The 1132476-nt window shown below is 36.3% G+C and overlaps 26 protein-coding genes and 2 long non-coding RNA genes across 46 annotated transcripts; 12 read left to right on the top strand and 16 right to left on the bottom strand.

Moving 5' to 3' along the window:
- Positions 1–6843: 6843 nt before the first annotated feature.
- On the top strand, positions 6844–72170 carry LOC133528974 (uncharacterized). The gene is made up of 8 exons (XM_061866515.1): positions 6844–7421; positions 56131–56203; positions 63597–63797; positions 63917–65310; positions 65688–66515; positions 67541–67666; positions 68867–69012; positions 69358–72170. The coding sequence occupies exons 3-8, from the start codon at positions 63597–63599 to the stop codon at positions 69609–69611; spliced, it is 2949 nt and encodes a 982-aa protein (XP_061722499.1). The 5' UTR covers positions 6844–7421; positions 56131–56203; the 3' UTR covers positions 69612–72170.
- On the bottom strand, positions 30705–33179 carry LOC133529062 (low molecular mass lipoprotein 4-like). The gene has a single exon (XM_061866677.1). It carries the CDS (start codon positions 32810–32812, stop codon positions 31556–31558), a length of 1257 nt encoding a protein of 418 aa, XP_061722661.1. The 5' UTR covers positions 32813–33179; the 3' UTR covers positions 30705–31555.
- A 4348-nt stretch (positions 72171–76518) lies between the features above and the next one.
- LOC133529162 (zinc finger CCCH domain-containing protein 13) lies at positions 76519–192230 on the bottom strand. 4 transcript variants are annotated; one of them, XM_061866807.1, is made up of 8 exons: positions 191817–192230; positions 173936–173961; positions 134236–134278; positions 118322–118513; positions 117088–117269; positions 99905–100179; positions 99058–99297; positions 76519–80465 (listed from the first exon to the last, which is right to left on the bottom strand). In XM_061866807.1, the coding sequence occupies exons 4-8, from the start codon at positions 118484–118486 to the stop codon at positions 79276–79278; spliced, it is 2052 nt and encodes a 683-aa protein (XP_061722791.1). In that variant the 5' UTR covers positions 118487–118513; positions 134236–134278; positions 173936–173961; positions 191817–192230; the 3' UTR covers positions 76519–79275. The 4 variants fall into 4 exon arrangements, with proteins under 4 accessions (XP_061722791.1, XP_061722792.1, XP_061722793.1 ...); XM_061866808.1 differs by having other exon boundaries at positions 99058–99285; positions 191817–192229; XM_061866809.1 differs by having other exon boundaries at positions 99920–100179; positions 191817–192229.
- A 15296-nt stretch (positions 192231–207526) lies between these two features.
- On the bottom strand, positions 207527–236325 carry LOC133529153 (RILP-like protein homolog). Of its 5 annotated transcripts, XM_061866793.1 has the most exons (9): positions 235906–236325; positions 227903–228020; positions 225309–225448; positions 217633–217707; positions 216136–216234; positions 212779–212960; positions 212121–212240; positions 208209–208295; positions 207527–207699 (listed from the first exon to the last, which is right to left on the bottom strand). In XM_061866793.1, exons 1-8 carry the CDS (start codon positions 236203–236205, stop codon positions 208217–208219), a joined length of 1113 nt encoding a protein of 370 aa, XP_061722777.1. In that variant the 5' UTR covers positions 236206–236325; the 3' UTR covers positions 207527–207699; positions 208209–208216. The 5 variants fall into 5 exon arrangements, with proteins under 5 accessions (XP_061722777.1, XP_061722776.1, XP_061722778.1 ...); XM_061866792.1 differs by lacking the exon at positions 208209–208295 and having other exon boundaries at positions 235906–236323; XM_061866794.1 differs by lacking the exons at positions 208209–208295; positions 216136–216234 and having other exon boundaries at positions 235906–236323.
- A 514-nt stretch (positions 236326–236839) lies between these two features.
- Positions 236840–332926, top strand: LOC133528937 (rabphilin-3A). 3 transcript variants are annotated; one of them, XM_061866448.1, is made up of 10 exons: positions 236840–237560; positions 257858–258003; positions 264328–264472; positions 276187–276358; positions 301620–301748; positions 324869–325005; positions 325281–325486; positions 327267–327411; positions 329536–329769; positions 331716–332926. In XM_061866448.1, the coding sequence occupies exons 1-10, from the start codon at positions 237493–237495 to the stop codon at positions 332011–332013; spliced, it is 1680 nt and encodes a 559-aa protein (XP_061722432.1). In that variant the 5' UTR covers positions 236840–237492; the 3' UTR covers positions 332014–332926. The 3 variants fall into 3 exon arrangements, with proteins under 3 accessions (XP_061722432.1, XP_061722431.1, XP_061722433.1); XM_061866447.1 differs by having other exon boundaries at positions 276187–276370; XM_061866449.1 differs by lacking the exon at positions 257858–258003 and having other exon boundaries at positions 276187–276370.
- On the top strand, positions 244043–245589 carry LOC133529257 (uncharacterized). Its single transcript, XR_009801112.1, has 2 exons — positions 244043–244360; positions 245057–245589. It is a non-coding gene; the product is annotated as an uncharacterized LOC133529257 (long non-coding RNA).
- Positions 332927–333631: 705 nt separating the features above from the next.
- LOC133528939 (SH3 domain-containing protein Dlish) lies at positions 333632–338865 on the top strand. Its single transcript, XM_061866453.1, has 7 exons — positions 333632–333813; positions 334210–334403; positions 334956–335143; positions 335502–335668; positions 336296–336394; positions 337124–337269; positions 337780–338865. Exons 1-7 carry the CDS (start codon positions 333765–333767, stop codon positions 337942–337944), a joined length of 1008 nt encoding a protein of 335 aa, XP_061722437.1. The 5' UTR covers positions 333632–333764; the 3' UTR covers positions 337945–338865.
- Positions 338859–341209, bottom strand: LOC133528940 (small ribosomal subunit protein uS15m). The gene is made up of 5 exons (XM_061866454.1): positions 340895–341209; positions 340581–340714; positions 340175–340248; positions 339611–339732; positions 338859–339228 (listed from the first exon to the last, which is right to left on the bottom strand). Exons 1-5 carry the CDS (start codon positions 341080–341082, stop codon positions 338919–338921), a joined length of 828 nt encoding a protein of 275 aa, XP_061722438.1. The 5' UTR covers positions 341083–341209; the 3' UTR covers positions 338859–338918.
- A 2045-nt stretch (positions 341210–343254) lies between these two features.
- LOC133528938 (vacuole membrane protein 1) lies at positions 343255–372777 on the bottom strand. 2 transcript variants are annotated; one of them, XM_061866450.1, is made up of 10 exons: positions 372406–372777; positions 371538–371865; positions 355045–355142; positions 354376–354495; positions 354034–354133; positions 352916–353097; positions 350821–351021; positions 350167–350391; positions 349181–349476; positions 343255–347553 (listed from the first exon to the last, which is right to left on the bottom strand). In XM_061866450.1, exons 2-9 carry the CDS (start codon positions 371733–371735, stop codon positions 349215–349217), a joined length of 1386 nt encoding a protein of 461 aa, XP_061722434.1. In that variant the 5' UTR covers positions 371736–371865; positions 372406–372777; the 3' UTR covers positions 343255–347553; positions 349181–349214. The 2 variants fall into 2 exon arrangements, with proteins under 2 accessions (XP_061722434.1, XP_061722436.1); XM_061866452.1 differs by having other exon boundaries at positions 371538–371752.
- A 1004-nt stretch (positions 372778–373781) lies between these two features.
- Positions 373782–387017, top strand: LOC133529273 (uncharacterized). 4 transcript variants are annotated; one of them, XM_061866971.1, is made up of 14 exons: positions 373782–373972; positions 374534–374815; positions 374902–374973; positions 375883–376967; positions 377707–377912; positions 378662–378802; positions 379027–379138; positions 380120–380263; positions 382050–382195; positions 382578–382651; positions 383446–383538; positions 383887–384007; positions 385116–385231; positions 386140–387017. In XM_061866971.1, exons 2-14 carry the CDS (start codon positions 374726–374728, stop codon positions 386245–386247), a joined length of 2508 nt encoding a protein of 835 aa, XP_061722955.1. In that variant the 5' UTR covers positions 373782–373972; positions 374534–374725; the 3' UTR covers positions 386248–387017. The 4 variants fall into 4 exon arrangements, with proteins under 4 accessions (XP_061722955.1, XP_061722954.1, XP_061722953.1 ...); XM_061866970.1 differs by having other exon boundaries at positions 373782–374029; XM_061866969.1 differs by having other exon boundaries at positions 373782–374039.
- Positions 387014–402426, bottom strand: LOC133529274 (N-acetylglucosamine-6-sulfatase-like). The gene is made up of 11 exons (XM_061866972.1): positions 402212–402426; positions 399755–400013; positions 399620–399679; positions 395130–395330; positions 394106–394252; positions 393501–393662; positions 392649–392847; positions 391640–391840; positions 390036–390145; positions 389327–389443; positions 387014–387636 (listed from the first exon to the last, which is right to left on the bottom strand). The coding sequence occupies exons 2-11, from the start codon at positions 399866–399868 to the stop codon at positions 387478–387480; spliced, it is 1470 nt and encodes a 489-aa protein (XP_061722956.1). The 5' UTR covers positions 399869–400013; positions 402212–402426; the 3' UTR covers positions 387014–387477.
- A 2727-nt stretch (positions 402427–405153) lies between these two features.
- On the bottom strand, positions 405154–409776 carry LOC133528772 (trypsin, alkaline A-like). The gene is made up of 4 exons (XM_061866232.1): positions 406728–409776; positions 406397–406592; positions 405753–406008; positions 405154–405635 (listed from the first exon to the last, which is right to left on the bottom strand). Exons 1-4 carry the CDS (start codon positions 406783–406785, stop codon positions 405327–405329), a joined length of 819 nt encoding a protein of 272 aa, XP_061722216.1. The 5' UTR covers positions 406786–409776; the 3' UTR covers positions 405154–405326.
- LOC133528773 (iron-sulfur cluster co-chaperone protein HscB) lies at positions 409759–412572 on the bottom strand. The gene is made up of 3 exons (XM_061866233.1): positions 411693–412572; positions 411294–411379; positions 409759–410142 (listed from the first exon to the last, which is right to left on the bottom strand). The coding sequence occupies exons 1-3, from the start codon at positions 411956–411958 to the stop codon at positions 409838–409840; spliced, it is 657 nt and encodes a 218-aa protein (XP_061722217.1). The 5' UTR covers positions 411959–412572; the 3' UTR covers positions 409759–409837.
- Positions 412573–412697: 125 nt separating this feature from the next.
- Positions 412698–414275, top strand: LOC133528771 (transcription initiation protein SPT3 homolog). The gene has a single exon (XM_061866231.1). It carries the CDS (start codon positions 412846–412848, stop codon positions 413788–413790), a length of 945 nt encoding a protein of 314 aa, XP_061722215.1. The 5' UTR covers positions 412698–412845; the 3' UTR covers positions 413791–414275.
- A 19577-nt stretch (positions 414276–433852) lies between these two features.
- LOC133528972 (TWiK family of potassium channels protein 9-like) lies at positions 433853–919430 on the top strand. Of its 4 annotated transcripts, XM_061866513.1 has the most exons (7): positions 433853–434472; positions 495233–495271; positions 740787–740825; positions 788167–788194; positions 840427–840480; positions 914548–915331; positions 917742–919430. In XM_061866513.1, the coding sequence occupies exons 6-7, from the start codon at positions 914602–914604 to the stop codon at positions 918545–918547; spliced, it is 1536 nt and encodes a 511-aa protein (XP_061722497.1). In that variant the 5' UTR covers positions 433853–434472; positions 495233–495271; positions 740787–740825; positions 788167–788194; positions 840427–840480; positions 914548–914601; the 3' UTR covers positions 918548–919430. The 4 variants fall into 4 exon arrangements, with proteins under 4 accessions (XP_061722497.1, XP_061722496.1, XP_061722498.1 ...); XM_061866512.1 differs by lacking the exon at positions 788167–788194; XM_061866514.1 differs by lacking the exons at positions 433853–434472; positions 495233–495271; positions 788167–788194 and adding an exon at positions 705285–705582.
- Positions 503514–518658, bottom strand: LOC133528973 (uncharacterized). Its single transcript, XR_009801083.1, has 6 exons — positions 517348–518658; positions 506767–506826; positions 506196–506264; positions 505842–505901; positions 505158–505231; positions 503514–503916 (listed from the first exon to the last, which is right to left on the bottom strand). It is a non-coding gene; the product is annotated as an uncharacterized LOC133528973 (long non-coding RNA).
- LOC133529217 (uncharacterized) lies at positions 529653–530928 on the top strand. Its single transcript, XM_061866896.1, has 2 exons — positions 529653–529945; positions 530275–530928. The coding sequence occupies exons 1-2, from the start codon at positions 529927–529929 to the stop codon at positions 530658–530660; spliced, it is 405 nt and encodes a 134-aa protein (XP_061722880.1). The 5' UTR covers positions 529653–529926; the 3' UTR covers positions 530661–530928.
- On the bottom strand, positions 867760–876011 carry LOC133529375 (uncharacterized). Its single transcript, XM_061867081.1, has 7 exons — positions 875792–876011; positions 873190–873361; positions 871953–872109; positions 870616–870736; positions 869584–869718; positions 869039–869252; positions 867760–868080 (listed from the first exon to the last, which is right to left on the bottom strand). The coding sequence occupies exons 2-7, from the start codon at positions 873350–873352 to the stop codon at positions 867929–867931; spliced, it is 942 nt and encodes a 313-aa protein (XP_061723065.1). The 5' UTR covers positions 873353–873361; positions 875792–876011; the 3' UTR covers positions 867760–867928.
- A 36170-nt stretch (positions 919431–955600) lies between the features above and the next one.
- On the bottom strand, positions 955601–964089 carry LOC133529405 (alpha-tocopherol transfer protein-like). Its single transcript, XM_061867113.1, has 6 exons — positions 963484–964089; positions 961983–962136; positions 960916–961036; positions 959885–960019; positions 958949–959162; positions 955601–957447 (listed from the first exon to the last, which is right to left on the bottom strand). The coding sequence occupies exons 1-6, from the start codon at positions 963659–963661 to the stop codon at positions 957293–957295; spliced, it is 957 nt and encodes a 318-aa protein (XP_061723097.1). The 5' UTR covers positions 963662–964089; the 3' UTR covers positions 955601–957292.
- An 8980-nt stretch (positions 964090–973069) lies between these two features.
- LOC133529406 (alpha-tocopherol transfer protein-like) lies at positions 973070–986338 on the bottom strand. Its single transcript, XM_061867114.1, has 6 exons — positions 985995–986338; positions 981399–981552; positions 979465–979585; positions 975577–975711; positions 974453–974666; positions 973070–973405 (listed from the first exon to the last, which is right to left on the bottom strand). The coding sequence occupies exons 1-6, from the start codon at positions 986170–986172 to the stop codon at positions 973254–973256; spliced, it is 954 nt and encodes a 317-aa protein (XP_061723098.1). The 5' UTR covers positions 986173–986338; the 3' UTR covers positions 973070–973253.
- Positions 986339–998606: 12268 nt separating this feature from the next.
- LOC133529403 (uncharacterized) lies at positions 998607–1009205 on the bottom strand. Its single transcript, XM_061867111.1, has 7 exons — positions 1009078–1009205; positions 1008755–1008982; positions 1007190–1007343; positions 1004636–1004756; positions 1001808–1001948; positions 1000530–1000743; positions 998607–999177 (listed from the first exon to the last, which is right to left on the bottom strand). Exons 2-7 carry the CDS (start codon positions 1008930–1008932, stop codon positions 999023–999025), a joined length of 963 nt encoding a protein of 320 aa, XP_061723095.1. The 5' UTR covers positions 1008933–1008982; positions 1009078–1009205; the 3' UTR covers positions 998607–999022.
- A 236-nt stretch (positions 1009206–1009441) lies between these two features.
- LOC133529318 (uncharacterized) lies at positions 1009442–1022089 on the bottom strand. The gene is made up of 8 exons (XM_061867014.1): positions 1021292–1022089; positions 1020651–1020807; positions 1019949–1020069; positions 1019419–1019559; positions 1017446–1017659; positions 1016371–1016519; positions 1012196–1012409; positions 1009442–1011216 (listed from the first exon to the last, which is right to left on the bottom strand). Exons 1-8 carry the CDS (start codon positions 1021467–1021469, stop codon positions 1011014–1011016), a joined length of 1377 nt encoding a protein of 458 aa, XP_061722998.1. The 5' UTR covers positions 1021470–1022089; the 3' UTR covers positions 1009442–1011013.
- Positions 1022090–1027762: 5673 nt separating this feature from the next.
- Positions 1027763–1033479, top strand: LOC133529410 (uncharacterized). The gene is made up of 6 exons (XM_061867118.1): positions 1027763–1027993; positions 1028718–1028874; positions 1030525–1030642; positions 1031330–1031464; positions 1031973–1032186; positions 1032774–1033479. The coding sequence occupies exons 1-6, from the start codon at positions 1027828–1027830 to the stop codon at positions 1032926–1032928; spliced, it is 945 nt and encodes a 314-aa protein (XP_061723102.1). The 5' UTR covers positions 1027763–1027827; the 3' UTR covers positions 1032929–1033479.
- Positions 1033480–1036809: 3330 nt separating this feature from the next.
- Positions 1036810–1053801, top strand: LOC133529317 (uncharacterized). The gene is made up of 12 exons (XM_061867012.1): positions 1036810–1038822; positions 1041772–1041928; positions 1042171–1042288; positions 1042383–1042517; positions 1042954–1043167; positions 1044237–1044389; positions 1045447–1045614; positions 1048316–1048472; positions 1048746–1048863; positions 1049876–1050010; positions 1051155–1051368; positions 1051973–1053801. Exons 1-12 carry the CDS (start codon positions 1038660–1038662, stop codon positions 1052125–1052127), a joined length of 1887 nt encoding a protein of 628 aa, XP_061722996.1. The 5' UTR covers positions 1036810–1038659; the 3' UTR covers positions 1052128–1053801.
- Positions 1053802–1057435: 3634 nt separating this feature from the next.
- On the top strand, positions 1057436–1062229 carry LOC133529404 (alpha-tocopherol transfer protein-like). Its single transcript, XM_061867112.1, has 6 exons — positions 1057436–1057606; positions 1058671–1058842; positions 1059086–1059302; positions 1059674–1059860; positions 1060560–1060776; positions 1061419–1062229. The coding sequence occupies exons 1-6, from the start codon at positions 1057595–1057597 to the stop codon at positions 1061571–1061573; spliced, it is 960 nt and encodes a 319-aa protein (XP_061723096.1). The 5' UTR covers positions 1057436–1057594; the 3' UTR covers positions 1061574–1062229.
- A 1080-nt stretch (positions 1062230–1063309) lies between these two features.
- LOC133529402 (uncharacterized) lies at positions 1063310–1079128 on the bottom strand. 2 transcript variants are annotated; one of them, XM_061867110.1, is made up of 7 exons: positions 1078918–1079128; positions 1078186–1078336; positions 1077118–1077277; positions 1076721–1076835; positions 1065078–1065209; positions 1063935–1064148; positions 1063310–1063462 (listed from the first exon to the last, which is right to left on the bottom strand). In XM_061867110.1, the coding sequence occupies exons 2-7, from the start codon at positions 1078334–1078336 to the stop codon at positions 1063317–1063319; spliced, it is 918 nt and encodes a 305-aa protein (XP_061723094.1). In that variant the 5' UTR covers positions 1078918–1079128; the 3' UTR covers positions 1063310–1063316. The 2 variants fall into 2 exon arrangements, with proteins under 2 accessions (XP_061723094.1, XP_061723093.1); XM_061867109.1 differs by lacking the exon at positions 1078918–1079128 and having other exon boundaries at positions 1078186–1078442.
- Positions 1079129–1079398: 270 nt separating this feature from the next.
- Positions 1079399–1085839, bottom strand: LOC133529411 (alpha-tocopherol transfer protein-like). Of its 2 annotated transcripts, XM_061867119.1 has the most exons (7): positions 1085009–1085839; positions 1084093–1084222; positions 1083762–1083921; positions 1081696–1081810; positions 1080959–1081090; positions 1080370–1080583; positions 1079399–1080001 (listed from the first exon to the last, which is right to left on the bottom strand). In XM_061867119.1, the coding sequence occupies exons 2-7, from the start codon at positions 1084220–1084222 to the stop codon at positions 1079853–1079855; spliced, it is 900 nt and encodes a 299-aa protein (XP_061723103.1). In that variant the 5' UTR covers positions 1085009–1085839; the 3' UTR covers positions 1079399–1079852. The 2 variants fall into 2 exon arrangements, with proteins under 2 accessions (XP_061723103.1, XP_061723105.1); XM_061867121.1 differs by lacking the exon at positions 1079399–1080001 and having other exon boundaries at positions 1080454–1080579.
- A 20400-nt stretch (positions 1085840–1106239) lies between these two features.
- LOC133529409 (alpha-tocopherol transfer protein-like) lies at positions 1106240–1124609 on the top strand. Its single transcript, XM_061867117.1, has 7 exons — positions 1106240–1106459; positions 1115028–1115211; positions 1117292–1117448; positions 1118142–1118262; positions 1121431–1121562; positions 1122880–1123093; positions 1123987–1124609. Exons 2-7 carry the CDS (start codon positions 1115043–1115045, stop codon positions 1124139–1124141), a joined length of 948 nt encoding a protein of 315 aa, XP_061723101.1. The 5' UTR covers positions 1106240–1106459; positions 1115028–1115042; the 3' UTR covers positions 1124142–1124609.
- Positions 1124610–1132476: the final 7867 nt, after the last annotated feature.

The raw sequence follows: 1132476 nt of genomic DNA, 5'->3' as shown, positions 1-1132476 counted from the left end.
AAAGGACAAATATTTGCTTACGTTTTTGTTTACAATTACATAGATATAGTTAATTACCTTAGCAAGTAGATATAGCACAGTGCAATTACATGGCCAACTCCAGTCCCTAAGTCAGTAGAATAAGGTGTACAATTGATCAATTAACTGCACTGTTTAGTAAAGATTACAATAAAATAATATATGAACAACATTTCATGAATAAAGTAAGGTACATCTGTTCCCCGTACTAGTATTAAACTGTATCACGGTGGAAACAGGATTCGCCATCCTCTATTTTCAATATGCTAACAATCAATAAGCAACATCATGTTATCAGTTAAGTTAAATGTTACCCGTAAACGTGGGTCGCTTGACAAAAAACCGGATTCCAATGCTAGTTGCAGTAAGTGTACTACATGTTTGTAGTATAAATCTTAAATTACATAAGTATGTCTAAGCATGCATTTTTGGATCGTTTAAAATATATAATATAGCCATAATGATTTGTTAGTAACTTCAGTTATAATGTTGACAGATATAACGTAACTTTGGTTTCGTTTTTTATACATTTATGACTTTTAGATACGGATGATGGGACAATTTTTATACAACTTTAATTGGGTTGTCTAAATATTGTCGACATCTGTATTAGGTAATAAGGTTTACTATAATTTACTTCTTTGTTAGCTTAATAACGACCCTAATGGTGACATTATTTCTTATGCTGACATTATTTCTGTAACATAAGTGCTCAACTGTAAATTTATTTATTTTCTACCTCAATGATGACCCGTTCTTGATGAATTTATTTCCTAAATAAATGTTTTTAATTTATTACTTAACTGATGACATACAACTGTAATTTAGTAATTTTAAATGAATTATTAATTGTCACATATTTTTCCTATTTATATTAATATTAATAATAGTTCATTTCAGAATTATTTTTTTCAGAATAAATTTATATAAAGTAAAACAAACTGATGATCACAATATAAATTCTTAAGAATTTAGCACGCGTAGTTTTAAGTGAAATTGTATTGTATTGTTTGTGAGATAAATAAATCATATCATATCATATACATACTAGAAAATAATCGATGAAGTCCTTGTACAAGTCTTTAATAACAGTTTCAAAATAGCGCATTTTACCACCGCGCCTTAATGGCAACAAGAAAACGTCATCGGATAGAAGAGAGAACTGAGGGATGAAGAGAGAACGAGTTGAAAAGTACTGGAAGAGCTTCTTATTGTGTTGCAGCAAGACCTATGCTATGTGATAAAAATTATTTGCTTAATATTCGGCAATTTTACCGAATAATTGGGCCGAATACGCCCATTGGTAAACATGCCGAATATTCATATAATTCGAAATATAAGTATTATAACACCGAATTATTAGCGATTATTCGGCCCATCTTTACTTAAATAGGACAGACAGACGGCGAGTGACCCTTCCGTTTTTTTCCTTTGAGGTACAGAGCCCTAGAATCTCGCAAAATGGTATTCAGATACCATCCGTCACCGTACCCCGGCTGTTTGATAAATACTATAGTGTATTTATCAACAGACGACCGGTTTGGCCTAGTGGGTAGTGACCCTGCCTACGAAGCTGATGGTCCCGGGTTCAAAATCGCTACGAAGCGATATTTATATATTATATATATCGTTGTCTAAGTACCCTCAACACAAGCCTTATTGAGCTTACTGTGGGACTTAGTCAATTTGTGTAATAAAGTCCTATAATATTTATTTATTTATTATTTATTTATTTATTGTACGTGTCATGTACGACGACGCGCAGATTTGTCAAATCTAACCTTTATAACATGACAATACGCGTCAAGGCACACGTCTTTGTGAATGACACGAACTATATAGTGTATAAGCAATAGAGCGCCATCTAGTGAAACCGATACAAATATTTATGCCAAAATTAAGATTACACGGTTGCATAATTCACCGTTCTAAACTCGCATAATGCGGACTATGGTGTGGTTGAAAGCAGCCTCTTATTCTACTAAACCAACGTATAGAAACAGAGTGGTGCCATCCTACGGAAATGACATGAACTAGTAACATTTTTGTCCACTTTGTTGAACAAAAATGTTATTAGCGCCTGCGCTAATACAGCGTGAGCTAAAGCGACAGTTTAGCTTTTCTCTGGCTAAAGGAAACTAATTTCAAACCTATTCAATAGATGGCATCTAAATCTTTATAAACAACAACCGTACGAGTAAGAGACGGCCCGATACTAACTTACGTCTAGACATATTATAGGTCTAGAGACGATATGGATCGTATATGTCAGTGTCAAAAGTAATGTTTTTGTTTGAAGAAACGTCGCTTGAAAATCCGAAAAATTCGATAAGTTTTATACCTTATTCTCGCGTATGAGTTTTAAAATTGTACTGATTTTCCAATGTAATTTATGTGATGAGTGGTATGTATGTATGTATGTAAACACTTTATTGTACATAAGGGACAGGTAAAGATACAATAAAAGGAAAAAATAATAATGTTGGCAATGTACAAAGGCGAACTTATATGTATAAGGGATCTATTCCAGTCAATCTTTGAGCAATTGAGAGTCAAAAGTAAAACATGAAAGACAAACGAATGTAGAAAAAAGTAAACTATGGTTCAAGTAAGTTATGGTCGTGATCTGATGATGCAGAATAATTTTTGTAGTAGACCGCGGGCCAGGAGCATATTTCGTCATTTATCGCCTCCCGGCTGATACTTTGTCAGATGATAGTTTAGACGCTGTTTTAAATTAAAACAAACCGTCAGTCGGTTGTATCGCGGTGGAAAGACCGTCAGCTGTAAAATGAACATATAAAAAATACGCGCCTTACCGGTTTATCTCCGCAAAGTATGCGTAATGTGTAAATTATGTTTCGGGTAGTAGTTGTTATTGCTATCATAAAAAGGTAAAGCGTTCATTTTTTATATGTTCATGTGACCAGCTGACGTTCTTACCACCGCGATATAGCCGGCTGAATTTTTTTTAAATTAACAATGGCAGCTGAACTAACATCTGACAAAGTATCAAACCGGAAGCGAAGACAATTTTTTTAAAAGTGTTTCAGTGGCTGATATTCCTCAACCCACCAACGGAGCTGCAGCTGACATCCACGAAGGTTCATCATACCTAGCCGTTAACCACTAACGAGTTTTCGTCCGGGAGGCGATTGGTCATGGAACTCATGGAAATCTGTGGGCCTACCGCGAAAACCGAATTTCGCAAATTGCGGGGATCTTTCTCTTCTACTCTCACTAAGACGTAATTAGAGTGACAGAGAAAAATTTCCGCAATTGACGTACTTAGATTTTCGCGGTTATAGCCCTGTTCCTGGCTCGCGGTCTATAGGTACTAGGTACCTATTCAGCATCAAACAGGGATCGGTCATCAAAAGGTGCATGTGTTACGATATATTAAATTGGCCATTGACCGTTATATATTGCCCAATAGATAAAGTATAAACTTTACTGTGTCGTCCACGGTAACGATACGGTTGTACGAAATATTTTTTGACAAATGCCATACATTTACACATTTGTAAATTTAATAGTTTCATCTTTAATGAGCCTAAACTCATTGGGGCTACGTTTTTTCACCACGGAATAACTTGGGCACCTGCTGGCATTATCACCTTACCTCCATGTAAAGTAATATTAATGATAACGAAAATTAGACATGATCGGAAAATTTAAGTTACCTATTTTAATTAAAAACCCTTTATTAATTAAAAACAGAATAAACAAACATTCAGAGTGCGTATGTAAAAGCGTGCCCAACTATACCTAATTCAAATCGTATTTAATTTTAACTTTAATTTTTTTCCTTGTCTACCAAATTGAAAAATATTTTGAATATTTTTTAAATTACCGTAAAGTCGTTCCTTGTTTTAGTTTATTGTGCAATGTTAGATACAAAACGAATAATGTTGGTTTAAAGATTGACAGGCACTTGACCTTTGTTTGACCATCACGTAGATGAAGGCATTTTTTTTTTATTTTCTAATTTTCCGGTTTTCTTTAATCGTTGCAATTATATAATGCTTAGTACAGTTGTTAATCCCTCGTGTTGAAAAGTAAAACTATTTATTTTATCTGTAGGTACGTGCCGCCACTGTCATGCCACCAAGGTTTATACTGAACGAATTTTCAGTGAAGACCAAGACCTATTTCTAAGCTTAATAGCATCGTTTTGCAGAATTTTCTGCTCAATACAAATTAATTTAGTAGGGGATAGCGCATTATTACTGGCGAATTTCAAATATGACTTGGAACTCCGGTAGCAGTTTAGCCGTTCTCTTACGTTACGGTAGCTCAGATGGCAGAGCACTGTTCTAGTGATCCAGTGTTCGTGGGTTCAAGTCCCACCCAAAACAGTAAATTTTTCCCACTTTTAATTTATTTCTAAGCTTAATAGCATCGTTCGCAGCGTTCAGTTACCTAGCTAGTAGCAAAATACTTTTTAATGTGAAATTATGGTCATGCATAAAAATATAAGAAGCTAAATATAATAAGCCCTAAGTCATGCAGTATTATGAAATGTCTTAAAAAAATTACTTAAATGGTTTAATTAATTATTTTAATGTCTTACTAAACCACCTACTTATGCACTACGGCAGATTTTAATACTTTAAACATACTTAAGTAAGAGGTAGACAAATATTAGCTGTGAATATGTTGAAAGTGGTCTGACACGTAGATGTATTATTTATGTAATTAACATACTTAAATACGTAATCATTGAGTTCTATACTTCATAGTTGATACTGTTGGATTATATAACTGAAGACTCATTATTGTTCTATTTTTACCATTCTGAGATGAGCAGCTCTATGTTTCGTAGCCGTAAAATAGTTATTTGTTTTACAAGGGGGCAAAGTTGTTGTTTAACCGCTTGTGCTAATATTGATACCCGAGCAAGCGAAAGATGATTCGAGAAGTTGAATCTTGAGCGTTGCGAGGGTTTCAAGACACGAAGGTTAAATAAACTTTGCCTCCGAGTGAAACACAATATTTTTCACCACACCAACGCGAGGAAAATACTAAGTTCTATGAAATATACAAAAAAATCGAACCAAATCAAATCCAAATGAACGTAATAACTTTCTTTTGGGTGCTAGTATTAGCGTAAGACAAAGACAGTATGATTATATCTATGTTTGAAATAAGGATGTCTTGGGCCACACTATATAATCAGATAAATTTGTCTATGGCGATCCTGATTCAATATGACAGTAACGAAACGCTTTAATGAACTAAAACGAAAGATAAAAGACAACGAACGATGAACGGGTCACTTTGTTTCGGCGGTATTTCAATTTTGGGATTTACATAAAACCTATCGTAATTTTTTTTATGTATATAGGTATAATAGTGACACAATCAGCCTGCAGCACAGGTAGGTAATTTGTCTATGGCGATCCTGATTCAAGTAATATGACAGTAACGAAACGTTTTAATGAACTAATAACGAAAGATAGAAGACATCAACGAACGATGAACGGGTCACTTTGTTTCGGCGGTATTTCAATTTTGGGATTTACATAAAACCTATCGTAAAAAAATGTATATATATATATATATATATAGGTATAATAGTGACACAATCAGCCTGCAGCACAGGTAGGTACACTCTGGTAAAAATTGGAAGTGAGGTGGAAAATCCCTGGGTTCCACTCCCTCAGTTATTTTTCTATAGAGATCGTTCACAGCCGTTACCGCCATCATCATCATCACCGTCATCGGCCAGTATTAGCCACCCCTTCGTCATTATATTATGTTCTCTATCTAGACAGGATTATGGGCCCGCAGTTTTAGAAGAAGCCGCGTAAGAGCGTGTTCACGTTGTCCAATCCGATATCGGAAGTCGGATATAACCACAAAGAAGTAACTTTACTATACAAGTGCAAAATTAAGTGCATTACTATATAAGGCAAAAAGTATGAAATTCACAACGAGTGGCGATAAATTAAATCACGACCGAAGAGAGTGTTTTAAATCGACTTGAGTTGCGAATTTCCTATTAGCATGTGTATCGTACAACGTTTTACAGTACATTGTGGTAATTACCGCACTAGTACGGTAAAGTTACATCACATGCAGCTACCTAGAAGAGCTGCTAGAGAAGCCATAAGGCACTGTTTAGCATTTTTTATCGGTTACAATATCCGATATACGGGTCGGGCAATGTGAAAATGCTTCTATCAACACCCAGGGAGTCAACACCAACAGATCACTTACCGTAAACTCCGGTGGGCACCGGCCAAGAAAACTGCCCCTTCCCCCGGATCAACAGCAACATTTAAATATGAACTCCAAAAACACGGAGGTTTCCCATCGTAGGCGTCGTAGCCTTCACAGTAAGGCCGCAATTAGACTATCATAGAAATGATCATATATTGTTGTTATTTTTGTTTTATTATTGGTTTTCATATATATATTATTATTGAAATTAATTTATTTGGATTATCTTGTTATTATTTAAGTTTATTACTGACGATCACAATATAGATTCTTATAAATTGACATTGATGTAATTTGTACTGTAATCATATGTTGTGAAATAAATAAATCTAAATCTATATGGGATCCTATTTGAAAGCAATCCCACAATTATGATTATATACCTATGTACAATTCGTTAAATTACACCATCATTTTTCAATGACTTCTATGTCTATGATCACGTTATGTACTATGATAATATTGATAATGTAATTGCGGCCTAAGTATTACTTGACAATTTAACCTATTTCAAAAGTTTTATTGTAAAGATATTTTTTGTTTTCTTTTCATATCAAACCTACTTGCGTATTTGATTTTGACTGTTCACCAACTGTTCACTTGTCAATTTTATTCTGTACGTTGTCTACCTGTAAATTGGTTGCCGCTCTAAAAATATAACATTATTTAATTAGTATGTAGATTTTCTCACATACCAAGCGATAGTGAAATTTTATTACGCTTGGAAGAAATAATGTAGACTTACCGAATACTTTACGAAGCATTGCAGAAGATCTTCAAAATTGGTGAAAGTGTCAATATGTTCCCGTCAAAAATCCTTAATTTATTAAACGTTTTATCGGCCTTAATCCTCCGTGGTATATGTCTATCTTGAGCTTCGCATATCGCAAATCTTTCGCGATGCACCGTTCAGTTGACCAACGTCCGGCGCGCTTCAAACACGCTTCCATCCGCGCGCGAACAATTCAAAAAAGAAAATCTTGTCTATGCCGCGCGACTAGTGATGTGCCGTTTTTGTCTGTGAAGCTGCAATTCGAAACTTTTTCGCCAAGTTTTATTATTGGTTTTAAAACTTAACGGTGTTTTATGGTTATTGCTGCTGTATTCGGATGAAGGATACATTACTTTGTTAAAAGCGGATTTTTCATTGCATCGCTGCGCGCACACGGATTATCATGGTGAGTTTTAGCATTAATAATGCCATATAGAGAAAAGTTAACGTGCATCGTTATTTACTGGTGCACAACAGTTTAATAACGGTTCACTTTTGTGTTCGACTTTTTATTTCATGTTTGAGAAGGTCATAACTTGAGTGAACATAAGGAAGACCTATTTAGATTTTTTAAACATCGAAAAAGGTCTTTAGCTTTTAATTGGGCCTGTTGAATTAGACGACTGTATAAATACGTAATTATCTTTTGGCAAGCCATTTCCATTAAAAGAAAAGGGGGCAAATTTAAAGAAAAAATTGAATTTCGCACTTTTTTCTATTACTGGCACGGTGGGTTTGCCTGAGTATAACTAGGCAATTATAAAAAATGAGTGAGAAGGTTTTCTACTTTTTTTGGTAACTACATTACTAAAATAATGGGAAGGTACAACGAATTAGGCAGAAATAGCCTAGTGTTAAATTCTTGGCATTAAGTCCGCCTTTTGTAGGTACTGTAGGGTTTTCTTTTGTGCAATAAAGGTTAAATAAATAAATATGACACATACCTTTCATTGAGCACGAGGTTGTAAACAGGTAGGTAACATATCTGTGGTCAAGCCGGAGCTAATTTGGTCACCTATTCTTTGAGATTTGCAAGGTATCCTGAAATCCCTCCACGATTGCAATGATAACAAAATTAACGGCCCGGTTCGAAGTCACGTTTCTTCAAATAAAAACGTCACTTTTGACAGTGACAAGTCCGATCCATATATAGACCTAATATTTGACGCATCTTAAAGTTCGAATCGGACCGTGAATCATAAGTATTTAATACACCTTATTGACTATCATTTGTATGGTCGAAACGGTTAGACTAAAATACAATGTTGATTGGTTATGTTATGGAAAATCCTTTCGCAAGCCAGGAATACATCACCCACCTTTCACATCAAGTTTTCTTATAACTAAATTGGAGCAAAAAATCATCTTCGCCAGTAACGAACATTCGAACATTAAGCTTATGCAACTTATATGCAAGCAGTTACGCGCACCCTGCATATGTCTCTGTCTGAGGCGATCCTAATGTACAATGTAACAGAGTGATGCGTAGGTACATGTAATGGTCATCGTGTACTTAAATTGTCTTTTTTGTACAAAAAAACCGAGACGGATTTTTATCGATAGCGGTAGGTAATGTAGAAAAATAAAAAAATGTGAAGAAACCATCAAAACTCCGGAAAAAGTACCTACTACGAAAAGTATTGTTCAAGATTGCCATATTATTATTATAATAACAAATAAAATAAGACAAAAGTATTACGGCATAAAAGGGTGGAGAATAGCTTTGCGATCCTAACGGAATAACGGTACTTTTTCTATGAAATTCAATTTCGGGACAAAACCGTTTCCACTAACTAAATCTTAACAAATCACTTCTATTTTGATGTCGATCGTTTATTGGTTTATAGGTTTAGCTCAAAAAAATTTTTTGAAAAAAAAGAAAAAACTATAAACGTAGTTATTCATAGTGTCAACAATATACTAAAAAAATTTGGATAATGGAAAATATGCATATAGAAGTGGAAAAACATTTTCTCTTTTTGTATGGTTGAGTACGTGGTTTCCCTCTTAAATAAAAACGTTGATTAAACGCATCTGAAAGCTGCGGTTAAAAATTATAGGCTTTAATACCTACTTTTAATCAACTCTATTCAATAAGTCGTAAATAAATCAGTCATTACTGTGAACTTAGTGTTGTCACTGTTAGTACTGTCAAATTTGAAAGATTTGTTTAGCGATTTGATTTTGCTTTAGGGAGTCGATTTTCATTCATAGTACAGGCAGAGATGCATGCAGAAATAAAAAAAAACAGTCATTAGGTAGACTGTATGTCACTGTTGAATGTGAAAGATAGCACTCGAAGTGATGAATTTGACTGTCAAAGAACGACACCAATTATCTAAAACGGGTGTTATCAATGGCCGGTCATCATTCTTCAGTCATTAATCACCATTGTGCATTATCACTGTGCCTAATTTTTTCGCGTAAGATGTCTTCCAATACCTATTTTGTCTTTTGTAGGCATCAAAAGACAAAATAGGTAGATCATTCTGACGGCAAGAAAATCCTAAGTTTCTAAGTAATTTTGTTTATCTAAATGCAAAGTGCAATGGCAGATTATCTGTTTCTTTCACTGTGTAATATGGCGGTTGAAAACATCTTTCCATATTATTAGAATACCTGATTAGGTATCTGGCCCCTAATAGTGTGATACCCGAGAATGTATGCCTAAATCAACGCGTCACTGTCAGTAGTGTCAGTAAAAATATTAAACTCTAGGATGCCATATGAATAAGATTGCATTTATGTATACTGGCGTGTCACCTTAATTTATGTTTTATATAATGTTATATTTTTATGTAATTTATTGCCTTATTTCAATAATTTACAAATACTATCACAAGAATTGGAATATTTTTTTCTTAGGCTCACTCCTACTAATTTCTGATAATTTCAGCCCGTGTAGGGTTTAAATTAAGCATCCGAATTCCTAGTCACGGAATATTGTTTACCTATATTATTAAAAGTCTGTAACTATTTTACTTTTATATACTGTAACTAATGGAAAATAGAGACATCAATGTCAAATTAAAAAGTCAAATGTTGATTATCTGCCTGCTTTGATTTAACGAATAACTTTCATTAATCAAGTTAATGCTTAATGTAAAGTGTCCAGTTTAGATATGTTACAAATGATGGCGTTAAGTGCTATAATGTTACATCAGAGATATATATAAAATACAGTCAGTCGATTCAACTTAGATCCAAAGAATACTTGCCCGCCGCCCAAATTATCATATGGAACTCAGCAACTTACTTAGTTCGACGCTCATTACAGAGGGTCTTGTTTGGACTCGTGTAACCTCTGAAATATTTTAACTAGCGCTATCATTTTTATGTCAACTTTTAGCTGATATCTTATACTACCATTTATCTAACAATAAAAAATAAAGGTCAACGACCTCGTTTATTGAAAAAAATATAAAATGTAAAAAAAAGTAATTTTTTGGAGTGAATTTTGCTTTTTGTTATTAATTCTCGAATAATTGTGGAAAGTTATCTGTGACATTTATGCTAGAATTTTTTTGCCCTAATTCATAAGCTATTGAATAATATTTTTTAAACATACGACAGGTAAATGGACAGATAATGGTAGGTTAACCAAGTGCAGTCGTGTTTGGTACCATAAAACTTTGAGGGGTGCATTTTTAAAATGGTTGACAAAAAACAAAGGTGAGGGGTGATTTGTCGATAAAATTCTTCGTACTATACTTGGTTAAAGACTCCACTATACGTGGAGAAACACATTATATAACAATAATCAGCAACGTTTAGTGTGGATTGTCTATATAATATATTTGTCCCTGTTCCGATGTAACATTTTTAATCAATAACTTTTAGACATACATCTGTTCAATTATAGTTAACAGGTATATTAATTAAATATTTAATATGTCTAGAGAGGAAATTAATTTTATTACCTCAACATTAGAAGTCTGTACAGAAGACACATTTGGAAATGAAAACAACAAAGAATTTGCTTTCCTTTTAAGTATTTCAATAAATGTAGGTACCTGACATCCACTTCTCCGTTGGACCTTTTTTTAACAGAACTTTTCATTCAGGGTTAGGTTTGAAATACCTAAGTACCTACCGATCTTAATGTAGAATAGACCTTAACAAATTGTGAGATTGCCCTCTAAATGAGGTGTTCTAAAAACAACAATGATTACGTAATAGTTAAAATTAAATTAAATTAAATGATTCCACTCTCGTTTTCTATCGAGTCTTTGTTTATTATAACCTTGTCTTCATGAATTATTGAAATTAAGTGAAAGTATAAGCCCGCCGCGTTTGGGGCTTGCTTAACTGATGCCACCGTGTGTGTAACTGCCTTAGCGAAAAAGCAAGGCGACTCGTGGGGACCAGTGTAAGAAATGGCTCAACAAACCTCACCGCATATCATATGTAAATAGTGTATAAACACACTGCGGTTAAAACAACATTTATAACTTTATTAAAGGGAAGGTACAAGTACCTATCCTAATTGCTGGACATGACCATATAGCCATAAAAATGATGCAACCTCTATAAAAAAAGATCAAATTTTACATAAAGTTTATTTGGCAATAGTTACAATGATTAGAATTAATAATAAAAACTACAAGTAAACTCTAAAATATTACTAAATTAGATCTAAAATAAAACTAAAATAAATCTAATAAACCGGCCAAGAGCATGTCGGGCCACGCTCAGTGTAGGGTTCCGTAGTTACTCTTCCGTCACAATAAGCTAAACTGGAGCTTAAAGTATAGTAAATTGTTAACCAAGGGATGAAAGGGTACCTTTCACCCGAGTTAAACAAATAGGCAAATTTGCATAATCAGTACCTAATTAAAGTAAGTCTTTTTACTATGAAGGGAAAACTTTTTGCGAGAACTCAAAAACAGCTAAACTGATCATGTCTGCTATGGTTTTCATTTAATGTCTTTCTTAAGCTCTACTTCCACGATTTTTTTCATATTTTTTGGTGCTATGGTTCAAAAGTTAGAGGGGGGGGACACATTTTTTTTTTCTTTCGGAGCGATTATCTCCGAATATATTTACTTTATCAAAAAATGTTTCTTGAAAACTCCTATTAGTTTTGAAAGACCTTTCCAACGATACCCCACACTCTAGGGTTGAAGCGAAAAAAAAGATTCACCCCCAATTTACGTGTAGGGGAGGTACCCTAAAAAAAATTAAATTTTTAGATTTTATTGTACGACTTTGTCGGCTTTATTGATTTATATATCCATGCCAAATTTCAGCTTTCTAGCACTAACGACCACGGAGCAAAGCCTCGGACAGACAGACAGACAGACAGACAGACGGACATGGCGAAACTATAAGGGGTACTCGCTGGATCGTTAGACTGATGCGTTGAGCGAGGAAGCTGCTAGCTCTTTAATCTCCTGTGACATCTCTGAGTCTCTTCGACAGGTCTTTGAACAAACTGAGAGCGCCAGGGCCCCACGGACCGAGGGTCTCGACACCGAATGGAATAAAATTATACTCGGCGCCGAGACCCCAGTATTTTCCTACCTTGGCTTTCTCCGCCTCTGCTGCTGTCGTTGCCCTCACGGAGATTCGGTGGAGATGTGACGGGGCTAGTGTATTTTAAATACATAATTATATGTTTAGGTACTAGAGATGGAGAGCTATCTTCACATCTCGACCGTTCGACTCGGCTGTCAGGAAAATTCGCTCGTACTTGTCCGTACATGTATTAGTGTGAGCTCAACGCACGATAACTAAATGACATCATTCTGATATCAGCGTTCGTTCGAATTGGCCTGTGTCACCTGTGCGACTCGGTAAGCGGCTGGAATAACACTTCCCTAAGAGGTGGCCTGCCCTACCGGTGTGTGATCGGTAATGCTATTCACGAAATTAATTATGGTTTCTATTAATCATGTGCGGTTATGGTATTTAGATTTAATATCAGATTCTGACTGATAACGTGTTAATTATAGGCAGTTTCATGTTTAGGAAGTTTAAGAAGTTAAAAGCAAAGCGATACGGAAAAAATAGACTAGTTAACTAGTGCTTCTGTAAGCTGTAAATTTCCATGGCTCCGCCTATGGAGTGTGGAATTAAAATGAGTGAAATCTCTTATTCTAGAACTGTTGCAAAAGTGTCCAGCTGTCAGCTATAAATTAAATAATAGTTCCAAATCTCTCCAGAGTAGCACTAGAGTAGCTAAGAATCTAGGCGTTATTGACAGAGTGAAGTGCGTTGTCTCTAATTTGATTTTTTAAAAGTATTTTAGGTATTGTGGCGCCACCTATTTAAGGTTTTTTGATGACACTTTTTGGTACATGGAGATTCCATTCCTTACCTCCACCTTCCCTAGCTCCGCCTTTTATAAAATAGTCAAAAAGTTAATCGGCAGAAATACATGCGTTTACCTAATGATTGAACTCGTTCATAAAATTTCACGAGAATTATTTACTAAATGCACCCTGTAGAGGAGGAAGGCCGGACATATGACAACATTTTTGCCGAAGCTAGAATGGAGGCCTGTCGCGCTTGTTCAGCCGTGAATACTTTCTTACAATTGAAGAATGTAGATTTATACATCGTTATGCGTGATCTATTAGGTTGTAATCTATGCTAGAAATGCACTTTACTACTAAGTGAATCTAATTAGTTTGCAGAATTCAAGTTACGTACAATACTTGCTTGGTCGCGTGACGGCCATTTCACATAAACACCTTCGTGTTTGTCTCATTCCATCATTCAGATGATTGATACATTCTTGACGAAGATTTAACCAAATCTAATAACAAATATCGCTATTAAAATAAATATCAGTAAGATGTATTCGGGTAAATCCGAATAGGCACCTTGAAAATGTCGGGCAATTCCAAATAATCTCCCATCATAAGTCTATTTTCAACATTTTCATAATGTCCCTACAATCTGCAATAGACATTCGGAATAATGCGTTAGTAAAAAAGAAAGAATCAATACAGATTACAACACGTTACAACATTACAAAAAAAAGTTGAAAAGCATTGGTCATCCGTACACTGCTAGGCGGGCCTTACTTTTTACTTAAAATTTAAATAAATTACATCTAAATATGTTTAAAATACATACTTCAAAAAGTTGGATCGCCAAAAGTGGTTCTATAATTTAAGGCTCAAGCAAGATCATACCGTAATCAGAATGTAGGTTCAATACAGTATCTCGAAAGGCGACGTATAAATGAATCAATGTCAATTTAAAATTGTACATCACGAATTTAATCTCACTTTTCAATAACACGCGTCTGTGAATTGCGCCCTAGTTGTAAACTAAAGAAGACATACTTTCAGAGTGTATGACTTGCTGATTGTCGCCGACGAAAACGAAATGTTTTCTACACCGACAGACGTATATAATGTAAATAATTTATTATAATGAAGCTGGCGCTTTTTCAAATTCTCTCCTCCTTAAACCGACTTCATTCGTATAATATAATTTGGGGATACTATTTAAATGTTATAGTCTCTGAACGACTAGACTATATATGTAGGTATTCATTTCACTTAGTATATTAATAGTCTTCCGAGACATACTAAATGACATAATATTTTGTTGCGAAATAACCGTATGAAATCAGCTCTAAAGTAAGTATTATCATTTCGAAATTAAGTCGAAGAGTTTCCGTTTTACTTAATGTTGCAATTAGGTACAGTCGTTTAGCTATTACTATCGTGATTTGGCTAGCAAAAAAGCCAAAAGCTTGTACTTACAACCCTCCATCTTTCATTAAACACGTCATACTAGCCAAAAACATAAACGTACATATAATCACGTATATTTCCCGGAGGGGTAGGCAGAGACAACGGCATTCCACTTGCTACGATCCTGACATACCTCTTTCGCTTCCTTACACGCTCGTTGGTTTAGGGTGCTCATGATCTGGCCTTTCTTCAGAATTTTCCCAATTTGATCAGAGAAAGTCGGCCAAGGTCTACCCCTTCCAGCTCTCTATTCTACTGTTCCCTTATATACTCTGTCCAAAAACATATGACGTGAATAATGACAACCCCCAACCAACCATCGCACCCTCACGGAAGTCAAGCCAAACCCAAATACATAATTTACATGCCTGCGTTTGCGCCGGTTTGACGTTCTCTATCGTCAACGTCATGTAGGTAAATGCACCATTACAAGACTTGCAACATGTCCGAAGTTTAACATACTTTTGTAGAATGACTCGTTATATTCGGTAGATACTTGCCGTGTTGGGTCAACAGTTACCAAGAATAATCTCTTCACGAAGTTTTATTCGCCTGCCAGTACCGTGAAAGTTAGTCTTTGGAGTCGAGCGAAGTAATTAAATTTGCATTAAAAGCAATTCTGCGTTTTTAATATGGAATTAAGACGGAGTAAATATAGTAGTGAGGTAACTGTAACGGAACTATTTGTAGTTTATAGTGTGTTATGGCGGTGTCATCACACCCCTCAATATGCATGTTTACTTCTGGGTGACTCAGTGGGTGTGCAGATCTTCTAAAGGTTATATCTCGTCACGTGGTTATTTGATCCTTTTTAGTATTAAGGATGAGAACGTTTTAAGTAGGTATAAAAATGTAAAAGCTTTACTACAAATAAGAAACGTCTTTTGGATTCGAAGCGTAATAAAAATAGAAATCTCTCTGTTTATAAAATGTAACCTAATGTTTACGAGCATGCCAACTCTAATACATCAGTGTGGAGTGAAACCATATACAGTATGTGCGCAAGAGCTGTTTTGCCCAATGGTTGGTTTTGAGAATGGCATTCGGCATTAAGTTTTCCATTTGTATATTATTGTATTTTTGAATTAAAGTTGAAATAATAAATGTAGCTGTAAAAAACAGACAATGATGTGTGTAAACAGTTTTATTTCAAATCATAAGTTAAGAGGTCTAATTCATAACATAAGATTTGATTGGCTACAGTATTCATTAAGAGGGCGCCGACCGTCCAGTGGCGTGGCGCACTCATAAGGGGGATTGTGTTGTCTAATAAACCAATCCATTTCTGTACAATCCAGTATATTAATGTTGTAGTCCTACTGATTCCTCAACTTTTGGTCTTTGTCTCTTAGTTTTATTGTCCTTATTTTTTGCTTTATCATTTAAACGGCAAATGGTGGCCACTTCCATTTACAATGAACTCAAAGCTGTCAAACGTAAGTAATATAAAACTACATCATATAGATCAAAAATTGAGGAATAAGTAGGGCAAGTACGTTATTAAACAGAAATTAATTGATTTATTAGAATACACAATCTTCCTGGACGGTCGGCGCCCTTTTAATATATTTATAAGTGTATGTACCTATACAATTTAATTAGGTTAGGTTTCACCACTTTTCCTGTAGTCTGCTCTTGCTTGATGAATAATGTTTTTTTTTCTTTAGGTTTGTCGTAATGTACCTAACCTACCGACATTACATATGTACTATATATAATATTATTATGTTATATTTACTTACCTATTTTAGCATTATTTTGATAAAAAATCAAGACACTTTCAAAACCATAAACGCCTTCCTTCTCTTTTGAGAACAGCTAATTAATTAATATAGTCTGGTTGAGATCATCATCATCATATCAGCCTTTTAACGCCCACTGCTGTGCATAGGCCCCTCTTCGAGTACGCCACTCTCTTCGAGATCTTGAGATACAGTAGAAAATCTAATTAAATGTCTAAACTTAGCTGTACTGAAGCGTGTCCGGTAGGCGCTAATGGGTTAAGGAGGCTTGTTAATTTTAGATCGTGCGTTGATACAGTCACGTCTGAAAATATCGTTACGGACAAACTGCCCAAAAATATGTATACACGACCTTAATGTCCGTATATTGAGGCAGCAGTTCATTGGTAAGCTATTAGAGAATGATATATTTTGACGCGTAATCTGATTCGCTAGTTTTGATGCTAACTGTACTTATTTATACTTAGATATACTATAACCCCCTTATTCATATAAACGTCTACTAAAGTTAACAAGCCGCTCATAATCGTTTGTCCCTTTCCATCATACCAATACGTCGGAAAGGGACAAACGATTATTAGCGGCTTGTTAACTTTAGTAGACGTTTATGAATAAGGGGGTAAATTTTCCTCTTATAAAAACAATCGGCCTCTTTAAGGTGCCCACTGATTAACAGTACGCCGGACGGTAACAAAAAGTTGACAGGTCTGAATGACTGTCAGGCCGATACCGTCCGTCGGACTGTTAATCAGTGGACCCGTTTAGACTTGGCGATAAATACACATTCATTTGGTGTCGCATACCTATTCGTTAATAGAATCAAATACTCTCCAGCAATCTACCAAGTTGTAACTGAGAATTTTAGCACTGAATATCTTTTTAGAAATTTCTTCACCACTCACGAATCGTCCATCTCCAGCACCAAACAGTCTGTCCGCACGCGATGCAAGAGCTACGATTAAAACATTTTTATAAACGTTTAATAGCAAGTGGGTCAGTCTGTGGAAAATTCTTTTTCATGTGCCTTGTTATTCCGTTAAACTAATTTGTTGAACGAACTTGCTCTGGTTATTTCTAAGTATGGTCGTTATTGTCGTTCGGTGGTATCGACTGAGAAAGTTACATCCTACAGAGTATAATAATACCAATTAAGTGAGATGAATTGCTGACTTGGATGTCGATACAAATGATACTCAAGATTGCTAACAAAATAACTAAGTAACACAAACGCTCATGTGGTGAATTAATCCTATAAAAAATTGAATTGAAAGAATATCTATCTCAACTCAACTTCATCAAAAGATTATTTCGATTATTTTTGAAGAAATAAATTAGAACAAACATAGGTAGAAGCGCTGGTAGCCTAGCGATAAGAGTGTGCGACACAATCCGGAGGTCGCGGGTTCAGTTTAAACCCCGGTTCGTACCAATGACTTTTTCGGAACTTATGTACGAAATATCATTTGATATTTACCAGTCGCTTTTCGGTGAAGGAAAACATCGTGAGGAAACCGGATTAATCCCAATAAGGCCTAGTTTATCCTCTGGGCTGGAAGGTCAGATGGCAGTCGCTTTTGTAAAACTAGTGCACACGCCAATTCTTGGGATTAGTTGCCAAGCGCATCCCAGGCTCCCATGAGCCAACGCCAGGAAGATGATTATAGGTACCCCAAATGCACCAGTAACCAGTAACCTAATTAATAAATAATAAAAGAAGAACCGACGTGATGCAAATAGAATAAAAACTGCTGAAAAGAAAATCGATTGTTTAAACAAGCAACCTTCAATTGTTTTCTAACAGTTAAATTTCACCTCCATATGACTTGCGTTATTGAAACATTATGGTCTCTATTACAAGAGCTTAAGGTTCATATTCATAATAGGATTATTTTCATCTTAGATGGTCTGGCAAGTCATGTAGGTGTCGTTTTTAACCACGTTTGGTCAAGGATTGACGACGTAGCCGCATTCCGAGTCCAAGTTCATGATATAATGACTCGGCTTTATTGTGCTTGGTTTATTCTTATTGTCAGATTATCAGCGAAAGTTCTGGTTAAATGTCATGTACACAATATCGTAGTGAAAATGATAGTGTAGTTTACTTTGAGTTTAAATAACATTGGTGTTGGAAATTACCGTTTATTTGCGTGGGTGATGCAAGTGATCTGGGTGGTAAACTGTTGATATAAAGATTTTCACATTCCCAGTATGATAGTTCGGAAATTTTATGATAGTTCATTGACTTTTTAGACTGTATTTTACAATTCTTTATTTTTCCTATATTTTTCATTTTATCTTCTTAGGTAGTTCTGTTCTAACTTATATTTAGTACCAAATCTGCATCAGGTTCCTACATAAGTACTTTATCTTCTTGTTTTTTTATACAAGCAATAGTTTACTTTATCTTCTAACGGTACCAAATAGAACCTATGTGGATTGTGTAAATATACTACTTTCGTTTCGTTTCTGTTAGGTGAAATCTTAGATGCAACATTTTATGTAAATAATTCCACCTGATACAGTTCTTAAGAGCTGTTTATTGGACTAATCTGTAAGTTGTAAACAACGTCACGAATACCTACACTGACAGGTTACAATATCGTACGCAATTTAAAAATCTAGTATGGTACAATGTGTTTGACTTTCTACGAAGTTTCTTGTAAATATAGAAACTAGCTGTACAACACATCAGTTGGAGACACTGCTCTAATCAGCTTAGCCACGGTGCAAACTTTGTCAGAGGTATCTAGAGCCGTCCACTTTCTAGACCGCCGGAGATTAATACTTTCCGCTAGATATCGCCGTACACTATGGTATGTCCATTCGTAATATCTGTAACTATACTGTCAGTTGCTGGCAGTTTTGCTTTTTGGAAGCAAAACCGAAACAGATTCGACGCTGAGTTTCCAAAGGTATTGCAAGACTAGTACAATTGTTTAGGATATTTTTGTCAGTGTGAAGAGTCAACTTTATAGATTATTAATGAACCTACTTTATGTACGGATTTCGCTCGGCAGTCCCTTTGCGATTTATCAAAGTATATATAATGTGTATTACCTAACATATAAACTTTGTCAAAGTCAAATAACAGATACCTAACGGTAGAATTTTCTTAAACCACAAGACCTATTCTAATGCGTCAATATTTTTATAACAGGGAAATCCTTTTTTTAAAACATAGGTTACCTACCGCTTGAGTACTTTTACTCACCAATTTCCTCATTTCCAACAGAATAGGCACCTATGTAACTCACATTTCTCTCAATCTGTATTACATGGATTAATGGACCTATTTATAACTCTCACTGGTTATTTTCCCGTACAAGCGATTTTGTATCATTATAGACTTACATATAATAGGTTTACAGAACAGTTGCGTGTAGTAATTAATCATGCTGAAAATACTTGCATATCGTAAATCAAACGAAGAGATCTGAAACGCTGTCTTTAAAAAATAATCATATTGAATCATAGTTACAGTGTCGGAATATTAATACTCGCTGCTACGTTACCAATCATTTATTGAGATATATGACAATTATGACATCTTCTTATATAGGTCCTAAGTAAGACCGGCTGTTGCTACCTTTGTTTATACTAGTGTAACTCTGGTTTGAATTGGTTTTGTATGTGGTGCAATAAAGAATATTTACTTACTACTGTTATCTAGTTTGCGTTTGGAACAACGATATCTTTGGGGTGATTTGAACAACAAACTAAACATATTTCATATCGGCTCGAACACTGAATGTTATGAACAACTCTTGATGTTTTTATATTAATTAATTTGAGACTGGTCTTTGGTTAGGGAAGTTATAATATAACCAATAAAAATACCCCCATCGAACTCAATGACTCCCTTGATTTTTGTGTACCAAATTAGGGGTAAATAACCTACATTTAATATACGAATACGCTGCAGTGTGTAGTAGGAATAGTAGGTAATGTTGCAACAATAACGCTTCTTCAGTCGCCATCCGAAACTAACATTAACTCAAATTGAATAACTCAGGTTATAAAATCACTGCTGTCAGTTACGCTGCTTGCTTGTAATTTTATAGCTTTCTTCCATATGAGTTCAGTACAAGATTACGAGCTATCACCGAATACCCGAATTAGTCAAGGTTTACCTCACAATAACTTATTGTGTACATAGGACTACTTTCCATTTTCTTTGACAGGCAGGTGAGACGAGTACTGTACTGTTTTATAATATATAGATCGTGTCATTCACGAAGACGCGTGCCTTGACTTGTATTGTCATCTTGTTAAAGGTTACATTTGACAAATATGTGCGTCATCGTGGATGACACGAACGATAAGTTATCAAAGCCACTCTCAGTGTATTTTTTTTTTGTCGTTATCTTCCGTCGATGTTATTACAGTTTTATCAACTTTTGAGCTGTTACCGAAAGACCTGGAGTTGTGATTTTGATTAATATTTTCTTTGCTAATCGGTGCCCAATAGCGGCATTTCGCCGAATTTATTAGTTTTTTTAATGCTCTTTGATGCTGTTTATTGAAATATAAACAATAAAATGTTTCTACCGATCATGGAAAACATATTTTTCAGAGGAAGAAAATGTAACACATTTGTACAGCGAAATGGTCTACGTCCTTCAATTTCCCAACAGAAATTTACGACTCGACTGAGTCCTTTAAAATAACATGGTTGATGATTGATGATCGTTAGTAAATAGCGTTTCAACTATCTTTGAGCAGAAAAACAAGCAAGTTTATGTTCATTAGATTGGGACATTAAGTGCAATATGATTAACTGCAAGCCAATATTCACAAGCTATTTTGTCTCGTTTTATGAGCCTTGTCTAATATATCTTGACCTTTGCAACAGTAATTACCCTGAAAGGAAAACGCAGCCAAACATTATCAAAAGCAAATTGCTACTCTGTCATAATCATCATTGGCTATTACAGAGTATGTATTCTAGCAGTGTCAGGTAGGGCGACAACGTTTTTCATGGCTGGTTATGCCAATACGGGAGCGGCAAACTCGACCACAAGCCTGGCAGGTGTAATGTGCCCCTGGCGAACAGGTGTCGGGCTGATGACGCTTGGCTCGCTTACTTGCGAGTGCCTTAAACCAAGCGTCGTCTTGAATTTTACGTCCTAATTTTATGCCAATGCTACGATATATTGCGCCAAGCGAGACATGCACGCCTTCAACATCCCGGTTCACACATGGGAAGAGCTTGCCGAGGACAGAGTCAAGTGACGCAAACTGGTATTCGACACCAGTTTGCGTCACTTGACTCTGTCCTCGGCAAGCTCTTCCCATGTGTGAACCGGGATGTTGAAGGCGTGCATGTCTCGCTTGGCGCAATATATCGTAGCATTGGCATTACTCTGTAAGCCAGTGGTTTCTAAACTACGGTCCAGCGGACATAAGCGGTCTTTCTTGCTTAATACCATATAATTCACAAAAAGGAAGCGGAGGCTTGCCTGCTGCTCTGGGTGCAACAAGTTTGTAGACCCGTGGTGGCCGTGGTGTATCTGTAAAAGTGTAAACCATTAGATATTCAGCATCCAGTCACAAACGTATTTAATACAACTTTCCTTTTTATAATTTTTATTCCATGAAATATTTATAATTTCTCAACTTAACAGGACAAATATTCAAGGTTTCTCCGTAAGTAATCGGAAAGTTATACTGTTTTTTTCTGAAACGAAATGTTTTTTAATTAGCAGCCCTGCTAGAGCACTTGAGTAGTTACTACTTAACATACCCCGTTACCGCTTCTTAATTTAATTACATATAAAGTTTTCATTGGCTACACTAATTACCCTGTTATTTTTCATAAGCCAGAAAACGGAAGGATGCTTGTTAATACGGTGTAGAAAACGTCCAGCCCACTTGATTAAAAACGGAACTTATACCTAGGAAACTTCCGAAGGTTACTTCAACAAAATACCTTATTAATAAACGGATAAGTAAAGTAGTTTCCATTCCAACAATGTCAGGCTAATTGGTTTAACACTAATATTTATTACCTGGGTGCGTAGCTAAGATGTCAATTGTTTATGCTACGTACCGAACAAAACCCAATTGTCTTTGTCGCACTTATGTGGAAGAGTGATAGAAAGAGATTACCATATTGTCTGCTACGGAGCGAACGATTGGCATCTTGGCTAGGTACCCTGGGCCTACCCAGTACTTTTTACAAATGAGAACACGATACCGAATATGCGCTTAAATGGATCCCCACTATCTTTGTTACACCTTGTACAAGCAGACATTTGACTTCCATGTCTCTTCAAAATCACGTAGTCCTTTCCCTTTCCTTCCTTTTTTTATCCTATGTAAAACGGCGTGGCTCCGTTGAATGGCTCAGCGTGTAGCCGGTCTTCTGGTGTACTTACTCCACCACTTCAGCGGCCGTGGCGGTGTTATGCAGGCGCGACACATACAGCGCCTTATTCGGTGTAGCAACCCGCAAGCCAGAATTACCAATGAGTTTCTTCGATTCTCAAGGGACATTGGCCATATTTGTCGTAACAATTAATAGATTTCTACTTTCTTATTCCATATTTTTAATAACATAACGCAAGGCATATGAATTATGCAGATGGAAGGCCATTATATTTCATTTATAATCCAAGGTCGTTATTGGGAGGTTCCAATCCAGCAGGCGGTTGTTGAAACGATACGAAAGAAGAGACAGCCTTGCTAAAAAGTTTTCAGCAATTATTTTATAACTCATGAAGACATTGAAAGAAGAGTGAATGCTGGAAATCGTGTGAATGGGGCACTCAATGCTTTTATGAGCAGTCAGAAGGTGTCGCACAAACCACGGTTGGCTGTGCGTAGAGGGGTGTTGGTGCCTACACTTAATGTACGGTAGCGAAAGTTGGGTATGGCAGAAGAGGCATCAGAGTCGGGTGAATGCAGTGGAAATGAGAGCGTTGAGAAGTGTGTGTGGTGTAAAATTACAAGATAGAATTAAGAACAGTGTGATAAGGGAAAAGTGTGGACTGAACGAAGATGTACCTAGTGACAAAAATTGAGAAAGGTATGTTGAGATGGTTTGGACACGTGGAAAGAATGAGTGAAAGAAGGTTAACAAAGAGAGTGTATAAGGGAGAAGTAGAAGAGGGAGCTAGAATGGGTAGATCTCGGCGGACTTTCTCTGATCAAATCGGGGAAATCCTGAAGAAAGGCCAGGTCAAGGGCACCCTAAACCGACGAGCGTGTACGAGGAATGTCATGAAAGAGAAGGAAGCGAAAGAGGTATGTCAGGATCGTAGCAAGTGGAAATCCGTGGTCTCTGCCTAGCCCTCCGGGAAATGGGCGTGATTATATGTATGTATGTATGAATTACGACTTAATTATTAATGAAAAAAATACTTACTAAATTAAACTACAACTATTAATATATTTTACAGTACATATGGGGCTACTTTATAGCACTAGTGCGAGAAGTAGCATATTACGTTACTGTGTCGAACATTTAAAGGGCCATATGTACTGTAAAACGTTGTACGATACATGTGCGAATAGGTAATTCGCAACTCGTGTCGATTTAAAACACTCCCTTCGGTCGTGTTTTAATTTATCGCCACTCGTTTCGAATTTCCTATTTTTCGCACTTGTATCGTAATGTACATAAAACAATAAAAGATGCAAAATAAATGTATGGATGCCTAATACTTTTGGTCAAGACTGTACTTACATATATGAGAATAGCCGTAGATAATAGCGTCATATTCGATCTAGTTTAGTGGCTACCTTGGGTAGGTATTTAAAATAATTGGCGTTGTTTATTGTGAAAATTTTTGATACGCTCTGATATGATTTTTATTATTAGGATTAGATCTTAAGTGGATGTTCCACTTTTGTACCATCGTCGGATCGGATACACTTTCGAGTGTTGAATCAAGTCGTATGGCAAAAACGCAAAAATGCATTTTTTTAAATATTGTACACAGCCTAATAAAATGATCACTTTGCTTCCACTTTTAAGAACTATTATGAATTAAATAGATAGTCGTTTTGTACTGTACTCAAAAGTACACGGATAAAGGTAATTTCCCTACTAAAACAAATAATGTTTATGAGATAAGATGTTAAATAATACAGGTATATTACTCTTTTGCTCTGTTACCTAACATGCGCGATCTATATAGTTTACCTACGTTAGAATATCATCATATATATATCTACAAATATGGGGAATTATGACAGTTTCGTGTGGAGTTGAAATCAAAACCCTCTTTCTTTGAGTAAGTATACATTAAGTATCTATCGGGTGTCTGAAAGGTTATTTCGAACTAAAATCTAAACTTAACCAATTAAACATCAACCATCATAGCATTGTACTCGATTTTAGCCAGCTGTTCTTGTTTCAAAACGTTAACGGCCGTAAAATTTTATGAATCTGAGAGAAAGTTCAAAGTTCAGGTTTACAAGATTTATCAACGCGACACTGAACACATGTTATATGACTGCTGGATTAAAATACCTATATTAACCCCTGACCGATCATCGGATTGAATTAAGTTTTGCTACCGCAAATTAAGTAGTAGGCCGCAATCGACAACATTATTTTTTTGGCAGTTGACATATGCCAAATATATGGATATTAGGGCCTATAGAAGTTAACATTTGCTACCAAGTATTCATTCGCTCGCAGCTAATAAATGGGTACTGTTAATCAATGTCGTTGATATTTTATAAAACGCTTAAAAATACAGTTTCATCTAAAAATACCCAATAAGATATGCAAGTAGCGGTAGAAGTTTTATAATATGATTGTGTTATTGATTTTCATTGGCTATTAAAATACTTTATTGACAAGAGAAGAGAAGATTAATAAAAAAAAAATTATATAAGTAATACAATTAACTAAACTAAAACTACTATATAAAACTAAAAATCTAAATCTAAAATGGGCCCCCGTGGCAAGGTACCGAGGATGCTGGCAGCATTTCCTCGCTGGATCGCTATTCTCAAGCGTTGGGCGAGGAAGCTGCCAGCTCTCTTATCCCCGGTCCCATCCACCAGCCGTTTCGCCAATTGCCGGTATAGGCCCTGCGCTGCGGGGCCCCACGGACCAAGAGTCTCGACTCCAAATGCAACAAAGTTGTAGTTGGTGTCGAGACTCCCGTATTTGCGCTTTTTGAGCGCCTCTGCCGCTTCCGCCGCCGCGCCGGCTTTGTGTGTAGTACCGTGGAGGTGGGAAGGTGCCAGCGTGTCAACACAAGTTGCGTCCCACACGAGCACACGTCCCATCCTCCACGGAATCAAAGACATCCCGTCTGGTCTCTTGCCATCGTCTCTGGCAATACCGGCAGGCTCCAGTATAGCCGGAACGTTGACGGTGGCAAGTGACCGACGGATTATGTCGTTAAGTGCAGCGTGGCGCGAAAGGCGACCCGCGCTACGTTGGCAAGCAAGTCCGTGGCGTCCCAGTTGGTCCACCTCAAAGCCACAGGAGCATTTGTGCGGCGCGCAGATTGGGGCCCCTAAGCGTAGCCCCATTGCCAATCGGAGTGTTTCGGAGTCTAGGTGGGTACCAATATTGGGCGATGGGTAGGCATTCAGCCAGTGGCCTGCCTCTCTGCAGCCGACAGCCAACAGCCGGGCTCGCTCAGCTCCTGCGCTGCTATTTAGGAGGGAGGTATACGTTAATTTGTTTACAACATCGTCCCACCCCCTTTGTGAACATGGGTTGTGTGGAATGTTTTGCCCCGGGCAGGCAGACAGCCAGGCATTTCTAGCGTCATCCAAGCCTGAGATCTCGTAGTTTGGCTATTTGTATTTCTATTTTGAATTTTACGCTACTTTTTATTGGACTATTCCAGAGACGAAAACATCGTTTACCGGACTTCCAAGCTTCAAAGCTGTTTACTTTCTGGATTGGAAGCTGCGGTGACAGCATGGTTGCATTTTTATAGATTGTCACTATGCCTGTCACTTTTGCACTCACATACTTGTTAGAACGTGACAGCTATGGTGACATGAGATAAAAATGCGACCGCGCTACAGCCGCAGATGACAACAGATTTTATAAAAGCTATTGTCTATGTCAAATTTTGGATTCTGGTCACCTTGTTCCTTTAAATAGGAGGAATCTGGGAAAATGTTAAACGAGATCCTCATTCAAATAGATATTAGTATAGTATAGTGCTCACAATGCTTATGTACACTGTTAATTACATTTAGTGCAATGAACCGGTCACGCCCTTAGCTAGTTCCTAGTTCCATTCGCACGGAAACATGCCTAATGAATGCCCGTGCGTTTGCGGAAAAGATATAATGCGTATGTCAATTGTCATACAGGGTTATTTATCAAGGGGGAGTTGGGGAGTCATTGGCTTTCATTCTGATTACCTAGCACCTACGTAAAACTAGGTAAAATTGGTAAAAGTGTGTTGAAGTTAGTTAGAATTAGACGTGTCGAAAACTTTTGGCAAGGTCTTTCGTCAAGTCGTCGATCGTCAGGTCGTCACTGAAATATAGAGGATCTGAGGCCCTACTGCGAAAAATGAAAATTGAAGTTTCTTTATCCGCCTCTCTATCGGTCAAATACGCAAGAGCGATAAAGAGGCATAGTGTTGTGTTCCTGCCGGTGAGTAAGGTTGCCAGAGCTCAACTCAACTCAGAGGGGGGGCGGGTTTAGGGTCGGCAACGCGCATGTAACACTCTGGAGTTGCAGGCGTACATAGGCTACGGAGGCTGCTTACCATCAGGCGGGCCGTATGCTTGTTTGCCACCGACGTAGTATAAAAAAAAAAGATATCGAAATTTCGGATTTCGTTATTGACGGTATGCCATTTTTATTTTTATTTATTTATTTTTTCAAATATTTACACGGCATTACAGCATATGCTAATACACCGAATAATTAGACTATACAAATACAAAACATATATAAAATAAAAAACAGATATTCATTAATAATCACATGCAAGTGCTGGAAAGCCTATCATCCATCATCTCACAGAACCTCAGACACTCCTGGCCATTATAATAACATCTACTATGTGTTTTAATTTGGCCGTTATTATCACAATTTATGATTCATTGTCAAAAGTTAAACTACCAGTACACGTTTGGCATCTTTATGGAAAAAAAAAAGAAACGCGTTGCTATATAATACCTAGTATAATACTTTGCACAGTAATAATTTAGAAATCTATGTTATCTAAAATATGCGAAACGAATCGTCATATGCCATCGGTCGGTGTTTTGGTCAATTATCATTTTAACAGATAAATTCTTATATACCTTTACTTTCCTTACTTTCTTTACTCACAATAATTTCGTAACTAAAGTAACAAGTTGAACAAATAATTTAATTAAAGTATCAGTGACGTCATATAGTTTCTATCTCTGGGACTTTTTTCGACGTAATCAACCGTACGCAGTAATTGCTAACAACCTGGAGTTTAACTATCACCATGAAAATTATGTTAAGGATATCTCTGTTCCGTTTTTCGAAGTAGGCATGGTATTCAATACCTATTAAGAGTTTTAAGGTTATAAATTATATGAAGATGACAGCTGTCACTGTAAAATCCTACGCTGGTCCATGCTCCATAGTGGGTTGAAAATTTCACATTTACCTATATACCTTTGAATATCTTAACGTGTTCTTGACGAGTTGTGCCCTCGTAACGCGTATCGTTACCTATTTGTTTTTTGCTTTACATCAGTGTATAAGTCTCTGTAAAGATATATTATCTACTTTGTCAGTACGCCACCAGCAGAAAATGTAACAAAGTCTGTGAGTTCGTTGTACCGTGCCATATCGAAGAGATTGTTCGCTTGATTGATGACTGTCTAATAACAGTGTACTACCGATGTAATGTACGAGTAACATTCCTTGTAACGCCGATATTTTGTGAAATGCGCAATTAACTTACGATTGCCTTCTTTTCATAGGTTGGTGCCATAAATTTGTTAATCTTCAGTGTATAATATGAGTAAGCGCGGAAAAAGCATTTTGTTTTTGTATATATTCTGGTGTAAAATCATTTACATTCGTTTAGAATTTTATGATATACGTGCACGAATATGGTTCGCTAGCGCTAATATGCGAGCGGAACGCACTTGACAATAGGCTAGATGAAATTTTTTAGGGTTCCGTAGTCAACTAGGAACCCTTATAGTTTCGCCATGTCCGTCTGTCTGTCTGTCTGTCCGAGGCTTTGCTCCGTGGTCGTTAGTGCTAGAAAGCTGAAATTTGGCATGGATATATAAATCAATAAAGCCGACAAAGTCGTACAATAAAATCTAAAAATTTAATTTTTTTTAGGGGAACCTTTCAAAACTAATAGGGGTCTTCAACAAACATTTCTTGATAAAGTGAATATATTCGAAGATAAGTGCTCCGAAAGAAAAAAAAATGTGTCCCCCCCCTCTAACTTTTGAACCATAGGTCCAAAAAATGTGAAAAAAATCTTGGAAGTAGAGCTTAAGAAAGACATTAAATGAAAACTATAGCGGATATGATCAGTTTAGCTGTTTTTGAGTTATCGCAAAAAGTTTCCCCTTCATAGTAAAAAGACGTACACCCACAGTTCATCCCTTGGTTAACAATCTACCATACTTTAAGCTCCAGTTAAGCTTGTTACGGAAGAGTAACTACGGAACCCTACTCTGAGCATGGCCCGACATGTTCTTGGCTGTTTTTTTATTAATGCATTAAAGCAATACTAAAGTCAAGAATGGTAGTCAAAATCCGACAGTCGTACTTCAGTCGCGAACCGCTCCTAACAAAACGATAAGCGATCGTGACGTCACAACAAGCATGGAAAACAACTGTTTTTGTCGGTGAAATATTGCGGTTATTTATATAGTTGCTGTACAATTATTGTTTGGATAAAATGTAAGGAATCGAATGGTGCCCTTACTTCATCCCTTTTTGTAAGAAAAAAAAAAAACTTAAATTTTGAAACTTAACCTGTATTTTTTATCATTTCCATATATTTAAAAAAATATTATTTTTATATGTTGCTCATTCGCCGTCTATTTTAATAGGTTTCGTTATAAAATTCAACATGATATCATCTCTATAGATTAAATTAGACTTACCCTTCCTTCATGTCATAAAAAAAAAATATTCTTATATTTATTTTTAAAACAATAGTGTTGAATTTTATAACTGCCATGCCACTGGGTATGGGGTAAAGAGTTATGATAATTAGCATAAGCCTTCTGGCTACGGTAGATGATATAATTAAAGTGATTTGCGTGAGTAGGCATCATTTAACAATTAGTTGCCATAACCACGATGACCGTTAGTAGACATCTGGGTCGCTCGCGCAGCTACGGCTCTCAAATAACACGTGCCTACTTACAACATGAGTGCTAACTCCATATATCACTTTTCTTCCCATAACGCGGGTTATTTGAGTTATTTCGCAGTTGACATCTAGCCTCAAATTGCGGATTTATCAGTACTGCTACTTGACAATATATGTAGCGACGAACGAAAAGTCTAATGCTGAACAATTTTCATCTAATATTATAACTGAATTAACCGGAAATATATTTTCAACTACTTCAACTTGTAATATTAGTTCTAAAATGTTGAGCAATACACTTGTCAGCGGTCGCGACACTGGTGACATCTTGTGTCAAGTAGCGGTACTGATAAATCCGCTATTTGACGTTAGATGTGGACTGCGAAATTGCGAAAGTACGCCCCGTGGCGAACGAAACGCAACTGTCACAGTCGCTCTAATATGGAAGAGTGATAGAGAGAGATGACTGCGCTACGCTTCGGCCGGAGCGTTAACGATTGTAACGTTGGCTACGCGGCCAGCTTACTGTACAATTAGCATCGATAGTAGCGGATAAAACAACGCGCCAAAAGTATCGGCCAACCTGGGATACTTCTCCAAATAGGGATATATCTCTACAATTCGCGTTCAAAAGTATCTGCTACAACAATTAGACTAATTATGCGACATATAGTGACAAGTATCTCTTTTGGTCAAGGCCCTGTGTGGGTTCAAGGTCTTCTCTTACTCACACTGAGCGTATTAAGCGTATACGCGACCGGGATCGCGGATTGAATTTTTTGTAAGATTTAACAAAACAGTAATTGATGAGTATGATCAAAAATAAAATTGTGCATTTTTAGAATCAATTTTCTTCTTTTCAGGTTTTATGCAATAATTGTTTTATAAGGTGCGTTTAGACCATGTTCGTGATTACCGTATTATTAACCATAGAAACTATACATTTCTGTTATATTGTAGTAATTATTTATTTTAAGATTATTGTAATGTAATGTTTACCCAGGTATTGGTTATTGTATTTATTTATAAATGGCTATGTAACTATTTTTCATGACACTATGACGTTACTGACAATGTTGTATTGACTTGTAAAAAAGTAGACTTTTTGTAGAACACATTTCTGAATTTTTATTGTTTTTTAGATATATATAGTTTTTATATTTTGGTATTGGCCTCCTAAACAAGAGCACGCCACGTTTCCCGATCCTGCGCCGTTTCCTGCCAATAATCGGCTTGACGCTGCCGCAGATTCGCTTCAACTTTGTATCCCCAGCGGTATCTTGGCCGACCCACCGGGCGGCCACCAGTCGGTCTTCCCATGAACGTCCTTTTGGCAGCCCGATCCTCTTTCATTCCTCTTATAAAGTTAATTTTACTACTACTTAATTAACTTCATTAAAAGCTGTATTTATATTAATGAAAATAATCAGCGAGCTAAAATCAAATACCATATCGCGCCTTGCTACTGAATTGACAGATTCGTAAACATTTTAAAGAAAGCGGGTGATTTGCCGGGCGATGCCCGCTTTATGAATTATTTAGCAGTTTACATCGCTACGATGTTGATTTAGCTAATAAGGATTATACCAACTTCCGTTTCTATATTCACTTAAGTCTCAATTTGAAGTTTTCATGCTCGATTAATGGTTAATAGTGTCATTTAAATAGAAATTTCTAAAAATAGCAATAAACAGCATGTCTATATTTTTAATACAATCATAACAGCTTAGGAAATTTCAATTAGCAATTTCACACATACATATATTTAACCAATATGTTATTTAATCTCCTTACACGTTTACTTTATTAAATAATGATTTATCATTGTTGCCATGGAGCTATGAACCATTTAAAATCGTCCAAATCTTTGTCGTCTGCACTACCATAGAGGTAAGACTCTGGACTTATATCCGCTTTCCACTTATAGTTAAATTTACGGTCGACGATGTGAAACAGCAAATCATCATCAACCTTAAAAGGTTCCAGTGCCCATTGATATTGCAGACCATTGGAAACTTCTGAGCCCCAAATCTTTCTGTTCCCATTTTCTTCGTTGTCGTCTATCTTAAGAAATAAGTTTTCCTCTGTGTTCTTGATTTTGAAAAAGAGTTTGTCGTGTTCCCAAATCGGATATAGTTCCCAACGAACTACACTGCTGTTATTATCCTTGCTATCGCACCACGCAAAAGTCTTGTCGCTCTTAGCATTTAATTTGACAGCTTTAAAGTTCTTCTTGCCCATTATTTTAACGAAACTACTTTTGAAGATTAATTTGAAGGTTATCGGAAAGCAGTTAATAACAATATCATTAGAACTGTTCCAAAGCTTATAAGCAAACTCCATTGTGTTTTTAACTCCGTTCTCTAATAATTTCCGTACGACGTCGGATATGGCAGATCCATTACCACTTCCATCCAAAGTTAAACTGAGATTCACTGCACTGTCGTAATTACCTGCTACAACTCTTTTACGTAACTGTTCGCCCATTTCAGATAAATTAGTGTACGCTCTATGGCTGTTGTCTCCGAAGAGTGTCAAGCCTTGTAGCCTTTCTGGAAGTTGGTAACCATGACAATAAAGAAGCCCTTTCACATGTAATTCTTCATTAAGATTTTTAATATCTGCTTGCGTATTTTCAAATCCAAATACTACGACGCTGCCAGTGTCAAAATTAACCATTCTTGCAATATCCTTAGCGCAGCTTTTGTTTATGGGAGCACCCATTAGAGTGACCAGCTTTACGCTGTTATCTTTAATATAGCTAGCAGTGTTGCAGTTGGTGTAGCTGATGACAGGGATGCGATTGGGTATTTTCCTGTTGGTGTCCGGTCCGTTGCTGACAAGCTGATACTGATGGTTCACGTTGTAGCAGTTTGCGAAGCCGCTGACACCCGCTTCAGACTCGATTTTGCCTTCGCCCCAATAATCCACATGGTCGATCAGATTGGTCGAAGATAGCGGTAGTCTGATTAGATTGTATTCACCGATGTAGGGCACCTCTGAGTACGGGTATATGTGGTTGATGTTAGTGTTGTAGTTTGGCCGTCGCGCCAATTTCCAAACTGTGATTGAATGCATCCTTTTTTGGATTTTGTTAGATTATAATAAGAAGAAATAATAGTGTTCAGCTTATTCAATTTGTTTAAAGGCAAGCAAAGTTGGAGCGATGACATACTACATTGAAGTAATGTGTAATGCAGATAACTTGACATTTATATATATTTAGTAGTACAACATACTGATTATTTTTGTTATCAGTTTCCCATACTTATCATTTCGGCAAAAACCACATCGACCTCAAGTTATCGAACCACAAGGTTTCCTGTATATTGCGTAAAAACAATAATTGCATAATAACTTGTATATTTGTAAGAAATAGATGCAGTTTGACTTGTGACTATGTTACCTATAAAAAGCTTAAGGTCTAATCTAACCCAACCTAACGTCACGACTGTCACGAGGTCAAGAATCGGCTAAGAAGCCACTGATTAATACATTTGTTGGTTTTTCATTAAATGTGAAAGTTGCATTGACCGAGTGAATGCAATTGAGATATAAATGAGCGGTATTGCCGATTAAGAACCGTTGCCAAGTTCATTATCACTGCTCTTCAAACATTATAACAATATTAAGATCATATGGGAATGCTTTAATAACATAATGAGGATGACACCCTTTTTGCTCTTAATCAGTAATTGATAAAAAAATATATCCCTGGAATGAGCCATATAACATGTATATATCGAAACATTTTTTTTACTAACCAATCGATAAGGGAGATACAAAATCTTGTAGATGCCGAAGAAAGAAATATTACTATTACAACCATATATATGTGTTTTATGAATTAGTTAAATTAATGTAGTGTCAATTTCTTATTCGACTAATTACGTGTAAGATACAAGCTTCCTTAATGGATTTTTGCCATGATTAGCTCTCTAAATTTCCACTAATTTGTCAGGCGTTATTTCTACTATCCTGCGCCGATTTCCTATGGCATACCATCTACCAAATTAGTCACCAAGTCTCGAAATACATCGTCACATGCGACTTTCACTTGAAATTATAATACCGGTGAAATATTGATTATAACTTAGATACTTTTACTCATCCACTTAAAATTCGAAAATCAATAGATTGCTTCACAAGCTCGTATCTAACTTTCTTTTTATTTGCAAAAACAACCTTATATCTTTACATTTAGGTGCATATACTAAAGTAAGGTTGACGGGTGCTGTAAGTTTAAAAGAACATGGTAAAAATATGTCTAAATGCAAATCGGTGACGCCCGAGCCGGTTTTAATACGAAATTGGACATAATAGTTAGATATTCGCTTCACAGTTTTGTAATTTAAGTAATCGTAGAGAAAGATGTGATGGTACGGAGAACTGGATACAGAAATGTCAAACGAACATTGACGACATTGTCAAATAATTTCCGATTTTTATGCTAGTTTATATGGTCTCATAATATAGATGCTGGAGTGTTTTGATGTACCTCCGTAAGAAACAACAATTTTAGACAATAACACTACACTGGATACATCTAGGGTAGCAGCACCAGTCATGGGACACTTAAGAGGAAATTTGTAGTATTTGTGACATTTCCCTGACACGTAGAAATTCTACTCCTTAGCATGTTAAAAGTTGAATGTCCTACTCGTATTCGTCTTTTATGTTTCAGGCATATTGTACAAAAGATACTGCAATTAGTTCCCACATAATCAACAAATCAAAACTCTGACCCCAGCTATCCGAAATATTAGAATGAGAATAGGGATAATCGATATTAATTTAAAGTTAATTTATTTAATTTAATTTAAGTCAACAATTCAATATGTGAGGGCATTTACATTTGCATTTGCATTACATTGCGGTATTTGATCAGTTGGCAGAATTTAATGTATTGTAACACAATGTAGCTACAATCCCGTGCGGGTTTGCGCGCCGTCTAACTAAACAAGACCTTAAGGCAATTCGTGTTCAGACTGCACTAGCATAACTACAGCAGTATTGCAGTGCGACATGACTGCTGACTGCATTGCTGCCGCTAATGTCAACACTATACCGCTTATCGCCTAGTTTTATCCTCTGTGTTGGAAGGTCAGATGGTTTCGTAAAAACTAGTGCCTACGCCAAAACTTGGGATTACTTTTCAAGCGGACCCCTGGCTCTCATGAGCCGTGGCAATTTGCCGGGACAACGCGAGGAAGATGGATTTAATATATTGTGTTTTCATAAACTGAGCAATCAATACGGGCTGAGCCGTACGAGTATCCTTAGTATAAGTACTCTCTCTCATTTCGTCTTTACAGAGATCACTGAATTTACGTATTTCTAAAGAAGATTTGATAATGACACGCATGATAATATTTTGATCATAAAATTCACACAAAACCGTAAAATCTTAATGTACTGCATGTCATTATTATGTCAACGATCTCTAAACACTTAATTATTAGAACAAGCGGTGATGAATTTGATAGCATTCATGACACGTTACATCGAATGCTACTCGTACTATATAGACAAAGTTAGTAAAATGTCGTCTGTGTACTACATTGTTCGTAATCTATCTTTATATACATCTAGACCGAGAGCCAGGAAAAGATTTCCATGACCAATCGCCTCCCGGGCGTAAACTTGTATATATCGTTGGTGGGTTGAGGAATGACAGCCACCGAAACACGGAGGAGGACTTTGTCAGAGGATAGTTCCGATGCTATTGTTAATTAAAAAAATCGCTAGCCGGTTATATCGCGGTGGTAAGAACGTCAGCTTGTCGCATGCACATGTAAAAAATAAGCGCTTTGTCTTTTTATGATAGCAATAACAAATCATGGAATTTCATCAGGTGAAACGCTAAATGGATTACGCAATTTACACATTACGCATACTTTGAAGGTGCGTATTTTTTACATATTTATTTTACAGCTGACGGTATTTCCAGCGCGGTACAACCAGTTGACGGTTTTTTTAATTTAAACCAGTATCTAAACTAAGAGTAAGTATCATCTGTCAAAGTATCAGCCGGGAGGCGATGACTGACGAAATATGCTCCTGGCCCGCGGTTTAATATTATACACGCATCCATCATTCTTGCATAACGCCATTGTGAATCTAACTAGACGTCTATAGATCAAAAGTAATTGCTATTATATTTAAATGGATTGGTTATTTTGTAGGTTTCATAAGTTTGGTCCGGATTATACAACAATTATCAGGTAGTTAGAATTAGAACGAGATTGTGAAGAAGATTCGCATGCTATTATTCCTACAATGTATTACAACTAAATTATTATTTAACGGTGATTGATCGATATAACCTCAAAGTTACTTATACAATAAATGTCTGGGTATGTCATCCCTTTATCTTCTTGTATGTGTATAGATAAAGATCCTGACATAATTTTGAAGGGGCCCACTGATTACCAGTTTTCCGGTCAATATCGGTCTGTCAGTTATTCGCAAAAGCTGATAATCGCGAATAACAGATAGGCCGATATCGTCCGGCGAACTGGTAATCAGTGGGCCCCTTTAGTCATCTTTTAGAATTTTTGTGATGTTCAGGGATGACAGAGGTCACAACAGAGCACGCAAATGCACAGTGGCGGGAGGCGTCCACAGAATTTTATATCCTTGCTTGCTTGTAAATGTAGCTTGCAATTTTCAAACAGTCGTTCCATTTTATTTGAGTTTACGGAGAGATATTTAGAAAGCCAAGTTAGCTCCGGCTTAGATTATAAACTTCTGGTATGTACTACACTAAATAATCTCAATATACCAAGTTTGGTAAAATATATCAACATTGGCCTCCTAAGAGCGGTTAGGTACACATTTATGGGAAGTACATATCCCACAATCAATTTCGAACTTTTATTGGGTTCCAAATTTTAAACCATAACTACTGTCACTGGGTCTCAGGAGGTTAGGTGTAGGAGTAGAATGACGAAGATGCCTAAGTATAATAAAATATCCTAAACTGGATAGGTACATTACCTACTCTTACTTTGCTTACTTTCTACGTAATGAAAATTTACATTTAATCATAGCCATCCGTTACAGTTTTATTATTACAGATTATAAATCGAGGCACGAGAGCCTAATGTGCGTACAGTAATGGTATTAAAACCCGTTCGACTGCAGTGCGGCCAACATTCGTGGCAGATTGAGGCAAATTCACTGCAGCCCGCTCTGGGCCATCTTATGGTAACGGGCCCCCGTTCGGGGTAACTGTCGTCTCATTGGACGTTTAACTGCAATCTTGGTGGATAACTAACTCAAATGTACCTACTAGATTTTTTACATGTAAGTATATATTCTAGTGTAAAATTGAGCAAGTAATGGGGAATTATTGGGTTCTTAATAAGCCTGTCAGGGTCCATCCCTAACTTATGATGTCATAGTTATTATGATTATGACATCATACGGCAAACTTTGTGATATTGTAAACTACCTATTTTGCTACACCCTTTCTAGGGTCCATGTGTGTATGTAACATACACACATGCAAATAAAGATATCTAACTCTCTACCTCTAAGATCATAATGTGTCGTTATTCGAATTGTCTCCGTTAAAGCCCAAAAAACGAAATAAAAACAAAATAATATAGATGATATGTTGTAATACTGTAAACTCGTATATTAGGCATGTATGTAGGTACCTTATTATATGAAGTGTATTGCTGAGTACGAATAATATACACCGTCGATAATATCTATTTCTATTCCTACAACCTTGTATAGGTATTTAACGAATGTTTGTTTTTCAAATCTACAAATATAATCATTTTCAATACAAAATACCCGTAATATATAACCTTCGTCTTCATTTTTAAATAACTTTATAATACCTACTTCCTTGAACACATCTATATTATAACATCGTGTTAAAACCTAGTAGACTGTCTTTTTTCGAAGAAAAGATGTGTTTATTCAAGGTACTTTATAGGGAGAGTCCTTGAACTGAGAATGCAGCACAATGCTCCCTTTTTATGAGCGCGAATAAGTGGCAATGCCAAGTTCAAATTTTCGATTTAGGCCAAGATGGTAGACCCACCAACTTGCACGCTCTGTGTTATATTAAAATAGTTCAGTACATAATAAATACAACTCAACTGTTTCAATAATACAACTTCAATTATTTCCAAAGAAACCTCATAACCATTTGGATTCAGTACGCTATGTACAGACAGCATCAAAAGTAGTAGATGAAACAACGCACTAAAAGTGTAAGCCACCTTGAAATACTTCTTCAAATAAAGTTATATTTATTTCTACAGTTCGGGTTTTAAAGTATTTGCCCTTTATGTTACGCTATTAGAGAAAATATTTTGACATGTAGTCGGATGCGCTACTTTTGATGCTGTCTTACTTAATTCTATCATAAAACGTAATGTAATTACATTCTAGTGTTTTTTTTTTAATTTATAAAGATTGCTTGTAACTATAAACACTTATCAACCAGTTAAAACAATTCGACCGTCCTTTTCCATGTCAACTGGCCAATTACCAACATTGTCGCATAAAGAGCATTAACGTTTCACCCCAGCACTTGGCTTGCTGGACAAGCCACCTATACTAGAACGATATGTCGCCGTCTCGTCGTGCAGAGAAAGCCTGTTTTAGCGGCCCTGGTTTACTTGCGATACCTAATTTTTTTGGCGATTTTTCTGTTAGACTACGGAATACGGTTGACTCTATTAAGTAACTTTAAGTAAGGGTTTCTTCTAAGGATGACACTAGTTACCTATGCTTAATTTCAAACAAGAATGTTTAAACTAAAACAGACCATGAGAACATTAACCGAGTTTAAAATTATAAAGGAAGAGATTTCCAATTCGGTTGAATGAATGTATATGTAGAATTGGTCGTCTAAACAGACTAAAACACAAAGGTTAACTCACAAACCATATCGAATACTCGTTTATCAGTTCGTCTGATAAAACGTGGACACCGTAGCCTGTGACAGGAATGTTGTCAGCAATTTTTCTGACCTAAATTTTCCCCTTCATACTTACTCTTCAGAGATTATGATCTACAAAATTGAAATGAGACTATTAAGGGAAGTAGGGTAAATAGTAACAGTATCCTTGCTCCAGGGTAGTGAAATAGCGGTGCGTGGTCCGTTACCGCGTGAGATTGAATTCTGCGCCTATCAGAATGAGATGTATGGTAACGGGACAAGCATGGACCTACCTCAGTAATATTTCAGTAGTAGACGTAACTCACGACACATAGTTTTAAAGTTTTAGAACTTTTCTGTCTGTACACGGAGAGAAAAATTTAGTAGAAATAAGTAAAAAATATTAATCATTAGTAAAATTTTAGTGAATCCCAGGACAAGAAGATTATACTAACGGTTATAAACCAGTTTTACTAATAGTATTTACTAACACCAAAAAAATTGTCCTTTTTGGAAAAACAATACTGTTTACTAAAAACAAGCAAACTTTTATTTGATTTCAATAATGTATCATACTTGTTTTTAACATTAGACAAGAATAGTTTTTTTATTTCCAGTATTTCTTTTATGGGTATACCTGTTACTAGGAATTATAAAAAAATGTCATGGAATTTATTAAGCCGAGAAGTTTTATCTAGTGTATTGTTTCTTGGTTTTAGTAATCCCATGACTAAAATTCACAATAATTTGCTTGGAAATAATAAAGCAGCACTCTTATTTTCAGTAATAGTTTTACTAGAAATTACAAATCTATAGAATAATTCATGGGATTCAGTAAGCTGCGATTTAATTTCAAGTAACCATAATTGCAATGTACAGATGCGTTCGCACCTGAAACTGATCCAAGCGATCTAAACGCTATCGAAACACGCCTCACATATTTAAATCACGTAAGGAACAATGACTTTTTACGTGATCCACTTTGCGTGGCACGCTCCAATCGTGCTTGGATTGCTTGAATCAGGATCAGGTACGGGTGCATCTGTAAATTGCAATTATGGTTGCTTACAAGTCGCTGACCCAATTTTATATGATTCTTTGTTATATGTCCAACGTAGTTAAAATACAATCAATTCAATTAGTTAAAAGTGAAACCTAGAACTGTAATAATGAGCTAGTAGTGAAGTATGTATGTATGTATGTATATACTTTATTGTACATAGAAATAAAAACACGAAAAACACAGTTACAGAGTAAATTAAATACAACAAAGGCGAACTTATCCCTGTATGGGACACTGAAGTGACACTTGCATAGCTCTTCAGTATGCACTCTTACAGGGTACAAGGAGCTAATTGTTTATATTTTGACAGCTACTCTTCGAACAATAGGAAATGATAGATTAAATCTAAGTAAGGATAACAAAAAAAAAAAAAGTAAGTAGGTAGGTAAGGTAGGCAAGGATGTGAATGGTGTGAATGGAATACAAGACGTGAATGGAATAACTAAGTAGTAGCTGTAAAAACAGAACAGGCAATTCAAGTTTAAATAAAATATCGAATATTTAGTAACCAGACAGAGACGGTTCTTCACCTAGAAATATATAATTAATTGAAGAAAACCTTGGAAAATTCAGACAAATCTACGATAACGTTTGATTGGAAACAGTACTATTTATTATTACCTATTAAAAAAAAATCATCTGCCCCTCAGAGGATGAAATAAATTTCTTTTTAAGTTGTGCTTGCATTTCAGACGGCGTAACCTTCTTTGAAACTTTGCATTTTATTTTTAATATTAAGTACTTACATTAAATTTAAATATAATCAGCTGATTTCACAAATCTAGAAGGTGTCATTTCGTTGCCGAACGCAGGCAGCAACCGCACGTTTCGCTGCACTCCAAACTGAACCGTAACACTATTCATGAAAGGCTCAATTTGAAGTGAGCAGTAGTGTCACATTTCGCCGCACTCCACATTGAGTCTTAGTAAAAGTCGCATTTTCTGCAGCGCGTTGCAGTGCCACACTACTGCTCACTTCAAATTGAGCATTTTTTAAACACTTAGGGTTCAGTTTGGAGTGCGGCGATACGTGCGGATACTGCCTGCGTTCGGCAACGGAATGACATCTTTACACTTTTCAATAAAAATATACTACTTATATCTATATTACTGTCCGATCAGCTGATTATATTTTCAATCAATTTAGATTTAAAAATAAACCCTAAAAAACTAACACACAAACAAAACTTCGCAAAAAATACAGAAATTCTGGGAAAAAGCCCACTACTTTAGCAAGTCCGCCGTTAAGTAACGAACGACACACAACAGCACCACACACAATTTTTTTTTGGCATAATCACAATATTTCTTTGTTTCGCCGATGAGGTTACAAGCAAACTGGATGAGTCATGGATAGATAGATACCGGGTACGCGTGCGGGGGGAGGGGCGGTCGGTGCGTTTACAAACCTTGTTACGAGTATTAGTACACTTTACTAATATTTATAAAGCTTTTTTACTATTTACGGAAATAAGAATAAAACTCATAAGAATAAGAAAGGGATTTGTTATTATAAGATTATCAAGTATAGAAATTAGAATTGACTTTTAATTATTAATACTCATTTCTAGCCACCGACTTTAATAAATCCCATTTGTATTATCTAGCAATCTTTACGTACTGGAGTTAGTACACCATTTATAAACTCAAGGAAAGTTTCATAGAATTTGAACAACTCTGTTATTCCGAGTAAAGAATACTAATTTCACGCTTAAGTAAAACCGTTTTGTATTTCCTATACTATGAAATTAATAAAATTTCCTTGAAATTATAATATTTTCTATCGCCTAGAAAAAAAAAATAGAGTTTGATATTCCCGTCTTTTAGATACCTATCAGGTTTTTAATTCGAACAATATTTTTTCTCTCAGTGTAATAAGATAGTAATAAGAAAAGAAGTAATAAATAATATTCCAAATAGACTTGATAGAGGTACCTTGTATATAACATCATCCTTACTCTAAGGCCCAAGATACACTTGTAAGTTTTACTTACGTAAGTAGGGACAAAGCTATTTGTTAGAATGAGATAATGTTATTCATCTCTCATTCTGTAGTAGAGTTGTATCCCCTACTTACGTAAGTAAAACTTACAAATGTGTAACCTAAGTAGAACGTTCTGCTGGGCACAGGCCAAGAGAGAAAGAACAAGACTTGAGATTTTCGCAGCCTAACGTTAGAAAATTGAAAACCATGATTTGTATATTATTTACTTTTTATTGAAAGATTTTGATCTATAGGTATCTTACTGATTCAGTATTGTTTATAAAACAGTATACATATAAATCGTATTGTTAAAAAATACCTTTAAAGACCACAGTCTTTATTTACAATCTCTACCATAACATCACATGATTGCGTTAGTTTAATGACCACATACATACCATTATTGCCGTCTATTGACAGACCATTTGTTAGCTTTATTGCAACGTGATAAGCACTACCATAGGTTCTTTTTATTGCTGTTTGTACATGCGTTCGTTCATCGAACTCCGAAACGAGCAAATAGACTGGACACCTGTCACGAACAAGCTTAGTAAAACAAAGGAGTCCGTTGGGCCGTTAGTCAATTTACCTAGCTATGATCAATAGAAGTAAATCTCCTTTATGATTTTCTGAAATATGAACTTTATTTTTGGTACAATTAAGTTCGTTATTCACTGATATGAATTTAAAAGATAGGAGCTTGAAACATGAACTTGTTTATTAGTTTTGTGATGTGACTCGTGTAAGAGGAACTTCTGCATTTTTGCTGCGCAAGGTTTTAAGTGAACTAGGATGCTCAAAGTATGCTCCCGTTTTTAAAATGAGCGATGTCGGATCATGAATCTCCGGTTGTCAGTCGTTGAGTCTTCCGATTTAAGGAATTATTTAGCAGTCTACATATAACAATTGTTTAGCGATTGCTATTTAAGATTCGCAGAAAATTATCGAGGTGCATTTTTTTAATTTGTCTACAATCTCACCTGAGTATAAGTTTTGGGTAAAAAATTCATTTTTGATACAAGCTTTTATCGCTGACTGTACTTTTCTTTCCACAGGCAACTAATAATCATCGAGACAATTCTAACAACCCCAAACAAAATTAGTTTGCGTTGTTTTACCACATGGTTCCCATGGCCACTTCCTGTTTCCATCATCAGATCAGCTCCATGTTATCTTAATATTGCATTGTCATCCGTCATTTCAACTCAATCGGAAATCGGGAAGTGAGTTCAATTTAACTTCCAAGATTTGACCTACACTAACTAACATATCTACATGATGATGATGATGATGATGTCCCTCCCAGACGTATCCGTCGACGGCGACATCCTGACAAATAAAAAGGGTCTTAATTATTACGTACATGGGCGCGGACGTGGCTTGCGAATCCAAATTTTGTTTTGAAACTCAGGCAACACGAAACACAGTAGAGATGCCCAGATGCGTTGTATGTGTAATGGTAGGAGGGCTTGGGTCGAGTTTTTCGGAGCTGGCGTTTGGCGTAACACATCTACATAGGTACATATACTAACAGAGCAAGTAAAAGCTGACCTAAAAAGTGTGTAATCATCCTCAATTTAAAATGATCTAAGTTGTAATCTGAATTCCACTCCCTAGCCGTACGCTTAGAAAGCTGGAATATCAAAACGTTTTCTATGAAACAGCGTCATAGTAACAATGCAGGGGTGGAAAGCTGGAAAGCAAGTCCGCGTTCAAAACTCTAGACGCGGGATTAGTCCCAAGCTGATGGAAAGATAACGGGCTCATGTACAGCTAATCCCCCGTTTTTTCTGGCTCGCTCAATCTTTAACATCTACTGACATCAGCCCAAAAACATTAAACTACTTTGGCTGACTCACTGCCACATTTACACCTCGAAATGTGACAGTTTTCTAACGCTTTCGCTACCTGATGGACAGCCTTACAAGAAAATTGAAAAACGAATATGGGCTTAATAACGTTACATTATTGATGGTGTGTTATGTATATATTAAATAGGGTTGAACCTCTTAGAAAAAGCCAGGGGTGTGTCTGCGTGGTAGTTAAATTATTACGACCCAAAAGTAAGTGTCTATCGAGTATCAGTAAGTGGTATCTGTCGAGTTAATTTCATTTTTGATCCGATTATATTATTTGCGACATTAATATTTTCATTAGTTTCTACTAAGCCCTTTGCGTGGGTTCCACGGGATATATTGAAAAAAAAAAAAAACAACGACATTCGTAAAGCTTTTTTGTTCTACGCCATTTTGGATCTTACAAGAAAAGTAACGTATTTTTAACAAATTGTATGATAAAATTGTATAATGTCCAGTATTTTCTTTAGCTAATTCAACTTGTCTAATGGGTTAAATAGTCATAATCATAATCATTTATTTGCACATAAAATGGGTTTACATAAAAGGTGTTACAAAAGTTACATGACCTAGCCTTTTTAGCCGTTTTTGTCAGCATGAAAATGGGTCCTTATAATACATACACTGTCTCGCAGTTTGGCGAATATTTTGTTTTGTGGTACACATATTTTATATTTTAATGATATAATAAAATAAAAAAAACATAAAATTTGTACTACATAAGACTACCTTAAATTAACTTAATTACTAAACTACATTAACTTAAATTAAACTAAAATAGAAAAACAAAAAGTAAAATTTTCAGTGTACAGTGCCAGCAATAGATAATAAAATAGTTAAGTATGTAATGTTATAGTATAAAGTATTTATAATATACATTTTACTAATGTGAATTTTATACATTACTATCCGCAATAAATTCATTTATAGAGTAAAACTTTTTTGCCAGTAGCCATTTAAAAAGCGCTGTTTTAAATTTAGTATATGGCAGATCTTTTATATACTTTGGTAGCTTATTGTATATGGTGACCCCCATTGAGTAACAGTTAGGTTAAGCAAGATAAGTTCATATTCAGTTTTACAAATTTAGAGACTTCAAACACATAGAGACAGGGTAGAGAGAGAGGGAGAATATTTAATTTAGAGAAAAGAGGTTTACAAGAAGTCATTGGGCAAACTCCACGTATGGCACGAATACATTTTTTTTGGCAGATGAAAGCCCTTTGAACATCAACCCCGTTTCCCCACACGATCAGTCCATACCGAAGTGCTGAAAGAATAGATGCTACCTATCGTTATAACCAATAATGCATTGGTTGGGTTAAACTTTTAATGGAAGTACCAGTAAGTTCAAATTATTTTATCAGTAGGTACGCAACATGTTTACAAACCTCAACCCAATAATATTAAAGTTTTCTTAAATTGTACGCATATTAGGACTATGTGCACATTTTAATACGCAAAGCAGGCCAAGCGTAACTAACCCAGAAAACCTTAGATAATATGTTTTTGACTATGAAGGCAATTTAACTTACTAAAATAACGTATGAAGTAATAAATGAGCAATTCGTCCGGTATGGAGTTTAGCAATGCGTTGATTAAAGTTTTAATTATGACATGTAGTTAATGCATGTTAAATTGTACTTTATAGAAGTATACACTAATGATAGGAAAATGCAATAATCTACGCTTATTTATACATCTCGTGTGTATTGGTAGATAATCAATATTTAAAACATTCAGATTTAAAACAGCTAACGCTCTGAAGCGAGAAATACGAGCATTTCATGAATGGTAATAGATGTACGGTCGAGGAAATGGATTCTATACTAATTTGCGGTTCAAGTGAATTTGGTTAAACATACTTATGTTAAGAACTGTCTAATGTAAAGTGAACCGTATACTGCTAAATAACCATATAATAAATTTCCTCGACTGTACCTATATTGTAAACCTTCGTAACTATATTTTTCATTTTCTTTAGAGCAAATAAAAATGGTTTAGTTTTAATGGGACTTAATTTTTAGGGATGCCTTTCTTAGTACTTGAGTATGTCCATTTACTTTATTTTTTTTTTATTCCGTAAACTAAAAAAAAGACTATTTCATAGAGGTTAATTCTGCCCACATTAATTAATGTCACCTGAGTACCCCATAAACAAAAAGAACGTCGCTTTTCATGCTTAAACCGGTGCACCTAAGGAGTGGTTCAGAAAAAAAGTAGCAGCACATTATGTGGATATTTCATGTTATTTAGTGATAATTTTTAAGTAGCGCATTTTTGTAGTATTCCGTACGTACTATTCTACGAGTATACAATTAAATACAATCGTATTTAAAACAAAAGGGCGAATTAAAGTGTTCGTCTTTTATATTACATGTCTCCTAAGACTTATTGAACAGCGTCTTCTGAGAGAATTTATGAGGTGTTTCTCACAAACATAGTTTTTTCTTTAAGTTTGATAAGCTACTTAATAAATTATTAAATTGTCTTATGTTCGATATTGCACTTTTTTAATTTGACTTCACTTTGAGGTAGTTACATGGAATTTCCATTTTTGTGTATTTTCAATTTTTGCAGAAATTTGTCTCCCATAGAAAAATCTCTGTCAGAGGTTAGATTGGAGAGACTTCCTGACTACCGAAGATGAACTCCAGTTTATTGGTATAATTTACTCGTAAGATGATATTCCTAAAAGCATTATAACTAGTTGTGAAAATTGAAATTCAAGTGTGGCATTGTAGTAAACGGTGTTGTACAAAAAGTTACGAAGTACATTGCAATAAAAATAAGAAAACTCTCTGAAACAATCTGATATTTCTACTGAAAAGAAATTAACTGCTTCATAATTAGTAAAAAATAAAAAATATACTAGATAATTCACTGCCACTTTTTTACTGAACCACTCCTTAATATTTTAATTGTTCATCCAAGTATTTTTAATGTTTATTAGTTGCCAAAATAAAAATGTTGTTTTGCCGAACCTTTGTTTTGATCAAACTAGGTCTTCCCTATGTGCGTAAATATTCAGCATTCTAAGCAAAATTTACTGAACTCACGTGAGAGTAGGTACGTTATTAACAAAACATTTACTTACCAGCACTTTCATTCAGCGTTAAGTAGGTGCCCGTTTCTTATAAGAAGGGATTATGCATATTAGATTTTCATGAGACTATATTGCCTTTTTCTTCTATGACTGTAAAATAGCCACAAACTTCAACTGGCAATAACCTAGACACAATAGGTTTACTTCGAGCTGAGACGGGTTTCTAGATTTGAAGCGTCTGAATAGGTTATTGTGTGAAGTGCGTAAATTTTTAGTGGCGCCATTCAGCGAAATGTTGCAGAAACGACTTCGTTATTATACCTACTATTTTAGTGTTTAAGGAAGAAAGTGTGGATTTCTAGCTATTTTCACATTGCGCTACTAGGGAGTTCTAATCAACTCCACTTGACAACGATGTTTTTTTTCATGTATTTATAATACTCAGGTACCTACTTAATTTCTAAAACATTTGATACATTCTAGATCATGTTAAGTAGTTGAAAATTGTAAATCAGTTGACAATGAGAGTTGTATTCGTTATTGACAGTCCAGATTGAGGTACAATTCATGCACTTTCAATGAATACTTTAATGACTTTGGCTTTCAATCTTGTTTTCTAATAAGAAGCGATATCAGTCAAAATTTCTGTCATGTAACTGCGATTGATAATCATTTGATGTTTGTTAATTTATAGAACGTATAGGTACCTACAACCTTACATTTCTTAAGCCAGGAATACCCAAGGCTATAAATGTCCTCTGACACGTGTTCCTAGTGATGTCGAGTGAAGTGAACGTTGCCGAACTTCACTCGATGAGTCGATATGTGGCCCTTGTGTGTCATATAAGTACCTAAGTCATGCGACGTCGCCAGATTTGTTAGACGAAGTTTGGCGAAATCGTAGGTACGACATCGCCTGACATGTCGCCGACACGTGTGGTGTGGTATGTGGTGTGGGTGTGGTGGTACAGTCAGCATCAATAGTAGCGCACGAAACAACGCGCGAAAATAAACCTCTAAAATGTACGTTCACAAGTATATCTTATACTCGTACTGTCTTAATTGTTCTACATATAGGACCATCATATTTTGTTAAGCTGTTATAGAATGTAGATACTTTTGAAACCTTGTTTGATCTGCTACTTTTAATGCTGACTGTACGTGTGGTCTCGTAGTGTATCCTTGACTTTATACATTTATTGTATTTTGTAATTTATCAAATGCTGGGATTTACGAGCATAATGAATTCATAATTGCTTGTGGTTGGCACTAGATTGCTGTTTTTTTATATACCTAATTATAATGAAACCTTGACATCTTTAATGAGCTTGGTGACATAAAACTTATAAGACTAAACTAATACATATATTGACCTTTATAAATACTGGCTGGTTTAACTTCATTCATTATAATTTAAGATATCCGCGGATATGTATTTTGTTTACAAATTGTTGGGTCAAAATTCTTTTCCTTGTCTTGTTTTTTGTCCCCCAAAAATGTGACAGATTTTGTATGGGGTGAATTTTAGTTTTCAATTTTTCTCAAGAGACGCGCAATAGACGCTAAAAAGACCTGCAATAGTACTCATCTTTTTATTTGATATGAGACGAAAAAGAAGCGTGGCAGAGTTATCAGAAACAGGACAACGAAAAGAATTTTCACCCAGTTATCACTCCAAAGTCGTTCGACGTTTGTTATTTGTTTTTTTTTTTTTTTTTTTTTATTACACGGAGTACAAAATTATTCCTGTTATCTCCTTTTTAGGGTTCCGTAGCCAAATGGCAAAACACGGAACCCTTATAGATTCGTCATGTCCGTCTGTCTGTCCGATTATGTCACAGCCACTTTTTCCGAAACTATATACTGTTCAAGTTCAAACTTAGTAAGTGGATGTATTCTATGAACCGCATTAAGATGTTCACACAAAAATAGAAAAAAAAACAATAAATTTTGGGGGTTCTCCATACTTAGAACTGAAACTCAAAAAATCTTTTTTCATCAAACCCATACGTGTGGGGTATCTATGGATAGGTCTTCAAATTTGTGTCCCCCCCCCCCCGTAACTTCTAAAATAACAGAATGAAAAATCTAAAAAAAAAAATATATGATATACATTACTATGCAAACTTCCACCGAAAATTGGTTTGAACGAGATCTAGTAAGTAGTTTTTTTAATAAGTCATAAATAAAAATATTTTTTTTTCATCAAACCCATACGTGTGGGGTATCTACGGATAGGTCTTCAAAAATGATAATGAGGTTTCTAATATCATTTTTTTCTAAACTGAATAGTTTGCGCGAGAGACACTTCCAAGGTGCTAAAATGTGTGTCCAAAGTGGTAAAATATTGAACAAGATCTAGTAAGTAGATTTTTTTTTTAATACGTCATAAATGGTACGGAACCCTTCATGCGCGAGTCCGACTCGCACTTGACCGCTTTTTTTAATTTTGCGTTACGTTGATAAATAAGTGGCAATACCAAAAATTATGTTAGTTATCTAAATTACATCCTCACAATACTTGCTATAGGTAGAATATAGATGTGACCCAAATTCATTACTCACGAATGCATTATAGCGAGCCTAAACAACGGAACGACAATTACAATAATTCGAGTGAAAATTAGAAATTTAAAGTAATCTACATATAAATAACGTGTCGCTCGTGATCTGTATCACTACCTTATTGCGTCAGAAATTACATCAGGCCCAATAGTGGCCCATGCTTATCTCTTCATGCAAGTCAATTTTGTAGATTAATGACTTTGGTAGCCATTTAGCCCGTAAATGACAACTTTACTCCATTATTTTGGGAATCAAAAGCGTGTCATGTATTTGAATCTGCATTGGATTTTAATACGTTTTACAAAGACGTAGAGTCGTTTTTCTATTTTTTAATTGTACCGAGAAAAGTATGCGAAGATAGGAATACGAAAATTCAACACAGTTATTTGTTATGTGGTGTTGCTTCATTCCGAAAATTAGGTAACTAAGTAAGTATGTAAACTATAAAAAATAGAAGATTAATTTTATGACATAACATACTAAACAAACACCTACATAATATGGGTAAATGGACAGCCCCATGTGCAGAGCGTGCATGGAAGAAGAGGAAACAGCGAAACATATTCTCCTCGACTGTAAACAGGTAGGAGTATACAGGAGCAAATACCTTAGGAATCCGTGCACACTAAAGGAGGCAGTTAGCAACCCGAAGACACTGCTAGGTTTCGCGGAGGAGCTGGGGTGGCTAGAGTAGTGCTACCTCGTTTTCACGCAAAATAGGCACAATGGTTATGGATTTGTACAAAATGCTCAGCATAACTTACTAACTAAAAAGTATGTAAATACATCCTTACCCCTAGTGTAAATATTTTCGACAGCGAAACGTGACGTACGCGTTTGCGTTAAGTGTCATTTTGTATGAGATTTTTGACTTTCCAAAACGTCCCGCTTGGCGCGCTGTTCAAAAACCCATACAAAATGACACTTAACGCAAACGCGTACGTCACGTTTCGCTGTCGAAAATATTTACACTAGGGGTACCTCTAACAAATACACTCGAAGCGCATGACAACGGACAAAACTAAGTAGAGTTTTTATAGGTATAGTTTGAGACAACTTTCAGGCAAAACGGTATTAGTTTTAGTCCTATTAATTGTCACATGATCCTAGCTGAATTAAAGTTACGCTCTCATTTTAATAGGACATTCTGAAATAACATGATTAGACATGAACATTCATGAAACATATATGTATGTAGGTATGTGTCTATGTCTGGCACTAGTTTTCGTTGCTACAAATTGTAAATGCACTAAAAACATTTTCATATAAAATGTTGCCAAGACGAGACCACATGGCTCGCACTGTCAAAAAGTTGTCAGATCTCATGTAGAGCCAAGCTTCTAATCCTACACACCCTAAGGGCTGATATAGATGCACGCAAACTGGCATGCGATTTTAGTTACATTGCGGACTATTGAGGTTTCAACACTTTCAACCGATTCGGCCGACCGATCAAATACCGCAATGTAATGAAATCTAAATGAGCCCTAACTCTACAAGCCCTAACTTTACAAACTCTATACATTAGTCAAAATATCTGGCTTGGTTATATCATATTATCTGTTGTTGGTACAATAATTTTAGCCTTCAATTATCCTGCCCGTGTAGCTAACATGCCAATCGTTAACGCACCGTAGCGTATCGTAGTCATCTCTGTCTATCACTCTTCCATATTAGTGCGACAGTGAAAGTTGCGTTTCGTTCGCTACGGAGCGTTAACGATTGGCATGTTGGCTACACGGGCTGTTCGAAAATGATATTCGTTTTTGTCTACGTGACAGCGGGATAGGACGGTGTCCGTCACTTTCAATCCCGCGGTGTTAAAATGTGACGGTTATTTTATCACGTGGATAAAACCATCCTTAATACGCCTGCGGCGGTATCATGGTTCCATTTTTATCACTTGTCACTATGTTCATCACTTTCGCGCTTACATATTTGTTAGAACGTGACAGGCATGGTGACAATTGATAAAGAGCCCTCTTAGCCCAGCTGCTGTTTAAGAAAACACCGGTTTAAATAACAAATTTCAAAATTCTCCTATCAAATAATCGATAAGTATTATTATAAACAGTGCCAATTTCAACAAATGATTTACAAATAATATGTTTCTGCAATACTTAATTTAGTGTGAATTAACCATACATTATACTAGAACAACAATTTAAAGTAAATGTGTTATTAATCAATCGAGATGCCATTTCGGATCGAAATGTGCCGTCACGTACACTAATGAGTGATTATTAAGCTTTAAAGCAATCGGCTAAGGTCATATTGGCTAATCTAATTCCTTAAATAATGCATAATAATGTCAATGTTTCTAACAGACTACTTTTACGTTACAAGTACATATTTTGACGACAGATTTAAAATATTTGCAATACTTAAATGCCGTCGCGTGGGACCTTTTGGAATTATGAAAAATCATAGCCTGTGTAACCACAGAGCTTAAATGTATGTGTACCATCTTGAACGTTAGAACAAATGCTTTATATTACATATCTTTTTGTTAATATGGTGTGAAATAATAATGCCCAGTTTATCCTCTGGGTTGAAAGTTCAGATAGCAGTCGCTTTCGTAAAAACAAGTACCTACGCCAATTCTCGGGATTAGTTGCCAAACGGACCCCAGGCTCCCATGAGCCGTGGCAAATATGCCGTGACAACGCGAGGAAGAAGATGGTGTTAAATAATTGAGTCATTTATACATTTCTAAATAGCTTGTTCTAAATAATCCCAAACAATGTAATACATAACCAGCTACTTGGTGGTTTAATGTAAAAACAAAGCGGTATTTCTATCGTTATTAAATAGAATTTCAATTATTAGTAAATTAGTAGTTGCCACTGGGATTTATTTCCCCGTAGTTGCCTCAAAAATTTTGTAGTTGCCTCAAAAATTTATTCCGCCACCTCTCAGTTTGGCTCGGCTTGGTGGTAACTACCTAGTGGGAATAACCCTGTACGAGTGAGTGTTAAGAGTAAAAATATTCTTTAGAAAAGAAGAATACAATTCTTTTTGAGGTGCTGGGCCGAGAGAGGTCGGCCTTAAATGTTTTTGGTTACTAAGGGAGGCTCGTCGACAAAGGTGGAAGATGACGTGATTATTCCGGTTTAGTGTTCTAGAAATCCTTTGGAATTACTTTATATAAATTATCATTTAGATTTTATCTGCTAAATTTATTTGTTTACAATTTACAAAAGAATAGATAAAACACTTATTTTTTATGATAGAGGAGTCAAACTGACTAATCACCTGATGGTAAGCGATTAGCGCCGCCAATGGACACTGGTTGTAAGTGCGTTGCCAGAATTTAAAATGGGAATACGCTCTTTACTTGAAGGTTTGAAGGTCGTATCGGTCGGGGGTCGTAACGCAGGCGAGGTAGTTTAGCGGTGTGAGGCAGGAAGTTACTGGAGAAACGCACAGTTGAGGACTGCCAACCGTCTAAGTGGTGAAGATGGAAATGTTGGTGATGGAAAACAACGAGCCTTATCCATTAGTGCCTATTCTTAAGCGTATTATAACAACTGTAACAATACCGTACTATCGAGGTAGAAATCACAAAACATGCGAGTTAATCTATCTAATCACTAAAGTGATTTCCTTGTTAACTATTTACATCAATGTAAGCTGATTCAGATAAGGTTAACTTTCTCTTTCTGTTATGCATTCATTTGCATGCTAAAATAAATGTTTATCTGTGATTTACACGGGTAGTTCACTTGAGCCAATGAGCCATTAGTAAAACGTTTTAAACAAGTATTTAAAGTTATAGGAAACTAGCGTAGCTCGCGGCTCCGCCTGCCTCTATTTTGATGCCGTTCAGTATGTACACTCACGGACTTTTGATCCGAACGGTTCAAGCTAATTTGGCTGTCAATACTAACGGTATGAAATATCCAATGTAAAGTAAACCCTAAAAGGCTCAACAATTAAAGTCCGCGACTGTACCAGTCTCATAAGCTGTGTCGCGCAAATAATTGTGACCAATTTGGCAAGACATGTTTTTTTACCTTACGATTACGACACACTACTGGCAGATAGATAGGATTTAGTAGCAACGGGAGACGTCAGCCAAGCAAAAAATAAAATAATAGTTATTATTATTTATTTCTGGTCTTAAGAATCCATTTACAATCACATTAAGTACAAAATGAAATGAAAAAGAAAAAAAAGCATTGTTTATTTTTTAAAGTGAAGGGTTACAAAACATACCCATTTTTTCTAAATTATTTAATTTACATGCATGCTTGTGGTGGGAGGTGTGTTTAAGCGATGACAGTATCCGACGTGACAATAATGAACACTTTTGTGGTCTTACATTATAAGTATTTGATATCTGTCAAATATCTTGGATCCTGACCTTATTAGCCAGGCGGCATAGTAATTTACACAGCTAATAAAATAAACTACAGCCGTGACTTGTTTGATAATAAATAAATTATCTAATTATCACCGCATAATTTCTTCCACGCCCCCACGATAGATTGATACCCATCGTAAAACTTGTCAGAGCGGTATAATTTCGAGGCTCAAAATCCATTAGGAGGCGCATGCGCGGATATTAGGCGCGATTAATCAATCGACTAATTATTATGCAAATTTATAATCGCTGTTGCGTGATATATTTGCATGATTACTTGTTGATGAAACAATGAAGGATATCAATTGCCTACTTTATAAATGCAAAGTTCGTTTTTATAGTTTCAAAACGTGAGTAGGTATATAAATCCCTTATGAATACATGTTTTGTTTACTTTACCACGCGTAGTAGCGTTTTTTCTTTAATAGTATGAATAACGCTCAACGAGGGTGAGGGTTGTTAGGGCCAGCAACGTGCATGTAACTCATCTGGAGTTGCAGGCGTCCATAGGCTACGGAGACTGCTAACCATCAGGCGGGCCGTATCCTTGTATGCGACCGACGTAGTATATAAAAAAAATTGGGACACGATGAGGCAGCGTTTCCACCAGATGAGCGAGGGTACGTGCGTAGAGGAGGATTTCAATTCAATTCAATTCAAATATACTTTATTCATGTAGGCCTAGCAACAAGCACTTATGAATAGTAAGACAGTATTACATATAATTATCTTAATCTAATTATCAGAGCAATTTATTGATGTTGTAAATATTATTCCATATATAATACTAATGAATATAATTCATAGATCAAATTTAATACCTACTAAAACTTTCACAAAATACAGTCATACAAAAAAAAATGTATAAAAAATACTAGTCTAGATTGTTTCTAGAATAAATTCTAAATGTCAAACAAATATAATAAAAACAACAAAGGAAATACATGCATTGGAATATCCATTTCATCATCATTATTCAAATATAATAAATAATTAATCATTTCGAATCACAATTAATCCCACGTTGTTTTATCATTCATGTAGTCTTGTGTGGTATAATAAGCTTTAGAAATAAGTTTACGCTTTACATGATTCTTAAATTTATTAATTGGTAACTCAGTAATATGGTTTGGAAGTTTATTATAAAATCTCACACAATTACCCATGAATGATTTTTTAATTTTATGGAGCCGAGTGAAGGGCACGGCGAGCTTATGTTTATTTCTAGTATTAATATTATGAATGTCACAATTTTTCTTAAAATCGGCAATATTTTTATGCACATACAGAATATTCTCATAAATGTATTGACAGTGCACTGTCATGATGTCAATTTCCTTAAATTTATCTCTCAGTGAGTCTCTATGGTTCATTTTATATATTGCTCGAATAGCCCTCTTCTGCAGAACAAAAATGGTATTTATCTCTGAAGCACCACCCCACAGTAAAATACCATATGACATAATGCTATGGAAGTAACTAAAATATACTAATCGAGCTGTTTTGACATCAGTTAACTGACGGATTTTGCTTACTGCAAAAGCTGCAGAACTCAGTCTATTCGAAAGAGTAGCAATATGGGGACCCCACTGGAGTTTAGAATCTAAAGTTATACCAAGAAAAACTGTACTATCAACTAATTCCAATTCCTCATCCTTCACAATGACACTTGTTTGTACATGCCTTACATTACTAGTGACAAACTTAATACATTTAGTCTTATTCTCATTTAACAATAAATTATTAACATTGAACCAATTTACTACTTTAGAAATAGCATCGTTTACATCATTGTAAGCTTGTTGCTGTCGTTTGACTTTGAAAATAAGTGAAGTGTCGTCTGCAAACAATACTATATCATGGTGGGTCTTTACAAGGAATGGCAAGTCATTTATGTAGATAAGGAACAGGAAAGGTCCCAATATTGACCCCTGTGGTACACCCATAGAGACCAATGACCCCGGTGATCGCTGTCCATTCACATCGACCCTTTGTATTCTACCATTTAAGTAGGACTTAAGTAAATCCAGTGCCGCTCCTCTAACTCCATAATAGTGTAGTTTATGTTAGGTTCATATTTATGTTAAGAACTACATATTTATGTTAGAGCAAGGAAAATACATGAAGTGATTCTATTGGTCCTCACACATCTCTGATGGAAACGCAGCCTTAAGAAGAATATAATCAATAGTGCTCTTGATTCTGAGTATGAATTACCTAAATAATCTGAGAGTCCTAGGTTTTCGAGAATATTCTGCCTCTGTCATGTAGGGTGTAAAATATTATAGAGCCTATAATAATTTGCGGTCTCTGTCGGAAAGACCCAGAAAGGACGATGTGATTTAAAATGATGCTCTTACCACCATCACCTGAAAGGCAATTTAATGTATTTAATATGATTGCGTTGTTCTGCGTACATGACAGCATCATAGCTGCGGTTAATATACATTAAATTGCGTAAAAATATATATAATATTCAACGACGACCTGTTGGTTTGATTTTTTCGATTTTGAATTGTTTTGTTGCTAGAGATAAATAAAAATATATGTTTAACTTTAGTCGACTATACCTTTTAAAACTTAACTCCTAAGTACGTTTTTATTTTTTCAGATATTGGGGATAACGGACGAGGTGTCAATATGCTGAAAAACATTGGGCCTAAGGCCCATCCGACTAGTACGAGGTAAGTGTAGTAATCAGAAAACGAAATCCGTGAAATTTGGAGCTGAGGGATCGGTAGTATGTACACATCCCGCCACCTGCTCGTCTTAAAAGCCGTAGGAGTTTTATGCGGAGCACCAGCCCCCTGCAGGGTGAGCCGGCCGATGTGCGCCGCTTGCTGTGGCAGACCCGGTGCCCTCCACCAGACGTGTACGTGCAGGCTTTGGAGCAACTACCGCCTGGCCATAAAGAACCTTGGCCAATTTGGAAGTCCTTAAACAGGCTCAGGTCCCAAGTTGGTCGCTGCAAGCAAAATATGGCCAAATGGGGATTGCTCCGTAGCTCCTCGACTCAATGTACCTGCGACACAGCAACGCAAACCATGGCACATCTACTGGCGTGCCCCACATGCCCGCATCACTGCTCGGAGCTGGATCTGAGGGACGCGACAGCCAGGGCTGTCAACACCGCTGCCTATTGGGCTTCCATCGTATAAAAAAAAAGGAACCTCGACACGAAAAGAAGAAGAAGCGTTGAGCGCAGAGGTGTGCAGAACATCCCTACAATGTTGTTGGCTGATCGAAGTGTACAGATGGCGCCAGCATAGGTTTTATGTGTCCATCCTACAAATAGTGGCAAATCCTTGTTTTTTTTTGGAGTTTTATGGCCTGAATTCTGGCCTTGATCTTTATCCATAGAACTAAACTAGAAAAAAAAACTCATGCAATGGTAGCAAAACTAGAGATACTCGTAGGTTAATCCTATGCTGGCGCCATCTATACAACCTTTGACAGTTGCCCGCGACGTTCCTTAAAGGTCGTGTGCAGAGTGAAATGAGTGTTGAGTTCGGTCTATTTCGTGATTCGCACGTAAGTAATTATAATAGTTATAATGTTCTGTTTTTCTGTTTTTGTTGCCTGTACATGTTCGTTCATGTTTGTGACTGCCACGAATAAATGTCTATCTTATCTAGATGGAACTAAAACCTGCCAGTGGATTTTATGATGCTTATACCGGGTGGGGCCTATAACAGGAACAAGAAAATAAACCGTTGGCTATAGTCATCCAACTGGCCAACATTTGTTCAGCGACTTTTACTTTAAAATAATTTGTGTTTTGATTTTTAGTGCACTTTAAAGTTTATTCTAAGAGGAATGCACTCTATGACGACCGATCTTGCCCAGTCGGTAGCGACCCTGCCTATGAAGCCGATGGTCCTAGGTTCGAATCGAATCCCGGTAAGGGCATATATATTTATGTGATGAGCACGGATATTTGTTCCTGAGTCATGGATATTTTCTATGTATTTAAATATTTGTATATTATATATGTATATCGTTGTCTAAGTACCCACAACACAAGCCTTCTTGAGCTTACCGTGGGACTTAATGAATTTGTGTATAAGTCCTATAATATTTATTGAATATTTATATTTAATGTATTGCGAATTTTGTTATCTTTAAAGCGTCAGAAGCAACGTCAGTTACAACGATGATACATTAAAGATAATATTTATTTTGTATGAAAAATAAGAAATCTAAAAGCCTTCATAATTTTTAAAACTTATTGAACAAAAGTGTCAAAGTTTGAGTATTACAATTTGTTTTAATTATTTGCTCGCGTTACAGGCCCCACCCGGTATAATTGTCAAAAATATACATTAGCTTGTATAACATGTATGTTATAGTGTATCATGGCTATTTAAAAATAGTGTCTCTTTTCAATGCCATATATATTTAAGTGCAAGAGTCACGCATGATTCGATAGATGACAAAATGTGCAATGCTGTGCGAATATAACCAACTATAGTCCTAAATCTACCCACCATGGTTTAAAATTAAGTCTCAAATATGTGGTATAAGTTAAAAAATTAAAAACTTTTTATGTTTTCGAAATTAGTGTGTAGCGTCAGTCATCTAGCAATAGCCTCTAAATAATTATATTACTAAACCCATCCCAGCCCATAGCTGGGCCACCAACTATGGCCAAAATTAACTTGGATATATATATGGATATCTTCGATAATTTTCACTTGCAGGGCTCACAAATAGCAATAAATTGTGTATAAATGTATATAATTAATGTGTTGTGTAAATAGATGAATGTTGTATTATTTAAAGATTCATTTTAAAATTTGCATGCTGTCTTGAGATAGCGGATAAAGGTGGAACAATTATTAACCGTATTTTAGACCTGTAACAAACCCTTTTTCTGCAAATAAAAATCTGAAATCTGAAATCAGATATGGCGTGTATATTATTTGGACGTCATAGTTCTAAGCACTTTCCTTCTTCCCTGCTGAGAGGGATCAAAATGGCACTTTTCTTCCGAGGCCGAATCCCTCACTACTCTAGGGATTCAATGTACACCCTCGCCGAAAATATGTTATTTTCCTCCCTTGTGATTGTGATACAATCTACTATTGTATACATGAAAAAAAAACATGAAACAAAAGTAACACTGGCATTCATATTTAAATAAGTAGGTAATATATACGCATTGAACTCATGTACGTATACCATAGCTGTAGTTGGGTGGGTTTACGGTTGCGATTTTCCCCTGCACTAAAATACTTCTTAGAAAGTGACAGCCATTAAGAAGGACGATAAGGCCGAGGCCGCACTGGTAACGACGATGACGACGCGGCAGCGATGCGATGGCGAGGCGATTTTTTGTGTCCGCATTGACAGCAGCTATGAAGAAGCGAATCGCTAAGTTGCTGGTCACATTTACATGGCGACACGATTTTATAAGTCGCACAGATAATAAATTACATAATATCTGCACCCACGCAGCGAGGCGACGCGACGAAGAATACGAGTAGTGGATAGTATTTCGGTAAACACTGAACAGCGAGGTAAATAGTCGCATTTTACATAGTGAGCAGACGCAAAACTTGATCGTCATGGTAAAAACTCGACCCTTTTAAGACTGCATTTGTCTGTAGGTGTCATCATATTTAGCCTTAGCCTGTTCAACATAGCTAAAAACATTGCTAAATTACGAGAACTTAAAAGTCCTCACGCAGTAATCAGCCGGGTGTTAAGAATTAACGGCCTGTAAGCGAGCCGCATAAATTAACGCGTTGCGAATCGATTACGAGATAGTTAATGTGGTTGTGGTTGCAAACTAACCATGAAAAGCACCTGTGCAGTTTATCTCTCTCAGTGTATCTATTGTGTAATCGACTAACCAACTTCAAAAAAGGAGTCGTTGTTTGTTTTTTTTTTTGTAGATAAGGTGCTTTGGGATAATTTCGACAGCGGCGTAATTTGAAAATGGGGAATTTCAATCCATTCCTAATGTGACTATGCAGTTTTGCAGCTTGCTGTACACAGTAAACTCGGTTTGTGCTGTAGGTACTTGTGTGTAGAATTGATTGTAATTATATTTGATCTCTGCTCGGCTCTGTATCACAAAGAAATGTATAAAGGTGTTAGTTTTCCGTTTATGTAAAAAAAAAAAATAGAATAATATAGGTAAGATCAGAAGGACTTCATATTTTAACAACATTTACGTTAGAGCAACGCTTACCCAATACCAAAGATAATTTGAAATAGAGGTGGATTGTAATCGAAAACTTTGTAGCCACATTAAATTTACTGCCATCTTTCGACACATGATTAAAACATTTAGAACGCCATTTGACTTTGATCATTATTCTTTCACTGATATGTGTTTGTTAAATATCAAAAAGTTGAGCCATCAAAGGCTAAAGGTATGGCGGCATCGTTTCGACTGACTAAACATTCTCCACCGAAAAACGGCAGGTTAGGTATTAATATAAATATTAATTCCAGACACCGCTAGGTACCTATAGTTTCATTAACAACTGTTGTAGCTCTATGAATATTGCAGCCATATATGAGAGTAATTGGTGAAATAAGCGTAACTGCGCGTAGTGCCCAGATAAACTAATGGACGACTGTGCAAAACCCACAGCACACAGTGCGCAGAGATAAAACAGTAACCTTACAAAGGAAAGAGCTCTACAGACCTGGCTACAAATCGCATTCGGATTTCGCAATATTGTGCACCTACTTCAACGAAGTAAATATTTTATGCTTGCAATTTTTAATGAACATAACGGACGTTGCTCTAAAACCTGAACCTATTAAAGTAGATATGATAATAATGGTACTTTAACTTAGAAACTTCAGGACTAGGACTTCAGTCAGAGGCCCCCTTGATAGAGATCTTATAGTAGAAAGTTTTCATTTGGCGCTGTTTTGTTTTGTTTATATATTTTAGTGAACTATAACACTGTGTATATTTCATGATCAAAAACGGACTGAGGGATTCACCTTATTATGTTTGCCAATTCTGTGATCTGCTAGTTATGCCGCGCCACGATAATGATATGATCCCAGTATGATCCACCCCAACCGATACAGGTACGATTGCTTCATCCGTCTAATTTTAGTAAAACTTTGTGTTATTGTATCTCTTTTTAGGGTTCCGTAGCCAAGTGGCAAAAAACGGAACCCTTATAGATTCGTCATGTCCGTCTGTCTGTCTGATTATGTCACAGCCACTTTTTTCCGAAACTATAAGAGCTATACTGTTCAAACTTGGTAATTAGATGTATTATATGAACCGCATTAAGATGTTTACACAAAAATAGAAAAAAAAAAAACAATAAATTTTGGGGGTTCCCCATACCTCCAAAATCTTTTTTCATCAAACCCGTACGTGTGGGGTATCTATGGATAGGTCTTTAAAAATGATATTGAGGTTTCTAATATCATTTTTTTCTAAACTGACTAGTTTGCGCGAGAGACTCTTCCAAAGTGGTAAAATGTGTGTGTGTGTCCCCCCCCCCCCGTAATTACTAAAATAACAGAATGAAAAATCTAAAAAAAATATATGATATACATTGCCATGCAACCTTCCACCGAAAATTGGTTTGAACGAGATCTAGTAAGTAGTTTTTTTTTAAATACGTCATAAAATTAAAAAAAAATTTTTTTCATCAAACCCATACGTGTGGGGTATCTAGGGATAGGTCTTCAAAAATGATATTTAGGTTTCTAATATATTTTTTTTCTAAACTGAATAGTTTGCGCGAGAGACACTTCCAAAGTGAAAAAAATGTGTCCCCCCCCCCCCTGTAACTTCTAAAATAACAGAATGAAAAATCTAAAAAAAATATATGATATATATTACCATACAAACTTCCACCGAAAATTGGTTTAAACCAGATTTAGTAAGTAGTTTTTTTAAATACGTCATAAATGGTACGGAACCCTTCATGAGCGAGTCCGACTCGCACTTGGCCGCTTTTTTTTGTATAAGTTTGTCAACTGTGTGTAATTTGTTTTGGTTTATTTTATGTTTCTTTCCTCTTTATCTGTTACCTTCCGTGTTTTTTTTCACTTGATGATCTTATCGGAAGATCAGTGCTGGAAGCTCACCAGTAACATGCTGATAGAGTCCATTTTGTGACACTTTATTCTCACTATGTTGTCTTTTATGTATTGGTTTTGGCTGTTTGTGTGTTTACGGAAAAAAACAATACCGCAAAGTAACTAGACCTCTCGCTTCGAATGATAGTTAACAATGTCAGTTCATTTTTAGGGTTCCGTACCCAAAGGGTCAAACGGGACCTGATTACTGAGACTCCGCTGTCCGTCCGTCTGTCACCAGGCTGTATCTCATGAACCGTGATAGTTAGCCAGTTGAAATTTCTACCGTGCCTGTATTTCTGTTGCCGCTATAACAACAAATACTATATGTATCATTTGTTGTTATAGCGGTCATTCCATTGTATAAATAAATATATTTATTATATTATATTATTATTTTTTAAATTAAGCCCAAAATAGGTTGAAGGAACTGTTGTTGAATATGGGTCATCATACGACGCGAGAGGGATAAGTTACGAGAATTTGTATAGATAATTGCATAGATTATTTTAACTCAAATACGCTGCCATGAAATTCTGTGACTTTGCCTATGAATGAATGAAAAACATTTATATTGAGTAACTTATGGACTCATACAAATTTGTTAGTATACTTACGTTCCTAATTAATTATCCTATTATCTATTTACAAATTATGATTTATTAGGCGAGCACCTCCTGCTGGTCTCGCGCTGCCGACTGGCAAAGACTCGGAAGTCACTTGTTGTCATGGGTGTAAAGATTTATAACACTTTTCCGAAAGAGGTAATTAACTCAGCTAGTGAGGCAATATTTGAAATGTTAATTGGGTTAGCGTGCTACACAATAAGTGAATTTATGTTAAGGACCACTGATATCTTCAAATAATTATATGTCATCTCGAACTATGTACCTTATGATACTACTAAAATTAAGATATGAAAAAGTACCATTATAATTTACCAAATCAGCTAAGTTGTAGGTAACTAACGATAACAGCTAGTAACAATAATATTTTGTGATACTTATGTATATACTACTGAGTGACATGTAAAAATATTTATAATTTTATTAATAAATATCTCAATCAATCATAATATGTATACACTGCTGGAAACATGCCTTTCGCAGCAGTGTCTCATATACGGGCAGTCAATGCTGTACGCTATCTGACACAGGATAGGGTTGCGGCTGGCCCGCACCCGGCGCAACAGGGATATGCATCCTTTGCGCATAGTCGCATAGAAGCAGTCCACGCGCGCTTATACAATATTACAAACATCCCTGAAGCGCTGCAGAAACGAGACCTATGTAGTATGTGTCATACTTATAGCGATAACAAATTAGTATGACGATATTTTGTGCTAAATAAGTTGAATTTAGACGTGGTCAATGGTCTGCTTCAGAGAATAAGTATAATATGATCGTACGTGGTATTGCGTCACTTTCATTAATATTTAAGTACCTATTCGTACTGCTGGGTTTATGTTGACTGCTACTCAGACATCCGTAAGGCGCAGTTTTTGTGGGCGCATTCACTGGACCGACCAAGAAAATGGATGCCGAGATCGCATGTGTAATGTAAACTAGTTAATCTATTTCTAGATCGTAGTTCTTAAGAAGATTATAATTATTTCTCTTTAGAAGTATGGTATCCGTACACAATACGGCGCGCGGAGCAGCAGCAGAGCAGCAGTAAGTTTTAATTAAGTAGACGTTGTAGTTAGGTAGTTTAATAAGTACATATCTACTACCCAGGCTAGTGTAATCTGTATTTTTTTGCTGTTTCGTATGACCTTGTTTCCTTCTTACAAGTTCTTAACTTTTATAATAAATTTTGTAGGTACGCGATACCAAATTGTATACATTGCATTGTATAAAGCGAAAGTGTTAGGTACAGTTTTACTTATATTTTTTTACACTTAACAATAAGCCTCTGATATATTTAGTTACCTACCCTTTAATGGTCCCTTACTGCAAGTGTATTTTTATGATATGTACATTTTATTAAAGAGCCATCTCTAATTTTCAGATGGTGACGATGGATAGCGACAGCGCGCGCCTCGGCGGGTTCCATCTGGGCGCGCGCGAGGAGCCGGAGCGGCGCCCGCGCACGCCCTCCGTGTCCTCCCTCTCCCTCTACAAGCAGAAGATCGACGCGCTCTTCGACGACTCGCGCTCCGTCGCCAGCCTCCCGCAGTATGCGCCCGGCACCCACCTCACCGACACCAAGGTAAACATTCAAAAGTAAAACTCACTTAACATAATTAACTTCATTAACCTCACTTATTAGTGTTTTAAACGTATACTGTTTATAATTATGCCAGCTCATTTTTAACGTTTCTATTGCAGGCAACGATAGACGGTAACGATGAAAGCTATTGCCAGAATAAAATCAACAAGATTAACAACACGGTTCAGGATCGAATAGAGAGGATGTTTGCGGATATGGCGGGCGAGTCTAGGCAGTCGATCGAGAGTATCGGCGTGCACGTGTTCAGTGTGCACTACCTCGGCTCTACTCCTCTTCAGAGCAAGGTCACCAGCCTTTCCGGCCTCCAAACACCACTTAAAGACCTATACTTTGCCTACAGAAGAAACTGCCGCCATAAAAGTAACCTCACAGGAAGACTAGAAATCTCAAAAAGTGGCCTCAAGGTTAGATATAAAGGAGAAAAAGGTGACTTAGAACAGTTGAACCCGTTCCCGACGATAGCAGTATGGTCTGCCGTCAAATTCGTCGTACAACCGTCAGAGAAGGAGAACCACGACTTAAGCTATGCTTTCTTACCTCTAATCACTGATCCAGACAATATTGACCGTCACGCGTTGTTCAAAACTTTGGAAATACCTGACAAAAAATACATCCTCTCCCACAACGAAAATTCGCATTCACCCCTTTTCGCTGTTGTGATGAGGAAGATCGGAGTCGCCAAGCAATTGGAGTGTCATGGGTTTGTATGTCAGACGTCCGAGGACGCTATCGTGATAGCGGCCACGCTATACAAATCTCTGATGTCACACATGAGCCGGCAGGGTCACAGCGGTGATATGAAGAAACTAAGAAATCGAAACGGAGTTAGCTGTATGAGCGTAACGAGTAGTATAACACAAAATGATATGCCCATAAGACCACCGCGGAAGAAACGAAGTACATCTTCTTTAAGTGGTGACAGTGACCGACCTGATGGTTTCTCAGCCAGTGAGTCTTTTCACGAAAGACCTAAACTGGAAAGGACTAGAAGAATTTTAGCTGCAGAAGGGTACCGTCTGCCTTCACCACCGCCCTCAATTTCCCCCGCCGAACCTAAAAGAATAACAGTCGAAGAGGTCAAAGCCAAATTAGATTCCATAAAGCACGACACGAGTGGAAGCGATACGCAAGAATCAAAGAAATCGATGGCAAAAGATTCACTAAGTCCTACTATTAACGCTAAGATTTCGAATCCTCTACCTCTTCAGAGCAGCAGCGAGTCTTCTGTTCGGAGTAAAGTTTCTGAAAAGATTGAACTATTTAGACAGTTGGAGAAACGAAAAAACCTTCCGAGGCCACCGACTTTACCCCCTCCTATTCCAACGAAACCACTTGAATCGCCCGATCATTCGAAAGAAACTCTCAGGAGAAGTCATAGTGGCAGAAAGTCTCTCAATGAATCCGGTGATATTCTGACGAAGGTGGCGATACCCCGCTCAGGCAGTTTCCTCAACGCTGGTGGACTGACCAGATATAAATCTATTGGACACAGGTATGTACACTACTTATTAATTGCAATTATAACTTACCGCTTCATAGGCGACACTACCTTTTCCCTGATATCACAACTTAACACGCAGTTAAAAATTTCACTTGATGGTTAAAGCACCGAGGCGTTGGCAGCAGAACGCGTTCAGTGAAGTGTTTCAGCATCTTGCATGTATGTAATTGTGCTAATGCAACCGCGTCCGCTACATTCCTCTGGTCCAGTATAACACCTGAGCAATTTTTTATCAATCTCAACTATTACAACCAAGCCAGTTGCATACTCATTTTGTACCTATGAGAGTTGTATATCGTATAACTAACTAGTTGGTAACAAGTATGGTAATTATAGTAATAAAACGTATTCTTGTATGTATTTTCCAGAAACAACGGGAAAAAGGGAGGCGGTTCTCCACTTGGGTTCAACGAACTTTTCAATGAATTCAAGGTTCAAGAGAATTTACACTCGATGGATGAAATACTTAATGCCATAATAGACGCCGAAGGCATGTCCTTCAACGATCTGAAACCGATATATAAAGAATTTCTTTTAAAATTAGCTGTTACTCTGACGAAAGATGAAATATTCCAACACAGTAAAGCTATTATGAAGAAACAGAAAAAGAAAATTTTAAGAAGAAATAGTATATTCCAAAATAAGAGGCGAAAGATATTCAAAGGAGCTAGTGGTTTACGCATGGTATTCAGAATGCCTTTTGGGAAAGAGTTGCCAAAAATTGAAAAGACCAACCATAAAATCGGTTCCTTTGATTTACAAACCGTAGCTAACAAAGAACCTATATCGGAAAGCTCAGTGTCAACGTCAAGTTACGATTTGAGGCAGTTTCGTCCAAAGGAGCCACCAATACCACCACCGAAGCGACAAACTATGAGGCAACGGAAGCGTACCGATAAGGTCGTGCATGTTTCCAAACGAAATGGAAAGGTTTCGAGACCTGGAGAAAGGACCTCCACTTCTGAAGATTCCGATTTTTTAACATTGAGTAACCGTCTCGGTTGTCAAAACCGTAACAGTTCAAGTGGATACGTATCATGCTCAGAATGCGAATCAGAAAGCTGCGTAGATCGCTGCTACTGCTCACTGAAGGAGGACAGCAAGGCAAAATGCTACTGCTACGAAGGAGATGTCAAGAGAGATTCTTCCAAAACGAGGCTACTTAGTAAAAGCAAAAACTGCAAAGACTGTTCCAAGTGAGTACCTTATACTTATATTTTAATAACCTAGTCATTATTTGACTAATGAGTTTGCAAACTTAACATAAGCAGAAAAATTTCTCCACTTTCGTCTGTGTTCGTTTAACATTTCATTTAACTCTAATAGAGGCGCATCTGCGCGAAGTGATTGTGCGAGCTTAATTACATTTTCCGTCTTAGACGTATCACCGGATTCTGTACCTTGTTTATTATTGATTACGATTCATTATTTATAACTCATGCTGGTGTAGAAATGAAATGTGTGTGCTGATTATCAGAGCGTAGCACGTCCGCGGCCTGCGACGCCTCATGATTAACTGAACCAAATTATAATTATTTACAGTTGACTATGAATTCTTAATTTCCTAATCACGGCGGGATTCTTGGGATAAAAACGTGTCGATTTCAAAATCTTGTCTACTTTTCCGCTTGAGCGATTGCTAGATATATGTCTCAGGCCTCAGGTATCTTGATTAGAAGACGCGAAGTCGCTGGTCGCGTTAGGTGACTTGGAGCTATTCATTTCGGAAATCTAAGCATTCTTAGAATTGTTATAAGTTAAACTGTCAGTTGCTACACTAACAATAGTACCTACTATCTAGGAATTGCTAAAATTAGTGTCTTTAGTGACTATATAATTTCAACATAGGTGCATATTGAGGAATTGCTCTAAAAAGCGCCAATTAAGGCGGCGCGATATGTTAATAATTACCAAAGAATTAATCCTCATATTGTAAACTTGTAAGTACATACTATGTAAATACATATTAATTTATGAATGCGTAGATTTATTTAAAGAATGCTCGTTGATTTTCGGTAAGTTACTCTATTTTTTTGTACTACGTCGGTGGCAATGAAGCATACGGCCCGGCTGATGGTAAGCAGTCTCCGTAGCATACGTACATGTGTCTATATGTATGTGTGTGTGTGTGTGTGTGTGTGTGTGTTCAGATGAGTTAAATGCGCGTCGCCGGCCCTAATTTCTTATTTCAAAATGTTCATACCTGTGATATTGATTCCAGGGACGTTTACGATGGCGACTTCAGCTACTGCTCGTGCGACTCCGAGTCGTGCGCCGACAGCAACAAGTGCTACTGCGCGGCCGAGTACCAACGCGAGCGCTACGCTTCCTACCAGACAAAATCCAGGTAAAACAACATCTCTTGATATTAAATAATCAAATGGTGGGTTGGTCTCCTTAAAAAGACGATTAGTTAGACAAACTGTTAGTCATTGATTGCCCTCTAGTTTGAAAGCCGAGACAGAATGCACTGTAATGCAATCAATAAATCTTTGCTTTTTGTTAGAACATATTAACCAAACACTGTGTTTTTTTTTGTCAGTTTGCAAAGAAGTGAATTCATGTACTGCATGTATCGTTTTGCTGTTTGCATATTCGTCAAATAATGTTTTACTCTATTCAATGCTGGTAGAATTCCACTCCAACCAAACCCAATACTTTTATGAAGAGCGTGCCTTTTATCTTTAAGCATAAGACTTTTTTCTTTTTTTTCACACATAAGCTTGCCTGTTTCGGTAACATTTAATTTTGTAAATCCTGCGTTTCGTAACCAAATTATCAGAGTGATGTTATATTATAGATAAGAATCAGCCGGCCGATTTATTAGAGAGGTATTGATCCTCAGTATTTGTTATAATGAGCGTGATAAGGGCGCGTAGACAAGATGCCAATCGTTCACGCTCCGTAGCGTAGTGTAGTTATCTCTCTCTATCACTCATCCTTATTAGTGCAACAGAGACAGTTGTGTTCCGTTCGCTACGAATCGTTAACGATTGGCATCTTGTCTATGCACCCAGTTTAGTTACTTATTTTGTTACAAGTTTGGTGTACAGCTTCTTTTTCCGTTCCTTGCCAAAAAAGTAAAAAAAAAATGTTTATTTTACTTTCACAATAATCATCGTAAAGTTAGTGATTGAAACCTTCTTTTAAGCTTTGTTTGCTTTTTTTGTGCCAGGAGGTACCGCTCCTTAAAAAAAAGTCGCTGAAGAATCAAAATGGTGCGACTCTGTCCGCCCGGCTATCCGATACATCGCTAAAAATCGTGAACTAGGTTTTTATGCAAACGATTTAAAATTTGAAATAGGTATGAACAAGGCTAACCCAGACGCATTGAAAATGTTATTTTTGAATATTTGATATATCATCTTTGGAGAGTTTGTAGTGTGCTACACTAACTACTTTTTTGTGTTTGTGTTGTGTTTTTATGTTTCGGTATCTGTAGATATCTGTACGCCTGACCGGACCCTCGTCTGGGATAAGATGCTTGTCGTCCAATATGCCGGTTATCAATGTGTGTTTTAGCATTACAAATTATTTTCGTTTATAGATCGAGCGCCACTTCCAAATCAAGACGTTCAGAGCGCAGCCGGCGAGCGCGCAGCTCGGATAGCCTGGCGCTTGACTACGAGCTGCTGCTGCAGAACAAGGCCCGCGACACACGGCCCGCCTCGCGTAACCTACAGCGCCTCACAGGTACCTCACTTCACACTAGATAGATGTCGAGCAACGCAAGTGGCACTGCTCTGAGCGCAGCTGGCGTGAGCGCTAACTAGATCGCCTGGCACTCGAATACCAGCGGCTGCCTCAACAGGCTTTTTTACTGTTATACCTTGTTATTCTCTATTGATTCGTCGATTACACAATATCACACTCGTGTTTGGTAAATATAACACACACGAGTGTGATATTGTGTAATTCTTATTTTGCTACACCATTTCCAGGGTCCATGTATCTAAAATACCTCGTATGTAAATAAGACTACTTATCTCTAAATATCAATGCCCAACCTCGACTTCAAATTATATATTATGTTTCCAGTGAGAAGCACCGGTGCCGGTTCCCAAGACGCCCTGAGCGTGAAGAAGTCCGCCGAGATGGCCGCCCTGTTCGCGGACGTTCGGCTCTCGCAGCGCACGGACGTGCGCTCGCTGATGGGCGGGTCGCGGCGCGCGCGGCCGCCGCCGCTGCCGCCCGCGCCCGCGCCCGCCCGCGCCCCGCTCGCGCGCATGTTTGACCACCGCCCGCTCAGCAGGAACGCGAGCCTTGAGGACACGCTCGGATATTTGCCATGATTGAGGGGGCGGAGGGTCAGGATGGTTTGTCGGTTGGCGGTAATTATGGAATAGGTTCGGTGTGTTACGAAAGCTCTAGGCGTGGAACTGGACTTGTTTTAAGCGGGGCATCCGTTGAGTAAGTATCACATTTATTGGTAAAGTTTTTTTTCAGAGACCCCCCACTGTGATTTGTCACCCCACCGTTTGTCTGATGCTCGAGTGATAGTAATAATCAAAATTAAACCCGGCCAATACCTATTTATATCTAGAGGTACTTATTGTACAATCACTTGGAGGACCTTAAAGCGTCCGGTTGTTTTATGTGATAAACGTAGCGTTGAACGCACGATCAACGGAATGTAGGAAGAATGACAATGCGCTTACCGCTGCCTTTACCGCGTAAAACAATGTATGGTCATTAGATTATCTGGTGTAAAATGATGTGTGCCAAAAGCATCGCGTTGAACGCTGCGTTTATTGCATGAAACAACCGCGCGCTTAAGGGACTAATACGTTCGATCATCTTTGGGGTTTTGTAACGATCTTAGTGGATGCCATGCAAAGACACGGTGCGCCTGATGATTTTTGGTACTGAACTTGAAAACTTATTTAATTTACTTTGAGTTTGTCAAATATAGATAACAATGTTGATAAAACGTTTTGTACAGTTGGTACAATTCTTGTTACAGCAACCAGCGCTTAAGAATATAGTTTCTCAAAATGGCTAGGCGCATAAATAATGAAAAATGCCTATTAGGAACAATGTGTTTGTTTGTGGTAATCTAGTAATTAATTTGTTTAGTAAATGTATATAAGTTTCGTTTCTGTAGCCGTTTATATATTATCTAATTGGCGTGTACTTGAATTGTACCAAATGTTATAAAAAAAAATCCGTTCATCTTAACTTAATAATTAGTAATTTTATTTTAATATTAGCGGGTCTCATTCTGGCACTACTGATATTAAAATAAGAACTATATTAAGATAAATAGCGTAAGTCATCTAAGATGCCAGTGTTTGTTGAATGAATTAAACCTTCATCATTAAAATGTGATTTAACATAAGAGCTAAAATCTGTACAGATATCAATAAAAATGCAAAAAGAAGAATATACTCAAAACAATCTGCAAAAGCTCTTCGCATATTGCGTATAATTTTGACCATGACTTATTCTGCTGGCTGTCCCAAAACTTCAAACCTATCTCATGCGTATACCACCTTATTATATAAATAAGGATTTTAAGTATATCGATATAAGTGATTAGAACTATGTATGCAGTTATTTATTGTTGGAAATAACCTTATTATACATAGGTGAAATATTTTTGAGTCAATTTATTTATAATATACACGGGTGATGTGTAATATTTTTTGAGAATAAGGTACACTTTTATGTACTTTCTTATGAATTAATTTACAGTCAACTTTTTAAGTGCTTACGACGACATTTCCTCAATAAATCAGAAAATCGATATTACTATCGGATAAGTGAATAAAATGACGCAGTTTCAATGATATTGTTAAAGAACAAAAAACCCGGTTAAATTGGCGTGCATGGATTGAATACACCAAAAATTGATAATATCTGCACTATGTAAGGTAGAGGTAAGGAATACAACAATCTCCATGCACCAAAAAGTATTCGGTAAAAAAACCTAGTAATAGTAATAGCCAGCGCACTTCACTACGTCAATAACGCCTAGGTTCTTAGCTACTTTAGCGCTACTCTGGAGATATTATGAACTATTATTTATAGCTGACAGCTGGACACTTGCAACAGCTCTGCCTATGGAGATTGTATTATTTACCTCTGCCTTCCATAATCTGTACCTTTTCGTGTTAAAAGTGTAATCTCTAAATAGCGACACTCAAGGGTCCGGCCACTTTTTGATGTTATAGAGAGTTTTCGTTAAATATAGAGAAGTTAATATTAAAGTAAACCAACTAGACCAAAAATTGTCGATGTTCTCGATAGTGAAACGTTATATCAAGTGTCGTTATATGGAGTTCACACTGTAGTTATGAGACAAGCCAGCTCTCATTGAGAGAAGATGGTATTCATTTATTTCATTCTATGCGCGCTGTCTTGAATTTACACCATCACTTCGGTAAATGGACAATGGTAATGGACTTGTAAAAAATACTGTACGTTAGCAAATAAGCTTATTTTTATGCCTCGGCCACATAAAAAAAACACTCGGAGCAAACTGGTTCGACGTTGATGTCGACAGCAATGACATACAAATGCGAAAAACAAATGTTGTAGATGCTGCTAGCATCAATGTCAAGCGAATTCGCTTGGAGCGTTTTTTTTTGGCTTTTGGGTTAACGTTACCGGCTCCTTTATATTGATCCTAAGGTTGGTAAGCTCCTACACCAACTTTGGGGGCAATGTTGGCAGCGTTGGCCAAACGTTGGAAGGGGCCGATAGGCGGTCGTGCATTTTTTACCATGTAACTGTGCAATTTTAGTGCAATATTTACTGCTCGTATGATAAGTGCTGGCTCACTCGCCAGATGCAATATTATGATGTAAATAATTTGTTTACTGAGTTTTTTAATAAATCTTACTTATGAATGTGTATTGTTTTTTTCACGTAAACCCGATTCATCTGTTCCATGAATCTAGTATAACTGGATCAGGCATGAGCGTTGGGGAGAAATGACCGAACGGGATAGTGTGATGTATCTTTTTGTAGGAGTAGCAGAGAAAGCGCTATTATTGTTTGTCCTTGTCACAGTCTCATTTTTTTTTAATTTGAGCATTTGAGGTTTATGGTTTAACAAATAACCCGACCAAATTAAGTAGGTTGATTTTGAGGTCTATTGTTTCCCATAAAGTCATAATATACGAGTATTGTTTGTCTGCATTTTTGCTAGCTATAATTGGTTTTTCTCAGAAACGCGTAACTTTTCAGGATTGCCATAAATCAAACCTAACCTAACCTAACCTATCTATAGTATAACCTAAGGAAATTCCTGAAAAGTTAACGGTTTCAGAGTTATGACTAATGATAATATGACTATCATTACATTATGACTTTCAATAATTATGCCAAACAAAGGGATCCGTTGATTTTGGTATGTTAGTTTGTCAGGAATATTAAAACGTGTTTTTAATTTTGTCGCCTTGCGTATGTTATGTCCCTCACGGGCGCACGCGTATTGCACATTTATAGGTTCCTAGAATTCCTACCATCTATGATCTGTTCACTTTGAATAGCATAAAGTGGTGCAAAATATTGTAGCCGCAGTTTTGACACCAAAACTAGACGGCTGTATGATCTTGTTATTTCAGCGGTACTAGATTGTGCTGTGTTAAGGTTTAAAAATCGGCCAAAAGCATGTCGGGCCACGCTCAGTGTAGGGTTCCGTAGTTACTCTTCGGTCACAATAAGCTAAACTGGAGCTTAAAGTATAGTAAATTGTTAACCAAGGGATGAAACGGTACCTTTCACCCGAGTTAAACAAATAGGCAAATTTGCATAATCAGTACCTAATTAAAGTAAGTCTTTTTACTATGAAGGGAAAACTTTTTGCGATAACTCAAAAACAGCTAAACTGATCATGTCCGCTATATTTTTCATTTAATGTCTTTCTTAAGCTCTACTTCCACGATTTTTTTCATATTTTTTGGACCTATGATTGAAAATTAGAGGGGGGGGGGACACATTTTTTTTTCTTTCGGAGCGATTATCTCCGAATATATTCACTCTATCAAAAAATGTTTCTTGAAAACCCCTATTAGTTTTGAAAGACCTTTCCAATGATACCCCACACTCTAGGGTTGAAGCGAAAAAAAAAACACCCCCACTTTACGTGTAGGGGAGGTACCCTAAAAAAATTAAATTTTTAGATTTTATTGTACGACTTTTTCGGCTTTATTGATTTATATATTCATGCCAAATTTCAGCTTTCTAGCACTAACGACCACGGAGCAAAGCCTCGGACAGACAGACAGACAGACAGACAGACAGACGGACATGGCGAAACTATAAGGGTTCCGTTTTATGCCATTTGGCTACGGAACCCTAAAAACCGTCTAGTTACCTTCCAACGCTTACGTCGTCACAAAGTGCCTTCTAGTTCAATTTTATGCAGCTGTACCTACCTACCGTATCACTTCGTGCTTTCTTTTATAATGTTTAATTGATATATTGACGACAATCCATGATATTATCGAGATATTTCTATTCGTTTGAAACCTAAGGTAGCTAAAATCTAAGGTAAGGTAAGGTAAGGGTAGGTTTTAGGTAGTTAAAACTACGCTAAAATTAGCCACCTAAGTATTTGTAAATAAATAAAATATATAACTAAATATTATAGGCCATTCTTACACAAATTGACTTAGTCCCACGGTAAGCCAAGAAGGCTTGTGTTGTGAGAACTCAGACAACGACATATATAATATACAAATACTTAAATATATAGAAAATATCCATGACTCAGGAACAAATATCTCTGCGCATCACACAAATAAATGACCTTACCAGTTTTCGAACCCAGGACCATCGGCATCCTCCTCCTCCTCCCATCCTATGATGCCGATAGTCCTGGTGCCTATGCAGGGTCACTACGAAACAGGGTCAATATGATACGAGTACTTCTTCCTTGTAGGTAAACTAAGTATAATACAGGGATGCAATTTTTATTCATATATCAGATCATTTATCTCATTTTTTATGAAAAATTAAGAGTAAATACCTTGCGCTTTATATGGATTAGTTACACAGTAGGTATTAATAACCGGCCAAGAGCATGTCGGGCCACGCTCAGTGTAGGGCTCCGTAGTTACTCTTCCGTCTCAATAAGCTAAACTGGAGCTTAAAGTATAGTAAATTGTTAACCAAGGGATGAAACGGCACCTTTCACCCGAGTTAAACAAATAGGCAAATTTGCATAATCAGTATCTAATTAAAGTAAGTCTTTTTACTATGAAGGGAAAACTTTTTGCGATAACTCAAAAACAGCTAAACTGATCATGTCCGCTATAGTTTTCATTTAATGTCTTTCTGAAGCTCTACTTCCACGATTTTTTTCATATTTTTTGGACCTATGGTTCAAAAGTTAGAGGGGGGATGACACATTTTTTTTTCTTTCGGAGCGATTATCTCCGAATATATTCATTTTATCAAAAGATGTTTCTTGAAAACCCCTATTAGTTTTGAAAGACCTTTCCAACGATACCCCACACTCTAGGGTTGAAGCAAAAAAAAAATTCACTCCCACTTTACGTGTAGGGGAGGTACCCTAAAACAAATTAAATTTTTAGATTTTATTGTACGACTTTGTCGGCTTTATTGATTTATATATCCATGCCAAATTTCAGCTTTCTAGCACTAACGACCACGGAGCAAAGCCTCGGACAGACAGACAGACAGACGGACATGGCGAAACTATAAGGGTTCCTAGTTGACTACGGAACCCTAAAAACCATAGAATTCTTTACTTGCCTAATTTAGCATTTCTGACAGGCATCTAGGTTCCATTAATTCACTAATAGGTTTTTACGCTCAAGTTAGTCAAACTACTTTTAAATTAGACCTTTAATCGAGGGAAATTGCAGCATACCAACATACATGGCCGACCGTTTAGGGATGTTATTTGGGGCATAAGGTGTGTCTAACGAGCATTGCTCTGCCTACTTAATTGAAATTAGACTGAATAGATAATTAGATTGGAAAAATACCTATGTGGGATTGTCTATTTTGCAAGTAATTCTTGAGGCATACTTTGGTCCTTATCTGAACTGATTACAAAGCATCCACATCATTAGAACATATTTTACAGTACATATGGTGCTATTTTCCCGCACGCGTGGGTATTTCACTCACTTTCCGTGCATAGGTATGTAGAAACTTTAAAGAGCCATATGTACTGTAAAACGTTGTACGATACACGTGCGAATAGGTTATTCGCAACTCGTGTCGATTTAAAACACTCCGTTCGGTCATGTTTTAATTTATCACCACTGGTTGCGAATTTCCTATTTTCTGCACTTGTATCGTAAATAACTATTTTAGTGTAGTGTATCAAACTAGGGTCACAGACCCTTATGAATCAGTTATTTTGTGTGATTTCGTCACACCCGTTTTTCTGACTGACGCATTTCAATAGCCGATCTTGTAATATCATGATGACGGTCAATAGACCCAAAGTCCAGAGTGACTTTTTATTGGCTTCCTGCTTGCCGCCCGCTTGCCGTTTTACTACTGGCGTGCTTCTGGCCCTTTCCCCGACTCAGCGCCACGTAGTTTGCAGCTGCGCTGAACTCAGCGCCGATCAGAAAAGTCGGCGCCTACCACCTCGGCACCGTCAGGGGAGTACTCTGGCTACGAACGACTTGCGGAATCCGATCCTTATATAAAGTATTGGCGCGAACCACGTTATTATACCCATTTTTACCAACTGAGCTGGTTGTGGTAATAAACATTTTGACCGTTCTTCTGCCTCCTCATTTAGAATTCCTCATACCTAAAGAGACGTTCTAGTTTGTGACCGATGATTTAAATCCAATTTTCTTTCTTCTATAAGAAAACAAAGTGGATAAAACATGCCGCCCAATTGAAGGATGATTATAATTTCAACATAGCAAGCTTTTTATGATAAGTTAGCAAATCAGATTTATCAGATGTTTGTAGATGTAAACTATCTCTCAATTACTAATTAGAGGTAACCAATGTGCAATGTACCAATGTGACCATACCTTCTATACCATACCTAACTATGTTAACGGCACTAATCATAGGACATTTTATGAGAAAAATTATGAGTATTTTTAACATTTCACCGAAATCTAAAATTTCTACCGCTTTATGCTGTAATACTTGATGTCTAATTCATCCTCCATATTTAATAGCTACTTCAATTGGTTTCAATATTATTAACCAATAATTTGCTTATGGTAATGGTAAATAAAACATACATGGAATTAACTTTATTTATTAATATTTTACAATCATTAAATGTATGGACGGGTCAGATAAACAAGTGATGTGACGTCACTGGAACAATATAGTCTTCTATCTTATGCTTACTTTAACACACGTATATTACAATACAATAATTAACAAGTTTTTGAGATAATATCTCAGTTGTTTAACGTGTCGATATCAAATTAACCTATGCGCGCTAAATGATTGGAAGATTTGTGTTTACTTAAAATTAAATCAATTCGCCATTTTAGGTGCTTAGGTTATTGTGATATCCATGGACACAAGTGTGATATCTAGTCATTGTTTCTGTATGTTTAAGGTAAAGAAAAGCAACGTGTAGCCGAATTTATCCACATGCAAGACACAGGAACACATTTATTATAATCATATTTTAAATGCAAATGAGGTTTTACTGACTGCAATTTTACTGTTTTAGTTAAAGATAAATTATTTTTCAAGTAGGCATATTACAATGCGCTTATGAACGTCAAATAAAGCTACGCCGGCTCTAACGCTTCACCGTTCACCCGAGAAGATTTAAATCCCTCCTAAATTGTAGGAGGGTATCCCAAATTGGGACCAGCAAGAAACTTGGCGTTTTAATACATCGGCACAGAAAATGCTGTAAAATTATCGAACATATACTCAAAAAACAATTGCCCCTCTTTACCTTAAAATACACTTAACATTAAACCTTGGTGTTTCAGTATAATTATGCTTTTAGGGCGTCCGCTAGCTGGCACGGGTGCACGGAGCGGGCGGACGCGCGCGGGTGTCATTGTAGGTAAAAGCCGTCGCACGCGTCCGCGCCAGTTAGCGTTGCTCATACTATTTTTCGTTAAACCGCTCACCTGCTCAGTGCACCCGCGCCACACACGTACACGTTAGACAGATCTTTCTTCAGCGCAGATTTTGTCAAACATTTATGGAGGCAAAATGATAACGTTTAAAAAAAATGCCAATCGAAACTTAAATGAAATGATGTGATTTTTTGTTTCGTTTAGGTTTCCATTGGTGTCTCACTGATATGGAAGAGTGATAGAGCCAAAGCGTTTCGTTGTGAAAGTGATAGCGATTGTCACCTTGGCTAGGCCGGCTGGTCAAGTGTTAGTTTTATAATGTCAGACTTAAAAAAAATTATAAGGTACATTCCATAGTTTTCATACAATGATTTTTATCACATTTAGTCAAATTTTGTAGATAAACTATTTAAAAAAAATTATGATATCGATTACAAAAACATGCTAAAAATCTCATATAATTAATGCAAAATTTGATAATGTCGATATGTTTAGCGATTGGTTGTTTAATAATATAAATGTATTTAAAACTAACTAATAATTGTTATTTATATACAGGAAATATATTATTATTATCATTGTTTTAGTTGTAGCACCAACACATTTTTTATCGTATCGTAAGTGTGTTCATCCTTACTTGTCCTATCATGTAAACAAATACTTCTCGAGATATTATCACACTTTTCTCTTAAAATGATTTATATAATAATTATCACTTAAAATGTTGTTGTATACTTACTTAAAGAAACTCACAAAGTGAAACATGTCGAGCGTGTTCGACTTAAAATACGTGAGTGACCCGTTTTATCATATTTAATAACTCACAAAGTATTGAAATAACTACAGAAAAATATAATTTCTACTAAAATTTTAATCAATAATCTCAGTAACAAACGGATCACCTGATATTACGATGTCTAGATTGTCTATAAATCGTATGGTTGGAACGTCATGTTTGTTTACATGATAAGACACAGTATGAATACACTTGAATAGTACATTATGATACAAGTGTGCTATGGTCGCTCGCTTACAGCTCGCGCGCAATAAGAAAGCCGATGTGTGTAATGACCATAGCACACGCGTTTCATACGACGTTTATCAACACACTTGCCAGGAAATAAGAAACTTTCATATTAATCAAAATTTAGTAATGAAATCAGTATGCAGTCTTGCATCTGTCATATTGCCTGCCGCCCCTCGCCCCGCCGCCGCCCGGCCGGCTCGCCGCGGGCCCCGGCGGCGGGCGGGGCGCCGGCTACCGCCAGTCCACGTTGTAAAATCTACTCGACCAATTTAAGAAGGCTCCGTTTCCATACATATTATTAGCAATCAGTTACCTTCTTAACTCACTTGGATAATATAATGAAAAAGCACGAGTGGTATAATATACTGAAAAAAGCACGCGTGTTTAATATCTAGGATTATAAGCCAAAAATCGGTGGAATAAAAACGCCGTTTTGAGCAAGTGTGTTGAAAAAATCATTGCGATGCAACTTTCGGTATCGGTAAGTATTATAATTTGGTGCAGGCAACTGAGTATTTATAAATAATATTTCAATTCATATCATAGTCTACGAACAATATATTTTAAAATGACTAAAACAACTTCTAAATAGATACCTACATGATTTGTGCCTCCCAGTCTGACGGATAATCCTATCGTTTTTTTCTATAAAGCTGCCTTTCAAGTAATATATATTTAGCACACTGCATGACGAAATACTCTATAAAAAGATATGCGAGTGTCCCTTCTGCATGAAGAAGGGTCTTTCCCACATCTTTTTATAGAGTCTAGGTAAATTTAACAACATCTACAGGCCGCTTAGCTTTACTCGATAAAATCTACCGTCAATTTACTGCACAATACAGTAAATTAACAATAAACAATAATTAAATCTCATTTATTTCCTCAGGTCATAAAAGCACGCTATCCTATTATGGCATTTCAGTAAGGTCTGACTGTTCCGAGGCGGCCGCGCGGGATGGGCTCGGCGTAACTGTGGCGGAACTTCGCGGGCTGCCGGTCCGACAGGTCGCGGTAATCTCGGTAGTCCCTGTCGTAGTAGCGGTCCCTGTCGCCCTCCGCGTACGACTGCCTCTGGTCGTCTAGCAACCGCGAGCGGCTGAATGCCCTTTGCCTGTCACTCCAGTCTCTCCTCCTGTCTTCAATGACTGGCTCAATTATTTCATCCTCGTCTATACGCCGATCTAGTTCCCTCCTCTCCCTGTATCTATCAAAGTCCTCTCTATGCGGCTTTGGTTCGATTCTTTCCAGATAATCCTCAGCTCCGTACTCGAATCGTTTGACGTCGTCACGTTTACGACCGACGCGTGGGAGTCTCTCCACTTCTCTATGCGGTATATCCCTATCTATGTCATGCATCCGATCCGGATCCTTGAACCGCTCTGGCTCTCTGTGAGAACGCTCCAAATCCCGGTGAGAACGATCAGGTTCTCGCCGAGAGCTCAATTCTCTGTGACGCTCCTGCTGCCGCTCGTCTCTCCGTTCTTCCTCAGGGGAAGAAGTCGAGCGACTATTCCTTTCCAACATGCTCCTCCTGATAGCCATGTGCTGTTCTAGTTCCCTGTTGAACCTTTCCCTCTCTAGGTTCTTGAATTTTTCTTTTGCGACTTGGAACCGGTCTTTTGGGGAGGCTTCGGCGAGTTTTAGACTTCCTTCGCTGGCGCCCCTTGTTAGTTTACCGAACCGGCGATCTTCTATTCGATCTATGCTTCGATTAGACGGTTTAGTTTCTGCGGCGTACCGCCGTCTGTAGCTTGGTGCGTCGTCGTATTTCTCTTGTTTTTCTTTGACACGTTCAAGAGACTCGTGGCGGTGGTGGCGGTCGAAGCCGGCCTGGTCACGGAAGGGCGCCAGTTGGTCACGGAACTGGTCGGTGAAGTCGTCATTGAAGCCACGGTCGTATCGGCGCGGAGACAGCGCGCGGCGCGGTGGTGACGCGCGGCGAGGCGGCGACGTACGGCGAGGCGATGTTGCACGACGAGGCGACGGCGCACGATGAGGCGACGCCGTGCGACGCGGCGATGCTGCATGACGAGGCGACGCGGCGCGGCGAGGAGACGCGTCGAAGGCCTCATGCATCATGTATGCCGTACTCTCTGCCCAGTCTTCCTCTGGAAAATGAAAGATAATATTTTTGTACACATAAGACATCCTTACGACGTAATCATGGTCCGGGTACATATACACACACACACATGTGATACATGCGACTTGGCGCCTACACAAAACTAAAGGGTGATAAAAATTATAAAAAACGATTCCTTCGACGAAATGTAGATTCTTGAACCAAAAACAGTGATAAACTTGTCATTGAACTTGTCTTGATATGTGTCGTGCAAACAATAACTGACCCTAATTAAATCAGCTAGTCATGTTTCTTCAATATATTATGTAATTAGCTCACACCTATACATATAATCCAAAGGCCCACTTGTCGTTAATATATGCGGACTACTTAGCTCACATTCTCTGCTACTTGACCCATTGTCACTAAAACGACTCACTTTTTACATTAACGGTAAAACTCCGAAGGCATCTATGAGTAAACTCGTTTCTAAATTCGAATTGACATAGAAAATAACCTGTCGCTCCCACGTGCCTTATTATCAGGCTCCATCATAGTTTTATTTCTATGAGATTCAGGTTTCGTGGCTTTACTGATTAAGTTTATTGTTTTTGCTGTTCCAGTTCTCTTTAGACATTATTGTAAAAATATTGCAAGCCACAATTATCTGGACAAGCGTGTAGAATTAATTGCAGCAAGACAAGGTTACGAAAGTAATTGTTATGATCTGCTCGCCCGCAATGAGAATTTAATTGTTATTGTTTGTCACTAGTCTGGCATGTGCTCACGCTCTTGCCGTTTTATACGTTTTGCGTATAATTGGTAGAGGTATTCAAGTTAATCTTTAGTAATTGCCTACCAATAATGAAAACGTAAACAAAGACACAGCTAATCACTAAGCCCTACCTAATAGACAAAACAGACACTTTTATTGTTTATCCGAGGTCAAGACGCTACAATGAAAACGTCTAAAACAATCGCCATTTTTTCCCCGTTGGGAACAGGGTTCATCTCCCTCATTCCCATGGCACTGACGAAGTGTGTCCCTTTCGCATAGTATTGTTTTTGAGCCTTTGGAGGCGTGGGAAGAGCCTAAATTACCCGTTTGATGGTGTTGCGTAAAAAACACGACTTGCCAATTAAGTTTTGGCTAAACGAGGTACTTCAGTTTATAAAAGGCAGTTTACTATTCTTAGGGCCGAGTTCAATAGCCGAGTCTTTGATGGAAAATTAGGTACATAATGATCTGGCACATTTAGTCTAATATTAAACCCACGCAATTTAGGTTGTACTTTTAAAAGCATTAGGATGCCCAAGCCCTAAAAATAAGTGTATCTGTAGCCTTTCAGGAAAATGTTGGTACAGTTCAGTTTTCCACGCGTTATTAAATAAAACATTAATAAATAAGGACCCAATATGTCTTTCGACATTGAAGCTCGCTTTTAAAACAGAAGAAATAAAGCAATGTTTCGACACAGTAAGCATCTTTCATCGAAATTCGTGCGTTAAAAAAAGCTGCGCAAGATACTGATTCATACTCGTAATTCGAACTTTCATGCGCAAAACAACAGACAAAGATTTCATGAAATGAAGGTAATTATCATTATATTAACAATAGGCGGTGAATTAAAATTAAATAGTCAAGCAATACGAGAACACATATTCTAACGAGTTGTGTTGTGAATGTCGTAAGGCGCGCCATTAGTTTTCAATGGTTGGTATTCGAGTTCACACCATGAAGGTGAAGCAGTGATCTTGAACTATTTGAGAATATTTATATGTATTGTGTTGGTATAAAGAATTAAAATCTCATTGACGTCTTTGTTGCTTTGAACCAAATTGCCTTGGTATTGCAACAAGTGCCGCTTTGTGTGATTTTAATAGCGCTTGTATGTAACTGCAAAAAATAGTGCATCTATTAGGTAGATTCCATACTAAACGGTCCTATGACCTGATCAAAATCACAGTAAATCGTTGTGTGAAGACAGAGCACAATCGTTCCGGAGGTCTTCGAATAGGCCCTCTTTTAGGCGACCCACGTCTTACGACGGCGATGATGATGGGTATGAGCAAAAAAAAGACATTAAAACCCCATAGGTACGTGTTCTTCTCTCACACTGAGCGTGCTCGGGACAGCGGCTATCATGATTATGAATTTTAATGTGTTGTAAGTTTTAACAAAAAAAAAAGTAATCAAAGAACTAAAAATAAACTTTTAGACGCGATTTTCATATTTTAGCTTTTGTGCATACATTGTTACAAATTTTTAAAGTTCGTTTTTAACCAATGTTCGTGATTTTTTTATCGAGCGAAAGTTAAAAAATCTGGATTCGAATAGATTAAATTACTAGAATATCCCTAAAATTGCTGTTTAAATTAATATCCGTATTAAAATCTAAAAAACCGGCACGATTTTTTAATAACTCCGCTTTGAAACTATGGCACCTTTCTTGTGTCCACTTGATATTACGTAATAAATTCAGGCATCGTATAAAAAGATAGTCAAGTGCTGAATAATTGTACCTAATTTTATATTATGAAAATATATGCAGGGGGGTTAAGGTAATACTTTTGCTGATATGCGATATGATTTTTGCTGTTATATATTTGCGGGTATGTGAGTATTAGTAAAGAAATTTTATTATTTATGTAAAAGTAGAAATATCTAAATAAGTTTGGAAATAGTAGCGATCATAACGTAGTGGTATAGTCAAATATTACTACTATATTACGTCTTCTATAAAATTTAATTATGAATAATGTCAATTATATTATATACACGTGACTTTCTTGAACGCACGCATAATGTAAAAATTCCTCACACTTTCAATAATCAACACTCCAGCGAGCATTCAAGTTGTTTTTATAGCCCGCACCGTTCCGCGCGTGACAGTAATTTGTAAAATAATCACAGGTTTGTAATATCTTCCTAGTTTTTGTGCATTCGCTGTAGGCCGATCGAATTTTCAAAATTTGATATGGTTGAAAATAAATAATAAAATAACATTCTTTAATTCAGGCCAATTTGCCCATAGATTGTTGTAGTTTGTTATAAAAACCACATTGTCTTAGGTATTATTATTGGTGGTATTAGGCAAGTAATTTTTTGAGTTGTGTCATTTCACTCGCGTAATCAACAGCACAGAAAATGAGCAACTCATTTTGTGACGCCGTGTGAATGAAACATGAATATGTATGAAACCGAATATAGCAGTAATTGCAATACTCACAGCTCAAAAAGCTACGCTCGTCCGGTTTCACTCTAACATTGATTGGTGCTAACGCAATGCAGTCAGGAGTCGTCTCAAAAGGCATCTCGCCCGCACTTATAGGTGCGCGTGAGATGCCTAATGGCAAGACTCAAGGTGGTATCAAAATAGGAACAAAACCTTATCAAATAGTTAAAACGGAATCAGCCTGCTAGCCATCCGATGGTGTTTTTAGAAATTGATAGTGTCGGTCTCAGATAGTTTCATTGTAGCTTCTTGTCGTCTTCAGTGTACTTACTAAACATTAGTAATTTCCGGGTTTAATTTTTTGTCTCGCCGAGTTCACTAAAAATAGCTTTGCTAATAAAAAAAGTGCGTCGTCCACAAGTATTATTTATACTTGTGGACGACGCACCTTTTTATTATATTTTTGAATTCTATAAAAATCTCCTATTAATTTTACAATTTTTTTAACATTAATGTACCTTTTCATTATTCGTAAACATAGGTAATTGAATTCTATTGTTTTATTGTTGATTTATGTTCTTTTTACATTCTGTTATTCTGCATTCTTCTTCTTGTTTCCAACGAATAAAGTATTATCAATGAACAAACACATTTTATCATTAATAATACTTGAAATTTAAATGAAAAATTCGGATACCTTTCGTCTAACTCATGGTCGTATGGTACCGAAATTTGTTAAGTGTTTGGTTACCTACATTAAATTATTTACACACTCTTTGGTGGTCTGCTATAGGAAAGACGTAGGTATATAAAACTCCATTGCCACCGGCTTGCCCATTTCAAGCGACTGTTAACTTGGTAGGTAGTGAAAATGTATTAAGTGTACAAAAAGCAACAGTCTCAACTTGTTCTACACTGGGTCCAATAAGAGGCCCTTTAATTAATTTATAGCAATATAAGTAACAACAAGGTGTTAAATATTGTGACACTTACTTAGTTTTTTTTTTAAATAATGTTTTAAACACTAATGAACTTAGAGTCATTAGATCCTGACGACGTAACTTTGCGGTGGACAAAGGAGCTAAAATTAAAAACATATTTACGGAATTGTTAACACGCAGCGGAGTCAAGGCTCCAGTCATTAGACACAATCGCTAAACGTGTTTATGCCACTGGGGCCGATTCTAATTAACAATTTGTTATTCTTTTGATCTTGTTCTGATATGACCTTGACACGGCTAGCAGTGCATCTCATGCGCATCAATAAGTGCGAGCGAAACGCCTAACCAACCATACATTGATTAAGATGTGTAAAATCTAAGACAATTTCGTGCTTCGAATTTGACAGGTAAACGAGATGGCGCTGTATAGCTCCATACAATTCAGTGACCACAAAATATATGGCGCGGTACAACGACATCTGTTTTGCATGTCAAACTAAGTAAGTGGTACGTTTTTATCTTAGATTTTACAATTAAATATATTTGCAAATGAAACTACTTTGAGGCGTATGATGCATCTCGCTCGCGCCCATACATTGTTTGTACGAATAATTACGAGCGAAATACAATAGCGAATAATAACAAAATAACATTATTTTGATATCGGAATGTTTACATTCCGAGAATGCGCGATATTGATTCTAACGCGCGCGCGGACTCAAATAGCATAAGCTTGAATTTTCTGATATGAACTATATAAAGGTAATATCAGAACAGGAGCAAAACCTTAATAAATGTTAAATCAGAACTGGCCACACTGGCTCGTGACGGATCAATTTGCTCTAAGGGCGATTCTTGGAACATGTCTGAAGAAAAAAGTGTATAAAAAGCTGCCGGAATTTTGTTTTAATGATGTTAATGTAGCGTTCAATTTGTTAGGAATTTTGATAAGAATCGATGTAATTACGAGTATATTTAATTTTTGTGCACTGTTTACCAATTCAACGGTTACCGACTTAGTTTGGGCACAGATCATATAATACTGGTTTGGGAATGATAAGTTTTATTAGGTCTAAGATCGTGATTTAGAATCACTGACACATAAAATAAAGTTTATGTATGTATGTTCGCGATAAACTCAAAAACTACTGAACGGCTTTTCATGCGGTTTTCACCTATCAACAGAATGATTCTTGAGGAAGGTTTAGGTGTATAATTTGTATTGTACAGACAAGTGGTGGCATTTTAAACAGAGCAGGAAATGGAGTCGTTATTATCTACTAATTTTTATGATTGAATGAATAAATTCAAACTTTATATGATATTTACTTTACTCATAAAATCCATTTCTCTTGCTCTCTCACATTCAATCAATATACTTTTTAACCATATACAACCTTAATTGATTACTGGCCAAAAATGTATAAACTGTAGATACGACAAACAAATTGCGTGCAAGATCCCTTGGATACGAGTAAATCACCCAGAAATTTGAAAGTTCTTTGAAAAATATCTCGACAAAAACAGAAAGCTTCCTGAAGGGACTGCCTTAAGAAGGTATTACCTTGCTAAAATTTATAGTGCAAGAGTTCACAAAATAAGAAATATTTTTTTGGATTCTAACTTATGGCTTGTAGTCTAACGCTTGATGATGTTGGCAACTGCGTGGTAAACGTAATTGTAAAATCACTAGATGATGCATTATAAATACCATATTTACATTATTTACTAGCATGTAAAGTTGTCAAACTTGTAAACGCTAAAACAATTGCATCTGTAGTTGACGAGAGTTAAAATTTTTTGTGGCAGGACAACTTCTACGAAAATTTAAATATTTTTTTGATATTCTGTACTGATAGTGCTGCGTACATGATTGCAGATGGCAAAATTTAAAAGAAAAACTACAGAAAAGTAAAGCACGTAACTTGCTTAGCTCATGGGTTACACAGAGTCGCAGAACAGGTACGGTCGGATCATAAATTAGTGAATTCTGTGATATCAAATGTCAAGAAAAATTTCTTAAAGACACCCCATCGCGTTCTGTTTTTTAAGGACCACGCTACAAATGTGCCTTTACCGCCAGAACCTATAATAACTAGATGGGGCACCTGGTTAAATACTTGTATTAACTACGATAAACATTTTGATGTTATTCGAAACATCGTAATGCAGTTGAACACAAACGAGCCCATTGCTATAAAAAAAGCTCAAGCACTGTTTAGGAATGGAAATTTAAGAGACGAGTTTAATTTTATAAAAGAATCTTACCAAATTATATGAATCAATAGAGAAGTCAGAATGTATAAAAATTCCAATAGATGAAAGTTTTCTGAGAATAGACATAGTAAGGAGTACATTAAGCTTGAACGGAAGTGACACATAGAAATCCGGATGTCGATATCATCAGAGTTAGGTTTACCCTAAAACTTGCAACGCATCAGTAGATGTTGAACGATCATTTTAGGCACACAAATGGGTTTTTAATAAATTAAGAAACAAATTTACCCCCAAGAACATGGAGCAAGTTGCAATAATTCATTCATTTTACAACATGCACACCAATTTAAGTGAGCACGATGAGGAGGATTTTGAATCCTATATCCCAGTCGGCATTTGCAATTAGGTAAACATCGCAGTACTTAGATAAGTACTATAATTTGTAACTACATATTATTTTTCTTAATTATGTAGGTATAATTATTTTTGACATACCAGCTACGTGAGTTTCCCGGTGATAAATATGTAGTATTAATGTAGGTACATGATTTGATTATTTTTTATGTAGCCAATTAATGATTGTCCCATTTCTGGGTAATGGCAGGCCCTCGTTTTTTCTCTAGATTATAGCTCAAATTTTCAATTCCTTTTTCTACCGCCTTTGCCCCTACTTATATTCAGACATTAAAAAAAAATATTTTTAGTCTTAAAACTTTGGCACTACTTGAATAAGAATTAAAAAGTGTAATAAATATGTTTTCAAAAAAATCATGTAATCGTTAATCATTTAATCATAAAATGCACCTAGGCGACTCCATTGCCCGCTCTGTTCAAAATGCCACCACTTGCCCGTACGCTAATAATTTGTTAAGGTTTTATTTATTGCACAATACATGAAGAGTACAAATGGCGGACTTAATGCCAGAAGGCATTCTCTACCAGTCAACTCTACAAAACGAAGGTTTTGTGTCGCTAGTGGAATAATATAACTTAGTTTAATCATAAAGCAGTAGTTGGTTCTAAGACGTATTATTATTGTATTAGATACCTTTTTAGGGTTCCGTAGCCAAATGGCATAAAACGGAACCCTTATAGTTTCACCATGTCCGTCTGTCTGTCTGTCTGTCCGAGGCTTTGCTCCGTGGTCGTTAGTGCTAGAAAGCTGAAATTTGGCATGGATATATAAATCAATAAAGCCGACAAAGTCGTACAATAAAATTTAAAAAAATTTTTTTTAGGGTTCCTCCCCTACACGTAAAGTGGGGGTGAATTTTTTTTTTCGCTTCAACCCTAGAGTGTGGGGTATCGTTGGAAAGGTCTTTCAAAACGAATAGGGGTTTTCAAGAAACATTTTTTGATAAAGTGAATCTATTCGGAGATAATCGCTCCGAAAGAAAAAAAAAATGTGTCCCCCCCCTCTAACTTTTGAACCATAGGTCTAAAAAATATGAAAATAATCGTGGAAGTAGAGCTTAAGAAAGACATTAAATGAAAACTATAGCGGACATGATCAGTTTAGCTGTTTTTGAGTTATCGCAAAAAGTTTTCCCTTCATAGTAAAAAGACTTATTTTAATTAGGTACTGATTATGCAAATTTGCCTATTTGTTTAACTCAGGTGAAAGGTACCGTTTCATCCCTTGGTTAACAATTTACTATACTTTAAGTTCCAGTTTAGCTTATTGTGACGGAAGAGTAACTACGGAACCCTACACTGAGCGTGGCCCGACATGCTCTTGGCCGGTTATTCTGAATTCATTTGGGTTTTAATTTGACCACATATTAAGTCAAATCAAATATTGTTACCAAATATTTCGACACCACTAAACAACTAAAGTTTACCGGATTTTTACATAAATATATTATATAAAATTCTAGTGGAAATATTATATGTGTTGCGTACGATGCACGGATGTGTCCACAAGATTATATAATGACACTTCGAGGTGCATTTAAAATAAACAATAAGTTTGTGCCATGTCTTTCTCGAAATACGTGTTTTTTGTTTTTATGCGTTTCTACTACACACATACCTCCTTTTGTTTGTTTATCGTTATAGATACCTAAAATACCTGATTATTAAAGACTTAGAATATGAAAACATTAAAGCTAATCGCATCGCACAAAGCTAATACATATATTAAATTTAAAAAAAGTATTATTATTACTTAATAAATGTAAAATATTCAAAGATTTTGTGAAATAAGTATTTATATGTACTTACATATAAATACTTATTTCACAAAATCTTTGAATATTTTACATACTACTTACTAAACAACATCATGCTAGTTCATTACAAGCTTTTACATATTTAACTTGCCGTATAGTAAAGTCAGTGTGGGTAAAAACTTGAAAGCCAAATTTAACCCCCTTCCCGATTTCCGATTGAGCTGAAGTTTTGCATTTTGTATATGTGTAAGAGCTGATCCTGATGTCCATCATCACGATGGACACAGGAGGTGGCCATGGGATCTCTGTGACAAAACATCGCAAACTAATTATATTTGGGATTGTTACAATTGTCTAGATGAGTATTAGATGCCCGTGGAAAAAAAAGTACAGTCAACTTTAAAAGCTTGTATCAAAAATTAAACTTAGAACTAAAACTTACTTCTGATTAATTGCAAACTCTACCTAATCTATCTAACATTAAACAACGTTTATATGTATTATAAATAAAACCTTCGAAAAGCAAATAATATATTATAATATTATAAAAATCAATAAAACTAGATACCTACGTTAAACATCTGATTTGACCTTAACTTTAGTAATAAAAACATAATAATGCAAAATCACAATTATATATTGCAAATTGCAAAGTTAATCATTCAAATGTATTGACCAATCACAATTTAAAGTGACATTGGTATGCAAAATGCATGCCGAGCTGAGTTTATTGTACTTATGGTTTATAAATATTTATAATACCGCATTTGTACATGAGTATTGGCAGTATGCATTACGAAATGATATTCTAATATAAGTAATATATCATTGTTGCATTTGGACGTAGGCATTCGTAAAATGTTTAAAGGTTTAAATATACCTATGCTGAAGACCGCATTTAAGTAAATACCTACCAGCGATACAATAGACTTTGACTCTACTTATCGACCGAATCGATTCCGCTCGTGTCAAATCGTTTCTGTCGCGTCCAATTGTGAAGATATGTTTATTTAATAATTTTTAAGAAAAAAAAAACCGACTTCAATCAGGGAGACCGGTGAAAGGACGATTATTGTTGATTTTGGATTTCATACAATGAAATTAAAAAGACAGCGTCCTACGCCTAATTATGTAGAAAAGGAGGTAACATTTTTTTTGTCACTGCACCCACTTTGACACATTCCAGATTTGCCCTATGGTTGACTGGTAAGATACCCGCAATAGGGTATTCAACTGTATTTAAGATAAATTATTTCACACCATGCATGAAATAAACCACCAGATAATTATTAAAAAAACTAAATAGGATAGAAATATAAAAATATGCCTTGAAAACCTAACTGCTTGACAAACATGCAAAGAGAACAAATTGCTAAACGTGAACTATGCATAATTGAAGATTTCCGTTCTGTTCATCATCAGCAGTTTCACTTCATCAAATGTCACTTCTACAAATGTAAATACTTGATTTGTTGATGAAAATACTAAGATCACTATATAATGCCTTTAACATTTGAGGAGTTCCCTCGATTCCTCATGGACCCCATCGTCAGAACTCGAACTTGACAAAAAATTGTCTTGAAAATTTGCTTAACAAACACAGCGAAGAGGACAAATCTGATCTCCATTCTGATCATCATCAGCAGTTCCACTTCATCAAATGTCACTTTTTTTAAATGTAAATGCTTGATTTGTTAAAGAAAATACAAAAATCACTATATATATGCCGGTATATGTATGCCTTTAACATTTGAAGAGTTCCCTCGATTCCTCCATCCTCCCATCTCGATCCCATCATCAGAACTGAGTTTTAACAAAAACGGGACCAATCTGTATATTTGGACCCGGGTACGTCCTTAAACTTCGTCTAAAAGAGAGGTATGGGCATTGTGAATGTCGTCTCGCTTTGTGTGGTAGGGCACAGCCAGTGGATGTCATTCCAGATTTAGAGCAGAGCCCAACTGGAGAAGTACCTCCACCTTACAAAAAACAGCAGCCAAATAACACTAGACCCTACTCATAGTGTTGTGTTCCTGCCGGTGAGTAAGGTTGCCAGAGCTCAATGAGGGGGGGCGGGTTTAGGGTCGGCAACGCGCATGTAACTCCTCTGGAGTTGCAGGCGTACATAGGCTACGGATACTGCTTACCATCAGGCGGGCCGTATGCTTGTTTGCCACCGACGTAGTATAAAAAAATATATATATAAATTCAAACCAAAAAATAATTTTCAAAATCGGTTATGAAATGACGGAGTTATGGAGTAACAAACATTAAAAAAAAAACATACAACCGAATTGATAATCTCCTCCTTTTGAAATCTTGAAGTCGGTTAAAGATATAAATTATCACCAATAGGATCGATTATACGGCATTTGCAGATTTAATCAAGGATGGGTGATGGGTGAGCATCATACTATTATATAAGAGGCACAGCCCACCCAGTCCAAATGGAAAACCATTCCAATGGAGAGCCATTTACGCATATGAATTCATGTTTTAAATTCAAGGACGTATTGAAATAAATATGAAAAGATCTGAGACCACGGTATGCGATGAAAACAACCACAATACAGTTCTGATGCAAACAGAACAAGTGAGCGGCGGGTCACGATGGGTGACGCCATCGGTTTAAAAATATTGCTTTTCCACATTAAGAGCCCTTAATCCTTGGAGCGTTCTCCGATTTCACGAAATAACGCTCGATAGATGGCGTTGGCGCTCGGTACGCGAGCGCCGGCAACGCGACGCGCGTTTCAATGCAGACTAGAATAATCTTGATAGTTTTCAATATAATTTCAAGCAACATTAATTTTAGTGTCATATGATATCATATGGGCACTCTTTATTTTATTGTATATGCACAGTAGTTTTTTTTATGTACACTACTACTAAGTGTACAGACTACAGAGTGTACTATAACCCTTGCTCTTTATTCTGTCTCTTTCACACCAATGGAAAATGAAGAAGTTAGTAAATGACTGCAGGTATAAATAAAGTATATTAGTGCGATAGAGAGACAGATAGTGTTTCCTTGTCGTATCGTAAACGTTTGGCATGTTGGCTACGCACCCATGCTGCCCAGCCAAGATGCCAATCGTTTGTGCATATTAGTACGAGAGAGAGACAGATAGTGTTTCGTTGTCGTATCGATTGGCATGGTGGCTACGCACCCATGCTGCGTAGTCAAGATGCCAATCGTTTGCGCACATTAGTGCTATAGAGTTTCAGTGTTATTTGAAATCACGTTAGGGTTTGTATTATTATTTTTGACCCGAATGAAGTCCATCCAGGGTCTCATGATGGAATCAGGAGTAGGTCACTAGAACTCCTAATCTACTCATTATAATTCCATCGTATTCGAGCTCAATAGATTTGCCCTGACGAGTACCATCGATCTAAATGAAGTCCAGGGTCTCATGATGGAGTCAGGAGTTGGTCACCAGAACTCCTAATCTACTCATTATAATTCCATCGTGTTTGGGCTCAAAAGATTTGCCCTGACGAGTACCATCGATCTAGATGAAGTCCAGGGTCTCATGATGGAGTCAGGAGTTGGTCACCAGAACTCCTAATCTACTCATTATAATTCCATCGTGTTTGGGCTCAAAGGATTTGCCCTGACGAGTACCATCGATCTAGATGAAGTCCAGGGTCTCATGATGGAGTCAGGAGTTGGTCACCATAATTCCTAATCTACTCATCATAACTCCATCGTGTTTGGGCTCAATAGATTTGCCCTCACAAGCACCATCAATCTAGATGATGTTCAGGGTCTCATGATGGAGTCAGGAGTTGGTCACTAGAACTCCTAATCTACTCATTATAATTCCATCGTGTTTGGGCTCAAAAGATTTGCCCTGACGAGTACCATCGATTTAGATGAAGTCCAGGGTCTCATGATGGAGTCAGGAGTTGGTCACCATAATTCCTAATATACTCATCATAACTCCATCGTGTTTGGGCTCAATAGATTTGCCCTCACGAGCACCATTAATCTAGATGATGTTCAGGGTCTCATGATGGAGTCAGGAGTTGGTCACTAGAACTCCTAATCTACTCATTATAATTCCATCGTGTTTGGGCTCAAAAGATTTGCCCTGACGAGTACCATCGATCTAGATGAAGTCCAGGGTCTCATGATGGAGTCAGGAGTTGGTCACCAGAACTCGTAATCTATTTATCATAACTCCCTCGTGTTTGGGCTCAATAGATTTACTCCGACAAGCACCATCAAATTACCATTATGATGAATGGATTAGGAATTCTGGTGACCAACTACTGAGTCCATCATGAGACCCTCGACTTAATCTAGATCGATGGTACTCGTCAGGGCAAATCTTTTGAGCCCAAACACGATGGAGTTATGATGAATAGACTAGGAGTTCTGGTGATCAACTCCTGAGTCCATCATGAGACCCTGGACCTGATCTAGATTGATGGTGCTCGTCAGGGCAACTCTATTGAGCCCATACACGATGGAGTTATGATGAGTAGATTAGGAGTTCTGGTGACCAACTCCTGACTCCATCATGAGACCCTGGACCTCATCTAGATCGATGGTGCTCGTCAGGGCAAATATTTTTAGCCCAAACACGTTGGAATTATAATGAGTAGATTAGGAGTTCTAGTGACCAACTCCTGACTCCATCATGAGACCCTGGACTTTATCTAGATTGATGATGCTCGTCAGGGCAAATCTATTGAGCCCAAACACGATGAGGTTATGATGAGTAGTTTAGGAATTCTGGTGACCAACTCCTGACTCCATCATGAGACCCTGGACCTCATCTAGATCGATGGTGTTCATCAGGGCAAATCTATTGAGCCCAAACACGATGGAGTTATGATGAGTAGATTAGGAGTTCTGGTGACCAACTCCTGACTCCATCATGAGACCCTGGACCTCATCTAGATCGATGGTGCTCATCAGGGCAAATCTTTTGAGTCCAAACACGTTGGAATTATAATGAGTAGAGTAGGAGTTCTGGTGACCAACTCCTGACTCCATAATGAGACCCTGGACCTCATCTAGATCGATGGTGCTCATCAGGGCAAATCTTTTGAGCCCAAACACGTTGGAATTATAATGATTAGATTAGGAGTTCTAGTGACCAACTCCTGACTCCATCATGAGACCCTGGACTTTATCTAGATTGATGATGCTCGTCAGGGCAAATCTATTGAGCCCGAACACGATGAGGTTATGATGAGTAGTTTAGGAGTTCTGGTGACCAACTCCTGACTCCATCATGAGACCCTGGGCCTCATCTAGATCGATGGTGTTCATCAGGGCAAATCTATTGAGCCCAAACACGATGGAGTTATGATGAGTAGATTAGGAGTTCTGGTGACCAGCTCCTGACTCCATCATGAGACCCTGGACTTTATCTAGATTGATGATGCTCGTCAGGGCAAATCTATTGAGCCCGAACACGATGAGGTTATGATGAGTAGTTTAGGAGTTCTGGTGACCAACTCCTGACTCCATCATGAGACCCTGGGCCTCATCTAGATCGATGGTGTTCATCAGGGCAAATCTATTGAGCCCAAACACGATGGAGTTATGATGAGTAGATTAGGAGTTCTGGTGACCAGCTCCTGACTCCATCATGAGACCCTGGACCTCATCTAGATTGATGGTGCTCGTCAGGGCAACTCTATTGAGCCCAAACACGATGGAGTTATGATGAGTAGAGTAGGAGTTCTGGTGACCAACTCCTGACTCCATCATGAGACCCTGGACCTCATCTAGATCGATGGTGCTCATCAGGGCAAATCTTTTGAGCCCAAACACGTTGGAATTATAATGATTAGATTAGGAGTTCTAGTGACCAACTCCTGACTCCATCATGAGACCCTGGACTTTATCTAGATTGATGATGCTCGTCAGGGCAAATCTATTGAGCCCGAACACGATGAGGTTATGATGAGTAGATTAGGAGTTCTGGTGACCAGCTCCTGACTCCATCATGAGACCCTGGACCTCATCTAGATTGAAGGTGCTCATCAGGGCAACTCTGTTGAGCCCAAACACGATGGAATTATAATGAGTAGATTAGGAGTTCTAGTGACCAACTCCTGACTCCATCATGAGACCCTGGACCTCATCTAGATCGATGGTGTTCGTCAGGGCAAATCTTTTGAGCCCAAACACGATGGGATTATTTATTAGTAGATTAGGAGTTCTGGGGACCAACTCCTGACTCCATCATGAGAACTTGGACTTCATCCGGGTCAAAAATAATAATGCAAACCCTAACGTAATTTCAAGTGAAAATGCGTTTTTCAGAAAATCGCAGCCAAATAACACTAGACCTTACTCATAGTGTTGTGTTCCTGCCGGTGAGTAAGGTTGCCAGAGCTCAACGAGGGGTGGGAGGGGGTTAGGGTCGGCAACGCGCATGTAACTCCTCTGGAGTTGCAGGCGTACATATGCGGGCCGTACGCTTGTTTGCCACCGACTTAGTATTAAAAAAAAAGTAACACTGAAAATCCATCAATAAGCGAGTCTGTTAGGCATACTGTAAAAAATGAACTTTTATTAAGATTTTCTAATCGCAGTATATAGCACTTCTCGGAACTCCGTAGCTGATTACGATCGCAACGAATGCCTGACAATCGAGCACAGGTCCGTCCTCTAAGCGCGCTCCGCGCGGACTGAGAGCGGGGCGTCGCTGCTGCGTGATTTATACTTGTTTTAAAAAAATATAAATTTACGGCAATGTAGGTCCCATAGTTACGATTTTTTTTTTATAGGTTAACATAAAGTTACAGTTTGCTATAATATTATTTTTAAAGCAAACTATGCGTACAATTTGCGGAAATAAAATATAATAAAACCCTGTTTTCGACAAAAAAATGAAGAAAACTCGGAAGGTATTTTATCAGTTTTTTCAAATGAATCTTCGATTGTTAATCATTCCAGCCCCTCGTACGAGATATGTTGAATCAAATTGTAGTCATTCATGTACCAAATGATTCTTGTTTATAGCAAAATTGAGAACCGAAACGCCACATCTCACTGCAAAATTTGGAAAAGACTCCCAAAAAACCTCATTAAAAAAAAGGTTTAAAAGAGAAAATGAAAATTTGAACTGTTGGAGCCCCTAGTTTAGGAAACGATTATTTAAGTACGTTATCAGTTTTTGAATAAATACTAATAGTTACGTCGTAATCTTGAATGAAAAAGGAAGCATTTTACAAAATACGCTCGTCTGTAGGAATAAGGACTCTTAAGTTGTTTTTTACTTTTTTTGTACTAGGTCTGCAGTGGAATTCGATGTTATAATGGTATTTTGAAATCAAATATCATTTGGTTTTATTGGCATGTGGACCTAAACAATTAAAACATGGCAAAATCATTTGTACCTTGCCTCGTCAACTTTAATTTTATTTATTTTATTATTGTCGGTGCAGTGTGTCCAGGGGGGCTAGCCAAAATGACAATCACTGATAGAAAACGCCAATCTAAACATAAAATAAATGATGTATGTAAATAGTCACGTTACTTTTCGTAGCATCTGTCATAACGATACATATTTTTTTTCGTTTGGCGTTTGTACAATTGTCATTTTGCTTAGGTCTCCGTGGCACTATTCTCATAAATATATATATATATATATATATATATATATATATATATATATGTTACACAATTACATTTCCAAATTTAACAGGAATGTTATTTTATTGAAAACTGTTTGCATTTACGTAAAGGGCTCACATGTCAATGATAGGTTTTAGATATTTACGTTTCCCTCTAAATTTTAATAATTTCTTATCGTATTTCAACAACATGGTCCGTTGGCTTGATTACAATCATTCATATTAGTTTGCACATAAATTACTATTTGGATATACGGAAGCAATATTTTTTATAAAATTACAAAAAAAATACTCATCATCACGTAAGCGTTTAGTTAAAAAATACAAACCGGCCATAGACGATGATGGTATCGTTAGTTAGAAACGTGATTACTATAATAAACGTTCAATTTTTTTATTTAAATGTTAAAATGAACCGCGTAACGATTTGATTCCCCACCGCAGAGCACACAGCCGATCCGATTTAATAAGAAGGATCAACTTTAAAAATGATATGTTGTTTATAATGATATGATGTTTGTGAGAAACAATTTAACCATGTTCAAATGTGTCGAGGTTGCCGGTTGCGGGTAAACAGCTCCGATCCACGGGGAGACTACGCACAATGCCGCGTCGCATGGCACTTTCAGTCAAAAATCCGAGGGTGATAGGGCCAATGTATTAAGAGCGTCGTGACGAAGCATTTGAACGCTAATTGAGAACCATTTTATTGGATTATATTCTGTAAGTAATATATGGAAATGACATTTAATATTATAAATTGTTTTGAATAAATTAGCATTGTTATTTTTTTATTATTTTGTAATGCCGTGTAATTACCTACTTTTTAATTTGACGATCATTACGAGATACCTATATAATATTAGTAGATATATTAGAAAAACCATAATTTGTTATTAGATTATCTTTATGACGTTGTGAAGAATTTATTATGTATTGATTTTTGATGATGACTTGTTATGTGTAATGTTGACCTATATTTCTAGTCCTTTTATACAAAATGATGAAATGATTATATATACAATTGTATATAATCAATTTTTTTTCACGATCATAATACAAATTTATATAGATTAGTTTAATATAATTTATATTGTAATTTCATATTATGAAAGAAAAAAATCTAAATCTGACGAAGGATCAAAGGACGAGGAAGAATTAACGAGAATGTCTTAATTAGGTTGAATTATTTAATCAGATCTGACTGTTTATGCAAAAAAAGATCTAAGTTACGTCGTTGATGTCGTAATTTTTAAAATGCATGATCTTATAAGAAGTTATGATATTTATTTAAAAAATGTTGTGTTAAAAACAACATCTCGAAACAAGGTGAAATGAACAACACCTCTCGTGACAACATGACTCTGAGGACAGGCCACGGTTGTCACTTCGTGATGGCATTACAATCGTAATTGAAACCCGGCATGGCGTTATCGCAACTTCATTTTATTTTTATTATGTCAAGAGTTTTTTATTTCGTTCCCACATAAAACTAAGTTCAATTAGATTACCTACTCGAACATTAGAAACTGGAACCAAATTCGGATCTACATACTATTAAGTAGGTACTTATCATTTACAAATACAACTCAACATGATACAAATCGCACAAATAGATCACGATCTTCCGTGAGTACGAAAGTGAATATTGAATGCTTAATAAAAACAAACCCTATTATTATCACTACGTAATCCAGTCAAGTAGCCAACAGTTACCATTTCAAACCAACCAATTCAAAAGTACTATTCACCATCGACACATCGGTAAGATTGATTTATTACACAAACTATAATTAAGCGTAATATGAAAAGGGAATTAACTTTCAGTTTTGGTTTAACCTTAGCACTGTTTACATAACCAAGGTTAAATTTTAGGGAAACTTCTGAACATCAGAATACTACATGCCTGAATATGAATGATGTTTCGTATTTTTGTCCATTCCAAGAGATTAGGGACTTGATACTATTCTATCCAAAATTATGGTTTGGCTAAGGTATATCATATCAGACAAACTGTTCTTAAGAGATTATTTATATTAGCAGCGGCTTCGTCGTGTAAAGTTGTAAACTGTTGTAAAGCCAATTTGTAGGATTCTGATTTAAGAAAAGATTTTTTAATCAGAATTTGCATGTATTACTACGTATTATTGCCAATTAGAGTGTTCTAACATCTTTGAGGGTATATTCTATAATATATGATGATGGACTTATGATAGCCACGATGAGTAACTACAATATAGTCCGTGTCGTCCACGAGGACGTGCAGATTTGTCAAATCTAACCTTTAAAGACATGATAATACGAGTCAAGGCAGGCGTCGTCGTGAATGGCACGATCTGTTATGTAAAACACACGTGTCATTATCGCTCGTTAAGCGTACTCATACTTTATGTTACTCTACTAGGTACGTTAAATTATAAACGTATGTCATATATTAAACAAAAAGTGCCTAACCCCTGGCGGAGACCGCAAAATAGTAGATAAAATAATTTAATTTTTTCCCTAAAAGTTCTACTTTGTTAACTTACCGCTGGTGCTATGATTGTCGTGCTGCCTCGTGTACTCGTTCCTCTCCGGCGACGGCGCCAGATCGCTCCCGATGCCCGAGCTTCCCCCCGACGACTCCAGCTTGCGCCGCGCGTTCACCCCCACGATGTTCTGGTTCAGGCACCGACGGGTGTCGATGTTGCTCAGGTTCCCTTTCTGCCTGTGCACTGTGTCGTAGTCGCGGGGTGGTAAAAGTATAGGGCTTTTCCCTGAAAAATTGCCTGAAATTTAATATAATTAGCTTTTGTCTCTAGTAAGTTTAAATATGTATTGTTTTGGCAAGAACATGGGCAATGCTTGAAGGCTGTGTACTATTTATCTTTTATAAAAGCGCATTATTATTTAATTTTGGATATTGATATAAAATCGATCTACTGTGATAAATAAAATATTGAAGTACATTTAGAAACATTCTGTAATTAACAATATACCCAAAGCTAAATATATTCCCACATAGAACACCAATAACCAACAAATTATTAGATACCATATCTATTATTACTGTTTAGTGCAGGTTTTGTTCCATTGTGATGAATATAATTAAATATTATCTAAAACTGTTGGATAATACTATATGCTTCTCAAAAATGCAGTGTGTCATATAAAGCCGTATAACGTAAACGTCCCAATATTTAACACCCTAACAACAGGCATCCCCTTATGTCTAACGTTAAAATTTAAGATTGCCAACCTAATGGGATTACAAATCGCGCACTAGGACGTTTACCTTATTCAATATAATAAAATACTTGGTGAATACATACGTGAGTTAACACAACAGTGCAGGCGCAAGCAACTACCTACAAAAAACTGAAAACTGAGACTGACCTAGACCCTTTTTACCTGTAGACAACTTTTGCTTCAACTCTGCAGCCAAACTGTCATACAGGTTAGCCACGCATCTCTCCTCATTGCTCCCAGAGTCAGACTCTCTAGACACCTCACTGCCTAAGGACGAGTCTGGAGGTTTCTTGGATACCGGGAGAGCCCCCCTCATTTGTAGTTTTCGCTCTATATCGGCGAACTTTTTCTGGTTTTCTGGTCGTTCTATCAGAGCTTGGAGGTGTGTGTAGAGCATCTCGGCTGTATGGTCTGAATCACATCTGGGGACAAAATGGGATGATTAGAAAATATATTTATAAAAATAATTTTATTTTTTGTACTGTTAAGGCTTTAGAAAACATAATAATATGGCTAACAATGACTTTTAGATGTATTTCATCTAATCTAAAAATCATTATACCTTATACAATCAGCATAAATAGTAGCGGATAACACCGTGGAATACTTTTTCAAATAAATACTAAATCTTTTCAATTCGCGCTTAAAAGAACCAATTTGCAAAAGCAGAAATTGTTTTTCTTACCGAAACATATATTTTTTGTTAAGCTATTAAAAAAATAGTGGAAACTTTTGACGCGTAATCTAATCCACACGGTTGATGCTAACTGTCCTCATATCATATATCAAATTCTCTAAAATGATTACAATACACCTTTCTAAGTTTGGATATTAAAATGATTTTTGCTTCAGTGAAGAACTGCTTAAAGTAATGAAGCAAGTTGATTAGATGCTCATCTGCCTTACAATGCACATGCATAATCAAATCTTTTTGAAATTTATTACTTAGCTATTATTTCTTTTCGATATCCTAAAACTGGGTCATTGTTACACGAAGCTCTAGGCCGCCTCACCTTTCAAAACAAGCATCAATTGATAAGTTCCGATCTCTTACGTCTGCTACGATTGCCTTCTTATAAGATTTTCGTTATCCCATAGAATTCACATTAAGTATGAAATTATGATTAGTAACATGATCTTATACTTGTATAGCAGGTACATACTTTGGCGCCCGCTATTGCGTCTTAAAACACTGCATGTGTACTACAATACCCTATGTTTAATTGTTTATCCAAAGAACTGAATATTTGTCAATATTTTTTATTTAGACGCACACGCACAGGCCGTAAACATGGACGCAATGTCCATATGTTGATGGATGTGAGTGGTAGTGATATGATTGAAAGTTAGTATATAAGAGATTCTAGTCCATGGGTACTGCCGCAAATTATCTTGTCTTACACGTTCTATTGGGTAATGGATCTGTGTACAAACCCTTCACCTACAAACACATAAACTTTCAATCCACACTAAAACCCAATCACTTTCATTTCATCAACAATCACACGTTTCGCACTACTTCCAAATGGTAATAGCGATCTCAGTACAATCGGCTCCGAAATTACATACTCGCCGCGCGGCGTGATATCGAATATCAATCACAGTTATTACACCGCGATTTACTATTTAGTAACGAGGGCAGCAGTACCTAGAATCGTGTCACATTGCCCTTCTGAATATCAATAGCGTGTATCTTTATTGCCAAATAGAGATCGTGGCGAGCGACATAGCATTCGCTCGACTTATAACTCTTATAAGGTACAATTAACGCAAGCTGGGCGGGCACTGTCATGTATCAGACTATTTATTAATATGACTACAATTAAACTAGTTATATTATAAAATCGTGGTCATTTTGGAGGGACCTATATTGTATCACTTTGGAGTGGCAGTTTGCTTAGCACCTAGGATGAAGCTGAGAAACTTTTCATTTTGTAAATTCCTTTGCAAAGTGAGAAAGTGATGCATTTTAATAGCTCTGGAACGTAGTAGGCTTCAAAACCTTTTTGTGTAACTACCTAGTATAACTATTTTTTTTACACTTTTATACAATCTATAAAAAATGAATCAATATAACTTCACTAGGTACCTAACTATGTTAACTTTACTTTGATGCTTATCTTAATAAAGATTTCTTAACGGTCGATTGAGAGAAAACAATACCCAATAGGTTTTTCGTGTTAATCGATAAACTAGCAAGGTTTAAAAATTATATGTGTTACAAACTAAATAAATTGATATTGCTTGCGGTCTAGTCTGTATTTATTGGGACTACTTTTTGACCATAAATTTTATATATTATTCTTTTCAAAAAAAATCTTAAAAAAACAGAATTCCCAAAACACACTAAAATTTCATTAATATCGTTAGAATGCTTCAGGGTTTGTTCAAAATATGTAAAACTATTTTAAAACATGCTTAAATAGTTCAATAGTTTGTATTTGTGGAATTAATACATTAAATTAAGTACCACACACGGGTGCAGCGAGTCTACAAAACCCTAGTTTCATCCGCTTCCTTATTGTACAGACTTCATTATATTCTTTAAGTCTTAAGTATGCCTAATTGGTTATAACGAGAAGGATATCGGCCTCTAGTTTTTTGCCGCGTAACATTCAGCGCGAACGTATTGTGCGCGAGTGCGAATGTCAAAGTTGAACGTTTGACAAGGCCTGCTGTCACGCCGGCAGGTTGTTGCGCAATGGAATGCTATGCGTATGTTTGAGGCCGATACGTGTCAATTAAACAGGAAATCACTATTGTAAGTATTATAGGTTCAATGTAAGTATGCTGTTGGACTATCTAACAGAGCAATGTTTTTAATTGGTGGATAAACTGTCGTCAAGCTCATCATACTTATTAACCTATCGAATGAGCTAATGCTTTTACGGATACTGGAAAGCGATATCTAAATGTACTACATACCTATACGAGGCCTGTACCCCTAGTGTAACTTTGATCGACATCATAACGTGACGAACGCGTTTGCGTTAAGTCTCATTTTGTATAGGATTTTGAGGTTCCAAAACGTCCCGCTTGGCGCGCTCTTTCGAAATCCAATACAAAATGAGACTAAACGCAAACGCGTACGTCAGGTTTGGAAATCGAATTTATTTACACTAGGGGTACTGGACGTTAGTGAGATGACGATATGAGTTGTGCTGGTGTCCGACTTTATTACCTACTTATAACATGAGTTTCACATGATTATCCACCTGGTTTCTTGAGCTTAATAGTCGCTTCCAAACCTCCCCTTATAACGACCCCATTCCTCACACAAAGTTTACCTTAAGTTCATATTAGCCTCACTGGATCACTGTTTACTCTGAGTACTGATAACGTTGATCACAATCTACAAGACACGCATCATTATTCTAATAACACTATAAGAACGTCCTTGACTTGATCTAAAAGCAAATATCACTCCCCCGGTGATTTGTTCGCACACAACATCCTTTTTCCTACTGTCGTTCTCATCTACCCTCCCAACTTCAGCCAAAAAAACCCAATAACCTACAAGCGGTTATTTAACCTAAACGTGACTACTAGCGCCATCTACTTCATGACGTTGGCAAATATTAGTCGGTTCGCAATACGGTCGCGACATAACCTATGGAGGTGAAAATCCTATGGCAGGACGGGGTTCCAAGATACTTAATAACAAAAACAAGTAGCTGATGCAAAGGGATCGCGAAGCAAACTTTCAAGGAATAAGAAACATTATAGTAGAGTGTCAATATATCTAAATATAACATCTGTTTAAATATCTATCCCTGCTCGGTCCGTTATTGTTCAACATGTTTATTAATGATATAGGTAAGTGTTTTCGTCACTCTAAACTTCTTTGCTTTGCTGACGATATGAAAATCATAAATAAGATAAAATCCGACCATGACTCAATGTTATTGCAATCTGATCTCGTACGTCTTGATGAGTACTGTAAAATAAATATGCTGGAACTTAATCCCTCGAAATGCTTTTCAATTACATTTTCCCGTCAACGTAACGTAATCTCTAAATCTTATACAATTAAGGGCCAACCGCTTGAGAAAATAACATATATGAAGGATTTGGGTATTATTCACGATTCCAAACTTATATTTGACAAGCACGTTGATAGTATTATTAGTGGAGCACTAAAAGCATTAGGCTTTATAATGCGTAATTCTCTATATTTCACTCAAGCTAAAACCCTTAAAGTACTTTATTGCGCCTATGTGAGGAGTAAACTGGAGTACGCATCGCAAGTCTGGAACCCTTGCTATAATACTTACGTAGACCGAATCGAACGCGTTCAGCAAAAATTTATTAAATATTTATGTTTTAAACTGAAATTTCCCTATAGTTCCTCCAACTATTTAAGTATTTGTAAGAAGCACCATCTAGTCCCCTTACAAAAAAGACGTGAAATATCTGACATTACCTTTCTCCTGAACATCACCAGTGGCGTAACTGACTGTCCCGAGCTACTAAGCAAACTTTCTTTCAATACTCCCTACCGTTCTAAAAGGTACTATCCCCCAATATCTATAAAAACTGTATCCTCCAAGTATAGGCAGAATAGCTTCCTGGTTCGCGCGAGTCGTAAGCTAAATGAGTTGTCGAAGGAACTTGATATTGACATATTCAATTGTAAAGTTCCTAATGTTAGGCATAGTCAGGTTAAGCGGTGTTTTATGTGAGCTTTCTTTCTCTGTATTATTATATGTATACTGTTTTTTTTTTTTTTGTTTTTGTTCCTTTATTAAGTTTTCATTAGGCGATTAAATGCATTTTATTCATCAACCTAGTGCATTAGCGCCTCGATATGAACTTTAAAATATGCTTTATCAGCATTAACATCTGAAATATTTTACTGTATGTTCTTTTTTCCTTCGAACTTTGAGACCTCAATTATTCTGGGCGCTAATGAACTAAGTGTTTCCGAACCTAGGGTCTATTTTAATGGCTTCTATGTATTTTCATTTTCAATTGTGTTTTTGTTTTTTTCTCACTCTGTACGCATGTGTGTGTGCGTCAGTGTTAGCATTTTTTTAATATACTTTGTAATTACTTGTGAGTTCCTGTAATTGGCTCTCTGTATTAATCTTGTTGTCCTATTGTAAGTTTAAAGCTGTTGGTTCTCCTGAACATAAATAAATAAATAAATAAATAAATAAATAAATAAATAAATATGATATGACCGGCTAGCGTTGAACTCATTAATGGCACCGATACAGACTTTCATTCAATTTCACGTCAACATGTCATCATTTTGGTGTAAGTATGAATTACGGGATAAAAAATATCCCATATGTATATTTTAATCATGTATGTTAAGCAGATAGTTTACAATATGTGTATCATATTTTATCCGAATCCGTTTAGCAATTTTCACGTTTTATATCCCAGTAATTTCCCAGTAAATATTTAAACTTTCCCATTTATATTTAAGCAGTCGTGTATAATCTTATCCGTCCTAGCGATATTTCGCAAGTGGCAAGGACAGACTCCCTGGGCGGAGCTACCCTCGATCCGTATCACAAATGTCATTTATCTTGCAACACCACGCGGTACAAGCTCACATTACGATTGATATGCTAATTTTGACGTTATCGTTTACTATGGACTAATACCTTAATTTGTACTATCACTTTTATTATGTGGCGGAAGAATAGTAAATGAAACTTTTATCTTTCGGTAATAAGTGCTCTAAAATAAACGTGCGAATCATCTCTATCATCAGTCTTCAAACAATAAATGACACCCCCGTCCAATCACTGGTGCCAATACTGCCAATTAAGCTAGGCCTGGAGACCTAGCTAAGTGACAATAGTTTGTAGAAAATACCATACGGAACTTAAATAATCTATGGAAATGATCACGTCACATTAAACCTTCATGTTTTAGTATCTTTATTCGTTAGGAAGGTCTTCAACTTTTTCGTGGTTTTATTAAACATTTCTGAAGCCATATTCAAGTGTTAACCGTTAATTATAATACCACAAAAATCTAAATGGTCACGTGGCTTTTCGTTCCGTCTCTCATCTCAAATATCCCGATTCATTTTTACTTTTCGATTGGGGCGTTTGCGTCCCCTGAATCGTGATGTAAGTACATCCCTAGATCGATGACATATTAATTAATGATAAAAAATTAAATATATTATAGTATATATGGCTTAAATGCAAATATTCATTAAATGCAAAACTCCTCAAAGTCTTTCTCGACAGAAACGGGATAGGGTAGAGCTTTTATATTGATATGAGGAAGCATTAAATTTCAAATTGTAAAATTCAGCACGGTAGTTAAATGCTAATTAACGTCCGTTTAAGTTCCGTAACATTAATTATTTAATTGAACCATCGGAATCCGTTGGAAAGTTCGATCAGAAAATTAACTGTGCGTCGGCTGCAGTTTATGAATTTATGATCTGTATATTGAAGTACGAAGTAAATTTTCCAACATTTTATGATACAATTTGACAACTGTGTTGGTTTCACTTTGAAACTGTTTATGGAAGCTTTATGCACAGTTGATTGAGATGATCGTATAGGTACCAAATAAAATACTTAAGAAGGAAGAATAGCTTTGCTATCCTAGCGAAATAACGGTAATTTTTCTATGAAATTCCATTTCGGGAGAAAACGATTTCCACTAACTAAACCTTAACAAATTACTTTGATTTTGTCATAGAGGAGACAGAACCGTCTTTACGACACACACAGTAAAGTTACGATCATTAGGAATGCATCACACTTGCTCCTTGGCATTTATTTGCCAACCTGTACCAAACTAGTTATTCAAGTATTGTTTCATACCACAATAAACAGCTAACGTGAACACCTAACCTTGCCTTTCATCGTGTTATTAACATGTTTCGATGTGCATGCATAGGTCAAGTATTGACTTACGCATCTGCCGATCATTATCTGCCGTAGATGAGATAATTGTTACTTACAATAATTATATAACTTTTACTAGAACAGCGAAACATAATACCATATTGAATACAAGTACAACTACGCATTTATTTTCCACAGGTCAAGCATAATTAACATTTTAAGCATCTGTAAATAAATTATCTGCCTCATTGGTGAGATATTAACACAAGAACACTGTTAATTAATTAGTTATATTCAATAACTTTTGTACGAACGTTTATAAAGTTTAATTTAGGTATAGTAATATAGTAGTTAATTGTTTATATAAATAACTAGGTACAAGGCCTTGACCCCGCTCCGGGTTTTACCTAATGTTGAGGCTGTCTATCGCAATCCAACGCGGCAACGCAGTGATGGGCACCTTTGCGTCGGGAGTAGTCTGGGGTGGGTTTCAGACAGTAGGCAGGTAACATGTTTACTTAATATTTAAGTTTAGATTTATAATTCAGATAGTTTTTGTTTTAGACCCGATAAATTGTTTTGTTTTTGTGTTGATGCCTAAAATAATCTCAAACGATTATATAAGGGGTACAAAATTAAATGGTTAATGTAAATGGGTACTAACCCCCTTATTCATAAAACTTTACAAGACTCATTTAGTTAATTAAGGTTTTATCCCTTTCTTACACATATATATGTCGAAATGACAGATTAAAACAAACAGTATAGCTAATCGAGGCAAACGCCATTAGGGTTTTTACATACTTAATAAAATTAAAGCGTTGCACAGACAAAGAAGAAGTCATACATTTCTCACGATAGGTATAGCAAAATGATATCATAATAGGATATCATCATGTAAAAATAACCACGATAGCACCAGGAATGTTGGCATTTTAAAGTCAAGGCTAGGTCGGTGGAGTTTACAGAGCAAAATGAGTACCTACCTACTTTGTATCAATTGACATCGAACAAAATTGATTCAAATAAAATAGCCTTATAAATTATAAAATATTTGTCGAGCGTAAAGCCCGACCAGTAATATATGATCACTGTCAAGAGGGTGCCGTTATTCTTCTGCTGTTCAGTTTAGTATGAAACATTTAGTTCCAATGAAATTCCGCAACATGGCGCGTGATCATATATTACTGGTCAGGCTTTAACTGCTACTGATCATAAGCCTGAGCGAGATGTAAGTGCGTGTCCAGGAGGGTAGATATCATGTTTATAATTGTAATTTTTTGTACGTTCAAATAAATAAAAAAAACAATCGATAGGGTTCCTCAAACATGATATTGCCGATTTTTTTAATTAATTTTCATATTTTTAGGGTTTGTACATAATTTGTTATGCATTATTACAGTGCATTTTAGACCTATGTTGGTGATTTTTTTTTCTATAGAGCGAAAATAAAAACACAGGATTCGAATCGATATAGTCGAGGGAAAGGCCTCAAAATTGCTAATTAAATTTATGGCAGCCGGATTGTGATACAAAAAAGCGTTACGACTTTAGTAAAACTTCGTTTTCTAAACCTACTGCACTTTAAAATAAAATATTAGTATTATGTATGAAGCATTAAAATGTATTTAAAATTATTATTGAATTTAAATGTCCTTTTAAGTTTTTTTTGTTAGATATCTGTTAAGTTACTCCCTTAGAATGACGATACAGATCACTGAAAGTTACAAAATTCAGCACTAGTTTTAAAATAAACAACGTTAACGGCACTAACTAAAAAAACAACAACAAAGAACAAGTTTAGTCTCGACGTTGAATAGTTTTTAATTTTCTCTTCACACCTTGTTAAACGTGATTTTTTACCACCCAGATGTATCCATTGTCACGAATATTTTTCCGACAGGTGACAATATCGGTGAAAGCTACAATATTTCGTGTTCTATGTTCAAAATAAATAACTGTCAAAAAGTACTGCCAACTGTCAAAATTGTAAGTGAAAGCGCCATAAGAAATGACTGCAAAAGTCACTGGATGAACGATCAGTTTTAATCATGGACAAGTGGAGGTATGCGTAGATTTGAACATTGTTTCCGCGCGGGGTCACTCTGCCGACCCTTGTGCTAGAAAATAAGGTTTGGATGCATTAGAAAGCTGATTATTATTGAAATACCTATTTAATTCGCATGTTTTAAGTCAGTAGTCATTAACTCCATTATGTGTCTCCGTATCCTCACAATTTTATTTAAGTGATAAATAACGGCTTAATTTGGCGAGTTATGTTACTTTCACACGCGTTAACAGGAATTTTATTCAAGTTTCACATTTTTGTACAAGTTGGTATGTAAGATAAACATGCTATGCAAATTTGTACCTACAGATATCGACCAATACTGAATGTTCCAATAATATTAAATACCCTACGACTTCATCAACGGTAAAACTATGTTACTCGTATTATCAAAAAGTATCTCGTGGTCTTATGTCTCAGTTGTGGTCAAGCTAAAGATGCAACGAAAAATCAATGTGTATGATTATAATCTTGACAATTTAAGCGCGGGCTAGCAACCATTTACATACCAAACATAGAGATTTGCAATAACCATTACATCAGCGTATAGATAAGATTATAACTCATCTTAAAGCGCATGCCCCGTTTTAAATACCATGTAAAGTAACCGGATATTATGCGTCAGGCAAACTAGTTAAGCACCCGGAAAATATCGCCTTAATCTAAACGTTCGCAGGCGTATAATTTGTCTTTAATTGCGAGTCTTCGCTGCCGTAGAAGGCAGGCGTTATCATACAGTAAAGGGATAGCAGGTTCTGGCTTCAGTCTAGGTTATTGCCTGTAAGTACCGGTTTCATCAGTTTTTTGTAACTATTAGCTGAGGTTGGTATGCTGGCTTACTTGCTAGGGTTCCATCTGCTCGAGGATGTGCATTTTTGTCATCCTTAATTGAACAACGTTAAAGAACAGCAAAACAATTATTTTTATCGACAATCAAAATAAACGACGAGTGGATCCTAATCAATAAATATTATTTTGGATGATTGTCACGCAGCTCCTAAACCAATCAGTTTCTTTAAATGCAGTTTATGCAGGTAATACTTTGTTTATCTTAACTAACAGATGGACGTTAAAAATGGCAGCGGTAGCTATCACCCCATAGAGTCCCACTATCAAAACAGATCACTGCTTGGTCAACGTGGCACTCAAAGGCCCACAACACCCGTGCATCCCAATAATAATAAAAAATGTAGCATCTAGGCCATAAAATACTCAAAAAAAAAAGACCTAGACACTATTCATAGGATTTACAGGTAAAGCCTATCCTGGCGCCATCTGCATTGCGTTGCAGTCGAGAGGAGGGCCAAGAGAATTATTAATGACGACGATCTGACGAATGCTCGACTTCAAAGTCTGGAGCATCGTCGCAAGGTTGCCAGCCTAAACGATCTTTTATGGGATACATTTCGGAGAGTGTGCTGAGGAATTGCACAACCTTATTCCTCCGTCCCCATTTCACCATCGGACTACCAGACAATCGGCACTTCGGCATCGCTTCATGATAGGTATTCCACAAATACGCACGAAGCGTTTCGCTTCAACATTCCTTATGCGAACTACCAAGGAGTGGAATGCCTTGCCCGAGTCTGTGTTTCCGTATGAGTACAATCTGAATCTCTTCAAGGCTAGAGTAAATAGGTATCTCATAGGTAAGCGTGCTCCACCGTAGACCGCATTATCACTTACCATCAGGTGTGATCGTGGTCAAACGCCTGACTATTCTCCATAAAAAAAAAAAATTGCCCCTAAGAAGAGTCGGAATAACCAAACTAAAGCTCTGGTTTCCTAGGATAGGCCATACAGCGATTGAATAACGTTACTAGAACATGGAAAACAGAACTCAAAAAGTATCTTAGAAGAAAGAAGAAAGTAAGATTCTTTTTGCATCCGTAATATTACGGCCGCTATATGACGGCACCGCTATCCTAGGAAACCAGAACTTTTCTCTTTAAAGCGAATTGTGGTGAAAGAGTTTGGAAGTCTTATAATAAACGTCAAATTCCTATTGCTTAAATTTTATTACAAACTTGTATCAATACGAGTAACAGTTGATCACTATAAAATCAGTGCAGGTGCAGAGGTAGTTAGTCTCTAACTACCATATGTATCACGGAACCATATATTAAAGAGAAGGTTAACTTAAGTAATTGCAGCAAGTATGTGATTACTTGAACCCGCTAGCCGTGAGTTCATCTTTAGCATTAACTCCCAGGTTTCCCGGTATGGTAATTTCTAACACGACACTAAACCATAAAAAATAATTGCACGCGTGAGAAATTGCTTTGCTAGATTGAATTACATTCTTCAACATTATTATAGATAAGGACTTTATAATTAAGTTCGTTAGTACGTATCATAGAATACCTACTTACATATGTATTTACCATCGTTTTTGGTAGGTATTTACATCACAACAATAATTGTAAATGTAGTCTAGGATGTTTTTGAGCATTGAACAATAATACATTTAAAAGTGGAAAAATTTGCTGCCTATGGATGAGGTCTTGGTGGCTCAGGTGGCAGAGCGCTGGAGTATCGATCCAGAGGCCGTGAGTTCAAGTCTCACCCAAGGCAGTAATTTCTGCTTGTTAAAAAACTAATTTAGTATGGGTGAATTTCCAATATGATTTGGAACTCCGGTAGCCGTCTAAGAAGTGTAATGTTCTTACGGTAGATGTCGCTAGGGTCCCCTAGATCCATATGGTGGGAAGATTAGCTGCCTATGGATGAGGTCTTGGGGGCTCAAATGGCAGAGCGTGGGAGTATCGGTCCAGAAGCCGTGAGTTCAAGTCTCACCCAAGACAGTAATTTTTCCACTTTTAAATTTATTCTAAGCTTAATAGCATCTTTCGCAGACGTTCCTGCTCGTTAAAAAAATAATTTGAACAATAATGTTAGGTTTAATAAATATTCTTTATTCTCATAAGAATTTGTACATTTCACGTAAAATGAGAATTTAAACATATACATTTTATTTACATATTCAATGTCACAAAAGGAGCGACAGACACTAATTAAAATTACATTACATTACAAGCATTCGTTATTATTTTGCCGGTAAGTTAAAGTATTTGTATTAGGGTGTAGATTATTGAATGTTTAAAAGATATTCCACTAATCTCATGTGGTTGGCAAAGAAATTGCGGGGTCATTTTCTAGTAGAAAATGGGCCATGTATATTATACCGTCACAAAGGGGGGGTTAAGCGAAAAAAATATTAACTTCTAATAATAATAAATACTTACTATTTACACTTGCATCGTAAATAACTATTCTGGCCTTACTGTGTAATTCCAGAAAAGTTTTCTCCAAAAGGCGTGAAATAAGTATTATAAAAACTATAAAAAGATAACTTTAGGTGCTTAGTCGGATAACAATAAATACGAGTATCATAATGACCAATACATAGGTTTGTACGCAAGTATGGTTGTATACGGTTGTATTTAGGTATATGGTTGTATAACAATATTCATTATATTACATTTACGTAGCCTCAATATGTCTCTAACAATCGTGACACATAAATGACTAGGTTCCTACTTTGAGCCACGTCTGTGATGATACTTTCTTGTACTACCCGATTATAAAAGGGAGTCGCGATGCGACGGAGATGGATTCAAAAAGGTGGAGAAGAGAAAGACGCCAGCTCGTCAGAATAAGTGCGGTACCGCCCGACTGGACCCAACCATTTGCTGCGTCCCGCAACACCGTCGACACTGCTGTATGTGTCCCGATTACACTACCTTACGAAGTTCGAAGACATCGTAAAGTATAGTACGAGTCAAGTCCGGATTCGCCCTGAGGGTCGCGAAGTTGGAATCTCGACACAATGCGAATTTCAATTCTTTTGTGGTGAGCGTTCCGACTGAACGTCTAGCGACCTTTACAAAGCAGGAGTTTTGGCCGAAGGGTGTCAAGTTTCGGCGGTTCCGCGGCCGGTTCCCTGACCCAGCCGGGTTGCGAAATGCTAGTTTTAAGGTGGGCCCATAGTTGCGCGAAAATAAAGATTTTCGTTTCATTCATTCATAAACTCAAGGTGTATTTGATGCTTCACTCCACATTTTAGTCTGTTTCTAATACAATACAATGCACTCTTTCAAAGAGTTGCATAATTTGAAGGTTAGGTGTCTGCACTCTTTAATTAAGCGTGTCCGAGATTACTTATATTGTAACCATTTGGATCTTTCATAAGAATTTTAATAGCTCTATTACTTTAGTGATTTGGTCCATTCTAAACAGGTTTATTCGAAATTCTTGAGAAGTGATCTTGTTTAACCACAAGATTTCATAAATGATAGTAGCTATTAAAATTAAGTTACACTACGTAAGAGCTTCTTAAATAATTAATTATTGCATGTTATCTCTTCCAGTCACCTGTCTGTCTATTAAAACATTGACCGGTGTGTTTTTATGTGTGCACTACACATAGTTGCTGTTGTGCGACTTTCGCTACCTTTCCTAACCATCAACGCCATTACACAACCTAAAAAGCCATATGTGTTTCATATGTCTGTCCGGATGTTTTCAACTGATTCTCGTGAAAAATTGAGAGTAGTTCGATATAGATTTTTTCATCGATTAAGTCTTCGAATTTTGTCGGAGCCATGAGGGTTTGCGAGTTCTACAGTTCACAGGTTTACTAATTTTTAGGGTTCCGTACCTCGAAAGGAAAAAACGGAACCCTTATATGATCACTTTGTTGTCCGTCCGTCCGTCTGTCTGTCTGTCAAGATCCTTTTTTTTTGTTAGAAACGCGTGGAGGTATCAAGCTGGAATTTATATCAAATACTCAAGTCTACTGTCCTTTAGAGCTGTGAAAAAATCAAACTTCTAAGCCAACGCAATCAAAAGATACAGCCGTTTATGCCGAAAATTTCCGCAAATTTTCGACACTCACTCGGTCAAACCTACAGGGTACTTTCCGTGAACTCAGAATCTTGAAATTTGGCACGAAGCAACGTCTTATAGCACAGATAAAGGAATAAATGCGAAAACCGAAATACATTTTTAGTTACATCATATTACAATATATACCTACAGGTTTGTACGGAACCCTCGGTGCGCGAGTCCGACTCGCACTTGGCCGGTTTTTTATAAGTAATATATCTAAAATAAGCTATAGAAAACAGTTCTAAATCTTGGCATTTCTCGGGCTAAATGTGTCACGACCTCGCAGAAGCGACGTGATATGCCAGGCCATTTCTACAGCGATATTCAGATGCCGATCCGATTTGATATTGTTATTGTAGTGATAGTTCATAGCAACTTAATAGATACAAGTAGTATGCTTCCGCTGCTTCCCTGGCTAATCGTGGGAACTTGCATCTATCCGGGTTAAAGTATAGTGTTCGTAATAGAACCATGAAGAATAGCCGAGCTATTTTATGCTTGTTGCTTTTTACACGAACTCTTGTGTCACTATCTATTTATTGATAAATTTGAATACGGCATGTATAAATATAGATTACTATAATGAATACTTCGTAATGATAATGATAAATGTCTAGGAGACCGAGCTTTGCTCGAAAAACTAATAGAAACTCAAAAATGCGCGTTTTTCCAGAGATAAAACCTAGCTAGATGGATTTTTCGCCCCCGAAAATTTCGATCGAATTTTTAAGGTTTAAGAGTAAGTATAGTTTATTGTTCAAGTAGGCATATTACTATGCGCTTATGAACGTCAAATAAAGCTTCCCCGGCTCTAACTCTACACCTCTGACCCGAAAAGTTTTGAATCCCTCCATAATTGTAGGAGGGTATCCCAATATGGGACCGGCAAGAAACTCTGATGTACTCGAATGTACCAATGACAGTCCTTATTTCACAAAAAATACATTTATGGATAAGAGAGTGTTTTACTGTTTATGTGTAAGTCTGGGTTTACTTATTTGCAAAACGAGCGTTTTGAGGATTAGGAGTAAAAACAAGAGATACGAGTATTAAAACTTACGCTGTGAAAATCAGTTGCGTTAAACCCTTAGCAACATTTAACATCAATTTAAATGTAATAATGAACGACTCTTTACCCATTTACATCTATTGCACCATCAAAGATGCTCCTTTAACCTTGTTTGAACGCTGTTGCAACTGCATTTGCTAAATGCCATGCTCAGCCCTTTGGGTAGTACAATTTATAGCTACCTATAATTCAGAAGTTACTTTTATAATTATCTTATTGACGTACAATTTTAAACTATATTTCCTAAGCCAATAGGTCGTGTTAAATTTAAACGTTTATAAAAACAATACGTGCTTTTAAATGAATTGGTCTATTGACTAGACACATAATTGGTATACAATGGTTTGTTAATATCTTAGTTTCCTAATTAACTAAGTGTTTTAGTGATTAACCACGACCTTGATTGGTATTTTACGAGTCTGAGGTAAGGAACACGTTTTTAAATGATAATAGTGTGTAAAGTAGCTACATTGATTTTTTTCTTGACAAGTCATTATTTCGTAGGTAGTTAAAAGCGAGACAAACGACCCGATTTGAAGAATGATTAAGACACGTTTACGATCTTGGAAAGATCGATAACTAAACGAGATGTCAAAATTGACGTTTATTTTGATTCCGCTGTGATCCCAATAAGATCTATCTACGATATTTCTAACGTCAAAGTGACATTGGTTGCCCGAATCAAGCTGCTTTTGTCAATTATACGACATACAAACTTATCTCTTATCGTATCTCATTCTTCGAATCGGGCCGAAAGTGTTTGCGATAGGTACTACTTAAATCTTAAAGGCATGAATAGTCCGTTTTCAACCGGACGACTTGGACATCTGGTAAGAAAGCTGGTCTTTACTCGTACCAGCTTAACTTGTATATCCAGAATAATAAATAAACTTTGACATTCGCGTATACTTTGCAAAGTTTCTCTAACGTCTTCACAAATACCACCTCCTTTAATAGACAAAACATTCGCATAAATGTGCTCCTGCTCAGGTATTTACGTGACATTTGCAAAGGTCGCACTTGCATCCTCGCAGTCAAATGCCAAACGTCTGTCTTATATTTTTCTAGCACTTGGATGTTAACAAACCGTCAAGTACCGCACCTTTGTTGTTGGATCTATTGAGGATCCAAGCATTAGGTCATGCTTCGTTTGGATTGGGGTTGGCAGTGTAGACTTTCAATATTAGTTAGACGATTTATACGTCCTAATTTCATAGAAGTTTGACGTCACTTGCATTTTCTGGGCTATCAAAATCGCTGCAGACTTATCTTGGACTAACGCTACCTAAGCATTATATGCTATTTGTATGTGAATAAATAATATACACAGTGGAAACCCAATACGGGCGATACATTAAACCAGATAATTATAGAATTTATTCGTGTATATTATGTAAATAAATATCTTCTATATTTATTTGCAACTGATCAGTTTAAATGTTCTGAGTTTAAAACGCTGCGAGTGTACCCACGACCGCAAAGAGCCCGGCGCCAACAACTACTATGGTGAACGAACGCGCAGCTATCTCACATCGCGAATTTTTAACAAGATTTCATTTGAAGACGAGTGTAGCAGCAAAAACCTCAACTCAAAACGTGCCTCCACTTAAAAATATTTAAATAAATAAATAAAATATAAAACAATCCTAATCTTGGGCAACTAGTTTTTACATTTGGAGATAAGAAAAACAATAGAAACCTACATAAAGCCTGATCAGATCACGCACCATATTGCGGAATTTCATTGGAACTAAATTTTTCATACTAAACTGAACTGTCACACTATACATGAGAATAACAGCGCCCTCTTGACAATGATCATATACTTCTGGTCGGGCTTTACATACATATAGTACTTAGAATAAGTCATAATCATAAATACTTAGATAAATAAGTAGTTTATAATATAAGATCGGGTACACAATAACTGTGAGTGCAATATTCGCCAATAAATGTTATGTTTGGCGAAATTTTATGTAAATGTATATTGTACCAACTTTTTTTGATAAGTAAATAAAATAAAAAGTTAAGATCGTCATAATTTCATAGAAGGTCGACGTTTAAAATAATACTTGCATCGTCTGGTCTATCAAAATTGATGCTGAGGTTGGTCTAACTCTAGATTAAATCTTACTACACATATATTTTCGTATAGCTCGCTTAAAACTTATTCTAAATGGGCTTATTTCTCTATGATTTTACTGAGCAAACTCTGTGTCAGCGTAATTTAGTGTAATTGATATCTTTTATTTTATTTATTTATTATTAACATAAAAAGATATATCTTAAATAGATACTGAGTCCCACAAAACAGTTTACACGGTTTGACTGTGGGATCGTGCAGTCTTTCGTTCTCCTTTATTTGGCGATTTTAAATCTATGTGAGTGCGCCTACCTCCATCGATACTCAATCAGGAAGACATACTGCCTACTTTATCAGTCCGCACTAACAAGATGAGATAACACATATCTATAATACCTGTAAGCGTGCACGTGCACGGGGCAGCCAGTGAGCGGGTTGTAGAGCAGCAGCACGCACGCCACCACGTCGCCCTGCACCACGGCGCTGGTGATGCTGCCGTGCGGGATGAAGTGCTTGATCGTCTGCTGCTTGCCTTTGGCCGTCACATTCTGGATTATCTTCAGCCCTTTGTGGGACACCTGTGAGAGAAACCTTATGTTAATATAACTATGGCTCGAAATGTGTATGTTATATCTCCTCTCTCATATTGACGTACGATTTTTTTGTGAATCTATTACTATCAAGTACTCAAGCTTCATTGGTACCTAATGAAAATATTTGACTTCATTTTAAAAGTAATTCACTAACAGTCACTGACACCGATGTGAAATAGGTATACAATTACATCAAAAGAACAGTTGGTGATTTCAGTATAAACTCACTAGGAAAGGTACAAGTAATATAATTGATCGATTTCCAGCACCAGATTCCCTGCTGTGCTCTGATCAGATCATTACATGAGCTTATTTATTGTAACTTACCGCAATACTTGTAATCCACAAACAAAAAAAAGTACGACTGGCGAATAATTTGCTATTTGCTCATAACAAATTTTACAATCGCCTCTCCTTATGGCGATCGATAATTGATCATACTCGTAAAGTAAATGGTGGGCTCAATCAAAACAGGTCCATAATACAATGGCCCTACTGTTACATAAGGTAGTTGCATGATCCTACAACATAATAAAACAATTAGAACACCATACTTTCACTGAACTTTTTGCCAAGCTGACCCGCGCGGACGCGTGGGTGACGTTCTGAATATTCAAAGGAAAATCACTTTCTATTGCCGGAGTGACAATGGTAGTGACAAGTAAACAAAAAAAAACAAACAAACGGAATGTCACCAGAACAGGTGTGCCAAATGACGTAAAAAAGTCTTGGCTGTTAACTGACTTTGTCTGCTGTGCGTGAATGGAGCGGGTTTTTTGACGACATCCAGACTCCTAACCTATGGCAATTAGCTCTTTGTACGTATTAGGCAATTCAGCAAAAGATCTTACCCAAAGCTTATAATATCAAAGCTTATAACGTTACAATATCAATTATCATTAATCAATCGGCAATGATTAGATAACGAGCTATTTTTCACCTTAGGCTGAGTCAAGTAAGTCAGTGTGTTTTACTTCTTCTCACATTCAAGTCCAATGCATTTCCCACAGACGTACAATTTTAAAATGTTCACTGACCTGTAGTGTAACCTTAAAAGGCTCCAATTCCCTGGCCCGCTCTTCCAGCAGCTGAACCGCTGGTAACGCGAACTCCTCCCCCCGCAGCCCCCGTGACTCCTGCGCGCCCAGGAACCACACGTAGTACGACGCTTTCTTTATGTCCTTCTTCAGTCGTAGCGCCATCTTGGGGCCTATGTCATTGTTGGCGTCCTGCAACAAGAGAAAGATTCATTAGGTATTTTGCTGTTTAAGCCTGCGTTATAGGGTCCTACTTCTAAAGGCTGGTTTTTTGACTGAGTGACAAAGAATCCACGATATAAATAATGAGTGATCTAGGGCCAATTTAAGCAACGGTTTTAAGTCGTAGTGACCGGAATGGTATGGATAGGAGCAGAACAGCCTCGTAAAGCCAAAATTAATATAACTATAATTATAGATATATTATAACTAATACACATGAAAGGCCACATAGTAATATGGCTTTATAATTAAAGTACGTATACTTGGAAACATAAACGTATAATTTAAAAAGGCTTGTTATTGAGACCACATGGTAAAACTTGGCATGTAATGCCGGAAGATGAAGTAATGCGTAGACCTGCCACAAATAAGAAATTGTTATATTCTATCCATGTTTTATTCAACGCGCTACCTACCGCACATAATGCTTACTCTGAATTCAACGCCCGCTTTGTATCTATAAATTAATATTCCACTTCGAAAGCACTACACGGTTGACAAATGTTTATATTTTGCGCAACTAAAATAAGGGCAGTGGACACACTTGCATTTGTTATAGCGATTACTAATTTTCACACGCAGCTTGCTTCATTCGGTCAACCTTGGTTGAAATTGTTTAAATCGCCAGCACGCGGAGGAATGTGGGCGATAGAATTTCCAATAGACTTGTAATAATTTATTCATGAAGAATGAGATGGTGCAAATCGTGACCGCGATCTTAGTGTTCGATTTATAGGTTTAGTAGCTGAGCTGACGAGGACGCAGGGTTGCTACATGCAGGGCCTATTGCCACATTTTATGGTTGTTTTAATTTACTAAATTTGAATATGTGAAATATTGCGTTACAATATTTAAATCGTATGGAAATTTGGAAGCAAGTTAACGCGTTTTTGTTAATCGTAAATGTATTAAGCATTTTTATGATTCCGTTGAAATTACGAGCAGCAACACAAGACCGTAATTCTGCAATATGTAGGTATGTATGTTCCGTTGCTTACTTTTTACCTCTTTTCGAAAGAATACCACAAATACATGCACATTTACAAAATTGACATTAAGACATGCATAAATTGCGCTACAGAAATTACATAAATCAACACTTTCAATGGCAAGTGCCCCATTTCCAATACAACATTAACACACCTAACGTGTTCTTGGCACTGAATGTGTTAAATTAAAAAAAAATGAATCGCCCACAAATCTCAGCGCTGACACGCCCCACATTTCCGAATTTATGAAACACCCAATCCATCATCCTTGCAAATCTCGTAAAAAATATATTGCAATAGATTAAATTATTACAGTTAGTGCTATGAGGCGGAATGTGGATTAGTTCCGCTATTCAGGCCATTCGGTTTTTGCTAATGGTGACCAGAGGCATTACTGGTGAGGTTAGGCTTGGCTAAATACCGCGGTTTAAACTGTCCAATCATAAATGTATCATGTGGGTCGAGCATATTGGTATAGTAAGTGGAACGGAGGGTAGATGGCGCTAAAAAATAGTATACTTCATAGTCAGACGATAGACCGTCGATCAGAAAGTGTTGGCCGGCGCAGAACCAATCACATGCAGATTGGAGATTTGAAGAGCTGCTTTTATAGGTATCATTTTTACAACCTATATATTTAGGTATAGGTACATATACGTTTTATATGAGTTCTAAATAGTGGGTTTCAAGGCAGACCATAATGATAAATGAGATTCGAGTTCTATTGATAAATAAGACGGTGTGTTCGAAATGAATGCGTACTTGTTTAGCATAATATTTTACCTTCGTATCAAGCTAAAACAATAACAAACGCATATACATTATACATTTATTATTATTGTAAAATTACTTTTACACACAGGTACCAAAATAATACAAGATAACGGAAAGGATGTAAAAAGCAACGACCTCCAATTTTAAGGTGTTATTGCCCTGCGATCAACTGAGACTCGAACAACAAATAAAATTGCCAAATATCGACGCGAACTTGAACGTGAAACGTAAAAAAAATCGAACGGAACACTTAAGACAATTTAGTAGCGGAATTGTTCGAGAACAAATTAAACTTTTGTCAAATAATAGTTCATTTTATTTAAAATTAATATGGTTATTTACATTTGAACTTCTAAGTGGGTATATATTTTTAGCAAAATTTTTAGGCAAATTGTTTAATATTATTTATCAACTAAAAAAAGTCTTTTTTGCAAAATAAAAGAGGGTACAAATGAATGTACTAATATAAAAACATGCAATTGAATTGGATCCACTATGAACAAATTTGTGCAAATTTTAGTGAAAAGGTAGCTTATAATTTGCGAAGATTACTTTTTTGTTCTGGTGCGTGTAAAGTTCTCAATCCACATTACGCTCGAGAGGGGATTTTAAAACCCTTTTGTTCCTATAATGATAAGAGACGAACCCTTCCTGTAGCCTTACCACGAGCTTGATCCTGACATGACACTGCCATTCGCCAGCGTGTGCTTAACTTACATTTTTTGCATCTCGCTCGTACTGGCATATTAGTGCAAGCGAGATATTTAGAAAGTAAGTTATGCAGTTAGGTCAGTGACAAGCTCATGGTACCCGTACGTATATTATGAGTGACGGACTCAGCCAGTGCGATTACTAGTCATGATGATAATATATACTGTTAACACGTCTGCAAGTAGAGTAGCTTGAAAATAAACTCCACTTCGCTCGAGTTAGCTGTTCGCAAAGCTATGTGTCCGCAAAAACGCATCATAGCCGCACGCCGCACCAACCTAACCTGTGGGGTAAAAAACCGGTCAAATGAACGGACATCGCGTTGCAATACTTAGTTTACTAGGGATGTCCTACGATTCTGTGTGAATCGGCAATTTCAAATCTAATCCTAACTTCAGACCGTCTAGCATGAGTTGCGTTCTCGGACGCGAGTCCATACTTGAGAAGTCGCGCAGGATGTACTTATGCAGTAGCGCGCGAGAATGGAACTCATGTTAGCCGGTCAGGTAAGCGCGTAATCATTTAAAGCGACGACGATTTTTTCATTATGTACAGCATTTGTAGCGAATCTTTAGCGAAGGTTTAGCGAATCTAGTGAATAAATGATGATTATGATGACAATTTTTTTAATGTCCATTTTCTACACACACTCATTTTAAATGCAAGGAAGTTTAAACCTCCACATTTGAAATCTATAGGTATATTTTGAATTTGAAATAAACTTACGACTATTATAAACATTTAGACGGCACTATTAAGGTAAATTACCTAATAAGGGCCACTTGAACCATCCAGGGTTAACCACTAACTCGGAGTTTACCGGTTAATCGCGGAGTACCAGTACAATTTATCCTTGGGTTAATGGTTAACACCGAGTTAGTGGCTAACTCAGGATTGGTGCAAGTGGCCCTAAGCGCCTCTTGCAACATCCCACTATCTGGGGAAATCCTGAACCCAGTTTCAAATTGTACAGGTAACCATGGTAACTCCAGGTTTAACCGGTTAACCTCGGGTTAGTGGGATGATGCAAGTGGCCCTAAGAAGATTAATAATCAACTTCTTCGTTATGGTTTTATATAAGCATGTTATTTAATTCTATATACGCATTAAACGATGTCATCTTTATCTAATGCGACTATGTAAACATTTTATTGGGTACAGCCCTATCGCCTACATACCAGCAGCCGGTCTCGCCACATCCCTATAAGGTTAAAGTTGACAAGGATGCTGTTCGCATATAATCCGAAAAATGTTCAACGAACGGTCGCTCATTCATAAAATAGGTGAGCTGGTTAAGGTAAGGAATGCTTAACGTTACTTACTTTTAAAGAAACTGTTTACTAATGGTTTCAATACAAATAATTCATTAGTAAGTAACTAAGGGTTAAAGCTACTACTTAATAGAGACCAACCTCAACCATTAAAATAAATTATACAGGCTTAAAACAAAAATTTACATATTTAAGCAAATTTAAGCTTGAAGTTCTTATTTTATTTTGACATTCGTTTTCCATTATACTACACTATCGGAGAACCGCGAAAAACGAAATTTCGTTCTCTGCCTCCCCATAAGAGTGGCAGATAACGATATTTGGTCTTTCGTTTTTCGCGGTAGGCCCTCTGACCTGCAACGTCATCTCTATAGTCCTACATTATGGAACTTTCATCAAGATCATCAATAAATTGATGGCCGGATTTCACAATACTAAGTACAGGTTTGTATGTAGGTCCCATACGTAGGTAGTTGTACACTTCGTACACTTGGCCCTCGATAGGTATCAGTACACGACGGGAAGAAGTTGATAACTCAAGAGGAAATATTGAAGAAATTTGAACCTTATGTAATTTTATTTTAAGTTCCAATTTCTTCAATTTTATATCTCGAGTGAATATATTTCGCCTACTGTACTACGAAAAAAAAACCGGCAATGCAAACGCAAATTAAGGATGTACCTATCTATTATATGCAAATATATGATAAGCGGTGTATATGTACAACAATATGTCATTGTGTGTTTTCTTGCGTCATAATTGTAAGGTTTATATGTGAAGACAATTCGCGATTAGCAGTGTCAGTTTTTGTCTAATTATGGTTAGGAAGGAACTGCGTGTCAAGGCAAAAACTTTATGCCACGTCGGTGACAAACAAGCAAATAAGCCTGGTGGTAAGCCTTAAGTACTACGCCATATCACCGCCACATGGAATCTTGCAACTCCATGAAAGTTGAAGACACTTTAAAAACCTGTACAAATGTGCACACGGTCGCAAAATTGGATGGCCATTATATGCATAAATTACATAATGTGCAAGACTCGGAAAAACGCCCGCCATTTTGAAAACATAACCATAATTTAGGACCCATTTATGAGTCGAAATTTTCTTTCACATTCTGCGGATGTCATTGGGGCATATTCCGCATATTTAATCGTTGACATTGGTATAAGGTAATCCACGTTGTACGGGAAAGGGTTATGTTTTCAAAACGACGGGCGTTTTTCCGACCCTTGATAATGTGTAATAATAATGCATTTGTAGAACTCTATTAGTGTAGTCTCTTGTGAAAACCTCAGCAAAGATTATTCCAGAGTCGGAGCGTTTGCGGAAGAAAGTTGCTTTGAAACCACAGAGTGGTGCAGTGCGACCATTAGGTTTAACTTAGGACACGTCGGTACAGTCAGCAGCAGTACTGAGCTATACAAGTGACTGTTCATAATGATCTGCACATGTCTCTGTCGTTAAAAGAACATTGGCTGCTTGATCGCATTGTTATTATTGTATACATATTGTTTATCTTTTGAGGTATACGGAGCGACTAGTACTTATGTAGCAACATAAAAAGTAAAGGGTGTACTTAATGTAAATGAACTTAGGATTTTGTCGGAAGTGTGCATGTTCACGGAAAACTGTTAATAGCCAACATCCTCACATTGTTCTGAGAAAGGTCACGTCTATAGTAAGTAGTATTCATTGGATGAACTAACATAACAAAGTAACACAAATAGAGTACTTAGTATCTAACCTCAAAAATGTATTCAGCAAATAGACCACAGGGGCATTTTTTACATGTCAAATTTTTACAAGTAATAAATATAACCAAAAATTAAAGGTCTATGATTTTTAGCCGACTAAACATCATTCAATCTATCATTTTGTAATGCAATTAATCGCAACAGCATTAAATGTAGACTTTATAATTATCGATGTATCCACGATTACGATATAAGTAATAAGTTTTAAATTTAGTTAACGTTTAAACGTGCTTCTCCTTGGTGATCAATAAATACATATACCGAAATCAGTGTTTTCGTCAAGACTATTAAAATTAATCCCACCAAAAACATTTTCATGTAAAATGTTGTCGAAACGAATCCATATGGCTTGCACTGTCCAAAAGTCATGTAAAGCCAAGCTTCTTACTCTACACGCCCTAACTCTACAAGCCCATTAACTGCATCACAAACTCTACAATTTAATTCAATTAACTGTATTTTATAATTTTTGATATGCTTGTTTTTGCTTGAATGTAAATTCCATGTTGACGTGTAAAAGTGCCCTATTTGCTGAATAAATGTTGAAGTTAAAGTTGAAGTACACGTGACTTGGCCGTTTTTATTTCTTTTTTTACTACACTAATCACAGCCTACAATAAATCACATTACAGCCTACATGGTTTTATATCAACATCTTTAATATGGGCCAATCCGCATCGGGCTAGCGAGGGGACTATAGCCCGAGCCCTCTCGCGCATGAGAGGTGGCCTGTGCCCAGCAGTGGGACATATATAGGCTGAATTATTATTATTAATATGGGTCTTTAATTTTTTTTGTGCCTTTTCCGTTCAAAAACCATGTCTAAATACACGAATTACTCGTTTTTATAAAATATACAGGTGGTGTTAGAAATTGATGCTAGAATTCGACATCAATATTACAAAAAGAAAGAATGGCAATCGAATCAACCGTAACGCCGAAAGTTAAGAAACAATGGCACAGCTAATCAAGACAGTTAACTTTAATCTAAATAAAAAACACATTCCCTTTCGAAACAGAGCCCTATGTATTGTTATTAATTGACAGCCAAAAGTACAAACTTTCACTGAGACGAATTAGGTAACAGTCAACAATACCTTACTGTTGGTGTCTTTAGAGACAATTAATTTATAAAGACAGGTAGTCTACAGGTCAAGTACAGGTCGAATAAGCGACTGTGACCCTTACTTTCTCACAGTGTTAGCAAAATGGAATTATGGCGCCGTTTAAATACCTATATAATTTGTCTTGTTTAGTATTAGGCGCTATTAAATTAAAATGTTCGCCTTCATGCCTTTCATTATAATTTTGTGGTTGTGACAGCTTTCAAACGAGTCCAATTTTACGTTTCGGAGTTCTAAGTGACAATTTTAACACGCACAAACCATAAATGTATAAAGAGAAAATCTACAACACCTACTTACAATAATAACGAGGCACGCAGCCTTGAGTGGATATGTATCTTGATTAATTTACTACCCTCTCGTAATAGCAATGTATCTACAATAATTCGAGGAATGTTACTTTCTATGGATATTGTTAATCTTTTTATTCACCTGTCTCTAATGGTGCCTGTTCGATAATTAAATTCAATTGTATCGGTTACTTACTAAGGTCGTTTGTAGTATCTGAATTGAATGTCACGGAATAATTGTACTATTAGATGATTAATTGTCATGGAATTGATTACTGATAGTGGACATTTCGTAACAGTTATTGTCACGGAGAGAGTGAGAAGGCAATAATAATACGTCATGTTTGATGGATCGTAAATATTGGTTTATTCGACGTTAAGTGCACAGGTTGGTTGAAACGTAGTCAAGGGAAAGCGTCTTCATGACAGACCTGCTGGTTCGAACATAATATAATATCTTAAGGGTATATCTATCCCTCACTACCACGTGAATGTCGTAAATACATTACGTAAGGTAATTAAGGGCAATTGCAACTATGGGAAAATACAACTAAGCGTAAAGGTAAGAATATAATCATCATGTATGCTAGGATTGCTAGGTACTTGTACTTACTTAGGTAGATAGGGAAAAATTACAGCACAACCTTATAAGTAATATGCACTTCTAATTATTTCGATCATCCCCATGTGTGATCAAAATTATGGGTTAGCATTTCTTCATTGTAAACCACTAGACTTTTATTAGATATTTTTCAAAAGCAGTCCTATCAAGTATCAAGATGAAAATTATCCGTTTATCTCTTTCCCCAATATGTCAAACGAAAGTAAAATGCAGTGACTCAACTAATTGTAAGTAAAAAATCATGGAGAGAGTCGCGGCTTTAGAAAAAATAGTTTGCGTTGTCACTCGTTTTCGAAAAATGTTGAATTTAGCAAAAAATTGCGTCATTTAGAAAATTCCAAGATTACCGAAACATTTAAACATGCATATTCAGGCATTAAGCAACTAAAAGCAATAAAGTTAGTTGCAAGCCCCAGTTTAGTGTCTAATCGTGCTTACGGGTAATTTCATTGTTCTGGCGGTGTTGTAACGGCGCTAACGGTCACCGTACCGTGCGTTACATACGTGTCACTGATCATTAGTGGTACTGTTTTACGATGACACTTTAAGGGTCACGTGTTTTAACACACTTGTTTCGTGTACGTATTGTTTCATGGTTCTTCCAGTCCGCTATGATGACCTGACTGTGTGTGACAGTTGGGCACCCTTCAGCATCGCTGTCTTACTTTTCCTTATCCATACTTAGGCTTAATAAGAAAGGGATCGAAATAATCCATGGCTCTAAAGATAAGGCATCGATTGTTCCGATTCCTTTCAGCTCAGTAACTTTAAATTGTCAGCGTTACGAATAATTAAGTCAATTTACAGTACAAAAGGATATTCTCTGTTAATGATAAGGGCAATAGGTACTTTAATAGACATGTTAAGTCCAGGAAAATATATTTGACACCTCTAGAGTAATACAAGTTTCCATAGCACCGTGTCCTTCCAAGATTTCGTTACAGGAATGTTTTTAAGTTGAAGCAAGAATATAGGTAAACGGCAACAAATGTTTTAGTCATTATCAAGTTTATAACAATCCGGTCACGAGCTTGCTCGATCACCAGATATTTGTATTTATTTGAGATACCAAGTAAAATACGTCTTTAAGAGCAAGGCCATGGTTCACAGACTGACCGTACAAAGCCTGCGACTGAGAACCGCAAACACCCGATGGCCTCAATCTCGCTTTTATTTCGTTATGGCTCTTTGTGTTCCATTGTTATAATATTTGTAAAGTCTAATAAAGTAAGCCATATCTTTGTGGTAGTAGTCTGTGATTTCTCATTAACAATGTTTCATATTTGAGGCCGTTAGTGCAAATCGCTGATAGCATATTTTTAATTTTTTTACGAGAATTAAGAATAATGTTTTCAGTTTTATGCGTAAGTATGTATAACTTAATGTTCTACAACCTAAAAAGGCTTGGATTCATCTAAACATGGAATGTTATCGACAACAATCAGACTATTTTTTAAATTCTTGATTTGTAACTATTAAGTTTAGTAAGCGCCACTTGCACCATCCCACTAACCCGGTTAAACCATTAACCCAGTGTCAAATTGTAGAGGTAACCACGGTAACTCCAGGTTTAACCGGATAACCCCGGGTTAGTGACATGACGCAAGTGGCCCTAAGTATTTAAAAAGGGAAAATACAAATAATTGATTTATATAGCTAATAATTTACCTTCTTTAAATAATTTGGAATGCAATTAAGTAAATACTATGCTACTCATAATAACTTCACTAAACCGTAAGCTCCAATCCTCAATAAAAACCCGTCAGTCTTTAACCAAAAAACTTAATTCCATAAACACAACAGAATGTACTAGAATTCGTCGTGTAACATTGATTATTGTCAGTGCGCATTAATAAATGCCTGTCGATCGCAATGCGTAACTCGGCGAACGCCTCACAAACCGCGGGGGTAATGAACAGTGACAGGTATGGCACGTCAGTGACCGGCGCCGTTGAGCCACAGCTGTCAAATTAGGCACATTGTTGTTGGAAAAGTTGACAGTTGTGGTATCCATAATTGGATAGGGCTGACAGTCATGGGTACTAGCCTAGTTAAAAAAAGCTGTCTTAACTTTTTCCAACGTCGAGTTGAAACTAACGGCCCGATTCGATGAATGAGATACGATAACAATAAGTTCTGGTTTAGATAAGTTCTCATTTAGCTATCGTTTGTATCATCATTTAGATGATTCATTTAGATGTCGTATAATTGACAGATACGATTCACTAATGTCACTTTGACGTTAGAAATATCGTAGATAGATCTTATTGGGACCACAGCGGAATCGAAATAAACGTCAATTTAGACATGTCATTCAGTTATCGATCTTTTAGAGATATTTCCAAGATCTTAAACGTGTCTTAATCATTCTTCGCATCGGGCTGTAAGGCTTTGTTGAAATTAGGCCCAGTTTCCTTAAATTCGCAACAATATTTTTTCTTTATTAGAATAGATACCATAGGAATTTACGTTAATATTGGTAGGCGCTTAGATACGGTTTCTATTTTATACTTTATTTTTAAATAAAATCCATATAAAAGTCACACCGCTTTTATAATGTATGCTGTTCTTGTGTTTAAATTATCTGTTTGTTTTTTTCTCCTTCTATTCTTGTATGTCTGTGTGTATTATATGATTTTTATTTACCACTAACTTCTACGTTCTGCGCATGTGTTATGTTTGTACACGTAACGGGATCGTACTAGCAGTCATAGTGCAAATCCAGTGGCATGAATAATTATCGAAGGTTGTACCGTGTTACGTAACCGTTACGAAGGTAACGGTGGCGATGTAACGGGCCCGTAACCCGGGTTTTTCTGTCACCGCGTTCGTGCTCTGTTTCATGTTGGGTGCGCAGAGTGCCAGAGGGCCTACCGCTAACATCGAAAAATCGAAAGACGTTATCTGTCTCTCTTTCGTTCGAATATGTAAGAATGATAGAGGCAGACAACGATTTTCGATTATTCGATGTTGGCGGCAGGTTCCTCAGATATTTGGCTAAAGATTAAGTCTTATATATTCGATGCGTCGTTAGTCATCGATCAGATCACACCAGAAGTAACAACAAATGATAGAAAAACGGGTAAACTAGTATACGTTAAAGCTAACCAAAAATTGCTGGACAATGAACGACTATTTTACTATATTCTACTGACAAAATCGCGACAACGATTAAATTATAGTACGTATTAAATGGCGATAACGTCTCAAACTGACATATTATTCCGCTGTTTTGGGAGGGTCAGGTAGTCATACCGGATCGTAATATGCACGTTATAGTGGGATTTCTCGCCATTTTCCATAGCTGTTTGATTTGGTCAGTCCATTGCATAGGTAGCCGTTTACGCGGTCTAGTTCCGTTTGCTCTATCCTGCACCACTAGACGCTCTATGGAGTCATTGTTTCGCCTTAGTTGTGTGTTGGGAAGCCTTTCAGCAACGTAAAAAATATAGCATTGTAGTAGGAATCTAAACCCAATAAGGAATTACCATGCCGCATTGACACTGGAAATAGATCAGGCCGCACACGATTAGCATAATTTCCAATAGGCGTCAGAAGAAACAACCTTCCGTCCGCATTCTCGTATAATGTGAACCATTCATAGCAATAAAGCATTCTGCCACGCCTTTTCTGTGTTAGTAAGAGTGAGCCACAAACATGCATATAATTTAGACACATAATACCTGTCCTAGTATGCAAGTATACGTATAATAAACTATTGCAGATATAGAAGATTTTTTTGAACTAAAATTTCTTAGTCTGTTTGAAGGCATAAAATAGGATCCAAATAAGACAAGGGCTTCCATAGAAATCCCACCGGCTTGCCTTATTTTCAGTTAGCAGAGCACTTTTCCTACATTTGTAATTAATTAATTTTAATGTATAAAGAAATCTTTTACAATTTGTTTAGGTAAAAACATTTTACTTATACGAGTACGTAATGTTTCATAAAATTATTTAAGTATAATTCTTGTAAATGTTCGATCCTTATAACAAATGCATACTACAATAATTGAAACAAATCGCTTGATAAATATTAGAATTACAGATTCAAGTCAAGAATCAAGAGTAATTATGGAAAGCACCAATCAAATTATCATTTCTAATGACAGTAATTAATGGCCAAGAAAATTAGTTATCTAGTCGACGCAAAATTACTACAAAGAAGAAAAACATAGTGAAAAAGCCGGCTGAAAACTTATTCATTCATAGCAATGTGTCAGGCGAGCAACGCACACGCGCACGGTGGTTCTACAGATTTTCAAGTATGTAAGTTGTATAAAACACCTAATTAGAAGTGATTACCAAATTTACTGGTAGATATCGCTGTACGTATCGCCTACCGTTCGTGAGATACGTACGACATCGTAGGATACCTAAGATATTAGAATAATGTTTGTTTTTAGAGAGAGAGGATTTGTCTGGAGTTTAGTTCAGCCAAATAAGCCAAATTGTATTAACTTACTTCTGTTTATAAATTAAACAAGGTGTTTGATTGGAGCTTTCCCTTCGAAACCAATTTTGTGTGTTTTGTATTTGTCTTTATAATGTTCCATCGACATCTAAATGGGCCGTTTTTTTATTCGTTTACATAAGCTAAGCATAAGCATAAGCTGGTTTGAAGAGCTCGTCATACTGGGCAGGATAAATACAAAAATACCATACTTTTATGTAACTCAGTGCAAGAACGAGTAAAAAGGACAAACGGTCAAATTTCGTACAGAAAAAGAAAGTCTATCTACCTGTTCACCAAATATTATAGAAATTTAGCGAAAGAAACATTAAACAAACAAACATCGACCCAATTAAAACTACTTTTCTCCACTGGTGCGGGGATACGCACTTTCCGTGCCTATGACGAAAATGGAAAGGGCCATATGTACTGTAAAACGTTGTACGATATACGTGCTAATAGGTCTTCGGTCGTGTTGTAATCACCACTCGTTGCGAATTTCCTATTTTCCGCACTTGTATCGTAAATAACTATTACTATTACCTACCCTATCTACAGGCCTACCTTAAGGTACTTTATTACTATTGTAAGATTTAACATCCCAGATTCCTTGTTAAGATAGGAAATAAAGAAACACAAAATGATTTTAACATCTGTTTATGTAAGATTATCAAAGCTGATTGTTTCAAAACACGATTGCATAAGTAGTAAAATATATAATATAGTTCGTGTCATCCACGATAACGCGCACATTATGGAAGGTAGAGGCAAGGAATAGAATCTCCATAGGCAAACTATTGCAAAAGTGTCCAGCTGTCAGCTATAAATAATAGTTCCAAATCTCTCCAGAGTAGCGCTAGAGTAGCTAAGAACCTAGGCGTTATTGACGGAGAGAAGTGCGCTGTCTATGATTAAATTTTTTCTCAAGTATTCTAGGTATTGTAGCGCTACCTATTTATGGTTTTTTGTCGGACACTTTCTGGTATATGGAGATTCTGTTCCTTAACTCTACCTTCCATAGCGTAGCATGTTAGTGACATAACAATACGAGTCAATGCACGCGCCTTCATGAATGACACGATCTATGTATAAATATACATAAGTGAACTCTTACTAAACTAAAAACCAAGATACCTTAGTATTGCTCAGTCAACAAGGAAAGCCACAATTCAGTCCCATGCTATTCCACTTTGACATTTTATTTCCAACAATGACGATTACATTAATGTTATAACGTTCATTACAAACCAATCTGTAAAAGTGAATCTCCAACAACCATATAAATTATAGATGAATCATGTACGCAGAAACACCCGCCACTTTTTACCCGTTCTTCAAACGAAAGTCGGAAACGAGCGGAACACCGCTTAATTACCTTTATATCATGGATGCGAACATACGTACATCGACTATTATGTTTTTATCGTGTGTTCGATGCAAATTCCTTTTACTAATACGGATATTAGAGTTTGATTTTCATCACGCTGCAATGAGTTACTTTTTTCAGTGAATTATTACGACAGCATGACGTTTTAATATGTGCCTAATTATTAAGAGGATAATGGATCACCATTTCTCTATACAAACGTAGTCCTCATTTTCCTCTCTGGATATTGACATTATGGATAATATTCTACGCAATTTGATGTATTTTAACTATAGCTATGCCCCTTCGTTTGACTTTCCGATTTAATATATTAATTATTATTCTTTCCGGTCCCATATTGGGATACCCTCCTACAATCTAGGAGAGATTTAAATCTTCTCGGATCAGAGGTGTAGCGTTAGAGCCGGTGGCGTAGCTTTATTTGACGTTCATAAGCGCATTGTAGTATACCTTATCTTTATAAATAAACTATCATTATCTTTATTAGAAAAGTTAGGAGCGAAAACAATTCCATACATTATTTTAAATTCACCTTAATCAAAATGAAGGGGTATATAGCTGTGGTTTGTTTACATCAAATTGTCTAAAAATGTATTCTACCTATAATGTTAATATCCAATAACGAAAATAAGGACTACATATGAACGGAAAAGCGTTCTCGCGCTTTTCGTCGTAAACAAATAATTAAATCGATATCATATCTGTTCCTGCGGCCGATTATTTTTTAACATACAGGGAAGTTAGGAGGGCCTGCCGCGAACCACGTTCGACGTGTTACCTCCCTGTCAAGCTTATGTACGAATTTACAAGTGCGACAAAGAAGCAACACATCGAACGTAGTTCGAGGTAGGCCCTCTGATATGGTTTTCTTATCAAATTGTTAAATCATACTCGACTTCATGCTATTCGGAAATTAGTACAGCTTGTTTTTCATTACCATCACGCAGCAATAAGTTACTTTCTTCGCTGAATTTGCATACCGACGATGCAAATTCAGTAGGATGTAAATTATGCACTGAAGCATTATTGATGAAATCGATGTCATAATTGACTTTCGTTTCATTTATGCATTGAATACTGAAACGATGCAAATTGTTTATCACTGGTAATGACTTGTTTACATTACATAAATCTTAAGTGCGTTTCATAAAACAATGCATATTGCCTGGGTTTTTAGTACTTGTTATGATTAGAGTAAAATAAAAATAATAAATAAAATTACTTATGTCAATAAAAAAGACTACAAAAAATCGCTGAGACTGTATACTTTAGCATACTCTGTCTGCATGTTAGTTCTTCACACTTAAACCACTGAACCGATTTAAATAATATTTGGTATGCAGATAGTGAGTCCAGAGGAAAAAATGGATATATGTTATCATGGAATTGATTATTCTACGCAGTCAAAATCGCAGGCAGAATCTATTTACGAATAAAATATAAACATACAAGTAATATAAAAAAAAACTTAACATTACATTACGTGCTTTCTACGCAATCTTATTGATCACCAACCAAAACTATCGGACCTCTTCCTTACATTTACCTTTAATATACCTCAAGTACCAAACAACTTTGGTATTACTGTAACCTAACCTAACCAGAATACTAAGACCCCCAAGCCTTTATACTTCTATAACATCACGTTTCAACGTACATTGGACGTTTATTTAGCTATCAATATTTATATAATGCGCGTTATAAATTATATTGTATTACGGGCAGTCATCGTTATCGTGTTGTATCGTATAATTCAGTGTTCAGGCAATAAAATGATATAACTTCCGTTAGATGTGACGTCACTTCCTCCTGAGCTTTCGAAGTTTCATCTAGAGACGCACCCTGGCTTTCTTAAAGAGTATAAAACGAGGTTTTATGTTCGGATGCTGTAATTAGATTTGTGTGTATGTATTCTAATCTTAAAAATATAGGTAAGGTAAGGTTTATAAATACATATCTCAAAAGTTCTTCCGCAAATATTACATCAGGATTTCAAGTGATCTTCGTAATCTTCTTTAAAAAGCTGTTTTCTTATAATAAAGTTTCTTTTCTCTCTGACATAAACAGCTCATTGCCATATGTCACACGATATATCATACCCATGTGCACTCCGCCGCGGTAATAAGATTACGTGTGTTCAATGAAGACACGCAATTTTTTTATTTCATTACCTTTAATGGCATTGTTTTCATTTTAATGATTGTTTCCATAAGTAGATACTCTTCATATTTATTATAGAATTAAAACTGAACAATGAAGATAAAGGGTTAGATAAGCGGTTTGTTTGCAAAATATCAAAGAGCGATATTTACCAGAATTGTGATTTTCGTCTCTCCTGTCGACTGTTAAAAAGACCTGAAACAAAAATAATACAATTTAGTATACTAAATAAATAATATTAATCAAATTTGGTTTTCAGGAACTTATTGAATATCATCATGATCAGTCTACATAATTTAGTATATAATATGTCGCACCGTAAAGGCACAGGTCTCCTCCACGAGAGCATGTGGACTTGGTTCAGTAGATATAAATTCGATAAACTTTTTGGTATGAGGTTCTGTAAACACAACCCCTGGTTTAGGAAGCTCGGCTACCAATGCTTAGAATTTTATAAAATTATGTAAGTTGTTTTTGAAATAACTACCTAACTACAAGGTGATAATACCTATAACCATCTGTCGATGAAGCAGGTCCATCTAGGTGGCCTCCTAAACCGTCTCCATCAGCTAGCCCTTACGATGAAAATTGCTATATCAGACAACAATGCACCTTTCCCTATCACAATAAGACCTTATACGAACACAATTTATAGGTTCAATGGCTGAAAACTGGTATCGTTATCGCGGGTTCATTGACCTCGATAAGGGCATTAGCATACAAACTCTTCCTGGTGCATTCCCATGTGTTATGCGAGTGTGAGTCGAGCCCTCAATTTACCAGTGTAAAGTGGCCTTCATGATATAATTCGCCATGCTCCACATACATAAAAAGTTCAATATAAAGCGAATAGAGAAATGTTACGACCATAGGACGACATGTCCATCAAACACTTCAAATTTAAACATTAACTCATATGATGACCGGTCTGGCCCAGTAGCCCTGCCTATGAAGCCGATGGTTCCGAGTTCGAATCCCTGTAAGGGCATTTATTTGTGTTATGACACAGAGATTTGTTCCTGAGTCATGGCTGTTTTCTATGTTTTTATTTATCTATGTATATTATCTGTATCTGTATGTAAATCGTCGCCTAGTAACAAGCCCTACCCACAAGCTTTGCTAGTTTGGGGCTAGGTCGATCTGTGTTAGAATGTCCCCAATTAAAAAAAAAGTATATTACAGACCCGGATTCTGACTTTAAAATTTGTTGCAGTTTTGATCTTATTTTCACATGACCTTGGAGATAGTTCACGCTGTTTGTTGCGCATGCGGAATGAAGTGAAATACCTGTACTGAGTAGCGTGCCTATCACCAAGATGATCGTCAAGATAAACAATAGTCAAATTATAATCAACTTCAAGGATTATAAGCAACTTGAATTTAGCATCATTGCTTGCAGCCAGAATAGGAATAACTATACTCTGGCAAAGCCAATCTGTCAGCGGAAAAACGCGTGGAATTCAAATATTCTATAGGAGGATAAATATACGCGCCTACGTTTTTAAAAAAATCGCCTTTTTCTACTGACGAACGTTCAAACGAACTAGCCCAAGTTCGCAGCGACGAGAATAACACCGGCTAGATGCAGTGCAATTAAATTAAATTTTCACTACGTTTTAATGTACGATAAACCTAAGGTTATATTATTGCTTGTTAGTTGGAAAACTGCAACGGAAATTGTAAAAGTAGATTTGAAATGGAACTAGAAAATATTATATAAGTACATACAATTGAATACCGTCGATTTTTTTCCACTTGTAATCATTTGAACTTATTTGGATCCAGATTATGTCATTGCATAACATTGCATTCTATTGATAGTGTGAGTAGTGTATATATCTAGTTAGTTCAAGGTTTTTAAATTAAAAAATATATGCCAAAAATGCCTTACATCATTTTGGAAAAGAGCTGATACTCTTCAAACTGCTGGATCAGATTTTATCATTTTTATCAAACATAGCTAAGAACCGACGCAAATAAACTTACTTTCACGTATAAAACCCGCATTGAAATCGGTCCATCCAGACAGAGCTACGATGCCACAGACAGACAGATATTGGTGTGAAACTTATAACACCTTTTTTGCGTCGATTTGGTCAATTTTGGTTACTTCGTAAGCATTAAGCTTAAGCTTAAGTTTTTGTGTTGTCTTAATGTGCCATGTCTGTGTGTGTGTGTGTGTTTAAGTTATTTGTAAATTCTATGTCACTAACCCCGATTAATTTTAAGATTCGTTGTACTGTACTAACACTAATGGATCTCCCTAGATTCGATACAAAAAAATAATAATTAGCGTAGTTTGATAGTTATCTATTCAGAAAATTGTCCTGACTAAGGGCGTCGCTAGCTGCTCCTCCGGGCTAGCAGGGAGAGGGGAGAGGGGCCCTGCTCCTCCATCCCCACATTTTTAATTTTTTTTTTTAATATACCACAATTTATTACAATCATTCTTACCTCTGAAGCATGCACGTTACGCCAAATCATAAGTTAATTGTTTAACCGTGTTTTACTCACCTTAATCATTAATCTCAAATTGCATATTTTCTACCATGACCGTCAAAATTGACCTCGATTGTAAGTAGTTTTATAAACAACTATTACGCCTCATCGGCTCAATAATTAACGAAACTTTATGGTAATTTGATAATTTTATACCTATTTAACTGTTTATTTTTTTTTTATAAAATCCAACATGTATTATCGCCATCATGCATACATGAAAACCTAAAATTAGGGTCCATGCGACGTAGGATTGTAGCATCCTTATGCGAATCATACCTACGAAGAAACACTAAAGCTGTCTCTTCTGTTCCGCGAAAATATTGGGGGCTGGGGGACTGCTGGACCTAATTTCGGCTGGTCTTGTGACCGCGGCCGGCAAAAAGTCCCAATCTGTCGCTTGTCATAAGGACGGGATTTGCTTGTATCTTTATACGAATACCCTGTTAAGGCATCCTTATGACAAACGACAAAGTGGCACGTTTTGCCGGCCTGGTCACATATGAGGGCATTTATTTCACCAATTTTTTTTACTTTCGACAACAGAATAGACTAAAGAACTTAAATAATCCTCTTAAGAATTGTTTGCCTATGATACTATGATTAGAGTGTGTATTCTTATTAAATTTGTATGCCAATAGGCACGACATAGTGATACCAAAATATTTATGTAACATCTGTCATCTTGTAATCTACCTATGTTGTACAAATAAATCTTTGAAGTCCCTTGGACGGGAAATTTCGATCTAGAGTTCTAAAGAGTCCGTCTAAGTTAACCTGGCACCCATTAGAACTAAGTGAGGGAGTGGATTTGATATTAAGGTGTAGTAAGCTCGTGTTCTTCTCTCTCTCACTGAGCGCAAGCGAGAGCGAGATGGAAGGGCGTGCCCGGGAGCGCGGATATAAATAAATAAAATAAAACCATGCGCTCACGCATGATATTGCAAATTTTTAGAAATCATTTTCATATAGCTTTTGTGAAAAAAATAAAATAATTTTTTAAAGTGGATTCTAGACTTATGTTCGTGATTTGTTTAAATCGAGCGAAAATCAAAAACTAAGGATTCGAATCGCTGAAGTCCCTAGAGAAAGACCTCAAAATTGCTAATTAAATAAAGCAGCCGTATTATGATCCAAAAAAACGCTACGACTTTTTTAAATCCGTATTCTAAACCCACTGCTGTCGAGGACCCGCGTGATATCGCCTTTTTATACAAACGTAGTCCTCATTTTCCTCGAGTATTAACATGATTGTAAATATTTCGATACAATTTGTTTTATATCAACGACGGCTATGCCCTGCATTAGATTTTTTTTGATTTTTTTATTATTATAGGAGTTACAATCATTTAAAGTTTTGTATGAAGTCTGTTATTTGTTTGTAATTTTTATAATAATAATAAAAAAAAGTCAAACGTATGAGAATAGCTATGGTTAATATACATCAAATTACTTAAAAATATTATCCATAATGTAGACGAAAATAGGGTCTACGTTTGTATGGAGAATCGGTCGTCCTCTTTCCTCTTAATGACATTCCACACTTTGTTATTGCAAATGCCTTGTAGAAAGCTTGTTCCGACTATGTACCTGTGCTTATGTTCACCCATTTTTATCACTACAGCCCACGCCTATCGAACGTTGTGAAATTCTCACAAAACTGTTGATCGCGTGTGTACGGACAGCACGACAAGTTTTCTAACTCACAAAAAATTACAAGACGCAACACAATTCTAGCTTCTCTCTAGATAATTGACCTGATTATATTGATTACATGAGTTATTATGGTATTGTTAATTTTTTAAATAAAAATATCGTATTTTCTACTGTTTACTTAATACGATGTTTCGGGTCACGTAAGTACAGACGTATGAATGTTACATATGCAATACCCGGATGTTTCTGTATTCTGTATTTCGGGATTTCTAGAGACTAACGGTTTTAGTACCTTTATGTAAAGTAAATATTAGCCTGTAATGTCATACTGCTGGACAAACGCCTTCCTCTTTTTGTCCCACGGCTCTCTGTTTATAGCATTAGGCTTTTTTGGAAGACGTCAACATTATGCCGCCATCTCCTTCGAGGTCTGCTGTGACGCCGCACTATAGGTATGCGGTATCTTTTTTGCCCACAAGTCGTTTGGCATACGGCAGATGTGTCTGGCCCAATCTACTAAAATTTTAAATAAAACTTAGTTGAGATATTTATTTGGCAGCATCGTCATATCTATGACAGCAGAGACATAGCAAAATAAGAAGTTTTATAAAGGTTATATTCTTTGAAAAGATCAAGACGTATAATTGGCACGGCGATATTAATATCTACATATAGGTATTTTTCTCACAGATTCTCTCAAATCACAGTTTTTTTTGCAGGTCCTTGCTCACTGTACACAAAATAGTTACAATTTGTGCACAAGCCGCACGCAAGAGCGTAGGCATGTCATGCTCGCAAGTGGTCCAAGGTTCGACGCCCGCCGATCAATGGAACGTGATATCCAACATACAACACTTAATTACCTTAATTTGAGCGTGAATAACTTTAATGATAACTATAGATACATGTACAACTTGTAATGGGAGGACAAACAGATTAATTTGATTAAAGGTGTTTTTATGGCATTTAATTGACATTGATTTGAAATCAAGACCCGCGGTAGCGTATCCAGCCAAGTTCATTAGACGTTTATACTATCAAAGATTTTGTATTATTAAGGTCCTGTTTCACAATGTCCAAGTAAAGTCCTGGATAAGCTACTTGCCACGTATCTGATGAATAAAGTCATCGTTGGCGTTTAACAATCTTCAAATAAGCTTAACTGGTAGATGAAGTGCTAAGTTTTGTATGAATTTTTATCTGGCAGTTATTTTATTTGTTACTTAGCTATCCGATACCTGGACATTGTGAAACATGCCCTTAGCCTAAGGCGAGCAGAATTGAAGCGGATGCATTTTTTTAGACAGGTATGAAAGGCTAGATTTTACTTTTATATGGTTGTTGTTATTGTTATGTGAAAGTTATACATGTTAATTTATTTACTATTACATGTATAAGAAAATGTATTTATGCGCCTAATTCTCGTAGCCGCGTCTCAGTTAAATTAAATAGATGGCATGCGAAATGATTTTTAATAAAACGTGAAAGGCGCCATCAGTGTCATAATAGAAGCATAACGATGACTTTTCACCGGTATACATCCAATGCGCGCTAGCCATCGGGCATCTGAAGAAGATATTTAGGATGCAACGCAATAGAAAACATTCACTTTGATAACCTGTGATGATATCCGTTCGTTGTACGTACGGCGTATGGCGAAAGTAATTCCGGCTTTGGTGTCATTTTCGCGAATCATCCGATTCAAAGCATTTCATATTAATAAACTTATTATGTTTTAAATTTTCGCACGGAAAAGTCCTGGGGTATTTTGATTTGAATTTTATTTGGCGTAATCAAAAAAGCTTTAGACTGGTTTATTAATGTATGAATCTTTAGGTAGGTAGGTATTTTAAGCTCAAGATTTTTATTGAAGTATTCCCTCAAATGTGTAACCATTTTACATACTAGAAATAGATGAAAATCATATCAAGATTGTGGCATAAGTATGTAACAAATAACTCGTTGTAGACTGTTTTTCTATGGAAGAAATGAGCGTTCCATAATATTTCCTATAGGCAGTAAGTACTTCATAGTTTAAAACAAAACAATAGTAAATAGTATATTTTGCTTTTTATCGTTTTCTTAACAAAAACACTTTCCTTATTGCATCATTGTGTGATAATTGCATTCTAATAACACACCACCCAATATTCACGTAAACGTTCCCAAGAAACTAGAAATTAAATTACAGTCAACGCCTTTTGTTAGTCGAAGAGAACAAATTACACCTCACGAAGTATTTATTATAAAGGTACCCAGACAAAGGTATTAAAGACAGTATTTTATCTCCATACAGGAAGGACGTGTAATGTAATCGACCACAACTTCGTAGTTATTTTCAAACTTTTAAGGTGACATTCGAATGGCATTTGCTGGGTCAAAATTCGTTTCGTTGTCTTATTTAGTCCCCAAAAAATGTGGCGGTGTGCAGTTGAGATGAAATTGAGTTCTCACTCGTCTTTTTTTATTACGTACAGAAATACAAGCGTGACTGCATCATTACTGTTGCGATCTTACTCTGTAGTCTGTGGCGTTGACGCGGGCGCAGCAGTCATTGTCAATTGCCAAATGAGAGACGGATCTGATCGCAGTTGACATCCCAATGTAACCTTTAAATTAGACTACATCTGTAGTGTAGGGCTACAGTAAATCTACAGGATGCATAAGATGGCTTAAGTTTAATAGGCGGGATGGTTTAATCTTAATGCCCTAGAAAGCGGAAGTGCAGTCTCTATTATGCCCCAAATTGTGACAAAGTGACATTGTTACACCAGTTGCGAGTAAAAGAATCGAATCCCGCCTTAGGGACTTTAAGACATTTATACACCTAATAACAGTCAGCTTACGGATCCGAAGAACGATCCCATAACGAATCAGAGTCGTTCGTGTGTTAAATTTGTAACAAATAATTGATAGGATTCTTTGTATTGCGTTCTGCACGCGCGGGCGCCGCGATCGTGTGCACCAGGGCTTACGCAAATGCCGGTAAAAGTACATCCGATTAAATAGATACGCTCTTAATAATACGTCAATCTGTCTGAGCACTACCTCACTGACATTGCCATTAACTCCTGAATATCAAGAAACAGTGTTTAGGTTGATGGCCTAGTGGCTGAGACTAAAATAAAAGTAAGTACCCAATTCTAAATGTCACAAAAATTACAATGAAAGAGACTGTAAATAGTTACAACAGCCAGTTACTCGTATATGCCTTTCGAGTTCGCAAAACAATTAAATGTAGTAACTTACTTGGTGTGGCTTGTATGTGGGTATGTCGGTAATGCTTTCTAACATCGATTTTTTTCGTTTAACTATTAAGACACATTTAAGTAGAGTCAGACCGAGCTGTGATTTTGATAGCCCAAGCTGTGCAATTATTAAGTAAACATCATAATTTCATAAAACTTTGACGTTTAAACAACAACAAACAACAATTAACAATTTATGTTAATTTATGTTTGTTTTTGTTTAAACAATTCATGGCAGGAAACCGCGCTGGATCGGGACAGGTGGCGTTCTCTCGTTTCGGAAGCCAAGATTCTTTTTGGATCGCTGAGCCAAAGCAGTCAGTCCGTCAGTTGACGTTTAAAAAAAACACTGCACTGCCTGGGCTGTCAAAATCGCTGCCAACTTATCTTGGCCTGACTCTATACCTATTAGATTCTTTCTTGTTTCTACAAAACATGGCTATTCATATTATTTTAACAGACAGTAATAAACAACAGGTTTTTAATATTTTAGGCACGTATATGTAAGTATTAAATATCATTTTTCTCAACTAGATAAGACTGAGGCAATGAGTGTTACTAGTAATTTTCTCTTAAATGTGATATCTAAAGTAATTCTACCGCCATTCTCTCCGTAGTTGGAAATAGAAAAGTCACTCAAGCAACCTTATCGAATTCAAGGTCCGTGTGGCAACTTCCTAGGCTCGATCGCGGCGTCGCACCGACTGCTTCATCACAAATGGACCAGTTTTCTGCACCATTGCTACAACCGTAAGTGATAAAGTGATAACTTTGGGAACAAATCAAATTACTTTATTAAATATCTCCGACCTCCGCTACTGGCGGGTTTGGTCAAGAAAAAGTTGTTTAGGATAGATATGTTATCCTTTTCAGGTTTAAGCTGTGATATCATAGACTGTAAATGATGTAGGAAAATCAGATTCACATGAAATTTATTGCATGAGAATCACTAATAGCATTACGTTCATAGAAGGAAAAAAACTATATATTTCCTTCAAAATGTATGGAAATGTTATAGCGTCATTTTCCCCTATCTGTGTCGCTACAGCTCGTAATTCTGAGTATGAAAATCCAAAAAGTACCCAAGTTATAAAATATGGATACATTTTTTTTAGAACGTTCCTTTACATCTTAATTGAGTTATAAACGCGCTACAAGAATCGCTGGTCTTTATCTGATGAAATTTTGACTTATAGGTATAAAAATTTAACTAATTTAGGCTTATACATTATTTATGAATAAGGGCGTTAGACTAAGGTTAGTTGTCATTAATATCCGTATCGAGTCATATTGGTGGCCTGTCTACTGTAGGAAACAATGTTTTGTGAATTAAATTTGCGCGAGGGCGTGGCTAGTTCAATAAAACACTTAACTAAGAGGAAACAACGATTACTATCCAATCGTCGAATATCCTTGATAAACAAGTAAGAATGCGGAATAATAATTGCTTTGGAGATCCATACACGCAAACAATTATTTTTATCCTACGTTGGTGGCAAATAGGCATAATGGCAATAGGCCGTAGTCTATAGAAACCTGTAACTCCAGATTACATGCTCGTTGACAACTCTTTAAAAACCTGCACAATCCTTTTTTAATCACATTCGAGAAAACCCCATGAGAAATTATTCAGTAGAATTACCAAGTTGCATTACTATTGCGGCGTCGTTGTTGTCGCCGCTGTATCTGTCCACTTCCTTGATAAAATGACTGACGGAATGAGTCATAATTGTGGCAGTAATGTGGCGGCAAATGTCACTCATTTAGTCACGCGACGCAACAGTATTGCAGCTGCGGTTGACAACCGAACGACACTTGTAGTCAACTTAGTTCAGTAGGGTGACCGATGACCATACACCGCACTCAAGGAGGCATTTTGCGGGCACGTCAGTTAGTAACGTTTGCAAATAAATTAATACATTTTCGATTGTCAAAGTAAGATATTTGTACTTAAATACATATAAACACCCATGACTCAGAAACAAATATCCGTGTTCATCACACAAATATATGCTCTTACCAGGATTTGAACCCGGGACCATCAGCTTCATAGGCAGGGTCACTACCCACTAGGCCAGACCGGTCGTCAAATACGACTTTATTGCCCATATATTAAGGTAGTGTATACATATTTTTGGCAAATTTTTCGTACCGATATAATCAGACGTGACTGTACCAACGTTTTTGTTCAGCGGATTCATCATAACTACCTATTTTAACAATGATATCATTATTGCAATCATGATTACATAATCACTACTATGATCTGTATAGCGATTCTACGATTACTCGATGATATAATTGCTGTGATAATAAAGACAAATGATGCACACCCAATCAATACAACTTGCGTAACGAGGTTTTAATGTATATCTACCTGAGTACTTATTATCGCACAAAAGTCGGCATTCGATTAAAAGAGCATGAATCTAAAAACAGAACTGTAATATGTTTTCTTAAGAGGTGTGTTAAGTTCTTGCAAACGCAATCGTAACTTATTTCTTATTCAGCCTTTAGGCAACTTTGTGAAATTTGAGTTCAGATTTATATTGGTTTAAGTATAACAATGTACAGTCACCTGCAAATCGCAAAAATATCGGACACGATTTTATTTGCAGAGCCATAAGAGCTTGTCACACTTTTGCGGCCTTCGAAGAGTAACATATTACTGCAGATGACTGTACCTACCTAAGCGGTAAACTTACTGTCTGTTATTCAACATGCTCCAAATTCGTGCTCTATCTCTGTTATCCCCTACGGCATGAGCAATACCCTTATAAGTGCGCGATGGAATGAGCGTAGGTAAGGTACCTATTTTTTTAGAATACAGCCCTTACATCATTACAGCCTAGTTTAAGCCTAAGTTAGTCTAATTTTAGTTGGTATTTAAATTATTCTCAATAAGACTCTAACTTCTTAAGAAGAGTTCAATTCTCGATCATCATAGCTGTTCATGAACCTGTGAGTTATGTGGTAGTTCACCGAGGACTCGACTGGCGTACGCTCGCGCAGTCAATGCAAGTACAGAGCAGGACGCTGTCATCGACCGCGCCCGTTACTCGCCAAGGTGTTGGCAAAGAGTACGCAAGCGCAGAATCGTTAAACTAACCTAACCCGTTGTCTTGGTGACTCTATCCTATTTGATTTTCCAAATCTTATTAAGTCTGACTCCTGGTTGAGTGCCTAGATTTGTTGACAACAGATACAGGTACATAAATAAGGTTTCTTAAAATTCAAGGGCCGACGCTACAAAATGAGGCAAAGCCAAGTTTTGTAAAAACCGAGAAATTTAATACCTCAATATGTACCGTTGCACATAATATTTTTTTCCAAGACAGCAGTAAAAACCTAAAATAATACTTAAATTAAAACTGAGTACAAGAGTAAACCAATTTTTATTTGTAGATCTTTGCCTAATAGTTAGCCTTTTTTATTTAAAATTTATCTATTTATTTGTACTATAGAATATGAATATTCATAACACGACTGTTTAGCAGTTGTCTTATGATCCTGTGTAGATATTTAGACTTCAGCGCCACCGTGCCTCCACGCCGCGCTATATTACACTGGTAGTCATTTAATTGCCAGATTAAAGTGCTGCAGTGGCTCCACTTTTATCGCTTGACACTATGCCCGTCACTTTCGCACTTACATATTTGTGAGAACGTGACAGGCATGGTGACAAATGATAAAGAGCCGACCATATTAGCCCAACTGGAGTAGAAAAAAATAAATAAATATTCGTTTATTCTACTAGCAGGTAAGTAGGTAGATAGGTACCTACGTAACTGCTCGTAGAGTAAACGATTTGTGCATTTTCGTAAGAAGAGAAATAATTCAACGTCTGCAATAAAATATTTTTTGCATAGACGAGGTGGTCATGAACGAACGTGATTCGGTTTAAACTGATTTTTCTCTTTCCAACTTTATCTAACAAGTAATTAATAGAGACTAGTAACTTAATTACAAGACTTCATTGTTATAAATGGCGACACAGTTTCATGTGTGGTCAAAAGCATTACAAACGGGATTTTGACAATAATTTCATAAAAAGTGACACGTTGCTATTGCGCTTTAATTTCTGTTTAATATCACAACGTTATCTAATTAAGCTCACTTACATATTCCACTACATGACTATGCTAATAAGTGGTAGTACTATCCCTACTATTATAAAATATAGTTCGTGTCATTCACGATGACGCGCAGACTTGTCAAATCTAACCTTTAATAACATGACAATACTAGCAAGGCACGCGTCTTTGTCAATGACACGATCTATAAATGTGGAAGTGACTCTCTTTGTCTGGGTGTATGTTACCTTTTCACGCTTAAACCGCTGAACCGATTTAGATGAACATTTTGTATGGAGATAGTTTGAGGAGTAGGATTTCGGATAATGTTTATAAATCATCATTATCATTTCACGCAAAAGTCACAAGTAGAAGTTTAGTTTTAATATCTGAGGGCCTACCGCGAGTACAGAAATTCGTAAATTACGAGCACCTTTTTCTGTTACTCCAATTAAGGAGTAATTAGAGTGAGAGAGAAAGATGCCCGAATTTTGCGAACTTCGGTATTCGCGGTAGGCCCTTTGATACGAGGCGCAATATTTAACAATGATACGAAGAAATTTGTATAGATTAATAAACTTTATTATTCATTAGTCTCTGTCTTTACAAACGCAACACACGTTGCGAGCTCTACGCCGAAGTGTTTTCTAATCTTATCATAGAAATATTACTACATCTGTGAAGAAACTTGTTTAATAAGAACATTTAAAACACGTACTAAAGATTTTTCTTCCGAAACGGTATAGAATAGTTGCAATCAACCGAGTCAAAATTAAAACCAAATTAATATCTTGTATCTTAGACTTTTTGTACAGTTTGGGGTTTATTTTTGTTGTCCTGGGCAAAAATGTATCGTAGGTAAGGTTAGGTTACGAGTAGAAAGAAGTTAGGTATATACGTAGTAAATGCCTTTAGGTAGGTATAGTTAAAACCATTTCCTCTAATACTTATCATTTTTAGTACTTGGTGAAAAATATCATGAATAAGGTGAGACGGGCGAAGTGCGCCATGCCGTATAAATGCGCCTATCTTTAATACATATATCGTAAACTGTTTATAAAATACTACGAGTAGTAATATTACTACTACTACTAATAACTGCAAGCTAGCAGTTTTCGATATACTAAAGGTAGGCGCACTTAGACGGCATGTCGCACTTCGCCCATTTTACCTTATCATAATTTAATATTTCATGCTTTGATAACTTTATCCGTATGACATTTAAATATAGCCGGACCACGTTAACTTTGCATGACATTTGCAATGAAAATGTGTGGCGATGTCATCATTAATGTAAAATTTCTATTAAAATATAACGTTATTAATGACATGTCTACACTTCTGTTCAAATCGGTGCAAAGTTATAGATCGTGTCATTGACGAAAACGCGTTCCTTGATTCATATTGTTATGTCATTAAAGGTTATATTTGACAAATCTGCGCGTCATCGTGGATGACGCTAATTATAGCTTACTACGATTCTGCAGGCGTATTATGGATGGGCTTATCCACGTGATAAAATGTCAGACAGTGTCATTGTCACGCTGTCACGTAGACTAATATGACCATCATATACTTACTGATTGTATTCTGTACGTAGATTTTGTCAAAAATAAATATAAATGTAGGTATCAAATTAATTAAATCATACATGTATGTATGTACATGGGTAATATAGTAACATCAAAACATCTCGTATTTGCCTTACAAATATTTTTTGTCATTATAACATATTCATCTTTTATTAATCAAAACATAAAATATATATTAGCGAACGTGCTTAAGTCATAATAAAAAAAAAAACACGTCATCACGAGCCTATTAAAAATGAAGCCATTATTAAAATTTTATTACAAATCTAAATATTTTACAAAGTTCAAGGCAACCAATTAGTTTATTTGATTTAAAAATGAGATCAATGTATTGCGTTGCGTCCCCACGTTTTCATTTTCACCATTTCAAAAATGTATTTAGTATGTATGACACCTTTATGTAGTTGTTACGTTACGATTCTGAGCAACTCATTACCTTCAATGTTTATTGCGGATCGAATCAGGTTTATGGTAATCGCACCATTTGATATAAACCGACGTACTAGAAGGCGTACTCTGATGTAATAACAGGTTATGAATTTCATCTCGCTTTGTTACGGATTATATCTGTCAGTGTCAAAGGTAAGATTTCTTCAACCAGAAGTCAATTCCGAACATTTTCCTCACGTGTGAAAGTCAACATTAGCGAATTCACCCTGTGCAAATTGCAGAGAGTAAAAGCCAGAAGGAAAAAAAAAGTCAATTTTGACACTGACAGATTATAATATGATCTTGATTTATTATGTATATTATACAAAATAAATCCAGATCAAATTCATAACCTATTATTACAATCAGAATACGGCCCTGGTCTCGTTTGCTAAGGCCAATGGCGGTTGTGAATATTTTACCAGTTACATGGGCATTACATTATGATTATTGTTTAAGACCGTGTTATCTTAAGATGATCTTGGACAAGCTTTTATCCATACAAACACAGAGTCAAACCAAGATAAGTTGGCAGCGATTTTGATAGCCCAACCTGTGCAAGTGTTAAGTAAACGTCATAATTTCAATGATGTTTGACGTTTAAAATAACACTTGCACTTTCTGGACGATCAAAATTGCTGCCAACTTGTCTTGGTCTGACTCTGGGGACTAGAGTATTTTTCTCTCTGGATATTGGCATTATGGAAAATGTTTTTACAAAATTTGATGTATATTAACCATACCTATGCCCCTTCTTTTGGCTTTTATGGATTTTTGACCATTATGAGAATTAGGAGCGAAAAACAAATTGGATACAAATTTTTTGAACTTCCTATAGAACTGAATCCTCCTTCGGAGCGACAACTTGTTATATGGAAAGAACATGGATACTTGAATTTATCGATATAGGAACTCGCTAGTACTTTCTATCTGTCATTAAATGTTGCCTTCTGAAATCCGTTGTCTGATTATGAACATCACGATACAAATAGTTATATTTTGCAAACATTTCTATATTTCATTTAGCTTCTCTTATCTAATACATTCCAGAAAGGCATGATGAAATTTCTGTGCACGCAATAATCTCATCTAACGTCCAAGCGCATCAGATCAACCAGGTCGATAGATAACTTTTACAAATACCGATGACAAAGCCGGCAAAAATGCGAAAAATGTCACTTTCATAATCTTGTCATTATCAGGATTGCATTGCTTCGTGACAGCGGTGGACCAACTGGCATAGTTTGACAGCATTCAAGTACTTCACGTTACAGATTGGACCCTTATCGCAACTTGTCCGATTTCGTAATACACGACTTGGTGAAAAATACCATGAATATCACAATTTTATATTTCATGCTTTGATAACTTCATCTGTATTGAAGTCACAGCGTGACATGTTTCGAATGCATCTGGCTTTCATCTTTAGCAGATAGACCTGAAGATTCTTCAAGTATATATTTTAATCATGTTGTTGTTTAAATTTAACACCCTTATTGTATGACAGTATGATGATTTCTTTGGTGGTCATTTCAATCAAGTCAACCAACTTATTTGGAAATAATTGATCAATGGTACCGCGATATTGCGACGAAACCCACACTGATGATCGCTAACGATTTTTTCCGCAGATGGTTCCAGCCGCTTCAAGCATCGCATGACCATCTCGCTAGTCCAACGCTGGGCCATTGTGTAGAGGAGCCATAACCATCGCATGGACATCTCCCTGGTCCAGCGCTGGGCCATCGTGTAGAGGAGCCATAACCATCGCATGGACATCTCGCTGGTCCAACGCTGGGCCATCGTGTAGAGGAGCCATAACCATCGCATGGACATCTCGCTGGTCCAACGCTGGGCCATCGTGTAGAGGAGCCATAACCATCGCATGGACATCTCGCTGGTCCAGCGCTGGGCCATCGTGTAGAGGAGCCATAACCATCGCATGGCCATCTCGCTGGTCCAACGCTGGGCCATCGTGTAGAGGAGCCATAACCATCGCATGGCCATCTCGCTGGTCCAACGCTGGGCCATCGTGTAGAGGAGCCATAACCATCGCATGGCCATCTCGCTGGTCCAGCGCTGGGCCATCGTGTAGAGGAGCCATAACCATCGCATGGCCATCTCGCTGGTCCAGCGCTGGGCCATCGTGTAGAGGAGCCATAACCATCGCATGGCCATCTCGCTGGTCCAGCGCTGGGCCATCGTGTAGAGGAGCCATAACCATCGCATGGCCATCTCGCTGGTCCAGCGCTGGGCCATCGTGTAGAGGAGCCATAACCATCGCATGGCCATCTCGCTGGTTCAGCGCTGGGCTATCGTGTAGAGGAGCCATAACCATCGCATGGCCATCTCGCTGGTCCAGCGCTGGGCAATCGTGTAGAGGAGCCATAACTATCGCATGGCCATCTCGCTGGTCCAACGCTGGGCCATCGTGTAGAGGAGCCATAACGACTATAGTTGAGTCAAATACTCGCTACACACGAAGCAATTAAATTAGAGACAGGTTGCCCGCCCGCCGCAGGTAGGTGTGACAGATGTATTCCCGTGTAGCGGGTGTTAGATTCAATTATATTTAATATTAAATATGTACACATCAATATTATGTACGAGTAGACATTGTAAAGTATCATATTATGCATCTACCACCCATATGAAATAACTCATTTTCAGCCATAATTACCTATAACTAACCAAATTAACAAAATGCTTTATAACATCGCTATTACGTTAACGAGCAAACGCATACGCATGTAACCTTCAACGCATTCACACGTTCACCGTGGGCGAGTGATCAATCAAAATTCAATCAAACCCCTCATGATTACTACAAGCGCGATTGAAAGACAGGCCTTTGTCGTGACCGTCAAATTTAAACATGAATACTAATGTGACGGGACACTGGTTTGTCAGAAAAACCCACATAGAACAAAGGTTCGATAAAATGGAGATTCACTGTTCAAGTAGGAGGCAGGGTCGTATTTGCAGAATTAAATAGAGAGAGTTTAAGGCGTGCCCACATTGTTATGTTGGAGGCGGGTGAACTTCACAAAATTGGGTACTAATGAGGTTATTTACACTAATATGGAGTTCGTAGAGCAAGTTGTAAGAGAAGGCAGCCAGTTCCATTGACGTGAGCGTTACATGAGTACATATTGTTCGTTCTCATTATAACAAACAGCTTATTTAGAACGATGATGCTGCGGTTTGTGTTACTTTACTCATATATTGTATGTACGGTCATGTGAGTATTCAGTATTACTATTATTATTACTCTTTGACATATACTTTTATTTTGAAGTTTTTAATTGCAATGAACTATGTTGTTTAAATTATACTTAAGCAGTACTTCAGTATATTTCATAAAAACACACACATTTTAATTACTATTTTATTTGTATGTATTTATTAAATATTGATAAAATTATACAAAATGCATAGAAAAGTAAGACTACCTAATACAAAATTATAAAGTAACTACAAAAACAGTTTTAAATTAATGTTTTTACCGACTTGTATTTAATTGTATTTATACCACGTCGGTGGCAAGCAAGCATACGGCCCGCCTGATGGTAAGCAGTTACCGTAGCCTATAGACGCCTGCAACTACAGGTGTTACATGCGCGTTGCTTACCTTTTAAGAACCTGCACACTCCTTTTTTCAAAAACCTCATACTGTAGCCCCTCGGGAAAACCTCGGCAGGTAGCTCATTCCACCGCCGGAGCGTCCGCGGGTAGAAATTCCTGCGCGACCATTTAGGTTCTAGGCATCATATCAATTTCGAAAGCGTAATTCTAAAGTTTATTCTGCAGGTAGGCCTCACCTACTTACTCATCCACTACTAAATAAAATAAAAACATTAAAATGACATGAAAAATAAAACAACTAAATCATATGAAATATATTTATGAAGCCCTTTACGACTGATTAATGTTATTCTTCACAATATCTACTAAAAGAGATATTAATCATGGCTAATTATTAGTTAATCCACATAATTGAGGCCGATTATGATAAATAGCACGCACGTGTTGAAAATATTTATTAAACTTACCGTTATAATGGCGTACCAATCAGATACTGCGACCGTTAGCATTCAGCACTGGAATTAGTAACCTGTTCTAACAGTTTGAATGCATAGCCCTTGCCGCAGACAAAGACAAGTATGTAATAAGACTATCAATGAACAGTGAACTGCGAAATTGCATGGAGAAATTATGAATGAATTTATTGATAAGGTCGCCATGCACTTTTACGACTGATGGTATAGTTAAAGGAGTTAATAATTAGTTACATGTCTCCGGCAAGGCTCCGGTTTAACTATACCATTTAAATTTGAATGCATAGCCCTTGCCGGAGACATAGACGAGTATGTAATACGACTGTCAATGTACAGTGAGCTGCGAAATTGCATGGAGAAGTTATGAATGAATTCATTAATAAACTCGCTATGCACTTTTATGGCTGATGGTACAGTTAAAGGAGTTACTTAATAGATAGCGTGACGTTTTAAACCCCAACATAACAAATACCAATGCCCAATGTCGGTAAAATAAATACCGTTGTTGGTCACTTGGACCGGCTTATGGTGACAGGAAAGATGGACGATACTGGACCTAGAGGGCAAAGTTCAACGCGATTGTGTGACCAGATATCGGTATTATTGGCCATAATGTATATTACCCTGAGCAATGCTTTTCACAAAGCAACTAATAGGGAAAAGCGAAGAGCTGTAAAATAAAAATAAATGTCAGCGGAGTCACGTTCCTTAGCAGTGAGGAACCGACTTGGAAAAAGAAGTCTAGTGAGTTGTTATCTAACTGAAATATTACTGAAAGCAAAGCATAATAAAATAAAATGATTTCCTGGAAGTTTCGTTTTGTGAACTTTGTGTCCGGCGTCAGCATGGTAGGTGATGGTAGGCTTGCCATGGTAGAGGAACTTGGAGACAGACACATAGATAATAGACAATTTGAGATTTATTTTGTTCATTACCAGAAAGTCAACTATTTTGGTGATAGTGATAGACATAGAGTGGTGACAGATGGCATCAATGGTGAAGATTGCAAGTTAAAGTGAAGATTACCAGTCCTTATTATTTAGGTAGTATTCCAGCGAGCACATAAATAGTCGGCAAATGTGACGCCGATAGACCAGAAGTGTTTTTCCTAACGCTTAGCGAGTAGCTTGAATGCTCAGAAGAACCAATGTAATGATTAGAGTTAGACCTAGCTAAGTTGGTAGCAATTCCGACAGCCCAGATGGTGCAAGTGTTAAACGGCAAACTTCTATGAGATAATAACGTTTAACACAAAACATCTTTTTATAACAGACAAGAAACAGCCTCGCAAGTGGTGCTGGAATGCAGCGAAGTGGCCCCGAGAGACCTCCCCGAAATCCTACTCAATTCAACATGAAAGCTTTGATAGGATTCCTCGAGGATAACTCCTGCTGGCAGGCCTTGTCCATCCTCCCCTGACACGAAAAATAGACGCCAGTCGTCGATATGCGGAAAATCGCCCGTATTACAATGCAAGTAAAAATGTACCATGATAACAGATCTACGAAAAGCCATGTGACTATTTACACATTATTTAAGTTTCGATTGGCGTTTTCTAACAACTATTGTCATCTTGACTAGGTTGGCGCTTGCGCTCGGCAAGCGGCTGTAATAGAACCAGGAAGGAATTTGTAGGGAAATGAGTATCCTAGATCTAGTGAGTGTTTGACAAGTCGGCTTTCAGAGTTACAATTTACATAATAATGTATTACTGATAGGACAAAACATGTTAGGTACTATCTTCTACACAATGTATATTATTTTATAGTAATGTTTCTTGCGAGCAAAAAAGAGAGCGATTTTAAGAGCGGTTTCAGACAAGCGTGTTTTTACGCGCGTATTCGGTCGTTTCTTTCAGCATATTTGTATTTTCCCCAGTATACAGTATTTTCCAGTAAAGTGTTTTCCTTTTTTGGGGGCTTTGCTATTATATTGTATAGATATCATATTCACCTTGGGACGATTTATAATTCTAAGGCATATTATAATGTTTAGATAGTTTAGCGGCGGCGCGTAAAAATACTCCATGCACTTAGCGTCTAGACGCTAAAAGATTACGAGTAGGTATCTCAACACTCCTTGACAGGGCTCTAAACATAAAGTTTATTTATGTGTAAATGGAATATATGTAAATAGAATGTTTCCCAATAGTCATTTAGGTACACCTACCAGTATACATAAAATAATTGTAAACTTAAAACAGCATCACATAAATGCTATAATGAACGCAACTGCATTTAAAAAAATAGTTTGGCAAAGTATAAAATGCTTAGGTATGGCTAGCTAAATATAAATATAATTAACTAAATATAATTATTTTAATTGATCACCAACATAAATACTTAAAATATAAAAATGTACACATGTGCAAAATTAACTATGAAGCGAATATCTGATCAATCCTATTTACTTATGTCTACGACTGGATAGGTACTCATTTCACAAATTACATATTTTTATATTTTTTATCACTGTGGAAAAACTATATGTCTTCTAATGAAAAGCCATGACAATGGAACAAGTGACAAAACAAAATGTTGATAAAATGTTTCTCGAAACGCAAACATCGATGTTTCGCAAACGCTCTTGTTCGGTCGTTTAGCAAATGAGGTGTCAATCGATTCGTCTCGATTGCCGCAGGGTGACTGGATGATTGTTTACTTAAGAATGTTTAATTTAGTTAGTTGATACATCTAGACTTGTTCGTACTTAGTGACCTTGCCTACGAAGCTAGGGGGGTTCGAATTAGTGTAAAGGTAGTTATTTGTGTCTGCATTCTTTATATTTAAGTATTTATCTATTAGATCATTAAATATCGTAGTCTGGTCCATTACACAAGCCTTATTGCGTCTAAGGAAGGACTAAGTCGATTTGTATAACATTTTCCCATAACTATTTATTTATTATTAAACTAATTTAAGAATAATTCTCATTACAACGGTATCAATTCTGTACCGTTATCGGTGGCTGTGTATGTACCTAATACAAATATTTTCTATCATTGTTAGTGCATCAAAACTAACTTAAAATATTGTCCGTTTTGAATGATTCACTGTTAGTTTCACTAGATTTGAATCGACCAGGATATGGACCAAAACAATACAATAGGTAATCACGGTGCATATTCCGGTCGATTTAAGTCTAGTAAAACATTGTCATTCATAAAAACCATTAAAAACATTAACGTTATCTAAAAAAACCAACATTATACATGATAAAAATCATAAAGGAGAAAACGTGGATAGATGATAAAAATTATATGTACTTGGCTTTATCATTATCGCTTTTTTGCAACATTTAATTTAAGGCAGGTACACGTATTCATTACCCTCATTTAGTGGAATAAATTCAAGTTCCACCCACATTAACACCCCAGGTTAATCCCTACCCGCGTATTACTATCATTAGCGACAAGACTGGTTAAGCACAAGCAAGCGTAATTGCCATTCACGTGTTTTTATGATAGCTCGCCGTTCGGTAATCATCATAACTGGTGAATAGATTTGTCTGATAAAAACATGTCTGCTTCATACATGCGTACCCAGTAGGTTGAAATTAAAGCAATGTTTGGTAGACGTTAGGTTAGAGTGCTCGTTACTTTCCTGGTACAGCAAGCTATAGAATTGCATGGACACAATGACACAATATGAATAAATTCATTCATAAAGTGGCCAATTTTGCGGCTGACATGTCGTCTTTAAGCTTAATTCATTAATAATTAAGGAGACTGTCAGGAGCCGATTTCACTGTTGACCATGAGCATCGGGAAAACCAAAGTAATTTTTTTATTTTGTGCCATGGAAGGACCTAATACTTATAGCTAACTAAATACCTATATATTTTTTTTACATAAATCATATTTGGGAAGGGGTAAAGCATTAGTGGGATACCTATGTACTATGTACTGTGAGTTAAACAAGTAAGTATATATTTGCCTTGGCAACGGCAATAGTATATTTGTAAACATCTTGAAATTAAATAATGACTTATGTAACTACATAGTGTCAGGCCAAACTACGTAAGTAAAGAAGTGATTTTGATAGCCCAGATGGCGCAAGTGTTAAGTAAGCGTCATAATTTAATAGAAGTTTGACATTTAAAATAATACTTTCAAAATCGCTGCGAACTTAGCTTGGTCCGAACCTACCCATATTCTTTTATGCATTATGAGCAGCATTCAATGTATATAAGTCCCAAAAACATCCAATCGCAAATCAATGTCTACAGAATGCAAATCGGTACCAAGACCAAGTGCAACCAAATTACAATATCAGTCCATCAAGCAACACGAGCACGAAAACGCGGAGCAACACGAGCACGAAAAACAGGTCTTAAATACAAAGAGCTACCCGATATCACTAAACTGTCTGTATCCGGAGTACTCGAATGTTGTGCAATTGAGGTTCCCTTACAAGAACTAATAATTATTTGTGCATATAGACCACCAGTACATAGTAACTTAAGTACGTGTTATGAAATATTTGCTAAAATTTTTGACAATGTTTGCAGTAAACGTAATAAAAAAGTTATTATGTGCGGAGACTATAATATAGATATTTTAAAGAAAAATAAGCTCTCAACAGATTTTGAAAATTTCTTGCTGAGTTATGATTTAAGATTAGCACTGAACCAACCAACAAGGCCTGCGAGTAATACATGTCTAGATAACTTCTTGCATAACATAAAGAAGGGTCATAAGAGTGAAATCATTGATCTCGGCCTGTCGGATCACACTGCACAGTTGCTGAAAGTTCCAGTAAAGGAATAAAGGAAAAAAGATACATCCAATCATGGCGCACCACAAAACGTATATATTCGCAAGAGAATTTAGAAAAGTTCAAATGTAATCTAGAGAACTTGTCCTTCTCTGAAATGTACAACACTGAAGACCCAAACATTGCCTATAATGCATTTAGTGATAATTTTAGGCGATTGTACGATTTTTGTTTTCCACTAAAAACTATAACTATTACTGATAATAAAAAACCTAAATGGATTTCAAAAGGATTAAGAATTTGTGGAAAAAATCAAAGAAAGTTACTCTGGCAATATAGACGTCACCCAACAGAAATAAACAAAACACTCTTAAGAAACTACTCAAAAATGTATAAAAAAATAATTAAATTGACTCAAACAGCACAAAACAATTACGCAATTAATACAGCTAAAAATAAGTCAAAAGCAGCTTGGCAAATCATTAACTCATATAAATTAACTCGCCCTAAAGATTGCATTCTAACAATAGCAAAACACAACGAAATTATCACGGAGCCGCAACAGATTGCAGACACATTTAATGCTCATTTTATCAACAGAGACTCAACGTATTTCATTTAATGCTACGACTAAACCTAACATAATGAGTAACCCTAGATCAATATTTCTAGAGCCAACTACGCCAGACGAAGTTAAGACATTAATAAATTCACTTAATAACACAAACAGCGTCGGGTATGATAATGTTGCCACACGTGTCGTTAAATATGTGAACAACATTATAAACGAACACTTAAGTCACATAATTAATCTGGTCATCTATACGGGGATTTATCCTAACCAATTGAAAAAAACAGTGATTAAACCCGTACATAAAAAAGGTGAAAAAGATTGTACACAAAACTATCGACCGATTGCCTTGATTCCAGTATTTTCAAAAGTCTTTGAAAAAGTAATTTATAATCGTTTATATGCATATCTTAACAAATTAAATTTACTTAGAAGTGAACAAAAGGGATTTAGAAAAAATATAAGTGTTAATATGGCTATATATGATCTTCTTAACATTGTAATGAAAAATGTTGATAAACGAAAGCCCGTTTGCGCTATATTTACTGATATGACTCAAGCCTTTGACTATGTTAACCATGACCGACTATTATGCAAGCTTGAAATGTATGGTATTAGGGGTAATGCGTTAAATCTTATCGAATCTTACTTAAGAGAAAGGCCTCAATGTACGGAAATATCTAGAATCTGTATGAAGACAAAAACAGAACAAAAGTACTATTCGAGAGAGCAGTATGCCACACATGGAGTCCCACAGGGCAGTGTGCTTGGTCCCCTACTGTTCCTCGTTTATATTAATGACCTGCCAAATGATGTTGATTATCCAATAGTACTGTTTGCTGACGACAGCACATCTATAATAAATTGCGATAGCCTAATGACTTACGCACAGGACATTAATACTGAATTAAATAATATTATAATGTGGTTAAATAAAAATAATCTAATAATCAATCTTAAAAAAACCAATGTAATGCATTTCTATAATCGCATAAATTTCATTAATCCTGATATAATTGAAATTAACTATGAAAATGACAAAATAGAAAATGTAGACACAACACGTTTTTTAGGCCTATTAATAGATAGTCAACTTACTTGGAAACCACATGTTGCTGAGATATGTCAACAACTAAACAAATCTGCTTATGCACTTTCTAAACTATCAAAAATAGTAAACCAAGACGCAGTGCTATCGGCCTACCATGGACTTGTAGTCTCAAGACTCCGATATGGGATTATATTCTGGGGTAATTCAGTCGATAGAGAAAATGTACTTATAGCCCAAAAGCGGTGCGTAAGAGCAATGTGCGGAAAAAAATTCGGAGAAAGCAGTGTTCCGTTATTCAAATTAATGAAAATTTTAACATTTCCGTGTATTTATATATTAGAAATGGCAGTATTTGTTAAATGCAACCCTAATTTATTCTGTAAAGTCTCACAATACCGCAGATTTGCAACGCGATCACAATACGATCAGAAGTTGCACAATGAGCAACGGAACACTACGTTGATGCGGAAAAGCATTTTTGGAATGGCTACCAGAATATACAATAAAATTCCTGACTGTCTAAAAAAATTACCACTATCTAAATTTAAAGAAACACTGACTGCACTATTAATTGAAAAATGTTATTATAAAATAAGTGATTATTTAGATGAAAATTAAATGTTAAAATTTTATTTCTTAAGTATTATGTTCCATTTTTTGTGACTATGTTTTAAATGATTATGTAATATTTAATTTACAAATTGTAAATTTTAATATGATTAATGTTTTATGTTTAAGTATAGTTAGTATTTGTACGCCACGTTTGGCAGAGCATGGTGAGACTACGAAACCTATGTAAGATCGATCATTGTACCTGTGTTTTCACAAATAAATAATCTCTCTCTCTCTCTCTCTCTTTCTCAGGAATGCGACCGGTCAGTCAACCAACTCACCTTGGCTGGAGGGCGGGCCAACAATACTTGTGTATTCATTCATTGTATAAGAGTAAAGTCTAAGACAAATTCGTGCTTAGAATTTGACAGCTAATAATGATGTGGTCGAAGAATTGAATTTCCTTACTATTTCGCAGTGAAAATACCTAATATTTCACTATATCATATTCATATGACAATACCTAGGTTGGCACTAGCTTGGATACATTGATATCTCTTTTTTAGGGTTCCGTAGCCAAATGGCAAAAAACGGAACCCTTATAGATTCGTCATGTCCGTCTGTCTGTCCGATTCTGTCACAGCCACTTTTTTCCGAAACTATAAAAGCTATACTGTTCAAACTTGGTAAGTAGATGTATTCTATGAACCGCATTATGATGTTTACACAAAAATAGAAAAAAAACAATAAATTTTGGGGGTTCCCCATACTTAGAACTGAAACTCAAAAAATCTTTTTTCATCAAACCCATACGTGTGGGGTATCTATGGATAGGTCTTTAAAAATGATATTGAGGTTTCTAGTATCATTTTTTTCTAAACTGAATAGTTTGCGCGAGAGACACTTCCAAAGTGGTAAAAAGTGTCCCCCCCCCCCCCCGTAACTTCTAAAATAACAGAATGAAAAATCTAAAAAAAATATATGATATACATTGCCATGCAAACTTCCACCGAAAATTGGTTCGAACGAGATCTAGTAAGTAGTTTTTTTTAATACGTCATAAAAATTAAAAAAAAAAATTTTTTCATCAAACCCATACGTGTGGGGTATCTAAGGATAGGTCTTCAAAAATGATGTTTAGGTTTCTAACATCATTTTTTTCTAAACTGAATAGTTTGCGCGAGAGACACTTCCAAAGTGAAAAAAAGTGTGTCCCCCCCCTGTAACTTCTAAAATAACGGAATGAAAAATCTAAAAAAAATATATGATATACATTACCATGCAAACTTCCAACGAAAATTGGTTTGAACCAGATCTAGTAAGTAGTTTTTTTAATACGTCATAAATGGTACGGAACCCTTCATGGGCGAGTCCGACTCGCACTTGGCCGCTTTTTTTTCGTGACATTGTTTTATTTATTAATTTTATATTTATTTTATCCTTTGTTTCATCCCTTTGTGTACCTAAAATAATGTGTCTTTTTCTTTATGAAATAAATATACCTATCTAACCTATGACAAATGGTACAGAAATAACATTTCTTGACTTGTACAATATATGCGGTAACGTTGATTGTCAAAACTTCAAAAGTAGACGTATGACAATCTGTTACTACAAAACATATGGTACCGTTGGGGCACAATGTTTATTAAACTTTAAACACATCTTATACATTCAATGAAAAAATATGGACGGAAATTTAAAGACTAAAAATGTATGTGGTTAATGTTTGCCCCGCCTTAACTAAATAACTAGATTAACGGTAACAAAAAATACATAGAAACACAAATGTACCGCTCGTCAATATTTGTATGTCCGTAAGTAACGGTAACGAAAAAGTAGGTGTATGGTCAAGGTTTACCACAAGGACCTTAGAAAAAAACATGAGTAGTATGATTTAACGGTGTATGGACGTAGTCATAACGCCAATGACGTTAAGAAAATATTACAGTAAATGGCAGTATTTGTTTGGTGAATTTGGTGATGTCATAGCTACTCGTAGTTTTATAAAAATAGAAATATTCCTAGTATCTAAAGAATTAGACAATGATTTATCGTGACTATCGTGACCTTCGGCAAGAGGTAAAAGGAGCTTAAAGGCTGCTTTTATACTCTCGACGACTATACAACGACAGTATCTCTTGATATTTGTTGCAGAATGTAACTATACTCGTAGTATTTTTAAGGGAATCTATTCAATCACAAGGAGTCAGCCTATAAATTTCGCTGGAGAGATAATCACGAGCATTGTGAAACTATTTAGTTTTTTAAACCGCTAAGGATATTTGCACTGGATAGTAATTAAAACGTCGTACCTGTTCAAACTCCATGAAGACCTTAAGGCGCTTCCAAAAAGCCTATAAGATTATATTAATTGACTTTAATTGTATTATCTACAGTAATCAAAAAAGGGCATTTTAACATTCCGCACATTTTCAAAACAATAAATAAGGCTTACATAAACAACATGCTCAGTTTAATTCATTATTAACATCTGATTTTATTTGTTGATTCAACATCAACATGATTACAAACATTTAATAAGCCCTCCTGTGAAATCAAGGTTGCATAAAGAATGTTGAAGTGTAGATACAGCCAAATGTCAGTTCTCAAAGATAAGTGGTCCTTCATTAATTAGTATTTAACAGTGTTAATGAAGTAAGTAAACAAACACGAAACAATGATATTATAAGTGCACTGTTAATAACGTACGAGTTTCTCAATATTAATTTAAAGAGTTAAGTACTTAACTGTCCAGTTTTCGGTGTCATATGTCACCTACTACTTAAATTCGAAGGTTCTTTCCAAATGTGTTCTCCGAAACTTTTTACTGTTTTTTCAAAGAATTACGATGGACCATCATACTGACCCACTAAGATGAGCCAGCGTGTAGAGAGGGTAGTGGTGTCGGATGGCTTATGGGATGGCGATGGCACATCAAAGGTAGTGATGGGCCAGCGATGCTGCGTACGCATCTACGCGGGGCCCATTCCATAGTACGTGCTCTCAACCATCGCATGGCCATCTCGCTGGTCCAGCGCTGGGCCATCGTGTAAAGAGCCATAGTCCATAACCATCGCAAGGCCATTTTTCTGGTCCAGCGTTGGGCCATCGTGTAGAGGAGCCATTAAATTAGGTATACGATAGCAACTATAAGACACCGTCGTAATATTTGAAGATTTTTTTTATGTATTTTGAAATATCAAGGCTTTGGAAAATATTCTATCGAAGCTGCGGATATTGGAGTAAATAAATATAGGCATAAACCTTATACAGCAAAGATAAAAAGTACCGATGAAAAATACTATCATTATGCCGGACATTGTCTAGTGTCTACTCAGTACCTATAAATTCCAACACAATACTAATTCAGCAAACAAATGTAACAGGAGAAATAAAATGACTCAACTTACACTTCCATAAAAACCAGACAACCTGGACACCAGCCATACATCCAGACATCGAAGGCTATGGAACCGCCGTGAGGTCAACGTATGTTGGATGTGTGAGCGAAAGTTAGTATGTAATAGTTAGCTGGAGACTAACTGGATTACATTTGCATGTTCGGTGTGAATGAGTTGGGCCGATGTTTCTCGTATTGCAGTTTTCTTTGCTCTTGTGATTTTTACGTGATTGAATTATTTTAGTTTGTGTTACGCGTTCGATACTTCAACTTATAGTGAAACACCCAAACTATCAATATCAAAAGGCGATAATTTAAATTTTCTATGGGACGTCCACGCTTCGCGCCTACATTTTTTAAATCTGCCTCCTTTTCTACTGACAGAACGCTCTGCTAAAGTATAGTAATGAATTATTTAATACGATTAATTTACGCATATCTACTTATATGTTAATAAAGATTCATGAAGTAATAAAGCAAATTAATTTAAATTATTGATAATGAGAGTTACTAGTTGTAAGGTCTCTCCCGAGTGAGACAGATGGATTATTTGTATTTAGCCTTTCCCTGCTTAATTAAAACCTTTTCTAGCAACGTTGTATCTACGATGAAAACATTATCTACTTACATATGTATAACTTTATTCTCTTCACATCTAGCCACTCAGAAAAGGTGATAGGGTGTTTTAATACCAACTATAAAATTAGTATTCACCTGAGTTTTCAAACATCCCTGAGAGCGGATGCGACTCTAACGGTGGCCGTTTATTTCTTGCCGTTGGTAAACAGTCAATGATAATAAATCAAACACTATAAAATTACAATAAAATCAAAAGGGGATTTCCTCGAGTTAAGCTGTAGAGATTCCAACTATAAACTCTTATAGTTCCCCACAGTATTCCATGTTACAAGTTACAACATACAAATCTCTAACTCGAAAAAGTAAGTACTCGAAATGAAAAGACAAAATGCATACAATATTTTGAATGAATGAATGTTTGATTTTAAGATGAGATAATGATGTAATTTAAAGAATTTTTTATTGAACTAATCTAACAACATCAGATTCATCAGATATTTAAGTTACTTTTTACACGCGAAACGAAACAGCACGAGTGCAAGTTCATTAGCGTTTATTTTTACACAATTGCCCAATTAAATTACCTACAATTCAATGGTACGAAATAAAAAGTGGCTGTGACATAATCGGACAGACAGACGGATATGACGAATCTATAAGGGTTCCGTTTTTTGCCATTTGGCTACGGAACCCTAAAAATTGCCCTAAAACCTTCTAACTCTTCCATTATTTAAAAAATTCCGAGATGGTAGAATCAAGTTTGACAGTGGCCCTGACACTGCTACTTACAGTTACCAACTTCCGTTCAAAACGATCCTTGCTGCTATATCATTATCATAGTGAAGTAAATTGAAACCGCTCCCTACCATTATCCCTTCAATGCAGGTTAGTAACAAGTTAACGAGTTAAGCGGTGAAATGGCCGGCGTGGCCATTTTCTACGACTTGACCCCTGACTGGCGAAAGCCTGTAAGGCCGGTGTGCGAATTATATGCACCTAGAGAGAGGCTGAAATTCGCGCCATGTTTTATTGATGGACATAATTTGTTTACTTTTAAACAAGTAAAGGATGATCACGGCACGGTAGATAAATACGTTGGCTTTCCTCCAGCGCTGTTTTATACATTTTCGCAGGGACATTTGTAAAGGTGAACATTATATAAGTAGGTACCTTTAAATAACTTGACAAAATAAAATGTGTAGGTATTAGGTACATATTCTGTAGCAAAATGTTAAAATGTATATTACGCGATTTTGACGGAACTCGTTTTCCCAACTCGTAACGTGCAAGTTACACATATTAAAATGATTAATAAGATAAAATAAGTTAGGAAACTATTTTTTTACAGTATGTATGTTGCTACTTTCCCACACACGTGCGGGAATCGCGCGCGTCGTCGGAATCGCGTTCGAATTTCCTATTTTCGGCACTTTCGTAAACAACTATTACATACCTAAAAAAAAGCAAGTAACTCGAAGTGAAGGTTAATTATTACGACGCAACACTAGATTAACTGCATCTTGCGACTATCTTATCTCGCGATAACCCGTTCAATCCACCTTGGCCCGTGTCAATAGCGTTAATTGTATGAGATTCCGCTCCTAACCTTGCTGGTAATGGACTTGGCTGCTATCGTATTCTACACGACGTCGTGAATGTTTTATTGAAGCCTATGCAGGTACGGAAAGGATCAGAATAATAATTAAATGTAGAGTACGTATTTTATTTCTAATCTTCTCGATTTCCATTTTTAGGCACTTACTGAAACGTACCATCAGAATGTTAGTAATAATAAGCACATATACAGATTCTTTTTCAGAATATTTTCTTTCGCGAACGCTCCGGCTGTAGTATCAACTCCCTGACGAGGTTTTCTCGATAAGCTATTACGTTAAAAAAAATAAGAGCACGAACAGAGAGGTTAAATCTGTAATGAAGAGCACACGCATTATCACACAGGAATGGTACCGAAGTAAAACTTGACATTAACCAAATTTGATTCCAACAATTTTACTTGCAGAAACCCAATCAACACTATCTGCACAACAAAAAACCTATATTCGTAAAACTAAGAACCTAACCCGATACGATTATTACAACGGGTCTAAAAAATACCGAAGGCACCCGAGCACGGATCAGCAATCATGGGATCCCATCGAAGAAATAGTATGATTACAAAATTTTAAACAAACAAATAGGAACTCTAACCCACTGTGATAAAGATGGTAACATTTGTATAATTTTCGTGGTTTTACGGTGCCATTGGCGGTCAGGAGAGTTGTTTCAATCGGTAATTGAGAGCTGGAAGTCAAGATTACAATACAGTACAAATACTCTTTATTGCTCACCTCAATACAGAAAATAATACAAATAATACATCAACTTAATTAGAGGTCTACAACAAGATTACCAATAAAAGACGACCCAATTGGAATTACTCTTTAATAATTAAAGAGTAAAATACATTAAAGTTTAATGTATAAGAGAGCTAATTGTTATACATTATACGCGTTTTTGCAAAAATATCATTTTTGGTACAAGTTTTTATCGCTGACTGTACTTTTCTTTCCACAATGCTTATCGAGACAATGCTAAAAACCCCAATACAATTAAGTTGCGTTGTTTTATCACAAAGTTTCCATAGCCACCTCCTGTCTCCGTCATCAGATCAGCTCGATGGTACCATAGTTTTGTCATCCGACTTACATATGTATGCAAAATTTCAGCTCAATCGGAAACCGGGATGTGGGTCAAATTTAGCAGCGAATATTTGACCCACACCAACATACATACATACATACTAACAGGGCAAGTTAAATAAAAGCTTGTAACAAATGAAGCTAGGCCGGGAGAATTCCAAAATATGCACTCCTAAGCGATGGTGTGGAAATGTATCATGTTCAACGAAAAATAGAATGGTATTCGGATTATCGGATCACAGTTAACCAAGTTATACTTGCTTAGGTACTATCTTTCTGTTTTTCAATAAATTAAATTGTCTCGTAGTAGCTACAACTCCCAAAAGCAAGGTTACAATCAGTCTGGTCTCCTCAAGTACTGAACTCGGCATTCGATACACAATGGGTATTCACTATTCATGGCATTGCACTACATTACACAACCGCTTACATCGATTTTCCGGAAGAATCGATTCATAGTAATTGGCGACTCGATACCGTAAGTCGGCCAAGTGCTTGACAAATCGGACGATGAATTGATTCATTTTTGATTGGATGTTTTTTTGTCTCCATTGTCTTTAAGTAAAATATTGGATTGTATAAAAACTATAAACCATGGTTCAGATAATTTCCTTCTCTTCTATTGGGCTGCACTGTAAAAGTTCCATCATACAGTGCATGAAAATGCATTAGGCAGTAAATAGACATCCGAAATAAGTATACTCTGCCTTTAGGCCTTACTCCTACACCAACATGTTTCTGTTGTAGGGAATACTGGTGCCATATGTGCTATTTGTACTTTTTGTGTAATACATTGTAAATGTATAAATAATAGTATACTTATATTAAAAACCGGACAAGTGCGAGTAGGACTCGCCCACCGAGGGTTTCTTACAAATGTAACTTTTTTTTGTTTATTTTCTACAAATTTATAGTTTTCATGTTTTATCGTGTACTTGTAGTATAAGACAATATTACTTGTCAAATTTCATATTTCTAGGTCAACGGAAACTACCCTATAAAATTTTATTCCTTTGAGAGTATCGAAATAATTATACGTTTCTTGCGGCATAAAACACAGAAGTCTGATTTTTTTACAGCTTCCAGGGACTGTAGACCTGCGGCTGTAGCACGGTCGCATTTTTATCGCCATCACGTTCTAACAAGTATGTAAGTGCGAAAGTGACAGGCATAGTGACAAGTGATAAAAATGCAACCTTGTTGCCACCGCTGAATACCTATATACATATATGGTTTTCATTTCAACTCGATACCTCCACGCGACGCGTTTCCGAGATAAATGGTCTTGATAGACAGACAGACTGACACGGACGGACGGAAAACATAGTGCTGCGAAACTTATAAATATTATGTAATGTTTTGTTTGTTTTGTCTAATTAACTGTAATACTAACTCTAGATACATAAGTCATTGTTACCTAACTCTATGGACGTCAAGTTCGAAATAAATATTTCAATTCAATTCAATTCAATAGTGATCTTATAAGGGGTCCGTTTTTTTTCCATTTGAGGTACGGAACCCTAAAAAAGCAGCCATATTAACGTCAAGCCGAAACTGTTTTACACCGGGAACTGGTAGCTATTCGGTCGGATAATAATTCAATTTACCCCAAAAAATAACATTAACATTCCTTCAATCATACCTAATCTCCGAGAAGGAATCCCGACACCTTTAGTAAAAACTCTAAGATTAAAGCAACAACAAAGAGCAAAAAAGGGTAAAAAACGAAAGGCACGCGATCAGGAATCGAATCCCACCATTAGCGTTCCGGGCACACCTACCTGTCCGAGGTTAAGGGTACCGTCCCACACAAAAGTAACTACTTATTAGTATTTTTACTCGATATTTAGGTACCTATACTTTTTTAAATGAATCTTGACCTAATTTAGGTATTATCATATCATGGTAATAAACAAAAATATAGACGCTTATATTTAACAATCTGGTGGTATATTAATTGCTATGAAACAATAAGATACCTAATTAAATTAAATAGGTAACATAATCAATTAACCACAAAGTAAGCAGTGGCATGTTTGCTAAGACCAGTATTAATACATATGTATTCTAATGTTTAGCTCTCATTATTAAAGCAACCGAAGCTAAACGAATCAATTTCACGTCAGCTTATTATTAATGTTGGAATGCGCAGCTACAACGAAGAAATCAAACATTCATCTTTACGACGGAGAATAAAACGTAGGCGTAATAATTAGCATCGCACAAAAATAAATCACGAAAGCAAAGTGCATATAACATTAAAATTTTGTCATATTCATGGCCAATTAATTTCAGGAAATGTAACAAAAAAAACTGAAAATTTCACACGTCAACTGACAATAAACGCGAAAGTGGGATATCAAATTGGGACCATAGGTTATGAGTACTTACGTCCGTCAGATCAAGACTGAATAAATTTGCAAATATCAGCTTTAAGCAGTGTATTCAATGTGCATATTTAAATGGCAAAAAAGTTACACGAGCGGCAAAGTCGTCTGCGGCAAGTAATAAAATCGATAATATTTCCGTGCGTGAAACAGTTCCGCGCGCGGGTATACTGTTTTTAAAATAACTAGTTTAGACGGCCAGTCGGTAAGTGGAAAAAAGCGTATCAGGTTTTACTGTTAAAATGTTGACTGTTTCGAACACGGCTCAGATATTTTGTATGCATATACTTAGCCTAATTTTGAGGACATTTTCATTTCTATATTACAACCTGCTACTTATGGCTAATATGCATTCGATTAAAAAAAGTATACCTTATACCTAAGTATGTATATTAATACTACGTAATTTAAGAGAAAACATCGGCTAAAGTTTGCTAAACCCTGTTTGCACAGTACCTAGGTACTTACAAATCTTATCTTAGTGCTATCAGAACCTGGAGGTAAGTATAAACCTTATCTATCATACCTACCAGAGCTATTTTCGTTACAGTTTGCTAAATCACCGGAGATTCCTGATATGAGCACTTAAGTCGATATAAGATGGCTACAGGTTCTATTATATAAAACCTAGAAAACTTCTTAAATCCTACTTTACCAGCTTTTACTTCAGACTTGTTTAAGACATAACTAAGTTGTAATAAATAAAACAGAACTAAAAATATTAGAACGTGTGTGTTCGTTGCTACAAAACAATTTAAATCAAATCTCAATTTAAATTAAACAGCGTCATGGAAACAATAAAACGATATTTTTCTCAGGCCTAAAAATGACTAGTGCAATATTGGTGAAATCTACAATCATAATAACAAGCGATCATTACAATAAAACACAATAACTATCTATGGTAAAGAAAGTAAAACTCAAGTAAATAAGTCTATAGAATCTTCATCGTCGTATGATAAGGTCTAGCACCATGTGTTCTCACTGCTTAACAAACATGGGCGAATATTGTTATTAAACTCGCCAGTGTATCTAACCTCGGGAGCCGTAACATTCACTTATATTCAGAGCGCTCTTATACTGGTTTCTCTCGAGCGAGCAACTTGCCGGCGCTAGGCGAGGATTTGGAAGACCAGGTCTTAGTATACTATAGCAACACACTTTCATTTTAAACACTGTTAGACCTTATGTCGTTGTATTAGGTATTACGAAAGGTCAGCTGACGGTGTCCAAAATGGTACCATGCAGTAAAGATAATTGCAGAGATAGCCACCGTCTTTGTAATCTGGATATAGAGATGACAAGTGACTGGATATTTGTGGCATCTGATTATTTTTTATCTCAGTGACCGCATCATATAAACAAGACAAGTATATTATGAAGAGACATGACAAGTAATAGAATAGGGGAAAGCATCAAATTCTTCATCAAACTCTTTCGATAAGGAATCGTGTAATCAAACCAGACGAGTTCACTAGGCTAAATGAAATTAAAAAAAATATGTAAATAAGTACACTAAGTTAACTGCTGCATTGGATTCAAAGATTCAAAGAAAGATTCAAAGAATTTATTTGCGCAGAATACACGTATATACATGCAGATCATATTGGTACAAAAAAAAAAACAAAGTTCCAGTGTATTCAGTCTGCGTGCAGACATGCAAAGATTATAGATTATAGAGGAGCACATTCTAACATCAAATCATAAATCAATACAAACATGAATTAAGAATAATATAATAATTAGTAAAAAATATGAAAATGTCAATGAAAAATAATTGCAAAGTCAGTTATTCAAATAATCCTTAATACTATAAAAGCATCTGTCCAAAAGCCAGCTAGTCAACTTACGCTTGAATATGTTGCCTCTGAGTATCTTTAAGTCATCAGGTAGTCTATTATAAATTAATATACACATGTTATATACATTTTTTTCATAAATCATTTTACGTCCACGTGGTTTAAAAAGTAGATTTACAAATTTTTGCCTTTTCTGCCTATGCATAACATCACTACGTTTAGAAAAAAGTGCACGGTGGTTATTAACAAATAAAGATATTTCTCTTATGTATAAGCAGGGTAAGGGAAGAATATGCAGCTTTTCAAATAAGGGAACACAAGGATCATCAGGACTAGCATGACAAATAGCCCTTACACATTTTTTCTGTATTTTAAAAACTCTCTCTACATTGACAGACCTACCCCACAGAATTAGCCCGTAGTGAAGAACAGAGGACACGTATCCATGATAAGCCGTCAGAGCAGCCCCTAATGAGACCGTGTCCCTGAGTCTTCGGAGAGCAAACACAAATCTGTTTAGCCGGTTGCAAATTTGTTCGACATGATCTTTCCAGTGCAGATGCTTATCTATGGTAAATCCTAGAAACTTGACAGTGGATACTTCATCTACTTTATCATTGTTGTACTGAGCTGTAACAGGTAAACTATTTGAATTATAAGAAGTAATTTGCATAAATTTAGTTTTGCTTATATTAATTTTTAAATCGTTCATATCCATCCAATTTATAATGTCAGTTAAAGAATTATTTACATCTTGATTAAATGTCGACCTATTATCACATTTCACCAATATTGTCGTATCATCTGCAAACATTATTACCTTGTTAGGAGTTGCATTTGGTAAGTCATTAATATAGACAATAAAGAGAAGTGGGCCCAAAATGCTTCCCTGAGGGACACCGCGGAGGTTGAGTTTGTACTGAGATTTAAATACTTTCCTGATCATTACATTATTTGATTCAGTAAATCTACTGATCTCTGTACATTGAATCCTATCTGTCAAATAACTCTTGATCCTTGGGCAGTTTTAATCTTTCTATAATAAAGGGTATGATGTCACAATTCAAAACAATGCATCATTACGTATCTTAAACCTACACAAACAAAAACACTTTCAAACAAGAGAAAATATGACGTCGGCCACCAAAAGGAAAGGCATTATACCTAAACAAACAGGATTTAACCTAAGGTCAAGAGGAAAGTGGCCAGCATTATACATACAAATCAATTGTTTTCACCACATACCGTGAATGCTAATAGTAAAAGTGAATCCATTGGAGTGGAATACACGCGCTAAGCGAGGATTTACATCTCTTTACAAGATATCACAGATAAGTCAATTAATAAAGAGTGTTAAACTTCATACAACGCCGAGTGCTTCATCATTAATTTCAGGAAATGTAACAAAAAAACTGAAAGCAGACTGCACTATTTGTTATGTCTGATTATTAAGCTTTGTGCATAATTACATCTGGATAAGTATTATAAGTATAAGTATCTGACTCTGAAAATGCATTAAAAATATAAAAAGACAACAATATGCTAAGGCAGTCGTGGTAAAGGCTACAGGAGATGCCAGTACACTTTACATTGGCAAAATCATCACAGATTGATGGAGGCCATATTTTAAAAGAAGAAGAAGGTGCCACTAGCTAGCAGCTACGAGCACGAACATAGTTGAAATACGACTAAATAAATACATAGCGTCAACTACAACAGTCATGACTCATGAGGTGGTGTATTTAGTTATTTAGACTTTATTGCACAATACATGAAGAGTACAAATGGCGGACTTAATGCAAGAAGGCATTCTCTACCAGTCAACCATATTTTATACAAGTTGAAAATAATGCTTATGAGTTGTAATCCGATACTCAAATAAAAAAGGAAATTTCACCTCGGAGTACCTAATTTATTAATACTACCTACCAAAGAGTGTGCAATACAGATTAACACTCTTTACCAGTTTACTTCTCTCTGATGCGATGTTCTGTGAATCTCGTTTTGCAATGGAAACCTGGCCCGGCTGAATCCAACAGTGGCACAATTTACAATTCATTCCCATTCTACTCGTAATTAAAAGCTTTTGTTTACCTGCACGTTCTTACGCCCTTTTTACTGGTCTTGCAACTCATTTTCAAAATAGTTCTAGTACTTCCAGTCTGAATATTAATCTCAGAAAAACGTTCAAAACATCTAAAACGTATAAAAATTGGGTTCAAGATTTAATATTCTGAAATAAATTAAAATGGTTATCGTTCGCAGACTTTTCTGCTTGATACAAAATTAAGTTAACATTCTGGCTTTTTACGACGAATAGGTAAACTATTTTATTTATTTTACTTGCTCCGTTGGCTCAGCGACCCAAAATCAGACTTGGCCTCCGACACAAGACAGCGCCACTTTTCTCGGTCCTGTGCGACTCGCCAATTGTTGAGTCGATTGATTCCATCGAGACCGATTTTATTGACTTATGGTTTTCTTTGCTTCAATGTATGTCGGTATTCAAGAATTATCTGTTGTTTATTAGATTTCATCATCGTCAGTTTTAAAAGTGTTTGTTAAGTCCCCAATCCGCATTTGGCTAATGGAAACAGCATACCTTTTAGCTTTTTACTATAGCGAGAGATGACCACTAATATGATCAAGCAAGTCTACTTAAATGTGTTTACTCAGGTCTTAGCTATCAGGAGGTTATCTCTTATCAACGCGATAAAAATAGTAAACAATGCTTAGCCTGGTGGGTATAATCATAAATGTGCCGCGATTTCCATGGTTTTATGGCCTAACTTTTCAAGTCTTTGTACTCCGAGTACCTAATTATGTTGCTGAGAAAAGATAAAAATACTAACTTGACTGATGATGAAATGTTAAATATGAAATGGACACCAAAGTTTTGTTTACAGATTTCTGTTTGTAAAAAGGAAACTTGTTTCTTTATCTGGAGTACTGTGTATATTGATACTAATCTCTGCCTTGGCTTAGTGTGGCAGACTTAAACGAGTGAATTGTATGTAAGCAATAAATAAACTTAATAAAATAAAACGAAAAGTTAAAACGAATTGACGACACTTTATAAAGTCCTTAAATATAATTTAGGTTATACAATCCGGTAAGTTTCATTATCCGATGATATAACCTATAATGGCTTAATTCGACAGCTGTCAACACATCGCGGGAACCTTAAAATAAATAGGTATTGTCCGAATGGAAAGTAGTCGTTTATTCCGTTGTCAACTCATTAAGGTCGTGATTTTTCGATGTGTGCGCAGATAAAAGAACCTATGTTCTTGTGAGTTATGTTGGTATTTACATCTTGTTGGGTCGGGCGGGGTTATAGGCTGAAAGCAACTTTCTACGGCCGATAAATGTTTATATTTCACACGTTTTCGCAGCTATGTAAATTTGGTGATGCAATAAATGTTTGATGACCGCATAGTAATCATTCCATTTGAGGTGTTAGTCACTTTGACGGAGTTTCTTATTTTGGTAGGATCGAAAACTCATAACAAACAATCTAAATACATTCGTAATTTTTGATTGTATTCAATATATTATATTTTCAAAAGCGTAACTAGTTTCAAAAGTTACTATACATACATAATACTATTATTTTAACATTAATATTTTAACGTGACCAACTTCAACTTAAAAATTGTGTACTGTATAAAATTTCACATCTTAATGTGTGAAAATTTCACTTTTAATGCGAATCGCGGTACATGGTAGAGCGATGGGCCAAGTTCATTAACGACGTTGACCCACTCGGCGATTATAAAAAAAAAACTTTTACATCTCGTCCTAAATTTTAAGTCACTTGCACTTTAATTGTGGGATTAAAGATAATGACCCGAGTTTGTTAAACAAATGTGAGAAATATAATAACCTGAATTTGGTGATTTTGATGTCACAACTATGCATCACAAAATGGCACTTTTGGTATTAGAAAGTGGGTACGTCGTGGACTAAATATTTAATACCTTAGTTCTAAAGTTATTTGCTCTTAAAAAAACTTCTAATTATATAACTGTTAATTAATGATTGAAACTGCATTTCTAATGGAACTTACAATTAGTTTTTGTTTGTTTTGTACTGCTATAGTATTGTGGTGGCGATTTCAAGTACGGCACAACCTGGCACAACTCTTTGCGATATATCGCGATAGTTACTATTATAAATAAAATACATAATTTACGTTATGGTTGATGTACTTACCTATCAACACTCTAAAGTTAAAATTTAGATAATTCAAATCTACACATATTATACAACATTTCTTGATGGTTTACTATCTCGTAATTCATTACAAGCAACTATTGATATTATTTGTTACGCTTGCCACCAGTGAACCCTGGCTGAACTTTATCATTTCAAAATGCTTGTTCGTTGGTGTCATCGTGACACCAGACGGATAGATTGACAGTGTAATTATACTTTTACTTTCATATCTAATGTCATTCGTGTATGAATCTAACGAAATATTTCGTAATGTTTGAATAATGTACCTACTTAATATAAATAACATAAATTTTAGTACTCACTAGAAAAAGTTAGTCGTCACAGGAATCTGAAAAAAAAACAAAAGTAATAAGCATACGTCACCAAAACGTGACAAATAAAAAATAAGGTAACCAAATAACCTAACTTGGCCTATATTTTCTTTGCATCGACGAGTCAACAAGCAGTCAAATTAACTGATAAGGACTAACATGAACCACAGGTTTTATTTTTCCGATAATAAGTTATTGGTACAATCTAAAACTAAGACAGCCACCCAGCACAGCCACACAGCAGTCAAATAAAAAAATAGCTTAGGTATATAACCTATGCCTGAAGTTTAAGAAATCTTATGTATTTATTAAAATATAACCTTTGAGTAATGAAACTGGACAGTTAAGTATTTTTTCCCAAATATGTTTTCATTTTTCTTGTGTCGAAATTAGTAAGTTGTCACATTAGGCATTCGCCGCATCACCAGTGGCGGTGAAAGCTACCGGCACCGGGCCTTTTACGTGCACGTTCGTAATATAATATCGCTCCGGGCGTCACAACTGCCACAAGCAGTGCTTCGAGCAAGCACGGACACTTGTCAAGTAATTAATTTTAGCCGAAAATTTCATTTTTAAAACAAGCTTATATTGCAGATTACATGAACGTAGTTTGTCTTTGGCTAATTTATGCCTCCATCTTCAAATATTTGTTCCCGAGTTATATCTGTTATATATCTACTATACCATACTATACTTATTTGTCGACCGGTCTGGCCTAGTGGGTAGTGACCCTGCCTACGAAGCTGATGGTCCCGGGTTCAAATCCTGGTAAGGGCATTTATTCGTGTGATGAGCATGGATATTTGTTCCTGAGTCATGGGTGTTTTCTATGTATTTAAGTATTTATAAATATTTATATATTATATATATCGTTGTCCAAGTACCCTCAACACAAGCCTTATTGAGCTTACTGTGGGACTTAGTCAATTTGTGTAATAATGTCCTAATGTCCTATAATATTTATTTACTTATACCATATTCATAACTAAGTATGCATCATATACATATATCGTTGTTGTCTAGTATCCACCACACAAATCTTACTGAGCTTACTGTGGGACTAGATGACCTATGTAAAATTTTCCTATAATATTTATCTCGAGACCAGTATGATGATCACACATCACGAGATTGCATTGTTACTAGAGTCGCGTGTCAGCATAAAACTTACAGTTCAATCGGACATAAAACTGGTAAAAAACAACAATCTTCAAGATTGTCTGAGAAAAACATTTGTGTATACATAGTACATAGCTACTGCGATCTCTCTTACATGTGTAACATGCTTTAAAATTATTTAAGTTAATTATCTAACTAGTTGAAACAATACACGGCTATTTATGATTGTCAGTATCAGACAATTAATACAATTAAAAAAATAGTAAGTTTTAAATTGCGTCATCGGCTAAAATGTTTACCTATTTAATCGACTAATCTAAGAAAGTTGTCTTCCCTTGAATGGATTCCACAAAGTAGGTAGACAAATATTGAAACTCGTAGACGGTCAAAATTTAATATCGCTGGGAACCTCTGCCCGCATGCTAAACCCATTACTATAACGACATTTCCCGCTAACCACTGTTTTATTTACATCATTGGCCCAAATTAGAGCCACATTTTAAACAATATTATAATACCGCTAGTTTGTGATTTGGTAGTTGACTTTAATGAGTAAACTTCTAATTTTAGGGAACCGCAACGGGTCATATGGAACTGTATGTTTGAAGTTTATGATTATGAGTTCCTTAATAGCCTCAAAATCCCAAAAATATCCACGCAACGGTGTACGGTACACCTAATCTAATACAATAACGGTTTTCAAATCAAATTATCTATTGTGTAACTGTTGTTAACTACAATTTGCTGTATTTGAGTAGATTTTAAAATAATTCTCTGTTACCCACAGCTTGAATATTTCGGATGAGCTTGTATATCGAAATTGTTGTCATATTAATAAGAAAACCTGTGTCAAAACGACCTTATTCGCCAACCAGTTCCTGAGGACATTACGCACGCAAAAATATTTAACTTCTCGAAAGCTAAGAACAAGGTGAAGATTTTAACACGTAATGGCATTTACGTAGTAAAAACATGATTTAACCACTTTCCTTTTGCTAACGGCCTACAATAATCTGAATTATGATATTTTCAATAGTTCATTACCATTTTTTTTTCATTTTAACTTCTTTTAATTGAGAGATTTATAGCAACTGTACGAGTAAACACGACGAAGTACGAACGTTGGCACAATCAATATACTCATACAAAAATTTCAACGCAAATCGTACGAGGCATGGAGATCGAATGACCAAATATTTACTTTTCGTTTATTACTTCACATGAAAACGGTAGGTAGTTGATAAGTTAATAAAATGTACCTATAATACTAATATTTTCCAATTCTGTTAACAGTACCTACTGACCTTAAAGAAATCCTAATAACATTAAAGAGCGAGAAATCTTGACATCGTTTTCAAGCATTGAATGACATCTGGTATCTTCTTATTTCCTAGGTATCTAGACCGAGACGGGCGACATCTAGCCATGCTGTCAACAGTTCTTATCGAGAGCATTGCCTAGAAGAACCTGTTTAAATGTTATCTTATAACACACACTATTATTACGGATTTTAAGCTCAAGTTATACTAGTAACGAGAGATTGAGACTAATGTGCGAGCGACTGATGTCCCCGCCGCGATACTCTATTGTTTTATTACACGCACTTAGATAGTTTGCCGCCTCTTGGTTCCGTTAATGCAGGAATTGAGACTTCCTTTTAAGTCGTAGGCTTTTACTTTATTGTATTTGTTACATTAATATTAATTTCTTATTACAATATTTATTTATGAATGGTAAAACTCGTAGTTGTTTTAATGGGTATTGATAAGGCTAGCCACTTCAATGGGGTTGTAAGCATGCGATTTATATTTGCTCATGATACTGTCGACCTTGTCTAATGTCATCAACATAAGTAGGTAGCGTACAGTACTGCAGTTATTAGTGTCCATTCCGTCTTATGAGCACTTCGCCTATTTTCAGATTCACCTATAAGTCCTACAAAAGAGAGGAGTTTCATAAAAATAAAACGGCGTTTTTATTATTTTCTAGCGTACCTTGTACAGTTAAAAGATTTAATATGTGACCCATTTCATACCTTGTCAGCTTGTCAGTGACAATAGTATGAGGCCTCTAGCGACTTTCATGCCGTTTGTCACTGTGACAAGGTACGAAATGGGTCACAATTTAAATCTTTTGACTGTACCTTACAGATAGATAACAATCAACATGTTTAATACTCCTCTGTGACAATCACACGGATCACACCTTTCTCTCCTTTTATGGCAAATAAAAGTAAAGCTATCTTACTAATTTACATGTTAAATGCGTAACGATCGACCATTTTATGAGACTGATAATATGAGAGACAATTGAGAGTGGGCGAGCTTCCTTAATTCGTGAGTTTTATTAGCAAATTCGTAAGTTACCTTTCTTATACAGATTTTAATTGAATAATAATAACTCTCCTAAGAAACTATTCGAAGACGTAGGTACCTAAATCCAGGCTACTTAAAAATATAAAAGTCAAATATTTTTTATGTAATAAAAATAATTTAATTTGTTCACTTGTTTTTATAACAAAAGGATACTATTTATTTTGTTATCATTAAAAATTACTTTAACATCAATAGCATAGTTATATATGCATGTAAACTAACTTATCTATAAAATATGTATGTAATACTAAATTTTTATTAAACTTGATACCAGTAATCAAGTAGGTGCGGCGGCTAAAAGATTAAGTTTAAGCATCGCAATACGGCGGAGAAATGCTGCCGGCATCCTCGACACCATGCCAAATGTGCCAATTTTTTTAGATGCGTTTTAATTTTTTTAATTAGTAGTAATTGTTATTATTTAATATTTAAGTCAAGGACAGATAATTACAGTAATGTAAAAAGAATCCTAAAGTAAGGGTTTTAAGTCCAGAAGTTATTCACGATTAATAGTCGTTATTACAAAATGAATTACCAACTTAAATGAACACGGAAACATTAATTTACTTAATTAATTACCAATTTGGTCATCTTATGTGGCCAGTAAAAGTTTCATAAGTAGAAAGTTGGCGCAAAAAAGTAAGTAGGTAAGTAAATACGTTTATATAACGTCAAGAGATTGATTGGCTGCGCCCTTTTTGGGTGAATTCTACATTCTCGACAGATGACATTCCGTGATGCAAGCTACCTGTTATGTGCGCAGGCTGTGCTTACTGATTTTCATTGTGTGCTAATTTGTGTTTGTTGTGGATGTATTTAGGACGTTGTGTGGCAACATTGAGTTATTATGTTGTTAGTCACCGCTCAATATAGTTTTAGTTGAAATAATATATACGTAAACGACTAAATTAACTAGTTCGCATGCTGCAAATTTGACTCATGAAATCAGCAAATGAAGTTACTAAATACTTAGCATACCTACTTAATATTATTATAATTTACACATTCTTTGTATACAAATTGTCTAGAAACTGGTTAGATTACCATAACCCGTAAAACGAGGGACTATTCTGAAAGTCCTTGGAATCGCAACGAGGAAAACAGCAGTTACGTGAGTATGGCAAGAGTCGCAGGTATGCCAGAATTCCACTTATGTCTCGTGTGCGAAGACAGCAATTACATAATTTAACATGAATCTCGGTGTCCTTAACCGTATGCTGCTCATTATTATAATGTATCTAATTATGTGTGTAAGATCAAGACAGCGACATGATCTTTATTCATAGTTGAACGTAAATACAGTAAGTATGAGTGCAAGATCGTAATTTATTCGAGATGTTTCTCTATTTTATGCAAAATAGCTAGAACGCAATGTGTGGAGTATCGTTCTTACATGTTAAGGGGCCATTTATTGAACAACTTTCAACTTTTATACTAAGACGTAAGTCTGGCCGTCACGGGCTCTTGGGCTATCGTCGTCGTCGTTTACGAAAATCTACTTAGCTATTAATAATAATACTTAGTTAAGCACAACTGACAGCAATAATATAATGAAATAAGCTGGACATGTCAAACACTATATCTTTAATATGGATTATGATTATGGACTCATTTTTGGCGCTCAAGCCAAGTCAATACATGAAAATAAATCTTATGATCAACATTTTACTAAGTACTTATAAAAAAAAATGTTTTTAAAGGTGTCACAAACTAAAAAATAAAATAACCCATTGATAATTACTACGTACAGCTGAACGGTTTCTAAATAATTGATAATAACAAAAAAACTGCATGTAACTTAAAATAAAATAACAAGCGTGTGAAATCCTAAATTCAACAGATTTTAATTGGTGAAACCATAACAACAGTGAAACTAGTCGTTCCCAGGAAATAGTTAGGTACATATAAGTAGGTACCTTTCTGAAATACCATATCAATTTAGTACACTCTGGTTGTCCCCGTCTGAATTCCTTTTATTAGCATGAATAATCTAATTCGATTTTGTACAACTTTATTTATATATAGGTAGAGACTATAGGTACTCGTAGGTATATGTAGAGTATACTTGGGTCTAGGTAAAACATGTGAGTTAAGATTCAAAATTTACATTGGTTTAGCTTTTGTATATCAGGGAGCCGTTAGTAAAAAAGCGCTTATGTCGTGTGTAGGTTTTCTTAAATATTAAGTGAGTATTTAGTTGGTTTACGGGACTCATCATTTTAGTCACCAAGCGAAATCCAATCCAACTACATTTATTTAGCTAGCATTCAGCTGAATGATAAAAATATTTACATACTACACCCATACTCATAAATAGAATTATGGATAAGGACTCAATATCCATTTTTTATTATAAATAACAGTATCCTATAGCCAAAGGAAAGGAGCGATTGGAGCTAGACCCAAACCAGCACGGAAATGACTTATAACTTCTTTTTTCATAAGTAATTATGTATCAATGCTGCAATTAAGGACCCAAGTCACAATCGCCACTAGCCAGTAGGTACTATTAGTAAATAGTGCCACCACATTATCGTACAAGACTTCCTCCAAACTTATACAAAGAAAAACTGATAAAGAAGAGGATTGGTTCCTTTAGGAATTCCACCCCATAAGTATTACCGTTAAAGCGATAGGAACCTGACTCAAATAACAACGGAAATGACTCATAACTTCCTTTTTAATAAGGAATAATGAATCAATTTTGCAATAGAGGACCCCAGTCACAAATGCCACTAACATAGATTACCACCACAACATTATCATACAGACGAGCAAGGCTTCCTATGTCGGGTCACGCGGACGTATTTTCATGATATGCGCGAGCGCAAGTTAGTCGCTATTTCAACCAATGTAATTAGACCTCGAGGTTCGTTGCGATAAGCCAGTGTTTTATTAGGGTTCTGTACCTCAAAAAACGGAACCCTTATAGGATCACTTTATTGTCCGTCCGTCTGTCTATCTGTCAATACAGTTTTTCTCCGGGACACGTGGAGGTATCGAGTTGAAAATAAAATCATATACTCAAGTCTGCAGTCCCTTGAAGCTGTGAAAAAAAAACAAACTTTTAAGTTAATGTGAAAAAAAAATACGGCCGTTTATGTTGCAAAAAACGTATATTTCGACAGTCTCAAGGGAATCAAAATTCATAGGGTACTTCCCGTTGAACTACAATTATGAAATTTATTAAATAATATTATCTTACACTACAAGTACAGGGAAAAATCTGAAAAGTATACATTTGTAAGAAAAAAAATTATAAGAAATCTGTATGGATGGAACCCTCGGTGAGCGAGTCCGACTCACACTTGTCCGGTTTATTTTTTTTATTTTTCATACTGTCATCGATCCTGTTTTCTGTGAGAACAAATTCAATCTAGCAATAATAAATCAGACACAGTTACAGTGGAAGCGGTGGTTTTTAGGGTTCCGTACCCAAAGGGACCAACGGGACCCTATTACTGAGACTTCTCTGTCCGTCCGTCCGTCCGTCTGTCACCAGGCTGTATCTCATGAACCGTGATAGTTAGCCAGTTGAAATTTCTACAGATTATGTATTTCTGTTGCCGCTATAACAACAAATACTAAAAACAGAATAAAATAAATATTTAAGGGGGATCCCATACAACAAACATATTTTTTTGCCGTTTTTATAAATAATGGTACGAAACCCTTCGTACGCAAGTCCGACTCGCACTTGGCCGGTTTTTTACTGCACACAAAGCTCGCCATAGTAAAATAACCGCATATTGTGACGTGACAGGTATCGAGTAGTTCAAAAGATACATAAAACATACATTTGAAATACCTAGGGACTTTTTTTGATAAAAATGTTTTAAAATCATTATCATATGATAATATTCCTCGACTTCTTCGATGTCTCGACGGAATGATGGCGTCGATAACGGTCTTTACGCCTGCTCGACATGCCTACCTTCCAACTAGTACTCGGTACGCGGTTGCAATAGCATTACTCGCAGTCCCGGTCACCGCGCAACCGCAGCGCGTGCGCATCCGGTCAGGATGTCTACCGTACGTGATCTTTACGTCTTAGAGCCACCCCACACTAGCGTTTCCCGAGCGTCGGCATCTGAAACTGCGCAGCGCCGCCATTTTCCATATCGCTGATCAGATGCCGACGCTCAAAAGCTAGCGTCTTTTGTGTGGGTGACGGTCAGATTCAGACTACACCAGCGTTGCGATATACTGCAGGAAACGTCAAATTTAATACAAATGTCTCGATAAAATAACCTGCATGGCACTCAACTGGAATGATGTGAACAGTAGCGACCGTAACCCATGGTGTCCAAAGCTTAGAGTCTAAAGATATGACGGTTTGGTTATTAGGTACCTAAATAAAGATTGGATGCGATAAGCGTTATTTTTCATGTAGGTTAGTCTAGTAGCTATCTGTCTTTGGGCTTCGTTTGCTAGAAAATAAATCGAAAATTGACTTTTGATTGTATTATTATAGTGTCAAAACGTCCCAACATTAGGAAAACAACATTAGGTATTTATAAGTGGATCGGCACGGTATTGTTGTGCTAAAAAATGTAGTCTAATCTCTAGATAAGCCAAGAATACCTACAGTATTCATACTCATCAAAATATAGATTAAACTACCAAAATACTACTGTATTCTAACTAAAAACTTTTTTCGTCATGATAATCAATAGATAATTACTGATGTATGTGTGTGTATTATAAATAAATACGTTTGAATTAAAGTAGATTGTCTAAATTTTTGACAAACTGCATAACAGATAATCATACACAAAGTGGGCTTTCATACGAAATTTATTTCAATTATGTATTGCAATAAATACTAACATAATGTTCAAAGGGCAGAATTAATGCCTAATGCCATTCTCTACCAGTCAACCATTGGACTAAACAGAGACATATAAAAATGGTGGAAGGAGAAAAGTAAGAAGACATTTATAAGAACTATCGCAAACAACTGAAGAATCTGATAAACTACATATAAAATATACAAACAAATAAAAATTGTGGAATGTATATAATTAGTATACTTAGTACTACATATATCAATTTCAATTTCAGAAATTTCACGCACACGAACGTATGTCTAGTATGTTTAGTTGAATAGAATAGATGTGTCTCGTTATATACAAAGTCAATGGATACATAGACACAATCAGTAGCCAGGGTGAGTGCTCCCGAGCTAAATATAGCCCAGCCACTATGGGTGCGGTTTGCTATTCTACTTATTTCTAAAACGACGTAAGACAATTTTATTGATACTGCTTTATGTCGTTTCAAAACTGTAAGTCACGCTTACAATAAAGAAGCAAAGCTTTTACTTACTGCTTCAGACATTCCTGATTGGAAACAAGTATGTTTTAAACCTGTACTGTATCAGAATACAGTTTTTTTTAAAATAGAAACACCCTTTTAATGGTTGTTACTAGAGAACTACTTCAAAAGGAGAATTTTTTTAAACATATCACACGATCTATGTATAAATTTGAACAAATCTATTAACACATTATTCACCAAAATAATAAATAATGAAACAAAATCAGCTCAATAGTTTTGGTACAAATAATTGCATAAAAAATCAATGTCATGAATGTGCACACTTAGATATGTCATATTAACAAAAACTTAACATAGGCATAAGGAAATCCAGCCACCCGTCTAGAAAACGATGAATCACGTAGGTATTGATAGGTACTATCTTCTAGAGAGTTAGTTATCAACGTGCATACCTATGTAAATACAAATCTAAAATTCAAGGACTGCATACTGAAGGTGGCCACAGTTTTCGAAACCACGACAGGAATACTAACTAGTTAGGTACTATACAAATAAACATTACACGTTTAAGATTGTATCAACAGATGCAACGATATGGTAGAATATAGCTATCGATTTACAAGTCAGCATTTCTATTAAATGCCACCTCACGTATAGCTTTTCTTATTGCACTTACATAGCACCTATGCAGCCTTCCTTTTCCCTCATTAATCACATCTCATCTAATTGTTGCACAACACTCGGCAGAAAATATAACATATAATATAATAATCGCTCAGTTACGCTAAAATAGCTCCTGCTTTTCAACAATAGGGTCCACAATTGTACAACGTTGTTGACTGTAAATCTTAACTTTCAAATGGTCCAACCGATCAATAATTAGAAATAAATTGGCTGAGAGCAGTTTGATCGTAGAAAGTCCAGTTAACGTCTGGTAGGTGCCGATAAAACTACAGCTCAAAACACATTGATTGGAGTACATCTACATAACAAGGTAAAAGTAAAAGCAGAATATTAATTAAGACAATTAACAGCAGTAATAAATTACTCGTGTATTCACTATAACATAGGGCAACGCCCTGTGTAGAAGCGCTTTTAACTATTAATAGCCTTTTTTCCTAAGCTCTTCAGCTCTAGGCAGAAGTAGATTAAAATTTTAATCAGTATGCGACTAATTTTGATTTAGCGTTCAACGTATACTCCTAGTCATTTGAGATAAAAAAAAAACTAGTTTTAATTTAAAAGTCAGTAATTCTTGATATTTTTTTATTAAAACCATATCCGAAGGTAATCCGTGAGAATTTGCAAGTTTCATTAATTTTTTAAACAAGAGAAAGTATGATTAAAAGGCGTTTTTTTTTTCACTTTGTAAGGATTGCTCTAATTTGAGGATTTTTTCTACTTACCTCAATCGGAATCACTTTTTTTTTCAAATATAGAACAAGTTTGACGAAGGCACTACATATACACTGATGAATAACTTTCGGCGTAGTCAATATCGTATATTTTTCGTACGTAAAATAATCCGCCATGTCAACATTAATTCAAAGTAACCACCACAATAATTTTATTCGTTACCGATACTATGCAAATGTTTATAATTAACAACGACTTTAATATATTAATTACAATAGTAGCAATCCCTCCTTCTTCCTCCACTCCCTCCTCCGCCTATTCCTTCGTTATGTGTTTAAAACAGATTGGACAAGTGACAAGTGGCTTTTAAACAATAAGTTTTTCTGACGTTACTTAGTGATGTGATATTATAGACTTTACAAACTTTCAACTATATAATACTGGACACTGTGTGACATAGGTTCATCAGCTAAATAGCTGCTCGCCTAAAATTACATAATAATACAATAATGTCTATCAACGACATGTTTCTCAACACATTTGCGATCTGACAGCCGCACGCCTGTCAGTGTAAATCGACCTTTTTAGCGTCGGACACACGTTTAATCGGGCCATTCGACCCGCTGTGCCCTTTTCATTGCATGTCGACGTTATTACAAAGCATGAAGGCCTACTTTCAAATGCTTTCATCCATAAGTGTTAAAATGCCTTTATGCTGGCACACTGAGGTAATTCATGAAATGGAATGGAATCACATTGCAAGATCTGAGGTAGCGCCATTTTGATTTCAGACTCTTAAACCTAATAATAAAAATAACTATAATGTTAAATGGAACGGTATTCTAATTATAATTTATTTTTATCTGATAAGGCCCCTACAAGCGTACACTTAACTTAGGGCCTGTTTACATATTGATTAGTGTTTGGTACGAGTTAATAGATTTGCTACTAAACGCAAGTACTAACTCGGACGATCGATGTTCGAAATGAGATTGATATGTCACAGTTTTTTACAATTATTTGGTTGAGTTAAATATAATACCCGTATTATAAATACGCTATATGCAATTAATGGCTTTTTATAAAAAAAAAAAGAATATAAAATTAACTATTTTATTTAGTTTCCTTAAACGCACTTACCTATTTACCCATACCCACAATTTAACGGAGTTCACAAAAAAAAGGTGTATAGAAAGATAGAATAGGAAAAACAATAAAAGATTTCATAAAAAATGGCATTCGGAAAACACTTCTGAAAAGAAAGACTTCTGAGAAGAAACAATACAAACATTTTAACATCTTCCTTAAAAACTGTTTCCTGCAAACAAAGGCAGTGACGCAAGTTCTCTTCGCCTGCCCCCTGACCCTTACGTAAGCCTTGTTCGCGCACTTAACACGTTCGATCGCTCACTACAATTACTTATATGCTTTATGTAACCGACCTGAAAGGCGCGAATAGCCACTGGGCGAATGCTGACGGCGGTAGTTATAAGATGATTTGGTACAGAGTTGATGAACACGGTGTTCTGCCTTTTCGCTGAAGTTTTGTTGTCCGATTCTCACTTACCAACTTTCTTTCGCGGATGATATACTTCGGCAACCAACATTCGGCAACTTTTAATTAAGGTAACATTTTACTTGGTAGAATTATTGTTAAGTAGATTATTATTAGAACACAACATTTGGAATACATTTCAGTCACCATACTATTGAATCGCCTATTATTCAACGCCTAGTCACTTGACAGAGTCAAAATAGGTGCGACGACGAGCGAAGCGAGCAGGAGCGTGTTAGGTCAACTGCAAATAACCAGAACCGACTTTTTTTGCATCATACGATGTTAAATCGGTACAAACACAACAACATCATACATATAAATGTTAAAATCTAAATCTAAAAATAAATAAAACTAATCTTAAAATAAATAATTAAAAACTATCTCCCTGCGGCATGGTGCCGTAGATGCTGGCAGCATTTCCTTGTTGTATCGCAATACTTATTCTCTGTGCAAGGAAGCTGCCAGCTCTACGATCACCGGTAGCGTCTGCTAATGTTTTAGCTAAATCCTTGAGTAGTGTAGACGCATTCGGACCCCACGGGCCAAGGGTCTCGACGTCAAAAGGTACGAAATCGTATTCGGGGCCGAGACCCCTATATTTGATATTTTTTAATTTTTCGGCCGCCTCTTTTTACTTTGTATTAGATTTACGAAGTGATTCTGCTACCTAAAGTGTCGTTTTGACGTTGTTAGCCAAACATACAGTTGCTAACAGTTAGTATTGTGTTGAGTTGCCACTTGATCATTCGGCAAAATTGAATTATGCGAATAAATGGTTGCAAAATAACATTCGGTAATATAATTTTCGGACATGATTTAGAGAACCGATGAACACATCATCTTCCTCGCTTTTGTCCCAGATTTTTGCCACTACTTCCCCTGGAGCCCAGGGTTCGGTAGGCGACTAATCTCAAGACTTGATATAGGCAAGACTAGACACAAGTTTTTACCAAAGCTACTGCAATCTGACCTTCCAATCCAGAGGGAAAACTAGGGCTTTTTGACAGCCTTGTTTCACGAAAAGCAACTGGTAAATACCAAATGATATATAAGTTCTGAAAAAGTCATTGGTACGAGCCGGGGTTTGAAACCGCGGCCTCCAGATTGAAAATAACACGCTTTTACTGCTAGGCTACCGGCTATCTGGTGGCGGTTTGTGTAACTCTTAACACATTCACCGCTGAGCTACGGTCGTAGCGCTACGTCATAGCCAATAACATGTATTTCCCGGTATGCAGCGGAAATGCTTCGTAGAGGCAAAACAACAACGTGTCGTTTAGCGCTGAATCCGTTAATTGTATTTAAATTAGTATTTAGTTAACGTGCAATGTAACGTAACGTGCATGAAATATTTAACGAAATTACATTTTAACGAAATTTGCAGTTGAAAACATGCCGCATGTTCAGGACAATGTAACCTAAAACGGCAGGTGACAGGGTCAATGAACTGTCCTACTACGTAATTTTGCTTTCATTATTATACTGACTCGTCAATTCAGTTTTATATTAATTCGAATCATACGCTTTTTATATATCATAAAAAATGTAACTATGATACCTACTGTTCGGAAAATAAGTACGTTCTTGAACTTCATTCTTAGATACACCTTAAGGGACGTAGTTTCAGTACAAATAATGCATTGTTTTGCTTACCTATTTGTCTACTTTAACTCTTTATATAACGCGGGTATTCAGCGTTTGTAAAATATTGGGATTAGAATCCGGATCCAAATATTTGAACACCGCCTTACAAAAGACATCAACGCGTAATCTTATATGCGCCCTGCCCTGCTCTTATATGCCCTTTCATAATATGCGTGGTGGTCAAAAACCGTGGGTTCAAACCTTGGTTGTGCTGCATAGAAAAAGAAAAAAAAATCTCAAAAAAATGCAAAAGATAAAATAAAAAAATAAAAATAAATATTATAGGGACATTCTTACACAAGTTGACCAAGTCCCACGGTAAGCCACGAAGGGTTGTGTTGTGGGTACTCAGACAACGATATATATAATATACAAATACTTGAATACTCTGAAACAAATATCTCTGCTCATCACACAAATAAATAATAAATAAAAATAACGATTCGAACCCAGGACCATCGGCTTCATACGCAGGGTCACTCTCCACTAGGCCAGACCGGTTGTCCAGACTAAACATTCGGCCAGGATCCTAATCAAACACAGACAAAAGGCAAATAAATAATTCATTATGCTTGGCGGGGCGTCCTAAAACCCGATTTTTGTCGGCTAGTCTATTTTAAAATAATTAATGTTTATTCTAATACTAAAGACCAATTCTCTCAAATGAATAAACAATGAAAACAATGAGAAAAACAACTAAAAATATTTAAACAAGAATCAATTAAGTCGTAAGCCAAATTATGCTTAAGCTTGCTACCTACTCGTAGGGTACACTTTTGAAGAGATTATAGAATTGAACATGTTTGAAGGTAATGTAGTAAGTAGTGAATGTGGTTATGGAAGGGCATACATATTTAGCAACAAGTATACGGGGTAAAAAGAAAAAAACCCGTTCTGAATTTTCCTTTAAACGGTAAATCATACTACCTACTTACCTATACAAAAATAACTATACCTACCTTCTTCTTCTTCTTTTAAAATATGGCTTCCATTAAATCTATGTTGATTTTGCCAATGTCAAGTTTCGTTGTAAGTTTTAAGTGTGCTCGTAGAGCATGACGTTGTTCGGTAGTTGCTTTTAGTAAAGAGATAGCTGGACTTTACTAAAAGCCACGATGGATTGCCGGATGTTGATTAAAACATGGTTAAACGCGTTTCAAGATTAGTTTTTCATTAACTGCACACTTCCACGATAGTTCACTGCATAATAAGCTATCAATACTACACTTTGAACAACATAAATGAGCAAAACACAAAAAAATATTCTCGAGACGTCTTCGCCATCTTGAATCTCAACGACAACCAACTATACCTACCTCTCGCGTAGAATGATGCTCTCCATGACAATTAATTTATAGGGAATACTCGTAGTTGTCATGGAAAATGTTGGTATTTTTTTTTTTTTGAAAATGAGCGCATTCATTTATTTAGAAATATAACCTTTAAAACTAATATAATTATGGTAAAACATATTTCTTATTTTTTTTAAATTCATCATCATCAATATTTAAGAGCTATGCTCTTGTCGGTGGAGTAATCGCCAGTCTTCTCTTTGCTGGACCAGCCTTTTTACTTCCTACGACACGTCAGAAACTTTATATTTTATTTGGCTGAGATATGTTAGCCTGGGCCTTTCTCTGCGTCTTTTCCCCTCAATCTTGCACTCCAGGATGTTTAAAAAGAATCTACGGTGCCGTATCAGGTGCCCAACTATCTTGCCCATTCTGTTAGCTACTGTGTCTAAAAGGCATCTCTTCTCTCCTGCCATGCTCAGTACCTTTTCGTCTTCCTTTCTGTCCAGCTAATCCTTACCATCCTCCACCAACAGCACATTTCAAAGGCCTACAACCGCCCTCTTAATTATTATTTTTTAATTATCTGGGTCAAATAAGATCATAGGGAGCATCATTTGACGCGAGAGGTAGGTATAATGACAATAGTACTTCACAAAAAAACAAGTTTGTTTACTTTTCTTTCTTACCTGCAATTCTCCAACGTTTAACGTATCAAGACAAACAAATGTGTCCTAAAAGGGTCCAAGTTTTTATAGAAATGGTAAAACAAAATGATAAATTTTGTCGTGTCTAGAGCGAAGTGTTTTTCATGAGATTATAAATGGGTTTGTCGCGTTGCTTGAAGGGACAATGGTATCAGCGTGATTCGGACCACCGGGGCTCGCTGAACATTTATTATGTGACAGGTTTGAGGTGCCTATATTATGCTTTTGCATTTGGTTATACACCGTGTTTTTTTTTATTTGCTCTAATTTCGAGGGTGCATTCCTGAGCTTAAATTAAGTAACTTTCTCAAAGACACCGATATTCTAATTAACTCCATTTCGGAGATTATCATTAATTAATTTTTATCTTATAAGGCCCTTACGAGCGTGTACACTTGCCTTAGGGCCTGTTTACTTATTGATTAGTGTTTAGTGCGAGTTCATACATTTGCTACTAAACGTAAGTACTATCTAATTGAAAACTGTGACATATCAATGTCAGTTCGAACATCGATCGTCCTAGATAGTACTTACTACGTTTAGTAGCAAATGTATATTTGTACTAAACACTAATCAATATGTAAACAGGCCCTAAGGCCTGTACTGTACACGCTCGTCCCTGGGCCTTATCAGATAAAAACAAAATTAATTTTTATCTCCGAAATGGAGCTAATTACAATATTGGTGACAAATTAAATTAATTTAAGCTAAGGAGCTCCTTGAAATTAACGGAAATAACAAAAAGTTCCATGTAATGTTTTAAAATGAGAGCGTAACATCGATTGTATGGGAGCGCCTTTTTAGCGGCGGGTTCGTGTGACTCTTGATGAAGAAGACATAATTATAGTTCGTGTCATCCACGATAACGCGCAGATTTGTGAAGTCTTACCTTTAATAACATGACATTACAAGTCAAGGCACGCGTCTTCGTGAATGACACGATCTATATAGCCAAACGTGAAATGTGTCGTTGAGGTGTTACGTTCTGGTCTTCATTAGCAGTTCCACTTCATCAAATGTTAATGAATAAAAACACATATTATTTGAGGAGTTCCTTGGATTCTCGTGGATCCCATCGTCAGAAGTAGATTTTGATAAAAATACGACCAATCTGTAAGTATATACTTTGCATTAAAAAAAAAATGGGTTGAGAAATAACGGAGTTTTGAGGAAACAAAAAAAAACATTTTTGGTACAACCTTTTATCGTTGACTGTACTTTTCTTTCCACTGGCAATTAATAATAGTCATCGAGACAATTCTTAAAACCCCAAAATGCAATTAGGTTGCGTCGTTTTATCACAGAGTTCCCATGGATTCTGTCTCCATCATCAGATCAGCTTGATGGTACTATAATATGGCATTGTCACCCGACTTACATTATGTATGCAACATTTCAGCTCAATCGGAAACCGGGAAGTGGGTCAAATTTAGCTTCCAGGATTTGACCCACACAAACATACATACAGGGCAATTTAAATAAAAGCTTGTAAAAAGCAACCGTCTGGAATTTATGTAGATGTTGGTTAAAAAGTGAAACAAGCCAATACTAGAGATAAGATCAGAGTTAAGAACAAAATGTTTTGTAAATACTTCTGGCTGCGAACCTTGAGCACGGAATCGGAAGGGGACCGGTTCCAGGGAGCTTTGGTTTTATTTCAAACGTCTGCGGCTGCTTAGGTAACTGTAACTATGTCTGGCTGGAAGAAAACGCTGTTGACCATTAAGTCCATACTATTTAAAAAAGCATCCGACGGTCATGCCGGTTGTTGTTTAGTTTTCAAATCATGTACTAATAAGTGAAACAGCAAGGCATTTAAGTTTTATTTGGTTTACTCCTACTTTGGGGCCAAGAGAACACTGGGGCAAAATGAAACACATATATGAGACTGTTATACTGCTCCTCTTACCCCACATGACCTTATAAGTACAGAAATGCAATGCACTTTCTTATAAGACATTTACCTACTTAGATGCATCGCCACTGCCATTCTAGTCACGAATTTTTAGATCAGTATTTTAACAGAATACTTACGCAGAAGACTATCTAAACTACTATAAAGTGGTTAGGTGTGAATAAAGTAGTAAGCAGCAGTAGTATTGGGGCAAGAGAAACACTTTTAGGCAATTCTCATACTGTTTCCAAGCAAGCAAAAGCATGTTTCTCATAGGTTTTCACCCACATGATCCTAATGCACAAACAAATTTAATTTGGACGAAAATTCCGTAACAATTTTTCCGGTAGACGAGGGTCACTTTTCTAGTTATTTTATTTCCCTTCACCTAACTTATAAATGCTAAATGTCCTGAACTGTCCAGTTTGGCGATAGCTACGATACACGTTTGTAAACTGACCCCTAACCGACTCACAGTTGGCGCGTTTCTAGACAGAAGTAAAAGCATTTACTAACGCTACCTAAACACTAACCGTTGCACCTTGTCCTACATCCAGAGTGATGTCTCAAAACGTTAACTTCTTGAAAGTTTAAAGCTTTGTATTCCGACAAAAGCTAGTTATTTCCGCTATATTACTCAAACTTACCGGTTAAATTATAATTCCAATATTCCCAAAAAAGCACAACACTTAAAACCTTTCGTTCGGAAATTAGTGTAACTTTATCAATTCCAATTTAAACCTCACTAGCACTACTTTCGAATGCGGGTAGGAGCGACACAAACGCGCGCGGAGACGGTCCACCGGGTACTGAAGAAGTGAGGAGACACGTCACTGGCGCGAGCGCAGGCTCACCTTTACTTCGGCGTGTAGCGCGATTGATGATAGTTGATACTTAGCTTGGTGAGAAAATATTTTTTAGATTTATTCTTTGTATCATGATCAATAGACGCCGACGGTTAGCGATTACTGTTCCCTACGCATCTCCAGGTTTATTTCAAACGCGTTTTTGTTACGTAATGAGTGAATTAAACCTTTGTGACGTGATCGTGATTTCACAATGAGCACACTCACCCAGAGGATTCCTGTTGTATTCCAACTTTAAAGTCCAAGCCTTATGAGTTTAAGGTTGACCGTTGCCGTAAAAGAATTCCTACCTAGTTGCGAAGAGGAACACGCAAGGAACTCGTACAAGTAAATTTAACCACGCATTTACTTTGCATGTTCCTGTATCCGTGCCTCATATTTCTTAACCTAATTACGTCACGAATGTCGGTGTCAATACGGCAGCTTTATGTCTAGTTCGCTACAACTAACCGATTTAGCTAACTATTAGTATTTATAATTTCCGGAACAAAACCAGATATTGACTAAAATGCTCTGTATTACAGAGCTATTAAGATTTACAATAAAATTCCTGTCTAATTAAAAAAAAAAATGTCTACTAGCTACTATGGGGTATGATATGTTGGTCGTATTTGTCTACATGGCAGCATAATAAAGACTATATCTTTATTGCGTGATATTATTGAAAAATGACATCCATAATTCACCTACTGCTCGATAAATGCTACTACAGTGTATCGAAATTCATATTACATTATGTTTAAATGAAAGATTTATCCTAGTTTTGTCTCAAATATTAAGTTATAACTTGTTCTTGTTGTTACCTACTCTTAATATTTATTTAAAATCACGTTAAGCTTGTCCTATATGCATAAAACTTATAGTTGTTTTAGTACTAAGATTATTTTGCGATAACCTACCAGGATCAATGCACCTATTGTATTGTGTAATGTAAAAGTGTACCTACTTGGATTCCTATAAAAAATCAAAACAGGGAAAGTAATCCAAACATGACTAGTATGTTTTACGCAATCCGTCGATCTTCTATCCGTTAACTGTCCCTTTAATGGCTTGGACGAAGGTAAACCGACACGTGTACGGCAATCAAAATGTAGACAAAAACTAAAGTGAGACAGTCTTCTTGGCCGCTGAAGAAGTCAGTCCTGATGTCCAGATGCTGGAGATAGCGGATGTGGTCTCTGTCCGCTTCAAAGGTGCCGTAATCGTTAATTATTTATTTAACGTACAACTTTATTATTTATTTAAACTTTATTGCACAAATATATACAACTATTTACAAATGGCGGACGTAATGCCAAATGGTATTTTCTACCAGTCAACCATAAAATCCACTATATTATATTAAAGAACTTTGTAAGTTATTTAAATTGTTTTGTATTTGCTACACCCTATTCAGGGTCCATGTGATACCATAAGAAATGTGTAACTACTACCTCAAAATGTACCATGGAAGCAAGAAATAAATAAATACTGAATACAAACAGATAAATACAATGTATTTGTCATAAAAATGGCTCACGCCTGCAAGTATCAAGAAGCGCCAGCATCTCGGCCTCGATACCGCGCCCCTCACGCTCCATCTAGCTATCTGTTTCACATTAGCAAAACGCTGGCCAAAGACGGATGAACGCAAAAACGCATCAATACCTCAAATTATTATCATCATCCTAAATTGGTCGATCATTACGGTTAGCTTCGGTTTAACTGGATATTTTAGGCTTTCTGAGTAGTCTTCATTACATCGAACATACTCATAATCTTACACAGTTATGTAGAATACAGTTATCAAGAAGCTAGATAGGTAGGCCTATTGGCCGAATTCTTTAAAACTAAGTAATTTTGAATTAATAAAAATTTGAAAGTAAATTATGAAAACTTACCTATTGTCCTGTATGAATTCCTCCTCAAGACTATTCTAATGAGTCCATCTTGATGTGGTGGTGTGTAGTGTTTTAGGGTTCCGTAGCTAAAATGGCAAAACGGAACCCTTATAGTTTCATCAAGTTTGCCTGTCCGTACGTCCGTCCATATGTCACAGCCATTTTACTCGAAAACTAGAAGCTAAGTATATCTTTATGAAAATTTGAACATAAGTAATTAACTAATTATGTAGCTTTTGTCAGCTGCTGCCGTATTGTATGAAGATATGGAACCCTCCATTATACGTGGCCCGATATACCTTTGTCGGTTTTTTTTTAACCCTTTACCCTCTTCCAATAGCATCCTCAGATGAACTCCCTGTAGTTTATCATATTATTGAAAACTATTTAAATTTCAGGTCAATCAGACACCGAGATATCGTCAGATGACAACCAAAACTCACTAATTACTACCACAAGTTCAGAGCCATAGTGAACCATAGTAGTACCAAAACAAAGTGGATTTTTGTTTAACATCGCTGCCCAATAGTATTCGTTACTTAGACCAAGCGAAAGAAAAAGTAGGGGTGGTGTCATATCAAAAAGTCAAAGAGCTGGTGCAAGATACTCCACCGACAAGACTGATCTATTAGACGCCCAGATATTAAAACTTGCCAAGCCAAATAATGCAATTTATATTTTTCAAAATATAGATTCTAAATAGAATGGAATAGGAGACCTTTTTATAGGGCGACTAAGAGGTTAATTTATTTTGTAATTAGTGAGTTTTGGCTTTCACCTGACGATATGGTTACGTTTTTTTAATTTCAACTTTTAAAACCAGTGTTTTACGCTTTTTTTAAGTGTCTATCTTCTTGAAATTTCTCGCAAAATTAATTCAGAGTGAGCGTATCAAAGTGGTCCTTAGCGGGATTAATTAATTAGTAATTTACATAATGAATGTACCAGCTCCTAACAAGTTTGTTTAAATATGAATGAGAACGTAAAATAGAAGAAATAGCATTATAAATTATGATTGGTACAATTTATTTTAAACAAGCCTAGAACAAAATATTGTTGGAGAAAGGGGGAAAATATACCTACAATATGTATTACAAATGCTCTATCACACATCAAATTAGAAGAAAATAATACAAAAAGAACACTGCAACACACGTAGAGGTAAACAACGTGCGGTCTTACCGCTAAAAAGCGACATTTTCTAGACAACATTGAGGTAGCGGATATTAATAAACATGTCGGTCGGTGCAAATGCAATTAAAGAAAACTATCACTAAATACACACAAGACAAACAATATATCACGCTAATAGAAATTACAATACACACATAAATAAATACATGTATAACCACTGACATAAATGTAATACCTCAATGTGTATAACCGAGTCAGCCAATAACCAATTTTCTCTATACCGTTTAGATCGAAGTATATTAAACAACTTAGCAGAATAACTAGTCTGTGCGGAAAGAGAAAAGTCGTGGAATGTAAGGGAACCCTTACATTCTACGACTCTTCTCTTTTCGCACAGACGCGAGGTGTAAGTACCCTCCTCTCATTAAGGTTTAATACCATAGTAAATAAAATAAATTATACACATTAGATAACCCTCAAGTTCCTACAAAAGTGCCCGTTAGAGTTAAACCACGGTTAAACTACACATTACCATATTTTGCCGATAACTACATAACATTACAAGCTAGTGTTAAGGGAACAAGACCCTTTAAACTTTATCTGATTTGATATCTTATTGCAATGGAGCATGGTGCATAATTACTTAGATACTTAATAAACCTCACTATTCACTATACATATTTATTTTGGATAATGTCGGTAATGACCATATCATCTAATAAATAACTGTGGCACGGGCGCCTGGGGCACTCTTTACTTAAGTACTTATGTTTTCTACTTAAGATATTTCCAGCGGCGTAGCGTATGTGTTTGCCGCCCGGGGCCGATCAGAAATTTGCCGCCCCAATTTATGATCAACATCACTTAGTCAGGTCATAAGTTCTATCACAAAGATTTTTACTGATAAAAAAAATATAGATACAGTTTTGCATTAAGTATTCATTTTTTATACTACGTCGGTGGCAAACAAGCATATGGCCCGCCTGATGGTAAGCAGTCTCCGTAGCCTATGTACGTCTGCAACTCTAGAGGAGTTACATGCGCGTTGACGACCCTGACACTCCGCACCCTCACTGAGCTCTGCCAACCTTACTCACCGGCAGGAACACAACACTATGAGTAGGGTCTAGTCTTATTTGGTTGCGGTTTTCTGTAAGGTACTTCCCCAGTTGGGCTCTGCTCTAGATCTGGAATGTCATCCGCTGTTCTGCCCATCACAATGCCCATACCTCTCTTTTGGACGTAGTTTAAGGACGGATCCGGGTTCAAACATATGCAATATTCGAAAAAGAAGTTATATTTTATTTTATTTCGTGTGTATTCGCATCTTACGACAATCCCAAAGTAAACAAGTAGTAAATAAAGACGAGCTTTACATTAAAAAAAAATATTGCATTTTTATCAGTATAAAATAAGCTTTCAAATCATGTCCAACTTTTTTTATTAAAAGCTTTGTATAACATTTTATTTGTAAAACTTGTGACCTCACTAAGTAGTTAATAGACAAGACAAAGTTAGTTGGAAAAGGTAAAATACAAAAAATATCCTCAAAAACTAAAACTCGACTACTGAAAATTTAAAAAGAAAAAAAAACATCTGAAATAATCACACAGAAAATAGCGTATATTTAATTCTTTTACATAAAGAAATACAATGTAACATAATTTATTGAATTACGTTCATACAGTGTATACAATTACACTGTATGAACGAGAAACCCGTCAGATTTTAACCACGTATTCCTGTCTTAAGGAGCAAAAAAAATTATTTGTATTTTGATCAAATTCGGCAAAAAAAAAGTGTCATCAAAATCAAAGTGATTTGTTAAGATTAAGTTAGTGGAAAACGTTTTCTCCCGAAATGTAATTTCATAGAAAAAAATACCGCTATTCTTCCCTCTTCAGGTAAAGGTTCAGATGAGAATGTTTTCTTATTACATACGTTTTAGAGCGCGATTTTCAGTAGTCTGCCTTACATTGAATTATTAATTATGGAGTTATAATTTCGTATTTAATTATTTTCTGCCCTCCGGGCGGAAAGCGTCAACTTTTCTCTCGCTGCGCTAAGCGAAGTTGCCGCTTCTCGCCTCCAGCAAAAAATAGACAAATTTAAATTAAATTAAAGTCATTTTACATTATTTTTGTGGCAGGGCGCCTTCTGTACAGCAACAAAGCGCCCAATGCATCAGGTTACGCCCGATGCTTTTGCATGAGGGCGCCGAAAGCGCCCGCAGCGCGATACGTACGTCGAGCTACGCCCGACACTTTCAATATGAGGGCACCGAAAGGCGCCCGGCATTGAATCGCGCGTATCGCGCCACGTTTATCGGGCTACGCCCAACTATTTTTGAACGAATGATGGCACCGAGGGCGCCCGGCTGTAGATCGCTCGCAGAAGGCGCTGTGTTAAATTTGATGTGATAACATATAGGGTTATAGGCGTGTTATAGGTTATACCTATAACCAGCGGACAAGCGTGTAAGCTCGTCGGTGATTTGGAACGCACTCCGGTAGCGATTGGCCGCCCCCGCACACCCGCCCCGCGCCGTTCGCTTCCGCGGTGCGTTAGTTCGTTTCGTGGCTTGATTTGAAAATATTGATTTCTTAATTTTATATTTTTTTAAATACCGTTTTTGCCGCCCCCTCTTATATGCCGCCCGGGGCCATGGCCCCCCTAGCCCCCCCCTTGCTACGCCTCTGGATATTTCCAATGCCCTTGGTATGGAAATAAGGTATAAACAACTTAAAACGATAGTCACTGTTGTATTGAAAATGGTTACGAAATCGAAACTGGTTTTCCGAGAGTCGTAAAACTTAGAGATTGTATAAATCAGAGACGATTACTATTATATACACGGTGTTTTTTTTTAAGTCCATTGATTTCAAGGGTGGATTCCTGAGTTTAATTTAAGTAACTTTCTCAAAGCAACAGGGATTCTTATTAACTATATTTTATTTATTTTTTATTTAAACTTTATTGCACAATAGAAATAAGTGCAAATGGCGGACTTAATGCCTTAAGGCATTCTCTACCGGTCAACCATACGGCAAAACAGACATTCTCGAATGTGGGTGCAGTGAGAAAAATAAAATGTAATAAAAAATATTCAGAAAAAATCGACTCATTACAAGATGCACGCATACGTGCCTTTGTAGGGATTCGTCATGTCCGTCTGTCTGTCAGATTCTCTCACAGCCACTTTTTTCCGAAACTATAAGAGCTATACTGTTCAAACTTAGTAAGTGGATGTATTCTATGAACCGCATTAAGATGTTCACACAAAAATAGAAAAAAAACAATAAATTTTGGGGGTTCCCCATACTTAGAACTGAAACTCAAAAAATATTTTTTCATCAAACCCATACGTGTGGGGTATCTATGGATAGGTCTTCAAAAATGATATTTAGGTTCCTAATATCATTTTTATGTAAACTAAATAGTTTGCGCGAGACACTTCTAAAGTGAAAAAATGTGTCCCCCCCCCCCCCCCTTTAACTTCTAAAATAACAGAATGAAAAATCTAAAAAAAAAAATGATATACATTACCATGCACACTTCCACCGAAAATTTGTTTGAACGAGATCTAGTGAGTAGTTTTTTTTAATACGTCATAAAATTTTAAATTTTTTTTTTTCATCAAACCCATACGTGTGGCGTATCTATGGATAGGTCTTCAAAAATGATATTTAGGTTCCTAATATCATGTTTTTCTAAACTGAATAGTTTGCGTGAGAGACACTTCCAAAGTGGTAAAATGTGTGTCCAAAGTGGTAAAATGTTGAACAAGATCTAGTAAGTAGTTTTTTTTTAATACGTCTTAAATGGTACGGAACCCTTCATGCGCGAGTCCGACTCGTTTTATATAGTTACTGCTTTATTCTGATTAATGTACTACTTTATAATTGAAGTAAGTACATAAAACGAAAGGCGTCGTCTACATTATTGCTGCTGAACCCGCTCCAAGAGGCTACGAGCTAAACCTTAGCCAGATCCACGCACGCGCGACATAAAGTTTGGCGATCTATTTTGGAGATAATCAATGATTTATTATTATCTGATAAGGCCCCTACGAGCATGTACACTTGCCTTGGGCCTGTTTGTATATTGATTAAGTGTTTAGTATGAGTTAAGAGAGAAGTTATGACGTCATCGTCCATACAAAAAGAGAAAACGTTTTTCCACTTCTAAATAATTTCTATTCTCCATGATTTTTTTGTGTTATTGACACAATAAAAAACTAGGTTTATGGGTTTCCTCTTTTTTAATTTGCAAAAAAAAACCAAATAGCGAAACCTATAAACCTAGAATATATTATGCTGAAGCGATCGACATCAAAATCAAAGTCATTTGTTCAGATTTAGTTAGTGGAAACCGTTTTCTCCCGAAATGAAATTTCATAGAAAAATAACCGTTAGTTCGGTAGATTCAAAAAGCTATTTTTCCCTCTTAATACATTTGGTAATAAACGCAAGTACTATCGCGGACGATCGATATTCGAAATGACATAAGGAGTTTAAAGAAAAACAGCGTGTAAGTAAGAGCTAAATATGTACGAGTAAAAACTTAAAAAGTAACAACTTTAGGGTTATTTCTACTCAGAATATGTATAAATACTACGAGGACTAATGATTTAAAGAAAGAGAAAAAGGGTCCCAAGTTCTCCATATTGCTACCTACAGGTATAGATAATAAATGTTAAGTATATCGCATTCGTAGAGTGACACTTTGGTTGGTAGAATGCTTCTTAAACAAGAACCGCACATCCACAGCCACCAACTTTCCAATTCAAAAACACATTTTTGATTTCCGAATAACAGTTCAACACTTTCTTCTGAAATATCATTGACCACGGGACAAATTTTACGATAATAGGTACTTACGACGAAAGTCGGTATGTGGGTCGCAACCTGCCGATCGTGAACTTGGAACCGGTCTGCGATGATCTTTCCAAAATTATAGAGGGAGAGCGTTTCACTCGCGTACTACGACAGGTCGAATCAAAGAGAACAACTGTTAAAACTTTAGTGCATAATTAAATAGAGTCTGGAAGTCCGGAAAAATTTTCTTCTCTATGCAGCGACGGAATATTTATAGACGAAGCTCTTATTACAGTGTTAACTTCAAAAAACGGTCCACATGACTGACATGGCCGTAGTTAAGAAATCGACTTTGATAATTAGGTAAGTATAGCGCCCTGCCTATAATTACGGCTGCCCTATCTTAAATTCAACTCTGGCTACGGCCCTGCGTATCACTGACAGTTGTCCCTTCTCCATAAATAAGTATAGCCCACCCGCAACTTTGTCTATTACCCAATGCACAGTTTCCCACTATAAAAAAAGTTGTGATTGGCCACTAAATTTAATGTACCTACCCATTGATTATCTAAAACAAAATACTGTACCTATTTGCAATGCCGGATTTAGAGGTCTGGAGGCCTCGGGCAATAAAGGAGTGGAGGCCCCCTGGCCAGGGATCGGAAACCGGTATTTTTTGTATGGGAACGAAAACGGTACTTTTTCGTTCTTTGTTAATTACTTCATTTCTAATTAGGCAATCTAATAATACGAAGTCGTTATCTGAAAACACAACTGAGTCCTACATTTAGAGTATAAAATAAACCGAAATATATGGTTATTTCGATGTTTTTGCAAAAAACCGGTTCCGATCCCTGCCCGTGGCCCCAAATTTTTTTCAAAATAAAATGGTACATTTTTCGAAGTCTCTATTGTGGGGGCCCCTCTTTTGTGGAGGCCCGGGGCTGTAGCCCCGGTTGCCCTCCCCTAAATCCGGCCCTGCCTATTTGTTTATAGACATTTACAGGTAGGACAGAACCTTAATGAAATTCAACTTTTGTAATTTGTTTTGCTGATTATGATAAGCTTACTAAGCTATGCTCTCAAAGACGAAGCCGAGACATTTTACAGACAACAAAAAATATGGGTATGTGTAGCAAAACCTCACACTAAATACTAAAAAAAAATTAACAGGACAAATGTACACGCTCGTAGGGCCCTTATCAGATAAAAATAAATTATAGATTATCTCCAAAATGGAGGTAATTAGAATACCGGTCCTTGAGAAAATTACTTAATTTACGCTGAGGAACAAACCCTTGAAATTAAAGGAGAAATTAATGGAAAAAACACGGTGTATAATTTATACACTTAATTTTACGATCTACTTAAGAGTTAGACTACCTACGTCAAAATATTTTAATCCAAATGCTAGTAGAGTTGCTAGCAACAGAATAGTAGATTGTATGGAATAGCTGTGAAAGGCACCCATTTTTGTCGAGGTAGTTTGGCGCTCGAACTCCGCCGTGAGAGTCAATAGTTCGAGTCTGAAATGGTGCCTTTCTCCCGAGTTAAACACTCAACTTCTCATTTCGAATACGCGAAAAGTAAAATACATGTGCATTAAAAAAACACGGCTAAGTATAAACTTCAGTAGTATTTCTTGAGCGTTCTTTCAAATAACAATTTAGGTAAAAATATCGTTATTTATGGAATGGGGAGTTAATAAACAGAATGGAAATTGTACAACAAACCCAGTAAAACCAAAATTTTAATTGCTTATCGTAAAAAACGTACTTAGAAAGTAGGTACAGTGCTTCAGAGCAGAAACGTATCATTTTCTGTACACTTTTTAGAACAACAACAACTCACTTTCAAAGCATGAGAAATGAAAAAGTAGTTTTTTGTCATACTAGGACGCTCCAGCAAGATAATCATCTTGATATATTTGTAAGCCAACTAGTACCCACCCAGATGTAGGTACTTAGTCAAGATATTATCATATAAGACGTTCAGAATAAATCAACTCAAAATATACCGTTACTTTAAGAGAGTAAATTCCATCCGCGATATGTGTTTAATATCCATCTGTCGCCTGACTGTATGTCAGAAATGACATGGTTGGGTCATACACATTTTAATAGTATGCTTAACTCGTCCTTGTCTTTCCTGAGTAGACATCGCAAAGTTAAAGGAATCTAAAACAATTTGTTTGCTGTATGTACCCTTACAGGGAAAGTAACAAAAGTAGTAATTCTTCAATATTCGAGACTCCAATACGAAAAAGGGGGTAGACCAAGCTATCTTTGGAACGACTTTGATAGCCTGCGGAAGTGTTAAGCAAACGTCATAATTTCATAGAAATTTGACGTTTAAAATATCACTTGCACTGTCTGGATTGTCAAAATCGCTGCCAACTTATCTTGGTCTGACTCTGTGTACAAGAGACCTATTTTTTTGTAATTTCCACACAAGTGAATGTGTTTGATCCGGATAGTTATTTTCCAGTTAAACATAATATACATTGTCAGAAATCACATTCCTTTTCCTACTTTTTACCAGTTTAATAATTTCGAGATAACCTTGTATTTGTTTATACGTTCTTCAGGATTTCTAATATTATTTTTATGAATTATCAAATTAACGAACTACGAGACATGCAGCCCTTACAGAAAATAAAAATATACCTTATGATGAAGCTATTTCGAACTAACATAAATACATAAGTTACCGGAAAAAACATCAGTAATACTTAATCAGTATACCGGTGTTTATTTTGTCACCTACAATAATTTACGGGGTCATACTGAGCAACTTTTACTATGGGACCAACCCCGAAATCGCAAAGAAAAAATTTATTCTCCCATAGAAAACGTCAAGGTCAGGCAGCCAAAATGTATGAAACAGCCAATTTTTTTCGCGATTTCGGGGTTGGTCCCATAGTAAAAGTTGCTCAGTATGACCTATATATTCACCCCGTAAATTATTGCAGGTGACTAATTAAACATCCTGTACATATGAATTTTATGAAATGTTTTTTTCGGTCTCGGACCCTAATCTGTTAAACAACAGGTAGTTTCCTTTATGCAGCGAGTACTTCTGCTACTGCTAAAAACGCCGTCATAATTAAACGGGAACAAGTCATTTAAAAACCAATTTTGCCATCCTATGGTTCAAATTTAGGAAACGGCCCATTCAGAGATAAGTTTTGCTATCGTTTTGTTTTGTTAATGTTAAGCTGACCGCTCTGCATAAAAGAGAGGCTTTTGTTTAACAAATGAGGGTCTGAGATAAAAATACATTTTATAAAATTCATACTATACCTACCACGATATTTGGATAGGTAATTTCGGAATAAAACACAATCATAATAAACTTAATATAAAGATATATATTTGACACCGTCATCAACTTATATTATTATAATAATTAGGTACCAGTTGTCTTTACAACATTTACTACTAATAGTTAAACGAAGGAGAAAAGAGGGTAAGGTTTAACTTTGGTTAAATTCAATTAACCGATAATATATATTATGTTCCCAAAACCAATTTAACGAAATAATATTTTTATGTAGTTTATTATTTTGCTTACGAGGAATAATTAATTGACAGTTTGAATTGTTTCGATACATTGTACATTTTGCTTGCTTGCTTTAGGATACTTCGTGTCTTTATCGTCAACCACAAATAATACCTATTATGACATTTTCTTGTACAAAATATTTTATAATTAAATATTTTTGTTTGTGTCCTAAAACCTGAAACTGATAAGGAGTTGGATATAATAAATTACTATTAATACTGATTAGTTTCCCCATCACTTCGATACAGCGATTGACAGTGCTGCTATATAATGACAAGTACAGACAAATCATACAATTGACTTGCAAAGCCGAGAAGCTTCGTATAAACGCGACCATGAATTCCCATTACACAATACGTCTTTTAGTTTACCTGTCTTACAATTAATTATTACTCTTAAGCAAATGGGACTCCTAATACTAGTACTCAGTAATACTGTGACTAGATTTAATTATCGTCAATGACACTAGTAGTCACTTAAACATAATAGATACGTAGAAATATTGAATAAGTTTTCACACAATACAAATGCGAGCAAAATAATAGCCCGTAAATATATATAATTATTTAAATGGATAGATTAGATTATGAATATCATTATAGCACTTTATGCGACTAAGAAATAACATTGTTTAATTTAACACTGAATGAATTGTTTGAACAGAAATGATTGATTTGTATAAAATTTAGTGCCACTTTGATGTATTTTTACAGTTAAAACTATTACAAATGTTCATGACATAACCGGTTGACTTCAAAATGGCTACCAAATTATGTAATTTTGCCTCGATTCGTAACAAACAGTACAACGGACCTATTTTAACGTGACTGTAATTCGTCTTTTTTCCTTGAAGACATTTAGCTGCGCTGTTATTTTCATAAAAAAATATATATTAAAAATAAGTTCGTATACACGTATTTGTGTCGAAGTCTAGTCAATGGTCCAACTTTGTCGCTTACCATAAGAACCAGATTTGCTTGCATATTTATACGAATAACGACAAAGTGGGACTTTTGCTTGGAAACGACACGGTTTTTCATGTACTACACCAGAATAATATATTTTGTATTACCATTTTGAAGTCACCCGTATATAGGTACAAGTTACTCCCAACTTCGCATATACAACTACCATTTTTAGTTTTCTTATACTTATGTAGACAAAAATTACTATTTTCGCATAATACACTAAATATTGATTTGATCGTTGAAAACGTGTCGAAAATTTTGTTTTATTGTCAAGTGCAATTTTTGTTACAATGACGTGTCTGTGTGCATTGTTTATTCAAAATACTCTAATTTGGTAACTTATAATTGGCAAATAAATACGAATAATGATTATAATGAAATGAATACTGTGATTCGAAATGAAACTTTAAATAAAGATATTATATTATGAGGTAAATAATGAATCCGGCGATGAAATAAAAATATATAAATGATTAGGCCTTTCACATAAAAGTAAAAAAAACATTTTGTGTTATTTTAATTGGAAGTATGTGTCAAGACTATGTTTCACTTACAGGCCTAGCCCGGACTATAATTTATACCTAGAAAGTATATTTAAAGTTGTACCTATTCTATGCTAAACGGGTCGTTACACTGATGTTGGATATGTGATTTCATTCACTGGTCCGAATGGATTAGAGGTGCACGAATAAAATAAATAAAAGTATGTTACAATGGCACCTATATTTAGAGGAAACAGTGGACAAGGTAGTATTAAGAAGCGACCACGCTTTGAGGTTTATATAAAATTTCTTATAAGTTCAGATGTTTCCACTTTTAACCATTTGACCGCCGCTCGGCTATAAACGACAAAGGCTACAATTGCGTTATAATAGTCGTGGCGGGCAAAAGGTTAATTCATAAATTATGTATAGTGTTTATCTCGCACTGGTGTAAGATTTACATTCCAGACGTACTGTTTAAACTATAAAAAAAAACTGTCTCTTGCTGCTGATAATTAGCAGTTTAAATATAATGAATAAAATTTCATGTGGCAACATATTTCTTAAAAATAAGTATCAATAAGCACACAAATGATAATCACACAGCCGTACAATAAAACATCAGTCATTTTGTCTATGCACTACCCGATTCCAAGATAAAGAGATCGGGTAGTTAATGCGTTCCGGAATGTAATAACATAGACAATTTTGAACCATAGACCAAAGAATTATACTAAACGCTCCGAGTGAAGTACATCGTATGAGTAGTTTTGTTACGTGCAGTCAGCTGCAGAGATAGTTGACCCCCGCTACAAAAAAAACATATGCAGAGAGGGTGGGGTCAGTTATCCCTACAGCTGACTGTACTAACCACGACCTTGGAGCGGTCCGAGACAAGTTCGACAGTGTCGAAGGTGATTCGCCGTATGTCCGATTAAGACGCAGCTATGGGTTAGAGCGAGAAAGAGGTATGCAGACCGGACCAAAGTCGTGGTTCGGTACTTACGTCTATTAGTACTTTAAAGCTTTACGACCTGACTGCCGCATAACGTACGATGCCATTCAGCGTCATCAATATTTTAACTTTCCACTTCGAGCGCCTAATATATTTATTTTATCTATGCTCAATACACACTCACAGGACACGATGACGTATTAACACGCAAGTGCGTAACACAAAGTGTGCATTTTATATTCTCAATAAGTCGTGAAGTGTTAAAATCATTATAATGTGTCAAGTTAGAAATACGCCTACCGTCGGCATTAACATCTTAACAACACTAAGCAACAAATAACTACAAGCGACTAAGCCGTTTCCAATCAATTGTGATCCAAATGCCTCAACCAAAGCCCGAAGAGCAATTTCAACGTATGCATGATACACTTGTACATTTCGCCCTCGTCTAAATTGTTGTTCTCGTCCCAATACCTCTTTCCCTCGTCCCTATTGGAAACGGTCTTCATAAACAGTTTACAAAAAATCCTATGCCACACAGACCTCCCGTCTTCCCTTTCCTCGTCACTACAAATTCGACAATCACAATTTCTACTTATTTCTACTACATTGGAAGTATTCGTGGAAATATTTTCATATTTGGCATCACTTGCGCGACGATCAACGTCGCGTATAACGATAGCGGGCAAGTCTCTGGCTTTTGGGGGCGAGACGAACGAGAAAGTCTCTCGTAACTTTCGAATACTCGAAGAAATATTGCCGCTACCGAGTTCCATTCCTTGATTGATATCCTTACTATACGTCGAATCTAAAGGAGCCGACTTTGATACGTTTTCAGCGGATTCGCTTCTCGTAACTTTCACGTTACTCCGTGACGACAAATCTTCACAACTCTTGAAGTTCGGAACGGTCTGTTTTAGAACCTCCTTCCTTAGATTAACTTCAGTTTTTTTCCTGTCAAATGACAGGGTCCTTTGGAGAGGTATAGCAAGTTTTCTTTGTCGTGGAGTATTCTGTTTTTCTTCCTTCTCTCCTACTTGATCACTGCTCCTAGCAATAGATATGTCCCTATACGTCGGTCGCCGCACTTCGAGTTCCTTTTCACTATCCTCCCGGACGGCAGCGCCCGTCTTTTCATCATCCTTCGCTACGACAGTCGTTTTAAAATCCTGCAAAGAATCGTGAAACGAAAGGTTCCGCCTCAACTTTCTGATCTGCGGCGATAAATCGGTGGAGCTATCGAAGCCCTTGTAGCTGTCTTTCAACACGGACAGGGCGAGCCCGCTCCCATAGAGAGCGTTATCCCTATCAAAAGATGCGCGCCTGCTTTTCGCTCGCGGAGAAGCGGGGATATCTTCGAAACTTCTGTACTGTTCTAGGCGGCTGTCCCTGTCCGAGTGCACCGTCCACGCGGAAGAACTACCCAGGGACCAATCGGAGCTTATAGTTTCGAGGTAGTTGAAGATTTCTTTGCCGCCGTCGAGAGAAAGAGACCTCTGTAGAGGGATGTCGTGGCCGAGCCTGTCCAGGTAGTCCTCCTCGTCCTTCTCGTGGAACTTGGTGCCGAGCCAGCTGTCGACCTCCTGGTTGTTGAGGTGGAGGTTGAGGAGCTCCTGGCGCAGGTCGAGCTTGGCGCGGGGGTTGTTGATGTCGGAGTGGCGGCGCGACTTGGGCTTGTGGCTGGTGGCGGCGGCGGCGGCGGCGGAGGCGGCGGCGGAGGCGGAGGCGGAGGCGGAGGGGTCGGAGTGCCTACGTGGAGGCGGCGGCGGCGCCGGGGGCGGCGGATATCTTGCTCGCGAGGGAAGACAGCGAGCGCCGCGGGATCCCCACGGCGATGTCAGACTCAGCAAAGAGCTTGCGAAAACTGGAAAACGAACATATTTTAAGCGCGAGCCTTTACAACGTCATCGTCTATTAAAATATTATATTTAAACATAATGACATGGTCATGGTACGGCACGAATTTTCCTTCTTAGCTCATGGTTTCCAATTAGTTCATATTCTTCCTTTTCATATTGTCTCACAGAATCTTCTATATCTTACATTCTATATTTTACATTAAATGGTTTTACTATTAACTAAAATAAACATGTAAAAGAAAACATAAATGACACCTGTAATTGATAGGTAGTATCCATATCAATTGAAAAAAAAAAAAAACGAAATCTAAACAATCTTTAAACACAAAACCCGTTAAACACTAAGAACTAATCAAACTATATAGGTGCTAAGGCATCCTCTGGCTATGTTAATCATTGACGCCGTTTTTACAAATGCCAAATAACTAGAAATAATTAAATAGAATTACCCTATAAATAATATATAAATATCTTACAGGCGTAAATCCCTGTTAGTAGTTCACACCCGTCATACCTCAGTCCTCAGTACCAAGGGCCGAAAGAGATCCTCGGCGGCGGCGAGCGGCGCCCCTCGTCCTTCGTCGTCAGCGCCAACCAAAACCTTGCACAACCACTTTGTCAGGAGGGTTCAATAAAAAAAAAGTGCTGATACGGCGAGAGAGTTAAAATGTGTGTTAGAGAAAATGTAAGGAATATAATGGATAGTAACAGATGTTAAATGTATCACAAGTAAAATATATTAGCAGCAGATGTTGAGTATCGATATATGTAACACAGTTTGTTATTTATGTACTTCGTTTATGTTGGCAAAATGCCATTAGTGAACAGACATTTCTCATATTCGTGCATTTTAAATGTTAAAACATTTGGAATGTTGTAAAGGTATACTGCATGTAGAGGCATGTTTAGTAAATCACATTAAATCGTGCAATTCAATGTAATGTGTACATTCCAAAAATCAAATTTAAATTTCAACACGTTTTTATTTTCATGCACACAAGTAATAAGATCAGGTGTCTCCAGAGTCAGGTGATCAGTGCTCTTTGCTATCATTGCTAGTGCAAATGACTGATATTTTTGACAACAGAACTTCTACTTTAGCTGGCAATAATTAAAATTGATTGTTCTTTGAGCCAGCAAGACTAAGACATAAAGATACTGATGATTTTTACAATGAAAACTATACCTGAGCTTTGGTATAGAAACACTGTGCTTTCCTTTATCTTTAGCTTCCAAATCGTCTAAACAAAAACAAAAGGTATATAAACAAGGGAATAGGGAAGTGGTCAAGCGAAATAAAGCATTTGGCTCGAGTGCAATAGGTATCAGAATACCATGCGACCGTGCGCCGTATTACGATGGATCCGTGGCATTGCGATCTCTTTCGGCCCTGGTGCCATTTTTCATTCAATTCACCTAAAATAATTTTGAAAACCAAACAATTATCATTATCATGCTTTTAAAATACCCAAATAGACTTAAATAGTATACTGAAAAAAGTACCAGAACCAAGTATACCCGATGAAATTATTAGACATACCAATCCCACAGTTTACGTGCTTGAAAACGTTATGTTGAAAAATATGTACAAGAGATTTAGATATTCGTGACATTAAGAAAAGCAAATGCGGACCATGCTACGCACCAACTACTAGCCTTCTCAACGGTCATCATCAACGGTAATCAGTTTTACTTTAACGATACCGTTATAGTAACGGTATGTATTAAATAAAAAAAATGTCAGTATTGTTATTATATTATACCTTCACGCTATTCACAGCACAAATCAACGTAACAATACCAATAACTGTTTTTCTTTTATTATTATCAAAATGGTATAACGTTAACGACGTTTGTACAATGGGCTGTGCTCTGAAGAATTGTTTGACATGATGCCAACGGCCGCTTTCTATCACCGCACCGCTCGCCATCGGCAGGGTGTTCATCCTCACACCCTAGAACCTAAATGGTCGCGTACTGTGCGGTTTAAGAGGAATTTCCTCCCGCGAACGCTTCGGCTGTGGAATGAGCTTCCTGCCGAGGTTTTCCCGAGGGGCTACAGTATGGGGTTCTTCAAAAAAGGAGTGTACAGGTTTTTAAAGGGTCGGCAACGCGCATGTGATGCCTCTGGTGTTGCAGGCGTCCATAGGCTACGGTGACTGCTTACCATCAGGCGGGCCGTATGCTTGTTTGCCACCGTCGTGGTATTAAAAAAAAAAAAAAGACATTTTTAATATCAGTATTTCAATGATCAAAATAACGAAATTAATAAATTTAAGAAATTCGAAATTGATAGATATATACCGTTATCGAAGCTTAGCTAGACTTTGACTAATTGTTTATTTTGAGCGTAACGTAGAATGTGCCGCAGTGGGCTTTTGGCTATACATTTGTATGTATCTAGTATGATTTAAGAAAAACGACTGAATAATTTGTAAAAATCATTTAAATAAAACTATTTTAACATGTAGGTACTAGGTAGGTTATTTTGTAAATTCATTAATCAATTCGACGATACCATTAACATAGTTTTACTTAAATGAAAAAATATTGATGTGAGTTTTTAGTTTGGTGGGTTTGGAACTATGTAGATGTAAAAATGGTTTACCATTGAATTGCCGACAGACATTTGATCTAATATTATTTAAAAGACAACGTTTCAAGTATTTTCATTTCATAAACAAGTCATTGCGTCTAGGACTCGATACTAGGTAATTTGACCCGAGGTCTTTTAATTGGTAGTTGACTTATTTCAATAAAATTCATGTCATGGCATTTCATTTCTGTTTTTTTAATTCATTTTTTACATGTAATGTATGGCTATTCTGGCCACAGTTTGTTTTGTTGGAGATCGCAGTTCTAACCTAACTTAACCCACTTGTTCGTTTTCTTGGGGGTCGCAGTTTTAACCTAACCCACTTCTGGCAACAGTTCATTTTCTTGGGGGACGCAGTTCTAATCTAACCTAACCCATTTCTGGCAACAGTTCGTTTTCTTGGGGGTCGCAGTTCTAACCAAACCTAACCCACTTCTGGCAACGTCGAAGAAATGAATTGCAATGTTTTGTAGTTGTGCCAATTAAGATAATTGGAAAAAAATCTGCGATTAAGTCATATTCGTTAAATAGTATTTTACGTTAACGCCAAACAATATTACTAGTACTAAAGTTTCGATGAATCGTTGTCGATGAAAAGGTTGTCGGCAAAACAAGGGTACACCTGTAAAAATGTTTGCCAGTAAGTACCTATAGCTATATATCCAATATGTGATATGAAGAAGAGAAAGAATAGCAAATTACAACATACATGAAATGTCACACTTTACATATAAACATGCTGAAATACGAAAACATAACATTATTGTGAAAAACAACAAAATATTCCCCATTCATTAGTAATACATTTCCTGAAACCTTTTTCCAAATACTCCAAAATAAATATGATTATATTAAATACAATATGGAAATTGACACAGATTTCGAGTGATAGATACCGCAAGTTTACCTGCCACGCCTTCCGGTATTTGTTGAAAAGTCCAGTGCAATGCAATATTTTGCAGTGCAATGTTCCTACTGTAACACAGTTCGGTTAAGTTCACATTATAAGTTACATTCCTTAATTTTATTCGATGTTAACATGCAAACAAATAAGGAAATTAAACACTAATAAGAGTAATTTGAATGTCATGCAAGTAAAAGCGTTGCGTTATCCGTCCACTCCAAATCTGTGTATACCAACACCAGCAATCAATTATTCACTTCTTCATTTTTTTTAAATCAGCTACCACACCACCTTACTAATTCCAATTCACCTCATTCTACTTATGTTATCTTAAAAATATGCGAAGATTTACCCAATTAATTATAAGCTAAATCCAAGTAAAATGTTACACCTACATAAAGTACAAATATCCCAAAAAAATAATAATTTGAAAACCGTTAAAACCACCCATGGTAAGGCAAACATCCGGCAATGCATACATATGGATGAATCTTCAAAAGAAACCAAAGCTAGTAAATTGAATTGAAAATTATTCGAAGTGTATAAGTTTATACAATAGAGTGAAAATACAAACAATTACTAGTACAATCATAATAGAAGTTTCACTAGATTCTCACTCCAAATTGTATAAAGTTTCAAATCTCTCTGCTTCTAAAATTATTTGTTCGCATATGTAGGAATTCCCAGAACACGAGTTCTGTACACCAGGAAGAAAGTGGAATATTCTTCCAAGCTAAATAAAAATAAACTGTATTCGTAATTGTCCAACATCCTTCATTTACACAGTTACCGTTAACTTAATTGCTTTTAACGTTAGCGTTACTTTATCGTTATCAACATCCCATCACTAGCACTCTGCGAATTCCCACAAAACCTGAATCTTATTCCAACGGAATAGAGTTCACAATAGCATTAAAGTTACTCACAACTTCCTGATGCCGCTGTGCCTCTTCCACGGCGCGTCGTCGGGCTCGCACGGCAGCGGGCCCTGCACGGGCGCGTCGTCACATGCTGCCGCTGATGCGGACGGAGATGTGTCTGAACTGCTGTAATGGACAAGTTTTATTCAGTTAATAAATCGTAGGTTTGTATTTAGATAAAAAAAGGTGCTAGCTTAAGCTGATAGAGCAAATGCAAATACAGAAACTTAAAATGACTGGGACGATTGCTATTTTTTTGTTTGGTCGAACAACAAGCGTTGATCTTGTGCCAAAATAACACAATTTACATGCGGCTGAACTTAAGATTTTTATGTGGCGTTTCGTATGGTCTTAGAGGATCGAATTTCTGAAACTGTCCTCGCTGTCGTCGGTACTCATTACATGGTCTAATTCGAACGATTGATACGATTTTCTTGTTTTTTTTTTGCGCATAGATTACAACCGCTGTTAAGGCATGTCGCGCACTATCAATCAAGTTGTTAAACAAACAAAACAACAAACAAATATTCTTTGTTCACGAAAATAAATAACATACCAACCTAACTTTACACAGACTGCAGTAGCAGAGTGCCGAAGTGCAACCGTAAAGGATCGACTTTGTCACCGAAAAGTCTCTCCAGATTTAGCTTAGAAATTTATTTACCTCTCCGACGGCACCTCCGCCTGCAGCGCCTGCAGCTGCTCCTCAGCCCGGCCTAGCTTCAGCTTGAGCTCGTTGCGCTCGTGGAGTATGGCTCGTAGCTCGCGCACGCTGAATGTGGGCTTGGAGGACTGGTCCTCGTCGTCCGGACCGTCCGGGGATACGGCGCCGCATGATGCGCACTTCTGAAAGGAGGATACGAGTTGAATAATAAGTATAAGACGTGCTATAGGACACCTAGTTTGTGTTTTATACAAAGGCTTCAAAGGCCTGTAACCTACAGGTTACAGGTCTTTTTATAAATCCTTTTTATCTCGCTTTCTAAAGACCCTTCTTTTAAAAAACAGCCATTTCAGACTTCAGGCCTTTTATCGAGCTCGGAAACCGTTTTATTTTTCAAACCGGTTTCGTTCATTCGCCCGGGAACGAAAAGGAGTTAGTTTCCGTTTGCTGATACTGGTTAAAAAACTGTTCTAATGAGATACCTGTTTATACCAATTCGTTCGCCTTTCGTTTTTGTGGAACGAAATTAACCGGTTAAAATGACAATATCGCAACAAGATAGAACGAGTAACTTCTTCACGTCCATCACTACGACTATCTCAACGACTATCTCTTTCACGTATGACAAAGAGTTTAACCATGAGTAACCGGTATTATATCGTTCTCCGCGTTCTTACTGGTTAGAAGACATAACGTATTTTTTAGTTCGCGTTCCATCAATTAACCGGTTGTTAATGAACGAAACAATATAACGGTTTTGGAACGATATTAACAGGTATTTCAATATCGGTTCCGAGCCCTGCCTTTTATAAAACGTGACCCTGGTTGGAACGAAGTTTTTTTATTAATATTTCTGATACACATTCTGATACCCTGCCGGTATCTTTTGATTAAATAGTGTTAATAATCGACTAATCTGATTACAATTTTAAAAGATATATGTTCATTTACCCTCATACATGTATATTTTTAACCTAACCTAAACATATATTTTGGCTACTACAGTTAAGGTTATAATGGCCAAAATATATGTTCTAGTGGCTAAAATATACAAATAAAGTTTAACAAAGTTTCAGAGTGTTAGTTCTGTTGAAGATTAGAAAGTAATTAATGTAATGTTATCCAAGATATTGAGAGTACATGCTAGATGTTTATGTAAACAGTCGCAGTGTCATGAATTACAATAATAATGTTAATTGATGTATAAACAATCCTGAAAACAAGAAAAAATATGAATCGTCAAGAGAATACCATACCACCAAACTCAGGCCCAATTATCACCATACCCAGTGAACGTGAGGTTGTGGGTGGAAGAATGCTTTACACCACCCAAAAAATAGGTAACAACTGAAAAAACGGAAACTTATTCTTACATTTCTCAGCACTAAGCGTAGAATTCATAAATTGGTAACTACTTCACAATAAACAAAGATATAAATCAATACACGAAATTCTCGCACCCAACCCCGGGGTTTGGGTTATGATTATCACCGTCCGAAGCATTACCATAGACACATTTGAACACCAGATGACGTCTCACGTCAATTCTTAATCGTACTATAACTTGCTTTGCAGCGTTTTTTCATCATTTCCCATATGCAGTTGTTTACGGCTTATCTAACACTATCGTAATTACGTACTGCATAACACATCTGCCTCTAGGCATATCCACCGTATGAGCATTTGAAAATACTTCCAACGTGTAGTGTAGCGGCAGAACAAGTTTTAATCTCGTAAGACTGACGGTCCTACCCCAAGTATTATTTACCTCAATGAAATTTAAACCGTTTTCAATTGGAACAGAGTTCCATTTCTTTTGTTTTGCTTGATTTCAGAATAAAAGAAGTTCAACCATATATTTTGAATTAAACTTAAAATTTCCTTAAAAAACATTATTCATTTTGAATTAAACTTAAAATAAAAAATTCCAATAAAATAAAAAATAATTAGAGGAGGAGGATAAACAAAGTATATGTACAATTAAATAAGGTGTTAAATGCACACATGGTCGATATGGTTATGAACAAGCATAGCTGACAAAGTAATGTAAAAGGTACCCTATCTCGCCCTACCCTCCTAAACAATGAATATAGTGTTACATATCGCAGTTTATACTGAGATTAGCGGCCAACCACCGACCACAGGTGGGTATTGATGACAGCATAATGACATATTGTGGATATTGATATGTGGACATTAATTAATACATACTTATAAATATTTGCATACAATAACTAGCTACCAAGTATGTACTTTAAAAACACCTGACTTTAAGAACAATGTTCAACAGCTCATTCAGTAAACTGAAGACTGAAGATGTATTTAAATGTGTATGTTTTCTAGACATTCATAAGAAGGTCGAATATAGGTTAAGTTTCTTATTTCACACCAAATAAACGATTTCTATTAAATAATATTCTAAATGAAAAATTACCACTAAACATAAATGGGCAATTAGGCATTCTGATAAAGACGTTATACTTTGGTGAATTCATATTGTGTATTTATGGTATGAACCGTTTTTTAATAGCCAGTGATGTATTTAATACTTGGAGGATTTAACAACTGGAGATGCCTTGTAATTTTCTGTACAAAACCGTCTGCCGATTTTTGCGGGGGACGGGGCACGTCAAATGAATGTCAGATAAACGTCAGTCCATACAATACACCACCATTGGCTGAGATTTTCGACAGGGGGGTAAGCTCTTAAATGCGACTCCAGTTGTTAAATCCTCCAAGATTTAATACTAGTAATTGAAAACCCCATAAAACAGTGTAAACATTCGGCACAAAAGAAACAAGTAGCTAACAAACATCAACAAATTCGGCATTATCGTTTTAAGATAATCAAACCTGAAGATTTCATTCAATTTAAGCATGCATCTAATCGAGATTTAATTCATACGCAGCATTGCACGCAAACACACAGACATTACAAATTATACCTTAACATAATAGTAACAGAGTCGTAAGTATAAAGAAAACAATCTCACAAATCTGCAAGAACACACGAACGCTTAGTCTCTCAATAATTCAGTTACCTTTCGGTCCATAAGGCTGAGCTAATGAAAACTTCTTGAATTTTAAATAAGGTACAAATTCCGACAACGAGCTCTCAGCTATTTAGACTAAAACGCCCAATTAAATGAAACCTTACCACCCAAATTTAAGGTTGTAAATGCATCAAGCTCAGTCTCTCAATAATTCGGTTGCCTTTCGGTCCATCGGGCATAGCTAAATTAAAGGTTCTTTAATACTAAATAAGGTACATATTCCGCCATCTGAGCTATCGAGACTAATTAAAATGAAGCCTTACCACCCAAAGTTAAGGTCGTAAATGGAACAAGATGAACTAACCTTGTTTTGTGCGTCGGCCTGCTGGAGCGCCGCGATGTCCCGCTGTTGGGCCTGCACGATCGCGTTAAGCTCTGATCGCTCCTCGCACACTAGACGCAGCTAAAAGGTCAGGACGGTTAATGCATGTACATGGGTATTAATGATCCTTTGACCGTCCGCGTTCATGCGTAAAATACGGTTATAGACTCAATGCGTATAATAACTAATAACCTCAACTATACAGACGCACGGAGTATAACAAAAGAGTGGGAGGAAAACAGATTGTAATCCTTGTGGTTTGTTATTAATTTGACAAGATGGTTTTTCGTTTTCGCTTATTTGTGCTTGCGACATGCTCTCCGATCCTTTTCATGGTCGTATCATAACAGGATTAAAACTATAATACAATGTGAAATCGGAATACCGCTTGCAGCTGGACTAAATATTTAAATAAGCCGGCCAGACACCATACAGATAACCGTTGTTAACCATTATCGTAGCAGGCTCATTGAGTATAGTTGTCAAAATAATAACAATGATACGATTTTTCCACTACGTACGCCTTATATAGCGTAGCGGTTTGTACTTTGTCTGTCTAAAATTGACATCAGGTACACAATTACCCCCTTATTCAAAAACGTGTGCTAAAGTTAACAAGCCGCTAATAATCGTTTGTCCCTTTCCGACGTATTGGTATGATGGAAAAGGACAAACGATTGTTACCGGCTTGTCAAACTTTAGCACACGTTTATGAATAAGGGGGTTAAAGTATAACTTCAAAGTGATCTTAATTACTACCTCCCATGGTTCAAATTAAAATGTACATTTAACGTTGCCGCCTGACGGTCAATGATGTAAGTTTAGAGTTGCGGAGAGATGGATAGTGGTAATCTCACTAGTAAATGGATACCCGATTGGTTAGTGATTTTGGAGAAGTTAAAGGAATTTAGCACTTAATCAAAGCAAGACAACGGTAAACTAATGGACCAACTACGTATAGTCGTATACAATACATAATGTTTTCTAAACATAGGTACTTATAGTTAAGGCTCTCATATGACAACTAAGAATTCAAAACAAGCAATGGAAAGTCAACAAAATCGTGAAATCAAGTCGACCAAACATCTGTTGATAACTTAAAACTAGTGAAAATATTGCAGCCGCAAATTTGACAGCAACAGTAGTAGATGGCGCTGTACGCCCCGGAACATTATGCTATGATTAGATTGTCAAATGCTAACTTTTGACAGTTCAGTTATCAGAAAACATATGGCGCCATAACAGCTGTAAAACTCGTATCTCAGGACCGATATAACAGTGAGATATAAGGTTTCATAGATTATAGACATTTGGCAAAATAATGTATGAAAAATATATTTACTGCAGTTTTAAATATGATGTTCTGTTCTGTCTAAATTCCTTTCGCCTCTCCGTGGCGAATCGAAAATAAAAGATCAGTTCGTGCTAAAGATACCAATCAAGACGTGGAAAGTAGGACGGTGTATTGACCATGGTTACCTGGTTTTGTATCTGCTTATGTTTTCTTCGGAGATCTCGACTGACTTGAGACAACTGTTCAATCTTATGCGACAACTGCAAAGTATCCAAAATTGCCATTTTGAGAAACTCTTCGAAAACTATTCGATACAAATAGTTTATAGAGTTACACGTGATCTTATAAAGATATACAAACGATGAATGTAGGTATTGATATTGTTGATATGTACTGGTTGGTATAAAGATAAATTGATAAGACTTTGTTCGATGTTCAAATATGTGGGCGGAAAACATATTTTTATATATCGAAAGATAAGATAATGTCAAACAGGTTAATGATAATAATTCGGTGGGGCCTGGAGTACCTTTTACAAGTTTTTTTTATAAATATACAGATATGATAATGTCATAAACACTTTTTGCTGTTTGTGTTCTATTTGACAATATAATTAGAGTTCCATTCAACTATCAATTTATTACCAGGTCGGTTAAATATATCAATCAATAATAAAATTAGCACATGAATATTGAAACAACGTTGCACTCGATAACGTCGCATTGAAATTCACGGTATTACCCATTCATAAATTCAATTTAGTTCTTAATTAACAATATGCCGCTGACGGTATATTGATAGCTCAGAACTGTTAGCTAAAATTCGAACAATTATATAATTTCTGGCATTGTACTTCGTGCCGCTTTCAGTACGAATCAAACCTTAAGAGCTACCGATATGACCTTCATGTATCCTCCAGGGAAACGAGCGCTAATAATTTTCAAACGATAATACAGGTTTATTTGTCATCAACAACAAAGCAGCAATTGCTTTCAGCAGTCAAAAGTAGGTGTGCCTACGGTTGAGAAAAGAAAAATACGATGTACGGAATTTCCTGCAGACTGATTTGGCCGCATTGACTTGGTCTTTGTCATTAGTTGACTTTCATTTGATCCGAACCGAACACGACACCGTGTATAATTTTGATATTTCGTGTTTCTATGTAATGTAATGACTTACCTAATTTAAACCGCCGTTTTAAGTGCCAGCTGGCGCTATAAGATCTCTATCTATCTGAAATTGCACATATATCACCTATTTGCTGAATATATTTGTGTGAGAAACTTAGTGTGTAAGTACCTGAATGGCACATCCTAAATTTAGAACAAAGCTCTATTTACACGAAAGTATGAGATTTTTAAGCGGCAATCAGCCAGTCATTGTGTTCATCTCTGTCGCTTCGTGTAACCTGATAATCTTCTGGCTTTATGTGCCCATTTAACTGTCCAGCCTGAACCTACCTACGCCGTAATAGAGTTCAGAATCGAACGCCGTGAACGATACAGGCGTTGCTGGCAGATTAGCGAGCTCATTCCATATAATTGCTTATTGTCTATTCTGTGCTGATATCCTGCAATCAATCTCACTTTTGTATATTTATTTTTCATGACATTTTCTCTGATGAGTAATTTATTCTATTTGAAAATATATATTTATTATGTTCTATAATAGGTTCAAACATGTTGTTCGTAATTACAGATATCATGAACAATCCATTGCTATCGTAATTTCACAGAAACATTCGTATTTATCATGCTACATCACTCAACCTAAGTACTTTTTGTACTGAGACTGACTGAAATAGCATAACACGTTCATGCGTTTCTGCGAAAATACGTTAGTAAAGGAGTATTCACTACATCTGTTTGCATATGCATTATGTACCATCGCCCATACTGTCCATAGGTAGACCTTATTACAAAAGGCATAAAGTCCACCGTTGGACAGTTGAGAATGGTGCGGTTTGTACATGTATCACGCAGCATAATAAACAAAAAGTTGCCGTTGTACACTAAAAGACTAACATTAGAAACTTTAGATAAAACAAATGTCGCTAGAGCTTTCCTGTGTTTCAGAATAGCACTATGACTATTTAATTACTACCTATTGACGTTAACGTCACATGATTTCCTAATATTTCCGATAAGATTTGTCGGTATATTCTTCTTTACGTTATTTGATTATAGATAGATAATGTCATACCTTGACATTGATGGAAACCATATCGTAAACACGATTAATGTAAAATCGAACTTCAAATTATCGTATCAATACGGAACAATATATTATGCATGCTAATATAATAGTATGCGCATAAGACCATTGTGAGTTCAGTGTGATAATGTTCACTAAGTGTTTTTCACTTTTACATTTTCTATGTTTACGCGAGGTTTACAGCTCACATAGCCACTAAGAATTAGTATGGGAGTATGGAAGTAATTCAAATAAGGCTTACTTTAGAACTATAATTCGGATATTTTAGACTATATGTCTGGGTAGTTTTATGGGAAAACATTGAAACAGGGGAGACATCATTACATACATATGTATGTTGTTCGTAGAAAACCCGCGCCAGACAGCCAGACCAGACACTAACTCAAACATGGCATGAGACATACAGTGAGTCATGCGGTTAGGGTAATTCAATAGGTTTCGGGGCGCTGGCTGCCGTCACACTGGTATATAGGATATATCAACTGCAACAATTATTGTTGAAATTCTATAAGATCATAATTCTAAAGAGATTCAATTACGGGATATTTGGAACATGACTCGATCGGTTTTTCGGAACTTATGTACGAAATATCATTTGATATTTACCACTAGCTTTTCGGTGAAGGAAAACATCGTGAGGAAACCTGCATACATCTGCGAAGAAATTCAAAGGTGTATGTGAAGTCCGCAATCCGCATTGGGCTAGCGTGGGGACTATAGCCCAAGCCCTCTCGGGCATGAGAGGCCTGTGCCGTATAAAGGCTGAATTATTATTATATTTATTATGAAGTGTGTTATAGGAACATACAAATAATAACATCGAAATGTAGTATATACTGTTTCCTCTATATGTGCAGTTTAAGAAAAGTTACTGATGCTTCTACTATGTTAACCTGTTTACGTGTATGTTAAACTGTTTGTCAGGTGACTCAAACAAAACGCTATGACTAATAATGATCTCATACCTTATTTTATTATTTGTGACGTATTCATAAATAAAGACAATTCAACAATTGCAAACACCTTTAATTTGTTATAGACTTTTTAAGTTTATGTACGGTCACGGTACGGTAAAATATTGATACGAATAAAGTGCCAAAAATATGTATACACGACTTTGTTACCCATGTATTAAGGTAGTGTATACATATTTTCGTATCGATATTTTCAGACATGACTGTACGCCTCTACGCTAAATCTACGAAGCTTAAAGGGGCTTAATCAACTTTGTACCAGAAAATAAGTGTATTAACTACCAATAAATAATAGGTACCTAAAATATCAAACTTAATATACTAGAGAATGTCTGTTACAAAATGCTACGGTTATAATAAGACCAGATTAATGTTTATAAAAAAGTATTTACGGTCAATTCCTGAACACATACCGACGAAAAACTAGCAAAACCTCATATGACGCTATGACTTTAGTCAAAATGGAAACTTATGCCGCTTGAAATAGAGCTGTATTTCAAAAGGCAAGTTAAATAAATACTAACTTTGTAAATGTTACCTCCGTTACGCTCCAAGCAATCAAGTGGCGCCCTAAACCTTTAGGCAATATATCTCTTTATGTACCTACTCACGGCCATAAACAAATATACAGCTATACACCTTATGTCATTACAATAAGGCGTGAATGTGTATACATGTTTATGACTAGATTGGTTAATAGCAATCTGCCCGAAATAGCTTTAAGGTGTCGTAAAAGCAGGTAATACGAAGAGCCGAGACAGTGTTTATCGTGACGCTAATGTATGACGCATTGGGACAGATGTCACGCAGATTCTCATACTAGAGAAATAATTGTGACTGCGTTTGCAATATATAATAATAAGTTCTAAGTTAAAGAGCAATGGTTACAAATTTTCTTAAGATCTGATAGAGTCGGACCAAGTTAACTCTGCATTAGGGTGGGTCATTTTTACTTTATTTTGTTAGGGAGGTCAGTTAAAAAAGGTGCCATTTGGATATTTATTATTGCCTGTATTTCAATTTTACTGCCTTCGGATTTTAGTTGAAGTTATTTTTTATTTTTAACTGAAGTTGAATAAAGAAACAATACATAGATATACTCCGCGAACCATACAAAATGCAACAATATTTATAGGAAAACTTTGAAATGGATTCGGAGGGAGGAAATGAATTCCGATTGCAAATGAAAATGAGTAACCCACCATACTCTGCATTGCATTTGCATTGACAAAGTGTGGCATTGTTATCACTAATGACAAATTTCTATGGAAATATGACGTTTTAAAAACTCACTTTCTTCCATTCAAGTCGATGCAATATTTACGAACAAAAGTAACAAATCTTAGTTTACTTTGAACAGTTTGTCTTTTGTTTTCATAACCCAATTTCAAAAACAATTGCAGCAAACAGGTATTTACTTAAGAGTAAATATACAGAGCAGCACTTTCAAACAGAAGTTATCTGTGAATAAACAGTGTTATTGTCGAACAAAGTTTCAGTTTTATTTGCTTAAGAATTTCTCAGCAAATACTGCGTTATTTGTCTTTTCAATGTAAGAAAGTAGATTTCTGGTTTTTAATTAAGATTATCAATTATTATTAATTATTTAGGTGTTATAGTAAAAAAAGTATCATTTTGGATGACTCGTAGAAAAAGTATTGAATACAATAGTGATATAATCAAGCTTTTCAATCTCGTACCTTACTTAGGTAACTCAGCAAGCTTTGTTGCCTAAACACGGTACTCAACTGAAAAAGCTCTCTATTATATCACCATTGTATAAAATACTATTGTAAGTTCGGTAACATTTTATTTATTTATTATTGTGGTACCATTACAATGATATGATACCATTCATTACATATAGGGACACCATAATAAAACTCAACCTGATTAAATTTGAGTTAATTGGTATCGCATTATTGAGTCATAAGTAAATATCAATTTTTTTATAAATATGTTTTTAAAAATGTTGAAAGTGTTGAAACAATTTTTCGATTTACACGAAGGACGAATAACAAAAATTCATTCGATCTTTTTTCGTAACGGAAACCGGACTCGATCTACCCGACCGCATATCCGTCATAGTCACCCTCATTTCTCGTATGACAAGAATAAATGTATCCTACATATATTTTCATACATGTAGGTACAGATGATACAAACGATTTAGATCAACAATACTATATCCATTCCTTTTCTTACAAACACATAATAATAAAGTAGTGTATGCAGTAAGCAAAACCATTAGCATAGCACCCCTGCGTATATATTTTAATTAGCTTTGCTGACTGTATGAGCTACCGCAAACATCGAAAATCAAAGTTTCATCTAGTTGCCTCTATCACACAAATATGATGATGAGTCGACGAAGTGGTTCGCGGTTATAGCCCAGCTCTTAACATTCATTATAAGAAGCGATTATTTATTGAAAATATGAGTTACGACTCAATGAGTGTCAGCACTTTAATAGCGGAGTTAAGAAAATGAGGTGCAAAACTAAGCGGGTCGAAGGAGCAACTTATTAAGGTGACGCATCATTAAACAATAAAATCTAAAAATGCGGCGCTTGCTTGCTTGCTTCCCGAAACCCGCGTGAATTTGCTTTTACGCTAGCTTATTCTATAAGGTCGCATGCAGAAAACGGATTTTACCGTTTAAAGTAAAAAAAAAAAAAAAACAAGGATTACATAAACGAAAATTCACAACTACAGAATTCAAGTGTGAGTTTAGACTAATCTACATGGAAAATTTAGAGGCTTGAATCGGTCCCATGTGCCCGTACAATGTTTGTTTCAAAAGAGCTATCTCTGATACAATATTCTCTGCTATAAAAGTTAACCAATTGTGTGACGGCAACTACAGAAATGAAGTTGATGTCATGAATAACCAGTTTACCAAATAATACTTTCATGAGTTTTGTAATTGCTGAGATAAATCAAGATTTCAAGATAACTGACGTCAAAATTTACAATGGGCCGTCTTAAGAAGTTAGTTTCGCGCCCATAATAACAATGACTTTGACAGCTGGATCTTGGACCTTACTCAACAGTGGCGCTAACTAGTAGGTAAGCACAAAAACGGTAGCTCTCAATGAATGTGCTTAAAAACGTTTATTTTTTGTACACTACCGTAAATTTGGTTTATGAGACAATTTAATTTATGTACGAAACAGACGAATTTCGATACCAACGAAGAGAGTACATAACAAATGTCCAGGACAGATGATTTACCATATCGGAAACGGAGAGCGTCTGGACTTGATCGACCGGCCGCTTATCCGTCCTGTCCTGTCTCTACCAACTGGTAACGACATAGCTTGAGTAGTGACACAAATAATTTGCCTTATATCTCTTTAACACTATATAAACAGATCTAGGTTAAAATTTAATTTACCTAAAGGAAACAACCCTAGTTCGCAACCAAAGAAGAGCGTGCCTAACAAATGTCCAGGACAGCTGATTTATTGGATCGCAAACGGAGTCGATCGACCGACCACTATCCGTTGTCTCCACCGTCATAGCTAGTCTGACAAGAATAAATTGTTCTAAATCTTCTCATCGCGGTAGCAGATCTAGGTTAGAATTTGTCTCATCTACTTGAGAACTTAAAAATGTCATCACTCGTTTGACGAGAATAATGTGCTCTATATTTTTTTTTTACATTGTCTTCACAGATTAAGCTTAACCTGGACTTAGGAATTTAACAATTTTCACTTTTGTTATAACCCTTACCTAATTTTTACGCAATAACTTTGTGGTTTTTTTTTTTAAATATATAATTTACCGACCTGTTATAAACAGGAGGATATTATTGTGTGTATTGATATAATCTACATGACTAAGTCAACCGTTAAGAAATCTTTTTGTCGCGTATTTTATATAGGTGAGAAATTCTAACTTGTTATACCGTTACTTCAAAAAGGCTACGTTGGCAATAAGCATTAGGGTATATTCTTAATTAAAAGCATGTCTGAATACAATTAAACAATTAGGTAATACTTCCATACACTTGTTAATTTAAGTATTTAAACCAACCAATACATATCTACAATACTTTCAAAACATTACAAAATCAAAATGTTACGTCACGGGGCATTATTATAATTGCTGGATAACTAAATTAAATCAACTTTACAAGGGCTTTATCTACAGGGCTCTAAAGAGGGGTAACCAAGCCAAAGGGGGACTTATGGTTACCATCAGAAAAAAGATGACTGGTACCGATCGGCAGACCAATTGATACTTATCTGTCCACTTTTATCATAATGTTCCATAACAAACGTTAGCCACAAAATATTCCTTTTATAAAATTGTAGATCAAATAACAAATCACCCGATTCCATTATTTCGATGTAATCCCATTTGTTCCCGCCGCGCACAGATGGGTATAGGTGCATTCATATTAATAATTCCCAACTGTTCCCGCCTCATGTATGGCGGCGGTCACAATATACCATTATCTCCGCTCAATGTTATTAGGTACATTAGAAAGTAGATAAAAAGCATCTTTTCTATTTTGGAATCTGGTAAAATATTTTGTGGCTTTGTAAGCTGCAGGAGTTCTCAAAGTAAACTTGCTCCCAATGGGCGTAGCGAAGCACGGAGAGCATGAACGTTCATTTATCACGCGAAAAAGGTTGCGATACCCTATTATATTAAAAATGAACTTACACTTTCAATGATCAGCTGCTTTTCCTGCAGTTGCGACTCCTGCTGGCGCAGCGTGGCTCGCTGCTTCTCTGCGGTGCTGCTCAATCGGGACAGGACTTCCTGGTCGTGTTCGCGGGCGGGGGAGGGCGGGGCGCTGGTGCCTGCACAAATATGACTCAATTCAGACTTGCCTAAAATTCCGAAATCTGTCCTCGGTTAAAGGTGTAATGGGAGACAATACGAAGAGCTGTGCAAGGATGAATGAATGAATTACAACGACTACTTTAAACAAAGTATGAAAAGAGAGGCGAGGCTTCTTTCTGATAAAGTACATGAATAAACGCAGGATACTGGCCAAACTTCAGTTACCGTCAGATTGAGTAGGCTATGGAAACAGCTTTATCAGACATGTGCAAATATAAATCATTTTAGACTTGCCATCATGGTCGTACTTAATGTCATGTCATAAGTCTTGCTCCAACTCATGCTCTTTAGTAAGCTTTCTTTCGTGACATATTAATTAATGCGGCATTTTTGTACGGTTACTCTGCTGAGCAAAGTTACCGGCGCTAGAGCATGACATCCGCTCCACGTGGATTTACTCATCGTATCATTAAGTAATCATTCGCTAACTAAATCTTAACACTGATAATATCACAAATTCTATTTAGTAATAATTACCATAATGGACGCGTGGTCTGTAACACTGCACTGGTGTGATTATAGAAAGTCATATCGTGTTTAGCAACTTTTACGACATATGCTTGTTTAAAATTGAGGTAGAGTAGTAGGTGTAGGGTTATTCTCAAGGTTCTTACTTGGACAACACGATTATGGACTTTCATTGTCAACAATAAGGTTCATGATGGCGAATAATCGAGGCCAGACTAGATTGGCAACGCAGGTGGCGCGTTTTAAGCAGAAGTAATGTTATTGCTAAAGGCTGGTGCGCTGGGTATGGTTATTATAGTAAATAGAGAAAAGTAGGCCGTCTTAGTTCCTCGTTTTATGGCAAGTCAATGGATGTTGAAACTATTACCAATGCCACCACGTACTCCAAGTAATGGTTCCCTCAAAAATATACTTTTTATCTTCAGAAGGTCGCCGGGGCACGAACTATATTTTGTAGGAGATGGGACACTTGAGAATTGAAGGAAGTAGGGCGTAGCGTAATTCTAACTCACTCAAATTTGTCACTGTCTAAAAGGCACAAAAGGGGAATATGTATTTTACGATAACTAAGCCAAATAGGGCAAATAGAACTCTAGGTCGTTAGAGCTTCAATCCTGACGGATATTCACTACGCTACTGTACCGGGTGAGAAACGACGTATAAAAAGCATCTCAGGACAATAATAGGAGAAGGCTCTGGGCAGAGTAGGTACACGGTTGTCACTGACAGCTGGGCTGACACTGCGAGCTTGCGTAATGCATCGCAGTCATAACGGGTTTTGATGTTTGTAGTTTTAAGAATAATATTTTTATAATATGTCTGCCAGTTTTTAGGTATTTATGTATGGGCTACTACGCCACTACTTGCCTAGAATAGAGTAAACATAAAATCATTCCATTTCATATCGAGAATAATTAAATCGATACAACCATCGTTACATCCATAACATAACTTTACTGCGGTTAAATAGCTTTCCTTTTAAAAACTTGCTGAACCTTCACAGGGACGATGTCATCAAACGTCATGCAGGTCAAGCCTGAATACAAGTAATATGGGAATTACAGATAGCAATGAATGATAAAGATAGTTTATTTTTCAAGTAGGCATATTACAATGCGCTTATGAACATTAAATATAGCTACGCCAGCTCTTACCCTACACCTTTACCCGAGAAGATTCAAATCGCTCCTAAATTATAGGAGGATATCCCAATATGGGACCGGCAAGAAACTCGGCGGGACGCATCTTTTCAAAACATTACATGAAATGAAAGAACTTAATAGCAGTATTGCGTTTTATGTATTGGCTAATCCACTTATATCACTAAAGAAAACAATGATATTGAATGGTTTAGCGGAATGATAATGATCACGTTATAAAATAACTATCTTGAAGGTACAGATTATAACAATAGGTAACAAGTTAAATAGGTAATAGAAAAGGGCCCTTCACTTCACCTTTCTTAATTACCATTTCCAGGTAACCCGACTACCTAACATCTAGGATTAGGATTATAGAGAAGTAGAATACGCATTTCTACCGCCATTTATTGTTCATAGACATGCCGATGATCCGCTAAACCTCCTGGATTTTTAAAACGTGGCCTTTATCGAATTTTGCGGAATTCAATAGCATTATACTGTGTTCTTTAAGTTTAGTCAACATCGCAAAATGTTACTTTTCGAGAGCAAATGCACGTGTTACATTAAAAAATAGTAAAGCAGATATGCCTATAAAATTTGAGGATATCCCTTGATTTCTTCAGAAACCCGTCATCAGATGCTTACTCACGAATCCCTCTATTGATACTATTGATTGGTGAAAACCGCATGAAAATCCGTTCAGTAGTTTATGAGTTTATCGCGAACATACAAACACGCGGCAGGGGACTTTGTTTTTATAAGATGTAGTAATTATAAATGTACTATTATAAATTCACTTACCATCTCCAGGGGCATTAATGGTCCGCCTCAGCCTCTTGTTCTCATCCTGGAGCCGGGACACGGCCGTTACGAGGTCCGCGGACTCCGTCCGCCACTGCTCCTCTATCGCTTCTATTTCCTGCAGGGCAAAAGAAACAATTTTCAATGGCAATGCTAAATAAATTCGCGTAAGACCTCGGTGCATTGATAAGTTTATCGACGCGCAAGGTAAATATTTGCATATATGCACGAAATATTGGTCAAGGACAACTAGCATTTGGTATTTGTCCTATAATATTTCATTGGTCTTTCAGTGATTTTTCGTTTTAGAAAAGGTACTTGTGTTTGTACACTTAGTAGGTTCTATGTCACAATAACGCATAAATATAAGTATATAATTTGCAATCCGTATAAATCTGCTATCCGTGACAATAGATGGTGTGTTTAGATTGCATTTCCAATAATGTCATCAATAACCAGTCAACAACCTACCTACAGCACAACCAATTATTTGTGTTAATAATAATTTATTATAAAATTTAGACAATTATAATAAATAAATATTTATTATATAATTATCTTGTTCAGTACCTGACACCTTAACCTACTCGTAACATTTTAACTAAGTAATCAATAGCCAAAACAATAATTTAAAAGTGAGCTGCACAAAATCTCTTTGTAAGTACAAATAACATTAATTACCATACAATTATTGTACCCGATAGCATGTTGGTAATGGGCTTTCGCTGTTTTCATTGCATGATAACTAACACAATATGTATGAATGAGACAGTATTATTGCATGCATGTGATGCATGTCTATAACCTGTGAATTAAAATTAACTATGCTTAGAGAACTGTTTTATTTAATAAAACATAATATCCACGACGGAACGGAAATACATATAAGTAACTTAGTGAGTTAGGTTTGCATAATACACGTTCCCATTTATCTTAAAAAGGAATCGACCGACATCGTTGCGGTTTTCTGTAAACGTTTGCTATAGGTTAACCGTCGTTGGTTCTAAGATAGGATTTTATTGGCAGATGGTGCTGATATATCTTTGTCGGGAGTTGTAATTTAAAATTTAAACACATGGATTACCTAATATTATCCCCAAGTGGATTTTTGCAATTAATAACTAGAGGATAGCTTCATAAAGTATAATCCTAATACATATATAAGCATAATCATTTAATATAATAATTTTTAGGGTTACGTACCAAAAATTAACCCTTATGGTGCGACTCTGTCCGTCCGTCCGTCTGTCACAACGCTAAATATCTCGAGAACCTCTTAAGCTCCTTTTTGGACCCGGGTATGTCCTTAAACTACGTCCAAAAGAGAGGTATGGGCAATGTGAATGTCATCTCGCCTTGTGTGGTAGGGCACAGCACAGCAGATGTCATTCCAGATCTAGAGCAGAGCCCAACTGGGGAAGTACCTCCACCTTACAGAAAACCGCAGCCAAATAACACTTGACCCTACTCATAGTGTTGTGTTCCTGCCGGTGAGTAAGGTTACCAGAGCTCAACGAGGGGGGTGGGGTTAGGGTCGGCAACGCGCATGTGACTCCTCTGGAGTTGCAGGTGTACATAGGCTACGGAGACTGCTTACCATCAGGCAGGCCGTATGCTTGTTTGCCACCGACGTAGTATAAAAAAAAAAGCTCGTAATAAAGCTATCGATTTGAATAGTTATGAACAACGCTAACCCAGACACATTGAAAGTGTTATTTTTTTTTTATCAACTATGGAAAATGCCGAATATAAAGAGGGGGCAAAATTTCAAAGTCTAGTGACTAGGTCAAGTGGTCGCTATGTGACAGTATCATTTGAAAAAAACTCAAATTGTACATTCCGAAACATAATATTAAAATTACTATAAATTTTACTGGAAAAATATAATCAGACCTCTATCTTGATAACTTTTTTTTAAGGAACAAATAACATTTCCGAATTCAGTTTGCAATTTAACCAACTTTACGTGTGTTTATTACACTTGAAATTTCTATGAGATTACATTAAAGACACCTTCTTTCAAATAAAATAACAACTTTTGAAATCGGTTCACATGATACAGAATTATCCTCGAAAAACCAACATACGTGCATTACATCGCGCAAATTAGTTAGACAATTTGCATAGGTACTTCTGATCAAGTCTTTCGCCTCTATAGTTACACGAGATAGTTTGTACGGAACCCTCGGTGCGCGTGCAAAACGAACTCGCACTTGACCGGTTTTTATTTGTTTAGTTTGCTCCTTACTTTGTATATTGTATTAACATAGCATTTATTGCGAGCTTTAAGAGGATACGGGAGCTGAGATTGAAATATTTTGGATGAATATATCTGTGCCTAAATTTTGAGATCTAAATGGTAATGAAATTATCTATGTCGGACTGTTTTGCTTTTTAGGCTAATTGATATCGGTTTTGAATACCATGCTTCTCTTTGCGGCCTAGTAAATTATAAGAAACAAAAATATCAGAAAATCCAAAACAGTCCGACACAGATATTAATCTGTAATGTAATAATAATCTGTGGTCAAAAATCATTGCTCTAGCTTCAAAAACCACGGAGGAAACAGTCGAGTACGTTTGTATGGAGAAATTACCACTCCTGTTGCCTCTTAAAGGACATCCCCATCAGGAAGGCGTAATAAGAAAAAATCCTACAACAGGCATGAGCAATGCCTTATGGGTCATTGTGTATAATGACCAGTTTTCGTTGCTCTTGAATATAGGTATGTAAAGTAAAGGGTTACAATATGGGATCGAGCAGGGGTTACCAAATGGCGGACCGCGGTCCGGTTCCGAACCGCCGACCTATAGGTTATATTTTTGCTTATTAAATAAACTGAAGTAGAAACGGACCGCGATGGACATTTTATTTTAAAACCAGACCCCTGAAGAAACGAATTGGTGATCCCCGTGATAAACTAAAGAAACAGGGCTACTTTAAGTGTTTAAAACCCTTTTTCTAAATAGGTACCTATAAGTAAATAAATTTTAGAGCAGTTTCGCACTACAGCCGATCCGAATCCGATCCGAAGCCGTGAAAATGTGGTCCGTAGTTACCGTAGAACTATTTCTATGGTAAATTACGCACTAGATCCGATCTCCGTCATCCGATTTCTTTCGGATCTAGTGCGTAACTTACCATAGAAATAGTTCTACGGTAACTGCGGACCGCTCTTACTAACCAAACAGAAAAGTGAAAAGGACGGATAGGATCAAAACGATTACCAACGACTGGTTAAATTTAACAGTCGTTTAGGATAACGCCATAAGTCTTAATCATTTTTTTACGTACCATCAATGTGCGTAAGATTTGATAACGTCGGTGATCTTTTATCACACAACAACAAAAAAAATCGCCAAGTGATGACGTAAAAGCCGAATAACGCAACCTTCGCTGTTTTGACCGAACACCGCTCTCGATATAATTAAGTTCCGCCCAGACGAAAATAGCTTGTCACTTCGGTACCATGTAATTTTCTTTACGACTGACTTTACCTGCTGTAGATTTTAAACTTAGTTTTAAAAGCCAACTCAGAAGATAATACCTAAGAGGTAGGTATTACCTAGTTAAAAAAATAATTTAGTTAGGTAACTTTGAGAATTCAATTGATAGATCTCCATAGCACAACAATTTAATAGGTAGACATATATGTAAATCTGTTTTTATTTTTGAGTTGGTAAATAAATGTCTTTTTTTATGTACATACTTATTTGAGTTTCTTATCATAAGTTAAATATCACAAAATCATAATCCATTGGGGCGCTGCTTTAAATATCGCCTTTATTCCGTATGTCGTAAAGGTAGAAATTGTATGCATAAAAACCACCTATACATGCCAAACTAGAATTTTTTTTATCTAATTATATCTTTCTTTCAGTGGTAAATTTGTACTGCACCTTAACTGAGTAGGTTAGAAGAGTAATGTCTATCTGTCATAAAGGCAGGTTTATTATGCCATTAAGCCTAATCATTCAATTTAATTGAACCTCATAAAGTACCCAATAATCGCTGGCAGTTAAGCCCGTAACAGACGAACCGATAATATATATTAATATACCGTAAGATACCGACAGATATCTTATAATATAGCTAAAGCATCAAACACGCCAACGATACCAAAATATATAGGTATCACTGTCTGTTTAGCACCTACCTACATTGTGAGAGCGACGAAATATACTAAAATATATCGTAATATACCGAGCTATATATCAAGAGGTATAAAGGTAGGTAGGCATTGATCTAGTCGAAAATTATAATGAAGTGGATATGAATTGTGTTTGATTAAAATTAGAAAGCTCATTTGGTTTTTGTATAAATGCATGGAGACTTTGACAATGAATTCATTCATCATTTCTCCTTGCAATTTCGCAGCGCACTGTACCTACCTCGATTTGGCATGTTATGTTTTATATAGTTGTAAGTCTTAACATTAATTTTTATCTTTTACTTTGTATGTTACTAACACATATGGGCTGTAAATGCCTGAAATAAATGATTATTTATTTATCTTGATGGTCTCATCGGAAATCAGCGCTGGAAGCCACCAGCAACATGCTGAGATGAGGCCATTTTGTGGCACTTTATACTTTCTTTGTTTTGTTATATTATGTAATGTAATGTGTCTTGTTTGAGTTTACGAATAAAAAATATTCTATTGTATTCTATACCTTGCCATAAGATATCATAATATGCCTTGCTATAAGATATCTTTTGGTATATTGTCACTCTGTCTGTGATAGGATTTATTGTTATGGCAGTATTTGGATTTATACAAAGTAAACTCACAGCAGTTTGAAATTGGTAATAAAAATATGTATGAATTTATTTTTAAAGTACTTATCTAAAAAGCAAAGTTTATCTAAATCCAGGGATCAATTATCAGTATTCTTTCCATGCATTCAGTCATTGTTCATACCTTAATATCAGATTAGAATATCAAATATTTATAGAAAGCAAGGCAATAAATTTAGTATTTTAGTTATATCGGAAATAGTCCCTATTTATATCATTACCTCATTACCAACCAGATGTGTGAAAAATGACATCTATCTCATCACAATTTAATCATATAAATATGAATTTATTTAATATGATTATTCCTTCAACTAATTAAAGAAAGCTAATATTATTTATTAAATTATAAATTATGTAATAGATAATTTGATAACCTAATGTTTAAGGAATTGATGCTCATTTCGTCATTTGTAAAGTGGTATCAATTAAGTTGATATCATAGTTATCACTGATAATAGGTATGTCATTTATCTCAAAAGATAACTTTGTTAATTAAAAACAGTTTAGTTAACTTAATCATATAGCAAGTGTTATCACTTTATTATACATAAATAAATATTATAGGGATATTCTTTTATTCTTACACAAATTAACTAAGTCCCATGTTAAGCCAAGAAGGCTTTTGTAGTGGGTACTCAGACAATGATATATATATATATATATATATATATATATATATATATATATGTAATATACAAATACTTAAATACATAGAAAATATACAGGAACAAATATCTGTGCTCATCACACAAATAAAGTGTTAAGCTCCTTATTAGTAACACTATTAGTTGTGATAAGCTCCTTAAGGTGTCAGTGATGGCACATCCATAAACCTACAGTACCTTACCTAATAATATCTTTAACTCATAATTGGATTTTTAACCCTTTGCAAAGCCACAAAACTCTACAAGGTTTTCCCAAAAAATCCAAATTTATTCCAATTAATCCAGCTTTCATTATTCATTTAAAGACAAATCACATTTCCCATATGTTCAATCTAATTTGAAACTTAAATCGGAATGCTAAAGTTGAAATTCTTTTGGCATAGATTGATAAATAGTACTATGCCTGGAAAAGGGTTAATTTTTAAGAAAAGATTTTATTTATCCAATCCTGTTTAATTTGCAAAATTGTTCATGCTGGCAGCAGATGATAAGCAAGAAGTATCCTGTGTTTTTATACAAATGCACCAGCATACATTTTAATTACATTTTTCTTTTTTTTTTATAATTTACGAATTCTGAGTAGTAATATCATTTACTAATGCTGTTTTATATCATTCTAATTAGTGATATAGATTTTACCATATAACTATTTGTTTAACAAATGTCTATTATTGACAGTGCATGAAGTGAAAGTGATAGATTACATTACACAACTCTGTATATGACTTAAGAACATTTACCTTTCTAAAAAAAGTGAGACTTCCAACTAAGCAAAGATTGTCTCATATTCCTATATAATATCATCTTCTCTCTTTAAAATTTAACTATGAAGCAGGTGGTCCCGGGTTTGAATCTCCATAAGGGCATTTATTTGATGACCAGTCTGGCCTATTGGTTAGTGAACCTGCCTATGAAGCTATTGGTCCTGGGTTTGAATCCTGGTAGGTGCATTTATTTGTGTGATGAGCACAGATATTTGTCCCTGACACATGGATGTTTTCCGTGTATATAATGATTAAGAAGTTTTTTTAATGACACTTAATTATGACCCCGTAATTAATTTTTAAAATGTACCGAGCAGCAATGTGCTGCGAACATGACATGGCATTGCGAGATAGAGCTTTTTATAGTAGCTGCCAACAAGTGTTGACAAGTGGTGAAGAGTTATTTTAAAAAGCTTGTATCTCGTAACTTGTGTGTTGCTTTACATTGCATTAATATTTTCATTGTATTTCTATGCAGAATTTATCTCAATATACTTCTTAAGTCCTATGCAAACCACCATTCAAATATTCGCCCGTGTTGAATTAACACACAGTATAAGGAATTTATAATGTCTGGGTTATAAACTGATTTAAAATGATCAATCAGTACCCAATCAAAAATATCCAAAACAAAACAGCTACAGTCAGACCAAGCTAACTATGCGTCGCAATGGCAATGTATGGCATGTGTCATCATCAATGTCAAATTTACATATAAATTTTTCTTTTTCTTATCAAATTTCATACATATATTATAGGTATTGTGGAGCTATTTAAGGTTTTTTGATGGATATTTTTTCATTCACAAGAAGTGTTCTCTTTTACCTCCACTCACCATATTTATGATGATTGCGTCAATGTCAAAAGTGTGCTCTTGGTTGGTTACAGACCAGCATATTATTACGCGCGTATACGGTCATTACAGGAGTATGAGCTTATACGCACGTCACATTTCCCTACATTTGGTGTTTACGAGCTTACGGGGGCATTACTTTTCCCTATATTTGATCTATACAAGCTTATATGTGTACGCTCATATAAATATGTATGAGTATGATGCTCTTTAGTAGTTACTTTTAGTAAACGATAGCTGGACTTTACAAATAACCACAATGTATTGCCGGGTTTCGACTAAAAAATGGTTAAGCACATTTCAAGATTAATTCTTCATTATCTACACACTTCCACATAAGTCAACTGCACAATAAGCTACCAATATTACACTTTAATTAAACAACATTGCAAAAAACAAAAAATATGTTCTATTCAAATCAGTGCAAAGGTAGCTTGGACAGTCTTTAAAAGAATCCTTACCAAAATCCTTAAGTTTTTTTCTATTACCACTATTAAAAAAAAATAGTATTACCATTCTAACCACACCTACCTTTGTCTTGGATAGAATTTTACTAAATAAACTGATTGTTCCAAATATTTTTACTTAGAGCCAAATCACACTTGTTTTGCTAACACAGTAAACTAATACAACACCTACACATTAGCATAGAACTAAATTTAAGATCACAAAAACTGCTCATACCGTTCAGAACAATGCATAATTATTATACCAAATGGAAGGCAATTATCGTCCGCAACTATACCGAGGTGATGTCAATGTCGCGCAATACTAGCTTCCATTGCCTTCTATTGCTATACTTATACTTTTGCAACTGCACCTAGTGCAAGTGACGAAACGGCTACCGTTCGAACGCGATACTGACCGCTGCACGCACTATTCAATCACCAATTTACTTAGCAGTGACCTCTAACACCTACCTTTTCGAAGCGTTGTCTGTATTCAGCCTTTTCAATCTTGTCATTTTCGAGCTGAGAAATCTTGGCCGTCAGCTCCTGTAACGCCTGGTTCTCTTTCTCATTCCTCACCGCCAGGTTCTCCAGCAACTCCAGGGCATTAATCACCTTCGGTAACAAGGCTGTCACTGCGTCAGCCCCGTATTTCTCTATAATAATCTCGCATTCCTTCCCGATATCCGATGCCAGGTCATATACGTCGACCACAGTGACTTCGTCGTCGAACTCCGTCATTTTGGCGGAAAAACGCCTGTGGTACGGCATCGAAATCACCTTGTTTTCACTTCACAGCACCGCATAAAGGTAAACGTCCGAATAATTCACATAAAGCTATCCACCTTTCGCAAATGCGCCATCATTACTGAAATGTCAAATTTTGCCCAATGGTAGGGAGGTGCCGTTCCGTTACACACAATTGATAACGTTGTAACGGAACGTTATAACTGGTTAATAACGCATTTTAACTAGTTATAATGCAATGACGTATTTTAAAAAACAACGGTTTTTTGTAGTTTTATAGAACGTTTTATGATATTACATACCATAGATACTATAGATAGTCGTTAATGTCGTTAGGATTTTATATTATATGATTGTTTACAGTTGTTTACTGTGCCTTGACTGTAAAAACGAGACAAACTATACGCACATCCCTTTTACTCAAGCTGACACGACTAATGAGCTGAGGCGATGACCAACGACAATGCCTTCCCTTCGTGACCATTACTACTTTAAATAATTATAGTTTAAATTTAAATGATTATTTGTATATATAGCATGTGGTATGAAACATGTAAAACTGAAAACTTTGCAAAAATTGTATTAAAAAGTACATTCCAATATTTTAATATTTGTCTCGCTGCGGTACTCTCTAGCCGAAGGTGATTACCTACTGATGTAAAATTATACTCATTGAACAAAAAAATTGTTGGAACAATTAAAACAAAAAATATTACTTTGCTAATCCGCGAAAAGATAACGTGCTAGTTCATCAGTTCTAACCCGTTATACTTACTTGCGTATTTTTACACGCAATTAATGTTCCCACCCTCCTACTGCAAAAATAAATACGCAAATAAATAATATGTATAAATTGTTGGTGCAATAAAGAATATTTACTTACTTACCCACAGCCAAAAGTACAAAAGTTATGTACAAACGACTTAGTCAAATAAACGTAACACTAATTCAAGAGTTAATTTTTTGTCTTGATAGTTATTTAATTTCCGTTTCAAGATGTTTGAATGGGTGTTTATTTAGCTACATACACATAGAAAGCAATTAAGCGAGGAGTCGAGGACGTAAGCAACAACTAAATTGCGTAACTGCAATTTCGAAAACAAAGCCCAACTGGTACTATTTTATTCAACTGAGTCCTTAAAGATAAAGAGCCAGCCGACATATGTTACAATTTTCAGTGTTGTTAAAATATCGATTATTAGACTCCGCCACGCGCGAAGCAACAGTTGGTGTTCGTAAACAGGCGCGAACGAACGCGCTACTTTCCCGCGCTGTGTAAACAATATTTTTTAATTAAGTTTTTTATTCGGAATGAATTTACAAAGCAAAGCCAATAAGTTCGTGTGCCCCAACGATAGGCAGTTGTCACTGCGCGCCAAGTAAGTTAATGAAAATTTGAAACGTGTCAAGTTTTCCAGATGATCAGAGTTTTGTTTGTTTTCCGAGAAATAGATAAAGTTTGGAGTAACTTGTTATTGAGACGCTTTATCCTGCACAATAATTATTTATTTCCTTTCTTATTATTTTCTGTACTGTTGGGTCGTAGAGCTTTTATTTATTCTTACAACGTTAATTAGATTTCTATCGATAGCGATTTTCTGTTTTATAGAAAACAGAGGCCATATTAATTTCGCCTTGATTCTAGCCTGATAATATTATTTAATAAGTATATTGTGATCTACTTCTATACCTACTACATAAGTATTTCGTGTTTTATTTATATATAAAATCCAAATAGAAATAATTATTAATGGCCGGTTACTTTCGGTACGCAGATGTGCTACGTCGTAGCACGCACGTAGCAATGCTTTCTGCTAGGGAAAACTATTCATCGCAGTCTGGGCGGATGTGTAATAAAAGTCAGAGACAGCATACATATACAAATATTAGTATAAATATAAACTGTAATTGATTTTTAATAAAAAAGACATCCATAAAATTGTCTTCAAGTAGCAATTACCTAATCGTAAATTTCACTGGCATACGCAACGATAAAACCTAACTAGGCGAGTAATGATAAACTCGAATATTCAAGTAATTCAAACTCGAATCCAATTCAACAATTCATAACAAAACCAAGCCTGCTACTGTAGAAATAAAGTTCATTTTTGATATGCCGCGATATACGAGGATGGGCAAGTAAACTGTCGATTTGTCAATGCCACTGAGCATCGGACCCTCACAGTATCACATTACGTGGGATGGTTCGAGCCTTTATTTGCCCTTAGTAGGTGATCACTGTAGGAACTGATTGATATCAGTATAAATGAGGTCAATCCTTATTTAGGAAAGTTTATCGCGAGACACTAGCGTGAAAATTAGAACGGTCGTTGGGTTGGAATACTTGTAATTGTGCATTAGGCATTTTTGATTTAATCATCATTAAAAATTACGACACTTTCATAGACTCCTTCAAGCCAGTGAAAATTAATCTATGGAATGGGCACTCCACATATACGTACTATTACTTATTCTGAGGCTATACCTACTTAACCTGAAAATGTAGCGTTGCTGAACCTCATTCTTGTAAGTTACATGCATAATTTAGGCAATCAAAGGTTTATTTCATATGACATGGTATACGGGCAAATATACGTATCTACACTCTTGTTTATAAATGCTGAACCTGACAGACGTTTTTAATTTGGATAGAAAAACTTTATTGCTACAAAATATATATTTACTTTTTGTTTCCGTACACATTTTTTTACAACGTTTTAATATTTTTTTCTTAACTCCAACTCAGACTTGACGGTTCTTATTATTTTTGTTTATTCGTTTAAAATCTAAGGTTAGATTATTTATAATATGAATATAAAAGTAAAATATAAAAAACACTTACAATACAAAATACATATAAACACATTATAAAAAAACCTAACCTAGGGTGCCGCCAGCAGCGGGGCAGGGCCCAAGCTGCTGGTGGTCAGGGCGCAGAGAGAGGAACCGGCGTATTATACGCGCCGTGTCCAAAATTACCGCCTTCTGCATCTGACCCTTGAACCAGCCACCCAGCGAGAGTCTCTCTAGGTGTTGGAGTCTCGACTCTTCGCTATGAGACCGTTCGCTGACAAGACTATCGATCGGAACAATGATCGTCGACACAACATCCCACATGGCGGTTATCTCGAGAGCCAAGTCTAGGTACTTGCTGGACTTGTCCTTCTCGGCTTTCACGAGATTCTCATCATGGGGGATGGGGGTGACGTCGACGAGCACGGTCCGACGCTGCGATCGGTCTATCAGCACGATGCCAGGCTTATTGGCTACAATAGTCCTGTCGGTGATGATAGATCGATCCCAACAGAGCGTGGCACGACCATTTTCGAGAACTGGCGATGGCGCAGGTGAGTACTTGTAGTACGGCACTTCGCGGTCCACAAGACCGTATAGAAGAGCAAGTTGCTGGTGAATAATCCTGGCTACGAGATTATGTCTGTGCAAGTCCTCACCGTTAGCAAATTGAGAACAACCGGAGATAATATGCCTGAGTGACTCTCCGGGACGGCGGCATGCCCGACAAATGTCGACCGTACCGTCCTTCAGGATATATTTCCGATAGTGAAATTGAACATTTATTTTTATTATTATACCGAGTTTAAAGGATGTAAGATTAACTGTTTTAGAGATACAAAAAAAAAAACAATAAAATAGGTTCCTTGCATGGGCCCTGTACAATAATATTCTTTTAATTAGTATTTAATAATTTAATATATTATTTTACTTTAATGTAAACATACATTATGCGTTCCAATTCCAATCGTCTTCCTAATTTAGGTCATGACAGATCTTAAATAAACAAAACACCAATTCCTGTTTTAGTGGTTCCTTGCTCTATTCCTGATTTAATTTGTATGTTAAATTTGACGACCGATTTGACCCAGTGGGTAGTGACCCTGCCTATGAAGCCGATCGTCCCGGGTTCAAATCCTGGTAAGGGCAGTTATACGTGTGTTGAGCACGGCTATTTGTTCCTGAGTCATGGATGTTTTCTATGTATTTTCTATTATTTATATATTATATATATCGTGGTCTTACCCACCACACAAGCCTTATTGAGCTTACTGTGGAATTTTAGTCAATTTGTGTAATAATATCCTATAATATTTATTTATTTATTATTTGTTAAAGCGGCAATAGAAAGACGTGCTCTGAGAAAATTGAAACGGTCTGCATATAACGATTCTTTGAGATAGAACCCACTGACAAACATACGGGTCGATGGACGAAAAGCGTTAGCCTTTAACAGGGTTCTTTATTGTATTGCAGTCATGCTCATTATACATTAGGTGTTACAATTTGAAGATTGTAGGTACATGACACCCTGTAAGGGCACTCAATATTTCATAAGTCTAGGTAGGTAGGTACATGTATTTAATACTTATGGCAACGAAATCTATATTTATAAGTAATGTTAATTTTTATCGACGTTTATGCAATATAAGATATAAAATGTAAAGTTCGTTTATGAAATTAATAAAATAATCATGGCAAAAATTAAATGTCAAGGTTATTATATTAATAGATTGAAATAATAAGCAACATGGTTAATATTAATTAACTATAGCGTGATTTTAGATAATGCATGAATGTCGATGAATACTTACAATAATATTATAATAAAATTTAATTAATGGCAAATACATAGCATTATTCCAGTGTTTGGTCATTTAGAAATTCGTCTATTGTATAGTATGCTTTCTCTTAAAGGAGCTTTTTAAGAGTATTTTTAAATTTGTTGTCATTCGGGGAGTTTATTTGTAATTTGAATACATTGGTAATAGGGCCCCTTTCTGCGCATAGCCAACTTGGTATTTGGTACGGCTAGCTGATTTTTAGACCTACTGTTAGTTACTCATACTTCTCCTTTGGTTTTAAACAATTCCGAATGGTTTCTTACAAAAAGTGCAGATTCCAGTATATATATACATGGTAACGTAGGTAAGTAACCTATGTTTTACGAAATGCGGACGACAGCTGTTTGGTATTCGTGTGTTTATCAGAATACGGACGCATTTCTATTGCATTATAAACAAATCATTGGCGTCAATACTAGAGCACCACAAAACCACACCATAGCGGAGCCACGCATACGCATAGGCATAATATGCTGTTAGAGCAGTTTTAAAACTTGTGTTTCTTTTTAGAATATTTAGCGCGTAGACAAACCGTGATAGTTTAGTTTTTACATTTTGAATAAGGCTTTTCCAGTTAACACTAGTATCTACTGTTATCCCCAAGAGTTTGAACTCACTAACTTCTTCAATAAACTGACCATTTATTTCCAGTTTAATATCCAAGGGTTGTTTCTTAATTGATTTAAATTGGATGATTTTTGTTTTATTAAGATTTATCTGTAAGTTGTGGTCTGTAAGCCAATTTGTGACATCTTCAAGAGTTTTGCGTAGGCGGTCGGTACATTCCGTGCTACTTGTAGTACATATTTAACAGCAGTGCGACGTCATATCTATTGTTTTCGGCAGGTCATTAATATATGCAATAAATAACAGACAAGAAATTACTGATCCTTGAGGGACAAAACAAGTAGTTGGTTCTGATTATCTCTCGTCGGATACGGAACCCTAAAAAGATAACAACGTTCTAACTACTAGCCCTTCATTAGATCCAATCAAGTCGCTAAACGGTTTATGCTACGACTGAAATTGAACCAACTTAACTGAGAAACGAGCAAAAATGTACTCTTTGACTGTGAGTTAAGATAGATATTTACCTAGCAGCGTAGTTTGAACAAAATGTAACAAATGTAATTAAAAGTAAAAGTTTTGGACGTGCGTAACTTTTCCTAAAATCGCTTCGAGTATAAGTTTTTGAAGAACTTTTTCTTTTTTTTTTGTCTAGGTACCTATGTGGGATGGAAGAAAATATTAGTTATTTTTTAATGTACCAAATATATTCAAATTACTTTATTCTGAAAATAAGTTAACACGGCTTGTGTAACCGTTATTTCTCAATAACTGTGTTTTTAAAACACTAATCTACGTACTTTTTTATGATACTCGTAACGATTATTACAATTGAATGATTATTAGTACTCGTATAAGTATAACATTATTCATTCAATATACGAGTATTAGGGGACCAATAACTATTGCCACAAATCACTGAATACTGTGTAATACGTTTAATATACTTAAGCATTGAAATAGGCCTGATATACAAATCAAATCTCATACAAGCACAGAATAAATAATAATACTACCTATACAAGCTAATTCCTTAAAACAACGTTATTTAGTCATACGAGTAAGACGTGGTGAATCACCAAAATACAGATTAAGCCATTAAAGGAGCGTTCTAAACCTTTCTCGCGTCTAGCCTCCCTGGATTACGAAGATCTTGATAAAATAAGAAACTGTTTATATTTTAGAGAATTCAAACGCATCCATGCCGCGCTTTGATGCTAGAATTCGTCGAAGCTAAGGATGATATTCCACCTGTCCAATTTCTTGGTCCAATTTGTATTTGCATCTCACATTTGCCTCAATAAGAGAGTGAAACGCAATGCACGTTGAACCAAGAAATTGGTCAGTGACTTCGATTTTATAGACGTCATATTTTCATAGAAATTTGACATTTATGATGACTTTTACACTCATTGTCTAGAGACATAACATAAGCGCTAGAGACATATTATTTAATTAGAAATTCTAAATGCTAAAGTAACCGAGGTTTGCAAGTAAGCATTCTGTCTTACCTGTACTATAACTAGAAACTTGTTAGGTATTTACGTTTTTAACTTAAACAGAACAATGTGAGGTAGTGTCATTGTTAACATCATATTTTCATATAAATTTCTCATCTATGTATTGCTGTGTCCCTGTTCAGTTACTAAATTCAAGAAGTTCTGTGAAGCTCTTAAGTGACAAAGTGATTACCTTATACTGTAATTAGTGTAATGTAGGTAGGTACACACTAAGTACAACAAAGAGGATAAGCGCAGCCTCGGCCTTGCACGGCGACATCGCTCGGTTATCGGCATGCGATATCCGCTTCCGGTTTTATGCCGGCTTCAACAAACGCTGTAAATAATGACAACAATGTTTAATTGTGTATATGTCGAACCTCTTTAGTTTGTTTACCTACCGCCTTCAAACGCCGGCCGCTAAGCTATCGTCTCACGTATATGTCAATCTGATTTGTATTTGTGTCAATTATTATGCTACACGTTTATATAATTTCTATACCATAATTACTTATTTATTTCTTACTGGTAGTTTCTTAACAGTTTATGGTAGTAGTATTTATTTAAGTATCTCACAATACACAATTTCACTTAAATAAGTAAATTCTTAGGAATTAATATTGTGATCGTCAGTTCAATTAATTATTATTTCATTCAAAATTACTAAGTTATTAAATTACAATTGTATGTTAGGGAATAAATTCACCAAGAAAGGGTCGTCATTAAGGTAGGAAATAAATAAATAAACAAATGAACACTTATGTCACAAAAATAATGCTACCATAAGAGTAATGGTAGGGGTAATCATAACGTTAATAATAATAAATTGAATTATAGTACTTAAAATAACGTCGTGTTCGTTTTTTATGGGTTTGATACCGTTATTTTGACGCGTAAAAATGTATACTAATACGTACAATAAAAAACCGTTATATGATAAGAAAGTAAGTTGTACTATAGCCTGTCCAACAACATTGACAGTAGAAAAAGGCACGATATTTAAATTTTCCATGGGATGATAACCCTTAGCGACTACATTTTTAAAATTTGCCGCTTATTTCTACCGACGGAAATGGCTTGACAAACTTTAACTAAGAAAAGAAACAATCCATATTCCGATGCTGGCAGATAAAAAAAAATACAACATGAATATTATATTATCTATGAATGTCAGTAATTTATTTATCATTTAATAACAATTTCTAAATTCGTAATCCCGTTTTATGGGGAACTATATTGACGTGATGCTGGCAAATGCCTTCGTGGCGATAGCCATTAATTAAAAAAAAAAAATAACAATTTGACAATAAATTTAACTTTAAAGTACAACATTTGCCATTTAAAGAATGGTTTAATAAGCCATATATTAATATTATACAAGCCATGTTTAAGCGGCTTAAATTAAGGCACTAATCTTGGACCTAACTTTTGCTAGTAAGAAGCACAATGAGATAACGTAGCACTTCGTGACGCAAGGTTTGGTAAATAAGAACTTAGTTATAGCAGTAAAAAGTTTAGATAGGTATGTTTGAGTAAGATTATTTTTCGTATAGAATTAGAACATAGAGTCTGTGCGGAAAGAGAAGAGTCGTGGAATGTATGGGGCCCAATACATTCCACGACTCTATCTTTCCGAACAGACTCTACTAAGTACTTTTGTTTGGAAGTTGGTTAAAAATGAGTCTGTTACCATGACTTGGCGCAAAGCGTAGTGTAAATGGTCATAAAGGTATAGAGGTACAATAAGTATAGAAATGAAATGGGGTAGAACCAGCAGATGACCGAACGAAATGCTCTTATGGAACTTTCAGTAGGAGTAGCAGAGAAAGCGCTATTATTGCTAGTCCTTGTCACATTCTCTTTTTTTTATTCCCCACCGTAAATTTTAGTATGGTGGGCAACAAATAGCCCGACCAAACTACGTAGGTTATTTTTGGTATGTTGTCAGGAATGTTAAAATGTGTTTTTAATTTTGCGCATTGCGTATGTCTGTCCCTCACGGGCGAACGCGTATTATCTATGTCTATGAATATAGGTAAAAATAGGACAAAGAGAGCCCTCTCAAGCAACAATTGTAACCATTTTTGAAGCACCATCTACATTTCTGAACCAGAAGATCAGACTGGTGGATGGAGAGATAGGTATGACGAAACTATAAGGGTTCCATTTTAGTTATTTTGTCTACGGAAGCGGAACCTTAAAAATGTGGCTGAAAATGTTAGCGACAAAGCGCGATCTCGCAACCAATTTTGAATACCCTGATCGTGCCTCTACATCTACTTGCAAATTGGTTAATCTCACCCACTCCATACAGTCACGGAGCCATTTATTATCCGCGGCTGCAAATATGCCGGCACCTAGAGACTGGCGTTCTAAGAAAATTCAATTATCCCTAATTGATTGTTCAAATTTAACCTCACTCAGAAACGGCTAAATAAACTAATTATATAATTAACTCATCTTCCTGAAGCTTTATTCGGTTACGTGGAAGAATTACCTTGAAATTATATGGGGAAAACGTCTATCTTTTGATGGATGAAACGTAACATTTACCATCTACCTATCCATGTACCTATCTGAATACAATCAGTCATTCAATATTGTTAATTATTTTTTGCCTGGATAAAAAACGAAGGGTGGAAGTGGAATTATTGGAAAATTAATATGCATTTTCTCAAAAAAAATATACAAGCTTTTACCGCTAACTGTACTTTTCTTTCAACATTCATAATCTTTCAATTACTCATCGAGACAATTCTAGCAACCTCAAATACCTACAATTTTATTTATTTATTTATTTAATCTTTATTGCACAAAAGAAAACCTTATAGTACAAAAGGCGGACTTACATAGCCTACAAGCCCAGCACGCTTTGGTGATTTTATTCGATGTTAAAACTGTAAGCCACCATTTTGAAAATTGTACTTTAAAAACTGTTTTGACAAAAAAAAAAACCTAATTTATAAGTTTTGTTTTTTCCTCGCAAGTGTATTGAAAAACGTCGTATGAAACGCGTGTGCATTGATCATTACACACATCGGCTTTCTTATTGCGCGCGAGCTGTAAAAGAAAATAAAAAGAAAACTATACCTAACAAATCAACCATTGTTTAAACAATGAAGTTAGTTAGTATTGATCTTTATTGCTTTTGTGCTTCTCTAGAGTCCGACCAAGATAAGTTGGCAGCGATTTTGACAGCCCAGACAGTGCAGGTGTTATTTTAAACGTCAAACTTGTATGAAATGATGACGTTTACTTAACACTTGCACAGGCTGGGCTATCAAAATCGCTGCCTACTTAATTTAGTCTGACTCTAGATGCGCGGTCCCTTTTTATCCAACTAAGATCTTAATACTTCTCGTTTGCATACTAAAGAAGCACAGAATCCGTTTAGCTACCTTATCCAATTTGCAACTCCCATAGCAATCCAGAATTATATCTAATATTAATTATACGATGTAATGTTTTGAAAAGATGTGTCCCGTCAAGTTTCATGCCGGTCCCATATCGGGACACCGGGATATATATATGTATAAGCGTATTTTAATAAGCCTACCTAGTTGAAAATAAAAATAAATCTTTATCTGTAGGTCAATATGGAAAAGACCGGCATATAAATGTATGGTTGGGAAGACCGTAATAGGGCAAGAACTTTGGTACTTATTAGTTAACGTTTTTACTCAAACACAGTCAGATAGGATAAGCTTCGCTCTTTCTGCTCCACCTTCTAGGTATAAGTGGAGTATGTGTATATACAAACGCAAAAGTTAGAAGCGGCGAAAGAGCTTGTAGACTGTCCTAGCTACCTAATAGACGATCTTCTCCACATTGGCCTCAGGGTTGAAGTTGGTTACATTGTTTTTTTGCTTTTATTCATCTTCTGAGAACCTAATTCGCACAAGCCATCGAAGATCGTAGGTATAGGGTTGCCGAAGGGTCTACCACGAACCACGTTCGAAGTGTTGCCTCCCTGTCACACTTACGTACGAATTTACAAATGCGACAGAGAGACAAGACGTCGAACGTATTTCTCGGTACGTATTTCTAAACTTCACAAACGCCTTAGACCCTAACCAAAATACCAGACATACCTATATTACTTATGTTTAGTCGTTGGTGATTTTCCTGACGGAAATCGGGTATAGTCCGTTTTTGTTTCAGATTAGAAATTTTAATACCTCAAAAACTCAAAAGTAGTGGTAATTTTTTTCCTCCAAAATTAAGTCTGAGTAACTATAGTGTCGTTTACATATTGTTGTACCGCAATATTAGATAAGAACCCTAGGTTAGAAAAATTCTAATCTTAAAAAAACGGGGTATAGTCTGGTCACGTAAACATTTCAACGATCTGGGCCGTAAAAAAACCGAATAAGTACCTAAAGCTGGTTTCATCCGTAACACAACCGTAATCGAAGAAGACAAATGTAAATTGGAACCGTAACCGACATCAGAGACAGCCTTAATTAAAGTGTCAGCAACTCGTAGACTCGTGTTTAGAATTACGCAACTTATTTTCAGCCGTCGATATATTGGGCTCACTAGATTCAAATTGGTGAATTAAATTTCAATTTGACGATTTATGTGATTGACGTTTTTGACGATGATTAACGTTACCTCTTTGAATAATACACGGAATAATGCATTATTTTATTAACTATTTTAAGATCCTTTTAATGGACAGTAATACTTTTTGTAGACTTTGTGGTATTTTTGTTTATCTAATAAAATAAAATAACCCGAATCTGGTGTCCTCAAAAAAATGATAGTTTGAATGCTCAAATACTGAACGAACTATTTCAAAAGCGAGGTTTAGTTTTGCTTCATACATTATAATAAATTAGTATGTTTGTATCCTGTAGGTATATGAAACTATGTTTACCCTCTTTTCACCCAACTGCACGACGATTTTGAAAGTGACCAAGGGGAAAATAACCATGGCAACGCGTGACAAGAAAAAGTTGATCCACCCATTTCATCAGAATAAGTTGAAAATATATAAGTATATGTCGAAAACCGTATAGCTGAATTTCGTACCCAGCTCAAGTGGCTCCCTATTCGTCATCGCCGTAACTCTCATATTCTTGTACTTCTTTATAACATTCTTTTCAACCCCTCCACCCCTCTATATCTTAAAAAGCGTTTCAACTATCTTTCCTCGGTCCGCTGTGCGGAGATGCATCTCCTTGCTCCACCACCTTCATCATCAAAATTTTATAGCAACTCTTTTTCTTTTCGTGCTGTTCGGTTGTGGAATGCTTTGCCATTAGACATTAGACGTGCTAAATCCCTTCCCGTTTTCAAAAATCTTTTGAAGACTCACTACCTTTCGCTGCCTTAACTTGCCTTTATTTATGATTGTATAATATATAATGTATGTATGTATATATGTATTTATTTTATTAGTATGTAGGTATGTATTATATTGTTTGCGTCTTCTTTTTGTTGAATTATATGTATATCGGCACTACCCGTTCAATGTTGTAAGTTCATAGTTTCCTGCTACCCAAAGGTTGTCTGGAAGAGATCGCTTCTTAGCGATAAGACCGCCTGTTGTTACCTAACTTTTACGTGTTTTTTCATTTCCTGTCTATTTTTAAATGTATGGTGCACAATAAAGAATATTTACTTACTTACTTACTTACTTCCTCATTCTCAGTCTCAGCCTTTATCAAGCATTTCGCAAGCCGTCTGCCTTCATTAAGGCTTCAAACGAATCCATTACAGCCGTGCTATTTATAACAGTTGCAATAGGGACATGATCGCCGGAAAATCTTAACCGACTGTTGAGAGGACGATACGACCGGTCTAGCCTAGTGCCATAGTACAAGCTTTGCTTAGTTAGGGGTTAGGTCGATCTGTGTAAGAAGACGCATTTAGCCCGGTTGAATTACGAAAACGTATTTGCATGATGCGTGCTTGGTCAATTATGCAGATATATGTCGAGTAGATATATAGGTAATACAAATAACATAGATGTAATAAAGTTTGATTCTTCCACAAAATTAGTTCTAAAATTTATGATGAGGTTCGATAATTATATTTTTTGTGTATTCAGTTTTTCGATTTTATTAAAATGGCAGAACGAGAAATTATGGCAACCAAATATTTTTTATAAATATAGACATTTACCTATATATAAACATATATTTTACCGTAATTGGAATATGTCGAAAATATGGTAGGTATTATACGGTTTTGAAAACTTTATAGACCTCCCTCCGTCTCATTATCAGCCTCCGTCAAGCATTTCGCAGACCGTCTGCCGTTCATTAAGGCTTCAAACGAATCCATTAAAGTCCTATTTATAACACCAGTTGCAATAGGGTCACGTTCGCAGGAAAAGCTCAACCGACTGACGAAAGTAGGGTAATGTGTTTGGAGTCAGCGTGGGAGTTTTAAGGATTTTTGGACTGAATTTGTATTCGCATTTTCAAGCCTCTTGTTTTAACGTCCCCATATATATGTACTAGGGACAGTAGGGATCCACTTTAAACATTCCTGAAGAATCACTGTTGCGAACCCAGGACGACTGTCTACACAAGATACAGAGGGAGCCGGGGCTCCAGGGCCATGAATATGGCGCGGTGGATGACACGGCCCAACACACTCTGGAAGAGTGCAATCGCTGGGCCGTGGGTAAAGTAGCCCTTAGAGCGGCGACGGGGGTTGCGGACCTCTCTCTACACAGTACAATTGCGGCGATGCTGGGTAGCGAGAGAAAATGGGAACCGGTGGCCTCCTTCTGCGATGAAGTCATAACGCAGAAGGAGAAGGCGGAGAGGGTCCGAGAAGCGGCAGGGTCGAAGGCGGGAAGCGCATGCTCGTCTAGAGCCCTCGTAGGACCAGCGGATACCGGACCCGCATTGCACGGCTCCATAGACGTCATCGGGGGGCGGGGGATCAAGCGTTTCTGATCCCCCCTCCATTGCGATAAGCCGGGGCAAGTAAAGTCCAATCGCAGTACAGCACTTCCTGCCACAAAGGTCGCAGGTGTAGCGCAAATCTGTTGATGGTTCCTGTGAAGTCCGAAGTCTTTTCTCCTTTTAAATCATCGAGCCAGACTTCGTCATGCTTCGCTATGCCATCATGTACAAAACATATCGTTTCCCAGATGTTCGGTTCGGGTCGATGCCAAAGGACAATTATGTCCCCGACCGAGAAATGTGCATTTTTGTACTGAATATGCTTGTGCCGCCCAGTGCCACACACTTGTGGAATCCCGCATTAACGTGTAAATTGTCAAGTTGGTGAAATATAGGCACCGTAAAACTTCTTTACCAAAAGTTACAAAATCGATACTTAAAGCTTAATCACTTTCTAAAGGTTATGTTTGTGTCATTTTAATTCAGTACCATCACCTCTAAAGTTTCGTACTCTCTTTAAAGTTTCTCAATTAAATCATGTTTAAATAGTTTGAACTAGAATCAAATAAGCTACCTCGTTAAAGCTGCCACGTGTAAAAACTTTACTAATACCACCAGTGGTATTCTGACTTTATAATTAATGTTTTGATATTGTTATATAGTTCGTGTCATTCACAATGACGTGCAGATTTGTCAAATCTGACCTTGAATTATATGACAATACGAGTTAAGGAACTCGTCGTCGTGAATGACACGATCAATAATACGACTTTGACACGTCTGGCAGTCCATCTCACACCCACGAGTGCGAGCGAGATGCCTAAGAGCGATTTCGCACTACGTCCGATCCGAATCCGATCCGAACCCGTGAAAATAATATATGGTCCGTAGTAGCCGTAGAACTATTTCTATGGTAAGTTACGCACTAGATCCGAAAGAAATCGGATGACGGAGATCGGATGGACGTAGGACGTACTTAGTGCGAAACCGCTCTAAGAAAGTTTTCACAGTGTCCGATCCGATATCGGATGTATGACCAATATCCGATACAAAGCTTCCAACATGACCCCGTTTGAATATTTTCATCACACTTGCTCGAAAAACATCTTATTTCATGCAGGTGTACTGAAGGACAAAGGTCTATATTGTTCCCGCGAGAGATATGAAAATATTTTCCATAATGTCAATATCCAGAGAGGAAAATGGAACTACGTTTGTATGAAGAAGCGGCCGTCCCCTTTCGTCTTTCATCCCGCGGCTGTCGTGCATCTAAAAACCTTGTTTGCTAAATTTTACTTACCCCCCTCGTTGCACAATGTACCTACTATTGTTAACACACCTTTACGTTCAGTCGATCACAAGTATCACGACCATTGGAACCTGCGTCGGTAGTGTCCATACGTCGGAAATAAAGGTAACGAAATAAATTCTCTAACTCGCTTATAAATAAACGTTTTGATAAACGTACTAATATAATAGTACCAAACAAACATTCATTAAAATAAAAGGCCATGAGTTGAGAACGCGGGGAATTGTTTTTTTAGGACAGGAACATCAATGACTCGACGGCATACAGCCAAGATTTTGTGTTTAAAATAAATGTATAAATAAGTCTATTTTTCCATCTTTTTCAATAGCTCATATCGGTTATATTGCTTGCATTTTGATAAAAACGAAAATCACTGTACTTAAGGAAGGTAAGCGATATGTCATACATGATCATGACGTGACGTGTAATTTCTAACACGCTTTTATTATGTCGACCTGTATGTAACTATGTAATGGAATCTAAGGTAACTAATTTAACCATCTTCCAAGGATCGTAGCGTCATGAAAATTGGCAGCTGTATGCAGGTCTGATGACAATACAATAATATGGTACTGTCGAACTGATCCGATGATGGAACCGAAAGATATGAACTGGAACTTCATGATGGAACATCGTATCATAGCTGTGTTTGGATTTGTTAGAAAAGTCTTGTAATGAACTTTGACCACGATTAGGTTTCAAGGTCTGATGATGAAGCCGGAAGATAGGCACTGGCATTCCATGATGGAATATCGCATCATAGTCGTGTTTCCACTTGTGGGAAAGGTCACGTAATGAACTTTGAACACGAAAGCTTGTTATTCTAGTGTTTTTTAAACTATTAATTTATTGAAAAATAAGTCACGACGAATAAGTAACAATTATCAATAAGTGCTTTTATAAGTAATAGTTACTAGTTTTTAAAACCGTGTTTTCAATGAAAAGACACGTCAAAATTGTTTACCTTTTTTAGGGTTCCGTAGTCAACTAGGAACCTTTATAGTTTCGCCATGTCCGTCTGTCTGTCCGAGGTTTTGCTCCGTGGTCGTTAGTGCTAGAAAGCTGAAATTTGGTATGGATATATAAATCAATAAAACCGACAAAGTTGTACAATAAAATCTATAAATTTAATTTTTTTTAGGGTACCTCCCCTACACTTAAAGTAGGGGTGACATTTTTTTTTCGTTTCAACCCTAGAGTGTGGGGTATCGTTGGAAAGGTCTTTCAAAACAAATAGGGGTTTTCAAAAAAACATTTTTTGATAAAGTGAATATATTCTGAGATAATCGCTCCGAAAGAAAAATAAATGAGTCCCCCCCCCTCTAACTTTTGAACCATAGGTCCAAAAAATATGAAAAAAATCGTGGAAGTAGAGCTTAAGAAAGACATTAAATGAAAACTTGATGAGCGGACATGATCAGTTTAGCTGTTTTTGAGTTATCGCAAAAAGTTTTCCCTTCATAGTAAAAAGACTTACTTTAATTAGGTACTGATTATGCAAATTTGCCTATTTGTTTAACTCGGGTGAAAGGTACCGTTTCATCCCTTGGTTAACAATTTACTATACTTTAAGCTCCAGTTTAGCTTATTGTGACGGAAGAGTAACTACGGAACCCTACACTGAGCGTGGCCCGATATGCTGGCCGGTTTTTTTATACTAATGTTAAAAAAGAAGCCAAATATAGGCTACACAAATTCACACGTGAGCAAACAATTCAAGTAATTTTTCCTTAAAAACCTTTTCAATATTTTCCTCGCTCGATTTTTGGCCCTGGATGTTTTTTTATGAGTTCACTATTACCAGTACCTGTGTCTGTACGTTTTGCTTTTTTTGGAATTCTTGTTTGTAATAAGAATTAGGTTACTTTAAAAACGCTAAAAACGGCCAAATAAATGCGCCGTAAGCAGACGGCAAAATTAGCTATAATAAACGCAAAAATCAAAACGGCCAAACACAGTTTATTTTTTCTTCCGTTCCCAAAATTTCGTTATGATTGGTTAAGTGGAGGAGGAAAATGTCGAGAACGAAACCTCAATTTCTGAGATTTTTTCGCCTAAGCTGCAATTGTCCTTAATCGCACTAATTTCAGTGCGTCAGGGCGACGGAGATATTTACCTAAAATTCTCAAATCTGAGAAGGGCCTTAAGCGTGAAGAGGTAACAGACATACAGACTATTTTATACTCGCATTTAGGTATAATATTACTAAAGATGTCCATCGCTTTGTTCCATAGTAATTCGCGAAACCATTGAACCAATTTAATGAATAAAATGTAATATTTACTGTACGAGTGCCACATAGTATATTAAAGATATAATTATAATATAGTAATATCCCGCCTACTAGCCATAATAATGTAGCCAATAAACATGTTTTTGCACTAACATAAAGTACCGCGATAAGTTTCTTTCATACGTAGTAAGTACGTAGCTTATAGCTACTTGTTACTTTTTTTTCAGTCCTTAAATTAATTTGGAACTTTTAAATTGGATTACAACTTTTTAATTGGGTTTTTCGTCCAGATATTGTGAATTCATCATAACTTAATCTGCGTTACCAGAAGGCCGAATATCGGTGACGTCAGAGCCATTAGGCGGTCAATCAATTTCTGTCAATATCCTTGAATTATCTCCGGGGAATTCTTACAATTTAGTCCTAAGATACAGAATAAAGTATCGTAGCCAGAGTGACAACATCAACATTTTAATCGAGACTAAATACGGCAGGTCACGTTGATTACGAAGCGTAAAATAAGTGAAAGAAACCTAAACCTATAGCACTTCAGTGTATTTATTTATACGTTCCATAAAATAAAGTGCCTAGGTAATTGATTTGTTGTGCAACATATACATTTTAATGAAATTCACCGTGTTGTTTGATGGTACTTAAAAATAAGACGCTTAACTTAAATCCACTCTATCCTCTTCGGAAATATCTACCCTAATAAGCTTTTCTTAATAACAAAAATCCCAAAATCTGATAGCTGCTATTTGGATTTACCCGATTTTGAAGTTATGCGACACAAGTGTTGTTTTGACAAAACTGACTAAGATGTTTAATGTAACAAAAAGTCATTTAATGGTATTTGAACCCGGCAAAAATCGGATTAATGAGGTTCCTCCTATTTATCTAAATGGTACTCCACTAGAGAGAGTGGGGAGCTTCAAATATTTGGGTCATATTGTTACGTTTGACTTAAAGGACAATATGGACATAGAACGGGAACGGAGGTGTCTGTCGGCCAGAGCAAATATGATTTCTCGCAGGTTTGCGCGATGTACAAGGGAGGTAAAAATTAACTTATTTAAAGCATATTGTACCTCCCTTTATACGTGCAGCCTGTGGGGGTTCTATACGCAACGGGCCTACGGGGCCCCCCGGATACAATATAACAACGCGTTCCGGGTGTTGATGGGGCTGCCTCGTTTCTGCAGCGCTTCAGGGATGTTTGCAGAAGCGCGCGTGAACTGCATATCCCTGGTGCGCCGGGTGCGGGCCAGCCCCAACCCTATCCTGTGTCTGATAGCGGACAGACTTGACTGCCCGTATATGAGACACTGTTGCGAAAGGCGTGTTTCCAGCAGTGTATACATATTATGATAATTTATAAATAGATATAGAATAATTAATTAAGTACTTAACATTAGAAACGTAAGTATACTAACTTTGTATGAGTCAGAGAGAGAGTTACTTGCGGCGGAAATGGTCTGGCAATGTTGAGTATAAATTTTTAACTATATTTTCTAAAATATACATAAAAATCAGCCATGAGAATTTAAGAAAAGTTAATAATCTTTTTACCTAACTTTAGCACCTTGTATCGGACAAATGGCCGTCGGGCCAATATAGCAAGTATGCAGACATTAAAAGTACATACTAACACTATATGATCCCATACATTTTATTTATGAGAAAATAAGGAAGGTCTGGTGGCACTGGGATCTTGCTCTATAGTGCCCGTAAGGCACTTCCTTAGATATATGTCAATGATAGAAGCAGATTCGAAATCACAACAAAAATCTTGGTCTTCGTACAATTGTCGAATTGAACTTTAATAATTATGTAACATGTAATATATTTACGATTTTAGGATGTTCTCATAACAATAGTTGGTCAAAGTGTACAGTAGCCTACATAACATATATCTCGTATCACCTAAACAATACCGAATCTGCGAGTAATTTGCACCGATAGTCGCCAAGCCAACATTGCACCGCTGATATTGAGTATTGAATCGATATCGCTTACCGACGTAATTGCAGTGTTATCTGTCGATGGATTGAGATACGCCTCTATGACTAACCCACTGGGGTTCAATGAGATTGAAAAGAACTTTCATACTAAATTTTAAATGTAAGTATAAGCGTTGTCTATCATCTGAGGTGGTCGGTAAGAAGTTATTATGGCTCCAAAATTCAGCTACTTACCTCTTTTACTATAATATCGACGTGCAATTTCTTTTTCATTTATCATGCTCTGACACAGGGTCGTTGTTTTTCTAAAAAGTGTGCTGAAAATGATACGTTTCTGCACTAGAGCATTTTACTTCCTCGGTGCGGTTTTTTCCTTTATATGTATTACGATATAAGCAATTAAAATTTGATATTAAATTAATTTGTTGTACAATTTCCGTTCTGATATTTAACTCCCTCCTTGAAAAAAATCGTGGAAGTAGAGCTTAAGAAAGACATTAAATGAAAACTATAGCGGACATGATCAGTTTAGCTGTTTTTGAGTTATTGCAAAACTTTCCCCTTCATAGTAAAAAGACGTAATCCACAGTTAAGTTAAACGTTATTACGATACATTAAATGGGTTGTTAAAGTTATTTGGCATTATTCATGTAAATAAGCTACAATTTAATATAAAAATTTGCTTATTTTACTTATTCTATTTTTATTTAATATTTAATTTGTCTAAAACAGTTTCATTGGCTGTATGAGTAAAGCTGTTGCCTATTGACAGTTTTAGAATGAAAGAGTAAAAATTAAAAAGTAAGAGGCAATCCCGCTAATTTTATATTCATATCCGTTTATTGCACTCATGTACGATGCATTATGTCTAGGACTTATTGTTATACTTTACTTTTTCATGCTTTAATGAACCAAATAATTTTAAAATTACTGCAGTTTGGTAAAATATGTGTTTTATTCATCTGTATAGAAATCTAAAAAATTTTCTTCGCTATCGGATATTTATCTTTAGACATGCAAAGTCTCCGATTGCAAGTAAGTCTGTTAATTTAATTAGATACTGATTATGCAAATTTGCCTATTTGTTCAACTCGGGTGAAAGTTACCGTTTCATCCCTTCAATCTAAGTACTATACTTTAAGCTCCAGCTTAACTTATTGTGACGGAAGAGTAACTACGGTACCCTACACACTCTGCATGCATGGCCCGACATGCTCTTAGCCGGTTTTTTCTATTTGTAATTATGACGTCAAACAGAATTATTTTAATTTAATCCTTTTGATGTCATACGGGGTGTGCCTCCTCTTGCATATGAATTTGTGCAATTAAAATAGAGCAGTGTGTAGCATGCGCAAAAGTTTGTACAAAAGTTGACACAACAAATACTAAAGCGGAAACCAACATTATAAGTTTCGCTATTTCATTTATTAGGAGTTGGGTGAGCATAGGTACATTAAGAGGAGGCTTAAAGGCAGGAAATTTAAAGAGGACAAACGATATGACCCGCCGCTTGAAACTTGTAACAAGAAAAATGCCGTTCCCACGGTAATTAATGTTTTTACTGTTCATGAATTTAATAAAGTTTATTTTTTATGAAGAATTAAACGTAATTGAATTTTGCTTTTGGAAATATTCCATTAAATATAATGAAAGGGCCTTTTTGCCAGTGATCAGCCCCCTGTGTACCAATAGACAGCCTTTAAGTACCCAGTGTCCAGCCATCCCATTTTAACAGCTGACTAGTGGGTTCTGAGTCCCATCATCTGTGTCCAGTGGCCAGCCACAGGTACTGGGTATTTGATGTATTTCGATCAAATAAAGTCCTAATAAAGTAAATATTTAATGGTGCTGCATTTTACGACTTGCGATTCATTTGAAAATAAAAAATAACTTTGAATCCTAAAGTCAGCCTCCCTCGGCTGACTTCTGGGTTTACGACAAGTTACTGCTTCAAACCCAGTAGTCAGCCAGGGGAGGCCGACTATTGTATTTTGTATAAAAAAAAAGTAGTTCCCAATAGACAGCCGCCTTAAAAACGTTACTTCAATATGGATTTATATTTATTTTTGACTTTTTTCAGATGTATTAAGTATTAATTATGTGAAGCAGTCCCCATTCTTTTAACAAAACATCACAATTTGGCTGCTAACGGCTTATCAAAATACCATGTGACACTCCAAAAAAATGGCGGACATCACTTAACCCTTCACGTCGGAAGACAGGACTTCTTTGAAGTAGTGTTGTGTTATATATTAAGCTATTTTTCAATTAATAGTTTATCAATCTATAATACCACCTACTTTTGGCATGAAAATTAGAAAAACTTTGGTAATTACAGCCAAAAATAAGCAAGAAAGGCTGACCACTGGTGCATGGCTGAGTGGTGTTTTTACCCTACAGTCAGCAATAAAAGCTTGTACTAACATTTTTGCCAAAAGCTTATTTTCTATCTAACCAACTCTGCCCTTGCCAATGTAGAATACATATTATAGTTTATTTTTCGTGTGATACTTTTTATGGTATCGCCCTTGATTAAAATGGGTAAAAAATCAATATAAAAACTACAATTTTGCGTTAGCCCCCTCTTAATAGAAAATTTAATTTCAGACTTCGCACGGGATGGAGTGCTGCGCGAAGCGAGCCTCCGCTGACAGCGACAGAGCGGGAAGCAATTGCGGCTGTCGTTCGACGGGCAGAGAAAGTGGACGAGGTGGAGGCACGACGAGTTGGACGACTGGTCGCGCGACTTGAAGGTACTTATGGAGTATTTATCTAATTTTTCGCATGGGATGGAGCGCGGCGCGAAGCGAGCCTTCGCTGACAACGACAGAGCGAAAACCGATTGCGACTATCGTTCGATGAGCAGAGAAAGTTGACGAGGTGGAGGCACGACGAGTTGGACGACTGGTCGTTACTACTGCTGACTTAATTGTTATTATTAGCCATTTCAATTTCGGACATCGCAAACCTCCTTTGTATTTTTTTATACCACATTGGTGGCTAACTTGTCTGATTATAAGCGTACCACGTGGTTAGCCTATGGATCTGGCAGGGCACCTAAGAGCAAGAGACCTAAGAAAGTCTTTTTAGGAAAGGCAAAAGAACTCTCGTGTTTGTATACCTACGTACGTCGCTCGGACAGTCAGAAAGGAACAGCTTCGGTCCTTCTGCTTTACCGACCTTCTGTAAGTGGAATATGTGGAGTACGCAAGAGTTAAAAGCGACATACAAGCCGGATGAACTATATAAAACTATTATATTGAAAGGAGAGTCAAGTTTATTCTCAACTTCGTACTGTAATCTCTAGCGGTTAAGTTTAAACGAGTTAAGTTTGTTAAGCTTGCGCTTTATAGGTAGGTACCTATTACGAGGCTCCTTAGATTCTTTATTTTATTTAAAGGAAGCATTTCATACACTGCAATTGTTTGCATTGAGAACTGCTACGGAAACTTCAAAAGTTCTTTAAATATTAGGGAACTGTATAATAGGTACAGTCAGCAACAAATAGGTAGTGACGCCCAAGTTGCCAAACATATCGTAACAAATCTTTGTTACCATTGAAATAAAGACGGGTGCCGATATATTTGGCGTCCCTAGTCCCAACTAATCCTAATTAGACTTGCATAACACCAGTGAAACGGGATGAATTCAATTTCAGATATTGAAAGCACATTTCCTCTAGAAGCCTTAGTGTAATACAACGACAGAGGGTACGCACAAATTAACGGGAATTAGTACCTTGACTTACTTATGTAATGGGTTTAAGACGAAATTATATTGTCAAGGCATGTTTAACACGTTCTTTGTCCCTGATATTCATATTCAGGGTGCTTTTGTTATCACTGACCAAACTCTGCGGGGTGAATAGGTACATAGGTCATCAGAAATTTCATTTTTGGTACAAGATTTTATCGCTGACTGTACTTTTCATTCCACAGGCAACTAATACTCATCGAGCCAATTCTAAAAACCCCAAACACAATTAGTTTGCGTTGTTTTATCACAGAGTTCCTATGTCCACCTCTTGTCTCCATCATCAGATCAGCTCGATGGTACCATAATATTTCATTGTCACCCGACTTACATATGTATGCAAATTTTCAGCTCAATCGGAAACTGGGAAGTGGATCAAATTTAACTTGCAAGATTTGATTACAAACAGACAACGGTCAGGTGAAAGTAAATAAAAAGCTTGTAAAAATCAGCCGTTCTATAGAAGACGTTCTATAGATTTCGGGGTGATTCAATAGTGAGACAAACTCTCACATGACACTCCAAGAATAGACAGGTTAATGGTCATACCCATAGGATACACTGATAAAGTGCACATTTAGGAACATAGCCATTGCTTGCAGAATGTTTGGTGATAAGTTTTTACATTAAATATAGTGTATTATATTATTCATTTAACTTTACAAGCCTCAATATGTTAATTTACGTTTCATCCCTTTATTACAAATACATAAGTCAAAATGACATGAGGTACCTAGGATGCTGGCGGCAATTTCTCATTGTATCGCAATACCTACTGATACGTCGTGCGAGGAAGCCGCCAGCTCTTCGGTCACCAGTTACGTCCACCGGGCGCTTCAAGATTTCTGCAAAAAATCTTGTGCACGCCGAGACCCCATGGACCTAGAGTTTCAACGCCAAATGGTACAAGATAGTACATATATATAAATATATACCTACTTAGTGTAAACAATTTTTCTGCTCGACTAGCTGCTGCTCGTTAATACCTACTAAATGGTTGTAAAGGCGGAAGTACACAATGAGCCAAATACGTTGGCCCAATGTGTAACCTACAGACGCCTAAGTCGAATGGCCTGCATTAGTAAGACATTTTTATCTTGTTGCCACAGATGGATTTTTATGAAAAAAATATATTTCATACAATATTGTATTGTGCATTAAATACCTAAAAATTGAGGTTGTCGCCCTCTTGTAAATAATAAAAAAAAAATTAAACAAAAAAAAATATTTTTTTAGGTCTTTGTAAATAAGTTAGAACCTTGATTTTTTTTTTGAAAATGTATTGCTATTAGTGCCATGTATAATCCGAATTTCAAAGAAATCTAACCATTAGTTTAGCTTAAAAAAATTAAAAAAGATTTTATATATATTTTTTTTTTTATCTAAACCAAGGGGATTCCAGGCTTGAAATATTGTAAAATGATATGTTATAATAAGACCAATTAACGCTTCTAAGAAAGGTATACATTTCAGCCAGGGGCAGTTTCACTATAGGATTGCGGCTAGACCCTTTCGGCGCTTTCCGCCGGTGCGCCCGCTTTTAAATTAATCTATATTAATTAAAGCAAATGCATTACTTTGATAATTCTCGAAATCATAATGTGCTAGTCTAGTGGTATTAGCAAGTAGCAAGAGTACAATACGCAGGTAATTATAACGGGTTAGCACTGATTGACGAGCACGTCATTATTTCGCAGATTAGCAAAGTAATATATTTGTTTTCACCACACCAACTGGTAAAGGCTCTTGATTGCTCAAAAACGAATGAGAAATTTGCATTTTATCCACATGTGGGGCAAAGTAATCAGATGCAAATTTTGAGTTGTTTCCTTATAGTAGAATTGACTTTTAAATGATGATTTTGAATGTTTTTTTTATTACGTTAATTTGGATTTGAATTTTTTGGTATTTCATAGTTAGTAGTTTCCTCGTATTGGTGTGGTGAAAATTTTTGTGTTTCACTCGGAGGCAAAGTTTGTTTAACCCTCGTGCAATATTAGCACGAGTGGTTTCAATTTTGGAATCTTTCGCTTGTAAAACAAATAACTATTTAATATGTTAAAGGTTATTAATTAGGAGCATTGTCACCTCGCGTATACATAGGTATTGTAACAATGGCATGCCACTATTTCATTCGACTGCCACTTAAACCAGGTGACAGCGGGCCCTACGGGAAAACCGATGCTATTTCGGGACGAGAGCCCTATTCAGACGAATAAATTACAGCTAAGCGACATAGCAATGATGTATCTTGTGATTTCCCGTTCGCATAGTTATTTATAATACCTAAAATTGTAGGTCTCATGTATGTGGTCAAGATGTAATCTCGCACGGTATTACATATACAGAAAATTACCTAGGACCAGTGTATGTAATATGATGGTCGTATATGTCTGCGTGATAATTAACAACGCTCAATCGCGTGGTGATAAAAAAAGACACTTATTTTATCGCGTATTAGCTTTTTAATAGAGTGCTTTCGGTACTGGTTTTCTATACAAATACAGTACCGGAACCGGGAATTCCCGGTTCTCGCCATACAAATTCAGTACCGGGAGCATTCCCTACTTTTTAAGCTTAACATGGGACACCTAGTCATCATATTAGGCTAGGCGATCAGTACCCCTAGTGTAAATTTATTCGATAGCGAGACGTTGCGTTAAGTCTCATTTTGTATGGGATTTTGAGTTTCCAAAACGTCCCGCTTGGCGCGCTGTTTCTAAACCCCATACAAAATGAGACTTAACGCAAACGCGTACGTTACGTCACGCTATCGAATGAAATTACACTAGGGGTACTGGAATTTATACAGTTAAACCTCAAACGGATGATGTCACAAAATCAGCGATGTCGCTAGTCGTTATTATACAAGGTGCCCACAAGGAACCCGAGATATTTTAACCATGCATTTATGAGGCCACAAGAAGGAAACATTTTATGTGAGTTTAGGTCAAATTAACAAAAAAATATGTTTTCGTTTCTTTATTTTTTAGATTTTTAGTGCGAAAAAATAAGAAATTCGAAACGAGTGGCGATAAATTAAAACAAGACCGAAGGGACAACGTTTTACAGTACATATGGCCCTTTAAATGTTCGATACAGTAACGTAATATGCACATTTTCGAACTAGTGCGGTAAAGTAGCACCATATGTACTGTAAGCGCTATTTGTAAAACTATTACTCAAAAAGAATTTGAACTTTTTTGTAAAACTTTTTTTTTTCAAAGTGGTACCTGTCAGTTTTTGACATCTATCAATAAGGATATTTGGACTAGGTCCCATAGTGGCAACATCGCCAATATCGCCATCAATAAGGCGTTTTGTACTAAGTAACAATAAAAAGGTTTCTTTTGTAAGTGGCTTTAACTCTTAAATTAGGCGAATTCCAGAAAAGTTTATAGGACATAGTCTTTGAATATGATCAGAAATATACTGTTAAAATCTCTCGCAATGCTCACGGGTACCGGTAATACCTGAAATACATACATCCCCAGCTATAAGAAAATATCTCCCCGTCTGAAATCTTCGCTGACTTCGCTGTAAACAAATTACTTGCTAACTATGCAGACTTGCAAAGATGTCTCCACAGGTCATTTATCTACTAGATGGAGCATTTAAGTAAAAGGGGGTGTTAAGCCAGGAAATCAGAATGGAACAAAAGTTATGGCGCGCCACGCGAAACTTGCGACACATTGGCGCCCTACGAGTATTAGAGCGTTTCATATCAGTTAAATCGGATTTAAAAAAGAAAAATACGAACCGTTTAACTAGGTGGACAGTTTTATTAACAGAACTTTCGTGAGGCACAGACACATCAAATGTATTAAAATGGGTCACTCACGTATTTAAAGTCGAAGGTTGGTCGAGTCGAGTCATAATACTTGGAGTCTGCGGATGGTAATCTATGATATGCCCAGGTCGTCTGACCGTCCCTAGTCTCTCGCTTATATTTAAGTGTTTTAATTCTTGCAAGGGTAAGGGTTTCCCTGCATTTGTTAGTTTTCTTTATTGCTGGCTTTATTTCCTGGACGATATAGGTATATTATTAATGAAGCGGAAGACGGATAGGATAGGAGGATGAAGGTTTTTGCCTGCCTCCCCGGGAAAGAGGTATCATTTTACGTTTTAAGGCACGTTTAAGATCTTGGAAAGATCCTTAAAAGATCGATAAATAAACGACATGTCAAAATTGACGTTTATTTCGATTCCGCTGTGATCCCAATAAGATCTATCTACGATATTTCTAGCGTCAAAGTAACATTGGTTGCCCGAATTGAGCTGCTTTTGTCAATTATACGACATACAAATGATATCTAAACGAGAACTTGTCTAAACCAGAACTTATCGTTATCGTATCTCATTCTTCGAATCGGGCGTTAAGTATGTAACGATCGACTAGTCAGGAAAGCCGACTATCTGGCTTTATTTGTAGTCAGCGATTACGATTAGTCGACAAGGAATATCGATTAGTCTATCAATTCTTAGTTACAGAAAAACAGTAAGTATATAAATGAAACAAACAACCAATAATAACCTAATATTTAAACAAATAAAAATAGAGTGATATCAGAGTAAAATATCAAGTGAATAATATATTTTTAAAATCAGAATGCCTCACGGTTCTAAATCTTTCCAAGTCGAGCGAAGCATGTATGGGCGAAGGTCTATTTATATAGGTATACGTACTTCCTTAAATTCTTTCTTGTAAAACGTCAATTAATGAAACAAAGAATGAAAGACGGGAGGGTGCCACATTTCTCTGTTTTCCCTATGCTTCTCAGCAATTTAATTTGTATCTTGTTATATTATAAAGCTTGTATGGCGACATACTTCAATTATTTTACTAGGTACTTTCCTTATGTATATTAGACATCTACAAGTACAAGAATAAAAAAGTAGGTAACTATTTCGAGAAATAAAGAGTATTTTAAAATCCGCTTACACAAAATGTCATCCGCTAAAAATACGCAGGAAACTGGTAAAAAAAACAATAGGCGTTAATCAGATCTAGATTAGACAATACAGGTACAAGAATAAAAAGTAGGTAACTATTTCGAGAAATAAAGAGTACCTATTTTAAAATCCGCTTACACAAAATGTCATCCGCTAAAAATACGCAGGAAACTGGTAAAAAAAACAATAGGCGTTAATCAACGCCGCAGGATCTAACACTCTAACAAAATGTTAGGACTTTTTAGTTGTCTGCGACCATGACTGGTGAATAATAATTTCAATTGACTTTGCAAATTTATTTAAAAAAAGTTTAAATTGCACTAGTTACAAATACTCATAACAAGGACATAACTATAATACTTTGTTGCCAGGCATGCGACGGTCAGCCCAAGGCCCTGCGCCGCGAACGTGTCTTGTATGTGGGGAAACGGCGCGCCTCCTGTCTCCCCTACGAACCTGCTCCATATGCCGGCATTCAGCTTGTCCTAAGTGCGTCATTGACACTAATGTCCACAGGTAAGACACTTCCATAGTGAACTTTGACATATGTATAGCGAAAGGCTCAGCGCCGCGAAAGTAGTTTGTGGGGAACCAGCGCGTCTTTTGTCTCCTGCCTCTCCTACAGACCTGCTCTATATGTCAATATTCAGCTTGCCCTAAGTATGTCATCGATACTAATGTCCACAGGTAAGACACTACCATAATGATCTTTGACATTTAGCTTATGGCTCAGCGCCGCGAATATACCTTGTATCTAGGGAATTAGCGCGTCTTTTGTCTCCACTACGGACTTCCTTTCTATGGTGCATTAAGCTTGCCCTACCTAAGTGTGTTATCGCCACTACTGTGAACTTTGAGCACAGAGCTCAGCGCCACGAACATGTTTAGAACAGCGCGTCTTTTGTCTCCACTACGGACTTGATCTCTCTCTCATGGCGTATTGCCGGCATTCAGCTTAACCTAAGTGTGTCATCTTCACTAATGTCCCTAGTAAGATCCTACCAAAGTAAACCCTCAGGCGCAGGGTCCGCACATTGTTATTTACCACAATACAATAATATTAAAATCGAATTGAGAAGCAACTTTTAAAAAACGTGTAAAATGTACCAAAAATCGAATTTTATGCATATTTTACGATAGTCAGAAAAATATGAATGACCAGCTGCAATTCAAGTTACCTGAGTAACCCAAATAAATACTTTTGATGTTAAAGTTACGCAGCTACGAACAAAAATATTTCGAACGGATCGAGTATTGAGTTTATAGCTAATATGTAAATAGGGCTGGTTAATTCTGGAGTAAACCGGGCTCTGCAAACGATTGACGTGCGTTCGAGCGGACGAGCGCATGACTACCCAATATCACTTGCGTGTATATACAGTGTAAACTCATATAACGTCACTCGATATAACGATTTACTCCCTATAATGTCGACATTTGTTGGCTATAGTTGCTTTACTTTAATATTATTTTATCTGTAAGTACATAATGAAAACTCTCTATAATGATAACGTCTAAAAAAACTCCAGTCCCTTAGTTTATTATTCAAGTACCTAGGCATATAACAATGCGCTTATGAACGTCAAATAAAGCTACACCGGCTCTAACCCTACACCTCTGACCCGAGAAGATTTAAATCCCCCCTCAATTGGAGGAGCTTAAGTGTCGCTATATACCTAGAGTTTACACTGTATATACTATATAATGGACATGGCTAAAATAATGAAATAAATGTATTTGTATTTTTTTGTTATTGACATAGATAGATAGAAGATAGAATACTCTCTATTGGCACACCTCATTAAAAATATACAAGAAAAGAAAAGAAACAATTGATTAAATGTAGAGGCAGATAATAGACGGACTTATCGCTAAGAGCTATCTCTTCCAGACAACCTTTGGGTAGCGGAAACAGAGAAGTTAATCGAAAAAGTAGGTGTTGCTAAAACGTTATGAAGTCTTCATTCACACACACAGTTACAGTGAATATACATATAAGAAATACAAATAGACATACATAAACACTATATAACATATGACATAATAGAACATACATCAATTTAAAGGTGACATTCGGATTATAATATATAAATACTTAAATACATAGAAAATACCCATGACTCAGGAACAAATATCTGAGCTCATCAAACAAATAAATGCCCTTATCGGGATTCGAACCCAGGACCATCGGCTTCATAGGCAGGGTCACTACTCACTAGGCCAGACCGGTCATCAAGTGAGAGCGTAACTTCGATTGTATGGCGGCGGCTAGGTTTGTTCGACTTTTAATCAAAAATGTAGGCAAAGCTGTACTTAAACAGACTTTAAGGAAAACTTCGTCGGGTGAGAATACGTTTGTGCCATACGCCACTTACATCGGTTTGCAGGAGAGCGAAAAGAAGCAAAATATATAAATTTTCGAAAAGTTTTATATTTAGGAAATATTCAACTAATCATTTAGGCACATATTTTTACTATTTATAGTACCATACAACATTTTTGAATATTGTGACAATCATGAAATAAAAGCATTTCTATTATTGCCATATCCGTTTTTGATGAGTAGGTAAATTTTAAACGTACAATGCATGACATGACACAATGTTTTGGAAATGTCTATGATCATTTTCTGTTAACAGAGTGTGGAGTAAAATGCGGGCAAGGCACAAGATTTTTGAGATGATTTTTGTAACTGATTAGTTTTAATTATATATTTTATTATTTTATTGAGAATTCATTAAAAAACGATTTTGCTCAAAAATGGCTATTACATTCTCAGCAAATGTATTCTCAGCCGACGACTTATTACCCCTAGGCCTGCTAAAGCTTACATTGTGACGTAAGTCTTCTTTATTACCACACCGGTCCATTAAAGCACACATCTTAGCAATCTCTTAAAAAAATACATGAAGGTCAGGAACCTTTTACATTTTAAATTTTCATTTGGTGCAAGCTACTATTTCATAATACCAATCCCTAGAGCCAACTAGAACCTTTTATTACGTTGTTTAACGGTGGTGGCAGTGCTCATAATGATCTGCACACAACTTTATATTCCAAACGATCGCTTCTCTATACAAAAATAAATTCCATGCATTTATCTCTTATAATAATTAAAAATTATAAAAAACTCAAACGTAAGGGCTATGGTTAATATGTGTCGAATTGTAGTCATAGGTCCAACTTAGTTGCTTACCATATAAGGACGAGATTTGTTTGTATCTTTATATGAATAACCTGAGAAGAGTTATTATTGCAAGCGACGTAGCTTGGAATAATTTTCGGGGTGAATATATAGGTCATACTGAGCAACTTATACTATGGGACCAATCCTGAAATCGCGAAAAAAACTCTCCCATAGAAAACTTCAGGCAAAATGTATGAAACAGCTAATTTTTTTTCGCGATTTCGGGGTCGGTCCCGGTCGTAAATTATTGCAGGTGACTAACACCCTGTATATACATCAAACTGAGTAAAATATTCTCTATGAGGAAAGTGGGGACTACGTTTGTATGGAGACGCGGTCGTCTACTATCATCTTAAGAGAATAAGAACGTGTGTAAGTAGATCATTTTGAATGTCGCATCCGCTCAGTTATTTCTAGACCCCGCTATCGGAGGTGCAAAATGGTAGCTGTCAATTTCGAGCCATTCTTAGAGATGGGTTAAAATTATTTTGAAATACTTGCTACATGTCGATAATTATAGCTATATGTCGATAATTTTTCTTTGCCATAATGATAGTGTAACAAGAACTTAATTAAACGTGTTATTAAATAATCAATATAAGTAGAACATACGTTGTGGATTTTCTCTTGATGTGTTAATATTCCAGCATATGATGTATACACTGCAAATTATACAGTAAATTTTTTTCTTTAGTTTTTTGAAGTTCAGAGTGTTCTGCAAGAAGTGACTCCATTTTCTATTATATAAAATATTTTAAACGAAAGAAATATGCTCGTAAGCACAGCTAAATAATCGAAGATATTGTTGTAAGATGACATTGACTATCTATTGACGTAAATAAGTGGCCAATATTAACCTCTATTGAAAAGGTTTATCTCGAGAGCGTTCATGCACTGCCCTGCAACTCGAAACATAAGAAAAGTAAAATAGCATCAATACTGTTTTTGTTGTACTAATAATGGTTTATATTTTCTAACGTCAATAATTATCGTGGATCCCAAAAAAAAACATGTTAAATTTTAGTCAAATAAATGGACTTATACATAAAAAAAAACTAATTGTTCAGTAAATCAAGTATCGATATCGACATCATAAATATTTTTACCTATCTCTAAAAACTTGACAGCTCCCATTTTGCACCTCCGATAGCGGGGTCTAGTTATTTCTGCTGCTAACTCTACAGTTTGACCCAAGATTATGCTGAGAAAAATATTTACTGTGGCATATTGTTGATAATTTTAACTCAAGTTTGTGTTTTTATGCTCAGTATTGAGCGTCTCAAGCATGCGGGTGTGCGTTTACCGGTAGTCTTGTTAAATTTCTATAACTTATGTATTAGTCATAGTAACTTAACTGAGGAACTTATGAAAACAATAGTTGTACCTGTCATAAAAAAATAAAACCGGGGACGCCTCTGACATATCCAATTACAGGCCTATATCTTTCGCCACTGTTGTGGCTAAGGTATTGGACGGTTTGCTTGATGACATTTTAGGACAAAATATTAAACTAAATGATGCTCAATTCGGATTTAGGCCGCGTTTATCGACTGAAAGCGCAATCCTGTCTTAAGCAGACCGTCCATTACTATACGTCACGTGAGACGCCGATAATTGCTTTTTGGATTTGTCAAAGGCGTTTGAAATGGTGTCTTACGACCTATTATGGAGGAAATTACTCAAGGATACGACGTCCCCCGTGACGTAATCTCACTGCTTCGGCATTGGTATGGTAACAAGAAAAACAGTGTTAAGTGGGCGGGCGCCTTATCTGAGGAGTACATAATGCAGTGCGGGGTCAGACAGGGTGGATTAAGCTCTCCTACATTGTTCAATCTATATAAATGAATGGTCTCATCGAGGAGCTCAACAGCGTTTGTGTCGGATGTCACATAGAGGACATGTGTCGACAACTTGAGCTATGCTGATGATATGGTGCTGCTGAGCCCCTCGATGGTGGGTCTAATAAAAATGTTAGGCATTTGTGGAACGTATGCTGAAGCCCATGGGCTCAGGTACAATGCGTCTAAAAGCGAGCTCTTGCAATTTAAATCAGGTAACAAAAGTTACCAAATGCAGGAGGTTAAGCTTTGTGGAACTCCGTTAAAAAGAATGGACAAATTTAAGTACCTGGGCCACTGGGTCACGGACACACTGTCTGACATCGAGGACATCGAGCGGGAGCGCCGAGCGCTTTGTGTCCGCTGTAACATGTTGTCCCGCAGGTTTGCACGTGTTAGTAAAGAAACAAAGTTAATATTGTTCAAAGCTTTATGTCAAACTTTATACACGTGCGGTCTGTGGGCCAACTTTACGCAGCGGGCGTATAGCGCTCTGCGTGTCCAATATAATGATGCATTTAGGATGCTGTTCAGGTTGCCGCGGTGACAGCGATGTTTGCTGAGGCATGAACAGACTGTTTTTTCGCCATCATGAGGAAGCGATGTGCGTCACTCCTCACTCGCAGCCGAAACAGCACGAACAGCATCCTAAGTACGCTGGCGCAGAGTTGGGACTCGCCCCTAGTCAAGCGGTACGTGCAGCTACACTCACCTGTTGCTGTGCTGCCGCGAAACTTATAAATATTATGTAATGTTTTGTTTTGTTTGTTTTTTTCAATTGTTTGTTTTGTCTAATTAACTGTAATACTAATTCTAGATACATAAGTCATTGTTACCTAACCCTATGGACGTCAAGTTCGAAATAAATATTTCAATTCAATTCAATTCCAATATATCAAAACAGAAGGAGAATATTTTAAATATAATATGTTTTGTTTTAGTTAAATTATTGTAGTTTTAATTTTTACTGATATTTTGTGAAAAAAATGTACCTAAGTAAGAAAAATATTCCTAAAAATTTTTTGACAACGTATGATGTACCCAAGTACCTAATGTTTTAATGCCATTTTAAACTACAGAGTAAAAGGATGACTCACGCTAGACCGGGCCAGGGCCATACCGGAGCCTCCAGAGCTTAATTTTCTATAAAAATCATAACGTGATTATTACCGATCAGCCGTCATAGAAAATAATGTGTCGGACGCCTCGGCCCGGGCCCGGCCTGATCTAGTCATCCTTTAGAACGAGAATAATAGAATGTGACATAATCACTTGAGTGCGGTTACAGCGCAGCAACACAGAAATAAGCACCAGCTAGTTAGAGTTTCAACTACACGAAATAAAGAAAAGCGCAGTACAATGTAAGCTGCTTAAAACGGAACGTGTCTACTCTAAGCCAGAAGCTCTTATTCAAGGCGCTAACAATTACGTTTAACCAAACGTTTGCAATTACGTTTAATAAGACAAGTGAATAAAAATTATATAGTCTATTTAAAGTTAACAGATATTTATTGTAGAAAAGGTGTATTTTCATCTAAGAAGTCGATTATATTAATATAGTTCTATATATAAATATAGGATGATTTGCAAACTCGGGATCACGTCTATTTCTTAGAATTTACACCTTTTACTTTTTGTTTCTTAGATTTTACGCCGTAATGGGCGCTATAGATGTTGTGGTATCTCAATAGTCAAACATACACTATAGACAGCCAGAAATACAGCATATTGTACAGAGGGCCTACCACGAAAACCTACATGTTCGAGCGATAGAGAAGCAGATAATGAAATTCGCGGTAGACCCTCGGAGCCGTACCTACAGAGATATCTACTTCAGCTGCCAAAGTGGAGGCCATAGCACTACACAGAATGGAATAAATCTTTGTCATGATATTTTTACGGCATTCAAATATAAATAAAAGTTAGGATTTTTAAAAGGCGATTAGGCCAGGCCTCCTGTTGCAATTGTAACTTTAGGCAATGTTGAGGTAGGAGCTTCTGTAGCTAGGGTGTTGTGAGTAAAACGAGATTTAGAGATATAATGAATATTTATTTAGGTAACCGTGTTACTTATATACTAATTTGTAGACATGCAACAAACATACTGAGCACATAAGAAAGAAAGATACAGAATATAAGTATGCTGGAAAAAGGGTAGTACAGATTAACATATTTTAGATCGACCTAACTATAAAAATAATAAATGGTTGCCATATGAGAGACGGAGACGGAGCATTGACTTAAACTAAATGTGTAGTTTGGAATGAGCTGATTTTTTTCACTGAAACCATGATAATATAGAAAGAGACAGAATAAATAAATGCAAAAATATATGAAAAGGGTATTTGTGAACAAGCGAATTTCAGTTTACCTCACACTTTACATATCACTCGCGTGTAGATGTTTATGCGGCCACAGGTAACATGTCACATAATCTGCAGTCTCTAATACTGACCTATCTTTGTTGTATGTAACTAAGAGCCGAGCCGCTTAGCAATTAGTAGCTATGGGCCATCGCCGTAATTAAGTGTAGGCAGGTAGTTTAATTACGGAGCTCTGATTACGGAGACTCGAACTTAGCTACAATTTTTAAGCATAGCGCGGGTCTACGCCAAGCATACTTATATCTAACATAACACTAAAGATTTAGATAATAAATAAATATAAAATCGAAATCAATTAAGTTTTAGTAATGCATTGAATACTTATAAATTGGTATTGTTATTTTTATATTTTATATAAGAACTTCCTATTGCCAATGCCATTTAATGCCATTTTCATTTCATTTCATTTATGTCCTTGCTTTGTATGTACTACTGTACATACAAAGCAAGTCTTAATTAATAAATTATGTCTCAACACAACCCTGAGAGGGCACTGCAATTCACTTATAGATAGAATATATATAATACAGTCGTCATCAATTTATCATGCATTAACAATAGATATACGTCACATTAAAAAGTTGTTGCATTGCAATATTATAATTTTTATATATCAAATTCACATCTACTAAATATAAAACGAATAAAAGGAAATAAAAGAATAGGAGTAGGAACGAAAGACATGTATTTGTCCGGAATATTATTTTTTGTAATTAGTCATTGTTATTCTGTAGGTATTCGTCGACCGAGTAGTAAGCTTTTTCTACGAGATATATTTCAGCATTTCTTGAAATTTATTTTGGTTTTGCTCGTTTTTATGTGGTCTGGCAGGTTACTAAAGATCCTTATCGATGAGGAATAAGGTCCTTTTTTATCCATTTTACTAATGTATTGCCCACTGCTGAGCATAGGCCTTTCTTCGTGTACGCCACTTATCCCGGTCCTGGGCTAGTCTCATCCAGAAGTGCCCGAATGTCATCCACTCAACGCCAACGGATGCCAGGTGCTTCTTTCATCCGAAAGCGGCCACCAATCGGTCAATATTTTGGTCCACCTGATATCACTCTACCTGGCAACATTCTTCCACCCAATTCCATTTAAGCTTGCTAATGACGTCACCTACGTCCATGAATATATTGATGCGAAACGGACGCACTGAGATTAATATATATTATAAATCAGACTGCAACTTAAATCTCGAATTCCATTATAAATAAATATACCTGCCTATTGCCTATCCGCACTTTGATGTTCAATGGAAATAATACCTGCGACATTTTTTCCGAACATTGATTGAATTGCTGTAGTTAATAAAATAAGCCTGTGCGGCTTTTTATATGATTGGGTTTATATTTGCTCCTCTTGAAAGCTGTAATATATAGTTTTATTATAGTACGTCATGTAATTATTTTCTCTTTTTTGTTGTGTTTAATACTTTTTTGTCATTTGCTTTTTTCTACTACATCTATGGATTATGTTGGTCCGAAATAAACATTTTTTTTTCCTTTTTAAGAATTTCTATTGCTGACACTATTGTTACCAAATTGAGAGCTCACACCTAGGAGGAATCACTGACTCCCAAGTTACAGTCTTTGATCTAGTTCGGGAGGCAGAGACTCAGTGGGCTCAACCCCACTACCTAAATATGCTACAAACCTAATACACCTGTTTCTTATTGTATATAAAATATAATATGAAATGTAATGTAAATGAAGATTTTAAACAAAAAGATTTATTTTATTACAATGCATTTATAAACATGAATGAGCCTATGGGGTTTGCTACGGGATGCTATATGCTACGGAGTGCTACAAAGCGTAGCACAGCAAGTCTAGCATATGTTGCAACGACTCACAAACATAATAGTCTATAAATATGTAGCAATATAATAACTATAGCAATATGTAACTAGTGTGGCGTAGGATAAGCTCAAAACGATCATATTATTATTAAATTATATAATAATCCTTTACTAAAAAATATCAAATGTCTAATAATAACAACTATACTTATTCTAAAACAACATTATATTTAGACCTCTTTATTATTCAACTATTCAACAGATAGCAAATATAAACTATAAAGCATAATACAATCTTTTCAAAGAAACGACGAATCTATCATGCGAATATGACGGAATATTTTTACGACGCGACGGGTTACAATCGAGTGCTTTCATGATATTGTTTGGTATGTTCATTATTTACTTACACTGTTGTCCTGCGCTATTACTGAAATGTTTGGAAATTGGGAGACACCCCTATTTTTTTAGGGTTACGTAAATAAAGGTTGCCAACGGAACTCTTAAAGTTTATGTTTTTTCGAAGCACTGTGCATCGTCCAAAAGTGCGCCGCGACAGTATCTCGCGCGCGCCTTTCTCATTAATACAGATAGAAAATCGGCCAAGAGCATGTCAGGCCATGCTCAGTGTAGAGTTCCGTAGTTATCATTTTATCAGATTAGACCAAACGGAGGCTACTAGTAAGTATCATGTACATTACAAGCATAAGGGAGTACCTTCGCAGCGCTTTGTTCATCTTTTTACTAAGAGAAGAGTTATTGCAATAACTTAAAAACGGCTAAACTGATCATGTGCGGTAGTGTTTTCGTTAAAAATATTTATTAAACTTTTGTGTCACGATTTTCTTCATATTTTTTGGACCGTTCTGTCGCTATGCATGATTTATGTATACATGCCAAATTACAGCTTTCTTGCACTATAACGATCACGGAGCCAAGCTTCGCCGGACAGACAGACGGACATAGCGAAACTATGAGGGTTCCTAGTTGACTACGAAACCCTAAAAAAGTCAGCATATATACTTAGCATGTCTTGCCGCTACTGGCGCGACTCCACATTATGTTGTGTGAGGTTCATGTATGAACTCCTGTGATTTTAAGGGTTCTGTACCCAAAGGGTAAAATGTTACCCTATTACTAAGACTCCGTCCTGTTAGACCGTCCGTCTTTCCGACTGTCACCAGGTTGTATCTCATGAACCGTGATAGTTAGACAGTTGAAATGTTTTCAGATGATGTATTTCTGTTGCCGCTATAACATCAAATACTAAAAAGTACGGAACCCTCTGTGGGCGAGTCCGCCTCGCACTTGTCCGGTTTTTTTTACAATATATGCTACACGTGCTGGTAAACACTACCAGTATCAAATCCAGCACCCTTCGCATACGGCTCCGACTCACACTTTACTACTCGTAATCTTTTCAAAGCACTTCTCTTGAAAATAAGGGGAGGGCTCTCAGACAGCTTTACAAAGGTTAAATGTTGATTATAACACTTTCTATGGGTTCGGATATCTTCAAAAATTCCTTGCCTACCTTCTAATGTACAATGTGGGTATCAAAATTACATTAAAATTGTTATACTTTACGTTCTTTTTTGTGTCTGGACTTACCTTTGCAAATTGCGAATACGAATAAAGGTACAGCCCGCGTAGCCAACGTGCATATCGTTCACGCTCCGTGGCGAACGAAACGCAACTGTCACAGTCGCACTAATATGGAAGAGTGATAGAGATGACTACGCTACGCTACGTAGCGTTAATGATTATAACGTTGGCTACGCGGCCTGTTCATTTCTCAGCCTCTGAAAGTGAGTCATTGTTGTTCTGTGGAGGCAGAAAGTGATAACAGTAAATGCGAGCGAGATGCCTTTTGAGACGATTCCCTATTGTATTTCGTAAGCACCAACCAGTGTTAGCGAGCGGCTCACTCTGCCGAATTCTACAACAGAACAGGTGACGCAGCAATAAACTGCAGTGTCGCAAAAATGATTTTTAGTTTTTAGGATTATAATTCGATAGATCCTGTAAAAAATTACTTTACAATATACCTATACAGTTTCTACATATTTTTTCTCGTTATTCATAAATAAATTAATGAAAGTGCTTAGAGTCCGACCAAGATAAGTTGGCAGAGATTTTGACAGCCCAGACAGTGCAAGTGTTATTTTAAACATCAAACTTCTATGAAATTATGACGTTTACTTAACGTTGCCAACATAGCTTGGTCTGACTCTAGTAGGTATACATTTGGGAAATATTAGGTACTATATTGTACTATATGTTACAGACTAACGTCTGCAAGGTTTCATTGATATTGGATTTGGATTTGAATTTTGCAGCGGCGCACGTTGTGTTGCGGTCCTATCAAAATAATATGGAAACCTTTCCAATTGCTAAAACGGAATCGGCCTCTTTAACGTAATAGTTTAATAACTAGTATTTTATATAATTAACTACCTTACTTAACTACCTATCTTAATGGGTATAAAAAGTATTTCAAAAATAGGTAACTCTTTATTAAATAACTTCATGAAATAGTCTACTGTTGTCCCGTTAAACACGATTTTTTGCGAATATTTGCAGTTATAGGAGTTTCTTTTTCTGTGACAAAAATGGTTTAAAATATGCCCAGTAACATAATCATCGGCTTTAAATTCCGAAAAAGTTCTAATAAATGAAATAAAATACATGGAAAACTTCTATTGTTTTACAGTTGATTTATTTATTTCGGAAAACCCAAATATTGATCATGTCATTCATGAAGACGCGTGCCTTGTCTTGTATTTGACAAATCTACGCGTCATCGTGGATGACACGTACTATACCTGTCTACACAAAATATGATAGACACATACCCATACCCATACTTATTCATAACGTGTACTAAAGTTACGATGTCGCTAATAATCGTTTGTCCCTTTCCATCATACCAAAACTTTAGTACACGTTTATGAATAAGGGGGATAAAGTTTTAGTTGTTTAGGTATTTGCGACTCATGGGATTCACTCTTTTACAGATCACCAATCCGATCAAGAGAGCAGTATATATGCAACCTCTGCGCGGAAACTCGTGAGATGTGGAAAAAGTCCGGAGCATGGTTTTTCAAGTCTCTTCCTAAGTACATACTTCCGGAGAGGCGGCAAACGGGACAATATGCGGACAGTAAACTTGCCAGGTCACTTCAACAGGTAAGGATGAAGGTAAGAAAACTAAAAATAAATCTGGTACTCTAGAAGTACTAGAAGTAAAATAAACAGTTTATCAAGTACATTCCAAAGCATATACTTCCGAAGAGGCGACAGACGGTCTAGTACGCGTACAGTATACGTGCCAGGGGGCCTACCGCGAAATAAGATATTCGCAAAATGCGGGAAACTTTCTCTTTTACTCTGACTAAGACGTAATTAGAGTGACAGAGAAAAATGCCCGCCATTGACGAACTTCGATTTTAGCGGTTATAGCCCACGGTGCGTAGACAAAATGCTAATCGTTCACGCTCCGTAACGTAGTTATCTCTCTCTATCACCCTTCCATATTAGTGTAAGTCTCTAAAGCGGTCGTTAGAAGGAGTAAGGGAGTTGTGTGAATTAGCTGATGTCCTATTACTACAAGAAACATGGCTGTTGGGGCACGACTTGCCATTGCTCGGCACGGTACACAACGACTTCGCTTACACTGGGACTACGGCGGTCGACTGCGGTGCCGGTTTACTAACTGGGCGTCCGCACGGTGGAGTAGCGGTACTATGGAGGAAAAAGGCGTTTAAGGACGTATCGGTTGTGAAGTGTAGTAGTGTTAGGCTAGCGGCCATTAAGATATCAATGGCAAATACTGAGGTTCTAATATTTAGTGTGTATATGCCAGTTAATTCCCCGGAAAATTTACCGTTATTCACTGAGTGTATAAGTGAAATTAGCGCTATCAGTCAGGACAATCCCGGTATTGCGGCAGTGTACATTTTAGGGGATTTTAATGCGCATCCCGATGAGCTTTTTTGCAATGAATTATTGCAGTTTTGTGAAACACAAAAGTGGCATTGTATAGATATTGAGCTTTTGGGCGCTGACTCTGATACGTATACTTTTACAAGTGAAGCCCACGGTTGTGACAGATGGTTGGATCACTGCATTGTCACAGAGGCAGCGAGAAAAACAGTGCGAAATGTCAAGGTTTACTACGACGTGTATTGGTCCGACCATTTGCCGCTTGTAATGGAGTGTGACCTGGATAAAGTTGAGATTGTTTGCGATAGCGTGACGTCACGGAATGAGGGCGTAGTTTGGGGTGAAAGAGAGGCAGCTCAAGTGGAGCTCTACCAAGCAATCTGCCACAGTAAGTTAAAATTGCTAGACTTTCCTGCTGAGTTGACGTCATGCGCAGATAGGCTATGTAGCGAATCTAATCATAAACTAGTATTAGATAATATGCATAGTTATATAGTGAATACGCTGACGGAGGCAGCAAAAAAGTCTAGCAAGAAAACGCAGGGAAAACACTGCAGTCAGAGACAGGTGGCCGGCTGGAACAGGTACGTGGCTCATGCTCACAGGGATGCCAGGGACAAATTTCAAATCTGGGTGTCTGCCAATAGGCCTAAAATGGGGCCAGTTTACCGGGACATGTGTGAAGCCAGGAAGCTTTTTAAATCCAAGCTGAAGTGGTGTCAGGACAGGCAAGAACAAATTAAGAGTGATATTCTTGCCTCGAACCGCACAGCTAAGGATTTTAAGGCTTTCTGGAAAAACACTAATAAATTTAACAAGAAACCAGGGGTCCCTGTGAGCGTGGGGGGAGAAAGCGACAGGAAGGCTATCGCGGACAATTTCAGCAGGTTGTTTGCCGTGAGTCCCTTGCTGAGTTCAAATGTGAGTGAGGTGGGTGATGCTGAGACTGTCATGGGTGAATGCTCCCTGAGATTTACAGCTAGTGAAGTTGACAAAATCATTAAAGACATGCAAAGGGGTAAATCACCGGGACATGACGGGCTCAGCATCGAGCACCTCAAGTACGCTGGGGTTCACTTGCCGCGAGTGCTGGCAATGTTCTTTACTCTGTGTATGAGGCACACCTATCTGCCCCAGCAACTTACTAGTACAGTGGTAATTCCGTTGGTCAAAAACAAGACTGGTGATCTTTCGGACATGGGGAACTACAGACCTATCTCTCTGGCCACTGTACTAGCAAAAGTGCTTGACAGCTTGATTAACGTGCAACTTTGTAAACATATTAAAATTCACGACGCTCAATTCGGCTTCAGGCCAGGTCTGTCGACTGAAAGTGCAATTTTGTGCGTTAAGCAGGGTGTCAAGTACTACAAGGACAGGAACACCCCAATTTATGCGTGTTTTCTGGACTTGTCCAAAGCGTTTGACCTGGTTGTGTACGATATACTATGGGACAAGCTGCAAAAAACCAATCTTCCTAGGGAGTGCGTGGCTTTATTAAAATATTGGTACAACAGCCAGGTCAATCGCGTCAGATGGGCAGGGGTTGACTCAGATATGTATAGGCTGAATTGTGGTGTAAGGCAGGGGGGGCTGTCATCCCCCGTCCTATTTAGCCTATATGTGAATGAGCTGATCGAACGGCTCAGCAGGACACATGTCGGCTGTCATATAGGTGATATCTGTTTCAATAACATAAGTTATGCAGACGACATGGTCCTGTTGGGACCGTCGGTCGACTCCATCCGAATATTACTCAGAGTATGTGAAGGCTACGCTCTACAGCATGGTCTTAAATATAATGCGAGTAAAAGTGAGGTACTTATATTTAAGGCGAAAAAATATAACCCAAACACCTTGCCAAAGATCATGCTGGGGGGCGAGCCTCTTAAAATAGCAAAACAGTTTAAGTATTTGGGCCACATGCTAACTGAGGAACTGAATGACGATTTCGATCTGGAGAGGGAAAGAAGGGCATTGGCAGTGAGGGGCAATATGCTTGCCCGCAGGTTTGCACGTTGTAACAATCAAGTCAAGTTGACACTTTTTAAAGCATATTGTCAAACTTTTTACACGTGCAGCCTGTGGGTAAGCTTTACTCAGAGGTCCTATAACACATTAAGGGTGCAGTACAACAACATCCTCAGGATGCTGCTGAGGCTGCCAAAGCACTGCAGTGCATCAGGCATGTTTGCCGAGGCACGGGCGGATGACTTTTTCGCCATAAGGCGGAAAAGAATTGCCTCGATGCTAAAGCGAGTGCGTGGCAGCAGCAACTGTATGCTGAGGGTGTTGGCGGAGCGCCTGGACTGCCCGCTAACAAAGTACTGGGTTGATGTGGTCATTGGTAGGACCAAGTAGTGAATAAATTATTTTCACTGCTTGCTTCTGCCAATGGATTTGTTTCACGAATTTTTGTTCTCATTATACTTAGTACTTATGTAAATTAACTAACCTAGTCTTTTTAAGTTTTTATTTTTTAAGTTTTACTAATACTTATATGGACACATGTCTGAAATAAACAATTTTTATTTTTATTTTTTATTTATTAGTGCCACAGAGATAGTTGCGTTTCATTCGCTACGGTGCATTAAAGATTGGCATTTTGTCTACGCATCCTGCTCGCGTAGCCAACGTGCATATCGTTCACGCTCCGTGGCGAACGAAACGCAACTGTCACAGTCGCACTAATATGGAAGCGTGATAGAGAGAGAGATGACTACACTACGCTACGGAACGTTAACGATTGTAACGTTAGGGTGAAGATAATAAAGTAATCAGGTGTGGTAGATGTAATAAATGTGGTCGCTTCTATAGTAGGTATATAATTGTCGAAATATAATTTGCACCGATTGGTCATAATTTCATAAAACTTTATCTTAAAGAATACGATAGGACAAAAGAAGTGTGAAGTGCTTTTTTATGGTAGAGGAATGAGCAGAAGGATCACCTGATGGTAAGCGATTACCACCGCCCATGGACACCTGCAACACCAGAGGGGTTGTATGTGCGTTGCCAGCCTTTAAGATGGGAGTACGCTCTTTTCTTGAAGGTTTGAAGGTCGTATCGGTCCGGAAATACTGCAGGCGACAGTTCATTCCACAGTTTAGCTGTGCAAGGCAGAAAGTTTCTGGAGAAACGCAGTTGAGGACTGCCAACCATCTAAGTGGTGAGGATGGAAATGTTGTCGCGTAGGGCGATGGCGAAAAGAAGCGGCAGGGATTAATCCGAACAATTTCTCGGAGCACTCCCCGTTGTACATGCGATAGAAAATGCAGAGCGAGGCCACATCTCTACGCAGCGCCAAGGAGTCAAGCCGATCCGAAATACGCTGGCAGTCGACAATCCGAGTCGCTCTTCGTTGAATGCGGTCCAGAGAGACAAGCTGGTACTGGGGTGCCCCTGCCCATATATGAGAACAGTATTCCATGTGCGGGCGCACCTGCGCCTTATAAAGCTGTAGGCGTTGGGCCGGCGGTGTGAAATACTGTCTCGATCTGTTAAGCACATGGAGCTTTTTTGAGGCTAATTTAGCCTTAACCTCTAGATGGCCGCTTTGGCACACGTCCCATCCATATAGTGGGAATAACTATAATAGTCATGATACTTTGTGTTTATGGGACAATATCGACACGTTATTAGGTAAATGAAACTTTTTTTACACAAATCGAAATTAATATTTCTTTAAATAACACTTTTTTTTTATATATTAGACTACGAATTTTAAAAGATGGAATTCTAGGAAAACGTAGACATTAAAATGTGGAAAAGTAACTGGGATCAAGAGTGTTTAGATCAAATATACTTTAGCTGCTAATTGTTTTGTTACCATATTGTCAGAGCCATTTGCAATCACTATCATCGGTGCAAACAATATTTACTCGACCATATCTAAAGGTCAAAGGGCGGCAGACGGGCCAGTACGCGGACAGTAAACTTGTCAGGTCACTTCACCAAGCAAGGATGCCGGTAAGAAACTTAAAAAGTTATGTACATCAATAGCAGTGGATAAAATAACGCGCTAAAAGTATCTGCTACCCAGGCGGCCGTGTAGCCAACGTGCAAATCGCTTCCGTAGCGATCGAAACGCAACTGTCGCTGTCGCACTTATAAGAGTGATAGAGAGACACAAAGCGTTTCGTTGTCGAAGAGATAGCGATTGTCACCGCGGCTAGACCGGCCGTTCGATTTCTAAAGTTCATTATTTATCTATTTAATAAATAAAAAACACTTATCAGCTACTATTTATGTACATAATGCCGGCCAAGCAACAGATGTGGCAGTATTCGACTAACGGCCCGATTCGAAGAATGATTAAGACACGTTTAAGATCGATAACTAAACTAAACGACATATCAAAATTGGTGTTTATTTCGATTCCGCTGTGATCCCAATAAGATCTATCTACGATATTTCTAACGTCAAAGTGACATTGGTTGCCCGAATCGAGCTGCTTCTGTTAATGATATGACATACAAACGATATCTAAATGAGAACCTATCTAAACCAGAACTTATCGTTATCGGATCTTTTTCTTCGAATCGGGCCGAAAGCTTCGATAGTTAAGCCAATCGACATCCCAGAAGGCCGCGAGCTCTAATCCGGCTCCAAACATTGTTAGCAGATCGTTAGCAAAGATGTGGCTTTGCTAACGATCTGCTATTTGTTGTATCACAAGCATTTAATTTACGTTCAATGTTCGTGTGTAGTACCTATGTCAAGAACTGTGTGTGTGTATGTAACTCGTGTTCAAAATTTGCAACCCTATTATAAAATTATACTATGTATATGCATTTTTTTTTTCAATATCTTATTAGATATCTGAAATATATCTGATATCTATCTTCAGTAGATATCTTATTCGATGTGTAAAATGGGTACAGTTACCGGCAGGGTCATCATTTAAGGGTCATGTTACCGGCATGGTCACTGAATTAAAATACTCTTGGAGTAGGCTGTAAAACTCTGTAAGTAAGTAATAGTACATTGTGATACAAGTGTGCTAAGTTGGTCATTACACACGAGGCGATATTGTGCGCGGGAGCTGCAAGCGAACTCGCAATAAGAAAGCCGATGTGTGTAATTAATGACCAATGCAAACGCGTTTCATACGACGTTTTTCAACACACTTGCGAGGAAAATGAAGAAACTTTCATAATAATCAAACTTTAATTGTTAAACCGGTTAGTAAAATTACTGCCTGCCGCCGGCTCCCGCCAGTCCACGTTGTAAAATCTACTCGACCAATTAAGAAGGCTCCGTTTCTAATAAGTTACCTTCTTAACTGAGTCGGATAATACGATGAAAAAGAACGAGTGTTATTATAATATACTGAAAAAGCCTGCGTGTTTAATCTCGGATTATGAGCCAAAAATCGGTGGAACAAAAACGCCGTTTTGAGCAAGTGTGTTGGAAATATTCTTTATTGCACCAACAATTATACATTACTGTACCACAGACTGTACTGTAAAAATCTGAATTTGATATTATATTATTGGCAGTACATCTTGCGCACATTAACATATCGATGCCAATACACTACACTGAAATTAATTTAAAATCAAAAGCAAATCTTTAAAATGCCGGAGGTTCAGCCAAGCAGAGTTTTAGAAATTTCGTAGCGCTTTTTTAGATCCTAATACCGTTGGCAAAAATTTGAATAGCAATCTTGAAGCCTTTCTCTACATCGATTCGAAACCTTATTAAACAACTTTCACTCGATAGAAAACAATCACGAACATAGGTCTAAAATACACTATTAAAATTTTCTACCAAGTTTTTCACACCAGCTAAAAATAAGAAAATTGCTTCTAAAAAATTTATTTTTGATCGAAGTCATCGATTACTTTTTATTTTTTGTTAAAACCAACTCAAGAGAACAGTTTAAAATGTTTAAATTCAAAATAATGATATCCGCGATCCCGGGCACGCACAGCCGTCTCGCTCACGCTTACGCTCACTGTGAATGAAAGAAGAACTCAGGTTCTTCTTACGGCGCTGTTAAGTTTTCGAGCTAATGCTGGCGGGAACTATGACGTTGCAATCACAGTCCACATCGATGTGCGCACCCGATTTGGGTCACGGTCGCGAATTCAAACATGTTCCCGGAAGTAAGTAGGTCAAATAGTACCTAAACACAAACCACAGTAACAGCGTGATCACAAATATATAAGTTTTAAAACCTTCTAAATGACAAAGTTGTTTCATAAAATTTTTGAAACGAACAACGAACTGACGAACATATATTTAGTGTTGTTGTACGTGTATGTGTTGTAATTGTAAATGACGTTAATCACCTATTAAATTACTTATATCAAGATTCACATACCTATACTATAAGTAGCCGTCGATCGCTACTTCGTGCGCTTAGATGTTGTGAAAAAAGGAAAATACTAAGTTCTAGGTTTCTTTTAATACAGGTCAGCCCAAAACTACGTAAATAAATAATTGTAAAACATTTAACCAGAGGTCGTTAAATATTAAAACTGCAATCATTTCACCAGAACAAAACGTAATATTTTAAAAATAAACTTACGCATTTAACTTTGAGGTGCAAACGCGAACATTTGTTCTTGTCACAATTAATCAACTATATGCAGTAGTAAAACAAATTTACATCGAATTTTGGAGTCAACCTGTTAATACCTACTCGTAATAATATTAAAAAACTATGAAAGAAAAGCCATATTTTTTTTACCTATAATAAACACTGAGTAGTTACGTGATAAAGCCCAGTGCACGCCGAGAGAGAAAGTAGTTTCTATATTTATTATTATAAGCTAGAGAAACGCTTGCTAGTAATAACAGTGTGTACAGTATAAAATACGTACATAATCATAACACACTTATAAATTTAAAGAGTAGAACAATAAAGTTCTAATGTAATATAAATGCCAGGAGTTAAGTATATTACAAGATGCGTGAGTTTGTTTTATGTCAATTACACACTTCATTTTAGGGAGTCACAAGGAAAATATACACGAAAATAGTATATTTCGATGCTAGTGCCGAAAGAATGACATTTCCGCACGTGTATCGAACGACGTTTTTTAATACAGTTCCGATAAAATAAGAAAATCAACAATTTTTTTTTATGCATGTCCTATAAGACAGAAACAATTGTTAGGTACCTAATATAAAACATTGTATACTATTATTACCTAAGTATCGTTATTTACGATTATTTGTGTATCGTATATTTTTAAATTGTATAAAAACAATATCGAATGTTGCCTTTGGAAACTAAAAACATGCTTGCAGTAAGAAAAAACGCCTGTTCTTTGACAGGCGTTTCGGCAGCTATTCCGTTCCATTCAGACAACTTATTAAGAACAGTTTTTCAATATTCCTTATTAAAAAATAAACGTGTTATAATGATAAAAAAATAAAATATGAAATATGTATATTTTTATTATTCTTTAACAGTAGGTTTTTACGTTCATTACGACTTTTAATCATCAATAAGTAGTCATGAATTGGAACAAGTGTAATTTAAAAAATTGGAAAAGTGAAAAGCACTAGTTCGCGAAAACTAACTTTCCGCACGCTAAACAGCTACGTAAAGTAGCACTTTTTGAGCAACTGTATTAAAAAACCAATATACTTATTTCTTCGTCTTATGAAAGACATAAGATATTTTTAATTAACCCTTAATATGGCGCAAAATGTGAAAGGTTTTATGAAACTCGAAAGTGTTAATTATACTGTATACTGTTTTAGAAAAAATGCAAATAATTAGACCGTCAAAAGAAATGTGCCGAATGTATTATAGTACATTACGATACAAGTGCGAAAAATAGGAAATTCGAAACGAGTGGCGATAAATTAAAACACGACCGAAGGGAGTGTTTTAAATCGACACGAGTTGCGAATTACCTATTCGCACATGTATCGTACAACGTTTTACAGTACATATGGCCCTTTAAATGTTCGACACAGTAACGTAATATGCTACTTCTCGCACTAGTGATATAAAGTAGCCCCATATGTACTGTAAAATATCATTTGATATTTACCAGTCGCTTTCCGGTGAAGGAAAACATCGTGAGGAAACCTGACTAATCCCACCCTAATAGTTTACTCTCTGGGTTGGAAGTTGGAAGGTCAGATGGTGGTCGCTTTCGTAAAAACTAGTGCCTACGCCAATTCTAGGGATTGGTTGCCAAGCGGACCGCAGGCTCCCATGAGCCGTGGCAAAATGCCGGGACGAGGAAAATGACTGCGTTCGAGCGCCAAAACACCTCGGCTGAAAAAAGGGTCTTTCATCCCTTTCTAATGAGTCCGTTATAAAGTTACCTATTTTGCATAAAGGTCTCAGTCATGTTTCCATCAAACATAAATGGATTGATCGCATCCACCTAGAAACGCTACCTATCATGTAAAGCCTTTTAGGTGCAGGGTTGTCTCGAATTCAACCCTTTGTGCACGAAGCCAACGCTAATGCAAGTCAATACGCCCGTACCCCGTAGCTTGTACAGTCGACTTCACACACATCTTTACAAGCCAACATCCCAAAATAGTAATTCGTCGGGTGAGAATACGTTTGTGCCATTTCCATTTTAGTGCAAATTCGTTTTTAGGGTTCCGTACCCAAAGGGTCAAACGGGACCCTATTACTGAGACTTCGCTGTCCGTCCGTCCGTCTGTCACCAGACTCATCTCCTGAACCGTGCAGATGATGTATTTATTTTGCCGCTATAACAACAAATACTAAAAACAGAATAAAATAAATATTTAAGGGGGGCTCCCATACAACAAACAATTTTTTTTGCCGTTTTTATAAATAATCGGATCCCTTCGTGCGCGAGTCCGACTCGCACTTGCCCGGTTTTTTAATGATTCCTAAAATAACAAACAATAGGCTATTGACACTAATCGGTAGAAAAAAATATCCACATTTTACTAAGATAATTTACACTCTGTTAACAGAAAATTATCACTAAAGTTATGACATATCCAAAACTTTGCGTCCTTTCATACATTTTACGTTTAAATGTTCAACGGATACTAAACGGATACGGAAACGGAAACGGAACTCATCAAAAACGGATATGGCAATTATACAAATGATTTTATTTCAATGATGGTACAATAAATAGTAAAACTATGTGCATAAATGATAAATAGATTGTCATAAATGACTTCGATTGTACAAACAGCAACATTGTTAACTGTCCAAATTTTCTTTTTCTTTTATATCGGTTACTACTACAAAGAAGCAAAAAGTAAGGTTATTATATTTTTTTCATCACACTTGCTCGAAAAAGATCTTATTTCATGCAGGTGTACTGAACGACAAACTCCTATATTGTTCCCATGGGAGTTACGGATTGTGAAAAAAAAGCTAAAGCTTTTCTTCTTTAAAGTGTGATGAAAAACATTGTGTGTAACTCCGGGGGTAAGAATATTGTTACTCGAGTCTTTAATTCACTCCAGTCTGCGGCTGTCGTGATTGTCGTGAATATATAGACTCTAGACGATATTTCACTTATCCCCTATATAGTTGCACAATGTACTATTAATAACTATTATGCATTTAATTGTTCTTTGTTGTTCAAAAATAGTATTTTATACAATCGTGATATAATAGAGAGCTTTTCAGTCGAGTACCGCGTTTAGGCAACGAAGCTTGCTGAGTTGCCTAAGTAAGGTACGAGATTGAAAAGCTTGATTATATCACTATTGTATATACAAGTCATTTGAAATAAGACTTTTTTTACTATAAAACCCAAATATTTCATTTAAATTGGTAAGTAAGTACAAAAAGTAGTCATAAACGCGCTACCTATTTGTCTATGTCACTTTTCTAAAATTTGGTGTTTTGGTTAATACTAGCCAAGTCAAAACCTTCACAATTTCAGGATTTTCTACACAGCACAAACCTTGGCACTCATATAGATCTCAATTCTTTTGTCGGCGAGTCAACAACGACACATATTCTATTGAACTTGGCTCTCATTTCTTATTTATGTTTTTGTTGGGATATTTTACTTACTAAGATACTTATACATATGGTGCTAGATTATGCTAGATAATCATACTGCTAGTAAATTGTCACTTTTATATACCGATAACCAAACCAAACTGCCAAACTAGCAACTCATCACAAAAGCAGCGATATGTTATAAGACTACATATTTTCAACATACTTGCTCAAAACGACGTTTTTATTCCACCGATTTTTGGCTCATAATCCTAGATATTAAACACGCGTGCTTTTTCAGTAGGTATATTATAACACTCGGGTTTTTTCATTATATTATCCGATTCAGTTAAGAAGGTAACTGATTGCAAATAATATGCATGGAAACGGAGCCTTCTTAATTTGGTCGTGTAAAACATTTTTTTTAAACCACATATTAGGTTTCAAATGTTAGTTCAAAGAGGTGTTATCACACCAAATATAATTTATAGATTAAATTATCTCGTAAATTACATTAATGAATAAACATAAAATTTTATCGATTTGATTTCCATCCGTCGAATAGAAATATAAAAATATAAGCTTTTTAAATTTTTTTAATTGGCTGTTTGTCGATTTCGTTCGCGCCTTTGCCTTGCGCGCGCATTGGATTCGTGCGTAAAAAAATAACGCGCCAACCATTTTCCGTATTTGTCATAAAATAGGATGTTTTTAGTTTATATATTGACGAACAATGTCATTTTCAAGTATTGAAAATGAAGAACACATAAAATTGACGCTTCCAGTAATACTAATAGAGGCAAGAGCCGAGAACGATAGCTTTTTACCATCAAAATCGGGTGAAAAATAATTGGCGGCACATGAAACTTTTATTCAATGGAAAATCAGCAAAAACGCCCAGTCTTTCTTGGAAAACGTGTTTGTAGCTCATTCCAATGAACTGGCGAATAAGTGCCTACAAGTACAGCACGCTTTGGTGCAATTATTCGATGTTAAAACTATAAGCCACCATTTTGAAAATTGTAGGTACCTTTACTGTTTTGACAAAAAATCTGATTTATAAGTTTTGTTTTTTCCTCGCCAGTGTGTTGAAAAACGTCGTATGAAACGCGTGTGCATCGGTCATTACCCACATCATCGGCTTTCTTATTGCGCGCTCGCTTTACAGCTCGCGCGCACAATATCGCCTCGTGGCCGACTTAGCACACTTGTATCATAATGTACTATTATTCACTTAACTTAAATTCTGTATTTTATTAAAATATCGTAACCACGTTGCCTTCTCTATTTCAAGTCGAATTGGGTCCCAGGGCATACGGTGTTATATATGTACTTGCATACTAAGCTTTGTGTAGGCTTGAGTGCGATTTCTTGCTTTTCTTTGCTCCCCGCGACTTTCACAACCTGAGTTCATGTTTACTGAGAAAGTACATATATTGTGTAAATGTGTCTATGTGGTTTCGATGCATAGAGAAGGCAATAATCAAAAGGCCAGGCTTAGTCAATATGCCAATCGTTAACGCTCCGTAGCGAACGAAACGCAACTGTCACTGTCGCACTAATATGGAAGAGTGATAGAGAGAGATGACTACGCTAAGCCACGGAGCGTTAACGATTGGCACGCTGGCTAAGCACCCAGGAGTTAGCTAGGCGTGGTATCGTATGATACAAAAACCTAAAAAACCGGCCAAGAGCATGTCGGGCCATGCACAGAGTAGGGTTCCGTAGTTACTCCTCCGTCACAATAAGCTAAACTGAAGCTTAAAATACTTATAGTAGATTGTTAACCAAGGGATGAACTGTGAATGTACGTCTTTTTACTATGAAGGGGAAACATTTTGCGATAACTCAAAAACAGCTAAACTGATCATGTCCGTTATAGTTTTTATTTAATGTCTTTCTTAAGCTCTACTTCCACGATTTTCTTCATATTTTTTGGATCTACGGTTCAAAAGTTAGAGGGGGCACATTTTTTTTCTTTCGGAGCGATTATCTCCGAATATATTGTTATCAAAAAATGTTTGTTGAAGACCCCTGTTCGTTTAGAAAGACCTTTCCAACTATACCCCACACTGTAGGGTTGAAGCAAAAAAAAAAATCACCCTCACTTTACGTGATTTTTAGATTTTATTATACGACTTTGTCGGATTTATTGATTTATATATCCATGCCAAATTTCAGCTTTCTAGGACTAACGACCACGGAGCAAAGCCTCGGACAGACAGACAGACGGTCATGGCGAAACTACAAGGATTCCTAGTTGACTACAGAACCCTAAAAAGATATACATACTTTTTATAAAATAAAATCGGTTCGGAATTTTTTTACCCAAACCGTTTGCCCGCACCCGAATGAAAAACGTGAATGCCTTTGTGTGAAATTTATACATTATTTATCATTTAATATCAGGCCATAGATACATTACTTTACAAACGACCGTACATACACAGGTAGCCGGGTATCAACTTTATTTAAGTTATTTATTAAGAGGGAATGGTATGATCGTCCATATAAAAAGAGAAAACGTTTTTCCACTTCTAAATATTTTCCATTCTCCATGATTTTTAGTATGTAATTGACACAATGAAAAATTAGATTTATAGGTTTTCCTTATTTTTTTATTTGCAAAACAACAAAAAATATAATTGTTTTGTTAACATTTATACTACTAAATCATATCGTGGAGTTTGACGAACCTGGGTATTGTTGTCCAAGCTACGAGTATTGCGTAGTAGCGAGTGGCTGGGAGTGCATACCCCAGGGTATACCGGCAAGTGAGACGGTGCATCGGTGACAGATGAAAGAGCCATTTTTTAGGGTTCCGTACCCAAAAGGTAAAACGGGACCCTATTACTAAGACTCCGCTGTCCGTCCGTCCGTCCGTCTGTCACCAGGCTGTATCTCATGAACCGTGATAGCTAGACAGTTGAAACTTTCAAAGATGATGTATTTCTGTTGCCGCTATAACAAAAAATATTAAAAAGTACGGAAACCTCGGTGGGCGAGTCCGACTCGCACTTGTCCGATTTTTTTTTAAATAAAAACGAACAAGGGCGGCAAAATTTTCGGCCAGCCCGGGGGCCCGAGTTGCTTGCCGGTCCCATATTGGGATACCTTCCTACAATTTAGGAGGTATTTAAATCCTCTTTGTTAGAGCCAGCGTAGCTTTATCTGACATTCATAAGCGCGTTTTATTATGCCTACTCGAAAAAAATATCTTTTCCTACTCCTCTACTGTTATCTGTCATTTATGCATCCATTAACACGAATATAAGAACATACATAAAAGGTTTCAAGAAAAGTCTATATTGTCTATTCCTCATAAAAGCTCTTGTGCTTTTAATCGCTATAACGTTACTGCGATGAATGGCTACCAACCTAACAAAACCAAAACGAATACAGTTTTAAACTAAGTGCATTACTGCCAACTTACAAAATATTCATCTGGTTGCATAGTAAAAATAATTACTTCATAAGTCAGAAACACGCATGTGACACCCGTAATATAGCAACACCCATAGACCACGAAGACCGCTTAGCGTTGCTTGTTAGTCTCCGTAGGCTACGGTGGCCAAAATTGAGAAAAAACTGTCCAAAAATTTAATTTTGCAAGTAGCAAGTACCAGGGCCTCATGAGTTACGAGGTGTCGCTGACCGGCCGGCCGCGGCCTGGGGCGGGCTGGGCGCGTAACAAGGTATGCTCGCGCGTCTTGGCTATATACTTTTGCTTTGTTTACCTAAATTAAGATTTATTTTTGTTGACTCGTAGGAAAAATATTGTATGCAACGTTGTATAAGTAGGTCAAAAAATGCTCGTGGCGTATTCCTTTACAATGTTCGCCTACGCCTTCGGCTCCGGCTCACATTGTAACTCACGCCACTCGCCTTTTTTGACCCTTCTTATACAACTTTTGCATAAAATACTATTATCTTTATTCCTTAAAAATATAGGTAGTTGTCTAAATATCGAGACAGAATTATAATATTTTCTAATTAACTAATAAATTACTAGTATAAAACATACAGCGTGTATTTTTGATATTAACACATAATCAAAGGGCAGTTAGTTTAGGCTGTAATGAACACACTTTCATAGGTTTTATAAAAAATGGACGACTTTTATTTTTTTATACAAACTAATTCAGCAAGCAATGTATCACTACTTTGTTTTAACTCAAAACGTCTCATTAATGACGCGGCGGCGTCACAACTAAATAAATAATAAATAAATAAATATTATAGGACATGCTTACACATATTGACTAAGTCCTACAATAAGCTCAATAAGGCTTGTATTGAGGGTACTTAGACAACGATATATATAATATATAAATATTTATAAATACTTAAATACATGGAAAACAGCCATGACTCAGGAACAAATATCCATGCTCATCAGACGAATAAATGCCCCTACCAGGATTTGAACCCGGGACCATCGGCTTCGCAGGCAGGGTCACTACCCACTAGGCTAAACCGGTCGTCAACGCAACTGTCAAAAGTGATCATGATGTACGACATACATTGCCGCTCGAATTTTTTTTTTTAATTAATTGTGCTCTGGTAGTGAAGACTAAACTAAAAAAAAACTTTCAGAATTGTTTTATAGCACTAAAACCTACGTCTAGTTTAAGTTTAAGGTTATATCAAAAATACACACTGTATTGTGCATCCTAAATTTCACATACCTACCCACTACCCAAGTCAATTGACATTAATTAAATTACCATTTCAGAGAGTAACTCGATTTGCCGGCGTAAATCTAAAATTAAGTATTAATTGGAAAGCCAAAATTATTCGTACGTAATATCTACTACTTAATATATATTTTAGACACCTCAATTTAGTTAAATTGACTCGTCTGAACGCTTAGTCTATTACCTACTTATAGGAACCTTATACCTGTACTAGTCCTGACTATTATTAGCCTTTTGTGTCCAGAATTGGGAGCTTATAGACCTTTCATTACGAAATCTTTACAACAATAGGCTATCATGTTACGTCAGAACATGCTTGGCGTACTGGAAAAATGTCGGCTTTTGTCCCGCAGCTACAGCTTTTAAACAATACCTACTGCAGATGAAAAGCGAGTTGTCTATTCGTTTTAGGTATTTGAACAACGTTTTATGTAAAAAATACGTGAGCATCGTGGGACACTCGGTTGGAACGAAGTTTACTATTATTGATAAACGGAGTATACCTATTATTGATTAACAAATACAAAAAAAAATATCGACCTGATTATTTCAGGGGGAACGACTAAACATAAGAAGACATTTTCGTACAATCTGAAACTGATACGCTTAGCTCGAACTTCAGACTCGCTTAATCAATCAAAAATATGAAGTGCAAACAAGACAAAAAGTAATATTTGCATACACGTCCGGGGATCGAACCCGGATCGTCGCTATTACCACCTGTTTCTAAGCGGTTGTTTGCCAACTGCTACTAACTCGTTTTCTTGAGATATAATTTAAAGAAACTCTTTTCCGTTCCGTGTGGCCGTGACGGAAAAATCTTACACTTTTTTTCGCCTAGCATCCGTCACCCGTCCGATAAGGAACATCACCCAAAAATTTTAATTCGTGAATTAAAAAAATACTATTGGTTATGCATGCAGCTTAACTGACCATTCATAAATAGTGTTATGCTGGCTATGGACTGTTGTTCACGACCGCGTGGTGCTTGGTGGTAATGGGACTCATTAACAAAATTCATGGATACAGTCAGGCTTCGGCTCGGCTCACACCTCCCAAGAGTCCGGAACTCCACTGTTGTTTCAACGGAAAAAATACAACTTATAATACATTTAAGTAGACACCTTTTACTAACTCTTTTTATTAAAACGAGACTTCCACTTGTAACATAAGATATAAATTGTGGCCTCATATCCTCTCCGGAAATTATACAATGCACTAGCGAATCAAAACAGAAGAATAGGCAACCGGTTGAGGTTGCCTATTCTTGCTTCGTAACTTTCATTAGTACAGAAGGTTCCGAATGGCAACCTAGGCGCCGAGTCCGAAATATTGAACTATTATTATTTATAAACGATATTGAATTATTTAGTCGAAAATTAACTAGTTAAGTACATTAATTATAAATGCAAAATTAGAACAATGTTGCCATGAGTAACAGGGGGGCCTACCGCGACAACCGAACTTCGCAAATTGCGGGGATCTTTCTCTTTTACTCTCACTAAGTCGTAAGTCGTAATTAGAGTGACAGAGAAAAATGCCCGCTTTTGACGAACTTCGATTTTCGCGGTTATAGCTCCGTTTTTAGGTACTCGTTAACCCGTAAGTTATATAGGTAATTGGTATAGACACCCACCCAGTATTTTGTTTTTAACTTTGTCAAATTTTATATTTATTCTCTTACATATCATTTATTACCTATTCGGACCGACTTCTCAAAATTAGCAGTCATTCTGCTTTGTTTATTTTAAAATTTTGTTTACTCATTCCAAAATTCACTTACCTGCTCCGCTGTTGTCCCTTTTGGAAATATCCCCATCTACTCCGACCTATTGACCTACTTTTAAAATCCCAAATTGAATCAATTTTGTACATCCACTTTAGCGAGCAGGCATGGACTCAAGCCACCTTACCGATAAGATATGGTGGTTTGGGTACCCGTAAAATTTCAAGTGTTGCTCTGCCGGCATTCTTGGCCTCAATTCATAGCTCCTCCGATCTCGCAGGTAAAATTCTCCAAGCCTCTCCGGCTAGAAACTGCGAGATCGCGGGCCTGGTTGAGGCCTCGAATGCCTGGCTAGCTGGACCGAGTCAAAATGTTCCGTCTCGACCGAAGATACAAAGGGCCTGGGATAACATAGCTTCAGCCTCCACTCTAAACTCACTTTTAGACACCGCGACAGGCAGGGACCGAGCGAGGCTCCTGGCATCATCTAGGCCAGAGTCTGGTCACTGGCTCCACGCGTATCCTTCGCCTAACACCGGCACCTTTATCGACCCAGAGACGCTTCGCATAGCCGCCGGTCTCCGGCTTGGAGTTGCACTCTGTGCCGACCATGACTGCGCGTCTTGTGGATCACATGTAGATCGCCTCGGACACCATGGGCTCGCCTGCTCTTCGGGTGCCGGCCGCTTGTCTCGCCATGCCGCCCTTAACGACATCCTAAGAAGGGCACTCGTCAGTGCCGGCATTCCCGCCGCTCTGGAGCCCCAAATAGTGCGGAACGACGGTAAACGCCCTGACGGGATGTCGTTAATTCCCTGGAAGATGGGCCGCGCGTTGGTATGGGACGCCACTTGTGCTGACACGCTAGCGGCTTCCTACCTTCCATCGACCAGCAGGCATGCTGGTGCGGCGGCGGACACTCGGGAGCGTCAGAAGGTAGCCAAATATAGCTGTCTCGGCGCTCAATACGAATTTGTTGCGTTTGGCGTCGAGACACTTGGTTCGTGGGGCAGAGGGGCACAGATACTCCACAAGGCGCTGGGCAAGCGGCTGAGGGAGGCAACGGGCGACCCCCGCGCGGGCAGCTTTCTCGCGCAGAGAATTGCAATCGCAATCCAGTGCGGGAACGCTGCCTGCGTGATGGGCACCCTACCAAGGGCGCAAAATTTTGATAGGTATTTTTAATTTTTAGCTTTAGTTATTTTAATTGTAGTTAGATTTAGTTTATTATTCATGTTGTGAAATTTTTGTATTTTAATAAGTATTGTTATAAATAAATAATTTCTTTATTTAAAAAATAAAATAAAAAATTTATTACCTAGGTATATTCAGTTCTAGATAGTGCTCAAATAATTCATCTTAATTATGTCGGTGCTAACCTCCACGTTCTTGTCCTGCGGATGCTTTAACTTCGTAAAGAGATTCATGTAATATTTTTGTTTTAATTATGATTAATGTATCAATATTGTTTAATCAATCATTATAGTACGAACGAATGGAAAATATGGTAGAAAAGGTCGGCATACTGAGCTCGCGCAGCGCGTAAAATGCCTAAACTCGCTCGACACAAACGTTATAGTTCTCTTACAGCCGTAACAGGCAGGTGTACAGGTCTGCGACCATGGTCCGGTCAAAATATCTCTTTCTCGCTCTCACTTATAGCTGCGTCCTTAACGGACGTACGGTCACACGGAACACCTTACACACAACTGACACGACCTGACAAGCCTCGGACCGGATCAATCAATAGATCGCGGTCCGGTACGCCCGTCTGTAATAGCTATTAACGATTTCAGTAGGTATTTAAATCAGTTTCAGAATTCATTTAAATACAGAAAGATAAACTCACCTTATTTAAGCTGATTCAATGCCGCGAAATCGTTGTCTTTATATGTATTTATATTACTTACAAATTAATTCCTGTCATCAAGGGATAAAATAATTATGTTGATGAAATAAACCAACCTTTAAAATGTTCTGTGAATCTCTCAGGGAGATTAGATGAGAACCGTTAAAAGCTTTTATTAATTAACATTATCATGCCAAATAAACTTTTGATAATCGACGACATCTGCATTTGAATTTCAAATCAACATAATTATATTATCATGTTTGATAATTAACTCGTATACATTACGTATCTTATGTCAGCGACACACACAGCCTAAATATTTGTGTGGCATCCCTTTTTAGGGTTTCGTAGTCACCTAGAAACCCTTATAGTTTCGCCATATCCGTCTGTCCGTCCGTCCGTCCGAGGCTTTGCTCCGTGGTCGTTAGTGCTAGAAAGCTGCAATTTGGCATGTACACATAAATTATGCATTGCGACAGAAAGGTAAAATAAAAATTATAAAAAAAAAAAGACGTGTGGCACTCGGGGACTGCCGCGGTAAAGCTATTGCATAGCATTTTGTATCAACTTATGCAATTATAATTATTTATTTATTTTATTTATGCAGTATTTCTTTTTCTTTGATATTAATACCACCATAACCAACCACCAGTAAACCAGTATAACGATATGATCTCAGTTGATAGGGATCTCGAGGTTTCACTTCTGATGGTTTTTCGGAAAAGACAAGTACGCTTGACAAGAGATAATGTAAACACTGGTAATTCGTAGTTACTCCTGGTATTTATATATTCCAATCGTTCACCGAGCGCACGACTCAAGATAACCAATATAAAAGTGTGAACCTTGTTTATTCATAGTTACGATACGTATACGGATTCACTTATATTGGACAAGTTGTAAGTCATGGGAATAAGCGCCTTCGCCTGTTTTAGAGTGAGGGAACTAGCACGAAAAACTGACTTATAAACTCGACGCCAAAGCGGCAAACGCTTTCTAATTCAAAAGTTATAATGTGTTGACGGACTTGCCTTGTAGACGGTCTTGCCCACAGTGACCTTATATTAAAATAAAAACCGGTTACATTCTATAGTTTCAAGGAATAGGAGCACATGATTTAAAAAGTTGCATTATTTATAAAAAAAATTGCTGACTCGGGCATGCATGCACTGCATGAAGCGGGCATGCCTACTTGACACTCGGATAAACGTGTTTCTCACATGGGTAATGCATTATTTAGCTGTCGCGCTCACTCAATAACAAGGAAATTTTTAATTTTATTTAGAAAAAATATGTTTTCAAATGTTATAATAGTACTTACGAATGAAAAGTGATACCGTGAGCTTTGTTTTTGTGCTTGGAGCTATTGAAGCACTGGAAAAAGGCGCAACACGGCATTCTTTGGCAATATTTTATCGAATTTGATGACAATGTTGACACTTCAGCGTCACCCATACGACTAATTCAATATAGGTCCCGGAACCTATATTTTGTGGCTCACGATCGACCGCCTGGTACCTCATCTACCCCTATTACGTACATCAATGATACATACAGACTACTATAAACAGCTGCTTATGTATTTGTCCGATTTCGGAGCAGCTCGTCTCGATTCGTGCGAGTTTCGTAGAGTAGTACCATAGAAATAGGATAGTATAGAACGACTGTCAAACTTCAAAAGTGTGACCAAAAATGAAATGCAAGTGTGTGCGTAAATTGTCTATGTGCGAACAAAAATAGTGATGTCATGTTACAACATATTAATAATCTATCGATGTTTAACTGCTTTATCGACTACTTTTTCAAATGTGTTTGTTTTTATAAAAAATGTAATAGGTATGAGTATTATTACTACTATTAGACCTTATTAGCGCCTTTAGTACCTTTAATTTTCTTTTACAGCGGACGCATAGTAAATAACAATACTGATAGTGATAACCGAGGCTACAGTTACAGTCGTTTCAGTCAGCATCAAAATGGTCAAATATATAGGTACACATGTGTCACAATGGTCAAATATATATTGTTACTTATTTTACAGTACATATGGAGCTACTTTACCGCACTAGTGCGATAATTAGCACATTACGTAACTATATCGAACATTTTAAGGGCCATATGTATTGTAATACATTTGCGAATAGTTAATTCGAAACTCGTGTCGACTTAAAATCGTATCGCCACTCATTGCGATTTTTTATTTTTCTCACCTGGTTTGGTGTTCTGGGACGTTTACTTACTTACTACTTACTCCGTTGGCTCAGCGACCCAAAATGAGACTTGGCCTCCGACACAAGACAGCGCCACTTTTCTCGGTCCTGTGCGACCTCTCGCCAATTGTCGACTCGAAGCTCGCGCAGATCCGCCTCCACCATGTCGCTCCAGCGATACCTAGGGCGTCCGATAGGACGTCCTGCTAGGCGACCCAGGTACGCTCTTTTTACGTTTTTTCGTTTTTACTTGACTAAATTACTAACGTAGTCCGATCAAGCATTATGGAACCCGGCGCTGTCGGTAAAGCAGGTGACTCGCGTTGATAAAGCAGGTTTCTGTCGTATGCGGGTGTGAGTGGTGTAACATGTGCAATGTCGTTAACACAAACACATGCTAAGTGTTAACAGTAGGCGCAAATAGTTGACTTACCAAAGAAAATTTGAAATTCGCGCCTTTTCCGCCTGACAAGTTGGGTTGGGTGTGTATACGCTGTCTTGTGTTTCCTTGTGTTAGCGGCAAAGCCGTGGAAAAGTGGTTAAAATGTAAGTAATGTGTTGGAAAGTGAAGTTTAAATTTATCGCTGAACATGTGCATCTTCAAAAAAGGTATTATAACAATCGTTATTATTTTACGTCGGTTATAAAGGTTAATATCTTAATGATGTCTTGTGAACAACTAATTCCATACCTACTAATATACCGACAAGTTATCGATACAGTCATATGAACATTTTGTCAAGCCCTAGCGTAAAGTAACAGTTTAGGTTTTTACACAAAATATTCTAAATTATTGACTAATATCATGAAATATTAACACACAATTGAAGAAAAACTTATAATGAACTGTATAAATTGGCTTTTTACACTTTTTATGCTGTTAATTTGATATAATATCGTTACGAAAATTTCGCTACGATTATCATAATTACCTGTGAAATGAGTATTTCCCTGGGTTTTTTGGCCCTGAAACACAACAATCCGGCACACAACATGACACCATCTTCACTAAATTACTTACTTAATATTTATTTTTGATTTTGATTCTCGTATATTTTTAACGTTAAAAAATACGGCAATATGATTTTGGCCGCCTCGGCCGCCTTCGAATTCAAAAAATGGTTACGTTTTCTCATATGTAGTCTGCCTCTTTCACACTCGTGGCTTGTTCATATACGTGATGGCTTCCCTTTCGCACACTTCATCTGTCTGTCAAGCGAAGCGTATGACAAGTCTCTGAGTAGTACAATACGTCTAATCGCACGCACACAACGCCGTGTCGAAGACTGCCGAACTGAAACGACGTTAGACGAAGTGGGGAGCGTGAGGTTTTTTCGTTACGGAATTTCTGGATTCGGTCCCCGCGCTCAAGGCCCGCGATAGAAGCTATGCAATAGCTTAAAAAATTTTTTAGGGTACAGTCAGCATCAAAAGCTGATGAAATCAGATCAAACAAAGCTTCAACAGTATCTATCATTCTGTAACATTTTAACAAAAAGTGATGGTTCTATATGACAACATATCAAAAAGACTACCTACATATATATATATATATATATATATATATATATATATATATATATATGTAGTGTAGTGTATTCACGTTTAAACGTATATATATATATATATATATATATATATATATATACGTTTAAACGTGAATTTTAGAGATTTATCTCTATTTGCAAAAGTTATCCGGAATATCAAAATTGCTTGATGCTTTTGGCGCATTGTTTCATGCGTTACTATTGGCGCTGACTGTACCTCCCATACATTTTTTTTTTCTTTTTTCTATCCAATAGTGTGGGACATCGTTGGATAGATCTTTCAAAATAAATAAGATAACGATATCCCAGACTATTGTGTTAGAAAGTAAGTATACCTATAGGTACATATGTTTTGATTAAGGATCTCCAAAACCATTTTTTGATAAAGTTCATATTTTCGGAAATAATCGGAACAGTTCAGTTCAGTTCAAATATATTTTATTCATGTAGGCCTAGCAACAAGCACTTATGAATAGTTATCTTAAGCTAATTATCAGACCAATTTATTGATGTAAATATTATTCCATTCCTACTATTGAATTATAATACAGATCAAATTTAACACTAAGAATTTCACAATTTATTTTTATTTTTTTATACTACATCGGTGGCAAACAAGCATACGGCCCGCCTGATGGTAAGCAGTGTCCGTAGCCTATGTACGCCTGCGACTCCAGAGGAGTTCCATGCGCGTTGCCGACCCTAAGCCCCCCCCCCCCCCCCCCCCCCCCCCCTCGTTGAGCTCTGGCAACCTTACTCACCGGCAGGAACACAACACTATGAGTAGGGTCTAGTGTTATTTGGCTGCTGTTTTCTGTAAGGTGGAGGTACTTCCCCAGTTGGGCTCTGCTCTAGATCTGAAATGACATCCACTGGCTGTGCCCTACCACATAAAGCGAGACAGAGTTGGGCGTAATCAATTACTTTTGGAATTAAATTACACATTACATTACAGTAATCATGATTCCTTAGTGATCGATTCCTTTGGTAATCTAAATTACTGTATTCAATCCCGCCGATTACTTGCGTAATTGATTCCTTCGGAATTGAATATATCTAACTACAAGTGTAATCGTGATTCCTCGGTAATCAATTACTCGAGTAATCTGATTACGTAATATTATCCAGACTAAATTACAATTACTTAATGTCAAAATAATTTCCTTCGTTTTTATCCCAGAAGACAAATACATTTTATGTGTGAAACTCTATAATTACTGTAAAATAATGATTATTTTGAAATCCAAGATGGCGGCCGTGCACTACGTGATAAAAATCGTCATGGATATCGTTTTATAGGTTTTCAGGAGTGCACATTTCGAAAATGATGACCATTTTGTAATCCAAGATGGCGCCCATGCAGTATCTCATAAAAGTCGACATGGAAGTCGTTTTGTAGGTTTTAGGGAGTGGAGATTTCGAAAAATTATGCCCATTTTGGAATCCAAGATGGCGGCCATGCAGTATGCCATAAAAATCGTCATGGATGTCGTTTTATAGGTTTTAGGGAATACAGATTTCGAAAATGATGGCCATTTTGGATTTCAAATGGGCATAATTTTTGAAATCTGCACACCGGATACAAATAAGATGCATCTATATAGTAAATCGAAATATACTTTACGTCTGTAGTCAGAAATATAGCTTTATGTATAACAAAATATATTTTGAACTAATCTGAAAGGAATCAAGTAATCCATTCCTGTAATAACGAATCTACACTGGTTCCCAATTACTAGTAATTTTAATATTCCAACAGATGATTCCTGATTCCTCAAATGTAATTGTACTTAGTAATCAGCTAGTCAGATTACAAAGTAATCTGGGAACCGGTAATCAGATTCCAAAAGTAATTTCGAGTAATCATGAAATCAGGAATCAATTACGAAATGCCCATCTCTGAAGCGAGATGACATTCACAATGCCCAGACCACTCTTTTAGACGTAGTTAAAGGACGTACCCGGGTCCAAATCAAAAATCAAAGTGATTTGTTAAAATATCGTCAAACATAATAAAGCAATTGTATAAAAAATACTAGTCTAAAATGTTTCTAGAATAAATTCTAAATGTCAAATAAATAAAATATAAAATAATTACAACAAAGGAAGTACATACATTGGAATATTCATTTCATCATCATTATTCATATATAATAAATAATCAATCATTTCGAATCACAATTAATCCCACATTGTTTTATCATACATGTAATCTTGTGTGGTATAATAAACTTTAGAAATGAGTTTACGCTTTACATAATTCTTAAATTTTATAATTGATAATTTGAACCATGGTTCAAAAGTTACGGGGACGGGACGGGACACATATTTGTTTCTTTCGGAGCGATTCAAAAGGAAGGATCCTTTTGTCACACAGAATAACTATTCCCGTTCTTGTATTTTGTTCCACTGTATTCTTAGGTAAGAGCGCACCAGCGACACTCAGCGGTAGAACCTGTGGGTAGAACACAGTCGCTGTAACCGAAAACAGCTATGAGGAGATGATGATGATGATAGTGTGCCAATAATTAAAATTGGTATCGTTTTACAGGACGGCGGCAACAGTAGCAACGAAGGCAAGACGGACTCCGAGCCGGGTTCGCCCTTGAGCGTCCATGCCCCTGCCTTCTCGAGGCAGCCCAGCAACAGTGAGAGTCGCAAGTCGAATGAATCACCTCACGTGAGTACATATAATCTGTTTATTCAGTAATAAGAAATAATTTCTTTAATTCGTGGTAGACTACATACAAAAGTATAGGAAAATTGAGTTGACCACGAAATGGCCAGCATAATGATGATCCGAAATTCAGCGCTGATCTTCCGTGGAGACCATTAAATTTTTGATTGTGTGGGCCTCGATTGCAGTTGTACGTTTTTCCAGTGACATGTTCCATTCTCCATGATTTTTTTATGTTATTAACACAATGAAAAACTAGGTTTATAGGTTTTTCTTTTATTCAAAATTTGCAATACATTTATTATTTTTAAAGCGAAACCTATAAACATAGAATATATTATGCTGAAGCGATCGACATCAAAATCAAAGTGATTTGTTAAGATTTAGTTAGTGGAAAACGTTTTCTCCCGAAATGGAATTTCATAGAGAGTACTGTTATTTCGCGAATAGGATCGCAAAGTTATTAAATAATACCTTTATACTTACACTTATAACAAACACTTGTAGGCAATTCTTATACTGTCCTCTTGCCCTGAGCAAAATTAAATATGTTCCACTTACCCATCATGACATGACCATATAGAAATTGAAAGTATTTATTGACGTAAAAACAATGCACAGTAAAAACAAAATTATTGATGATACCTAGGTATATATACAAGGAGAAATTTTAAGAGCATAAGTCTGTATCGTATCATGATTACTACGCAATTATAATTTTTTTGTATGGGGTATGTAATCCAAATATTCAATCCACACACGAGCCGGCAGAAGTGAAAAGTTGAATATTAACGTTGTGCATTTTGATATTTTTGAATGGTTAGGGAATAATTTTGCACGAATTGCTTTATCAGTATAAAATTACTATCATTTATGTGGTAAAATACAATATTCATTTATTGCGCTATCGCACACAAACATGACAATATATATTACATAAAAAATTTAACACTTCAGAACTATTACAATTATTTAACATTAAAAAGTTTATCTCTCAAAAAAATCAACTTTGGAGTTTTTCAATCAGGTATTATAGATATATTCAAGATGGCGGCCATTATTACCCTACATGGCGATCCCTAATGAATATCGCTATGGAAATGACTCGACTACCATCTTGTTCTTTGTTCTTTATTTAAACAGACACAAGTTTACAGGTAAGCCAAATAGTAAATACAGTCAGTATCATTACTTACTCACAGTTACAACCACTTTTATAAGATGCGATGTAATTATAGAATAGTCTTTTTTACGACAACGGAATATTAGGAGACATATTTATTCATATTTTTAATTAGTTTTATGTTTAGATATATTTTAGTATGTATTTTCATTAATTAATAGACGTGTCAAGATTGTTTACTTTGGAGGCATATCGCCAGTGCAATAAATAAATTTAAAACAAAAACTAGTAGTAGTATGTATAAGTAATGTAGTAAGTAATGAAATGATAGCTACGTCACGATCCACTTTCCCGCATTAATTATAATATCTAAATAGGTAAGTACCTAATAGCTAAGGAAATAACTTATTCACTTTAATATTGACACGTGGTAACGGTGGAATACATTTTTTTACGAACTGATTTTCTTCTTATTAATACCCAATTGTTTCTTAGAACTTCAATTGTTGTTTCAGAAACTGCTTTACAATAGACTTCTTTATACTTAAGAGCCATTGTTTTATTTACCATGAATATCCCGACCGGTTTCATTTCACAAAGGTTCGAGCCTGGGGCAGCCTAACGAAACAGCGACTTCACATGGCAAAGGAAATATTACCCTAATCAACAATTCCTTATTTATATAATTTAGGAGTTACAAGAACGTACCGCTGTCATACCAACGAAGTTAAACGCGCGGTTGTTTTGTGATAAACTGCGTTGAACGCATGCGATCAACGGATGGTAGGAAAAATGACAATACGATTATTATTAGATTATCTGATGTAAATTGGGTGTGAGGCAAACGCATTGCATTTAATTCTGCGTTTATCGCATAAAACAACTACGCGGTTTACGGTATCATTTTAAAATGACATACTAAATAAACATGAAATTTTGCATACACATTCAAGTAATTTCGAATGTATGCGGGCGACTATTTGGCGGCAGGTTCTTGTGACTTTTAAGTTTGTGGGTGTAGTGTATTTAGTCATTTGACGGGCCGATTTTTATTGGTGTCCTTTTTTCGTCGTCTGCTTCGCGTTGTCCTGGCATTTTGCCACGGCTCATGGGAGCCTGTCGTCCGCTTGACAACTAATCCCTAGAATAAAACTAGGCACTAGTTTCTACGAAAGCGTCTACCATCTGACCTCCCAACCCAGAGGGTAAACTAGGCTTTATTGGGATTAGTCCGGTTTCCTCACGATGTTTTCCTTCACCGAAGAGCGACTAGTAAATATCAAATGATATTTCGTACATAATGTTCGAAAAAACTCATTGGTACGAGCCGGGAGTACGGAATTTTCGTACCTCAATGGAAATAGTTTTTTTCCCTAATTGGGATTCTATGTTTATTCCGCTCAGAATAAGGTGCTTTTCTAACTTACCATATATTATTTAAAAAGAAAAATATTATCAGCAAAGTATAAATCGGCCATTACGGTTTTGCAAAACATGTATTTCCCTTTTCAGCCTAGAGTTAAACGCGTGCGGATTCAAACCCACCGACTTGTAATAAATAATAATGAGCACCAAAATATCATTTGATGTTTTCGGTTGCTTTTCGGTGACGGAAAACATTTTATAGAAGTCGGATTATTTCCAATAAGACTTAATTTTTCCTCTAAGAAGGAAAGTCAAACTGCTTTCGCAAAAACTAGCACTGTTTGCGGTAGTTCTTTGGATTAGGTTGGGAAAAGCGGACCGCGGGCTCTTTAAGGATGCTACTTTTTATTCTAGTTATACATACATTGCTTAGAGCTTTAGAGCTTAGGTCAACAAGTTAGTAAGCTTTAGGTGCGATGTTGCTAGAAACAATAATAACAAAATTTTACTTTGAACAGTACACGTTGACCGCGTCATTTTGTAATAATTGAATTTCATGTAAGTACTAAAAACAAACAATATGTATTAGAATATATTCTATGTACTTTCAAAAAAAGGTCTAATGAGGCTAATATTTCGTGTCCTAAAAAATAATTTCTTTCCAGAACGTTTTTTGTCTCACCGTATTTTGAATTTTATACGTATTGTGTAGAGATGATATTATAAAATTCCATCACAGTTCACAGTTTGCCATTTCTGGTTACTACGAGTAACTGACGACTTGCTTTTGATTTATGGCCAAATATTTTACGATGAGCTTCCAAGAACAAGAGGGTTATCTTTAATTCCTCACGTAGTATTTGGGATCCTTCTGCTCGAAGCATCCCATCGGCAGGCATATTCTAATTCTAATAGTATCCGGGTATAGCATATGCCAATATGGTAATGAGAAAATTGAACAGCCTGGCGAGGCGAAAAAAACGTGCTATGTAAATACCTAGTAATATGTGTCAGCGGGTAAAACTAGCCTTATTGAAAAGTAGTAAATGTGTACGACAATACCCTATATGGGTGATGGGACTGTTATTATATCTGTTTGTATCTCCCTGGCTTGCACGGGCATACGAATCCCGGTCTTTTGATAGACTTGCGTGGGGATATAGATCCAATACGTAGAGGCCCCTTGGAGAGCTGCCTTTCACAGGCGCAACAATAAATATCCATGAACAGATCGCAGCAGGCATTGTGACTATTGTAGAAATAGTGAACAATATAACGGTCTATGGATTAACGTTTGGGTGGACAATGAGACTGGGCTATTGCAATGACATCCGTACACCTGCCATAATACGTTTTCACTGGTTATCGAGGCAGGCGGTGACTCGCCGCCCACTAGATGGGCCCCTGAAACTTCCGTCGTAAAGACGACCAGGAGCAACACCGTTGTGAGCGGCTCAGGGGTGTCGAGAGGTTAATGACAGTAAAAAGACATTCCACAATTCACAAATACTTATTTTGACTTACAGTTTTGGACGTGATGACAATGTAAGACCCAATCTGTAGGTGTGATAGGTACAGGCCAAGGTGGCCAAATATATTGTAAAATACCTTTAATACCATGTAAATAAGGATGTGTTCCCGATATATTTGACCACATCTTCCGTCGCTGGGTATAATATATGATGGCTGTACTTCACGTAAAACTAGGCGGGCGACTTAGCGTGGCCGTCCACTCTATCAATTTTATATGACACCATACACAGCTCATTCAAGTAACTTCATACGAACCGTTTTGACATTTCGAAATTTTTTTGCTAATTTGACCTGTAAGTCTGATTGTCTTAATGTCTTCTTTGTATCATTGCTACCAAGTCTACCTTCATTGTTACTAAGCCTACTTACTGTAGGTCTGCCACTTGACTGTGACTGTTGGTAAGAATTGTTTGGAGACTTGGTTTAATGCGACTAAGTTTGTAAAAATGAATACTTAAACTAGATTTTTTCCCAAAACCAAGCTAGGCAGCTTTTACTAGAGTCTGAGAATCGAAGAGTTAAACCGCTAAAACCGTAATCCTTCAGCAGGCGGGAAAAAAAAGAATACCTAATCAACAATATTCTATTGACGTTTTTCACCGTACAATGTAGTTACGCTGGAAATTGACATATCTTCTCGTACGGCGTATATTTGACAATACCATACAAAACAACCTTGTTGCGAGAATTCGTTCAATCGGATTGTACGTAATGGATATCTGTCGGCTTTGTTCTGAAATGAACACAGACATCAAATAATTTTAATTTCTTAAGCTCTGAAAGTGGGTCCTAGTTGTTCTAAAAAGTGTGAGCTATCAAAAATTTTATTGTAGTAGTAGTAGCAGTAAAACACGTGTTCTACAAAAAGAAACATAAAACAGGAAAGAACACACCTCATTTGTATAAAGGCAAACTTATCCCTTTCAGGAATCTCTTCCAGTTAATCTTTGAGCAATTGAGGAAGAATTGGAAAACGGTAGACATCAACACTGTAGGTACTAAACGGCATAAAAGAAAATATTTAATTTCCTAAAAGATGGGTTATAGGACTTATACCTATAACCTACAATATATAAATGGGATATAAAATAAAACAAATATGTCAATAGTAGTAGTGTAGTCATAACATATAATATATGTATACAAAACTACCTAACCGCACAATCTTTTTGATTAAGTTCCGTCCGAAAGCCACAACTTTTTAAATTCGCCTTTAGCGATGCGACTGATTGACACTGGCGAAGAGAAGACGGTAAGGAATTTCATAATTTAACAGAGTACACAGCAAAAGACTTGTCATAGGATCGGTGTTTGTGAGGCGGGATAGCCAGAAAGAGATTTGCACTGGAACGAAGCCGGTGCTCGCTGTCATCTGCTAAAAATGTAAATCTCTCCGAGAGATAAGGGGGAGAAGAAGGAGATAATAGGACGTTAAAGAGAAGGGAAAGTACACACAGGGCCCCTACGACGCCAAATGGGCAGCCATTTGAGTTGGGAGCGGAAAGATAAGATGTGGTCAAATTTACGTAGGCCAAAAATGTATCTGATGCAAACATTTTGCAAACGTTCAAGCTGGTTGTTAATGGATTTGTTGTATAATTTTCATTCTGATAATTAACTCCCGATTCCATGATATTTTTACGTTCGTTGTTACTTAATTGAAAGTACCTACCCTCAAGAAATACTACAAAAGTTTATACCTAATTTCCTTGTATTCAAAATGAAAAGTAAAAAGGGACTCAGTCTCGGACTATTGGCGCTCTCACTGCGTTCGAGTCCAAACTACCTCATAATCGTATGTATAATCATAGTTATCCAATGATAATGGATAACCCAAAATGTTTTGATAATGAGTTACTATTTACATTTAGGTACTATGTATTCCGAAAACGACCAAAACATTTTCTTAATTACGCCTAAATTCCGTCAAGGGCTGATCAATCCAAATAGCGCAGATAAAACTAAATTTAGAAGTTTAGGCTCAAGGTTTTAGATAGTACCATTACGAATGCGTAACGAGGATTTTATGCAGGCACTTCTATTTTTAACGAAGGATTTGTTTGGATCTGATTAATGTTAACAAAAGTTTTATAAAAAAATTTCGTTAACTGCAGAAAAAACGACCAAAAAAATGTCAAGAAAAGAGAACAAAGTTATTTTTATGATGAAGGTTGTCCAATAAAATACTTAATTAGTAATTTTATTGCAAAACTAATGTAGCAGCACACAAAATACGCCTAAGTATGTACCAACTTTACAAACACATACGTTATAATTGTTGAGTAATGTTTTTCAACACACTTGCTCAAAACGACGTTTTTATTCCACCGATTTTTGGCTCATAATCCTAGATATTAAACACGCGTGCTTTTTCAGTATATTATAATACTTGGGCTTTTTCATTATATTATCCGACTGAGTTAAGAAGGTCTGAATCTGATTGCAAATAATATGCATGGAAACGGAGCCTTCTTAATTTGGTCGAGTAATACTTTTTTTTTAAAACCAACTATTAGGTTTCAAATGTTATTTCAAAGACGTTATATCACACAAAACATAATTTATAGATTAAATTATCTCGTAAATTACATTAATGAATAAACATAAAATTTTATCGATTTGATCTCCATCCTTCGAATAGAAATACAAAAATATTAGCTTTTTTACATTGTTTTAATTGGCTGTTTGTCGATTTCGTTCGCGCCTTTGCCTTGCGCGCGCATTGGAATCGTGCGTAAAAAAAATAACGCGCGAACCATTTTCCGTATTTGTCATAAAATTGGAATAGTTTTGCATGTTTTTAGTTTATATATTGACGAACATGTAATTTTCAAGCATTGAAAATGAAGAACACATAAAATTGACGCTGCCAGAGGCAAGAGCTGAGAACGATAGCTTTTTACCATTAAAATCGGGTGAAAAATAATTGGCGGCATATGAAACTTTTATTCAATGGAAAATCAGCAAAAACGCCCAGTCTTTCTTGGAAAACGTGTTAGTAGCTTATTCCAATGAACTGGCGAATAAGTGCTTACAAGCCCTTTGGTGCAATTATTCGATGTTAAAACTGTAAGTAACCATTTTGAAAATTGTAGGTAGGTACCTTTACTGTTTAGACAAAAAAATCTGATTTATAAGTTTTGTTTTTTCCTCGCAAGTATGTTGAAAAACGTCGTATGAAACGCGTGTGCATTGGTCATTATTCACATCGGCTCTCTTATTGCGTGCTCGCTTACAGCTCGCGCGCACAATATCTAACTTAGCACACTTGTATCATAATGTACTATTGTTGTATACAGTATACAGTTGCAATTAGACATCGTGTTTCGCTCAACTGACAGCGTTTTCTAGATATAATAAATACTACAGAAAACTATGTTTTTGTATTACACAACGTTACAAACTTAGTCTTACACAATGATAGAGTTTCCCTACAGTGTGTAAATTCAATACGGGTGAATATTTAAACAATGGTTAGCATAGAACCTAAGTATATTGAGATAAATTTTGCTTAGAAATATATTGAAAAAATTATCCATACAAAATAATTCAGCCCGCAATGTAAAGCAATATACACGTTACGAAATACGAGCTTTGCAAAGTAACTGTCAACCCTTGTTGGCAGTTACTATAAGAAGCTCGTATCTCGTAATGTCATGTCATGTTATGTCCCGTTATGTTTGCAGTACATTGCTGCTCGGTAAGTTTTCAAAAAATAATTACGGATTCATTAATTAAGTGTATTGGATTTACACACTACTATAAGTAACAAAAATTAATACTTAGTTCCCATTAAAATTGATTAGCTCGCCAGTTAATTATCAATTAATAAGGGTTATAGAAATATTTATTTATTTATTTATTATATTACTTTTTTATTACACAACACAAAAAAGTACAAATGGCGGACTTAATGCCTTAAGGCATTCTGTACCAGTCAGCCATTGGGCCAAATAGAAACTCACAATTACTTGATACCCTACACAGAAATCGTAAGCCCAACTATCTTTCTAAGATGACACATGATATATCCGAAAAAAATCAGGACAAACAAAAGACCGATTTTTAGTGTAGTTACCAATAAAGCACCCACCTCAATTATATGAAAATGTTGACGTAATAATATAGTCCATTATTGAAAAAGTATTGAAATATTTATGTTAAATAATGTTTTCTCATATCACGGAAAAAAGAGCTTCCAGGATATTCTCAATCCAAGACATTATATTATCTGCAAAATATTTCCTTGTGAGAAGTAGGTATTTATTTCCTTTATCAAAAATATGATTTTTCCCTTACAAAAAACACGTTATCTTAAAATAGAAATACAAAAATGTATTATTTCAAGAGTATTTACTTAATCCTTAACAACTTACAAGTGTCTCGCGGACACAATTCCACGCTATTTTTCTTATAAAAACTTACGTATTTACTTCTGTGAAAAGTTCTTTTAGAATAGAATAAGAATAATATATATTTTAATATATCTCCAAGGTTTTACGAAACTAAAGGCTAGTACATTGAAAATATTTGTAATATGAATAATTCAATATTCAATGTATGTACAATAAACAATCACTTATCAATCCACAAGTGTCTAATAATGGACACGATATCATTTTGTTTGCTGCGGGTGTGAAGGTAATTTCTAACATTAACATTAGTTGTTGGTGATCGAGTATTATCGTATGCTACCTGGAACCAACGAAAAAGGAACACACAAAGAAAACTTTGTTTCCTGAAATCGCAACAGAGTTGGTGACCCCTCATATACATATACGGTTTGCCGAGTTATCACTTATTAGCAGCTACGCAAGACATCGCAGGGCCAAAAAATGGAGCTGTTCAACCATCTAAACTTGAACTTGAATGTAAGTAAATGTAATAATGCGAAGTAAAAGTTGCGAAATTAAAATCTATATTACTAAATAAAGTCGTAATCAAACTGTAAACTCTAGATTTATGTAATGAGTCCATGTCCGTTGGACACAAACAACTGTACCCCTAATATAAATTTATTCGATAGCGAGACGTGACGTAAGTACGCGATTGCGTTAAGTCTCATTTTGTATGGGATTTTGAGTTTCCAAAAGGGTACAGAACCCCTAGTGTACATTTATTCGATATCGTGACGTAGGGGTACAGAACCCCTAGTGTAAATTTATTCGATATCGTGACGTACGTACGCGTTTGCATTAAGTCTCATTTTGAATAGGATTTAGAAACAGCGCGCTAAGCGGAACGTTTTGGAAACTCAAAATCCCATACAAAATGTGAGTTAACGCAAACGCGTACGTCACGTTTCGCTGCAGAATAAATTTACATTAGGGGTACTGGTCAAATAAGTTACAAACACTTACTGGGTTATTAAGGGTTAAAAGTAGTGATGGGTAGGACATCAATTTAAAATGAGTTTGTATGAGTACCTCATTCTCTAAAATGAGGTGTTACAATGTCTTACTTCAAATGAGGAGAGGTACTAGCAGTTTTGCAGCATCGACTATTCCATCAACTCCAACGGCAGCAAACCATATTTAATGTAAATACATATTTAGGCATTGCTAAACTTCCTTTTAAATATTTAATTGGAGTGCAATCCTGGAGGTTTAAAACAGAACTTTAACAACAGAAGACATACATTTAAGAATCAAACTAAGGAGTTAAAGTACATACATCCTATTGCAACTTAATTTGATGCTGTTATGAAACTTGTTCTAATTTAGCAGTTTATTATTTTTATTGTTAGATTGTTCAGTATCAATCCTTGCTACTTGATATCATTTTAAGTTTAACATTCATATATTGAAATAAATACTAACCATAAACTACCAAATAAACAATTAACAAACTAAGGAGAACAAATCCAATATTTTTTGTACCATTATTATATAGAAATTACTAACTTACCACCTCATAATTTATCAGTAATAATATCATTGTAATATGATAACAAACGAAAGCCTCAATAACGTTCGCGCGGTAATGCCACCGGCGTGTAATATACACTTGATTTTTGATTGCAAAAGACACAAAGAAAGATATACCTGTGGGTATATTTTATCGCGAAAACAATGTTAATATATTGTTATTTTGGCATAATTATAAGAATGGTCACTGATCACTATTTATAAAACACAACTAAAAATTACGAACAACTTTTTAGAGTTTCTCGTACTATAAATATGTCAAAATCATAAATGATCGAATTACTATACGAAGCACGTTAACAAAAAGTATTACAAATTCAAATCGTTAAAATGTACATGTTTATTTCACCTATACAAATTATATTTACTTTTTTATTAATAAACTAATGTAAAATATCATATTTTGTGTACGCCACTATATTATATTTCAATATTTTAAATAATATTTTGGTCTCTTTAACGATAACTGTTTCTAAGCAAGCTTCGTAAATGCCCAGTGAGACTTGGTTGGCATTTCAATCGCTTATCAAGTAACCATTTCAAAGTCCAGTCTAATTAATTCAGATTATACATGACACCAGCAATATGAGTCTTGAGGTCAGGTTATACTGGTATGCGCGTTAGTACAATAATAGCTAACAAATATGGAGGCCTACCGCGAACCACGAAGTTTTGCTTTGCTGTCGCACTTACGTATGAAATTACAAGTGCGACAGAGAGAAAAAACTTTCTTCGGTAGGTTCTTTGATGACTTAGATTTTTCGCTTTTGACAAGTAACTTAGCAATGCTAGGATCAAAATGGCGTAATATGTATGTAAGCTTGCGGACGCTTACGCTTGTTTTCTTTCGTGTTTCATTTTTAACGTATTTTCGATGAGGTGTTATTGAAGCACGGCGCGTGTCTGTCTCACTCCCTCTTTCGGTAAATCTAATTCATTGTTTCATTTTGAAAGGATTTTTGAGGGGATGTCACAGTGAGGCGAGTGAATGGTACAAACACAACGCATTTCTCGGTGGACCTTTTGTCCTTGCAATAAGGTTTGTAGTTGGGCAGTTGATAGTGTGAGCGATGAATACTATGACGTCAATGACTCATTTCTTCATTTGAATGTCGGCGAGCACCGAGCGCCTCGCGACTCTCTTGCGAGTTGTGAGGAACGCGAGTGAGTTTGAAAGGCTGAGAGTTATTTTTTAAATTTGAAGTATTTGAATGGTTTGAGTGGTAAGAGCTGTGTGTGATGCGCGCGAGTAAATGAGTAAAATTAATTGAGGAGTGATGTATGACATTTATGCGGTGTGAAGTTCTGCGACAATTTAACAAAATGAGTGGTACAAATGAGGTGCCTCACGAGTGAGCATCTCAACACTAGTTAAAAGAAGTCGATTAGGAGAATTTTATTCAAGTAATTCGTTTCGGGGCAATTGAACACTGAATTGCCTCGAATTGATCGCTAAATGTCATTTTCGTAGTCACCTAGAAACTCTTATAATTTCGCCATGTCCGTCTGTCCGTCCGTCCGCGGCGGTCCGTGATCGTTAGTGCTAGAAAGCTGCAATTTGGCATGGATATATAAATCATGGATGGCGACAGAACGGTAAAATAAAAACTACAAAAAAAGATTTTTTTCGGAGGTCCCATACAAAATTACTTTTTTTACTTTTTTGCGCTGCCTCAATAGGGTGGGGTATTGTTGGATAGGTTTTTCAAACCGAATTAGGATCTACAAAACCATTTCGTGATAAAGTTATTATTTTCGAAATATAATCGTTCCGAAATAATTGGGAAGCCAGAAAACTAAAAGGTTCGTTATATTTAAAACTGTATTGCTTTAAATTGGAAGAAATTTGCTTTATTTTAAGAAGTCTTTATTTCCGTTCAGTAAACATTCCGTAAAATTAAGGAATAACCAATTTAATATGATTTCACACGAAATCCCGGGAAAATTGTACTCGGCAAATTCTTGGAACGCATATCAGCTGTCAAATATGCAGAGCAGGTTGGAATCAATATCAATGCAATGCAACCCAATTAACGAAAATGTAGGTCAGATAGCTTTAGCGCTAAATCTTCTAAGGTGTTTTTACCCCCGACGCAAAAATAGACCGATTTCGATGCGGTTTTTTTTTGTGAAAGCTAGTTTCCTGGTGGTTCGTAGTTATGTTTGATAAAAATCGGTCCAGCAGTATCAGCTCTTTTGCATAAAATGGATTTTCTTGGCATAACCCCACCACTGTGGCCACCCTACATTAGCGTCTCTAGAGAGTCTCGAGCGTCGGCGTCTAAAAAAGTAAAAAAAGTTTATTGCCGAAACTAGAAATGATACATTCCTTAAATATTAGTTACACATTATAATTTATAGTAAGAAAGAGAAAAAACTACATTATTTAATTTCATATCGTTAAGGCCATGAGTACCGGTCTCAGCCTCTGCTACATATGTGGTATACATACATCTATCCAGCGCTGATTTTCAGCCTGGTCTCTATTTTTTTTCTCGGTGGGCCCTCTTTCAAGGGGCCAACAGTAATACCACCCTAGTCTAGTCAACTCTATGGCTGCTGCTCGACGCAACGTTGACGCGACTGCGCAGCGACGCCATTTTCTACAGCGGCGTCTAGACGCCGACGCTCAAAAGCCGCTGGCGTGGGGTGGCTCATAATGCTGATTGTAATAAGGAACTATTGTCACATGTTACCATGCTTGTTACCATGGAACCCTGTATAAATTTACTACAACAGGAAAATGCCGTCTTTTGTAGTTTAAGGTACGGAAAGGTATCTCCCCACTTGAACCCATGCTGCAATAATTCAAATATAGGCATCATTTATTATATTTGGCAACTAAGATCGTAAAGACGAAAATACTTACAAGGATAATAATATTACACGCTAAAAATTATTTTGGCGACACAATCATTTTTTGCTGCGTCTCCTGTTCTGTTATAGAATACTGCAAATTCCCTCGGTTCTAATTTAAAATGATTATCGACTATGTATATTCTTTATTAATAGTAAACAACAGGACATCATTACACGCACGAGTAACTACTTAGTTGCGATGTTGTGAGCCCTTAAAATAGCTTTGGTATTTTCCACTGCTAGTAAAAGATACGGTAGGGGGAAAAGGCCGATTCTGATGTCTCAATTTAAATAAATAAATATTGAATATTCTTACACAAATTGAGTAAGCCCCACAAAAGCTCAAGAAGGCTTGTGTTGTGGGTAATCAGAAAATAATAATAATATATAAATTTGACGACCTGTCTGGCCTAGTGGGTAGTGACCCTGCTTACGAAGCCGATGGTCCTGGGTTCAAATCCTAGTAAGGGCATTTATTCGTGTGATGAGCATGGATATTTGTTCCTGAGTCATGGATGTTTTCTATGTATTTAAGTATTTATAATATAAATATTAATATATTATTATATTATCGAGCATACTGTGGGACTTAGTCAATTTGTGTAATAATGTCCTATAATATAATAAAAATATTGCAAAAATATTGTTGCATTCTGCTTCGGTTCTGTTTTTGTTTTACGTGTCAATGGGCACCTACACTGAAAATAAGCGTCGTAACATTACTCTTGTGAGACACATGCTGAGTGCTGAGTTTTATCCTTTTCTGAAACCAACTGTAACTTCTAATATACCTAGATTTAAGCCTCTTTTAATGTTATTATGTATGTGTTTCGAATAAAAGCATCATTCATTCAATCAAAATACCCATGACGGCCATAACTCGGGAACAAACACCTGTGCTCATCACACAAACACATAGTGATACAATCATGATGTATATAGGACCGGTTTGATGTATATGTTGGACAAAGAAAAGCTGTTGACTTTTTTTGACAATTAAAGATCCTTACTGCGATTCGAACCCAGGACCATCGGCTTCATAGGCAGGGTCACTAGTTCACTACACACTAAGGCCAGACCGGTCTTCGCTCGGTAATGTTATGGCTTTGATATTGTTACTACTTTAACACAATTCTGAGTGCATCTCACTTGTACCTATAAGCACGAGCGAGATGTCTGGTTACACGATTCAGTGCATTTCGCTTGCACAAATCAGCATGTGCTATCGTGTAGGTCGTATCAAATCTGTAAAAAAAGAAAAATCTGAATCGGCGTGGCTTCGTATTTCATACTTCATGTGATATTATCTTCGTGTTCAAGTAACTGGTTGCTAAGGAGAAAACTCTTAAGCTGTCTTAAATAAACCACATCGTTTATTGTTAGGAATAAGTTAAAGATTACATGGTATAAGTGTAGGTTACACCACAGATCCACAGAAATAATCTTAAACCTTGATCAATAGGTCTAGTCTACCTACCTATCTATGTCAAGGATAAAACTTATCAGCGTTTTCAAATAATTATGTACTCTAATCTAATACATACTTTGTTTATTTAAATTAGATCAAGAACATAATGGCACCTAATACTTTCATACTTAATTGCTTGGACTGACTCGTGGACAATTAATTAAAATACGAACGAATTATAATTGGTTGACCAATAATTGGTGTCCAATAATCAATGAATATTTATTGGGCTTATGACTATTATTGACATATTTAATATAAAAAAAGGTATCACATTCATTATATGTACATGTTTCCTCAAAATATCCACGAAAATGCGAGTATAAGTCATTTGGGTAAATAGATTAAGAGTGAATCACATAAAAGTCGAATCCCTTGAGACGCAAGCCATCCGACCGACCTTATTCTATTCTGGACATGTGTAAATACAAATACGACTTCTAATAAAAACCGGCCAAGAGCATGTCGGGCCATGCTCAGTGTAGGGTTCCATAGTTACCGTTCTATTTTCTTTTTGCGATAACTCAAAAACAGGTTAACCGTAGTGTTTGCTATAATATTCATTGAAAGTCTTTATCAAGTTTTAATTTCACGATTTTTTCATATTTCGTGTACCCATGGTTCGAAAGTTAGATATAGTATATTATGCTTACTTAGACGCAAATTTTGTTTCTTTCGGAGCGGTTCTTTCCGAAAATATTTACTTTATCAAAAAAATGTTTACAAAAACCCCTATTTGTTTTGAAAGACCTATCCAACTCCACCCCACATTATGGGGCTGAAGCGAAAATAAAGTGTTTGGTGAAATATCCTACGCATATATAACTAACAAGACCCAACTCATTGATTTTATTTTCACAAATGTCAATAACCGTTTTTAAGCTATTGCATAGCTTCTATCGCGGGCCTTGAGCGCGGGGACCGAATCCAGAAATTCCGTAACGAAAAAACCTCACGCTCCCCACTTCGTCTAACGTCGTTTCAGTTCGGCAGTCTTCGACACGGCGTTGTGTGCGTGCGATTAGACGTATTGTACTACTCAGAGACTTGTCATACGCTTCGCTTGACAGACAGATGAAGTGTGCGAAAGGGAAGCCATCACGTATATGAACAAGCCACGAGTGTGAAAGAGGCAGACTACATATGAGAAAACGTAACCATTTTTTGAATTCGAAGGCGGCCGAGGCGGCCAAAATCATATTGCCGTATTTTTTAACGTTAAAAATATACGAGAATCAAAATCAAAAATAAATATTAAGTAAGTAATTTAGTGAAGATGGTGTCATGTTGTGTGCCGGATTGTTGTGTTTCAGGGCCAAAAAACCCAGGGAAATACTCATTTCACAGGTAATTATGATAATCGTAGCGAAATTTTCGTAACGATATTATATCAAATTAACAGCATAAAAAGTGTAAAAAGCCAATTTATACAGTTCATTATAAGTTTTTCTTCAATTGTGTGTTAATATTTCATGATATTAGTCAATAATTTAGAATATTTTGTGTAAAAACCTAAACTGTTACTTTACGCTAGGGCTTGACAAAATGTTCATATGACTGTATCGATAACTTGTCGGTATATTAGTAGGTATGGAATTAGTTGTTCACAAGACATCATTAAGATATTAACCTTTATAACCGACGTAAAATAATAACGATTGTTATAATACCTTTTTTGAAGATGCACATGTTCAGCGATAAATTTAAACTTCACTTTCCAACACATTACTTACATTTTAACCACTTTTCCACGGCTTTGCCGCTAACACAAGGAAACACAAGACAGCGTATACACACCCAACCCAACTTGTCAGGCGGAAAAGGCGCGAATTTCAAATTTTCTTTGGTAAGTCAACTATTTGCGCCTACTGTTAACACTTAGCATGTGTTTGTGTTAACGACATTGCACATGTTACACCACTCACACCCGCATACGACAGAAACCTGCTTTATCAACGCGAGTCACCTGCTTTACCGACAGCGCCGGGTTCCATAATGCTTGATCGGACTACGTTAGTAATTTAGTCAAGTAAAAACGAAAAAACGTAAAAAGAGCGTACCTGGGTCGCCTAGCAGGACGTCCTATCGGACGCCCTAGGTATCGCTGGAGCGACATGGTGGAGGCGGATCTGCGCGAGCTTCGAGTCGACAATTGGCGAGAGGTCGCACAGGACCGAGAAAAGTGGCGCTGTCTTGTGTCGGAGGCCAAGTCTCATTTTGGGTCGCTGAGCCAACGGAGTAAGTAGTAAGTAAGTAAACGTCCCAGAACACCAAACCAGGTGAGAAAAATAAAAAATCGCAATGAGTGGCGATACGATTTTAAGTCGACACGAGTTTCGAATTAACTATTCGCAAATGTATTACAATACATATGGCCCTTAAAATGTTCGATATAGTTACGTAATGTGCTAATTATCGCACTAGTGCGGTAAAGTAGCTCCATATGTACTGTAAAATAAGTAACAATATATATTTGACCATTGTGACACATGTGTACCTATATATTTGACCATTTTGATGCTGACTGAAACGACTGTAACTGTAGCCTCGGTTATCACTATCAGTATTGTTATTTACTATGCGTCCGCTGTAAAAGAAAATTAAAGGTACTAAAGGCGCTAATAAGGTCTAATAGTAGTAATAATACTCATACCTATTACATTTTTTATAAAAACAAACACATTTGAAAAAGTAGTCGATAAAGCAGTTAAACATCGATAGATTATTAATATGTTGTAACATGACATCACTATTTTTGTTCGCACATAGACAATTTACGCACACACTTGCATTTCATTTTTGGTCACACTTTTGAAGTTTGACAGTCGTTCTATACTATCCTATTTCTATGGTACTACTCTACGAAACTCGCACGAATCGAGACGAGCTGCTCCGAAATCGGACAAATACATAAGCAGCTGTTTATAGTAGTCTGTATGTATCATTGATGTACGTAATAGGGGTAGATGAGGTACCAGGCGGTCGATCGTGAGCCACAAAATATAGGTTCCGGGACCTATATTGAATTAGTCGTATGGGTGACGCTGAAGTGTCAACATTGTCATCAAATTCGATAAAATATTGCCAAAGAATGCCGTGTTGCGCCTTTTTCCAGTGCTTCAATAGCTCCAAGCACAAAAACAAAGCTCACGGTATCACTTTTCATTCGTAAGTACTATTATAACATTTGAAAACATATTTTTTCTAAATAAAATTAAAAATTTCCTTGTTATTGAGTGAGCGCGACAGCTAAATAATGCATTACCCATGTGAGAAACACGTTTATCCGAGTGTCAAGTAGGCATGCCCGCTTCATGCAGTGCATGCATGCCCGAGTCAGCAATTTTTTTTATAAATAATGCAACTTTTTAAATCATGTGCTCCTATTCCTTGAAACTATAGAATGTAACCGGTTTTTATTTTAATATAAGGTCACTGTGGGCAAGACCGTCTACAAGGCAAGTCCGTCAACACATTATAACTTTTGAATTAGAAAGCGTTTGCCGCTTTGGCGTCGAGTTTATAAGTCAGTTTTTCGTGCTAGTTCCCTCACTCTAAAACAGGCGAAGGCGCTTATTCCCATGACTTACAACTTGTCCAATATAAGTGAATCCGTATACGTATCGTAACTATGAATAAACAAGGTTCACACTTTTATATTGGTTATCTTGAGTCGTGCGCTCGGTGAACGATTGGAATATATAAATACCAGGAGTAACTACGAATTACCAGTGTTTACATTATCTCTTGTCAAGCGTACTTGTCTTTTCCGAAAAACCATCAGAAGTGAAACCTCGAGATCCCTATCAACTGAGATCATATCGTTATACTGGTTTACTGGTGGTTGGTTATGGTGGTATTAATATCAAAGAAAAAGAAATACTGCATAAATAAAATAAATAAATAATTATAATTGCATAAGTTGATACAAAATGCTATGCAATAGCTTTACCGCGGCAGTCCCCGAGTGCCACACGTCTTTTTTTTTTTTATGTCGCTGCCAAGATACTGCCTGTGTGATTCCAAGATAGCTGTCATTACCATAAAACAATAACTGTCTCGTCGCGACGTCACGGCAAAGAATAATAAATACCTAAAACGTACAGAAAGTGCGCTGTCTGACAAAACCGATGAATTATGCCTATATCCTCTGATACTACTAGACCTACTCGTTCGCCCCGAACAGAGACACATAATTTTGATCCCTCTTTTTGACTCCATACCTTCCAGACCGATTCTTCTCAAATTCGAACTTAAATACCTTATTGTATTTATTTTATTCTTGCCTACGAGTTTGTTAAGTTTATGTGTTCCACGTCATTCGAAGAGCCTAGCTAACACGGAGCGCTACTGACTGGATGAGTATTTAATATTTTTTATAGTACATATGGTGCTACTTTTCCGCACTAGTGCGTAAATTAGCACATTATGTAACTATATCGAAAATTTAAAGGATCATATGTACTGTAAAACGTTGTACGATACATGTGCGAATAGGTAATTCGCAACTCGTGTAGATTTAAAACACTCCCTTTGGTCATGTTTGTATTTATAGCCAATCGTTACAAATTTCCCATTTTTCGCACTTGTATCGTAAATAACTATTAATTACTATTGCAACGAGTACGAACTAGGTGCCCCTGAACATCCTAAACCTGTTTTAAAAATACTTTGTTTTACAAACAATAATATCACATAGATTTTCTAAACAGGGAAATGGAAATTATACGTAGACCGTCATTACAAAATGTCGCATATTTCCTGAATTCATGTTGCGCCAGTGATTCCCAGATGACTGTCATTATAATAATAAAACACAACTGCGCAGTCTCGACGTCACAGCAAAGATTAAGTTACATACGAAAGCCATACTTGTTTAAAGGACATGTTTTTGTTGTCTGGAAGAGATCCCTTAAAGGGATAATTTCGCCTTTGTACAAATGATGTGTGTTCTTTCCTGTTTTGTTTCTTTTTGTACAATAAAGTGTTTTACTACTACTACTGCTTTTACATACAAAACGTTGTGACAGGTGTATTTAACTTTTTAAGTATAGTACAGTCTACAGTCGCCATAAGATATATCAAAGCGGCCGAGGTCCTCGCATTTATCTGAACATGCCTCTATTGTCAAGGCGTTAAGGTGCATGTTCAGATATCTTTGAGTGCCTCGGCCGGTCCGATATATCTGATGGCGACTGTACCTATATGTGAGAGTAAGCTCAACAAAATATATAAAAATATATAGCTTGTATTTCTGCATCTAAGGTGTTTTTAAAGACTTGTGTCTGGTCTGTCGATATACATATTACGTAATCAAAACGAACAAGGAACAGCGTGCGTTAGGGACATCTGGTTCGGGAACAGAACCCCAAGTGTATTTTTATTCGATATCGTGACGTACGTACGCGTTTGCGTTAAGCCTCATTTTCTATGGGATTTAGAAACAGCGCGCCAAGCGGGACGTTTTGGAAACACAAAATCCCATACAAAATGAAACTTAACGCAAACGTGGACGTTACGTTTCGCTATCGAATAAATTTACACTAGGGTACAGGATATTTGTTTCGTGTAGATTGACAACTTTTGTTTTATGTAGATTGAACATATAATACCGGATTGAAAACGGATAGCCTTGCAATACTAATAGCACCATATTAGCACAATACAGTTTATAGTGGTCGTAAAGTATTAACTGCAAGCGACGACAGCTTTACGTCGGCAATAACACTAACTGACCTCGCACTATATGCAGTAATACGCTTACCTGCTTGTAGGTAATCGTATATGTATAATAAATATACTTATCTAAAGTGGTTTTTAAAATGCGAAAGAAAATTGACAGTATAAAGTCGTGGGCGTGATGTATTTCATGAGTGTTATGTAATCGTAGAAATATATTTTTTATGATATAAGAGGCAAACGAGGAGACGAATAGTCTGTAGTAAGCAATTACCGTTGCCCATGGACACCAACAACACCAGAAGGGCTGCAAGTGCTTTGCCGAGAAATGAGAACAGTACGTTCTTTTTAGGGTTCCGTAGCCAAATGGCAAAAAACGGAACCCTTATAGATTCGTCCTGTCCGTCTGTCTGTCCGATTCTTTGAAGGTCGACGACGGTCGCAACGGTCCGGAAATACCGCAGGCGACATTTCATTCCACCGAGTTTCTGGAGAAACACAAAATTACTTTAATTCCTAATAATACTTATAATATATGTCTGAATTACATTTTATATAATTACTTTTCATTCTATTATAGTTTGGTATACCGTTTTTTGGAATATTGTAATATTTAATAAATGTAATAGAAAATATTTATTCAAACTGCTGTCAGTTTACTTCTCCTAATTCTATACTTAGGGTAAACAATCTTGACGTTTTTTTTACGGAAAACACTTTAGAAAAATAAGTCACGGCAAATATGTAACAATTAAATTATATACCGTATATCATAATTTACAGTACATATGGTGCTACTCGTACTTTACCACACTAGTGCGAAAATTAGCATATTACGTTACTGTGTGGAACATTTAAAGGGCCATATGTGTCACGTGCCACTCGTGTCGATTTAAAACACTCCCTTCGGTCGTGTTTTAATTTATCGCCACTCGTTTTAAATTTCCTATTTTTCGCACTTGTATCGTAATGTACTATTACATAGTTATGGTTTCAGAAGTAATAATTACTTTTTTTGACGTGACTTTTTATTTAAAAAAATCATAGGATTTTTCGTCTTCAAGTCATTTCCGATAACGAAAAATTTACAAAATATTATTATTGCATAATAAATAATGTTTTACTTCTCTACCAATAATTTAATCTTTGACCCTATTACGTGCGTCATGTGGATGAGGAGGAAATGGGGCGAAGTCGACGGGGCATCATTTCTGTTATTTCCATCGTGTAAAAAATGATTACCTGGAACCAATTTAAATATATCCGAGTAAGCATTAGATTTTCTTTTGAACGTAATTCATTATCCTTAACTAGGTCGGCTAGGTTTGTACGGAAAACCGTCAATGTATCCGAAAAGTAACTTGACATCAAGCTGAATTGAGACCTTTCCAGTGACGCTTTTAAATTACATATGAAAACAGTGTTTAGTTCTAAATACTATTATAAACGTCCTGAATAAAATATATAAACTAACTAATGGAGCGGAAAAATACAGATAGGTACGGTAAATAAGAGCAAACTGGTAGCAGTAGCCACAATTGTAACTAGAAGATTTTTTTATAAGCCACAAATTTGTTGTATTTTGTTTTTTTTTTTTCTGCACGCACTAAGTATACCATTCTTATTTATAGTTGTCTCTAATCTCGAGGTCACGCTAATACTGGTTTACAGTGACGAAATTTATGGTACGCTCTGGGAACAACCATGGCAGCGGCGAATAAAAATATCTTTATTATCTCCCCTTAATTGAGGGCAACCCATCTAAGAATTGATCTTAATGGCAATTATTTCATTGGCGGAGTCAATTCAATCAAGGAAAAAGAGAATTCGGATGGAAAACTAGGGGGGAAAACGTTTACAAAGGTTTCTATAGAATGCCGGTGATATTTATTTGTTTTTGCCGTGGAATATTTAAGCGACTATAAAAACAAGATTACATTTTGTTTGTTTTTAATTGGATTGTTCATGGAAACACAAGGTACGAGCACAAACACATTTATTTTGAGCTTGTATTCACTAATAATTTAGTAATTTCTTAGGGCGGGCGTCCGCTTGCTGGCGCGGGTGCACGGAGCGGGTGAACTGTCATATATATATACTTTCATATGTGTAAGTAAATGAATAAATATTCGGTATTATAACCAGCATACGTGTTATTTATTCCTCCGTCACAATCACAATACATATTTTCCATGGCGCAGTCGGTAGGATACGAATCTACGGTCCCAAAGGTAATCTGATTTTTAAATAAATGGGCCCATGACGTGGGTCTTGTCTTAAATTACTGTAAAACGAAAGTTAAGCACAAGAAAATTCATTCACATTCGGCGCTAATCACGACAAGTTGTCGTTTTGCCTCTACAAATCATCTTCGCTACGTACTGGGAAATCCGGGTTATCGGGTACGGGCTTTAGCAGTGAACCTGTTAAATAAGTTTCGATTGGCGTTTTCTATCAACGATTATTACCTTGGCTAGGCCTCCAGATCAGTTTGATGGTACTGTTCGATGCATTGCTATTTTTTGTGTTTATATATACAAAATTTTAGCTCGAAATGGAAATTGAAATGGAAACTTTCAATTCGGAAACAGTTTTGCAAGATATGACACAAATTAACAAACATCGTAAATAAAATAAAAGCTTGTAACAAAGATGGAATGAGTTTTTGGCTGTCTTATATGCATTGAAAACGATTCCACAATTCCTTTACAAATTGCAAAGTAACTCCGAGAAAACTTCCTTACTTTTTCAGTAAACAACGGCGGAAATACGGACGTTGGTCGGAACAGACCACGGAGTTGGGAAATTAAATGTTTGTCGGAGTTACTGTTTGCTCATTTCTCAAACTTAATCCTCCCTTTTAAATTCTGGGCATACGTCTGTCCCAACGAAAGCGATACGGATGTACTTATATTGTTTTTTTTTTCTTTATATTGGGTTCCTAATTAATTAGCCCATTCGACCGAGGGATCGGCTACAATCTCTGTCACGTCGTTGTAAAGCATTCGGCCTACCTGATCAGAGGATATGCGCGTAGATATAATTTGCAGAGATATGCACTTTTGCAGCTGTGTGTACGTCCTACACACAAGCCCAAAGACATTGTGGGAATCAAGGGCGTCGCCAGGGGTCGCAGAGAATAAAAGTAGTAACTATTTTTTTGTTCTAGGATCCGCATCACGACTGGAACGAAACTGATATCCTGAGTCACGGCGTGAGCGGTCTTAGCCTACACCGCACGGACAGCGTGAACCAACGGCCTCTCGCCTCTCTTAAAAGAACAGGGAGCAAAGGAAGTGCCTACAGGTAGTCTTTAGGCTTCGCAAATGTGGCATAAATAATCGAAATTATTATGGGCTATAAAAATAGCCAGTCATGGAAAATCTGAGATACAATTTTACTTGGCAAGATAAGACACGTTCATTTGATACCTACATACCCATCTATACCCGATATTACCCAATTCAAGGATCACAATCTATTATCATTATGTTGGACAATTGGACATAAATATTTATGATGCATTAGGGATATTAGGGTATCTTCGAAAGCCATAATTTAAGTGACTTTTTTCCTTGCAGCCTCCGTAGCGTTCGAAAAGAGATACCAAAACCCGAACGACCAACATCGATACCGGACGCGGGGTTCGGCACTTTGGAGATCAAGTTAGCCTATGAGAATGCCACATCGTCCCTAGCCGTTACCGTGCTGAGAGCTAGGGGTCTGATCGGCATGGACATGACTGGGCTATCTGACCCTTTCTGCAGACTTGAAGTTTTGCCGATAGGTACGTTTAGATATTACTTTTTTTTTACATTATTAATTTATAGAAACGGGACTTAATCGCGTTTTAAATTTACCTTCGACGTTTCGAGGACGGTGTTATTCCCGTGGTCTCGGAGAAGACTGGCTAATGTTGACATCAACATCTAGCCACGCAAGTTTTTGGAACTACATCCGACTTTCAATCCGGAGGTCGCGGATACAAATCCAGGCTCGTACCAATGAGTTTTTCGGAACTTACCTATGTTCGAAATATCATTTGATATTTACCACTAGCTTTTCAGTGAAGGAAACCATCGTGAGGAAACCTGCATACATCTGCGAAGAAATTCAAAGGTGTATGTGAAGTCCCCATCCGCATTGGGTTAGCGTGGGGACTATTGGCCGGGTGCAGACGGCTTGGCGGGAAAACAAAAATGATCGCAGCGCTTGATGTGGCCAAAGTTGGCGACAAATTTCGCTGTGTATGGGTATTTCTCAGTTAGTATGTTCGCGATAAACTCAAAAACTACTGAACGGATTTTCATGTGGCTTTCACCTATTAATACAGTGATTCTTGAGGAAGGTTTAGGTGTATAATTTGTTAAGGTTTTGTGTAAATTGGTTGAAATATGACGATGTTTGCTAAAGATGTTGGCAAAAATGACGCTGTCTAGGAGCTTTATTCGAAAACGCTGCCTAATCCGTTTGAGATATAACGACACAATGTATGGTGGGATTGTCTCTCGTTGATTGGTCTACAAAAAAGTCCGCGATGGTATATATCTATCTTTTAAGGATAACTTACTATTTGTTAACTTCTAAAAAAAGATCACATACTTATAATCTGGTATTTGCAAAGCTGTTTACACGAATATAATATTACTAATCATTAAAAAATTAAATACGTTAGTTACATTTAGCATTTCATACAGATTTTATAAAAATTGGATCAAAATATGTTTAAAATTATTTTAATATGTTCGAGTATTACGGGAATAAAAAAAAACGTAGCGGCTAAACATTTTCTCTAGCTTATGTCAACACAGATTTAATGCTCGCTTGTTAATACAATAATATGGATAATACGAGTACAGTATACCAACATTAGGTGAGTGTAATGATAGTTATAATGTCATAATCATAAGCATATTTTTTTCACGTAGGGCCAGACGCATAGAGTTAGACCAAGCTAAGTTGGCAGCAATTTTGATAGCACAGACTGTGCAAGTGTTATTTTCAACGTCCATCTTCTATGAAATTACCAATTATATCTTCATCTTCATTCTGTCTGTCGTCTGTCAAGTCAAGCGTATGGCCACTACACTGTGACCATGCACTTCGCACGGTCCCAATAACTGCCACAAAATAACCCCCAATTCAGTATACTGCTAGTCTTCCAATTAAGGTATTTCACGCCGAAGCTCCTTGTTGTAACTAATAACATTGTAATCGAGCTAATTATCTGGTGAACCGTTCGGCTTGGGCTGATAGTACGAAAAAAGTTCACATAAATATCGTTATACAGCATTTGCGAATTAAAATGTTTTTTATAATTCCAAATAACTCCAGAGTTACCTAACTACTTAATAAACCCTCAAAGCGGTCTCAAAGTTAATGAAAATTAGTTTCCTAGAAACAAATAATCTCTAATTCGGTTTAGTGAAATTAGTTTCTTGGGGACGCGACCGCGTAGGCGTTTTTGCTTCATCTTATAGCTAAAGTTTTACATAGGTCTCAAAATCGTAGGTAGGTACTTAATGATTAAACATGAAACCTAAAATGTAAATTTTCCAATTTGGCAGAAGGCACATATTCTAACCGACTACGAACGAAGACAGTGCACAAAACGAAAAACCCCGAGTTCAACGAGACCCTCCACTTCTTCGGCATCACGGAGTCGGACCTCGCCACCAAGACCTTGGAGATATTTTTGTTTGACGATGACAGGTAAGACGGTGTCAAACAATTTACTTTTCTATCAGGGAAGCGAGAGGAGCGAAAGCGAGATTTTCAATATGTTACAAAACTATAGTTTTTTTTTACTATGAAGTACTTACTGCTATAGGAAATGGGTAGTATGGAATACTCATTTGTTTCTTTCGTGGAAATGTATGGCGTAGTACTACTTTACTTATAATTAAAAAACCGGCCAAGTGCGAGTCGGCCTTTTTAGTATTTGTTGTTATAGCGGCAACAGAAATACATCATCTGTAAAATTTTCAACTGTCTAGCCATCACGGTTAATGGGATACAGCCTCGTAACAGACAGACAGATGGACAGCGGAGTCTTAGTAAACGCACGTAATAGGGTCCCGTTTTACCCTTTGGGTACGGAACCCTAAAAAAACAAAACTAGAATACGCATAGAAAAAGCTAGCAGTTAAGAGTCTCGTCGTCTATTTTTTATCCGAAATACATAATTCTTATTTACTTTGGTTTAGATTCATTATGTGGATTAAATTAGCGAAGGAAAATCGCAGATATTTTAGACAAGACAAATTTTATTTCACTTGACACACATTACATTATTGGCACAGGAAAATCAAACAAAAAAAATCGTAAAAAAAAACTACTTAACAATCAACATACGAGTACCTACCACTTATGTTGACTTTCATACAGCGTTAAAGAGGAGCTCTACTCTGCATAATTACGCAGTAATTTTATGGCAACGCTCGTTTTCAGTTAACGTATTGGGAGCGTGCACGACTGTCACGCAACCTAGTGTCCGCAATTCTAGGGGAAAACGTCAATTCACTACATCTTATAAAACTACTCCAAAACTAAAAACTACTGAACGGATTTTCATCCGACTTTCATCTATCAATAGAGTGATTCTTGAGGAAGGCTTAAGTACCTATATAACTTGTTAAGGTTTTGTATAAATTGTTTGAAATATAACGATGTTGTCGGGAAAAATCACGCTGGCTAGGAGCTTTAATCGAAAACGCTGCCTAATCCGTTTGAGCTATAACAACACAATGTATGGTGGGGTTGTTTCTCATTCATAGGTCTACAAAAAAGTCCGCGATGTGAAATGTCTATCTTTTAAGGATAACTTACTATATCCATTCTTAACTTCTAGAAAAAGATCACGTAATATGTGGCATTTGCAAAGCTATTTACATGGATACATTATTAACAATTATCAAAATAAATACATTAGTTATATTAAGCATTTCATACAGATTACAATGGTCCCTTACACCATACAATTTAAATGAATATATCAGGAGTAATCGTAAATCAAAGTTTCATTTCGAGCCATATAATTGTACGAAATGTTAAAAACGCTATCCGCAGTTAGTTCAAATTTTTACCACCTTATGCGCTGGGATCGCTTTACTTACCCCCACCACGCACTTCGCACGGTCCCAATTCTCGATAAGTAACTAAATACTTGTAATTTCCTCGACACAAAGTTGCTAAAAGCATCTCTACTATACATATTTATGGCTGACGAACGAGATTTACTCTAAGTAATAAATAATTACCTGCTTAACATACTACTTGTTCTGTAGATACCTATTTACTAGTATTGAGTTGTGCAAACTTAGGTAAGTTTGCGGCTTGTACGGGTTTCTGCGTGCCATTCACATTAGACGTTTACGGGTTGTTTTCTGAGAAAGGGATATAAATGTGGAACATACCCAAGTAACATTATTGTAAGTAAATTATTCCGGTGATATACCTAGTTAACCTTTTGACCAAAAGCAGTGGTTCGAAGGTCGGGAGTAGGACGCCCGGCTGCTCGTATGTTTTTCTTTCTCTCAATCAACTAATATACGAAAACGATAATTTTATATTCTTGGGATGTGTTTCTTTCTCTCAATCAACTAATATATGAAAACGATAATTTTACATCTTAAAGGATTAAAGGAAGGAAGGTTTAGTTTTAACAGGAAACAGTTGTGATAATGAGGATTCAATTTTGTTGCCACCCCAGTTTTAAGAACTTGAGTGGTCTCGCATTTGCGTGCAATAGTAGAAGTAGAACTCGTCTACCCTAGATATATGCATTCGAATAATTGTGATTGCGGTGTCATTCAAATAATGAATACGACCTTACAGATACGGTTGCGACGAAATGGGCTCAGCAACGGTATCTCTCCGAGAATGCGCCAAGGCCCCCACGCAGCTACGCCTAGCACTCTCAGGCTCGACTAGCTGTGAACCAACAGGCCCCCGGCTCCTATTGGCTCTCTGCTATAGCACAAAGAAGAGAGCGTTGGTCGTGACTGTGTGCAGGGCTGCAGATTTGCCGGCTCAGGACAGCAACGGATACTCGGACCCTTTTGTAAAGTTGTAAGTGTTTAACCGACGGAAATCTAACTGTACTTCTAAAACTACACGTGGACTACTACGTCTAGCGCTCTCAGATCCACTAAAAGCCCTCAGGCCTTCCCCTATCTCCGACAGCACTAAGAAGCAGGTGCTAGTTATCTCCCAGTGCTGGATAGGAACGGATACTGAGCCTTTAAGTAGTAATTTTAGAGTTAATCACAAATAAAATTTACGGTATGTTACACAAAAAAACTGCATTTTGTACATAGACATACAATATAACTTTTGTACAAGGAAACAATATATTATATATAAAATTATGATAACACAACTAAAACTAAACCTAACTAAAAAAAAACCCCTAAAACTACCTTCTAAACCTAGGCCCCTCGGCAAGGTGCCCATCACGCAGGCAGCGTTCCCGCGCTGTATTGCGATAGCAATCCTCTGCGCGAGAAAGCTGCCGGCGCGGGATTCCCCTGTTGCCTCCCTCAACCGCTTCCCAAGCTCCTTAAGGAGCCCACGCGCTCCCCTACCCCACGGCCCAAGTGTCTCGACGCCAAATGCTACGAACTCGTAGTTGGCGCCGAGACAGCTGTATTTGTAGGCCTTAAACCGCTCTCGGGCGTCAGCCGCTGCCCCGGCATTTCTGCTGGTCGCTTGAATGTAGGATGCTGCCAACGTATCGGCGCAGGTAGCATCCCACACCAGCGCGCGGCCCATTCTCCAGGGGATCAACGACATCCCGTCCGGGCGCTTGCCATCGTCCCGCACGATCTGGGGCTCCAGAGCTGCGGGGACGTTGGCACTAACGAGAGCCCTTCTAAGGATGTCGTTGAGGGAGGCGTGGCGAGACAGGCGGCCGGCGCTCGAGAAGCAGGAAAGGCCGTGGTGGCCAAGCCGGTCCACTTGGGCCCCACAAGAAGCACAGGCGTGGTCTGTGCATACCTCGATTCCAAGGCGGAGACCGATGGCTATACGTAGGGTAACTGGGTCAATTAAAGTACCCGTGTTGGGCGAGGGATAGGCGTGAAGCCAGTGACCTGATTCCGGTTTGGACACGGCTAGGAGCCTCGCGAGGTCTTTGCCTGACGATGTGGCCACGAGAGAGTTCAGGGTGGCAACGGAGGCTATTGTGTCCCATGCCCTCTGTTGTTTGGGTCTGGATGGCAAGCTTGGGCTCGGTCCAGCCAGCCAAGCATTCATGGCCCCATCCAAACACGCGATCTCGCAGTTTGTAGCCGTAGGGGCTTTCAGGATTTTACCTGCGAGATCGGACGTGCTATGGATAGAGGATAGGAATGCCGGCAAAGCGACACCTGAAATATTTCGAGTTCCCAAGCCGCCAAACCTTACCGGTAAACAGGCCTGGGTCCAAGCCTGGTCGCTAAAATGAACGTTAAGAACGGTCTCAATTTGGCATTTTATAATGGAGTCTGTAGAGTTCATTATATTGGGGAATTTCCAAATGGGACAACATCGCAGCAGATAGGTAAATTTTGGAAGAACCAAACAAAATTTTAAAATAAATAAGTGACTATTAAGTTTTGATAGGCGGTCCGAATTATTTTTGAATTTTGTAATTGACTTATTGATTAGAGGTGGGATGGCTTCGTCAAAGATAGGCGATCCCAGCAGATGCAGACTGTCTTTGGGGGTAATTTTGATATTCGGGGCGACGTTATTGAAGTTTTGGATGGTTTGCGTCACGGTGAGCGGGTCCATCTTCTCTGACATGTATAGTTCACATTTATTAAAATTTAAGCCTTTTGTTAAGTTGTAAAAAAGTCAAATCTGTGTTTGTTCCTAGGATGTTATCACACTGGCGCCGCATCCAAGCGTGATAAAAGCCTTCCTTATGAATGATAAAGAGTCTAAGAGAGAATTTGGGAGGATAACACGAACTCCAAAGAATAATGTTAACATAAATTGTGGAATAATGCAGAAATAAATTACCTTTTTTTCAGACACCTGGACCCCGATCCATATCACAAGAAGCACAAAACCTCCATCAAGTGGCGTAACTTGAACCCAGTTTGGAATGAAGAGATCCTCTTCGAAACCCGACCCACCGAGTTGTCCCGACAAAATCTAACCCTGACGGTTTGGGATAAGGATTACGGGAAGCCCAACGATTTCCTTGGGAGCCTGGTGTTGGGTGCTAGTAGTAAAGGAAGAAGACTTAAGCATTGGATGGACTGCATTAAATTTCCTGATCATAGACACGAGCAGTGGCATGCGTTGACTGATACTCAACATCTGTAGACTGTTTCGAGAATACTGCAAAGAATCCGTACTTATTCTTACAACGTATATATACAAAAAATAACCAGCCAAAAGCCAGCTAAAGCCAGTTCGTTAAGTAGGTATATACCTATTCCACTTGCTTTGTGTGACATTATAGGCTTCTATTAAATGCTAAAAAAAAGCGAGTTCCGGGTAAAGCACGATATTTGTACCTATAAACTGCTGTAAAAAGGAATGAAATAAACGTATTTGTATTGTATTTATCTATGAAGTGGAAGTTACCTATAGGTACCTAAACTTTAAAAGGGCTCAGCTTTTCGGTATACTTATGTACCTTCGATATATCATTTGATGTATACAAGTCATGAGCAAACCGGACTAATCCCAGTAACGCCTAGTTTTTACTCTGGGTTGGAAGGTCGGATGGCAGTCGCTTCTATAAAAACTAGTGCTTACGCCACGCTGAAAGTTGAAACAAAAAATAACCCCGTGGTTTTCGTAGTCCCATGCGAAACCACCAACCAATGTTAAACTTTCATGAGAAGTTGCTGTACATAAGTACATAGTAAACAAAAAATAGTTCATAGAAAATAATTATGATTTTGTATATAAGTAAACATAAGGTAGCAGGTACCTATTTCATCAGGCTAAATTATTTTTTTATGTTTCTAATTGGATATCATTATATGTAATTTTAGTTAGGCCTATATAAATATCAATATATGTAGATAGTAGGCAATTATTTGAATGTTGTATCGTTGTTGAAATAAATGGTTCGTATTTTTGTATTTAAATGTGCCAAAGAAACATTTTAGAAGAGAGGGTGTACGCATGTTATAAAATGATTGTTATATATAAATGGACGACTGCCTTTATACTGTATACTTACCCAAGTAATCATGAATTGTGAAATATAAGGATTTTAACTGCGCCTGGTGTATTTCTTTTGTAACATCCCCTTATTGTCAAATTAACTATAGAGCATTTAACCAACTGGAGACGCCTTGTCTGAGTTGTCTGTACAAAACAAAACAGTCTGCCGGTACAAGACATATATGCGGGGGAGGGGCATATCAGAAATAATCAGAATTCACATAAACGTCAGACCTAAAACGTAGTGTTTATATGCTCTTTGGTCAGACCATACAATAAGTATGAATGACCACTGACATTGATGTCCATTGGCCGAGGTTTTCGACAGAGGGATTCGTAAGCTCTTAAAGACGAGTCCGGTGGGTTAGAGCATTTATTTTAAGAAAGGAATTCTTCGTAAAGTAGTAATAAGCAATTGACTAAGTTTAGATAAGAACCTCCTGTTTTCTTGGAAGTCTTTTAAAAATGCAGTAAGTGGTAAATACACTAACAGCTCCAATCAAATCAAATATGGCCGCGCTTGACATTTTGACAGTGTCAGTATACGGCGTTTCGTTTTCTGATGTTGAATGGTTGTTGTAATATGACCATATTTTTACCTTTCAATTATAATTTTTATAAGCTATAAACATAACTAAATTAAAACTTCTATAGCAAAAAAGTTGATTATATTTGTAACCGTTTTTCATTATGTACAATTAGAAAAATATTTTTAAAGCTTCGCATAGCAGAACCGGTTCTCAGTGCAAAAACGAAACTCAAACTCGTCAAAGTTGTTTTGTGAACTTTTCTGACATGTAAAACTGTAAATCATTTATTACACAAAAGAAAGCGTAATATCGCAATAAGTACCTTATAATTTATTTTGTAATGTATTAAAATTACTTTTAATCAATATGGCATTCTTATGTCCAGTGAGAATAAGACGAGGGAAGAAAAAGAAATGTGAGTACTTAATGGAGCTTTCATCGTGGGAACTTTATGTCAATGACCTCCAACTTTCTACATATAAATGTAAAACTAGTAATTTCGCCTTGTTTGTCATATACCACCCATATCGAGCGAGTAATTAATCTCATTCTGTGACTGGTTTATACCTGTTTAAAAATATGTTAAAACGTGAAGCTGTAAAGCTACAAGCTTAATCCTTATCAGTAATGCATGTCTTAAACAAGAAGTATTTTTTATTTTATTTGATAAAAACAGTTTATTACGTCTGATGTCATGTTAATTTACAAATAAACGTATTGATTGATTGATAATTAACGTATTAACGAAATATAAGAAGTTATAAGTTACCACTTGGCATAGGAATTTCAGTATCATCTAATTATTTTATAGCAAGCAGTGGAGACTCAGACAAGGATTTGTCCAGACCAGGCTCAGGGCTCAGCCCTGGTATGGGCCGGATCACTGGATCAGCAAGTATAGAGACCTTAGTGAGAGTTGGAATAGAGAAGGAACATGGTTTAAGTCCAGATTCCAAAATGGTGGTGCTGCATGATTTCGCACCCTGTGTTGATGATGAGTTAGAGGTAATTCTTATATTCTGACTAGTTAAGCTTAGAAGTGTCCAAGATGGTATCTCACTCACAAGATAGACTCCCTCTCTAATTTATACAGTTATAAAGAGATTTGTCTATCTTGGGGGAAATACTGTTGTGATGCTCCCATGCAGCTGGCATACATAATTTTAGAGTATTTGGAATATGAACTTTTTTTCAATTAAATAAATTTGAAATAAACATTTCCACTGCAAGAACTTGCCAGATGGCAGGTTATTACAAACATTACTAGCGACCTGCCCAGGCTTTGCACGGGCTACATAAAACTTTAACAAATTATACACCTAAACCTTCCTCAAGAATTACTAGGTGAAAACTGCAATGAAAATACTGTTCAGTAGTTTTTTAATATTTTGTGAACAAACATAGACCTGGTGAGGGACTGTTTTATAAAGTGAGCTGTACTGGGCAACCATGGCCAAATAAAGCATGTTTTATTGTTGTGATCTGATAAAGCAATGAATTTTTGTTGTGCTCGATTATATGTAAATGGAAGCATGATGAAACCATATTCTTTTACAGGTAAAACGCGGTCAAATTGTAAATGTATTATATCGAGAAAATGATTGGGTGTATGTGATAGTGGCAGAGTCACGGAGAGAGGGCTTTATACCTCACTCATACTGTGCACCCTGCGAGCACCATGACTTGAAAAAGAAACTACCGAGGAGTAGATCGCCTGCTGATATACAACACAGAGATGTTTCACAGTAAGTTTTTAAGTGGATAGTGGAAAACCGGTTTCCCATACTAACACAGTCCTCATTTTTCTCCCTGGATTTTTCACTATGGAAAATATTTTAATACAATTTATTGTATATTAATCATAGCTATGCCCCTTTGTCTGACCCTATTTTGCATTGTGGGTTGTTGGCACTACTTTTGCCAACCCAACTCTACTAAGAAGCCTAGCAGGCCCTTGTTGTTGGCGACTTCTGGGAGAGAGACCCTGGTGAACAAAGGTGTTACTCTACCAAGAAGCCTAGCAGGCCCTTGATGTTGGCGACTTCTGGGAGAGAGACCCTGGCGAACGAAGGTGTTGTGCCTGTCATTCTGAATATTTTACAGATTATCAGTCTCAGATGGTGCAACAAATGATGGGCACTCGGAGCTGGGCAGCGAGGGCGAGGCCTGTCCGTTCAGCAAGGATCCTTCGGGCCGATATGTGGTGCTGTACACTTTCACTGCCCGGGACGAGAATGACGTTGATGTGGAAAGAGGGGAATTTGTTACAGGTAAATAAATAACTTAAAATAAGTAATTTGAAAACTTAATAGATTAGTTCCTCCGATCGCTGAAGAAGTAGTGCTGCGGACATTCCCCGTTGAAGAGGATCTGTGAACAGCACCAGTATCGCGTCCAAGTCGCGGCCTGAAGGCGGAAAGCGAGCCCGCAAAGGCCCCGTACACACCTGGAGGTGGAGCGAGACTGAGCTGTAACAAGTCCAAAAAATTTGCTCAAGATAGGAAGGCGTGGAAGGATCTTCTGGAGACTCTATGCACCTCCAGGGTGCCCTAGGACCAACAACAACAATAGTTTTGTACTTATACCAAATAAATGCGGCATTTCCTATGTGATGCTCAATAGGCGGGTCCACACAGAGCAAGCATACACGCGAGGCAATTTCCTCTCGCACAAAACGGCCGGCCCTGTGTGGACCCGCCTAATTTGTCACCCTGAAAATCCGTATGTGAAGTCCCCAACCCGTATTGAGCGAACGTTGGGACTATAGCTCAAGCCCTCTCGAACATGAGAGGAGGCCTGTGCGCAGCAGTGCGACATGTATATTCAGAATTATTATTATTATTACTTATAGAAATACTTGATTGTTACATACTTTATTGATTATTTATATTTCCCAGTTTTGAACAGAGAAGACCCAGACTGGTACTGGATCGTGCGAAGTGATGGCCAGGAAGGTTTTATTCCCTCTGGATTCGTGTACCCTGCTGTTGTGCAAGGTAACAAAAACAACACATTGCATACCCTAATATACTTTATGTACATATCATAAATCCTCTATGATGCGTTCAAAAACGGCATATTACTGCCAGCATAAAGATAGACCCACAAACAAACACAACAACAAATTTCTTATCTGTTAAAATGTTGTTATTGCGTAATAATAACGTCGATATCGATATAATAATTCAAATTTTGAACATCCCTGAAAAACAAAGGAATTTGGATTTAACCTCATTTCAAATATAAGTCGAGATGACGTTTTATTGAGTGTGATCAAATGTCGCAATGGCGGTCGTAACATGCGGTTCCTGAACACATCAAAACGTGCTCATAATATGTGTGTGTAGAGCAGTGACAGCAGTACTACATAATTAGGCATTATGTAGCACTATTATAACTCCTTACGACAAGGAACAGGTATTACCTAATTTTAAAATGTTTATTTTGTTTTAATGTTGCATTTTTTTTTCATTACCTATTGTCAGGATTGGGAAGTTAGTAATTAATAGTTCGTTTCATCCACGATGACGCGCAATTTGTCAAATGTAACCTTTAATAACATGACAATACAAGTCCAGGCAGGCGTCTTCGTGAATGACAGTATCTATACTCTACTGAATAGGAGTTGGCATTAAAAGAACGACGTAACGAGTACGTATATTAAGAAACAGTTTGGCGATTCATTTTCGTAACTCATGAACCTTTATTTAAAAAAAAAATTACAGCGAACCAGCAAGACACTCCGCAGCCGCCACCCCAACACTCCCCGCCCGCCAACCCCAACAGTACCGTGATGTCCGCCGGCACCAACAACACGCACAACGACGGACGCTACCACGGCACAGAGCTAGTCATGCTGTACGATTATAAGGTGAACTGAATCATGCAGTAAAAATTGTATTACATATGTTGGTTGTGCAAAAGAAATGTGTAATTCTAATGCGTTATTTCGGAGCGTTACGGCGTCCTAATGATTCGGTCACAAAATACTGCAGGCTCTCGAGAACCCTTTTGCAATTCAGTAAAGCTGGCTGGAGCGATGGCGAGAGGAAATTAAATGTTAACTCGATTTTGGTCCCCGGGAAGTTTAGGGATGATGCCTCCCGGTAAGCAAATTGTTACCGTGTTGGGAGACACCGCTATTCCTTAGGTAGTTAAGGGTTTTATTTACAAGATATAATAGTATTTTATACAATCGTGATATAATAGAGAGCTTTTCCATCGAGTACCATGTTTAGGCAACGAAGCTTGTCGAGTTGCCTAAGTAAGCTGCTGCGTTGCTGTTGCTGTACGGCTGCGTTGCATTCTTACTACGAAACATGGTAATGTTTCGTAGTAAGAATGCAACGCAGCCGTTTTTCTAATAAGAGGATCGTTGCAGGCGCAGGCACCGGACGACCTGTCGGTGAAGCGCGGCGAGTGGGTGTACGCGGACCTGACGCAGCAGACGGTGGAGGGCTGGCTGTGGGCGCACGCGCCCAAGGCGCGCCGCTCCGGCTTCATCCCCACCGCCTACGCGCGCAAGCCGCGCACCACGTGCCTCTGAGCCGCCTCCGACCCGCCGCCCGCTGCCCACAGGCTGTACGGTCGCCGCAATATCACTTCCGTTGTTGGATATTAGGCGAACGCCTCCATCGAGGCATACCTACTACACGAGTTGTTTCTCGCGGAAACTTTGTTTATAAAAACCTATTTGAAACTAGACCGCTAAGGCCGGATGCGCACGAGCACTTTTACAACGCACGTTAAAAAAGCGTTTGAATGACACAAATGGATAAAGTTACACCAAGATTTCTCTTCGTCTAGCTCTACCTGTGTATTCACACGATGGCGCGTTTTTGTTGTACGTTGTTGGATTTTCAACTTCGACCGTTGGCCGACGAACTTGTAACGTCAGGTTTTAACGCAATGCTTTTTAAACTCTGGCGAATGAGGCCAAAGCGTTATCGGACGCTGTTATAATTTATAGTGGTCGTTGGCGGTAACGACACGATTTATCGTTCCGACACGACACATCAGATGATTAAAATGTACGAGATTGTATGCGAACGCTTTTATACTGTTGTCCACGATGATATAAACGTCTGTATACAATTTCATGCATTTTGGTCCCCTAGAGTCATGACGATAAATCGTGTCGTTACCGTGGACAACCACTATGAAGTATAAAAGCGCCCATTGGCCATTTAAAACCGTAATAATTAACTCGTATAATAATTATTTAAGTATACAGTGCCTTTGACTTAGCTTTTATACTGTAGCCATTATATGTAGACCCATGTAAAATATTGTTAAATCGTCTTCCAACTTATTTCCAAATTCGACGTAAACATATTTTTAGCTAGTGTAAAATATCTCCGTCCAAAATTGACTGAATCTCATATTACGCTTTATATTTTAACTTTTTTTAACATAATTGTAAGGTTTTATGTAATATCATTTTGAAATAAAATAATTAGATATGTAATTTTTTTTTATTTCCTATCACATAATTACTACCTACTCATTAAATATTTTTGTTTAATCCAAGTCGGCAATTAGATTTTTCTTCTTTTTCTTGGCCTGTTGTTTTATTTCGTCCTTAACTGTCCATTCTTTTAACTGTTCTTCCACTTTCTTGATATCTTGTTCTGAGACTGTGATATTAAGCTGCAAATCTATCTGTTCACTCCTAATAAACTTTAGTGCTTCTAGTTTCTCCTTGAGGAAGGGCCCCTGTTGGCTCTCTAGCAGGTTTCGGTAGTTTGAAAGTTTTTCATTGCGAATGTCATCACAATGCATTTCTGTTAATCTTCTCAGGGATTCTTTACGAGACAGCTTATGGTGAGACCTGTAAACAAAATATGTTATATCTTACTATAAAACTTGGTACTAATATCATGAGTCATATAGTTGCATATATCATCTTAGAGGGAGGCCACACTGGTGCGTCGCATTGCGTTGTTTCGTCACAAGTGTCGTCGCAGTGTCAACGCTGCATCGTTTTACATATATTTTTTATGACGACTCGACGCAAACGCAACGCAACACACCAGTGTGGACTCACTCTTACTGTTACGAATGGGACCTTATTACTCAGCTGATCCTATATTGTTCTGTCTAATTTTAAATTACTTTAAATTAATTATTGTTAAATTGCTGGCATAATTTCGGTTCAATCTCTATAGACCATTTCATTTTAAATGTTATTAAATAAATTAAATTAAACTTACTCTGGATGGGCCCTGTATTCAATATTTAGTTGCTCCAAGATCCACTCAAACTTCTTGTAGTCATATGTGCGGAGGTACTTCAACAATTTCTTCCTCCTGTCTATCAGCTCTTGTACAGTTTTCTGAAAAAGAATTTGTTGACAATAGATTTTTAGTCTGACCTATACATGATATACACCTAACTAATAACCATCTATAGGCCCAATGTCTTACCTATAGTACTTATTCAGGTCAATGAAATTTTAATCATATTCAATTGGAATAAAATTGCATTTCTTTTATTTCTATCAGTTTTCTAACAAAACAAAATCAACTCTATGCCCTGCACAATAGGTTCAAACTCCAGTGACAAATTTCGGATATTTTATTTGTATGGCAGGGCCTTAGCAGGATAAATTAGTTTTGCTACTGTCATTCTTTATTAACTTCCTACAAACTAATAGCAATTAACTTATCTATTACTTATATTTGTGTTAAAAAGGGTAACAGATGCTTATTAGGGCAAGTTAAATTTACGAATTAGGATGTCATTTTAATAACAGTTAACATAAACATGTGCCAAACCTTTGCAATTACATTTCTCGGAAACTTTTCCATGGTGACCTGAAGGCAACGAATTCTTGCAGTAAGCTTTGCAACTGAAAATAATATATTCACATTATGATTTGCATTTGTTGAAATTGACTTCAGTAATAAAAAAAAGAGAGTAAGAGACTGATTAGTCTCCCAACGAAGTGTCGGTTTCAGCATCAAAATGATGTTTCGTCCGAAACTAGAGCAAAACCAAACTTTTGGTTTTGGCAAAAAATATGGTTTTATTCAGACACTAATACTGATATTGTTTTTCTACATGCAGCAGTTATAGAGCTTAATTATTTAGGATACAAAAGATAAGAAACAGGTGCAGTATAACACAGTTCATACAGACAACCAAGTGAAAATGTGCATGTAGTAAATAAGAAATGTTTACTTTTTGTCTCAGCAGTATTATCATCATATGCATGCCTCCTGACTCTATTTACGAGTTCCTGCTTGACTAATTCGTTATGCTGCTTGTTTCCTAGGAACGCTGCTGAGAATATTTTGTTCACTGATTCTGGGGCACTGAAAAATGAAGTTTCCATTGATTTATTTAAATCAGGACTAGAAATATCAAAAATCATACTAGAAGAAATATAATACATTGAATTCACAGGCGGTAACATAAGAGACGCCAAAGGTGAATCAAAATTAAAATGAAGATATGTTTATAGGTTATGTCGCCTTAACAAGTATGATACTTACTCCTTAGATTCTTCACTTAGAGAATAGTCAAGACCTAAAGACATCTCTGAAATCGGCGGAAGACCTTCTAAGTCGCCAGATTTGGCCGGTTTGTAAGCTGGTACATATTCGGGTCTCACCCATTTGAATTTCACTTGGTGTTTTATACCACGTGATTGTATGATAGTAGTTGTAAGGCGACGTAACATTTTAGTTAAATTTGGACAATATATTAAAAAGTATATTGTCTCTATTATTGAAAACTATGTTATTTTAGTCTCAAGTGCCTAGATTATTTTGATTTTGACAGTATGGTAAAGCTAGTATTAGTATTGACATTGACACAAAATGAATGACGAACATACTAGTGTTGTATCGAAAATAACTAGTTAACCGTTATTTTTAACTCGTTATTCTGAAAAACTAACCAAAATTTCTGGGTTGCCAGTTTTGTTTTTTTTTTCAGACTCGCGATTGAATCTTTGCGTTTTGACCACTTTGAATGACGATTGCTTTTATAGCGCACGTTAAAAAAGCGTTTGTATGACACAAATGAATTGTATTTATTCACACAAGCGGCGCTTTTTGATCTAGCGTTTTCGACTTTGAGCATTGGCCCTCAAATCGAATTTAGCGTACTGAACTTCTAACTGAATTATTCACGCTGATCCACCGCCTACAACTTTATAAGGCGCAGGTCCGCCCACATATGGAATACTGTTCTCATGGGCAGGGGCACAACAGTACCAGCTTCTTCCGCTAGACCGCATCCAACGGAGAGCGACTCGAATTGTTGGCTGCAGGCGTATTTCAGATCGGCTCGACTCCTTGTCGCTGCGTAGAGATATAGCCGCGCTCTGCATATCATATGTATTACGGGGAGTGTTCCGATGAATTGTTCGGATTAATCCCAGCCGCCTCTTCCCGCCAGTGCCCTATGCGACAACATTTCCATCTTTACCACTTACAAGGAAGGGTACCCAACTGTCCGACTCCGATTTGATTCATTTTGATATATGCTATAGAGTAGTCTAAAATAACGGACACGTATTTTTTTTAGCTGCCCAAACTCAACCTGTTAGGAGAAAATGGCCTTCAAAGTACTAAAAAGTTACTAAATCTTCTAACCCCTATAGAAAGTGATGCTCAAGCAACTTGCTAGTTAATGGCTGGTTTGAGTATATGTTTGAAAGCAGCAAAAAATAATGAGCACGTGTTTTGTTATATCGGCTAAAACTCATTTTTTCCTAAAAAAATCGACATTCGAAGTTTTATAATATCTTATCGCTAAAGTTACACATAAAGACAGGTATTTTTTTAGGAAAACTTGAGTTTAAGCAGATATAACAAAACACGTGCTCATTATTTTTTGCTGCTTTCAAACATATACTCAAACCAGCCATTAACTAGCAAGTTGCTTGAGCATCACTTTCTATAGGAGTTAGAAGATTTAGTAACTTTTTAGTACTTTGAAGGCCATTTTCTCCTAACAGGTTGAGTTTGGGCAGCTAAAAAAAATACGTGTCCGTTATTTTAGACTACTCTATAACATATATCAAAATGAATCAAATCGGAGTCGGACAGTTGGGTACCCTTCCTTGTTAGATGGTTGGTATGTGTATTATGTCTAAGCTCAGCTGTACGTTTCTCCAGAAACTTCCTGACTCGCACAGCTAAACTATGGAATGATCTGTCACCTGCGGTATTTCCACATCGATACGACCTTCAACCCTTCAAGTAAACGGCTCCTCTACACGATAGCCCAGCGTAGGACAGTCCAAGGGACGCATTTATGCGTTAGAGGGAGTAAGTGATATTGCTATCTCATTCCACTGCATAGCTGCGTCCCTTAGACTGACGTACGATGGGCCATCGTGTAGAGGCGCGGAAAGACCGTATACCCATCTCAAAGGCTGGCATCATACAACCTCTCTGGTGCTGTCCATGGGCGGCGGTAATCGCTTACCATCAGGCGATTCGTCTGCTCGTTTATCTCCTGTATCATAAAAATAAATAAAAATAACTTTATACTAAATAATCCAATCCAAAATCACATTACCTTCATAGATAAAAATATTCTAATTGAAATGATCCATTTTTAACTCCCGACGCAAAAGAGGGATGTTATGACGCCAATATCGATTCGTTTTTTTACATGAAGTGAAAGCAAGTATTCTTTCATAAAAATCGATCCAGCAGTTTGAAAGTATCAGCTCTACCAAAATGATGTAAAGCATTCTTGGCATTAAATAGATACATTTTGTTGGCATACAGCATAGGATTTTTTTAAATAGTTATTATATGGTCCAGTGAAATTAGTTAGAATTATGTAGGGTAGGGTTGCGTAAAAACGTACTTATTTGAAAGGAGATAAAGAATAGTTAAAAGTTTTTCACCATCCATTTATTGCTTTTCGGGTGCAAACCTCAAACTGGAAAATATTTATATGCAAAAATTTTGTACTAAGTGTACCACTTCACATGACTACTTCATAACTAACAAATATTTGAGAAAAATAATACATGTTCAATTAAAATAAACAATTAAACTATTATGTATATACGTTCACATTTGAATAAATTAAATCACATGTTCTAAATATATTAAACTATACCATACCATAAGAATTTTGCCTCTGATTTTATTAGGTATTAAAACTCTAGCTATCTTTTATAACTGCACTCTCAAAATAGTAACTACACTATTCCTGTACAATGAGCATCTATTATTCTTCGTTCTATATAAACGCTAGTTTAGACGATGCCAGTGGTTTTTATCTTTTTAACTGACAAGCCAGTACTGGCAGGTACTGTGTTCTTAGAGCATTTAGACAGGAGTCGCCTTTAAGAGGAACCCTCAGCCGAAAATCTTGCACAACTGTGCGTACTTTTGTATGGAGGGACTAACGTTTATCTGACATGGCTATTTTCACGTTACGTGCAAATATCGGCCCCGCAAAAATAGGCAGCCTGTTTAGTACAGAAAATGACAGATATGGCGTCCCTAGTGTAAATGCTCCAAGACTGGGTTGTCTGTGTTTAAGAAACACATTGGCGTTTAACAAAGTTTAAAGCCCAAAAGTAAGGGTCTTGTCTGATTCTACTGATGTTTAAAAACAGTTAATGACTGGCATCACCTAAATTAACTTTAAATCATGATTGATGAAACCGTATAAATACTAAATTTGGCCTTGATTTACTTACTTTAAAGGTAATTTAATTTAGTATAAAATCCCATTCGAGAGTAACTTTTATATTTCACATAATCATTTATATATGGAATGTTTTAAACCCATTTCACAATTAAAAACAGCCCCAAAAACTAAAAAGAATAAATAAGAACAACTACCGTCCGATTCACAAGTTAAATAAGAATTGGTATTATTTTACAAGGTTACTTATTTACAACTCTACTTTGTGCTAAGTTTGTTATTCTGGCCATGCCTTCGAATCAAACGGGACGCAGATATTCAAAAGAGACAAAAATAGTTCTCGAGTTTGTCTTCGAATATAAACTGCCGTGAATCATCATAAGCTAATTATATGGTTTTAGTCACGTATTTGAAACCTTATAACTAACTTAGTTGATTTTGTCTCTTGGAATGTCCCTCAATCTAGAAGTTAAAATCAAGTAAGTCATGACTATCGATTTATTTAGAAACACGGACTAGTTCAAAGACAAGCATCACATCATAAAGCAGGGAATGCGATTCACAGATGAATCAAAACATTATAGCTACTGGTTAAATGTTTGAAACAGTTCGTGTAAAAAATCTACTTTGGGCTTTAGTGTCTACTAGATATTATTGAGCCCAAACATGTTTCATTCAACTTGCCCATATTTATATTTTGTCACGGGAGTGTTCTCTTAATATATTAATACTGGGCTCCATTCAGCTACTTAATTATTATATAGTCTGTCAAACAACTTTGTCAGTAGAAAAAGGCACGAATTTCATTTTTTCTACGGGACGATAACCCCTCGCGCCTAAATTTTTTTTATTTGCCATTTTTTTCTTACTGGCGGAAATGCTTGACAGACTATTATTTTTTCCTATACGTATAAGATACAAAATGTCTTTTAGTGTAACCTCTATACTTTGACTGCTCAGAATAAACTAAAGTATGTTAACTATTTAACTTACAACAATGTTATATAGAAATAGTAGAAACGAAAAACAGAACAGCACAGATATGCGCACTAACTGATTAAATACCGAAATAAAATATAACAAATTCAAATACATAAGTTAAGTTATTATAATAGGGTAAGTAAATTTAAAATGCAAATAATGATTATAACTAAAGTTTAGAGACCAGATGTAAAACTCACAGTTTCGGCGGATATCCGCACGGAGGTTTGTCAGTTTTATGCGCAAAAAAATTCCAGAGAAAACGGACAGATTTCCGTATGACTAATTCGTAATAAAAAAACATCCAAAAAAATCAACGTAAGGTATAACCATTATATAACTGTATAAAAACAACTTAAGAGGTGTCAAATTTTGAAAATTAGGAACAGCACCAAATAATACATTTGGATATAACACTTAAATATTTTTGGTTAATATTTTAAATCTATCCTGTACACCCACATCCTCTGGTACTTAATTAAACGACCAGAAATTGGCTAAAATCAGAATAATCAAAAACGAAAAGCACCGACATATACAATCAAATTGTGTTTTAACACGCAAAATCCATAAGCATCAAACAGTTGCATCATTGCGTAATATTAAAAATGCACACGTCAGCATTGTGACAAGTACCTATCTATTATCTGATTCTAGCACATAGATCTTGTTAAATCAACCAGCATATCATCTGTTATAGTCATTCTCGTCTTTTCTAGGGAAGACTATCTACAAATTTTCTTCAGCGAATATTATGACTAAAACAATTTTTAGGAAGAGATTAAAATGTTAAACGGGACCACACACGAATCAGTATCATTTACTACTAGTAAAAAAATATTCAAATTGATGAATTCATGTTAGGTTCTAATATGCTTTAAAGTTCAGACAAAACTATTTAGACAATTTGCTCAAAAAATGTGAATAAAATGTCTAACTGAGCATTCTATAAAAGGGGATAGCGTAAAAAACAACTTCAAAAATTTTCAACAAGATCACGAGTTGCGAACATTTCAGTTAAAATTCTGTAAATCTAAAGGCTCGGAAACCGGTTAAATTTCCAAACCGTTATCATCACGCAACGCAAAACGTTTCGTTCGTAAAACCGTTATTTCTTAACCGGTTTAAGAGAACATTTCCGTAAAGTTCTTGACAGGTTAACTGATTTAGAACAATAAAAACCGGTTACTCCGTCTTTCGTCGCTTGTCAAATAAACCGGTTTATTTAGGTTACAATAAAGTTCGCACTCTCATGAAAGTTTGGAGTAAAAAAGAAACCGGCGGTATTCAGCGCTATTTTTAAAACCGGTTCAGAGCCTTGTTTAAAACAATGAAGTTTGGACAAGACTTGTTGTTTTGCTAGCTAGGGCTATTCTGAAATCTACGTCCTACATAATATTCTTTTCTAAGCTTATCATTATGTCACTTAGAAAACTATACCCATGATTTTATTATTTTACCTCTCAATATTTGACTATAGCTAACTTCAGTTATGAAAGTTAAATAGTTACTTAGCTAGTTAATGGTTAGTGAACACTTATTTTAACTTACAGTAAGGCAAGATATTACCGGTCGGGCCACTAGCTGGTAATGTGTGACTTAAATGGGTTTAGCTTAGCCCAATGGTGAACCATCGGGTTGAAATCATTTGCAATTAAAACCCTTTATGTCACAATGTTGTAAAAATTACAGACAGTTCTTAGTTGCAAGAATTTTATAAATGGACTCTGTTTCTTTTTAGAGTCTGAACAGTGAGTCGTGTCACAAGTTTTTTTTTTTATTCTTTATATGGCGACTTTTTTCCTATCAAATAAGCTGTCAGTTTTAAGCTGACACTTAATTTCAAAGTAATTTTATTGCCAGAGCTACAACCGCGAAAATCGGAGTTAGTCAATTGCGGGCATTTTTCTCTGTCACTCTAATTACGTCTTAGTAAGAGTAAAAGAGAAAGATCCCCGTAATTTGCGAATGTCTGTTTTCGCGGTAGGCCCCCAGGTGCGGCTTGTACTGAAATTCCCGCATTTTTTTTTCTGAGCAGACTCGCTGGTCAGACTCTAGGTGTTGGTGATATAGTTGAGGAAAGCTATACCTACTGAGATAATGTTCTGTATCTACGCGAATATAAATGTTTAAAAAAATTATACAATAGAGTATTATTTAAAACATTCATCATCGACCACTACGACAATCACAGTTTAATAAAAAATTTGACACCATGCAAATTATGTTCTTATCTATAGTCTATACTCTTACTTAAATCCCACCAACATCTCACATTAAAAGTATTTTATATCTTATACTTGTGAAACTTATAGTTGGTTGATTATTCATAAGACATTGCCTCTATTTTACAGGACAGATGAATTCGACTTATAATAAAGCTGGCACAAAACTACAAGTGACATGCTCTCTATCGTACATATGATGACTGTATATATAAGAGTGTCTTAGTATTGCGCGCTCGGTCTTAATAAAATAACTATTTAACTTTCATCGCAGTTTATTGGGTACTACCGCCGCCGACGTTTCTCCGACTTTCGACGGCGCGCTGAAAAAAACCATAATACGTTAATCTAGTTTTACATTTTACTCCTCAAATCCTGAATGTACCGGCAAGTTATTATTTGAATATATTTTATTAACCACCGAAGAAGCCAACAGCCTCAATCGCGCATCAACAAAACCGGTTAAGATTATCCGGGCCCCTCTGACCCCTCAATTAAATAATAAAATATTAGCTGTTTATTAGGAGAAATGTGCAAATTATCACACCTATACCTTTAGCTAATTTAATTATGAGACTAGACGCTCACTGGACTAAATTTCATTCTAGCTGGGGCTGGGGACCACCATCAGTTAATACCAATAAGCCAATAACAAATAATTTCAACAATGGGTTGTTCTGTTTATAAGTTCGTGGACCACTTAATGTTCTAACAGGGGCCCATTTCTCTAACAGTATTAGTCTAATATTATTAGTGTGTTGCCATGGTAACCCATACGAGTTGACAGTTCGTGGACTAATAATATTAGTCTAATAGGGAGCGTGCATGAACTGTAGGAGGCAGCACACGAGCTGTCAGATTTTTGGCGCGAGGCGTAAATGTGATGTTTATTGTTCCGATGTAGCCCACAAGATGGCAGAATCTACTATGCACAAGAAAACACGTGACGTGTAAATGTTTATGGTTCCGATTCAGGCCACAAGATGGCAGACCCTCCAACGCGCACGGCCCCTATACCGTTCGAGAAATAGGCCTCAGGGGTAAACCGTAAATACTAGGGGAAGTAAGTGCAGAAATGTATGGAGCAGTAATAGAGAATATTACGCGAAACTCTGAGTAGGGCGCCACTACCACAATCCAGCACAATGTGAGGATCTACCGCGAAAAAAGGTAAATCGAAATTACGTTATCTTACCTCTCTATCACTTTTACATGTTCGAGCGATAAAGAGGCAGATAAATAAATTTCGATTTTCGCGTTTCCCGGTAAGCCCTTTGTAAACAAACCGCCTTGATGCATATTTTATTATCAGTGAAAACTTGTCAAGTCTAAGGCACAATATGTATAAGCTAGTCTATGGTTCACGATAGGTGCTAGTGCTTACCTATCAGAGGCCTGGACATTATTGAGATGACGATAATACATTGCTGGTGTCCTACTTTATAACATGAGTTTCACATGATTATCCACCTGGTTTCTTGGTTGGCTTAATCGTCGCTTCCAAACCTCACCTTATAGCGACCCCATCCCTCTCTCTAAGTTTACCTTAAGTTCATATTAGCCATCAACTTTTCCCCGGATCAGTTTTCACTCCGAGTACTGATATACGTTAGTCACAATCTATAAGACACAAGCCTAAAACCACACACCACACCATAAGAACGTCCTTCACTTGATCCAAAAGCAAATATCACTCCCCGTAGATTTGTTCGCACACAACCTCCTTTTTCTACTGTCGTTCGCATCTATCCTCTCATCTTTAGCAAATAAATCACAATAATCTAGAAGCGGTTATTTAATTTAAACGTGACTACTAGCGCCATCTACTCCATGATGTTGGCAAATATTAGCCAGTTCGCAATACGTTCGCGACAAGTACATACTCACTGCACTCTTCCCCACTATAAAGTTTACTGCAATAAAAATATTGGAGATATAATGAGTACTGACCGTGGTGTGAGGTCGCGTCGGGCGGCGCGCGCCCCTATTCCCGCTTCTTCCCTTTCTTCTTCCCGCTGCGCTTATTGTAGTTCTGCGCCAGAGCGTTCACTATTGACACCACGAAGTACAGCACCATGGCCAGCACGAACTTCTCCAACAAGCTCGACAGCACCGAGCCGGAGTTCTCGGGCAGTGCGGAGTCGTTTTTGTGTAGTCTGGCCTTCTGGTTGCGGAGGAACTCGAGGAGAGGCGCTTCGAGCTTGGGCCCGATGTAGGGTATCCGCTCCACCCAGGTTAGGACTTGTCTGTAAAAAAAGGTTATTATTAATTTTAGTAACATATTGTGGCTGTCTTATAACCCGAAATCTCTCCTGCTGAAAAATAAAGATTTTAAATAGTTTTACTGATTGGCTAGTATTTAATAGTATTTTAAACAATCGTAATACAATAGAGATCTTTTCAGCCGAGTATCGCGTTTAGGCAACGAAGGTTGCTAAATTGCCTAAGTGAGGTACGAGATTGCAAAGCTTGATTATATCACTATTGTAAACCATATTTCTTCTACGAGTCATCTAAAATAATACTTTTTCTACTATAAACCTAAATAATTAATGTAAATTGGTAAGTATCTCAATAGACAAAGACATAAACGCGCGACTATTTAGTCCCGCCTGCGTCCGTTTAGTCTTTTCTATGAGAGCACGGCGGCACGTGAGTGGTCAATTTTCGAATTAGTTGACTACTACTAAATGAATATTATAGTTGAGTTAGGAGTCCATCGTGAAAAGTATGTAATTATCGTTTGGTATACGAAATATTAATTCAACCATTACAGTCGACGAGTAGAAAAAGATATTTATATACCACATCTATTGCGTTGCTGCTATAATTCATACATATAAAGCAAACTTAAGTTTTTATTTTAAGGATGGCTTTTTAAACTTCCAGAAACAATTTATTATTTTAAGATGACTAGCAAGTGTCTATCGACTTACCCAACAAGAGTCTCATTGAAGGACACAATAACGAACATCTTCTGTATGTGCATCTTAATGACCGCTTTGCCCAGGACTGTGGCCCCGAAGAACGTCCAGAACGGTACGAGGAAGTGCCCGCAGGTCAACCCGGCCAGGTCGAACAGCGGGTTGGGTATCGACGCGCACGCTAGGATGCCGATGAAGCCGATCTGCTCGACTAGCTTTTGTACTGTTTTCTTTGCTCTGAAATAAAGATTAGTGTTAAAAACTTTATCTGAGGACAATTCCCTTTGAGAAAACTGAGAAAGAGTCACGTGATAAGCAAAATAGCAGCCAGATAGGTAATCAATTTATTATAGCCGAGGCTTCCTTCATTTTTAAACAATTCGCAATTGTAGCTGCTATGCAATTAGCCTGAATATTGACTGTCATTTATTTGCAAGTGACGTACTAACCACTCGGCCTACCCTGACAGTAAAATTGTCAACAATTGCTACAAACACTGATGTTGCTGTTTTGCCAGACTGCTATTATAAAGCTTGATTCTATGATATTTTAATTGCAATTGGAACATCATGTTAACATATCTAAATTCCATAGCATAATTATTAGTTAGGCTCTGACAACAACAACTCAACAACTCGGCTATCCTGCCAGTAACCTCGTCCTCACCTGCTCATGGCGGATTCGTCATCTATATTGAGCTCCGCCACACTGCCGCCCGACAGGCGCGCCGCCCTGGCCATGAAGTACGGCGGCAGTTCCCCCAGCGCCGTACCGATGCCCCACATCATGGACTCGACGCGCACTTTGGCCATGATGTTCCATATCGACACGGTGTTGTTGGGGTCGATTTCTGCTGGGCAGATTATACTGGAAAGAAAACACATATAATTAATTAATTAATCCAATATTTAATAGTAGACAGAATAAAACAGTGAATCAAGGGAATATGTATACGGACGAACTGTATCACCAATGCAGCTTGTACACAGAAAAAAAATAGTTCTCCAGCCAAGTAAATACTCTTGTGTCAAGACATTTTGTACAATAAAATTCTTGCGTCAAGATATAAAATATTTCAAAGTTTATTATTTAAGCTAAAAAATTAAATTCTCTATCCGAGCTATAAAAAGTTTTTTTTTAAAAAGCTCATTATTCTCACCAAGAGCGTTTACGTTTTGTTTTAAGTATTGTATTTTTTAAATTGAACCTAACTGTCTTAGTGCAATACTTAAAGAACTTGTGCCAAGAAACTTTGTTTCTTGGGGTTAGATACTCATAATTGAATTGAGAATTATATTTCTCCATAAAAACAAGAAAAAGTATCGGTTCAAGAGTGCGTTACTCAATGTGAAATATCTAGAGCTGAAATCTCTTAGCGCCAAGTTTAGTATGTCTTGAATAAAGAATGAATTTTCTTAAACCAGCATGGTTTTCGTCATTCGTTGAAATCTTTGTAGTTTTCAATAATCCTCTTTATCTTCTTCTTCCTCGCGTTGTCCCGGCATTTTGCCACGGCTCATTCCAGCCTGGGGTCCGCTTCGAAACTAATCCCGAGAATTGGCGTAGGCACTAGTTAAACTAGAGGCCTTATTGGGATTAGCCCGGTTACCTCACGATGTTTTTCTTCTTCACCGAAAAGCGACTGGTGAATATGTTTTTCTTCTTCACCGAAAAGCGACTGGTGAATATCAAATGTTCGTACAGAAGTTCCGAAAAACTCATAATGTACGAGCCGGGGTTTGAACCCGCGACCTCCGGATTGCAAGTCATACGCTCTTACCGCTAGGCCACTAGCGCTCTTGTCCCCTTCATCAAATTTATTGATACTATTTTATGTAAAAGTCTCAAACCAAAGTTTTGGTGTTTTTTCTTTTAAATAGCTTTGGCTCTTGACTGTATATTGACAACATCAAACCAAGAATTAATCGCTCTTGCGTAAAAACTTAAGTCTCAAAGCAACATTTTGGTGCTTCTTCTTTGAAATAGCTTTGGCTCTTGACTGTAGGTTGAAAACATCAAACCAAGAATTTATCGCTCTTGTCTAAAAACTTAAAAGTCTCAAACCAAAGTTTTGGTGCTTCTTTTTTACAAAAGCTTTAGCTCTTGACTGTAAATTGAAAACATCAAACCAAGAATTAATCGCTCTTGCCTAAAAACTTAAAAGTCTCAAAGGAAAAATTTGGTGGTTCTTCTTTGGAATTTGGTAATATTTTTGGTTTGAAGTAGAGTTACTCAAGATAAAACCGTTTTTTAAGAGCGTGCTATATCTCTTTCTAAGACTTTTTTTTCTTGCGGCGAATAATTAATATCTTAACTCAAATCACTACCATTCGCTTTAAAAATGTGTAAAGATAAAACTAAATATTTTTTATTCTCCTTTTAAAAATTATGTTGTTTTTAACTCAAGACATATTTATTGGACTAAGCAATTTATTATTTTATTTAAGCAACCGTGCGCAAGAGAGTTTTGCGTTTTGAATTAAGATATCTTTTTTATCTGTGTATGAGTTCGCATTCGGTGTGTAGCTCTACTTGACCAAATGAGCGCGAAGCGCGAGCAAGCATCTCATCAAAATGTTTTCGTATGTCTGTCCATTTGTTTCTCAAACGATTCTCGTGAAATATTTTGAGCATTAAAATATGGAATGTTTTTGTCGTTTCAGTCGTGGCATATATTTATTTAGTTCTAAGCTATTCAAAGGAATTACCCCTGATTGCAAACCCCAGAGCGTCGATATTACTAGCTACACATATAACTCACTCATTAGGGTAAGGCGGTTCGGGGAAGTTGAGGCCGCCGCACTCGTACGCGGCAAGAGTGACCCGCGCGATGTGAGGCCCCAGGTATAGGAGGAATGTATGGAGGCCGGTCCCGAGGCCTACGGAGCTGCATACGCCTAGGATCACCCACCAGCCCCACCACGCGAGTGTTGATATTACTAGCTGCAATTTTAATGAAGACGGATGTTATTATTCCTTAAGATTAAAACACAACTACGAATTTACTCCCTTATTCATAAACGTGTACTAAAGTTACGAAGCCGCTAATAATCGTTTGTCCCTTTCCATCATACCAATACGTTGGAGAGGTACAAACGATTATTAGCGGCTTCGTAACTTTAGTACACGATTATGAATAAGGGGGTTAATGTTTTAAGTAATATTCTCTCAGTCAATGGGTCAAAGTAAAAATAGATTTTGTGGACTTTGAGTTGTAGTTTTTTAAAACACAATTTTTATACCTAAGTCATAAGTAATTAAATGAATAAATAGAATGCCTTCGTTTTGTGTATTTTTAAATAGTCAGTCACGCGATATTTCACTATTATGCAAACCGGTTATCTATTCCTTAACTAAATATAGTTCGGAATAGGCATAAGTAGTAGACGTAACTTGGTCAATCACTATCAGAATACAAATATTAGATTATTATTATTATGAGCCCATACTGTCCCACTGCTGGGCAAAGGCCTCCCTCTTATTCTTCCACGTGTCCCTATCCTCGGAAGTCTCCCACCAGTCTCTGTCGAAGGCATCAAGTTCATCCCGCCATCTCCGACGAGGTCTACCGTGACGCCTTACAACCTGTGGGACCCAACAGGTGGCTGTTTTGGCCCACAGGTCATCCGGCATACGGCAGACGTGCCCTGCCCAGTCCCATTTGAGCTTAGCGGCAGTTTCAGCTACATCAGTTATTCCAGTTTTGGAGCGTAGTATTGTATTTTTAATGCGATCGGATATCGGATGCGGGAATATTAGATAGTCTATCTAAATAGTGGGACGAATACGGCCGACAAAATTTAATGTCTCGGAGCCTGTATTATCATGTACGTATAACAGTTATAAACCTATATTGCTTATATTTATATACACACTCACATGTACATATGGCTGATGAGGTCCGCTTATGTGGTAGGACACCGTCGTTCCGGTGATGATCAATACTATTAATAAAGCCAGAAGTTTGTACGCGAATAATCTGAAAAAGACGACAGGTTGCGAGTTCAATATTAAAGATAAAGTTTTATCCACGATATAAACCAATCAAAGATTTGACTAAGAAATACCTGCTGCGTTTTGACAGTTCAGTATAAATCTCGCACCTGCTCTTTAAATCAATCTATATCTTCAAGTTCATTCAGAGGTTTATTATTGCAAGTTACAGTAAACATAAAACAGTGGCGGACGTGGTGGTTATGATGTGTTTTTCATTGCATTTACCTTTGGAGGCCAGCGGAGGTGAGCGCAAACAGCTCTTTGAAGAAGTATTCTAGTGTGGTGATAGGACGTCGCCATAGCACTAAATTGCTATCTGAATCCATGTTCTCTTTGCTCCTTATTCTGTAAATCCAATAAAGGTTTCTATAAGGCAATGTATACGTAAGTACGGTCGAGGAAATTGATTCTTTAGCAATTTGCGGTTCAAGTAATTTTTGTTGTACATACTTATGCTAAGAGTTGTCCAATGTAAAGTGAACCGTAAACTGCTAAAGAATCAATTTCCTCGACTGTACATTGCTATGACAGCAACATCAATCTATTCTTTTAATTTGTTATTTATCACATTTTCATTCCTTGATCGCCGTGGAGGCCTAGATTTCGACTTAATTTACTGATAGGCTCACAAATGCGATTTTCAGTTCGAGCTATACAACTATAATCGAGTAAAGTCATGGTAACTATAGTAAGTGATATGATTTCATTAGAGGATAGATTGTCGACGCGCATCGTAGGTACTATACATAGTTGATCCCCTAGCATGGACTAGCGTAGTCGAGTGCGACTCCATATGAGTAACTTTAAGTATGAAGTTGGGCGACAACAAGTCTTGCTAGGGAGTCTGATCTCTTTAGGGAGCGATTTTTACAATTTTCAATCGTGTGTACGCACCTAATTTCTTTAGGATGGGGGTTGTGCAGCCCGTTGCGCGCGCGCTGCTCCGTGTCGACCTGCGCCGCCGCCAGCTTGTAATACCCGAGACGGGCTAGCTGCAAAACAAATCACAGTTCATTTCTTAGGCCTATTGGTGTGCTTCACTCCTTGCTGGACAAATGCCAGCGAAATTAATGAGGTTTAGTAACTGTTCATAGAAAAACTTGAGCTTATTAGTTAGGTTCATTCCTAATCATGGACAAATATTACCGAAGTTAGACATCTAGCAATTTTCCAGAACGAATATTTTCAAAAGGACCATAGTACGGATTTGTTAGCTGTGTAGTAGGTAAAAATAAATATTTTTGTAAACAAAACAAATGCCTAAACTCTGCCTGTAAGTAAAGAGTAGGTATAATGCAATGTCAAGAATGTCAAGATACATTAAAATTAGGAGAATACCGAACTTACTAAAATACTTCAATGTATGTTGTTTATTATGTAGTCTGGTTTGTGGCTTACATAATTATTTCGCCAACAATAAAAAGGAAACAGTACGGGAAACGGTTCAAATTATCAATTTGATTGACTCAATTCATAATTATGAAATAATATAATAACCGATTTTTTTTGTGTAATAATAAAAAATGATAGATAGGTAGTTACTTCTATTACATTTTAGACCTAAATAATCAGTAGAAAAAACTTAGGAATTTAAACAACTTAATGAAAGAATCAAAGAGATACAAAACAAAACTTACTACTCAATGTAAACAATAAAAGTGCACATGCAAGAGTCAGACAATTTAGTGCAAAATCCACACATCACAAACATATTTAGGAGTAGCTCTAGCAATTAATTCATCCATTAGATTACAATTTCAATGTCCTATCAAGTACAGTGATAAAAGTATTCATAAAGTAACGACCAAAACAAAACATTGGTGTCATAACAAACATTATGAGTGTTCATATTCATATAAACAAAAACTTAATATTAAACCTACTCTGATCGTGAGTAAAATTTCGTCACTAACTACAAAGGGGTCCATTTAATCAATTGCTAATAATCAGTAATTGTAATAATTTTTTAAGGGTTAAAATAATCCCAGTACTTAAATGATTACCATAAACTCCCTTTAGTGTTAACTAATGGGTTTTTTTTTTTCAGTAGCAAAAAAACAGTTGTTACTGGAAACAACTTGGCTTTGACAACTGATAAATATAAATAGGTAAATCGTTTAGCTATGCATCAAATCAATGCTTTGGTTTCATGGATACTAAATATCATAATGCCATTGTCTTTATATGTCCTACATTTCAAGACAACTTAGTCTCAAAATGCATAAATGACAAATTGTTTCCTTCACCAAATGCCGAATTTTCGATGGGATTTCTTTTTTAAATATTTTCAGTTGAATTATGTCTTAAGTGCACTTGTATAAGCTTTATCGTATTATTATTTATTGTTAACAATCTGCTGGAATTAAGGAGTTTTTAGAAAATAGTGTACCCAATGAGCGTGAATTGTAAAGTTGTTCAGAAAAGTTAGTCACTGTTTTGTAACGATAAAAAATCGACCAAAATAATAATTTGATTTTGGTGATCATTTCATAAACTATAAGCGATATTCCAATGTAAAAAAGGCAAAAAGTTGATTCCCATAAAGATTTCATGCTTAATTATCGTTACAAAACGACAGCGATTAACTTTTATTAACAACTTACGCTAATTGGGTACACTATTTTCTGAAAACTCCCTCAAAGACGATAAAATTGCATAAAATAGTACTAATTTAGATATTATGACACCACATCGATTTGAAATTTAGGCATTTTGGGAATGTGGTATTAAAAAAAAAGGAATAGGCATTCTGAGATTCAATATTTTGACACTTTTTGAGACCTAGGAATACCTATTACATACTTTACTCAAAATATTAATAAATGGGCAAAATAAAATAAAGGTACTTCATCGTGGGATTACACCTTACTGTTCTATACCATTATATTTACTAAAGGCAAGCGTTTATAGGCACAAGTAAGCAAATTATAGTCAATTTTGGTTATCTATAGGGTATGAGGTCCTTCATATTATCTTCTTCTGGATTTAATGGTGAGAAAATAAATTGTAAGTACGCAAAATAAATATAAAACTATACAACAATATTACGTATTAATTGATCTGCAATAGTTTAGGTACTTCCATAACTCAGAAAATAAACATGAAACTCGCAAGGTTGTCATAAAATTTCATCTCATGGCGCACGCTCACGCACACACAACTGAATGGAAAAACTTACACAAACAAATGCGAAATGAACGTGGCACTTTAACTTTGAAACTTGATTATTTTATATGATGGTAAACAATTATTTTTATGGCGAGTTACTATTTTAAAATTAGGCGCGAGGTTCAGACGTTCGCAGACAACGAGTGACATCACGAAACTAAAAATTTCACTTTCGAAAACTACTTTCGCGCTCAATACTTTTCACTCTCGTTTGGGGCCGAGGAACCTTTATTATTCTAGTTTGGACTCTATACCATTAGTGATGGAGTTCAAATTGTATTTTTAAATATTCAAATGCATTTTAAATGTTACATAAATGTTACGTGCGGCGTGGAAGTGATTATAAACGCATCACGGTTGTACGTGAATGGGCCATTCTAAAAATAGTAACGCGATGGATAGTACGAAAAATTCATGGAACTTTATGAATATAAAGGATCAAGAGCTGGCGATTCGTAGTAAAAATAACATAAAATTTACCATAAAACGTGGATACTTCCGTGGCTTTTTTTAAAACGGCCGTAATACGATAGAAGAAAGAAAATTGAACTTTAAAAGCAATATCGATACCATAGGTTATCGTGTGCTTAAATGAGATTTCATTGCAATATCTTATCGCATGTATCGATCATATTATACATGTAAGTATAATTAATTTTTATTACAGTTCAATATACACATTAGAACGGAGTTTCTATCTAATTAAGTAATTAATTATCAGGGGATTGGTTATAAATGTTGTTATATTATCGATTCGTATAAGAACTGCTAGCGTGATTTGTGATAACTATTCAAATAAAGGGTTTTTCGATAATATGTTACAAATGTTTCTGCATTGCATTGATATTGCGAATTCTTTGTGTACGCGCGAAATCGGTTTGTCATACATAAGTCAAAGTTTTGTCTTCGGCCTGATTTACCTTTTGGGTCTTTGTGTATGTGTATATGCGATCCTACGTATGTCTATCTGATCTGTCAATTCTATGGTCATAAGTCATACATATTTATAAGATGAAGGGGTGGGGCTTAAAATACACACCCTCGCAACTATCAGTTTACTCTTTCTAATTCTGGATTTATAGAACCCGTCTAAGGCTTACAACGCACTGCAATTAATTTCTTGCAGTTTCAGAACCGCAAAAATTGTAACGTACGGCATGCTTCATAAGTTCTTCACAGTCTGAGGTCTAACTCCTTTTATTATGCTAGATCGCCTAGATGCAATAAAGTGGCAAGAGAAAGGCATGATGCAGCTGTAGCAAATTACTGGCGAGCGTCATTAGAATTCCGCCGGAGACTAGAAACCTAAGCTCTCATTAATAATGCGGCGCAGCGCAGGCGACATGGGGGATTAATTATATATCTGTCACGTTTGATAGGGCGATTATGTTTTGAAATGGGTGCAACACTGATGATGAAAGATCAGTAACCTTTTATACTTTTGTGTCATAGAGATGTATGGAAAAGGCGCCTTTATTAGATCTAGTTTCTAGTTAAACTGAAAATAGATGGTGACATCTAGAAAGAAAGAAAAAAATGACCAAGGCCTCCAGTGCCCAGTGTTGGGTTTTTACAAGCTTTTATTTAACTTGTCCTGTTAGTATGTATCTTCTTCTTCTTCCTCGCGTTGTCCCGGCATTTTGCCACGGCTCAAGGGAGCCTGGGGTCCGCTTAACAACTAATCCCAAGATTTGGCGTAGGCACTAGTTTTTACGAAAGCGACTGCCATCTGACCTTCCAACCCAGAGGGTAAACCAGGCCTTGTTGGGATTAGTCCGGTTTCCTCACGATGTTTTCCTTCACCGAAGAGCGACTGGTAAATATTAAATGATATTTCGTACATAAGTTCCTACAAACTCATTGGTACAGTCAGCATCAATAGTAGCGGATGAAATAACGCGCCAAAAGTATCTGACATCTCAGATAACTTTTCCAAATATAGATAAAATTCATGTTCCAGAGTATATATTTTACAGTCTCACTTGTTTTATATTAAAGACATCAGTTTTTGTTAAGCTGTTATAGAATGGTAGACACTTATGAAGCGTTATTTGATCTGCTACTTTTGATGCTGATTGTACGAGCCGGGGTTTGAACCTGCGACCTAAGTCGCACGCTCTTACCGCTAGGCCACCAGCGCCTGTTAGTATGTATATAAATAAAATATTGGAAGCTAATTTGACCCACTTCCCGACCCCACTTATATTTATTTATTATTTATATTATTTAATATTATGGCTATGGGAACTCTGTGATAAAACAACGCAGATTAATTATATTTGGGGTTGATAGAATTGTCTCGATGAGTATTAGCTTCCTGTGGAATGAAAAGTACAATCAGCGATTAAAGCCTGTATCAAAAATGAAATGTTTGCCAAAAATTCATATTTATATTAAATTACATATTCTTTCTACTTAAAAGAACACTGGTCATTTTTTAAATTAATTATATTGTTTCCTACTTATATTTGTGTGTGGATGTCTGTGTCTCGCTCCTACGAATTTTGTCACAACCTTGATTCATCGTAAACTAATGATATCAATTTTAATATTGCATCCATTTGAGCAGTCATGACTGAAATACGTCACTAACTTCATTTCCATTACCCTGATGATGACTGATTTGATTAATGCAAAGTTTTTTCTAGCTTATAGATATGATAATTTTGTTTTAGGAACTTAAATCTATCTAGAAGAGATCGCTTTTACAGATATATTACGATCGACTGTTATTAGCCTCTATATATATAATTAATTGTTTATTTATACTGTTTTCTCTTTTATACACATACCCATGCAATTATTAAAGTAAGTATTTGTATGATTAGTAATCATTCAAGTTAATCATAGTAATGGATGTTGACGGTCGATCGATAAACCTAACTTAGCGTCTAACCTTTGTGCTAAATATGTTCCATGCTTTAATTAGAAAACAAGCACACTGACACAAATATTAAGAATAATTAAAGTAATGATAGCACATGTAGTAACATTATACTAATTATTTGACACCGTGGCTTCTATCCAACTCAGCCACCCGCATAAATCCAGTCACTATGTCAATTGTTAGTTAAATTTACAAACATACACTTCTCACACATGCTACATTAAACCCTAGCACTTCATATACAAGATTCATTTTCCAACATATATTAGATTTAAAAATTAAAATGTACGAAGTAGAATACGAGTAAGACAGTGTTAATTTGAACTTTACGACATGAAAAATAAAGTAAGAAATGATTTGTCATTGATGATCTTTTGTTTTATAAGAGCAGTATAATAAATTGGAGCGTTTGGATTTATTTAGAGTCTTAGAGCCTTGACATTACAGTCGATATTTATATAGCAGGCGCTTGAATTTACGGAAATAAATGAAGTGGCGTGATCATCGCGTGCGCGCAGGTCCACTGACCTGGATCGATTGATAGACGACTAGACTAGACGTTAGGCGTTTCCTATCAAATGCTAATTATGAATTTATATTATGACTACGAAATACATAATCTCTGTAAACAGTGTTCCATCTCTTTTTTAGACAGTGCGCAGAAGTCTCTATATACGCGATAAATTGTAATCTATTGAAACGTAGTCTTAATCTTGTCTGTCGAGTTAGTTCACAGTCATGTTTGATGGAAATAATCAATTTGGCGGCAGCAATCGTCTCCGAACCCCGATATTCAGCTCTACAGTTCAATCATTATCACATCACATCAACCAAAAACCGCCCCGTGCGGAAGAAATAGGCATTTCACAACGTCTGACTGTGAGCTGCCTTCATATAATGTTTCCTTACGTTGTTATGCATCCGATCAGACCAACTTACAAATAACAAAAACATGGTATGGTATGGCCAATATTTTATATAGAACTAAAGGATTACGAACCTAAAGATGATCTTCTGTTCTGCAGGAAAACGAGAAGATTTTAGGAGAATAGTGTGGGAATGCCGCCGGGACAGTAACCTGCAGCTCCAACACCAGGTTATTGGGATGAATGAACACATCGAGCGAGCGACAGCCCGCCTGCTTCCGACCGGGCGTCCCTGCACTACATCTACATGGCCAATATATATAAGTATAGGTATGCAAAGTTTCAGCGCAATGGAAGTGGGACAATAAGAAAATATATCGAATAAGTCAAGTTGGTAAAAACAGCGGTGTTTTCTGCTATTTGAATAGTTATTATGATAACAATAGATAAGGAGAGATGTATATCTTATTCATACCGTGGATCTTGTATCCATTAAAGTTTAACGAGTCATTCATAATTAGATACATTTTAGGAGATTTACAACTGCTTAGCCAAGTCGATGCTTGCATCCTTCATTATAATTTTAAATAGTGGAAACCAGTACAATTGAGTGCAAGTTTCTAATTTTATTTCAAATATTCGTCTGCGAAGGACTATGATGAATGATTGGCAATAACGACGTGTCCTTCCTCGGGTGCGGGCCTCTAAACCATCGTCATGTCATAGGTACCAAATTTCATGTAAATCTGTTTATCGCTGTAAGCTTGAAGAGGTAACCGACGGAGAGAGTTACAGTTGCTTTCGCATTTATTTAAAGTAAGGATGTACTCTCAGACCAGACCAGACGCATAGAAACGGAACGGAACACGTGCCATAAAATGGTCAGTTTTCACACTCTACACAGAAGTAATAATTCTATGTTCACATTATGGTTTGCAAAAGATCTCGAATTTAATAAGTATTTTACGATGAGATGTCGCTTAGAACAGCGGTTCAATCAGACTGACAAGTACTCCTCGTATCTTTTGACGTATCAATTAGGGAACAGTTCCTACATAATCTAATCTAAGCCGCCTAAAGTATTTATTGCTAACTACTATGTGCTAAGTTGTAGCACTGTAAGTAAATGAGAATGTTCTACAGACAATGGATGCAATCAATCTGTAAGATATTAAAAATACTCACAAAGAAAATTTAAATTTAGCAAGATCAACAAACTAAAATCAGCAGAATCGCACTACGTGCCAAAATAATTGTATGATTTGCAAAAGTTTCGAATTAATAAAAACTATATATGACTTTTCACTTTTAGGCAAAGAGCACAAGAGCAGTCAGAAGCGAAAGTAGCTAAGCGGACGATGTGTTCAAAATGATCTCGACGCAGCTTAATTGTTAAGAGAATGAGAGCCTGTCTTTCAAAACACCTCACCTGCTTATGCTTCTGACGGTACAGACTTGTTGGTTTTCCATACCTTGTTGACACCTTTTTTAATGGTAAGTATAGGAGGCAATCGAGCAGACGAATCGCCTTATGGTAAGCAATTACAGTCGCCCATGGACACGTGCAACACCAGAGGGGTTGCTAGTGCGTTGCCGGCATTTTAGATGGGAATACGCTCTTTTCTTGATGGACGTATCAGTCCGGAAATACCACGGGTGACAGTTCATTCCACAGTTAGGAACCTCCAATTACTTTTTGGTAATAAACTTTGCTATGGTTGACCGAGCGAGCTTTAGCGAAGGTTTCAGTTTCAGTTTGGCCAAACAGTCTACAGCTCACAGAGCCACTAGTGATAAATCGATGTCATTTCGATATGGGGCGCAAGTGACTTTTCGTGTTGACAAGGCGAGAAAATTAACATAATTTTTTACCTCTAGGGCTCAAACGAGTCTAAGTAACCGTAATAAGCCAAATGCCCGGCGTGCCAAGAACGTCATGCTGACAGCTGTGGCTGTACCAGATACAAAACTAATTCTTGTTAAAGGTACACCCGGCATCAAATATATTGTGACGGTCAAAGTGGCCAAATATATATGAACACATCCTTATTTCTATATTATATATATTTTGGCCGACCACTATGGCCGTCATTTATTTATTTATATAAACTTTATTGCACAATATAACAAATAAAGTACAAATGGCGAACTTAATGCCTAAAGGCATTCTCTACCAGTCAACCATCAGGCTAAACAGAAACAGTCATTGTCTATTTAATGCTGACTGCATGTAATCCGATAATATATATCAAAAAAATTCGGAAGGAACCGATAAGTAGGTACATCTGGTACATATTTACAGACATTGGGAAAGTTTTAACGATTAAAGCTATTAGTTATGTACCTATGTATTCAGTATTATATTTGCTTTTTATACTACCCGTTAATAAAATGCGCTGTAACTAGCCGGTATCGTAGCATGCGTAACTGACTAGAGTACTAGACGGTAACGTAGCATGTGGTCTACCCGTTAATAAAATGCGCTGTAACTAGCCGGTATCGTAGCATGCGTAACTGACTAGAGTACTAGATGGTAACGTAGCATGTGGTAGTAGTTCTTGTATTTTCCTTATACATAAGGCCACGAGATTAACAATCTGTTAATAACATCTAGTTCAATGTAATTAAGAACTATAAGTATTTTGTTTATTATATATTGTAAATAGCCTCCATCCGCTACTTTTAACTAGTTGTATAAACTCTTAATAATTAAACCCGTATATACCTCGTCTACCAAATTTAAAGACTACCTATGGTGTTAAAAATTTCTATATCATGCTTTCAATAGTTTAGGCTGTCATCTGTCAGTATTTAAGTCATACAGAAGATGTCTGATAATCATAATATTATTATTTACTGATTTTTACAAGCTTTTATTTACTTTCACCTGACCGTTGTCTGTTTGTAATCAAATCTTGCATGTTGAATTTGATCCACTTCCCGGTTTCCGATTGAGCTGAAAATTTGCATACATATGTAAGTCGGGTGACAATGCAATATTATGGTACCATCGAGCTGATCTGATGATGGAGACAAGAGGTGACATAGGAACTCTGTGATAAAACAACGCAACCTAATTGTGTTTGGGGTTTTTAGAATATGCTCGATGAGTATTAGTTGCCTGTGGAAAGCAAAGTACAGTCAGCGATAAAAGCTTGTACCAAAAATGAAATTTTTGCCAAAAACTTATTTTGAAACCAGGGACCGGACCCGCTTACCCTAACCCGTTCAAAAACCCGGGTTATTGTAAAGCTGTGTTCCAAAAACCGCTTCATTTCGGTAAGCTTTTGATTGGCTTACCGGTTAAGAAACTAATCCTTTTATTTGAATTAATTCAGGTTAGCGCTTACCGATATTAAAAACCCGGGAAAGGGTTACCGCTTCAAGCGCTGATTAAATACGAACAAGCTGTTTTAACTTTTACGTGAACTGCATATGGTCTATTAACGTAGCGCCCGACGCGAAACACGGCGGTTCCATTCCCTACTTGCACGTGCGAGTGCGCGGCGCGGCGCGGCGGCAGTCGGTATTTGTCAAAGGCTTTGTAATTTGCCGACCTAATATTGCTAATTCAAACAAAAGTGTACGTTAAGTCAAGTAGCGCACAACGTAGATTTCAAAACACATGCTAAAGTTTAAGGCAAATTACCTAATATGGTAAGGCGTTGCATTGATTTTGGTATATTTTTGTTTAGTACCTATTACTCCTATTATAGTCACTTTCTTTATCGTTAGCTGTCTGTGCACATCTCCTGTATCAGTGGAACTCATCAATGGCTTCTAATAATTTTATCGAGTTCGGGCTCATTTTAAAGGTCTTGACGAGTTCTTTACGATACACATGGTGGAGAGGGTCTGATGGTGGAATCGGAAGGTGTCGATGGAACTCATCGATAACTACTAATAATGCTATCGAGTTAGGGCTCATTTTAAAGGTCTTGACGAGTTCTTTACGATACACATGGGGGAGAGGGTCTGATGGTGGAATCGGAAGGTGTCGATGGAACTCATCGATAACTACTAATAATGCTATCGAGTTAGGGCTCATTTTAAAGGTCTTGACGAGTTCTTTACGATACACATGGGGGAGAGGGTCTGATGGTGGAATCGGAAGGTGTAGATGGAACTCATCGATAACTACTAGTAATGCTATCGAGTTTGGGCTCATTTTAAATATCTTGACGAGTTCTTTACGATACACATGGTGGCGAGGGTCTGATGGTGGAATCGGAAGGTGTCAGTGGAACTCATCGATAACTACTAGTAATGCTATCGAGTTTGGGCTCATTTTAAAGGTATTGACGAGTTCTTTACGATACACATGGTGGCGAGGGTCTGATGGTGGAATCGGAAGGTGTCGATGGAACTCATCGATAACTACTAATAATGCTATCGAGTAAGGGCTCATTTTAAAGGTCTTGACGAGTTCTTTACGATACACATGGGGGAGAGGGTCTGATGGTGGAATCGGAAGGTGTCGATGGAACTCATCGATAACTACTAATAATGCTATCGAGTTAGGGCTCATTTTAAAGGTCTTGACGAGTTCTTTACGATACACATGGGGGAGAGGGTCTGATGGTGGAATCGGAAGGTGTAGATGGAACTCATCGATAACTACTAGTAATGCTATCGAGTTTGGGCTCATTTTAAATATCTTGACGAGTTCTTTACGATACACATGGTGGCGAGGGTCTGATGGTGGAATCGGAAGGTGTCAGTGGAACTCATCGATAACTACTAGTAATGCTATCGAGTTTGGGCTCATTTTAAAGGTCTTGACGAGTTCTTTACGATACACATGGTGGCGAGGGTCTGATGGTGGAATCGGAAGGTGTCGATGGAACTCATCGATAACTACTAATAATGCTATCGAGTTAGGGCTCATTTTAAAGGTCTTGACGAGTTCTTTACGATACACATGGGGGAGAGGGTCTGATGGTGGAATCGGAAGGTGTCGATGGAACTCATCGATAACTACTAATAATGCTATCGAGTTAGGGCTCATTTTAAAGGTCTTGACGAGTTCTTTACGATACACATGGGGGAGAGGGTCTGATGGTGGAATCGGAAGGTGTAGATGGAACTCATCGATAACTACTAGTAATGCTATCGAGTTTGGGCTCATTTTAAATATCTTGACGAGTTCTTTACGATACACATGGTGGCGAGGGTCTGATGGTGGAATCGGAAGGTGTCAGTGGAACTCATCGATAACTACTAGTAATGCTATCGAGTTTGGGCTCATTTTAAAGGTCTTGACGAGCTCTTTACGATACACATGGTGGCGAGGGTCTGATGGTGGAATCGGAAGGTGTTGATGGAACTCATCGATAACTACTAGTAATGCTATCGAGTTTGGGCTCATTTTAAATATCTTGACGAGTTCTTTACGATACACATGGTAGCGAGGGTCTGATGGTGGAATCGGAAGGTGTTGATGGAACTCATCGATAACTACAAGTAATGCTATCGAGTTTGGGCTCATTTTAAAGGTCTTAACGAGTTCTTTACGATACACATGGTGGCGAGGGTCTGATGGTGAAATCGGAAGGTGTTGATGGAACTCATCGATAACTACTAGTAATGCTATTGAGTTTGGGCTCATTTAAAATGTCTTGAAGAGTTCTTTACGATACACATGGTGACGAAGGTCTGATAGTGAAATCGGAAGTTGTCAATGGAACTCATCGATGACTTCCCATAATGCTATCGAGTTTAAGCTCATTTTAAATGTCATGACGAGTTCTTTACGATACACATGGTTGATATCTATCAGACAGTAAATCAGTACTACAAGCGCTATGCAGCGACAAACTTAATTCAGAGCTCATACTCGAATGTCATCGAAGCCTCACGGAAGTGAGCAAAGAAGGCAACAAAGTAACAATTCAATGGATAAAGGGGCATAGTGGATCAAGAGGAAACGATGCAGCGGACGAACTGGCCAGGAAAGGCTCAGAAACGCCGGCATATGGACCCGAGCCCATCATACCCCTACCAATATCCTATATACACAACCAGCTAGACCTACATCACAGACAACTGCACAATAAATACTGGAATGAAATGGACACATGCAGGCAGACTAAGGATTTTCTACCGGAACTGAACCACAAACTCACCAAAATACTACTTAAAACACCTCGACACCAACTACGTAAAATAGTAGGATTAATTACAGGACATAACACACTTAACAAACACCTACACAATATGGGTAAAACGGACAGCCCCATGTGCAGAGCGTGCATGGAAGAAGAAGAAACAACAAAACATATTCTCCTAGACTGCAAACAGGTAGAAGTATACAGGAACAAATACCTAGGGACTCCGTGCACACTAGGAGAGGCAATTAGCAACCTGAAAACTTTGCTAGGCTTCGTGGAGGAGCTGGGGTGGTTAGAGTAGCGCTACCTCGTTTCACGCAAAATAGGCACAATGGTTGTCGATTTGCGGAAAATGCCCAGAAGCACTAACTAACTAACTACACATGGTTGAGGATCATCATTTTTGAAAACCACATTCCCTACAACCTATAAAACGACATCCATGACAACTTTTATTACAAGTTGCATGGCCGCCATCTTGGATTCCAAAATAGTCATGAATTTCGAAATCCGCACTCCGTAAAACCTATACAACGACTTCCATGACTATTTTTCTGACATATTTCATGGTCGGCATCATGAATTCCAAAATGATCATCTTTTTCGAAATCCGCACTCTCTAAAACCTATAAAACGACATCCATGATGACTTTTATTAAATAGTACGTGGCCGTCATCTTGGAATTCCAAAATAGTCATCATTTTCAAAACCCGCACTCCCTAAAACCTATAAAACGATATACATGACGACTATTATGACAAAAAACAAGGCCACCATCTCGGATTCCAAAATAGTCATGATTTTCGAAATCCGCATTCCCTAAAACCTATAATACGACATCAATAAAGACTTTTATGACAAATGGCATGGCCGCCATCTTGGACTTCGAAATGGTCATCATTTTCGAAATCCGCACTCCCTAAAACGTATAAAACGACATCCATGACGACTTTTATGACAAATTGCATGGCCGCCATCTTGGATTCCAAAATAGTCATGATTTTCGAAATCCGCACTCCCTAAAACCTATAAAACGACATCCATGACGATTTTTATGACGTAGTACATGGTCACCATCTTGGACTCCATCCATGACGACTTTTATGACAAATTGAATGGCCGCCATCTTGGATTCCAAAATAGTCATGATTTTCGAAATCCGCATTCCCTAAAACCTATAAAACGACATCAATAAAGACTTTTATGACAAATTGCATGGCCGCCATCTTGGACTTCGAAATGGTCATCATTTTCGAAATCCGCACTCCCTAAAACGTATAAAACGACATCCATGACGACTTTTATGACAAATTGAATGGCCGCCATCTTGGATTCCAAAATAGTCATGATTTTCGAAATCCGCATTCCCTAAAACCTATAAAACGACATCAATAAAGACTTTTATGACAAATTGCATGGCCGCCATCTTGGACTTCGAAATGGTCATCATTTTCGAAATCCGCACTCCCTAAAACGTATAAAACGACATCCATGACGACTTTTATGACAAATTGCATGGCCGCCATCTTGGATTCCAAAATAGTCATGATTTTCGAAATCCGCACTCCCTAAAACCTATAAAACGACATCCATGACGATTTTTATGACGTAGTACATGGTCACCATCTTGGACTCCATCCATGGCGACTTTTATGACAAATTGCATGGCCGCCATCTTGGATTCCAAAATAGTCATGATTTTCAAAATCTGCACTCCCTAAAACTTATATAACGACATCCATGACGATTTTTATGACATTGTACATGGTCACCATCTTGGACTCCAAAATAGTCATCTTTTTCGGAATCTGCACTCCCTAAAACGTATGAAACGACATCCATGACGACTTTTATGACAAATTGCATGGCTGTCATCTTGGACTCCAAAATAGTCATGATTTTCCAAATCCGCACTCCCTAAAACCTATAAAACGACATCCATGACGATTTTTATGACATAATACATGGTCACCATCTTGGACTCCATCCATGACGACTTTTATGACAAATTGCATGGCCGCCATCTTGGATTCCAAAATAGTCATGATATTCGAAATCTGCACTCCCTAAAACCTATATAACGACATCCATGACGATTTTTATGACATAGTACATGGTCACCATCTTGACAAATTGAATGGCCGCCATCTTGGACTCCAAAATGGTCATCATTTTCGAAATCCGCACTCCCTAAAACGTATAAAACGACATCTGACGACTTTTATGACAAATTGCATGGCCACCATCTTGGATTCCAAAATCGTCATACGAGTAAGTCAACATTAACGAAAAGTACTTTTACGTCGGTAGTTACAATATAACTATCGAATCAATTACGTAATGCCCATCTCTGCCGCGGTGCCGCAGCGGTGGGGGAAAGGCGCGGGAGAGGGGTAAGGCTTACCCTAAACCGAAAGTTTACCGGTTAGTACACGCAAAACACAAACCGAATCAGCTCCTGTAAGCGGTAACCACTTGTTACGATTAGGTTAATCTGAATAATACGGGTTAATCATTATTGTTGGGTAACCGGTTGAACGGGTTACCCAAACGATTAGCTTATCATATGAAGGGGTTACCCATTCGAACGGGTAAGCCAAATGAACGGGTTTTCCGGTCCCTGTTTGAAACTAAGGATATTATGTATTGCTTCAATGAATAATTAAGATAGGTAAAATAAAAATAAAACAATACCATGTATCTACTTCAAAATATGAGTCATGAGTCATAATATGTAAAGTGTATGTATTATAGTAAAGAGAATTTGTAATAGAGGTGTATTGTCAAAGAAAACTTTGTAGACACGTAAATTTACTGCCATCTTTCGAGACATGATTAATACTTTTAGAACGCCATTTGACTTTGATCCTTATTATTTCACTGATATATGTTCAATTTGTTAAATATCAAAAAGTGGCACCATCTTACCGGGCACAACCTAAAGCTTATGGCGCCATCGCTCGAAATGATGTCGCCACACCTTTGGCCTTTGATCTATTAAATGGCGCCACTTTTTGATATTTAACAAATTTGACACATCATTAAAGAAGTACCTGGGCGACCGAGCTTTGCTCGGTTATAACTATTTATTGTAATATGGTGGTGTATAGGTGATAATCTTAACTACATTTTTTTACTAAATTAAACTTGTCTAAAACAATAAAAACTAAAAAAATATATATAAACTTGAACATATAAAAAAAACAAAAGTTAGTCACCGGGCGAGATTCGAACTCGGAACACTCGTTTAGCAGTCCGCGTCTTAACCCGCTGGACCAGACAGACAGTGACCGACACTACGAAATTAGCGACCATATTCTGCGTCGAAAGAAAAACGCATGAAAACTCGAAAACACGCGTTTTCCCAAACATAAGACTAATCTAGATCGATTGTTTACCCCCAAAAACCCCCATGTACCAAATTTCAGCAAAATCGTTAGAGCCGTTTCCGAGATCCCGGAAATATATATATACAAGAATTGCTCGTTTAAAGGTATAAGATAAGGATCAAAGTCAAATGGTGTTCTAAAAGTTTTAATAATGTGTCGAAAGATGGAAGTAAATTTGTGTGGCTACAAAGTTTTCTTTGACAATTCACCTCTATTTCAAATATATATATATACAAGAATTGCTCGTTTAAAGGTATAAGATAAGGATCAAAGTCAAATGGTGTTCTAAAAGTTTTAATAATGTGTCGAAAGATGGAAGTAAATTTGTGTGGCTACAAAGTTTTCTTTGACAATTCACCTCTATTTCAAATTCTCTTTGATTATAGTATGCTATATGTGTAAGACCCGACAGAAGGTGCGTCATAAACCGACCAGACCCTTATCTTAGTTCATTTGAAGAATTGGGACACAAATGTGTTACAACGAAATCTTAGTGTTTGATTTCCCAGGTCGGATTAAAATTTAGCATTAGCCTCTAGTTATGATTTGCTAGCTTATAAAAAATATTAAATTATTGCATAATCAATGAAATATCAGTGCTAAGAAGATATGAAACTCAAGTGAGCCACTCTGAATGCAGTGCAAAAATAACAAAATTTGCAACTACTGCAAACTATATCTATTTAATCTAACTTAAATCTCATGATAACTATAATTATTTTCATGAATTCTTTTTCAATCAATAAAAATAAATATACTACATCTATACAAAAGTGCATTCCAATGGACTCTAACCGTATACTAAAACTGTATTCACACTTAATTAGTTATTGTAAAAATATTAGAAACAAAAATCTCAGTGATTCACAAAATATTTAATCTACAAAAAAACATATGAAGCACAACAGCACGGCCGGCGAATTAAAACATAAATAAGCACAACCACAAATGCAAACAGCTTTATACCAGCTCGTTTTTGTTGCCCGTAGCCCGTTGTCCGCGTTTCCTGCACTCGGCCCGCAGTTGTTCTTTGCTCATTGCAGCCAACACTTCTGGATTCAAGTTCTGGCGAGCTCTTCCATTTTCGGATACGGAATTTGGACGCAAAACGGCCTCGGATAACCTGGCGCTAGTCTGATTACGCGCTCGTCTTGTTGTAACCATTGTAACTTAGTTGGAATCTGTCCGTAATTCCCCAAATATTTTTGTTGTAGTCTGTATGTGTGTATAACTAAGCACAGTTCAGATCTCCATGTTTTTATAAATATATCTTAAAATGTGATGTCCTCTCCGCCTTCCAGGTTAATGTTTGATAGAAATAAATATTTTATGAGATATTGTACATAATATACAGTAATAGATACATTAAACTAAATGGTGAAAAGAATTGATTATCTACACATCACGGGAAGCATGTATGTTGAATACTTGCAATATAATGGTAAAAATATATATGTTAAAGTTACTTCATAAATGATTTAGATTTAATAGTACCTACTAAAATAATATGATGTAAATAATTTTTTATACCGTAATGCATGTCGCAAAACCGTGTAGTTAGATCACTAAAAATAATTCGAAAATGTATTACTATGCAATTCATTTGAGTGATATTGATTTATTAATTTCAATGGTTATTTTGAGACCAAACAAAAATGTTGTATGATGAACAAAAAGGCATTACATAATAAAGGTTAGCATTTTCAAATAATAAAAGCAAAATTCAGCCCCTAAACAAATAAGCTTAATTAAAAAAATTTGGGAACAGTCAGCAGAAAATATTATGCACCGTCTAACCTAACATTACATCTAGATAGACAATCAAAGTACTTACATTAAACACTTTTCGAGGGCCACAACTTTTAAGATGTATATTGGAATATTATTGCACTACTCTTATGTTAATGTGAAGAAAGGAAATTGAAATTTTCAATTTAATTTCACTCTTACCCCTTCAGAAAATGGAATACTGAAGACTGAAGGGAGGGGACTGGGGAAGAAAAACGAATGAAGAATGTTGTCCTTATCAAAAATTAAATTACCGTATTATCTCAACAAGGGACAATAATCAATAAACATGTGTCAGTTCCGTGGTTATAAAAAGCTTCAATTATAGTACTAATTATAAAAATGGTTTATTTTTTTGGTTTTCATGCTTTTTGCATCATATCATTTTATTTTGAGGTAATTTCCTATGTATAAATCTGCAAGAATTTCCCCTGAAACGAGGGTGACAGTTTAAACATGGCACCTGGAATTTAAAACTGACGTGTGATAAAGATTATCATTGCCACGAAAGAAAATTAAAAATGTCTTAGGGCTCCTCTACACGATGGCCCAGCGTAGGCCAGTCTAAGGGACGCAGCAATGCGGTTCTCTCGCACTCGCATCACTCTAACGCATAAGAACTAAATATGTACCATGGTTTGCAAGAAATAAATACTGAATACTGAATACTAAATGCGTCCGTGCTGCATGTGCTGATATTTCACACAATAATCTTAAATATAGTCATTGCCCCATAAAACTCGACAATGAGTTTGACTGTGGGATCATGTCCGTCCGTCCGTCCGGGTATATCTTTAAACTACATTATAAAGAGAGGTAAGGGCACTGTGAATGTCATCTCGCTTTGTGTGGTAGGGAACAGCACAGGGGATTTCATTACAGATCTAGAGCAGAGCCCAATTGGGGAATTACCTCCACCTTACAGAAAACAGCAGCCAAATAACACTAGACCCTACTCATAGTGCTGTGTTCCGGCCGGTAAGTAAGGTTGCCTGAGCTCAACGAGGGTGCGGAGTGTTAGGGTCTTCAACGCGCACGTAATTCCTCTGGAGTTGCAGGCTGACACAGGCTACGGAGACTACCATCAGGCGGGCCGTATGCTTGTTTGCCACCGACGTAGTATAAAAAAAAATACAGTTTATACAGTTTATAGATATCATTTATATTAGCTAGTTACGGAAATATTTTATTAACAAAGTTTTAAATATTGTTTTATTTTTCAAATATCAAATATCGTAAACGATGTGCTGATATTTCGTGAAATGGAAAACGATCCTTGCAAGAGTCATCGGTCCAACATCGCTTCCGATCGCAAGACGTCCAGCGGCAGGATGAATGTAATAAGCCCTTTAATCAGATTGGGTGAAAATTGTCCCGTCTAGTGACCTTTATATTTAAACTATTTAAACAACGACATTTTACTTTGGTAACACCAATCTGTCAGGATTAAAACAAATACAATTTTAATATATTGATAGCATGTTGTTTACGAGATGACGATTCGATTTGATTGGATTTATTTTGATTTTTTGTGTTCGGGCTGACTAGTTTTGGAATAATTGTTACCAGTGGAATTTCCGTGTATCTCATTACTGTTGTCTAATTATAGTGTGGTAGTATACTATCCATCGTAATATACTATACTATCGTAGTTTACTGGATTCTGGCAAGTAATTAGCTGTAAATATGGAAGATGTTGATCCATCTGATAGGGGGGAATGTCGGTCGATGTACAGTTATATTATTGGCTGGGCTGAGCCCCCCGACCAGATATGAAATTATTAAATTTGTCACAATAAAAAAAATTGAGTTCTTTTCACCTTTTTACAAAACATTTAATATATCCGAAACCATAAGGTACCTTTTTCCCGTGGGATATCACAAAATCTTGCGAATGTGAGTGAGTTTTAGACCTATGTTCGTGATTTTTTTCTATCGGTGGAAGGTCAAAAAATCAGAATTCGAATCGCTAAAGTCCCTTGAGAAAGGCCAAGATTCAAGATTGCTTTTCATTTTTTTAGGCATTTGTATTATAATCCAAAAAATCTTGAATTTTTAAAAGATTCAGCTTCCTGAACTTACTTACTTCCTGAACTGTATTAGCTCCTACATACTTAGTGTTCAAACTAGTTATTAGTTTAATGTAGTTAGTGATAATTTGTATTTCCTTGCAGATTGATCAGATACTCCACTGTACACTGTCTATAACTGTAATATGAAATGATTCATATACATACTAGCCGTGTCATATCCAACCTCAACATTGGCAGAATCATCAACACCTTGATGGAGCCATAACATGGAAAATTGAATTTGATTTTGCAGTGCAATTTCTCCCTTGATTTTCGTTTGACATTGTTTAGATAATGAAAAAAGTTAATAATGATATCAATAATTTTGTGCCATCGCTTTTAAATCCCAGGACTATAAATAAAGAAAATTTCTCATTGACTCAGGTAACTACACTGGTAACTAAGCCTATGATCTTTTTAATTTTCGCGAAACATTAACTTACCATGAACTTTCCCATTTTCCATTTCAGAATTCCGTAGTCAGTCGTTGCTCACTGTCCTTAAAAAGAAATGTTGGCTTAGCTAAGAGGGATACTAATCAGGTGAGTTTTCTTCTCAACTATATTCCAGCAAACAAGTGTCAGTAACAATAAAAAAAAATTCATATATATGGAACTCTTCTAAAAACTTACCAAACCACTAGATGTAGGAGTCATGAAATTCAATTTAAAATCTCAAGGTTGTTTCTTGCTGGCAAATATTGACTCGTAGAATTTTAGAAACCGATTAACACTTGCTCATATCTTGCTACGGCAATTTGTTAAATTTACAAGCATACTTGCATCAGGCCGGAATCAACCCGATGCCCCAGCCAACGTGTCAAGACTGACTACTGACCTGATGTTTATTGCATAGGTGCAGTGATTTGAGCACACCATCTAGTACAGTGTGGAATTATACACTAAAATCTGCCATCAGTCAAATAATAGCATAAAATATGAAACCTCCACTGTTGAATCCTTTTGGTTCATGTCAAAGAAGCAATAGAAAGGAGTGGAGGAGGACCAGTTAGTATGATGGAACCCAAGAAATATTACAACAGCACAGAAACGACCGAGGACCCGATGGCGTGACGAGCTGGCTGACTTCGCGGGATTAACATGGAACAGACAGGCTACTGACAAACGGAATTAGAATAAGATGGGGGAGGCCTTTGCCCAACAATGGGATTCTATGTAACGCGAAATAACAATTCTAGATTTCTTCCATAGAGCCTTGGAATCATCTTGGAATGTTCGAAAATTCAATCTAAATTTACTATGGAAACCTTACAACTTGTAAAGCCAGTAATAGTCCATGGCCTCCAGTTATTGGCATGTCCGATTTCGATGTAACATTCTACACTGTGCTATCAGGTGGTTAATAGTATATGCTGGTTTGCCACTAACATAGTATAACAAAATATTATTAGTAAACTTGCATGTGAATCACATTAGATTTCTTTTTACCAGACTGTTCCTGCAAAGAAAAGGTTGTTCAGCCAAGACAGAAATCAATGCAACACCCAAAATTCTTCACTTTGTGTAAAATCTATTAGTACTCTAGTAGATTTTGACTTATCCGGATTTGAAGAAGACAAAGAGAAAAGCAACCATGTAAAGCCTATATTTAAGAACCTTGCCACTAAGCAGCTTTCTTTTTTCAACAATAGTGATTTAGCCAATGCCAGCACTGTACATCTATTGTCAGATGATCTACAAAGTCTACAAACACCAAAACACAGGAATGTCACAAATTGGGATCTAAGGAATGAAGTTCTAACAAGTCCTGGAACTAATAAACTGGCACAGGAGCAATGCAGCCTTGGTTCCTCAATCTTAGAATACTTACAACCCATTTCAGACTCGAATCAAGTCAGGAACATAGAAATTCAAAATGTAGTCTATAATCATTCTTTGATAAGTGGTTCTTCTGCCAATGAACTATACCAATGTGAAGAAACAATTCTTCACGATTTAAACGAAGAATCTCATGTCTCAATCTCATTTGGTATAGAAGACTGTGAATTCGTCGATCTGACCACGAAAAACTCTAATATTAAGAAAGTATCTATTACGCATAAGGATAAAAATGTTAATTTAGATTGTGAGATAGTGGAATGCACTCCTCTTTCTACTGAGAGCGAGTACGACGAAAACATGAACGAAACAACTTTTCCAAAGAGGTCCGGCGTGGCTGTCAACCTAGAAATTAAAAAGAAAAAGCTGGCTACTGACACAGAAAACTCTAAAGTTCTTATTTTGAAAACAGATGCCATTGAGAAACTGTCGCACGTCATTGTTCAGCCGCAAAATTGTAAATTAGTGAAACGTCATTTGAATAATAGTAAATTTGGTAGAAGCAAAAATAATTTCGGTATTAGAAAGAATGGGAAGAGTGATAACTTGAAACAAAAGTCGATAACTTCGTTTTTCGCTAAAGACTCTAAAGAGGCAGCTAGTTATACCGCGCAAGATGTTGCGATAGTCGAGGATGTTGCTGTTGAAATGAGCAAGACCACGGGTGTGTCTGATTCCAAGTGCGGCCGGCCTTGCAGGTAATATCTTATAATACTATACCTTCTCTTGGTTGCCTACTTTACTTATTGATGACATGATAAATTATGAACCTTACTGCAATGTGATAAGGTCTATTGGTTAAGTATGTCTGTATGTACGAACTTTGTGTGAACGGCTGAATTATGCAGATAGTTTGCACTGCTGATGGGTTGTTGGATTTATTGTTGGGGGTTATTTATTTACTCATAAAATATAAAGGTTTTCGTAATTATACTCAATAATACAATTTAAACAGATTAAACTTTCCGATATTTCGATTCTTTTTCATCATTGACCGTTGAAAGAATACATATCGGATAGGTTGACACACATCGTTTGAGATTTTATCTAATAAAACAACAGCTATCGTATTGCGGATAAAATCGATAGTATAATCATTCTTGTTAGATCTGTATACAATCCGCACCCAAAACTTCGGGCCCTATTCATTATATTAGTTATAGTTTGACGACCGGTTTAGCCTAGTGGGTAGTGACCCTGCCTGTGACGCTGATGGTCCCGGGTTCAAATCCTGGTAAGGGCATTTATTCGTGTGACGTGCATGGGTGTTTTCTATGTATTTAAGTATTTATAAATATTTATATATTATATATATCGTTGTCTAAGTACCCTCAACACAAGCCTTATTGAGCTTACTGTGGGACTTAGTCAATTTGTGTAATAATGTCCTATAATATTTGTAGTCAATAGTAACAGCAGGTATGTCTCTGAATTCAGACCAGAGTGGAAAGGCGAACCATCCCCACGATGCCGTGTGGCCTCCGCTCCGAAACACAACGACGGTCGGTCCCGGGGCAAAGCGAACAGCGCTCGGTCCAACTCGCCCTTCAAGCATTTGGAACCGTTCACCCTTTCAGCCAAGACGAAGTCTAACAGGACCTTTGGCTCGGGGAAGGCTATTCCGCATTATAAGATCGTGGCAGGTAAGTTTATTTTATAGGTACATTGGACCATTTGGACCACAATTTCAACTGATGGTTAGTGATACTATTATTAATGCAACGATAAAGGCCGTGGCAGGTTTAGGGTACACCTTGTGCCTTAATAGCTTTTCGGCCTTTTTTCTGATGATGTATACTAAATGTCAGCATTTGCCTCTTCTTATTTTTGAATAATAAATGAATAAATACATATGTCAATATTTTTTTACTAATAATATCCCTTTTAATGGGCTTTAACATATATTTAATTCAAGCTCTTAACAATGGTGCATCATGACGAAATTATTAAAAAAAAAACAAGTGCTTAGTTTAACAGTTTTAACTGCAACAAAATTGTGTTCACGAATAATAATGTATTTGGTTATAGTTTGTTCGTTTTTCTAAGCTCAAGTACGCCATAGTAAATGTATGGCGACAGGCTATACATAGCAAGCGGGAATCGCTGGTGATCCAGCAGTACGTGCTACTTGTCGTGGTTTCGAAACGGCTCGTCCTAATAAGTTTCTTAGGAGTCGTGAGCAAAATATCATTTTATTTCACCAATTGTTTTCAGTGAATGAAAACATTGTTGGAATCCGGATTAATCTTTTAAGGTCCAGTTTCCCTTCAGGGTCGAAATGTCAAACGGCAGTCACTTTAATAAAAATAAATTCTTGATTAATATATCTTGGTTGCTATAAGTGAGAGTGGGAGGGACTTTAACGAGACTCATATTTCTCTTTTTTTTGCAGGCACACATTTCGCCGTGGACGCCTTTTCATACGGAGACATACCTAGCGTGAAGCATTATTTCTTGACGCACTTCCATTCCGATCATTACTCTGGGCTTAAGAAAAATTTCAGTAAATTATTGTATTGCTCCAAAATCACAGGTAAATATTATTTATCTGATGGATTTTATGGAATATTGAGTAACCATTTAAAGTTGAGAGAAGTAGCTAAACGAATTTTTTTACTAACGGCTTGAACGCTTAAAAGCCTCGTAAATAACCGTGAACTTTTATTTAATTTATTATTTATTTATTTAATATTAATTTAGTACATATTTCGTTACATATTTTGTCGTAACACGTCAAATCTTACTGTTCCGTTACAGGTGATTTATGCGTATCCCGATTAGGAGTGAATCCGAAATGCATCCACGTTCTCAACTTAGAGGAGACGACAAGGATCGAGGGGGTCGATGTCACCGCTGTCGACGCGAACCAGTTAGTCAATGCTTTTTTTCTCTTTATTTAGAAACACACAGTCTCTATAGTAATAAATTATTACAATATAGGGTAATCAGACTTATAGACTTAGTTTCCTACTGTCAATACTGGAAACAGTGTGTGCGTCACCCTTTTTCTATAAGTACAGAAAAGTATCTACTTGTTCTGGAGAATCTCTTAGCTTAGCGTTTATTCCGGTTGCGTCCTCAACCACTGGACCTAAAACACCCTTCGATACTCCTCCACTTCGCTCGGTCTTCAGCATCTGCTTTGGTCCAGGCGGAGGCGGCATAGCCAATTATTTGTTACCCACGTTATTTGTCAATTTTCGCAAGACTTAATTGGCTGAATTTGTAAATTTTATCTCCCTTGACATTTTATATATTCTAAATATTGTAATTGACTGAATTTGTAAATTTTATTTTTTATTTTCCTGACATCTATTTTTCTAGTGTGTAAGCGAATTGGCGTAGTACTGTAAGCTTGCACTGTGTTAAATAAATAAATATAAAGACGTGGCCGTACCAGCGTTGAGATGCTCTTGTAGATTATCTGTTACGACGAACATAAAGGTTGCCGCGAATGCGAGAGTTTCTAATGCGACTTGTACTCAAAGATAAAAGCTTGTACCTACAATCTTCTCCTCTTCTTCTTTCCCTGTTCCCTTTATTTGGGGTCGGGTTTCCTCACTCTTCTGCGCCAAGTCAAGTTACTCTGTTTTGGGTTGTCTCTTGTGACATCTGGGATCGATTGAGGTCTCTTTCTATGTTTGACCACCAGGTCAACGGACGGCGGCCTACAATCTTGTACAATCGCCATCAGATATATCGGAGCGGCCGAGGTGCTCAAAAGTATCTGTACACGCACTCTAATACCTTGACAATAGAGGCGTGTTCAAATATTTGTGACCACGTCGGCCGCTTCTATATATCTGATGGAAACTGTACCAAAAAACATTAATCACTGTTCCTCTCGTAGTTGTCCCGGCGCGGTCATGCTGTTCTTCTGCTTGCCGAACGGGAAGACCATCCTCCACACAGGAGACTTCAGAGCATCACCGGCTATGGAATCTTATCCCGTGTTCTGGAACAGCGACGTTCACACCATCTACCTCGACACTACGTGAGTCACACTTATACGCGAATATGTGTTAAGTAAACACCATATTGTTGGTACCCCACCAATGGTGGACATCTTCTATGACAGTGTTATCTTTCGTATAAAATAAAATCAGACTGGTATCTAGTGTTAACTTTTAATGTGCCGCGATTTTTTTTCTTCAAATGATTTCCTGGTACTCGGATCCAATTTTTTCGCCTTAAACACTAAGCTTGTACTCTTATACCTTTAAACGAGCAATTCTTGTATATATATATATATATATATATATATATATATATATATATATATACATATTTCTGTGATCTCGGAAACGGCTCTAACGATTTCGCTGAAATTTGGTATATGGGGGTTTTTGGGGGTATACAATCTATCTAGATTAGTCTTATGTTTGGGAAAACGCGTGTTTTCGAGTTTTCATGCGTTTTTCTTTCGACGCAGAATATGGTCGCTAATTTCGTAGTGTCGGTCACTGTCTGTCTGGTCCAGCGGGTTAAGACGCGGACTGCTAAACGAGTGTTCCGAGTTCGAATCTCGCCCGGTGACTAACTTTTGTTTTTTTTATATGTTCAAGTTTATATATTTTTTTTTAGTTTTTATTGTTTTAGACAAGTTTAATTTAGTAAAAAAATGTAGTTAAGATTATCACCTATACACCACCATATTACACCATATTGTTGGTACCCCACCAATGGTGGACATCTTCTATGACAGTGTTATCTTTCGTATAAAATAAGATCAGACTGGTATCTACTTTTGAGTGTTAACTTTTAATGTGCCGCGATTTTTTTTCTTCAAATGATTTCCTGGTACTCGGATCCAATTTTTTCGCCTTAAACACTAAGCTGTTAAACAAAAAAACCGGAAAGACAAGTGCGAGTTGGAGTCGCCCACTGAGGGTGCCGTACTTGTTAGTATTAGTTTTTATAGTGACAACAGAAATAATACTACATCTGTGAAAATTTCAACTGTCTCACTATCACGGTTTATCAGATTCATCCTGGTGATGGACGGACAGACAGACAGACAGCCAGACAGGCGGACGGACAGCGGAGTCTTAGTAATAGGGTCCCGTTTTACCCTTTGGGTACGGAACCCTAAAAAGCATTGTTTCTTATGTGCACCGCGGTGGTTACCGAATTTCTAATTAGCGATCATGATCATGATCCTTATGCCCGTTTAGGCAATTTTAGCGTTCCCATTATATGGTTCAAATTCAGGTAACAGTATTCGGAGATTACACGTTTTGGTAATGTAGGACGACAGGTAAGAATATTTGGAGATAACAAAAAGCTGTTACATAAATTTGAGCCCTATATGTAGGTCGCTAAAATTGCCTTTTAAACGGACTTGATCCTTCTCACTAATAAAAAATTCGGTAGCCACTGCGGTGCACGAAAGAAAGCCTTTTGTTTAACAGCTTAGGATTTGGGCGAAAAAATTATTTCAGATAATTCTTAGTATAATCATTGGGTTTCATGTCAAATCTGAAATGATGGTAGTATCTAAACGGGTGAAGTTTTCAAATTAAACGCAGTTCCCTTATTCTGCTTATTGTATAAGATAAAAAGAGACAAGCCTCGCTGGAAAACGTAGTTCACTTAGATAATAACGCTTGGAGAGTACACACACACACACACACACACACACACACACACACACACACACACACACACACACACACACACACACACACACACACACACACGCACGCACGCACGCACGCACGCACGCACGCACACGGTAACTCACTATGTCCTACTCACTATTGCTTACTTGATTTTTACAGTTACTGCAACCCCCGCTACGACTTTCCGACGCAAGAGCAAAGTCTAGAGATGGCGCTGTCTTTGCTGCGGACGAAGAAAACAGCACTGGAGAAAGTCGGCAAGAAGTTCTCTTCCGTCCTTATCGTCTGCGGCACTTATACTATAGGTAAGGTTGTCCTATTAACCTAACTATCAGGGTCAGTCTCGAAATGAGTTATATTAAGCTGGCAATATTTATTACATCTAGGTAAAAAATTTACAGCATGAATTTTGCGACTAGTTATGTTTTCACGAGATTAAATTTGATGTGAGTTGTTAGTCAACTTTTAGAACTCCATAATGAAGGTGTATGCGAGTTTCTAGTTATATATCATTCCCCTTATTTTACTGGGTTATATTTTATATTTTGATGATGTGATATATTAACAAACGTATATACAGTAGGCACTCGGCAGCTGACTGTATTTCAAATTGGTACAGTGATCACGTTGATATTATGATAGAAGTAGGTACATAAAGTCACTAATATAAATAATTGTTTTTTACAGGTAAAGAGAAGTTTTTTCTCGGCATGGCACGTCGCGTCGGCTGCTCTGTGTGGGCTTGCCCCGAAAAGGATAAGGTAAGTCAACGCTTACTTATTTTTCCTTCTGTAAAACGGTCTTATTTCTATCTATTGCGAAATTCACTGTCTTATTTCTACCTAATTGTAAAATTCACTGGTTTATTTCTATGTAATTGTTAAAATTCATTGTCTTATTTCTATCTTATTGCGAACTTCCCCTTGAATGGAAAGGCATGGTTGATGATGACGACTGTATCTATTGATTTTGTATTAACAAACTCAGACTTATGTATGACGTCCGAAGTGTCAGAAACGTTGTTTAAATCACCTTCAAGTCTATTTGACTTGTCACCTTGTGGTTGACGGATAGCAAAGGGAATTTGAAATAGAGGTGGACTGTCAAAGAAAACTTTGTAGCCACAGTAAGTTTACTGCCATCTTTCGACACTCAATTAAAACTTTTAGAACGCCATTTGACTTTGATCCTTATTCTTTCACTGATATGTGTTAAATTTGTTAAATATCAAAAAGTGGCGCCATCTAATAGATCAAAGGCTATACAACTTTTGGCCTACGCCCGATAAGATGACGCCACTTTTTGATATTTAACATATATCATCAGTGAAAGAAAAAGGATCAAAGTCAAATGGCGTTCTAAAAGTTTTAATCATGTGTCAAAAGATGGCAATAAATTTACTGTGGCTATAAAATATTCTTTGACAATCCACCTCTATTTCAAATTCTCTTTGCTGATATATAATACCTTAAAGCTTTAAGTCCGTCTTTTATACTTTATTTGTAAAAACATATTAAAATAAATAATGAATAAAACTTATGATATTTTCATGTAGGTACTTCAAACGGTGGAGGGGCGTAGTTTCTGCACCTCGCCGCCGCACTCGTGTCAACTGCACGCTGTTCCGATGAGAGATCTCAGTCACGAGGTACACGTTATAATATATGTGAAGCCAATGATCTTGGGTTCAAATCCCGGTAAGGGCATTTATTTCTTTGTGTGATGAGCACAGATATTTGTACCTGAGTCTTGGGTGTTTTTACATTATGGCTTATTTCAGCTTTTAACCTTTGAACGCTTTACGCTTTGCTTTACTTACGAGCTAAAGAAACCTTTGAGAAAGAAAACATTGTAGCCACAGTAAATTTACTGCCACCTTTCGAGACATGATTTAAACTTTTAGACCGCCATTTGACTTCGATCCTTATTCTTTCACTACTCTGAGTCGTAGTACTCAGATTTATTTTATTTGCTTTTATTTAATTGCGTGTTCTAGAAACTGAAGAGCTACTTGGAGAGTCTGAACGGCGCGTTCACCGAGGTGGTAGCCTTTAAGCCGAGCGGGTGGGAGAACGGGAAAAATACTACAGTGGAGAAGGACATGGTCACCATACATGGTAACATTCACACTAAAGACAAAGCACACCGGCTGCGTTGTGCCGTGCACGCACACGTCACGCAAGCGGTGTGCCGTCTCTCATAAGGATCTGTATATTACAACGCGCACGGGCACGTCTACGCACACGCACCCGGTGTGCACAGGCCTTAATAGAAAGTGAACGAACCCGCGCGGAATTGCGTTTTCATACAAATGTAGTCTTCATTTGTTCTCTGGATATTAACATTAATGAAAATATTTGGACACAATTTGTTATTTATCAACCACAGCTATGCCCCTACGTTTTAATTTATTCTAATTTTTAATTATTATAAGAGTAATGAGCATTTAGAAATAGGTATGAAATGTTTTTCGCTCCTAATTTTTACAATAGATCTACCCCCTTATTCATAAACATATGCTAAAGTTGACAAGCCGGTAACAATCATTTGTCCCTTTCCATCATACCAATACGTCGGAAAGGGACAAACGATTATTAGCGGCTTGTCAACTTTAGCACACGTAATAAGGGGGTTAGATTTTAGATAAATACTCTAATATGTAAAGCCTTTTCTAAGCTAAATTGTGGGGATATTGTTTGTATTTCTTAATGGGAATATTGTCTATTTGATCGACTTTGGTGTTTTCGTATTACATTAAAAAAAGTATCATCGTCGAGAGCGCTTATCAGCATCTAGATCCTTCATGAATAAAAAAGACGCATGATGTAGTTACTAATCATTGATCCCTGACGAATTTGAATGCCGGCAAGACCATCATAAAGCTCTCAGCCGCAAAGGAAGTTCTTTCACTCATCGCCTAACTTTACTACCCTACTAGTTTTAGGGCCTGTTTCACAATGTCCAAGTAAAGTCCTGGATAAGCTACTTGCCACTTATCTGACGAATAGTCATCGTTGGCCTTTCACAATCTTTCAAATAAGCTTAACTGGTAGATAAAGTATTAGTTTTGTATAAAGATTTATCTGGCAGATGATTTATTTGTTAATTAGCTATCCGATAATTTACTTGGACATTGTGAAATAGGCCCTAAGATAAGACATGTTATATTCTTAGCCGCGAGAAGAGGTCTCACGCGATATCTAAAAGCTTCATTTTACTTCCCAGGCATTCCATACAGCGAGCATTCCAGCTTCTCCGAGCTGATCCGCTTCGTGAAGTTCCTAAAGCCGAAGCAGGTCGTGCCCACCGTCGATATCTCCGGCGGCGTCAAAGCTGTGCAGGTGAGAATTTTACCGAAAATTATCACTTCCCAAATAATTTTCAATAATTTCATTTCACTGAATCAACTGGCATATCAACGTTATCCTTCGCAAATGATTATTTAGCATACTAACCAAGTCTTGGTTCTAATATGCCAGATACTAAAATGACAGTCAATTGTGCTATTTAGTTCGACGGTATCGTTTTAGTAGGTATTGGCGTAGGACAATCGAAATGTAATTTTAATATCACTACACTTTATAGAAGAAAGTCCACCGCCGCGTCTGTCTGTTTGTATTTTCGCGATAAACTCTAAAACTACTGAACGGAATTCTTGAGGAAGGTTTAGCTGTGTAATTAATAAAGTTTTTGTGTAACACCTGGAAAGCGGTTACACAAAACTGGTTGGGCGGGTCGCTAGTATGAGATATAACAAAGCTTAACCTATGCCAAATGTTAGTACGAAAGGAAAGCAGGATTAACGTAGTTATGTATTTTTTTTTCATTTATATTAAGCGGAAAGGACGGTTGCTTCTCCATACAAACGAAGTCCCCATTTTCCTCTCTGGAACATTATAGAGAATATTTTTACATGATATTAACCATAGCGATAACCTTTACGATTTTTTTTATTGTGAAAATTAGGAGCGAAAAGCAGATTTCATACAAGTTTTTAAATGCTCCTAACTCTTATAATAATTAAACATTCGAATAATAGGTGTGATAATCAAATTTAAGGGCATAGCTGTGGTTGATATACAACAAAATGTGTCAAAATATGTTCAATAATGTTAATAACCAGACAGGAAAATGAGGACTACGTTTGTATATAAAGGCGATTTCGCACGGGTCCTTCACTTTCAAGTACTTAAAACACAGACTCACCCAAATACCGTACCTACTCGTAATGCTTAATTATAATTCCCAGAAGTACTTCCCCTGTCCCCTGGTGCACCACGACGACGCGCCCCAGCAGAGCAAGGTGACGGACTACTACAGCATAGAGCGCCGCCAGCAGGTGCCCGCCGGCACCTGACGCCCGGCGGGCCGGTCCGATCCGACTCCGGTACGATCCTAGCTTAAATCCCCGCATTGTTTTTTAATACCAACCTTTGGCAGACACCAAGGATTTGGCTTGAAGGACGGCCATAATTGTTAAAAAAAGGTTGTTGGGCATTTTATTCAAGCTGGATATCTCGTCTGAGATATTTCGTTGAGGCATGAAAAAACTTAAATGTGACATTATCTATGAAAGGGGACCTTATTGTCGATGGCGCTTCCGCCGCACTGCGTAGCGCGGCGTTGTTTATAATATGCGAGCGTCGTTGATAATAAGGTCCCTTTTCATAGATAATGTCACAAATGACGTCACGTTGGAATTGCCGTATTTGGCAAGTGAATATATTGAAAGTGGCTTGTAACTTTGATAGCATGTTGAGCATGATGCTAAAAGTATGAACTCATTCAAGCTATTAACACCTCAACGGAGTACCCTAGACGGTTTTGAGTGCAAATAATTTGTGAAATAATCTAACAATTTCGACTAATACGAAGCTGGGTTTAATTCTCGGGATTTGTTTTGTCTGTGACGTCAAATATTTAATCAAATAAGATGGATCGATAAAAAAGACCGAAAACGGATCGGACGCAGTGTGCAAGCGCTCCTGTTTCGACCAGAAATTCGATACAGTATTATTGTTATTCCATAAGCTGCCATGAGACTGTGATTTTTGATATCGTTTTTTAGTTTTAATCTTTTTTTTAACAGGGTTGTGTTCGGTTAGTAATAAAAATTGTTAAAATCTATTTGTTTGTTTATTTAATGTAATAATAATAACAGAAAATACATCAGTTAATTTAAGATATGACCCGAGACTAGTTGACTCTTTAACAAATCTATGTGATAAAATGGTAAAATTAAAATGATACTAACCTAACTAATCTAATCTATCTCATAACTCATGAACAGTGATCGGAACTATGGGAGTAAAACTTTAACAAAACTTGTTAAGCGGACATAAAATAGTGCATACAGCCCTAAAAATATTCATGTCCATAGGGATAGGAATAGTATAGTACTTACAGCCATAAAAATATCTACATTCATAGATATTCGAATATGTTTAAGGGTATAAGCACTCTTTACGTCCGCTTGATAAGTTTTGTTAGTTTTACTCCCATCACTGCTCATGAAACATGTGTGTTGGAGTGTAATGTTTTATGTAGTTCAATAGACCAACCGTTATTGGACTTTACATATGTATATTCATTTTTCTATAAATGTTGGGTCACAGTCAGAGCCCTTGCATGCCACCATAGCGTTCAGTACGTGATGGTACCACGCTATGAAGGCGCCCATAGTTTCGTTCTTCAGATTACTCAGCTCGTACGGATCGGCGTCCAAATCGTAGATTTCGATGAAATCCTGCAAATGTAATTTAAACCTTAATGATTATAAAATGCGGTGCATAATAGATAATTTGCTAACGTCTTCGTCTACGATAGCCGAAAACGGACATGAACTACGAATTATGGATAAACTACGGACAAAAATCGACAATACTTGCGGATTGGTACACACTTAGTGTTGGTAGGAACCTAGGAACTCTAAGCTCTACGCTAAAAAAACTTAAGTCTTAAGTCCCGAGTCGAGTCCTGTATTGAGTCTTTTAAGCGCAACACAAAATACTGTAACCTCCATATAAAGAGTTTTGTAGTTTTTATCAAAATACTAGTAGCAGTCAAGAAAATAAGCGTTATTGTTTGGTGTACCTACCAACTCATGAATTTTACATGAAGACAAAACATTTAGTTTTTTTTTTGTAACAAGTTGGAAAGAGCTCATATTTCGACTTATGAGTCTGAAAATCGGGACTCGAGTCAACCAACATGACTGCTCGTTCGCCTCCAGTTGGCCGCTACCTCCCGGCCCGCTTCCCTGCAACACCCCCTCTGACACCTTATCCACTCGGCTACCACACAGCTTTACAACTACTTTTATTACTTGTCCAGCGAATTGGCATCGCCATACTAAACCAAATCATAAACTAAAAAAAATACAGCGCGGTAATGCCACCAGCCTTCTGGGCACCCTACCATCGGACGACGAGCTAGCCCCCATTTTTTATTTGTAAATATATGTATTTAGATATGTTTCTTTACTTTAGTTATATTCTTCTTTGTATTTTATGCGTTTTCTTTTATTACTTAAATAGGCTCGATGACATTTTTTTTATTAATGGTATGAATCGTTCAGGTTCGGTTTTAGAATCAAATTTCTATATGGGACCCATTGCATTAAAGCAATACAAAAGTCAGAAATGATAGTCAAAGTCCAACAGTCGTACTTCACTCGCGAAACGCTCCCAACAAAACGATAAGCAAACGTGACGTCACGGTCACCAAGAGCCTATCTTGAAAAACATTAAAATTGCGATTTTATCGTTGAAATATTGCGTTTATGTATATATTTGATATACAATATGTTTTTGGATAAAATGTAAGGAATCGAATGGTACCCTTACTTTATTCCTTTTTGGAAATAAAAAACCTTTAATTTTGAAACTTTCAGGTCCTATATATTTTTATCATTTCCATATATTATTTTAATAACTACATTATTGCGATAAATTGCTCATTTGCTATCTATTTCACTAGATTTTGTTATAAAATTCAACATGTGTCATCATCCCTATTGTCGACATTAAGGTAGAAGTACTAGTGCTCGACGCTGCACTAGTACTCGACATGGGCACTTTATGTCAAAGTGACAAGGATTAAGTTCAAATACAGAAAAATCTTCGTTGTTCAAATTTAACCTATATTTCCATGAAATAAAGTGCCCATGTCGGTGACTAGTGCAGCGTCGAGCACTAGTACTTCTACCTTACTCTAATCTTCTCGCTTTAATTATACTCGTGACGTTATCATGTAACGGTCGCCGACGGCCAACTCTGAGCGAACTGGTACGAGTAGTATCCCGACTCCGCGTTCACAGCTTCGCGCCTGTTTCACGGCACTAACTGCGGAGGGCTCTCTGCTGACCACGGATAAGACTTATGTCGTTGCAATAAGGTCTTCGACTGGTAATTAACAATGTCGAAGTTGGTTCTTACCTTCGCGTCTCTGAATTCGCAATATTTGTCGTTGATATGTTTTCCGATGCGCCTTAAACACGAGTAGGTGTTGTTTCTCGAGTCCTGGCATTTGCAGTCGTACAATGGACGGCATTCCTGAAATTTATAGTAACTAAAATTAAATGTCTTGTCAAAAATGTCATTTTTGAATTATTATTTTTTTTGCCGACTACTTTTCTTTCAATAGGCAAGTAGTAAAGAGAATTTGAAATAGAGGTGGATTGTCAAAGAAAACTTTGTATCCACAGTAAATTTACTGCCAGCATCGTTTCGAGACATGGCGCCATAACCTTTGACCTATGCTCTATTAGAAGCTTTAGGTTGTGCCCGGTAAGATGGCGCCACTTTTAGATATTTAACAAATTTAACACATATCAGTGAAAGAATAAGGATCAAAGTCAAATGGTGTTCTAAAAGTTTTAATCATGTGTCGCACACTACAAAGTTTTCTTTGACAATCCACCTCTATTTCAAATTCTCTTTGGTAGTAATAATCGAGATAATTCTAACAAACCAATCATGGTCCAATTTGATTTGAACTCTAAACCGGAAAAATAGGTTATAGGTTGAAATTCTATTTACACATGTAAAAGGAAAAGGGTTAAAAAATATGTGGAAAATAGAAACCATTGAATGGAGATTACAATATACTTAGTGGGGAAATGTTGGTAAAAAATTTTGTGCTTACATCTAAATATTCGCTGTCATATTTCCACGGGCATTTCGAGTCCACTGCCCCGTCTTGGCCTTGTCCGAAATATTCCACTAACATGGTCCGCTCTTCAACTGGGGTTTCGTCTGAAATTATTAGAATAGGGGGTATTAATGCAATGTTCAGCCGCCAGAGAGCAGCACTAGCGCATATTTTAAACCATAGATCAACTTATACATACTATCCCTTAAACAGTTTTTGAGAAGTTTTCACTATGAAATTGATGCATCAAAGCGGTTTGTACAGAGGCCAACCGCAAATCACGAAAATTGAAATTTCATTATCTGCCTCTTTATCGCTCGAATAAGAGTGATAGAGAAAAAGATACGAAAATTTCGATTTTCGTGTTTCACGGTAGGCCCCCAGTATGTGCTAGTAGCGCCCCCTACGCAGAGTTTTCGTAATATCCGCTATTATAAAAGTATCGTAAATTATTAGGCCTCGCATTTAGAGAGGAGAACGAAAAAAATCACATAATGGTAAAATAGTGTGGAAATGAGAATTATAAATTGCGCAGACTGCTATGTCATCATATCAAAAGTCTGCTTAGAAGTGTTAACAGCAAGTAATACATAAATAAATAGATAAGTACCTGGGCGACCGAGCTTTGCTCGGTTATAACTATTTATTGTAATATGGTGGTGTATAGGTGATAATCTTAACTACATTTTTTTACTAAATTAAACTTGCCTAAAACAATAAAAATTTAAAAAATTATATATGTATAAACTTGAACATATAAAAAAAAACAAAACTTAGTCACCGGGCGAGATTCGAACCCGTAACACTCGTTTAGCAGTCCGCGTCTTAACCCGCTGGACCAGACGGACAGCGGCCGGCAATACGAAATTAGCGACCATATTCTGCGTCGAAAGAAAAACGCATGAAAACTCGAAAACACGCGTTTTCCCAAACATAAGACTAATCTAGATCGATTGTATACCCCCAAAAACCCCCATATACCAAATTTCAGCGAAATCGTTAGAGCCGTTTCCGAGATCACAGAAATATGTATATATATATATACAAGAATTGCTCGTTTAAAGGTATAAGATATTAAAAGTAGCATGTTGCAAGCGATACTCTGATAGAATCCTCTTAGATTATACACATTCTGAAAAATAAGTCTCCTCCGTTCCTGAAAGTTATTATGAAATGTATGAAGCTTGATTTCTGTTCGTGTCCCTAAATGGCCTAAATCGCACCTAAAACATCAATAATTCTTTCATCCATAGACTTAGGAACGTCCACAAGCATTCGGCAAGCTTTAAGATGGTGGGCGTTCAATGTTAATTACTGGCTGGAAGCTACTGACGTATAGTGGCCTCTTTTGAGCACAGAAAACACAAATAAGAATCTTAATTTGTGTACAACCCTCTTACAACGCATCAAATACATCGATGGCTTTTCCATCCATTATCTCAGGAACCTCCAAACCGGCCAATTCCAAGATGATGGGCGTCAAATCAATGTTCATTACTCGTTGAAGGCTGGTCACGTTTGGCTTGATAGTGTGCCTTTTTATTAACAGAAAAGACAAATAAAAACCTAAAGTTGTGTATAAACCTCCTACAACGCACCTAAAACATCAATAGCTCTTCCATCCATTGTGTCAGGAACGTCCAAACCGGCCAGTTTCAAGATGGTGGGCGCCAAGTCAATGTTCATCACTGGTTGTAGGCTGGTCGCGTTTGGCTTGATAGCGGGCCCTTTTATTAGGAGAGGCACCCTAATATCCGACTCGTAGGGCTGGCGTTTGTCGTATACTTGGGAAAATTGTCCTGCAAAAAATATTTCTGTAGTTGGCAATATTATATTGTACAACTTTTGTTTTGTGTGGTCTGGTTCAGCTGAAAGCAGCTTACGAGTATATTTGAGTCTAAATAGGAATAAGTCTCTTTTGGAGTTAAGCCTCAAACTCCACGATTATTTACAGTTGCGGTATTTGCGCCACAAACATTTATTTACGCTATATGTACTTATATGCAATTAATTTAAACCATAGTTCAAGCAAGCCAAAATACATTTTGAAAGCCTTCTGCATATTCTTCGAACATAAAGGCGGAGAGGGAAGTATAAAGTATAGGTATACTGTAGTTACTTTATTTAATATTCACCAACATGATACCCATTGTCAGACCCTTCTCTGAAATGGCGAAGACTTTAGCTATCATTTTTTCACAGCTACAGAAAGGAAGTGCTTCCTAGTGGGAACGGTATCCTCTGTCTAACTCCTGACAATCGAGGCAGAGAAAGAAGAGTATATACGATTCCATCAAGTACATAAACATACCAACACCAACATGGTACCCGGCGTCAGAAGTGTATATGAAATGACGTAGGTGTTGTCCCTCCCGCTTTCCTTCAACATAGCCATAACGTCGGCTACCATTTTATCTACGGCTAGAAGCGCCTCCCAGCGAGAACGGTATAACGGTATGCTCGGTCTAACTCGGAGCATTGAAGCGGATATATCAGGATTCAGTATTACAGTATACGATCAACGACACAGTTAAGTAACTGTAAACCTTATTAACATGTAATAAGGTCTATAGTTAATGTTCAATTAAGTACCTATTTCATACTTACCAACATGATACCCGTTGTCAGATGTATATATAACATAAGTGTTGTCCTTTTCGCCCTTCTTCAAGGTAGCCATGACGTCAGCTACCATTTCATCCACAGCTAGAAGGGCCTCCCAGCGAGAACGGTATGCTCGGTCTAATTCAGGGAGCATTGACTCGGGAAGAGGGGATGGCGGCATTGTCATTAGCCAGTGTTTGTCCTGAGAAAATAAATATAATAATTATCACGACTCAAAATATGTGGGTAAGTAAACACTCTATTTCTCAATGAAAATTCCAATCATACTTACGTCCATTAAACTTACCAGAAACTGACCCAGATCAAAGGCTGGACGATACTCTACTCACCTTCTTTTTATAGTACTGGACTTGTAGTTACCTTTTTTATATCACAGGTCACAGCAATAGCGAACAAAGCATACAAACCGCCTAACGTTACCGTTACCGCAGGAACTGTACCTTATGGAAACTTGCAACTTCAAAGGTGTCACTCTCGTGTTGCCATTTATTACTTGCAAAGTGTAGATATTTTAAAAGCCTGTAGTGGCTTTAGAAAACTTCAATAACGAAGCTGATGTCGACCGTTGCTGAGCTAAGGCTCAGCACAAGACCATAATTATATAATAAATAAGGTCCACCTTGTAGTTAGTCGCTGTTAGAACCTTTGCCTCTACATATAAGATCGGATCATGAAGGCGTCCCTGTGGCGTGGCGCGGGCGTGAACGGCTGGTGCGGGACCGGCAGCGCCAGGACCTGAGAACCGGCTCCATTTGATCTATGAAGCTGATGCTAAAGAGAACCTTATAGCACAAGACAAGCTCCACCTTACAGTTAGTCGCTGTTAGTACCTACCTTTGCCTCTACATTGAAGATCGGCGTCCTGGGCGCTGTGACGTCCCTGAAGGCGTCCCGGTGGCGTGGCGCGGGCGTGAACGGCTGATGCGGAGCCGGTGGCGCCAAGACCATTAGAAACGGGTCCGTCTGCTTTTCTAAGTAGTTCACGCTTATGTCTCTCTGAAATTAAATTCGTTGGAGAGATTGTATTGCTTACAGTGATTGCTGAGTGTAAGGCCTGTGCATGCTCAAAGCGGAGCGTTCTGCGGGGCGTGCAGCGTGGCGTCGGGCTCACAATTGATTTGAGCAGCGTGCACTGCCGCTCCTAACGTATGCACGTGTTTAACATGCACGCTGGACGCCCCGTTCCGCTGCACGCCGAACTCGAGCATCCAATCGGGCCTTACACTAAGAGAGAGACAACTACTCACAGTCATGTTTATCGTGTTCGCTTCTATGGCCATTTATTGAGCTGATATAAGTACGATGGAAAGAATAAGAGTTTTTAAATGCGGTACCTATTTGTAGAACTTTACAGTAGTATAGCGAATGTTTCATAATTTATTTACAGTTATTATGCTTTTCTTACAGATTGCGTATGATTATAGTCATCTCATACTTACGATAATATCCGTTAGGTAAAGGTCGTCAGAATGAGTTGGCACGCCGTTGTTAGACAGCGTATAGTTATAATATACGGAGTTTCCCACTAGTCCGTGCCACTCCGTCCATCCGGGCGGCACAGTTACTCCTCTGTCTGTTTTACCATACTGTGGAGAAATCAGACATGGTTATAAGAATTCTAACAAAAGTGGAACAATCCAACCAAACAAGCTCAACGTAGAAATCGACCAAGGAAACAAGCTCTTAGTAGGTATAGTCAGCCTCAATAGAAACGGATAAAACACCGCACCAAAAGTATCTGCAACCCTGGGATACTTCTACAAATATCGATATATTTCAATAGTTCGCCTTCAAAAGTGTCTGTCACAGTATAATTGTTCTACGAGTACCTACGTTATAGAGACATACTATATTTGTAAAGTTATTAGAGAATGGATACTTATGAGCAGAGGCGGCGTTAGGCATGGGCGACGTGGGCCATCGCCTACAGCCTCGCGGTCCGAGGGGCCTCGCGCCTCAAATAACTCTGACACAACGTAAAAATGTTCGTTATTTCATGCGCCGCCAGAGGGCCTCGCTAAATATACCGTGGCCACAAAGTTTTGGTCTTGCCACGCCACTGCTTATGAGGCGTAGTCTGATCTGCTAATTATGATCCTGAGTGTACCTATTTGAAATCCAGAAAAAAGAGTAATGAACACACACGTACACGATATAGGTTTACATGTTGGTCAACGTTCAGTCCACATCTGTCTTTTGTACGGTGCGAACACACAACCTATAGTTCAGCTAATTAAGGAGAGCGATCCGCACCGACGGTCAGCGCGACACTAAAACCAACCTTAGGTATACCGTATACCCGGCATCTTTCAGAGCAATAACATTGTTAGCATTGTTTTCGGCTCAAGTAACTTCCATTGCGGACCGTAGCATCCGCCCCGGACTGTGTTTGTTCCTTGTATCGTGATTATGGATTTTTTGGACAACAAAACAATGGCCGCGGAAAATAGACCAGGAACTTACCTCATTAAGATACTTTCCAGCGTAGAAAGTGTTATATCCGGCATCTTTCAGAGCAGTGGCGAATGTGTTCGTCTCAAGTTTCTTCCACTGAGGTCCGTAGCATCCGCCCCGGACTGTGTTGTTCCTTGTTCCGTGATTGTGGACGTGAAGGCCGGTGAGGAAACTCGCTCGGCTTGGGCAGCAAATTGGAGATGACACGAACTGGGTGAACGAGGTTTTTTTTTGTATAGATATATATACCCTACAAGTTAAATATGTAGGTCATATCATACTGAACATACTTTTAACTGTGGGACGTAAAGCAAGAACGGATTCCAACGAAGCGCTTACCTATTACATTATATCTAACTCTACCTTCCATAATTACATCTACCCTTTATCAATTAACTTTCGAAAGAGAGCCAGCCAGTGTACTAACAAAAGGATGGATTGGCTGTTTCATACATTTTGGCTGGTCTGATGTTGATATTTTAATTGTAAGGGAGAGTCCATTTTTATCCGCGATTTCGGGGTTGGTCCCATAGTAAAAGTTGCTCAGTATGTACAAGTTGTATATACAAGGCGTCCCAAGACTGGGACATCAAAAGAAAGTACCTTAAATATAAGACATAGGATATTTTGCTAAAAGGAGACTTTATTTTATTTTCAAAACTGAGTATTACTGCATTCACAGATTTAAAAAAAAAAAGTTACTTTGTCTGGAAATCGAACCGACTCGAATGTGAAAAAAAAAACATTCTGTATTTTTTTGACGCCAATCGAAAGAATGCATAAAAAATAAGTCATCTCATAAATATGATATCGCAAAAGAAATGAATAGAGTAATTTTTTTTATTAAAATTTCAAGATTCGGTTTAATTCCCAGAAAAAGTAAGCAATTTTCTAATTTTTTTTAGAAATTCTTTGAATGCAATATTACTTACTTTTAAAAACAAAATAAAGTCTTCTTTCAGCAAAATATTCTATCTACGATATTTAAGGTACTTTCCCTTGATGTCCCATAGTCTTGGGACGCCCTGTATAAATGTATTGGGTAATGCGTCAGTTTCATGGCATCTACTATGTATTTATATCTGTAAACTTAGTTCGTGTCATCAACGATGACGCGCAGATTTGTCAAATCTAACCTTTAATAACATGACATTACGAGTCAGGGCAAGCGTCGTCGCCAATGACACGATCTATACTAGCTTCTGCCCGCGAATTCATCTGCGTGGAACGATGATGATGATTGATAAAAACTATCCGTCCTTCCCCGGGCCTCAAACTATTTCCATAGCTAATTTTATCTAAATCGGTTCAGCGGTTTAAGTGTGAAGCGAGGTAACAGAAAAACAGTTATAATACTTATAATCGCATTTATAAATATTAGGACTTAGTACACGGCGGGAAGAAGTTGATAACGCGAGATATAAAATTGAAGAAATTTGAACTTAATTCAGAAGTATATAAGGTTCCAATTTCTTAAATTTTATGACGATCGGTCTGGCCTGTGTGTGGACAGAGACCCTGCTCAGTGTCGGCCGAAACGTTAATGCAATTGACCATTAACTCTTACAAATTGAACCGTAAACTGTAACCGTCCGTTACGTTACGGTTCAATTTGTAATGGTTTTTGTCAATTGCAATTAACGTTCGGCCAACACTGACCCAACCTATGAAGCCGATGGTCCCGGGTCCGAATCCCGCTAAGGGCATTTATTTGTGTAGGAATGATCACAGATTCTGATAGTTCCTGAGTCATAGGTGTTTTGTGTTTTCTATGTATACACCGTGTTTTTTTGATTTCCTTTAATTTCAAGGGTGGATTCCTAAGCTTCAATTAAGTTACTTTCTCAATGACACCGGTATTCTAATTAATAATTCCATTTCGGAGATAGTCAATAATTTATTTTTATCTTATAAGGCCCCTAAGAGCGTGTACCTTTGCCTTAGGGTCTGTTTTCATATTGATTATATAGTGTTTAGTACGAGTTAATACATTTGCTACTAAACGTAAGTACTATCTCGGACGGTCGATGTTTGAAATGTCATTGATATGTCATAGTTTTCAATTGTTTGGATGAGTTAAATGTAATGCTCGTGTTAGTTACAACAACGCTATATGCAACATTTAATTATTTTTTATGACACAATCAAAAATAATAAAAAAAACAAAAAAAGTTTTTTTTTTTTACAAAATTACCCCTGCCATTTAGTTTACTTAAAAACGAACTTACTCATGCCCCGAAGTTAACGGAATTCAATAAAAACACGGTGTATAAGTACGTATTTATCTATATACGTATGTATATCGTCGCCTAGTACCCTTAGTAAAAGCTTTGCTTAGTTTGAGGCTAGATTGATCTGTGGAACATTGTCCCCAAAATATTTACGTCTCGAGTTATCAACTTCTTCCCGCCGATAATATTCCGCCGCTTCAATATTAGAAAAATTGCATTAATTAAGGCAAAAAGGTAGGTAGGTATCTATATTTTTGTGAAATCCTGCCATGTCACATGATTAGCATATGACATACCTAACTAGCAATCATTAAAATCTAATTGAACACGTGTAATCTTGTCAATTGCATTTTACATCACGTAATACTAAACTGAAGGTCGTCTATTTTACACTAACTGCACAATACACTATAAAATCCCAAGTACCTAACAATTATGATCTACGTCTAAAATATGTACCTATTCATTTTTCATCTTAACAACATGATGCAAAACGGTAATAACCATATCTTTGGCGCCAGAACACTATAGATCTATAGTGACGGGAAGGTAGGCAAATAAAATCTAATCTTAAAAAAAAATCTAAAGGTCTAACATATATAATATAAAGGTATGTTATGTTATGATGTGTTTGGCCACTTTGACCGTCACTGTCTATATGATGCTGACTGTAGCCATGCTGTAGCCACTGTAGGTACAGTAGGTACACATAAAGAGTTTACAGAGACCGTCAAAAAGAAATCATTGTAATGTTGTGAAGAGTTAAAATTGTCTTTTTACCAATTTATGCATATATGGCAGGTATGTGTGATATAGCTTCTGCTTACACAGGACAGTTCAAGTGCTGAAGCACATAGATTTAGGCGTTACACCGCGGCAGTAAAAATAACATTGTTTCGAGCTTTTTGCACTACTTTCTATAAATGTGCACTAATGGACCAGCTAAGCGGCCTACGCATCCAATACAACAATGCCTTCAGAGCACTGTTGCGGTTGCCTCGCTGGTGCAGCGCGTCCGGGATGTTAGCGGATGCGCGCGTGGACGGTTTCCCGGCCATCAGGCGCGCGCGCTGCGCCGGCCGCGCTGCGGCGCCTGCGTGACAGCCGACAGCCGCGACAGTGTCCTGGCAGTTATAGCTGACAGGCTCGATAGTCTGCTTCTTGTGAACTGGACTGGGGTATACACTCAGTGGTAGCTACATACACATGACTCACTTGAATGTATGTAGTTATTACTGGGGTATGTGCCTGGCTCTGGCTCCAGTTAAACACTAGAATTCAATTAAATGAATTTTAAGTTAAATTTAGTAAAATAAATTAAGTTAAAACTAACAATGTATGGAATGGACCATGGTCTGAAATAAATGATTTTTATTTTATAATTATTTTCACATAGTTTGGGTACGGTGACAGCTATCATCTCCATACAATGTGTTACCATAAAATGCAGAATTGTATTGAGATTACGACTGTCATCGTACCCAAGCTATGTTAAAAATAACTATAGTCAGAAGGTCATCCTAATCTAAGGTGGTACAGCACAGTCAGCAGCAGAAATTGCTAAACGGGGGAGATGTTCAGTATGAATTAAACACAACTTTACTGTTAAGAGAATAATGTGTAAACTTATTAGGGTTCCGTACGGAAAAAGTAAAAACGGAACACCTATGTTGCTGTTGGAAGTACTTTGAAACTGGACTGACTTTTTTATTTTTAATAGTGCGAGCTACCTTGCATTGCAAAATATGGCATATAATAGAAGCTGAAGAAGTGCCTTAATATGTCTACATATACCTGTATAGATGGACTTTTCTAATAGGGCACTGGGGGCAGCTCCCAGATTCCATGCCGCTCTTAGGAGTCAAAATGGTCTTATATAGGAGACCAGTAAATTTTATACACAACTATTTGAGCGTTTTGACATTGTCCGATCCTTTATCGAATGTCGGATGATACCTGGAGAAAAGCAGCTGGTAGAGAGTACCGGCATCGATTCCTCTTTTCTGGTTTATTTTGAAAAGTAAACATTTAAACATAGAATAATTAAATATAAAAAGGCGCTTTTTAAATTTGTACTTCTTTGCGGTTGTATCGGATTTAACAACCTGAAAACGCTCTTCCGCCTACCTATTAGAAAAGAGAGGTCGTTATTTTTAAAATTTACTTATAAGTAGCTTGGTAGGTATCCGAACGCTATCTCAATGACCTAGACAAAACAATTATTTTTTCATTACATTTGGCATAAGATAACTATTGAAAACATCTTACCGTGTTAGCAAACGTCATGCCTTCCTCACCAATAAGCCGCCGGACATGTTTCATCGGAGTCTGAAATAAATAAAACATCGGCTCGTTTCAAACTATTTATTTTCCCAGCAACATTTAAGGTTTACATTTACTAACCATACCACCCATCGTGACATCCTGATCATCTGTCAATATAATCACAAAGTTCGGTTTATCACACAAAATCCCGCCGGCGAGAAGAAAAAACAAAAGAGAATTCAAAATTAACATCTTGGTGTACTACTTAAACTTAACATAAAAGTCTATGGTTTGTTTTTTTTTTTAATTCGGGACCGCGGGCATGAGTTCTAGGCCCGTGCACTCGCTCGCGACGACCACGCCGACTGCGAAAAATCCGATGCTCTTCACCACTGACCTGAAATTTAAAACCATAATCAGCATACCTACTTGATATCGTAATACTAACGTTTTATTTTTAGCACCAATAACATATACAAACGAGTTTATTTATGTAGGTAAAGTAAGTATGATTTGTTTTGATATTTATGCACACCTAAAATGTTTTCTTTTGTTAAAATAACATGATCAATAGTCTATTAGCTAACCATTTCATCACAACAATTTTTTTTTACTGTGAGCTGTGATGGCCAAAGTGGCCAAATATATCTTATTCCAATATATTTGGCTGCTATAGCCTTCACTATTTAAGGCTGACTGTACTGCAATGCAATTTCTAGTAAAATGCTATGCCACGAGTAGCACTACTGAGTTGCATCCTACACCATTGTATACTATAACAGCCTATAATCAGGCAACTATAATGTAGATTTATTCCTAGTTTTATCAAGCAGAAACCTGACCGGTGTTCCGAAATGTTGCAAGATTGAGTCATTGAGTCAGAGGTGGTAGATTTCCCTTTTTTATTGATATCGAAAATAGTTCTATATAGTCATCTACTGACTATTCTCCTGAATTTTTATTTTTTAATGTACAGAAACAACCAATAACATTCTTGAATTAGTGTTAAAACTACAAAAAAAAAGATGAAGTATGCCTTTTAAAATGGCCAACAAACATTGTATGGATAAAAGAAATGCCGTTTCTGCACTAGGATCAGTTCCCGACATTTGCTTTTAACACATTCACTGCCAGACAAAAAACGGCGCACTACCCCAGAAACCGGTGGTCTATAGCTGCATACAAAACAACCCACCCAGCGGGTTGTCCGGCATCTGAACAAAGTTCACGAGCACCCACCAGGTGGGTTCCCGGCAGTGAATGTGTAAATAATCAACAACAGTATAGTATGATCATAACTTTCTATATCAAAAACTATGTACTGGACTTATACAATATACACTGCATTCTTGAGCTTAAATTAAGTTACTTTCTCAAACACACTGCATTTTGGAGAAAATAAATAATTTATTTTTATTTTATAAGCCCGTATGAACATGTACACTTGCCTTAGGGCCTGTTTACAAATTGATTTGTGTTTATTACGTGTTTATGCATTTGCTACTTTATGAAAGTAGAAATGTCATTGATATATCATAGCTTCCGATTGTTTGGTTTAGTTAGATAATAATGCCCGTATTGCAACAAAACTATATGCAGTATTTAATTACTTTACATGTTGTGTCTTACAGGGATCTAAAGAATTTGGCTGAGGACCATGAGAACTGGTGAGAGAATAAATAAAAAAATGAAAATTAACTATGACATTTAGTTTCCTTAAACATACTTAGCCATATCCGAAGTTAATAAAATTCTATAAAAACACTGTGTATAATATTTTAACAGTAAAGACAAGACAATGCCTGCTTAGTATTGGTAATGAAAGCTGTGAAAAACATAATTAAAAATAAATTTAAATACCATAGGATAATTTTACATAGATCAACAGTCCTACAGTGAGCTAAATTAGTCTTGTGATGTGAGTACTTTTTATGGTACTTATACAAGGTGTAACAAAAATAGTGGGGATCTGATACATAGAAAACCTTGATAACTAAGGAAGAAATATTTGAGATAAACACACAAATAAATGTCCTTACATATATTATTATTAGAAACCAATAAAATTCACGCCTTTGAAGTACATAGAGAGGCAAAATGTTGGAAGAGGTTAAATTTTGGGTAAAAAGTGTAAAAACTGTCTCATGGCTTTAGCTACTAAAAATATTTCATCTGTGTAACATTTGTAGGTATTTATTTATATTCATTCCAACTGTAGGTATCATTATTTATCTTTTTATTCACATTATTCATTAAGTCTTCTTCTTTAATATGCGAAATCTGAGGGCCTACCGCGAACCACGTTCGACGTGTTGCCTCTCTGTCGCACTTGTAAATTCGTACGTAAGTGTGACAGGGAGGCAACCCGTCGAACGTGGTTCGCGGTAGGCCCGCTGAAGCTAACAGCATAGTAGATACGCATCTTCTACGCTATGTTATTGTATACCATGCCATTTATAATACTATAATGTATGTGCACATACACGTACTAATAAGTAATTCACTAAAAGTCACAATATTTATTTGAAGTTACCAAAACTAATTTACATATCTTATAGTAATGCACATTACGACAAAGAGGTTATGTTTACTCACCATTTGAAGGGATCGTAATAGAAGTCCTTGATAAACGGAATAACACCCTTGTTGCCCATTATTTATTACACGCAACAGATACTCTGGTTATTCGACAGGATAATATTACTCAGAACAATTATTACGTGAAAGTGGTGAAAATCGATGGATTTTCCAAGTCCCAAATATTTGACAGTGACATTGACAAAAGCAAACCACAGTACATATGGAAGGTAGAGGCAAGGAACAGAATCTCCTCAGGCCGAACTGTTGCAAGTGTCCAGCTGTCAGCTATAAATAATAGTTCCAAATCTCTCCAGAGTAGCGCTAGAGTAGCTAAGAACCTAGGGCGTTATTGACAGAGTGAAGTGCGCTATCTATGATTAAATTTTTTCTCAAGTATTCTAGGTATTGTAGCGCCACCTATTTATGGTTTATTATCGACCACTTTATGGTATATGGAGACTCTGTTCCTTGCCTCTACCTTCCATAACAGTACAGTTAAATTGTTGCCACAGCTAAATAAAATTTCTTTTACAGTCTAGTCAACTCCTAAAAAGCGGGATATTTGAAAATTGTAAGCGAGGAATTTACTAAAGGTAGTTTAACATGTTCTTATAATCCATAAGAATTTATTGGGATACTTACTATTCTGCCCTAAGATTTGTAGATGGAAACAAGCCTATTGTTGGAAATTGGAACTTTCACAACTTTTTAACGCGCTTGCCAACTTTTGCGAATAACTGACAAGCCGATATCGTCCGGCGCGGCGCACTGTGGGCTGAAATTCGGCTTTCATTGACATAGAAACCGAAGTTGTTATTTTTATGTTTTTTTTATTAAAATAGGTTTTGCCCAGCATTGTTATGGTAACCTATGAATTTTAGACGATTTGGAATGAAAATTGTGGAGTTACGATTTTTTTTCAAAATAAATGTATGGAGCAGGAACAAGAAATCATCATTACTCAAGAACCGCAAAACAAACCGTAATATCCTCGCAGGTGGTTATACTACGAATTATTTGTGATTTTTTGGCATACTACATATATCCGCCACGGGTGCGGTTTTTTTTTTAAATCATTAATTGTTTCTATGGAAAAAGCACAAAAACCAAATTCAACATTTTAAGATTTTTTTGATTGAAATGGGTTGCTCAGTGTGTTTATGCAAAGTTATAAGTTTCACACGATTTGAGTTGAAAATGGTAGAGTTATGATTTTTTTTCAAAAAAAATGTAAGGAGACTGAACAAAATATCAAAATATCTCAAGAACCGCAACAAATACGGTAATATCCTCGGAGATAGTTATGCTACGAATTATTTGTGATTTTTTGGCATACTACATATATCCGCCACGGGTGCGGTTTTTTTTTAAATCATTAATTGTTTTTATGGAAAAAGCACAAAAACCAAATTCAACACTTTAAGATTTTTTTGATTGAAATGGGTTTTGCTCAGTGTGTTTATGCTAAGTTATAAGTTTCACACGATTTGAGTTGAAAATGGTAGAGTTCTGATTTTTTTTCAAAAAAATGTATGGAGCCGGAACATGGCAAATGTGTGGCGGATATATGTAGTATGCCAAAAAATCACAAATAATTCGTAGCATAACTATCTGCGAGGATATTACCGTATTTGTTGCGGTTCTTGAGATATTTTGATATTTTGTTCCGGCTCCTTACATTTTTTTTGAAAAAAAAATCATAACTCTACCATTTTCAACTCAAATCGTGTGAAACTTATAACTTAGCATAAACACACTGAGCAAAACCCATTTCAATCAAAATAATCTTAAAATGTTGAATTTGGTTTTTGTGCTTTTTCCATAGAAACAATTAATGATTTAAAAAAAAAACCGCACCCGTGGCGGATATATGTAGTATGCCAAAAAATCACAAATAATTCGTAGTATAACCACCTGCGAGGATATTACGGTTTGTTTTGCGGTTCTTGAGTAATGATGATTTCTTGTTCCTGCTCCATACATTTATTTTGAAAAAAAATCGTAACTCCACAATTTTCATTCCAAATCGTCTAAAATTCATAGGTTACCATAACAATGCTGGGCAAAACCTATTTTAATCAAAAAAACGTAAAAATAACAACTTCGGTTTCTATGTCAATGAAAGCCGAATTTCAGCCCACAGTGCGTATGGAAGGTAGAGGCAAGGAACAGAAACTCCTTAGGCAGAATTGTTGCAAGTGTCCAGCTGTCAGCTATGAATAATAGTTCCAAATATCTCCAGAGTAGCGCTAGAGTAGCTAAGAACCTAGGCGTTATTGACGGAGTGAAGTGCGCTGTCTATGATTAGATTTTTTTCTCATGTATTCTAGGTATTGCAGCGCCACCTATTTATGGTTTTTTGTCGGACACTTTTTGGTATATGGAGATTTTGTTCCTAGTCCGGCGAACTGGTAATCAGGCCCCTTTAGATTTTTTTTGTTATATCGACAAGCACCTTTTTAGGGTTCCGCAGCCAAATAGCAAAAAACGGAACCCTTATAGATTCGTCATGTCCGTCAGTCTGTCCGTTTATGTCACAGTCACTTTTTTCCGAAACTATAAGAGCTATACTGTTCAAACTTGGTAAGTAGATGTATTCTATGAACCGCATTAAGATTTTCATACAAAAATAGAAAAAAAAAACTATAAATTTTGGGGTTTCCCCATACTTAGAACTGAAACTCAAAAAATCTTTTTTCATCAAACCCATACGTGTGGGGTATCTATGGATAGGTCTTCAAAAATGATATTGAGGTTTCTAATATCATTATTTTCTAGACTGAATAGTTTGCGCGAGAGACACTTCCAAAGTGGTAAAATGTGCCCCCCCCCCCCCCCCGCCCCTGTAACTTCTAAAATAACAGAATGATAAAACTAAAAAAAAAATGATATACATTACCATGAAAACTTCCACCGAAAATTGGTTAGAACGAGATGTAGTACCTAAGTAGTTTTTTTTTAATACGTCATAAATGGTACGGAACCCTTCATGGGCGAGTCTGACTCGCATTTGGCCGCTTTTTTTTTATGAATGTTACGTGTCGTGTTGATTTTTATCATAGGATATATTATATAATCAGCAAATTGAGGAAAAAAATATGTGTGATTAAAGTTTCATAATATGAATATTTTACTTATAAGTAGCGATTGTTTTAAGAATCCAATCCGTGTAACTGGATGTTTTAGTATATACTCCTGGATAGTACGCATGTCCGCATGCGAATCCAAATGAAACCAATCCAACGACCACTCCTTTGTACAACAAGGGGCCTCCTGAGTCTCCAAAGCACCCGTCTATGCCGCCCACGTCTAGATGACTGGCGCAGAGCATCGAATCTGATATTTTGGCCATAATGTTATTGTATCGATAGATACAAAGTCTGTGATCAACTGTGTAAACTGTGGCGTAACGTAACTGTTCTGACAGCATTCCAGTGCTCTGAAAGAAAGAAAAAAATCTCCTTTTTATCCTATTAGTAATTAGTGCAAAGATGGTCCAGCTTTGTTCTAAAGCCATATATTACATAAGCGGCTACAGAAACGATATATAATATACCTCGGTTGCTCCCCATCCAACAACGGTACACGAAGAATTCATCCTGATCTCGTTCCCGAGTTTCGCAATAGTCCCTTGTCTGACTCCGGGCCCAAAAGTAAAAGGCCTGGAGACAACCAATACCGCAATGTCATTGGTGTAGTAGTACTTGTTGAAGTCTCGGTGGATGATGATGGTTTTGATTTTGTGGAGTATCCCGCCTTGGCTGCGGAAGGATGAGCCAACGCGAATCTTCCAGTATTTTGGGAGAGTATAGCTGGAATACACAATTTCAAATTACAGTCAGACCATCATCACATTCATCACCAAGTACTAATACCCGTAAGTAAAGGTGCTTAGAGCAGTGAACACCGGGTGCATTTCCAGCACGGCTTGCACGGGTGCATATCGAGCCATGCTGCAAATACGCATCTGCTGTGTCAGTACACAGTGCTGCTGGTTGGTCGTGCCTATAGTTGAACTAAAGGCGTGCTTTAGTTTTGATCTCGCGGTATTAGCTTAGCTAGACCTTAACACAGAAAGTGTCAACAATCGCGAGATGTACCAAAAGCTGAGCCACTATCAAAAGCTGCTATATATAGGTAGTGTCAAGATCGTTAAGAAGTCTTACTGACTGAGTAAAACAGTTAACAATTCGCACTTACTTTAGGCCCGTTCCAGCGCTGTATTGATAGCAATGGGCGCATGATATAACGTGACGCGACGTCAAAATAACTCCTGCGCAATGCTGGACGAACTCGCGTCTGCCCCAAACATCCAGCAGGAGTTGAGCCACGATTGGATACCGCTCTATGGTCGTGATGGCGCCGCCTACTATCCGGAGGTGGTATTGGGTGCAGACTGTAAAACGGTATAAGTACATACATTAGTTATTTCCCTATTTGATTTTCATGAAAATGAGAGAAAACTATGGGTGTTGTTAGTGTTATTTCATCTCTATTGCTAACTCCTTTTTAATTTAGTTCAAAATCTTACCTTTATTGTAGCCAAGCAACGCCAAAAGTACCACTAACACGTATTTGAATCCACACATTTTCACATACAAGCGCGCCTAGCAGATTATCATAACATACTAAATCATAGCTAAATAAATAACTTTCTTTTGCTTTATGACCCATCCCGTACGAATTAGACGGAGTGAGAGTTCTTGATCCAAGAGTGATTTGGTAAAATTAACGACGCTTTTACTTGTAGGCAATTAAATGGAATGAACGAGTGATAGCTATAGAATAGGACTCCGCTCGGCTTAGCTAAAATAGGTTGTGTCTTTAGCAAGTAAGATTCGAAACTTAAATTACATGACTACTCCAAAAAAGAGGAATAGATATAATACCGGAGAATAATTTCATTTTCTCTAGAAGCAAGTTCTAAGGGTACCTATGCCGCAAACATCGAAGTTGGCAAATTGCGGCCATCGTTCGTTCCTTTTACTCCAACTATGCCTTAATATAAGCGACTGAAAAAGATGCCCGCAATTTGCGAAATTCGGTGGTCGCGATAGGTAGGCCCGCAGTATAAATAGGGCTTTGCCACTTAAGCTCAATGTGAACAATGTGTGGTGTTTTAGAAGATGACTAAAACGGAGGCAGGTGACTAAGGCTCAAGATTTCAAGATGCGTGCTTAGACCACAACGTCCACAATACAACGGACTCATTTCCACCAGTTTGGTATATGCTGTCAAGTTATCTCTATTCCACTTTATCAGTAGAAAAAGGCGGTAAATTAAAAAAAAAATAAGTAGAGGATTTAACAGCCGGAGTCGCCTTTAAGAGCTTACCCCTCTGTCGAAAACCTCAACCAATGGTCATGTATTGTATGGACTGACATTTGCCCCTCTCCTGCAAAATATCGGCAAACTGTTTTGCACAGAAAAATACAGACAAGGCGCCTTCAGTTGTTAAAATCTTCCAAGGGTTTCTATGGTGACCTCCCGTAGAATATGTTAATTTAGCGCCTTTTTCTACTAACAAAGTGGCTGTATCTGAGTACATATACAAACAAATTTTCATGCGCATGAAGTCGAATATAATTATTTCGCGCAATAAACTTCATGCGCGGAATAATTATTTTTGCTTATTTCTTTCAGTTGGATGATGAAAAAGACAGAATACTTAGGTGACCGTGTGTGCTGCCAGCACTAAAAACATACCTAATCAAGTCATCCATATCCATCCGTAAATTAGGCGGCAAATTTAAAACATATCCATAGAAATTTTGAATTCTGCCTATCTTCAGTGATAAAATGGTTAGCCAAAATATCATTTATTCGATTTTAATTTACGGATTTATAAATAATAATTTTAGCGAGATAGCAATGACATGTTTTTTTATAAATTTATTTAAAAAAAAAACTAATTTTCCTGGTTTATAACAATACAGTTAACGTTTTAGGCAACAGGCAGTATGAGTATGAGTAGGTAAGTAAGTATCTTAACTGGTCAGGTGAAGTATAATTTATGCAAATAGTAAGGCAGATCATTACTGAGCATCAATCATAATGATTGGATGTCGACGATGTATACCAGCTCGAGGTAAGGGTAGGAAAAAAGTAATTATGAGCATTAAAGTAAGCGTATTAAGGTAGTATTTAGCTTGCAGTCACTCCATGTTAAAAATAAAATCAAATGAACAGTTAAGAGTTTTAAAGGCCTACAAAAATTTAATAGAATCGCATAATAGTTAAACTCTGGCAAATCCACTTCGTCAGTAGAAAAAGGCGCCAAAATTCAAATTTTCGATGAGAGGACCACTCTTCTTGCCTAAGAATTTTAAATTTCTCGCATTTTTCTACTGACGGAAATGTCTTCGCAAACTATAATTTGTGATTCCATAAATTAATAAGCTTAAGTACAATAAGTACCGCTACTTTAGTATTTACTATGCTTTTAACTTAATCACAAACCCCATGTTCAATCAAACACATTATCATCAACTACACACACAAATAACAGTTCGTTTTCAGTTTTGACTGGTTTCCCTTTTTTGCTGCGTAGGGAACTAACCGGCGAGTGGCGTGACTGTCGCGTGGTCGGCGCAAGCACGGCGTAGCCGATAGACGTGTTTTCTTATGCCTGAGGGCCTACCGCGAACCACGTTCGACGTGTTGCCTCTCTGTCGCACTTGTAAATTCGTACTTAAGCGTGACAGGGAGGCAACACGTCGAACGTGGTTCGCGGTAAGCCCTCTGAACAGTGCCTAACCTAAGCCACGTCTGATATGTCTGGGAACTGTGGGCCTATCGCGAAAATCGAAATTCGCAAATTGCGGGCATTTTTCTCTGTCACTCTAATTACGTCTTAGTAAGAGTAAAAGAGAAAGATCCCCGCAATTGGCGAATTTTGGTTTTCGCGGTACACCCCCTGAGGTCCTACCGCGAACCACGTTAGACGTGTTGCCTCTCTGACGCACTTATAAATTCGTACATAAGTGTGACAGGGAGAAAACATGTCAAACGTGTTTCGCGGTAGGCCCTCTGGGCTATAACCACGAAATTCGTCAATTGCGGGCATTTTTCTCTGTCACCCTAATTACGTCTTAGTGAGAGTAAAAGAGAAAGATCCCCGCAATTTGCGAATTTCGATTTTCGCGGTAGGCCCCCTGACTACACCTATTAATGGTTTAGTTTTTTTAAGACATAGTTGCGTATTTTTTTTCTTTTTATGCAGATAATAAAATCAATAAATATAAATATATGTATATATAACATATATTGTTTTTATTATCTTCATAATATAGATAACTGGCAACGATTATTTGAATTTAGAAGTATCGCCCTGCTGAAAGAATAAAGATCCGCAGGCGATTCATTCTGAAAGAGGCAAGCATATACGATAGTCAATATTTCTATTAGTAGTTTAAAGAAAAAATATAACTAAATATTATCAGAAATCTACCTCGAGCATTTACATTCCCCACCTCAGATAGACTGTCTCCCCTTACAATATATAAATTAATAAAATAAATATGTACCTATATAACATTTATGTCAAAGTAATGAGAAAAGTCTAAGTCTAACATCATAATTTATTATGTTTTTTGATTTTAGTATATTTTACATAAAGATGTATTTAACATATATTTAGGTTTATCTAATAATTCCTTTACTTCTAATTAGGTTTTGTATTTGCTGGTCTATACTAGTATAATATTTCATTTGACTTAAAAGTTTAAGAACCAATTTTAGATCTCCATTATGGAACCCCTGTGAAACTTGTTTTTGCAATTGATTCATCAGTTCCTTATTTTCCTTGTTGAGTTTCATTATTTCCTCCTCTGTCTCAGCATTCTCCACTTCTTCATTCTTCTCCATGATCATCATGAGAAACTCTTGGTCTTTTACTTCGGTCTCTTCTGGTATTTCCTTTCCGCTAAGCTGTAACATGTAGATTCCTGAAAAATGAGCCAAGTTAAAAACTTTTATTGAAACTAATATTTCAAAAAAAATATTTTAACCGGAATTGAAAGAGCACAAACAACCCACCTTGACATCTTACATAGATGTTAAGTTTTGCAATAATACAATGATTTATGAGAAGCACTTACTTTCAGCAGATAATGTATGTACGTATGTAAAGATACAATAAAAAAAAGTTGGCAATGTACAAAGGCAAACTTATCTCTTTCAATCAACCTTTGAGCAATTGAGAGTCATAAGTAAAACATGAAAGACAAATGAACACTATGTACAGTGGAGTTCATAAATATGTATACATTTTTTTTCTTTTTTTTTCTTGGGAAAACTTACAGCTAATGTAACAAAATAGGTTTCGAAATAAAAACAGTAAGCCAATTACAAGTTTCCACAGGTAGAAACTGCGTAAAGTACATGGCGTGCAAAATTGCAGAATTAATAATAACTATTATGCTTGACAGTGAGACTGAGTTAAACATTTTTCACCTTATTACAATGGATTAAGGTGAAGAAATTAATACATATTTATGAACTCGACTGTATAAAAAAGTAAACAAAATTGTTTATTTAAAATTAAAATAGAATTAGTAGTTGTTATTAACTCGGGCTCTATTCACATTGGCACATGTGGTTAGATCAGAAATTCATACAAGTGCATGTGGCTCTTTAAAGGTAAGATTGGTGCTCTTCAAGCTGCTAAAAAATCATAACTTCTTAATAAAAAGTTCTTAAGCCACTGAAGACTTATGCCGGTTTTTGATATTCCTAGAACTGTTCATAACTATTTACTGTTGTTGGATCTTCTTCTCAAAAGTTTGCTAATCCTGTGCAGCCTATTAGCCATATAACAACTAGTCCATACAATACAATATTAATAAATCCATAAATTTCTTTATTTAAAAATTACACACAGTTAAAATTAACACATCCACTGCCAGACAAAAAACGGCGCACTACCCCAGAAACCGGTGGTCTATAGCTGTACAAAACAACCCGTCCAGCGGGTTGTCCAGCATCTGAACAAAGTTCACAAGCGCCCACCAGGTGGGTTCCCGGCAGTGAATGTGTTAAGTATATGTAAGTATCAGATATTATCTATAGATAGTATAAGTAAATTAATAAAAGTTACCTCTTGTCAGTGGATTCAGCAGGATGTTGTATGATTCATTAACTAATGAGGAGTATTTTTCTGATATCTCTTGCTCTTCTTTTGGTCTGAAAGATATATAAATATTCACAGAGCACATAGCCCTTACTACGTATATAAGTAGCTTTTATAGTTTAATAAATTTGGTGTCATTATAAGGCACATTGCGTTTAAACAAAAAACTAAAGTATTATTTATGTCGTTCCTCTCTAATAACAGTAATAACACCATAATTATGAAAAATATTCATATCTTTTTCATCCTATTAGTCATCCAATATAAAGGCCCCCTATGACGTGAGACGTTTCCCTAACTTATTATCACCTCATTTTGACACCCAAAAGTGCATGCAAGCACATGAAAATAACAGTATTTTCTTACTTATTGCCAAATTTATCTGGATGTAAGTATTTCTGCAGTTCTTTGAACTTCTTAGCCAGTTCATTTTCATCTTGATCATATGTTTCAGACACTCCCAAAATCTTGAAGTAGTTTTCTTTCGAAGGCTGTTGAAGCGATTTACAATTTGAGCAAAACAAATTTTCTACTAGTTGTTTTATGTCTTGACCGCATGACCAACAGGATAAGTAACACGTTTGGCCCAATGTTAAGTTACCCTTAAGGGGTATCAATCGTAATATATTCATTTTCTACGTTTTACGTTTTAGTGTTGGTGTTATGGCACTATGCTCAATTGCTCATTAAGCTGCAAAGTTCAGTCGAACATAACCTACAAAATATCAGCTGATATCTGTCACTGTCCATTTATGCGTTTAGATATTGCTCCGATTGAATAAACAATATATATTAACATTGCTACGAGAATATTACAGGATTTGTCTATTTGGGAAAATAGTTATGTAACTTTTTGGATATGACTAAATAACTGGAAGAGACACATTTTACTTAAAGTACTACGAAAATGAAAACTACTGAAGACATTGATTTTGGAACTGACCTATTATGAATAGTATTTACTGAAGACGTTTACTGGATTGAACTTACTGAAAAGAAAAAAAAAACCTACTTATGACAAGGCAGTATGGCTTAGAGCTTTAGCCTGTCCAGATGGACCAAAAAAAAAGAATAAACAAAAGAAGTTTTTCGATTAAATATTGAAGATATTACTGTATTTTATCATTTTGTCTTGTCCCAATAAAGTGAAAATTAATTTTAGACATTACTAGACATCTGTTTCGGCAGAAATGTAACAAAAAATCTTAGTTACTTAATGCCATTATTTATAACAATTCTCAGATTAAAGGACAGCGTGCTATTGATACTTTTACCTATTCTGTGCTGTTTCATGTTGAAATGTCATGACTGTCATGTTATGTCATTATGTGAATTAGTTATAAGTACTTATGTTACTTTTGTATTTCATGCTTGAGCTGATGGCCTAGTTGCCAATGCTCGTAATAAAAAAAAAAAAAAAAAAAAAAAAAATCATGTTATGTCAAACTTATCAAATACTTCAGTCTTCAATTCAAACAGTGCATGTTTGCTTGTTTCAAAGTATTTAGTTTAACGAAAAATGGTATCCTATTTCACAATCGATGCTACCGGCGAGGGGACCAATTTTCAGAAGGAAATTTCAAACATGATGCATGGATTTGGAGACAATCCCAACCCGAATGCTGCTACTGTGGTTCTTGTCGAAAATGTAGTTTTACAACAGCTCCGGACTATGCTACAAGAGGCTTGGGCGCTATGCATCGCAAGAGGAGGAAAGGCTATTTCTAACTATGATATTATTTATTTAATGCGGAAAAATATAATAAAATTGAAACGCTTACATGACTACCAAATTAAGTTAGACACATTAGACAAAGGCAGACAAGTTCCTTCAGGGACCACGGCAGAGACTCTCAACTCATTAATGTTAGAAGATGATATTGATCCTCAAACAAGAAAAAGACGGACACACATAGAGATAATAAAAGAAGTAGATGAGTTTGATGAAGTAAGCCAGATCAAATTTGATACTATAGACTATTTAAGAAAAGTTAGAGCTGCAAAACTGACTGAGTCAATGTCCTTTGAGAAGTATGAAGCATACCATAAAGCAAGATGTAGTTCTTTTCGGTCCGGGAATCAATTAGTCAAAGGCTATGCAAAATTGGAACGGTGGATAAACCCAAACAAAGAATTGAAGATTACCATGTTTGCACTTGAAGTATTATGTTTCATAGCATATGAAACGGTGGCAGAAATAGTTGATGCAGTATTCTTGATAAGGCAAGATGCTAAAAAAAAGAATGGTGATCCATTCAGTAAGTATGAAGGTGGGCATTTCTGCAACCCATTGAGTTTGAACAATGCGGTTTACATTAAATCTGGGTATGAAGGAGTACCGGCTATTACTGTGGCAGAAGTCAGAGAAGCATTGAGAAGATACTTCTCACCAAGGACTGGCATGAATGGGTTATTTTATAGAAACATGTCAATAGATTTACCTACAAGATATCTAATATTGTAATTAAATACTTATGTTTAGCCATTGTCGTTTATCTAAGAACAGGAATAGGTCCAGTACAGCGGTGTCAAGCACAAGAATTTGAGTCAATCATGCAGTCTAATGCCATAATGCGATTGGTTGATGAGTTCGCATCACGCATGCGATTGGTCGCAACTAGTTGTGTTAGGCTGCACAATTGGCTCAAATTTGTGAGTGACATGCTGAATTAGCACCATTCTTAGTGCCCTAAAGGCCCATCTTTAGATATATATCAATGTTTTTAGCGCTATATGATTAAAATTTCATTTTAAATTGGGCTTCTGTGAAGTTGCAATTCTATTACTGTAGGTCCTGTGCATAATAATTCATAATCACTTACTAAATTGTATAACCCAAGTTAAAGTGGAGATGAATTTCTCAATAAAACATTTCTCAATTGACTGTCATCAGTTGTTTGGCAAGCATGTTGTTACATTAACAATTAATAAACTAAATGTTGCACAGCACATTGTTACTATTATTGAATCACAACCCTTTTAACAGACCTACTACAACATTTTTAACTCTTTAAAAGAGAAGTTTATAGGGAATGCTTCTGCTACAGAGTTTGTATGGTGAGAACGGGGAATTCCTGGTTCCAGTACTGTATTTGTATAGAAAAACAGTACCAGGAGTACTCCCTAGTAGTTTGGTATTAACTCTAGAACTGTCTCATAGTATAATGCTAGGTAGTTTAGTTATTTATAAAAGTACAAAAAATATTTTTCACCACACCAGCTGGATTGTTTAAAAACTGATGAGAAAGTAGCATTTAATCCACAGGTGTGGAAAAGTAATCTAATGCGAATTTTGAGTTGTTTTTTATGTTGGCTGGTAGAAATTACTTTTGAATGATAAATATTTCTTACCATTCATTCGGATTTGATATGGTTTGACATTTTACAGTTAGTATTTTCTTCGCGTTGGTGTGGTAAAAAAAATTGTGTTTCACTCGGTGGCAAAATTTGTTTAACCTTCGTGTCTTGAAACCCTCGCAACGCTCAAGATTCCACGTTGTTAACTAATCGCTACGCTCGTAGTTCAATTATGGGATCTTTCGCTTGCTCGGGTACCTATATTCGTGCCACAGAGACAAGGCCCGATTCGACGTTTAAGATCTTGAAAAGATCTTTAAAAGATCGATAACTAATCGACATGTCAAAATTGACGTTTATTTCGATTCCGCTGTGATCCCAATAAAATCTATCTACGATATTTCTATTGGCAAATTGACATTGGTTGCCCGAATCGATGAGCTGCTTCTCTCAATTATACGACATACAAACGATATCTAAATGAGAACTTATCTAAACCAGAACTTATCGTTATCGTATCTCATTCTTCGAATCGGGCCGAAAGTGACATTGGCGGTACAGCTCAACGGCGGAACAATTCCAAATAGAATCAGAAGCTTCAAGTATTTACAACTCCTAGTCTATTACTATCTTGTATACCAAATTGAAAGCAATAAACTTATAAACATATACTTGCATTACTATAAAGTATGTATAGTAGTAGTAGTAGTAGTAGTAGATGTGCAAGCACACATACATAGCTAGTTTCGGATACAAAATAGAGACAGCTCTTCAAAATTAGTTTCCTTAAAATGATTCAAGGGGGCTCCCTTTTCCTATATACTTACTTTACTCTTTGGTACAGACATCTCAAACGTTTCGCTTTTATTTCTATGCATCAGCGTGAAAAAAAAAACTGTAACTGAAATCAAGACTTCATTGTCTATTTATGTCAGTTCGTTATCAAAATTAAGTCATAAATAAAAGGAAATAGTTATTAAGTAAATATTCTTTAATATGTATTAACAGTACTTACTAGGCATTTTAAGATCATCTAAAATAAGTAAAGTAGAATAAAGAAAAAATCGTGTGATAAAGGCAGAAGTTAAACTGTCTCAACCCAGTTCGAATTTTATACGCATGTGTTTGGAAAAACCAAGATAATACCTACCTTCGGTTTTTAAGGCATCGTCGTCCCTAGGTAAGTTTGGAACCTAATTTTTTATGAGTTATGAGACACTTGGAATGTAAAACAGAGCCGCTTATATGCAAAGCTCGTATAACCAACATGCCAATTGTTAACGCTCCGTAGTCGCTCGCTCCGTAGTAGTAATTTCTCTATCACTCTTCCCTATTAGTGCGACAGTGACAGTTGAGTTTCGTTTGCTTTAGGTATAAATAACATCTTATCTCTCTCTTGACGACCGGTTTGGCCTAGTGGGTAGTGACCCTGCCTACGAAGCTGATGGTCCCGGGTTCAAATCCTGGTAAGGGCATTTATTCGTGTGATGAGCATGGATATTTGTTCCTGAGTCATGGGTGTTTTCTATGTATTTAAGTATTTATAAATATTTATATATTATATATATATCGTTGTCTAAGTACCCTCAATACAAGCCTTATTGAGCTTACTGTGGGACTTAGTCAATTTGTGTAATAATGTCCTATAATATTTATTTATTTATTTATCTTCGATCAAAAGTATAGGTGGGTATTGTGACAAACAGCCTCCAGAGTGTTACTTTGTCTTACGTTTACTTACATGTGGTTTCCGTTCCGATATCCCGATGCTCGGGCTGATTTAATTGAGGATCAACAAATTCTACGCAAGTGAAGTCAAGTCTAGGTTCGGCCGCCAACCTCAACTCCCTACAACTATGTAGGTGGTGTGCTGACGTGCCAAAATGCGCTCGAGTATTTAGCAGGCAAATAGGGTACGTGAGCGTATCTAACGGCGCACCAGAGAGTGGATCAGCTACACCCTAATAACGCGAACTAAAAATTGCCTACTCCAGAGCACACAGTCGTTGTGGCTGAAATCGATCAGGACCATCACCTTTTTTGGGCCTTGGCCTCTGGAGGGCTTGGTCACTTTTTAATTAGGATATGACATCTATTTCAGTTTATAAGTAACATATGTTCTTGGCAAAAATTTCATTTTTAGTATAAGCTTTTATCGCTGACTGTACTTTTCTTTCCACACGCAACTAATACTAATCGAGACAATTCTAAAACCCCAAACGGAATTAGGTTGCGTTGTTTTATCACAGAGTTATAATGGCCACCTCCTGCCTCCATCATCAAATCAGCTCGATGGTACCATAATATTGTATTGTCACCCGACTTACATTATGTATGCAAATTTCCAGCTTCATCGGAAACCGGGAAGTGGGTCAAATTTAATTTGCAAGATTTGATTACAGACAGACAACGGGGCAGGTGAAACTAAATAAAAGCTTGTAAAAACAGCACAATGCAGCGTTCTGATATGACACAAGTTTATAATTAATTTAAAATTACTCATCCGATGTGTGGTCGGTACCTAGTTACCTACTAAACTAACAAAGTGGCCTATGAACATTACTGAACGAGTTTCGTACCTAGTATTTGCTAACGAAACTTTGTTCATAGTTTGTAGCTTTTTGAGTTGCAAATTCAATTGTGTAAGGCAGAGTTAAATATTGTTGGCCCTATTAGCGGCGCCAGAACGTAATGTGTGGAAGTGACTTTAGTAAGGGTAAGTAAGTTTATTGACGTTGTACCTCGGTTGTCGGTCCTACTCACATTATTGGCCTAGTGGGTGACCCTGCCTACGAAGCTGATGGTCCCGGGTTCAAATCCTGGTAAGGGCATTTATTCGTGTGATGAGCAGGGGTCGGACAAAAAGTGCGAATGACGTCAAACCACTTATAGGATGATTTCAAATAGTATTTTTGATTTTCATAAACAATTATCACGTATCATTTATCAATCTCTTTATTGACCTCTTTATTAAACGATATCGCCACTTGAAATGAGTAAGTACGTTTTTGACTGACACATTGTCAATCAGATGAACAGTCAGCGTCAAATACTTCGTAGCAGTCAAAGTGGCCAAATAGTTCGGTACACCATACTAAATATATGGTGTACCGAACTATTTGGCTACTTTGACTGCTACGAAGCATTTGACGCTGACTGAACAATAAATTGACTTCGTTATTGTTTAGCTATTGTATCCTCACGATTATATTTAGCTAAAATTTATATTTACTAATATATAAGAAAACGCTCTAAAATGTCATCTTTACTCGAATATTAAGGCAATTTTCCGTTTTTGGAGGTACGTGACAAACACGTATACTGCTAATCTTACCTACTGTTCCCACTTTTGACTATTAAACCTATTTATCTGAGGATCCCACAGACTTGTTCTAACTAATTTCAAATAATTATACCTTATGGTAACAAGTTTCGTGAAATTTATTTTATTCACTACATCACCCTACCACCTGTATTATTAATTCAATGGATTTATTTACGATTATTTTGTTACTTCATTAATACTACTTTGTTACTACATGTCACACGGAAGTTTAAATACAAACTCAAACATCATCCTGCTGTGTGCAAGATTAAGTACGTCATTTTTACGTCATCCGCACTTTTTGTCCGACCCCTGGTGATGAGCATGGATATTTGTTCCTGAGTCATGGGTGTTTTCTATGTATTTAAGTATTTATAAATATTTATATATTATATATATCGTTGTCTAAGTACCCTCAACACAAGCCTTATTGAGCTTACTGTGGGACTTAGTCAATTTGTGTAATAATGTCGTATAATATATTTATATTTACGTAACCCTAAAAAGAACATAAAAATAACAATTTCGGTTTCTATGTCAATGAGAGCCGAATTTCAGCCTACAGTGCACCCTCAATAATTAACCATACAGGGTGCGTAGCCAACGTGCCAATCGTTAACGCCCCGTAGCGAACGAAACGCAACTGTCACTGTATATAGATGGAAGAGTGATAGAGAGAGATGACTACACTACGCTACCCAGAAAGGTCTACAAGAAGTAAAAAAAATCTACATTAATCCATTTACTTAACTTCTATGAATCACAAGAATAGAGAAGGATCTTGACGATAGTCTTACTTCGTTTCGCGTACACCAATCAGTCGTATTAAATTAACATCAAAACCATAACACGTTATTATATCTGAATCGGGCCCCACAAATAATGTAACGTCTCCGATGGCATATCGGATATCTAATGCAATGTATTGTTTCCTTAGCCTCCCGCATCGCGCAATTTCTCTATAAATTCGTTGTCATTGGACGGGGAACAGAACGATTCGATATTTTAAACGCAATATCCAATCGCATCGGATGAATTTAGGTTGATAAATTGGGAATATAAATATCTGGGATTCCAAGTATTCTACCTCTAAACATAGATTTTGTTATCGTTGCAGATTGAAACTTACTTTTGATATAAATCCGATACTTGTGTAACTTATTTATATGTTTTTGTATAAAGCTTGTTCTATTCTTGTATAATAAACCAACAATGCAAACAATACAAATTAAAACATGAATTATTTAATATGTACACTCGTAGGAACTTTCACACTCGAGTTAAAAACTCAATTTTTTTTAAAACAAAAAAAGTCTTCCTCCACCTTGCATCGGTTTCCTCATCACTGAGGGTCGTGGCCACTTCTAGGGAACAGCTTTTTTTTGACAGTTTGCCGCCACCTCTTTCTGTTTGTCGCCGAATGCAGGGCACCGTTGAGCGTTACATCAAGGGCATTAAAACATAACTTTGTGTAAACATTTACAGTATTTCTAGAGGGTACTTTAAATTAACAATTTAGGTAAAAGTATCGTTATTTATGGAGGAATGGGGAGTTCATCAAACAAACATGAGAATGGAAATTGTACAACAAATCCATTTAAAACCAAATTATAATTGCTTATCGTAAAAAAGAGAAAGAATAACGTACTTGGAAAACAAAATGTTCTAGTACAGAATCGTATCACTTTCTGCACCCTAGATAGAACAACAATGACCCCCCTTTTGAATTGAATTGAAAAAAAAAAAACAATAAAAATAATAGGTACATATAGAAAAGTATCTTATTGCTACTTCTTCGAGATTTTTAATTAAGTACTAATTGAGATACATATCTTTTTCAGGAATTTTCCTTAATATAATATTATTCATCACCTTAATTAATGCAATTTACAGCGTCCCCTATAATATCGTAAATAATTTTAATTAAAATAATATCGCTAACTAGTATTAGATTCTGATTTTATCAAATTCCAGGAAACGTTGAGATCAAAAGCTAAATTAATACTGTATTTTCCGGAAAATTACTGTTTCTTACCTATCCTACCTTAAATCAGATTATTATTTAAATCGGATTTTTTGCTGAAACCAGTACCGAAGGTCCGAGTTCGCTCTACTTTCTGCCGGAACTTAACTTTATAACATATTTGAACGCCCGACAAGAAGGTCAAAATAAATGTTATCAAAAAGGTTTTATAGTGGCATAACCAGATATTTAGATTAAATTAAAAATATGTACGTACGAAAGAGTCCAATGCACTTTCAATAGGCACCCAATATATTTCGATCTAAATAGCTGAAATGCTGTCTATAGTCAAAACAAAAGTATACCGTAAATCCAGGCCAGATCAAACGTGAGTGGCTCAGATCCTGGCCGTGTAGTTATTCCCATGCCCTTACTCAGTGTTAGAGTGTCGAATAGAATTCAACGTTTATTATTTTTATATTTTGGCCTCCTTCGTAGGCAGCAGGTCACTACTAACTTGACTAGGAGGTTGGCCGTTGCTACAATTCGAGTTTATTGCTTGGCGCTTGAACTTAAAGCAATAATCGCGCTTCAAATGGCAAGAATATGATTTTTCATGACCCCAAATGCTGACACCTGTTTACTGTTACGACTTATGTGTCCCCGCTATTGTCCCGCACATATCGAATTATCCAAAGAGCTATCTAAAAAGAGTGCTAACTTGTGAAGTTCACTTCTGACCCTTTTCATACTTTATCGAACTCTGGCTGGCTTGTCGATAATTGATATTATAGCCATCCAAAAAGGCTACGTAGTTCTACAGGAGGTCCATAGGTGGCTCTGTAGTCAAATATAATTAATTTAAGCTAACTGATGTACTCATCCCACTTTCCAAATATATTCCATAAGAAGCACACGAAGTTTGTCTCCGACTTCGTCATAATCCTCCGACATCCGCCCACGTGTCAACAAAGGGGTGGGTACGTTTTTGTACCGTCAACTTACAGTGGTTCCCAATAAACCTTTGTCTAGCCAGCGGTTTGGGAACATTCATCCAGGGGTGAAGAGCCATCAGTATCGGGGCCATAGGGCCACTTGAGCTCGAGTCGGTCTTTACGTTTAATCGAGCACTCCCAAATGAAAACGTGGGATCTAAATTGGCTCCGTGCGTTTAGTGTTTGCTGCGTATTGATTGATCTTGGAATTGGTTTTAATCGATTAAAATCGGGGAGGCTACGAATTATTTTATAAAATTTCAGCTTTGGAAATTTTCTATTACCTACCTAAATTTTTTTATGGTGAGGCTCGCGCGGCTGGAGCAGTAAGTTCGTGCGAGATGCACAGACGCCATTATCAAATCGAGATTATGTTTTTTTTTAACCTGGAATGCGTTTCAAGTACCTACTCGTACAAGAAGAAGAAGAACAAGTGCAAGACTTCTCGTTTAGTGCTAACGTGTAAAATCAGGTTCCAAACTGTTTCGAACTAATTTAGTTGAGCGTGGAAGGAAAAAGTTTTCGCCCGTAAGGCAACGTTGCTTCGATAGGTATCTAACGCTCGTATATATTGAGTGATTATGTTAGTGAACGGCACCAATCATGGGACATTTAAGAGAAAATATGGAGTATTTTTGATATTTCACAGACACCTGTAAAATTTCTACCGTTAATATGCGTTAAACGTTGTCCTATTCGTCCTTTATGTTTTTCATGTATTTAATGAAAGCTACTAGGTTTTATAAATAATTAACAAATTGTACTATGGCGCCGAGTTCGCTAAGGTCTTTTTGCACTTCATCTCTCCAGCGGTACCTAGGGCGTCCAGACGGTCTTCGGCCATTTGGAACTCCCGAGTACGCCCTCCTGACTACACAACTCCCTTGATTCTTTATTATTCTATTCTTGATTAGATCTACCTTGGTTGAAATGTTAAATTGTGGGCATATTAGCAGCACCTATTGTAGTAGGTTAGGTTCGTACCTATATCGAATTCGAAGATCGACTCGATGGGGTAGCGTTGTTTTTTTTTAGGAGGTCATATTTTTAGAGCTTACTTAAACTAATTATATATTTTTTAATTTCTCTGTGACTCACACAATATGCTTGCAAAAAATTAACTTAATTGAATACCAGAATATTATTATACTTACATAGCTCAAAATATACTTGATACCTATTTACATCGGACAAGTGCAAGTGAAACTAAATTAAATAATAAAAAAAAATAAAAAATTAATAGTTCTTATCCTGCTCTGAATAAATTTCAATCCCACTATTGGAAGAAATATAAATAACGGTTAGTTTCCGCTTAACAGAATAAAATAAAAGAACGAGTTTTAGAGCAAAACATTCGACTGCCGAGGACTGACTGAGTGGAAAAACGGTTAAATGGGATTGAAACGAACTTAAAAAATGCACAGACGAGCTAAAGCGCGTTGCAGATGAATGTGTTGACAAAATTTAAAAAATGAACTGGCCTTGACCATAAACTCGGGGTTCAGAATAGGTTCTGATTTAACAACTGTTATGGTTTTGATCTTATTATGATACGACCTTGAGGATCACTCACCCTGATTGGTGCATGTGAAATGAAATGATGAAGTTATTTGTGAGATGCTCGCCGATCACCAAGAAGATCGTTAGGGTCGTATCAAAACCATAACCAATTGTTCAATTAGAATCGACCTCATGACTCTGACAATGGATACCATTTTTCCTCTTCCCATTGTGGGTTTTTGCAGAAAATATTCTCATGTCTTAAAATAAAAAGCCGTACCACGTCAATACATTTTTTAAAATAATTTTGCATATTGTAGCGTTGGAGAGACAGATTTCGATTTTCAATTTTCACGGTGGACTCTCAGAACGTATTATATTAGTGTACACCTAAGTGTTCATGAAATACGTATGTTAACATTTAAAACATTCGAAAATTACATATGAAATGTTGCCGAGACGAAAGCATAAGGCTGACACTGTAAAAAGTTATCAGAAAAGCTTCTGACTCTACAAGCCCTAACTTCACAAACTCTACACCTTAGTCAAAATGCGTGGCTTAGCCGTTTATCCCTTGTCTTTTTTAGGAAAGTCTTTATTAATTTTGGTTAGCACTTAGGTACAAGATTACAGCTGGTGTTTGATTGTACCTATACTCTGTATCTTTATGTACAAGAAACCAGGCGGTTTTGTATTAGGTTGGTTAACCAATAAAATGTTATAACTACCGGAAAATTTACAAATTGTTTGTTTAATTTTCTTTAAATACCTAAAGATAAAGAGTATACAGTTGAAGGTCTTAAAGGTTTTAAAAAATGCTGTCGTAAAAATCATGTGTAACTACCCTTACATACGGTAGTTCTGCAGCGTTTTATGAAGGTTCAAGCCCTTTGGGAGTGCAAGCAGAGGAAGCCCAGAGCACAAATTAAGTTCCTAATTAATGGTAATTTTATTGCATGATTGCGTGGTGAGGTACAAGAAATACTACTCTGTAGGAATTCAGCTATAGGAGTCTATTTACTGAACCATGTTCCATAGTAACGTATTTCTAAGTGTAAGTATTTCAACCGGGATATTGAGGTACGATCAAGGAATTTAATTGTTGATCCATCTAAAGTTCAAGCTAATTTGGTTGTCTTTACTAACAGTATGATATGTCCAATGTAAAGTAAGTCCTAAATGAATGTTGTATTTAGCAGAAACGTCTGCGAACAATGCTATTAATCTTAGAAATAAATTTAAAGTGAAAAAACCTCAATAGTTAAAAACCGTGACTACAGCCGCTGGTCAGTTAGAGCTATACAGTAGCTCTAACTGACCAGCGGCTGTAGCATGGTAGCATTTTTATCACTTATCACTATGCCTGTCACTTTCGCAGTTACTTGTTAGAACGTGACAGACATAGTGTCAAGTGATAAAAATGCGATCGTGCATCAGCTGCTGGAAGTCGATTCTGATTTAACAATTTGTTTAAGTTTTCATCTTGTTTTGGCACGACTTTAATTTCTCGCGTTAATTAGTGTGCACGAAATGCAATCAAATATGTCTTCTAATTATGCATCTTGTTCGGACTTATTGTTGCGCGTAATGACTTCGATACCAAATTGTTGAATCAAAGTTTGCGTCCTAATAAGATCCGAACTACCGCACTCGTGGCGTATTGGCTAATAAGGGTCTCCGTATAAAATTTAATATATTAAAGGAGAACATCTGTGATAAGCGAGAAGAATTATTTAGTGTACTGATGTGATGTGAAGGGAGGAATCAAAAAGTAGAAATAAAAAAAACAGATTTTTTTGATAATGTTTACAACTTTGGAAATAATTTCGCAACATTTTGTTATTTTGTGTACGGGCAGCCAGGCAGGGCTGTTGCTATTATGGAGCAAATACATGCAACTACTCTAAAAATACAAGAAGTGAGTCTAGAGTAAAAACCACTTGTATTCGCACTTTGGCCAGTCACATAGAGTCAGACCTAGACAAGTCTGTAATGATTTTGATAGCACAAGTAGTGCAAAGTTATTTTAAAAAGTAAACTTGTATGAAATTATGACGTATACTCGTACATAACACTTGCACTGCGTGTGCTGTCAAAATCGTTACAGACTTGTTTTGGTTTGACTTCTGACTCTAAGAGAATTTACCCATGGTATAAATGGCTCTAGCTCTAGACTCACTTCTTGTATTATTAGAGTAGTTGCTTATTTGCCCCATAGCTGAGGCCCATTTCTCGAACGGTGAGACTAATATTATTAGTCCACGAGCTGTCAAATCGTATGGATTAACATGTCAACCAATATCGTTCGAGAAATGGGCCCCCTGGTTGACCTTACACTACAGTCGCAGCGTTGTTCGAGCTCTAACTCGGACTGTAATATGAATTTATTTCGATGCACTTCAAGAGCGTGGAGTTGCATACAACTTGAAGCTCAGATTTCGGATCTTATGTCGGTAAATATCAGAAATAGACACAAGAGACCTCCAGACGAAACAAGTATTCAGGGTTCGACAATACAACAGAATAAATTGTAAAACAGAATGACCATCACATATAAAAAAAATCTGATTTTCATTAAGAATCATATTTTTTAGCCCGTTTATAGTCTGCTGATTCCACTGCTGGGCCTCTCCCATTGATCTCCACAACACCCGTTGTTGTGCTTTTTCCGGCCAGTTACTGGTGTCTAACGTGATGTGTCCCCACCACTTCCGTCTGGGCCAGCCACATCCGCACTTATTTTGAGGCATCCACTTGGTGCTTATAATAGCCGATCTATTCGGATGCATGTCTTGACCCGCCCAGTCCCACTTCAGCTTGGCGGTCTTCTGTCCTACGTCAGCTCAGCTATGTGTGTTTTGGAGCGCAGTGTAGTGTTTGCGATCCGTCCTAGTGACACCTAGAATGATGCGTTCCATTGCTTGCTGGCACACCTTCAATTTGGCCTTCTGACCCTCAGTGACAGATGACATTAAAAAAAAGTATCACTTTCAACCTGCTATATAGATAAACAATGAGCTACTTTCAGATCATCTGAAATGATAAAGAGATTGTTACAGTGCCTTCCAGCTAAATGAATATCTAAATACATTTAAAGAAAGTAAAGAAATCTCGCGGAAGTAAAGCTTGTGCTAAAATTCACACTCTTTCTTCTTCTTTAAGTAATTATGCCTTTTAGCCACTTAGCTACATCCAAGTGCATGGCCACTTTATAAAATAATCCCGACTTACTAATTACTTAGGGATGTTGATAATAATAAAAATACTGGATCACTTGGAAATATTTCGATTATAGTAAAATGTAAGCACATTTTGAAGTGGAATCATGAGTTGGTGTTGTACGTACCACAGTATAACAATTTTAAAATTTGATACTACTGATACTTATACCCTGTTACTTGATACCTATACCCATCAGGGCATATGTATGTTACGGGTAAGACCCGGGTCCACATTACCCAAGCCTTTTGAGGCCTATTACCCAAAAGGTTTGGGTAATACTAGTTATCCCCGGGTAAACTTGAGTTAAATTACCTTCTAACATTACCCGTAACATATATATATCAATATGTCGATTTAAAGTAGACCATCACTACTATCACACGATAGTATTACTTACTTAAATAAGACTGTGAAAGTAGGAACATTTTACGGTAATGAAATGAACTTAACGAAACAAACTCTCTCGGCATGTTTAATCTGTGGCATTGGCCTCTGGCTAGCGATTCCACTTCAACGATTGAAGCACTTTGTTCAATCCTACAGACTTCAATGGGACCCTGAGGCGCATTAGAGAATGAGTAAATACGTATGAGTACATTATACTCTGTTCTGTGTGTTCTTTGACCTTGAACAAATAAAAGCCGGCGGATTTACCCGCGAAGGGTGGAATTATGTTGTTCTCTCGAGAATTTCCTAACAAATGATAAAATTTGTGAAATGAAAGATATGATTACAATATGAAATCATGAATATGGTTACTCTTGCCCTGGCTTAATGGTATTAAAAAAAAGTATGGCAGTTATAAGTTAATTCCATAATCGAACCATCTATTTAGCATAGAAGTAAAACCTCATATAATTAAACTATGCCAATAAGACTTATAACAACAAAAAAAGTTGATCCATTCATTGAGTGTCCCAACTTAAACGAGGGTGCTGCTGCTTATAAAGTTGGAAGTACGAGTATTGGGTTTGAATTCCGGTAAGGTTATCCCATTTCTTTGTGGGTTTATCCTGAATATTTGATCCTAAGTAATTACCGTTTTTCGGCGTCTAGCTTCTTGAGACCCAAAGGCAGTTGTTTTATTTTCGAATTTGGAACCTTCAGTTAACTAATAAAAGTTCAAAACAGATTGTGGAATATGTACAAAATATTGTACCAGGGGTCTTAAGAGGCTAAGAGGCTAGGAGGTATTTACAGCACCAGCCTTCTTGAGATTATTGTGGGACACGTTCTCGATTTGCGTGTCTCTTAATATTTATTAATTATTTTTAATTAAGCGTTTAATAAAACTTATTAAATAAAAAAATACAATCATTAAATTTTTTAATTTAAATTATTCATATTGCAATCATAATTATAAACAATACAATCGCTTAATACAATCATCGTCATAATACAATAGGTTTCTAATCTAAATATTGGTTTTCGACGTGTGATGAAACCTATGTAGCCTAATTATCGAATGTATTCAGTGAATTTCCGATACCAACTCTATGCGTTGGATCTACATAATGTTTTATTAGTCATACAACCGGGTGCTAAATGGACAATAGTGTACAATTAGCAGCTCAAGCTACACAAATACTATTTATTATAATTAAATAAATATTAAAGGAGAGGGATTGAGAAAGGCATTGTTGAGATGGTTTGGACACGTGGAAAGAATGACAGAAAGAAGGCTATATAAGGGAGAAGTAGAGTAGAAGGAGACAATATAAATACGTTTGAGACCATTGTTAATAAAACCTTAGCAGATGCTATTACTTGGTTTAAAAGAAACAAGTTGCAAATTAATATACACAAGACGAAAGCGATGAAATTTTGTAATTATACTGAAAACGCCCTACCTTTAAACATAAATTATGATAACGCCAAAGTAGAATTAGTTGACATGTGCACATTTTTAGGATTTTATATTGATAAAAATTTAAATTGGAAACTCCACATAGATCATATTTGTAAAAAGTTAAATCAATTCGTTTTTGCTCTTAAGCGTCTGAGACAAACGGTCTCAATAGAAGCCGCGCTTATGGCGTACCATGGATACGTATCTTCAGTGTTAAGTTATGGACTAGTGTTATGGGGAAACTCTGTAGACGTAGAGCGAGTTTTTATAGTTCAAAAGAAATGTATCCGTGCTCTTGATAACACGTGGTGTTTCGAAAGTTGCAAACCGTTGTTTAAAAAACTTAGCATATTACCGCTCCCATGCCAATATATAAAAGATGCGTGCCTACTTGTCACTTGTAACCCAAACTTATTCACATCTCGTAGTGAGACAAGTACAAGACACACAAGGGCGTAATATAAGAATTTGCTGCACCAGCCTCCTTGCCGCTCTTATATTTATAAAAAGAACTGTTTTAATATGTGTATAACCATTTATAATAAATTACCTGACGAAATTAAATTGGAAGCTAACAATTCATTTAAGATTAAGTTGACAAAATGGCTTCAAGAAAAATGTTTTTACAGCATTAAGGAATATTTAGCATAATGTCATTAGGTATAATAATATGATTGTAAATATATAATACTAGCTTTTAAGTAACGAAGTGATGCTCTTAGCAGCACGTTGCATGTACCTAAAATTTGCACACCTGCATGCAGGTTGAGCACGTGAAACTTTTGTTTATTTTTAAGCCCTTTAAACCGTGTTCTTGCAAATAAAGATTTTTATGATTTATGATTTATTTATAGAAGAGGGAGCTGGAAAGGGTAGGCCTCGGCAGACTTTCTCTGATAAAATCGGGAAAATCCTGAAGAAAGGCCGGGTCAAGAGCACCGTAAACCGGCGAGCGTGTATGAGGATGTTATGAAAATGAAGTAAGCGACAGATGTATGTCAGGATAGTAGCAAGTGGAAATCCGTGGTCTCTGCCTACCCCTCCGGGAAACAGGCCTGATAATATGTATGTATGTTTAAAGGGCATCCTTACACAAATTGACTTAGCCCCACAGTAATTTCAAGGAGGCTTGTGCTATAGGTACTCAGACGACGATATAAATAATATAAAATACTTAAATACATAGAAAACATCCATGACTCAGGACCAAATAACCTGTGCTCATCACACACCTTGAAGCTTTTCTGTTTTGCCTTATGGTTTACTGGTAGAGAATGCCTAGTGGCAAGTCCGCCTGTTGTACTCTTTTTTATGTGCAATAAAGTTTAAAATAAATAAATGTCCTTACCGGGGTTCGAACCCAGGACAATCGGCTTCATAGACAGGGCAGTCATCAAACCAGTGTTATGAACCGGTACTATTATATTGTTATCTTTAATTACGAATCTTTGGGCTAAATTACTTATTAAGTTTAATTAGGCAAAAACAACCTTTTTAAATGTTTTGATTTCTACATTGTTTGTTTCGACATGGTATTAGACATTTCTGTTTTGAAACTAGATTTCTTAGAATGAAAACTTGAAAACATTGAACGGTTTTTTGGCCTAATTTTGGACAGCCCATAAAGAAATATGCTTATGTCTGCGATACTCAACGATAAAATTTAATGTTAAAAATAAATAAAGTAGGTATAATAGCACAATTCACTAAACTACATTCAAACACAATTAATTTTTTTAATTGAAGGGGCATTGGGATAATTTCGAAAACACGGCAATTTTGAAATCGCTCATATCTAAATACTAAACTAGAAGCATTTCATATTTTGGTAACGCTGACGCCACTGCAGCGCTTACGTATGCCCTTCGACGATTGTTTGATTATGTCAGAAGTTTTGTTTTTTTACGCCTGTATTACGCTACGCCTGTCGTAATGACGACAGAAACCTCATACGCTACGCTACGACGACGCTTCGTGTGCGGACTTGTTTGAAGTTGTTCGTGCTCATAGCGCTCTCGTTCTACGCGCGTATTACGATACGCTTACGCATCTTTTATGCTTACCCCGCGTGTGACGAGGGCCTAAGGCACCTTACGTAGTTAAGTACTGTTGCTTCCATAGAAAGTGCTTCTATTTAATTTAATAGATATAACGATTTTCAATCCCGATTTCGAAGTTACCGCAAAGCAGCTTAATAAGTAATAATTCCAAATTATTTTATCTCGCTCAGTTACTTCTGATGCTGACTGTACACGAAATACGGAATTGTTTAAAACAGCATGAATCGGGGTATATTGTCCCAATGAAAAAGATAATTTACAGGTACGTGAATAATATTTAATACCTACCAGAATTTACGAGTAAATGCCAAAGCACACCACCAAACCTGTAGCTCTCTGCGTAGTTTCACGCCTTACCATGCCAGTTGTGATATTTAAAATCTTATGGTACAGATGAGTTCTCAAACATCTTTACAAGCCATTGTTCTAAAGACATATTTTACACGCCTCTAACAATTAGGTCATATTAATATATTTTTGAACGTTGAATTGTAATAGTAGATTGTTAATCAAGGGATGTAGTTATGCTTTTCACCCGATTTAAACAGTCTACCAGACCGCCTGTTGTATGTCTCTATCTCTTGATGTTTGTACTTTACAAGGAAAGAAATGTCTCTATTTTACAAAAGAAAATACTTTACGAAACGTAATCATGATCCAAAACTTTCCCGAAAGCAATTGATGAATTTTTAGTATTAGAGATCGAGCGGACAGGATACTTTTTCAATATAACCGAAAAACGCAAGATTGGAGACATGTATCCCTCCTCACAGTAGACATACGTGGCATTTTATACATATTACCAACGCCTGCAACTCATAATTTCTCTTTTAATATATTTATAAGGGATTGCTCCCGCAGCCGCAATCTGTTTCCGAAATTGGAATATTTTTTACTTTATCCCACGCGTCCTGGCGGCGTATTCCCGTTGGTTGTGCATACTCGTAGTCAAACATCAAACATTTATTCAGCAAATAGGCCACAGGGGCACTTGTACATGCCATTTTTGTTACAAACAATGAAAATAAACAAATACAATTACAAATCTGGAATCAAAGAAATATTAGATACTTATTATAGATGTATACGGTCTCTAAATGTCGAATTACACAAAAACTAGGATAAAAAAAATACAACCAATAAATACTGAAATTCTTTAGAGATGTAAAAATGACTAAATGTCAGAGATAAAATATAATTAAAAAAAACTCGTTCATTAAATTATTCTTAGAGATGTAAAATGTCTCCAAGACTTGAATTAATAAAAAATAAAGAATAATTAAAGTAAAGAATTAATAATTAAAACACAAGAAATTAAATCAGACAGACAAGAACCGAATGAAGTGTCTCACGTTAATGCCACTCAAGTGTAGTGTTGGTAAGGAGTAGAATTCTCTGGAGTTCTCATCTTTAGGAGGACTCGACCTTTAAACTAGCTATAGCGGTCTTCTAGTGACCCTTCCTATGAAGCAATTCCGGGCTGGACTCCTGGTAAGGGCATTTACCATCTCATTGTGCATTTGAAAACTAGGATAATATGACCTCAAGAACCGTAACAGCTATTAATGTGTCCTCGGAAAGTTTCCTAAGTTGAGAACTTTTCGTATTTTTGTAATGTGTTATCAAATTTTTCACTTCCAGAATGAAAGTTTTCTTCATTTCCCGTGATAATACAGCTTGCAAATCTGTAGTGACAGCTGCGCGCAGTCGAAGAGTTATTTTACTATCTCGTTAACCCTTTGCTATTATTCATAAAATTCAATATCCGACAAGTCTACGAGACCACTGCAATTATTTTATCCTTTTCCATCACTTTGACTCTGAAATTATACATGGAGTCTATGCTCGGCATGCGATCGGAATGACCCTTTCGAACCCACTACCGCAGTTTGAGCAAAACCGACCTTAAAACCCTGGTTTTAAAAGTTACGGTGTAGTTCAGAACGAAACTAAATAGTTTTAAGACCTTTTAGGCAAGAATGTTGCTTTATGTAACAGAAGATATCAGGCAGTAGTAGTCGCGTGTAGCCTGTCTTTTTAATAACAAAGTTTCTTTGCCGCACGCTAACATTTGTTGACCTTTTGATATTTAATGTTAGGTTACGTTAGAAAAATGAGATAGTAAATACTACAATAGTCAACTACTGCGATACTTGGGATATTACTCATATCATCTACTCGTTATGGTAGATTATTGATGATGATTGTGATAGTGATATTTATTGAGTTATTCTAATGGTAGTGTGGTTACGTCAGATCGATCAGGTCGGTCGGCAAAATGGTTCTACAAACGTTGCAATAGATGTGATTTCAGATGATTGCTGGGTAAGTAGGAGCAATGCCGCAATTAATGTCAAATCGCATGCGATTGTCGGTGACGTTTGTAGTAGTAGTTTTTGAGGTATCAATTATTATTACAACTATAAAATAGCGTGTGTTATCTCTAAAATACACACAAATGAAAAATGACCATTTTCCGATTTCACATCATTCATTCCATTTCCATCATCTTCCTCGCGTTGTCCCGGCATTTTTCACAACTAAATAATCCCAAGAATTGGCGTAGCACATCATTAATTCCATTTTTCCTTTATCTACCTATAATTTAAAATAATTAAATATCGCCACTAGACGTTATCTGCTTAGTACGTACATAAAATATTTTTCAACACAGCAGCTCCAACAAGCCTACTTTCGTCACTCCAGGGAGTCAGACAAAGTAGCTTTTTCATTTAGTGAAGGCCATGAATTATTTGTTATTATTTTTCCCTGCACCAACATCCACAAATGTCTCTGTTTGACCCAATGGTTGACTGGTAGAGAATGCCTTTTGGCATTAAGTTCGCCATTTGTAAATTTTTCTTTATGTGTGCAATAAAGTTTAAATAAATAAATAAATAAATAATTTGAATTTTCTTAACCTTTAATATGTTCTCACTACTGAGGTGAAAAGTTGTATGTGTCACACGAGAGCAAAGTAATTTTACATTTCGTGTTTTTGGTCCCTCGCTACGCTCAATATTCTAACTTAGAATCACTCGCTTCGCTTGTGATTCAATTATAGAATCTTTCGCTTACTCGGGGCTCAAAATCAACACTCGCAAGAAAAACTAACTTTCCTCTCTTGTTGCACAAATAACTATAGTACTTATACAACATTTTATATTAGTGGCTCTGTGAGCTATAAATCTCGCTAAGCGCCATAGATGCTATTTACGCTTAAGTCCTTTACGCCAACTTCAGCATTTAGAAAAAAATCCAAAAAAAGGATCGACAAAAAAAACCTTTTTAATCATATATCAGTACCCCTAGTGTAACTTTGATCGACATCATAACGTGACGAACGCGTTTGCGTTAAGTCTCATTTTGTATAGGATTTTGAGTTTCCAAAACGTCCCGCTTGGCGCGCTCTTTCGAAATCCAATACAAAATGAGACTAAACGCAAACGCGTACGTCACGTTTGGAAATCGAATTTATTTACACTAGGGGTACTGGTCACAAAATTTTACGAGAATCGGTTAACAATGGCGAGCTGTAGAGGAGAACATCCGGACATACGAAAGCAAAATGCCCGAGTCAAAACGGAGCCTATCGCTAACGCTTCGGTCAACAACAATTCAATACAAAACTTAAAAAAGCAAATTTCTATGACTTTAGAGACATCTCTTAGAACTTTTGTTATCTCTCATTGCGAAGTTGACACGTTTTCGGTGTAAATTAAATACATACCTGAATTAAATATCAGTTTAACGCCTATGTCAATTGCGTTTGAGACAGGCCAATTAAAGTGATATTTAGATACAAACGCCACTGAGGGTAAAAGCTAATTTTATACCAAGAATACAGATAGACGTCTTAAAGCCGCGTCTTTCAAACGGGAATGGGAACAACAACTGTCAAAGTGACATCCCCTGCTAATGATTACACGATTATTCCATTTTGAACCCTAAAACGGTATGCTTAAAACTCATTTTCGAACGAGCTAATTAAATGCGAAAACCCAGTCTTAGAGTTTAATTAATCGAATTATAATCTACTAAATAATAAAGAAACATTCAGACAAATAAATCTCAGGCGAAATTTATTGACGCAGGATGGGCAATATAGGTTTATTTATTTCTGTTGTTTTCATATCAAATTAGGCGAAATTTTACGTTACGGTTTACCAACACATACCCACATTTATGGGTCCCGTCTTCTTTTTGAATATTTTTTCTGGCGTGGACATAGGTATAACTAAGATCACACTGCCTATAGGTGTAATATACTTAAGGAATAAAGTTATTATCAATTTAATCTAGAAGTATCAGGGTTTCAGGCGCGAGTGCGCTCAATCATTTGATAATATATTACGTTAGAAGAATTCAATAATAAATCTCCAATGCTATCTTTAATTCAATCAGAATTCTGAGCTCTAACTAATTTATTTTCGTTTATTTGTAGAAACAGACTAGAAAAACATTTAAATCTGAATAATCTACCAACTAGACTCAACTTAATTAACTACAAACCTTAACTACGTCGATAACTTTCGAAACTGACGCGCCAACATTTCACTTATAAAATTGCATTTGAGAAAATAAAATTGCAAATTCCACTTTACGATTCCCGGCTCCTTAGATCTACAATGGAAAGAGAGGGCGGTTGTCTGTCTCTGTCTGTGGCTCGTGGAAATGCCAGTAAGGGCAGTGAGGGATGCTCGGTCGTACGGGGTGTTAGTGTCCCGCGTTCTGAAAATTCAACACGTTTGCGTAAAATATAAACTAGTGTTAGTGATATGTGTTATAAAATTGTATGTAATTAGAAATAGTGCGTATAAGTAAACTGTATATGTGGTTGTGACAGGAAACGGCGGTGTTAGGTAATAGTTGTTATAGTGGAACTGTGTCGTGTACCTAGTGATTTGACTTTCGTTTTTCTAGCGCCCGTAGAAGGTAAGTTTTTGTTTCTTTAAGGTAAGGGATTTAATTAAATTGAATAGAGTGGTGAATTAGTAAAAAAATAATAGAATAGAGTGGTGGATTAGTTAAATTAAGATACGTTCTAAGATTAATTGGGTAATAAGCCTGACACTTGAAGATTTTGTTTACCTTTCAGTTAATTAAATTTATTTGGGGTTGTTGAATAAATGCAAATGAAGAATGTTATAATTAAAACAAACTCGTAAAACAGCGTTGTTGAGATTCTGATTTTATTTCGGTTAAAGAATTAAATTTTGTATATAAAGTTATACTGAGTTGAAAAATGCGTGTTTATAAATGTAATAAATGGGCATTTATATTTAAAGTTGTACCATAAATCGTTGTGTTAGAATTTAGGATTTCTATAATATGCCTACTCAGATTCACGAGCTTTTTCCATTATTACTAAGAAAAAAATATCTCCATTTTTTTGTCCGTTTGGTTTACGTTTTCAATACAACCTTCAATTTTAAAAATGCCTACAATACATAGTCGACCGTTTACAATGCTCCTAAGTGTATTTCCAGGTACATTATGCAAATTAGAATAGAACCGGTCATAATAATGGGTCATTTAGAAAGTAGTCTTTGTACCTAGAGACTTCAATTTGTGAAAGCTATTCAGCGCTTTTCACGAATATTTACGATTGTCTGAGATGATGGAGAAAGCGACGGTGATTTCTGAAATGTTTTGTTTTGTTCTACTGATGACTTAGGCTTCAGGTGGTATTTTTGAGGTTTCGCATGCCATTCTATTTCAATGCTAAAGGATTTCTTTCCGGGTGAACTAAAAAATGGCGAAGTCGTCTCGAGAACATGTTTTTAGTTTTTTGCCTATTAATTTTATTTAAAGTGTAATATTGATACAGTACCGGCCACTAACATATCACCTTCATGTTTTTAAGGTAGAACTTTTTTGTATTTGTAAATGATTGATGATGAAGTCGTAATCAGAGGATTACGACTACAACTTGTAGAGACAAAGCGGGAAAACGCTGGGATCGGCTACGAGCGGAGCGCTACGACGTTGGCAGTGAAGCTGTTAACTTTTCATTAGTCGACACCCGGCAATCTATCGACGCTATTAGTAAAGCCCAGCTATCACTCCCCTAAAAGCAGCTACCGAACAACTTCATGCTCGTATAGCACAATTATGATTATGATATTAGCAAAATCATCATAAATGCAAGCCATTTTTTATAAGAATTAGAACTTATGAGATTTGTCTTAGCCAAGGGACTGTCATAAATAGTAAATATATGAAGTTGATAATTCTTTCCATTTAATTTTATCAAACAACAGGAAAACAAAAATAAACATAACACATTAAACTCATAGACTGTGTAACTGTTTGAGTCCACTGTTCCTTTTCAGTGTAACGAACTAGATTTTTTTTATATACTACGATGGTGGCAAACAAGCATACGGCCCGCCTGATGGTAAGCTGTCTCCGTAGCTTATGGACACCTGACGAGCTCTGGAAACCTGAAATTATAAAAGTAAATATACGGAAACATCCACGAGCGACTCTGTGCGCATGTTGACAACGTAATATATTGTAATGCCGCGCAAGAGGTTTGACATATGGAATTATATTTAAGACAATCACAACTTTTTTTCAATAGCTGTAAATTATATATCAAAGCTGCGGGCGGTGTATGTTTATGGAAGTATAACTTTCAGTGATATGTGACAGATAAGTGTAACCGTTGGACCGTTTTTCGATATTGAAAGTTTGGTCTATATATTCCCGTCACTGTTTCAGTCAGAGTATTTCTGGTATTGAAATGCTCTGACATTTTTTCCTCGCGCCTCTCACTCTTATAGAGACTGCTCTTATTATTTGTATGTTTAAATAAATAAATAGTATAGGACATTATTACACAAATTAACTAAGCCCCACAGTAAGCTCAAGAAAGCTTATTTTGTAATACTTAAATGCATAGAGAACACCCAAGACACAGGAAGAAATATCCCCATCACACAAATAAATGCCCTTACCGGGATTTGAACCCATAACCAACGGCTTCATAGGCAGGGTCACTACCCACTAGACCAGAACGGTCGTCGTAAGTTTTACCTTCAGCCAGTCCACTATTTGAGAGTACGCTTTTTACCATCTCTCATTAAATTTTGATGCGGTTTGTAAATATTTTATGGAATTTATATTTCTTTTAATGCCACCAAATATATAGAAATAATTTTACACTATTTATTGGACTTGAAAATAAGTAAAAAGTAGTGGGTCTACTCGTACCTACACCTTTATAAAATACGATATAATATATCGATATGTATCTACGTTTCTTGTAATTATAAGGATTGGCCCTAGGTACATCAACAAGTACAAAGTAAATATTTACACTGTAACCTATTACTGCTTGCAAGAGGTATTGAGTTAGACCAAGACAAGCCCGCAACGATGCCAATTTTTATGAAATTATGAGGTATAAATAACACTTGCATGTACTATCAAAATCATTGCAAACTTGTCTTGGTCTGACTCTACACGTTTTAGAGATATATGAGATATTTAAGAGATAAGAAAGAGCCTGCTTTAGTTTTATTAGCTGTTTACTAATAAGTTATAGCCGTGTATTTATCTACACGTCCCGGGGTCCCGTTTTTGCAATTTTGGCGAACCCAAAAAAATTAATAACTTTTGAAGCTAACTGTATACAAACAAATACAGTTAGCCGTGCCGTAATAACCGTGATAGCTAGACAGTTGAAATTTTCACAGATGATGTATTTCTGTTGAAATGAAATGAAATACGGAACCCTCGGTGGGCGAGTCCGACTCGCACTTGTCCGATTTTTATCAATTAACTTCATCATCCCACGTAGATGGAGTCTCGGGTAGAAGATAGTAATTCTATAAAAACAAAGAAACAAAATGGGTTTATCCTGTTACCCACACTTTACGAATATCATCCTAGCGTGACAGGCTGGTGAATGTGTTCATATAATAATAATACTAAACACGACTAAACATGATTGATTGTTTTCGTCACTCCGTAATTACTCGTGATTAATGATCGCGGGTTATTTTTGTAACCGGGGATCTGAAGCTTAATTCGACCTGTTTAAAAGACAAGTACTCATATTGCGACTAACATTTACCTGTGTTAAATTGTAACTTCAAAATTTTTACAAAGATATTGATAGGACATTATAATATACATATTTAATTTAAAAAACTGGCCAAGTGCGAGTCGGACTCGCACAGGAAGGGTTCCGTACCATTATCTATAAAAACGGTCACTCATCCAAGTACTGACCCCGCCCGACGTTGCTTAACTTCGGTGATTGGATGAGAACCTCGAGACCAATCTCGAAAAAAACATATCGAAATAAATATTTCTATCCAAAAAGAAATATTTATTTTATTCTGTTTTTAGTATGTGTTGTTATAGCAGCAACAGAAATACATAATCTGTAGAAATTTCAACTGGCTAACTATCACGGTTCATGAGATACAGCCTGGTGACAGACGGACGGACAGCGGAGTCTCAGTAATAGGGTCCCGTTTGACCCTTTGGGTGCGGAACCCTAAAAAGGCAAAGGCGTTTGCAATTTATACGTAAAAGTAATTCGTTAAGTAGTGCTTATTCTATCAATTAACAACTTTCCAAGATTTATTTTAAAAAGTTTTACTCCTCTTAACGTTGATTCTACAATTTCATTACTTTATAATATCGTTAAAAGTTCTATGTATTGTTCTTGAGACAAAACATTGTTTTGCCCACAAAGAGCCGAGGTCGAGGCCGGAACGACCGAGCTATAAAGTTAAAGCTAGCCTAGTGTTGCTAGGAACTAGAGTCTTTTCAGTCTAAATTGAAGAACTCGACTCGTTTTTACGAAACAGGGCTTAAAATGCTTTTCATCACACTTACTCGTAAAGGGTGTTATGGTGTGCCACAATAAATTGTAATAGATTTTGGGCATGGGCATATTGGGCATTATGTTTTTTTCAAGTAGGTATAATTGAGTTTTACTTTTAAAATACTCATGTTTATCAATTATTATTTTTTGTGTTTATTTATGAATATTTAATTTGATTAATTTAATAGCCGTTTAAAATATTATAAGACAATTTTCAATCGTGGCTGAATGCCGAATAGGTCTGTGCCTTCGATGCCTAACTTGTCAAAAATGACAATATGTCAGTGGTCATGTATTAAGAATTATTTCTCTTAAAATTTAGTTTTTTTCCTCACAAGTGTGATGAATAACATTATGTGTGCCACGGGCTGTAAAGAATTACAAACGCGTGTTAATTAAGCACTCGCCTTCGGTTTCGGGCTTAAAACTGACACTTGTTCGTAAATATTCTACCTGCCCATGATACACAATGTAGGTATATTACCTAAGTCACGAGGAGAGTCCTTTAATAAGCTCAAAAGGACTTGAGTCTCTGAAGAAAAGGACCCAAGTCTCTATAGAAGACTCGGGTGTCTAACAAGTTAAATAGAACCCTAGTTTCGTCTTAATTTATTTATTTATTTTATCTTTATTGCACAAAAGAAAACAATCTTATAGTACAAAAGGCGGACTTAATGCCACGAGGCATTCTCTACCAGTCAATCTTAATCTTGATAATAAACATTTCCATTTTCACCACTTGATGGTTGGCATCAATCCTCAACTATGCGTTTCTCCAGAAACCTCCTGTCTCGCACAGCTAAACTGTCACCTGCGGTATTTCCGGACCGATACGACCTTAAAAAAACTGCCAAGTTCGTGTCGGACTCACGCGCGAAGGGTACGCGTACCATTACGCAGGAAACTGCAAAAATATCACGTTTGTTGTATGGGAGCCCCACTTAAATATTTATTTTATTCTGTTTTTAGTATTTGTTGTTATAGCGGCAGCTATCACGGTGCATGAGATAAAGCCTGGTGGCCCAATTCGAAGAATGAGATACGATAACGATAAGTTCAGTGGGGCTAAGATGGTCGGCTCTTTATCATTTGTCACCATGCCTGTCACGTTCTAACAAGTATGTAAGTGCGAAAGTGACGGGCATAGTGGCAAGTGATAAAAATGGAACCATGCTGCCACTGCTGGTTTAGATAAGTTCTCATTTAGATATCGTTTGTATATCGTATAATTGACAGAAACAGCTCGATTCGGGCAACCAAAGTCACTTTGATGTTAGAAATATCGTAGATAGGTCTTATTTGGATCACAGCGGAATTGAAATAAACGTCAATTTTAACATGTCGTTTAGTTATCGATGTTTTAAAGATCTTTCCAAGATCTTAAACGTGCCTTAATCATTATTCGAATCGGGCCGTAAGAGTTTGAAATACTGAGACACTTTTAAAGCAGAGAACTCAATAGACTCGAGTCTTACCCAACACTAAGTCAGCCTACCCATTGACCTAGGTATACCGAACACAGGTGTCAAGGCTTCATATTTTAATAACGAATTTGTTCGAGATAGCCAATTCGCTCGGAATGCAATGAAAATTTTATGATTCTCTATCTCCTCAATTTTAGTAGCTTGTTTTATTCATATTTTAAGTGGTCTTCGTTAGAATAATATTGGACTGGAAGGTCGAACCTGTTAGTTATTTAATGTGAAGTTGTATCTACAGTATAAGGTTGGTACATTTATTTATTTATTTAAACTTCATTGCACAGTAAAAATACTAGAAATCGTATTGTACATTCTGTAGAAGAAATGGATATGGTGTTCAAAATGATTTACACACGCTTTGGAGGCGTATATCCAAGGTAACGTTTCTGGTTGAAAAAATGACACATTTGACACTGACATATCATATCCATAATAAATCCGGATCAAAATGATAACCTGTTATTATAATCGGATTACGCTTCGCTGTTTTCTTAACAATAAGGAACAATCGAGATCATTTTGAACTCCTCGCCCGCTCGGCCTGTGCCATTATGAGTAACCTGCATTTGACGTCATATGTTAGTAGTCCTCTCTTTTAATTTTCAAAACAGAAAAATATCATGGCAAGTTAATTTATGCTTTTGTATTAAATTAATTTTTAACAAGCAGACATGTCTGCGAACAATGCTATTAAGCTTAGAATAAATTATTCAGAGGCTGTGAGTTCAAGTCTCATCCAAATCAATTTTTCCATACACTTTTAAAAATCATATTAATGTACACTTTTCAAATTCAAATACTAATGTAATGCTACGACGGCTACGATTTACATGTAGCGAACGTAGCACCTTCGTAGAGTAGCGTAGCACTCTAATGTACGGCTGAGTAAAATGCTGCACTGGAGGGGCATCCAGGTGCCCGATTTGAACTTTAAGATTAGATTAGATTAAGACGTTTTAGTTAGAAGAAACGTCACTTTTGACACTGACATATCTGATCTATCCGTTATTTATTTATCGTATGGCTTCATTACATGACTGCTAATGGATACAAAACTAGATTTAACAATTTGACGATCCTATTGATGACTGGCGCGCCTCTCTTGCACGACTTGCGTTTCTCATGCACCAATCAGCGCAAGCGATCTTCAAGGTCGTGTCAAAATAAGATAACCGTAACAAATTATTCAAACAGAATCGGGCTCCTAAACTTTTGTTTATTTAATTTCGATACGATAAAAGGTTATTGATTGTAGAAGAATGAGAAATTCTCGGACTTTGACGGCGTTATACGGAGCCATATCGTCGCTATACCTACTCAAACTCGTATCTGATATACGTATCTAATATATAGATACGAGGTTGAGTAAGTATAGCGACGATATGTTATGGGTAAAGAAATGGTGAAACTTCAAATTTGACTACTAACATTAATACAGAATGTATCTATGTCAGCTGTCAAATTCGAGGCACGAATTTTCATCTCACTAGTGCTATTTATTGATGATTTGTGCAGTAGTTTTATACTCATCGTTAAGATTGAAGTACGAGTACCATGTAATTGTCCATAAAAAAAAAAGTTTTTCCACTTAAATATTTTCAATTCTCCATTTTTAGTATGTTATTGACATAAAAAACTAGGTCTATACGTTTTTCGTTTTTTCAAAATTTGCAAAACAAAAATAAAAAATAAAAAAGCGAAACCTATACTATGGAGGGTAGAGGTAAGGAGAACAATCTCTTATGGAAAAACTGTTGCTAAAGCGTCCAGCTGGCAGCTGTAAATAATAATTCGAAATCTCTCCGGTGGCGCTAGGGTAGCACAAAGACATGACATGAACTTAAAAGTTATTGACGCAGTGAAGTGCGTGTCAGTGATTTGATTATTTTTATCAAAGTCAAAAATTTGTTCGCGATACATTGTGGCGCCACCTATTTAAGGTTTTAGGATAAACACTTTTCATACACATAGATTGTTCTCCTTACCTCTACCCTCTATACTATAAACCTATAATGTATTATGCTGAAGCGATCGACATCAAAATCAAAGTGATTTGTTAAGATTTAGTTAGTGGAAAACGTTTTCTCCCGAAATGGAATTCCATAGAAAAATTTCCGTTATTTCGTTAGATTCGTAAAGCGTCTATTCTTCCCTCTTAAAAAGGCGACGTCTCAAACATTCCAAAGTATATTGCGGCTAGATCTTACCTCTTTAATTAGAGAAAGCTATTCCAGGCCATTTCACTAAGTCGTCTAAAATGTTTCAAAAATTTTGTCACCTCACTAATGGGTGTTACAAACTAATATTTGAGTTGACGACGAATAAACGCGTTTAAAGTGTTTGTGAAAGCTAGATTAGTTTTCTAAACAATTGGCTAAATTGTGCACATTTGTTTTAATAAGGTAAAGCGAAAATTGTGAAAGCCTTTTAGAGTCAGACCAAGACGACATGCATGGTATTTGTAATAACAATGTTTGGGAATGTCATCATAAATGTTTTGTAATTCAAGGTATTACAAGGAACTAATAAGCTAATTAGTAAACAATTAAACCCTACTATCCGGGGGTCAGAAATAAATGGTTTCCAAGATGTAGCGTCCCTTGTCTTCAGATTTTTTTAATTTATCAAACAGTTAATATGTTTTATTTTTTAATTCTACAATGCTTATTGAGATTCGTACGATTGATGTAACATTAAATTGTAACACATTGAATACCGGGAACCCACTCGGCGGGTTCTCTGCGCGTAGTCGCTTTCCTCTACAAAGCGGGAAAATGCTGGGATCGGCTTCGAGCGTAGCGCTACAAAAAACGTAGAGTTTAACGTTGGTTGGTGGTATAGTTGCGTCTGTATTGGAAACAATTACTAAAGTGATTACTAGACTTAAGTCACCTTAGATCTTTTTCCTACTCCTCTACTGTTATCTGTCATTTATGCATTCATTAACACGAATATAAGAACATACATAAAAGGTTTCAAGAAAAGTCTATATTGTCTATTCCTCATAAACGCTCTTGTGCTTTTAATAGCTATAACGTTACTGCCATTAATGGCTACCAACCTAACAAAACCAAAACGAATACAGTTTTAAACTAAGTGCATTGCTGCCAACTTACAAAATATTCATTTGGTTGCATAGTAAAAATAATTACTTCATAAGTCAGAAACACGCATGTGACACCCGTAATATAGTAACACCCATAGACTACGAAGACCGCTTAGCGTTGCTTGTTAGTCTCCGTAGGCTACAGTGGCCAAAATTGAGAAAAAACTGTCCAAAAATTTAAATTAGCAAGTAGCAAGTACCAGGGCTTCATGAGTTACGAATAGTCGCTGACCGGCCGGCCGCGGCCCGGGGCGGGCCGGGCGCGTAACAAGGTATGCTCGCGCGTCTTGGCTATATACTTTTGCTTTGTTTACCTAAATTAAGATTTATTTTTGTTGACTCGTAGGAACAATATTGTATGCAACGTTGTATAAGTAGGTCAAAAAATGCTCGTGGCGTATTCCTTTACAATGTTCGCCTACGCCTTCGGCTCCGGCTCACATTGTAACTCACGCCACTCGCCTTTTTTGACCCTTCTTATACAACTGTTGCATAAAATACTACTATTTTTTAAATAAGTTTGGAAACATTTTCACTGTCCCGATGCCGAATTGTACCGTCGTCGGGGTAACCAATAAAGTCGACAGTTGAGGGGTCCATATTGGGTTGCATAAAAGTTTAAGTCATATCTTTGATACGCATAACAACTTGTGTTATAATCATCATTGCGCATACAAATGAAAAGTCATATTATATTGTGTCATTCATTTTTAGCCATAATATTTTGATGACATACATAGCAATTATCATATATTTTTTGTGCATATCTAACGAACCTAACCTAAAATTTTATGCTAATTAAATTTATGACTATACAAATTATGACATAAGTCATTTATGACAAAAACCCAGTTATGCTCAGGAAACATTCTGACTAAAGATTTTCATGACTTACAATTTTATGCATAAAATTGTCATACAATTGAAAATATGACAAAAGAGTTTATGCAACCAGAGGGAGTCCCTCAGCTGAGTTTTATGTCCGTGACGAGAATTGCCACAGGTGTCGAATCTTGCCGAAGGTGTTAGAATGTTTTAGGCCGTCCTGCACGGAAACTAACCAACCTTCCGACAATCCAAGGTAACCCTGACAAGGTTGAGAACTAGCAAAGCCACCTTGGCCGAAACCATTTTTTGACAGCCGAGTAAATAGAAGGGGTTTTGCCAGTCTACAGGTCTCCACTATCTATTAAACAAATAGGTAGGAACGTCAAGTCACTGACAATAAGCACACAGATACAAACACAAATTGAATAAAAATCCACCAGACACTGCTGAAAAATGTAGTCTGCTCAAACCATCCGAGCTAGCTAGGTCCTGGCAGCTACGACACTAATCAAAAAGGAAACAAATCCGGCGCGAGTTCGACTAGACGCTTTAAACTGCAGGCTACGCTAGGCACGCTACGTCTACCGAAACGTTTCTTGAGCGGACTGCTGTTATGTTCATCGCTTACCGAATTCTTCTGTCGAACTAGATAAGTGACATCTCCGGGTGATCATTTCCATTTTTGAAAGAAAAAAGAACTCGTATATATAAGTACCTGATGTGTTTTGATTTTGCGAAAATGGTGATAGTGTAGAAAAAATTAAACTGTGAATGATGACCATCATGATTTTTGTTTAACCCATTCAGCGCAACGTTGTCGTTTTGCCTCTACAAAGCATTTAACATACCAGGAAACCTATGTTATCGGCTACGACGTAGGAACGTAGCTCAGCGGTGAATGTGTTAACAGGTAATAATGAACATAAAACCCGTCTAGCGGGTTGCTAGCAGCGAATGTGTTAAGAATTGTGAACGCGATTTTCATTTGAAAATTAATTAAGGAAAATTCGGGCGTTGAGGCGAGTACTAGCATGCATTGGAAATAATAGCCTTGTGCCTATCAGTTCCTTGGCATTTTTCCACGCTGCGGAATTATCTTGAGCGTGCACATTTTTCTGAGGATTTTCCTTTACCTTAGATATACTAAGCTAAAGCAGAATATATAGACCCTTATCGTATGAGACTGGATTACGCTTTTATCCGGTACCGTTTTTTGTTTGGGGCGGCTTGATGTTTTAGCGTATTTTCAGTTTAAAAACCAAAACATGGCGCGTAGAATGGTTTTACGATATTCAGAGCAGATATTTAATGAGCTATTTTTTAAGTTTTAGTTATAAAGTATTTTAAAAGCTTTTTTATTATATATGGCTCGTTACTTTACTTTAGATAGTTGAACGCTGTTTAGTTACTTAATCATGATAAAAATTCACACCATTTGTTCCTTAAAATTACAAAAAAATGGTGTCAGCAAATATATATATATATATATCAATTCTGTTTGCACCGAATATTTTTTTGTACCATTAATAATTATAACATAATAAGGGGTTTGAATACATACACCTTTTTTATTTTTTATTTAAGACAAATGTTTTTACACTATTCTGAATATTACAGGGTTTTTGTTATGTTTCAATTAATTAATCAAAAAAGGTTAAAAACAGAAAGGCAAGATGAAGAAACTGATTGTTTGTGTAAAAGTGTACCATTAGGTTCAAATTTATGAATGATTTCATTCATAACTTGTATATGCACTTTTGAATCCTACTGTACATTATCTACTGTTTTTTTTATTTAAACTTTATTGCACAAAAGAAAAACTTAATGTACAAAAGGCGAACTTAATGCCATGAGGCATTCTCTACCAGACAACCTTAGGGCAAAGCAGAGTAGATTATCAGTAGTTAAAGTACCCACGTTCAATGAAAACCTAGCCAAGCCTAACTAGTACAAAATAAATAAAGATGAAAACAGTATCTTCTAACTTTTAACCAAATATGATCGGCCACCCACGGATTTCAAATAACTCACTACAAACGACGCTGCCGACTATTTAAGAAAATTATATTTAAGTTATGATAATATTGATGTTAAATCTTAAAGAGTAATTCTTATTGTTCATTTGCCACATGATACATAAATAATAACAGTTTTTTGTATTACACACCTCTCAATTACACAAAACATTCTGTCGATCATTGTTAACGTTTTCTAGGTGCAAAAACAAGGTTGCTGTAAATGTGGATTACTGAGTTTTCGCTAACAGTATAATACAGGATGAGGTGAGAATGTAATTTGTCTTAATTTGTCTTGTTCCGTTACTGGGAGGAAGACTTTTTGGCTCATCCTTGAATTATTTATGTCCCGAATTTGCTTTACTGAATTGTAATGTTGCAAGGTTTTTTTATTTCTCATAATGTGAATTTATGGTTTGCAAGTTCACGTCACAATAACAAGATATTTTCAGTTTAATGAAACGAAAGCATGTGGGCATGTGGATTTGATGGATTTCTAAATATTTTCATGAAGCTAAGACATTCCATTACGGCTTGGAAGTCTAGTTGCCCAAAAAAGACTTATCGGTGCAACTTGATATACGGCCCGATTCGAAGAATGATTAAGACACGTTGAACATCTTGGAAAGATCGATAACTAAACGACAATATGTCAAAATTGACCTTTATTTCGATTCCGCTGTGATCCCAATAAGTTCTATCTATGATATTTCTAACGTCAAAATGACATTGGTTGCCCAAATCGAGCTGCTTCTGTCAAAATACGACATACAAACGATATCTAAATGAGAACTTATCTAAACCAGTAGGGCTAAGATCGATGGCTCTTTATTATTTGTCACCATGCCTGTCACGTTCGAACAAGTATGTAAGCGCGAATGTGACGGGCATAGTGACAAGTGATAAAAATTGAACCATGCTGCCACTGCTGAACTTATCGTTATCGTATCTCATTCTTCGAATCGGGCCAATAGTCGCGCGAGTCATTGCAAGTTATGCTAGTCATGTAGGGTATGTAATTATAGGAAATGTTATGAAGGTTATTGTTGTTATGGAGCCATCAATCAGTTTAATGTGAAGTCTTATACATTAAACGATTAAATTAAACAAATAATGTCTGTTTTTTTAATCCCGCAAAACTTCTATCATAACTTTACTCAAATCGTAACTCAGCGAAAAGACTTAACTATAAGCTAAGTCAATATGTTGACTCAAACAAAGGATTTGTACTCGGATGACTCAAACCCTTTGAATGGCTTTTGTCAAAGTACTGTTTTCTAATCCTTGCAGTTTCTTTTTTATATCTTATACATAGTTATCATGTGTGTTTGATCGCTCTTTAGCGACCGCCTGTTGTCTTTTAATCAATTGTTTTTTCTCCTCTTTTGTATCTTTTTACTGATGAGTGCCAATAATAGTAACTAGATTGATTACCAAGCCCGTTGAAGTAGTTAGTCCGAGGCTGAAATTATGCCTTTCACCCAAGTTAAGCCCTCCGTCGGTCTATCTGTATATCATAGTGATCGTTAGTACTAAAAAGCTCCAATTTGGCATGGGTATATTAAACAATCTCCCCTTAAAAAGTAAGAAAACATTCAGGTGCCTCCCGTTCAAGAAAATTATTCTACACGTTCAATAAAAACTATTTTCAACATAATCGATTAAGTCGTTTTCGCAAAAAACCTTCCCTACTTAGGAAAAATGATTATAGTAGCCATTAGAAGTAGTGATTGCGTAAAGAAAACTAAACTAAACATGCGTGTCTTGTTACGACGTATCCAATATCTATCACTCAAGTAACGAATGGATTCCTAATTGAATTATTTGGAGTTTTCTTTTCGCAAAAGCCCAAAAGCGTTGCAAATGAACCGACCAGTTTACCTTATATCCATATATATGTATATCCATATATTATCTAGCGTTCGTTTCAAGCTTAATGCTATATGTGTTATATCTGTTACGCATGCAGTAAAGATATGATGGTTGTTCTTGTCTACACGATAGCGTGATAAAACTGTGTCTGTCACTTTCAATCCCGTGGAATCCAAAAGTGAAGGTTATATTATCACGTGAATTAAACCGTCCATAATATGCCAAAACAGCAGACCCTTGATTATCCGAACCTAAATTCGAACGCTGACTTAGTTTATCCGATCCCTGAATTATCACAACTTTATTTAGGTACTTTAAATTTTTTATACAAATTATTTATTTGCTAGAATAGAGTCGGTATGTAGATGATGACATAAAATTAGAAGTACAATGTACTCACGACTACGTTAATTTGTTCGTAATAATTAATTAACTGTCTTTGTGTAAAATTAAAGAAATTGTTTGATCTCGTCCCAAAAAGTCCACATTTCGATTATCCGAAATTTTTATGATAAGATCTTAGTCCAAATGAAATCGGATAGTTGAGGTTCTACGGTACTTTTGCACCTCGAATTGATAATTCACCTGATCGTTTGTGCTCTTTAAGCGGTTGTACCTAATACACGGCCTAGTGACTCCAGGCTTCAACCGAAAAAGGTTGAACTTTCTATCTTTTGAAGGACGCATGCCAGGTTCGTATTGTCATGCCATTAAAGGTTAAATTTGTAAAATTCGCGCGTCATCATGAATGACATGATCTATTAGTGTTTTAACGGCAGGCCCAGATTTAACTGTCCGTTAAGCTTATTACCGCTGATTGCCAAAGGGGTTGCTGTTGAAAAAACGGTGGGGCTCGACGCAAATTGCCTTTTTTCTATCGGCGTTTGTGTGGGAATCAGTGCCATCTGACAGAGACCGGATTTTCGTCTTATTTTGAAGCTGTGCAGTGAGACATTTTATCTCTTTGTGTCACAGATTTTTGTTTATTATAATATAAACTTATTTTTTGCATTTATTTATTTCTTTGGGCTAATAATATAAAAATCCATGACTTTTTTTCATTTTCTGTTTGAAGGGGGTGTTTTACAGGGTGGTTAGTAGGCGTAACCACCGTGAAACAAGTACACAGTTTTATTTGCAAAAATATTGTATTATATACAAAACAAAATTGTGAATTAAAGCACGCATTTCTTTCTTTACGGTAGCAAAGTGGTAATTTGCATATTTTGCAGCTCCACACAGTGCATCGTCGCGATGTACCTCTTATTGGTAGATGATTGGCTACTTGCATGCCTTATAGAAGTTGGTACAAAGGGTTTGTGTTTTTTTATAGATGCATAAGTCGGCGAGTTAGTGTTGCTCTTCCTAGAACTGCTGTTTGCTTTCCCGCTGCTGGCATTAACATAAGCAGGGGCTAGCATGTCTTGATAAACATGACGTCTGCAATCCTTTAGGCACAGTCTATCTAGGCAACAGTTCGGGTCTTTTTGGAGTTTTTTGTAAATACTATCATTGTCTAAAGGTATATCTTCATATATTAAAGCGTTTTCGATTTCTCGATCGTTAAATTAGTATCTAAAACAGAAATAATTATTATATTTATGACCGTTATGAAGTATATTATTACCTAAACCTTTTTTAATACCTAAATATTTGTGTCACGGTGGTCATCGCTGTTAACCACCTTGAATAAGTCAGCTTTTACCTAAAGGTACCTTTTAAAACCTGAATATTTAACACTTTTTATTACATGTAAAACTATTTTTTACAAAAAAAAATCGAGTAAAAAAAAACAATTGTGCCACGGTGGTTATCGCTGTTAAACACTTTGAATAAGTTCACTTCTACCAAAAGTTATAAATCTAAATGTAAATATTTTTCACTTAAAATAAATGAATAAGTATATTTCATAATACGTATCACAAAACACAGCAAAAAAAAAGATTATTTATAATTTTTTTACTTGCCAGCAAAATCACACTTTCACATTTCCGTAAACGGCGGTTTTCGAATAAAAATTTAGTTCCACAAACAGCCGTCGAGCGAACTGCGAATGACATTGTTATCCAACTTAGGCCTTCTTGTTGACCACGTAATAGGATACTTTAACCATAGATGGCTCTGTTACTAAACAAATTGGTCGATAAAAGGTGGTTATTGCAGATAACCACCAGAACGAAAAGAGTTATGCATAATACGAGTACCTTTACTGCTGTTAGAAATATAAGGTAAGGTGGGGTAAGATGAGTATAGTTTATTTTACTCGGGGCTAGACAAACAGTATAACGATTCCATACAAGTGTCTGTCTTGCCCCGGAGATAGTGACCCACCTAACCTTACGTATATTTTTCAGCAGTTATACTTTGATTTGTACCGACAACTCGGGTAACTTGAGTCCACAACTTACTTTTAAGATACTGAGACCTAAATTTAAGTTCATGTAAATATCTTAGCTCGAAAAATAAATGTAATGAATATAACTTAAAAAAGGCACGTCAATAATGAACGCTAAATATTAAATCACAGTTATATTACCTAAAAGAAGGGTTTACGGTAGATGAAATGATTTCCCTTTTAGTAAAAAGTACGTTGGAAATAAAATGAAGATGACAGAGATTTAATAAAGTTAAAATATGTAAAAATAAATTACGGGGGTAATTTACATTAAATGGGTAAATAGGTGCTATAAAAACGGGGTATTTACCACGTATATTTCTTTCTAAGAGTTCTAGATCGAAATTAAAACTAGCAGCACACCAGCTACTCTGAGAAGATGGGATGTGCAACTGAATCGAAATAGGGGCATTCCATAAAATATGTACTTTGTAGGGGAGATGACATGTATGACAGTTACCTTATAACCTGCAGTAATATTTATTATTTACCGTTGAATTTAAACCCAAATATCGGTTTTTTAGTTTTACCAGAAGTGAAAAAAAAAGTCAAGTGTCCGACACTTTTGTGGAATTAAATACCTATACTGTTTTTCATATTATTAATAAAATCAGAAACAATGAACCAATAAAAAAATGTTATTAAACATTTACAAATTACAAACGAGGACGCGGACTTCGTCCACACGGCAAAACACTTAATACGAAAAGGAGGAAAATTAGCAAGGAAAATCTAGTTCCCCCATCCCTACATATTTAAGTAGCCCATTTAACCGCTATTGCAAAATTGAGTACGGTTCCAGGTGTCCCTTCTTCAGTCAGGACATTCCGCTCTCTTTTATAATAGTTCATATATTGTTTTCATTTACTTCATAATTAGACCGGTTGTGTTAAGGAAACAGTTAAATGTGCAGTTTTTTTTGATAAATCTTGAAAAATGACTAATTTTTGTGAAAAAAGCTTTAAAGTTAATCTTAAGCTTTTAACCATTTTGTAATGTCAAAAGTGTAGAAACGGACATACATCGGCTCAGGATACCTAATCTTAACTTTGTACAAGCCTTTTGAAGACAGAAATCAATGAAAATCTTTCTTTTCAAGCAACTCCTGGCCCATAGATAAACACCTTATAAACTAGCATACATATTATTATAAAATATGTCTAAAAACACACAATTATGTTGCGATGCAGTTTACAACCCCGCAGTATCAGGGAGCCGGCCGCGGAACCGCCGGAACTTGACACTCTTCGGCCAACACTCCTTCTTGGTGAAGGTCGCTAGATGTTCAGTCGGAACGCTCACCACAAAACAATTAAAATTCACATTGTGTCGAGGTTCCAACTTGACGACCCTCAGAATATCTGATATTGAAAAGAGTTTGCTGTTACAGAAGGGTTCGTTGTTGTCGATGTCGAGCAAAAATTACGGCAAAGTATAGTGGTGTACCTATTTAGCATAATGTGCATCAAAACAATATTGTCTCTGAGGTGACAGATGCGATAAATGGAGTTTATAATTAAAATATATCTCTAAATATAAATAACCAAGAGGTAAAGAGAGTTTCGGAAGAGGAGAAGAACGAACGAAGGAAGAAGAAAATCAAGAGGTTTCTTGATAAATTGCGTTGCTCTTGCCCCAGATAAACTGGGATAAGGGTAGGACGAAGAAGAATTGTTCTAGGTTGCTGGATTGCGAAATAAGTTCAATCCATCACTGATTTTATCAAGGGAATTGACAGTGATATCACATGCGTCAAAGCTGCCACTTTAACAGTGCTGCAGTCGCCATCCGAATGTCATCATTATAGATTTTTGCAAATACATACAAACATACATAATTATAATCACGCCTATTTCCCGGAGGTGTAGGCAGAGACCACGGATTTCCACATGCTACGATCCTGACATACCTCTATCGCTTCCTTCACTTTCATAACATTCCTCAAACACGCTCGCCGGTTCAGGGTGCTGTCGACCTGGCCTTTCTTAAGGATTTCCCTAATTTGATCAGAGAAAGTCCGTCGAGGTCTACCCCTTCCAATTTTCTCTTCTACTTTTCCCTTTTACACTCACTCGCTCCCATTTGCAAATAGACATGTACTAACCGCTTTATTCATAAAACTTTTCAAGCCTCAATTGAATTCTAGATCCGTTTCTTTCAGATATATAAGTCAAATACAATGATAGATTAAATCAATCTATTAATTAAAGTTTAACGCGTTTATGTTCACTGACAATTGCTATTAACATTGTCACTACTGCACTTTTGTTGCTTTAGTATGTATGAATAAAACGTTGAATATATAGGAAAACCACTACCTATATTATCCAGATACCTAAGCTTAGCCCTTCGTTTCGATACCATCTAGATTTTTACACATTCCCTCTATTTGCGCAGCTCTCGGGCGCGGCATAATTGTTATTTTATCGGCGGCACTTTTTCATACGTATCTCCGAGAGTAGTGCCTCAACTAATAGCTTTCGTTTGCTTTGTGTTTATAGATAACGACCGTTTTGTGTATCTAAGAGCGTTCTTTCAACGTGGGGATAATAGACTCTTTTCTTCGTTATTAAATATCGTTTCAGAGAAGGAGAATTAAATAACTATTAAGGTCTGGTGGGGTAAGCGAAACATACTTTATTTTTTTCGAGGGAAGAGAGACCGTATAAGGAAAGTGCTTTTACGTATTTTTAAGTTTATTTTATTTATGAATGAGCTTTATTTCATTTTAATCATTTTTTAAATTTAGTTGTAAATATGTAACTTTAAGTATCTCTAAGCCGTTTTTATCTCATGTCTATTACCTAATTCAAAAATATTTTTATCGCACCCGCTCGTAAAGGCTCTCTTTATTTTTCAAAATCTGATGAGTGAGTTGCATTTTATCCACAAGAGTGGCAAGTAATTTGATGTAAATTTTGAGTTTTATTCCTTACGTTTGGTGCTAGAAATGAATTTTGAGTGTGCATTTTGAATGTTGAATGATAAATAAATAAATAAATATTATAGGACATTATTACACAAATGATAAATTTTAATACCTTATTTGGGGATTTGATTTTTAATATTACACAGTTGCCTTAAAATCCTCAACGCTCGCAACGCTCAAGATTACACGTAGAATAATAACACATGCTCGTAGAATCACTTCTTTTGGAATCTTTCCCTTGCTCAGGTATCAATATAAGCCCGAAGGGTAGAATAGCAACTTTACCGCATTATAAAACCAATAATTATTTCTGGTTTTATCTCTGAATCTAGTAGGGACGGATAAACCATTAGTAAACATGAAAAAGCACTTTAGGTAGATTAGCAATCTTTGCTGACGTGGTGGCGACTTCACGAAAATTGAAAAATTGTTCTAAATAAATAAATAAAATAAAATAAAAAGCCTTTTTATTCCATAACCACTTCGCAAATTATTTTTAAACTAAATACTATTCTATACTAATCTAATAAATTTTCCCTTTCGGGTATAGGCCTCCTCCAACCTCTTCCACCGTTGTCGGTCTTGTGCCTCTGTGAGCCAGTTGCTCGACACTCTCTCTATGTCGTCTGCCCAGCGAGCGCAGGGGCGCCCAGATCCTCGTTTCCCACTTGGTCCCTTCCAGGTAGTTAATCGTTTTGTCCATTTTTCATGTGGCATCCTCGCGATGTGACCTGCCCACTGCCATTTGAGTCTTAGTGAGTTCTAAATATTGCTATTAAATATTTAATAAATAAATATTATAGGATATTACGAGTATTATAAAAATTGACTAAGTCACACAGTGGGCTCAGTAAAGCTTGTGTTGTGGGCAGGTACTTAGACAACGAAATATGTAATATCAGATATCAAATATTTATATAATAAATACACGAGTACATAGAAAACACCCATTACTCAGGAACACTCGGATAAATCCAATCTAACCATCTTAGCGCTACTTGCACCATCCTACTAACCCGGGGTTAACTGGTGGAACCTGAAGTTATCATGGTTATGAGTACAATTTGACACTGGGTTAACGGTTTAACCGGTTAACCCCGGGTTAGTGGGATGGAGAAAGTGGCTCTTAGTGTCTCTTATTAACTTATTAATATGTCTTTCCCATCACGGAACAATGGTGTTCCGGACCTTTGGAAGGCGTGCGCGGAGCCGAAGCCAACACGTAGAGGCCCTTTTGACACTTTAATGAAATTTAAGGGGTACACCTAGCGGATGTTGCCCTTGCCCGCGTCATGGGACGCACGCAGAGGCAGCACCCGCCAGGGTGTAAGGACTATTTGAGAGTTGATGGAATCTAAAATGGACTGGGCTATTGGGTGAAAGCGATGGACTAAATACCGGGCTATGGGATAAAAAACCGGACGCCTGCCTAATAAAACGGTATTCAATTTTATTTCCGGCAGACGGTGACTCGCGTCCCCACAAGATGGGCCCCCACAAAAAGCGACATCTAGGGTGGCTCAAGGGCAACACTGGTGTGAGCGGCTCAGGGGTGTCGAGAGGTGTACGCCGCTTTCTACCCAGTGGCTGCGAGCAGCCACTGTGCCAACTCGCGTCTTATGCAATTTAACTTATTAATATTATTATATTTTCCTAATACCAAAATCGTTACATCTGACTGTTGGATTTATACCGAGTTTGAAATTAAGCGACACAAATGACCGGGCATTACACGAATAAATGGCCTTCTCAGGATTTGAACTCAGGACCATCGGCTTCATAGACAGGGTCACGGCCAGACGGGCCTAAATAATTTTGAATTGAGTTTTTATGTTATTTTTAAAGTATCAGGGTGCTTAGGCAAAATGCCAATCAATCACACTCCGTAGCGTAGCATAGCGTAGTTATATCTCTATATCACTCTTCCGTATTTTTTATTATTATTAAGCCCTAATAAAAGAGACTTGATTGAAAAGTCATACGGACCATCATTCGGCGATAGAGGAAAATAGTCTAAGAACACTAGCACGTACACCTAGATATATGTATTAGAAAAATCTAGACTAGACTTCCATTGTTTCCTCAATAACATTTGTTATTTATTGACAGAATAAATAAATTGCTTTGTGCTGCGCAGTATTGTATAAATAAGGACAGTCATTGATGGTATCTCCTCTCCAGTTGCAGCAAAACGAGAGTTTTCAATGGAACCCAAGTTTATTCGCTAGTTCAGTGTAAAGACTTACTTAATTAATTATAAGTGTAAAAAGTTTCTAGTTTACTTGCTTTAAAAGTATGGTTTTTGCTGTTACATTTTATTATTGGTGTTAATTGTATCTCAATTATTTTTTAACATAACACTACGGTCATAATACAAGTACCTAGACCCCTAGACTCATATGGTGGGAAAATTGAGGCTATGGATGAGGTCTTGGTGGCTGAGTTGGCAGAGCGCTGGAGTATCGATCCAGGGGGCCTATCGCGAAAACCGAAATTTGCAAATTACGGGGATTTTTCTCTTTTACTCTCACTAAGAGGTAATTAGAGTGACAGAGACAAATGCCCGCAATTGACAAACTTCGATTTTCGCGGTTATAGCACTGAGGCCTTGAGGCCCGTGAGTTCAGGTCTCTGGGTCTCACCCAAGGCACTAATTTTTCAAATTTTAAATTTATTCGCTAAGCTTAAGTCTAATACCTATTGTCCTGCCTCGGCGGGTTACTAATTCTTACCAAGAAAACGAGGGAGTGGTGGAACCCGATGTTTCATTTAAATAAGAACTGGGGCCCGATTCTCAAAAGCTTATAGTTTGCAATACAAGTGGTAGTCCCTTTCTAACAAAAGCTGTCATAAAGTAACTTACGCTTACAAGCTTTGGAGAAACGGGTCCCTGAACGTATGTCATATGTACTCGTAGTTCTAATTTCATAAACCCATTTGCTCAAGTTATCGTATTTAACCGCTCACCCGTCGATAAGGTCCTAATCAGTTAATAACATTACTATTTCCCTTCCATGTACAACGGATCCCTGAAAACTTGCTAATAGGTCGAGAAAATAGCACGAGTAAAACTCCTTACTTATTGGGTAAACTTTGACCGATAAGTTTACGGAATAAAGATCAGTTTTTATGTTCGTATTAATGAGTCTTTCAACTGGGGGATGGAAGCAATTAGCTTTGTTTTGGCCGGATTTTAGTCGAGGAAATGCAATTATTGATGGATTCTTTCGCTTGGTCGTTTTGTTTGCATTAAATTTTTTGAGTCGAAAACTTTTGTTCTTTGTGAGTCAGCGAAATTTTGACAAGCTCTCTATGCATATTATTATTTGCATATGATGATTACCATTATAAGCTTATGGGTAATTAACTAATCATGTTTCTAACTATACAATCGTCCATCATTACTGATATTATTTAAGTATGTGTAACAAACGATGCAGTGTTCGTGTCATCCACGATGACGCGCAGATCTGGCAAATCTTACCTTTAATAATATGACATTAGCAGTCAAGGCACGCGTATTCGTAAATGACACGACCAGTATATCTAAAACAAATATTTTATATTCTTTTTCGTATTGTATTTAAATAAGACTAATTGTATGCATTATATTGAACTCTGTGATCTCGTGTAACAATACGGTATTTATAACATTTTCACAGAATTTTTCCTGACAACAGATTATAGGAATTCGATTATTGATTTGAACAAATCCATGGAATTATTTGAAAAAAAAAAAAACCGTATCGTATCAATTTTTCTTTCAAAGAAATATACCATTTAATAGTAGCAAAATCACTTTAATCAGCCACGATTTCTATAACTGACATTTATAAAAATTCTTTAATATGAGTATATAAGCTCTCAATTCAGTTAAGATTCTCTCGGCGGCAATGAATTTAAGCAAACCTTAAGAAATTGGCTTCTAAATCGGTGCTTGTATAGTATTTAAGATTTTTTGAATAAGTAATCTAGCTAATCAAGCCGCCAGCGGTAAATAAAATAGCGAGAATAATCTGTACATATAAACAAAAGACGCACACTGGCATTGGCATCCACCGGCCAGGCCGCGTAGCCAACATTTAAGGTCGGTTTATATCTATAGACATTAAGCGCACCAGGCCCGTACCGGGACAGACTCCGTTTTCAGATAGCCACAGACCTGTACAGACATTCACCGCGCAGAAAAAATATTCTTTCCGCGCATACTGGCCGGGCACGGCCCGTGTCTGTCGGCGTCTGCGCGGCCGTGTTACGATAGATATAAATTTGTTAATAGAAACTGTATAGAAAAATATTTTTTTGTCTGCCTCGGCACGTGTCTGGCACGCTCAATGTCTGTAGATATAAACTGACCTACAATCGTTAACGCTCCGTAGCCTAGCGTAGTCATCTCTCTCCTTAGGGTCGGCAACGCGCATGGAACACCTCTGGAGTTGCAGGCTTCCATAGGCTGCGGTGACTCCTTACATTCAGGCGGGCCGTATGCTTGTTTGCCACCGTCGTGGTATTAAAAAAAAACACTCTTCCATATTAGTGCGATTGTGACAGTTGCGTTTCGTTCGCCACCAGCACGCGCGCTGCATAATAGTGGTTGGTAGGTCCGTCGCCTACAATTACAAGTACAAGTAACGTAGAGTGACAGTCTGTGTAAATTTTAAAATAATTGTTATTTCTAATGGTTAATTATATCATGTTTTTTTAAACTACGTTAATTTCAAAGGCTGCATTCCTGAGCTTTATTGACTTTCCCAAAGACACTGGTATGCTATTTAACTCCATTTTGGAAATAATTTTTATTTTTGCCCTTTTAGGCAGCTAAGAGCGTGTAAACTTACCTTAGGGCCTGTTTACACAGTGACCAGTGTTTAGTATGAGAGACATTCGCTAATAAATGCAAGTACTATCTCAACCGTTCGTTGTTCGAAATGATCTTGATACCTATGTCATATTTTTTATTGTTGGTTTGGTTGAGTTACATATGAAAAGAAAAAGAAAATAAAATTAACAATGCCATTTAGTTTCGTTAAATGTACTTAGCCGTACCCCAAAGTTAACAAAATTAAAAAAAAAACACGGTGTGCCACATAAACTTTGATTTATATTAATAAAATTTTAAATGTGAACAAAATACTGTTTACTTACAGGCGTATTCTAATTTTAATTATATGATGTGAATTAGATCTGGATCGGATCGTTTCTGGTTGATGAAATACACCTATAATACACCTGCGGTGGCAGCATGGTTCCATTTTTATCACTTGTCACTATGCCCGTCACTTTTATTTTAAAAAATGCAAGAAAGAGAACTTTTTGCTAATAAATTATTGATTGATAAGCGACAGACATGGAATGTTTCATTTTCATGTGGATTTATTGGATACCATTAAGGAATACAGGTAATTTGAAGTCAGATGCAGAAAGAGGTGACCCCCTTGCATACAATCAGTCTACGCAGAGGGGGTCACCTCTCACTGCAGCTGAGTATACTTATAGGAAAATATTGGCTTTCGATATGAATATGACGTAGGTGGAATCAGATTATCGAGTACTAGGCGAAGGTTCAAGTGGGGGTTATTGTGAGCCGTCGTGCCAATAGGCGTTCATTCACTTTATAATTGATTTATTCATGCCAGTTACATGGACTCGTTTAAGGTTAAGGATTAAATCGAATAATTAATGATAATGCTTAAGATGTAATCAAAGCTAGCACTTAGGTCTCATCTTTGGGGTCATCCATAAATTACATCACACAAATTTTATGAATTTTTGACCCCTCCCCCCTTGTCACACCTGGTCAAATTTGACAACTCCCTTTCCATGGTGTGACGTCACATACTTGGTCATATTGTTTTCGACGAAATCAGTAATTCGAATAAAAAAAATTAAGAATAGCAATATTAGACATTTTATGACCCGAAACCGATCAGGAATAAAAAAAAACACGAATAAAAAAGATATGTTATAGCAAAAAGTAGTTATTTAGCTGCACAGCGAATACAAAAAAATTTAAACAATTTTCGGCTACAAGTGACGTCATTCAGATTGAGATATCACAACATGTCACATTTTCTTGACTCCCTCCCTCCTCCTAAACGTGTGACGTAATTGATGTATGACCCTTTTGTAGGATAAGGATCCTAACAAATTGTAGATCGTGCCATTCACGAAGACGCGTGCCTTGTCTCGTATTTTCATGCTATTAAAGATTAGATTTGACAAATCTGCGACTCATTGTGGATGACACGAACTATATTAGTCAAGTTTTTGCATTTATCTTGAGAACGGTATTTTCTGCTCTACGAGTAAACGGCACGACCGAGGTTGGATGGAACCCATGATTTTTGACCACCATCGCATACGCAAGGTTAAAGTAAGTCGCGTGTTAGATTTAACAAATTTGACACGTATCAGTGAAATAATAAGGATCAAAGTCAAATGGAGTTCTGAAGGTTTTAATCGTGTGTCGAAGTATGGCGGTAGGTTTGCTGTGGCTGCAGAGTTTTCTTTCACAATCCACCTCTATTTTGAATTATCTTTGTCTAAACCTAGATTAAATAATTATGAATTTAAAATTTTATATAATTTTGTGAAATGTTACAAATCATGTTTTGTAAATAATTTATTTTAAATAATATTGTGACGTATAATATTAATTTTTATGAATTAATATATGAATATGAAAATGATCCTTATCTATTTCTCTCATACTGTTGAGGGGATCTATTAAGAAACTATAGAGATATTGAGAGCCTATAAGGTCCGCTTGCTGTCGGAAATTTGAACACTATTAGAAGTTCAAACTTCGAAGTTTAATAGTTACAAAGGATCAAATGCACTTCCTATCATTACGTGCGGGATATTATCGACGTGGATTTGAGCACGAAATATTTAGTAAATTAAATCAGTACCAGGCATAGTACATCAAACAGATAGTTTTAGTTCAATGTATGAACACTGAAGTGTCTCTTTCACACGTGACGAACGAGCGCAGCACGTTATTAATACTTTTTCAATGTAATTTCTATGCTCATTTTTGAATGAGGTTAAACACGTTATTGAAATGGGATCAGAGTAATTTTCAGCAAATGGTTGTTAGCACCGATTATCATTGCATTAACTACCAACAATGTTAGTGCCTGTGTGATTTCAGAATGAACCCGCTCTATACAATGTGGATCGAACGAAATATCGACGACGTGATGGTATAAGTTCAAATTAAGTAAAATATTACAATGATCCAGTCTAGAGCAATATTAAAAATAGATTACATTGTGTGGAAATTAAGAATTTGCACTTGTTAACTAATATTCAGTGGTAGTACCTATATGTTCGTTTTCTAGTTAATATAAAAAAATACGTCACTTGGTCATATAGATATGGCTAAAGGAAAAGATATAGCTAAATATTGTTTTTAATACCCTGGCGATAGTTTTAAGATAACTCGCCTTACCTATTACTTTTACTATTTTAAAAACATCGACATTTTGTGGATGGTTAAACCTACCAATAAGGTCTCTAGACGAAGATACACAGTGCACCTACTATGAGCAAAAATAATCCTGCTTTTCGACATTTGCTCATACACATTCAATTTATGTAACCTTCACAAACAACTAAATACAACCCACCACAAGGAAATGGATATCTAATAACGCAAATATTCCAATATCTGTACGCCCGCAATCTATCATAATATTGTACTAATTTCTGTTACATACCGAAACAACAAATCACCCAGCAGGCCTGCAGGGCTGATTGTATAAATTTAGTTCATTAAGTACGTGTATCGAATAAGGGATTAATAACTTCCGTTACTACGAATACTCGCGAGGATACAACACCCTTCCAATAGTATAACAACCAGTTTTCGTGTGGTCTCCAACAAAGCACGCGGGTTATAGATCTTAGGTTTATATTAATACTGGTTTCCTTGAGGTGAGTGCCAAATTACGCTTTGTTAACTACGAGAAGTATAGGAAATAACGACGAAATGTAATTTTAATATGTATAATCCTTACCTATTTATTATGGGTCTGTCGAATTTGTGCCTTCTGGAAACTAAATAGAGTTGTGATTCTATTTTATCTGTTGTGGTACAAGTATTATGTTGAAGTCCGAGTATCGATATCGATATGAATATATTATAGTCCTTAACATGATTATTAAGGATAGTACCGTATATACATTGTTGTATTTTCACTATTGTATAATTTTGCCAACTAACGGCGGAAAAAAAACTTTTTTTCTTTTTATGGGATTTATTTTATATTAACAAAGTTTGTTTACATAACTTTGTTTATAGAATAGTATTTATCATTCAAAAATTGACTATACAAAATCGATATGTTTTATCCCAAGAGTTGATTTTCCTCTTTTTTTCGGAGTTTTTTTTTCATGCAAAAAAGGACACTTTGTTTTTTGAATAGTATTTATAGTTCGTGTCATCCATGATGACGCGCATATTTGGCAAATCTAACCTTTAATAACATGACAATCGAATCAAGGCACGCGTCGACTCTACAAACAAAAATTTACTTTACAAAAAAAGGTTGACCCTACAAACAAAAGTTAACTCTACAAACAAAAGTTGACTCTACAAACAAAAGTTGACTCTCCAAACTCGATACGTTTAGGCACAATTTACAAATATTACAAACACTAGGTAAAGGGCAAAAGAAAAGAAAATTATATATGTGCCTATATTGATTTATTGATTACGGGGTATGAAAATGTCGAAGCGGAAAGCTAATGGAGCGAGTGGCGTGTCACATTATACGTTTTCCTTATATCCTCTGATAAAAAGTTGTAGGCTATTTTGAACTGGAAATATTGGTAGCTTGGCAGTAAAGCGCATGATTTTCAATCAGGTCGCGAGATCAAACCCATGCTTCGTACAAATAGTTCTTCAGAGATTATTTGAGTTTATCAGTCGCTTTTCGGTGAAGGTAGATATCGCGAGGAAACCCTAATATGGCCTAATTTCTCCCGTGTGTTGGAAGGTATATGACTGTCGCAACTATAGCACCGCCAAATCTTGAGATTAGTTGCTGAGCGGACTCCAAGCTCCCATGAGCCATGGCGAAAAGACGGGACGACGCTAGAAAGATTATGTCTCTATCGATAGTGTGTACTTGTCACGGTAAAGCGATTGGATTGGAAAAAAAAGATCAGATACCGTAATTGATGATTGTATAAAACGACACGAAGCGTGGGTACTTTTATTAGTTACACCGCCCGCGCTGATACGTCTAAAATAGGATTATCGATTCATTATAATGTTGACAATGTCTTACTTGAATTCATATTAAAACGACAACTTACCCATTTTATGTTTATTTCAGGTAATAAAATAATTGGTGCTTAACTTTTCATGCAAGTACCTCAAGCTTGTGATAACATCTACAACTAGGTAAGGACTACTAAACTGCGGAATTGATTCCTACTCCGGGAACCTATTCAAATGCTAAAAATATGTGCTTCATTAGATTTAAGTCTTCACCATTTAGGTCGTTGGCAGTCCTTAACTGTGCGTTTCTCCAGAAACATCCTGCTTCGCACGGCTAAATTGTGGAATGAACTGTCGCCCACGGACCATGGGCCACGGTATTTAAGTCAAAATTATTTTTGTTGTTTTGTTTCTGTCCACTCTGTCACGCTTGTATTGCGAGATGCTCAAAAAGCTCCACTCCGTCATATTTTTGGGCACGTCATAAGACAACGAAAGAATTTTGACCCATTTTCGGACTTTATACGACCTTCAAACCTTCAAGAAAAGAGCGTACTTATATTTTAAAGGACGGCAATGAAATTTTGACCCCTCTGGCGTTGCAGGTCTCCATGGGCGACTGTAATCGCTTACCATGAGGCGATTTGGCTCTACGGTTTCCTCATATATCATTTAAAAGATCTGCTTTAATAATCTGATAAGTAAGTTTTCTCAATACAGAATCCCGTCGGGGATCGTATTTTATGAACACCCTGCCATAATCTCTCACATAATTAGCTTCCATTATGAAACTCTGTTGGGTAATTCAGGTTCACGGTGTACAGCTAATTCACTATTATACGTGTGTTTCGGTAGGTATAGTCGACGTTAATTACATGACAAACGCCACGCACATGTGGACTACCGCCTGCTGCCCCCGTTATAAATATACATATATTGTTGGATACATGTCTAGTGTACTATGTACATATTACTGTCACGAAATTATTTTCTTAAATATTGAAACAAGTTTAATTTTATAACAAAATTGCCTGCGATGCAGAATTACGTGGAAGTCGTTAAGCTAGCCTCCTCTACCTAACACAATTAGTATTCATATACGTACAAGATTGCAATCTCTATTGCACCTCTTCATGGGATGAAATCTGGGATAAAATGTAACCAAATGTTTAATCAAAATCACTACACCTTATAAAACAAAGTCCACCGCCGCGTCTGTCTGTATGTATGTTCCCAATAAACTCAAAAACTATTTTACGGATTTTCATGCAGTTTTCACCTATTAATAGAGTGATTCTTGAGGAAGGTTTAAGCGTATAATATGTTAAGGTTTTGTATAACCCTTGCGAAACCGGGGCGAGTCGCCAGTATACTTATAATTTAATTTTATTGGGAGAGGAGCAAATATCAATATATATTCAAACTTTCACTCTTAAAGTAGTAGAAGGATTCGGAATATTTAAAAGGGAACTCCGATATCTCCATACCATTAAATACCTTACTTTTAAGTGAATACATACGTAAACTAGTCGTGGGCATTATAACATTTTATTGGTAATGATAACTCACTAATAAGGCTCGTCTTGCAATTTTTGGTGCGCGTGAGATAGTCAGTGACATTTAAGATCGTAACAAAAGATACGACCAAAACCGTATTATATTTTAAAACAAATTCGGCCTCGAGATGTTGATGCAATTTCTGCTGGTTAGACTAGTTTTCTAGCTACGTTCCAGCTTCAGAAATTAATGCACAAATACCTACCTTACCTAACCTAACGCTACTATTTTGATACTTTTTTTGGAACTCACTTTTCACTTCACAGAAATTTGGTTCATAGCGTTTGCAGAAGAGACGTTCGGAGAGAAAGTTTGAGACTCAATGAGAATGCTGCTGCTACGACTAGGTTTAGGTTTGTTTTTACCTACTATGTTTTTTATTCATCACATTAGTCCATAAAATTTTATAAACCGCGTTTTATCCACAAGAGTGGCAAAGAATTGCATGCAATGATACATATCGTCTATTTGGATTTGATTTGTAATATTTTACAATTAGTATTTTCCCTTGAAACGCTCGCAACGCTCAAGACTCCACTTTTCGAAACAATTTTGAAATATTTTGCTCGCTCGGTTCAATATTAGCACTAGGGGCTAATCAACAAAGTTTCCTCCTTGTAAAACAAATAACTAAATTGCCCGATGTTCCTAACACCTTAAGACAAACAATGAAATTTTGGAACAAAATATCTGATTACGGAATTCTTGGGGCGTAAGTCCGATTACCACTTGTTTTTTAATAACCTCATACTGTAGTCCCTCGACAATACCTCGGTGGGGAGTCCAGTCCACGGTTGTAGCGTTCCTGGAATTAAATTATCACTACAAAAGTAGGTATCAATTTATAACCCAATATCGAAATATATATCTCTAGAGCTGTACAGTACGAGTAACTAAGCACCTTCAGATTCCTTTAAATTACTTAAAAAAATGTAATACTTGGCACACTGCGATATTCTGCAATAAATTTACCAATTTGTCGATAGACTGGTTTCACATGAATGCTTAAATTTTATGTTTTATTGTTCATCTAGCTTTGCCAAGTTTTCATGTGTAAAACGAGCTAACGATTCCATATCAAATACGATCTCAATACAATTTACAATACAATTTTATACTTTTATTTTTATTTAATATACAATTTTAGTGTTTCGACCATTTTCTTCCTCGCCATATCCCGGCATTTTTGCCACGGAGTATGGGACCCTGGGGTCCGCTTAACAACTAATCCCCAGAGTTGGCGTAGGCACTAGTTTTTACGAAAGCGACTGTCATCTGACCTTCCAACCCAGAGGGTAAACTAGGCTTAATCGGAATTAGTCCGGTTTACTCACGAAGTTTTCCTTCACCGAAAAGTGAATGGTAAATATAAAATGATATTTCGTACATACGTTCCGAAATACAGATTGGTACAGTCACGTTGAAAAATGTGCCAAAATATGTATACACTATCTTAATATATGGGCAATAAAGTCGTGTAAGCATATTTTTGGCACTTTTTTCGTATCGATATTTTCAGACGTGACGTGTGACAGTGATATTTTAATACCTTGACTGTACGAGCCGGGGTTTGACCTTAGGATTGAAAATCGCATGCTTTTACCGCTAGGCCACCAGCTATATTGATTGAATCAACTGTCTCTAATATCTTAGGCACTGATTGTAGGCAAACAAAGGAGCAGCAGCCGTCAAGATTGATCGATTTAAACACACCGTAATATTGTTAGTAGCTAGTATTCGTAGGCATCAAAATATTTGCGTATCCATAACTAACTGTAGGGCAATATTTGTCGAAACGTCCCATTTCACGCCCTAGCACCCAATATTCACAATCACCTAAATCAACGAACACTGCGGACGGTTGTAGCTGTAAATTTTAGACACTTCCATAGACTACTTCTCATGGACTCCTTATAATGAACCATGTATAAAGAATAACCCCTCGCAGAACTATGTTAAATTCTGTCTCTTCCTAACTTACGGAAAGGTTAAAATGACGGATAGAGACAAACGATTATTAACGGTTTGTTAGCTTTGACAGACGTTTATGAATAACGCCCTTGCTTGCAGTATCACACAACTGGTTAGACAGCATCAAGTTTTACAAGTAGGTATATACGTGTAATGAAGTGCCATCATCGTAAGTTGTACTATATCACCTTATTCATAAAACTTAGCAAACCCTTGTAAAATTGTGTCTCTTTCTAACGAACACAAATGGAAAAGTGACACAGAGGGACCAACGATTATCAATCGATATCAGTTGACAGACGTTTATGAATAACGCCATTAGTATCTCGAACTAATAGTACAACGACAGGCTTGTAATTAATTACTTACGCTCCAACTAGTTATCGAATACAACTTTTTTATACCAATCTAATCACCCATTTTCTACTTTTATGATTTTATATAAACTTGCAACTGGAACGTTACACAGTTCATATTATGATCTTATTTGAATAAAATTTTGACATTACTTTATATGCATCGTTAGCATTTATATCTTAGTGCAAGCTACTTATATAAAATAAACATGAAATTTTTAAACTTTAAATAGAAAATGAGCGGTCGAGCTCTGATAGTAAATATGTAATAAGAGCACTATTTCAAGTGATCACAAATTGCCTTATATCCATCTAGCGGGTAAGTGATCTGTTCCTACACCTTACTCAAACTAAGTCGCGTCTCTCGGGCTGCGGGATAAGTGGGGATATTACACGGGTGAAATAGTTCGTGTTTTTCGTTATGTTTATATATTTGACCCGAGCGGTGGGGTTAGATTACGTCACCGCAGAGTATCGGTAATTCACACCCCGGGATGGAACTGCTCTATTAATTATCGCTTGAAAAGGGGATGACATTTAAACCACACCTCATGTGCAGATTGGTCCTAAATCCGGTCGGCTTCAACCGGATGGTGACGTAACTGGTGGTTCCGTAAATAAAACAGCTCTTAAGAATTACTTAAAAAAGTCATTGATGTTGAAGGTTAGTCGAGGACTACTTGACAGTCAAACATGCATGATCCAAACCAGAAACTGTAATAAAAACATGTAGCAATTAAAATCATTGTATTATGTGTATAGTTATAGGTGACATAGTTAGGTAAGAAAGCACATCAAATATTGTATGTACTTAGGTATTTCATAGCAATCAGTCAAATTTATATAATATATATTCTCATTTCTTCATTAATTTTATTTCCTTTTCCTTTTGTAAGAATTCGATATGTTTTATGAAAGAGCTACGTATTTTTAAATCCAATAAATTATAAAGAAAAGTAGCTACTGTGTGTACTTAATTGCATGATTTCTATAGTAATCTAAATTATACTTTTTCTTATTTAATGCATATTAATTTTAAGATTTTTTGAAAAGATGTGTCCCGCCGAGTTTGTTGCCCGTCCATATTGGGATACCCTCCTCCAATTGAGGGGGGATTTAAATCTTCTCGGATCAGAGATGTAGGGTAAGAGCCGGTGTAGCTTTATTTGACGTTCATAAGCGCATTGTAATATGCCTACTTGAATAATAAACTATCCTTATCTTTATCTGCCTTATGCTTGTAATGTAGATGATACTTACATATAGCCGCCGTTTGGCCTATTTTGACAGAATGCTAACTACCAAACCCTACACTGAGCATGGCCTGACATGCTCTTGGCCGATTTTATTAATAGGTCCTGCAGTTATAATTAAAGCAAAATATTTTTCATGATACATTCATATCACGTATAAATGTAGCCCGTAGTGAATTAAGAAATCGACCAAAGACGTTTCGTTTGTAATAGTGCATTGGGGTAACTTCTAAAGCGGAGTAATTTTGAAAATTGTCAATACCTGCGCACTGTGCGGTTTAAGAGGAGTTTCCTCCCGCGGACGCTCTGCTTGTGGAATGAGCTCCCTGCCGAGGTTTTCCCAGGGGTCTATATAGTATGAGGTTCTTCAAAAAAGGAGTGCACAGGTTTAGGGCTGCTGCCAACCATCGCGAGCGCGGACTTCTGGCCGAAGGGTGATATTTCGGCGGTTTCATGGAAATCTGCCGAATCCCGCACCGGAACAGGTGGCGCAACCGAAAACTGCGTCGTCAAAATGACTTAGAATTTTAGTATATTATTGCAGAGGCCGGGAAAGGGCAATTCGTGGATGAGTTTCGCGTCGTCCGACTAAGAAGACGAATCCACGAATTGCTGTACCTGCCGAGGCATATAGAGTGCTTTACTCCAAACATGCCAGGATATCAGATAAAATTATCATAATTTAAACATGAACCAGCACTCAAATCGAACCTTCACATCAAGAACGTCAAAAACAATTTCCCTCTTTAATTATTTTTTTAAAGTTAAAAGGCACATACTATTCTGCCATTCAGTACCATTCAATATTCGCTCATTCAATATAATTGTGCAATATAAGCTGTGTTTGCACGCATAAGATCCTTAAAAAAAAATTAAAGTATAAATAATGTAATCACTCGGGCGAATCACATCGTTTAATAGTCATCGAACATCACTTACAGGTAAGTTCGTTTAATTATCTATAGTCTTTGATTTTATTAAGCAGTATTCGCACAATCATACACGTCGGTCTTACACGACTATCCTATTGCTTGAAATGATACTGACCTGGTCGTGTAGACTTAGTCCGCAGCTATACTAATTGGCTGTATGCGATTTCCTTAGTAGATACATGTTTTTAAAAAGTAAAAAACAATACAGTAATAACTTTCCCGTCCGCTAAAATAAGACAATAATAGTTTGAATTTTTTTTAATTTTAGTTTGACCATAACGAAGAACTTCCCGTACTATTTTTGCTACAATAAGGTGAACATTTCCGAGCATATTGGAGATTTTTTTTTTTTATTATTGTCTGTATGTTAGTTTGTAAGGTATATACGTATGGGCTTTAGTGGCCAGAAAATAAATGATATTTATTTATTTTTAATTTTTATTTTTATAAAGTCCGCAACGCGCATGTAACAACTCTGGAGTTGCAGGCATCCATGTGCTATGATAACTACTTACCATCAGGCGGGCCGTAGGCTTGTTTGCCACCGGCGTGGTAAGTTTACTAGATATTTACAATTTTCAAAATTATCCCACGTTTCAAGTTATCCCAATGCACTTTAAATATTTACTGCCGTATAAATAATGCAAGGGAAAAACATTATGAATACCAAGTATAAAAGTGGAGTATAATGGATGTGAAAAATGTATGCAGCGAGAATACATGTTAACAAGGATTGTTTCACCGCTAGTCATACAAATTGGTTACGAACGTTGCATTGTCAGCGGTAAATATTAACTGAAATCACTGTCGGTAAATTCGGTGAAAATTAAACGTTGACAGATTGTAATAAAATAAAACATTACTGGATACTGTTTATGACAGCTAAATTGTTCGGTTACGTTTCATGAAGTAATGTTGGGTAGGTAATGAAACTTCTCTGAATATATCGTTATCTATTTATTAATACAAAATTAAAGCTTTACTAAGATTTGTCAGGAGGCAGTTAAAGGATAGTCAAGGGCAAAGTTCTGTTGTTGGAAGTATGTTTATAAAAACACTGGCCCCCATGCATAGAAAAACCTAAAGACAGTCTCGAAAAAAATAAACAGGTGCATTCGAATCGTTAGTCTCTTCAACAAAACGGCAAAATTCGTTTACAGTAAAGCATTTTCCACGAAAAACGCGTCCAACCGTAAATGTGCTAAAGACGTATCCCATTTTAAAAATCCCAGTACATTTCCAGCCCAGAAAACTTGAAATCCAGCAAACCTGAAACAAGATAGCTTGGTTTTCTCACTTCAATCGTATTTTGATTTAAAAATCCTGTCTCCACTACCCCTTAGGGGAGGGTGGTTGTTTGTTTTTCACCAAAAAGGGTTAGGTTTTATTCTAAACAAAGCTAGTTTTGGCTATGGTGCTTGACGTGGTCGGATTTGGAATTTGGATGTTGACTATTTTTTTTGTCCCTAGCGAATAGCTTTTCATTCCGTAGTGTAAAAGACGAATACAAAACAAACACTTTTTATTGCCTACATTTATCTATATTAACAGTGTAGTGTACCTACACAGATTATGGTTTCAAGCACACAACAGACGCTATTCATATTACTCAAGAGCATTTTCTTGTAGTCAACTTTTAGGTAGACGAACCTAATTAATTCTAAAGTGTAGCTAACTTTTGTATGCGCGTTCCATTAAGAAAAATAATTAGGTTAAGATATATAAGGTTAGGTTAAGTTATGATTTATCAATTTTATAATAAACAAAATATTGTTGGGAAAGTACAAAAAAGGGATTTAACCCATCTAATAAATTGTTACAAGTTGTTAAAAGTACCCATAAATGCACACTAATAATTTGCCTAAGACTTTTTAATAAAAAAAAAAAAAACGTTTAAGACTGGAGACAATTATCCCGGTACACATTTCTAAAACAAAACCCGTCTCACATCCCAAATATTGCTTACCTTTCCTCCTAAGTAATAACGCGTAAGCGACAGCAAAAACTCACACGTCACGTTCAAGACGACGAAAAATTCTTGCAACGGCTCCCAGAAATTGGAAGGAATAAGGATAAGCCTCGAGCCAGCGATACGATCTCCTCGGTTGATAAGGGAATTAAATTACTTGGGCGTGCTTGCAATTACAATCCAGGCACCTTACGTTCTTCCCACACAAAATGGCTGAAACGACAGTATACGTACTTAAGCGCTAAATCTGTGATTTCACGAGCCACTTCTCATGTTGTATTTTGCGTAGTGCGAAGTTTTGCTTAGGGTTTGCTGTCGTTTAAGTCGTTTTTAGTGCTGACTAAATAAGTTTCTCGTAGTGTTGGGAGGGATAACACGGAATTACTTTGTAGCAATATGTGAGTGCGTGTGTGTGTGATTCTGGGGCGTTATTTCAATCGCGTGCGGAGCACTGGGGATCTCAGGCGAGGGTCTAGTATAACGGCGTTCTCTGATTACGCATATTTGTTCCGGAACTTGAGTTGACGCTACACTGGTTTGTTCGTTAACTTCATTCACTATTATTTGCACAACTAATCAGAATACATGGTGGAGCTGATCGAAGCGTGGATAAGGACAATTTGTCCGGGTGCTTTATGTGGGAGGTATTTGGACTAACTTATTCATGGCTAGTTATTGTGATGGGGTACGATTTTATCGTTTGTTGGTTAGTTAGAATTAGTGCCGTTTTAATAATGCTAGTTACAATGCTGACATGACTGTGAACGAACAACAAATGAGCGGTAAATTATATAGGATATTATTACACAAACCTAATTGTATTTGTATGGGTAGGTATGTATGTAGACTTTTGGTGCATATTATAATTATTTTGAACGGGTTACTCACGTATCTATTATTAACTCGAATAAACAATCGACATTCATCGATCCAATTTTCGAGGATCTTCTTCACGGAGCACCGACTGTATGCCTTTACTGGTCGAGCGCGCGACGTTCAACGAAGATCCTCGAAAATTGGATTGCTCACTTACCTATATCTGTTAAATTAAAATAATTCTAATATGTTTGAGGCTCACGGGAGTTTTATAATTAAAAGTTGAGGTGAAAATAGTACTTGTGCAACGAGGGGGGTAAGTGAAATTTTGGATACGAGGGTGGTAATGCCCGATAGCCGCAGGCTGGAGGGAATTAAAGACCCGAGTTTGCAATACTCTTACCAGTTACACACAATGTTTTTCATCACACTTGCAAAGAAAACACTAAATTTTAAGCGAAATAATTCTTAAATACGGTGACATATCAAACATTCGTCCGCCATTTTGTTATTTCTTGACAGGTTAGTTAGGCATCGAATTCAAATACCTAATCGGCATTCAGCCTAAATTGAATATTATGTAAAAATATTTTAAACGGCTGTTAAATTAATCAAATTAAATAATTTTAAACATAAACAAAAATACTAAGATCTTTTTCGAGCAAGTGTGATGAAAATAATATAAAAATGATCAGAAAATAATAATAAACAAGAAAAGCATACACACATGTTGCTCAGTGCTTTTAGAGCTTTTTTCAGCCGGACTCTAAACCTTGCCCTTGTCATGGGTCGTTGTCAAACTTTGGCACGTGATTTTCTAACACATTAATTGTGTCTATTTTGCATCGAAAGGTGATTTATTGTTAGCAATTCACCCTTATAGGAGTGTATACATCATGTCCCGCGCGATGCAAGTCATGCTAAGCGGTCCGCACCGGACGCAGTTAAGAAACCTATTAAATAAGGAGAATGAAAAAAGCTAATTATTTTAAAATACATTTACCTATGTACCGGAAGGTGGATACATATTCAGTGATCATTGAATGGTCTACTAAAATAAATTAAACAATATTTGACTAACCGCACACATTCATATATTTTATTTGAAGTAGACCAAATGTTTGTGGTTTTCCGCAAATATGAGGAACATGCTTATTGCGGTGGTAAAAATATGTAATTACTCGTATTTATTTTATGGAAAGTTTGACGCATCTTTCTAATATCGTAATAAATTGTAAATTAAGTATCGAATACCGTTATTACCTTGCAATAGACTACTTTATTTTTTATATATCGTAAATAAAAATTGTGACTCAAATGTTTGGGTTGAATTTAAATTTTAGGAAAATTGCTAGTGATGGCGTTTAGTATACCAACTGAGCGTGACAAATTCATCGTATTTATAGAGGCAATGGGGGCCTGTGCTCACTCTCGGTCGACTTGAGGGCCCCAATGGCGGCCCCTGACCTAAACATGTACTAACATGTACACGCAACAAAAACAGAAGAACTGAACATCACAAAATGAACCTAACTCAGCATATTGTTAGCTATGAACCCAGCGCTGCTGGGTTTCCGTAGGGCCCATTCGGTGATTACCACTCTATAGTTACGGTACTGTTTGCTTAATAAAGGTGCGTAAAAGTGTCATCATTGAATTGCAAGCGGCTTATTAATACCCATATATTATTAAATATTCATTTCAACTTTTAAAAAATGTACCGTACTCAATTAATTCCTAGCAGGCCCGCGTTCCGGCTAAACTTATTTCGACATGAATGATTAAGAGGTAAATCTGCCGGCTTAACGGCTGTTGGAATTGGAAACCCAATCAAATATCTGAATGCATTTACCTACCTATTTATTTGATTGTACCTATAATTTATTTACATCTTAAATAAGCAGAATCCTTAGAAATGCCTTCTCGGACTTGGCAAATTATTACCTAGCAATAATACTCAAATCCACGACTTTTTTGGCTTACCAGAAGAAATAAAGTGTCCTGAAATATTCGCGTTATTTATTCCATTATCAACTTAAAATATGTAAGTGGGAAAAGGTAGATTTGGTACACCTTTATTTCTCGTTCAAAATACATCGTGTCTCCGAGTAAAAATATCATAGAAATGCCCAAATCACAATTATGGTGGTACCATTATGTAACAACATTATGATTATTTTTTTTGAAAAAAAATACCACCTAAGACATGTAATTTTTTAAACAGCGGTGGCATCTTGGTTCTATTTTTATCACTTGTCACTATGCCCGTCACTTTCGCGCTTACATACTTGTTAGAACGTGACAGGCATGGTGACAAATGATAAAGAGCCGACCATCTTAGCCCTACAGCGGTGGCATGATGGTTCCATTTTTATCGCTTGCCACTATGGCCGTCACTTTCGCGCTTACATAGTTGTTAGAACGTGACAGGCATGGTGACAAATGATAAAGAGCCGACCATCTTAGCCCTACAGATCAGACAACTTAAGACAAGTTGACAGATGTCTTTAATATTGTCGCTCTATTACGTAGCATTTTCGCGCTAAGACAAGTCCTAAGTCGGAGATTGAGCGCAGTCGGTTTGCAAACATTATCCTTTAGCTTTTAACCTGTCGCACGAACAAAAAAGGATCGGGGTAAGCGCGTCACCAACACCAGCGAATGATTTATGATCTCGATATATTTATTCTAAATTAAAGTACGGTTTGCATTCGTAAGCGCCACCTAACTCTGGCTGTAAGGCGTAGGCGCTGTTGTTTCAAAACAAAAAGTTGTGTAAGCGCTTAATAAGGACCGAGCTACGTAAAGTTATTCGCGATGTCTTGGACAGTTTTGACGTAATTTCGACACGTCTGAGCTCGGAGTTTGGCGAAAGTAAAGGAGGAATAAAACGGGGAATTATTTGTTTTGCGGACTCGTGGATATTATTTGGATACTGGTTATGAAAACTGAGGAAAGAGTCTCCAGTTGAGTGCCCTCACTTGGTATACCTTTTTGCATAATATAGAGGTACGATAGATTGTTTTCGTTCAATCACAATTGGACAAAGTCACTGGATGTTAGGTACTGACCTAAAAATCGAATCAAGTGGTTCAATCGAGCGGAAGAAAAGTACTTATTTCAGTACTTGTAATAGGTAATATACTGTGATCCAGTGACTGTCAATAAGAATGATATGAATAGATATTATACTATCATTATATCCTTCTAGTACAACTTTTACATTTTTAAGTTAGATACCTTACGCTGTCAATAGTCATTGATTAAAAGTAATGTCGTTATTGGTGATAGTTGAAGACCGTACATGTCTTTTTATAATTTAGTATTTTACCGACGACCACCTTTTCAGGGTCATTCTCAAATTATATGACTGCGGTCAGACTTAACTCCGTCAAACTTTCCATACAATGAGTATGGTTTGAAGGAGTTTAGAGGTAGGGACAAATCTGGAGAACGATCCTTCTATGCATGTAGCAATGATATTATATTTCGGTTTCCACTTATCTCAGAGAAAGCTATTGCGTGCTAGTGTTTTGTCTTGTAGAAAGTAGCCAAGTCTTAGGATTCAACAAGCCTAAGACCGTAAGTGGCCTTAATAACCGCCTCAGTTAAAGTTTACATAAGAAAAATTATTGCAATCCGAAAATCCTATAATACCAAAACAGGGCATAAAGGTAAGAACTGGCTCTACTCAAAGCGGGAAAACTTTGCGCAGGCCTCTTCACAACTCAAAGTACAAGTATATTCATACTTTACAAGTCAAAGTCTGAATGCTCCTTTCAATGCGAGTGAGTGCTTTGCGAATGTGCCTAGCTCATGACATCTGATATTTCATTAGCCTAAGTACTTTTTAGTAGTGTATGTTGAGCCCTATTTTCTTTGAATAAATATGCATTTATAAGTAAGTTATTTACTTCGTATGCAAAAGCGATCCACAATCATACGAAGATTTGCATTTTTAATTGTTTTGCGAGTAGTTTGTTGGGGATACAATCATAAACAGGTTCGGAATATTTTTATATACTTAATATAAGTCACTTAAGTTATGCTTGTGTATAACTACTTACTCATTCTACAAAACAATGAACTAAAGCATAAGCCGTTTTAGATTAAATTTGCTGTTTTAAAGAATATATGTTAAAACGTACCATAGAAATTATGCATTTTATTCCATTGCCATACTTCTCATAACTGACACGAAACATTAATACTCGTATATTTACAGAGTAATAAATTCAGTTGACATTTAAGTATCATTAAAATAACATCCACACCTAACATGCAAGGCGTAAATCTAATTAACGAGTATCCTATTACTAAAAGCTGGTTACTGTTTTATACGGGTTATCTAAATAAAAATAATGGAGAATTATAAAGACGGGGTATTCCAAAAAAGTGTCGGGCACGTGATGGTATTTTGTAACATTTCTGATACGAATAAAGCTAAGAAGTCGATATTTGTCATGATAATATGTAATCATTCTTTATTGCAACCATGATACAGTAAAGATGTTATGCATAATATACAATGTCTCACATGGACCCTGTAAGGCATAATAAAGCATATCAAAAATTTATTTATTTATTAATACACCGTGGGCCAATTTTAAAGGTGTATTCCTGACCGCATTTAGAGACTAAAATACCATACCAAAATGTCATACAAAGTTTCCTGAAGTCGATATTCTTTCAGAGATGATGACAATTTTTGTGAAAATTTGTTTATGTTACTGTGTGACTTGGTTAAGACATACCTACCTACTGACAGACGTTAAAGTTTTAAAGGAAACTCGCAATTTTTGCAAAAAAACCTTTACTTATTTGTTATCTTTTTTTCTTACCAAGATGAAAAATATAATAACGTGTCGGGTGCAGAAAATGCAAAAAAATGCTTTTTTTTCGGCAAATAATTTTTTTTCGTTTTTTTTTGCGAATTAGGCCAGAACTCATAAAACATTTTTTGCTCCTTATGGCTACAGGAATTCGTGATCAAAATCAATCGGGTTTAATTGGCCCGCAGTATAATAGGAGTATAGATTTCTGCAGGTTATTAAGTAGACTTTTTGTAAAATGCCCAAAAATATCAAAACTATGGCTATTCCTAATTTATAGATAGGTATTGTAACATAAATACGTTATGAGTTATAAATATAATAAAGCAACAACATTCATTTATCTGACGCTTAGATTGAATAGCATAACACATGAATGGTCATTGAAGCTTGAACTAAATACATCATAACAGATCTTGCATCCTTTTAACATCCTTTCCATGAGCATTGCATTGACGCTAACAATGCATGTTCCTAATGATGTACATGTGTAGTCATCGTTTGAAATGTACTCTTTTTATACCTCTGGGAGACAAAGGCATGCCGATGGATGAGAGTCTTTGTTCCATGGAGTAATCAAACACTGCAAGACGGGTACTGGCCTGCTTTTTGTGGGCTTTTATTTGACTTTACCTGTTTGTGACGTCTGGAATCGTTTGTAGTTTTATGTGTAGATAAGAAGTGATGTTTGATGTGTCGTGTATAGCGAGCCGCTAAATTGTATTGATTCATTCATAGAGTGACCATGCACTTTTGCACCTGAGTGGACATACGACTATCATCTTTTTAGTAAATAAGGATTCATACTTTGATTAATTTGCGAAATTTATTTTACCTTGAGTCTACTACGATACTATAATGTTCTTTATTCTGCTCTACGCATTTTTTATTTCTTAGATACAATTAACTTAAACTGAAAAAGTGGCTATGCACTTTTGCAGCGGGTGTGTTATGTTAATTTAAGTTTTAACTTAACTACGTCTATTAAAAATATTTTAGTCAGAAATTTATACTGAGTAAAAAATTAATATAGAAAGGACGCTGTTCATTGCTCACGTGTGCTGAAGTTATAAAAAACTTGGCATTTTCTTTATTTATCTTCTAAAATAAACCGCTCCTAACGTATGAGGTAAGTTAAATGACTTTAAACTCAATGCTGTTTATTATAAGACTCCATTTAGAACTTTTTTTTAATACCGACTTAGTATTCGTACTCTTCGGTTTATGATGGAATCGCCAGGCAAAGCATAAAATTTGCATCTTATGGTAAGAGGCAAATGATAAATAAATAAATTATCATTTATTTCAGATCTTTACAATCCATAGATTTTGTTAGTTTATCTAAGCTACGTACCTAATAACTAGTGTTAGTATTTACTAATTACAACTAAACTAAACTAAAAAGTAACAAAACAACGTACAGGTCGCCCAGTCACAACTACCAGGTGCCTCCATATTCGACAGTCGCATAAAGCAAGACGTTATTTTCCTAAACAGTGCCATTTGAAGAGGCTGGAATATAAGTAACAAAAGCTTCTGGCGGAGACATTACGTTGAGTTTTTCATTTGATCGCAGGTACAACTTCCTAGGGCGAAAAACAATGTTTATAATCTACGAGTAAATTGACTTCGATTACCTACTGTTGTGTTTGTACACACGGATCTTTTAAAAACTTGAATGTAGTTTAACCTGATTTTAAAGTCAGTCTGACGATTTAATAAATTTCTTATTTCTTATGGTTGCTGATTTCTCCCCACTACGCTGTTTGAATTCTTAGCTTACCATGTGCTTACTTGCATGCTAGAAAATTCAGTTTTTCAGCAAAGCTTGTAAATTTCCTTTAAACTCATTTTATTTGAATAAGACTTCCGCTTTGTTTTCAAGATACAAGCGTTTGTGAATCGGGTCCCTAACAAAGTCTGGATCCTCTTTGGCTTCTTTGTACACTCATGACGTAGAGTTTTAGTATTCCCGATCTCATTACGTCATAATTGAGATAACCCCAAACCCACTAGCGCAACCGTGCGTGTGAAACAAAGGTTATACCCGTCGTTGCAACTCGCGTCTCTATACGCCAATATTTAAAGTCTGAAATGCCATTACCGTTTTTGTAAATAGGTTTATATTCCTTGGAAATAATCTCGAACCGGGCGATAAACGAGTAGATGCATTGTAAGCCGCTAACGCAATTTGTGTCGGGCGTAGTGATGTACGGCGGAAAAAACCCGTTCCCGGGAATCTCCTGTTTATATTCTCCTAACAAGGGAAAATCTAATTGCATATTACGTGTTAGTAACATCTGTATAAATTTAATATGTATATGTTTTTAATATAATAATCACCGAAATATTCCCAGTAATGGGAGTCTAATGGGGTTCGGACATTACATGCATTGAATATTATTATAGTATAAAATTCATTTCATACAACTTGGCGCAGCAGTTACATGAATTTATTAAATATGATGAAACAACAGTGATGAGAAATGTAGTAAATATGACACAGGAGGGAGGTCCACGGCAAACTACCGAATCGGACACAAGAGCAGCCGATTCAAGGGAGCCATGCCATTTAATTGCCTAAATAGTGTTTAGTTTTAAGTTTATAAAATACGTATACATACGTATGTTAGTCTTGTAAGGTTCGAATAATTTTTAACTAACATTACAATGTTTATAATAATCTAACATTTTTAAAATTGTTAACACTGACAATGTTAAGTATTGATGGTAGTTTGGGAGGTTCGAGAAAAAAATAGAAAACAGTCAGTTAGTTCGGGGTTGTGAAGTATGTGGTAAGAGGACAGAGAAGAAGGAAAATAAATGTTAATTGTTAATTACCAGTGCAACTGTCTTTTATTGAGGAAGCTTTAAATAGTCTATAAGGTATTTGGAGTATGGGCCTTGTTGCCAGATTTAACTCACCAGCTCACCCGCAGTCGCTGTAAACAGACAAAAATGACAATAAACCGTTACAGTACCATTTTCCTCCACTGTTAGGTTTGCGGTAGACTATGTCGCTCTCGTATTTTTCTATTCAGCCACCAAAAACGGTGTTTCTCTTTTTTTATTCTACGTCGGTGGAAAACAAGCATACGGCCCGCCTGATGGTAAGCAGTCTCCGTAGCCTATGTACGCCTGCAACTCCAGAGGAGTTACATGCGCGTTGCCGACTCTAAACCCGCCCTCCCCTCTTTGAGCTCTGGCAACCTCTGATTTTATACCATAAATCGTCTGCGTTAGATGAAAGGGCCAATGAGATGATGAAAGCTCCATTAGGAAATAATATAAGCAATTAGAGAAACCAATTGGATCACAATTTGGGTAGCTACTCACATTTTACTAAGGCTATATTCGCACAGATTTAAAAATAGAACACTTAAACATGACTATAACTTATGGCGAGGATATTAGGCTTTTAAGTCATTTTATGATATACAGAAAAGACACCTAACATTAAATCAAACTAAAAAGGGTTTTGACCTAATTATTAATTAGTAAACCGAATATTGCCTTGAGCTAAGTATATTCCCGAGTAGGTTTCCGGGTAAAGCACATCACTAGACCGACGGTTTCGGCGATTTAATCCAAAACGCGGTTGCCAACCAAAAGCCATTATCTGCCTTCTAACTTGTTTAGAGTCCCCTTTTAACTTTGGTAAATCTTTTAGACTCCTTTTTATGACAAAATGCCTTTTTTGTCGCTTCTTTTTTAATGTATTGGGCAAATATTTATCGACTAAGTATTACGGAGCTTTTATTGAAAGGCGTTAATTTGTTTTTAGATTGAACTGATAAATTATGAGATAAAATATCTCCCTTGTACTGGTATGTCTTTAATTCTTTACTACGTGAATACTTGAATTAATTATTTCGTGAATTTAAATCATGTTATGTTGCCGGTGAGTAAGGTTGCCAGAGCTCAACGAGAGGGGGGGGGGCGGGTCTAGGGTCGGCAACGCGCATGTAACTCCTCTGGAATTTTCTGGAATTGGTGAAATAAATGTTACAACACAGCCAGAACGTCTGCCATTACGCCCCGCGTAAAATTAACCCACAGATAACAAAACCGAGCACCTTATGTAGGAAATAAAGAGGTCTACTTAAACGCAATGTTGTGATCATACAAACCATCAGCCGTCCCACGGGTATAATTCCCAAGTTGGCAGCATTGGCGACACTCCAACTATAACATCGAATGGAGCGAGTGTGGCGGTGAGTTGATTTTCATAGTTTCGTGGATAAATAGGAAGGGTTTTATTTAAATTGCTTTCAGGGTTGCTGACTTTGAATGTATATTTGATACCGAAATTAAAGCACAGATAAATAATCCTTTTCACATAGAGGGTGACCATAAAATTAAAAGTATTGAACGCTGCGTAGGCACTAAATTTATTTACTTAATTGCAAAGAAGTATTTATTTATGATAATGACTTGAATGTGTAATGAATAAATTAAACGTTATTTCTAAAAGTTTTAATGTAAAAACTTGAAGTCTCTAGTCTAGACTGAATCGATATTAAACAGTCGTAAAAATTCACATTCATTATGAATTGGTTTGAATAATTGAAAAATCTATCAGCCATTAAATAAAACGGTCGATTAAGTTTCTTAACTAATAAGTTAATGGTCCAAAGCGAAATAGGACTTCGAAATTTTGTTCATTTATACTCCTCTATTATTCAATTCATTTATTAAAATATTCATTTAGCCCGTTTTGAATTTATTTACATTACAAATAAGTGCACAATAATATTCTTAAAGGCGCACATTGGTAATTGTTTTTTTACAGGAGTATGAATGATGGCGCCACGGGGCGCGTGGGGAGAATTGAATATTAGCAATTGTGTAGGTATAAATAAAATATATATATCACCAAAGACTACGAAACTAATTACGTATTAATTAAATACGATGAAAATCTTTAATGCGAATATTTGAGAATTAAATATATTTAAAAGAAACTTCCCTGATCGTTTTTCTCTAGCTATTTAGAATAAACATGTTTGTAACATAACACCACTTCCAATACAAAAAGTGTACCCAATTGCTCGCTAGATAACGCAAGCATCGAGTTAGATCGCGCAAGCGTTAATCTTTCTCAGTTTCATCGCATGTATCTGACATTAATATGCAAACCGTTCACTAGATGGCGGTGGTGTCGAGATAGAACGCCCAAGCGTTTGTCTTTCATAGAACAGTTAAGTTCTAAGTTTGATTAATTGAGCTACTTCGTGTATATTGTCAAAAGAGGTGCTCAGAGACTTATAAGTGTTGAAACCTGTGGTTTAGTTCGTGCTAATAGTGTTTGCTCCTGCATACTTTTGTGGGTCTACACTTTTACACGGACTGTGTTGTCTTTTTTGTGCACTGTTACAAAGTCTGTAAAAATCCGCCAAGTTTAAAAATATATCACTTGTCGTCAACTATGTCTTTCGCTGTTTGTAACGCCTTATCAATCCCGCCGCTTACATCTTTTTATCTTATTTATTTTTTCCACACTATGATCAAATATCTATTTATACCTAGGACTTACGGTGCCTATTGACAACGTTTGGACATGTATTACCTCCGTTCTGCAAACAACGGAATCAGGTTTTTCGTCCTTTTGAGAGTACTTTGGTCATTCGCTGTAAAACATTTATATTTCTTATTTATTTATCCAACAATCATGATTATACAGTAATTCTAATAATGTTACAACACTGATTTGTAGTATTCTATAAGTCTATAAACCAATATTTAGCTAGAATCTATTTGTTTTCAAACCAAATAAACTTCAGTTTCTCTGCCCACCGCATCAATTTAGTGGGTGTGATTAATGGAACTTGAAATGTCAATTGTTTCAATATTGGCTGGATTTAGTTATTCAATGATTGCTTATTTTAATCTTTATTATAGTTAGGCACAACAATATTAAATAAGTAACTAATAATTTAAAGAGTCAAGCTGAAATGTGCTTCTGCGGACGCAGTAGGCAAATTAGTGGAAATAGCTATTCTATAAAAAATCTCTATGATAATGAAAATTTTGCTATCTTTTAAATTTCTTTAAGATACTATCTGATGCCTAGGTGTTTTTTCAACCAAACGTATTTTTTTGCAGGTGTGAATTTAACGATTATATATATTTACTAGCTAAAAACGAAATGAAATCATTTTTTTAACTAATTTTACTTTCGATTTTTTGTCACTTGCGTGACATGTTTCAGAGAACTAAGTATGACTCACGACAGTTTAAAATCAATTTATCGCAAGAAAAAAGTAAACGATCGCTTCTCCATACAATCTTAGTCCTCATTTTCCTCTCCCAGTAATGACATAATAGAAAATATTTTTAACAACCATAGCAAAAAATGGCAAAAAAATAAACGAAGGAATGCCCACCTTCGTTTATTTTTTTGCCATTTTTTAAATATTATAAGAGTTAGAAGCTTTTTTTAGGCTTGGGCTATAGTCCCCATTCTAGCCCAATGCGGATTGGGGACTTCACATACACCTTTGAATTTCTTCGCAGATGTATGCATGAGAGAAGGCCTGTGCCCATCAGCAGTGGGACGTATATAGGCTGAATTATTATTTTTATTATATTATTTTTAGCAGCTTGTAAAAATTTGTATGGATTTTTTTCGCTCCTAATTCTTATAATAATCATAAAATCGAAAAAATTAAACAAAAGGACATAGCTATACTTAATAAATATATTTTTTTTTTACAAAAATGTCAAGTCCGGAAAATGAGGCCTACGTTTGTATAGAGAACCTTCGTCCCTTTTCCTCTTTAAAAAAAAATCTTTTAAAATCAAACAATAACCTTATCACGTCCTCCCAAAAATTATACAAGACGCTAGAACGGCGACCACGAAATCATTATTCCTTTAATATTTCCCGAATAATTAATCGTGTTCGATCACTCACTCTTCTAATTTCGGCAAATTGAAAACTGTGCTGATATTGGAGGATATTGGGGAGATGATTTATGATAGCCGGCGTCTATAGGGACGTTAACTAGCGCTCTATTCGGTGTTAGGCACGTTTTACTTAGCGCCATAAACGATTTTTATCATTTTCATTTCCTTTGAATTGTTTAAGTGGATTTTTGTAAGAATTGAAAGCTGTCAAGTCAAGGACAAGTCCAGCAAGTACCTAGGTCATGCTGGACTTGTCTTCACGAGATAACCGCCATGTGGGATGTTGACTCAATGATCATTCTTGTAGCAAAGAGTCTCGACCAACACCAATAGTGACTGTCGCTCAGTGGCTGAATCGAGGGTCAGATGCAAAAGGCGGTAATATTAAACACGGCGCGTATAGTACGTCGGTTCTGCGGTCCTGACTACCGGCAGCTTGGATCCTGCCCCGCTGCCGGCGGCACCCTAGATTAGGTTTTTTCCTACTCCTCTACTGTTATCTGTCATTTATGCATTCATTAACACGAATATAAGAACATACATAAAAGGTTTCAAGAAAAGTCTATATTGTCTATTCCTCATAAAAGCTCTTGTGCTTTTATAAGCTATAACGTTACTGCGATTAATGGCTACCAACCTAACAAAACCAAAACGAATACAGTTTTAACTAAGTGCATTGCTGCCAACTTACAAAATATTCATTTGGTTGCATAGTAAAAATAATTACTTCATAAGTCAGAAACACGCATGTGACACCCGTAATATAGCAACACCCATAGACTACGAAGACCGCTTAGCGTTGCTTGTTAGTCTCCGTAGGCTACGGTGGCCAAAATTGAGAAAAAACTGTCCAAAAAATTTATTTAGCAAGTAGCAAGTACCAGGGCCTCATGAGTTACGAGGAGGTGTCGCTGACCGGCCGGCCGCGGCCCGGGGCGGGCCGGGCGCGTAACAAGGCATGCTCGCGCGTCTTGGCTATATACTTTTGCTGTAATTTGTTTACCTAGATTAAGATTTATTTTTGTTGACTCGTAGGAAAAATATTGTATGCAACGTATAAGTAGGTCAAAAAATTCTCGTGGCGTATTCCTTTACAATGTAACTCACGCCACTCGCCTTTTTTGACCCTTCTTATACAACTGTTGCATAAAATACTATAATGCTAGTTAGGTTAGGTAGTTGTTTTAGGCTATAATGTGTTTATATATATTTTGTATTGTTTTGTATGTTTATATTTTACTTTTATATTCATAATGCAAAACCCTAAAATAAAATTCGAATTGAATAAAGAATAAATCAATTTTACGCATTATTATCACTCGCATGGCATACTTATGAGAGCTTGGGTAAGTTTAGGTTGAAAATAAATACCTATGGTCTCCGAAGAGCTTAGATTACGAAAATGGAGACCTATGCTTTCCTATTACTCAAAGGTGAGACTGGAAGAGATCTTTTATAGGGATAAGTTCGCCTTTTACATTGCCAACATTCCATTTCTTTATTGTATCTTTACCTGTCTTACGTACAATAAAGTATACATACATACAAAACATGTCGCACGAATGTCTAAAATACGGACGTTTAAATTCGATTATTGTAAATATTTAAAACCTATTATGTTGTTAAAGTAAAGGATAGTGGGCCATAATTTTACTTTGTGTATAAACAAAATAGGTAAATTAATACTAAAAAAAACTTATGGGATGGGGCAAAGTAAAAAATTGCTTTAGTAATTGTAATACCAGCAACATTCAAATATTGTCACTGAATAGCCCGACTTTTTTTTCTACTAACATACATTTTATTTAACATATATTTATTATTTATAGTAGCAATTAATCCTACAGATGGAGTTACCAATCTAACAATCCATTTTGCTGAGTGCAGATTCCCAGAATTCGTTTCCGGTTGTTACTTTAGAATAAAGGTCATTATTGAACGTCGATTTGAGTCTGATTTGATTAAATATTGACAATGACCACTTACCATTAATATTGCATGACTTTTTAAATGGTGTTTTTTTACGATTTTGAAGAAAAAAAAAGAAGAAACTAAGTAGGTAGAATTCAAATTATAGTGTAGAAAATGCATTCTGTATCACCTGCAATGATGACATTCTTTATGTTTCCTTGAAATAATGAAAAGATCTATTAACTAAAAATAAAAAAAATAATACTTTGCTAATCTGCAAAAAAAGAACGCGCTAGTCAATCAGTGCTAATCCGTTATACTTAGGTACTTGCGGATTTTTACAGGCAACTAATGTTCCCACCCTCCCACCGCAAAAATAAATACGCAAATAAATATAACAACCCAACCTCGAAAGTACAAAAGTCGACACGCGTTTTGCCTCTCAACGAGGCATCCTCAGGAGATACTGGAGTTGTTGACGGTCTGACGCCCGACGACTGAACTTTCATTTCAATACCTAAACGCACTTCTCAAATCAGCACCAGACTGTGATGTTTTTGCCAGTAGTTGGAAGTTATTATGTGACGAATGTAAGAAGTTATGTGAGGCGACGGCGATGAATGATCACGCGTCTTCGGTTAGTATTTAAGTTTATTGTTATTGTATAACACAACTTTATGTTAACGTTTTAGGATAGTAATAATATTGTATGCATTCCACAGTACCTTAGTGTCTCACTGTAATAATGTGTAATCTGTTTGAATAAAAAAATAAAATAAAATAAAATGTGAGTTCTGGGCGGTATAGCGAAACAAAATCGAGCACCTGCATTCTGCACTCACTGTATGAGTTTTTTCGGTTAACATTGAAGACATCTCCCTATAATGGTATCTGCTTAATTACGTTTGAATAAGATTAGAGATTCACAAAGAGCAAGTAATACTAATCTAGAAAAGTCAATTTATACATATAGCTTCGGAAGTAACAGTATCTTTTTTTAAAACAAAGTTATCATTCGAAATTACATTTAAGTGCATGGGCCTTAACGCTTTCAGCCATTCACTCCCAGCGCGAGCTACGCGATACGAGTGTAGCTGATAACGCGGAAAAAACGTAGGTATGTAGCCAAAAGCGCCTACGAACAGAGAACCCGCCTAGCGGGTTTTGTTAAGAGATAAATCATTCTGTAGTTCTCACATATTAATATTATTCTCGGCTTGTACAGTCAGCATCAAAAGTAGCGGATCAAATAATGTTTCATAAGTGTCTACCATTCTGTAACAGCTTAACAAAAAGTGATGTCTTTAATATAGAACAACTAAGACCGTAAAAGATATACTTTTGAGCGCGAATTTTATAAATTTATCTATATTTGGAAAAGTTGTCCGGAATGTCAGAGACTTTTGGCGCGTTGTTTCATCCGCTACTTTTGATGCTGACTGTACTATAGTGGCAGACTAAATTCATGTAACACCGATACAAAATAGGCCATCGTCGGGCCACTGGTGCGGAAACCGCGCTTGTTTAACTATCTGCCACCTCCGCTTCACGAATGCCAGTAGTGTGGGGCGCTGAAAGTTCCACGTGATTAAATTATTGTCACGTTTTAATACAATGCGATTAAAATAGACAGATACTGTCATTATTACAATGGAGTGTGGAGTTAAAAGGAGGAAAATCTCTTATGGCAGAACTTTTGCAACAGTGACCAGCTTTCAGCTTTAAATAATATTCCTAATCTCTCCGGTGGCGCTAGGTAGGCTCATGGATTACATGGACCATAGTACCATAGAGGTATAATAATATAGAGATGAAATGGGGGAGGAGCAACAAATACAGCCTTTGATCTATTAGATGGCGCCACTTTTTGATATTTAACAAATTTAACACATATCAGTGATATAATAAGGATCAAAGTCAAATAGCGGTCTAAAAGGTTTAATCATGTGTTGAAAGATGGCAGTAAATTTACTGTCGCTACAAAGTTTTCTTTGACAATCCACCTCTATTTCAAATTATCATTGCTATCACGCAGAAAAACACGACTATCCTATCCGTACTGACGTCATAGCACTATAACAATATGGTGTTTTTTCTACATTCAGCAGAAAAAAGTTGTCCAATCAGCGAGAGACTGGTTTTTTTCTCGGTATATCTCTTAGAAAAAGTATCTACACATCTTTATTGTGGAATTCAGTCCGCTATTAACGATTAACAATATCTATGCGTACATGTCTTCGAATGGGGTCTACATGTGCACCAACAAATCGATCGCTATTATTTTATATATCGGACGTCTTAGTTCTACTCTCGTTGCTATAATCTATGATGAATTGATGATGACTCTGCCTCTCTATAACTCTTGCATATTCGAGCGATAGAGAGGCAAATAACATAATATCGATTTTTGTTGTTCTCATGAAGTAGCAAATTTTTTAATGATATATGAAAGCAAACGAGCAGATGGATCACCTGATGGTAAGCTATTACTGCCGCCCATGGACATACACAACACGAAAGGGGTTGTAAGTTCGTTGCCGGCCTTAGGGAGAAGATTAATTTAGTATTCATTTAAATTGTATTTTTTTATTTAAAGCCGGCGTAGCTTTATTTTTAAGTAGCCTACTTGGAAAATAAACTACCTTTATCTCTTTAGTGCGCTCTTTTCTTGAGAGTTCGAATATTCTGACATTACTTTCCCATCTCTATAGAAGCAGGTTAAATGGAAGCCGTTCAAAATGTAGACTCGTCTATATGCTTGTACTCTTTGAAGTTAAACCGTAGCTTTAACGATGGGCTGCGGTAATTTTCTATCGTTAACACTTAATTATCCACAAGAGCTGCTGTTTAAAACTAGAAGGAAAATAGTGATTGATTAGAAACCTGTTGGACATGCTTTAAACGTTCTAAGAATTAGATGGAAATTAGAGAAGATAAGAAGAAAATCTGGAACGTTTTAAACAAAAATGTTACTGGTGTTTGTTTGTTTAAAAGAATGCTAATTCGATAGAGTCCGTAAGCTAACTTGACATTGATTTGAACAAAGTGTGGGAGTGTCATTATAAAAGAAAAAGAAATTTGAAATTAATGATGACATCACACGTTAGCATTAAAAATACCATGCAGAACTGCATAGAATTTTCAAACTAAGTAACTGCTTGGTTTCATTCTAACGACGATAACATAAGCTGTCAATAAATAATGATTGTGAAATTTTGCATTCACACAATACACAATGGTTGTCTATGTCTACAGATACGAGAACGGAATAGTGACGCACACAAAACGCCGTTGCGACTTGGGATCCGTTTCATATGACTTGTAATGCAATCAAATTAAATCCAACAAAGCGTTTTGAGGAATTAATTCCCAGCAAGCTGGACATTGTTAATGGAGGTATTAACCATTTGGTCCTAAATGCGTGTAATCCGAGTTTGCGCAATTCCAGGAGGTGTGCATACATTTTGAGAGCCTTGGGAGACACATTTTTCCTTGGTTTGCCAAACCGCTCGATGTAGAAGGAACCCATCATCAGTTTCAATGGCAATATCAGCAAGGTTTCGTGGATCAGTCACTGGTTAAAAGGCGTTTACGGATTTCAAAATTAAATAAGAATAAGAATACATTTTATTATCAATAAAACACATAACGGAATATGTCAGGGGTCTCCGCACTAGGCTACGCCTGTATCGTGGGGAACCAGTTACAGTTAAAATTATTGAACTAAAAATGGCTGCCATTTTTTACAACTATGACTATGAATTCGTATTAAAGTACTTTGTGGATTCTCAGATATCAATTTTCATCATCTTATAATTTTCCGTCGAACGTACCGTTTTCGAGCTACAAGCAAGAATCTGATGAAGAGTTAAAGATTTTGCTCACCTCTTGGGAGTGTTCATATTATGCGTATTAAATAAAATAAATAAATATTATAGGAAATTAGTACACAAATTGACTAAGTCCCACAGTAAGCTCAATAAGGCTTGTGTTGAGGGTACTTAGACAACGATAATTATATATAATATATAAATATTTATAAATACATAGAAAACACCCATGACTCAGGAACAAATATCCATGCTAATCACAAACACACGACATTTGGAACTAAATGTGTATTATACACATTTGACCCGGACCCGGGACCCGGACCCGGTTGGAACTAATTTGATCTAATTTGATTGGCCTATACTTGTTTTTATTTATTTATTGCACAAAAGAATATACAAACTTACAAAAGGTGGGCTTAATGCTATAAGGCATTCTCTACCAGTCAACCTTCGGGCAAAGCAGATAACTTGACTTTTTTAAATAGAATAAAACTTCGATTTGTACTCGTATTTACGATAAATAATAAGAAGATTTCAGGCAGTAAACCTCTTCACACGGTTTCTTTCCGCATGTTTTGGCAACCAGATTTTGGTGCTAATCTATATATTTTGATGATACGTCATAATAATATGTTATTATCGGATATCGACACGGTAATCGTAAGTCTCTGTTTTCAAAGGTTGTTATAGTAATTCAAGACACACTTCATGTTCACGCGTAGGCATCGCGGATGGAAGAAATAATTTTGACTGCGGTATACATTACGCTTATCTTTATTGAACTTAATTATACGAACATTATATTCTGCGGTCGGCGTCATAAAAAGGGGACGGACTGATATATAATAATATTTGTACAGGAGGATCTCACAAAACTGCTTTAGAAACTCCGGAAATCCAGACCCAGAGTCCTATTAATTTTTCAGATTTTACCGTAATATGTACTTTATGTGTTTTGAAAAATGTTATGATGATTTTTCTGTGTATTTGTATTTAGTCCACTTATCCCTGTGACGTTGCGGATGTCCATGGGTAACGGTAATCGCTTACCATCAGACGTTTTGTCTGCTCGTTTGCCTCCTATATAGTTCTGCAGCCCGATTCAAAATTCCCGAAAAAACTTCAAAATATCTTACCATGATCTTACCACCTTTATTACATTTAGGATCACGGTCACAAATTCATACAGTATTGAATATTGATGTAAATTTCACACCAGTTCTGCAGCCCGATTCAAAATTCCCGAAAAAACTTCAAAATATCTTACCATGATCTTACCACCTTTTTTACATTCAGGATCACGGCCACAAATTCATACAGTATTGAATATTGATGTAAATTTCACACCAGTTCTGCAGCCCGATTCAAAATTCCCAAAAAAAAACGTCAAAATATATCTTAAAGTTCGTAAGATACATTTCGACGTTTTTGTTTAAAGAGATGTTACTTACTGACATATCTAATCCATATCGTATCTTTAGCAAGTGTTTGACGTATCTTAAAGTTCGAATCGGACCGCTGCATATAACTACATAGAGGGCTGGGGTACATCTTAAGTCTTTGTGCCTTCATCAAATGGCCGTTCAACCATCAAACAAAAAGTGACTTTTCCTCAATCAGTGTATACTTTGAAGGTTTGCAACCTTTACAGCCTTTTGCTCGGTAAATGGCGACGATTACATGTTTGAATTTAGAATAGATCTCGCTGTCAGATTCAACGGAAGGGCGGCCCGGCATTGCAGAAGAGGCCGACATTAAGACCAGACGAGTTGTGACGGAGCTAAAATGTTATAAAAAAATTACTGGTATTTAAATGATCACCAGATATAGTAAAATGTAACATCAAAAAACCATTTGTTACCAAAAATTGTAAATGATCACCAAAATTAAAACTCCCATTTTAATGTGAAATATAACATCTTGTTATCCTATTAAAGCAAATGAAACCAAACTAATATTTGTTAACCCGACATTTTTCCTATCCTTTTAAAGCAAATAAATCTAAACTAATCATTGTTAACCCAATATTGAAACGCACCAAAATTCTAACGACATTTTAATTAATTATGTCTTCCAAACATTTGACATCTCGTTATTCTATTAAATTACTTAAGTTTCTGCAAGGGCTTCAGTTCTAACCTAATCTAACCCACTTTTCTAGTAGCATTTCTTCTTTGTAAGGGTCACAGTTCTAATCTAACCTAACCCACTTTTCTGATAGCAGTTGGGTTCTGTGAGGATCGCAGTTCAAACCTAACCCCTAACCCACTTATCTTGTAGCATTTATTTTCTGTAAGGGTCGCAGTTCTAACCTGACCTAACCCACTTTTCTGATAGCAGTTCGGTTCTGAGAGGATCATTTTACTTTATTTGGTAATATGTATAAATTTTATGATAGGGATAGTGGTGCGTTTAGGTAATAATATCGCATTAATTTGCTCTTCAAGATTTGGTGATCATTCATTATATTTGGTATATGAATTTAATTTGAAATGCAGTCGTGATAAAAAAAGATCGTACTTGTGTAATTTTAGAACTTACCTTTTTGGTGTTCAGTATATTTTTTTGGTAAGAGAGATTTTTTTATTAGGATACCAAAGTATTTTTGGTGGTCATTATAATTGTAGCTTAGTGGTAAACTATTAACTAAATATTCAACTTAAATACTGGTGGTTTCTTTGTAGGTTCGCCGATATCTTTCTAATATCTTTGTTGTTCGACTTAAATGCTACATAATGAAGGATCGTAAAATGTACATTGTTTCTTGTTAGACCACGATGCCAAAATGGCCGTCGTTATACGAAACAACCAAGTTTCCATTAAGACTATCAAGTGCAGCTAACGACTTGTTACCCGCTAACTTGCCACTTGCCCTGTGAAAAAGCCATTTCGAGGCTATAAGCGAATTAACTTCTTAATTATACCTTCCTTTAATTGTGAATTTGCTTTGATATGCATAAAATATGGATGCCAAAATACATTGAAAGATTTTTACTGTGCAATAGCTGATAATTTTTAACAAATGTTTTCGTTTGTGTTTCGAAACCTAAGGAGAATGTATTGAAGATGGTACGTTTTAATTCAGGTAAATTATTGTAGTTTTATTGTGATATTATAAGTCTAAATTTATTGGGCAGTAAAAAAAAAAACAAAAATGTATTCTGTAAGGAGGCTTCAAGGGTTCAATCAAATAAATACAATATTTTTATTCAGTAGCTAACAAACCAATTAACAGTATCTGTGCTGGTGCCTCTTTATATGTGAGAAAAGACTTGTGCTAAGAGAGCACCGCATCCACGCGGTTAGTTCACAGTATCTTAGGTGTAGAAAGTATGTTAAACTATAGAAAAATAACAGATAACAAATTTTAGCATTTACAAAACTATTAACAAGACATTATTTTGGTACAAGAGATGCATAGGGTATACAGCATTTACAGTGACTTGAAAAAAACATAAGTAGCAACATTAATAAATACAACAGCCAATACTTGAGTAAACGTTACATTACAATAGTCTTCTAATAGTAGATGTACAGGGCTACAGGGTGTCGTATTCAGTGCGAATCAAACGAATGCTAATGATAAACATCCATATTTCGAACAAACATTCGAAGAAAACATCCACATTTGGATCCTAGAATCAGAAGAGAATCTAGAGTCCAATTTATAGCTTTTAGGTAGGTACTCTATCGTTTGCTTTCCTTTGATATGTACTAAGAGCGACTTCGTTGTACCTATGAAAGTAATTAACGAATGATTACAGATATGTCGAGAAAAAAGCACTAATTACTATGTAAAGTCATACAGATTAAAGGTTATAAACCATAAAAAAACATGTTCTCCTAGATTGCCACTATCATTCAAAGAATCACACGGTCGTTAAAATGCCGATCATGTATTATATTAAATAGTTATTTAAATATTATCTAAGTTTATTAATATTCAAAGCAAGTGGCCAATATTTAAAAGAAATATTGAATTATTCATAAAAACCCTGCGCTAGGTCTAATAAATCGACCTCTAAGCGAATTAAATAAAATATCAGGGTGCTCCTTCAAACAAACCTCAGTGATAAAAACTAGGTAAATTTGGTAATTCAGTTTAACTTTGTAATTATCTTACTATAAAGTCTTCAAAAAGTTTTAAACATTCATAATTAAGTTGTTACAGTATTTAAAGCCCTCTTAATTTTCTAGTGCAGAAAGTGTGTCGGGCAGAACGTACCTTTTTGCAGTGGAGTCACGTGTCGCGAACGGATTGCCTGCCTCGTATTGTTGACTGGCTTGAATAGACTGTTCCTGTCCTACGCTCGGGTGACCGTGCACTATGAAATAAGAGGGACGCTTGAAATGTTTCCAAGAGCTCTTTAACGACATACATATGTTTGTTGCATCTGTGAGATATAACAAATGCTATTTGAGTTTTTAAATGATGATTGCTTGTTCTGATTATTTTAATGTATCAAATATTTAAAGAGTTGGCATCCATGATATGAAGAGCTTGAAATGTGTATTTGTGTTTTGCTTGTCTGTATATGAAATGAGCTGACCTACATTTATTTTGTAGTATTATAATTTATAACTATTCAATTAAGGTTACTTATGTGAAAAATTAAAGTGTGGTCTGGCCAGATAGCATCTACCCAGCACGACGCCGAGCCCCATATCACAGTGCCTAAACCGTATGAGTATATTTTTTTAATATAAGTACATAAATATATTTTTTTCGTGAATTTGTACTGCAAAAGAAATTACAAAAATCTTCCGTGGTCGGGCTGTATAGCATCACACGATTTTTTTCTGATTGTCCTGCAGGGATGTCTTCGATAATTTTTGTAGGTACTTTCATCCAGCCAATTATGCCTTTCAATGGTAAGGCGATTAAGTATAAGATGTATGATTTACGTTAAAGCATAAATATAGGTTCTTAAGCCTCTTGAATTCATATATATTGCCAGCACTCGCAAATTGATGAATACTTTTCTTAACAACCCTGTTGGCTATTTGCGGCACTCACTTTATTTACAATCACGTTGTTACGGTGATAATTACATATTCAACGGATATTCTCATACAGGTTACTGCTTGTGGACCAAAATAGGAGTTGGTATAATATTAAAGTAGACGGACCCACAAAAAAAAGATCTATCGAGCACACATTGAAGTGATTTGCGTTAAGATTAACTGCTTTATACAATATTTACTAATGTTTGAAAAACAATTAAATACAAAAACTACAGTAACGTTAATAGTTTGAATTTTACTAATTATTGAAAAAAAAAAAACGATAAAAATAAACGATCTTAAACATTACAGTAATACTTAAAATAGTAAAATTTACTATAATGCTTTAACTGTTTTACGAAAAGTGAAATGTACTGTTTTATAGGCTCATATGGAACTGTTTATAACATTAAACGTTAATGGAATTTCAATTGTTTTTATGGTTTTTTTTTCTCATGGTCAACCTAAACTTTTATGGGCAGATCAAAATAGTAGCTTTTCAATCCGCCATGTTTTCCACTTCTTCCATCGTCAATCCATTTAATGTGCCGGCGCCGGCCCTGATGTCGTTAGCCCTTCACGGGCCTTATTTCATTTCTTATCGAGAACAGCCTTCGGATTTATTCTAGCAATTTGTTTGGTAACGGCCTAACGGTTCAATGGTTTTTAAATGTTTTATTCGGGCCGTGCTTCTTATGCTAATGTTGAGTGCGGATTTATCATAATATCACTTAATATTCTATGAGATGCGCTCTGAGGCTTACTAAGTATCTACTCACAGACCTACATAGACTACTACTAGGTATCTACATAGGGTTTGCAATCCGTATCCCAAATGTATGAAATTATCCGGATCTGGAACCTGATCCACGCATCCGTCGTGCAAACCCCATAATTATCGTAATACTATAAAAACTATATCGCAAAATCGCTCAACTACGGTCTTAAACTTACTCAAATATCTTGGTTTAGGGTTTGCACGACGGCGACGGCTCCGAAATGTATAGAAATTTCCGCGGATCCCGATTGCAAACCCTAGGTGTGACTATTGCCTGAAATACTTAGTTATAAGGCAAGATAGTTTTATAAGGAGGTTTTATGGCGGAAACACCCCAAAAATACTAAAAATAACATTGGTATAGGCAGTTGATTATTGTACTTGTGGACATAGTTGTAGTATTGGGCTATAACATGTGCGTTTTAACTACTCATCTGCATCACCTTCCTCGCGTTGTTGGGAGCCTGGGGTCCGCTTAACTGATCCCAGGAATAGGCGTAGCCACTAGATTTTGCGAAAGCGACTACCATTTGACCTTCCAACCCAGAGAGTAAACTAGGTTTTAATTGGATTAGTGCGGTTTCCTCACGATGTTTTCCTTCTCCGAAAGTGAATGTCAAATGTTATTTCGTACATAACTTCCGAAAAACTCATTGGTACGAGCCGGGGTTTGAACGCACGGGCTCGAGATTGAAAGAGACGCTCTTACTACTAAAAATATAACCAAATTACAACATTTTGCCATCATAATCTAATTCGATTGGCCTCCTGTATCCGTTAGGAACGAATGGACCTACAAATTGTTAGGAGCCCGGACGCTTTAAGAAAGAAAGGTAATCCAGTGTTAACATTTTTATTTATTGTATTGTTCCAGGTGTGGATGACCAGAAAGCTGTAACCGTCAGATTTAAAGGTATAAAAAAATAAACAACTTAATTTCATAGCATAACAATATTAAAAGAGTACTACGAGTAATGTAGGCTGAGCTTTGTGTCTTGGATCTTATCTAGTTATTCAACTCATTTTATTTGTGATTTACTTCTCTTCCGTGTAAATGGTGTACGGTTCGGTAAAAAACCGGACAAGTGCGAGTCGGACTCGCCCACCGAGAGTTGCGTACTTTTTACTATTTGTTGTTATAGCGGCAACAGAAATACATCATCTGTGAAAATTTCAACTGTCTAGCTATCACTGTTCATGAGATACAGCCTGGTGGACGGATGGACGGATGGACGGATGAACGGATGGACGGACGGACAGCGAAGTCTCAGTACTATGGTCCTGTTTTTCCCTTTGGGTACGGAACCCTAAAAAATCATGGAAGCGAACCGAATCATATTATAAATCTACGAGACAGAAATGCCAAAGTTAATAAATTGACGTAAAGTAAATCATACAGCGAAATAATTTACAAATACTTTTAAAGGGAAAGTAACCGCCATGTCATGTCGTCTAACTTCAAGTTGACGTCAGTTCCAGTTTTACAAACGAGCAAAGTTTTCATTACGCTCAAGATATGAATAGAATAAAGTACCTATACATTTCTTCGAACTTTCCGATGTCAATTAATTAAAATTAACGGGAATCTGGTAAAACGCGACCGCAGAAAGCTAATTACGAATGTTGTGTTTAATATAATGATATTTCATGTCTGTGTTTAATTATTTTGAGTGTTTAATTTATCGAGGAAAAAATATTATACCCTCTAGCCACCTTAAACAGCCAGCCTTAAATGTATATTTTTTTAAATAAAAATTGTGTTGTACCAGCAAGTTTGGAAACTAGACGAAAAAGTCGTATAAAAATAAAAAGGTACACCGTTCTGTGTTTTAGTTTTCCAAAATTTCATACTCAAGATAATTTAGTTATAATGTTTAAATTTCGCATGAAAACTTTTAAAACTATAAATCTTGAATGTGGTATTTTGCAACGTTTTTCCGCTCCAACCTAATATAATATAGAGAGAAATCATAGCATAATAGTATAATTATGATACAAGAGCGAAAAATAGTGGATTTGCAACGAGTGGGGATAAATTAAAACACGACTGAACAGAGTGTTTTAAAGTGGCACCAAATAGTTGCGAATTGCCTTTTCGCACATGTATTATAGAACATTTTACAGTACATATGGCCCTTAAATTTTTTGACATAGTTACGTAATGTGCTAATTATCGCACTAGTGCGGTAAAGTAGGACCATATGTACTGTAAACATTGTTACGAACTAAACAAACACTAACACAAAATAATGTACGATGACGTCACATTATTATAGGTAGAATAATACTGCTTTACAGCTATTATTATTCTAGTAATTATTATGCGTTTCCACAAATATAGCTCCTCATTTAGGTGATGTCTGAACAACAAATAAAACAAATCAAAACATTGAACAACATATTTGGTTTGCTTCTAATTATACCGAGTGCTTACTTAATTGTTGTTCATAACAGTAAAATAATAGTAAGGTGCATTGGAATAACATCGAATGCGGGATAATAAATAAATAAATGTCGTAGGAAAGTACGAGTATTACACAAATTGACTATAACATAAGTCCCACAGTAAGCTTAATAGGGCTTTGTTGTTGAGGGTACTTAGACAACGATATATATGATATATAAATATTTATTAATACTTAAATACATAGAAAACATCCAAGACTTAGGAACAAATATTTGAACCCGGGACAATCGGCTTCATAAGCAGGGTCACTATCCACTAGGTCAGACAGGTCGACAAAATAATGATTTAAAAAAATGCCAACTATAATTTTAAAAATTGCCTAAAATTATTTTAAAAATTGCTAACAATAATTAAAAAAAATGCCTAAAATTATTTCAAAAATTGCCAACAATAATTTTAAAAATTTCCTACGTCTGCTAAATTAGAAGCCGTTTATAATGTAGCAACAGTAAGCAAGATGCTTTGCTATAAAGGTTTTTGTGGCATAACGCACAAGTGTTGCCAAAGCATGGAGTGCTTCTGATATAGTAAGTTGATATCAAAATTATCCCTTATTTGAAGTTAATGAAATACACTTTGATTAAGAAAATTTTGGGAATTTTAACGTTTATTACTGAACTTGCTAAATCTCTTTTTACAAGCTTTAATTTAACATGCTCTGTTAGTATGTAAGTTTGTTAGTTAGGTGGGTCAAATCTTGCAGGTTAAATCTGAGTCACTTTCCGATTTCCGATTAAGCTGAAAATTTGCATGCATATGTATATCGGATGACAATGAAATATTATGATACCATCGAGCTGATCTGTGTTTCATAATCATAACGCAAATTGTGTTTGGGGTTTTTATAATTGTCTCAAGTATTCGTTGCCTGCGGTAAGAAAATACAATCCGCGATAAAAGCTTGTACCAAAATTGAAATTTTCGTCAAAAATTTATTTGTGATTAGCTCAGATCATAATGCCAGCATCGCTAGTTCATTAAAATGCTCTAGACTGTTTACCACGCGGTAACTAGTTTTGCTACGGACACAAGTTCCCACCAAACTTACTTATTATTAATATACATAGACTGGTAAGTAGCAGTAGCAACTTTCATTTGAAACCACGTCTCAAAGATCTGTTATTCCTGTCCACACAGAATTTTTTAAGGAAAACGGAAGATATTTTTAACTCTAATGAGAGAACCCCTCGGTCATTAATAAAGTGAATACCAGTGTTTATGCTAAAGAAGGTTTTAGCTGTAGCCAAGCTATGTGGGTCAAGTCACTGCCGCACGCAAAGTTCAGTGACTCTGAGCACGCACTACACCTGTGTACACGGGACGTTAGACTATCTCCAATAGACGCCATTATACTATGCGCGCTTGAAACTCATTTGTAAGACATGTTTGCATTTGCCAGATTTGGTATATAGACGTACATGACAGCTTGTAAGAGTGGATGCAACTGAAACAAAATATTATGGTGATCATATATTTATGTACCTACTACTAAACTGAGACGGTTAATGGGAACTAAATATGAATTGGTTGAGAGGTTTATGTGTTTGGCCGTACCTATATTGTGTGATCGCTACTAATGTTATAATACGAAAGAAAATAATATCTGTTGGGTTTGGGGATAGTTTAAGTCCAGGAAAGGATAGTTTTTATTACGGAAATGATACTTTTAACCAGGTGGATAAGTATTATTTCGGATGAAGTCGCTATAAGAACTTCCTTTAATACTACCTATCTGGCCTAGTGGGTAGTGACCCTGGCTATGAAGCCGATGGTCCCGGGTTCGAATCCTGGTAAGGGCATTTATTCGTGCTAAGCACGGATATTTTTTCCTGAGTCATGGGTGCTGTTTATGTATTTAAGTATTTATAAATATTTATATACCTAAAATCAAGCTAGCTTCTACCTAAGAGTTCACAGTGCAGATAGTCTACGTAACTATATTTCAAGAACCGTCTTAATTAAATTGGTAACTGTGAGTCATGGATGCCTCGTCTAAACTGAGTAATCTGCGGCTCAGGCCTTTATGAGCGGCCACTTACTTTGACTTTTAAATGTATGTGAGCTCTACTAGGCTTTACCTAACTCTTGTTAGAGTGTAAGCTTGTGTTAGGGTTGTAAGGGTTTTTGTAGACTGTCTCTCTTTATTATTAGATAAGGTGTTTGGTTTTATGCTAACCCTACAGAACTAAGTTAGTTATAGGGTCCTTCTGTGTCAGATGTTTTAGGCAGGTGTATTGCTCTTCCAGGTGGACAGGGGTTGAAGGCCTGCTTGTGGTGCCTCATGCGTTTCTCTTTTAAAGACGTCAAACCAGGCATCGTCGTGCTTGGATTGACCATCATGAACAACACGACGACACATGGGTCGGTCTTCTGCCAGTTTTTGTCATTGGTTGCATGAGATATTAAAAGCAACCATATCACGCTGGCCGCAACCGCAACAGGTCTTTTTGCCTCTGCCACCTCTCCTAGCAGGATTTAACGTGGTATACGAGTCCGCTCCATGCACACATGCCCATGCCACCTCAGTCGTCTCTTTATTATAGCTGTAATACTAGGGAGCTGTGCCTCGCTTAGAACATACTCATTTGTCACGCGATCCTTCCATGTGATGCCAAGAATGCTCCGCAGATATCAGGCCCGGATTTAAAGACCTAGGGCTACTAGGCACTTGGTGGGGCTTCTGCATCTCTCGTGGGCCTCGGCGGAAATCCGGCCTTGGCAAATAGCGCCTATGAAAGGTGTTCAGCCGGCATTCTTGATTTGCCTGAGTTGTCCAGGATTCAGACTAGTCTGCCTAGTGGTTACAGGTAGGCAGACTAGTCTGCATGTATCACGATTTATTCATATTCACGATTAAGTCCCAATTCAGTTCAAAAAAATATTTTTACATAAGTTTACGGGTCATGAGTATTTTTTATGTAGGTATTTAAATATTTATTTATTTTATATATCGTTTTCTGAGTACTCGCAATACATGCCTTCTTGAGCTTATACTGTGAGGTTTATTCAATTTGTGTAAAAACTTGCTATAATATTAATTTAATAAGATGTATTTATTTTACAACGATATGGAACGATATGGATATGGATATGGTTGATATGGTCAAGCGTGATATGGTTGCTTTTAATATCACATGTAACCAATGGCAAAAACTGGCCGAAGACCGACCCGTATGGTGTCGTGCTATTCATGATGGTCAAGCCAAACACGACGATGCCTGGTTAACCTCTTTAAGAGACAAACGCATGAGGCGCCACGAGCAGGCCTCCAACCCTCGCCCACCTGGGCAAGCATACACCTGCCGCGTGTGTGGACGTGGGATCCTCTCTCGTATAGGGCTATACAGCCACGAACGCAAGTGTCATTACCAGGATGCTGCTTAAAACTGTGTGAGATACACAGATGAAAAGGCCTATTATTATATTACAACGCCATTATTTTATAACTTATTTCCATAATCAACACACTATATCGTATGAAGGTTACAAGAAAAGTAAGTCTGTATATTTAGGTATTCCTGCCTGCCTAAAAATTAACGACTGTAAAAAATTGCTAATACTTCAACTTAATATAATTTGTATATTTTGTATTTACATGAGTAGGCATTAATTTGTAATAATTTGAAAATATGTATATTAACCAAATATCTCTTTGCGCGTGTAATTAATATGTTAATTAAGTTTACGAACGCGCGTTAGCTGTTTAAGGGTTCATGCGTAGCGGGTTTGTTGTTTGAATTGATACGTGTTTCATGTTCTAAGTAACGAAGATGGGTGTTTACTAAGGGTGTTACTACACCACTCGATCGATGATCGATTGATGATAGAATGGAACAGTCGACGTCAATCGATAGTTTCTCCCTCGACCAATGGATCGATCGATGCAGACTGTTCCATTCTGTAACTAGACGCACTAGCCGATCTAGTTAACATATAAAAATAATTGACACAAATAAACGGTCCATATCATTTTCATAAACTAAAAACCTCAATTATTATGTTCCAATATTAATCAAAATACTAGTAAATAGTATGTATATATCTAATAAATTAATTCCGTAAGTTTAATGGAATAGAAGCAAAATATTCTCACGAGAAATTTTAAACAACAAACAAAGACTTTAACTAAATCATATTTCGTAGTGGGTCGTTAATCAGAAAAGGAGTTTGGTACTCGAGTTTAAAGGGTAATAAACTAGTCAAACGTATAAGGTAAAGGCATCAGTGCTCAGACATGCACCAGTGTGCCAAAAGTAGGTGTTATTATAGATTAATAAAGTATGAATTGAAAAGTAACTTAATTTTTAAAATAATTGTTTAGCATAAACCACAACACTACTTCAAAGAAGTGCTGTCTTCTGACATTAAGGGATATGCCATATGCGCCATTTTTTTGGAGCGTCACATGGTATTTTGATCAGACGTTGGCGGCCGAATTGTGATGTTTTTTTGAAAGCATGTGCGCTGCTTCACGTAATTAATGCTTAATTTGGCTGGAGAAAGTGAAAAATTAATATGAATCCATATTAAAGTAAGCCCTGGCCGATTACTGGGTTTGAGGCAGTAATTTTAAAGGGATTGGTGACCCAGAGGCCAGCCGATAGAGGCTGAGCATAGGTTTCAAGATTTTTTTTATTTTCAAATGCAATGTAAGTCGTTAAATCAAGCACCTTTAAATATCTACATTGTTGTGGCTTTGTTTCATTGAAATACATCAAATACTCAGTAGTCATCCTGTGGCTGACCACTGGACACTGAGATCACGGAACTTGGAATCCAATAGCCGGGCGTTAAAATGGGATGGCTGTAGGCTGGGTACTTGAAGGCTGTGTCTTGGTAGACGGAAGGCTGATTGCTGGCGGAAGGGCCTTGCATTATATTTAATGAAATATTTCCATAAGCTAAATTAAATTACGTTTTATTCTGTATAAAAATTAAACTTTAATAAATTATTGATGAGTAAAAACATTCATAATTCTTATTGATCAATTAGTGGGCAAATGAGACGTTCTTGAATATAGAAATTTCGTGGAGGGGTTGACTATTGGTGCCTTTACACTGCGATAAGTACGAGAGACGCGTCTTACACTTCTGGAGCGTTTGATGAAAGTTATAAATAGCTCAGTTTTAAGCCAAGACCGCCATTATATTTTTGACCGTCGGATTGTCACTTTCTCTGGCTTATTCGTAGACGTAAAAACAAAGGTTGTTATTTTGACGATTGAATGTTTGACATTGCGTAGCTACTATGCTGTTCTTTGTCAATCTGTTCAATTGTTATTTTAGTGTCAATACTTACTTATTTTTGTGGATTTTTTGTATTTTAGAGCCAGTTCAGTGTCAGGTTGCATGGTCAACCTACCGAGTACACCTAACCTGACGGTGACAAGCAGGTTTACTCGGGAATCCTGTAGAGAGTTAGGTCCAGGTCGCGAGAGGGGCCTGGCGTCAGCCTTTTTACCAACACAGGTGACGATTATACCTCTTACGTTCTCTTCAAGGTCTGACAGAGGGATATGAGGGTCTCACGTGTGGACCATTAGGAGTAATCCTTACTCATTGAAATCTGTTGGTAATTGAAGAAGCGTTGTCTTGTTAAATATATTTATTTATACACATTATATACATGGTTAGGGCGCCTTATTCATCTGTACCCAGGCTTCGGCTAACACAGATGGAGGGAGGCAATCACACAGACACTAGGGTTTGCTATACCTCGGTTTTGTCGGCCGAACGTTTAGAGCTTAAATTAGGGTCCCTCACACACACACTCCTCCCTGTAAAAATAGAGGTTCGCCTGTAGTTTTACACACATTAGAATAGGTGAATTTGGGGTAGAGTTAGGGTAGAGTCATTATTTGGGTGTTAGGTTTATTTATTTTCTTTCACATTTAGTTTGATTGTATACGAAACTAAAATCATTAGAGTTTTAACTGGTTTTAATTACAAAATAAATTAAAATCTATCTTCAGTAGCATATGGATGGGTTACTGAGGCTCGTACATTAAATATGATTGAAGGTTTATATATTTTTACATTGGGTGAGATAGGGGAACAAAGTTATTTGAGGACATACTAAATAATTTTGTTATAGGGAGCTAGTGACCGGCGGAGCAGTTCACTAGTGACAATTGAGCTTTTCTATAACTGGGGAATTAAAGGGTAAATAAAGTCATATTTAATAGACGATTGTTTTCAGTATTCCATACATTAATAGTACATTCAGATGAGTTTCTTGGCGTTTCTTCTCGTCTGAAATTAGGTTACGAAACGTTGGTAGAGTAATATTACATAGTGCTTAGGAATACCTATTAAAAATAAAATAAAATAAAATGGGTATTAATTAGCTTAGAGACCCGTCTTCATCCGGGCGTGACAGTAGATAAAGTATGTTTGTACGTACTATTCTTTGCAATATTTACTTATGGTTACAATGGTTACATATACATATTTTCCTTTAGCTAGCTAGGTTAGCGAAGAGATATATTAAAAGGAAAATATAAGTTTTTAAATTACAAACAAAAAGGGCTTACTACTGTTCACGGTAACTGGTCACGGTAGGGCCCGGTAGGAGATAAATTCTAAAAAATATATATTATTTACTATTTTTTTTTATTTGCCTATCAATAGTGTTAATAAAAATATACAGTAGGAATATTTACAAATTCATAGGATATTTAGGGATAGTTTCGAAAAATCCAAATTATATCAGTTTTCACATAAAAGACGAAGGGTACTAAGGTTCACAACGTAAATACACTAGACGATCACATGGCCAAATTATATTTATTTTCCTATTTTTATTTAATCCTGGTTGAATTTTAGTTAATTAGTTTAGTAGTAGATGGGGTAAGGTACATTTTTGGTGCCGGAATGACCAGGATTATATATATATAAATAGTTTATTACATAGAGTAGCCTCGTCGGCTACATTTTTGCTGCCATAAGAAAACTGGAATGTGAACAATATGATTTGGATTTCTCTTGAAATTTTTAAATTATATCTATATATTATAATATTATCAATATAATTTTTTCTCCTCTTGGCTTCACTCTATCGATGTAACTTGCATTGTAGGGACTAATATTACCTGAAACAAACAAAAAAATACATTAGTATAAATAGTCAATTAAAAATTGCTAAAACTAAAATGCGTTATGCGAGTCCAAACAAAAAGATAGCGTGCGATAGTTTCGTTTTCATTAAACAAATGTGCATATATGTATATGTACGGATGTATACATATACGTTTTTCTACCAACACAGTGTAAACCCAGTGAGTGTTTAAAAAGTGACTAAATTATGTTTTTAGTTTATAAAATTAAAAATTCATGTATAAAATAAGTGTTAAATAAGTGTGTTTAATAAGTGTTTAAATAAGTGAAATAAGTGTTAAATCAGTGTTATAAAGTGAATAAAATTATTAAAAATAAATAAAATGGAGAGGGCCACAAGGAAGCGAACGGCCGCAGCTAAATCAAAATCTACGCGTCAAAGCATACAACAAGCTACGCCATCTGTCGAGAAAAGCATTACTAAACGTATTAATCAAAAAGCACGAGTAGCTCGTGGAATTATAAAAAAGAAATCGGATGTAAGACGTGGATTGTTCTATCACTTGCTGAAACAGACTGAACAGAAAATGACAGAGGGGCTTAGTCAGTTACGGAACGAGCTTGCAACGGCAATTAGTCCTGTACAAGTGGAAGCTATAGAAACAGCAGATACAACATCACAACAACCATTAGAAGATACACAGTGTACTGAAATAGTTTCAGGCAGTGAAAACGAACTATCTGCTGAAGAGAAGAAGACTATTATATACAATATTAAAAACGCAAATATTGAACGTCCCAAGTTTAATCAAAGTTTTAGACTGATTCAATTTCAAATAGGGGATTGGGTTAAAATAAAAAAGTTAAATAAATCAAATGCTCAGCAAAAGATTACAAAAAAGTTCGAATCAATTTATGAAGGTCCTTATGTAATTGCAGCAATTCCCTATTCAAACGTATATATTCTAGTTGATCCATACACGAATTTATTCAGAGGGAAATATAATGCAATTCATTTGTCAAGATATTATAAAGGTAAATTGAGTAAAAATAGCTGATCCGGCGAACGTAATGTTTGACTGAAATTAATGATTATAAATAAAAACATTTATACTTCATATTGTTGTGGTTCAATATAAAAAGATTAGACTAGAAAAATAATTGTTAGAATCAAATAATAGTTATAAAATAGAATAAATATTAAAATGATAAGTGTATTAGATATTAAGTCATATTTTTGTATCCTTAAAAATAAAAGTAATATTTTTGTACTTACCAAGTCTAGAGTAGAAGAACACTGGTTCTTGGGGTCGCGGGTCGAGTGTAGAGATGCTGAATGTGGTAGTTTAGCTGAAATTATTAATATTTTTATTATTATTAAGTGTTACCAAATATGTTTACAAAAGTAATATTGTTATAGAGACTTTTAATAATTACTTATAAAAATAAATAACAAACGACAAAATAGGTTTAAGTTTTTTGAAATGTAAATTAAATAGGTAGGTTAGAATAGGGTCTTCAATCCACATCCGGCATAATAGTAGTCTGTATGTGTGGAAGTAACACTATTCACATATACAAGTCGCTTCATTCAATTATACACAGAGTAGGAAATAAAATGAATGAACTTGATTTGTGTATTGTTCATAAAAATGGGCAGTATTAATCATAAAAAATACATATATTACCCTATAAGCTTGTATATTAAAGAGTTGGGCTACTTTATGTTACCCGAAGGCACAAATAGCGGTAGTGGAATTTTCGGAAAAAAAAATTTATATATATAGTTTCAATTAACAATTTTTATATATTTAAACTAAAGAGAGACTAAGACTAGCAGTAATGATTTTTAGTTCATAAAATGATTTTAAAAATATATATTAATCATACATAGTATCATATTACATAATATTATCTGGGAAAAAAAGTTATGTTAATATCAAGTAAGCAACTTAATTACCTCAAAATAAAATAACAGGACAGCATTCAGTGGCACTCGATACCTCGTTACTTGGAACATCTGAAAATTGGGAAGTATCCAGTTTAAACAGAGAACAAAGACGTTTTGTATTTATTTTCGTAGATGAAGATTTCATTATATCATAAAGAAACTAAAATTATCAATACAATTTTAATTATATATACGAGAATATCACTTTTTGGAACAATAAAAATTTGGTTATGAGGAATTAGTTTGAAAATAATTACAGTAAATATTTGGTTATTGCGATGAAATTCATTAAGTTTGTTTTATTTAATAAATAAATGAACAAAATTAAATAAAAAACTGCTAGGTTAGAAAAAGTATACTTACTTATAAAATGTCGTCATATAATTAGGAGGACTAATTACATATCAGCTTACTCAAAAACGCCTTACGTATCTGAAATCATATTTAAGCAAAAATTTGGAAACCGTAAAATTAATACATGTGTTAAAAATAGCTGACGCTCAAGGCGAGACGCGTTTGGCCACTTAAAGGGTCGAAAAAAAAGGTCGCAGGTACTCCTTAATACGTCTCGTTTTGTGTTATCAAATTTCATTCATATTATATAGGCAATAGAGTTCACTTAAAACAAGTAAGTAGGCGTAACAACACTTCCTTATCAGTATCTATAGTGCAAACAGAACAGACTTCAGAAGTAAAAAGAATAGATTGTAGGCCAATGAGTTAAATTTTTTTCATCATACCTATATATAATGAACTAACATAATGACAACAGGATAGTATTATAGCATAGATATAAACTAAATATGTAGTTTATATTAACATTACGGTAAACTAATATATACTGAAATAACTGAACGTGTCCTACCTAGTTGACATTTTTAGGAAAAAATGTTCTGAAAAAAAAAGAGAGTAAAGAGAATAGTGTATTACTTACCTTTAGGGTAGATTCAGGGTCACCCAACTCATCCAGCAACCCGGATTCATTCATTAGAGCCTGAAAAATTAAAAAGAAATAAGTATGATTAATTGAATGAATTATAAGTAAAAGATATTAATCATATGCTATCGATGAATTAATTAAACTTATTGAAACTTGGTCTTCATGATGTAATAAGAAATGTTTTCTTTTAACATTACAAAAGTTTTGTAATAATAATTAAAAGATTATTAAAATAAAATATTTGACAAAACATACATATAATTGTAGTTATACCTTAAATCTGCGAAGGCGATCCTTGAAATTTCTTATTTTCATAGTCAAAATATTTAAATTAAAAAAAAGGTTTTACATTTTTGCACAGTTTTAATAAGTCCTGGCGAGCGAGTTCGGCCAAAAATTTATCTTCATAGTATATAACTCGTTACCATCCCAAATTATTGGGAACTCACAAATTAAAAGGTCAATCTTAGTAAGTCTCATTTTAAAGAAAAATAATGTACACGTCACAATCACAACCTAGCACTTCAAAAAGAGTTTGGCTTTGTGTATTGTCGTATATAAAAAATAATGTTGTTGTGTATGAGAAATAATAAGGTTTTTAAGATGTCTTTATGATTAATGGAAGTGATGCCTCGGATAAGATCCGCAGTAAAACATTTCACTTTTGGAGTGCAAGGGTCCTCTTGTTACTCTAACCTGGTTAATGGGAACTTAATAGGATATTGAAAAGATAAGACCAAATATATGACATGCAATTTAATACAATTCGCTAAGTACTACAATGCACTCCACTTTAGGGCGGGCGCTGCTCAGAATACAATCAGTTTCCCTAAACTGTCGGCGGTTGTGGGGTGACACTATAGTAAAGCTTAATCTACGATCGCGAGAAGGACGAGACGCGGGGTTTTGGCCAAAACCTGGGATAAAAGTCTAGTGCACTCACGGGTACCGAACGTAGCTATCATCCACAGGCCCGCTGGTGTTTAACGCAGCAGGCGGATCGCTGACGGTGGGCGACAGGCGTTCCTCAAGCTCCGGCTTTGGCAAGTCCGGGCGAGAACAACCCGCGGCGCTCAGGAGTTCCACAAGAAGGACCCGCGCGATGAGACCTTGGGGTCGTCGGACCGCGGCTCGGCTGTCCGACACACGGCTCGCGGGTCAGGGCCGTGCCCTACGGCTTGATGGTGGCCCCAACGTGACGCGCCTCGGAGTCGACAGGCCACGCAAGTGAAGGGGGAGGCTTGTGTGAAGCACCTCGGGATCGCCGGGCGGCACGCAGTCCACAGGCCTTGAAGACTGCGCCCTGCGGTGAAAACCAGCGTCCCCAAGGCGCTCAGCACATCAGGGAGCGCGCAACGGCGCTCGGAGCAACACGACCGTCGGCCATGCTTGCGCACGCCGGCGGCACGGAAAGCACTCAGTGGGCTACGCCCTTTTCGCGCACAACACACACACACACGGCGCACTTTACATATATCCCAATCCTCCACCGGCCAGGGCAGGCGGCGGAAGGGGGCGAGGCGGTTTATTTCGATATTCAATTGGGAGCTGTATAACTGCTAGCGTGCCCCAGTACCCACTGACACATCCATCGTCGATTCTAGAAAAATCCCCCGCCCTCCGTTTCGATCCATATCGACGCATCAAACGTCAAACCAACTTAAACCTTTTCCAAATCATATGACTCTCGAAAAAATATCAATGCTCATTAATACTTGTAATATTTTAAGTGGTTAATAATAATTACTAATAATTATATTTTTATCATACGTTTTCTACCTTGTTTCATTCAGAATACCTTCTTTCCGATGCGGTAACTAAACGCATAGTCTACTCTCTGACAGTTCTCCTGTCAAAAATTTCAACCTTTTGACACTTTCATAATCTCTATTTATGTTTCATAAAAATTCCGAAAATGATTCTAAAATACTAATTAAATTAGGATGTGACCTATTTGAGCAGTTAGGGTAAACCAGGAGGATCATTTTGATATGCATGAAGCCAGGTTTGGTTCAACAACCTCCGCGCAATCCGGGTGACAAGTTCCGTTCAAGTGGCATACTCTTTAGACTTGTTCCTTCGAAACCAGTTAACCAGGAAGCAGGATATGCTAATCAACCTACAGCTGAGAAGGTACATTATAGTTTTACATAAGTGTCATACTCTGGTGTATGTTATTTTGTTGGAAATGCGACAGTCATGTTGTACCGGTTATCTTGTATGGAAAAACATGTATTTATCCTAGGCAAATACGTAGCATCGCTACAATATCCCCTCTCTCGGCAAAGAGGTTAAGCGCGGCTTAACCGAGGCAGCCGGGGTAACCGGAGAAAAAAAAAAAAAAAAAAATCTTTTCCCAAAAAATCATCTGGTCCAGTAGGACGTTAACTATACATGCGGACATATACATGCGCTCCATATTTATTATCGTTTGACACTAAACCTATATTTATTTATTTAGTATGCTACTTAATATTTATCTTTAATTTACCTATATTATGTTCTAGAACTATAACGTAGACGTATACCTCTTAACACTATGCTGTGGTCAGATTATGACTATCACGTGTTTCACATTAGAAATCACAGCGTGTGGCCACCACACTGTGGTTTCTGCTACCCAACTAAAAAATATAACCTAGATTTCCTTTTAAATAGTCTTAAGTTGTATAATGTAGTCGCTATAGTTAATAATGAGCTAACTCTCATTTTGAGGCTAATTGATATCTTTTAATGCTAACAAAAATATTAGTTATCTTTGATTAGGCTAATTTATTCTAATTAATTAGTATATTACATGTATTTCTATTCCTAATGTAATGCTACCTATTGATATACTAATAGTTATGTTTTACTATAGCATGCTCTGCTATGCCTATATTCCTACAAATACAAAGCCACTAGTACCCTAATATAATGTGGTTACTAGTTGGTAGTTTTTATTTATTACTTTTACTAGCAATAGTGGAAGTTACTTGTAACCCGCACTTAAATCAAACTCCTATATGCAGCCAATGGGCTTGCATTAATTGAAAAAGAAAAACTTGGTTTTCTTTTCCATGTCCTACTTAGTGTATTATATCCACCATAATTGAGTCACCCTGGGCCCTTAGGGTATGTAGTTACTTATAAAATTTGATTTCCTAGGAAATGCTTGGAACAAATGTTGACCAGTTGGGTCAAAGAAGCATGTATGCTTGAAAAAAAAGAATGGGCTAAATCTTAGTATGCCCTAATAATATAAAATAAATTGTTACGTGTGACATACACCTTGTGGGACTTTAATTATGTCCTTGACATGATACTTTCCAATTTTACCCGTGTCTATCTCCTGAAGATCATATACGACATCCGAATGCTTCTTAATGACTTTGCATTTCAGGAAGCGCGGTGCCAATTTTGCGGAGAAGAAGTGTGCTGCATTTGACTGTACAAAATTACGCCTCCATACGATATCGCCTACGCTTAACCGTAGTTCCTTACGGCGCAGGTTATATCGTACCGCGTTTTGTTTGTACGCTTTGGTCAAAGCATCAGTGACGCGCTGGAAGATATCTGCCATCTCATTGAGAGCAGTTGCTCTGTCGGACCGGTTGGAAATTTGGAGGTCGTCTAACGAATTTGGAATACCGCCCCTAATGGAATGCAGCATGCCATCCGTCATCATCTCTCGCCCCTTTGCCAACAAGAATGGTGTATGCCCCGTTACAATATTAATAGTGCTATTCAAAGATAGCTGGATTTGCGGTAGGTACTTGGACCAGTTCCTTTGGTCTTGTCCTACTAAAATAGCTAGGCAGGTCTCAATAGTTTGATTAAAGCGTTCTACTGTATTAGATTGTGGTGCGTAATATGCGTTATAAAATATCCTTGGTATTGAGTGTGTGGCACAAAAATCTTTAAATTGTTTACTTTGGAATATTGTTGCGTTGTCGCAGATTAAAACACATGGGATTCCCTCTTTATTTAAAATTTCTGATTCTATAAATGTAGTTACTGTTTTAGTTGTTGCAGTTCTAAGTGGGTGAATCCAACAATATTTTGTAAATACATCAACTATAGATAGTATGTAGACGTGACCAGAATATGATTGTACTAAAGGACCTATTAGGTCGATAGATAGAGTGTGTATAGGTTTATTAACCTTTTTCTGGTTTGTCATGTGCCCATGTGGAGGCTGATTTGAGTGTTTGTATGCTTTACACTTCTCACACGTGGCCACATAATTTTTCACGTCTGCATACATGCCTTTCCAAAAATAGTTTTCTTTAATTTTTGATAAAGTTTTAAATGTGCCAGGATGTACTGTTAGTTTTTCATGATTTTCTTTAATGCATTCTGGTATTAATTCTCTAGGCAAAACTATTTTCCAATTATTTTCGGTCTGTAAATTTGATATTGGTTTTGAATATCTAAATAGTACTTTATTTTTTATTTGATAGTTTTTATGAAATACTGGGTTAGTTTCTACATTTTTAAATAATTTATTATACCAATTATCTTTAGAACTGCAACCTCCTTCGAATATTACTGCCTCAATACGTGACAAAACGTCTGGTACTACGTGCATGGAGCCTTTTTTATGTCTAATTTCAAAGTCAAAACAAGATAACTGCATTGCCCATCGCGCCAAACGACCTGAAGGGTTGTTTAGCGTTTTGAGCCACTTTAGCGACATATGGTCGGTGACCACCACAAAGCGGCTACCTTCTATGTACGGTCTAAAATGATTTATTGAGTCCACTAATGCTAGGAGTTCACGTTCGGTTGTGCTGTAATTTCGTTCGGTTTTCGTAAGCAACCTAGAATAAAAAGCTACAGGGTGTTCTATACCGCTTAATTCCTGAATAAGTACGCTCCCGATGCCGACGCTTGATGCATCTGAATGGATCTGGAATGGTTTGGAAAAATCAGGGCAGGCGAGCACCGGAGCCTGGGTGAGGGCTTCTTTAAGCGCTAGGAATGACCTCTCTGCTTCCACTGTCCAGTCTACGGTGTCTCTACCCTTCTTCTTGCCAATTAAAGTTGTCATCGGGGCTATGATAGTTGAAAAATTTGCCACGAATCGTCGGTAATAAGAACAGAGCCCTATAAATGCGCGTAGTTGCTTAGCGGTTGTTGGGCGCGGGAAATTTTTAATGCTATCTAGCTTTTGTGGATCTGTTAGTAGACCTTGTGAACCGACTATGTATCCAAGGTACCTAAGCTCTGATTTGCAAAATTCGCACTTACTAAAATTTATAGTTAGACCTGCCTTGCTTAAAGCTTGAAAAACGTCATTTAAAATAACGATATGCTCTTCAAACGAATTGGTGGCTATGAGAAGGTCGTCACAATATGCAAATATCTTCTCGCCGTATTTATGGTGAAAAAGAGAGTCTACCAAACGTTGTAATTCACAGCCCGCGTTCGAGATACCGAACGGGACGCGTTTAAATTCAAATAGTCCGCGGTTTGGTACCACAAATGCACATTTTTGACATGACGTGCCGGAGCCGTCGACGTTGTCGGAGTCACATAAAGAAATTTGCCAGTAAGCCGCCGACAAGTCGATTGAGCTTAAATAACGTGTGCCACGTAAATTATCTAAAATTGAATTAATGTATGGTACAGGATATGAGTCCTTGACTGTGACGTCGTTAAGTTTCCTGGCGTCTAAACAAAATCTCCAGGAACCGTCTTTTTTTGGGGTCATAACAACGGGGTTAGACCATGGTGATTTAGATGGTGCTATCACGCCCAGCTGAAGCATCCGGTCTACTTCGTCATTTAAAGCCTTCAGTTTAACCGGTGAAAGCGGATAATATCGTTGTTTTATAGGTGGCCCCGTTGTTGTGATCTTGTGCTCTACTAGAGATGTTTTACCCAGACCTCGCTCCTCTGTACTGATTGACTTAAATTCATTTATTACTTTGTCCAATTGAATTGATTCGAGAGGGGAGAGATCATGTTTTGGCACTATGGCACATAATGTTTTTAGTGACTCCGGCCTAAGTGATGTTTTCCTTTTTAGAAGGTGAATATCTTTTAATTTAAAAATATCTATTAATTCTAGTGTTAATATAGAATCCATGCCAAAAATGAAGTCATCAGATACTTCTGGGATTACCATAAACATTATATTATAAAGCATCCCTCTGAAATTGATTGGTAATAGGATTTTACCTATGACCTCAACGACAGAACGGTTTGCACAAGTCGCAGTTGTAGTGTAATTTATTAAATCAAATCCTAAATTTAAGAAATGTTTATGGTAATTGTTCCCTATTATACTTAAATTTGCTCCTGAGTCCATTAGACCTGTATATATTCGTTCTCGTACCTCAAAATCAATGTAAATTCGGTTATCTCCTTCAACCGCCTTTACACCAGGAGTCACCGCACCTAAATATAGTGTGTTTGATATTGTTTTGATGGCTCCTGGTCTATTTAGTTTTTTTGGGCATTGTCTGCTTCCGGCGCTGGTCTGCCCTTGGCAGGATTACATTTGTGGCAAGTGCTTGTAAGCACATTTTTCTGACCGCACTGAAAGCAAACAATGCCTGGAATAGTGCGGCATTGTTGGTATGAATGTCCCGATTTTTTACATTTTTTACAAGTAAGTTGGTTGTTTTTATTATTTACCTGTCTTTGTGTATTATTGCTCTTGAAATTTCTCTGATTATAAGTTTTAATTTCGTTAATTTGTTTTATTTGTTTTGTTGTTTTGGAATTATTTGTAGACCCAGGTAAGCCTGAATAAGCTTCAAAACGTTTGCCTATAGCAATAAGATTTTGGATGCTATTCGAGTCGTCGACAGCCAACAGGTGCCCATATGATGGCAAAATGTTATGTTTAATTATCTGCAGTAAGGTTGTTTCTGATAATTTTGTTGTCAGCCGCGCATTCATAGTTTGCATCTCCAATATGTAAAAATGTAATGACTGGCCTGGTGATTGTCGGTGTTCTCGAATAGTTTTTTCTAAAGTATAATCATTGTCTATCGATGTAAAAAACGATCTGAAAAGATCTTGCAACTCCGACAACGAGGAGACTCCGTCGCGTATGTGCCTATAGTAATCTAAGGCTTTACCGCTTAGTAAATCTGCAAAACATTTAAGCACTTTGCGCTCCGGAGTGTCTCGGCTACGTCTGTAGTCATCAATCCTAAGGAAGAAGTCGGTGACATCTGAGTCACCTGAAAATTTCAAATTCCACGACCGCAAATGGTCCTCGCGCAATACATGCACGATGCGTTCTGTACTGCCTGTAGTCCCCGTCGTAGGGGTTGTAGTGACTGCCCCTGTTAAGGTTGAGTTGGTTTGACGGACAAGGCCCGGAGCCCCCAAATATGGTAAAATAGACTCTAGTGGTTTTGGCGTGGATGGGCCGGGTGGGTGGGCGTCTGCAGCAGCACCCCGCGGTCGTGTATTGACATACGAAGGATTGAATCCTGTTAATTCACGAGTAGTGGTGGGGGGTTTGACTTCCCTCGCACCTGTATCATGGAATTCGTCCCCTTCCTCGTCCGACATGTCGGTAAGATTGCTGCTTTACTTGTGTCAGGGTGTGCACCTAAGTATTATAAGCTAATAACACTTCGGTAGATATGTGAAGTATTGAAGTAAACTACCACTATGCTCTCGACTGGAGCGTGGTAGAAAAAATAATTTGTGGCTAAACGCTATGCTAACTATTCATAGTGTAGCCTAATAATAATTACAATAAATAATAAATTTGCTACTCTGTCACAAGTAAAGTTACAAATTAAATAGTATTGTATTTTTTAAGACCAATAATTGCATTTAATTCTTTTTTTTTTTAACTGATACTAATTTTATACCTTTATCTTATCGCTCTCCCAAGCTCACAGCAACCAGGTTGATATTTAAAACTTTTTTCCGGGCGCCATTGTCGTGTATAAAAAATAATGTTGTTGTGTATGAGAAATAATAAGGTTTTTAAGATGTCTTTATGATTAATGGAAGTGATGCCTCGGATAAGATCCGCAGTAAAACATTTCACTTTTGGAGTGCAAGGGTCCTCTTGTTACTCTAACCTGGTTAATGGGAACTTAATAGGATATTGAAAAGATAAGACCAAATATATGACATGCAATTTAATACAATTCGCTAACTACTACAATGCACTCCACTTTAGGGCGGGCGCTGCTCAGAATACAATCAGTTTCCCTAAACTGTCGGCGGTTGTGGGGTGACACTATAGTAAAGCTTAATCTACGATCGCGAGAAGGACGAGACGCGGGGTTTTGGCCAAAACCTGGGATAAAAGTCTAGTGCACTCACGGGTACCGAACGTAGCTATCATCCACAGGCCCGCTGGTGTTTAACGCAGCAGGCGGATCGCTGACGGTGGGCGACAGGCGTTCCTCAAGCTCCGGCTTTGGCAAGTCCGGGCGAGAACAACCCGCGGCGCTCAGGAGTTCCACAAGAAGGACCCGCGCGATGAGACCTTGGGGTCGTCGGACCGCGGCTCGGCTGTCCGACACACGGCTCGCGGGTCAGGGCCGTGCCCTACGGCTTGATGGTGGCCCCAACGTGACGCGCCTTGGAGTCGACAGGCCACGCAAGTGAAGGGGGAGGCTTGTGTGAAGCACCTCGGGATCGCCGGGCGGCACGCAGTCCACAGGCCTTGAAGACTGCGCCCTGCGGTGAAAACCAGCGTCCCCAAGGCGCTCAGCACATCAGGGAGCGCGCAACGGCGCTCGGAGCAACACGACCGTCGGCCATGCTTGCGCACGCCGGCGGCACGGAAAGCACTCAGTGGGCTACGCCCTTTTCGCGCACAACACACACACACACGGCGCACTTTACATATATCCCAATCCTCCACCGGCCAGGGCAGGCGGCGGAAGGGGGCGAGGCGGTTTATTTCGATATTCAATTGGGAGCTGTATAACTGCTAGCGTGCCCCAGTACCCACTGACACATCCATCGTCGATTCTAGAAAAATCCCCCGCCCTCCGTTTCGATCCATATCGACGCATCAAACGTCAAACCAACTTAAACCTTTTCCAAATCATATGACTCTCGAAAAAATATCAATGCTCATTAATACTTGTAATATTTTAAGTGGTTAATAATAATTACTAATAATTATATTTTTATCATACGTTTTCTACCTTGTTTCATTCAGAATACCTTCTTTCCGATGCGGTAACTAAACGCATAGTCTACTCTCTGACAGTTCTCCTGTCAAAAATTTCAACCTTTTGACACTTTCATAATCTCTATTTATGTTTCATAAAAATTCCGAAAATGATTCTAAAATACTAATTAAATTAGGATGTGACCTATTTGAGCAGTTAGGGTAAACCAGGAGGATCATTTTGATATGCATGAAGCCAGGTTTGGTTCAACAACCTCCGCGCAATCCGGGTGACAAGTTCCGTTCAAGTGGCATACTCTTTAGACTTGTTCCTTCGAAACCAGTTAACCAGGAAGCAGGATATGCTAATCAACCTACAGCTGAGAAGGTACATTATAGTTTTACATAAGTGTCATACTCTGGTGTATGTTATTTTGTTGGAAATGCGACAGTCATGTTGTACCGGTTATCTTGTATGGAAAAACATGTATTTATCCTAGGCAAATACGTAGCATCGCTACAGTATAACAAATTGACCTATGGTTTATGCTAGGGGGCGCCACTAGCGCTATACTCTAGCGACGCCATAGACAAAACAAGGGAAATACTCAGTATTTACTGATGTTGCTAGTAAAGAAATTAATTGAAATAAAATATTAAATACAATTCATTGTACAAAAAAAAAACATTTACCGATATATTAATAATGATCTTTGATTTATTACTGAGATTTTTTTTTAAACTTGGGTTTAAGTTAATGGAAATATTCATTAAAACAAAAACATGTTGAAATAATAAAACTTAAAATGTTGCGACCGATGCGGCCGGTGATAAAAAAATTGAGACAATAGACGTAAAAGTTTAAGAACAAGTTGAGTGCACATGTTCGGGTCTCTAAAAAAAAAAAATTGCCGATGCGTCGAGGGTTTCTCTACCTGGACTGTAAAATGCGTGGTGGTTTTGAGTACAAGTAAAGGATAGAATGTTATTTAATTGACCTACAGAATACAAATAACACAAGTATTTGATAAAAATGATTTGAATAGTGGTATTGGCCGAATACTGAATATTCAGCAAAAGTGGCCGAATAGGTCAAATACCATATAGTTATCATATGTTTGTGGCATTTCTAGTATTTATAGCATACATGAAAAAAAAGAAAATTAAACAGTCTAGAAATAGGTAGTAAAATAATAATAAAATATTACTCTTGATTACTTAAAAGTTAATTAAGTCGTTTAAATACACTTGTTACATTATCATAAAATATGATAAGTATATATATTAAATATTTATCTGATACTGCAAAGCAAGAGAGGATAAAATTATAATATTCATGGTATTATTCGAAGATAATAACTAAATAAATAAAATTTTAGGCTAGAATTGGCGGAAAGAAAAATAATTTAGCATAAATGAACAAAAATTACCAAATTACAAGATTAGATATGATATAAAAAAAAAAAAGTAATACATTCAAAACTTACCAATTATTTTCTTCAGCAACAAAATTCATTACACTTCACAATTACATTTCACTTCACGACACAGGGTGAAATTCAAAACTGAGCCAGTGACAACGGTCAGTTTGATCAGAGAGAAGCTTAACACATCCCCTCTGTCACTTCCGGGACGCTTAATTGCGGGGATGCCATGATAAAATATTGAGTTTTAGTGTTGCCATGATAAGATGTAATAACGTAACCTTAAATAAAACGGTACGGTATTAACGTTATCTTAACAAACAACTTCAACTTAAATATAAACAGTTTTGTCAATACACATTACGTTTGATATTGTTATACAATATATAGGAGGGAGCTTGGAGTTGTTTGAAATATTGTTTTTTAAAGTAAGTTTTATTGGATGCATTTTAACTCTGGTTGCATATCGTGACTTTGGCTATCTGTAGAAATGGTCTGGGATAGATTGAGTGAATTGGGAAATGAAAGTCAATGAAAGACGATTAACTATTTAATTATAAGAATAGACTAATGGGTATTTGATGTTTTTGCAAGAAGTGTGTGAAAGTTTGTAATATTTTTGTATATATGGATTTTTACAATTAGACAAATGTCGGATTGCAATCAACCTGGATTTGTTGATATTTTTTATTACAAAGAAATACACAAAATAGTCAACAAATTCTTATCAGTAGGCTAAAATCGTATGACGATTCGACCCATTTTCAAAGGGTAGTTTTTGTTGACTATACACTTCACAAGAAGCTAAGACCATGACTAATTACACACCTCATAGTGAATGAGATCTTTGACAGCAAAACACGATGATGACATGTCAATGAACATGCATTATCACAATTTTATATTCTAAAGAGATATTAATGCATTATTTTTAAATAAATTTTATCAAGTTATTTCAAATATGGGATTGAGTGTGAAATGGTTATATGTATTTAATTATTAAATAGAAAGATAGATAATAGTATTAAACGGTTCACAAGTAAGACTTATTTTCATATGTTATAACGGTGAAGTGTTTACAGTAGTGTAGATAATTTTAAATTTTATTATTTTTCAATGGTTCGTCTGGATGAATATTTATTATTTTTAATAGTATTTAATTGCAGACATTACATAGTATTTTTAATTTATATCTATGTTATGTTTGTAAAGATAATGTTTTGATACAAGTATCAGGATGTTATCAAGGTATAATTTAAGTTTTTTTTTAACATTTTACTGTTAATATGGAAGTCAGTCTGAAGTCAAATATCTGGTTCATGTATGAGACATGCTCCAAGAAAACTTGATTGGAAGGAGTGATTGGGTAATAGAATTCGGATTGAGTTTTGACTAATGGAGAATGAATATCCCAGTACTTATACCAAATGTTTTTCCTACTTTGTGAAGGGAGGTTTTGTTGGTTCATCTATTAACCGGGCAATGTGGTTAAGTCGCCGGATAGAAAGATCCATAGACTAGGATGAAACCATGAGATCGAGCTACTAGAGCTTATTGGATTCACGACCCAATATCCTGTGCTGGTAGGAAAATCGTGACGAAAAGATAATCATGATACATTATTAAAATTCAGAGATCCGAGTTTTATACTGAATCAATCACAATCAATGAGTATTGGTTTAAACACACACCATACACCACACGTTTACATTTACACAAGGGGGGAAGGAAGGGGATAATATCAACAAATTTAGGATATAATTTTCAGTTTTATTGGAATAAGGGTTCGAGAATTATACATGTATGTGTGGAACAATACAATGCTAATTCTCGAGGGGGCGATTGTAACTAGACGCACTAGCCGATCTAGTTAACATATAAAAATAATTGACACAAATAAACGGTCCATATCATTTTCATAAACTAAAAACCTCAATTATTATGTTCCAATATTAATCAAAATACTAGTAAATAGTATGTATATATCTAATAAATTAATTCCGTAAGTTTAATGGAATAGAAGCAAAATATTCTCACGAGAAATTTTAAACAACAAACAAAGACTTTAACTAAATCATATTTCGTAGTGGGTCGTTAATCAGAAAAGGAGTTTGGTACTCGAGTTTAAAGGGTAATAAACTAGTCAAACGTATAAGGTAAAGGCATCAGTGCTCAGACATGCACCAGTGTGCCAAAAGTAGGTGTTATTATAGATTAATAAAGTATGAATTGAAAAGTAACTTAATTTTTAAAATAATTGTTTAGCATAAACCACAACACTACTTCAAAGAAGTGCTGTCTTCTGACATTAAGGGATATGCCATATGCGCCATTTTTTTGGAGCGTCACATGGTATTTTGATCAGACGTTGGCGGCCGAATTGTGATGTTTTTTTGAAAGCATGTGCGCTGCTTCACGTAATTAATGCTTAATTTGGCTGGAGAAAGTGAAAAATTAATATGAATCCATATTAAAGTAAGCCCTGGCCGATTACTGGGTTTGAGGCAGTAATTTTAAAGGGATTGGTGACCCAGAGGCCAGCCGATAGAGGCTGAGCATAGGTTTCAAGATTTTTTTTATTTTCAAATGCAATGTAAGTCGTTAAATCAAGCACCTTTAAATATCTACATTGTTGTGGCTTTGTTTCATTGAAATACATCAAATACTCAGTAGTCATCCTGTGGCTGACCACTGGACACTGAGATCACGGAACTTGGAATCCAATAGCCGGGCGTTAAAATGGGATGGCTGTAGGCTGGGTACTTGAAGGCTGTGTCTTGGTAGACGGAAGGCTGATTGCTGGCGGAAGGGCCTTGCATTATATTTAATGAAATATTTCCATAAGCTAAATTAAATTACGTTTTATTCTGTATAAAAATTAAACTTTAATAAATTATTGATGAGTAAAAACATTCATAATTCTTATTGATCAATTAGTGGGCAAATGAGACGTTCTTGAATATAGAAATTTCGTGGAGGGGTTGACTATTGGTGCCTTTACACTGCGATAAGTACGAGAGACGCGTCTTACACTTCTGGAGCGTTTGATGAAAGTTATAAATAGCTCAGTTTTAAGCCAAGACCGCCATTATATTTTTGACCGTCGGATTGTCACTTTCTCTGGCTTATTCGTAGACGTAAAAACAAAGGTTGTTATTTTGACGATTGAATGTTTGACATTGCGTAGCTACTATGCTGTTCTTTGTCAATCTGTTCAATTGTTATTTTAGTGTCAATACTTACTTATTTTTGTGGATTTTTTGTATTTTAGAGCCAGTTCAGTGTCAGGTTGCATGGTCAACCTACCGAGTACACCTAACCTGACGGTGACAAGCAGGTTTACTCGGGAATCCTGTAGAGAGTTAGGTCCAGGTCGCGAGAGGGGCCTGGCGTCAGCCTTTTTACCAACACAGGTGACGATTATACCTCTTACGTTCTCTTCAAGGTCTGACAGAGGGATATGAGGGTCTCACGTGTGGACCATTAGGAGTAATCCTTACTCATTGAAATCTGTTGGTAATTGAAGAAGCGTTGTCTTGTTAAATATATTTATTTATACACATTATATACATGGTTAGGGCGCCTTATTCATCTGTACCCAGGCTTCGGCTAACACAGATGGAGGGAGGCAATCACACAGACACTAGGGTTTGCTATACCTCGGTTTTGTCGGCCGAACGTTTAGAGCTTAAATTAGGGTCCCTCACACACACACTCCTCCCTGTAAAAATAGAGGTTCGCCTGTAGTTTTACACACATTAGAATAGGTGAATTTGGGGTAGAGTTAGGGTAGAGTCATTATTTGGGTGTTAGGTTTATTTATTTTCTTTCACATTTAGTTTGATTGTATACGAAACTAAAATCATTAGAGTTTTAACTGGTTTTAATTACAAAATAAATTAAAATCTATCTTCAGTAGCATATGGATGGGTTACTGAGGCTCGTACATTAAATATGATTGAAGGTTTATATATTTTTACATTGGGTGAGATAGGGGAACAAAGTTATTTGAGGACATACTAAATAATTTTGTTATAGGGAGCTAGTGACCGGCGGAGCAGTTCACTAGTGACAATTGAGCTTTTCTATAACTGGGGAATTAAAGGGTAAATAAAGTCATATTTAATAGACGATTGTTTTCAGTATTCCATACATTAATAGTACATTCAGATGAGTTTCTTGGCGTTTCTTCTCGTCTGAAATTAGGTTACGAAACGTTGGTAGAGTAATATTACATAGTGCTTAGGAATACCTATTAAAAATAAAATAAAATAAAATGGGTATTAATTAGCTTAGAGACCCGTCTTCATCCGGGCGTGACAGTAGATAAAGTATGTTTGTACGTACTATTCTTTGCAATATTTACTTATGGTTACAATGGTTACATATACATATTTTCCTTTAGCTAGCTAGGTTAGCGAAGAGATATATTAAAAGGAAAATATAAGTTTTTAAATTACAAACAAAAAGGGCTTACTACTGTTCACGGTAACTGGTCACGGTAGGGCCCGGTAGGAGATAAATTCTAAAAAATATATATTATTTACTATTTTTTTTTATTTGCCTATCAATAGTGTTAATAAAAATATACAGTAGGAATATTTACAAATTCATAGGATATTTAGGGATAGTTTTGAAAAATCCAAATTATATCAGTTTTCACATAAAAGACGAAGGGTACTAAGGTTCACAACGTAAATACACTAGACGATCACATGGCCAAATTATATTTATTTTCCTATTTTTATTTAATCCTGGTTGAATTTTAGTTAATTAGTTTAGTAGTAGATGGGGTAAGGTACAATTCTACGATGCATTCGATCGATTGGTGTGGTAACCCCCTAATTGACGTAAGATACACTGTTTTGAATTATGCTGAGGCAGTTTTGTCGTTAATGAGCCCTACCTACAGGAGTATGTGGGTGGCTTTATTCGCGCGATAAAATAAGTGTTACTTGATAACATGACGAGATAGGAGATTGAAAGAAACGGACACTGTCTTTATCAAGCTGTCACGTAGATAAATAGGACCATCATATTTGTACCGGTTTACGAAGAGACAAAACTCCAATACCTATTTTTATTAATTTCTCAAATGAGTTCAGTGTTCTACTACTATCATTTTATTTTGAGCTGTTTATATCAATATTTTTGCGGGTGGACTGAAATTAAACAGGTCGCTTAAGTGTCTTCATGTTATTGTTGAAGACAATATGAATCGTACAGATAAATATTGAGATACACTTACGGTGTACCTATTATAATAACATGTTTAAAAATATTTTACGGTATTTTCAGCTGTAGATGCCTACATTAATATATTTTATTAAATGTTTTAGCATGTGTAATTGGTGTAAACCGTTCTTGTGCATAAGTATAAATGTTAGAATCTGGAGCAGTTCTACTGCAACACTACTTAAATAAAATCAAAGAGCGCTCAAGGATGCATTACTTATGTTTTATGTTCATGTCGAGGGACATAAATTTGTCTAATAACCTTCCGAAACCTACCATCGAGATATTGTGCCAGCCGAAGTATATACTCGTACCTTGAAGTTTTTAATTTGCTGCTAAATTTAGAGTTGGTTTAGAAACAAGCGTGTGAAAGGCTTAGCTGTCAAAACTGAGAGTCGTGATAATCCCTAAATTATAATGGACTGAAATGTTTTGTAACGCCTTTGGAGTTGAAGCGTTACGTTATCAGACATAAACATGAAAATTATTAACAAAATAATGTAGGTATTAACACGAAACTCTGCGGATAACTCACCGCTCGCCAAAACGTGTGAAAACTACAACGGGATATTGCGGGGGCTTAAAAAGTTTGATTAAAATTCCAAACTCCAAACAAAACCAAACGCTGGCTATCATGTTTAGACGTTTCTTTGAGAGTTAGCGAAGTTGAATATTGTTTTAATGTTTTAAGTTGAATAATATGATACCTACTTTTAGGATTTTAGACAAAGAAGACACAAGTTCAATTAAAGTATTGACAGTTTATGATGCTATTTTCACAATATTTCCTAAAATCAAAGATTTCTAATATCCATTCAAAGAGAGCCAATATACATTTCGATACGCTGTAGTCAACTAAAAAAAAAAGACCAATCACGTGCCGCCGCGCTCCCATAGAAGACTAAACGGGCGACAAAAATCGCGCGTTTATGTCTTTTGTACTACATTCTTGTCTACAGAGATAATAATGTTCATTAATTATTTAGGTTTTATAGAAAAAAAGATTTTAGATGAATCGTAGAAAAGTATTGTATGCAATAGTAATATCATCATGCTTTTCAATCTCGTACCTTACTTAGGAAATTCAGTAAGCTTTCTTGCCTAAACACGGTACCCGACTGAAAAGCTCTCTATTAAATCACGATTGTATAAAATACTATTACAAATAGTCATGCATTCTAATTTAATATTTCAATCTCATCCGAGTGCCATATATAAATTCAAAACCGTGCGACTTGATGATGCCCGTTGGTTCATAGCAATTTACCTCTTCAATTTGACTGGCAGTTTGACAGAATTTAAACCATAAAATTATATTACCCGGAGCGTATTCACAAACGTAAAATATGATAATATTTTTACGGTAAGATCATTTCGTCGTCGACATTTAACTTCGTTTGAATTTGAGTGGGCGAACGGATATTGATATGATATATGTAAAAGTATCTATCAAATTTTATATTTCCGAATGCGGCCTGCGAAAGGTCGAACTTATAAATGCATGAAAATTTTATCAGGATTTAAGGCTTCCGTTTTAATATGTGACTGCTATGCGAAAGTTCATTTAACAGTGTAATTATTTATTTAAGATAAAAGTTACACTTTTTATACTTTAGGTCAGGTCATGTTGTAATTAAAAGAAATGTACCTAACATTTGAGTCTCATTAAAATTAATCAATAATTTACTGCACATTTTTAAACTGCTTATTTTGTTTTGTAACAAACGTACGGAATGTATGTCAAAATTTTCCCTTTTACAAAAAGTCACACAGCTAAATAAATAGAGGCAAATTTTGCATACTTAATGCACACATGATAAAATTTAACTTGTAAGCAATCCATGAAAACGGTAAGTTTTTCATCTAGTCTTTTTTAATTAAATCCCTTATTTAAGCAATGTCTAATTGTAGCTCAAAGTACTGTCGTAATTATGAGTCGCTAACGTTACTTTTGCTTTAATGCCGAATTTCTTTGTCTACTTACGTATTATAATGAAAGTAGGTTACCAAGTTGTTTAAGAGCACAAGCGGCTTTAATATTATACTAATAATACGGGATAAAAAGACAAGATGAAAGAGTATAAAAAAATCTTATATATAAATTTGCTTTAACAATAACATATTCTGTAAAAATAACTACCGCACCATTTCGATACTTCTGTGAGATTCCCACGTTAAATTCTGAGCCTAGTGTGGGGATCAATGTACTGCTTCTCTTGTAATGTCAAATTCTTGAAATAAATATATTCTTTATTATTTATACTGTGGCAGCACGGTTCCATTTTTATCACTTGTCACTTTGACCGTCACTTTCGCGCTTACATACTTCTTAGAACGTGACAGGTATGATGACAGATGATAAAAAAACCGACCATCTTAGCTCTACAGGTTTAGAACGTCACAAGAAGTGGAACGGTGGAGTTCTCCTGACATATTTTAGATACACATGTAGTTATTAAAGAATAAACGTTTAAAACAATTACTTATGTAGCCAAAAATACAAAGTTAAATCTCCCCTGATGAGTCTAAGACTTCATTCCAAAACGCATAAATATTACACAGAAGCACTTCTAAAGGCTAATTGTATCACATCGTTAGCTTAATTAAACTGAGACTTCATCTGAAATGCAGAACGAATTATACCGACTCGGAATTTTATAGGATTTCCGATGAGCTAGTGAATGCTAAGCCGACTGATCTTAAACTACAAAGGAATATTATAAATAAGAAACGATTTGGCGATGTGGTTTGAGTCTGAAAATGTTAAAAAAATAAAATCATAAGGAAAAGTAGGCTTCGTTATTTGCAAGGTCTATATACTATAGATCTATATGTATTTACAGTCCAAGATCCTCAGGAATGGATCAAAGTATGTCGAGCGTTTGTTCAATTTAATATTCCCCACATAAGTAAACCGTTTAAACAAATTTTATTAAGTTGAAATCTCACGAGAGTTTTATATTTAGTTAGTATTTGGGAAAAAAATTTTTTGGTACAAGCCATTTTCGCTGACTGTACTTTTTTTACGACCGGCAAATCGAAACAATCCTCAAAACCCCAAACACAATTTGGTTGCATTGTTTCATCACAGAATTCGTTTGCCACCTCCTTTCTCCATCACCAGATCACCTCAATTGTACCATAATATTGCATTGTCACCCGACCGTATGTATGCAAATTTTCAGCTCAATCGGACATCAGGAAGTAGGTCAAATTTAGCTCCCAAGATTTGACCCACACTAACTATCCATCTACAACTAAAAAACTGACATACCTACTAACAGGGCAAGTTAAATAAAAGCTTGTATAAAGGTATATTATAAATGAAATAGGTAATTAGCATATTAAGTATTATCATCAAGTAAGGACCGTATCGATCGATAAGAAAGTAGACAACTACTTAGTGTAAAAGCTATATAATCAGATCGTGTTTTTGAAAAATAATAAAAGTAAATATATATATATATATTATATTATTTATATAACGCGCCCATTGTGTCCCACTGCTGGGCAAAGGCCTCCCCCCTCTTCTTCCACTCATCCCGGTTTTGAGCTACGACCGTAAAAGTAAATAGAAATATGTAATCTGAAAAGGGATTATTTTCTAGATAAACAACTGGAATGCTTTGCCTGTAATCTGACTTTTCTTTTGATCTTCTGCATGAGGTTATGGACGACTTTCTTGGTCACGCTTTCAGAAGCCATAATCCACTTTTTTTTTAAGTTAGCAGGGGAAGTTTCATCTTTTCATCAGGCCCAGTATCTCTCGATAGTGCGAACTTCCGAACAATTAGGCGGGTTCATGTCTTTCTCTACAATATCTACCTTGTTGGCCTTATACCACTCTCTAGTCACTTTCGCATAATGACAGGAGGCGAAGTCTGGCCAAAATAATGTAGGCATCCTGTGCTTCTTGATAAAAGGCAGCAACCTCTTTTGTAGGCATTCGTCGCGGTAAATTTGGGCATGTATAATTCCCGTAGCGAAATAAGGTTTTGATTTCAGTCCGCATTGACAAATTGCTTGCCAAATTAACATTTTCTTTCCAAATTTTTTCATATTGATCAACTTATCTTTTTGAGAAACCTTTTTATTTGCCGAGACTGTTATAAATTGTGGGCCAGGTAGAGTTTTGTAATCGAATTTACTATAAGTTTCGTCATCCATTATGTTACACTGCACTTTTTTAGTAAGAACTCGGTCATAAAGTTTTCTGTCTGTTTTTCATCACGTTGCTTTTGTTTTTATACGTTGGATTATTCCTATAGAAGTTTTAGTTTTACGAGCAGCATCCAGAATAGACAGAGTTGGTTTTCGATTGAACATTTGAACGACTCTTGTCTGCAATTCCGTGTCGGAAGGGCCTCGTTTTCGTCCAGACTTTGGTAGATCTTCTAAGGTAACAGTATAGTCAAACTTATTAATTGCCTGCAGCGCTTACATTGTATTTTTTTAGCAAGCTTTCTTATAGTTAAGCCTTTATTTTTGCACCAGTCGTCCAAAATATTTTTCTCACTTCCAACGTAATCTTCCGTCTTAATTTTAAATTTTAATAGAGTTAAGAAATAGGTTTATATTTCAGTAAAATCTATTTGTATCTTGGACGTCCGTGAAAAAATAATATGCAGTCGAAAAGTTGTTTACTTTCTTTTCGATATGGTCCTTATTACGATAGATATAATTATATAATTGGCGACGTTTTATAACGTTTTTTTTTCAGTGGATTGACTATAGCCCGAGGCGTGATAGCTGGAATTGGAACAGGATTTTATTCTTATGCTACAATAAACAGTTGTTAAAAAGTCTATGAAATCTATAAATTATTCAATCCGTTGCCATATTCCATAAAATGTTGAGTTGGACATTTATCGTTATAATCTATCGGGTTTAAATAGAATTATTGTGTTATTGTTATTTCAGTATTATAGTTTATCCATTACACAAATTGACTAAGTCCCACAGTAAGCTCAATAAGGCTTGTGTTGAGGGTACTTAGACAACGATATATATAATATATAAATAAATAAAATAAATATTAATGGACATTATTACACAAATTGACTAAGTCCCACAGTAAGCTCAATAAGGCTTGTGTTGAGGGTACTTAGACAACGATATATATAATATATAAATAAATAAAATAAATATTATAGGACATTATTACACAAATTGACTAAGTCCCACAGTAAGCTCAATAAGGCTTGTGTTGAGGGTACTTAGACAACGATATATATAATATATAAATAAATAAAATAAATATTAATGGACATTATTACACAAATTGACTAAGTCCCACAGTAAGCTCAATAAGGCTTGTGTTGAGGGTACTTAGACAACTATATATATAGTATATAAATATTTATAAATACTTAAATACATAGAAAACACCCATGACTCAGGAACAAATATCCATGCTCATCACACGAATAAATGCCCTTACCAGGATAAATACTTAAATACATAGAAAACACCCATGACTCAGGAAAAAATATCCGTGCTCATCACACGAATAAATGCCCTTACCATGATTTGAACCCGGGACCATCAGCTTCATAGGCAGGATCACTACCCACTAGGCCAGACCGGTCGTCGGATGGATAATGGAAAATATTTAGAAGTGGAAAAACGTTTTCTCTTTTTGTATTGATGATCACGTAGTATACTTTCCCTCTTAACACTGATCAATGTAAAAACAGCGGTAGCATCATGGTTCCATTTTTATCACTTGTCACTATGCCTGTCACTTTCGCGCTTACATACTTGTTAGAACGTGACAGGCATGGTGACAAATGATAAAGAGCCGACCATCTTAGCCCTACAGGCCATTACATATAGACATGGTAAATATCCCATTCTTAATAATAGTTAGGTAGGTACCACAAAATGAGGCAATTAAGGAGAACTTACGGAATTCATGTTGAACTTAGAACTTGTGAGTATATAAATTCTCAGGATGATACTCTAATAAAATAAGACGTTCAAAATAGAACTTTAAAGCTCCGGAATAGAGCATAAATTCTAAATATTGATATTTCAGTAGTTATTCTCTCAAACTTCACGAAACCGAAGATTAGATAGTAATATGAAACTTAACGTGAGATAGCTATTTGCCAAGCTGCTTATCAAGAGCATGGAACTAATCGCTGCGATCAATTTAAAGTTTTAGTGACGTAATGTGTGCCACTGAAGAAGAAGGAAAGTGGATTTTGGCGTGTATCTATATGTAGGTATGTTTTCACCACGCCAGCTGGTAAAAGCTCTCTTTACTCTTCAAAAACTGATGAAAAAATTGCATTTTATCCTTGTGGACTCATGTTGGTTACAGGAATGCACTTTTAGATCGATGACTTTGAGTGATAGTTTTTTAATAGCGTTCATTTGGATTTGATTTGTAATGTTAATACCGTTAATATTTTCTTCGAGTTGTTGCGGTGGAAAAAATCGTGTTTCACTCGGTAGCAAAGTTTGTTTAACCCTCGTGCCTTTAAAACCTTCTCAACGCTTCGATTGATGAAGATTCCACTATTCGAACTACTCGCTAAGCTCTTGGTTCGATTTTGCGATCTGTCGCTGGGTTGGGTATCAATATTAGCACGAGGAGTTATATAACAAATTTGCCCCCTTGTAAAACAAATAACTACAACAAATAGTTTCTGGCGCGAAAGTATGATTACCGGTCCTTTTAAACTGTATAGATAGTACGTGTCATTCACGAAGACGCATGCCTTGACTAAAGGTTAGATTTGACAAATTTGCGCGTTATCGTGGATGGCACGAACTATATTAATATAAAGGGTCGGGTACTTTGTATACCTGGTCGCGTAGCCAACGTGCCAATCATTAACGCTCCGTAGCGTAAATAGTCATATCTTTTTATCACTCTTTCACATTAGTCCGACAGTGACAGTAGCATTTCGTTGACTACGGAGCGTTGATTGAAACGTTGGCTACGCGGGCTGGTGCGCAAGATGCTATCATGGCGCACTCGAGCATAATTACTACTGTATTGACGAAATGAAAATCTTTATTACACTACTTATTTAGTACACTAACTATGATCTAAATATTGTATGGGGTGCTACCTGCGTAGACGCACTGGCACAGTCCCAGCTCCAACGGACTAATGTAAAAGCGGGCGCAGCGCACGGTGGGCTGGCCATAGGCCATGATCCAAAAAAATGCATGTGGTAGTTTTAAATTTCTAATGGCTGTTTCTAATTTGCCGATAAACGTACTTTAATTAGGTATAAATAGTTCCTGTATAAGTTATTACCTTCCTTCTATAACGAACCTAGAAAGTGAACACAACTCCCGTTTGTACGCGCTCTCTTATCAGAGACTCATTAAGTGATCGGTGATTAGTGGTGCATTCCTGACTAAGTAGTGATTTTAGTGACTATTATTAATATGGAGCTTAAAGAATCAGGTATGTTGTTTTGATTTACATAGATTATTTAGCATTATAATAAAATATATATTCATAATATTGGGTCTACGCCACGGCAAAAAGTCGTATGAATAATGATTAGAATATTTTGTTGACTTAAACTTTTAGTTAATTTGAGACACGATTATAAATACGAGACTAGCATTATTTTGAAGCTCGATATTTCTAGATTAACGGCCATAAACTTGTTACTGCCTCAATTTGCCTATTTAGTATTTATAAGACTGCTACGCCTGCGTAGGCCAAGGCGTAGCACCTACTACGAAAATATTACGAATGGAAATTTACCTTTTTCTTTCTTTTTTCAGGTGATATGTACGTCGGATCTTTTACAAGGGGATTCGTATTTGAACTATGGCTCTCTACTAGTGGTTCAGATACAGAAAGACGTCGTCAAGTGCTACAACAACTAATAGGTATGGTGCCAGAAGTAGAAAATGTGGATACAAGTAATTTGGATAACATCATAAGGTACATTTGTAGTCGACTTGTAATTTATTGGAAATCTTCTTCGCGAACTAAGTGTCTAGTTCTTAGGAAACATTCGGACTGGTTAAATGAGAAACAAAATGTTAATTTGCCAAAAAATAATAAGGTGACTGAGAAGACTTTAATTATTGAATCGGGACAACCATCATCATCGCGCGATTCGGAACCCTCTACTTCAGCTCGACGGCCAATAAAGGACTTTTAGGTTTGTAGTAAACGGTCAAAACGCAGAAGGTTAGCAGCACTAGCATCCTTGGATTCATCAGCAGTCAACGAACTGAGGAATAAAGCTAAATTAGAGACCAATGCTAATGAAGTCAATCCTGACGATGTGCTATCTCTTCTCACAGAAGCTAAACTAACAAAACATCAATATTTGTTAATACGTGCTTTTATAAATTCTCGGGCTAATCCTGTTTTACCTTCGTATGGTAAGGTAACTGATGCGAAGAAAAAGTGTTACCCAGAAAATATTAAAGGATCATACAGCTACGCGTATAGTCGAATTTCAAAAGGAACTGATAACAGCGATACCTGAAGAATCTATGGGTGATGTGACTTTAATAGGAAAGTGGGGCTTTGATGGTAGCACTGGTCATAGCGAGTACAAACAAAAATTTAGAGTATAAATAAGGTCTTATTTTCTGTTTTTTTATTATTATTATTTTACTAGTTTTTATTTTTAATTTTACACATGCTTGTTTGTTATTGTATTTTACATATTTTAAAATATATTTTTATTGTTTTAAGATAAATAAATAGTACTGAGCAACATAGACTTTAAAGGATTTACTAACTTTAGTTTTATATGTATGAATCTGTTTTTTTTGTAAGAATTTGTGAATAAATTAAGCATGATATATACCCTAACACGTGTTTTATTTAATTATACTACCTAATAATTAGCTGTATTACAAAAACAAACAAAGAAATCAAGAAAATTTACAAAATAATAATTATGACCGCCTTACTAAGGCGCGCGGGCCACCGTGCAGCGGCGGAAAACGCCGCAATTTTTAAACTTAATAAATATGAGCCTTGGTAGAGAGTTACATTTTATAACATTTGGCGTTGAAACTCTTAAGTCCATGGGGTCCAAGCGCGCACAAGCTTTTTGCAAAAATCACGAAGCGTCTGGTTGACGTTCTTTAACGGGATCCGCCTAGTCGATAGTGATCAGTGTTGGACGAACGTTAATTGCAATTAACCATTATAAATTGAACCGTAACCGTAACGTACGATTACAGTTTACGGTTCAATTTATAATTGGCCAATATTTATTAATTGCATTAACGTTTCGGCCAACACTGATAGTGATGCTAGTCCCGAGTTAAATTCCTGGTAAGGGCATTTATTTGTGTCTTCATTACAAATATTTGGTCTTGAGTTATGGATGTATTATATATATTAGGTTTGCTGCTGCCTGTACTTTTCTTACTATAGGCAACTAATACTCATCGAGACAATTTTAAAAGCCTCAAACACAATTAGGTTGTTTCATCACACAGTCCCTAAGGCCACCTCCTGTCTCCATCATCAGATCAGCTCGATGGTAACATAATATTGCATTGTCACCCGACTTACATATATAAGCAAATTTTCAGTTCAATCGGAAATCGGAAAGTGGGTCAAACTTAGCTTCCAATATTTGACCCACACTAACTACCTAACTAACAAACTAGTATGTAAGTTGTAAAAAGTTATTTATTTTCACAAAAAACATACAACAAGATCAAAACAGAATAAAGCACAATAGGGTTTAAGTATAATATATTTATTTATGTCTATTTACATGTATATTTGTTGACGACCAGTCTGGCTAAGTGGGTAGTGAGGCTAGTGACCCTGATGTATGAAGCCGATGGTCCTGGGTTCAAATCCCGGTAAGGGCATGTATTTGTGTGATGAGCACAGATATTTGTTCCTGAGTTTTGGATGTTTTCTATGTATTTAAGTATTTGTATATTATTTATCCATGTTGCGGGCGTCGATCGTTTAGAATACTTTGCATGCTTTATACCATCCTCTTTGATCCAGCTGCACCCGATTACCTTAAATCAAAATTTCAATTTGTAACACCTCGTCCTGGTTGCGACCTTCGTAACTCTCTATTCCTCTTCACCGCACTGGTTTCATGTCCAACTCTTTCGCCATCCAGGCAATTCGTTTCTGGAACGATCTTCCTCTCCAAATACGACAAGCAGACAGCAAATTTTCCTTAAAACGCCAATTACGAAAATACTTTTCGGACGTACACCAATATTGTAAGACTATATCACGGTTTTAAATGGGTACAATATTTCAAATATGTAATATGTATATATTATATATATGTGTGTATGTATGTATATATGGTATATATATGTATTTATTATAATACTATGTATTTAATTAAAGCAAGAAATATTACTTTGCTAATCCGCGTGAAAATAACGTGCTAGTCAATCAGTGCTAACCCGTTATACTTACTTGCGTATTTTTACATGCAATTAATGTTCCCACCCTCCCACTGCAGAAATAAATAAAACAACCCACCACCAAAAGTACAAAACTCGACACGTGTTTCGCGTCTCTACGAGGCATCCTCAGGAGATGCTGGAGATGTTGACGGTCTGACACCCGAAAACTGAAACCCATATTTTAGCTCCTTGCACTACCTGTTGACTTTTGTATGAGTTCTTAATTTCCTGCTACCTAAAGGTTGTCTGGAAGAGATCGCTTTTTAGCGATAAGACCGCCTGTTGTTACCTGGTTCTATTTTCCTTTAAAATTCATTTGTAGTTTTACATGTATGTAAAATGTATAATTGTTGGTGCAATAAAGAATATTTACTTACTTACAGTTCAGTTCAGTATATCTTATAGTAATATATATGGTAATATATATTATTCTGTAATTTTTTTTTTGAGAAATATATTATATCATAGTTCTCGGAAGATCATACAAATGTGTGTCATTCAACGTGACGTCAATATTACAGTTGTGCGGTTAATAAAACAGACCACCAAAAAATTGCATATCAATACATTCTGACATACCTCAGTTTTCTTCTGACACCACTACACCAGTAAAACCAATCTAGCTTAAATTTTTATGCGTAAAAAAACGTTAATCTCGATTACCCATCAATATTAAATAATTTTATACAAGATCTCTGAGGACCCAAAATCGCTATACAAAAAGGGCTTACGGAGAATGAGCCCTGTGTGTTTCAGGGTGATCCTATCTTAATGAGATTTTGTACGCGTGATTAGAAGTGATTAAAGAGTGCCGACCTTATTAATATATTTTTCTCTATTCTAAAAACTTTTTATTTGCTCCTCGTATATCTCGAATGTTTTACATAGGTATTTAGAATGCTTACAATACTTTTTCTGTAATATACCAAAATTCCGATACAGGCTGATATTAAGCTCAGCATCCAGATATTTTAAATAAATAACAAAATCAAGTAGCACACAAAATACCCGTGCCCAGATATTTTCAATAAACAATAAAACTAAGTAGCACACAAAATATGTGTTAAGTATGTGTAATGTAATCTACTAACTATATGGGGATATATTGACCTGAAATAAATGAATTAAATTGAATTGAAAATACATCTCCAGATGAAATTTCACACACGCCTTATAGTTTACTAGTTCAGTATCTGTCATACAGACATACGGACGGATAGGCAGACGTGGTGACATTATATGGGTGCCGTTTTTGCCATTATGTCTGCGGAAACGTAAAAGACATTAAAACTTGACAGTTACACTCATACGGTTACCACACTGATGCTAATTCGCACGTCGCTCTGATGTATGAGCGTAACAGCACTTATACAGTATGCACGTACCTATATACAATATAGCAATGTTTCCGCTCGCACACCGGTGCAGCGTGCGAATCCGCATCCAATGTGAAGAACGCCTCTAAGGTCGGTTGCAACAAACCCCATGTCTCCATTATTTAATACAGTATTCAGTCAACTACAGGCTCTTTTGGTATCAAAGTACCCAAAGGTACCTGATGCTGGGGGATTAGGCCTTCAAGTGTGGTTGATATAACTGGCCGTAACTATCTCAGTTTTAAATCTAGGTACCCCAAAAGCATTCGATAGCAAGGCTTAAATAAATCAGAAATTGCAACAATAATGTAGTTTATTGAATCAGCTAGCGCGGCAGTCGGCATTTGACCTAGTTGTCACCCAGCAGGCAATTTGAGGAAATTTAACTTACAAATGTGCCGGCCCCTGCCGTCGCCTTTATCTTGGACTTCGCTTTGATTTGTTCGCTGCGAATGTCAGCTTTTTAATCATGAAACGGCAATGTCATGCTTTCATTTTTGTTGCAGTAAGTGTTTCGGCTTTTAATGTTTTTGCATTTTAAGGCGAGGTTATAACCCGGATGTAAGTTGTAGTGTTTTCGTACACATTTTACATTCATTCATTTTAACATCCGACTTAGAAAAATACAAAAAAAGTTCATTTACCAAACTAGGCTGAGCCTGTCAATTGGCCATCTGCGAGTGTAGTTAACATTATGTAACTTTAGGATGGGTGATTCGATCGGTAACTGTTAAATAAACTTATTGAACACCTCCTCTTTTTTGATGTCAGTTAATAATAGATTTTGATGCAATTCCTATGTTTATATTTTAAAATAAATAAATCTATATCTATAGAACGATCTTTATAAAATCGTTTAAACATATAGTCGCATAATAGAAAGCGATTAAGGTCTATTACTATTTGCAATCATTTAAAATTTTGTACACAATACACACTATTTGTATTTCTTAGAGAAAACCTGGACACAACACTTTTTCCACATTTTTATAGTCGGAATGTACCTAGGTATAAACACAAAGCCACACGTGTGTCTGACTAGGTATCTTACTTTCCTCTAACTCAAATGATATATCTCAATTAGTGTATCGAACTAAGCACTAACTCCTATTTAGGCTTCGTGTTACGTGAGTAGGTACTTTTAGTGCCTACCGCTTTGTCGTCGATCGATATAAGCTTCTCACATATATTTTTTTGTCGGAAAGACGCCATCTTAGTTTTAAGAGGCCTGTGAGACTTATCGGGGTTGGTTTAATATCTTTGTGTCAAATTGCACGGGTGTCCTGTAAGAATATAATGTCTTTTTTGTTTTCTAGATGCAACTTTAACAAAAATATACCCATTAAATTAGAGATGAGTTTTAAATCATGCGTCACTTTCGCATTTACTTACTTGTTAGAACGTGACTGGCGATACAAACGCGACCATGTTACCGCCGCTGATCGGTCTATTTTTTACGTTAAACCGGATGGTTATTTTCTTTGTATCAAATAGTACATTAAGCAAATGTAAGTACTTATTATAAAACGGTAGTTATGAAGTTGGAGAGCAAAGTGTCGGCAAACGCTCTGCAAACTTTATGCTAAGCCAAGTTGTTCGAGTTTCACCCACATATCCATACGTAACAATAGAGTAATACGCGAGTTTGTTCTTACTTTTTTACATTTACGTACGAATGAGCTAGAACGAAGCTTAAAAAGTTGTTGTGTATTTAGAGAAGTAAATAATCGTGATAACGATTTAATTGAATTTTTATGGGAGCTGACGTAGGTAGTTTTGTTTGATTCACATTGATATTATTTGCCAAAATACACACAAATGGTACAAAATAGTCTGAGACCGTTTAGTACCCTTTTTTTTTAGAGAAAGTGAGACTGCAGTCGCTTACAAAAGAAAGAGTTCACACGGAAAAGGTTTGAATTATAGGTTTACATCGAAAACTATTTTTGCGTGGGTATCTTGGAGGATTTAATAAATGGAGACGCCTTGGCTGTAATTTTCAGTACAAAACAGTCTGCCGATTTCTGCGGGGGAGGGGCACGTCAAATGTATGGCTATTTCTACGTAACGTACAAATAGCCATGCCAGATAAAAGTCAGTCCATACAATGCATATGACCATTGGCCGAGCTTTTCAACAGTGGGGTAAGCTCTTAAGTCATAACTCATAAGTTATTTATTAGTAAAACCAATTTACACGTTATAATTATTATAGAGCATATTTACATACGTCGCAAAATATACAAATCCAAATCAAAAACATTAATAATATAAAAAAAACACATTACTTAACATCCTATTCACGGAAATTTAAGTATTCATTATAATCGTAGAACGGATGCTCAACAAGCCAGCGTTTGAGGCGACATTTAAAAATGGCCAAGTTTAGGGCGCTGGTGATGGTGTCAGGTAGTTTGTTGTAGACGGCAGGCCCCATGACATGGGTGAGCTTGGCCGACTTGGCCAACTTGCGGCTTACGCCCACGAGCTTATATGGGCGTTATGCGTGTTATAATTATGTACCATACTATGAGTTTTGTATGCTGTTAGGTTTGACCGCACATACACAGCCACCTGTAAATTAATGGCGTCTCCAGTTGTTAAATCCTTCAAGGTGGGTATACAGTGGGGATTTAAATATCTAAGCTGTACTTATTAAAAATTTCTGCATGATGTGATTGATTCGGAATGACAATTTATAAATAAATAAATATAGGACATTTTTAAACAAATTGACTAATTGTAAGCCCCACAGTAAGCTCAAGAAGGCTTGTGTTGTGGGTACATTGAAAAAATATGATCTATCGAACACATATTAAAGTGATTTTTATTAAGATTAACTGGTTTATACAATATCAACAAATGTTTGAAAAACAGTGAAATACAACAGAGTAACGTTAACTGTTTAAACATTTCTAAGTATCAAAGAAAACAATAAAAATAAATGAACAGACACTATATTTTAGCTACTCATAACAGTATTGTATTGTTCGATAGGCTCATATGGAACTTTCAAAGCATTAAATGTCAATTGTTTTAAATAGTTTTTTTTCTCGGTGTACTCAGATAACGATATATATTAAATATAAATACTTAAATACATAGAGAACACATGACTCAGCAACAAATATCTCTGCCCATCACACAAATAAATTCCCTTACCGGGATTCGATCTGAAATCGGTTTCATAGGCAAGGTCAGGTCCACTAGGTCAGACCGGTGTCGTCAAAAGGACGGAAGGTGGTCAATTGACCCTAGAATATTATAAGTATGCAGACTATCACAATCGTCACATGTAGGTTATGTTGACTGTAAAATTTAAACTGGATCTTAAACACGTGTATCGAAAATGCGATTCTAATTGACTTAAACAAAGTATTTATCGGGTTTAATGTCCTTTATCAACATGCTGTTTACACTCAAAACAGTATCGTTGCTAATTCACCAAAACTCAATTAAACTTTTAATTGGTTTTCACTCCCAGATATTATAAACAACTAATGATCTTGCGAAGTTATTTACACGGTCCTATGATGGTCGCGCTCTTTACGTGTCACCATGGCCAGCACTTTCTAACATACAGGTACGGAATACAAAATTTAACACATTCACCGCTGAGCTTGGTTGTAGCGCTACGTCGTAGCCGATAACATGGATTTCCCGATATGGGCGGTATGTAACGGATTTTTTTTGCTTCGTAGAGGCAAAAACTGAATGGATTAACGCTTCGTGTCAACATTTTAGTTCTTTTCGGCTTATAAAATTGTTTTGCCAGTACCAGACTATAGTGACGCATGAACGTAGATGATAAAAGTGCGACCATCATATACGTAAGAGGTTGATACACTGATGAAATCATTAGACTGGTATTTACCTGAGATCTTAATTTGCTAAACACTTTTAGGTTTCCTAGGAATCTTCCAACTTTTTACATAGGTACAATACATTTTGAAAGAAAGAAGTTTGTGACAAAAAAAACATTTCTGGTACAAGTTTTTACAGCTGACTGTACTTTTCTTTTCACAAGCAACTAATACTCACCCAGACAATTCTAACAACCCCAAACATAATTAGTTTGAGTTGTTTTATCACAGAGTTCCCATGGCCACCTCCTGTCCCCATCATCAGGTCAGGTCCATGTCATCATAATATTCCATTGTCATCCGATTTAGGTATGTATACAAAATTTCAGCTCAATCATAAATCGGGAAGGGGGTCAAATTTAGCTTCCAAGATTTGAGTCACACTAACAAAAGTTCCTTTGTTACCCATCAGTCACATATCACATTTTTCACCTAAGAGTATATCTCTACTGGAACAAGTTTTAATAAGGATAATTTTATAATATGTTTTGGTACCCAAATTCCGACAAATGTGTATACTGTCTCAAGTATGCTTTGATATTAATTTAGCGCTCTCGTCGGGATATCACAGATTACATTGGCTTATTAAAATATATATTAACAATGCGAGAACCAATAGCCGAACGGTATGGTTTCCGACTTTCCTGTATAGGTATGTCTCGGATATTTCTAAAAGATATATTAACAATGCGAGAACCAGTAGCCGAACGGTATGGTTTCCGACTTTCCTGTATATGTCTCGGATATTTCTAAAAGATATATTAACAATGCGAGAACCAGTAGCCGAACGGTATGGTTTCCGACTTTCCTGTATATGTCTCGGATATTTCTAAAAGATATATTAACAATGCGAGAACCAGTAGCCGAACGGTATGTTTTCCCACTTTCTTGTATATGTGTCGGATATTTCGTAGCACTTCGCGTATCATTTGACAATTAGTGTATATACTAGGCAAAAATAGTAAGTAAATAAACACAACAAGATCTAGTTTCCTCTTAGGGCTGTATGGTTAGGTTGTAAATGCTTTAAAAAACAATAAGTGTCTGAGACACTTATTGTTAGTTAAATAATAACGTCGTTGGTTTAACCAGCAGTATTCCTAAGATAAAGATTATTATTTATTATTAATTCACTTATTTAAGTAAAACAATTACACAGTTACACATTTCAATAATTGCGCCAAACTGGAGTAACCAGTTTGTTGGCGCGCCGCGCTCAAATCTCACTTAATATTAAGGTAAATGTTTACATTATGGCTTGTCAACGTATTCTATTGTTAGTAAAAAAAAGGAAAGCATGTATTTATGTTAGAATTTTTTTGTTTGTATCTATTTATATTAATATTGATATTTCATTACCTGTTAGATTCGGACTTATCGTTAACTAACCTTTTTTTTTAGGTATGTATGTTTTCAACATCTCAATTTTTAATTTTCTTTTAAAAGCTACTTTTGTAATATTTTCATTTACAGACAGAAATTGCATGTTATTATAAATTCGGGGAATTATATATAGTGTAGTAGAGAAACAGCAAGTAAAAATATTAAAAAAAAGTGCGATACTTTTGGATTAGACCTTTGGGGCGTGAGATTATGACAACCTATTTAATTTTGGGTATTACGTATTCCAACGGCAAATTTTATCGTAGACATTCAACAACGAGCGTTCATCAAAAATATATCTGGTTTTGATATGTGTAATTAGCACTTTATTTGATTGCAAGAGATGAACTATTGATAACCAACTATTAAAAGTAAAACGGGATGACTAAATAGGTAGGTTCTATATTACTTTTATTTTATTTTCTCAGAAAATCAACCTTTCAGTGATACTTTGTTGTTGAAATTGCCCTGCTGCTGGCGGAGTAAAAGCTAAAATTAAATTACGTGTTTGTATTGAGAGTGGCGTATCTTATATAGCCAGTAACTAATCTGGAGGAGTACGTGCTTTATTAAAGAACTATTCGGAATACGCCAAACAAGCCCGCGGCATTGTCATCGAGATATGGGATAATGTCGAGTATTGTTCCCCACTGTTCTTCGCCAGTATACTAGACAACATTTTATTGAGGCACTTTTATGATTAAAGGATCTTATAAGTTTTTTGACGACCGAAGTTTTTTGGCCTAGTGGGTAGTACTGCCTATGAAGCCGTTCGAATCCCGGTATGGCCATTTATTTGTGTGATGAACACAGATATTTGTTCCTGAGTCATGGGTGTTTTCTATGTTATATGTATGTGTTATGTATGTATTTATCTATATACGTATGTATATCGTCGCCTGGATTACTACAAGCTTTGCTCAGTTTGGGGTTAAGTAGATCTGTGTAAGATTGTCCCCAAATATATATTTTTTGTAACCGAATTTAAATCACTTGAAATAATTAGATTTTGCTCAGTAGGCCTTAATTGTTTTTAGTGTGTGTGTGTAACGAAAGTTATATTCAAGTAGATATGGGCATTTATTTGCATGTTTATCACAAATATTTGTTCCTTGGTTGTGTATTTTTTCTATGTACCTATTTAAGTAAGTCAATACACAAATAACTATCGTTACAGGCGTGGCCTATATCTATAACACTAGATAAAAATTTAACTGTAGGTACTTCTCAAAATAACCAACATTTGTTCAGCGACTTTTAAAAATAATGGATTTTCAAGAATTTCTATTTTTAATACAAATTACATATTACCTTCAGTTGAATTGAATTATCTATATCAGATATAATTTATATACAATGTACGCCGTCATCGGTATAATTGACGTTGCATGTAATGCTTTAAACATAACAAAATTGGCAAAACGAGTACATTGCATCTTAGAATAAACTTTGAAGTGTACTAAAAATCATAATACAAATTAGTTTTAGAAGTTGCTGAGCAAATGTTGGTTAGGTTGAAGAGTACAGCCTACAGATTAAATTCTTGCTCGTGTTACTACACCTGTTGTATTGTATTGTAATGTATTTATCGCCGTAGGTACCTACAGCAAAAGCCGTACTGTGGAACTAGGTCGACTTGTTAAACTTACGTAAATTTCAAATTAATTTTATGAAAAAAATTATGAATATATTTTTATGTTCTTGGCAAAAGATTGAGCACCAATCGTTTTAAGATTCGTATTTTATGACACACGCAGGCGATCGAGCATAAGTGAAGCAGTCTCGTAAGAGGCTTATTTTTCGGCTTTTGCTGACTGTACTAGTATTACCCATGATATATATTTTTCAACACACCATCTCATAAAGGAAATCTTTATTTTTCAAAACCTGAAAAGAAAGCTGCATTTTATCCACAAGAGAGACAAAGTAATTTGATGCAAAAGGTGTTTCCTCGTGTTGGCTGGTAGAATTGATTATAAAGTCATGGTTTTGAATGATAAATGTTTTAGAGTCCTGGCAGAAGTACGTTTGAGCGTACGTTCAACCTGAACCCCTAGTGTAAATTTATTCGATAGCGTGACGTGACGTACGCGTTTGCGTTAAGTCTCACTTTGTATGGGATTTAGAAAACAGCGCGACAATCTCAGCGAGACTTAACGCAAACGCATACGTAACGTTTCGCTATCGAATAAATTTACACTAGGGGTATGTGTGGCGGCGGCGGCGGCCGAGCCTGCTGGCCGAGCCGCGCGCTCGAACGCAACTCCTTCGCTAGGCCGCCTTTACGCGCGCAATTCGGACACTTTGACGAACCCTAAAATACGTCTATCTGCGTCGAAAGCGCACGCGCAACTGAACGGAAACATAGAAAACCAATGATCTCAAAGCGCGCGTTAACGCGCGCTGACAACATTCGAGCGCTAGCGCAGCGTTCAACGCGCGCGTTATTATATCGCGCGTTAGCATGTGTACGACCTGAATAAAATATATGTAGTTGTAAACGCGCGTTATCAAAACGCGCGTTGAGCGCTTGTCATCTGAACCTAGCCTTAATCGAGTAGCGAATGATTTGTTTCTTTGTTTTTTGAACGAATTCACAAGGACCAAGCTATATGTATTTATTTATTTATTTTAAACTTTAATGCACAAATACAAGTATAACGTACAATAGGCGGACTTAATGCCTTGGCATTCTCTACCAGTCAACCACTGGGCCAAACATAAATTATGTATTTTAATTAATAGTATTTTAATTATGTGTTGTGTTACTGTAATAATCTATGTACCATGGTTGGGGGTGTAACGATGGTTGTGTGTATGTATGTAATAAATAAAAAATATATAAGTATATTTAACCGCTTAGATTTTTTCATCAAGCGTGCTCGTGTCGCCGCCAGTACGAAGTTACACGAATTTTGTCTTATAGTAGTCTAGGGTGGTTAAAAGTTTAATAGCGTCTCAGAAAAACGATTCCGTCAAAACGTCACTTAATCGGTATTTGCAGTAATAGGACGATATGCTAATGGTTGAAATAACAATCCGTATAATAAAATACATTATACATGACGCAGCGTACCTTGAGTTAATTAAATAGCCATCGTACTTTCCCGAAACAATTAAAGCCGCTCATCAACCCAGTGACCCTTAAGACTCATCAAGCCGCCTCATAAAATCAACCGGTTGCGTAAAAAAGTCATCTTCAGAGAACGTATTCTTATCTGTCTCCAGACAGATAATGCAAATGAAAAAGGGGACCAACTTAATCTAAAATAGCGTAGCTGAAGTATCTAATTGAATAATTTTGTTACGACAATAGAATTACTGAAGGTCGGGTAACCCTTTTAGCATTAAGTAATTCTACGGGTGCCCACGAGGCTGCATGGGGGATATTTTCGGAGCTTGGAGGTCTTGGTAAGCATTTTTTTGCCACTTCTAATTTGTTGCAGGTAATAGGGCTGTGGCTATCAGTGGGACTTAATTAAAATTAGTGTGGGACTTTATATGGTACTGAATTATTGCAATTTATGTACTTGGTAAATGTTCAATGGCCACGGCAAGAGCCTCCTAGCCTAGTTGGTAGTGATCTTGCCTATGAAGCAAGAGGTCCCAGGTTCGAATCCCGCTCAGGGAATTTGCTTGTGTGTTTATCACGAATAATTGATCTTGAGTTATGGGTGTTATCTAAGTACCTATGTTTATCGCAGTCTATAGTACCCATAGCTAAGCTTAGCTTAGTTTGGGGTTGGGTCGATATGTGTAAGATTGTACGAAATAAAAACAAATATTTATAGTTAAAATTATTGTATTAGTTAACAATAAAGCGCGAGTTTAGTGACCTCGCACATAATCTCATGCTAGAGATTTTGCATAAGTATGTAAAGTAAACATAAGCACTTTACGGAAATAAATAGTTTTTTTACTAAGGAATAAAAATAATAGTCACACTTAAACCAAGATAATCAAGTTAGTTTTGAACCTTAGTTTGGAATATTTCGGAATATATTTGGGTGGTTTTATTGTATTTCCTTTTTAATCAACTTATGTATATATTGTGTATTGGTGTTTATTTTATTATTTATTTATTTTAATCATTATTGCACAAATACAAGTATAACGTACAATAGGCGGACTTAATGCCTTGGTGTTATCTACATCTAACCGTTTCTGGCTAGGGAAATAGAGGCTATTAGTAATTTATCGTATTATTAATAATAATGATATTCTTTTTAGGGTTCCGTACCAAAAAGGTACAAAAGGAACCCTTATTTACTATACACTGGCTAAAATTGTTATCATAACCTAAATATTTGCTTCGATCCCTTGGCGTTGTCAAAATCATTAATAGTATCGATGGAGCCATTACACTAAATATTGATTGATTGAATACGTAGACATTATAGTAAAGCCTAACTACAAGTATGTTTGTTTGTGTACCATCGTGTTATTGGGACTGGAGTTAACACGCTTTCCTACTAACAACACAGATCGATCGGCCCTATTAGTGGCCGGTCATACTCGGCGAATACATGTCAAGTGGATACTCCCATCACCGCATGATTACCGTACGGACAACCATAGACTAATTCATATAGACTTCGCATTAAGGTCAATCTGGGACTGACAATCTGGGCATATACAATTTATTGCTGGGAAGACTAGGGCAAGAAGTCTCGTATTTGTATACGTCGTTCAAACATAGTCAAAAAGGAAGAGCTTCACTCCTTCTACTCTACCAACCTTGGGTAAGAGAAGTATTTGTATAAATGCAAGAGTTAAAAGTGACAAAAAAGCTTGTAGATGGTCTTCTCTTATATATGGTATTATTCAATGTTAATCCTTTGATTACCGCATGCTCTGATAAAAATTATCCTCATTTTAATTTAGAAGCTTTCTTTGTATTTCGACAGTAACTAATGGTAAGCGTTAACCAGAGCCTATAGATGCCTGCAGTACCAGGGGTGTTACATGTGTATTACCAATAACACTTTAGAAACCTGAACACTAATTTTTTGAAGAACCCCTTACCATGTCCCCCGAGACAAACTCGGCAGCAAGTTCATTACACAGATGGAACGTTCGTGGAAGGAAATTAATCTTATACCGCACTGCAGTATACGCTTATTGTTACAAACTTTAAGTTATATATTTATAGCGCTCACATACATAGAATATATTCCACAGCGAGCCAAGCTACTTGCTTGCATGCAACAACATCATTACATAATTATATAAATCCCTAAAACCATACGACATTGCGTTTGACCACTACGAGACTGCATTTTTTATGATATAGGAGACAAACGAGCAGATAAGTCCCCTGATGGTAAGCGATTACCGACGTCCATGGACACCAGTAACACTAGAGGGGTTTTAATGTGCATTGCCTGCCCTTAAAATGGGAGTTCGTTCTTTGCCTGCAATTCAAACGGTGCCTATACGCTTATTGCTCCATCTAGAGCGTAAGTCAACTGACTTGAGGGACCAACTGACCGCTAACCGGCAGAAGGACGCTTATTACGGTTCCATATTGGGTTGCATACAAGTTTAAGTCATAAAAACCTTTGATACGCATAACAACTTGTGTCATAATCATCATCGCGCATACAAATGAAAAGTCATATTATATTGTGTCATACATTTTTAGCCATAATATTTGATGACATACAATAACAGTTGTCATATATTTTTTGTGCATACCTAACGAACCTAATCTAAAATTTAATGCGAATTAAATTGATGACTATAAAAATTATGACATAACTCATTTATATTTATGACAAAAACCCAGTTATGTTAATTCTGACTAAAGATTATTTAATGGCTTACAATTTTATGCATAAAGTGTTATGACTCTTGAAAATATGACAAAAGTTGTTATGCGACCAGAAGGAGTCCCCGCCTATTACCCACCAATCAAGGAAGCCGTCGATTGGTCTGAAAATTGATATACTATAGAGGGTGCATTCTGCGATGTGATCAGACTTTGTGGTCAATCTTCCATACAAACGTTCTCGATATTTTCCTGTCTGGATTTTGACCCTAGATGTTTTTTTTTTATACGAGTTCAATATTACCAGTATCTGTGTCTATGTTTTGCTTTTTCTGTTATTTCTGTTTTTATAAGAACTGGGTTACTTTAAAAAGCGCTGAAACGGCCTAATAAAATATATTTTTACGCAGGATTTTTCTCGTAAGCTGTAGTTGTCCTTATCGCACTAATTTTAGGAGCCGCCCCCGTCAGCGCGACAGAGACATTAACCTAAAATTTCTCAAATCTGAGAAAGTACTCAGATGGATGATATGAGATGATGAGATGGACTCAGATATTTCCTCTGAATAAATTATTTTTTGTTGAACGAAAGTTAATTCTTGTCAATATTTCTTGTTTTTATGAATCGTCTTTATTATTGTTTTTTTTAGTAAGAATATTTGAATTCTATTACTTATATATGGTAAAAATTATAACCAGTATTTATTAAGTTTTTTTTTTCACCACAATAGCTGGTCAAGGCCCTCTTGATTGTTCAAAAACTAATGAGATATTTGCGTTTTATCCACTCGTGGGGCAAAGTAACGAGATACATATTTTGATTAGTTTTATTATGTTGGCTAGTAGCATTGCCTTTTAAATGATATTTTTTAATTAAGTTAATTTGAATTGGATTTCGTTCGATTTTTTTCGTTATTTTATAGTTAGTATTTTCCTCGCGTTGGTGTGGTGAAAAATGTTGTGTTTGCTTAATCCTCGTGCCTTGAAACCCTCGGAACGCTCAAGATTCCACTTCTCGACCCACTCGCTATGCTTGGGGTTCAATTTTGGAATCTTTCGCTTGCACGGGTATCAATATTAGCACGAGCGGTTAAATAACAACTTTGCCGCCTTGTAAAACAAATAACCATTATTTGATAGTATATATATTTAACAAGAAAATCGTTGCATTAGATAGCGTTCTATGTATTCGTTAAAGACCGTTTTAAAAGAAGGGTTTCTGATGAAGTCCTCCATTTCACTCTGTTATAACTGGCAGAATTTTTATCAATAATTTGTTTCATGTTAAAATAAGTCTTCCATTCTACGACAAAAAATCATTTATATTTATTTATATACCTACTTAATACAATAAAAACATATGCCCAACGGAATTGTCGGCGCTATAACAATTTTCATGAAATATCGAATAAGTGTAACGGATGAAACATAGAATGAGCTCGATTTTATTTGTAGGAAAATCCGTTTGTTGTAGGATTTCCAGGAGTGCAAAAACAAAATGAATAATTCCTAGTTTGCTCAACGCCATTTATTATTTTACGTACATGTATGAATGTTTAATATAGGTTCTAGTTACGGTCTAAGTATGTATTATATATGGGTTTATTTAATTATATTAGATATATGACGAGTTTCCTTGATATTGAAGTTTCCAATAAGCTGAGAATTAACTTTTAGACAGAATCACTAGTAGACTTTAAAGCCTGTCCGCGGCAGCAATGTTATTATTTTGTATCGGCTAAATCCACCTCAGAATTTAGGCTTTGCCGTTGACAGTGTGAAATTGGAATTGTGTTTCGTTTACTCTGGGAAAAATACGTAAAACTAAATCACGGATGAGTGGATAAAAATGTACAGGTAGACAGTTATTTTTTTTCATGCTGCCACTGCAGTAGGGCTGATATGGTCGGCTCTTGATCATTTGTCACCATGCATGTCACGTTCTAACAAGTATGTCAGCGCGAAAGAGACGGACAAGCGATAAAAATGCAACCATGCTGCCACTGCAGGTCCCTGTTTCATGACCTCATCTGACAGTGAAAATTCACCGTCCGTTGGACTACGAAGTCCAACATGTAAAATTGACGCTATGTACCGTCGTTACTTACTTACTTACTGCAATGTACAGTACTAAATTGTCGGTGTCAGGTGTAAATTGTCATGAATAGGCATCGGAGTTTTTATCGCACGGTGAGACGTTAGCGAGCTATGGAGCCGACATTAGCAATAAAATTCAACTGATATTCAATACGATACAATACAAATCCTCATTATTGCACAATCTCAGAATTAATGTACATGAAAACACATAGGTATACTTAATACAGCATGCGGCCTTTTCGCTACAGAGCGGTCTCTTCTAGACAATTTTTAGGTAGTGGAGTGGACTAATAAGGACATACTCATCCATTTATTTAATTAGTAATTTTAGTTTTATTATCAACGACAAGAATGTTGAGGAGTTTGTAAACGATCCTTTAATTTTGGTCTTTCAGGACAAATAAGAATAATGCCGATTTTTTGTTAATTTATTTATATTCATATTATTTTGACTGTTTTTAATATACAGATTGTTTTTTTGAGAAATTCCTTAATATAATCACGAACAAATAAGATTAATGAACAAATACCTGTGCTCACCACATAAATGAATGCTCTTACCAGGATTTGACTCCGGAAATTGGGCGTCATAGGCACTACCCACTACGCCGAAATAATTTTAGTATAATATAGCCAGTGACATAGCCGAGGGATGTGACTAGCAAACAGAACCTGGGTGGCCTCCGACACCAAAGACCGCCAGACTTTTCTATGTCCAACACCGTTTCTGTCCAAACGACGTCACCGAGTTCCCCTGTGTGTGTGTGTGTGTGTGTGTACCTACATACTTCGTTTCTGTGATACCTAAGACGTCCATACGTGTGTTTTAGCCTTAAGTCATTAAATCGATTTCGATTAAGATAAGTCTTTACAAAATCTTTTAGTGTAATGAATCATTTGATTTCCTTAATATAATGCCACGAGAATGAAACGGGTAGAATCCATTGTAAACAAAATCTTTAAAAACTGCCAATTCATTTTGAATCCTGAATTTTCCAACAGTGGCCAGTTATTTCGTGAACCTCAATATAATGATTGAATTTAAATTAAATTTGAAATGGATTGGTAGCTGTTGAACACGCTATCAGATGAATAGGAAACTTAATAATGAATTGGGCTGTATACAAAATAAATAGCCTACCCTATTATATTACTGCGCATTAACCGTTAAAAAAAAGCGAAATACGTAAAGTTTATGATGCTTTTACGTACGAGTAGTAATGCATGTTCAATTTTATAACTATTTTAAATAATTTTAATAAAAACAAACAAGATATTATTCTGCTTATCTACTGAAGTGGAAAATATATATATATTTTTTTAATTTCATATTTGCGGATTTGACCTGCAACTCCGATACCCTACTGCTCGGCATTTCTTACACTTTGCCAGAACTTTGCTGGGTCAATTTTGAAATGAGTATTTTGTGCTTACCTTAAGATAATATTCCAAGTATATTTAACAAATAATATTGCTATGGCCTTTATGGATATATTTTCAATATGATTATATCAATCAATCAATCAATCAATCAATCAATCATTTATGTTAATCACGTATATGTCATTATCTAATTTAAAAAAATGTTCCTTAAGTATATATTGTTTGCGATAAAATCGAATTTCAAACCCTAAAATCAGCGAAATCATTCGGACGTCAAATGGACGTAGACAACGTATTATGAAATACGTAATACCTGTAGAAAAAGAGTCATTTAGGGAATGGATTGAATTATTTATAAAAAAATATTCGTTATTTATTAAAACCAGGAAAACCTTTTTGAGATTTTCCCGCGCCGCACTGTTTTTGTTATGGCCTTAACCTCCTTAAATTTTCGTTTGGTGTGTATTTATCTACATCTCCTTATTACAAATAATTAACGATACACTTGGGCTTCGATCTCCAACGGTGTAGACGGTATTTTTGATCGAAGAAAGAGTTCTAAATGACGTATTTTGGTACGGATACTACGACATTTGTATAGGCCTTTATTTATCGATAGATAATTGAAATAGAAATGTGTTTCTATATAATAATAGTTGGCAATATGGTGTAAGAATTTTGTATTTAAGTAATTAATATCTGAACTGGGTACATTATGTACGAAAGAAGGCCAAAATATATTTTTCTACATTTGTATGGCAACATTTGTACGGTTACATAGACCTTACAAATGTCGACAGTGGCATACAATTGCGACACAGTTCCATACAAATGTTGGAGAAGTGCCACACAAATGTCGCCAGGGTCTTGCAAATGTCTGTATAGTACCATAAAAATGTCGATACTGCCATACAGGCATCCTAAAAATGTCGTATATGTCTATAAGGCCTTACAAATGGCTGAATATTGCCATAAAAAGGGCAATACTGCCATACAAATGTCGATTATTAGCGTCCATATCTAGCTTACTATACAACGTAGAGTAGTGTCTTGTAGACAATATTTTTGTAGTTAAAAATCCCAATTATTATAAATCTAATAAAAAAAAAAAAATTAAAAGTCACACTAATGTCGAAAACACACCTCTTTAAAATAAATCCTGCTATTATTTGTGTTACGTTACACTCACAGCGAGTAGCGGAAATTTCATAAAGAATGCTAACTGGAGGTTTGTATTCCATTTGTATAAAAGTGTATATAGTTACCGGTATTGTGCAATATGGCTTACTTTTACATTGACAAAGCTGCCGCGATTAAAAGGATAATTCAAAGAACAGACTATCCACGCTGAGGTATTGTTTTATCTCCCGTAGATTGCATCTAAGCCCGGTGGAACAGGCAAGTCTTACCGAGTGACAAAGCCCATGCTTTGACGTTCTCTGCGACGTGGGGTAATCAATGAATTACTTTGTTTCGTGTGGGGGTTAGTTATAAACAGACACCGGGATATTGGTGGCAAGTTTAAACTGTTACATTACCATTTAAAAAAGGCAAACCTTAAAGAATAATATTGCACAACATCTTTCTGCTATACAAGATTTTAGAGTAGTTAGTATTTTTTAGAATAGGCCCTTTAATTACTTACAATTTAAAGTCTATTTTTCCTAAACCCGTACTCTCTGTAAATTAATGTTTTGTCACAAAAAGGGACCTTTAGAGAACATTTTGCTAATTCTCTGTGTACGGCTACGAGGAGTGTTTTTTAAACATGGCGCAAGGTAATAATGTACTTACAAATGATGTGTTTCCTGTTTTATGTTGCGTTTTGTTCAATGTTATTTGTTTTATAGCAAAGTTGTTGTTTAACCACCTGTCGTGCTAATATTGATACCCGAGCAAGCGAAAGACGAAAATACTGTTGATTGTGATCTCACACCGACATTGAAAACAACGAGTGTATTTCAAGAAAGAAAGTTACCAACCTAAAATTACTCTTGCTCAATTTAATTGATCGGATGTAGAACCCATTCTTACGTTCTCAATTCTTAACATTTTTATCTGGGCGAGTGAAACGTTTGTAGGGTTCGGTATAACGCGATGATACTCATATTATTTAGAATATAATTTTCAACGAATATCAGTTAAGTACCCTTCAGTAGTAGAATATAATTAAATGTTTAGTTTCAAATAAGCATGTAGGTGTACAATTTTTTATGGTAAAATAATTAGTATTACTTATTTGGTAAAATAACTAGTATTATTACTTAATTTTGAATTGGATGATTTTTCCAAAAACAATATCCAGCAATCCCTACTTATATGTTTTATAAATTCGGTACCTAAACTATGTCTGTCTGTCTGTATGTCTGTCTGTCTGTCTGCTACATCTTCACGCTTAAACCGCTGACTCGATTTAGATGACATTTAGATGATAGTTTTAATCAATCAATTCAATCATCATCATCATCATCCCACGCAGACGAAGTCACGGGCAGAAGATAGTGGGCTTATTTTATATAGAGACCGGACAAGTAATTCTGATTAAAAAGTGGCATTGGGCTGATTTCAATTAAGGCTTTGCTAACGAGATCAAGGATTTAAATTACTTTTCTTTTATCTCCGATTCACCACTTCATTTTGAACTAAGAGCTATTGAAGATTAAAAATCTAATTAGTTTTTAATTATTACCTTATTCAAACGAAAGTGGTGTCATTTATTACAAGATTACAAAAAAGTTTGAATATCTCGTCCGACACCGCTCATAAAAGTCTAAAATTAACCGAAGAGAATTCTAACACTAAATTGAAGTGGCTATTAAACAAAGGGCCTTAAAAGTCCTAATTTGTCATGTAATAGATCTTTTCGGCCCTAAAAATACAACGTTAGCATGCCAGGGCTAATTAAGGGCGATATTATTTTAGACATTTTCCAAATAATTTATCTTTCACTTTTTTGGGGCTTCTGCATGATATGGGTTTTATGAATAAAGGTTCATGTTTCTTGTTTATACACAATTCTTTAAGAAGGTAAGTTATTTATTCTATTTTTGGTTCTTCTTATATATTGATACTTTATTAGTAAATTCATGAACAAAAACATTAAACTATAACCTAATTTAAACAAAAACTAAACAAAAGCCTAGTCAAACAGTACGTCCTGAGCCCTTCCAGACGCAGAAGTGCCCATCATGGTCGTCGCGTTGCCATGCTGAATCGCGATCGACAGCTTCTGCATCAGGAATGACACGGAACGAGGGTCATTGTACACAAAAATAATTTATTTACATACCTACCGAAACCTTTAAAGATTTCATACAGAAGTATATTAGGAATGTGCATATTTCCTGCAATATTGTTTATTTTGTAACCTAGCGGGATATTGGATTATTTCCTTTTCCGAACCCATATCTCTCATACATGTTCGTTTGAAATAGTGCATATTGCGCTCTTTGAATAACGAATGATTCGCGAATGCTAAAGGCAATAGAATTGTACCTACGTGTAAAAGCAGAATAAAACAATTGAAATAACGCTTACAAATAACATAATAAGAACGCTTTGAATTTTCAATGGGTTTATACTATGTTATAGCCCGAGCCCTCTCGCACATGAGAGGAGGCCTGTGCCCAGCAGTGGGACTTAAATAGGCTGAATTATTATTATTATTATTTATTCTATGTTACTAGCGATTACCCGCGACTTCGTCTTTATGCAATCATGATGAAGATTGATAAAAAACTGTCCTTCCCCGTGCTTCAAACTATCTCCATACCTAAATTGGTTCAGCGGTTTAAGCGTGAGACAGATCATAAATCATAAATCTTTATTTGCAATAGATATAGTACTAACAGATCTTAGGCTAATATATACAGGTCCATATATCTAAACTTAAAATAAGTTATGCAAATTTTACATGTTTAGCTTACTTGCTAATAACCTATTAAATACTTCCATTAGCAAAATATTCAGTGGTACTATAAAAACATTTGTTAACCAGCCAAGTAAAAAGTTTGTGCCTTAATTTTTTGAGGGGTAGTTCCCTCAATAGCTCTGGCAAATGATTGAATATCTTAATACACATGGCATAACAATTTCTACCCCTCATTGCAGTGTGCATTTTTGGAAGCACAAGTCTATCCGGATATCGCGTATTAATGTTTGTTATATCTCTTTTTTTTTAACATTTCATTGTGCATCTTAACAAATATACACACTTCATAAATGTACATTGAGTGTACTGTTAGTAATTGTAAGCTAATAAAATATTCCTTGCAGGATGTTGGTATGTGAATGTTAGCTATTGCTCTCACACATTGCTTTTGCGCTACAAAAGTACGATGAATGTGTACAGAATTTCCCCATATTAATATCCCATATCGCAAGTTGTCTCTCTGTCTGTTTGTCTGAAGGTAATTTTACCTTCGTATTTATAATATTAGTATTCACTATTAAAACATTGCAGAGTATGTTTAGTTAAAAAGTTAAAATTAAATGCGAGTTTCGCATGGGTAGCGGTATGTTGTTCCAGCATTTCGTGGCGGAATATCTAAAACTGCCTAACCATGGTTATGGTACTTTAGTTTCTGCCTAGGTTTTTAACTTTTATGACCTGATAAATAGAGTCCGCACCAATTTTTATAATAGATTTACAATCAATAATCTCGTATCTTTGCTTATCAGAGCTAATATAATGTATTTTGACTTGAGAGGGTTTAATACTAAACTATTTATGGAGGATCGAACTGAGCTGACTAAACTATCTGTTTCAAATCGTCATTGATTTTATCGACTACATCGGGAGTATAATTAGGTTTAACAGGTAAATGTAGGTATTGAGTAGGGATTGCAATCCGGTCCGGCGGATCCGGTAATCCGGCCGGATCCGGCACTTTTCAGGAGCTACCGGATCCGGTAAAAATCGCCGGATCCGGACCGGATCCGGTAAAATAAAAAAACGCCTAAATACAGCACGTACTGTGCGTTTTAGATAAGGAAAAGGCGACGGATGAGAGGTGTGAAGTTGAACAGAGCGTAAAACGAATGAAAAAGTTTAAATTTAGTTAAATAAAAATATATATGACGATGACTGGGAACAGAAGTTGCCTTTCATGTTGGTGGCACGATATGACGATTACATAAATACTGTTATAGAAGGAAAAATAAAAGAATGGAGATGCTATGGAAGGCATTTGTAATTTACTCTAAAGAGAAGGTTAATGTTGTGATAGGAGATTAAAAGTAAACAAATGAGCAGGATTAAGTCGGCAGTACTCAATCGACTAGAGTTGGGCTAATCAATATGTGTTATATTTGTAAATGAATATATAATAACATCTTTAGTTTGCTCAGTTTTTTTTTCAGATATTTTGCTCAGATATATATACATATATATATAAAATATTGGTTATTTTCTATTCGAATTTACGAGAGAATCTTTTGTATTTATAATTTCATCCAATCTTATGCAATTTCCTTCATCTCCTGGTACATGCTACTCTACGTCTAGCCAATTCTTTATTTGATCCATGTAACTATTCTTAGAGAGTCTCTTTCCGCGATGGATTTCAATCCTACACTATTATTTTTCGCATGAGATCGTCGTGTCGTGCTCCATTCCCTATAATTTGAACAATATAGTTTTCTGTTTCATAAGCGCATTATAATATGCCTACTTGAATAATAAACTATCTTTATCTGTAAATTAAGAAAAAGTAATTTTTTTTAAATCATACAGTCTCCTACTTTCTCGGAAAAAAATGAGGGCAAATTTAATATCATTTTGGTTAATAGTAAAATATCTTATTTTCTTACTGGAATGGATGTCAACGTAACAAAGAATTCAATCAGACAACAGTTACGAAAACTTGTCCTTTCAAGGAGTTCCAATTCCCACCCCACATCCCATTACCAGGCTTTGGAAACTAATCAAATTTACAGTTGTAAACGAAAACTTGAACACTTGTGAATGGTTAAATATCATATAATAAATGACCGATTTCATATTTTGTTTTTAAAGTGATATTGACAGAGTCACACTTTTTACTACTAAGTTCTATTTTATTGTTAAAAAGTTATTTATTAACTTAAATTATAGATTTAGGAATACGTATTATGCAAAAAACTAGAAAAGTATGCCATTTAATTAACTTCAATATCCCTATACCAAACCGGATCCGGTCCGGCCGGATCCGGCCGGGTTATGGCCAAAATCCGGCCGGATCCGGCCGGATTGAAAATCAATCCGGTTTGCAATCCCTAGTATTGAGCATAAATAAGATATTTATAGTTCTGGATATAATTAATTATATCTGCACCATATAGAATGTATAGGATTGGACCTAATATCGAACCCTGATGAACACATTGGGAAACAAGGGAAGCTTCGCAAAGCTAGTTAGAACCACTCTCAGTATTTAGTTTAACTCTTTTCAGCCGACCGCTTAAATAATTAGAAAACTATTTTAGAGTAAGAGAGTCAAAATCATAATAAGCCAGCTTGTACATTAATAAATCATTTTTTTATAGTATCGAATGCCCGAGAGAAGCCCAGCAATACCATTACTTACTTATAAATAGGTATTTGGAATAGCGCACCGTGATCTGATCTGTTTTCATTCTGCGACTTGTTAGAAAGACAATAAATAAACAAAACCGTATCAATGTAACTGATGGCTTAAATTCTCATCTATTGACCTTTTTATCTTCTTAAACATTGCATGGTTTCATTGCAATCGGATCCCGAATCAAATCGAATTCGAAGTACATATACGATACCCCACAAACGCAGAACTTAACGCGAATGTATCTCGAATAAAAAATATCAAGGGAAATTTAAAAGCGTATTCTTCTCGTGTTATTATGAAAGGAGACGGCAATAAAATGTGATAATGGCTTCCCTCGCGGCCCAGAACCAACTGAATGTGTTCTGAGAAATATGCAAATATATTCAAGTTGTCTTTAGAGTAACGTAAGTTTTATGAGCATTTGAGGAAGCATCTTTAAATAGGAATTATAATAATGGCCTTTTTATTGTTTGGGTATGAATGTTTTGCTCATAATTAGGTGCAAATACAAACAGCATCAAAAGTAGGGGATCAGACAACGCGTCAAAAGTATCAACCATTCTCCAACAGCTTTACAAAAAGAGACACGTCTCTATATTATTATATTATTATCCGGAGCCTTAAGCTCATCGTCCCCCAACACCGAACGGGTTTCATGACCAATTCTTTCACTGTCTAGGCAACCAGACTTTGGAACGTTCTCCCACTCTGCGCAGACCAAATTCACATTCAAGCGCATGTTGCGCAAGTATTTCCTCGGCAAACTTTCTACCTCATCAACTTAATTATTCACACTTGGTATAATTATGTATGTATCAATATAGGTATGTTTATTTGTATTGGTATATGTGTAAGTTTATCAATATATACTTTTTATTAATATATAGTCTAGGTTACAAATTTATTTACTTTAAAAGACACTGCACCTACTTAATCTTTCTGGTTTAACCCATTGGTTGACTGGTAGAGAATGCCTTAAGGCATTAAGTTTGCCATTTGTACCTTCATGTATTGTGCAATAAAGATTAAAGAAAGAAAGAAATAAAAATATTTAGAGCAATTAGACCAAAGAAAATACTTTGCAAATGCGAACTGTATAGATTTAACTGGTGGCAGATACTTTTGGCGCGTTGTTTTATCTGCTAATTTTGATGCTGACTGTACATACTACGGAAAATAGTGTAAAATAACTTATATAAGAATATATCATAGGCATTATGTAACTGTGTAGGAATTCGCATAAGAATTAAATTTTATGTATGAACCTATTTACATTTTTTAATATTATAGCTATGCTATTATTGTTCGCAGGTAAGTCTGAGCGACAAAAAACAAGGTGTTTGAACTCAGGTACGCGCGCTACCCTCAATTATCATTTATTTCTAAGTTCAATATATTATTAATTACTTACCTCAATTTTATAACATGTTCTCCACCAGAGACTATATTTAAGACGACATTCCTACGACACCGCGTTCGTCGCATGCCTTTTTTAAAGTTTTCCATTTTAGCTTTATTCGTATAAAATCTGTCACCTACTGCTTTTATGACTTCTAAACATACAATCTGGCTTTCTTGTGCTTTTCTGTCATGTGTACAAAAGTTCAATTAAAGAATAATAAAGACATTTAGGGCATGTTCTTATTTAATGGCGCTATCTAGTTGTAAACCTTTTCAAAGGGCTTAAAATGCCTTAAATCTACTTTTGTGCCTCTTATCTAATTGCGGTCACTCGAGTCCAATTATACGTTTTTATATTTCAAATAACAGTAGCTTGTCGTATTTTATACGCAAATAACTAAAATATAAAAATGATATATAATGTCCACACCCATCATCCACAAATATCATTGACGATTATCGCAGCTTTGTATGGAGGCTGTGATTCTTTTTCATTTACATACTAGACTCTAGAAGTCTAGCCGGCAGTAAAAGTAGCTTAGACGCAGGAAGTTAAAAACAGTACCTATATTCCTTGCCTTAGTTCTTGTAATTGATTAGCTCTAAGTTTTAATTTTAATTTTATTTTTTAATGTTAATTAAGTGTCATAATAGAAGACGAAAAAATCGTAGTATACTTTGTAGTAGACTGTAGTGCAGCATGCAATTTGTTATTTTTAGCTGATAGTAGTGAATTTAGAAGTGAAGTTAGCGCTTAATCAATAATAAAACTGGAAAAGTGCCATCCTGCGAGACAGGCATAGCCTAGTGCAAGTGTCACGGTCAATTTTTATTTTTTATTTTTTTATCACATTCATGGAAAACCAACAGCTTTAAACATTTCTATAACATACAATAGAAATACAGAGCCAATTACAGGTTCTCACATATAACTTGAAACAACATTTAGCAGTGTTGAACTAAAATAAGTTTACTTAACCTTGTTTTAATTATAAGTTTCACTGTATTAATAAACATTTTTTTTTTGATATATTTTCTAATGTGTGTGAAAACGTTTTTTTTATGTATTTGAATGATAGCTAAATATTAATTTTATTGTATATTATAACAGGAGGAAGCTATCCAGAATAATTTATAGGCTAGGTTCCCGTACACCGTATACGGGATTTTATCTTCTTTAGTTTGCTGTCACTACGGTATTCGATAAAATCCCGTATACGTTATACGGGAAAAATTAACGCCGCGTGAACCTAGCCTTACAATGATAGTTGTTAAAAGCTTTACAGAGTGAAATCCCCGAGTAATTTAATCATACACACAACTTTGCACATGGAGCTATAATCTTCTTATGGTGCGCCATTTATTTGAGCGCAGCGAAATGGCTGATACTTTTAAACAGTTTACATTAAGTGTGAGTTACGTACTTATGTTGGAGCTTTTGCTTTAGCGGGCAAAAGGATTTCAATCTTATATTTAATTTTAAGCTTTCTTATATTATAATAAAGGTTTAACGCTAAATGTTCTTATACACAAAACTCTTACTTAGAGAAGACCTCGGAAGCGTTCCAATTTTCGAAAATTATCATCACCTTACAGAAAACAAAATACAATATTTTAGTTTTTAACCTTCTGGGAACCAAAACGCATGAAAGAGTGACATACGAAGATTTTCTATTTAGAAGTTGATTTTAAGATTAAAGTTTACTTTTAATTGTAGTAATTAGTTAATTTAGTTTTTACCTACCTACCAAATCTTACTTCGTTGATTAAAACAACTCTTAGAAACTTCAGAGAGATCAACTACAAATACAAGTCATACTAACCACGAGCACGAACCATTCAAACGTGGTTTGGAACTTGTCGGGTTGAACAGGTAAGTCGCAAGACATACTGCTAATAATCCAGCATGCACTATTGTCACAGCACTCAGAAGATAATGCTGACCTGCCAACGTGATTGTTTCAATCGATCTCCAAAATACATGCTGTAATTTTACTGCCATGGTGAATTACCATTTATTATTATTATTAAAGCTTTATTTATTCCATATTTTGAACAGTATTATATATATATTATTTGACATGAATGATAGATTTATATGGACCCCGTTTGGGTAAAAGCCTCCTCCAACTTATGCCATTTTTCACGGTCTTTGGCTGACTCCATCCATCTTGCACCTGCGACCTTATAAATGTCTTCTGCCCAACGCCTTGGCAACTGGCTAACTATCACGGTTCATCAGATATAGCTTGGTGACAGACGGACGGACGGACGGACAGCGGAGTCTCTAGGGTCCCGTTTGACCCTTTGGGTACGGAACCCTAAAAACGTCATTATTGATACTGGCAGATCGGTATCGTGTCGGTGTGACATCTTATAACCATTTTCGAATTGGGCCGAGAGCTTCAGAGACGCTGCGAGCGATAACGCGCGTGTACTTTCCACTAGAGTTGCAAGTGCCCATAGGCTGCAGTGGCTGCTTGATATGGGGCGGTAAAAAAAATTGAAAAATGTTTTTTTTTTTTGTTTACGTAAACGCTACGACACAAAACCCAAAACAATGGCATGAAAACCCAACACACGTGTGTGTATATATCACTAGTAGATAATAAATAAGATTTCACACTGATGCTCCAATTCAATTCAATTCAAATATACTTTATTCATGTAGGCCTAGCAACAAACACTTATGAATAGTAAGACAATATTACATATAATTATCTTAAGCTAATTATCAGAGCAATTTATTGATGTTGTAAATATTATTCCATATATAATACTAATGAATATAATTCATAGATCAAATTTAATACTAAAAATTTCACAAAATATAGTCATACAAAAAAAAATTATAAAAAATACTAGTCTAGATTGTTTCTAGATTAAATTCTAAATGTCAAACAAATATAATAAAAACAACAAAGGAAATACCTACATGCTCCGTTCTACACTGTCGATCATTATTGTGCCCAGTGAGCTATACCGTGGTCACCACGGGCCAACGCGTGATCTTCAGACTGCCAGCTGGTCTAACTAGGCGTGTATAATAGGGATGACGAGGCGATGTGGAATTTCTTTCAACTTAATAGTGGTCTTCACTGAATGAAACAGAAAATATAGTAGGTGAAATTAAACTTCAATGTATTTTATTTGTAATTTATACGTTTGCATAGATTTTACCTGAGGTTTTGCAGGCGATAAATGAGAGTCAATACTGGCGTATTTTGATATTCATACTTTTTAAATATTTATATGGATCTAGAATAATTAAACATGAGCTTCATTCTAATTTCCTTAACTATCTGACGTCATCTTCTTTTTTAATAAATATATTTATATGTTAAGTATATTATATTTATAAGGGCTTCTCGGACTCAGGAAATCATATTTTTGTTTAACTTTACTGCTTTGCTGTTCATTTAAATGTACTGTGACCTTATTGCAGAGCGATCGCTAGCTAGAGTTTCACAAGTTGATGCTTCACGTTCCCGCTACAACTTAATGTACAAGTTTTTAAAGTGTCCTACGTGAGTATATTCTCCACAGAAACGAGACGAATAATATGCACACTTTATATTGTGAATTTTCACTTCTCATAGTAGCTTAATATTTGTATTACAAGCTTTTATTTAGTGTCAAGTTTTTGTTAGTGTCAAATCTTGGAAGCTAAATATAACCACTTCCCGGTTTTCGATTGAGCTGACATTTTGCATACATATGTAAATCGGATGACACTGCAATATTATGATGACATGGAGCTCTATGTTTGTTTTTATTAGTTTAGTTATCAGATCACCATGATGGACAAGATTAGAAACGTCTGAAGTGGTATGGTCATGTACAAAGGCGTCCAGAAGACTACATGGTTAAGGTAGCTCTCGAGATTCCAACGACGAAGCGAGGAAGTGGAAGCCGGCCTGCCACCTGGCTGACGACCGTTCAGCGAGACCTGAAAGATCTCAATATAGACGCGGACCTTCCACTCAATCGTGCAGAATGGAAGAAAAGATTAGGAAAGGCCGACCCCAAGTAAATGGGAACAAGGCCTAGCAAGATGATCAGATCAGCTAATCTGATGATGGAGATGGATGGGTTGTTATAATTGTCTCGATAAGTATTAGTTGCCTGTGGAACGAAATGTACAGTCCGCGATAAAAGCTTGTACCAAAAATGAATTTTTTTCCAAAAACTTATTAAGCTCTAGAGGACCTCTAGACCATAATTAAGCCACACGGAGTCACGATTACACACGATTCTTCCTTGCAATTTTAACGTTGATCTAACACGACCATAAAAGCTATTCCAACCTCGACATATTAAAATATAAATATTTATGATACTACATGTCGAGTAAAATGTTTTAGGTTTAATTTTGTTTTAATAAGTACAAAATCAATGTGCTTATAAAACAAACAATTTTACATATTAAGTATAACATTACCGGGATTGGAATGCACATGTCAATTTTAAAGGTAGGGTGCCTCGACTTTCTGAATTTTAACGGCCTGGTCTGTCATATGGATGAGGTGGGTAGGCATACTAGTGCAAGTGTGTAGCATTTGCATGGAACCGTATTCGCCTGGTAAAACTTCTTAAGTCTCTGATTAAAATGTTTGATTGTATTTCCACACTGTATTTATTGAAAACTTATATGAAACGTTTTGTAACCTAACTACGGTCGGTTACTTAAGAGCAATTCCTAGCTGAGCAACTTTTCAAATCTCGAATTTTTGAAGCTATGTTTCTGTCGCGCTGCGGTGGGCGGGAGCCGGAGCTATCTAAGTGTGAGTGCGCGCACACAGACGCGAGACTCGTGCGCTCGCTCATTGCGCGCCGTTCCGTCGACATCGCCCGCGAGCCAGACGGAATTTATTCTGCGCTGCCCGACGCAAGTTGTTTTTGTTGTTACCACGTAATATTGTTTTTCATTTTTATATTATACTGTATCTATTACACCCTAATACCAAACACCCTATCACCTGTACTAAATGTATTTTACACCTATGATGACGAAATAATAAATGATTGATTGATTGATTGATATTAATTACCATATAGGTAAAAACTGCAAAAAAGAATGATGTCTCAGCTTCGGTTGTCGTCGTACAGTCAAGTGCAAAAATATGTATCGAAAGAATCGTCTCATAAATATGGTACTACGCTCTTATTACACTGGAATAAGATGCTATGGGACATATTATTGAGTAAGATGTGTACACCCATATTTTTACACTTGACTGTACCTATCCGTATCAGTAAGTTGGGAGTGATCATGGTGTGTTGTGAAATTTTGTAAGTAGGTATAAATATACCTATGGTTAAACTACAATCTATTTAACTTGTAGTACGATGGGGCTAAACTTGGGCCGCCTTATTGAAGAACGTATCGCAATGACAATCTGGGTAAAGTATGTTGGGATAATGCCGGACAATTTTGGGACCAATTGAGAGAACTCGTGAAAAAATGTTTTTTCGAGATCTCAACACGTGACAGATTCTTGCGTAGCGAATCGTTAAATAATAACCGTAGATTCGGCCTGAATTTTGGTAATCTTCAATATAGAATGGTTTTAGTTTTGTACCTGTGTAAAGATGAGACATACTTTTTTTTAGGGTAACGAGTGTTTTGCCATCAAGGGAGAACATTGGATGGTGAAAAAAAGTTGCTTCTAATGGAAAGAGAATAAGGTATCACAAAGAAATAGGTCCGGTGTTTACCCTTTTGTATCCGATCTTAACCCGGATACAAAAATTGGTAAAATTGTGGCTCTCAAACTTTGATACCTATGTCATAAGGCAATTTGATAAGTAAACAATGTGCTAAGAAGCCTCTTATTGTAAGGTTTACCCGAAGTAATAAAAAAAAAACCACTAAAATAATAGATACGTTGCGTAGTTTTGACATTTTAAGATTTCATGAACTGTACAGGTTTAGGGAAAGTGTAAATGTATTGTTTATTGAATGGAATGTACTGGAAGATATTAAGTACTTAAGTAGGAGGGACAAAAATCAAAATAAAAAATAATCGTGCCCAGTCATTTTTAATGAAGGTCGCCAAAAAAATAAGAATCAAACTTAGAAATCAAAAAGACTAAGTAGTTCTTTAAAAAGGTCAAGGTCACTGAGAGCCCATCTTGAAGTATGGAAAATAATTAAAATTGCGATTTTGTTGGTTTAATTTTGCAATTATGTATATATATAGTTTATATAATATCTTTTTTTTTTTTTGATAAAATGTAAGGATCGTATGTAAAGAGTAAAGTAAATATATAGGAAAAGAGAGCCCTCTTGAAGCATTTTAAGGAAACTAATTTCGAAGCCCTATCTCTATTTTGTATCCGAAACTAGCAATGTATGTATGCGTGCACATCTACATATGCATCCGTATGTGTAGGTACTTTATTGCGAAAAATTGCTCATTTGCTATCTAATTTACTCGATTCTGTTATTTTCAACATGTATCATCATCCCTATACAATATAAATACTCTTTATTGCACACCCCAATAAAAGAAAACAATACAAAAGAAAACATACACATAAGCACAGGTAAACAACATGCGGTCTTATCGCTAAAAGGCAACCTTTGGGTTGCGGAAATTAAAAAAATTACATTGTCAGTAACCGTCGCGCTGGTAGTGGTACTGGATAAAAATAATGGTCCGAAAGTGTGATCAAGAAAACAATAAATGTGATAATTAAGGTCAGTAGGTAAATTGAAGAAAATTTAAAGTTTGATAATCACTGCTGTTTTTTAAACAGGTAAAGATCTGATTGTTTCTGGTTCGATTTTTACCTGGAAGGGTCAAGATCGGATATCGGTCTACAGCAGTGCTAGGTCTGTTAACACAATTACAAAAACAAACACAGTTTCATCACAATACGCAAAATAAATTACAGAGCGAAGATCGGATAGAAGGAAGAATTCGCGAAATTGACCTTGCTCTCTGTGATTGCGCATAGCACAAGTCCGACTCCCTGACTCCCGACGCGGGGACACTGGCAGTCGAGGCGCAACGAAATGGTGTCTTACACAATGTTGCCAACATTAAAAAATAAAGCCAAATTAGGGAGAAATGAATGTCCTACGTTCTTCACCCGCATCCGGTATTTACCCAACATACCTTAATCGTTGAACCGCCGCATTTCAAAATGGCCCTTATTTTGATATCGGCTAGCCGTAATGTAATACGGCGGATTATACAATACGACTGCGATACTTATATATAAATCCCCTCGTCAATGTAATTTCATTAAATTTGCTATCTAGTGGCAAACATCAAAGTAGTTATCTTTTACTTGTGACGCACAAGTGTGAGCAATGTAAAATACTATATTTATAAAAAAAATTGCCTACTACGTAATAAAAGAAAATGTGATTATTAAATTATAATACGAAAGGTGGTCAAATCGCAAAATGCTGTCGTTTTATTTAAAATAATGAAATAATTAGACCAGTTCCGAAAGTACCGAGAAATCCCGGTTCTTTAAAACAGTACCGGTTCTGCAATCCCTAATAAGGATGTTATGCCCATCACTATTCCTTCTGTGTACGTATATTTAGAAACTGTCTCCGCCTCCAATTCGTGCGATAAGGACAACTGCAGCTCGGACCGAAATTCACTCGCAAAAAACTCAAAAATCGAGGTTTCGCTCTCGACTGTTTCCTCCTCCAAAACGCAACTAATCATTATGAAATTTTGGAAATTGCAAGAGGAAGAAATAATCTATGCCGCTATGTTTTGATTTTTTGGATATTTTTTGTCATATTTGTATACTGTGCCTTTTTTTACAGCCAATTCAATTGAGCCGTTTTTGCGATTTTCGAGGCGCTGTATCTTTCTTCAAAATAAAATAATCCAAAAAAGCAAAACATAGCGGCACAGATATTGATGATATTGATCTTATTTGAAAAAATCACTGCTCTAGGTTAAAAATCCAGGGAGGAATCAGTCGAGAGCGTTTGTATGGAAAAATCGCAACTAGGAATTCCTCTTAAAACCAATATCCATTGAATTGTTTATAGCAAATACAAACATGATAAGGAATTCATTGACCATATTTTAATTAGTAAAGTTTCTATCTGCAGATGTTTTTTTTTAATTATACGCAGAAAAATATATAATACAATAATAATATTAATATTTATGCTTACTTACTTACTGATGTCACTTTTTAGGGTTCCGTAGTCAACTAGGAACCCTTATAGTTTCGCCATGTCCGTCTGTCTGTCTGTCTGTCTGTCTGTCTGTCTGTCTGTCTGTCTGTCCGAGGCTTTGCTCCGTGGTCGTTAGTGGTAGAAAACTGAAATTTGGCATGGATATATAAATCAATAAAGCCGACAAAGTGGTACAATAAAATCTAAACATGTAATTTTTTTAGGGTACCTCCCCTACACGTAAAGTGGGGGTGAAATTTTTTTTTCGCTTCAACCCTAGAGTTTGGGGTATCGTTGGAAAGGTATTTCAAAACTAATAGGGGTTTTCAAGAAACATTTTTTGTTAAAGTGAATATATTCGGAGATAATCACTCCGAAAAAAAAAATGTGTCCCCCCCTCTAACTTTTGAACCATAGCTTTTGAACTAACTTTTGAACCAAAAATATGAAAAAAATCGTGGAAGTAGAGCTTAAGAAAGACACTAAATGAAAACTATAGCGGACATGATCAGTTTAGCTGTTTTTGAGTTATCGCAAAAAGTTTTCCCTTCATAGTAAAAAGACTTACTTTAATTAGGTACTGATTATGCAAATTTGCCTATTTGTTTAACTCGGGTGAAAGGTACCGTTTCATCCCTTGGTTACTATACTTTAAGCTCCAGTTTAGCTTATTATGACGGAAGAGTAACTACGGAACCCTACACTGAGCGTGGCCCGACATGCTCTTGGCCGGTTATTTTTTATAGTATAGACATGTAAAATTCAAGGCCGACCATGACTAAATTTATTCAATTATTTGTTGTTTAGACCCAAATTACTTTATTATTACTCTCGGTAATCCCTCACCATAGTGGTTTTCTCTCTTCTTCCTTCACCGTACAAGCAATCCGTCTCTGGAATTCGCTCCCTCTGATGATCAGACAGGCTCCAAGCAGGTTAACTTTTAAACGTTTGCTTTATAACCACCTGCTAAAGCAAGCGTAGTGGGAATTAGTCGGTAGGTAACCCATAACGCACGTGCAATTGTATGTATATGTATCTATCCTTGTTTATCCATATATTATGTATATATTAGTGTACTCATACTCATAAGGAATAATTAAACATACTATTTATTTAGAAATTTAATTTCGTTCAAAAGTTACGGTTACCTTGAAGTTTTTCTGTTTTGCCTTATGATTGACTGGTTGAGAATGCTTATTGGCATTAAGTCCGCCTGTTGTACTCTTTTTTATGTCCAATAAAGTTTAAAATAAAATAATAATAATTGCTATACAAGCAAAAAAGGTGATATCTGATAACGTGTAGGATTTAGGTCTGTATAAGCGGTTAACTTATGTATGCCACGGGAAGGTGAGCTCACAGTCAAAATGAAATATTTTGTGAGCAAGCGGAGGATTAAAAACAAAATGGATTCGCCACTATGCCTAATCATCATTCATTCATTACGATTTAGTTTTGGACGATACGATACGAAATAAAAATAAACTTTTAATTAAACTGCCGCGCTTACATACCTACGCTTAAATATTGAAAATAAAATCTTTAAACCCCTTCATAAACATTTTAGATATTTTGTGTGAAAAATTTAATTATGAATGTTATTGGAATTTCGTCACGCGATAGTTTTGTAAATAAATCGATCAAATTGAACTAGGTTTTTAGGTTCTAGACATACTCTGTTATTTTTAAGTGATGTTCGGTAAATTTGATAAACACACTTTTCTAAAATAGTAACTCTTATACGTATCGCATCTCGTATCTCCGTTCGTCCGCGGGCTTGCTCCGTGATCTTTAAGTACTAAAAAGCTCCGCTTTGGCATGAATATATAAAATCATTTATGCTGACAAAGTGATACAATAAACAACAGAAAAAAAATAGGATACCTCTGCTATACGTAGAGTAGGGATGATTTTTTTCCACTTCTGCCCTATGATGTAGGGTATAAAAACAAATACTAGTATTCTTCATCAACCATATTTTGATTAAAGTAAATATTCAAGCTCCTGACGACACGCCACTCCTCGGATCGGAGTGAAACATGTCGAGCATTTTCGACTTAAATTACGTGAGTGACCCGTTGTAATATATTTAAAATAGTTTATGGTTTAAGAACTTACAAAATTCGCTTATTTCAGAATACAATATTCATATAATATATGTTAGGATTAACATGCAGTTGAGCTATCGCAAAATTCTTCCTTTCTTAGTAAAAAGACGTATCTACAAACAAAGCGCTGCGAATGCAAAGCCTTTAGCTTGTTATTAACATCATGATACTTACTAATAGCCGATAGCCCCCACTCAAGGCAGTTTATTGTCATGAACGGGTAACTACATAACCCTTCATTAAACATGGTCCGACATGCTCTTTGCTGGTTTTTAGTCTGGAGGCCGGAGCCTCCAAGGCAACTAATATTATACAACAATAAATTCATTATATTGACTTTCCGTCACAGTTTTAAATAAAGTATACAATTCAAAAAAGTCTGAACTGTAGAGGATTGTTATAAACCTCTATAGTACACAATTTATTACGAATATTTCATTCTTAGTTGATATAAGTTTAGACAATGTTGTTTATATTTAATTAAGAACATTACATGATATATACTAGTCCTACCGTTCAGAAATTAGAATACCTAGATGTAAGATTATTTGCTAGGGCATTGCAAATAATCCATCCAAACAGGGTGCCATGTGTTTTCACACTAATATTACAACTATTATGTACCATGGTTTCGCAATAAAGATTTCTATTTCTATTAATACTGTTAATAGAGCAACGAAATCCTTCTAGTAAGTTCGGTATACAATTTTATAACTTGATACGGGCGGCTAGCAACTGTTCTACGATGGAGATCAGGCTAGAAGGCCAGCAAAGAGGTTTTATTTTTAATTTATTAAAGTTCCAATTAGTTTTAATAAAATCGCAGAGTTCCATGTTTACTTACTGCTAAACTCATGAATGGCCTAATTACAGCAAGGGTTCGGACTTATTAAACTAATTTATGTAACAAAGCAAATATATATATTTTATTTTTATATATATAAATAATTTTTAACTTTAGATTTTATGTTAGATAGGTATAAATCTTGCATGTGTTTCGGAAGGCTATTTATTATTTCCGTAAGTATGAAATTATTAGTTCTCGTTCCGTAGACATTATTATATGATGGTAGTATGAATCTAGGTGCATTAGGGATACTTCTTAATGTATTGTTTCTGTGATATTCATTTAATTTATCTATGTGTAGGTGTTCTTCTTTAATAATGGACAATTTAACTATATTTTGTACGGGAAGCACCTTACAGTGTTCAAAGAGGTTTGAGTAGTTATTGTTACATGATACTTTTATATTTTTCGGAACTATTGTTTTTAGAATAGTTCTCTGTAGGTTGTAGATATTAGAAAGATTCGTTTTATACGATCTCCGTAGCTGCTGATACCGTACCGTATTACCGATTCAGCCAGAGCTAGGTATAACATTCTCAATGTGTTGTACGGTACCTAATTTATGTTTCAGAATAGTTAGACGTCCCAATACTGATCTAAGTTTATTACTTACGTGTTCAATATGCGGTTGCCAATTAAATCTACAGTCAATTAGAAGACCAATGTACATATGTTCCTCTACAAAATCGATAGAAGGGCAGTCACAATTATCGCATTGCAAGTGGAGACAGCTATGCACGTGTGCTTTTATAGCGGGGTTGTGTATTGATTTATTTTGAGAAGAACATATGTGCATAGCCTTCATTTTATTTGCATTTAGGACTAGCCCTACGTCATGCGACCATTTACACAAGGTGTCGAATTTAATCATTCGGAAAAAATGTAGCTTATTATTTCATCTGTAGACGAACTGATTGACTCTTCATTAATAAAAGTCGACTTGTTTTGATAGGTGAAACCAAACTTATCTCAACAATCTTTCCCTATTGGAGAGAAAGGAAATATTAAAATCGCTTGTTAAAAGTTTGTGCCAGCAACAATCTGTGAAATAAAACCTTCTGGATTCAACCATTTCTTTACAGAAATGAAAAAAGTTTTTCTTGTCTCGTAAACTATTGATAAACGGCCAGTTATTGAGGGTAGGCTAGTTATCTTTGATTTACCCTACTTACATCGGATACGCTTTGGTATACTTATGTGAGAGGGTGCACCCGAATAATGGGAGCCGCATTCCAGCCATTGTTAGCAGGGACCCGCCGGCATTTCGTACAAATCGAGAAATTCCTGAACCAAGGAGATGAGTATAGTCAACTGATTTGGTTCATATATGCTGGTCAATGTCATAAATATAAGCTTTAATCAGTAATGTTTTTTGTTGTTTAAAAATAGATATACGTATATAGTTTATTTACTACACTGTACTAGATAAATAGTAGGAGTGTGTTTGTTTATGTTAAGAATATAAGGAATTTAAAAACTGTCAGCAAATACATTAAATACAGATGTGTTATTATACACTAAAGGCTACTTTGCCTGTCAGTATTTGATGCTGACCTTACAGTGACCGACAGAATTCGTTACCCACTGTGAAACTTTTTCACATTTAATACTATGTCATTTGCATTACATTGATATAAAAAGTACAATTATTACGACACTTTTATTAAGAAACGTACTAAAAAAACTACGCAAGTTTAAAAAATCATTCACATTTCAAAGTTTTTTTCTAATATGTAGGTAGTAATTAAGTTTCAGAAAATAATAAACATGTTTATGAATCAATTTGAAGCGATCCATTCGGCGTCGTAAATACTTAAGTTAAACGCTTATACGAAATGAGGGAAATGTCGTCATAAAATTAAATGCCATCTATTGAGGTTGAAGTCGTAAATGGCAGATTTCTTGGAGTTTTTATTTGTTTACTTTTTACTGGGTCCTGAACATAATAGTTCTTGAGTTATTTGAGGGCTTTTTTCCAACGTTTCTTGTTTAAAAAGAATTGAAATACAGTGAAGGCTCACTATTGAATTCTCGAGGTATACAAGCACAGGGTGTAATATATACCTACAGTTTGAATAGTAGTACAAAACGAATAATAAATTAATGTGTAGTGTGTGTGTGCTACATCTTACCCTCACACGTGACATAACCTATACTATACAATAAGCTCGTACATTAGACACAAAAAATCTATACTCAAGACTAAGTAGTTCTCCTTTAACGCCCCACATCACAAATGTATGTACTGACATAATGTACAAATGAATATCTCTAACTGATATAATTCGTACAGAATAAAGCTACTCCGACCCATCTTCGTGATTTTGACCAGATTCTATTCAGTTATCTGTCTCTTCATCGCTCGGATATGCAAGAGTAATAGAGAAGTTAGATAACGAAATTTCGATTTTCTAGTTTCGCGGTAAATCCTCAGATTGTGATGGATTGTGTTAGTGGTGCCCCCTTCGCAGGGTTTCGCGTAATATACCATATTTTACTAATCTCAGTATCGGTATTTTTTTTAACAGGTATTTAGTTAACATATCAATATTGTTATATTATGACCTCGCAGGGTATCTCAAGTGAATCAATAAGAGACGCGAATTGCAGTGGCTAGTTCAACAAATTTCACCAAAGCACTATGAGAAAACTAGTGAAACGCGTTTTCATTTTTACCAACGCGACAAGGAAAACTAGTGAAACGCGTTTTCATTTTTACCAACGCGACAAGGAAAACTAGTGAAACGCGTTTTCATTTTTACCAACGCGATAAGGAAAACTAGTTGACCGAAGCGCGTTGGCGAAAGTTTCCGTTTTAACTCGGGCACTTTGCTTTGCTCGTGAAACTTTGTGACCAGATTGTATGAGTTTTTTTTTCGATCCAGTTTTTGAATTTTTTGGCATGGCAAAATGTGGATATTGGCATTAAGGACTTAAGCGCCAAAAGCGTCTATGGCGCTTGAGACCATTGTGAGTTCACTGTGATAACTACTCAACGAACTAGTATTTTTCACTTCTACGTTTTCTAAGCTTAACGCGAGGTCTACAGTACCCCTAATGTAAATAAATTTGATTTCGAAACGTCTCATTTTGTATTGGATTTAGAAAGAGCGCGCCAAGCGGGACGTTTTGGAAACTCAAAATCCTATACAAAATGAGACTTAACGCAAACGCGTTCGTCACGTTATGATGTCGATCAAAGTTACACTAGGGGTACAGCTCACTAGTTTTAACTAGATTTAACGCGTTTTAACTTAAAAAATTTACGATAACATGGATTAGTAAATATTGTAGCCATTGTGATGGCAGCTGCCTTAGTCTATAATAAAGACTAAATTATAACTGAACAATAAAAATTGTCATTAAACTTTTTTATAGCCAATCTTACACAATGTGGGATTCTTTTCAGGGGTACTTAAGTGGCTTGTTCCTGTTAAATTGTAAACGGTTATAAAATGGTTTATGAAGATTAAAAGGTCGCTTTATAAGTGCAATTAATGTCACAAACTCGGTACTTAAACAAACCCAAGAAATGATAATTAGGTTAATTAGAACATAAAAAGTGGACAATTAAGTTTAAAAATAATATAGGTACCTCACTCAGTAATGAGGTAATGTGTGATTATGAAGAATTTAAAAAAATAAGTACTTAAAGTATTGATATACCTTTAACAAAACCTTGCTCTGGTGAAAACTGAAAGGAAACCAATGTTTCTGTCATAAATAAATCAAATCTCATTTTATTAATCAGGAAAGTAACAGGGGAATGGCTGTCAATCGACATCGATAACGTTTCAAACGACTTCAATAATTCGTAAAGACAATATTTTGCCGCATTTCGATTTTCAATTCTTTTTCATACTTCATATCGGCCGTCGAAATCAGTATTAAATTATGTATCTCTCTTTTTCTGTCTACTATTATTTAAGAGTGAGACAGGCGTAACGATATTTTGAATATACTTGAGCCAGTTTGTCATTTTATATCGAAACTGTTTACCGGGCCTTTATGGGATATATCAACATTATTAATGTCGTAAATCATACCTGGAGCTCATATTTTGGTCGGAAGAAATACGAAAGCTTCTCTCTTGCGCTGAGGGGCGTTTCTGGTTGTTAAATCTTCAATTATACGTTTATTTGACAGGACACGAGTTACTTTAACCTTTTGACTATTAATAATAGAATAAGTAAAGTATACAAGTACTTGAAATGTGTGAAATGAGCTCCATGCCAAGGTTTTCTCGAGGGACTACAATAGAGGCCCTAAGATTGTCTGGAAAAGATCGCTATTTAGCAATAAGACAGCCTGTTGTCTATCATTAAGTTATGTGCCATGTTCCTTTTCATATTGGTGAGCAATAAATAATATTTGTATTGTATAGAGTTCTTCAATGAAGGGTCGGCAACGCGCATATGACCGCTTAACAGACACGGGCCTTATGCTTGTTTGCCACCGACCTAGCATTAAATAAATGCTTATCAATGTAATTCGTAATTTCTAATTGAAGTAGTAGAACCAGCTTAATACAATCACGTTTAATTTCTGCATAGGTAATCCGCCATTTAACACAGGTGCAACTTTTATCTATACATTTTATCACAGTTTATGGTTTTACATGCGTCTTTGACGTGGTTCTTAATCCATTCAGCGTTAATCACGACACGTTGTCGTTTGGACAAAACTACTACGAAGCATTTTTGCTACATGTCGGGAAACCCATGTTATAGCATACGATGTAGCGCTCCAACCGTAGCTCAGCGGCGAATGTGTTAACCCGGGTGTTACTGAAAACACAAGTGCTGGCGACCAATTTACAAAATTATATGTGGCTTTACAAAAATCATTAGAGAAGGGTCCTTATGCACATGGAGCATAAGGATAAGGACCCTTCAGGCATGGAACGCCACCTTTCGATTTGTATTTTTATCGTTTATTGTTTGACATATTTCAGTAAAATGACATAAAAAGCAACGATATTTTTTCCCGCAACCATGCAGGAAATCTCAAAGATTTATCTCAAAAAACAAGCCATGAATTCTAATTCGCGGCCATTTTGGCGCCCTGTTTAACTTATCTGTTTACTGAAAACACGACGCGTTTTTACGCCCATGTTTGGAACAGGGAAAAATTGCACTGCCCTAGAAGTGAGATAATTAAGACATGTTCTTACACAATACGGTTTTAACGAAGATTTACCCTAGATTAGATAGAAGATTTACCTACTTTGTGTTATTTAAATGCATTATTTATGCATTTAAAATATACTTATATATTTTTTTGGAAATTTTTGTGAGCCAAGGCTCGAAAATCGGTTACATTTCTGAACCGTCGTCATGTACTTGGCGCAAAACCTTTTTATTTCGGTTTCGTTCGTGAAACCGTTATTTTTAAACTGGATTTTAGGGGAGCTGATATGTTATATAGGCACGATGTCTCTGTTTACGCGGCACACTGCCGTCGTCGTTGAATAAAAAGGTTGTAATAAAGTTCTTTCTCTAAACGTTTGCGTTCTGTACCCCTAGTGTAAATAAATTCGATTTCGAAACGTGACATACGCGTTTGCGTTTAGTCTCATTTTGTATTGGATTTCGAAAGAGCGCGCCAAGCGGGACGTTTTGGAAACTCAAAATCCTATACAAAATGAGACTTAACGCAAACGCGTTCGTCACGTTATGATGTCGATCAAAGTTACACTAGGGGTACTGATAGTTCGAAGTAAACACGAAACCGGTATTTGCCTCTACTTTTAAACTGGTTTCGAGCCTTGCTATAAAACTTTGCGAACCCGAAGTCTAGAGACATCTTTTCGTATTGGAAACCAAAGCCCTAAAAAATCTCTCTACTCTTTAAATAAATCTATACACATATGCAAAAAAAAAATATTTATACTGGAAGTTAAAAAGTCTTTTGTTATTAGGATAGTCAAATATAAATTATTTTTCTTTTCTCAAAATACTCAAAGAAGTCAAAAGAAAATATGAATATCGACATATCACTCCATTTCACGGTTCAGTAAATGGGATGGTACACGAGGCATTATCGTGTCCCGTAAGTAATAAATAATATTAAACAGAATCCTAAAAGGAAAACGTTACCTACACGTGAAAGTAAAACGACTTATTGTTGTAAATAAAATTGTATTTTATTTGTGTTACGTAAGGGTTCCATAGGTAATCACGCTAACCAAAATAGTACTTGTCAATCAAAGTAGTCTTGTTGTTGTTGTTTGTTTTTTTTTTTGCGGGCCAGACTCTAAAGGTAACGTTCGGATGTCAACTGGAGCTGTATTACTGTTGCGACGTCGTTGTTGCCGTTGCTATATCCAAGGCTCAGAACCGGTTATTTCTTCATATAAAAAATATCGGTATTATTACGTTCTTTTCGTTCTTTGGTTTATTATTTAATTTTTAATGAGACTATCTAATAATACGAAGTTGTTACATAAATATATGATTCAGTCCTACGCAAAAACTACAAAATAATTAAAAATATTGGGCAATTTCGAGGTTTAAAAAAAACGGTTACGAGCCCTGGCTGTATCTATTATTAGCATCTAGTGATCTTACTGCGACATATTGGCTACGTGCGAAGTGCATGGTGGCGGTAAGTAAAGCGATCGCAGTGCATGCGGTGGTGAAAATTTAAACTAACCAAGAAAAGTTATATGGATCAAAATGTAATTTTAATTTACCGTTCCTCCTGAAATATAAATTTAAATTATATGGTGTAAGGGACTATTGTAATCAGTATGAAGTGCTTAATATAACTAACGTATTTAATTTTATAATTATTAATACTGCATCCATGTAAATAGCTTTGAAAATGCCACATATTATGTGATCTTTTTCTAGAAGTTAAGAATGGGTATAATAAGTTATCCTTAAAAGATAGACATTCACTGACGTCGACTTTTTTTGTAGATCCATGAAAGGGAGACAACTCCTCCATACATTGTGTTGTTATAGCTCAAACGGTTTAGGCAGCGTTCTCGATTAAAGCTCCTAGCCAGCGTCATTTTTTCCGACAATATCGTAATATTTCAATTACATAAAATTTACATAAAACCTTATCAAGTTACCTAAACCTTCCTCAAGAATCACTCTATTGATAGATGAAAGTTGTATGAACATCCGTTCAGTAGTTTTTAGTTTTGGAGTAGTTTTATAAGATGCAGTGAATTGACGTTTTCCCTAGATTTGTGGATGCTAGATTGCATGACAGTCGTGCAAATAGCGATTAACAACTATTACAACACATATTACAACTTTTCATTCAAACTCGAGGTAAGTGCACTAGCTAGTAGTTAGTGCTAGGTAGTTATGCGGCATTTAGTACTTAATGGCTGAATTTAACTAGCTGCAAAAGACTCACATGTTAACTGCCGTTACACATGGTTGACTTGCAAAATTATATTTGAAATAGCAGTTTGGTAACTGTTTCATGCGGATATTTCTAAAGGCCGCTTTGAATATTATATCCGTGTACCCTGAATGCTCGGTAGTGCCAAAGCTAAGATAAATCTTCATTAAGTCGAGGCCCTATAATTACACCCAGCGATATCAAGACGTTGATGACTCCTCTTAATCATTGGGGCTGATCTTTTCGATTAGTGTTAATAAATGTTACAACTTATTAAGAATGACAAATGTCCAATAAAGACAGATGGCGTGAGGTGATATTGCTAGGATTTTACTTGACTTTTCTTTTATTCTTCAAATTGATTAATGTAATCTGTAACACACAAGAAGTAATTCTATGAGACGTATCAAATTATTTAGTCCTGTATTTTTTTATTGTTTCTAGGATTAGGAACCGTGATAGTTGTATAGACGATTAACGAATTTCATCATAAAATTATATATTATTTTATAATGTTATTTGCACTCAATTGGCTATCTTAATATCCTTTTTAGGGTTCCGTAGCCAAATGGCAAAAAACGGAACCCTTATGGATTCGTCATGTCTGTCGGTCTGTCCGTCCGTATGTCACAGTCACTTTTTTCCGAAACTATAAGAACTATACTGTTAAAACTTGGTAAGTAGATGTATTCCGTGAATCGCATTAAGATTTTCACAAAAAAAAAATAGAAAAAAAAACAAAAAAAATTGGGGGTTCCCCATACTTAGAATTGAAACTCAAAAAAATTTTTTACTCAAACCCATACTCGTGGTGTATCTATGGATAGGTCTTCGAAAATGATATTGAGGTTTCTATTATATTTTTTTTTTCTAAACTGAATAGTTTGCGCAAGAGACACTTCCAAAGTGGTAAAATGTGTGTCCCCGTAACTTCTAAAATAAGAGAATGATAAAACTTAAAAAAATATATGATGTACATTACCATGCTAACCTCCACCGAAAATTAGTTTGAACGAGATCTAGTAAGTAGATTTTTTTAATACGTCATAAATGGTACGGAACCCTTCATGGGCGAGTCCGACTCGCACTTGGCCGCCTTTTTATTTGTTGTGGAGAATGTAAAAGTAATGGCGGCATGTATTATGTGAACTTGTCAATGCCAAATAACTAGTATGGCCCTCGACCACCAGGTTGCTCCATAATCGTTACGTATTGTTTTATCTACATACATATCATAAACCCTCTATGATGCGTTCAAAAATAGCAAATTATGACCAGCATAAACATACACAGTTTTGTTACAATTATTTGATTTATTTCTGAAAATATTATTGCGTTATACTAACATCGATGTCGTCATTCATATTTCAAATATCTCTGAAAAACAAAAGAAAGTATAGTATCAGTCGAGATGACGTTTTATTGAGTGTGTGATTAAATGCCGCAATGGCGGTCGCAATTTGTGGTTCCTGAACACATCATAGAGAGCTTATTATATGTGTGTGTAGATAAAGCAGTGTATGTAACTGTGACTTTCATTATGTAGCTATCACATAAATTACTATTATACTTTATGTTGATAGTACCTATATATCTCGTATAGCGGCAGTAGGTAGGTACACAATTCACTACATTAGTAGAACTCCGTCCTAGAGTTTACCGTGAATTGAACGAGAGTTAGCGATGTATCTTGATTCTCATGAATGTCTACTGGACCCAACAGGCCGGTTCGCCACGAGGCATGTTAGCTTCGTATTAACACAGCACTGGTACTACATATAACAGTAATTTATCGTCAAACATTTAGGAATTCACGTTCAAATCTCGAACGCAATGGTCAACTGTTAAATCGTAGTGAGACGGTTTAAAGACTTTGCATGCACTATTGCTAACTACAGAGTGAGATGACAGCTATAGTTATTGGCCCCTCCGTAGTAAGGCAGAATGAAACAAGGCAATAGAAGCACAAAACAGATAGGTACAGAAGTCAATCATAATTATGTATGTACTTCACTTTTCATACCTACGCTCGGCGGTCGCTCTAGGGTTGTCAACTATGGCTTATGCACAAAAAACCATCTTGGTAGTGGCACTCGTATCTAGTTGTTTAATTATTTTTGAGAATGAAATGAAAGAATGAAAATATAAATTAATAACTACTAAAATATTCAAATATTAATGTCACTGTTGTATTAGAAATTTGTCACAGAAAATATCTTGCGACGATTTCGACATTAGCGAAATGCACGATTATTATATTTTTAAGTGTAATAATTTCGCATTCTCATGTACAATTATCCTACAAAACAAAATTACAAACCTGACTATTATTACAATACAAATTTTACGTTTGTCAATTTTCACTATCGAAAATCCCTAATAACTTCTAAACGGATTACCCTAGTTCAGTACACAACTTCCATTGCGCTATCCGTATATAGTAACTTTTTTTTGTTGCTCCATTATTGCATAAAAAAGTTCACAGACGTGCGTCTCAAACGAATGGCACTCGAGCTCGCACTAGTCCCAACCAGTCCGAGATATCGTGTCCATGAGCACTTTGTATGTAGATTGATTTCTGTACTTATCTGTTTTGTGATAGAAGTCTTATTGTTAAGAGTGACCAATTACTATGGAGGGGCTAATAACTATAGCAGTCACCCTAAAATTAATTCAGTCGATAACCCAAATACCCCAATGTAACGAAAATTGCATGCAAGTTCTTGAACCATTCAATAATATATGTTAAATTAATAACTTACTTTATATAAAGCTCTGTTATTAACCGATCCAAGCTCGCAGCTCGAGTGTTACTGACCGACGTTAACCACATGCATCTATCCAAATATCCGAATCGATAGTGTATTCCACCTGAGTATCTGCGGTTGATATCGATAGGTTCGATTCTCATGTTTCTTGGTAAATGTACATAATTTGTAGCATTGTACTATTACATTAGTTGAATCAAATACTGATATATATAGCTACAATTTTAGATAAAACTTCTTACTGTGGACGAGTCCTCTTATTATTCTGGGGCATTTCATCCAGAGAGCTCGGTTTTTAAGCTTCGTTCAGGCGAATCAAAAACTTGCATGCAATGATGGTTAGCAATGTAACGAATATTACATATAAGTTCTCGCGCCGCCGCCGTGTAAATGTGACTACATTTTGCGTCTTGTGTCTTACAAGTCTTTCTTTTTTTCCGGCAGCCAAGTGGTGAGTTTTAAAGCCCTTGTATTTCTGTAAATTCCTTTGAAGTAAGTATTATCACCTTTTTATCTGAAGTAGGAATTGAATTAAATGACTCTGCTTAGTATAAAATAATTTTACAATTAAATATAAGTCGTTTCAAGACGCTGGCGCGGATTGTTTAATAAAATGAGTTCAGTACAAACTGTACAAATCTCGCGTCAGCTCTTACAAATTTTCCTAAATACCCAAACATTTATAATTATTGGGAGTGATTGATCCTACCTACCATTAGGCATATTTATATTTGCCGATGTTTTGTAGAATACAGGGATCTCTCTTGCTTAAAGTGAATAGGTATTGATACCTACTTGTAATATGAACCCTTACGAAAAGTGTTCGGATCGATGGACTTGGACGGGCTCCAGAATACGAACTATTAACCGAAACAGTAATAAAATCGTCAGTAAGGACAGTAAGCTAGCAATAAAATATACTTTCTGAAACATTACTTGTACATTATTTAGGCTCCGTTGAGTTCTAGGTCCTAGGTGATTAAGTGGTCCTTGCTAAATTGTGTACGGTTTTGAATTTCTCTGAAAATAATATTGATAAAAGTACAACTGAATTAAATTAAAGGAATTTTGTTGTAATGTCCGTTTTAATTAAACATTTATTGTATGCTGTGAGTTGTTGAGCTATTTGATTTCCTGTATCAATTATTACACTTTGCGCATAGTATACGGTAAATATTAAACATTGTTGACGGCTATGATGCGTTCATAAACCGCAAATTACGACTGGCATAAAGATAAACTATTTTGTTAGAACAAATTTCTTATGCGTGAAAAAGTTGTCATTGAATTACATCAAAATCTATTTAGTAATAACATTAAAATCACGAACAACTCTGATTTGAAAATTATTTTATTTTACATCTATTATAATATCAGACGAGATGACGTTTCATTCGAAATGAAGTGTAAGTTGCAACCAATTCTCGCGTGTTACTTGATATCGAACAATATGGCAGTTGGGGCCGACTAGTTTGTCTCTGTATAAAAAAGTTACGTTACGCGCGTAGAAATGCACAAAAATACATTGACCGCCATTTGACGTTTAGTTTATCTTTTAAAAACTTTCATGTAATATGAGTGATTAAGATATTTCGGACACACTACTTCGCAGTAAGTACTGGTCGTAACATTCGGTTCCTGAATACGTCATATAGAGCTTATAGTGTATTTATATATTACAGGGTATGTAACTGTATATAATTAGGCATTAAAATAATCTGATCTTTTTATGAAAATCATTTCGTTTGTTTCATAAAACCACACTCGTATTTTTATGCTTTTCATTGTGTAGCAGTCACGTCATAACTTCTAACCGCAGATCTAGAATGACAATTATGCTCAAAGATAATTGAAGTGTGCAAAAGGGAAGCTCTCACGGGTATAAACAATTTATATTTGCGAAAGAGAGAGCCAACAAATTCAAAAACGTGACCACTTTTGAAGCTTTACTGTGATAAGGCGAAGTGCCACATGCAGTAATCGAATTCTTTGATCGTAATGTTCCGTGTAATATTTTGACGCTAGTCACATTAAACCAATTAATAGGAAGGATAGATTGGTTGGGTTGCTTCAGATGCCCGAAGGGCAAACTGTCCAGACATAGGAGCCCCGCCGTCGACTCAGGGAACGAGATAAAAATTTTCACGTTTCACAACATGCCTAGGATTTCACGATTTGCCTGATCCTACGAACGGCCTCCAACATATAGATTATAGAAGATATATTGAGTAGACTACAAGCAGCAAACTGATAACACAAGCCAAATGTCGCGGATTAATATAAGTTGATTGATCACACCATCTATCAAGCTTGGGCCACGAGAGCTCGCCATGTCACCAGTTCATTACGTTAAAGGCCAAACAATAAATAACATGTGTAAACCATGTTACTAATTACTAAGATTGTGGGTGTTTAACATACGAGTACCTTATTTTAAATATTAAAAATTGTAGCTTTCCGATACTTTGGTTACGACTTCCTAGTTCCATTGAGTCCTTCTACTTTTTTAATTTTCTTAACTTTTCTGGTTCGAATTCATATCTACTCGTATTTATATTATATATTTAATATTTATTTATTTTTAATTATGTTATATTTATATATGCATGCATTCTTTTATATTTCTATATTTGTATCAATGCGTATTCGAAACTTGCATTTCAGTTATTGTACACTTTTGTTTTTGTTTGTCATTATTCATCGTTACTCTTTTAAATGATGTTAACATCTAGAAAGGAAAACGGAGCCTACGTTTGTATGGAATAGTTTCAGAATTAGAATCAGAATGTTAAAATACATAGTACATACTATGTTTTGCCGCTAGGCGTACGAATTTGTTTATATATTACTAAAATATGTTGTGTTTATTTGTTTATGTTAACTTCATAAAACTTTTTCGGAGTGGTTGTCAAACTCCATCTTAAATAATGTACGAAAACGATCTGTGATATATGTATTTAGGGTAGACTCAACTACTGTATGAAAATAACATGTGGGTAATTATGTAAAAATCAGTTCTGGAATAAACGCCGTATGAACAACGCTGTGTTCCGTTTCTTCATCCCTCAGCAATCCCCGTATACTATAGATCAAGTCACTTTTCATCCCGATTTTGCATATAGGTACGATTAGTGTTTGGCGATAAACGATCGTTATGTTAGTGACGGTCCATAGTGGAGAAATATGTAATCACAATGATTCATTTATCTCAATTTCGTAATTATAACACAAATTTTTTAAGCTTCTACATAAATCTTGTAATAAAAATATTCTTGAACTACACAAGATTAAGTATTAAAAAATAAAGGCTCCATAGCGACGGTTCTTGAGCTCCAATTTCTTTGCAATTAAAAAAAAACTCGCCGCTCACAAACGGGCCTTTGCTCTGTTAACGCAACTTGTAAAAACCTTACTCAAGAATTATATTTAACCATACTTATTTTGCTTCCTGCGGTACAAACTTTCAATCCCTATATGGCCTTTTAGCTTTTAAACTGTGTGCCAAATTTCTTCTGAATCCGTTTGTCTCTTCTTGTTTAAAGATTATGAAAAAAAAACACCTTTAGAATATTGGTAAAATTTGATAATTAATTCATAATATTCTTCCTAACGTCATTTTTTGCCACGAAATCTGGGGTCCGCTGGTCTACCAACAACCTAGTCCCAAGACTATGCATAGGCACATAATTTTATAAAAGCGAGTAACATCAGACCTTTTATCCTAAAGTAGAAATAAAGATTAATCCCAATTTGTAAGATAGTTTCTTTCTCAAGACCATCAGTTTGAGAGCAAGCCTAAAAATCGAGGCTACCCAGCGCTTCTAGATCGGAACTATAACTATCGATCTTTATCAAAATGTGATATAAAATACCTATTACAGTTCCAACATAAATATATATATATATATATATATATACGAGTATCTAGTTATAATCACGCTACGTGCGTCAGCACTTTTGCTGCTTCGCATGTCAGCAGTACTGTACGTTCGGCGGGGGCAGCGGCTGAGCTAGCGGCGGCTCGAAAGCGGGAAAAGTATGCGGGGTTGACGAACTACCTATTTGTTCCTCTTGCCGTGGAAACCGCTGGCTGCTGGTGTGCTGAGGCCAAGACGTTTATTGGGGAAGTGGGCAGACGTTTGAGAGAGAGTGGTCATGACCCTCGAGCCGGGTCCGGGCCCTTTATGCACAGGTTGTCCATCGCGGTTCAACGTGGCAACGCGGTGAGCGTGTTGGGCTCCTTTGCATCTGGAGGGACGCGGGGCGAATTTCGTTAATAGTTTTTGGTTTGTTCGTTTTTAATTTAGGTTAAAACATTTGTAAGTAGATTTTAAGATTTTCATGTTGTATTATGTATATGTGTTATAATCATAGATACAAATAAAAAACATTTTCATCAATCGGATCAAGTTCAATATTACCACACTAAAAGCTCGGCGTAAGATGTGCGACTTTTTGAATTTTTGCAAAATTATAGACTCTAGAATCGATTCGGAAGCACTATTATCATCCCTTAACATGCCCAAATTTAGAGGTCGTAACACTAAACTTTTCGCTCTTAGATCATACAAAAACAATACTTCATTCTATAATCCAATTACAAGAATGTGCCGCCAATATAGGTCTAATGATCATGAGCCGGTGATCATTGCGGTAGGGGGTTTTTGAACCCCATATTGCTAGGTTTAAGAAATGCTTGGCTGACATCCTTTTCTCCTCCTCACTGTCTGATGACATCAGCTTTGACTCTAAATTTGTCTCATTTGCGAGGTTTAATCTTCATAATGTAAAGTTTATTACTCTGTTATATTGTGATGTTTAGATAGTTAATTGTTCTCCGATGGTTTTCACTGTAGCTATGATATGGTGTTAAATTAATTTGTAACATTTGCGCTTACTTGTAAAGCATGCTGTGTACACTTGTTTTTGAACTCGTACTAGTTTATAAGCCACAATCGTATGTTTCTCATGATACCTGTTTAGTGTACCTAACAAAGTACAAATAAAAAAAATCTAAAACTTTACACAAAGGTGTCTGATGAAGAAATATAAAAAGTCGTCAAAAGAATAAATTAAACCGAAGTCCCATTGTCAGAGGTCGGAGCAATCAAACAGGCGTAGCGTAATTATATCAAATTTACAGCCGTCCGATGGATGTGTCTCATAAAATTTAACGCGAGGCAGTTTTTTCGATTGGCAATCAACCACTAAATTGGCGTTATACGTGATTCTGCTGGATTTTCCCTTTGTCCTCAACAGATTGGATTTCTGAAAATCCTCAGAACTCGTTACCGCGGTGGTTTTCCTTTACACGTATGTATGTCCTCGTATGTTCCCAGAGGATGCTCTAAGAGAATAGAGCACAATTTCTGTTCTTACGCACTTCTCTATAATCAGGTTCATGACTATTTATTTTGTTCTGGGAATTCCCTAAGGTTAAAACTTGATGGTTTTGACACGTAACTTATTTCAGTTTTATGCATATATAATGCGACGCAACTTATTTCATACATCATTTTCCTTAGGACAAAGTACCTTTCAGCTTCACCTTGAGCCTTGTCCAATATTTTGAGTACAAAAACGCCTAAAACTCGATCCTAATCCGCTTTTCCCACACGTAATGGCGAGGGATGTAATAAAAATTCATTTAAATGTAAAACCTCGGTGAGTCCTAATTTCAAAATCATGTCGCCGACAGATTATCTTGGATTTTCCACATCTTTGGAACCGTCTGCGCTTCGGAGCAGTTGTAAGAGGCTTATGATGGCGATCTGTTCATGGGGCGAGTATCAAACGTGCCGCGTGTATTTTGTAAAAGGAATTTACTTATTAACGTTTAAAAGCTTGCGTCCGTCAGTAATTGTTCCAGCCAGTTGTTTTCGGCGTTCAGGGCTTTAAAAGACTGGAATAAAGAATAAATCCCGCTGACGTTTCAATAAATGCGCCTTGTGGAACGAACCGAAAAAAGCTACGTGACAGCGCAAGAGTGCAATGGAATGGTATTTTCAAATGCAAACGTTCCATGGAATTACCCGCTCCTGTGTGTTCTAAGTTCAAACCGGACAGCCGGCCGAACGGGAAACTGGAATTATGTTGTTCCACATTCAAAGTTCAAATGGACAGAACGAACTAGTAGAAACCTGCTTTCAGATCTCGAATTGTATTCACATACATGCTGCTTTTGTTAACTAGGAGGAACTATTGCCGAATTTACGGTCGTTACATTACAAGCACTGTAATGTTTAAGCCATAACAAACTTTATCTGAATCCGGAAATCTAATTCTACTGTGCTATTCTGTGGATTATTATATACTAATACTCACATGGTTGTTTATTAATTTCCTCAAATTGAAGAGCCTTGTAATCTTAAACATTACTAGCTAGCTAGTAGCTAGTTTGCTAGTGGATTTATCACTAAATAATTCGGCTAAGGCCGGGAAGCAATAGTTATATTTGGTTTTATTTAAATTGAGGTTGAACTGCTATTTACTAGTCACGGAAGTCTGAAATTCTGGTACAATTTCGGCAAACTGGATTTAAAAAGTTAAAAAGTACAATAGTGCTATCCTCGCCCCTGTTCTGTTTATTTGTTTAACAAGATTTGCTTTCCGTTCGTTACAGTAAGAAGTTTCAAACTTTAAGTTGTCTATTGTTTGACTGAACTACTTCTTTTATAACATAGTTGCAAATGAGTTTTAAAATAAGTTGGTACTGTTTTTACAGCTACTTTATTATCCTTGGTTACTTGATATTTTAACAATACCTACTAATTATTTTGATTAATTTGGTGTAAATACTTTAATGCAACATCTTTTTTAGGCTTCCGTACCCAAAGGGTCAAACGGGACCCTATTACTGGGACTCCGCTGTCCGTCCATCCGTCCATCCGTCCGTCCATCCGTGCGTCCGTCTGTCCGTCCGTCCGTCCGTCTGTCACCAGGCTGTATCTCATGAACCGTGATAGTTAGCCAGTTGAAATTTCTACAGATTATGTATTTCTGTTAATAATGTTCTGCCGCTATAACAACAAATACTAAAAACAGAATAAAATAAATATTTCTTTAAAATCTCGACGGGCGGGGTCAGTACTTGGATGGGTGACCGTTTTTATATATAATGGTACGGAGTCCGACTCGCACTTGGCCGGTTTTTTATTTCACTCCTATGCATAATATATTTCAAATTATACGAAGGCTGGCTCTGAAAGTTGGTAGCTGCTCGGGCTCTACTCATGCGATCATAATATTAGTTATAAGTACCATTATGGGCGATTTTTCAATGCTAATTATGGACATGAAAATGCTTGGGAAAATGAATGGGCCGCCGCCAATGCAAACTCAAGAATTGCAAACCCTACACGTCGACTCCCAGGGTTTGACCTCCCGAGAAAACAATGGTGTCGGCTCAATAGACTAAGAACGGGACATAGCCGATGCAACTACTTTTTGCACAGGTGGGGGTCGAGGGACTCAGCTCTGTGTGATTGTGGCGAGGAGGACCAGACCATGGAACACATTATCCAGCGCTGCCCCCTGTATTCCTACCAGGGGCCACCAGAGGATCTGCTGCATCTCACACCCGACGCAGCTGCTTGGATCGGCATCCTGAACGTTGACGTTTAAATTACTTAATTTTAATGTAAATAATTGCCTATTTTTATATTTATGCCATACGATTAAATAAATAAATGGACATGAAATAAAATTGATTATTATATTAATTGCTGAAAGCTGTTTTGTATGGAGTTAGAAATTGCTTAGTTTAATTTCTAGTTTTCTAGTTTTAACTCATTATTGACACCTATTAAGTCATGATTATGTTTAATCTTTATACCTCCGTAAAAAATAAGAAAAAATAAAACTATGACCAAGAACAAACGTTCGGGAATCAGCAGGACTGCAATATTAATATAGACATTATACAGAAATGAATTGGTTTATTACAAAACACGATCCCCCTAATGAGGGCGCCACTGGACGGTTGGTGCAGTCTTAAGAGGATAGTCGATGACCGCTCCGCCATATATAGCAGGAATAGATTAACGACTTAATATTATTTTGATTTTGATATACCTACCGGCCAATAAGTATAAACTTAAATATTTTATATTTTTCCCTAAAGTTGACTAGTAAAGGATACTTTTTGTACAGTTATATTTCTTCGCATTTTATACAATAAATATGAGACTTTTTTGTAACATAATAATTTATATATCCGTGCCTTTAATGTTTGTGATATTTTTGCGATGCGTTTTGAATTCGATAATAGATCGTTTTTTGGAAAAATTAAAAACTTATAAGCGACTTAGTTGTGAGGCAACAGCATAGACAAAACAAACAATTGAAAACCTCCTTTTTGAGATGTTGGAGAACTGCACTCTATAAACTGCGATTTCAGACAGAAAAGTATAACTGATGTTAGCCAACGGCACTAACTTTTCAAGTCAAACAATCTAGAGGACGGTAGAAACTCTGCCGACTGTTGGCGGAGCGTGCTCAGCCGATGGTTGCTACACTTAAGTTTAGCTGGCGAGTCACGATGTGCTGCCATTTTGACAGAGGCGATGGTAAATGTGTGTAAAGTTAGACAGCCTAAGTTTCTGGGGATTCTGTACCGAAGGTCTTCAGAATAAAACCCATCACTACACAGAATACCTACTCCAAAAACTTTAAAGACCCTGTCTAATTGCCAATAGTGCTCGGTTCGTATCACTGCGCTCACTGTCTTAACAAAATCATATATAGTCCGAGAGCTGTTTAAAGTATATGAGTAAGTTTTTCAGTTGATGTATGTACAAGTTTTTATATTGACCCTTCTATTTAATAGCTACCTATACTACACATAGTTCGTGTAATCCATGATGACGCGCAGATTTGTCAAATCTAACCTCATGACATTACGAGTCAAGGCCATGATCCATAAAGGCTGTGTCGTTCAGACCTACTAGCATGAGTTGAGTTCTAGCGCGCGATTCCATACATCTTGCGACTTCAAGTATGGGCTCGCGCAAGAAAACGCAGCTCATGCTAGACGGTCTGCTGATATATACCTCATCACATCTCGTTTGAATTTAGAGCAGCCCAACGGGTGACATACTTTCATTTACAGACTTCATTTATAAGTGAAATACTTGTGAATATTATATAATTCACAAAACCATTGCGTAGTATAATACTATACCTGTTAATAACAGTATCGATGCCTATTGTCAATCAAATTTTAAATAATCTTATTTTATCTTTTCAGGTATTAACATTGTATTCCCAAGAAGCATAATTTACAAGTGAGGTAATTATTGACTCCTGAACTGTTCCTGCAATATATCAATGGATTTTTTGTTTCTGATAATGGCTAGATGCAATTAATGTTTCTTAAAGATGTCGACTTGAAATTTCGATTAAGTGCAGAGCAACTCAAAAAACCTATAAGCTATTGTTTATTTAGTGTTCTTTTGTTGAATTTTAGATACTGTTCCGGCTAGAATCGCATTTTATCCGTTAGATCTTTACCTACATAGTTATCGCTGCAAGAAGCAAAATAAATACTTCAACGTTGGAATAGATTACAGAGGAATACTTGTCATGTTTTTCTAGTAATTCAGAAGTCCTCAGATCAATTCCCGTAGTAATTAGTAAAAGTATGAGTAGGTAATTGGCGAGGAGCGTTATAACCCCTTTTCGTTATAACGTTTATCAATTATTTCTAATAAGTACTGATTCTATTTTTTATAAAAATATGAGATGGTTCACACATACTACGCAAATTGACTAAGTCCCACAGTGAGTTCTATAAGGCTTGTGTTGTGGGTACTTAGACAACGATAAATATAATATATAAATACTTAAATACATAGAAAAACAGCCATGACTCCGGAACAAATATTCGTACTCATCACACAAATAAATGCCCTTACCAGGATTCGAACCCGGGACCATCGACTTCATAGGCAGGGTCACTACCCACTGGGTCAGACCGGTCGTCAACACATTTGATCACATATATAATATCGGCTTTTCTCGGCTGGCTAATGGGATGAACGAGACCGTTCTATTTTTAAAAGTATCGTCAAAGAGTGCGAGAAACGCCAAGGGGGAGTTTACACATTGAAATGTAACTTAATTTTCATTTCTCAAGCTCTGAAAGTGGTTCGTTGTTGTTCTAAAAAGTGTGCAGAAAATGATACTTTTCTGCTCTATGAGCACTGTATTTTCTCAGTAATTTTTTTCTTGTTTTTACGATGAACAACGATAATTTTGGGTTTACATGGATTTATTGTACAATTTCCATTCTGATAATTAACTCCCCATTCCATAAAATAACGATATTTTACCTATATTGTTAATTGAAAGTACCCTCAAGAAATACTACTGAAGTTTTTACTTAGCCATGTTTTTTAAATGCACATGTATTTTACTTTCCTCGTATTCGTTTAACTCGGGTGAAAGGCACTATTTCAGTCTCCCTTTCATCCCTTGGTTAACAATCTACTATTTCATATTTATGTAAAGTTAGCTCGATATAAAGTCGATTTATTCATTATTTTTAAGTGAAAACTTCTTTAACGGCGCTGTGCACTTTTTGTGATGGGGAAAAAATGTTAAAATCGCGTCAGGATCACGTGACCGACAGATTGAAAATTCGTAAGACGGACACGTGACATCATGGTGACGTGCAAATTGAATGTCATCGAAACCTGGTTACTTTTGACAAATCGTATCTCATTCAGGGTCGGCAACGCGCATGTAACACATCTGGAGTTGCAGGCGTCCATAGGCCACGGTGACTGCTTACCATCAGGCGGGCCGTATCCATGTTTGCCACCGACGTAGTATAAAAAAAAAAATGGAAAAAGTTATACTTCCGGCAGGAGCCGAACCCGCAACCTCCCCATTCCGGCGCTTGCTCTTAACCAATTGAGCCACGGAATCCCATCAAGACCTCGCAAATCCTTCCATTCCCTTCCCTATGTAAACACGCCTTTGGGGCGGCGCAAACACCCATGACTCAAGAAGAAATATCTGTATTTGAAGCCGGGACCATCGGCTTCATAGGCACGGTCACTACCCACTAGGCCAGACCGGTCGTCTATGAAGTTCATAACTTCTGTTTACAATAATTTGCTAAAAAGTATCAACATTTTAAATACCAGCACAAAGAGAGGTTCTAGATAACATTCTAAGCATTTGACTGTGTTTTTTAATTTCTTCATAATCAAAGTGCTGTAAGTAGTAGTGTGTAGTAGTGTATCTTTGTGTTGTTGGGTGTCCAAACGTAATTTTTTCCTTAACAAAAAGTTAGATAACAGAAAACAAGCGTGATTGTTTATTTCTAGTAGTCCTGCTCACGTCTCATGAATATGTTATATAACACTAAAATTCGCATTTCAAAATATCTTCCACACTCAAATTGATTTACATAGGTAGGTATAATAGAGAATTATCTCTTTTTATAAAACTGCTACTCAATTTCTCAAAAATAACAAAAATGCACAACGTTAATATTCAAGTTTTTTCTCCTGCCGGCACTCCTGGAGTGCAACCCGTTGTTTTTTATTACATATTATTATTGGTCTCAGTTCATTTCACCTTAACGTATTCGTTATTATTTGGTACTCTGCAATTTGATTATAAATGAGAAAGTTGGCTTGTTTGTAAATAACACAAAGAACTTTAAGTACCTACAGTATCTTTACTAACGTTGACATATTTTTTTACTGCGGTGTATCGTTGATAATTTTAACATACCTTTCCTATAAAGGAAGATACTTTGTAGATAAACGTTTTGTTTCATTTCAGTGATTGTAGTTTTAATTTTTAATGATATTTTGTAAAAGCATTGTAAGTGGGGTATGCAGAATATTTCTAAAAATTACGATTATATTAAAATATAATTAAATTAAATATAATTAAATTAAAAATATACGATAACGATAAGTTCTCATTTAGATATCGGTTGTATGTCGTATAATTGACAGAAGCAGCTCGATTCGGGCAACCAATGTCACTTTGACGTTAGAAATAGTAGTTAGATAGATCTTATTGGGATCACAGCGGAATCGAAATAAACGTGAATTTTGACATGTCGCTTAATTATCGATCTTTTAAAGATCTTTCCAAATTCTTTAACGTGTCTTAATCATTCTTCGAATTGGGCCGTGTGTCAACGTATTTTTGAATATACCAGTAAAATACATAGCAGCTGGATTAAAACCATAAGCGGCTCGATTTCAAATTAATTATACGTCAAAAATTAGCTCTACATACGATATGGATCGGATATTTTAGTGTCAAAATCACTTTTGACTCAGATATCCGATCCATGTCATATCTAGAGCTAATGTTTGACGTATATCAAACTTAGAATCAGGTCAATATTCTTCGCACAATTAAGTCGGCCTCTGGATGCATTCGTGCGATCAATTCGTAACTGTACAAAACCCACTGTGCACGTAGCTTTAGCCAAACAGCCGATGTACCGATCTTGTTTCAACTAGCTTACAAGTGGACTACGTTTCTATGCAAATATTTGTTCGTTCGATCCGACAACGTGACCGGCATGTACTTAATTCGCAAAGGGAATGTTAAATAAGTTTTTGTAAGGAGTTTGCAAAATTTACTGTAGCAATCACAATTTAACACAAAATTACTGAAAAAGAAATTTCTGAAAGCTTTTCCTGTGTAACAATTACTTTTCGAAATTCTTTTAACTTCTCATAAGCCAAAACTTGGTGTAGTTGCGTATTTGATGTTCATCGTTATCATACCAGTCGAAAGACGTCCACTGCTGGATATAGGCCTCCCCCAGAGATCTCTACAATGACCGATCTTGCGCGGCTGTCATCCATCAGCTTCCCTGCGACCTCAACTAGGTCGTCGGACCACCTTGTTGTGGGTCTTTTCTTGCTGCATTTTCTGGTTCGCGGTCGCCACTCAAGAACCTTTCCGTCCCATCGGCCATCGGTTCTACGAGCAATGTGTTCCGCCCACTGCCATTTTAGTTTGGCCACTCTGAGCTATGTCAACAACTTTTTTTGATGTTTGCTTGTATTAATTTAAGTACTTACTTCACCATCGACTTCATAATATTATTTAAATGTCACAAAAATTACGAAATTAAATCAAGATTCAGTTAAATGAAGCACCGCCAAGTGGTTCAATATCAATAACTGAAAGAAATAAAGCAATTGATTATAAATAAATAGTGAAATATTTACGTCGGTAAATATTCAATCGCTAAGTAAAAGCATGTTGAAAGCGAAAAAAAATAATATTTGATATGATTGTTGTTGTTAATTTTTCCGTTTTATTTGTATTTTTAAGGGCAAAGTTGTTGCTTAACCGCTCAAGTTGTTGTTAAAAGTCAATTCTTCTAGCTAACACAAGGAAACAACTCTAAATTTGCATCTGATTACATTGCCCCACATGTGGATAAAACGCACCTTTCTCATTAGTTTTTGAACAATCAAAAGGGCCTTTGTTGTGGTCATAAGTACTAAACTGTTCAACCACTCACAACTAAGAAACTTGAACAAGGAATAAACAGAGACTAGTGTACATATTCCGTTTCATGAATTAATTTACGCGTATAAAATGGAGGACTTTCAACATCAGTGTCTATATTTTATTTACTGTAAAGTATATTAGTTTTACTCGAGTTCCGCGAAGTGTGTTTTAAAGAATTTAATTAACCAAATTGCTAAGCGGCCCGGCAACGTCTTTTAAGTACCCCGAGTTTGAATTTAAATAGTGCTTAAAATAGATCTGACATCGTTTCAACATTGACCAAGAAGGGAATTTTATCATATACTGGCCACCCGCCCCGGCTTCGCACGGGTTACACAAAACCTTAATGAATTATACACCTAAATCTTTCTTAAGAATCATTCTATTGATAGCTGAAAACCGCATGAAAATCCGTTCAGTAGTTTTTGAGTTTATCGCGAAGATACATACAAACAGATAGACGTGGCGGGGTACTTTGTTTTACAAGGTGTAGTGATACTAGTGAAGGCCTCCAAAGTAAATGTATACAATTAAGAACCGAACATTTATAATGTTACCTCCTTATTAATAAACGTGTACTAAAGTTACGATGCCGCTGATCATCGTTTGTCCCTTTCCGACGTATTGGTATGATGGAAAGGGACAAACGATTATTAGCGGCATCGTAACTTTAGTAGACGTTTATGAATAAGGGGGTTAATGTTCAGCTGAAAAGCGTAGTGTGGCAATATTTTGCCACACTAAAACATAATTTTGCGATTCGAATGTGAAAAGATGTTATGCTATTTGCAAGTATTTATTTAAATAATTAGATGAAAGTTTGAATAAGTTACAAATATATAATCACATACCTATCTTGCAAATATTATCAATGTTATTTTTTTTACATTATGATGTGTGGTATCTTGTATATATTTATTATTGAAGTATGCTAAAATTTTATAATTAAGTAATGTTAGTCGTAAAATATATATTCACCCTTTAATGTTATGTATTAACCAATTACGTTTAAAGTTTATTAGTTTAACAAATCAAATTTAATTTATAAACCAAAAAGCTGCTACGCAATTTATTTGATGAAGTCAAGCTGTTGTCTCAATATTGTGTCTAGTCAAATACGAAACGAGAATTTGAATAATATAAGACTTAATGCCGTATTCAAACAAAATTTGATCGCGGTAAATATTATACCTACAACATTAAACGATTTTCATGTGACACAGTGATTGATTTCGAAACCTTACAGAAAATTCAGTATCTGTTAAATTGTTTATGTTATGAATAATTTGTCTAGGCTTTTAACTTGTTGTTATCGCATTGATTTTGGTGACGAAGTAGTTTTGGAGTTTGAAGATAATTTGGAGTGTTATATGCCCATATAATTCCTCTCTAAGTGTTTCTAAGTAATAAATTGCTATCCGGTTGATTTACACACTCGGCATCAACATAAATAGTAGCAGAGGTGACTACGCATCAATAAAGATAGATGTAAATACTCAGCGATAGAAAACAAATACATTTCACAAAATATATAGTTTTAAATGCCATTAAAATTATTTGTCTCATAACAAAACCTATACAATTAGCCCGAGACTTACGGCCCGATACGAAGAATGAGATGCGATAACGATAAGTTCTTGTTTAGATAAGTTCTCTTTTAGATATTGTTTGTTTGTCGTATAATTGATAGAATCAGCGGGCAACCAATGTCACTTTGACGTTAGAAATATGTCAAATATCGTAGATAGATCGTATTGAGATCACAGCGGAATCGAAATAAACTTCAATTTTCATCGTCTCATTCTTAAACGTGTCTTAATCATTATTCGAATAGGGCCATTAAAATACGTGTTGTTGAGTCTTCATCAGCAGTTTCACCTAACCAAATGTATTTTTTTTATGTAATTGCTCTATTCACACACAAATCACAAAAAAAAATGCGGTCAATCTGTAAGTATATCATTACAAACAAAAAAAATCTTCCAAATCGGTTGAGAAACCGAATTGAGAACCCTTTTTTGGAATTCTGAAGTTAGAAAAACTTTCTATCTCTCTCTCTCTGTCTCTCTCTCTCTCTCTCTCTGTCTCTCTCTCTCTCTCTCTTTTGGTACACATCAGTAAATCAAAAACAACAAGGAAAAATAATTGATTGAGGCAGACAACAGGTCTTATGGTCTACTTATAGTAATTCGGAATAAAAAACTACGGTCACGTCTGAAAATATCGATACAAAAAAGTGCCAAAAATATGTATACATGACTTTATTGCCTATATATTAAGGCGATGTATACATATTTTTGCACATTTTTCGTATCAATATTTTCAGACGTGACTGTTAAGAGACTAAGACTATTAGAGACTGTCAGATACTTTTGGCGCATTATTTTATCCACTATTATTGTTGCTGACATCTTCATGTAAAAAAGTCATTCACATAATGATCGGTACATGCCATTATTTTAGCTTTAAGATCATAAAGTGAATCTATCAAACTTATTGATCTTTTGTAAAACTTTGTCACTGATCCCCCTGAAAGGTTTATTTTGTGTTTGTGTATTGTGTGCAGCCTTTCGGCGTGGATGTGTATTGTGTGTGTAGCCGTCCGGCGCGGATGTGAGCGAGATTACGGCATTAGTGAACGACCCTGATCGGTTTGTTCATTGTTTGCTCACTGTTGATCCTGCTTCCACGACTTTACGATGTATTTAGGCTTCCTAGTCGAATAGGTACAGTAAGTCGATGACTTAAATCGTATTAAATATGGGTAGCCATGATTTTGTGAGGTGGGAGTCCGTTTCTGATTTACCAATTTGTCCAAGTTTGATACGCATGCTGATTGGTGTGCGCCGGCAGAAACGCATTGCTCATTTCTCGCAGGCATATCGCTAGCACCGTTTTAGTACGCGTGATATAACTAATGACATCAATAAAAAAATCTGCCGAGGGTAATAGACGGACGGAAGTATTACAAAGTGATAAATACTTATATGTACATCCTGCTGCAAAATTCAAGTGGCGCTCGGACTTAATCTTTAGATTTTTCTAAAAGTAGGGATGTTTTTAGTAGGGATAATAAATAATATTTAGGTTAATAAAACATTACTTTTCAAGCTGTTTTCAGATTCTTTCAATTTAAACCAATCAAGATGCTTTCACAGGAATAATTGGTAGCTAACCCGAAAAAAAAACAATCCCGGTCACGCTCCCAATAATGAAACATCAGATAGATGTGTGGTCAAATGTAACTTCTAAATATTCGTGATATTCACTGTAGCTGTACATCATGGCTAAAGCTTATTAATGTGGGTCCACACACTGCCTGACTCTGCCTTCCAGTGTGTAGTCTAACAATAAGCGTTACCAATCGGACTAGCATGCTCCAACGCACACAAATCACCCCTCTAGGCATTTGTCGAGTGAATTCGCTAACGCGTTAGGCATTATGTCTACGACTGGGCTTCAATTCAGAATTCGGAGAAGTAAAGCATTATGATTATCAATATGATTTCGGTACTAGTGCGTAACGCTTACGTTCATGAATTTGTGCAAGCGTGACATTTATAATGGGTGCCCCAAAAGTAACGCAAGATTTGAATTCAATAGAAAACAATTGTTTTTCTTTATTCTGTTTTTTGATAATTACTTACTTAAATCATAAATTACAGATAAAGTAATTAGGGTTATAATCGGGCAAATGGCATCCAAGTTTTACTAGAACATACGCACTTTTTTGTTGAAATTATCCATTATCATTTTGCATAAATGCGGCTGATTTTCGTTGATCTAGCGTCAAATTTTATTCTTCGAACCATGAGTAACAACTGTGGGCTTGTTGGCAAAGATCCTTGACGTAAAACAGCCCCATAAAGAAATCTAATGGAGTTAAATCGAAAAGATCTACGGGGCCTATTTTGATTACCGAAACGCGAGAATGCACGACCTGTACCCCTAGTGTAAATATTTTCGACAGCGAAACGTGACGTACGCGTTTGCGTTAAGTGTCATTTTGTATGAGATTTTTGACTTTCCAAAACGTCCCGCTTGGCGCGCTGTTCAAAAACCCATACAAAATGAGACTTAACGCAAACGCGTACGTCACGTTTCGCTATCGACTAAAATTACACTAGGGGTACAGGAAAGGTCTTTGGAAATGGAAATGTTTTTGCCCTGTCTTGTTGAAACCACATTTCTTCCACATCATCCAAGTTATTTAGGCAGAAATAACTGTTTTATAGTGTCGCGATATCGAGTAACTGCTTGGCCAGTCTTAGTATGGAAATAGTACATTTCGATGCTAGTGCGGAAAAAGACTCGGGACGAGTGAAGAATGACATTTCCGCACGTGTAGCGAAAGAAGTTTTTTAATACAGTTGCGAAAAAATAAGAAAAACAACAAATACTTTTTTTATGCATGTTCTATAAGACAGATACAATTGTACCTAAATATAAAATATCTATATTATATAAAGCTGCAGCCCGAACGTGAATCGACGCGAATTGATCTCCCGGAAGGAGGCGCGGGGGGGATTCGAGTTTGGTACGGCCGTACAGGGGGCGGTCCGGTGACCTCCGGAAAAATCCAACATTCGGTCTACCGGATCGGGACAGAAAAATGTTTGACGGCCCGGCTAAACGGTGGGAGATAGTGGGGGGGTGCTCGACCGAATGTCACAGAGGACCCTGGGCAGTTTCGGAGGCCGCCATTTTTTTTTCAAAATGGCGGATTCAAAATGGCGGCCGATTTTCAAGTCGGTCCCGGCGCGCTCAAATTTCGGTCACGGAATCTCGGGGCCCTCTAGATCGGTATGGAAAAAAAAAATTTGGTAAAAATCCAAGATGGCGGACACCATGGCCACTTTTATTTTGTATGGCAACTTTTAAACGGTGACAGATAGGTGGGGGGTGCTCGACCAAATGTCATAGAGGGCCCCGAGACGAATGTAATGGCATTTAAAAAAATTCAAAATGGCCGACTCAAAATGGCGCCGAAATTTCAAAACGGTCCGAGAGCGCCGAGAACCGGTACGTGGGTACATATGGGCCCCCGCATTCGAAAAAAAATTTTTTTTTTTTTTTTAGCTCGAAAAAAAATTTGTATGGGATTTTTTTTCGAATCCCCCACATGCCAAACGGTGAGAGATAGGTCGGGGGAGCTCGACCAAATGTCATAGAGGGCTCTGAGTGGAATCTGAATAAGAAAAAAAAAATTCAAAATGGCCGACTTTTTTTTTTTCTAAAACTTCAAAAAGGTCCGAGCGCTCTGAAATTTCGGTCGCGGTATCTCGGAGCCCCAATGACTCGTATGGAAAAAAAAAATTTTGGAAAAAATCCAAGATGGCGGAAAAATGGCCAGTTTACTTTTGTATGGCAACTCTCAAACGGTGCGTGATAGGTGGAGGGTGCTCGACCAAATGTCATAGAGGGCCCCGAGACAAATAAAACTGCATCAAAAAAAAATTCAAAATGGCCGACTTTTTTTTTTCTTTTTTTAATGTTGGTCCGAGCGCGCTGAGATTTTGCATGCGGCGAGCCTGGGGGGCCAAGATTACCATATGAAAAAAAGTTTTTTGGAAAAATCCAAAATGGCGGCGGACAGGGGCAAAGTAAAATTTCCAAGTAGGTTAAGCGAGCCCGAAGGGCGAGCTTCAGGCTGGGAGGCCGAAGGCCGACCCCGGCGGAGGGCCGAAGGCCCGGAGCCTTCACCCCGACCCCCAAGCGTGCAACCCCCAGTAACTAAAAGCGAGGCCGAAGGCCGAGCTGCGTGCGTACGGTGCTCCTAAGCGTTCTACCAAGTCGACTGTCTTGATAAGCGGAGCCGGCGGGCCGAAGGCCCGACGGCGACGCGTCGAGGCCAGCGAAGGCCGAAGGCCGAGCTCCGCGTAGGGCCGAAGGCCCGAAGCGTCACCTGAGAGGGGGAAGTTGGAGCTTAAACACGACCCAATAGGAAAAGTGTCTTAGACAAGCGAAACGGCGGGCCGAAGGCCAAAGGCCGTAGGCCCGACGTGAGCTTGTCAAGACACTTTTACTATTGGGTCGTGTTTAAGCTCCAACTTCCCGCACTAATCCCGAAGCGAAACCAACCCTCCCCGAGTGTCTTAAAAAGCGAAGCGGCGGGCCGAAGGCCCGACGCTGAGCTTCGAAACCCAGCGAAGGCCGAAGGCCGAGCTCCGCGTAGGGCCGAAGGCCCGGAGCGTCCCACTGGTTCGGCCAAGCACGCGAGGCCGAAGGCCGAGCTGCGAGAGTGCGGCCCAAAGCGGAAGTACAACCGCATTACATTTCACCTTTGGAAAACAAATATTCTTTATACTAAAAATAACGGGAAAAATGCATTTATAGAGCGAACCGGTTACAAGTTAACTGTTTTAATAAGCGAAGCGGCGGGCCGAAGGCCCGACGCTGAGCTTCGAAACCCAGCGAAGGCCGAAGGCCGAGCTCCGCGTAGGGCCGAAGGCACGGAGCGTCCCATTGGATTGCCCAAGCACGCGAGGCCGAAGGCCGAGCTGCGAGAGTGCGGCCCAAAGCGGAAGTACAACCGCATTAACTTTCCCCTTTGGAAAACAAATCTTCTTTATATTAATAACAACAAAAATAACGGGAAAAGTTATAAAGCGAACCGGCAACAAGTCAACTGTCTTAATAAGCGGAGCCGGCGGGCCGAAGGCCCGACGGCGAAGCGTCGAGGCTAGCGAAGGCCGAAGGCCGAGCTCCGCGTAGGGCCGAAGGCCCGAAGCGTCCCCTTCGAAGCTCGCCAGGCCCGCCGTTTCGCTTGTCTAAGACACTTTTACTATTGGGTCGTGTTTAAGCTCCAACTTCCCTTCAACCCCCAAAGTAACTATATTGCGAAGGCCGAAGGCCGAGCTCCGCGTAGGGCCGAAGGCCCGGAGCGTCCCATTGGATCGCCCAAGCACGCGAGGCCGAAGGCCGAGCTGCGGGAGTGCGTGCTCGCACGCGGACCATTCCTTGCAAGCAAAAGTACAACTGCTTTACCTTTTCCCTTTGGAAAACACAAACTTTTACACCTAAACAACAGCAACAACAACAAACACTACAACAACAACACATAAACAACAATATTAATAACAACATACGCAAGGCCGAGTGCATGCTCGCACGCGCAACAAAAGTACAACTGCAACACTTCTTCCCTTTGGAAAACAAACTTTTTCACTCAAACAACGGCACCTACAACAATAACTCATCAATAACAACATCAATAACAGCACCAACTACAAAAACAACAATACTAACAACAGCACCATGCACACCGCGGGGCCCCCGGGCCCCGCGCACCAAGCAAAACTCTAGTCTATATTATATAAAGCTGCAGCCCGAACATGAATTGACACGAATTGTTCTCCCGGAAGGAGGCGCGGGGGGGATTCGAGTTTGGTACGGTCGTACAGGGGGCGGTCCGGTGACCTCCGGAAAAATCCGACATTTGGTCTACCGGATCGGGACAGAAAAATGTTTGACGGCCCGGCTAAACGGTGGGAGATAGTGGGGGGGTGCTCGACCAAATGTCACAGAGGACCCTGGGCAGTTTCGGAGGCCGCCATTTTTTTTTCAAAATGGCGGATTCAAAATGGCGGCCGATTTTCAAGTCGGTCCCGGCGCGCTCAAATTTCGGTCACGGAATCTCGGGGCCCTCTAGATCGGTATGGAAAAAAAAAATTTGAAAAAAATCTAAGATGGCGGACACCATGGCCACTTTTATTTTGTATGGCAACTTTTAAACGGTGACAGATAGGTGGGGGGTGCTCGACCAAATGTCATAGAGGGCCCCGAGACAAATGTAATGGCATTTAAAAAAATTCAAAATGGCCGACTCAAAATGGCGCCGAAATTTCAAAACGGTCCGAGAGCGCCGAGAACCGGTATGTGGGTACATATGGGCCCCCGCATTCGAAAAAAATTTTTTTTTTTTTTTTTAGCTCGAAAAAAAATTTGTATGGGATTTTTTTTCGAATCCCGCACATGCTAAACGGTGAGAGATAGGTCGGGGGAGCTCGACCAAATGTCATAGAGGGCTCCGAGTGGAATCTGAATAAGAAAAAAAAAATTCAAAATGGCCGACTTTTTTTTTTTCTAAAACTTCAAAAAGGTCCGAGCGCTCTGAAATTTTGGTCGCGGTATCTCGGAGCCCCAATGACTCGTACGGAAAAAAAAATTTTTGGAAAAAATCCAAGATGGCGGAAAAATGGCCAGTTTACTTTTGTATGGCAACTCTCAAACGGTGCGTGATAGGTGGGGGGTGCTCGACCAAATGTCACAGAGGGCCCCAAGACAAATAAAACTGCATCAAAAAAAAATTCAAAATGGCCGACTTTTTTTTTTCTTTTTTTAATGTTGGTCCGAGCGCGCTGAGATTTTGCATGCGGCGAGCCTGGGGGGGCCAAGATTACCATATGAAAAAAAGTTTTTTGGAAAAATCCAAAATGGCGGTGGACAGGGGCAAAGTAAAATTTCCAAGTAGGTTAAGCGAGCCCGAAGGGCGAGCTTCAGGCTGGGAGGCCGAAGGCCGACCCCGGCGGAGGGCCGAAGGCCCGGAGCCTTCACCCCGACCCCCAAGCGTGCAACCCCCAGTAACTAAAAGCGAGGCCGAAGGCCGAGCTGCGTGCGTACGGTGCTCCCAAGCGTTCTACCAAGTCGACTGTCTTGATAAGCGGAGCCGGCGGGCCTACGGCCCGACGGCGACGCGTCGAGGCCAGCGAAGGCCGAAGGCCGAGCTCCGCGTAGGGCCGAAGGCCCGAAGCGTCACCTGAGAGGGGGAAGTTGGAGCTTAAACACGACCCAATAGGAAAAGTGTCTTAGACAAGCGAAACGGCGGGCCGAAGGCCAAAGGCCGTAGGCCCGACGTGAGCTTGTCAAGACACTTTTACTATTGGGTCGTGTTTAAGCTCCAACTTCCCGCACTAATCCCGAAGCGAAACCAACCCTCCCCGAGTGTCTTAATAAGCGAAGCGGCGGGCCGAAGGCCCGACGCTGAGCTTCGAAACCCAGCGAAGGCCGAAGGCCGAGCTCCGCGTAGGGCCGAAGGCCCGGAGCGTCCCACTGGTTCGGCCAAGCACGCGAGGCCGAAGGCCGAGCTGCGAGAGTGCGGCCCAAAGCGGAAGTACAACCGCATTACATTTCACCTTTGGAAAACAAATATTCTTTATACTAAAAATAACGGGAAAAATGCATTTATAGAGCGAACCGGTTACAAGTTAACTGTTTTAATAAGCGAAGCGGCGGGCCGAAGGCCCGACGCTGAGCTTCGAAACCCAGCGAAGGCCGAAGGCCGAGCTCCGCGTAGGGCCGAAGGCACGGAGCGTCCCATTGGATATCCAAGCACGCGAGGCCGAAGGCCGAGCTGCGAGAGTGCGGCCCAAAGCGGAAGTACAACCGCATTAACTTTCCCCTTTGGAAAACAAATCTTCTTTATATTAATAACAACAAAAATAACGGGAAAAGTTATAAAGCGAACCGGCAACAAGTCAACTGTCTTAATAAGCGGAGCCGGCGGGCCGAAGGCCCGACGGCGAAGCGTCGAGGCTAGCGAAGGCCGAAGGCCGAGCTCCGCGTAGGGCCGAAGGCCCGAAGCGTCCCCTTCGAAGTTCGCCAGCGGGGAAGTTGGAGCTTAAACACGACCCAATAGTAAAAGTGTCTTAGACAAGCGAAACGGCGGGCCGGAGGCCGAAGGCCGTAGGCCCGACGTGAGCTTGTCAAGACACTTTTACTATTGGGTCGTGTTTACGCTCCAACTTCCCTTCAACCCCCAAAGTAACTATATTGCGAAGGCCGAAGGCCGAGCTCCGCGTAGGGCCGAAGGCCCGGAGCGTCCCATTGGATCGCCCAAGCACGCGAGGCCGAAGGCCGAGCTGCGGGAGTGCGTGCTCGCACGCGGACCATTCCTTGCAAGCAAAAGTACAACTGCTTTACCTTTTCCCTTTGGAAAACACAAACTTTTACACCTAAACAACAGCAACAACAACAAACACTACAACAACAACACATAAACAACAATATTAATAACAACATACGCAAGGCCGAGTGCATGCTCGCACGCGCAACAAAAGTACAACTGCAACACTTCTTCCCTTTGGAAAACAAACTTTTTCACTCAAACAACGGCACCTACAACAATAACTCATCAACAACAACATCAACAACAGCACCAACTACAAAAACAACAATACCAACTACAGCACCATGCACACCGCGGGGCCCACGGGCCCCGCGCACCAAGCAAAATCTAGTTACACTATTATTACCTAAGTATCGTTATTTACGATTATTTGTGTATCGTATATTTAAATTGTGTGAAAAGAATATCGAATGTTGCCTTTGGAAACTTAAAACATTCTTGCGGTAAGAAAAAACGCCTCTGCTTTGACAGGTGTTTCGGCAGCTATTCCGTTCCATTCAGACAACTTATTAAGAACGGTTTTTCAATATTCAATATTAAAAAATAAACGCGTTATAATGATGAAGAGGTAAGTAATAAAATATGAAATATGCTTATATTTATTATTTCTACATTAGGTAACAGTAGGTTTTTATGTTGATTACGACTTTTAAAGGAAACTAACATTAACACTCATCAATAAGTAGTCATGAATTGGAACAAGTGGAAAAGTAAAAAGCACTAGTTCGCTAAATCCAACTTTTCCCACGCTAAACAGCTACGTAAAGTAGCACTTTTTGAGCAACTGTATTAAAAAAATATGTTCATTACTTGATTGACTTGACATTGATATATTGTTCAATAATGAAAACACGTTGCTATATCTATGTAGCGCTCCATTTTTACTAACCATAAACCATCAGCTCTTTTTCAATCAAACTGTTATTTTAGGGTTATGGAATGAACAAATGGCGGGAAATTGATTCTTGGGTTTCTTGTGGGATACCCTTTATTATACTGGTTTAATGCATAAATATAATACCTGCGTATTAAATGGTTTTCAATTTTACAAGTTAATTAAAACTAAAAAATAATAATACCGGTGTTTTATCACGTTGATATAAAAAATCGGTATTTAATTAAGCGTTTCTGAACAAGTTTTTAAGAGTCTTTGAAATAAAAGGCAGAATACAAGTTGGCCGTTTTTTTTCGAAGATGAACAGCTGAAAATAAAAAGTAATTAGATCTTGACAATTAGATGGCTAAGATTCAGTAACAGGAAATAATAATATTCAAAGCGAAAAGATATCAAAGTGAGCGTTGACAGTTAGTAATTACAATTATGTACTTTGATGTTTAATTGTCTTGTCTACCAATTTTATTTCGAGATATTAATTGGTAGGAAATATATTCACTGTGAAACATTTGTCATTATGAAAAAAAATATTCGGCTATAATTAGAGCTAAAAGAGTAACAGGGACAAATATAGCATTATTGGCATATAATATTTGTAGGTGGGAAGACCGTCTTAGGCCTAGAACTACTTAATATCTTATACCTTTAAACGAGCAATTCTTGTATATATATATATTTCTGTGATCTCGGAAACGGCTCTAACGATTTCGCTGAAATTTGGTATATGGGGGTTTTTGGGGCTATACAATCGATCTAGATTAGTCTTATGTTTGGGAAAACGCGTGTTTTCGAGTTATCATGCGTTTTTCTTTCGTCGCAGAATATGGTCGCTAATTTCGTGTTGCCAGCCACATGTCTGGTCCAGCGGATTAAGACGCGGACGGCTAGAAACGAGTGTTACGGGTTCGAATCTCGCCCGGTGACTAACTTTTGTTTTTTTTTTATATGTTCAAGTTTATATATAATTTTTTTAATTTTTATTGTTTTAGACAAGTTTAATTTAGTAAAAAAATGTAGTTAAGATTATCACATATACACCACCATATTACAATAAATAGTTATAACCGAGCAAAGCTCGGTCGCCCAGTTACTTATGATTAAGTGGATAAACGCAACAATTAGAAGCGACGGTTACATAAAGCGACAAAGAGCCACTTTTCAAACCATGACAAATAATAGTTATTTGTACAACAAGAGAGCAAAGTTTGATATTTCTTCGAGTGCTTGTTTTGAGTCCCGCGCAAGCGAAAGATTCTAATTTAGAATCTTGAGCGTAGTAAGGGACTCAAAAGCGCACGAGATGTAAATAACTTTGATCTCGTGTAGTACACAAATTTTTTTACGTCAGTCAGCCATCAAAAAATACAACCTGAAAAAATGTAATACAGACGGACGGATCACTATTTCACTCATGTTTTCTGAAGGTATTCTAACAATTAACTTTAATTACCGCAATAAAACAAAACGAAAGAAATTTCAATAAAATAATACGAAAATAATGAATTAACGAACATCAATTGACAGTTCAATAGACAACCTTTTTTTTGTAAAAAAAAAAACTTTGTAAGATCCGGTCCGAATTGCGGATACTACTATTTGTCAACTATAGTAGAGATCGTTAAAAGTAGTTAGTAGAATTATTTACTGCGTAACAATTGCGTAAATTTGTATAAGTTCATTGTTTTGATTGTATAATAAAATACGTAAAATATGGTGTTTTTATTAAATTTTAAACTTTTATTTCATTAATTAATTATTACGAATGAAGACTCGTAGGGTGTTTTGGAACGATGCGGTCTGACTTATTTCGGGGGTCTATTATAAACCGTCAATATACCGTTGAATTACGTATGCACTTTTTTGTCTCTTTCTTTTTGCTAATGACGTGAAAGGGATAAAGAATCCAAATATTTCGAACTTCTATTAGGCCCCGGACGTTGAAATGACATTCGAATCTAAAGGTCACTTGAATGTTATTTTGTCTCACTCGGTGAGCAAAATGCGATTTTGCTCACTGTTTTTAAGCAGCAAATTACCCTTGTTCGAGCTGCTGACGTGAAAAAACTATTTTATTATGTTGACTAATCAGATCACACCGACTTAGTACGGCGTGTCGCTCTGACTGCAAAGGACAATTCATTCATTCATTCTACCGTTCAGCCACTCACTGAGTCGTTCAAAAGCAAGAACAATAGGCCGACGTGAAAACCGTTTGGCTGTACTGTACAACTGGCGCACTGAGGTTCTCAACCTGTTCACAAAGCGGTTCACGAGAGTTAAACAACTTTGTTTTAGCTACTTAAAATACCATTGTTCAAAAGTGCGTTTTAGTTCTCCAACAGGTACAATAAGTATATAAAAGTTATTTAGTACCTAGGCCTTCTTATAAAACCATACTTTTGCAATAGTTATTTGCTTTACAAAGGGGAAATTGTTGTTTTTAAACCCTCGTGCTAATATTGATCTCCGAGCAAGTGAAAGATGTGCGTTGCAAATGTTTCAAGGCACGCACGTGTGTTAAACAAACTTTGCCACCGAGTTAAACACAAAAAAAACACCAAACCAATAATAATAGGTCACTGGTGTCATGCCTGTGTTCGGAAGTGGGCAATAAACGGTGATTATGATGAGATTATTATTATACTGGGCGTCCCAAGACTATGGGACATGCAGGGTATATAAATATCCTATGATATTTTGCTGAAAGAAGACTTTATGTTATTTTTGAAAGTCAGTAATTTTGCATTTAAACATTTTCTAATAATTACTTGCTTCGTCTGGGAATCGAACCGAATTAAATGTGAAAAAAAACACCCCTATTTTTATGATGCCAATCGAAAGAATGGACAAAAAATAATAATTCTTTTTAAGTAACATAGTATTTTAAAAGAAAGAAACAACGTAAAATGTTTGAGTCACGTTTAAATCGGTTCGATTCCTACACGAAGAAAGTAATTCTTAGAAAATGTTTAAATGCAGAATTGCTGACTTTTAAAAATAACAAAGACTTATTTCAGCAAATTATCTTATCTACGATATTTAAGGTACTTTCCCTTAATGTCCAATAGTGTTGACTTTGTATACATAAAATTCTTTCACAGCAGTCATTAAAACTTATTTAGGGGAAAGGGGGTTTAAACCAGATAGCGCTCTAGGGCAGACAGAGTGTGATAGTGTTGTCCTTCGTGTACGGGTGTGTCAGATAAATAGATAAATAAAGGTGTTTGATCTAATTTTCTTACTATTTTCTTCACGTAATCCCTTCAGGAACAGAAAATTCAAAATAAAAGTCTCATAGATGTTTTGTTTTCCTTTTTTACCCGCATACAAGGGATGAAAACAATTTTTTCAATCAGGAATAAGCAATTGTACACCTTATTCTAATGACTTAGGGACTGAACTTGGCCTCTTAACTGAGCTGTGTTATGTCTACTTGCTAAGTTAACTATGTAGTTGTAAATAAAAACGCGAGTAAATATATGTGTTCTTTGTTATTGAATAACGATATATTATTTTTTATTTTTTAATATTGGTATTAATTTTTTCAAATAGCCACTCACTTGCTTTTGGTAACTGTAGAAAATGCTACTTAGTCAAAAGCCTTATTGCGCTTTTCAGCGTTTTCTAAAATAATTTTAGCCTCATATGTTCTGTGGATTCCAAGAAATTAAAAAGCGGCTGATTGAACTTTACTATAATGGAGTGGAGATGAGTGTATTAAATATCGTAAAATTAATTATTCTAGGTAATATTCTTGGTTGAGAAACATTATACGGGCTTAGTTCTAATACGCTTAGATGATTATTAATTCTTGAAGCACTTAAATTAAATTTCATCGAATCAACGTCTCTCGAGTAAATTACTGTATAAAATATCAGTTTTGGAAAATTAATACATTCTTTTTGCCGTAGTCTTGTTAGAACAAAAGGTTCTACGCGGTATATTATTTATTTACATTGAAAACCCTTTAAAATTTATCAAAGCGCCGCGCTATCAAATTAGACGTATCTCTGCCTCTACGGCACAAATTTTATTTTTCATGATGAAAATCTCATTGACTTTGTATACATAAAATTCTTTCACAGCAGTCATTAAAACTTATTTAGGGGAAAGGGGGTTTAAACCAGATAGCGCTCTAGGGCAGACAGAGTGTGATAGTGTTGTCCTTCGTGTACGGGTGTGTCAGATAAATAGATAAATAAAGGTGTTTGATCTAATTTTCTTACTATTTTCTTCACGTAATCCCTTCAGGAACAGAAAATTCAAAATAAAAGTCTCATAGATGTTTTGTTTTCCTTTTTTACCCGCATACAAGGGATGAAAACAATTTTTTCAATCAGGAATAAGCAATTGTACACCTTATTCTAATGACTTAGGGACTGAACTTGGCCTCTTAACTGAGCTGTGTTATGTCTACTTGCTAAGTTAACTATGTAGTTGTAAATAAAAACGCGAGTAAATATATGTGTTCTTTGTTATTGAATAACGATATATTATTTTTTATTTTTTAATATTGGTATTAATTTTTTCAAATAGCCACTCACTTGCTTTTGGTAACTGTAGAAAATGCTACTTAGTCAAAAGCCTTATTGCGCTTTTCAGCGTTTTCTAAAATAATTTTAGCCTCATATGTTCTGTGGATTCCAAGAAATTAAAAAGCGGCTGATTGAACTTTACTATAATGGAGTGGAGATGAGTGTATTAAATATCGTAAAATTAATTATTCTAGGTAATATTCTTGGTTGAGAAACATTATACGGGCTTAGTTCTAATACGCTTAGATGATTATTAATTCTTGAAGCACTTAAATTAAATTTCATCGAATCAACGTCTCTCGAGTAAATTACTGTATAAAATATCAGTTTTGGAAAATTAATACATTCTTTTTGCCGTAGTCTTGTTAGAACAAAAGGTTCTACGCGGTATATTATTTATTTACATTGAAAACCCTTTAAAATTTATCAAAGCGCCGCGCTATCAAATTAGACGTATCTCTGCCTCTACGGCACAAATTTTATTTTTCATGATGAAAATCTCATTACTTTGCTAACGAGACATAATACGTGTCTCACATCACATCCAATAATTTCAACTGAAAAGGTGTTATACATATTCAGTAGATGGGTCTCGTTTGAAAAAAGTAAATCATTTCAAACTTACGTCCCTTTTTGTTATTTCGCTTTAGTACTATTATTATTTATAACTTATATATTTTTTTCTGTAGTTTTGCTTTAGTAATTATAATAGTAATCAAGTTTTCGGGGTATGTAGTATTTTATTCCTTTCTTTTGACGTATTTATCTTCCATTACCAAGAGTAGTATAAATATTTAGTGCCTACTCTGATATAATAAAGATGCATAGGTAAATATAGGCAAGCTTTAGCTCATAAAATACCTTTGATGTTATATAAGTCTCTTATTATTGAAGTTATTTTTCACAAAAACGAAAAATATTAATTGTAGCTATTACTTAGTCGTGTCATATCAGGCCGATAAAAAAACAGCCAGGACAAAAACTCATAGAAATTTCGTCACCAGCTGGACTCTTCAGCTTATAATATATGGTGATGTTATTCTTGTAAGACCCTGCGTATAATTTTGTGTACATATTCCAAAATCGATTTTGACCTTTAATTGAATATAACTAAGGTTTCCAAATTCAAAAACAAAACAAATGCGTCTGGGTCTCAGGAGAATATTGTTTAGTATTTTTAGTATTAATCAATATGTTAAACACCTGAGGGCCTAACACTGATTTAAACTTTCACGATTTTTGCACATCATTAACAAACAAACGGGACTTAATCGCGTATTAAGAGGCTGTCAACACCCAATGTCCTTGAAATTGATGTTACTTAAACAGTTTTTTAAGAAAGACTATTTGTTTTAGTCAAGTAAGAAAAATATATGTTCATATTAATTATATTTCAAAGACCGTGGTTGTACTCGATACATGATCGAACGAAATCGGCTCGATAGAAAATAATTGCAAAGATTGGTCTTAAAATCACAATTAAACGGTTCTATGTCTTTATTGTTTTGACATAGGGGTCTGCAATTAAAATCACAATTTCAAAACATTTATATCTAAACCGCTATTGAGTAAAATATTACACTAATAATCCACTTTTTTTAATTTAAATATTTTTCTTATTATTCCCTTGCCCAGGCCCAGTAACATGCGATAGTGCTATCTCATTTACTCCGATACACATAGACAGTGTGCGCGCTTTAGGTATTGACAGCCTCTTCAGTTTTAAATTTACCTCTGACGGTTCGAGGATGGCGTTGTACCCATAGTCTCGGAGAAGACCTCGAGACGTCGCCGTCGGAGGTAAATTTAAAACTTAATACGCGATTAAATTCCGTTTTATTTGTACAAAAACCTGATGATAATCGTTGATAGAAACCGCCAATAGAAACTTAAATATTGTATGCAAATAGTCACGTGACTCCGTAGCATCTATCATTCTTGTATTTTTTTGTTTGTTTGGGGTTTGTCAATGTACAGTTGCCATCGGAGCGGCCGAGGTACTCAAAAATATGTAAACACGAACTCTAGCGCCTTGACAATAGAGGCGTGTTCAGATATTTGTTAGCACCTTGGCCGCTTCGATATATCTGATGGCGTCTGTACGATTGTTATCTTGGCTAGGTGACCCGCCTAACATAACTTTTATTCCATGATTAAAGTGCACAAGGAACAAAATGAACATGCAAAACAATGCAACCTTCCCACGAGCAGCCATTTCTTTAGCTCAGCAGTTTACGACCTACATTGACTAAGAGCGGTCTTTAATTGAATCCCCCTTGGAAGCCAGAGAAACGCAGCTTATAAATCAGAGAGATCACTTAGGGAAAGAGGAGTTCATTTAATAGAGATGTTGACTGTATTTAAAATAAATGATTTCACTACCTTACATGAAACATGGTGTAAGCACACCAGAACAGTAATAGAGAAACGTATAACAGCAGACAGCAGTTCTTTTTAGAGACAATTTTGCTTTTATAAATCTAGATTGATAATTTAACCGCGACGTCATTAAATTTGCTAGTGTTTAATTTAAATTTCATAGTGGCAAATCGTTATGATAGTTCGAAAAAAAAAGAAACTGATTCCGTATTGGAGAAACATAACTTGTGACTGGGAGTTACCTATCGTAATCGTTTACCTACGTTTTTTCTGCGAATTAAAATTTTCTGAACTTCTTAAGATCAAATCACTGATTCCCGAGCCGTATGTAGTCATTGTTGACATAATTAGGTAGTATAAATAGAAGTTAAAATATGAAATCACTAACTTATTTTATCTATGACTTCTATTACAAATATGCTAATTAACTATTTAAAACTTAGAGCTACATGGAACTCTAGGATCAAATATCGAACATTTAGGTAGGCAATAACAAAAACTTAATAAAGGTAAGTGAGGTAAGGTAGGTACATTAATGCTAATAATTAGGTAAACTTTTAGGCTTGGGCTGGTGGAGTGGAAAAAGTTTAGCTAAGTTCATATCTTGAGTGGTTCAGATTTTAAACATCCTTTATTAATAAATATATTGTAAATAGAATTTAGAATCTAAATCAAATACTGCTCCTAATTTTGGTTTTAATTCAAACGACTACTTATCTTCAAAATGTTATCTATAGTGGAACCGAGAGCGGTTAAAAAGAATTCCCCGCTTAGACGATACCGAGGAGCGATATGCCGCGAAGAAATGCGGATCGAGCGACGATTGAGTGAATGGAAGACGTCGTTCAGTTCAATCGTTCATTCACTCAGTGGCGCGATCGTTATCCTTTACGGAGTTTTGTTCAATTAACTTAAGTGATAATCATCTGTTTCAGAATTGGTGATTGAATTAGTAGTGATAGTAAAAAGTTAACTTTTTGTAGGTAGGTAAAAGAAAATAAGAATTCATACAAACAGAAGACTTACAGTACACGGAAACAAATATCATACATCGGTATTTAGTAAGAGAATATGGGGGACAACGAGAGAGAAAGAGACAACGCTCTATGAAGCTGAAAATCCGATGTGCATTATTTATCAACGGGTACTGTACAACCCACAATAAAACTAACTTTTTCGTTTAGAACTAAGTACTCGCGGACTAGAAAGAGATCTCGGAAAGTGATTTAGCACCAAAATATATTGTTCACATCACCTATTCGGAAAAGGGCTTTTGCTTCCCAACTAGGTGGGATCAAAGTGGCACTTTCCTTCCCTGCTGGGAGGGATCAAAGTGGCATTTTCTGTTCTAGGACTATTTTTTTTAGTTTTTTGCATACTAATTTTTAAATTACATAATATTTTGAAACAATATTTTCAACCTATGTGATGTGAAAAGCAGTGTGTCACGTGGTAGCAAAATTATTTTCAATTATTTTCCAAGGGATCAAAATTTACGAAGTGGGCGTACACTGAAACCTGAACGCAGCGAAGCATTCTATAATTGAATCCCAAGCGTAGCGAGGTACATTTTGCTCCCTTGTTACACAATATTCTATTTCCATCTTTTTAAAATGTTCTCATTTAAAACTGTGATTACTTTCCCCTTACTATTTACAGATGGGTTTATACACGATTACCTATGTGCCTGTATTCCATATTTGTTATAATAAAATATTATTTTAGTTATTTTTTGTACAAATCTAAATTTAATACTAATAAGTAGTTGTGTTAAGCAAAATATAAAACGCTTTCAATATCGTCTCAACTTTAATGAAGTTTAATTTAAAATCTAATTTTCTAAGAGAATGAAAATTAATTCAGGACTCCATCGTCTTTGTTCGGGAGATTCTCAAACAATGTAGAATTTCTTGACGTTTAAACATAATTTTTAGGAATTTGGATTCCTAGTCACCTCTTTAAAGGAATAAACGAATCGGAAATCCTTTTGTAATAAATTCTTTTGTGCAGTTTAACGAGACAACATATTTAATAGGTAAGTATTTTGTTTACCATGGCACGGAACTGGTTTTAAATTATTTTGATTCTGATTATTTTGGTTTTACTCTGAACTTTCATAAGAACGCGTACGTTTTAAGAACTTCATTGTAACCTAAATAAACCGGTTTATTCGACGAGTGACGATAGTGGCCGGCCTGGTGGTGTGCCGCGTAAACAAATACACCCACATATGAAGAAACCGGTTTTTATCTTTCTAATCCGGTTAATCTGACAAGAACTTTATGGAAATGTTCTCCTAAAAGCCGGTGTAAAAATAACGGTTTACGAACAAAACCGAAATTAAAAGGTTTTGCGCCAAGTACATGATAACGGTTTAGAAATTTAACCGGTTTCCGAGCCTTGTAATATATAGATCTGGATGTGTGTCCGTGTACGGCTGAATCACTTTAGCGCATGCTTTGGCGCAACAGGCTTTGGCCTTCGGTATCGTGTTCTAATTAGGAAAGAGTAGAAAAAAAAATCCTGAGACATTTTTTGCCTAGATAGACCCGAGTCTTTTGTACTTTAGTCCTGTTTAGCGGCGGTATCATGGTCGCATTTTTATCACTGTTAGAACGTGACAGGTGATAAAAAACCGACCATCTTAGCCCTACAGAAAACTTTAAATTGCTCTCTTCATGTAAAATTGGTGTCATTAGATACATTAATCATACAATTACGCCATTTTTTTGGAACGTAGATAAATTAAATATATTAAAATGGGTCACTCGCGTATTTAATATATTTAATATTTCTGTGTCTCATGGAGTTTTGTTAATAAAAAAGTTTTAAAGTTAATTTTATTTTGTTCCTTTTGTTTTATTTTACTTTGTTAAAACCTATATAATATTCCTTTTCTTCGGAAGCTCGAGTCTTCTTGAGTAGCGCTTAAGAGCCCGGTAACGGTTTAGAGCAAACTTGTAAAATTGATAGATTTAGTCGTTAAAATTGTACACCTTAAGTTACGTAGCTAATATCTAAATAACAAGTATAGTTTCTATTAGCAAGTCTTCTCATTTTGCCTTTTAATCGTGCGTCCCCGGTAATATGTGACGAGAAGGGACATTTTTTAAGAATTCATCAAAAGATTATGCTGGTAAAGTATACAAAATGTATAAAAACAGTTTCAGCAAGTGTTGTAGATTATTTAAATATCAAAAATTACGTTGAAATTAAGTCTATTTTCAGAGAAATAGTCACTGTTTTGAAGTAATTTCTGGAGAAAATTGTCTAATTTTCAGTTACACTACTTCAAATTTATAATAAAAAAAAAAAAATTTGTTTATAAAAGTGGAAGTACAGGATATGTGTAATATAAAATTACCATTTTTTGCAGTCCAAACTTTACGAAATTTACAAATAAGAGTCCATCCGTCCGTCCATCAGAAAAAAATCAATACTAATTGAGTGACTCTGTTTTCAAAAAATATTTATTAAAATGAAAGATAACAAGACGCGCTAATGGAAACCAGTACTTGTTATTTCTAATAGTTAACAAAAGGTGTACAATGCCATTGTCTAAATCTATCAATTTGACATTTTTACGACTAAAATCGATAACGACCTCTTGAAAAAGACTCAATAAAGGATTTGACTCAGGACTTAAACGACTCTGAAGTTTTTTAAGTGCTGATCCTCGAAAAAACGAGTTAATTTCTTCAAATTTTATTTAAAAAAAAACAAGTCCTATCAACACTAGTTGCACTCGTAATACTGCAAACAGATTGAGTTATACCTATGAGCATTACAAGTCTCGTCATGTTAAAAATACCTAGAATATGTTATTCTTGTAAAAGATACTTTTAACCTGAACTTTTGGAATGACAAACGAACCAAATTGTACAGGTCCCCTTCTCTTATATGTTTTGAATGTATGTAAGCACAAAAGCGCGGGTAGACATCGTACACCTTTTATGAGATATACATACAATTCTCTAAGCTTTGCTCTGAAGACATGTTTATTCCTATCCCTCAAACACTTTCCGACTAAGATGAAAGAAAACCCACCTTTATTGGTTTGTAAAGCGAGCCTGCCTACCTTCGCTGCGAGATTCGTCGATAAAGGACTGTAGATTAAAACGGTTTTCTGGAGGATATATACAAATTAAGGCGTGCAAATGGAAATTTAAATCCTTTCCCATTGCTAGGCGAAGCGGACTCAATTATTTACAAATGTAGCTTTTTATTATAAAATTGTTTATTTTACTAATTAATTTCTATTTAATAATTAGGAAAAGCTTTTTCGTAAAAGTCGAAATTAAAACTCTTTTACTGAAGAATAATTCAATATTTGAAAGTGATTGTGGTTATTTTGAAATATATATTATGTTTCACATTAAAATTCAGTTATATCATTGTGTTACTTCTAATTTTAGCAGATTAGATGAATTCTTCAGATATATTCTTCAATGTTATTAATATGACATGTGACATATGTGTTAAAGAGTTTTATGTTTAGCATGTGTGTATTGCACGACACGTGTACAGTACCCCTAGTGTAAATAAATTCGATTTTGAAACGTGACGTACGCGTTTGCGTTAAGTGTCATTTTGTATGAGATTTTTGACTTTCCAAAACGTCCCGCTTGGCGCGCTGTTCAAAAACCCATACAAAATGAGACTAAACGCAAACGCGTACGTCACGTTTCAAAATCGAATTTATTTACACTAGGGGTACTGTATGTTGTAGTCTCGATTCATTTCACTTTTTCAATACGACAACGGTTACTCTTTAACCATGCACGACTTACTACTAGACGACGAATTACCCGATAAATACCCGGAAACAATCTGTTTTATTAGAAAGGCGTCCGGTTCTTTTATCCCATAACGTGTAGTCCATCGCTTTGACCCAATAGCCTGCGCCACATCATTCTAGAACACCATTAGACTTAAATCGACCGGGACATGGACTGTGATTACCTTTTATATTGCTTGTTTGACACCCACCCGCTATCTCCAATTACCCGTGAGCAAGATGCATGTAATTACGTTGAAATATGGGGAGCTCAAAAACAATACAAAAGGACTTATATCCCGGTCGATTTAAGTGTAGTCAAACTAATCGTCAATCATTCAATACTGTTAAAACACCATTGTTTTGTGATGGGTAAATAAATAATATTGTGTATAATTACAAAGATAGTAACTAATTACCTAACTAACCAGTTCTGCACAACATCTCCATCACGCTGATAGCCTGGCCTTGATAGAATAGACAGCAATGGAGGCTTGTCGACAAGCAAATACATTGAACCGGATCGTTGCCCCTTTCCCTTAGACTACAATTCAGTTTCTTAAGAAGATAGTGGATGACCGCTTCTCCATACCACTTTTCGTTGAGACTGCCGCACCGAGGGGTGATGGGCGTACTAACTGTTTAAGAGAAGGGGACCGTTTCCTCATACAAACGTAGTCCCCATTTTCCTCTCTGGTTATAGACATCCTGAAAAATATTTTTACATAATTTGTTGTATATCAACAATGCGCCTTCGTTAGATTTTTAGAGTTCCGTACCCACAGGCTCAAGCGAGACCCTATTACTGAGACTTAGCTGTCCGTCCGTCCGTCCGTCCGTCTGTCACCAGGCTGTATCTCATGAACTGTGATAGTTAGCCAGTTGAAATTTCTACAGATTATGTATTTCTGTTGCCGCTATAACAACAAATACTAAAAACAGAGTAAAATAAATATTTAAGGGGGGCTCCCATATAACAAACATATTTTTTTGCCCATTTTATAAATAATAGTACGGAACCCTCCGTGCGCGAGTCCGACTCACACTTGGCCGGTTTTTTATTATCATATATTTTCTTTTTATGCTGCTTAGTACAGTTTCGATGTCTACCGTTTTCCAATTCTCCCTTAATTGCTCAAGGGTTAACTGGAAGAAAACCTTGAAAGGGATAAGTTCGCCTTTTGTACAAAAAATATGTGTTATTTCCCGTTTGATATTTATTTTTGTACAATAAAGTGTTTTACTACCACTATTATAAAAGCTGGAAGCGAAAAAGAATTTACAGAACATATGGTGCTACTTTCCCGCACGCGTGCGGGAATGAGCTCTTTCCGTGCATATGTCAAAACTTTAAAGATCCATATGTACTGTGAAACGTTGTACGATACACGTGCGAATAGGTAATTCGCAACTCGTGTCGATTTAAAACACTCCCTTTGGTCGTGTTATAATTTATCGCCACTCGTTACGAATTCCCTATTTTCCATACATATCTTTTATGCTTCTTGTTATTATAATAATTAAAATACCGACAAAAACAAATGAAAGGGTACTGCTATATTATGTCAATATCCAAAGACAAAAATTGGGACTACGTTTGTATGGAGAAGCGGTCCTCTACTCTTAACTCATTGAGTACCGGGAACCCGCTCGGCGGATTCTCTGTTCGTAGTCGCTTTCCTCTACAAAGCGGGAAAACGTTGGGATGGCCACGAGAGTAGCGCTACGAAAACGTTGGTAGCGAATGTCTTAAATAGTCGGTACGCTCATCACCCCAGCGCCAGCGTGCGGCCGTCTCGATGGAAAAGGTATAAAATTGTACATTTTGCCCCCCTATTTCTTCTGTAGAGCCTTCCATCTAAACAGTTTTTCTTAGATGGGATCCAGAAAATGTCCCATCATGGAATATCTAAGAAATGGCCATATCACCGTTAGATAAAATTATGGTCAGCTACTGTACACATACATGAAACATAACCTGAAAAAAAACTGTGTATAATTCTAAAAAGAGGGTAATTTCGTTTCATTTTCATTTCAAATTCCGATGTCCGTGTTACCGTAATGGTAATGAGCCCCCAGGGTGATATATGTCGTGCGACAATGATTGGAAATATTAATGAATTGCGTGCTCGTATTACACGCAAAACAGGGAATAAAAAGTACAATCTGCTCACACAACGGTACGCACACAAATTAAAAACGTATGTTATAAAAACATGTTATAATAGTTATTTACGATACAAGTGCGAAAAATAGGAAATTCGTAACGAGTGGCGATAAATTAAAACAAGACCGAAGGGAGTATTTCAAATCGACACGAGTTGCGAATTACCTATTCGCACATGTATCATACGTTTTACAGTATGTACATATGACCCTTTAAATTTTCGACATAGTTACATAATGTGCTAATTTAGGCACTAGTGCGGAAAAGTAGCACCTCATGTATTGTAAAAACATATTATTTTAAACTGCTGACGACCGGCCTGGCCTATTGGGTAGTGGCCTTGCCTATAAAGTTGATGGTTCCGGGATCGAATCCCGGTAAGGGCATTTATTTGTGTGTATTCCTGAGTCATGGGTGTTTTCTATGTAAATAAGTATGTATTTATCTATATACGTATGCATATCGTCGCCGAGTACCCATAGTACAAGCTTATCTTAGGTCGATATAATTTTGTAAGATTGAAAATGAAATGTCTCTATTTTAAATAAATATATATTTGCGGACAATATATATTTATTTAAAATAGAGACACTTCATTTTCACGGCAATGTATTGAAGAATAATTCAGAATCATGTACTTTCTATGTCTATTTATACAAAATGTAGATTCTATTTTTATAATTTAAATTAAATTAAATAATCGTTTAATTCAGGCATAGCCCATATAAGTGTTAGTAACGGCCTTAAATAATAATGTTAAACTATGACTATTACAATTTCCTATAATCTACCATGCAATACGTATACTTAGGGCTAGGACTATACAATACCGGGTGAGCAATACGTACACTTTGATATGATAAAATGTGATATGAAAAAATAAATAAATAAATAATAATATTTCAAACATGTCAGCACTAATTAAAATATAAAAATCAATTCATTAAAATAATTCAAACATGTCAGCATTAATTACAATATATAAATCATTTCATTAAAAATAATTCAGACATATCAGCATTAATTTATACATCTAACTTAACATCTTAATGAAGTCTAGATTTTAATAGTAATGAATTGTAATTGATTGTATCTAATTTGAAATTTCTGATATTTTTATTATATTATTTTAATTTATTAGACAATAATTTTGTTCTAATCTTATAATTATATTCTATTTTTTTATTAAAAACTATATCTAAAGTAATTATATATTATTACATACTAAAAAGTTAACATCTAATTTAACTTAATAATTTATCTACTTATAGCCTTATGATGTCATGTGACAAAATTAACGTCACTTTTTTAAACTGCTAAAATGATGTCCACAACACAATAACACTGTGCCGAAATATGAGGAACTCATTACAAAAACATACATTATAAAAAGTTTTTGCCAACAAATTTCATTTTTGGTACAAGCTTTTATCGCTGACTGTACTTTTCTTTCCACAGGCAACTAATATTCATCGAGCCAATTCTAAAAACCCCAAACACAATTAGGTTGCGTTGTTTTTTTACAGAGTTCCTATGTCCACCTCTTATCTCCATCATCAGATCATCTCGATGGTATCATAATATTGCATTGTCACCCGACTTACATATGTATGCAAATTTTCAGCTCAATCGGAAACCGGGAAGTGGATCAAATTTAACTTGCAAGATTTGATAACAGACAACGGGACAGGTGAAACTAAATAAAAGCTTGTAATACCCTTATTTATAGAAGTATTGACCATTTTCACCTTTAATATAAGCAATTTTCGATGTTGTTGATATGCATAAAGGAGTTTGATCCAATTTTCCGCACATTACGTGCTAAAGCTTCTAAACAGCTATTTATATCCAATCAAAGCAAATTCGCGTATAAATATGCATACATTCATTTTGTACATGGCACTTGATTCGTCTTGAAACGTTACAACAACAGTCAGGTCTATTCAGATAGTCATTTCTTGTTATTAATCATATCCAACAAGAAATTACTGACTGCCGCGGTATCATGGTCGCATTTTTATCACTTGTCATGTCATGCGTCACTTTCGCACTTACATACTTGTTAGAACGTGACAGGCGTGGTAACAAACGAATCAAACGATAAAGAGCTGACCATCTTAGCCCTACTGATAAAACCTTAGTGGTCGTACAGCGTTCGTGACTCATAAATGGTCTAGCCGGAAGATCAGCGCTTACTTTTGGGTTAGCATTTATGCTGAGGCGGGACCATTTCGTGGTAAACTATTTATTTATTCTATGTTTAAAAATATATTTCTTTTTTTACGCGTATGCTGTACTTTTGTATGTTTATCACGAATAAATGCGATGATTTCTGATTTCTAGTGTTAGCTATCAATTACAAATTTCCTAATGTAAAATCTATCAATTACAAATTTCCTAATGTATAATATATAGTTCTGTTGACAAATTAACAATATACAAAATTACATAATTTACATTACAATGCTCTTTATTGCACACCTTAGAGACATGTCCAAGGCTTATATACTTACTTCACTGGCTCAGTGAACCAAACAGGATCTTGGCCTCTGACACAAGAGAGGGCCACTCTGCCCTATCCTGCGCCACTTCACGTCAAAACAAACAAACAAAGAGAACAAATTAATGATATAAACATAGAAAATAAATTCGGTAAATCTATATCTATCTAATCTATATATATATAATATGTACATTTATAAATTAACATTCGTGTAAATTGTACGAGTACAATCTGAAACCAAAATACATTAAACTGAAAGTTGTTTTATGCTAATGATTGGCCTGTGCCAATTCGAACGTAGGCGTACCTACACTGACATCAGAATAATATTTGAATCATATTATTCAGTTATCGTGCATCTCGCTCGCTCATATATTTTTACGGACAAGTACTTATGAACGAAATGCACAACGAAATGACATCAGTTAGCTACACACGTTCGGATTGGCCTGTTACACATATTAAACGAAATATAAATCGAATTAAAGTTTACATTCGCGTCTGTTTTACATATTGATCCCATCCGTTTCTCACATTTATTCATTACTCACTCATCAAAATTCAGTCTTACTCGATCGTTCCTTATGCTCCAATCAACGTATCTTTCATATGAATGACTCCAATCTTTAAGTATTAAAATCAACGCGCAATTGTTTTTAAAGATGAGGGCAGCCGAGGCCAATGGTGTAACAAAAATAGCGGGTATCCGTTTAAGGGCATATTTGGTATCGTGTTTGATTAGAAAACGGAAGAAAAAACATTTTTCGACGCGAAAAATTTGAGTCCTTTGTATGGAAGGTTGGCCCAACTTGGCCGACCTGCCCCATAGATTTTTTTTGTGTCAAAAAGTTTTTCTTCTACTTTTTCCTAATCAGAACACGATACGGAATATGCCCTTAAACGCAACCTCACTATTTTTGTTACTTTATTTGTCATTTTGACTTTTGTACACATATATACATACATAGAAAGAGATAAAACATAATTAATCTAATTCAGGCTCGTAAAGTTTTATGAATAAAGGGGTAGATATTAGTCGGACCAAGCTAACTATGCATGGCATTTGCAGCAACAAAGTGTGGCGTGACATAATTTATGACAAATTTCTATGAAAATATGAGAATTACTCGTAAAATGAAACTCCCTAATTTTGTTCTATTCATGCCGGTGCAACTCAACACGGACTCTAAAAAACACAACTAAAGTCAACATATTTTCTTCTGTGTGTGCTGCGCTTAAGATATTAAGGTAAGTACCTACTCTTTTTATACATACCTGCTTATATTACTTTGTATTCATGAGCAACTAGTTTGTTTTATATGTTCTACGTGACTCTATTAGGCGTGGGCGATGAAATCACGTAAAACATTAATTAATATAATTGGTAAATAAGAATTTCAGCGAAAATAATATCTACCTACGTATTCTTATTTCTCTTATTTACATTTACTTAATTAATATAAAATTAGTTCAGCCAGTAGTCATTTCTCTATGATTTCTTTGAAGTTATTCCTATATTTTAAGACGAAAGTGAAGGACCCGTGCGAAATCGCCTTTTCATACAAACGTAGTCCTCATTTTCCTCTCTGGATATTCACATTATTGAAAATATTTTGACACGATTTGTTGTATATCAACCACAGCTATGCCCCCCCCCCCCTACGTTTGATTTTTTCCAATTTTTAATTATTACAGGAGTAAGAAGCATTTCCAATTTTGTATGAAATCTGTTTTTCGCTTCTAATTTTTATAATATAACAAAAATCGAGACTAGTCAAACAGAGGCATAGTTATGGTTAATAAACATCAAATTATGTAAACTTATTTTCCAAAATGTCAATATTCAGAGAGGAAAATAGGGACTACGTTGTATGGAGAATCGGCCGTCATTTTTCCTGTTAAAATCTCAAACTGGAATTCTATAAGGAATCTAATTATATTGCTTTACAAATCGTTTTCTCACTTAAATTTATCAATTTGTCTGTGTAAGTAAAAACGCTTTTCTTGCCTGTAACCTGGCCTGGATCTTTTCTAAACTTTTTGAGAGCTTACTTCTTAACAAACAATTAATCTTCCCGCAAGATTAAACTTGCAATCCCCTGCTGGCCAGCAAGGAATTTAGATTCCATTAAGTAAGGTTTCAGTGTCTGGACCACTGTGTAGGACGACCGATTACAGAATTCGAGTCTTGAGTCGACTGATAAGGTGGTAAGTCTTGTTGTTTAATTGCGTCTGATATAATAGCGAGATGCAAAACTTTATGGACATAATGGATGGAATTTATTCACAAAGTGTTTGCAGTACCTTACTTATTTTGCTCAGGTAGTGAATGTAAGAAGTAATATGATGAAACTAGAATAGAACAAATATGATATAAATAACCAACCTAATTTTACCCTAAAAACCGTTCTGCGCCATGCCGGGTCAGGTCATGTCAGCGTTGCCGCTGCATGATGATGGAGACCTGTTGGACAAACCATGACCCAGAACGGGGGTCATTGCTATTATCCCTAAGCCGTCTGCCTAGCTCTCGGAAGTGCTTGCGCACCTCTCATACCCAGGGCCAAGCTATCTCCACGGCGACGCTACGCAAAGGTGGCTCCCAAAGAAGAGCATTTGAGGAGTTTTGTTTTGGAGGCAGTTTCTGCCGTTTTAGCAGTGTTTCTTACTTACCCTCACACAAGTTTGTATTCTAGAAGTTGTTATAGGGTTTTAGTTTTATATTCTAGATTACAATTTTCAATTATTTACGTTTTTAACAATTGAACCATAATTTCCTTTCTGTACATGGTGTTCTTTTGTCTATCTTGACTGATTTATTTTTCACTCTCAATTGCTCAAAGGTTGACTGGAAGAGATCCTGTATAGGGATAAGTTTGCCTTTGTACGTTGTATACATTTTGTTTTATTGTAATATGTCTTATGCACAATTAAGTGTTTACAACTTTACATACATACACATTACATAATACAAACACCGCCCTCACTGCCAGGGTACCAGTGTCAGCCCATTGGGTCGTCTGATCGAGAAAGCCCAAGTGGTTCCAGGAGGATGGAACATTTACCAAGAGCATTGCTTGACAAACGAGTTCGTTTAGGTAGTAGTGCCTGGGGAAGCAACCGGCGGCCAATCTTTGGCAGCTAAGCCCATGGTGGCCGTTCTCTGCCTTCACTTCACAAATGCATCGATGCGCATTGCCCACCTTATATCCCAACCTGAAGGTAATTGCTATTCTCAGAGAATCATTTCTGTGTACCTACCTAGTTAATGGGACGCCAACAGCACCTGGCATATGGTTGTTGACGGCCTTGATGCACGCCCGATCATTTCCCGAGGCTCCAAGCTTTAAATTTGCGTGACGTAGCATACAAACGATGTCATCCCATCCCTTTTGATCGACCAGGCCTTCCGACTGGAATTAGGTAGCTATTCTATCGTACTCGTACATTATTTCTGCATAGAGTGGGTATGCACTTTTTGCAGCTTGCTGAACCTACGTCTTTATTGCGTGACAAAATAGTCAATGGCCTCATTAATGACGCTGGACCTGCATGAGGTTTCTTAAGTCCAGGGCCAAAATAAACGAACTGAATGCCACCTGCAACTTTCTTTCCAAACGATTTAATATTGGAATAAATTGAAGAGTACTTAAACGTTATGGCTTTGTGGATTTGTCTTTAGAGTGGTTTATTTTACAATAAAATAAGCATACTTATATACATAACTAAGACATGAAAACCTGTTACTAGTTAAACTACACCTATCTCAACTATTCACATAAACAGGTGACCGCACTTGTATTCTAAACATTTTAAATGTCGTAAGTGACACAGTCGACGTATGTCCCTGACGACATTTGCGCTTGCCATGGACTTGTTTAAGTGAGTCTCCCCAATGACAACAGTCCTAATGCGAATAGTCGCAACCAGCGCATTAGTTTTGGAAAGGAGACAAATTGCGTCTTAAGTCGTACGTGAAAATGGCGTTTAAGGTGTGGCTTTAGAAACTATCAAATTTTATAGGACAATAAAGAAACCTATTTATTCATGATCATGACTAACAATTATTGTTTCCCCCTCGTTAGCTCTGGCAACCTTACTCACCGGCAGGAAAGGAACATAGCGAGTGGGTGTAGTGTTGTTTGTGTGCGGTTTAACACATTTTTGTATAAATCTTTATCTCTGCAGCAATCTCTCTACTTACTGTTTTTTTTTTGGGAACTTTACCAAAAATAAAACGAAACGTTACTTTTGTAACAATTCTTACTACCAATCGATTCTCTGCAATACCCAAGAATAAAAGTCGTGTAATTACAGTTATCTCTCAGATCACAAACAGAAAAAAAGAAATTGTTTAGTTAAATACTCATTATTTAACTTTTATCCTAAAAGTTGGAGTTGTGGACTAAGACGGACAGGTGAAGTCAAGTAAAAGTTACAAGAGCTCTTACAAATACATTTCTAAGTTCAGTCTTACAATTATAAATTACTACCACTTTGGGAGCACTAAATCCAATAAAAAGTTGGCAGGCAAGTTTTTAAATAGGATTTAGTAGCTTGCTCGTACAATATTTTATATGTACTTTCTTATAAGTTTGGAACAGCTGAAAAAGCGTCTGTTATAATAAAAAAAACTTGACGCACAGCCAAGTAGCTGAAAGCGGAAAGTAGGCAAGAAATTAAAATACTAAAACAATGTTTTTACGTCAATCGCAAAGAAAAATAGACGGAAAAGTTTTTTTTGCATCGAGGCGTCCTTGGCATAAATAATTTAAGGCCCTACTTTTGTTTTTATACACTGGCAATAACAACAAAAAAATGGTGCTATAGTGTCATAGAGGAACTTGCTCTACTGGGTAATCCTTGCCTATAAGAAGCCTTACGTCTAACTTAAGGGTTACAGCATAGAGAAATAAGGTCAATACGGGCAAGTGTGGCATACGGTTAAGTGTTGCTCCTTGCTCCCCGGCACACTGAGTCTGTTTACTCATTCATTAAGTAGGTACTGATTATTGCTAGATCATAAGTACACCCGTCCCTATGCCACATTAACCCGTATTGACCTTAAGCATATTTTAATACATATTAGTAGATTTTATTATTATTATTTGGAACTTGTGTTCAACTGCTGGGCATAGGCCTCGCCCCAATTTCTCCACTGATCTCTACCCAGTGCTGTGTTCGACGTTTGACCATTAGGAATACATATATAAAAACCCGTTTAAAGATTTAAACGAGGTTTTCATTGTTTTATTTTCGGAGTTATATCAAATAGCCCCTATAATTGGTTTCATGGAAGTTGGAAATATAAATATTTTTTAAGTAAATCAATTCCAATAACAATAAAAAAAATATAAAGAGGTAAAACAATATTTTTTTCTTTGTAGAACGTCATCACAAGTGCTCAGTCGTTAGTATAATGTACGTTCTCGCTAAATAATTGAGAATAAAAAGGTTAGCATAGCATAGCAGTTTTTAGAACAGGAAAAATAAGCTTACTATGTACGTAATTTTCAATTTGAACGATTAATAAAAAAATCTTCTTCTTTTGTTTTGGATATGGTTACGTCTCCGTCACAAAAATGGATGTTCTTGGCGTATTTAGGTCAGAATATAATAGAAACAATGATTTTCTTACACTATTTTGAGGCCATTGTTAATAATTGTGATTATGTGTACTTATGTGGAGGTATGATTATGTAGTCAAGCAGCTGTTCAAATATTATAATTAAATGTAAATAGAATGCCAATTATGTAAATAATATTTATATGTTTAAGTAGAAATTTTCCATGCCCATATTGTCGGCGAGATGTGACCATTGTTGTACCACGTTTCACGCAAATAAATATATTTATATTTCGAGAAATAATTTGTTAACTTGTCCTACAATTTCGATAAAATCCTCGTTTTTAATATAAAATATTTTACGCATCTCTTTAACCCCACGATTGGGTAGTAAAAATGCCTTTTAGTTCATCGTTTTCTCATTTCTGTGTTTGGTGTAATAAAGATAAAAACCGCATAAACATTTATCTACAGTTTAATACACTTATTAAATAATAAAGAAAACGAAGGTTTCTTTGATTTGGTATTCAATAGAATTCAATAAGGCTATTCTAATGATTTATAGAAGATTTAATTAGAGACGTTATTCACCTACTAATTATTCTAGAAAATTCGTTGAATTAATGCAAAAGTATTTTAGCTCTACAAATATATACGATTATTCCAATATACATATGTATTATTACATTATGGCGTACAATATTATGGCGTCGATTTCGCGCCTACATAAAAAAAAAAATCACTGTTAATAAATATTTAGCACAAGCAGCGATAATCACGACTTACGGCTCGATTCGAAGAATGATTAAGACACGTTTAAGATCTTGGAAAGATTTAAAAGATCGATAACTAAACAACATGTCAAAATTGCCGTTTATTTCGATTCCGCTGTGATCCCAATAGGATCTACCTACGATATTTCTACCGTCAAAGTGACATTGGCTGCCCGAATCGAGCTGCTTCTGTCAATTATACGACATACAAACGATATCTAAATGAGAATTTATCCAAACCAGAACTTATCGTTATCGTATCTCATTTTTTGAATCAGCCCGACAGTCGTTACATTTTTACGAAGCATTTTCGCTACCTACATACCGGGAAACCCATACGGCCATGTTGTCAACTACGACGTAGCGTTATAACCATAGCTTAGCATTGATTAATTTCCTGCGACGGTAAAGCAACACACTTTACGATAGGCGTTACGTTGCACTAAAGTTTAAAAAAAAAACCAAGGCCCCGATAAATTAAGAATTGAATTTTTCTAAGTAGGTACCCTATTATGGATTGTAAAACAATCTATCACATAGATTTCAGCATAATTTTTTTCTTTCCATATAAGGCATTTATTGATTTACGATTCAAGTAAGGTTGATGGGAAAAGTTTGATTTTAATAATAAATATAATTTCAGTATTTAGTCCATCGCCTTCACTCAATAGCTTAGTTTATTTTAGATCCCATCAACTCTCAATAGTTCTTACACCCTAGTGGGCGCTGCCTCTGCGTGGGCCTCATTAAAGTGTCCAAAGGGCTCTACGTGTTGTCTGGGACACCGTTGTTTAGTGATGGGTGGAAAAATATAATCAAAGAAGTGTTTCAAAGAATTGAAAAATAAAATGTGTAAATAAATCAATAACTTATCTGCTCATCAGCTTGTTATTACATTTAGCTGATGTTCAATTAAAGTATTAAAACGTAATTTTGCCTACAAGATGAAAGTGATCTTACTCGCGAAAGAGAAACTATTGACTGACTTTATTCGTCTACTCTGATAGTTGGTTCTAATAAAATTCTAATATCAAAATTCATTGAAATTCTAGTGAAAAGAAAGAGATAACGTATACTAATAACCATCATAAATAGCCTCAAATGTCCATTTGAATAGCATTTGACTTTGTAATTTTATTCTGTGAAATTGTCTGTGAATGCTGCATACTTGACTGCTTCTGAACAAAACTTTCAACCTTCATTTTGAACATTAAAGAGTAAAGTACTGTATTAAGTAGCGTCAATGATTATTATTAATAACAAATATCTTTACAAGGTTATTTTTAAACTGAAATAGTATTCTATACAATCGTGATATAACAGAGAGCTTTTCAATCGAGTAAATACCGAGTTAAGGCAACGTAGCTGGCTGAGTCGTCTAAGTAATAATAATAAAATAACGCACGACCACCACCCCCGCCCGCCTCGTCCAGTTCCTCGTCCACATCGTCGTCAGGCGACGAGTTTGCAACGGCGCCTGACACAGACGGGTCCAGTGACGAGAGCGGGCCGCCGCCGCCGCCGCCACGACCACCTGCGCGACGAGGGCGGCCACCGCTGCCGGCACGCTTGGGGCCTGCGGGACATCCTGCCCCGCCCACGGCTCCCGCTGCCGGTGGTATAGTGCGTCGCATGAGATGGTCTCCGTCCATTAATAAGAATGTCATGCGCGCCTATTATGGGGCTACAGAGGGGGGAACACAATTATCTGCGTATCGTTCAAGAATACTGCCTCTGTTTCAGGCTCTTGAACCTACCATCACCGTGTCGGAGCAACGACTATCGGATCAGGTGCGCGTCATTCAACGGTTAAAGCGGTTGGACGACGCGACACTTGACCGGCTTCGCCTGGAGGCTCTCTCTGCTCGCGCGGCCTCCACCTCTGTGCGGGATCTGCCCGCCACGACGCCGGATCCGGTGCCCGCACCCGACCTGGCACCGGGGGCGCCGCGGGTCGATTTCAGTACCGACGAGGGGGATTTTGCGAGTCAGAGCATGAGCACCCCTGCTAATGAGCAACTGAGGAGGACTTTGGATGAGGCAATTAAGCAGTATCGCTCCACAACTCACTCTAGGCCACGATTACCACGTCTGCCTATGAATAGACGCAACCTAGCGCTAGTGGGAGCCCTGAACGCTTTACTAGAGCCACACATACGGACTAGTAAAGATTTAGATGATACGCACTCGATCATGTACTGCGGAGCCATCGCGGCGTGCCGTGTTGCTCGAGTCAAGTTTCCGGACGCTGAACGTGCACCTAGGACCGTCGGAGGTGTGCCTGCATGGCAAGCGCGGATCGAGCGACGTATCACCTCGTTTAGGACTCTCATTGCAAAGCTGATCTGCTTCAGGGGGGGCAACAACCGCCCCCGAGTAATGCGCTTTGTGAACCAGGCGTTCGCGGGGACGGATATCAGGGCCCGCGACTACATGGCCAATGTCACAGAGCGCATCGACTTTCTAAAGCAGAAAGTCTATGCATGGGCAAACCGTATTCGCCGCTACAGAGAGCGTGTGGACCGATTCCAGCAGAATCGTCTTTTTCAAAGTGACCAAAGGAAGGTATACAGAAGGTGGGAGGAAACCGACCCTCATGTGTCCGACGTGCGGCTGCCGGATGCTACTGCCATGACTGATTTCTGGCGTAGCATCTGGTCGGTGCCCGTTGAACACACGGAGGGCGAGTGGATAAACGTTGTCGAACGTGAGTGCGAGAATATCGAACCTATGGGGGCTATCACCATCAGCCCCGATGACGTAAGTTGTGCCATCCGTACGGTCCAGAACTGGAAAAGTCCTGGACCAGACGGATTGCACAACTTCTGGCTAAAATGGTTTCGGTGCTCGCACTCACGGTTGGCAACGCAGTTCCAACAAGCCCTCGAGCTTGGTTCCCTCCCTCCTTCCCTAACAACTGGAGTAACCTTCCTGCTCTACAAGTCCGGTAGTACCACGGAAGCGAAGAACTACAGACCCATCACGTGCTTGCCTACACTTTACAAGCTCCTTACATCCATTTTGAGAGCAAAAATTAACGCGCATATTGTCGCTAATAACATTTTGGCCACTGCTCAAAATGGATGTAGGGTTGGGTCCCGTGGTACTAAAGAGCTCCTCCTCATAGACATGACCATTTGCCAACAAATCCGGCGGAACAAGAGGGCCCTCTCAGCCGCTTGGATTGACTACAAGAAGGCCTATGATTCGGTGCCTCACTCATGGCTGGGGAGGGTCTTAGAGCTGTATAAAGTTGATACAGCTTTAAGAGCCTTCCTAAGCGCGTGTATGAGGCAGTGGACCACAGTCCTTCGTCAACCAGGAGGCGGGGATGACCACCCTGGCCCGCAGGATTTTATAAGGATTGAGCGAGGAATATTCCAGGGTGATAGTCTGAGTCCCCTGTGGTTCTGCCTAGCTCTGAATCCCCTCAGCACCCTGCTGAAGGATTCGGGACTAGGTTGCCGGCTTCGAAGAGAGGGTGAAGTCGTTTCTCACCTTCTGTACATGGATGACCTCAAATTATTTGCACCAAATAGCCAAGACTTGTTGGAGCTACTGAAAACCACCGAAGTCTTCAGTAGTGCCATCAACATGGAGTTTGGTGTCGATAAATGTGCAGTTATGCATGTACAGCGGGGGAAGGTTGTAAATTCAACAAATTTACAACTTTCTGAGGCAATGGCTTTCAGATCTATCTCTGAATCAGAAACCTACAAATACCTTGGTATGTCACAGTCGTTGGGTATTGAGGATGAGGGTATTAGACAGTCGGTGAAGGAACGCTTTTTCAGTCGGCTCACAAAAGTCCTTAACAGTCTTTTGTCAGGAGGCAACAAAGTGCGAGCCTTCAACGCCTGGGTAATGCCCCTGCTCACATACTCCTTTGGCATACTAAGGTGGACTCAGACCGAGCTGGACGCCCTGGATCGGAGGGTCCGACTACTGCTAACCACACACCGTATGCTACACCCACGCTCGTCAGTTATGAGATTGTACATCCCACGGAAGTGTGGAGGTCGAGGCTTCCTAAACGCCAAAGATCTCCACAACCGCGAGGTGTGCAATCTCAGGAATTATTTCCTTAACAACGAGTGTGGGATGCATCGTGATGTGGTGGCAGTAGACAGGAACCTCACGCCGCTCTCCTTGGCAAACGAGAACTGGCGCAAACCTGTGGTACTAAGTACTGCGGATCGCAAGGCGGCATGGGAGAGTAAGGTGCTACACGGGCGGTTCTACAAGGCCCTCACGGGACCCGACGTGGACCTGCTCGCGTCGGTGAACTGGTTACGATTCGGGGACCTCTTCGGAGAAACCGAGGGTTTTGCCTGTGCAATTGCGGACGAAGTGATGATGACGAACAACTATCGGAAATATATCCTGAAGGACGGTACGGTCGACATTTGTCGGGCATGCCGCCGTCCCGGAGAGTCACTCAGGCATATAATTTCCGGTTGTTCTCATCTTGCTAACGGCGAGTACTTGCACAGACATAATCTCGTAGCCAGGATTATTCACCAGCAACTTGCTCTTCTATACGGCCTTGTGGACCGCGAAGTACCGTACTACAAGTACTCACCTGCGCCAGTTCTCGAAAATGGTCGTGCCACGCTCTATTGGGATCGATCTATTATCACTGACAGGACTATTGTAGCCAATAAGCCTGACATCGTGATAATAGATCGATCGCAACGCCGGGCCGTGCTCGTCGACATCACCATCCCCCATGATGAGAATCTCGTGAAAGCCGAGAAGGACAAGTCCAGTAAGTACCTAGACTTGGCTCACGAGATAACCGCCATGTGGGATGTTGATTCGACGATCATTGTCCCGATAGTCGTTTCAGCGAATGGTCTCATAGCGAAGAGTCTCGACCAACACCTTGAGAGACTCTCGCTAGGTGGTTGGATCAAGGGTCAGATGCAGAAGGCGGTGATCTTGGACACGGCGCGGATAGTCCGCCGGTTCCTCTCTCTGCGGCCCTGACCACCGGCAGCTTGGGCCCTGCCCCGCTGCTGGCGGCACCCTAGGTTAGGTTTTTTATAATGTGTTTATATGTATTTTGTATTATTTTTGTATGATTTGTTGTATTTTACTTTTATATTCATATTATAAAATGCCTAATCTAAGACACAAGATAAATAAAGAGATAAAATAATAAATAAATAAATATTATAGGACATTCTTACAGAGATTGATTAAGTTCCACAGTAAGCTCAAGAAGACTTGTGTTGTGGGCGCTTAGATAACGATATATATAATATACAAATACACAGAAAACACCTAAGACTCAGTAACAAATATCTGTGCTCATCACACAAACAAATGCCCTTACCGGGATTTAAAGCCAGGACCATCGGCTTCATAGGCAGGGTCACTACCCACTAGGCCAGACCGGTCCTAAGTACGAGATTGAAAATCTTGATTATATCACTATTGTATACAATACTTTTCTACGAGTCATATAAAATAAGACTTTTTTTACTATAAACCCCAAAAAAAATTATTAAAATTGGTATCTTAGTAGACAAAAATGTAGTACAAAATACATAAACGCGCGGAGTCCCCTGCCTGCCAGTCCCCGCCCGTTAGTCTTTTCTGTGGGAGCGCAGCAGCACGTGATTGGCCAATTTTTTTTTATAGTCGACCTCAGCGTATCTAAAAGATATTCTTTTAGATATTATTAGATATAGTTGAGTTGGGAGCCCATACATTTGGTATACAAAATCATATTATCCTTAATGAAAGTTCTTTGAAGATCTGTTGCCTTTTATGGAACGACGTAAATAATATCTTCTTTTTAGAAAATTTCCATTATACTTCTTGAAAATTTTGTTGATACTTAGTTGTGAAGTTGTCGAGTTAAAACTAGTTAAAGGTAAAAGGCAAAATTGCCAATGCGAAGGGATGCAACTGCACAGTGCAATGTTTGTTTATGATGTTTTATGTTAACACATTACATAGTGTGGTTTTGAGCTGTCTAATACTACGTCGGTGGCAAAAAAAGCATACGGCCCGCCTGATGGTAATCCATAGCCATAAAGGATGGAGTTCCATGCGCGTTGCCGACCTTCACACTCCACACCCTCGTTGAGCTCTAGCAACCTTATTTACCGGCAGACAACACTATGAGTAGGGTCTAGTGTTATTTGGCTGCAGTTTTCTGAAACGTGGAGGAACTTCCTCAGTTGGGCTCTGCTCTAGATCTGGAATGACATCCGCTGTACTGTGCCCTACCACACAAAGTAAGATGATATTCACAGTGCCTACATCTCTCTTTTGGACGTAGTTTATGGATATACTCGGGTTCTGCTATTTATGGTAACTCAAAGACTAATAGAGTTATAAGTAATTTTGTTTTATTAGAGCTTGATTTACTTTAAGAGCAGATCTAGATTTTGTTTCAGAGCGGGTCCTCATATGTGTGATGGCAACTTATATGTATGTTTAAAATACTGCGTACTGTAGGCTACAAGCATTTCATTTTAATGAGCTTTAAAAGGGTCTGCCCTCAACTTAATTAGTTTAGGGAGGATGCGGTTATGTCGGAGAAAAGACCAGTAGACTCATGTGTTTCATATTCATGTCGGTATTATTTGCAGATATTCGCTTAATGAAAATACATTAATGAATAAGAAATTTCATTATTAGTAAACGTCAAACATAATACTCGTATATACATCTTAGCTTGAAATATTAAATTAACTCTTAAAGTAAAGTAAACATGATTGACATTTATTTTTTATAATATTGGAACATGAGATCACGGCAAATAGTAGTTCTATTTTTTGGATTGTCATATAGAATTATCGTTATTGAATTGACATTTGATACAACGAAGCGAGGCTAGGGCACGAGAAAAAAGTAACGTATTTATCACGGAAAATACGCGAAGCGATTTTATTCGAGATGGTGGCTAGGTTTTGCCGCTGGCATAGAAGCCTGTTATTTCTGGCTAAGGGTATCAGGACAATTCTGACGAACACTGATATCAAAATGATGTCTAACTGATTTCATTCAGTTATCTTCATTCGTACTTATCCGTAATATTAGTATTAGCGCGGGCGGGATGCGATAACTAAATAACATGATTCATATATATTATGATTCTGATGTCAGTGTACTTTCGAATTGGCCTGTAATGCATATTATAGTGGGTCCCAATTGCTATGCGTACTTTGCGGCGTCGTCTAAAACAGGTCTAATAGGGATGTTTCCCCTGTATTTAAAATAAATTATTTCACACCGTGCACGACATAGAGCACCAAAAAATATTAGAAAAATCTAGGCCGCACTTATTTTCGGACACAATTTCTATTTAATAATATCGAAAGAACTAAGAAGAGCTGTATTTCATAGAGATTCTATAGTAATTAATCATTTTGACAGTGCAAAAAAGAAACTGATTTTGAAGTCAACTTACCTATTGCTTGAAAATAGAGACTTAAGCCGAAACATGACACTCAATGTCTAAATATGTGTATATTTGTCGCAAAGCCGTAAAACTAATAATAGAGGCAAAGGACATACCTAAATATAAAAATAATAACCCCAACACAATGAAATTTGACAAAACTTATCTAAGAAACCTACTTTCATACAAAATCAACCGCATCTAAATCGGTTTATCCGTTTAAGATCAACGGTGCCACAGACAGACAGAGAAACACACACAGCGGGCAGCGGTCATCTATATCACACCCCTCTTTTGGCGTTGGGCGTTAAAAACACCAAAGCTTTGTACTGGTAAGTCGAGCTGCTGTTTTTTGTTCAACCCTAGCATAGGGCTGTGGACAAGTTGCGCAGGGTGCATGTTAATTCAGTATCCGCAGAGCACGTATTATGAAGCCATCGCTTTGTGCCCCAGTTTTTGTTTATCTTGCCCAGTTTGCCGGACTTATGTGCTCTGTTCTGAGGGAACTTTTGAGGGACGTGTTTTTTAAGTTATGATTATGCGGATTTGGCTTGGGTACGAGGGCTGCGGTGATAAGTATTTGGGGCAAGTTGAGGGGAAAATAACGCCATTTATATTTTCGATATCTATTTATGACCGCGCTGAAAAATTGCATGCACAAATTTTAAAGTGTAATAAACATGATGTATATTAAGTGGCCATGCAATTTTCCGCCCGGGTGTACGTTAAAGTGGTTTGTAAATTTTTTCATACATGCTGTTTAAAACGAAGCTAATTTACAATAGTTTTGTATAATAATATGGAAAGTACCGTTTTACGGACACACATGTATATATGAACCCTTAAAAACCTGTAACACCCAAAGCCTTTCGTAGCTTACTCTACAGTAGCAAACGCTTATCTTCATGGTGGTGGGTGGTGGCCTTTTTGGTATCGTTTTTAAAAATAATGTACTCGAAGATTATTACTTGTATTTTTTTATCAACGATTGATTAAAGGATTATTAATACTTTAGGGATAATAGGTAGAAAGAGTAAAAACAATAATACTAATTAATGTATTCATTGAAATCAAATCAAATTAGGCTAATCGTTAAAGCCTATCCAATGAGCTTATATAATTAAATACTAAGTAGTTCAAAATGGATTGCGCTAATATCAAGCATAGATTTATAGTTCGTTTTTTAGCATTAGAAAAAAGGTAAACAATCTGGAGATGTCTTTTTATTGAAAAACACCAAACACACGTGTTTAACCAGTAAGTAACATTTATAAAATAATTATAAATGATCGTATATGATTTATAATTGTTACATATTTGCCGTGACTTATTTTTCAAAAGTGTTTTTCAATAAAAATACACGTCAAAATCGCTTACCTTCTTTCTAGTGCTAAAAAAAAACAACTATAGTTTTTGGAATTTTTGTGTTATATTTAATGAATTTCGACGAAGCTCATTCTGATTGTAATAAGAGGTTAACGATTTCATCTCGATCCGTTATGGATATGATTTGTCAAATGTGACGTTTCTTTAAGAAACTTAATATCTTATATCAAAGCAAATGCATTATGCAATGCAATTTTCATTGTTAAACTTACAATAGAACATGCAATGCCCGCCGCAACAGGAGCCGTCATAGCTCCGCTGAAACTTACAAAGTTAGACAGGAATTTATCTGCCTACACCGATTTAATTAAAGGTGAGAGGAATAATTAGAAGGAATGGTGAGTCGGACGCAGAGTAGTGCTGCTCAGCCCGGTCGGTCTTCTTCTTCTTGTTAGGGGCTATGTAAGGCTCTACAGTACAGCTCTATGTATCACTGCGACCATCCCTGATCTATTGTGTGACCCACTACAACTCCCGATCCAAGCCTGCAATTTCAAACAGGATCTTTTTGAAGAACGGTATAGATGATTAAAATTTTTGGCATTGTCTGAGACACACTTATTTTGACCATAATTTGTATCGTTTTTATTATAATTTTTGACATTATACACCGTGGGCTGGTTAAACCCGGCAGATTTTAAAGGTGTATATATTCTTGGCCGCATTTAGAGACTAAAAAGTCATACAAAGTTTTCTGAAATCGGGCTTGTTTTAGAGATAATGACAAGTCTTGTGAAAATCTGTTTCTGTAATAACTTGGTAAAAACGCATTTTTGGCTGCGCCGCTGCCGCTATGTATGTGACTTGGTCTAGACATACCTACTGACAAACATTAAAGTTTTAAAGGAAACTCGCAATTTTTATGTGTTAATAAAAAAAACTTTACTGGGTAATGTTTTACCGGCCCACGGTGTATAATCGTATGTTTGCATGCCATGTTATTTAGGTAGGATCGGAGATCGGATAGGGTAGGATCGGAGAAATTGACATAAAAATAAACAAAGAAGAAGCCCACACAACCGGATCAAAGTAATATCAACATTTGAGGTCATTAGTCTCATTCCGTAGTTAGATGGGGAAGCCCGATTTGAAATAAAAAAAGCCGATATATAAAGCAGTTGCTTTAATAATATAAAGCAGTAGGTTAGTATAAAAAAAATTGTATGTGGAAAAAATTTATATACCATTATTAGTTAACTATAAGCACCATGTATATCATATTATTCATATTATAATTTAGCATCAAGTTAGCATTGAAAAACAAAACACACCAAGTTGTACCTAAAGCAGTTAATTTTCCCTATTTCTTAGTTTTTTATGTCTATCCCAGATATCTAAAATTATGATGTAGTATAGATATCTTTAATATAGACAACATGAAAAAAGCGGCTATAGAATCGACAGTTCAAACAATATCAAGTGTATTGGCCGTTGTAGTTTGTGGCGCGAGCAAAGCTGCCGCTTCGTGAAAATTAAACCGGAGTGGTTATACGTACCTAACTATGCGAATACTGTAGGCATAACGTAGGTCGAGTTTCTGCCTAGACATAATGTAGGAATGCGCATTCTTGAATAAACGCCATTGTACAATATTGACCAGATAAAGTTTTGAGGTAAATGAGGTAATAGGATAAACTTAGACTATTTGAATGGTAGAACAGTTTTAGGTAGAAAAAGCTGATGGAATATCATTGGATATAAGTGATATAACTTACTTTGTTGAAAGTAGAACTGAAACTCAAAAAAATTTTTTTCATCAAACCCATATTGATATCCACATATGGGTTTGATGAAAAAAATTTTTTTGATTAGGAAACGCCAATCGAAATTTAAATAATGTAACTATAGTCAACACCCCTATAATGGAACAGGCACCAGTAATGGGATGACACAGACAAATCCTGTAAAATAAGTATTTACCTATCATCAGTTTTTAAATACTGGCAAAATTTTACCATAAACAAGATCCATACAGCTGCATGTTTCATGTTTCATGGATTTTTCTTTGTTTTAAAATTGATGACTGGAGCAAAAAAACATAGTTTTTATTTGTTAATAATTTTGAAACCAATCGCAGTATCTTTCATTAAATACATTAAAAACATAAAGGACGAATAGGACATAGAATTTTTAAAGCATAAAGCGGTAGACATTTTATAGGTGCCGGGAACATATCAAAATACTCCAAATTTTCTCTTAAATGTCCCATGACTGGTGTCGTTAACATATGGAATGGTAGCATCTGTCTTCCAGATAAAGACTTGCTTTTTGTTTAGGGGGTGGCCTCTGTGCATCTGTCTCGAATTTATAGTTACAAACTAGGTGCACCACGAGTTATGTCATATTTAAATCAAGATATTTTTTAAGCTTCGAATTTCGCTCCCAATGAGTCAGCCATCTTGGAAGATATGACGTGTAATAGCTTACCTATAAACGACGTTAATCTACACTTCTTTTTACGAGAAAACTAAGTTAAAGGTCACAAAAATATAAAACGAATCACGTGGAATCACTTCAGATCGTTATTGCCAGTTTTATCTAATGAACTGTGTTTAATTGGTAATAATTTCTTAATCACTGATCTAGAAAATGTATTCGGCATTGAGCCAATACTTGAGTAAGCAATCGTTCGTTAGTAGCGAAAATCTCTTAAATTATTATATTTTTTTGCGGAGCCGGGAGAGGGTTATTTTTCTTGGATTGTGTTGATTTTGGGGTTGAGAGAAAAAAATCCTGTAATATCAAACATATTTGTAAAAATATTGTAAATAAGGAGTCAGGTGATATTTTTGGACCAGAAAATCATTCTTGAGAGCTAACACATTACATTATCCATATACGAGGGTTAATGTGAATAGTATTCAGATACGATTTTGAGGGAACTTACAGTATTTATTGAGTGGTGTAAACGCATTCTTATAAAACGCTTAGTTTTTTCAAAGATATTTTTTGTCTTCAAAGTGTTAAAGCCTGACCAATAATCATGGTGACCAGGAAATGAGATTGATTATCACTCATCATGATGTGTGCACTCATTTTATGAAAAGTATTTGTTCAGAAAAATATTAAATTTTTGAGGGGCTGTACTAATTGCAAATCTGGACCGTTTTTTTATGTTTTTACGTCTTGATGGACTAAATAATATAATTGTATCTATTACAGGTGTCGACAATATAAGACATTTACTGATTTTTTATTAAAAGTGGGAAGTTCACATATTAGAAAAAATGTGCTTTAAATGACCGAGCGTTAGCGAAGCTGAACGGAGACCGTTTACTTTCAGTTTGGGCAAAAATGCTTTCGTATGTGCGGATCTTCCGTATGTACTCCTCTGCGTGTCACATTTCTGAAATTTTGTGAGTAGGTTCGATGGTTAAATAAAAAAACTTCTGTCGTTTCGTTTTTTTTGGTAAACATTCTAAATGGCAGAAATTGTATGAGTATTAGCTTTATGTTTCTGTCATTGACATTTTTTGTACGTAATTTCTAACACCATACAAATTTAAGTAAAATAATAGGTAGTAATAAAACCATTCGTATTGGGTAGTTTACATATTTTCACGGTCATAATAAGTATATAAATATCCCTTTCAATGGTGTAAATAATATTGCAATCGCATGAGTAGAGTCGGAGCATCTAACAACTTTGAGATCAACCCTTATAACAAGAAATTCAATCGGAATCGGGCTCACGTTATCTAAACGAATTGACCAATTCACGAAAACAGCTATTTGCTTTATCATTTTTTTATTGCATTCGTTTCAGCTTTTCGTACAATATGCATAAATTAACATATTAACCGTAACTTCGCGTTAATGTCTGCAACTTGAATATGCGACGCACGTAATTGTATGAATAACATGTAAGCAATAATAGCCTATAAATTAGTTATGTTTAGATTTACCCACTCTCTATATACTTGTAAACCAAGAATATAACACATCGTCGGTAATGTTTGATTTTACTTAACCTTAACAAAGTTAAATCGAGCTGCACAGTTTACACACTCTTACACGGAGCAACGATGTTGGTGCCATTAACAAGCTCTGGACTTGTTAGGTCGGCTTGAACATTATTGCCACCTCGTCAGATCGCACTCATGAAAGAACGTCGTAATGCGACTACGAGTATTTTAATGACTTGAGATCTCGTTCCAACTGATGTGCCTTAATAATAAATACCTACTTAGTGTGTTTATAGAATGTCTTGTCTCATCTTTTTACTTAGATTACTTACATATTAAACACTATCTTTATAATTATTTTCTTTTTTACTGTTTAACCAATAAATGAAATGAAACGAAAGCACTGAATCGATTTTTTTAAATGTGGTATGTTTAAAGCCAGTTACAGTGTATTTTTTAACAGTCAACTCTTGGGAAAGATACTGTAAATTGGACATATCGGGTGTGGCCTGTAATAGGAGCAAAAAATTAAACTGTAGGCTGTACTCCCCAAACAGAGCAGCATTTGTTCAGCGACTTTAAAAATGCCTTATGGTTTATAGTGTTCTTTAAAGTTTATGCTAAGACGCAGCGTATTGCGAAATGTGTTTTGTTTGAGCCGTGGCAAGCAACGTCAATTACAATGAAAACGGCGTACATTGAATAAAGATAATATTTCATTTGTATGACAAACAGAAAAGCTAAAGACTTAATAACTTTTAAAAGTTATTGAACATATGTGTCAAAACTAGTTTGAGGAGTACAATCTATGTTTTGCTTATTATTTAATGATACATCAATAAATTCAAATACAAATTACATCGAATCATATACATAATAATAAATTGGACGTAATTGACGCAAATTTTGACCAAAATATTCTGGTTTCGATTTGTTTAACGAAATACTAGCTACCCTTTTAGGTCAGAAAGGTTGTATGTATACGCAAAAGTAATGTGAATACATCTTTATGATTATATTATTTGATATATCCAAAAGTTTCATTTCAACTGTAAAACAATAAGCCTTTCATAATAAATTCAAGGCTTCATTTGACCTTTTTACTGGGTTCCTAATCGGTCTGATATCAAACGGCCCTATTACTTATTTAATAAAATTATATTACAAGTACTTTAGAACGTTTTTGGGTTTTTCTTTGCGTAGACATTAGGTACATGATTATTTAATACTTTACGTATGTGTAAAACTGACAGGCTATAAAAATGCAGTTCAACATCAAAATACACTACAAATAAATCTTACATTTTATTAAAAAATTTATTGACCCTGGCCCGGGGTGTCATCGTCAGCAGGTTCGTGCATGCCATTAAGAGGCTGTCAACACCCAATGTCCTTGAAATTGATGTTACTTAAACAGTTTTTTAAGAAAGACTATTTGTTTTAGTCAAGTAAGAAAAATATATGTTCATATTAATTATATTTCAAAGACCGTGGTTGTACTCGATACATGATTGAACGAAATCGGCTCGATAGAAAATAATTGCAAAGATTGGTCTTAAAATCACAATTAAACGGTTTTATGTCTTTACTGTTTTGACTTATGGGTCTGCAATTAAAATCACAATTTCAAAACATTTATATCTAAACCGCTATTGAGTAAAATATTACACTAATAATCCACTTTTTTTTATTTAAATATTTTTCTTATTATTCCTTTGCCCAGGCCCAGTAACATGCGACAGTGCTATCTCATTTACTCCGATACAAATAGACAGTGTGCGCGCTTTAGGTATTGACAGCCTCTTAATAAAAAATTGTCAACTAGCCTGTTGTCCGCCCTCCTTTTTATGCGCTACGCAAAGACGTCGTAGCATAGTTGCGTGGAACGTATAAGTAGGAATCTACCTACGGTTATGTATATCTTATACCTTTAAACGAGCAATTCTTGTATATACATATATATATATATATATATATATATATATATATTTCCGGGATCTCGGAAACGGCTCTAACGATTTTGCTAACAATCTTTTAAAAAATTTTGTAAACAATCGATCTAGATTAGTCTTATGTTTGGGAAAACGCGTGTTTTCGAGTTTTCATGCGTTTTTCTTTCGACGCAGAATATGGTCGCTAATTTCGTGTTGCCGGCCACTGTCCGTCTGGTCCAGCGGGTTAAGACGCGGACTGCTAAACGAGTGTTACGGATTCGAATCTCGCCCGGTGACTAACTTTTGTTTTTTTTTTTATATGTTCAAGTTTATATATAATTTATTAATTTTTATTGTTTTAGACAAGTTTAATTTAGTAAAAAAATGTAGTTAAGATTATCACCTATACACCACCATATTACAATAAATAGTTATAAACTTATAACCGAGCAAAGCTCGGTCGCCCAGGTACTGGTTATAAGATGTCACACTGATACGATACTAAACTGTCAGTGTCAAAAGTGACATTCCTTCAATCAAAAACGTCATTATAGACATTGACAGATCAGTGAGGCTAAGATGGTTGTGTTTTTATCATCTGTCGATCATGCCTGTCACGTTCTAACAACTAAAGTGACGCATGACATGACAAGAAGAAAAAAAAATTTGACGCAAAAAACAAACTATGGGGTAGGTCACCCAAGTTGGCTAACCCTCCATAGAAAGGGCAAAGTTTTTTCGCGACACAAAAATTTTTCTTCTACTTTTTTCTAATTACAACACGATAACGAATAATAATGTTGCGGAGAGAGAGAGAGAACACGATAACGAATATGCCCTTAAACGGATCCCCAAAGGTGGTTGGGAGCTATATACACCTTGTTTGACACTGGCTAAATACTCCTGGACTGAGTTACAAAAAAAGACTGAACTGAACAGATATCTTAGGTATAAGCATTGTCCGAATCGGGCCGCTATAGACTTAATTACATCATGTTCGCTACGTCGGTCGTAGTAAAATTTTGTAACTACATAGAATATCATAATATATCGTTCATCATTTAATTTTCTATCGTTTTACCTACCTATTTTGAAATAAAATAAACCAGATTCAACCACATGTTACGGTTTTGACACTAACAGCTAAAATGTCATCACAAAATTAGCTCGTGGTATAATAAAAGCATTCGGAAAATGAAACGGACAAATGTTTGATGTTGACCGCAAAACCGCAGTGTTTGATTACTTTGATTGCGCACTCAGTAAACTTTAGAGTGATGAATAAAATACAGCAAAACTTTTTTTAATGTTGATCAGTCAAATTTGAATATTGCTTCGTTTTTAACCAGGAAACGCAGTGTTAAAATTTTGACTATTTGTAGGCACGTATTAATTGTTTATATATCGGCGGCCGATCATAAAATCCGCCAGATCATGAAATTCCTAGACATATCGTGAAACGTGAAAGCCATTGTCTTGTTCCTTAAGTCGACTGAGGCCCACGTTTCTGGACAGTTTGCCCTACGGGTATATGAAGTAGCCTAATGAACCTACCCTGCCTATATAATTGGTTTAATTTGACTAGGTACCGGCAAAACATAAATACACAGGAACTTTACGATCGATCGGATTTAACGATCGGCCGCCGACATATAGACTACTAGGCTAGCTTTGTCTATGTCAAAGCTTAAATGAGGAGCTCTTGGACAAATTAGATCGTTTAATGAATAATTGTATCCGTTTTGTTTTCTGTCTCCGCAAATACGATCATGTCTCCTCCTTCCGCTCAAAACTTGGCTGGTTTCCCATTCGTATTCGGCGCAACATTCGCATGCTCTGCACCCTCTTTTCTGTTCTTAACGACCCTCAGTCCCCCGAATATCTAAAATCTTTCTTCCACTACTATGGTGTCTCTCGTGTCCGTCAGCTTCGCTCTTCTGGCAATCTATCTCTGTCTATACCATCTCACCGAACTGGTTACATGTCCGATTCTTTCTCTATTCAGGCAGCTCGCCTTTGGAATAGTCTCCCTGTCAAAATTAGACAGTGTCCGAACAGGTTTGCTTTTAAAAAATCCTTAAGTGAGCACTTTGCTGGCAGTACTGGAAAATCTTAATGTTTCTGCTTTGTAAGTTCATCTGATTTCATATATATATATGTATGTATATGTAAGTATATGTATTTGTATCAATATTATTAATATATATGTATGTTTATGTATGTGTATTTTTTTATGAATGTATTGTGTTCGTACATGTATCAATTGTATCACCTATACCTATGTTTTTGCACCGCCTACAACTTATCTGCTTTGCCTACAGGTTGACTGGTAGAGAATGCCTTAAGTTCGCCTATTGTACAGTGTGTTTTCTTATGTGCAATAAAGATTAAATAAAAAATAAATAAAGCCAATCTTGTGTTGTGTAATGAACTAATGATGATCTTAATTTTTATATTGTTTTTGAATATTTTCTCTAAAATTGCTGCCCGATAATATAATATGATATGATTTGATTTCCCATACTGGTCACTTCAAATTCAACACGCAAAATTAAATATCTTGACACGTTCAATAGTAAAATCATAGTAGCTTGCGGCGATACCACTTATCCACTTATCCTAGCTTGGTCGCCCGTTTAACATAATTTTAATTCAACTACTCCAATGCTATTTTCGTTCCACTGCAGCTCAGAGAATCAGTCGGTGGGCTAGTTGGCACCAGAATTTAGAGGCGTTCATATTTTACGCGAATAAACATTTAACAGGCGCCGTGGAGCTCGGTGCCAAGGGAATTCGAATCGCATTCAAAACGACGGTATGCTTATAGTCTCGCCATCGGATTGTGATACTGAAAATTATCTTCATATTGTCAAATGCTTAGAATGTTATCTAGAACCTCTCTTTGTGCTGATATTTAAAATGTTGATACTTTTTAGCAAATTACTGTAAACAGAAGTGACTGATGGGTTGACGTTGGTTCCTTGGGAGAAGGGGAAATGTTTAGTGTGGGACGCAACGTGCGTCAGCACTTTCGCGGCGTCGCATATTGGCCGTACGGTGAGGATGGCAGGGGCAGCGGCCGAGTTGGCTGCGGTTCGCAAGCGGGAAAAATATGAGGTCCTTGCGAACTATTTATTTGTCCCGCTTGCTGTAGAAACCGCCGGGTGCTGGTGTGCCGAGGCCAAGGCCTTTTTCGAGGAAGTGGGGAGAGGCATGCGAGAGAGAGGGTTGGATCCTCGCTCAGGGACCTTCCTGATGCAAATATTATCCATAGCCGTTCAACGTGGCAACGCGGCGAGTGTCATGGGTACTTTTGCGTCGGGGGGGTCGTGGGGTGAATTTCTAGTATAGGGTGTTATTTAGGTTAGGTTAGTAGTAAAGACCTGATGTCATGTACTCTTTAGTAGTTAAATTTCTAGTTTTAGTTTAGTCTCAATTGTTAGCTTAAAAATGTTTCGTTGTTAAAGTCTTAATTTAATTTTTTTTTTTATTGTGTATTTAGTAATTGTTATAATATCGTCCTGTAATCTAGTATTAAGTTTCTTATGTTTTTTTTTACTTGTGTTTTGATTTTAGCACACTTGAAAGTTTATTCTAAGACGAAATGTATTTGTGTAATAAGGTACATTATAATAATGAATAAACAGAAGTTATGAACTTCATAGACGACCGGTCTGGCCTAGTGGGTAGTGACCGTGCCTATGAAGCCGATGGTCCCGGGTTCAAATACAGATATTTCGTCTTGAGTCATGGGTGTTTGCGCCGCCCCAAAGGCGTGTTTACATAGGGGAGGGAATGGAAGGATTTGCGAGGTCTTGATGGGATTCCGTGGCTCAATTGGTTAAGAGCAAGCGCCGGAATGGGGAGGTTGCGGGTTCTGCTCCTGCCGGAAGCATAACTTTCCATTTTTTTTTATACTACGTCGGTGGCAAACAAGCATACGGCCTGCCTGATGGTAAGCAGTATCCGTAGCCTATGTACGCCTGCAACTCCAGAGGAGTTACATGCGCGTTGCCGACCCTAACCCCCTCCCACCCTCGTTGAGCTCTGGCAACCTTACTCACCGGCAGGAACACAACACTATGAGTAGGGTCTAGTGTTATTTGGCTGCGATTTTCTGTAAGGTGGAGGTACTTCCCCAGTTGGGCTCTGCTCTAGATCTGGAATGACATCCGCTGTGCTGTGCCCTACCACACAGAGCGAGATGACATTCACAATGCCCATACCTCTCTTGTGGACGTAGTTTAAGGACATACCCGGGTCCATTTCTTTCGGGATTTTTCTTTTAATATAAAATTTGGAGTATCGCTCGCAACGCAGAATTATCTGCTTGATACAAAAATTACTTTATATCAATTACCTACAGGATCGTCTTAAAATATATTTAAGATGGTTAATTACCGACTAGAGTCAGACCAAGATAAGTTGGCAGCGATTTTGATAGCCTAGACGGTGCAAGTGTCAAGTTAACGTTATAATTTCATAGAAGTTTATCCTTTAAAATAAACCGTGCACCGTCTGAGCTATCAAAATCGCTCCCAACTTATCTTGGTCTGACACTACGTTAACCAAACTTCATCTATGTGAAGCATTGACCTGTGAACAATTTCATATCCAAGCCCAAATGTTTAATTTGTGACTGTCGAACCTATGTCAGCCTCATTAGTACTCAGTTAGTATTCGTCGGTTGACACCTATCCTTTCCAATCAAATGTAACTATGTTACATTTGATTGGAAGGTATGGTTTCGAATGAAGGACCTGTTACTATTTATAGAAATAGAACTATAACGCTTATCTATTTCTATGCGAGAATAGTAGATTGTTAACTAAGGGATGAAAGGCAATCAATTGTGACGAGGAATATAGCCAATAGTTCAGATATATAATAGTTTAATAGTTCAGAATGGGTGCTTTTCATTCGAGTTAAACATTCTACTTTTCATTTCGTATACGACTAATACAAGGAAAGTAAAATACATTTCTACTCTACAATACATGACCCAGTGTAAACTTTTAAAGTATTTTTTGAGGCTATCAATTAACGATATGAGTAATTGGATCGTTATTTATGGTATCGGAAGTTAAATATCAGAATGGGCATTATAAATACAACAAACCTATTTATACCCGATTTTTCGTTGATTATCGTAAAAAAGTACTAGGAAAGTAAAACGCCCAAGGGCAGAAACGTATCACTTTTAGCCTGCTTCATAGATAAACAATGAGCCACTTTCAGAGTATGAGAAATAAAAATGTTTTTTTTTTTAGTGTGACATACTGCGGTTAAAATGTGTGATGGGGAAGTGTAGTCGTACGAGTAAGTTACCTACTCGTAATATTCCCCATTCAGGCCATGTTCTAATTAGAATGTATGCGACAGCAGTCCTAAGGCTTACGGTCTTAGCTATTGTATTGGTTTCAAACCTTCACAGTCTTTTGGTAGGTAGGTAACTGGCAACGCTTAAAGTCAGAAAACTACAACGAGTGTTCATCTTCCACCCCAATTAGGTGTCCCCCTTTACAGTACTTATTTACATAATCCAGTGTCACATAATTCATGAGAGCTATAAAAATCCCACAGATCTTTGTTCCAGTCGGCCGTAAACTTCGCGCAGACTGGACCCAAAAAAGTAAATGCATAAAAAAGTACTTATTCAGTTCGATTGTACTGTGAGACATGAAGTAGAGTTTCAACGTATGCAAAGGTTACGACCTAATTGAAGGACTTAAATAATAATTATTTATGCATTTTTTAAATGTCAATTATATATCTCAGTACACGTAGATGACTAATAAACCCTGTATATCTTGAATAAAGCAGTTAGTATTGAACCGAGCTCCTGAGTATCAATTACGACCCCTAACGCCTCGCATTTCACGATGTAATTCAAATCATATTCAATTAGAACAATTACATTTGGTTAGTTTCGTGCAGTCTTCAAATAAAACATAATCAACTCCATTTCCTACCGTATAGCTTAAAATTTCAGGAGCAAATTTTTATTTTTTCATAGGTATAGAAAATCTGTATGAACAATAACAATATACATAATGGATATATACAGAGGATTACTATAGCTAGCTTAAATCTTAAATAGGCCCTTGAGGCATTGTATCAATGATACTGACGGCATTTCCTCGTTGTAACGCAATACTGATACGTTGTGCGAGGAAGCCAGCTCTTCAGTCACCAGTCATGTCAACCAGACGCTTCGTGATTTCTGCAAAAATCTTGTGCGCGCTGGGACCTCATGGACCTGGAGTTTCATCTGTTATTAAATATTATAATACTTAAATTTTTGCTAGGAGCGTATATCGCTCGAACCAATATGTTTGAGTAAGTACGAGCAAAATTAACGGGCGAATGTTTGCAATTCTGTTTGTAAAAGTATATGACTTTTTTCATAAAATTCCGTACACGGCGGGAAGAAGTTAATAACTTGAAAAATTTTTTTTGTAGAAATTTGAACCTTATGCTATTCTGTTTTCAACTTCTTGCCGCCGTGTACCGAATGATAAAATGATCAAATGATATTTTTATTCTATAAATTTTGCTTCGATGGGCCTCCAATGCAAACAAATACTTCATTTAGCCTGAATTATATATTTTGTAATTACTTAGACCTAACTAAACTGGAAGTCTCCAGTTTGTAAAATACCCACTATAATTAGTTTCGAGAGCTTACGTTTTAGTTAAATTGTTAGACTAATAACAGCAATTTAAAATAAAGTACAAGTTTAAGTGGTTTCAGGGTCACTAGAAAATTAAAGAAGTAATTTAAATAATTTTACTAAATTGCTTGTTCGTTGAGCACGAACTTTAGCGATTTCAAGAACAAAAAAGTTCTATCCATGTAACATGTTGGTGTTATTGAAAATTAATGTACCTAACGAAAAGGTAGTTCAAATACTTATTTAGGATATTGTAATTTGAATGACAACATTTATAAATTTTGAGAAAAATTAAAACATAAACAGGATCCTAATTTATATGGAATTATATAGTCTTATACTGTAATGTAAAACTTATAAGATTGAAGTGTTTTTTCACGAAAAAAGCTTCCCAATAATCATTTACAACTATGTCACTACTTACTACTAGATTAATATACTAACTTAATATCTAAATTTACGTAACATTAATCACGCACGTCATACAAATGAATTCCACATTACCTATATCCATGTAAATAATAAAATAAAAATATCCTAGAAAAAATGAGTAGGTATAAAATAGTTATTTGTTTTACAAGGGGGCAAAGTTGTTGTTTAACCGCTCGTGCTAATATTGATACCCGTGCATTGCGAGGGTTTCAAGGCACGAGAGTTAAACAAACGTTGCCTCCGAGTGAAACACAAAATTTTTCAACACACCAACGCGAAAAAATTACTAACTATGAAATACCAAAAAAATCAAACCAAATCAAATCTAAATTAACGTAATAAAATATTTTTCATTCAAAATCATCATTTAAAAGTCAATTCTACCAGCTAACATGAGAAAACAAGTCAAAATTTGCATCTCATCCAATCACCGAAGTTAAGCAACGTCGGGCGGGGTCAGTACTTGGATGGGTGACCGTTTTTAGATATCGGTACGGAACCCTTCCTGTGCGAGTCCGACTCGCACTTGGCCGATTTTTTTTCAATATTTGTAATAGATTCAAACTGATAGGCACATCAAAAAATTAATTTTTGTGATTAAAATTTGGTCGAATTAAACCGTTTGTTCTATAAAATGTATTAATAAAAGCGAAACCTATTTACCTAGAATGTATTGTGCTGAAGCGATTGACATCACAATTAAAGTAATTTGTTAAGATTTAGCTATTGGAAACCGTTTTCTCTCAAAACGGATATTTCATCAAAAAGTACCTACTGTCAGTCGCGACTTTCGCGAGCTGCAACGCTCTCTGTCTCAGGATTGGGGGTCGGCATGAGCGCACGAGCGATAGGGAGCGTGCATGAACTGTAGAAGGCAGCACAGGAGCCGTCAGATTTTTGGCGCGAGGCGTAAATGTGATGTTTATTGTTCCGATGTAGCCCACAAGATGGCAGAACCTACTATGTACAAAAAAACACGTGACGTGTAAATATACATGTTTATGGTTCCGATTCAGGCCACAAGATGGCAGACCCTCCAACGCGCACGGTCCCTATAGCATGTATTCGTAGACACCTATTTCATTAGCATCGCGACGCTATTCTTTCCTCTTAAGTTATTAGAGAATGGTAGATATTTTTGACGAGTATAGTTTGATCCGTTACTTTTCATGCTGACTGTACCTATCCGTAAGATTAACCCAAAATAGATTTTATGTTTCATATCGGCATCATAATGTGTGGTTTTACCTGTATTTCATATCGGAAAAATAATAACGTCGCTGAAAATTATATAGGTGTATGTAGGTGGTCCTCTGTCTGCTTACACGTGTCACAGGTCACAGGATAGGTACAATAATACTCGTAAAACGTGTGCTATTGACAGCTAATAGTTCGAGTTTGTGAGATACAATTATTAGAAATCTTGTAGCTGTGTCATTATTACGTGGAGGTTTGCCTGCTACTTGGAAGTACGAGTAGCTTAATCATACGGAAATTTCAAATAAATTATGACAAACTAAACTTAGTTTCTATGCAGATAGATTTGGCGACAGACTTACCCACTGTACCAGACCATGCAGTTACCCGGGAGCGGAAAACTTAAACGATTAATTAATTATAGGAGATTTGCAATATCAAATAATTAAATTAGGCTTCACCCTTCGTAGGTCTCTTTTAGTTCAAATATTAAACACTATTCAAATTAAATTTATTAAAAGTTTAATTCCATATTTATGCCGAAAAAAGGCCATGAAGCTAGAGGGCATTTTTTCGAAACTCCCTGTGGGTGTATGTATCGACATAGCTGTATAAAAGCATTATTACCTTTTGGATCAACCCATGACATAATTCTAACTGACCGGAACGATTGGACACAAGCGCAATGCATGTTATAAATTCGAACATCCCAAACATCGGATAGATCCAGATCCAGTGTGAACCAGGTATCAATCACTTTTTTGTAAAGGAAATGTTCTCATTTATCATGCTGTACCTAGAGGTGTCATGTGCGCGAGTAAGCTATGGTACAAATGATAAGCGACGGCGAAAGATAAAACGACGAACAAACGCTTTTAAGAGTCCTTACTCCTACAGACGAGTGTATTTCACAAAATGATTTATTTTTCATTCAAAATTACGACGCAATTATTAGCATTTGTTTAAAAATGTATAAGATTCTTAAAAAAAACGTTTAATGTAGGTATATATGGTGCTACTTTCCGGTATGCGTGCAAGTACTTTACGTGCATATATCGAAACTTTAAAGAGCCATATGTACTGTAAAACGTTGTACGATACACGTGCGAATAGGTAATTCGCAACTCGTGTCGATTTAAAAACTTCTTTTGGTCGTGTTTTAATTTATCACCACTCGTTGCGAATGTTCTATTTTCTGCACTTGTATTATCGTAAATAACTATCCTTGAACTAGGGGCTGAAGTGGTTTTCCTGGGAATCTTTTTCAAATTTTGCAGTGACACATGTCGTTTCGGTTTTCAATTATGCAGTAAAAAGTTAGTTAAAATCTGTGCGTAATTAGTTTGCTGGGAGATTAAAGAAACTATACCTAAATGTATTTTTTACAAGTTATTAATTTGTATGTATTGTATGTTTCTTAGTAATACATTTTATATCGCGAATCGTTCGATCTTTCCGCTTCGTTGTTCGGTTGACTGGTGAATACTGACAGAGAAATAGCGATCCACATGCTTGCAAAACTTAACGTCACATACAAAAATATAATAAAAAATGTAGCATTTTTTGAATATCGTCGTCGAATTGGGCCTCTAAATCAGGTAGGTTTACAGGGTAGGTGTAAATAATACTAAAGTTTCCACGTTACGAAAGTATACTTCTCTTTTACCTTGCACCATATTTTTAGGGATCAACAGTGTTTATTTTGTTTTTCATGTTTGGATGCTATTGGAAATACAAGTGTTTTATCAAAAAAAAAAACGGAATTGAAAGGTCATTTATATTACTGTGAATAGGGGACGGTCGTTTCTCCATACAAACGTAGTCCCTATTTTCCTCTCGTAATATTGACATTATGAAAAATATTTTTACATAATTTGACGGTAGCTATGCCCCTAAGTTATACTTTTTTCAATTTTTGTTACTTGTAAAACTTAGAAGCGTTAACAGATTTCATACATTTTTTAAATACAAGGAGCATTGGAGAACTCTTACAATAATTAAAAATTAAAAAAAAAAAACAAATGTAGGGCGTAGTTGTGGTTGATATACAATAAACTGTGTCAAAATATTTTCAATAATGTTAATATCCAGAGAGGAAAATGAGGACTACGTTTGTATGAAAAGGCGATTTCGCTCGAGTCCTCCACTTTCGTATTAAGATAAACCAGTAATAAATGCGTTTTATATTCTTTCAATGACCATGAGTCACGCTCCGAGTTCATAACCCATACCAAAAGTTTCAAAAAGAGTTTTCATTTGATTTTAGCGCTAAGTACGATTTATTCCTTAACAATACGTCTTCCAAGAGTACTCCGAAAAATCATTTAAATGTGAAGTTCAAGATCTCAAAAATATCCCTTACAGAATTATAAATTTCTGTTCAGTTACTACAAAGAAAATCTTTCAAAGTACTTAGCGGACCACTTGGCTTGCGCTTGTTTTTTCTTTCTACTACCATTATTCTTAATGGAAGGAGACTTTGATTTTCATTTTCATTGCTTTGGGAGGTCGCGATTGAGAGGTAAATCTAATATTTATCTATCTCGCATTTTACTACGCGGAAAATGAGCCCTGGCCTTTGAAAGAACACTCAGGAATGGTTTAGCTGAAGAAGGAGCATTATCTTTTGAGGGCATTTTTACACGGTTATTTGCGAGAATCTCAGTAAAGTCAGAGTAATGTTGTTATTTTGATTGAAAATACTCAATCTACATAGAGTGAAAAGCGAGGGCTGTAAAATTTACGTTTTTGTTATTCTGGGTTTGAAATGCTTTCATGGATTGGTCCTTAGAAAAGTAGTTTTTTTTGGAAGAGTAATCCATTTCAGCTGCTTTATAAACATGCCGAAGGACGAGAGGACACAGTTGATATCATGTCGTACATTAAATTGAAGATATTTGAGGTAATGAGAGAATTAACAAGACTTTATTAACTAACACAAAGGGGGCTTAATCGCGTATTAAGTTTTAAAATTTACCTCCGATGTTTCGAGGACGGCGTTGTCCCCGTGGTCTCGGAGAAGACTGGGTAAAAGTTGACATCAACATCTTTTAGCCGCGCGAGTTTTTCGAACTACCCGCACTTGATCTTGTTTATTGACTTGAACATTCTGCGCACTACGGACACACAACACTAACGATATTCGATTTTTTTACTGTCGATATTCGTTCTCGCTTACATATACTAATGACTGGATTCCATGTGGATGAGATCCCCAAACCCTCATCCCGATAAAATCAAAAAATCAAATCGTCAGGTGAACAAGTCTGCTGTGGCTGAGCATTTACTGGAGTCAGGACCAAACCACTGGATCGAGCAGCATAACCCTAAAATCCTTTCCACGGATCGCCATTTTTACAGCAGAAAAGTGCGGGAAGCCATTGAAATCAAAAAACATTGCCATTTCAATCGGCATTAGGGTTTGGGGATCTTATCCACATGGAGTCCAGTCATTAGTATATGTAAGCGAGAACGAATATCGACATTCGAAAAATCGAATATCGTTAGTGTTGTGTGTCGACAGAGTAACATCCATAGTGCGCAGAAGGTTCAAGTCAATAAACAAGATCAAGTGCGGGTAGTTCGAAAAACTCGCGCGGCTAGAAGGTGTTGATGTCAACTTTAGCCAGTCTTCTCCGAGACCACGGAGACGCCGTCCTCGAAACGTCGGAGGTAAATTTTAAAACTTAATACGCGATTAAGTCCCGTTTGTGTTAGTTAACAATGTGTAAAAATCGTGAAAGTTTAAATCAGTGTTTATCAAGACTATTGACTTAATTATAGCTCTAAAATTAGGATCATTAATCATCTTCAAACGTTGGAATTTCTCCTTCTAAACGCTGTTCTTAAACGCTACGAATAAATAACCTCCTATCGCCCTAAAAGAGATGAATATTTTCTTCTTTGAGAAATCCCTCACTAATATAGACGAGGTTAGCTGACTTTTCTACAGTTGCAAAACAATGGGAATTACTTTAAGACAGCTCTATAATACGAGGTGTCATAGAGACTTTCTAATAAATACGTTAGGAGACTGATCTTTTTCTCAATGTCCGTGACCACATTATTGCAGCGCAGCCATAATAACGTCAATAAAGAGAAGACGAATGACACTTCTGGGTATCGTAAAAGAACGCGAAATATTCTCAAAAATGTCTGATAACGACCGCGTCTTTTAGCCACGAACATTTTAATGTAATAAATTCGTTGTCTGGAAAGATAAAATGATTGATATTGAAGGAAAGGAGCGAGGAATTATGGCTCCAGCTAATAAATACTAGGACAGAGGAGCGATTTGACACATTCATATCAGTGCAAAGGCAGGGCCCCTTTGTGAACATCCATCAAATTGTGACAAAGTAGGCCGAAGGCATGGGCGGGAAAGGGCGGAGTGGCAAAACGTGGTTCAAAAAGTTGCCCTTTTTGCGGTTTTCCCAGGCCCTTTGTGTGTGCAGCGTATAATTTATAATTATGTACGTTTTTTCCTTTGTATTGTATTTGCTATTTTTAACACATTATGATGTGTTGTTTCTGTATGTGTAAGCCTTTAATAATACGTTTATTATACAGAGAAACAAAGGAGCAAAACACCAATGATGAATACAATAATACAAGAATTAAAATAATTTTTAATACATGAAATTTCAAGCGCGACATACCTCAACCTCTACTATTACATATGAAGTATATGTAAGTACAAAAACATCATACTCGTAGTATTTAGGTGTATAGGGATATTGACATAGTATGATGACATACGACTTAAGGGACTGCACTACAATAAAATTGACAGTACATTCAATCATCTCATGCACTTTCAGCTGCTCTACGCACTGACCTTCTTAAGGCTGCGATTCGACCAGAGATGTGCGAAGATGCGTTACGAGCGATGTGTTTTTAAAAACAAATATAATCACTGCACGCTTAGCGAGGTAAAAAATTGAAGTGATTTTATTTGGTTCTTAACAAACACATCCCTCGCAACGCATCTTCGCACATCTCTGGTCGAAACGCAGTCTCAAAATATTTAGCGTCTCGAAATTGAATTTTCATCTCCATTGGTTTCCTTGCTCCTTTAACTTACATCTATCAGAGAACCTACGTCACGTGACATAGACTTAATGACGTTAGGCGGCTCGAGGAAGCAACAACTCTTCTTTTGATAAGCAAACTAAGTTAATAGGATAGTGGATGACGGTTTCTCCATACAAACGTAGTCCCCATTTCCCTCTCTGTTTATTATGCCCCTTTCATAGTTTTCTTTCGAGTTTTAATTATTTAGGATCAGGAGCTTTTAAGTATATATATTTAAACGTATTTTGCTCCTAACTATTATAATAATAAAAGAAACGAGGCTCAACTAGTGGGCGGCAAGTCACCGCCAGCCTCGATAACTAGTGAAAACATTGTTATGGCAGATGTCCGGACGTCTTTCTAATAACCCAGGCTCATTGTCAACACAAACTTTAATCCATAGACCGTCGTACTGTTCACTTTTTCTACAATATTCCCGATACCTGCTGCGACCGGTTCATGGGTGTCTATTGTTGCGTCTGTGAACAATATAGCTCTCCAAGGGGCATCTACGTGTTGGATCTATATCCCCACGGAAGCCTATCAAAAGACCGGAATTTATAGACCCGTGAAATTCAAAAAGAGACGAAAAAAGTCAAACATAGTAATGGTTAATATTTAACAAATTATGTAAAAATATTTATTATACGGATATCCGTTTTGACGGAGAAGCGGTCGTCTCCTTTCCTTTAAGATTTAGACACTCCTTCCAGTTACTTTACCAAGCCTTCTGGCCGAATTCGAACTTTAAGATGTACAACTTGCTAAAGAAACGATATGGATCGGATACGTTTCTTCAAACAAAAACATCACTTTTGACACTGACATATCCGATCCATATCGCTTCTTTAGCATATTTTTGACATTTCTTAAACTTCAAATCGGGCCGTACATATATAAAATTGTTGCGTTTATGTTGATAATGTAATAATGCTGAATGTATATTGTTATGAATTTAATTGAATTAACTATTGTTACAGGTAAAACTGCATATTTTTTATCGAAGTAAAGGTAACTATCTATTTAGTAAAAAAAATAATTAGAAAACTACAAATAAATAAGTAATGTATTAGAAATAAAAGTAGAGGAGTAGGTGCTATTTTAAGAAGGGACAAACTATGACAAATGATAGTACTACGATTTTTCTAAAGTCAAAGTGACATTGGTTGCTCGAATCGATCTGCTTCTGTCAATTATAAGACATACAAACGATATCTAAATGGGAGCTTATCTAAACCAGAACTTATCGTTATCGTATCCCATTCTTCGAATCGGGCCGTTGTTCTTTAATTACGTAGGTTATTTTTAGGGTTCCGTACCCAAAGGGTAAAACGGACCCTATTACTAAGACTCCGCTGTCCGTCCGTCCGTCCGTCTGTCACCATGCTGTATCTCATGAACCGTGATAGCTAGACAGTTGAAATTTTCACAGATGATGTATTTCTGTTGCCGCTATAACAACAAATACTAAAAAGTACGGAACCCTCGGTGGGCGAGTCCGACTCGCACTTGTCCGGTTTTTATTATTTAATAGCGACCGTATTTTTTTTTCCATATCCACACGTTCGACAGTATACCCGTATTCATATATTTTCCCTCAAAATGACATTTCAATGAGTAAGCAAAGGCTAATACTAATGAAAATAGCAATGACACGTCCACTGGCTATTTCAGCTTTATGACAGTCACCACGAACAGCCGCCCAAGAGCGAAATGATGGAACTATTTCAGGTTCCGCTGGGTTAACCTGTTTTGGGACATTACCGGGTTTATGATGAAAACTAATACTTGTACCAATATTTTAACTTTATTCATTTGTCCCAAACGTTATAATAACCCATTTACAATAAATATTCCAAGACGTCTTCACTATAACTTGTCCGTACTCAAACTGGCCGCTTGTCACTGCTTACCCGTCTTTTTATAACAATTCAAAATGACAGGAACCAGTGACAAATAAGAGTCAATTGATACTCTTTTATAAGCTTGTCATAAATAAAAGGGAGAATATTCAAAATATAAGTTATTTATAAATAATTATCCGTACACCTGCGTTTTTACAATTTTATTAATTTTGTTGTTTAATAGTGATTCGCAGCATTTGTTGCTATAAACAGTGGCTCTTCAATTCTTCATGTCACTTTGTAGCTCAGTGACTTGGGTTTTGCGCGAAACCATAGAGAAATAAGTAACATTAGGGTGCTCACTCCATACAAAGATAAAACCCATTCATATAATAACTTTTAATCGAGGTTTGTGAAAACTTATTTGTAATAAGATTTAAGCGTAATAATAAGTATTAGATTAAGTAAGTTTTAAACTGATTAACAATACGTTTTACCATACCTCCCATATAACTTAAAACCCATGTGTCGAGTGAGCACTCTACGCTTACTTATTTATTTATGGCGAAAGACACTTCCCGCCTGCTTTTAATTATGTAGTCCTTTGCGAGAGAGATGGTGGTCTGTTCGTCTATTGCTAATAATTAAGTGTCTCGAACAATTGACTCTATAGATTCTAAAGTTGAAATAGGTATAAGGAAGGCTAATCCCCACACATTGAAAGTGATTATGTAAAATATTTTTATGTTTTATGATAAATGCCCGAAATGATCATAAATTCAGAGTCTAGTACCTAGGTCAAGTAGGATATCATAAATATAAAGGATATTTTTTGTAGTAAATAAATATTGATATTAAGGATAATGTCACCCCTGCCCTCCCCTTATGTCGAGTGTCTGTCTTTGGTTTGTTATTAGTCTGTAGTAGGTGCTACTCTTTAAATATTTTTTGTAAGTATTAACTTATTCAATGAAATAAGCATGGAACCCCAAAACATTTCGGCCGCCTGTGAGATGACTGGCAAAAACCGAGGATAGCGGGAAATAAAAATTTGATGGCACAGCCATACTACGTTCGTTATGGATAAACTTTCGTTATAAGGCGAACGGTGGTAGTAAAATGATTCTGGATTAAGAGTATGTGGTTATGTGGTATGTGGATCAATATTAGATTATTCTGAGAAGATTGAAGTCGGGCCAAGTAACAGGTTTATGCCTTTCACCCATAATTGCCAGAATACCCAACCACCAGACACAGTATTGTACAACCAAAATAAGCTCTATAAATGTTTTTTAAGATCAAAATTAGTTGCCTTTTTGTAATAGATAAAATAGGTTCTTTTCACAGCTGATTAATTGCTGTGAACAGAACCTATTTTACCAAGTAATCAAATATTTTAAATGTCAATAAAATATCGCTAACTTCTCAATGTGTCTACATTGTGACTTCGCACTACGTTAAATTACAAACGAAAAGTATATCTCAGTCCGCAATCCGTAAAGGCTTAATAAAGTATTTTCAATTCCTTTAACTTTTGATTTCATTATTCAATGATCATAATCTTTTATATTTCCGATTTACTCAGTAAATCGTGTTAGCGAAGTTTACTCGGTAAAAAACGTTAAGACCATTTTCCGCTCCCAAAACATTCTTCGAACTTCAAACTCGGCCTTAAGCAGTTTTGGGACAGGCTCAGGGCTTTAAAGTTTACCATTGCAAATTAGGCCTGGCTTAAAGAGTAATATGATTATTGGAATAGTTTTACGATACACAAGGCTTTCCTTACTAGATACTATGAATCTTAAAATTTGCCTCTTAAGTGCCGTTGGTTCAGCCAGCACTGCAGAGTATTTAAAAATCGTTTATTAGATCATAATACCGTTAAATTTAAGCAATTTTGAGGCTTATTTCTAGTAACTTCGTCGATTCAAAACCCGATTAAACAACTTTAGCTCGTTAGAAAAAGATTTTAACGCACCAATTAAATTTGTAACCATTTTTGTACAATATAGCGAAATTTTACTTTTGATCGAACAAATCGATTAAGTACTTTTTTGTTTACTACTAAAAATACTAGAAAGCAACAATTTAATACGAATAATATCCGCGATCCCGGGCACGCACGGCTGTCCGCTCAGTCCTTAGAGAGCTGGGACCTGAACTCACGGTGCGACGGCGCCTCAACGTAACAGGACTGATAAATTGCATTCTAAATATTTTTAGCCATAATTTCCAGAACAAAGTTAACCGGCTGATTTTAATTTATTGCTAGTCAAATCTTTGCATCTTGACTAAATAAATTATTGTATATTTTTACAAACCTTTTAATGTACATATATATTTAATAAGCAATTTCAAACAAATAAACTATTCGCGGATTTTAATTATCGACACGCTCGTCGATATTCTAGGTATGTATATAGCAATTGGAAAATTAGAAAACTTTTCCGACGATTCAGGTGGTCGGAATGAAAAGTATGGCCAAGTTTCAGGATGAATCCAAGGAATGGTCTGAGAGACAGGCATTCGTTTACTCAGGTCATCGAATATTCGGGACATTTTATCCAATCTCTAGAAAAAGGGAATTTATTTTTGTCGGTACTGTTATTGTGTTATATTGGATACTATTTTAAATGTAACTTCTAGATATTTGCGTACCAACCACTTGCTTTACGTGTCATGTGTATTATTATGCAATTATATAAATAATATATCTAATAGTTTCATGTGGTAGAAAACATATAGTGCATTTGACAAGCCCACATATTATATGTATAAGGGTAGGTAGTATAGGCTCAACTGAATAAGTATTCATATATGTTACGAATTTTAGTTTTTATATGTATAAATACTTTGTTTTAATTCAAAACTGTCACGAGTGATGACTATGCACGACTGTACGTAATACACTGCCAGTCGAAAATAAATCAAAAATTATATGCATTCTTCTTGTCTGCTAATTAAGGCTAAATTAAAAAATTATTTTAAAATTATTGTATGGCACTAAAACCTACGTATCGATTTAAGAAGCGGTTGTATAAAAATGCACTGTAAAAAGAGATCTCCGACGAGTCCCAAGATAGTCAGACAGTTGCGTCAAACTTTGAACCGTTAAACGTACACGTACACTACTCGTAACGCAAAATATGAACGATTTTCTTGAGTGATGTCATAACTATACTCGATGAGGTACTGTAAATTGCGATTGGTTCACAAACTAACCAAGTTTCTAGATGAAACGAATGAACGGATCCGGATCTACAAAAGTTTGATAGGGAAAAATATCGACAAGTTTTAATTTATTATTTTAAGTGGGCGAGCGCTGACAATCCAAAGTTTATTATTGAAGTTGAGAAACAGTGGGCTTGAAGGTAATAACCGAGGAGGAGGTAACATATAATTACTAGTTACCATAGAAACTCTGCAGTACTTTTTATTACCAAATTTCTTCCGTGTACCGACTCAGGTAGAAACACTGTCAAGTAGGTCATAAGTTGGATCACAAAGGTTTTTAATGATAAAAAAATTATAGGTACAGATTCCTTATATAATAAATAAACATCATAGGGACATTCTTACACTCCCTGTTTAAGATGTTTTTGATTAATATTTATTTATTTTTCTCTGTAAGATGCTGGAATCTTACATAACCCAAAAGCGGGGTATTTTAATACATATTTAATGTGAATTGAACTGACATTATTGCTACTGTACATAGTGTACATGTTTTACAAATCTACTTGTTGTATGGGAGTCAAATCTAAGCCTGTTACTGAATAGTACCCTAAGTTTGAAGGGATTTGACTAAGACTTATTTGAGAACTCAATATTGGTACAAACTTGTTCGATAAATAAGTAAATTTATACAAATAAATAACTGTAAATATTTTATTAATGTGACACTAATTTTTAGGGTTCCGTACCGAAAGGGTCAAACGGGGCCCTATTACTGAGACTTCGCTGTCCGTCCGTCCGTCCATCTGTCACCAGGCTGTATCTCATGAACCGTGATAGCTAGACAGTTGAAATTTTCACAGATGATGTATTTCTGTTGCCGCTATAATAACAAATACTAACAAAACAAAATAAATATTTAAGGGGGCTCCCATACAACAAACATAATTTTTTTGCCGTTTTTATAAATAATGGTACTTCGTGTGAGAGTCCGACTCGCACTTGCCCGGTTTTTTTTACTATTTCCTAAAAGTAAAGTATAACTTTTCACAATCCAGCCGAGTATTTGCGTCTAACGACAATCTTATAGTAATTAGGTTGTAAATAAAGTCACGACCTTTTAAAACAAATTATATTACATTTTGATAAGTATAAAACTAGATTCCAAATCATGATTATATTTTATTGTTAAAAGCTTTGTTAACAATTTTAAATAATAGAGGTAATGAAAATTAGTTAATCGCGCTTGAATATAAGGGAGGTAGGGGAGCATTGGGCAGTCGGGAGGTTCGGGCAACACCTTGTAAATCGGGACGTATAGAAGATACTTAATTTTGTATATGTATATACTTGTATCTATCTAAACTTAAAATAATGTACACCGGACATACATTTCTCCTGAGTTCCAGAGGCCCTTATAAAGGTTAAAAATAAAATTATTCAATAAATCCATTTGGAACCAAATTCATAAACAAAACAGTACACAAAAAGGCAAGTATTTGATATTTTTAACATCAAATTATCCAGTCTATTTTTGCAAACTAATTTACCATCGCAATATTGGCATACTGTCATCGACAATGTCATCTTTTATCCTAAAATACCTACTTAATATACCCATTATTGGAATTGCTTAATGTCTAGATATTATGAGACTCCTTTATCCGACGCTAGACTTCATTGTAAGAAATTCTTGGCATTAAAATCGCAGTAGATTAAGGACTTAAAGTTAATAAAAGAGCTCTTAAAGCTGTTTCATTTGATAAAATATAACTAAACGTTCTACAAGACTTGATTCTTTCGCGCCTTCAGCGACTTGATGAGATAAACTGAAAGTATATTTGCCAGAAATAATGCCAATTCGTCATGGCGGCCTGGGTATACGCCAAGTTGTCAGTGTCGCCTTCCGTGCGTTTTTGGCCTCTTTTCACAGCACACAGGACCTAGCCAATAAAATTTTTTGCCCATCCATTGGTAACGATTGTATTACCACTGTGAACGAGGCCAAAGACGTCTGGACGCAGTCTTGTCCCGGTAGCCCGTTTCCGGTGTCTCTTAAGTCGCAAAAACAGTGGGACGAGCCTCTCTGCAAGTCAACTTTAAAAGAACTCATTGACTCTACCCAGAGTCCAGCAGAGCGCGCTCGTTTGCTAGCAGTCGCGGAACCGGAAGCGGGATATTGGCTCCACACATTGCCGTCATCAAACATTGGCACCCTGCTGGACAAAACACCCCTAACCCTAGCCACCTCGCTGTCGCTGCGGCGCAACGGTTAACGAGCTAGGCCACCACGGCTTATCCTGCCAAAGAAGTGCGGGTCGCATCTCTCGCCACGCATCCATGAATGATGTCATGCGGAGGGCGCTTGTCTCCGTTAGCGTGCCGGCCATCCTTGAGCCGAACGGTATCGCACGCGACGATGGCAAGCGGCCCGACGGGATGACACTCATTCTATGGTCGCAAAGGAGGACGCTTGTATGGGACGCCACCTGCGTTGACACGCTTACGCCGTCCCACCTACAGGCGACCTCCGTCAAAGCGGGGGCTGCGGCCATAACGGCGGAACAATACAAGCGGCGCAAATATGCTGTCCTCGGCGAGGGCTACATATTTGCGCCGTTTGGCGTCGAAACTCTGGGACCGTGGGGCCCAGCTCGAAATCCCTGTTTAGAGACATATCCCAGCGCCTTGTGGATGCCTCTGGTGACCAGAGGGCTGGCAGCTACTTCGGTCAGAGACTAAGTCTTCTGGGCACCATAACACATAGTGACGACCTGGGGAGCATTTTTTTATAAGTTTTTATTTTAAGTTTTATAATATAGATAGTTTAGTTAGTTTATTTATTTGTTACTTAGGTTTACTGTATTTTATCATTTTGTGTTGTCCCAAATAAATCAAACTTATCTTGAAGTTTATCAATTACTCGTAGGTATGTTTAAGGCCCTGCATCGAAAAATAACGGGATCTTTGAAGCGTGGCAGGGGCTAGCCCCGGAAACAAACTGGCGTGATTTTCGGATATATGTATCTTGACTATATGATAAGAGGTATGATACTAGTCGAAACAAAAAGGCTTAAAATTTTCTCGATAGAATATAAATCCAAAGTTACATCTACATGTTTAGTGTTTACCTCAGTGCAACTAGAAAACACATCTTCATCCAGCATAATCCACTTTAAAGTAAAGGTTTTCATCTCGTCTTAAACATCATTCAACTAAATATTAACTTATTATCTTATACAAACGGATTTATTCTCGTTTTTGATTTTATGAATTCAACAGAAAACGCCCATTTTACGCAGTTCGGTTTCTCTTTCTGTCATGCGTCAAAGTCATAAATGCGTCCTTTATGCCAGTAATGTTAGATGGCCGTGGTGCCTCAAAGAGGTAAGACCTATGTCAAATCGCGCAGCGCTCCAAATTACGTAAAATCGACATATCCAATAAACGTTGAGTCGTAGCTCTATTAACTAGTAACGGAATCGGAGGTCTACTACGAATGGAGCTATCTTTACAGGCCTATACGTTACGCATGTGTGCGTGTTTGCTTAGCTACGTCAAAGTCTAATACTCTTTGAACAATTACAACGGGTAAGGAAATTTCGACAGCTTCTGTAATGTATCGGTAGCTGTGTGGTCGTGTAGACACCAAAGAAAAAATGCGAGACATCTATAGACCAATCTAATCGCAACTTTTTGTTTTCTTTTTTTGTTCCTATATAATATCTTTATTCCTTATTTTCTATTTTATTGTAAAAGTAAATCTTGTCTGTCTTATACAGAAATAAAGTTATTCTTTTAAATATGTGTATAAAAAACATATTTTAATGACACGAATAATTTTATTTTATTCATACCAATTTTTGTATAGCCTAGGTAATCTTTATGTAAAACAAATATACCTACTTATTATATAAAAAAACGAAAAAATCAACACATTTATTAGAAAAAAAAAAAACTCGTTTGCACGGGCCGGGGTTTGAACCAGCGACCTCTGATTTGTAATCCGCATGCCTTAAGAACATAATTCACATAATTTATTTAACAGGATACTGTCAAAACGTCAATGACTAATATGACTTTTCAGCAAAGAGTAAAGTAAGTATGCTTTTCAGTTTGATTTTACTTGACAAGGAGCAATAAGAAAAACGTACCGAATCGTCCTTTTCTTAAAATTGCCATTCAAAGAAAATTCAGCTCGTGTGTGGTGCTATCTATAGTTTTTTTTATATGGGTATGCTGACAGCTGTTGTTTCAATACGATTTTGCGAGATTTGGCGTTTTTAGGTTAAAATTATATAGAGATAACACCTGTCACCCTACCCATCGAGTTTGAAAAATACTATAAATGTTAACATATACAGGATGGTTTTTGATAATGTACATCTTAGAACTTAAACTGTTTTTAATTTCTTTTTTTTTCAGATTTTAAAATTATACCGCTCTACTTTTATACCTTATTAATAAATCTTAGTCTTGACAAAGACGATTAAAGTTTTATACTTAGCAAAATCGCTTACTAACAATGTCTTTACAAAATCGCTCTCCTGTAAGTTTAGGCAACTGCTATAGTAGATACCACCATTTAACAGTTGCTTCAACCTCTTGTCTAACTGTCTGATAATTAAAGTAGTTCCTAATAGACGGCTTTGTGCAATTATGGATATCCCGATCAAACTTTTCATTTCAGAGGAACGCGATTCTGTGTTGATAATGTTAGTCTATACTTTATTTGTCCATGCTCTTGAAACCATTAGCCAACCAATTAGCTTATGGCGGGCATTGAAGGGTCGTTCTTTGAAATCAGATTATTAAATATTATTTCAATATAAGCCCATCAATCTAAAAGCGACGAGGGAATGAAAAAAACCGATAAGGGAATGACAAGGAATGACATAATGACAATGAATTTCGGAACAATTAGTTCCAAAATAATACACTGAATCATAGAACGCTCTTAGCAACTTAATGTTATTTTTAAGATCTATAGAACGAAGTGCCAAGCGTTGATTTTAGTTGAAACCCCAGTCCAAAGGGATGGAATGAGAACCAGGGGAAAAGAAATAAGTATGTCTTTGATCAACTGTTATGATTACGATAATTTTACTTAATCCATGAAAGTAAATAATCATTTACTTGACAATATGATTTAACATTGTACATGCCCATGAAGAATACATTTTATATCAAAACACACGGGAATGAAAATCACAGTGAACCAAAGCCAGGGGAACGATATTATGAAATCGTTTATTTCAGGTGAAAGACCCATAATTACATCACAAACAAACGAAAATACAATACAAATTAACTTAAATTAAAAACAGTCAAAATAACAAACAAAATAAAAAAAAACAGTAAGAATAGCATATATTTTTAAGAAAATAAGTTAACTGAATATCAATATACTTAGTAATTTACCTCTAGTTTTATGTCAACCTAATATCCTAAGAGCATTTATTAGAAACATACCTATTAAGAAGTTCGAAATGTCACGAAACGTGTAGTGTGACTTCCTCGGATTTTATGATATCTTATTTTTCTTTGAAAGTGATTTTGGAAGAATTTTATATCAAATGTTAACACTTACACCTATTCCACAATACGGTTTAAAAATTGTATGGATATATAACGACTTTATAAAAATTTTAATAACATACGAGATCAGTTTTCGTGTCACCGCCGCGCGTGGTAACATAAACATGCAGTACTCGGTAGAAAGTTACCTTTACGTCTGGCAGCCTTTTTAACGCTATTTTTTTAGAACAGCAATACTGTGTTGGTGTCATATTTGCAAATGGCTGAAGGGAGAAGTGTTGTCGAAAATTATTTATTTGTGTTAATTAAAGAAAAAACAAAGGTCAACCTTAACGCGTCACCGCCGTGTTTGAGTTTTAAAAGTCAGTACTCATTTCACGTTATTGTTTGTAACATAAGATATACCTACTACATTCGAGATTGAGCTAATTATTTAATATTTGCAAAGTCAAAGGTAATTTTTAGGTAATACCGAACATGTTTCAAATTGTCACGACAGTGGCCTCAAAATTCTGTCCCCACCACGGACTTTTGAATCCATGTTCGTGACATATAGACATATTTGATTAATTTAGAGGCATAGTCACTCTTTAGAAATGGATTTTATTAGATACGTTCATTTGTTATTATTGCCCAACTGCCAAAGCAGAAAAATGGTTTCCGCGTGTATGTGGATGTATGATGTGTATCCGGTTCTTTGTCACGCTCTACAGCGCTAGTTTGACGAATTTCAACGTATGAGCTGTCATTCGATGTGTCGTAGTTATACTTAGGCTATATTAAAAATATTGTATAATTCAAAATAGTGGAGTTGGCCGCCAAAATGCTGAAACGTCACGACTGAGGGACACTTTGTGACAACCGTGATTATGTACTCATTTTATTTACCTTTCCTGAGGGTATTAAGCTTGACCATATGCATCAAAAAATGCTTTTTATACGTAACAATATGTGAAAAATAAAAAGCTTTTATGAAAAAATATTTTTCTGGACACAATTTAAGAATCACCCTGATTGTTTGAGTAATTGTTTAAAAGTTATTAGTTGAATATTACATATTTCAGCGTAATAAAAATACTTACTTCACTTTTTTTTTGGTAGTTTTCGTTGTTACCATATTACTTACTTTTTTCTTTTTTTATATGTAGGTAGTTCCCACTGACAACTGTGATTCACTATCATCCGAAAAATTGGTCGTCGGAAAACGGCACCCTGTATTTCCTGCCTCAACAATATATTACTAAATAAAATATGATAACTAACAATGTAAGATACCGAATTTAAAAAGATAGGTAGTGTTATACTTACAATTAACTATACTATTAACATCTTCCAAAAATCAACAATAAAAATTGGCTATATTGTAGTCTCAGATTTATTACAATTTACAACAATATATTTTTTTATTTTCTAGTAGCAAGTAATAACGCCATCTTTTTCATTTTCTAAGAATTAAGTTTCTGGCCGACCACGTATAATCGTAGTTAACTTTTGTAACGCTAGATGGAGCTTTCATCTACACGTGCGCCGCGGACTCCGCGGAGCGCTTCCATGTGTGCGTGCTAGCGGGGAGTGAGGAAGCTAGCGGGCGTGGCTTACGAACCGGTATTCGCGGCTTTAGTAGGCCCTTAATTTGAAATGAATAAGGTGCAAGTTATTTATGTTTTATTTTCATAAATATCGAGCCACAAAAATTTGTTATGTGCTATAAAGTTTAAATAAATAATTATTGTACAATCATAGATGAAACTTTTGTCGACGTTTAAAATGAAACTGAATTAAATAAACTTATACGTCACATCTGAAAGTATAGATACGGACGATAAAGTGACAAAAATATGTATACACATTAATATATGGGCAATAAGGTCGTGTAATGTGTATACATATTTTTGGGACTTTGTTTCCTATCGATATTTTCGGACGTGACTGTACATATGAAAAACTAGTCTCCTGCAGAAATAATGACCTAAAATAATAATGTGTAATTTTATTGTCCTACGTACGAAATTGTGAGTAGGGCAAAATGAAATGAAGTAAGATTTGTTTGCATAAAGAAAAAGGGCTCATTATTATGAATATTAATTACTAATTGTCTTTGAAAATACCCCCAACAGAAAAACATTTAGTTTATTATTATGTTATTCATATTACGAGTATCTTATCAGCCATATTACTGATGAAAATTATTTTAGTTCCACTGTTAATGCTCATTGTCTTAAAATTGCTTTATGCGATTTTTGTTAGTGAATATTGTCATCCATATTAAATTTCTTGCTTCGATATTTACCGATCGAACTTTTAGAGGCCTTACAATGTTAATAATCTTTTGTGTGATCAAAATATAATTGAATATGTTTTCAATATTTTCACTAATGAAAAGTAAGACCATTGATTAATCTGTAAACAGGGTGTTTATTAAGTCACCTGCAATAATTTACTGGGTGAATGTATAGGTTATACTGAGCAACTTTTCAACCAACCCCAAAACCGCCAAAAAAATAATTTAATACTATTAATACATTTTGGCTGTGTGACCTTGACATTTTCTATGGGAGAGTAATTGTTTTTCGCGATTTCGAGGTTGATCCCATACTAAAATTTGCTCAATAACTGTTATTCCTACCGAATAACAGTAATGAATACAATAATAACCTATTTACCTTTGACGGTCGGTTACCGCGCCCTCATAGTTTCAGGTGGAATTTAATTGGAATCCAGTTTTGAATTTGAAAGGATGACTTTACGGGAATGGCTGTAAAAGGCTAAGCGCGCATTGTAATATTAATTAAGTACTTAATTTTATGTATAAACCAGTTACAGTGAATCTTATTTTATCGACGGTTTTTTGGATACATAATACGAGTAGGTAGTACTCGTAAGCAGTACTATGCATATTATAACTTAGCATATATTTAACTTTTACCGCTACCTTTTCAGAAAATTGACGATATCCCAAAAAGAATACCTAACTAGCGGACCCTGATAAATAAACTAGCCAACAATAACTCGAAACATTACGTCGGACATTAAAATCCAACCAAAACATGATCATAAACAGCCAATTATTTTTCTAACAAACTGAGTGGTAATTTTTAACAAGCAGAAACTTCTGCGGACGATACTATTAAGCTTAGAATAAATTTAAAAGTGGAAAAATTACTGTCTTGGGTGAGACTTGAACTCACGGCCTCTGCTGGCTTAATAGCATCGTTCGCAGACATTTCTGCTTGTAAAAAATAACTTTAGTATGGGTAGGACATCGTTACTGGTGAATTTCCAATATAACTTGGAACTCCGGTAGCCGTCTAAGAAGTGTAACGTTCTTACGGTAGATGTCGCTAGGGTACCCTAGACCCATATGGTGGAAAAAATTGCTGCCTAGGGTCATCCCGCCCCCACTCCCTACCAGGATTTACCGAAATCTGACGAAACATGAATAGAATTTGTTCCTCTTTTTAAAGATGCAGCGGGAAATCGGGGAATCGGGAAAAAAGGTTCATTTACGGAATATTATACAATATAGCAGGATTAGCGGTATTGGCGCAGTATAGAATATTTGATGGAGATAGTATATTTAATGTTGAAATACATTGGTATTTCGACATTAAATATTATTCTTTCATTTAATACTTGAACTATAAGTTAATTAGCCCCGTTTACGTAATTTAATGTTAGTTATTAGTTAACTTAGTGTTAGTTGCTGTTTAGTAAGAAAATAAGCACTGAACCTAGAACATAAATAAGACTAACATGTAATCGCGGCCGGCAAAACGTTCCACTTTGTCACTTGTCATAAGGACGATATTTGCTTGTATCTTTATACGAATAACCTGTCAAAGCGTCCTTATGGCAAGCGACAAAGTGGGACGTTTTGCCGGCCGCGGTCATATATGCTCATTACACATTGACGCTCCTATTCATCCCTAGTATCTGTCCCTGCCATCCCTAATAGTATTACAAATGCGAAAATAACTCTATCTGTCTGTTACTTCTTCACGCTTAAACTACTGAATCGATTTAGAAATTTAGTATGGATATAGTTTAAAAGGTAAAAACTCGTGTGACGGCCATATCTTCCATCGAAAGTTTAGCACAGGGCGCCAAATCTTTTATTTGCTGCTGATTTCCTGGTCTTCTTAATAACAAAAATAAAACTTCCAACAGTCAGAAGCTTAAAACTTTTTACTTTTCCAACATTTTCAATATCAAGCACATGCTCGAACATGAATCAACGCAAAGAAGATCGCAAAGTATTGTTTTACCAGCAGTTACTGTAAATTTCTTTCCAACTGCAACTTAAAGCTGGGTTATCCTTTCTGGAATGCGCATTCAGAACATAATAATATGATTTTGATTTGATACTCTAAGTGTTCTCTTTTTGTACTTACAAGTGTAGGTTACAAGAGTAAGAGTAACGGGTCTACTATTAAATAGAAATCATATTTTTGAAAGTCGAAATACGCTTCCTGGCACCATCCAGAATGGAGCACGGCAATTTCTAGCGGTTTCGAACCCGTTACTATGCTTATAACTCGGTGTTTGAGACACACAGGCAGGAAAACTTGGTATCTAAAATGATCATGAATATTTATTTTAAATTTTATCTCTTCCTTTCCAAAAAAGGGTACGTCCTTCATCATCCTATTAATAATTGGGTGTCATTTAATCGACATGCAAAATATTCCTATTTTGATGAACAAAAATATATATTTGGTCAGCCAAAATGTGTACTTGGTCAGCAACGTCAGGTTAGCAAGTATTTCTTAACCAGTTCGCAATTAATGTCATACTGAGCTTCTGTATTGTAGAAATTAATCGCAGAGTTTCATGTTTCTTAACTGCTAAGTCAAAAATGGCTTGTTTACAGCCAGTGTTCGGATTAATGCACTATTTAGGTATGTTATAATATTGTACACATGTTTATTTATTATTGAATCTTATTTATTTATTTATTGAAAACACGTTTACATGGCATTACAGTTACATTAATGTTATTCTTTATAAACTATATTCATGGTTATTAGATGATAGCAAGTATTTTTTTATATCATTAGTTGATTCAGGATTGGTTAGGTATAAATCTTGTAAATATTTCGGAAGACTGTTTAGTATTAATTGTTGCCAATTAAGCTACTGCAACGCTTGCCAAGGCATCTTGCGTACTGTTGATACAGTATAAAGCTTATAGTTTAGTAGATATTTGCCATTCTTAAAATTGCTGCTTTGAAGTTACCACATTGCACCTTACTGATGATTATAACGATGCAGATATACTTTAGAACTGGCCGCGTACCCAACGTGTAAATCGCTCGAAACGCAACTGTCACTGTCGCACTAATAAGGAAGAGTGATAGAGAGACACAAAGTGTTTCGCTGTGGTAGCGATAGCGATTGTCACCTTGGCTAGACTGGCTGGTCATTACTGTAGTTGGTATATCTGTCACTTGCTTAGTGCTTCATTTGATCCGATGCTTCTTGAGTTAAAAAAAGTATCCTACGTTGGTCGATCTTTTGGCCCGTGCGTAGTCCGTGTTTGGAAAACACTTGCTAGGTATTTCCCAGTAGCTGCTATCGGAAATCTTACACAGTTTTATTACTGGCCAGGCGCTTGGAAACAATTGCACTAGGTTAATACATTCTCTTGGTTTAAATAAACAAATATCGGTTCTTGCTAAGATTGTAAGTTACTAATGTTGTTTGTGGTTGTTATCGTTTGTGTGCAATGACGACGTATTTTGCCGAGTTATGGTTGTACCTTCCTGACGAAGCCTGCGTTGCGGATATGAACTTGTCTTTATTTTATAATTTCTTGATGTGGATTAAATAAATAATATATAGATTGTTTATTAGAAATTATGTACATACATTTTGTTTGGTAAAGTAGAAAGATTGTATTTTATAAACTTCATGTATATTTATTTATCGCTGAATGGAGGCATGTTAAAGTCACATTCCGATTACAAATGAATTCTTATACAGCTTTGCAGAAAAGAAATCATCGATTCCGCGTGAAACAGAATGTAAAAAAATTATATAAAATACAAATTAAGAAACAATGACCTCCAAAAAGGTTGCCACTTAGCATGTGTCATGGCAGAATATTACCACGACGATGGTTTTCAGAGCAACCATGCAGAGAAAAAATAGAACGAAATTTAAAGTAACTAATGACTTACTAAATCATCTTTAAAAATAACAAATTCATAATGAGACCAAGCGCTAGATGTCGCCACGGGCCACGTCGCGTGACTGGCGTGGGTGTAATCATCAACAGCCAGGACCACCCTGTCAAGAATAAGGATGGTAACTTTTTTCACGACACCAGTTTTTAGAAAACGGAAAAGCTAACGACAAAACACTCAATCTGTTGAAACAATAAACTAGATTTATTCCATTAAAAATCCACGTTCCTATAAAGTGCGACTGACAAGTTGATTTACGTGCAATTCTCACAAATAACACCAACACACAAAACATCCTGTTTGTTACTCGATCAAAGCCTGTTTTTTCTGGTCTTGACGTTTATACATACGTTTTATTTTTGTTTGCTTCGGTCTTTGTGATACACAAAACGCTTATTTACTTAAGAACATTGAAGTACGCTCACGTAACCCTTTGAGCCCTTCAAATGTCAAAAGACGTTAACAGAGAGTCATAATACGTCGAAGTTATAAAATTAATAATAATAGGCACAATGTTCGTGGATTTGTGAAAAATGCCCAGCAAACTAATAAAATTAATTTAATCATATTTCAGTGTGTTCAAGTCAGCTAGTTTTCAGGTAATAAGGTTTGACATATACACTTTGCGAGCACAATTTAAAACTTAAAAAAATGTATGGCTCTGCCATTTTGAAAAATACCAGAGTCAAATCGAAAAAAAATCTATTTTATCATCGAACCAGCTCACAAAATATAACGAGGATCGGTTAGTATTTTAAAAGTAAAACTCATTTAAACTTAACTTGACTTTAAACAAATATCTTACTTATATCCTACTTGATTCGTATGAGTTAGTGCCATAATTATAAATAACTATAATTCTCAAGGGAGTAAAATGGATTTTAGCTCCCGCAGCACTTGCGAGAAGTAGCACGCTTACTGCGCAAGTGTGATGAAAATGTATTTTTTATCCCTAAAAGTAGGCACGAACCTCGAAGAAAAATATTTGCTCTCCATTACAATTTCGCCGTGCTAAGCCGAAAGGGCTGATGAGTACTATTTGTCAGGCACTTGTACAGTAGTGTTAGGGAACATTCCAAATAATCAAATCAAATGGTATGATGGTGAAAATATACTAATGTTTAACTTTTACGGTTCTTGAGACTTTTACTGTTCTGTGCCCTCACGACACAGGCTCGACCTAGATTAGATTAGATGATTTATTTCATAAAAGACAATTACATAATAAGTTTGCATTGATGTCAAAAATATAAGAATTACTATCATGATCGTCAAAATAAAATAAAAATAAGAATAATAACAATACTAATGAAATAAAATTATAGCTCCAATAAGGATTGTCAATACAATTAGAATAACAATAAGTAGGTAAATACTTTATTATTATTATTATGTCTTTCCATATCTCGGGACCATGGGGTCCCGGACCTTTGGGAGGCATGCGTGGGGCCGAAGCCAACAGCGCAGAGGCCCTTTTAGACAAATTTGATGTTATGTATTACACCAGCTAGAACCCATTCACGGGCACAAATAGATGCCCGTAAATCGGTCCCAGCTGGTGTAGGGGCTATTGTAAATAAAGTGGAGAAGAGGGCCGGTTATGGTGTTGAACTTTGGCTCTTCAAAAGATTGGGCTATTGTAAAGAGATCCGGACACCTGCCATAACAATGCTTAAACACGTTATCGAGGCAGGCGGTGACTTGCCGCTGACTAGATGGGCCCCTGAAACTGCCGTCGTAAAGACGACCAGGAGCAACACCGGTGTGAGCGGCTCAGGGGTGTGGAGAGGTGTGCGCCGCTTTCTACCCAGTGGCTGATAACAGCCACTGTGCCAACTCGCGTCTTATGCATCTTTCACTTCCACCCCCGGAGCATATAGCTCTAACGATTCCTCTCTGGACGGCCAATGAAGGCAAGCCAGAGCTGAGAGTCCTGCGGGTCCCCTTGGGGTCCACTCCGACCGACGAAGACACGCCGGAGACGGAGACCCTGACCGACTCTCGGGAACACTCGGGTCCGTGGGGTCGTTACTCCCCAACAGCTCGCCACAAGCTGCCCTGCGGGCTTATTATTATTATTATTACGGGTTCTTTAAATATCTCAGTACACAGAGTACTGGCGTAATGAAGTACACGGGCCAAGGCCAAGTGCATTTCATATTTAAAAAAAAAAAATGTAGTTTCTGGTCTAGGTCTGTGTGGCTATATCATTCTGTAAAAATTTTCGGGTGATTCGGCAAGTATTCAGAATTACAGCTTTCTGCATAACAATGTAAGACGATGGAGGTAATGACAGGGATTTTAAGGAGGTGTGTAATTGAGGCGGGATGACACCTGTGGTAGACAAAACAATGGGTACTATGGTAACGTTGTTTAGCTTCCATATCCGGGTTATTTCTTCCTTTAAGTCGGTGTATTTGGATAATTTTTCAGCTATTGTACTTTGGATGTTATGGGTGTTAGGGATGGCTATGTCTATCAAAAGGGCTGTTTTCTTTGTTTTGTCTACCACAGTTATATCTGGTCTATTATAATGTGTGGTTCGGTCTGTTAGTATAGCTCTATCGAAGTACATTTTATAAGTATTATTTTCCAGGACATTAACAGGTGTGTATTTGTAGTAAGCAGTGGCTGGAGGATGGATCAGGTGGTATTTAAGTGCAAGTTTTTGGTGAACTATATTTGCTACCTGGTCGTGCCTGTGCTTATAATCAGTTTGTACTATTGCTCTGCATGCTCCGGTTATATGCTGAATGGTTTCTGCTGAACTGCTGCACTTCCTGCATAAATCTTCGGCTCTGTTTTTAATTATGTACTTTTGGTAATTTCGAGTCTCAATAACTTGATCCTGGATAGCCATGATGAAGCCCTCCGTCTCTGGGAAAAGTTCGCCACGATTCAGCCATGCGTTCGACGCCACTTTGTCGACATTTGGTTGGCTTAAATCGTGACGGTGTCTTCCGTGTAGGGACTTTGCGCTCCATTCAGCTATTTTGGTTCTATGGTCTGTTAGAAATTCAGTTTTTTGGGTAGTTCTGTCTTTCAGGTTCAAGGGCGTAAATTGGCGGTCGTTCTGTTCTATGGCTTTATGGATGGTAGAGGAAACTGACTTTTGGTGAAAATACTTTCTCAGTGTCAATATTTGTTTGTTATGGAGGTTTGTTATATCTATAAGCCCTCTGCCGCCTTCCTTCCTTGGCAGAGTCAGTCTTTGAAGGCATGATCTAGGGTGGTGTTTTCTGAACTTAGTCATCGTGGAATGTATTACACGCTGCAGAGATTTGAGGTCCGATTTATTCCATCTGATAATGCCAAAAGAATATGTTAACATAGGTATCGCGTATGTATTGATTGCTTTAATTGTATTTCTTGAGTTTAGCTGAGTTTTGAGTATTGAATTGAGTCTGTGCTTGAACTGTGTCTTTAATTTGTCCTTCGTTTCTTTATAATGAATGCGTTGTGATTGCAGATATCCTAAATATTTGTATCCTGTAAGTTCATCTAATGGGTCTATTGCTTCTCCAGTCTCTAAGGTGTAACTGTGTCTGTAGCTTCTTCCTGCTTTCATTGATTTAATTTTACATTTATCTATCCCGAAATTCATTTTGATGTCCTGTGAGAATATTTCTGTCAGGTTAGCCAGTCGGTCCAGGTCAACTTCGTCAGAGGCATACAGCTTAATGTCATCCATGTACAGAAGGTGGTTTAGTTGTACGTCGGTTTGGTTGGTATGTCTGTCATTTGTGTCAGGTTGATATTTGAGTGAGTATCCTATGTTAGTGCTATTAAGTATATTGGATAAGGGGTTGAGTACTAGACAAAACCAAAGTGGGCTGAGTGCATCTCCTTGGAAAATGCCTCGCTGTATTTTGATTAGGTTTGATTCGATTGTGCCCGTTGGTGTAGTCAGTCTAAGTCGAGTAGTCCAGTGTTGCATTGTTACCTGTAGGAACTGTATAATTTGTGGATGGATTTTATATAGATCCAGTACTTTAACTAACCAGGAATGGGGTACGGAGTCATATGCTTTCTGATAGTCTATGTACATTGAGTGTAGGTCTGATTTATTTTTGAAAACCTGGTTTAAGATAACAGAATCAATGGTTAGTTGTTCTTTACAACCTTGGCTCAGTTTCTTGCAGCCCTTTTGCTCTTCTGCGAGAATATTATAGCTATGGACGTGTTTGTAAATTAGCTCGGAAATACAACTTGTGATTATTTTGTAGATGGTCTGTAAACATGTAATAGGTCTGTATTTAGCTGGGTTTTTGGAGTCATTGGGGTCTTTTGGAAGCATGTACGTTGTTCCTGTAGTGATATATATGGGCATGGTTTCTGGGTGCAAAATAAAATTATTGATGTGATTGTACAAATAGGGATGGAGTACAGTAAATTTCTTGTACCAGAAACTGTGGATATGGTCAGATCCTGGCGCTTTCCAATTGTGTAAATTTCGTATTACTTCAGCAAAAGTATCCATTGGGATGGCTTCGAACTTCATTTCATTGACTCTACTGTTATAATCATAGACTGTTTTTATGCAAGAAGAACCAACTATCTCTGCAGCTGACTGTACCTACGCACAGACGAACAGCTGTTTAATAATTCCAGTTGTCCATTGGTTACGAACTTTAAAGAAAAACCGAACCTGTGCGATTCAGACTCGCCCACCGAGGGTTCCGTACTTTTTAGTTTTTGTTGTTAAAGCGGCAACAGAAATACATCACATGTGGAAATTTCAACCAACTATCACGGTTCCTGAGATACAGCCTGGTGACAGACGGACAGCGGAGTCTTAGTAATAGGGTCCCGTTTTACCCTATGGTTATGGAACCCTAAAAATGACTATTTTTCCCCAGTGTAATGTATAATACATTAATTAGCGGAACGTGAAAGCTTGTGTGTTTAGCAACAAACAAAAAGCTTGGACATGCAACATATGCATAATGTAATTCATTAGCACAAAACCTTACAGCAGCTGCCGTCAAAGTTGTTCTCATAGTCAGCAAAGTTATACTTACAGTTAGAACGATGTACGTGATTAATATAAAATATATTTATATGCGAAATGATTCCTAGAGAAGTGAAAAGCGATGTTAGAAGTTATTACAGGTGACAAATTAAAGACTTCTAAGTGGACGAAATCCAAAGAAATAAAATAAATTTAGTACAATAAACTACAGAAAAATACTACGACAAAACTGTAACGGTAATTAAAAAAAAAAAAAAAAAAAAAACACTAACCATATTTTTGGAGTGATAACTTCTTTAAGCGCGTTGGGCATTTTTTGAGATGGGGCAAAACCATTTGAACTCGCGTCACTGTTACCGTTACCGTAACCAACACCTCTGTGTATAAATATGTATATATAATACCTCCACCTTACAGAAAACAGCAGCCAAATAACACTAGACCCTACTCATAGTGTTGTGTTCCTGCCGGTGAGTAAGGTTGCCAGAGCTCAACGAGGGGGGGCGGGTTTAGGGTCGGCAACGCGCATGTAACTCCTCTGGAGTTGCAGATGTACATAGGCTACAGAGACTGCTTACCATCAGGCCGTATGCTTGATTGCTACCGACGTAGTATAAAAAAAAATATATGTATACACTATATATAAGCAATTATACAATGTTACTAAAAATTAAGGCATATCCTGTCTTTATGTGGAAGCTATACCTAAGTGTAATGCAATTCCAAAAAGTAACAATTTAATTACTTAAAAAATAAAACACGTAGGTAAAAATTATACTCATGCCTACACGTGCAGACCTGATTATTTTATTTTACGCTATAGCGTAATCTGGCAACAATATGCATATTTTAAAGCCGCCAACTCACCGCAAATACAAATGCTCACATTTTGAGCAAAACTGTTTAACAAGGGGACTCTTGTGGATGTTTTGATGTCACAGGCTTGTTTGCATATTTCGCGGGCGTATGTTTTAGGGAATTATTTTTTTGTACAAAAGTAAAAAGCATGAACGAAGTAAAATGTGAAAAGCTTTGATTGAAATAGAGACCCTTGTGTAAGGTTCAGTCGTAATTTTCTGTCAATTGAGACATTGTGTAATGGCATAGGGTTTACCTTTATGGTATGCATTCGGATTTGATGATATGAAACTATTCAGATTCAAAATTTTCCCAAAGCAAATGAAGTTTTGACTTGTCAAAATATATATTCAAATTTCAATGGAAAACTAGATTTTTTACTCTCAGGCGGTTAGAAGATAATTATTGTGTTGCAATGTTTTGTAAAGTCGTTTTTTTTTTTGTTAAAGATCTTGATAGATTCTTAATTAAATCTAAAAATCTGTTAAAATATGCAAGAGCTGGATATAAAAGTTCTTGGAATAAAAACTGGCGAAAACCAGTAAAGCAAAAAAGGTCCAGTTATGAATCCGGCGAGCCGTGCCGCAACATGAAAGGACATTTTAATATAATAATTCAAATTGCAGTGGAGAGCCCCACACTTGTTTGTGACACGAGCTGGAAATACGAGCAAAAACTGAGTTTTCCAACACCTATTTAAATGATGAAGATATTAATATTAAGTCGACACTTATGGTGTGTGATAAGAAACTATGGTTGTATTTAATTAAACTTATAGCGAGTTTTCTGTGTGACGTGACGGTCGACCCTAAGAAAATGAAAAACACAGATAAAAATAGTTTATTATTCAAGTAGGCATATTACAATGCGCTTATGAACGTAACACTCGTATATGAAAAAAACACGGTTATTTAACTGTATTAAGGCATTTAAACAGTCGTATTTTGATGCATTTCATTATGTAGTAGTCATATAAATAACAACAGACAAGTTAAAATCATGTATTAGGACATGTATTGTTATCGACAAGCCTGATGTATAATATAAATATGATACCAATTTCAATTTCTGCCTTATATTGAATAAGCTTTATGGACCTATTATTCTGCCACCTTCCGGCTTGAAACTAGTTCGCCATTACGGTCCGATATCGGAGCTTAAATAGAACGCTTCCGTCCGGTAACGGAGACCTAACTCGACCTGCCTCTAACTTAGGCTATACGTTGGTTAAAGTTAAAACTATGCGATACTAACTTATATTATTTTTTACTAGTTAGTTAGAGTAGGTAGCTAGAATGGTCGATGGTGATTGACTAGAATTAATTTATATCTATAAAAAATATTGGAAAAAATACAGCAGAGGTATCATGGTCGCATTTTTATTACCTATCATGTCATGCGTCACTTTCGCACTTACAATACTTGTTAAAACGTGACAGGCTTGATGACATATGATAAAGAACCTACCATCTTAGCCTTATAGTTAGATATATTTATAAACGATGCTAGGTAAAAACTAAGCCTTACATTTTGTTATTATAATCCCTGAGTTTCCTCAGTGATTATCTATTATAGAAAAGCTCGAGGCAACTGTCAAACGATATTTTGTATGTACGAAAGAACTTATTGGCGCGTATAAAGCCAAATTTACCTCGTGTCCTTCCCTCATTGATTGCTGTTTTTGGGCCACTTCGAAAACACTGCGTGACATTCGAACTCAAGTATCTGTTAAGATGAATACAGTACCCCTAGTGTAACTAAATTCGATTTTGAAACTTGACGTACGCGTTTGCGTTTAGTCTCATTTTGTATTGGATTTAGGAAGAGCGCGCCAAGCGGGACGTTTTGGAACCTCAAAATCCTATACAAAATGAGACTTAACGCAAACGCGTTCGTCACGTTATGATGTCGATCAAAGTTACACTAGGGGTACAGTTAAGTGTGGCATACGGATAAGCGTGGCTGACCTTCAGTTTACACATTGATTAGTGTGTATTGCGAGTTCGTACATTGGCTACTTGCTTCTTGCGTTAGTCACAGAATAAGTAATAGTACTACCGTATAGAAAAGAAAGTTCCTACTAAAGCGAATTTTGACAGCGATTCAGGGACGAATCATGCTCTCTTTCTAATGTATGGCACTATTCCTTTCGGCTACTTAGAGTTGTCAAAATTCAAGTCATTATCTTATCTGTGGTTGTGCACGCAAAGTTGTGTAAATGTAAATGTCAAGTTGTGTAAATAGGCTCCAATGTGAAAACCAGCCACAATTATTCGACAGCCACACATACCTGTATTGACTATATTGTTTATTATTTTATGTCATTTTTTTACTAACATCTAAATAAAGAGTATTATTATAGGACATTATTAGGTATACAAATTGCTTAAGTCCCACAGGAAACTCAATAAAGCTTGTGTTGTGGGTATAGATAACGATATATATATAATAATTAATATATAAATACTTACATACATAAAAAAACACCGAAAACTCAAGAACAAAACATATACGTGCTCATCACACAAATAAATATTACCTTACCAGGTTTTGAACTTAGAACCATCGGATTCATAGGCAGGGTTACTACCCACTAGACCAGACAGGTCTACAAATCTAAATTAGTATGTACCAGAGACTAGAATGGGACAATTATTTCAGATTGAGGTTAAATTGGCATAAATTTGTTGGTTCGAATCGGCTTTTCTGTAAGCATCTTGACATGCGGAAGTCGTTATTTATTGAGCACTTGATTTCATTCCATTTTGACGTCCTTCAGGCGGAATCAAATCATTCAAATCAAGTTGATGAACCGTGCTCATTGTTAGATGAAATTATCATTTACATTGTGACTTCGAAATTCAATTCTGCTTTTATTGTTTCATAATCATTCTCTTGTCACAATCGTTTTCAATATTGATATACAGGGTGATTTCTGGGTCGTGATCCAGAATCACTTTTTCTGAATCTATAAATGATTTACATTATCATACGGTAGTATTCGATTGAAAGATAATTAGTTTGATTTTTATTATTTTTCAAGTATAATTAATCTTATACGAATTAATCATGGTCACGCTGTATGGAAAGCGACAAGACGTCACATTGAGTAGGGTGACCAAAATGTATGCAAACATGTTTTTTTCTACTTGTCATCTGAAAAATAATCATAATTATTGGTGATAATAAATAGTGAGCAACATCATTAGACTCATCTTTGAATTCTGTGTGATGTCTTGTTCTCTTGCTCCACGACCCCGAAATCATCTTGTATACGTACGTATTGAAAATATGATAATAGCAATGATCTGCTATTGTTTTTTAACTGATCAATCTGATCATTAATGGATCCTACGTAAGTTATGTATTTGCAATATATAAGTAGTTGACAAATATTCAGTTACCAATGTATGTATGTATGTATGTGTGTATGTATGTATGTATGTATGTATGTATGTATGTATGTATGTATGTATAAACTCTTTATTGTACAAAAGACAAAATATAAATATGAACGATACACGATGGTAAATACTCACTTTTTAGGGTTCCGTACCCAAAGGGTAAAACGGGACTCTATTACTAAGACTCCGCAGTCTGTCCGTTTGTCTGTCTGTCTGTCCGTCTATCACCAGGCTGTATCTCTGAAAATTTACAACTATCTAACTATCTGAACGGCGATAGTTAGATGAAATTTTCGCGAATCATGTATTTCTGTTGCCGCTTTAACAAAAAATACTAAAAAACAGAATAAAATAAATATTTAAGCGGGCTCCTAAACAACAAACGTGATTTTTTTGTTGTTTTTATACATAATGATACGGAACCATTCGTGCGCGAGTCCGACACGCACTTGGCCGGTTTTTTAATATTAAATTATTGTTGAATAAAATGAAAACTAATAGCAGTCAAAATAAAATAGAAACATAATAGATTTAAATCGACCGGGATATAAACCGTGATTACCTTTTATTTTGTTTTTGAGCTCCCGATATTTCGGCGCAGTTACATGCATCTTGTTCACGGGTCCCGGTCGATTTAAGTCTAGTGAAACTAACCGTGAATCATTCAAAACTGTTAACATTATACATATATTATATATACATAAAAATGAAAATAATATAAAACAGTGCCAACGTCTGTATTATTAGAACTACGTATAGGTACGTAGTTACTCTTATACAAATGTGTAAGATAAATAATCACAAAATGAAATTATACCCAGTTGTACTAATATAATAAGCATTAAAATACGATATGATTTAAATTCAAATACTTATTCTTTAATCATGTAGGCCTAGCAACAAGCACTTATAAACAGTTTCACAAATATATAATTATATCAGTCACGATTATAATATTTACTCAGATATCATTTTGTTTATTAGTCTATAAGTTTAGGAGCTATTTATTTTCATGAAACTTGTAAGTGGATATATCTTGCTAATAAAACGACCTAAAAGAGGCTTTGACGTTTGTAAAACATAAGTTTTCATGCACTGAGCCATCTATCTACTCTTCGTTGGCCTTAAAGCTCACCTCAGCGTCGGCATTTGTTTTTATCTTTTATTTTTATCTGGCGCTGACATCGCTATCGCTGAGAGCGCTGAGTGTTGAGATATCAGATAAAGTCACGGCAATTCCGCTTTATTTTTTCAAACTATCCTGCGAATGAGGGATTTATGGGCTATTTATAGGCAGACATTTAGTTGATAGGGGAACAAAGGAGTAGATAAACTTAAATTTTCTTTTAATGTTATATCTAAATTGAAAATAAATTTTGATTCTAAGTCAGTTTAATTTACTTGAGTATTTGATTTCGTGCAAACCGAAAGAGTTATTTAATAAAATATATTTGTAATAATATTGAAAATAAGTGGTCAGGTGGTTGGGGTACAAAATCTTTTGGTTTGTCCATTTATAGTATTCTGATATGTGACTGACATTTAACCTAATTAATCGTTAACGCTCCGTAGCGAACGAAACGCAATTCTCTCTGTCACACTAATATGGAAGAGTGATAGAGAGAGATAACTACGCTACGCTACGGAGCGTGAACGATTGGCCTCTTACGCACCCAGTTTATGTTATTACCGAATCTAAGGTAAATCTTTCACTGCTAAGCAAATTTAACAATTTTCTTGCCCTAACTATCCAGTTTTTGAGTTAGGTTAGGTACGATTTCTGGTGAATTGTCCGTATTCCCAATAGCAACCTCATTTCGACTAGTACTCGTAATTGCCCCTTTGTGAAACACGAAGTTGCAATACCAACCTTATTCCATATGATTAAGGTGTAAATCAGAGAACCAAAAAATTATCATACGTGATTCTGACAGAACGTTGTTGAGTTGCAATTGGATGTTCCATTGTCCGAAGGAAAAGAGCATAACTCACGAAAATTTTACATCGAGATCAGACATTTTGTAGTTCATGGGCAGTGTTTTCGAACCGTTCCTGATGAGCAGGCTAATTGACTTGTTTGGATTAAGATTTTCACTTAACTGTGGGCATGCGTCGATTGATTGCTTCATTTCCAACGCCATTGCCCATGTTGATTTAGTGTTACAGATGTTTAAATTAAGGGAAAATTTTCATTTTTCATTTAAAATAATGTAGTATCACTTGCAGACGTATCAGAATGTATTCATTGCTTCTTTAGTACTTTGCAGTCTCATCATAACATAAGTAGTATAGAAAGAATTGTTCTTAAAATTCATAGAACACACTGTAGTAATACGCGGTGCCTAGATTATAGCCGATTATATATACTTATATAGTGCGTGCCATCTGGCTGGTCCAGCGCTGCCGGGCTGTAGAGCTGAGAAGCCATAGCCATCGCATGGCCAACTCGCTGGTCCGGCGCTGGGCCATCGTATGGAGGAGCCATAAGGGATTCGTTCGATTAAAAAAAGCGGCTAAGTGCGAGTGGGACTCGCCCATGAAGGGTTCCGTACCATTTATGACGTATTAAAAAAACTTCTTACTAGATCTCGTTCAAACTAATTTTCGGTGGAAGTTTGCATGGTAATGTATATCATATATTTTTTTTAGATTTTTCGTTCTGTTATTTTAGAAGTTAGAGGGGGGGTTTCACTTTGGAAGTGTCTCTCGCGCAAACTATTCAGTTTAGAAAAAAATTATATTAGAAACCTAAATATCATTTTTGAAGACCTATCCATAGTTACCCCACACGTATGGGTTTGATGAAAAAATTTTTTTTTTTTTTAATTTTATGACGTATTAAAAAAACTACTTACTAGATCTCGTTCAAGCCAATTTTCGGTGTCATATATATTTTTTAAATTTTTCATTCTATTATTTTAGAAGTTACGGGACACACACACACACACACACACACTCACACACACACACACACACACACACACACACACACACACACACACACACACATTTTACCACTTTCAGTTTAGAGAAAAATGATATTAGAAACCTCAATATCATTTTTAAAGACCTATCCATAGATGCCCCACACGTATGGCTTTGATGAAAAAAGATTTTTTGAGTTTCAGTTCTAAGTATGGGGAACCCCCAAAATTTATTGTTTTTTTTTCTATGTTTGTGTAAAAATCCTAATGCGGTTCATAGAATACATCTACTTACCAAGTTTGAACAGTATAGCTCTTATAGTTTCGGAAAAAAGTGGCGGTGACATAATCGGACAGACAGATGGACATGACGAATCTATAAGGGTTCCGTTTTTTGCTATTTGGCTACGGAACCCTAAAAATTAGGTGTGCCTCTGCTTCATGACATTAACTATGTAATTTGTTAGGTACGACTATTAATCATTGAGTATTTCAATAAAAATATCTCGTTTTAAGTATTCATTGCTATGTGTAATATAGTTATTTGTCGGACAAGAATTGTTGATGGAGTCGCCATTGCCGGATACGGCAAGGAAGGAGTAGTAGTAATATAGTTATTTGTACAACAAGAGAGCAAAGTTTGATATTTCTTCGAGTGCTTGTTTTGAGTCCCGTGCAAGCGAAAGATTCTATAATATAATCTAATTTAGAATCTTGAGCGTAGTAAGGGACTCAAAAGCGCACGAGATGTAAATAACTTTGATCTCGTGTAGTACACAAAATTTTTCACGTCAGTCAGCCATCAAAAAATACAACCTGAAAAAATGTAATCCAGACGGACGGATCACTATTTCACTCATGTTTTCTGAAGGTATTCTAACAATTAACTTTAATTACCGCAATAAAACAAAACGAAAGAAATTTCAATAAAATAATACAAAAATAATGAATTAACGAACATCAATTGACAGTACAATTGACAACTTTTTTAAAAAAAAAAACTTTGTAAGATCCGGTCCGAATTGCGGATTTTTGTCAAGTATAATAGAGATCGTTAGAAGTAGTTAAGTAGAATTATTTACTGCGTAACAATTGCGTAAATTTTTACAAGTTCATTGTTTTGATTGTATAATTAAATACGTAAAATATGGTGTTTTTATTAAATTTTAAACTTTTATTTCATTAATTAATTATTACGAATGAAGACTCGTAGGGTGTTTTGGAACGATGCGGTCTGACTTATTTCGGGGGTCTATTATAAACCGTCAATATACCGTTGAATTACGTATGCACTTTTTTTGTCTCTTTCTTTTTGCTAATGACGTGAAAGGGATAAAGACAATAGAATCCAAATATTTCGAACTTGTATTAGGCCCCGCACGTTGAATGACATTCGATTCTAAAGGTCACTTGAATGTTATTTTGTCTCACTCGGTGAGCAAAATGCGATTTTGCTCACTGTTTTTAAGCAGCAAATTACCCTTCATCGAGCTGCTGACGTGAAAAAACAATTTCTTATCGAGTAAATACTTACAAGTCTATTACATGATACGTACAAGTAACACAATTATTTATTTTCCTGACATGTTTAGTTTAGGTATAACACAAACAAAATAGTAACTGGATACCCAGGCGGGATTCGCTAATGGTAATCCGTCTTTTGCTCGGTCGCGCTCACGGTTACATTGCTTTCAAACAAAATAGGTTATGGTACAATTCGAGCAAAAACTTCTAACGAAGATGAATTTTTCAAGTTTGGTTGATGATTGATGTGAAATTACCAGAGGAAGTAAGTTTATACTTGAAATAATACCGGCTTTAAGAACATTGCGAAGCTTTTTACTATCCAACTATGTAGATATTTAAATGTAACACGTCGAATCTAGGCTATCTGTTTGTTAAAATTGATTTCATTTGAGCTACAGTAAGTAAGAAGATCATGACAAAAAAAGTTATGAAGCAGTAAATATATCATGGAACTGTGGTGGATTCTAAACATTTCTAGATAATTGAAAAGTTTTACTGCAAATTATCGTTCCTAATAGTATATAAGTACTAGTTTTACTTAAACTATTAGCACAATATAAGCTTATTTGCTAGACGCGTAAAGTTATATCAAACGTAACATGTAACATGTCCAGTAAATATATACCTATTTGTATAAACACTGATTGTAATAAGATAGCAGGTGGCAAGCTACATAACGAACTGCACCAGAATAATCACCCTCAGTATTCGCAAGTAGAAGCAGTTGAAGCTTGCTTTGACCTGTAAGCTAGGCCAGTACCCCTAGTGTAACTTTGATCGACATCATAACGTGACGAACGCGTTTGCGTTAAGTCTCATTTTGTATAGGATTTTGAGGTTCCAAAACGTCCCGCTTGGCGCGCTCTTCCTAAATCCAATACAAAATGAGACTAAACGCAAACGCGTACGTCAAGTTTCAAAATCGAATTTAGTTACACTAGGGGTACTGATATGATTTAACGTGAGAATCAAATTGTCTGGACACGTGTTTGTGATACTAACATTGTGCGGCAAAGACCTATTGTTAGTGACAGTTTGGAAGCATATGTGTGGAGTGCGTCTTTGAATTCCGAATACAAATTGTGTTTATTGTCAGTCACACGATTTCAAGACAGACAAACATGTGTGGCACGAAACTTGTTTTTACAAGCGTTTGTTGTCTTTTTGCCTTTTTGCCGAAGTTGTACTGTCCAAAATTCACTTGCCAACCAATTTTTCGCAGATGATTTATTTTGGTAGAGTAGTGTATTAAGTATTATGACATACAACATTTGGAATACACCTCATTTAGCTTAATACTTATTAAGATAATAATACCAAGTAATTTGACTCAGTCAATATAGGCACGACGACGAGCGAAGCGACGGCAGCGGCCGGCGAGTGCAACAACCGAATTTTTTCATCGTATTAACTTATAAAAATATTTTTTTTATGTTTTGTATTATACTAATTCTGCTAACTGAAACGTATAATACGTGTATTTTTAAGTTGTTGTCCAAATATATAGTTGACAGCTGTAAGGTTAGGAAATCTTACAAATTCTTATCAAAATGGAATTTGGCGAAAAAATATTGCGAAATGACATTCGGCAAAATAAGATTCGGAAATGATTTACAGAACTGATCGATAGTTAGTCGCACTACGCTTATGTTAGTCAAGCATTTATTGCCAAAATAATTAGTGGATTTATAGTTCGTCGTGAAATCGATTTGTTGAGCAAGAATTAATTGTGATTCCGATCTTTCGAAGCAACGTTCGTCGCGAAGCCGTTTTGTTACGTTTGTTATTCGAAGTTCAAAGGCGTGCTCATATATATGATATAGAAAATTAAACCAAATATGCACCAACTCCTTATTAAAATTTAGAAATTAAGAGGGCAAATTTTTGTTTACCTACTTCAACAGACGGGAACGAAATTGCGGGTGGAGCACTATTTACTTATTACATATTTATTATGTTACAAGTATATTAACTTCTATTCATAACTGTTATTTTGTTTGTCCAAATAATATGATAATCTTAATGATATCATATAAATTTAGATCACCTTGATATAAAGGGTGACCTAGATGTAAGGTCACCCCTGATATGGAAATGACTGAGTAAACCTTAGATATTTTAAGATATTTCTGACAAAATAAGCGTTAAATTTGTTGTGGTATACAATTTAAGCTGATTGATTGACTTTGTATTTTAACGCTTGTTCGGATTCTTGTTGTCTGATTACTATTGAGGCTATAATAGTTATCACATAGGTACATATAGTTTTACTCGATGTCTCAAATAATTAAATAACTACATTAAATATGTAGTTTTAGTATTTGTCTTCCACTTTATTTTTGCAATACTTATTCTTATTTGCATGACTTTTGTTTTAATACATAACCTAAATAATATATATTCTCCGCCGGTCTCTTGCTAGCTTCAACGTGCCAGCTCTTCTCGTGCCTGGTGGTATTGTAAGAGACGATGGTAAGAGACTGGACGGAATGTCACTAATTCCGTGGAAAATGGGACGGTTGCTGGTGTGGGACGCCACATGTGTAGACACCCTAGCCCCACAGGCACAACTGCAAAAGCCGGCGCGGCGGCAGAGGTGGCCCTTAAATTAAAAAAGACCAAATATTGGGGTCGGCCCCGAATACGATTTAACTTCTGACGTCGTGACCCTTGGCCCGTGGGGTCCGAACGCGTCTACACTATTTCAGGAATTAGCTAAAAAAATAACAGACGCCACTGGTGATCGTAGAGCTGGCAGCTTCCTTGCACATAGAATAAATAATGCGATACAACGAGGAAATGCTGCCAGCATCTACGGCAGCATGCCGCAGGTGGATAGTTTTTAATTATTTATTGTAAGATTCGTTTTATTTGTTTTTAGATTTAGATTTAAAGTTTTGTTCGTTACTTAGTTTTATAATTCTAATAGTAAAAATGCGTATTATTTTAGTATAAGAATAATTATACTCGGAATATTTAGAATGTAACGAAATTAGGATCTGCCTGCGACTTTGTCTACTTGGAATGGTGATGATGATGATAATTGATGAAAATTTTGCAAAGCTCTCGTCTCACGCCAAAGAAAAAAAATGATGATGGATATATATATATAAAGAAAAAAAACATGATGGGTATATATAAGTATATCGTCGTCTAGTATCCACAGCACAAGCCTTATTGAGCTTACTGTTGGGCTAGGTTGATTCGTGTAAGATTGCCCCATAATATTTATTTATTTAAAGATAATTTGTATTATTTAAAGCGAAAACCGTGGTCAAAAGCTAGTGTGTAAATTAAATTCAGCATTTGGCTTAATGCATCCATCCTCCAAAGCCTGATGGATCATTAAAACAACGGAAGTAGGTTGCGCCGCTCTGTCTGCCTTTGCCTTTTTCCGCCACGAAATTAAAGGGTTTTTGTTTTTTAAAAGGACTTTTAACATTTTCATACGCTTTTTACTTAATAAAAAGCTGCTAGACGGTTAATTTTTGGCAGCCGGCGTCACGGTAAATTTGACGTAGATAGCGAGATGAACCTGACACCTTTGATAAATAATGAGTGAATAAAGACTACTGGGGGGAGGGGGGCTTGGATTTGCAAAATGCGTTTAACGAATGTTTTCTATGTATGTAAGTATTTATATAAGTATATAACTGGAGTTATATTATATATATCGCCGTCTTCTGTGGGACTAGGTCGATCTGTGTAAAATTGTACTATATATAATATTTATTTATTTATTAAAATAATGTTTCACGCACAATCTATGACTTAATTTAAGTTAAATATGGCGGCCAAAAGTGAAATGCCATAGAGAACAACCAAACTACATGTTGACCTACGGTTTTGTGCAAAAGGCTCTAAGCATTATTTGGACAGATACTTGATGAGACACTTTAGTTTACATTGTCTGATTTCTCATTGTTGTTGTAAAACCTATGTTATGCCCGAATAACATGCGTAAGTATAAAAAAAATTGTACACTACTAAAAAGCTTTTTGTTTGCTTTTGTGTGTATATTATTTTGAATTTTACAGTGAACGTAACGTAACATAATAAATAATAGGGTAACCGTCACTTTTTGACAGGTAATTGGACGCTTTATCCATATCATGCTGATAACCGCGTTTATCATATATTGCAGGGGTTCCCAATCTTTTTCAACATGCGGCGCAGTTACAAGTTTAGTATTTTGCAACGGCCTTGTAAATTTAAAATCACGGTCGAAAAAGAGTGACACGACGCTATATTATTTACCGATGCGAGCGCTCAAATAGGTACCCGCGAATATTTGTGGTTTCGGATAATGATAGAACTCACGGCGCCCCTCTTTACTTTCTACGGTGCACCAGGGCGCCGCGGCGCACACTTTGGGAACCCCTGATATATTGGTATAAATGATCACATTACCTAACGACGCGCCCAGACAAATAATTCCGATTTTGAACGTGCGGCCCTAACGCACTGATCAAGTGAATTCAACACACATTTCCGTCATTAACTCGGCCACTCTTTGATAAATCGTCCTGGCCCTGTATTCCGAACGCGTACCGAGCATACTCGTACTGTGTGGTATTGGCTATCTATACTGTACAAAAATCTTGGTGGGGAAACTCTGGAACTGGCGAAAATCTGAACTTTCGTACAATATTTTTATGTCATTTGACATATTTTGTCGAATATCAATTTAATAATATGTTCACTAGCTGGGCGTTACTGCTTCGCACACTGTCATATGCATTTGGCGATATCTTTAAGAATCCAATATGTAAGTATCTAAAGTTTAAAAATTAACTAGGCGTGGAAAAGTGATGGCTTATAAACATTCAATAAAGTCTAGTTAATTTTTGTGTGAAAATTTTAATGAATTTATAATCCTGCTTCAACCCAATACAACTATATGGTTATAGAGCTTCAAAAACAAAATGCAACATTACTCGAAATGTCCTAATGATTACTTAATAAAATTAAATACAAAATAAATAATAACAATGTACGAAGAGCATATTTCACATACTTCACAAATTTATATCGAATATCTTGCTCGTACATACTCGCATATTGGTCGCGCGTGACATCAAATGTTCATCATCAATGATGTCCAAATAATTGTATATGCTTATTGTATAGGGACCGTGCGCGTTGGAGGGTCTGCCATCTTGTGGGCTACATCGGAACAATAAACATCACATTTACGCCTCGCGCCAAAAATATGACGGCTCCTGTGCTGCAACAGTTCGTGCACGCTCCCTATATGGATACAATTATGAACGAAATAAAGTCAAATAAATCTGAGCAACCAACCAACTAATAACCATTTTTTTTAAATCCCTTAGCGTTCCTCACGGTAAGCGATCGGAATTATGCCTTTGGCCTTTACAACGCCTGACTTTGGCGGGAATTAATTAAACGTCAGGCATGCTGGATGAAAGCGAGATACGGCTTTGGAAAAACGCTTAATCGTAACGGAGATAGCCAATGGGTGGCTCTGGCGTTTGTTCGAAATTGGAACGTTACGTTTGAACATCGTTTTAACAGCTTTTTATCATTTGTTATTTATGTTTTAGTATCATATTGATATTTCGGAAAATTTCCCGTTTAGAATCATTACTATGATTAATTTAATAGCAATTTTAGCTGAAATTTAGTATTTATAGTTTGATGTGACACAGGTAGTAAACTGGAAACTTAAAAAAAATTGTCTGTTGCAACTTTAGAGTTGGTTAAGATTGTAAACCTTAAAGTGCTGATGTCGTTAGTGACGTTTCCACAGTTGCAATGGTTAAATTCGTGGTGAATGACGGATGGTCAGCTGGCGCAATTGGGAACGCATTGGACCATCCAAAGATGTAGGTTCGAGTCACACGTTGACCAGAGTTGATCGTCGTTGATTTTTTCATTGTGATTGACATATGTATATACAATTTATAGATTGTAATGTGGTACGTTCCACAATAAAAAAAGGTTTTTTTTTTAATTTTTCATGTTCTATAACAGAAATGAATGGTTAAGTAAAAGTGACTGTGTACGTTCAAATAGCATAGATTAAGTAAATACAATGTAGTCACTAAAGAGTGACGAGTTATCCATTAGGAGTGAAAATGAGTGATTCAGAAAACTGATGTTTTATAATATTAGATGTCATTCCAAACGGTAAAGTTAACTAATAAAATCTATGCTACAATAACAACTGTCGCCTTTGTACAAATGTTTTTTACTGTTTTATGTTTCTTTTTGTACAATAAAGTGTTTTACTACTACTATCTTTTAGTATCTACAATCTTTTAGTGAAAGCCTTTGTTTTATCCTTTTGTGTAAAATACTATGTCTTTTTTTTAGAAATAAATATATCTAATATAATCTACTACTACTACTACAACAACTGAACATTGTTCTAATTGAATAATTAACTAATATAACGAAGCTACTTAAAATTGCAAGCAATCTTAAAACTTACGGCAAGTTTACAATCTCGCTAGTTAAATTATAAACTGACGTTGGCCACTCACATGATTCCGATTTTAACAAAAGGTGCCCTGAATTGCTCTGACATTTTGCAGATCGATAACTTTGTTTCTGCTAAAGCATTTGTGACGATTCTTTTTATGTTATTAAGATAAAAATACTAAGAAATTTATTTTATACTATACTTATGTGCTGTTATAATAAAAATAATAATTAAAAATACACAAAGTTGACCCAATGAAATAATTACCGATTTTTAGTAGAAAGTTATTTTTTATAAAAAATCTAACGAGATAACGTATGTTTTTGTACTCAATTTAAAGGAGACTTAATGAGCTTTCAAACGATACTTTAGTAGTTTTCCTTTAAAAATGCTGACTATAAATAATTCAATTTCCGATATGAAACTTTTGAATTATTTAACTTGCCGTAAAACAATACGTTATGTTCGTGATTTTTTGTGGCGGATTTTAGACACTCGAGTACTAAAATATATATATATCAGTCTGATACACTTATTATCTTTAATTAAAATGCATATTAATACCGTTATTGTACGTTTTCAACTTAAAATAACAGAAATGATCTTGGTTGCCACAGGCACTAGGTTGTACTTACAGGTCACCGTCACATGTTTTGATCGCATCTTGTGTAATACATTATTATTTAGTACATTTTATGGTTTATTAATATATTTTAATACTAAAATTATTAAATGATTATTCATTAGCCAAAAAATATTTGGTAATCTTAAAAATGTGGGGATTTAAATTACGAAACATGTCCAAAAACTACTGAGCTATTGTTTTGAAGTGAGATTTTTTGATTAATATTATTAAGTAGGAATAAAACATAGTTTTAATCTAATAAACGAATATACTATGAGTATTTAAATATATAATACTAATAGAAATATATTAATTTGACCACTTACGGTAGGTATTTAAAAACACACAACTATTTTTCACATACGCACTTCTCAAACACCTTGCAAAGTAATGTAGATAAAAAAATACTTTAGTTATGTCTATGTGGTTGAAACATTCTTTAAACGTTGTCATGTTAGTAGTCTGTGTTTTGTAAATAGTTTATACCGTATCTGTGCAGCCATTCACAGATATAAAATCAAAAACCGCATACACTTCGTTTGGTACCCTGAGCTGACATGATCATTTTAGAGGTGCGCAATGTTGGAACCTCTACCCACCAGAATCATGTGAGTGGTTAGAAAGATTACAAGTTAACCTATCCTAACGTTAGATTGTAAACAACTATCATATCATATATCTGACAAAGTGACCGACAAAGATAAACATAATTTATATTATAACCAAACTACATAGATCATCGGCACTTTATTTATTTTTCGTAAAATCTATCGAACCGAACTCAAAGCTGACCAAGACGTTTATTCTGATTAAAACAACCGGTTATGAATTTAATTTGAATTTAAAATATCATGTTTGACACTGACAGATCATATCCACGACAAATCCAGATCAAAATCATAACCGGTTATTACAATCGCAATAAGCCTCCAAGTGCTTGTCGGACCGCGCACATTGGAGGGCTACGTATAATATGCGATAAATAAATACCAAAATAATCACTTTTCTGAAATAATTTCTATAAAAAAATATTAAATACCTATAAGTATATGCCGCAATTTGGATCTTACAATTCCAGCGAGTTAGAATAATGGCGAGATAAAAAAGCCCAATATAGAAGTTGACTATCTAGATTAATTATTTGTCTTTGACACCGAAGTTCCTTATAGCAAGTTACACGAGTAAACGAGTCCCTCCGGGCCGAATTTTCAGGCTCAACATCGAACTTGACGAAACGTGACATCGGAGCGTAAAACTGTGTGTAAAAATCTTTTTATAGAGAAGTACCAGCCAAGATTATCAGTATTTGAGCTTTATTATCTAAAGCGTTAAGGTGAAATCAGACGGTTAATTTTGTGTTCATTTTCGTCTTTCATTTTGGGTTTTTCACTCGAAGTGATACGTCTGAACACAAAATGAAGCAAAGGGAAAAATTAATTAATGAGTGAAACAACAGTGTTGGATATTTTAATTCGCACTCCGAATGAACAAAAAATGAACAATGTGAACACAGAATGAATGTTCATTCGCACATTATTCTCGAATCCTTGGATGAAAATAAAGTAAAAACCGCAACAAAATGGTGCTCCAATGGAAATATCAAAATATACGCTATTATTTTTGGAGTATTTACAAATTATCAATGCCTCTGGAACCACAGTAGCAAGAAGTATTGCAGTACAATTAAAAGTTTATATAAAGTATTTTCTTTCGTTATATAGGTAAACGGAACAACCAGTAGTAGAAGTTCTTCAAATTTACCCACCCGCAAATGATTGATTAAGGCTAACTAGTTACCTCAAATACATATTCGAGGATTTCAAGGCTCCAAACAAATTTCTTCTTGCGATCCATGGTTACACTCACCACCGTCAATGCTTTCTTTGTTCTTGCTTGTTATCTTTATTAAATGATCACAAACTAAACTTATTCCAAGACACAAAAAAAAAAACTTCATTTGTAGTCATAGTGAAAGAAAATAAAAAGTGAATAATCTTTCCAGCAGCCATGTGAACATGCAGTGAACGAAAAATGAAATATTCACTCAAGTCTGATATCACCTTTAGCAAAGGTCTCCGTTTTGACTCGGGCAATCTGCTTTCGTATGTCTGGATGTTCTGCTCTAACAGGTCGCAATTCTTAACCCATTCTCTTGTCTCTTTTGTAATTTAATTTGTTATTATTATGTTTCAATTGTGTACCTAACTACGAGCACGAATGTTAACCTATATAATTGTAATTGGTAATTATGCTATCCTCCGACCGACCGTCCTAGTCTGGGACCATGTCTGTGAAGTTGGCATATCAAAGTCTAGCAGATCACGTTTTTATTGGAGTTCTATTGGAGTCTGAAAACCAGCGCCGGGCATCTCGGCCCAGCACACGCTGAGACTGGAACCCTTTGCCCAATATTTCTGCGTTATTCATATGTATAAATTATTATAATTCTTTTTCTTCTTCTTTATTATGTAATGTTTTATTTATTTTTTTGCTTTATACCTGTAATATGTGGCAATAAAAATTCTTATTCTTATTCTATTCTTATTCTTGTCTTTTTTTTGAGCAGATTCAGAGTTACATAGGATTTTTCTGTCGTTTCGTTATTTGGAAAATGTTCAAAATGGTGGAAATTGACATAAAGGACTTAAGTGCCATTACCATTGTAAGTATGCTGTGATAATGTCTCAACGAAGTATTTTTTGTTTTTAGATGTTTTAAGCTTATCAATCATATCGCGAGGTCTACAGCTCACAGAGCCACGAGTTTTATTTTAAGTGGGTTTTTATATTATTAAGGGCCGTTTGTACCAATCACAACTGACGGCCTGATCAACGGCAATCAACAGTTAGCTGTTAACTACCTATCTGAACCTGCAAACAATATCTACTTAAACTTCAGGCAAAGATTTAGCGGCGACAGACGGTTTAGTGCTAACAACCCTAATTAGGTTTAGAAAATGAACGACTTCGGCTTTTACTGGTATTACAAACGAAAACGAAATACTTTTCATTTGCGGGCGAATGAACAACACAACAGTTTGACAAATAAACGAAATTTCATTTTGTAATAGGTAAGCGTGAGGCCAATTCAAACTTACATTGTGACATCGAAATGATATCTAAATGATGAGTCGCGCGTGCTTCCGCTCGTACTTGTTCGTACATGTATTGGCGCGAGTTAGAGGCACGGGCCACTGACATCAATTGGATATAATTTTGATGTCAAAATATGTAAGTTAGAATTGGCCTTATTAACTTTACTAATCCTAATGTTGATCTGTGTGAAAGAGGTGTTGATATGAATTAAATGGAAACCAATGCTTTAGGCTACTTTACAACACGTGACAGTTTTGTAACCCACACATCTAAATAAAAATCTAAATAAAAGAGTTCGTTAACCCCGATTTGTTCCCTGAAGCTTTAGTTTAAAAGGAACTAATAAGTACTGTACAGTCTGTGCAACCTATGCTAGCCGGATATTATTCTGTCTTACTATTAAGAAACTTTTAGATATATAAATATAAAATTATCTCAACTGTGACTTCTTGCAGTATTGTTGCCGGGTTCTTCCAACCTCGGTGATCCCAATAAAAGCTTTGTTACTGACCATTGTAGTTTACATTTTATATTATTCCTTTAGATTTCTTACCCCAAAATACTACTTGTAACAGTGGCCAACCCCCCACAAGAAAAAAATAATACTTAATGGCTAATGTGTGTTTAAATTTTTTAAACTGTTTATTTCCATAAAGTACGGCGCGGGTTAATGGCGCGAGTCACGTTAAGATGAAATTTCAAAATAAAACGCCTCTCGTAAGAATGGAGTCACCAGGCTAAATATTGCTTCATAGCATCTATGACTAAAACTTTTGACGCCCAACGATCGGAAACTGAAAATTTTAAAATACTTCATCCTTCGCCGCCTTCATAATAACCCTCTTGAGCGCAACTTCCAGCGAAATTAACAAAGTTGAGGCCCGCTCCGAGATCTCAGGTAGCATAAATCGTGATGAAATTTGAAAATAAAAATAGGCCTGTAGAGAGTTTAGTATCTCGGTGGATTTATTCGTGGAGGCCATGTTTGTTTGCATGAACGAATGCAATGGTTTATTGTTACTTTTTTGTTTAACGACAACGATGGTAAATACGCACTATATGCATACTGCTGAACGAATGGTAAGCTTTAAGTGTATGTTTTTAATATGAGATATTCTTCCGCCATTCAACCCGAATTCCTATCATGCGAATTAAGGTTAAAAGTTGGAGAGATAAAACGCCGTGTCAGCACAGAGCTCATATGTAATACAAGACAACTTGTGAGCCAATCGGGGTGCGTTGAAAAACTGAATGATTTTAGTGTTATTGGTTGTTGCAAGGTTGGTAATAAGGGAATGCTTGGATTATTATTTTTCGTGTCATAGTCACAACCACAGTCACAAGACACAAAGTCCAAATCATATGAATGCATTTTCGGGTTTTTTCTTTGTACACCGATGGTAACAAGCGGATGGCCCGCCTGATGGTGATAAGAATATTATTGTATTGTAAGCAGCTAAAGCAGCCTATGGGAGCTTGAACCCTAGTGGAATTACACTCGCGTTGCTGACATTACAAGCTGATATGAATGAATCCTTGGGAGAATCTTACTCATCACCAGGACCACAATACTAAATATATATATATAGTCCTCCACATCGATTTCGATGACGGCGACCTCAGCAATCAAGGGTTTTTCCTCTCATGAGCTCTTATGTGGCTGGCCAGGCCAAACTTGCTCTTAAACACCCTTTCACATTCACAACAGTATAGTTGACCGGCCGCGTTGTATGTATACACATAGGAGGGCTTAGGTCTATCCTTGCGTAGTTGGCGTTTTACGTCTAATGTAGCGAGGCGGTTTTCCTCAAACGACTTGGTAGATTCGAAGATGGTAGATCGCCAAGATGACCGTTTCGCAGCGAGCTCCTCCCAACGTGCATACATAACGTGTAACTAAATACATAGTATACGTACGAGTAAGTTCCACTCTGTTATGGCTGAAGTGCCGGCGTTCTGCGGTGATCCCCAGTTGGGTTGCTCCCGATTCAAGCGAGATGACATTTCGCTGTGCCATACCTCTTTTTTGGTTGGATGTAGTTTAAGGACGTATCGGGTCCATGATCATTCGTATTTTAGGGTGCGGGTTGAGAGGTTGATGAAATATCTAGTCCAAAAATCACGCGAATATACTTGTTTTGTATTTTTTCTACTCTCTTGAAATATTTAATTTAAGAAATACATATTACTTTAACAAAATCTTACCAGTCTTACACTTATGGCTAGTGAAAAACAACTGAAACAACCATATCAAACAATCTGTTGGAACACAATTTATTGTAATGTCTTAAAACTTGCTCTTAAGAGCAAGTTTGGCCTGGCCAGCCACATAAGAGCTCATAAGAGGAAAAACCCTTGATTGCTGAGGTCGCCGTCATCGAAATCGATGTGGAGGACTATATATTGTAATGTCTATAATTCACACAAGAATCTTCTGAGACTTTGATGTTGAATACCTTTGATATTATTGACTTCTAAAACGTGAGTAACGTAACGTTTTAGTTAACAGAAAACCGCAGCCATATAACACTAGACCCTACTCATAGTGTTGTGTTCCTGCCGGTGAGTAAGGTTGCCAAAGCTCAATGAAGGTGCCGGATGTTACGATCGGGAACGCGCATGTAACACCTGTGGAGTTGCAGGCGTCCATAGGCCACGGTAACCGTTTACCATCAGGCGGGCCGTATGCTTGTTTGCTACCGACGCAGTATTAAAAAAATGTCATTTACTTTAATTTATCGTGCATTTCGCTCGTACTTGTCCGAAGATGTATTCGCGCAAGCGAGAAGCACGATAACTAAATGACATCATTCAGATATCATTCTGGTATCTGATGTACGATCGAATTGGCTTGCTACTATTGTTGAACAATGGACATGATACTATTTTAAGCCGTTGGAATTTAAGCGTTTTGTTATTCGCTCAACTTCAAACTATTTTACGAAGCAGATAAAACAATCTATCCAACTAGCCCGTCGAAACTTTGTGCTTAATTAATTTAGGGTAGCACTAATTTAATGAGTTACCCTTTAATTCAGAGAAGGGACAGTTAAAGTTAGTTCGAAGTTTTTGACGGTGTTGTTTAGGATTAGATGAAAATGATACTCCTCTTTTAAAAGGCACTTTTTCAACTAGAAACAAAGCGAGTCTTACTATCTATGCGGATAAAATTAAACAAATTAAACATTCTTTATTTTTTCACAAAGCGGTCTTATCGATAAAAACCAATTAATTTCGGAGACCCACTCCATTTCATACCTCGTTTACATTCAGTCGAAGTGAGCAGGGAAGTGGGCAGTACGAGTGTGTAAACACGATACTTCTCATGTCACTGCCATTGCCATTCGCGCTGCCCGGCGCTCCTCAAAATGGCAGTTTTTTGTGCGGAAGTCAAAGGACCGGCAGCGCGAGCGGCAGTGCGTGTTCACATTCTGCTCCGTCGCTCATTATTCGCCGAGCGCCTTGAGGAGAAAGACGTGTGTTGTTCGTTTTTTTAATATCGGCAAAAATAATACCCGGTATAATATACAAAATACTTAAATATGTAGGAAATTAATTATAAAAAAATATATATTAGGTACTTACATAGTTCTATTACGATGTATAACATAGCAATAAAAATATTTATACTACATATCGTTTACAGACGTATTAGTTTGATAAAAAATTGGTTTACGAATAAAGAATTTAAATATATCAAACAAAACACGAAGTTTTTTATCATTCGACGACCGTTCTGGCCTAGTGGGTAGTGACCCCGCCTATGAAACCAATGGCTCTGGGTTCAAATCCTGGTAAGGGCATTTGCTTTTGTGATGAACACGGATCCTGACGTTCCTGAGTTTTGTGTGTTTTTCATATATTTAAGTATTTATATATTATGTTATATGTTCTCTGAGTACCCACAATGCAAGCCTTCTTGAGCTTACTGTGGGGCTTAGTCAATTTGTGTAATAATGTCCTATAATATTTATTTATTTATGTCAATGTAGTAAAGAATCTTATCAACGAGTTTTATCACTATGTTATTTCAAGTATACTCAAACCCACCTAATTTGTCAGTAGAAAATGGCAGTAGATTTACTATAGAACATCAACCGTACGCGCCTACATTTTTTAAAATTGCCGCCTTTTTCTACTGACAAAAGTGGCTGTGCCAGGGTATATTTAAATTTCAGCGTTTGCTAAGATCACCGCCCAAGTAAATCTACTAGGATTCTTCGCCACCAAATTTCCATTAAAGATCCTACCGTAGGCCTCAGCTTTCCCAACTGGCTTAGTAACGTTTTGTTGATGCATGTTTAAGAACTTAAGCACAAAGGCAAACTAAAATTTACGTACCAGCTACCCACTTAAGAACTTGCGCCATTTAAGGGAAATGTTATTGGAAGCACTTAATCTCTCAGTGGTCTCGTGATCCGTTGGCCATTAAATTGATTAAGATGTTGGTGATGATGGACGCCTATAGATTCGTTATGTGGCCATCAAACTTGTGTGTTAAGTGATGCGGAAAGATATTTACCGAAGTATGGTTATTGGACGAGTTATGGTTCATTTGGTGGAATGTTTTAAGATGGTTGTGCATATAATTATGTAAAGACAGAGTTAACTTCCAACACCATTTCAAGCTGATTTATAAAATCAGGAGAAATAATTCGTGTAATTTTGTTTAGGGCCACTAAACCGGTTAACTCCGGGTTAGTGCAAGTGGCGCTAAATTGGTACAGAGGTGAACATACTAAAGTCCTGGGGGTTGTGCTGGAAAAATTGACGATTTAAGAGAACGCCGTTTTTGCGTAGTTGTTCATTATAACTCAAATTTGTAATTTAGAATAAGCAAGCTTAGTCACCTGCTGATCAATAATAATCTAAAAATATTATTCTAAACTAAAAAATTGAGTTATGAAGAAAAACTAGCAAAAACGACGTTATCTTAAATCGTAATTTTTGTATCTCTTTGTTAATTTAAACAACCTGTAGCTCGTAAAGTATTGATCGTAGAGTGAAATGAGATTTTATGTCCAAACTTTTGTTCGAAGTAATATGAGCAAAAATCTGAAAAAAGGTAACTTCAACCCCCTCCCCCCAGAGGACTTTTAGTATGTTCATCTGGACACCACATTGTAAAACTGTACCCCAAATTCCAAAACTATATGAATTATTCCCCTTGATTGCCCATATTCGGCTTAATTTGACGTGGCTACTCATGCCTTATTATTGTTGAGATATCGCTGTTTATTATGTTTATGTATATGCGCTGTCGTATGAAAAACTACAATTAAATGAGTTTCAGAATTAAAACCAGATTGGACAAAATAAATACCTTTTCAATCTTACCAAACGGCACAAAACTAAAGACAATTAAAAGCTTAACTCGACTATTAACCTTAAAAAACAATCAAACTATTAAACAACTCGGATGTCCCTTATCGTAACAACACTAAAGTTGCCACACTAATAAATAATTTAATGTTAACTAGTTGCCAACTGCTCCTGATCGGGCGGGAGTTTCGCTTTGAACCCGGTTCATTCGTAGTTATCAAAGTACTGTTTCAAACGAAACAAATTGCTTCGGTCAATTTCGATTCGGAATTTATTTCACTACTAACTTTTGGCTGTTTATCAAATTTTATCGTTTCGGGGTGGTGCTAGGGTCTCCTGTGGGTATGTATAATATGTATAATTTGATTTTTTTAGCTCTTCATATTATAAAAAAAGTTTTACCATTTAATAATAAGTACTACAATCACACATCATTCACTAAAATTGACAATAGTAGAGACGGAACAACTCTTTGTCTTTTTATTAATAAATATCAAATTTCTATGAAAATATGACAGTCATAATGAATGACACTCCCACACTTCTGTTCAAACCGGTGCAAAAGTTAGCTAAGACGGAGTATATTGATTTGACTTTACAATGAAACACACGTACAGAAACATATCCACGTAGGTTAGAGGTACGAGTATACAAGGTGTTTGTTATCACTGCCCAAACTCTGAGGGGTGAATATGTAGGTCATACTGAACAACATTTACTGTTTGTAGGGCCAACAATACAATACAATACAAATATTCTTTATTGCTCACCAATATGAAAAGAACATAATGACATACAAATTAAACATACAACTTAGACTATGGTAGACAACGGGCGGTCTTATCGCTAAAGAGCGATCTCTTCCAGACAACCTTAGGGTAGTGGAGACAAGGTAAAAAAAAAACAAGTAATGTGAGTAGGTGAAGCAGTGAGTGATAGAAGTTGAGAGATAATAATACCAAATTATACACATACATAAATAGCAAATAATATAAACTACATACACTACATACATACTTAAATAAATATCACATATAACACATTTACGAATACATACCTATATAAATCACCACAATGCGGCCAACAACAATTTAAAGGGAAACAGGAACAGAACATAAAGTAACATTACGGAAGTGATAAATAATAATCTTTTACTTGAGTTTTTGGGGCCAACCCCGAAATCACGTAAATAAATCAGCTGTTTTCTAAAAAAACATTGACTGATTCCCCGAAATGTATGAGACGGAAGATTTTATTTCACGTTTTCGCGGTTGGCCCCGTAGTAAAAATTGTTCAGTATGACCTACATATTCACGCCTTTTACTAACTAACTCTAAGGGCGAGCATTGTGTGCTTGCACCTCCTATACGAATCATTTACTCTGATTACGGTATAGCGAGACAGATAGTGCTGCCATCTATTGAACTAGGAAATAAATTAAATATTTTGATTTGTGTAGTTTTTAGTCACCAAAGAGAGAATAGAGATTTCGAAGCCGCTTCTTCAATTTTCGCGGCGCTTGCATCATAACTCATAACGTACGTTACGAATTGGCTGTTTCGAACCGGGCTCGGCTTGTTGAAGGCTTTCGCCACTTTTCTTTTAATATTTGAAAACCGTGACATATATTTTATCTTGTACATTACAGGCAAGCAGTAAGTAAAGAATATTAATTTACTAAAAATGCTTAATTATCCAGCGTCAATGATCTTTGTAACGTATCTAAACCCTAATAACGAAGTGAAGAAGGAAAACACTTGTAAATCTCGAAAGAGCCTCCAGGGGCTTGGGCTAAAGATTCAAGGGCAAGGGTAAATGAGACTTTTTAAACTTAATGAAATTTTGTTTCTTTGTATATAATCAAGAGCTTTGTATTTTTTCCATTTTTTACATGTACCTATTAAAATCAATAATACATTATTCTCACATAAATCAAAGGAATAGCCCATTTTATGTTAAAATATCTATAGTGCAGGCTTCTTCAGGTGGCTATAAATGCAGAGGATCTAGCCAAGATGACGGGGCATGGACAGACGCCAAACGAAAAAAAAGTATCGGGCTGACATCTTGGCTAGGCCTCAGATCAGCAATATGCTTTATCCCAAACAAACCAATGATGTTAAACAAATCAATGTTTATTTTTGTAAGTCACATTTTATATTATTGCCGAATGAACGAAGTTTTTGATGATACGTTTCGCCTGGCATCACCTGAGGATTGTCCGTTGCCAGTTCCAGTTCTATTGAGCAATTTACTACCTTAAACCACCTAATCTAACTGTAATTATAGTAGGTACATTACGAGCCAAATTGGGTAGTAAATTGGCCAATCTGACGTGGATATAAAAACATCCGGATGGATGTTTCTAAGTATAATGATGTGTCGGGATGGATGGATACGCATGTAGATACATGTGCCGATGTCAACAAAATAGTTGTAATAAACTGATAGATAATAAACCTCTCCTTATATTCTTGCATTAAATTAAAGAATAAATTTAATATGATGTGGTTGTACATAATACAACCCTATTTGTGCAATAACCTGCACGTCACAGTGATAGTCAATGTCATGTCTTGCGTTAATTTTAACCCTGTTCATTCACTTCCCAACCTACCTGATCGTTTTCACAGCGCGACGAAGTTGCGGAGTATAAACATAGCTATAGGTAACTAACAACGGGCCTTGTCGTATAGAAATAAGTAAGCTGCATTGCCCTTCTACAGCATGTATTTATATTTATTAGGAAAAGGTAAGCATTTGACCACAATCTCACCTGATGGTAAGTGCCGATGCAGTCTAGGATGGAACATGCTTACCTAAAAGATGTCTATTCACTCTTGATTTAAAAAGATCCAAATTATAGTGGACTGGGAATAGATTAGTGAAAAACTCTTCCGGGCTTACAGGTGACCCCAAAACGCTCACAAGATAATACAATACTACACTTAGTAGGTATATGACAGCTATTCCAGTTTTGAATATATAACCGCCAAGTTTTGAATTTCTAACCTTGTACCTTGACAGAAGTGTTAGCAATCATTTAATCATAGCTTCTCAACGAAATTGGATTCGATCAATAATTAATTGAACCTCCCCAACTAATTGCATGAATTGCCATTGAATATTGAAGAGCCCGAGTGGAAACTATTAGCTCTTTGTTAACTAGATGTAGGTTGTTAAGCAGCATGTAACGTAATTACATAGGCAATTATTACTCTGTCATTTACCTTTCGAACGTCATTACATCGGTCGAGTCCAAAAATAGGACGAACACCGCAAGCCAATGTATAATTATGATATAAAATATAATTCTTAATTTTATTAAAAGTATGAGTAGTATACTTATGTTTGCGTATATAAATGAAGCCCTTTTTAAATAAATAATAAATAAATAGTGTAAGACATTCTTACACAAATTGACTAAGCCTCACAGTAAGCTCAAAAAGGCTTGTGTTGTGGGTCAATATCATTAAGTCCGCCATTTGTACTTATTTTTATTGTGCAATAAAGTTTAAATAAATAAATATAATCAATACTGACATATATAATATACCTGTATAGTTACACAGAAAACAATTATGATTCAGGAACAAATATCTGTTTTCATGCCCTTTCCTGGGATTCGAACCCAGGACCATCTGCATCGGCTTCATAAGCAGGTTCACTGCCTACTAGGCCTGATCGGTTGTTTCCTTTTAATTTTAGTTAATCATGATAGATCAAAATGTTGACTGTCATCATTGAAATTGAACTTTATCAGAAAAATAAAATGTGAAAGATGGAGGCAATAATACCTACTACCTATTGTTTCCGTAATTTTGCAATTTTACTGAAATCTATTAATACCATAACCCAAAAACTTTCAACATAATCATCTTCGTTCGGTTTATATTCTAAAATATTTGAAACGATTGCTGCCTTAACATATTTCCGAAAACACGTTTGCGAATAATAAATCTAGAAGTAAAGATGGCTATTTAGATGGCTACAAGTAAAAATGTAGAAGTAACAGAATTGCAGGAGCGCCGTGTTGACTGGGAAGTTTGAAAGTAGTCGGTTTCCTCTGCTTTATTCTTGGTGTAAACAAAAATGTTAAGTAGAACTTGGTGTCTGGGACCGGTTATATTAACTTTGCTGGATAGAAAAACATTATTCGCAGTCTGTTTTTCATATATTTTTTTACACACTTTAGTGCCTGGGCTATTCTTGTGAAAAAGTTGCGACGGTTAGAACCAATTCATAAAAATTAGCAAACCTTTGTTATTTTTTGTGTGTTTAAAAAAAATACTAATGCCAAAATGTCAGATTGGGATACACGATTATCAACGGCTTGTTAGAGATGTTTATGAATAACGCCGTATGTGTTTACTATAACTTAATACGACACGTTTTACATTGTTGCATTTTAAGTTAGTAAAATTAAATCCCCCTCCGAGAAAAAATCTCCTTCCGAGGTTTTCCCAAGGGTCTATAGTATGGGGTTATTCAAAACAGGAGTGTACAGGTTTTTAAAGGGTCGACAACGCGCATGTAATACCTCTGGAATTGCAGGCGTCCATAGGATATGGAGACTGCTTACCTTCAGGCGGGCCGTATGATTGTTTGCCACTGACGTGGTATAAAAAACCGGGCAAGTACGAGTCGGACTCGCGCACGAAGGGTTCCGTACCATTATTTATAAAACCGGCCAAGTGCGAGTCGGACTCACGCACGAAGGGTTCCGTACCATTAATTATAAAAACGGCTAAAAAAATATGTTTTTTGTATGGGAGCCCCCCTTAAATATTTATTGTATTCTGTTTTTAGTATTTGTTGTTATAGCGGCACGGTTCATAAGATACAGCCTGGTGACAGACGGACGGACAGTGAAGTCTCAGTAATAGGGTCCCGTTTGACCCTTTGGGTACGGAACCCTAAAAATGACTTCGTAACTGTAATACAAAGCATAATCTACTTGTGCTTGACAATATTTTAAAGTTACTTAAATTCGATTAAGTAGCTACACAATGACTCTACTCAGCAATAACTCGGCTACTCTTTGATACATTAAAGGTGCATCCACATCACAACTTTTGTGTGAAGGAACACTGTGCAACCACAGACATAATACACCGCAACAGTAAGTAAATAACTAGGTAAGTTACCTGTTGTTCCCTTGCTGCATAGTGTTATTGTTCCACAAAAAGTACTGCGGTGAGGATGCACTTTTACATTTATCTAGCACGTCTGTTAAGCGTTTGTTTCAATGATTGTTATTATTTATCTTATGGCTATTACGCATTGGTTAAAATAATATGTTACAGTAAGTATTATAATAACAAAAGTTCATAGCATAACTGATATGTTTGTATAACGCTCATTATACTTAGATATCTCTTTACAAGGTTGACGAAATATAAAGTGAAATCTCTCGGACACGTTTGAACAAGATCGGCTCATTTTATATTTCGTCAATTTTACTGCAATTTTTGAATTGACTATTATATTAGTTTAAGAGTTATTTGATTGAGTTTATTGAATCCGATAAATATATGTGTTTTGAACTATAACATAACACCACTTCCAATACGGAAAGTTTACCCAATTGCTCGTTAGATGGCGCTAGCGTCAAGTTAGATCGCGCAAGGGTTAGTCTTTCATAGTTTCATGGCGCTTGTTTTTCATATAATAGTTAACTTCTAAATTTGTTTTTTATTTTATGGATTCGATAATGACACGGTTGTGCGGTTTTCAACTTTTCAGCTGCTCTGTATACTTAATTACTATAGACGGTCGGAGACTGTTATCACTGATTTCTATGTGTTGAAACCTGTGGTTGAGTTCGTGTGCATGCTCCTGCATACCCTTGTGGGCCCACACTTTTTACGCGGACTGTTACCCTTTTTTGTGCACTGTTACTAAGTCTGTAAAACCCGCCAAGTTTGAAAATAAACTACCTGTCGTAAACAACTACTTACAATATGGCTTCCCATGCGGGCACTTCGTCGAAAAGTGTCTACGTCATAAGGAAGTCGGGGCGAGTAACATCAACAAAAATCAAGCCGAGGCCAGTCGTTGAAACTAAACAGAACAGAAATATATCAGTCCATATCTCCGAAGCTCAGTTCCAACAGCTGATTGGAGCCATAAATCATAGTCGAGCTCCAGTCACGGAGACCACAGATGTATGTGTATATGACGCAGGTAAATACTGCCCGATTCGGAGAATGATTAAGATACGTTTAAGATCTTGGAAAGATCTTTAAAAGATTGATAACTAAACGACATGTCGAAATTGACATTTATTTTGATTCCGCTGTGATCCCAGTAAGATCTATGTACGATACTTCTAACGTCAAAGTAACATTGGTTGCCCGAATCGAGCTGCTTCTGTCAATTATACGACATACAAACTGTATCGAAATGAGAACTTACCTAAACCAGAACTTATTGTTATCGTATCTCATTCTTCGAATCGGACCGACAGAGTTCTTATTTAAATAAAAAATATCTTGACTAACCAGATTTGACCGCTCATCCCTCGTTATGAAAAGTTCAGATAATTTGTAAAATGAAAACAATTACTCAAACGATATTTTATCCTTGTTTCAGGTACAATAAAGGCAGAGAGCATATACGAAAAAAATACCTACTATGCAGAAGGTACAACTAAAAAGTACTTATTCATAACTCATAAACATTTATTTTTTTGTTTTGTGAAATCCGGTTCCCGGCACTTTAATTGTGAGGTAACAACGGTAGCGAAATTTTTCCGTTTACTAGATAGTAAATAAACAGGATATATAAATTTAATTAATTTCACGCCCTTATAGTTTAATTTTGTCCCCATTCAACAAAATTGTAAAATACTTGAGTACATTGTTCGGTATAGTCCAAAAATTTCTAAGCTTTGTGCGGGAGTTATGATCGGATTATAATTTAGCCACAGTCGAAACTACATCAGTAGGTAACAACTCCATAAAATTTAGCCTGTATTGAGTAAATAAATAAGCGTATGCTGAGACACAGTTGTATGCAGCGCAGCGTCTATTATATGAGCAGGTATTTTGTAATACCTTCTTTAAATAAGGCATTTCTTCTTGAAAAACTTCTAACGGACTCACATTAGAACGGTACAGGTCCAGGCCGAGGCAAATGACTCTTTAGTTTTTTATAGAATCATATGATCACCAATAACCCGTCATAGAAGCGAAGCGAGCTTCGGCTCTGACCCGCACCGTTTTAAGGATGAGCGTCAGTCATCAAATAAGGTTGACTGGCAGAAAAAGCCTTTTACCATTAATACCGCCTTTTGTACGATTATATTATTTGTGTATTAAGTGAACTACTGATTATGTCACTTGTACTGTGGCCAGCCCGGTATGTAGGCAGGAATCCTCGCGTCGCTGCTGATTGATCGATGGGGCTAGTTTGCTGTCCCGAAAGTTTTTGTTTGCGGGACAAGTGGCTTGTTAATTATGGGAAGTGACGATGGTGTTTACGTAAAGAGGGTTTAAGCCTTTTGATTTTGTATGGCCTCCTTTTTATAGTTTGCTAGTTTCTGTTCGCGAATTCGTCTGCGTAAAATAAGTACCTAGTTCCATATTCCACTTCTATAGTTCACCCTACTTTTTCCCTAGAGAAAGGAATGATTTCTGTGATAAAAACCAAACTATGTTCATTTTTGCAACTCAAACTATCCACATACCAAATTTTATCTAAATCGGTTCAAAAATGGAAGCGTATATAAAGAGGTAACAAATAAATAAACTTACTTATGTATTTATAATATTAGTAGGTGTTAATAGGTATGGCTGTGAATAAGATATTCTCCGCTTTCGCATTAACATGTCTTGTTATAAGTATCATAACAGTATATCCGTTGACTTCTGAAGAAGCGCTGGTGGCCTCGATAAGAGCGTGCGACCTGCAATCCGGATGTCGCGGGTTCAAACCCCGGCTCGTACCAATGAGTTTTTCGGAACTTATGTACGCAATATTACTTTATATGTACCAGTCGCTTTTCGATGAAGGACAGCATCGTGAGGAAACCGGACTAATCCCAATAAGGAATAGTTTATCCTCTGAGTCGCAAGGTCAGATGGCAGTCGCTTTCGTAAAAACTAGTGCCTACGTCAATCTTGTCTACGTCGTTCCTGGGGAAAGTTGCCAGGCGGACCCCAGGCTCCCATAAGCCGTGGCAAAATTCCTGGTCATCGCGAGGAAGATGATGATATCCGTTAACTTCTATGTGTACAGAGATGATAACATGGTATAAAATGGTTTACAAAATTGTCGCTTAACTGAGAGGTACATTGTCGATTGGCCCTTAAAATTTACCCAGTCAGACGCCTGCAAAGTTGTAACGAGCCGGTCTTTCTTGTTGCTAATTACTTTGGACCTTTCCTCGTCATTAGAAAGTTTTTACATTCAAACTTTTTTTGTTGAAAATCTTTTCCCTTAAACAGGTCAATTGGACACTGTCTGTAAAAATTTGGAAAATACATATTTATTGATTCTCAAATGAAAAAGTTTGTGTAATTGCGTTTTTAATTAATAAACAATAATTGTTTGCGATAACTTTTGTCTCTAAAATTTCATAGTGACAATGTAAGTTCAATAATAAAAAAGTGACGCCATTTACGCTTATCTATGCTATGGCATACATACATAAAAATGTATTCTACTTTTATCATTTAAGGTAATGATATAAGTATGATATAATATCAAAAATAAATGGCTGAGGTTCACATATAAGTTATATGAAAAATTTAAATATCTCTACAGCTATGTTGAAATATGTATTTGATATGGTTAACATAATTCAGTCCATAAAATTTTATATAAGAAAGGCACCTTAACATGTTATTTTTATTTAGGTTTCAAACTGAAACTAAAAAACACGTCACGCCGCGCTCAAAGCAGGCAAAAAGCCACGTTTTTCCTAAAAAAATTAAGAGCTCATTAAGTGAGGCCAGACCCTTTTTAACTAATTAGCAAATAGACGTGTACACGAACACTCGAAACTTTCTAGAATGCATTTCGGTGTTAAAATTTTGCCAAAATATGAGTGCTCTTTAGAGTGTACGTTACGCCAGAAATTTTCGTCAAATGTTACTAAAGACGACAACTACAGCTACATTAGAGTAAAAAAAAATCTGTTTATATCATTTCAATGTTAGATGTACAGTCAGAACTCAGTTACATTACAATCTCTACCTCTATTTCGATATTATCTTAACTAAGTTTGCAATGTCACTGCAACGAAATGAACTGCACAAGAAAGAGCCAAAGGAAAAGATCATTCGGAAGAAGACGTTACTCATGGCTCAAAATCGAATATGGTTTAAACAGAGTTCACGTTCATAATTCTGCGCGGCTGCGTCTAAAGGTCGTATAGCCCTCCTGATAGCCAACCTCCGGTAGGAGATCAATTAATCAATCAAACATTTATTCAGTAAATAGGCTACAGGAGCACTTTTACCTGTCCATTTTATACAAGCAATATAAATAACAAAATACAATTACAAATACGGATTAAATGAAATATTAGATACTTTATTAGAGATGTCTTATACAGTCTCTTAGAGTCAGAGATAAAAAAAAAAGATTATTAAATTATCCTTGTGAGATGTAATAGTTCTCCAAGACTTGAATTCTTATATTATTATAAATCATTAAAAGACAATAAATTAAACCAGACCAATACGAGAACCGAATGACATTTCTACCGCTAATACCACTCCAAAGTTACATACTTATGAGATAACATTTTTTTAAATTCATTTATTCATATAAAACAATTACTTTGATTAGCAATTTTATTAGCAAATTATATAAGTGTGTAATTTTATAAATGCGCCAAACTGGTTTGTTGGCGCGCCGCGCTCAAATCTCACTTATAATGTAGCCGTGCTTAAAATTATTACTTTGCTTATCGGCGAAAAGATAACGTGCTAGTCAATCAGTGCTAACCCGATTTGGATTCAGTCGTCGGACTTCGGACCGTCAACATCTTCCGAGGATGCCTCGTAGAGAGGCGAAACACGTGACGAGTTTTGTATTTTCGGTGGTTGTTTGTTATATTTATTTGCGTATTTATTTTTGCGGTGGGTGGATGAGAACATTAATTGAATTTAAAAATACGCAAGTAAGTATAACGGGTTAGCACTGATTGACTAGCACGTTATCTTTACGCGGATAAGCAAAGTAATATTTTTTGTATTAATTAATATGGATTTCCGCAAAGTAACGCCTGATTCTATTAACTACTGGAAGAAGAAGATATCACTGCGGCGGTGTTGATGCCACCGCTGTATCTGTCAATTTCCTTCGTAATTCAATAGCAATGGTTTCACCTTACTGTCTTTTTTTGCCACGGTCATGGACTTAAATTGATGAGCCATTGAACATTTTATACCGTTAGTATTGGCAACCAAATAAGCTTAACAATTAAAGTCCCTGACTGAACTAAAACACAATGTTTACCTAAGTGGCATAACTTAATCCAGTAGTATTGTTATAAAAATATCAGAATATAAAAACTTGAATTTATTAATGAAAATTTTTCTTTGAAATATTGTCAATATTATTGTACAATAGAGATACTCCAACCTGTATCGAGCTGGTTCAGTAGCAATTTCAATAACTTAGTATCGGCTACGACCCCCGTAAGTAATCTTATTACTTGCCGCTCAAGGCATCCGCCATCTTGAATTTCTAGATGTAGGTATGTTTAGTAATATTGGAGTCTATTTCTCCTTGTCTTATAGAGCCATTTGTATAGCATTACATAACTATGGGCAGGTAGTATCTATAAAATTATATTCAATTTCAACTAGCTTAAGTAGGAAAAATTTAGAAAAATACAAAATTAAGGTACGAAATCAGTGTGATTAGATTATGTAGCTTGCGCCATTTTAAGGAATTGTTTTCTTAATCGTTTAACACTTTTCTTACCACAACATTTTTACGAGATCGGACGGAACGGAACAACTTACCCCGCTATGGGGCGGGTTGTTCCGGCGATTCGAATTCTAACTTACTTATTTGTCAAAAATTAAAATCTTGGTTCCCACACCCTAAAAGAAAGGTTTCTAATTCGTCGAACTACTTGATTTTTTTTTCTATTAACAGTTAATAAAATAAAAGTAAAAATATATAATTCCGTGGGGTAAGCTGTATAACCTTCTACGAAAAACAACATACGAATTGCTCCGTTGTTTTCTCGCGTTCCTATTTTCATCGGATCAACTTACCCCAGACACTTTTAGCCCTGATCTCCCCTACTCATACATTCAAAAATAAAGAAAAAATATACTTCAATGCAATATTTTTATCATATATTCATTTGTATTTCGTGAAAAACAGCGATGGTATATCTATATAATATATTATTCGTGCTTTTTGACTTAGGTACTTAAACCCGCAGTTTCGATTATAACCCAATATACAATTTTCCGCTATTATCAAAAGTTGTAAAGTAATGTTGAATTACTCGAAATTTTGTAAAACTAAAGTCATTTCATATATTTATTTTACCTTACATGAAAAGCACCAGTAACATTTTATTATTAGAAAAGTTCACTCTCTGATTACGTTCCTTGAATCACCCTGTACTTATACAGCACTATAGTTACTACAACATCTCACGTTGCCTCCTGAAGGACTAATGTTCATGAATTATGGAATAAAGGTGTTCAAGATCACGTTGTTTCCAACAGCTAATATATCTAGAAACTCTTACGTTCTTAGGTTTCTTGTCTTTTTGCGTTAGATTTATTTGGGGAGAAATCGGTAACAAAAACTAAAGAATATTGTAAATAATGTTAGATACCTAATGCGCCAAAAAAAGTAGGCATGTCGGAGTTAATTTGACTTTCCTTTGTTTTATAAGCTGTAGGAAAAATGCTTAACTGGATGAAGATTCAGTAAGCCGGCCGGAATAGAGTTGAATGGTTTTATTATTCTAAATAATATCAGATCTCATTTAAAAACACAAATCTCCCATGGGAGTTGGGAATCAGACTTACGAATTTTAAGTCGAAAATCGCTGAACATGTTTTTTTTATATGATACAGTAGGCAAACGAGCAGACGGATCACCTGATGGTAAGCCCATGCCGCCGCCCATGGACACCTGCAACATTATTATTATATGTGATTAAAATAACCGTCACTTAATCCTGCGGGGTTGAAAGTGGCGCATACCGTTTTATCACGCTGTCACGTAGACAAGAACGACCATCATATTTGTACTGCGGCTGAAGCACGGTCGCATTTTTATCACTTGTCATTATGCCTGTCACGTTCTAACAAGGATGTAAGTGCGAAAGTGACAGTAATACAGTAACTTTATGTATACATTAACGTTTGCGTCAAATTCCGTAGTTCTGATTTTTGGCAGGCTTGTTTATGATATTGGCCCAACGAATAATCCAAATTTGAGACCTCGAGCGTCGAACGCAACTTTGTCAAAACTCGAAAAACCACAGAATTGTTTTTTTTATTTTTTTTTATTTGGGCTATAACTTTATAGGGCTTGTTTTTAATGGTACTTTCTCAGGGCTTTTTTAAAGAAGACAAAATTTTTTACAATACGAGATTACAATTGTCTTTGTAGACTTCATAAATTCCGAGAAAAAGCATCAATAGCATTTATCACATATATCAAGGAATTTGATTGTTGTATCCTTTTGTACCTTGTCACAGACGGCCTGATTCAAACTTGATACGTCAAATATTAGGTCTAGATCTGATATGAACCGGATATGTCAGTGTCAAAAGTGACGTTTCTTAAAACAATAACGTCACTTTTGACACTGACATATTTGATCCAGACGATGGACCGACGTAAACAGCACAAAGGGACATATTCATATCAGGGTTCCGGTTCGAGCGCCATCTTGATGGTTAGCCTCTTGATTAATTCCTTTGTTTTTTGCTCATTCATATTGTTTAAAGTGTAATATCGATAGATTATTATGTATACAGTAAACTAATTAATTAATTAATCTTGAAACGCTTTAAACCACCATTTTGGAGTCAACGGCCGGTAGTCTACGGCTGCTTGTACAGTGCAGCTATCGTTTTATAAGAGCTAATAAAATCACCGTACACTGTTCAGTACTAACCGTCCAGTAATTTTAGTCGGATTTAAAGCTCCTAATACCTTGATACTGGCGAAATAGTCCCACTGGACAGAAGCCTTAATTATAAAAGAATGAATGGAGATCAAAGTGAGGCAGTGTCATTATGAATGTCAAATTTTCATAGAAATTTGACATTAATGATAACATGCCACACTTTGTCATTTCAAATGCCTTGCAGAGTAAGCTCGGTCTGACTCTAGCGGCTTCCATGTTGATTCTTCCTTGACTTTCAAATTCCTCGTACCAGTCCTCTTCCTCCACTTAGTACGGTGAGTCAACGTTAAAAATCTAATTACAGAAAGTAAGTTCAGTAAATAAATCCTCGGGCCCCGGTGCACATCACCTGTGATTTAGGGTTCGCATTTATCAACCTTCCTTCATGAATGATGCAGACCGTTTATTTTTCAATGTCGCCTTCTGTAAGAAGTATTTTTATGGTTAATCGAGATGGAGGAAAACATTTATTTATAAAGATGGTCTATTTGCAAAGACAGATATTAACGATTGTTTAAATTGCATGTTGAATTTGTACAGATAGCGAAAAACATGGAGTCCAATGCCTACCTACCTAATTCCTAATTACTTTTGGTAAAGATAGCTATCTATTTTAGTTAGGTTGGTTAGTAAAGCGTGTAAAAAAACAGTTGCATACATTTAATTTAAACTACTCTCTTACCCCCTTATGGCCTTAAGTTCGCTTTTTGTACAGTGTGTTTTCTTATGTGCAATAAGATTAACCCTTTGAACGCCAAGAACCACTAAAGGCGTCGTTACTAGTCGTGCCCACAGCGCCAAGGAAAACTACAGGTGTCGTGTCGTGACGTACGCTGTCAAAGTAACCTTCACACTTTCAAGTAAGGTTTTTGAGTGATGTTTGTGTTTATGACATGAAGCGATCAAAAGGTTTAATAATACTATCATATTACTTACTTGACTTGCCTAAGCCGTTGTATTTTTTATCTTTTAAAGTGAAAACTTCTTTAGCGGCGCTGTGCACTTTTTGTGATGGGGAAAAAATATTAAACTCGCGACAGGTCACGTGACCGACAGATTAGTCAGATTGATAATTCGTAAGACGGACACGAGACCTGGTCGAAAAACTGCAAGGTGTAAGTCGTTGAAATTATGGATGGAATTTGATTTCTCTGTTAAATAATTGTAATAGGTCTGAAGTGTAAAAAAAAATATGTTATATAAATTGTCATGTTTGTGTACGATAGCGCAATAAATGAATATTGTATTTTACCACATAAATGATAGTACTTTTATACTGATAATTAAAGCAATTCGTGCAAAATTATTCCCTAACCATTCCAAAATATCAAGAACGCACACCGTTAATATTCAAGTTTTCACTCCCGGAGTGCAACCCGTTGTTTTTTTTTTGTCTAACATATTGTGAGAAATTGTTCATTTTCTATGTTTGACGACCGGTTTGTCCTAGTGGGTAGTGGCCCTGCCTACGAAGCTGATGGTCCCGGGTTCAAATCCTGGTAAGGGCATTTATTTGTGTGATGAACATGGATATTTGTTCCTGAGTCATGGGTGTTTTCTGGGTATTTAAGTATTTATAAATATCTATATATTATATATATCGTTGTCTAAGTACCCTCAAGCCTTATTGAGCTTACTGTGGGACTTAGTCAATTTGTGTAATAATGTCCTTTTTTTTTTTTTTTTTTAAATATCCTATCTTGTGTCCCACTGCTGGGCAAAGGCCTCCCCTTTTTTCCGCCACTCATCACGGTTTGAAGTATGTTCCCGCCAGTCTCTGCAAAAAGCGTCGAGGTCATCCCGCCATCTCTTTTTTGGTCTGCCTCTGCCAAATTGTATAGCAATACAATTCATTCCTATTGTCAGCAATGGTAGCGACAAACGATATCAGGGTTGTTCAATTATGTCTCTTTGATGATTATTTCTGTATAAATATACGGATTTACAGTCCTTTTGAAGTAATGAACAGCGTAAAATGTTACATTCTGAAGTCACGTAGCGCGCAGAGGCAGATTACAAAGTTCGTTACACGAATTAGAACGCCACGTTCGTTATTTCCAATATTTACTTATACGACACACGGGCCTTGCGTGAGCCGTGAAAATGTTATAAGGTCAATATGGGCTAAGAGCATTTGTAGATGAATAGTTTATTGTTAAGTGTTAAAATTGATTGTCTTCCAATAAGCCAGTATAAGCTTCTGCATTTGATATCCGCTTCTTTTTTTATCTTGATGTGGAGGTTTTATATATGACAAAAGCCATAGTAGGGTCATTTTTTTTATTCTGTTTGCTTATTTTCCTTTGACATTTTTGTTAAATGTACTTACCTACTTACTGCACTTTGTATAAGCGTTGTTTAATTACCGATCTTAGAGAGTTAGTTTTCATTGCAACAATTCTACACACAAATAAGACCATTAGACCGCGGGCCAGGAGCATATTGCGTCAGTCATCGCCTCGCGGCTGATACTTTGCCAGATGATAGTTTAGATGCTGTTTTAAACTTAAAAAACCGTCAGCCGGTTCTATCGCGGTGGAATGACCGTCAGCTGTAAAATGAACATGTAAAAAATATGCGCCTACCACTTTATGTGCGGCAAAATATCCGTAATGTGTAAATTGCGTAATCCGTTGATGGCTTTTTAGGCGATTACGCCTGATGAAATGCTACATGCAACGTTTTTTGATTTGATTTTGCTATCATAAAAGGTATAGCGCTTATTTTTTACATGTTCATGCGACCAACTGATGTTCTTACCACCGCGATACTCGTATAACCGGCTGACGATTTTTTTAACTAACAACAGCATCTGAACTATCATTTCACAAAGTATCAAACGGGAGGCGATGACGATTTTTTTTTTTACGTGTTTCGGTGGCTGCCATTCCTCAACGCACCAACGGAGCGGCAGCTGACGTCCACGAGGGTTCATCATACCTAGCCGTTAACCACTACACGAGTTTTCAGCCGGGAGGCGATTGGTCACAGAAATTGTTCCTGGCTCGCGGTCTACATGCAATAAGAGGGCTTTTTATTTATGTAACATTTACAAATTATGTAAAATTAGATAAAACGCTATCGGTTCCTACTGCCACGGCTCTGTGGGGTGTCCACAGACCCCAATATGCAGAATAGTCTATTTTTATTATTTTGTTAAAACTTATTGTATTAGCCAATATATCGGCGACCGGCCGACCCAATTAATTCCTTATTCATTAATTTATTTTTTAATTTTATATCAAATTTCATTCCTTTTAGTAATTTTTAAAATCATTCGTCTCCTGGATGGAACGGTGTGGGTAAAATTATGTCCTGAAATTCCTGTTAACACTTTTCATAATGTATCTAAATAATAAAACACGGATGGATATTCAAGCTTATAAATTAGTGAGACAAATGCGAAAGCGATTTTTGATATAACTCATGCGCAATAAATTTGTTTGCTCATCAAATAAATGACAATAATAAAACAAATGCTCGTCAAAATGCCCGACCGTGAGTCCCTCGGCACTCGCGAGTCATTCCGATTGTTAATTGCATTGGCGCCATTATTTTTTTGCCTTTTTTTTCCTCGATTCGTATATTTTCCATCAAACCAACGTTTTCAATGCATCGTTTTTCCGTTGCTACGTCATTGTTGAAACGTAAATGAATGAGTTTTAGTTTTGCGCGCTTGATGAGGACTTTAGTTTTCGCAAATCGTGAGTTTTTATTGAACAATAGCTTTTGTCGTTGTCGATGGAAATAAAAATATATTTTTATGCCTACTTTCAAAATTAAAAAGTGGATTTATTATATCTATTACTATCTTTTATTTCTGAAATGAATTGTTTCCTTCGAATTGTATAAGTATGGTTCTTATTTAGACGCAAGGACTAGTGATACAATAATAACTATGAGACCTAGCTATATAAAACCAGCTTACGGCTGTCTTGGATGGTCCCCACCCACAGAAGCCGAGCGTAAAAACTCTAGGGTATATTGACTGCAAAGTAAAAACCTTTTTAATGTCGCCTTGAGAAACGTATTTATTGTAAAACGGTTTCTATGAATAAGCTTGTAAGCGTTCTGAGTAAATTTTATTTATTTCTTTCCTTTCTCTGTTGCTTTGAGTAGATCAAACTGTAAAGATTTAGATGTATATTAAAGTTAGAAAAACTATTAGCTTAACACCCCTACATACATATTTACATGAATACATATTATAATCGTCAAATAGAAACAAATACGATACCCTCATAATAAAGAAGGTCACGTTTTTTTATAATAATATGTATCATTTTGTAAATCTTTGTGTACATATTTTATTTTTATATCCATGGTTAAAAAATTAAAACTAATAAAATAAATAAATAAAGAGAATAATAAAAAGAAAGGTTTGAAATTCTGTATGTGATAGGTGTCTGGACACTTTAAACTAGAAACTCTCGTGAGACTTAGTCATAATATTCTCTTCTTTCCATCTTGTTACTCTCTGTTGGACAAAAGGGCTACAATAAAAAAAAGATTGAATGGTTTATTTATTTTTTTAGAAATATTTTTATCAGAACATGTTCCAAATAAATTATGGAGTTGTTATGACTTAAATCTAACCAGGCTTTCTTGGCTATACATTTAATCTTATGTGGCTTAGCCTCTTTATTATCAAAAACATAGCTGGGGAAACCATTCAGGATATTTATAATCATATTATTCCCCACGCCTCGACATTGGCAGATTCCACCTTGCTAAAATTAACGAGGAGTAAGAGCCATATATAAAAAAGAAACATATTATTCCATTGACTCCTAGGCAGTTTACTTAACATTGAATTAACTAGTATGGTTTCTGTAAGAGAGAGACTTCGTATACGTTTTATTACTGACGCCATACTTTAATGACAGCGTATCGCAAAATTAAAACATCAATCCACAGTCACGACGTCGTCGCAAGCTTTATGAGCAATTGTTTTTCGCCAACCGATTAATTTGCCTCGGTTCGCCACGGTCCGATAGTTTTATATCCGTATACTAAACTTAATGAGATTTCCCATTCATCGCTTTTTCCAATTAATGGGAATTTCAATTACGGATTTAACAGGTTCAATAAAGGTGTATCCGATTTCGGGAGTTTACTGCAAATGTGCCAGATGCGTGTTTCGGACAGTTTAATGCATGGTCAGGAATAATATTTGCGTTCAGTGAATTAACATGTATCAATAGCTTTTAAGTGGCTACTGAAATTGAATGCAAGCTGACAGGGACACGGATAGTCGGATACAGATAGAACTAGATACCTGTTGGCAAAAAAAGTAATATTTCTGGTCAGCCAGCAAAATGAACTGTATGAATGAATATACGTGTAGTAGTTACGCACTAGTGTCCTACTAGTTTTAATACTGGTGCATTTTGTTTATGTTTTGTTACCAAAATACAATTTACGAAACTTTAGTATAAGTGTTCAAGTTTAAATAAATCAATTTCTGTGTAAGCTTTGCCTTAGTACTCTTGCATGTTCCTCATGTTAGTTCTTTTTTATTTATTTTTTATCGTATAATAAATAAATTTCAAAAGGCGAACTTAATTCCATTAAAGGCATTCACTACCATACAACCATCAGGCTAGATAAAAGTCTTAGTTGCGGCAAAAATTAATGTATAACAAGAAAAAAATTGTACGTTGTTGTGTTCTGGTTACGTATAGAAATCAGAAATTATTTATTTGCATCGATACAGTATGTCCCCATACTGTATCGATGCAAATAATTTTTTTTTTCAATACAGTTTTACAGTTCATGTATCTAGCTTGCATGCAAGCGTGCAAATTTATAATCAGTAAAATTATAAAAATAAATTTAAATTTATATAAAATGTCAAATCGAAATAATTGAAAAAGTTTACATAATATGCATATCACAAGTAATACAATTATATAACTAAATATCACTAATTTGAATACTTTTGGTATTCGAGATACGACTTTACGCTGTAAAAACAACGCTCTAAGAGCCAGTTTGTAAGACTGCGCTTAAAGGCATTTCCCTCTAGCAGCTTTAGTTCCTCCGGGAGATGATTAAATATATACAACGATGCACATATTAAAAGTGTTTTTCTTGTATATCATCTTGCGACTTCGAGGGTGATATAAACGGTTCATAATGTTTACCCTGGTTCGCCTTTCAAGAACTTCGCCACGTGTTTTAGAGTACGAGTGATGTGATCTGACAAAATTACATTCTCTCTTAAATATAGACACGATAAAGGAAGGATTTTTAGTTTTTTGGGAAGGGGCACGCAACTTTCATCCTGCCACGAATTACCTATACTAATGACCCTGACACTTTTTTTTTTTGTATTTTAAAGACTCGGTCCACTTCCACTGCGTTTCCCCACAATATCAGCCCATAACCAAGGACAGATGACACGTACGTATACCTACACGTTGGAATGAAAATTATTGAGATAACCTTCATATAAGAAACGCACGAAATATAAAGCTTTCACGCAAGATAAGTGGAACAATAAAGGCACATATCTCCACAACCGCGAACAAAATATCGCTGAGCGAGACACAATGGCAGTGCAAATAGCACGGACAAAGGTTACAATAATATGAACAATACAAGCGGGCACACTTAGCTATGGAGTTAGGTTATCGTTTAGTCTTAGATAAATTATGAGTAAACGAAGTGTGGCTTGTAATAGGTTTCTTAGATTTTTTACCATCATGAGAGTTAAAATAAGAGATTTTTTCATTTCCTTTGATAAGGAAACATGTCTTTTGGTATTATCAAACCAGGTAATAACTGTAACCGTTTCGTTACTATAGTTCTTTTGCATTCGAAAGAATGACAGCGATTTTGACGTGTCTTTTCATTGATAAACATGTTTGAAAAATAAGTAACTGTGAATATGTAACAATTATAAATCATATACGATCATTGCTTTTATAAGTAACAGTTACTAATTTTTTTTAAATGCTTTTCAATAAAAAGATATTGCAAGATTGTTTACCTTTATTCTAATTTAAAAAAAAGAACTATAAGATGTTGACAGATGACACTTAAAAATGTGGACGTCAGGATGCTACACAAATTCCATGGCTAAAGAATTTTCTTAATATCTCTCGTTAAAATAATAGGAGTTCATAAAAATATTTCAACGTAAGACGAACTCTAGTTTTAAGTTCAGTTCATAATGTGCAGCATTAGGCTGAGGACACATTGGGGACTCTTTCAAACTTAGACTTTTTGGGATGTACCAAGCATTTACGACTGAAAATTGTGGAAATTAATTTTCGCAACAATGCGTACATTATCATGGTAATAATATGAAAGTTTGCTGCTTATGGTGAATATCTGGGAGACGGAGCTTTGCTCGGAAAACATATACCTAATAACTCAAAAATGCGCGTTTTCCTACAGATAAGACCTAGCTAGAACGATTTTTCGCCCCCGTTGCCGGCCTTTAAGATGGGAGTACGCTTTTTTCTTGAAGGTTGTATCGGTCTAGAAATACGTGGCAGTTAATTCCACAGTATAGCTGTACGAGGCAGAAAGTTTCTCGAGAAATGCACAGTTGAGGACTACCAATCGTCTAAGTGGTGAAGATGGAAATGCCACCTCCAATATGGATGGGAATCCCCATACCGTATTTTATCTAAATGTGTTCCGCGCAGGGATCGGAAACCGGTATTTTTTGTATGGGAACGAAAACGGTATTTTTTCGTTCTTTGTTAATTACTTCATTTCTAATTAGGCAATCTAATAATACGAAGTCGTTATCTGAAAACACAACTGAGTCCTACATTTAGAGTATAAAATAAACCGAAATATATGGTTATTTCGATGTTTTTGCAAAAAAACCGGTTCCGATCCCTGGTTTCGCGATTTAAGCATGACGAACTGGCAAACAAACAGACAAACATAGTTACTTTCGCGTTTATAATATTAATATGTATCACTTTTCATCACTTCTTATCGCTTATTTCAATTAAAAATATCATGTCTACGCGGGAACTGCCATCATCATCATTCTCTTGCCCTTATCCCATTCATTTGGGGTCGGCGCAGCATGTTTTTTCTTTCATACTCTCTCGCACCCGTCATCTCATCATTCTCTCTCGTTCGTTTCATGTCGTCTCTCACACAGTCCATCCACCTTTTCCTCGGTTTCCTCTCCCGTTACTTCCCTCTACATTTATCCCTCCGCATCACATGCCCGTACCACGCTAGGCGATTCGCTCGCTTAATTTATATTTTCCTTTGCTACCTTGTGGTTGTCATGCAAAATATTGAAAGAGTATCTTTATCCAAGCTACCAAAGGTATCATAGGTAGGATGAAGATTTGATTATTTAATTTATTTGACATCGTCCCCATCCTGAATTACAGAAATCGTCCCCTAATATTTGTTATTTTACTAAACAACAAACAATGTTAAAGCGGAATTGAAAACTGATGCCTAATTGCGTTATCAAATTACCAATTTATACTGTGGGTTGTGGGTGTATTGTTTTTACGCAAAACAACAAAGAGTTTTAACCGAAAATTAGCAAAATTAGAATCAATCTCATATGTCGCATTCAGTTGTTGAATGCGACAAAGGAAAATAAGTGTTATTGGAACCATTCTAAGTCCAGGTGTGGGTATACAATTTGCAGCTCGCTGTACGAATGTGGATAGATACGTGTATGTTTACACTTTGATTGCGTATGATTTACCGTAGCGTCGAAACTACTAAGCAAAGAGAAATATTTTGACGAAGAAGGGATCAACTGATCGTTTGTTAATTTAGTCCTGATAACATCGGCTACGTTTTTATTGGATTCCTAAAAAGGAATAAATTCTGTATCGTGTTCGGATGATTTTTTTTTGAGCTTTTTACATGAAATCGAAAACCAGTAGATTATAAAAACGGTTACTAAAACTTGGCTATGTGTGAAGTGTCATGAATGACACGGCGAGTAGTGTCAAATTAAACTGTGATTTATATAGTTGTTTTCCGTTCATCCGAGTAAAATATTTGCTCCTCATGTAACCTACGGCTCTCTACGTGTCAACCCGCCGACTGCCATTAAACATGGAACTGCATAAAGCTGGAAAGTTGGACAATTAAATTCTCAGCCGCGCTCGTTACGGCAAAGACACGGAGGTTATGAACTGGTCTGATTTACTGGACGTATGCGGAACGTAACTAAGTTTACGACTGAACTTCGTGTGAACTCATGAGTGGGTGCAATGTCGGTGAATTAAGATTGGATTTCATGATTACTTGGTTTTTAAACGCTTGTTATTCCTAAGAACTGAATACAATTTTTAAATTGATTTTGATTTTAATTTTTTTTGCTGCTAGCTGTACATACTCTTAAAAGTGTGGTTGGGAAAACTATACATATAGTTCATATTACTTACTGACTCACTTACATTTTCATTAACTTCTAGAACGTCACGTCACATTAATTAAATGGAATAAGTAAAAACAGGCTTAAAATACATGTATAAATTATCATTGGTGACTGTTTAATAGAGTACCTAAAATCTACAAAAATTAAAAAAAATCAATGGTCACTACAATTAAGGTATTTTGTTGTAGAGTTACCTGCAATAATATGTTACACAACGAAGGCCCCAAAAATATCTGACTCGATCTTACAAGAGCGTGTCACATATTTTTGCGGCCTTCGAATAGTAACTTATTATTGCAGGTAACGTCACCTAAGGTATAGTCACGGAATTTGAAGATTTGTCACTTTTGAACCTTAATGCCATTATAGAATCGAAATATATACCTCACGTGACGTCACCTGCAGTAATATGTTACTCTTTATTTTATTACATTGCATAAACTACTTTAACTCAATAAGTATTCTTTATTCTATTAGAGGTTTGATACTCGTAAAATATAACCTCCGTAAGTGATACCGTCACTAAAACCACCCACATTATTCTATAAATAGCCCTGGGTTCCGCTGATTCGCGGTACGTGATCAAACTGAGACATTGCTATCCTCTTTGCCGCTATATACCAGAATTTTACCATGTACTATAATTCACTTTATTTTCATTTTAGTAAGGTATTTGTAGCTTGTCATGCTGGTTTTAATATTTCCAAGTAAAACAACAGTAAAAGAGAAGATGCCTGGATTATTACATTTTTCTAGGAAATTTTTACTAAGGGACTTGCTAAACATGTTGCATAATGTTATGATACGGATAAGGCTATGGAATTGAACTAGTACCGATGTACGCTTAGGATAATATTAATAATTTTGCGGTAGCATATTAAATAAACACAGAGTCCTTTTTGGCAATCTAAGCCCAAGATTTAACATGGCTTTTAATAAGTTCCAACTAACAAACGGTATGTGTACGATCCGTGGGTCAAATCCACAACCTTCTTTTTGAACTACGCCTACCCCACCACTCGATTACGAATTAGGAGCGAGCGCCAGTAACCATAAAATTTGAGAATTCTTGGTATGTAGTTGGTTTCAGATCCATATTGGGGAGCACCATCTAAAACGCAATGCCACTTATAATGGCAACTTTAAAGCAGAGAAGGTTCTCTTGGCTAAGAATAGAATACATCCTACCAGACTCCCACGTCAAGTCATATTGGGCTAAATCGCAAACGCTGGTTGCACATCCTAAACTTAGATAGATTCAAAAACTGGTGCAAGAGAGACCTGATCTGTATCAGCATTAAATCCAAGTTTGGAGAATCAGGCTGAGATGAGACTAGAGTGTCGTCGAGATCTCAAAGCGGGTGGGGAGAAACATGACAATGGGTGGTTGGAGAATTTAAGATAGAAAAGACTCCGCACTGCCAGACCTCCTCTGGATCTTCATCATAATTGTGATTGCTGACTTTACTGTAACTGTCATCGCTCATCGCAGACGTTGCGATCAACTGATCCCTGCAACATTAAACCTGCTGATCATTCCCGATGCTGCAACTGTAACCGCCAGAGGACACCCTGGAGTCAGCTCTCAGCGATAACTCAGTTTAATATTTATTTACGGAGCCTGCTGGTTCGGAAATCCAATTCCTCCCACGGTGGGACGTAGTTGGAGCGTCAAACAAACACCACTTAATTAGATTCTTATTTATTTAGCACTAGCACACACTTAGTCTAGACCTTAGGCACCAAACTTAAGCACTAAAACACTAACACTATAGGCACTTTCACTATAACGTTATTCTAGTACTTACTAAGGTAAAATAACTAAGCGGTCCACGTAACTAGCACTAAAACCACTATTACCACTAATACTGATCACAACTTTAGGGCACTTTCACTTTTTCCTCACTTTTCCTTTTTGTTTTCCGATCGCTTGAACTGAACTGAACTGACTGTATTAACTCACTGTCCGCAGGCCGTATCTCGCCTGCTTATATAGGGCGAATACGAGGTCTCGAAAGTAACTCCAGATAATTCGAGAACGGCCTCGTTACGTGGACTTCTCTTTCTTGTGCTATCTCTTTCTCGCATTGGGCGTAGAACTTTCCCCGTATTTAACCACCTTTTCGGGTTTATCTCGGGAACCCTGAGGTTTTCAGTGATGAACCGTACCTTTTTAGAAAGCATTTACGAAGATCTACCCTATTATACCAGTTTCAGCTGAAAATATTCATGAATATAAGAATTATCTTCATCGATAGTTCAACTCCATACAAAAATAACTTTAAGTCTTAATATCTCGATAATTCTAGGCCCAATGCTTACAATGTTTGTGTCTACGGATAGCTAATCCTATGTTCTATCTATACAGGTCACTACGATCCCTGGGGAAAGCCTAACTTGGGAGAAATCAGGTGAAATTGGGTCGCCTCGACCCGAACATATAAATACCGCGCACCGAGGTCCGCGCCGCTCAGTACGCTTCCGGCTTCCGCAGCGATCGCACCGGCCGCTCACCCGCGGTGATGACGTCACGTAACAAGCTGACACAAAAACGCTATTTTCATAGCGACTACAATTTTATCCTGTTTCTAGTCAATCGATAGATAAGTCAATCATACAAAGTGTGCTTGTGTCAACTTATTTCTATCCTATAGCTAGGCACCCTATAGCTATTTTATTTAGTTTTACGCGTTAGGCAATTCTTTCCGGCCCGGGTCTGTACCGTCCGAGCATTCGTCTCGGCAGGGGTCCATGCTGTCCGTAACAGTCTGCCCCCGCTGACGCTCCTGCGACTGCTCCTGTTGCAACGGTAGGACAGCCAACTTTGTGACGGGCCTCCGGAACACGCCTCCTCGGGTTTGCACGTCAGCCGATCGTATTCCACCATCCGGTCCTGGGTACACCTGGGTGACGATGCCGCGTGGCCACACATTGCGCGGCAGATTTCCGTCCACTATTATTACATAGTCGCCCTTCTGGATTGGCCTGACCCTGTTATTTGATGATTGGCGTGGTGCGAGTGTTGGCAGGTACTCCCGTATCCATCTTCGCCAGAAGTGGTCGGCCAAAGCCCGCCAAGTCCTGCGGTCCGCTTCCTCGCACGGTCCGGTCGATGGAGCTCCCGTTGAGCCTCCCAGGAGAAAATGAGCCGGTGTCAACGCTTCCTCATCCCTCGGGTCCACTGAAACATGGGTCAGTGGCCGTGCGTTGACAGTATTTTCTGCCTCTGCCAATATGGTCAGCAACAATTCTTCTTTGGGTGCCTTTGTGTGTAATGTTGCTGTTAGGGCGTTCTTTACGGAGCGTACTAATCTTTCCCAAGCTCCGCCTTGGTTAGGTGCACCGGGTGGAATAAACTTCCATGTGACGTTGTGTTGTACGCCGAACTCTCGAAGTGCTGGTAACCACTCCTTGTAGGCGTTGCGTAGTTCGACGTCCGCTCCCCTGAAGTTCGTTGCATTGTCGCTGTAAATGACTGCGGGCCATCCTCGTCGTGCCGCTAGTCGCCTGAGAGCCATTATCGCCGAGTCCGTTGAGAGACTATGGACGATCTCCAGATGTATGGCTCGCGTCGTTAAGCATGTAAACAATGCAACCCATCTTTTTTCATGCCTTCGTCCGATGGTCACTGTTAATGGGCCAAATAAATCCACTGCCGTGTTTGTGAATGGCCTCTTGTACGGCTGGATTCTAGCCAGCGGTAAGTCTCCCATTGCTGGCACCTTTGGTTGCGCTCTCCTTAACACGCATAGGCGGCACTTGCCAGCCACCATGCGCACCGTTGGCCGTAGGTGAATGATCCAGTAGAGCTGTCGTAGATCATTTACAACTCGTTCATTATTTGCATGTCCAGCTTTCTTATGCGCGCGTTCAATTAATAATCTAATTATTTGATGCCTCCCGTCCAATATGATTGGCTGCTTCTCTAACCCTAGTACTGGCGCTGCGTTGAGCCGTCCTCGCATACGTATCAGTCCGTCTGGGCCTAATACTGGGTCCAATTCATGCAGTCGACTTTTGTGGCCGACTGGTTCGCCCTTAGACAGATTCCGATACTCCTCAGGGAAGCTTGTGCGTTGAGCATATTGGAAAAGTAGATGCTCCGCCTTCTTCCTATGTATGACCTGCAGTGGTTGTCGTTGTCGGTTCCTGAGACAATCGAGAAATTGGAAGACTCGTGCCGTTGCGTTCACCAAACGATTATAGTCCGAGAATCGCTCGATGTCTGGAATCGGCTCCTTGTTGACTTTTGGCTCCTCCTGAGCAGCACAGGCAACCTCCTCATACTCGGGAAGGTCTTCTTCAATATTTGTCTTGACGTTTTCCTGTGGCCATTCTTCCTCAGGGCGCTTAAGAAAGTCTGGTCCTTGGTACCATCGGCTTTCGAAGGTCACTTGTCGATCTTTATCCGGGCGGGTAGCTTCATCCGCCGGATTTTCTTTTGTGGGAACCCAGCGCCATTGTTTTGGTATTGTCAGTTCCGCTATTTCACCTAAGCGGTTGGCTACATAGGCGCTGTATCGTTTTGCGTCGTTGCGGACCCAGTGTAGCACCGTCCTTGAGTCTGTCCACATGATGACCTGATCTGGTGTCAGACGGTGCTCCTCCCGGATGGTCTGCTGTAGCCTTGACCCGATGAGCGCCGACTGAAGTTCCATGCGTGGTATGCTGAGTTGCCTCGTTGGCCCAACCTTACTTTTTGCCGCGATTAGGCTCACTTGGGCCTCCCCGCCATTTGAGGCTACTCGCCAGTACGCCACGCATGCGTATGCTTTGGTGCTGGCGTCCACGAACACATGTAGTTCCCTTCTCGCCACTGCCCCCGTTGAAAGATAGCATCTTGGTATCCTGAGCTTCGCGACGCTATCCAGAGCTCGCAGCCAGGCCTCGAAGTCACGCTTATCCTCTTCTGGCAGTGGAGAGTCCCAGTCCAGCTTCTTGGCCCACAGATTTTGCAGCTGAACTTTTGCTGTTATAGTATAGTGGCTTAACAGCCCCAGCGGGTCATATACTGACATCACGGCCGATAACATTTGCCTCTTTGTAGGCGTCTGTATCATTTCCTTCACTTCGGCCGGTACCCTTATCATTGTTGTGTTGAAACCCAACTGGTCGGTTTCAGGGTTCCAGTACATCCCAAGGATCTTATTTTCCTTGCCTTTGCCGAGCTGTGCCGGTGTACTTGCGTGTAACTCCGTCGGGATCTGCTGGAGTAGCTTCACACTGTTTGAAGTCCACCCTCGTAACTGGAACCCTCCCTTGGCGTGAGACGACGCGACTTGCGTAGCACGATGTAAGAGTTCCTTCTCATCCGGGTAGCTGGCTACGTAATCGTCCATGTAATGATTACGTGTGATGTCTTCCACAGCATCCGGGAACTCATCAGCGTTGTCCATAGCGTTTCTATTTCTGACGCTATGGGCCAGGAATGGTGAGCTTGCTGCACCAAAAAGCATGCTCGTCATTTTGTAAAATTGCGGATTCCCTGTCCGGCGGTCCCCTCTCCAAATGAACATTTGTGACGGTTGATCCTCGGCCCTTATTTTTACTTGGAGGAACATTTCCTGTAGATCCGCCACAACTGCAAATTGCCCTTCGCGGAACCGAAAGAGAATCCCTATAATTGACTGTAGTAGATCCGGTCCTTCTAAAAGAAAATCGTTTAGGCATTTCCCTTGAACGCGACACGCAGCGTCGAAGACTAGCCTTATCTTTCCCGGTTTGTTCGGATTAGTTACCGCAAAATGCGGCAACACCCACGCTATCTTGCTATCTGGCGGCTCCTGCAGCGGCTCGGCGTACTTTTTCTTTAATAAATTATCAATTTGTTCCTTGTAACTCTCAGCGAATGCCGGATCCCGATCCATCTTTCTCTCGATACTCCTTAACCGACACATTGCAGTTTGTATGGTCGGTGGCATTCGTGGTTCGTCGTCCCGCCATAGCTGACCTACTTCATAGCGTGGTCCATTGTCGTTGATTTTCTTTATTGTTCTGTCCAAAATATCCATGGCCCTTTGGACTTGCGGATCCACCTTTGTAACGTTTTTTATTCCCAGCGAATCTATGTTGAAATAATTAAAAATTGTAGCGTCGAGTTGACTCGCTGTAGGCATTATAAAATAATAACCACTCGTTCGGGTTGCCCGAGAAAGGTGGCAGCTCGTAGCATTGTTTTGGCGGCGTTGTGCGTACGGCGTCCCTTAATTGGTCGGCGAGCCTATTAAATGCAGTAGCCGCGTCACTCGGCGGCGGCTCTACCGACGACCTTAGTTTAGTATGAGGAGTGAACGGCGTTGACGCGAAGTAATCCCTTTGTGGTTCAGTTCGTGACTCCATGTACTCGTTGCGTGGTCGCGACGGCCCCATTTCTGGCTCTAAGGGCGACGGCGCACGGTACTCGTATTGTGATCGTCGCGGCGGCTCTACCGGTGACGGCGCCCGATATTCATTGCGCGGTCTGCGCGGCGGCGATCTATCCCCTTTCCGTGGCTGGCGCGGCGGCGATCGGTACTCAGCTCGCGGCCCGCGCGGCGGCGATCGGGCGCGCTCGGCCCGTGTCGGCACGGGTAGCGTCTCTACGCGAACGCGAGGCGGGTCGTCGTGGGGGCGATGCGGCGTCTCGACGATCTCTCCAATGTCATTAAGCCACTCGCTGACTCGGCTCTCGGGTTCGGCTCGTACTCGTCGCTTGGGGCTACTCCCGCGTGATGATGCCACGGAGGTGTCCGAAAGTGACCCATATTCGTTTACCACGACGTTAAGACGGTGCTTATATTCTATGTCAAGCATCTCGCGTTCCAGAGCGAGCTCCCTGAGCTTCAGTTCCAGTTTCTTTTTTTCTTTTATATATTGAAGCTCTTTTATTTTGCTTGAACATAGACTGCTGATGTGTGAACCCCTTGATGATGCAGATTTGACCGACGACCCTTCATTCCGTGCGTTTTTCTTAGGCGAGGGTGCTGGAGGTAGGGGTGTGGTGCGCGGAGGTTCTTGCCTCTCCTCCGCCGCCCTACTCTCCCCCTCGGAAATGGGCGACATTCTCCTTGACTGCGCGCTCAACTGTTCGCGCTCGGCGCGGCGTCGCTCAATCCGCCGTTGATTAAACCGCTCGATCACAGACGGTGAACGCGGAGGCCCCTTGTGGACAGTTATCTTCACGGCCTTTGTCAGTGGTACCTCGGCCTTAGCCTTCCCTAGTACCGGCGGCGAAGATTTGGAACCCGCCTCTGCTTCCTCGTCGATGGCCTTTGACCCGGTGCCCTCGACGTCCTCGCGGTGTTCCCCCCTAGATGGAGGGCTAGCCGTCGACTCCCTTCCGGTAGCCGTCGTTAACGGCCTCCCGGTGCGCTGGCTAGACCCTCCCGACGTGTCCGTTGCCCGCTCCGCGACCTCTGATACGCGACCCGTGGTATCCGTGGAGGTCGTACGTTCCCGCTCGTTCCTGGTGCGGTCCGACTGCGATCTTGTTGTAACTCCCATTTTCGAGTTACTTCCCGACATTATTAACACTTCACAACACAGTTCACAACACAGTTCACTGCACGGTTCGTCAGTCACACACAATATTCACACAACACAGTTCCCACTGTTCAGTATTAGTCCAATAAGAATCTAATTAGACACTCACTGTACTCACTGAAAGTTACTAGGTCCCACTGAATTTCAGGATCCGGCTCGAAGGACCAAAACTGTAACCGCCAGAGGACACCCTGGAGTCAGCTCTCAGCGATAACTCAGTTTAATATTTATTTACGGAGCCTGCTGGTTCGGAAATCCAATTCCTCCCACGGTGGGACGTAGTTGGAGCGTCAAACAAACACCACTTAATTAGATTCTTATTTATTTAGCACTAGCACACACTTAGTCTAGACCTTAGGCACCAAACTTAAGCACTAAAACACTAACACTATAGGCACTTTCACTATAACGTTATTCTAGTACTTACTAAGGTAAAATAACTAAGCGGTCCACGTAACTAGCACTAAAACCACTATTACCACTAATACTGATCACAACTTTAGGGCACTTTCACTTTTTCCTCACTTTTCCTTTTTGTTTTCCGATCGCTTGAACTGAACTGAACTGACTGTATTAACTCACTGTCCGCAGGCCGTATCTCGCCTGCTTATATAGGGCGAATACGAGGTCTCGAAAGTAACTCCAGATAATTCGAGAACGGCCTCGTTACGTGGACTTCTCTTTCTTGTGCTATCTCTTTCTCGCATTGGGCGTAGAACTTTCCCCGTATTTAACCATCTTTTCGGGTTTATCTCGGGAACCCTGAGGTTTTCAGTGATGAACCGTACCTTTTTAGAAAGCATTTACGAAGATCTACCCTATTATACCAGTTTCAGCTGAAAATATTCATGAATATAAGAATTATCTTCATCGATAGTTCAACTCCATACAAAAATAACTTTAAGTCTTAATATCTCGATAATTCTAGGCCCAATGCTTACAATGTTTGTGTCTACGGATAGCTAATCCTATGTTCTATCTATACAGGTCACTACGATCCCTGGGGAAAGCCTAACTTGGGAGAAATCAGGTGAAATTGGGTCGCCTCGACCCGAACATATAAATACCGCGCACCGAGGTCCGCGCCGCTCAGTACGCTTCCGGCTTCCGCAGCGATCGCACCGGCCGCTCACCCGCGGTGATGACGTCACGTAACAAGCTGACACAAAAACGCTATTTTCATAGCGACTACAATTTTATCCTGTTTCTAGTCAATCGATAGATAAGTCAATCATACAAAGTGTGCTTGTGTCAACTTATTTCTATCCTATAGCTAGGCACCCTATAGCTATTTTATTTAGTTTTACGCGTTAGGCAATTCTTTCCGGCCCGGGTCTGTACCGTCCGAGCATTCGTCTCGGCAGGGGTCCATGCTGTCCGTAACAGCAACAATCATCAGCAATATGGCCAATGATGATGAATTAGAGGAATATGGCTGAAAGTAAACTTTTCGTTGTTAATTATTATAGCAGCCCGCGGCGCTATATCAGCCGACGATAGCTCAATGGAGAAGGCACCGGGCTGTCGCCACCACTCCTACTGCCAAGACCGTGACCACGGCCCTCTACGTCGCCGCGTGAAGAGGGGCGAATACGATGCGCGAGGAGATAGCTAAATAAACTACTGTTACGCACAAAACTGACTTTTATTACACGCGATACAAAGGTATAAAAATACTCCTACAATCCCTACTACGCGATTGAACCGCTTCTGGTTCTCTTCCGGTTGGTTTCTTCTTGAGGCTTCTGGTTGCTGGATCACTCGACGACTGACTACCATTTCACTCCGTTCCTTCCTCGTTTATATACGAATTTCGTAGAAAAGGAACACCCTTACGATAAGGAGATAAGACGCGTTTCGATTCGCTCTGAATCAAGCCCTCTGATTGGTCGGTTACTTAATTCGGCTTTGTTCGGGTCAAATCGTGTTATCTCGTTATCGTTTACATAACTATAATTCTCACAAATATCTAATTATTGACTTAAATATTGCATAACACGCTAACTCGGTTTCTAGGTCAGTGAAACAAAACAATAACACCTGTCCGACTCGCTTACTTCACGAATACAAAGCCTATTGTTCGCCCGCGCTCGGAACAATAGCCCGTTTCTCGACGGTTTACGGCATGCTATTATCTAATAGCTAGGATTACGATAATATGACCTATATTAGGGTGTTAAGCAATTCACGCTCTACGATTATACGTAACATTCATTAGTCTAATTAAAGTAATTACTGCGATAATAACCTAAATATGTGCGTCTCATAGTACAATTGAGCGTAATCGAATTCTGTACGGGAAATTGACTGACCAATCACGATCGAGATTTTCTGTCTCTCTGTTTTTTACCTTTCCTTGTCTTCATTTGCGTGTGATTGGCTATAATTATGAACCAATGAATAAGTTTTCTTTATTTTCTTATTCCTTCGTTCATCTCGCTCTTCGAATAAGGAATTGGGATTTAGGGTTTGCGTGACCTAAATATCGAATAATACCTGATATAACGAACGATTACATAATTCTTATGTCTAATAACAATCTAATTATATATTTGCCCTACCTAACGGATAAAATCTTTATTTCGAATACAGCCTTAATCGTATTTCAACTTAATTAATCTTAGCGTCATCTAAGTTTCTGGTCGCGTCGCTAACATTTTGTCCCCGCAGTCGAAGACTCCTGTTGCATGGGTTGCGACGCGATGACCGCCAGTCTGCAGCTCGGCCTGCGTAGCGTCCCGTGCCTCGTCCTGACGTCTGCGGAGCGGACCCGTCCATCGGGGCCTGGATAGACGACCTCGACGACTCCTTTGGGACATACGCTGCGAGGTCCATTGGGTTCAGCGATGATGACCACGTCTCCCGGCTGGATCTGTCGTCCTCCCTCGTCGGACGATTTACGTGGTGCTAACAGTGGGAAGTACTCTTTCGTCCAGCGCCGCCAGAAGTGGTCTGCGAGCGCCTGTGCAACCTTCCACTGCTTCTTGTCGTTTTCTTCGTAGACTCCGATCATAGGTAGGTTTGCGTTGTGCAGTAGTAGAAAGTGTGCCGGTGTAAGACTTTCCTCGGATTGCGGGTCGACGTTAACGTGTGTGAGAGGTCTTCTATTAACGATATTCTCGATCTCTGCTAATAGTGTTTCGAAGACTTCTGTTCGCGGTGCTCTTGTATGGAATGTGTACGCCATTGCCGTCTTCACGGTACGCACCATGCGTTCCCAAGCTCCGCCTGCAGAGGGATTACCAGGCGGGATGAACTTCCATTCCATCCGATGATGTAGACCGTAAGCACGTAGCTGTGGTAGCCACTGCTTATATGCTTCTCGTAGCTCCGTTGATGCCGCCTTGAAGCATGTCGCGTTGTCGCTGTACATCGTGTGTGGCCATCCTCGTCGCGCAGCGAATCGTCGTAGGGCGAGTAGCGCGCTGTCCGTCGACAAACTATGCACGCTCTCCAAATGGATGGCTCTGGTGACTAGGCATGTGTATAAACAGACCCAGCGTTTTTCCCTTCGCCGGCCTATTGTCACGTACATGGGGCCTAGATAGTCTTGCGCAGTGTAGGTAAACGGTCGTTGATAAGCCTGTAGTCGCTCGGGGGGTAGGTCTCCGAAGGGCTGCGCTCGCGGTGAAGCTCGACGTAGTTTGCAAAGTGCGCAGTCTCTCGCTACGGCTTTCACTATCGGTCGTAGATGCAAAATCCAATAATCTTGACGTAACTGATTTATCACGGCTTCATTATGTATGTGCGCTGATCGTCTGTGGGCTCTCTGAATCAGCAATCGAGTAAACGAGTCTCTACCGTCCAGTATTATCGGATGTAGTGACGTGTAGAGTACTGGAGCGTTGCCCAATCTCGTTTTCATACGTAGCACGCCGTCGTCGCATAACTCTGGTGCTAGCGTATATAGCTTCGATTTCCTGTCGATTTCGCGTCCGATGTGCAGAGTTCGTATTTCGTCTGGAAAGCTTCTCCGTTGACTATTCTGTATCCACATATGCTCTGCTCGCTTAATGTGTTGCACTTGTAGCTGTAGTCTCCTATTCTTGAATTTCAGCTTATCGATGAAAAGTAGCACGTAGGCTGTAGAATTAATCAATCGATCGTAATTACTGAAGCGACGTATATCGGGTAATACGCTTGATGGCTCCATTTTCGATGTCGTAGTCGATAAAACGATTCCTGACTTGACTTTCAGCTTCCTTTCAGGGAGATCTTCGGTGCGGCTTACTGTGATATCTCGGCTCGGCCACTCCACCTCGGCTAGGTAGAGAAACTGCGGTCCTCTGTACCAATCATCCTGTATGTCGATCCTCCTTGTAGGCTTGCCTCGTGTAGCATGGTCTGCCGGATTAAGATCGGTCGGTACATATCTCCATGCTTGACGATTCGATTTCTCGGTGATCTCGGCTAATCGATGTGATACGAATGGCTTATAATTTCGTGCGTCGTCTTTAATCCATCCTAGTAGGACTCTCGAATCCGTCCAATAAATCACTTCGTCGATGTCGTATCGTTGCTCATTGCAGATCGTTTCTGCTAACCGTACTCCGATGACTGCCGCTGTTAGCTCCAATTTCGGTACGGATAGCACCTTCAGTGGACAAACTCTGCTTTTGCCCGCTGCTAAACTTACTCGAACCTCTTGCTCTGAGTTTTCTATGCGCCAATATGCTGCAGCGCAATATGCTTCCGTTGACGCGTCGGTGAAAATATGCAGAGTATATTTCGTAGCAGCTCTCGGTGTCTCGTACTGTCGCGGTATACGTAGCGTAGCTACATGTTTCAGTGCATTCAGCCACTGAAAAAAGTCTTCAGCTTCTTGGTGTGGTAGCGGTGCGTCCCAATCCGTTCCTTTTGACCAAACTCGCTGAAATATTATCTTCGCGCTTATCACGAATTGAGCGATAAGTCCCATCGGGTCGTAGATTGACATTATCGCGCTGAGTAACTCTCGTTTCGTCGGTGGTCGCTCGTGATTCTTTACTGCGTCCGGTACGCGCAGCATCTTCGTATTGTATCCTAGAGTATCGGTGCTAGGATCCCAAGTCATTCCTAGAACGGTCTGTTGCTTCTCGCCTAGATGCGTCGGTTCTTGTGCGTGAAGCTCTGGCTCGATGCTCGCTAACAGTCGCTCGCTGTTGCTCGCGTAGCCTCGTAGGTGAAAGTTTCCCTCGGCGTGAGAGTCTCGTACCTGCGATGACACTCTCAGTAGTTCATCTTCAGTCTTGTAGGACGCCACATAATCATCCATATAATGATTATTGTGTATATCGTAGACCGCCTCTGGATACTTGTCCTCGTTGTCGGTTGCGTTACGATTGCGCACTGAATGCGCGAGAAACGGTGACGATACGTTTCCGAAACAAACTCTGTTTAGTTTGTAGACTTGCGGCTCCATGTCTCTTCTCGTACCTCGCCACAAGAATAGCTGGCTCTGCTGGTCTTCGGCTCGAATCTGGATTTGCAGAAACATCTCCTGTATATCTGCTACTACTGCGAAGCTCCATTCGCGAAACCTCAGTAGTATACCCAGCAGGCTTTTTAGCAGGTCTGGTCCCGCTAAAATATAGTCGTTCAGACTATTTCCTTGACTTTTCGCGGCACAATCGAATACGGCTCTTCCTTTGCCTTTATTCAAATTGAAAACACTAAAGTGCGGCAAAAACCAAGTCTTGTCGGTTTGCGGTGGTTCCATAATACGCTCGGCATATCCTTTTTTCAGCAACTTCTGAATCTGGGCTTCGTAGTCCTCCGCGAAGTCCTTGTCGCGACGCATTCTCGCTTCCAAGCTATGTAATCTTGAACGCGCCATAGCGTAGCTCGGTGGTAGCTTCACGTCGTCTGACGCCCATAGCTGGCCAACCTCGTAGCGATTTCCAACTTTTCTCACGGTTTTATTAAATATGTCGATGGCTCGTTGATCGCTCGGACTCACGTTCTCCTTTTGCGTTACGCCTAACGCCTCGATCGACCAATGTTTCTTCACTTGCTCGTTGAGATCTTCATTCCCCATACGGCAGTGTAACACGGTTTGCTCGTTCGTACGAATAATGCGTGGCATTCTACCGAAAAACGCCCAACCTAGTGGTGTTTTCATAGCGCACGGCTCGTTCTCGCCGCCCTGCCTGATTTCCGTCGGTGTAATCAAGTGACTATAATCACCTCCGATTAACATCTGTGGTACGCCTGTTCCGACGTAGCATTCGTCGCCTAAGTCCGCCAGATGTTTATATTTGAGTAGTTGCTCCTTATTGAGCGACTGTGACCTGATTCCTAGGACATCTACGGTCTTGACGGTAATCTCGTGTTCGGTACCTCCTTTCGCCGGTCTCACGGTGGCCTTAACAGTCTGTGTTATCGACGTGTGCTTGAGATTCCTTATTCCTCGAATACATAACGGCTCGTCTTGACCCACTGCACCTATCTCATCAGCAACGTCTTGATCGATCATCGACAATGTCGATCCGTCGTCGATAAAAGCGAAAATATGCGCTGTTCCTTGCGGGCCTGTTACCGTTACAGGCAACACTTTCAACAACACGTTGTAGTTCGGGGTCGATGACACGTAGACTCGTGGGTCGTTGTCCTCTCGTGGCGTAACTTGCGTAGATTGCGGCTCTTGTGCCGCCGTCGGCTCGATCGATGCTGTAGTAACTCGCGCTACGGCCGCTCGTTGCGTAGCATGAGTCATCGCCATCGCGGTATTATCACGGAGCTCCTGCGTCGTCTCCGCGTGGAGCAGACGATGATGCACGTGCGGACAGCCTGCCACACCGCACCCTTTCGCCTTGCACTGTATTTTGAGGTGCTTCGCGTCCATGCACCTATAGCATATACGGTTGAGTTTTGCCCACTCCCATCTTGCGCCTATGCTTTGTGCGGCTAGCTTGCGACATTCCGGCGTTGAATGATTGCCGCCGCAATACAGGCACGTCGACTTCGATGTACTGGCTTGACGCGTCGCATACGTCACCTTCTGTGCTGTGGCGTATCGACCTCCGGTTGTGGTAGCGGGAATCGGATAACGCGGCGCGGATGTATTCGTACGAGTGCCGGTCGCGCGCGCGTTCAGTGCTGCTGACGGTACCTGCGCACGCCTCGGGGCTGCGCGGGCATGACAAAACGCCATTTCTTGTTCACTTTCCTCCATCAGAAAGTCAGCAAGTTGCAGGATCTCGGGTTCGTCGGTATCACGATGATTGCGTGCGTAGTCGCACCACCTGCTTCGAATATGGGGCGATAACCGGTCCGTTACTTCGCGAATCAGCAACGGGTTGTCGGCGTAGTGTCTCCGATCTATATCCATAATAGTGGACACTATGTTCATAATTTTGATTGCGAAGCTGTTGAGATCGTTCGCTGTAGGTCCCAACGCTGGCAGCTTGCGCAAATCTTCGATTGCTCTGTCTAGCAATACTTCACTCCGACCAAACTGCTTTTTCAATATTCGAATAATCATATCTGGACGAGTTGCGGTCGATAGGACGTGTGACACACATGTCTTCGCGTCCCCGCGTAATGCCATACGCAGTCTAGCGACGTTCTCGTAGTCGGTAAACTTGTATCTTCTCGATGTCTCGGTGTACGTGTTGTAGAAACTTCGCCACTCACTCACATCTCCGTAGAAGTGAGGTAGTTCGAAGATATCCTTCGGTGCCGGACGAGCCGCCATTTGCATCTTCTCGAATAACTGCAACATAGACTCCGCTACGGTTCCTTCCTGAGTGAGCTGTGTACGCTCCGTGTGCGGCGTACGTGGCTCGATCGGTGGCGATAACGATCGCCGACGGTCCTCGCGGCTCGGTGAGCGACGTCGAATATGCCTCTCTTCCCGCGTGGAGCGCCTTGGAGTCTCGTAATCCGGTGGGGGCTCGTTGGCTAACCTCTTCTTGGACTTGACGGGCTCGGTTAGCGTCTTGTCCTGCGATTCGTCCATCCATGTCAGGATGCGCTGGTGTTGCGGTCCGATTTCGCTCCTATCGGATGCCGCGTCGGATTCACTGGCTTCTGCACGAATTTGCAGCTTCTGGGCTTCCAACCTCTTCTTCACTAACTCGGCTTCTAACTGCAGCTCCTTCTTCTGTATCTCCGCTAGCCGCTCGCTCGCCTCCAGCTCGGCTTGCGAGAGTCTGGCCTCGATGACGGTACTCGCTTGTGAGCGCACGGACTGCGCACGGGTGTGCACGTGCGGAGTGCTCGCCTCCTCTGGAGTATCCTTCGGTCGTTGCGATGTGGTAACGTCTTTAACCACTGTCTTCGAATGACGTAACGGGATCGGTGTAGGTCTCGCAAGACGTCGCAGGCGTTGGTTCAGGTCCCTCCGCCATAGCAACATCGTATCTTGCGAGGGAGACCTCGGTGGCCTCTGGTAGACGTCGTCGATCGATAATGTAGCCGCTGCGCCTAACGGTTCCGCACTAGCAGCTCGATGGGTGACCGCTGCCGCGTCGGCCGACTCGCCAGGGGGGAGGGGAGGGCGCTCCGCGTCGGCGTCCTCAGTCCTCTCAGCGTGTTCGCGGGCAACCTCACGATGTTGGGCCGCCGCCGCGCCTTCTTCTAGGAAACGCTGCCTGTCTTCGTCGCTCTGTACCGACGTAGCCTTCTTGGTCCGAATTATCGGCATCTTGACGATGTCGCACGATGGGGTTCTTCACGCAGAGTAGAAGCTGATCTCGACGGTCTTGATGGGCTGACAGTTGATCCGGCTCGAAGGACCAGGAAATGTAGCAGCCCGCGGCGCTATATCAGCCGACGATAGCTCAATGGAGAAGGCACCGGGCTGTCGCCACCACTCCTACTGCCAAGACCGTGACCACGGCCCTCTACGTCGCCGCGTGAAGAGGGGCGAATACGATGCGCGAGGAGATAGCTAAATAAACTACTGTTACGCACAAAACTGACTTTTATTACACGCGATACAAAGGTATAAAAATACTCCTACAATCCCTACTACGCGATTGAACCGCTTCTGGTTCTCTTCCGGTTGGTTTCTTCTTGAGGCTTCTGGTTGCTGGATCACTCGACGACTGACTACCATTTCACTCCGTTCCTTCCTCGTTTATATACGAATTTCGTAGAAAAGGAACACCCTTACGATAAGGAGATAAGACGCGTTTCGATTCGCTCTGAATCAAGCCCTCTGATTGGTCGGTTACTTAATTCGGCTTTGTTCGGGTCAAATCGTGTTATCTCGTTATCGTTTACATAACTATAATTCTCACAAATATCTAATTATTGACTTAAATATTGCATAACACGCTAACTCGGTTTCTAGGTCAGTGAAACAAAACAATAACACCTGTCCGACTCGCTTACTTCACGAATACAAAGCCTATTGTTCGCCCGCGCTCGGAACAATAGCCCGTTTCTCGACGGTTTACGGCATGCTATTATCTAATAGCTAGGATTACGATAATATGACCTATATTAGGGTGTTAAGCAATTCACGCTCTACGATTATACGTAACATTCATTAGTCTAATTAAAGTAATTACTGCGATAATAACCTAAATATGTGCGTCTCATAGTACAATTGAGCGTAATCGAATTCTGTACGGGAAATTGACTGACCAATCACGATCGAGATTTTCTGTCTCTCTGTTTTTTACCTTTCCTTGTCTTCATTTGCGTGTGATTGGCTATAATTATGAACCAATGAATAAGTTTTCTTTATTTTCTTATTCCTTCGTTCATCTCGCTCTTCGAATAAGGAATTGGGATTTAGGGTTTGCGTGACCTAAATATCGAATAATACCTGATATAACGAACGATTACATAATTCTTATGTCTAATAACAATCTAATTATATATTTGCCCTACCTAACGGATAAAATCTTTATTTCGAATACAGCCTTAATCGTATTTCAACTTAATTAATCTTAGCGTCATCTAAGTTTCTGGTCGCGTCGCTAACAATTATGATGATATTTAAACATTTAATTTTACTCATGTATCGTATACCAAATTACTCTGCAAGCTCCAGTCTATGCACGGTAAAAAGCGCTCAAGTTTTAAGTTATGATCCTGACGCGCAGTGCGACACTGCCTTAATCTTCTACTTTACGATTTTCTGCAGTACTCTGGCTTTGTTTTGTTACCCGCAATACTAAACGGCGCTGTAAATTATCCAATAGTAAGATTATCTTAATAGAAATGAACAAATGTGAAAAAGTTAGTGGACAATTGGATATTCACCGATTAAAAAAATATTTTTCGTTGTTAAGCTCAGAAACTTGTGTGGATAATGAAAGACCATGGTTAAATAATATACATTAAATAGCGTAAAATATTTCTATAACATCCAAAGAGAAAAATGGAGATTAGGTTTATATGGAGAAGCGGTCGTCCCTTTTCCTCTTAAGGTGTTATTAATAAACGCGCTACAAGTGTCAATAAGTTATTAATTGTTTGTCGTAGTCCGTTATTTCGACTGATGTATTTGTAAAAAAGGGAAAGAACACAAATTATCTAATTAAGGCTTGTAAATTTTATGAATCTTATAATTATTTGAAACATGTATATAAGCGAATTACTAAAGCAAAAACGAACATATTTCTTAAACGAAAGCCATAATAACTTGTAAAAATAATCAATCATAAAAAATACATTTAACAGCCTGGAGAAACTCGCTGCTTTGGGTCAAAATTATGATACTAACGCGTCGCGTTGTGTGGCAGCGCTTTAATCCTGCACTTTACGACTGCTGCAATACGCTGAATTGTATTGTGCTGCCGCAATATTAAGTCTGCATTATGTATGTCTTAATCTTGTCCAAATTCAATTATATCTTAGTACGATGCACTTGGGCGAATCAACTTTTTGTGTTGTTATCCTGTCCTGTTGTCCAAGGGACGATACTGGGATAGTTTGTTCGAAGAGATGTTGTATGACAATTTACCAATATGCTCAATGGATATAAATGGCATAAAACTACCTATTAGGATTTCAAGAGTATAAGGGACAAAAAAAACCGTAACCATGGCAGAGTGACACAAAGAAGTTGATCCACCCCCATTGCCCTTAGAGTCGCTATTGATGTTCATTCATTCGTTTCATTTACTCAGTATTTCGGGGCTAAGGTTCTCAAATCATTATGAACATGCACTTTAACGTGTTAATAATAGAGGACTTTGTTCAGATACATCTGAGAGTGTGCGATTTTAATGCCGCGTCAGTGGACACGTGGGCTTTCTTGAATGAAGTACATTTTAATCATACTTTTCATATATCCAGGAGCAAATAAAAATAGTAATTTTGTTTAAATTCTTATCAGTACTTTTATATTCATATACTTAAACCATTAGCAAAGACATTCAATATATCCACCTTTAAAAAATATTTACTAATATGAACATACTTATAAAAAAATTAACCACGCCTTTTATTGTATAAAATAGTCATGTCTCTCCAGGATTCTCCAGCTGCCATCGGGTCGCTGCGTTGGGCCGAGGATTTTGCGAAGAATCTTCCTCTCAGCCACCAGAAGCTTGCTTTCCTCCTTCAAAGTTAGTGTCCAGGCCTCACATCCGTATGTTAAGATGGGTCGGGATGGGTCGGGATGGGTGGATGTGGATTGATGGGGCTAGCTGCTCATGCTGTATCAAAATAAGATGAAGATTATATTAAATTATTAATACAGAATCAGCCTCCGTGTTGACTAAAAACAGCTATAAACTTGAGCCTTATTTCGGCACTCGTGAATTTTTTCAACTCTGCGTGGTTTTATTAGATGAGGCATAAATGGTAATCATATTTTCGCTTCTTTATTTCTTTCTCTCTTGAAAGGTTTATTTCAACGGTATGTGTTTGTTGCAGATAATTTTGGAGCTGTGGAACTGAACACCATTTAATATTGTAAGTTTAATGTTTGTTACAATAATTCAGTTTAGGATTTAACTTTTGTATGTGTACTAGTCTCAAATAGTGGGTTAAAAACTCGGTATTACCGAATATAACAGACATTTTTGATATTAATCAATTTTTTATTATTTAAATTTTACTGGCTTGCTGTCGAAACATATTTTGAATACCTGACTAACTTACCTAAAACAATTTAAGTTATCAATAAATCAATCAAAATCTCGAACAAAAGCCTATAATGTGTTAGTAACATACTAATACTTAAGTCTAAGGTTAGTACAAACATGACATTAAAACAATTTTTTATATAATGTTTTTATATATATGTATCTACGGAACGTTATTACTCGTAACTGTTATTATACTTTGTTTTCTTAAGAAATTAATACCTACATTTTATCATTTTTCTGAAAACTCTGCGACGAGTATGTTTGCCAATATTTGTACGTGAACCTTTGTTTTTTATAGTCGCGTCTTTTTTGGAAACAATTGCTGAAGTTACGTACGTCTAGTCGCTTTATACGGTTTGTTTTTGAAATAATGATGATTAAGTGTCAAAATGTTTGTTCAAGATAACAGGAAAATTACCAAACTTTTAGCCTAATATCTAAATATCTACAAACTTTCTTTCGCAAGATTCTAACTTTATGTGGTATAAAGTTATGTTTTGAACAAATTAATACATAATGTTGTTTAGCTAAATCTAAACTATTTCCGTTCTATAAATATACATCACAACGTACCTATGTATGTTTTTCTTTAGGAACAAAACAATTTATTTCCTCCACCAATCCTTATCTATCCGCATAAAGGAACCAGGTACCGTAATGAAATGAATAATGGAAACGTAACCTCATATCGAATTTAGTGATGCTCCCTGGGTATTGAATAAAAAATCGGGGGAACCGTGTTGACGGTTTCTTACTTTGTTATTGTAAACTGATACAGGTACAATTTTGTTTCTGTTGTTGGTAAGGTTGTATCTACATAAAATGTTTCAGCAATACATAGTCGCCATTTTTATTTTTAATTTCTAGGCTGTCAGTACTAAAATCGCACACACTATCTATTTGTATAGGAGTAAATGAGATAATAGGCAAAGGAATAATAAGAAAACTATTTGCATAAATTAAATGTGGATTATTTGTGTAATATTACTCGTTAGCGGTTAAGGTATTACTTTGTCCCATAAGTCAATAAAATAATAGTTATTTGATTAACAAGGGGGCAAAGTTGTTGTTTAGCCGCTCGTGCTAATATTGATACCCGAGCAAGCGAAACATTTCCAAAATTGAAGTTAGAGAAGTGGAGTCTTGAGCGTTGCGAGGATTTCAAGGCACAAGGATTTTAAAGAAACTTTGCCTCCGTGTGAAACAAAAAAAAATCACCACACCGACGCGAGGAAAATACCAAAAAATCAAACCAAGTCAAGTCCAAAAGAACGTAATAAAAAATTATCATTCAAAATATAATTTCAAAGTCAATTCTACCAGTTAACATAAGGTAACAATTCAAAATCTGCATCCGATTATTTTGCCCCACATGTGAATAAAATGTAACTTTCTTATTACTTTTCAACAATCAAAAGGGCCTTTACCAGTAGGTGTGGTGCGAAGACAATAGAACCGTTTAATGGTGACTTTAAGACCAATCTTTGCAATTATTTTCTATCAAGCCGATTCTGTTCAGTCATGAATCGAATACGGCCACGGTCTTTAAAATAAAATGAATATTAAAATGTATATTTTTTCCTTTACTAAAACACATAGTTTTTCTTAAAAAGAACTGCTGAAAAATCATAAGTTTCAACGACTTGGGTGTTGACAGCCTCAAATTTTATATGTATGTAAATGTATGTATGCAAACACTTTATTGTACATAAGAGACAGGTAAAGATACAATAAAAATAAAAAGTTGGCAATGTACAAAGGCGAAACTATAAGCTATAAGGGATCTCTTCCAGTCAACCTTTAAGCAATTAAGAGTCAAAAGTAAAACATGAAAGACAAACGAACACTATGTACAAAAAAGTAAACTATGGTCCAATCATTACACAAGTAAATAATATTAAAATTTTAAAATAAAAAATATATTATTAATATATATTATCACAATTAAATAAGAAATACTTAGTACTCAACCTCAACCCAAGTCATTGGAGAGCCATAACTTATGCAATTAATATAACTTTAGTATGTTCTTAAGTATGGAATTGAGAACTGCGGGGATATAACATAGTACGATACCTTCTCCCGCGTAATGACGTCATCAAAATATCTGCCGCCTCATCATGGAATGCGCGAATTATAGCCAAACTATGTTGCAAGTGAGTATCAAATGAAGGCATATTAATTTAATTAAGTTAATGAACTGTATTCCAAAATGTATTATAGTTTGACAGCAATGGGTTAATGAAATCAAACTGATATGAAATGGCATCACATCTTGTTTTATCATAATATTATTTGGCGGACGGCAAAAAGGTTTACTAATGATGATGCGATTTTGACATATGATACATATGTACTACATTTGTTTTTGTGTCCCAAACGTGCTACATTTGAACTCATAAATTCAAAACGCTGTAGCGTTTATCGCTTAAATGGCCTAGAACTAATGTCATATAATACTTTTAATAAATCTACACCGCTTTAGAAACCGTACGTAATAGTCAAGGACTTGAACTCCCATAGACAATACTGACACAATTTCCAGGAGATCCATTTAACATTTACCTTTCACTTTAACATTAATCGAAAATATTCAAAGCGTGTTGGCTGTCAAGTCAAACAAGACAAAAAGTGATCTTGTCAAAATAAGATATTCACCTAACGCCATAGATTACATAACCACTAGATGAAGCATCTGGCCCGTGTTTCACAATTCTCAAAAATATTATAGACTCCTGTTTCTTCACACCAACATTCTATACTTGTAAAATTTACTCTTGTTTCACCAAATCATTGTCATTAAGTGAACGATGGATGGTTGTAAAAAATTCTGGCATGTTTATAAGCACATCTATATAAAAACAATTTACGTAATTGACCCTAGTCACTTGACAGTTGTCACTCGACAAATGTCGGCATGGTGAAATAGGTGCCTGAACATGACTTTATGCACTAAGATAGCAATCATTCAAATAAAGAATGTGAGCTCGTTCCTAATTGCGTATAAAATTGTCCTCAACTGTTTGTTTTTATAATAGATGTGACACACAGTGTGTTATCACAGGAGCCCTAAACCCCAGGAGCGAAGAGAACAATTAAACGATTAGCTATTACCTACTATAAAATACAGCGTCTAAAACTGGTAGTCCATTCTCTTCCCTAAAGATCTGAGGGATTATAAATAAAACATGAAGCTTCTTAAATATTTGATTTCGACTTCTCGTGCTTTTTTCACGTTTTCCGTGAATCCTCGATTCTCTAGAGATGTGTTTAAATAAAGTTTTTTGAGGCGACAACGTTTTCTATTTAACATGGTTCCTATCTGCGTAGTAGTTGCTACTACTACGTGTTTGATGGAAACCTAACACTTTTTTTGAAAAACTACTTATAAATAACTTTAAGGTGGCCGATATTTTTAAAACAAATTGTTCAAACACAGCCGATGATGATCCGTTCACCTTACAACACTGCAATACTTCTGCAGCCAACTGCAGCAGTATTACGGCACAACATAGCTACAGTACACGTCGAATATAATATAATTTTTTTTTTTCGATAAATTGGCATTTTGATTTTTCCTGTCGACTATAGCTATATTGCAGCGCGACATTTCTGCCGACGGAATTGCAGCTTCAAATGTCAAAATTCCGGGCGGCAAGATCGACTTTGCCATTAGCACAGCAGTTAATGCTGGTGCAGTCTGAATTCGAACGTCACCTTTACGGTTATCCGACATGCACTAAATGAATAGGATTTCGCATTGCAATCATGTTGGACATTTGGTGGCCCTCCTGTGCTTAATTTTATAACTGAGTAGGTAATGGATTATTAATTCAATTTGTGCAAAACATTTTAGAGAAGCTTAATGCAATATTTAACTGCTGATTAATATTTAATTATTACCCATTTTTGCTGACCGAATATTTTTTTCTGTAGGTACAATAATAAAGTTACATTTATTTTATTATCACACCCGTATTTTTGAACAGGAAACTCCGTAACGTAACATTACCGTTGTCCTAGAAACGAGCCTGATAAGCGGAAGCTGTCACGTAAATGACGAAGCATTATTATGATTGTCCATTCACTGGGCATCGCAAAAAGTCTACAATGACCGTGCGAAATGACGCGATTCTGGAAAATGTCCGGGAGGGTATTAATGTACTAACTTAATGTGGTCGGCGTTAACTAATGTGTTGGTATGTCAATCTAATACGTTGAAATAAATTTAGTAGAATTGAAATATTGAGTTTTTATTTCAAAAACCAGCCAAGTGCGAGTCGGACTCACCCACCGAGAGTTCTATACAAATTTAACTTTATTATATTTCTTACTTTTACAAATTTGTAGTTTTCAGATTTTTTTTTGTATTTTTACTGTGAGACGATAATACTTGCCAAATTTCATATTTCTAGGTCAACGGTCGAAATATACGTTGTTTGCGGCATAAACGGTCGTATCTTTTTTACGCTAACTTAGAAGTTTAATTTTTTTACAGCTTCAAGGGACCGTAGACCTGAGTATATGGTTTTTATTTCAACTCGAGAACTCCACTCGTTCCTGAGATAAAGAGTCTTGACAGACAGACGGACGAACAGACGGACGGATGGACGGACAGGCGGACAGACAATAAAGTGATCCTACAAACTCTAAAAAAAAGGTCCATTGTTGAGATATAAAAAACATATTTAGCAATGTTCACTTGAATGAGATGCGACATGCAAATTCTGCCAGGAGTCAGAGGAGACTGCAATGCACATTCTCTGTTCCTGTACCCATTCAAACATGGTATTTAGACCTACTTTCCTGCGATTTTTTTATCTTGTCCTGAAAACGACGTCTTGTTTTGGACAAACAAATTTTGACCAAAGCAAATGTCTAATAAACATGGTAATCTTTTAAAGTTGGTCCAACTGTTCGTTGGTTCTCAAACTTTATACATTTCGTTACCATTTATTACGATTTATGTGACTGCATGAATCAGACTGAAAACAGGAGTTTGTTTTGAAATGGAAACGAATTCGCTGTGACATTGTTTTGTAAATTGTCCGTGGGATAAATGTTACTTTAATTATTTCAGTTGATATATTCATAGTTAGCTTTGAAGAATATATGTTGAAATCAGTGGAATTGTTAATTAATCATAATAATTATATGAAATACTTTATTAATATGATATATTCAGGAAATCAGGGATTCTCAATAATACTTAATTCTGAGAATTAGCCAGTAATTAAATTATATCAGAGTCTGATTTGAGGAGTACCCGACAAACGGATGTGTTTCGGGATTTACAAAATACACTGAAATATTAGAGAAGTTTATTTTAAAACGTTTCCGAAACGTGGTCTTGAATGATCCATTGTTATTTGAGATCTTATCAACTGTACGTAATCGAAGTAAAATTGTTAAGAACACAAGTTTTATTGTGTAAATAATATATATATATATACAATATATATATTTATTTCAGACTCGTAAAATTCATATCTTGTTGTTGTTGTTGTGTGTTGTGTTGTAGTCTCACTTAAACTCGGAATCATCTAAACTAAAGATTAAATTATAACAGTCTATGTCCCACTTATTTCGCACTCCCCGTTACAATGCTGACGCAATGCCTTAATATAAGGCAGTCGAGGCGTCCAGCTACCATCCTCAGGATGCTCTTATTGCTGCCTCTCACTCGTCTCAGCAAAGAGGTAGCCCCTTTTGCGTATGTTGGCAAGGAAGCCATCCGTGTGCGTCTCGGCAAATATGCCTGACGTACTGCAATGACGAGGTAGTTTTAACAACATCTTGAAGATATTATTGTTGAAACTGGCCATCAGGTACATACTTTTTATATATAACTGCTGTATTTTCAAATGTATATTTGACAGACTTCAATAAATAGTTCTAGAGGAATATTTGTTTCAATAGGTTATGGTTAAATATTTACAAATATACCTTTTATAGTGAGTTTTTTCTTCTATTTTTCGGATGAGTTTTATCTTTTGAGATTTTGTGTTCCGTATAAAATATGAGTGGTCAAAAAGTAGATCGCTTTAATATTGAAAAGCTACGCGGTCAAGACAACTGGTTAGAATGGAAGTTCGACATAAACCTGCAACTAACTATGCACAAACTGCAAGGTATAGTAAAAGGCGTCGAGTCTGTTCCTGTTCCGCCAAGTAGTGATGCGCCGGCTGACGAAACCGAAAGTTATCAAAAGAAGCTTATCAAATATGAAGAACGTGATTCACTATTGCAATGCATCATAGGATGTAGCGTGTCCGCCGAACCGAAACGGCATATTCTCACTGCCAAATCTGGTAAGGAAATGTGGGATAAACTTCACTCGGTCTATGAGCAGAAGAATGAGAGAAGACTCGATTTGTTGTACTGCCAGTTGTTTACCTATACTAAAGATGAAGCTGATGATATTGCTATGCACGTCTCTAAGCTACATACATTATGGCAACAACTCAACGACGAATTAAAGGAAGAAGGAGCACTCCCTCAATCATTACTTATGAACAGGATATTGAATACCTTACCTTCAACATACCTCGAGTTCAAAAATGCCTGGGAGTCAGTGCCTAAAGAGAATAGAAATATCTCTACTCTTATGGAACGTCTGCGCCTTCACGAGCAACGCCTTGGAGATCTCGGTACTAATTCTTCTACTTCTATATCTGACGAAGCTCTCATGTCAAGTAAACCTAACGTTAAATGTACACACTGCAACAAAATCGGACATAAGCGATCGGCGTGTTTCTTGCTCAAGAAATCTAAGAAGCGAAACAACACAAAGAAACCTGCGAGTAACGAGTCCACTCAGGCTGATGGAGATGCGTTTCTGTCTCGTCTTAGCGATCCCAATTCAAACTGGATCGTTGACTCTGGTGCGTCTCATCATGTCACGTCTAGCGCAAATTGGTTCAGAAGCTACACACCTTTCGATAACCCAAAAGCCCTGCGCCTTGGAGATGATCGGGCTATGTATGCTTATGGCCAAGGAATTGTTGACGTAGAAATGTCTGTACATGGCAAATGGAATCGTGCTCACCTAAATAACGTGTGGTATGTACCGCAAGCAGGTCAAAACCTTTTCTCAGCTGGTTCAGCCTTAGACCAAGGTTACATTGAGGTAGCCGACAAGGACAAGCGCATCTTTAAAGACAAGAGCGGCAAAGTTAAAGCTGTCAGCATCAGAGAGGGTAATCTGTACAAACTTCTAATGAGAGTAAGAACTGCAAACGCATGTGTGGTCAAAGAAGGGACTAACTTACAAATTTGGCACGAAAGATTTTGTCATCAAAATAAAAGACATGTAAAGGAAGTCCTTACACGCAACGGTATAAAATTTTCACCAGAGAAAGATGACTGTGATGGCTGTGTATACGGAAAAATGACTAGATTGTCATTCGGTACAAGGCAACATCGTGGCAATAAACCAGGCGATCAAATTAACGCTGACGTTTGTGGACCTATGTCAGAATTATCACTTGGTGGAAAAAGATACTTCGTTGTATTTAAAGATGATTTCACAAAGTTTAGAAGAGTATACTTCCTAAAACAAAAATCCGAAGTAGCCAGCGTACTACCCAAATTTATTGCTGAAATTAAAACGGCCGGTCATGTTGTTAAAGAATTACTCACAGATGGTGGAAAAGAATTCAACAATGTCGAAGTACACCGTATCACCGAAGAAATTGGCCTACATCACCGCATGAGTATGCCTTACACAGCAGAACAAAATGGCGGTGCAGAGAGAGAAAATAGGATTCTTGTTGAGGCAGCAAGAAGCATGCTATACAATAAAGACCTTCCGAAAAAATTGTGGGCTGAAGCCATTAATACTGCGAGTTACGTAATTAACAGGACTGGACCAACACAGATTAAAGGGAAGACACCTTATGAGCTCTGGTATAACAAGACACCTTGTATTGACCATCTACGTATTTTCGGCACAGAATGTTTTGTACATATCCCTAAGCAGAAACGTAAGAAGCTCGATAAGAAGGCTATAAAAGGATATTTGGTGGGATATTGCGGAGACAAAGACGGCTATCGTATCTGGATACCTGAAAAGAACGACGTTATCATCTCAAGAGATGTACTGTTTAGATCAGAAACAGTTTCTTCCGACTTTTGCAAGCTTCCATGTGTTATAGGCGAGCATGAAGATCCAGAAACAGCTGAGATTTTTGAAACAGAAAACGACTCTCGTAATGAGGCTATTCCGGATGAGGCTGTACTACCCGATATACCCGAAACTAGCGAAGTTGAAACTCCTCCTAACTCTAATGAAGATCCAGTAAATCGCTACAATCTAAGAGATAGACGATTACTTCAAAGTTCCCGATCTAATTGCTGTATATGTCTTTCAGAAGATGAACCTCAGACTTACAAGCAAGCAATGGATTCAAAGAACCATAAAGAATGGCGTAATGCCATGGAAGAGGAAATGAATTCTCTTAAACAAAACAATACGTGGACTCTTGTTGATTTACCTCAAAATACAGAGTATTCAGCCAAGAGCACGGAATCGATTATCACGAAACTTTTAGCCCTGTTGTTCGCTGGGATACGATTCGGACTATGCTTAGCGAAGCAGTTCTTAGAAAAATGCACATTACCCAATTCGATGTCAAGACTGCCTTTCTGTACGGCGACATCGACGAGGTTATATATATGGAGCAACCTGTGGGATTTGACGACGGATCAGGCCGCGTCTGCAAGCTTCTCAAAAGCCTATACGGCTTGAAACAAGCACCACGGTGCTGGAACAAGAAGTTTTGTTCGTTCCTGTTTAAATATAAGCTTCAGCAAAGTGACTCTGATCCGTGCTTGTTTATAAGCCAAGATCGGCAACTCATCGTCATGATCTACGTGGATGATGGATTAGTCCTATCTCCAAACAAAACATGTATGGAAGAGTTCCTGAGTGCCCTGACGGCAGAATTTCAAGTTCGAACTTCTGAAGTTGGCTGCTATCTTGGGCTAGAAATAAATCGCCTAAATGACGGCTCAATATTTATCAACCAGGAAGCCTACATAAAAACTATTTTAAAACATTATGACATGTGTGCTGCAAACTCTGTTGTTATTCCGATAGACAAAAGTCAGATGACAGAAAATTTCAAACTCGACAGTGACACGAATGTCAATAATTTTCATTACAGAGAATTGGTTGGAAAATTATTATATTTATCGGTTGTGAGTAGACCGGATATTTCCTTTGCTGTAAATGTATTATCGAAACATGTTGAAAAACCCGATACGTGCCACTATGCGATCGCTAAACGAGTCTTGAGATACTTGAAGGGAACCCAATGCCTTGGTATATTGTACAAGTATTCGTCAGCGGAAGGAAATTATTTCGTAGCGTATAGCGATGCGGACTACGCCGGAGACAAGGCTACGAGAAGGTCGACTTCTGGCTATGTATGTCTGGCCGCAGGGGGAGCAGTGTCGTGGTCTTCAAAAACGCAAAGATGTGTGAGCCTTTCAACGACCGAGGCAGAATTTGTTGCAGCCAGCCTAGCAGCCCAGACGGTAATTTGGCTCAATCGTCTCTATAAAGAAGTGCGAGGATTCGACGTTATACCTACATTGTTTGTGGACAACCAAAGTGCAATCAAGCTAGTCAAAAACCCTGTGTTCCATTTCAAGACTAAGCATATAGATACACGGTATAAGTTCGTGCAAGAACTGCACCACGAAAAGATGGTAGATGTCCTCTACGTGCCATCCAAGGAGCAAGTAGCGGATACGTTGACAAAAGCTTTGCCCAAGGAAAGCTTCCTCAGAGCACGCACCTTGTTGGGCATGATAAGTAAGCCTGCCCTGATGTAGGGGGAGTGTTGAAACTGGCCATCAGGTATATACTTTTTATATATAACTGCTGTATTTTCAAATGTATATTTGACAGACTTCAATAAATAGTTCTAGAGGAATATTTGTTTCAATAATTATTATGCTATATACGGAGCGCGTTATAAACGCGCTTCGTATGTTTCACCCATAGACTGTAAGGACGAAAAAATAAAAAAGTATTATAGGACATTCTTACACAGACTGACAAAGCTAAAGCTTGTATTGTGGGTACTCAAACAACGATATATACAAATATGTATATGTATAATATACAAATATATAGTTGAAACATAGAAAACACCCAAAACTCAGGATCAAATATCTGTGCTCATCACAGAAACAAATGGCCTTATCGGGATTCGAACCTGGGTTCGAATGAATGGGCTGGGATGAATGAATAGTCCTGGGACCATCGGCTTCATAGGCAGGGCACCCACAAGGCCGTCTGGCACCCACTAGGCCGTCGGTCGTCATATTTAATGTATCAATTTGTTCTATGTTGCTTGTTTCAGAACTAGTTATATAAATTATGGATTTAAAAAAAAAGTCACCTAACGGTAATAAAATGATTTGTAACCGAGTTCCGTGACTTTTTTTATCATTTTATTTAGTCACATTGGAACAAATTTGTACTTACTATCATTTGCTTCTATAAATATGCCCACGAAGCCTATAAAAAAAGTGATGGCACAGAAACAAGCAACTTTCGGTTTTGCCCGTAAAGGTCGGTACGGTCTTGATTTATCGCAAGGTAACAAAACCTTAACATGATTTATAGCAGGCTTGTTAAGGAACGATTACGTCCTTGACTTAGCGGCAAATTTATCGCTGACTGACGGTAATACGTTAAATATTGCTGACTTGCGGAATTTCTTGATAAATAATCTGATACATTTTCTTGGACAAAATTGTGGCGTATGGCTGTCCGGATTTGATGTATTGTGAGTAGTGTTACAAAACTGACGTCTGTGCGTGGTGGGAAAATTGAAAATTATGCAGCGCTTTCATTGGCTTTAATTTTCATATTGTTTGACACAATTAGGTTAAATGTGTAATATACACTTCACTCATGGGCTAGGGCCCTCGTCGTTTAAATAAGGTTTTTAGAAACTTCTTTTTTCAGACATAAGTGTACCTTATGAGTTTGATGGTCTGACAGGTGCATTTGATTTGAAGTTTAAAAAGTCGATGCCGATAAAATTATGCCGCCAGACAGTACCATCATGTAATTAAATATTATAATAAGAATAGAATGAATGAAGGAAAGATAAGAATGAAAGAGGTTTGCAAAAAATAAATAAAATAACTAACAATTTTAATACTGTTTACTTCAATGATGAGCCAAATTTATTATTATGATTTAGAAATGGCTTGCTGATATCAATAACACTTGAGTCGATATTTAATTAATCACTAGCACTGGTACGTTTTAGCTCCTAAAAACCGGGCTATGCTTATGATCCAGAAGTATATGCTCCTTTCCGTTTTCAGCCACGGCGACTGCTTCAATTCCTTTGTTGGCGACCACGTGCTCTCGTGTGGCTGTCGTAGCCGATCTTGTTGGCAAAGACCCGTGCGTACAACGGGCACGAGAGAACACCATCGACATAATTATAGCTGATCACCGCTGGTTGTCGGGCTTTCAGCTTATTCCTCTTGTCGTCTAGTTCTGTTCGACGACGACGGTCCAGAAGTAATGAGCATCCATATCCAATGTATCGTTGGACAGAAGAAGCTACGTTGTGGCCCGGACTCACAGGAAAGCGCGGCAAAGGCAAGCCGCGCACACGCTGGTCAGACGAACTAATGGCATTCGCTGGCCCAAACTAAAGCCTGACCAGTAATATATGATCAGGCACCATATTGCGGAATTTCATCAGAACTAAATGATTCATACTAAACTGAACTGTCACCCTATACATGATAATAACAGCGCCCTCTTGACAATGATCACATAATTCTGGTCGGGCATTAGATAACGAGAGTTTCAGACAGAGAGCTCTAGAAAACCTTGGAGGAGGCCTATATTCTAAGCAATGCTATTCACCAAGTAGGCTGTTTTACTGTACTACCAACGTGGTAAAAATTTACCCTCACATCAAAGAAAAAAAAACCAGTTCCATTGTTTAAATCCAATTTTCTCAAAAGAAGACCCTTTTACATAATTTAAGATTCAAAATGTAAACGAAATTTTCAGCTCCCTCACCAGCCAATTGAAATTAAACAGGAAGTTATTAAAAGATTTCAAGGAAAAAAACATCAGAAAATGGCGGATTATTAAACAAGGCAGGCAAGAGGTAGGCGGAGGCGTGCCGGGAATGTTCCTATTATTTTAAAATTGGTAACAGGGTTCTACTTTCAAGATTAAGGGCAAGCTTCCTTTATGCGGACACTCGGACAACGCTTAGTAACAATTAAATGTCGAGGAAGATTATGCTACAAATAAAGTGATCGTTGTAACTCAAGTTTTTTTTTTACTATGTCTGAGTAAATAATGGACCGAAGCGTTGGCGAAGGTCTAAGTTTTGACTCGGGCTGTTTGCTTTCGTATGTCCGGATGTTTTCCTCTACGGGTCGCAATTCTCAACTGAATCTCGTGAAAATTTGTAAGCAGGTTCAGTAGCTACATAAAATTTTTCAGCCGTTTCGTTTTCAGGATAATGTTCAAAATGGTGGAAATTGGCATGAAGGACTTAAGTGCCATTACGGTCTAGTGCACTTAAGACCATTGTGAATGCGCTGTGAAAACGGCTAGTATTTTTTTGTTTTTATATATTTAAAATATATTTCATTGATCTTATCATGAGGACTACAGTTCGCAAAGTTACTAGTTTAAACTGCTTTAAAAATAAAATTAGGTATTAGTTGTTTTTGATCATAACATATTATTGTATTTTAAGACTTTTATGCTTTGTGTATCTGCATGTCCCGTGTAGGTACACTGTTGACACATTTTTCCAATTTTGTGTAAGTTCTTAGTTTACAAAGTATATCTCCCGAGCAGTAATAAGTATGTCACAGTACATAATCATAATCATAATACTTTATTGCGACCATGGTAATATAGATGTTACACAATATTATAAATAGTTTCACATGGGCCCTGTTAGGGCAAAGCAAGAACTTATGTACATATTAACACTAATAATATTATATAATTACAAAATAATCTTATAATTAAGAAAATAATAAATAATATCTATATTCTATAGGTATAGTGTAAAAAATATGTCACATGACTTGTCTCGTATGTCGACGAATTGTTATTTTTGACATGTTTTTGAGTAAGTTGCATAGACCTACACTTTCTTTTACATTTTCTGTACTGTACATTAATTTCCCATTAGAAAGACAATACTTCGAAAGGCGACTAATAATATAATCATAACAAAGCCTTTCTCCGCTTAACTCCCCGATACCTAGACTAGAACTTAGGCCCCAATCAAGACCCGATGTGCCCCGAATAAACACGAACTGTTCCGAGCCAAAAACCTTAATCAACATTTCGTAACTTGCCGGCCAAAATCCTATTATGCAAATATGTCAAAGCTTGTATCGATCCCGCCCGATATTGGCCTTTGATTCGCAAACAAATGCCTTCTGTTTTTAAACAAGGGCGCGGGCAATCTCGAAAACGACCGAAATTACTTTTCGATGACAGCGAAAATGTTCAGTCGCGGCGGTATATTGTTTGGATACTCATTATCCAGGAAACATCTTTTTATGTATTAATTAAATATACTTAGTCAGGTAATAAGTTCTGTCACAAAGGTTTTCACTGATAACAAAGCTATAGCTTATTATTATTATATATGGGTTGAAATCTTATTCAATGCTGAATTACTTACAACATAATTTGCCGTCCGAGTTTTGCATAATTCGGATAATATAATATTCGGAAAAATGTTATAAAAAAATATGCAACGCGTACAAGGTGATTTTGAGCCCTTTTTATTAATTTTCTTCTTCACATGGTTGATCTTACAATATAATTAATGTGTATTGACCTGGTATTACCAAAATTGCAACTGTACGTGTTTTACCAAACCTACTCGTTGGATAGCAGTCCAAAATTAGCGTGTCACTGAAAAGTACCCTAACTTTGAAAGGTATTAACTGAAGTACAGACTTGTTGGAGAACTAATTGCTGGTGATAAAATAATATTCTAATAAAGTAGGTTCATACAAATAAACATTTGTACATATTTTATTAATGTGACACTGATTTTTACTCCCTTTTCTAACGTATAATTTTTCACAATCCAGCCGCGTATTCGCGTCTAACGACAATCCCAAAGTAAACAAGTAGTAAATAAAGACGCGATATAAATTTTAAACGAATTATTTTATGTTTTGATCAGTATAAAGTATATAAACCAAGCTGTCAAATCATGGCAGACATTTTTATTTAATGTTTTGTATTACATTTTATCAGTCAAAACCTTTGTGATAATAGGTAAAGCACTTGAAACATATTGAAAATGAATTCAATTTAATAAATTATAAAGAGTCATTGAGGTTATAGTACTAGAATCGGCATCTCCAATGAAATGATTCCACACCTCATTGAAGTGCCGGCGTCTAATAAATAAAGTAAATATACCTAAATGTAATCTGAGTGTTAGCATGTAAGGTTTATCTGTTAGTGCTAATATTAAATAAATAAATAATAATAAATAAATAATATTAAAGTGTTTGCAGTAATACAAACAGTTTTCAGACCTCGACATCAAATAAAGGTTAGGAACAAGAAGTGTGGTATTACGCATCCCGTATTAATTCACAGCTGTCACATTCTATACCGCCATATGTGACTAAAGAACTCGTATAGAGATACGACTGTTTGGGTTGGCACGGCCCTTTAGCCGTTGGCACTAAGCCATTTTCTCGGGTCATTTGTCTAACCCCAGTGCTTGGTCTATTACCCCTTACATTTTATTCTCAGCATACTCATAAAGCGTATGCGTTAGACTAACACAAATATTGAAAGAAATAAACTACTGCTGCAGTTTAGATTTTGTTATTGAAACTCAACGTTGGAGACTTGTCTTAGAATATATTTTTGTTTTAAAGATGAAGAAGATTTACAGGTAATTTGAAGGTTTCGTCTATTATAATTATTATATCATGACGTAAATTTAATTTTTTTTTATGAATCAAATAAGTAACACAGCATTACAGTAAAAAAAAACGAATAATGTTATTTTTATAAATACATGAGAACAAAATACAAGTTAGTTAAAGATTAGATTTGGGCGACGACGTGACAGCCGAGCGTGGCACTGTTGTGTCGTAAAATACGTAAAACATTGGCTAGTGATGTTTTTGTATGAAGAAACACTGACATAATCCATATAGTATCTTTAAATATTTGACGTAATTTTAAGTTCGAATCGTGCCGTGACTTGGTGTAGAATTCGGTAGGTGGCCCGGAACCGGCAAAACACCGCACCCTTCAGAAGTCCACGCTTGCGATGGTATATTTATCTGTCATCCATTCCTTTTCCTAAGATCTTTAAGTTAGTTGTCGTAAAGTAGCACGATATACTGATATTGTCTGTATTTTTTTTTAAATTATATAACAGGTAAACGTGCAGACGAATCGCGTGATAGTAAACGATTACCGTCGCCCATGGACACCCGCAACACTAGAAGCATTGCTTTTTAGATGGGTCTACCTAAATTCCTTCAAATTGTCGCCTTTTTAAAATCAAAATTAATGATAAAATAAATTTATTGTAATGACTTCCAACATTGACATTTTGCTGCATTAAGCTAAAAAGGTATTTATAGACGTTGAACGCTGAGATACAAATTGAGATAGGTAATATTTCCTTGTCAAAGTTGCCAACAGTTGAATGAGGGCCACTTATTAATTTGCAGAACGCGAGCCTTTCAATAACCTGCTACTGACAGTTAAATTCTTAATTTATCTACCATATATATATTGGAAAACTTCAGTCAAGATTGTCGTTTGAAATTGTCAATGCAATGCATAAATATTCATACTTATGATGAATAGTAGCAACGAGCGGAAACTTGTACCTAATATATAATCCTATTCTGTTCGTGATTTTTTTTACTATTGGAATAAATTTAAATTAAAACGATTGTGAGTTGCGAGTTAATTCAATGTTAAATTAGACTAATTGTTTGATATTGATATACGAAAACGGAATGTAGTATGTTAAATAAGCAATTCATCACACCAAATAACGAAAACTTTAGCAAACCCAAAAAAAGGGTTTTTTTTATTTTATTTTGTGTGTATATATGTATAATTATTTCGGTATTCTTAAATACAAATAACACACCACACTTTATAACGAATTCTAAAATTATTCAGAACACACCTTCTCATGTTCAACACAACCTTAATGCCTTAGCTAAAATTTAATAAGCGTTCCTCAACACATCCTCTCCAGTCAGAATTAAGGGGAAATGTTCGTAAATTAAATGTAGAAATGCGAATTGTTCACGGATACCGAGGAACTGAGCCTGTTTGCCGTATTATGCTCTGCTACATCTCTGCTAATACTATTTATCTGTGGAAAATGGTCGTAAGCTTCATGTAGTTTAGTGATTATATGGCGTTTTAGAGCTATGTTAGCTGTGAGCGGTAAAAGAAAGTAACGTACGTATGCGATTTGGTCAGTCACGCGAGGTCTCATTTATCTCGTTGCGGTGTTAATGTTTGTATACTCGTATCTTGGAATTATATACATGTGCATGGCTATTTTGTAAGTACTGTAGGTAATTTCGAGAGAATTGTCTAAGTAGGAAAATTGCAATATTTTGCAAATCTAGGTGAAATAATGCATATAAAAAGATATTATCAACAGCATTCATTACTTAAGAGGCGTAGAACCAGCAAATTAGAAGAAAATAAAAGACATGGCGCACCACGCGATACTAGTGAAGGAAGATATGACCGTCGCGCGGGTTTTTACCTTTTATCTTATACTCTGAAAATATACAGGTATTAAAAAAAATCTTGTCAGATCCTCGGCAATATCACGTACAATTTTACACTAAAATTATACCTACTTGTGTTATGGTAGAAAACTAAAAGGATCCAAAGTATCTGTCAATCACAAACGTCCTTGTTACACGTAAAATAATTTCATTCTATTTTGAAAAGTGGGTAAACTTTATACCGCGTCGGTGGAAAATAAGCATACGGCCCGCCTGATGGTAAGCAGACTCCGTAGCCTATGTACGCTTGCAACTCCAGAGGAGTTACATTCGCGTTGCCGACCCTAACACTCCGCACCCTCGTTGAGTTTTCGCACTTTCTTGACGGCTGCAATTTTCTGAACCTCATAACTATAGCTGGGTAATATAATATGTATTCCTTTTTCTAGACTTGTGAAGGACTGTACATGCAACATAAGTAGCAAAATGAAAACCGCAATAAATTAAAGACTTATCGTACCTAAGGCAAATAAATGTTAGTATAAAATCTATTAGACCTTTTACTATTTATAATACCATCTTTTCACCGTAAGTTACATTCAGTAGGTAACCTTTTTAGCCCAAATAATTTCGTCGTATTCGCCCATTGAAGCCTATACGGGCGAAAAAGTGTGAAGATGTTACATTTCAAAAGCCAACTAGGGGGAAAATCCTGCTACCATAAATCTAACTAATAAGAGAGGTTCCTTTATGTACGAACACATGTAAAAACCCCTTTCTACCGTATTAAATGTAGCCGCACAATATAATGTAATATGTTGGAAGTTTATAGAAAGGGGTTGATAAAATGTTTTGCAAAAAGGGGTTTTTTCTGTATCAGAAGGTGTATTGTTAAAACATGTTAGAAAAGGAGATGTTATTTTTACGACTTTCTATGAAAAAATATGCAACTAAGACGAAAGAAGACGAACGCTACAAAAGTAGTCCCATTTTCCTCTCTGGACATTATACATTTTTTTTACTCAATTTCATATGTACTAACCACAGGTAACGAAGTGCTGGTTGATTTTTTTTTTATTATAATAGCTACGAGCTTTTGAAAATTAGTATGGAAAACTTTTATAATAATCAAAAAATAGAAAATAGTCAAACACAGTTAATGTACAATATATGGAGGTCGCGGGTTCAAATCCTGGCTCGTACCAATGAGTTTTTCGGAACTTATGTACGAAATATCATTTGATACTTACCACTAGCTTTTCGGCGAAGGAAAACATCGTGAGGAAACCTGCATACATCTGCGAAGAAATTCAAAGGTGTATGTGAAGTTCCCAATCCGCATCGGGCTAGCGTGGGGACTATAGCCCGATCCCTCTCGCAAATGAGAGGAGGCCTGTGCCCAGCAGTGGGATGTATATAGGCTAAATTATTATTATTATTATTAAATGTTTTAGCGATAGTACCGCCTGTTGTTACTATCAAACTTGTAATTCGTTTTTGTGTAATTTTTAACTTTAGACTTGGTGAACAACAAAGAATATATTATTATTAATATTATTTTTTTCCAGAAATTAATGGGGACTATGTTTGTATGGAGAAGCGATGGTCCACAATCCTCTTAAGACCTTGAAAACGAGCAGAGTAACTGTATTCTTCAATGAAAATTTTAAAAACAAAATTGTTATGCTCATTTACGTGCATTAACATAAGTAAGGTAACAAAGCTTGAACAATAATTTACCATTTGATCCACAAGGGAGTAAATAAATTAGCAAAATATAAGCCGTTATCATAAATCATCTACATTATTCCTGAAAACATACTCGTAGGTGTGAAATTTTAACGTAAACTTTCCGCAGAACTCCGACGTGGTAATTAACAAGATCAACAAACATCTCCAGGGCCCGGTACTGTGGGTTAAGTTTACTTAAGGTGGTATCATACGGCTTAACATTTTGTTCATTTCTGTATTTCGTTTTACCCCTTAAAGTATTTGTAGACGTAGGTTACGTTTCAAAAGCATTTTTTATGGTAGGTACTACATAGGTACAATCGTAATTAATGTGTAGTATTAAAGCCGTGTATATATAAATTATAAGAGACACAATCATCTTGATATTCACCATATCAACATCTGTAAGACCTGACCTGATCACGGAACAAATCTACGTTCATCAGAGATTAGCACAACTTGTTTGGGATCCTTTATATAATGTTCGGTATGAGGTGCACACCTATGCACTCCCACTCATCCAGGCGAGGACCACCGCGTGGGCGGCAAGACGCAGGGGACGGCGCGCGTCTACTGTTCTATACTCGTGATAAAAGTTTGTCAATATCATCATTCTTGCCTATATTCGAACCGGTTTAGTGTACTTGTAAAGGGTACTGAAGAGCGAGCGACTCCAAAGGAGAAGCTCCCTGTTGCTAGTGTGGATGAGAGGAGTTCACACTGGTATCAAGAAAGAAGAAGGCGCGCACGGCGCCTCGTAAGACTCAGTGTGGTACCGCCGAACCGACTAATTCTGGCTTGCGGATTGCTACACCGAGTAAGGCTCTGTACGTATCGCGCTTGCATTACACCGCCACGGCTGCTGAAGTGGTGGAGTATGTACACCAGAAGACCGGATACACGCTGAGGGTGTTCCAGCTTCGATCGCGCCACTACGTGCATTTCAACTCTTTTGTTGTGCGCGTGCCGCGACCGCTGCAGGGGACCATCGAATGCGCCGACTTCTGGCCGAAGGGTGTCGTGTTTCGGAGGTTCCGGGGCAAACTGCCGAATCCGACACAAGAGCAGCTGATTCAACGGAGCCACGCCGTTTTGTCGCCTAAATAGTGTTTAGTTGTAATTTTATTAAATGTATATGTATGTTAGTCGGTAAGGTATTTGTAATATGGGCCTTGTTGCCTGAATCAAATTTTAAATAAAATAAAAAAAATATATTCTGTGAACTTAGGATCTGAGCAGCATGTCTTTTTCTTCCATCCCGCTGTCACCAAATTTCGTCAAAATATTGATATTTTTAACAAAACTTGACTATGTTATTAATTTTGCGTAGGTGTACCTCAAAGTGTCACATATTTGAATGACGCAGTGTTGGCAATGTGAAAAATGAAACGATAAAAGAGATTGCTCAGGCCGCGTAGCCAACGTTACAATCGTTAACGCTCCGTAGCGTAGCGTAGTCATCTCTCTCTATCACTCTTCCATAGTAGTGCGACTGACTGTGACAGTTGCGTTTCGTTCGCCACGGAGCGTGAACGATGTGCACGTTGGCTACGCGTGCAGGTATTGATTGTAATTTTTGAGAAGTAAACTGGTTCACATATTTTCAAAAACCAGACGAACGTGAAGTTAGACAAATATACGCCTATAGGCACGTGTGGTGCATTCATTCAATACTTGTTTAAAGGCGTATACACTTCAAACATGTTATTAACTTCCCAACCCTGTCTATTGAAATTCCAATACTGAACTAACCACATTATGCTAAATTTGGTAGAAAATCATATTAACTAATTAAAACGAAGCACGGTAGCAATTTTCAGACAAATTACATTGAAATACCACTTAAAACATTATTTACTCTACGTCTATTGGCCAAGAACGTTCTTAGCTGCGATTGGTTACAAAAAGGGAATACTTGGAACATTAACTTACGTGTTTAAGGAAGAAGAATACTTGTTACGTACTAAGTACTTCACGGGCCAAGTATTTCTCTGGAAATAATGTAACTGTAATACGTAAAAAACAAAAACAATTGTGGGCTTCGGTCCTATTCAGATTCAGATGTCTTATTACATATATATTATTGGCAAGTTTAAATTAATTTCCTATAGTCAGACTTGAGATTTAGTAGTCGAATAGACCATAAAAGTCGTGGAAAAAATTGTAACTGTAACTAAAAGTAATAATATTCTACCAAACATAATTTATAGACTAAATTATCTCGTAAATTACATTAATGAATAAACATAACATTTTATAGATTTGATCTCCATCCGTCGATACTCCTCCGCCGTCCATTTTCTATACGAAAATATTAGCTTTTTTAAATTTTTATATGGCTACATTTTACGTTTCATTTATTCGCCATAAAGTACAAGTGCACATGTATGTATTTAACAATTATAAATCATATATAACAATCATAAGTAATACATAAGCAAAGGGTTAGATAATACATAGGTCGGGTAGAAAAGGGGTTTCAATCGATGTGTGGAAGGGCGGCACCGTCGACGAACCCAAGCCACCTGGCAGTGGACTTAAAAGTAATAATAAGCACTAAAAACGAAAAATATGTACCAATGTAGTTAAATATTAAAATGGTTATTATTTGTAAGTTTGCAGTAGAGACCTTAGGGCTGTGGAGCAACGACGCCCATATCCTTTAAAAGAATTTAAAAAAAAATGCTTTTGACTAGGGGTGACATAGACCTAGGGCTGGCGCATTCCTAGGCCAAAGTAAAATGAAATTTTAGAGTTACATTAAGCAATACTACAATTATATAAAATTATAATAGTTATAAAATAATTTACAGAAATTCGACTTGTTATGAAGCTTTTGATTTCGAGAATTTATTTTGATTAAAACATAAATTTCGAAAAATAAGTTATAAGTATGTATAAAAATGAGGAAATAAGATATCATACACAAAAAGTTATTTCCTATATCATTTAACTTATTATCGTTCAACTTATATATTTTCATCGGCGAAAACTTGCATGTTTGCTATATCTCCGGAATAGCATCCTTAAAATAAATAGCTACATTATTCCTCATTTAAAAGGCATTTTTTTGCAAGTTATCCCTGTTATTTTCGAGTCCCATCCCATTCTTCAACTACGCAATGCAAACACGATTAATGCCTGAGGGAAGGGTTCCCAAATTTTATTGGCCATTAAATTTAATTCCAACTCTACCGTTGTTTCCGATTGAGTCATGACCTGATTCAGTCTGTTTATTTTAACTTAACTACATCGGTGCTGTTTCGAAAGACTCCCAAATTAATTTTACAGTCTTTGACTTTCCTAAGTTTTATACATATACTTTGAGGTAAATTGACTTTGGACCCACTATAGCTTGACCAATTGAAACTTGAAATAAATCATTTGATATAATACAACCTCATATATTCGAGAAGTCTATTCTGATTGAAACACGATTAACTAACATGATGTTTTAATTTGTTTTACTTTTTTGTTTCAAAAAAATATTTATGGCTAGGTATGTAATTATAAGCTTCGCCAAACTGAAGACTGCAAATGGATCTAAATAAAAGAAAGTAACGGTAAATTGGGTTGTTGGCTAGTATTATGAGTAAAACTTTCTTTCGTTTTAGGCTAGTCGAATAAAGAAAAACTTGCGTTCATACTTATTATAGCCGATAAGACGACATGACTAGAATTTCTTGAAATAACAACTTGTGACATGGGTCTCTTCTGGACCCTACAGAATGATAGAAAGTGACATGGCTGCAATAATATGACTGTTATTATTATGTTTACTCGTAATCACTACTTCCACCACCACGTCACCACCCACCACCACCACGTCGTCCACATCCCGTCCACGTCATTTTTCATTTTCTTACCCATTTCAAAAATGATGTCCTTAGTCACTTGATAACATGGTCCTTTGTGAAAACCCAGGCTGTGAGCATGTTAGGTACACCCATAAACTAAAAAAATAAATAATTTGACGATATTTAGACAGTATTTGTGTTACAAGACTCACGTTTGTTAAAACACCGGTTGACGCACCGGTCTGGCCTTGTGGGTAGTGAACGAGCCTTTGAAGCCGATGGTCCCGGGTTCAAATCCTGGTAAGGGCATTTATTCGTGAGCACTGATATTTGTTCCTGAGTCATGGGTGTTTTATATGGGTGTGTGAGTGTTGGGTGTTTTATATGTATTTAAGTATTTATATATTATATGTATCGTTGTCTAAGTACCCATAACACAAGCCTTATTGAGCTTACTGTGGGACTTAGTCAGTTTGTGTAATGATGTCCTATAATATTTATTTATTGAAAACAGTTTAAAGTTACTTAGTGTGATCAAGTCACTTTCAATCGCTTCGTTTAAGATTAAGGATTTTTCCTTGGTTGCTCCGAGATGTGACAAAAGTACCCTGTTATATAGGGACACCAGTCTTGACTATATTATTATAATTATTTTGAGTAGGTATTTTTATTACTTAAAAAAGCTAACAGGATTCGCTTGATTAGACAAGTTCGTTTTTTGTATTATCTCGAAAACTGACATCAATTTCATAAGTGAATGTTATTAATGTACTCAATATTTACAATAACAATATACAGAATGGATATATACAGATGATTACTGTAACTAGCTTATATCTAAAATAGGCATTTCCTCGTTGTATCGCAATACTGATACGTTGTGCGAGGAAGCCGCCAGCTTTTCGGTCGCTAAGATAATAAGATTTCATAAGTTAATATTCATCAAACTATCATAAATATTGCATGCATTGTGTTTCAAAAGCATTTTGCTACTGCTTTAAAGAATTTTTAGGGTTCCTTAATCATAAGCTCTATTGGAAGCTTTTAACTGAACTAATAATGAGCCACCCATTGCATGTCCTAAGTTTAAAAAAGTATGCGTATGTAACTAGGTAACTGTAACTTATAGGTGGTTAAAATAAATATATTAAATAAATGAAAGTCCTACAATAGGTATGTCTTTGATTAAACAAAACCAAATTTTTTACAAAAAAAGTTTATGAGACTCACGTACAAGTACTTAATACTTGTTCCTTTCAACGACAAGAAAATATAATGTTCAGATCGAATAAAAGATACGTTACGTCTAAAGGTGCTTAAATTGAATTAACTAACTTGACAAGACCTTTCGGTCGATACTAACGTAATTAAACATGAACCCTTTACACGAACTAGTTACGAGACGCCTTGTCTCTTCGCAACCGTACTGCAAAATGTATTATTTGGAGCATTCTGAAACATATAATACAATTCCAATCTAGGGAAAGGAGGAGGGAAAGTGAAAATGAGAACAAGGATCAATAATAATGCGTTTTTGACTTCATCTTTCGATTTATATGGGTGGCAAACTCTGTAGATAACGAGACAGCTCGATTTCATCGGCTAAATTGAAGCTCAAGTTAAAACTAGCTGACTAAGATCAAAAGAAGCTACTCGTAACTTTAACGTAGAACCGACTTTGACGTGAGAAGTGGCGTTAAAAACGCCATATTTTACAATAACACCAATTAAATACTCTTTATTGCACACTCTCATACAAGAATATAAGTAACACTGAGAATACAGCAACTAAAGTAGCGGTAAACAACAGGCTATATAATCGCCTTATATTTTTATAGCCATTTGATATTTATGGTGTTATTTGCACACTTTATTACTTCATAATATTAGAGAAATGTATATCACAAGGCTACTGCGTCGCATGTTTCATGTTCTTGAATTCTGCTTGAAACGCAGCCGAGCGGCGCCGCGCATACAGTTAGCGGTATACTTATCCATATATGAGAATTATAGTGAAGCCTCTCGATATCAAGAATGGTTCCTCATTAGCTAGTTGCTTACCGGGGCGTTCATAAGATCGCAGTTATGACAGAGATTGCTCGGGTTCTAATTGGGCTATGCAAAGCTGCATGTTAGATCTCAATAAGTGAGCGGATTATTGGGATAGTCATACAACGGAGAAGCGATTAACTTGGTATGTTTCAACATATCACACAGGTAGTTTATTTTATTTTGTGTCTTATTCTAGTCACGCAGCTTGCTAATACGGCATATTTTAAAGGAGGACAAGACAGGGATGACAACCGTATCTTAAAGTAAATCAGAATGACACATGAATACAAAAAGTTTGTTGTCACTACGGAAGGTGGAGATAAGGAACGAAATCTCCATGTACCAAAAAGTGTCATCAAAAAACTTTAAATAGGTGGCGCTACAATACCTAGAATACTTGAACAAAAAAATCAAATCATAGACAGCGCAATTCACTCCGTCAATAACGCCTAGGTTCTTAGCTACACTAGCGCTACTCTGGAGAGATTTGGAACTATTATTTATAGCTGCCAGCTGGACACTTGCAACAGTTCTACCATAAGAGATGCCACTCCTCTTAATTCCACACTCCATAGTTGTCACATTACTTAAGTGTCGATTAGCGTATCCTATAAACAATTGTAACTTGGTTAAGCCCCCAGGTAACGGAGTAAAAGCTAATAAAGTGCAACATTTTATAAAGGATATCTTTTTTAGTTATTGGAAATGAATCCTAAAATATCGCCTTTTTACTGTTGAAAACGAACTTAGCGCTTATGTTGTAAAGACGTTAATTTTAATAGGCTGTCACTATGGAAAAAAAAAACAAAAGAAAACCGCTTAAAGTCCTAATTGATGCTTAAGATTCAAACATTCCATTAATTAAACACCTGAGCTCCGCCATCAAAATAAAAAGGAAAGCGAGCGTATTGAATTCTGCTTCAAAGCTTTTCAATCCTGCGATAAAAAAGAGAATAAGTTGATTTCGCTAATACGACGGTTTAGCCCTTTTTATTGTGCGACAGTATTAAGGGTCGAAAATTTTGTGAGTTTTTCGGCTCCTAGCGGTTGTTATCGATGATTTAAGCAGGTCAACGGAGATTTAGCGTTCGTGCCAGGAATTGTGATGGCTTATAAAAGAATTGGGACTTCGTCAATACTTTCAAATATCTTTTATGTTTAATTTCTCAGACGTGTAGTTATTACAAATTAGTTATGCAACATTACTAAGAAAAGCTAACTTACTAAAATCACGATCGACTGGCATTTAAATATCTATATTACCTGTCTATTCATTAAAACGTCAATATCTACCGTGTGGTCCGTGTGTGATTCGAATGTGTGCGTAAGCTTTGCTACTTAAGTGTGTTTAAAAAGTCAATAACGGACATAACGGAAACAACAGACATTAAATATGTTAAAACAAGTCACTCACGTATTTTAAGTCGAAAACGCTCGACATGTTTAACATATTTAATAATATGTCTGTACGAGTATCTCATGGAAGTTTTGTTATCAATAAAACTTACATTTAGCCATATAAAGTAGTTCGTTTTGTAGCCATAGGAAGTCCTTAAACCATCTTGATAAAAAATTAAGAACTTCGCTTGTAAAGGCACAGTCAGAAAAATGCTTAGGTAATATAAAAAATTAAATCCATTACCAAATTATTAATATAATATTAATTTTCACCTTCCTTGGAATTTACTCGTAAGTAACTTGTAGGTATCAGGTTTAATCTAGGTATTTGATGTATCAAAACACAATCATTAATGTATGGGCAGGAATATAATATATGATCTATGTATATCCCATAAGTCGTATTCGTAAGTAAATTCAAATTTGAACAAATATATCCGTAAACTTTATTAGAAAGCCAGCTGTGAAATTAAGATGAGATACCGTTGCATTTCTCTAAGTAAATAGGTTAAGTATGCTCTTCTCTCTTGCTGGAGGAATATTGTAAAAGGTAGGAAATGAATTCTGAAAAGGTATTGCTTTTTAGTTCATTATTGGAAATGGAGTGATAGAATGATATCGTTATTTGTGAGATTATGATGTTAAGAGGTTCATGATTTTGATTTGATTGTATGAATATTTGAAGTACGTACATTCATTTTTAATGTGTAATTTGTGGTGCCCAAGTGATCTTATCTTGTTTAATTTATAATATAAATATTATTTAATATTAAAAATGAGTAGGAACTGCTTAGTAATTTATTTATGTTGTAGATACCACCAGGTATAAAAACTACAAGGGAAAAACTACATTTTAAAACCTAAATTTTAAATTACAAGCGCCATCTGCCTATTAACTACCTGTCACCTACTAGTATCCTTAATAGAAAACCGCACTGAAAGAAGATCACTCACTTGGAACACAGATTGACAAAAACACTTATAACAATTTTTGCGTCGTGTGCTAAGAATAAGAAGAGATACCTCCTTGTTTGTTACTAGGATAACAATTCAATTCAATTATTTATTTATTTCGAATCCACAATAGATCCATAATTGTTAATATTTACAACAAATCTTAAAATTAATTAAGGTTAGTGACATATAAAATAATAATAGCATATCTATAACAAAGCACTTGGTAGCTTTATAACAATACTATTTGCTACTCAAAATAATAAGGATAATTTCCTTTTAGCCGCGTTAAACCCCTTACAAAAGTCAGTGGCAGTAAACCCTCAAAAATATTTTATCACAACGACATTCGTCTCTACATAGTACTCGAAAAAGAAAGATAACAAATACAAATAAAATAAAAGCGGATGACTTAAGCTCAACTGAGGGTCTACCTCGAACCACGTTCGACGTGTTGCCTCCCTTTCACACTTACGTATGAATTTACAAGTGCGACAGAGAGGCAACACGTCGAACGTGGTTCGCGGTAGGCGGTCTAACACACATTGTTGGCCTCCCTAAACGGAGTAGTGCGGCGTAGTGTTGCCAAATAAATATGTAGGAAGTACGCGTGACGTGCTTTTATTTACCATTTGTTTTTCTTCTGATTAAAGTTTTGAAAATCGAATTGTGTTTTTTAAACTACATAAACAATTAACAATTATAGCGTACTTATACCTGTGTGTAACCTGTACCTATATACAATTTAAGGTTTCTTAGATTTAATTTATTATATTCATAGTTTATACCTGCTTATAAAAATGATTGTAAATAATGTGATAATTTATCATATTTTTTTAATTATCCGTATAAAAATGTAGGGCCCCATAGTATTAAAGTTCTTGCTATTCACATTTTTTTTATAAAATACCAGTTTCTGTATAAGAAATATAAATTAAATTACAAAAATAAAACAAGAAGCCTCAAAAAATATTAAATGAATATACTTATGAGCTATGACATTTAAAATGTCTGTGCAAGCTATTATAGACTACAGATAATTCTAATGAAGAATTTGTTTCTTTTAAAGATACAAAGAAAATCGTTTTTAAAGCTTGTTGGGTGAGTTTTCAACGGGAGATTTACAAAATAAGTAATTACATGTATATTTATATTTATATGTATGTGTTTATGTATATGTATGTATGGTATGTTATTGTATTATATTTGGTTGTTGTTGTTAAAGTACTGCCTTGCCTAAAGTTTGACTGGTAGAGAATGCCTCATGGCATTAAGTCCGCCTTTTGTACTATAAGGTTTTCTTTTGTGCAATAAAGATTAAATAAATAAATACATAAATTACAAGTTTATTCAAATATTAATAGTTATTTGAAATAGGAAAACATCTACTTCCAACTCAAAGTAACGAAAAAATATTAAAGAAATCTCGTAATCTCCAACTTCTCTGCAGCTGGCAATACTCAGCCGCCAACGGCATTCGGGTTAACGAGTTATATACCATTTTGCCTCCCGTTGACTTGATTAAAATACGACGGAGCCAAGATGAGGTGCGATCATTGTGATTACGCCGCGTTTTTAAGATGTGCGTTCTCGAAATTGGAATGTGAATTGAACATATTTTAATAAAGGTTTTTTAATAAGATACCAGTGGCAAGGCGTTCATGAAACTTGATTCTTCTTGCCTGATTATTTTAGACAGCATTTTTTTAACTTCTGAATTTAATACAAGGCAAATTAGGTCCCGCTTGACTATACGATTATTTTTGTTGCGTGAGCAAAGTTTGACGCACATACTATATGTATAAGTACACATATATGTAACTGATATATTTTAATGAAACGTCTGAAGTAGTTAATCAGGACTTAAAAATGTAAGCATTATTATACGTAAACATAAGCTAATTTTATTTTGCCTAAGGTGTGTGAAATGATTCGTAAGAATTTTTTGTTATGAAATGGTTATGGATAGGTAGGTATGTAGTGTGATCAACAGTAAATTTTCATAAGTTACTTTTTTAATTGATTTTGAAATTAAGATTATTTTTCATGTAGAAAACCGTAGTCGGATCGTAGATTTTTAGACGTATTACTTGTACCAATACCATTTTTTTATTTTGAAACAAGCTAAAATAACGTGAAACTTGGTCATGAAATGTAAGTAACATTATGTCTATGTCTGGTATTAGTTTTAGATAGTTTCTAAAAATTTTTATACAAATAAAATAGAGCATGTAGAAGTGTAGTTGTGTAGAAGTTGTGTAAAAGTTATGCTCTATTTTATTTGTGTTACAATTCCTAAACAGTAACGAAAACTAGAACCAGACACAGATAATATCTAACTTGAATATCCATGCTAATTCAGCAAAGTCGTTTTATAATGAGAGCGTTACTTTGATTGTATGGCCGATTGGCCGTGGCTAGGTTCGTGTGACTCTAAATTCACTTACCTACTTATATTTAGTAACAATAAAAAGAGGCACTTTTTAGGAGATTCGAGGCAATTTATCGTATTTACAATTAGATTTTCTACGAGTAAACTATGTTATTTGAAGATCCGAACTAAGGACAAATAACTTAAACAGTATCTAGGTATTTGAGGCTAAAATAACTGAATCTAAGGTTCTAAAACCCAACCCTAAAACCATGCAGAATGTTAAGGATCCATTGTGCTAGTTTTGAACAACATAAGCCTCTAAGTTTAATGTGGGGCACAATGACAGCCTTTCCTAAACAAGTACGAACAACAAACAAGCTTTGGTACAATGGCTTTTTAACGAAGATAATATGAACCACAAGTTAGTGATATTTGTAGCGTAACGGTGTGCGACTTACAATTGAGCTTAGGTTACGATTATTGTTGAGTAGTTGGTTAGAGGAGTCTTTTTAAGTTAGATTGAGAAAGACATTTTGAGATGGTTTGGACGCGAAAAGAATGAGCGAATGAAGGCTAACAAAGAGAGTGTATAAGGGAGAAGTAGAAGAGGAAGCTGGAAGGAGTAGACCTCGGCGGACTTTCTGAATAAAGACCAGGTCAAGAGCACCCTAAACCGGCGAGCACCCTAAAATGTTATGAAAGTGAAGTAAGCGAATAAGTTATATCAGTAACGTGGTAAGTGCGAATCCGTGGTCCCTGCCTACCCCTCCGGGAAATAGGCGTGATTATATGTATGTATATAGATTATTGTGGATTTTTCCTAACTAGATCAATAAACGTAAGAAGAAAAGCATTTGTACAGAAAAATAGTGTATCGTTAGGTCGGGTCTACACGCAACAAGGTAACAGTAGGCAGTTGCTCCACAAAACCTTTATAAAACAATTTAACGGCTTAAAAAATAAGTTTAACTACTTGTTTTAATAATACCTGATGCATGTAGATAGTTGATTGGCAAAAAACCTATAAACTAGACAGTAAAAATGAATACGATGACATTTTATCTATTTAAACATACATATAGTTTTGGTGGTAAATATATAGATACCCGTACCTATATAATTTTTTATAAGTTTTTCTTTGCTTTTAGGACTTCGGTCACTTATAAATTGAAATATTTAGGTCGCTTATTTCAGATTGTGACCTGATTATCGTAATAAAGGTATAATCCCTTATTCTAAAATTTTATCTAAAAAGTGTACATAGTAAAGGATATCTAAGATAAAAAAATATTTCATTGAAAATTATCCAGAAATTAAAAAATCATAACACTCTTAAATAGTACTTAATTACTAATAAATGTACAAACATGGCTTCGAAAAGTAAACATAAAATATAAGTCTTGTAAGCAAAAATCTTAACTGGCTGTAACATATTAACATATTTGACATCAATAGTAATTTCATAGTCACAATTTCACACTCTGCCAACTCAGAAAGACCCTCGTCTGGAATAACGTTATGGACTATTGGCTCACAGGCAACGTAATTATGTTTGAATGTATGGCAGTATATAGCTTCAATGTACAGTGAGCTACAAAAGTGCATACCTAATTTATGTATGGGATGTGGGAGTAGTGAGGGTATACACTTTAGCAGATGTGTGTACAAGTAAGAGCGTTTACAAGCTTTACATACTTTACGAACGTTCCGCGAGCTGGAGACCTATTCTTGTTTAATAGTTACGAACGAAATACACTGGAAGTCGTATCATTAGAATAAAATATAATAGAATTATTTTTATTATTAAATACAAACGACACAAATTACATAATATAACAAAAACAAAGAATCATGAAAGGTAACAGAATAAAGACATAAAATAACATAGAGTGAACAAATAGTTAAATAGGAAAAAGTTACACAGCAAGAAGATACAACATAACGACTAAATTAAATAAGGCTTATTTATATAAATAAAGACATAAGCCATATTGCTCGCGCTTGTCGGTCAAAGTCCTGTCATGATAAGGTCAAAACCATAAGAAGTTGATAAAATATCGCTGCAAAAATACGGTCAACAATTGAATGTCAATTAAATTCAATTGTATGTCTGTTATAATAATAATTCTACCCATCATCTATACTGTGCCTCCATCTGTATGTATGACTCTGATATCCAATTTTTTAATGCATTATTATTATTGTATGCATTATTAATTTTTAACAAGGAGAAACGTCTGCGGACGATGCTATTAAGCTTATATCGACCCAGAAGCCGTGAGTTCCAGCCTCACCCAAGGCAGTAATTTTTCAATTTTTAAAATTAATTATATTTGTATTTGCTTGCATTTAAGTACCTAAGTTCTATTGCAAATAAAATATTAATGATTGATTGATTAATTGATTGATTGATTGAATACCTTTTTTAATGCTAGCCGTAATATGAGGCGGAGCAGTTTAACATACAAAGATGTTGCTATATTGTTTATTATTTTACTTAGTAAAACGCTTAACAAGTATAACCTTGAGATATTTCAGTCACAGAATAACAAACATATTATTATATGTATATATGTAGGTTTCCAGCTCAATTAATGTTAATTATATATCTAAATTCACCACGTTGTAATCAAGTCCTAAGTAACTTAATACTGTTATCGTTGTATATTATAATTGGTAGGAAAACGTGCTTTGTGTATCAAAGGTAAAATATACAGTGGAGAAACAAACTTCAAGAGAGAACATAAAACTTAAATATTCATGTCTATTCTAATTATAATTATGTGTATTCTAATTATAATTGTGAGTGTTCTAATTATAATTCTGTGGTATAAATGAAGACTAAAATAGACTGCTAAAATTATAATTATTCCTTTGGGTTTGGCGATGTGGGGTAAAAACGTAAGTATGTTAATTATGATGGAACTATTTCAGATATTGATTTTATTTAGTTACCGATGTTATGTCGTAATGACGTGTCTTCAAGTTTATACGGTGATGATCCAGAAAAATTAAGGTTTTTACCTCAGAGTGAGGGATAATAAGCTGGAAACTCTTACACATCTTCAGTATGATGTCCTTAAGGTTCTCTTAAAAAATGAAGCATAGATCGAGGGCGCGTCGAAAGTTTTACTTTGAATAACTGAAGAGAATACGGGAGCTGAGATTGAAATATCTTAGCCGAATATATCCGTCTCGCTAACGGAAGCGGCTTCTAAAACTATCGCGATAAGGACAACGCCAGGTTAGGCGAAAATTCCTACGTAAAAATCTCAAAAAACGATGTTTTTTACTCGACTGTATCCTCTTCCAAAACTTAACCAAATGTAACGAAATTTTGATATCTAAATGGTAATAAAATTATCTGTCAGACTGTTCTGCTTTTTAGGCTACTTGATGTCAGTTTTGAATGCCACGCTTCTCTTTGCGGCCTAGTAAATTATGGTTAGCGATTCCACTGGAATTAGCCGAGTAGCGTAGCTAGGCTGTACTACCGACCGTTCCCCCATCCACCACCCGGGGGACGCTCCTCTACGCCGCGAGGGACAGGAAACCGCGCTGGATCGGGACAGGTGGCGTTCTCTCGTTTCGGAGGCCAAGATTCTTTTTGGATCGCTGAGCCAAAGCAGTTAGTTAGTTAGTTAGTGCCTTAAGAAACAAAAATATAAAAAAAGCAAACCAGTCCGACACAAATATTAATAATAATAATCTGTGTTGAAAAAATTAAAACTCTAGTTTCAACCACGGTGGAAACAGCCGAGTACGTTTGTATGGAGAAATGACCACTCCTGTTGCCTCTTAAGAACACCATGATGAAGGTGTATACAAGTTTTCAGCTTATTGTCTCACATTCCGAGATTGATACCCTTTTTGGGCTGAAGATGACTGGGCCATGATTCATATTTTTGAGAACAATAAAATGCCTTGCTTTTTATTATACCATATTAACGACCCACCCCGGTTTCGTACGGATACACCAATTTACACAAAATTATATATTTAAACCTTCCTCAAGAATCACTCTATTGATTGTTGAAATCCGTTCAGTAGTTTTGAGTTTATCGCGAACATATTATTATACAGACAGACAGACGTGGCGGGGGATTTTTGTTTAATAATGTGATAAATGAAAATTAAAATAATATATTTAAAGTGAGTTCTGGTTACGTCATTGATGTCAACCTGTATATTCGTATGGGCACGATATCAAAACAACAAGAACTTAAGACGGCAGCGCTTAACATCTACTATTAACCCAGAGTAGGCCCTTTGATGATAACTACAGCTCCTAGTTTAGTTAAATGGCATCATTCCCTTTACTGTTCACCCTAATTTGCTTTTTAAATGCTTAGGGCTAGAGCTTAAATTGGGTTCTTGATATGTTAGTTCGGGTGACTGATGAACTGGAATGAGGTATGATACAAAATTTAGTTTCGTGTGGGCGCTTCATTTATTTTAACTTTAGTCAATAATGAATCGTCGAAATATTCATTGTAGTCAGACACGTAATCTCAAAGTATAGTACCAAAGTCCCAACCGAAAGAAAGCATGAAATTTATCATGCATATAGCTATTGTAGGTAAGAAAGAGATAGGTCGGGAAGCTTTGCAAGTGGATGCTCCGCAGTTTGGCGAATCTATCTATGTATTATGGCACATATATTTGTTTAATATTTCCATTTTATTATCAATAAACAAAAAAACAACTTGGCAAGTGGATGCTCCTCATTTTCCCTACTTTTTCAGTTTTTCATTGTTATTAAACAATCGATTGAAATTACAACAAAACTAAATTCATTGTGGCTGATTTAAGAAATATTAACCAACCAAGGAAGACTTCATTATTATGTCAAAAGACGAGCTATAGACGGGCTAAGTCAATAAAAGAGCACAAGTAATGCTTAACAATTTTTGCCTAGCTGATATCTCCCAGGTACAGATGTGCAAGTTGGCAAAGTTCTTGGAAATATTAGTACGGGACGATTTGTCTTCTGCGTTGAGTTTGTTAAACAAGTAATGTTTATTATGGTCCCCTGGCTCATGTGCACTTCTCATAACAAAAACATATATAACGATGTAGGCATTTTTCATTTAAGTTCGGGTCTCGCCTAGTGGGTAGTGACCCTGCCTCTGAAGCCGATGGTCCTGGGTTCGAATCCCGGTAAGGGTATATTTGTGTGATGAGCACAGGTATTTGTCCCTAAGTCATGGATGTTTTCTGTGTATTGAAGTATATATATCGTAGTCTGAGTACCCACAACACAAGCCTTTTTGAGTTTACCGTGGGACTTAGTCAATTTGTGTAGGAATGTCCCTATAATATATATTTAACGTCATATGAAACCCTAAAAGCATCAAAATTAAGGTGCATTGGACAACTAAGTCCTCGTAAACTTTATAATACGCTAAGTTTTAAAGTGATGCATAATTCCAAACTTTCCCGAAACTCAGGAGCTTATATACAAAATATTTTACCTCCATAGTACTTCATAACATTAGGACCCTTTAGAATTTGCATTTATTACACATTAGAATTTCTAAACGCATAATTAAGCGAGTGCAGACGGGCGGGTAAACACGCGCGGTTTTCTCAAATGACATGCTTGCATTTAATTTCGTCATTTATTTTCTTAGCCAGAGGAGTGCCAACAGAATGCATCCTTGGGTATGCTAAACCGGCAGCTGCCGGGATTATGTTCTGGCGTACGTTTGAGAGCAATTTTAGCGCGACGGTAAGCATAAAATTAATTTAGTGCTTTGAATGATTTGCATATTTTTGGCTGAGTAAATTTTTAAAGGAGGGGATATTAATATAAGAGTCGCGTTATTACGTATCTCACTTGAAATTGAGTTAACTTAATATATAAAATTTATTTGAATTAATCGTTAATTTTTTTTCTGAATTTATATGAATTAGAATTTGTATGAAGGCAAATTGTTACGGTAATACCAAGCCAATATTAACCTACTTACATCAAGTAGACAAGACTTGTTGGAGATACTGAAAACCACCGAAGTCTTCTGTGCCATAAACATAGAGTAAGGTGATAAGTGTGCGGTTATGTATGTACAAAATGGTTCAAAAACACGTTTACGTACAATTGCCATGTGGGTTGTTGATTCGACGATCATTGTTCCGACTGTCATGACTCGACCAACACCTATACAGATTCTCGCTCGGTTGCTGATTCAAGGTTCAGATACAGATTTTTTTTAATAGAATATAAATTTAATTTTAATATTTTTTTTAATATTTATTTGCCCCGAAAACAGGAACATGGTCGCCTTAAATCTACTTGGCGCTGTTCCGTGGAGCAAGGGTTGGGTGTATTGGGGATGGGGTGGGAGGAGGTTACCCAAGCTGCCCAGGACCGGAGTCAGTGGAAGAAAATGGTTTGAGCCCTACACCCCAGGGTAACAGGATAGAAAGAAGAAGAAGATTTGTGTTTATGAATAATATAGCTGAAGAAAGGAAATTATATATAAATAAGTTATACTTCGTAGATATTCACTATTTTAATTTCGTTTAATTCATTTAAAGAAAAGTGTTTATAAATCTTATTTATAAATTATGAGGCGCCACAATTATTATTGAATCCTATATAATTGCGAGTTGTTACTAACAAATAGGTTGAACATAATGAAACAATATGATTGTGTTGTAATAATTATTAATACAATTTGCTTGATTAACAGTTTCAATAACAAAGCTATTGCGCACATGTCAAATGAAATTCCAGTTAATGTAATTAACCTGCTGATGCAAAGTGCATCAAATTGAAAATACATATAATTAATAAGATAAATGAGATCTTGATTTTAAGTAGAAAAAATATGCAATATATGGGAATCCTAAAAACATATGAACTTACAACAATATAAAACCCCAAAATGCAATTAGGTACTTACTAAAATTAGGAAAGTTCCTTAAGTACCTCATAATTAAATAACTTTAAGGCGTTTAGGGACAACAAATGTTTAAGCTGAGCAGCGCTGACAAAACTTCAGCGAGTTACTTTGTTACAAGAATTCACAACGGACTTCAATTAGGGACAATTTGAAGGTTGTCAGAACGCTTGGGAAAACTTACATTTCCGAGCAAGCTTATACTCGTAGCACACATTGTTTTTGCGATTTCATATCTTGCTTATAAATGGGATGCTAACTGTATTTTACGTTATGATACGACCTTGACACGGTTCCGAGTGCACCTCACGTGTACAAATAAGTGCGAGCGAAATGCCTAGTGGCAGGAGTCTAGGACATGGGCGCGCGGGGCCAATCAACGTGAGCGGTTGTCAACGTCACCAACAAATACAACCTTAACAAATTGTTAAATCAGAGTCGGCCTTCATGTCATGTATGTGTTGATAATAACTTGGGACATGAACGCACAATGCTTTTTTATGAAACAATGTAAGAGATAGATACCTAAACCACTTTGTTGATGAGACAATTAATAATTGTTGCGGTACATCTATTATTAATTAGGCTATTACACAGACCAACTACGAAGTCTAGCTATTATCATTAGTTCTGTTAATGATTACTACTACAGGAAATTTGTTGTTTGGGAAATTTTTCTCTTAACGCTATGTGGTATAAATGTTACCGTAAACCTGTTCGTAAAAATGTTTATCTGTATGTTACCGTAAAAACGTTTTCAATTAAACGGGTTTTTACGGTAACATACAGATGAACATTTTTACGACAAAAAAATGTTTTGGTTTGCAAATACTTAGGTATTTGTCTACTTTTTGACTAACTCCCAAAATGTAGCCAAAATTCATAGGTGGTCGACATATAACTACGTTGTCAGGTTTCTGTTCATGTAATCAGGTTTCACTGTAAATGGATTACTTACTTGGTACGTAGATTGGGATTAAATGATAAGGTTTCATTTGTAAACGATTAAATTGATTTCAATAGCTTTGTGCCTATGTCTTAATCAATTGTTTATTAGGTTTGCATTTTATTATATTATTGAGTTTCATAGATTGATTGTTAATTTTCAGTTACTTGTTCAAATGATTGTCATCTTAAATAAAATATTAAGCTAAATAAAGTATTTTTTTTTATATTATATTAATATTTATTTAGTGTGTCAAGCCTTTGATCATTCATCTTTAAACTGCCGTACGTCACACTAACGTAAAGTTAATTTAACAATTTAACTCACGTTTTTTAGCCACTCGCGCGAGAGTGAAAATGAAGACTTAGGCTCTCCGAAAGATTTCTCTTAAGTTAAATATATCATTTTACACTCACTTTGAAATATTTATTTGAACACATTTAAAAAAAGTCTACATGATAACCATAAAATAATAAAAATGACGTAAAAACTACTATAAAATAAACAAAAATATATAGAAAATAATCTTTTGAAATAACGCTGGTTTGTACTCCACGTATTAAGCGTTTCGACCGCTTGTCTACATGAGTTTGCTCAGTAAGTCGCTAGAATTTATTCTGGCGTGGCGTTGCCACATCATTTTGGGGTTTTAATCCCACCTGCCTGGAAATTTAGGGGATTAACTATGCGTTGCCATCAATGTTCCAAGGAACCTGTTTTGATCCAAGGAAACTATCATTACCTGGATATTACTGTGAAAGTTTTCTACCAAAACATAACATTTTGCAATACCTATTAATTCGTTACTAAAATATTAAATGATTCTCTCTTACGTTTGAAATTATTCTATGGCTAATTTATTAAAAAATCATGCATAGGCAAGCTTTAAAACGTAATAAACTGTTTCGAGAAACCTTTAAAGGTTGTTTTGTTTTCCTTTGCGATATTGAATTTCCATCAAAAAATGGGAATCAATATTTTATTTTTCCTTGCACATAGCTCCGTTACTTCACTTGCATCTGATGTCTTGACTCATGATATTTTTCCTCTTTGTGGTCCACAATTAAGAATATTTACTTACTCACTTACGTCGGAAAATAACCCGCATCTACGGTATTTACAAAGGTCCCCTTAATTATTACACGGGTCGGAGGATTACGTACAGGGGAAATTCGGAACATGGTCAGAAAATAACAAGATGCGTTAAATAGCTTATTTCAAAGTTATTGGTGTCTAGCTGCGAACGTAATAATTATCTTGAAAGTTAATCATAGAAAATCCATTTTTTGTGTAACTTGGTCGCTCTAGTTAAAGTTTATAAAATAAATTTGACAATTGTATGTAGGTAATTACATATGTACTGAATACAGGTTGGTTAATATGTAAGAATGGTTTCATAATCCTAGCTAATATAAGTTGTAAGTACTTGGGCGACCGAGCTTTGCTCGGTTATAAATATTTATTGTAATATGGTGGTGTATAGGTGATAATCTTAACTATTTTTTTTTACTAAATTAAACTTGTCTAAAACAATAAAAAAATATATATATAAACTTGAACATATAAAAAAAAACAAAAGTTAGTCACCGGGCGAGATTCGAACTCGTAACACTCGTTTAGCAGTCCGCGTCTTAACCCGCTGGACCAGACGGACAGTGGCCGGCAACACGAAATTAGCGACCATATTCTGCGTCGAAAGAAAAACGCATGAAAACTCGAAAACACGCGTTTTCCCAAACATAAGACTAATCTAGATCGATTGTTTACCCCCAAAAACCCCCATATACCAAATTTCAGCAAAATCGTTAGAGCCGTTTCCAAGATCCCGGAAATATATATATACAAGAATTGCTCGTTTAAAGGTATAAGATAATAGTTTCTGATCGTTCAATTGGGAGCGTGCACGTGGCAGCGCCGCTTAGCGTTTGCAACTACTGGGGAGCTGTCAAATAATGAGCTGAACAAAATAAAGATTATTTCTTAAAAATGTTTACTATAATACAGTTACCAATGTGCGGAATCTTTTCGTTTTTAATGTTAAACACACTTGACTTTTGCTTTACTGAAAATAGTCAGAATTATCTGTGTATTTTATACTATTCGGTTAATTACCTCGTCGTTGTTTCGTTACAAATTCGATTATTAACCAAGGGATGAACTGTGGATAGTACGTCTTTTTACTATGAAGGGGAAACTTTTTGCGATAACTCAAAAACAGCTAAACTGATAATGTCCGCTATAGTTTTCCTTTAATGTCTTTCTTAAGCTTTACTTCCATGATTTTTTTCATATTTTTTAACATATGGTTCAAAAGTTAGAGGGGGGGGTGGTCACTTTTTTTTTCTTTCGGATTGATTATCTCCGAATATATTCACTTTATCAAAAAATGTTTGTTGATGAGCCCTATTAGTTTTGAAAGGATATCCCACACTGTAGGGTTGAAGCAAAAAAAAAAATACCCCCGCTTAACGTGTAGGGGAGGTACCCAAAATTTTTTTTTATTTTTATTTTATTCTACGACTTTATCGGCTTTATTGATTTATATATCCATGCCAAATTTCAGCTTTCTAGCACTAACGACCACGGATCAAAGCCTCGGACAGACAGACAGCCGGACATGGCGAAACTATAAGGGTTCCTAGTTGACTACGGAACCCTAAAAGGGTGTACTCGTACGAAGCCCTGGTGCTTGACTCCGAGTCGTGTTTGAATAAATTACTTTGTAATTTATAAATTTAATTATGACAGAAGCCGTTAGACTTGGTAAGGCCATTCAAATTGTAGCGCAATTAATTTTCTTTTTCAGCTCAAATGCTCTGATTACGAAGCTCAACCCTCCTACCGTGTAAATATTCAAAGTGCGTAACATTATTAAAAGCCCTCACACTCCCAAGCATTACCAGGAAAAATAACCTAAAAAGCTCGCTTACATCTAATGCGTTATAACGACACAAGCTTAAAAGCTCTATTTGTCATGTAAAAAGCTTTAGGTCGTTACGGGCGTTATTGGCCAATATTGGTGACAAATAACTGACCAAACATTGGCACATATATGACTTTTTTATGATATTTAAAATATGTAGACCCAGTTGAGTGAATTCATGACAAAAATAGTTATGAGAGTTTTATGTAAAATATGATGGAAGAGTAGAGTTATTGTGTCGTTTAGGCTCCTGGTTTACTTTTATCATACAAATTAAGCTTTTGACAAATGATACAAGAAGGATTTAAGGATGTCATGGACTATATGAATAGATATTTCTCAATAGATTCAGTGTTTGATTCAAGTGTCTGTCGAAAATTGCATTTATGTTTTTTTTTTACAGTCAGCACATTTTCATCCTATTCAATAGTACCTCCCAGTACAGTGAGCAAAACAAATATTAATATTTCATTTGAAACTGACTTTGAATTGTTTTTTTTTTATTTCTTTTTTATAGTATTTTATTGTACTGAGCTTTTGACATTATATTAACTAGCATTAAGTACACCTTTTGTAGGTATTGTAAGATGTTTTTTTTATTTCGTGCAATAGAGATTAAATAAATAAATAACTAGGAAGCCTTAGTATTGACATACGCAATTCATATTTACCTAAATTAAGGACATTTCTATTTGGACATTTCATAGGTATATAGTATTTTAGCGTGTTATGGCTAAAAGAGCTATATTCTATCAAAGTAAACTGCAATATTTCAAGATGGAATCCCTAGAAGACCGACGGACGCTCCTAGATGCAACTTTTTGTACAAGTTAGTGAACCACAACATAGATTGTCCACAACTGCTGACATTGTTGAACTTTCGTGCTCCATCCCGTTTCCCCGTAATGCTATCACCCCTCTATACGCCCCGCATAGAAGATCAGTTTCAGGCACTAACTCTCCAATATGCAGGTTATGTAAAATTGCTAATGGTTGCTGTGACAAGGCGGATATGCACTATGACCCACTAAATAAATTAATAAAATCTGTCCAAAAATATTTTTTAAAACATAAGTAATTAGAATTTAAGTTTAAATTTAGGTAGTTCTATAGTTGTTTACTTATATTTGTTTCGCATGCCGTGTTTACCTGTAAGTAATTGTGACACCACTTACATGTATTAGCTTGTACGTTTTTAATGTATCGATGTCAACAATTGTTGGTGTTCCTTAAATAAATAAATGAAAAATAATTGGAAGTACAAATGGCGACCTTATCCTTATGAGGGATATCGTTTAGCTAAGCTCCATCCATTATTTTAATTTATATCTTTATATAAAGACTTCTTACGTTATGACAAAATATATGTAATAAATATCTTTAATACATACATCATTACAGACAACAGATACACCTTGTTAGACAATAACGGATCGGAACGAAGACGAAAGAGATCGCTGGTTAGCGATAAGACCGACTGTAATGTTGTCTGCCTCTATCTTTAATCAATTGTTTTTTTTTTTAAGTTGTATCTTGACTGAGGTGTGCCAATTAAGGGTATTCGAGGTAAGTATATACCTTTTTCTTGGTAATTGCATATAATTAGTTTCATTACCATCACGTGACACATTCATTGCTCCCCAGAACGTGCTGAACATGGATTTAGCTAATCTTGGAGATGCTTTCTTTGCGTTATGACTTACGAGATGAAGTTCACCAGGTGGCGAGTAATGCATGTTGCGAAAGGTCGGCAGTGTACATAGTGGCTCTTCTGGTACTGATATTGTTCATAGGCGACCATGATCGCTTCCAGTCAGCAAATAGCGGCGATAGCATCGCCTGTTTATCGCCTGTCACTATGCCTACTTACTTTCATAGTTACATACATGCTAGAACTTCACAGGCATAGTGACAGGTGATAGTTCTGTACTTGATAGAAAACGCTAATGGAAATGTTTAAAACTAGTCACGTGATTTTTCATATCATTGCCATCCTAATACATCGATGTTCGATTGTCATCTTGGCTGTAATCCAGGGGTAATGACTCTTTTGGATACGTGAAATACTTTTATCAACATCGTGCGAATTCTGCTGGTTCATAGTTAACCCTTCCTGTTAAGACATCCCCCATATTCACAAACGCACAATCCTGTCGATTCCGATAAGAATATGAAGGCCCACTGCGTTATCTAACACCATTACGGAACAAATCGATGGGAGCTAGTGTTGACCCGCAAAAGTAGAACGAATACGCGGGTTATCGCTTCCAGTAGAAAAAAGAAATAAAGGCCTTTAACTTTTGATGAAAATACGACTTATTGAGTAAACAATGGCGTAAAGGAGAATGTAGCAGACTGTCGAATGCCTGACTGAATTGTTACAATAAATACAGGCTGATATATTTAGAGACGGGATCAGAAAATATAAAAATGATTAATACTGGTCATTAAACTAAAATCAAAGAACTATTTTTGTTAGATATATAAAAGGTATTATGTATGTTTTAAAGGTATTATGTAGTCGCGCTGCTAAATATCGCTTCGTGTAAGTTAAAAAATAGACTAAAATAGCCTCTCGTAAAAATCTAAAACAAACATTTTAGCGAGCTACGTGGAAAATGTATATTACGAGAGCTTTTCGTTCCTTTATTTTTAATAAAAGTTTACTTCATAATAATGTGGACATGCTTGAAGCAAAGCAGTAGCATAGAGGAATAAGTAAGCTAGAGCGCTCACTCTATACATCAATAAAAACTTATTTATCATAAGTTTTAAGCGTTCTTTGCGAAATTTATATTTGTAATAAAATTTAAGCTTAGTGAGTGCAGCTTTAGTAACTTTAAACTTATACGATTTACCATACCTCCAATCCAATACAACTAATTATTCATTAAGCAAAGAAATGGATGTATGGAGAGAGCACTCTAAGTTTATTTATTTCTCTATGGCGGTAGCTATAAAATTTCATGATTGTTGTCAAATTCGATCATTAAGTACATCGCACACTAGTGATATACAACTTTAATCGTTGCTGCTTGACGGAAAAAGATCGTGTTGTGTAATATTTTTTTTATAGATAAATGAAGACACCAGTTAACATTTTATAACCAGATTAGTGATATTCTGACTTACCGGAATAAATAAGAATTTATCATAAAATGAAGTGGTATTTATTTTGTAGTAGTCCGATGGCAGTCAATTTCAATCCGCATAACAACTATATAGGTATATATAGTTCCCTGCAACAATTAGAAAACAAAGTTTACATAATTTGGTGGTATAACCACAATCTTGTAACAATTATATCTTACATAGCCACTTTAATAAATAAATTATTACTATTATATATTCTTACACAAATTGACTAAGTCTCACGATAAGCCAGGAAGGGTTGTGTTGTAGGTACTCAGGCAAATAATATACAAATACTTAAATACATAGAAAACATCCATGACTCAGGAACAAATATTTGTGCTCATCACACAAATGATTACCCTTACCGGGATTCGAACCCACTACGTCAGACCGGTCGTCAGGCTAGACCTAGCCAGGTCGGTTTGTTCTTTAGCCATATAGTAACTTAACATTTCTTCCCAAAGTCTTATTTACTATTTGAAACATGATGTATTTACGTGGAATTCCTGATTTTCATTTTAACAAGTGAAAGTATGTTTTAAGGATAGAAACGAGTAAATGGATAAATCCGGGCTTAGTTTTAAAGTTTATAAATATACTCTTCAAAGCAGCTGTATCGGGACAAAAGTCGTTCTTCCAATACAAAAAGAAACAAACGAAAAATAGTAAGTCCAATAAATTCTTTAGTCTCGTCCAAACGGCAAGGACAGTTCTCATGGGCACACTTGCAAGTCCTATATACGTCTCTGTTCCTCCCTATTGATTTATTCCCCCCTTCGAACTAAGTTTTATGTGATTCCTAACACTAAAGTTTGGTATTTAGGGGGATTTAATCTGTGTCTCGTATTGTATCGAGGATAAAAGAGAGGAAAGTGTGTAGTTGTTTCTTCGAATAGTCGATGTGTGAGTCTAATATTTGATAAGTTAATCAACCGTTAATAAGTGCTCGGCTAAGCCGATGAAAACGTTTCATGTCGCCCTCTCATATTAATATGACTAATGAAAAGATGCTTTCCACATAGATTTTCGTACATTGACCCAACAGTCAATAATTTTATTGCACGCGCATAATGATATGATAAGCGTGCACAGTGACATTGACAGCCGGCATCATGAATGAGACAGCAATATAATTAAGCGCGAGCAATAGAGATAGCAACAGGCGGGTCAATGCACGAGAATATGTGCACATCGTCTCTTCTTTACAGATGTAACATCTGTATAATTATATTGCTGTCTGATTGTAGTGCACGTAGTTGAGGAGAGTTTATAAAAGTGCACGTATTAGTTGAGGAGAGTTTACAAAAAGTTTAACGATTCTCAGAAACCGAAAAATCATTAGAAGTAAAGCAAATTTTTATTTTGACATTAGGATTTTCTGTTTTTAAACGTAATTATATTCGCTTCCGAGGTCTTTTTTTCATAATTATTTTGTTTTACTATTTCACCAGCACTTTTACGTTTTTTTAGGTTCCGTAGGAGGAGGAGTCTGTCCGGGCTTTGCTCCGTGGTCGTTAGTGCTAGAAAGCTGAAATTTGGCATGGATATATAAATCAATAAAGTCGACAAAGAATAAAATCTAAAAAAATATCTTTAGGGTACCTCCCCTACACGTAAAGTGGGGGTGAATTTTTTTTTGCTTTAACCCTACAGTGTAGGATATCGTTTGAAAGGTCTTTCAAAACTAATAGGGGTCTTTAACAAACATTTTTTGATAAAGTGAATATATTCGGAGATAATCGCTCCGAAAGAAAAAAAAATGTGTCCGCCCTCTAACTTTTGAACCATAGGTCAAAAAAACATGAAAAAAATCGTGGGAATAGAGCTTAAGAAAGACATTAAATGAAAACTATAGCGGACATGATCAGTTTAGCTGTTTTTGAGTTATCGCAAAAAGTTTCCCCTTCATAGTAAAAAGACGTACTATCCACAGTTCATCCCTTGGTTAATAATCTATAAGCTCCAGTTTAGCTTATTGTGACGGAATAGTAACTACGGAACCCTACTCTGAGCATGGCCCGATATACTCTTGGCCGATTTTTTAAACTATGAAAGCTAAAGCTTTGCCTACCGGATTTAGGAATAAATGAAACGTAAAAAGTTAGCAGTAGCGGACCAACATGTAGCACTTTTACGATGTTTTTCGTCATAATCCTGTCAGCAAATAGCGTTAAAAATCTGTAACAAGATTTACGATGCTGAGTGTAATCTTTAATCAAAATTATTTCATGTTTCTTCCGTTGTGGTTAAAGTGTTGGGAATATAATGATGTTTGTTACCTGTGGCCAGCAGACATCTAGCAGCAAAATCTAGAAATGTTGACAGGCGGCAGATCATATCATCAGATCATTTATGGATATGTTGTCTTTAAAGAAATTTTAATTTAATATCCATTATAAATTGATAAGAAAATTCACTATTTGAATGGCCTCCTGGCTATGTAACTTACCTACTAATACTCGTACTACTAGTAAGGTCGCTGAGTACAGAGAATTTTTTACATTAACCTCTCTGTGTTTCTATCTTTATTGCATGCGCATATTTATATGGCTGTCCCGCTCGTACAGTGTGAATGACCGTCGGCATGGTGGACGGGACAGCAATATAATTACTCGCGTGAAAGGGATAGGAACAGGCACTCACTGAAATTCTTCGTGCTTAGCATCCTTAGAGAATTTAACAACCGAAGTCGCATTTAAGAGCTTACCCCTCTGTCGAAAACCACGGCCAATGGTCATTATGTTGTATTGTATGGACTGACATTTATTTGCCGTGCCCCTCCCCCGCAACAATCGACACACCGTTTTGTACAGAAAATTACAGACAAGGCGACTCTGGTTGCTAAATTCTCTAAGTTAGCATTTGTATTATAGTCAATAAGTACACAGAGTCAAATTTTATTTAAATAAAAATAATAAAAATAGCGGATTGAATTTTCCCGTTCTTTGCCCTTTGTTCCTTGTCATATCCTCGTTTAAAAAATAATAAACTAACATTGAATTTAATCCGTTTAGCAAATATTGTTCGTAACCAAATGCACTGCCAAAGCCAGATCATAAAGTCGACATAGTTGGTAGTAAGCCCAACGACCGGTCCCAATACGACATGATGCGGCGAATGCATTCACCGAATCTGCATGAAAAATGGAAATTGATCCGCAAGGAAAAACGGGCCCGCATTTGCGACACAAATACAGCCTCTGTTATGCACTAGAACCGAGTATTGCGTATTTTTTATGAAAATTTTTGCTATACATATTTACAATCATAATAATATCAATACTAGGAAAAATATAAGTACACCATTTTATTTACAATAACAATATACAAAATGGATATAAATATACAGAGGATTGCTAGGTAGATTATATAGTGAAAATTTGTACTTAGCTTAATAATTGTTCCGTGGTTGTGTTGTGTACAATTGTAATCGTAGTGTGGGTAGTGTATAAGATACTTATGTATGGAATATTTTAAATTGTTGTTGCCTGCATTGTGTTATTGTGCCTATCAAAATAAAATAAAATAAAATAACTAGCTTAAATCTGAAATAGGCCCTTGAGGCATTGTACCAAGGATACTGGCGGCGTTTCCTCGTTGTATCGCAATACTGATACGTTGTGCGAGGAAGCCGCCAGCTCTTGGGCGCCAGTTACGTCAACCAGATGCTTCTCGATTTTTGCAAAAACATGTGCGCGCTGGGATAAGTAGATATGTAGTTTTTGTATTTATATATGTTACGAGTATGTGTCTTATTGGCTTGTACAGGTGTGAAAATTATGTATTTGTGCTAAGTTCTTTAATCTGAAGTCAATTGCTGGTAAAAACTTTTTGTGATTTATTGTAAACTTCAGAAAATATCTATTACAGTACATATGGGGCTACTTTATAGCACTAGTGCGAGAAGTAGCATATTATGTTACTGTGTCGAACATTTAAAGGGCCATATGTACTGTAAAACGTTGTACGATACATGTGCGAATAGGTAATTCGCAACTCGTGTCGATTTAAAACACTCCCTTCGGTCGTGTTTTAATTTATCGCCACTCGTTTCGAATTTCCTATTTTTCGCACTTGTATCGTAATGTACTATTATCGGTGCAGTTCTCTTCAGTCAATGATATTTCGTTTTATTAAATTATAACATTAATTGCACGAAAACCTTTCGTTTTCAGGTACGTGTCTGACATAGTAAGAGGATAGGTAAGTAAGTTGATGGTTAAGTTAAATAGCGATAGTCCACAAAAAGGTCTACTTTATCGGGGACTTGACGCGTATGGTACCTTAATAACATACAAAGTTTGTATTATATACCGTTGAATTAAAAGCTAAGTTATCAAACGTTATAATGCCAAATATCAGCTTCTTAGCTTTGGGTATCAGAAGTGTAAGAAAATGCGTCACGTACTCGAAACTTTTCTGGAATGCCCCAATAACAAAAATGTTTTATATCGTTTACCCGGTTATGAGTTGGCGTTACGTTGGACGGTTTAAACTGGGCAAAACAAGAGCTATGCTAAATCTTTTCCCTCGTCGGGTCGCTTTAAGCCTTCATAATGGAATATGGGTTTTGCGCATTGAAAGATTATTGATGGATTCAAGTTTGATTATAACAAGTGAAATAAGCCTATCACGTACCTATATGTACATACAATGTACTAGGTTTGCATAATTTTAAAAGAGTTTTTTTATAGAAGATTTTTTTTTATTTTCACCACACCAGCTCGTGAACGTTCTCTTTATACTTCAAAAACCGATGAGTAAGTTGTGTTTTATCCGTAAGAGTGGCCATTACTTAATCTGATATAGATTTTCAGTGGTCTCCTCATGTTGGCTGGCAAAATTGCCTTTAAAGTGGCATTACTAAAATATTTAATAACGATCATTTGAATTTTATTTGTGATATTTTACCACCACCACGTTGTTGTGGGGAAAAAATAAATAATTTTACTCGGAAGCACAACTTGTTTAACCTTCGTGTCTTGAAACCCTCGCAACGCTCAGGATTCCACTTTTCGAACCACTCGCTTAAACAACAGTAGTTCACCCTTTTAAAACAAATAACTACTGTAGTTCTAGGACAAACTGTTATAGGAATTAAGGGCAAACGAATTTTACCTAAAAGTGCACTATCTAAAAGGCATATTAAGCATATGCAAGCCAAATAAAAGCTAAGTAAATGATTACCCTATAAATCCCAGCCAACTCTATATTAACACACAGTAAACGAGTATCAATAAATCACATTATATAGTGCTGCTTTAGCGATAATATATAGGGCAGTACTTAATCTCTGGTTAAATGTATCGGATCGATCGAAATAGGTTCTTTGGCTTCTCTGGAACAAATGGCTTGTGAAAGGGTTCCGGTTACGTACTGATAGAAACAAATAACAGGCAAATGGGGTAGGCGTACTAGGTAATTTGTGGAAACAGGTGTTTTGTAAGTAGAAATATTAGGTATAGGGGCTATTGCGAGATTGCCGTAGCATATTGTCGCCATGTTAAGTGGAATAAGAAAATAACGTTCATAAACACGTCTTGGTGATGCATTGTAATGTGGAATTTTAATGTGGTTCATAATTTAGCATGGAACCGTCGAATTCCCTGAGACTAATTGTAGCGAAATATACTTTAATAGTACATTACGATACAAGTGCGAAAAATAGTCGTGTCGATTTAAAACACGACCGAATGGAGTGTTTTAATTTATCGCCGCTCGTTGCGAATTGCCTTTTTGCACGTGTATTGTACAACGTTTTACAGTACATGTGGCCTTTTAATTTTTCGACATACGCATGTATAGTGATAGTTACCGCACTAGGGCGGTAAAATAGCAGCATATGAATTGTAAAATGTATTTATTACACATAAATCGGCCCTCCATGAATTTAATGCAAACAAAATACAGAAACTTGTCATGGTAATGCGTTATATTATTGTAACGTTTGTACCTAATAATGAAAAAAATACAAAAAAATATATAAATAAAATATTACACGTCTTAACACAATATTTTTCATCACACTTGTGAGGCACAAAAGGGGAAATAAATAAAACTTTCGCCTAATTTCGTACAAACATTACAATCTATGTTTGAAATTTTGGATTTATGGATCGCATCGCCTACGTGTAATAACACCGTTTACAAGTAAGTGCGATGAAAAATATCTAAACAACACCCTAACAGTTTATTTCACCTACCTTGCTTTCAATTTAAATGATGGATTTATAAAAAAAAAGTTCTTTTATTTGCTCGAAAAACCCCGTCGAAAATAAAGTACGAGTAGAAGGTCTATTGTCGTCCCTAGACAATATGCCTCATTTTGAGCAACAGTCTTTCTTCATGTTATATTCATGGAAGGCTCTGGAACGGAATGGTTTTCCGACTTTGCAACAGGTTCGTTAGTAGTTAGTTAGATGATTATTCGGGTTTTAAATTCAGTGGGTTTAATTAAATTTCACGCGCGTACGATAACGAACCGTTTTTATGATTTTTGTTTCTCTTTTTGAATAACAGTGACAACGGTTAAGCTAAATATTTGATTGTTTTCATTTGCCTGCTGGGAGTGCTGGGTACCTATACAAATTTTTTAATAGATTTCGTTAAACCAATGTAGGATGGATAGGGTTACCACACCTTAATTCGGAAGTCCGTAGTTCATCGTTCGTGTAAACTTTCAAAATTATATGGAATCTCAATTTATGGAACATGGCCAAATTCTAAGGCTAAAAATCGGACTGTTTGGAATAATTTGGGAAATATGGTCACACTAGATGGATATGTTTCTGTCAGTACTTGGTTTGACATCAATTCCTCCGATTTTTAAAAGCTCGCAGTTCCGAATTCCATATGAACACTTACCGATCCATTATCCAGTTTTCTGCGTCATTTGCTGTAATATTTCATTGCGACCGGCAAAGGAATCCGTCTGGCGATTACGCAACTTTGACAGCCGCCATTTGTAATTGTCGCTGTTCGATGACAGCTGGAGAAATCGGAGTTTCCGTAGCGTGAAACTGATTCGGTGATCTTGGTGTTCGGGTGGATTAAATTTGACTTACGTTTCGATGACTTTGATGAAACAAAAGCGGTGTTAGATCTCTATAAATAATACTTTTTGTTGTCAAATTGTAAAATGTTTGCAATTAAATTATACATATTCGGTCCCAGTAACGGTCCCTTCAAGCGTATGTTAAGGAAGCAGTGTTATCCTACAAAGATAGGGGAAATGGCTATATTTTAAAGGTTGTTGTACTTAATTCCATTTTCAAAAATCGTGCCCTGCACGCACAACAAACGCACATTAATAGTACTTTAGGCTTGTACGATACAACGTATTATCGTTGACATTTTATTGAGCTAAATGCATCAAAGAAGCCTTAAAGTATTCTTGTAACGTTTGCTGTAAATATGTAATATTCCACTGACAGGCTGCTGGCGGCCTTGAAGCTTTAATTAAAATTCTACGATATTTCCAACTCTTTAGGCGGTTAACATTACTAAATGGAGAACGCTTTAGAAGATATTTAAGCTTTTATCTAAGATGTTTTTATCGAGCTGCGACAATTAGTGCATGATTTACTTGATATTATGCCACACATTTCAGAATGCTACACATTAATACATTTTCAACTGCTATTACTGACATATTTAATAAGAGGTTTATAAAAGCGTATAACAAAAGTTTCGTTCGCTTTTAAGAAGTCACTCTTAAATTTAAAGCCACACAATAATATTCAGAACCATCCGGAGGGCGATTCAAATTTTACAACTTCTTACAGTTTTGAAACGACCTTCTTGATGATTAGCGGGCGTCTCACGCCTCGCAACAATCAGCATGAGCGATCTTCAAGGTGACATCAAAATAAGATCAATACGGTATAAGTAGTCAATGTTAGGTACTCCGTTATCCCATCGGGCAGCAAGGCCATATTTTAAACTTTCGCGCCGTGCGGCGCGCAGCGAAGATGCGGCAAGTTTTCCGTTTAAAATGGCGGCCGCCACACGCGCGGTTGTCGGAGAGCGTCCATTTCGAGTCATCTTACCGCACGAGGGGTTATTGTCGCATATGTCAGTTAAATACCTTTTTAAATGATAATAAAGTAATCTATAATATAATTATATGATGTGGATGTACTTTAATAAATGAAATAAAAATAAATAAGATCAAAACCGTAAACAGTTGTTAAATCTGAATCGATCTCCCAGTATAACGCACGACAGTACTTGCGAACAGTTTTAACTTAACAAAATATTACACGGACACTAATGTGAGTTGGGATGGTGCCAGTTCCGAATTCGGGCCGTTGCTCTTTTTTGATCCGCAGTTGTAAGTTTTCATTGGGTGAAGTTATTCCCAAATTTAGTTTTAAAATAAAACATTCTTCAGATAAAGCGTAATAGAGTATAATGCGATACGATGACACGTAGTCTCGGAACGAGAGCATCCACTTAAACTTTAAAAAAAATATATGTTTCAAATCACGAAAACTAAAAATGCAACTACATAGATGCAAAAATAAAATAATAATACGCACTTTAAATACTTTTTATCTATCAAAAGACATTAATTTTCCTTCCTTGTATATATTATTATAAAAATATAACATTTATTAACAAAGCACCTTTTCCTGATAATTGTTTTGATTGCTTCGACGTTAATTTTGAATTCAATTAAAATAGGGAAAAAAATAGGGAGCGGAAAATAGTATTATCAAAACAACTTAAAGATTGTTTTCCGAGTATGGCGATATATATAAAAATTCGCAATTACGGATTTATAGTTTAATAACATTAATAGCTCTTGGCCGAGATTACGGATTGGAGACATAACAAAAATGTACCTATATTATTCCAAATTACAGAAAAATAAATTTGCTTTAATTTTAAACATCTTGCCACGAAACAAGAAGAAGAATTTTAAAAAGAACAATCAGCTGTACGGCTAATATCGGTCGGTTTTTTTATCATCCGTCACCATGCCTGTCACGTTCTAACAAGTATGTAAGTGCGAAAGTGACGCATGACATGACAGGTGATAAAAATGCGACCATGATACCGCGGCAACTGTATTTTTTGACGTTTGTCAGCAGTAATCTACACAGTAACTGTTTGGCGACACTATATCAGCTTTAAACAATCCAGCGATTTCGTCAATTGTTACCAAAATGGCATAAGTAACAACAGTGTTTTTTGATTAACAACTCGTATGCTTGACAATAAAGTCCAGTGTTAAAAATATAAATGTATGCGAAATGCTTTTAATGACTGAATAGTTAAGCCAAAATGCTTTCATCGAAAATTTTAGTAAAACATTTCCGCTTCACGTTCTGATGTTTCGTGTGTTCAAAGTTTAAAAATTTATTCATATATTTCATATTGTACGTTGAACTTATATGTATACATTGTACTTCGTCCATATTTTAACTTAACTTTTAAACGTTTCCCAGAAACAATACAATGTTATCTATAAGGCACAGTAATTTTAGCTAGTTTTTGGAAAAACGGTAGCGCTTTTTTAAAACTTAATATAGTTGCCAGAAATTGAATTAGCAATCTTGAAGACTTTTTCTAGTAACATTATTAATTCAAAACCTGATTTCTTGACTTTCGCTTTATGGGAAAAAAAAACATGAAAATAGCGCACGCACATTAAACACGAATTAAACGCACTTTAAAAAAATATATGAAAAAATAAAAAAATGAAATTTTGAAAGTAGTCTAACCTAACTAACCTAAAGAACCGGGCCTTGATTGGCGCAGGTACCTTAAATACTTTTATTCCTACATTCCACTATTCTTCTATTTACATAAAACTAGTGGCTCTCTGAGTAGTAGACCCAGAGACAAGCTTTAAAAAATGCAAAAATGATCATCATCACAACGATCTTACATAAGTCTTAAGCGCCCTATATGCTGTAATAATTCTTATTTGTACCAATTTCCAACATTTCTAGCATTGACCTCTAAATCTATGTAACTGTCGATAATACTGTTCACAAAATTTCACGAGAATCAATCGAGAAATGCGAACTGTTCCCCAAGCTGGAACGGAGACCTTTGCTTTAGCTCGTTCAATAAATAACACATTTTATACAGGAAAGTAGTACATAATTAAATAACAAAATGTAACGGAATATTACGATCATACACAATATCATAATTATATTCTATCTACATTAACATTTTACTATATGAAGATTAACATTTTACCCGCGCCATCATGGTTCTTCTAATTAAAAAATATAAATTTAATGATCAAAAATCTAGACAGGCCATGTAACACCAACTTTCCCTAAGAGTTATCTGTGCGCTAACTCTTTCAAAGTGTTAATTATATCCTCCATCGTTCCTTTGACTCATTTGCACCAGAAACCCTCAGACGTTTCAATATGAAATTTCTAATTTTAATATCCTGCAAAAGTTTTGGCATGATACCAAATGGGTGATGAAAACACTAGAATTTGATATCTTCAACTTGGCAAGCTGATACAGTGCAAGAAAATAATCAGATTTTTCTTTTCAGCCTTTTTTTTTAATTATATTAATTGTTTTTTGGGTAAGGCCTTATTTTTTTCAAAAGAACCTCAAAAGTGTGCTCTAAACCGGATTAAACTGAGAGAAAATAGAAGTAGAGTTTTTGTAGCATTGGGATACAAAATATGTTATTAATTTATTGGTCCTTTTTATCAGGAAAATATAAACCGGTGACGACCGGTCTGGCCTAGTGGGTAGTGACCCTGCCTATGAAACCGATGGTACCTGGTTCAAATCCTGGTAAGGGCATTTATTTGTATTCAAGTATTTATAAATATTTATATAGTATATATATATTGTTGTCTAAGTACTTCAACACAAGCCTTATTGAGCTTACTGTGGGATTTAGTCAATTTGTGTAAGGATGTCCTATTATATTTATTTATTTATTTATATTTTAAGGATTGATAAATATAGCCAAAATATTATTTTAAACACATCCTATTTATAAGTACCTATCTTCAGTCGGCGCAAACTATGATCACAAATTTGACTGCTCAGAGTTGACCCTTATTATTTTGATGTTAACGTCAGTTAAACGGTAGGTCTTAGCTTGATATAATTATAAGTTTCAATTCATAACTGTCAAATATGTGATCTTAGAAAATTTCCACTTGAGTAATAAGTGACAAGCTAATTTGACCAAAAAAGATACTTTTGCTACCTACCCTTTTTAATTACTTTGTAAAATTATGACGTTTTATCTCACATTCTCATTTTAAAACTTAATCATACGTGATTAAATCCTGATTTTTAAATATAATAATTAGAGAGCGGATTTGAAGTAGCGATCTCAATATTAATATGGATATGACTGGTATAATTTATTATTTTTTCTACACACAAAAACAATATAATATTTTCGTTTCGCAATTCTTCAGAAATATTTGAATTAACTGATTGGATAATGGCTCGACGTAGTTTTATCTTAAAGTAGATCCATTTGGTTTTTTAATATTTTGGTATAAGCCGTCAACACATTTTGTAAAAATGTAGTAAATATCTCGTTACTACCCGTAATCTGTAAAAACCAATACGATTTTAATTTTCTAAAATCTTTACCTACCTAATCTATTTAAAAAGAATGAATAAAACAAAAATTTTAAAATAAGCAATAAAATATATACATACTTAATTGTATTATATAAATAAATGTAAAGTCCCTTTTTGGGAGATAAGTGTTAATTCCAAACTACGCCTCGGAGTACAATGCCATAAATCACCTATTCAGAGATCCATCCGTCGTACGTAGACAAGCGATAGGGGCGTATTTTACCTTCCTATCTGCTAGAACAGTAAATAAAATTAAGCAGTGAGGCAGGAATATTCATAGAGCATCATTCTAAGCTATATTATACCATTATTTTTGATCATTATTCAATTATATCATAATAAAAAAAGGAAATTATTTATATGAAATATTATATTTATTATTGACAATTTGAAACTTTGTACCTAAGTATGATTAAAATAGTAAAAATAAGGTTACATTTTCCCAACAAAATTTATCAAGCTTCAATAAATTATGTAAAAAGTTTTACGGGAACGATAAGATCCATTAAACATGTAAACGCCATTAGAATTCACAATGCTCAGAAAAGGTTTAATATTTTTTATAGTTAAAGCACAAAATTAACCTTTTTATAACATGCATAAAAATATGATTAAAATGAATATCGTTGTCGTATAGGTATGCTATTAATTATTTGGATAGGATGAATTTTTAGTTATTTTTTGCAAAAGTAGTTTTTAAGGGTATATATTTCCATAATATTGGTGAAAGAGATTTTAGCAATAACATTTTGGCGTCGAAACACTAGGCCCCAGCGTGCACAAGTTTTTTTTTTGCAAAAATCACAATACGTCTTGTTGACGTAACTGGTGACTGAAGAGCTGGCGGTTTCCTCGCATAACGTATCAGTATTGCGATACAACGAGAAACTGCCGCCAGCATCCTAAGTACAATGCCTCAAGGGCCTATTTTAGATTTAAGCTAGCTATAGTAAACCTCTGTATATATATCCATTATGTATATTGTTATTATAAATAAATAATGTATTATTCTTTTAGATTCTTTTTTCTTTCGCATATTATTATTATTATTTATTGTTGTTGATATATAAAAATAGACATAAGATGTAAATGTAAATAATTAATGTAAATTGACATGTTACTTGCGTTATGAATAAATAAATTGAAATTGATAAAAAATAGACAATTATTAGAGTAAGAAAACGGTTTTTCTACACTGTATACTGTGCCATCGTTCTCGGATGATTAGCAATTAAATTCACCCAGCGATAGGACTCAACCTAACCTAATACCGATCGAAACCGATAATCACTTTCCGTCTAGCTCACACTTGATCCGAACAAAAAGGATAGTGAGCACCGCAAAGCGAATGTGATCCGGATAGCCTCTAGTTTTGTAACGATCTGATTGAAAGGACCGATTTGGTTTTGAAATGGCGACATTCTAGTTTGCGCCGATTTTGCGCTTACCTTTCGATCGTTATCGAGATTGGGTTCATTTCGCTGTTTTTGCCAGTTTTGCCTTTGATCTATTTTTTGCTAGTCGGTCTAGATTGGTTTGCAGTTACTTTAAGTTGCTCTGAAATATCTTCTTAATAAATTGACTTTTCCTTTTGCGTTTTCTGTTGCTATTTTTCTTCTAAACGTTTGTTTTAGGTACCTATAAATTGTTTTTTTCATGTACTGTTTTCGCTAAACGGATTTTTATTGTTGACTTTCACCTAAGCTCGTATTTATACTTTACGTTTTACCTGTAGAAGAGCTCAAGATTATTATTTTATACGTCGTCGTTGACCATTTATATTATATATTAGTTTAGGATTTTTCTGATGGTCAAGTACAAAATGAATGTTGTTAGTAATAAGAATTGCTAATCCATAACACAATTCACTCGTTTTTCCATAAATCGAAACAAGTCACAGGTGTCAAATAATACAGCACAGTAATGTGTTATGTATAGAAATCTAACGTCGTGAAACAAGGTTCTTTGTGAAATATTCCACATGCGGTTTTTACACTTTTCTAATACCCGAACTCTGCGAGGTTAAACTATAGATAAAAAATATATTCTGTGGCCATTCATATTAAATGAAGACGTGAGTGGATGAACGTACTATGGCATATTTTTCAGATTTTGTATTTAAGCAATAAATATGGATTTGAAGCTATAATGAATAGCATTATTATTTCAGATTTCATGTCTTTAGGCCATAAAAGCCTTAAATCCAATTGATGAACGTGTTATGTCCGCAAAAAAGTTAAACTCTCCATGGATGAAGGTGCTAAGTGCGCAACTTAGCATGCTCTTCCAATTTTACTCCGTTGACATGGAAGCACGTGTCATGTTTGTATTTGAATCATAGCATCTTCAACTTCATCCATTTCGATGTGTATTTAATTTCACATAATATAAGAGTAAAAAATTTATTTATTTATTGAGGAGATAACACAGAAAAAAGACGTGGAATGAACAAAAACTTAAATAGCATAAATGTCCTTAAACACAGATGCTTCTATATACGTTTCTCACGAAGGACATATACCTAACACCACTTAATACTTACTTAACACTAACATGCGGTTTAGAACATTACAAGTGTTTAAAGAGCCTATACGTATGCACTTAAACTAATTACTTAAACTTAGTATATGTATATGTAACTAAATAGGAAGGAAAAAGTTACCTAGGTATTTATAATTTTATTTCTATATAAATTTGTAACTGCTGCCTTGAACTGGGCGCAGGATTTTGAGAATATATCGATCTCGAAAAGAGACTATTGTAGTGGTCGCACATTCTGTATACAGGTGCACGTTTTCCGTAGACTGTCTTTGTCTTCGGTAGACTGAAGAAGTGTGGTCTACACCGTTAGTTTGAGAGGAGCTCGAAAGTATATTTTGGATAGGAGACTTGGACAGTATAAGTCGTCTGCACATACGTCACGTAGCATAACTGCGTCGGCGACGCAACGGTGGTCCCGCAATCTTAGCATGTTGTATTCATTTAAAAGCTCATAATAAGAGCACCGTGGATTCTTCAATCGAATATAAAGGCGTCGCAAGAATTTTTTTTGCATAATTTCTAGCTTATTGCAGTATACATTGTAAAAAGGGCTCCATGCAACTGACGCCTACTCAAGATTGGAACGAACTAAAGTATGATAAAGGCAAGTCAGACTGAGCTTCTGTTTGAAGGGTTTAGTGACGCGCATAACAAAGCCCAAAATTCGGTATGCTTTGTTGAGAATGTGGTCGATGTGTGTGTCTCGTGTCAACTTCGTATCCTAAATTCTAATATTGTTTACTGTCTGTTAGTTATCAGTAATGAGACAAGGTTATTCTACTGTTAACCGTATTTGTTTATTGAACTTGAAATATGTTTATAACTATTGCAAAAACAAGTTTCGAAGTATTGGAATTTCGGATTCTTAAGCGAAAACAAGAGGATAAAAAAATGCTTGGGCAATCGACACCTTCATGCTCTGAATTGATTTACTTCATGAGTGAATTTTGAACGTGAATTAAGGTGTCATTGTACCTTAAAAAAATTGATATTACTATTTTTTTTAAAGGTTCATGACACCTTGTGTACCTACTTTTCAAATAATGATTATATTCATTTGTCTATCAGTGTATATCTTGCATTTTCACAAAAAAGCATCGTCTTATCCATCGTTAATTTTTTTTTACAGCTGATTAATCTTTAACTGCCATTCACTTAAAATTATGTTTTTGTAACATAGCACGTTCATCCACTCACGTCTTCAAATCAAACCAGCCTGTCGTTCAGCGTCATACAAGGTGTTGACGCCAAACTTATTATTTTTGTTAATTTTTTGTACAATTTGGCAAAAGAAACTAATAAAAAAAAATGGTTTGTAATTTTAATTTAGACACCTTACAAGAATATTTGTAAATTGATAAAAAAAAATACATGGTTTTTATCTGATGTTTGTGAAAAGGTAAAAAGCGTTCTTTATCAATTTTATCATTCTCTTGAATTCGTTAGTAATTTATTGATATATTTACATATGACAGGATAAATTATTTGTAAAATACATAATGAAGATAAAATCTTTGTTCCATTTCAAATGGCATGTCAGTTGTATAACCAATCTTATACCTCTAATTCTGCTGAATTCCGAAATGAATTCTCCGAAATCTGGAAGATGCTTAATGAAAATGAACTCTAATACTAATGTCGTTCATTAAACTCGATCAAATGGAATTATGCCCAAAAGGAGATCATTTTGTCGACGGCTAAGACTAGTTTGAAAAATTAACGACCCTCGAATTTTGAAGAAATTAATGTCGCTAATCTTTCCCTGTAGAGCAATTTAGCTAAACTCCGTTGTTAAAGAAATTAAATTAAAGTATAGTAAAGGAAGGTAGAGTATTTTATAAGTTTTCAAATTAAGTATGTACGCGAATGGCAATATTCTTAATCATTTTAAATGCAAAAAAATCGTGAAACGTAACATAAAATTTATTTATAAATGGGTCCCACTCGTACTCAGTGATTGAAAAATATATCTTTATACGTAAATATATTTAACGTACTCCTTGACAAAAATGAGGTATGTATTATTTTAAGTAGAAACAGTTAAAATTGTAGTCAAGAGTAAATAGAACTTCAAATCAAATTGTACTTACTTGCATACACGCTTTAATGCAGATGTCTGTATTATTTAGATCTGTATCATGTAATTTCAAGTTCTGTACAAGAACTGTTCATAATATTAGAATAGTAGATGTTCCTAATTTTCTTGTTTGATTTTATTCTTAAAGAAAAAGTAGGCCTGATAAGTAAATATAAACTATATACAAACTATCCCTGCTTAATTTCAAAGGTAATTACTTCGTGTCCCTGTAATCAAAATTTGATAGCGGTTCTCTAATACCTTAATACCGGCGTGCAACGGTTCCACGATAATTTATGCAAATGCCGTGTACAGTGTGAGAAATACGAACAGCGAGCAAATTTAACTGAACACAACTACAACATTGTCGACAAGGTGGTTTTGATGTCATGATTAAAGCCACAGAAAGTTCTGGAGAATGTTTTTTTTAATACCACGACGGTGGCAAGCAGTCCCCGTAGCCCATGGACGCCTGCAACTCCAGAGGTGTTACATGCGCGTTGCCGACCCTTTAAAAATCTGTACACTCCTTTTTTGAAGAACTTTGAATGTGTTTCAAACGTTGTTTTCGCATCTGTTCATCTATTGTGTTACTTATGGACGCCTGCAACTCCAGAGGTGTTACATGCGCGTTGCCGACCCTTTAAAAATCTGTACACTCCTTTTTTGAAGAACTTTGAATGTGTTTCAAACGTTGTTTTCGCATCTGTTCATCTATTGTGTTACTTATGTCGATACAATTAAAAATACTGTTTGAATAACCACTACAGTTTGATTATGACTGACGTTCTAATATACAGTATTTAAATATATGTTAACTCTCTAAATATTATTTTTATTATTATTATTAAAGCCTCTTTATTCCTTATTTATTTTACATTTTGTTACATGTATACATAATTTAACTTATGATTAAAAATAAAATTACAAAACAAAGTCTTGTTTACTTATATTTATGTATAGCATGCAGGTGTTTTTTTTTCTCTCTCTCACTCTCTAAATATTATCTTCGCTATTTCTGTGATAAGAAATATTGATGACTAATTTATCTCTTTCGTTTTAATTTTTCTTGTTTTTTGACATGTTGTTTAATTTTATTGTAAGTCACTTGTCTTTATTTCTTAGGTGTTGAAATGTATTTTAATTTGATATTGTTATTATTATTTTTGTGTTTTATATACGGGCATATAGCCTGATATAAATAATTTGAATTGAATTGAATTGTATTAGTCTATTAAACATACAAATTCGTATTATTTATTCTTAAATTTACTGCGTACAAACAGTTACTGTGATAATATTTAGGTTCAGACGAACCGCGGTATACCTCTTAATCCGTTTCACGTAGCGTAAAATTATTCCAACAACTAGAATGCTAAACAAGACCCTACGTTTATAATAACATCGTATTGCAGGGCCACTGAGAAGATAGTCGTATACGTATAAAATAATGTACCTACTTAACGAATTTTCGATTGTAAATACGTAGGTATAGTTAAAAACAATAAACTTACCTTGTGTATGTAGGTTTGATATACTTAACAACGAGACGACGACCTGTAACTATTGTTATCAATAAACTTTAATTTAAATTTTTTTCATATTCATTTTACGGCCCGATTCGATCTTTAAGATACGTCAAATATTCATTCTTTTAAAATTATGGCTTCAGTCCAGTGCGGCTCTTTCGCCAGTGTCAAGGTATTAGGAGCTAATAAAATTATAGCTGGATAAAGCAATAGCTGGACTTTACAAGTAACAAGACGTGGACTACCGGCTGTTGACTCCAAAATGGTGGTTAAACGCGTTTCAAGATTAATTTTCCATTCCCTGAACACTACCACACACAAATAAAATATCAGATGTTAACTGTGTATTTTTTTATTGATACAGTCTTTTTATTTTACAGTTACTACTATATGTATATTTACTACTACAACAATAATATAAGCTAAATAAAATAACCATCACGAATCGTACCTGGCTCAAATGTCCCCATACCACGCGTGCGTTACCAGGTTAACAATTGTTATGAGAAACATTTAATACCAAAACGTGAAGTTTGGTGGGATTTTGGCGGAATTTGTTTTTTTTTTTTCTTTCATTTCTATGAGTTCGATGAGTTATTCAATTAACAGGCCAATTCGACCTTGCACTGACATCAAACCGATAATAGAATGATATTGAAATCATATCAGTCAGAGCGTCTCGCTCGCACTAATACTTGTGCGGACAAGTATTAGTGCGTTGCTTGCATTTAGTCTCCAATATTTTACTTTTTGCGTTTAACTTTCTGCGGCACTAGAAACGAGTAACCGTCCATCCCTAAGTAGGTATACTTAGATTATACATGTAGATTTATACTGCACCGAACTACTGTCCCGAATGATAAGCCTTAATCCAACGTAATACGGCTCAAATTGGATTGCTTGGAAGTAGGCCTTGTAATGAAGGCTCTGTTGTTACACGTCCGGGAATGATAAAGTGTACTCTAGCTGGGAGCAAAATGTAGGAAAATATTTCAGTGGAATTAGAAGGAATGTGTGAAATCGGGCCAAGTGACTTGAGCTGGAAGTAAATCTTGGAACGGCTTAGAGGTTAACATGTGGAAGACAAGTTGTGTACTTACTTAGGTATAATGTTGTGGTACCTGAAACTCGCATACAGCTCCGTATCGCAAATGGGGTTCATTATACTACTTTTCAATAAGGCAGGATTATGCCAATCACTGAAATGGAAGGAAAAGAGCAAATATATTGTACCTTATCTTATGTGTCAATCAGAAAAAGCTTTACAAATGTATTCAGAACATTTTTGAAACTTTTTTGAAATGGGGTTTTCTGTAATTAAGTAAGTGTGAAATATATATTTGTTTTGTATCATATTAAAAATTGTAGTCCAAGTAAATACTCAGTGGCAAACGTGAACTTTAAAATGAGACGGCTAATATAACACAGTGTCATATAGCCGCATCAACTACGTTGTTCGGTTTTTGTTACTAATAAAATAAAGCGTATTTGTGTATACATTTAAGTGGCCTGCAGTTTACGAGCCGCGGCACTGTCAGGCCTTTTGTAAGACTGTGATAAGAAACAATGTTTGTGCTGTATTAAAGAAAGCCCACGGTTCAGGAATTTGGGTCGCCCGTTTCGGTCGTTTCCATTTTATCGTTGATTTTGATTATTAAACCTACGAAATCTGAACGTTTTCGTAAAATATGGAACGTTTAATATTGTTCAAGTGAATGTGATTTAAAACGTGTGCTTGTGAATTTGAAATGAGTAATCATTTTTGTGGTCATAAGGCAAATAATCTTATTCTTGTGTACGAAATAAAATTAAAGTGGCCATTCTTAATGTTTTCAATAGTTGAACATGATGTTGTCACTAATTTATCTATAAATCCATTCCTAACCGAGATAAAATTATGAATACGGCACCTTGAACGTTAAAAATACACTATCCACAGAATAAACATGCATATAAACAATGCCGATAGTGTTATAAGCACACCATCTTTCTTAAGGTGTTAGGGGTGCTTGTAGTTACCTCACACACTTTAACACTGGATACCCGGTAAAACTAACTTACAAGGTAGAAATAGACAAAAAAAATATGAGTGATCACGTGATTGATATATCATTATTTAAAACAGTTTTTGGCAAGAAAGTAGCAAAAAGAGATGGAGTAAAACCAAAAGCAAGGCTACATACAACAACTGAAAAAATGTCTCTTAGCCAAATCTAAACTTGGCTAAGGACCGCGAAAACAAGACCGTCTGTTGCTACATTCACTTTCATTGTAAATCTGTTATTGAATTTTTCTTTTGCAGTGTAATAAAGTTTACTTTACTTTACGCTTGCGTTTGCACCACTGACAGAGGCAGCATCTTCAATTATCATGTAGATAGACAGCAGATCTATGAAATCACTTTCTTCAATAATCTAATACAAAAAAAAATGTTTTTGTATTAGATTATTGAATACGTCTCATCTTTTCTGTCAGATAATCAAGACTTGAATATGAAAGTCAAAAATTATTTCCACGTATGCATAGAATAAGTATTATAGTGCCGTAATAGAATTTTATTGCACACCGTCTATCAATACCGACATCCAAATAAAATCCGAAAACAAGTGAACAGGAGCATGCAATGCTTTACAAGATTATACAGAATTTTCTCGACTTTTCGAACATTTGCAAGCACTTGTGTCCCGCGGGTAGCTGAAGCCGGATTTTCAACGACCCATATTTGATAGAACATTTGAATTCATACGGCTAGTCAGAATACGATATTAGACCGTGTTTTGTTTGAGTATCGTGTTACTGTAAGTGAAAACTTAAAACCAATACTGAAAAATGTATATTGTAGGTGTACATTTTTGATATGTACTTTGACGTCGAAAACTGACGATGGATCTTGATTATTAGTAGCTAGAAATTATACCATTTATGTTTGCTGTCCCGAACCTCTATTTTAATTTATTACTTTAAAATATATCGCCTTGAAGCGATAATGATGAGAATTTTTTCATACCTACGTTTTCTGGATCCTTTTCATACATAAAAATCAAATATAATTACTATAATATTTATAACCTATAAACGGATATATCTCTAGAGCCTTTAATAGCATTTTGTGCTATGTTTTTTGGTTGCAATATTTTATCTGGATTTTAAATTTTATTTTCTCAGATTTAAAACATTACTAGGGTGTCAACTGTTTGTTGTTCTTATCCTGTCCCATCAGCCAGGGGAAAATATAATAAAATATGCATCTTTGGCCAGAATCAATGGTAAAATGCGTATATAATATAACTAACAGGAAAAAGAAAGCTATGTGAATTAAAATATTAAAAAATCAGGTTTTTAAAGTGAGTAAGAAGTGAGAAAAAAAAGTTGAGTATCTAAGTATACTTATCTATTTTTATCATTCCATTCATAAATCAAAACGCCACCAAATTATTTATTAATCTAAACGTTGACGTTAAATGTTCAATTATTTACAAGGCGAAGTCAAGAGCTGTTATAATTCAGCTATTATCATTTATGAACTGTTGAAATGCAAAAGCTCTTGTTTCTGGCGTATTTCGTTTTGAGAGGCTGATTCTATTTTAACAATTGGATATGGTCTTGTTATTTTGACACGACCTTGCGACGCCGCGCCAGTAAGCCTAAGCCGCTGACGCTGATTGGTCCTCACTAAATGCAATCAGGAGTGTCATAGGGCATTCCGCTCGCACTTGTGTGGGCGCGTGAGATGCCAGATAACGCTACTCAAGATACCATCAAAATGAGATGAACCTAACCTAGCCTAATCAAATTGAGGAACAGAAGCGGCCTATAGGATTCGATGTAATTGCTATAAATATCTCGAAACTCCCGTCTTTAACATTTGGCGAAATCAATTGTTTTGTTGAGGAAGCGCTAAATAAATTATGAAGTCTCAAGTTTTTAATTTGTTTATAATCGTTGTAAGAAATGTTTAGGTTTTGTTTGGCTGTAACTGGACGTAGGTATAAGATTGCACGATAATTTTGCGTAAGTTTTTGTTAGTTATTTTGCTTATAGTAATAGCTACCTTTTTTTAGCTTTTCATTAGGAAAATGTTATTCTATTTCTCAACTGACTTTTAAAAAGTAGGAGTTTCTTAGTTAGAATAGAAAGCGTTTATTCGTGGCAAAATAAAAGGGGAAAACAACAAATAACAAAACATAACATATAAGCCACGAAATGATCCCGACTCAGCATGGTGCTAGCCTAGCTGGGCTAGCGCTGGCCTTCCGTCGGTGCCATGACCGTGTGCAACACGAAGCGTAACACAATATATAAAATAAATATTAAAAAATCGGCCAAGTGCGAGTCGGACTCGCACAGGAAGGGTTCCGTACCATTATCTATAAAAACGGTCACCCATCCAAGTACTGACCCCGCCCGACGTTGCTTAACTTCGGTGATTGGATGAGAACCTCGAGATTGAAAATAAATATTTATTTTATTCTGTTTTTGGGTTCCGTAGTCAACTAGGAACCCTTATAGTTTCGCCTTGTCCGTCTGTCTGTCTGTCTGTCTGTCTGTCCGAGGCTTTGCTCCGTGGTCGTTAGTGCTAAAAAGCTGAAATTCGGCATGGATATATAAATCAATAAAGCCGACAAAGTCGTACAATAAAATATAAAAAAATATTTTTTTTGAGGGTAACTCCCCTACACGTAAAGTGGGGGTGAATTTGTTTTTTGCTTCAACCCTACAGTGTTGGGTTGGGTATCGTTGGAAAGGTCTTTCAAAACTAATAGGGGTTTTCAAGAAACATTTTATGATAAATTGAATATATTCGGAGATAATCGCACCGAAAGAAAAATAAATTGTGTCCCCCCCCCCCCTCTAACTTTTGAACCATAGGTCCAAAAAATATAAAAAAAATCGTGGAAGTAGAGCTTAAAAAAGACATTAAACGAAAACTATAGCAGACATGATCAGTTTAGCTGTTTTTGAGTTATCGCAAAAAGTTTTCCCTTCATAGTAAAAAGACTTACTTTAATTAGGTACTGATTATGCAAATTTGCCTATTTGTTTAACTCGGGTGAAAGGTACCGTTTCATCCCTTGGTTAACAATTTACTATACTTTAAGCTCCAGTTTAGCTTATTGTGACGGAAGAATAACTACGGAACCCTACACTGAGCGTGGCCCGACATGCTCTTGTTAGTATTTGTTGTTATAGCTGCAACAGAAATACATAATCTGTAGAAATTTCAACTGGCTCACTATCATAGTTCATGAGATACAGCCTGGTGACAGACGGACGGACGGACGGACAGCGGGGTCTCAGTAATAGGGTCCCGTTTGACCCTTTGGGTACGGAACCCTAAAAATGACACATTATTAGTATACCACTCAAATTGAAATGTAACTTTTCACAACGAATTTATTTAAAATTAAAATAAAACGAAGTTAAAATTGATTTTTACATCGGGAACTGTTTCTAAACTACAAATAATTTAACAATATTATAAATTAACGCAAAAATAGGAGTTTTTAGTCGTGTCTTAATAACCAGGTAATGGCTAGAGTTGGATTTACTCCAGGAATCCATAACAACATAAACAGCCTCAAACCGAGGAAATGACATAAAACAATAAATCTTTTAATTTCCATTCAATAACGTGCTATTCAAGTTTAAGATAAATACTTGAAACTTGAAAGAAACGAAAGGAATGGTTTCTCATCAAGCCGGAAATTAATAAGCAGGCAATATCCGCCCATCCCTTCTTATATCGATGTAAAAGAGCTACTGTTCGCCAGTAAAGACAAATTAGTAAATAAAGACTGTTAACATCTTCAATATCATGTATAAGGTTTATTAAATTATTATATACATTTTGGTTATTTAATACCTAATTTTAAATTAATAAATGCATAAAATGAGAAATTATTTATAAGATTGGATGCTGCTGTGATTCCGAAATAAACATTATAAAGTTATAACGTGTGTCTTATTAGTGTGCTACATCCATTAAACTTAACTTCGAAAACACTGTTTGCTAATTAAAGCAAATAGAAATAGAAATATTTTTATTTATATGATAAGATGTCGTCTCTAAACGGCGCTATTTACAATATAAACCATTAATGGATTTACCGTGGTCAAATTGAGCCGTAACTTAAATACATTAGAGTCCAAAGTTACTTAAAGTTAATACGTATGATTTGGTAAAAATATATGCTTACAGTTCTTATTATGTTCTAGTCTCTGTTCGACAGTAAATTAAAATTTCTCTCGTACCTTCAGTTACCTTTTGTGAGGAAATACGATTCTGGGTGAAAGCAAATTGAAATTTACCTCTTTTATATTCTGTATGCTATAAAAAACAAAATAATTGCATCTACATATTTAACATATCTTTGGTATTCTAACATTGTGATCTTCATAGGACGGTAAAAGTTTATTAATTTGCTCCACTCCCGAAAAGTCCATTTTAATAAATGAAATAAATTTATCTATTTTTTCTCAGCGGCAGCATTAATAATTTTTAAGTTTTTATAGAACAAACACACTGCAGTACGACCACGAGCTAGAACCCAGTTCTAGAACCTGAATTCCAATTTTTCCTCTAATTTAAACATCAAAATCCTCTTTCACCGAGTCATATTAATTTGGGCACACAGCCTAACCATACTGTGATGGGTCCAAGACGAGCAAATACCCGGTAATACTAGGTAATCCGGCACAGTCAACAGCACTTCGATTCTCAGCGCAGTCTGAGCATTCAATTAAGACCAGCCAGTTTAAGTGTGACCTTAAGGGTCCACAGCAAGCTTGGTTCTCCATACAAACGTAGTTACGCGCTCATTTTAAAACGACTAGCTAGATTGCTCTGAAACTTTACACTTACAATAGGATAAGGTATATCTAGTCCTGTAATTAGTTTATGTGCCTTTAGATATCATTGTTTAAAAAATACAGCGAATTTAGTGTTTTATAAACTGGAGTTATATAAACTAATTACAGAACTAGATATACCTCATTTTATTGTATGTGCAAAGTTTCATTAAAATCCAACATTTAGTTTTAAAATGAGAACTCTGTTTGTATGGGAAGGGGAAATTCAGCCGGGGACTCATAAGAGAGGGCGGATGTAAAGCTAGGAAATTAGACGATATGGCTATCGAGTGGGTTTTTATTTTATTTTTATTTCAATAACTTCCCCGTTTAAAATTTTGCTCGCCAGGTCCCTCGGCTGTACCACTAGCTGTTTTATACTAAAGTAATGGTATACAATTGGAATTCGTGATTTATTTTTTATTAAGCTAATCTTCTTTTATGTTTTCGGTTAGAGTCAGGCCTTGCGAATATAGTCTAGTTTCCGTGTGATTTTTACAATCAGTAGCGTCAGTCGACCGCCGTTATTTTCTGCATATCTGACGTAGGCGAATCCTATACCGCAACAGAAAACTGTGTCGATGACGTGATTTTTTAGCTTTTTAGATTTTTATTGTGTATATGTTAGTTATTAGTGTATGTATAGATACTTATACGGGCCTTGGTTGCTGTGTACGTCGGTGGATGAGGCAGCGGATTCGGAGTACAGCAGGCGACAGTAAGGTTCAACCTGAACAAGTCAGCAACTACAGCAACTAAAACATCTCCAAACGTAATGACCTGTCATTCCTGTGGATAAAGATGGAAGAAGGGGTCGTCGAGTTGGGAACATTAATGCTGGACAAGTTCGTGTTCTTGGATTGCAACGTCCCCGGCATTGCCTGCAATGCAGCGCCAAGCCTTAACTGTCGCTGCAACAATCATATGTCAAGATGCTGTGGCCAATGATGAGTTGCCTAAAAATTTGATTTGATTTGATTGTGAGATGCAAATGGCGTGTAAACGTTATAAGAATAGCTGCAGCTCCCACTAGAAGTAAAACAGTAAACATTGAAAGAATTAAGTTTTTGTTTATGGAAGAACAGGAATCAGGTTCGGAATTTTGCGCATATTAACGTAAGTTTTTATTGTGGTTCTGTTTGCAACTCATATAATCTAGATTTTTTAAAAGTAATTAAACAAAAATCATACAAAAAAAAAACATATAATGAAATAAAGAAGAAGGTGGCTGGCGATCTGATCAGATAAAGGGCAGGGCACGATCGGTCGTTGTAGAAATATTTAGAAGTATTTCTGCTAGTAAAATTATAATAATAATAATAAGCCTGACATCGTGATAATAGATCGATCGCAACGCCGGGCCGTGCTCGTCGACATCACCATCCCCCATGATGAGAATCTCGTGAAAGCCGAGAAGGACAAGTCCAGTAAGTACCTAGACTTGGCTCACGAGATAACCGCCATGTGGGATGTTGATTCGACGATCATTGTCCCGATAGTCGTTTCAGCGAACGGTCTCATAGCGAAGAGTCTCGACCAACACCTTGAGAGACTCTCGCTAGGTGGTTGGATCAAGGGTCAGATGCAGAAGGCGGTGATCTTGGACACGGCGCGGATAGTCCGCCGGTTCCTCTCTCTGCGGCCCTGACCACCGGCAGCTTGGGCCCTGCCCCGCTGCTGGCGGCACCCTAGGTTAGGTTTTTTATAATGTGTTTATATATATTTTGTATTGTTTTGTGAGTGTTTTTATATTTTACTTTTATATTCATATTATAAATGACCTAGCCTAAGACCAAAAATAAATAAAGGAAATAATAATAAAATGCTTTATTGCACACTACAAAAAAAAAAATGGTACAAAGTATGTAAAGGTATAAATATGTAGGTAACAACAGGCGGACTTATACTTCATTAACCTGTCTTAACTCTCGAGTGATGTTTACAATTGTGTCCTTGGATAACTCCGTCGAATATACTGTTGGATGCGCAGCCAACGTGCCAGTCGTTAACGCTCCGTAGCGAACGAAACGCAACTGTCACTGTCACAATAATATAGAGGAGGGTTAGGGTTGGAGAGATGACTACGCTACGCTACGAAGTGTTAATGATTGGTACGTTGGCTAGGCATCCTGAGATCATAATTATGCTTTGTACGCACGAGGCAAATGCTCGGTAAGCTAGAGAATACCGGTCCGGCCCGGGCGGCGGTAAATATTTGTGTCCGTCTCTTCTCTTTGATACGCCTAGCGACGGCTAAATAGGCATTGAGGTTTATTCGTGTCGTATTTTTGAGATTGTTTTCACTTTTGATGTTTAAATTACTTTGGAAGTTTGTATACGACATGTTTAATGGGATGATATTTAAGAATTAATTGCTATTTGAGATTTTTTTTCCTACAGACAAGTATAAAATTTCGTGTTTCTTTGTTGCAAGTGTTTCAAGGCAGTATATAACATCGTACAAGATTTAAGAAAATTAAGGATTCCACAATAATACTGTATTTTTTTTAGGTGCAATTACATTGGCTATAAAAATTGTGTGTATTAATTTATATTTCGTAAAATATTAAAAAATCAGTTCTCTCTTCTCCAGTGCTTCCGAAGAAGTTCCTATTCTCAAAAACCTACCAAACTACAAATACTGGGTAAACATCATGAAACCGGCAATTCATCTCACTGCTCACTTCACCAACCCTCACAATACGTTTGATATTTTACGAGCACTTGTTTATGTCAACAAATTTACATAGAAGTATCACAACAAAGGCTGTCAGCCCCCATCGGGATTGTTGGATTTACTGACATAGACACAGATCATTTAACTACTAGACTGAGCATGTCGCCTTGGCAGCGAAATAAGGTCATTTAGCCAGCTGTCTCGCTGTGTTAAATCAATTTTAGCCCACAAACATTTGTTAACTGTTACCTGATTTTTTTACCTATTGTAAAACGAGCTGCAAAATAATATACCCACTTAATGCACTGAAACTGTGTGCACGTAACACGTACTTAATTTTTATTAAAGCTCTTATTTATTTTTTATTAGGTATGTTAGACGGCTCGAAAATAGCATACATTGGCGCCTGTGTAGTAAAAACATTGTCGTAACCGTTCGGTTTAGTTATGTCCAGGTTTACAATCTATGCCCGTATAATTTTTTAATATTAAAATGTCATCGAACTTCAAATCAGGCCGAGAGAGGATGGTCAAATGTAGCATTAAATAATATAAGACCCACATAAGCGGCACAACTCTCATACTACAAGCATAAAATTTAAATCAATATTTGTCACGTTCTTCATCTCTTACTTTACTCTATACTAGTACCATGGAGTTCCACTTCAAGGACTAGGCCTCCTCCTTTGAACAAGAATGTTAGATTTTTTTTTTTGTTTTGATAACACACACAGATTTCTTTACGATATCTTTCCTTCCCCGAAAACCAACTGACAAAATGACATTTCATAGGTATATTCCAATTAGAATGTCTTTATTGAGCCGAGGTTTGAATCTGAACTAAAATATTCCACTTTAGAAGCCGCGCATTTCTGATTAAACAACTGATAACTTATTCACTCTATTTTTTTTGTATAATATTTTTTTGCAGCGAAAACTAGTACCAATGTAGATGTACGTGACGTAAATAATTATGTGAAGTTTCATGTCGTTTTAAAATAAGAGCGTCACTTCAATTACAATTATGGCGGCTTAATACGGAGTCTACGATATGTAGTTAATAGACACAAGGCAACGGCCTCAATAACTTATCGGAATGATTTATGGTCGCTAGCGGGCATCGAATTTTACGTACGAATAAACACCTTACGAACCCGTATGTCCCTTAGGGTTGGCGGCAGGAATTCGGCTTTTGATTTTACACGCTGATGTACCCACCTAGGTGTATTATATTATGATCCCTACTTTCCCTCATAATGTTATAAATGGTGGTTGGATCAAGGGTCAGATGATGCAGAAGGCGGTGATCTTGGACACGGCGCGGATAGTCCAGGGGTTCCTCTCTCTGCGGCACTGACCACCGGCAGCTTGGGCCCTGCCCCGCTGCTGGCGGCACCCTAGGTTAGGTTTTTTGTGTTTATATGTATTTTGTAAGTGTATTTATATTTTTCTTTTATGTTAATATTATAAATAACCTAACTCATGATTTTACATGAATAAAGAGATTATAAACACGGAATTAACACTGTCTGCCTGAATAAAATTTGTTATAAAGATTGTTTGTGGCCCAAGAAAGGACATACAATACTCTGTCTGTAATGTACTATTTCTTAGTGTATTATAGGCGGATCAAGCCTAGTTACTGCATGGCATTTGCAATGATAAAGTTTGTCAATGTCATCTTTAAAGATATTTTCAATGAAAATATAATGTTTAGATAGAGAGAGAATTAGAATAAATTGAGAGAGAGTCATTATTTTCTCTCAATTTATTCTAATCACGTCGGTGCAAAGTTAGCTTGGCTTAGCTAGACTAGTTTTAAAACGTAAATTCAGAAAAAAAATCTAGATGCATAGAAAGCATGGCGAAATAAATAAGCATAGAGAGCTCACTCCATACATCAATTTTCTTACCAAAACGCTTATTATTTTCGTAGTCGACATCTTCGACGTCGTCGTTTACATATGCGGGCTCTATTGTTCTCTAATCCATTATTATATATATAACTTCTCATAATCCGATTATTATAATTGATATGGAGATTTGCACACTAATTACATGCTTGTTAAGTATTGTTCTCTGTATCTATAGTAGTAGGTAAAATAAGAATCTAATGGCTCTGTGAGCTGTAGATCTCGCGAACACTCACATTTAGTAATATTTGAAACTGTGTTAACAAAAATAAATATCGAATCTACAAAAATGGGTTGAGATATGCATCCTGTACCCCTCCAAAACGTCCCGCTTGACGCGCTGTTTCTTAATTCCGTACAAAATAAGACTTAACGCTAACGCGTACGTCACGTCACGCTATCGAATAAATTTACACTAGGGGTTCTGTACAGGAGATCAGCCCTGCACATACGAAAGTATTTTTGCAGTGATTTTTTGAAACGGAAATGCTTTGCGCACGCTCGGGCGATAAAATGCTTTACAGTATAAAACCTGACAAGCTGCAATTGCAGCATGGTTCCATTTTTATCACTTGTCGCTATGCCCGTCACTTTCGCACTTACATACTCGTTAGAACGTGACAGGTATGGTGACAAATGATAAAAAGCCGACCATCTTAGCCCTACTTTTGTATATAAATAATGGGTAACTACTTAATATACATGTGTATTTTTAAAGTTTTCTATTTTATCGGATTTTATTTTCTGCTTTTATCAATAGGCATGTATACCGGCAGTTGATAAGTTAGAACTTACTATGACAGTGCAAAAATACCACGAAAATTCCGGACACTGGTTATCCAAAATATAATTAAAAATATTAGCAAAATATTAGCTCTTTTCTGGAAATGTATCTTGCTGTGAAAGATCATTTACCTGAAACGGTTTTAAAATTTCAAAATCTCTACCTTTTTATTGTTATTCATACGTCAATCATTCACGTTTCTTTGATAATACACGAAATGAACTCAAGCGAATCATTTCAAGTCACAATAATAAACTAATCCTTAATTTAATATTTTAAATCGAGCCAAGATAAAAATTGGAATGCCGCTACTACTATTTGTCATTTTCAAGCACATAAACCCAAAATGTACGAGTATATTGTTCATTAATTTTATTCATTATTTTAGCACCCTGCATTTTCTTGATATATATATTTCTCATAATCCTTAAATCATATTATAGTCTATTTAATGTAGTATATATAGCTTGTCGAGGTTTTCTCAAAAGTGTTTCAGCAACGTTCTTGTGATAACTGGAGTAACGGTAACCGCCTACTATCAGACGAGCCTAATAGTTGTTTATCGTCCACGTAATAAAAAATAAAGAGTCATTATTTTGTTGAAATCCGATGTTTCTCTTAACGTCAACAACATAAATTACTAAACTTATTTCTTAAGGAAAAATGTATTGAAAAGTTAAGGAATTTGTTTTGACAGCCCCTGTCATCAAAATAATCTAATTCTTTATATTACTTGACAAAGGTAAAATAAATGTTCCAGTAATAGGATTGTCGTATTTTAAATACTCGTACACCTTCCATACTCTTTGCATGAAGCATATTTCAGTGTTATCTCAGGGATATATCGACTCGTGATAATATTATTGTCTTTATTTATTATGTTTAGGTATGACAGTGGATCCTTAGAGATATTTGTAGCAGTAGCGAGAGCAAATATCAGGTGTAATACGATCCGGCGATTTCTTTTAAACTTGAACACTTTGAACAGTCGTAAAGATCTTTTATACTCGTATAATATGTGTTAATAAACTTTTATATTATTTATAATAATTTTAGATAATGCTACTATAATCAGTCAGATATTTCAGCAAGGGTTAATAAACAATATAAACGTATTGTAGTTAGATATACAGCGTGATTTCGGGGTCGTGGAGAAAGAGAACAAGACATCATACAGAATTCAAAGATGAACCTAATTATGTTGCTAATTATTTATTATCACCAATAATGACGATTATTTTTCAGATGACAAGTAGAAAAAAAATTGCATACAATTTGGTAACCCTACTCAATGTGACGTCTTGTCGCTTTCCATTCAGCGTAAGTCAAAACCATTATTACTTAGTATAACATTAAATTTACTTGAAAAAGAAGAAAATTTTAACTTCATATTTTAATCAAATACTACCATATTATAATGTGGATCATTTGCAGAGTCAGAAAAATTGGTTCTGGATCACGACCCAGAAATCGCCCTGTAGAAGTATACCCTTCAATTCGTTTTAAATGACTGTATGTCCATTAAACATTTTTTGTTCTCAATAGTTTCTCTATTTAAACTGTACGGTACAACTGTTGTTACTCTGAGAGTACGTCTGTCAAGTTAGACCAGTTTGACAGCACTGGCTTCCCTCGAATAACTTTTAATTCATATTTATTCTGTACAGCATTACTTTCATACCGGTCGGGCCCAAATAATTAAATAATTAATAGAATCAGGCGTTACTTTGCGGAAATCCATGCTAATTAAAGCAAGAAATATTAATTTGCTAATCAGCGAGAAAATAACGTGTTAGTCAATCAGTACCTTATCCGTTATACTTACTTGCGTATGTTGATCAGCTCGAGAAGAACAGCCCATAGTTCAATTTATTGCTCATGTTACAGGACACAGGGTATATGTATGGTGATGATTATTGTTTTCGACAGAATGCAAAAAAAAGTCTAAATTTTTTGTCAAGATCCTGAAGAATTAGAGATCGGGATTAGGTCAGCTAAAATACCTATTCTGCGCATGAGGACATAAAATACCTCCGAACTACCTCAATCTGAAGTCAATTTGAAAAGTGTTAGCTATTGTGAAAAATAATCTTTTCTGCTTTGCCCTAAGGTTGACTGGTAGAGAATGTCTCATGACATTAAGTTCGCCTTTTGTAAATTAAGTTTGTTTTTGTGCAATAAAGTTTAAGTTTTAGTTGAAAAATATAGGTACGGTGGAATATATAATGCTTAAAGTTGCGAACAACCTAACGTTATATTGTGTTTGTGTTTTTATTACTTATGTCGTTTGATGTCTACAATAATTACCTTAAAAAAATTGTTGCTAAAAATACTAATTTATTTAAAAGATTTCTCATATCATGCATGGTCATTTAATGGTGTACAGACTTAAAGTTCTGTCAAATTTAATTATTATAGTATTGTTTAAATTCTTATGACATGATTACTATATTTATGCGCAATGCTTTGTTTTATATCACCAAAGAAAGACTTAAGTCCCGTAAGGTAATTATGTACATATACGAGTATCAGGAAACGGGTATAAAATATACGCAAAATATACCCAAAATATAAATGTTATTGAAATTCCTGGAACAAGAAAACAAAACATACATATTTTGATATGTTTGTTACCGACATCTAAAGAGAATGTTTAATAACATTATATCTTTAAGATGTAATAAGCATGTACTAACCTAATTAGTAGTAATGTATCATTTCCAATATCATTTATAATTTAACATTTGAAAAATATATTAAAAAATTGTTGCAATATTTACAATCTAGATGTAATTTTCCTTTTTATCATTCAAGAACACCAAAAGCATGCGCTCGCTTTCTTTCAGAGGCGTATTCAGAAGGACTAAATGTAATGTCGATCCAATCTAAATATATAATTAAATACTCGTAAGATCATCGATTGAACAGAGACAACACGTAGCAGCGCATAATTTTTTTTTTGTAACATATGGACCCTGTGTAACAGTGTTGTCTGAAATAAATGTTTTTTTTAATTATTATTATAATACAATCAGTACCACTAGTGTAAATTTATTCGATAGCAAAACGTGACGTACGCGTTTGCGTTAAGTCTCATTTTGTATGGGATTTTGAGTTTCCAAAAGTACTAAGTGTCATGTAGGTGGCAACAAAGTATACCCCTCCGGCTTTCCTGATGGTAAGGAGTATCATTCGGGAAAATATTACGTAACCAAAGTCTCTAAGATCACTGATGGGAATTTTATGGTCACCAAGAGAACAGCGTCACATCTGATCACATATATGAACTGAAATAGATGTCTAATTCCGTTGCCGAGCGTCAGCCCGTCAACATCTCCAGCATCTCACGAGGACGCCTCGTTGAGAGGCGAAACACGTGTCGAGTTTTGTACTTTTTGTGGTGGTTTACTATATTTATTTTTGCGTAGGATTGTGAGGGTGGGAACATTTAAATATATAACTGTATTAGTATTTATAGGTTTAAGGGTTAGTAGTTAGTACTGATTGACTATCACGTTGTCTTTTAGCGGATTAGCAAAGTAATAATTTTGTTTTATTTAGTATGGATTTCCATAAAGTAACGCCTTATTCTATTCATTACTTCTACAAAAATAAGATAATACATATAAAAAATTGGCCAAGGCCTCCAGTGTCCAGGGCGGGAATCGTTCTCTGCCTCTGCCTAAAAAAACCACTCGGCCACCTGAATCGCGGTATCATAGGTCGAATTTTCTCATATAGAAAGACCATATACGCGTTTTAGTAGTTTTTACCCCGCGCCTCCACCATGTAAAAGAGATACGGTCTAACTGAGGTGAGGAATGTAAACGCTCCAGGTAGATTTCTGATGGTAATATATTTTATCTTCATAAATGAAATACAATAATGTCGACTAACACAGATGCTTGCAACTTTCAGAATGAAATCGCCTGCAGATTTTTATTCCTTCAGCAGGGCGATAGTTCTGAATTTAAATAATCGTTGCCAGTTATCTATCTCGAGACTGTGAAGGTTTCCAACCTTCACAGTATTTATATATAAATTGTTAGTTGGAATAAAGAAGAAATTCCTAAACGTCTTACGATGCCCTTTGGCCAACTCTAAGGTAAGGTAGGTATATCCAAATCAACTCAGATGATTTCAGGCTAGCGAGAGACTGTTTCCTAATAACTAGTGTGGTCACATTGCCATGCGTTGCATGCTAATCGTTAACGCTCCATAGCGTATCTCTCTCTATCACTCTGCCATATCTGCTTGATAACATACGCTTTAGGGTCCCCTCATGCAGCACTGCCCGCACTAATGCCTTGTTCGCCGTCCCGGCTTACTCAACTGACGCTGGGATACAAGCACATTTGCGCGTCTTTGCAATTCATAAAATGAACTGTTCACGGCCGCAGACATTTTCAATACAAGCAGAGTAAGTTTCCAAAAACATCCTTGAAATTCCATCTGCCATTGCCATCCGGTCGCTAGAGTGCGATAAGTTTCGCTAGAGTTTACTGTAGCTGATTACCTTATCTATATTATGTATTTTTTTGTTTTTAGTGAGAGCGTTTTAGGAGGTAGGTGGACGTCTATTGCAATGTATAACTTATCATTTATACTATTATTGTACTTGCTTCTGTTATTTTTCCAATAAAGCAAATAATCGTAAAATAAAAATAAAAATATTAGTATGACAGTGACAGTTGCGTTGCGTTCGTTACGGAGCGTTAAAGATTGGCATGTTGGCTACGCGGGCAGCACTGAGGGCAACCGGGGGTCGGGGAAAGAAACAAGGTCACAGATGATTGTACGATTCGGTCGAGGGTTTTTAGTGTTTTGCCAATGCCAATTTTACAAAGATCCAAGTGGCCCCACTTTGGTGTCATGTCATGGAACGCACGCCCAACGCTGTCGCCGACAGCTTAAATAGTAGAATTTTGTTTTAACCAATGTATGGCGACCGCCGTAAGCGTGCATTTAAAATACATTTGCAATCCCTAGATTGATAAATTGATAATATTGATATGACATTTTACGTTTATGAATGCGTTCAGCTTGCGCACGCATGCCTCTGTAACTGAATATTCAATCTACATTCAACATCTGAGAGTCTTCAAGACATATCAAACGTAATGGATTTCTTCGAGAGATTGTTTTTCAGCGGCTTCTATAACCTTTTACGCAAGCCTGGTATTTTTATGTGATATGGGGATAAATATGATACTGTAGTTCTAGTATAGTTGATAGAGACTGTCGTCTTAAAAAAATACATAATATGTACATGTTGAGTGCTGTTTAATGTATTCGTTTGTCTATCTTGTTCATAGTGTTTCACTCTGCAGGTAACATTTTGGTCACTGCAGCTGCATTAATGTTGCGGCATTACTGTTGCGGCGTTGATACGGCCAAAGTCACTGTCAGTGAATGTCAGATGTTAATTTCAAGGTTATTTAATTCTAACCACTCGATGGCATCTCGCAGAGCTGTGTTTATCTCGTTTTCAAACAGACTCATTTTTGCAGGTGGCATTTGTGAGTCCATGTGTCCATGTCTATCCCTTTCATAATTTGAGTTTTGAATGTTTTCTGTTCAACATTATAGTTTTTAATAACCTTTGAAACAATTGGGTTGAAAGTGGTCACAACAAACAAATTCTCAATTGCAAAGCCAGGTCCTCATTTCTCATATTTTCACCGACTGTCTGCAACTGAAAAATATCTAGTTATCGATAGTTACCAAGAGCAACATAGTGTTACGTACAAAACAATTTTCACCAACTTTTTTACCAATAAAGCATACAAACGTGCTTGCATGTAACATGCTGTGGTACTCGGGACTAAATATTATCTAATTTCTCGCTTACGATAAAAATTTGAGTGACGTTATATTCGCGGCAGTAATGCGTCTAGGAACGTCACATATTTTATCAGGGAAATTTACAGTGACAACGCACGGGTCAAGATCGCAAGACTAAGGTATTGCAGTAATGAAGCTGCAGTTGCTTTCCGAATGTCACCTTTATGCACATTTCTGTTCTTCTTAAGAAAATCTCGTTCGGTTTAGTGGGCTTTGTTTTGCTATAAATAAACATGTGCTAAAGAAACTTTAATTTTGACGTACTCGTTCTGAGCAGGTTTTTTCTACTCTCAAGAAAAACATATACGATTTTCCTGAACCGTTAAAAAAAAAACAAAAAAAAACTGTTAAAGTTTTATGTTGTCGCTATTTGCATGTTGTAAGTAAAATACTGTCATTAAGTAATGCGTCCTAATATAAAATAATATTATGTACCAAAGTTGACGATCGTCTAGTTCCCAGTTTTATTTTCTAGAAGATCTCTTTAACCAACCAAAAAGCAGGTAGGTAAATTTAGATAATATTTTACGTGTAAAGTGATAGGTGACCAAATATGTGACGGAGGTCAGAGGGTTATGGTTTGGAAAGATAATATAGTTTCAGAACGCTATTTAGAAGTTGATTTATGCTCTCTTCGTTTTTTGTGCTCTACTGCTTTGTACAAACTGTCCTATAAAGGGGTGATGTTTTTAATGTAAATACATCTGACGACAGTTTGATTGAAACTATTATCATGTTTGATTGATATTGAGATTGATTGATCAAACTGTGATAGCTTTAAGGATGACTCACATTGGAATGGTCCGGGTCCGAGCCGAGGTGTCCGACATTTCGTTTTCTATGACGGGCTTCTATTATAGAAGCATCACGTTAAAGATTTCAAAAGTAAATATAGGCCCGTTCATATAATTCCGACCATTCTCAACTCATTTGGTGTGCCGCGGTGGAAAGGTGGAATGCTACAACGTGATTGGTTGACGAGTTCGCATCACGCGCGCAATTGGTCGCAACTAGTTGCGTTGGACTGCACGCTTGGCTTGCATTCGTGCACAGCGGTATCACTGACACATTCTTAGTGCCTGCGAGGCCCGTCTTTACGACGTAATATATAAGTCAATATTTGACGGGATCACTGATCACTGGTCATAGAAAACGAAGTATCGGACGCCTCGTCTCGGATCTGGACCATTTTAGATAGATAACTAAAGTATAGAACGCCTTGGTCCGGACCCTAAAACTCATACAATGTTTCATTTTAATAATCTAACTCTATCAATCATGAAAGTCGAACCCATTATTTATGTAAACGCGGTAGATAAGCATGCTTGTCAAAGTAGGTTTGGTGCAATGTTTAATTCTACCTCGTGTTGAGTGTTCCGTTAGTTAAGAGACGCCACTCACCTTCCCACGGTCTCCAGCAACACACCAATGGCAACCCATTAAGGAATATCCTCGGCGCCGGTCAAAGGAATGCAGGCGCACCTAATGGAATAAACAACGCACATGCACTCTCAACCTCTGACACAAGTGCAGGCGTATGCACCCCATCACCTATTTTATGGCGGTTCTTAATGCCGTTCCCACGCAACCCTTCGTTATCTTAATGGAAGCGACAGCACAAAACTCCAGAAACTTCCCATGGCCTACGTGACTCAAGACCACGCATCCCCATATCATTCCCACGGTTTCGGGTGAATATAAACAGCAACCCAGACCGGCGGACAGCAGTTCTCATCCAGCCACGACACAGCGACACGGTTACACGTGAGCTCTAAATCGCTCTGTGCACCTCTCGCGCTTCTAGATTATATTAAATTAAATACGTAATTGTAAAAGTCTAATAAAGTAAATACCTCGTCATCGGTGTTTTACAAGAAGACCTCCGATTCCTCAAGACACTTAACTCATTATTAATAATTTGATTGCAGCTGTGCAGATGTTTGTATGCACGTGCAAATGTGTGTAACTCTCGCTTGATTTGGTTATCTCAAAGCGCAGTTGGATGTCGAATGTTACTATGTGAATTGCTGATATCTTAACTGACATATCTCTAACGCTTAGTCTGCCGTCACCTACCTCCAACAGACTCCGTATTGTGAAGCGTTTAGGATTTACACTGTCGAGTACAGTCAGTCAGTCGAGTAAGTCACCAAAACTATCTGCTAACCTAGCATACTTTACCAAATCGAAATATACAGTCGCGTTCAAAAGTATCTGCTACAGTCTAATTGTTCTACATAAAGAAACATATCTCTTTTTGTTTAGCTGTTAGAGAATAGTAAATACTTTTGACACATAGTCTGATCCGCTATTTTTGTTGTTGATTTTACATACTTATTTTACTTATATATTTATACCTTCAACATCGGTCAAAAAGTTGCTTGTCATTAGTCAAACAAGTGGCAATGAAATCAATGTTTGCGCTTACATCTGTACATCTGTAATGTATCTAAGTGAAATGAGTGGTCGTGTTTTCAAATGAAAATTGTACGAGTGTCAATATGTGGTGAAAGCCTGTAATCTTGTAGGGTCCATCTTGAATGTGAAGTGATCTGTAGCTATCGTACGGTCTCTTAGTACCCTCTAGAGACCTCGTACTCGGGTTAGGATACCGTAATCAACGTGCTCTGTTCTAACTTCTGCATCTTCGGGACGTAATTCGTTGACGTTAATTGAATTTAAACTGATTTCGCTGAGACATGGGAGAAATAAGTAACTACATATGTTAATAGTAAGTAACTTATTTCTAAGCTTATTTATTTTTGCGGTGGAAGGTGGGAACATTAATTGTATGTAAAAATAGGCAAGTAAGTGTAACGAGAACGAGTTAGCAGCACGTTATCTTTTCGCAGATTACACAAAGTAATATTTTTTTGTTTTTATTAATATGGATTTCCGCAAAGTAACGCTTGATTCTATTCATTATTTCTATAAAAATAAGATAATACGTATACTTACAAGGTAATTCCAATCAACATACATAATATATATGTAGATGTAAATACAATACTTATGTCATGTCATCCATTTGAATTCAGTCGCTGAATTCCAACATTTTGACAACAAAATCTTTTTGTTTTTATTCGCCCTTTCGTCTTGCTCGCGCCAATATCTGTATGGACCAGTCCGAGCGAAATGCGTAAATGATAACTAACATTTAGATCTAAATTAAATAGTATAAAATAATAGTATAATAGTAGTAATTTTTTTATTACATACACACAACCATCGTTACAGGCTATCCTAATTCGACGGTATGGAATTTGACACACAAAAGAAAATAAAAAACATAGGTATATAGAGTACATAGATTATATCAAACTATAGTAGCACAATACATATATAGCGTGGCCCTTGTGAAAATAAAGTATGTTTGACGACCTGTCTGGCCCAGTGGGTAGTGACCCTGCCTATGAAACCGATGGTTCCGGGTTCAAATCTTGGTAAGGCCATTTATTTGTGTGATGAGCATGAATATATTTTGTTCCTGAGTCATGAGTGTTTTCTATGTATTTCAGTATTTATATATTATAGTTATCGTTGTCTAATTACCCATAATACAAGCCTTATTGAACTTACTGTGGAGCTTAGTCAATTTGTGTAATATCATCATAAGGCCTTTAGCATCTTGACAGATGATTTTATGCAGCGTTTGTATGTGAGACAACGTCTCTCGTGGCTGTATAAGCGAATGCGGGAAGGACATTTGCGACCACATTTGTGACAGCTAAAGGAGGGAGCCATGTCGGCAACAACTTCTGGTGGGATTCTCCGTGTTGTTTTCTCCACCGCAGAACGGTGTGGGTGAAGTGACCTCTGCACAAACGCTGCATCGCCCGGGACGCTATTTGACGACACAGGGTTGCCCAGGACCTGTACCATCTTCTCGACCTACCAGCTCCCCAGCTTGGCCCGCAGGAATGGCATGCCAATACGTGCGAAACCACCAGGTTGGTTGCAGGTAACTGCCGCTTTTCGGATAACATCCTACTCACGCCTAAGGGAGTTTTTGTGTAATATAATGTCCTATAATATTTATTTATTTATTTATAAGTTGGTTTTACCGCTAGGTAGCAAAATATGATGCAAGGTTTTTATACAACTACGCTCCAAAACGAACATAATTTTGACGACAGCATTGTCTTCAAGACCACAAGGCAATACCCGTCTTCAAAACATCGGTGTAACTTTAAAGGTTATTAACCTTATTTTGTTTTTAAACGTCAAATTGTGACACGTCTTGGCATTCAACCATCAAATACATAGTTGTAGATTCTTAATGTAAACTTACCAATAAAACAAATTGACTACCTACATCTTTTTTTTTCATTGCAAGGTTGAGAAAAGCACTATACAAATCTCAGTGAGAAACGGGGTTGGAGGAAACTACAATCCTTCGTGTCCCGGCCTCTATAGTATATTATGTACTTTATGCGATTTTAAGTCCCGTTTTAGTGAATACCAAAACTTCACTCGTTCTAATCAAATTCAAAAGACCTGGTATTTGTTCAGTCTTTCACACTTCGCTAGAATATTAATACGATGATTGTGGAATGATACCATTTGAAACTTCAATGAAAAATCCACAGCATTAAAAGTTAGACCGTGAGGAAGTTCCCAGAAAAACTTCGTAAGCTTAGCTCAAAAGCTTAGATCAAAATGCAGTTGTACTTTACGTAGTGAACATTAGTACATTACGATACAAGTGCGAAAAATATGAAATTCGAAACGAGTGGCGATAAATTAAAACACGACCGAAGGGAGTGTTTTAAATCGACACGAGTTGCGAATTACCTATTCGCACATGTATCGTACAACGTTTTACAGTACATATGACTCTTTAAATTTTCAACATAGTTACATAATGTGCTAATTTACGCACTAGTGCGGAAAAGTAGCACCATATGTACTGTAATTTAAATTTACAGTACATATGGGGCTACTTTATAGCACTAGTGCGAGAAGTAGCATATTATGTTACTGTGTCGAACATTTAAAGGGCCATATGTACTGTAAAACGTTGTACGATACATGTGCGAATAGGTAATTCGCAACTCGTGTCGATTTAAAACACTCCCTTCGGTCGTGTTTTAATTTATCGCCACTCGTTTCGAATTTCCTATTTTTCGCACTTGTATCGTAATGTACTATTAAAGTGTTGTTGGGTTAAGTTTCTTAATATGTATGTTTTAATAATACGTTGCTAAAATGACAAAAATGAAAATGTCTGTCCGCCCGATTGAAATTTGGAATTAGTTATTTACTTTTTATTAAGAGCCCAATGTGTCCCACTGCTGAGTAAAGGCGTCCCCCCTCTTTTTCCACTTGTGGCCGTTTGGTGCTAGATGATGTTGGGCGATCACTAAAAAAAATACATACAGATATTTCTTTTTAATTTCTATAGATAAGTTGTGTAGATAAAAGTCATAGTTATAGCTAATTTATTTTCTTGATATTATGTTTCAGAACTAAATCGCCTTATTAATAAAACTTAGCAAACCTTTTTAAACTTTCATAAATAATGTCAAAATAACAGATAGGGGCAAACCATTATCAATAACTTGTTAAAATTGACAGAGGTTTATGAATAAAGCCAAGTGTATAATGTAAATTGGGGGTTTTATTAAATTTTTTCCTATATCTATTTGCTTATGTAAGTCAACTACGAAAAAAAAACTTAATTGTACATATATGACCAAAGCCCCCACCAGTGTAAGTTAATTTGGGTACTATAGTTCTATCCCTCAGTATCCTTATTTACGAGTATTACTGTAATAGATTTTGTCTTTCCTAAATAACTCTCTTGAAACCGAATCAGTGGCCCACTAGACCCAATCCCGCAGGTTTCAAACCATCAAATTGCACTCCAAGCCTTATATTTAATGCATATAAACGTTCCATAGAGGCGTACAATTAACGTGATCAAATTTTCAATGGGCAACAGCCTTGGCGTCTAAGTGCAGGAAGCGATCCTGACTTAACAATTGGTTCTTGTTTTGATCTTGCTATGATACAACCTTAACACAACATAATTAATTATCCCGTGCACCAATACGTGGTATAGTAGAATTTTCTGAGATGATTTTTTCGTCTAGGGCCTTAATCTGTTAAACAAAAGCCTTTGTTTCTTTTATGCAGAGCCGTCTTCGGCACTTCCCAAAGCAACAATTTCGTTTAAAAAGCAATTATCTTAATAGTGTTAAGGTTCAAATTTATGTAATAGCTCATTCGGTGAACAATCAGCCACCTGCATGCATGTCACTTCATAATGGGACAACAAAACGTGCTACTCCAAAATAGATAAAATTGGTGGTAGGATGGTAAAGTTGGATTATAAACGGCCTTGTTCTTAATTACTTATGGCAGGGTTATTAGCAGTAGTAACCATAGCAGAACACTACATAAAAGAAACAATACCTTTTGTTTAACAGATTAGGGGTTTGAGCTCAAGAAATCAGCTCAGAAAATTAAGGCCGGCGTGGACGCTCGAGTTGGGCGTGCATGTTAAACAAATACAAAACGTATAGGACCGGCCTTAGTTCACGCTGCTCAAATCACTTGTAAGCCCGACGCCACGCTGTACGCCCTGCTGAACGCTCTGCTTCAAGTGTCCATTCTGGACTTACACCAAAGAAACGACTTTTGCGTGCACCAATTACTTAGCGTCAACGATCGTGCATCAAGAATTACCGTCAATATCATAACAAGAACTTTAACATTTTTTTATTCAGAATCGGCCCCCATTAGGGTCGATGCTTTTAACAGGACATTGTTACGTGAGTCAGATGTAATGGGAACTAATAGGTGTTTGGTAGGAAAGGTTTGTTTCGTTAACTGAAAATTTAAGGGCACTTAATAGTGCTTCATAGTTTCCCGTACTTTGTACGCAAATTGATACGACGAAACGAAACGGGATGAGTGCTTCTCCATACAAACGTAGTCCCTGTTTTTCTCTCTGGATATTAACATTATAGAAAGTATGCTTACACAATTTCATGTACATATAGGTATTGGCCATATAAGTAAGTACCTATGCTCTTTCGTTTGACTTTTTGTCATTTTTATATATTATATTATATAAGTTAAGAGCGAAAAACAAATTTCATAATAACTTTATAATGCTCTTTATTATCATAATCATTTTTACTAAAAAATTAAAAAAAAAACGAATAGGCACAGCTGTGGTTGAGATACATCGAATTGTGTAAAAATATTTTCAATAATGTTAATATTTAGAGAGGAAAATAGGGACTACGTTTGTATGGCAAGGCGATTTTTGGGCAGTAGTCCACTTTCGTCTTAAGGTGTACGTATATTCATTAAATTACAGGTCAATATGGATAAGTGTGCCTGCGGTGTGAGTGTGGCTGGCCCTAACATGGCTTTGTTTACTCAATGATTAGTATTAATTACAAGTTAACACATTTTCCAATATACGCATGTAGCAAGCAGCAAATGACTGTATGAACTTGCAATAAAATCTAATTAATGCAATATGTAAATAGGCTCTAATTTGAACGCTAGCCATGACGTACCCGATTTAACCTTAGGTATTGTAATACTCGTAGGGCAGGTTCCCCAAATTGAAAACTAGCCTATTTTGCGTGAAATTAGTAGTATTTTTTCAATTGTTTGACAATTGACCAATATTGCTTTACATGATAACCAATTTATTTATTGTACCTGTATTTGTACGAGTACATAATTTTCCAGGAATGCTTTGAGCGAATACTTGTACAAAATACTTCAATGTTATGAAATTATTTTACCAATTTTTGGTTGAATATGTCAGTTCCGTGGCTAGACTAACGTTATCAAGTGTCAATCCACATTCGCAAATTAAATTTTACCCGGGTACAACGAGTTCCTGGCCGGCACTGCATTATGATTATATAATATAACGGGTTAAAATATAAATCAAGGTTCGTTATATTAACTTGTATGATCGCATTTTATATTATATATTTCTCGCGGGAATATTTTGTTGTGGGTAAAAGAACACTTTTAGTAAATAATTGATAATACGGTTGGCTGTTATTTCACGAATCTTCTTCTTCTTCAGTCGGTCCCACAATGCTGAGGATCGTGACATCATGTCCTTCTGTTGAAGGCCAGGTTCCTTCATAGGCTTCAATTCCTCGCCAAGCGCATGGCTTCGTGTAGTTTTTATTGCGTAGGTGCAGTGCAGGAGAGTATGCCCTGAGGTTTGTTTCACGAATAATGATTCACAAATGGTAATATATAGGTAAGGTAATATGTAGGTAATAATTTTGACAAATGTTGTTTGTAAAATGAATGTTTAACTATTGTTGTGTGTGAAATGATAAATCACCGGATAATTCATATGGACATGTTGATCGAACCTATGTCACATGGTGTCCAGTCATTTCACAAACTATACTTGATAAATATTCCTGTACCGCTGTGGCCTGAAGTAGAGTAGAGAGTGATAATCGAACACGACTATCAGAGTCTGCGCCGAGCAGCATAAGTTCCAAATATATTCTAAATTATCTATGACCTACAAGAGGTTTAGAAATGTGTGATTTATATTTTAAATATATTCTAAAATTTTGGATCACCAATAAGAAGGTTTAATCGAATAATAGATTAAATAATGTAAAAAAACAGAAATTATCAAAAACTAATAACATTTTAATAGGTTATAAACTATGTTACAAATAATTTCAGTCATTTTTTTGCGTGATGGAGTACCAGACATACCACTTTTATCATGCCGAATTAAAATCTGAACTTGATGCCTAGTCGGGATTTTGAGCACTATCTATTCTATTACAGTCTCTGCCTCCGTGTTAGAATTCAGCTAGATAATGCTGGAAGTAGTCAGTTAAGTAAAGATGCCAGTCAAAGGAAGTTCATTATTATGACACGGGGTCGCTCAACAACCGACGCTGGTGTTGAGCTAATTAAACAGATCTTCGATGCCTGGGAGGAGTCACAGGATGCTTTAGGTATCTTCTGTGACTTATCTAAGGCCTTCGATTGCGTCTGTCATGAAACATTGATCAGGAAACTGCACTATTATGGAGTAAGAGGCTCGGCACTGAATTTAATAAAGTCTTACTTACACGGTAGAATACAAAGGGTTGATGTGAGTGGACAGCGATCACCGGGGTCATTGGTCTCTATGGGTGTACCGCAGGGATCAATATTGGGGCCGTTCCTGTTCCTTATCTACATTAATGACCTGCCTTACCTAGTAAAGACCCACCATGACATAGTATTGTTTGCAGACGATACTTCACTTATTTTCAAAGTCAAACGACAGCAACAAGCTTGCAGTGATGTAAACAATGCTATTTCTAAAGTAGTAAATTGGTTTAATGTTAATAATTTATTGTTAAATGAGAAAAAGACTAAGTGCATTAAGTTTGTTACAAGTCACATAAGGAATGAGCAAACAGGTGTCATTGTCAAGGATGAGGAATTGGAACTAGTAGATAGCACAGTTTTTCTTGGTATAACTTTAGATTCTAAACTACAATGGGGTCCCCATATTGCTAATCTCTCGAATAGACTGAGTTCTGCAGCTTTTGCAGTGAGCAAGATCCGTCAGTTAACAGACGTGAAAACAGCTCGATTAGTTTACTTTAGTTACTTTCATAGCATTATGTCATATGGTATTTTACTATGGGGTAGTGCTTCAGAGATAAATACCATTTTTGTTCTGCAGAAGAGGGCTATTCGTGCAATATATAAAATGTACCATAGAGACACACTTAGAGATAAGTTTAAGGACATTAACATAATGACAGTAAACTGTCAATATATTTATGAGAATATTCTGTATGTACATAAAAACATTGCCAGTTTTAAGAAAAACTGTGAAATACATAATATTAATACTAGAAATAAGCATAAGCTCGCAGTGCCCTTCACTAGGCTCCATAAAATTAAGAAATCATTCATGGGTAATTGTGTAAGATTTTACAATAAACTTCCTAATATTATAACTGAATTGTCTGTTAGTAAATTTAAAAATTATGTAAAACTTAAGCTTATCTCTAAAGCCTATTATAGCACACAAGACTACATGAATGATGAAACACCGTGGGATTAAGTGTGATTGTAAAGAATGAATTATTTATTGTTATGTTATTAATGATGAAATTGATAATTCAATGTATATATATACCGTATTTTTTGACATTTAGATTTTATTCTAGAAAGGTTCTAGACTAGTATTTTTATACAATTTTGATGTATGACGATCTTTTTATGAAATTCTTATTATTAAGTTTACCATATCTATAATAGTTCAATGTTTTTTTTAGAACAATAATAACTGCATCAATAAATTGCTCTGATATTTAGATTAAGATGATATTTGTAAAATTTGACGATTTAAAAGTGCTTGTTGCTAGGCCTATTTGAATAAAGAATATTTTGATTGATTGATTGATATGCAGGTTGCACGTAGCTCTGAAATATTCCTTTGAATTGATATTGTCTGACTGTATGTATGCTAGCTGGCTCTCACTGTGTGTTGGAATTTCAAATGATTATTGTTTAAATGGAATGTAGATCTGTGTGTGTAACTAGGGGCCTGTTAAAGTCGTCAAACGACCAGTTCTAACTTGCCAATCTTATGACTATATTTTCTATTTACATATATAATTCATCATCCTTTTAAAATTCTTCAATATATCATAGGTTTCAGTCCAGCGGGACTATTTCGCCAGTATCAAGGTATTAGGAACTTTAAATACGACTAAAATTGCACAGTTAGTACAAGACAGTCTTCTTCTTTATCCTCGCCTCATCCCGTTACGCGGGGTCGGCTTTGATCGCTGATAAGCGTCGTCACTGGACAGGCCCAACTCCTTCATATCTCTTCGGACATTCGTCAGCCAGGGAGTTACTACAAGACAGTGTACGGTGATTTTATCAGCTCTTGTGAAGCGATAGCTGAACTTTACAAGTAACACGTGGACTACCGGCCGTTGACTCCAAAATGGTGGTTAAAAGCGTTTCAAGTTTTTTTTTAAATTATTATTAATGACCAAAACACAAAAGAATTAATCACGAGGCGTGACTATCAGGATGGCGCTCGAACCAGAAGACGTTGCGTATATAATTATATATTACAAAATTATATAGATAGTGTGTCTTTTTTTAGTTGCCATAACAAATTATTATAAATAACAAAAGTTTGAAAGTATTTTATTAGTCTTCTTTTTTAATGGTAGAAAACCCTCGATTGTGCATACTTTGATATTCACTTTGTATGCACATTTTCCGTAAATGTCGTATATTGACCGTTCAGTACAAACCTCCCGCCTGCTTTTGCAATCGACGTGTACGTTATTATATCTAGTCGGCGCTGCCGCGCCGTGACAAATCATATTGCGTCCATGGTCATCTATTTATGCCGTGACGGAGCCTAAATCAAAGACACAGCCTGACGATGGCCTTTGAAATCCAACATGAAACATGGCGACGTGCTCTGAGATGAGAGATGCATACACAGACATATGCAGTACCGACCAGTTAACCCTTAAGTTAATAGTGGAAACAATACTTGCCATGATATTTAAAACAAGAAACGCATGTCTACAATAAGAATTAGGGTTCAAAATCAAATGACTAGAAAAGAGTGTCAAATGGCTTAATGGTTAAACATGTATTTGTATGTATTTAGGCTACCGTTGCAAATGGCAAAGACTTCAACTCTTGTAGTTTCATCTTATATGTCTTTGTTTTTCCGTCAGCATGTTACAGTTATTTTACGAAACATAGAAATTACCTAAAAGGTGCAATTAATTAATATTTCAACGTAGGTGTATTTTCTTCAACGTTGCATAGCTTTAGTGTTATTAAGTTATCAATAGGAAATATTTAAGACGTCACTCCTTACATGTAACTATTAAAGTGTCATATTAGTCAGATAAATAAGGGAATAGAAATAGAGATTGAAAATTTACAAAAGTGATTTGGATTTGACCAAAAATGCATAAAATATACTCAGCAAGGCGGTAGAGTTAGCACGTTAGTTTGCGTTGTCTACATAGGTATATATGTCTATGTTGACATACGATTGTTGCCAGCATACGAAGTCACGTCACGTCACACACCACGGATTCACATCGGGATTTTACAAATTCAGATTCGGATTATTTATTCAGTGAGTCGGCTTGGGCTCTTTTGCGTGTCGATTTGGATATTGGTGTTACGAAAGAGTGATTTCTCGGTATTTTGAGTACTAAAGCAAGTTATATATGGGACTTTGCAGCACTTTGAACCGCTTATTCAGCCAAGTATGAGTCAGACTCCCATAGAATCACATAAGTTTTTCAAAGTTTCCTTAAACTTGACCTCCAGCGATGATCTGATTTTAAAATTTGTTACCTTTCTTTAGGTGGGTATGATAACATCGCTCGCACATATTGCAGATATCCTTACTAGAATAACTAATAAATTAATAGTTTAAAAAACACTAGAAAAACACGCTTTCGTGTTCAAAGTCCATTACGTGACCTTTCTCACAAGTGCAAACACGACTATGATACGATATTCCATCATAGAATGCCAGTGCCTATCTTCCGGCTTCATCACCAGACCTTGAAACCTAATCGTGGTCAAAGTTCATTACAAGACTTTTCTAACAAATTCAAACACAGCTATGATACGATGTTCCATCATTAAGTTCCAATTCATAACTTCCGGCTCCATCGTCAGATCAGTTCGACAGTACCATATTATTGTATTGTCATCAGAACTACATACAGCTGCCAATTTTCATGACGCTACGATCCTTGGAAGATGGTTAAATTAGTTACCTTAGATACCATTACATAGTTACATACAGGTCGACCTAATAAAAGCGTGTTAAAAATCTAAATATTGCATTGCATATGCATTTTTTTCACGTTAACAATTGGTATTTACGTGGTAGGGACAGTTAATTATCAAAAGAATACCGGCATTAGATCTCTGGCTTATTGTTGCACGCCAACGTGTATTGCGTGCTCTATACGTTTTGCATATCATAACAATATCATTTCTAACAAATTGTCAAATCTGCAAACGGATACAATACACATGCCTTTTTAGGGTTTCGTAGTCACCTATAAACCTTTATAGTTTCGACATGTCCGTCTGTCCGTCCGTCCGCGGATTTGCTCCGATTGTTTTTAAATCATGCATGGTAACAAAACGGTAAAATAAAAACCGCAAGAAAATATTTTTTAGGGTACCTTTTGTTTTTTTTTTTCGCTATGTCCCAATAGTGGGGTATCGTTACATAGGTATCTAATACGGGATATCGTTCCAAAACAAATAAGGGTCTCCACAAACCATTTTTTTTTTCATTATTATTGTCGGCATTAATCGGTCCGAAAGAAAAAAATATGTGCTCCCTCCCCTCTAACTTTTGAACCATGGATCTAAAACAAATTTAAAAAATCGTGAAACAAAAGCTGAGTAAATTTCTTTAATGAACATGAGAGGTCCAACCGTTTTGAGTTATTGCAAAAAATCTTCTGTTCTTAGTAAACAGACGTACGAGTACACAGCGCTTTAAAGGTAGTATTATGCCTGTAATGTAGATGATAATTGGCAATAGCCCCCGTTTGGCCTATTTTGACAGAATGGTAACTACGAAATAATACACTGAGCATGGCCCGACATGCTCTTGGCCGATTTTTTCTCATTAGGCTTAGTTTACATTTTCAAGGAGCTACGTACTCGTAGTAGTAGTACTCTCAAACGTGACTAAGCAGGAGTTGAAAATGGTGTGACAAAGAAAAAGGTTTCCCTTGTTATTCAAATATCGGGAAAGTTTCGCGGGTATCCGGGTCCTAGCCCTCGTTGTTTCATTCAAGTCTCGTTAAAACACTGCTTTTTCTTTGTTTTTTACTAAGTTTGCTGAACGCCTTGTGGATTTAAAATGCTTCCTTGGGCATCTTATCGACGTTTACCCGGGTTATGGTTTTACTCGTTTGTCTATGAGCTATTCTTTATTCGCATAATTCGTATTACGGAAGATTTAACCTCACTGTGGATGATGCTGCTAGTTATCTCGTATCTCCATAAATAATTGCAGTAACTAATATCACGGAATCTCTGCGATATTTCCCCTGACTAAGGTTTATGACCGTTTCAGTCAGGATTTACCCGATTTTATTCTCGAAATGCACAAAGAATTGGTAGTGGTTTTGTTTTAGACCTAAAAAAATTCATTTCATTTCATTTCGTCATTTCATTTCTCTTCATTTCATAGAGACAGCAACAAATTTCCGGTCCCAAGTTGTTCTTCGACACTATGGTTTCACAACAACTGGACTTTTGGATTGTAATAATTAAGGGACGATTATAATTAAGGGATTAAGAATAACATATAAATAATAAATTTAATAAATATTGAACATTCTTACACAAATTGACTAAGCCCCACAGTAAGCTCAAGAAGGCTTGTGTTGTGGGTCCTCAAATAACGAAATATATACTATATAAATACTTAAATACATACAAAATACCTATGACTCGGAAACAAATATCTGTGCTTATCACACAAATAAATGCCCTTACCGAGATTTGATCCCAGCACCATCGGCTTCATAGGCAGGGTCACTATCCATAAGGCCAGACCGGTCGTCAATAACAGATTGTATAGTAGCTACTATATTCAACTATTCTCATATAGGTTCGCCCCGCCTACTTCCATTTAGAAATATGTAGTTGAAAGTTCAAGTAGGTAGTTTCGGTTTAAAACTTTTAACCGTTATTTTTACATACTAAAGTCCCTTACAGTCTCTTAAATTCATTCTGAATTTCTATTATTCTTTATTATTTGCGCTTTACTACAATTAAACAATATACTTAAAATTTTCAAGTCCTACCCTCAACGATTTAGGCTGTGTGTTGTTCAATGCTCAAACCAGGTCCTCAGAATAGTCAAGTTAGTTCTCGAGAACAGGAAAGTTTGACCGCTTTAAGTTTCTGACCTATATTTAAAGTAGGGCTGTAAACATTAACCCCCTTATTCATAAACGTGTACTAAAGTTACGATGCCGCTAATAATCGGTTGTCCTTTTCTGACGCATTGGTATGATGGAAAGGGACAAACGATTATTAGCGGCATCGTAACTTTAGTACACGTTTATGAATAAGGGGGTATGTTTAAATCGCTTCAAATAAACTAATAGAAAGTAGGTAGGTTCCTAGAAAAAACGCTTTACTGAACAAAAACCAAAACACAATAAACATACAAAAATAAAAGGAGTAAATAAAGGAGTGTACAGGTTTTTAAAGGGTCGGCAACGTGCATGTAAATCACTGGTGTTGCAGGCGTCCATAGGCTACGGTGACTGCTTACTATCAGGCGGGCCGTATGCTTGTTTGCCACCGACGTGTTATTTAAAAAAACATAATTACATATGAGCAACGTTCTCGCGTGCGACTTCACACATCTAGCGCGACTTCAAGTATGGACTCGCGCGCGAAAACGCAACTCATGGTAAACAGTCGGTAGTTGTTTGGTACAATATACTTAAACCTTTGTAAAGTAACTAAGTTTTAGAAACCACTAATCATAAAAACACCCTTGACCTTATGATCATTCAAAGTCAAGCTAATAATAGCTTCTGGCCGCCCACACTTGGAAGCCAAATGACTATATTCCGGTAACTTGAATAACTTGTCATAACTAGGCTTCCGGCGAGACGTAGACTATACAATACCAGGCTTGATAGAAGTGATTGTGACAATTGGCTACTTGACTGTTTTTTGTAAATAATGTCAAACGATCTTGATTTTCCTGAGGATCAAATGTCTATATAGGACTCATGGCATTTAAGCAACACAAAGGTCAGAAATGAGAGTTAAAGTCTTGCGCTCGCTGTCGACGATTGAAACGCCTCTAACAAAATGATAAGGTGATGTGACGTCACATCATATTATGTCTGTCCTAAATGTATGGAAGATCAAGGAAATTGCCATTTTGACCCTGAAATATTGCGTTTATGTGTATAGTTGCCATATAATTTATTTTTCAATAAAATGTAAGGAATCGAATGGTACCATTTTTTTTTCTATTTTTGAAAGAAAAAAATTTTTTTTTTTTGGACTTCGGATCCTTATATTTTTTTATAACCTCAATATAATTTTTTAAATTCCACTTTTTTATGGATGGCTCATTATATATTCATTTAATTAAATTTTGTTATAATATTCAACATGTGTTAAGTACCGAATTCAGACAGAGGACGTTATCATTGAAGTTCTAGAATGAAATAATCATGTTATAAAAATTCCAATGTGAGTATTTATTAAAAGAAAGAAAAACAGAAGAAGAAGGTATCAAGTAACTCCCAACTAGGATCGAAAAAGGGCATTGTATAGAGTCCCTGATATTATGAAAAATTAGACCGTAATGTCACCTATCAAAAACATAGGAAACTTCCAATCAAAGGATGTCCAAAGAACTTAAAAAAACCTAGCTTGAAAGAAAATCTTTGTGTTCCTATGTCTACGATGATTGGCGGAGCAATTAGTGCCGAACTACTCCTCGTGACAGAGATAACTTTGTTATGAAAATATCCTAGTGAAGATATGTAGTTGACTAGACAGTTTGACTGATGCAGGCGTATTATGGATGGCTTTATCCACACGACAAAATAAACGTCACCTTTACGCAACGCGATTGATAAGAGATTAGCATCCGGTCGAATCCAATTTAAAAAATGTTATAGTTTTGAACGGGTTTTGATACGACCTTGACGATCATTTTGGAGATTGGCGCGCATCTCACGCACGACTTTCACTTCATTTCGCTTGCACCAATCAGCGTGAGCGATACGTATCAAAATAAGATCGAAACCGTAACATGATAGATATACAGATAGAATACTCTTTATTGGCACACCTCAGTAAAAGATACTTAAAGAAAAACGAATGATTAAAGATAAAGGCAGACAATAGGCGGTTTTATCGCTACAGAACGATCCCTTCCGGATACCCTTTGGGTAGTTGAAACAAGACAATTAATCAAAAAGAGGTGTTGCAAAAAAACGTTAAGAAGCCTTCTTTCATACACACAATTTAGGTAAAAAAAAAAAACATTTATTTCAGTCTAAAGGTCCATACATAGTTAGTAAACATTAAAATCTTATTACTAGTGTAAATACAACATAAAAAGAGACATAACCAAAGCTAAATACTAGACAATAACTGTGTGTAGTCTCTGCCAACGGTAAAGAAACATACACATTTAAGAAAATACAAATAGACATACATAATAAATATATAAGACAAAAACCGAAATATAGCAACATATAAACCACAGAGTAAAAAATAAATATTTCAAATTTGAATCAGACTCACCGTCATTATCACACTGTCGCATAGACAAACACAATCTTCATTTCCGTACCAGGGATCGGAACCGGTTTTTTGCAAAAACATCGAAATAACCATATATTTCGGTTTATTTTATACTCTAAATGTAGGACTCAATTGTGTTTTCAGATAACGACTTCGTATTATTAGATTGCCTAATTAGAAATGAAGTAATTAACAAAGAACGAAAAAATACCGTTTTCGTTCCCATACAAAAAATACCGGTTTCCGATCCCTGCTCCGTACAGCTATGCTTGTAAGGTCAATACGAATAAGTGTGGACGTGGGGTAAGTGTGACTGGCCTTCATGCCGGGCCTATTTAGATATTAGTGTTCCGTGCGAGTTCATATATTTGGCGTGTTAATACCAAATATATGAAATAGGCAAGTAGCAAATGTATCATGTCGCAACAAACACTAATCAATGTGTGGTGTAAAGGTGGAGATCAGTTACACCTTAACCCATATTGACCTTACGTGTTCTGTTTACTTCTTACCCCGATGATGGCCTTTGACGTGCTGTAGGTACTTATACGCCAAACCTGGAATTTTTTATACATACCGTCGGGCCGCCTGCAACCCCCAAGGTGTTACATGCAAGCTGCCCATTCTTTAGAAAACTATACTGATCTTTTATAGAACCCCTTATTGTAAAACCTCGCCAGGGAGTTCATTCTACAACCGGCACGTACACGGAAGGATTTTTTTCTGAGTAATTACTGGTAGATCAATGGTTTGATTCTTTTGTATAGCAGTATATTAGCAATTTTTTTTGTTCATTTTGTTAAATCTGATACTAGGTCATTTTTGAAGTATCAATTGATATTTGTGTTGTAAGGAAATACAGAAAAAAAAACTTTGTATAAATATTTAAAATTATGAACGAAACACTACTTATTGTGACTACTTTTAAATTTGTATTCGTTTTAATAACTGGGTATTTGTAATAATTGGGTGACTATATAGAGCATAAAGACATTCATTGACTGCATACAGCACCACCACCCACCATCCACCACCATCAGAACGAATTTTACAAGCATGAAACTTACCTAATACATTTTACGTTTATAAAAAATCCTTAAAAACTTTTATTCAGCTTACGGAGGAAATACCAAAATTTAGAAGCATGACACGTGAAAAAGTTCTTTATGTTCGTACGTCTACATCGATCGGTGGCACAATTTGCTGCCGGACCGCGCCCTTTGGCGAGTAAATTGCGGACGGACTTTGGATTAAAGTGGGATTACTCTTGCTTGACGAGTGACAGTGTGTCGCTGTCAGAACAATCATTGTGCCACAATAACCTACCCATCCAATATGTAACCTAGCGTTGGCCAAGCTTTTTAACCGTTTAACACGCAATAGCCAAGAGAGTGAATTCAAGCGGAAGCGGAAGCCTTCTTGACGCTCAATTGTCCCAATGATTCTGGTCTGGAAAAAAATACAAAAATATGGTCATAAGTTATGTTGAATGAAGGGTTAAGGGTCCCCGGTCTAGAGTTGTGCTGATCTCGAGATCGATCCCTGTTTTGTATGTATCTTAACCGAGAATATTTACCATAGTAAATTACTGAATCAGCATTAACTTTGAGAACCTTAAATTCAAACAAAACATTTCCACTAATGAGTAACATGAAACCAATGTTTAGAAGCGAAAGCATTCATTTCTTAAACAAAGGCTCTGTCTACAAATTTTTAATCACGTTTGTGCCGCACGCTCAAATTCCCCCTCAAGACGCATTATACGCGTATCAAAATAATACCACAATCAGAACAAACTCTGCCATTCAATTATATCCCGCCTAATTCCGCCCGAAACTCTGCGTATAATGTTGTAGCAAAGTTGTCTTTTGTAGGGTCACAGATGTGCGCATTATCTCTACATGTTTCAAGTTAAATGTGAAGGCATTTACACGAGTGTGGGGCGAAGAGGGATGTACTTTTATTCAGAAAGAGTAATTATTGTGAAATCGAGAGGACTGCTGTTAGGAATTATTTATTGCTTACTCGACGCGAGTGGCTCGAAAAGTGAAATCTTGACCGTTGCGAGACTTTTAAGGCCCGAAGGTTAAATAAACTTTGCTACCGAATGAAATACGAAATTTTTGACCACAGGCGAAGAAAATACTAATTGTAAAATATTATAAATCAAATCCAAAAGAACGCTATTAAATATTTATCATTAAAAATCATCACTTAAAAAGTCAAATCCACCATCCTACATTAGAAAACAACTCAAAATTTACATCAAATTACTTGGCCACTCTTGTGGATAAAATGCCATTTTCTCATTAGTTTTTAAAGAACAAAGATTTACGAGCTGGTTAAAATTCTACTATTAAAACCTTCAATAATAAATGTAGTACTGAGAAAAAAAGTTGCTGGTTTTTTATCTGGTACTTTAGATGGCAGCACAAACTGACAGATTTGATACTTCAGAAATGTAAATTCACAAGTATTTCATACGAAAATACCAAGTACTTTTACTTCAGGCCTCTAGTTAAATCTTCCAAATGCCTACACGAGTTCTCCTAATTGGAAAAGTTCAAGGTGTGCGATATGGAACAATTGAATTTGCCCTTTCCTTTTACTGAGTTTCTGTTTGTAAGAGTTTTCCTCACATTGACAGCTTGGGATCAAATGGTAGTTACAAATAGGAACTGACGGTCAAAAAAAATGTTTAAACGTTTTTTGTCATTCTGTATTCAAATTACATTACAGTTCTTTGAGACGTAGAGCGTTGCCCTACGTGACGTGAGGGAACTTGAGGCTAAGCGTATGCTGGACGGTGCGGCGCAAGGACGTTCCATGATTTACAAAATCTGCTCTGTCTTGCGCTTAGCCTGACTCTTGACGCGACCGAGTGCGGTGCGGCGCGGTTTCAACGCGAAGCGGCGCGCATAAACGTCATTCATAGAAATTAATATTAATGACATTATCACACTAATCATTACACATGCCATCTCGAGCTAGCTTGGTCCGACCAAATCTAAGTAAATAGAGAGCGATGTAAGTAAATCAAGAGTGTGTTTTTGACTAGAAATCGGTCGCCAGTGTGTTGATTTTTCAGTTTTCATATAATCTTGGTATTTAATAATTTAAAATTAATGTATTTTAGTATCTTACAACTTACCTAACTTTTTGCATTATAACGGTAGTAAAATTTTAAAATGAATTTCTTAAAAATGATAAGCCTATCTTATCATAAAATCTTATCTTAACTTCTTATCATAAAAATAATATTTTCACGATATTGTTATTTGTTACAGATATTATCCAGAACGAGGGAAAGAGTTTACTCTAAACAGGATTCATATTTAAAGGTAAGCCATTATAATTTAAACAATAAGTATAAAGGGTTAAATCAAATCCACAAAGGTCGTTCATTCAAACTTCGACGGAAATCGTTTTGTTTCAAATTAATGCTGCTTACACTATCTGCCAAACACAAGCTCAAAATTTACATATACATTAAAACACTCAATCCTTTCAGCAAAAAACAGTTAAAACCAGTTTCACCGCAAGGTCTGTGAAAATAAAGTTAAGGTTAAACAACCTGAGATCTCCATCAGCCTACAGTTCAACGGTAAACGACAGACGTTTTTATAAATTCGGAATACGCTTAGGTCATTTCACGGCTGAGGCATCCCTTTTCCGGGCTGTTATTCGAATTACCAAACAAGCCTTAGCGAGGTTTCGTCTGTCGCTAACCAGTACACAAGTTCTCAAGCGGGTGACTTCAGAAGGGCTAAGATGGCCAGTTTTTTATCATTTGTCACCATGCCTGTCATGTTCTAACAAGTTTGTAAGTGCGAAAGTGACGGGCATAGTAACAAGCGATAAAAATGGAACCATGCTGTCACTGCTGATTTTAAAATTTGATTAAAAAAACCTATAACATACATATAAACCAAAAATGTTTATTTTTATCAAAAGAAGATGGACGCGGATATAATTTTATGAATATAACTTTTTCTAAATGTCGTTCTTTGCTGTTTAAATCCTGATAATAATAAATAATAAATCTGCCTCTGACCATCCTGTATGTCTGAACTAAAAATCCGTAAATAGACTAAATAGAGAGCAGAGCTCAACGAGGGTGCGGAGTGTTAGAGTTGGCAACGCGCATGTAACTTCTCTGGAGTTGCAGGCGTACATTGGCTACGGAGACTGCATACCATCAGGCGGGCCGTATGCTTGTTTGCTACCGAAGTAGTATAAAAAAATGTCACAGCGATTCAATCCCGACTTGTCAGTGTCAAAAGTGACGTTTTTGGTTGAAGAAATGTCGGAAATCGGTATCATATCGCTGTGACATCTTATTAAGCATTGTTCGAATTGGTCTGTTAAGTAACATTCGGATAGCGACTGCAGCAGCGTTATTGGTGCAGTGGTGCAGTACTTTTGGCGGGGAAATAATCAACATTACTGTTAATGTCCTTGATAAATTGAGTGACGGATTAAAAATTCTAATCGTAGCAATCCGGTAACGAAAGCAACATAAACTGTCAAGGAAACTGTCAAAAAAATAAATATTGGACATTCTTACACAAATTGACTCAGCTCCACAGTAAGCTCAAGAAGGCCTGTGTTTTGGGTACTCAGACAAAGCTATATAAAATATATAAATACTTAAATACATAGAAAACATCCATGACTCAGGAACAAATATTACACAACTAAATGCCCTTACCGGGATTCGAGCCCAGGACCATCAGCTTCATAGGAAGGGTCACTACCTACTATGCCAGACCGGTCGTCATATCCTCTGTGACATCCAATTTCCCCGTTGCCATAACGCTGCTCCAACGCTACAGGACGTATAGTAGCGCTATATAAATGTCATTTTAAGACTCTTAAGAGCATACCAATGATAGCTTCTTTCTTTTTTTGAAGTCTAACAAAAGCGAAGGGAACTAACAGTTAGTGTACTTTTTCACAATCTGCAGGATAAGTAGTCTTTTCCTACTTCAGGAAAGATAAGTATACGTTACTAGACTTTTCCTAAAGTAGGAAGAGACTAGTAACGATAAGTTGTACTATGGTAATTTCGAAAGCGGAATAATTTTGAAAATGGCAAATACCTTTTAAACCAGAATGACTTCATACTTAAGTCACACTTACGCTATTGAAACGATTACGTTCTGTTGCTACAGTAGAGAGTGCTGCTAGTTTGGTTATCGTTTTCAAAATAACCCCGCTATCCCAATCACCACAATGCGTGAAAATTTGGCATAGGAATTCCAGTGAGATCACTGGTTTTCCTATGCCAAATTTTCACTCTCACTCGGTTGGCTGTACGAATACAGAAGAACGAGCACTCGGGTTACACGGAACTTCTCGCATAATTTTATTTTTCAACTCGTCACGCCGGGACCGCGGTCTGAACTTTTTGATTTCTTCCTCGCGTTTACTATTTTTTCCGAAAGTTTTTTCCACTTTCCTCGTCGGACCCGATAAATAAGAGGTTGTTTTGAATGTGCGGTGAAAGATGGATGGAGGAACGGTAGGTATTATTAACTTAGAATTGAGTTGTTAGCTCAGTTCAGATGGGAATTTTGTTCCTACTTGTTTACTATTAATCTTGTATTTCGATATTAGTTTTATGAAAAACGGAAAGTACTTTGCTACCACAATTTACGACGACCTGAATTTACTTTAAAATATATTGATTAATAAATAAAAACAACCATATAACCAAAAAAAGCCCACGCTAAAACCAACAAAAAAGTACCTTAATACAGTAATAAAACGCATTCAGATAAATAATCAGTTATTTACTGCAGCATTATTAATGGTAAATACAGAGATAGTTCAGAATGTAAGAACAGCAAAAATAAGTCTTCGAGAGAAAGATTGATGTCCCCGTCTAAAAGGATCATTATGATAGTGGATGGGTCCCGTGACCTAATCGTCTTTAAGTTTATTGCAGCTTAGAACAGCTTAATCCCTTTCGAGACAAAATGATAGCGATAGTTTGACGTGCTCGTTTACAAATTGGTCTACTTCATTACACGTTCAGATGTATCATAAATCGTTTACCAATAATCATAGGTTAATCGATTCATTCGTTTAATAGCTGCAAAATGCATCAGACAGACTCGCAGACAGTTAACAATTTTGATAGCATACGCAGTGCAAGTGTTATTTAATATTAAATATAAATAAATATTATAGGACATTATTACACAAATTGACTAAGTCCCACAGTAAGCTCAATAAGGCTTGTGTTGAGGGTACTTAGACAACGATATATATAATATATAAATATTTATAAATACTTAAATACAGAGAAAACACCCATGACTCAGGAACAAATATCCATGCTCATCACACGAATAAATGCCCTTACCAGGATTTGAACCCGGGACCATCGGCTTCATAGGCAGGGTCACTACCCACTAGGCCAGACCGGTCGTCAAACGAATAGTCTCAGATAATATAATATAATATAATAGAAGTTTAACGTTTAAAATAACACTTGCACTGCATGTGCTATCAAAATGGTTGCAGAGTTATCTTGGTCTAACTCTATAACGTAGGAATTACATGTTGAGCAAGTCTACTATGCTACTCGTAAACTTAATTTAAAACCTATTTCATGTTCAATAATAATACTACAAGTACTTACATTAACGTAAAAAATAGTATATACATATTTACACGTAAATTAAACCCTATTAAAATTTATTTTTGGTTATCACCTATTTACCCTAGCCTTGAAGAGACCCAGATTGTACTCATGCGGAAACACAGACTCGGGCAGGGCATTCCACTCCTTGGCAGTTCGCATAAGAAATGTTGGAGCAAAACGCTTCGTGCGTATTTGTGGAATACCTACCATGAAGCGATGCCGGAGTGCCGATTGTCTGGTAGTCCGATGGTGAAATGGGGATGGAGGAATAAGGTTGTGCAGTTCCTCGGCACACTCTCCGAAATGTATCCTGTAAAAGATCGTTAGGCTGTTATACGTTTTAATATTACGTTTTAATAGTACGTTTTAATATTAGAAGTTTTTGGTATTTGTAATTCATCAGGGAATTCTGAATGATATAAACCACTGGTTCTCGATGTCAGTAAAATTGAAAAGGTTAATTCAGCAGTGCCGAATGTGGGCCGAATTGATTGATTTATTTTTATTCACGTTCACGCGAGCCTATTTCCGCCATAATATCGCATAATATTAGGGCTGATACTGATTCAACAATTTTATATGGTTTTTTTTTATCTTATGATACGATATTGAGTCGTGTTATCAAGCATCTCGCAGGCGCGAATAAGGGCAAGCAAAATGCCTTATGAAACGACTTCTGATTGCATTTCGCCAGGGGGGTACTCCTGATACTGGGTTTCTTTTCTATAAAGAAAGAAAGAAAATACATTTATTCAACGCCACAACACATTACATTACAAAACAAATATACTCGCGGTTCTCGTCAGTACCGCAAACATTCATGGCGCTGATTGGTATTCACAGTCAAGGTCGTATTGTTAAAAGACGATCCTTCTTATTTTGCAATATATTTTTAACTGTTTTACCTAGTTATGAAATTACAAACAAGCGTTTTGGCCCGACGAGAGCAGAGAACCGTTCAGCCGAAAATGTAAGCTGAGACGCTTCATTAAATATTATTGACGACTTTTTAAGGGTCGAAGAAAAGCTCGCGGAATTGTAGGGCATGAATATAATCATCTTAGTATAATTTAGTAGTCCGTTTTTAAGATACCAAGTAAATGTTCTAGGTAATGATAAAATAAAATGAATAATTTGACAAATATTTATTTACCCAGTCTGTGTAGTTTTTACGAAATGCCAGGTACAAAACGAATTTTCATTACACCTTTTTATTAAATTTGAAGACATAATAAATTTCAAATCTTTTGTAGATACCCTAGCCCCGTCTCATCTCCACGGCACATCTGCTAGGGTCGGCGCGGCGGCAGAAGCGGCCGAAAATTTAAAAATGACCAAATATAGGGATCTCGGCGCCGAATACAATTTCATACCTTTTGGCGTCGAGACCCTTGGCCCGTGGGGTCCAAGTGCCCTTAAGCTCTTTAAGGACCTTTCAAAAAGGTTAGCAGAGATCACCGGCGACCGCAGAGCTGGCAGCTTCCTCGCTCAAAGAATTAGTCTTGCAATACAGCGAGGAAATGCTGCCAGTATCTACGCCACCATGCCGCAGGGGGATATTTTTTAGTATTTTATTTTAAGTTTAGTATTATTTATTTTTAGATTTAGTTTTTAAGTTTTATAGTGTATTAATTAATATTACTATTTGTAAGAACTGTTGTACGGTTTGTGTCCAAGTAAATAATAAATATGTATATAGCATTGTTGAAAAAAAAATTCAAAACTTAAAGTCTTACAGATTTACTATTATTAAACAAGCACGGGCAAAGCCAAAAGTAATGTAATACGATGATGCCACGTAACTAGACAATTATTACAGTCTAGTTACGTGGCATCATGGTATGGTATGTAGGGATGACTTGATTTTTTCTGTAAGGAAGGTATCTCCATTGGGTAAAATTGACTTTATACAAATTTAGTCCCAAACAACTACAAGCACACTTTATATTTTTTACACTAGAAAAAAAATTGTGACTGCGCTGAATATCTTAGTTGTACATTGTTCAGTTTGATCGTCTCTAGTCGCTTCATCTCATACCTAGTCCAGTCTACTGCAGCAGTATTGATAAGATATCAAAATGATGGATTGTTTTAGCAGAACACTTTTAGTGATGAATAAACGTCTTCGGTCGTAACATTTATCGTTGCATACAATTTTTTTATAATCGTTCAGAATATATATTTGTAGGAAAAAAAAAGGTAATCATTATTTGAATTTATACATAAAGATGATATGAGATCTTGTTCATATGAAAGTCAGCTCTACCGGCACAAACCGGCAACCGATTCCTTATTACCTAATACCAGATGAACAAGTTTATATTCTACAAAAGCTGTGGATGCAGGCAAACTAAATATTTGTTACTAGAATTAACAACAACTACGAGGATTGCACCTCAAGGAAACGTAGTCTATACCTATTTAATAGTTTGCCTGTACATATCAGATGTGAGAATAAAAAGTCCAAGTTCAAGGCATTGTTAAAAAACATTTCGATTGATTGTACTAATTAATTACTAGGTACTATAAAGATTATTCTTACTCTGTGTAGGTACACTCACGTCTAAAAAAATATCGATACCAACAAAGTACCAAAAATATGTATACACTACCATAATGTATGGGCTATCGTGTCCCTCGTGTCGTGTATACATATTTTTGGCACTTTGTCCGTATCCATATTTTTAGACATGGCTGTACAATTTTAGTTAAATATCAGAGACTGATGATCCCACAGATAAACCCATTTTTGAGTTTTCTGGGGCTATGCGTAGGTACATTATATGATTTTTGATGTACCGCATGTATTATTACATGAATAAATAAATATTACTACAAACAACAGAAAATACACCTCTTTCAAAGGAGTGTGTAATACAAATAACTTCCAACTGTTTATGGTTTAACGGTATATTTGATCCATTCAAATCAGAACATGAAAGAAGCATAATACTTTGCCAAGTCGAGGGTAACGAAAACAGCTAATAATATACACAAATTCATATGAAAAATTCTAAACAGATCAAGAAACCTTTTTTTATGTTTAAGTCATTGAACACCTCAATTACAAAGGAAATCTGGAAATTGTACCTAATAATAACAAAGGAAATTAGTTTTATTGGGTAGACGTTCGGCTTTTTATCACGTAGCCCAATATTTAGTCCATCACTTTCACCCAATAGCTTAGGTCAATAAGAACAATAGTGATACAGAAGTATTTACTTTTACTATGCTTAATAATACTTACCCATTGTACCATAAAAATAAAACCTCCCTAAAAGTAATTTATATAATGACATCTGTCATGTACTTAATGTTTTACAACACAGAACGTAGTAAAAGGGGAGTAACATTTTTTCCACGCAACAGCGCTTTTAATACAAATAAGCCGATAAAAAACGAGCCGAGTTGGTTGTTTCACACGAAAAATGTTTCTTTATTTCCCTCGCTGCTTGGATAAATCGTGTGCGGCCCCGTTTACATTATAAATAAAATCGGAATAAAAGAGTTTTGCGTAAGATTTAGCCAATGGATAGTTTTGCTGGATATGTCATTGACAGTGAATTTAGTTGGTCTAACCAAGTTTTGTAAAATATTTTTATTATATATTTTATTTTATTTGAAACATAATATACAGCATTACAGTTGAAGTTGAAACAATATGATAAGAAGATAAGATCTAATATTGCATATTTTTTAATTTACACACCTAAAAGTGACATTACATACCTACTTACACATTACGGAAAAATAAAGGAATATTTCTCAACACAGCAGAAAACCGTATGAAGAGGCCATCGTGTGACCGGATATTACAAGAATCCGTGTCAATCAGTGGCAGCCTTTTGGCGGATGTGATCAGCATGATAACGTTTGTGTCAAGCAAAATATTGATTTATCAAAAAGTCTTTTTTTTTTTTTTTCTTCTATATTAACTTACACTTATAATTTTACAATTCAAACATGTCAAACGTTAATGCTTGACAATGACATGAGGTATATCTAGGCCTGTAATTTTGTTAATTATAATACCCATATTTAAATTAACTTAAATATTAAATGACTTAAATAAGCTAAAACTACAAATAAACTAAAATTAACACTGTTAAACCTAATCTGTCTGTCTGTGGTGTTTTTGGCTATTGTACTTGCGTTTTGAGTTTCAATCTGTCGACAGCTTATTCTCGAGGAGGAAGGACCGCAGCCTTGATTTTAACATTGGCTTAGGAGTTTATTCTGTTTTAATGCTTTAATTTTATTAATATTTTCCCTCGGCTGTACTAATCTTTTCTCTCTTACGCTTTTTGTGTTTGAGATTTACCGGCATGTTGTTTTCGTCCCCTAAATAGGTACTAGCAATAATGAGTGCATTAGAGTAGGACAGACCTTTAATTAGAGCTTCGTTCCAACTAAATAAATATGTTGTTTATATATTATTATTGGCTACGCATCTCCCTCGCACCAATACCGTACTTGTGTATTACAAGGGCGGGTAATGTCAAAAGGGATATCAAATTGTTAATTATAATATTATCCCGTCTATTCCAGAAACTGTATAACCAACGCCGTAGTAAATTACACAAGTATAATGCCTTATCCACGAGTGTTCTGATAAGTACGCCCGAGAGTTCTACAGATATTAATCATGCCGCTCACACTGGATTTATTTCTAGGGCTTCTGGAAGAATATTGAATTTAATGGAATCAGACGAGATGAATCATCTGTTTTATATGAGTATGGGGGATTGATACAAAGCTGCAGGCTTTTTTAGTTTGTACGAAATTTAGGTTAAATTTACCAGGAATAAGAAATAACAGTATTTTTAAGCATAGGGAAAAATACAGGGAAAAACTAAACTATCACGTTTTGCCTATGCGCTAAATATTTTTAAAAGATACACAAGTTTTGAAACTGCTCTAACAGCATATTATGCATATGCGTATGCGCGGCTCCGCTATGGTGTGGTCTTGTGGTGCTCTAGTACTGATGCCAATGATTTTTTTTATAATGCAAAAGAAATACGTCCATATTCTGACAAACACACGAATACCAAACAGCTGTCGTCCGCATTTCGTAAAACAGGTTACTTACGTTACCGTATATATATATACAGGATGATTCAGGAGACGTGAGCGGGATCAAGCCTGCATATTCGGTATATAATTAGCAACTGTTTCGTACCAGTATTTGTGAGATTAACGTCAATTTAATTTTTACTGTTCAAAAAAAAGAGTTTTATTTTATTTACGATATTTATGGTCACCCTCTTTGTTTTATCCATAATAAGTGACAAATTGAATGTCATCGGAGTGTGGTTACTTTTATAAAATCGTATCTCACTCAAGTGTGACATTTTATTTTCTTCATAATCAAAGTGCTGTCATAACGGTTAAAGAGGTTTTATCTTTGTTAATTAATTGTTTTAGGATGTCCATGATTGTAGATAATCAAATTTGTCCTTAAGAAAAAGTTAAATAACAGATAAAAAGCGTGATTGTTTTACTTAAATATGATGGTCAACGATTCATTAACATTTACTGATTGTGTAGTCTTAGTCCAGCTCACGTCTCATGAATCACCCTGTATATATATATACTGGAATCTGCACTTTTTGTAAGAAACCATTCGGAATTGTTTAAAACCAAAGGAGAAGTATGAAAAACTAACAGTAGGTCTATAAATCAGCTAGCCGTACCAAATACCAAGTTGGCTATGTGCAGAAAAGGGCCCTATTACCAATGTATTCAAATTACAAATAAACTCCCCGACAGTAAAAAACGAGAACCGAATGACAAACAATTTAAAAATACTCTTAAAATGCTCCTTTTAGAGAAAGCATATTATACAATATACGAATTTCTAAATGACCAAACACTGGAATAATGCTATGTACTTGCCATTAATTTAATTTTATATTAATTTAATCTTTATATAATATTATTGTAAACATTCATCGACATTCATGCATTATCTAAAATCACGCTATAGTTAATTAATATTAACCATATTGCTTATTATTTTAATCTTAATAAAATAACCATGACATTTAATATTTACCATCATTATTTTATTAATTTCATAAACGAACTTGACATTTTATATCTTATATTGCATAAACGTTGATAAAATATAACATTATGAATATAGATTTCGTTGGCATAAGTATTAAATGCATGTACATTGTATCTACCTACCTAGACTTAAGAAATATTGAGTGCCCTTACAGGGTGTCATGTACCTACCCATCTTCAAATTGTAACACCTAATGTATAATGAGCATGACTGCAATACAATAAAAAATACATTACAATAAAATACAAGACGGAAGTAGTATGACAAAACATCGGTTAACTCACGCATTGGTGCAAGACCGAATTTTCATAATTAGTACCGAATGTACCGAATTTTTCTTCAAGAGTTCGCGTTTAAGGTCGAGCCGGGCACTAGCTGCCAGTGGGTGTTTGTGAATAATTATGGCTAATGGTAGTTTAAATTCAGTCTTTCCGTTTTTATTAACAACATTTTTATCTTTTGATTTAGATAAATATTTTTAGTATTTATAATCGTACAATATAGTTACCTACATAAACATATATCAACTATAAATCCACATGTATTCAGAGCTCCGAGCCAAGAAATTAAGATTTGTTACTACAAACCGAATTTATGTAAAGACGGACCGTGACAAAGAGTCCATTTTGCCACTTTTATGTGTATTTGCATCGGCAAGCTAAGATCCTAAAAATGGCGTTAATCATAAACGCTTGTCAAGGTCAGTCTGCCAAAGCCCGAGATAACCGTTTGGCCTTATCCGTCATTTTGACATTATGTGTTTTTTGGAAAGGGGCAATATTTCAAAAGGGTTTCCGTAGTGTTTTGAATAAGAAGGTTATATTTGACTCCTCGGGATGTCATGGTCTGATGTAGCTACCACATGTGTACTTACGACCCAGAGTGCGTTAGATGACCGTCAAGGTCATATCAAAACCATAACGAACTATTCAATTAGAATAGACCCAAGCCACATTATAGCAGCACAATAGGTACGGTCAAGGAATTTGATTTCCGTGCCACTTAGTACCTTGTCACATTGACAATAATATGAAAGTCCTAGCATATTTTATATTGATTGTTACTATGACAAGGTTTAGTTTCCATATTAATATCATTTCGTTACAATGACGAAGTACAGTGTAAAAAGTAATTTCTTCCTTATTAATATTTTTTGTCTGCATAAATGTAAAATTTTATTAAACCAAAATCTAATTACTGTTTCACACAGATGAATAATTTCGTTCAACATGAAATACGTACATCGTAAATAAAATTCAACTTTTCGCTTCGAAAAGTGCCCGCGTACAAATCAAAGCTTTTGCGCATTCATTACTATGTAATATGTAGGGAAAAAATACGAATAAAAAATCCACGAAACAATCGGGCGAGTGAAATCGAGCGAATTCATTTTGTTGTTAGAATAAACGGGTCATATGAAAAAGATTCAGTGAATTTTTTGATTACGGAAAATGGAGGAAGTAGGGCCGGAATCACATTAATGGAACGTTTGCTTCGATGACAATTGTTGACGGTTTGAAATGTGCAAAGCATTGCCTTTTATCGGTTTTTGATTAGGTGTGTATTCTTGAGGTGAAGCTTTTTAAGGTGCTGTAGGTTCAGAGAACATAGTTTTTGTTGAAAATATGTACCGCTTTTTTAGACCACAATACGGTTGCTAAAAATTGAATTAGCAGTCTTGAGAATTTTATCAGTAATTCAGGTCCTGCTTTTTTTACTTTCGCTCAATATAAAAAAAATCACAATAGGTCTAAAACGCTATTTAAAAGTTTGAGAAAGTGATGCTCAAGGAACTTGCTAGTTAATGGCTGGTTTGAGTATATGTTTGAAAGCAGCAAAAAATAATGAGCACGTGTTTTGTTATATCGGCTAAAACTCATTTTTTCCTAAAGAAATCGACATTCAAAGTTTTATAATATCTTATCGCTAAAGTGGGTGTTTTTTTTTAGGATAACTTGAGTTTAAGCAGATATAACAAAACACGTGTACATTATTTTTTCCTGTTCTCAAACATATACTCAAACAAGCCATTAACTAGCAAGTTGCTTGAGCATCACTTTTAGATTTAGTAACGTTTTAGTACTTTGGAGGACAATTTCTCCCAATAGGTTGAGTTTGGGCAGCCAAAAACAAATACGTGTCCGTTATTTTAGACTACTCTATAACATATATAAATATAAATCAAATCGGAACCGGAGAGCTGGGTACCTTTCCTTGTTAGTCAATTTGTGTAAAAATGTCCTATAATATTTATTTTTCATTTTCATTTTCATTTGCACCGGCAAACTAGGATCCTATAAGGCCTTCAAACTTTCGAGAAGAGCGTACTCCCATCTTGAAGGCTTTGCTCTTCTGGTGTTGCAGGTGACCATGGGCGACTTCAATTGCTGATCATCGGTTGATTTGTCTGCACGTTTGTATCATCAAAAAACCTACATTCGATGGTAGCAAGCAGATCGGTTCGTCTTGATCATACTTTAAATCTTCACCGACACATTAATTATATATAACCATTATCGACAGCCAAATCTAATGAAAAACAACTCTTAATAAAAGCATATCAGATTACTTGAAACATCAGATATTTTACGTCGATGCCAATATTTCAAAACTAGTACCTATATTTCCCAGTATCGCAATACTTCACAACTTTTTGCGTGGGTCGAATTAAACAGGGAGTTCGATTCTGGTTTGCTATATTTTTAATATCATTTTGATATGACCGTGAGACGTGTCATGAAGCATCTCAGGCGCACCAATAAGTGCAAGCGAAATGTCTTATGAGACCAATCGGCGCGAGCCGACTAACGCTTATTGTTGCTCGCGGTCATGGTCGCATACTATACTTGCCGCAAAATTAACTGGCGACTGAGGTCATAATGCTATCTCCTTTAGCCTTGTTAAGACCCACCAAGAGTGAAAAAGATGGTATTATGATTATGACCTGACTCACCACTTACTTTTGCAGCAAGTAATATTATAAATGGGGAAGTTTGTTTGTCTGACTTCACGCTTAAACCACTGATCCGGACAACATTTGGTATAAAGATAGTGTGGGCCCCGTAAAAGGACAAAGGGTAGTTTTCTTCAATCTTCATCATCATTCCACGCAGACAAAATCGCGGGCTAGTCATAATATAATAGCAAGATGAACACCATATCAAATTGACAAAGTACAATCGGCCTCTGGTAGAAATACGAGTAACTTTCAGGCTAGATGATCGCTCATTTAATTTATAAGAGAGTAATTGACGAATATTACACGATAACGAGTTCATATTTATAGCATTGACTATACGTTTACTCGTTTAATGGTTAAAAATGGCGAGTAAAGGATAACTCACGCTAGACCGGGCTGGAAAGCACCACGTGATAACCGATCAGCCGTCATAGAAAATGACGTGACGGATGTCTCTGGCCGGGGCCGGCCCGGTCTAGCGTATGTCATCCTTAACTGATTAGGGCAACTATTATTGTCCGTTTGATTCCAGATTAGAAATTTTATAACCTCAAAGTAATGGCTACTTTTTTCCTCCAAAACTAAATCTCAGTAACTATGCACGTAATTAGGGTCGTTTACATATTATTGTACCGTAATATTAGATATCATAGGAACCCTAGCATTTTGGAAGAAGCGCTACTTTTACGCTTTGAAAAATTCTACTCTTAAAAAAACGGGGTATAAATTGCAAAATAAAAATATAATAGTGAAATACAGGTTAAATGTGAGATTTTCACACGCTTTTTTCACTATTATTTTTGGTACAAGACCATTAATGTGTAAATATTTTATTCTCTTTTATAATTTTATCAATACAGAACAAAATTTGTTATCTTTTACCTACTTCAAGAGCTTTTCTGAGACCTACACCTACACCGAATGGTAGGAGAAAAATATGTTATTGTAAGTTACTAAGTATTAATAAAATATCAAATAGCATTTTTTATTATTAAATGCCGCATGAAAAACCTCGTAAAGATATTACAATACTAAAATTACAAAAAAATATAAACAACGTTAAGTCTAATGCCAACCCTTGCCATTAAACACGAGGGGCCCTATTCTCGTTGACTTATCAAAATTATATTGAAAACGTATTGGTTCATTATGTTTACACCTAAAGCACAGCTAGCGAATGCGAGCGAAAAAAACTAATACGAGTGAAATTTCGAATAGGATCAACAAGGGTTGGCTTTGTGGGAAAAATTGTCATTTATCGAGACCAAGTTATATGGTTTAAGATTGAGGAGAGAAATTTTGTGGGAATAATGCTTATAAGCAATATTGCCCTCTGGATAAAAGTTTCCTTTTAAAAAATGTAGCCGGATAAATCGTAAAGGTTAAAAAAAGTGATTACATTAATATTCATCGAATTTTCTTTTCGGAATAAGGCCTTAGAATAACAAACAACACTTCCAATCGATACCGGGCTTTACAAATAGGGCCATTAAAATGGGATTTTTCCCGAAATCGTTTGGAACCCGCTTAATGTTCGTATGGGCCTTAATTTGGGAAAAAGGGTTAAATTGTATTTAGTATTCGCCAATCCGCATTATACTAATTTTGTACCGATTGAAGAGCATTACTTCCAGGATCCGCAATGCCCGCACCGCTGCGCCCTTATACGCGGGGCTGAAGTATAAATTTGTACTGGTTTTCAGTTGCAAAGAAAGAAAAATAAAATCAAATCTCATAATTTGTGAAAGTGACAAGAATGTTAGATTTCAGCTTAAATACGCACTTTAATTTAATTTATAAACTCCCATCAGGCTCCATAATGTGTAAAGCGTTACCAGTAATATATTAGTCATATATGATCACGCGCCATATTGCGAAATTGACTCAACGACTTTGAACATTGTTTTATTTTCTAAGTGGCCAGTGTTTTCGGATAATGAAACACGTGTCAAAAAGACGTCCTTAAGTATTGAATTTTTCAGGGCAGCCTACGTAAAGCTTTATTTGACTTTAATCAACTTTTCATGAAATTCATAACAACACGTTTTACCTAAAGCTTCAAATTGTGCTTTGCATTTGAATGAAATAGCAAATGATTTAATTATACTCGGTACCTTACGCTTGTTGCATTGAGTGCTTGAGTGCGTTTTGGTGTAGTGGCTGTATTATACATGTGTGTACAAATGTTATATTACCGTGAAACCATTCAACTATGGTCCACAAATTCAATCCGTAATAAAAGCTTAGGAGCTCGTCCACAATCCTATTTCGTCACCTTCATAAATTGCCCACACTGCCATGTCGTCAGCATACAATTCCTAAATAGTCATCGGCCTAACCCGTCCACATTACCATTTTAACCACAGTCCCAGATCGTCCAAATGTCCAATTTGACTTTCTATAAATCTAACATATGCACTTTTATTTTTTTATTTTGTACTGCTTTTTGTAACGGAAAAAGCCTGTGAATTTTACCTCCACCAATGCCAACACTGGGGACCATATAAGAATGTGGATAAGTTAGCACTGTGGAGCACATAGGAATGTAGACAAGATAGGACAGGGCCAATGTAGGAATGTTAACGAATCAGAACTGTGGACCATTTGGAAATAATGACAAGTTATGAAAGTAACGAAATAGGGTTGTGAAGGAATCGATTCTGAGCAATAATAAAATATCAATACCAATTTTCTTTCGTCTAAGTTTTTCCGTCCATTCATGAAAATGTTTTTCCTCAAAACTACGACATAGAATTATAGTCACGCCTGAACGAATATAATTCTAGTAAATTTTTACCTGAGTTTGGAGCTTTCGGATATTAGTTGAGTGGTTTTACGGTACTGTAAAGGTTTGAAACCTTCACAGTCTTTTGGTATGTAACTGGCAACGATTATGTATTTGAATTTAGAACTATCGTCCTGCTAGATGAACAAGTATCTGCAGGCGGGCATTCCGTTGGTGGCAGTCATTAACAGTAGTCGATATTTGTAGCCTAGTTGAATGATAAAAACATAAATATAAATCCAGAAAACTACGACGAGTGTTTATCTTCCACCACAATTAGGTCACCCTTTACATGGTGGAAGCGCGGGGTATTGATCCCCGTACCTCTGAAACCTAGATAGATACCCCACCGAAATATACCGAAACCTATAATTTGATTGATTTAGACGCACACCTATCCAGCTTGTACACCTCAAGCCAAAAGTATATAAACAAAATTGTTTACTTTAATATCTTGTTTCTATTTATTATCATTGTATATTGGTAACCAAATACTTACATTAAGCAACCCCAAAACATTAAACAAAACCTCGTAAATATTAAAACGTTGTAATCTACCCATTTCAAAAAATAATTACAAAAAGTAACATGCCGCTTTTTTAATTGCCGTACAAAATGATAAACTGGCAATTAAATATTATATTGTTTAATACACTAGCAGCTGAAAGCTGATGCATGTATATCACTGCACTTGTTTTTTTTGTACGATTAATGTTCATTTTGGTAATTTTAAATGTTTGTCAAGTCTGTTTTTAAAACTATTCACTGAAGGAGCATTTATTACTGCTTGTGGTAGTTTATTCCACTCGCGCACGACGCGGTTCGATAGAAAATGCTTTCAAGGATTGCTTGTACTGGGAACGCGAGTAATCTTTAATCTGTGGCCTCTTAGACGATGATTCTGGCTCATAACAAACAGGCCCTTTAGTTCAGGTAAATCGTAATAATCATGTATGATCTTGAAAGTTTCAATGAGGTCACCACGCTGTCTTCTTCGCTGCAGGGTTGTCAAACCAAGACTGGCAAGCCTTTGGTCGTATGGTTTGTTACGTAGTCCATATACCATCTTGGTTGCCCTGCGTTGCACCTTTTCAAGTAAAGTGATATCCTTCTGAAAGTATGCACTCCAAATTTGGTAAGCATATTCAAGAATAGGCCTTATGTACGTCTTATATAGTTTTAGGTGTACGTCTTACATAGTTTTGGTTTGCTTTAAAAAAATCCTTAAGTGAGCACTTTGCTGGCAGTACTGGAAAATCTTTAGTGTTTCTGCTTTGTATAAGTTCATCTGATTTCATATGTAAGTATATGTATTTGTATCAATATTAATTTTATAATATATATGTGTGTTTATGTTTGTGTATTTCTTATGATTGGATTGTGTGCGTACCAGTACCTAATTGTATCATCTATACCACATGTTTTTTCATCGCTTACAACTTATCTGCTTTGCCTAAAAGTTTACGGGTAGAGAATGCCTTATGGCATTAAGTTCGCATTCTGTACAGTAGTTTTCTTATTTTCAGTACAGAAAATAAATAAAATGTATGTTTGATTTAAAATTAACTTTTCCGAAATCTTATTAATAAGTCTGATTTACCTACCTTAATTTAAAAGGGTCTTACCCTGTCCTCTTAGACCGTTTCTTTCTTTGTTCACGCTTGAGCGCTAATATCTACAATTTAAGCTAGTCCTTTTCACTTTTCCAGACATCTTAAACATAATCCATCATACAAACAACCTGGCGGGCTACCTGACCTTTGAGCAAAGGTCAAACGAAAAGCATTGTATTTCTGGAATCACTCTTTAATGAGCGCCAGCGTTTTGAGGGGAGACTAGGGAAAACAGAGTACGCTCCGCTTGACACTGAAACGTTTGTAGCTTTTGCCTGTACCGAAAATTTGTAATTTAAATTAAAAAAAGGTTTTTATTTTGTTAACTTATTTCATTAAAGTCGCACTTAATTAAGGTCAATGGTTTGGTAATTGCATAATTTTTCTGTAGGTTTGCCAAATCAATTTCTTTGAAATGCTAAAACAAATACACACCATTGTCTCTACTTTGAGATGAATTGATTTCTAAACTCAATATAGTCTCATAATAAAAAGCTTAAGCAAGGGGTTTAAAATTAATATGTAGGTAGTTAATTTGTTTCAAGGTAGACACAATCAGTACCAAACTAGGATTGAAAATAAATCGTTATTAACTGTTTTTGTTGAACGTGGAATAAGTTGCCTCCTGAGGTATTTATTTTGTGTTACAACGTGAGATTCTTCGAGAAGCGGGTATTTAGGGTTCTCAAGGGTTGACAACGTTTAAGTGGCTCCTGTGATGTTGCGTATGTCCGGATATTAAAGTTTAAAGCTTAAAACTATTTAGTTTTAATATTAAATAAAGCTCTGAATATTTTACTGCACGTTGTAATGGTTAACTCTTTACGACACGTTTATTTACGTGTAACATATGTACGATAACCGTACTACGGGAACCACAGGAATCGTAAATAATCACCACACTTTATATTTAAAGTACTTGATAATTTATTCAGCAACACTTAGAAGCTATTTTTATCAGCGACCAGTAAGTAATCAATTCATTTCAATTGAACAAAGACAACCAATGTTGCCAACAAGATAAAACATTTCTATATTGATCTTTATTTTACATTAACGACATTAACCTTTGCTTGTAAATACTTCTAAGCTATTTATATACATTAAGTTTAATATTTAATTAGATCAAAATACATATCCAACTAAACTTGTATAATCATAATCTATGAACATTAGAAGCAGTTAATCACTAAACTCAAATGATTTCAATTATACCCTCAACTTTCAATCATGAAATACAATGTTTACATTGTTTACCCACCATTCGCTAACATTCGGCCTTTTCTGACACCGTTAGCGTCCTCGCGTGTAGGTATTGTGTTAAAAAATATATTTATGAATACACAAAAACAATTCATACCATTCGTTATCACATTAATAAATATTAATCTCTCAACATAAATAATCTTAAAGCAATCTTATAAGTGTTAATCACAAATATTACACATCATCACATACATTTACTTGATAATTAACATTATGCACTTTAAATCAACCAGTTTATACTGCACTTGCTTTCATTACAACACACCAACACACTTACCTTTCGATGCCATTCAGGGCCAACAACGCCACCAGGGCTAGTAACGCCACCAAGGGCTAGTAACGCCACCAGGGCTAGTAACGCCACCAAGGGCTAGTAACGCCACCAGGGCTAGTAACGCCACCAAGGGCTAGTAAGGCCACCAGGGCTAGTATCGCCACCAAGGGCTAGTAACGCCACCAGGGCTAGTATCGCCACCAAGGGCTAGTAACGCCACCAGGGCTAGTAACGCCACTGAGGGCTAGTAACGCCACTGAGGGCTAGTAACGCCACCAGGGCTAGTATCGCCACCAAGGGCTAAATTTAATTAAATACACATTTACATTACAGTATAACCATCCATTAACACAATAATATTTAATTAGTATATATACGTATGTGTTATACAATCATTACTCTAAATGATAATTAATTCAAATAATTTACTTTACACTTTAATACTTTCTGTGTCAGAATCACTCTCCATGGGATCATTTTCAAAAACCAACCAAGGATGTATCTTATCTACTGCAAATACTGATTTGTATATCGGTTTTCCTGCCTTTTTAGTAATAGGCGTATCTTCAACCTCATACCTATCGTTACATAAAACTTTGGTAATTTTATAAGGCCCGCTACATTTAGGTTGCAATTTCTTACTTTGACCAGTTGGGTTACCTATTTCCCTTTCAATTCGCACAAGGTCACCTACATTATATTTATGTGGACATTTTCTTTTGCTATCAAATCGCTCCTTTTGTTTCTCTTGTTCTATACGCATCTTTTCATTAGCCTCTGCTCTCATTATATCAGGATTCTCATACTCTTGAGCTTCGGAAACTATCGTATTCATTACCCCATCAGAACTGCCTATGGGGCTTAAGCTAAATAATAGTTGAGATGGCGTTTTATTAGTGGCCTTATTGATAGTATTGTTAAGACCCCATTGGACTTTTGGTACACAAACGTCCCACTCATTATCAGGTTTTCCATGATTCATTGATGTAAGTGCGTCTACAATAGAACGATTGTAGCGTTCAATCTGCCCATTTGAGCGAGGACTAGCAACCGCGTTAAGTATGTGAATAGATCCTTTATCCTTTATATATTTTTTAAAAGAGTTGCTAGTGAAACTAGTCCCCCTATCTGTGATTAAACGCCTCGGTACGGCAAATATGCTGAAATATTCTTCAAAGACATTTATGGTGGTGCTAGTCTTACAATTTTTAACAGGTTTTATATATATGAATTTGGTAAATGCATCAATTATTGCTAGGATGTAAGCATTTCGCCGTTTACTTAGTGGGAATGGACCGCAATGATCTGCGTGTAAGGTGTGAAACGGTCTATCAGGTTTTTGGATAGGGTGTAGCATGCCTTCTTTAGGGCCGCCGGGCACTTTGTTATACGCGCAATGTAAACATGCATTACAGTATTTTTTGACAAATCGGCGCATCTTTTTGAACCAATACACATTGCGAATTCTTTCATAAGTCTTTTCATACCCAAAGTGCCCAACGTCATCATGATGACTTTTAAGTATCTGCCACCTAACTGATTTTGGAACAACCCACAGCAAAGTCACATCCTCACCCTTTTTAACCATACGATATAGCCTATCATTTTTATACACAAAATTATTTTTAATATCTACCGTTGTGTTAGTTTCGGGGTCTTGTAAAATTTGGACTATTCTTTGTAATTCGGGGTCGGCCTGTTGAATAGTTTGTAGCCACTTATCATCAGCTGTGACATTTGACTCTGTACCAACTATGTGAAAGACGTGACAATCATCATCGCGACATGGTGGATTATCTGCTGCAATAGCGTTTCGACTCAGGGCGTCTACATGAGTCATCTTTGTGCCAGCTCGATATTCTATGGCAAAGTCAAACTCTTGCATCGCCATCCACCATCTCGCCACTCTAGGGACTAAGTCTTTCTTAGTCATGGTACTACGAATAGCATGGCAGTCCGTTACTAATTTAAACGAACAACCCAACAAATAAACTCTAAATCGGTTCAGAGCAGTTATGACTGCCAGGGTCTCCAACTCATAGGCGTGAAATTTTTGTTCCTCAGGCGACGTCTGCCTACTATAAAATGCTATGGGTTGGAGTCCCCGACCAGCATCCTGCAACAAAATGGCTCCAAGACCCATCTTGCTCGCATCTGTGTGAACCTCCAAACGTGCATGAGGCTCATACAATGCCAAAACAGGTCTGCTGACCAGTATATCCTTCAATTGATTAAACGCTTCTAATTGTTTGGATTCGAAACGCCAAGGTTCGTTCTTTTTCGTAAGAATGGTAAGAGGTCTAGCTATCACAGAGAAATTGCGAACGAATTTACGGAAGTAACTCGCTAATCCTACAAACTGTCGGACCTCGTGTACGTTTTTAGGAGTGGGAAACTTCTTAACGGCATCGATTTTGAATGAACCCGGCCTAATACCCTCGTTAGAAATTTCATAGCCGAGATATTCTATTTTTTCTTGAAAGAACACGCATTTCTTTAAGTTCAACGTTAGCTTAGCGTTACGCAGCATAATAAATACCCTTTCAAGCTTTTCCAGGCCCTCTTTAACAGATTTTGACGGTACTAAAAGATCATCCATGTACGCAAGAACCAGTTTTTGCCCAACACCATTTACCATCGAGTTTATTGCGCGCTGGAAGACACTTGGAGCGTTTGCCAAACCGAACGGCATTCTATTGAACTCGTAGAGGCCGTCCGGGGTGACAAACGCTGTCAAGTGCTTACTGTCCTCAGCCATCGGTACTTGGTAATATCCGCTAGCTAAATCGAGGCTGGTGAAGAAATTGTTGCCACCAAGACAATCTAATTTATCCTCAATGCGTGGCAGTGGATATTTATCTTTCAGTGTTTTACGGTTCAACGCCCGATAATCAACGCATAAACGTTTTTGTCCATTTTTCTTGCTAACTAATAACACTGGACTTGCATACGATGATGAACTTTCTCTGATAATACCGTTTTTAAGAAGATCTTCTATAATTATTGATAAATGCTCTTTTTCTTTGAGGGACATACGGTAAGGATTATAAACTACAGGATTATCATCCTTTAGTTTAATATTCATCTCCACCAGATCAGTTTTTCCTAATTCGGATAAGTCTAATGCGAAGCAATCGCGGTATTTCGACAAAAGCGTATGAAATGCATCGCGTTCATTTTCATTTAATTGCGTCCCTATTACGACATCTTCTGTTATCAATGCTTGCTCGTTTTCATCTGTGGTTGACAATAACCTAACTGTTGGCTCGTTAATTTCATCATAACTACTTCCTCTAGCTAATACTTGATTTTTATCAAACTTTAGTTCCGCATCGGCCAGATTTGAAACCATAACGAACCCGTGGCTGTCATGAAAACTATACAATCCCGGTAAAATGATGTAGTCCTTTTGCTGTGAATTGCAAAATGTAGCAGCTACATAAAGGGACCCAGTAAAATTTGTTGTTGTACTCACTTCTATAGGTGAGGTACAACTCGCCGCGATCGTCACGTCAACAGCTGTATTTAAAGTGTATTTTGTGTTAGGTAAAACACATCCTTCCCCAGGAGCTCTATAGAAAGTTAAATGTTTTGGAGTTTTTATAACCACGATGTCCGGTAATTCCGTAAAAGTGCGGCCTATCATAATTTCGCTTGGCATGTGATGGTCGGGTACGACAATAAAATCGACTGGACTTTCTACCTCATCTACACTTAGAGTGCCATTCACAGAACCCAAGGGTCGCACGATCCCATTACCAAAACCTCTTAAATTTCCCATATTGTCAGGGCGTTCCCATGATCCAAATATTTGTTTCGCATAACTTTCCCTAATCAAAGTGCGTGCACTTCCGAAATCAATGAAAGCAGGCGTAACTATGCCTTCAAGCTTAACTTGCTTATAGTACTTCTCGCTTCCGGATTCTACTATTTGAACATCGGGTGTTTCATTTGTTTCAATACGTCTTACGTCGTTATTGTCAGATGCTGCAGGCAGTTGCAACAAGCTGCTGTTGTTAGTATTGGTCGATGACCCTAAAGTAGTCTTATTACGACAATCATTAGCCACGTGCCCCACCCTACGGCAAATACTACACTTCTTCATAGGTTTTGTACATTTGGAGCGAATGTGACCGATCTCTCCACAGTTATAGCAAACTATTTCTGGTTTAACTGGCTCGTTACTTGTTGCTGTATTCGTGGCGTTTTGAGTAGACCGTGGATCTTTGTTCCAAGGTTTACTGCGTTTTTGTGACATTAAATAACTATCATTCTGAGACAACGTTCGTAAGTATGAGAATAATTGTTCCGGTTCCTCAAAACGGCACGAATTTGCACTCATCCTGACAAACTTGTCATCTATTCCGTGTACTAAACATCCTACGGCTTTACGGCCTGTTATGTCACATTTATTAATCAATATCATTTTTTCGTAATAGTATACGTCTAGTGGTTGCCCGACTTTACAACGCACATTGAGCATTCGTTGCAAAAGATCGCCATAATTTTCGTTTGAGGGAAAAGCTAATTTTAATTTTTCCATCCATTGCGGCCAAGTGTATAAAAGGGATGGCAGTCCTTGATACCAACGCTTTGCCAAACCAGACAGCTTAGGTAGAGCATAATGACACGTCTGAGTATCCGTCCACGAATATATTTGAGCGCACTCGTTGACCTTGTGAATCCAGCACTCGATATTTTGAGCACCATCGTTAGGGTCAAACTCAGGCACTACGTTAATATGTGCAGTATACGCATGACCCGGCAAAATATTTCCCACTGACATACTGCCTGTACTGGTTTGATTCGCCACAGCAATACTCGCAAACAGATTCCTAGACGGATGATCATTACTGGAATTACCTTTTGAAGCTAACGGCGGTGTAGAACTTTTAGGCCCTAGACTACGATAACCTTCGGGTTTGTTCGTCAGAGCATCCCTTTGTTTACTTTTGCGATGGCGATGTTTTCTTTGTTTCTTATGTCGCGCGGCGGCGAATATGTCGAACTACGTGATGATGACTTAGATATGCTTCGACCAGAAGAATTTGAATAACGCCGCTGATGTTTAGAGCGACGCTTACGTGATCTAGAAGCCCTATCTGATCCCATGGTTAATAATTCTGTCTGTACTTCACAATATGATACCTACGATAAGTCAACTATCAACTAGTAATTACTAAACTTATTAGGAAGTACACAATACATAACATAAATCATCTAATTGCATAAACGGCTATACTAAAACCAATTATTTTGTACAATAATAATTAACCAAACTTGTTTTATTACTAATTAACTACTATTGTTCTCACGTATCTTTACTTGAACTAAGGTGTCTTTGTATAAACTCACGTAACTAATATAATAAACACATATAAATTCCTCTTTGCAACGATTTCATTACGTAACGGCTTCATTATGAACGTTAAAAATTAAACGGTTAATCGACGTCTAAAGTTTAAGTATTTTATGTTTATCACTTCACTATTCTAGGCACCAACAATGATCAAATCATAAAATAAGCACAAATCACCAATTATATAAAATTGTCATCACTGACCTTCACTCGGGGTCAAATACCTCGGTTCCAGGCGACGTAGGTTGCTTTTCCAGGATCGTCACTTCTGATTTGTACGATAACCGTACTACGGGAACCACAGGAATCGTAAATAATCACCACACTTTATATTTAAAGTACTTGATAATTTATTCAGCAACACTTAGAAGCTATTTTTATCAGCGACCAGTAAGTAATCAATTCATTTCAATTGAACAAAGACAACCAATGTTGCCAACAAGATAAAACATTTCTATATTGATCTTTATTTTACATTAACGACATTAACCTTTGCTTGTAAATACTTCTAAGCTATTTATATACATTAAGTTTAATATTTAATTAGATCAAAATACATATCCAACTAAACTTGTATAATCATAATCTATGAACATTAGAAGCAGTTAATCACTAAACTCAAATGATTTCAATTATACCCTCAACTTTCAATCATGAAATACAATGTTTACATTGTTTACCCACCATTCGCTAACACATACAATAAAAACATTGAAGATCTCCGTAATACATTTAAAAATGGAAGTGACTAAGTGCAATACACCTACTCAAGACGAGTTCAGCGGTTGTGACTTGCGTTAATGACTCTGTGAGACTCTTCATTTTACCCAAGTGTAGTATTTATGTACCGGACAAGTACTGGGGCCAAGTAATTGGCCAAGACTGGAAACGAGCCTCGACAAGCCTTGAGCATACTTATCTCTAATTTTCAGCATGACTGGGCAAAATAATTGTTATGTCGGCCCACACTGATCTAGATTTTATTTCAGAAACCGTGAAAAATTAGTTTTAGTTTTACTCTGCACATTTTTTATCGAGTGCCGATATCGAAAAATGCAAATCGAGTAATTTTAAACTTTGCAATAAATAAAAGTGTCATGTCAGTCATAATTCATTATGAAATATCCGAGAATGGAATAAATGTGAATTGATGTTTTTGTATTATAAAATGTTACGTTAACAGCCGCTGGCCAATATTCAACGGGATGATAGATTTACAAAAAAAAAAAATGAATAAATGGTATCTGTTGTTGTGGACTTTCACACAACTTGTATAAAACTTTTTATACAGCTTAATTAGAGCAATGAATTATATGTATGATCCACAAAAAAAAAAATTTAGTGCCCTTTGGGAAGGTAAAACCCATTTTCGAATCCAAAATTCTAAATTTACAGAAAACTACAATTATCCGCTGTCGTTTAGTTTTGGGGCCTATTTCGCGAACCATGTGCCCATTTCTCGAAGAATAAGGGCCTATTTCTCAAACGGTATTAGACTAATAATATTAATCCACGAACTGTCAATTCGTATGGGTTACCATGGCAACACACTACTATTATTAGACTAATACCATTCGAAAAATGGGCCCAATAATAGGCTAATTTGATTAGTGTGTTATCATGGGGCCCATTTATCGAACGGTATTAGTCTAATATTATTCGTGTGTTGCCATGGTGACCCATATGATTTGACAGTTCGTGTAACAATATTAGTCTAATACCGTTTGAGAAATGGGGCCCCTGGAGATAAATGAGAAGATTGATTTATAAATGCACAAATAAGCAAACGCACGGTCAAGCATTTTGTTGAGGTTATTACATTTAATATGAAAGAACGTATACAAGTTAAAATAATATTAGTGCATCAACAATAGGAATTATGGGAATCACTTTTTTATTCGTCTACTAATACCTTTTTTTCAAAGCGTGCGCTCTTGGTCCATTAAGTCGTCACCACAATACAATTTGTATATTAATCAGGTACCTACGATTTTATCCCTTTATAAATAAATTTAATGTCTGCCCGGCATTACCATAATTAACAATTTACCAAAGACAAACTTGCAGGAAACAATCCATCAATTCTCATCGGAAATTCCGGGAATTTTCGAAACCAATTATGCGACAAACGCGGATGGAAGAGGGGTACGATTGTGCTGACATAGATTAAATAATACGTAGCTGCTAACAGATATATCACTTAAAAAAACTAATACTTTCATCTGTATCATTAATTACAATTACGAAGGTGGAGATGATGTGATCAAAAAATTATTCAATAGTAGAATATTTTATGACTTTAATTTTCGAGGTTGAAATAGTGCTGTATTTCTCCCTTACTTGTCTGCTGACCGCATTGTGAATGTATGAATGTTTCACGTACTTCTGTTATAATTTGTCCAAATCAATGTACTAATTAAATGACGGTAAGGGACACAAATGGAAGAATTCAAAAATCCGGTATGCAAGAAAAAGACGCCAGGACCCTCGGTATAGCCCGATGAGGATGTGCTTTCCAACATAATTATTTATCAAGTATTTTTTATTGCAATCACTCTTGCTCCATTGTTTTCCCTTGAACTCGAAAAAACGAGATTACGAGTACCTATACAATTTACATGTTAGCAAAATGGCGGTGGAAAAGTTATCAAACTTGCGATAAAGATGATTCTTGAACATAAATAAATAAGTAAAGTTTTTCTATGCATACTAGACGACGGTATACATACGAATATACATAGAAAACACCGATTACTCAGGAACGAACATCTGTGTTCATCACACAAATGAATGCCTTTACCAGGATTCGAACCCGGGACTATCAGCTTCATAGGCAGGATAACTAGGCCACACCGGTCGTTTTTTCAGACATGTTTTTTTGAGTAGCGTGTCTTAATAAGTAATATGATATCTGCAATTTCAGGGCTTAAGGGGAACCTGTAGGGGAGAACTGATTATTCCCCTGAGTGACATTTGGTTGAGGTCTTTTTTTCAGCCGACTGACAACGATTAGGTATTTGGTGAATACAAATGTTACAAAATAATAAGGTCCTACCGTTTTCAATTTTGTATTAATGGTTTTTTGGCTGAGAATACGTTTGCCATATCCATCTTTGAGTAAAATTAGTTGTTTAATGATTTCTATTATATCAAAAAATATGCTATAAGTTACACCAATCGGTAAAAAAAATATATAATTATATTTTTCAAAAATGTTGTGCTATATTCGCATTTTACTAGAATAATTTACACTTAACAAAAAATTATTACATAAGTTTTGACATAATTATCCAAAAACGTGTCATGGCCTACATTGTACGTTTATTATTTACTCATAGAAAATGGATATATGGCAATATCAAAAATGCTTCTATTTCATAATTATCACTATATTAAAAATGTTTGTATGGTACTAATAGAAAAATATAAATAATTTGAATCTATCCTAAATATAAAACGTTCCGATTTTTTTTTGCTTCGTTTAGTTCTCCTGCGAACCAAATGTACACAAACATATTGTCACCTCACGAATTGTTAGTAGTTGAGACGTCACCATTACCAAATAACAGAAGATGAACATAATTTATCACCTAGATTGATTGTTGCGTAATTGTATTTCATGGAAGAAAAAGACTGAAGTTTAAATAATAAAAATCTTTATTTTATATACCGGATTGATAATAGATCTATACAAATAACTCACGAGTACCTATAATATTTTCATTCTTTGAGAGTCATGTACAATGCATGTGAAATAATCTTATTCCGTTGTAGATTGTAACGAATGTGTTTTCAAATCAAACAATTTTTAATCAAAAGCTAGTGCCCTAAATGTTCCAGAGAGACCCAGGTTCTCGTCGAGGTGATCTATGAGCCTGAGTTTCTCATTGGTGCATGCTCCTCGCATCATGTTCATGTAATTGATATGGTCTTCGGTTGACAGCTCTTGTAGCCATTCGTCTGAAACCATACGATCGTAGTTATTATTTATATTAATGTATTGAGTATTTGTTATTTTTACTTTTGTTATAATTATTATGCACTTTACTAATTGAAAATATAAATAAATAATATTATATCATTTATTATCAGGTAGCTAATACCCATAAAAATACACGGTGCTCGTGAGCATTGCGAGTGATTTTAACAGTATGTTCCTGATCATATTTAAGGTCACACATACATACAATAATAACAATCTTAAAAGCCTAAAATTATTTCATAGACACAGTTTTCTATTTACAAAACAATACTCTTTAATTGTACACCTCACATAGTTTATAATAAATGTACAGAAACAAACAAAGACAATTGGATAAAGGTGACAGTAGGCGGTCTTATCGCTTAAAAGTGATGTCTTCTAGACAACCTTTGGGTGTCGAAAACAATAGAATTATTTAATATATTGTTTTGTTTCTAAATATTTATGTATATTTTTAACAATATGTATTCAAATCTTGCATTTAATTACTTTTAGTGGTTGTACATTTTTATCTTTGTTTGTCGTCGTTACTTGGTTTCTACTCATTTCCTCAAAGGTTAACTAGAAGGGATCCCACATAGGGTTAAGTTCGCCTTCATAGTTAATTTACTCTGTAATTGTGCTTGTCATGTTTCTTTTTAAGTAAAATAAAAGTCGTTTTAGTCATATCTTGTTTTAGTTTCCTTATAGTTTTTATTATTAATTTTAATCATATATGTATCTTTACTGTAAAATAAAACACGTATATAAATAATACACGTATAAAAATGTCACGTATCACTTTCATTGAAGTCATGTATTCAACTTATGTCTTCTTGATTTATTCACTGTATTTCATATAAGTATTTTGATCTTAGGTATGAATTTAGTCGAACAGTATAAGTAAAATGATTGGAGTATGAAACTTCAAATCGATATACAATGCACGCGTCTTACCATATAATGTCGAGATTGACCTTTCATCTCCTCCTAAATCCTCAGGCAACAATGATTTTGGCACGAATTCGAACAAAGTTTCAATTGTTTTATGAACATGTATGCGCGTGGCCAATTTCGCGCTAAACACCTGTTTGAAGATGATTACTAGTGTATCGACAACCTTTGAAGAAGAGATGATGTGAAGACCTTTCATTCGGATCCCGTAACCTTCCTGAAAAATAAATAAGCGTATGGTGGTTTCTTTCGAGGTCATGCGCTTGGCGAGGAATAGAAGCCTATGGAGGAATTTGGTCTTCAACAGAAGGAGAGTATGTCACGATCCTCAGCATTGAGGGACCGACTGAAGAAGAAGAAGGTTTCTTGGTAGATAAGTAGGTAGTAAGTAGAGTAAGATTCGTTTTCTTTTAAAAATTACATAAGTACTTACCAAAATAATATATATAAAGAGGCGTAATGCTAAAATATGTGATCTTTATACTTATATAAAAAATACGTCACAGACATCCTCTTATTTTTGCAGAACATAATATATTTTTACGTACCGTTAAAAGTGATATAACGTTTTGTAACTCATAAAGATTTGTTCTTGTCACAAAATCCATGACATTTGCATCTCTGTGGTCCAAAATGATTGTGAATCCTTGGCAATAGTCGTGTAGCTTTATATATTCAGCTAACTGAAAAAAAAATGGAAAATATTTCTTTCAGGGCATAAACTATGTAATTGGGATTCCAAAAGATAAACAGCGCTTTCTAATGAATTAAAATCGTTATCGTTCGATGTTACATTCCGATTGAGATACAAAACGATTACTACGATTATTACGATTTTGTGTCTAAACATGTATTGCTACTCAATAATAATGTTCCTACCATCTTATGATGTATAACATTTTTATCGCAGTAAAGTATTTTATTCATTCATTCATTCAATTATGTACGCAGGGGTGCTAAGCTAAAAGTTATGCTAATTAAACATAAACATATAGTTTAACTGATAAACAAAACCTTTATTTCATTAATGCAGAGCCGTCCCGGCATATGCCAAAGTAACAATATCGTTTCTTAGAGCAACGGTATTGTGATACTCTTAGTATTAAGGTTGAAATTTATTTAACAGCTCATTCGGATATAACCCGTTTGGTGATATAGAACGCTGGGTAAAATATTTTGGGGATAACCTTGACACTTATCTAAGAAATAACAGTCGTTGATACTATCACACTCCGCGATTGATATGTCTGATGTATGTATGATTAGGGTCCTAGCTAAATTGGTTGTTCAATACTTGTTCTATTGAATGTCCAGTTTAGAGAGTAATGGCTCAACAACCACGGAGCGTGACTGTACTTCCCAGAGATATTTTCTATCAGATCAGACCTATTTTATCTCCTCGGAGCTGATAATATTTAAACTACTGAACCAACTTTCAAAAAATCAATGTCTAAACACTCGATAGTCTCCTGTCAATAATAAGAGCTAATCAATATGTATATATTTATGCAAGCTGATTTTTTCCAAGCGTCGGAAGGTAGAGTAAGTATTTCCAAGAAAAAAATGATCTAAATACGTACAATTATAATGAACTTGAAAAAATCCAAATTACTATATTGTAGTGGCAGTGGTTTGGCCGTTATCTTTATTAAAGTAATTCTGTAGTGATCCTCCGTTAGTTTTGGTAAATTTATCGTCTTTCTGGAAAAGAAAAAAAATACTGACCTAAATTCTGAACCGGTAAACTTACATACCTATCGGCATACTGAATACCATTTTTTTAGGATCAATTCCAAAAAAAGTTGTGATTTCATTCATTTAAATCCCGAAGTTTTTCTTTCTTGGAGATTTCAAAACAATCTAAATAATAAAATGTGTGTAAATTACTAGCACAAAATAATGTAACTCATGTACATAGTACAAGCATAGTTGAGTTTCAAGAATAGGTAAGTTAATTATGTATCTATTTTCACGTTAGTATTGGCACGTGGGCGGATGTCGGAGGATCTTGAGGGAGTCAGAAACAAAAGGCGTGTGCTTCGTATCGAGTATATAGGGAAAAGAAGCACATCTATAATTTACCAGCTTAAATTACTTTTTGATTATAACGCCGCCTATAGACTGTATAGGGAGCTAAGTGCCCGTATTGGATGCGTATTAGTGATGTACCGACTAGCCAACTAGCCGACTAATCGGCGCTGGGACGGCCGGCTTGTCGGCCGAATGCATCAAATCATATTTCTCTTTAAATTAAAACACAAAATATTTCTTTGCTAATCCGCGAAAAGATAACGTGCTAGTTATTCAGTGCTAACCCGTTATACTTACTGGCGTATTTTTATTCTACTTTTCAAGCGCGAGTGAGATGAAAAAAATCGTAATAACGTGGACGACGCAACTGAACATTCAACTGTTCGTTAATACGAAGACTGTTCGTTAGGCCGTTATTTTTCATCACACTCGCGCTTGCACAATAGAGGCTAAGGTATAAATATGGCTGACCATTCTAGACAGCTCATTCAATCGTCGGACTTCGGACCGTCAACATCTCCTGAGGATGCCTCGTAGAGAGGCGAAACACGTGTCGAGTTTTATACTTTCGGTGGTGGATTGTTATATTTATTTGCGTATTTATTTTTTAACATTAATTGCTTCACTAGACGATGATGATATTAAAAAAAAATGTTTCTGTAAGTTGGCAGCAATGCACTTAGTTTGAAAACTATTAATATTGATTAGGTTAGGTTGGTAGCCATAAATTCCAGTATCGTTTTAGTGATTTTAAAGCACAAGTGCTGTTACGAGTATGAGGAATAATCAATATAGACTTTTCTTTAAACCTTTTATGTATGTTCCTATATTAGTGTTCACGTATAAAATGACAGATAACAGTAGAGGAATAGACAAAGATACTAACATAATGTCGTGCAGTTCCATTAAGTCGTTTTTTGCGTCGGTCTTGTCAAATAATTGTGGTGAAAACGTCCTCATAGTACACATTTTTTCAATTCGTCTCTTAGCAATTTCTACTGATCCTTTACTTGAAATTAATATGGATTCTAAATAAATTCGAGCTGCAACAAAAAAGTTTATTCACCTTTTAATTTCGTAAAGTTAAGCGTCATCCTTTTCTTTCTGGATCCTTCAATAGTTTCTCGAATCAGTGTTATAATTATAATTTTAACATGGAATAGAAATATATACAACGTGTTATACGAGCCACTAAAAGTGGGGTGCGTACACGTTGTATACGTCACATTGAGCAACTTTTATTTATTATTTATTTATTTAAAACTTTATTGTACAAAAGAAAAACTTAATGTACAAAAGGCGAACTTAATGCCATGAGGCATTCTCTACCAGTCAACCTTAGGGCAAAGCAGAAAAGATTGTAGGCGGTGCGTTTAAAACTAAAAGAAATACTACTACTTTACTATGGATTCAACCCAGATAACGCGAAAAAAAAACTCTCTCCTACAAATTGATTGGCTGATTTTGATATCTTGTATGGGAGAGTCCATTTTTTTAACGCGATTTTGGGGTTGGTCTCAAAGTAAAAGTTGCTCAGCATGACCTACATATACAACGTGTACCTACCCCACTTTCAATGGCCGGTGTAATACGTTGTATATAGAACTCAACAAAATAAAACATGGAACTTATCTTTTTTACGAATTCTTTAAAATCTGATTTATATTTTAAAGAATTGTAAGATGAAAACAAACCAAGAAAATGGAGGCACTCCTAAGTTTGCCAAGTCAAGTTCGGTATTGACTAGTGCTCTTAGTTAAGACCCGATACTATAAACACATTACGAAGCTGAGGAGTCAACCCTAGGACTTACTTGGTCCTTGAAACTACAGGTCGGTCACAATGCTCTCAAAATAATATCAAAATGTCAGTGTTCTTCAATGAAAAGGATTATCTTTCTTAAACAACTTTTCGTTTTGGTTAGAAGTCAAGTAAAAATTACTTCATACTTACAAACTCTGAACGTACATAAGTACCATCATTTATTTATAAATACATCATTAGATCAGTTAAATTACGAATAAATTTGTTGAGTCAAACATTTCTACATACACATCAAAAATGTTAGTGCTTAGTTTTAAATTTAGTTGTAAAAGTATAATAATTTGTGAACAAAAACTCACGATATATCTTTTTGATAAAATGTGTCTGTTTCAAGATCCATTCTTGAAGCAAATCGACTGCTTCATCCATCCTTCCCGGGCTTTCCAATTTAAAAACCGTTTTAACAGCATGTAGGGTGTCAGAGTGAAATGTTATTAATTGATTCCTTATTGTTGATTCCATTTTCGTAATCTGTAACAATAGTGCATTTATAGTCTTCTTAAACTTAAAATCACTCATTCCTAGAAGATTTTTGGTGTACTTTTTTTGGGGGAAATTGTAGTATTTTTAGATCTGGATTGTACTCTTTGCTCTGACTTTTATTTATAGTAACGAGGTCGTGCATATATATATATGATAATATTGTATATTCGACTATGAGCCGGACGTTTACAAATTTCTTCTCTTTTGTTTTTGCTGACATATATTATATATTTTTATGTTCTTTATCTTATATCCAGTTACCTACGTCACTATCGAGAGTAAACAAGTCTGTAGGGTTTCCGTTGTATTTACTAAATAAGTGGACAGTACTAATAACTTTGAAAATCCAAGTCAGTGGCCTCTTTGTTTCGTCTCATGATACCACCGGGAGCGAAAATTAATCAGCTTTATTTATACCTATAAACTGTGGGCTCGAATAACCAGACAGATTTTGAAGGTGTATTCTTGGCCGCATTTAAAGACTAAAATGTCGTAAAAAGTCTTCCAAAAGCGGTCTTGTTTTTCTGTTTTTTGTTTCCGTGATGACTCAGTGAAAAACATCTTTTTGGTTGCGTCGCTGCCGCTACGTGACTTAGTTTAAACATACCTACAGACCATTAAAATTTTAATGGAAACTCGCAAAATTTATCTGTAAAATAAAAAAAAAACTTTACTTTTTCTTTTTAATGTATTTTATACGCTAATATTTAAAAATAAATAACGTGTTGTGTACAGAAAACACACACACAACTATTTTTGACTTTTTTTTTCAGAAATCTTATAACATTTTTTAGCTCCTTATGACCTAAGGTACGGTATGATACTTAGATGGGTACCAGGGCACACCGACATTAACGGAAACGAAGAAGTGGACGAACTTGCTAGAAAGGGCGCAGACACACCCCTGGTCAGCCCAGAACCGTTCTATGGATTTACAAAACGGGATGCATATTCTCTGCTCAGCAACTTAGAGAAAACAAGAGCAATCGATTGGTGGAAGTTCGTCAAAAGACAAGAACACTCGAAAGCTCTAATCAAAGGGTTCAACAACAAATTTGCTAAGGAGCTTTTAGAGCTCAAAAGACACAAAACCTGCGCGGTGACCAGAATATTGACTGGTCACTGTAAGTTGAACGTTTCAAACTGGGAAGAAACAAGATGCGACATGCAGGTTCTGCAAGGAGTCAGAGGAGACTGCAATGCACATTCTCTGTTCCTGTGGACCACTAATGTCAAAAAGAAGTACCCACTTAGGGCGGCACGTATTACAGCCCTATGAGGTACAGAACATTACGGCCCAGAGAATCTGGAATTTCCTGGATTCAACGGGCATCAGCAATGAACTTTAAAGGGCTGTCACAATAGATCACTACCTGGTCGACGTGGCATTCAAAGGCTCAAAAACCCCAATAATAATAAGGTATGTGTGGTTAAAATCTGTCAGGTTACTCGAGCCCACGGTGTATAATATTTACATGTTCTCATGTATATCAATTCGATACCTACCCTAGCTTTTATGTAGGTAGGTTGGACAACCAGTCTTAGAAGCGCATTAATGTTACCTAATGTCTATTTATAATTTGACTTTGAGAATATACGTAGAAGGACAATTGTCCTTCAAGTTAAGATAAATATGTATAATATTCAATTTCATTTTATCTTATCTGAAAAATTATTTGTAACTTTTTCTACTCTAACGCCTCCTATTTCTTATTTAATATTATGAAAAGATCCTGAGCCGCTCAGATCTAGTTTATCAGATACCATGAAGTGTTTAGGTGTATACAGTTGTTTGGCTTCTCTTTGCAAAGATTATGCAAGCGAGCGACACGACACTTGTCTCTCCTGTCGTCGTGCATCACTGACGGCTCGGCACTATGTAACTGTCGCGTGTCGAGCACGCGGGAAGCATGGGTTGGTGGAATGAAAATTGCAATATTAATGATCTACTATGCAACCCATAAATAAACTAACAGAACCCTTAAGTCATATTATCAGGTTTTGTGTCAAGAACTCCGATGCAGAAAAGATTCAGAGAGAAGGAAACTAAACATACCTATCAAGGTATGTTTAGTTTTCCTTATATTGTTAAGATAGATAGTGATTGATCACGTTTGTCTGATGTTTGATGTGTGTTTAATAAGAAACCAATGTGTAAAATGGTCAGCTCGTATGCTATTTATTTATATAGTTATATTCTATGTTCACAGTTTTAATGATATTATTTATTTTATGTATTTTACGCAAAAATCAGAATATGAAAAACATGTCAAACATTGATTCTAGATTTTAAAGGTTTTTGGTTTTTGTTTTGATATAAAGTTTAATGAAAATAGAACTTAATAACGAAGAAAAATACGTGTATTTTAAATGATGCAAAAAATATCTTCTTGCTGACATTTTAAAAACTAAACTTACCGTTTAGGTTGGAGCAGAAAATAGTACCAAATATTCTGAACAATTTTCCTTGTACATTGAAGCACTCAAAAACAAGCGTTAACAATGAAAATAAAAACTAAACAAACTTGCGTGTGCCAAAACATTTTGATAAAAGCTATAACGAATATTTTAAAATGTTATCTGAGCAACACAACGTGTTTGTCACTGCAGAAAATATGAGCGATTTTTCCACGGCACAGCTCGCTTTATGGTTGCCGATGGTAGTCCACGCAATCTCTTATCTTGTGTAACGTTGTTGAATAAACGACCTTGTATTTTTCAAATAGGACTACATATTAAATGCGACATACAAGGTAGTTGTGTCGTTTAGGTTTTAAACAGTTTATATTGCACATTCGGCGTCACTGCATTCGTGTTGTTACATACTAACTTTTCAACTATTGGATTTTGTTGGCAGTACATGATCAACATTTTCGAGTTTATTAAAATACTCAGTCATGAAAATGGAATATACTTGTTTTTTTTATAAATCATCCTACGAGCGTTTCGAAGTTTTTATATTTCTACTACAAAGATCTAAGAAGGTTTATGAACCCATACGTACGCTATGGGTTTTGAACAAAATATGAATCTCATTTACATACCTTTATATTGTATGTATGTGGATTGTAATCACTTTGTATAAATTATATAATGTTAGAAATTACTATAATCAGTAAGTAATAGTAGTAGTAGTAAAACATTTTATTGCACAAAACAAGTACAGGACAAATAGCGAATAGGTACATTAAATGTGTACAAAGGCAACATGCCCCTTTAAGGGATCTCTTCCAGCTAACCTTAAAGCACCTGAGAGAGATAAATAGATGATGGTAGTGATATTAAGGTTTTTTACTTGTTGGCAAGATTAAAAAGAAGTAGCTAATCCTAGAAACATGTCTTTGCTCCGTGATCGTTAGTGCTAGTACAGTCAGCCAAGAAAGTGGTTTATCACTTTTCGACTCTATTTGTCAAGTAATAGAGTCGAAAAGTGGTAAACCACTTTCTTCGCTGACTGTACTAGAAAGCTGGAGTTTGGCATCGATCTATAAATCAATCAATCGGACAAAATGGTAAAACAAAATGTGAAAATATGTTTTATTGAAAAATAAATGTAAATAAAAACTAGTATTGAGTTTCGCATATTGCACTTGATTCATTAAACTACCGACCAACCAAGCACTTGGTTAGTCTCGCTAGGTCGGAAGTCGAAAGGTAATTAAAGCTTTAAAATTATAGTTTTTTTAATGAAATGACGATGAAGCTAGAGATTGTTTGTTTCGTTTGTAACCTATTGGGTTTTCAAATTATACATGGTTAACTAATAAATGTGTTTAAAAAACGGCTCGTGTATCTATAAGTCAATAGAGTATAGAAAGATAAGTAATTACAGTGATAAGTGTATAGAGTGCAAAGTTTATAAGACTATCCTATGACTATTTTTTTACACTTAAAGTTAAACACAGTACAAATAGTCTCCGTAACCAAGATAATTAAACCGACATTATACATACTAAACCTAGTCTCAAGGATTAGCCTCGCTTTAAAACAATGTTACCCTGAGACCTAACATCCTTTATGTAACAGTTACAAAGAGTAATGACCAGAGGAATAGACTTAGCCCCGAGAAAATTCTTTTGTAGCAACTGCATGGTTCTACAAATGTAACTTTACGTTTGACTTGGGATTAACTCACATACAAAAGTCGGAAATTTACTAAGTATTTGGTCGAGTTTTAGATTTGGTTGGGTGAAAATTTAAGTTGGTTTTAAAGATATGGTACAAAAACATGCATAGTTCTGCCTGCAGTGTATCTATTAGAATAGATTTTCATTTCGCCTTACGTATTATTATTTTAGAATAAAATATATGTTTTTGGTAATTATTCTGCGGGGCCTGTTTATTTAAAGTTTCTAGATTATCTCACACGTGTTTACTCGAAATATGAAATTTGGTTTTAACAAAAAATCCGTAATATCCATAGTTACTTATATATGTATTTCTAGTAAAAACAATTCAATTTATTAAGTATATAGGTAGATTTGATTAAAATAACGCAAAATTCATTTAAGCCCAAGTTCATCTACCTTTCAGAAACTCTGCATTATTAAGTGATATACATGTAAACCACGAGCTGAATTGCGTCTACTATTTTTATGTAGCTAAATTTTTATGAATACAGTCTAATGAACATAGATGCAACTTTAATGTAGCGAGCGACGCTCACATTTTTTAGATATAACTTTTTTTCTTTGGTAACTGAAAACAAAAAAAAAAACATATGAAAAGTTTTCTTGATTTCTATTTAAAGTTAAATTGTTTTAATGTCTTTAATGCTTCATCTATGTAGTAATTTGTTGGCCTCTGTCTAAATTATGTCGGATAGTACCAAAAACACATTTTCAGTCTAGAATTTTCGCGAAATATTAAACATTTAATCAAACTTATTAACGACTTTCCGATGTCAATATAGCTTAATTCCGTTTTAATAGAACTTTATAGGGAGCAAGTTTAATAAAATCTCAATATCCTATCTTATTTACTTACAAGGTAGCCTTGAAAGTGGTTTCTGCTAACTTTCGTCCCAAGTATCGTGGCAGCAAAAAAAAAATGTAAGAAAACTAAACTATAACAAAGGGAAAGAAGTTTTTGAACGCAAAGACACAACTTTGCCGAACAAAACTTGCATCTTTCTTTGTGACACATGGTCAGAATGCTGAAGTTTTTTCTTTGTAACTCGATACTGGTTTTAATAAGAGACAGAAATATCAGAAAAGGATGTCTGTGAAGATGTGAACTGGAATATAGATAAAGTAAAATTAAATTTGTGGTTAGTTGGTGCAGAGTTCGAATCGGGCCGTATGTATTACAATTTCTCAACAAACATGAGTGACATACATAGATATAATTATGATACTTGAAAGTTCATGTCAATTTCCATTTTATTTCAGACAGTCTTAAAATATGAGTGTAACTTGGATTGTATGGTTGCGTAAAGTGACCCCATTTTACAGCAATAAATTATACCTGCTGGCTGTGATCAAAGTACTAAAACCCCAATATGACTAACAGTCAAAGTGAAATGGCGAACTCTTGTATCGTAATTGTATATTTAGAAACTCGGGTTCAAAACAACTATTCTGAAAGCGTTCACTTGTCGAGTCGGAATTAGAAGAACGAGTCAACAATGAAACTTCTCGAAAATTCAATTTGCAAATGCATTGATCAATTATTAAAATTATTAGAGAAACAATGCCTTAATTGTTATGTACTAATTGGACAATACCTAAATAACTTGACGTGTACCTACTATTTAAAATAAAGACGAGGTATGACTAAAAATGTAAGGAAAAGATTATAATAGACTTTGTGACTGTAAGTTCCAATCATGGGGGGAAGCAATTATTTACATAATTTATTTAATAATTGTCGAATTTCCAACTAATTCTGAGCGCTTGCCCCGACGTAAATAAGTAATAGCCTTCTCTGGTCTTCGCCGCTGAATATATATCCCACCAAAAACATTTCATGTAAAGTGTTGCCAAGACTAACATGCACCTATAGTTTTCACACTAAAAAGTCATCAGTACCCCTAGTGTAAATTTAATAGACATCATAGCGTGACGAACGCGTTTGCGTTAAGTCTCATTTTGTATAGGATTTTGAGTTTTCAAAACGTCCCGCTTGGCGTGCTCTTTCTAAATCCAATACAAAATGAGACTAAACGCAAACGCGTACGTCACGTTTCGAAATCGAATTTATTTACACTAGGGGTACAGATCTCTTAATACCAAGACTTTTACTCCGTTAATCCTAACCCTTTAACTTTATAAATGCTAACTTTACAAGCTTTAACTCTATAAAGCCATCATCTTGGTTAAACAGTACAACTTGGCCGTTTCATTGCTGTTTCAAATGTTGACCACGAGAATATATGTCTAATGTTACAGCAACGAAACGGCCAAGCTTCGTTGCTGTGACATTAGAGGGAAGCAAGGAAACCCGACATCGAACTCGCACGAAGGGGTCCGACCCCCTCTTGCAATGAAACTATCTACTTACACAAACTTCTAAATTAGCTAATGTTGTATTTATTACCGATTTACACTGTACCGACTGTTTTTTTTTTTTTTTTGCGGTAGGTCCCTTTAAACAAACCGCCTTGATGCATCAATGTCATATTTTATTCGCAAGTTGGCAACAAATTATCTGTGAAAACTTCAAAAACTGTGGGCTAGAGCTGCACTCTGGTGGCAGAACATAGCAGAAATACTATTAGAATAAACATTCCATTTTTGAAATTTTGAAATGTAATGTATGGTTTGGTAATTCATTAGTTGCTTGTGTTAAGAAGCCAAATTTCACCCACTAGTTTATCTGTTATTGTGCCGCAGTCGGGAAAGCTTCGCTTCTAAGCGCGGCGTCACCCGTTCGAATCTCGAAAATCTGTGTGATGTTTTTTTTTACCTAAATGTCATGTTTTTGACTGACTAAGCGACTGCGGAGCACGAGCTAAGCGTCTCTGTTTCACTTTAAACAAAAATGTTTTCATATTAAATATATTTTTTTATTAAGTAGGAGTATTTTTTATTTATTTTAGGTTCCATTAATATTTTTTTATTAATTTAGGTTCGTGTAATTTTGTGGACACATTTGAAGCAATTGCTCCCAAAAGTATTCACTTCATCAAAAATCTTTTTTGGAATGCTCAATCTTATTTTTAAAAACCTATCAAATGATAGACTTGGTTCCGTTATTGCAATTTTGAAAGAAATAAATAAAATAAATTTATTCAGGACGCTTACAATATTGCTTAAATCTATTTATATATCTTTGGCACAAAGTGTTGACACCGGAGCCATATATATAGTTATTCAGTTTAAAGCTATGCTCGCAAGGTTATGCCTACTCATAGTATGTGTTCCTGCCGGTGAGTAAGGTTGCCAGAGCTCAACGAGGGTGCGGAGTGTTAGGGTCAGTAACGCGCATGTAATTGCTTTGGAGTTCGAGGCGTACATAGGCTACGGAGACTGCTTACCATCAGGCGGGCACACGGCGCACGGGTCCGGCTTGTTTACCACCGAAGTAGTATAAAAAAAGGTCTACAGCTCACGGGATCATTAGTTTTTTAATTTTCAAGTCTTAATCGTGAACCGGCCACTTGTGTTTGTTGTAAGTAAATTTACTGCCATCTTTCGACAAATAATTCAAACTTTTAGAACGCCATTTGACTTTGATCCTTATTCTTTGACTGATATGTGTACTATTTGTTAGATATCAAAAAGTGGCGCCAAGTGGCGAAACAGTGGCAATACTATAGAGGGCGATGTATTTTTTTATTGTTGTTTTTTTATTACCATTCCAATCACTGCTACCACAAAAAACTTCACGAGTCTAGGACTTCAGGTACCAATGTTTTGAGGTTTGTAGGTATGTTAGGGAGTTGCAGGGTGAAAGTTACGCATTTCTCATGACCACATATTTTAGAATAGAGACTCGTCTCTACATGCCAAATTTCAGCCTTCTAAGACGGTTTAGGAAGTAGTCCATATTTACTATGACACGAATTTCAGATGGCTCGGACAGTGAAAATTAAGGTATCTATAAAATTTTAAGTATAATAGATAGCCTAATAAAACTTGGTATATTTGATAAGTCTCTAGCTTTAGCATTAGATTATATACGTAAAGATAGATTAATTTTATGCAAACCCAAAAAGCACTTAAAACCTAAACATTTTGTGTGTCTATCAGTGAAGTATCAATGTATCTGTAATAAAATAGATATGTACACAGACAATTTCTGAGCCCACTTTGGCTCCATGCCTGAGTAAACAACATGGTAGATGGCTGAAATAATAGTCCCCACAAATAATAAGATATTCAGCCTAATAATTTATTACCTAAGTTGATTAAAAATTCAACCGTTGGTTTCAGTCATCGAGTTTTAATCATCTTCATTACTTTTAAATACATTTTTATACGTATCTACCTATACACCGTGACATTGACCGAAATCCTGAGTAGAGTTCCTTCTCAGAAATGTTCTAAGGTGGTAAATTATTTAATTAAATTTCGGGGCTTCCTGTCACAGGTATTATACATACTTACTAGGAAGTCCCAACCATGAATGTGTTATGTTGTATACTATTTAACGAAATAAATGCTTTTTGATTTAGATATTTCTTTTTTGATAAACATTAAAAAAAATAGCATATAAACCGATTTGCAAAACCAAAGTGATTCCTTAAGTGTTCCGTGAACAAAGTTTTGTACGGAACACTAATTGTATATTTAAGTTGAATTAATTCAAATAAATCATCAATAAATAGGAGCATACTGTATTAGTCATTCACAATGACGATAAGATTAAAGTGGCAGCAATAGTAACATGACATACTCTTTAAATCTCTTCTTCCTCCTGCCCTCATCCCACATTATGTGGGGTCGGCACAAGATGTTCTTCTCTTCCATTCTCCTCTATCTTTTGTCACCTCAGCACTCACTCCTTTCTTTCTCATATCCTCTTTCACACAATCCATCCATCGTTTTTTGGGTCTACCATCCGCTCTCCGTCCATCAACATTCATTCCTAACATTCTTTTTCCTATATGGCATTCATCCCTCCTCATTAAATGCCCATACCACGCTAACCTATCACTCCTTATTTTCTCCGCTACCGGTGCTACTTTCAAACTTCCCATTTAAATACCACTCTCACATACTCTTTAAATACCGTGTATTAAATCGTAAATTATTAATTTCTCCGTGAATACTGTGTCGTTTGGAATGAGACTTTGTACACAGGTTAGAAATACCTTAATCGACACGTCCTATTCATCTATGTCCAGAGTGTAGAGACACGTTGTATAACATTTAGGTAAATAGGTACCTTGTAACATCAATTTATTAATGTTATTTGTTTGACGTTAAGGGATGCAATTTGTAGAAAAGAATGGTATGGTACCAAATATCGCCAATCTCCTTCAAAGCTTCTCTGAAAAACATTTTATTTTTAAAATATATTTTATTTTTCAATTTATACGGATTCATTATGAATTTTGTCTATTGAAAAACAAATATCTGAAATTAATTGATACCGCATACTCAACCGTTATAAAGAACTGACCCACATTCCGTAACTCGTACTAAAATTATTATAGCACTTTAAGTATTTGGCAGTGAAATCGAATCGTTACGTTTCGGTCCATTATCTCTTTATGTGTCGACAGGAAAGGGCGACACGATTTTTTATTGTCAATTTTAATGGCATTTCTTTTTCCTCGTTATCTTTTTTCTCAGTCTGCTTAAATGTCCCACTGCTGGGCAAAGGCCTCCCCCCTTGATCTCCACGACTCTTGATGTGCTTTTTCCGGCCAGTTACTGAGAAAATCCTTCTCCACCTCCTGTTTTAGTAGGCCCTCGTTATATATAAGTTATTATCCGGAAGAATAATAAAATAGTTATTTGTTTTACAAGGGGGCAAAGTTGTTGTTTAACCGCTCGTGCCAATATTGATACCCGAGGAAGCGAAAGATTCCAAAATTGAACCACGAGGTGGAATCTTGAGCGTTGCGAGGGTTTCAAGGCTCGAGGGTTAAACAAATTTTGCCTCCAAGTGAAACACAAAATTTTTCACCACACCAACGCGAGGAACTACTAACTATGAAATACCAAAAAGAAAAAAACAAATTGAATCAAAACCAAATGAACGTGATAAAAAAATTATCATTCAAAATCATCATTTCAAAGTCAATTCTCCTGGTCAACATAAGGAAACAACTCAAAATTTGCATCTGATTACTTTGCCCCACATGTGGATAAAATGCAACTTTCTCATTAGTTTATGAACGATCAAGAGCGCCTTTACCAGTTGGTGTGGTGAAAATATACTTACCCTAATGAATCCGTTTAAAGACAGTGTAGAGCATTGAATGACCACGGTCAACTTATAACTTGCCATATTGATTATTGGATGAATTCACTAAAGGTAATATTAGTGTATACGAAAATAAATAAATAAGAAAATTAAGAATGATTGTTTTTTTTTTTAAGTTTTAAGTACTCATTTGCTGAACATTTCTCTTTCAATGTCAAACACAACAAATAGCTCACTCGAAACCTCCATAATATTAATCCAAACATATTTCAACAAAAGTATCGAATTTGTAATCAATTATCAGTACATGTTGAATTATTGTGTCCGCTATACACTCGACAACAAGACAAACATTTTTCCCGCACGCAGTCCCGTTCATGATTTACGAAGCAATTTATTATTTTTTCATTCGTTCTTTGTTTCGTAATTGTGAAAATCACACATTCTTTACGCGTGACCTATTTTCATGAACATTTAATTTTATTTATATTAAACAACCCTTTCATGATTACATTTGGTTGCAACGGATAATATGAACTGTACAGTGTGGGCAAAATTAATGAATCCTGGAAGAAAAAGTGCCCTAAAACCTTAAGTTAGCCCATTTTACTTAAATGAATTAAGACAAGTAAATTGTTAAAAATCATTGTATGCAGTTTTGTTTCTTTTTAATAATAAAAGAATGGTTCCTTTAAGTAAAATGAGCTAGCCTAAGATTTTAAGGCAACTTTCCCCCTAAGGCACTTTAATTTGTTGCACCCTGCCATATGTCATTTTTTTCAGAGGCTTGTGGACTTAAAACGTTGAGCCATTTCGTTGTCGGATAACGTAGGTACGCTTGGAAGTCGTTAACCATACTGTTAAATAAAGATAGCCTGTACGTATGCTAAACCAACGGTAAAACATGTATAGGCCCTTGATTTTTTCCTCCATACACTGTTACAATACGTAAAAAGATAAACGCAAGGACAAACATTTTATGACGAAAAAATAAAATAACGAACCTGTAACGTGTAACGCGTCGCATTTTCAAGGGCTCATAAAATAATGTTAATACAAGAAGAATTTATGCAATTTTGGTAGGTATTGTTTTCAGCCTTGATTTTATGCTTTTTGACATGTAATCAACAATTGATAATATACGTCATTACATTTGTTATGCAAATAATTGTACTTAATATGAAACACTTCCCCATTAGATACCATGGTAACAATTATAAGTAATATTTTTTCGTCAATCAGTGACAGTGACTCAATAGTTATATTCCAAGCACGAGTGTATTTTCCGTACGTAGGGTTATGCGCTGTACCGCTGTGCCTAACAGCAACCACAATGCTGAAACTCGTACAGATCATAGGTACCCACTTACTTGTATATGAGAACAATCTACATAAATAAACTCTTTAAAAGGTAATTGAAAGGAAGCTGTTGATTAATTATTGTTTATTTAATAATCAGCCATAATACATATAAATAACTAAGAAGTGTCCATTAAGGAATGGCTTAATTGCTTGCGCTCAACTACTTTTTTTTAAACAGGTCTAAATATTTTATCAGAAACTTTTGCCCATTGCTTAGATATTATGACGAAGTTAATGCTCCATAATTTACTATTCCAACTTATTCCGAAGTCTGTTTTTTCTCAGCTTAGCTAATTTATTTTCAAACTTCGCCAAACAAAAAGCAGATGCCCCATATATCAACTCTAATTTCCATTCAACAAAGAATGTGTTAAGATTGCAATAAAAAACAACCGCCATAATACAGTTTCCACAAAAATAAAACACATTGAACAAGGCAATATATCTCGCCGAAACGCGCGTTGGAAATTCGACCGAAAAAAGGAATATTTATTTCGTCCCCTCATAAGTTTTGTTTCCTCAGGCGTTGAATATACAAAGAAACATTTGAAATTAGTATCTGTCCGGAGTACAATGGCCTCATTGTGTGCACAAAGGATACAACCCAACTATAACACAATTTCTACCATTTTCGCGACGAGGCAGTCAGTCATACAGAAGAGAACTATTGTGGGGCTCCCCTTACAAATGACTTGACGCTCTGTGACTGAAAGTTGCGTTTAGGCATGCTATCCTTTCGCGTTCAATGTAAGGGAAACAGTGACAAATGCCTTATTTTTGATACGTTAGCCAATCAAATCTTCTGTTACATTTGTTTGGAAAGGTAACTTTTTCAACCAAAATACAACATTTGAAGTGTAGAGGGAACAAATCAGATTATTTTATATTTATATATTGATTATAGCGCGTTTATAAAATTTTCTAGTTCTTCAGAAACTTATTGACATTACCATTTTTTAACTAATAATACAAGGAAAACAGAATTATATAACTAAGTACCTATAAAACTTTAAATTTCAAAATAAGTGTTGTTAATTTCCGTAGACATAATATTTCAATTTATTTTCTACGATAAACTCTCAGATACAGTATTTATACTGTAATTAAAATTAAATTAAAGTTTGAATACTTAATTGATACATGGTATATTTAAGTAAATGATGTATTCCCGATAATACGATGGTACCAGCCTGGGTAGCCAACGTGCCTATCGTTCACGATCCGTGGCAAACGAAACGCAACTGTCACTGTCGCTACGTTACAGTACGATACGCTACGGACCGTTAGCGATTACGTTGGCTACGCGGCCAGCTAAGCTCATGCTGTTGAGAAGTTCGTTTCGTTCGTTCGTCGAACATCATTTACAGTAAATAATATACAAAAAATATGAGTAAATACAGTATAATCTCACTAATCCGGCACTTCGATAGATCGGCATGTCCAATAATCTGGTACCCTCCGATAACGCCTCCCTCGCCCCTCTACACCTTTGCGCTTCGATCGCTGCGTCGTCGAATGCTTTATTTTATTCATTACCTGTGACTTTTTCAGTATAATCCAGTAATCCGAACATTATAATAATCCGCCCCCCCACCCCCCGGTTTTAATAGTGCCGGATTAGTGAGGTTACACTGTATAAGCATAGCCAATAACAGAACTCCCTGGAATTTATAAAAACAAAATAGATTCTGTGGGTAGACTTGAAACTTGTGCTCTACAAGAATTGATAGAATTAAAGATTTACAATAAAAAAAAAGAAGATAACAAGAAAATAAAATATGTAGATAAAGTTCTAATTTTGCATAAAAAATAAATAACAAAATATCGTAAGTTTTAGTTCCCAAGGTAAAATATTAGAATATTAAGCGTATGACCTTTGAATAACCTCATCTACATAATTATGAAGGTAAGGACTTAGAAGCTAGTTCTATTTATTTATTTACCCTGCAATATCGCATAACATTAGTTAGTTAAGACATTTATAATATGGACCCTTGATGCCTATAATGAATGAATATTATTATAACAACAAACACTGCTATTAATTCGGCCTGCACTACGCTTAATAACCGCTATGTTTTTATCAACGTCGCTATATTGTTGGTAAGAATTATTAATGGGCGTCACGTTTTCGGCCAAGACAGACGACGCATTTGGGGATAATTTACTACAAAGCTTTAGTGATATTGTCTCATTAAGGCTAGGTTCTTCAAAATCGAACTTTTTTTACCTACCGGATTATGGGATGGGTTTTGATTTTAGCAATCTATTATTACATTCTGCCCTGCTTATCGTAAGTGCAATACATCATATTAACATGGTTTAAATAATTAAGTTATTCAACGAGAACAAGATAAAGGTCGGAAAGTCATGCAATTGACTTTTCAAGTGTGATTACTGCATTTATTGTTAGCACGGCAGATAATTATGTAGGTGGGTATATTTGTGTCGTGAATTCGACCATAGCGTCAAAACTACTAAACTGATTTGTTGAATGAAATGTCAATTGGTTAGCTTTTATAACGCGGGTGGCATATCTCTTTCCTTACTCTCTGGCTTCATACAATTAGCGCGAACGAGATGCACTTAGACTGTATCAACATAATAGTATCAAATCAAACAGAGATATTAAAAGTTTGAATTCTGCTCTAGGTTTCTTGCTTTTATATGTAATAGAATGGTCACGACTGGTCGAGTTGGAGAGTAAGACAAATAAAATATTTTTCACAAGGGATTGCCCTGCGCTACTTAATGTTATTAAAGCTATTTGCTTATTGCTTTAGGGAGAATACAGAAATTGCTAATAATAAGCTAGAAGCTAGTCCGGATGGCCACATATTAGGTTTTTGTGTAACTGTGTAAAATAGTGTAAATATTTAAGTAGGTGCTGTAAGTTTTCGATGTTCTTTATTACACTTAAGTTTAAAATAAAATCTGATTAAGAGTAGTGAGTGGTTTGAAAAGTGGAATCATGAGCGTGGCGAGGGTTTCAAGGCGCGATGGTTAAACAAACTTTGACAACGAGTGATATACAATATTTTTCACAACACCACCGCGAGGAAAATACTAACTGTAAAACATTACAAATTTAATTAAATATTAATGATTCTAAATCCTACGAACCAACATCAGAAAATGACTCAACATTTGCATCAACTTACTTTGCCTATCTTGTAGATAAAGTACAACTTTCTCATCAGTTTTTGAAGAATAAAGAAGTTACGGGCTGGTGTTATGAAAATATAGTTAAACGTATAAAAATCAATGTTTTACCTCAATCAGATTATGCGTGCATACCGTACCTTGTACAATATGTTTACCCACCGTTTAGAAATCAATTTTGCATATGAAGGGGAGTTGCATGAAGGAAAGGAAAACTTTTATTAACCCTCAAATTCACAGTAGGTACATATGTAGTCATTCCAAAAATATATTTAAAAGCGTGTAAGTGAAATAAAAACTAAGTGCAGGAATACCAGCTATTTCACTCACATTTCTACCTCAATGCTACGACAAGCGTCAACATTCGGCGATAACTGAAAGTGATATTTTCGCCTAGTCGGTGAAAGCTGGATACTCTACACTGCATTATATTGCAATTTTCTGGACTGCAACAATGACTTTATATTTCCAGGTAGGTTATAGGCATTCCAAAATTGAAGCGCTTACCTTGTACAATATGTACAAGTTGCCTTTAGTCGCACCTAGACAAGTGAGAGATGTACACGTACACACCGATAGAGAAACAGACAAGCATATGTTTAATTAACGAGGAGCATGGCAAAGATAAATGGTATGCGAAAATTAATAAATAAAAACAGATTTGTATTTTCTGTGCTCCTTGTATATGAGTATAACCTATCTATATGTATAATATCATTGAACTGCAACCGCAAAGCTGTTCAGATAAAACGAAATTCAACAAATAGACTTAAACTTCGGTTGAAATGAAGGAGGATATTTCGGGATCAACTTAAATTGTATGCGATGGTTTAAAGTGTCAACATCCTTAGATACGTGTCCTTGCATTTTGCAAACTAATTTAGCAGTGTATGTAAATAAATATAAGTTCCTATTTGGTTTGAAGCGTTTGGTTTAGATAATTCAAAAAGTTTTCAGCGACAGCAAAGCTCGTGTTTAGTCGATAATGTTTGAGAAGAGAGGTGCGATTCCGTTAAAAAAAAGAATTTATTCAGAGGTCCCATAACTGCTTCTTTCTCTAAAACTTAACCGTACAAAACTAACTTAAGTGTAACTGCAACTTACCAGCCAGTTGCATGCAACGAAGTAGATAAGTATTTTTTTTCTGTTCTGTTCTATCCATCCGTCCATCTGTCCGTCAGTCACCAGGCTGTATCTCATGAATCGTGATAGCTAGACCGTTGAAATTTTCACAGATTATGTATTTCTCTTGCCGCTATAACAACAAATACTAAAAAGTACAGAACCCTCGGTGGGCGAGTCCGACTCGCACTTGTCCGGTTTTTTAAGTAATATTTTAGAAACCAAAACTTAAAAGTGTAATTACCTAATAGAAACCTATCATTACTTCACCGAATCTCTTATTCATTTTTTCATTTCATTTCTTTTCATTTCTCTTAAAAATTGCTGGTGTGTGTTACGATTTTGAACTGATTTTGATATGACCTTGACGATCCTTTTTGTGATTGGCGCGCATCTCACGCACAGCATTCACTTCACATGCTCCAATCAGCGTGAGTGATCTTCAAGGTCAAAAAAGATAAGAACCGTCAGAAGTTGTTAAGACAGAATCGGGTTCCGGGAAAAGAGTGATTGATTGATTATTTATTTGTCAATAGTGGGTTTACAAAGAGCTCTTAAAAATATTTACAATATGTAACCACATAAGATCTCCACATGTTGCATACAAACTGGCATACATGTATAATTAAACTAGCGTAATTACATGCAAAGAATCATCATCATTCGCTTGCCTTTATCCCATTCATTTGGGGTCGGCGCAGCATGTCATTTTCTTCCATATCTTTTTGTCACCCGTCATCTCATCGTTCACTCGCGTTCGTTTCATGGCATCTCTCACACAATCCATTCACCTTTTTCTAGGTTTTCCTCTCCCGTTCCATCCCTCCACATTCATTCGTAATACCTTTCTCGAAGAATATTATATATTATATAACTTATCTATTAAGGAACTCGCCCACAGTTTAGAAACATTTCTCACACAATGCGTGAAGTGTCACAATAGTTGTTCTCTAAATGTGGACATCCTTACCTCTTCTAGTCTCACTACTCTCCGATGTCTTAGCCTGTTCTAGGCACATGCTACCCAAGTACCCACATGCCACGGGATTACTTCGTATCTCCCGCCGCAGTCTCAATAATCTCCATAACGGCGGCATCTTGCATAAGTGCTGGTATTCGGTTTTATTTTTATTAGAATATGCTGCAGCTCTCAAGAGGTAGTGAAAATAAGTATGAATTTAACATATTCGTATGCTCTCAGTCCGATGAAAATGAATTTTTATATTTTGGTCGTCTTCTAGTGGTCGTTTTAGTTTAGACTACATATTTTTATGTTCTTCTCTTAAGTGGATAGTTGACATTCGTATCAAGTATATAGTTGAAGTATCTTCGTTTTATACAAGCTTTGTTCGAAAAACAGTCACGACTAATATAACCTATTTTGCATTGGGATTGTTTAAAATCTAATAATGCCAAAATGCGCATTATATAATGCGAACAATTATTGTGTGCAAAATAAAATTGGGTAACCTTTATAATATAATTTCTATTTTTGAGAGTAATTGGTAGGTTAATAAATTTTAGACATATTCATTACTTTGTATGTCTATCCTGTCTTTTACACATGACTTACAGTTGTAAAGGCTGTGTGTAAAGAGATATATGGATATTTAATAACAGAAATAAGCATCCTCTTAAAAAAAAAAAACACTTAAAAATTATTGTACTAAAAATAACAATTTGATCAAGTTTTAATTTTTTTTACAATTCGTGTTCTGCTTTGTTTGTGGTCTTTTATCTAGAGGTAAGGTGTATTCGGTTAATTTCATCTAGGTACTGCAAAATGTCGCCAATGTTCATAATATTTGAGTACATTTTTGAAATTATCCGAGATTCTGAAAGGGTGTAGCAGGATAGCCTAGGAAAAATTGCCCCCAGCGATTTTGGGCCGAAACTGTAATCAAACTATGCCTTTTGAGGAGGTTATACTCTAAACAAAGTTTCATCCTTCTGTTACCCCCTGGGGGTGAAAAACACCCGATTAACCCCAAAACTGTTTTAATTATTTTTTCCTAAACTATGAAAGTGACGAATTTCAAATTTTGTACAAATATTAATAAGACTAAAAGCTATGTGTTAAAAAAATATTAACTCCCTAACCATTTAAATTCTTGTAAAAAAAACAAAAATAAAAAAAGAATCATCCTGTATATCAAGTTTGGCTCATGGTACACACACCATTTTTTTTTCAAAAATGAACCAGTTTATATTCTACATTATACAAAAGTTTCATGGACCTACTCCAGAAGGAACATTGCGAAATTAATATTGCTGCTACACCCTTTCCCAAATTAGCCAAATAGGTACCTTAATCACCGAGTTATTATTACTATACCAATAGCCAAGCCATACCAAATAATGATATTATCCCAATGGTAACCTGTATTCCGCGACCAAAACGTCGTAAGTGCAGTCAAATTCATGGTACTTACGCGTTTAGGTCACGAGATTCACACTCTGCTTCTATAGTTTGTTGTCAAAACAACAACTCATGGCGCTAAATAATGGTTTTGTGTGCCGGTTCTACACTGTGTTATTTTTCGTTAATTTCAAGGGTGCATTCCTGAGCTTGAATTGAGTAACTTTCTCAAAGACATCGGTATTCCAAAACTTAATTTCGGAGATAATCAATAATTTATTTTTATCTTATAAGGCCCTTACGAGCGTTTACACTTACCTTAGGACTTGTTTACATATTGATTAGTGTTTAGTACGAGTGTATACATTTGCTACTAAACGAAAATACTATCTCGGACGATTGATGTTCTAAATGACATTGATATGTCACAGTTTTCAATTGTTTCATTGAATTAAATGTAATGCCCGTGTTACTGCAACATTTAATTACTTTTTATTATTATTTTTTAATTATGTAACTATGCTATTTAGTTTATAGATCCCGGAGTTAACGGGATTCAATAAAAACACGGTGTAGACGTAGTATGATAGTTCAATGACCTTAATTAATGAAATTTGAAATAAGTACCGCATTTACAAAAGTCGTCAAGTACTTATTGTCAGTGTCAGTAAACATTTTAATTACGTTTCAACATGCGCCCTAATAAAGCAAACAACTAGGGTTGCATCTCAAGTGCTAAAACAACATTCCACTTCCATTCTACGACTCACTCGTAAATCCTCCCGCTTGCATCCCTAGATCAGTATGCCTAGGGCAAAATGTTACAAAGGCTCTTATATTGGTGCTTCCATAAGACCTACTTAAAGTGGAGATGTAGTTTACGAGTAGTAAAATATACTAGATTATGACACAGTGCGGAAATAGTTATGGCTGAGGAATAAAATCATGTGAGGGTAGGTTTTATCTGCTGGCGCTTGTTATGCTATTTTTAAGTTAGGCGTATACTACGGCAGTTTAAGTAGAATTATTTTAAACTTTAGGTTAAGGTTAGGTTTAGGTGGGGCTTCGTTTTCTTCATTAGAAAAGACTACATGATATTGACGTTAGACGTGTCTTTTTATTGAATCGCTTCAAAAAATAGTAACTACTTATGAAACCAAAAGAATGTAAATGAACATATATGCTATAGCCGGTAAAATAACTTTGTCAGTAGAAAAAGGCACGAAATTCAAATTTTTAATTTGTTTTTTTTTTTTTAATTTTCCGCTTTTTTCTACTGACGGGAATGGCTTGACAGCATGTTATAATATTTTTCAAAACTGTTTTTAAATAAAGAGATGCGTCAAGATCGTGTAGTTATTTTCAAATGCTAAAGAGACGAAGTTTAATTATTTAGCTTTTTTAGCTGAGCCATTTAAGTTAACATTTGGACTAGGTTTTTTTTATACTACGTCGGTGGCAAACAAGCACACGGCCTGCCTGATGGTAAGCAGTCTCCGTAGCCTGCAGAGGAGATACATGCGCGCTGCCGACCCTAACACTCCGCACCCTCGTTGAACTCTGGCAACCTAATTCACCGGCAGGAACACAACACTATGAGTAGGGTCTAGTGTTATTTGGCCGCGGTTTTCTGTAAGGGCTCTGCTCTAGACCTGGAATGACATCCGCTGTGCTGTGCCCTACCACACAAAGCGAGATGATTTTAACAGTGCCCATATGTCTCTTTTGGACGTACTTAATCGTAAAGGTTAGATTTCGATTGCAAAAACATTGCTGCGAATCATTGCAGGAAGCCGCGTTCAGCGGTCAACGGATGATTTTACTCTCAATCTCCTTTATACTTTGAATTGCCGTCGTTGCTGCATTGCTACCACGACAGTAGGTATCGTTCAAATTCATTAATTTTTATATATTCTAAAGATAGCAATAGTAAAAGATATTACTATCCTTTTAACTTAAAACAAGAGGCCGGTTCTGTTTTATCAAGTTGATAATGTTCGATCTTGTTTTGAGACGACCTCGAGTTGTGTCATCGGACATCTCACAGGCACCAATATAAGTGCTAGAGGCCATCTAAGCTAAATATTTAGCGACATATATGGAACAAAGTGAAGGAGTGTCTTTATAATAGTCATATATTCATACAAATTTGACATTAACTATGACATTGCGACACTTTGTTATTGCAAATGCTATACAGAGATAACATGCCCTCTAGCGAAATGTCATAAGATGACTCTTGATTGCATTTCGTGAGCACAATCATCTTTATAGTATTTTTCACATAGCTTGAGTACGATAACAACAGCTGTCATCCCAATACATCTTTTTAACGTTATAAATTGTAAGGAGGTGACGGCTGTTACCCAAGCTATGTGAAAAATACTATAGTGACTCACGTTAACTGGTACAGCGGTGCATGCTTGGCTCAAAGTCGTATCAAAATATTATGAAAACTATGAGGTTAATTCGAATTTGTATGTTTGAATTGGACTCCATATCACATTGTTAAAACATAATCCTTTCATGAGATGTTTGAATTATGCGTTGAATTGAAACCGGCACTGCAGTTGATATTTACAAAATTATGTTATGGCTAAATAAATAAAGAGCACTGAGTGCATAGTCGGGAACCATAAGGCAAACGTTTATTTGCCTACTTTAACTTTCTGTAAGCTAGGAAAGTGAATTGGAAATTGTAAAATAGCGCAAATACTGTTATTATATTTACATCTTACATTTGAAGTGATATACTTACAAGTTATATGTAAATTATAATATATGAGTTATTATAAAATAAATATATCGGCCCGATTCGAAGAATGAGATACGATAACGATACGTTTTGGTTTAGATAAGTTCTCATTTAGATATCGTTTGTATATCGTATAATTGACAGAACTGTCCGTTGGCCAACGCCGTCCTCGAAACGTCGGAGGTAAATTTAAAACTCAATTCTATAATTTAATAACGTAAATATTTTTGACGCATATGTATAGTATGTTTTAGATTTATTTATTTTATTTTTATTTAGGAAACAAACAGTCACATATTAATATATATAAGCTTAAGTGATAACAAACAGACCTTTAGTTCATTTGAAAATATAAGAATACATAGTTAATAAACAGATCGAAACAGGAAAGGTGATTTACACAGTTATTTCTGCTATATGAAATCCAGAACCAGACACTGCAACTCAGCGACCATTTCTTAAACAACTTCATGGTCCGACGCTCAGCACTCACTACATCTTCCGTCAAATTTATAAAGGTGCAAGGTGCAATACAGGCGAGGGCTCATAAATCGCATCCAGGCTGCATGCTGCTTTTATTACTACTAAACTTGCTGCGATAACCTGCGATTGTGAAAAATGAATTTGCTTGCTTTACAATGTTGGTAGCAACATTGTGCTGTATTGTGGTGTTATTAGATCTCTTTAGACCGTTTGTGTTGCTGGATATTGTTGGGTACACCTTTGAATGTTCTGTGATGTTTTATTGCTTTTAGTGTTTTGTATTGGTTAGATCAAGCAGAAATATTGAGAATAACCTCGGTGTATCGAATCAATACTTAACCACAATTTCAAAGTAGATTCAGTAAACGTGTAAAGAATTTAGAACGGTAGGAGTATTCTGTTGGGTATGTAACGTAAAATAATTTTGTTGTAACTTTGTATCTTTAACGCCATTGATTTCAATTAAACAATAGTGTTTTACACCACTTCTACAACGACAACGTTTTAGAAGTTTATCAGAATTTACGTTTATATCTCAGAGGACTTACCGCGAAAACGTAAATCGAAATTTCGTTATCGGCCTCTCTAATTACTATTACTCTCCATATTCGTACGGTGAGTAATTTTGACGCAGATAACGATGTTTCGCCCTCTGACCTCTGACACTAACCGGCTTATTTTTTAATATTGATCTACGTAAACTATATGTCTCCTTCAAACGTTAACCATTGTTAAATTAGTTTTTTATTAAAAATTTAGGCAATCTCACTTGCATCTAAATGCTGGAGATATGCACTAAAAATATTTTCAAACGATGTAAAATAAAAATCAGCCGTCTAAAGTTCTAATATTTCTAATTCCGCTGACCATCAAGGCAAGTCTTTCACTCAGGTAAACCATGTAACTGTAACCATGCTACGATTAAGAAACATACGCAATTAGAGGCTTCTTATACTGGTTTCAATGAGACAAATACCCACATGCAGAGTACGATATGCGACAAGAATAAAAACACAAGCTCGTAAAGTTTCACTGGTCGTAAACATACTCTTTATTGCTTGTAAGCAAATCATGATTAAGTCGACACACTATTTTGTATTTCCGCTGTACTCGCAAAAGTGAACGGACAATGTAACGAATATCCATTAGCGAAAAAAACAAATATACCTATAGTACCGGCCACTAATATAACACCTTTGTGTTTTTTGTATGAACATATATAGAGAATTTTGTATAGAGTAAACAAAATAGGTTAGTTTGTAGATTGCACATTTTACTAGTCATTATATACAAATATATGATGAATTGCAATAGGAGACTCAGCATGTTACTAAAAAGCCCTAATAAAATGACTGATGACTATATAGTTAGTTATAACTATATTAAAACAACAAACTACTATGAAAAAAAACATTACGTAATACACAATAGACTACCTAAAGTAGTGAGGTGGAAATTACTTACAAATATATAAAAAAAGTTCTACCGTAAAAACATGGAGGTGATATATTATTGGCCCGTAACTAATTTATATTTAGAGTAGTCGATTACAAGACTTTCCAGATGTATAAGGTAGGGTCGCCTAAGATCGGACGCTTTTTCGTCGAGTTCGGACCATGATAAAAAACATTGCTTTTATCATTTCCTATAACTATTTTACAAATGGACTGCTAGAGGAAATTATTAGCAATAAAACAAATAATCTGGTCACTTTTCGTTTAATTCGATACACGCTGTAGATTATACGAGACACGCCTTCAAAGTGACAGAATAGTTTTCTTGACTACTTTTCAAAAAAACCTGGCGAAGCCAAAGTTCGGACTACTGCTTAATTTCACCCTTGAAGCTGTGGCATTAGAGTGTACAAAAGGAAAATATCCGGTCTTAAATCGAAAACAACATACCACAAAATCGTCCTGTAATTTTGCTTGGTGTGGCAAACACAGGTAATCATTATTTTTTTTGGCATTTTTAGTCCGATCTTCCCTCCCAAGCATAATATGAGCAAAATTGAGTTTCTCAAACTTTACTCAGTCAGCGTCGGGTAGCAATGTAGCATTCGGAAGATAGAGATTTAAGACCGGACGTAATAGTTGGTATGTGCTAAAATAGGGCTGAAGTGAACTAAACTCATAGATAAATATAATTACACTATATACCTAATTCAGAACCCATGCAGATAAATGATGGAAGTAAAAATGGCTGCCTGACAGGTTTAGTGTTCCAGCGCTATTTGAAAATTTTGAGAACCACTGCATTTTTTTTAGTGTTTTAAGATCGGACTATTTTAGTCCGTACTTTGGCAATGGGAGAAAAGTCCGGATCTTTGTTTACAGACGTCCTAGGCGTAAACCAAGTATACAATCCTGGAGAGCACTTGCTAATTCTACACAGAATTCTACTTAAAAAGCAATAAAATGATAAATACTCACCATAATTTTGCAACGAACTTTTGGATTGAAGACCGGATCGCCAAAAATTTACTAAAAATGGCAATTTTTTTTGTCAGCTCCGCTACACGCGACCTGTCTTTAGCAACGCCGTTCGCGGTATGAAGGGAGGGGCAGAACAAAATGGTGAACAAAACTATGTTGCCAGCCGCGAAAAATGTCGCTTCTTTCGTGCAAAATTGTATGTATCCGGTCTTGTGGCACATCCGCTCTTAGGCCACCCTACCTTAATTTACCTTAGGACCTATTTTACACAATGTAGGATCTGGCCATATTCAGACCGATAAGAGCACCGTAAAAGGAGGACGGGAAATGTACATACGTGATGCCCAATTAAGGTTAAAATGGTTTCCTCTAGAAAACGTTATTCTATCTCTACGAGAGACCGTCTAAATCTGCAAGGGCGCAACATTCCATTACCACAATTAATGTATTTTTTTAAATGGTTGTCATTTATGGAATTTTCCACCATAACCTAGGTACCTACTATAATCTTACATTAGATGGACTTAAATCGTCTGAATCAAAATCGAAAACTTATTGGTTTATGTGCTCACTGTCATCCTGTATGAATTCAATTCGACACAATTTTATTGTTTCACAGTTGTTAATTGTAAGGTAATTGAAGTTTTTATTTTCAATAAGCTATACAATACCATAAAAATAATATCTATTTTTTTAGTAAACTTCACCCCAGCTTTGTACAATTAAATCGTTCATTGTTATACACAAAAACCATCATTAATGTCACCCGGATGTTATCGTCTTGAAAAATTGCTGACGCCGTAATGAAATTCGGAGCGAGTACGCTACGCTCACAGTGCCTCTGAGCTAGGTTGGGCGTTGGCCAACGTCTTATAGCCTTAGATGACAAACATTGGAGTTTAATTAACAAGGGAAAGTTGATGAAGGAAATGAAGAATTTTTATGATTTACCTAGACCATTGCCTTGTTCTTATTAGCTGGAGTTGATGAAGGAAATGAAGAATTTTTATGATTTAGCTAGACATTGGCTTGTTCTTGTTGTTAGATAGTTGTCTTTTTTTTATTAATACATCACTAAATCATTTTCATTTTGAAGGAATGCAATAATCCTCGTTTGTGCCGTTGTTAGTATAGCAGTAAGGCGTGTGACTTTATAACCGAAGGTCGCAAGTTCAAACTGCGGCTCGTAGCGGTGAAGTCACCGCTGAAGTTAGTGGAACATTGTGAGAGAACCAGACTAATTCCATTAAGGCCTACTTTTAAATTCTTAAACCTTGGACCTCGGGCTCTTTTAGAATAAAACTGAAAAAAATCAAAAAGATGTGGAGGAGGACAAAATATTGTTGGTTAAGGTAAAATATTTAGGCGAAAATTGCGTCAAATATTTTTATCAATATCCCTGCTATCATACACATCAATTTTATTCCATTGTTGTGCATTACTCTTTATTGGTTGTGGGTAACCACGAGTGACGGTTTCAGCCATTTGCTTCGGCCATTATTATTTTTGATTGATGCCATTATAGATAGTTTGGAACACGTTTTGGCAGATTGAATTATTGCCAACGATAGCAAATTTGGACAGTGCTGATCATACCGGGTAAGGCCTGTAACATGAGCAAATAATTAAAATACAAATTGTACTCCTCAAACGATTACACTTTTATTCAAAAACTTTAAAAAATTATAACGTCTTAGACATTCCATTTTTTATACAAATTAAATACTATCTTCAATGTACGGTCGAGGAAATTGATTCTTTAGCAATTTGCGGTTCAAGTAAATTTGGTTGCACATACTTATGCTAAGAGCTGTCCAGTGTAAAGTGAACCATAAACTGTTAAAGAATCAATTTCCTCGACCGTACGCTATCATCATTGTAATTGACGTTGCTTGTGAAGCTTGTAACATGACAAGATTCGCAATATATTACATCTTAAAAGAAACTTTTATGTGTACTAAAAATCAAAATACAAGTTATTTTTAAAAGTCAGTTGGTCAGTGTAAGGAATACAGCCTACACTTTAATTTATTGCTACTGTTATACGTTTCTGTATACTTAATATATGTAATATCTGTTATAATATTTATGACGTATAATTCCGTGACGCACGGCGTGTTGTCGACAGTTTCCCTCGCACTCCTGAGAATAGAAAGTTTTACTTGACTTGAAGCAGGGCATAAACTATGTCCAAGGGTTCTCATGCTAAGTGTAATTATGTCCGTAGTTAATAAATCCGAATGTTACAATGCCCTGATGTCCGAAAGTCCAGATGTAACGATGATGTTATGATACTCTAATGTCAGAATTTCTACGTTGCACAATGTCCAAAATTTCAAAAAGACCACGTGTAATATTTCCCTTATTTTGTGAAGTTCAATCATTTCAAAAGTTCAGCGTAAGGTAAAGTTAAAGATCCAAATTCAAAAACGCAAAAATTGGCTTGATTCTCTTGAGGTTAAAACAGTTTGACCATGGACAAAAGAACTATAATGCTCTTATGCCTACATCTAGACTTTCTGGTAGTAGAAATATATTATATTATGGACTCACTGGCAATAGAACTTTGTGACTCTGGACTTTCTGTCTAGTTTACAAACAGTGCAATGATTCATGACGCGTTTAATAGGAAAATGGAAGATACCGTAGGTTTAGGTCTTGCGTGGAAGCGTATGAAATATGCGAAAGATACTTTATTCAAATCTCGTGAATATTTTCCATAATAGGTATATGTAATGTAAAAGATTAAGTTTAATACCTATTGATAATGCCTGTGATTAATAAGCACATTCTGTGTATTTTTACTTTATCTCACGGAAAAATGCACGTTATCCTTTTTTTATATCTTTTAAGTCATATTATATGAATACTACATGAATTTAAATAGTTTTCTCCAACATAATTGTTCACTTTCCAGTTATTCAACGTACTCAGGCAGCCATAAAAAAGATGAATGAGCCAACTAGCACCGTAAGCACTCCGGTAGATGAAATGATCCGAATAATTTACCTAATTAGGGAAAATATGAGGGCGCTGTGCGCTTTTGATAAACGCGGAGCATTTGTCCCTCCGACAAATCCTGTACCTAGATTACATTCGCTTAATGAATTTCTTTGACTGCTCAAAATGATTGACTTAAATTTGGTGTTAAGCTGAAACGTCTCTTGCTTGATAAAGTTGACACAAAACTCTAGGTTTCAGGCTGGAATCGAACTCGCGACTCCGAGATACCAGCCCGTGGCTCTACTAACTGATCTACCGAGACGTCGAGACTTATCTTATGGTTTTCGGGGGCCCTTGCGAATATACACTTCGACCCATAGGGGTTTTTTGTGTAACCCCTTAAGAAAGATCCGTCAACTACTCAAGAGCTGTTTCGACCATCTCCATATACCGGATGATGTAGCTCATGGGTAGCATTGGAATTTCTTTGGTTCTAGATAGACTGTTCCAAAGTCCTTCATTATTTGTCTGGCGAGGGCGTGACATTCACACATCAGGTGTTCGACTGTCTCTTGACTTCGCCACACATTTGACAATCGGTGTTGTCAGCTCCGCTGCCGCTATCTTGTCTACCGAGACTTACCTGTTGACAGTGAATATTTCCACCATGTCTGAAGACTTAGTATGATAGAGCGCTCAGCTGTTATATTAGTTTTTCTATTTAACTTTTATTTCTAAGCATTTAATTTGGCGTTTTTCCAGGCTGCTGTTGTTACTGTTAGACAATTTCATGTTTAAAAGCAATATTAAATATTCATAATAATAATTCAGCCTATATATTATGTTCCACTACTGGGCAGAGACTTCCTCTCATACGCGAGGGGGTTTGACCTATAGTCCACACGCTGGCCCAATGCGGGTTGGGGACTTCACATACACCTTTAAATTTCTTCGTGGGTGTAAGCAGGCTTCCTCACGATGTTTTCTTTCTCCGGAAAGTGGTAAATATCAAATGATATTCCGTATATAAGCTCAGAAAAACTCATTGATACGAGCCAGGTTTTGAATCTACGACCTCCGGATTGAAAGTTGGACGTCAAATCTACTCGGCCACCACAGCTTTTTTATTAATAACATTTAACAAAACCGTGCAGTATGTACGTGTATAGCGTACCTTTTTATTATATTTTATTTGATATTTATTTATTACAAAAACCTAGAAAAATATTTACTAAGTCAAATAATGTCGTTTTTTTTCCAAAATTAGAACCTAAGCTTCTTCTTCTTTTCGTGTCGAGGTTCCCTTTTTATTTTTATACGATGGAAGCCCAATAGGCAGCGTGTGTTGACAGCCCTGGCTGATTCACCATTTTTACCTGGAAAAAATATCTAGGAGTAAAAATTTCATCGAAATATTTTACCACAAGGAAGTATTCGAAAACGTGATTGCTAGTAGTAAGCAACTAATTACGGTGCTTTTTGGTAAATTTTGGCATATTTTTTTGTTATACAAGCGCCTTGTTATATAACGAAGTGAATATTTCAAAAGAAGTGTGGATATTGACGATAAACTGAATCTACTCGTCGTACTTAACTCCAATTATATGTCGTGTATAATTATTACAAGGCAGTCATTCGTTGCAAAGAATCCAAGTGTCAAATGTATCACTATGTCTTATAGATAAATCCCCTAGATGTAACATATACGAGGCGGCTCGCCTCAACACCGTCACAACACTCACGGTTGCTTTCATGCGTTCTTATAAAGTTGAGAGCGAGAAAAGCCGCTCACTTCGGTTGTCTCTATATTATTCCGGCCCACCAGACAAAAAATGCCAGTCATATTTTGGTCAATGGTATTATAAAATAGAATTCAATTTGTTTTGAAATGAGCGCAACGCCATTTATACAATACGGAAATGCGCCAAAACAGCCTTTGATTAAATTTGACACATTAGACCCTTTGACCCGCCAAATACGTCAACCGACGCATGTGGCTACGGCCCAATATCAATCTTTGTGCATTCTGACAGCATCATGATGACGAGCTGCACATGACAGGCGTGGCGTTCAAAGGGTTAAGGGGTTAACTGGAGGATATAATAGAAGCTATCGGAAAGAGCGGAAATTTTTAAACGTAATAAATATAAGAGCCTGGGTCTACTCTCAAGAGTACAATTTTGTACCATTTGGCGTTGAAACTCTAGGTCCATGGGGTCCATGCGAGCACAAGTTTTTTTGCAGAAATTGCAAAGCTTCTGGTTGACGTAACTGGTGACCGAAGAGCTGGCGGCTCCCTCGCACAACGTATCAGTATTGCGATACAACGAGGAAATGCCTTCAGCATCCTTGGTACAGTTTGGGTAACCTCCTCCCACTCCATCCCCAATACACCCAACTCTTGCTCCTCGGAAATGCGCCTAGTAATTTAGGGGGACCATGTTTCCGTTTTCCGGACATCTTCCAGATGAGGGCCACTTTGGATAGGTGGGTGTCAGGCTTCCTGAGGATATGCCCAATCCAATGCCATTTGCGCGTTTGGATCTCCTTGTGTACCGGTGCTTGTCCGGTTATTCTCCAAAACCCTTCTGCCTTAAGCATTGGTTCATAAACGCTTGGAGTTTTGTTATTAGATCTTTGCGGACTAAGTAACATTTAAAAGCGCCTAATCATGTGTTGTGAGCGTGAGTTTAATTATACTCCATAAAATGGAATTTACGAGATGCAATCTATGCTCCAGGAAATGACCGCATGAATACCCCCCGCTGTCATTAAAAGTGTATAATTATGTGCTCATATTGCTTAGTTGTTGTTCTTATTGTGTATCTACTGGAAAATGTAGTAAGGCCCCAATTAGGTGGACTGAGGATTTGGTCTTGAGATTGCATGGAACGGTGATGGTATCTGACAATTTCTGTCTGTGGAGATCCTTGAACCAATGTCCAGCAGTGGATAATTTTCGTACTGCCAATATGAGGATGATGATGTTCCAAAAGCTTTAAGATATAGCAAGTTACACAGAAAATGTTTATTGATGTAAACTGTATGTTTTAATTTTGTTACTACAACGTGGTTTTAGAAAGTATTTTCGAACGGTAGGTATCGATTTTATTACTGTACAATTTAAAAAACGATTCTCGACAATAAGAAAACCTGTTGCGTACCATTGTTTAGTTTTTATTGTTTTTGTTTCTTTTTAGGGTTCCGTAGCCAAATGGCAAAAAACGGAACCCTTATAGATTCGTCATGTCCGTCTGTCTGTCCGATTCTGTCACAGCCACTTTTTTCCGAAACTATAAAAGCTATACTGTTCAAACTTGGTAAGTAGATGTATTCTATGAACCGCATTATGATGTTTACACAAAAATAGAAAAAAAAACAATAAATTTTGGGGGTTCCCCATACTTAGAACTGAAACTCAAAAAATCTTTTTTCATCAAACCCATACGTGTGGGGTATCTATGGATAGGTCTTTAAAAATGATATTGAGGTTTCTAATATCATTTTTTTCTAAACTGAAAAGTTTGCGCGAGAGACACTTCCAAAGTGGTAAAAAGTGTGTCTCCCCCCCCGTAACTTCTAAAATAACAGAATGAAAAATCTAAAAAAAATATATGATATACATTGCCATGCAAACTTCCACCGAAAATTGGTTCGAACGAGATCTAGTAAGTAGTTTTTTTTTAATACGTCATAAAAATTAAAAAAAAAAATTTTTTTTTCATCAAACCCATACGTGTGGGGTATCTAGGGATAGGTCTTCAAAAATGATATTTAGGTTCCTAACATCATTTTTTTCTAAACTGAATATAGTTTGCGCGAGAGACAGTTCCAAAGTGGTAAAATGTGTGTTCAAAGTGGTAAAATGTTGAACAAGATCTAGCAAGTAGTTTTTTTTAATACGTCTTAAATTGTACGGAACCTTTCATGCGCGAGTCCGACTCGCACTTGGCCGCTTTTTTGTTATTGTAAACAAAAATAACTGTTTTATTTTAAAATATTCTTACCCTGTGTGTGAATTAAATATCATTTCAATGCTTGGTTACGTTACGTATATGAACATAAAGTATGTACTAACAGCAACACTTTGAGGGACCATTGCCGTCGTCATATATTATGTACGTTTATAATTAAAAATTGCATGTTTATAATTAAGAATTAAACTTAAATACATTCAGATATTGCATAAAACGTCGGCCGCGACGAGCACCATAAAAAGGCAAAAAGCCACGCCTAAATGCAATATTTTAAGTTAAGTAAAGACAACGTACGTAACGTACCTAACTCGCATACGAAGCATCAATTCGGAGAACAACTAATGCATTCAATTGACTTGTAAAAAATTTAACGACTATAAATTTTTTTCAGTATAACTTAAATTCAACTTCTTCTTAACGTACTTAACTATATCAAGCAAGTGTAAGGGTTAACTAGCCCTTATCAGATACGTTTTCTACAAAGGGTTGACGTGCTGTATTTTTTTAAGTTCGTCCTCGTTGTTCGTTAACTATTTTACTCAAAACACTACGAGTTTATAAAACTTAGAGTGCAATGAACAAAACAAACCCAACATGAAAGATTGCAATCGAAAATCCCCAACACAGCAATCAAAACTTTCAAAGAGAATCTTTGTAAGTTGGATTTTTTGTTGTTTATTCACTTTCTGCACACGTACGCCAAGTTCGATTTTTTGCACGAGGCAAAAGTACGTAACGCGCTATGAATAAAAAAAATATTTTTTTCATTTGCTACCTCACTTTCATGCCTTATAAGCGGTCTGTGGGTAAATTGATACGTTCAAGTTGATATACGGCATTTATGAGCTATGGACGTGGGTCGGCGGGGAGATGAAAAATAAATCAAATAAAATCTATTAGAGGCAGGTTGCGTAAAGTTTGTGAAATCGTTAGTAGGTTACTAGGTTAAGGAAGTAAAAATTAGTGTTTTTATTTTATTTTATTTATTAAGTACAACCACACATACAATATGAATATATATATATATATATACACACAAATACATACATATTAAATTTATAATATATATTTTCCAAGTATAATAATTATTAGGAACGAGATAAAAACTATGGAACATTAAAATTAAACAATTAACTAATATATACTCTTCTTCCTCCCGTTGTCCCGGCTTTTTGTCACTGCTCTTGGGAGCCTGGGGTCCGTTTGACAACTAATCCCAAGACTTGGCGTAGGCACTAGTTTTTATGAAAGCGACTGCCATCTGACCTTCCAACCCATAGTGTAAACTAGGCCTTGTTGGGATTATTCCGGTTTCCTCACGATATTTTCCTTCACCGAAAAGCGACTGGTAATATTAAATGATATATCGTACATGGAGGAGCTTCACGTCTATGAAGGAACTCATGAATGGTAAACTTCCAATTGCACTGAAGCGCAAGCTCGTCGACATATGCATCTTACCCATCCCCACCTATGGTGCCCAAACCTGGTCATTAACTAAGGTTTGCCAAAGAGCAATGGAGCGGAGTATCCTGGGTATCCGAAGATCTGACAGGGTGAGGAACACAGAGCTTCGCTACAAAACCCGTGTCGTCGATGTTGGGATGAAGACCGCCAGGCTAAAGTGGGACTGGGCTGAACATGTCTGCCGGATGAATGATGACAAATGGGCCAAAATAGCCACTAGCTGGCATCCCCAGAGTAGTCGTGGCAGAGGCAGACGGAGAAAGAGATGGCGGGACGACTTGGATGCGTTTCAGTGGGATTGGCGAGATCTTGCTCAGCATAGGGAGGACTGGAAAGCGAGAGGGGAGGCCTTTGCCCAGCAGTAGAACACACAAATAGTCTAATAAAAAAAAATCGTACATAAGTTCCGAAAAACTCATTGGTACGAGCCGAGGTTTGAACCCGCGACCTCCGGATTGCAAGTCTCACGCTCTTACCGCTAGGCCACCAGCGCTTTTTTCAATCAACTAAAATATACATTAAGCACAATTGTACAATTATACTGTAATACTTTTTGACAAATTCCTTATGATACTGTTAAATTTTTGAAAAATTATGTTCACTATTATTCACTAATACTTAGGGTCAACATTATTTTCGTTGTCTTGTTTTTTGTCTAGGATAACATTTAAATTTTAATTTTTTTAAGAGAATTATAATCTACAGCTGGAAAAACATCCATTAGCACTCCATTTTTTTGTATCAATAAAAGACAAAAATATAAGTGTGACAGAGTAGTCAGAAACAAGGTGACGAAAATAATTTAGACCCATTAAGCAAATTAGTCTAAATCAAATTAATCTACGTTTTAACGTTAATTATCTTCAAGAGGTATGAGGATATAGTAGATAATCATCGTGAATCTTACTGTTCTACGCTCAATTTAAAGTTACCATCTTCTTTACCAAGGGAAAACCACTACCACCAAACAGCACAAAGCATCGACAGATAAGTTATCCTACATATTTAAAAAAACTGCATTAAAATCAGTTCTTTTTGGGAGCTTTAATACCAGAGACAAACACATATATACAAACTGATAAAAAGATACAAAAAATAAAAATATAACCCTGTATCATAACACCACTTCCAATACGGAAAGTTTACCCAATCGCTCGCTAGATGGCGCTATTGTCGAGTTAGATCGCGCAAGCGTTAGCGTTTCACAGTTTCATGGCAAGCATCAGACATAAGTATGCAAATCGTTCGCTAGATGGCGATGGCGTCAATATAGAACGCGCAAGCTTTTGTCTTCCATAGAATAGTTAAGTTCAAAGTTTGATTTTTATTTATTGGTTTCCCTCGGGACGTCCCTCTGGAATATCCCGCCCGAACATCCCGCCGAATATTATGGATTTATAGAGGAAACTCTTACAAAATACGCCCAAAAATAAAAAGATTCGATAAGTGACATGGTTATACTATGCGAATGCAAAGTATTCAGCTATTGTGAGTACTTTCTTACTAGAGATGCTCGTCTGAGCATCTCTACTAAGTATTGAAATCTGTGGTTTAGTTCGTGCTGAGGGTGGTCTACACTTTTACACGCACTGTGTTAAGTACCTTTTAGTGCACTGTTACTGAGTCTGCAAAAATACGCCAAGTTAGGAATTATACTACTTTTTGTATTAAGACTGTTAACCAGACTCAAAAAAGAAAACATATTTTTATTATGTAAGTAGGTAGATACTCATGAATATGTGTTTCAGATCTCTCATTAAAATATGCGTGTTATTTTTAATTAAAATTAGAAATAAGTATCCAATGGGTGTCCAAGTCAAAACCATTTTAATACGAAAGTCAACCTATTTGGTTACGGGAGAATCGTTCAAATGTTTAAGCGTCTCATGTCAATAGGCAACATCGGACCCTCTTCAAACGCTGGACGGGCCGTCCTTAATAAATGATGAAACACCGGTCCGCATCTCGTCACCTGAGACTTTGGCAAAAAGCAAATTATATAATGGAAAAATCAATATTAAAATTACTCGCCAAATTGCCAAGGGAGTATACGAGTATATTGGCAACACGGCATTATTTTCTTTACATTTGAATTTAAATTATAGACCTAAGTAAATATGTGAGCTACTAAGAAGAGTGGGAGTCAGTTTAACATCTTTGCAATTGTAGTTTAATATTGCGGACAAAGTCACGGAAACAAGTTAGTTGGAAATAAAATCGAAAACATATTGAGTTTATGCTCTTATTCGCTCGTAAAGTACATTAGGTAAATACGCAAAGATATTGAATCAAGTTTTAAAGCGACAATTTAATTCATACCTTCAATTCCGTATATCAACTTTATTCAAGTTCAGAACTTGCTCAGCTCAAAGACTTAAGTAGCATCAACTCTACTTATTCGTAGCAGTGAAGGGATCCATATAAAAACACACCGTGAGATAAAATGAATAATTCAAACTGATCGACTACAGTTCAATAACGATGATCAAAAATGTTCCCGTAGGAGAAATCTCAGGAATAAAAATAAAGTGTAGAAACGGAACATTGCAGCATGTTATAATTGCGTATATGAACATTATAATAGGTAAACATAACTTAAGTATATTTACGCAACACATTTTTAAATTTTTAAATTTTAAACGTAAAATGTGGCGCTCCATTCCTAAAGGGTCCTGATGTTTCATATGCATAAGGACCCTTCTCTGATAGAAGCCACAAATAATTAATGAATATCGGAACAGATGACGCAACAAAAAAAAGGTTATGGATATTATATCTACTAGCATACCTATAAGGTAAGGTAGACTATGGACCTTAGTTGTTTGAAAATAAATGATATTTGATTTGATTTTAATTAAAATAATTTGACCTTTTGACACTTATTGACTCCTGTCAGTTTGTTTATTTTATATTTATACTTATTGTCTATGTAATTTTTTAAAATTTTAAATTATTTTTAAAAACGAAGCTTAAATATTATCATAAAAAATAGAACTCAGTTTGTGTATACTTAATAAACGCATTGATAGGAATTCAAAAGCCAGATGAGGGTTGAAGCTAATCCGGCAGATCACCCAAGTCATCATTTACTCAAAATCAAGTATCTATGTAATGTTCAGAGCCTTTGGGTAGCTATTTTTTTATTTATTAAAGTTCTAAACATTAAATTAATCGCAGAGTTTCTTATTTCTTAACTGCTAAGCCAAAGATGGCTTGTTTACAGCCAGAGTTCGGACTAATGCACTAAGAATTTAGTTATGTTATAATATTGTACACATGTTACATTAATATTATTCTAATGTTATCATTTATAAAATATGTTCATGGTTATTAGATGATAACAAGTATTTTTTTATATCTTTAGTTGATTCAGGATTGGTTAGGTATAAATCTTGTAAATGTTTCGGAAGGCTGTTTAGTGTTTTTGGAAGCAAGTAATAGTTGGTTCTCATACCGTACACATTTTTTACTGTTGGTAATATAAATCGATGTGAGTTAGGTAAACCTCTTAGCCTATTGTTACGATGGTATTCCTTTAGATCGGATACATCCTTGCAATCTTCTTTAAGCATTGTTAACTTGACGAAGTTTTGTACGGGAAGCACATTACAAAATTGAAAAAGGTGGGGATAGCCATTACTATTATTTATTTGTATGTTTTTGGGCCCAATGGTTTTCAACAGTGTTTTCTGTAGATTGTATATTTTAGCAATATTAGTTTTGTATGACCTTCCGTAGCTATTCAGCCCATATCGTATTACCGATTCAGCCAGAGAGAGTTATAACATTCGTAGGGTGTTGTATGGTATCTTATGTCTTAAAATTGTTAGCCTTCCTATGACAGATCTTAGTTTATTGCATACGTATTCAGTATGCGGTTTCCAATTGAACCTATAGTCAATTAATAAGCCAATGTACATATGTTATGTAAATTTTTAAAATTTTAAAGTATTTTTAAAAACGAAGCTTTATTTTTTAATAAAAAATAGAACTCAGTTTGTGTATACTTAATAAACGCATTGATAGGAATTCAAAAGCCAGATGAGGGTTGAAGCTAGTCCGGCAGATCACCCAAGTCATCATTTACTCAAACTCAAGTATCTATGTAATGTTCAGAGCCTTTGGGTAGCTATATAGACAGGTAACACGGGCAAAGCCATAATAGCGGCAAAATTGCTGAAGTTATAGCTCCTGTTTCCGCATAATTGAATGTCTAGAGAGATATGCCTGCAATATCAACTATATTACATCTGATCGTGTCTAAGATGGGTTTTATAACATTTCATTTAATATCAAAAGTTAGACGTAACCTAAAATCTTATTCTAACGGTCAAATGTAAAAAAAAACTCAGTCCCCTCGTTTCAAGAATTCCAGTTCCAGACCGATTAAAAATCATTATGTATGGTATGGTTCGTACACAAATCTGGCTTTAATTTTTTTGTCCGTATTGGGTTTTCAGTTATTTACTACATAAAATTAAAGTAAAAGTAAAGTAAATTCTTTATTTGCATTAAATGTGGTTAACAATACAGGTCTTATTATAATTATAAGTATCACACATTTAGCCGTATTATAGCATGCAAAATATGTACAATTACATCTTAAAAATCTATTTACATTTAATGCTTTTTTTTTATCAGTTAACAGTGATAACAAATAAAATGATAAAATAATAATAAAGAAAATGAAAATGTCATTAGCTAGTGTGGAAGTCAAAATATTCTTTAATATTGTAAAAATTATTGTTTAATAGCCAGTTATACAATGTCCGTTTGAATCTTTTTATGTCAGAAATTTCCTTAATATCTAATGGTAAATTATTGAATACTTTAATTGACATTATGCGACAGTTATTTTTAAATAATGCACTTTTACACATTGGTCCTATCAATTTTGTAGGATCTCTGGAGCGTAACCTTGGATTTGCAACGAGTTTTGTAAATAAGTTAGGGTTAGACTTAACAAAAATGCCGACTTCTAAAACATACATACTAGTTAAGGTCAGCAATTTAAGTTTTTTAAATAGAGGTCTACAAGATTGTAAAGGTCCTTTCCCACAAATAGCTCTGATACATTTTTTCTGGCTAATAAACACCCTTTTTTTGTCTGTTGAGTTTCCCCAAATAATTAGTCCGAATCTAAGCAATGAAGCAACATGGCCGTGATATGCAATAATAGCGGTTTTTTCGCCAGTTAAGCGTTGTAATCGTTTCAGAGCATAGGAAAATTTTTCTAATCTAATACACAAGTTGTCTATATGCGATTTCCAGCTACAATGGCGATCTAAAACTAATCCAAGAAACCGTGTTTCAGTATCTTCTTCTAGCGTATGTCCTCTACAAGTAATGTCCATATTTGATGTATTAGCTCTAGTGTTACAGAACTGTATATGTTTTGTTTTACTTATATTAATCGTAAAGTTATTTAATTCTAACCAATTACATATAGAGTTAATAGTCATATTAATACTAGTCATATGCATATTTTTATCGAGATTATCACCTGGTATCAGTATAGAAATGTCATCAGCGTATAAAACTATCTTATAACTACTAGTTTTTGGTAAGTCATTAATATAAAGAATAAATAAAAGCGGACCTAAAACACTGCCCTGAGGTACTCCTGTGCCGTTGCCTTTTTTTATAGAACGATATGTTATTACATCATTTTTGTCATCTAACCTATTTATTTCGACGCACTGTTTTCTGTCATGAAGGTAACTTTGAAGCCATGCTAACGATACTCCTCTAAAACCGTACCTTTCGCATTTTGCTAGTAATATGTCATGATTAACAAAATCGAACGCTTTACTCATATCAAAGAATACTCCTGTAACGGGAGTTCTTTGGTCAATCCTTTGAGTAATGGATTCAACAAGTGAGTAACAGGCATGTGTGATTGACTTTCCCTTTTGGAACCCATTTTGTTCGTTAGCAATTATTTTGTGTTTTTCTAAAAATTGAGACATTCTATGGTGCATAGCTTTTTCATAAACTTTTGCAAACACAGATATGAGCGTAATAGGACGGTAGTTACCTACGGCTTCTTTATCGTCTTTCTTAAAGAGCGGTTTTACTACAGAAGTTTTAAGCCTTGAGGGAAACCTCCCCTGGCTAAAAGACTCGTTTACTAAATGAGTTAGAATTGGTGCTATGGCTCTTGAACACAATTTAACCATATGAGTCGAAACGCCATCAAAGCCTACCGCTTTTGTATTATTTAAAGACTCTATGTATTTTATAATTTCGCTAATAGTACAAGGCGAGGCAAACATACTATGATTAGCAAAGTCTACATCCTTGAGTATTAACTTCCAGTCACAAATTTTTTTTGGATTATTAATGAAATGATCGTTGAATATGTTGGCTATTTCAGAAGGATCGCGGACGTGTTGGCCCTTGAAGGTTAATGATTCTATGCCTTCAAAAAGATTTGTTACATCAGTTTTTTCCTTAATAACGGTCCATGTAGCTCGACTTTTGTTCTTTGAGTTTAATATGAATTTATGGTTTATATTCTTCTGTGACTGACTAATACATGACTTTAGTACAGAGCTGTATTTCTTGTAGATGTTTTTTTGTGCCTGAGTTCTGTTTTTGTAATACAGAAACCTTAGGTATCTCTTATTTTGACATGACTTTTTTATGCCCTTAGTAATCCATTTGGGTCTGCTAGTGTTTGATGTCACTTTTATTCTTTGCTCTGGGAAACAAAGATTATATATGAGACAGAATTTGTCATGAAACATACTAAAAGCTACATCACTATTAGGTTCGCTAATACATTCATGCCATGTAAGAGAAGATATATAATTTAAAAATTTGCACACATTTTCTTGGCTGTATGATTTCCTCTTAATATACCAGTATTGCGCTTGAGGCTTTATTTCATCTATAATTTCAAATTGTAGTGTTTGGCACGTTTCATGATCAGACAGGTGGAGGTTGTGAACATTTCCTAGTGCATTTTTCATGTTGCTGATGATATGATCAATGCATGATTTTCCACGTGTAGGATCTTTAATGTGAAGAATGCAGTTATAGTTCAACATTAAGTTTTTTAACTGTTGTACTGTTGGATCTAATTTAACTTAAGCTATACTTATAATCTGAAAATGAGATATTATTACAGATGTAATGGACAATATAGCCGAATTACGCGCATGTAACTCCTCTGGAGTTGCAGGCGTACATAGGCTACGGATACTGCTTACCATCAGGCGGGCCGTATGCTCGTTTGCTACTGACGTAGTATAAAAAAAAAGAATTATTTTTTAATTCCGTGTTAAATTATTATCCACAAAAGGACTTACCTTTAACCTCCATAATGATAACGAAATATTCCCAATGTTACAAAACATAAGCCGATTCCTAATACATTTTATACATAATTCCCAATTGTATTCACATGTATTTATTCATAACCTCAAATATTGATATGTGTCAAGCATGAGTAAGGACGCAAAAAGCCATTGGAACATGCGTGATTCGGGTATAAGTTTTAATATTTGGGTGATGAAATTCCTTACTATATTATGAGCTCTGGAAAACAATGGTAATGCGGCTATTTTTGAACTATGAAATGACGAGTAGGAACCTTCAGTAAAGAATGATCTTTAAGTCCGAATGACTTTCATCTACGAATTCATTGGAACAACCTATTAAAACTTGTAGATTTTTTATCTAATTCAGCTGTATAAATAAATATACCTACGGAGCCAAAGCCTTATTATTCCAAAATACATATTCTCTGTCTGAGCAGATTCAAATTGATTATTTATGTATATAATCATTTCAATTCCAAACATGTTACCATAATTAAAATTACTTTTACCGTCCTACTAAAAGTCATATGGAAAAATACAAATAAATTAAAATGATATGAATAGTATGTTGTCCTTGTAGATTTTGTGCAAATGTTACATAAACAAAAACTTAGAAGTAGAAAAAAATAAAATAGGTGTAGGTAATAATAATTAATTTGGTGTTCATCTCTTAATTATACTCGATTAAACATGAAGATTTTTGGTTTTAATTAAATTTTACCCGGTAAACTAAATAATATGAAAAAACCGTTTGTTAGGGAGCTATGTAACGTCTGTATCACTGCGACTATTTCTGTACCCCTAGTGTAAATTTAATCGACATCATAACGTGACGAACGCGTTTGCGTTTAGTCTCATTTTGTACGTGATTTAGAAAGAGCGCGCCAAGCGGGACGTTTTGGAAACTCAAAATCCTATACAAAATGAGACTTAACGCAAGCGTCGTAACGCAATAATCGTCACGTTATGATGTCGATTAAATTTACACTAGGGGTACTGATCTATGAATACCATTAAAATATAATCGTAAAAATTGAAATATTCAGAACGTATAAAATCACAGAAGTAAATAAGTAGGTATTATGCAAAATAATATGTGAATGTTTTATATTGATACGTTATTCGTAAAATCTTCTTGGAGTAAAATGTTTGACGATGTGCACGAGAAATATATTTTCTTGGGCTTTGAAGAATATATTTATATTATACAACAATACAATTTTATTTCGCAGAAACTACTGGGCCCTGGTTTATAGAAAACATAATGAAAATATTTGCTGGAACAGAATTGAATAATGCATTCCATGCAAGACATTTCATGTCATTAATCATACTAGGTAAAGGGAGTCATTCGTCATCTAATTCCGTTACCTACACCTAAAAGCACTTTGAAAAATGACTCTCCACTTAGGAAGGTGTTAGGGAAAAAATATTGTCATACTAACAAACGATTTTTCATTGTTTCAGATATAACGGGCTGAATAATGACGTCACTAAGCGAAGGTAAAAGATAACGCCAACATGGATATAGATCATATAGTACTGGATAAAGAAGCAATCAACCGGTTTGAACAGTATACTTTAGCCAAGCCTTCACTAAATGGAGGTATCCCTTTGGACAGATGCCAAGATGCCGACTCGATGGTATCTAATAGCAAGAAGAGAGCACAAAGTTCCCGCCAAAAAGTTATTTGCTGTTTTTGTTTTAAAACCACTAAGTACAGAAGAAAACAATTCTTAATAGGATCACTTACAAATTTTGTGATATTTGCAGTACTATTAGCATACATATTTTTGGGTTCATTCATATTCTTAGCTATTGAGGGTGGGGCAGAAATGCCGGCCAGACCTCGAATATTGCCAGATAGACAAAAATTAAGTCACAAAGAAAATAATGATACGGAAAAGAAGGATTCTAACGAGGAAAATAATTATAGTAATTTGACGGTGTCTGCTAATTATTTTTGGGAAGCAAGAAGCAGAGCCGTTGAGAACATTTGGGAAATAACTGTGTCTCTTAATATTTTGTATAGAGAGAATTGGACACGATTAGCAGCACAAGAGATTTTAAAGTTTCAAAACGAATTGGTGCAGCGGGTCACAACAGAAATGGCGTCTCAATATGGCGTCAGTTACAGAGAGATGGCGTTGGGGGAGTTTGGTGGTAGCGAGCTAGCTAATCATTATGAAGAACACGAATGGAATCTGGCATTGGCGTTTTTCTACTCTCTTACTGTATTAACGACCATTGGTAAGTACTCAAACTACTCAATTTATATTTGCCTTCCATGATTCGCCCAATTTTGTGTTTAGTTTGTTTGTTTGTTTGTTTAAGGAGGTGATTTTCAGGAAATAGTATTATATAACATACCACTTTGTAAATTACAAGATGACTCAAAACAAGTAATATAAAATTAGTGATACATACTTGTACATTAAACAGTAACGTACTTAATTTCTAAAGTTCGCCTAAATTTTATCTTTTTCTTATAAGCCTGCAACTGGATCTCAATTGGCTACACTGGTACTTCTACTAGACCATTCTAAATTCCATTTAGTGAGCCATAATATTTGATTTCGATTTTGAATTCAGCCTATGCGGCATTGCCTGTTTTGAGTTAGGACCGATTTCCACATTGATTAGTGTCAAGTGCGAGTACTCGCACTAATCAATGTGTAAACTGGACGTAAAGGATACCAAATATCCAACATAAGTATTTACAATAGTGTGTGTAGTGTGTGTGTGTGTGTTTAGTGGCATGCCATGGATGGCACATACATAATTATGCCAGTGTATGCATGGCTGTTTAAAATGTATTATATAGTGGAACTTCGATAACTCGATTAATAAGGCGAAATCCTCGTTACCACGAAAACATATGCTGTTTCCTTCCCTCGAAAGCCCAAAACCTCCAAAACTTGAAATATATAACCACATTAAAACGAAATAACAAACGATGCTTTTCACGGTTATCCAGCTCTCATAAATCGAAAATAAAATTTGATGTCTCTCGCAACAATAAACATATTGTTATAGTAGGTACCTGTATATTTCGAAGGTATTTCATTCAATTCAATTCAATTCAATAATTTCATTCAGAAAATAAATTCATATAACATTACATTAAAATAACATTAATTTAATGTGTGTGTCAGTGAAATTACCTAATACGACGAATTTGCTTGAACTCTGTAACTCGAAATCTCTTCAAGTTGAACAAAATTCTACAAGAACCTCTTAAAGTTGATAACCTATAAGACTAAAACTGAACACAAACTTTTTGACATTTCACTTGAAATTTGTGCTATCGATGTTCTGCTGTTATTAGATTCCAATTTATTGATGTTGATTAAAATTTTTGTTTGTGCATCTGACTTTAGAAACTCAGATGTTTTGGTGAAACGATAATTAGAACAACTGTGCCTGCTTACTTTTATTATTTTGTAATTAAGAAATCCGTAAGCATGGGTATAGATAAATCACCCACTTTAAGAGCAATACCTAGCTGAGCAACTTTTCGAATCTCGATTTTTTGAAGCTATGTTTCTGTCGCGCTGCATTGGGCGGGAGTGCGTGCGTGTGATACGGACAACTGCAGCTCGGACTAAAATTTCCTAAAAATCAAATAACTCAAAAATCGAGGCGTCGCACTCGACTGTTTCCTCGTCCAAAACGCAACCAAGCATTACGAAATTTTGTAAACTGCAAGAGGGAGAAATAATCTATGCCGTTATGTTTAGATTTTTTGGATATTTGCTGTCATATTTGTATACTGCGCCTTTTTTGCAGCCAATTCAATGGAGCCGTTATTGCGATTTTCGAGGCGCTGTAAGTTTCTTCAAAATAAAATAATCCAAAAAAGCAAAACATAGTGGCGGCACAGATTTTGATCTTATATGAAAAAAATCATTACTCTAGGTTAGAAATCCAGGGAGGAAACACTCGAGAGCGTTTGTATGGAAAAATAGTAACTAGGAATTCCTCTTAAGTATGTGTTTATACATGTGTATGGCTCCGCTTCTTAAATCCATCCAGAAGAGCTACAATGGTCACTATGACAAACAGCTTAAATGAGGCAATACTGGCAATAATGTTCTCAAAACCGGTCATGCTAACAACCAATTTCATGGCATTGTTTATTGGAATGCTAGGCAATCCTTTGTCCTTTTTTGATGTAAATATTTTAAGCATCTTTGGGTTTTTCGCATATATTTCGTTGCATTAATTGCGAAATAATTTCTTCATATTTACATCGGTGTCATTCGATGGCTCGATGAATTTCCACATCTGTACTCTGTGTCAGTAAAATAAATGAGTACAGTCACAAACTTTAATTTTTGATCCATTTAGGGTTCAAGCTAAAATAAAGTTGTGAAGACTAACGGTATGAAATATCCAATGTAAAGTAAACCCTTAATTGCTCAATAACTAAAGTCTCACTTTACCACTGAAGATCCGCAACATGGTGAAGGCCAAATATAATCTTGTCAGGCTTTATATTAAGAAATTGCGTTTGTGACGCTATGATAAAACAAGGGCCACGCAGGTGGAGAGAAAATTTAGTAACAATGGGTTTTAAAGGAAATAATACAACAACGTGTTGTTCGCAACCTAATAATATTAAATCAAAATTAAGGTTTTTTTGCTTTTTTTATTACAGGATACGGCAACATCGCTCCACGGACTATACTGGGCAAGGGCGTCACCGTAATATATGCGTTAATCGGCATACCCCTCACACTTGTTTACCTGTCCAATGTGGGATCATTGCTGTCAAAAATGGCCAGAAGCGTCTTCAGTAGAGCACTTTGCTGCTGTCTTTGCTCTAACTGCGGTTACTGCTGTTACGATGAAAGAAGAATGGCTGAAAAGGAAAGAAGAATGAAACTGAAAAGACAGCAAGAGGAACTCAACAGTCAAAACACGAGCAAAACTCCTACAGAAGAATGCTACGTCCTAAAAGCTGATAGTCAAAAGGATTCTTCTGTATCAGAAAGACCTACCACTAGTACAGCCAAAGATGATGTCATCAGTTGGCCTGACACTGATTCTAAACTGTCTATGCATGGTTTAAGTATTCTAGCACCAGTATTATTATGTCTAACGGCGATTTTCATTTATATATCTATTGGGGCTATAGTACTTTTCAAGTTAGACCATATGGGGATCGTTGACGGATTTTATTTCTGTTTTATGGCTTTGAGTACAATTGGTTTTGGAAATATTTTTCCTGGTATGAACTATACCACAATCCATGGTGTTAGATACTATACAATAAACACTACTACGTTATGGTTCTGCTCGGCTTATACTTTAACCGGTCTTGCTTTGACTGCAATGTGTTTCGGTGTTATACATGATGAAATTATATACAGGATAAAGCATCAGCAAAAACAGTGGTCTCAGAAAAGCAATACAGTTAATGATGAAGTTAATATAAATGATCCGTTTTACATGAGCTCCTGACATATGTATAGCAAGGGGAAGTCCGAGAATTTGTATAGTATAATGGAAGATAATTCTGTAGTAGAACGTAATAGAATTGAAATCGACAATAGGGAAGTAGTTCTTAGTGTAGATGATATACCAGCGGCTGCAGCTATGGATAATAATGTGGACTTACCGCCACCACCTCCTGAAGAGGAAATCATAGCTATTGTCACTAAAAAAGAACCTAAAGGTGGTTTTGGTAATATGGTAGCTTACAATGTACTACCAGAAATGCTGGATCATGTGAATGATGCATAATCGTGAAGAAGTAGGTATTATTTTCTCATCTAATTAATATTTATATTATTGATTTAAAACTTTTAATAGATGGCTACTTTAGTTGTTACGTTATTATCAATTATCTCGATGTGTAAATAAAGTGTAAAGATATTAAATTGTCAATAGCAAGTTTTAATTTTTTGGTTATTAAGCTAAATAAATAATAAGTTAGGTATAAGATGTAAATAGTGTACATATTGTAATTAATGATTGTAGTTAAACGATGTGTAACATCTTTTATCTCTAAACCCTTGTCAAATATATTACAATATCAAACTATATCTGTATCAATTTTCATGTGAATAATTCTTTGTAAAAACAATGATTTAATAAAAAAAATTAAACACACGTGTTATATTCATTGCATGGTGTATTTTAATCTTTCAGTTATATATCAAAACAGACGTATGTATTTCTACACCTAAAAAGTGATGATGTGTCCAAAGAGTACATCGTGGACATCGTGGTAAATAAAAAAGTTATACAGAGCAAATAAAAGGTGAGACGAAGAATTATACCACAAGGCGTTTCCAGTGCTCAATACAAATGCCCTACTTTACCTTAATCCTAAAGTAACCCTCACGAAAAATAGTATGGTTTAAGGTTTATTGAATATTTTGAAGTCTCAATAAATATTTCAATTTCTTCCATTTCATTTTGTTTAATTTCCTGCTTTATTATTCAAGGAAAAACGTACACGGTTCCAAAAATTCAACGGAAATGACTGACGAGGCTTCTATCTATGTAAAGAAAGTTGATGAATGGCATTTCCATTTGTCTGACGTCAAACCAACGCTATTCAGACGCATCTCCCCTAACACAACCTTTGTGTGACGGCTTCGAGAGCTTCGGCATAATGCCGCATTAAAATTTTGAGTGCACATTTTGTATTAATCAAAAAGTCAGTCCTGTGATTAACAGGCTAGGGTCTTAAAGTTACACCTAGATAGTAAATAAATTTAGTATTTTTTTTCTTATGTGATGACTGAAGTAATAATGAGTCTTGTCTTATATTTTGCTTATCAGAAAGGGCAATTCAAGTTATTAAAAGTAGAAGGAAAGGAACTCAAAGCTACGAAACGATACATTAAAGACGATATATTAATTTTAGCCCCATACAGTGAGTTGTCGGGCTAATGAAAGTAGATACTAGAAAATTGTGGCAATTTGAAAAAAAACAGCATATTACAACACACACTGTGAGGCAATAAAACACATACACATATTTTTTTTCTTATAGCTCAATATATGTTAGATAAAATTAGACCACGACAAGTCTGCAATGATTATGATTTGTTTTGTTCTATGAAATTATGACATATAAATAATACTTGTACTACGTGTGCTATCAAAACCTATGCAGACTAATCTTGGTCTAACTCTATGCGAATTTGACTTTTATTTGCCAGCAATGTTTTCAAGATTTCATGGGTATCTAAACCGATAAAAAATTACTCCGAAGAAAATTTGTATTAAGTAATGGAATTACGATTATTTAGTGAGATATGACCGTGCGCGTTGGAGGGTCTGCCATCTCTGAATCGGAACCATAAACATGCACATTTACACATCACGTGTTTTCTTGTGCATAGTAGGTTCTGCCATCTTGTGGGCTACATCGGAACAATAAACATCACATTTACGCCTCGCGCCAAAAATCTGACGGCTCCTGTGCTGCCTCCTACAGTTCATGCACGCTCCCTATAATCAGACATTAAAGGCAAGATCAGTCGTATTTTCTGAAATGATTACTTTTATGTTGCATATCATAATGATATGATGTACCTATCAAATATAAACTTCTTCGGCGTAATCTGTAAAATCTGATACTTAATCCTTTGTATTATGTACATTTAGTCGCCCCGAAATATGTAACCTTGTTAAAAACGTTTCACCTCTAGGGGTCCTTATAAATATTTAACGCACGCCGTCAAACATGAATTGAAACAATAAATATCACTGAGCTCAAAATATAGCTTTTGAAATTCGTTTTCAATCAGTATTCAGTTTCCGATTTCAATATCAATGACAAAAGAGAAACGGAAATATCAGTAATTATAATCATGACTTATCTATTGCAGTTAAGTTCACAAAGACCCGTGGAATTACAGTAAGAATTCCACCCGATCTAACTCACGACTTCTTTGATGAGAACATCATTTGCGTCCCATAGAAATTTGATGCAATTGCACCAACAACGCCAGCCAGACTTCTCCGAATTCGAATGTCACTTTCGTAAAACTAGTAGAAAAGTAGGGACTGTTTGTGGAGACTGGTCTGTTCAAGGTAACACGGGCTATAGTAAAATTACAGTGAGACACCTCATTCGGTTCTCGAATGTTTCTTTTATCTTAATGAATGATTTAGTTATATAGAAAATGTTGACTCTCCACCCTATACATTTCTAAGGATGATTTAATAAACTTTTAGTTCTGATAGTTAGAGACATTTAAACCTAAATAATTTTAGATTTTTTGAATCTGTTTCTGTTTTTTTTTTTATATTATTATTTTAGTATTTTTTGTACTTTAATTTGTGTTGATATTTTCAGTTAATTGTATTTTATAATTGTTGATGTGTTTTTTTTGCTTGAATGTAAATTCCATGTTGACGTGTGTAAGAGCCCTTGTTTCCTATTTGCTGAATAAATGTTGAAGTTGAAGAATTTGAAGGATTGCATGGCTTTGCATAGATTTTTAATTTGTTAACAGTTTCTTAAAGTAAATTAATAATGTTTTTCCATAATAGTACCTACTCAACTACATTCCTAGAGAAAGTCCTAGATATCTTCTAAATATTAGCAATGCCTTCTGACTACATTTAAATCGACCAGGACATAAACCGTGATTACCTTTTAAATTGTTTTGATTGAGCTCCCGATATTTTGACGCTTCAATCAAATATAAAAGATAATCACGGTTATATCCCGGTCGATTTAAGTGTAGTGAAACCAACCGTGAATCATTCAAAACTGTTAATGCCTTCTGAATTGAGCAGCCACACTGGCATTCATCTGACTGCGGTTAACATTGTTAACTACAACTTTGTAAACGTAAATTAAATCAAATAACTTATGATTCAAACAGTCGTTTATCACGGAAGATATCTATTGTTACAACAGTGGGAATGTTTAGTAAACCGAACACAAACCTGGTGAATAATGAAAACCGAACAACCTTTGTTTAAAGTACAAGTTCACTCATAAATCCTCCGCGATGTAACACAACTGCCTAAACTGTTAACCTTGACAAACCGCTGTTAAATTCATATTTCATTTTAGAATTTGTATCTTATTTGAAGGGAACAAGGATTACTTTTGAAGTAAAGAAGTTATTGAATTAAGATATTGCTTTATTTATCTAAAGTTATTATATCGTAACTCCCTCTTAAAGGATAGATACTTAATTTTGGAAAGGTCGGATCCTTTTTAGTGGTCATTTTGAAATTGAGCTTTAGCGGCTGAGGATAGTGTTCATTTTATGATATCATTAATCGCTTAATGAAGTTAGTGCGAAAGTTATATTTTGGTATCATTTCTGTCAACAGTTTATGAGAGGCGGTAAACTCAATAAAAGCAGATGGATTTTCATAAATGCGTAATTTAGTTTACTGAATTAGCTGCGGTGATGATAATGGTTAAAGCTGGTGTCGAGGAAGAAGATTATGCTTATTGTGTAGATTTTAACGTAGAACTGAACCTGAATAGTTTTCTGATTTAAAACTGCCAAAGCTTTGATAAAGTATTAGTACAAGTAAAAGTATTGGTAAAGGTAAATAACACAAGTAGGTATAATTATTATGAAATTTAATAAAATTAAAGCGCCGGTGGCTTAGCGGTAAGAGCGTACAACTAACAATCCGGAGGTCGCGGGTTCAAACCCCGGCTTGTACCGATGAGTTTTTCGGAACTTGAGTACGAAATAACATTTGATTTTTACTAGTCGCTTTTCAGTGAAGGACAACATCGTGAAGAGACTGGAATAATCCTAATAAGGTCTAGTTTACCCTCTGGGTTGGAACCCTCTGGCTTGCGTGAAAACTAGTGCCTACGCCAATCCTTGGGATTAGTTGCAAAGCGGACCCCAGGGTCCCATGAGCCGTGGCAAATTACCAGGATAATGCGAGGAAGATGATGAATAAAACATTAAAATTGACCGTAGGAGCCCAAATTAACACATGTACATTTCTTGTTACTAAAAAAGGCAGTGTTTTAAACAATTTGTTTATTTTACAGATTCGTATAATTATAACTATTTCCACCTTGTTTATGAAATAGGAGGCAAACGAGCAGACTAACCACCTGATGGTAAGCAATTACCATCGGCCATGGACACCCGCAACACCAGAGGGTTTGTACGTGCGTTGCTGGCTATTAAAATGGGAGTGGGCACTTTTTTTAAGGTTTGGAGGTCGTATCGCTGCGGAAATACCGTGGGCAACACAGTTTAGCTCTTCAAGGCAAGAAGTTTCTGGAAAAAAGCGCAGTTAAAGACTGCCAACCCGAAAAATAAAATACGAGTAACGGCCTGATTCGAATTTTAAGATAAGTTAAACATTTGCTAAAGTTAAAGGTACGATATGGAATAGATATATATCAGTATCAAAAGTGACGTTTCGTCAAACCAAAATTGCAACTTTTGACACAGACATATCCAATACATATCGTATCTTTAATTTATGACGTATCTTAAAGTTCGCATCCGGCCATAAGAAATACTGTGAAAGTTTTGCTACCAACAACGTAACACCAATATTATTAATCCTATTTATTAACGAATCTTACCTAATCTAAAGCTTGTAATGAACTGTACCAAACATACAGTTAGTTAGCAAGGACGAGTTTATATCCTGGAGCGGTGGGTAAATTAGTTTTTGCTCACAAAGCTCCGTGCGAGGTATAATCCCTGATGAAACACATAAGCACGCTTGATTAACTCACCCGCGATCTTTGTGTAGACGTCTAGAACTTTTGTGTTACGATGATTTTAAAATTTAGTATAAAAGTCTACCAGCATTAAATACACTTTGTTATAAAAATATTATCGATATTTATTATCAGTCACTGGTTGATGGGTATTTTTTTTTCAGCTAATTTGAGCTCTTTTTATTGGGATGATAAGCTTTTGCCGTCGCCTATGGACACTTGCAGCACCATTTGGGTTGCAAAACTTGCGAGTGTGTTGCCGTCCTTTCAGAAGCGCTCTTTTCTTGAAGGTCGTATCAAGGAGGATTCCCGATTCACGAATGCCTGAGCATGCTTTGTCATCATATTAGCAACCGGGTCCTTTTCCTATTTTGTGTATTCGGCGTATCATAGATCACGAAAACCTACAGTCGGACGCTTTGATCTAAATTTAGTCATATTGAATTGATACTGATCAAATCAATTTATGAATAGGTACCGTAATCTTAAGTAACTGAGGTCAAATATTGTTTTATTTAATATTCGTGCTAATTTAAGGAAACTACATTCATTTTATTCAATGAGTAATTATTTTTAATAATGATAATTAGTAATACTATGTATTTATATTATATAATAATACTAAAAAGCAGAATAAAATAAATATTTAAGGGGCTCCCCTACAACAAATGTGATTATTTTGCCGTTTTTATAGATAATGGTACGGAACCCTTCGTGCGCGAGGCCGACTCACACTTGGCCGGTTTTTGGATAAAGTAAATATTTTTGTAAATAATCGCTGCGAAAGTTATCAAAAATGTGTATATATTGTATGTTTATTTACATTTAATCTGACCTTTCAGTTAGGTTGTAATAATCAACTCATAATCAATTTAATCGCAGCAGACCCGTTAATGACATTAAATATGTGTTCAAGACGAGAGAGTTTAAAGTGTTATATAACAAAAATGTGTGACCATTAATTACTCAATATGCTGCGAAGGTACTGTCTTTTGCTTGTTACATACATAATATCTACTAATAGCCCCCATTCAAGGTAGCTTATTCTGACGTACGGGTAACGAGGGAACCCTACACTGAGCATGGCCCGACATGTTCTTGGCCAGTTTTTTTATAAATCTAAATACTACGGGAACACTTATTGGAGGGGCAGGGACTCACCTTCGAATAGCTCATATCCCGCCGACTCCAATTTTGAGTTCGTATTTCACCACAAACACGAAAATTTGATTGTTCACAATGCACAGCGTTAAAAGTGATGTCACTGATCTTCTTGGAGTATTATTTCACATGTATTTTGAGTTTTAATTAGAGGAGTGCGAGTTTTTGGGCGCGCGCGCGATGGGATTTTATTTTGCACTGGCGGTTTAAGGTGAGGGTGGGGGTATAGGAAAAAGGATGTTGCCATATATAAAATATATAAGAGGTGCGTTCTAGTTATGTGTATGAGATATTTAAATAAACTTAAATTAATTTTAAAAATGTATGAAATTATCACAATGGCGTAGCCAACTTCGGGGCGCCTAGAGGTTTCCTCTACATTGCGTTGAGATAAAAACTGTTAATATAGGTAAATACTACTGCTAAAGAAGATTTTTTTTTTTTTAAGTTTGTACTATGTTAAATTTAATTATTGCGTAGGTAACGGGCAGAGCCGAGTTACAGGACGGACATAAGTTCCTGAATTAGTAGTCACTTTTGCGACGCGAATTATATTATCTTTTCCTGGGAAAACCTCTGAGACAACAGCGAGAGGCCAGAACATAGGATGAGCGTGATCATCTTTAATGACAACAACTGTTCCCACACTCACAGGTTTGGAGGGTGAATTCCATTTATCGCGTTGTTGAAGGGAAGTGAGATATTCCGTGCTGAAACGGTTCCAATAACTTTGGACAATTTTATTTAAAAGTTGATAGCGAGTTAACATATTATTTGAGATATTAGTATCAACTTTTTCCGCGGGTAAAAACTTGAGTGGAGTGATATTTAAGAAATGACTTGGCGATAATGCGGTTGGATCAGTAGGATCCGATGATAGGACGCAAATCGGACGACTATTAAGCAGCCCTTCAATTTGGACCAAAACCGAATTGAATTCTTCATAGGTTAAAATTTGATTTCCTATAGTTTTATATAAGTGAGTTTTTACGGATCTAACATTAGTTTCGCTCAAACCGTTAAAGTGCGGACCATAAGGTGGACTATGTTGAAATGTAATTTTATGTTGCGCTAGATAATTACTTAAATATTTAGTATAATCGGTTGACTGTATCAGTGGGTAAATTTCGTTTAGTTTGTGTTTTGCTCCAATAAAATTTGTACCTCCGTCACTATATAAAATCGAAACCGGACCTCTGCGTGAAATGAAACGTTTAAAAGCGGCAAGAAATAAGTCCGTGCTCAGATCGGAGACCAATTCTAAATGGATGGCTTTTGTTGTCAAACAAACAAACAAACAGATATAAGCCTTATGGCTTTTAACTCCGCGACGGCGTATATGAGTGATATAAAACGGTCCGCCGTAATCGACAGCCGTGTGTACGAATGCTTTTACTTGAGAGACTCGAATGGGGGGAAGATCACCCATCGGTGGTTGCGTAGACAATGGTTTGAGTTTAAAACATGAGTTGCATTTGTGCACTCTTTGACGAATTAAATTTCGAGCAGATAAGATCCAATATTTTTGCCTAATTAATGCTAGTACTAAGGCGGGACCGGTGTGAAGGTTCGACGACTGATAATAATCTACTAGAAGTGATACTACTCTGCTTTTTGCGGATAATAGTATTTGATGTTTTTGATCAAAACTTAATTGAGAATGAGTGAGTCTACCTCCTACTCTTAGGAGACCTTGGTCGTCAATAAATGGACGTAGTTTTAGAACTGATTTACTAGGAATTAATTTGTTATTTTTAATAGCATCGAGCTCGCGAGAGAAGTGTGTTGCTTGTTCGTAGCGTAATACGCGGCATTCTGCATATTCTAAGTCATTTGGAGTTATGGAAACTTGAGAGTTGAGTAGTTTTACAAAACGAAATGCGTATACGAGTGAGCGAATTAATTTAGTCCACGTCGAACATCTTAAAGCGAGGTCATGAATTGGGTGAGTAGGTTCGGCCGTAGATAAAGTTTGCGCGGGAAGCGATGTAATTTTAATTTCTTGTAAATCTTCCTGTTTATTATGATTTATTTTAAATTCCTTTACAGGCCAGGTATTAATCGGAGCGGACAGCCATTGCGGGCCGTGGAACCAGAGTGAGTTATTTATTAATCCTATTGGCGTTACAGGTCGCGAAACAATATCTGCAGGGTTCTCTACGCCACGAACGTGAAACCAGTGTGAAGCGGGTAAGTATTCATTTATTTGAGCGATACGATTAGCTACAAATGTGTGAAATTTATAAGCGGGTGAATGAATCCATGTAAGTGTTACAGTGGCGTCTGAAAAAGCGTATATTTTATTTATAGTGCAGCGTTTACTTAGGACGTCGCGAACAGAATTTATTAATTTTGCGAGTAACACAGCGGCGCAGAGTTCTAAGCGAGCGAGGGTTTTATTAGGATTGGAAACTTTGGATTTAGCGGTTAGTAATTTTACTGAATGCGCGGCTGAGTTTTCATCTGAATCTACGCGTATGTAGATCGCTGCCCCATAGCACTGCTGACTAGCGTCGGCAAATCCGATTAAAGTTATTTTATTTGTGGACGTTATGCCAATATGGCGCGGTATTTTAATTTCTGATAAGTGCAAAAGCTCCTGGTGGAACTGTTTCCATTTGGAGACAATGAAATCGGGCACTTCATCGTCCCAGTGAAGTTGAAGTTTAAAACATTCTTGAATGAGTAATTTCATATAAGCTACGACCGGGCTAATTACACCTAGCGGGTCAAACAAGCGCGCGGTGACAGATAAAATCGTGCGTTTAGTACAAGTTTCTGGAAAATCTATGTTTGTTTTAAAATGAAAGTTATCGTCAGTAGGCTGCCATTGCATACCTACGATTTTAGTATCAGCGTTGGGGTCGTCGTCAAATTTGACAGCAAGAGGGCTTTTTTGTGCGGATGGAATGCGCGACATGAGTTGAGTATCATTTGAAATCCATTTGACTAAATTGAAACCTCCCGATTTGAACATAGCAGTCATCTCTTTATATATTTTTTCTGCCGTATCAACGTTATCGACGGAGCTAACATAATCGTCAACGTACATATGGTTTTCAGCTTCATAAGCGGCGAGCGGGTACGAATCACGACTATCTGCGGCAAGTTGTCGCACGACACGCAAAGCTAAATATGGCGAACTGGAAACGCCGAAACAGACCCTATTAAATTGATATATTTCAATTGGTGAGTTTGTGTCAAATCTAAATAAAATTCTTTGGAATGAGTGGTGATCAGGAGAAAGTCTCACTTGAAAATACATTTTCTCTATATCTGCGGATATTGCAATTGAAAACATCCGGAGATTTAAAAGCAATTCGAAAATATTATTTTGTAGAACTGGGCCTATATAAAGTAAATCATTAAGAGATTTTCCTGACGTAGTTTTACAACCAGCGTTCAGTACAATACGCGTCTTTGAAGTTTCTTTGTCGGGACGATAAACGGCCCTATGCGGTATGTAATAAGAATCAGTGTTTAGAAAATTGTTCGGAACTTTTGTTAAATAACCTTGATTTATGTAAGTTTGAATAGTTGCGTTATAATCAGACCGTAATCCGTTTGAGTCGAGTTTCTTTTCTAAATTTAATAAGCGGTGCTTCGCTGCAGAATAAGACGATCCTAATTCGGCAGGTGAGTGTTTGAAAGGGAGAGCAACGGTGTAGGTACCGTCGTCATCGCGCGTATAAGTTGACTGAAAAAGCTTTTCACATGCTTCGTCATCTGGACTAAAATGGGTTTTTTCTGGGACATTTTCAATTTCCCAAAAGCGTTGCGTTAATTGATCGAGACAGAAATCCTCAGTTTGACAAAATAACGTTTTTTCAGAGTCGTGAGAATTTAATGAGCGTGTGTCATTTTCGAGTGAATGAGGAAAACAATGCGCCCTTCCTCCGGCGATGTATCCGAGAGTAGTCTCGATACCTACAACCGAGGAGGTCGGTGAGGTGACTTTACGCGGTCCGAGTAACGTGGGGAACAATTCATTGCCTATCAAACAATCAATTTCACCCGGTAAATAATATTCGTCATCGGCCATCGGCAAACCTTGAAGGTGATTTAATTGCGTGGATTCTAGCTCGGCGCTAGGTAAAATGTCCGTTATTTGATCCATAACGCGACAGCAAATGGTATAGGAACAGCGTGAGTCGAATCGAGAATGTATTGTAAGTTGCGTTATTCCGAACGTGCGGTCTTTAATTTTTCCTATGCCATTAATAATAGCGGGTGCGGGATTTACTTTTAAATTTAAGCGTTCACAGCAAGCCTTAGTTATGAAATTAGTAGCCGCTCCCGTATCCAAAAATACGCGGAGGCGATGTGTTTGATTATTACTATAAACGTTAACAGATGCGGTCGGGCATAAAACTAACGTGTCACTCTTTGAATTTCGAGGATTTGCGGGAATGGTAACCGACAACGCGAGGTTGCTATCGTTATTCGCCTGAACATTTGTCGGGCCGCCGTCGTGCGTGCGAGCGGCACTCGCCGTAGGCGAGCGCGGCTGACGCGGCGGGTGAGACAGAGACGGAAGATTGCTGGACAGCGGCGCTGCGGCAGCGCGCGCGCCAGCGGCGTTGTTATTGTTATCATTTGCTGAATCAGCTAATCGCGGGAAATGCGTTGTATTTGTTTGGGTCTCATAATGTAATAAAGAATGATGTTTCTTATTGCAAATCGAACACCTGTTTGTTGATTTACATGTACTAATATGATGAAAACCTAAACAGTTTATGCAAAATGTGTGTTGACGAACTAAGTCGTTGCGCGTTTGAGTGTTTTGTTTTAAGAAATATTCACATTTAAATAGCGGGTGAGAGAGTTGAGAATTGCACACTTTGCATGATCGAGATTGAGTGACAATGTCAGAGTTATTTGACTTGCTAGAAGTTTGAGGTTGCGGAACTGTAACTTGGGTACAGAATGTTTTTATTTTATTAATTTGCGGTGCGGGTTTGTTAGTAATCTGAGCGCGAGTATTATTATTATAAGTTTGAGAGCGAGACGGCGTGTGGAGTACTTGGAGTTTACTCTGTTCAGTTAGAAATTTCTTTAAATCACTAAATTTAGGAATGTCGATGTGTCTATGAGCCTGTTCGAATAGGTCAATCATAGATTTATCCAATTTGCTTAAGGCAACGTGAGTTATAATAAAATCTGATAAATTATCAATTTTCAAGCGCTGCAATGCTGCTTCAGCGGAACAAAAATTATCGAGCATATTATCGACCGACTGTCCGGTCTTTTGTTGTAACATTTGGTCTAGATATATAGAAGCCTGTACCCTAGTATCTTGGTATTTTGCTAGAAGAGCTTGCCATATGATGTCATAGTTTTCAGAGGTAGCGGTTATTCCAGAACAAACATTTAGTGCTTTGCCGGAGAGACATCCTATTAGGTACTGGACCTTTTCAGCACTTGTTAAGCGAGTATTAGTGTGTATGACACTGCGGAAATTTTCATAGAATACTGGCCACTTAGTAGGAGTACCATCGAAACCTATGAGTTGAAGCGGGGGTAACTTAGTATTTAAGTTATTATTTTTCTTTTGGTCCTCAAGCTCTTGCCTCAGTGTAGTTTCTTTTTGTTTTATGTAACAATATAATTCGTCGAATGTATTTAAAATACTATAACTCGGCAGAGCCTCAGGATTTTCTTTGAGTTGCTCAATCATAAGTTTATCTACCGTTTCAATATAATCTGAACGCGTTTTATCAGCGGATTGAGCCCTAGCTAAGAATTGTGTGCGAGTGACATCGTCGGAAACCTTCAAGCTTAAGTTATAGACTTCTTGGATCATTTGAAATAGAAATTGTTTTTTATGTTCCAAAAATCTAATCATGACATCTTCGTCGCTTGAACCCTCTTTCGGTTTCTTGTTTCCCGGCATATTGGCGATGAGTTAATTAATAATGAGTTATGCGTAATTTGCGTGAAGTTTTAAAATGAAAGTTTTGTCGTAAAATAAAATATATCGACGAACTGTGCGCGGCGCGTATCTAAAGTGATATGGCGGGTAGGGAAATATAAATGGCTCGAGCGGCGAACAAATTTTTACGATTGACTATGTGAAATATACGGAATCTACCAAAAATATGCTTTAAATCTTAAAGAATGAGTAAAATAACTGGTATTTAATGATAACTAGTTGCGAAATAAAATGAAATAAGCGTGATGCGAATCAATTAAAGTATGTTGGCACGTTGCGGGTTTTTAACAAATATGCGTGTAAATTATATTTTTGAGTGTGTAAATAATGTAAATATGTACGAGATAATGGGATATTTATATAGGAAGGATCAGGATTCGAAGGACCAGACTTGGAGGGGCAGGGACTCACCTTCGAATAGCTCATATCCCGCCGACTCCAATTTTGAGTTCGTATTTCACCACAAACACGAAAATTTGATTGTTCACAATGCACAGCGTTAAAAGTGATGTCACTGATCTTCTTGGAGTATTATTTCACATGTATTTTGAGTTTTAATTAGAGGAGTGCGAGTTTTTGGGCGCGGGCGCGATGGGATTTTATTTTGCACTGGCGGTTTAAGGTGAGGGTGGGGGTATAGGAAAAAGGATGTTGCCATATATAAAATATATAAGAGGTGCGTTCTAGTTATGTGTATGAGATATTTAAATAAACTTAAATTAATTTTAAAAATGTATGAAATTATCACAATGGCGTAGCCACTTATTATCATAAAAAAATCTTCCTTTTCATATGAGAGGTTAATATTCTTATTTACGTTTCTTTATTTTATTAGATTTAAGTAATTTAGTTAGTTTATATTACTAGTGTAAGTTAATCATGAACTTGGAACTAATCTTATATATTTAAGATTATATGGACTAAGGCAAGGATATGGGGATGTAACCTATTGAGTTACAATTAAATATTAAATTGTAGAAAGAGTATTGATTGATTGTCTAGAAGGCCGATCCTAATTTGACAATTTGTAATGGCTCTGAGCTGGTTTTGATACAACCTTGCCAATCCCACCAATCAGCGTGAGCGATTTTCAAGGTCGTCTCAGAATAAGACGAAAAGCGTAACAAGCTGTTAAATATAAATCGAGTCTGAGATCAAGAAATGCATGCAGCCCTTTTATAATACACAACAGAAGAGGTGTTAATAAAGATGTGTAATTTATTTACACGCTAATACAGCTGCTAATAGACCGCGGGCCAGGGGTATATATCGTCAGTCATCGCCTCCTGGCTGATAATTTGTCAGATGATAGTTTAGATGCTGTTTTAAATATGAAAAACCGTCAGCCGGTTGTATCGCAGTGGAAAGCCGCGGCTTCAGCTGTAAAATGAACATGTAAAAAATGTAATGTGCAAATTATGTAATCCGTTTATTTAATTTATTTGAAACGCCTGATGGTATGCTATATGCAGTATCATGATTTTGTTATGACTACCATAAAAAGGTAAAGCGCTTATTTTTTACATGTTCATGCGACCGGCTGACGTTCTTACCACCGCGATACAACCGGCTGACGATTTTTTTAAGTAACAATAGCATCTGAACTATCATCTGACAAAGTATCAGACGGGAGGCGATGACATTTTTTTCACGTGTTCCGGTGGATGCCATTCCTCAACCCACCAATGGAGCGGCAGCGGACGTCCACGAGGGTTAATCATACATAGCCGTTAACCACTATACGAGTTTTCGCCCGGGAGGCAATTTGTCATGAAAATCTATTCCTGGCTCGCGGTCTGTAACACCATTTTGTTAGACACGTATGTTTACTATCTTAATACACCTAGTCAGTTCCCATTTCCTCTCCACTCTTGTATACGAGCCTTAACGAGTTATCCCCAGGGAAATTACGAGAAGGCTTCGCCGCTCCGTTACGCACTTTATCCTGTGCCAATTCATTTTGCATCGGTGTTTTTATTGTAGAATTGATTGTGGTATAGATATTTTATCACACAACACGACTCGTTTACCCGAAAATAGACTTTAAAGACATGACAATAAGAACCAACAGTGTGAATTTGAAATAAACTAGCTTTATGATATTGCTTCTGAGCACAAAATTGACTGATACTTTATTTATTGGTTACTTGATATGATGTTTCTTATATTGGGAAAGGTTAAGTTAGGTTAGGTTAGATATTTGACAGAGGATGAGATATTTGACATTGAAAAAAAGGCGATTCCATTTCAGACAAATTCATATCATATTATATTTATTTGGGCTTATTTGCACATATAACATACACTATCGACTCGTCAGAGAACAAGTTAGTAAATGCATTTTATTGCATTTAAGTGCTTATTTTTTTTTCTATAGATCACGAATAAAGCTTGATAAAATACTGTTACCGTGATTTCATGAGGTGTCATGTGTTTTTTTGTAAACACTACGGCAAACAAGCATACGGCCCGCCTGATGGTAAGCAGTCTCCGTAGCCTACAGACGCCTCAAACTGCAGATAATTATGTTACTTGCACGTTGCTGACCCTAACACTTCGCACTCTTGTTGAAATCTGGCAACCTTACTCACCGGCAGGAACTAAACATTATGAGTAGGATCTAGTGGTTGGGCTCTGCTCTAGATCTAGAATGACATGCGCTTTACTGTATCCTACCACAGAAAGAGAGAACATTCACAGTGCCCATACCTCTCTTTTGGACGTAGTTTAAGGACATACCCGTGTCCGGGTGTTTAGGTAAGTATACCTACAAAAATTCACATTCTCGGTAAGTTATCGAACAAACACAAGATCCTAACACAGAATAACTAATAGTACTACCGTACAGAAAATTCACTCCTTCACAAAAGTCAGATTTAGGTATAAAATTATACCTACACTCGCCGCCTGCAAGCAAACTTGAAACTTATAACCGCGCACGAACCGTGAATCTTCTTTGCGCGCCGCAGTTTTATGACCCAGCTGTGAGTGCCGGCACAGGGTTTTCACTTGACAAGTTTTTGTACCTATACCTACTGATTATTTTTAAGGTAAATAATTATGTAGGAATAACAAACGTTGTAACTGTAAACATAAAATTTTTATCCGGAGATAGTATGTCTGATTCTCACGGAAGTATATATCGGTCAGTTCCTAATATTGTGTATGGCCAACCAATATTCAATAAATTAAGGATGTTTATTTTAACTCTTACTAAGTAAGGACTCCGGGAACTAAAGAAGAAATGCGAACCGATCGGGCGCCGCCGCCTCGCCTTTACGCTTGCTTCCAAGACGACGCGCCATAATCATAGTCTAAGAGCTGGCAACTTAATTATGTTAATTGTTAAGTTAGTTTATTGGACCGATGGGCGTTTAACTGAGTATTTGTAATGAAATAAAATACAAATAGGTACAAAAATCAAATGTGTTTATTACAACATTACCTTTTAATTGTTTTACTTTTAAGTATTATTTAATTGATTTATCCCCAATTTAAAAGTTCGATTATTAAATCTCAGAGTCGAAAATATACAATCTTAATAAATAGTTCGCAGGGAAACACGAACATGGCAATTACCTACGTAAATGAATCTCTTGCAGTAATTGAATTTTTTTTTTCCTGAGTAGGCACTCGGCGGCAAAATTTGTTCAACCTCTCGTGCTTCGAGGCCCTCGCACGCTCAAAATTCCACTATTTGACCACTCGCTACGCTCGTGGATCAATTTTGAAATCTTTCGCTGTCTTGGGTCTCAATATAATCACAAAATTTAGACAACAACTTTGCCCCCTTGTATAATAAATAACTATTTAACCACACCTATGCGACTATGCGAGGAAACTACAATCTGTTTTCATTGCAACAATTGATATTACATGTAATAAATATTAATTATGTGTAATATTTACTATTCAAAATAATCGTTGAAGTATTATTAGTCTATCCAACAAGCTAATTAACGCGTGAACAACAAATCAAAATCTAATTACTTTAACTCTCTAGAGGATAAAATGCAACTTTACTCACTGTTTTTAAAGGGTAAAATCAGCCTTTACGAGCGGGTGTGGTGAAAAATATGTTTTGTTGTGTGAATGTCGAAATTTGTAAAAAGAAAGTACGATTCGCGAAAAGGTCACTAGCTCTTACACTATATCAATCATCAACCTATTTGACGACGTAATTATAGGTACCTTCTTGTTTAACATTTTGTGATACCTTGTTGTTGATAAGTATATGTGTTTACCTATAAGTTATTCATAAGGAATAATTTAGTAGGTGCTTAATAGACCTTACCCCCTAGGCTATTGAAAAATTCTTAGAAGTAGGTATTTACCTACTTTAAGCTTAGGAATGCATAATTCATTTTAATTTGGTCTAAAGCGCTTTAATTTTATGCAAACATAACGAATCAAAATGTTATTAAAGATGAAAGAATGTAACTTTAACTAACTTTCAATATCGTCCAGAATTTAAAAAAAATGTTAAGTATATCTGCTTCCTTGTTCTTCCATTTATTCAGACATCAGTAAACAGAACAATATCTTTTATACGGAGTAGATCGAGATTTAGGTTTCGAATCCATTGTGTATTTTCCAATTAGCGCGAGCGCCAGTGACACGACTATCGTGATCGTGCGAGCCGAGCGGCAGCCCGCTGCTATACGCCTGCCCGGCAGGCGCGCCGGCCAAATATACCTAAACTGCGTAGTGACACCCCCCTGATCCTAATAGCCAGCACAGTTCAAAAGTATACCTATTATCTAAGAGTTAAATTAGATTATTTAAGAAAATAAGAAAATAATGTTTATAACCCATTTTAACATAATATATTTTATCCAAACTAATATTGTTAACTACTATACAAGGTGTCGCCTGCTGTGTATTAAGTATAAAAGTATAGAATTAAAATGTATGGCTCCTTATTTAGTAATATTTTATGTCCGTGATGATTCCAGTAATTCATTTTTAAAATATTTGTTATTTTATTAGTTCCTATCTACCAATGACTACCTACAAAGATCAAACAGTTGTGCATCACATAAAACAAATAGTACTAACATACTAATTTAGAACATAGCTGTCTATTTGTTGGGGTCGGGACTTGGGGTTCACGTACTTTTTCATTTTATAATCTAATTGTTTTTGATTTTTAGTTTTCAGTCAATACATCCATTTTTTCGAGTCTTCTTTTTCATTACATAGAATGATTTCCATTACTACCTACTTGTTTCTTAATAAAAAATAAATAAATAAATATTATAGAACATTATTACACAAATTGACTAAGTCCCACAGTAAGCGCATAAGGCATGACTTGAGGATTTTTTTTAAATATTTACATAATATATTTTAAAATCATCGCTATTGGCTGGCCCTTTTATTTAAATACAACAAACCCGACTCTATTTTATAAACTAAGATTATTAAACATAAAATTTAAAATCGTTTGCCATTTCATTAAATGACCCTCTTATACGCTCCACTCTGTATAACCCCCCTTTCAAATTCATTTAACCCAATCACAGCTAAAACGTCCACCGGAAAGGTAGAATCGAGATGGCAATAAAAAGAATAAAGAAGTCAATAAGCCCTCTGAAAGGGTGCAACGGAAAACCCTATTAGCAAGTGTCGGTCCGTCCATCGGTCGGGCACTAATTTTATTTATTAGAGGAGATATTTGGAAACGCACGATTCCCTTTTCATGGAACCCATTGGTCTTTGAACGATCCGTGGGCTACTTTCGGGGAAGGTTAGGTTATATTTAGAAGTAGGTACTTCAGTAGGTATTTCATAGGCTTTGATGGCGCACCACGATGTCGTCTTACATTATTGAAAAGCCAGCAGTAGAAATGGATAAATGGGTGAGGTGTTTAAAATGCCATTAGACAACTTGTTTTTGAGGAAGAACTCGGGGCTTAACCAAGATGACAAACGTTGATAGAAAAAAACCAATTCAATTATTATATAATAAAATAAATATATAAATATTATAGGGGCATTCTTACACAAATTAACTGCGTTCCACGGTAAGCCACGAAGGGTTGTGTTGTGGGTACTCAGACAACGATATATATAATATACAAATACAGAGAAAACATCCATGACTCAGGAACAAATATCTGTACTCATCACACAAATAAATGCCCTTACCGGGATTCGAACCCAGGACCACTGGCTTCATAGGCAGGGTTACTACCCACTAGGCAGATTGTGTTTTTTCGTAGCATCTGTCATTCCGTACAAACTTTCTTTTCGTTTGGCGTTTGTCGATGTATGATTTTCATCTTGGCTAAACCCTTGCGTGCGTACTTGCGTAGGCAACGTGCCAATCGTTAACGCTCAGTAGGTAGCGTATCGTAGTTATCTATTTCTATCACTCTTCCATAATAGCGCGACAGTGACAGTTGCGTTTCGTTCGCTACGGAGCTTTATTTTTATTTTTATTATAGGACATTATTACACTAAATTAGCGATTGGCATCTTGTCTACGCACCTTGATCCACTTCGCAACTTCTGTTGATGATCGACAACATTACACATTTATCCCTTGAAGTAAAAGTTTGTTGATAATTGTTATGTTGATAGTTAACGCTTCGCAGAATATCAGTGCTATCCGAAAGAGTGAAGCATAAAGACGATTTTGTTTCATCGCAAAGATCACAGTAATCGTATTTTATTTCATTTCATCCGAAATTCTGTATTTCTAGCTCTTACTGTTGTAGATGCGTGCAACACCGTTGGAATGCTGTTAAAGCGAACCACCAGTCATGACTGTAAAGTATGCCTAGTTATGCACCAAAGTGCATTCTCACCTGGCACTCTGTATTGTAATACCTACTTGTGTACGAAATAACAAGCTTCTAACCAATTTCACGAAGTGAATCGGCACATTTGTATCTGTAATCACACTTAACCATAGAGAAATAATAAGAAAGCATAGAGTACTCACTCCATACGTTTTGGTACCAATTCGCTTATTATTTTCGTAGTATCGACTATGGAGTGAGCATTCTATGCTTACTTCTCATTTCTCTATGACTAAACCTACAGGCTTGGATGTGTTGGAAAATATCCATCATTTCTACTTCCCGTGAGAGCTAAAGGTTTCTAGTAAACCTGCTATCTGTTGTGCCCCAGAAACTTGCGAAAGCAAATGGTGCGTGCACTGCGAGTAAAAAAATAACGCTACGTACAAAAACCGTGCAGCCTGTGACCTGTGACGTCACAGACCGCATGGTTGTGCCAAAATGTATGAAAAAAATCATGAAAAATAATAAAAGTTTTATTATTTACATCGTAAATCGTGTCGATGAACGTCTTTATTGATCAAACATTATAATGGATTTGAACCGGCTTTGATACGACTTTGACGATCGTCATGTTGACTGGCGCATCTTACGCACGAATTTCACTTTATTTCACACGCACCAATCAACGTAAGCGATTTCAAGGTCAGATCAAAATAAAATGGAAACCTTAGAAGTTGCTAAATCTGATTTGGAATCCTGCTTGTGTTTTCGAGTTTACTTCGCCTCTTAAAGGCGGGATTCCACCAGTGTGCTGCACTGTGCGGCACAAACATATTCGTAAGGCTGAATCACGGACTTATAAGATTATCCGGATAGGGTACATTGGTCAAAAAGAATGTCCACATGAGAAATCAAGGTGGGCTGTTGCATCTCTTTCTAATTAGGGTGACTATGAGTTATATGTATCTGGGATATTAGGATAACGTGGAATATATAGTTTGGCCAAGATCTTTTCTCATTCGTGGATAGTCAGAGGGAATCTTTGTGTCTTTTTGCTGTGCTAGTATTATGGCCCCAAAAAGGGATGGATATAGTTTATTCTCTTCTGTAAAACGCTTCACAAAATCTTACTTAATTTAGTCGTCTAAAAGCTGTTACTGATAGGCGTACCGGACCGCCACCATGATCGATCGTGAGGAAGGTGGTCCGCCGTAACTTCTGTCAAGAACACAGGTATGAGTAAGAGAGAGAGAGAGAGACAGATATGCTGACAGGACCAGGGTCGCGGTCCTCTCCGCCCGTTTCTAGTTTTTAACCAAGGCGCTTGTCAATGGAGCGTAATAGACATTAGAGAGAAACATTTATTATCTTTTTCTTACGATAGTACTATGGAGCTTGTTAGAGTCGAGCCTACCGCGAACGCCGAAGTTCGCAAATTGCGAGCATCTTTCTCTGTCACTCTTAACTCCTTGTATAAATTATTAACTAATATAAACGGGACTTAATCGCGTATTAAGTTTTACGTTTACGTCCGACGTTCCGAGGACGGCGTTGTCCCCGTGGTCCCGAAGAAGACTGGCTAAAGTTGACATCAACATCTTCTAGCCGCGCGAGTTTTTCGAACTACTGGCACTTGGTCTTGTTTACTGACTTGAACATTTTGCGCATTAGAGATGTTACTCTGTCGACACACAATAAACGAAGTAACGATGTCGTTTTAATATGACTTGTTTTGTAGATAATTAATCTATTTGATCAGAGTGATCACAAATGAACGCAGGAATCTTTTATAGGTATAACGATAGAAGGGTAGGCAATCAAAAAATTAAAAGTCTAGCGGCAAAAAATTGAGCTTTCCCTATAAGTGTTGACATTTTTAGGGAGGTTTCCCTTTGGTTATTTTATCCTGATAAAAATAAGACGATCGATGATAATCATAATTAGGTACGTAATCTAAGACCTATGCCTTATAATTATAGCAATATTATTGTTAAAAGTTATAATTATATCAGATAAGAAAACTAATTGAGGTATGATTACTGTGATTAATACGCTAAATTAATATGCTTCCCTGAGCATTGTAATCTATACAGAAAGTGTGCAATAGACTACATGCATGAAGAATATTTAAAATATTTGTTTAATAAACACGTCCAAGACCACGACACATCATATGTGAAATCCGCAGAATACGGAGTTTAAAACGTAATTTTTTTTTTCTTTACGTACCTATATGTAGGCAAGTGGGCAGATGTAGGAGGATCTTGAGGTAGTCGGAGATAAACAAGGTTGTGCTTCGTATCGAGTAAGTATATGTATCTGGAAAGTGAAATAAATAAAGCTAGATTCACTTGCCCTAGCCCTGACTTATTGATGACAGCGCCACCTATGGACTGTATTGGGAACTATGTACTTTATTGGATGCTTATTGATTATTGATCTATTGACAAGCCATCTAGAGTTCGAGTAGATAGATGAAAAATCAGATAGATGGAGCTGTTAACTTCACAAGTTAACAAAGTAAGTACGTTATATAACCTTTTATTGGATTAGTTATAACGAGAAAAAAAAACGTCCTATGTTAGATCTTTCAAAACGAAGAGGGTTCTTCAAGAACCATTTAGAATTCCGTACTTCAAAAGAAAAAACCGAACCCTGATAGGATCACTCTTTTTTCTTTCTGTCCGTCTGTCACAGCCTATTTTCTACGAAACCACTGGACCAATTAAGTTTAAATTTGGTGTATATATGTAAGTCTGTTATCCAAAGACGGATATGTACCTAACGTAACCAAATAAATAATAATTATACATGAATTACTTAATTAGGTTTACAATATGGTGTCTTATATAAGATCTAATAATCAATACTTATATGTAGAACGCAAAGTGAATTCTGTTAAAGCTTTTCTGTAGATATATTTTTTTATTCCTCACTATTACCATATTCGACTGATTTTCAGGAAAACGCCAAGAACTTCCAATAAAGAACGAAAACTTGGCCTATAAAATCCTCCAATGCTCGTAGCCGCGTAAAATTGTTGATAACACATGCAATACTGAAACAGACCCTAATAATACACAACGGAATGTGTCAGCATAACCCTTAGATAACAGTACGCTGTACAAAGGAAAGCCAACTTTGGAACAAAGTTCATAAGATCTAAAGTCGAATATACATAGGGAAGAAGACGGGGCAAAGTAAGCTTATTGAGCTCAGTGACAATACTAGAATTTCGATCACACGCTGGAAAACGAGCTTGGATTTTTTCATTTGGATGAATACAAACTATTGTAAGCTAATAAAACTGAATGATATGGTTGATGCTTAAGTTAGTTATTGAAGACGTTTGATTATTTTATCGTGCATATAGATTTTGATCCGAGGTCTTTAAATGTTTGTTCTATCTTGTCGTTATTATATCGCCGCGAAATATTCTCGCAGCGATTATAGATTAAGAGCTGGTCCAAAAAAAAAAAACAATTTTAAGAAAACCTTACATGCCAGTTTCTCATCGGATATTTTGTAGCAGATGACAATTTCACGGACAAACCAGCACCACAGTATAAGGATATACTCATACAATCCCTCCTCCTTGTGTCGTGTTCCTCATTGCTGAGGGTCGTGGCCTCTATGAATTAATTGTGGACTAACGCCTTCCACTTGTTTCGGACTTGTACATAGTTACAATAACCCACCTATATTTTCGGAAATTTAAAAATTCACTTTCAAAGTCGATCGTATCTATAAATTCAGAAATTTGGAGACAACTGTCCCCTAACAAGCAACAGCTTCCACGTGAGCTTTACCTTACTATGTACTTACTACTTCAATACCTAAGTTAGGCCATCCTACCAAATATTTTGAATAAATATTGTTTAATTATTCATATTAAATAAATACTCATTTTCCTTTCTGGATAGTCGATAGTCACATTGTTGAAAATATTTTGTGACAATTTGTTGTATTTCAACCACAGGCTATGCCCCTACGTTTGATTTTTTTTACAAATTATTAATTATTATAAGAGTTAGGAGCATTTAAATATTTGTATGAAATCTGTTCCGCTCTTAATTTTCACAATGATCAAAAAATCTAAATAAAGTGAAACGTCAAATCAAATTATGTAAAAATATTTTCCATAATGTCAAGATCCAGAGACGAAAATCGGGACTACGTTTGTATGGAGAAGCGGCTATCCCCTTTCGTCTTAACTGTAGCACACACATAGTACCTATGCGCTGATTATATTTAGATAAAATAAGTGGTAACTAATTACTTATATTGTTGATTGAATCTCTAAACTACAATTTGATAAGGAAAATGAGAGCAGTGAAAGTTAAGGTCGGCATAGCATAGAATAGCAAAACCATTTACAAACAGCACCACAATAGTAAAAAAAAGAAAGAAAAAAAGACCTTATACACTAAACAGTTATAACTACATGTAACCTGTACTAACATGCAATAGTTACAGTGACGATGCTGCAATAGAGGCTACAAATGGAGACCACTCAGCATATGCTCTAACATATATATGCTACAGCGCTGGTCTTCCATGGATTACACCAAAATTCAATGAAGAAAACAATATATTTCGTGTAGCAAACTAATAAAAAAACACATTTCCTTACAAAAAATAAGTCGAAACAAGAAACTTAAATTGATTCAAGGTCTCACGGGAGTACATATGAACTTGTACAATCGAAGTTTCTCTCCGGTTTAACAACGGCATTTTGTCAAGACGTTCTCTTTGTCTTATTTAGACATTTATTTGTGTAAGTAGATTTATTGTTTGCATTGTAAACAATGCAAAAGCCAAGTGAAAAGCGTTAACGAACAACTTCAATCAATAGTTAAATTATGTATAAAAATAATCATATGACTTTAATAATAAGTCGACCTGCGCAAATGTATAGTTACTTGGCTAAAACACGAATGAACGTAAGAAACCATGTTTTGCTGGCATAAATCCAAAATCCCATTTGGTACCAAAATAAATTACCGAAAAGTTAGACTGAAATTCACTTGCTTCCTTTGCTTAGCATTATAAACGTAAAGTTAGCTATTCCAGTGACGTCTCTTTTGACCTCAATTTAAACTAAGACCAAGATGACGAAGCACCTTAAATTCAGTGATAGCTCTCCACCCAGCTCAGAAAGAGCTCTGTTGGGCTTAAGAGCGCCTTGCTAGTTAAGGCTTATGATGTATTATTGTTTTGTCTAGAAGGTCTACTTTAATTGGTTGTGGGTCACAAAGTTAGGCCGGTTTCTCGCAAACTCTCGGTGCATTTAACGAGATAACTTCCTCAGTTTGTAAACTGGGAATTTAAATAGTTCATCTACAGCAAGTGGTTCGAGGCAAAAACAGCTTTATATAGCTTGATATTCGTCTTAAAGTGGGATTATGCATAAATGTCATTTATGTCAATTTGACCGCAGAATCTTGGCTGATGGCAGAGATGGAGCAAAAAGTCAACGTTTGGTGTTGTACTTAGCAAACTTTACTCAAATAGCGTGAATGTTGGTGTGGAAAGTTCGCATTTTGTACTTTGGCTTTCGATATAATATACGAGTTGAGTAATGACAAACTAATCCGAATAAACTTTTGTACTAGGTATGCAACTCAGCAAACTGATCTTATTAAATTTTTCATACTTCAACTTTTACCCTTTCACAGAGTTGTATTTGGTCCTAAAAGTTGCCCAAAAATATTTTGTAGCTTAAATGGCTTCCTAACAATATTTTATTTTTGTTTTACCGGCCAAGAGCATGTCGGGCCATGCTCAATGTAGGGTTCCGTTGTAACCCATCCTTCAAAATAGACTTTTTTTGCTCTGCTCAAAAACTGCTCAATCGATTTTCTTTGAGTCTTTACTAACCTTTAGTTTCACGATTTTTTTTTCATATGTTTTGGACCCATGGTTCTAAAGTTAGAGGGGAGGGAAGTACTGAATGTGCCTACGAAGAAAAAAACACCAATAATAGGAGGTGCAGGTTGCAATTTTGACTTAGATATGCTGAGAAACATATTAAAACTTCCTTTGTTTTTTTTTATTACGAAAAGTTAAGCATTTGACCACAATCTCATTTGATGGAAAATGCTGATGCAGTCTAGAATGGAACATGCTTACCTAAAAGATGTCTATTCACTCTCGATTTAAAAAGATCCAAGTTATAGTATCCTGCAAAATGTGTGTTTTTATAGCAGGTTTTCTGGTGTTTACATCTCAAGAGTACAAATCAAGAAAAACCATAGACTAACTTTTAAAATTAAATGCAAAATAAAATACATTCCTTAGTCTCCACAATCCATAGCGAAACCCACCCAACACAATATGGTCCAGTCAACACATAAATAATACAAATTTAAAAATTATGAAATCTGAGTGCATCGAACATTCACGCGAACACTCGGCGAACGGTAAGTTTCGGCTGAGTCTACACACGTGTTGGATAGCCTTGGTGTGATGTATTATCTGTTATTATTTGGATGGCTTACAGGGGGTAGAACTAAAATAAAAAAGTGATTATGGCCAATATTTAGGGCCAAATACCAGTCCGTGGCTTTGCAAATACCTGGTATTAAGGAAAGGACAGTACACTCCACCAGATTTTTCTGTCAAATACCTTCCAGTACTCATATGGGTATAATACCTAAAATTGTCCATTCGCTTCTGACCGAAAGGGTGATTTTCCACATATTTTGAAGGGTTAAGCTCAGCGAAAGGAAAAGGAACAATATTTTCAAGAGAGAAGCCGACGCCGCAAAGGATAATGTCAATATCGACATATGTTAGATACGTATTTCAGTAATTGATTGTAATAATATCGATCCAAATCGTCTTGAGAGAAAGGTGTTACTTACTAGTAGTAGTAGAAAGGTACTACTTAACACAATACTTAAATATAGTTTTCTGGAAACAACTAAATCTTAACTTATCTTTATTTGGAATTTAGGTGTTTGAATATTTTTAAACAGTTTCATCATATCGGTTCATAAAATACCTATCGTTAATTTATATTATATGAGTTATAAATAATAACAATAAGTAATAAATATTATCGGACATTATTACACAAATTGACTAAGTCCCACAGTAAGCTCAATAAGGCTTGTGTTGGGGGTACTTAGACAACGATATATATAATATATAAATATTTATAAATACTTAAATACATAGAAAACACCCATGACTCAGGAACAAATATCCATGCTCATCACATGAATAAATGCCCTTACCAGGATTTGAACCCGGGACCATCGGCTTCGTAGGCGGGGTCACTACCCACTAGGCCAAACTGGTCGTCATCAGTTATATGACATATGACACATAGACCATGTAGGTATTTGAGGTACATGTGTAGTATATTATCAAAGATACATTGATTAAGATGTGTAAAATCTAAAACAATTTCGTGCTTCAAATTTGATAGGTAAACATTACAAGATGGCGCTTACATGTCCATACATTTTACGGTACCTAACTCTAATTGTCAAAAGTTGACGTTTGACAATTCAGTGACCGCAAAACATTTGGCGCCGTACAGCGCCATCTGTTCTGGGTATCAAACTAAGAGGTACGTTTTTTTTTAACTTTAAAGATGTAAAGTTTAAAAAACACACACACACACACACACACAATGAGTTCTCTTTGATATTATTGTCTTTTCTAATTATTATCTTTCGTTAAGTGTTTACTGCAATAGGATGGCTAATTGTTCAATTGCTGATATAATGCGTCTTATTACTTTGATGCAAAGATACGAGCGAGCGATAGTTCATAAGCTACCAACCCCTTCCCAATCCTTAACGTATGCAACACACTTTAAATTACTAGTAGCATGATCGCAAACTTCAACCCGTATGTTTTAGTCGACCATGTAAGGGGCATCTTAACAATGTTGTTAATTTAAACTGGGCAAACTTTCACACAAGACCAAAGGATGTTAAGTTTATGGGTAAAGTAAATTTGTTACGTCATTTTGTCAAAGTAATGTAGCAAGAACACAATGCGGTGTACGCCTGCAAAATCTTTTATGGGAACATATTGTTATACTGCTTGAATAGTGTAGTACGGAGACTTTAGAATATAAAATAAGCAAAATATGAAACAAAACGGCGTAGTAATAAAATACATTCTACCCACGCGAAAGACCAGAGAAAATGGAAAAATGATGTCTTATAATATTAACGCACATTTTAGCGGAAAATTAATATGGTGGACATAAAACAACGCATAGGTAAAGTCGCCGTTAGAAATATCGCAGCAGCTAAGGTGCTCACAAATATCTGAACACGCACTCTAACACCTTGACAATAGAAGCGTGTTTAGATATTTTTGAGCACCCTGGCCACTTCGATACCTTGGCGACTGTACAATATTAATTCTATCCTGAATGTTGACATGTCAGGTCGCTGCGTAGTATGTTTTGGGATGACTTTTGGGGTGTTCTGAAGATTGTGTATATGTATAAGATTGTGTATTTTTTACTTATTCCAATGATATTAGAGTTGCTTACTCCATTATTCAGTAGAGTTAACACTCCATTCTTTCGATTTCTTTTAAAAATCGAATCAGCAATAGCAACATGGTTCCATTTTTATCATTTGTCACTATGCCCGTTACTTTCGCGTTTATATACTTGTTAGAACGTGATAGGCATGGTGACAAACAATAAAAATAAATAAATAAATATTATAGGACATTATTACACAAATTGACTAAGTCCCACAGTAAGCTCAAAAAGCCGACGATCTTAGCCCTACAGGTTGTGGTAAGTACCTATTAAAAATACGATATGAATATGAATATGAATATCCTCGGCTGCTTAGAACGCATTTCTATCCCGTATTTGATCCCCTAACATGTGATAAAGTGTCCTTTATGTTAACTCAGGATATAAAACCATCTGTCCTTAGAAACGGTAGCATTTTCATCCAATTTTGTCGTTTGCACTCGTGCCGCCTGTCACGCTGTTCGTTTCATTTCTATTGCCCCATTGGACAGATTATTTTTCATAAGTCCGTCCTTCCAATCCGTCGATATGGGGTTTTTCATAAACATCTGTCAAATCTAACAAGGCGTCGTCGTAAAGGCTTGGTAAGTTTTATCAATAAAGGCGTAGCGTTATAAGTACATTTTCCAACAAGCAAGCCGAAATTGAGTGTAATAAAGCCTGTAACCATGAGAACAGACTGCAGTAATCCTAGCCGCGGGCAGCCCAATATGCTGACATAGTTGCAAGTTCCAGGCAGTCTTATTAATTTCACACCCCGTGCTCTGCTAGCGCAGACATCTACAGGCGACACATTATCTACAGTAATTTGTTTTAAAGTATGATTAAGTTTTCTAGATGAACTATTATGTATTTCAAAGAAAAAAAACTTTTTTTATTAGTACCTATATCATAACGAATCTTACAGTTGTATTAAAAAATATTTATCATAAATCATAACGATACGTTTAAATTTTCCTATTAGCTAACCAGGGCCATTCAAAAATGAACCACTGCCAGGTTACTTGGCACCATTGCATATCAAGGTGACCTGTAGACATGACGACATATTTTATTATTAAGTTAGTAGCTACTTCAATAATAGTTTTTCTATGTCGTACCTTGCTTAAAAGAAATATTAATAAACTACTCGTAAAAGAAAAGTGCTAAATTTGACATTCAAAAACTTACCGTTTTGTATATGAATGTATGAACAAGGAACAACCTAACATTCTTTTAAATACCTAAAGATACGGACTATAGCTACGTCCTCTCTAAATAGGTGCATTTTCGTGGTCTACTTTGGTATAAATCTGTGTCAATAGCCAGTCTCTATCTGGCGAAGTTAGATTGCAAGTTACAGGCAGGGGTCAGGTTAAGTTAGAACTTTGTTACATATGTCGGATAATTTATTTGTTGTCGTATATATAGGCAGAAACATGGACGAATATAAAAAGTAGATTGACATTGTGTAAAAACATCGCGTTCCTGCAATATTCAGCGCAATCTATTGATAGATATTGAGGATATCTTGAACGATCTTTTAGTTTTATTTTGACAAGTGACAGATAGTTTTGCCGCGGTTTTGGAAAAATGTGACTTTGACAGTTAGTTTACGACCGAGAGTAAAACTCAAGCGATTGAAAGAAGGATTTGTATTGTTTAAATTGCAAAAAACTCAAAGATAAATAAACTATTGTAAACTAATTCAGTATTTTAGTGAGACATCTATTATCAGAAGTGGCATCAAGAACATTGAAGAATGGGCAGTAGTCAAAGAACAAAAAAAAGCAAAACTGGGACCGGCCATCATGTTCAGAGTTCATGTTGACAGAGCAGAGCAAACCGAGTGCTATAGTGTCTAACAAATCTTGAATCCTGAGTATTGCTGCCTGAAAGCTTAGCCATAATGGCATTTAGGTACTCATGTCAACAACAATGGCCATATGCTAATCTGAAAACATGCAAAGAAAGACATGAAAGTGGTTATTTAATGTTGAGTAATGCTTCATGTTACTAATATTTTAAGCATTCTAAGATGAAATGTAATGATTTTGAGAACAATCTACATGGGTAAACATACCCACAAAGGCCTAATTGTTGACTCAAATGTGCAATATATATGGCCATGTGTAAAAGGTTTGGAGGTTTATAAAATATAATCAAAAGATGGAATGGGAATGTCCAGATGTCTTCACAAATGGGTACTGCAGGTATTATGACTAAAGTTACCAAGGGCATGCTATATTTGCCGCTATAATAAAAGTTAAGTATACTCCACACATGTTCTTTGTTTCAACAAGTTGAAGTAATTGACGGTTTGATGCAAGCAAATCATAGACTACTACATCTCATTTTGTTGAAAATCTGACAATTAACAATATCATGAAATACATAAGCGGTACAAAAGATAAATTAAAATATAAATAATTGGTGTACTAACATTTAAAGATGGCTTACTATAGCTCATACAGTATTGGATCTACAACTTAGTCAATATTTTGTTCACAATGTTCACATGTTTTATTGACATTACTTAACTCTTATATTTTAATATGAGAGTTTGTGACTTTTCTTGTAAGTTTGCATTTTGATGCAGCATGTTAATGAAATTGAAGCCATTATCATTTTTACAAGATGATATCCCACTGCTGGGCACAGGCCTCTTCAGGTCATATTTAATTAATTCTGATCAGACATTTAGTATACAGTATTTTGATAAATTATTAGAATATATTTAGTAATCAAGGATAGTTCAAATATAATTTCAAATGTTGAATTCAAACATGATGTTATGCCAAACATAGATATTGTCCTGAACTATGGTTGCAGAATGTACTGGCACATCTGAGCGACTGCGAATCTGGACGTCTAACGCGAGGCTACCTGTTTGAATGGCAGTGCGGTGCGAGACTGCATGCCTAAGCGGTGCACGGCTGTCGGGGCCATTGGAGTCGCTGAGCACCAACCGGCTACAGGTGGTGCTGCTTGCTGACATTTGGAGGCGAAGGCTTTTTGTCAGGAGGCAGCTGAACTGATAACTGATTGTGGAGATTGCTCAAGCGCAGTCCTATGTTCAATGTAGCAGATGGTCAGATCACAGCTGGTGTAGCTATAACTGTGTGTGATATGGTAGACCATGTGCCTAAGCTGGACCTTATTTGTGGTTTTATATATTAATTTCAGGGCTGCTTTAGAGACTAATGTGATTTAGAGTTAATTATCACATCAGGAGAATATTGTTAATGTTGTAGACTGAGTGGCCAGGTTCACACGGCTGCACTAGTGACTAGTGTAGTGCGGAGTGAAATGGCTCACCTCAGATGAATATTGTTGATGTTTTAGACTGAGTGACCAGGTTCACACGGCTGCACTAGTGACTAGTGTGGTGCGGAGTGAAATGGGAATGTCAACTCAGATGAATATTGTTGATGCTTTAGACTGAGTGATCAGGTTCACACGGCTGCACTAGTGACTAGTGTGGTGCGGAGTGAAATGGGTCACCTCAGATGAATATTGTTGATGTTGTAGACTGAGTGACCAGGTTCACACGGCTGCACTAGTGACTAGTGTGGTGCGGAGTGAAATGGGTCACCTCAGATGAATATTGTTGATGTTGTAGACTGAGTGACCAGGTTCACACGGCTGCACTAGTGACTAGTGTGGTGCGGAGTGAAATGGGTCACCTCAGATGAATATTGTTGATGTTTTAGACTGAGTGACCAGGTTCACACGGCTGCACTAGTGACTGGTGTGGTGCGGAGTGAAATGGGAATGTTAACTCAGATGAATATTGTTGATGTTTTAGACTGAGTGACTAGGTTCACACGGCTGCATTAGAGACTAGTGTAGTGCGGAGTGAAATGGGTCACCTCCGATGAATATTGTTGATGTTGTAGACTTGAGTGACCAGGTTCACACGGCTGCACTAGAGACTAGTGTGGTGCGGAGTGAAATGGGTCACCTCAGATGAATATTGTTGATGTTGTAGACTGAGTGACCAGGTTCACACGGCTGCACTGGTGACTAGTGTGGTGCGGAGTGAAATAGGTCACCTCAGATGAATATTGTTGATGTTTTAGACTGAGTGACCAGGTTCACACGGCTGCACTGGTGACTAGTGTGGTGCGGAGTGAAATGGGTCACCTCAGATGAATATTGTTGATGTTGTAGACTGAGTGACCAGGTTCACACTGCTGCACTAGAGACTAGTGTGGTGCGGAGTGAAATGGGAATGTCACCTCAGATGAAAATTGTTGATGTTTAATACAGAGTGATCGGGTTTATACAATTGCACTAGTGATTGGTGTGGTGAGGAGTGAAATAACACCTCGGGTGGATATTGTTAATGTTTTGGACTGACAAGGATATACACGGCCGCATTAGAGACCAGTGTAGTGAAGGGTGAAATGTTACAAAATTTTGTCTAAATAAGGCTAATGAAACAAATTTATGATGGCACATTATAGACTAATGTATGATAAGTAAAATGTTACAAAAAGTTAATTTTGAAATAGAATAAGACTCGTGTGGTTCATTGGAAAATACGGTTTTATAAAGTTCAGTGCCTGCTAGATTGAGTTTGAGGACAAACTCCTAGATTGTCAGGTTGGTCGAATGATAGATATTGAGGATATCTTGAACGATCTTTTAGTTTTATTTTGACAAGTGACAGATAGTTTTGCCGCGGTTTTGGAAAAATGTGACTTTGACAGTTAGTTTACGACCGAGAGTAAAACTCAAGCGATTGAAAGAAGGATTTGTATTGTTTAAATTGCAAAAAACTCAAAGATAAATAAACTATTGTAAACTAATTCAGTATTTTAGTGAGACATCTATTACTATTGAACGAAAGTTCAGTTATTATGAAACTGAGACCCGATTTAAAATAATTTTACTTCCTTTCAATAGATGGTGTTGCAGGACCTGAACCAGAAACCAGACGTCTAAGCGCCGAATATAGGTAGATCGAGTACGTGTACAAACGCAAGAGTTAAAAGCGACGAAAGAGCATTTAAACGGTTTTCAGCCATATACAATCTTCTCCACATTAGTCTTACCAAATTGAAAATTGGGAAACTTAAAATCTTTGATTGTTCATGGTAATATTTGGTTTTAGTCATTAAGTCTGTCAAACTAATTCCCGTCACGGGATCGTTACAAGAACGTCACGCCTCGCTCGTCAACAAGTAATTAATGCCAATGTTTATTAGGAAATATAATTCCTTCCACCCTCCTGTTAAATTCTATTCACGTAATACAATTATACTACAATAGACTTTAAATTACTTTGAGCTTCACGACGCAAGATGTGTCTCGCTGTATGAATATTAAAAATGTTACTATATCAAATGAATATGATCTTTATACGTATTTGATAGAGTTGACTTTAGTTTGTATTGGCAGGTTTCTTCCATGCGAGCAAGATTTGTTACTTATGTGAGGTGCCAAGCAAATGTTTGTAGGCGTTATTGTTACTTTAGCTGGGGGTGTAATAATATGGAACTTGATATCAACAGACGTGGACGTATCCACTTCAAATTTTTTTGTTTTAGTATCTTCAAAGTAGTATGGAAAGACAAGATGTGGGGTACATCTTCGTGGACATTATACATTAATAATACTTAAATTTATACATGTATTATTGAATTAAGAGGACACGGGAGCTGAGATTTAAATATTTTAGGTGAATATATCCGACTCGCTAACGAAAGCGGCTCCTAAAACTAGTGCGATAAGGACAACGCCAAAAATCCTGCGTAATAATCTCAATTAACGATGTTTCGTACTCGACCGTTTCCTCCTCCAACACTTAACCAAATGTAACGAAATTTTGGGTCCGTAGCTTAATTTCGAAAATGAAATTTCCTACGTACGAAATTCCTAAAGACATAACATCGAAAATCATGATTCCTAATGTACGAAATTCCTAAAAAATTATTATCTACGTCTAATTAACCTTTGTTTAAAAATTCTAAAGTACAAAAGTGCTAGTGCACGAAAATACTAACGACATTTTTCCTACGTCCAGTTAACCTACGTTTAAAATGTTTAAAGTTCAAAATTTCGAGCGACATTTGTCCTACGTTTGACTGTCCTAAGTTTAAAGGGGCTAACGTACGAAACTCATCATATTTTTCCCATTTATCACGCAGAGTCACGCCACACACATCAGAGCTCTGCTCTAATGCTTCATATTCCATGCCACTTATGCTCAATGATTTTACCAACATTGCAAGTTAAATAAAAGGTTGTAAAGTCATTAGTAGTGGAATTTTTAGTACTGAACAATTGCGATTAGGCCTTTTGTACGTAGCTATTTTGAGCACTAGAAATATTGAATTTCAAAAAATTGTCCTTAGACTTTTTGTACGTCGCTATATTGAGCACTAGAAATATTGAGTCTCATAGTATTGTCATTAGGTATTTTGTATATAGTAATAATGACATGACAATGACATTTTGTATTAGAAAATGAGATAATTCGATTTAAAGTGTGTTAGGACATTACTTTTTAAGAATTTCGTAGATTAGCAATCTTGATTTTCAATGTTATGTCTTTAGGAATTTCGTACGTAGGAAATTTGATTTTTGAAATTATGCTACGGACCCGTAATTTTTAGATCTAAATGGTAATGAAATGATATGTCTTGGACTGATTTTTTTAGGCTAATTGATGTCAGTTTTGAATATCATGCTTTTCTTTGCGGCCTAGTAAATTATTCCAATTTTGCGAATATTTGAAGTGCACTAGCGCCTTAAGAAAGAAAAATATCAAAAAAAGCAAAACAGTCCGACACAGCTGCTAATAATCTGCTGTGAAAAAAACATTGCTCTAGCTACAAAAACCACGGAGGAAACAGTCGAGTACGTTTGTACGGAGAAATGACCACTCCTGTTGCCTCTTGATAATAGTCACAGATCACAAATTTAGAACTTACAAAATTACACAATCGGAGTCGCCTTGTCTGTAGTTGGTCCGATATTAATATCATTAAGTATGACATTAATAAAATAGGTCCAGTAAGTAATTTTTTTATTATTATCTTCTATATTATATGTTATATCTACTATTTACTTACTACAATGGTAACGTAAAATAATTGATTTACCACCTTATTAAACTCTGTATTCTAACTTATAACTCTAACTAAAAAAAAAAAGAAAAAAAAATCAGTTGTTATTTTCTTTTTTTTATTCTTATAGGTTTGTTTAGCATTTTTGTAGTAACTTATGAATTTGGGATCAAAATCCGCAAAACAAACCGTAATAAAAAATATCGTCACTTACCTACCTACAAACATGCAAAAAAGTTGATGATTGTTGGTGCGATTGATGTGATCTTTGCCCGCAGGTGACAAGGACGATAAACATGTTAGTTTCTTCTGCTAACTAAAGAAATAATCAGTCATAGATACAACTTAGTAACAAATCAAATGTTGTTGATGAAATATTTTGATTTCTGTTTTTTAGTGCAATTCCTAGCTGAGCAACTTTTCAAATCTTGAATTTTCGATGCTATGTTTCTGTGCGGTGGGCGGGAGTACGTACGTGCGATAAGGATAACTGCAGCTCGGATTAAAATTCTCACGCAAACAACAAAAAAATCGAGGTTTCGCTCTCAACTGTTTCCTCCTTCAAAGCTCATCCAATCATTATAAAATTTTGAAACCTGCAAAAGGAAGAAATAATCAATGCAGCTATGTATTGACTTTTTGGATATTTTTTGTCATATTTTTATACTGCGCTTATATTTGCAGTCAAGCAATTGAGCCGTTTTTGCGATTTTCGAGGCGCTTCTTCAAAATAAAATAATCCAAAAAAGCAAAACATAGCGACACAGATATTGATGATATTGATCTTATTTGAAAAAATCATTGCTCTAGGGTAATGATCCAGGGAGGAAACAGTCGAGCCAATTCTCCAGTTGTTGAGGCCGGGTGGCCTGGATGTCCAGGGTGTTAGTCGCGTAAGCTGAAGACCAGTTTTCCTGATTCGGCTGCTGGAAGACTTGGACACTTTTTCTACACATTATAGTTTATAAAAGTCACAGCAGGTAGTTTAACAAACGCGTATCATCGCGTTATGTTACTCCAACGCTCTGGCTGTGGAATGAAATCCCTGTCGAGGATTTCTTAAGTTAGTCAGTTATGGTGCAAGATACTTAAAAAGAAGAGGGCATGTGCAAGTTCTTGAAAGGTCGGAAACGCGCCTGCGATATCCCTGAAGCTACACGCGTCCATAGGCTATGTTAGTTTCTGCCTCATGAAGATGGTTGATAATAACTATCCTATGTCCTTTCACGCGCTTCAAACTACATATATCCGTACCAAATTTCATCTAAATCGATTAAGCGGTTTAAGCGTGAAGAGATAACAGACAGACAGGCAGACAAACAGACAGACAAACAGACAGACAGAGTTGCTTTCGCATTTTTATTATAATATAGTATATATAGGATTAGGGGAGATATAGTTAGACACATGACGTTCAGGCATGCTTGAAATGCTTGTTTTTACTGCCAAAATGAAAAATATCATGTTTATCCTCGCTTTAACGGTTATTATCTACCTTTTTACACTCTTTCTTACAAGAAAATTAACGCAAATGTTCGTTGTTTAAAATTACGAATCAAGCTGTAACTTTAAATAATAAAAGCACCCCTTGTTTGTATTTGCCAAATGAAACTTTTTACAATTTTAAGCAGACATTTAGCCCGCCAATACAAAGAAGTCAGGTGTTTTTAGGCCGTTTGCATAATAAAGAATAAACGGTTTTTATGCTAATTGCTGTTTTGGACGTTATGAAGGGATAAAAAAGGAATTTATTGTTCGGGCGGGTGTTAAAGCGGAGGCTGAAAGTACCTTTGTTTATCTCTTTTTTCTTGGTTAGGGTCATTAACATTACGCATTCATGGTATAGGGATCTTAATGTCTTTAAGCATAATATACAAATTTATGAATTTTCAATATTATAGCTTCCGGGGGGCGGAATTTCATGAACGATTATATCCCATTTCATTATTTGTTCAAATTACTTTACGCAGGTAGTAATCCTAGCGCAGCTACAACCCAAAATCAACCTTCAAGCATTCCGATAATGTATGTATTATACAAGTTGACGCACCTCGAACGAAAGGAATGGAGTTCAACGGTCAATAGAGTAAAGAGTTATTCATTGTAGAAGGGATGCAAAGTCTAGGAATAAAGTGGCGTCTAATTTAATCATGCGGTAACACTGGTTTTCAACATACCAGTGAAGAAAGGTTTATAATGTATAACTTTAAGCTTAATAAAGAATTCGAATAAACATACTAGAAGTCGAAACTAGCAAGCGAGTTTTTTTCTTCCGATCTACCCTTTATTCGAACAGACTATATTATAAGTATATAGAGAACAGACTATATGTTATAAACTGACACAGATTTCATATAGGTACTAAAGAAAAAAGTTCACTTTCTTTAGTATATTTATGACATCTATTTCAATTTTATAGTTTATTTTTATAGTTACTTGTCTTGTTTTTAAATTTAAATGACTTGTATTGTGTCATTTAGATATGGTGCAGTGCAAAATCATTCCACGTGCAATAAAACAGGTTGGCGGCAATGGCAGCATACGGATCATTTAAATTAAAATAATTGCGTGAAATATAAAGTTCATCTGTTAAATACCTACGATATAATTATGTTGTTAACTTATGCCGCTTCCATGCAATCTAAGCTACGCTGTCATTTTAAAACAAGCTGAAATAACGTTTCTTCGAAGAAAAACATTTATCTACATACACCTAATATTTGACGTTACGATATTTGACGACCAGTCTGGCCTAGTGGGTAGTGACCCTGCCTATGAAGCTGATGGTCCCGGGTTCAAATCCTGGTAAGAGCATAATATTTGTGTGATGAACACGGATATTTGTTTCTGAGTCATGGGTGTTTTCTATGTATTTAAGTATTTATAATTATATATTATATATATCGTTGTCTAGGTACCTACAACACAAGCCTTATTGAGCTTACTGTGGGACTTAGTCAATTTGTGTAATAATGTCCTATAATCTTTATTTAATATTTATTTAAAGTCCAAATCAGGCCGTATGTCTGCCGCAATGCCGAATGCCGGATGAGATTGTGAGTTACAATGAACACGGAACAGATCCGGCTCCTGAAGCCCCACAAGTCGAGCCGAGGAGTCGGCATGGCAGACCTCGTCGGCGATGTCGGGATAACTTAGACTTTTTTTTGAGAGACTGGCCAAAATTTGCACCAAATCGAAGAGTGGAAAAAGAAAGGGTCGCTCTTTGTCTTTACCCAGCAGTGACACACAGTGGGCTCTTAATAAATTGATTATTACATATTGAATTAGTTTCAGATTATTTTAAGACTATTTTACCTAAAATCGTGTAAAAAAAATATTTATCATCATTTAATTTCGTAGAATACCTTGATTTAAAAAATCAAAAAATGTAACAGAGAAGTATTTAGTCTTCTCGAAATCGTGTAGTAACCATTAACTTATAGGTATTTTATGGTTTGTCGAAAATAATTTTACTCGTTATGCTTCTGAATTTAAAGAATTTATTGTGTTTAGTTATTTAAAATAATTCATATAGTTACAATGCAATTCATCTAAATATAACAAATAAATACAATCATTTGAACCGTCCTATTTAAATAATCCTGAATTTATCACAAATATATCATAATCATATTGTGTTTATTTTCATTTCTTTAACTAGTTTTTACATTGTTCTTCCTAGCTATTGGAAATCATTATTAAAGAACCCTCTATCTCATCTCATCTCATCTCATCTCATCTGTTCTTATATTTTACTGATAAAATATCTAACGAATAATGATATGATATATATGAATCTGTTAGGTGTGGAGTGATTTTTATATTTTATGATTAAACCTGATCTTAAAAGATGTTTTTTCTATAGTTCGAACAGGTTCTATGTGAACTGCTGAGCATGTCACGGATCTTTCAAAATTGTCTAAATAAGTTATTAAAATATCCGTGGCGAGCGACCAGCGGCGATATGGTGGCACGAGCAGCGTTGCGTCGAGCATCCAAGGTATTTGAGCAGCGTGCTATGAGGCCACTCGCATATGTTTGCATGTTTTTCAAACGCCCCACTCGTTGCCGCCACTGGAGCGTCCACTCAGTTTGCACCCTTAGTCGACGCTCAAAGTCCTAAAGGAACCTGATATACCCATGTAGTCGTCCATGGAGCCATCTTTTGGCTTTTTGGACAGGTCAACCGTCGCTTTTTGGGTCTCCTTCATGTATTCTATATGCTCCTTGGAACCGAGCTCCTTCAAGAAATTTTCTGGAATTGAAAATGATTGCATGTAATTGATTGAAAAGTACTGACTAAAGTGGCTGTTATAACTAGAATTTGACTTGACTGACATATAAACCAAAACACGATTTTTTTTACAAAAATTTTCGTGATAATTTTTAGGTGTCTAAAGGACTTTGATAGAATTGTAAAGACAGGAAACATAAGAATGTATTATACAATATAGGTAATGTTAACGGCTTAAAAATAATAAATAATATGTATATCACGATAACTATGAAATATTATGTCTGTGTAACAATAATTACCTATGTAGTTGGACCCCGCCCCGCTGCTGGCTGCACCCTAGGTTAGGTTTTTTATAATATGATTATATGTTTTTCTTTTGTTTTTGTACGTGTTTTTAAATTAGCTTTTGTATTCATATTATATTATAACTGACCTAACTTAAGAAGAGATATAAATAAATAGACTACCTGTGTAATAATATGGCTCTTTTTGTATGAGCCGAGTAAATATAAATAGCATTATTTGTACTTACTCAGCTCAGGAAGCTGAACTTTGATACTTATATTAAAATTAACATTTTTGCATATGAAACAATAGTAGAAATAAATACAATATATTTACGGATATTTCCAAACCATTTAACGTTGATATTTTACATGAAAGGCCAAGAAGATCAAATATAATAGGCACTACTAAATAACATCCTTAGTTGTAAAAATATAAAATGGTTTGCTGACGTTACTAGTTCGACCTTTGACTATATTCTATGCGGGTGCCACAGACGTCATTTTAAATGGGTTTTTCACAGATTCCATCATAAAAATGCGATAAATGAAAATAAAACTCTATTTAAATTACTAAACCTGCATATAAATGCTAGGTCTTTTCTTTTTTTGTTGGAATTAGTTTTATGGAAATATAATACTTAGTCGTCTGGGTGGATGACAACAGCAACATAATTTCTTAGAAAATACATGTCTATTTAAATATTGACAACATTATTTAAACATAATTGTAATAAGTCAATTTTAGGTCATTTATCGACTACCATATATATATATATATATATATAAACCGTGTATTATTACTTGAGTAATCCAACAGATTTTATTAACCACGTATTCCTAAGGTTAGGAGCAAAAAAAAATGAATGACTTTTGGTCAAAATAGAAATTGTTTGTGTGTGTGTGTTTTTGTTCCGTGTTCCGGCCCCGAGCTAGTGTCATCCAGAAGTGCCCCGCGATCTTCCGAATGTCGTCCACCCAACAAGCCCGCGGAAGCCAAAGTCTAGGTCCTACCGCGAAAAGTGAAGTAGGCCGACAGACGTCTTTGATCCGAAAGCGGCCACCAATCCATCCACCTGCTATCAGTCTGGCTGGCAACATGTCAAGTCTGATTCCATTTAAGCTTAGTAATGACGTCACCCATAACTCGCACCTCGATGAGACACACAAAATTACATATTCTGAAGGAACCTAGCCATATTTTAACAAAAATCAAACGTTTACGTTACACTTACCCATCATTACATCAAAAGGCTCGCCATCACCACCGTATTCTGCCGGCAAGATCTTTTTAGGAATGAAGTCATATAGTGTTTCCAAGCTCCGATGAACGTGCACCCTGTCTGCGAGTTTCTTGCTCACCACTTGCTTTGCGAGCGACACTAGTGCATCTGATACCTTCGATTTCGTTATTAGATGAACACCCTGAATTCGCATCCCAAATCCTCCCTGAAAATATTATCAATAAAACATTTTTGTGGGGCCCTAACGTGATTGAAAGAAAACAGAACAATACACGACAGTATAATGTCAAAACGATCAAACGCCCAGACTAGTATGGACTGTTCTTTGATAGGTTTCTTACCGTGACAAAGTCATGGTAAAGTCACATTGATCGTCCGATCGATCGATCGTTGATATTTTTATAAACGGGTTTCAATTGAAACCCGTTTAGCAAACATTAATTAATGTTTGCTAGTCCATTTGATCATAAATTGATAGTTATTATCTGATAATAGTGTTGGTAAAAACTCGAGTTTTTTCAGTCTCAGTTTTTTACTTTCACTAGGGTTCAGTACTCCTAGTGTAAATTAATTCAATAGCGTAACGTGACGTGCGCGTTTGCGTTAAGTTTCATTTTGTATGAGATTTAGAGTTTCCAACACGTCACGCTTAGCGCGCTGTTTCTAAATTCGCTATCGCGTACGTCGCGTCACGCTATCGAATAAATTTACATTAGGGGTTCAGAACCACTAGTGTACATTTATTCGATACTTGTACTGGTGATATTGAAGCATTTTTGTGGCTGGCGCTATTATTTTAAATAACTGTGTAACCATTGTTATTTTTTAACGGATATCTGAATTAATCATGCACCTTACACCGAGCGTGGGGGGCAAAATGCCATCGTGGCAAGATTGCATTGATCAACATATTTACATAATACTTACCATGTACAAATGTACCATCTGCTGAAGTTGGGAAGGGCTTAGAATTGCGAGCAAATCTAACAGGTTAACATCTCGGTAATCTAACATAATAACAAATCCATTTGGATAATCGTACTTTTTCATGTACTCGCATAGCTGAAAATAAATTTCAAATATTAATAATAATAAGAAAACTATTGTCTGTACCAGTAAACTAATTTGTCGGTAATGATTTCGAACCTTTGCGCCTACGATTTTCAAATTTGCCGTCTTTTCTTTCTGACAAAAATCACTTTCCAGACTATAATATCACAAATTGAAAATTCATAGTGTTGTGTTCCTGCCGGTGAGTAAGATTGCCAGAGCTCAATGAGGGGGGGACGGGTTTAGGGTCGGCAACGTGCATGTAACTCTTCTGAAGTTGGAGGCGTACATAGGCTACGGAGACTGCTTACCATCAGGCGGACCGTATGCTTGTTTGCCACCCACGTAGTATTAAAAAAAAAACTTGGTATAATGATGTTGGTACTTTGGTGGGTAGCTTGGATATTGTGAATTATTAAAAAAAATGTAAATTTATATATTATTTCATCACAAATAAAATTAAATAATACACGATCAAGCGCAATCTTTTAAAAAAAAAGGTTGTAATTTTAATTTTTTTTTTAAATATTATAGGACATTATTACACAAATTGACTAAGTCCCACAGTAAGCTCAATAAGGCTTGTGTTGAGGGTACTTAGACAACGATATATATAATATATAAATATTTATAAATAATTAAATACATAGAAAACACCCATGACTCAGGAACAAATATCCATGCTCATCACACGAATACATGCCCTTACCAGGATTTGAACCCGGGACCATCAGCTTCGTAGGCAGGGTCACTACCCACTAGGCCAGACCGGTCGTTAGTCCTTACCCTCGGTCATATGCGACGATTCGCACTTTGCCGATTTTTAATTATAACCGAGCCTTATATAAAGTCAAATATAACAAAGGCAACAAACAAATACCCTTGTAGTAAAATTCCCAAATACTTACAATAATTGAGTACTTGATGTATTCCTTGATAAGTTCGGCACCCAATGGTACATTGCTGTTTATTTTAAATAAGTTTACTCTGGCATACTCGGGTGTCACGCCCGGCAGTGCTATGCTATTACTGAAACATGTTAATGTTTTTATTGTACCTTTTGATTATTTTTAATAAAGTACTTATATAAGGTCACAGGAGACTTGTTGTGAGGAGACAACCATTTAAAATGAAATATTTATTTTATGACATGCATGACACTTTTATATTTAAGTTGTTCAAGTCCATCACCTGGGCAAGTCTCCCGGACTCCCTCTGCAATATGTACGTAACTATAGAAAAATCGGCCAAGTGCGAGTCGGACTCGTACAGGAAGGGTCGTCCTATTAAAATCTATAAAAACGGTCACCCATAGATTTTAATGCCCGCCCGACGTTGCTTAACTTCGGTAATTGGATAAAAACCTTGAGATTGAAAAGAAATATTTATTTTATTCTGTTTTTAGTATTTGTTGTTATAGCGGCAACAGAAATCGGTATAATCTGTAGAAATTTCAACTGGCTAACTATCACGGTTCATGAGATACAGCCTGGTGACAGACGGATGGTCGGACGGACGGGCGGACGGACGGACGGACGGACAGCGGAGTCTCAGTAATAGGATCCCGTTTGACCCTTTGGATACGGAACCCTAAAAAAGAATCTATATACAAAAATTTATTTAAAATCATAGAAAAACAGAGTAAGTAATTTATTTAATTATTTCTTATTTGCATATTCGCTGTACATATATTATATTGGCATGAAATGACCTATACAAAAAAAATTGTAGCGTTTTTCTTATAAATCTGATTATGACAGATCTAAATGATTGCAATGAAATGAAAATAATAACGTAATAATGATTTAGAAATGCAATTAAAATACAATTAAGTACCTATATTAATGTTAAATCAATACCAACTCACAATCAGAATAATACAGTTTCATATTATAGAGACCTTTGCGTGGCATTCCACACACATGAGGTTAACGAAATAAAGTCTGTTTTTAAAGTAATATGATTTTCTACTCACAATACTTTAAAATATTCTCTGAAGGAATTGATGTCAACTGCGGTGAAGTACTGAGGCCAAATCGTTCTAAACGTACATAACTTATCGAAGCATGATTTGGCGCGCTCCACCGACCCTTTGTTGAGAATTAAAAGCCTTTCCAAGTATTCGTCAGCTGCAAAAAAAAAAAAACATTTCAAATATACTTGAAGTTATATATTTGCTCTCGGAATGCGTTATTTGGTAATTTAAACCTGCTTATGGAAACCATTAACCTTTTAAAGGCTTTATGTCATTAACACAAATATCACTCAAACACCAAGATCCCGGGCGTAAGGGAGCTAATGTAAACCTTACTTGAAAGTGTGAAGCTTACTTTGACAGCGTCCGCCAAAACACCTATAATTTGTCCTTGGCGCTGTGGGCACGATTAGTATCGACGACTTTAGGTGTTCTTGGTGTACAAAAGTTTAAATATAATATGGCATCTAAACCAAGGAGTTAGGGGATATCTGGCGTCCTACACATAGCTACCTACACCTACTATCAATTAAGGGCTTGCGCGTTTCAGGGTTAGCCAAGTATAGTTTAAGCCTGTATAAACGACTAACTCCGAGTTATTTGGCTAACCCTCGAACAGACAATAGTATCCTTGATTGTGTCAATTTGACAGGGTAAATATTTGAGTTGGCTATTTTTAAAATCCAGTCCGTAATAGGTTAAATTGTCAAGTCGCTTTTTTTTGACAAAAACAGTAAATTCCACTTAATAATATCACATATATTACGATACATTTTTTAGTATTTTATTTTATCACAATGTGATAAAACAAAAGCAATCAAGTGAATAATTATATAGGCAGAACGTAACGAGTGTAATACAGAATAAAATGTTTCCCTAAACATACCTCTCTGAAAACAAAAATGGTAATAGAATGTTCACCTCGCCACATGAAAACGCTTAACTATTTCAGCTACAAAAAGACGCTAAGTATACCATTTTATACTGGACCCTGAAACCTTACAGAAAACCACAGCCAAATAACACAAGACACTACTCATAGTGTTGTGAATAAGGTTGCCAGAGCTCAACGGGGGGGTTTTAGGGTCGGCAACGGGCATGGAACTCCTCTGGAGTTGCAGGCGGACATAGGCTAGGATACTGCTTACCATCAGGCGGGCCGTATGCTTATTTGCCACCAATGTAGTATTAAAAAAAAACTTTTTTTCACGATTAAAGCACATTCCCGCTTTAAGTGAATTTTTGGCATAGCCTAATATCCGAATATCCAATAGCCTTCCGAATCTTCTGAAGCGATTCTAACTGTATTAAAACGTTTAGGTACACCTTATCATTATCGCCTATATCTTTTAAAAATATATATTTTTTAATCTTTTTCACTTTCATTTGTTATTTTGAATATCGAGTAATCTGACTATTCACATCGTTAATTTAACACAAATGACTTAAATAGCCAATTATTTTATTAAATTAAAATAGGGAACAAGAAATGAGTACTTACGATAATCCTTCATGTTGAAATAGTCCTGCTTTTCCAACCAATCTTTCAGTAACTGTATGGCTTCCTTTATCCTTTCAGGTTTCTCCAAATTAAACAATTTTCTCACTTCATATAATTGATCGGGCTTCACTTTAAAAAAGCCAAGTACCGGTAACTTCTCAATAACGGTTACGCTCATGTTGAAAAATATTCAAAATATTATTTATTTCAGAATATTTGTCTATTTAATTCAAGAACCAATCGCCGACTGACTAGTGAAGGCCACGTTTTGAAGTATTTAACAAATTAACACTTAAGGACAAGTTCATTTAAACCAGTCTTGTAAATAGTGTTGTTAGAAGACTAGCCTTGATGACTTGAACTCTAAGACTCGAGCATTGAAGGTTTGAGCTCTAATAAGGGTTCAGGACATTAACGTCTCGAGCTCTTTGTTAGCTCTTATGAGCAAGTCCATAAGACTCAAGCTTTAAGAACTCGGGTCTTCAAAGCTCATCCCAGCTCAGGGATAGAGCAGAATAAGAGTTTTTTTTTCACCTCAGCAGCTTTTAGCTTAAAAACAGTAATCAAAATTGCAACATAACACTGGAACTCTGAGAATCCGTGACATTAAAATCGCGGGACTTTGGAACTCCATGATACTGAGATTCCAGGCCTCCGATAATATTAGGATTTTAGGATCTTGGACTCTATAGTTCTGTGATCCGGGATTACGGGATTCTCGGACTCTTATTTTGGAACTTTTTATTTTGAGGCTGTAATACTCGTAATCTCGAGGCTTTTAGATTCACAGGTTGCGTGTGTTTTGTAGTTTACTTGAAGCACAAATTGTGTCTTGTAGTTTACTTGAAGCACAAATTCACAACACTATTTGTGGATGTTATCTTTTTAGAACTGTCTCAGTTAAATACTGATAATAATGCCTATGTCGACTTCATACTAACAACAACTCTTATAACTGGCCTGGGGGCCCACTGTGGGCTGAAATTCGGCTCTCATTGACATAGAAGCCAAAGTTGTTAGTTTTTATGTTTTTTTGATTGAAATAGGTTCTGCCCAGCATTGTTATGGTAACCTATGAATTTTAGACGATTTGGAATGAAAAATGTCGAATAAACTCTTGCATATTCGAGCTATGGAGAAGCAGATAACTAAATTTCGTATTTTGCGTTTCCCGGTGGGCCCTTTGTAATCAAACCACCTTGTACATTAATGTCATATTTTATTATCTGTCAAAACTTGTCAAAAAACAGTTTAAGGCACAGTATATATAAGTTACTTTATGGTTTACGAAAGATGCTAGTGCTGTACTCTGGTGGCAGAACATTGCAGTAATACTCCCTATTGGCAGGGATCGGAAACCGGTATTTTTTGTATGGGAACGAAAACGGTATTTTTTCGTTCTTTGTTAATTACTTCATTTCTAATTAGGCAATCTAATAATACGAAGTCGTTATCTGAAAACACAACTGAGTCCTACATTTAGAGTATAAAATAAACCGAAATATTTGGTTATTTCGATGTTTTTGCAAAAAAAACCGGTTCCGATCCTGTGCCTATTGGCGTTTTCTATCAACGATTATCATTTTGGCTATACCCCAGTTCACTAGGCTGGTGGATCTTATGTCTTTACAATTATGTGTACGAATTGTCAGTTAAAAGTGTGGACATGTTTTACGTAAAACCTTATTTACCTAAAGAGATTTCCCAGTGCCTTATTGATACCTCAGATGACGAGGGCTGGCTTACCTCGGCCAGAAAATAAGCCTGGATATGCAAAGAGGTAACACTGCCAGCTTTCTGGGCACCGTAACGATTGAAGGCGATCTGGGGAGTATTTTTATTTATTTATAAGGATAGTTTTAATTTTACCGATGTTGTTATTTCTTTCTCTACGTAAAAAGTGGGGAAAGCTGGGACGATCACTGCGACTTAAAATGAAACCATTTAGGCTACCGCTAAAAACGAATATTGAAATTTCGCTATCTGCCGCTCTATCGCTTTTGCATATTCGAGTGATAGAGAGGCAGATACGGAAATGTCGGTTTTGCTTTTTTGCGGCACCTAGCATGAGCTGTGAGGTGTCATAGGTTTTGCAGTAAACATTGAATGTTTTTCAGATAAATATAGTTTTAACGGAATAAGATAATAATATTTACCTAGAATTATATAGATGTGCCATACGCGTGCGCCTGTAAGGGACAGAACATTCGCAATGCGACACACATGAATCAAAGCTCTTATTTTTTTCTGTTACTAAATGTTAAAACCGTGAGGCAAATGCGTCAAAATCTTTTCATTGTCTATTTTGAACTCCTCACGATTATATTTCGTATTTCATCAAATAAATAAATAAAATACAAGTGCTAGTGCATTTCTTTTTTACTGTAGATTACATTCGCCATGAATTAAAAAAAAAAATCTCATATAAAAAGCTACACGCCGTCACAATTTTGGAGACAAAAAGCAAGACATCGAAAAAATGTTTGACCCAATTAACAATTCTGGTAGGGAAAAGCGGCGAAAGATAGGGTATCTCAAGTTTGGTGCCCATAAATTTGAGCCAATACCTACGGCATCCAAACTTGGTACGAGTAATTAACGGATGCCCTGAAATCCCGACTTAAGATTTGCCAGTAAGGACAGTATAATACTTGCGGCCCGATTCGAAGAATGATTAAGACATCTATCCACGATATTTCTAACGTCAAAGTGACATTGGTTGCCCAAATCGAGCTGATTCTGTCAATTATACGACATACAAACGATATCTAAATGAGAACTTATCTAAACCAGAACTTATCGTTTTCATATTACATTCTTCAAATCGGGCCGTTGGAGTCAGTAGAACCGATCAGATTAGGAACACCAACCTGAGCTCCATATTGGTATGTAATTCTCCGTTACGGTTTAATTTGTAATGGTTAATTTTCAATATGGTCAATTCTAATTAACGTTCGGCCAACACTATATATGCCAGGCTCAAGTGGGATGTGAAATGTTGGCTATAAAATAAGTATTTAGCAAAAATTCATTTTTTACAAGCTTTACCGCTGACTGTACTTTTCTTCCCACGGACTATTAATATTCATCGAGACAATTCTAACAAACCCAAACACAATTATTTGCGTTGTTTTATCACCGAGTTCCCATGACCACCTGCTGTCTCCATCACCATCATCAGATAAACTCCAGTCATCATAATATTGCATTGTCATACTATAGGTATGCCAAATTTCAGCTCAATCGGAAATCGGGCAGTGGGTCAAATTTAGCTTCCAAGATTTGACCCACACTAACTAACTAACATACATCCTAACAGGCCAAGTTAAACAAAAGCTTGTAATAAAAACGAATCGTCTTTAGTTAAGTAGACTGTACTGCATAATAAAAACTCATCATCATCATATCATCCCTTTATCACCCACTGCTGAGCACAGGCCTCTCTTCTAGTACGCCACTTCTCCCGATCCTGAGTTCATCTCGTCCAGAAGTGACCCGCAATCTTTCAAATGTCGTCCACCCAACGAGGAAACGCACGCCAGGAGATTAAAACTGCCAATATAATTTACTTATAAATTGTATTTATAATCAACCAAATTTAATCATTTGCCCTTTCAGATCCTTTCTAATATCTCGCGGGGTTAATTACGTTCAACACGGCTACAGACCAGTATTGACAGTGACATATTCCCTTAGGTCTACGTTAATTACTTTCTATACATCTCGCTTGCACTAATATGCGAGTACGAGCGAGATGCATAGAAAGTAAGTTACGTAGACGTGAGCGAATATGTCAATGTCAAATCTGGTGGTAACGGTAAATTTACATTCATACATGTCACTATCACAGACATCATTTTTAACCCTCGACGCAAAAATGGGTGTAAGTTTTACTGCTACTAAATTAAATTTAATTGTCATTTATTCCAGGCGCTTGTCTATAACAATATTCGTTTTTAGACCTATTTCTTATATAACTACTCTTGTTAGGTCTACATATAATTACATTAATTGTTTACTCAATTTAATTAATATTTATAAATTAAAAATCAAATTAACACACCATTATTTTATTTACATTACACTAACACAAAATTATTACATTTGAGTGAAACAATAACAAAATGTACAAAATACAATAATTATTTTATATTAACCAAGGTAGGCCTGCCCCCATAGGTCAGTGGTGGTAGTGCTGGTGGTGGACTAGCCACTTCCTAAAATGATATTCATGAAGTCGTTGGCACTGCCCCGCACCCTGCTTATCAATGACTCCACTCTTTTCCTCAGTATTGTCCAGAAACCATCTACCTTATATCAAAGGACAGTTTATCTAGTGATATTAGTGAAATAAAATCGGTTATATTTGCAAATAGTAACGAGAGCTCATCAAGTAAAGTGGTCAAAAATTGTAAACCAACTGCGCCTGCGCAGCCAGCTCCGATTACAACGAACAACACATCAACACCGACTAGCCGTCCTGCTCCCACACTGCCACCGACCCGTGCACAGCGATCGACTGCCGTGAGAACAAAAGAGAGACTGGCATCCCAGGCTAAACAATCGGTTCGGGCGAAGTGCCGCGACAAGCCACCGAAAGATGACCTGCCACAAACAATGGTGGATGATAAAATAAATATGACCGCAGATAACTGCGCTAACTCATTAACGGTAATTGACTCGCTTACAGAACCCATTGACTCAGAACTAGAGGACCTAGAACCGTCGATAATCCCTAATAAAACTACCGAAAACGTATGGGAAACAGCTCAAAGTCGTCATAGTCGTCGAAAAAGTCGCAAACCTGCCGTAATTATTAAAGGAACCGCAACCGATACCTACCTAAAAGGGATCATAGTACACAGGTATTTACATGGATGTTATTTCAAAAACGATACAACACCTGAATCCGTCATAAACCACCTAAAAAGCATCCATGATGGTGTTCAATATACAGTTGAAAAGATACCATCTAAACGCGACAGTTACAACTCATTTAAGATAGGGATTCCAACTGGTGTGTATGACAAATTCCTTTCTACATCGGTTTGGCCTATAAACACTAATATCTCCGAATGGCAGCCGTTTCTCCGACGCAGGGAGACCATGTCTCCCGCTGACAACCCCGCACCAAAGCAAAACAAATAGTAGTAGTAAATTGATTAACGTACTACACTTAAACATTAATAGATTACCTAACAAAACATACAAACTAGAAAGTGAACTTCAGCTTTGTGAAAAGGTTGACATAATGTGCTTATCTGAACACTGGTTGGACACGAAACAAATTACCTCTGTTAACATACTTAACTTCCATCGCCGTGCCCACTATTGCCGACCCTCACGGATGGGTGGAGGAGTCTGCATATACGCCAACTCCGAGATCCTGACCATGGAGCGTAAAGAAATCACGGATTTATCTGTCGAAATGCAGTTTGAAGCGTGTGCAATTGAGTGCATCGGCCTTGACCTCATTGTTGTTTGTATATATAGACCTCCTAACGGTGATTTATCCTTATATTTATCTAAGTTAAATGAATTGTTAAACTTAAATATAATTAAAAATAATAATGTATTAATAACTGGTGACATGAATATCGACTTATTAGTTAAAAATAATACGGTAAAGGATTTGCTAGATACTATTAAAATTAGTGGATTTAAAAGCCTCGTGAATGTACCAACGAGGATTACCGAAAACTCGAAAACTTGTATTGACCACGCATATTCTAATATAGGCAAACCTAGCATTGTTAACGTTTTTTGTAACGACTTGCACCTATCCGATCACTTGTCTGTAAATGTAACTTTGAATATTTTTTACAATCAAGTCCCATCTAAGCAACATATTTTAAAGAGAAAGTTTTCACATAGTAACAAATTGGATTTTACACGTAGTTTGGACTTGTATGATTGGGATTGCCTATTAGTAAAAAACAGGTGTCCGAGTAAAAGGTTTGAATCGGTATTAAATGTTTTAAAGTATTACTTTGAAGCACATTTTCCTATAAAATATCAACCTATTAGAACAAATCGCGATGTTTGGGTTAATGATCTTATAAAAGCTAAGCGAAATAAATTACGTACACTAAAAACTAATCTTTCACATAACCCTAATGACCACGAGTCACGATCGAACCTTGCAAAAACAGAACCATTGTATTGGGCACTATTGAAAAAACTACGTAAAAATTATATTAATAAGCAAATTTCAAATAGCAGTGACAATATGTGCCGTAATATTTGGCGAGTAATAGCTGACGAAACGTGCAGGAAAAACAAGACTGGAAACCGCGCAATAGACATACTCATAAGCCGGTCGGAGGGCGAGTGCGAGAGTGCGCGAGCCGCCGCCGCCGCATCACTACTGAACCAGTATTACGTTAACGCCAACGTAAACAATTTAAAACCGTGCATTGTAACTGCTTGTGTGTATTTAGACAATTATCTGGACACAATGCCTGCATCACTTGTTTTTACTCCGTTCACCGTAAGTGAAATCATTGAGTCTTTTAATAAAATAAAACGAAAAAGTTCGAAAGACATTAATGATATGTCAACTCACATTCTTGACTGTCTGTCTCCTTTGGTTATATCACTGATCCTATTCTTGTTCAACGAGTGCGCTAGCGCCGGCGTATACCCTGATGTTTTAAAGCTAATAAAAGTGCAACCAGTTTACAAGGGGAAAGGTGAACATGACTCACCCAAATCTTATCGCCCGATATCTCTGGTGCCTATCATCTCAAAGGTTTTTGAACACCTAATTAGCAAAAGACTGATGCAACATTTCATTTCCAACAACTTGTTAAACATTCAACAATACGCATACCAACCGGGAAGGTCGACGACGGACGCTGCGCGGGATGTTGTGACACGGGTGCTGCGACACCTCGAGGACGCCCGACAGGTCGCTGCCGTCTTCTGCGACCTGTCGCGCGCCTTCGAGATGATTGATCATCCTCTTCTCTTAACGAAATTAGCTCAGTATGGGGTTAGCGGTGTATTTCATAAAATGATTGCATCCTTTCTAAATAATCGTAAACAATGCACGTATGTACATAACTCAAGGTCAAACTTAGAAGCAGTAGGCGATTGTGCAGTTCCTCAGGGATCAATTGCTGGTAACAACCTTTTTCTGATCCTCGTAAATGACATCACGAGCGCCTGCCCGGGCTCTGAATATATCATGTTCGCTGATGATACTTGTGTGATTGTGCATGCGGATGATTTTGAAACTTTAAAAACGAAACTTAATTATGTAATAAATCAACTCTTCAAATGGTTTAATGCTAATGGTATGGTATTAAACTTGGATAAAACGAATATTATCCACTTCCAGTTAAGAAACACGATTAAAACAAAATTAAATATAGTTCTTAACAACACCCAAATCCCTCAGGTTGATACAGTTAAATATCTTGGGTTCGAAATTGATGCCGGGCTGACTTGGGGTCCACATATCCAGTCGACCTGCGACAGGCTAGCTTCAGCCTGCTATGCACTGTCCAGGTTAGCACCCAGCCTAACTTCGGATAATCTCAAAAGAGCGTATTACGGATATTTCCATTCGATCCTTACACATGGTGTAGATCTCTGGGCCACAGCCGCTGAACGTGATAGGGTGTTTAGAATGCAAAAACGTGCTCTCCGCATAATCGACGGTAAACCCTCTGACCACCCAGCACAACCGCTATTTAAAAAGCATAAAATATTAACTTTGCCTTGTATATTTGTACTGTCGGCTTGTATGTACGTCAGAGCAAATATGCATACGTATAAAACTAATGCATCTATACGTACCTGTGACCGGCCGCCCCGCAGGACTCCCAAACTGGTTGCTCCGAGTTGCCGACTCGCTAAGTCGAGACGGTCGCTTAGTGTAATCGGACCAAAATTATATAATTCACTCCCATCTACATTAAAGGACTCGAAAACTGACTCAATTTTTAAAAAAAATCTTAAATTATTACTTATTCAACACGCATGCTACTCAATTGATGACTTCATGTGTATAACCTTAACCAAAGATCATTGACCCAACATCGTGAAACGAAATATTATTATTTTTCTATTCCTGATTTGTTTCATTGAATCTATAATTATTAATTGTAAAATTGTATTTTATTTTGACTTGTAAGACGTACTTTTATTTTACCAATAAAATTCTGTATTCTGTATTCTGTAAAGAGAATTTGAAATATAGGTGTATTGTCAAAGAAAACTTTGTAGCCACGTAAATTTTCTGACATCTTTCGACACAAAATTATAACTTTTAGAACGCCATTGATATGTGTTCAATTTGTTAAATATCAAAAAGTGGCGCCATCTTACCGGACACTCCCTAAAGGTTAAGGCGCTATCGCTCGAAACGATGCTGCTATACCTTTAACCTTTGATCTATTAGATGGCGCCACTTTTAGATGCTTAACAAATTTAACACATATCGGTAAAAGGATAAGGATCAAAGTCAAATGGCGTTCTAAAAGTTTTAATTATGTGTGGAAAGATGGCAGTAAATTTACGTGGCTACAAAGTTTTCTTTGACAACACACCGCTATTTCAAATTATCTTTGCCTATATTCTAGAAACATACGGATGCGATACCATGTCGGGGCAGCCCCAATTACATCCTGAACGCATTATTGTGTTTAACACGAAGTGCATGCGATCTTTACGTAGTTATACGTGGTCCACAGGCTGCAGGTATAAAATGTTAGGCCTGGAAAACCTGCCAACCAACATACACGCTCTCACCGCCAACGCCCTTCGCTCCCATTCTATGTCCATGTTATCTGAGAGATGCTCGGGATATGCTCGAGAGATGCTATTATGTGTGTGCGTCTGTCGGTGGCACCGTGGCTCTTAAACAGGTGTACCGATATGAGTGCGGTTTTTTTATTTGAAAGCCGGTTTTCTAGCGCTGGTTCTTTTACAAGTTTTATCAAATTCGGTTCATCCATTTCTGTACGTTTGGGGTTTTTTTAATGTTTTAATTTGTGTAATTTTTTGTCTATAATTCCTTCTTTATAATTAAATAATTAAATTAAAACGAATCCTTCTCTCGTCCTCGATTTTCAGTCGGAAAGGGTTAAACTGCCAAAAGTTGTACCATAAGTATAGTTAAATGTAGGCATAAACGTAGAGTACGTTGCACTCTATAATTCAAAGGGCCAACTAATGGCAGGGTACTTCAGGTAACACAAACGTACATTGCTCTAACATCGGCTTAAAATAATAAACTAACGTAATAAATTTACATAAACAATGTAGCATAATTTACAAGTTATGTAAATTTTACAAGAATGAGTAAGTATTTGTTGTGGGGAAAACATAGCTGATATAATATATTCTTAGGTGTTATTTTTACATTTACTGAGAAATCATGTTTTAATATCGCATAACTCAGTTTTCGGCGGTTAATAATATTTTTTTTTCATATAATTGGCCATCAAAAGTCAATTATAAAGTTAAAATATCTCATATGTTTTTGCCTTATTTACAAAACTTGTTGCACAGTTTGTTGGTATAGCGAACCAAAGATAGTACCTATTTTCACTCCCCACCACTTTGTACCCTTACGAGTACCACAAGCTTGGCACTGATTTATTCACTAGCATGAGCGTAACATACTGTCTATGCATCTCGCTCGTACTAGCATATTAGCGCCAAGTAAGTTAAAGTAAGTTACGTAGACATTAGCGTATATGTCAGTTTGACACTGATAAGGCAGTCCTCCATCTTCTCTGGACTACTGACGGAATTTGGATTCAATCAACGCTCAAAGATCTAAAGGATCCAGTCATTGCCATTTCCTCAATGGTGCTATCTTTTGGTTTCTTCTTCAGGTCAATCGTTGCGCTCTGAATTTCCTTCATGTAATCCATGTGCTCCTTTGTACTCAGTTCTTGGAGGAAGTCCTCTGAAAAAATTAAAAATGTATTATTAGATTAAAAAATTAATTTAAAACAAATAATATTAAAAAGTTAACGTAGTGTATGTTGTTGTTATTGGCCCTAGGGCACCCCGGCGGTGCATAAGGCCTGCACAAGATCCTTCCACATCTAAGCATGATAGTAATTGGTGCCATAATAGTAGTTGAATTAGTGGCTTAACGTAATGTATATAGAACTTAAAAGGGCATCGTCCGTCCAATGGTGCCCTCATTAGGGGGTTTGAGTTTTCTGAATAATCCAGTAAGTAAAATGTTGTAGTTCTACTGATTCCCCAACTTGGTCTTGGTTGGTTGGTTGGTGGTTTTACTTTTGACTACTTTTTTTGACTTCAAAATAAGCAAAATAAAACTATGTGACAGAGACCAAAAGTTGGGGAGTCAGTAGGACTACAACATTAATATAGAGGATTATACCGAAATGAAGGTAAAAGTGGCCACTTTTTCCGTTAATGTGATGAAGCAAAATAAAATTATGGTTCAAAAGCCAAAAGTTGGGGAATGTGTAGGACTAAAATATTAATATACTAGATTATACGCAAATTAAAGTAAAAGCGCTGGTGGCCTAGCAGTACGAGTGTGCGACTTACAATCCGGAGGTCACGGATTCAAACCCCGGCTCGTACCAATTAATTTTAGTTTTTCGGAACTTATGTACGAAATATCATTTGATATTTACTAGTCGCTTTTCGGTGAAAGGAAACATCGTGAGTTAGCCGGACTAATCCCAAGAAGGCCTAGTTTACCCTTTGGGTTGGAATGTCAGATCATAGCTTTCAAAATTAGTGCCTACGCCAATTCTTGGGATTAGTTGCCATGACGACCCCTCCCATCCCGGCTCCCATGGGCCGTGGTAAAATGCCGGGACCACGCGAAGATGATGATGTACATCAATGTAAACAAGAGTTGCCCTATTGTCTGCCTCTATATATCGTTAATCAGTTCATTTTCTTTAAGCTGTATCTTTTACTGAGGTGTGCCAATAAAGAGTATTCTATCTATCAATCTAATACCCACCCATCATTTCACTCAAAGGCGCAGCATCACCACCATAGTCAGCCGGCAAGATCTTCTTAGGGATGAAGTCATAAAGGCTCTCATGGTTTCTGTGTACGTGAATCCGGTTGCTGACTTTCTTGCTCAATACTTGTTTCAGAAGCGTAATCAGAGCATCGGACATCTTCGACGTTGTCACCAGGTGGATACCTCGAATACGCATGCCGAATCCATCCTGTAATAAGATAAAGCTTTCAATAAATAAATAATAAATATGATTGATCAGTATTACACAGCCCCCGCCACCCTACGCCTGGGGCTAGCGGACGCCCCAGGTATCGCTGCAGCGACATGGTGGAGGCGGATCTGCGCGACCTTCGAGTCAACAATTGGCGAGAACTCGCATAGAACCGAGAAAAGTGGCGCTCTCTTGTATCGGAGGCCAAGTGTCATTGTGAGTCGCTGAGCCAACGGAGTAGTAGTAATAGTATTACACTGAACAGAGAGCCCTAAACTAAGCAATGGGCACTAGGCGACATTTTTGTATTAAGTATTTTTTGATTCAAGTCTACTTGTGAAAAACTACAGCAGGTGAAAGTCAAAAAATATTGGTGCCTTGCCGCTGGGTATAAAACTGGTATACTGTACTCCCGGCCAAAAGTATGGAAACAAGCTTATATTTCGGTTGAAACGTAAATATGACCACGATCCACTATGACGCGCAGATTTGTCAAATCTAATATTTAATAACATGACAATACGAGTCAAGCCACGCGTCGTCTTGAATGACACGATCGTATACCTAATACTTATTGCTAATTTAAAAACGAAATGTTGAAAATAATAATAGAACATTTTAAAAGTAAATTAGGTACCTACTCAAATTCTAGCTGTGATGATTAAACATTTTGTATGGCAATTAAATGGGTGTAATTATGTTACTTTTCTTTTTTTTATCTTTTTCACAATATTTTTAGGATATTGGAAGCATATATTTTGAATCTTATGGGGTTGTATAATATAAGTTTTAGGTTACAAATATATAATAAATATAATAAAGATAGAAAAATGTGATATGAAAGAAAACAACTTTGTTTCCATACTTTTGGCATTGGGCGTAACGTTGACGATTAGAATTTACTTACCATATACAAGTTCATCATTTGCTGTAATTGAGCCGGACTGAGGATAGCTAGCAAATCTAATAGGTTTACATCCTGGTAGTCCAACACTACTATAAATCCACTGGGGTAGTCGTGCACTTTGCAATATTCACATACCTAAACAGATAAACAGAAAATTGAATTAAATAATTTCAGTACCTATATTTTTAGAGTTTTCCAATTCAGTTTGTTTTCTTTAAAAACTGACTATAGCAAATTTTTCGTATAAAATGAGCGATAAATATATTTCGGAGACTCCATTTGATATCCGCGGTTCTTGAACACAACATAGAGAGCATGTGTGTTTGTTTATAAAACAGTGTAATGTAACTGTCTATAATTAGAAATTGAAAACACTCGTTTGATCCTTTTATAAAACTCAATTCGTTCGTTTCTTAAACCTTCTCTTGTATTTTAAATGCCTTTCACTATGAAGCAGTTACATAAACTACTATTTTTATCATTTAAAAACAGTCCTATGGGAATACATTATCATTAACATTATCAAAATCATATCATTTTTTTTTTCTTTAAAAAAAAAAAAGAAAAAATATACTTATTTTTATTTACAAATAAGAGACAGAGAGAGATTATAGATGCCACAAATTGTGTTTGGCCGATTACCGGGTATTCGGCCACACTCTCGAACGAAACACCGTATATTCAACAAATTATGTGTAGGTACATTTTGAGTCTGATTTATTATGAAACTCGTTTGCCTGCAAAGGACGCTGTTTGGTAAATTTTTACTTTATGTAGTTAAAGTCCAGCAAATAAAGCTTACGATAAAAAATAATTATTCGCAATCAATACTCGAAATACAGTCCTCAATAAAATCAAAATAGAATGTAACCAAAGGCAAAACATAGTGGCAATACTAGCAACACCAGTTGACTTGTCAACAATAAAAGTTTTGTAAAGATGATGTTCTTTTAATTTCTATGTTAAACTAGGTATTTTTCTAAGAAAAAAAAATAGTAAACATCGGAACGAATAAAACAAAACTTAATTATGCTCGGAAGATGACATAAATTGAAACGTATTTTAAATGCGATTTGCCAAAATACAAGTTGATGGATTGTGATATAAATTAAAGACCTTTACAAATGATCTGCTGAAAATACGACTACATTTATTTTTATATAAACTGCTAACAAATTAGCTACCGATATTTTAAGAGATGGTAATTAACATGAAAACAATGAAGTTTAAAAATAAATTAAGAAAACTTTTCATATCATTTTTATTTTTAATTTACAAAAAAAAATTGTAATTCCGTCTAAAAATAATCATCATGTTCAAATGCATAAGTCAGCTAAATACCTAACAAGATTATGGAGTGTGGAATTAAAAGAATTCAAATCTCTTATGGTAGAACTGTTGCAAAAGTGTCCAGCTGTCAGCTATAAATAATAATTCCAAACCTCTCCAGAGTAGCGCTAGAGTAGCTTATAACTTAGGCGTTATTGAGGAAGCGAAGTGCGCTGTCTATGATTTGATTTTTTTTTAAAGTATTTTAGGTATAGTAGCGCCACTTATTTAAGGTTTTTTGAGGAAAGTTTTTAGTACCTTCCATAAACAAAATGTTTAACACTTTCTGTCATGTCAACAATTGTTTATCTTAAATGTCATTTGATATCTTGATAATAACATTTATCTACGCAAAGTGACCAGTAAAGTTAAGTGTTAGGTAAAAGAGGTTCTAGAAACTGTTCCATGAGGTTTCATTTGATTATCTCATTAACAGGGAGTTCTTACGTAACAAATTTGTTTTCCAATTTTCTCCAAAAATACATCATAAAATCTATAATGTTTACTTCAACTTCAACATTTATTCAGCAAAAAGGCCACAAGGGCACTTTTACACGTCAACATGGAATTTACGTACAAGCAAAAAAAGCACATCATCAATTATAAAATACAATTAACTGAAACAATGCAAACTAAAGTATTATTTTTTAGGGTTCCGTAGCCAAATGGCATAAAACGGAACCCTTATAGTTTCGCCATGTCCGTCTGTCTGTCTGTCTGTCTGTCTGTCTGTCTGTCTGTCTGTCCGAGGCTTTTCTCCGTGGTCATTAGTGCTATAAAGCTGAAATTTGGCATGGATATATAAATCAATAAAGCCGACAAAGTCGTACAATAAAATCTAAAAATTTAATTTTTTTTAGGGTACCTCCCCTACACGTAAAGTGGGGGTGAAATTTTTTTTTTTGCTTCAACCCTAGAGTGTGGGGTATCGTTGGAAAGGTCTTTCAAAACTAATAGGGGTTTTCAAGAAACATTTTTTGATAAAGTGAATATATTCGGAGATAATCGCTCCGAAAGAAAAAAAAAATGTGTCCCCCCCCCTCTAACTTTTGAACCATAGGTCCAAAAAATATGAAAAAAATCGTGGAAGTAGAGCTTAAGAAAGACATTAAATGAAAACTATAGCGGACATGATCAGTTTAGCTGTTTTTGAGTTATCGCAAAAAGTTTCCCCTTCATAGTAAAAAGACTTAGGTACTTTAATTAGGTACTGATTATGCAAATTTGCCAATTTGTTTAACTCGGGTGAAAGGTACCGTTTCATCCCTTGGTTAACAATTTACTATACTTTAAGCTCCAATTTAGCTTATTGTGACGGAAGAGTAACTACGGAACCCTACACTGAGCGTGGCCCGACATGCTCTTGGCCGGTTTTATACTTAGAGATGTATTAAGTCACTAAATTTCGAATTACAAAAAAAAAAGTAAAATAATAATATAAAAAAATAACACAAAATGATACAAAAAATATATTTAGAGGTGTAAATGTCTCTGTGTCAGAACTAAAAGATTATTACTTTATCAAATTATCCCTAGATGCCCTAGGATCTCCAAGAGTCAAAATTCTGTATAATTAAAACATTCATTAAGATAAAAGATACATACGAGAACAGAATGAGGTATCTCACTGGAATTATACTCAAAAAATAAAGTTACTAAATAATAATAGCCCGTGTTAGCTTAGACAGCACCCGTTTACGAATAAGTATAACGCGTATCTCAGCCATCGCCTCCCTCAACCTTCATTCAGGAAAATGGCGATCCGATCAACGACGCCACCGTAAGCAATGACTTTTAAGTAATTAATACTTAAAAATACTCCAGCCAGGAGCAGAGTACTATCAGCCGTAAAAATATTGGTAACTAATTTGTTAGGACCTTACAATATAACTTTATATTGACAAATCAAGGCATCGATATACAATAACGAAACATTTCGTTCTAATTTACATATTGTAAATTTTTGAGTGTACTTGAAAATATCGGTTATTATGTATAGCAACGGCAAACATCAAATGCAAAAAAAAATACAATTAACACACTTAAGCAGCAGAAGGAAATCATCTGTTACTGCTAGAGGATGATGCTGTTGGTGCTCAGTAGCGCCCACAATACTTATCTGTAGTTTATTATCGGACCATATGTTCTCAATTTATTAACATTTCCTAATGAAATGTATGCAAATATTAAATATAATGGTTTGTTACTGTTTGGTAATCGTTGATTCCTTGAATATTAAAAAAAAGACAGAATACAAAATTAATACAAATTGATGATCAAGTTAATCACTTTGGTTTAATCATAATAGTAAAAGCGGAACTATAGTTATTTGGAGGCATGAACGTAGACTATCTTTAATTAATTAAATACTTCATTAGTAATTAATTTTCATAAGGATTTTGGCACGGTCCTGTTAATTTTTTCTCTCAGAAAACGGCCCCTAAAAATTTTAGGTTGGAAAGTAAAGTGGTCGAATACTGTATTGTTGCTGAATATTCGCTATAAAAGACCGTTAAAAGCAGACATATCTAAATGATTGTGAGTATGAGTAATACTTACAATGATTGAAAACTTGATGTAAGTCAAAACTAGGTCAGCCTGCAGTGGTACGTTGCTATTAATTTTAAATAAATTTACTCTGGAGTAGTCCTCTGTCACTTCTGGCAGTACTAAGCTATTACTGAAAAAAAAAACATGTTGAACATTAGCATTATATTGCCGTTGCTTAAGCTGCATCGCAAACTGACCATTTTATTCACAATTTAACTTTTTTTGTTGGAAATATTTTATGCTATTCCTACTCAGCGAGCTTTTTAGAACCTAATACAAAAAAAACTATATCCTACGATTGTTTCCCTTCCCGCCACTATTTCTCATAGGTTTTTTATGACAACTGACTGGAAAAGGAAAGTAAAATGTATAAATATATTATATACATATATGTATATAAAGTAATAGATCAGTTTAAATGCTGTAAACCTGTCTGTTGTGTTGCACGATGAATCTATTTACCACTCAGTATCAACTCCTATGTTTCCACAATATAACTTGAAAAATGTTTCGGCACTGTTTGTCTTCTCCGTAGTCCATTTATTGTATCTTTTCATGTAACGACTGTTTGATGCCATAATAAAATAAAATAAAAATAAAAATAAAAAATAAAATAAAATTGTATAGATTTTGAGGCACTTTTGTTTTCCCATTAGTATCAAAATAGCTCGTAATTCTGAGTAGAAACAATATACATAAACTGTGAAGTTTATAAAAATGTACTTAAATTAAATGGCCCAAATGTGCCATAACTGTGTGCAACCTTACTGCAAAGCCGTAAAGGCAGGATCCCACCAGTATGCTGCACTGTTCGGCACAAGCATAATCAGTAAGTACATAAATGCTTGTGCCGTACAATGCCACAGACTGGTGGAATCCCGGCTTTAGGTCCATTGATGTTCAGCTAAAAGTGCTGTTAGTATTTAGAAAACAGCAGGCTCAATGGATGTCGTTAACGCACTTCACATAATACAAAGCCAATGACTACTGTAGGCCTTCTATAGTCTGTTTCTTTTAACTGCCCATAGAAATAGTAGGGCTCATTTGTTTCTTGCATAGAAAATGTATGTTGTAGTACTATATAATTTAAAAAAAACAGACTATACTTATCTCAAGCAGTTGTTAAACAAGTTGGGCGGTGATTTCTTTCGGTGATTTTAGCATAGAGTGCTCACTCCATTCATCAGTTTGCTTACCAAAACGGTTATTATCTTCCTAGTCCATATACAGCGAGTAGTGGAATAATCAGTACTGCTACATGACAGTAGATGTCGCGACGAACGAAAAGTCTAATGCTCAACAATTTTCAGCCAATATTAGAACCGGATTAACCGGAACTCTATTTTCAACTCCTACTGCTTGCGGACGCTCCGGCTGTGAAATGAGCTCCCTGCCGAGGTTTTCCCGAGAATATACAGTATGGGGTTCTTCAAAAAATAAGTGTACAGGTTTTTAAAGGGTCGACAACGCGCATGTAACACCTCTGGAGTTGCAGGCTTTCATAGGCTACGGTGATTGCTTACCATCAGGCGGGCCGTATACTTGTTTGCCACCGACGTGGTATAAAAAAAAATAGTTGTAAAAAGATTGAGCAAAACACTGTTCGTCAGTCGCGACATCTGTGACATCTAGTGTCAAATAACGGTACTGAGATATCCGCTACTTGACGTGGAGTGAGCACTACTTACTTATTTTTCTAGGATATGCTTACTTATTTAGGATATAATGTAGTTGTAGTAGTCGAGTTTGGGGACTAAAATTAATTTATGTATTGCATTTTTATTTCCTTAACATAATACTAATCAGTCACGCAGCCAAACCTTCAACCAGTCCGTAGTTTACCAGAATAACTTGTTACCAATCGCATCAGTTAAATAATAGACCTGCAGACGCAATGCTGTCAGTTAGGGGATTTTCGCATTTAAATACGTGCATGTACTTACAATGCTTTGAAATTTTCTTTAAAGGAGTTGATGTCGATGGCTGTGAAATACTGGGGCCAGATTGTCCTGTATGTGCATAGCTTCTCAATTCGCGATTTAGCACGCTCCATGGAGCCTTTGGTAGTTATTAAAAGTAACTCTAAATAGACATCACCTGTAAAAAAAAGTTAGGCTTAGAGCTTACAATTGGAGTATGTATTTAAAAATCGTTGCTATTGGTTTCAAATATAGTAAAAATACACGTCTTAGTGTAAGGCCTGATTGGACGCTCGAGTTGGGCGTGCAGCGGGGCGGGCGTGTGGCGTGCATGTTAAACAAATGCAAACGTAAAGAGCGGCCTTAGTGCACGCTGCTCAGATCACTTGGTAGCCCGACAAAATATTATAATAAATACGATTTTAGTTTTTTACGAGACGAATTATCACTGCATCACCGTTAACGTTAACATTTTTATGTATTTTTGCTGTGTGTATTTTTTGTATATTATCTTTATTTACTTATTAGCAAATTAACTATTTTAGTAGAAAAAGACCGCAAATTTGAAAAATGTAGGGGTCGACTTCACTCGAATTTCTGGCAATTTTCTACAGACAAATTAGTTTTCACATTACCTCCTATTTTTTTCCAAATCAAAGTGGCACTTGTTTACTTACAGGGTTCAGTGTACGCCCACGCCCGTAATTATGTCATTTTTCTCTCTTATGACACAATCTGTTACTTTAGCATACGTTACCTTAATAAAATTCTTAATAGTTATCTCAACAAAATCGTATATAAAAAAACATATTCTAGATGTTTGGCTTAAAAAACTGGTCGGATACGTATATAAAAAATCGCAAGTCCGGTTTTTATGGAGAGGGTATTGGACACTCGACGATGACGTCAGAAAACTAGTCTCTAGATTATCAAGGTTTTAATTGGTTTTAGTAATTTTAATTTATTACGATATTCTTCTACGCTAATAGTAGCATAGCAGCCAAATCATAAGTTAACATTCGGATGACGTCTGCAGCAGCATTAATATTCCAATGTGCTGCGGAGATGACGTCAGCGATACAACTGTCAATCTTGATAATACAAGCGATGGATTGAAAGTTGTAATAACGACAGTAAGGGCCACCCTACACTTTAGCGTCTCCCGATCGTCGTCGTCGACGGCGTCCTGTCAACTCTATGGTTGCTGCTCGACGCCATGTTGGCCCTAAGTGCCACACATTTGCGTCTCCTAAGTGTCGGCGTCTAGTTAACTCTATGGCTGCTGCTCGACGCAGCGCTGACTAGACACTGACGCTCAAAAGACGCTAGTATCGGGTGGCCCTAATGCCGCATCGGCATCAACTCAAAGATTCACGGACAGTTTTACAACAGTAATGCAGGTGGAATGGTTATTCAAATTTCATATATTAAATATATTAAAACAGGTCACTCACGTATGTTAAGTCGAAAATCTTTCGACATGTTTCACTCCGTACCGAGCATCATCGGGAGCTTTTATTGGCGGACCGGGGCAGACTGACTGTACGTGAGTGACCAGTTTTAATAAATAAATAAATATCAGGGGACATTAACCTAGCCTCAAACTAAACAAAGCTTGTACTATGGGTACTAGGCGACAATAAACACTAAACACATACGTATATAGATAAATACATACTTATATACTTACATAGAAAACACCCATGACTCGGAAACAAAAATGTGAAGTCATCACACAAATAAATACCTTTACCGGGATTCGAACCCAGGGCCATCGGCTTCATAGCCAGCATTACTCCTCACTAGGCCATACCGGTCATCAATTAATAATTTAATTAATAGGGCTCACGCAAGTTTTATTATTAAAATCTAAATTTCACCTTTAGAATTGTCTATTTTGCGCACATTAAATTTCCGTTACATAGGTACTTATTTAACATAAAAAAACCGGCCAAGAGCAGGTCGGGCCACGCTCAGTGTAGGGTTCCGTAGTTACTCTTCCGTCACAATTAGCTAAACTGGAGCTTAAAGTATAGTAAATTGTTAACCAAGGAATAAAACGGTACCTTTCACCCGAGTTAAACAAATAGGCAAATTTGCATAATCAGTACCTAATTAAAGTAAGTCTTTTTACTATGAAGGGGAAACTTTTTGCGATAACTCAAAAACAGCTAAACTGATCATGTCCGCTATAGTTTTAATTTAATGTATTTCTTAAGCTCTACTTCCACGATTTTTTTCATATTCTTTGGACCTATGGTTCAAAAGTTAGAGGGGGGACACACATTTTTTTTTCCTTTCGGAGCGATTATCTCCGAATATATTCACTTTATCAAAAAATGTTTGTTGAAGACCCCTATTAGTTCTGATAGACCTTTCCAACGATAACCCACACTGGAGGGTTGAAGCAAAAAAAAATTCACCCCCAATTTACGTGTAGGGGAGGTACCCTAAAAAAAAATTATAGATTTTATTGTACGACTTTGTCGGCTTTATTGATTTATATATCCATGCCAAATTTCAGCTTTCTAGCACTAACGACCACAGAGCAAAGCCTCGGACAGACAGACAGACGGACATGGCGAAACTATAAGGGTTCCTAGTTGACTACGGAACCCTAAAAATGACACCTGCAAAATTTCATTTATTTTTCAAACTGTCCTTGACGCCATTTTATCACGAGACATTAAAACGTGTCGAATTTATTGTCAATCTAGCCGGTTATACTAACTTGTTTTGATTTTTCTAGTTTTATATTGTGAGGCCTTGACTATCAATTTCAAGTTCGTCGGTTACCGGATCCAGTTGTGAATGTTTATGGGGTTTACCAAAAAGGTCGATACTTTAAAATTAATAAATGTGGCTTTCCATAAAGAAGGTTCCTTATGCTTTAAGGGCAATAAGGTCCCTTCAATCGAAAATGCCACCAGAAAATCGAATAAAAAGATACTTATATCACATGCAGCATAAAGACCCTTCTTTTATGGAAAGCCACACATTGTGGTGATGGTTGCATGTTACATTCTAACCCAGTGGTGGGCAAACTTTCTTTATGGAGGCCAGAAATTTTCAGAAATTCCAGAGGGGCAAAATTCAAAAATGTTTAACCTATAAAACCTAAAATCAAAAAAATATTATTATCGCGGGCCATATAGTAATTATTTCGAAGGACTAGCGGCGGGCCGGATAAAATCCTTTCGAGGGCTGGAGCTAGTTGGCCCAAGCGCCGTTCTTTGCCCGCAATCGTGATTCTAACTAAAGAAAATTCTGACAAAAAGTAAATCAATAAGTTGCCAATTGGATATGTTCATGAGACACTATAGTTTAAAAAGTTACAATACTTCATAATAAGTTTTAAATTTTGAGAATGTAGCGACATGATTTATTTCATATTATTTTTCTATTTACTCGTATTTGTTTAAGTACTACTTTGCAAAAATTAATTTTTATATACGAACGATCACAAAGACAATAGTTTAATTAATCTTTATCTTTACTTAGCACTATTACTTTAAAGTTTTAAACGATCTTCATATGTACTCAGTACTATAACTTTAAATAATCTTTATCTTTACTCAGTATGGATCTTATTCGTTTACACCGTGTTTATTTACCTGAAATGTAAAGTTTTAATTTAGAACTACGAGTAATAATTTAACACACATTGATATATATATTATATCAATAGCTCATAGGGTATGTGCAGGTATCGCAGTGCAGTAGTTCAACATCCTCCTTAAAAAACAAGTGAAACTTTAGAGTAATTCTTAACGGTACACTCATCAAAGTTTCCGAATAAAAACTTAATTGGTTCCTTGTTACAACAGCAATACATGGAACTATTTAACCTTACTGGATTTTATGAGAATGATCTCCGACTTGTCATAAAATTTACATACATCGGCATACTTTGTATGTATGTGTAAAATATTTTTTACCACTTAACATTTTCATAGAAGTATCTAAATCGAGTTCATATGAGATAATATTAGCAATTTATTATGGGTATCGCTACTCGAGCTTTCAAAGTATGTATTTGGCAGATATATATAAGTATAATAAATAAATAAATAAATAAATAAATATTATAGGACATTATTACACAAAGTACACATATACCACCTCAAAACTTCCCATTAAAAATGGGCTAGTTACAGAAAATTTAAGTGAAGATACCTGTGGCTAATTTTGGGATAAACAGGCGTTGTTACTTTCACTTATAATTTCGATTCACAAAATGTCTTCAAACTTCGTTATCCGGAGAAATAATCAATCGAAAGAGGTATTTCCACAGGAAAGTAATACAATTCTAACAAACCCAAACACACCTAGGTTGCATTATTTTATCACTGAGTTCCTATGGCCACCTCTTGTCTCCATCATCAGATCAGCTCGATGGTACCATAATATTGCCCGACTTACATATAATAATATTATGTATGAAAATTTTCAGCTTAATCGAAAACCAGGAACAATCATAAACATAAATAAACCCGTACTATCATAGTTACATACATAGGTACATTGTAAGTTAAATAAAAGCTTGTAAAAAACTATCTACTGTTTAGATTATCTGCAACCAAGGATAAAATATACGTAGGTATTTGTTTAAATACTTACTAAAATCTTTCTTATTGAAATGATCTTGCTTTTCCAACCATTCTCTCAGCAATTCTATTGCTTCCTTTACTCTTCCAGGTTTCTCCAAATTGAACAGTTTCCGTACTTGAAACAGTTGGTCTTGTCTAAATTTCAAGAAGCCCGTCTTCGGTAATTCTTCAATCACACTCACACCCATGGTGGCAAATGAAGTCAATCCGATTTACACTGCTCGGCTTGCCTCCTATCGCTAAACGCACCAAACGCCGACTGACAGTATCGTATCAATGTTTGAGATATAAAATACAACGCGATCGCGAGTAAAAGTATTATCAGATTTGCATATTAACCGTAGGTATACAAGGCAGAGTAACCAAACGCCTTCTAGACGGCCGAACGGAGAGCCGCAGAGGTACAGGCAGGCCCAAGCTCAGATGTTTAGACGGCGTATTCCAGGATATCAGATCCTTAGGAGTGACGAGTTGGAGAAGGAAAGCCACGAATAGATCAGACTGGAGAGATTTGCTTGACCAGGCTAAGGCCCACCCGCGTCTGTACTGCCTCAGATGATGATGATACGAGGCTTTTGAATTTTAATTTTTGGATTGAAAATAATGATTAGATATTTTATTGTAGTGAACATTTCTGAAAAAAAGACCATAATATAAGGTAAAGAGTTTCTTTCGACTTGATTTTCTTAGGAGAGGTAATTAATGTTATTCTTTATGAACATTCAGCAAATGAATATTGCACTGATAATGCACATTTTACACGATACTAAAAATATATTAGAAAAAAAACAGACAATCCCCACTAAAATAATGTAGATGCGAAAATAACTCTGTTTATCTGTCTGTTACCTCTTCATACACAAACCACTGAACCCGCGTATGGAGATAGTGGAGATAGATTGTGACCCCGGGGAGGACACTGGATAGTTTTTAGGATCCCGTACCCAAAGGGTAAAAACGGGACCGTATTACCGCAGTATTGGTCCACTATTGGACCGACGCCGACGCCTTTGACGTTTGAGTAAATGCCGTCACCGCATAAAAACACTGTAATGTCACAGACTTTTACACAACTACCTGAAAGGACAGCCGGAACAAACAATTATTGGAAGCCCTGTATGTAGTACCTTTTATAAGCCTATGTTAGGTTTTTTACTAAAAACCTAACCTAAGTTGCCGCCGACACCGGGGCAGGGCCCAAGCTGCCGGTGGTCCGGTCCGCAAAGAGAAGAACCGCCGGATTATCCGCACCGTGTCAAAAATCACCGCCTAATCTTGATCCAACGACGTAGCGAGAGTCTCATAATCTAGATGTTGGTCGAGACTCTTCGCTATAAGACCGTTCGCTGCAACGACTATCGGGACAATACTCATTAGAGAAGGTCTTGTTTGGACTCGTGTAACTTGTAAAATGTTTTGATTAGGGCTATTATTTTGATGTCATCTTTTAGCTAATACCCTGTACTATCATTTAACAATAAAAAAGTACAAGTGAACAACCTCGTTTTCGAAAAAATGATAAAATATGAAAAAAAAAGTAAATTTATGAAGACAATTTTTATCTTTATTATAAATTCTCGAGTAATTGTGGAAAATTATCTGCGACATTTATTCTTTGAATTTATGCCTTAATTCATGAGCTATCGAATGTTTTTTTTTAATGTACGATAGTTAAATGGACAGATAATGGTACATTAACCAAATGCAGTCGTGTTTGGCGACATAAAACTTTGAAGGGCTGCATTTTTAAAATGGTCGAGAAAAAACATAGGTATGGGGGGTGATTTGTCGATAAAATTCATTCGTGGTTAACGGCTCCACTATACGTGCACAAACACATTGTATACATATATTTTTCTATTGGTGCTAAAAAAGGCGTGATGATTAATTAATAGTAAGTAGCCAAATATGTAGGTACAGGATTACTTTCGTATTATTAATATTTGTAGTAATGAATCTGTCGTACGGGGTAGATCTTAAAATTGATAATTTCATGATGTGGCAATAATTTCATCAAGTCAAACCCAACCTAACTAAAAATGAAGTGACATTCTATAATGACATTTCTAAATCTATGATAGCCACGACAGATCTATTACCAGTACCTTTATTAACAGTCATCTCATCGGGCATATGAGAAATCATTTTATCATACGGTTTTTTATCCCTTACACTAAGTTAATCGCTTTTCCCAATAGGTCTTAGATGCAATCTTAGATTCCATCAACTCTCAATAGTCCTTATAACCTGACGGATGCTGCCTCTGCGTGCATCTCATGACACATGCAAGAATAGCTGGCTGTTACATTCAATTTCAATTTAATTAAAAAAAGGGATCTACGTGTAGGTTTCGGCTCTGCACAACCCAGGAGCGTATTTACCATAGGGTCAAGGGGGGCATGGCCCTGGGCGGCAGGCTGCGAGGAGCAGCGATGCAGGTTTTTTTTCTTAAATGAAATACTTTATCGTCACTTAATGGGGCGGCAAATCTCACTGACCCGGGACGTCAAATCTTTAAAGACGCCTTTAACACAACCCTCCAAAATATCAGGAACACTATTGTTACGTGTACGGAAAAGAAACACTAAATGAATACATACTCAGTTACATACTTAGACTGCTAAAGTCAAAACCCTCTCTTTTAACTTCGCCGAAGTTGGGTAAAGTGGTTTTCTTATTATTTATGAATCCATAAACTATGATATTGCTCAGGGCCAATGACTGGTTTTGCAACTGAGGCGTTATACAATTTACATTTTTTTAATGACTGACGCAAAATCGTCAATGCTAAGGCTGACGTATATATCATGTTTTTGCCAAGTCAAATTACAGAGACATACAGGTTTTCAAAAAGTGTTACAAGTATAACCTACGTCATTGTGTTTTCCAATGTAATTATATATGTTTATTTTTACTGTTTGCTCAATGTTTCAAGGGGCTGTACAAAAATAAATTGTCTTTCAAGCTATTACTTTTTAAAGAAGTACTGCACGGCTCTATGCGACACAATGGCAATTAAAATAACACCTTCATACATTTTAACAGTGATCGATTTACCTTCTTCTTCCTTGCAGTTGTCCCGGCATTTTTGACATGGCTCATGGGAGCCTGGACTCCACTTGGCAACTAATCCCTAGAATGCCAATTAGGCTCTAGTTTTTACGAAAGCGACTACCATATGACCTTTCAACCCAGAGGATAAACTTAGCATCGGGATTAGTCCGGTTTCCTCACGATGTTTTCCTTCACTGAAAAGCGACTGATCAAATGACATAAGTTCCGTAAAACTCTTTGGTACGAGCCGGGGTTTGAACCCGCGACCTTCGGATTGAAAGTCGCACGCTCTTACCGCTAGGCCACCAGCGTTTATTATCCTAATCGCGTGTACCGTTAACGTTATTTGCATCATTCTCATATGATGCTAAATTGAATGCCAGAGCGAAAAAAAAAACATTTTTTTTTGTTTGTATTTCAAGTAGGTTCTTACCTAAATTATGACAATCAATATTTCTTGTGTGAAACTGCTTCTGACACTGCACAAGTGCCCGACCATTTAGGTATCAGGGTATGAGATGAACGCCCTTTCGACGGCGTGAGGTACGGTGCGGCATCATATCAAACAAGTACCCATTCTTCAGAACATGCCCCATTATACAAACAATAGAACACAAACAGGGTATAAACCAACTTTTTTTTTGCTTGAGTATAATATGAATATGATCATTATATTACAAGGGCACAACGAGGTAACGCATCTCTAGATACTACGATGTGCTCCCGGTACTGATTTTATAAACAAAGCTAATCCCAGAACCGGGAGTTCCCGAGACTCTCTATTAGTCAGTCCCGGGAGCATTTCCTACTTAAGACATAGCGGTTCAGTTTTTTTGAAGTATGGCTTCGTTTTCGGCTGGTAGGTAATTTAGTATCCTATCATTACGGCTAACCTTTTAGGCCATTTTTACCTATGGGTTATAATAAGTTTTATTATCTTAGTTAATTTTTCCGTAATTAATAATAAAAATTCACATTTTATTAATAATTATCCACGAAATTTTGTATGCTTCGATGACATAACATAACATTATACTACTTAGAAACAGTCAGTGATTCAATGTCTTCAGCTATTCTATAAAATTGTATAATATTAATAAAACGCGTTTTAGAAGGTTAAACTACTAGCAACTTGTTTGACAAGGTGTTTACGTGTCTAGATGGTGTTTTTGAGAAAAAAAGAGATAACGATCTTGTAACCTTATTCTTTCACTAGTATACAGGACTCATCCTGTAATAGGAGCAATAAACTGTAGGCTATACTCCTCAAAGTGTCAGTTCAGGGACTTTTAAAACATAACTAACAACATGTTGGTGCATGTTTGTTTGCTTGCTGTGGGACTTAGTCAATTGGTGTAATAATGTCCTATAGTATTTATTTATTTATAACTTGTGTTTAACGTTTAGAAAAAAATAAAGTTTATTCTAAGACGCAAGTCGCAATGTATTGCGAATTTTGTTATGTTTAAAGGGTTTTCACCCCAAGTAACGTGAATCACAATAACATTGAAGATGATAATTCATTTGTATGAAAAATAGGACGACAAAAGCCTTCATAAAATTAAATTTATATATTAATTATTTCTTCATCCTACATATCTTTGAGCGGATAGAGTGGAGGCAAATCTCCGTGAGCTCGGCGTCAGCGAAAGCTGGCGCGAGTCCGATCAGGACCGAGTAAAATGGCGTGCTCTTGTGTTGGAGGCCAAGACTCATTTTGGGTCATCGCGCTAGCCAAGTAAGTAAGTAGTAAGAATTAATCATTTGCTCGTGTTACAGAGCTTATTATTGTTCATTAATTTGCTTCTAAATGCTAATTGCGGTTATTAGCAAATGTATGTACTCGCACCTCGCACTAAATAATAATCAATTGTGTAAACAGGCCCTCAGTGCAACTGAGCGCTCTGCAATTAATATCACGTTGCTTGGTGTCATATTTTAACCGAGTTCAAAAAGCATTCGACTGTGTTTTTGTATGGTTGGTTATGTGGTTACCCCGCCAATCAAGAATTTGTTTTTGGTCGTACTGCAGAGGTGGTCTCATTAAAATTTTAACAAAATGGACTCTGCGTTTTTTTTTAATGAACTTAAAAAAGAAATGCACGTGTGACGTTGTGGATTTTATGATCTCTGTTTTAACTATCAACATAGAAATAATTGAGAACAAAGAAGATTGTATGTATTTGAAGGACTTAACGAGATGAAGACAAATTTTATTTTACTCCTTATACATTTGTGGCTTCTCCTCTGTGTCTATCATCGTCATGTCATAAGAGATTAACAGATGGTGTTAGTATAGCCAGTTTCTTTACCTTGTACGAAGCACCATACTTGTTCTACATCGCGCTTATAGAGTTCTAAATATCAGTTTCTATCAATATAATATTAACAGACTCTCATCAGACTGCGGTCCCCAAGCATAAATAATAACACACACCTCTAGGCATCTCTATTACCTTCTCTACATCATTTTTTTAACGTTGGGGAAATGCGTATACGCATGCCACAGATACCCTCACCATGAGTTATACGCGGCCTTAAACACTAGCCACTGGGTCAACTCAAACGCAGTGCATCTTGCTTGCACCAATATCATTTACAAGGGTGATGAGGTTTACTCACGGTGTTTTTCCTTCACCGAAAACCTAAACACACAATAGATAGTCATTTTCTAGAAAAAAAAACATTTCATCTGTATATAAAAAGTAATTTTACTAAGAAAAAAAATACTTGCTTCATTTTTTAAAAGTAACCTTGCATTATAAAATAAGGTCAGCGGTAACTTTAATGATAATCACCTTTCCTCCTCAATATTATTGTTTTTCCTTATTTCTTAGTATTATTAACTAGGTAAGTGGTAGTAAGGTAAGTGCTTCCCGGAAGTTAAATTGTGATTTTATTGAACGATAATGGCGACATAAATATTTTGTCATTTACCAGTAAAACGTGTCAGAATATCTTCTTTTTGTCTTGCTTTTACTTGTTAAGTTAACTTGGATCAAATTATTTATCTTATTTTATTTATTTGGATCTTCAACAGTATTGTTACTGTTTCTTATTATAACTAACATGTATCTACATTATGAAGCTATGCGCCTTATCACTTATAGAAGATTACCGCATGTATTGAAAACAAATACGGTTTGGACTTATTCTATACTTACATAGTGTGAACAAAAAAAAGAATGTAACATAACACCACTTCCAAAACGGAAAGTTTACCTAATTGCTCGCTAGATGGCGCTAGCGTCGAGTTAGATCGCGCAAGCGTTAGTCTATCACAGTTTCATGGCATGTATTAGACATTAGTAAACAAGCCGTTCGCTAGATAGCGGTGGCATCGAGTTAAAACGCAGCAATGTAACTATATTAGTTGCATTCCCTATTGGGAAGCGAAATCACAGACCAGATGACGAAATGTTAATACTCGTAGTGTCACGTTTAAATTTCTTTTTTCTACTCGTCGACCGTAATGGTTGAATTAAGATTTCGCATGTTACCAAACTATAATTGCGTACTTTTCATGTATGGGCTCCCAAGTCCCATCTCATCTATGAGATTCATTCCAATACGCTGTAGTCAACTACAAAAAAAATGACCATTCACGTGCCGCCGCCAAAAGACTAAACGGGCGCAAAAAGGCTTTTTAACTACATTTTCGTCTACTGATATACTTACCAATTTTCATTAATTACAAAATCTATTTTACAGTACATATGGTGCTACTTTACCGCACTAGTGCGAAAATTAGCATATTTCGTTACTGTGTCGAACATTTAAAGGGCCTTATGTACTGTAAAACGTTGTACGATACATGTGCGAATAGGTAATTCGCAACTCGTGTCGATTTAAAACACTCCCTTCGGTCGTGTTTTAATTTATCGCCACTCGTTTCGAATTTCCTATTTTTCGCACTGGTATCGTAATGTACTATTAAATGACTCGTAGAAAAAATATTGTATACAATAGTGATATAATCAAGCTTTTCAATCTCGTACTTACACTACTTACTCTCGCTTAGTTACTTCGGCAACTAAGCAAGCTTCGTTGCCTAAACACGGTACTCGACGGAAAAGCTATTATATCACGATTGTATAAAGTACTAATTCAGCCCACTAAATGGCAAGCCCTCTAACGCACAAGGGGTCGTGCATGAACTGTGGGGGACAGAGTATTTCGGCATAGTAAGTTCGGTGACATCATAATATTTTAGTATCATCAAATTGCAGGCGTCATTAGTGTTATTACGTGTACGGTTACTCTAAATTATGATCTGACTGAAGTGTTTTTTTTATAACCATATCCCGGTTTTTCGGGGACAATTTGGTTAAACGTTTAATTAGTGCGAGGTACACTTGTGTAACTAAGTTGATATTACATTTACAACGTTAGGTAGTTCAAAAATATTGAATTAATGAATTATGAATTAATGAATTTTATTTCATAAACATCAATTTACATAGATTTCTTTAAATTAGAAACTCTGCTTCCTAAATAGGTATAACCTGTACTTTAGGGTAAACAGCGCTCCTCCCCAAAAATTTAGTTGCAGGAGATGTTTTATTTATATAAATTTTAGATAAAAATTGAAAAACTTTAGTATCATTAATACTGAGAAATTTAACTTATAAATCTAAACATGTGTATGTGTGTGTGTGTGTGTGTATGTGTGTATGTGTGTGTTTGTGTGTGTATGCAAAAAAGAGAAAATGAATATGCAGAAATGTTCAAAAATAGTTAAGTAATTATGTTCATAATATCTTCAGTGTTTTCGTAATTTTGATGTAAAAGCCAGTCTGTAACAATATTTTTGCATTCCCTTTTAGTTTTGTCGTAAATATTTAGTGTTTTATTAAGTTTATTATAAATATACGGCCCATTAAAATCAAAGAATTTTCTGCTAAAGGCTGTGTTAAATTTTTTTGATCTTTTCCCAACATAGAACGCTCTACGACAATTATTTCTTACATGTTGTCTATTGTAGTCAAGTGTTGAGTGGTATTTGAGGGCTACGCTTAGAATAAATAATTGTCTTACTGATAGGACTTTTGCAGTTTTATATAAGTATTCTGTAGGAGTTAAGAAAGGCAGAGAGTGCATAACTTTAAGTACGAAGCGTTGTGCTCTTTCCAGATGTATGAGAGTTGTTTTGGGAGCACCTCCCCAAGCTGAGATACAGTACGATATTAGCGATTGACACAATGCAAAATAAATACGTTTTACTAAGGAAATATCAGCGACATGTCTCACATTCTTAAATATATATATTAGCTTACGCACTCTTCCAGTTAGTCCTTCTATATGCGCATATTATAATAGCGGTATAATAATATGAAGTGAATTATTCGTTTTGAAATTTGTCAGAATTAGTAGCTTCCTGCGGCCCAGCCATACAAATAGAAACTCTATCATTCGCCACTGATATTTGATACCTATAGATGATTTTCCTTTGATTGGAAACTAGACGAAACTACAATTGAATATGATTTAAATTTCATCAAACTGAATAAGTACTATAGGTAGGACCTTGGGCTGTGGGAGGCTAGAGTCAATGTTGGATATTTATTGGTGCGATAAAAATAAAGGATTGAGGTTTGCGGGTAGACAACGAAAGACGCTTTTAATTTATATTGTTTATTACATGAAAGACTGAGAGACTTTTGTTGTGACGATTTAGACCTGGCTCCATGTCGATATCGATAACAATTTACAGTCGAGTCGATATTTCATTAATCACAAACACCGGTGCATTTCTGCTCCCAAACAAACCGCGGCACCTTATAACTATATTGACTACCTATCTGTGACTTCTATGTTTTTTTGTTTCGTACAGTATATGCGTTAAAATAAACCATTTAGCATCTGTGTGCGATGGAAAATCAAACAGAACATGTAAATTGTTCGATGTACTTGTCACAATTTTTAAAGATAAAAATCATCAATGTCATGGCAAAGACGCGAAATATAAATATTCGCTTACAACTTTGACGTAGATAAACTAGTTTATTATCCGTGAGTGCTAGATTAAAATACTAAATTGAACATTATTTAGGAAAAAAATAACAAAAATCTTTCAATCAAATTTGTACTTTCTGCCAAAAAAGAACTTGGAGAATTTAACAACTGTAGACGCCTTGTCTATAATTTTCTGTACAAACCTGTCTGCCGATTTTTGCGAGTGACCCCTCCCACGTCAAATGTATGACTATTTGTACAGTCAGCATCAATAGTAGCGGATGAAACAACGCGCCAAAAGTATCTGATATTCCGGATAACTTTTCCAAATAAAGATAATTCTCTAAAATTTACTTTCAAAAGTATATCTTTTACAGTATAAATTGTTCTACATATAGAAACATCAACTTTTGTTAAGCTGTTACAGAATGGTAGATACTTTTGAAACCTTGTTTGATCCGCTACTTTTGATGCTGACTGTACCTAACGTACAAATAGCCATGTCAGATAAATGTCAGTCCATACAATACATATGACCATTAGCCGAGGTTTTCGACTGAGGGGTAAGCTCTTAAAGGCCACTCCAGTTGTTAAATCCTCCAAGAAAAAGAAAGATTATTTTGAATGAAAAATATTTGAGGGTTCCGCTCAATACGTCCTAAATATTACAGTTATTAGGTAGGTTTTTTACACAAAAACTTATTTTGCTAAACCAAGGTTTTTTTAACCAGCTTTTTATTTAAGCAAATGGTTTCGATGACAGAACATTTGGTAGGTTAGGTTAAAACTTATTAGTAATTTGTACCTAACCCTTCTGCCGCATAAGTGCGGGGCTCGTTTAAACCGTTTTGGGCGTTGTTTTACGCAGACGATGACGCGGGAAATTACTAACTGTCAATAAGATGACGTTTACACTGTCGACAACACAAACAATGAACCTTTTACCTCAATTTATCTCTACTTACAAACAAATGACGTTACAAGTTCACGGGTCAAAATATAATAGGTATAGTTATCTTCCTGGATTGCCATGAAATCGTTTATATACCTATTAGACGCTCAAATAGGAAGTTGATAGAAGACCTTATTATTGCCATTCTCAGAAAAAATATACAGTGGAACGAGTCGAACCTTTTCCAGGCCCCCCGGAAGATCTGTTTAAATTAACACCTGAAGCAATCTCGTGGCTTGAGTTATAATTATTTTATTTAGCTATATATTTTTGAAATGTTTATGTTAATACGTCATACGATTAAATAAATTAAATAAACCTCGATAACACGAAATAAAATGCTATTTCCCCTCCCTTCAAAGCGCAATTAACCTTTCTAAACCTTCCTAACTTGAAATATTTAACCTATTTAGGATGTAAACAGTAAATATCAATTCGCTTTACGGTTATCCAGTATTTTTCCCTCCAAAATTTGCAAATTGAAATTTCACTTTTCTAATTCGAACAAAAAATTACGTATAACTCGATTTTTTTACTATCAAACCACTATATAACCAGCGACTATCGCAGCCTACCGATGCTCGCAACTCTATTAACAGTGGAACGTCGATAGCACGAATCTCAAGGGAAACGCAAAAAAGTTCGTATTAACGAGGTTTCGTCTTATGAGTGGTATAAACTTAGAGAGTTTTTCGTCTTAAGGAGGTTTTGGATAGTTTAAAATAATTTTGAGTTATAGAGGTGAAACTATCGATAAAATCGTAGGAATTATAGAGATTATTATTCGTAACACACACACAAACACGTATAGTACCAATATTATTGTTTCCTTCACGTTACAGAGGTTTTTTAAGTATTAAATTTCAGATATCGAGGTGATGAATGAATAGGTCCCTTTTTGTGAGATATAAAGGTCAATTACAATTTTTTGAGTTATGGAGATAAAAAATGTGAAGGGGATCATTCGTTTCATCATCATAACGAGGTTAAATATTTCGACTTGTTTTTAGGCTTGAAGGGAAGGCAATAGCGCTTTATTTCGTGTTAACAACGATATCAACTTATAGTTCGTGTCATCCATGATGATGCGCAGATTTGTCAAATCCAACCTTTGATAACATGACAATATGAGTCAAGGCTCGCATCGCCGTGAATGACACAATCTATTATCTATTATCGAGGTTCCACTGTAAGTACAGCGCGCTGCCGACCCTGTAAGCTTGTAAGGATTCATTGGCTTGACAGGTTAAAGTTTCATTACAAAATATTACGCGCTCAAACCAGTTTTTGAATTTTTTGCCAGTCGGCCTCGCATGTATACATAATTAATGACCTGCTCAAAACATAGCGCAACTTTTGCCTAGCCATTTTCTCTGGAGTAGATTTAAGTTTTTAGGGTTCCATAACAATATGGCAAAAACGGAACCCTTACAGTTTTTTCATTCCCTAGTATTAATTTATTTTGACATAGTTCTATTTAATTTATATTAATTTAATGTTACTTTATTTATTTTAAGAGAAATCTAGCGACCTTCGAGTAAGTGACGCTTACGTCTGTCCGCGGTGCAAAGTCCGACCTTCTCGAGTTGGGAGATATTGCGGTGCCACAGGGTTCCGTAATTGGAAATAATTTGTTCTCAATACTAATGAACGATTTCACAACCGCCACGGACGATGCCGAGATCGTGATGTTTGCTGATGACGGTTGTGTGATCGTTGCGGCTGACAGCCAGGACCTACTTGGAACAAAACTAACTAAAGTAATGAACCAAGTGGCATCTTGGTTTTCAGTCAATGGTATGATACTTAATGTAGACAAAACGAATATAGTTCATTTCTCTTTGCGTGGTAAAAAAGACCAGCCACTGCTTATCACGTGCAACGGCCAGCTTGTCCCACAGGTCGATCAAGTGAAATATCTTGGTTTTGTTATAGATAGCAAACTATCGTGGAGCCCACACATTGACTGGTTATGTGACCGCCTGGCATCTGCCTGCTTCGCGCTAAGTAGACTGCGACCTAGTTTGGACCCGGCCAATGTCAGGAAAGCCTACTTTGGCTACGTTCATTCTCTACTTTCATATGGTGTTGACCTGTGGGGGGATGCCGCTGACCGAATGAGACCATTCCTTATGCAAAAACGTGCGATCCGTTGCATATCAGGGGTCCCATGGGACCATCCAGCTCAAGAGCTATTTAAAACCGCTAAAATACTCACCTTACCGTGTGTATACATTCTCGAAGTAGCAAAGTACGTGCGACGTAATCTATTGCACTTTCCTACCAGGGGTGACGCACGAGGGGCGAATAGCAGGAGGTGCGACGAGCTGCGACCTCCTCGAACACGGCTTGCCAAATCGAAAAAGTGTCTACACACGATGGGACCCAAGATATACAACGCATTGCCACACGAAATAAGATATGCCACTAGCTACTGCTCGTTTAAAAATAAACTTAAAAATAAACTAGTAGCTGAGGCCTACTACTCGTTGGATGCCTATTTTCGAGTGCCAAACTAAGCAGCTTAGAATAAATAGTAACTGGTTAGTTAGCCACATAACGAATGATGTAATAATAGATTAAGTACCTAGTATTAAGACATGACATGTAAAATATATTTTATCAATAAATTATCGTATCGTATCGTATCGTATCGTAAGTCTTCCCCGCGCTTTTCGGCCATGATACGACCTTGACGATCGTTCACGCTAAAACATTTTGGTCTTCAGGCCAATTTTAACGCACGATAACTACATAACATGACTCAAATATGATCTTGGTGATAGTGTACGCTCCTAGGCCTATACCTTGAATTGCTTAGGCATAAAATAATAAAAAATACAATGCTTATATTTTTCGAAGTAACTACTAATGTCTTATTTCCTTTTTTTCCCCAATAGGTAATTTTAAACACTAATAGGACAATTCGAACGTACACTACTCGTAACATCAGAATAATATCTGAATGATGTACTAGCGAAGTATGAGAAAATTACGAGCGAATAGTACGATAACTAAATGCATCATTTACATGTCTGTTTGATATCAGTGTACGATCGAATTGGCCTGTAGTTTTATTAATCTAAGCTCAACGTCCTGAACGATCCTGGCATGCCGATGGAATCTTCGTTGAAGTGATCTTTCGGTTTCTTAGACTCGTTGATTGTGGCGCGTTGAGCTTCTTTCATCCATTCTCTGTGCTCCTTTGTGCAAAGCGCCTGGAGGAAAATTTCTGCAAAATACATGATGTATGTTTTTACTACAGTGAAATATAAGGCATTCGTTTTCAGTACATACTATATTTGTCACGATCAGAGGACCTATGGCCTAATGTCGTGATCGCGATAAAGAAACAGATAAACAACAGGGGGTTGTACGAGATTCTATATGTATAGCTGCAGGCTGGAGTGAATTAAAGACTCAAGTAACAATATTCTTACCCCCGGAGTTAACACACAATGTTTTTCATCACTCTTGCGAAGAAAACAATAAATTTTAAGCGAAATTATTTTTATATACGGTGACATTTTAAGCTTTCGTCTGCCATATTGTCATATTTTGACAGTTTAGGAATCGAAGGCACAGACTTATCCGATGTTCAGCCACAGTTGAAAATTGAGTAAAAATATTATAACGGCTATTAAATTAATAAAGTTAAATATTTTTAAACATGAACTAAAATACTAAATTATAAATATTAATATTTTAAAAGTAAAACTCATTTATTTATTTAGTTAGCAAAATTGAATTACTAATAAATAGTTATAGCATTTTTTTTTCAAAATCCATAACTCCCACGGAAACAATATAAGCCTTTGTCCTTCAGTAGACTTGCATGAAATAAGATCTTTTCGACCAAGTGTGATGAAAACGATTTAAGCTGGGAATATCCGAGATCCGAGAATAGATATATCAAAGTCAAAGTCAAATCTTTATTGCGTATCACAAATCACATTAGATGGAACAGAAGGTGTAGAAGTACATGTGACGCCCTGCAAGGGCACAGCAATTTAAGAGGACTAAATCTACTAGTAACCAATAATCTAAACATTGCAATTAAATACATGAGTTCTAGCATAAATCATTAGTATTAGCATCAATCATTAGTATCCTCTTCAAAGTATTCACTTAGGGAATCGTTCACCGCGTGCCAGAAAATTTCGTTCCCTCTACTTACCGGTATTAACGATTTTAGAATGATATTAACAGGTATTTAAATATCGGTTCCGAGCCCTGTAGGGCTAATATGATCGGCTCTTTATCATTTGTCACCATGCCTGTCACGTTCTAACAACTTTGTAAGCGTGAAAGTAACGGGCATAGTGACAAGTGATAAAAATGGAACCATGCTGCCACCACTGGCCGCGATAGATAAAGATAAATGTGACGTTTCATGGGAAAAGGTATCTTATGGCGATTTGCGCTTACGTAGCGTATCACCGCATTAGTATTGGTATTGGAGCGTCGTAAACAGCGTAAGCACCGACCGCCATAGTACCTTTACCCGTGGAACGCCACAAATTAACTGGGCCTAAACTTGATGGGTATGCTCGTTATTTGTATAAAAAAACTGTTAATTCTTACCCTGAATTTCAATCAAAGGCAGACCTTCGCCACCCAAATCAACAGGCAAAATATTTTTAGGGACATGGGCAAATAAGGATTCCATGTCTTTGTGTACGTGTATACGACTAGCCACTTTTGCGGTAAGCAGTTGTTTCAAAAAGGTTACTAAGGCATCCGCCGATTTTGATACGGTTACCAGGTGAATACCTTTTACTCGCATTCCGTAACCTTCCTGTAAAAATAGATCATTTCGTGAATTAATATACCGTTCATAGAAATAAGGGAATTCAATTAATTAAAAAAATTACAAGACTTAAAGACTGTCTACTGCCTACGAAGCAGGAATCCACGGGTTTGAGGGCAATTATTTTTATTTATTACAGAGTATTGTCATAGTACAAAGAGTGGGGAAGTAGGTATCTTCATACAAAAGTACCGCGCGCGGCTTGTATGTGTGCGCCATAGTAACTTTACGTCGCCGCACGCACACTCAAACAAAAGCCCCGACTGGCGCACTGAGAAACGGGTCGAGATTTTGTTTGAGTGTGCGTGCGGCGCACACATACAAGCCGCGCGCGGTGCGTTATATGGTATTGTTCCTGAGTTATGAATGTTTTTTGTATATTTAAGTATTTATCTATATTTCTATATGTGATATGTATAATTGTATATTATACTACCTAATCATCGTCTATTGACCACAACACTAGGCTCATTGACCTTACTGTAGGACTAGGTTGATTTGTGTTGTGTATGATGGTCCCATTATGTTTAAAAAATATTATTTATTCAAAAACTCATGCGCACCAGGAGCTCGCTTCATAAAGCTTGTGACTAATAATAATTTATCCCATCCATCCCGCGACATTTAATTACTATTGTCAAAGAGTTTCCTAACCAGTAAAAGACCACTGAAAATCCGCAACATGGCGAAGGCCGAGTAAAATCTTGTCAGGGTAAACTTACTAATGATATTGTTATACAGTGCTGAAGTAGCAGTAAAAGAAACTAGTAGCTACCACTGAAAATCCGCAACATGGCGAAGGCCGAGTAAAATCTTGTCAGGGTAAACTTACTAATGATATTGTTATACAGTGCTGAAGTAGCAGTAAAAGAAACTAGTAGCTACCACTGAAAATCCGCAACATGGCGAAGGCCGAGTAAAATCTTGTCTGGGTAAACTTACTAATGATATTGTTATACAGTGCTGAAGTAGCAGTAAAAGAAACTAGTAGCTACCACTGAAAATCCGCAACATGGCGAAGGCCGAGTAAAATCTTGTCAGGGTAAACTTACCAATGTTATTGTTATACAGTGCTGAAGTAGGGTAAAATGCCGAGTAGCAAATGCTATTAATTCTAATAAATTAATAAACCGGTAATCCAAAATAATTACAAATCCATTTGGATAGTCGTGCGCAAGGGCATATTCACACATCTGAAACGTAGAAATTTTTTAATGAAATTTTTGTTTAAATTTTTAATGGCATTATACATATATCACATTGTCACTAAAGTTACGTAGGCACTTATAGTTTCGTGTCATCCACGATGACGCGCAGATTTGTTAAATCTGACCTTTAATAACATAGCATTACGAATCAAGGCACGCGTCTTCGTGAATGACACGATTTATAGTGAACTGCAAGGGTGAATTTATAAACGATGCTAGTTTTGAATAATAATAATAAAAAATAAGAAAAGTCGATTGTTATTTGTGTTATTTGCTAAGTTTTGATTTTATTTCCTAGCATAATATATAGGCCATTGTCAGGGCCGGATTTAGGGGAGGGCAACCGGGGCTACAGCCCCGGGGCCTACACAAAAGAAGGGCCCCCACAATGGAGACTTATGAAAATTTACCATTAAATTTGGAAAATAATTTGGGACCAGGGGGGCCTCCACTCCTTAATTGCCCGAGGCCTCCAGACCTCTAAATCCGGCATTGGCCATTGTTTAGTTTTATTTTAAGTTGGGTTTAGTTTTAGTTGTTTTATTATTTAAATATCTTAATCCTGTTTATCTATTTTTTACATAACATATTGTAAAATGTCGTTCAATATACGTGCAGAAAGATAACTCCCAACACCAGTCGTTGTAAAACAAATTAAATATACTAGGTACATCTATTACACCGCATGGTATCTGTCTCTATCTTTAATCGATTGTTTTTCTTTAAGCTGTAACTTTTACTGAGTTGTGCCAGTAAAGAGAATTCTATAGTAGCTTTCTACCTATCTAAATATTCGTCATTACCTTTAAGTTAGATTTATGTAGTAAATTAATTTAAAGGTATTTTCACGTTTTTTGTATTTTGTATGGTAGCGAGCTGCATGAGCGTATTAATGTGTGAGCGACGTACATCTATATTTTTGTTGTTGTTGTTAAGGTTTAATAATCTTAGAATCTTACCTAAACCTATATACTTACAAAATTAAATGATTCTAGCTCTTTTGAGCAAACAAAAATTGTATTATTCTAGAAGTTGAAACTGTTATAGTTTATGTTGATCCTTTTTTTTTTACTTATGTATTTTTTTCAATGCTTGTTTCCCAACAATAAATAAACAAATACAAATATAGACAGCAGTGGCGGATCGTTCAAAGAACTCGATTCCCACCGGCTTGTCTAAACTTCAGCCCGTTGAGTACTTTCATGATCGGTTCATGGAGAAAAGGAAAGCAAAATTAGCTCCGGGTTCCCTACGAATGTTTGTTACGCGCCGCCACTAGATAGACAGTGTTTTTAGGGTTCCGTAGCCAAATGGCAAAAAACGGAACCCTTATAGATTCGTCATGTCCGTCTGTCTGTCCGATTCTGTCACAGCCACTTTTTTCCGAAACTATAAAAGCTATACTGTTCAAACTTGGTAAGTAGATGTATTCTATGAACCGCATTATGATGTTCACACAAAAATAGAAAAAAAACAATAAATTTTGGGGGTTCCCCATACTTAGAACTGAAACTCAAAAAATCTTTTTTCATCAAACTCATACGTGTGGGGTATCTATGGATAGGTCTTTAAAAATGATATTGAGGTTTCTAATATCATTTTTTTCTAAACTGAAAAGTTTGCGCGAGAGACACTTCCAAAGTGGTAAAAAGTGTGTCCCCCCCCCGTAACTTCTAAAATAACAGAATGAAAAATCTAAAAAAAATATATGATATACATTGCCATGCAAACTTCCACCGAAAATTGGTTCGAACGAGATCTAGTAAGTAGTTTTTTTTAATACGTCATAAAAATTAAAAAAAAAAAATTTTTTCATCAAACCCATACGTGTGGGGTATCTATGGATAGGTCTTTAAAAATGATATTGAGGTTTCTAATATCATTTTTTTCTAAACTGAAAAGTTTGCGCGAGAGACACTTCCAAAGTGGTAAAAAGTGTGTCCCCCCCCCGTAACTTCTAAAATAACAGAATGAAAAATCTAAAAAAAATATATGATATACATTGCCATGCAAACTTCCACCGAAAATTGGTTCGAACGAGATCTAGTAAGTAGTTTTTTTTTAATACGTCATAAAAATTTAAAAAAAAAAAATTTTTCATCAAACCCATACGTGTGGGGTATCTATGGATAGGTCTTCAAAAATGATATTTAGGTTTCTAATATCATTTTTTTCTAAACTGAATAGTTTGCGCGAGAGACACTTCCAAAGGGAAAAAATGTGTGTCCCCCCCCCTGTAACTTCTAAAATAACAGAATGAAAAATCTAAAAAAAATATATGATATACATTACCATGCAAACTTCCACCGAAAATTGGTTTGAACGAGATCTAGTGAATAGTTTTTTTTTAATACGTCAATAAATTAAAAAAAAAATTTTTTCATCAAACCCATACGTGTGGGGTATCTATGGATAGGTCTTCAAAAATGATATTTAGGTTTCTAACATCATTTTTTTCTAAACTGAATAGTTTGCGCGAGAGACAGTCCCAAAGTGGTAAAATGTGTGTCCAAAGTGGTAAAATGTTGAACAAGATCTAGCAAGTAGATTTTTTTTAATACGTCTTAAATGGTACGGAACCCTTCATGCGCGAGTCCGACTCGCACTTGGCCGCTTTTTTATTAAAAAAATCGAAAAAATACGGACGGATATAAGGATGGTAGAATACTTACACTAACGGCTAATTTGGTGAAGCGTATAAGTAGATCAGCAGTCAGTTTTGCGTCATCACTGATTCTGAATAAAGACACTCTGCAACCCTCCTCGGTCACGTCGGGTAGAAATATGCTTTTGCTATAATATGTTAAATATAAATGATAATATATAACAACTTTAAAAACACAATTTTACAATTGGACTGAGTTGTGTGATAGATATCGAATTAAGCAATAAAATCAAAAAATAAAATTATGAATGCAGATCTCGATCAAATATTATTGACTAGTAACATGTTCAAATAACATTTATATTTCCTTGTTTGCAAGGAAAGACGATAGATTTAATCCTCCAAAATTGCTTTTACAAATACACAAACAATGTTTTAATTTCAATAACGAGTTGAGCGCCCACAATTTGGCACTTGATACAATTAACGTTTACTACCTATATTCAACTAATTTGAAAACTTTGTATCGATTCAACCTCCTACTAACATTCCTATTGATGCCTTAAATATTTCACGTTTAATAATGGTAATAAAGAATCAAATGACAAATATGAGTCAGGACATTAAATAATAGCAGAGTTTTGTTAAACGCTTTTAAATTGTAATTTGCATGGTAACATTAAGTATTTACTAACTCACCCTTTATAAACCCTTAATAAAATAAACATAGAACAACCAATTTTAATATTTAATCTTTGAGGCTAATTTATTTGGTTTTAACTTGCTGTCAAATAATTTATAGAATCAGGGGTTACTTTGCAGATCCATATTATTACGATACCATTATTTTACTAGCCGATGGTCCCGGGTTCAAATCCTGGTAAGGGCATTTATTCGTGTGATGAGCATGGATATTTGTTCCTGAGTCATGGGTGTTTTCTATGTATTTAAGTATTTATAGATATTTATATATCATATATATCGTTATCTAAGTACCCTCAACACAAGCCTTATTGACCTTAATATGGGACTTAGTCAATTTGTGTAATAATGTCCTATAATATAATGTTGCCTGACGCCAAACCATCCACATCCACAGTCGTGTCATGTCGAGTTTTGTACGTTTGGTGGTGGTATGTTATATTTATTTGCGTAGGTATTTATTTTTGTAGTGGGATGGTAGGTACAGGTACACTCGAAAAACTTACACCGCCCTACGCGTACAATACAGGGTGATTCAGGAGACGTGAGCAGGATCAAGCTTGAGCATTCAGTAAGTTATAAGCAACTGTTTCGTACCAGTATTTGTGAGATTAACGTTCTTTAATTTTTTACTGTTCAAAAAAAATAGTTTTGATTTATTTACGCCATGTATGGTCACCCTCTTTGTTTTATCCATAAGTGACACAAGTGACAAATTGAATGTCATCGGAGTCTGGTTACTTTTGAAAAATCGTATCTCACGCAAGTGTGACATTTTGTTTTCTTCATAATCAAACTGCTGTCATAACGGTTAAAGAGGTTTTATCTTTCTTAATTAAGTGTTGTAGGGTGTCCATGATTGTAGATAATCAAATTTGTCCTTAACAAAAAGTTAAATACCAGATAAAAAGCGTGATTGTTTTACTTAAATATGATGGTGAACGATTCATTAACATTTACTGATTGTGTATGCTTAGTCCTGCTCACGTCTCATGAATCACCCTGTATAATAATGCGTTCAGGTTGTTGATGCGGCTGCCCCGCTTCTGCAGCGCATCAGGGATGTTTGCGGAAGCGAGAGTTGACTGCTTTTATGCAACAATCAGAAAGAAATGCGCGTCCCTGGTGCGGCGGGTGCGGGATAGCCGCAACAGCATCCTGGCCATGATAGCGGATAGGATTGATTGTCCTTATATACGACATTGCTGCTGTGCACATCTCTAACAATGCTCAAGTAGTGGGGTGATGTGCGCACTGTTGCAATGGAGTATTTATGTATTTGTGTACATAGCCATAGCAATATAAAAACCTTAGATATAAGAATACTAACGTAGATAATAAGATAATGAGCTATTATGTTACTAACCATGTATTATGAATCCTTGTTATTTGAAATAAATGATTAATAATAAATAATCACAACATAAATGAACCACTTAGTCAGACATCTCTTGCTAGTGGTTGTTACTTTTATTTTTTTACGTTTATCTTAAGGTCTGTATACAAAACATTCAGTATACAAACACTTTAACTGGTTGATCTTTTTAGAGAGCTTGTTATTTCATACGACTAAAGGCCTATTTCACAATGTCCAAGTAAAGTACTTATGGGGTAGCTAATTGACAAATGAATTAACTTCCAGATACAATTTCCTGCAAAACTTAGGACTTTATTTACCAGTTAAGCATATTTGAAGATTGTGAAACGCCAACGATGATTTTATTCGTCTGATAAGTGGCAAGTTGCTTATTCAGGACTTTACTTGGACATTGTGAAACAGGTTCTAAAAGGGCTATTTTTAACAAGAAGTCGGCAAGGAACCTGGACTCTGAGGCACTAACTTAACACGTTTATGTCGGTATAAAAGAAATGTATAATGTAGTAAAATATAAGAGAGAGACAGGCAGAAGAAAACTTACTATACTTCCAAATCGTTTCTGACTAAATTGATGTCAGTAGGGGTAAAATATTGCGGCCAAATTGTTTTCAAACTGCAATGCTTCTCGTAGCGGGATTTTGCGCGCTCCACGGATCCTTTTGTGATGGCCAACAGTTTTTCGAAGAAGGTATTTGCTGTAAAAAGTTTTTGCGCAATATATAATAAAAAATACTACCTATTTATTTGATACATATTTTTCAGTGGATTCTAATATTATTTAACTTAAGTGTAAATTTAAAAAGACCCCGCTTGTAAAGTAGGAAAGATTTTTTTAATATAAGTACATTAAATAATATAAATTACTCATTTAAATGTGCATGCCTGCAAATTTCATCAAAATTTTATACACATTAAAAGTTGGTACATAACATAACCGACATGGACATAAGGCGTCGTTGTACTGGACCCGCAGAGCATTTAGCGATAGCTGGGTTATCTGGTCCATAGGCTGCAGGTATACAGCGATGTTAGTAGTTCTGAACAGAGTTAATTTTACTTGGGCTGTACAACGATGAAACCTGCGGGCTATCATATTGGCTCTCATTGCCAATGCTCAACCTAGCACAAGTGCGATCGTGTGTGGAATACTGTTCGCATCTGTGGGATGGTTCAGCAAAATACCAGCTTGAGGCGCTCGAGTCAGTTGAGAGGAGAGCCAAGAGAATCATTAATGATAACGATCTGACGAATGCTCGACTCCAAAGTCTGGAGCATCGTCGCAAGGTTGCCAGCCTAACGATCTTTTACAGGATACATTTCGGAGAGTGTGCCGAGGAACTGCACAACCTTATTCCTCCGTCCCCATTTCACCATCGGACTACCAGACAATCGGCACTCCGGCATCGCTTCATGGTAGGTATTCCACAAATACGTACGAAGCGTTTTGCTTCAACATTTCTTATGCGAACTGCCAAGGAGTGGAATGCCCTGCCCGAGTCTGTTTCCGCATGAGTACAATCTGGGTCTCTTCAAGGCTAGGGTAAATAGGTATCTCATAGGTAAGCGTGCTCCACCGTAGACCGCATCATCACTTACCATCAGGTGAGATCGTGGTCAAACGCTTGCCTATCGTTATAAAAAAAAAAAAAAAGACTGGTCGACTTCACAAGTGACCGAAGAACAGGCAGCTTTCTCGCACAACGTATTAGTAACGCAATACACGCAGGCAAATGCTGCCAGTATCCTCGGCACCATTTTTGAAGGGCCCAAACTTCTTAGTCTTATTGTAATTTTATTTAGTATAATTTAATAGATAAGTTCGTTTATTTGTATTAATGTACCATATATTCTTATTTTAGATTAGGTTTTCTGCAATAAATATTCAATTTTTTATTAATATTATATTGTGGTAGTTATGTTGATATGTATGCCGATTTAAAGTAGACAATAACTATTATCATTTTGTAACATTTAAATGGGGCTGGGATATGGTTTTCATATATACAAACTGTTGGAGCAGAATTACTCAGTGGGGAGCAAAGTAGGAACATTAAACGGAGTGTAATTATTTGATTACTTAGAAATTATTTAAAATAAAGTACTTACAGTAATCCTTTTTATTAAAGTATTCCTGCTTCTGTAACCAATCTTTCAATATATCTACACCTTGTTTTATCCTTTCAGGGTCCTCCATATTACATACTTTTCTCACAATATTAAGTTGATCTTGTTTGAATTTAAAATATCCGTCGGTAGGCAATTTTTCAATGACTTTTATTTCCATTGTGCACGAATAAAGTTCTTAAATTCTTGATTCGATTAGTCACACGTTGACTGGCGACAAAGAAAATTCTGGGACTAAGTAATTACATCGATTTCGAGGAAGATTTTTATTTATTTATACTTTATTTTTATTAATTTGTCTTTACCTATATAGTTATTCCCATAAAGACGTATCACGTTTACCGGTAGAGAAAACGATATGTTTAGAAGTGGAAGTAGGCAAATGCAATCATTGTTGTCTTGACCTCTCAACTTGATACCGTTTAAAGATTGTGAAGCGCAATTTGTGATTACCCCATTTCATTCTTACAAAGCTTATTAACTAGACTTTTAATTCCACAGCGTGAGACAATAGTCATTTTGTAAAAACAAGATTAAAACGAATTATTTCATAACTGCAAAGTAATTAATATATTCTCTCGCTGAGGAAATTAAAAAATAATGAGGCATAATTGGTTCTATTTCCAGGAAAAAGGAAAAAAAAAACCTGCCAAGAGCATGTTGGGCCATACTCAGTGTAGGGTTCCGTAGTTCCCCAGCCGTCACAATAGACTGTCTTGATTGAACGGGAGCTATTAGAAAGCATCATGTACAGTTAGCAATAAGGAGTACCTTGGCGACGCTTTGTATGTTTTTGTACTAAAAAGGTAAGACTTTTTGCGATAACTCGAAAATGGCTTCAACGATGATAGGGTTCGCTAAAGTTTTCATTGAAAGTATTAAACTAAGCTTTACTTTCACGCTTTATTTAACATTTTTTTGAAAAATTAGTGGGGAGAACGCATATTTATTTTTTCTTAGTGAAAGATCATTGTCTAAAATATTCACTTCATCAAAAATGATTATTGAAGTAGGTACCTATTTCTTTTAAAAGACCTATACAATGACACCCCACACTATAGGTTAGGATAAAAAAAAATGTTATCCCCACTTTACGTGTAGGGGAAGTACCCTAAATAATGTTTTTTTTTTCCAGTTTTTGTTTTAAAACTTTGTCAGCCTGATTGAGTTAGGTATATACACGTATAATGTCAGTAGACTGTCTGTGTCTGTTAAATATGCCATATTGTAGCTTTCTAGCACTAACGACCACCAAGTAAAGCCGCGGACGTACAGACGGCCAGACAGACAGATGGACATGGCAATGGCAAAACTATAAAGGTCCAGTCCAAGTTGACTACGGATCCTAAAAATGAAGTATTAATGACATAATAATCGATGTGCTTCGCATGCTTAGGCATCTGATGCTAGAACAGGTGCAAAAACGATGGTGGAATTAAGAGGAAAGGGATGACCACACGCGACTGTTTGTTTTCAAACGAAGTCACCATTTTTCTCTCAGAATGTTAACAGTAGGTAGGTATAGAAAATATTTTTTCACAATTTGATTAATATCTATTTTTTTTCGAATTCTTTAATATGTAATATAGTGTATACATTACATACATTACTTTTATACTAATAACACTCAACTGGCGTGTAGTAGCGCAGGATAGGGCAGAGTGAGGCCAAGATCCTGTTTGCGTCATTGAGCCAGTGCAATGAGTGAGCAAGTTAATTAAGGTCAAAATTACCTACGTAATTTCTTTAAAGAATAAAGTAAACTATTTTAAAAACATATGACCAATTCCACTAAATTACATCAGGTAGATGTCCTTCTGATATCAGTGTACTTTCGAATTAGCCTGTTTTATGAATATATGAACTCTATAAAAAATAATGGTCTAATCAGCTAACGACTAAATTTTTTTAAGTTTATACTAAATAAACTAACATGCTAATTCGAACGTACACTGATTTGAGAACGCAATTTAACTGATGTCATTCAGTTATCGTGCATTTCCCTCGTTCTTGTTCGTACATGTATAAGCGCGGGCGAGACGCACTAGGTATATAAAGATAACTAGGTAAAAAACATGATTCAAATATCATTATGCTGTCAGTGTACGTTCCAATTGGTCTGTGAGTTCCTTGATCTTATGCATAAAATTATAAAACATACATCCTTAACTAATACATGCTTGTTCTATTGATTTATCTTCTTGCCTCAGTAGGTATTCCTAAAGACAAATTATTATTTTATTAATCTACGCTCAAAGTCCTGAACGACCCTGGCATGCCGATGGAGTAATTGTTGAAGTAATCTTCGGGCTTCTTAGACTCGTTGATAGTGGCGCGTTGAGCTTCTTTCATCCATTCTCTGTGCTCCTTTGTACAGAGCGCCTGAAGAAAATTTTCTGCAAAATACAAGATGTATGTCTTTAGTACAGTAAAAATACAAGACACTCGTTTTCAGTATGTCTGTCGGGATAGACAGTGCTTGAATTGTTAAGGTTCTAAACTTTTTTTAAGCTCAAACCTTAAGTCTCGGAAGTTTGAACCATTGAATTGTGAGTCTTTAAAGGTCGAAAGTAATCAAGACTGCCAAAGGTTGTCAGAGCTCAACGAGGGTGCGGAGTGTCAGAGTCGGCGCCGAGCATGTAACTCCTCTGGAGTTGCAGGCGTCCATACGCTATGGAGGCTGCAAACCATCAGGCGGGCCGTGTGCTTGGTTGCCACCGACGTAGTAAAAAAGATTGTATTTAAATAAAATATTTCACACCATGCACGAAAAAGCATCAGATAATTATTAGAAAAACATAGCTAGCAGGTATATTTTGACACAATTTAAATTAAAGAAATACTTAATAAATAATAATCAATAAAGTAAGTAATTTGACCGTGGCGACGTCACTATAGCGGTTTTTATAACACCTTTATTTCATAACACCATTACAAAAAACCTTTCATAACTTTAATATCGTGTTGACAGTCTAAAACAGAAACTGATTTGACTAGTAGAAGAATGCTCCATTATTATAGTTGCAGCAATAGAAGTTATTGGAGTGTATAAATACTCCATTTTAAACATTTACCATCAAATAGAATACGAAGACCAGAAATATATGGTCATTATCAAGAGGGCGCTGCTATTCTCATGTATAGGGTGAGTGTTCAGTTTAGTATGAAAAATTTAGTTCCAATGAAATTCCGCCATATGGCACGTGATCATATATTACTGGTCAGGCTTTACCTATTGTTTATATCGTCATCTAGTACCCACAATACGGTACGTAGATTTTTAATAGATACCTAGGTTGTATAATTATTTCAGTTGTCTCTTAGGAAAAGTATTGTATACAATACTTACATAATTAACCTTTGGCCTAACCTCGATGGGAAAGCTCTTTATCTTTATTTGTATACAAAACTGCAAATTCTTACCCTGCATTTCCAACAAAGATGGAGCTTCGCCACCCAAATCAACAGGTAAAATATTTTTAGGGACATGGGCAAATAAGTTTTCCATATCTCTGTGTACATGTATACGACTAGCCACTTTTGCGGTAAGCAGTTGTTTCAAAAAGGTGACAAAGGCATCCGCCGCTTTTGATGGGGTTACCACGTGGATAGCTTTTACTCGCATACCGTAGCCTTCCTGTAAAATAAATAATTCAATGCATTAACATATTGTTAATTAAATAGGAAAATAAAGAAAAAACAATACTTAGATAACTTCGAAATTCCATACACCCTAGAAGTTCAAAATCTTTCGTCCGGAAATTTATTTCATTTCAATTTTATCTCGTCACTTCATTTTGCTAGGTCTTTTATTACTACGTTACTATTAGGATATAGATAAATAACTTAAAATAGCATATATATTGTAAAATGTAACTTCTCCCTCTCCCACTTAATACGAGTTGAGGACTTTACGGGCCTGATTTAGCTAAATTATGTTTTATCCCTTTCTTACAAATACATTCAAAATACAATCAAAATGACATATAAAGACAAACGGTTCATAGCTAATTCAGGCCAGTAAGGCGTTTATGAATAATGCCATAAATGAATCCGAACCGTTACCAATGTTGCAATTTTATGAATTGAAATGAAATGAATAGTTGGCAAAACTGTTATGGACCCGGGTACGTCCTTAAACTACGTCCAAAAGAGAGGTATGGGCATTGTGAATGTCATCTCGCTTTGACCCTATAGTTATGGACCCGGGTACGTCCTTAAACTACGTCCAAAAGAGAGGTATGGGCATTGTGAATGTCATCTCGCTTTGTGTGGTAGGGCACAGCACAGCGAATATCATTCCAGATCTAGAGCGGAGCCCAACTGGGGAAGTACCTCCACCTTACAGAAAACCGCAGCCAAATAACACTAGACCCTACTCATAGTGTTGTGTTCCTGCCGGTGAGTAAGGTTACCAGAGCTCAACGAGGGGGGGAATGCTAGGGTCGGCAACGCGCATGTGACTCCTCTAGAGTTGCAGGCGTACATAGGCTACGGAGACTGCTTACCAACAGGTGGGCCGTATGCTTGTTTGCCACCGACGTAGCATATTAAAACTAACTTACTGAACCCTAACTTAAACGTTGGTGCCAAACTTCGCCCAATTACAATACCTAGAAATATATAACCATTGAATTCACAGAAAATAGTCTGCGTAAAAAAAGTTTGAACGCAAAAAGTAATAATTTTGTATGGAATAATGGCTGCTTTGCCAGAGATCAAAAGCCCAATTTTTGAATTTCTAGTGCTCGATTTCGTGTAATTCCCTTCAATTTATCTCCACTACTTAACTACTAGATATTTAAATTCTACTAATATAATTGAAAACGAGTGATCGATACCACTAGATTCCCAATTTCTATTGCTCGTGTCGTATTTCTAAAATATCAATTCGAGCGCTCGAAATTCAAAAATGAGCCACCAAGTATGTATGTAATATCATTTCGTAAAAAGGATCCAAAACTAATTTAGTATCCATCCAAAACAAAAGAGTAAGGTAAACTTTCTAGTGCTCGACATATTTATAGTATTAATACCCAATAGTGGACAGGACACCTAATTGTGATCTTGCTATTAACGTAATAATAAAGATACTATGTATTGGGAGAGTTATGAACACTCAAACTTTACTTTACTAATAGATAGTAGATACTGACCAATATTATTGTTAGAAGGTGCTGCAGTAGAGTAAAATGCCGTGTAGCAAATGCTAGTAATTCTAATAAATTAATAAATCGGTGATCGAAAATAATTACAAATCCATTTGGGTAGTCATGCGCAATGGCATATTCACACATCTGAAAGGCAAACAAATTTTATTTAAATAGTTTTAAAAACTCTTTGATCTTTATTATCTAATTAGGGTTCCGTACCAAAAAGGTACAAAAGGAACCCTTATGGTGCTTCTCTGTCCGTCCGTCCGCTGTCACAACGCTAAATACCTCGAGAACCACTTAAGCTATCGATTTGAAATTTGGAATAGTTATGAACAACGCTAACCCAGACATAATATTGAAAGTATTTCTTTTATTAATTATGGGAAATGCCCAATATGAAGAGGGGGCAAAATTTCAAAGTCTAGTGACTAGGTCAAGTGGGGTATCATTTGAAAGAGTTCAAAACTCGTTATTATTATTCGATTCTTTATACACACTAATTACCGTAGATATATTATGACGAAATGTATTAATAGGTATTAGATAGTAAGTTACATATAGCAATATTGTATGTCGTAACAGGGTGTCATGAATTGACTAACTATATCTATAACGAAAAAAAAATGAAAAAAAAGTGTAAAAGTACCGCCCCCCCCCCCCCCCCCTTATCTCCGAAATTTACCGATGAAAATTTTACATAATATTAAAATTACTATAAATTTTACAGGAAAAATGTAATCAGACCCCTATCTTGGTAACTTTTTTGAATTACAAAAAACCTTTCCAAATTTAAAAAAAAAAATAAAAAAACTCAGTTTGTAATTTAACCAATTTTACGTGTGTTTATTTTATTACACCTGAAATTTCTATGAGATTACATTAAATAGACCTTTTTTCAAATAAAAGATCAATTTTTGAAATCGGTTCACATGATAGAGAATTATCCTCGAAAAACCAACATACGTGCATTACATCGCGCAAATTAGTTAGACAATTTGCCAATAGATTGTACACAAATATACTTAGTATAGGTACTTCTGTTCAAAAGTCTTTCGCCTTTATAGTTACACGAGATAATTCAAAGTTTGTACGGAACCCTCGGTGCGCGAGTAAGACGAACTCGCACTTTACCGGTTTTATTTTATTAATGGCAGCGTAACATACTGTTGCATTGTCGAAGTTCCGTAGGCACTTTGTGAACTGCAAGGCTGCATTCAAAAACGATGCTGGTTTCGGAAACCGAATAAAAAAGTTGTTATTATTATTGTTATTTTTCTGTATTTTTTTGTATTAGTTGCTCAGAAAGTGCTACTTTACTTGGCTGTTTAGCGTTCGCAAAGTTTGCTAGAGTGCTTTTTACTTTTACATTTTTTCTGCCCGTATTTAATCCATACATATGTCCACACCAAAAAGTTTGAATGTTCAATAAACAATTATTATTTCGCCATTTGACATATATTACGTATAAAAAATATTATTATACAATATTATAAAATGTGTTTATTATAAAACATTAAATTCACTTAATAAATAAGTTTTTGATTATTTGGCTGAATGATACTGTCATTGCCGCGTTGGTTGTCGTAAACCGAAAAACTAAAAAAATAAATCCGATTTTCAGTCAAAATTGAATTGTATCTAAATAATTCATCTTAAATTGTCATTTTTTTTTTTACATTTATGGCCTGGATGCGAGTTCTTTAAGCCAAGTCTTTGTTTTGTTCAAAACACATTATTTAAAGAGTTGTATGTCAGAGAATGCACTTTTGTTAAAACTTAAAACACTTCACTGTAAATTTGCTTCAAATCTTCAACACTGTGTTTTTAATATACTTGATCTTAAGAGGCGTTTTTCTGTTGTTTTCTTTAAACAGACTCTAAACTTAGAAGCGTGTTTGCTAAAAAACTACAAATAGCTACAAAAGTAAAAACGCCTTAAGCGTGAACTGAAGGTTTGGATGTTTCTTTTTTTTTTAAACAAGTAATTCGTTCTATAAATAACCTAATTTTATTTTTGAAGGAAAAAGTTGCGCCAAAAAAATACCTTTTACTCGCACCAATGACAGATGATGATAACAATGATCACCAATGACAGATCATGATAACAATGCAATGAAATATTGTAGTATATAGCGGTGGTTCAGGTGCTACGGCTATTGCCTACTTTCCAGCTTGGTTTTAAACCATCTATTACCACATTTCCGAAGAGTGGCATGAAATGGAGTGAAGTGGATTTTACAGTATTTCATCTTATTAAACCTTTATATTATCAGGACATTTAAAGCATAATTGGAAAGGATCATTCACACTTTGTGCCGAAAAATATCGTAAATTATGAGTTTAATACAATATGGAATTCACTTACGAATATAAGAAAATAAATTAAAAAAAAATGTATATATTGCCCAATCATTGACAAAATATTGTACAAGAAAATTAATCTACAGTTAAAGTTCTAAAGGAGCCGGAAATGCTGATGTAGTCATCACTGAAGTAATCTTTCGGCTTTTTGGATAGGTTGATTGTGGCACGATTTGCTTCATCCATCCATTCTTTGTGCTCCTTTGAGAACAGTTCATTAATGAAGTTTTCTGCAAAATACAAAAAGGTATAAGTAGAAATTAGGCGGCCAGGAAAATGTTCAACAATTGTTTAGGTTCAGCAAATAAATTGAGCACTACAAAGAACAATTATAATATTTTATTTAATGCTAAACATAGTTGCGTAATTATTTTCTATGTGTATGGTGCCTCGTCTTCATTTACGTACTAAATAAGTATTTCATAAAACATTTTATATTTTATTATTTAAAAATTATGCTAAATATACAAACTGTATTTAACTCGTGAAATTAAATATAATAATATGTAAAGTATACCTATATACTATAATCAGAACAATGGTTCAGCAGAATATTCGTATATTTATATAATTTTTACGGCAAGTTGAAGTAGGTATTTGTTTTTCAAGGGGAAAAGTTTTTTTTTCACCTCATGCTAATATTGAAAGCCGAGCAAAAAATAAATAAAAAAACGAATGTAAGCTCGAATAATGGAATCTTGAGATTTGTGAGGGTTTGAAGGCACGAGGGTTAAACAAACTTTGCTACCGAGTAACATTCAACATTTTTCATCACATTCTACGTCAATGCATCAAATTCTTTTGCCACTCTTGTGGATAATATGCAATTTTCTCATCAATCTTTGAAGAATAAAGAAAGCCTTTACGAACCGGTGTGTTGAAAATAAAGTTAATGATTGTTGATTTTTTTTGCCATATTTGCACCTATTAGAGTACTACCTATTTAGGGCCTGTTTCACAATATCTAAGTAAAATCCTGAATAAGCTACTTGCCACTTATCTGACGAATAAAGTCATCGTTGGCGTTTCACAATCTTCAAATAAGCTTAACTGTTATATTAAGTGCTAGTTTTGCAGGAAGTTTTATCTAGCAGTTAATTTATTTGTTAATTAGCAATCCAATATGAAACAGGCCCTTAGTCTGCTTGATTCTCACCGTGCAATTCACTTAAGCTCAGCGCTTCACCGCCTAAGTCAGAAGGCAAGATTTCCTTGGAAACGAAGTCATACAGGGTATCCATGTCTCTGTGCACATGTAATCTGCCAGTAAGTTTTTTTGGTAGCAATTGCTTTGCAAATGTTAAAAGAGCATCTGTTGCCTTCGATGTTGTTAGCACGTGTAGACCTTTAAGCCGCATGCCGTACCCGTCCTGTAAATTATCCATCCTAAATTTTCTATACAAAAATAGGCGTTGACGGCGTTGTTAATCCATGCGACAATTTTTTGTAGAAATTTTAAATAATTATACAGGTGGATTTTGTTAGCTCTGACATTTCGATGAATCAGAGTTAATGTTTTCTATAGAACAGCCGACTTTATCGGAATTCTGAGGAGGCCCTATAGTAAAAAAAAATCAGTATGACATACATATTCACCCCTCAGTGTATGGTCAGATATAATAAAATCATATAGCAGTCCCATTCCAAATTGATATTTCGGGAGCGCGTATCAGGCCTTTTTGAACGCACACTGACATCGGAATGATATCTAAATGATGTCATTTAGCCACCGTGCATTGCCGTATTGCCGCGAGCCAGACGCACGATAGCTAAATGACATTATATAGATATCATTATCATATTAGGCGCACGTTCGAATTGGCCTGTATGTGTAATGTAATATCCCAACAAAAAAATAAGTGTGAAATGACAGCCAAGTTCAATATTAAGAATTTGTGGCGTGATTTTCTACACAGCACAGAACTTGGCACCCATATAGATCTCAATTCTTTTGTCGGCGAGTCAACAACGACACATATTCTTAATATTGAACTTGGCTCTCATTTCACATTTAAGTTATTGTTGGAATATCATTGCTTTTTGTATGGAAAATACTATACTATTAATCATGAAATTAGTTTTGCCCTAGCTGAAAAAGAGATCATCGCTAACGTGTGGTCAAACTGTCAATAAATTTCAGTTTTCAGATTTTTTTCCTTTGTACACGCCTAGTAGTCTATCTTCTTGCCGAATATCAAGTTTCTAGGTCATCTAGAAGTAGGGTAGGTTTTTGGTCTATATTAGTCTTAATTAATCTAATATTTATCAATATAGGGTTTTTTTTCAATCGAATTTTCAATAATTACCTGGTTCAGATTTTTTCCCATGTGTACACCTAATAACCTACCTTGGTGCCACAAGTTTAGGTCATCTGGAAGTGGGTTAGGTTTTTGATCTGTATCAATATATGTTTTTTTTTTCAACCAAATTTTTCAATAATTTTCTGTTTTCAGATTTTTTACACCTACACCTAATACACAGCTAATAGCCTACCTTGGTGCTAAATTTCAAGTTTCTAGGTCATTTGGAAGTGGGTTCCTTTTTTGATCTATAAATCAGTCAGTCACAAAAATGCCGGTTCTTAAACGTTAATTTATCAATAACTGTTTGAGCTACACTTATGAAATTATCTATTTTAGTTAAGCTAAGTAGTATGAATAAATTTGCCAAATTTCATGTGTGTGGGTAAAATAGGTTTCAAGTTGTGAAGGTCAAAAGTAGGTTCGTATGTATATACACACAGTTGCTGCATCGCTAGTTTCTTTTTCTTTGAACTTGGCTGGACACGGTACCGCGTGCCTAGAACGCGAGTTGTCTTATAACTATAAGTTATATGTATAGGTAGATAAATTGGTCATCGCAATCCAGCGTGAGAATGCCGCCTGCATGACGAGCACCTTGCCTAGGGGCAAAATTTAGAAAGTTCCTTTACCTGAGTGTTTTTAAGTTAATTTTATTTGTGCCTTAGTTTTATTCTTAGTATTATTATTTAATCTTGTTTTTTATATCCTGAAGTTCTTATTTTTTTGTAATTTATTCGTGTGTACTCTATCTTGTAATTGGAAATTCTGTAGGTCATATAATTTGTCCATTTTCTTATTCATGTAAAGTTACTTATCTACAATTTACCTTTAATATTGTTAAACACTGTTGGAGAAGAGTAAAATGGCGTGTAGAAAAAGCCAGTAGATCTATCAAGTTGACGTCTCGAAAATCCAAAATAGCTACTAATCCATTCGGATAATCATGTGCCATGGCGTATTCGCAGGTCTGGAACATAAAAATAATGTTTCATTTACTAAGCTAGCTTTAATACCTTATTGTATTTACCGAGCTTGTTAAGCTAGCTCCGTTTAATGAACATGTTTAATTGTTACAAAACGTGTTATTTAGTTAAATAGCCAGCTTATATTCGGACCATGCTAAGTGCACTGACTTATGGACTAAAAGTGTGGAAGTGTCCAATAATAATCGTCATATTAATTTTCAGAAACATTTGATGTTTTTCTGACACTGTCACAATTTACCAATGTAGAGCATATGCAGAGTAAGATTGCCAGATTAAATTTAAAAAAAAGTTTAAGGCCCATGTAGCTATGTGTAGTGAAAACTGAAATGAGTAGGGCACGAAATTTCGAAAACTTTTGCAAAAAACTTACAATAACCGCGTACGTGACGAATCGTATAAGTAGGTCGGAAGTCAGCCTTTTGGTATCATATACTTTGGACAAACTCACTCGGGAACCGTCTTCGGTCACATCACGTAGATGTACGCTGTTACTGAAACATTACATTGTTGTTAATTCGTTCTGTTGTCAAAATAAATAGATTGGGGTAGTGCATTATTACCATAACCCCCCCGGTTTGACGGCGGCAATTTCGTTTGACGTTTAAAAAGTGAGGACAAGTGGAACTTACTGTAACATGATTTCGATTATAATATACTAAATATATTACAACGGGTCACTCACGTATTTAAGTCGAAAACGCTCGATTATAATAATAAGAGGTAAAGTGATTATCTAAAATGGACTAAATTATTATTCCAACATTGGTATTCGGTATTTATTCCTCCCAGAATCTTCACACTTACCAAATTTTATCAAAATCTGGCGAAAAAAAATCGACAAACATGAAAAAAATCCCCTAATCAAAAAATTATTTTATTGTTCTTTTTTTTATTAGAAAGAAGAAAGGCGATTTCAGATGTGTTTATTTATTGAAAAACACTCTTGAAAATTAAGTCACGGCAAATATGTCATAAGTAATAGTTACTGATTTTCAATAAAAAAACATATAAAGATTGTTTACCTTATTTCTAATGCTAAAAGAACGAACCATGGAATAACTGCTTAACTTACTAGGTTTTAAAATCCTCCGTGAAGTAATTGAAGTCCTTAAGAGTAATAAAATGCATGGGCCAAATAGTTCTTAGTGCACAAATCTTCTCCAAACGGATTTTAGAGCGTTCCAAGGATCCTTTGGAAACAACCAGAAGTTTTTCAAAGTAGGTATCAGCTGGAAATAAGCAAAAAAACACAAATAATACTCATCGAGATAATTCTAAAACTAATTAAATAAAAAAATATAACTATAAATAAAACTAAACCTAAACAAACCTCTAAAAAAAAAAGAATAGTATAATTAAATATAATGAATATTAACCATTACAAATTAAACCGTAACGGACGGTTACAGTTTACGGTTCCATTTGTAATATGTACAAAAATCACATATCTTTTATTGAACATTTCCATTTGATGATACCTCGTCAAGAGTTAAAACACGTCTCAAGTTTTGGATTATTGCTTTGTTATATTTATTGCGTATTTCTTTTCGCAGAAGGAGGATGTAGCAATACGCAAAATATAACGGATTAGCATTCGTTATTATTTCACGAAAAAGCGAAACAATATTATTGTTTTAATCAACTGATAAATGGATTAAAACCGGTGACAAAAACTTGTGAATAAAAGCTTATAAAATTATAGTGTACACTCACATTGATCCTTCTTGTTAAAATATTCCTGTTTCTGCATCCAATTTCTTAACAACTCTATAGCTTGTCTGATTCCTTCAGTGTCATCCATATTGCTTATTTTCCTGACAATTGTCAATTGGTCATGTCTGAATTTGTAAAATCCTCCATGAGGTAATTTCTCAAGAATTTTCACGTCCATAGTGGAAAAATATTTTTTTTAAATGTTAATTCATATACGTCGATCAACAGTAAAAGGATTTTTGATACTAGTGAATGTCATGCAAGGTTTTGCTATAATTTCAAAATTGTAAACCTTATGTACGGAAGAGATTGTTAAAGATTACCTTCATCAGAGCTGTAGTGGTAATTTCAACCTTATTGCTACAAAACTTGTGGCAAAGTCTCTATTTGAGAGAATTATATTTGAGATAAACTTCGGTAAAGATATTGATTTCATGTTTCCCATAAAGGAAAACTTTAAAGTTAAGTTTAGTGAGGCATATAAGATAGAAAACGATAGAACCTACACATTATTTATGTCATCTCATTTCGCAGGAATGCAATGGAATCTATAGTTTACCACATACAAGCTTTCTAAGAAAGAAATGGAATCAGTTAAGAAATTCATAAAGATCCAAAAAAAACATAAATTAAAGAAATCTACCTTGATTAATTTAAGAACCTTGCGAAAAACAAGTTTGATGCTTTAGAATGTCTCAACACAGGGTCAGTAACCTACTTTCATAAAATAACGTCAACAAAGTGCTGTTGGTTACTGTTTCCGTAAGTTAATTTTTTCTAAAAATAATCTAGGATAATGCTGAGTCACGGTAGACGGTAGGTCGGAGATGGCGGGACGATCTTGACGCCTTTGACAGAGATTGGTGGGAGACTTCCGAGGATAGGGACACGTGGAAGAATAAGAGGGAGGCCTTTGCCCAGCAGTGAGACAATATGGGCTCATAATAATAATAAAATAATAGGTAGATAAAAATATGTAGGTACACTAAAATCTCCTATTTATTATAAATAGTAAATGTTGTGGTGATAACATAGCTCTGACAACTTTTAATGATACTACCTGCCTCTTCCTCGACAAGTTGCACAATTTTGTTTCCATCATTGTGCAAATCCCTTAAATTACACCAATCATATACCATTTCATGCATGAGCTAGGTATTTCTCATTTTTTATAAACATAACATAAGTGACAAACAAATACAGCTCATTAAATTGTTCTTTATTTAAAGTACTAAAATGGGATTTTATTTATTTCAGCAATGAGTCTAGCATTTTTCTGCTGATTGTGTTTAACCCTTTGAACGCCACGCCTATCGTACGCGGCACGTAATCGTGAACCTTGTCGGTACGCATGAAGGTTGATATATATATATATATATATATATATATATATATATATCAACCTTCATTATTCTTCATTATTTGTTAGCTATATATATATATAGCTAACAAATAGGGGGTAGCTCGGCGCTAGATGGTAGCTTGCCCATATGACTGGTAGCATTACCGCACTGTGTAACAATACCTATTCGCCGGGCAAGGAAGGAACCAGCCCTCTGGGCACCCATAACATCAGTAAGATGCTTCGCTAGCTCCCTAAATATGAAGTGGGCTTTAGATATAGAGTGAAAATAATGTTAGTGTAAATCATTTAATTATTTACCATAAATTACATGTTCAAACTGTTGTCTCCCATGTTTGTGGGTAGTGGGTCAAGTTTACCCAGGAGTATACTATTGTATCGGGTTGCGTATAAAGGGTTATCATTTTGTATGTAAGTCGAGCGTGAATTATATTATGTATAAGTAATGACATGTAATTATTTTTAAATTTGGTGTTCTAACACGTCTAGCTTAGTACCTATACAAGGTGTAACAAAAATATTGGGGATCCGTTTATGTGTATATATAATTGGGTATCGTCTTATGATTAGGAAAAAGTAGAAGAAAACATTTTTTGTCATTTTTTTTTCTATGGGGCAGGTCGTCCAAGTCCTCACATTGAAAGCAAAAAAAAATTTCTTCTACTTTTACTAGTTAGAACACAGTACCGAATATGCTTAAACGGATCGAATTTATATAAATCTGAAACTGCATCTTGTAGATTCAGATTCTGAAAAATTTCTTTCTCAATGGCAATACATAATTTTCATTATTGCAAAAAAATATGCAATGATATCATCTATATTTTTGTTTCTCTATTTTTAGCTGTCCGAATACATAAATCTACATGATTATTCCCATAGGTGTCACGTGATTGGCGATTTCCGAGATGTGAATATTATGGAAATGCTCAGTCAAATGAATTTGATCGAATTTCGTCATGTTATTACTCTGTATTTGGTAAGATAAGATAAGATAAAATAAATAGTTATTCATAACGTTTAAACAAAAATAAATACAACACTTTAAAACATCACTGAAAAGGATGCGTTGCTGCTGACCAATTTTGGCCGAACGTTAATTAGAATTGACATATTGAAAATTAACCGTAAACCGTAACAGACGGTTACAGTTTAATTTGTAATAGTTATTTTTTAATATGATCAATTCTAATTAACTTTCGGCCAACACTGCTGCTGACTGCATTGCTGGTCCTCACGTTCTTAATTGCAATCCCCGCTGCACCGTCGTAGCCGTTGAAGTCAGAGCTAAAATAAATCTACGTCCTTATTTTTGTACCAAATTTCAACGAAAATCCACCCGTTGTTTTGGCACATACATCACATCTTAACATACAAACTTTAATATTTATGTTATCAAAAACATATTTCCACTGGGTCGTTTATTACAAAAAGTAACGTGCTTTTTCAGTACAAGCTAAGTAAGAAATCCCATTTTATCACCTTCAAATCATAAAAGAATAATAAATTAAAGCGCCTATCAGCTAGCAATCGCAATAATGCACGAAACTAAGTTTTAATATCGAACAATTTATATTACTAGTAGGATCAAATTACTTTTAATTTTTATTATTCCAGGAAGGCTATGGATTTGGTGTAAAGGGCATATACGTGCTTTCGACGTCATAATTGATATACACGTTCTTAAATATGGTAAAACCGTATAAGTGCAAAAATTGCTGATCGCATAAGAGTTCTCAAAGATGTGGAGTCTCTACAAGACTATCTGCCGAAACGATTGTTGCCAGAAGATTACGGTGGATCCCAAAAATCGCTGTTAACATTATATGGTAAGGATAATTTAGTTCGTGTTAATTTGACAACGTTGTTGGCCGAATCATTAATGCACTTAACCATTATTGGCCATTAACCATTATAAATTGAACCGTAAGCTGTATATTATATGCTTCTTACTTTTGTAATAATTAAAGGTGCGAAAAAAGTCAAAAATAGGGGCATAGCTGAGGTTGATATACAACAAACTGTTCAAACGCGGCCTCCATTTTCATCTTAAGAGGATGATATTAACATTATTAAAAATATTTTGACACAATTTGTTGTAAATCAACCACAGCTATAACCCCTACTTTTGTAACCCTGTAATCCGAGTCATTGTCTTCAAGGTCGTAAGTTTATTTTATACTAACTAATATTAAATATGATGTAAATTGCAGATGAATGGGTCGAAGAACTCTCAACGGAGAAGCATGTAGCCTATACAAAGGAGATGAGGCGTGCGCGCACCAATAAGGCGTTCAGACAAAAAGACAAATGTCAAGAAGATTATCTAGGCATGCCAGGGACTTTTAAAATTCTAAGCATTGACTGAATAATGTTCAAATAAATAACTTCTGGCTTAGAGAAACGCCTTACGTTGTTTTATATTGCGACAACTTAGCGCTAGTTAAAATCTTGTAAATTAAATTAAGATTATTTTTAATCACAACACAAGCCTTCTTGACCTTACCGTGGGACTAAGACATTTTGTGTAAGAATGTCCTATTTTTTTTGCTATACCTTAATTTATAATAGTAGTTATACTCGTGGGCCTATGTAATCCGACAGATATTAAAGGTGTATTTTTTACCACATTTAGAGACTAAAATGTCATACAAAGTTTTTTGAAATTGATCTTCTTTTAGAGATAATGACAATCCTTGTGAAAATGTGTTCTGTACGTTAGTAGTTAGTTATCAATAAAAAACGCCTCTGGCTGCGACGCTTCCACTGTATGTGACTTGGTTTAGACATACCTACTGACAGACACTAAAGTTTTAAAGCAAACTCCCAAAATGTATCTGTAAATACTAAAAAAAAACCTTTACTTATTCTTTGCAATGTTTTTTTTTTCCAAGATGTCAAAAAAATAACGTCATGTACAGATAAAACATACATACACACAAAATTTGACCATGGGTCTTATAACATTGCTCCTTATGACCTCAGGATCTCAGGAATGCGTGGTTAAAATCTGCCGGGTTATATGGGCCCACATTGTATATTTATCCCTCGGCTACAAAACGCATGCTCCGACAGTCACAAGCGTGCGTGTCGTGGCCTCGGGGTTATACTTAAATATTTTTTTTTAGTTATACTTATTTTAGTTTCCTTTTTTATTTCATATTAATTTAAATTGAATTTTTTTATTGAATGCATGTGAGTTTTAAGATATAATATACAATTTAAGAGGGATTTAAATCTTCTCGGGTCAGGCCGCGTAGCCAACGTTACAATCATTATCGCTCCGTAGCGTATCGTAGTCATCTCTCTCTCTATCACTCTTCTTTATTTAGTCGCACGACTGTGACAGTTGCGTTTCGTTCGCCACGGAGCGTGAACGATATACACGTTGGCTACGCGGGCTGAGGTAAAAGCCGGCGTACCTTTATTTGACGTCCATAAGCGGGTGAAACATATTTTAGCAAAAGGTCACTTCTGTAGACAATACAATAAAAGTAAACGACTCTGGTACATAGATATTTATTTTTATTTTATTATTACAGCCCGATTCGAAGAATGATTAAGATACGTTTAAGATCTTGGAAAGATCGATAGCTAAATGACATGTCAATATTGACGTTTATTTCGATTCCGCTGTGATCCCAATATATGATATTTTTAACGTCAAAGTGACATTGGTTGCCCGAATCGAGCTGCTTTTGTCAATTATACGAAATACAAAGATATGTTAATGAGAACTTATCTAAACCAGAACTTATCGTTATCGTATTTCATTCTTCGAATCGGGCCGTTAGATTCCCTTAAATTTGCGACGTCTACAGGAAAGGCTCTAACGAGTTTGCTGTAACATGTGTATGACCCAAGCGCATTGTAAAATGCCTACTTGAAAAATAATCTATCTTTATCTTTGTTCAAGTAAGGTTATAATATATGTGAACCGAAGTGTATGTGTACACAGTGTATGTGTTTGCATTATGCTAGAGTTGCATGTTACATGTGTGTGTACCGATTGCAAAAACGCATACACCGTATAATATTGTTTTTGTTTTGGTTAATGTTATCATGAAGTTTCGAATAAAAGTGGACAGCTTCAATCAAAATTCATACCTAAGTATAAGTAATTAAAGACTTCGTAAATAGTATGGCATTTTACATTTTCTAATACTTCACGACTACATGCAAGATACGCTTAACTAACGTTATTGCCTAGAAATGCATAACATTTATAAATCCTGGGAACAAGAATCAACAGTACCTATTTAAAACACACATTTTTTATAGCAATTGCCCTTTCCTTAGGGGGTCATCTACTTACCGTATTGGTATGATGGAAAGGGACAAACGATGATCAGCGGCATTGTAACTTTAGTACATGTTTATGAATAAGGGGGTTAGTATAATAATCTATCGTAGTGTAACATTTATTCTAGCAAACTACTAAGGTTAGTCGACCAGTTTTCAAGGGTTCCTGTAAACGTGACATGAATGACTCCAGCATTCCAGCTAACTGTTGGGAGGAACGCGCGGAGATGAGACCGGAGTGGCGTTGTAACCTGGGGGAAGGGGTGGCAAAGCACGATGAGCTCTGGTTGGACCAACTTAATCAGAAACAGACTTGAAGAGCTGCTGGACCACCCCAGGAGTCAAGAGACACCTGTGATCGATGCGGAAAGAAGTGCCGATCGGCAATTGATCTATATAGTCATCGCAGTCGATGTAGGCTGTAGACTACTTCCTCAAAATACCTACTATTCGCTGCTACTATCATCTGCAAAGCTGCTAAGGATTTTTGGCAGATTTAAGGATGTCCGCTAGTTTGTTGAATGCTGCCCAACCCAGCTGGATTCTCCTGGAGATCTCCTTTTCATGTTGTTTTTTATCTGCTAACAATAATAACAATAACATAAGTGTATTACTTTTATTACTCGTATATTATTATTTAATTTTCCAGGTAAGTAGGTATATGTATAATTTGATGTTTACATGGTTCTAACCAATATTTACTTAGAACTGTGCACAAAATATAAGTTATTTAATAAATTTACATTTTTAAGTTAACGTGTTCACTTAATTCACATGCAAGATTTACGAGTAGGTATTCATTATTTATTCGTATTTTAGTCAGTCAATAACAATATTTAGACAAGTTCAGTGTATACAATTCCATTTTATAATGAGTGTAACATTAAAAGACAGTAATATTTTACAATTTAACACAAATACTCTGGAAAATGTAAGAAAAGAGTTTAATTTACACCAGCCTGGGATGATAGACCAAACCATCGACATATTATATGATTGGATTCAAAAACAGGAACATTTTGTGAAAAAGGATTTTTGTAAGTGAACTCACAGTTTTTTTTTTGTAAACTTTAAAAAATATGATAAATAACCGAATAATACAGTTAAACAGTTTCCTAATATACCTTTCCTATTTGTCAGTAATTTTAAGCTTGGGTGCGGTTAAAATAACCTAGCGATATAAGTATAAATGTGTGAATCTAGGATGACCTGGAAAACAATAAAGGTATTTAACCTATTATTAATATCAAATAAATCAATCATGTTTCATAAACGTCACTAAATCCCTTCATAATAAAATACTAGTAAGTCTCAATTATCATGTCACCGAAGTAGATAAAATAAATAATTGTAAACAAATGTTTCTTGAATTCCATTTCTTTTATACCACGACGGTCGCGAACAAGGATACGGCCCGCCTGATGGTAAGCAGTCACCGTAACCTATGGACGCCTGTAAGTCCAGACCAGCGTAGCCGACCCTTTAAAAATCTGTACACTCCTTTTTCGAAGAACCTCATACTGTAGACCCTCGGGAAAACCTCGGCAGGTAGCTCATGCCACACAATGCTGATATTTATTTATTGATTTGTTTGTTACGACATTTGGCTTATAGTATTTTACTTATATCGTATTAATTAAACCTAAGACATTAATTAACAAAATTAAAATTAATGTAAATTAAATTAAGTTCAATGATCTTTAAATTTTTAGCGCTCAATACAAACTACATCTACGTATAGGAACTGTGTTATTTTTGCAGCACGAGATTACTTGGAACGATTTATCATTTACGCAAAAGGCTCCGTTGAAAAAGCAAAATTAAGAATGGACAGACTCTGTACCATGCGAACTATGGCTCCAAACCTCTTTGAAAAATGCCATGCGATAAATGACTTTCCAGATTTACGTGATTTCTAGTAAGTTTAACCTTTCCTTTTAATACGGTTTAGAGTCTGTGCGGAAAGAGAAGAGTCGTGGAATGTATGGGGCTCAATACATACCTACATTCCACGACTCTTATCTTTCCGAACAAACTCTAACCGATAGCAAACATGAAAAATATCTATTAAATGCCTTGAAATAGCATAACAGCACTGAAAAAAATTACTTTTTTGCGGATGTGTGTATCATTCCACATTTTATCTAATTTGGTCTAATAGCTCATAGAGGCTTTAGGTAGGTTGATTGTTTGCCAATAAACCATAATCGATCTTCTTATTAAGAGTAATACCTAAGTAGTTGAATGCAATTTCAGGAGCGATATTCTTTTGTAATTTAGTACCATTCTTCTTATTCTGTATCAAGGCATATATTCGATCGACAATGTTATTTACTCTCATTTGCATCTTAGGTATTTTTGACTCTGACAGCACAATTGACATTTAGCGTGAGTAGGTAGGTAAACAAACAATGCAATTTTTTTGTACAATGCTGATCTGCACTTGACCTCTCCAAGCCTTATTAGAATATTATCTTTTTGTTAAAAGGTATTTTGAAATGATTCTAGAAAAATTAAACCCCATTGACGAAATAGGAAGAGTTTCGTTGTTCATGTTTATATACTTCATTAATTACTAAGCGCCACTTGCATCATCCCACTAATCCGGTTAAACCGTTAACCCAGTGTCAAATTGTACACTGGCAACTTCAAGTTTAACCGGTTAACCCCGGGTTAGTGGGATGGTGCAAGTGCCGCTAAGACCGCGATTAGGAAGTTCGATCTATCACCCCATTTTACAAATTTTGACAGTGACAGCGCCCGCGTCAATGTTGCAAGTTGCAACAGTAATGCCGCAATAGTAATGCATTTGCAGTCGCCTTGAAGAGCTTACCCCTCTGCCGAAAACCTTGTCTAATGGTCATATTTCTTATGTGGACCGACGTTTGTCTGAAATCCCATTTGACGTGCCCCTCCTCAAAAATCGGCACACTGTTTTGTACAAAAAATGACAGATAAGGTGTCTCCAGTTACTAAATGCTCTAAGTTTAGGAGTAATATTTAAATAATTAGTGGGGCTTATCTTTGAACTCTACTAGAGTATGAGTAGAACAGGTCACAACCCATCATTTTTAATGCTTCATATTAACCAATATTTTTTAATATATTAATATAATAAAGAAGAAGAAGAAGTTTGTTGTAATTTATCAAAAAAATATAAAACAATCCAACGGTAAGATTTTTTAGTTTTAGGTCTATCTGGGTTATTAATATAGATAGATTATTTTCTTTAGTATAGTATTCCTATGACTAATGGACGTGACGACTGTGGACACTCATCGTCAGCGCTCTCTAAGGCGCTCTTGGGCGCGGTGTGTGCTAGCCTGTCATATGACTTTATTCCTGACGTTTTTCTGTCCGCCCAACACATGGCCATACGTCCATCCCTACGCTTCCTTGCTATGTGGCTAGTGATCATGAGCTTTTCTTGAATATCTGGTCCTGTTTTGCTCAGATGGTCGAAGAAACTAAGCACGCATTGGATGCAAACAGTAGGTAGAGCTTCATGTTAAGTTCGTAGAGAAAGATACATTTGTACATTAATTATCCATAAGTGTAATGTTTGCAGCATAAATGCATTCATGCCAAAATTAACTGAAGACAACTACAGAATACACGTTGCTAAGATGATGACTAAGAAAATCACACCTTCTGGCTTCTTGAAGACCTATCAACATGCTGCAATAGTAAGTTTCATATTTGAAGGTTGCCTTGCTACTGAAGTTCAGACGCGCTGAGATGAGAAGAGACGGGCGGGAATCAACCAATAGCATTGGTTCTAGTCCAGCAAAAGGGAGAAGAGAACTGTGGGGTCTCCTCTGTCACTGTCGACGTCGTGCCACAATGTTCTAACAGATGGCGTTAGGAAGCTTGCACGCAATTTGGTAGAAACCCACATCGCGCTTACGGAGTTTCAAATGTCAGTTACTATAAGTACAACTTCTGACCAACTCTCAGTGGACTTCGGTCCCCAGGCATAACACCTGGTTGGAGAGAGAACTCTCTATTGCCCCCTCTCTACTTTTCTACTTGGTGACCCTGACGACGATGCTTTTGGTTGAATTCCCGCACATCACCTCTCATCACAGCCTCAGTGGGAAGGCAGCCTATGATAAATAAACTAAATTATATAGACAATGCAATTCTGAATTAACAATTTGATAATTACCTATTTCATGTTGTTTTGATACAAACTTGATTAATTTTGATGCGAGTACCAATTAGTATGATCTGCTCGTGCCGATTAATGTCGCTATCGAATTGTAAATCTAAGTTACAAAAAATAACTTGTTATGTTAATTTCTTGTTTTGTCTATTTGAGGTGATATCTACCTATTAATTTTCAACTAAATAAGCTAAAAATGTTTTTACAGATGTGTGAATATGTGACAGTTAATGATTATTCGCAAGGATTTTACTCAATTATGGACCTTACTGATATCAATATGTCAGATGTGATCACCAACATGAACCTAACAGATTTCCGGAACAATATTAATTTGTTTATAGTAAGTATCTATGCTATCTATACGTTCGTTGCTTATTTTCTTTATGACTTGATAGTCTTTAAACTATTCTTCTTCTTCTACTGCCATGCCCTAGCGGGCGTCGGTGGCCACCTTTGCAAAGTCTTTTCTATGCTTGGTCAGTCTTGTGAGCGTGGCCGCGTGCTTGAAGTTTGTCCATTTATTGATGTTGTCGAGCCAGTTCATCCTCCTTCTTCCCCTTACCCGTTTTCCCTCTATTTTTCCCTATAATATAACTTTCAACAGCTTATACTTTTCATGTCTATGTAGATGTTTGCTTAACTGTCATGTGGCTAGTACTTTCTTTTTCTTCTTCATTTTTTTAGGATATCTATATTAGTTGTATAATTTAAACTACTATTTGTCTCATTTTTTCATGAGTTTAAAAATATATTATGTACCCAGTCTAGTGAACATAGTTGCAAAATTTTAACCTATACGCAGCAATAATTATTAACTTTTATAGTTTACTTAAGATTTTTTTTTCTAGGAGTGCTATGGATTCAGAATAGCAGGTATATTTATTATATCTACCTCACAGATGATAGATACATTCATAAAAATCCTGAAGCAAATAGTCAGTGACAAAATCGCCCAAAGGATCAGTGTTTTAAAAACTGTTGCGTCCTTACATCAATTTTTACCGAAAGAATTGTTACCAGAAGACTTCGGTGGTGAACAGAAATCTTTGTGCGAAATTTATGGTAAGATGATATCTTACTACTACCATACTATGATATCATATTATGATAGTTCTTTATTGCATAACCGCGTATAAAGGTGTTATGTGATTACATTTGTAAGTATTAACGGTAACGCAATTCGGATATACAATATATATTAAACATTTTAAAACATACTAAGCACGACCATTATCTATTATCCGGAAATGGGTTAGCCTCTCTATGTCCTATTACTAAATATGTTTACAAATAAAAAAATTAATTGAATATAATTGATTGACTAGCAACTGATTGTTATAACTAAGGTTTTCTCGGGTAACAACGTGTAAAGTAGTCATGCCTCCCCATCTTCGGTGGATCTAGGAATGATAGTCAATCGAATACGTAGAAAAAGTCTACTAGTTTGAGTGGCGTTCGTTCTTCCACCCACCAACGTAGAGACAGCTGTCCATAATGGGCTTCATTGTACATCTTCCTCAACCACGTTAAAAGTTATCGCCCAGAAAGCTATGACTAAGGATTTTTTATAGCTCGGGATCTTTCAAGAAATATCTTTGTCTAGTTGAATAATGGTTAAGGAAATTAAAGCAGGTGTGTTTATATTCCAGACGATATGAATGAAGAAATGTCTACCGAAGAACACGTAGCACATATGAAGGAAATGCGACTAGCGTGTACAAATGAAAAGTTGAGGCAACCAGGCCGATTTGATGAAGAGTATCTAGGGATGCCAGGGTCTTTTAGACTTTTGAGTGTAGATTAGAGTCAACTATTTAGTGAAAACTAACTTGTAAATATATCTTACTAATACACACACGGGTATACGGAATAAAACATGACTTGTCGTTTTAGTAACATGATGAGTAATCGCGTTTTTAAACGTTAATCCGATGTAAAAATTTACGTTAATTCCGTGACCATGTTTTTTTTGGCGTTAACATATGTATTAGGTTGCGTTTCCACCAGCGATGTGCGAGGAAGCGAGGGATGTGTTTTTAGGGTTCCGTCGTCAACTAGGAACCCTTATAGTTTCGCCATGTCTGTCTGTCTGTCTGTCCGAGGCTTTGCTCCGTGGTCGATAGTGCTAGAAAGCTGAAATTTGGCATGGATATATAAATCAATAAAGCCGACAGTCGTAGAATAAAATCAATTTTTTTTTTTTTAGGTTAGCTCCCCCAACACGTAAAGTGATTTTTTTTTGCTTCAACCCCACAGTGTGGGATATCGTTTGAAAGGTCTTTCAAAATTAATAACATTTTTTGATAAAGTGAATATATTCGGAGATAATCACTCCGAAATACAAAAATAAATGTGTCCCCCCCCCCCCCCTCTAACTTTTCAACCATAGTTAAAAAAAATATGAAAAAAATCGTGGAAGTAGAGCTTAAGAAAGACATTAAATGAAAACTATAGCGGACATGATCAGTTTAGCTGTTTTTGTGTTATCGCAAAAAAAAACCCTTCATAGTAAAAATACGTACTATACACAGTTCATCCTTTGGTTAATAATCTACTATACTTTAAGCTCCAGTTTAGCTTATTGTGACGGAAGAGTAACTACGGAACCCTACTCTGAGCATGGCCCGATATGCTCTTGGCCGATTTTTTAAGAAGTAATAGAATCACTTTATTTGTTTTCCTCGCTCAGCGCGTGTAGTGACTATTGGTTCCTTAATAACTACGCATCCTCGATGTAATTTACGTATAGTCTATAAAAGGGGGGGCACTAGGAATGTAGTTAACGTCAGTAAAGATGGAGGTGGTTTCTATTAGTTGCTCCCAGACAACCTACTTTGGCGTAAACTTGACTTCCGATTATACAAAATAATATGTCACTAGATGATATTATAAAATTAGGACAGGAAAACAACATTAAGGAGATTGCATAGACCTAGTTTTCAAGACCTTTTTTAGGGTTCCGTAGTCAACTAGGAACCCTTATAGTTTCGCCATGTCCGTCTGTCTGTCTGTCTGTCTGTCTGTCCGAGGCTTTGCTCCGTGGTCGCTAGTGCTAGAAAGCTGAAATTTGGCATGGATATATAAATCAATAAAACCGAGGAAGTCGTACAATAAAATCTAAAAAAAAAATTTTTTTAGAGTACCTCCCCTACACGTAAAGTGAGGGTGAAATTTTTTTTTCGCTTCAACCCTAGAGTGTGGGGTGTCGTTAGAAAGGTCTTTCAAAACTGTAGCCGCCGTGCAGGTCAGGATCTCGACAACTTAAATAAAACTTCGATTTATAATGAAGTGAAGTATAATCATCCCAAAGGTACTGGTTTACAAGGGTTCTTGCCAAAATGGTTCAATGTAGAAAATAGGTGTTGAAAGTATGGAGGATGATGAAAGAGTGATTTGCAATATTTGACTTGATCAGTACAAAAGGTTTAGATTTAAATGCTTCCAATTGGCCGCGATACAGATTATGTGGAGCGCTCCTATTGGTGCTTTTAAAAAGCCTCCGAATAATAGCCGAGCCCGACGGCTGCGTTTAGCTACTGCATTGATTTTTATATAATATTAAGTTGCAGTCGCAACAAAAACTAATAGGGGTTTTCAAGAAACATTTTTTGATAAAGTGAATATATTTGGAGATAATCGCTCCGAAAGAAAAAAAAAATTGTGTCCCCCTCCCCCCCTCTAACTTTTCAACCATAGTTAAAAAAAATATGAAAAAAATCGTGGAAGTAGAGCTTAAGAAAGACATTAAATGAAAACTATAGCGGACATGATCAGTTTAGCTGTTTTTGAGTTATCGCAAAAAAATCCCCTTCATAGTAAAAAGACGTACTATCCACAGTTCATCCTTTGGTTAATAATCTACTATACTTTAAGCTCCAGTTTAGCTTATTTTGACGGAATGGTAACTACGGAACCCTACTCTGAGCATGGCCCGATATGCTCTTGGCCGATTTTTTAAGAAGTAATAGAATCACTTTATTTGTTTTCCTCGCTCAGCGCGTGTAGTGACTCCTTTTTAACTACGCATCGTCGATGGTCCTTATAACTACGCATCGTCGATGTAATTTACGTATAGTCTATAAAAGGGGGGGCACTAGGAATGTAGTTAACGTCAGTAAAGATGGAGGTGGTTTCTATTAGTTGCTCCCAGACAACCTACTTTGGTGTAAACTTGACTTCCGATTATACAAACTACGTCACTAGATGACACTATACAATTAGGACATGAAAACAACATTAAGGAGATTGCATATAGGTACCTAGTTTTCAAGACCTTTTTTATATCTTGTAATCAAAAATCTTATATAATTTGAGACTTTGAGGTTACGACTTTGAGGCCTTGGTGTCAGGTTTCCCATAGTTTAATTAAGGATTTAATGAAGATGCTCCTCGACTTGACTACAGACCCTAGGACTGGTTTATTCCTTGGCCAAAGTATCGGCATTGCCATCCAAAGGGGGAATGTAGCCAGCATTATGGGCACCCTTTCACAAGGAACAGATTTCGGGGATTTTTATTAGTTTTAAGTTAGTGTTTATTTATTTGTAATTTATTTCTTAAGTGAAATTTTAGAAATTAACAAAATTATTGATGTGTGTGGATTGTACTTATTTTTGTGTCTGTGAAGTAAAAGTTTCTTGTAAATAAGTTTAATCCAAAAATTTATAAAAACACACGTAAATCCTACTTCATAAAATACTTCCGTTTGTTAACCCAATCACTTAAAATATCAATAGATTCATCTATTTCGCCTAATTTCTTTCAATTAAACTCTTTCCTTACATTTTCTATTGAAATAGGATTTAATTATAAATGACACTGGTGCATTTTTGCTATAATTTTAGCAAAGGTTGCTTGTAACTTAATTTAATATAATAAATGTCTTAATTACGAGTGAACTGTGCTTACGCTATTATGGCAAATAAAATAAAATCTTGTACTTTTCCACAAAATTAATTATTCCTGACATTAAGTTACAGCTACGCAAATTTAAACTTTAAGTGTAAATAAGATAAGGAATTATTTAAACGCAACATACAAATCAATCAATGACCTTCTCTTCCTAAAATAAATGTTATAATGAATAAAGGTGCCGTTCGGATGTGAACTGCAGCTACATTACTGTTGCGGCATCGTTGTTGCCGCCGCAGTATCTGCCAATTTCCTTGATAAAATGAGTGAGAGAATCAACGTCATAATCGCGACAATACCGCGGCAAATGTCACTCATTTTATCAAGGAAGATACAGCGAATGCATCAACCACGCCACAAAAGTAAAGCGGTTGAATGACGTCACTAGAACGTTGTCTATGTAAACAAAATGGCGTGGTTTCCTAGAGGGCGGTGATTGAAGGAACGTTCTTTAGTCGTCCGTAATATTACGGCCGCTATAATAAGACGGCACCGCTATCCTAGGAAACCAGAGATTTATGCAGCTGAGTTGATATCCGAGCGTCACCTTTAGATAGTTCATGGTATCTGAGGGCACGGTAGTGACCCGCCAAGATGAGCAAAGCGAAGCATAAGGGCCCTACCTACCTTTTCTCGTAGTCGTTTTTTTGAACCCTCATAACTTGGGTTTGAATTATGCCAGATAAACTAAATTCTGGGGGTATAATGTCAATAGTGAAATTATTAAGCATAAAAAAATTCAATTGCATAGCTCTCATAATTTAGATTCTATTCATCTCTAAAAAAAAACGATTTCGTATCTGACTCACTCGCTTACTCACTAATGATCATCAAATCCCTTAGAGTTCTTCCTGAAGTCCTGGGAAGCTGAAATTTGTATGTAGGATAGTATTAGTATATAAACAACAAATAAATTCAAAACTTGAAATTTTTAGCCACTAAGGGGATGAAAAGGGGATTGAAATTTGGTATGGGGAATCAATAACCGCTGAACCGATTCAGTTGAAAGGTATGTATATAGTTTTTGTTATGAGGAAGGATATATAATACCCTAAAATCACCCCGTAAGAGCAAACAGGGGGATAAAAAGGGCGTTAGATTTTAATAGTAAAAAATCACCCCCAACCCTTTAAATTAGGGTATGTAAGATCGTCAAAAGCAACTTACAAAAATAAGTGAAATCCGATCAAAAACATTTTCATGTAAAATGTTGCCAAGATGAAACCAAAGCTCGCACTGTCATAAAGTTATCAGATCTCTTGTAGAGCTAAGCTTCTAACTTCACAAACTCTACACCTTACTCAAAATATATGGCTTGGCCGTTTCCTTACTACAAGAACTATAGTAAAAATGGTGAATAGTGAATACATTTTTCACCTTACGTCCCTTTAAACGGTATTCGAATCGATAGAAACATAATGTCTTTTTGTTAAGCTATTAAAGAATACTTTAGAGGCGTCTGGGGGCCGATTTTTTAATTTCGATCGCTCGATTTCGTTTTCTCCCTTTAATAATATCTCCACTACTAGGCATTTAAATTCTACTAATAGAATTGAAAACGAGTGGTAAATTTCACTGGATTCCTAATTTCTGTCGCTCCTACTTCAAAAATATCATTCCGCCGTTTTCTACAGATTTTCGAGTGACGAAATCGGGCGCTCGAAATTCAATAATCGCCCCCTAATCCTCTACTTTTGATGCTGACTGTAGGTACATTAATAATCACGGTGAAAATATGTAATGCTAATTAATTGAAAACAACATATAACCTGTCGCTTGCTTAGTGTGGTTTCGTAGTTGGCCGTCCGTCATAAATATAATAGGCAGTAGCAGAAGCTATTACGAACGTTAATTAACAAACAAAAGTATCTTCGCAGCTATTTTTTGTCCTTTTGATTGTGACGAGATGATTTTTTGTGTTTATTTATAGACGGCTTAACCGATCATATTCAAAATAAAATATATTATTGATATTTGTTTCTAAAAATGTAAGCGTTGACCACGGTACCCTAAAAAGACAGACGTACATACATTTGTGCGTCGCAAGTCCATTTATTTTATATTAAAATTAACGAATGCAACTTGTAAAGCCAATCATTTTTTGTTAAATGTTACAATGGTCGTACCTACTTTTCGAATAATACAGATATTTTTTCACAATAAAAAACAATGCCCAATTTCGAAAAAAAAAAACTTTTAATTGATATTTTTTTAATATTTTATTTACATAAAAACAAATATACGGCCATCTTCAAGCGAAGAGACCGCTAACGCCTTAAATAATAGAAGCTTGGATCTTCTATGTGGGTGGGTAGATTTTCGATTGACGTTTCTCAATAAACAATTGGAATATTCACTAGGCCCCCAGGTTGCCTCGTTTATCAGCCAAGTAGCTGTCAAAAGGTTACACGATAATAACTAGCTGTCGTGACAAAATATCAGACATCTTATGACGCGACGTTTGAGGCTTTTCTACGTATGTAATAGAGCTTAATTTAGAATACACATTTGTTTATTGGAATCAAAACTTGTTTGGGTCTTAATTGCCCAGATCAGTGTTGTTTAAACAACTACTGTGAGCGGTTCATTATAGTTTTCCAGGCAAATTTATTGTAAATACGAGAATGACAGAATCTGTAAAGAGTAATATGTTAGAAATTACTTCTCGGATGATTCAGGAAGTAAGAAAGGAGTACAATTTGGATAAGCCTGGAATGATGGACCAAGCTATTGACATTTTGTACAATTGGATTCAAAAACAGGACCATCTGGTGAAGAAGGATTTTTGTAAGTTATTTTTTTTATTATCTTTGTCTGCCTAGACCTTATGCTATTTACTTGGGGTTGGCCTTCCCTGTCTTTTTTTTCCACACTGCACGATTTACAATCTTTGGGACTAACTTTAAAGATTTCAGGACGTCTTCTGGACGTCCTTGAATATGTCCGAACCATCTCAAACGTTGTTTTTCATTACTCATGATATTTGTAATATTATATTTAAACAATATAAGATTTTTCGTAAGAAGATACTTTTCGAGTAATTATTTATTCGGGTTGCACTTGAGCTTCTTATATTATCTAAAAGTAATGCATGGTTCTCATTTATTTAAGCTTAAGGGTTGTCAAAATAAATACCCTTAATTCACCTTTAGTACATAACTTCGCCTTAACTAGTATTAAATTGTATTCCGGGCGTTTAGTAATTTAACATTTTATCATATGGAATATGTTTTAGTTCCTATAATATTCAGAATAAAAAAAAGATGGGGAAAAGTTGAGCTTCGGTGGCGAAGTTAGGTTAATTTAGAGTTTTACCTTTAATTTTCAAACTATTTTTACGCAGCTCTATTTATTGTGAATTCAATGGTTATATATTCCTTGACAAAATTATTATTTAAATATTTTATTTGGACGATGTTGGGCTCCAACGGTGAAGTTAGGGTTACCTATGGTAGTTAGGTTTGTCGACTTCCGGTTCGAGCGCCATATTGATAGTCCCTCCTCGTAATTAATTGCTTTGGTTTTTGCTCATTAATATTGTTTAAAGTATAATATCGATAGCTTATTATACTGTAAACTAATGTGGTAGTGTGCAGTAAATGGAGAATTAACCTTGAAACCCGTTTAACCACCATTTTGGAGTCAACGGCCGGTAGTCCACGTGCTCCTTGTTAAGTTCAGCTTTACAAGAGCTGATAAAATCACCGTACACTGTCTTGTACTAACCGTACAATTTTAGTCGTATTTAAAGCTCCTAAGACCTTGATACCGGTGAAATAGTCCCACTGGACTAAAGCCATAATTTAAAAAAAGAAGGAGATAGGTTTGCCAACCTTAATTTTCAATGATTTGCAACATCGATAACGAGGTCTGTTCTTAAGTAACATGTTAATTTTTATTTATTAAGTATATCCAAAACTATTCTGTTTTAAACTTAACGCTTTAAGCCCTATAGTTCGCGATGACGCGCAAATTTGTAAAATCTAACCTTAAATAACATGACAATACAAGTCAAGGTGTGAATGACACTTCGATCTCTAAGTCCTTTATGTAAGTACAAATGAAGATAAACACATATATAACCCTGCATTTTATACCTACATGATTGCGGTAGGTCAATAGTAACTGCATTATGAAGGTCGCTCGGTTTTATGTTCCTATCTTTACTGCATTATTATCAAGTACCTACAACCACCGTTAATAATTATTGCCGTTATAAATGCAATCCATTAAAATTAAGGGTTGGCAAAACAATCTACCGTAGGGAACCCTAACTTTGGTGCACAAGTTCGCCCAAGTGAAATATGAGAAATAGATATCATATGAATTCAAATATAGCTGGGTTAAATAGATTTAAAGTATAAGATAAATTTTAAATAACCTAACTTCGTCATCCCTCCCTAATTTCGCCTTAGCGTCCGCCCGTCTGCCCATCTGTCAAGACCTACCCTCGAGTGGAGGTAGGTATCGCGTTGAAATTAAGACCTCCTTACCTCCTATATATTAAAACTATATCCCACAGTCCCTTGCTCACAGCTGTGGAAAAATTAATCTTTTAAGTTAACTAAAAAAAGAAGCCGCAAAACCGTTTACTTCGATACTCTCCGGGGAATCAAAATTTATAGGGTACGTCTCGTTGCCCTCATACTTGTCCAGTTTTTTTTATTACGAGAATTACACTAAAACATTTTGTTAAATGTTGAATAATTAAACACCAATGAAACAAGTTACAAAGGAATAATGACTGATTGTATGCTGAGACTATGTAATAAACTCGAATTTAGGGTACGTATTTTGCCAACCCTTATTTTCAATAAACTGGGTGCTTAGCTAACGTGACAATCGTTAACGTTCCATAGCGTAGCGTAGCCGTCTCTCTCTATCACACTACCACATTAGCGCGACAATGATAGTTGCGTTACTTGCGTTTCGTTCGCTACGGAGCGTAAACGATTGGCACGTTGGCTACGCACCCTGTAACATTAATAACGGGGTTTGAATATAAAAAATGTGGTCTTTATTTATTATAGAGAGGCCACTGGCCAATTTGTAAAAGTCTTCATTTGTAACAGCTACGTATTTGTATGATCTGATATGACATATATTTTTTCTTATTTAATGCGTATTCATTATAAGATGTAATGTTTTGAAAAGATGTGTCCCGCCGAGTTTCTTGCTGGTCCATATTGGGATACCCTCCTCCAATTGAAGGGGAATTTTAATACATTAAACAAAAAATACATTAATTTACATTAAGAACCTCATAATATTTGGATGTCGGGAAAAAACACAGAGTATAAATACTCGATAGAGGACTATTAGGTATTGAATTTTGTCTTGTTGTCCTCTAAAGTGACTTTGAATACAGAAAAGAAAAAAAAGAAAAAAACAGTAATTGAGCAAGCGTCAGATAATTTGCAACTCCAGGGCAACTGAGGTTAAATTGGAAAAGCTTTTACTTACAGTAAATTATATAAAAACAGCTATGTATTATTATATCAAATTAAAGTAAACTAGCTTCTAACCATGACTTCAACAACGATCTTCATACCAAATTTAATCTCAACTGGGTTAGCAGATTAAGCATGAAGTGGTAACATAGACAGATAGACAAATAGACTTGAAAGTAAGTTAATAACATATAAGTAGGGATTAGATAATATTAAGAAGATCTAAGTGAGTTAAAACAGTGAACAGACTAAAAACAGTAGATTCACCATCACAATTAATTTCCAGGTAGGGACTATTTGGAACGCATCATCATTTCTACTAAAGGATCTGTTGAAAAAGCGAAAAAAAGGATAGATAAAGTTTGCACCATGCGGACAATGGTGCCATATTTATTTGAGAAAATCCACGCGAAGTATGACTTCCCAAACTTACAGGATTTTTAGTAAGTATCAACAGTGTAGGTTACATTCCAATTGCGACAGCATTTTGCCGACTGCATTACCGCAAGAAATGTCAAAATTAATATTAATGTCTTTCATAACATTTTTCTTTTCCTGGTTTATTACTTGCTTATGCGCGTTAAAAGTAATACGTTTATGTAATTAGGTAATTATAATTAAAAAAATCCAAGTGAAGAAAGCTTTTTTAAGTTATTTTACTAAATTTTTTCTTTTTATTTTTCAGCATAAATCTGAATTTGCCAAAAATAACTGAGGATAACTATAGACTGTTCATTGCAAAAATTGGTAACAAACCACTTTCGCCATCTGTATACCTGCAGGCGTACCAGTTGTCTGTTCTTGTTAGTTACATACTTTTTCTAAAAATATTATACGTACGACATACTAAATTATTTTAAGTAAAATATTCATTAACTGTTAATCTGTCATTTCCAGTTTTGTGAATATATGAAGCTTTACGATTATACACTTGGTTACCACGTAATATATGATATGAGAGATGCCAATATTTTGGATGTAGTGACTAAGATGGACTTGGTAGATCTCCGCAATGTCGTGACATTCTACACTGTAAGTCATATACATATTAAATACATATACCTACATATTTTCAATAATTAGGTGCTAGGAATTATTTAAACGGGAAACTGAAGGATTGGAAGAAATAAATACAGCATTGTAGAGTAGAAGACATCTGTAAAATCTATTAGTCTAAATCAGTTTTTCTATTTTATATGTTACATTCGTTAGTAACCTTGATGTGTCATGTTTTGCAAATATGTTTTTTTTTCTTATCGCTCGTTTTGGCAGGTAGCATGGACGAATAAAATAAGAATATTAAATATTCATTAAATCCTGTTTTTTTTTTGGATTTTATGGCCTGGTTACGAGAAATCGTATTCCTCCAATATTCATGTTACTGCTAGGGGGAATTTAGTTGGTATTTCTTTTATTTTCATCCTGTATTTATTTCCAGTTCTCCTGTATTTTATTCCTATATTTTCAGGACGGCTACGGTTTTAGAATAAAAGGCGTGTATATATTATCTAATTCGTCTGTCATCGGTACTTTTGTCGACATTTTGAAACAGATTGTCAGTGCTAAAATCGGACAAAGAATTTGTGTTTGCAAGACAATAGAAGAATTGTACGAACGTGTACCAAAACATTTGCTGCCTGAAGACTATGGAGGTGAACAGAAATCAGTTTTGACACTTTATGGTAAGTAATGACTGTGAAAATACGATAAAGTTGGACCAGCTAACTAGTCTTTGCAAAGACAAAGTGTAGGAGTATCTCCATAAATATGACAAATTTCTAAGAAAATTGTCGATGGCACTCTACTATGCTGTGTCATTTCAATAGGGAGTATTACTGGAAGGTTCTGCGGCCAGAGTGTAGTACTAGCATCTTAGTAAACCATAGAGCCTTAAACTGTATTTTGACAAGTTTTCACAGATAATAAAATATGACATTGATGCATCAAGGCGGTTTATATACAAAGGGCCTACCGGGAAATACGAAAAATCGAAATTTTATTATCTGCGTCTTTATCGCTCGAATATGCAAGATTGATAGAGAGGTAAGTTAACGAAATTTCGATTTTCTTGTTTCCCGGTAGACCCTCAGATTTTGAAGGATTGTGGTAATGGCGCCCCCCGCAGAGGTTCACGTAATTTTCCCTATTGCGTTTCAGGGTTAGCTAAGACGGACTCTAGGATTGAAAATATCTAATTAGGTAGCGGAAAACGCAGGTCCTCATACAAGAAGCCGAAGTTCACTTGTAGTTAAATTAAGTAGGTTATTTTTGCATTTCATTTTAAATAGTTTGACTGTAAATTCTTAGTTTTCGGCGTAACTTTTGTGACCGGATTCCGTAGGAAAATCCGTGGTAACACGGTACGCATGCACTTGTTTTTAGTTATTGCATGTCTAGTGAACGATCTTTTGGTTTTAATAAATTCAGTAATAGTAAAAAACAACGCCTAAATCTTTTTAACTATGATATGTTTTTCATGTATAGATAGAATGATTAAAGAAGAAGGTTTAGACGAATGAAGGTTTTATGTGAATTGGCTGAAATCATATGACAATTTTCACTAGTTTTTGATTGTATCCGTGTCATAACCACGGCATTGTGCCATTTTTAAATGTGTATTTTTCAAAAATCTGTAAATTGTTAATAAAACAGCCAGGGATGGTATTTTAGAACCATTTTGGCGTATCAGCACGGGATCTGGTAGTTGCCCACAGTGGTCCATTTTAAATAAATAAAAACTAATGATTTCAGATGAATGGATAGAAGAAATATCACAAGACCATCATGTGGCATACCTGAAGGAAATGAGGGGAGCATGCACCAACGAGAAATTACGTCGCACAGACAAATTCAACGATGATTACCTTGGGATGCCCGGATCATTTAAGATGCTTCATGTGGATTAGACTAGCTTATTATCAGTTCCAAAAACATATTAATATCTATAATAAACAAACATGTGAATATTTATGAGTTTTATGACATCTGTAAATTTGATATGGAAAATACAACGTAAAATAAAATTATAAATAAAGCGCCTGATATGACGGCGATAACCTTCAGTTTGCGACCTGAAAGCTGTAGGTCGTGATTCCAATCGGTCTTGAATAAATAGGTTTATCGGAATGTATGTACTTATGAAATATGTCCTTTTATTTGATATACTAATTGCAAAAAACGGGATCAAGTTCGTGTGAGCGGCCCGCATCACGGGCAGCTACTGAGTCGAGTGTTGTGCCGGCGCCGGCCACCGCCTCCATTCCTGCATTAACGTCATATTCGCATGCATCTGAACCGAACGTCGGACTGTTAACCACTGCATTAATTAAAGTATACGGGAATGACAATCGCGGGATCATAGCCAGAGCAGTTTTGGATAATGGCAGTGCGACTTGTTTTATGACTGAGAGGATATGTCGGCAGTTAAATTTACATACTAATCGAGTAAATAAATCGATTACAGGCATAAACAAATTAAAGTTTCACGTAGGTAAAATCTGCCAGGTGCCAATTTAATCGTTAGATAACACCTACTCGACTTAAAAATCACCGCTCCAAAAAAAATGTTACTTCCCCCCCACCATTTCTAACTTTTTGAACCATGGGTCCAAAAAAGATGCCTTTTATGACGGATACCACTACTGAACCCTACACTAAGCATGGTCCTACATGGTCTTGGCCGGTTTTAGTAAACTAAAAAAATAAACAATTTATACGTATCTACTGCATAATATATAGTCAGGAGACAACCAAATACCTAAAGTTGAAAGCTGAAGTTGTGGCAGTAATTAGTGAGTTTTGATTGTCACCTGAGGTAAGTACCTATAGGTATAGGTTGAAATTATATTCATAAACATGATCTTCGATATAAATATGTTTACGTCTTAATTATCTACTTCAGAGTTGTCTAAACAACTACCGCGTGTGGTTTAATATTATAGAACTCAAGGCTAATACTTTATAATCATGACAGAATTCCCAAAAAAAGATATTTTACAAGTAAATTCTGGCACTATTCAGGAAGTTAAAAAGGAGTTTAATTTGGACAAACCGGGAATGATAGACCAAGCTATTGATATTGTGTACGATTGGATTCAAAAACAGGAACACTTTGCAAAGAAGGATTTTCGTAAGTTGTTACTATAAGAAAATAGTTTTGCTATTAAGTATTATAAGAGATATTTTTTTTACCGACTTCAAAAAAGGAGGAAGTTTTGAATTTGTCGGAATATAATATTTTTATGGAGGTCGCGGGTTCAAACCCTGGCTCGTTCCAATGAGTTTTTCGGAACTTATGTACGAAATACCATGTGATATTTATCAGTCGGTTTTCGTTGAAGGAAAACATCATGAGGAAACCGGACTAATCCTAATAAGGCCTAATTTACCCTCTGGGTTGGAAGGTCAGATGGCGGTCGCTTTCGTAAAAACTAGTGCCTACGCCAATTATGGGGATTATTTGCCAAGCGGACCCCAGGCTCCCATGAGCCGTGGCGAAATGCCGGGACACCGCGAGGAAGAAGATTGTTTTTTTTTTGAAAGATGAAATGTTAGGTAATATTTCATGATAGTTGCTATTAAAATCTGAAATAAGAGCATAACGCCACCAAAATCATTCTCATTAGATAGACCGGAAAATACTAAAATTATATAACTAACTGAAAGTTTTAACATTGATATGATACGACATTAACACATACTTACTCGTAAACATCAGTTTACGAGTAAGTATGTGTAAATAAGTGGTCAATATCACTACTTTATTTTTCTTTTATTTTATTTTTCCTATTTAATACATGTTAATTATAAAATGTAATGTTTTGAAAAGATGTGTCCCGCCGAGTTTCTTGCCGGCCCATATGACTGCCGGTCTTCTCGGGTCAGAGTCAGGGTTAGAGCCGGTGTAGCTTTATTTGACGTTCATAAGCGCATTGTAATATGCCTACTTGAATAATAAACTATCTTTATCTTTAACTATACTCCCAATTACTATGCTCTTATTTCAGAAATAGCATTTCGCCCTCACATATTTTTAAACGTTACATATTATTATTATCATTTAATTAAAAATTAAATTAAAAGCCTCCATGTCCACTTATCTAACCCTGGCAAGATGTGATTCAATTTTGACTGGAATAAAATTAACTGAATAAGATCCCAATAGTATGAGATTTCTAGAGCCTTTCATACTGCCAAAGAACGAAATAAAATAATAAAATACGAGTAAATTAATTTCCTTAACAAACCATTAGTGATAAACTGAAATAAATGTCATATACTTAGAAAAAGTGACCTCTAGTGCCCCAGGCTGGAATGGAACCAGCGTCAGCGAAATAATTTAATTTATTCTAATACTTCCAATAGTATAAACCATTCGTGAATTTAAATTTATCTAAATTTAAAAATTATTTGTGCACGTGTTATAAAACTTAAATGTTAGTCAGTTCGGCAACCGGTTTTTCCTGATTTGGTCCCGTATACATAGCTAGCATTCAAGTCTGCCGCACTACACATATATAATATTCGTATCATCCACGATGATGCGCAGATTTGTCAAATCTAACCTTTAATAACATGATATTACAAGTCAAGGCACGCGTCTTAGTGGATGACAATATTTATAGCCGTAATAGCCATTGTAAAATCTATATGCATATGAAATTTGTTATACTTCTTCTTTTAAAAGATAGCTTCCACCAAATTTTTGATGGTTTCGCCAATGTCATAGGTGCGGTTTCGCCTATGTTGTGGTCTACGTACAACGTTGTTTGGTAGTTGTTTTTTATAAAGTTATTATTAGTGGTGTTTACCAATAGCCAAGATGAACTGCCGGTGCCGATCAAACAACAAAACCTCGAGACAACTTCACAATTTTTAAATTCAACCGGAAAGCCTTGAAGGGCTGTAGCCGTGTTTCTATGCAAAATTAGCCTTTCTATCAAATGTTCTAGTTATTTTATTTTTAGATACTCCTTGTAGGCAAAACTCTGTTTCCAAAAGAAGAACCATGTACACTTGTCAGTTTTCGTAATATGGCGGATTTTTTTTTTTACTTTTTCATTATTTTCTTGAATTTGGTCTTTGTGATTTATTTGAATTTTTGGTAGGCTACATATTAAAACTCATCACTACAAAAAATATTGTCTGAAACTTAAGTTCAAATATATGTCAAAATAATGGAAACTATCATTTGACATTTTTTTTGGTGGTCTGGTATAGCGGCACCTACAGGTTTTATTTCATGAATAGCCTATCTATAGACCTACTACATATATTAAATTCAAAATATTAGCTTTGGTACTTCATGCCAAAAACTAACTACAAATAAAATTATTCCTTTCTTTTTACACTAATTTTATTTGTAGTCGAAGTCTAGAGGAATAATACCAAATTCAAGAAAATAATTAAAAAGTGAAAAATAAACAAAGCGCCATATTACGAAAACTGACAAGTGTGCATGGTTCTTCTTTTGGGAGCAGAGTTTTGCCTACAAGGAGTATCTAAAAATAAAATAACTAGAACATTTGATAGAAAGGTTAATTTTGCATAGAAACATGGCTAAAGCCTTTGTTACCGTGAGAATACGGTATACAACTGGATGGATTTTCCATTGGTTAAAATGGAGTAAAATAAAATTGATGTGCATAAGCTTATGATTATATTAAAGTGTCAAAAGGGTATCTACGTGTCGACATCGGCTCCGTGCAAGCCTCCCAAATATCTGGAACCTAGGTGTTCCGTGATATGCAAAGACATGCAAATGAATATTATTAGTTTTAGTAAGAACATAATGTTTAGTAAGTATATCTAAACTAAATATAACTTTTCAGGTAGAGACTATTTGGAACGCATCATCATTTCTACAAAAGGATCTACTGAAAAAGCGAAAAAAAGGATAGATAAAGTTTGCACTATGCGGACTATGGTGCCTAACTTGTTCGAGAAATGCCACGCAAAGAATGATTTCCCACATTTAAAGGATTGGTAGTAAGTACAGTAAAGCACTCGTGGTTTTCTATTTTGGAATATTTCGCTTGCTCGGGTATCAATATCAGCACGAAGGATTAAACAACAACTTTGCCCCCTAAATAAATAACTATTTATTTTTTTATTCTTACTAAGAGCTTTGTAACTAAATAAATGTGATTATTGAATTAATATGATAACGTACAAGTTTGCACCACGCAGTTTCAGTGGTTTTTGTAGCGCAACTCAATTTCAAGTTTTTTGTTTTTCTTTTATAATATTTTTTTTTTTCAGCATCAACCTTAATATGCCAAAAATAACTGATGACAACTATAGAATATTTATTGCAAAAATAAACAACAAGCCACTTTCAGCATCAGTGTTCATGGAGGCGTATCAATTCTCGGTTATTGTAAGTTATATAATAAAGCAGGCTCCTTTTGTCTTTAGTTGTGAGGTGTTAATTGTTACATTGCATATTTGATACATAGTGACCCGCCCCGGCGTCGTAGAGGTTACCTACACAAAACCTTAACAAATTAAATACGTTAACCTTCCTTTATAATTACTATACCGTATGAAAATCTGTTCAAGAGTTTTTGAGTTTATCGTGAATATATATACATACAGACAGACGCGGCGGGGGACTTTGTTTTATAAAATGTAGTGATTTATAATACAATAAAAGGTTTGAATACTCACAATTTAGGGTTATTACCACTAGTTGTTACCAGTGGTAACTACTGGGATTTTTTTCCCACCTTTTACCACTGGTAACTAGTGGGACTTTTATTTCCCAGTACTTACCAGTGATAAAAGGTGGGAAAAAAATTCCCAGTAGTTACCACTGGTAACAACTTGGTGGTAACTAGTGGGAATAACCCATAATTTATTTAGATACCTTGCTAAGAACATAAATTAATCATGTCCACTTGTAATTTAATATCCATGCAGTTAAAATGAGAGTCAAAGTTAAGCAGTAAAATACGTTTCTGTAAACCATACACATACTACAGGATTGCCCAAAATATTTTGATATTTTTTTACTGTGCATATTGTTGAATATTTTCATTTTTGTGTATCAAACCTAATCAATGTTGTGAAGATAATGCGTTTCGAATAAGTTAAATGTTTTTAATTTTAAACATTGTGTAAAAGATGTGTAAGATAAATATTTTAAAAATATTGTCAACAAATTTTTAGGCAACTTTATATACGTGAAGGGTTTTATTTATGTGATTGCCTATTCTTCTTAAAAACGAAACTTACCAAAAGCTTTTTTGACTAAAGTTAACGGATAAATAGGTTAGGTACCTATTTATCCGTTCCTTAAATTTTTTAATACCTAAATATGAATAAATTGATATAATTTCCCATTTAAAGTAAAAATATCGGAAAATCATTAATATGAAATGTTATTACAGCTTTGTGAATACCTGAAATTATACGATTACACTATTGGTTACCACGTGATATGCGATTTGAGAGATACCAATATTTTGGATGTGGTCAGTAAGATTGACTTAGTGGACCTTCGCAATATTATGACGTTGTACACTGTAAGTATATTTTTATTTATATAGGTTTGCCAACAGGTGCAATACAATAACACTTATTTATACACTATATACACGTGGTGTTTTGATTATTCAATTTACGCACAAATGTGAAAAAAGTATTACTTTCTATTACTTTTTCGCGTACCTGTGGCTGTTGAATTAGGTCCTAATTTTTTTTCATTCGAAAGCATAATCTGTCGTACTCTAAATATCTTCGTAATCTAAAGGTACCCTTCGAATGCAAACTACACTATGTTTTCATATATCTGTCAAAATCTATGTAGATGCCCGGATATTTGACATTTGCAGCAGCAATGAGGTAGGCAGCAATCGCTGAAATACCGCAACAGTAACGCTGGTGTAGTCTGTACCTTGAAAGATAAATCTTGAAGACGTTAAATAAGTAATTATAAGTCTAATTCTATACGGTCAGCGTATCAGATTATGCGTCAAAAGTGTCTACGATTTTCTGATGGCTTAACAAAAAGAGATAATGTCATTCTTATATAAGGTGCTACCAAATTAGTTACCAATATTTTTACAGCTAGTACTCGGCTCCTGGAGTATATTTAAGTGAGAAAAAATCTCATAAAACCTATAAGTTTAATGAGATTTTTTTGGTGAAACTGAAAAACCAATTTGATTTTTTTTAAACACCCTGTTAATGAAATAATTAAATGATCACTCATTGAACAGTTACTAAACCCACTTTTACCGAACACTTAACTGGCCACTTCACTTTGATAAATTAAATCACATTTAAGACAAACAATTGTTGACATGACAAAAATTGTTTAAGGTCATTCCCCAGATTTGTGTTTGCGTCTAAACTCTGTCAAATCATAGTAAATGAAAAGTTTGACGGAGTTGAGTCTGACCGCAGTCATATAATTTGAGAATGACCTTAAATATCTTGTCAGTTAAATGCACATGGTGATTATTTATAGGTATAGTTATAATTTATTGTTTGTTCAGTAGGTAAATGAAAAAAATATATATGAAAAATTTCTTCATTTATATTTTAAAGTACCATCCCTTAAAATATAGGTACCTATCTAATTTGAACCTTATATGTATGTAGCAGCAAGGTATTTTTAAATCACGCATACACTACTATTGCGCTGACCCTCGTATTTCATTCCAGGATGGCTACGGTTTTAGAATTAAAAGCATATACGTTTTATCTAATTCATCCATGATCGGTGCTTTCATCGATATTTTAAAACAGATCCTCACCGCTAAAATCGGTCAAAGGATCTCTGTTTGCAAGACAGTAGAAGCATTGCACGAATGCCTACCTAAACATTTGCTACCTGAAGACTATGGTGGGGAACAGAAATCTATTTCCATACTTTATGGTAAGTAAGTTTAGAGGGCGACAGAGCTAATTGGCTCTTTAATCTTGTTGGTAAGAAGCTAGTATCCTGACCTGGACCTTTATATGTGTGGCGAGCACAACATCAGCAAACCATATTGAGCTTGTGGAACTAAGTAGGTCGATTCGAGTAAGAGTGTTTCATAGTGTTTATTTTAAGTGAAATAGATTAGTAGAAAATATTAACTATTTTTATTTGTTTCTCAGTTGTATATCATTTATTTGTTACTAGTGTAGAATCGTCTACAGAGTACAGAGAAATGGTGGGGAGAATCTTTTAAAAATAACAATCTGATGCGTATGGGTCTCAATTATTATGAGACCTATCCGACCACTTCTTTGAGCTGTATTCTGTAGAAAATAAGGCCAATGCGGGTTATATTTGGCGCGCGTTAGTGTTTTTTGAAAGTTCATACATTTACTAGTTGCTACTGCATTTACTCACAATAACACTAGTCAATGTGTAAAAGGCCCCAATGTGAAGTCCAGTCACACTAATCCTGCAGCTTCACTTACATCCTGGCCTTAACACATCAATTGAAATACTTAAGTAGTATAATAATTGAACAGTGAACACCTTTTTTCAGATCAATGGTTAGAAGAACTTTCATTAGACAATCATGTGGCATACATGGAAGAAATGAGAGGAGCCTGCACTAATGAAGCATTAAGACGTCCAGACAAATTTAACGACGATTATCTTGGGATGCCTGGCTCCTTCAAGATGCTGCATGTTGATTAGACAGGGTTCGATTCCTTTGAAAATATCAAAGAAAATGAAATGTGAACTATGTATCTTAATTTACTATATTTCATATACAGTTGGCTGTAGATCCATGTTACAAATATATTTAATTGTTCTACATACTTAAGTATAGAATGGGCGTGCCTCTTTAATTTTGCCCAACCCGTTACCATGAAGATGTTGTCTCCTTGACTTCCCCAGTACAAGGAATGAGCCCGTACAATACTCCCTTTTGCTTTCTCTTACCCCTACCACTTCCTAACCAAGGTGTTGCCAGGTAATTCATTAAACATTACCCATCACCCTGCCATTAATTCAGATATTTTAGGAATGTTGCCAACGTAAAATTCATATTTGCTTTCACTATTTGGTATAATTATTTAAAAAAAAACATTACATACATTAATCTCTCGTCTATGTAAGTATGATGAAGATCCTGACCAAATTTTTAGTCTTGTTTTTGCATTTATTTTCGAGGTCAAGTTTTTCTACCTGCACTAAACGGCGCGACCGAAGTTTGAACCCATGCTTTTAGACGGCCACCCACATACGAAAAGTAAAAGCTGTTCGCTTTTGGTCACAAAAAGCTTAAAAAAATTTGGTGTTTAATATATATATTTTATGTAAACGGCTGTATCTCTTGATTGCGTTGGCTTAGAAGTATGATTTTTTCACAGCTCTAAGAGACAGTAAACTTTAGTATTTGATATAAATTCCAGCTTGATACGTCCACGAGTTTCTGAGAAAAAGGGTCTTGACAGACAGACAGACGGACGGACTGATAACAAAGTGATCCTATAAGGGTTCCGTTTTTTCCTTTCGAGGTACGGAACCCTAACAACACAAACATCATCTGTTGACTTTTGAATTACATCTGGTGTAAATTTTTTGCCCTACTTTCATCATTCCTATTGTCTTAAATCGTGGTCTAAAAAAGGTGAAATTATAGATTCAAAAGTGAATAGACAACACCAGCACACTAATCGGTTCAGCCATATTGCCATATACCTCGCCTTTAAGAAAATTACGATCTCCATAGCGCAACTTCGGCAGTTCCACGTAGCACACGACCGTTACAGCGTGGGAAACTATCAAACGTGCCGACTAGCCGGGAAACACTCTATTTACTGCCCAGACGTGAGTTTCGTGGTAAATAAACTGGTAGGTTTAGCTGCTTAAAGTTAGCACCTAAGATACGCTGACCGACAGAAATTTACTAGTGTGATGGCTATCCGCATTTTGGAAATTTGAAAAGCATGTATTAAAATGGATTGGTTATTTAATCATTTAACTGAATAAATCGATACTCGTACTAGGGTACTCCAAAATAAAAATGTATGAATAAATTTCCCGGTTGGTGCAAAAAGTGCATTTCGCGGTTGGTTCCATACTAAAACATTTAAAACTTTCACGTTTTGAAATACTATTTAAAACCGGGTCCATCGCGAATTTATTTCTTATCTTCATTCCGACGTTTCGACGCCGGGTTCACTGAGGGCCTAGGGTGCTGCCTCTCTGTCCCACTTGTAAATTCGTACGTAAGTGTGACAGGGAGGCAACACGTCAAACGTGGTTCGCGGTTTGCCCTCTGGTCGTGGTCGCGGATACGATGGACCCGGGCCCGAACCCGGACCAATGGACCCGGTTTTGAATATGTTTTAAAACCCATAGGTACTAAGAGTTGTTCAGTAGTTACCTCTCAGAGTATACTATAGTCAGACATAATAAAATCACCTATATTTTATTTCTGATTTTATTAATAATAAAACCATAACTAAGGTCAAGAATTTGTCCGTATAAGTATGCAATTTTCATATTACTCGTACCTAATTTAATAATAGTGAAACTAGGTATTACTTTATTTCCAAGACAACTACAAAGAAAGTATTATCGTATCCGAGTGTGCTGAGATGCATCTAGACAGAAGAAGCTTGGCGTAAGTAATTGAATTTCATTTTCAGTGTTCCACGCGGAAATACAAAATCCTTGTAATACTGGCTGTATTTTTTAGGTAATACAATACACCTATGTACGGTGACACAAGATAGCGTCTACGTAATTTACTTTCTATATACTCGCTGGCACTAATATGCCAGTACGAGCGAGATGCATAAAAAGTAAGTTACATTCACGCCGACGTTTGTGTCAGTAATAAATTGGTGACTTTTTAAATCTAAAAAAATCTAGTAAATTCTGAATCTATAATTCAGTATACTTAGTTTTTGTTACTGCTACAGCGACTACTCCCGAACGGAAAAAATCCATCTTCATCACTTAGATGTTTGGCAGTCCTCGACTGTGCGTTTCTCCAGCTTCTTCCTGCCTTGCTATGTAACTGCCCGCGGTATTTCCAGACGATACGACCTTCAAACTTTCAAGAAAAGAGCGTACTCCCATCTTATTGTCGGTGTAAAAGCTTAGACTGAATTTTAGTGGTTGACAATTTCTATTGTTACGACGTCACTACGTTTTAAGGTACGGATTCCGATTCAAACTACACCAGCATTACAGTAGCAGTATTGCAGCGCGACATTATTGCCGACTGCACAGTTGCCACAAATTTCAAAAATGCGGTCAGAAACATCGATTTTGACATTAAGAGGAAATAATTAGCTGTGCGATCCTAACAAAAACAACGAAACTTTTTCTATGAAATTCCCTTCCGGGAGAAAACGGTTTACATTAATTAAATCTTAACAAATCACTTTGTTTTTGATATCGATCGCTTCAGCGTAATACATTCTAGGTGTATCGGTTTAAAAAAAAAACGCTGCCGACCCTTTTCATTAACGACGACTGCAATGCTACTCGTGCAAATCCAATATTTGGTAGCGGTCACGCTTTTGTGACTAGTGTTGCAGAGTCGCACGTCCTCTGAAACAAATAACCTATACAAATTATAGTATAACCCCAAGATTATTAGGTAGGAATGTCGAATTAGTTGCAATTGCCGGTTGTATTATACGAGTTAGCGGAAACTAGCCATTACTAGCTAATTTCACCTAATCGCCGTAGGTGCTTCATTTGATAAACACACTCGCTGTCAAAAGTGACATTTGAATACCTAGTTAATTATTAATGAATCTTTGAAACTATACTCGCCCGAGCATCTCGCTTGTACGTATACAGGATGGGTCCGAATGAAAAATTCCGCTAACTAATAAGAATAAAAAATGTTTATATCGTATAGGCGGATTAATATGCTTAAATTAGCGATAGCTCTACCGGCGAACTTAGCCTAATCACAGTTCAATAGTTATTAGTTATTTAGGCAAAATGACATGTAATATTATTAATATAGTGAATAAATAATATGAATTTAGGCAAAATGCTATAGGTAACGAAATTATTTTATACCGGAAACTTTTATTGTTATATTTTTTTGTTAAATAATACCATCAGGTTTAAAGTTTTTTGTCTTCATCTTGTATATTAGTGCAAGCGGGCTGCGCTGTATGTATTTCATACAGAAACTTCATAAACCTAAGTGTTATACAGTTAAATTTTTCCAGAATGTAGTCATTCTTAACACGATTCTTTGTCGATATACACATACACAAACAAGCATACATTACAAATGTATTAAATTTGGTTCGGTCTAATTTTGACCTGACTATTAAAAAGTGTAGTACTTATTAAATATTTTAAAAATTTACCTCCTTGAATGTGCCCCGCTATAAATTGTTATTAGCTATGTCAAATACAGTTCCATGAGGCGTAGGTACATTATTACAACAAACAATAGGTTTTATTTTTTTCATGGTATTTTTCATAATAAATATATCTTTGAAGCTTAAGTGAGCATTTAATTTCTTTATCAGCAACGTAGTTTTTAACAGGTATAATATTGTGACAAGTAAACTTTACTCCTGGGATATCTTATACCTTTAAACGAGCAATTCTTGTATATATATATGTATATATATTTTTGTGATCTCGGAAACGGCTCTAACGATTTCGCTGAAATTTGGAATATGGGGGTTTTTGGGGGTATACAATCTATCTAGATTAGTTTTATGTTTGGGAAAACGCGTGTTTTCGAGTTTTCATGCGTTTTTCTTTCGTCGCAGAATATGGTCGCTAATTTCGTATTGCCGGCCACTGTCCGTCTGGTCCAGCGGGTTAAGACGCGGACTGCTAAACGAGTGTTACGGGTTCGAATCTCGCCCGGTGACTAACTTTTGTTTTTTTTTATATGTTCAAGTTTATATATAATTTTTTAATTTTTATTGTTTTAGACAAGTTTAATTTAGTAAAAAAATGTAGTTAAGATTATCACCTATAGACCACCATATTACAATAAATAGTTATAACCGAGCTTGCTCGGTCGCCCAGGTACTGCTGGATAATTACGAACAATAAAGTTTGTCACGAAAACGAAGCGACTGTATTTAGTTTTCGCAATCAGATACAGATGGCGCGTATGTGGCAAATAAATAAAAAAAAAACATCTTGAATCGGCATGCGATTTTCATTACACTGCGGTATTTGATCGATCGGCTAAATTCATTGTACCTACTCTATAGTTATAATTTATCTAAGTTTGCATGCAAGTTCTTGAACTGTCTAAATGGGGCTTAAGAGGAAACATTAGTGGTATTTTTCCATACAAACGTTCTCGACATTTTCCTCTGGCCTTAGATGTTTATATGAGTTCAATATTACCAGTACCTGTTTGTATGTTTTGCTTTTTTGATAGTTTTGTTTTTATAAAAACTAGGTTACTTGTTACTTGTGCTGTAAACAGTAGACGCCTAGCATATAAAATCCATAACAACAAACGCAAAAATCAAATGGTCAGACATTTATAATTTCATTAGCATTCCGTTCCCAAAATTTCGTTACGATTGGTTAAGTTATGGAGAAGGAAAATGTCGAGAACGAAAGCTCGATTTCTTAGATTTATACGCAGGATTTTTCGCCGAAGCTGCAGTTGTCCTTATCGCACTAATTTTAAGAGGACTTTTTCTATGAAATTCCATTTCGGGAGAAAACGGTTTCCACTAATCAAAGTGATTTGTTAAGATTTAGTCTTAACACAGGTTAAACGTCAGGTTAAATATGTTTTGCAAATTGTGAAAAAAAAGGAATACATGGTAACCTAGTTTTTCATTGTGTCAATAACATTAAAAAATCATGGAGATTGAAAAATATTTAAAAGTGAAAAAACATTTTTGCTTTTTGTATGGACGAGTACATGCTCCCCTCCGACCCCTCCCTCCCTCCATCCCCCCTACCTGCCTCCCCTCCCCTCCCTCTTAATACGGAGATATTTACCTAAAATTCTCGAATTTGAGAAAGGGCTCAGCGCCTGGTATTTCCTCTTAAATGATGCTAGTAAAGACAAGGTTGTAGTTTAGTTAATGTTCCTATCTGTACCCATTTATATGGTAACTACATTCATAACAAGAAGCATCGACCGTGAACTTCTTAGTGTAACTACTAACTCGCATCATAAACAAAGATGTATAACATTGTAAGTACACGTGTTTTGTGTTAAAACTATGGTGTTCTAGTATTTAATGACGTTTTTGTGAAATATACAGCGGGTATATTTAATACTACGTGTATACATATTTAATATTACGTGTATATTTAATCCCATCAAAAACATTTTCATATAAAATGTTGCCAAGACGAAACCATAAGGCTCGCACTGTCAAAAAGTTATCAGATCTCTTGAAGAGCCAAGCTTCTAACTTAACAATCCCTAACTTCACAAACTCTCCACCTTAGTCAAAATATATGGCTTGGCCGTTTCGCTATCGTCACATGGTCGTGAGGTGGAAAATGTATTCACTATATATTATTTTTTAGTATACAATACTTCTTGCAGTAACGACACGGGCAAGCCACGGTTTTGATGATCATCAGCGAGTGAGTGAATCAGTGACGAAATCGGGTTTTTTAGATATTAATAAAATTTAAAGTATGAGAGCTATGCGATTGAATTTTTTTAATGCTTAATAAATCCACTATTGACATAATATCCCGAGAATTTTGTTTATCTGGTATAATCCAAACACAAGCTATGAGGGTTCAAAAAAAACGACGTAGCGCTTCGAGAAGAGGTAGGTAGTGCTTGCGCTTCGCTTTTCTCGTCTCGGCAGTACCGTGCCCACAGATACTTATATTATTTTTAAGTTTGTACTGTAGAATCTTAATTTGTATGCAAAACTCGCATGGTATAACACACTAGCTCCGCCTCTTCATGCGAAGGTGCGAATCGCACGATAGTTCGCGTTATCGGACGGAGATGCGGTGCGGGCTGCAGTACCGTACAGATTGTACATACTTAAACGCGGTTTGTCGTGCACCGCACCGCAACTCCGGACGGAGATACGGAGCGGTGGTGCGTCGTCGCGACTCGCAAATTCGTCGCTCCGCAGGCCGAATCCGCATTCGAAGTGCGACGGCACTGTGAAAACCGCTTTAGACTTTTATTTCGTCATCTCTATCAAAACGTCGACACACACGCACGGACGCACGCACGCACTTCTACAATAAATTATAATTATTTTACTGTTTTCTAATTTACAGAAAGAAAATAAAGACTTGGCGATTAACTCAAGATTACTTCTAAATTCGGACAGAGGAACCTTAAATCAGCTTTTCAATGAGCTTGGCGTTGACCCGGGTTCAGTGGACGCCATGTTGAGGACTATTCATGAGTGGTACCAAAAACAGCCCCATTTGCCAGCAGGACAGTTACGTGAGTTTATATGCAGGGTGTCCCACGGGGTGGAAAGAGATGGAAAGTACTTTTAATTCCCAACTAATATAATATACACGGTGTTATTTTTAAGTCCGTTAATTTCAAGGGTACATATTCCTAAGCTTAATCTTTAAGTATTTTTCAAAAAAAAAAAGGTATTCTACGAGCACACTATTTTCTACAAAATTAGCTAGCTACCAATTTTGGCTTTGTATGGCATATAAATGTTAATTTTTTCAGATGACCAGTTCATTGCCAGACTACTAATAATGAGAAAGTTTAGCATAGAACAAGTGAAACAAAAGATTGACAACTACTACGCCGTGAGACCTAAAATGCCAGAATTATTGGGTAACAGAGACCTATTGGATCCTACTTTGACTAAGTATATAAAAGACGGTTTTTGGCTAACGTTACCACGAAAAACGCAAGAAAACCACAGAGTTACAATATTGAGGTACAAAACTAGTATGTGTGATATAAATATAAGGTGCAAGATAGATTTTCTATTTTTCATTGAATAAGTATTAAAACTGTTATTAATACTAATTTGCCATTTCAAATTGTACGCAATTTTATTTTTGGTCGAAATCATCGATTACCTACTCTTTTTTTGTTCAAACTAATTAAACAATGATATCCGCGATCCCGGGCACGCACAGCCATCTCCGTCACTCTCACGTTCAGTGACTTCGGAACTTCGGAGTGACGTGCGAATGCAACACGTAGTTTTAAAATGAGAACGAAAAGAACTACGTTTGTATGCGAAAGTGCAATTCTGGTGAGCTTGTCGGGGACTCTTTTCAAGTCTTTATATTTTGATTTCAGAGTGCAATACAGCGAAGGCGTTTCCGTCCAAGATTTTGTCAAAGTGCTAACAATGATTGTCGACTATAGAATGTGGAACGACAGTGTGTTAGGAGAGCAAGTTATATTCGACTATAGCAACGTTACTATACCATTAGCGATGCAGTTTACTCCAGTATTTATAAAGAGAGCTATTTATTATTTCACTGTAAGTAAATATTTACAGGATCATTTATCAACATGATTCTAAAACGTTTGCCAGGTGCAAACTTAGTTTTTTTAGCATTTGAAAGAAGGTAAGCGATCTCGACGAGTATTTTTATTGAAAAACACCGTAAGTCACAGCAAATACGTAACAAGTTATAAATCATATACGGTCATTTACATTATTTTGCTTTCACAACTTTCATAAGTATTATAAGTCTTTTTGACTCAGTGGTTGACTGGTAGAGAATGCCTTAAGACATTAAGTCCACCATTTGTACTTAATATTTTATGAGCAATAAAGTATAAATAAATAAATAAGTATACATAGTTACTTAACGCTACGCGTCAAGATTATGTATCTTTTTTGAAATACCAAAAATAAAAAGGTTTGTCACACATATTATGACATAAAACCTTAAAAATAATTCAGATTATATGCTAAAGATATCCGCAATACAGGCTTTGCCATGTGCATATCAGCAAGATGCTGGTACAAAGCCATAAAATTTAAGTGCCGTTAATTTATTGGTACCTACTTATAGTGAAATTTACATCTAAACTATCTGTAAATAAAATTATTATTAAAATACTTGTGCAAGTGTACATTCAATACGATTTACATGACTTTATGTGCCCTTGCCTTGACTGTAGAGTTTTATATTGTTTTATAAATCTGGACTGCACTTTGTAAATTTTACAGGAATGCTTGGGCCCTAATATAAAGGGTATCCATATTGTAAATTTACCTCCGTTTGCCGAATACATTCTGTCAGCGGTCAAAAAATTACTGAAGCCAAAAGTGGTCCAAAGAATACACGTTTACAAAAATTTACAAGAGGTTTTAGAAAAAATTCCAATAACCATAATTCCCAAGGATTTGGGTGGCACTGACGATGTAACTTGCCAGGACATAGCCGGTGAGTAGCAAAATGAATAAACAGACATAAGATTTTTTAATTTTTGAAATAGATGTGTGACATATAAACATCTTATTCGTAAAATCATCATCATCATCATCTTCCTCGAGTTGTCCCGGCATTTTGCCACGGCTCATGGGAGCCTGGGGTCCGCTTGGCAACTAATCCCAACAATTGGCGTAGGCACTTGTTTTTACGAAAGCAACTGCTATCTGATTTTCCAACCCAGAGGGTAAACTAGGCCTTATTGGGAATAGTCCGGTTTCCTTACGATGTTTTCCTTCATCGAAAAGCGACTGGTAAATATCAAATTATATTTCGTACATAAGTTCCGAAAAACTTATTGGTACGAGCAGGGGTTCGATCACGCGACCTTCGAATTGCAAGTCGCACGCTCTTACCGCTAGGCGACCAGCGCTTCGATCTGATTATTAAATATTAAGATAGAATCGAAAATCAACTAAATACAACTTCATATTGTTTTCAAAATTTAAGCTATTCAGTTTGTGGTGACTCCTTTAAGGTACCTAAATTAAATTAATTTAAAAACGAACCTAACATAATTTGGTAAAATGTGTATGTTTTATCTATTTACCCTTAACAATTTAATAAAAACAATTTGATAATGACATGTGCTTACAGATGCTTGGGAAAATACATTAGGTTCTGTTTCGTGGAGAAATTTCTTTATACAACAAGATTCAATTCACACTGACGAAACCAAGAGGACTGTAAAGAAGAATTTCCAGGACGAATTTGGTCTAGACGGATCGTTTAAAAAACTTAATATAGATTAACCGTTGTGCGCCCTCGCGATATGCTTAAATAATGTAAAAATAAAAAATATTAACTTGGTTGGGTCATAAATTCAGAGCAAAGTTACAATGGTCTTAATCGCTTATATAGATAGTTGAGCATGAGCACAGAAGTTTTTAAGTATAACTTCGGTTATATTATATTTTCGTGGAAATTATGGGGCCCTATACATTCCACTACTCTTTCTCTTTCCGAACAGACTCTACAAGCTTTGCTTTGTTTTAGGCTACGATGATATATGTAAGATTGTCCCCAAATATTTATTTATTAAATAGGGTCCTGTGGGTAAATCAAACTGTAACTCATATCTTGTAATCAGGTAGAAAGTTGAAATTAACACAAATGTCTATCTTTAACCCTGGGAGCTTGGAGGTAGGTATAAGTAAATGACAGTCCTATCCTTTTAATTTTTTTGGCTAAAGGCGGACAGCATAACAAAGTTCGAACAATAGATTTTTATATTCGATTGGAAAACGCCTCTCAATTAAAATAATTCACCCATACTATACTCGTAAATAGTAGATTTGTATTTTTAAGATAACTTTGTAAAAACTTTCTTGTTTATAGTAATGCAATGTAATGCTAATCGTGATGTACAGTCTACGATAAATACATTGGCATACCGTTTTATTAGGCACACGTCCGGTTTTTTATCACATAGTGTTCAGCGTTGGAGGTGATGGAGACCGAATCAAAGCAGAGAATTACAATAGTTGCATTTAATGTTAACAGAAGGCTAGTTGAGAAAAGTGATTTAATCTACACACATGTAGAAGCTTATATAGTCGCGTACAGCGCCACACTATGGATTGTTTATGAACTATTGCATACATTGATATGGCTAAGCTTAGAGAGCAAGTACACAAGTTTTCGGTAGATGTCACCTTAAAGAGGTTAATTAGGTACATTTCATAAGTGGTGCCACCTATCGACGATAGAGAGACTTAATCTATCTAGATTAAGTAAGTAGGTATTTAGGTATGGTAATACCTAAACTTGTTAAGATAGGTCTTAACACATAGCTCGATAATTAGTCCATCGCTTTCACCCAACAGCCTAGTTTATTTTTAGATTCTATCCTTAGGGCCGAAACACAATTACACCCGACCCGGACCCGGATCCGGGTTTGTCCTTAAACCACGTCCAAAAGAGAGGTACGGGCACTGTGAATGTCATCTTGCTTAGTGTGGTAGGGCACAGCACAACGGATGTCATTCTAGATCTAGAGCAGAGCCTAACTGGGGAAGTACCTCCACCATACAGAAAACCGTTGCCAAATAGGACTAAACCCTACTCATAGTGTTGTGATCCTGCCGGTGAGTAAGGTTGCCAGAGTTCAACGAGGGTGCGGGGTGTTAGGGTCGGCATGTAACACCTCTGGAGTTCATAGGCTAAGGTAACCGCTTACCATCAGACGGGCCGTATGCCTGTTTGCCACTGACGTAGTATAAAAAAACACGATATGACGTCGTAGCGTGCCACGACATGACGTCGTAACATTACACGACGTCGCAACGTTACACGACGTCGCAATATGACACGACGTCGTAAAATTACACGACGTCGCAACATGATACGACGTCGCAACATGACGCGACGTCGCATCGTGCCACGACACGACACCGTATCGTGTAATTATTTTGGCACTTGCACCCTGGTGGCAAATGACCGGAACGCCATGTTCCGTGATGAGTAAAGACGTAAAAATAATAATAAATTCGCCATTAATCTAGATTTAATTTTTTGAATGTTCCCGCTAATTCCTCGATCGTATTAACACCAGGCCTCTTCTTCTCGTCGGATACTTTCTTACAACCATCTAACAAGTATTGCAATGTTTTCCCGCTTCGGAACTCCTTTTGATACAAGTCTGTAACACAACAAAATACAATCATGAACTTCTTTAAAACGACATGCATCCAGGGTAGGGATAATCAGCATACCCTGGAGTTTTGGGTGAGGGATTGTTTATGCCAAATAAATATAAAATATTATATAAATAAGTATTACTTCCTTTTTTCTAGCAACATTGAAGTATGGATTGTATGAGTAAGCTTGGGGAGTTTCTGGCTGTGTTAGTACATAATTAGAGCGCTGTTTTCTGTGGCGCGATCCTGGAATTACCTACCTATCAGCCTCACATGGCTTGGGTATTGGGTACGATGGCAACTTTTATGCGAATTTTAATATTAGAAAATATAATAAACAGAAAAGCTATTGATTTAATGAATTATATAATGATAAACTTGTTATAAGACCAACCCGCTTATCCTAATTTCAAGTAGAATACACGAATCGAAAGGAACTAATGCAAGTTGATGAGGAACAACAGTCTAACTGACCTTTGAATTCATCCATACTATAATCTTCACCTCCGTAGTCCTTAGGCAAATATATCTTTGGCAAAAATTTGTGAAGATCCTCTAAAGTTTCGTGTACCATCAGTCTTTCTAGTAACTTTGGTTTAATAAATTGCTTAAAAAAATTATATATCTGTCGTCCGATGGAAGGAACATTTAGTACGTGGATGCTAAATACTCTGAACCCGGATCCTTCCTGAAACACAATAAATTTTATTTGTCTAAATTAAAAAAGGCTTGTTCTATAGCTATATTTTAAATTAAGTATAAAATAATGAATATCCTTATGGTTGACAGCGTGATTCCATTAGTGGATAGCCCACTGTCACCTCTTTTGCTAGAAACTATATTGAAACAAAATAATACTGAAGGTGGTAACTATTGGGACTATGGCCAGAACTGTGGCATGTATGTTAAATCGTCCTTTAAAAATAATAAAAGTAGATATCATATATCTCTTATTCGAATAGGAGCCGCTAGCGCATGCCAACTCTAAGGGCAGTTGGTCATTGACGCCTCGAGGAATTGATCCCGGGGCTATAACCGCGAAATTCGAAGTTCGTCAATTGCGGGCATTTTTCTCTGTCACTCTACGTCTTAGTGAGAGTAAATGAAAAAGATCCCCGCAATTTGCGAATTTCGGTTTTGGCGGTAGGGCCCCAGTACTGCCGTGATGGTGTAGCCAAGAGGTCCAGGGCGTTAATCGCGTAAGTTAGAGGGCCATCAATTTCAGTTTGTAATTTATATAATAGTAGCGTAAATACTTCAAAAAACACAAATTAAAAATAATTAATAAAATAATTTATTTGTTTCCGGAGCTGTAATGCAAATCGGTTTACGAATGTATTATGTACGTATGTAACCGTATGGTTACCGGTGTTTTGTGTGACTGGAGCATAGTTTAAAACTATACATTTAATATGTTAATGAATATTCGTCAAGATATCATAATTGTCGATGGTCAAACACCACTAAAATTATTGATTTTACTATGAGGTCGCTTATGTCGATTGGCGCTTACGTCGCGTGGCTCCGCGTTAGAATTGGAGCATCGCGTCGTTATAGTAGCATAAGCGCCAACCGCCATAAGGTACCTTTACCAATGGAACACAAAAAGGTACTTACTTGAAACATTTGCGCAGCCCTCTGCACCACCATGGGGTTGATTCTCAAGAAATGGCCCAAAGTAATATTCTTGAGGTCCAGGAGCCATATTTCACCGAGCATGTAATCGTATTTCACTCTTAAGTCGCCAACCTGAAATTTTTTGAATATTGTTACTTTCTGAAATAACACAAAATCAAAGGTTAGTGTAACCGCCAGAGGACACCCTGGAGTCAGCTCTCAGCGATAACTCAGTTTAATATTTATTTACGGAGCCTGCTGGTTCGGAAATCCAATTCCTCCCACGGTGGGACGTAGTTGGAGCGTCAAACAAACACCACTTAATTAGATTCTTATTTATTTAGCACTAGCACACACTTAGTCTAGACCTTAGGCACCAAACTTAAGCACTAAAACACTAACACTATAGGCACTTTCACTATAACGTTATTCTAGTACTTACTAAGGTAAAATAACTAAGCGGTCCACGTAACTAGCACTAAAACCACTATTACCACTAATACTGATCACAACTTTAGGGCACTTTCACTTTTTCCTCACTTTTCCTTTTTGTTTTCCGATCGCTTGAACTGAACTGACTGTACTAACTCACTGTCGGCAGGCCGTATCTCGCCTGCTTATATAGGGCGAATACGAGGTCTCGAAAGTAACTCCAGATAATTCGAGAACGGCCTCGTTACGTGGACTTCTCTTTCTTGTGCTATCTCTTTCTCGCATTGGGCGTAGAACTTTCCCCGTATTTAACCACCTTTTCGGGTTTATCTCGGGAACCCTGAGGTTTTCAGTGATGAGCCGTACCTTTTTAGAAAGAATTTACGAAGATCTACCCTATTATACTAGTTTCAGCTGAAAATATTCATAAATATAAGAATTATCTCTATCGATAGTTCAACTCCATACAAAAATAACTTTAAGTCTTAATATCTCGATAATTCTAGGCCCAATGCTTACAATGCTTGTGTCTACGGATAGCTAACCCTATTTTCTATCTATACAGGTCACTACGATCCCTGGGGAAAGCCTAACTTGGGAGAAATCAGGTGAAATTGGGTCGCCTCGGCCCGAACATATAAATACCGCGCACCGAGGCCCGCGCCGCTCAGTACGCTTCCGGCTTCCGCAGCGATCGCACCGGCCGCTCACCCGCGGTGATGACGTCACGTAACAAGCTGACACAAAACGCTATTTTCATAGCGACTACAATTTTATCCTGTTTCTAGTCAATCGACCGATAAGTCAATCATACAAAGTGTGCTTGTGTCAACTTATTTCTATCCTATAGCTAGGCACCCGATAGCTATTTTATCTAGTTTTACGCGTTAGGTAATTCTTTCCGGCCCGGGTCTGTACCGTCCGAGTATTCGTCTCGGCAGGGGTCCATGCTGTCCGTAACAGTCTGCCCCCGCTGACGCTCCTGCGACTGCTCCTGTTGCAACGGTAGGACAGCCAACTTTGTGACGGGCCTCCGGAACACGCCTCCTCGGGTTTGCACGTCAGCCGATCGTATTCCACCATCCGGTCCTGGGTACACCTGGGTGACGATGCCGCGTGGCCACACATTGCGCGGCAGATTTCCGTCCACTATTATTACATAGTCGCCCTTCTGGATTGGCCTGACCCTGTTATTTGATGATTGGCGTGGTGCGAGTGTTGGCAGGTACTCCCGTATCCATCTTCGCCAGAAGTGGTCGGCCAAAGCTTGGCTGGCCCGCCAAGTCCTGCGGTCCGCTTCCTCGCACGGTCCGGTCGATGGAGCTCCCGTTGAGCCTCCCAGGAGAAAATGAGCCGGTGTCAACGCTTCCTCATCCCTCGGGTCCACTGAAACATGGGTCAGTGGCCGTGCGTTGACAGTATTTTCTGCCTCTGCCAATATGGTCAGCAACAATTCTTCTTTGGGTGCCTTTGTGTGTAATGTTGCTGTTAGGGCGTTCTTTACGGAGCGTACTAATCTTTCCCAAGCTCCGCCTTGGTTAGGTGCACCGGGTGGAATAAACTTCCATGTGACGTTGTGTTGTACGCCGAACTCTCGAAGTGCTGGTAACCACTCCTTGTAGGCGTTGCGTAGTTCGACGTCCGCTCCCCTGAAGTTCGTTGCATTGTCGCTGTAAATGACTGCGGGCCATCCTCGTCGTGCCGCTAGTCGCCTGAGAGCCATTATCGCCGAGTCCGTTGAGAGACTATGGACGATCTCCAGATGTATGGCTCGCGTCGTTAAGCATGTAAACAATGCAACCCATCTTTTTTCATGCCTTCGTCCGATGGTCACTGTTAATGGGCCAAATAAATCCACTGCCGTGTTTGTGAATGGCCTCTTGTACGGCTGGATTCTAGCCAGCGGTAAGTCTCCCATTGCTGGCACCTTTGGTGGCGCTCTCCTTAACACGCATAGGCGGCACTTGCCAGCCACCATGCGCACCGTTGGCCGTAGGTGAATGATCCAGTAGAGCTGTCGTAGATCATTTACAACTCGTTCATTATTTGCATGTCCAGCTTTCTTATGCGCGCGTTCAATTAATAATCTAATTATTTGATGCCTCCCGTCCAATATGATTGGCTGCTTCTCTAACCCTAGTACTGGCGCTGCGTTGAGCCGTCCTCGCATACGTATCAGTCCGTCTGGGCCTAATACTGGGTCCAATTCATGCAGTCGACTTTTGTGGCCGACTGGTTCGCCCTTAGACAGATTCCGATACTCCTCAGGGAAGCTTGTGCGTTGAGCATATTGGAAAAGTAGATGCTCCGCCTTCTTCCTATGTATGACCTGCAGTGGTTGTCGTTGTCGGTTCCTGAGACAATCGAGAAATTGGAAGACTCGTGCCGTTGCGTTCACCAAACGATTATAGTCCGAGAATCGCTCGATGTCTGGAATCGGCTCCTTGTTAACTTTTGGCTCCTCCTGAGCAGCACAGGCAACCTCCTCATACTCGGGAAGGTCTTCTTCAATATTTGTCTTGACGTTTTCCTGTGGCCATTCTTCCTCAGGGCGCTTAAGAAAGTCTGGTCCTTGGTACCATCGGCTTTCGAAGGTCACTTGTCGATCTTTATCCGGGCGGGTAGCTTCATCCGCCGGATTTTCTTTTGTGGGAACCCAGCGCCATTGTTTTGGTATTGTCAGTTCCGCTATTTCACCTAAGCGGTTGGCTACATAGGCGCTGTATCGTTTTGCGTCGTTGCGGACCCAGTGTAGCACCGTCCTTGAGTCTGTCCACATGATGACCTGATCTGGTGTCAGACGGTGCTCCTCCCGGATGGTCTGCTGTAGCCTTGACCCGATGAGCGCCGACTGAAGTTCCATGCGTGGTATGCTGAGTTGCCTCGTTGGCCCAACCTTACTTTTTGCCGCGATTAGGCTCACTTGGGCCTCCCCGCCATTTGAGGCTACTCGCCAGTATGCCACGCATGCGTATGCTTTGGTGCTGGCGTCCACGAACACGTGTAGTTCCCTTCTCGCCACTGCCCCCGTTGAAAGATAGCATCTTGGTATCCTGAGCTTCGCGACGCTATCCAGAGCTCGCAGCCAGGCCTCGAAGTCACGCTTATCCTCTTCTGGCAGTGGAGAGTCCCAGTCCAGCTTCTTGGCCCACAGATTTTGCAGCTGAACTTTTGCTGTTATAGTATAGTGGCTTAACAGCCCCAGCGGGTCATATACTGACATCACGGCCGATAACATTTGCCTCTTCGTAGGCGTCTGTATCATTTCCTTCACTTCGGCCGGTACCCTTATCATTGTTGTGTTGAAACCCAACTGGTCGGTTTCAGGGTTCCAGTACATCCCAAGGATCTTATTTTCCTTGCCTTTGCCGAGCTGTGCCGGTGTACTTGCGTGTAACTCCGTCGGGATCTGCTGGAGTAGCTTCACACTGTTTGAAGTCCACCCTCGTAACTGGAACCCTCCCTTGGCGTGAGACGACGCGACTTGCGTAGCACGATGTAAGAGTTCCTTCTCATCCGGGTAGCTGGCTACGTAATCGTCCATGTAATGATTACGTGTGATGTCTTCCACAGCATCCGGGAACTCATCAGCGTTGTCCATAGCGTTTCTATTTCTGACGCTATGGGCCAGGAATGGTGAGCTTGCTGCACCAAAAAGCATGCTCGTCATTTTATAAAATTGCGGATTCCCTGTCCGGCGGTCCCCTCTCCAAATGAACATTTGTGACGGTTGATCCTCGGCCCTCATTTTTACTTGGAGGAACATTTCCTGTAGATCCGCCACAACTGCAAATTGCCCTTCGCGGAACCGAAAGAGAATCCCTATAATTGACTGTAGTAGATCCGGTCCTTCTAAAAGAAAATCGTTTAGGCATTTCCCTTGAACGCGACACGCAGCGTCGAAGACTAGCCTTATCTTTCCCGGTTTATTCGGATTAGTTACCGCAAAATGCGGCAACACCCACGCTATCTTGCTATCTGGCGGCTCCTGCAGTGGCTCGGCGTACTTTTTCTTTAATAAATTATCAATTTGTTCCTTGTAACTCTCAGCGAATGCCGGATCCCGATCCATCTTTCTCTCGATACTCCTTAACCGACACATTGCAGTTTGTATGGTCGGTGGCATTCGTGGTTCGTCGTCCCGCCATAGCTGACCTACTTCATAGCGTGGTCCATTGTCGTTGATTTTCTTTATTGTTCTGTCCAAAATATCCATGGCCCTTTGGACTTGCGGATCCACCTTTGTAACGTTTTTTATTCCCAGCGAATCTATGTTGAAATAATCTCGTAGCATGGAGTCTAGGTTCTCATCCCTCTCGCGGCAGTGCAGCATCAGGTGTTCCTCGCCCTCCTTGGGAATAACCAGCCGTGGTTTTCCCCCGAAGATCACCCAGCCAAGCCCAGTTAGCACTGCCGCTGGCTCGTCCAGACCCCTGACGATTGCTTCCTGTGGTAGTAGCACAGGCCATTGGTCGATGCCGATAAGCAGTTTAGGTATAGCCTCTTCATAGCACGCAGTCGGTATATTTTTGAAGTGTTCCAGCTCCATGATTTTCTTACTCATCCGTTGCGTGCGTAGGCCTATACGTCGTACCGTCGTGAAGACGAGATCGTATGCGGTTTCCAAGCCCTTTCCGCGTACGCGCACCTTCACCTGTCTGCTTATTTCAGGCTCCGCTTCCATATTGCTTACGCCTGCGAGACATAGCGGCGTGGCAGGTCCCGTAGCTCCTACGGTGCCCGCTACGTCTGTCTGAATCAGGCTTATAGTGCACCCGTCGTCCAACATAGCGTAGGTGTCCACCTTCCCCTTAGGACCCTCTACGGTGACGGGAACCATTTTGAGGAACACCGTGGTTGTGTTATTCACATACTCCGTAGTGTTCGTAACAGTGTCCGGCTCTTGTGCTATAACCGCCGGCGTATGTCCGGACCCTAGGCTGGCGGTGGGCTGCGAAGAGGGCGCGGCCGCGCGGGACACTGGTGGCGGCCGGCGTTCACGCGTCACTTCCTGCGCCTTTCCCTCGTGCAGCAACTTATGATGCCTAAAAGTGCATCCGTCGATTCCACAAGGTTTGTCATGGCACTTAGTCTTTCTATGCTTGCTGTTTAGGCATCTGAAGCATATTGTGTTACTCCTGGCCCAGTCCCATCTAGCTCCTATGTCCATGGCCAAGATCCGCTTGCACTCCGGGGTTCTGTGGCCACCGCCGCAACATAGGCAGGGTACACGCCGCGCCTCGGCGTTACCCGTCGTATATGCCTGCTCGGCGTGGTACTGCGCCTGCTGTGGACGTCTACTTCCCTGGACTCGTTGGCTCGTCGTTGATGGGCGGGCAGTTTCCTTCGCTGCCGTTTCCCTCCTCTTCATATTGCTTGTAGGTAGCCGAGCGTGTGAGAACTCTAACTCGGCGTCGCTTTCCTCGATGAGAAAATCCGCCATGAGCATAAGCTCACATTTACCATTCTTTATATTTTCTCGGGCATATGCACACCATCTGCTTCGTAAGTGGGGACTCAGACGATCGGTTATTTCTCTTACCAACAAAGGATTGTTACTGTAATTTTTACTATCCAGTTCACACAAGGTGCTTACTATATTGACGACTTTTGTAGCAAAGTTATTTAAATCTATGGCACTAGGACCCACAGGCGGCAGACGTTTAAGCTCTTCTAGCGCTTTATCGACTAAAAGGTCAATCCTTCCAAAGTTCTTTTTCAACAATTTCATTATTAAATCTGGCTGTGTCGACGTTGATAATAGATGTTGCACGCATTGGCGTGCATCCCCACGTAAACAATTTCGAAGCCTTGCCATGTTTTCGAATGCACTAAAATTGTAGCGTCGAGTTGACTCGCTGTAGGCATTATAAAACAATAACCACTCGTTCGGGTTTCCCGAGAAAGGTGGCAGCTCGTAGCATTGTTTTGGCGGCGTTGTGCGTACGGCGTCCCTTAATTGGTCGGCGAGCCTATTAAATGCAGTAGCCGCGTCACTCGGCGGCGGCTCTACCGACGACCTTAGTTTGGTATGAGGAGTGAACGGCGTTGACGCGAAGTAATCCCTTTGTGGTTCAGTTCGTGACTCCATGTACTCGTTGCGTGGTCGCGACGGCCCCATTTCTGGCTCTAAGGGCGACGGCGCACGGTACTCGTATTGTGATCGTCGCGGCGGCTCTACCGGTGACGGCGCCCGATATTCATTGCGCAGTCTGCGCGGCGGCGATCTATCCCCTTTCCGTGGCTGGCGCGGCGGCGATCGGTACTCAGCTCGCGGCCCGCGCGGCGGCGATCGGGCGCGCTCGGCCCGTGTCGGCACGGGTAGCGTCTCTACGCGAACGCGAGGCGGGTCGTCGTGGGGGCGATGCGGCGTCTCGACGATCTCTCCAATGTCATTAAGCCACTCGCTGATTCGGCTCTCGGGTTCGGCTCGTACTCGTCGCTTGGGGCTACTCCCGCGTGATGATGCCACGGAGGTGTCCGAAAGTGACCCATATTCGTTAACCACGACGTTAAGACGGTGCTTATATTCTATGTCAAGCATCTCGCGTTCCAGAGCGAGCTCCCTGAGCTTCAGTTCCAGTTTCTTTTTTTCTTTTATATATTGAAGCTCTTTTATTTTGCTTGAACATAGACTGCTGATGTGTGAACCCCTTGATGATGCAGATTTGACCGACGACTCTTCATTCCGTGCGTTTTTCTTAGGCGAGGATGCTGGAGGTAGGGGTGTGGTGCGCGGAGGTTCTTGCCTCTCCTCCGCCGCCCTACTCTCCCCCTCGGAAATGGGCGACATTCTCCTTGACTGCGCGCTCAATTGTTCGCGCTCGGCGCGGCGTCGCTCAATCCGCCGTTGATTAAACCGCTCGATCACAGACGGTGAACGCGGAGGCCCCTTGTGGACAGTTATCTTCACGGCCTTTGTCAGTGGTACCTCGGCCTTAGCCTTCCCTAGTACCGGCGGCGAAGATTTGGAACCCGCCTCTGCTTCCTCGTCGATGGCCTTTGACCCGGTGCCCTCGACGTCCTCGCGGTGTTCCCCCCTAGATGGAGGGCTAGCCGTCGACTCCCTTCCGGTAGCCGTCGTTAACGGCCTCCCGGTGCGCTGGCTAGACCCTCCCGACGTGTCCGTTGCCCGCTCCGCGACCTCTGATACGCGACCCGTGGTATCCGTGGAGGTCGTACGTTCCCGCTCGTTCCTGGTGCGGTCCGACTGCGATCTTGTTGTAACTCCCATTTTCGAGTTACTTCCCGACATTATTAACACTTCACAACACAGTTCACAACACAGTTCACTGCACGGTTCGTCAGTCACACACAATATTCACACAACACAGTTTCCACTGTTCAGTATTAGTCCAATAAGAATCTAATTAGACACTCACTGTACTCACTGAAACTTACTAGGTCCCACTGAATTTCAGGATCCGGCTCGAAGGACCAAAACTGTAACCGCCAGAGGACACCCTGGAGTCAGCTCTCAGCGATAACTCAGTTTAATATTTATTTACGGAGCCTGCTGGTTCGGAAATCCAATTCCTCCCACGGTGGGACGTAGTTGGAGCGTCAAACAAACACCACTTAATTAGATTCTTATTTATTTAGCACTAGCACACACTTAGTCTAGACCTTAGGCACCAAACTTAAGCACTAAAACACTAACACTATAGGCACTTTCACTATAACGTTATTCTAGTACTTACTAAGGTAAAATAACTAAGCGGTCCACGTAACTAGCACTAAAACCACTATTACCACTAATACTGATCACAACTTTAGGGCACTTTCACTTTTTCCTCACTTTTCCTTTTTGTTTTCCGATCGCTTGAACTGAACTGACTGTACTAACTCACTGTCGGCAGGCCGTATCTCGCCTGCTTATATAGGGCGAATACGAGGTCTCGAAAGTAACTCCAGATAATTCGAGAACGGCCTCGTTACGTGGACTTCTCTTTCTTGTGCTATCTCTTTCTCGCATTGGGCGTAGAACTTTCCCCGTATTTAACCACCTTTTCGGGTTTATCTCGGGAACCCTGAGGTTTTCAGTGATGAGCCGTACCTTTTTAGAAAGAATTTACGAAGATCTACCCTATTATACTAGTTTCAGCTGAAAATATTCATAAATATAAGAATTATCTCTATCGATAGTTCAACTCCATACAAAAATAACTTTAAGTCTTAATATCTCGATAATTCTAGGCCCAATGCTTACAATGCTTGTGTCTACGGATAGCTAACCCTATTTTCTATCTATACAGGTCACTACGATCCCTGGGGAAAGCCTAACTTGGGAGAAATCAGGTGAAATTGGGTCGCCTCGGCCCGAACATATAAATACCGCGCACCGAGGCCCGCGCCGCTCAGTACGCTTCCGGCTTCCGCAGCGATCGCACCGGCCGCTCACCCGCGGTGATGACGTCACGTAACAAGCTGACACAAAACGCTATTTTCATAGCGACTACAATTTTATCCTGTTTCTAGTCAATCGACCGATAAGTCAATCATACAAAGTGTGCTTGTGTCAACTTATTTCTATCCTATAGCTAGGCACCCGATAGCTATTTTATCTAGTTTTACGCGTTAGGTAATTCTTTCCGGCCCGGGTCTGTACCGTCCGAGTATTCGTCTCGGCAGGGGTCCATGCTGTCCGTAACAGTTAGTTTAGGCTGTAATTAACACATTTTCATAGGTTTTATAAAAAATGAACGACTTTATTATTTTCATAAAAAAGATTTCAGGAAGCTATGTATCACTACTTTGTTTTAACTCAAAACGTCTCATTAATGACGCGACGTCACAACTGTCACAAGTGATCATGATGTACGAAACATATTGCCGCTCGAAAAAAAATTAATTATGCTCTGGTAGTGAAGACTAAACTAAAAAATCTTTCAGCATTGGTTTATAGCACTAAAACCTACGTCTAGTTTAAGTTTGAAGTTATATCAAAAAACACACTGTATATAAATCAGTTCTTTGAATAAAAGATAAAATTTAAAATATATAAAATAACCTTAGAATCTGTACAGTATTAACAGAACAAATGAACATTTTTTTATCCGGAAATTTGCTACCAATAAAATTTTGTTTCCCACTGCAAACAAGTAAAATAAAAATGGAACCAAAGGAGCTGGTGTGATTATAGTAGCGCTAAATAGGCACAAGGCGCACGATTTGCAGAAAATATCCAGCATCTACTAAAACTACACGAAACTAAATGAAAAAAAAAAACTAAAATGAATAAAACTAAATGAAACCAAAATTGACTTGATTCCTTTTACGCAAAGCAAAATAAATTTTGAACATAAGGAAACCAAATACGAGATCTCTTGATTCTAATAGTTTAATAAACATGTAAGGTTTCACATTTACAAACTTTGTTGTTTCAAGTACTAAACTATTTGCCGAGTTAATTTGCGGCCCGATTCGAATTTTACGATACGTTAAATGTTACAGATCCATATCGTATCTAGACCTAATATTTGATATTTGAAATTGGGCCATGTGTCATGTCTTAAAATTATGCGCATATATTAGAATAATAAGGTAAATGACGTCCGATATTACTGTGACAGTCTATAAGGAAAAATAATTCAGATTTTATCGTGTAAACAAAAAATATGAGAACAGAAAAACCCACCCACACGAGTACATTCGCACCTACCTTTTATTTTCTACTAGGGCCCAGCCATACAAATGAAAAATCTAAAATATTCCACTGAAATTTTAACCTAATGTGTAGGAATTACAGTTAATTTTACGTTGTTTGAAAAATTTACGAAATAATGCAAAAGCGACTCTGTTCCAATTGAATATGATATTATAAATTTCCTCGAACTGAAGAAGTACTATAGGAGGATATTGGCAACTGTAATGGGACTAAAGCTCTATTTTCCTAGGATAGCGGTGCCGTCATGTAGCAGCCGTCTCCATACTAAATACATAATACGGCTAAATATAAATGGAGTAGTTTTTGTATGGAAACGGCCGCTATAAGGGTGTTTATTTAGTCACCTGCAATAATTTACGGGGTTAGTATGTAGGTCATACTGAGCAACTTTTACTATGGGACCAACCCCGAAATCGGGAAAAAAATTTGCTGTTTCATACTTTTTCGCGGCCTGACCTTGACTTTCTATGGAAGAGTAATTTTTTTTTCGCGATTCCGGGTTAGACCCATAGTAAAAGTTGGTCAACCTATATATTCAGCCCGTAAATTATTGTAGGTGACTAAAAACACCCTGTATAACGGCACCGCTGTCCTAGGAAACCAGAGTTTAACTAACTTAATTATCTACTAGCAAATCTTGTTCATTTCTGTCCCTTTCTAACAAACAAATGTCAAAGTGACGGAAAAGGACAAAGGGTTATTAAAGGCATTTATGAATAAGGCCATAATTCACGGTTCTGGAAAACCTGCACTCCGTCCCTTTCTTCTTTTTAGTAAAATTTTGGTTATTTTTAGGGATCCTCCCTCCCTTCTAGTTTCGATATATCCGTCTGTCCGAAAGAGCTTTACTGCGTGATCGTTAGTGCTAGAAAACTGCAATTTGGCATGGATATAAAAACCAATTAAGTCGACAAGGTGGTAAAAAAAGGATCAAAAGTCTGTCTTAAACGAAAAAGGTAAAAATAAAACAAATAAATTATTAGGGCCTAAAGAAATGAATAAAACCTGAATTATAATTGAAAGATACAGTTTCTTTTAGAACCGTCCCAATATAACTAAAAAACGAAAATAGCGAAATGTACACTATCATAAATTGTGACCGCGGCCGGCAAAGCGTCCCACTTTGTCGCTTGCCATAAGGACGCCCCGACAGGGTATTCGTAAAAAGATACAAGCAAATCTCGTCCTTGTGGTAAGCGACAAAGTGAGACGTTTTGCCGGCCGCGCCCGCGGTCTACCAAACCGAACTTATTATACGAACCGTATTATACCGAATTATTTGACAAAGAGCCCAGAGAGGTCCAACAGATAATATCGGCTATAGTCTGTTTTTATTACTATGAAGTACTACTACCCAAAGGAAACAGTAAGGAACGCACATTTGTTTTTTTTTTTAAATAGAATATGAATGACGTAATTTTAAGTCATTCTCAAAAAATATGTCTGCGGTCTAGTTGCTGAGACCCATATAAAACCAACGTAACCGCAGACATATATTCATAGAATTACCCTTTATGATGCCCCTTAAAAATGGTTATACATACCATGTAAGAATTTCTGAAGATCTCTTCAATTTTAAAAGAGCTTGGATTAGAATCAACGAACATTAATGTGGTAATTCTTTTTCCTTCATATAATTTTGTTGATATGGCTTGACGACTGAAATAATATTAAAAAACATTGAAATGTATCCTACACCTAGGATAACAGGGTAGTAAACCACACTAATACCAAAAAGTCCAACTTTCACATAAATACTTGACATTAATTATTTTTCTTTGATTAAAAAAACAGTTTCTCGATTAAAATTACAATGACTACAGATTTTTTAAAATAATGTTTAGGTACATTATGTACTATCTATAAAATTAGTAGAAAGTTTAGCAAATATTATGGTAAATAAATGATATATCATTCAGGAATAATAAAAAAAAAGCTTACTTAAAGGTAAACAAATCTTGATTTCCAGTCAAAACTTCTATTCTACTTTGAATCAGATCCGGAGACATTCCTCTGTATTTGTAAAACCTATCGATTTTACTTTTGACCTTCTCCCGAGATCCTTTAGCCATTATAAGCATCTTGACTATAACCTCAGATTCTGAAAATTCATTTAAACATAAGTTAAAACCATTTGAAAATGTCACCCTTGATTCTAAGATACATGCATTTGCCCGACTATCCGAAAGCGATAATATCTATACTAGTATACATGTACACGGTCGGCAATGCGCTCATAGTAGATATTCAAATAGAAATACATTTATTTTCCAAATTGACGTGACATGAATTATTAGTAAGTAATTAAACCCTCCCTACAACACAACCCTACGCGACAACATTTCAATCCTCACCACTTAGATGGTTGGCAGTCCTCAACTGTGCGTTTCTCCAGGAACTTTCTGCCTCGCACAGCTAAACTGTGGAATGAACTGTCGTCTGCGGTATCTGGACCGATACGACCTTCAAACCTTCAAGAAAAGAGCGTACTCACATCTTAAAGGCCGGCAACGCACTTACAACCCCTCTGGTGTTGCAGGTGTCCATGGGCAGTGGTAATCGCTTACCATCAGGTTATCCGTCTGCTCGTTTGCCTCCTCTATCATAAAAAAAATAATTATAGAGTATTATATGTACAACCGCTTCTTAGAGCAAACAATAGCCCTCACACTAGGTCGATCCCGTGTCGTGAGGACTTCGGGGCATTAAATTATGTGTGTGTTAAATAGTGCGCCGAATTCGCGCCAGCCACAACATCATCATGAAAATAATAGAGGACAGGCTGGACTCTCCCTATTTGCTACGCTGCAGTCGGCCAGATGTGCCGTACTTAGCTTATAAGATTAACGTTTATAGATGTAGAAATATTCCTAGATTTAAGTACTAATACGAATTTAGAATTTATTTTTACCAACCAAGTTATGAGTGTAATATACTCGAAATAAATGATTTATTTATTATATTTTTTTGTATTTAAAAAGCGTAACTTCCTGATAAAGCATAACTTACCTATTCCAGCTTCAACCAGATGCGGTTGTCTCTGAAACCAGTCCATGATTGCTTCGACATCTTCTTCTAAACCTTTTTCAGTAAAACCCAATTCTTTTAATATTGTTTTTCTTTCTTCCGCGCTGTATGGAAATATACTTATTTGTTCCATCTGGAAAAAAGTCATATGCAAATTGGACAGTGTTTTATAAACCCCAAATGTCATGTTACTTATTTAATACATCAAAATTGTATTAATGTAAAAAAGTTTCTAAGTTTTAAGTGCGGTATTTCTATCACTTTTCTGTTTATTATCGCAATCTGTTTATGGGCAGCTACTCTCGCATTATATTGCAAATTATTTTGTTTCGTTAATTCATTTACCCACCAAAAATGTTTTTATTTTATTGTGTTTAGTTATATAGGTATGTACCTACTTTTTTGTTAAAAGATAAGTGTGCGCTCACAGCTAAAATGTATTTTGCATGAAAAAAGAAAGTTCTCATGTAAGTAAGATCTTTAAACCTAATTCCATAATAGCTGGAATAGGACCAATCAAATTTAAGTATTTTTGTCAACAAAGCTAAACGCCACGCTTACTTAGGCCATTCAGCAAGCTTCGTCGCTTAAAGACGTTACTCGACTGAAAAGCTCTATAGTATATCACGTTTGTATACAATACTATTTTGGTAAAACAGGTAAGCGATGAATAAAATAATAATATATAAAAATTAAATAAAAAATACAGTTTACCTTATTTTTTACGGTCGTAACGTCCAATCATCGGCGCACTGGGTGTAGTTTTGAGAAAAAGTTTAAAATGACCCATGATCTCGTATTGAAACCGGTTTGGCAAACTGGTCAAGTTTTGACATATGAATAGGAAATAAAAAAGCTAAACAACATATATCAACTTGCAACAGCAACTGCAAACAGTATATAAACTGTACAAAAGAGTGTTTAATGGATTATAACGATAAAAATGGATGATATCATAGTAAGGTACTGATCTGAATTAGCTAAGACAAGGAGTGAAACACATATACTTAGATTTCAGATTTCCATTGATATCTCCATACAGGTTTATATTCTGTAAGCCAAATATGGCGTTACAAGATAATTTATGAAAACATCGAAAAATCATTGTGAAATAATTCTTAATCGATAAATTAACGTTTTTCCCTGACAGGCAGGTACCTACTTTTCCTTAAATCGGTCAGGTGTAAGAAACTTCGTAAATAAAGTAAAAGTTTTAAGATGTTTTGTCTGATGAATTAGGTATACCATGTAAGGACGTGGACGAGAAAAAAAATGAAATAAAATAACATTTGAAACTTTTTAATTACAAAAATACAATAAATTTATTCCACAAACACCGTAAATCTTATTTAATAACTAAATAATTTTAAACCCCGAATGTGTTTTTTTCCTAAAGGCCGACTTTTATGAGATAAACCTATCTAAGCACCACCAAACAGCTTATGTTGGTACATATAACAAAATCCTCCAAAGAAAATAACAAGTAATATACCTAATCAAGCAATCCTTTTTCGACATTAATGGCTACATGTAAACAAACCAACACAAAAAATTAATGCACAAAACACACAGTTAAGAATAAGTTTAGATTGATCCAATCGAAAGTCAATCTGACATTGAAATTCCCGAGCCGATAAATAAGTGCCATACTAATCTATGTCTAGTTTCTTAAATGTCCCAGACACAATCTCATAGTTATAATCGGCAACAGGCCTCTTCTTTTCATTCGATACATACTTACACGCATTGAGTAGAAATTGTTTCGTTGACTCACTTCGTAGTTCTTTCTCGTACATATCTGTAACATTTAATTTAAGCATTAAATATTACCATAAAGTCAGCTCCACATCACACTCTACTATGATAAAAATATATTAGTCATAAAAAAAAATATTGTGATAAGGTAAGCATTTGACCACAATCTCACCTGATGGTAAGTGCCGATGCAGTCTAGGATGGAACATGCTTACCTAAAAGATGTCTATTCACTCTCAAGTTAAAAAGATCCAAGTTATAGTGGACTGGGAATAGATTTGCAGGAAGTGAATTCCACTCCTTAGCCGTTCGCTTGATAAAGCTGGATGCGTATCGTAGCGTTTACTCAAGTAATTGGTAAAGTCCAAAGTATATACGTATATTTAAAAGTTCTTGTGAGTTATTAGGTACCTTTATATTCTTGCATACTGCAGTCCTCTCCTCCGTAATCTTTTGGCAGATATTGTTTTGGTATAAACTCGTGTAATTCTTCTATACTAGCATGAATTATAACTCGGTCCATGATTTTTGCTTTGACAAATTTTCGAAAAAAACCTATAATTTGTTGTCCTATGCTCGGAAAATTTAAGACGTGGATTGAATTCACTTTGAACCCAAGTCCTTCCTTTAACAAATAAATGTATATTAGTAATTTTAATTAGCATCTTAATAATAGTATTTTAAAAAAAATGTGTAGCTATTAACAATATTTTGGGGATAGTAGCTCAACCTAGGTTGAAACTTAACAAGCTATATTATGTTATTAGTGTTATTACCTAATTGACAAGCTCTTTGTATATAACTTTGTAATGTCTAATTTTGCAAGATTTTTACAGAGCTAGAAATTTCAACATATCAGAAACACATTACACTTAAATACTCTTCTAAGATTTAGATAAGATTGTTTAAAAAACATAATTAATCTCGGTAGCCATATGATTTTCATTTTTTGTAATATGCAATTTTTAAAATATATCACGATACTCTTTTCTTTGATTACCTGGAAAATTTGAGCTGATTTTTGACCCAATATAGGGTTTACCCTTAGGAGATGTCCGAGTGTAGCATTCTTGAGATCAACAACCCAAATGTCACCTCGAAAACAGTCGTATTTTATTCTTAAATCGCTCATCTAAAAAATCACAAATAACTGAATTAGGTACCTTTTCAAAACATTTACACAAATGGCAGTTTATCTGTGTTAATTTGAAATCTAAGTAATTATTTAAATATCATGCTGTGGAAGATGATGGTATTAATAATTCGACATTACTTAAACTGTTCCCCGGCAGAATTTTTCACCTATATGTATACTTTTCGCGTCGAATAATAGTCCCTATTAACTGCCCACTTTTTCAACGGTTGACCATCAAGGAGTACATATCTATTTGAAAAATTCATTAATTGTTTGCTTTATATAAATCATATAATGAAAAAATTGGAAAATAGAGTTCAAATATTACCTACTTGTGTTAATATTTTACTATAACAATGTATGGAATAGGAAAATTTTGGATCTGAGTCTGACTGGGTTAAGGATGACTCACGTTAGAATGGCCCGGGTCCATCCAACATTTGGTTTTCTATAGAAATCATCACGTGATCACCGGTCACCTGTCCTGGCATAGAAAATTAAATGCTGGCCTCCTCGGCCAGGACCCGGGCCGTTCTAGCGTGGGTCATCCTTTAGTAAGAATCACAAACGTATAGAAACGTAACGTATAGAAATAAAACTACCATGTACAGATTCCTGAAGACTTGTTCAGACGAAACAGAACTTTGGTCTGGGTCGTAAAGTTGGATAATCGTAATTCTTCTCCCTTCATACAGTTTCAATATTGCTGCATATCGACTGAAAAATTCACAGATCTACAATAACTTTTACGAATAACGATAATTAAAGTGTGCAAAAGGGAAGCCATCACGTATATGGACCTTTAATATGAAATGAAATGAAATGAAATATTTTATTAATAACAATTGTTACATGTCAAGGTGGAGAGTTTTAAATAGTTAATCAATTACAATAATCTTGCAAATAAAACTAATGCAATAACAATTATTCATATTGTATGTAAATTATATCTATATTCAAATATTATTATATCATATCCATATTCATATAATATATGTAAGTGCGAAAGGGGCAGACTACAAATGAAAAAGCGTAACCAGTTATGAGCTTCACAGCAGCTGTTTGAATGTACCAAAACGTAAGGTCAGTGGGCTGGAAAATACGAAAAGCTGTATTAAAGGGATACGATACGTGAATCGATCTTGGAATATTCTGTTACAAAAGCAAATAATTCAATACTTCCTATGACACTTAACATCGATCCGATTTTGGTCGCACGTTTGATATTTGACAGGCAATCTTAAGAGCCACACCTACCCACCAGTCCGCCGTCAGTCTCTGGTCCTATCGGGCGGCCGGCCTGCCGTCCCAGGCCAATAACGTCTACACACATAAGCGATAAATGTCTGCTGCCAATGGCCTGCTGCTGCCTCTGCGACTACACATTAACAGTTGAGAGTCGTCAGTTTTTGCCCCAAGACCACTGACTGGCCGATATCTGTCGTCGGTGACCGGAATAGTCAAATGGCCACACACTCTCGGTTCGTATTAGTCGTCAGGCCGGAGCCTGAAATGGAACTCTTAGTGTGTGACCTTTTGCGATTAACTGACAGACTAATATCATCAGGCAAACTGGCAATCTGTGGGCCCCTTAATAGTGTAAATTAACTCATCCAAGATTTTTGACGTGCTCATTACTTATTATTTTTTTTATTACAAGCTCTTAAGTATTTAATAACATTTTTTGGTTGTCGGTGTCATTGTCACTGCTATTCATCGACGCCCATTATTTACAAAACAATTGGTTAACATGTAAATTTATGTGAAGGTCAATAACGTTCAAAATGAATTAATGATATTGGTAGGCATTTTTAAAAAGATTAAAGAGAACGTCTAATCTAACTCTGCACTGTTCGCAGAGTATGTATGGTAAGCGACAGAGTATGGAGGCACCACGATAAACGTCAAGTTCTTATCAAAATATTTATGACTTTGACGTTAGAGGACCATTTTTTCTATAGATCATAAAATCTCCACGTTAACCATTACGCACCTGTGTTCCAATCTTGCAATAAGTAATAATACGCATGTGAGGGGATAATTAATCATTTGAAATGCAAATGAAAACGGCATGAAATTATACATATTTTTGAAAGATACTCAAGTGAGTCTTCGCCCCCGTAGCTTTATTTGACGTTCATAAGCGCATTGTAATATGCCTAGTTGGAAAAAAAACTATCTTTATCTTTACATCTCATAGTCATCCAAAGGATCTCTACGTATTGGCTTCGGCTCAGCGCACGACTCCCAAAAGTCCGCAACACCATTGTTCCAAATATAATAGTTTTCTATATGTCGGCAGCCGATCGTAAAATCCGCCAGATCATGAAATTCCTAGGCAGTCAACAGTTTCTGGACAGTTTTTCCTGGCCCAAAACAGGTATTTCTGCCCTACCTAATTCTCAATTGTCTGTACCCTGTACCTAACAAATAACTACTACCTACCAGAGAAGGTATAGATTGTGTAATGTTTTTAAAATGTATAACTGACAAATCTGCGCGTTATCATCGATAATACGAACTATAGACATTTTAAACAGTCACGTAATATAGGTATCAATTTATATTGGCTATCTCTTTCAAAAACTATTGGCCATGAATTTGATGAATACTAAATGTTACTTTTCAAGCTAACCTTTTACGATGTTTATCAAAACAATAAACTTACTGGGTAACCCAAAGATCCTGGTTGCTAGACAAGGCTTGAATCCTGCTCTGAATCAACTCCGGTGCCAATCCTCTATATTTGTAGAAATTGTCAATTCTACGTTTCGCTTTCTCTCGAGAGCCTTTAGCCACTAACAGAAAAGTTCTTACAACATCCGGATCTATAAATGAAAACTTAGTTATGTAAATCTTTAGAAGGTAGGTACGTTACTGCTGAGTGCAGCAACAGTGGTTAATGCAAATTTTCTTCTAATTTTGTCTCTTTTTAGTAGACACAAATGCTAAAGTGACGGACAAAGACAAAATAATTAAACGCCCTGTAAAATATTCACCTATTCCAGCATCCACCAAATGCGGTTGTTTCTGGAACCAATCCATGATGGCGTCCACGTCTTCCTTCAGACCTTCTTCAGAGCATTCCAGGTTTTTTTCTATGGTGCGCGGAAATAGTTTGTGCGCCATCTGATATTATTTGTAAGAATCAAGAAAACTACAAATGTAGGTATATAGTTTTAAGATACTAAGTATAAGTAGGTAGCTGATAAAGTTGAGATATGGACCTTTAGTTACGTATGGATGCTAACGAATGTGTAAAATGCCAAGGTAGGTTCACTGTGTTAATGCAAAATTTAAAGGTGCTTAAATGTGTAGCTATTGCGCCGCCAGCCGTGTCTGTAAATAAAGAGACAATAGAATTAGTTCCTTTTTATTTTACACCGATTTATTTTACAAATTTTATACAATTAAACTTTCATTAATTTGAAATATAATTATGTGTTGTTTAATGCCGAGTGTCTGATTCAATCGTTACAAATTGATATACTTAGGATATAAAGAGACAATAAAATCGAATGAACTTAGAATAAACTTAAAAGTGTAAAAATTACTGCCTTCGGTAAGAATTGAACTCACGGGCTCTGGTCAAGTCTCACCCAAGGCAGTATTTTTATTTCCACTTTTAATTTTATTCTAAGCTTAATAATAGCGTCGTTCGCAGACGTTTCTGCTTTTTAAAAATTAATTTCGAATGAACTTATTCTCCAATCATTTCATTTCACCTTTGTCCCAATTCTCAATTGGTTACACATTGAAAGTAATAAAAAAAAGTTATTGTTCTTTTAATTAACAATGATTGACTGTTTTCAGAATGATTTATTATCATACCCCGGACAGATGGGTATGTTTATTAATTTATTATCATCGCTACTTTTGAGATACTAATACAATTGTAAATTTTGAAATGCTTACCTCTACCCGTAGTTACGCGTAGCCTCTCGTGCCAATCACTGCACTGTACAATAAATCTTCTGTGACAAGCTTAAGAGAAACATAATTGTATTGTCGAGTAGATTTTTTGTGTATCTACAACATAGGTACCTGATTTTTTGCTTTAAGAATTTTGATTGCGATGTCCAAGTTCCCCTAAACGATATCAAAATAAAATATACAAACATTTTGGAGAACATTGAAGAAATAAATAAGACTTATACGTATAGTTTTACTATCATGTTACAATCGTGTTAGGTACTTTAAAAACTACTGAAATCGCTACAGCTACCTATGCCAATATAATTTAAAGAGTTCTTTCAGTTTCTTCCGGGGTTTGTCATTAGATCTTGATTGGCTTGATGATAATTGGACTACTTAACTGAAATGTATATATCTTCTCTATCAAACAGAAATATCCAACAAAAAGAAAGCCTCCTTTTTTGAAGTCAGTTGAAAATGCTCTTTGATCACTGAACACCATGTACTTAGTAATTTACCTACGCCCCAGAAACCACAATATAGCATAATTCTTAACCAATAATATTATATGTAGTTACATACCATCATAACCATCATGATACAATCAGTATTTTGCGGTAATATTATACTTTATTCGAATATCAATTAAGTATACTAACTAAAGAGTAGGACTTATCCGGTCGCGCCTAGGGTTGCCATATCGCCTCTTAGCCAAGCTACTTCTATCTCAGGTAGTCTGTACTGTCGGTAGTGACTCAGCCTACGAAGCTGCCGAGGTCCAGGCTTCGAATCCTGGTATGGGCATTTATTTGTGTTTATCACAAATATTTGTTCCTGAGCTATGGATGTTTTCTATGTATATATGTATTTCTATATAACTATACATATATTATATAGAAAAAATCATCTGTTTGTGACCTGGGTTCTGGCAGAAAACCAGTGCTTTACTCGGAAGAGTGAAGAGTATCACTGAGCCGTGACCCTTTTGTCATGCTGCAACACACACCTCTACGTATGTACATAGGTAGGTACTTTTATGAAATATTCCATTTTGTATGTGTGTTTATTTCTATTTTAAACTACCCAGTATTATTATTATTATTTTTTCAAATATTTACACGGCATTAGGTACAGCATATGCCAATACACCGAATAATTAGACTATACAAATACAAAGCATATGTAAAATAACATACAGATATTCATTAAAAATCAAATGCAAGTGCTGGAAAGCCTATCATCCATCATCCCACAGGACCTCAGACATTCCTGGCACACACTCGCCCACTGCATTATATCACTGTTAAAATGGAAATCCACGATTAGGATGCCAACAACTACAAGCCATCCTGTAGGTAGGTATGTACTCATTAGCCAACTTATAAAGTGTGAAGGGATGTAACGTAAAGCTAACAATAAAAAGAAACGGTTAAGTGCGTGTCGGGTCACGCATCATAGAGGGTTCTGTAGCTTCATACGATATTAAAAAAAGCCATTAGGGCAACAATAGGGCAACACTTTGGAGTGGCTGTGAAGTCACCGAGAGGTGAGTCTGCGGTAGCCAGGTCCCGTTAATCCGTCCAGCTGGCCGCTGGCGATATGAGATTTTATACTTCCAATCTGGAGCATAGGTCCCATTCTTGCGACTCCACTTTGGCCGGCCCGTCAAGGCAAGCACAGAGGTGAGGGCCAGATGAAAGGGCCCTCTGGAATAGGGGTCCTTGGTGTCGCCGTAATGACTTTATTATTGACAATATAATGATCAGAATACTATACATGTAACGAAGACAACATTATTATTATTAGTGTCTCGTTCCAACGAATAGCCACGTTAGATACGAATAAATGATGACTCGCGCTAGAACGATCCGGGCCTGGGACGAGGCTTCTGACAATTCTTTTTCTAAAACTGAAGTGTCGGGCGCCCCGGCCCGAGCCTTGGACCTAGGGAGAAAATAGACAAGGAGAGCCAATAAGTAGTAGTAATCATCTTTACAATAGATATAAACAATAATGTAGACAATAAATATCTTTGCATTCAGGCAAGCCATAAGCAGGCCATTTTTTTTTTAAATTTATTGTTTATAATAAACACATACATGGACAACAATCAAAATTTCGCCAAACTGCATAACAGTTTGTTGGCGGTCATAACAGTTTGTTGGCGGTAATATGTTTATACTTACAAGATTTTACGTAAATTCTGGAACTCAATTTTGGCAATTTCTGGTAGAGAATGCCTCGTGGCATTAAGTCCGCCTTTTGTACTATAAGATTGTTTTCTTTTGTGCAATAGCCAATAAAGATTAAATAAATAAATAAATAAATGAGGTTCTTTAGAGTGCAGGTTCTGTCCAAACGCTGCTTAGCACGCTCTATGGAACCTTTCAGTGTTGGCCGAACGTTAATTAGAATTGACCATTAACAATTAAAAATTGAACCGTAAACCGTAACAGACGGTTACTGTTTACGATTCAATTTGTAATGGTTAATGGTCAATGCGAATTAACGTTCGGCCAACACTGGAACCCTTGTTGTTAATGATCAGGCGTTCTAAATACTCTCGATCTCTTCTTCTTCTTCTTTCCGTGCTGTTCCATGCTGGGGTCTAAGGCTCGAACCATTTTCTTCCACTGACTCCGGCCCGAGCAGTTAGGGTAAGCTCCTCCCACCTCATCTCCAATACACCCAACTCTTGCTCCACGGAACGGCGCCAAGTAAATTTAGGGCGATCATGTTTTCGTTTCGTGCTCTCGATCTAAATTTAAAAAAAAATGAGTTGTTCGCTTTTTTTTTTCAAACAAAAAGATTCAGTCAAATAAACGTCTTTTTAACGAAAATAAGTGGTTTTTAAGGGTCATTAATAAACTAAAGATAGTGAATAAATTAGAACCAAATTTTTTAAAATTGCTTAATTTATTTCTGGATATACGAGTGTCAACTTTCCAATAAATATTATGAATAAAACAGAAAATTTGTGTATGCCGTAAGCGAAACCTCTAAAAATACAACAAGAATTCACCAAAATCCTTGAAGGTAAAATGATTTTACTTTTTAATCCAATCATCGAGCGCATTTATGGCTTGACTCATTTTTTTCGTATCTTCATAGCCATTCAGAATCCTTACTTCGTGTAATTGGTTGGGATTCAATTCAAGCACTGGATTTGAAGGGAAATTTTACATGTTTGGAGACCTGCGACTACTTGAATAGAAGTAATAGTAAAAGGGTATAGTTACTTGTTAGCTGATTTATACGCGAGTGGACTAGAAAATGGCTTTCAAGGAGTGTAGTCATAAAACGATTATAAGTACCCAATGATGGTGTGACAAAATTATATTACAAAAGCATTTAGCATCAAGGCATTGTTCTAGCTCAAGTGAAGGACACGAGAACCCTCTCGCATCACAAAAGACATTTCACTACCCAGTGAAATGTCTTTTTATGTGATTTAAACCATGCTCTGATTATATTCCAGATAATAACTTAGTGTGAGGCCTGAGTGGACGCTCGAAGCGGAGCGTCCGGCGGGGCGTGCAGCGTGGTGTCGGGCTCAGAAGTAATTTGAGCAGCGTGCGCTAAGGCCGCTCCTATACGTTTGCATTTGTTTAATAGGCATGCTCCACGCCCCGCGCCGCTACACGCCCAACTCGACCGCCCACTCAGACTTTAACCTATGGGTAATTTTGAATATATAGTACTTCAAAAACACCCAAGTAATAATCCAGTACTAGTTAGAGTCTGTTCGGAAAGAGTCGTGGAATGTATGGGGCTCCACTAGGCAACGATATACATAAGTATAAATATGTACATAGAAAACACCCCTGGCTCGGGAATAAATATCTGTGTTCATCACAAATAAATGCCCTTACAGGGATTTGTACCCGGGACCATCGGCTTATAGACAGGGTCTCTATCTCTACCCTTTTTCTTTCTTCCTCGCGTTGTCCCGGCATTTTGCCACGACTCATGGGAGCCTGGGGTCCGCTTGACAACTATCCCAAGATTTTGCGTAGGCACTAGTTTTTACGAAAGCGACTGCTATCTGACCTTCCAACTCAGAGGGTAAACTAGGCCTTGTTGGGATTAGTCCGGTTTCCTCACGATGTTTTCCTTAACCGAAAAGCGACTGGTAAATATCAAATTAATTTCGTACATAAGTTCCGAAAAACTCATTGGTACGAGCCGGGGTTTGAATCTGCGACCTCCGGATTGCAAGTCGCACGCTCTTACTGCTAGGCCACCAGCGTTTTTCTCTATCTCTACCCACTAGGCCAAATATTCAATACGTTAATATGGTTGTCTAAGTATTACCCACAACATAAGCCTTACTCCGCTTTCTGTGGGACTGAGTCAGTTTGTGTAATAACGTCATGTAATATTTATTTGTTTATTATTCACACAATGGTTTTGGATCATTTCTACAATTTTATGTACTACTGTAAATTACACCATTTAACTATCATTCTGATGTCAGTGTCCATTCGAATTAGTCTGTAATACAAACATGTCAATTTCTATAAGTATTTAAATTTCTATTAAAAGTGACCCCTTTCCATTGCTCATGTGTTGACATTTCACCGTTTCCATTGACCTATATGTATTATAAATTAATAAAAGAATTACCTATTTTACAGATAAATAATATCTCCTTGGTATTTATTAACTGCAAAAGTTGTATTTACATACTTAGCTTACTGGTATAGGTAAAATTTGGTCAGGCGTCCATAATAACATTAAATTCATCGACTTCAACCAGACACATTTAAAACGGTCATTTTATGGAAATTATACGTACCAGGATATATTTTGAACAATATGGTTATTTATAAAACTACGTCACGATGGTTACTTAATCAAGCAGACATAATGACAAGGCGGCATATTTAGATGCAAAACTAAAGACTAAGGATTAAGGATTAAGGAAAAGTTTACAAATGCCTGACCTAGGAGTTCCTGTGTTTCAGGCAGAAAAGGATAATATTAATTAATCAGTAAGTATTCACTTAAATATAATTATAAATAGTACACAATAAAAATCTTATCACCTTAACAAAATAACTTATTTAGGTATTCAATATCGAAGTATAGTACCTAAGTAATCATTTTACGACTATTAGTAACTTCTCTGTATCATCGTATGTCATATTTTGAAGTCGTAGAATATTCCTACAACCAGCAGAGCTAAGTGGATATAAGTCTAGTTTTGCATTTAACCTGTTGTACAAATATGAGCCCAAAAAGAAAAAAAAATGTAGATGAAATTACGTGCTTTCTTTGTACGGTTTGAATACATATAATATCTATGCGCCTTTTTTACTATATTCAGTGTTGAAAGGAATTTTGGTGAGCCGCTTTAGTGTTGTGCTTAATTTAATTAGTTGACGAACAGTTAGTACTTCACATGATTTATAAAGCAGTTCAGTGGGGTATAAGAATAGTCTGTAAGTAGCTACCTTTAGTACAGCTCTCTGGGCTCTTTCTAGGTTTAGTAGAGTTGTTTTACCTGTACCACCCCAGGAAGAAATACAGTAACTTAGTATCGATTGACATAGTGAAAAGTATACTTGCTTGATCAAATTTTGAATTTTGAACAGTCCACGGGTTTTTTTAAACGTCAAACTTCTATGAAATTATGACGTTTTCTTGACACTTGCACCGTCTGGGCTTTCAAAATCGCTGCCAACTTAACTTGGTCTGACTCTAGCGAGTTAGTAGGTGCGCGCGGTCGGGCGAGCAGGTGCGGCACTACCAACCCCAAGGCACCCAGCACTTCCGTGCAAGGCTCCTCACCATACTTTAAATTAAATATATACGTCGCTAACGACAAGTTTCGCCTCACTTCTAACTAATTTGTTTATTGTACACAAAGCATAATGTGCTATAAATATAAAACAATCTTCTAAACCCTCCCTTACCCTGATAGGTTTACAAGAAGAGATACAATTGTCCCATCCACGAGCCCATAATCATAATGTTTAACATTTTAACTTTTTCCGAGGGACCCGTTCCTTAAATTTACACCTTTTGCTAATTAAGATAATGCCTCGGAACAAAGGTTCTTGTAACAATTCTTGCGAAATAAAAGGGTTGAGAATTTGTGTATTTTGCTTATTTTATCGACCCTATCTGAACTTTGAACAAAAGCTGGTAAGCATATTTGCATAATTTAGCGGTTTTATCACCGGTTTTTTATATTAGGCAGCAAGTAACATCGCGCGTTGATATACCCCATTTCATTTACGATGGCGGGATTTTACTTGAAACTGTACAATGAGAGCCATAATGTTGATCTATTGTATAACTATTGCTTTACTCTTCGCTCTACTCTACTACTAGCTCTGCTCTTCAAAGCCAGCGTCAAATAATAACACAAAAGGATCAATATTGGACAGTAACATGTAAGACACGACGCCAAAAACAGTTTCCCGGGTATCTTTTGTTGTCACTACTTGTAGTGTTGACGCCTAATGACCGTCTCAAGTGGAATCCCGCCATCGCAAATGAAATAGAATCTTACTTTATATCAAAACTTACAGAGCATTTGAAAAATAAATACCTAAATAAAAAATCTAGCTTCTGCCTGCGACTGGGTCTGCGTAAAATGATTTTTTTCTGCCTTAATAAAATTTAAAAACTATCGTATTTTTTTCCGGAAATCAATTTGTTTTATGTTTTAATGTTCCCTTAACACACACACACACATACTCACACACACAAAACACACACACACACACACACACACACACACACACACACACACACACACACACACACACACACACACACACACACACACACACACACACACACACACACAAGTGGCTCTTATACTTGAACATTTAAAATTACATTAGTTACTTTGCTACTCGCATCTTAGTTTAGTATTACATAGTTTACTTACATATTAATTGTTTAGTTTAGACTTTGTAGCCATCATAGTTTTGCTTTTAGCTTCTAGGTAATCACTAAGGAAGAGCGGTGTTCCTTAACACAGGTATATCTATACTTAAAAAGGGACACCAACCTGTATTTTGTTAAATATGCTTGTGAGAGAATAAAACATTTTTTTTTTTTTCATTTTCAATGTTTATTTGGGCACAAATGGTACAATAAATAATAAAAAAATAAATATTTATAAATACTTAAATACATGGAAAACACCCATGACTCAACACACGCATGACAATAATTCTTACAAATAGTAATATTAATTAATACATCAACCAGGAAATGCCGCCAGCATCCTTGGTACAATGCCTCAAGGGCTTATTTAAGATTTAAGCTAGGTATAGTAGTCCTCTGTAAATGTCCAATATGTATATTGTTATTGTAAATAAATACTTCTTAAAGTATACATAAACCAATGAAATTGCCACTAACTACTAGCGTATATACAAAAAAAATCAGAGCGGAATAACAACTATATCTACAGAACAATTTAAAAAAATAAACTAAAAGTTAAAATAGTTGTTCAGCTGTTAACGATAACAAAATACGCGATTAAAGCCCCACCGCCGCTTTCAAGTCTTATCAATTCTGCAAAGGAAAATTGATTCATTCTCACGGCCAGGTATTGGCAACTTTTCCTTAAAACAATAAACCCCAATAACTTGTACGAAATTAAAAAAAAATACTGTCATAAAACATTCGGAAAAACATAAAAATAAATAAAAGTAATTTATGTTGTGACAGTAAAATATATTGCAATAACCTTCCTTTCAAATGATGTAATCGGTGAACTAAAAAGATGCTGGGCCGTGTTGAGCAACTTCCAAATTAGTCATTGACGATAATGACATTGACCCGTAAAAGTACTTGCAAAAAACTGGATCACTTTGTTGCAACTTCACACATAGGTATGAGTGATAACAAATTTCAGAAGTACTAAAATACTAAAAAATATCTTACTTAAATAATAGCAAAGAGAATTGATTGTAATAGAGAGGTAAAGTCTAAGAAAAAAACTTGCCTCTTACTTTGAAATCCAAAACAGATAGCGCTATACTACGCCAAACGTCATTTTTTTGACAATCAGAGTTACAAACAAGCATACGGCCCGCCTAATGGTAAGCAGTCTCCGTTTTGGATTTCAAACGAAGAGGCACGTTTTTTTCTTACATATAATATATTTGCGCCTTTTGTAAGCGTCCATAGGACGCTCTGCTCTAGATCTGGAATGACATCCGCTGTGCTGTGCCCTATCACACAAAGCGACATGACATTACATTACCTCTCTTTAGGGCGTAGTTTAAGGACATACCCGGGTCCATGTACAGCTGTACAGCTCCATCTGCTCTGCTCTGCTCTGTGAGGTGTAGAACTCGTTTACCTTAGAAAATATAAAAGTGAAAAATACTTAGTTCGTTGAATCGTTATCCCAGTGAACTCACAATGGTCTTAAGCACCATTGACGCTATTGGCGTCTTATACCAATTTACGCATTTCGAAACAATTCCAAAAACTGCATCGAAAAAATATTTAATCATAGAATTTGGTCACAAAAGGTCACAGAATCGGTTAAGAATGGCGACCTGTAGAGGAGAACATCCGGACATACGAAAGCAAAAATGCCCGAATCAAACCGGAGATCTTCGCTAATGCTTCGGTTAATTATGCTTAACTGTTAAAAATACTAAAGATACAGATAGCGATCAGGGGTGGAAATTTCCGAAGAGTAAGAGCTACTTGTGAAACATCTACAGTTTACATCATTAAATATTTATCTATGTAAATACTCGTATTTACTCTTATGTCAGCTTGACTAGGCTCCCAGTCATACGAAACACAATCTGTCCTGTATCTGATATCAATACAGTCTTGTTAGGGTTCCGTAGTACAGTCTTGTTAGGGTTCCGTAGTACAGTCTTGTTAGGGTTAGGGTCGGCAACGCGCATGTAGCTCCTCTGGAGTTGCAGGCGTACATAGGCTTCGGAGACTGCTTACCATCAAGCGGGCCGTTTGGTTGTTTGCCCTCGACGTAGTATTAAAAAAAAGTCAGCTAGGGACCCTTATAATTTTACCATGTTCGTCTGTCTGTCCATCCATGGCTTTGCTCCGTGATCGCTAGCACTAGAAAGCTGTAATTTATCATGGATACATAAATCATGCATGGCGACAGAACAGTAGGTAAAATAAAAACTACAAATTTTTTACGATACCTACAAAAAAAAAATTTCGCTTTAATCCTATGATGCGGGCTGTCGTTGTAGGCATTTCAAAATGAATACGGGTATTTAAAAACCATTTCTTGATAAAGAGAATATTTTCGAAATTCGCTCCGAAAAAAAAAAGGCCTCTCCCTTTAACTTTTGAACCGTGAGTACAAAAATTATGAAAAAAATATGCCATTCAAGCTTAATTTTTACTGAAAACTATATAGAACATGTTCGATAGAGCCGTATTTGAGTTTTTACGAAAAACTCCTCTTAGTAAACGTGCTTCAAAGATACTCCCTTTTGCTTGTTACTATACACGCCTACACAGGATACCACCTAATGGCCCCGTTCAAGGCAGCCTATTGTGAGAAGCGGGTAACTACGGAACCCTACACTGAGCATGGCCCGACATGCTCCTGGCCGATTTTTTTAATAAATACGATACAATATTGTAACAGTATAATTATCCTTGACGAGAAACAAGAGAAGGGCTATTTAGCACTTTAACAGCCACTTAAAAAATAAATAAAACGATTAAAACAATTTCATAAGTAAAAGTTGTAAGTGGAAATTGGCCTGTGTACATTGTGCAGTTCTGAAGAAAAAGGGTTTGACGATAAGTGTACGTAATCGATAAGGTGTAAATTTAGACCAAGATAAGATGGCAACGATTTTGATAGCCCAGACGGTGCAAGTGTCAAGTAAATGTCATAATTTCATAGAAGTTTGACATTTAAAATAACCCGTGCACCGTCTGGGTTTCCGAAATCGCTTATGTGTACTTATCTTGGTTTGACTCTAACTGCCATTATAAGTCTATTATAAATAAATACCTATCATAGGACACTATTACACACATTGACTAAGTCCCACAGTAAGCTCAATAAGGCTTGTGTTGAGGGTACTTAGACAACGATATATATAATATATAAATGTTTATAAATACTTAAATACATAGAAAACACCCATGACTCAGGAGCAAATATCCATGCTCATCACACGAATACATGCCCTTACCAGGATTTGAACCCGGGACCACCAGCTTCGTAGACAGGGTCACTACCCATTAGGCCAAACCGGTCGTCAAAACCGTTAAATTATATTAGGAAAAAGGTTAACAATCTTGACGTGTCTTTTTATAGAAATGTGTATTTTTAAAATTTTTAGATTACTTACGAAAGAAAAAGTAGGTATGTAAATTATCGTATTCTTATAACTTATAATAATTGTTATAAGTAAAAAACTTAAGTAAGTCACCTGTTGTATGTATTTGTGACGTGTTCGAATAGACAATACATGTTTAAAAGACACACACAAACAAAACAAATGTCTATTCGAACACGTCACAACTACATACAACAGGTGACTTACTTAAGTTTTTTACCTATACATATTTGCTGTGACTTATTCTCCAAGAATGTTCTTAATTAAAAGACACGTCAAGATCGCTTACCTTCTCTTACTTACTTTTATTAAATTACCAAATTTCCTCAGAGGATATAATTATTTAAAATGGTGTTGTGCTATATTTTGGACACTTACTATTCCTGTTGTTTATAAGTTTGTATTTTTTTTTTTTTATAAGTATTCTCTCATACAAAAAGTACTATTACTTATCGCTGTACGTTTCAATGAACGAAACTTATGACTATGGCATTGTTTGTACCTATTCAGTAAAATACTTGAGTTATAAATGTAACCAGTTGTCAATATCAAGTAAATACCAAATTAAAATAATAAATTTTCACTTGTAATAAAAATTTCTTTATTTTTTCGTACTATAATTGTATACACTAGCTATCTCTGGTAATAAAACAAAAAAATCCATTAACCCGCATGTCATATCAATGTGGTTCAGTGAAGGGGACGGACTGAAAATCAGCGCTGCGCAATCAATTTGTAATAAAATGGCTGACGCAGCGTACGCTGAGTCCGTTCCTTTTGCCGCGCATGCCTATTATTATTATTTTTAAGTGAAACATTGTATTTTGTGTGGCAATAAATGGTTTCTTATTCTTATTCTTATTCTTATTCTCTCTAATGCTAAACGAGGGGGGGGGGGGGTTTAGGGTCGGCAACGCGAATGTAGCTTCTCTGGAGTTGCAGGCGTACATAGGCTGCGGAGACTGCTTACCATCAGGCGGGCCGTACGCTTGTTTGCCACCGACGCAGTATAAAAAAAACAAACGAACTGTAGAGGTAAACAACTTTATCGTTAACTGACAAAAAATTGTACCTCTTGCCTACAATCGTCACAAGTGATTCATTTAATTAGTCATAAGTTAAGTCTAATAGTCCCTACTCATAGTGTTGTGTTCCTGCCGGTGAGTAAGGTTGCCAGAGCTCAACGAGGGGGGCGGGTTTAGGGTCGGCAACGCGCATGTAACTTCTCTGGAGTTGCAGGCGTACATAGGCTACGGAGACTGCTTACCATCAGGCGGGCCGTATGCTTGATTGCCACCGACGTAGTATAAAAAAAGTGCATATTCTCTATTGTTCACAGGTTAAAGACTTATACAGTATGTAAATCCAATACGGACTCATTCATTAAGAGGTTTATAAAGTTACATTTAATTATGAGCCCGTAATTATTTTTTTTGCAGCAATGTATTGCAAACGTTACGAGACATAAAATGACATTATTTCGTCTTAATGAGGTTAAATATTCCGAGGTATGGAAATTGGCATTTTATTTCGTGTTAATGAGGATTTCGCCACTGTATTACAATGAACACAATTTATCATGATAACTTCGACCCCCAAATAATTTCACATGACCACATCATTTGACACGAACCATAATGATGGATAATGGATGCTAAATCGTACATGTATCACAATATTGTTTAAACAAATTGTTAGTAGATTTACTTAGAGTCAAACACTAAACACCGTTTAAATAAGTAAGCTTCAAAATGTATAGCTTATGTCTGGGGAATAAGACTGAATAGAATACATTTTTTTACAGTTTACTAACATACTGCGCATTTCCATCGAACTGTGGAATAAGCATCGACACACTAATGCCAAGTTATATGTAGATGACATATTACACAGATACACAACTCACAACAAAAACCATAAATCCACAATGAGACAATGACGCTTACGCTTAACCCTTAGAGTCACTTCGTATATCATGCTATCATCACCCCGCACTAGCGTCTCCCGAGCGTCGGCTAGACGCCGATGCTCAAAAGACGATTAGCGTCTTGACACACGAATATGAACTACAGACTATAAATGAAAATAATGTGACTAATTTTGAGCTTCCTGGCGGCCGCTAACGGCCGCATGAAGTATAGTAAAATACATTCTTTATTTGCATTAAATGTGGTTGACAATAATAGATCTTATGACATATTGAGTATCACAAATTTTGCCTTATTATAGCATGCAATACAAGTACAAGTACATCTTATGAAACCCATTTACATTTCTTGCAATATTTTAATCAGTCAATAACAGTGATGACATTGCTTTAGTGGCCAATACGCCTACACAACTCCAGAAAGATCTATCGGATTGGATGACAGCCCTCGAAAAATACGGTCTCCGCGTCAGCAAGTCAAAAACTGAACACATGGAATGTCTGTACGATCCAAACCCAAATTATAGGACAGCTAATACCATTTACTACCCCGACGGAACACCTGTACCAAAAGTGACACAGTTTAAATACCTGGGCTCATTGATGACAGCAGACGCCGACATCGATGCAGACGTAGCGCATAGAGTAAACGTGGGGTGGCAAAAATGGAGAAGCTTAACAGGAATCATGTGTGACCCTCGAATGCCAATCAAAACTAAGGGAAAGGTATACAAGACTGCAATAAGACCTGCTTTACTGTACGGCGCTGAATGTTGGGCGGTCAAACAAAGTCATGAACAGAAAATTCATGTAAATGAAATGAAAATTTTGAGATGGTCGGGGGGTGTTACTAGACTAGATAAAATTAGAAACGAACATGTAAGAGGTAGTTTCAAGGTAGCCCCAATACCTGAAAAAATAACAGAAAGTCGGCTAAGATGGTACGGACACGTTATGCGAAGAGACGATGACAATGTGGTTCGTAAGGCGCTGGAATTGCCTGAAATAAAACGCGGTAGAGGGCGCCCACCCGGCACCTGGTGGACAAACATGACCCGAACAATAAAGCATGCCAAGCTAGATATAAAGACAATCCAGGACAGAAGTGCCTGGCGTAAATTAATTAGGAGACCCGACCCCACCTAAAGTGGGAAAAGGCAAAGAAGAAGAAGAGAAGAATAACAGTGATGACATATGAATAGTAAAATACTCTTTAATATTGTAGTCAACATATTCTTTAATATTGTAAATCCTTGGATTTCATGGGCCTATAAATCCCGGTCTTTTGATAAGCTTGCGTGGGGATATAGATCCAACACGTAGAGGCCCCTTGGAGAGCTTTAATATCATGTAGAACGCCTGCTGGAACCCGTTCACAGGCGCAATAATAGATACCCATGAACAGGTCGCAACAGGCATTCTGGCATTGGGACTATTGTAGTAAAAGTGAACAGAATATTGTAAAAAATTTTACTAATAGCCAGTTATACAATGCCCGTTTAATTCTTTTTAATGTACCAAAACGTAAGATTAGAAGACTGAAAAATACTTAACGTTGTATTCAGTGACTGATTTATAATATATGTACAGTTATAACAGCAAATAATTTACGTAATCACATATTATTTCTGACTCAAAACTTTCAATGACATTTGAGACCATTCCGAATTTGGTCGCGCATATTTGCCAAGATTAGATAAGATTGCTTATACATAGTAGATCTGCCATGTCGTGTCGGTAATGGCATGTCGGCTATAGCATTATTTAATCTGTGGCAAAGCCTTGCCACTGTTGACATATGTACTATGTAACATCGTGATCTCTTGTTATTTTTCCTCGTAGAAACGAATACCTACACACTTAAGAGGATAGTGGGCGATTGCTTCTCCATACAAACCAAGTTTCCATTTTCCTCCCTGGATATTTACTTTATGGACAATATTTCTACATAATTTGTTGTATACATATTAGCCATAGCTAAGCCCCTTCGTTTAAGTAACTTTTTTTATTATTAAAAAAGGTAAGAGCAATTAATTGCATGTAAAAATACGCAAGTAAGTATAACGGGTTAGCACTGATAGACTAGCACGTTTTCTTTTCGCGGCTTAGCAAAGTAATATTTTTTGTTTTAATTAATATGGATTTCCGCAAAGTAACGACTGATTATATTCATTATTCAAAGGTAAATAATAATTCAGCCTATATATGTCCCACTGCTGGGCACAGGCCTCCTCTCATGCGCGAGAGGGCTCGGGCTATAGTCCCCACGCTAGCCCAATGCGGATTGGGGACTTCACATACACCTTTGAATTTCTTCGCAGATGTATGCAGGTTTCCTCACGATGTTTTCCTTCACCGAAAAGCTAGTGGTAAATATCAAATGATATTTCGTACATAAGTTCCGAAAAACTCATTGGTACGAGCCAGGATTTGAACCCGCGACCAGTTAAGGGCGGTATGCAAAGGTAAGAGCGGATAACAAATTCCATTAAAACAAACGATCCTTTCCTTTGTGCTTTGTGCCCTGATCGGTGAGCTCAGCAGTACTCATGTTGGTTGTCATATAGATAGGGTGTGCTTTAATAATATAAGTTATGCCGATGACATGGTACTGTTGAGCCCATCGATCGGTGGTATAAGAATACTAATTGAGAAGTGCGAGTCTTATGCCCAAAAACATAACTTACGATATAATGTCGCGAAAAGTGAGTACATGGTTTTTAAGGCAGGGAGCAAGTGCCCATCATACGTCCCACCCATTCGCTTGAATGGCGTACCATCGAACGCGAGCGTAGGGCATTAGCTATTAGGGCTAATATGGTCGCCCGTAGGTTCAGCAGGTGTACAGCGCAAGTTAAAATAACACTTTTTCGAGCGTATTGTACTTCGCTGTACGCCTGCAGCCTGTGGACGAGATACACGCAGCGTTCTATGAATGCCATGCGTGTACAGTACAATGACGCGTTCAGGGTACTGTTGCGGCTGCCGCGATACTGCAGTGCGTCGGGCATGTTCGCCGACGCGCATGTGGACGGTTTCCACGCGACGATGCGCAAGCGCTGCGCCGCGACGCTCCGAAGGGTGCGCGACAGCCGCCACAGTCTCCTGGCCGTCGTGGCAGGGAGATGGGACAGTGCATTAATTAGGCACTGGACCTCCCAACATCTTAGTTTAGGTACTAACATAGTAATTTAAGTATATTTGAACTAACAAAATATGGATTGTGTCGTCCGAAATAAATGATTTTTATTTTTATTTTATTATTTATTTATTTATTTAAGAGTTCTTATGCAGAATGTACCAAAATAAGTAAGCAGTCTCCGTAGCCTATGTACGCCTGTAACTCCAGAGGAGTTACATACGCGTTGCCGACCCTAAACCCGCCCCCCTTCGTTGAGCTCTGGCAACCTTACTCACCGGCAGGAACACAGCACTATGAGTAGGGTTTAGTGTTATTTGGCTGTTGTTTTCTGTAAGGTGGAGGTACTTCCCCAGTTGGGCTCTGCTCTAGATCTGACATGACATCCACTGGCTGTCCCCTACCATACAAAGCGATATGACATTCACAATGCCCATACCTCTCTTATATGGTTGTATGGTTGTTAACAGTAGACCTTAGGATAATTATTAAGTATTACTTACACATTTCTTTCACACAACCATACAAAGGCCATGAAATTGGCCTTTGTATGGTTGGCCGACTTGGACGATCTGCTCCGTGGAATTTTTTTTTTCGCCTAGTCTGTTAATTTACAAGTTAGTGGGACATTATTCGAATCCCGGTAAGAGTGACAAGGACGAGCATCAAAACATGATTGTAAATCAGTGAATGTAATATGTTAGTTTCTACGTATTTATATTGTCAACTGAGTAAAAAGAATCCTTAGTTTAGGAATTTTGGACCGATTTATGGACCGATGTATAATTTTGTTTTCCAATTTTTTTTAGTCACATTTAGATTAAGTTTGGTGGATCGATAGAGTTCCTCATTCTGTACAATATAAGCGCAATTTCACCGTGTTTCCTAGAAAACGCATGATATTTGTTCCAGGGCCACAACGACACAGATTGAGATCAGCAAAAAAAAAACCTAGGCTTTGACGACGGGCAGCCCTGCCGTAGCCCTTGCCCTAGACCAGAATCCCAACATTAGCAACATGTATTGCGGTCTCCCTTTTTGTGTTTTCTACCTTGGTTTATAAACTTTCTGTGGTATGCTGTTACATATTACATTTATAAATTAATTAATTTACAATAAAACTTAATTCACGTCTCAACATGGTATATTCGTAACTCAGCAAAAGTTTTGATTTTGTGTTTATTCCACTCAGAATAAGGATGACACGCTAGAACGGCCCAGGTCCGGGCGGAGGCAACCGACACTTTATTTTCTATGACAGATGAACGGTGATCAGCCTGATCACGTTATGCTTTTTCTATAGAAAACGAAATGTCGGATGCCTTGGCCCGGACCCGCGCCGTTTTAACTCTTCAAATAGGCAAATTTTATCCAAATCTAACGGAAAAATTAGTACTTACAACAAAAAAAAACGGTCTGTATAGGTATACAGTTTGTATCAGGCGCAATCGTCGTTCTTAAGTAAATATCATCGTTCGCGCTTGAACCTTGCCAGCTCGTTATTGTTTCCCATGAGCGTAAAATGGTGCAATTAAATGCAGAGACATTAAAATCAATGCATTTACGTTATCTTTGTTTATAAATTTTACTCGAATACAAATAAATAAAATAAAATAAAAATCATTTATTTCGGACGACACAATCCATATTTTGTTAGTTACAAATATACTTTAATTACTATGTTAGTACCAAAATACAACAGTACAATTTTTACTCAAAACTGAATATTGATTTGAATGATTTTTGAATTAAAAACTCGAAAAAATTAACCAATAAGATTGTACTTTGCGCTTATGTATACATATGTAACCTACGTCTTGTAACTAGAAATATCTTTAAGTTAAGGGGCTCCCTGGCGCCAATGACCTTTTTTTGTAGCTTATCATATTAATAACAACGTCTTTAAGCAATATACTATTTGTAGCAATACCATATTTGCTTCAAAGTTCAATTTTAGACGAAAAAACTGGTTTTCTGACCATAACTTTTGTATTCATTACTTTCAAATTAAAATGTCTGGCCAGTTTTTAGAGACGTCAAAGACGAACCCAAGTATGTAGATTTCGTATAAGTATGCAAGATCCTTCACAGCAATCGAGTAACAAAAAAAGTGTTTTTTTGGACATTATTTAAAAAATAACATATAAAAATAAGTATTAATTTCTGCCAAAATCCGGCAAACCGGAATGGAGATAAAAGATTGAAAAACCGATAGCCGTCTATTGTATAATTCTATCCGAAATGCAAATGTAGTAGTAACGACTAAAAAGACAGTAGTAACTTTTTAAAAACCGATGAAAACCGCAGGGAGCTCCTTAAGCCTAACAGAAACCTATAAGAAGTATAAGAACCACCGTAAATCAATGCACACTACGAGTATAAGACGAAACCTTGTTGAAACGAACTTTTTGGCGTTTCCCTTGGGATCGAAATTCCACTATACCTACTCTAAATGTGTTTTTGTATGTTTCGATTTTTTAATTTATATAACAATCGACGGCCGCCAATTTTAAATAAATTACATTTTGAGACATGACGCTTAAATAAACATGAAAAGTTTAAGTATTTTACTAAATAGCTCTTTTAATTTTAATAATTATAATTCCTTACATCTTTTTTCCTTTTGAATATGAATATTATATTAAGTATAATATAATTTGTGTATTGTGTATGAAGCAGCAATGTAATCCGCTTATTTTACCCGTCTCTGGACTAATTATTATTGATACCAGTTCAACATGGTTGCTACATTCGTCGAGAATGATTTAATGGCATCTTAAATGGCTTGCCAATCGTTTTTTATAAGTATCTTCATTTATCTTCCTATAAACAAGTATCGGTTATTACTGAAACGTCAAAATTGATGACACGATATTTCAATAAAGAAACTTTATTTCACTTAAATGAATTTTATTATCTTTTCCGGGTGTCTCTAAAGGGCAACGCTTACTTGCAAATGAGAAATAGCTAGTTATTTGTTTTACAAGGGGGCAAATTTGTTGTTTAACAGCTCGTGCTAATATTGATACCCGAGCAAGCGAACGACCCCAAAATTGAGCCATGAGCGTAGCGAGTGGTTCAGAAAATGGAATCTTGGCACGAGGGTTAAACAAATTTTTCCACCGAGTGAAACACAATATTTTTCACCACTCCAACACAAGGAAAATACTAACAGTAAAATATCAAACGAAATAAAATCAACCGAATATTATTAAATATTTATCATTCGAAGTCATCGTTTAAAAGTCAATTCTACTAGCTAACATAAGGAAACGATTCAAAATTTGCATCTGATTACTTTGCCTCGCATGTGGATAAAATGCAACTTTCCCATTAGCTTTTGAACAATCAAGAGGGCCTTTACCAGTTTGTGTGGTGAAAAGTATTTTTTAAGACGCGCAATGCGTAAGTCATAAAACTATCAAGTTGCAGCTGCAATGAAAAACAATAAATAATTTCACTATAAGTTGTAACGCAAAACGGAGCTTGAAAGTAGCTATATGTATGGGACCAACCCCGAAATCGCGAAAAAAATATTGGCTTTCTCATACGTTTTGGCTAACCAGATGTTGTGGAAAAGCCAAAGATTTTATCGAGATTTTGAGGTTATCCTATAACGAAAGTTCCTCAATTTAGCCGATTTAGCGAATAGAATCGATTCCTGCATTAGATCCCCATCTAGAGGGAGCCACATTGTATTTCTTAGTTCAAAAACCACTAAGGGCCACTTGCGCGTTTCAGGGTTAACTAACTAAATCGGAGTTAACCGTTTATACAGGGTTAAACTGTACTGAAACGGTTAACTTAGAGTTAGTTGGGTAACCCTGAAACGCAAGTAGCCCTAAGAACATTAATGAGACTAAGAGATTACTCTCTTAGTCACAAAACACTTTTGATTCTCTTATTTACAAAAGTGACGTTAGGTACTGAATGAAGAAATAACACTCAGTGGTCCCGGTATTGATATAAATCCAGATCAAATTTAAAGCCAGTTATTAGAGTCAGAATACGGCTCCAGTTTATCCTAATGCTGGCCGTAATTTTGCGGTTTTTGAACACACGGTAAACAATATACACGGTGCTCACAAGGAACCCGAAAAACAGTGTAATCCTAATCATATTTAAAACTGGCATACAGGTGGAGAAATTTCTAAATTTTAAACGACGAATGGATCCTTTCGAGGAGCAGAGGTTAGCTTGTTTTTAACTTCATTTAATGGAGTACATATTTTATTCTTATTGGCCTTCAAAAAAATACAACTTGGGTACAAGTGTACGCTAGCCCTTACACGTATAACAGCAAAATTACTTGTTAATTTTTACCTCTTTCATGATTCAATAACCGCCATAACCGGTATGAAAACATACGAGTATGTCAGTATTGACGTCAATTTAATGCAAAAAATGCCTGTTTTTAGGGTTCTCTAAACTTGAAAAAAAAAAGGAATCCTTTCGGATTTAATTTTATCCATTTTTTGCTATGCTTATGGATAGGCCGATTTGGTCTGGTCAAACCAGACAGACCTGGATGGGCACCTTTGCGTCGGGAATGGGCGCAGTACGAGTTGTTTGGTTTTTTTTAACTTTGTTTATTTAAGTTTTTACTTTGTGGTTAATTTAATATATTATTAATTATTTCCAGATTTTGATCTTTTTTGTTTTATTGATTGTATTTAAGATTTTCAATTGTAAATTATTATATTTTATCCTTGTGTCTGTAACTATAAGTTAAACGTATATTATTTTATGTAAAAATATCAGTTGCAGCGTAACTCTGTATTTCAATAAAGTTATCATAAAGAAATATCATATATTATTAGGAAAGCACTCCAAACAATATAGATATATATTATATATATGTACCCATTGTAGTCACCGTGCAAGTCAGGACCACGACGACAAAAAGCTTCGATTTGTAGTAAGCTGATAATATGTTATATATATGCTCCAAAAAGTACTGGTTTACGAGGGTTGCTACCAAAATGGTTAATTGTAGAAAGTTGTAGTTGATATATGCTGATGAAAAAGTGATTTTGCAAAATTGAACAGTATAAAATGGTATTATATTTAGGTGCCTCTAATTGGCCGCGATACAGAATATTTGTCACCATGTCTGTCACGTTCTAACAAATATGTAAGCGCAAAAGTGACAGGTATAATGACAAGTGATAAAACTGGAACCATGCTGCCAACGCTGGCAAACACAACTTGTCAGTAGGTAAGTTAGAAAAATATACTCATCTCTTTCTTTTGAGTGCTAGTACTCTATCTTACGATAAAGACAGTATGATTTTCTATGTCTAGGTTTGGAGAGAGACAGCCAAACTATCTTTAGTTTATTTCGTCAAGGCCCAGAAATTTCATATTCCATGTTCCGATACTCACTTTTCTGGTTCTATAAATATAATTTTATGTTCCTAGGTTAGGTCAAAGCGTTAAATTACACCTGAGAAAACATTTAAGCTATTTAAATATTGTGAAATGTTCTAATGTTGAACAAAACATGACCCTAACGAAACTTCAAACACACTCTCCTCTCATCTACTCAAAGCTTAACTGGAAGAGATCCCTTAAAGGGATAAGTTCGTCTTTGTACTTAGCTTTTCCTTATTGTAAGTTACTTACTTTTATTATGTGTTTTTGTACAATAAAGACTTTACCAACTACTACTACAAATAATATTCACACCTTAACAAAGATATCCGAATTAGTTTTGGACCATAGTTTGACGATATTAATTTGAGAAAGGCAAGAAAAGAAAACACAATAAAGTATATACACTATGACTTAGGTACGTACGCAAACAATGTTGACGACAACGATACGCGGGGATCTAGTTTCCGTAATATACCGGACTTGAATCCATCGCAGTCATATCGTACGCATTCACTCCGCGCACATTATCCTCTCAAGGCACGGTTAAGGCCATACTCAACCAGTCTGTTACAAAACCTCTTGCCGAGTTAAGGTTTTTTTTTTATATTTGATAAAGTGTGTGATAACTGCTATAAGGGGAAAATATAAAAAGGATTGGACTTTTTACTGATCTTCAGCGGAAATAAGGTGAATAATTTATGCAATTTTTATGTGACTTTTCTCTGATATAGATACAATTAAATAATCCTAATATACTAATTAAATAATCCTATTCATGTACTACCTAATGCAGTTTTTGTTTACACATTTTATATTTGAAATTTATTACGAGTGTGTTGGCCTGTTCGGTTTGCAAACTTATTACATATACTTTTGATAAGTCCTTTTTATTATAATTTTAATACGATAAGTATTTTAAGCATAAAAATATAAACTTTTGTAAAAAAAAATATTTAGGTTTTTGTTCATTCTACACACATATTTCCTAAATGTTTTTCTTATTTTTTATTAAACAATGCATTAGGGAACTTCAATTTTTTTTCTTAAGTAATAGTTTATCCATATTCTATCAAATGTAATTTAGATTGTTACTTAAATTAAATCTACTTATACTATATTTTATCTGCTTTGCTATACTAGTTAGCTAATATTTGTTCTAAAATAGGTTTTAATTTTTCCCTTTATTTAGAAATTAAAACTAAAAATTTACAAAAACAAACCGCTCTTCGCCATCCCCGGTGCGAACGTGCCCATGATGCTCGCAGCATTTCCACGCTGGATTACCAAGACAGCCTTTGCACCAGGAACCACTCGGAGCGGAGGTCCTTCTTCTGCCTTTATAAATTTAAACATCCAAAAATTAATATACCTATATTTGTATCGTTAGTACAGATAAATATACTCTGATTGTCTGTGATAAAAAAAAATATCAGCATACCATAGGTACAAAGTAAGCATGTAAGGAAGAATGGTAAGCCATTCTCTAATAGCTTAACAAAACATATAGCATAAATAATTCGACTGTGACAGATACTTTTGAACGCGGACTGTAGAGATATTATATATTTTTGGCCCGTTGTTACATCTGCTACTTTTGATGCTGACTGTACACTCTAGAATGTTCTACATATTTGTCACATTTTTTCGTACTAACTAAACTCGGCATAGAGTAGTTTTTTTAATAATATATTCGTTATAGTTTGTATATTATGTCTGTAAATTTCTACATACGACTGTTTCAACACTATAATTGAACAATTTTAGTTTTTACAAACAATAATATATTATAGTAATAACTCGAATTCAGATAACACCGGATAGTAAAGGAAATTGGATCATGATGAAATTACTATAACTAGCTTATATCTAAAATAGGCCCTTGAGGCATTGTACCAAGGATGCTGGCGGCATTTCCTCGTTGTATCGCAATACTGATACGTAGGTTGTGCAAGGAAGCCGCCAGCTCTTCGGTCACCAGTTACGTCAACGAGACGTTTCGCGATTCCTCAAAAAAACTTGTGCGCACTGGGACCCCATGGGCATAAAAATAATAATAATATCTAATTCAGCAAGTAATTGACTAGCATTTGGCACAACCTTCATGAGATCAAATAATTATTTAGAGATAAATCAACAAATACAAGAATTCATCAAACCCGATGTCATCCCTTGTAACTATTGTATGGCAACATTTTAATGAGTTAAACACTGTATCATTTTGATTACGGGTAAGTAAAATAGGTACATTTGTAGTACAAACCATGACTAATCAACTTGTAGTACCTATTTCTTGAGGTAATTTCCACGAATTTTCGGTGATAAAATTTAAAAAATATACTGAATACGTGTACCATTACTTAAATAGACACTATTTTGACGTAAATCATTAGCATGCGTAGCCTCTAACAGGTACTTATTTTATACGTGATGAAAATAGTGAGAGAAGATAAAATAGTAGTAGATCAAATAGTTTTATTTTTATTTTCCTATGACATCGCCGTTAAACGAAGGACAACAGGGCCCACCCTTTACACTCTAAAATCCCCCAAATGTGCTTTCTGACATTCCAGAGAGAGTCAGCCATAGTTAGAATGTGAAGTAAATACCTATCTGGTTTCACCCGCTATCTTATTTTATCCCCCTATCCCTAAAAAGCTATTTTAATTTAATTTATCGTTACATTTTTATTGCAGATAAATAAAGGCGGTATGTAAACCATAAGCTATAAAATAGACAAAGACAAAGCGTTTTCCTCCTAAGATCATATAATTGCCCTTACATTGACATTCCGGGCAATTATCCAAATACCCGACATTTAAATACGGATATCCTGATTTGTCGTTAGTATTCGTAGTCAGCAATACTATTTTTGGGGTTCCGTAGTCAAATAGGAGGAGGAGGAATAGTATGGAACTGGTGCCTTATGAGAGACGGCACACTATTTGCGTAATGTGTGCGTACACGGCTCCAATTTTTCAGCGCATGCGCACGTACACTTGTGCAGATGGTGTGCTCTGGTCTATAAGGCCAATACACACTAGACACATACTAAAGCTCGGCGCAAGTTGGTTGTACTTGATATATTAAATAAGAAATTGCCTTTTCATACAAACTTAGTTTTAATTTTTTGACACAGTGTTGTTGTTGTATATGTACCAAAGCTACGTTGGACTTTCTCGAATTTTTATTTCTTATAAAAGTTAGGAGCATTTAAAACTTTCTAAGAAATCTGATTTTTACAATATTCAAAATATCGAAAAATGTCAAACGTAGGGCCTAGCTACGGTTAATATACATCAAATTATGTAAAACATTTTCGATAATGTCAATATCGGCAGAGGAAAATGGGGACTACGTTTGTGTGAAGAAGCGGCCGTCCCCTTTTCTCTTAGAGTCAATTGAGTAAAATTTAACGATAACTACAATATCTGACAAAAATATCTATAATCGTCGAGTGCACGCGCGTTTCTTAGAGCTTGTGTGGCTCGAACTTTATTATCCGTCTTCGCCTTAAACTTTTCACTGTACATGACTCATTTAATTACTTCATTGTATTAGTCCAATTAATATCACGCAAATATCATTGTGATGATTTTTTCATTTCTATCTCATGATGTCTAAGTGCGCACTTATACGTATTTCCCTAACGAAGTACTGCGAACCTGGAAGCACATTCAGATTATACAAGCGATCTTGTTGTGAATGTTGTGATATTGACCTCAGTGAATTAATAGTAAACGCACCAATATAAATATAGTAAGATGAGCTATATTTATAAAATCTGGAATTGCTCCTGTATATTTCCGATCATATATTTGTCATACGGAAGAAATCCATCCGTTGCTTGAAATAGGTAGGCTCTAATTAGTTAGTTAGTGCTCCTGGGCATTTTCCGAAAGTCGGCAATCATTATGCCTATTTTACGTGAATCGAGGTAGCGCTACTCTAACCACCCCAGCTTCTCCACGAATCCAAGCTAAGCTTTCAGGTTGCTAACTGCCTCCTTTAGTGTGCACGAGGTAGTCCCTAGGTATTTGCTCCTGTTTACTTAATCTACTTGTTTGCAGTCTAGGAGAATGTGTTTTGTTGTTTCCTCTTCTTCCACGCACGCGTTGCACATGGCGCTGTCTGCTTTAACCATATTGTGCAGGTGTTTCTTTAGTGTGTTATGTCCTGTTTTTGGTAGGCTTTAATTATAATTTATAAGTTGAGAATCAAAAAAGCTCTATTTTTAGGGTTCTGTAACTAAAGGGTAAAACGGGACCCTATCACTAAAACTCCGCTGGTCGTCCGTCTGTTTGTCTACCTGTCTGTCCGTCTGACACCAGGCTGTATCTCATGAACCGTGATAGCCGTAATAGCTAGACAGTTGAATTTTTCACAGATGATGTTTTTTTGTTGCCGCTATAACAAAAAATACTAAAAAGAGTCCGATTTGCACGTGTCCGGTTTTTTTAAAGATACTTAAAAGAAGGATAAAATAATATGTAAGGGTATTATTAGGTACCTGTCCATTTTATATGAGCTAGCAATTGATACGTTTGAAGACGGTACCAAAATGCGCATCGGGTACAAAACGACTCAAGTAAGCCTAGCCGTATCTCGCTTTAAATAGAGATGCCCATTATTCATAAAAATTAGCAATCTCTTACCAAACCTCAGTTAAATTTTGTCCCATTCTAACAAACAGAATGTTCATAATGAAGGATAAGGATAAATAATTATCAACTGTTTGATTGAGAGACGCTTATCGTCAGCTGAGAATACGTTTGTGCCATATCCATTTTTGACCAAATCGCTTCTTAATGATTAGGTACTAAAATAACAAAAAATATGCTATAATTGACACTAATCCGCCTATTTTCCTAGCCAAGGTACCTACATTTTGTCAGTTGTATTTAATTACGTTAATCTTAACACCCCTTTTAACCGGTTTTTATAAACTTTGTGTTACAAAAATGAGCCATATCCGCAATTTATAAAATAATTTACACTCTGTTAATATAAAATTATCACAAAATTTGTGACGTATCCAATACTTTACTCATCAAAAACGGACATCATTGCAATAATAAAAATGCTTTTTCACCACACCAACTGGTAAAGGGCCTCTTGATTGTTCAAAACTAATGAGAAAGTTCAATTTTATCCACATGTGGGACAAAGTAATCAGATGCAAATTTAGAGTTGTTTCTTTATGTTAGCTGGTAGAGTTGACTTTTAAATTATGATTTTGGATGATACATTTTATATTACGTTCATTTGGATTTGATTTGATTGGATTTTTTTGGTATTTCATAGTTAGTATTTTCCTCGCGTTGGTGTGGTGAAAAAGTTTGTGCTTCACTCGGAGGCAAACTTTGTTTAACACTCGTGCCTTGAAACCCTCGCAACGCTCAAGATTCCACTGGTTCAATTTTGGAATCTTTCGCTTGCTCGGGTATCAATATTAGCACGAGCAGTTAAACAATAACTTTGCCTTGTAAAACAAATAACTATTATTTAATGGTTGCCACTCTATTCAAAATAATTGTATGGTACTATAAATAGTAAACATATGTGTCTAAATGATAAATCAGTCGAATATTTCCTAAATATAAAACATTCCGTTTTTTTTTGTTTTTTTTCGCTTTCCTGCAAACCAATGTAAGTGGCGAAGGTATATCAAAAATGTTTTCTCACCCGGCGTTATGTTAACGCCATAAAGCTATCTGCCTAACATCAAATATTATTTAATGCATTCGAATACTAATTCTAACGTTAAAAAAAAAACAAATTAATAACGGTTGCGTCAACCGATAAATGCTTAGCCAACGTGCAAATTAACGCTCCGTAGCGTAACGTAGTCATCTCTGTCTATCACTCTTCTATATTAGTGCAACAGTGACAGTTGCGTTTCATTCGCTACGGAGCGTTAACGATTGACATGTTGGCTACGCACTCTGGTCCGGTTAGACCACGTTTGATTTGAACCGTTGACCGTGATCTAAGAACCTCAGCCGGTTTTTGGGACAAGTTTTGATTTCGTATTCATTCCGCTTAGGAAACGGAGCCATGCCAAATTTTACGCAAATATACAGAAATAAATAAATATGTATTATAGGGAGATTCTTACACAAATTGACTAAGTCCCACAGTAAGCCAACACGGCTTGTGTTGTAGGTACTCAGACAACGATATATATAATATACAAATACTTAAATACATAAAAAACATCCATTACTCAGGAACAAATACGAGTATCTGTGCTCATCACACAAATAAATGCCCTTACCGGGATTCAAAGCCAGTACCATCGGCTTCATAGTCAGGGTCACTACCCACTAGGCCAGATCGGTCGTAAAGTAACTAAATATTATAAATTTTGTTGATATATATATTATACGAAATTTATAATATGTATACATTCTAACCTACCTACCTAGGTATAATGCGGACCTACATATAATGCGCTGTATCAATATTCATTATTAAATATATACATATATATCTATTATACTTATTTATATTATGTTAAGAGAAACGTGGATTACCATTTCTCCACTCCACACTCAATATAGGCATAATGTAATTTGTTTTTACACAATTTTACGTATTTAAAATAGCCTTTTTTTTATTTTTAAATAACTATAAAAGTAACTGTAGCCAGGTAATATACATGTGTTCAAATATTTTCTATAATTTTAATATCTACGGTAGGGAGATATATGTATATGTACTACGTTTATATGAAGAAACAATCGTCCACTATTGTCATAAATATCATAATGATTTGGTCGATAACCGTCGGGGCACATCTATAGGCTCCCGGGAAAGGTGGATCAACGAATCGTTTTAATAAATGAATGTAACTGTATTTTGGCTTGCATTACAAACGACACAAACAACATGATACCATTTAGAAAAGTTAACTTCCTTGACCTGACCGTGAATCTAATGCAGCAGGGTCAAATATAATAAGAATAACAACACTGACATGATACACGACGACAACGCCTACGTGGTTATCACACTGATGCACAAGCCGTTTCGGTGTGTGAGTGAGACACCACTATAGAGCCAAACAAAGATAAATCGACAGCGATTTTGATAGCCCAGACGGAAATGACGTTTGAAATTATGACGTTTAGTTAACACAATTTGCTTGGCGATGGGCGGCAGTGTATAGTGAATGCTTGAGATTCTGTGAGGCGATGGATGCTAGGTGCTCAACTGTCCCAATTTAATTTGTTAATGTGCCATTATTGTTTTTATAATTGTTAATACTTATCATTATTAGTTAGTTTAAGTTTCGTGACGCATTGGTTCAACTGTAATGTCATGTAAACATTTTTATCAATAAAATAAATAAATAAATAAAACACTTGCACCGTCTGGGCTATCAAAATCACTGCCAAGTTAACTTGGTCTGACTTTAGACTAGGCATGTATTGTATTGCTTTGCTATGTCCCGCTCATATACCGGAGCGGCGTGCAAAACCGCATCCATTGTGAAGGCCGCTTTATAGTTCCTCTACACAATGGGCCATCACTGGTCCACTAAGATGGGCCATCGTGTAGAGAGACTAGAGAGCGTAGTAGTGGTGTCGGGTGGCTTATGTTGCGGCGGAATGGCCACGGTGGCGGTTTTTCGATGTGGCCCATTCCATAGTGCGTGCTCTTAACCATGACATGGTCATCTCGTTGGGCCATCGTTTAGAAGAGCTATCACCATCGCATGGCCATCCCGCTTATCCAGGTGCGTCCAAATCTGGCGAATGCGCCACAAGTGCGCGCGCGAAAGGCAATTCGAAAAGGTGCAGTAGGTTCAGATTATGGATTTAAAAAAGTCGTAACGCTTTTGTTAATAACAATAAGGCGCCATAAATTTAATTAGCTATCTTGAGGGCTTTCTCTAAGGACTTCAGCGATTCGAGCACCGAGTTTTTGACTTTCGCTCGATAGAAAAAAATCACGAACATAGGGCTAAAATGCACTTTAAAAACTAAAGTACAAGAAATTAAAGGTATGATGGAATATATTCGGTGAAAAATCACACGATTGTACCTACTTTTATGTATCTAAATTTTTAACACGGAAATTTTTAATTTTTAATTGAGGAAAAAACTTAATATATTAAAAAATGCTTATTACTTAGACATTGCGTATTTTCGAACTGACCTCATCGTTAATGTGTTCTCAATAAGAAGATAATAAGTTGTGTACATAATACCTACCTACGTCACAGTATCGGCGATGTGCTAACTAAATGAATAAATATATACATACATACATACATATAATCACGCCTATTTTCCGAAGTGGTAGGCAGAGACTTCTTTCGCTTCCTTCACTTTCATGACATTCCTCATACACGCTCGCCGGTTTAGGGTACTCTTCAGGATAATAAACCTGGCCTTTCTTCAGGATAATAAATATATATCTATCTAAAGAGTCACGCGTATTTAGCCGCCGCCATAAACGGTAAAATTAGTTTTCGTCTATTTTAATATAATGCCCTTTTACTAAGTTTCAAGTTCCTAGCTTACTTTAAAAGGAAAGTTCATAGCTTATTTTAGTAATGTTATATTAAGTGTGCCTTTCTATAAAGGTTTAAAGCATTATTTGTATTGGATTCAAACTTTCGACCCTTTTTTAACCCTCTTAGAGGATGAATATTTAAAAATGCTGATATTACTTTATAATAAGCCTTTAAACAAAGATTCAAGTCCCGCACTCACAAAAATGTTTGATCTCCATACAAATATTCAACCCCCTTTTCACCATCTTGGCGGATGAATTTTCAAAACCGTTGAAATTAGTTTTCTTCATAAAAAAAAGGCTTGGACGGCCACTTCACCATACAAACGTAGTCCCCATTTTCCTCTCTGGATATTGGCATTATGGAAAATATTTTTCATAATTTGATATATATTCATCATAGCTATGCCCTGTTAGACTTTTTTAGATTTTTGGATTATTGTCAAAATTTGGTGCGAAAAACCGATTTCATACAAATTTTAAAATGCTCCTTACTCTTATAAATTAAAAATCAAACATAGCTGTGATTGTTTTACAACTAATTGTGTCAAAATATTTCCAATAAAGTTAATATTCATAGAGGAAAATGAGGACTACGTTTGTATGAAAAAGCGATTTCGCACGGGTCCTCCACTTTCGAGTTAATAAAGGGAAATAAACACTTTTTTAAATGCTAGCAATCGTCTAGTTCTTATTCATCTGTCGTATTTATAGCTAATTTCTCCTTCTCCACAGATCTAAAGAATAAAGATGGCGGAAATAACACACATCAATCCATTGCTGCTTGTCACTGAGAAGCAAATACAAGGTGTGCGTGCCTGCTGCGACCTGGACGTGAAACAACTTAGAGAATCCATCGACGCGGTTCTGGAGTGGTGTTCCAAGGAGCCACATCTTGAGGGCGCTGTTCCGATATTGAGTAAGTACTCGTATTAATAATTGAAAATGATATTCTTCCAAACGTACCCTACGACGGTGACCCATAGGCAAATTACATTTTACATTAATTCTATTAAACTAATAGCACAGAAGTAGCATCATATCATAGCTCCTCTACACGATGGCCCAGTGCTGGACCAGCGAGATGGCCAGGCGATGGTTATAGCTTCTTTACACAATGGCTTAGTGCTGGACCAGCGAGATGGCCACGCGATGGTTGAGAACACGCACTATTCAATAGGCCACGAGTAGTGCGTACGCACCATCGCTGCCCACTACCTTTGATATGTGGACGAAAAACCGACACCAACCCATCGCGATCCCGCTGCGCCATAAGCCATCCGACACTATTACATCTTAGTGGGGCAGCATGATGGCCCATCGTGTAGGTAGAGAAGCCATCATGCAGAATGGCCATCCTTTAGAGTCACACGAATCCACTGCCAAAAAGCTGCCTATACAATTAAAATTGTGGTCTTATTTTAAATATTATCGTAATATATATCTATGTCTGGTACTAGTTTACTTAGATACTGAAAATTGTTAAGTAATACAAAGAAAATAGAGCAAATAGAAGTTTTACATACAAGAGAAACTCGTAATAGTTTAAAAGTGCCTAGTAAGTATATTTTTTCCGTTAACATTGACAAAATATTTTTTATGTATACTTTGACCTTTGCTAAGATGCCTTATTTAGATAGCGTGGTCATAAAGCCCGTCGGCTACTGCTAAAAGCCTTAACAAGGAGGCAAAATACTTAGAACAACATAATTTTCATCATATACTTTGTAACTTACAGGCAGTAATTTTAGCAGATATTACTTCCAAAATGTGAACTGGATTTTTTTATTGATTGAGTGTCACTGCGAATGTTAAAAGTAGCATTTTGTTCGTAATTTACAAACCATGCTAATTTACATATCTGATGCTGCAGAAACACTGCTTACCTTAACCCAAAGTCGTACAAACCTCGGGCCCATTTTTCGAACCATTATAGGCTACTATTGTTAGTGTGTTGTCATGGAAACCCATACGATTTGATAGTTTGTGGACTAGTAATAGTAATAATATTAGTATAATACTGTTCGAGAAATGGGCCCCTGCTAATTTAACTATTATTATTGTTGCTATGAAACAAATCCTGAGTGACTTATTACTGACCTCCAACTCTTTAGTTCTGATAGTACAGGGTTGTTGCCTGCCTTAAGCGCCGGGATAGAGAAAGTTCTGATTTCAAAGTTGGATTATAATTATTGGACATTAACTCCTCAGTTGTGATGATGCAAGGTGCCTGCCATAACCGACCGGTTGGTGAATGTGTCAATTTTAAAGTAGTGCTTTAAGTTTTAGGTAGATTCATTTACGTTTAATATTGACTTTCCAACTCATTTAAATGGTTCTATTTAGTTTGACCCCGTATTCACCGTGAGCAAATTAAACCCGACAAACGGTTTTAAAGATTTTAAAGGTGTATTCTTAACTGCATTTAGAGACCAAAATGTCAGTCCTGAAATCGATCCTGTTTTAGAGATTATGACAAATCTTGTAAAAATTTGTTTCTGTTATAACTAAGTGAAAAACGCCTTTTTAGCTGTAATGCTGCCACTATGTAACTTGGTTTATACATATTCATACCTACTGACATAAACCAATACTTAATGTTTTAAAGTAAACTTGCAATTTTTATCTGTTATTAAAAAAAACTTTACTTGTTCGTTGCAATTATTTTTGTTTCACCAAGGTGTAAAAAGAAATAACGTCTCGTGTGCAAAAAAGCAAAAAAATTTTTTTTTGGTGAATTTGGCCAAAACTCATATAAGTACCATTTGTTGCCTTATGAGCTCAGGAACGCGTGGTTAAAATCTATCGGGTTTAATTGGCCCACGGGTACCTAAATTACTTATTCGTATAGTGCTTCAAATCTTGCAATTTATTTTTCGACCACTTCTACTTAACCGATTCCGATGAGATTAGGTATGGTTTCTAACTTACAATAACCTTGACGTCAGATTGTATTCCTATTAATTTGAAAAAAAAACAAATATTTACCATGTTTCCAGAAAAAATCCGCTTGATAGAACGAACTCTGCTGCTCACCAAAGGGTCCATAGAAGAGACTAAGAAGAGAATAGAAGCGGTCCTGACCTCTAGAGGAATGATGCCAGAACTGAGTCACAGTCGGTCGGTCGACGAATTTAAAACTATCCTCGGTTGTGTGTAAGTAAATGTTCATACAGATTTGAGTGTAGGTATTGTCTTAAATATCGACACGGACAAAGTGCCAAAAATATGTATACACGACCTTATTGCCCATACATTAAAGTAGTGTGTACATATTTTTGGAACTTTTTCCGTGACAATATTTAATACCTTGTCTGTACACTGTTCAGTCGTCCGCTAGCTGGCGCGGGTATATGCAGCGAGCGTACGCACGCGGGTGCCATTGTAGGTTAAATCTGTTGCACGCGTCTGTCCGGAGTAAGAATAAATGGCGGACTTAACGCCTTAATGGTTCCTCCACAGTTCTACACTATGGGCCATCATACTGGCCCACTAAGATGGGCCAGTGTATAGAGAGGGTAATGGTGTCGGATGACTTACGGCGCGGCAGGATGGCGATGGGATGTCCACGGTGTCAGTTTTTCGTCCGCACATCGAAGGTAGTGGGCCAACGATGGTGCATACACATCTACACGTGGCCCAATCCATAGTGCGTACTCTCAACCATCGCATGGCCATCTCACTGATCCAGCGCTGAACCATCGTGTAGAGGAGCCATAACCATTGCATGGCCATCTCGCTGGTCCAGCGCTGGGCCATCGTGTAGAGAAGCCATAAGACGTAAGGGGTTTCAAATATTTTGTCTTAGTACAGGTAGGTATAATTTATTAATTATATATTTTGTTGCAGAAATTACGTGACCTTACCAAAACTATGCCCATCGGATAATTCCAGAGTGGTTTTAGTGAATTTCAATAAGGAGAACATCGACGATTTTACACTATTGGCTTACTTCAGATATGCATTTTACGTAAGTATTGTTTTATTACTGTTAAGAATACTTATCCGTATCCGTACTTACCCGTACCATGAGACACTGACAGTGTCAAAACTGACATATACGCTATCGAGAACGTAATTTACTTTCTATGCAACTCGCTCGCATTTAAGTATGTATATGCGAGTACGAGCGAGATGCAAAGAAAGTAAGTTACGTTCTCGTTAGCGTTTATGTCAGTGCCGAACTGGTGGTAGCCACAAAGGTCACATAAATAGCATAATATCTTTTTAATTTAACCATATCAAAATCGGTTTTTTTAATGCGTTTCTATAATATGTATCGAAAGAATCGTCTCATAAATATGGTACTACGCTCTTATTGCACTGGAATAAGATGCTATGGGTCATATTTTTGAGTAAGATGTGTACACCCATATTTTTACACTTGACTTACGGTAGATGCCATATCTGTTGTAAAACAAATACAAGAAAAGTGTACAGAGCAAAACCGTCCTCTGTTCATGTGTTTGGTAGATCTTGAAAAAGCTTTTGACCGAGTCCCACGTCTGGCCCTCTGGTTAATTCTAGAGGAAATTGGCTGTCCATCAAAGCTAGTAAACCTGATAAAGCAGTTCCACATCAATATGACAGCCAAGGTCCAGCATAACAGCGAATTTTCTGACTCATTCTTAGTTACTAGTGGTGTAAAGCAGGGCTGCGTTATGGCTCCTACTTTGTTCGCTCTATATTTCTCGGCGGTGATGAGAGACGCACTTAGCCGAAGCAGCGAACCAATTTATCTGAATGTACGAGCAGAAATGGGGGTGTTTAATATTTCACGCTTCAGAGCCAACCAAAAAATCCGTCAGGTTTCCGTTTTGGAGGACCTCTATGCCGAACTATGCCGAAGCACACCTCGCTTGATGGCCAATAGCTTAAATGCACTTCAAGACTCCAAGGAATCTTTAAGTGACTCGTGTGACAGATTTGACCTGCTGATAAGTGTCAGTAAGACTCAAGTTCTGAAACAACTAGCAGAGGTACAAGCGCTGATAATACTCCAATTGTTTTGGGTAATTCAGCATTGAAAGACGTTACCATCTTCAAATAGCCAAATCCGAAGCGATAATCGCCTTGCCTCAGAGATTCCATCACGCATAGCCAAAGCTGCAGCCACATTTGGCAAATTAAATCAACGTGTTTGGAAGTCACACGATCTTAAAATCCAAACCAAGCTTTCTGCGTACAAGGTCATGGTGCTTCCAATACTCACGTACGCTTCGAGTCTTAGCGTACATAGAATTAAGTGGCAAGATCGTGTGCAGGGGCGGATTAAGAAGGCGCGGGGCCCTTAGCACAATAGGTCGCGGGGCCCCCTGGTTTGAAAAAAAAGATTAAGTGCGAGTCGGACTCGCACCCCTAGGGTTCAGTACCATCACGAAATTTTTACGATGTCTTCATTTTTTTCGACTCCTTCTCGATTAATTTTTAACATGTTATGCAGTGTATTTTTTAGGGTTTCGTAGTCCTAGAAACTCTTATATAAGTAGTTTCGCCATGTCCGTCTGTCAGAGGGTTTGCTCCGTTATATTAAGTGCTAGATAATAGCTGTCATTTGGCATGGATACATAAATCATGCATTGCGACAGAACGAGTAAAATAAAAACTATTAAAAAAAATTGGGTGTACCCTACTCCCACACAAAATGCGTTTAATTTGATTTTTTTTTTTTGCTTTAATGATAGTGTGGCGTATGGTTGGATAATGTCTTTCAAAACGAATAACGGTCACCAAAAACCTTTTTTTTATAAAGTTATTATTTAAACAAAAAATGTGAACCATGGACCCTTAAAATATGAAAAAAAATCGTCAAACAAAAGCTTAATAAATAAATACTTTTAATAAAAACTATACCGAAAATGATCGGTTTAGTCGCTTTTGGGTTATTGCAGAAATCTTCTCTTCTTACTAAAAAGACGTACAAAGCGCTGCAAAGGTTACTCCCTTATGCTTGTAATGTAATGTAAAAAATACTTACTAATAGACCCCGTTTGGCCTTTTTTGACTGAATAGTAATAATAATAAATATAAAAAAACTAACGGAGCCTCTACACAAGAGATGTTTTTTTTTGTCTGTAGTTCGTGTCATCTACGAAGACGCGCCCCACTCCTCCTCCCAATCGCCTATAGTACCTACAAGTGTGGGGTGCACCCTTTTACTAGTATCACAGCCGTAGAGGAGCGCGTCCTTTGGCCTACTAAGTACGGGCTCAAAGTTGATCATATTAGGCATTAGCTGTAAGGTGCAATTTGTTATTTGAAATAATAATTAATAAATAAATCATCCTTCCCTGCTTTTCACTAATATCTTTTTAAACACAGTATCTTCTTTTGTTCGTTTCCGAGCTCTGTTTCCTGCAGCTTAACCATGCATAAAAGTTTTGAGGCACTGCACCTACGGTTTAATGCTAAACTCTGTTCTTGGTCTTTGCGTAAGCCTAAAAATTCTTTAAATTTGGTATCGTCATAAATAAAAACAGACAGGAATTGATCGATTGATTGTTACTGACATACTAAAAAAAAATACATTGTAAATAAAATGTGGTAGTACAGGATCCGTGGAGTGCGAGTTCTACTTGAACTTGGCCGGTTCCGTGTGCCGAAATCGCATGGTCAGGGTCGGAGCGCGGGGCCCCCCCTAGGCGCGGGGCCCTTAGCATATGCTTTTTCTGCTGTTCGGTTAATCCGCCACTGATCGTGTGAGTAACACGGAGGTATTACGTCGGGTTAATATGTGCGGTATAAAGGCCATTCTAATAATGAAAAGCCAACTAAGATGGAGTGGCCGCGTCTGTCCCATGGATAATTGTAGACTCCCTAAGTCCGTTTTCTATTCGGAACTCAAGGATGGGAAGCGTAGCCACGGGGGACAGTTTCTGCGATATAAACACGTTCTGAAGCGTCATCTCAAAGCTTGCGACATCCATTCTAACATTGCGTTCTAAAAGTTTTAACTATGTGTCGAAAGATGGCAGTAAATTTACTGTGGCTACAAAGTTTTCTTTTTAAAATCCATCTCTATTTTAAATTCTCTTTGATCTAAGGGAACCGTTTGATAAAATTATGATAAAATTTGTACTTTAATTTTTTTATAGCAATATATGTATATTTCATTATTGCCAATTGCATCTTCTTTCAGATAGGAGAATACAGACTGTTCGACGATTACACTATCAATGAGAGACACGTGATTGACCTAGAAGGTGTACATTTGGGGCTGCTCACTAAAATCAACCCTGTTTTGTTGAAAAAAGCAGAACTATTGGCTACGGTAAGTAATTTGTAAATTATGGATACATTCCATTTCGTGTGGCTTTCGTGAGGCTTACGGCCTCACGGCCCGATTCGGAGAATGGTTAAGACATATTAAAAGATCGATAACTAAACGACATGTCAAAATTGACGTTTATTTCGATTCCGCTGTGATCCCAATAAGATCTGTCTACGATATTTCTAACGTCAAAGTGACATTGGTTGCCCGAATCGAGCTGCTTCTGTCAATTGTACGACATACAAACGATACCTAAATGAGAACTTATCTAAACCAGAAACTTATCATTATCGTATTTCATCCTTCGAATCGGGCCGTTATTAAGAGGATAGGCCACCGGCCTCCCTGAAATCGCCTTTTCATACAAACGTAGACCTCATTTTCCTATTTGGATTATATTAACATTATTGAAAATATTTTGACATAGTTTGTTGTATATCAACCACAGCTATGCCCCTATGTTTGATTATTCGAATCTTTTGTTACTGATAATAGAATAGAATAGATCAATATAATAGATTTAATAAAGAATATACAAATTAGAAGCATTTGAAAATTTGTATGAAATCTGTTTACCGCTCCTAATTTTTACACAAATAAAAAAAACCGGACAACTGCGAGTCGGACTCGTCCACCGAGGGTTTCATGTTTCGTAGTTTTTAGTACTTAGCGGCAACAGAAATACATAATAGCTTGGCTAGGCCCCCTGGTCGTGGTAGCCGAAGAGTTCCTAGGTTGTCAGAAATTATCGTCCAGAGTGACTTAAAGTTCTTATGAAGAGATTGCTCTTTAGCGATAACATCGCCTGTTGTCTGCCTTATCATTAATCAATTGTTTTTCTTTAAGCTGTATCTTTTACTGAGGTGTGCCAATAAAGAGTTCTATATATCTATCTACAATCTTAATCTTAAACATGGTCATCCTTAAAATAAGTACATATATCATGTGGAAGAGATAAACTTTCGTTTAATCGCGATTTAAGATAATATGAGTCAAACAAACACGGCCGCATAAAGGACTTACCTACTATATGATTACTATAAAATTGAATTACTTAAAATTAAAACAAAAATATTACTTTGGTAATCCGCAAACTAAAAACGTGCTACTCAATAAGTGCTTTATACTTACTTGCGTATTCTTACATGCAATTAATCTGATACGCAAGTATGGATAACGGGTCAGCACTGATTGACTGGAACATTATTATTATTTTGTTTTAATTAATATGGATTTCCGCAAAGTAACGCCTCATTCTATCAAAAATTAGAACATACATGACAGCAAAATTAGTTAAAACAAACGTTTTTATTACAGGAAGGGTACGGTACCAAAATAAAAGGTATTCACATACTCAACGCACCAAATTGGGTAGATAGATTCGTGTTTATTCTGAAACAGTGCATGAAACCGAAGGTAGCGGGGAGGCTGCACGTCCATAACTCCATCAGCGACTTCCAGAAACACGTGCCGAAGGAAATCTTACCTAAAGAATATGGCGGCGATGAGCAGTCAGTCAGAAAAATAGCTGGTAAGACATAGGGTGTCACCTTATCAATCGATCGATCATCGATCGATGGCATCGATCGACGTCGACGTGGAACAGTCGAAGTCAATCGATAGTTTCTACTAGACCAATCGATCGATTGTAGAATGGAACAATCGACGTTGATCGACAGCTTTTACTAGACCACACAAATAGATCGATGTCGATCGATGGTATCGATCAACATCGATCGATTAGTGTATCCGTCGATCAGCCAACGCTACCATACCACACATCCATCGAATAACACCTTTAGGACAAACTTTTTGGGGTCGTTGAGTAGTAGGCATACTCAATTTAATGGCTTTTATCTGCGGGAGCATCATGGATTATTTTAGTATATTAAGTGATTAAACAAACAAACTAACAAAAACAAAGTTCTGGAAGAAACAAAGTTCAAACAAACCAAGAACAAGCAGGTATCTCGCTCGTTTTTGCCTAGAACATGCAAGTTGTGGAATGAGCTACCTTCTGAGGTGTTTCCCTTGCGCTATGGCATGGGGTTCTTCAAGAAGCAGGTATTTAGGTTTATCAAAGGTTGGCAACGCATAAGTGGCTCCTCCGATGTTGCTTATGTCCATTGGCGGCGTTGACTGCTTCCCATCAGTCGGCTCGTTTGCTGCCTATTACATAAAAAAACAAGTGTCACTTTCTAACACCACGTGATTGAAAAAAAACTGAATCTGTCATCACGACACTGTTACATAGACAAATACAACCATCATAACTCCTTACCCGTCAATGTCACCTCCCTACCAATTTTGCCCCAAGTGTCATCAATAAACACTAGTTCGTAAAAAATACGACAGATTCGTATTACAACATTACTAGCACTCTGAATAATTTAATACTCATTAATTATTTTTTTAATATTTCAGACGCCTGGAATGACTTTATGAGCAATGAAGAGACAAAGCAAAGAATTAAGGATTTAGACCAACTTGTGGCCGACGAATCCAGAAGAACAAATACTAAGTTCAATGATGAATACTTGGGAATGCCAGGCTCTTTCAGAAAACTTAGTGTTGATTAAAGTATAAATATAATAATTTAGACATCATTCAAGGGTCACTAAGAACGTTTATCTACAGACGCAAAGTAAACATATGACAGACCAGGGTGCGTAGGAAACGTGCCAATCGTAGCGAACGAAATGCATCTGTCACTGTCGCACTAATATGGAAGAGTGATAGAGAGAGATGACTTAATGATTGGCACGTTGGCTAAACACCCAGTACGGCTACCACAAGTTTGACACTGACATATTCGCTAGCGTGTGCGTAACATACTTTCTACGCATCTCGCTCGTACTCGCATATTAGTGCCAGCGAGATGTATTCGAAAGTAAGTTACGCTGACGTTAGCGAATATTTCCATTTGACACTGCTAAGGCAGTCGTGGTAAGGCTACAATTGCAAACGAAAAGTAAATTGGCGCTTTCAATTCACGATTGTCATTTGGGCCCCTGGTTTTAATATTAAAATATCTGGTTTTGATAATATATTTTTAGAGTAATGTTGTGGGTACCCTATTATGGTGAGGAGATAAACGAAGATTCACTTAATTACATCTATTTATTCAGACTCCAAATTAGTATCAGAAGGTTACATTAATAGAAAACACAAACGATTAGAGAAAAGGCGCAAGACCAGGCGGCGTCGCGGTATCGCGTATGTATTATGAATGTGCGCACTTGTCGAGCTGCGCTAAGCGACTGCTCGTACTAAATGTTCATTTAAACTGTTTACCAAAACTGCTGACTCTAACGTGCGTCGACGCCTTGCCGCTACAATTTAATTTCTGCGGTGGCATTGGTTGCATTATTATCGCCCGTTCCTATGTCTGTCACTTTCGCACTTACATACTTGGTAGAACGTGACATGCATGGGGTCCTAAAGTGGACTCTTGTATCTTCTTTATAGTTACTACAGGTACTTCAGTTTAACTTTTAATAACTTTAGTTACGTAGGTTTTATACGTTTATGGTGGAATTGTGTTAATGAAAATAGATTAATATCTGTTGCAGGTACTTATATTGAAAATCGGTCATATTTAAAAAATATATCTGTGGTCTAATTGCCTCGCTTTTGTATGAATTTTATAATAAAGTTCGAAACCACGCAATGTTTTTAACTGTATTAAATTTGTAAATTTTGTTAATTATGAGACATAAAACAGTCAGTAAGTATACGAACATCATTATCTCATACTTATTTTTTATAAATAAAATAGTAGGTTTAAGGCAAAAAATCTCAATAAAAATTATCTGAACCTCAACCTGATATATTTTTTTCACCTTGAGATACCAATTATTTATACAATTATCTTGAACTTACAAACAAAATTAAGCTCTCATTTTAAAACGAGATGATTAAATTACATGAAAATATTTGCCTGTTTGGATAACGTAAGACCACGAACTAGGCTCCAATACTTGAACTATGGCGCCAAGGTTCTATGTAATTTATTAAAATTAACATTGTTTTTTTGCGGTTTTGCTTGAGTTTATTCAAATAATAGTAATACCTAAACGATAGTGTTGTGTTACTGCCGGTAAGGTTGCCAGAGCTCATCGAGGGTGCGGAGTGTTAGGTTACTCGTGTGAATTTCCCCAATAATCTCTAAAGAGGTTTGCTGCAAAGGTAAAAGGTAAATTTGTAACACACCAGCGATGGTTTTTTGCTATACTATTATTGTTTTAAAATAAAGGTATAAATATCTGGAAAACCGAGCTTTGCTCGGAAAACATATAAAAACTCAAAAATGCGCGTTTTCCCAGGGATAATACCTAGCTAAATCGATTTTTCGCCCCCAAATATATCCCCCGCATATATTTGCCCTATAGCAAATTTCATCGAAATTTCGCCAAACTATATAAATATGGGTGAATCAACTTTTTTTGTTTTGTTATCCTGTCCCGTTGTCCAAGGGACAACAGTGGCACAGTTTGTTTGAAGAGACGTTGTATGCCGTTCTATTAACACGCTTAGTAGGGGGCCCATTATGGACATTGGTTATAACGACCACAAAAACGCAAGTTTAATACATTTAAGTACCATAAAATCAGTATTTCAATGAACTTTTATTAGGTGAAATTTTATCTATCGGGCTCATCGAGCCAGCAAACGTTATCCAATTTCAACTATATCCTTCATTGATATAAATAATAAATAATTATTACAGGACAATATCACACAAATTGACTAAGCCCCACAGTAAGCTCAATAAGGCTTGTGTTGTGGGTACTTCTAAGTAGACAACTATATAATACTGGTACTTTCTTGGATCCGACCTCCCTAAGACTGGCGACTGGTTTGCGACTCGGGGTTTCGGTATGTACGCCACATATATGCTCTTGTGGCACGGACGTGGACCGACTGGGACACCACGGATTATCTTGTCAAAAAAGTGCAGGTCGTTTTTCAAGACATGCGTCGCTTAATGACATAATTCGTCGATCTCTTGCCACCATCAATGTGCCTGCTCTTCTTGAGCCAACTGGCATTATCAGGGATGATGGCAAGAGGCCTGATGGGGTGTCCTTGGTTCCTTGGAGCTTGGGACGGATGTTAGTGTGGGATGCTACCTGCGTAGACACACTGGCACCGTCCCACCTCCAACGGACTAATGTAAAAGCGGGCGCAGCGGCGGAAAGCGCCGAAATTTTGAAACGTAATAAATATAAGAGCCTCGGTAGAGAGTACCATTTTGTACCTTTTGGCGTTGAAACTCTAGGTCCATGGGGTCCCAGCGCGCACAAGTTTTTTGGAGAAATCGCGAAACGTCTGGTTGACGTAACTGGTGACCGAAGAGCTGGCGGCTTCCTCGCACAACGTATCAGTATTGCGATACAACGAGGAAATGCCGCCAGCATCCTTGGTACAATGCCTCAAGGGCCTATTTTAGATATAAGCTAGTTATAGTAATCATCTGTATATATCCATTATGTATATTGTTATTGTCAATAAATATGATGTATTGAAAAACTATATATAATATATAAATACCTACTTAAATACAGTGAAAACAGCCATGTTTCACTAGCAAATATGCTCACACACAAATAAATGCCCTTATCGGGATTTGAATGCCAGACCGGTCGTCAATTTAGAGAGAACACTCGTAAATAATGACACAATTTTGCACACTTGCATTGAAATGTACTACTACAGTACATAAGGTACTACTACCGCACTAGTTCGACAATTAGCACATTATTACGTAACTAGAACGAAAATTAAAACGGCCATATGTACTATAAAACCTTGTACGATATATGTGCGAATATGAATTTCGCAACTCCCTTCGTTCGTGTTTTAATTCATCCCCACTCGTTTCGAATTTCCTATTTTTCTCGCATGTATCGTAATGTACCATTATGATACATGTGCGAATATGCAATTCGCAAATTTCGCAACTCGTGTTTTAATTTATCTGCACTCGTTGCGAATTTCCCATTTTTCGCACTTGTATCGTAATATACTATTACAGTGTTCTCAGGTCAAACCTACGCCGTCGCTAAAATAAACATGAAACTATTCCCGACATTCGTCTAAAATCGTGACACGAACAAAACACCAAGGGACTATGCCTTGGCTTAAAAATATGTGACTCCACAGTCAGGTGTGAGTTTGAATAAAATATTGCGGTATCTATTACTATAGATTATACTATAAACATGAGACATGCCATTAGCGGGAGGTACCAGTTTTCCACTGCCGCTTTTTTAATGCTGTCAGAGGGCCTACCGCGAATTTCGTTACCTGCCTCCACTCTGCTGCCACATCTCTATCCTTCTCGATAGAAGCAGATAACGAAATTTCTATTTTTGCGTAAGGCCCTCAGCTTTCGACAGGTGCTGTAGCTAAAGTTACTTTTTATTTGTGTCCTAACCTCAAAAATGCCCAAAATCCTTTAGCTAAATTAAAGATCAGATTAGCTGATTATCCCTTAAAATGTAGGGATTATGCAGCTTATTCTCAAAATTAGCCTGCGACTAGTAAAGGTGAGTGAGAATGAAAGGAGGGTGAGAAAACCGAGACGAAGATCCCCGAAAATTGGATCAGAATATACCTATTATATTGAGCGTTTAAGGATGACTCACGCTACACAGTGCCAGGACCGGGCCGGGGCGGACCGGAGCGAGCCGTCACACGGACTTTCAGGAGCGCCACCGTCGCCGGACCGTTCCGGGGCCGGGGCGACCGGGCCATCATCTCTATATTATAGTATCTCTATGCGTTGACACTATCGTTGAGTCTCCGAGCGCGAGACAGGCCGGGCCGGGCTGTCCGAGCTCACCGAGCCGTCCAAATAACGGACTGTTCATGACAAATGTCACAAATGTCAATCATATTGAAAAAATTGGTTCGATGGGAAGCAAGTCGATATAGAAATAAATAATAAAATCAAAATATTGGCCCTGGCTGCCATAATAGCTGATGAAGAAAATACTGCATACTCTGGGCAATTGTGCATTTGGACATTTCACGGACACTTTCGGAAAAAGGAGAATTACACAACATTATGTGAAGAGCTTTATTTCCACATGACCCGAGACTCTTTCGAAGCCACCGTGTTCTCTGCTTAAGGTAATGGAAATACAATGCGTGTATATTGTCTCAAATAATCATGTGCCGAAGCATATTAAACTATTAAAAGGAAAAGGGATGACCGGTTCTCCATACAAACATAGTCCCCATTTTCCTCTCTGGATATTGATATTCCCTTCGTTCTACATCCAATTTTGTAATAGTACATTACGATACAAGTGCGAAAAATAGGAAATTCGAAACAAGTGGCGATAAATTAAAACACGACCGAAGGGAGTGTTTTAAATCGACACGAGTTGCGAATTACTTATTCGCACATGTATCGTACAACGTTTTACAGTACTTGGCTCTTTAAATGTTCGACACAGTAACGTAATATGCTAATTTTCGCACTAGTGCGGTAAAGTAGCAACATATGTACTGTAAAAATATTATCCGTAATGGGGACTACGTTTGTATGGAAAAGCGGTCTCGTTTTGAGGTAGGTAACTAGGCAGATTACTTAGAGATTGACTCATCACAAGCTGCCCTAAGTGCTTCTTAGCGAGTAGACAGGCCTATTGTTTTTCAGTATTATTTTCTTCTATTGAGGTGTGCATTTGTGTTGTATTGCAAAAATATATCCGTTGGGGTTCAGTGATACCCGATAGATATTAACCCTGAATCACAAATGATCATTTTGCTTAATGCCGCGTTTTTGCATTATTTTCTCCCATCAATCCTATCATAGACTTGTTCCGTTTCAGGAATGCATGAAAAACTTAAGTTTAAAAGAGAAGATATTTAAAATGGCTGTAGGAATACCACAACATTTTAAAGCATCGATATAAGATAATCATCTACAAACATTCAGCTATAGAGAAATACGCGTACACCACTAAGAATGTCGGTGGTGCGCTCTCAAAGTAAAAAAAATAACCTTTAAGTTCGGTACACTAAGATAGAATTGTCTAACAAGTACAAAAAATAAACTACTTACTGGCTTACTTACTTCTTGCGGAAAAGGAATTTTTGATCTATAATACGAGTGGGTTAGGTAGTTGAAATTTACAGTGTGCATTTTATGGTTCCGTAGCCAAAATGGCAAAAATCCTTACAGTTTCGTCATGTCCATCTGTCTGTCTATCTGTCTGTCCGTATGTCACAGCTATTTTACTCAAAAACTATAAGATAACCAAAAGAGAAAAGTGGAAAATAGGTATTTTTTATACTACGTTGGTGGCCGTCCTGATGGTAAGCTACTACTTAGTTTAGAAGTTCAAATGTATAAAAATATAATTTTTAGGCACGCCATACATGTAACTAAAAGTGAAAAGGTTATTCAAGTAAAAGAGTATTAAATTTAAGATTTTTTTTAAGTAAGTGAGATGGCAAAGGAGTCTTGCGTAGCCCGTCATGCTAGCCCGAAATGATATGAACGCTCTGACGTTGGGCTACAGCGGCGGCCTCATATTGAGAAAGTCGGGCGTAGCCCTTGTGCTATGCGTGCTCTAAGGCCGAGGGCCCCCTCATAACAAATGAATCGAGGGTAGCCTTACGTACCTAAGTAGCTTCCTCATACTAAAAAGTCGTGCAGAAGAAGATAACAATATAATTTTTTCAATATGTCAATTCCAGATTTTCTGTGTTTCTTAAATGTATAGTAACATGGCAGCAGTTTTCATCTTTAGGGTTCCGTACCCAAACGGGACCCTATTACTAAGACTCCGCTGTCCGTCCGTCCGTCCGTCCGTCCGTCTGTCACCAGGCTGTATCTCATGAACCGTGATAGACAGTTGAAATTTTCAAAGATGACGTATTTCTGTTGCCACTATAACAACATAGTATTGTGTTCATGCCGGTGAGTAAGGTTGCCAGAGCTCAACGAGGGGAAGGAGGGTTGTTAGGCTCGGCAACGCGCATATAATTCCTCTGGAGTTGCAGGCGTACATAGGCTATGGAGACTGCTTACCATCAGGTGGGCCGTATGCTTGTTTGCCACCAACGTAGTATATAAAAAACCAAATACTAAAAAAAGTACGGAATCACGTTGGGCGAGTCCGACTCGCCCTTGTCCGGTTTTTGTATTTATTCGTAAGCTTGCATTAATTGCCATGGCACTTTAGGCTTAGCTTGTAAGTACAGTCGAGGAAATTGATTCTTTAGCAGTTAACGTGTCACGTTACAATGGACAGCTCTTACCATAAGTATGTACAGCCAAATTTACTTGAACCGCAAGTTGCTAAAGAATCAATTTCCGCGACCGTACTAATAGGATATTCTTTGCTAATAGGTCTAATAAATAATATGTTGCGGACTCTTTTCTTAAACCTTTTTACTTGTATACTTTTTACGACATTTGACGCTGTCATGTTATTCAAATAGTAAAATAAATCTGACAAGAGGGAAAATTGTGATCTTATTTACAGAAAGATACTTAATGTATGAAAAAATAAGCAAAAATAAGAATGAATGTTTTGTGAGTGTGAAACAATTTTATTTTCTTTGACAAATAGAGCACTGCATTGCATTAACGATTATTATTATTTTAATTTGTATGTCTTTCCCATCACGGAACAATGGTATTCCGGACCTTTGAGAAGCGTGCGCCGAGCCCTAACCTAACGTAAAGGCCCTTTTGACACGTTCATGAAATGTAAGATGTACACCGAGCTGATGCTGCCCTTGCCCATGTCATAGGACGCACGCAGAGGCAGGCCCGACAGGGTGTAAGGACTATTGAGAGTTGTTGGAATCTAAAATAAACTAGGTTATTGTGTGAAAGCGATGGGCTAAACACTGAGCTATGGGATAAAAAACCAGACGCCTGCCTAATAAAACGGTATACAATTTTATTTCCGGCAGACGACACAAAAAGCGACATCTGGGATGGCTCAAGAGTAACACTGGTGTGAGCGGCTCAGGGGTATCGAGAGGCGTGCACCGCTTTCAACCCAGTGGCTGTAACAGCCACTGTGCCAACTCGCGTCTTGCACTTCCACCCTTGGAACTTATAGCTCTAACGACTCCACCCTGGCCGGCCGGCCAAGGCAACCCAGAAGCAGATAATCCTGTCCCACCCACCCTCCTTCGAATGACAGAACTCCCTAGGAACACTCGGGTACGTGAGATCGTTACTCCCCAACTGCATGCCACAAGCTGCCCGAAGTTGACTGATTGCACTGGTAAAATCAGCGGGCCATAGATTATTAGTTTGCAGTTCCTAAAAGCCATTGCTGAAAGGATGTGTAGCTGTCATATACAAAAACAATGGGTAGACAGTCTCAAAGGGTATGTCTTATGATAAATAGTTTCATGCCGCAGTAAAATAATGTGATTTGTAGTATTTAGTTTTAAAATATATTTTTATAATGTGTATGCTAATCTTAAGGTATTTATCTATGGGCCGCTAGTTGCCTGAAATAAATTATGATAGATAGACGGATAGATGGGGTGTTCTAAGAGAAAGTCGCTTTGAAAATGCTTTTGTCTTGTATGGCAGCTTCCTCAATCAACTGCGTAAAGCTCGAGAAAATACTGCCAAAAGGCTAGGCTAGATAATAAGTTTTTATAAAAGAAACATGTCTTTATGGGACCCATAACATTGAAGCAATACAAAAGTTAGAAATGAGAGTCAAATCTGACAATCGTTATCTACGCACGAAACGCCCCTTATTAAATGATACTTGATCGTGACGTCATGATTAAGTTTAATGCGTTTTATTTGCATTGCATTTACAAAAAGAGGAGCTTTCGAGTTTCGAGGATTATGTTTTTAAAATACGTGTATATTACGTAGGTTTGTTTGTATTGATTTTTTGATTCTAGAAATAATAG

The sequence above is a fragment of the Cydia pomonella genome, chromosome 20, assembly GCF_033807575.1.
Source record: "Cydia pomonella isolate Wapato2018A chromosome 20, ilCydPomo1, whole genome shotgun sequence".
Taxonomy (NCBI): domain Eukaryota; kingdom Metazoa; phylum Arthropoda; class Insecta; order Lepidoptera; family Tortricidae; genus Cydia; species Cydia pomonella.
The sequence above is the reverse complement of the archived record's forward strand: the minus strand, read 5'-3'. Positions and strand labels throughout refer to the sequence as shown.

Bases quoted from the DNA above. Each gene is read 5' to 3' on its own strand.
- LOC133529162 (XM_061866807.1), bottom strand. From the start codon at position 118,486: ATGGCGCTACGACTGAAGAAGGACATAAAGAAAGCGTCGTACTACGTG. The intron at 100,180-117,087 runs GTATTATAGATA...TTTTGTCCCCAG, and splicing joins GTGCACGTGCACGCTTACAG to ATGTGATTCAGACCATACAG. The intron at 99,298-99,904 runs GTCAGTCTCAGT...ATTAAATTTCAG, and splicing joins TACAGGTAAAAAGGGTCTAG to GCAATTTTTCAGGGAAAAGC.
- LOC133529402 (XM_061867109.1), bottom strand. From the start codon at position 1,078,390: ATGACATTTGGGGTTTATAAAACACTGTCCAATTTGCATATGACTTTT. The intron at 1,077,278-1,078,185 runs GTAAGTTATGCT...ATGAATTTTCAG, and splicing joins TCTGGTTGAAGCTGGAATAG to AATCTGAGGTTATAGTCAAG. The intron at 1,064,149-1,065,077 runs GTAAGTACCTTT...ATTGTGTTTCAG, and splicing joins GGGCTGCGCAAATGTTTCAA to GAAGGATCCGGGTTCAGAGT.
- LOC133529406 (XM_061867114.1), bottom strand. From the start codon at position 986,172: ATGGGTGTGAGTGTGATTGAAGAATTACCGAAGACGGGCTTCTTGAAA. The intron at 979,586-981,398 runs GTAAGTACATGC...TTTTTTTTTCAG, and splicing joins AAAGAAAATTTCAAAGCATT to TAATAGCTTAGTACTGCCAG. The intron at 973,406-974,452 runs GTGGGTATTAGA...TAATTTTTTCAG, and splicing joins GCCTTTGAGTGAAATGATGG to AGGACTTCCTCCAAGAACTG.
- LOC133529318 (XM_061867014.1), bottom strand. From the start codon at position 1,021,469: ATGGACGTGAAAATTCTTGAGAAATTACCTCATGGAGGATTTTACAAA. The intron at 1,017,660-1,019,418 runs GTAAATTGTAGA...GATAATTTACAG, and splicing joins AGTGTTTAACAATATTAAAG to GACGGGTACGGCATGCGGCT. The intron at 1,011,217-1,012,195 runs GTAAGAATTTGC...ACTGAAAACGAG, and splicing joins ATCTTTGTTGGAAATGCAGG to TGTCTTGTATTTTTACTGTA.
- LOC133529317 (XM_061867012.1), top strand. From the start codon at position 1,038,660: ATGACAGAATCTGTAAAGAGTAATATGTTAGAAATTACTTCTCGGATG. The intron at 1,043,168-1,044,236 runs GTAAGTAATGAC...TAATGATTTCAG, and splicing joins ATCAGTTTTGACACTTTATG to ATGAATGGATAGAAGAAATA. The intron at 1,045,615-1,048,315 runs GTAAGTTGTTAC...ATAACTTTTCAG, and splicing joins CTTTGCAAAGAAGGATTTTC to GTAGAGACTATTTGGAACGC.
- LOC133529405 (XM_061867113.1), bottom strand. From the start codon at position 963,661: ATGAGCGTAACCGTTATTGAGAAGTTACCGGTACTTGGCTTTTTTAAA. The intron at 960,020-960,915 runs GTAAGTATTTGG...ATTTATTTTCAG, and splicing joins ACATCAAGTACTCAATTATT to CTATGCGAGTACATGAAAAA. The intron at 959,163-959,884 runs GTAAGTATTATG...TAATATTTTCAG, and splicing joins AGATGGTACATTTGTACATG to GGAGGATTTGGGATGCGAAT.
- LOC133529409 (XM_061867117.1), top strand. From the start codon at position 1,115,043: ATGGCGGAAATAACACACATCAATCCATTGCTGCTTGTCACTGAGAAG. The intron at 1,115,212-1,117,291 runs GTAAGTACTCGT...CCATGTTTCCAG, and splicing joins GGGCGCTGTTCCGATATTGA to AAAAAATCCGCTTGATAGAA. The intron at 1,121,563-1,122,879 runs GTAAGTAATTTG...TTTTTATTACAG, and splicing joins AAGCAGAACTATTGGCTACG to GAAGGGTACGGTACCAAAAT.
- LOC133529410 (XM_061867118.1), top strand. From the start codon at position 1,027,828: ATGAGTGTAACATTAAAAGACAGTAATATTTTACAATTTAACACAAAT. The intron at 1,031,465-1,031,972 runs GTAAGTATCTAT...TTTTTTTTCTAG, and splicing joins ACAATATTAATTTGTTTATA to GAGTGCTATGGATTCAGAAT. The intron at 1,032,187-1,032,773 runs GTAAGATGATAT...TTTATATTCCAG, and splicing joins ATCTTTGTGCGAAATTTATG to ACGATATGAATGAAGAAATG.
- LOC133529411 (XM_061867119.1), bottom strand. From the start codon at position 1,084,222: ATGGCGCACAAACTATTTCCGCGCACCATAGAAAAAAACCTGGAATGC. The intron at 1,083,922-1,084,092 runs GTGAATATTTTA...TTTCATTTATAG, and splicing joins TTTGGTGGATGCTGGAATAG to ATCCGGATGTTGTAAGAACT. The intron at 1,080,584-1,080,958 runs GTAATCAAAGAA...TATTTGTTAAAG, and splicing joins AATCAGCTCAAATTTTCCAG to GAAGGACTTGGGTTCAAAGT.
- LOC133528771 (XM_061866231.1), top strand. From the start codon at position 412,846: ATGGTATCCTATTTCACAATCGATGCTACCGGCGAGGGGACCAATTTT.
- LOC133528972 (XM_061866512.1), top strand. From the start codon at position 914,602: ATGGATATAGATCATATAGTACTGGATAAAGAAGCAATCAACCGGTTT. The intron at 915,332-917,741 runs GTAAGTACTCAA...TTTTTATTACAG, and splicing joins TACTGTATTAACGACCATTG to GATACGGCAACATCGCTCCA.
- LOC133528773 (XM_061866233.1), bottom strand. From the start codon at position 411,958: ATGAATATATTACGATTGATACCCCTTAAGGGTAACTTAACATTGGGC. The intron at 411,380-411,692 runs GTAAGAAAATAC...TATATCTTTCAG, and splicing joins CCAGATAAATTTGGCAATAA to ACCAAAAGAAGAGCAAGAGA. The intron at 410,143-411,293 runs GTAACTTTTATT...CTCATTTTTCAG, and splicing joins GCTGAATCCACTGACAAGAG to GAATCTACATGTTACAGCTT.
- LOC133528940 (XM_061866454.1), bottom strand. From the start codon at position 341,082: ATGTTACGTCGCCTTACAACTACTATCATACAATCACGTGGTATAAAA. The intron at 339,733-340,174 runs GTTTGGCACATG...ATTCTTTTTCAG, and splicing joins CGAGAAATGTAATTGCAAAG to AAAACTGTACAAGAGCTGAT. The intron at 339,229-339,610 runs GTAAGTTTAATT...TTTTGTTTACAG, and splicing joins GAATACAGGGCCCATCCAGA to GTCTCACCATAAGCTGTCTC.
- LOC133529062 (XM_061866677.1), bottom strand. From the start codon at position 32,812: ATGCATTCAATCACAGTTTGGAAATTGGCGCGACGGCCAAACTACAAC.
- LOC133528937 (XM_061866447.1), top strand. From the start codon at position 237,493: ATGAATTTACAAAGCAAAGCCAATAAGTTCGTGTGCCCCAACGATAGG. The intron at 237,561-257,857 runs GTAAGTTAATGA...ATTTAATTTCAG, and splicing joins CAGTTGTCACTGCGCGCCAA to ACTTCGCACGGGATGGAGTG. The intron at 327,412-329,535 runs GTAAGACGGTGT...ACGACCTTACAG, and splicing joins TTTTTGTTTGACGATGACAG to ATACGGTTGCGACGAAATGG.
- LOC133529403 (XM_061867111.1), bottom strand. From the start codon at position 1,008,932: ATGGAAATAAAAGTCATTGAAAAATTGCCTACCGACGGATATTTTAAA. The intron at 1,004,757-1,007,189 runs GTAAGTTTTCTT...AACATATTATAG, and splicing joins AGAAACGATTTGGAAGTATA to CAAAAGCATATTTCTACCCG. The intron at 1,001,949-1,004,635 runs GTAAGTATTCTA...TCTACGTTTCAG, and splicing joins TCACCAAATTAGCCGTTAGT to ATGTGTGAATATGCCCTTGC.
- LOC133529375 (XM_061867081.1), bottom strand. From the start codon at position 873,352: ATGGAATCAACAATAAGGAATCAATTAATAACATTTCACTCTGACACC. The intron at 872,110-873,189 runs GTGAGTTTTTGT...TTTTTGTTGCAG, and splicing joins TTTTATCAAAAAGATATATC to CTCGAATTTATTTAGAATCC. The intron at 869,719-870,615 runs GTACGTATTTAG...TTTTTTTTTCAG, and splicing joins TTTTCAAGTTCATTATAATT to TTAGCTGAATATATAAAGCT.
- LOC133529153 (XM_061866792.1), bottom strand. From the start codon at position 236,205: ATGCCGTACCACAGGCGTTTTTCCGCCAAAATGACGGAGTTCGACGAC. The intron at 225,449-227,902 runs GTAAGTGAATTT...ATATTTGTGCAG, and splicing joins CATTAATGCCCCTGGAGATG to GCACCAGCGCCCCGCCCTCC. The intron at 212,241-212,778 runs GTAAATAAATTT...TGTCCATTACAG, and splicing joins GCGGAGGTGCCGTCGGAGAG to CAGTTCAGACACATCTCCGT.
- LOC133529404 (XM_061867112.1), top strand. The intron at 1,058,843-1,059,085 runs GTGAGTTTATAT...TAATTTTTTCAG, and splicing joins TTTGCCAGCAGGACAGTTAC to ATGACCAGTTCATTGCCAGA. The intron at 1,059,861-1,060,559 runs GTAAGTAAATAT...TAAATTTTACAG, and splicing joins GAGCTATTTATTATTTCACT to GAATGCTTGGGCCCTAATAT.
- LOC133528974 (XM_061866515.1), top strand. From the start codon at position 63,597: ATGGTGACGATGGATAGCGACAGCGCGCGCCTCGGCGGGTTCCATCTG. The intron at 66,516-67,540 runs GTGAGTACCTTA...TATTGATTCCAG, and splicing joins AACTGCAAAGACTGTTCCAA to GGACGTTTACGATGGCGACT. The intron at 69,013-69,357 runs GTACCTCACTTC...TTATGTTTCCAG, and splicing joins TAACCTACAGCGCCTCACAG to TGAGAAGCACCGGTGCCGGT.
- LOC133528772 (XM_061866232.1), bottom strand. From the start codon at position 406,785: ATGTGTGGATTCAAATACGTGTTAGTGGTACTTTTGGCGTTGCTTGGC. The intron at 406,009-406,396 runs GTAAGTGCGAAT...TGTGTATTCCAG, and splicing joins AGCGCTGGAACGGGCCTAAA to CTATACTCTCCCAAAATACT. The intron at 405,636-405,752 runs GTATATTATATA...TCTTTCTTTCAG, and splicing joins TTGGATGGGGAGCAACCGAG to AGCACTGGAATGCTGTCAGA.
- LOC133529273 (XM_061866971.1), top strand. From the start codon at position 374,726: ATGAAAAAAGTTAATAATGATATCAATAATTTTGTGCCATCGCTTTTA. The intron at 374,974-375,882 runs GTGAGTTTTCTT...TCTTTTTACCAG, and splicing joins CTAAGAGGGATACTAATCAG to ACTGTTCCTGCAAAGAAAAG. The intron at 384,008-385,115 runs GTAACATTCACA...TTTACTTCCCAG, and splicing joins GGACATGGTCACCATACATG to GCATTCCATACAGCGAGCAT.
- LOC133528939 (XM_061866453.1), top strand. From the start codon at position 333,765: ATGGCATTCTTATGTCCAGTGAGAATAAGACGAGGGAAGAAAAAGAAA. The intron at 335,144-335,501 runs GTAAGTTTTTAA...AATATTTTACAG, and splicing joins CAACACAGAGATGTTTCACA to ATTATCAGTCTCAGATGGTG. The intron at 337,270-337,779 runs GTGAACTGAATC...GGATCGTTGCAG, and splicing joins TCATGCTGTACGATTATAAG to GCGCAGGCACCGGACGACCT.
- LOC133528938 (XM_061866450.1), bottom strand. From the start codon at position 371,735: ATGGTTACAACAAGACGAGCGCGTAATCAGACTAGCGCCAGGTTATCC. The intron at 355,143-371,537 runs GTATAAAGCTGT...TTTGTTTTGCAG, and splicing joins CGGGCAACAAAAACGAGCTG to CTAGCCCGTCTCGGGTATTA. The intron at 351,022-352,915 runs GTGAGTTATATG...TTTTCTTTCCAG, and splicing joins GAACCGCCTTACCCTAATGA to TATAATCTGCCCAGCAGAAA.
- LOC133529274 (XM_061866972.1), bottom strand. From the start codon at position 399,868: ATGTTAATTTTGAATTCTCTTTTGTTTTTTCTTCTCGCCGGCGGGATT. The intron at 395,331-399,619 runs GTAAGATGTTTT...TCGTTCACCCAG, and splicing joins GCATGACGTTTGCTAACACG to TTCGTGTCATCTCCAATTTG. The intron at 390,146-391,639 runs GTGCGTTGTAGG...TAATAATTTCAG, and splicing joins AAGAGCTATTGATGTTTTAG to ACGAAACCCCAGTTGAAGAG.